This window comes from Lutra lutra, chromosome 8 (genome assembly GCF_902655055.1).
Source record: "Lutra lutra chromosome 8, mLutLut1.2, whole genome shotgun sequence".
Lineage (NCBI taxonomy): Eukaryota > Metazoa > Chordata > Mammalia > Carnivora > Mustelidae > Lutra > Lutra lutra.
Window position 1 is genome coordinate 35,868,028 of NC_062285.1, and position 1,153,433 is coordinate 37,021,460.

Consider the following 1,153,433-nt stretch of genomic DNA (forward strand, 5'->3'; position numbering starts at 1 on the left):
TCTCCCCAGGAGTTAGCACAGAGCTGGGCAGGAAGGAGGACCTTAGCGAATATTTGCTTAAAGACCACAAGAATGACTAATTGGTAACCTCCAAGTATTTCTTGATTGACTGGGGTTCAGGGCTCTCGAACATCAAAAAAAAGCTTTGCTCTTCCGCCCCCGCTCCTTGCAAATAAGTATTAGTTCCTTCCACACAGTTTCTCGTCTCCCTGAGAGTTGCTGAGGGCTGAGGGTTGAGGGAGCTGGTACTTCAGATAGAAACGCACGTTCCAGGAAGTCCGCAGGTACAGAGTCCGTGCACACTGGCTTGCTTACCTCAAGTCTCCGTCTACTAAGAGGCCGGACCTTGCCTGCCTCCTTCCCCTCCAACAGGAACTTCACCCGCCCCACCTTCCACCCCTAACCCCTGGCCCGCGGGGCAAGAACCCCGGCCCCAACGTCCCCCTGCACCCTGCTCGACCCCCACGCCGGGCTTGACTCGGTGCCTAACACGCCCCGCTCCCCGCCGGGATTCGGGACACGGACGTGGGACTACAACTCCCGAAATGCCTCGGGCGCCGCCCGGCCCGGGCGCTCCCTCGCCGCTGATTGGCTGTGCGGCGGGGGCGGGGTGGGGCACGGACCGGGCTGGCGCTGTCTGCACGTGCGCGCGACGGGCGGCTGGATGGCTGTTCTCCTCTCCCTCGCGGCGGTCCGCGCGGCGCCGGGACTCTGGTGGCGGGCGGCGCGCGAGTCGTTGGGGCTCCGGGGCCGCTGCCCGGGGAGAGGCTACTCTGTGGACGCCGCGCAGGTGAGAACGCCCGGGTTCCGCCGAGCGGGTCCTCAGGGCTGGGGGTGGGGCCGGAGCCGAGGGGAGGGAGGGGAGGCGGGCCGCATAGCTCCTGGACGAGGCCACTGACCTCTAGTGCACTTTGTTCTTGCCCTGAGCACGAGTGTCCCCTGCACGCCCTGCCTCCCCCTCATTCAGGGGATTTGTCTTGCCTTCGGCCTGCATGAAAAGTTACTTCAGCGAGAGAATGAACAAAACAAGCCCAAAACGCGCGCCAGGATTGTTTCTTCGCCGCTCGCCGCTTTTCGTCTCCAAAGTTACTCGGCAGTTTCTGTGTTTCTATTTTCCCGGTCAGGGTATGATTCCTGCACTTCCTCTGTGATTCTTCAGGATGAGAGTCTTTCGGTTTTGATTTTCAGCTACATTTGAAAGAAATTTGGCGACTCGCAGTGGACTCCCCTCTGGGAGCTGCACCTATAAATGGACAACCCAGCGATGAATGTGGGTTTTGTGTGGGGCTTTTTACTTTGGTCCCATTCGCTTGTGAACCTTATTCATAAGGAGCAGCTGTTACGTGGAAGATCTGAGAGGCGAGAGAAGGGGAACCGGCGCAGGGTCCCTAATTTGTGCCAGGCACTTCAGTGATAATAATTCTCTCCCCAACTCTGGAGGTGGATGTAACCCTGTGAGCGAGCGACCATGAGATGGGGAAGGTCGCTGGGGAAGGTCGGAGGGAGAAGCAGACCCCATGCTGAGCAGGGTGCCCCATGCAGAACTCAATTCGGGGACTCCAGTATCATGACCTGAGCTGAAGGCAGTAGCTCAACCAACCACCTAGGCGCCCTGGAATCAAGTTTTTAAGTACTTTTCTTTGTCAGGTCAAACAGCTGGTGGACTGCTGTGCCAGGACTCCTGGCCAGGTGGGCACATCTGTCACTCTCACTTTCCTCTGGGCCAGTTGTCCCCCCCTTTTTTTTTTTTGAAGGATAATTTCGTTTTCTAAAAATCACAGTTTCTGTATGTAATAATATTGTACATGTTTGTAGTGCTTTCACAGTAACCCTTTGATAATTTTAAATAATTCTTTATTTTTAAAAACACATAGCACTTTGTGTCAGATGCTTCACAATTACTAATTTTCACACCTTTTCGTAACAGCTCTGAAGTAAGTACTGTTATTCCATTTTACAGATGGAGGAACTGAAGCACAGAGAAGTTAAGCAGCTTGCCCAAGGGCATACAGCTGGTCAGTGGTCAAATCCTGCAGTCCAGGGCAGTCTGGTGCTAGAGTTCTAGCTCTTAACCCCTGTGTTATCATTGTTATCATTTTGCATATGGAACAGCTAAGAGTCAAAGAATTAAGTGACTTGACCAGTGTCACAAAGCTGAAAGTGACCACACTGGAGGCATGGAGTGAGAATGTGTTGTGAAAAGGACTTTGCTGTCATTTATAACTATTGTATTGACTTTAGCATCTTTGCAGGTCCTGAGATCATTCCAAGTGACTTTCTGATAGCATAGAAAAAGGGAAGAAAGGGATGTAGCATAGCACAGCATTTCAGAGTACTAGCTTTAGAACTGAATCCTGCCTGTCCCGTTTGACTTAAGGCAAATTACTTAGCTTTCTAAGCTTCAATTTCTCCATTGGTGTATTGAGGATATTACTTACCCTGCAGTGCTTTTGCAAGAATATTTGTAGGGTACTTTTTGTGATATATGCAGGGTACTTTGCACAGTGACTGGCACATAGCAAGTTCTCTTAAATGTGGAAGTGGATGGAGTAGACAGTAAAGTAGACAGTAGTTCTAATGCTGTTGTTGAAAACCTACCAAACTCATTACAGGTAAGAAGCCAAAACACAGAGGAACATCTTAGTAGTCCTTTCACTTCAAACTAATCTTAAAACCACATATTTTAGGAGGCGGCTGGGTGGCTCAGTGGGTTAAAGCCTCTGCCTTCGGCTCAGGTCATGATCCCAGCTCAGCAGGGACCCTGCTTTCCCTTCCCCTCTTTCTGCCTGCCTCTCTGCCTACTTGTGATCTCTGTCAAATAAATAAATAAAATCTTAAAAAAAAAAAACCCACATATTTTAAATCATTGCCACAGATAATGATACGAACTTTACTTAGAGGATCTGGCCTGATACCCAGGACTAGTTCTTTAAAAACCTAAGTGGTATGTGAACCATGAGAGACTATGGACTCTGAAAAACAATCTGAGGGTTTTGAAGGGGTGGGGGGGGCGAGTTGGGTGAGCCTGGTGGTGGGTATTATGGAGGGCACGTATTGCATGGAGCACTGGGTGTGGTGCATAAACAATGAATTCTGGTACACTGAAAAGAAATTAAAAAAAAAAAAAAAACAAATTCTGAGTGAAAAAAAAAAAAAAAAACAAACCCAAGTGATAAAGAAGAAAAATCAGAATGTAGATACAGAAGAGAATGAAAAGAAAAATGAAGAGGAAAAAGTCTGTTTCTTTCTCCTCCTCTAGGTACCTTCATGTAAAAAAATTAATAAGGGACGCCTGGGTGGCTCAGTCGTTAAGTGTCTGCCTTCAACTCAGGTCATGATCCCAGGGTCCTGGAGTCAGGCCCTGAATTGGGCTCCCTGCTCAGTGGGAAGCCTGCTTCTCCCTCTCCCACTCCCCCTGCGTGTGTTCCCTCTCTGGCTGTGTCTCTTTCGAATAAATATGTAAAATCTTTAAAAAAATTAATAAACTTTATTATTTTTTTTTTAAAGATTTTTAATTTATTTATTTGTCAGAGAGAGAGAGAGAGCGAGCACAGGCAGACAGAGCGGCAGGCAGAGGCAGAGGGAGAAGCAGGCTCCCCACAGAACAAGGAGCCCGATGTGGGACTCGATCCCAGGACTCTGGGATCATGACCTGAGCCGAAGGCAGCAGCTTAACCAACTGAGCCACCCAGGCGTCCCAATAAACTTTATTTTTTAGAGCAGATTTAAAGACAGGGTGAATGGAAAGTGTAGAGAAATCCTATTTTTATGCCCTCTCCCCCCGGTTTTTAATGGTCTTCTGGCTGTGTATTATTAGTATCTTGGCGGTAGTGTGACACATTTGTTACAGTTGACTTGCCTCTTTACTTTCTTGTGGCTGGGTGCCTGGTTTCTCTGTGTACATTCACCTGAGGGTTGGAGGTGTATGTTACTTATTTGTGTAGTTAGAGATGAGGAAGTCTTAAGGATATTGCTAAATTGTCCTGAAAACACTCCTGTTCTAAGTAGCAGGGACTGTCGATTCTTATTTCTAAGAGAGCAAATTTTGTGACTATTTAGGACATGGCCAGAAGACCATTAAAACTGTATGGTTAAACTTTGTAGCCATCAGCACAAATACTTACAAACTAAGTTTTCAAAAACCCCAAACCAGAATAATATGAACCCAGATTCACCAGTTACTGACATTTTGACATTTGACATTTTGCCACACTTGCTTTGCTTGTCACCCTCCCCTCTTTTTTTCCCCCCCAGCTGTAAGATTTTAAAATGAATGGTGATTTCTTGTCATTTAGGGGTTAACCCTAAATTCTTCTATATGTACCTCTAAGAAAATGACATTTTCATTTTAAACCTAGCTATAATGTTGTTGTTATACGTAACGACATTACCAATTCCTTAATGTAACTTAAAATTTTGTCCTTAAAATGCCCCTGATTGTCTCAAAATTATGGGCATATGAGTTTTACATGTAAGCTTTCAGAACAGTATGCTGTGTATCCATATAGTACAAGGAAGAAGGCAGACCATGCGGGTTGTTGAGTATCTACGAGAGTTTAAGCATTGTGCCAGGGTGGAAGGTTAAGGGAAAATCATACCCCTCCTCCATCTGGATCTGTGCAGTGAGTCTCTTTGAGAAGAATAAAATGACAAAATCAGAAAAGAGCCGTAGATCCTTTCCCCAGGAAAAATGCACATAGAGTTTTAAGGGGTTTTATGGCCACTATGAAATCTACCAATGGGCCCCTGTTTAGGACCCCCATTCTAGAGGGTTTGTTGAGGAAGAGGGTGGGGATCCAGGGATCCTTGAGGGCCTTCTGGTGCATGAGCACACTGAGTACAGAGGAACGTGAACTCACATGACTGGGGGGTGGCAGGAGGTGTGGCAACATCGTGTTCCAACACAGATACCTTGGTACCTCTTGGATCCCTTCCTTACTCTGAGATGCTTGCTGCCCTGGGGGCCACGGAATGAACTCTGAGTTTGCTGTAAACCCAGTTTAAGGCTGACCTCTGGATTGAGTACTTGTGAACTGGGTCACCTTTGACTAATTCTTCTCTCTCAATTTGGTTTCTTGTTCATCCAGTCAGAATATCCATGTTGAGCATTATGCATAAACCAGGCCCCTTTTGCTATGTAATGTCAGTTGGGGATAATGACACCCACACCCAGAAGGTTGGTACAAGGATTAAGTAAGCATATCTTTGTTTTATGTCCAACTCAGAGTTCAGTACAGTCCAACCATCTGGAGTGCAACAGGATCAGCCTTTGGAGCCAAGAGTTAGAGACACGAGGTATTTCCCTCCTGGCGTGTAGGATTTGACAAGTTTCTCCCTAGCAGTTGTGTTTGCTGGTGGTCAGAATTTGTCTTACTGATTTGACTTGCTTTCTCTATTTTTCCAGGGTCCCTTCCCACCTCTGACTTGGCCCCAAAGCTGCCGTTGTTGAAAGCTGAAAGGTCCTATGCACAAGCTAGTATGAAGGAGCTGGAAGACTGTCTCCCTGGGTGGTCTTAACTGTTCAGCAGAGGGAAGATGGGATCATTACAGTCACTCCATTTCCTTTTTTTTTTTTTTTAAAGATTTTATTTATTTACTTGATAGAGACACAGCGAAAGAGGGAACACAAGCAGGGGAAGTGGGAGAGGAAAAAGCAGGCTTCCTGTTGAGCAGGGAGGATCCTGGGATCATGACCTGAGCTGAAGGCAGATGCTTAATCCACTGAGCCACCCAGGCACCGCAGTCACTCCATTTCCTAGTTTACTTGTTCCAGAAACTTATCCCTTAGCTTCCTTGACCCCACACCCTTTTGATTTTCCTCATACTGACTTGCTACTCATTCTTTTGCTGGTGACTCCTAGGTGGCCCTTCCTTAAATGACAATGGTCTGGTTCTCTGTAAGCCTTACTTCTGCTCTCATTCTGCTTGTGCTTCTCGGGCTCTTCTGTCCCTTCCCAAGTTTCAGCTGTTCTCTAAGAGCAGAGAGCTTCTGGATTTTCTTCTCCAGGACCTTCTGTTCAGTGCTGGTGTCTCCACTTGTATATCTGACAGGTCCAAAGTGGGATGTATCTTCTGCCCTCACTGATCTCCCAGCTGCTGCCAATCTAGTTTCTTGGGTCAGTGACGAATACCAGCGTCCACCTTTCCAGGGTCCCAAGCCAAAAAAAAAAAAAAAAAAAAAAATTATGGAGTCCCTGTGGCCCCTCCCTCCCTCAGCCCCTGTATCCTGTTGTTACCAGGATTTGGCTGTTCTGCTTCTATGTATAACCTGCCCTCCTCTTACCATTCTTGTTGCCACTGCCTAGTTAAACCAAGTTAAAGCCACCATCATCTGTCTTAGATTGTAGTTGGTCCCAACTGGTCTCCTTCAACTTGACTTTCTTCAGTTCACTCAATCTTGACTTTGCAGCCAAGATATTTCTACAGTACAGGCCTGACATGATGTTACTTTCCATTTCAGTTGGCGTAGGAGACCTAGGATGGCTAGTCTTCACCACCTTCTTCTGGTTAGGTGCCCCTCATTAAGGGTCTTAGAGTGCTTTCCTTCCCCTCATCTCCTAATTTAGCACTCAGTGCAGACTGTCCTATGGCTATTTGTTTAATTGTCTTTCCCACCAAACTGTGTAGACAGAGGCCACTTCTGGCTGCTTGTCTGATCTGCTGCTGGTCAGGCTGTCAATAGATACTTGTTAAATGAAGGCAATTATTTAACTCTTCCATTGTCTAGCTCAAAATTCTCTTCTAAATAACTACCTTTTTAAAATTCTGTTTATTTACTCAGAATTTAAGTACTCAGAATTGATTTGCATTTGTGAAAATACTGTAGTTTTCATGGGTTTCCTAAACTGGTTGCTTTTTCTTTGACCCCAGCTGAAAATGCAGGGCCCGAAGCACCTGCTGCTCACAAACAGAGCCCTATGCCATGAGTAGGTGTATGCAGTAACAATGGCTTGACTTAGTGGGCCCACAAAAGGAAAGTAGCAAACAGGTTAGGTTGGATTTTTTTGACATTTGAAAAACATCTTATATGTTAATAATAAATGGGATGAGGGGCGCCTGGGTGGCTCAGTGGGTTAAGCCTCTGCTTTTGGCTCAGGTCATGATCTCAGGGTCCTGGGATTGAGCTGCATCGGGCTCTCTCCTTGGCGGGGAGCCTGCTCCCCCCCCCCCACCCTCTCTGCCTACTTGTGATCTCTCTCTCTCTGTCAAATAAATAAGTAAAATCTTAAAAATTTTCAAAAAAATAATAAATGGAATGAAATTTTTATTTGTATTTATTTATTTTTAAAGATTTTATTTATTCGACAGAGAGAGATGCAGTGAGAGAGGGAACGCAAGGAAGGGGAGTGGGAAAGGGAGAAGCAGGTTTCCCGCTGAGCAGGGAGCCTGATGTGGGGCTCAATCCGATGACCCTGGGATCCTGACCTGAGTGGAAGGAAGATACTTAAGGACTGAGCCACCCAGGCACGCCTGTATTTACTCATGTTCAAACTCTCATTCCTAAAGATCTCTTCATCTATTTGAGAGAGTGGAGTGCAGGGAGAGCGGGGAGAGGAACAGAGAGAATCTCCGGTAGCCTCCCCACTAAGCATGGAGCAGATCCAAAAACCAGATGCTTATTTGACTGAGCCACCCAGGCACCCCTAAGCTTTTTTTTTCAAATTCTTTTTTTTTTTTTTTAAAGATTTTATTTATTTATTTGACAGAGAGAAATCACAAGTAGGCAGAGAGGCAGGCAGAGAGAGGAGGAAGCAGGCTCCCCGTTGAGCAGAAAGCCCGATGCGGGGCTCGAACCCAGGACCCAGGATCATGACCTGAGCCGAAGGCAGCGGCCCAACCCACTGAGCCACCCAGGTGCCCCTTCAAATTCTTATCAAGTAGTCGCTTCCCCCAAAATGGGTATTGAACTCACCACCCCAAGATCAAGAGTTTCTTGCTCAACTGACTGAGCTGGCCATGTGCCCCTGGAATGAATTATTTTTTAATAAAAAGGACAGTGTTTAGGGGCATTTGGGTGGCTCAGTCTGTTAAGTGTCTGCTTTTAGCCCAGATAATGATCTCAGTGTTCTGGGATTGAGCCCTGCATCGGGCTCCCTAATCAGCAGGGAGCCTGCTTCTCCCTCTCCCTCTGCCCCTCCCTCCCCTGTGCTTGTGCACTCAAGCATGCGAGCTCTCTCTCTCTCAAATAAATACTATCTTTTTTATTTTTAAAGGATAGCGCCTGGCTGGCTTAGTGGAGCATGCAATTCTTGAACTTGGGGTCGTCAGTTCGAGACCAGTGTTGGGGAAGAGATTACTAAAAAAAAAAAAATAAAAAAAAATAAAAAAAGGATAGTGTTCTACTTTATAAGTCCCAAGAAATGTGTATTGAAATGAGATACCATTTTTTTAAACCTTTGAATTAGCAAGATGTTTGATAATTAACAAACTCTTTGATACATGTGAAAATCAATACGGGCAGGAATAAAATGCATTACCAGTGGCCGTGTAAATTGATACATATTTTTGGAAAACATTTTGTCAGTAGGTGTTAATGTTATTAAAATATTTGTACTCTCTTGTCTTTTTACTCTTGCTTTTAAGAATCTAGCTTAAGGGAAAAATCAGTAAGTGTGAAGAAGTTCCTTATAGCATTATTTGTGGTAGCAAAAATGTAGGAAAACATAAGTGTCCAAAAATAGGGGAAATAGAATGTTAGTGGAATATTCACTCAGAATTTTGTAGTCAGAAATGATGCTTGGAAGATAGAGCTATGTATATAGATAAGGAAGGGTAACCTAAGAGATACAATCTAAAAACAGGTCAGATGGAAAAGAAAATACACAATATAATGCCATTAGTTAACAGATAAAAATATAACAACAGATAAAAAAATTATTACTCTTTATGTACACAGAGTTTCTGGAGATTTATGAGAGAGGAAATAGCACTGGGTAGAAGGAGGCAAGAAATTAAACATTTTTAAAATATTATCTGTAGCAATCAAGGTTTTTTTTTAAAACTCCATGTGTGTTGTAATAAAATTGTAAAAGATGATTATGAAGGCTATTGTAACATATAAAAATATTTGAATGTCAAATAACAAGATTCAAAATTGAACATGTAACGTGTAGTTGTCTGTGTGACAAAATAATAGAAAAAGAAGAGACAAGATCATGTTAAAGCCCTGGGATGTTTTTGAATTTCTCTATTTTCCACTTAAAAAATTCTTTTATATGTATTATGTGAAGATAGTTTTAGCCAAATAGTTACATGCTTAAAAATACATGAAAAGGGACTAATTCTTTGGTATAGATGGATTTGCCCTCTCAGAAATCCCATGTCCTCATTTTCTGTTCAGAACTCTGGGTGACCTGGAGATGATGTGGTGCCCCTTCTTGTGAGGGTCTTTTCCTTCTTCCCCTTTGCCTCTTGACTCAGGCTGTAGGGATTCTCTTCTTCTGTGCAGAGCCCACCAACTTTTGGGTTCCTCTTGGACATCGATGGAGTGCTGGTGCGGGGTCACAGAGTGATCCCTGCGGCTCTGGAAGCATTCCGCAGGCTGGTGAACGCTCATGGGCAGCTGCGGGTGCCCGTGGTCTTTGTCACCAATGCTGGCAACATCTTACAACACAGCAAAGCCCAGGAACTGTCAGCCCTGCTGGGGTTCAAGGTAAGGAGGCACTGGAGAAATGCCCAAAGAGCTGGTTGTCAGTGGAACCCCCATTCCAACTCTGACTAAGCTGCCTTTCCTGGGTTGGGGTACAGTGTTGATAAGCCCTAGGCCATGGCCCACTGGCTGGGTCAGTAGTACAAAATAACTTGAAGCTCAAGCCTGGCTTCATGAAGAGAACCTTACAGCAAGAGTATTTTTTATATATCAGTTCACGCTGAACACAAAAATTCTGCCCATGGATTTAGCGGTTTCAGTCTACTGTCTTTGTATTCATTTATTTTCTGGGCATCAGGGTTGTCTCTTTTGGATTGTCAGCCCCTGGAAAGCGAGGGTCACGTTTTTCTAAATGTGGGATGTTGAGGTAATAGCCTTTGTTTTTCATAAATAAAGAGGTACATATCTAGGGGTGTCTGGGTGGCTCAGTCATTAAGCAGCTGCCTTCAGCTCAGGTCATGATCCCAGGGTCCTATGATCGAGCCCTGTGTTGGGCTTCCTGCTCAGCGGGAAGCCTGCTTCTCCCTCTCCCACACTCCCTGCTTGTGTTCCCTCTCTCACTGTCTCTTTCTGTTGAATAAATAAATAAAATCTTAAAAAAAAAAAAAGGTACATACCTGAATGAGGATTGTCCTCCAAAAGCAGTCCTTCTTCCCCACTTGCCCTTCCACATGGTATATCAATGTTGACATGTCCTTCTTTATTAAGGGTGGATTGAGTTCTTGGGAAGAGCCCTTTGGAACCAAGAGAGTAAATAAAGTGGCTGATTGACTGGGTAACACTGCTTGGGGGTTGAATGCAGAACAAGGGAGTACAACTGGTTCCCGTCTGTGGTTTCTGGAGAGGGTTCCAAAAACATTTGAGTATTGGCTTCATTGTTGGAGTTAGTACTATAAATGTTAAAAAGCTAAGTCTTTAAGTAGAATTGAAAACAGAAAGTCAGAGGCAGATTTCTGTGACTGTGACAAAGAACATGCACATTAACCCTGAAGTGTCCAGATGGAGAAACTGAGCAGAACAGTCAGTGGTCAGAACCCATGACTGATGGCATTTTCTGCTTGTTCTTTTCTTGTGGCAAGAGCCAAATTAGACAAGTTCTTTTCACACCTGTTTGGGTAGTGTCTACAAGTGTTGGGTGCCAGAAAGGGCTCCTTCCCTTTTTTTCTGGGCAGTTTTTTTCCCTTCCTAAGTGGACAGAAGCTACCCGTCTCCCCCTTATTTTCCATCAACTTTTTGTCTCCCCTGCTCTCCTCTGTCTTTTGACTCTTGCTACAGGTGGAACCGGACCAAGTCATTCTCTCTCACAGCCCCATGAAGCTCTTTTCGAAATATCACAACAAGCGGATGCTGGTGTCTGGGCAGGGGCCTGTGGTGGAAAATGCCCGAGTGTATCCTTTTGGTGTTGCTTGTTCTGGCTGAAGAGGAGGGGGCAGGACTGGAGTTTTCCTCCCATGGCTGGGGTGCGGGGGTGGACAGGACCATAATGAGGTGTGCTGGCTGCTTGGTGCCAGGGCTTAGGGGATACGAGTGGGCTCTCGAGGGAGGGAGGATGGCTTCCAGGTGTGGCCGATCCTGGTGCCATAGTTTCCAAAAAGCTAGCCCACTGAATCAGAACCTACTGGGGAGCTTAAAATACAGATTATTGGTTCACTAGGTGTGAGAGAAGAATCAGCAGTCTGTATGTTAGAAGAGAAAACTGGGTGATTCTCTAATTAGGTTTGGAACCACTGCTCTAGCCTTGTTCCTCGGGGTGCTCATTCAACTTCTTAGCTAGTATTAAGTGTCCACAGTGAATCTTTAGGGTCTGGGCACACTCAAGAGGCAGAAGAGTTGGGTGCCTGGGTGGCTCTGGGTTAAAGCCTCTGCCTTCAGCTCAGGTCATGATCTCAGGGTCCTGGGACCCACATCAAGTTCTCTGCTCAGCGGGGAGCCTGCTTCCCTCTCTTTCTCTGCCTGCCTTTCTGCCTACTTGTGATCTCTCTCTCTGTCAAATAAAATAAATAAAAATCTTAAAAAAAAAAAAAAAGGGCAGAAGAATTGATCCCTGTTCTCAAGCCACATATTCAGTCCTGGGATCAAGTCCTGCATCCGGCTCCCCACTCAGTGGAGAGTCTGCTTCTCCCTCTGCCCCTGCTGTTCCCCCTGCTTGTGCTCTCTCTCTCAATCCCTGGAAAATAAATAAATAAATAATCTTTAAAAAAAAAAAAAAAGATTCTCTCCTTGTCCCTCTACACTCCCCTTTACTTCCTCTCTAAGGAAAAAAAAAAGAAAAAAGATTTCCAAGCTTAGACCTGAAGCCCAGCCAGGATCTGCGTTTAAAAAAAAAATGACAACATACGATTGGAAACTTAAGAGCGCTGTATAGGTTCTGAGAGTCCCGGGTATCGGGGAGGGAACACCCTGGGAGCTGCTGTGACTGGTGGCTTCATGGAGGGGTGTGGCTGTGCTACCAGAGATGGTTAGAGTTAAGGTTTTCTGGAGGGAAGGAGCTAAGGAGGCTGCACAGAGAAGGGAAGGTGAGGATCCCTGAAGCCGGAGTTTGGATTGGGATAGAGTGGGGAGTAAGAGACAGCAGGAGGAGTGGCGCCTTGGAAGGGAAGCCTCAGAGGCAAAGGCAAGAGGACACTGGGCTTACTTAGGAGGGCAGGGGGAGTCTTTGCAGGTTCTGTTGCTGTTGGGTAATCTGACAGAAGCAGTGTTTTCAGGAGATTCATCTTGAAAATAATCTGAAACCATGTCCAGTTAAGATCGTAAGTGGGGATTGAGGACAGAAAATGGAGGTAGCTCTTGGAGAGATAAGGTTGGCACTGGTTTTCTGCTCTTCGTGGCCTCCCCATCCTTTCTGAATCTGGCTCATCCTCAAGAGTTCTCACAAGTCTGACTTCCCTGGACTCTGCCCAGCTACCAGCCCAGTGACGAGTTTCCTCTTTTCAACTCCCCAAAACCAGCACTGTTCACAGAGCGCTGGTTTAGATGGGCCCTGGGCCTATGGTGAGTTCCTTGAGGCCAGACATTCTTTTTTTTTTTTTTTTTTTTTAAAGATTTTATTTTTTATTTATTTGAAAGACAGAGATCACAAGTAGGCAGAGAGGCAGGCAGAGAAAGAGGAAGGGAAGCAGTCTCCCTGCTGAGCAGAGAGCCCTATGTGGGGCTTGATCCCAGGACCCCAGGATCATGACCTGAGCCGAAGGCAGAGGCTTTAACCCACTGAGCCACCCAGGTGCCCCAAGGCCAGACATTCTTGTGTGCCTTTGTGCCCTGGTAGTACCCAGTGTGGGACCTGTCACCCTGCTGCTGTGTCGCTGGGTAGTCACGGCCCATCTGCCAGCACCCTCAGGATTGACATTGGCCTTCCGGTCTGTGTCTGGGCTCTCACTGCTTCACTCCTGTCTGGGGATTGGGTGCCCTAGTTTGCTTGGGACTGTGTTGGTTCCCTCCCCTTAAAGCCATCTTCCCCCAGAACTGTCTGGCTTTGCTTCCCTGATCTTGCTGTAGATTGGGCTTCGAGAATGTGGTTACTGTGGATGAGCTGCGGATGGCCTTTCCTGTGCTTGACATGGTAGATCTCCAGCGGCGGCCAAAGACCACGGTAATAAGGAGCATGCTCCTGGGTGTCTCATGTTTAGTTCTCTCTTCTTATTCCCCACATGGGTTCCTCTTACTAACCTTGCAACCCCTCCCACCGAGAGCTGCGTCTTTTCCACTTTAGAGAGGCACATCTGGCCAAGGATTTTGTTCTCCAGATATACAACGATGGCCCAGAGGGGCAACAGGCTCCTACGTGTTTTCCTTTCTGCATTGTCATTAGCTGAGAACCCCTTTCAAAGCCCTAGCATCTCCAACGAGGAGTTACCCGTTTTACTGGCTGGTTTTCTGAGTGTTGCTTGGGAGATCCATTAACCTTTGTGAAATTATCATTGCTGCTCCTTTATCCTAAAGCTTGCTATGGAGAGCTGTCCTTATGAGAAACAGCTTGCTTGTAAAGGCAATTCTGAGTATGCCTGTGTTCCTTTTGGGTTTGGCTCATATTTGAACCACTGGTTTACAGGGCTCTCCTTGATCCTTTAGAGTATGACTTCTTCACTCTTGATGGCCCCTTCCCTGGCACCCCTCTTCCTCATGTGAACTCTATCACATGGCTTGTAGTCTAAGTCAGACCATTGTCAAAATGTGGGGAAATGCAGTTATAAACAGACAAGCTTACTTTTGTTTGTTTATGTAGCCTTCGTTTTCCTTCCTCTGGAGCTTTCCAATTGAACAGAGCTTTTCATCACCTTCAAAATCTTCCTCCTAGGACCGTGCAAATTATGTGGGGAACTAGAATGTCTGAGTTGGAAAAGATCTTAGAGCAGCTCAGACACTGAACCCTACACAGGGGAAGTGACCTACTCCAGGTCACATAGCTGGTTAGTGGTAGAGCCAAGACTAATAGTTTAGGGAAGGAACAGACCCCAGAGGATGGGTAAAGTAGAGGCTCCTGCCTTTTCATATCACATCAAGAAAAGTGGTCTGTCATGCCCTGGTGACCTCCCTTTTCTTCTAGGCTCACCTTCATCTTAGCTACCTGATTCTAGATCCTTGCTTGGCCCACATCTCACCTCCTGTCCTCACAGGGACAGGTGACCAGCCCTTCCTCCTGGTTGATGTCCATATGTGACTTCCCTCCGCGTGTTCTGTGAGAGCCCTGCCCATTCTGACTTCACTTTTCTTTGTGAATTTTCTTCCTCGGTCTTATCCAGCTTCTCCTTGGCTTGGGCTAGACCGTGGGGGTGGTGATGGTGTTTGATCTGTCTAGAATGTCTTTTCTCTTGCCACTCATTATGATACAGTTGTGTGGTTGTCGGGAAGTGGACAGTGACTGGCATTGATCGTTCTTTTCTTTGTTTCTTGGCAGCCCCTTCTAAGGAACGACTTCCCGGCCATTGAAGGTAATGAGGGCCTCTGCTGGTGTAGGTGTGGCTCTGGGTGGTTCTCCTTTTGGCCCTCCACGACGTTCTCTTGCAGCTTGTTTGCCTGGAGACTGGTGGGGTGGCTACAGGCGTTGGGTATCAGGTCACCTAGGTTCTAGTCTCAGATCTACCCCTCACTACCTCTGAGACCTTTGTTTTTAATATTTCCCTGCCTATTTCACTTGCTCTATTATTCCAGAAAAATTGTTAAGTGTAGAAGATCTTAGCATGGAAAAACTCCCAGAGGTAATGTAGGCCATTGTTTCTCAGCTCCACTAAACCCAGTTCCCCTTCATGTAACAAAAATACTGTAATGTCCTCTTTACTGCCCTGCAGTAACATTCATAGATAATACAACTTCCCTGTATATGTATATTAAAAATTAACTAGTTCACTGTAAAGCCCTAATTGTAATAGGGAGAAATAAAAGGAAAATTTTTAGTAAGGTAATGTGTATTTCAGTATGTAAATGATTATTCAGGAAGATATAATGAAGTAGTAAAATGATTATATCAAACATGGAATCATCATGACTGTTACAGCTACAAATGCAGATTGATGTAAATGTGTTTATAGGTGGGATATAGGTGTATTTTATGGGTGACTCAGACATTAGGGATTGCATTGTCATTGGTAAAGTGATTTTCCAATATACGGAATAACTTTGGTAAAATTTTGAAAAGATAAACAAACTGCAGACTTCTCTTGATTTACACGATAGTTGCATTTTTAGAAAATTGTTGTTTATTAAAGCTCCACCTTGTGTTTACATGTAGAATGAAATTAGGATTTAGGCTCAATTACTTATAAACAGGTTATTCACCTATGCGAATGTCAGATGGGATACTCAAATGTTAATAGACCAGGAGCAGCTTCTGATTGTTCAGGACTGTCCTGAGCATCTGGCATTTGTGGCCCCCTCCCACGATCCTTGCCACTAATTGTCAGTCATGGTGACAATTAAAATATATCCTCCAGTTTCTAGAACACCTCCTTAGGGGCAAGTACTACCCCATTGAGACCACTGGCCTTGTAGCTGATACTGGCAAGCTACCATGTTAAGTGTTATGTGTCCAGCATGGGTTAAGTGCTTTATTATATCTCATTTTTACCCTAAACAATCATAGGTATCATTATGATGTAGTTGAGGCAGAGGTTTAGAGAGGTGGTAAGTAACTTGCCTAAAGTCACAAGGAAAATGGACAGTCAGGTTTGAAATGCCAGTCTGTGTCACTCCAGATCCTCCTCTCCTAGTGGTTAGGTTTATTGGCCCCTGGGGCTCAGAGAGAAGTGGCTGAGGAAGGCAAGCCCTTTGCCAGGTACTTGTGGGTGAGGTGGTCAGGAGAGCATTAGTCTGCAGGAGGAAGGAGGCCTGAGACTTGGCTGCTGGTTTTCTTTATTTTAACCTTTTCTGTGAAGTACTGGTGAGTACAAGTAAAAATGGGAGCCCTTAGGAAGTGCCTTCCCAGGTCCTGGGCTTTGTTTACCTTGGGTGAATGGGTGAATGGGTGAATGGATCTTTGAAGGCTAGTTCTGGGAACTGTGCCCCAACCGGGGTGTGTACTGTGGGGAAAGAGCTTGTGGTTGGGTGCACCAGCTGGCATCAGTGGGCCTCCTAAGGGCCTTCCTCCTGCCTGCCACAGAGGTCAGGCAGAGTGCCTCACCTCCGTGCCTTTGTTCTTTAAAGGGGTTCTTCTCCTTGGGGAGCCAGTCCGCTGGGAGACAAGCCTGCAGCTGATCATGGATGTCCTTCTCAGCAATGGGAACCCTGGGACTGGTCTAGCAACGGCTCCTTATCCCCATCTCCCTGTCCTGGCCAGCAACATGGATCTCCTTTGGATGGCTGAAGCCAAGATGCCTAGGTAAGGACACAGAGTCTCTGGCCTTGACAGTTGTGGCCACTGCCAGCTGCTGCTTGGACAGTCCTGCTGACAGTTTCTTACCATCATTCTGGTACCCCTGCCTGGGTCAGCCCCGTATTTGCCAGAGAAACTTGTCCTTTCTGGGAGGATTTTCAAGGGGTTATTTTGCATACTAATTAGTAAATGAAAAGTATAGCTTACTGATCACTGAAGATATGTTGAGGTGATATTTAACACATGGCCTTTGCCCTGCAGAATCTTATTTGTTTAAGATTTAATTTATTTATAGAGAAAGAGAGAGCATGAGTGGGAGGGGCAGAGGTAGAGGGAAAGGGAGAGAGAGAATCTCAAGCAGCCTCTGCACTGACCCGACGTGGAGTTCAGTCCCATGACCTCAAGATCATGACTTGAGCTGAAACCAAGAGTTGGATGCTCAATCAACTGAGCCACCCAGGTGCTCCTGCTCCCCAGAATCTTAATAGAACATGTTATTTTATTTTATTTTTTTCAGATTTAAAACTTTTTTTAAAGTAATCTCTGCCCCCAACAAGGGGCTTGAACTCACAAGCCTGAGATCAGGCGTTGTGTGCTCCACCCGTTCAGCTTGTTGGGTGCCCCCAGAACCTGTTATTTTTTGGTCTATGGAACCCAAACAATGGATGACTTCTGAGGCCTAGCAGTATAGCTGCTCCTCTTTGCCTCCTCCCTGTAGCACTGGTTCCTTCCGTCTTTGTCTCCTCCTGCCCTTAAGATGTGGGGGCAGGGGGAGCGATAATTATTCTGATGGTGATGTAGGCCAGAGAAATGAGGCCCAGTAGGTAAGTGACTTTCTCAGTCTCCCCCTGCCTCGCTGCTCCCTGCTCAGCTGTATAGACCTCCTCTGTCCTGTCTGAGGCTAAGCACAGTCTAGGCAGGTCTTTTTCCAGCCCTGGAGGGCCTTTCTGGAAGGACATTTGTGGCTACTGTATACCGTTTGGTGGCTCTTATCTGCAGGGCCAAAGTTCAGAGTTTTTTCTCTATGCTACTGATTCCAGTGGGCTGTGTGAGTGATTCAACAGAGGGTAGCAGGCCCAACACTGCCTCAAGTGACATGACTTAGTAACTCCAAAGAGATGGGTGTTGTGGTGTTCTCTTGTTACTTTAAAAGGTGTATTTCTGTATCCTGAGGTTAGATGTTTTCTCTGAAGTATTCTTCCTACAGTAAGGGTGTGCCAACACACTAGGTGAGGGGTGTTTGGTTATGTAGGCTGGAACGGAATAGCAAGTAGCAAATTTCAATTTATAAATCAGATTTGAGATTACTTTTCACCCATTAATTTAAAAATTGGAAGTAGAATTTGTTATATAAATAAGTGACACTGAAATACAACCTTAATATGTTGGACAGTATCCGGATTTGGCTTAGCAGCCAGGGATGAAAACCCAAAACCCAAAATGAAAGTTTGTTTGTTTGTTTTGTTTTTTTTTTTCCCTTCAAGACTTCATTTATTTATTTGTCAGAGAGTGTGAGAGCACAAACAGGGGGAGCAGCAGGCAGAGGAAGAAGCAGGTTTCCTGCCGAACAGAGAGCCCGATGTGGGGCTCTATTCCAGGACCCTGGGATCATGACCTGAGCCACCCAAGCGTCCCTGAAAGTGTCTTAGACAAGATAGAAGTTTCTTTTTTTTCTCATGGAAAAGAAGAATGCAGTAGGCAGTGCAGGGCTTGTGTGGATGTCATGCCTGTCTGGGACATAGGCTCCTATCTTCCTGCTCTGCCATCCTTAGCCCTTCACAGCATAGTTTCAAATGGCTGCCTGAGCTCTAGGCACCAGATCAGCACTCCGGGCAGCAAGAAAGAGTGGAGAGAGTGGAAAACAGTACCCACTCCCCAGTTTCACCCTTCCTAGAGGTTTAGCCCAGTACTTCTGATCTCATGGACTCTTTGGCTGTAGCTTATTCACATGGCTGCACACGAGCTGCAGTGGAGGCAAGGAAATACTTTCGTACACCTGGTCGCAATATGGTGAGCTGAAAACTGGCGCTGAGAAAGAAGGGGAGAGGGCAACTGGTAGTCTGCACAGATTTAAAGCTGAATTTAGATTTGTAGAGTCTGACTGCCTAGGTTATAATCCTAGCTCTGCCACCTTGGGCAAGTTACTTAATATCTGTATGCCTCAGTTTCCTCATTTATAAATGAAAATGATGACAGCTCTCATGGGGTTGTTCTGAGAGTTACATATGATATGCCACTCTAGTGCTCAACAAATGTTAGTAGATAACAGCACGTCATAAAGATAGATAATAAATGTAATTCTTACTAGAAGTAATTTCACTTTATCTGTCACCAGCAGGGTGCTGGAGTGAAAGGTTGGTGTATAGGGCCCTGCTTAGAGCCAGGGAGAGGAGGCCTGAGCTGCTGAGCTCTCTTCTCTGACAGGTTTGGCCACGGCACTTTTTTGCTATGCCTGGAAACCATTTACCAGAAAGTGACAGGCAAAGAGCTGAAATACGAGGGCCTGATGGGCAAACCCAGCGTCCTCACTTACCAGTATGCAGAGGACCTGATCCGGCAGCAGGCGGAGAGGCGGGGGTGGGCGGCCCCATCCAGAAGCTCTATGCTGTTGGGTAAGTACTTTTCCATCTCCTCATCACTTTCGGACTTCCCCTGCCATTCCTCCCTACCTACTCACCGACCTGTTTTCCTGTATGTAATGCATACTAGTCCCACAGTTGTCCTCTGCTCTGTGTGCCTTGTAACACTAAACTGGGGTTTTCTCTTCTTTCCTTTTCCGGTATGGCTGCCCCTTCCAGTGATAACCCTATGTCTGATGTCTATGGTGCCAACCTGTTCCACAAGTATCTGCAGATGGCGAAGCATGGTGGGGCAGAGGAGCAGGGGGCCAGTGGCTTGTGGAAGCAGCGGCCCTCAGCAACCCAGAGCTGCGCCTCTATCCTGGTGTGCACTGGTGTGTACAATCCCAAGGGCCCAGAGCCCACCAGGCCCACCCAAGAAGCAGAGGTGGCTCCCTTCCATGGGCACCGGGACTTCAGCTTCAGTCCAGGGCTCATGGAGGCATCGCACATTGTGAATGATGTGAACGAGGCTGTACAGCTGGTTTTCCACAAGGAGGGTTGGGCTTTGTAGTAAGGGCTGTGCATTGGAGACAAGGGACGGAGGGACCCTGGAGCTAGAGGGGAGTCCTGTTGACTAACTTTTGGCCTAGATTACTGGGCTTCAAGTCAGGGCCGCTTCCCTTGACACTCTATGTGGCCCCACGGTGGATATTACTGGTCACTTGGAAGAAGACACTGGCTTTTTCTCCTGCTGGGCAGTAGCCACAGAATGGTACCCGGGGAGCATTTTGGGTAGAACCATCAGGATTTTCTGGGCCCAGTTCCTGTCTGCTTCTGGCAGTCTGACCTTGGGCCAGTCCCTTTACCTCTGTGCCTCAGTTTCTTCTCTCATTTCAGTAGGGACTTATGAAAAAAGGGGAAGTGGTGTGAAATAATGTGGAGCCTTGCCTGCACTGAGGGCACTGCTGCATGCCAGCAAGGTGTGTCACTAATACTATGATACTGCTTTTTATTGTATTTTAGCTTACTGCCCAGAGACTTTGAGGCTTATTTTTTTAAATTAAAATAATCATAATAAATATTCATTATGCTGTCAGTTGTGAACCACTTCTGGAATGTACTGAGAAGTCCTGTTGAGGAAAGATAGCAGATGAGCAGTGTGGATGACCCTGAAGCAAAGAGATCGGTGCCATTTTGCTCCCATAAGGCACTGAGGTCTTCTTTCCTACCTTTGTTCTCCTTCCCACCACCAATCCCCAGCCTGGCCCTGGCCTGCAAAGCCTGAGTCTGTCTGGGAAGTAGTTATGCCCAGGCTTTGGCATGTACATTACAACTCCTCTGATGTGGAAAAGCAAGGATCTTATTTATGGTTTCTTTTGAAGGAAGGAGCTTTTCCGATAATGATCCTGGCCAAGTATGTATTTCTTATATTCCTCCCTCTAGGAGCGACCCATTTTCACTTTTCCATGGTATGTGTCGTCCACAGTCCCATTTGCTAAATCCCCTGGTCCTTGCCCTCATGTTACTCTAGCAGTCATTTGCATGTGCCACAAGTTGGTGACTCCCTCCCCTCTTCTCAAAACACTCATTACTTGGCTGTATCTCACTGACTTCTTGACACCTTTGTTGGGTGCCTGGTAGTCATTCAGAGAGGAGAGAACACAGGAGACTGGGAAGGAGTGGCCACTGAAATAGAAGGGCAATCATGAGTGAATGGGTGTCTGGGAAGCTGAGTGAATGGGTGTCTGGGAAGCTGAGTGAACATGTTTCACAAAGGAGGGAGTGATGAGCTATGCTCACTCTGTAAGAATCAGAGCTTGGCTGTGTCCAAAGCTAAACATAGCCCAACCCTACTGCTAGTACCCAGGTGGGGTCCTGCTGCATGCACCTCTTCCCCGCAACAGTAGACAGTAGCACTGAAGACAGTAGGCTAAAGGCCTGGACTCACCCTTGTTTCTCCCCCCACCCCCCAAATTATTTATTTATTTATTTGACAGAGAGAGAACACAAGCAGAGCAGCAGGCAGAGGGAGAGAGAGAAGCAGGCTCTCGTCTGAGCAGGGAGCCTGATGCGGGGCTCGATCCCAGGACCCCGGAATCATGACCTGAGCTAAAGGCAGCTGCTTAACCTAGGTGCCCCCATCCTTGTCTTTAATCTCCTACAGCCAGTCCATCCACATATCCTGCAGCTTTGCCTTCAGAATATGCCGAGTGTAACCACTTTCCAGCCTTCGATGCTGCCCTGCTCCAGGCTGCTGGCTTCTCTGGCCTGCATTGTTGTGGCAGCCTCCAGTCTGACCTCCCTGTCTCATTTCCTCCTCCCTCTTTGCTGCTCTCCCCTCAGCGCCCCAGAAGCCGCATCCTAAATTTGACCTGTTCTCTGATGAAAACCCTCCTGTGACTTCTGGTCTCACCCAGAGGAAGAGCCCTCAGCACAGATGCTTCTCCATCCTGTTCTCCCACTTTCCCTTTCATGTCGTACCAGCACTGCTGGCTCCCTTGCCAGTCCACTGTACCATTCCTGTCCCAGGACTTCTGCATTTGCGGTTCCCTTTGCCTTATCTCCTCTATTCACATGGCTCACCCCTTCCCTTTTTTTTTTTTTTCCCTCTTGTCACTTCCCAAATATCTGGTGGATATGTCATCTCAAAGAGACTCAACTTCTTATAACAAGTAGTATTCTATCCCTCTTACCTGCTTAATCTTTTCCATAGTCCTTATCACCCTATGATCTATATTTATGTCTTTATTCTGTGTCTTTTACTAAAATACAAGCTCTGTGGACTTGGTCCATATTGATACACTCTTGTGTACCCACACCCATATGCCTGGCACTTGGTAAGTTTGCAGACCCTGTGAAGTCCTTCTGTAGTGTCTTTGAGACAAACATGATTTTCATTTCTTTTCTGTTGGGCATCATGGCAAAATTGAAAAGACTAAGGGTCTTGGAGTCAGGCAGACCTGGAATCAAATCCTAGCTGCCACTCACTAGCTATATGGCCTTGGGCGATTTCCTTCACTTCTCCACGCTTCCATTTTCTCATCTGTAAAATTGGCATTGGCAGTGTGTATTTCATAAATGAGCTATTTTAAGTACAGTACTGTATCATTTAGGATTTTGTTCAGCTGCTTGTTACAGAAATCTGACTACAGTGGCTTGAAGAAATAGGTGGTTATTTTTCTAAGCAAAAGGAAATTCAGAGTAGGCATCTCAGGCTGGGGAAGCAGCTCAAGGGTGTGTCATCAAGGACTCTGGTTCTTGGCCTATACCATCCTTAGCATGTGTGTTTGTCCACTTGCAAGATGGCACCATTCTACCCTTGGGCCTCTCAGCCACATTCCAAGGAGGAAGGAGGAAAAGGTAAAGATAAATATAAAGCAAGTGGAGCCGGAGTCCTTTATTTACTTACTTGTTCATTTTTTAAAAAAGATTTATTTGAGAGACAAAAAGAACATGAGCAGGGTGTGAGGAGTTGGGGAGAGGGAGAAGCAGACTCTGCGGAGCAGGGAGCCTGACGCTGGGCTTGATCCCAGGAACCTGAGATCATGACCTGAGCCTAAGGTAGACGCTTAACTGGCAGAGCCACCCAGGCTCCCTGAGCTGGATTCCTTTTTAAAAGAGTTTTTCCAGACTTTGGATTTGTCTGGTTGACTACAGGTGGATCATACAGGCACCGGTAGCTACAAGGAGGCAGGGACAGGGTGCACTGTTGCTCAAAGAAAATCGGTCTATTTGTAAGGAAGACCAGTAGAATGGATGGTGGGTAGGCAACTAAGTAGTAAAACACCAGCTCCTGGGATCCAGAAGGCATTTAATTGTGAGTATTTCTTCCAAGTGCTCTGAAGAAATGGGTAAGCCCTGGGCTCGGAAACATCTTGTCTGGTAGTCATCTGAGCTATTGGGTTGAGTAACAGGCTTGCTAGGTTACATTTGTGCATCACTTAACCTTTTCCAAAGCACTTTAAGTTAGATGCCATTCATCCTATTTTATTAGAGCTTCCCAAAGCCCCTAATGGAGAGAGAATTCTTATCCCATCTTTATAAATGAAGACACTCTGGCAGAGACTATTCATTCTTTCACTTCTGAAACCTCTATTGGAGATCTGCTTGGTGCCAAATACCATTCTAGGTGCCATAGCAATGACCAGTCATTGGCAACAGTACCTGCCCTCAAGGAGTTTACCTTTCACTGATGATGTGTCCAAAGTCAGTTAGCAAACGGAGGGGTTGGGCTTGCAGTTCAGTCTCCTGACAGAGCCCAGTGTTTTCTCTGAGATACGCACTAGACTCTCCACACCCTTAGCCAGCCCACTGCCCTTCTCCAAGCATTGCTTTGTATACTGGAGCTGCTGCTGTCATGCGTACAGCCCGTGTGAGCTCTTGTTGGACCAAATAGGTCAAGCTTACCAAATGAAATGACAGGTGAGTACAGAAATGAGTTGGATAATAAAGCCAAGTATGACTATGTGGGGAGGAATCTTGCCAGAGTCAAGATTCCTTCGCTCCATGTTGAAATGACAGAATGGCAGCATCTCTGCGTCTATCTGCCTCTGGCTCTTCCCTTTGGCTTCCTGTCATTCTGGCGCTGTGGCTGTCTCCCTCTCTTACTTGTTTGGGTTTCCTAAGGATACCACCAGCCATTCCAGACTGGGTGCCAAAGAGCAAGTGTCTGCAATGGTATTTATGCAAAGCTGTGTTGGAAGGCAGGGCCACCCACTCAGCTCCAGGGCTAGTCTTGTCCCTTAGGGGCTTTGTCCAAACTATGGAACCAAAACTGACAACCAACTGTTTCATTTGCTCAGTCCCAAGGTAAATGAAAATGTTACCTTTTTGTGTTTTTTTTTTAAATTTATTTATTTATTTGACAGAGAGAGATCACAAGTAGACAGAGAGGCAGGCAGAGAGAGAGAGAGGGAAGCAGGCTCCCTGCTGAGCAGAGAGCCCGACGCGGGGCTCAGTCCCAGGACCCTGAGATCATGACCCGAGCCGAAGGCAGCGGCCCAACCCACTGAGCCACCCAGGCGCCCCACCTTTTTGTGTTTTGATGGAGCCAAGTGAACACAAAACAAAAAAGACTGTAAGTCAAACTGAACAACAAGTAGGCCCATATTTTTATTAAAATTATTAACATGGGACAAATCTATAGCATGGGGTGTTCACACTGAACAGAGAATTAATTACCTTGGGTCCCTTCAGTCATTACCCTGGAGCCAGAACATAGCGGCACTTCCTTGGCGTTCCCCTTGGTGGCAGCAGCTCCCGGCCTCTTGAGGACACCTCTAGGCTGCCAGAGGCAGGTGCTTCTAGCAAGTTGGTAATCAGGACTCCCAGCAGAGCTAGAGTTGCCATAGCAACCGGAAGCTGCCTTGAGGGTGGAATTTTAAAATATCTCAGCTATAATAGTGTTTTCCCCCCAAATCACTGTCACTCCCCCAGTGCTGCATGGTGCTGCTGAGGCTGGGGCCATCTTGGGACGCCTGTTTCTCTGCCTGGGGCTTTTGGCAGCTTCGGGGGTTGGAGGTGGGAGGATTGTCTCAGGGTGTGAACTGCTGGGAAGCTGACAGCTTTAGCTTTTGCTTCCAGGCTCCTCTAGCTCTTGGTTCCAAAAGCCTTCTGTCATTTTCTATTTTTTGGGAGGTTTAGAAGAGGGGTCTAGCTTGAAACTCTCTCCACCTCCTCCCACTCTGATTCGAGAATTCTGGCTTACACTCCTACCAGATCAGCCTTAGCATTTCTGGGACCTCTCTGGAGAGGGGAGGGGCATGTCCCTTGCCTGCTTTTTCTTTTGGTCTTTCTAACTTCCTCTTTTGGCTTCATTTATTTACTTAGAAAATGATTGTTGAGCACCTACCTACTAAGCCCAAGAATAAGAAGTGAGAAACAGCCCTGGTCTTGAAGGAGCTCACTGTCTTGACATGACTTGGCCCCTCTCCAGTTTCAAACATTTTTATAAACTTATTAAGAGTGTTCTGTTGGCAGAGGGATACAAACCAATGGCACAGAGTAGCATTGCAGAAACATATATGTGATAAGTGTCTATCAATGGATGAATCGATAAAATGTGTATGTATATATACACACACATAATATATACATACACACACATAATATATACATTTACATATACACAATGGAATATTCAGCTATAAAGAGAAGGAAATCTTGCATTTACAGTAACCTGGATGGCCTCGATGGCATTATGCTAAGTGAAGTAAGTTCACTTACTTCAGAAAGGTAAATACTCTCTGATCTCACTTACATGTGGAATCTAAACAACAACAAAAAAGCAAAACCCCACCACTGGGCTTACAATATAGAGAAGAGATTGGTGGTTGTCAGAGGTTGGGGGTGAGGGTAGACAAAATGGGTGAAGGGGGCCAAAAGGTATAAGCTTCCAATTATAAAATTAATTGTGGGGATGTAATATGCAACGTAGTGACTTAATAATACCATATTAAAAGGGCACCTAGGTGACACATTGGTTGGGCAGCCAACTCTTGGTTTCAGCTTGGGTCATGATCTCAGGGTTGTGAGATGGAATCCCACATTGGGCTCAGCGAGGAGTCTGCTTGGAATTTTCTCATTCTCCCTCTCTCCCTCCTGCTTATGCTCTCTGTCAAAATAAATCTTTTTTTTTTTTTTTAAAGATTTTACTTATTTATTTGACAGAGATCATAAGTAGGCAGAGAGGCAGGCAGAGAGAGAGAGGAGGAAGCAGGCTCCTTGCCAAGCAGAGATCCCAGGACCCTGAGATCATGACCTGAGCCGAAAGCAGAGGCCTAACCCACTGAGCCACCCAGGCGCCCCCAAAATAAATAAATCTTAAAAAAAAAATATTACATATTTGAAAGTTGCTGAGAGTACTTGAAATTAAGTTCTTTGCAAGAAAAAATTTTAACTGTGGAGATGGATGTTAACTAGACTTACTGTGGTGATCATTTTGTAATATATACAAATATCAAATCATTATGTTGTACACCAGAAGCTAATATGTTATATGTAAATTGTACCTCAATTAAAATAAAATATTTATTTATAAAGGTTTTATTTATTTATTTGACAGAGACACAGCGAGAAAGGGAACACAAGCAGGGGGAGTGGGAGAGGGAGAAGCAGGCTTCTTGCTGAGCAGAGCCTAATGTGGCTTGATCCAGGGACCTGGGATCATGACCTGAGCCGAAGGCGCATGCTTAACAACTGAGCCACCCAGGTGTCCCAAGATTGATTATTTTTAAGTAATCTCTACAGCTGTGTGGGGCTTGAACATAACAAGCATGAGATCAAGAGTTGTTATACTCCACCAACTGAGCCAGCCAGGTGCCCAAGTTATACTTCAATTTTAAAAAATATATAATGTTGTAATGTAAATTATACCTCCATTTTTTTAAAAAGCAGGATAAATTTTAACCTTTAAATTGTACTGTGTCTCATTGGTGTGTGATTGTACAGCATCACAAACTACTTGCTCAGGTAACTCAATAATCGCATTCAAATTACTTATTTAATGTTTGCTTTTCCCCCTAGACTGGAAACTCTACTAAAAGTTGCAGAAAGAACTATGGCTTTCAAGATACTTAGAATACAGGAACTAACATTCATTTTAACAGCTGCAGTACATCATGGTAAAGATATCCAGAAGCATACATTGGATGTTAAGAGCTACAGAGGTCAAAGATTATTTTTAGTCAAGCTAGAACTCTAAACATAGTAAAATCAGATGAAACCTATGTTGGTCCGTTAAATGCAAAGTCAGCAATTGTAAAAAGTGATATTTACATATCCTTAAAGATTTTAACTCAAATACATAAATGCACATTTATTTATAAATCTTTTCATATAGTTAATGCCATATATTTGATATGGGTCTTCCACCGAATTTGGATCTTCTTTCTTGCATAAGCCATGTCTACAATGACCCATCACTCATGATTTCCACTTACGGTTTCTAAAAAAAGAAAGAAATACATATATGAAAAATATGAAAATATATGATAATGTGACTTAGCTAAATAAATGTTGGGGTTCCTGGTTGGCTCAGTTGGTAGCATGTGACTCTTAAGCTCAGGGTTGTGAGTTGGAGCCTCATGTTGGATGTAGAGATTACTTAAAAATAAAATCTTATGAATGTTTATTGCTCATTTCATAGTCTGATGTGGGCTAGGTGGCTAGTCTTGGCCTTTCCCCTCCAAGTAGTGATTCAGGGATCCTGGCACCTTCCATTTTGTGATGCTGTTGTCTTCAACATATGATTTCCAAGGTCTCTGTTGGAGAGAGAGAGAGTGGATGACTATGAAGCAATTTATGACCAGACCGGGGAGTGGTACACATCACTTCTGTCCATATCCAGGCACATGGTTCCAATGCAACTACAAGGAAGATGGGAAATAATCCAGGCGCCCCTGGATTATCAGTTTCTTGAATATTGGTGGACACACAGATAATTACCTGGGCCTGATAAATTTTTTGGGGGGTGCTTTTAATTACTGATTCACTTTAAGAATTAAATATATATTCAAATTTTGCTATCTCTGGCAGTTTAGGAAGGTCACATTTTTCTAGGGCATTTATCATATTTCTCTAAATCCTCAAATACATTGGTATAACATTTTTCATAATATTCTTATTAAAAGTCTCTGTTGTTTTGGAGTGCCTGTGTGGCCAGTGGGTAAAGCCTCTGCCTTCAGCTCAGGTCATGGTCTCAGGGTCCTGGGATCGAGCCCCACATGGGGCTCTCTGCTAGCAGGGAGTCAGCTTCCCCCCCCCCCCTTGCCTGCTTCTCTGCTTACTTGTGATCTCTCTCTCTGTCAAATAAATAAAATTAAAACAAAACTCTGTTGTTTCTATACTTAGATCTCCTTTTATTTTTTATTTATACTTTCTCCCCTTTTCCTTAATAAACTTTGACAGGTATTTGTGTATGTAAATGTCAATTTTAATGATTTCTGTTCTTTAATATTTTCTTTATGTTTTCATTGCAGTTGCTCTTTCTCCCACTTATTTGGGTGCTTAGCCTACTAATTTTTAGTCTTCCTGCTTTTGTAACAAACATTTAAGGCTATAAATTTTGCTCTAAGTCTTGCTTTGGCTGTATCACATTCATTTTGACAGTATTTTCACAATCATTTAGTTCTAAATGTTTTCCAGTTTTTACATGAGTTATTGGGAAGTATGTTTAAAAATATTCCAAATGGGTGTGTTGGGAGGCTCAGTGAAGGGTCTGCCTTTGGCTCAGGTCTTGATCTCTGGGTTCTGGGATCAAGCTCTGTGTTGGGCTCTCTGCTCAGCAGGGAGTCTGCTTCTCCCTCTCCTGCCTCTCCCCACTGTTTGTGCTCTCTCTCAAATAAATAAATAAAATCTTTCTAAAAAACCAAAAGCTCCTAAATAACTGTTTAAAAAAACAATAAAATATTCCAAATGTGTGGGGAGTGGTTGGTTGGTTATCTTTCTGTTACTGTGTTCTAATCTAATTGTTTTGAGGCCAAGGAATAGAGTCTGTACATGGTCAGGTTTTGTAATGCTGCACATAGATTTGTAAACAATGTGTAGTAATCTAATTTGGAGGATATACAGTTCTATATTCAGCCATTATATCAAGGTTGTTAATGATGCAGTTAAAACTATATTTCTTTACCAGTGTTTCAACTATTTGATCTACCCATTACTAAGAGATGTATTTATATCCCCCACTATAGTAAAATATTTATCAATGTCTCATAATTATCCATTTTTACTTTATACATTTTGAGGCTATGTTATTTGGCACATACAAGTTCAGAATTATGATATCTTTCTGAAACTTGGTTCTTTTGTAGCAGCAAATTTTCTAAGTGCTTTCAATATATTAATTATACATTATTTTTTTTACCCCTCATAACAACTCTGTGAAGTAAGTACTATTATTGTCTCCATTTTATAGATGAGAAAACTGATGACAGAGATTAAGTACTTTACCAAAGGTCACCCAGATTCTAAGTGGTGGAGTTAGGATTTGAAGCTGAGGATAGATTCCTGTATTTTTTAAGGATTTATTTATTCAGAGCAAGCGAGCATGAGTGGGCAGAGGGGCAGTGGGAGAAAATCTCAAGCATACTCCCTACCAATTGCAGAGTTTGACCCCATGACTCAGAGACCATGACCTGAGCTGAAACCAAGACACCCAGAACATATATTTCAAACCAAATGGACTGAGCCACCCAGGTGCCTCTAAGCTGTATTTTTTTAAATCATAGTTGCATTTTGGTTTCTCTTATTTCTGATGAAAAGTCTGCTGTCAATCTAACTTGTTCTTTGAAAGTAAGTTGTTTTACTGTCTGGTTTCTTCCTTCCTTTCCTTTTTTAATTTTTTTTTTAAGATTTTATTTATTTATTTGACACACACACACACACACACACACACACACACATCACAAGTAGGCAGAGAGGCAGGCAGAGAGAGGGGGAAGCAGGCTCCCCGCTGAGTAGAGAGCTTGATGCGGGGCTCGATCCCAGGATCCCGAGATCATGACCCAAGCCAAAGGCAGAGGCTTAACCCACTGAGCCATCCAGGTGCCCCTTTCTTTTTTTCCTTTTAAAGATTTTATTTTACTTATTTGACAGAGAGAGAGAATGTGAGAGAGGGAACACAAGCAGGCGGGTGGGAGAGGGAGAAGCAGGCTTCCTGCCAAGCAGGAAGCCCAATGCAGGGCTTGATCCCAGGACCTTGGGATCATGACCTGAGACGAAGGCAGATGCTTAATGACTGAGACATCCAGGCTCCCCTACTGCCTGCTTTCTCTTAAGATCTTTTCGTTGTTTAGATGTTTTGTAGTTTCACTTCAAAGCATCTAGGAGCATGTTTATTTTTATTCATCCTGTTTAGGATCCATTGCAATTTCTAAATCTCTGGGCTGGAGAAGTTCTTTCACCAATTTTGGAAAATTTTCAGCTTAAATTTCTTTATTGTCTTTCTCCCATTGTTCCTAGTTTCTCCTTCTGAAACTTCTTTAGGTATATTTTGGATCTTCACAACTCATCCACCATGTTTTGGATTTCTCTTTTATGTATTCCACTCTCTAGCTCTCTGTACTGCATTCTAGAGAATTTCTTCAGATGTATTACTAAATTTACTAACTCTTCAGTTGTGTCTAATTTTTTTTCTTAATTCATCTATTAAATTATTTTCAGGGACTATATATTTGAAATCTGAGGTACTAATTTTTATTTTTATTTATTTATTTTTTAAAAGATTTTATTTATTTATTTGACAGACAGAGATCACAAGTAGGCAGAGAGAGGAAGGGAAGCAGGTTTCCTGCTGAGCAGATAGCCCGATGCTGGCTTGATCCTAGGACCCTGGGATCATGACCTGAGCCAAAGGCAGAGGCTTTAACCCACTGAGTCACCCAGGTGCCCCTGAGGTACTAATTTTTAAAGAAATCTTTTTTGTATTAAGTGATTTTTTTTTCTTGTGTAACATTTAACTCCTTTAATTTTATTTACTTTTTAAATTTTTTAAAAATTTATTTATTTATTTATTTGATACAGATCACAAGTAGGCAGAGAGGCAGGCAGAAAGGGAGGGGGAAGCAGGCTTCCCGCTGAGCAGAGAGCACAATATGGGGCTTGATCCCGGGACTCTGAGATCATGACCTGAGCCGAAGGCAGAGGTTTAACACACTGAGCCACCCCGGCGCCCCTAACTCCTTTAATTTTAAATTAACTTTTTATTTTTTTAGTGATTGCTCTAAGGCTTATACCATCTTAGCTTATGAGAATCTACTTCAGATTTATACTAATTTAATTCCAGTGAGATATAGAAACTACTATGTCTTTTTAGTCCCTTCCCTTTTTAGTGCTATTACTGTTATACATGTTCTATCTACATATGTTCTAAACCTAACAATACTTTGTTATAATTATGATGTTATATAATTTTATGTCTTATTTATTCATTTATTTATTTATTGAGTGCAAGTGTGTGGGGGGGGGAGGGGGTAGAGGGAGAAGGAGAGAGAGAATCTCAAGCAGGCTCCACACTCAGTGCAGAGCCTGACCCAGGGCTCAATCCCAGGACTCTGGGGTTGTAACCTGAGCTGAAATTAAGAGTCTAACATTTGACCAACTGAGTCACCCAGGCACCCCTAATTTATGTCTTCTAAAGAAAGAGTAAAGGGGAGAGAAAGTATGTATTTATAAAGTTTGTTATTTCTGGTACTCTTCATTTCTGAGAATTCAGTTTACCATCTGATGTTTGATCCTTTAATACAGCTTTGCTCCCACCCACCTCCTTTGTGTTGTTACTGTCAAATATATTGTATTTTTATGTATTAAAGGCCCAACAATACAATTATAATTATATGCAGTTGTGTTTTTAAAGTAATCTCTATGCCCAAGTTGGTGTTTGAATTCACAACTATGAGATCGATGTTCTACCAATTGAGCCAGCCAGGTGCCCCTGCAATTGCATTTTTTAAAAGACAATTTAATTTTTTAATTTTTAAAAAGTTTTTATTTACTTGAGAAAGAGAGAGAGTGAGTGAGTGAGAGAGTATGAGAAGGGAGATGGGCAGAGGAGGAAGCAGACTTCCCATTGAGCAAGGAGCCCAATGTGGGACTCAATACCAGGACACTGGGATCATGACCTGAGTCGAGGGCAGTTGCCCAATCAAATGAGCGACCCAGTGCCCTAAAAGACAATTTTAATAGCAGTTTTAGGTTCTCAAAATTGAGATAATAGTACAGAGATATTCCATATACTATATGTCTGCACAAATACATAGCCTCCCCCCATCATCATCATCACTTACTAGATTGGCATATATATATTTAACATATATTATTTGCCCCAGGGGTACAGGTCTGTGAATTGTCAGGCTTCCACATTTCACAGCACTCACCATATCACATACCCTCTCCAATGTCCATAACCCAACCACCCTCTCCCTACCACTGGGCCCAGCAAACCTCAATTTGTTTCCTGAGATTAAGAGTCTCTTATGGTTTGTCTCCCTCCCAATCCCATCTGGTTTCATTTTTTCCTTCCCTACCCCCCACAACCCCCCACTCTACCTCTCAAATTCCTCATATCAGAGAGATCATATGATAATTGTCTTTCTCTGATTGACTTATTTCGCTCAGCATAATACCCTCTAGTTCCATCCACGTTGTTGGAAATGGCAAGATTTCATTTCCTTTGATGGCTGCATAGTATTCCATTGTATACATATACCACATCTTTATCCATTCATCTGTTGATGGACATCTAGATTCTTTCCATAGTTTGGCTATTGTGGACATTGCTGCTATAAACATTTGGGTGCACATGCCCCTTTGGATCACTACATTTGTATCTTTAGGGTAAATACCCAGTAGTGATTGCTGGGTCTTAGGGTAGCTCTATTTCCACCTTTTTGAGGAACCACTATATTGTTTTCCAGTGTGGCTGCACCAACTTGCGTTCCCACCAACAGTGTAGGAGGGTTCCCCTTTCTCCAAATCCTCGCCAACGTCTGTTATTTCCTGACTTGTTAATTTTAGCCATTCTGACTGGTGTGAGTTGGTATCTCACTGTAGTTTTGATTTGTATTTCCTTGATGCTGAGCGATGTTGAGCACTTTTCCGTGTGTCTGTGGGCCATCTGGATGTCTTCTTTGCAGAAATATCTGTTCACTTCTGCCCTTTTCTTTTTTTTTTTTTAATTTTTATTTATTTGTCAGAGAAAGAAAGAGCACAAGCAGGCAGAGAGACAAGCAGAGGCAGAGGGAGAAGTGGACTTCCTGCTGAGCAAGGAGCCCAATGTGGGACTTGATCCCAGGATACTGGGATTATGACCTGAGCTGAAGGCAGCGGCTTAACCAACTGAGCCACCCAGGCGTCCCCACTTCTGCCCATTTCTTGATTGGATTATTTGTTCTTTGGGTATTGAGTTTCATAAGTTCTTTATGGATTTTGGATACTAGCCCTTTATCTGATATGTCATTTGTGAATATCTTCTCCCACTCTGTCAGTTGTCTTTTGGTTTTGTTGACTGTTTTCTTTGCTGTGCAAAAGCTATTGATCTTGATGAAGTCCAATAGTTCATTTTTGTGGAGTGGCACATTTTTTAACAAGGATAGGATGAACCTCTATTGACCCATCATAATCAACCAAAGGCCACAGTTTCCTTAAGGTTCACTCTTGGTGGTATATATTCTGTAGGTTTGGACAAATGTATAATGATGTGTATCCATCATTATAGTTATATGCAGAGTATTTTCACTGCCCTGAAAATCCCCCTGTGTTCCACCTATCCCTCCCTTGCTCCTAACCCATGGCAAACACTGATCTTTTTGTATTCTCAATAGTTCTGCCTTTCCAGAATGTCATAAAGTTGGAATCATACAGTATGTAGGCTTTTGAGGTTGTCTGTTTTTTTTTTTTTTCTTTTGTTTGTTTTTTACTTAGTAGTATGCATTGGGGCTTCCTCCATGTCTTTTTTTTTTTTTAAAGGTTTTATTTATTTGAGAGAAAGAGGGAGAGCCTGCATGTGTGAGCTGGGGGAGGGGCAAAGGGAGAGGGAGAGATTGTCTTAAGCAGCTCTGTAGTGAGTGCCCAGCCCCATGCAGGGTTCCATCTCACAACCCTGAAATCATGACCTGAGCTGAAACCAAGAGTCGGATGCTCAACCAACTGAGCCACCCAATTGCCCCCTTCCATGGCTCAATAGCTCATTTCTTCTTAGCACTGAATAATATTTCATGTTTGTATGGTTTATTCACATATCAAAGGGCATCTTGGTTCCTTTTAAGTTTTGGTAGTCAAGAATAAAACTGCTATAAACACCCATGTGCAGGTTTTTGTGTGGATATGTTTTAATTCCTTTGGTAAATACCAAGGAGTACAATTGCTGGATCATACATATGGTAAGAGTATATTTAGTTAGAAATAACAAAGTGTGTTCCAGAGTGGCTGTTTCATTTTGCATTTCTACCAGCATTGAATGAGAGTTCATGTTTCTCCACATTCTCATTAGCACTTGTCAGTGTTCTGGATTTTGGCCATTCTAATAGATGTGTAGTGGTATCTCATTGTTGTTTTAATTTGCATTTCCCTGATGATATATAATGTTTAGCATCTTTCCATGTGCTTAATTTGCCCTTTGTTTATCTTCTTTGGCGAGATGTCTGTTAAGGTCTTTGGCCCATTTTTTAATTGGGTTGTTAGTCTTCTTATTGTTGAATTTTAAAAGTTCTGGGTGTATTTTAGATAATAGTCCTTTAAAAAAAGATTTTATTTATTTATTTGACAAAGACACAGCAAGAGAGGGAACACAAGTAGGGGGAGTGGGAGAGGTAGAAGCAGGCTTTCCACTGAGCAGGGAACCCAGGACCCTGGGATCATGAGCTGAGCTGAAGGCAGACACTTAAAGGCTGAGCCACCCAGGTGCCACTGGATAATAGGCCTTTATCAAATATGTCTTTTACAAATATTTTCTCCTAGTCTGTGGCTTGTGTTTTCATTCTCTCAATGGTGTCTTTTGCAGAGCAGAAATTTTTAATTTTAATGAAGTCCATCTTTTTAATTCTTTCTTTCATGGATCATGACTTTGGTGTTTATATCTAAAACGTCAATACCAAATCCAGGGTCATCTAGAGTTTCTCCTATGTTATCTTCTAGAAGTTTTATGTGTCTTACATTTAGGTCTCTGATCCATTTTGAGTTAATTTTGTGAAGGGTATAAGATTTTTTTTTCTTTTTTTGCATGTGGCTGTCCAGTTGTTCCAGTACCATTTGATAAAAAGATGCAATTGCTTTTTAAAGGAGTTGGAAGAAAGAAGAAATGTACAATTGTATTATCTTTTATAATTACCTACATTAGAACCTCTATTTCAATTGCTTTATACATAATTTAGGAGAAAGGAATAGAAGTACACAATTACATTACTTTTTATAATTATCTACATAATGACCTTTACTGGCACTCTGTTTCTTTTGTGTGTGGATTTAAATTATTGTTTTCAGTCTGAAGAATGTCCTTCAGTATAACATTTTAAAAATAAAGTAGCTGTGCTAGCAATAGGTTTCTCAGATTTTTACTTAGTAATTTGTTTGTCTAGAAATTTTGTTTGACTAGAAATGTCTTTATTTCATCTTCATTTCTGAAAGATAGTTTTGCTGGATATAAGAATCTTGCTTCACTTTTTCTTTTTTTAAAGATTTATTTGAGAGAGAGAGAGCATGTGAGTAGGGGGAGGGGTGAAGCAAGAGGGAGAAAGAGAATTTCAAGCAGACTCCCTGCTGAGTGTGGAGCCCAATGTGGGGCTTGATCCCATGAACCATGAGATCACGACTTGAGCCAAAACCAGGGGTCTCCTGCTTAGTGGATTGAGCTACCCCCAGCACCGCTGTTTCACTTTTTTCTTTCAGCACTTTGCTTATGTCATCCGACTGCTACTGGCCTTTACTCTTTCTTTTCTTTTCTTTCTTTTTTATCCCTCCCTCCCTCCCTTCCTTCTCTCCTTCCTGTAGGCTCCATGCCCTATGGTGGGGCTTGAAATCAGGACCCTGAGATTAGGAATTGCATGCTCCACCGATTGAGCCAGCCAGGCACCCCTTTACTCTTTCTGATGAGAAGTTAACTGTAATCTTACTGGGATTTCCTTGTATATGACATAGTTTTTTCCTTGCTGATTTTCAAGATTTCTTTTTGTCTTTTGCTTTTAACGTTTTGACTATGATGTATCTGGATCTCTGTGCTTATCCTACTTGGAGTTTGTTGAACTTCTTGGATGTGTGGATTAATAGTTTTCATCAAATTTGGGAGGGTTTCAAGAAATTATTTCTTTTAATATTTTTTCTGCTTTTTTTTCTTTCTCTCCTCTCCTTTAGGTACTCTCAGTATGTGTATGTTGATATGATTAATGGTGTCTCATATCTCTCTGAGGTTATGCTCATTTTTTTTTCTTCATTCTTTTTTCTCTCTGTTTTTCAGAGTGTTTAATCTCCATTAATGTATCTTTTAATTTGCTGAATCTTTCTTCCTGCCAGCTCAAATGAACTGTTGAATGAATTCCTCTAATGAATATTTTCATTTTAGTTATTGAACTTTTCAACTCCGAAGTTTCCATTTTGTATTATTATTATTATATTACATTATATTATTATATTATATTATATATATTATATATAATATTATATAATCATATTATTATAATTATATTATTTATTATATTATTATTTTCTTCTATCTCTTCAGATTCTCTATTTGATGAGACATTGTCATCATACTTTCCTATAATTCTTTAAGCATGGTTTCCTTTGGTTCTTTGAACAATTTATAGTAGCTGCTTTGAAGCATTTGGTTCCTAAATCCAATGTCTGGGCCCCTCAGTGGCAGTTTCTGTTGTCTGGCTTTCTTTCCCTTTGTATGAGTTACACTTTCCTCTGTTTCATAATGTTTTACAACAGGACATTTAAGATAATGTAACAATTTGGGAAACTGACTATGATCTCTCACCCCCACCTCAGGACTTTTTGTCATGGACATCATGGATGTCATAGATGTCCGTGGCTGAACAAATTTGGTTGAAGTGTATTTTCCTTGTAGTGGGAAGCCTCTGATGTCTCTTCAATAGCCTTAGACATGTACCCAGTCTCCCTTCCCTCTTGTTTTAGCTGGGTTCTCATTGACGGTCTTTTACCCTGATCTCCCAGTTATGCTTCTGGCTGGTCAGCTTCTATTGGTATCACACCCATCTGTTAATCTTCACTAACTGACAGCGGATTGTCCTGTTATTTTTGACAATGTCATGGGGCATTAATTGCTCCACATCTGATCCATCAGAGTAGGGTGCCTTTGCAGGGATAGTACTTGAGATCACTTTTTGAGGCTTACTCTGTTGGCAGGTGGGCTCTTTTTAGCTCCTTCCCTGGTTCTCTCTGTTAAAGTTTTAGCTGGTTTACTGTTTCACTTATTCCATCATGGAACTATCAGCCTCCTCTACATTACTCACCACTAAGATCTCCATTGTCTTCAACAGTGCCCTTAGACTTGAGTTTCCCCACACTCTGTTCCAAATAAAGTCAGTGTCTTTAGGTTGAGCTAGAGTTTTTTTGTTTCTACATCTAAGGCAGAGCCTTTGTGCTGCTGCTTAGCAACATACTTCTCTTGGAGTGAAACACCTTTTCTATGAATTGGAAGGGGATGAGAGGAGGTGGTAATAGCCACTTGTCTTCTCAGCTTGCCTCTCCCTGCCTGGAACTCCTAGGGTACAAGTGAGTGGGACAGGGTGATTTGGCCCAGTATTTTTGGCCTGCCACATCTAGATTAGAACTTTCACTCTACAAGAAGGGACTGGGTGGAAGTAGGGAATCTCAAACCTCTCAGCTGTGCTTTTCTGGAACAGAATTTCCACACAGGAAGCAGGGGTGGGAGTGGGTGTTGGGAGTGGGATTAGAAATCCTTTAGGGAGAAACTATTATCCTAGACTGGGAGATGAGGGCCCCTTTCTTCTTCTTCTGAAGTAGAGTTTCTCTCACACTCAGCTGGGGGAGGGAAGGGAGCAGGTTGTGGCTTAAATGCCACAGACTCTTGCTATTCTTAAAGTGATTTAGTATGCTTTCTTGAATAAACATTTTTCCATTTACTGGGTGCCCTAAGATGATTTTCAGAAATTTTAAATGGTTGATTTTATGGTTGTTTCACTGGGGAGAAAATTCATGGAGATCTATACACTGCCATTCTTGGATATACTTTTCCCTGCCTTATTCTTTTCTTTTTCTATACCATTCTCTTTTGTAACATTATATTCCTTTTTTATGTTTTTAATCATTGTAAACCTATTGGTAGTATAGCCTTCATCATTTGAAGTTCTTGGTGGTGGGGTTGGGAGGGTCTGATCTTGCTGTATATTAATCTGCTGGCTTTCATTCATAATGGGTACTTCCTTATGTGTTTTTTAATTTGGGACTGTAAGCTCACTTTTACTGGGTTTTTATCTGTGGGACTTTTTTTTAAGGCCTGGGTTGAAGGTGTGGCCCTTCAGAACTGTTTTATATTTGCTTTTGGTAGGTATCCATGGTTATTGTCAGCCTACAACTAATATTAATGTTAAGTTTTCAGCATGAGATCATTAAAATTCCAAATCTATACGTGGTATAAACCCATGGTAATGAATTTCCAGTAAAGATTTTTATATCACTTCCAGCCTAGGACCATGCTCATTTATTTCCATGCAGTCTCCCTGTTTGAGTGGTAGATTTGTTTTTCTAGTCCATCCTTTCATTGAGGGTTCTGGTTTTATGTAGGAAGGTCAGCTCTGCCTTCTTGCCTCATTTGGGTTGAATGCCAGGTTTCCTGTCTCTGTTTGGCTATTAAATCCAAGTTCCCATCTGTGTGGTCCAATAGAACTTGCCACAGTGATGGAGTTGTTTTATATCTGGTGTCCCATATGGTAGCCACTAGTCACATGGGGCTTTTGAGCAGTTATGAAATGTTGCTAGTGAAACAGAGAAATTGAATTTGAAGTTTCAATTTATTTCTATTAATTTAAGTAAATTTAAATTAGATTGCTATTTATGGCTTGTCCCTACCATCTTAGACAACATTCCCTTTTGAGACAGACTACATATGTGAAGGCACTCACAGCATCATTTACTTCACTTATCATTCTGGTTTTCAGTTCGCTCGTTATTTATGGCTCCAAGAATTTATCTTACTCTTTTAACTGGGCATTTAAAAGATATTCGATTTTATCTTGTGTTTTTTTTTTTGTGAGCTGGAGCGGTTTTATATTATTTAGTTCACAGTATTGCCAGAAGTGGAACATAGTTTCTGCTTTCATTTTCTCTTCCCTCCAATCCATCATCTTTACTGCAAAACAACTTTTCTAAAATGCAAATCTGTTCTTGCTACATTTCTGCTTTTAAGAGTTCTCCATTCTCTCAGAATGCAGCCCAAGCTCAGTATGGCATCTGAGGTCCGCTGTAACCTGACCGCCTCCTCCCTCAGCCTTACCTTTTCTTGTTCCTTCTTGCACTTTATATTCAAGCAGTGTCAAATACTTGCAATTCCTTAAATGTGTCCTCCTATTTAATACTGTAGGTACTTTGTTCATCTTGCTCCTTCTACCCGGAATGCTCTCCCAGCCCATCCCCATCCCCCCCATCTGCCAACCATCATCTCCCCACCTTTTACAGCAGCTTGCACATAACCTCTCTAAGGCTTTACTGACTCCTATTTGTACCTCTTCTGGACCTTGTCTAGCATTCGGTCACTTCACTGCGTTTTCCACCTAGGGTGGATGCCTAGGAAAAGACTTGCTTTGTTTTAGTTTCTGGAACCCCAACACCTAGCCCAGGGACTGACACATGGAGGTGCTGATGCTAGGACTTCTTTATCCAAGAAGGTAGTGGCGTCTCTGTGAGACATCCGTGGGGCAGCTCAAGGCACAGGCTTGCTCCAGGTGTTAGAGGAGGCCTGAATTGGGGCAGTGGTAGTATTGTCTATCTTTAGAGAGCTCTAGAAGTCGTTTTGAGGCTTCAAGTTCCTAAGCCCAAGGTTCACAGACTCCATCCTACTTTAGTCCCAGTTCCCTGCCAGCTTCCCTTTCATTTTCTGAGAGTCAGTATGGTGACTGTGTAGTTGAGAACACAGTTGCTTGTGTCTTTTCACTGAGCACTTGTAGGGCTCCATACACCCCTCTCACAGCTCTCTTTGGACCTGTTCTTTATTTTTGCTGTGAAGGTGAGAGAAGGCAGTGATAGTGAGCAGAGAATGGATCAGGAAAGAGTAGGGCCTTGGTTCAGTACGCGGAAGGGCTGGCCTTGCCTCACTAAGCTTTCCTAAGCTGCTGAGCTGGCTGGGGATATTGTTCCCTTACTCCTAGTCCATCCCCTGCTGCTCCTGGAAGGCAGTGAGCCCTTGGCCTTTCCATTCCAGGAGGGCAAGAATATTAGAACTCCAAAGGAACCTTACCCAGTGTCCAGTGTTTAGCAGGTTCTTAGGGAAATATTTTTTGGATTGAAACCTGCTTAGTTTGTCCCTGTCCCCCAAGATGCCTATGAGCTGCTGCCATCCTGGAGAGTGGTGGGTGGTGAGAGCGCTGGGCTGAGAGAGAAGTCTAGATCTAACCTTAACTCTGCCCTTAACTAGCTGTGTGATGTGGAGTAAGTTGCTTAACCTCTCTGTGTCTCAGTTTCTAGGTATTGTGTGTAAGATATCTAGCTAAACCCTCAGTGCTTATGAGGTACTTGGTGACTGTGTCTTTCCTTTTCTATATCCTTATGGGATATTTGCTCTCACTCTATATATGAGAAAGCCTTTTTGGCTTCTTTCTTCTCCTTGTCCCATCTTTGTCAAGCTCTTTCCTTCCCGAAGCAAAGGCTGTGTGTGTGTGTGTGTGTGTATACACAGAAGATTAGAAAAAAACAATCCCTCCAATACCCAGACCACCAAATTATTCTTTTATGTACTCTGATTTCTCATCCTTATTATATGTGGTCTTTTATTCAGGGCCTTAAATTGGAAAAAACTGGACTAACTGATATCATACAGTTAGCCTAACTGATGGACAGTATATTCCCCAGAAATACAAAAGATAGTTTCAAAGGGCTGTTAACTATTCAAATTACCCAGGAAGATCCCTGTCCTGGAGGCAACTGTGGGAGGAGGGGCTGGGCCTACCAGGTGAGAGCAGGAGGGGATGAGCGGGTCAGGGGAGCTAGGAGATATGGGGAGTGGGGACAGATCTGTCAGTGTTCTCTCAGGAGCCCAGTTCTTTGCCTTCATCAGCTGCTTTTCCTCCTTCAACTGCTTCATTAACTTGAGCAGAAGTCTTGGGTCAGCTTTCAGGTTAGTTGTTGGCTGGTGTTTTCCCTGGGGAAAGCTGGGAGACTGGCTAGAATCACTCCCATTAGCAGTTGGCAGCTCCCCAATCTGCTTTTTAACCTGGACTGTCTCAGCCCTGACATCTGCTGGACCTGCTGTGATGTTCACACAGGAGTGTGGGCTGTACCCGCTGTTTATTCCCCACCTTGCCCCCTGTGGGTGAGCCTTGCACCTGTTGCCAGAGCCGAAGCTCTCACATTGTGAAGTCTGTGAAGACCAGCTCCAAGAAGCACTGTCCTAATGAGAGCAGCTTTGCTCCCTGGTACTTACTGAACTGCAGAGCTGTGGGGAACAGAGCTCTGAATGTGGCCTCAGGAAAGAGTCCAGTCCAGAAAACATCATTAGTGGCTTGTGCCATGAGGAAATGTTCCCTGGGAGGTTAAGATAAGAGCTAAGTGGAATTATGATAACACCAGCTGCCTTTAGTTGGGTACATACTCTGTGCCAGGCACTAGGCTAAACCCTTTGAACTCATGACCTCTTTTAATAACAGCCTATTGGGATAGATATTGGCCCTTTTTACAGTTGGATAATATGAGGCCAGAGAGGGGAAATGACCAGTTCAAAATCACACAAGCTGAGCTGAGACCACTGACCCCAGAGCTCACGTTCTTACCACCTAGTATCTCCTGTCTGGCATGACTGGGCACAGAACTTCTTAAAGCTTATGTGTCCCAGAGGCAAGGGGAAATGGTGCAGGTTGGGGGCTCTAAGTCCCCTATCTACCATGGATTAGTTGTAGAGATGGACCTCCAAGAGACTGGAAAAAGCAGATTTGACCCAAACTGACCCTTCTTCAGGAGGCAGATTTCGGTGCGAGGGGTGGGCAAGCAGCCCCCAGGGTGCTACCGCATCCTTTTCTCTGGCACTGTGTGGTGCTAGCCCCAGCAGCACAAGCTTTAAGAGCAATGAAGCTAAGGCAGGGAATTTGCAGGCTGAAGTATGCGGAGAAGGAGGACGGGGCAGACAAGCTTCCTGCCTTGCTCTGATGTGGCTGGGATATTTGTGTTTTACATGAGCCTCAGATTTGTGTGCATGTGCGTGCGCGCGCGTGTTCCAAATGCTCTAGTTATTGTTTTCTCCCCTAAACCTCTGAAGCCGAGACTGTGCCTGCTGCTTTCCTGAATTGCTGATGGGTCTCCAGCCCCAGTCATGGAATAGATCCCAGGAGGTGAGTCAGAGTGTGCTCGAAGCTCATAGCTGCTGGGCCAGGCCACAGTGGCAGATCTAAATATTCACCAGCACCCTCTCCGAGCCTTTGTTTTTACCACAGTACCTGTAGCTCTACAGGTCCCCTTTTCTTCCTCTCTGCTAGATACATCTTTATCATTTCTAATTCTCACTTTAAAGACCTCTGAGAATACCCAAAGCCCCACTTGGCTGGGGTCACATGAATAATTCTTTTACCTGCGCTCTCTTCCCAAGCGGTTATATTCAAAGAACCACTCCAGTCACTGGAAAATGGGACCTCCCTGAGGGTCCATCACTGAACCCAGGGCAGGACACAGGAATATGCAGAAATTCATGTCTGGGCTGCTGTTCCTGGTCCTTTTAGTCAGCATGGCCGGATTCCTCCATTAGTTTTCAAGTGCCTGAAGGAGAGGCAGGCTGCCCAGGTGAAAGGGCGCTGGCCCCGGTGTAGAGGTCCCAGCTGTCCCTACTGTCCGCAGAAGTTGTGCTGACCAGACGCAGAGGCCGGAACCTGTCGCCTGGGCCTGGTGCTCAGAGGCCTGATCTACACGGATACCAAGGCCATCCGGTTACTAACGCTTCAGCTGTTCGGCTGGTGGGATCCCTGAACGACTTCCCTAGGAATCGTCTGCTCCGGTTAGGTCCTCCCAGTGCCACCACCGCCCCGCTCCCGCGTTTCTCCCTCCTCCCCTCTCATCCTCTAGGCCCCCCACAGGGCTCCCCACCCCAACTCTCGCGCCTCAGCAACCCCTTCCCCTTTTTGTTCCTGCTAATCCAGCGAGCCAGGCTTTCTCCTTCTCTGGTCTCTCTTCCTCCTCTCCCCCTTGAATCCAGTCCTGGTTTCCCCGCCGCCAGCCTCCCCTTTCTCTCCGACTAGGCTAGCTCCCCGCCCCCGCCGCGCCCGTCGTCACCGCGGTGGTTTCAGCTCCTCGCTTACCCCGCTCCCAGCCACCCGGGGCTTGGCTCGCCCAGTCCGGTGGCTCCAGTCCGGATCTCGCTGCTGCCCGACCCGGGTACGAGTACCAGCCGCTGGGGAGGAGGCGGCGGCTGGCCCCGGCTCCCCTCGGCCGCCTAGCCAGCCCGGGGTTGGCGGGGAGGGAGCAGCAGGGCAGTCCCCCGGAGCCCCTCGGAGGACAATGCACCCAGCGCTCGGCAACCCCCGCTCGGTCTCGTCCTCGTCCGGCTCCTTCCCACCGCCCCCCGCCGCTGCCCGGCTGCAGCCCCTCTTCCTCCGGGGGGGTTCCTCCCGCGGCCGGAGAGGCTCGGGCGACAGCAGCACCAGCACCAGCACCAGCCGGGGGGGAGGCGGCGGCAGACGCGGCGGGGGCGGCGGCGGCGGCGGCTCCCCCAGTAGCAGCACCGGCGCCGAGAGAGAGGACGACGACGAGAGCATCAGCATCAGCAAGCCGCTGGTGCCAGCCGGCCTCCCGGGACCCCCAGCTCAGGGGGGCGCCCCAGCCGCCGACCCCGCGCCCGCCGCCTTCTCCTCCTCGGCCGCCACCTCCTCCTCCACCTCCACGCCCACCTCCTCCTGCAGCATGACAGCCGCGGACTTCGGCGGGGGCGCTGCGGCGGGGGCCGTCGGGGGCCCCGGGAGCCGCTCGGCCGGGGGCGCGGGCGGCACGGGGACCGGCAGCGGCACCTCCTGCTGTTCGTGTTGTTGCTGCTGTGGCCGCCCGGCCCGCTCGGGTCGCAGGGGTCGGCGCCGAGGCTGCGCCCCCAGCCCGGGGTGCCGCTGGGGCTACCAGGCGCTGTCCGTGGTGCTGCTGCTGGCACAGGGAGGTCTGCTGGACCTGTACCTCATCGCCGTCACCGACCTGTACTGGTGCTCCTGGATCGCCACCGACCTGGTGGTGGTGGTGGGCTGGGCTATTTTCTTCGCCAAGAACAGCCGGGGCCGTCGGGGCGGCGCGGCCAGCGGCGCGCACAACCACCACCAGCACCACCACCACGCCGCGCCGCCTCTACATCTACCCGCCGCTTCGGCCGCCTCCGCCGGGGCTGCCGCCGGGGCCAAGGCGCGCGGCGCCCGCGGGGGCGCAGGTGGCCCGGGAGCAGGCCCGGGCGCTGCCGGGGCCGCGGGCGAGTTCGCCTTCGCCTACCTGGCCTGGCTCATCTACTCCATCGCCTTTACGCCCAAGGTGGTGCTAATCCTGGGCACGTCCATCCTGGACCTCATCGAGCTGCGCGCGCCTTTCGGCACCACGGGCTTCCGCCTCACCATGGCGCTGTCCGTGCCCCTGCTCTACAGCCTGGTGCGGGCCATCAGCGAGGCGGGCGCCCCCCCTGGCTCGGCGGGACCCCTGCTTCTGCAGCCCCAGCAGCACCGAGCCGCCGGTTGCTTCCTGGGCACGTGTCTGGACCTGCTCGACAGCTTCACCTTGGTGGAGCTGATGCTGGAAGGCCGCGTGCCGCTACCCGCGCACCTGCGCTACCTGCTCATCGCCGTCTACTTCCTCACCCTCTCCTCGCCGGTGCTCTGGCTCTATGAGCTCAACGCCGCAGCGGCAGCCTCATCCTGGGGCCAGGCTTCCGGGCCGGGCAGCTGTAGCCGCCTTCTGCGCCTGCTGGGCGGTTGCCTGGTGGACGTGCCCTTGCTGGCGCTGCGCTGCCTCCTGGTGGTGAGCTACCAGCAGCCCCTCTCCATCTTCATGCTCAAGAACCTCTTCTTCCTTGGCTGCCGTGGCCTGGAAGCCCTAGAGGGCTGTTGGGACCGGGGGAGTCGGGCCTCCCCGACTCGGGGGAGAGGGGGCTACGGCGCTCCGCCCTCCGCCCCGCCACCGCCACCGCCACCACCACCACCTCAGGGAGCCTCCCAGCTGGGCCACTGCATCTCGGAGAACGAGGGGGGTGCCCATGGCTATGTCAATACCCTGGCCGTGGCCTCCCAGAATTGAGGAGGGATAAGGGAGAGGGGCTTGCTTTGGGGTTGAGAGACCCCAGTCCCTTGTCCTTTGATCGTCTTTCACCCAGATTTGATCAGGGTCTATTTGGAAGACGGAACTGTTAATAGGGCTAAGGGCCAGTGTGTCCTTCTGCACCCCTTGGGTCAAGACTGCTTGGAGGGAGACCAGCAGCTAATGGTGAAGGAGGAAGGTCCATCTACTATTCTATTTCCCCTTCTCCATGCCCTATCCTAATCTAGCCTCCAGGGGCCAGATACCTCTGCTTCTTGCTTTTCCCACAGCCATCCTAATTCTTGTCCATTGTCGGGGAGAATGGTGAAAAGGGCGTGCCCAGACAGGGGTGCTGGGCCTGAAGCCTTCCCCCTGGCTTGGAAGTGCCAGATTCTTATAGGCTGTGGTTGGTGATCATTGTCCCACGCCTTGAAACTGATCCAGAATCCACTGTTCCCCTGATGTGTCTATTGGATTTTTTTCCAGATGGTAGATGCCAAGTCTGTGTTTGTCTGTGTGTATAGTATAGTTTTCTTGTTTCCACACTGTGGCCCCTTGCAATCAGTAGGAGATCTGGGGAGGCCCTGTCCTTCCCACCACACATACGACCACCCTCCTCATTCCTACCTGAATTTGTGGCCGTGAATTCCCAGAAAGAGCTGGGCTCCTGGGAGCTGCCCAGTTGCTCTCCTCCAAGGGAGACGCTCACCCAGGATCTTCCTCAATTCTACTCCTCTCTTCTCAGCTTGTGGGAGGAGAGGGTCCATACCCTAAGGACAAAACTGCACCCTTTCTTGGGTGAGTGAGCATTTCTACCTCTGTGCTTTCAACTTTTGTTGCATCATGCACTGATGCTGCTTGCAAAAAAATAAAGGCAAAATACTCAGAAGTTGCATTTAACATGGCCACTGGATCCAGCTGGGGTTTGGTGCCAGTCTTATTACAGGGTCTGTGGAGTATCAGCCATTGGCTTGCCCTCCCACTCTCTCTCCCTCTGCACCCAGAACTCTTATCCTTCCCGATGTTTGTTGCTAACTGGGTCAAATCTTGGCTTAGAACAACAGCCTTGGTGGGGTTCCTGAAATGATGTGAAGCTGGGGCTGCCATTGGCTCAAGGAAATCCAATTCCACATCTGTCCTTCCTCTGGGAAGGCTGGTGTGGTTCAGAAAAGGTGGTGATGACCTTTGTCCTCTGCTCTGGTAAAGAGAATTTCTAAGGAGAAGGCAGTCTGCAGAGGAAGTTTGGGTAAATCCTCCCCCTGCCCTGCCTTCCTCTCTGGCATTCTTGTTGAGATTAATGACAAGGGACACCCAGCGGTTGCCCACTTATGGTCTCGATGTGGGACATCTCTCTTGGAATTTTTGAGGGTGGATAAGTATTTTTCGGGGAGGTAAGAGTGTAGGAGGACTGTTGGCAGCAAGGCCAGGAAATACTCACTGTCCTCCACCCCAGAATAGGATGGGGTGGGGGCAAAACTGTAAGAATTTTTGTTTCCCCTCCCCCACCCCCTCGTATGCTTTGTGTGGTGTAATACACCCTGGGCAAAGGACCAGAAGTCATGATTGTAGTTTTGACTGTCCCTCACTCGCTTTGATGGCACATTGCTTTTGCTTTCTGAGTCTCAGTGTTTTACTTGGAGCTCTTTTCTCCCAACTTCTTGGGGGTTTGTTGACAGAGACACAGAGGGACTGATGTCTTGACCAGAGTCCTTCTGAGCCTCCCCTACTGTCACAGTGGGGAATGATGGAGGAAACATGTTTACACTCAATGTATTAATCTATGCTCCCAGCCCCTTGCCCTCCTAGGTCCAATATTATTAGTGGGTTGGATTTTGCAACTAGTCTTTTTTTTCTGTCTCCCCACTCCCCCTTCTCCCCCCACCATATTCTTTCCCTTAGAATTCTGTGTGCTCAAAGTCCTGGGCCCAGACTCTTCCCTGGGTCTCCATCTCCTCTCCAGTTTTGCTCTCTCTGCTACCTAATCTCAGTGGCTGTGAATGGACTTTGTGTCTGAGCCATGGCCAGCCCCTGGCTGGCCCCTGCCCCACTCCCTTTCTCCTGTTTGGATGCTGGTCTCCCCCACTGAGTGACTGACTATAAAATCTGAGTGCTGTTGAGTTTTCTGGTGGGAGGCTGTGAAAGGTTCCAATGAGGTACCACTTCCCTAGGTACGCTGAGAGACTGATGGCAACCCGGCCAGCTCTGGCAGAGGCTGGTCCTGCTCAGGCTCTGTCTGCCGGCCCCCCACTCACCCTTGGACATTCTCTTTCAAACATCTGGTGCGAGCACTTTGTGCTCAGGGGTCAATCCCTTCCTTCCGGTGTTTTTCATGAGTGCTTTTACTTTCTTTCCTTGCCCTACTCACAGTGAGACATGACCCCGATTTTTCCTTGCTTTCTAGGAGCATCTGTAGTGGGGGGTCAAACTGGAGATGTTTCCCCAGGGAGGTGCACTGTCTCCTGAAGCTCAGAAGTATGGTTCACAGAAAAGTACCCTGGGTACAGAATTCAGACCGTCTGCCTCTAATGTGTGTGCCAGTAAGGCGTGCCCTTGACCTGAGCCTCTGACTCTACAGATTGTAAAAGGGGGCTGGACCGGCCTCTCTCTAAAGGCTGTTCTGATATAACCTGGCCTGGTTCTGAGTCCATGTGTTTTGGGGGGAAGAGAGCTGGCTGGAAGTTAGAGCCTGGAAGAAGGGAAGTTGCACCTCACTAGCGTTGAGCACGTTCCCCCTGCCCCCTTTTTCTTTTTAAAAATAAAACCAGCCTCTGTTCTGAAAATAAAAAACTTGAGACTTGTGACAAGCTTCCTGTGTGGTTTGTTTTAAGATCTTTCCTGTCCTGGTTTCCTTACTAAATTCTTAAATGTCACTGTGACATTTGTCATCATTTTATAGGCTTGTGTTAACATTGTGGGTACACTTGGCCATTTCCTTCTAGGTGGTTGGCACTAGTCAGGGAGGTGGGGTAGCTCAGGCCTTGACCTGGGGGGTGTCTAGGCAGACTTCTTATAGGCAGAGCTAACTCACGTGGGCTCTTGACCTGAGAGACATTTCCCCAGACACTTGGGGCTTTCACTTCCTTTTCTTTCTAAGAGTAAGTTGCCAAAGAAAAGAGTTTGAGAGACTTATACTCAAATACTTTGCCCTCCTCTCGGACTCTTGCCCCAGCCAGAGGCATGAATTATGTATGAATGAGACAAGCAAAACCTTTCTTTAAACAATACCACCACCACCACAACACAGAGGGGACTGTGAAGTCTGACAGAATATTAAGTCTGCGCAAAAATTTTTTTTTTTTTTTTTTTTTTTTTTTTTTTTAAGCACAGAAACAGCCAGCACTATTGAACCACTCTGTGCTGTTGCCCTGTGATGCTCGTGGCAATTCCAAGGGCCACACAGCGGTTGGACCCAGAAGGCAAAAGAGGCAAACTGAGAGCATGGGAACCCCGGTCCTGGGCTTGCTCTGCCTCCTACCCACTGAGGCTGTGGGCACTGACCTCCACTCCTGGGGTATCTTCATCACTTATCACCCAGGAGCACTATTACCTCACAAGGCTGTGCGAATAATTAAATGAAGGGGCGTATGGAAAGATGGTTCTTTTCCTCAAGACATTGATAATCATAACCGAGGATAAAATTCACATGTAAAACAATGACAGAAAAACATAAGACCACATCTTCCTTTAAATAAGATAATGAATTTGACTAAGCATGTTATGTTGACATGTTTCTCACAGGTAAGCAAGCTAGCTGTCCCCCTGTGCTCGGTGGAACCATGCATGAAAGCACCATGTGAAAGGCGAAGAAATGGCACGTGGACGGGGGTGTATTCGGGTGGGCAGTGCAGAGGCCCCATGCAGGCCTTGCCGAAGGCTTGAATCTGTCCCTGGGTTTTGGCCTTTGGGAGGCTCCGGGGACACATCCTGTGCTTGCCTGCAGAGGCCCCCAATGCAGAGCCGCTCATTTCGTCCTCACAGCCATGGACAAGGGAGCTTGAGCTCCATCCTCCTGAGGTCCAGAAAGAGAGAGTAGCTTGCTGAATTCCATGCGGAAGTCAGGAAAGGAATCCAGATTTGAACCCAGGCCTGGCTCCAAAATCTGCACCACCCCAGGCAGCCTTCAGACTTAGCTGTTGACAGAGTCCAACTTCTTCTTATTAAAGCTGAATGGTCTAGCTAAAAAACAGGGGCTGGTTTTCCTATTCTGTGTGAGTCCCAAGGAAGTGGCGCTGAGTGAAAGTCAGGGGACAGCCAATCGGGCGTCATGTCTTTCTCCTCTCTCTCCTCTCAGGTCACTGTTGTACCTTCTTTCTCTCTGATCAGAAAGGAAGGATCCACGGAACTAATAGCCTAGGGAACTACTCCTCCTAGGAAGGGAATCCGGGGACTGGGGTCTGGGGAGGCATGTTGGACAAGACCTCCCAGTATCCTTGAAATCATGAAAGGGGGGACTCCATGTTCCTCTGACAGACAAGGCTGACTCTCCTGGGCACTTCACCTGCCTCAACCAACTCAAACGGACAGGACACGAATGTGCACCCAGCACCAAGATCTGGGAGAGCTGGCAGGGCATGGAGGGCAAGGGACGGACCGAAAGCAAGAAGATGGACAGTGGAGCCATTTAGCAGTGATGTGGGAGGCTGCGAGTGGGCATCCCAACTTCACAGCCTGTACCCAGGGGCTGGGGGCAGTCGCTTTATTTCATATTCTCCCATAATATTGAATATTGGATCATATATTGCTTTTGCAATCTGAAAAAGTGAACACCCGAACAAGAAAGTCCTAACAATGCGAGGAAGGCTAAACTGCCCCACGTTCCTCAACCTAAGGAAGCTGGTCTGTGCTCCTGGCTGCGAGGCAATGAGACCTCAGGGAGCCCCTGAGGTCTCACAAGGGCAGCAGCAGGTACCGGTGGCAACACCTGGATGGAACGAGGCAGCAGCAGATACAGATGGGCGGCCTTGTGCTGAGTGCTCCCATGTGTGGGACCCCACCCCAGTGCCTCACATGGAGGTTCTGTCCACTCCTCAGAGACCTCTATGAGGGCGGGGCCCCTGCTGAGCCTCCCGCAACCTGAGAGCTCAGGAAGACCACCGGATCAATCTCAGTGCTGGCAGCGGCAGAGCCAGGGCCCCAGCCTTGGGTTAGCTGCTGCCAGCCTCCTTTTAAAGAACCTCCCTCTGGATGCCTGGGTGGCTCATTTGGTTAAGCGTCTGCCTTCATCTCAGGGTCCTGGGATCAAGCCCTGCATCGGGCTCCTTGCTCAGGAGAAAGCTTGCTTCTCCCTCTGCCTGCCACTCCCCCTGCTTATTCATGCTCTCTCTCTCTCTCCCTCTCTCAAATGAATATTTTTTTAAAAATAAAATTTTATTTTTATTAAAAAATTAAAAAATTTTTATTTATTTGACAGAGATGCGAGAGAGGGTATATAAGCAGGGGGAGTGGGAGAGGGAGAAGCAGACCTCCCACTGAGTTGGGAGCCCGATTCGGGGTTTGATCCCAGGACCCTGGGATCATGACCTGAGCCCAAGGCAGACGCTTAACCAACTGAGCCATCCAGGCATCCTGAATAAATAAAATCTTCAAAAATAAATAAAATCTAGGGACACCTGGGTGGCTCAGTTGGTTAAGCAGCTGCCTTCGGCTCAGGTCATGATCCCAGGGTCCTGGGATCGAGTCCCACATCGGGCTCCTTGCTTGGCGGGGAGCCTGCTTCTCCCTCTGCCTCTGCCTGCCATTCTGTCCACCTGTGCTCGCTCTCTCTCCCTCTCTCTCTGACAAATAAATAAAAAATCTTAAAAATAAATAAATAAATAAATAAATAAATAAAATCTTAAAAAAAATTAAGAACCTCTCTCTCCAACCACCCAAGGAGACTGGAGAAACCCAAGGCAGGGCTGGAGTACCAGCTCTGCTTTTTATTCCAAACTGAGGCATACTTGGGCTCTTACTTTCTTGCATAGTCTGGAGCAGCTGGTGTCTCCTGGCCCTGAACTGGCCGGTCTTTTCTGGAAGCGCTGGGGCAGAAGCGGGCCTGGCACTGCCCTTATTTATTTGGGAAGGGAGGACATCAACCACAGAGCCTAAAGGATTAAAACTTCCCATTGCATTGTAAGTACATCTTCCTCTCCTTTATGCCTTAAAGACAAACAGAAGCAAAGTAAAATCCATCACACCCTGGCATTCAGAAATTCCAGCTCAAACTGCTGAACCCCTCTGAGGTCCTTCCTAAGCAGAAAAGAGAAATCAGGGTAGAAGCAAAGTTGGAAAGCCTGTCTACACCACCATCTAATCAGTCCCCGAGCCCCCACCACCTCGACTAGGATCAAAGATGGCAGGCAGGCAGTCACACAAACCCACCAGGAATTGGAAGCTGGATGCCAGGCCCAGGTCATCGCTCCACTGTAGGTTTGGGTTACACGTTGACTGTGGGTCCTTCCACCTCCTTGGGCCACTTTGCTCTACTTAGATGAGGGTCTTTTTTTTTTTTTTTAAGATTTTATTTATTTGACAGACCACAAGCAGGCAGAGAGGCAGGCAGAGAAAGAGAGGGGGAAGCAGGCTCCCCACTGAGCAGAGACCCCCCCCCCCCGCAATGTGGAGCTTGATCCCAGGACCCTGAGATCATGACCTGAGCCGAAGGCAGAGGCTTAACCCACTAAGCCACCCAGGTACCCCTAGAAGAGGGTCTTGAGTGGTAGGAAAACCCCAGCTTGTGGGACATCTGTTCTTAGAATGGTGTTTCTGGGTGAAGCAGGATTTTATTAGCCATATTTCGGAAGAATACGAAAAGCAAGGCAAGGCTTTATTTACACACGCTCTTCATGGTCTTGGCATTGGGCTGACAGCAGACACCACAGGCTGACAGAACTTCCGGCATGTGTGGTGAGCAAAGGCCAGTGTGAGCTTGGGGGCTCCAGGGAAAGGAAGGGAACGTGGGAGGAACCAGGGCATGACCTTCAAGGAAGGGTCCAGAAGCCCTGGGGAACTTCACAATTCCATTTGTACTGGTTATGTCCACAACAGGCAAATCCATAGAGGGATGGGGAGCTGAGGAGGGTGGGTGGTGAGGATGAAGGGGTGCTGGATTTCTTTCTGGGCTAAGAGAAATGTTCTGAAATTGATGATGCTGATGGTTGCTGAGTTCTGAACTCTTAAAAGCCATTGAACTGCATAGGGTCAGCTGTGAATGACATGGATGTGCACCGTATCGCAATAAAGTTGTTAGGGAAACAAGCAGCCACCCTAGAGAGAGAGGGGACGCAGTGAACAATGCTAACTGAGGACACGTGGCCTCTAAGGCCAGCAGAGCTGGACGTCAAGGCTTGTGGGGAATGCAATGCAAATGACAAGTAGGCTTCTGGGCACCAGGGCCACACTGGTTGGGGCACGCCGGTGGCGTGTCCAGTCCACCATGCTGTTCCACACTCTGGACATGGAGTAAGCACTTTGTGGAAGCTGGGGCGACATCACCGAAAGTTCGGTAGGCATGTGGCCCCAGCGAGGCCCACGGGCAGCTTACTGGAGGGGAGATAGAGCCTGAGAGGCCAGCAGCTGGGAGAATGTGGCTCCCAATCTTGCCTGGTCTGGAAGGGCTCAGCGCAGAACACCGAACATGGGGTAGATTGCAAGTACCCAAGTGGCTCATGGTTCTGGGGGCCAGCGAGTCCCAGACCAAGGAGCTGGCAGACTGGATGTGTGGTGGGAGCTTGCCGCCCGGGGTCACAGATGACCATCTCACTGCGCCCTCACGGGTGTATGGAGCTCTCTGGGGCTCCCTCCTCCCAACCTAATCACCTGTCCCTCCACTACTGTCACACTGAGGTATTTTGGGGGACACAGACACCCTGTGTGCAGCCCTGCCTCCCCTGGTCCTTCGTGGCCGTGGGGCTGTGTACAGGCTGCATGCAGTCTGGGCCTCCGATCTGCCGTCCCCGCGGTTGCACCGGGAGATCTCACAACTGGAAGGACCGGACAGCTGGGAACTTGACCTATGGTAACACGTGACTCCACAGAACGATGTGGGGTTCTCACCAGAGTAGACACATTTATTCCTTCTTTTACTGATCATCTCCCTTGTGTGCACATGTCTGTGTCTCTCTCTCACACACACACACACACACACACAAAACCTGGGATGGTTTCCCATCACTCCGTCCCTGAAGCTTGGAGCTCCAGCTGAGGGCGAGGGTACAGGCGAGGAGCTCACCCGAGTGCAGGGGCACACGGCCTCCCAGGCCGGGACCCAGACAGACAGACAGAAGCCCTCAGCTCCTCCCAAGAAGGCACCTGAAGAACAGCTTCTTTACCCACTGAACTTCAGCATCTCTCCTCGAATACTGCCTTTGAGCCTCAGACTTTTAAGTACAGAGAGGCCCATTTCCCTCTCCCTCAGAGAGTCCTGCTCCCCTGCACCCACCCTGCCGGAGCCCTCCATATCTCACACCCAGGCTTGGGCGCCCAGCTCTGGGACCTCCAGAGCTCGGGGGGTGCTGCTGCCCAGAGGCTTTCGGGTATGTTTGGTCCTCAGATCCTTCCTCTGCAGGGCAGCAGGTAACCCTATCAAAGGAATGCCAGGCCACTGGGCTGATGTCCCAACTCCCCTAGCCTGGCCCACAAGCCCCTCTCCAGTCTGGGCTCCAGCTGCCCAGTCCTCCCACTCTAGCCCCCCTGGCACCAGCCCCACCCCAGGCGCCGCCCCTGCCCCGGGGACCGCTGCCCTCTCCAGCCATAGTCTCTGGGCCCAGCTGCTCCTTCTAGGCAGACCTCTACCAAGCCTTTCTAACACACAGGACCATCCTGTTTGCTAATCTGTCACTCTCACCAGACGGTAAGCCCCTTGGTGACCAGGGCCACTACCTTGTAAGATTTACCTTTACATCTCACACGCTTGGCAACAAGAGGTGCAAAATAAATGTTGCATGACTGAAAATGGCACGACGGTGGCTCAAGGACACTGTATCGCTGGCTCAGGGCAGGGACAGGCTATGGATTCTTGCCGGGACAGAACACGACCAGAGGGTCAGAGAAAGAAAATTCAGGGGCAGACCTAGGGCTCGAGAGGTCCACATCTAAAGGCAAACACTTCATACAGGAATCTATATATATATACAGACACTCGCATGAACCCTCGTGGACACACACACTCCCTTCTCTCAACACCCTGTGTGCGGGGAGGCCCTAGGGCTCCTCCGGTTCCGCACTGTCCCAGCCGGAGCTCTTCTGAAGCTCTTGGAAGAAGAGCCTTCTCTGGAGGCTTCTCAGGTTCTCTAGGTCCTCGGGAGAGAGCTGCTTGGCCAATGTCCCCAGGTCCCGCTCTTCCTCCTCTTCCTCCATCTCTGTGAGTCCTTCGGGGGGCTGTGGGGAGCTCCTGGAGATGTAACCCTGGTCAGACTGCACCGACTGCCGTTGCTCCTCCTCGGAGGGCATGCAGAGGTCTCTGAGAGCCACTGGGGCTCTGTCCCAGCCCTCCAGGGCCTGGCAGTTCAGACTCTGCTGGAAGAGGGAGAACATCAAGCCTTCGAGCTGCTCCCGGACTTCATCCGGGAGGCAGCTGGGCGATGCCATCAGGCTGCTGCAGACAGGCGGGGCCTCTGAATCCACAGGGAGGCAGAGGACGCTGTTCCGCTGTGGGCCGTAGCCCTCCAACAGTGGGCAGGCCTCGTCTGCCTCCCCCACAGCCAACCGGCCAGCTGCATTGCTCTCGGTGGCCAGAGGAATGGGTTCCACGGCCTGAGCCAGAGGGACCTCCTCCATTGGGAGCACCGCGGTCTGGAGAGCCTGGGCTGCCAGTTCTCCTTGGGGCAGGAGTTGAGGGTCCAGCCTCGACAGTCCTCTTCCTTCCTCACTGATGAGCAGCTCTCCCACCAGGGCACCCTCGGAGGCGGGTTCCTGCATCAGGGGTTTCTGCTTGATGATCCCTCTTCCTGGCAGCAGCAGGGGCTCCTCGAACACCTCTTCGTGCAGCGATGGGAGGTCCTGGTCATCCGCGGAGCAAAGGTTCTCACGCTCAAACCAGTCTGGGCACTGGACCTGCCACTGCCGGAACCGCTCCACTGCCTCCTTGAGCTGCCAGCCGCTCGGGTTCTGCAGATAGTTCTCACCTGTGAGCTCCCCGACGCGGTGCATCCGGCCGGGTTCAAACATCTCCAGGTCCTGGATCCGGAAGTACACTTCCTCAAATCTGTCCATGAGCGGGTACCTGGAAGTGATGTTGAAGAGGTCGGGGATGTCACTCTCGCTGCTGATGTCACGGAAGTAGCAGACGATGTAGGTGCCGAAGCAGGCTGGCTTCTTGAAGTCTGGTAGGATCATGTTCATGGCCGCGGTGAAGAGGTCCCCCGCCGGCTTCCAGCGGTCACACCGGAGTTGCACGGCTGGCTCCTCCCAGCCGAGGATGGCCTGCCATTTGGCCCGGGTGCCTCGGGAGCACAGGATGATGATCTTGGAGTTGGTCTCCACCATCTCCTGCTTCTGGCGGCCCACCCAGGTCATGACCCCCACCTCTGAGATGACCTGCTCCTCTAGCAGGTCAAGGGCCACTTCTGTGCCACAGACAGTGAGCAGGAACTGGGCGAACTTCAGGACCACATCCACGTAGAGGGGGTGGTCGGCGGAGTAGACAATCCAGACCTTCCTGGGCTTCAGGGGTGGTGGGGTCAGGCTGGTCTCTGGCAGGACATCTGAAGGAAACAAGGAAAGCCAGGCCCCTGGGTTTGGTTGTGCATCTGCGCTGACCCTCAAACCGCTGGCCCAGGGCAGCGGTCCCACTGGTCAGCCTGGGGGCAGCTGGACCAGCAGACACCGGCTCCCCATTCTCAGTGATGCAGCTGACGCCTTGCAGTAAGGCCCGTTCTGGCTGCCTGGAAAGAATCAGTGTGGTGCCTTCTGGAAGAGTGAATTTCTTCCTCAAGATTCCTATCTGGCCTTGAGCCTACACTTTAATTATTGTAATTAAAAAGAAGAAAAGGCACAAAGACCTGCCTACAGAATACTGTTATAGTATTCTATATATTCTATAATCTGTTATAGGCAGGACCTCTCTTCATCAAAGATGGTACCCTACTCTTCCTTCCCTTGCCCAAGTGATTTCAAAAATGTATCCCAGCCTGGCCATTTGTGGTCCTCTCTGTGTGGAGGTCCTAGAAGGCAGGTCCTCCAAGCTAAGGTCTCCTGAAGGAAGTCAGGAGTTAAGTTGCAGAAGGCAACCCACCCCTGTGTCTCAAGAGAACCCTTGAGCATGCCTTTGACAGCAACACTCACCAAACCCAACCCACCCACACCAGGAAACACTGACCTGTGCATTTGCTGTCATTACCATATTTTTCACGATGAGACCCTGAAAGAAAAAAAAATACACTGGAGCGGCTCTTTTGGAGGAGCAACAGGGACCAGTTCCCGGGGGCGTCTGATGGAGCGCTGGCCCACCCCTGACCCAGGGCAGACAGCATTCAGAAACAACAGTTGCTAGGTGCTCTGGGGCCTTTGCAGGACCCCGTGCTGTGAGGAGCTGCTCAGGTGTGACCCCCAGGTCTGCCAACAACAGCTGGGAGATCTGGGAAAGTTCCTGAGGGCTCTGGAACTCAGTTTCTTCCTCTGTAAAAGGTGTCTGTGTGGTGGAGATTAAAAGAGATTGTATCTGTGAAATGTCTGGCACATTGTACACAGTCAGCTGGGGTCAGGAATATTCTGTAGCACTGACCTAGCCAGGAACCCCGGCATGGTGACTAGGGGATCCCCCACATCGTCCCTCGTTCTAGCAACGGTTCCTCTCCTCCCCACGGTCTGGCCAACCCTGAGGAAACCCCCCAGTGCAGGGAAAGCCTCTTCCCCAGAAGTGTCCTTGTAAGAGGCTTACGACACATCTCCAGAAGCAGCCCCCACCAGGCCCATTTACAACACTTCCTCCGGGTATTTCTGAGGTGAGCAAAGGAAACAACATTCTGAAGCAACGGTTCCCCCAGAGACGCAAGGAAGGAAACCGTGGTGCGGGAGTCAGCTCCTCAGTGACGTGGCAGGACGCCCAGAACGCACGGGTGGCCAAGGAAGACTTTTCGAACCTGAATTTCAATTCCCACCTCTTGGGCCTCTTCCCAGAACTACCAAAGGCAGTCAAACAAGTGTCCTTTCCTTTACCCCATGGTGTAGGGGACTCTTCAATAAGAGGTCAGAGTGTAACTATGGAAATGAAGAAAAAAGCCTCCCTGGCATCTATGGAGGGCATTACAGTTTAGGAAGCACTCACGGCAGGAGGTGGGGGTGTGGGTGGGGTTGGGGGGTGGGGAGGGACTGGCTCAGTCAGGTAAGCGTCTCAGCTCATGAGATGGGGCCCAGTGGGGGCTCGGCGGTCAGCGGACAGTCTGTTTGAGATGCCTTCTCTTTCTCCCGCCAGCCCCCAAATCAATCAATCAATCAATCAATCTTTAAAGCACTCACGGAGATGTTAACTTATTTGACCCTGCTAATGGTCCTGTGGAGAAGGGCCCTCGAGGTGGGTCTTCCAGAGCCCATCACACAACAATTAATAATGACTGATACTCAACCTTGATGAGCCTTGTAAGTGTGGGAACAGCTCTCAGGCCAGTGAAGGAGCGGTGCGGGGCCACGGAGGGGCAGGAAAAGGCCCAGTCCCTCACCAGAAGGCCTTATGTGCTTTCTGCTCAGAACTTGGCCAGACAGGGCTGCAGGAAGAGGGAGCTGCTATCTCCCAGCACCCACTGGCCAGGACCCTCCACGCTGGGCCATTCAATCCACACCCCAACCTTGAGAAGGAGGGGTTATTATCCCATTTTCCAGAAGGCAAAACCAGATCTAAGGTTTGTTCAGCAAGCTGCAGGGAGGCAGATCTGGGGGCCACATCTGTGTGTTCTGGGCCCATCCAGAGCCTTCTCTGTCACATCATGCTATCCCTTGCTGTTCTCTCTGACAGATGTACGCGTCTGGGGGTGCTGCAGGATGGGCTCGTTCAGGTTCTCCCACCTGCCTGGCTGATCATGTCTGAGGCAGGGAAACCCTACCCTTACTCCTCCAATCCAGTTCATTTTAAAAATATTAATTTTGGTAACAATAAACAAAATTATGGCTAACATCTGTCGAGCAAATAGTGCCAGGCTCAAGTCTAAGAAGTCATATACGATATTTCATGTAATCCTTCCGTTCGTTTTATGATGTGGGTATCTTTCTAATTTCTATTTTATAAAAGAGGAACCCAAGGCTCAGGGACTGAAGTAATTGGCCTGGGGCGTAAGTGGTGGGGCTGGGATCTGAGCTCATGTCAGCCTTCTGCAGGTTAAGCTCCTGACAGTTAAGCTTGCTGTGGCCCAATAGACACAATGTCGGTACTTCAGTTGAGATGGAAGGGCTGGGACTACAGGGTGCCCCCCCAGTATGGCCTCTCAGAGACTGGAGTGGGAAGAGGAGGGCCTGGGGAGAAAGAGGGGAACAGAGGGGCAAACCCCGTGATGATCCTTACCCGGCAGCCTCCAGGTCATGCAGACAATCAGCAGGATGACGGAACCCACCAGCAGGATGGAGATGCCCGTGATGAACCCGTACACCCACAGGGGTATGTAGTCTGTGGGAAGCGGAACGGCATGAGTGACATGGCAGAGGAGGCCCGCCCCGCCAGCTCTGAGCTCTCCCAACCCCTGGGCAGTCCTCTCCGGCCTGTGCCATGACATGCTGACGACCTCCACCCTCGGGCTGGCCTCCTTCTCTGCCTGGCTCCAGATGAGGCTCAGTGAGGGACTTGCCATGTGGCCCCTGACGAAGGGCCCCAGGGACTCCTGCAGTGGACGGAAAGGACAGCTGGCCTTACCTGCAATCGAGACTGCAATGAGACCAAAGGGAAAACAGTATTCATTATTAGCAGTAATAACAAAATCCACCACTGATGTCCACCAGGGGCCTGCTGGTGACCTCGGCCCTACCCTGAGTGTTCCAGACACCCGTTCCACTTAATGACAATGTCTACAGGACACATGTGAGATGCTGGCCTGCTAAGAGGTGCCCCAACTCCCACCTGGGGGCTAGATCCTCATTACGGCCGATGGAATGGCTGTGGCTCTCTGCCCCCATTCGGGGCTAGGCTGCTATGGCTTCTGAGTCGGGGGTGGGCCACGGTGCCAAAAGAGGGGATGGGCAGCTCTGCCACTTCCCTGCTGAGTGCTCTTGGACAAGTTACTGAACATCTCTGTGCCTCTGTTTCCTCATCTACGTACTACAGGAGGCACGCTCTACTTCATGGCCCGAGGAGTCACAATCCGTGGGGATTAAAAGCGGACGTGGTAAAGGACTTTGTGGTCCGTACTGGAACTCTCGGACATGAACAATCCCCAGTTCTTCAGTCACAGAAGTTGAGGATCAGAAAAGTTACGTATCTTGCTTGAGGCTACACAGCTAATGAAAGGCAGTCAGGAGGCCAACCCAGAAGTGTCTCTACAGCTCCGTGTTGCAAGCCTGAATAACTCCAAGTAAAATTAAAGTCCACCCCCACCCTTAGCACCAGGTCAGGGCTCAGCTCAAGGTGCTAATCTTCCTTCACTCTCAATTCCCCAAAATGCCCTAGAGCAGCCATACACCTCCTACCTGGAGCATCTGGAATTTCTGGGCAGGGAAGGGTTATGGAGTGTCTGAGACAGTCGTTGAGACAGCTACTGAAGAAGGGCTGGATCTGGGGGAGCAGAGAAAGTGGGGAAGAGAGGGCCGCTGAGATGCTGGGTGGGGGGCTCAGGCCCTCCTCGAAGGCTTCCTTGCCAATAGAGGCTGCTGCGGGGAGCAGAGCCTGGCCGGCCACTCCAGGACCCCCAAGGGGCTGCGAGGCAGATCGCCCATCGGCTACTGGGTGCCAAGAAGCCCTGCCCTGGGAGGCCGGGAGTATGGGGCTACAGAAGGCAGAAAGGATGCCTCTCTAGGCAGGGAGCCCCAGGGGGTCGGGGAGCCAGGTCCCCGGAGAGAGCAGGAGTCCTTGAGCTGCCCTCCTTCCCTACTCAGCCCCTCTAGGTGGAGTGCCCTCCTGTGCGTGTGCTCCCACACCTGCCCGCACCACACGCACCAACCTGCACTCGGTGGCGGCAGCACCAAGTCCGGTCTGACAGGGTGAGCGTGACGTTGGCCCGCTGGTGGAACTCCTCGAGTGTGGGCTGCAGGGAGAGGAGAGGGGGCATCAGGCTGGACTGGCACGAGCTTGGCGCAGTGCTAAGGCAGCTGCTGAGAACGTGGCCATCGCTGTCCAGTGGGTCCTGGAGGAATGCCGTGTGGAGAACGGCTCTCTAGGTTTCCGTTCCGGGAAAAACTCCATTTCCCTATGGCAATGGCTCATTGATGCAGGAACACATCTAGTGACCAGTGTTTCTCTCTTTGCTTCGGCTGCTGAGGATCGTGAGGACAAGCCTGTACTCACAGACAACTGCCTGACACACATTTTCCATAGAAACCCCACCCTCGCTTCATCTTGTTTCCTCATCTTTATTTCCCCTTTGTTTCGATACCCACGTTTTAAAACTCTTCAGGTCCTTTTCGGAACAGGTGGAATAAAAGGCAAGCAGAACCAGGGGGCCTATGTGGAAGGAGGAACTGAGAGGATGGGGGAGGCGAGCAGGGGAGAGATCAACTATACAATGGAGCCAAAGGAAAGAGCCACCACAGACCTGACTCTACGCTGACCACGTGTCAGAAGGAACGACAAGAGCCGAGTAGTGCAGACCTGGGATCAACCATAGTACTGGGGGGCTTGACGCCTTGGCATTCGTGCTCAGGACAGTGACGCCTTACCTTGGACACCATGAGGCCATGATGGAAGCAGCTCTGATTCTGTGTGTGTGGAAAGCTGGTCAGCAGGATCTGGTAAGGGGCAGACTCATTCCACAGGGTGAAGCTCAGCCGCAGCTGCTGGGCCTCTAGGGTCTCTGCCGTGATGTTGGGGTCCCACAGGCTGCCTGCCCAGGGCACAGACACGGGTTGGGAGTGAGGGGGGTATGTGCGTGCGCATGTGTGCACTCGGGGAAGCTCTCCCAGCAGGGCCACTGGCCGCCGTTACCTGAGCTCACACATGGTGTGGTCATCCTCATCCTGGGGTCCTCGCAGCCTGCCAACCCAGAGAGAAGGGGAACCACTAAGCTTCAGCCTTAGAAAGTGGCTTTTCCAGACTCCTGACACCAGGGATAACCACCTCTTTCCTTCTGGGGAGTCTGTTCAAAGACAGCCCTGTCAAAGCGAGCTCCAGGAGTGAACTGCTGCCATGGGCTGGGGCTCCACGGAACTGGGGGCTGACCTGGTTGTGTCATTCCCTCCTCTCTCAGAGAACCTTCCAGACTCAGCTGTATTCCTCAGCTTGCTCTGAGAGTCTCCGCCCACTCCAGTTCCTCCCCCACCCACTCCACCCGCCCCAAGCTTTTGTTGCCGTTGCCTCTGACTCTTGACAGGGGCAGAAGTACTTTGTTCCTTCACAGCAGCGTTTCTCCAACTTTCCTGTGCATTACAGTAGTATCTGATGCAGTCGGTCTGGGGAGGGTCCCTGAAAATCTGCATTTCTGACAGGCTCCCAGGTGATTCAATGATGCCACTGGCTTACGGACTGCCTTGAGGACCACCGCTCCAAAGACCTCTTCCTGACTTCCCTTCCCTAATGGCCTTGACTGTAACATTTTCACTTTGGTTTAAGAAGACATGTGACAGGTATGAACTGCTGCGATAGGGACTAGGTCAGTCTACTATAGAAACAAGGGAGGGCCCTGGGAGGTTCACTCTTCTGACAAGCACTTAGAACACCCGACCTGTGCCGGGCACTGGTGTAGGCACTAGAGATACAGTGCTGAATGAGGGAGAGCCCCTGCCCTCTGGAGAGCACGTTCCAGTAGAAGAGACCAAAGAAAAAAACAGCATAATGTAACACCACGAAAATATCATGACAATGTGTCAGGGAGTGATGGGTAATATGAAGAGAAATAAAAGCAGGGTAAGCAGACTGTGTGTGTGTGTGTGTGTGTGTGTGTGTGTGTGTGTAGCACTCCAGGAATGAAGAAGGCTGTCATCATTCTGAACAAGCATTTCCTGCACTGCCTTCTACACACAAGGCAATGGTGGGCTCAGGAACGTGCACGGATGAGTCTAAGCCCCAGACCCTGTCCTTGGGAGGGCTGGGGCTCCACGTATACTTGGCTTTGAACAATGAGCAATGTAGGTTGTGGCTGAGATGCTGGCAGGAAAGGGACCTAGAAGGTACACAGACATCAAATGACATTTTAGAAGGTAAGCCTAGCGGTCTTCCTAGGCACGACAGGTCTGAGGGGGATGAGGAGATGGTGTCACACACGGGACGGCGATAGATAAATGTGGGTAAAAAGTGAAGAACCAGGCAGGGCAGGTGTGAATGAAAAAGACAAAAGTGCAGAGCAAGGTGATGAGAGCTGGGACAAGGCTCGAAGCAGGGGTCAAAGCTCTCCCGAGAGTGGCTTGTCTTCCTGATGCATCCTGGGCAAGGAGCTCCCCAAGCACAGCGTCTGCTCATTCTGTAGGTACCTTGTGCTGACAATGGTAGCCATGGCCCAGCTGAGCAGGAAGGCTCCTATCTGAGCCACCTGCCGATTTCTTCTCCAAGAGGAAGAGCCAAGTGATGAAAGGAATGGCTTGGGAGGGCACTCTTACCAGGCACGGGGAAGTTCCTGGACTGGTGGTTTGGGTCCCCATCAGGGATGGGTTTGGGCAGGTTGTGAACCGTCACCTCATACTCCTGGCCAGGTTCCACCACAAAGTGGCTGAAGGTAAAATGCCACTGAAGAGAGGGAGGAAGGCAAGGTTGGACAGGTCACACACACACACACACACACACACACACACACCTCTCCCCCAGTGGTGTGTGCCCAGAGAACTCCACCCCCACCTGCCCCTTGAAAGGTCCATGAAAGGGGAAGATAACAACCACCACAGCAAGATCCAAAATCAGAGGGAGACGCGTCTCTGCTCTTTGCTTCCTCTGGTCTTCGCTGCCTACTTAAAAAACCTAGATTTGGGCTCATCAGTAGACAGTAGTGTCATACGCCAGAAAATCTGGGGAAAGCCAACACAGTCCTCCTCCCTCGTCAGCCCGCAGACTCCAGAATGGTGGGGTGAGGAAGCTGAGACGGAGGACTCGGGGCTAGTGGGAGAGCTAACACACAAGAAGCAGCTAAAAACTGTTTGTTAAGTGACTCTTCCTCCTTAAATGGGAGAGCCTGGATTTCTTGAGAATGTTCTAGAATACAAAAGTGCAGAGGGAAGGTTACAGAATCCCACTCAGCCTGTGCCTGCAGGTGCCTTCATTGCAGAGGTAAGAGAAGGTGTGAGGATATTTTCTGGCTGGTGCAGATAACACATACGGATTTAAACTCACATCCTAATTAGTCTGGGTGTGGACGGGGGTGTGTGGTCCTTTGTTTCTAAAGCCATCTAGGCACCTGGGCTTCAGCAACCAGCCAGCAGTCAAGTTTGGGGGTTCTCATTAAATAAAGGGGAAGGGAACTGTCTTGGCTGCTTGGGTTTACGGAAGATCCGTGAATAGGCCTTTTGGTAGATTTTGACTGGCAGTGTTCAGACAGGAGCTTGCCCCGGAATCACTTGGAAGGCTGGTTCAGCACCAACGGCTGGGCCCCGACTCAGTGTTTCAGATTCTAGAAGTCGGGGGTGGGGCCTGAGCTTCTGCATTTCTGACTGGTTCACAGGACGTGCTGATGCTGCCCGTCCTGGGACCACACTCTGTGAACTGATACTTTAAACCCGCCAAATGTGAATCAACCTTTTACCATCGGGCAGCGAGCAGCAAAATAAATGGAGAGTTCTGCAGAACTCCCTTGCTTGTGCCCCTAGCCATGGCAGTTCCCGGATCGGGCAGAGCTGCTCTTTGCTGGAGGCAGGCCCTTCCCGCCACCCCGTGAACCTCGGTTACACAGGAAGGGAACAGGAGTGGGGCTGTGCAAGGCCTTCCCCTCAACTTTATGCTGAACAACTAGGGAACGTTGGGAGCAAAAGCAGGGGTGGGCGTGTCTGGAACGTTCCCAAAAACACGTTCTGCCCCTCACTATCATGAGAGGAACACAGTCCACTCTGGAGCCGGCTGCTTACCCGCTGGCGATGATGCTGCAGTCTGGACAGAAATTCAAACTTGACGCACAAACGTTCATTGGTGTTCAGCTGCAGGACAGATAGCTCAGCACCCTCCAGGAAGAGAATGCTCGCTGCCGGTAGGGGAAGAGACAAACACAGGCAGGTCAACAGAGACAAACCGCTGGGCGTGGCACTTCCCTGCCCGTTATGCTAACTCACTCTTAAAGAAAATCTGTTCGCTGTACCTAACCCTCTACTTCCTGTTCCCTCCAGCTCACTCCTGGGCCTAGGGGAGCTGACAGCCTTGCAGGAATTACTTCCCAGCCAGGCAAGGATAATTGAAACTTTACGCTGGGCCAGAGGTAAAGGCTGTACAGATTTGTGGCTAGGGTATTGGCGATGTGGCCTGAGTGTCCCAACCTGGCTGTCCCCATCCTTGGAGAGGCTGGGGTAGGCACCAGGGGCTATAAGGAGGATGACCTCTCCAGGGCCCCGGTCGCAAATGTGGGGCTGGCTCTTGTTAACCCCAATCTTCCTGATTCTGTCTACAGCTCTCTATCCCTGAAGAGGTTTTGGTGGGGGGAGTGTTGTTTTAAAAACATGCTAGCCCCTAGGGATGGTTGTCTGGCTTAGTAGGATCTCAGGGTTATAAGTTTGAGCCCCACTCAAGGTGTGGAGAGGACTTAAAAAAGAAAAAAATTCCTGCCTCTAAATTAAAGGAAAAAGCACACTGGCCAATGTGTTACCATTTGGTATCACAGTCAGAGAATGAACCACTTGACTTTTTTTTCTGGGGTGATAAGGATTTTAGACCGAAGGAAGGATGGTGGGTTGAGAAGACAGCATCATGGGTTAATATCTAAAACACTGAAAAAGGACTCATTGACCGCATGAAATGATGGAGGCTTTCGGCATGAAATTTAGGCCCTCGTGTCTGAGCACGGGTCCGGGACCCCATTTTGAATCTGGTGGGAGAGGCAGCTGGTCTGATGTACAGGCTCACCTAGAGGAGGGTAGACCCTTCAGCACCGTCCCCCTCCCCCCACGCCCGCTCACCATCTGTCTGCAGGGTCCATCTGATGCGAGCCACAGGTAGGAGGTCTCCATTCTGGTTGTGGGCAAAGTCCAGGTGGACCTGGACATCTTTGGGGGATGAAGGGGTCAGATTTCGAGGGTGGATCCAGCTGTCATCCAGGCAGGTACCTGGAGCCAGAAAATGCAGGAATCAGAGAACGCCATGCTCTGCGAGAACCTGAAGAAGCTGCTGGAGAAGGAGGCATGCAAGCAAGATCCCCCAGGAGTGGCTCCAGAGAGCTTGATCGTGCACGCACAGGGCCTGGGACCCCGGCCAGCTCTGCCACCCCGCCCCTCTCTTCTCCAGCTTGCCTGAGCCCCTGCAAAGCTCTGAAGTCTAAAGGACATTTTAGGAGAGGAGGCAAAGCATGAAACTTGGTTTTGGGATAAGGCAGTGAAATGGGGCATGGGAAGGAATGGGGTAGTAATAAAAGGTGATACATATTTTATGCCAGGGCTCGTCCCTAATTAGCACAGATGCTTGAATTATGTGCCTCCTGCTTGAATTGAAACATAAAAACAGGATCAACCTCACAGGTGTCTCTCACATTCTAGTGACAAGATCTGGCAAATCAAGTCATCTGGAAGACACACCGGGGCGGCACCCCAGACAATGTGTTCAAAACCTAAGTGACAATCCCATGTCTCACTTCCTGACTTTCGCATCACGGCTATTCTCGATAGGAGGCGCAGGTGCACACGGCCTGGATTCTCAGGGATCCCTCCCGCCAAAGGCTGTCACCCTCACCCTGAGCCTAGGGGGAGGGACAGCGCTCCTGTCAGACAGCTGCACGAGGTTAGCACTTAATATTAGCAGGACGAACCCAAACAAATGACTTACTATTCTTGACTGCGCAGTTTAGTCCCTGTGGAAGAAAGGAAGGAGGTAATTACAGCAGGGAAAGAATGGTCATTCATCAGTTAGGCTCCCCATGCTTCTCTTGGCTCATTCTTAAGACTAAGATGTCCACAGCGCCACCCTTGCTTTTGGGGGCCACTCCTGGGGCAGGGAATCATCATCTCCTCACGCTTCTCCCATCCTGCCCACCCAGGGAGAAACAGGATGGCAAGTGTGTCCAGTGGATGACAGAATGGAAAGGGCATTTTCTGAGTAACTGTTAACAGCTGAGAACCTCCCGCTTTTAAGAGTCTCATGCTCTACCGACTGAGCTAGCGGGGCGCTGGAACCTCCCCCTTTTAAAAGACACTGAGAGGGTTCTCTCGGGGCACTCCACTGAAAGCCCTCTAAATACCCTGGGGCCCCGCACCTCCCGTCTGAACGACAGCGCTGCGAGAGAAGGGAACAAAACCACAGCTCCTGTGACAGGGTCAGCTGCGGAAAATTCACCACCTCCCTACGAGCCCTCTTAGGTGCCAGGCTCTGATCTGGGTGACCGAGACAGAGTATTTCTCTAATCCTCACATGAATTTAGGACTAAGCATTACCCTCAGCCCTGTTTTATAGATCAGAAAACCGAAGCACAAATGTGACCTCATAGCTGCCTCCCACTTTGGCAATATGTGTGAACTCTCTAACCCAGAGGAGCTCTGGAGAGCCAAATTTAGAAGCCCTAATTACAACCAGTAGGAAATGCAATCACTGACTTCAGTCTGGCCAGCTGACTCTACTTCGGAAGACACGCACACACATCCTTGGAGCTGAGTCACCTTACCACCACTTACCAGCTAAGTGACTTTAGGCCAGACACCAAATGTTGCCAGGCCTTGATTTCTTCAACTGTAAAATCAGAATGATCATAATACCACGTCCAGAGCATTGTTGAGAATTAAATGAGACACACATTAAGATCCTGGGGCAGGGAGTGGGCTGGTGGAGATGGCCGTGTGAGTGTGGGAGGGAGCCCTTTACTTTCCGCTTCTAATATCTGCATTACAAAAAGTTTCAAACAGCGGAAATATATTTGTGTATTGATTATACAGTTAAATAAAATAACATAGCGCCACCAACCGTTACACAGCCTGCTTACTAGAAGCCCTAAGACAATCATGATGAAGAATTTTGTTGGCTGCAGGGCTCAGGGAACCATGTCACTGCCTGCTCAATGACACAGTATTTGTCTAGTGTCTGGCACATAATGGCTGCTCTTTAATTACTGGCTGCCTTTCCTCAGAGCTTGGCATTTAGTAAGCACTCAGTAAATGGAAGCTTTTATTATAAGGGGTGACCTCCACATATTCAGGTTGGCAATAGAGCAAGGGAGGAACTCAGGCTCATTTATTTTGACTTAACCCACACGCGCAAAATGGACCAATCAGGTGGAGTAGAAAGACAGATGTTGAAGCAGATCAGGAATACAATTTTCAGGACAAGAGAGGGATTTGGTGTATGCATGTAAACCAGGTGTTGGGGTCAGCAACTGCCTGTCTCTCAAGAGGGAGCAGAGAGACGGGGTAAAGATGGGAGAAGATGTCCACCAGGGTTCACTCACAGAGTGGATACAGGGATAAAAACCTGCTCATGCTCCGGGACTGATTCTAAGCATGCCATTTCATCCAGACCCTACCCTCTGGGACACCAGCTCATGAGGCCTTGGGGTCCTGTCCAGCTCCCGGTGCAGAATTCTCCCTCACCCACGGCCATTGAAACCCTGTGAGGCACTCACACATTCAACAGAATCCACCAGCTGCCTCTGCTCATTCTAGGGTCACTCTGTTTCCAAGGCGGCGAGGAGATTAACTTCCACGCACATGCTCATTTCTCCTCCCACCAGAAACTCCTAGGACTAGGGCACAGAGGACAACACTGCTGTTGACTGGGAAATATCACATAAAGGTTAAAGAGAATGAGTTACGTAGCTATCTTTTGACCTGGAGTGATGCTTAAGATGTGTTGATGAGTAAGAAACGTAAGTGAAGGACTTCTTAGCATATGATCCAATTTTCTGTGGAAATAAGCGATGAGAAAACCCTTCCCATATATGATACATATGATGAATATCATTGTATGAACATATAAAAATATGTGGACAGATATATAGCAGGTCGTTAACACACGGGTTACTGGAGTAAAGGGATGGAAGCAGAACAGATGGAGAGAGGGAAGATGAGGGGAAAGAGATTTAAACAGAAGAGAAAATTATGCGTATCAGTGAAATACAGAGTAACACATTCCATTAGAGGTCATGGCATGTTGACCATAGACATATGTTATCTTCTCCCTCTCCCCAAACCATAGTAAAGTTCTAGGAAAGAGATCATTTTTAGGAATTTTCATGGACAAAGAGAAAACACAGTGGACAAAAGATGTGAACAAGTTAAAAAAAATTTTTTTTAGATTTTATTTATCTATTTGAGAGAGAGCATAAGCAATGGGCATGGTGGGCAGAGGGAGAAGCAGGCTCCCCACTGAGCAAGGAGCCCGATCCCAGCACCCTGCAATCATGACCTGAGCAGAAGGCAGCTGGTTAACAGACTGAATCACCTAGGCATCCCGAGAACAAATTTTTAAAGGCCAAGTGGAAGGAGGCATAGGCAAATGGCTCAGGTCAAGTGGAGGAACTTGGATCTGAGTGGTGCAGAAGGCAAAAAGGATAAGAGAGAAGCCAATAGAACCTTTTAAAGCATCAGGTCTTTTAAAGGTATCATGTGTCTGGAGAGGTAGTATAAACAAAGGAACCGAAGAGGGTCTGGTTCAGTGAAGTTCTGCACAGGGAATGTTGGGAACCCTTACCTCTTTCCCTGCTCTGATCTCAGAACACTGGCAGCCAAGCCCTGAAAAGACCTCTCGATTCCAACATTTGAGAGTCCACTGATGGACAGGATATGTTCTCTACTTGCCCGACTCCCTAAAGTCCAGCGATCAATAACCCCTACCTACACAGAGTATTTAATCAGCTTTTAAAGACCTCATTCTTCTTTTTTTTTTTTTCTTTAAAGATTTTATTTATTTATTTATTTATTTGACAGAGAGACATAGCAAGAGAGGGAACACAAGCAAGGGGAGTGGGAGAAGGAGAAGCAGGCTTCCCCCTGAACAGGGAGCCTAATGTGGGGCTTGATCCCAGGATCCTGGGATCAAGAGCTGAGCCAAAGGCAGATGCTTAACAAATGGGCCACACAGCCACCCGTAGGACCTCATCCTTTAAAAAAATTTTTTTCATTAAGTTTTTCATTTTAATTTCAGTATAGTGAACATATAGTGATATATTAGTTTCAGATATACACTATCATGAGTCAACACTCCATACATTTTCATTACTCAGTGCTCATCATGATTAGGACCTTGTTCTTAAAATACTCTCAGATGGGGCAACTGGGTGGCTCAGTTCATTAACCATCTACCTTGGGTTTGGGTTATGATACCATGATCAAGCCCCACACGGGGCTCCTTGCTCAGTGGGGAGCCTGCTTCTCCCTATGCCTGCCACTCCCCCTGCCTGTGCTCTCACTCTTTCTCTGTCAAATAAATAAATAAAATCTTCATTAAAAAATATTCTCAGGGTCGCCTGGGTGGTTCAGTGGGTTAAAGCCTCTGCCTTTGGCTCAGGTCATGATCCCAGGGTCCTGAGATCAAGCCCTGCATTGGGTTCCCTGCTCGGCGGGGAGCCTGCTACCTCCTCTCTCTCTCTCTGCCTGCCTCTCTGCCTACTTGTGATCTCTGTCTGTCAAATAAACAAATAAAATCTTAAAAAAAAAAAATCTTCCCAGACAGTCAAAGAGTATGAGATACTTAAGAAGGGTTTCCTGTATGAAAAATAGATAAAAACATACACATTTTTAAAAATAATGCTGGGAACAGAATAAAATTAAAACAAACAAAATTATGATAGTTTCAAAGAGATAAGAGAGGACACTGACAAGGACAGGATACTGTGGTAAAATGAGAAAGCAGGGACCTTGGAAATGAACCTTGGAAATAAAAAAAACCCATAGAAGGGTTGGGCTTTAATTTAGGAAATTTCTCTGAAAGTAGAATAAACACAAACAGAAATAGGAGAGAAAATAAATGACTATTTAGAGAATGAATTCAGGAAATCAAGGTATGATTAACTGGATTTCCAGAGGAAGAATATACACAAAACAGAGGGGAAGAAATTAAAAAGCAAAGAAAACTCCAGACTGAAGGATACATACTTCCAAATTTAAAAGTTTCACTGAATGGCCTGGAGAAATGGCCCAGACCAAGGTCCAACATGATGAAAATTCTGGAATACCAGGCATAAAAAGATCTAAATAATCCCAGAGGGAGAAAAAGTAGGTACCACACACAGAGAGTCAGCAAGGTCCTGGCCTCCTCAGCATCTGCATTGTTTACTAGAAGGCAACAGAACAAGGCCTTCAAAATTCTGAGGAAAAATTATCTTTAACCTGTGATTTTAATGCCCAGCCAAATTAATAAAAAGTGTGAGGGTATATATGTGTATATATTTCCCTCATACCCTTATACCTTTTCTTAGGAACTGTAGGAGGATATGTTCCAGGAGAATGAGGGAGGGAGGCCCTGGGAAGACACACAGAGGATCCAAGACAGGACAGCGAGTATGACAGTTACACCACAGGCCTAGCCAAGGATCTGTTGAGGCTGGAGCTGGAGAAGCCGGGATTCTGGGAGGAAGTTCTCTGGGGGTAGAGGGAATGGAATCGATGGAATTATCTGATGTTTGGAGAAAACAACATCTGACAAATCTGACAGAAAAAAACCTGACTAGTTACATGGAAGATTACGGAAGAATTAAGGCACTTATCTCGGAAAGGGAAAAGGAATTACACCAGAAAAGGAATGTAATCAAAGTACACCTATGGGCCTCAGCGGTGAAGGTTACCTACTTGTTACAAATACAGATGATGGATTTCACTAAAATTGTGTTATAACTACAATGGGGACATTGGGAGAAGCCATGGAAGGAGAAATGTAAGAAATTTAAATTTTTAGCTACTATGAGTCAATAGGTAACATCTAACATTGACAAGTCAAGAATAACAATATAAGTACATTTAGAAATGTGGAGGCAAATGCCAGGAAGGAAAAAAAAAAACCTAAAATAAGTGGAAGGTGATCATCTTTGGGAACATTTTAGGGAGTAGCGAGGGCTGGGACAGAGATCTGTTGATTTGGGTTTTATTTTTATTTTTTTTAAAGATTTTATTTATTTATTTCAGAGAGCGCATGCAGGTGCACATAGTGGGTGCGGCAGAGGGAGAGGGACAAGCAGACTCCATGCTAAGTGCAGAGCCCTAAGCAGGGCTCGATCTGGGACGCTGAGATCAAGGCCTGAGCTGAAATCAAGAGTCTGAGGCTCAACCGACTGAGACACCCAGGTGCTCCCCACCCCCATTATCCTATTTTTACTGATGAAAAAACTGAGACACAGAGAGGTCTGTTAAGTGGCCCAAGGTCCAACAGAGCTGACCCTCAAACCCATGCAGTTTTGCTCCAGAATCCATGCTCTGAATCACAGCTATAACATCTAAATGAAAAAAAAAAAAAAAAAGAAAGAAAGAAAAAAAGGGACACTTGCAACAGGTAGGTCAATAGTCTCTCTCCACAGTGGTGAGGATTAAAAGGAAGGAATTTCTTTTCACTGTGTCAACCTCTGTACATTCAAAGAACAACACCAAGTGCCTGGTCAAGAAAAGTGGGCTCTGAAGTCTCAGCCCAGCACTCCCTAGCAGGGCGACCTTCAGCCAATCACCCAGCCACTCTAGGAGGGGGCAGTGGTGCGGCCTGGTGGGCTGTTGTGAGTGTGGAGGGAAGCTGCGCAGGTGAAGCCCCAGTACAGTGCCTGGCCCGGAGCTACGGGTCCATGGAATGCCCTGGAGCCTTCCAAAGCTACAACACATGTAGTTTGGTGCCTTCACTCACCTCCACGGTATCTGCTCTCCCCAGAACCCTGTGAGGTGAGCTGCTTTTATCCGTGAGAACACTGGCTCCTTACAGCGGAGTGACTGACCCAGAGCTGCAGAGCGGGTAGGCAGGGAAGCCCAACCCAGAGACCAGGTCTTTGGACCCCGTGTGGTCTCTCCCCTGCCCAGCCCTGCTGGGTGTTGCCAGCAGCTCTGTGCTGTTACAGTCTCCAGAAGGAAGGCCTGCCTGGTGCGGTCAGGGTGCGAAGTCGGGCGTGATGGCCTGGGAACTGGTAACTGGGCTGGCAGCCAGGACTGTTGGAATGCCTCCACCAAGTACGAGTGTCCCCAGAACACAGCCTTTTACACCAGAAGAGTGGCATGGCAACCGGAAGGGAAGGCTTAAATCAAACATTCTGCCACAAGTCAAAACCACAAAGTGCTCAGGAAAGAAAAAAGAATTTGTAAGACAACACACATCCTGTCTATAAACAGTATGTTAACGCTCATACCGACCAAATCCATGTCACTGTCTTCCCTTGAGCTCCCGTGGGCTAGCTGTCTTGGGGGACCTGAGGAAAAGGCCGGGCCAGGGGAAGGGCCAACCTGGAGACTGCTCAGGAAATTGCAATTACTTATGGTCACTCCAATATCGATTTCTGTGGAGAACCCAAGAGTCATCTGGGTTTTGAGCTATTAAACACAGGAAGCCAGAAACAGTGCTATGCCTGGTCTCAGGTAATCACTGCTTTTCATTCATTCATTCACTCATTCCTTTGACTCTCATTCCACAAATATTTATCAAGCCCCCACATCCTGTGTGTGCAGCATCAGGCTAAGAACAGAACAGGTGTGCAGAAGACTCCTCTCTGTCTTGGGAGACAGTCACTGAACACTCAATCCACCTGGGCTTTGGACAGGCATTTATATTCTGGAAAGTGGTTCGGACAAACTTTGTGATGGCTCATCCAGCCCTTTCTTGTGGAAGGGAGGACACCCAGCTGCAGGCCATTTGAGCTGCTCAAGCTTGCAGGGATTCTAGGTGGTGAAGTCAGGATGCAAACGCGTGCTCTGAGAAGGCAGAGAAATCTGAAAGGTGCTTGTTTCTTTCTTTTTAAAGGGACTAGTCCAGGGGTGCCTGGGTGGCTCAGTTGGTTGTGCCACTGGCTTCGGCTCAGGTTGTGATCCTGGAGTCCAGCATTGGGCTCCCAGCTCTGCAGGGAGTCTGCTTCTCCCTCTGACCTTCTCCCCTTTCATCTCTCTCTCACTCTCTCAAATAAATGAATGAAATCTTAAAAAAATAAATAAAGGGACTAGTCCATGAAGATAAGGGGGCTGCGAGCCAGGTGGGAATGTAAAGGCAAGGTGGGGGAGGGGGAAAAACCGTGGGAGATCTAAGACAACTCTGGCTGGTAAGTATCTCTCTCCAGCCCTGCTCCTGCTCCTAACTTTCAGAAGTGCTTCCCACTGAGCAATTAAAGTCAAACAGTCTAGCTCTCACACCAGGGCACCATGGAGTCCCTACCTGCCTTTCTAGCTGCTTCTTTCACTTCCCGGCCACACACACCCTCCACTGCAGCCACCCACTTTATCCTGTCCATCCAAGGGCCTTGGCTCAACCCCTTTCTGCTGCCTGGACTGCTCCACAACCTCTGGTTCTGAATTTCCCCCCCTGCAGGGCTGCCCGAGTGCCTTATCTGCGATGAAGAACATCCCAGCTGGAAATAAGTTTTCTTCTTGGAATTCTGCACATTCCCTGGTTGCACAAAGAGCACTTGCTACAGGCTGCCCTGTACCATAGTTAGCATCTTCAAGCCTCTTCCCCTCCTAGATGATTTCAGTTCCCGGACATTAGGGTCCCAGGGGTGTTTCTTGACAGTTTCAGTTCAGAGCAACAGTAGGACCTTGTATTTTGCAGGCAGCTGGCAAATGGCCACTAAAAAATGAACACCGAATTCTCTAGGTAGAATAGTTCTATACCAACTTCTGTGGGAAGGATCTGCTGAGCATATGTCCTGTTTTGCCTAAAAGTGGGAGTCTCAAGACCATTTCCCAACATCTTTCACATAAAAAAAAAAAAAAAATCCTGCTAGTCATTCATCTCCACCCTCTTTTGGCAAATCCTCCACGAAATTAGATAAGGAGAAGTGTCTCCTTGGTTGTTTCACAGCCTCTGACTCAGATACTGGGTCAGAGTGGTAGCAGGGGGGGCGCCTGGGTGGCTCAGTGGGTTAAGCCTCTGCCTTCAGCTCAGGTCATGATATCAGGGTCCTGGGATCAAGCCCCACATTGGACTCTCTGCTCAGTGGGGAGCCTGCTTCACCCCCTCTCTGTCTGCCTCTCTGTCTACTTGTGATCTCTCTCACTGTCAAATAAATAAATAAAATCTTAAAAAAAAAAAAAAAGTGGTGGTGGGGGTGGGCTGAGGAAACCAGAGAGCAAGTGGAGGAGAGAGGGCAGCTTTGGGGGGAGAAGTTGTGGAGGTGGGCACGGTGATTTGCTGTTTGTTTTTTTGCCCTGAAGATGGTCCTCCACAAAAGGCCACTTCCCAACAGGTGGGTGTGTCACTTCCTGGGGGAACAGCCCAGGTACTACTTGACAGATACAAACTGGACCCTAGTGGTGGTGGGAGCTGGAAAGGTGGTGTCTTAATCCTTTGCCCAATCCTCAGGGCTTCGCCCCTCTGGAGAGGTGTCGCCTGGAGTTAGCCGGCTACCCTCCGCACAAGTGTCCCGGTCTCACCGTTCCGGGCCCTTAGCCCGCACCCGCCGTCCGGATTCGCGCGCAGAGCTCTAGAACCGCGGGGTCTCTCCCGGGGAGTAGGGCCAAGATCCGAGGCGGCCCCAGACTTCCGAACAGCGGCCCCCTAATCCGAATGCCGGGGCTGGCCGGACTCCTTTGAGGGGAAGCTCTCGAGGTCAGGATGGGTGTCCGGGGCTTGGGCCGTGGCCTGCCCCGGCACCACGGGGATTTGCAGGGTGCACAGCGAGGAGGCCGCTCCGAGCCAGTCCTGGCTCCCCCGAAGGGCCCTCCCCACCCCTTTCTAACCCACTCTGCCCGCCTCTCCGGCCTGGCCCTACGCCTCCCTCTCCTTCTCCGAACCGTGGCGGCCCGGCGGCGGCCCTCCCGCCTCCTGCCCAGGACGCCGGGTCGGGTCGTTTACCCCGAAAACTCCCTCTGCTCTCCCGTCCTCCCCGCAACTCCCACCACTCCAAGTGTCCCCCGGAGCGTGGCCGCTCTTCGTGGCCGACCGTCGGACCCGCTGAGAACCCCCGCTCATTTCCCGGCCAGGGGCACCTCGCCCACCCCCACAGCATCCTCGGGGCGCGTCGGGGTCTCACCTCCTGAGAGCAGACTGGCGCCGGGTAGTCCAAGAGTCGCGGGGAGGCGCGAGCCAGGGACAGCCCGCTCAGGAGCAGGGGCAGTAGCAGCCGCCCCAGCGGGGGCCCCGGGAGGAGGGGTGGCCCGCGGCGCGGAGTCCCCATGGTCCCGCGCTGTCGCAGAGCGCTGGCGGCCCGCGGTTGGGGCTCTGCGGGGCACCGGCCCTGGGCTTCCCCTTCCTCGGAGAAGCTCCGAACTAGCTCTTCTTCGCCCGCTTCCGGCTTCCAGGAGCGCAGGGGCCGGGCCGCCGAGGGGCGGGGACCCGCGCCGCGTTGGGCCCTCCTCCCGCGGTGCGCGCAGGTGCTCGCTCCTCCCCTCGCTCCTCCGCCCCGCCTCCGCATCCGCCCCCGGGTTTCCCGCCGCGCAGGCCGTTGTGATCCCCTCGCCCTCGGCCCGCTCGCAAGTTTCGTCCCCGCTCTTACCCGCGAGCCCCGTCGCCCAACTTCAGTCGCTTCCTGCTTTGCCCTCGCCCCTGATCAGCCCACTTCGGTCTTCTCGGTCCCTGCACGTCAGGCCCCAGCTCGAGACTCCAGGGCTGTCCGTGGCCGTCGTCCCTGTCTCCGTCCCCACCCGTAGCCGCTGCGTGGTCCGGCTCTGCCGTCTCCGGCTTTCCTTTCTGCCAGCGACTAACGGCTCCGATGCATTATCCGGTTGGGTCCCGGGAGAGGAACGGGGAGACAGATGGCGCCACGCTGCGAGACTGAATTCCCGGGGACAGGCACCCGGTGTGGGACCATTCTGCGCGCCCACAGCTCCCCAGGCCGCCGCATTTCCCGAGACGTACTCCGCGTCGGTGGGAGGACGGCGCCGTGGCCCCAGCTCCTGGTCTCCGGTCCCGACCGCCGACTGCTTGCTCTCGCGTCCGGACGCCCCGAGGGCGCTCATCCCAAGTCGAGCGCGCGTCTCCGCTCTCCTGGCCCCCTTCAGGCCCCAGCCCTGGCTCAAGGGCTTCGAGGTTTCCCCCGCCCGCTCCTGCCGCATCTGCCTCGGCAGACTGTTTCGTATCCCCTGTCCCCGTTTCCCTACAGCCTCTGTCGCGCACATTTCAAGTCTAATCTCGTCGCCTGCTCTTTGACACCCATGGAGTCTAGGCGCGCTTGGCTTTTCCCTGTGTTTCGCACTCACCTGGACTGGATGGAGCCGCTAGTCTGGGGCGTGGGATTTTCTGTCTCCCCTTCCCGCTGCCCGAGGCCCCCTGGCGAACCTTTGCTAGACCCTGCCACCTGACAGGTCCGGCTCCATAAGGCCTCAGGCGTCGTGGTCTCCGAACACATTTACTTATTTCTAGAATTCTGGAAAACTCTGCATCCTCTCACCCATTTTTAGGATGACACCTACAACTTTTCATCCTGTACTGAAACACATGTAGGGGACATAAATGTTATCAGAATTTGACATTGTAGTGGGCCACGTCTGAGATGGCTCCCATGATCCCTTGAGATACATCTTTTTGTATCTCCCCTTGAGTGTGAGCTGACTCCAGCAGTAGTACAGGAATAGAGTAAGACAAACGTGATGAGGTGTCACTTACAGGGTTAGGCTGGGAAAAGACAGTGGCTTCTGCTGTCCAACTTTCTGGGTTGCTGTGAGCTGCGCTGAGGAGAGGCCCAGAGTCAAGGAACTGAGAAAGGCCTCAACACTCAGTAAGAAATCGAGGTCCTCATTTCAAAATTACAAGTATTAGAACATAATTGATCAAAATAATGCAAACATGATGCAAGTTTTGATAAGTAATCATTAACATAGTAACAAATTGTTACTTGAAATTCACTTCTTATGAAACCAATGTTTTTTTTTTTTTCTCCTGTATCTGTGGACCAGTACTGCTTATTCATGGAATGGGACTGCGTTCAGCATTTTAATTACACATAAACCTTGAAAACTTTGTTTACATAAATAATTATACTAGTTTTATCATAACCATGTTATTCAATTCTTTGGACCCTTTCTGAGTTACACGCCAAAAATCACATAGCCTTCTGTCACCACATATTTTCAATGGTTTGGCAGCTAACAACTTGGCTGGGTCTTCCTTTGGCTTTGGTAATGCAATATTTGGAACCCTCCTGACCTGAAAACAAAATGTCATTAGAACCCCATTACATACCAGTGTTTGGGGGAGGTTCTTTTAATTTAGTGCTTAGGAGGTTTTTACACTCTTAGGGCTGGGGAGAGGTCTTCTTTTAGAAGTGGGAGAAGGGCAAATGTGAAAAAGAGGTGAGAAATGAAAAGATGCCTTTCATACATGACCCCTTGACATCTGGTATCTTCCTAGGCAGGTAAGTTCTTGGGAGAGAACACAGAGCTGTTGAGGTTCCAGAAATCCATTTCCTTCAAGCTGGGGTCGTCAAACCTTTTCTGTAAAGGGCCAGATAATGAATATTTTAGACTTTGCCATATGGCCTCTGTCCAGCTGTTTCACTCTGACATAGGAGCACAAAAGCTGCTGTAGGCAATATATAAACAAAGGGTCACTGTGTTCCAGTAAAATGTTATTTATGGACACTTACATTTGAATTCCATATAATTTTTACATGTCCCCAAATATTACTCCCTTTTTGATATTCCCCTTCCCCATTATTTAAAAATGTAAAATTCATCTCAGTCCCTGGGGTGGTAAAAAGCATGCCAGATTTGGGCTGCAGTCTCTAGTTTGCTAACCGTTGCCCCAAAGCTTCCATCGAGGCATGCCTTTCGAAATGTGTATATATATCCTAGTTTGAACTTGCCACCCTGGTTTTCAACACTGGCTACATGTGAGAATCACATGAGATGCTTTATTTATTTATCTTTAACTTTAAATTCAAATTAGTTAACATAGAGTGTATTATTAGTTTCAGGGGTAAAATTTAGTGATTCATCACTTGTATACAACAACACGTGCCTTCCTTAATGCCTATCATCCAGTTACCCCATCCCCTCACCCACCGCCCCTCCAGCAACCCTCTGTTTGTCTCCTATGACTAAGAGTCTTTTATGATTTGGCTCCCTCTTAACTTTCATCTTGTTTTATTTTTTCCTCCCTAATGTTCATCAATTTTGTTTCTTAAATTCCATACAAGTGAGATCATATAGTGTTCATCTTTCTCTGATTGATTTCACTCAGCATAATACATTCTAGTTCCATTCATGTTGTTGCAAATGGCAAGATTTCACTTTTTTTTTTAAGATTTTATTTATTTATTTGACAGACAAAGATCACAAGTAGACAAGAGAGGCAGGCAGAGAGAAGTGGGAGTGGGGGGAAGCAGGCTCCCCGCTGAGCAGAGAGCCCGGTGCGGGGCTCGATCCCAGGACCCTGAGATCATGACCTGAGCCGAAGGCAGAGGCTTTAATCCACTGAACCACCCAGGCGCCCCAAGATTTCACTCTTTTTGATGGCTGAGTAATATTCCATTGTGTATATGAACCACATCTTTATTCATTCATCTGCTGATGGACATCTGGGCTCTTTCCATATTTTGGCTCTTGTGGATATTGCTGCTGTAAAAATTGGGATGCATGTGCCCCTTCAAATCACTATGTTGGTATCCCTTGGGTAAATACCCAGAAGTGCATTTGCTGGGTTGTAGGTTAGCTCTATTTTTAACTTTTTGAGGTAACTCCATACTGTCTTCCAGAGTGGCTGCACCAGCTTGCATTCCCACCAACAGGGAAGACAGTTCCCCTTTTTTCACATCCTTGCCAACATTTGTTGTTTCCTGACTTGTTAATTTTAGCCATTCTGATTAGCGTGAGTTGGCATCTCATTGTGGTTTCAATTTGCATTTCCCTGATGCTGAGTGATGTTAGGCATTTTTTCATGTGTCTGTTGGCCATCTGTATGTCTTCTTTGGAGAAATGCCTGTTCTTGTTTTCTGCCCATTTCTTGACTGGATTTTTAATTTTTTGGGTGTAGACTTTGATAAGTTCTTTATAGATTTCGGATACTAGCCCAATATCTGATATGTCATTTGCAAATATCTTCTCCCATTCCATAGCCTGCCTTTTAGTTTCATTGATTGTTTCGTTTGCTGTGCAGAAACTTTTTATTTTGATGAAGTCCCAATAGTTCACTTTTGCTTTGGTTTCCCTTGCTACATGAAGTGCTTTAAAAACTATCAATGTCCGGCTGCACCCTCTCCAATACTGATTTAGTTGGTCTGGGCTGGAATTGAGGCACATTTTTTTGTTTGTTTGTTTGTTTTTTAGTGTTTCCCAGGCAACTTTAATGTTGCAGCCTGACTTGACCCCTATTCTGATTGGCCGAGGCTCTGCCACAGCTCTCAGGATGTGATGCTGCTCTGTGCTATGGTTATTGCATTTCAGCCAAGGGAAAGCTTCACCAGCATAAGATAAAGTGCAATTTGAAAGATTATAAGATGTAGGGGACCTGGCTGACTCAGTCAGAGGAGTGGACTCTTGTTCTTGGGGTCATGAGCTTGAGCCCCACGTTGGGTATAGAGATTATTTAAATAAAATACATATATAAATAAATATAAAAAATTTTATAAAATGTAAAAAAAAGTGGGTCACTTCAATTGAATAGAATCTTGCCTGCAAGACCGAACCCTCCTTCCAGCAAAGCTCCTGGCTTCCTCACCACTGTGTTCCTCTTACCCTCAAGTGCATTGCAGGGTGTGATGTGTTAAATAATTACTTCCTGAGTGCATCACTGGGTTGCTTTGTTCATCTGTTATTTGTTCTCTGGGCTCTTACTTTTCTCTCTTCCCTTCTTCTCTGCCCAGACAGAGCCTCTTTCTGAGGAAATAGGAGATGCTCACTAGGCATTTGTGGATTCATTGACTGATTGGAAAGGAGTTGTAGGAAGGTGTCAGGCAGGAACTGAAGAACTTGGTGGTGTCTTTGGTTATGGAAAAAGAGAAGAAGCCCCTGCTTCCCCTCCACCCCTCCACTGGCTGAAACAGAACTTTTTATTACTTTTATGTACAGAAAATTCAGCACTGTCCACTCAGGCCAGTCTGGTGGCCAGTTCTTTAGCCTTTGCATTTTCCAGCTTGGCGATGCAAGCCATCAGCTTCAGATGTAGGACGGTTGCCTCCCCAGTGGCAGCAAATCTCATCAAATCTGTCATTGTAATTGGTCCTGATGGCTTCCACCAGCTTACCCAGAGCTCCTTTGTCTTCTGAGTTAACCCGTGTGAAGGTGACAGTGGTGCAGTTCTTCCTGTCGACAGAAGCCCTGGCTTGACCTTCCCCTTGATAATGCAGTAGGGAAGCCCCATCTTACGACACAGGGCAGGCAGGAAGACAAGCAGCTTAATGGGATTCACATCATGTGCAATCACTACCAGCTGAGCCTTCTTGTTTTCCACCAAGGTGGTGAGAGTAGTAACCCTTAAAGGACAGGTGGCCTCTTAGGGGGGACAACTTCTTTGCTGGTAGCTTTCTACTCAGCTAGGGCCAACAATCTCTGCTTCTTCTCTTGCTTTGCCTTTGGTATCTGTGGGTCTGCTTAGGCAGCTGAGTAGCTGTTTGGCAGGCCAAGGCATGAATGAACTGGTTAATCCTGGGAGGCACTTTTAGGCGTTTATAGAGAATAGCCCTTTGCCACTGCATCCGGATGTAGTGGGGGCATTTGACAAAGTGGGTGAGGTCCCTTTTGGGCTGCATGTCCTGTCTGATGCCAAAATTCTTGGGTCTTTTCTCAAATAGGACACTGACCACCTCCTTGGCCCCTGCTTCTTCACAACATCAGGAAATGGGGCCCCCTTCTTCCCCTTCTCCTTCTTTCCTTTTGGCATCTTAGATGGCTGGAGAAGAGAGAAAACACCCCTGCTTCTATTACTGGATAATGATGGAATGGAAGGAGTGGTTTTTGCCATGAAGAAGATGAGAGATTCAGAAGATAAGGAAATAGTCTCTGATTGACTAGTATTTGTCTCTCTATTATCTCCCTGTATTTTCTGCTAATGTATAATCTCAATGAAAGAAGGAGGGCCTGGGAATCATTTTCCGCCTGTGTCTAGAAAGCACCTATCTCAGAGCAGATGATCAACAAATATATTTTGAATGAACTGTTGAATAAATGTGTTTGCTGAGGTTTAATAAGTCTGAGAGAGATTTTTGTGTGCAGGAAAATTATTTGTAATATTGGTGTCTTAATTATTACTCACTTAAACTGAGTTATGAAATTTAAGTCCCAATTTTTCCCCAAAATTTTAAATCAAACTTGGAAATCTTGCTAGTACATGTATTAATTTAGTAATGTTCCTTTAAAATAAGAACAATCACTTTTACTTGTTCTTTGATTCATATGCAGTTAACTCATAAATTTAAGCTTAAATTGTCTTTAAACTTTAACAGTACTCAAAACTTGATTAATTATATTTCCTTAGATATTTCAAACCATATTACAAATTTTATGTGTCTGCTTCTCTTAAACATTTCTAATGCTAACTAAGTAGGCTTATAAATTTGACAAACAAAGCATTTCTAAGCATTTAAGCAACACTTGCAAATCTAATTGTTAACAAACTCTAGGAGGTTATTGCAGTAATGGTTTGTATCCTGATTTCTTCATACCTTCTTGAGTAATCCTCTCTCACTCTTACTCTGAGCGTGGTCATTGGAATTGCTTTGACCAATGGGACAATAGCATAAGTAACACACTGTGGTTTGCTCTCTCTTACTGTATTTGGAATCTTAGACTCCCACGTAAGGAAGCCTGGGCTAATCTAGTGGAGGATGAGAGAACATATGGAGGAACCTTTCAACCACCTGACCTTGACCATTCAGCCTGACCATTAGCACAGCTGGAACCAGACCAGACCAGAAGAGCTGTTCAACTGACCCACAGAATGAAGAGAAATAATAAGAGATAATTTTAGTCACTAAGTTTGGGTGTTTCTTAGTGTTGCAAAAGCAAACTGGTATTTAAACTGAAATCCTTCTGACGGGACTGGAAGAGATGATGCTGAGTGAAATAAGTCAAGCAGAGAGAGTCAATTATCATATGGTTTCACTTATTTGTGGAGCATAACAAATAGCATGGAGGACAAGGGGAGATGGAGAGGAGAAGGGAGTTGAGGGAAATTGGAAGGGGAGGTGAACCATGAGAGACTATGGACTCTGAAAAACGATCTGAGAATTTTGAAGAGGTGGGGGGTGGGAGGTTGGGGGCACAAGGTGGTGGGTATGGTAGAGGGCACGGATTGCATGGAGCACTGGGTGTGGTGCAAAAATAATGAATACTGTTATGCTGAAAAAATAAAAAATTAATTAAAAAAAAAAGTTTTGTAAACTGAAATCCTTCTTATTTGTAATAGGCCTTTTCAGGCCAGAGTTTTTCCCCTGAAACTGGGACTATGCACACTTTCTGACAGAATCTCTTTCATAGCTTCTGTACTCCTGATCTGAGTTGATGAGGTAATCAACCCCGCATCCAGATTGTAGCTAATTACTCTACTGCTGGATTGGATTCCACACCCTTCTAATATTTCTTTCCTTTATCAACTCTCACTTTGAAGTCATTTGTAGGTATCTCTCCTATGATCATTGGGGTCAGTTACCCTTCTAACTATAAAGTTTGAGCTTTTTATTTATTTTATTAAATTAAAAAAATTTTAAGTATTCTCTACACCCAACACGGGGTTCAAACTCACAACCCTGAAGTCAAGAGTTGTGTACTCCACTGACCGAAACAGCCAGACACTCCAAGTTTGACCTTTTTATTTTTTTTTTTAAGGATTTTTATCCATTTATTTGACAGAGAGAGAGACACAGCAAGAGAGGGAACACAAGCAGGGGTGGAGGGAGAGGGAGAAGGAGAAGCAGGCTTTCCGCTGAGCAGGGAGCCTGATGTGGGGCTCCATCCCAGGACCCTGGGATCATGACCTGAGCCCAAGGCAGACACTTAATGACTGAGCCACCCAGGCACCCAAGTTTGATCTTTTTAAACAAATAAATGCATTCAACAATTTCTTGACATAATAAACAATGTTAGTGCAATACAGTTAATATTAATGCCAAGGTGATAAGAAAGAGAATAACACAACCATCACTATAAAGGTCATTTTCATGAGTTGAAATTTTCTCCTAGGGCACTTCCTGTTTTTCTCCTTCTGGAGTATCATTATAGGTTCATAATTTTTCTCAGATTTGTTCCAATGAAATGTAATGATTATTTCCTTTTTATTCAAACTGTAGTATCTCAGCCAGCGAAAGATCCTTTAAACTTGCTCTTGTCTCCTCAGTGTTATCCCAAATGGTCTGAAGCATCTCACTACCTGGAAATAAAGTATTTTAGGCCACAAAGATGGAATCAGCTACTTTTCACCAAACGTTGGTTATTTCAGTGATATATTAGAGACCCCATTCAGGGACTGTGGTCTAGAAACAGATAATCCCTCTTCTGAAATATGGTCAGAAGGGCCATAGTAGCCTGGCATTTTTTTCTAAAAAGATTTTATTTATTTGAGACAGAGAGAGAGAGAGTGCGAGTGTGGTGGTGGGGTGGAGGGACAGAGGGATAGGGAGAAGCAGACTCCCCATTGAGAAGGGAGCTTGATGCAATGTGGGACTCCATCCCAGGATGATGACCTGAAGTGACGGCAGACGCTTAACTGACTGAGGCACCAGTCGCCCAATAGTAGCTCGACATTTTATCTCAATGCCTATGTCATTTCCCTCATTTCATCTCGTCAAACAGGCATTTTATTGTCTCACATCAACACAAGAAGAAGAAGAGTGAGTACAATAAATATTTTCAAAACTTTTATTACAGCATATTGTTGTATTTATTCTATTTTATTTAGCTATTGTTGTTAATCTCTACTGTAACTAGTTTATAAGTTAAACTTTATCATAAGTATGTATGTAGAGGAAAAAATAGATATATAGAGTGTGGTACTATCCTTGGTTTCAGGCATCCACTGGGGGTCTTGGAATATATCCCTGTGGATAAGGGGGAGACTATTATACTTTTTAAAAGTAGGAGTTCATAATGATGTCTTCAATACAATTTCCACTTTACCTAATCTTTAGCTGTTGTTATGACATTAAAATATTTTATTTGCAACATATATTTTTAAATTCAATACAGCACTTCCAACTAAATTTAGCAGAAGAGTTCTAAGTTGTTAAGCATATTGGTCACATTTTATGGAGCAGATTGAAAGATAGAGAAATACTACTTAAGCAGAGAGTTCCATCAAATTCTATAAATGATTAGCTTTGCTTTCTGCGAGGCAGAAACAGATGTATTGGGATTTCTTGCCTTTATCACTTACCTTCTAGGCAGAGGAACTTCCCAGAATCCCAATCACCAGAATATACCTGCGGGATGTCAGCACCATTCTTCTCAGACGCATGTTCCTAGCAAGGATGGAAATTGCTGCTTTTCCTCTATTTCTAAGACAGATTCAAATTAGAACAAGAAAGAGTTATTACCAAAAAAAATTTTTTTTTAAAAGGCATTCAGTCCAGGGATTGTTAAGCTGAAGTCCATGGATAAGTTCTAGGAAGTTTATAAATACTCAGAAATAATTTGCAAAATGTTTATTTGTTTATGTCTCTTTCCCTGGAAAGAGAATTCATAAATTTCATCTGATTCTTTTTTTTAAAAGATTTTATTTATTTATTTGACAGACAGAGATCACAAGTAGGCAGAGAGGCAGGGAGAGAGAGAGAGAGGGGGAAGCAGGCTCTCTGCTGAGCAGAGAGCCCGATGCGGGGCTCGATTCCAGGACCCTGAGATCATGACCTGAGCTGAAGGCAGAGGCTTTAACCCACTGAGCCACCCAGGCATCCCCATTAAGGGGGTTTTAGTATTAACAAAACAAAAATAAAACCACCACAAGCACAACAACTAAATTAGATTTAGTCTAATAATCTTTTCCCTTAGCGGTAAGTAAACTGATCAAGTGAATCACTGGCCTGATTTATTTTTGTGGCAGAGCCTAGGACAGAGGGGACCAGGTGGTAAGCTTGGTAAAGAAGTTAGAAGTTCTGAACACCTCAATGAGGGTTCTTTCTCTTATGTGAAGCCAGAGCAGGGAATCATTACATCTGAGAATAATTGTTTAATTTTTTTTTAAAAGATTTTATTTATTTATTTGACAGAGAGAGATCACAAGTAGGCAGAGAGGCAGGCAGAGAGAGGAGGAAGCAGGCTTCCCGCTGAGCAGAGAGCCCAATGCGGGGCTCGATCCCAGGACCCTGAGATCATGACCTGAGCCAAAGGCAGAGGCTTTAACCCACTGAGCCACCCAGGCGCCCCAATTGTTTAATTTTTATTTTAAAAAGGGAACATTGAGATTTGAAGAAAGAGAGGGAAGGGATATAAATGATGGAACAGCAATAATACTGGGGGAAATTGCACAAGATGAGTCAAAAGAATCAGAGGCTTAGAAGTCATTTTCATTGATGAGCGACAGGAAGATGTGATGAGAGGTATAGAATTTTGTGTAAGTGCTTGTCAGTAACATGGGTAGAGAATAGTGGTCATTGTAAAGGAAGTAAAATATAAAAACATTTGCAGAATATTTCTCATTCCGCATCCAAGTAGCCTTCTTTATAGGAATTGACAAGTTGATTCTAAAATTTATATGGAAACTCCAAGGACCCAGAATATCCAAAGCAATCTTGGGAAAGAATAAACTTGGGAAACTTATACTCTTGGACTTTAAGACATTTTCCAAAGCTACAGCAATCAAAACTGTTGGTTGGTGCTGGCATAAGGACTAAGAAATAAGTCAATGGGACATAGAGATTCCAGAAATCATGCACACTTACATGGCCATTTCATTTTTGACAAGATGCCAAAACAATTAAATGGGAAAAGGAGTCTTTTAAGGAATAATACTGAAACAGCTGGGGATCTCTATAGAAAAAAGTATACTCCTACCCTACCTCACACCATACATAAAAATTAATTCAAGAGGGATTGTAGATCTAAACATAAAAGAGAAAATTGTACTGCCTCTAGAAAAAAAAACAACAGAGGAGAATGTCTTGGTGACTTGGAAATAGATGAAGGTTTCTTAGGATGCAGAAAATAATAACCACAAAAAATATATGATAAATGAAGTATAATGAAACTTAAAAATTTCTATTTATTAAACACGCTGTTAAGGAAATGAGAAGATAAGACATGAACAGGGAAATATATTTTGCACGACATACATCTGACAAAGAATTGATATCAGAACATGTAAAGAACTTCTTAATAGTAAAAAGAACTCAATTTTTAAAAATAGGCAAAGCATTTCAGTAGACACTTCACAAATTAAGGTATGTATGAGTAGCCAATAAGCACATGGGAAAGTGCTGACCATCCTTATTTATTAGGGAAATACAGATTAAAACCACAATGAAAAACCACTATATACCTACCAGAACAGCTAAAGTTGAACATACTAACAATACCAAATATTGGCAAGGATTTGAAACAGCCAGAACTTTCACACATTGTTGGTGGGAATGTAAAATTATATTGCTACTTTCTTATATTCCTACTTTCTTAGGAAACTAAACATACAAATATTTTTTAGCCCAACTATTCCATGCTTAGGTGGATTTTTTTTTCCCCAAGAGAATTAAAAGACATAAGTCCCCAAAAGACTTGTATAAAAATGTTCATAGAAGTTTTATTTATAACGGCCCCAAACTAGAAACAGTCCAGGTATACAGCAGTAGGAAAATGGATAAAAAGTGGTGTATTTATAGAATGGTAGAAATTATTGTTGGACACAAAAGCATGACCGAATCTCAAAAATGATATGTTGGTAAAGGAAGTCTTGTACAAAAGAGTGCATACTTTATCATTCTAATTTATAAAGTTGGATAGGTGAATAGCAGGTAAAACTAATTATGGTGGCTTAAAAAAAAAAATCAGACCAATGGTTGCACCGCGAGGATAGGGAACCAGGACTGACTGAGAAGTGTTGTGAGTAGAATTGCTACACAAGCTACAGGATGCCCAGCTATATTTGAATGTCAGATAAACAATGAATACATTTTTAGGATAAGTATCTCCCATGTAGTAACTGGGGCATACACTAAAAAATTATCCATTCATTATCCGAATTCAAATTTGACAAAGCACCCTATTTTTTTTCCTTCTAAATCTGGCAACCCTAGGCACAAGGGAACTTTCTAGAGAGATGGTAATGTTTTATATCTTATAGGGATTTAGGTTGGATAAGTAGATATATTTGTTAAAACTCACCTAATGGCACATTCAAAGTCTCTATGTTTAACTGTGAACTTTTTCTAGAAACACTAGGAACAAGTGTTGAACTCTGGTTAATGTTGTGCATGCTGAAATGCCAAGTGTATTGATATCTGCAACTTACTTTGAGATGCATAAGACAGATTGGTGGATGGGTAGAGGAATGGGTAAAAGGACAGATATGTGATAAAGCAAATATCACAAAATGTTAATTGTAGAACCTAGGTGATGTACAGTTTTTCAACTTTTCTGTATGTTTGAAATTTTTAATTAATTAATTATTAAATTTTTATTTATTCTGTGTGTTGAAAATTTTTTATAATAAAACATTGGAAAAATTCAAGGGGAAAAGATTCACTATGTATAGTGTGATACTAATTTTGTGAAATGTATATACAAACACACAAAGACCGACTAAGAAGAAATGCATTAAAATGGTAATGGTTGTTATCCAGAAAAACAAACAAACCAACCAACTTTGATGAATCCCATTAGATTGCAAAGGGATACATGATCTTTTTTCAAATCAGGCAGTTATAAGTTGTCTAAGAGGTTACCTTTAAAATGTGAGGCACACATCAGGGAGATTCAAATTAAAACCACATTGAGATACCACCTTACACCAGTTAGAATGGCCAAAATTAGCAAGACAGGAAACAACATGTGTTGGAGGGGATGTGGAGAAAGGGGAACCCTCTTACACTGTTGGTGGGAATGCAAGTTGGTGCAGCCACTTTGGAGAACAGTGTGGAGATTCCTCAAGAAATTAAAAATAGAGCTTCCCTATGACCCTGCAATTGCACTACTGGGTATTTACCCCAAAGATACAGATGTAGTGAAAAGAAGGGCCATCTTTCCCCCAGTGTTTATAGCAGCAATGGCCAAGGTTGCCAAACTGTGGAAAGAACCAAGATGCCCTTCAACGGACGAATGGATAAGGAAGATGTGGTCCATGTACACTATGGAGTATTATGCCTCCATCAGAAAGGATGAATACCCAACTTTTGTAGCAACATGGACGGGACTGGAAGAGGTTATGCTGAGTGAAATAAGTCAAGCAGAGAGAGTCCATTATCATATGGTTTCACTTATTTGTGGAGCATAACAAATAGCATGGAGGACAAGGGGAGTTAGAGAGGAGAAGGGAGTTGAGGGAAATTGGAAGGGGAGGTGAACCATGAGAGACTATGGACTCTGAAAAACAATCTGAGGGTTTTGAAGGGGCGGGGGGTGGGAGGTTGGGGGAACCAGGTATTGAAGAGGGCACGGATTGCATGGAGCACTGGGTGTGGTGCAAAAACAATGAATACTATTATGCTGAAAATAAATTAAAAAAAAAATGTGAGGCACAGGGGCGCCTGGGTGGCTCAGTTAGTTAAGCATCTGTTTTCGGCTCAGGTCATGATGTCAGGGGCCTGAGACAGATTCCCACATCTGGCTTCTTTCCCCGAGGGGAGCCTATTCTCCCTCTCCCTCTGCCCCTGCCACCCCCCCCCCCCCCACCAACTTGTGCGTGCGTGTGCTTTCTCTCAAATAAATAAATCTTAAAAAAAAAAAATGTGAGGCACTGATTTACAAAGACATGGGCTTAAGGTGTTCCATTACTGTAAGACTCTAAGAAATGCCTCATCTTGTCTTTATGAGGCTCAGGGAGGATTACCCCTGAACTAGACCCTGCTGTTTTGACATAATTCAGAATCTCTATCACTGGAATCTGTAACCCATCTGAGCACCCAGCTTTGGACCAAGTAGTCCCAGGCAAACTGAAATTGTTATTCTCATCTCCTTAATGTGGTTAAGTATAGATACACTGCTCTGAAGGTGTAGAAAATGAGCAGAGATTTATAAAAAAGTACAGCAAAATCATGATAGTACTACTTTATGTTAGGTTTAAAAATATTTTGGAAATCATTGTAGTAATTTGTATGTATTGTTTCTTTTCTTTCTTTCTTCTTCTTTTTTTTTTGTCTGTGTTCTTTCTTTAAGGAATTTGAAATTTGTAGGAGAATGTCGTGTTAGAGAGTCTGACATAATATATTTGTTACAGTAATTTAAAAGCTTTAAGAGAATTTGATATCATACTTGTGGGTTATTTTGAAATATGTAAAGAGTTAAATGATAATAGATTTGGATAATTTGAAATGTGTTTAAGAATCTGATTGCTGGGGGCGCCTGGGTGGCTCAGTGGGTTAAGCCTCTGCCTTCGGCTCGGGTCATGGTCTCAGGGTCCTGGGATCGAGCCCCGCATCGGGCTCCCTGCTGAGCGGGGAGCCTGCTTCCCTTCCTCTCTCTCGCTCTGCCCGTCTCTCTGCCTACTTGTGATCTCTGTCAAATAAATGAATAAAATCTTAAAAAAAAAAAAGTATCTGATTGCTGGGGCACCTGGGTGATTCAGTGGGTTAAACCTCTGCTTTCAGCTCAGGTCACGATCTCAGGGTCCTGGGATTAAGCCCCGCATTGGGCTCTCTGCTCAGCAGGACACCTGCTTCCCCTTCTCTCTCTGCCTGCCTCTCTGCCTACCTGTGATCTCTCTGTCAAATAAATAAATAAAATCTTAAAAAAAAAAAAAAAGAATCTGATTGCTTTCGGGGAAGCCTGTGTGGCTGAGTCAGTCAAGCATCTGACTCTTAGTTCTGGCTCAGGCCCTGATCTCAGGGTCGTGAGATGAAGCCCCAGGTCAGGCTCTGCGCTGAGCAGGGAGTCTGCTTGATTCTCTCTCTCTTCCTCTCCCTCTGCTCCTCCTTGCTCACAATCTCTCTCTCTCAAGTAAATAAATAAATAAATAAATCTACCTTGAAAAAAAAAAGAGTCTGATTACTTTTGTAATGTGTTCAGATTTTAGATAATTTGATTTATGGAATCTTTAAGACTTACCAAGGTCTAGGAAAGGAGTTTAAGTGCTTTGGATAGTTTGGTTGGAAAGGAATGTAAGTCTGTCTTTTTAGGAGTTTGATGAGCATAGGTACTGCTTTCATGGCTGGAGTTCGAGACGCCTAGAAAACCCAGGTATCCAAGCTTGTGAATATATTTTCCCAAGACATAGATTTTAATTACTCTTAAAGAATTCTGTCCTTAGGTGGCAGAATAAAAATTTAAGAGAATATACCATTACATAATCAAATTGATTTCCAGAGTGGGGAAAGGTCCCATCTGTTTGTTGGCATCTTAAAGATTTTATGATGAAATAGATTTTTAAGAAAGTTTTGAGATGTGAGAGAGTGGGCAGGACAGAAGGGCATTTTTTTTTAAGATTTTATTTATTTATTTGACAGAGAGAGATCACAAGCAGGCAGAGAGGCAGGTAGAGAGAGAGGAGGAAGCAGGCTCCTGCTGAGCAGAGAGCCGGATGCGGGGCTCGATCCCAGGACCCTGAGATCATGACCTGAGCCGAAGGCAGCGGCTTAACCCACTGAGCCACCCAGGCGCCCCCAGAAGGGCATTTTAGCACAGGAAACACTGAAAGGAAAGGCATAGAGTTTTTCCAGGGAGTGCAAGCAGTCAAATGTGACTGGATCATGTAGGGGTTATAGTGGGAAAGCCAGGCTGCTTCAGTCATTGGATGCAAGAAGCCATTGGAGTGCTGCGCAGGGAGCGCCTCTGTCTGAACTTTGCCTCCGCTGACTCACCTGGCAGTGCCATAGAAGGTGGGCTGGAGTGGCAGGGCCTGAGTGTTAGAAGACCTGCCCAGTCCTTTGTCTGCTTTTTTGTTCATCCATCCATCCATCCATCCATGCATCCATGCATCCATGCATCCATGCATCCATCCAATCTTTCATTTAGTTGAGATTTCTTTTTTTTAAATTTTAAAATATTTAATTTATTTATTTGACAGAGAAAGACACAGCAATAGAGGAATCACAGGCAGAGGGAGTGGGAGAGGGAGAAGCAGGCTTCTAGCTGAGCAGGGAGCCCGATGCGGGATCATGACCTGAGCCTAAGGCAGACATTTAACGACTGAGCCACCCAGACACCCCTTAGTTGAGATTTTTTGATCATTACACTGTGCCAGGCTCTGTGTTCAGGGGACCCACAAGTGGAGGGATATAGTCTCTGCCCCCTAGGAACTCCCTGGTGTGTAGGGAAGACAGACAATGACTACATGGCAAGGAGGGTGGTGCATGCTCTAGCAGCCCTGTGCTCAGAAGGCTGCAGGCTACCAGTTCATGCAGGCGTGGATGGCTAGCTGTGCAGAGAGATGAGGGCCAGTGCCCCAGAGAAGGTGGCTCTGTGTTCATGTCACCCTTGTCCACCTATGAGGTGCTGAACTATCTAGCGTGGTGGCAGGGAACAAGGAAAGGAAAAAAATGAAATAAATCACCCTGTTCTGCATTTTATTACAAAATTTCAAACCTAAGAAAAAGTTGAAGCATTGTACTACTAAGCCTGCCCGCCCCCGCAATTCAATACTTGTTAACACTCTGTCGAATTTGCTTTACCTCTCTCTGTGTATGTTCAGGTGGAGACATCATGATAGTTGGCCCCCAAATTTTTCAGCAGGAACCTCCTCGGAGTAAGGACAGCTCACTGAATCAACGGAATGTCTTTATTACACCTAAGAAAGTGAACACTAATTCCTTAATATTCAGATCATGGTTGAATTTCTCTAGTTGTGCCGCTAAATGTTTTTACTGTGGCTTTTTCAAAATCTTGGTTCATTCAAGTTTCACATTTTGCATGTGGCTGATCTCTAAAGAGATCAGAACTAGAACAGTTCCCTTGCCATTTAAAAGATTACATTGAATATTCCACATTAAAAAATATTTTATTTATTTATTTGAAAGAGAGATAGCACAAGCAGGCAGAATGGCAGGCAGAGGGAGAAGCTGGGGCTCAATCCCAGGACCCTGGGATCATGACCTGAGCTGAAAGCAGACTGCTTAACCGGCTGAGTCACGCAGGTGCCTCAGAATATTCCACATTTTTATATTTGTCTTACAACTTCCTTGTAGTGTCTCTTATCCCTTGATATTTATTTATTTACTTATTTTGATTTATTTATTTGAGAGAGAGAGAGCACAAGAGTGGGTGGTGGGTGGCAGAGGGGGAGAGAGAAGCAGACTCTTTGATGGGCAGGGAGTCTGACATGGTACTCAATCCTAGGATCCTGGGATCATGACCTGAGCCGAAGGCAGACACTTAACAGAGAGCCACCAAGGTACCCTGCATGATTTGTTCTATTACTCACACTTCCTATAAACTGGAAGTGAGGCCAAAAGGCTTGATTTTATTCAGGTTAAATCTTTTTGGTCAGAATAACCCCCAGGCAATGCTGTATAATTTATGACACTGCATTGGGAGACCCAATAAGGTCAGGTTGTTCCCACTATTATTTACTTTATTTTTTTACTTTTATTTACTTTTTCATAGCTTTATTAAGGCATTCACAGACCATACAACTCCTACCTAAAGTGTACAGTTTGTGCTTCTCCGTTGTCCCAGGGCTGCATAACTGTTCCTATTACCAATGCTAAGCGTGGCCACCTGGTTGAAGTGGTGATTGCCAGGAAAGAGAGACATCTGAATTTACAAAGATTTCTTGAGCTCTGTGAGTCAAACTCCGCATGGGGCACTAGACTCAGGAAGGCCAACTGACTGAGAGTTCAAGGGGTTCCCGTGACCTTGGGGTGGGCTGTGAGACAGAAGTCAGATCCCAAGAAGAATGTGGGCACTGGTGCTGTGGAGCTCCCACAGGGCAGACTTAATTTATGAGGTCTTAAAATCACAGGAAAGCAAAGACTTGGGAGGTGGCTTGAAGGAGTGCTGAGTGGAACTTGGGGTGGCTGCCACCCCTTTCCTCCACCTGCCATAGACCTGTGTGCCAGTACGCTCTGCCCCACTGCTCATCGACTGTAGTTCCAGGTTTGTATAGAGCAGCTTTACAGACAAGTTCAGGAAACCTAAAGGCTGGGTAGGAGCAGATGGGAATGTAAATGGAGTTTGCTGAGTGCAGACCGAGTGCCAGTCTGGGGCCTGGCTTTCCCCAGCTGTGTCATTTAATCCTTATAGCGCCCTGTGAGGTGGGCATGTCATAGAAGAGCTAACAAGTTGGGAGAGATTACTAATTTTTTGCTTTTTTTTTTTTTAAAGAGAGAGAGCATGTGAGAATGGGGTCAGGTAAGGGACAGAGGGGGAGAGAGAGAGAGAGAGAAAGAATCACAAGCAGGGTCCATGCTGAGGAGCCAGACCTAGGGCTCCACCTCACAGCCCTGAGATCATGAGCTGAGCCGAAATCAAGAATCAGACACTTCACTGACTGAGCCACCCAGGTGCCCTGAGAAATTGCTAATCTACCCAAGGTCACATAGCAGGGTTTTGGGGGACACATGAATTGAGTGTATCAGTTTTGAAGCATGCTCTCCATGCCTCACTGCCTCCTGGGGCCTTTAGTCCTTGAGCCCTCCTGTCTCCCAGCCTCCCAGCCCAACGGCCTCCCCTTCTCTACCCAGTCTGAACTCCAAGGCGGTTGCTGGGACTCTCAGCACTGAACCAGGCATCTCTACAGAGCTGGGTTGGGGACCTTGACAGCCAGCATTGGATTCACCCGGGATCATGGTGTGCACAATGCCCAGTTCCAGGAAACACTATCATACTAGAATCTCAGTGAACGGCGCCCCCTGATGTTGTGCAGTGCACAGCATAAGAACCTGTAAGTGAGGTCCCAGCTAAGGTTTATCCATCCCACCCTTCCTCCCATTCTTCCTTTTTCTGTTTCCTTTTTTCATGAGGAAATAGCAAGGACACGTGTGAGATCAAGGTTACAGTCCGTGTGATTAGACCCGGCTACCTGGTGCCTCCTTGTTCCCGGTGGAGTCACACCTGAAGTTCATTATTCTCAGCAATCAACAGAGAATGAGGAATCTTCCAGGCCACGGGTGGGAGGAACACAGGCCTGCTGCTTTCTATACTGTTTTTAGGCTACCAAACCCTGAGAATCCAGAACCTCCTGTTTTGTACAAATCCCAGGTGAGTTCATGTGTGGGGGCTGGGATGGCCTAGCCATCCTTGTGCTCTCCAGAAGGTGGGAACGTGTGGATGCGTTTTACCCCATCCACAGTTGATCAGGGGACGGCTGTTTGGACTGCCTTTGTGTTTGCCTGGCAGTTTCCTTGCAGGAACCTGAGCATGACTTTTTCTGTTTCTGTGCATTTCTTTTTTAAAAAGATTTTATTTATTTATTTGTCAGAGAGAGAGAGAGAGAGCACAGGCAGACAGAGTGGCAGAGGGAGAAGCAGGCTCCCTGTGGAGCAAGGAGCCCGATGCAGGACTCAATCCCAGGACGCTGGGATCATGACCAGAGCCGAAGGCAGCCGCTCAACCAACTGAGCCAGGCAGGCGTCCCAAGTTTCTGTGCATTTCTTGGAGTGTTCCTCCTTAGCCCTCATGGAGGGGGACTCCCCAGGGCACGCCCTTGCGGGTCCCGAGCCACCTGTGAAAATCAACGCCCACGTCAGGACACTTTGGCAGGATCACCAGGAGCAGCACAGGCCCAGGCGTGATCTTCCACCTCCCTCCCTAGCATTTGGTCTTCTGGAGCCATAGTTGGTAGTGGCGGCTGAGGGTTCACAGACCGCTCCCCCTGCAGCAATTGTATAATTTTTTTTCCCCACCTTGTATTGGCCTTGACCTTTCTCAGCCACTCGTTCTACATTCTCTCGGTTCTCTGAAATTACCTGATTTGGCTTATTCTTGGGTCAGATATTAGCTGGATGTTAGTTCAGCCCGGGCAGAGACATCCAGAAGAATGCTGACTTAGACACTGTATTTCTGTTGCTTGTAGAAGTTTAAACTGGTATGGAGACTCTGTTTCGGAAGACTTCAGGGGGCCAGACTCCTTCTGTGCTTTTATTCCTGGGGAAAGGCCCTTCTCTGCATCTGGGGATGGCATTTCAGTGAGTGAGAAGGGGGAAAGGGAGAGGGAAGGAGGTTCCGGAAGTTGCCACCTCACCTGCTCACATCCCGTTGACCGGAGTGTTTCTGACAGCAGGAGAGGTTGGAAATGCAGTCTTATTAAGGGAAGCTATGTACCCAGCTCACAATTCTAGTCCTATGAGAGAAGAGCGGGATGGCAGTGTCTGCCATACATGGGCTGGGCTCTCGGGACCTCTGGTTCTGTAGGACAAGGCTGCGGGCGGTGGTGAAGCCATCCTCCCACCTGCTCCTGATTGTCTGCAGGAGTTTCCTCCTATCACGTGCTGCTGTGTGGCCGGAGTTCAGACTGGCCCAAACCCATGCTACGGGGAAGGTGACTGTGAGATTATGGAATGCTTGTATTCTGTCCAGAGTCCACCATTCCCTTAGACAGGGCACTGGACCCTAGCCTCACAGATCCCATAGGCACTGCTGCTGGAGCAGCGTCTCCATCCGTCCATGCACCCGCCCCTCCATTCTGAGTCAGAGGTTGAATTGAGGATGCTCCCCTCTTCCTGTTGATGGTTCTTGTATGTTCCTGTTTTGATAGGAAGCATGTCCTCTGGGTTAGATTGCGGGTGTGGTGTGTATTTGCTTCTCTGGAGGTCTGTGCCATCTTTTATTTACTTCCCTTGCCTCCTATAGATGCTATGATGGAGAGAAAGTATGGACTGTGTCCTGAAGGAGTGTCAGCCTCGCATATCAAGCCAAGGGCAGTGACGTAAGTTCCTTCGTCAGAGTAATAGCTGCGGTTCTCCCACATGCTAGCCCTTGGTTGTTGGCAAGGACCCTCATCATGCAGCAGCAGTGGCCATTCAAACATGCCAGGCCATGATTATGGTCTCTCCTGGTTCGGGTACATTGCTTGTATATATACCATACCGTTCTAGTACGCTGGGCTCACACCTGCTATGTAGCTATCAGACTGGTGCTTTATTCATGGGTCGATGAAGACCTATTTGGGTCCTGACCTTGAGGGTGCATCCTGAGGGGAAGAACAGCAGTCAAGATGCATCCTCGCACTGCCACGGCTTCATCTTTTGATGCTGGATCATGATCTCATGCCCAGAGCAGCATGGCGACATGCCTTCAGTGTCCGGACGCCTTATGAACTACAAGTCCTCCAGGTGAGATGATCTGCCTCCGTATTTCAGTGGCTCAGTGGTGTCCTTGTTAGACAGGTGCAGACCTGCTCTTAAATAGGAAGTATCAGTTTGCTCTTTGGTTTCCCTACAGCTCCTACTAGACGAGGAATTCCCCTTGATGATCTTGAGGGAAATGCAAGGAATGGGGAGTTTTAACAGCCCACCTCTAGCAAAAGGGACTGTTCAGTAGTGAAACTGATGATGAGTAGGAGGAAATGGAGACTGGGTCACACCTAACACCTGCAGCCAATGCAACAACATGTTTTTTATGAAAAAGAGAAAGCTGAGAGGGGTCCCTCTGCAACCCAAGGGTCCCCAGCAAGACTTGCAAAAGCACAGAGATGAGTCTTCTTGGCTCCTGAGCACTCTGGCATCCCCATTGTGACAGCCTTGGAATTTCTGTAGCTATTTGGGTTATGACCTCCTCCTGGCCGCTGTTTCAGAAACCACGGGGCTTATTGTCTGGGCCCTCCATTTGTCAGAGTACACACTCCTATCATAGTCCTAGGTCTTGATCACCTCGTTTATTTCTGGGGCAATGTGTGGCATGATTTTATTTAATTCAAGCTAAGGCAGTGTGGAATACATCATCTTAAACACCTCTTTTCCCCAAAGTGGGTTATTACTTAATTAATTATTCAGCTCCTTCAGACCCTAGGGGTGCCACAGAGAAAAGAACCAAGTCCTAATGTAAACCAGTGTCACAAACCTCTTGTTCGTTTTTGTCTTTGATGAGGTGGTTTGAAGGGTGTTAACCACTTCTGATGGGTGGGGCCACAGAGGGTTTCCAGGGCAGTTTCTGCACTGCACACAGGGTGGGCCTCTGTACCTCCCTCGGCTTCCAACACTGTTCAGCTCTGTCTCTTTCAACTGCTCTGCTTCTGTGGCAGTGGCTCCTTACTTTGCTCTGACTCATGCACTCTGACCCTGAAAGGAGGGAGTGAGGGGGTGTCCTGATGTCCTTACTCTGATCAAAGACCTGTTCCTGAGATGATGGATGTCACCTGGAACACCTGAATTCTCATCCATGGAGCTCAGGGGACATTGTTTCCAAACTCAGCCCACTTTATGAGTACCTTGTTGTGGGCTTCCCATCTCCTGGCTGTCCTGGGGCTGGGGCCTTACCCGTAGCAGCACACACATCTCTGTGCTTTTGCTAGTCGCTCTCAGCTTTCTCTTTTTCATAAAAAACATGTTGTTGCATTGGCTGCAGGTGTTGGGTTTGACCCAGTCTCCATTTCCTCCTACTCATCATCAGTTTCACTACTGAACAGTCCCTTTTGCTAGAGGTGGGCTGAAAACTCCCCATTCCTTGCATTTCCCTCATAAATTCCTTCCAAGCTCACCTGTCCCTCCTTCCCTCATTGTCAGCACCAGATGTCAAAGCTAGGAAGGTGGCATCCGGTTAAAGATTGGATTGAGAGAGGGCGGGGCCGTTCCACGGGAAAAATCTTTTTTAAGTTGAGAGGCCATGGGCTCTAGAAGCTGCCTTCAGCTCCCAGCCCTGGGCTTGCAGGTTGTCCCGATGCGCAGAGAGTGCTACTTGCAATTAGTTCACCCAGGCCAGGGATGCTAGCCAACTGACCGATTCATGGTAAGCCCCACCCTAAATGTGGAGAGTACCCATGTTGAGAGTCCTGCACCTCGCTCTGCTCCTGCTCTGAATCAGCAAGCAGCACTCCTGAACCAGGCTGACCTGAACCATAGTCCCTCCCTGCCCGTGAAAATCCAGCTCATCTAAACCTCTGGGTCTAGTCCAGCCCACAGTGGGACATCCCTACAGAGCCCACAGCTGAGGGCCTGAAAAGGTAACACAGTGTGGGACCTTTTGCTCACCTTGAACTTACCTTGTTCGTGTCTTCAACCACAGGTCTTTCAGACAAAATCCTGCCAATATCTGCCGCATGGGATCTGCCGGCCAGTTACAGTGTTCTTCCTCTGTTCTTTTGCTGCTATTCTGCACCACCCACTTTCACACCCAGACAGGGTGTTAGTGTAAAGTGAATAGTAGATCATGACACTTCTCTACTCGAAATATTTTGATGACTTCCTATTATTCTTTTTTAAAGATTTTATTCTTTTTAAAATATTTTTAAAAGATTTTATTTAAATTTTATTTGACAGAGAGATCACAAGTAGAGGCAGGCTGACGGAGAGGGGGAAGCTAGCTCCCTGCTGAGCAGAGAACCCGACGTGGGGCTTGATCCCAGGACTCTGGGATCATGACCTGAGCCGAAGGCAGAGGCTTTACCCACTGAGCCACCCAGGCACCCCAATGACTTCCTATTATTTTTAGGATAAATCCAAACTTTTGCCAGGCTCCCAAGGGCCTTCATTGTATCTTCTGCTCTTACCCGGCTCTCTAGCCTCATTGCCTACCAACCCTACCTTCATCTCTGACTCAGATGCCTCTGGGTTACTGTCTCAGCTGCTCTGCCTCCTCTGCCACACTTGTCTGCTACCCACACCCTTGTACCATTTTTCAGATCTCAAGTGCAAAGTGATACCATCCAGAAAGCCTTTATTAGAAGATTAGGCGGGATACCTAGCCCATGGGCTCACATTCTTTCTGTACTAATAGCTGTCTCCCCATGTTGAGATCTCCTTAGTTATCTCTATCTCTCCCTTCAAGCTTCAAGGAGGTGGTCAAACATGTAGATGGTCTTATTTCTTATTGTAGTCCCAGCACCTAACACAGCATCTGACACATAGTAGATGCTCAATAAATACTAGTTGAATTAACTAATTATCTTTTAAAAACCATTTTTGATATTTGAATACCTACGTTCATAGCAGTATTATTCACAAAAACCAAAAGGTAGAACAACCCCACTGTTCACTGATGGATGAATGGATAAGTAAAATGTGTATAGCCATACAATGGAATATTATTCAGCCTTAAGAAAAGAAAAAAATTCTAACGCATACTACAACATGGATGAACCTTAAGGGCATTATGCTAAGTGAAGTAAGCCAGGAACAAAAGGACAAATATGGTATGATTCTCTTATATGAGGTCCCTAGAGTCATCAAATTTATAGAGACAGAAAGTAGAACGGTAGTTGCCAAGGACTCAGGGGAAGAGGAAAGGGGACTTAGTGTCAAATGGGTACCGAGTTTCAGTCTGGGAAGATAAAAAAGTTCTGGAGATGGATGGTGGTGATAGTTTTATAAATAGCATTGTAAATGTATTTAATGACATTAAACTGCACGCTTAAAAATGGTTAAGATGGTACATTTTATGTTACGTGTATTTTGCTACAGTAAAAAAACTATGCTAAAAATCACTTTTATAAAACTTCAAATGAGAAAAATAAAACCTCCAGGTAATGTTGGAGAAAGAGTGAGAAAGAGAGAATGAATTAGGAGGGGCTCATGCTGGGGAACTGTGGTCAAGATTCAGGAGCCCATAGTGGGCAGACCAGGTTTACAGCCCTCGGGAAGTGTCCTTGCATAGCCAGCCTCATGGTCTCTGGATGTGCCTCAGGTCACCCTCTGGCCTGCTCAAGACTGCTGCTGCTCATTTCTTTGTTCATTTCAGCTGAGATGATTGAAATGAACACTTGAGGTTTTATATGCCACTGTCCTTAGAGTCTATTTCACCAGGCAGGGGACCTTAAAAGATGTTTCTTTGCAACTTTGGGAATAAAACATTATTCAAGCACTCAGTGGCAGATTGTTCTCCAAAGATGACCACAACTGTATCTCCCATTTTGCATTATTTCTGCAATGATACCCTCTTGTCAGGAGGGGGGTCTATTTCTGTGTCCTTGAATCCAAGATGGCAGAAGTGACATTGTGTGCTTCTGAGGCTAGCCTCTAAGATGCAGTGTTGTTTCTGCTCTTTTGCTCTCTGGAAGAGCCAACTGCCATGCAGTAAAGAAGCTAGAGATAAAATACTGAGTGATGAGGTAGCCAGCATGTGCAGTGAGAGAGGCTATGTTGGGGAGCTGAACATGTGATATGTGAGTGAAGCTTCTTGGACTTTCCAGGTCAAGCTTGCCACCATTAGACCACAACTTCATGGACACCACTTTTGGAACAGAAGAACCAGCCAACCAGGCCCTGCCCAGATATATGACCCACAGAATTTTTAGAAACAAATAAGCCATTGCTGTTTTAGGTTACTGAATTTTGAAATGGTTTGATTTGTCTCAAGAGACAACCAAAACCCCATCTTCTACCAAATTAAAATTGTATTACAGAGCATTCTATAATTGTATTACAGAGCATTCTATACCTCTACTCAGTTTGTATTCACTGTAAAAATATTAAAATAAATAAAAAAGAAAGAAATCCACCCACAAATCCACCATGCCAATGCTTTCTCTATTTCCACTTATCTGTACATTGTTCATTAGTTTAAGATAGGCATACATAGCTAAACAATGCTGTGTTTATTGAGCACATAACATTTTGCAGTTTTTCCCTCTCTTAGCATTGTATTTTTCATTCACATATTCAATAAGCATTTACTGAGATCTGCTTTATGTCAGCCACTGAGAATTTAGAGCTAAATGACTGCATACTAGTTTTTCCATATTTTAAATAATTTACATAATAATTCCTGTGAAATTGCTCTTTAAATCAAACCCAAATTGATCCAGGTGTTTCTTTTCTTGACTATTTATGATTTTAGCTCTGAAGAATTTGTGTTAATTTACAATATGACCTATAGTATCAAACCATAAAATTAAAATTAAAATTATCAAGGAAGGAAAATAAATATGCCATGAACCTAGTCAAATAGAATTACTGTAATTGAACATGTAGTTCTGAGATTTCAGGCAAGGCAAAAAAAGAACAGTGAAGCAGTCATTCTCATTGCTTGACTTAAAGCAAGCTCATCATTCTTCTAATGGGGACGGAAATCCTGACTTCCCTACCCAGGAGGGGCTGAAGACAGCATAGGTAGAGGAGGGCCGGCGCTCCCAGGAACTTGGCTGGGAGGAAGAGTAGAGAGTGTTGAAGCTAGGTAGAGGAAACGGGATGTTGGTGGGAAGATTCTGTAGAGAGGCAGAAATTGAGAATACAGGGAAGACAGGGTCTGACTCACGGGTAGAGTCTCTCAGAAGGTCTGGGACTCATGTGGAAAATGAGGGAGTTTCTTGGCTGGCAATTTCTTTTGTTTTTCAATTTAAATAAGATGAGAGTTTAGGAGAGTGGGGTTGAGGGTTTGAGGAGAATGGGAAAGGTATCAGATATTCCTTGTTGAATCTGCTGATAGACTACTGGGGATCTGAATCCAGGAACAGACAGAAGGCAAAGGACAGATCATGACACAAATATCACCAGGGCCCTGGCTCCTGACCCCATACAAACTCTCCCCTCTATGAGGTAGGGCACTTGATCTGAAGGTTCTTGTACATCTGCTTTTCTGAGAGTGATGATTCGTAGAGGCTGTGAAGATAGGCAGGTGGCAGAGCCAATGGGGCAGCTAGCTGGAAGATTCTAAGGAGTGGAGCAGTTGGAGAGGAAGGAGAGGTTTCCTGTTGAGTGCAAGGTTTTACATGGGAGAGGGCAGAAGAGACAGGGCTTCAGAGCTGTGGCAGCAGAAGCAGGGACAAATCACCTGGACAGACAGGCTCCACTCCTCCAGTTGCCTGCGACTTTCGTCCCTACTCAACTCATGTTACTGGAGATTTGATGCTTTAATTTGAGTTGACTAGGATTTGGCTACCAACTTGTCTCCAAAGGAAGAAAAGCAAAGATCTGTGGGCCTGGACACCAACTGCTTTATTTCCCACAAGCGTTGGCAGGTGAGAGTTCAGGGACCCACCATGGCCCTCCTTCTTTCTTCCCTGTCACCTCTGGGCCATGACCTTGTGAAGCAGGTGAAGTCCAAAGCTCAGGCTGCCTGGTTTCTAACCCTGGCAGCTCCATGTGCTTGGCAGTATAATAATCATGGAGGAGTTCCTTAAGCATTCTAAATCTCAGTTTTCTTCTCTGGAAACTGAGAATACTTATCTCATAAAGTTGTTCTAAAGAATAAATGAGATAATGAACCACATAACTGTCTACTTATAGTAGAGTGCCTAGCAGATAATAAGTGCCCAGTATATGTATTGTTTTTCCACTGTCCCGTCTACCCCTTTGGCTCTTTTCTTTGATCACCCACTGCCCTTGGTAGGCTGACCAGGTAGTCCTGCATCCATCAGCTTACTCTGGAATCTGCCTCTCATGATGCCTGTGTATGGGCTGTTTGAATGATACCGAATGAATGATGTGACCTGATACTTGGGAGTAATTTAGAAATATTGCTGAGTCTCAGGCACCTTTGAAGGAGACTTTTCAGCACTATCTGTGACAATTTTTCAATAAAAGCCCTAAGCATCTTAAAATTTTTTATTGATTGATTGATTGAGAGAGAGTGAGTGAGTGTGGGAGAGGGGCAAAAGGAAAGGGAGAGAGAGAATCCCAAGCAGGCTCTGCCCCCAGTGCTGAGCCTGACACCCTGCTGGATCTCACGATCTTGAGATCATGGACCTGAGCAGAAATCAAGAGCTGGACACTTAACGGACTGAATCACCCATGTGCCCCCTAAGGCATTTTAAAAACCCTCAGAAAATAACAAGTGTTGGTAAGGATGTGGGGAGCCTGGAACACTTATGTATTGCTGGTAGGAATGCAGATGGCACAACAGCTGAGAAAAGCATCATGGTCATTCCTCAAAAAAGTTAAACATGGATTTACCATGGTATCCAGGAATTCTGCTTCTCATTATATATTCACGAGAAGTGATTGTAGAAACTCAAATGTATTTGTACACCCATCTAGTCGCTTTATTCACAACAGCCAAAAAGTGGAAATAACCCAAATGTCTATCAATGAGTGAATATGAAAACATGTATTTTATCCATACGGTAGAATATTATTCAGCCATCAAAAGGAAGGACAACTTGACACTTGCTACAACATGGATGAAACGAAGACATTATGCTAAGTGAAATAAGTCAGACACAAAAGGATAAATATGGTATGGTTTCTCTTAGAGGAAGTTCCCAGAGTATTCAAACTCATAGGGACAGAAAGTAGAGTGGTGGTTTCCAGGGAGTGGGAGAGGGTGGGGGGCAAAGGGGCGTTATTGTTTCAGGGCAGAGCTTCAGTTTAGGAAGATGAAAATGTTCTGGGGATGGATGCAGTGTACATGTGCCTAATGCCACAGAAGCTTATGCTTAAAAATGGTCATAATGGGGGCGCCTGGGTGGCTCAGTGGTTTAAGCTGCTGCCTTCGGCTCAGGTCATGATCTCAGGGTCCTGGGATCGAGTCCCGCATCGGGCTCTCTGCTCAGTGGGGAGCCTGCTTCCCTCCCTCTCTCTGCCTGCCTCTCTGTCTACTTGTGATCTCTCTCTGTCAAATAAATAAATAAAATCTTTAAAAAAAATGGTCATAATGGTAGATTTTATGTTAATGTGTATTTCATCACAAAAAAAAAACCAAAGAAATTTGTTAAATACTCTAAACCTTAAGTTATGATTGATCACTGTCATGTACAAGAACATATTTAAGCGAGGATAAGCACTGACAATTAAAATCAAACTAATAAAGATATTTACCATATTTTACTCTTCTGTAATGTATTGAATCCACTGGCACAGGGCTTGCCACATATAGGTTGTCAATAAGTAGCCAGTGTTTTTTATCATTGTTACTGCTATTATTGTTTGTATTATTTATTATTTATGTCATCACTGTTTATTATTATTATAATTATTATAAATAATATATGGCACTAGGCACCTCTGAAGAGTTGTGGATGGAACAGAAATCATGGGCAAGAAAGAAAAGGAAATGTGCTTATTATTCTTTTCCTCTGTAGTCCTGGGAAAGATACAAAGTGTAGAGACTGCCATAGGGCTTCTAGAACAACCAGACACACCTGAATTGTTTAATTCACCGATTCTTTCCACCCTTCCTTTGTTCATTTATCAAGTTTAATTAGGTCCTTAGTAATCATTCATACTGGATGATATGGCTGTTGTACATGTAATAAAGTTTGATTCCTTACCTCCGGAAGCTGATAGTCTAGTAGGAGAGATGGGATATGTAATTGTAGTGCATTTGGGCATGTCCTGAGTGTACGGCCTTTATCAGAGGCTGAAACATGGAGAGAGGAATAACCACAGCATAGGGGTACAAATACTACCCATGTGTAAATATGTGAAACTAACTGCTGGTGGCAGATCTGAAACTTGAGCCAATCAGTCCCTTGGATGACCTCAGGGTTCTTGGCACCTGCTCCCACATTCTGACCCTGTATTCTTCCTGTTTTTGCCTTTCCTGAGGTGCCGTGGAGAGTTCTCCTGGTCTCGGATTCCGTGATCCGTTGAGGGTCTGAAGAGATGGCTGCAGCAGCAATAGCTGGGCTGATCCCTGTGCTACACTCGGTGGCTGGTGACAAATCCAGCTACTACATTGGGCGACAGCTGTGGTTTGGCTTCATTGCGGTGTATGGAGTGGTGGTGTACGTGGTGCGCATGCCCTGGGCCTCCGTCCATGAAGATTTCTGGTGCCACGGCAACATCACCAGTCCTTGTTTGATTGAGTGTTTCGAAAAACGTTTTAGAAGTCCTGTAGTGGGAATTTGGTACTTCTTTTTCTTTATTTTTTTGGCCCTTTTCTTCCTCATGGAATTCTTCATGGCTCAGATTCGGCACAAGCAGATCAAAGTCAAATTAGTGGAGTCAGTGGCAAGTGAAATGGAGGAAGGCTCCCTGGTGGGGATCCAGGAACATGTCCCTTCCCCGAAGAAGTCCATCCTGAACTTCCACCAGGAGAAGATGCTTTTGCTTTTGTACCTTCTTTACTTCCTCCTGCAGGTTGGTGCACAGTGCGTGTTTTCTTTCCTTCTCATGTTCCAACACCTGCCCCTGGTGAGCCAAGCCATCATTCACTGCAGCACGGACAGCTGCCCCGGGCCCTATTTCTGCCTGATCAGGGGTACTATGGAGAAGCGAATGTCCATCTACACCCTCATCACCTTGTCCTTCATGATCATCCTCTTCTGCTCAGGTTTCTTCATATACAGCATCCATCATTACCTGTTAAAAGGGATTGCCAGTGCTAAGTTTTGGCTTGACTAATTTTGGAAGGTTTTATTGTGAGTCTTTCCTCCCTTGCACTAGGAACTTTGTATTCCTTTAAATATTGTGTCTGGGGCAGGGCTTCCTCCTGCTAACTTTCTTTGCTTTAGTCCTTCATGAAATAAACCTTGGATGTTCTGTTTCCTTCTTCTACAACCAGGCTCAGATTGTCTAACTGTGGAGTGGGTGGTACACACTTGATAACATTTCAGAGTTTTCTCAAATGTGTTATCTAATCTGCTCCTCCCCAGAAGCCTTTGGCATTGTGCTTGCTACTTCATTCTTCCGGTGTCTTCAAATCAGGAAGCGTTGTCATTGTCTAGGAGCTAAGAGTTTTAAAGATTCAGGGGAGATTGGTTCACTTGTACTCTGGCCTCCCCAGTTTGGGTTTAAATACAGAGAAGGTAGTTCTTCTCCACAGGAAAATTCTCAGCTGGAATGGCATAGCAGGTTCCCCAAGCTCCTAGATGTGGGCCCAGTATTGCCACCTCACTGAGTCTCCAGTGAGGACTGAATATATCTGGATGAATCCCCCTGGGGAAAGGATGAGAGAGTGTGGCTAGGGTAGGAATGAGGTTTTGTGGAAGCAGTGCACTGGGTTTCTCTGTGTCCAGAATCTTGCCTTACTCCAAGACCTGATCTATCTTGATTTATGTTGAAACCCAGCTCAGGCCTACAGGTAGGTGACTTATTAACCGTAATTTGGACTCCCTGCTGAGTCCTGTTGTCCTCAAACACAAGGTGGTTTGACCAGCTATGGCTAAGCTCTTCACATCTGGAGGGAGGCAAAGATAGGGATCAGAGTGAGTCTGTTATAGAGAAGGTATGGCTGATTACCTCATCCTGTGCTAGGCAGTCATCCCTAGAAGTAATTTGAATGACCTGAGGGTTGGGCTTCCTCCAGGTGCTTGGTGTACAATGTGGAACAGGGGGCAGTGCCAAGAGCCCCACCTTTTTGGGTACAGTCTGTCTTATCCAAGCAAGCATGATGTTCCCAAATAATTTAGTTGGATGTAGTTGGAATTTTCCTGAGGCTGACTGTGGCAGACATCTCATGGTGGCCCCCAAAGATTTTCTGCCTCCTGGCATCCATGTCTTTGTATAATCCCTCCTTTATGAATGCAGGCAGAAACTGTGACTTCCTTCTAACCAAAAGATGTTACTCCTGGGATTATGTCATATTATATATTATTCCATTTTGGCAGGTTAGAACAAGACTTTTCCTTGTTGGCTTTGAAGAGGCATGCATGGCAGGGAATTGCAGGCAATCTCTTAGAGCTGAGAGTGGCCCCTAGCTGACTGCCAGCAGAAAATGGGGTCTTCAGTCATACAACTGCAAAGAAATTAAATTCTGTCCACAACTTGAATGAACTTTGAAGTGTATTCCTCCTCAGTCAAGCTGCCAGATGAGAATGTAGCCCAGCTTACCCTTAGACTGAGGTTTGGGAAACCATGAGCAGAGGGCCCATGCCTGGGCTTCTAACCCACGGAAACTGTGAGATAATATGTGCATGTTGTTTTAAGCTGCTAAGTTTGTGGAGATTTGTTACATAGCAATAGAAAACTAACGCACTGACTTCAGGGGCCCCACAATGGTACAAGAGCCAGGGGAGGTTGGGTGGTCTCAGCATTAATGCATCTGTGGAGGCTTTTCTTCCATCCTAAGAAGCAATTCCCCTTTGCTTTCTTCCAGCAGGTGTTTCAGGCACAGTTTAATGGGCTTGTATGAGTCTTAGCAGAGAGTATCAGAGACTGATGTGACTGCAGTTTCTGTCCCCTCTCCCTAGCCAGCCCTGGGAAGATTCTCACTGTCTTGAATGATACATCTTGCTCTGCACTGGACTCAGCAAAGTGGGATCTGAGGTCCCAGCACCTTTTGTTGCACACACAAATAAATATGTGATCTTGCTGGGCTCACACAGTCCCCACCAGGTACAAAGCTTGGCAGTTGGAGCTGCTAGATGCCACCTTTGATTCTCATTCCAGGCTGGGCATCTTTGTGCATAACTGCAGGGGCTTCTGAGGCTCCAGTTTGAAACTTAGCTGGGGTTGTGGGGAAGCCACATCCTGTGGATAAGGTTTTACCCAGTGCAAGCTTTGAGTTGTGTAGAAGAAGGGTTACCTTTGAGAACTGTGAAAAATTTCAGTGGTGAATCAGAGCCAAGTGTTGCTGTATACCAGTACCCTGAACAGTGTTTGGTACATGGTAGGGAACCAGTAAATACTGTATGGACAAATGGAGAGTATAATCAGGTGCTCTCAGAGAATCTTGATGCTATTTGCAGGGCTTGTGGGTAGTGGTAAAACTTCACAGGCAGGTTTATTGAGAGTCAAAACTCAAAGTCTGGTTTATATCACAAGTAAACCTTGCATATCCCCTTCCCCTGTGCTCATCCTGGTTGCAGGCAATTGAATAGTGCCCAGTGGTTGGGTCTGTGCCATCTTATTTCAAAGAATAGATAAAGGCTGTGTCAGAGGCTTCAGGTTAGCCACAAAGAAGGACAGTCTAGACAGTAATAACAGTCAACCACTATATTTGAGGAAGTATTTATCCAGATGAAGATTGTTTCAGGCAGAGGGTGGTGTATTGGTCAGGGTTCAATCAGGAACAGAAACCACACCAATAATTTGAACGGGGAGAGTTTGGTGCCAAATCTTGGTAACTAGTCAAATAATCGACTACCTAAAGGGATAAAAGAGGACTTTAAGGGATCTGGAAGTAGCAGTTGCAGAATGCAGCTTCTCTCTCCAGGGCTGAGGGAGCATGAACAAGGAGGGAATGGTATGACTGCTACAGGAACACGGAGCCAGTGGGGATGAAAAATCCTACTAGAGCGTGACAAGCTTGGGTCAGAGCTAATCTGTAGAAGTAGAGTGATTTGCCAGAAAGTGCTGGTGGAGCCAGTCCATAGGGCTACTTAGGTGAGTGCTACCAAGTCTCTTGCACACAGAGCACCTGCTGCTGCACCAAGATATAGCACCTTGGAAGCAATTCCCTTCCTTCTATTAGTGCCTTCTAGTGTCCTTCCGCTATTACCTATTTTATCTAATGACAAATCCGAACATCAAGCCATCTGGCAGGGGAGAAATGTTTATAGGGTCCAACCCCAGTATCAAAAAGTCAGGCAAAGGGAGAGAGAGAGAGAGAGAAAGAGACAGACAGACAATACATTGATATCTGGCACAGTCTACACTGTGGCAACTCAGCTTCTGTGTGTATCCTCCTACCCACATTTGAACTTTCAAACAACAATGAAACAACTCTGTTTCCACCCAACAATCTTTAGCTGTCCTTCATACACTTTCTCCAAAATGGAGACACTCAAAATAGATATCATACCCATTGCTGACTGTATTCAGTACTTTCAAATTCAGCCATAGTTCCACTGAAAATTCTGCTACCTAATGGTTAAATTATCAAGTTAATTTTCAACAACTTGTGCATGTAAGATGATAAGGGAAAGAATAAAGGAGAAGAAAATTACTACAATTTACAAATAAATATATACACAAAAAGAAAATGTGCAAAACTAATGCAATTCTTGTGCCTGGTCACAAAGTCATAGTTGATATTTCTCCCTCCTTTACTCAATTTTTTCTTTGTCCTGAGCCAGAAACTTAAGTGGTAGGGTGATCCAAACTGTCATTTCTGAAGCATCAGACTCTTCAAGAGTCTTGATTTTTTCTTTTGTTTGTTTGTTATAGTTTTCAATTAGCCTTTACTATTGGGCATGGGAAGTATTCTGGGTTCCAGAAATAGTCTTCTTTGTCCCCCACTGTGTAGGGACAACTCAATTTCCCATTGGCAGTTATGATCAATCACTCCAGCCTATAGAGTAACTTTTTTTTTTCTTGCCTATTGGCTCAGGGTAAGGAGCCCCAAGTAGCCAAGAGGCAGTCTCATCTTCCAAATCAATGGGACCACTGTGTCCTTTAAAAGAAGCATTTCTTTATTGGGAAATAACACCTCCAAACCAGAAGAGCTCATGGTTGCTGGGTGAGAAGTGAAAAATTCTGCCAATGTTTTTTTAGGTATAATAGTGAGAGGAGCTTCTCTCACTTCCACCCTTTGATTTAGAGGGTACATACATTCTGGCTGTGTGAGAGATAGCACTATATAATGGTCTCTAGTTCAAAATATATATTGCAGCCTGTTAAAAGCTTGCACCCATCTTTTCAGGGTGTTGCCTCACAATTGGTACTGTAACTGACTTTTCAGTAAGTTATTCCACTTTTCAATTCAGCCAGCTGCTTCTGGGTGTTGGGGTATTGTGGGAAGTTTCCATGGGCATGAGCCTATTGCCACTTCCTTTGCTGTAAAATTAGTCTTTAATCATATTCAATTCTGTGAGGTATATATCTATCACCCAAGCACCATGAGCCCCCACTGTGACTGGTGGAACATAGCAGTGGTTCAGATTCTTAGGAATTAACGTCAGCTCAGAGTCTATGTCTACTGATCCCTTAGTAGTCTAGGCATTTCCTTTTCTCAAGTACCCAGCCAGTCTAGTAAATGGCTATAGATATCTTCAGGGACGTGTTAGAGGAATGTTTACTGTATATACTTGTGGCCATTCTGCAGAGGTGTCTCCTCTTCAACCAGGGGTCTCTGGATCTGTGAAATGGCTTAGGACTGGAAACTGGATGAGAGGTCATGAATCTCCATTGCAGTGACTCAAACCAAATCTTTAACCAACAGAACAGAACAGAACAGAACAGAAGTTTTAGATCCAGTTTGGCAAACTTTTCTGACAAAAACCAGAGTAAAAATTTAAACTTTGCAGGCCAAACAGTCTGTCACAACTACTTGACTCTTCTGGTGTAGCAGGAAAAGAACCATAGACTACATGTAAAGAAATGGATGTAGTTGTGTTCCAATAAAACCTTATTTATAAAAATAGGTAGGAGGCTGGATTTGGTTCATAGGTCATAGTTGACTCCTCCCATGGATCTAGCAATATTTTAATAGGTGATTTCTTTCATTACTATAGGATCATTTAACCACTACTTGAGATCCCAATTGGCTAAAGCATTCTGATTACCTTTGCTCCTGCTTCCACATAGTAAATGTGTTCACCTTGTCAGGCAATTATATGCTGCCTCTTGGCTTCTGTTACTCTGAGATTCCATTAATCCTGTTGAAATCAGTGCAGCACCCCCCTGCCATGGCCATATCTAGTCTATAAATTCAGGTAACTATAGACCTCTGAAAAGATGTAGGTACTCCTTTACTAATTTATTTCTTAAAATCTTAGTGAAAGGAGGGTCTTCTGAGCCTTCTCATGGGATATGGTTGAGGGGTTGGGTATACATGTTGCACATGATAAATACTCATCAACATTTCCATCTTCCTTAGCCTTCGGATTCCTTCCTCCATATCAGCTCATGGAAACTATGGCATTTCACTCTCATTAAGCAGAGGACACTACTGAGTCCAAGAGTCAGCTGACCACCTAATAAGACGTCAGAGACCCTTCTAGATGCCCAATTTAAAATATAAGATCTGGAATCTTTAGTAAATATATCATATAAATTAATTTGGTCTGATGCAGAGTTATATCCCACTCTCCATGTTCTAACTCCCTTAGAATCCACCACCACTCACATTCCCCAGATTTCTGCCTACATATATATTAGACAAATGTTTTATTTTTTTTAAAGATTTTATTTATTTATTTGACAGACAGAGATCACAAGCAGGCAGAGAGGCAGGCAGAGAGAGAGGGAGAAGCAGGCTTCTTGCTGAGCGGAGAGCCCGATGTGGGGCTCGATCCCAGGATCCTGAGATCATGACCTGAGCTGAAGGCAGAGGCTTAACCCACTGAGGCACCCAGGTGCCCCTAGACAAGTGTTTTAATTCACTTAGAGTATAAGCCATTTCCTGCTGGGTCATACTGTGCATCTGAGTCTCTGAAACATGCTGAGATTTGACCAAAGCTGTGGGTCTAGTAGCAACAAGAGGTGATGATAGTGCATCTTGAGAAGGATAAGCATCTCTTACAAGACATCTGCCCCGGATGAAGTTATCATTGAGTTTTCTAGCAAATGAAAGCGAGTCATTATAGTACTGATCTGCTTCTACTGCAAAAGGACGCTCAAAGTGACTTGGAGATTTTAGAATCTCAGTTTCACTTGCATCCTACCAGATTTCCCCATTCCAAGTTTCTAGGTCATTATTTCTTAGCCTATGTTCTAACTTTCACATAAAAAACTTGAGTTCAACTTTACATTCAACTGATGTTGTAATTCAGCCACCTGTATAGTTAAATTTGTGTTCAAAATTGGTTACATGAAATTAGTATTATGATAGAACTGCCCCTGGAAGCTATGTGATTCTCAGACTATAATTCTGAGCTTTTTTTTTTTTCTTCCTGTAAGTGCTGAAGTATATTCAGGAAAATCAATTTCACACCACAGTCCTTGTCATTACTACTGCCATAACAATAAGTGCAGCAGTCACTTGGGCTCCCAAGGTATTTGCTTTAATTAACACTTCATCACAGGTGATAATTTAATTAACTGAGATGTCACTCTATGTTATGGATACCTAGCATCTGATTTCCACTAGCAAGGAACTCAGCACTGCCCTCAGATGCAAACATATGACCAAACTCATTCTCAAATCCTGTCTCTGAGAGCCTGTCTCCCCAGACCACTCCATATCAATTCTATATCAGGGTCCAATCAGGAGACAGACTCCATGCTAGTAATTTGAATAGAAAAAATTTAATATAAAGAATCATAGTTTATAAATGAGGTTAACTACCAAACTAGAAGAAAAAAAAGCAGCTACTATTTCTACGGCTGGGGGAGAGTAATTTAAGGAGGAACAAAGAACTTAGAATTCTCCTGACCACTCACTTCAAGGCTGATTCAGACCCACTTGGTGAGGCATGGCTGCTGTAGGATCACACAGTGTGCTAGTGCAGAAGGCATGGGCCAGAACTGGTCCACAAACATGGGCTGCTGGATGCTGGAGAAACTTGCTAGAAAGCATTAGCAGGCTAGAGCTTGTCTGGAAGGGCTACTGAGATGACCAGTACCACATCTCCTACAGACTGCTCCACTATTGTGCCTAAAAATGACACACTGAATTGTGAAAGGAAATCTTTTTATTTTGCAATGGTCTTACCATGTCCTTTCAGTGCCCTCTATTGACGAAGACTGTACTGACATTGAGCCAGCTGGCAAAGGAGAAATGTTTCTAAGGTTGAGTTCCAGTATCACAGAACAGGGTAAAAATCATGGATTTAGTGCTGAGAGGCAATAAGTTGATAACTGGAAAAGGGATGAATAAATTTCGTGTGTTTAATGGACAACAAGAAGGTCAGTATACCTGAAAGTGAGCGAGTGGGACAGAGACAATGGTGGGAAATGAGGTCTGAGAAGTAGAGAGGTAGATGAAGTCAGATGTTTTAGGCTTTATAGACCATGGTAAAGTCTTTGGGTTTTAATCCAAGTGTGATGAGAAAGCACTGGACAGTTGAGAGCAGTGACATGATGTAATCTGATTTATTTAAAAAGGTCAGTTTGTGGATACTTGACTTTAGGCATGAGAGTGGAGGTAAAGGAGGTTCTGTCTACCGAGTGCCAGCTAATCCACACGACATCGTCTGTCTCTAGGCTACACTCTCTTCTGGGTTCTAGCCAGGGTGACCAAATATCTCGATTGGACTGGGACAACTGAGGGGCCAGGACCCTTTACTCTCAAAAGTCCTAATTTTAGACAGCATACTATAGGGCCACCCTAGTTCCTGAGATATCTCAAATTCTCTCCTTGCCTGGAAACAAACCTGACACTTCGAGATTGTTAAGTGGAATTTCTAAGAGCGACTGCCACTCACTGCTATGTTTGGAGAATGCCTGAAGTACAGGCAATTCCACAAGACCCTCTCCCCAAACACCCAGGAGTCTTCTCTTCCTTGCTCTTCCTTCATACTATCAGGTCCCAGCCCATTAGTCTACTTTTGGATGTAGAGTGCTGGCATTCCTCTAACTTAAGATGCTCTAGAGAGGACTTGGGGAGAGTCCCGTTGCCAATAGATTGACTTTGAGGATCACCATACCCTCAAAGAAATTTTCAGAAGTCTTTCCAGTTTCTTAAAAAGATGTTTTAATGCAAGTCACGTGCAGGAGGTCAAGCCATCTTTCATTTCTTGCTGGACCTTCAAAAAGAAGCCAGATCACCTGCTTTATCTGACCTCATCACTTCCCTAGTCAAATAAGAATTCCTGCGTGGGTGAAGTAGAAACTTGCCTCATTATGCCTCTGGTTCTTTTACCTAAATCGTTATGCTCTTGCACATTTTGTCATACTTTCTCTTCCATTCTCTGCTCTTTCTCCTCAGGACTGACAACCATTGCTCCCATTTCCCATTAGAACTTGCTCGCAAATCTTTTACTTAGACCCTCAGACCTTTGGTTTCCTCTGGCATGTAATGGAGTGAAAGAAGCTTAAAAAGTCTCCTCTCCCAGGGAACTTGCGTTTTAATAGATATCAGTCTGATACCAGTGGTTTGCAGTATTTGGTCTAAATAAGAACAACTTGGAGAGTCTGCTAAAATGCATATTGATGGGCACCAACCGCCAAGTACCTGATTTGATAGTTTTGGGGTAAGGCCAAGTTTGGGGGTAAAACAAGAATCTGTGTTTTAATAAGCATTCCAAGTGATTCTGCTGGGTAGATCAGAAACTATGCTTTGATAATAATTCCCAAAGTTAAAGGGAGGAGACACTAATACTAGAACTGCATGTGTCAGTTGTGAGAGGAGAAGGGTTTTTAAAAATTTTTATTTATTATTATTAATTTTTATTTATTAATTTTAATTTAATTTATTTATTTGACAGAGAGAGATGACAAGTAGGCATAGCAGCATGCAGAGAGAAGGTGGGAAACAGGCTCCCCGCCAAGCAGAGAGCCCGATGTGGGGCTTGATCCCAGGACCGTGAGATCATGACCTGAGCCGAAGCCAGAGGCTTAACCCACTGAGCCACCCAGGTGCCCCAAGAGGAGAAGGTTTTATTGAGTATCAGGAACTATGCCACACAGAAAATTACATACAAATATTTTAACTCTATTTTCTGATTCTAAAATTGTGTCACATCATTGAAATACCTGGGCTAAATGGTCAACCTATTTGAGGAGAGATTTTGATGTTATTTAAACTGCTCAAGATTGCCAAATTCTGCCCTGTCTCTCCCTTGTGGGATTCCCCAGGAAACTATATATATTGGATTGTAGCCAACTAGAAAATGCGTGTTAGGGGCACCTGGGTGGCTCAGTGGTTGAGCCTCTGCCTTCGGCTCAGGTCATGATCTCGGGGTCCTGGGATCGGGTCCCGCATCGGGCTTTCCCGTCTGCGGGGAGCCTGCTTCCTCCTCTCTCTCTCTCTCTGCTTGCCTCTCTGCCTGCTTGTGATCTCTCTCTGTCAAATAAATGGAATCTTAAAAAAAAAAAAAAAGAAAATGCGTGTTACTCTTTTATTAGATGGAATAATGTCTAATCACGTACAACATAGCGCTGTGAAGGCTGGATTGAAGCCCATCATTTTGGCTCATGGTAAATTCAGGGTCTTCTTACCCCCACCCCCCACTTTCTACAGCCTAATTCTTGGGGTAATATATCCATACATGCTGTGAAGAGCAAGATATTGAGACACTGCTGAGCCCACTTATCTGGCAAGCCATATGAAAACAAGGAAAGAGAAAGATTATAAAGAAGTAGAGGTTTGTAGAAAGACTACTTAGATCTGCTTACTGTAATGGAGGCTGGAAAATTAAAGTACAAGTCAGTGTCATGTATGGATACTGATTTTTTAAAATTTTTTTTATTATTATTATTTTTTTTACCGTGCTGTAATCCTGCCCATTAGCAGCTGTGGCCCAATTAATATCTAGTACTCTGACCAAACAGATCAATAACCACATCTTCCTTGGGGGTGGAAAGGAAGAAATGGGCAGAAGCAGACCTGATGTGGGAAGAGGGTTTGCAGACCAGGCCAGACCTACACAGCTGAAACCAAATTATAAAGCAGAAGGGATGCTTCCCTTGGGTGACATGCTCCTATGGCTATGTTTAATTCCTGCCATGGGCTATCCCTCCCATCCTTTTCTCCTATTTACTCCAAAGCACACAAAATGTAAGGGATGGTAATTTCATTTTAGCGTAAAGCCTGCATCTGTTCTAGTTAAAGGTTCTGGGTAAAGGTATCATTTGCAAACTTTGGCCCTTTCATTGTGACTGGATCCACTGATGGGTTGTGACCTTGTGGGCAGGTCCTGGTAGTGTGCTCTCCCAATCTGCTCCAGTGGCTACTCTCTCCAGCCTTTCCACTCCTCTGTTCTTCTCATGAAACCTTAGACTCCAGAGCTTGGGGTTTGGGTGATGGGGTAGGGAGGATGGGCTCTGAAGAAGCAGGGAGGTTGGCTGATGTCCTGTAATTCCTAGAATGGACTTGATCATCCATGCGGAGAGGGTGGGAGGGTTTCTCTTGTTATAATTGTATTCAACTAAGACACATGGATTTCTGGGACAAATTATTTTTACACAGGGAATTATTCTGGAAGCTTTGTCAGAGCCGGTTTAATAATAAAACAAAACAAAAAAAAGAACCTGGCATTTTTAGTCTTTAAATTACTTTAATATATATAATCTTATCTCCCTGCTCCCTCCTTCTTTTCTCTCTTCCCCCTTCTTTCCTTCAGTTATTCAAAACCAATTTTGTGGGGCGCTTGGGTGGCTCAGTGGGTTAAAGCCTCTGCCTTCAGCTCAGGTGATGATACCAGGGTCCTGGGATCGAGCCCCACGTCAGGCTCCCTGCTCAGCGGGAGCCTGCTTCCCTCTTTCTCTGCCTGCCTCTCTGCCTACTTGTGATCTCTCTCTGTCAAATAAATAAATAAAATCTTAAAAAAAAAAAACCCAACCAATTTTGTGCCTTTCCAAATACGGGGCGGGGGGGGGGGGGGCAGGGAGGAGAGCTGTTCTTCTGTTTTGTAGATTATCCATTCAATTCCTTCTATTCTATCTCCTTGTCAACTTTTGACCATTTTTCTTTTCTTTTCTTTTTTTTTTTTTTTAGGGTAGGTTTTTTTTATTGAATTACAATTGACATACGAGATTAGAGTGGTTTCTAATTATGTTTTTATTCAAGAGGGTATGGAGTACTCCCTGTTGAGAAATATGATGGCATTAGCCCCTCCCTAGAAATCCTTTCATTTTTTTTTTTTCTCCTCGTAAACTTGCAAATTTTTGTTAATTATTTTTCTGTTGTCAAGATTTTAGAACATTGACTTCCTCATTACTGGAGCTGTTTCATCTTGATTATGTATTTATTTTTTTTTTTAATTTTTTTATTTTTTTTTCAGCATAACAGTATTCATTATTTTTGCACCACACCCAGTGTTGACCATTTTTCTTTAAGGAAGGAAGAGGTGGGTAAATTGCTGATAAAAGGTTAGAGATTATCACTGGATTCAGATTTCACATGTTTTTCCCCATCTCCCTCCCCTTTGGAGGCTCTGAGAGGGGAATATGGCAGTTCAGTATATTTTTGTAACCTCTAGGAAACAGAAGAAGAGGAGGGATGTGGAAGAGGGAAGATACAATTAAACCAGCGTAGACATTGTTAAGAAATTTATTTGCAATTCTTGTTTTTTGTTTTTTTGTTTTTTTGTTTTTTTAAATAACATCATTCCTTAGATAAAAATGCAATCTTACAGGAATATACATAGCGTCTCACACAGAGATGACCCTGAAGCTCTTCTCGAAAGGTTACCCCTTCCAGATTCCCTGGCCTTTCTCGAGGGCGAGAAGGCGCAGCAGGCGAGGCCTTTGACAATGGGATTATTTGATGATTACAAACTGTACAATAGTATTTACAACAGTAAGACCATGAAGTCGTGGAGCCTGGAGAGGGAGGTGTGGGGTGCGCAAGGGTGTGGGAGTGGTGACAGGCAGTGGGATGACGATGGAGGACTGTCCATCTTTCTGCGTTGCGCTGAGGGCAAGCGTGATACAGATTGGTTTGGGGGCATGAAGATGGGCCTGAGCAGGAGGACATGAGGAAAGAAGGGAGGAGGGGTTGTTTCTGGAGCCTCTGACGTGGACCCAAGTTCTGCTTGGTAGCTTTGGGTATTAAAATAAAACAAGCAGATTATGAGAGTAATAGACATTCTAGTGCGTCACCAGCTAGGGACCCACCACCCTATTTCTTAACAAACTTGTGTTTCTCCACAGGTTTTCTCAACTACTACCGTCATGGACTTGTCCAGATTTGTTTATGCCTTTGATATCCACGGCCTGTTTGGTCCTAGACCTTATTCCCATGAGGCTCTGGGAGAACAGCACATGTTCTGGGCAGGACAGGAAGTGGCTATGGGGTAGTGCATAACCTTGTTGAGAAACCAAGAGGTGGATTACGAATTTGGGAGAATGGGATGCAGCTCTGATGCGTGGGTGACATGTGCAAGCAGAAAAGTGCCCATAACATTTGGGTCACTGGAGTGGCCTTATGAAGGAGCCCTTTGCACAAGGTTGTTTGTTTACAACTGTCGACCCTCCTTCCCAAGTTTTTTTTCTTCTTTTAAGCCTTGATGTCATTTCTCCATGTTGGGAAATCTTAGGGGAAGGAGGCTTGGAACAGGACGCAGTGACCTGTCCTCTTTTGTTCTTCCTATGACTCTATAGAAGGGAGCCTTCTCGTTCCCCTCCCAGCGACAGGCTCAGGGGAGACTTCCGGCAGAGTGTCCGAGATCTGCAGCCTTCAGCCAGCCTTGGCTGTTACTCAATGCCAAGGCTGGTGCCCACTCACTGTCATCTTCCTCATCCCTCTGCTTATACGCTTGAGGGCTCCACGAACATCAGAACAAGAGTTCTCCAGGCTCAAACTGAGAAAAAGAACCATCCTGTCCATTTCTGTATTTCTTCAACATCGAAATGACCCTTCCTTAAGATGTACAACCTCTTCCACCAAGAGACTTCTTTGATAATGACCTAGGTAAAACATTCTTATGTATGAGGTACACGAGTGATTTTTAGATGGCAAATTTGTAGTAAATGTCTGATTTATGGGAGGTTAAATGTCATGCTGGAATTCTTTCAAAACAGTAGGATTTTATCAAATCTAGTAGATTCTGGAAAGTGGGGTGCATGGGTGTCCCCTCAGAGAGAGTACAGCTATGAGGAGGCCAGCATGTGATCTGAAGGGAGGATATTTGACTTGGGTGATGTAACATTTCAAGCTTTTGTTTAATTATCTAGTCTTTGTCTTGTCTTCCTTAATTCAGTAGAGAGAGAGGGGATTTCCGTGGAAGTCCTGACTCTGACTCCACTTTCAGTGTTGAATTGATTTGTTCAACTCAGCTCAATATATGCTGCTAGCAATCTCTAATTCCCTTCCAGAGACTGATCAAAAGGCTTTTCTAGTACACTGGAGAGATGAAGAGCCTTCACTACTTCATCTTCTCTGGAGGAAGCCTCTGGAAATCACGTGAGGGAGAAGTCTGCTTGTAGAAGTGGTTGTATTTCTCAATGCAGATAAATAATATTTAGATCACAGTAATAATAGGGTTAGATGACACTAAATTCTACCCCAGGAGGTTACTCTGCTTCACTCCCCACGTCTCTCTGTATAGTGCTCAGCCCTCTGGGAGGAAAACCTCATTTGTGCAGAGCTCAACCCCAGCACTAGCCCCTGTCCCTTAAGGAAGTGTATGTGTGTGCCTGTGTGTGCATGAGGATGAAAGTGTGTATGTGCATGTGTGATGTTCAAGTGTCTCCCAACCATGTGAGAGTCTGGCAGAAACCACCTGTTACATTGATATCTGGCTTCACAAAACAATGGTTCATTGTTTCGAAATTAAAAAAAAAAATAGAGTTAAAACCAGAACTAGCTTCACAAAGAAACTGTTTAAGAATCTGCACATTGGACTCCTTTCAACCGTCTGTTCTTTTGACTGGACTGGGGGAGGAAGGAAAGTAGGGGTCAGGCAGGAGGCTGGAGTAGAGAGAATGGCTTGGGGAATGGGATAATGATCCCATATCTGTTGTAGGACACATGGGTCCCTTGTCTCTTTTCCTTGAGTCTCCTCCGAGGGGGCTGATGGGGAGCCTGGATGTGGTGACTAAGAGCTTCACAGTGAGCGACATTAGGCTTCCCATCATGCCTTCTGACTAGCTGGAGCTGATTTTAGGTGGCCTGCCAGCTAATATGAGGAGAGAACACTAGCAGAGAGGAAAAACAGGGTGGCAGCTATTCCCCATCTAGCCAGATAGGTTAATTTGTCTGGTAAAACAATGATTAAAATTTCATTCTTCTCTTTTTCCAAATTTGATGCTTGAGGCATTAGCCTCTCCTCTGTACTGGTCATTTCCATAAAATAGGAACAGATGCATAAAGAGTCAAGACATGCCCTTTGCTTTGTCTGCATTTTCCCTCCAGTTCCCTCTGTGCCAACATTTTCCCCTGACCAGAGCCATGTCTTTAAAATAATAGAACTGGCCTGCACTCTTATCAGCAAGTCTGTGTTTTACTAAATTGAGGCTTAAATAGGTCCTCTTGAAACCAGATTGCCCTTTTCTGGCCTCTTTGCTAAACGGTTTCTAACTCTTAGACAATGATACTTCATTTTTTCTAGGTCCCTCAGGATGGAGATGCCATCACCCTCCTTACCAACATTTATAATTTTTGTTTGATGAGGCTAAAAATGTGACTACCAGGGTTACTCTGTATGGCTAAACTAGCTTCCTGTTACATGTCTTGACCTTTAGGAATGATGAAACCCTTTTGATGACTTCCAGACTCTTCATTTTCAGGGTTTTCTTATTTCTCAGGCATTGGAATGTACCCTTCTCCTGTGTTTGCCTTACTATATACAGCTGAATGATCAGGAGATGTTCTGGAAGGAAAATGGCTGTGAGGAACCAATAACTTCACTCTAGACAAGCCCCTGAGGTTTGGAAGCAGGGTCACAGGATCAAGATGGTAAGGAAGCCTTGTTCCTTTGTCCTTGGACCTCCTACTCAGAGTCAGAAGGTTTGGGACGGGGGGACTATAATAGCCTCTGAAGCAGAGCAGAGAAAAATTCATGAAACAAGCAAAATATAGGAAAACATTCTCCTCTTTTTGCCTCAAGACCAAAAAGAAACTTCTAGAAACAGGCAGAAAGAAGACAACTGAGAATCTCTCTGCTCAAAATAGCCAGGCACATCACTAGTTATTAGAAAGCCAAAGTGGAAATAGAAGAGTCTGGGCCATTCAGAGGACAAATAAATACCATGTTTATCAACCCCCAGAACTTACACGACATTTCTTCAAGTCCTGTTGGTCCTCAGCCATTGGCTGCTTTCTCCTGCCACTCAAGGGTTCTCAGAAGATTTGACAGTCATGGGCAAAGTTTTGCTCTAGGTGGGGGGTAGATGTCACTTAATACACTGCGGAGGAGGTTCATGATTTCATGATGGATTTTACCGGTCTGCATGATGACAGGTCTCCTATGTCAGTCCTCTTCCAGTCAGTCATGAGGTCAGGCCAGAAAGACCCATCACCCTACACAGGAAACTTCTATCTGAAACTCCTTTCCTTCCTAGCCGCATAGGGCCAGGTGCTCCTGTCACTGCTGACATTGTCCTTGTAGGGTGCAAGGCTAGCCGGTCTTCTGACAGAGCTGTCTGGGAAGAAGTAGCGACCCCGTAAGTGTGAGTGGTGAAGGGCAAGGGGCCACACACAGGCAGGGCTCTAGGGGTAGCTGTAGCCCATGCCACTGGCCAATGAGATCTGGTGATGCAGAAGACAAGCCCAAAAGGAAAAAGAAAGCAGCATGAAGACTGAGTGAGTGTGTGAGTGTGTTGGGTGTGTGTGTGTGTGTGTGTGTGTGTGTGGTCAGTTAAGAGTCCAAATTTCTATCCAGGGACCAAATGTACAAGAACCAGATAATCGATCCAAAAGGGCTCCCCTCTCCATCACAACTAAAATCTTAGCAGCACACTGGTACACATCTTGGGAAACTGGACAGAGGATACTCTAGATTGCCTTCATGGCACTGAAAAGAAACCAGGAAGGTTTGGATGGTTTGGGCTTAGAGAAACAGGAAGAAACCCTCCTGCTTCTAGATTGTAAGTTAACCTGGGAGTATCTGGCATGCTTCTCCACTTTTTTATGGATCAGTCCTTGAAAGTGAGACTCGATTTCACTTTCCCCAACTTTAATTTCTAGGTTGCTCATGTAAGGGCTGAGAGTGCACCGGGACTGGAAGACATTCCAGTCTGGTTAAATCCTGGATGAATGTTTGGGTCCTGCCCAAATCACTTCCTTTTCAACCATCATTGTTGAATCTATCTGAAGGAAACAGCACTGATAAGCTGATGTTCTAGGCAAATGTAACCAGGTCTAAGAGATGCTCCCACAGAGTCTCTAGTTCCACTATCACTGTGACCCTCTAACGGGTCCTCCCTGGTCCTGGTCCCCTCCATGGCTGCCACACACACTAGGGTAGATCTGGAGGAAATCCTGCTTCAGAGCCAGGAAAAGAGGAAGTAAGACAGAGCTGACTTTTGGATGGACAAAGGTTTTACCTGGTGGCTGTTCTCTGGCCCCTGCTGTCTGAGTTTGGGTAGAGCACTTGCCAGAGGAAGGATTCCCTGCCCTCCAGGCAGCCCGACTCTAGTTCCATCCTCTCAGTCAGTGTATGCTTTTCTGAGGAAACCACTGAGGAAAGTTTGCAGAAGTGGACAGTAAAGCCAGCCACCTCTCCCATGGGGATGTTGATGCTCATGGTGCAGGACTGCCCCTAGACAAAGTCCAAATCAGAGAACTGGAGCAGAATGGATAGAATGAAGACAGGAATAAGACATGTCCTGGTCTCTCAAAGCAAGGCGTAGTATGAATATACTTATCATATAGTTTTGGAAAAACGGAGGGAAACAGAAGCGAACACAAGATATGCAAAACAGTAATGTCCAAACCTATTTGTGGATCGCAGAATAATGATTTACACTGGTGATGCTTTTGCTCATTGTACAAATTAAAAGAATATCTGTTCCCTTTTCCCCAATCACATATAGAAAAGCACTTCAGAGCTCAAGGGTAAAGCTTGTCACACTCCAAATACAAAATGATTTACTTACATGCAGCAAAATATACAAGAAGTGAATTCAAAAACAAACTTAATTCAATTCATTATATTCGCTTGGCACAATTGCAATTCAGTTTTAAAAAAATATTTGTAAAATACTGAAACTGACCTGAATTCAAGTATAACAGTTTCTTCAACAGAAACATTATCAATGCAATAAAACATTACACGGAATATATCGAAGCAAAACGCCTTCTTGAGTTTTTCCCTTAAATTTCTCTGTGTGTATGTTTTTTAAATACAGTTTTAATGCCAACACAACTCACAATTGTATTTTTAAAATGAATATTATTGCATTGTTTTTGCATATCTTGTGGGACAGAAAATGCAAAGAGTTACTGATTCCCATTTCAGAAACAGAGACAGTGGTTTGTTTTTGCTTTCATATGGCCCCAGATTCAGATCTCCCCACAGTTAGACCAGAAAGGGGGAGCTACATACTCATTCACGCATGGGCGTACTGTGTAGGTGTACATACACACAGATGACAGGTGCCCAGACAACCCACCACACACACACAAACACACACACTCAGGCTCTCTCATCCAAGCTTCCTCTCTCTGGCACCCGGAAATACACCCCGCATTGAAAAGAACCCAACTCAATCCACCCATATGTGCAAGACCATATCAAGTGCATTACCTTTAAATTATAAAACCAAACCAAAAAAATTTTTGTTACTACCTACGGAAATTATAACACATTATTGAGCATACACAATGGCTGGTAAAACTTGCCTACGGCGCCTCCACTGCGCCTCCAAGGAACCTACCGTAGGAAAAGAAAACCACAACCGTTTAAATAATACAGGAAAACCAAACCCGATTTACATTTGCAAAGGTGAAAACAGTAAGGTGGGTGGCTACAAAGCTTTGTAAACACTTCTTCCTCCCCTCCCCCTGGGAAAGCAAAATTAAAATAAAACCAAAACAAACAAAAAAACCCCCCCAAAAAAACAAAAAAAAAAAAACAACGAAAACTGCAACATGCTATCAAGAAAAACGTCAAACCGCAAAACAAAAGAGCACTCAACAGAAGCTCAGCACCACCTCGTCTCGTCAAGGGCGGGCTGCTCCTTCCCTGGCAGGCGGTGCTAGCGCCCCCTCGCCCGAAGCAGGCCCAGCCGCTGGTCTGGAGCTCGGTGGGCCTGTGCAGGTACTGGGCTACTGACGCAGACAGGGCGGGGGTGGCCGCGGAGCCTTGGCCTTGAGGCTGCCTAGCGCCGGTTGCGCTCCTCTCCCGTTCGGGTTCCTGAGCTCCCACCGCCGCCTCTTGCTGTTCCTCTTCACACTCCCTGCTGGGTCCTTGCTGAAGTCACACCCCTGCTTCCTTCTGCAAATCCACAGGGCCCTGGTTCTATGGAGACAGTGAGGCTCATACAGAATATGTGCAAAATGATTTTTTTTTTTTTTTTTTTTTACAAGCAAAGTTGAAAGACACCCGTTTGACATAGGGTCCTTTTGGTGAGGGCTACCGCAGGAAGCTGAGGTTCTCCTTCATGCCCGGAGTGTGGGGGGGCAGACGTCTCTTCTCTTTCTCTCCCTCCCTGATTCTTCCACTCCTCCTCACCACTCTACCTCTGTGGACACAACACAAACTGGGGTTGCTGCCTTCTTTCCCCCCGGAAAACGGACTCTGCACACCACCCAACTCTGCGTCTTGTCCCAACGAAATGAATGAAGACGCTGTTCCGGTTAACTCCAGGTCACGAGAACAGTGAGGCACTTCTGAAACGAACCCATTAGGAACATTGAAACAAATAAAAAACCCAGCGTCTCCCCAGCCCTAGCAACTACAGGCTGCCGGTGTGGGCTCTGCTGTCCTGGCGCTCCTCCTCGCTCTTCCGACACGCCCGAGCCCCGGCGCAGCTCTCGCCCTCTTGGCCCCCCGCTCTGTCCTGCCCTGGGTCCCTGCAGTTAACAAAAGGTAGTAGGGTGCCGTTGGGGCTCTGCTGGGTGCCCCCACTGAGGATGTTGTCGGCGGCGTTCTCCATCTCCTCTATGGTCATGTCACAGGCGTCAGCCAGCTCCTGGGTTGTGACCTCGATAAACTTGGGATCTTGAGCAAACTGCCCCAGTCCTTCTGAAATCAAGACCTGAAGTGGGGAGAGGGGCCATGAAGAAGAACCAAAGAGGAACGTTATTCCTGGAAGTCAACTCTTTCCTTGTGGTCTGGAGCAAAGGGCCTGTGACTGGGAACTTCGCGAAGGGAGTGTGCGCACCCACGCCTGCGCATGTGGGCAGGTGGGAGGGTGGGGTGGGGTAGGGTGGGGAGGGGTGCTCCCAGAAGGGAGGTGACCGGGAACATTGTCCAAGGAATCAGGGGTGTGTAGGCTGGAGGAGAGCTGTTTTGGCTGGGATACTCAAAAACTGTTGTCAAATACCTGAAAATTTGGCTCACAGAGTGGCCAAGGGGGTGCTGCAGAGGCAGAACCCGGCCTGCCCTATATTTTCTCCTCTCTGGCACCCCTAGTGCCCCCATATTATTCTTGCCCAGAAATCTTCACTCTCCTTTGGGGAAACTGTTAACTTGTGCCCCTTGCCCAGTGCTGGCTGACTGCCTTCGTGGGGGTGAGGATCCTGGCGTAGGATGTGTGCAAAACACCGTGTCTGCACCTGTCTCTGCTCCAGCTCCAAAGGGCCAGTCCAAGGTCCCAGGGCTGCTCCCTCCTTCCTAGTGGCTGCTTTAGTGACTGGCTCTGGGGAAACCAGCTACAGAGCCAAGAGCAGGGGATTAATAGTGAAGCCTGGAATGCCTTTCTCCCAGGGCCATTTGCCCTGCTCCCATCACTCTTTATTTCCTGTCCTGCTTAAGTTTTCTTCAGAGATCCCACCCTGTGGGACATACTATATTCATGTTTATTTGTGATCTGTCTCTCCTCACCCTGGCACGGGCTCCTGAGAGCACAAATTGTTTCTCAGTTGTTTTCCACACCTACAACAGTGCCTGTACCTGGTCGGCACTCATTCGGGATTTGTCAACTGAATGGGGATAACCAAGGCCAGGTGAAGAACAGAGTTTTGGAGCTAGGGGGGAACTTAGAAGTCATCTGGTTTAACTCTCCACTGCTTGCATGACAGCCTGATGACCAGATGGGTGTTGACTCTGCTTGCAAACGTCCAATGATGGTGGGCTCACTCCTTTATGGGAAAACCCTCCTCATTTTGGGAAAGCTCTGTTGGAAAGGTCTTCCTCATGGAATCTGAAATCTGCCTGATTGTCAGGTTGATCTGTCGCTCCAGTCCTGCACTTGAGATCCCCTGCCCAGGACATGAAGGACCTTACGGTAGAGATACCTACTGTGGCCTCCTAAGCCATCTTCTCTCCCTGTTTGCTTCCCTGACTCCCTCGACCAGTACTCATATGAGATCGCTTCTAGGGACCTTGCCAACCCTCTGCTGTGTCCCTTTGGACTGGTTCCAATTTGTTGAAGTCCCCTAAAATGTGGTGCCAGGAACACGGCAGAGGATAGAGGATCTGGAAGCATTCTTGTTCTAGAATAGTGATTCTCAACCCTGGCTGTGCATTAGGATCATCGAAGGGCTTTAAAAAAATATCCATTTACTGTGTTCTATGTTTCCAAAGCGTCCCATGTTATTCTAATGCGTCCCAGGCTGGAGCACCACAGATCCTGAATTTTCTCTGTGTGCAACACAGCCCAAGCCCACCCCTGCACCTGGAGCAGCCAGAGCTCCCCTCTGGCTGTACCCTGGAGCTGGGACCAGGGGGACATTTCCTGGCCTGCGACAGGGATATGCTGCTCAGTCCTTTCTCTCTCTGCGCAGGCCCTACCCAAGCAGAAGCCTCTAGCATCTTGTGTGATCACAATTTTCAGCACACCATGCCCTCCTTCCCGGGAGTGAGAGTCTTTCTGGCCAAGAGACTTGACATCCACTCCACTCGAGAAAGGACCAGAGACTCCCGTCCCAGTTGTTCATGCGAAGTCCCCCAGGGCTGCCCTGGGCCTTCCCCACCACCCCCACGCCGGGCGGTGCAGGATCACTTACCGCACCCACCAGGCTGCTGGCACTGCCGTAGAAGGGCCGGCCCCGGGCCCCAGCCTGGCTGGGCACAGTGAGGGACACCGGCCGGGCTCTCCGCAGGGCGCTGCTGCCCCCACCGCAGGGCGCGGGCTCCCCGGACCAGGAGCTGCAGTGGATGGACGGGAAGCTGCTGTTGAGTTTCTCGCTGGACTCGGCCCCCTCCAGCCGCAGGGTGGGGATCGTCTGCGGGGGCCAGCCTTGACTGCCGGGTGTGGCTGGGGGCGTGGCGCACGGCCTGGGGAACGTGCTCGGGGAATGGCTTCTCTGGAGGAGGGGGCTCAGGCCCGCCACTGCCAATGCCTGTGACACACAAAGAGCACGAGTTACCGGGAAGGGCGGGTCTCTGCTTTCTGAGCAGCTCCTGCAACCCACCCCCCCCCGCGGGTTTTGCCCTCCCGGAGCCCGCGCGCATCGCCTTCCTGAGACGCTGCGTTAGCTTCCGCCACCCCAAAATAGATTTTGTGATTGTGCCAGTCTGAAGGGATCGCTTCCTTCTCTAAATTCGGAAAGCTGGGATGGAGTGGAATCAAGAGCGTCCCCTTCTCAGCACAGGCCCTATCACCGGCAGCTGCCAATCCTCTGGCTTTTAGGTTTCCCATCAGTAGTCTAGAAAGAATGCTGCCCTCGTCGTCTGTGAAACCAGGACACTGATGCCCTCTGTCTCCCTGTCTTGTGTGCTTGACATAAGGTCTGTGGACAAGGACACCGTGTGCCACAAAGATGTAGACAGAACCCGTACTTAGTTTTAATTTTTACCATTAATCAGGCTATGAACCATGTCCTACTGATCTTCAACTCCGCCCGTCTCTGAACTGAGCTTTTTTTTTTAAAATTTTTTGTTTGTTTAATTAAAAAAATTTTACTTTTGTTCGACTCTTACACTGTATTGTGATTAAATCATTTATACACTGTGTCCTCAGGCCCCCACTATGCTTGAAAATCCTGAGGCTGGGGCCTGGGCCTCATGTCAGCAGGACACAACCACCTGCTCTGAGCTGGTGTCCGTGGGAGGGTGGCACTGGACAGTAGGAGAGTCCCGCTGGGAGGTAGAGGGCAGGGAATGCTGCAGCATGGGTTGTGGAAATGCATGAAATGGGGGGGAGTGTAAATAAAGAAGAGGTTCTTGACCGCAGCATGATAAGAACACATGGGTGAAATGAACTTCTAGAAATCTTTAAAAATAGAAAAGAGCACACCCAGTGTCCCCCCTCCTTCCATCCCAACCAGCCTGCCAGCCTCCTCTGCCCTCAGCTCTTGATGGGCCCCAACCCGGGGTCTCTCGTTCCCTGGAGATCTGAGGGAAGTATAAGGCTGTGCTCAATATTCCAGAAAGCCCAGTAGGAATCACCTGTACGCTGGCAATGCCACAAAAGCTAAGCAAAACGGTGAATACTTTGAGCTGAAATAATATCAACTTAGTTGAGCCATGCTGGCCATCTTACACCTATTATAAGCTTTGATTGGCAGTTGAGTGTCTTTGGGTATTAAAAAAAAATCATCTAACACATAGGTGTGTGGTGAGGGAGTATACAATTGGAGAGGAAAAAACTTTGGGAAATTTGGACCCTAATTTTCCTAGAGATAAGGGACTGGCCTTTGATTCTTTGAGGCTTCCATTAGTTCTAAGATACTGAGAACATGTTAGATACGGATGTCTTGGATTTCGCTGGCTCAGCTGGAGACGGCCATGCCAAGAGCTATTTCAACTATCAGATTTCTCTGGACCTGTTTTCCTGATCATGTTGCTGGCAGATTCTTTGATCTTTTCTATATCCAGATATTCAGGTATCTTGCAACTCTAGGTGCTGATGTCTGCGGAGGGAAGGTCTGTGCCGTTGTAGGAAGAAAGGTCAGGCAGAATCCTGGAGCTGCTGATCCTTCTGGACTATGTGAGGAGCTCCTGCTCACCAGTATTTCCTACGTGTCCCCCCTCCCGAAACGACAGACCTTGTTAAGGTTCTCACTGGCATGGACGAGCCCCCTCTTTTGGGGCTGTTAGGGCCAGGGGCTAGGACTATCAGTGGTCCAAGACAGGGAGGACTGAGTGGGGTCTTGGGATTTGCTATAATCATGGGGGTTGTGTAGCCTGCTGGGTGCTGCCCAGTGATGCCTCTGAAAGTCTGGGCTACCTGATGATGAACCAGATGCAAGGGCAGGACTGTCTTCTGAGAGATGTCTCCCCCTTGATTCTTCTGTCGCTTCAGACATTCCAGGTGGAAGGAGGCCCTTCGACCTGCAAAGCCAGCCAAAGAACTGTGATCAGTGCCAGGAAAGGGGACCTAGGTCTGTGAAGCTCAGACCCTGGGGGGTACAAGGAGCGGTGTGAGTGGCCTGGAGTAACCTCCTCCCTACCATTCGCCTCCCACAGCATGTGGACACGTCCCATCTCCGCAAACCCTGCCCTGGGAATCCCGTCTAACTGCTTGAGAAATCTTCCCAGCCCCTGCGTGGGGCTGTTGCAGCCAATCATCCGAGTCCCTGACCCGTCACACCTGGAGAGAGAGAGGTGTGAATATTTACCTAGTGAGGCAGAGCGGAGGAAACCCCTCTTTGGAGATTGCCGGATGTCTCTCTTGTCCTCCTCAGGTGGTGTTAATTGCCGGTTTTCATCATCCTGATAGGAGATCCTGGAACAGAGAACTCTGGGGCTTATTTTTGGGGTCAGGAAGGGCCACCCCATAAGGACAGTGCCACCCCCTAAAGTCAGTTTGCTTTTTTCTTTTCTTTTCTTTTTTTAAAAGATTTAATTTATTTATTTGACAGAGGCAGAGAGAGACGGAACACAAATGGGGGGTGGGGTGGGGAGAGAAGGAGGCTTCCCGCTGAGCAGGAAGCCCAATATGGGACTCGATCCCATGACCCTGGGATCATGACCTGAGCTGAATGCAGACCCTTAACGACTAAGCCACCCAGGGGCCCCAGTTTGCTTTTTTCCGTAATGAAGGAAACCCCTGCTTTGTGCTTCCATAAAGGTTTGAGGAGTGGGCAGCAGGAACTCACCACCCCAGCTCCCAGCACCCTAGGCGCCTCCTGTCACAGAAGTTTCCAGCTCCCCATCCACAGCTTCTCAGCTCAGAAGCCTCACATTTCTGATTTACGGCAGTAGAGGCACTCGAGTCAAAGTTGGTGAGCAAGTTGGCAAAAAATTTTAGGCCGACAGGAGTCTTTCCAGGAAGAGCCTAGGCTCCTCTGTTTCCATATGTGGATGCTATTTTACCATGACCACTCCCAACTTCAGCCCGAACTTCTCCCCCTGTCCCTAATTTCTCCCTGCCTGCCCACCTTCATCATCAAGACACTTCAGCAGCTACGTACGGACAAACCTCCAGTCAGCCAGTCAATGGAGAGCAGAGCTGTAAGGGGCCTTCAGAGGCATCTGTCTACCAGTGACTGGATGAGCAGTCATTCTGGATGGGACTCACCGTGAGAAAGAGACCGGACGTCAACCCCTTTACATACACACCTAATAGAACTCAACTTCATGAACCATACTTAACCTTTTTTGCATGCCTTGTCCTCTGGTGGTTTCTATTCTACTTTAGTCTAGTCTATTTCACTAAATAATGTCAGTTGCAATCCGCAAAGTTGCTTTCACAGTCTGCAGGAGGAGTAGCCTGCAGGCCAACAAGACCAAGGCTTTCTAACCCCTTCGTTCTACAGATGAGGCCCCGGACTCTGTCCCTAGTGTGATTCCACATGCTTTGAGGACAGAGAATGTGCAGCCTTCCCTGCTTCAAGCATACTGGCTTCGACCCTTGGCACACATGCAGGAAAATTTCTGACCAGAAAACCTCTAAACCTTTCATTTCATTTTCAACGTGGTAAGCTTTCCTTATTGAATTTTCTTCTTCTCCAAATTGTACCCACTCGTGAAGGCCCGGCTTCTGTTGGACCTTGTGCCAGGAGTCTGTTATGGTCACTCTGACCTCTACCTCCTCGGAAGGTCTGTCCCCTTCATTGCTTGTATCACTCTGTGAGTGAACGTCTCCATGTTTTTTCCCTCACCCGAGATGATTACTGGTTTGTAAAATATCTTTGAGTGCCGAGACCGGTTTAGTCACGATCTAGCAGAGTGCCTGGATGCACCAAGCACAAGAGCCAAAATGGATGGAAACATATGTTTTCTCTGATTTCTAGGGTATGTGGCCACGTAAATATTTGGAGTCTCTAAAAATCAAAACGCTGAGGGGCTGGTCCTTCCTTATTAGAAGGTGCTTTTAGGAAAGCTTCTAAAACAATGCACCTTAAGCTTTTTGAAGAAATACATTTTATGAGACGGAGTACACACACGCACACACACACACGCACACACACACATATGTAGACAATTAAACAAATATTTCACCAAATAATACCTTTGTGACATTGGATACACGATTATCTATTGCCTTATTCTAACCTATGCTATTCTGTATTATGCTATTCTTTCTTTTAAAGTGCTTATCACGGCCTGGCCTTCTGGACTCTGGGGGGAGGACTCTGGGGGCAGATACAGAGTTGCCTCTCATACGTCTTGGTTAATTCTAGAATCCTCTGCTCTTCAGCCCCTGCAGGGAAACCATGCCTAGAACGTGGAAGAGGCTGACTGGGGCTGCTGAGCCTGCTAGGCCGGACAAGAAGGGACCAGTGGGAAGACGTACCAATACTAAGAACCCAGTGGGGGCATCAACTCAAGTGGATAACTCCAGCCCTCAGAAGGCTTCAGCCTCTAAAAACGGTGGGAAGAATCTAAGCAGTTACTGACTGATGAGGTCAGAGCCAGGGAGCCCACTAGACAAAAGTGTAGAGGTGAAGTTCAGCGCTGGGGATCTTAGAGCCCAGCCCGAGCAGACAGTATACTGGGATGGCCTTCGAAACTCCCAGCCCCAGAACTTCCTGGGGCCCTGAAGCGGGAGGAGGAAGGCTTCTACCAGAGCAACTGCGAAGAACCAGGCCTTACAGGACTTGGGAAGCTTGTGAGGGAGGCTTCCTCAGACCACACACAGTTTGAGAAAAATAATCCCCATTATGACCCATCCAGCAAAGAAGACAACCCCAAATGGCCCAAGGTCAATGTACGGTTTGTTCAAATGATGAAGTATTTCATGACCCTGGTGCCTGAGCTCAAAACCCATCCCCAAGCTCACAAAGCCCCTGGAGGTCCCTTAAAAAATAGGGCTCTCTTCACTTGCCAGAGGCTCTCCATTCAGCCCCTGACCTGAGAGGAGTTTGATTTTATTTTGAGGCTGCAGGAAAAGGAACCAAGTGAACTGGGACACCGTTGCTGGAATGGGCAAGACAAGACTCCAGAGAAGTCAAGCTTTTGTAAGACAGAAGAAGGTATGAGGAGGCTTGCTTATTATGTCCACCTGGAGCTGTGTACATGGGTGTTTTTCATGTACCTTTTTCAACAAAACATTAATATAAAAAAAAAGTGGTGACCATAATTAAGTAAATGTCACAGCCTTCTAATGGTCAAGACTTGCAGTTAAAAAACCCTTCTCTTAAAAATTCCAGCACTGGGGCGCCTGGGTGGCTCAGTGGGTTAAGCCGCTGCCTTTGGCTCAGGTCGTGATCTCAGAGTCCTGGGATCGAGCCCCGCATCGGGCTCTCTGCTCAGCGGGGAGCCTGCTTCCTCCTCTCTCTCTGCCTGCCTCTCTGCCTGCTTGTGATCTCTCTGTCAAATAAATAAATAAAATCTTTAAAAAAAAAAAAAATTCCAGCACTGACAAAAATCTCAGCCACTGTTTGCCAACAGTGCCCTCTGCTGGGTGGCTTTATTATAAGTAGTTTCATCAACATTTATTAGCTAATAGGTGCGCATATGTGTGTGTTTGTGTGTGTGTGTACTGAGTCTCACTATAAAATATATTTATGACAGTTGGTTTCAGTTAAAAAAAAAAGTTTATGAGACAATGTTTTGAAGTCTTCCTGAAAGCACTGTATCATGAGGAAAGGCCAAACTAACCCAGGGACCGTGTGTGTATATGTGTGTATACGTGTGTGTGTGTACATGTCTGTACATGTGTGTGGGTGTGGGTGGGGGCATGCATCCATGTCCCTCATGAGGTGACAGACGCTTTGTAGGCATTCTTCTAATATTTGGTCTCCCCTTCCGCAAGTCCTGCCCTGAGGAGGGATTCTAAGGGAGCTGCCCTTCACCCCCAGAGGCTGGCCTGCGGCGAGGGCAGCAGCACTCACAGCTCTGTGGAGATCAGGCTGGGCTCGCTGCAGTACTCTGTGTCCTCGCTCAGCTTCACCTCATAGGTCTCGTCCTGAGAGACCTCCTCCTGACACACCATGGCGATCTGGCTCTCCCGGGAGTGGCACCTGAAGCGTCCAAGGGGGAGAAACGAAGTTAGAAGCTGTGAACCTCATCGTTCCCTCAGCAGGCAAGGCATCACACACCACACACACGCACTCACACAGTGAACACACACACACACGTGCCCACTCACGCACGCACAACCGCTGTGGCCTCTTCCTCCCATAGTTGCTGACACAGCAGCAGAGCCAGGGAAACAGTAAGATCCAGATCAGGAGTCCGTGCAGAACAAGCAGCTCTAAGCTGGGACCCAAGGAGGTCTGAGTTCTGACCCCAGTTCAGTCGCCCTCTGGCATGAGTCACTGCCCCCCCACCCCCATGCCTCTATCCCTCTCAATAAAACTGGAGTAGTGTAGGCCCTGCTTGACTCAGAAGCTCGTCATGAGTAACAAATGAAGTAACAGATGAGATGTGGTTTTGAAAGCTGGGAAGGACCAGCTTTTAGAACAGGGGCCTAGGCTGCTCTGTACAGGTTGGGGTGGGTCCTGAGAGGGCTGTCTTCTCCCTCTGCTAAAGAGAGCCAAGCCTTTGGGTGCTAGTTGGGCGGAGCCGGGAAGTTCCTGGGGTCACAGTCTGCCATGCCTTTGGGTTTGACATTGGCTCCTTGGAGAGACAGCACAGACAAGAAGCCTCACGCTGACCGGTTTGCTCTCCTGGGCAGTGAGCCTGAGTCCCTGATGAGCTTGAGACCCTCTCCTACTGGGTGTGTCCCGGATGATTCTGCTCACCCTCCGAGCTGGGGTCTTTTTAGCTCTGGCCCAGATGTTCTCCCTTTTCCTGTCTGTGCCTCTCAATACCTCCCTCAGCCTTTCTTCCTATAGATCCTGAATGACGGAACCCGCTTTACCCCCAAACCCAGGAAGACATGAGGGCAAGAGCTCAGTTAATCCTCTCAGGGCTGAGTGCTGGATCAGCACCCCGATCTGACCGGGGCCTGTGAGTTGGGGCAACTCAGGAAGCTACCCTCCCGCTTCTCGGGAGCAGGCCCTAACCAGGGATGGCCCATCCTGCAGTAAGGACAGATGGAATGTGGATGGGGTGGGAAGAGAGGGGAGTGAAATGTGCTGGGAGGAGGCATAATGGGATGAGCTGGAGACGGAGAATGGCGGCAGGCAGACAACACCACTTCCTGGGTGCCACTGTGTGCAAGACATGCTGGCTCGTCCCAGCAAGAGCAAGGCCGGTCCTGGAGCCCTGGCACTTAGCCTTGAGCTGCGGCACGAAGGCCGAGACCCCAGAGCTGCAACTTTGCTTGACTTGTTCGTCCTCACCAAGCTGAAGCTTACTGCCTTGAGCGTCACTTTTCCCACTGTGCTGGGAAGGAGGGAGCCAATATTCGGGGAGCATTTGCTATGGGCTAGGCCTTGGGGAAGGCGCGCAACCACAGTTTAGGGACAGAGGTGCCTGTGGGGAGAGGAGGAAAATCCCCTGATGTTTCTCCCTACCTCTACTCTCCCTTCATTTAATATGGAACACATTTTCAGAGAAAAATATGCTCTGAAGGAGGTATTAGCTCACCCTGAGATGCTAAGGATGGACCCAATGAACCTTCCTAAAGAAGAGGTTTGGATAAGGGGAGCAAGGGAGAATGTTACACTAGGACTGAGCGCCTGAGAGTTGTAGGAGGTTTTCGGGAAAGGGAGGGGCTGCTGAGACACACATGGGCCAGCCACTTGAACTCTGATACTCCCTGTGCAAAGCTAACCGTTCAGGTCAGCATATAAAATCCAGAGCTGGCATGCTGTACTGTGTATAGAAGGCCTTGGTAGACATCTCTTGAGTAGAAAGACTCACCCGACATTGCTTTTGGGTGGGTTCACCAGCCATTCTTCCATGCAGTGAGGTAGACTGATGGCCAATTGGACTTGGCTGTTATCAGACACTGTTAAAGGCCCAGGCCACACAGGCGTCCACGGGGCCACTTGAAAGTGGGTGTTAAGAAGGGAAGTGAAAACGGGGGGGGGGGGCAGATAGGCAGGCTCCTTAGATGAAAGAAGCTTCAGGACACTTGTCCAGAAAGATGCTCACACATCATGATTATTTTCTAAGGTCATGAGCCTGAGAGATTTGCCCGAGAACATGGCATGTGGGTGATCTGCCCGGCCTGCTATGGTGGGGGTGCTGTCCACTAAGGGTGAGGGGGCACGGTGGTGGGGAGGCAAGTCCTCTCCCACCTGGCCTTGGAAACCCAGAGTTGTTGACACAAACAGGGAGGAGATCCTTTAGGCCCATGCTGTGTTTCTGGAGGCCCAGAGCATGGACGTGGGCGCTTACCACCCTGGTATACCATAACAATTGATCCCAGAGCCCCAAGGAGCAGAAGGTAGGGAGAAAAGCGTGCATCAGGCAGTGGGAGAGCAAACTACCAGGAATGATCCCGCACTGGGGCAGGGTGGGCAAGAGCTATGGTGAAGGGCCTCCCACCACCAAAGTGTTCCTCCCAAGAGGGTGGAGAACGGAGTGAAGAAGACGTGGTAGCTCCAGTCCCATCCCAGCTAAGTCAAAGGCCAGGTTTGTGCAGATGTGGGAAAGGCCGGGGGAACAGTCTATTGTGTTGCCAGGATGCTGGGGGTCAGGGGTCTGGGCTCCTCTGCTTGGGTAACAGAAAGAGCATAAGAGGCTCTCTCCAGAGGTGTGGTCAGGACACTAGATGGCCATCAGGGCTGTGCTACCTTCCCCAGGTGTGGCTGCCATAGGTAATCAAGGGCAAGAATGGGAGGCAGCATTGGCCTATCTCTTGATGGGGTCTGGGGCCGCAGCCTCCAGCCCGGGTCGAGGGGGTGAGTGGTAGGCCTGTGGGCCAAACTCCACCCCCCCATCTACTCAGGGCTGGAGCATGTGGGGCCCCTGTGCAAGGGCCCTGGTGCCCCACCCTCCCGCTTACCTCTTGGAGCTGAGCTTCCATGCGGCCTCCTGTACCCGGACTGCAGGAGACAAGGGGGGCCCGTGGCCCTCCACGGTGCTGACTGCGCTGGGGTAACCAGCGGGGCGGGGGAAGCGGCCCAGGGCAGTGTTGTTGGCATTGTTGATGTTGGCATTGGAGCCAGTGGATGAGTAGCTGCTGGGGGTGAAAGTGGAGTCCACCAGTTTCTCGTGGGATGGCGACTCGGTGTCGCCTTGGCTGTTAGCCGCCTTGTTGATGTGCAGTGGGCGCTGGGTGGTGAAGGTCTGGGGGAAGGCGTTCCGGCCGTCACTTTGGTAGTAGCTGACGTGGTTGCCGAACAGGCCACCGGCCCTCTGTAGGCGAGACGGGAGGGGTGGATGGAGGAGAAAGCCCTGTCGACTACCTCTCCTTCTCTAGGCCAAGCCACGGAAGGTTGTCTGCTTTCCAGAGAGCGCAGCCACGTCGGGCAGCTACACGAGGCCCACGGGGAACTCCTCACCCACGTGGCCTGGAAGCTGGAGAGGGAGGGACCTGGACAGTCCCCTCTGACTCTGCTGGGGGATGGGTGAGGGGCAGCACCAGTCAGCCAGGAAGGCTGCTGCCCTGGGACTTTCTAATGAACCCCCCGAGGACTGGGATCGAGTCTCCAGGAGCAGCGCAGGATGGCAATCCTTGGCCGCAGCCCTCGATCTGCTTGGCAGCTGTGAGGCACTGGGAGGGCCGAGGGCTGGGGAAAGGGACCAGGAGATTCTAACGAGAATTTTAAAATGGAGGTCCAACTGGCTCACTGAACTAGAAATGACATTGGCCAAAAGGTTTTTGGAAATAAGGATGAGGCATTGACTCCATTAATTATATTATGGGCTTCTTTCCTCCCGGGTGATTCTTAGAGATTTCAAATCAGGACCCAGTGTTTTTCTCCAACATTGTTTCCTTGTCCTGGAGTGAGTGGGCACGTTGCTATCTGTAAGTTGGTCTGTGGGGTCTTGTTGGGGCAGTGTTAGCCTGGTGCTGTGTCCCTGAGGCCATTCGGTGACAGACATTTCACAGTGATGAGGATGAGGATGGTGATGACAGGGCAGCCACAGGCAGGGCAGGCCGTCCTCCCTCCGCAGCTCAGGACCCTTGTGTGGGGGCTGGCAGGGGCAGCTGAGAGGGCCCCCAGCGTGATACTGCTTGGGGGCTTCTCCCTCACTCTGGAGGGATTTTAGCCAAATACCTTCGGGGATAAGCAGGGACGACTGAATGGAGAGCGGGATACAAGCATTGCACTATTCTGGCAGAGTCAGGTTTGGGGTCCACTGAGAATGGATGCTCAGCCTCCATAGCCAGGAAAGGAGAGGAAAGTAAGGCCGGAGGGGACTTTTGTGGCTGGGAAAACACAGGCTTTCTCTCAAGAAGACAGTTGCCCCTGGGCTCCTCTCCCCTGCTGCCACCTGGGAACAGAAGCCAGAGTCTCTGATTTTTTAAAGAGAAGTCAAAGGGCTAGGTTTTTAGTTGAATGTGCCATATTTCTGAATGTTGGCCAACAAAATAGGTCTGCAGGTTAGATGTGGCCGAAAGGGCCCCATGGCTTTTCAGTTTCTAATGTAGAAGGTTCTCCTAGGGAACATGTCCCTTAAGAAAATGGCTCTTTCCCCCTTTCCCTGAAAGCCAGTGACCCTCTGGGAGCTGCCATGTCACGAGAGCCCAAGCTTGAGATAGAGTCAGACTTGGAGAAGGTAGAGGTATGGGAAGTAGTTGAGTTGAAGAGCTTGGAATCTGCCAGAGAACTCAGGACTTTCTTCCTGGATTCTCTTGGCAGAAGGCCAGCCCACCCTCTTGCCTCCAGCTGGACTTGTAAAGGTAAGAGAGTGCTCCTGCGGCGTCCACCTACCCGGAAGATGTCATCTTCAGAGGCAGCAGACACAGCCTCCTTCATGGCCTTGTCCAGCTCCTCCTCAGCCGTCAGATCTCCAGAGATGGCCCGTCGGATCTCAGGCCCGATGTCATGCAGCGTGCGCAAGCCAGCCTGAAACCCAGAGGGACACCCAGCTGCTTGACCCACAGCCTCTCCGTAAGGCAGGCAAGCCTGCCAAGGTCTTATCTGTGCCAGACTGCGAGAATCCATTTCTCCACCCAGGAAGCATAAAGGCCTGTTAGAAGGGGCTGTGAAGCAGGCAGGACTAGGGAAGGCAGAGTGTGTGGGAGGCAGTGTGTCGCCCCCTCACACACACACACATTTAGAAAGGTCTGGAACTCTCCGAAAGTTTCCTTCTGGAGGGAACTGGCCTCCAGCCCACTGGTGAGAGACTTAATCCCAGGCCAGATGTCAGAAGAAGGTGACCAAGACCTTCCTTATTTTGTGGACTCCCCTTCTTTGCCCTTTACCTGCAGGGATAGGGCGTTCCTCTGGGAGGGTTTGCCCACCAGGCCCTGCTCTTTGCGCTTCTTGAATTTCCGGAAGTACTCTTGGATCAGGAAAGTAGCATAAAACTTGCCAACTGTGACCTCGTCATCTGAGACAGGAGAAAAGACAGAAGGGAGGTAAAGGGGAGAATTCAGCTGGGCTTCATTCACTTTTTTCCCCCCCAGCATCCAAGTTTTCTAAAGTTTTTAAAACTTTTTAAAAAAAAATTTTTTTTTAAAGCCATTCACATGGTTCAGAAAGGCAAAAATATATTACAAGGCGTACAGTGAAAAGTCTCTCTCTCACCCCTCCTCCATCTGCTAAGTTACTACCTTTTAATAGATAACCTTTCTAAAATTAGCTTCTGGAATATTTTTCCAGAGAGTCTTTCTGCAAATGATTTCTGCAAATAAGCAAAGATATTCTTAGCTCCTCTTTTTTTTTTTTAAACAGTAGAAGCAGCCTATTATCAAAATTATTTCCCACCTTGCTTTAAAAGTAGCTTTACAAAGTAAAAAAAAAAAAAAAAAAAAAAAAAACAATAAAAAAAACCCCAAAAAACCTGACATTGCTAACTAATTTTTATTTGATTCCAACTCTTGAGGTGCCCATCATAAATTGATCAGTCCCCTAAGTGCAAACAGTTCTGGTTTAAGATGGAGTTTGGTGGAAGGAACACCTTTCTTCTCTAAGTTTGGGTTTCGTTTTCAACCAGACAGATTGGGTTTTCTTACCATGTGGTTTGGCTGGGTCCCTGCTGGGCTAGACCCCCAAGTTACACATGACATAGTCAGCCTCTGTGTTGGGAATGAACCAGGTGGTGGAGAAACTGAAGAGTCTCCAAGGAGAACATTGCCTCTTGGTTCCATCTTCTTCTTCTGAGGGAAATGGCCCCAGGAGACAGCTGGTAGGTTAGGCATAGGGGCCTGTGATGATTCTCCTACTTCTAGCTGTCCCTTAAGAATAGCCAAGTCCACAACAGTGGTGACCTTCCACCTGGCAAACGCATCATTCCCATGTGGGAAAGGAAACCCGAGTCCCCCGTCTAGGGTAGCCAGTCAGCAAGAGCTGCGGGGCAGAAAGAGCCTGGCATTCTGGTGTCCCCAGACCTGGGTTTGAATTTTGAATCTGCCAGGTACTCACCCTATAGCCTTGGGTGAGCTACATAGCTTCTAAGAACTTCAGTTTCTTGAGCAAACTTCACAGCAATGTTATAAGAATTAAAAAAGGTATGCAAAACATCTCATGGGGCTTGGCTCATCTAGGTGACTTTTCCCTGGGCTGCTTCCCTTTGGGAAGTGATTCTCAACAGGGCTGGTGTCCCATTTTGAGGAGTGTTTTGGGAATGTGGGGACTTTCCTTGTTGTCCCAGTGTGCTACAGGTATTGGGTGGTTCCAGATGTGTCCCTTAAAACACAGGCACGTTTTGCATTCATCTGCACTCGGCTAGATGTCCATGTGGGGAAAGGACCTGTTTATAATTACCTGAGCTAAGAACCTAACTTCATTTTACATATGAACATAAAATAATATTTTTTTGCCTGGTTTTAATATATCCAGAATTTCCCAGGTATATAACTGCTAGGTAAATTGACAGGAAACCATATTTTGCTTTGTTTGCACTTGACCAAGAGGGCTTTACATTTTGGAAAATTGAATCCCTGATGGCAATGCCCCTTGTGGTATCTGAGTCACCTGTTGCATCTGACATGCTTGTATTAGTCTGTATTTGTTCTATGTTTGTGCATGTACGTATGTATACATACACATGTGTATATTATTTAATATATTTAGTTATCCCTTACTTCAAAATGACAAATAAAAAATATCAACAATAGTCAATTTTGTCTTAGTTCCTTTAAACACAAACTTATTCATCATAAGTGCATGCATGAAAGTATTTTATCAGTTAACTATAACTTCTGGCACAGTGCCATAACCCATAGTGCCTGAGCGTATATATATATTGAAAAATATTTGACTTTAATGTATTTTATATTAAAGTGTTATATATATATACTTTAAAGATTTTATTTGTTTAGTTGAGAGAGAGAAAGAGAGAGCATAGGCAGGAGGGGGAGCAGGGAGCCTGAAGTGGGGGCTTGATCCCAGGACCCTGGAATCATGACGTGAGCCGAAGGCAGACTCTTAACTGACTGAGCCACCCAGGTGTCCCAAGTTAAAGTGTTATATTAATATTTTGGAAATTATATCTGTAGGAAAGTTATTTTCATTTAGGATAATAGTAGGGGCATTATAAACTATTTGCTATGAAAGGGGGTTCAGGGTTTGAGAGGATAGAGAAACACTACTCTAGATAAAACAAAAAGAATTCAACCAAGAGGGGATCTCAGGGGATTCTTTTTCCAGGTCCCCATTACTTCCAGAGAAACCAGCCTACTAATTTACAGGGGAAACCTATACTTTGCAGAGTTTCCTTGGAAATTCTGCCAAACTTCTAAGCATCAAGGGGCCTTGTCTGGTCTACGAAATGTTATGATTGGACCAGGTTTCCAGCCTGATATCCTGTATCTGAGTTTGTGAAGGTATGGCACCCTCAGTCCTTCCAACCAATAGGGCCTTCAAGCCCCACGGAGAGGCAGAGTGAGGTGGGGAAAGCAGGCTTTCCATGAGCCTCATGGACTCAGGAACCAGGCAAGAGTCATGGGTGTGAAGATCCTGGGAGTACTCACCACCCGCTGGGGGCACCACTTGGTCCAGCAGCTTCATGCTGGTCCGCTTCCAGATCTTCTTGATTATGGCCCGCAGCTCCTCATTGGCTTGTTCTAGGTTCCCTGAGGGGAGGGAGATATGAGGCTGAAAATGGTCATCAGCCCCTTGAGGATCCACTCCAGAGGGACCCATGGGGTGGGACCCCTGCTCAGAGTGAGAAGCTGCAGCCCCACAGAAAGCCCTGGTCCATCAGCTTCACTTTCTTTCTCTCCAGTCTGCCGGATGTCACCTCCATCTTCTTTTTCTTTGTATTGCTCTTCATGCTTTACTCCCCCTCCCTCCATTCCCTGTCCAGTGCTGTCCCTTTTCCCTTCCTCCCTGCCTGCTGCTCGGGCCACCAGTGGCAATCCTTCATCCCCACATGCTCCTTCCTTGTGAGTGGCCTTTGGGGAGGACCAGACAGCCTGGCTCACCTGAGCTCAACGGCCACCTGCTGGAGAGCAAGAGGGGCTGCTCTGTGCATGGCACTTCTCACAGGGCTCCATGGGTGATCAAATTTTCCCCCAAACAAAGCATCCATACACAGGGGGACCTTAGTGTCAAAGCTCTTTGCTATGTCTCCTGTGGGGAACAGGTGGCAAAACCTCAGTGTAGAAGCAGGAATCAAAACACACTGGGTTCTGTTTTGGAGCTTCTCTGGGTCTGCTTTCTCCAGTTTTTAACCACTTAAATTGATGCTTATCCTGTGCAGCCTCTGGGACAGTGGTGGTATAGCAGCTGTAAGAAAAGGTGTGGTGGGCAGTAGTCTAAGACCCCCGGAGCTATCTCCCACCAGCACCGATCTATATACACCCTACATTGTCCTTGGTGTGTCCACGGTCCCTGGACTACAATGGATTTTTACCCCTATGATTAGATCGCCTTAAGATGGGGAGATTATCTAGGTGGACCTGACCTAATCACATGAACTCTTTAAAAGTAGAGAGTTCTCAGGTGCAAATTCCAGTTAGAAAATAAGTAAATCATGGGATGCAATGTACAGCATGATGACTATGGTTAATAAAACCATACTGCACGTTTGATAGTTGCCAAGAGAGTAAGTCTTAAAAGTTCTCATCACACACAAAATTGTAACTATATATGGTGACAGACATTAATCAGACTTACTGTGGTGATCTTTTCTTAATATATACAAATACAGATTATTATGTTGTACATCTGAAACTAATGTTATATGTCAATTATACTTCAATACAAAATAAAAACAAAATGAATAAAAAAGTACTACATGAAGGAAGTCAAAAGATAAAAGTAGGAAGTTGTCCCCAGTTGGGAGCAGAGGAGTGAGAGGGGACTGCTGTGGCCTGGGAGAAAGCACACACCAATGCTGTGAACTGAATGGAGAGAGGCAGCCTCTGGGGGCTCAGTGGTCCCCACCTGAGAGCCAGCCCTACAATGGCAAGACATGAATTCCTCCAAAATCCTGAATGAGCTGGGAGCCTCTGGAAGAGGGCACATCCTGATCAGTATCCTGATTTTGGCTTTTTAAGACCCCTAGCAGAGAACTCAGCTACTCCATAGCTAGACCCATGACCTACAGAACTGTGGGCTAGCAACTAGGTGTTGTTCAAACAAAAGAATTTGTGATAATTGGTTCCACAGCCATAGGAAACCAATACAGGGGTGTTTACTGCTACTACACAGGGCAAGCAGTACGGTTGAGAGCTCTGGTTTTAGACTGTCTGAGGTGAAATCTGCCCTGTGGCCACACTGGAGAGGATCCCAACAGAAGGAAGCAGAGGTGGCAATAGAGGGAGAGTGATGGACTCCTGAGTCGCCTGTCGGATCCAAACAGTACCTGGCACCAGAGGATGATCCTGGGCAATCGAGTTATGGAGGCAATCCTGCATGGTTAAATTCCCTTCCTGGTTAAGGTAGTTAGTGGTTTCTGACATATGCAATGAAAGAGTCCTAATTAAAGTAATGTTCAAATGTGTTTATCTTCTGTAGTGAGTCGAAAAGTGTTCCCACCAAATTCCTGTCCACATGGAACCTTAGCATGTGGCCTTAGCATGTAGGGCCTTTGCAGATGTTATCAGTTAAGATTTATTAGAGTGGTCCCTACATCCCATACTACTGGTGTCTGCATAAGAAGAGGAGAAGACGCACAGAGACACACAAGGGAAGAAGGCCATGTGAAGATGGAGGCAGAGACTGGAGTGATATCACTATGGCCAAGGAATGCCAAGCACAGCTGGGCCCCACCAGAAGCACAGAACAGCTTTTTCCTTGGAGGAACAAACCCTACCAACCCTTCTCCCATTTAGTAAGTTGTCTTTTCATTATGTTGGTTTCCTTCACTGTGTGAAACTTTAGTTTGATGTAATCTCATTTGTTTATTTTAGCTTTTTGTCCTTGCCTGCGGAGACTGGTCTAAAAATATTGCTAAGACCGATGTCAAAAAACTTACTGCCTATATTTTCTCCTAGGAGTTTTATGGTTTCAAGTCTTACATTCAAGTCTTCAGTACATTTAATTTTTGTGTATTTTTGCATATGGTGTAAGATAGTGGTCCGGTTTTGTTCTTTTGCAGGTAACTGTCCAATGTCCCCAACACTATTTATTGAAGAGACTTCCTCATTGTATATTCTTGTCTCTTTTGTCACAGGTTAATTGACTCTATATGTGTGGGTCTTTTCTTGGGTTCTGTAGTGTGTTCCATTGATCTATGTGTCTGTGTTCATGCCAGTACCATACTGTTTTGATTAATATAGCTTTGTAGTATAGTTTGAAATCATGGAGCATGATACCTCCAGTTTTGTTCTTTTTCAAGATTGCTCTGGCTTTTGAATTTTTTTGGTGGTTCCATACACATTTTGAGTTGTAGTTCTGTTAAAAATGTCATTGGTATTTTGATAGGGATTACACTGAATCTGTAGATTGTTTCAGTAGTATGGACATTTAAAATATTAATTCTTCTAATCCATGATCACAAAATATCTTTCCATTTATTCATGTCTTCAATTTCTTTCATCAATGTCTTTTTTAATAAAGATTTTATTTATCTATTTGAGAGAGGGAGAGAGAGCACACAAGCAAGGGGGGTACAAAGGGAGAGGGAGAAGCAGACTCCTTGCTGAGCAGGGAGCCTGATGTGAGGCTTGATCCCAGGATGCTGAGATCCTAACCTGAGCTGAAGACAGACACTTAACCGACTGAGCCACCCAGGTGCCTTTTTACTTTAAGTTTTAACAGTTGAAGCTGTATTCAGAGTACAGTTCTTTCACATCTTTGGTTAAATTTACTCATAGGTATTTCATTATTTTTGATGCAATTATAAATGAAATTATTTTTTTACTTTCTTTTTCTTATAGTTATTAGTGTATAGAAACACTGATCTCTGTATGTTAATTTTGTATCCAGTGACTTTGCTGGATTCATTTATTAGTTCTAACAGATTTTGGTGGAGTCTTTAGGGTTTCCTCTATATAGGGTTTTCTTTATATAGTATCATGTCATCTGCAAATATGTCTTTTTCCTATCCAGTGTTACTTTTTCCTGTCCAATTTGGATGAATTTTATTTCTTTTTCTTGCGTAATTGCCATGGCTAGGATTTCCGATACTATGTTGAATAAAAGTGGTGAGAGTGGACATACTTGTCTTATTCCTGATCCTACAGGAAATGCTGAAAGCTTTTCACTGTTGAGTATGATGTTAGCTGTGGGCTTGTCATATATGGCCTTTATTATGCTGAGATACATTCCTTCTATACCTACTTTGTTGAGTTTTTTTTTCTTATCATAAACGAACGTTGAAATTTTGTCAGATGCTTTTTCTTCACCTATTAAGATGATCATATGATTTTTATCCTTTGTTTTGTTAATGTGAGGTATCACACTGATTAATTTGTGGATGTGGAACCATCCTTGCATCTCTGGAATAAATTTCACTTGATTGTTGTGTATGATCCTTTTAATGTATCATTGAATTTTTTTGGCTAATATTTTGTTAGGATTTTTACATCTATATTATCAGATATATTGGTCTGTAATTTTCTTTCTTGTGGTATCTTTGGTTTTGGTAACAGGGTAATGTGACCTTGTGAAATAAGTTTGGAAGACTTCCTTCCTCTTCTGTCTTTTGGAATAATTTGAGAATAGGTACTAACTCTTCTCTAAATGTTGGTAGAATTAAGCCATGAAGCCGTCTGGTCCTGGACTTCTGTTGTTTTGGAGTTTAAAAATCACTGTTTCAATTTTATTACTTGTAATTGGTCTATTCAGATTTTCTATTTGTGTGTGTGTGTGTGTGTTTCAGCCTTGGAAGATTATGTATTTCTAGGAATTTATCCATTTCTTTTAAGTTTTCCAATTTGTTGGTGTATAATTGTAGTAATGTCTTAGCCTTTGTATTTCTGTGGTGTATGTTGTAACTTTTCCTTCATTTCTGATTATATTTATTTGGGTCCTCTCCCTTTTTCTCTTGAGTTTGGCTGTTGATTTCATTGAACTTTTCCAAGAACCAGCTCTTGGGATGCCTGGGTAGCACAGTCAGTTAAGTGTCTACCTTCGGCTCAGGTTATGATCACAGGTCCCTGGGATCAAATCCTGCATCAGGCTTCCTGCTCAGTGGGGAGCCTGCTTCTCTCTCTGCCTGTTGCTCCCCCTGCTTGTACTCTCTGACAAATAAATTTTTAAAAATCTTAAAAAAAAGAAAAAGCTCTTACTTTTATGATCTCTTCTTCTTCTTCTCCCCCCACCCCCAATCTCTATTTCATTTATTTCCACTCTGGTCTTTATTATTTCCTTCCCTTTACTAATGTTGGGCTTTGTCCCTCTTTTTTAAGTTACTTTAGGTATAGAATCAGATGGTTTATTTGGGATTTTAAAAATTTCTTCCTCCACGTTTTATTTTATTTTATTATATTATGTTATGTTAGTCACCATACAGTACATTATTAGTTTTTGATGTAGTGTTCCATGATTCATTGTTTGCATATAACATCCAGTGCTCCATGCAATACATGTCTTCCTTAATACCCATCACTGGGCGAACTCATCCCCACCACCCCCAACTCCCTTATGAAACCCTCAGTTTCTTTCCTGGAGTCCATAGTTTCTCATGGTTCATCTCCCTCTCTGATTCCCACCTCCTTCATTTTTCCTTTCCTTCTCCTAATGTCCTCCATGCTATTCCTTATGTTCCATATATAAGTGAAGCCATATGATAATTGTCTTTCTCTGCTTGACTTAATTTCACTTAGAATAATCTCCTCCAGTTCTATCCATGTCAGTGCAAATGGTGGGTACTCATACTTTCTGGTGGCTGAGTAATATTCCATTGTTTATTGTTTACATCTTCTTTATTCATTCATCTATGGAAGGGCATCTCAGCTCCTTCCACAGTTTGGCTATTGTGTACATTGCTGCTATAAACATTGGGGTGCATGTTCTCCTTCTTTTCACTATATCTGTATCTTTGGGGTAAATACCCAGTAGTGTAATTGTTGGATCATAGGGTAGCTCCATTTTTAAATTTTTGAGGAAACTCCACACTGTTTTCCAAAGTGACTCTACCAGCTTGCATTCCCATCAGTAATGTAAGAGGGTTTCCCTTTCCCCACATCCTCTCCAACATCTGTTGTTTCTTGCCTTGCCAAGTTTTGCCATTCTAACTGGGTGTAAGGTGGTATCTCATTATGGTTTTGATTTGAATTTCCTTGATGGCTAATGATCTTGAACATTTATTCATGTGTCTGTTAGCCATTCATATGTCTTCTTTGGAGAAGTGTCTGTTCATGTCTTCTGTCCATTTTTTGACTTGATTTTTTTTGGGGGGGGGTGTTGAGTTTGAGAAGTTCTTTATAGATCTTGGATACCAGCCCTTTATCTGTAGTGTCATTTGCAAATATCTTCTCCCATTCTGTGGGTTGCCTCTTTGTTTTATTGTTTCCTTTGCTGTGCAGAACCTTTTTATCTTGATGAAGTCCCAAAAGTGGAAAAAGAAAAACAAAGCTGGGGGCATCACACTGCCTAATTTCAAGCTATATTACAAAGCTGTGCCTCGGTACTGGCACAAAAACAGACACATAGATCAAAGGAACAGAATAGGTTTCTAGGCATGCATTCATTTCTTCTAGGTTACTTATTGGCATATAGCTGTTGATAAAAATTTCTGATGATTGTGTCTATTTCCTTGGTGTTATGATATCTCCTCTTTCATTCATAATTTTATTAATTTGGGTCCTTTCTCTTTTCTTTTGGATAATCTGGCCAGTGGTTCATAGATCTTATTAATTCTTTCAAAGAATCAGCTTCCAGTTTTGTTGTTGTGTTCTACTGTATTTTTGGTTTCTAATTCTCTGCTCTAATCTTAATTATTTCATTCCTCATGCATGGCTTAGGGTTAACTTGTTGTTGATTCTTTACTTCTTTAAGGTGTAAAGGTAGTTGGAATTTTTTTATTTTTTTGAGTGAGGCTTGGATGGCTATGTACTTCCCCCTCAGGGCCATCTTCACTGTATCCCATAGGTTTTGGACGGAAGTGTTTTTGTTCACTTGAATTTTAAGTTCTTCTTTGATTTTCTGGTTGACTCAAACATTCTTGTGCAGGATGGTCTTTAGCTGCCAAGTGTTTGAATTTCTTCCAAACTTTTTCTTGTGATTGAGCTCCAGTTTCAAAGCACCGTGGTCTGAGAATATGCATGGAATAATTTCAGTCTTTTGGTATCAGTTGAGACCTGATTTGTGACCCAGTATGTGGTCTATTCTTGAGAAAGTTCCATGTGTGCTCAAGAAGAATGAGTAGTCTGTTGTTTTACGGTAGAATATTCTCTGTGTATACACACACACACACACACACACACACACACACATATATAAAAAACACACTGGACCAGATAAACTATATATATATATATATATATATATATATATATATATATATATGTGTGTGTGTGTGTGTGTGTGTGTGTGTGTGTGTGTGTATGTATATATACACATATACTATATATATATATATATATATATATATATATATATAGTTTATCTGGTCCAGTGTGTCATTCAAAGCTCTGTTTCTTTGTTGATTTTCTGCTTAGATGATCTGTCTGTTGCTGAGAGTGGGAGGGTTGAGGTCTCCTATAATTAACATATTATTATGAATATGTCTCTTTATTTTGGTTAACAGTTGGTTTATGTAGTTGGCTGCTTCCATGTTGGGGCATAGATATTTACAATTGTAAATTATAGATCCTCTTCTTGGATAGACCCTTTAAGAATGATATAGTGTACACTGACTTTGTATCTTGCCACATTACTGAATTGCTGTATGAGTTCTAGTAGTTTGGGGGTGGAGTCTTTTGGGTTTTCCATAGAAAGTATCATGTCATCTGTGAAGAGAGAGAGTTTGACTTCTTCATTGCCAATATGAATACCTTTTATTTCTCTTTGTCTGATTGCTGTTGCTAGGACTTCTAATACCATGTTGAACAAGAGTGGTGAGAGTGGGCATCCTTGTCATGTTCCCGATCTCAAATGGAAGGCTGTCAGCTTTTTTCCATTGAGGATGATATTTGCTGTGGGTTTTTCATAGATAGATTTGATGAAGTTGAGGAATGTTCCCTCTATCCCTATACTTTGAAGCATTTTAATGAGGAATGGATGCTAGATTTTGTCAAAAGCTTTTTCTGCATCAATTAAGATGACCATGTGGTTCTTCTCTCTTCTCTTATTGATTTGTTCTATTGCATTGGTTGATTTGTGAATGTTGAACCACACTTGCAACCCAGGGATAAATCCCACCTGGTCATGGTGGATAATCTTTTAAATGGATTGTTGGATCCTATTAGCTAGGATCTTCTTGAGAATCTAAGCATCCATATTCATCAGGGATATTGGTCTGAAATTGGGTGAGCCTGGTGGTGGGTATTATGGAGGGCACGTATTGCATGGAACACTGGGTGTGGTACATAAACAATGAATTCTGGTACACTGAAAAGAAATTTAAAAAATTTAAAAAAATATACAAAAAATAATGGTATAGTGTCCTTCTGTATCTCTAAGTACAGTCTTTAGCTTAAAATCTAATTTGTCTGATAAGAGAATTGCTACTGCAGCTTTCTTTTGAGGTTTGTTGGCATGAAAATTGGTCTCCATCCTTTCACTTTTAGTCTGGATGTATCTTTAAGTTCAAAATGAATCTCCTATAGACAGAATATGGATGGGTCCTGTCTTTTTATACAATCTGCAACCCTGTGCTGTTTTATGGGAGCACTCAGGCTGTTGATAGTGATTATTGAAAGATATGATTTTATTGTCATCATATCACCTGTGAAGTCCTTGTTTCCATAGATTTTCTCTGTAAATTTCTGTTCTATATCACTCTTGGGGTCTATTTCCTTTTATAGAACTCCACTTAATATTTCTTGCAGGGCCGGCTTAGTGGGCACATATTCTTTCAGTTTTTGCTAGTCTTGGAAGCTCTTTATCTCTCCATCCATTCTAAACAAGAGCCTTGTCAGATAAAGTATTCTTGGCTTCATGTTCTTCTCATTTAGTACCCTAAATATGTCTTACCAGCCCTTTCTGGCTTGCCAGGTCTCTGTGGACAGGTCTGACATTACTCTGATGTTCCTCCCTCTGTATGTAAGGAATCTCTTCCCCCAACTGCCCTTAAGAGGATTTCCTTGGTTTTAAGATTTGCGAGTTTTACTATTACATGCCTGGGTGTCAGTCTGTTCTCCTTGACCTTGGGAAGGGTCCTCTCTGTCTCTATGACACAAATGCTTGTTTTATTCCCCAGATTAGGGAAGTTCTCAGCTATGATTTGCTCAACTATCTCTTCCAGTTCTCTCTCTCTCTACCACCTCCCCACCAGGGATCCCAATAATTCTGACATTGGAATGTTTCATGGTGCCATTTATTTCTCTAATTCTGTTTTCATGCATTTTAAGCTGTTTGTTCCAGGCCTCCTCCTGTTCCTTCTTTTCTATCAGTTTGTCTTCTAGATCACTAATTCATTCTTCTGCCTCATTTACCCTAGCTGTTAGAGTATCTAGATTAGATTGAATCTCATTGATAGCATTTTTAAGTTCTGCCAGATCAGCTCTCATTTCTGCCCTTAGAGAATCTATGCTGCCATTAGTGGTTTCCTTCATCCTAGCTATTGTCTGCATAACTGTTACCCTGAAGTCTATTTCTGACATCTTGCTTATTATATCCATATCCATTAGTTCTGTGGCCAAGGTCATGGTCTCTGAATTTTTCCTGTGTTGTGGGTTCCTCCTTTTAGTCATTCTGTTGAGGGGTGGTTGAAGAAATATACAGAGTCTAGGTTATTGACCACAACTGAAGCAAGATTCTCCTGTTTTATAGGGACCTTAGGGTTGTCAGCCTCTTGTTCTTCCAGCCTGTCTTCTGGGGGAGGAGCCTGTTATGCTGTTACTCAGCAATACTGTTTGGGCAGAGTTGCCCTGCTCTCTGTGTGTGGTGGGGATGGGTTCAGTGAAAACCAGTTTTTTGGGGCTTTTTTCTCCTCTGGGGGCTTTCCCTGGTGGTTTTCCGTGTCTCTCCCAAGAGTCAGAGCAGAAGTGACCATATCTAAACTTCTGTCTCAAAACAGAGAGATTACAGTCTGTTCTCCAGTGAGCCCTCCAGACTACACTGACTCCGTTTTTATCTGTGCTGCTAAAAACTGCAGCATCCTCGGTTGTGCCCCACAACAGCACTCCAGCCCTCGCTTCCAGGTCCAGGCACATCTCTGCCCTTTTTGCTTTTAAAACTGCCAGCTGCTCCCAGTTCGCACATGTGCCCCTGCAGCCAATGGGACAGAATATAGAGCCCAGATATGGACCTTCAGCTTTATGGTCAACTAATCTTTGACAAAGCAGGAAAAAATATCCAATGGAAAAAAGACAGTCTCTTCAATAAATGGTGTTGGGAACATTGAACAACTATATAAAGAAGAATGAAACTCAACCATTCTCTTACACTGTACACAAAGATAAACTCAAAATGGATGAAAGACTTCAATGTAAGACAGGAATCCATCAAAATCCTAGAGTAGTACATAGGCAGTAACCTCTTCGACAACAGCCACAGCAAATTCTTTCAAGGCATGTCTCCGAATGCAAGGGTTTATTTGGGATTTTTCTTGTTTCTTGAGGTAGGCCTGTATCATTATGAACTTCCTTCTTAGAACTGCTTTTGTTACATCCCACTGATTTTGGAAAGTTGTGTCTCTATTTTCTTTTGTCTCAAAGTATTTTAAAAAAATTTCCTCTTTGATTTCTTTGTTTACCCACTGGTTATTTGGTAACATATTGTTCATTTTCCACACGTTGTGTGTTTTCCAGTTTTCTTCTTGTAATTAATTTCCAGTTTCACAACATTGTGGTTAGAAAAGATGCTTGATATGATATCAGTCTTCTTTAATTTATTAATTTATTAATAATTGTTTTGTGGCCTAACTATCCTGGAAAATGTTCCACGTGCACTTGAATAGAATGTGTATTCTGTTGTTTTGGATGAAATGTTCATATATATCTATTAAGTTCTTCTGGCCAAATGTGTCATTTAAGGCTAGTATTTCCTTATTGAATCTGTGGATGATTTATCCATTGGTTAAGGGAAATATTAAAGTTCCCTACTATTATTGTATTACTGTCAATTTCTCCCTTTGTGTCTATTAATATTTTTCTTTATATTTTTAAATGTTCTTATGTTGGAAGAATGAATATTGACAAATGTTATATCTCTTCTTGGAGTGAACACTTTATCATTATGTAATGCTCTTCTTTGTCTTTTGTTATAGTCTTTGTTTTAAAGTTTATTTAGTCTCATGTGACTATTACTTCACCAACTTCCTTTTTGTTTCCATTTCCGTGGAATATCATTTTCCCATCTCTTCATTTTCAGTCTCTGTGTGGCTTTACATCTGATTTAAGTCTCTTAAAGGTAGTATATAAATGGTTCTTTTAAAAAAATCTATACAGCCACCCTATGTCTTCTGATTGGAGCACTTGGTCCATTTATATTTAATGTAATTATTAATAGGTATGTACTTATTGTCACTTGGTCAGCTGTTTTCTGGTTGTTATGGCAATTCTTCTGCTTTGTTTTTCTTCTCTCAGTCTGTTCATTTGTGTTTTTGGTTTTCTTTAGTTTTGTTTGAGTCCCTTTCTCTTTATTTTTTATCTATTGTAAGTTTTGGTTTATGGTTACCATGAGGTTCATATATATTGACCTATATACATAGCAGTCTATTTTAAGCTAATGGTCATTTGTTTTGAACACATTCTAAAATCACTACATTTTTACTCCCCACCCCAACATTTTATATTTCTAACATCCTATTTGACATCTTATATTTTTTAATTAAAAAAAAAGATTTATTTGTTCATTTGAGAGGGAGACAGAGAGAGAGAGAGAAAAAAAAAAAGAGAAAGTAGGGAGAGGGACAGAGGAAGAGGGAGAAAGAGAATCTTAAGCATATTCTTTGCTAAGTGTGGAGCCCTGAAGTGGGACTTGATCTCACGACTGTGAGGTCATGACCTGAGCCAAAATCAAAAGTTAGACACTTAACCAACTGAGTCACTCAGGCGCCTCTGACATGTTTTAATTTTGTGTATTCCTTAACTACTTACTATAGTTATAGTTAAATTACTATTTTTGTTTTTTAATCCTCATACTATTTTTTAGGTGGCTGATTTACCACATTTCCTATATATTTTCCTTTACCAACAAGTATTTTTCTTTCATATATTTTCTTATATCCAGTTATAGGTTTTTCTTTTTTGCTTAAAGAAGGTCATTTAATATTTCTGGTAAGGTTGGTTTAGTGGTGATAAATTCCTTTAACTTTTGCTTGCCTAGGAAACTATCTCTCCTCCAGTTCTGAATGATAAACTTGCCAGGTAGAGATTTCTTGGTTGGCAGTTTTCTCTTTCAGTACTTTGAATATATTATTCCACTTACTTCTGCCATGAAAAATTTATGCTGAAAAATATGCTGATACTCTTATGGCAGTTCTTTTGTCCTTAACAAGCTGTTTTTCTCTTGCTACTTTAAAAATTCTCCCTTTGTCTTTGACCTTTGACAATTTAATTATAAAATTCCTTGGTGTGGGTTTTTTGGGTTCATCTTGTTTAGGGCTTTTTGTGCTTCCTGGACCTGGATGTCTGTTTCCCCAGCTTAGGGAAATTTTCAGCCATTATTTCTTCAAATAAGTTCAAATAACTTCAAATAAGCTTCCCTATTCCTTCTGGAACTACTATAATGTGAATGTTTGTGTATCTGATGTTGTTCTAGAAGTTCTTAAAACTATTCTCATTTTTTATTAACATATATTGTATTATTAGATCCAGAGGTAGAATTTAGTGATTCACCAGATTACTTCCAGTGACCTCCTTAATGCTCATCACCCAGTTATCCCACACCCCCAACCTCCTTCCCCTCCAGCAACCCTCAATTTGTTTCCTATGATTAAGAGTCTCTTATGGTTTGTATCTCTCTCTATTTTTGTCTTATTTTATTTTTCTTTCCTTCCCCTATGTTCATATGTTTTGTTTCTTAAATTCCACATATGAGCAAAATCATATGGTATTTGTCTTTCTCTGACTGACTTATTTTGCTTAGCATAATACCCTGATGTTCCATCCCTATCACTGCAAATTGCAAGAGTTCATTCTTTTTGATGGCTCAGTAATATTCTAATATATCTATATCTACATCTATCTATCTATCTATCTACCACATCTTCTTTATCTATTTATTTGTTGATGGACATCTGGGCTCTTTCTATTGCTTGGCTATTGTGGACATCACTGCTATAAACATTGGGGTGCATGTGCCCCTCTGAATCACTATGTTTGTATCTTTTGGATAAATACCTAGTAGTGTAATTGCTGGGTCATAGGGTAGTTCTATTTTAACTTTTTAGGGAACCTCCATACTGTTTTCCAGAGTGGCTGCACCAGTTTGCATTCCCACCAGCAGTGCAAGAGGGTTCCCCTTTCTCCACATCCTAGCCAACATCTGTTGTTTCCTGAGTTGTTCATTCTGACTGATGTGAGGTGGTATCTCATTGTGGTTGATTTGTACTTCTCTGATGATGAGTGATTTTGAGCATTTTTTCATGTACCCGTTGGCCATTTATATGTCTTCTTTGGATAAGTGCCTCTTCTGCCTAGTTCTTGACTGGATTTTCAATTTTTTGGGTGTAGAGTTTGATAAGTTCTTTATAGATTTTGGATACTAGCCCTTTATCTGATATGTCAGTTGCAAATATCTTCTCTCATTCTGTAGGCTTTTAGTTTTGTTGACTGTTACCTTTGCTGTGTAGAAGCTTTTTATCTTGATGAAGTCTCAATAGTTCATTTTTGCTTTGGTTTCTCTTGCCTTTGGAGATGTGGCTAGCAAGAAGTTGCTGCAGCCAAAGTCAAAGAGGTTGCTGTATGTGTTCTACTCTAGGGTTTTGATAGATTCCTGTCTCACATTTAGATCTTTCATTCATTTTGAGGTTTTGGTTTTTGTTTTTTTTTTTTTTGTTTTTTTTTTTTTGGTGTATGGTGTAAGAAAGTGATCCAGTTTCATTCTTTTGCATGTGGTTGTCCAATTTTCCCAACAGCATTTGTTGAAGAGACTGTCTTTTTCACACTGGATATTCTTACCTCCTTTGTTGAAGATAAGTTGACCACAGAGTTGAGGGTTCTTTATTCTCTTCCATGGATCTGTGTATCTGTTTTTGTGCCAGTACCATACTGTCTTGATGATTACAGCTTTGTAATAGGGCTTGAAGTCTAGAATTGTGATGCCTCCAGCTTTGGTTTTCCTTTTCAACATTCCTTTGGCTATTCAGGGTCTCTTTTGGTTCCACACAAAATTTAAGATTGTTTGTTCCAGTTCTATGAAAAATGCTGATGGTATTTTGATAGGGATTGCATTGAATGTGTGGATTGTTTTGGGTAGTATAGACATTTTAACAATATTTATTCTTCTAATCCATGAGCATGGGATTTTTTTTCATTTCTTTGTGTCTTCCTCAATTTCTTTCATAAGTGCTGTGTAGTCTTCAGAGTACCAATCCCTTACCTCTTTGTTTAGGTTTACTCCTAGGTATCTTATTGTTTTTGGTGCAATTGTAAATGGGACTGATTCCTCGATTTCTCTTTCTTTTGCTTCATTGTTAGTGTATAGAAATGCAACTGATTTCTGTGCATTGACTTCATATCCTGCCACTTTGTTGAATTCCTGTATCAGTTCTAGTAATTTTTGGGTAGAGTCTTTGGGTTTTCTAAGTAGAGTATCATGTCATCTGCAAAGAGTGAAAGTTTGATGTCTTTTGCTGACTTGGATGTCCTTTATTTCTTTTTGTTGTCTGATTGCTTTTTGTCGTCTGATCAGCTGAGGGCTGATTCCGTACCATGTGGAACAGCAGTGGTGAGAGTGGACATTCCTGTTGTGTTCCTAACTTTAGGGGGAAAACATTAAGTTTTTCCCCATTGAGATGATATTTGCTGTGGGTTTTTTGTATATGGCTTTTGTGATATTGAGGTATGTTCCCTCTATCCCTAAACTGCAAACAGTTGTGTTTTTTTTTTTTTTTTTATTATCAAGAAAGGATGCTGCGTTTTGTCAAATGCTTTTTTGGCATTGATTAAGATAATCATATGGTTCTGTTCTTTCTTTTATTAACATGGTGTGTCACATTGATTTATGAATGTTGAACCACCCTTGTGGCCCAGGAACAAATCCCTCTTGGTCATGGTGAATAATCCCTTTGATGTACTGTTGGATCCTATTAGCTAATATCTTGGTGAGAAGTTTTGCATCCATTTTAATCAAGGATATTGGTCTGTAGTTCTCCCTTTTGGTGGGGTCTTTGCCTGGTTTGGGGATCAAGATAATGCTGGCCTCATAGAATAAGTTTGGAAGTTTTATTTCCATATCTGTTTTTTTGAAATGGCTTCAGAAGAATAGGTATTAATTCTTTAAATGTTTGTTGGAATTCTGCTGGGAGGCCATCTGACTCTGGACTCTTTTTGTTAGATTTTTAATTACTGATTCAATTTCTTTGCTGGTTATGGGCCTGTTCAGGTTTCTCATTCTTCCTGTTTCATTTCAGTAATTTATATGTTTCAAGGAATGCATCCCTTTCTTCCAGATTGCCTAATTTGTTGGCATATAATTGCTCATAATATTCTCTTATAGTTGTTTGTATTTCTTCAGTGTTGGTTGTGATCTCTCCTTGTTCATTCATGATTTTATTTATTTGGGTCCTTCCTCTTTTCTTTTTTGATACATCTGGCTAGGGGCTTATCAATCTTATTAAGTCTTTCAAAGAACCAGCTCCTAGTTTCATTGATCTGCTCAATTGTGTTTTTTTTTTAATTTCTATATTATTGATTTCTGCCCTACTGTTTATTATTTCTCTTCTGCTGGATTTAGGCTTTATTTGTTGTTCTTTTTCCAATTCCTTTAGGTGTAAAGTTAGGTTGTGTATTTGAGACTTTTCTTGTTTCTTGTTTCTTGCTATATACTTCCATCTTAGGACTACCTTTGTTGCATCCCAAAGGTTCTAAACTGTCATGTTTTCACTCTTATTTGCTTCCATGTATTTTAAAAAATACTTCTTTAAATTCCTGATTGGCCCATTCATTCTTAGTAGGATGCTCTTTAGCCTCCATGTATTTGTGTTCCTTCCAAATTTTTTCTTGTGACTGAGTTCAAGTTTTAAAGTACTGTGGTCTGAAAATATGCATGGTATAATCTCAGTCTTTTTGTACCACATGAGATCTGATTTGTGACCTATTATGTGATCTCATCTGGAGAATGTGCCATGTGCACTTGAGAAGAATGTGTATTCTGTTGCTTTAAGATGGATTGCTTTGCATATGTCTGTGAAGTCCATCTGTTCCAGTGTGTCATTCAAAGCCCTTGTTTCTTTGTTGATCTTCTGCTTAGATGATCTATTATTGTGAGTGGGGTGTTAAGTCCCCTGCTATTACTGTATTATTATCAATGTATTTCCTTAATTTTGTCATTAATTGGTTTATATAATTGGCTGTTCCCAAGTTAAGGGCATAAATATTTACAATTGTTAGATCTTTTTGTTGGATAGACCCTTTTTATTATGATAGAGTGTCCTTCTTCATCTCTTATTATAGTCTTGGTTTAAAATCTAATTTGTGTGATATAAGGATTGCTACTCTAGCTTTCTTTAGATGTCCATTAGCATGATAAATGGTCCTCTACCCTCTCACTTTCAATCTGGAGGTGTCTTTTGGTCTAGAATGAACTTCCTATAGACATCATATCAATGGGTCTTTTTTTTTTTTTTAAATCCAATCTGACACCCTATGTTTTTTGATTGGAGCACTTGGTCCATTTATATTCAGAGTAATTATTGGAAGATCTGAATTTAATGCCATTGTATTACCTGTAAAGTCACTGTTTCTGTAGATTGTCTCTGTTCCTCTCTGGTCTTTGTTAGTTTGGTCTCTCTCTTCATTCAAAGGATCCCCTTTAATAGTTCCTGCAGGGCTGGTTTAGTGTTCACAAATTCCTTTAGCTTTTGTTTGTCCTGGGCATTCTTCATCTCTCCTTCTATTCTGAATGGCAGCCTTTATCTCTCCTCTATTCTGAATAACAGCTGTTCTTGGCTGCGTATTTTCCCATTTACCACAATGAATATATCATGCCAGCCTTTTCTGGCCTGCCAGGTCTCTGTGGACAGGTCTGCTGCTGGCCTTATATTTCTACTCTTGTAGTTTAAGAACATTTTGTCCTGAGCTGCTTTCAGGATTTTTTCTTTATCTCTGAAATTTGCAAGCTATTATATCTTGAGATGATGACCTATTTTTGTCGATTTTGAGGGGGTTTCTCTGTGCCTCCTGGACTTGAATGCCTGTTTCCTTCCCCAAATTAAGGAAGTTAAAACTATTCTCATTTTAAAAATTCTTTTTTCTTTTTGCTGTTCTGACTGGGTGATTTCCACTGTTGTCTTCCAGATTGCTAAGCCATTCTTCTGTATCATCTAATCTGCTGTTGATTCCTAGTGTATTTTTCAATTAAATTATTGTGTTCTTCAGCTCTGTGAGTCCTCTCTGGTACTTTCTTATATTTTCTAACTCTTTGTTGAAGTTCTCACTGTGTTCCTCCATTCTTCTTTTGACTTTGGTGAACACCTTTATGACCATTACTTTGAACTCTACTTTGTCTGGCAAATAACCTGTCACCATTTCATCAGGGTTTTTTCCTCCTGGGGCTTTATCTTGTTCTTTCATTTAGAACATATTCTCCTGTCTCCTTATTTTGTTTGACTTTCAGTGTTAGTATCTACATGTTAGGTGGGATAACCACCACTCCCAGTCTTAAGGAGTAGTCTTGTGTACATTGTGTATATTCCCTGTGTACATTGCATGTGCCTGGAAGCTTTGGCTGGCTGGCTGGACCTGAAGCCAATGTGTCCTGGGGGAGTCCAGGGGTGCACTATGCCTGGATGACCATGATGGAATGGCTTGAGCCTAAGCAGGCACTGGCTGGGGTATCTGGGAATACACTGAAACTGGAGGTCACCTTGGTGGGGTGGTTGGAGGTGGGGCAGGGATGGGTCGAGGGTTATCTTGGGGAGAGCTGGTGTAGGTTAAGGGCCTATGGCTCACTGGAGTAACCCTAGCAGGCCAACTAGAGCACCTGGATCCTGCTCCCATCTGTACTATCAAGGTGGAGGGGAATGTAAACAATGGTGCTTGTTGATACCTCCAAATTGAAGAGAACTCCAGTAGTTCCCCTTCCCCTGCCATTTAGTGGATACAAATGGATTTCCTTCACTTATAGTGTTGTTGCCCTTTAAGTCACTGTTCTTTCTGTGTCCCAGGTTGGGTGAATTTGGGTATAGGGCTCTCAGTATTATTCTTCCTCACTGCAGGTTGTCACATTGGTTTGTTGGAGAAGGGTTTCCCATAGTTACCATATCTTAATCTTTCCTGTCATTTTCTGTGTGGTTCCTCTAACCTTTGTTGTGTAGAAGTTGTTCAATCAGCACTCAGTTCTTCCAGAAGAATCACTCCATATGTGGGTGTAGATTTGGTGTATCCTTGGGAGGAGGTGAGTTCAGGGTCTTCTTATGCCAACATTTTGGACCGCCTCCCTCAGCCTTTGTTTGGCAGCATAACTTGAACTATTTTTAATTTTTTAAAGATTAGCTCATTCTTTAACATGTGTCTTGCTGCCTGGTTCTTGTTTTCCTTCATTTTAGATGTTTCTCTTATTTTCTGGAAGGATTTAACTGAGAAAGGCACTTCTCTGCTGGATTATTCACTGAAATGAATTTCTTTTTTTTTTTAAGATTTTATTTATTTATTTGATAGACAGAGATTACAAGTAAGCAGAGAGGCAGGCAGAGAGAGAGAGAAGGAAGCAGGCTCCCCGCTGAGCAGAGAGCCCGATGCGGGGCTCGATCCCAGGACCCTGGGATCATGACCTGAGCCGAAGGCAGAGGCTTTAACCCACTGAGCCACCCAGGCGCCCCACTGAAATGAATTTCTACACATCATTATCTTTCTTATTTTACCAATGAAGGAGCTGAAGTAGAGAGAGAATAAATGACTTATCACATTTTAAACAAGCTTCAGCAGCTGAATCTGAGGCAGGTGGTCTTTTGATCACATTCTATAAAACACTATAATAAGCTAGAAGCTGTTTGTGAGCAGTCACATCTTTCTAGGTACATTCTATGTAGCTTTTCCCACACAGTGGTTAAGAAATACTCATCATCTATAAAGACAGTAAATTATCTCAGCCAAGGCTGCTGCTAGCCCATAAGGTAACTTTGTACAAACCAGAAGATATCCCTTCAGGTGAACATGGACCTGGGGGAGCATGGCCCAACCAGTAGAGCACAGGTGAGATCTTAAACCACACCTGTTGGCTCGCTGAACACCTTGATCCAGGCACAGCTTGTACAATTGTATGTGATGACTTTGACCATAAGTCACCATTTGCCAATATGACCCCCTTTTGACAGTTCTAATTTAAAAAGAAAGTTAAGCATTTGAGAGATCCACACAGTCAGTAACATTCCATTTTGATGGGGTTTAGCCCTGCTTTAGGTAACACTCATCACCTTCTGCTTTTTGAACTATAAACTGTGACTTCAAGATATCATCCAGAATAATTTCTAGAAATTAATGGAGTGCTAGAATTCAAAGTAAATATGCTAGAGACGAAAAAACCATTCAAGGAGCAAAGGAAACAAGAGTAGGCCAGGCCTCTTCAACATCCCTAGATGTGAAGGTTACCACTGAACCAGTGCTCTGATACTACCCAGAATGGGAAGATCTTGGGAGCATTTTGCCAGCTGTTGGGTTAGTCTGCTAGATCCTCTAAATGGTTCTCCCAGTAGCCCTCAGGTGACCCCTACCTTCTGTTTTGATCCGCAGGGCTGTCCGGACCAGGGCGAACAGGGTAGCATTGAACATGACTGTCCCATCACTGTTCAGAGGCATGTTCATGGAGACCAGGCGCTGGAGGTTAAGAGGAGGCAAAGTTGGTGATTATAGCAAACCGTTCTCAAATGATCTACAGAACCACCATGGCAGGAGAATGCTGGGAGGGGGCCTTCAAATTTGTGTGCAAGTGTCAGCAGCAGGTAGGGGTTTGAGGCATGGGTCACTAAAATGTATTCAAAACCTCTTCTGGGGAGAATTTCAGCTATCCCATAAGTACTCTCACCCTTCTGCACCCAGTGAGGCAGGAATGGAATTTGTCCTTATTAGACCCTTGCTCCCACAAAGACATGTTAAGCCCACCCAACACCCTCCTCAGCTCAAATGTCTACTCAGGCATATGGATGCACTCTCTACTGGCATGCCAGGCACTTGCCAGGAGCCCACCTGGAGCCAGCATTCATCCAGAGCCTTGCTAAGAGAGACGATAATGGCAGGTTTGCATTGCAGGAGGCACAGTGTATCCTCTTTTCTGTTTATTAAAAAACATACCTCTGCATCAGGCTGGGTCAAAAGCTTGTTGACTGGATAGGATTGAATTGCCCTTTTCCCTCCTTTCTCACCGGCCCAAATTGCTGTTGCTACATTGTGCCCCGGTGTGGGGCCTCAGCACACAGCAGAGTAATTAGGAGAAAGAGCACCATGAAAGTCATTCTGGCATTTGCTCTCAAGATGTGGTCAAAGATGTTATTTGTTAGATCACATGGTGTCCTCTTGTTAATCATAGTGCCAAGAAGAGTTATAATTTTCCTGAGTGACTGGGTCTTCTTGACTCTCATGGACAGTGTGAATTGCGGGGCAGTCACTGGGAAGCTGAACACATTGGTAGCCTGTCCAGGCCCCTCTGGAGGTTGTGATGGATGCACTATCACCTCATGCAGGCCACACTTGTCCCTGCTATTTTGTCCATTGGGCTTTGACTTTACATTTAACTTGTGCTTTTTTCCCCTCCTCATATCTTATATAACCTTGGAAGTCTTCTAAAATTTTTTTGGGAACAAAGTGGAGATGTAAGTGAGAAAAAACTGAGTAAAATGGAGCACAATTCAATTCTCTATTTCCCATGAATGGATTATCTGGAGTTGAGGTTTTCTATTTGTGCTTCTTCTATACAGCTCTCTGACCTCACTTTCCCCAACCCCTTTCAGCTCACTGTTATTCCAACAGGGAGTATGGAATGGTCAAAGTGGGAATTAAAAGACAAGGGGATAGAGTAGAAACAGTACTCTTCAGCAACGGCTACCTGGTTGAGATTACAGTGAGGTAAGAGAGGTGCCTGAGCACACAATTTATGGGATGTTCACTCTCAAGGTCATGTGAGGGTCACACGAGCAAGAGTTGGGTCTAAAGAGTCTAAGATGCTTGTCTTTAACTTTTATAGGGTCACAGACTCACTTAGAAATCTGATGAACATGATGGATCCTCTCTTTGGTGCAATTTGTGAGTGTTTCAGTGATTTTGTACACAATTTTAGGGCTTTACAGGTCCCTGAAGCTGATGCATGGACCCTTTAATAGCTCTCTGATCCCAGGAGGAGAACCCTTAATCTATCCATCCTTGGCTGAACGTCTTCCAGGATGACTAGGTGGTAAAACCTGATGGGACTGGGCATGTGGCTTGTTGGATCATGAGGCATTCACTTCAGTTTTCATTTGTAGAATTTTTATAGAGGGTTTATTGTTGGAAGGAACCTTAAAATATAATCTGGCTCAGGCCTATTTCTTTAGCACATAAAATATTATCTTCACTTCCTTAAAGTATCAATGGCCTGACCAAGGTCACGAGACAAATAGGCTTCTTCCCTCTCATATTTTCTTTTTCCCCTGTGAACCCAGATTATCTCTTACTTTGCAAGCCACGCGGTGAGGACATAGCTTCCCAAAACCCAGTGGGGGCTGAATCCGCCGGAGCAGGGTCACCACGTCCAGGTGTTTGATACGACCCCTAAAAGAGGAAAGGCAGAAGGGAAAGATTAGTCAGAGGGTCATGGTTTCAGCCTGTAGCCCAAGACTCACTTATTAGGCTCTCCACAGCTATTGCCCTATTGGTCAATCTCAGTGCAGCATTGCAGAATTGCATGGCAAAACTCTAAAACCAATATATACATGTTTAGATTTTAATGAGCAATTTTCCACCAGTTCTATGTTCAAGGTGGAAGGAACTTCAGGTAGCGCAATGAGATTCTCACATATACTTGCTGTGGCAATCTAACCATCTGTCCAAAAGGCATTTATTAAGTGTCAACCAAATGTGATTGACCAGTGAGGGTATCCTTGTACCCAAGGCGGGAATAGAATTGAGATCTACTTGACTCTAAACATTTTAACTTGAATACTTACTAGTTATTCCTGACACAAGGATCTCCCATCCTTCTATTCAACTGAAAATAGATATGTTTTTGACTTAGTCAAAGATGCTTGGCCTACTATTGCTGGCCCTTGACCCTTGACCCTGGGGTCTGGTGCAATTCAGTGTTTCTAATCAATCTACCCAACGGTAAACTGTGTTGAACCTCTTCTGTGGGTATGGTCACATTGTGTCCTCTGGGCTTTGGGAATCAATATTTCCCTCTGGGAACTTACTTGGCTTCAGGATCATACTCTGCCCAGATTCTTTTAAATTCATCCAGATGATGGGGACCAAGAATTGACCAGTCCCTTGTCAGGTAGTCAAAGTTGTCCATGATGACAGCTACAAAGAGGTTGATGATCTGCAGAGAACAGAGATATGAAGCGTTTCTTGCCACTTAAATCCACTTTGCCAGTTAGTGCCATGCATGGCAGAAGCCTACATTTCTAAAGACCAGCTCTATTTACCATTTAAAATATCAGCCCCTGGAACTTTTGTCTCTTGGCTATGAACCTGACACAGGTCTCCTTGGAGTGGTGTGCGATGAATCCCACATGTGGGCTGTACAGTTTCCCTCATACCAAACTTTGGGTAGGGTTGCCAAGGACAGAGGGCAGCTTTCTCCACCACCCTTCCTCACACTCCTCATCAAAGTATCCAAAACATATCAGTTGCCTCTGGGCCCCCTCACACATCCCTTCTGTCCCCTGGGACACTGCCACCATGATAAGAGCCAAGAAGAGATAAGAAAGGTGCTGGTTGGGCTCACTCTGGCCCAGGGCTTTGTGCCCTTTTCTAGTGGTTGGACACTGCTACTAACTGAGTCTTTCCAAGCTGGTTCCTCTGACTGCAAGCTGCAGGGATAGATAGCGGGCCTGGGCTGCCTTGAACTGCACACTCATGATCTGTGGCTGTTTAGTCCCACCTCTGCTTACCAGGAAGGCACAGAGCATGTAGAAGCTGATGAAGTAGAAGACCGCGAAGCTGCTGCCACAGGGTGTTTCACCTTCTGTGCTGTTGCTGGGCTCCGACTCGGGGGCACACTTCTTCCCTGGCATGCAGGCCAGCATGATATCCTGCCATGCCTCCCCTGTGGCACACCTAGGGGAGAGCGGTGAAAGAGTCCACCACCCGTGGGGCCCATCTCATATCTCTGGATTTTTTCTTCACCCCTTGCCCCATCCTCCTCCCCCAGAGGGAACTACTAAATTGAATTTGTTGTTTGTCATTCCCTGAATGCTCTGATAATGTTCATTAAATATGAAGATACATGGCATTGTTTTGAATGTTTTAAAACTTTCCATAGATGGGAACAAACCACCTTTTCTAAAAAGTTCCTCTTTTTGCCATTCATATTAAGTTTTGGAGATTTATCCATTCGGCTCTTGTTGTATTCATCTTAACTGCCATATAGCAGTGTATTCTATGTATATACCAATTTTTAAAAAAGATTTTATTTATTTATTTGAGAGAGAGCAAGAGCATGAGCAGAGGCAGAGGGAGAAGCAGACTTCTCACTGAGCAGGAGCCTGATGTGGGACTCGATCCCAGGACCCCAGGATCACGACCTGAGACAAAAGCAGATGCTGAACTGACTGAGCTATCAGGTGCCCTGTATATACCATTTTAAAAAACCTGCTGTCCTGTTAAAGCTTTCCCTTTTCTTTCCTTTTTTGCTATTACAAAGAACCCTGCAATGAGCATGCAGGTCCATGCCTTGATATCTGCTTAGAAAGTGGAATTTCCAAGTGAAGTAGGTATGTCTTCGTTTTCACTAGTTATTGCTGCTTCTCTAAGAATTATGCTTTTGTCATCAGTGCAGGACAAATGCCATTGCTCTGCAGACCTGTCGACATTTTGTTTGTTTGTTTTATTGAGGTATAACTGACAAATAAAATTGGAAGATATTTAAAGTGTCCATCGTGATGATTTGATCCAACTCTACATTGTGCAAGGATTCCTCCCACCTAGTTAATTAACACACTCATCACTTCACATATTTATTTTCTTTGATGAGCACATTTCAGATTTTAGCAAATTTCAAGTATGTAATACAGGGTTATCAGCTATTATCACCATGTTACACATTAGATCTTCAGACCTTCTTTATCTGGTAGATCAATGTGTGTGCCCTTCTACTAACTTCTTCCTATCCCCACCCCATCCAGCTTCTGGCAATTCCTTTTCTACACTCTGATTCTATGGGTTTAGACTTGTCAACTCTTTCAATTAGTGAATTTTTAAAAATGTTGCTCATATGATGGATGTGAAATGATATTTCATTGCTGTCTTAATTTGTGTTTAAATGGTTAGTGGGTTAAGAACTTTTATTTCACCTTCTGTTGAACTGCAATGTTCATATTTTAGTCTGTTTGTCTCTTTGGTTGCCTTCTTGTTCATTTGTGGTCTTTTAAAAAATATATTCTTTCTATTATCATTTGTCAATTACATGCGTAACAAGTACCTTCTTTCAGTCTGTGGCTTGTCTACAGCCTTATTTATGGTGAAGCCTATTTATTTTAATGAATCTGAAGTTTATTTTACTTTTTAAAAGATTTATTTATTTATTTGAGAGAAAGAGATAGAAAGAGTTAGCTTGGGGAGGAGCAAAGGGAGAGGGAGAGGATCTCAAGCAGACTCCCCACTGTATGCAGAGCCCAACAGGAGGCTTGATCCCATGACCCTGAGATCATGACCTGAGCTGAAATCAAGAGTTGGATATTTAACCCACTGACTGAGCCATCCAGGAACCCCTGAAGAATCTAAAATTTAAATTTCACTGTGCTTTTTGCCATCTTGTTTGAAGAAATCTTTCCTTATTCTAGGTCATAAAGATATTCTCCTATATATTATAAAAATCCTAAAATTTTGTTTTTTGTAATAATGCATTAATCTGGAATGTATTTTTGTGCTTGATATAAGGTAGAAATATGCTTTATCTTTTCCTGTGTAGATAACTAATTTTCTTAATCAATGTATTGAGCAAGTTCATCTTTACCTACTGATTTGAAATATCCTTTCTGACATAAATTATATTTCCATAGATGTGTGGGTCTTGTGTTGCCTTTTCATTCTATTCTGTAGGTTTATTTGTCTATGTTGGTACAAATGGATCACACAGTCCTAATCACGAAGCTTTATATTAAGTCTTGCTCTCTTATAAACAGTGAGTCCTTCTAGCTTGTTGGTCTTCAAAATTGCCTTGGGTATTCACTTTTCCTTTTTTCTTACACAGACACGTTAGAATCAGCTCATCAAGTTCCATGAATAATCCCACTGAGAGTCTTATTGGTATTCCATAGATTAACTTGAAGAATTTGATATTTTGGTGACATTAAGTGTCCCAGCCATCAACATGGCATATCTCTCCATTTGTGTAATGTCTTTTAAGAAATTTTTATAGTTCCCCACGTATATCTTTTGTTAGTTAATTCTAGGTATCTTATTTGAAATAAATAAACAAAATGTTGTTATTATAAGCAGTACATTTAAGAAGTTATATTTATCTGTAAAAGATTTGCTGAATTCTCTTAGCTCTGCAGTTTCTCTTGTATAGTTTACTTGGGCAATTAATTTTGAAAAGAGGTTTTATTTATTTTCCTTTTATTGTAGTAAAATACACATAACAAAGAATTAACCATCTTAACCATTTTTAAGTGTTTCATTTACTGGTATTAAATACATTCACCTTGTTGTGCAGCCATTACCACCATCCAGCCCCATAATTTTTTCATCTTGTAAAACTGAAACTCTGTGCCTATTAACTAATAAGTCCCTGTTCTCTTCTCCCCGCCCCCATTCCAGACCCTGGCAACCATGATTCTACTTTCTGTGTTTACAATTTTGACTAAGTACCTAAAATACGTGGAATCACATAGTATTTGTCTTTTTGTGACTATCTTATTTCACTTAGTACTGTCCTTGAGGTTCAACCCTGTTGTAGCATATTGTAGAATTCCCTTCCTTTTTCAAGGCTGAATAATATTTTATTGTATGTATATACTACATTCTGCTTATCTATTCACCTATCAATGGGCAGTTGGGTTGCTTCCACATAGGTGCACAAATATCTCTTCTATTCTTGGTTGGGATATATACCCACAAGTGGAATTCATGGATCATATGATAATTTTATTTTTAATTTTTGGAGGAACCATCATACAATTTTCCACAATGGCCATGCCTATTTATATCCTGCAACAGGGCATAAGGGTTCCAATTGCTCCACATCCTTGCCAACACTTGTTTTCCATTTCGTTTTGTTTTGTTTTTTTGATAGTAGCCTTCTTAATGAATATGAGGTAGTAGCTCACTCTGGTTTTGATTTACATTTCCCTGTGGTTAGTGATGTTAGGCATCTTTTCATGTGCTCATTGCCCATTCATGTATCTTCAGAGAAATGTCTATTCAAAATCTATTCAAGTCTTTTGCCCATTAAAAAAAAAGATTTATTTATTTTTAGAGAGAGAGAGTGCTTGTGAGTGTCAGTGGTGGGAATAGGGGGAGGGGCAGAGGAAGCAGGGGAGAAGCAGACTCCCCACTGAGCCAGGAGCCTCACATGGGACTGGGTCTCAGGACTCTGAATCACAACTGGAGCCAAAACCAAGAGTCAGACATTTAACCAACTGTGCTATCTAGGCTCCCCTGGATCTTGGAACTTTCTGAGGACCAAAACCTTGACTATCTTTTCAGTTTCAATTGTGGTTAATTAAAAAAATTCTTTTTAAGATAATTTTGTGATTTATATTTTCCTACATAAAAACATCTACTTTTAAATTTTCTCATATATTGGCATAAATTTGTTCATAATATTTTATCATTCTAAAAATCTCTTCCATATCTATAATTGTGTGACTTTTCTTATCCCTGACGTGCCTTTCTTAAAAATTGGTTTTGACAAGAGTTTGTCTATTTATTGGTCTTTTCAAAGAACTTAGTTTTAGGGTTTATTGATAAATATTTTTGTTTTATATTTTATTAGTGTCTGCTCTTATTTTAGTAAGTATATTCTTTCATACTTTGGGGTTATTTGCTATTCTTTTTCCATTCATTAGTTTGGTTATTATAGATTTTATAAAATAAATTTTGGCTCGAAATTTTCTTTGGTATTGATTGGTGCATTTTGTAAATTTAAGATGTACTGCTCTAACTCTTTAATTTCTAATAAGTATGTAGCTTCAGCTGTGAGTTATTTAGAACAGTGACTCAAGGGGCATCTGTGTGGCTCAGTGGGTTAAGCCTCAGCCTTCAACTCAGGTCATGATCTCAGGGTCCTGGAGCAAATAATCCTAAAATTTGTATGGAATCAGAAGAGACTCCGAATTGCTAAGGAAATGTTGAAAAACAAAAATAAAACTGGTGGCATCACGTTACCTGATTTCAAGCTTTACTATAAAGCTGTGATCACCAAGATAGCATGGTACTGGCATAAAAAAACAGACATATAGACCAGTGGAACAGAGTAGAGAGCCCAGATATGGACCCTCAACTCTATGGTCAAATAATCTTCGACAAAACAGGAGAAAATATACAGTGGAAAAAAGACAGTCTCTTCAATAAGTGGTGCTGGGAAAACAGGACAGCTATATGTAGAAGAATGAAACTCGACCATTCTCTTACACCGTACACAAAGATAAACTCGAAATGGATAAAAGACCTCAACGTGAGACGAATCCATCAGAATCCTAGAGAAGAAGATAGGCAGTAACCTCTTCGATATCAGCCACAGCAATTTCTTTCAAGATATGTCTCCAAAGGCAAAGGAAACAAAAGCGAAAATGAACTTTTGGGACTTCATCAAGATCAAAACCTTCTGCTCAGCAAAGGAAACAGTCAAAAAACAAAGAGGCAACCCATGGAATGGGAGAAGATATTTGCAAATGACAGTACAGACAAAGGTTGATATCCAGGATCTATAAAGAACTCCTCAAACTCAACACACACAAAACAGATAATCATATCAAAAAAAGGGTCCTGAGATTGAGCCCCTCATCAGGCTCTCTGCTCAGCAGGGAGCCTGCTTTCCTCTGCTGCCTCTGCCTGCCTCTCTGCCTACTTGTGATCTCTCTCTCTTTCTGTCAAATAAATAAATAAATAAATCTTAAAAAAAAAAAGAATAGTGGCTCAAAACATTTAAGTGGGTAGATTTTGGAGGAACTACCAATTTTGTGGGTAATTTCTAATTTTTGTTGTATTGAAGTTAGAGAAGTTTTAGAATTTATTGAATTCTCCTTTGTGACTTAAATCTTGGCCAATTTTTATGAATGTTTCTGGGTTCTTAAAAACAAAGTACTTTTTTGGGTCATCTATTGATTACAAATTTACTTAAATTTATCAGTTGTATTTTTAGATTTTTTTTTACCCTTTCTTTTATTTTGTTCTATTTGTTCTGTCATGTTTTTACATGTCTCCCATTGTGTGTGTGTGTGTGTGTGTGTGTGTGTGTGTGTTCATTTTTCCCTTATCATTCATTAGTATCCTTGATATGTTTCCATGTAGTTTTATGATTGTTTTGTAATCTTGGTGGATTATACCTTTTATCAATAACAAATATCCCTCTTTGTATTGTTTAATGCTTTTCACCTGGAATTTTATTTCTTCTGATGTTATTACTACATCTATTTTTTTTTTTTTTGGAAGTTTTGTCTGGTATTCTTTTTCCATTCCTTTATTTTCCCATTCCTTTAGTTTACTCTATCATAAACAGGCTACAGTTAGACTTCTTGAAGTCAACATTAGAGTATCTATCTTTTAATAGAGAAATTGAATTTTTAGTGATTAATTTTTGTTTTTATTCCTACCATCTTGTTTTATTTTCTAATTTTCTTTTCCTTCCTCTTCCCTTCTCTTCTTCCCCACCCCACCTTCCTTCTTTTGTCTTTCCTTCCTTTTGCAGAATTGCTAAGGTTTTCCTTGCATTTTTTTTTCTTTTCCATCTAGAGATTTGGAATATATATATTCCATTTCTGTTTCTCTAATGGTTTACCTTCAAATATTTAACATACCTATTTATACACTTTCCACTGGCTGTGTATAGATTGAGCAATATCTGTTCTTTTCCATAAACAAGAGAAGAATGTCAGCACACTTTCATGTTTCTCATTCTTCCTACCTTGTTGAGATAACATAGGATTTCACTTCCAAATTGCTATTAAGGTTTTGGACATTTTACCTTAACAGTTATTATTTTTTATTAAAAATTTTATTACAAAAGTTTTCAACCATATACAAAAGTAGAAAATACAAAAAAACCCCATGTACCCATCACCCAATCTTAACAATCATCAATATTTTGCTGTGTGTGTTTCATCTACTTCCCCAACAACCCCCTTTACCCTTTTTGGTTGGAGTATTTTATTTTATTATCTTATTTTATTCTTTTGCATTCTCACCTTTTAAAAATACCGAAAGAGGAGGGGCGCCTGGGTGACTCAGTTTGTTAAGCATCCGACTTTTGATTTTAGCTCAGGTCATGATCTCAGGATGGAGACTGAGCCAGAGCTTAGTGTGGGCCCAGCATGGGGCTCCCTCCTCAGTGGGGAACCTGCTTCTCCCCTTCTCCCTCTGCCCCTCCCCCTGTACATGCACACACTTTCTTTCCCTTTCTCTCTAAAATGAATAAATGAATAAATAAATCTTTTTTTAAAAAACTGAGAATTGACACACAATATTACATTAGTTTCAGGGGTACAACATAGTGATTCCATAGCTCACCATGACTGTAGTCACAATCTTTCACCATATAACAGTATCACAGTACCACTGACTATATTCCCCATTCTGTATCTTTTATCTCCATGATGGGATATCTTAAAGCAAATCCCACACCTCATGTAATATCATTGTATCAACCCTAAATACTTCAATATGCATTCTGAAAATAAAACAATGTTTTACATAACCACAAAATAATTATTACACTTAAAAATTAGCAATAATTATTTAATAAATAATACCTCCCTTAACAATTATTTAGATTTAATATGAGCTTTATGATTTCTTTGCTCATAACTCATAGCTATAAACTTTATGGTTACTTTACTAATATCATTACTCTCTTCATTCAATATCTTAGATTAATTTTTCATTCTGTAGAAGGGCATCCTTGCATAGTTGTTTCAGAGGTTTATGTAAGGGAGTAAACTTTCTGAGTTCTTATACTTTTGGAATCAATTTTGCTTTGTTATTTGAATGCTAATTAGCCTGCATTACAGGCATCTCCATTCAAAATATATTTTCTTAGGGTGCCTGGGTGGCTTAGTCAATTAAGCGGCTGTCTTTGGCTCAGGTCATGATCCCAGGGTCCTGGGATCAAGTCCCACATTGGGCTTCTTGCTCAGCGGGGAGTCTGTTTTTCCCTCTCTCCCTCTGCTTGCTGCTCTCCCTACTTGGGCTCTCTCTCTCTATGTCAAATAAAAAAATACATATATATATTTTCTTCATAATATTGCATACATTATTTGTCTTCTATTATGTACTTTTGTTAATGAGAAGTCTAATGAAAATTGGTATTTTTTGAAAATAACTCACTTTTTTCTGGGATGCTTCTAGGATATTTTCTTTATTCTTGGTATTCTAAAACTTCTTCATACTGTGTCTGATGAAGGGACTTTTTGACAAACCTATTTGGCACTTAGTAAGCCATTTCAACCTAAAGGCTCATATCTTTATTTGAAATTTTCTTTGATCATCCCTTGATTTCATTCTTTCCATTCATTCTGTTGTTTTTACCTGAACTTGTATTAGAATGATAAATATTAACTTTTATTATAACTTTGATTTATATTAATTTTGATTTATATTTTTATATGTATTTTATCTATATTTTCAATCTTTTTGTCTTTTGTCCTTATATAAATAAATGTATATTTATATATATATATTTTATTTATATATATATATATATTTTTTTTTTTTTACTGAAAGAGTTTCTTAATGTATTCCAATAGATTCTCTGCCATGCCAAATCATTTGGATATGTGAAAAGGGAAAGGAATGGGTGTTATTTTCCTAGGTAATATTTTTTTTTAGTGGCATTTTTTTTTAATTTTATTTTTTATAAACATATAATATATTTTTATCCCCAGGGGTATTTTATTTATATTTTTAATCTTTTTGTCCTTTTGGCTGTATACTGAGAGAACCCTAGATTTGATCCTTCAGCTCATTATTTCATTCTTTAGCTGTGCCCATTTTCTGAATATTTCAACAAGGAAGTTTTCCTGAGTTGTCTCTCTAATTTGTTCTTCTTAATAATGACTTAATATTGACTTCTCCTCTGCCTCCTGCTTTTTAATTCAACAGATGTAATATGCTCTGCAGGCTCTCTAAAGATATGAATTATATTTATTTTCAAATCTTATGGCTTTATATGTTCTTTTTCCTCCTCTTGTGCTCATTCATCTGCTAACTGAGGATTATTGATCTTTATTGGTATTCGTTTCCCCCCAAATACTTTGGGTTTATTATTGACTGTTCTTTGTGACTGAGGACCCAGTTCACATCTCTGTAAATCAAGTTCTCATTCCAGAGCCTCTCTGGGGACCATGAAAGAAACAGAACATGTGCCACCAGGGGAGGTGGGGAGGTAGCCTCTCTTTGAGGGTAGGGGTTCCTTGGGGGGACCTGCTCTACTTCTCAGACCCCAAGGCCCGGGGGCGTGATGTCAAGTGCTGCTCCTTTCAGCTTGTGAGCATAAGCAACTGCTCTCCAAACACAGGTCCTTTGAGGAGCCAGTCTCGTCATGGCCCCAGGTCTCTCCCAGGCCTTTTACCTGCCAATCCTGGAACTGCTCTCACTTCTTCCATAGACCACACATTCTTAGGGATAGGTTCTCCTCAGATCTCGTTTCTTTGTCAATTGAATCCCTCTGATTCCTTCCATTTAGAAATTCCTCGTTCATTCATAGCGCTCTTCCATGGTGTTTTTTTTTTTTTTTAAACCTTCCTTCTTAGTACTGTTGTGGGTTTATTCTTTTAAGAAATACCTTCTGTCATTAAGAAATTTAGGAAAGGAGGGGAGAGGGAGCCATGTGCTCAGTCTTATATCTGTGTCCAGCTCTGGTATTTAAATATGGCACAGGCTTAAGTGTTGTTGTTAGATTGTGGTTTACAGTGGCCTTTGTGTTCTCAAAGTCCACCATCTGAGGGAGGTGGTAATGTCTCACTGATATTTAAAGCGTTGTCATTTCGATTTAATACATTTTGAGTAATAATGATACTTGGGCTTGAGTGTGGGGAAAGGATTCTGTAGAACTCAGTGAAGGTGGGGCTCTCTGAGAGAGTGGATCTCTGGATCTTCTGGAGAAGATCCCCAGGGAATGGCGGGGAGTTCACTGCCTCTCCCAGTGCCATAACATGTAGAGTATATAAGCTGGAATGGATTTTAGAAATCATCTGGTCCAGGGATGGGGTAAATAGTTCTCAGCTACCAGCCCTGGTCTAGATGGTCTAGATAGTCTCCTCTAGCAGCCCAGCCTGTGAGGAACAGGAGAGTGAGAAGGACCAAGGGGACAGAGCAAGGGGGTCATTAGGAGTCAGAGGAGGAAAAAGCAGGCTGTGACATGGACTCAGTCAGAAGCAGGCTGAGAAACACTCTTGACCCCAGCTAGGCCTGAGGCTGTGGACTTCTGGGAAGGGTGAAGGCTCATGGCTGGCTTAATGAGGAGGACACTAAGTTCACAGGACATAATAACCAGTAGAGCACATGGCATTGACATTGGCAGCTGTACTTGTTTGCAAGGGAGCCGAGACTCAGAGAAGTTAGGTGTCTTACCCAAAGCGAATGTGTCACAGGCTTGGCTTTGAGCTGTTTGGCTTCCAGACGAGGGTGTTGTCAGTGTTTGACTTGTGATCTAACATTTTGGTGTGGTTACTGGCAGGTTTGTCAGTGACCAGTGTGCTGTTCAGTGGGAAGTATTACAAATAGCACGGAAATGCCAGCTTTCTAGTGCAGGGAGGGCGATCCAGCATCCTTTCCCTCCTTGCCCGCTCCCCTGGAAAGGTTCCCTTGCATTCTACGTCCAGACCTCAGGGCTGCATCATGGAGGTGTTTGTAAGCATCTGTCCTCAGAGACTCACCTGAAGAGAAGCAGCACAGCTTGGGGGAAGGTCTGGAAGTTGTTGTTCCGATTGATCTCTGTGGTGTCATTCAAGGCAATTTTCCCAAACACCTAAGCAGAGAGAGAGAAGGTAGATTCAGCGAAGTGTGGGCAGACAGCGTACTAGTTCCCACTCAATGTTCAGTGGTCTCTTCAGAGGTCTTGGCTGACTGGGGGTCAGGCCAGCCCAATATCTGAACTGAGTCCCCTGACATGACCCGGCAGGGCCTCACGGGGGCAGGAACCTGCTGCCTCATCCAGCCTCTGATCTCCATCCACCACACTGGACAGGTGTAAGAAGAAAAATACCCATGGGTCCTCAAGAGAGGTCCTGCCGGGCCACGGGGAGCTGGGCTGAGAGCAGGTGAACACTGTCACCAGCCCCGTGCTTCTGTGTGGGGACAGAGTGCTCTCAGGTGTCCTTTTTGGCTACAGATTCTTGAGAATACATATTTTTTCTCTTTAAAAAGACTTTATTGAGGAATAATTAACAAACATAATTGTATATATTTAAAGTGTACGGTGTGGTGGTGATTTGATGTACAATGCTTGTAGAATCATTACCAAGACCAAGGTAATTAACACATCCATCACCTCCCACAGTTAACATAGTAGCTGTGTGTGTGTGTGTGTGTGTGTGTGTGTGTGTGTGTGTGTGTGTGTGGTGAGAATGCCTAAGATCTACTGGCAGCCACTTCCAAGTACACAGCACTGTTACCAATTACAGTCACCATTAGGTCCTCAGAACTCAAGCCTCTGGCCTCCTTTTCATTGCCATTTCAGCCCAGATGTTTACTCTTCCAAATTCAGTTCTTGGATTTTGGCGCAATCTGGGATGTGGGCAAGCTTAATCTATCCCTGAAATTAGCGGTCCCCTTATTTTTTGTGGCCTGTTAGAGCTATGCCTATCTTAGAAGCTGTTGCTCTTGGTGAGGTGGCAGGGTGGCTCTTCTTATCTAAGATTCTGGCCTAGGATCCCGGGGTCTTTCTGCAAAGAATAAGCAGGGGAATCTTCCTTCAGGAGCCACTAAGGAAAAGTCCTGGCTGGTATGAGTGCTGGGCTCTGGCGCTCTCGGGTACCCCCAGGAGAGGCTGGCTGGAGAATGCCGCAGGCTTGGAGGTAGGGGAACGTGCAGTGGGCACCTGTGAGGGGAGGCCCTTGAAACTGCTGCGTGTTTGATGGGGAGAGCTTGCCAGCCTGACTCCCGCCTTCCCTCCTCCCTCCCTCCCTCTCCTTCCTCCTTCTTTCTTTCCCTTTTTCCTCCACCCCTCTCTGTCATTAGCTCCTCCAGAATGGTGCTGGGGTGGGGGGTAGTTCTCAGGCTGTCAGACCTGGGCAGGGGGAGGGGTGCTGTTTGACACACCCTTCGTGTTGTTTTCTGGAAGGACCTGTCTCTCCTGAGGCCCTCGGTGTCAGTCCGGGAGTGGTTTTCCCTACAGAGAGCAGAGACCAGGCCCGGGGCAAAGGGGAGAGAAGTGAGGGCAGCGCATGGCCCTCATGCCATTTGAAGGGACTTTCTAATTCTGACCTTCTTGGCCTCAGAAGTGGAAGCAGAGGGAGGGAGCGTCAGGAGCAAGAGGGAGATGTCTGGGAACGTGGGCCTGGGAGGCGGGAAGAGAAGTAGAGGCCGAGGAGCAGCAGGCCGGCTGTCCTACCTGCATCCCGATCACTGCGTAGATGAAGAACAGCATCACTATTAGAAGAGCCACATAGGGCAGGGCCTGGAAGGAAGCACAGGAGACAATGTGAGGCTGGTGGGAGATGGCTGACTAGATCCCTTCCCAGGGGGTGTTGTGACCTGGCTTTGGGGGGCCACTTCCAAGAGCCCCCACAGAAAATCTGGGCACCAGGAGAAGGCCTGAACCATGGCACTGACCTCTCATTTTCCCTTGGTTTCAATCACCTGAGAAGCAGTGTGGTGCACGGAGCTAAGCAGGCTGCAGAGTAACAGATACATATAGTAGGATACCGCTTTAGTAAAAACAATCAAGCATGAACAAATGTCCTCTGACTAGACATAGGGCTTTGTTGAGTAGGGAGAAAGCCGTGAAGGATACACCCCAGGGTTTCCTGGGGAGGTGTGGGGTGGAGGCAGGTTACACCCTTCCTTTACGTAGCTCGATGATATCCCGCTAGTCATAATAAAAATAATTACTAAGGAGAACTTAAGTAGAAGAAAGATCATGAACTCAAATCTGATTTCTGTCACTTTCTCATCATGAAAGCTTGGCCATATGACTTAACCTCTCTGAGCCTCAGTTTCCTTTTCTGAAAAGTGAGAAAAGTAATGACCTCTCAGGGGTTCTGTGGTGTTTAAACGATAGAAGGCTTACAAAAGGCTGAGTGTGATGCCTCCCACGTATTCGGGTCCCATATATTTTATTCACTCCATGTATGATCTGCCTGGCAGCTCAGACAACTTAATTTTCTAGAGTCCCTGCCGCTTCTCCTGGGGAGAGGCCTTCTGGGGCTCAGGGCCTATTCTGGAATCTGGGGGGCCACACGTTCAAGGCTAGGAAATGCCTTGCCAGGCGTCCAGTCGCCACTAGATGGCAATGCGAGATCACACGGATGGGGCTTCCATCAGGTTGAGCTGGGCTCCACGTTCAAGCCCCTCCTCACAGTTACCAAGGTCTGTCGCCTTTTCCTAGGAAATATGTATGTGTGTTGGGGGGCGGGGAGGAAGTACGTTGGCGGCCTCTATAGTCATCATGGCCATGGGATTCCACAGATAGGATCAGCCCCCAGTACTGCTCTCCCTAGAATCCTCAGATTCCCAGGGACTGGGGAACCGGGTATGGCACCTACCGGAGGGGCAGGTGGGGTGGGACTGGGCTAGCAGGGAGGGCAACTGCAGCTCCTCAGGAAGGCCTGGTGGGCAGAGGACTGCCTATGAGGAGTGCAACCAGGATGGGCCAGTCAAGGGCCTGGGCCGTGAGTCCCAGGGCGGGAGGCTGCCTGGAATGGTGTTTGTGCCTTTGGGAGAGGATTCCAAAGCAAGGCAGGCACCTGGCCGCAGAGCACTGCCTCTGGCTGCACCTTCAGTTCTGGGCATATTTGGATCAGGGACCTCCTCTGTGCCTGTAACTGGGCTCAGATTGGCTAGAGTGGGGCACGTGGAAGGAATCCTTCAGTGTCGGGAAGCCGGAGAGTGGTGCTTCCGTGGGTAAGGAGAAGCTGCTTTCAGAGTCGGGCTAGGGAAGAGCGTGGATGTTCATGCAGGGGTCCCTACGCCACTCATCTTCAAGGAACTCAAGTGACCTCACGGAGTCTGCTTCTCTTTAACTTCAAACTTACATAACACTCTTCAGAGATGGCCAGGGGCGATCATTATTCTGTTTTCACAGATGGAAAATAATGGCTGAGAAAAAAGAATTAATCCTATAGTTAGGCAACCCTGGGCCCCTGCGAGGGGACCATGTCTCCTTGAATGGAGTGACACCAGGGTCCTAGAGAGTTTGGCTGAGACTAAACAGGTGTGGACAGCAGACATTACAGAAATGCCTATTGGGAGGAAGGTGACAGCTGGATCGTAAAATTGCTGAAAGTGGGAGGGCCCCAGAGGTTATCAGATCATCTGGGCCCATGTTTTTCAAATTTTTTCCACCACAAAACCTCTTTGTGCAGTAAATTCTTGCGGAAAAATGCACGGATGAGAGAAGAAAGCAGAACCACTTCAGCCTCTCATTTACCCCAGTTTTGGGGGAAATCTGGGGCTCCAGGAGCATGCTTTTGAAAAACACAGATGGAGTCCTGGGGCCTCATTATAGACAGGAGGAAAGCAAGGGCATAGAGGGAGGCTGCGGTCACACAGCTGCTGAGTAGCGAGGTAAGGCTGGCCCTCGACTCAGTGGCACTGTTTCCTGTTCAGGGAGCCCCAGGGAGCTGGGTGCAACCCCTGGTGCAGCACCCACTCTGGGAGCCAAGGATGCTCTTCTTGCAGCCCACTGAGGGCGGAGGTGGTTACCTGGAAGGACTTGATGAAGGTCCAGAGCAAGGTCCGGATGCCCTCCCCTCGGCTCAGCAGCTTGACCAGGCGCATGACCCGGAAGAGGCGGAAGAAGGTGATGGAGATGCGGGAGTTCTCCTCTGCATTCTGGAATCCATCGGCAATAGGAGGTGGTAGTTAACACAGCAACAGAGAGGGGCGGGCAAGAACGAGGTGGGCCCTGCTCTGAGCAGCACAGCCCTTGGTTGGGGAGGAGGCCGGGCAGGGCAGGGCAAGGTTAGCTGCACTAGCTTCTCTGCCTTGGGCCATGGATGGGGAGACCAGCTGCCCCCCCCCTCTTCCAGGTAGACAACCCAGGCCTGACAACCTCGGCAGAGCCAAGCTGTGCCCAGGCCCCTGAGCCTATGGCCCCGTTTATCAGTTCTCCCCTTTTCCCCTTCACTCCTGATTCTTAACCCCCTGGGTGGAGCTACCGAAGACTCCATAAGGAACTTCCATATGCTTTGAAATCTAGGCCGAGAGCGAGCTGCCTTGGGTGCACCCACCCTCGGCTGCAAGCTGAGATCGCAGCCGCAGCCTACGGCGGGCCTGGCAGGGTGACGTGCATCCCGAGTGCGATGTGGCGCTCAGTAAGGTGGCTGAGTGGGTCGTGGCCTCCATCCCAGCCCGAGGGGTGATGGCACTGGTGGGCAGGGAGGGCTGACAGAGAATAGGGCTGGAGTGGGGTGCCCACGGCAGGGATCTGGTGCTCTGGCAGCTCAGGACTCCGGAAGTCTTGTTGTGCCACCTCTTCCCACATGGCTGCAGGGACAGTGGGGATAGGGGTGTTGCTTAACCCGCAGAGACTGTCTGTTTGCAAGCCCTTTCCTCACCTCAGACGCTGAAGCTGTTCCCCTGTTACTTCCCTCTGTTGTGGGGCTTCTGGGAGGCCCCAACCCTTTCTAGACTGTGGGAGATCCTAGAAGGGGTGGGAGGCACACTCGAAGCGAGCCCTAGATAAGTCCGGGTCCAGGTGTAGGAGGACAGAAGGATTCTGCTTAGGGCAGATCATCTCCTCAGGGTAGTCCTGGAGCCCAGGGACAAGGGGAAGGCGAGGAAGAACTGGATCCGGGCCAAGCCAAGCGGAGGCAGGAACCCGGTGCAAGGGCTGCTGGAGTCTGCTGGCCGAGGGCCCTCCTCAACGTGTGGGACCTGGAGGGCCTGGGGCTGAGGCACGTGCCAGGCCAGGGCTGTCCTGTCACCCTCTGCCTCCAGACCTGAGAACAACACGGACTGACCACCTCCCCCGACCCTCCTCCAGCCCGTGCTGGCCAGAAAGCTGGTGCTGGGAGCCCTCCGCGCATTCCCCAGAGCTAGTGCAGCTCACCCAGCCCTTTTGGCACCAGGAGAGAACGGACCTTCAGGCTTCCTGTTACTGATCCTGTCCCACGCGACCCTCAAGGGAGGAGTAGTCTCCAGGTCACCGGCAGGGAGGATCTGTGCAGGCCCCTCCACTTCTTGCTTTTCTGCTTTCTTTTGAATCATTTCAGGCCAATCGTCCCTGACAAGGTCCACACCTTGTTTGCCCCCCCTGAAAATCCTACTAGCGCCAGTGCCCCTGAGGGCCCCCAGCGGCCCTTTGTTCTAACCTGGTAGCCTGCTGACTGTCACGGACATGGCCAGTGGTTCCTGAGGCCACCCATCTTACTCTTGCTCCCTACGGGAAACCCACGAGGGTGGCGGAAAGCTCCAGAGGCGGTTGCCCCTTGCCCGCACACCCTCGTTCTGCCCTGGGAGGGCTGCGCAGAATCCATGCCGGAAGGGTCTCTCCTACTCTCTGGACTCCCCAGACTGGGGGAGAGTCACAGTATCTCTTTGAGTTTCAAACCAGAGCTGCCTCAGATCTGCAGAGGGGGCCTTTTCCCCTCAGGCAGGGTGACCTGTGGGCTTGGGGTGGGGGGCTGCTCCACAGGCTGCTCTGGAGCCCGGGAGGGACAGCCAGCCGTAGCCCTGGTCCTACCCCAGGGCCCTACCCTGCCTGCCTATTTGAAGCCTTTGATGCCCTTAATCTCTGCATTTCTATCATCCATGTATCTACTTGAAATTCTATTTTCTTTCCTTAAAAGGAGGTTGTGTTCCCCCAGAGGAGTAGGCAGAGAAGGCTCAGGGTTTTATAACTCAGCTGTCAGTTCCACCATGTTTGGGAAAAGAGAAAAAAGAAGAAAGAACAAGCTGAAGTGGGGAAGTTCAGCTGCGAGTGTCAAGAGTTTGAGAAGTTGGTGCCAAAGGGGCATCTGGATTTGACGAGTTGAAAAAGAAAAGTCAAGCGTGCAGTTTAAATTCCATGCTGGATTCAAATCCCCCACCCCGTAAACTCGCCCCACCCCCTCCAGTAGCTGCAGTTTCCTAACACTCTAGGAGGATAAACACATTTCTACAGAGACACAGAAATGTCCTCCAAAAAAACAAATGACAATGCAGGGAGTCAGGAGACCCCAGGGGCCGCCTCTGGGAAGTAGGGTAGGATGCCCAGGTTCAGCCTTTTCCTGGGCGGCCTTCCAGCCAGGCTGGGAGGGACTGTGTTAAGAAGCACCACTCGCCGACCCAATCTTGCCCCCGTCCGCTGACTTTCAGGGAATCAACCCACTCACTTGTCCTTTTAAAAACTCACACTTGACTCCGTTTTGAAATGTGTGATGGCAGATTTTTAAAGAAGCCTGTTCTAAGGAGACGTCAAGGTCACACCTGGCAGCATCTATCACTTTAGGCAAAGCGGATCACAGTCCTATATCAGGAATGCTCCCATCAAACCCCTGAGTTTGTTTTTCTGTGTAGCCTAATTTGAACGAACTTCAGGAATTTAGAAAAATTCATACCTGGATGTTCAGCCACACTCTCAGTGATAGATTCCAGCTTACAACCTTTTACTGTGGCCTTAAACTCAGAGCACACAGGAGGCCAGTAGTTACAGACACTGGATGGTTCGTGGAAGTCATCGCCTGACTTTCTGTCTCCTGCCTGGGTCATCCCTCTCCTTCCTCTTTTCTGCAGAGCCCCTGACCGTGGCGCTCATGGGAACCCACTGCAAATTTCCCACATCGGATTAAAGCTAGAGACTTTAGACCGTGGAGTCCTCGGAATGTTTAACAGGAAAAGACCCTTGGGTCCACTTCTCTCCTGGTGGCTCATTAGATGGTCAAGATCACAGTGAATGATCACCCAGAGGAAAGCTCAGGGAGGGAAAGGAACACCATTACACAACAGCACGTCACAGCTCACACATGACCGGGCAGGCGAGGTGCAGGACAGACATGGCGGCTACATGCAGTGGGAGTGAGGCTGGGTTCCCAGAGATGCCGGGCATCAGGGTGGGTGAGAGTGGGGGTGTTAGAGGAGGGTCACAGAAGCTAAGAGCGTGGTCAGGAGGGTCGGTCTTACCATAAAGGGAGAGCATTGGGTATGTTCAGCTGGCTTTAAAGAAAGGCAGATAGAAATAAGCTGTAATGAGTCTCCAACGAAGATGCCTGGTACTCTAGGTCTTGGCTAACACAGGAGCAACACCGTGGCAGGAGAGGGCAAAAGGAAACAAGTGAAAGAAATACAAAGCACAGGCCTGGCAGGTTCTGGGACATCACTGTGAGTGTGGGCTCTGCACAGATGGGTCTCCTCTCTAGGGATGACCCGAAGGCATTGTCTACTCAAGACCATTGCTGGCCATGAATGAAATAATTCATGCGCTTGTTACACAGGAGGTCTTCTGAATTTTGTGGGGGTAGGTTTTTTTTTTCCCCTAAAATGAGTTATGCGTCCTAAGATAACCTTGGAGGGGTTGCACTTTCTGCATTTTAACTCACCCCAAGCATTGCCAGCTGGAGGAGAAAGGCTTTGCTTATGTCCCAGTGCATGTCCCTGCCCAAACATTTGTGAGCAAAGGAGGTCAAGGAAAATGACCCTTGAATTTGAGGGGAAAACTCAGTTTTAGTTTTCACTGAGGAGTCCCCAAAGAGGTGGTCCTCAAGCTCTTCTGTATCAGGGCTAGTCCTCAAGCTCAGGTTCAGGAGGGAAATGACCCCTCTCAGCTACTAGTCTATAGGTGTGGAGAGCCTGGCTCATTGGTGTGAAACAATGTTTCTTACATTTAAAGCTCTGCACATAATTAAGGATGTTATTATTAACACCCAAAATAGCTGTTCTCATGGGTCTGACTGCTGAGTTCATTTTGAGGCAGGAGCTGAAGAAACCGGTCACTAGTGAGTATCCCACATCCATCTCCGTTCCTTGAGCCCGTATCTGGGAAGGTTCTCCTATGCTTTGGGCTCCAGCTCCTGATTGGTCTGATCAGAGCTCAGCTCCTGATTGGTCCTGATCATTTTGAGCTGTTAACTCTTTCTAGAAGGTCCTGACTTTGCTTTTACCCTCCACTTTCAGATGGTTGCTCTTGTGTTTCTGTTTTTAAGGTATAAACGAGGAAAACATGTAATGGAAGTTTTGAAGGATGGAAATGTGCACAACTAGACATTTACTTGCAGACTGAAAATACTTCTTTGTTAATGAATTTCTCAGCAAATTCCTTTTCTTCCCTACAGCAAATTGGTAAGATGACCTTATTCGGGAATGATGGAGATAAAGGGTGGGGCAAGGGAAGAGAAGGGGAGGGACACCTCTCCAGTCCCTTAGAGAGCACATTCTAGATCTTGGTTTCTGCTTCAGGAGGAATACCAGCTGCCAGGTCAGTCCACAGGCCTGAAGCCTGTGGAATCACTAGAATTTGGGTAGCAGGCTGAGAAAGAACATAGAAACTCAGATGCACGTATATACACACACACACACACACAACCACACACGGAAGATATCTCTAGCTGCTTGAGTGCTTGTCCTCCCGTCTTAATAGCTTAGGAGTTCTGTGTTTCTAGAGCTTCAGTAGGGGAGGGAGTGTGAGGGTCAGACGGAGACAAATCTATAGTACATGCAATGCCAGGGCATCAGAAGAGTTCCCAGCAGGCCTGGGCTGTTGCTCTCCTCTTGGATCTATCCTGAAAACTGTCAAAGCTCCCCATCACTCCTAAGAGAGTCCTCTGGGTTGACCCCCATCCAGAACAGGACCAGAAAGACAATTTAGAGAACCCATTTGTGTCCATGTATTCTAATAACCTTGATTATATCTTAGTATTTTAATAAGATGTACTGAGAATCCTTAGGATACAGCTCTGTAGTAGGAGTTAAGAAATCAAGAGGAGCAAGGAGGGCAGTAGAGAGAGGAAGGATGGGGCTCTCTGGGACTCCTACTTGGGGTTCCCAGCGCAGGTAATGATAGCTCTCCTAAGAGTCTCACTTTGGGAGAATCTGGAGAGTAACAGACTACTTTCTTTCTTGGGCCTTAAGCTATGCTATTCAGAGGGCACTTTTGACCTGCTATAGCAGTATTTATCAATGTCTCATGTAGGCCTGTTTATATTTGAATAACAATGTTCATAAGATCCATGATCTCAAAAATAACTAACCATTCATAATAAAATCAGAAAGCAACCACTGGGTGATTTCTAAGTGGAAACGATAGGAAAAAGCATAACGTAGAGCCCTCGCCCTCAGAGAAGCCACAGTCTACTGACACACTGCCAACCCCATAAGGACATTTCCTAGATGCTCTTGTGCAGTCATTCCAGTCTCTGGTATCCTGCCCGGAAGCAAGTGGAATCCCTTGGTGAGCTAGAAGGGGAGACTGGACCCACTGGGTCTGGGCATCTGCACCTTTAGCCCAGAGCCATGTTTGTGCTGTTTGCCACTCTCTGGGATTCCCTGGTACCCTGTCTTAAAAGACCACCTAGTGCCGCTTCTACTTTTTGAGCTAAATTCAGAAATGGCTGGTAGCCCAGAGTACTCACACCCTTCACCTGTGACCCTTTCTCAGATTTGTTTCCAGTCCCCCTGAGGTAGCTTATAGTTTCCTTCTCTGTGGTTCTCCTGGGGAAGAAGGGCAGAAAGATTCCCTAAAGACTCATGCCCCTGAGCCTGGGGACCCACCCATACTACCCTTCTAGATGGAGCCAGCAGAGCTGCTTACCTACTTTGAACATTCTGGCCGAGTCTTCCTATGGTGTTCTACCCAGTCATGGTAGGCACTGAGCGGCCAATGATTTCATCTTTCTGTTCTAATGATCTGGCAGTTTCCAAGGGGTTTAAAGATATTGGGCAATTAACTTAATTTGTTTGTGTGATTGGCATAAATGAAATAAGGTGAGGCAGAGGTGGAACATTTTCAGAATGAGTCCTGGCTAGTGGTTCCAGCTAACAGGCTAAGGGCAGATTGAAAGGAAAACCCAATTACCTTACTTCTCTATACTTACACATTACCTAGGTTTGGTATAACTGGCAATGACAACATGAGTGGCATTGGGCAGCAAATAGGAGATATTCTCTCAAAAACTGTCTTTCTGAATTAAGTACAGGATCAAATGAAAAGTTATCACTCAGTGGATGAAGTCTTAGTTTCTGGAATGTCCTCACTGCTCCTTTTCATTGGGGGACCATCTTTAGACCATGCATAAGACACTGAAGGATGAAACTCAGGAAGCATCAGAGGCTGGTGAAGAGAGGGGATGGAGGAGGGGATTTTTCCAGTTGTTAACATTACATAGTCTCTGGTGAACTAAAAGATTGTTGAAAAATAGCTCTTAACCATATAAAAAGGAGACCTTACCTTTCCTTTCCTTCCTTCCTTCCTTCCTTTTTCCCTCCCTCCTCTTTCTTTCTTTCTCTCTTTCTTTCACATAGCCAGGAGGCAAGGATTAGTAGGGCTTAAAGGCTAAGTAGTAGATATCTAGGCTGTAATATTCAACCAAGCTGTCTTCTAGGATATTAAATGCAGGTTACCTTCTGATTCCCTCCAGGGAAGGCTGGCTCTTGGCTAGGTCATGAACAAGCCCCACAGAACAGGTCTGCACAATCCATTGGTGCCATTGAGACAATGCGTATAATATTAGAGTCACTGAAATTCTACATTCCTCTGGAACATGAGTTAAAACAACGTCACAGGAGCACGTAAGTCTTTTACTAGCTGCCCTGCTACAGAGCTGTTGATTTTTTTTTTTTTAAAGTACTCTTGTCCAGAACTTAGGGAGTAGATCAAATATAAATTCCATTTCAGACCACATGAAGATCTGGGTCCAGCTGGCATCCCTCCCTACTCCCCAAACTCCATTTTATGCATTCATTGCCTCTAATCTCATCTCAGTTTGATCTGCAAGACAGGAAGTCTGGTTCAGTTACAAGAGTGTCGTGGGATGGTGGAAGGCTGAGAGGTTGGGGTTTTGTTAGTGAAAGTCCAGTTATCTAAGTTGGTAGGATGATTATCAGTCTGGTACACATGAAGAGAGGCAAGGGTCAGGGGCTTCAAGAGACGTTGACGCCACCTTCATGGTCTGGAAGTGTAGGTCAAGTGTAGGTTAAGATGGGGAGGTCTTCATTATCCTTTTATCTCCTCTTCCAACCAGGAACTAAACTGTGGCCCTATAGATGTGGAGGAGGTGGGAGATGCTGAATCTTAGAGCCACCAGAGATGGCAGCAGGGGAGAGAATTTTAAGAAGGCCAAAGTAAAATATGTTATAAAACTAGAAATCCTCTGAAGTTGCATGAAGAACTTCTTTGCTAGGGAGACGCAAAGCTTAAATAAGCACAGGTCAACTCGGATACACAGAAGCTGAGGGTAGATGGCAATGGCTTTCAGATTTCAAATTTAAGCTGAGGGTAGAAGGCAATGGCTTTCAGAGTCCTTAAAGGAAGGAATTATAGGTAGTTGAAAGCAGTTCTTAGATAGAATTTCCATTTTGGTCTGTGGAGGAGGTCTTTGGTCTTTGGAGATGGATCTGTGGAGGGGGGTTCTAAGGAAAAGGAAAGAAGGGGGGATTACAAGGGAGGCAGAAACACTGCACAGAAAAGGGCAGGGAAAAATGAAAGAGAGCCCAAAGATGAGGCAGTGGAAAGAGCAGCCTCTCTTTTCCCTTGTCCACCTGTCCACCATGTTGGAGACCTCCTGGCTTGCATCTGTTTCCCATGGTAAAATTCTAGTCAGAAGGAAAAGGGCCCTTCTTGAATCTTTGTGATTATAGACACACAGTTGAAATGCCTCTTTGGAACTTCCTTTAAGGTCTTTGGCCCCAAGGGAACTGGTGGAGAGGCAGAGCATGGGGGTTGCTGGTTCCTGGCTCACTCTTGCTCCTCCAGTCTCTGTGGGTTAGACTGCAGAAGGTGGACAGTGGTGACCACTGTTATTAGCTGCCCAGTGGCTAGCTCACATGGTTAGCCTCAGGGGTCACTGTGTTAGTCACCTGGAGCCTGATGGCTCCCCAGGTGTTATTACCCCCCAATAATTCATACTAAACAAGAGTGATGAAATGGTCAAGGTAGTTTTATCTTCCCTTGGGGAGGACAACCAGTATCCTTCACTCAAATGACAAACAGAAGGAACCCATGAAGAATAAATGAATGAAATCACTTTGTCAACAACGATAACAACATCAATGAACTCTCTTTGAGAGAGAAAGGGAGAGAGAGAGAGAGAGAGAGAGAGAGAGAGAGAGAGAGAACATAGAAGCCCAGAAGGACAGAGAAGAAAGGGGGACAGAGAACAAGAGTATTACTAAAAGAAAAGACACACTAAATAGAAAGAGTAAATGGTGCAGGCTATACCTTCTAGTGGTATTCGTGGGCATTTTTGAACCCACCTGGGGCATAGATCTCTCACATTCTCTTCCAGCTCATGGAATGTTCTAGATCCCTTTGCTTGCAGCTTTCTGGCAACCACACTGACAGTAGCTTGCTAGCCTGTGGGAACTAAAGCAACAGACACTGGCTAGGCCCAGATGGCTGTCTGGCCAAACCAAGGGAGTATTGTGACAGCTTCCTTCCACTCTTCTATTTTAGGGGAAAGGAGAGGGCTGTGTGTGGACAGAAAAGATGAGAATAGGGAAGGAAAGGGAAGAAAATTAGAGGAAAAGAGAAAGTGAAGGAGGCAGAAGGCAGAGGGCAGATGAGTCTTGCTGGGTAATAATGGCCTAAACACTCAGGTGATCCAATGCAGGCTGAATTAAGAACCAACCAGGATGTCCAGACAAAGAGAGGTTCCCATGGACCTCTCAGGTCAAACCTGCAGGGCACTTCTTAATGTCACAGCTTTGGAAAAGCTTGTCTACCAGGCCACTTTATCAGGCCTGACTTCTTATCGCAGCTGATCTCACAGTGCTCTGTGGTCGGCCGCCCACACAGCAAGCCTTGCCTCACCTTGCAGAGGCCTGGGAACTTTCGAAATGACTCCTGCATTGCCAGCTAGACTGCTCATAGTCAGACACACTGCTAAATCTCCAGAGGCCGGCTTTATTTCCAAGCAGAGTAGAAAACTGCCTTTGTAGAGAAGCTGGAGGATGGGGGTAGAGACTCTCTCACTCAGGTGTCATGTTCCCGAAAGTCTTACATTAGACACACCAGATGTCCCAGATCTCCAGTCTTTAGGTTGAGCATTACTGCCTTCTCTTTAAGGGCAATGGTTCTTTTTGGAAGGGTAGTTTACTTAGCCACTACCACCCTAGTAAGAATTAGTACATTGGAAACAGGTCCCATGGTCGCCATGAGTTTTGTTGTGGGGCTGGGGGTGGTGCTGAAAGTGGGAAGGGGGCACGGAGGGAGATCCATGAGCAACAGAAGAAGGGATCCAACAAAGGGAAACAGAGGCGTAAAGAGGTGTCAAGGATCAAGTCTGTCCCACCCCACCCAACTTAGCCTGAGACCACCAGTCTTGATTTAATCTCCCTTAGGGCCAGCTTTGGCCACACTGACCACTGTCATATATATAGACGATGTCTGGTTACATCACCTACACTAACGCACCTGATGGGGAGTCAGCGGCCAGCTTCTCGGTTGGCCTTGCTATTATTAGCAAACTGTGAGAATGAGTGAGTTGTTTCCTGCCCCTGGCCTTCCATGTCATCTCATCTCTAACATTCATGGATGAGGCCCCCCGAGCCATTCTGGATGCCTCTTCTGCCCACACCCACATCCAGTCTGTCAGGAGATACTGTTCTATTTTCACAACAGATTGAGAATCTGACCATTTGGTACCACTTCCAGTGCTCCTGCTCTGTGGCCAGCTCCCCTCGCCTCCCATCTGGGTTCCTGCGTTTGCCTTCTGAGCACTGTTCTGGCTTCCACCCCTGAGTCCTAAAGGCAGCAAGGTGGTCCTTTAGAAATGCGTCAGACCGTGGGACCGCTCTTCTCAAAGGCACTGGTGTCTTCCCTTCTTGTTCAGTGTAAAAGCCAGAATCCTGTCCCTTGTCCAGTCGCCTCTCTCTGTGCCCCTGCTCTGTGTGCTCCAGCCACTGTGGCGGCTGCTTCTGCCCAGAAGCTCCTCTCCCGGATATCTGCACGCAGCTCCTCATTGCCTTCATACCTTTGCTCCATGCCATGTCCCCTCCTCAGAAAAGCCCATCTTATTGGACACTGCACCTGCCTTCCCTGTCCCCGCTACCTCTGATCCCTCTAATGTGACATAATTTCTTCTGAAGCACTGATCATCATTTAGCCCACTGTATGATATTCCTATTTTCTAGACGTATGGCTCATCGTCTGCTTCTTCCCTCTACCCTGGAATGCCAGCTCATGAGGAAGGGGCTTTCATTTTGCCACCGATGTATCCTAGGTGCCTGAGATAGTGCCTGACACACACAGAAGGTGAGACCATAAATGCAGTGGGATGAAGAAGCGATGGCCTGGGATGGGTGGAGAACCCGTTTCCTGAGAGGGAGGGGGCGCCACAGCCTACTGGTGAAGGCAAGGAGGGAAGAGAAGGCATTTGCAAGGACAAGAGTATAAATTGCGGGGACAGTTTGAGGGCAGTTGGAGTAAATTTGGGATTTGGTGAGGGAAATGAGAATTGATTTCTGTAGTCTTAAAAGAGTCAAAGATGATGAGTGACAGGTGAAAAGCCCTCATGGATTCCTCTGACGCTGAAAGCGTGGATTCCTGCCAAATAGAACATATGTCTGGGAATGGATATCTTGTGATGACAGTCTGATTAGAATGTTCTGGGAAGGCCTAGAGCAGCACCCTAGGAAACCACCCTGGCACTGTGAACTTCCTCACACCAGAGAGCGTCTAGACCTAGAAGCTACTAGTGACCTGAAGGCAGAGCCACGTGGTGGAGGGACCTGCCTCTGAGACTAGGCATCACTGCTTCTTAGTTTGTCATCCACCATACTGGCTGCCCGAGGGCAGGGTTGCGCCGGGCCTGTGCTCATGGCCTGGGCCTCTTGAGGCTGGGGTTGGGCACATACTCGGTGCTTACTTTCATCTGGCTGAACCTGTCGACCACACTCTAAAGTCTAACCACATCCGGGAAAGTAAGGACCCTCCCAGCTCTTCTAGGAGGGCTTTTGGAAAAAATGTCCTTTGCTTGGGTGCCACACTTGGGAGCCACAGTGTCTCCCACTGAGTAGTGCTTTACAGTTCCACAGAGTTTTAAAATAGATGCTGTTATTTCAGTCTCCAAACACACTGCAGGAAAAATCATCACATTCCTTTGACAGATGAGGAAACCAAGTCTTCACCATTTCGCTAACTTCTCCAGGAAGAAGTTCTGACTTCCTCTCCCACACTGCCTTCGGGATATGGGTGACATTATGGTTAGTCTCTTGGCTCAGAAGCCAATCATTGTGCTGGGGGTGGGTCTTGGGACACCTCCTCTTGCTCTCCAGCACACGCACTGTCCCCATTTAATCCCCAGACAACCCTTCAGTATGACTTTTAACAAATCCCTCAGCCTGGAGGAGTGAGGAGAATCCCAGCTAGGGATGGAGGGAGGCTGGAGGAGCTTGAGCTGTATCAGAACTCTAAGGAGGTCTGATACATAATCTTTTGCTTTGAAAATGGGAAAAGAACCTGTATGGTTACTGGAAATATAAATTACAGGACCTAAGGGCTGATCGAATCCTGGTTGGGGGGAGTACCGTCGAGGGGGTTATGTGAGATGTATGTGTTTATTAAAGGCATCTTGGACTGAAAAGACAGGGACTATGGTCTAGGGCAAAGTGAATGGGCTTAGCAGGAGGTCTGGGTTCCAGCTGTGTGGCTCGGAAAGGCACTTAAATCTCTCCATCAGTATCTTTAGGGTCAGCAAGCTGGGGATGATGATTCTTGCCTGTTAAATTCACAGGGCAGGTAAGAGTTACCTGAGATACACGTACGCGCAGGTGAATTGTAAGTAGAAAATCATTATACAAACATAAGGATCTGCAGGATGACTTCAAGCTCCTTTCTCGCCCTGCATACCCCCTCTAGCCCCCACATAGCCACTCTTTCAGTAGAAATCTTATACCCTGGCCACTTTCTTCCTTTTTGCTTTGTTTTTCATTTAAGAACAGCAATAGTTTGGGAGAAAATGGCAGGTTGAGTGGTTCAGGCCTTGACAACGGCGAGAACCACAAAAGACCCCCTCACAACCTCGGGACTGTATCGAGGGGAACAGTTTGCTATCACCTTTCTACATCTTCCTGCCACCGGGCTCCTAGTCCCGGACCTGTTTGGACCTGTACCCTCTGTCTCTTCCCTATCCCCCATCCCACACACTCCCTCAGTTGAGAGCAGTGCACGGGCTGAGCTCTGAGCAAGCACAAAGGCGTTGGCCATTAGAAATGCGGGGATGACTCCTGGCCCTGAGTATCACCTGATGGACACTTGTAGGGCTCAGAGGGTGCCCAGATTGGTGAGGGACGGGGAGGGGCCTTCGAGGGAGGGGAGGTGCAGAGCATGAGGAGGAAGCTAGACTTTTTTTTTTTTTTATTTTAATGATCTGATGTTTTCCTGGGAGAAGTCAAGGGACAGTGTGTATACACACACACACACACACACACACACACACGCACGCACGCACACACACCATGAGACAAAGACAACCCAGGGGGATCTCAGAGACAGAGGGGTCATCAAATCTATAGCTATAGGGTGAGCAGGGCGGGTATGAGAGGCCGATGGGAGGGGGAGGGAGGGAAAGCGCAATAGGCTCCTTCCAATGTCCACGTGCTGGAAGTGGGGGGCAGATGGGCTTCCAGTCAAGGGAATCAGGCAAATAAGATAACATGTCAGTTCAACTGATTGGGAGCGAAATAGGGAGCCGGCAGGGGGACGGTAAGGATGCAGTAGGGGGGTGCGGCAGTTGGTAGGGTAGATTCAAACATCTTAGATCAAAACCCTACAGCGTCTGCTCCGTGCTATTATTCAATGGTTCAGTGCATCAGAGGTTTGTGCAAACATTACCAAGTCTCTTAATTAAGGAAAAATAATAAAAATGAAAAAATTAAACAACACATGTTAAAGACTAACTGCCAGAGGGCTTGCCTATAGATAAAGAGAGAAGGTTTCAACATGCCAGGTAACAAAAAGACATGTGCAGGGACTGGAAGGAACTGTATAGGAGGAGACAGCTCGGGAGAAGATGGCAGGAGGCCCCGGGCCAGGCACTGGGATTCTGTCTGAGGCCAGGGAGCCAGGGGTGGGGTCGTGAGGGGCTCAGGGAGCAGGGAGAGAACGGGGTGGGTGCGAGAGTCCGTTCTCTGGGCAGCTTCGTGTGGGAGTGAGGTGCTCATCCAGAGGCCACTTCCACAGAGAGCGGGGAGGCAAGGCCCCCGCCCCCGGGAAGACCTCCGGGTGGGCCGCCCAGCGCTCTGGCTCTCTGGCCACTCCAGAGACGCCTCAGGTTCAGTGGTCCACCCGGAGAGAGCTCCTTTCCAGGGAGCCATGGGGGTGAAGGGAAGACAGGGTAAGGAGCAGTCTGAAGGTGAAGGTGGGGGTGAAGGGAGGTTGGGGTCCCTGCCTCAGCTGTTGCCCAGAAGTTGTGACTGTCCCCTCATTCCGGCACTCTCTGGCTCCCCTTGCTGCTTCCTTCTATACAGTGTGAGTCATGCCAGGCTGAGTGGAATGGGAGAGAGAAAAGAGGCAGCAATCAGAACATAAAAGGAAAAGGGAGGCCTAACTCGTTCCAAAAGTTAAAAAAACAAAACAACAACAACAAAAAAACCCCAGAAAAATTCAAAATAAAGAGACAAGGAGAAAAAAAAATCCTTTAAACCAATTTGAACAAACAAATAAAATGAACAAAATGAAAATAAGGAGGTGGGGAGGAGAACATAAAATGAAGAAAAAAAAAATGAACCCGGGAAAAGACAAATGAGTGTTAGAGCAGGCACGGACAGTTAGGGACGGACGCCATGTACTTACGTTTACCTCGGTGATTGCTATATCAACAATGCTACCCACAACAATCAAGGCGTCAAATGTATTCCATGCATCACAGAAATAGTGCTGCATGGGGCAGAGAAGCCGAGGAAAAGAGAGAGAGAAGAGAGAAAAAAAAAAAAACCAACAACAAAGGAGAAAAACAAAACAAAAAGGAAGAGGAAAAAAATGAAAAAAAAAAAAAGCATGAAAGAAAGGAGAGAAGAGAAAAAAAATGAGAAAAGAAAGAGGTTACGTGGGCATATTAAATACTCTCTTACCACTCTACAGTTCTGGCGGCTCAAACCTGGGCAACCTGGTTCTCACAGGGCGGAGAGGCCTGACAAAAGCTGGGTTAGTACCAAGGATCCATTGGGCTGAGGCCGCCCGGGGAGGGGGCCGGGCAGCCCCCCGCACCTGCCCCTCCTCCATTCAGCTCCAGGCCCCTGGGCCCAGCGCCATGGGGCAGAGCTGGGCCAAGCGGGAAAAAAAGGAGGAGAAGCTCCCACTTTTTTTCCCCCACAGACGACGGCAGGTTCAATAAAAAGCATGACTGGAGGGGGGTAAAAACAGGAAATTAAAAAACCAAACAAATAAAAGGAGGTAAAGAGAGAGAGAGTGAGAGAAAGGGGAAAGAGAGGAGGCAGAGGAGGAAGGAGGAGGCTTCCTGGGGAGGGCAGAGTCATACTCACATTAGTTTCACTGAGAATGACGTCAATTATGCTGCCAATTACGATGAGGAAGTCAAAAACATTCCAGGGATCACTAAAGTAACCCTACATAAGGGAGGGGCAGGCAGGATGGGGATTAAAAAGGAATATTAGACAGACAAGAACAGAGCAACATCACCATCAGAATCACCATCCGGGCACCTCAGTGTTGTTGCTGGAGTCGTGAACGCCCGTATTGTGGCCAGGAGCCCAAGAGGGAAGCAGGTGGCTGGGAGGCGGTTGGTCCAACCCTCCCCACCCCGCCCTCTCTGGGTCACCTGGCCCCCCTTCCTCCAGATCCATCCCACCACGCCACCCTCCTGCAAAAAGGCTCTTTCTGCTTCCCACAGTGGGGGGCAGGGGTGGGCATGGGGGGCAGGCAGTGCCAGTCACAGTGGTGCAGGGATATGGATGGACTCTCTTCTCAGTGCCCACTGAGCGTCTCCTATGCCCCTGGCTCCCCTCCATCAGAAGGGCCATTCTGGAGGTAGGGAGGGACACAGGTGTGTGACACTACCCCCCTCCCCCCAAGGTGAGTGGGATGTGGTCCTAGGGATGGTCTGGGAATTCCAAAGACCTGAAAACCACAGCAGTGTGGTCCCGAATGATGGCCAGGTCATCTGGACTCAGTGGTACCTCATCTAAAGCTTGGGAATAATGAGAGGACTGCATCATTAAAACAATACTATCTATGCTGGACTCTTTGCAGTTAGAATCAACGGTCACCACTGTTCTAGCACTGGCCATGCCCTGGTGTTTCCAGGGACAGTGCTGTCTTGGCAGAGGTTTTATGAACTGAAAGGAGACAGAGTCCAGGTAAATCTTACAGCTCAGTCGTGTCAGATACAGCCCCAGGCAGTGCTTTTGGGGGCATAGACTATGCACCACCCTTAGGTTCTTTCCTAACGTCTACTAATTTGGTGTAGAGTCCCTGATGACATGCAAATGCCACCCAGAGGGAATGAAATTATCAAATCTGAGAACTGGATTGATAGGGGAGACTGGGTAGATGGTATGGGGACATAGTCTTTGCAAGAAGGGAGTAGAAGCAATTGTGCCATGGCACCAAGGGGCTAAGACTTGTGTGCTGACTTTACCACTTCACCCTGTATACTTGGACTTCAATTGTGTTCCACCATATTTGGAGAAAGGAAGAGATGCTTTTGAAAGACTTTTCTGAGGTCTTGGACAACTGGTCAACCAAGGAAGATGTTGTCCCAGTTTTCCTAGAGGATCCCAGGAGTCCCGGGAAGGTGGACCCTTCACAGAGTGGACAGGTGTCTCGGGTCTGGGCCATCTGCCTCTCTGAGAGGTGTGGGAGTCTAGAGAACACTGCCCTGTGGCCACACAGGGGTACAGGCTCACAGTTCAGGTGACCCTGGGAACAGGACAGTCATATTCCCCAGGAGTAGAAAGGAAAGGACCTAGCTAAAGTTACTTGTCTTCTTTCAAAAAGTACATTTGCTTCTTCACTTTTTCAGGAAATATTCTGCAAAGGAGACCAGACAGGGCTGGAACACATTTGTTCAGCAAGACCAGCACATTTTCCTATTCTCTGAGCCACTAGTTGGGGCTTTCAGGAGATGGGATTCTGGAGGTTGGGGAGTGGGTATGAAAGCGTGGAGAGTCCTTTGGGAGTTCCCCAGACTTCTTTCCCTAGTGTTTGAAGGCTGCCAACTCTCCCTTTTAATTTTTTTACTCACAAGAGCCAAGAGCCTGTGTTCTTCCATTTCCTCCTGGCTCTATCTAGTTCCCTTAACTTCCCCACTTCCCAGCCATGCCCTCTTTCCAGAGGGATCGCAAAGACATGCTGTCCTAGGGCTGTTATTCTTAGTATGGGAGGTCAGGTCACAGGGAAAGGGGCCTCTCTGTTCCCAGGCATTTCTGCCAAAAGAAAACAGAAATGCCATGGTGGAGACTCTGGACAGCCAGACTCTGGAGAAGCAAAGGTTGGCCAGGGCGTGGGTCAGGTGAGGGTCAACTGGAAATCATGGCTTTCTTGTTAGCTTCCCAGAATCATTTCTGAATATATTAGAGTCCTGGAGGCAGAAGGAGACTGTTCTCTCCCATATAAGTCACAAGATATGAGCAGGAAATAACCAATTCCCTCCCAGATTCTTAGATGTTATTCACAGGGCAAATGGAGAGGCTGATTTTTAAAGAAGGGAAGTAAATAGGAAGGACTCCAAATGAACTACAAATATGCATATGTTTTAAAATTAGAATTTGGAAAATACTGGGGTGGTCTCTTTCGATGGGAAGACCGTCTTTGTGGGGAGAGCTATTTAAGAAGGGAAGGGGAGGCAGAATCAAGGAAGAGAAAGAAGAGAAACAGCAGCCAGAGCAGAGTCCAGGAACGTTCAGCACCTAGCCTAGAAAATGTGGTAACAAAACATTATTTGGGTGTGCGGGCAAGAGGAGAGATAGGGAGGGGGAAGGCTCAGCGCTCAGGAAAGGAAGTTGAGTTAGAGTCTTCTCATTCGCCAGAGACCTGAAACAAAATGGGTAAGCCGTCCTGGTCTGCAACACCTCTGAAAGAGGAGAAAAAGGGGAGGAAGGAGGAGAGTAGGGCAAAGGCCAGGATAAACACACAGGTTAGTCAACTGTTGAGCACCAGGGAAAGGCAGACACCGAAAGGGACCCTGTCAACCTCCCAGTTGGGCATCGCTCATCACCCTTTCTCTGGGAATTCTTTGTGTATGTGCAGATGGAGGGAAAACACACACTAGTCCACTCCTCCTTGACCATGGAGCCTCTCCCAACCTTCCATGTCAGGCTCCCATGGGTTGGGCTCTCTCAAGACGAAAGCCTTGTGCCTCGCTCTTGCCCTCACCAGGCTGTGCTGGTGAGGCTTTTGGTCCAGGCAAGCTACCTGGTCGGCCCAGTGCCAGGGTCTCCACTGGCTGCAGAGACCAACCAGTTGCCTTATTGGACTCTGCCTGAGGAGATTTGCACATAGTGAGAATGTAGGGGTGAGGGAGCATGCTGAGAGGGGGGCAGGTGACAGGATCCCTTTAAGAGGCAGATTTTTACCCTGACCCATCCGCCCATCTTTCCGTTTTCTCTGTCCCACAATGCCATCAATTCTCCAAGCTGGACCAAGAAGACAATTTCAGACCCAGCTTCAGCTCTTTGTTTCCTCCATCCACGTCCTCCTCCCACTCTCAACGGTCCTTCCTCCCATCCCATTCACAACAAGGTGCTCGTCATTTAGACACTTCACCTTGTCAAATCCCTAAGTGGGCAGGGCCTGGGAGAATATTTTTTCCCTGCACTCTCTGGAGTATAAGAGCTTAGTGTGCGCGCTCTCTCTCTCTCTCTCTCTCACACACACACATACACACCATTTTTGCCTACCTCGTTTGCTGGAAACCACAGGTAATACAGATTTTGGGGATGTAATGGAAGAAGGAGGGTGGAAACAAATCATAGGCTTTTTCCTTTATGAAATCAGTTTGACCCAGAGTCAGTTACACCTATCCTCTGGTGATGAGGTCCCAAACGGTAGGGTAGAAGTCATGATTAGGGAAAGGGTTTTCCTTGCCCTCCTTGAAATGGTGAACCAAACCTCTTAATGTCCAGCTCCCCAGAGTCAAGCAGGGCTGATCACCCAGAAGGTATGGTGTTTGGGAGATGAAAAGGCTTTTCCTTGACATCCTTAAGTCCTGCAGATTTAATGGGTTTTCCCCCTTCCAAATCCCCAGCCTCTGGGGATGAATTCAGAAGATGGGCCTCTTCTCTGGCTTTCCTGGGGATGCTCTTCTGTGCACCCATTCAGGCTGATGAGTGCCCCAACCCACCATGAGCAGCAGTTACTTAGACCATCCGTATGACCCATTCTTCTCGGGGCTGCTGACCCTTCGCTCACTGGCTGAAGTAGGTTGAGAACATGTAGACAAAACTGATCATAACTTCAGCAAATCATTAGTAGAAGGGAAAATTGCCACAAAACCCCATGTTATACATTTTGAATGCACAGGAATTGCGGATTTTCCTCTCTTTTGGATTCTCTGTGCCCTGATTCCCCTCCGTCATTGAAGCTATTCCAAGTTGAAAGAGGCAGTATTAAGAGCACGGTCTCTGGAAGTGGGTTGTCAGTTCAAATTCTACTTCTGGCACTAAATAAGCTGGGTACTCTTGAGCAAATAACGTCACCTCTTTGTGCCTCAGTTTCCCCACCTGTAAAATGGGAGAACTATAGGGTTACAGTGGGGATTACATGAGACAACACATGTAAAGCACTTGCCTGGCCTGAAGTAAACTGTAAATGAGTCTGGATGACTGTCGGGGTTTACTCGAGTTGTCTACCTCTCTCCCAGTTAAGCACACGTTCCATTTGGGGGTGACACTGAGTGGAAGGGCAGGCAAAGCCCAGGTGTGTGGAAGAAGGAGGGAAGAGTCGAAGGTTCTGGAATCCTGAGCTTACCTTTCGCCAGCATCTAGGGCCTTTTCTGCCCATCTTGAGTCACTAGTGAGTAGTGTGCCTGTATTGAGACTCGGAGGAAATCTGGCTGGTACTACTTTGAGACTGATGACAGTTTGCATGTTGTCATGGCTAGATTTTGTTAGAGGCAGGGTCCTGTGGACAGTTAACTGCCAGGTTCTAAGAAACCACACTTGCCACTGGGGGAGAACCAGGTCCCCCTCCTTCTGCCTGGAGGGCCAGGAGGACAGGAGTGGGCTGCCAAGTGGGCCTGGTCTCACCTCTGATCCCAGGGAGAGGTTAGAGACAAGTGCCTTTGCCCTTGAATTCTGGGTCCTCAGCAACTCTCCTGCCCAGCCCAGAGGCCTCCTCTGTGATCTCAGAGACAATACAGGTAGGCGGTGAGAATGAATCGCAGGAAAACCTGTGCAACTGGGAGTACGCTGCGTGTTGGTGGGGTTTTTGAGGTTAAGACTTGTTTTGCTGCCATCACTTGTTTTTTTTTTTTGTTTTTTTTGTTTTTTTTGGTCCTTTTCTCTCTTCCTGCCTGCCCATCTTCAGAATCTACCTCTGATGGTAAAGCAAAGGACCCCGAGGAGGTGATGAGGAAGCCTGCCTGGCCCCAATGGAGAGGCTGACCTGGACTTTCCGTCTGTCTGGGGGTGTTTATTTCCAGGGACCTGGAGCCCCAGACAGTGTTGCCAGGCTCAGTGTCAACCTGAGAGGCCTGAGCTGAGAGGAGAGGTAGAAGTGCTGGAATGGAGACAAAGAAAGGCCAGGGAGGAGGAGTCTCAGAGGGAGGGAAAAGCCAACTGCAGGATGCAGAGATGCCAGAGAACCAAAGGGACTGAGGCGTCACGCGAGAAGCAAAAGGCGAGAAGGGCAGGTTGGGGGAGGTCATGAAAGGTAGAAGACAGGAGCAGAGTGAAGGAGGGAAGGAGGAGTTAGGAAAAGCCACGCAGATGGTGGGAGATGGGGAGAAGGAGAAAGGAGTATAAGGAAGGAGTGGAAGGAAGCTTGAAAGGAGGTGCAAGACGCAGAGCCCCAGGCGGGCCTGGGCATTGCAGGGGAAAGCAGGGAATCCACACAAAGCTGGAGGAAGGGTCAGGACACCTGATGGAAGCAGGGCCTAGAATGCAAGGGATGGACCCACGATGGCTCATCCTCAACCTGGGGTGGTGGTGGGGGGAGTTCCCTGAAGGAGAACAAGAGCCCCTGCTTGAGTGAGCAAGCAGTTGAGAGAAGGCACATGAGGCAAAAGGCGAAGCAGAGGCGGTTGGTGTGGCTGGGGAGGCAGTGTCCAGTTCCTTGGAAGCCCTGGTCTCTCCTGGGGTCCAGGTGGTGGGACCAAGATGTGGGGGGAGAGGGAACGAACCAGGGAGAGGTGCTGAGTGCAGCTGGCAGCTTAGCGGAGGGGCCAAGAGTAGATCTCATGGAATCTCATGGAACACAATGGTAACTGACACCAAGCAGAGATAATAGGAATTGTATTACGTTAGGATGTCATTTAGACATAATAGTAATCATGGAGATTAGTGGCATCTAATGGAGAAGTCATGACGGGAGCACACAGCTGCTCCAGGTTCCCGGCAGCCTTGGAGGGAGTGAGGCTTCTGTCTTCCTCTGTCAGTTTCTCCCCTGTGATGTGGTCATTCAGGGGCTCCTGGAGTCTCAGGCTGCACTGAGAATGGGCGTACAGCAGACACGAGGGGCAGGAGCAGGCTGCCAGCCCGCGTGAGGGGCTGAGTCCACACCCCTGGGGAGACAAGGCCCCAGGTGGGTGGCGGTGATGGGGCTGCTCTTGACATTGTCAGAGGAACATGCACTTGGAACTGGACACCTTTTACTTCAATTTTTTTTAAATTAAGATTTTCCTCCCCAGGAACATTTTAAAGGCCCTCTTTCATTTCTTTCTCTCACCAACACACAATGAGCACTCACTAGGTACCTGGGACTACACAAGATTGAACAGATCTGACTCTGGCATCCTTCTCCCCCGGGAGCAGATGAAAACGGGGGTTATCAGCTAAGCTCCCTCTGGGGACCTCAGAAGGTTCTTTCTGTGCCTCAGTGTGCACGGGGGTAGGTGGCAGGATCCTGGTAGCTGCTTCCTGCTGCTCTCGAGCTGCTTTCTGCAAAGGTCCCCTCCAGGACCAGGGCACTGAATGGATGCGTCCCGTGGAAATACCACGGACACTCTCCATGGGAGAAGGGTGGGTGGAAGTGGGTGAACGGGGAGGAGCTGTCCCACCCCTCTGCTCCAGGGCTGAACTCGGACTTGTGACAGCTCTGTGCCCTCTGCCTTGAATCTTCCCTCCTCCAGGGCAGCTGGGAAAGCACTCTAAACCCAGATCTGACCGGTCCCCTCCATGTCCTTCCTGACCTAACCGGGGCTGAGCCCTCCTTAGTGAAGGGGCACTTATGGCCCCCCTGCAGTTGTGAGAGGCTGTACCTGCATCCACTTTAGTGAGCAAAATGGGAATGCACTGAACTCCTGCGTTTGCTTCCAGAGATGTGCCTGGAGTTGTGCAGGTGAGTTTCCATAGGCGCCACCCCCCGACCCCGCCTTCCTTCTCTGCCTAACAGGAACAATCACTGTGTAGCCCTCGCCGGCTTTGGGAGGACAACCTGAGCTAGTACAGTGCCTGCTGGTTGCTGGGGGCTGTTGGAGCGCTCCATGGAAGACTGCCTCTCCTGGCCTTGCCGGTGGCCTTCCTGCAAGATCCCCTCCTCTACAGTGGTGACCCGAAGCCCCCACGGGTCTGGGGATCCCTCTTCCCCTCCCAAGCTCGGTTAGTTCCGGTTTCCTTCTCAGTGGTAGGGTTGGAGAAAGGAACCACAGCGTACTTTCTTCTGGGCTTCTTTACACAGTGTGAATAATTTTCCACATTAAATAATTAAATGTAATAGCTAATACCACCCTTCCCACACAAAGGCTTTCTGCAAGTCATATAATTATTTTTTATCATTCATAGTGACTTCCAAGCTCTCAAGCGCCAGGCAGGAAAGAAACCTGTCACAATGTTGCAGCAATATGCAAATCCCTGGGTATGAGAGCCAAGGTGGGGAGGCCCCTCCCTGACAAAGACCATTTGTGCCTGTCTGTGTGCACTGTTCGGCATCAGGTACCCCGTGGACATTCCACAAATAAATAATAATCAGGGTAATGCCAACTCACCAATCAGACTGCTAAGAAGCAGGCAGGAGCTACACCCCGCACAGCAGGTGCCTCTTGACTCCGCTGCCGCTGGCAGCCAGAGGGTGGGGCTGGGGGCTGTGGTGTTACATGTCACTGCCTTGCTGCCTTTCTTCCTTCTCCTTCCCTTTCTACTCCTTTGAATGAAACGCACATATGTGGTGATTTTCTGGGTTGAGGGGTTCCCCTGCTGGTGGGAGACACTGGTTTCTTAATAATTTGGATAAACAGATTTCAAATGTTTCAAGAATTAAATAAGAGGCTGAATGAAGTCCTACTTTAGCCCAAGGCATTGGTTCTCACTCTGGGGCATGCACTGCCCTCTAGGGGGGTGTTTGGGAACCTGCGGGGGCACCGCTAAGATTCAGGGTGGGCAAAACTGGCATTTAGTAATGCGTGGGTGGGCCAAGGAAGCTAAATTTCATGGTAGGCATGGGACGGTTCTGCCCAGTGCACTGTGGCGTGTCCTGTATGACTTTTGGGAGACATGCAGGGTGCCACAAGCAAATAAGGCCTGGCGGTTATAACTGAAGTTTTTATTCCAAGGTCTCATAATCTTGCTCTTTCATTCTTTCATTAACCTCTATTTTTTATGTGTGATGAATTCTTCTACTAATTACAGACTTTTCCCATTACATTAAAATTCAGAGATTTTATATATATATAAATATACACACATACCTAGTGTAAAAAATATATATAAGTATTATATTACATTTATATATATATAAAAATATGACATTGTGTGTATAGATGTGAATCTTCTGACATAAAGTTTTAAGTTTCCTCTGATTTTCTTTAAGGAAAATTAAGGCAATATTACACAAAGGGAACTTTGGTTCTATAAGGATCAAAGCCCACTAGCCTAAAAGGATGTCTAAGTTTCTATAGAACTCTTAAAAGGAACTATTGCTTGCTTTTGGGGATTTTTAAAGTTGAATTTTCCAGGTTGGTGTGGAAATAGAAAGTCATTTAATCCAAGAGCCATTCATACTTCTAGTTTAATTTACGCTGAACCTTGGCCTTTAACAGGCCCCTGAACAGGACCTGCCCACGGGGTTTCCTCACTCCCAGCACCCACAGGCCGGGTCTCCTGTGGGTGGCCCTGCCCCAGGCACCGCAGGACCTCGCACATCCATGGCTGCGCCCTACCCACTCTACCCTCGATGCCAGCCCTGCCGCCCTGGGTCTCTGTGGGGCCTCTCTAGATTTCCAAAGCCATGTTTTGTGGGCTGCTAGTGCTGGGAGATGGTAACTGGCTCTTCAATGAGACAAGACAAGCAAACCCCCAAACAAGGCTTCAGTCCTCTAAAAAAGCTGCAAGTGTCAAATCTCCCAGCCTCTATTCAGGGCTGTCTCAGAGCACACCAGGCATGACTAGCTCTGGGTCCTGCACAAAAGAAACCTGTCTAATTACACTGAAGGCAGGAGCTTCCTAGTTTAGGTGGCTGTGTCCTACCGATTGCCACTCCAGATGGCAGCCATCAGCAGCCACTCCCTTCGCTTTCCATTTCTGCTTCCTTCTCCAGCAAGTTCTTGGGGCTGACCTGGGGAGGGTGAGAATTGAAGGGGGTTTCCTCATAGGATGTTAAAGCTGGTAGAGAGGCTGGAGTCATTTCTCTGGGGAAGGAAACAGGGTTCCTCCGTTTCCCCAGGGGATGCTGTCTGTGGTTTGCTCTTATTCAGGTGACATTTCCAGAGTACCTGACAGGCACCATTGCTGCTGTGTTAGCATCTGGAGGGATATGAAGGTGGGTAAGAGGGAGTCTCGCTAAAAGACTATCCTGACCTTCCCTGACTCCTTTTCCACACCTTCTTCACCATTGGACGATTTTGCAACTCTGCCCACCTCCACGTGTCCTCTGTGGCTGTCACCTCATGTCCAGGAGCAGACTCCTAACTGCTTCCCCTCTTGGCCTGTACCAGTATGTCGAGGCCGTTGGTGTGCTGGTTCAAAAACATGAATCTGATGCTATAATTTCCCACCTGAGGCCCTGCTCTGTGTGGTGTAGATTCTGAGGGCTATCGGCGTAAAGCCACACCCCTTCCAGGTCCCCAAGGGCCTGTGTCTTCTGAACCCTCCTCTTGCTCACTGCTCTCAGTTTCCAAAATAAGCTAAACTTACCCCTGCCTCAGGACCTTTGCTTTCCCCTGGGCCTGAAAGGCTCTTTCCGGCTCCATTCAACCTCTGGGCCTCAGTTTACTAGGTAACTTCCTGACTACCTTATCTGAAACAGGTGTCTCTCTCCCCCAGTCGTGCTGTCCCTGTGGTGGCCCATCTCCCCTAGCACAGCACTTGCCCTGTTCCGTAACCCCTCTGTCTCTACATTACCCTATGAGCCCTGTGATATGGTACCATGTCTTGACATCATCACCAAGATGCTTAACAAACATCTATAGGAAAAAAAGATGGAAAAAGCAGTACTACTGTAGAAATTACATTGGGGCACCTTTCAGTACAATATAAAGAAGGATTCCCAGCATAGCTGCCTGAAGAAATCTCTTATGGCAAAAAGGAGGAAGGCTTAGAGTTTTCCTCATTGAGGGAAGATCAATGATCTTAATGGTGTTTTCTGATATGACTATTCAGACTCTCTTTTCCTTGTTCTCCAGTTTCATAATTTCCATCATGCATGCTGGCATGCATGCATTAAATTTTCACCGAATGCCTCTCAGAGGACACAGACATGACTGCGAAACTGTTCCTGCCTTCCAGGAATTTGGTAATCTAAATTTTGTCTCCACGTTTTGCAAGTCTTCTCATTTCAAGTGCATCTGTCTGTGCGTGTGCAAGCATGTATGCACACACATTAATATGCAGGCTCTCAGCTGTAGTCACCTATCAGATGACTGTCTCCTCTCCTGAAAGCACCTGGCACGTCAGGCTTGGAAGGGAAATCCAGAAGGTCCAGACCAATGCAGGGAAACACAGGAGCCAAGGACAGAATGGGTGAATGAGGGGGAAAGGGAGTTAAAGGGTCTCAGAGGAGGCGGAAGGACACGGGAATGGAGAGACTGTCAGTTTACGGAGACTTGTTCCTTGAGAAAGGCTTGCTTTCATTTTGTCTCTGATTGGCTTCTTTTTTTTTTTTTTTTTTAAAGATTTTATTTATTTATTTGACAGACAGAAATCACAAGTAGGCAGAGAGGCAGGCAGAGAGAGAGAGGGAGAAGCAGGCTTCCCGCTGAGGAGAGAGCCCGATGCGGGGCTCGATCCCAGGACCCTGGGATCACGACCCGAGCCGAAGGCAGAGGCTTTAACCCACTGAGCCACCCAGGCGCCCCTCTGATTGGCTTCTAAGAAAGAACGTGAACACTTGCTGAGGCCCCACTAGGTGCATGGCAGCACCTCAGCTGGTTCATATTTGTTGTGTCAATGAGGGGAGCTTGGTTTTGGAATCACCTACACCTGCATTAAGATCCTCCCAAACAACAACCAAAACCTAGCTCTGCCATCTTGGACACATGACTTAGCTTTTCTCTGACCTTCTGTTTCCTAAACACCATCATGCTTCTCTCACAGACTGACTGTGGTAGTGAATGGAGAAAATCTAGTGTAGGGGCGCCTGGGTGGCTCAGTCGGTTAGGTGTCTATCCTCAGACCAGGTCATGATCCCGGGGTCCTGGGATCAAGTCCTTCATCAGGCTTTTTGCTCAGTGGGGAGACTTATGATGTCTTCAGGCAGAGTGTGGAAAGCTATTTGCCAAAGGGAAACAAGAAGCTGGATTTTTTTTTTTTTTTTTTTTCAGATAGAGAGCAAGAGCGAGAGCTAGAGAGAGAGCATGCACAAGCAGCGGAGAGGGGCAGAGGGAGCAGCAGGCAGAGGGAGAAATAGACTCCCCACTGATCAAGGAGCCCGATGCAGGACTTTATCCCAGGACTTGGGGTCATGATCTGAGCCAAAGGCAGATGTGCTTAACTGACTGAGCCACCCAGGCATCCCTAGCTGCTGGATCTTTAAGGAAAGAAACTTCTAGGCAAGGATACTGCCAAAGTAGACTGAGAAATTGGACTGCAGAGTCTGTTTGCAAGTGTCCTCACTGAATGCTTCCCAGCCATCCACTTCCCCATTCCAGCTTTCCCTCTGCCTGTCCATATGTGAACCTAGAGCCCTAACCTAGCCTGCGTCTATCCCCTCTGCAACAAGCCCAGCAAAAAGAAATTAGCTCCATCTTGGTCACACCCTTAGGATATCTCCCAAACACTCCTCACCTTGGCAGGGCCTGTGGTCACCCGTGTCAGGGCCCACAACCCTTCTCAGGAGAAGACTCACTACTAAGAACAACAGAGCATGCAGAGACAAGATTGTTCTGGGGACCATCGGAGGCCATGGGATCCCCTGCACTGTACAGGCACCATTGGCAGTAAGAGGAAGGCCACCTTTGTGCGTGGGAAGTCCAAGGCTAGCAGTACCATCTCTCAGGCTTGGATATTTGCAAGATGCAGAGCATGCTGACTCTGGCTCAGGCCCTGCACAGTGCTGGTCAGGAAGAGGGCCACTGGAGAACCTCCTGCCGGAGAATCTCCTGCCGCTTCCTTCTCATAGCCTAGTGGCCGCTTGCGCGGGTGGGACCACAGTAAGGCCATGCCCAGGCCTGGGCTATGGGGAGAGGCCTGACAAGCATTTGACCTCCGTGGTCCTGAACAGCTCTGGTTCTCAGAGCATCTCATTAACCAGTCTTACTTCTATTTATGACTCATCCCTTGCTCCAAGCCAAGCAAAGTGTGCATGGGGCCACTGAGGGACTCCTCAGGACAACAGTCTGAGGAAAGCAGGAGCTCCATTCTTTGTCGATGTCGGCCCTTGCCTCTAGCCTCACCCTTTTTCTGCTTCTCTACCCTCCAAGAAGCAGTCAAGGCTTCACTGCCCTCATGTCCTCTTTCCGGAAAGGAATCAGAGGTTACAAAAATGCCCCCAGAGCAGAGACACTATGGTGACAGCTGAATTACTGTCCCACTGTCAGCTCACACTATGAAATGTTGGCCAAGTTCTCCGTGTGGGGGGCAGGGGACAGGAGTCACAACAGCCCCACACAGCTACAAGGAGCGTAGCAGTAGAAGCCAGCGGCAGGGTGAAGCCAGGCAGGGCCGAGCTGGGGAGGGCAGCAAGTCTCTGTCCAGCAACTGGGATGCGAAAGAACCAGGAAGGGGTTTAGGGCTGTCAGATTTCAGTTTCACTGGGGCACTAAAACACCATCAGAAAACTTAGGGTGGAGCTCAGTGGACTGGGAAAAAGTGTAGCTGGGTGCCCCAGGGATCACCAGGGACACACCTTATATTCAACCCCCAGCAGCAGACTAATACCAGATAGCACCTGCCAGAGCACTTTCTCTGCCTTCCGTAGGGCCTTCCTGAGCTCAGAACCCAGTTAGGACAGGATCCATAAAGAAAGAGCCTAGCACTTGCAGCTGACAAGGACTGAGGAAGTTCCAGGGATGACAGAGAGGGCTGGCCAAGTCAGGAGAAAATCCACAGTGTGGGATCCCAGAGCAAGAGACTGTCTTACCCTGTCAAGAGGACTTCCACCATGATGAGTCAATTTCTGGCAGAAAATTAACAGCTGGAGAGAGAGTAGGGAGGGTGAGGTAAACCATCTGGCTTCATGAAGCCAGAGCAGCTGGGCTGAAGAAACCAAGACAGACAGAGGACAGCAGAAGCTGGGAATATTATGGGAAAGAACCAGTGTCTAGGGCTGTGTTGCCCAATAGAGCAGCTGCGGCCACATTCGGGCTATATAATTGTAAATTAATTAAATATATTTGAAAAACCAATCCTTGGCTGTATTAACCACATTTCGAGTGGCTGTATTGTAGACAGTGCATATGGAACATTGCAGGAAGTTCTGTTAGACAGAGCTGGTCCAGAGGCTTCATTTCATCCCTTAGGTTTGAAATGCCCTTGGGCCCTAATTTGTCCTGCAAGATGAAAGTAAGTCCCAAGGCTTCGGCTGCTCTTATTCCAGAAGTCTGGGGTGCCAGAAAGGTCAATGAGCGATTTTACTTTGGTTCTGTTCATCTTTCTGGACTATTCTCAGGCTGGGAAAAGCTGAAAGGGGAGGCCAAGGCTTTGATCACAGGGAGCTGCCAGGGTCAAATTCCCTCCAGGGTCATCCCCTCAGGGAGATACGGAATGGACAGCAGCCACGGGGCACGAGATACCTCTCTGCAACAGCAGACCTGCTTCTTCATCCCTCCATGACCCATGCAAAAGTTTCTAGGGAGCAGAGGAGTCAGGACCCTTTCACTGGGAGGGCCTCCTACCTTCCTGGCCCTTGAGGAGGGCAAGCCTGGAGCCCCTCCTCTCCCTCCTCCTCATTGTTCTTGCTGAGTCATTGTCGACAGCAAACCCCAGGCAACAAAGTGACATTATCAGCCCTTCTGTTACTAAGACCTGTAGTTAGCAGTGGAGTGTCTGTGCCTGGCCCTGCTTCTGAAACCAGGTTCTTGCCCTTCTCTCCATGGTGATGTCACAGCTGCCCGAGTGGGCTGAAGCCATGGGACCACCCAGGGTCAGCCTGTCAAGCCAGACAGGTTGTCGTGGTGGCTTTCCTTTCCCCTGCCATTTTCACCTTGGGTAAAGTCCAATCTGGAGCTTTCACTGGGATTATACAGAATCTATGGATCGGTTTGGAAAGAAATGACGTGTTTGTAATATTGAGTTTTCAATTCATGAACACAATATATTTCTCAACTTACTTAGTTTTCTTTAGTTCCTTTCTATGAAATTTTATAGTTTTCTCTGTAGAGATGACATTTTTTGTTAGATTTATTCCTAGGCATTACATATTTTTTCAGTGCTTGTCATAAAGTATATCTTAAATTTTTTTTCTATCTTTGCTGATGCATTCCAATTCCCTATAGGAAAATGACCCAGGTATCTAGTTACCTCCAGACAATTCTCACCAGGACTTTCCCATGCTGACCAACTTGGTTCTATACAATCATGTAGGACCCAGGTACCATTCAGTGTCTCCTACTCTAGGGGAGGGATCTCCTCTGGCTTGCTATAGGTGTTAAAATCAATAGTACTATTACCTACTACATTCTCTTCAGACATCCCCACAGATCCCTGATGTTTTAGTGGGGGACTGAATTGCACTAAACTGGTTTATACTTACCCATAATTTTTGGTGTGTTTGGAATAGACCGTCAACTTAAGGAGTGGGGCAGTTGGATTTAAGGCAGGGATTTACTTGAGTAAATTTCATTTTCCATGGTGTGGTGAAGATAACAGAAATGAAGAACTTGGCAACATCAATCACCATGAACACAGTGAAAGAATGAAACAAGGTACAAAGTGACCAGCCAACCGACCGACCAACCAACCGATCACAGAGACTGAAAGGATAGAGAAGAAAAGTCAAGCACTGAGAACTTCCTGTCTTCTGCATCTTTGCTGCCTAACTGTCCTTTAATGCCTAATGCTGACAAGTGCAGGCTGATTCATAGCATGTATAAAGAATCATGCCAGTGAATAAAAGGTGCGGAACAGAATCTCAGTTAATGGTGAGATATGAAAGCTGTTCTATATTTCAGAAGTCACTGGTGCTTGGGCCACACCCAGCCAGATAGTTCCACCAGGACTTCAAGTCATTTCTGGTTTGATTTTCTGCCTGAAATGTTGGAAGATGCTTTTCCTGGAGTCTATTCCCTAAACGAAGAACATAGCTTAATGAGAAACCAGGGCACCCTGTTCTCCTCAAGTCCCAACTGGTCAACCTTCTTTGGCCAGACAGGTCCAGTGACCCTTACTCCTCTGTTGCCAGGAAGTCCTTTTAGAGATATTCACAGAAATTATCCATTTTCCTTTCTCTTTACACCACAGATTGACCCTGGCATGTGTGAAATGCAAACAGCCCCAGGATGGTTCTCTTACTTCTTTGGGAAAAGTCTTTCTTATTTTACTCCATCCTATCATAACAGAAAACTAGGGATTGAGGAAGCTGGGAGTCACTTTATGGTTTAGACCACTGCAGCTAGCTACTTCCTAGGAAATGGCTTACTCCTTGATCTGCAGGACTTAGGTAAGGGGGTTTTTCAGGCTGAGGCCCCTACAGGGATCAATTTTATTTGCTTCTTAGGCCAGGTCTGCCCAATATATCTTCTGTAGTCATGAGGAATAATTCACAAAGTCCACTGCAGGACTCTGCAGACATCAGACATCATCAGAGACACATCTGAGTCAACTGTGCAATGACTCAAGGCTTTGAAATATTTAAACCATATGTCTCATGAAACTAGGTGAAAGTGATGCCAGTTTCCCTACTAGAGGCTGTCATCTGCGACTGAACCTCAACTTGGCAATGATCCTGCATTCCCAACCTCACCGCTCAGGTGGCTGTGGGCTGTGAACCTGTCAGTACTTCAGGGCCACGTGGCCTAGAACAGGACCACAGGTAAGCAAAGGTCCCATGGGCCCTATGGAAGGTGACCAGGGAAATTCAGTGATCTTCTCTAGGTCAGGACAAAATGTACACCCCTGAATGGGATTGGGCTTGGAAGGGAAAGTGTAAAAAGTATATTTAGTGCCCTGGAGGAGGTAGAAAACACCATTATTATCACCAAATGACATTTACTAGGAGTCTTATTCTCTGAAAATTAGCCAAGATCCCCAGGCATTCTTTAAGAGAAGGAATCAGCATTGCAAGGATATTGTCTGTTTTATCTGGAAGTCCCTCACAGGTTGTTTCCCTCTTTCTGAAAAGCACCCAGCAGTACACTTGACATGGAAGATGCTTGCTAACAGCTTGGCATGGTGGAAATTACATCGACTATAAAGTCAGATTCTATTCCCAGTTCTGCCACTTAATAATGGTGTAATTAATATTACACTTAATTGCTCTGAGATTCACTTCCCTCTTCCCTAACATGAGGGTGCTAATACCTGTGTTATGAGGGTGTTTTGAGGATTATGTGCAATGAGGTATGTGTATCACATCGTAGGTTATTCAGAAATGTTAGTTGAATTTTAATTCAAAGAAAACGATAGACATCTTGTTAAATGAATATGGATCCAACAGCCAAGGAGCACTCCCCCGTCCCAATTAACCCCAGGACAAGTAAGAATTTGAATGAAAATGGAGTATATGGACAAAGACACTTCCTTTTTGTCTCCTGTTGATCTGTGTTGAATCTGTGTGTTGTAAAGGAGGGGGAGAGGAGGCTGGAAAAGCTAGAGAGATTTCCTCAAGTCTGTAGCCATATAATTCTCTTAGAACCAACTCTTTACTTCTCATCACTCTCCAAAAGGAGCTGAAGCTATATTCTCCCTCAAGAGCAGCGGCCTGTGTTGTGAATCCTAGGCCAGTGGATGCCAATGATTCTGATCTGTTTTCAGGGGTGGAAGATGGCGGGTGATGCTCAAGTCAGTCCACTCCTCCATTATCCAGGAGAATGGGGGTAGGGCTGGTTAGGGAGGGCACAGAGAATCCAAAGCACAGGCAATCCAACCTTCCCTACCCTGCCTCATTCAACCAATGGTTCTAATCTTTCTCCCAGCCTTTTTTTTTTTTTTTTTCTTTTAGAAGTTACTCACAAGTAGCAAGCCACAGACAGTTTGCCCTTCCTGTATTGGAAAGGGCAAGGGAACAATGAATTAACTTCTGAACAGGAGGACCGCGTAGGCTGGAAAATTGAGCCCTGAGCAAATGAAGTCCTGGCTGAGCTTTTCACAGTGAGGATGGTCTGTGGCCAATGAAGGGAGATGACAGCAGCCTGAGTGAATCTGGGGAGGGGGGCTTGTTGTGAAGAGGTTTGGTTTGGTTTGCCAATCTGTGGGCAAAATTTCTTCTAGATTATATGCTGGGGGATGAGGGTGGAGACAGGATGGAAAAGAGGAGAAGGACCAACATCTGTCTTGTTGGAAGAAGAGACCCATCACAGGGAGGAATCTGTTTCCTGTATTTCCCAGCCACAGACTAGAGTGGAGACTATCTCAAGTGGTTGTTCTGGTGCAACTCCTGGTAGGTTTAGGAATTGTGTACCATTTATCTTTCAAGAAGATGGGGTCTTTCACTGATTATTTCTGCCCCTCACTCTCCTTCTTTCAGTACTGGCACTCCCCCTTGTCCATCCCTCCAGTGCCTGTAGACCAGACACCTTTTTCAGAGGCCTACCTTGGGTTTGAAGGCAATGAGCTTCAGAATCATCTCCACGGTGAAGAGGCCAGTGAAGAGCATGTTGAGGATGTTCATGGCAATTTTGAAGAGGCAGCTTTGGCCATAGTGCTGAGGGGAGGGGAAGGACTGTGAAAATGAGGCAGGGACATCCCTACTCCTTACCACCCTCCTCTCAACAGAGATCTTCCTTGAACCAAGCCCTGGAAGGCCATTCACAACTCTGTGGGCAGCCAGGTGGACTCAGGAAATCCTGCAAATTCTTCCCTTCTCTGCTAGCTCTGAAAACACGGGTTGGCAGAGTTCTGTGTTTCTGCTTTGCCTGGTTATGACAACTTATGGAGACTTCTGGTTCCTAAGAGAGCTCAAGCACAAGTTGATGTCCCTGAAAACAGGTGGATACAGAATCAATCTCTATACCCATGCCTCTTCAGGCTCTCCCTCTCTTCTCCATTTCCTTCACTGTTAACGTTTTATTAACACAGGCCTCTATGGATTCTCTTATAAGGTCTCAGAGAAAAGCTCATTTTTGAGAAGGGACACTTGTCCTTCTCCATCTGAGAAAAGAGGGCAGTTCTGCTCCTTCTGCCTCTCTTGGCCAACATGAAGGTGACACACTGGAGACAGCCATGCAGCTCTTTTATACTTCATCTCCTCCCCTAGCATCCTCCCTCCTACAGCTGTCATGGATCCAGGGTCCCCCTAGGACTGACCTGCATGGCCAAGCAGATGGTGTTGAGAAGGATGAGGACGAACATCAGGTATTCAAAGTAGGTGGAGTTGACCACGTACCACACTTTGTACTGGTGCTGGTTCTTGGGGATGTACCTCCGCAGGGGCCGGGCCTTGAGGGCATATTCCACGCATTGTCGCTGGGAGCGAGGCAGCAGGAAGGGTGGGGTGGGAATTGAGAGAGGGGGTTAGTAACCTGGATGATGTGTGGGGAGATAGCAGAGGAGGTGGGGTGTGGATGAAACTATACACCTTGGGCATCAGAGAAAAAAATCTATCTAGCTCATTTACAGCTTTAAGATGTTATTTGGACTGTTTTTCTTCGATCATTCCCTTAATCAAGGAAAGCATTGCCTCTAGTCAATTTCCTTACCAAGATTTTGTCAAGGAGCTTGTGTCTCCTTTTTCCAACTTGGTAATGACTGGTATACTGCTGACACTTAGTTGGCCTTTGATAAATACTTATTGAATGACAGAGAGGTGGTCTTCCCATTGATTATTTCCTATGCCTTGGACTCTCCTTGGGGCACCTCTCAACTTTTCCTTCCTGTCCTAAGTTGGTCTTCCTTATTTACCCATATCCACAAGATCAGAAGATATAGTTCAAGGATAGGGAATCAGAGCTTGGGCTAGCTAGATTCTTGGGACTCTAACACAGATCTGGTTCATTTTCTCTGTACCAGGTCCAGATTCCTGTACCAGAAACTGGGGAGTCACCCCAGCCTCTTCACTTACTCTCAGCCTCTGCACCCAATCTCTAGGCCTGAGCAATTTAATCTCCTTTATCCTGTCCACCTCCACTATCACTAACCTGATAGTAGATCAGGGTCTAACCATCTCTCATCTACACTTTCTAATTGGCCTCCTGCTTTCCCATCTTACTTCCAATCCAAAGGCCATTCAGCAGCCAGAATGGTGAGTCTAAACCCAAGAGGTTGACATCAAAACCCCTGAGTGGTCCAGCTGGCATAACTGGAGGAGAGCTGAGTGTCTTGTGCATGTACCTTCCCATACAAGACCTTAAGTAACTCATGGACAGGGATACAGATCCACCTGACTTTCCCTATCGGGGAGCTGAGTTGGGGAAGTGGCCTCTGTGACCACATGCTACAGCTTCATTCCTCACTGACGGAGTTGCCAGCTCTTTCTCATAGGCCAACAAAATACCTTACAGTACTGGCATTCCCATATCATTCCTACTTAAGCCTCTTTCTTGCCCCCACCTCATGCACAGACCTCTGTGTTTTATTTAAGAAACAATTTCCTAGTGGTTTTCTAATGTCCCTCTCTTCCCCACCCCTGAAATCCTCATGCCCTCATTGCTCTAGTTTCTTTCTTCATGATCAATGTGCCAACCCACGTGGGTGCTTTCTGACTTGACAATTTCTGAGACGTGAGGTTTTGTTCCCACAGACTCTATCAGAGTCTCCTTAAGTAGATGTTTAACCAATATTTGTTGGCTGAATGCACTCGCCAGATCCAGGATTTGCATTTCTTTTGTCCAGGTCCTTCCAGAAGACTGCTCCCTTATTGAGGAGCAGATGCATAATCTTAGTGTCTGCATGGATCTCTCTCCTGACTCCAGCTTCTCTTCCGGGTGGGCCACAAGCTGCCAACTACTGTCATTCCTCAAGTAGCCCTGCTCCCCCGCTGCCCCGCCACCTGTTCCTCTCCTTCTTAGGAAGCTACCTGGTTCTTGTCCAGCTCACAGTTCTTGTATTCCTGCTCCCCCTGCTCCTGGAAGGTGACGATGACGAAACCCACGAAGATGTTCATCATGAAGAAGGCAATGATGATGATGTAGATGATGAAAAAGATGGAGATCTCCACACGGTAGTTGTAGATGGGGCCCTTGTCTTCTGTGTGGGAGTCAATGGAGCGGTACAGCAGCCTGCAGAAGGAGACAGGCCCCAAAGGGAAGCAGAGAGGCAATGTTACCTCTGTGGAATGATGGCACCACTGCTCCTACGGATCCTTGCATCAGGGGTGCTGGAAACAGCTCTAGGATGGGAGTCAGAAGATCTGGGATCAAGTCCCAGCTCTGTCACTTACTGGTGTGAGACCACGGGCAAATAACTTAACCCCTTTGAGCCTCAGATTCTTTATCTGTACAATGGAGACAATAAGTGTGACTTTCCTACCTGGCAGGGTGATTGGTATAATGTATATGAGGGGGTTTTGAAACCGTCGAGAATTATTTCAATGTAAAATGAGTCATGGACATTGATTTCAAATACTGGAAATATAAGTAAATATTTAAACAGCTTTGCAAACTAGCATAGACTCAGAGGATGTTACAGTGAACATAAAATAAATCTATCTGAGAGCAAACATCCATTTCGATAAAAATACTAGGTAAAAAAATGACCCAGGCTTATTCAGATCATCAACAATGGTTTGGACTCATACTTAGGTAGTTTATATGTGTCTGCCATTCATCTGGGCCCAGACTACGTGCCCATTATGCTTGTTCTTCATGGACAGGGATTATCCCCTCTCTTTCCTTTGTTACTCTGCCCAGTACTTGGTTATTCTTTAGCTATTATCTATATTTTTACCACATAAGAATGGTGACTCTCATCTCAGATCCATGTGTTATTACTGACTTAGGAATATTTAGAATTTTTTAACTTTTCAACAGTAATTTTCCTGGAATACACAGGTGGGGGGTATGGGGAAGCAGGTGTCTATACAAGATATATGAAACAGCCTGGTAAATGTAATGCATTGTAAAAGACCAACCAGGCTGATCTAGGCATTATGTCTATGAGGAATTTGTCCTCAGACTTCTGTCCCTTTCTTACTTCTCACAGTAATTATAGGCAAGACTTTTTCTAAGGACACTGGGGTAGAGTCTAAAAAAGAGATACCTCTGCCATCTCTGTCCACATTGAGTGCATGTTGGGAGTAGTAGTCTTGAATCCTGTGGTAATCCAGGGGCTCAGACCTGGAGAAACTCAGCCCACTCCTAGATATCATGAGAGTAATGACAAAGACCCCTATCATTGTGGGTCACTCTGATGCGGGGACGGGGAACTAAATGAAACTCCTCTTTGGTTGGAATTTCTGAAATGCTGATAACCTTCTAGAAAAGGAAGAGTCTATGTTTCAGCAGTGACCATGGTATGCAGATTGTTCTAGAAAAAAAACCCTCACTGCTTGGGAAGGATGCAGGTAAATATGACCTCTGCGAAGGAGTGTGGTAGATTAATAAAACTTGGGGAATGTCTTGGTCTTTAATAAGAAGGTGGGCAGGCCTCAATTTGTATACTCACTCTGGCCATCCCTCAAAGGTAGAGACGGTAAAGAGGGCCATCATGGCCGCCAGAACGTTGTCAAAGTCAAACTTGCTGTTCTCCCAGCTGCGGGGTTGGATGATGGGGTGATCGACCTCCCCATCTTTGTATGTGATGTAGTTACCCCTGAGAAAGAAGGAAGAGTTAATTCTTGGGTCTCTCATCTCCCTTCACACCTGACCCACTGATGACTCCTGACTTGCTGGGTGGGATAAGACTGTCTAGGCTTAAATCCTACAGTACTGGCCATTGGGAAGAAATTGAGAGGGTAGACCTTTTAAGAATAGATAATATTACATGTCATGTTAATGTGATTAAGTTGCCCATGGGTTAAAGTCCAACTGTCAGTGCCATCTCAGAAAGAATGGGCTGTCCCTCCTCTCAGGCCAAGTCACCATCCTCCCCAAGTTAATGAGCTTTGATGCTGGTTGCCCTCCCACTTGTACTCACTTGCATTCTGCCTCAGTCTGTTTGGAACTATCTGAGCAGGTGTAGAGCTTTCCCTGGAAGGCAGAAGAACAAAGTGATTGGAGATGTTCATTAATCAATGAATCAAAAATGATTAGCAATCATCTCTATAGCCCAGCACTGTGCTAGGGACTTGGGATGAAAAGTGCAAGGAGGCGAGAATCAAATTGGGAAGATATGACTCGCATACACAAAGCAGGCAGCGAATAAAGATGCTCAGTGCTGCAAAGACCACTGAAATTTTAAAAATAAAGGAAACTCTACTCCATGAATATCGGGACTTTCGGCTGGCCTGAGGAAGGTAGAAGTGGAACAGGGTTTGGAGGGACAAATTAGATAGAAGGAAATCAGGGGAATTTATATGGTTGCTGGGAGAGGGCAGGAAGAATGTTTCAGATGGTAGAACAGCAAAAATAAAAGGATTTAAGGCAGAAAGAGCAGAGACCATGGACACCAGCCTCACCATAGCCAAGGCGTCTTGTCCAGATGCAGTAAAAGAGAACCTGGATGGATGCAGGGTTCTGAAAGCTAGATGGAGAAGGGTGGATTTGATGCTGTTGATAATGGGCAGACCACTGCAGGCTTTAAGCAGATGACTGAAATGAGGTTTCAGAGGATAAGAGTCCCTCTCCCTTTCTTGCTAGAAGGAAGGTCAGGGACTGCAATGGCAGGCTGTGCTATGAGGGTGAGGGGTCCTTGGCCTGATGGAGAGCACCTTCTTCCAGTCTCTTCCTCTTCCCCTGGGGGGATACTGAAAGAAGGGGGGTTGGAGGATCCATTCATCCCAAGTCTGACCCAGGCTGCTGTCCTCTTTTGGTTGTATCTGCCAGCTCTGTTTCTCAGGAATACTGACAGAAGGGGAAGGAAGCAGGAGCACAGATCAGAGCCAAGATGTTACCTTGAAAAGCTGCACACCGATGCAGGCGAACATGAACTGAAGCAGCGTGGTTACAATCACGATGTTCCCGATGGTCCGGATGGCGACGAACACGCACTGAACCACGTGCTGTGGGGACGAGAAGGTGGGGTTCGGGAAGTGCCGGCCGCCTGAGTTCTTTTAGCCAGTCATGAGCCTTTCCAAGGAGGCTGCAGGGGCAGCCCCTTTGCCACAAGAGGGAAAACTGGACTCAAACAGGCAAAGCACCATCCAAGGTTCACATGATGATGGAATCCAATGGAACTCAAGGTCACCTGTTGGGTTCTAGATGGTTCTAGGGACAAAAGCCCTGCTAGCTGCCCATTTTATAAGGGTAAGAATATAGGGACCTCATTGTTACATGGGCCCCTGGATTTGTGTGTGCCTCTCCTTCTTGTGAAAGTTTTGCTTAGAAGTTCTGATTTTGAATGGCTGCCTGTCCTTGTTCTTTTCTTCCTGAAGTGGTACTGGTGGTACAGGCAGGAGAGTCCAGGCTCAAACACAGCAGCCACTTGCTCCAGCCATTTCTCTCCCCTCCAGCCCATCCCCCACCCCCACCCCCCAGTCCCTTGCTTAACTTCCACCAACCATAGCCAGGTAGATGCTCACTGGTCTGCGGGTTCACCACCCAGGCCCATGCTTCTCACCTTTAGCCCCTTGGCCCTGTTGATGGCCCTCAGGGGCCTGAGGACTCTCAGGACTCGCAAGATCTTCACCACGTTGATTGCACTGGACCTGGGAGAGGGAAAACAGGGCAGGCGAGTAAGCTCCTGTTTTGGTGGAGCAGGAAATAATGTGATGAGGGGGTGTGTTGACAGTCTGACCACAGGCCAACCTGAGAAAGTGTAAAGACTGTTTTGGGGATTTTTTTTCATCCTGGGACCATTCTCTACTCCCACCTCCCACACCCAGAAGAGCCTAGAACTTGCTGGTGACCCTGGGACTTCCTGTTGGTGTGTAAATAATATGAAAAGTAATTTATCACGAGTCATTAGCACTATAATGTGCTACTCAGGGGAGCTTTAGACAAAAAAAAAAAAAAAGAAACTCCATCTCTGCCACTTAACAGCCAATTCACTGAGGATGAATTTCCTAACTTTTCTGAACCCTAGTTTTTCATCTATAAGTGGGCCTCATAAGGTTGTTGCAGGGATTAAATGAGGAAACATATCTGCATCATCTAGCAGTGTGCTTGGCACATATGAACTGAGTAAGTGGTAGATTTATTATGATGTCTGATGAAGACATCATTGAACTTGAAGAAATGCTATATAGATGGAGGAGCTTCAGGCCTTGTTGGCTGGAGCTGATGGGCATAGGAGGAGATATTCTGGTGTTCTCTCCAAACATGTGTCCTAGGTAGTTGCTCATTACATGCATTTATGAAACCCACTAGTTCATAGCACACTCAGGACTTGAAGGAATGGATTTTACACAGCAGGTTTTGCATAGGTGGATGCTAGGGCCTGGCCAGGACTTCTGGGAGCCTCAGGCTTTTGTTCTTCACCAGTGGAAATGAGGCACCATGGTGCAGTTCTCCCCACAAGCCTCTCAGGAGGAAGCCTATGTGGTTTCTGAAGTTATTCATCAACCCAACCCAGGTGGGGTCTATCCCAACCCCCACACACTGCCCTGATTGAGATATCCTCTCAAGCTTTCAGAGAGCCTTATATCCACCATGGGACCTAAAAAATGTATGACACCTCAGCCAGGGCTGATTTCATTCTATGTGAGGTTGGGATAATGTGTTCAAGAGGTATGTGGTAGAAAGATCTGATTTCTCTGGTCCATGGCTCTTTTATTCCAAAGGATTCAAAGGGAATTCCTAGTTATCCCAGTGTCTCAGGGAGGGAGTCTGTTTGCACTGAATTGGAATGGAAGGGATTTTAAGATCAGGCAGGGGAAAGCACAGAATAAAGGCGGGGGTGTTCTTGGTTCAAGGTTAATAGTAGTTTAGTGGTAGTGCTGGGACTAGAATCTAGACCTGTAGGCCTAGGAAGACAGCTGGTATAATACAACAGATGATCACAGAAAGGTCTTATTCCGCATGCCCCGGTATCCACTCTTTCTAAGCTTGCCATGAAAACACCCTTGGGAAGTAAGACCCTGGATCTCATTCCTCTGCCATTGTTGTGACCTTGGGCAAATCTCATGTCTTGAACCTCAGTTTTCCTGTCTATGAAATGGCAGTAACAGCCACTGTCCTGCCTGCCTCACAGGCACGTATATATGTATGTATGTATCTATTTATTTTTGTGAAGGCTGGAGAAGATTGTGCACATGAAAATGCTTTGAGGTTGAAGGGCAGGGTTAACATTAGCCACAGATAGAACTTGGGAGATGCTAGTAATCAGATCCTTTTAATTGAGCAAGACGGCAACTTTGGTTGTACACTAAAGTCACCTGGAGAGCTCTAAAAACTCCTAAAGCACAGGTCTGTACCCCAGAGGGAGATCCTGGTCTGTACCCTGGAGAGGAATCCAGGAAAATGTCTTTTCTGAAACTACTCAGGTGATTCAACTACGCAGCCAAGATTGAGAAATGGTAATTTCCCTGTCTCTATTTCCCCCAACAAACTTCTTCTCATCCGGTGCTTTGATGGGAGAGAGAGAGGGAAGGTGGACCAGAAGATCAGAGCTAGTCATGGAAATGGCAGGTCCTTGGAGCTGAGGGTAGCCAAGGGCACTGGGTGGGAGGCAGAAAGGCCCTGGAGACATTCCTCTCATTATAACTGGCCCGGCCTTGCCTGTCATGGCAAGATCCAGATATTTAAACATATTCTTGCTGGATTGACATACTCCCAAGTGTGACACCATTAAGGACGTGTACAAAAAGCCATCATGTTGTACAAGTCAGGGACACCACTCTGTTCTTGTCATAGTCAAACCGGTGGCCATGCAAGAATGCCCTCCAGAGTCTTGGTCATCCTCTCTGACACCCATTTCCACTTGTGTGCTCCCATCTGGGGCTGAGGGAGTCCTACTCACTGGATGCCAAAGGAAATGAGGGACACGCTGACCACCAGCAGGTCCAAGATGTTGAAGTAGTTTCGGCAAAAAGAGCCCTTGTGTAGGAAAGCCCCATAAGCAGTCATCTGCAGGGAGGCACAGAGAAACATGAGCATGAGTGGTCCCTGCCCAAGCTCCAGAGACCCCCTGACACCTCCCTCTCCTCCCACAGCATCCCTTGGGCAGAGCAAGCTGAAGAGCAGTGAGAGGACTGGGAGCAGGCAGGACTGCAAAAGAAGAGGCTGCACCAAGGACAGAGTTCTACAAGCATTTATACAAACACCACACAATCCCCAGTGCAGGATGGTTAAGTGGGTCCTTCCACCTACTAGGCCACACCTGACTCTTCCATCCTATATTGGGAGCTTTTTCAGGTTGGACACTGCCATCCCTCTCTCATTTTCCTCCTCTGTTCCTCATCGCACATCTGTGGCTTGGGCCCTGAGGGGTCCTTTGCTGACACTGCCCAGACCAGGCTTCCTTTGGATGCAGACTTCCCAACCTCCTCTCCAAAGTCTATTAACAGGGCCAGCTTCAAACACTAAGCATCTGGGGAAAGGTGGGGCATGCCCAGTGGGGTGACAAACTGTCCTGGTTTTCCCAGGATTTTCCTGGTTTAGCACTAAAAGTCCTGTGTCCTGTCCAGGCAACTCTTCAGTCTCAGGCAAACTGGGACAGCTGGTCACCCTAGTGGCTAGTGAGACGTTCTATCAATAACTTTGGCAGTTAGCATCCCTCCACTTCCTAAGTTTAATTGGTGTTTTATGATTTATGCCACATATTCTAAACTTGGTTCTATTATCTTGCTTCTAGACTGATGTTCTTTGAGGCCAGAGCTGTGTGTTTGGACAGACAATGTGGTACCATGCTTAAGAGAATAGGCTCTGGAGCCAGGCTACCTGAGTTTGAATCCCAACCCTGTCATATTTTATTATTTGTATGGCCTGGAGCAAGTTACTCAACTTCTCTCTGCCTCAGTGTCCTCATCTGAGAAAGAGGGTCATGATAATATCTCCTTTATAGGGTCGTAGGCATCAAATGAGTTATTAGGGTAAAATACTTATACTAACCTGCAAATACTAAGCTTCATGTAAGTGTTAGCTGTCACTATAGAGAACCGAATTTGGGGCCAGATAGATTGGATTTGAATTTTGGATTCTTCCTATATAAGGATATCCAGTTTCCTCAGCTACAAAGTGGACATACTATTCCCTGTCTTTGTGAGGCACACACAGAAAGACAACGTGAAGGCCCTTTGAAGTCTAAAACAGGAGCCCCTGGGATGGTGATTATTGTTACAGGACTTGGATATTATTACCTCTCTCTGAGCTTAGTATACAGCCATTGTAGACATTCAACAAACAACCTTTCCAATTCTGTTGACTTGAATTACGAGCCAGCAGATTTTCAGGTTAAGGGTTGTGGAAGGCCATGGGCCATGAAGCATCAGCCAAAGAGAACAATTTGGAGCTGGTAGCTGAGAGACTGAGAGTGGCTCCCTGGTCATCTGGGGTCCAGTTTATCTCTTTGGAATCAGAGCATGCCCAGAGCAGCATGTCCACATAGCAATTCAAAAGCAAACACAGGGGGAAACTGGCAAAAATAGCTCTTGCAACCTAATTCTTTCCATTTATCTCTTGCTGTAGGGGGTCACAGGGGACTGAGGCACCTGTGTTCTGCAACAGTCTTTAGAAGTGGGTATATTATATAAAAGGATGCAGGGTAATATAGTTGGAGATTTCTCCTGAAGGTCTGCCATCTGGAGGTGCTTGCTGTCCTGTCTCTTGATGAAGATCGAGGACCCCAAAGACTAGACCTGGGTGGCTCCTACAGTTCACTTAACCAAAGAAGCCCCTATGCCGTTAGAAGGCCAAGCACCTTTCCCAGCCATCACACTTTCAGTTTCAGAAGAGGCACTGAGTCTAACCCTACTTCACTCCTGGCTTGGACATGGTGAGGGCATTACAGAACACACAGAGCCTTCCACAGGAGGGGCACTCCCTGACTAAATGCACTAGTGGGGCTCATAGTGAAAATGTCTGTCCTTTGCTTTGGGATCCTATCTGTCAGGGGACCTAGAATGAGATCAGCACTCCAGAAAGTGCGAGTGTGTGTGTGTGTGTGTGTGTGTGTGTGCGCGCGCGCATAGGGGCACGGGGGACACAGGCCCAGGCAGGGCTAGAGGAAGAGTGGTCAGGGTTTTGAGAAAAGGGAAGTGGACCCTGAAAAAATGGAGCATATATTTGAAAATCATCCTAGGCATTTAAGACAATGGAAGAGGCCAGGTTCAGGTGTACAGTGCCAAGTGTCCTTCCTTTACCCTGTTTGGCTGATGGCCACCCACTCAGTTCCTGCTTCCTAAAAGTTCTAAGCCATTGCATAGGAAAAGCCTATTGTTGGACTATTTTCAGGCTGAGGGAAGAAAAAATGTGGGCAAGAGATCATGGACTCTGTGAGCTGGAAGACAGGAAAACCCTTCTGTCCAGCCCAAGCAACTCTTCTAGTTACTACATGCATATTGTTAACTGTACTCCCTGGGCTCGGTTCACCTCCTCCCTCCTCTATGTGACAGTCATTTGCAGTATGCAGGGCAACTGTCATGGCCTACAAGCCTTTTCTTTTTAAGGCCAAACATCCCCAAGTCTTTCAACTGTTTTTGACACTAGGTGCCCCTTGGATAATGGGGCCACTGTTGTCTGTGCCATGGTATGAAGCTGAGCCTTTGGGCAAGGCAGAGGGGCCCAGGGAAGGTGGTGCGGGGAAGCAGAGTGGGGACTGGGGTTTTTATTTAGAAGCACACTGAGACCCAAAGGGAGTAGAAGAGGGAGAGGGCGAAGGGAGGGAGGCTCTTGCCATGACAATCCCGGCAAAAAGACCTTTCACTTCGGCTCACGGCAACTTGAAGGAAAAATAATACCACTGAAATCCACTGTGGAGCAGTCCTGAGAATTGGGACTCCGAAGATTTTTTGTCCTGGGAAAGAGTTTTTGGTATTTAAGTGCCTACTGGAGTCTGAAGTCCAGGAGAACTCAGCTCACCATGGAAAGGGGTTTTACAGAGTATATTTTAATGTAGCTGGGCAGCTCTTGGCTCCCTCTCCCCATGCCAGGAATCAGGGCCTGGTCAGATCCACTGCCCTTGAGTAGAAGAGAAAACCCAAAGAACACCCTTGGTCACTGGAACCAGGGACAGAAACTGGGGTCTGGACATCTCAGGCTTCTGGGGATAAGGTCACAGGGGAGACATCCCAAACTGCCCCACTCAACTCCTACCTGGAAGGGATAGAACTGCCATGTACTTTAAAGGGTTGGGTCATGACTTGGGAGTTGCATTAGGAAAGGAAGGGTCTGTCTGCAGGCTGGCTGTGGCACATGGTCAAGTGTGGACAGTGGCTTACATTGGCCCCAGGAAGGGGGAAAAGGGAGCCTGGACTCTCCCAGGAAGAAGACTCCAAGCTGAAGCATATGCTTTAGAGCCTACAGCCCTTCTGTTCGGGGTAATGTTAAAATCCGTCCTGTTGTTCTGAGAAGTGCTGAAATGTACTTTTTCTGGGTCTCAGAACTCACACCCTGAGTCTCAGTTGGAGTGGCTTGGCGATGCTTTGTTTCAGAAGCTCAGAAGTATAGGGACGCCTGGGTGGCTCAGTGGGTTAAGCCTCTGCCTTCAGCTCAGGTCATGATCTCAGAGTCCTGGGATCAAGCCCGGCATTGGGCTCTCCGCTCGGCAGGAAGCCTGCTCCCCCCTCTCTCTGTGCCTACTTATGATCTCTCTCTCTCTGTCAAATAAATAAATAAATAAAATCTTAAAAAAAAAAGAAGCTCAGAAGTATACTGGAAAAATGTAGAAATCATAATAAAATAAATATAAGTATTAATTATAAATTAATGTAATTAACAAAATAAAACTTAGAAAACAATCTCTTTCATCCCAGTGCTTTCAAGGGTGGGCTCAACTGATGGAGTAAGTCTATAACAGTTCCTCAGTCAGGGCTTCAAGCACCTGGGGTTACCAGCCGCATGTGGGGCCAGGCCTGTGCATTCTCAAAACTGGGGATGGGACCTGGGTGCTCCAGTTTCTTTCAGCTCTTGGTCCTCACTCCAAGAAATTCTCCCCCCTCCATGCTTAGGGCAAGGGGCATCGAAACAAAGCTCTTCGGCAGGAACCCAAGGAGTTAGACGTAATCTACAGTCATCTGTTGAACACCCTCATTGGAAGGCTGGCTCCAAATCTTGCCTCAGGCCCATGGTTACTATCACACAGACCAAACTCCAACCTAGCCCTTGTGTCTGCCCCTAGTACTGAAGAAGGTGTCGACAGTGGCTTTCCATGCCCAACTCTTGGAATATGTGCAGCATTTCTTCTGGGCAGGAGGAGGGAAGGGGGTTCTAAGCAGGGGTCAGTCATCAATGACCTGCAGATGGGATGTGTGTGTGTGTGTGTGTGTGTGTGTGTGTAGGGGGCATTGTGGACTGGCACAGTGCCAGAGCTGGTGACAGGACAGCACCAATGTTGACACTGTGAACCATCTGCTTCTTCCAGGCTGAGGGGAGGAACAGCATGGGGGATGGGTTTCTTCGGGCATAGCAGAAAGTGAAGGGCTCTAATTCTTCCAATCTCAGTCTTGAGAGTTAAAAAGAGAGTGAAGAAAACAAGGGAGAAAAGAGACATGCAGACAGAACAGAGACAGAGAAAGCGACAGAGAGTGCATTGCTCAGATTGCATTACCTTAAGGATAATTTCTAATGTAAAGATACTAGTGAAGACATAGTCTGCATTGCCTAGGATCTGAAAAATAAGCAGAATTGGATTAGTGGCTCTGAGAGTGAATTTGGCACCAACAGAAGCATGTGTGTGTTAGCGACAGACAGCAGCAGAGAGCTAGTGCTGGCTCCTGGAGGATGGGGAGAGGAGAGAGGGATTAGGGCTTTACCTTCAGAGCAATTTCAATGGTGAAAATGGTAGTGAAAACAATGTCAAAATAAAACAGAATCTGCAAAACAAAAAGAAACAGGATGGGAATGGGGTGCAAAGGGAGAAAAGTGGGCGGGAAGGAGAGGTCAGCTCCAGAACCATACTACAGGTCACATGAGCTTTTCCATGTGGAGACAGATGGAAGCAAGTTAGGAGATGAGGAACATATAGACAGCATTGGATCCTGAAGCGGGGTTGGCCTCAGGCAACTTAGTGGCTCCAGATGAAGTCCCCAGACACTGGAGGGGAGCTTCCAGGGCAGGACTCGGCTGGTCCTGGATCTGGGCAGCATTTGGTTGGATGTTTTTCTCATTAATCCAATTCACTTAAAACTCCAATCAGACCACTGGGATGGTGTCAAAAGGACAGAGAGCGGGGTTTGCTTTTTATTGCAGGAAAATGCAAAATGCTTAACTCTCATTGGTGTGACTCAGCTAGCTTCTCATGTTGGTGGAAATCCTGGTGTTGGGTTCTTTGGGGCAGGGAAGGGAGAATCCTCCAGCTGAGGACTGCCCAGGCTTGGGGCAGGCTACATGGTTTCATCCTCTATTATATCTCAGGTGATGCATCAGAGTGAGGGCCAACAGCTTTCTAAGAAAACTCTGGACCAAGCAGGTGGTAGGACCACCGAGTGGTTTGGCATGGGTATTGCTTTAGGTTGGTGGACTCCTCTCTTCATGGCTACCTGACTGGGATTTGACAAAATTTTGAGACTTGGAGATGTAATAGCTCTTACTCTAGCCTTCAATGTTGTTCACCAGAGCCTTGGATTGGTCTCCAAATTTAGTTTTCTACTCTACACAAGGTCATTGGAACTTTTTTTAATATAAGGTCAGCCTCACCATTGGCACCTACTTGACAATGCTCCCCTCCCCAGTGATTGGGACTGGTCAGAGTTTATTGGGAATAAGGCAGGAAGTCAGCGGCTCCTTTTTTTTTTTTTAAACTAAGTATGTAAGGAACCAGAGCCTTTAGGGAAACATCCACAGGGCAATGAGAGTCCTGCCAATCAGGCCAGCCTGAGGCATTTGGGTACATGCTTTCTTATATTTGTTTCTGATGGTTTCTACCAAAGTCCTAATCTCTTAAAAGAATGTTTATTGTGCATCTGAATATAATATTGGGCTCCTGATTGAGGTCAGTCATAGTGTGGGCCTAGTCCCATTCCCAGGAGGAAGTGGTGCAGGGGACAACAGGTAATGCATACATGGTTCCTGAAGGAGGTGTGCTGGACGGGGTCCTCAGCCGCCAGGGAAATGCTGCTGAGCAGAATGAAGAAGAGGATCAGGTTGGTGAAGATCGTGTCATTGACAATGCGGTGACACTGGAGGCGAAATCTGTGTGGGGAGGAGAGGACAGAAGCACGTCAGGTAGGCCAGGGAAGAAGCTCCCGGGTCTCTGGAGCTCAACGCTCCTTTGCTCAGCTTGGGAAAGGTGCTTGTTAGTTTGGCGGTGGGCCCTTCATCTGAGGTCTTACTGCTGCTGGGTAATGACAACCACATCCCACCCCCACTCCGTGCCCCCACTGTGAGGCACATCTGCACAGAATTTTGCAGTTCCAAAGCACTTTCACAGACAGTTAGCTTTTGACATTTTGGAGGGTTACATCTGAGAACTTTGGGAATCCCTAAATTTTCATATACTTCTGTGACATTAACAACTGGCTCTTTGGGTGGGGGGAGGAGTTTTTTTTCCCCACCGTTAAAAAAAAAATCATTTCATAAGATCTTCATATTTTTATGTATAGGGAATGACGGAGCCACCAGGAGACGTGGATGGTGAGAAGCCAGCTCAGCCTGCACTCTGGCTAGGCAATTTGCTCCTGTGTAATAGCTTCAAGGCATGCAATTCAATTCCACACCTCAGAGTAATTACAAAGAACTATGCGCATGGACCTCTGGGCACTCATTGCCGGTGTCACAAATGCTTGGATCCTTGAATGCCAAGTGCGTCTTATATACTCTTGCGTACCGGCAGCTTGAGAATGGGATATGGGTGTTATTATCTTCATTTTACGGATAAAAACACTGAAACCCAAGAAAGAGAGGCTGGCCCAGAAAGACAGATTGTAGTGTTTGTGTGTGTGTGTGTGTTGGGAGGGGGAGGGTGCAGGGCTTGAATCCATGCTTTCAGACTTCTGCTCACAGCACTGTGGTGGACTAAATGTTCTGAGAGACCCTAGTGCTGCATAAGCAGCAAATCCTGGAAAGGGTTTTTGAGGCAATTCTGGCTTTGAGGCAAATCTGGCTTCATCAGAGTTAAGAGGTCTGCAATGATTATCCTTTTCAAACAGATAAACAAACCCACTGAGCCAGGGTCTGTGTGAGAGGTAGCCAAGAAGGGCAGAGGTGCCTGAGGATAGACACCAGTAGCAACACTGCTGTCAGGAAACTGCATTCCAAGCCAGACTTGAGGTGGGTCACAGAAACCTGGGACTCTCAGGCTGAGCCAACACCCTTAAGAAACATCTGGAAGGAAGTTTCCCAATCTTAATTTAGGTCTGCAGGAATCTCACCAACTAAGATGATGTATTGAGGTCATAATCAAAGATTTAGTGCATAAGAGGATGAGCCACGAAGATGGGAAATCAGAAGAAACTACAAACGAGTGATTTAGAACCCTCTCTGAGAGACTGTGTATACTGGACACATCAGATAGAGAACGTAGAACAACTCTATATTGAATATTTGACAGAATAAAGGACTTGAGCACAAAGATGGTAACTCAACAAGGGGTGTATTAGATATAGACAGATGGAGCCGGAAAATCAAGAAGTAAATGGAAATGTTTGAAATGAAAAAAGAATAAAGTCGATATAAAAACTGGTTTAAACAGTAACACAGACAAAGTTGAAGACAGGATGAAGAAACTGGAAGGTATATCTGAAGAAACTACCCCAAACACCGAAAGAGAGATAGAGATGAAAGATTTGCAAGACACATTAAGAGAGAGGAGGACAGAATGAGAAGAACTAACATATGGCCAATTTCGTCAGAAGGAAAGAATAAAGACATTATGGCTGCAACTTTTCAAGAATTAGAAATTCTTATTCTGATTTTTAATGTTGTTTGAGAACTGGAGAAAAATATAAATCCATAATGCTAAATCTTTGGTTATGACCTCAATACATCATCTTAGTTGGTGAGATTCCTTTGGACCTAAATTAAGATTGGGAAACTTTCTTCCAGATGCTTCTTAAGGGTGTTGGCTCAGCCTGAGAGTCCCAGGTTTCTGTGACCCACCTGGTTTCCAAACTGAGCAGGACAAAGAGAAAAAAAATCCATATCTAGACACATGATAGTAAGTCTAAACACCAAGCCAGCAGATGTTCAGAGCAGCTAGAGATAAAGGACAGATTACCTACAAAGCAATGATAGAAAGAATGATATGGTATAATAATATATTTAACACACTGTGAGACAAATTCTATCGACCCAAAATTATGTATGTAGCAAAACTATTTTCTAAGGACAAGAAATGAAAACAATTAGAGATAAACAGAAGCCAAATGACTTTACCATCATGGAACACTAGGGGCTCCTAAAAATATGTGCTTAGGATGAAAGAAAATGATTGCAGAAAGATGAGATGAGATGTATGAAAAAATGGTGAACAAGTAAAATGGCAAGTTGTATGTACATCCAAATCTACATTGTCGATAGAATAATAATGATAATGATGACAATGTCTAACTTGTTACGTTAAAAATAAGACTAAAATACTAAGCAACAACAACATTTAAGTTAGGAGGGCTGAGAGGAGTTAAAATAGTATAAGCTCCTTCTATTTTACAGGAGGATGTCCAGGATACTGCTGAACTTTATACTTTGTTAAGTTAAATAGACTTGGTAAATTACCAAAAGCAATGACCAAAAGACTACAAATAGAGTTTACATGTGTCAAGAAAATGGAGGGAAAAACAGACATAGGTCTTTTGATTTGGAATACAGGGTGCTTTTCCCCAAATCAGCACCTGTTGACACAAGTTGTGGGGAGTTGGGAGAGTCCCAGGCTCCACTAGAGGACGGAGGATGCTGGCATCTGCTGAGCATGTGGCATGAAGGGAGCGGAGTACCACCTTCCCCACCTTTCTCACGCACCTGTTGTTGGGGCTGAAGATGAAAAACGCACTGGCTTCTGGCATGGGCACTGCCTTTTCCTTCAGGTGCAGCTCCGAGAGTGGGCGGGGGCGGGGGCCTACAGGCATCTCAGGCTCCTCCTCATCCTCTTCTCCTGCAAGAAAAAATGCACCATTCTAATTAAAAATAGAGCTTCCCTATGACCCTGCAATTGCAGTACTGGGTATTTACCCCAAAGATACAGATGTAGTGAAAAGAAGGGTCATCTGTACCCCAATGTTTATAGCAGCAATGGCCACGGTCGCCAAACTGTGGAAAGAACCAAGATGCCCTTCAACGGACGAATGGATAAGGAAGATGTGGTCCATATACACTATGGAGTATTATGTCTCCATCAGAAAGGATGAATACCCAACTTTTGTAGCAACATGGTTGGGACTGGAAGAGATTATGCTGAGTGAAATAAGTCAAGCAGAGAGAGTCAATTATCATATGGTTTCACTTATTTGTGGAGCATAACAAATAACATGGAGGATATAGGGAGATGGAGAGGAGAAAGGAGTTGAGGGAAATTGGAAGGGGAGGTGAACCATGAGAGACTATGGACTCTGAAAAACAACCTGAGGGTTTTGACGGGGCAGGGGGTGGGAGGTTGGGGAGCCAGGTGGTGGGTATTAAGGAGGGCATGTATTGCATGGAGCACTGGGTGTGGTGCAAAAACAATGAATTCTGTTACACTGAAAAGAAAAAAAAAAGAAAAGAAAAGAAAAAAGCACCATTCTAAATAACTACTACTCCCACAAGCTTTTACTGCTGTGCTGCCTGCTTCCAGATACCTTCCTACTGACCAGAATCAAGACACCATTTGCGTCTCTGAAAATGAGGGCTATCAACTAAGACACTCAACTATCTCCCTGTGAGTGCTGGAATCTTTGTTAGAGAGACTTTTCTGGCAGCACATGACAAAGGGGGTTGTAAGTAGGGTGACAAGTTCAATCCCGGTTTGCCAAGGATTGTCCTGGTTTCCAAAGTGAAATTCCCACAGCCCAGGAGGCTCCTCAGTCAGATTTGGATGGTTGGTCATCCTAGTTGTAAGGTGCTAGGAAAGGTGGGGGCACCTGGGTGACTCAGTGGGTTAAAGCCTCTGCCTTTGGCTCCGGTCATGATCTCAGGGTCCTGGGATCGAGCCCCGCTTCAGGCTCTCTGCTCAGCAGGGAGCCTGTTCTCCCCCCCACCCCCCCGCCTGTCTCTCTGCCTACTTGTGATCTCTCTCTCTCTGTCAAATAAATAAATAAATAAATAAATAAATAAATAAATAAATAAACTTAAAAAAAAAAAAGTGTTAGGAAAGCTGATCAGGTAAGACTAGGACATTGCCAGGTGTCTTGCCCGTCTAGGCTGCATGTATGGCTCAGCTGAATTGCAAGCAGCCCTATCTTTGAAGGTTCTAAGAGTTTAAATTTAACACTCCCATTCCTGAAAAATAACGAAAAATCATGCACTTTAGGGATAACAGGGCAATGATGCTGAACACAAGAGGCCCTTCATTCAAAATTCTAGACATCAGCACCAGTTAAAGAACACCTTTGTTCTCCAGGCTAGTGGTCACATTTACTGTGGACCAAAAGCAAATGGCTTACTCCTTTGCTTGCAAGGTCACTGCCCATGGTAGGAAACGACTACATATCCTGTTCTGACCAAATGTGTTTAAAAATGTCTAGTAGGGGGATGGGAGTAAGAGCATGGGTTCTCTAGCCAATGCCTTGACCCAAATCTTGGCTCTGTTTCTTTCTGGCATTTAGTCTCTCTGTGTCTCAGTTTCCCTGAGATACAGAGAATGGGAAAACAGCACATACATACCTCAGAGTGGCTCCTGGCACATGGCACATTCTATATAAAAGTTAGCTGTTATGATCCCTGCCCACAGGAAAGACTCTTAGCCTGTAAAATAGCGTTTAGCGTCTTTTTCGGTCCGATCTCTGCCTGCTGTTCTTCCCTGACAGGCTTTCTACTCTTGCCATGAGCCTGTTTTCTGAAGGCTCATGGTGGTGGGTTGAATAATGTCCCCCACAAATTCATGCCTAGCTGGAACGTCAGAATGTGACCTAACTTTAGAAAGAGTGTCTTTGCAGAGGTATTGTCATGACGAAGTCATACTGGAGTGGGGTGAGCCCTAAACCCAAGGACTGCTGTCCTTATAAGGAGACACAGAGACATACACGTGGAGAAAGAGGCAGAGACAGGGGTGATAAGGCTGACAGGCAAGGTGGGCCAAGGACGGCTGACCACCAGCAGAGACGCAGAGAGGTGAGAGAGGATTCTCCCTGGAAGCTTTAGAGGGAGGATGGTTCTGTCAACATCTGATTTCAGACTTGTAAGCTCCAGAACCGTGAGAAAATAAATGTTTGCTGTTTGAAGCCCTTAAGTTCATGGTTATTTGTTATGAAAACTCCAGGAAATGAATATACTCGCCATGTGCTTTCGCCCTTCCTTTCCTCATGCTGTCTCCTTATTTGGACTGCCCTCATCTCCCTCTCTGCAGAGCTAGAAGGACTGCCATGTCAGACAGCATCATTCACCTGGCTCTCCTGAGTACCTGAGTTCTCCAGAAAGACCTGCCTGCAACTCTGGGGCCCTGTTGGCCTCCTGCATGCACTTGTACTTAGGACCCAATAGCCAGCATACCTGATTTTACATGTATCTCTTTATGTGCTGAGAGAGACACTATGGAGAGAGACACTTGTCCAGCGTGTAGCTGCCCTTGGCTTTTGATGATGATTACACGTTCACATCAACATTTGCTTTATAAGGAAGAGGACTTTGCAAAAGAAGAAGGAGACTCAGTTGTTGGAAAGATAGTTACGGAAGTTTATCTTACAGACCAGCCACATCTCCTTATGCTCTCTCCTCTTCTGGTTAAAATGAAGCCAGGTGGTACAGAGAAGAAAAGATACCTGGCACAGAGCGTGGTTTGTTCTCAAGCAAGAAGCATGTAGGGGCCCAAGGCTTTTTTGGAGGACCAGCAGAATATAGGCATAAATCAGTTCCCCCCCACCCCGGAGTAATTAGAGTTGACTAGCAAAGCAGTTAATATTTTCAGCAGAAGAGAGACGTGAGATGAAAAATTGTATTAGGCCAAGGGTTGAAGCTTTCCAGCCACACCTTGGTAGGTAAAAGAGATGCGGAGGGGACGCCTGGGTGGCTCAGTTGGTTAAGCAGCTGCCTTCGGCTCAGGTCATGATCCCAGCGTCCTGGGATCGAGTCCCACATCGGGCTCCTTGCTTGGCGGGGAGCCTGCTTCTCCCTCTGCCTCTGCCTGCCATTCTGTCCGCCTGTGCTCGCTCTCTCTCCCTCTCTCTCTGACAAATAAATAAAAAAAAAATCTTAAAAAAAAAAAAAGAGAGATGCGGAGTCTCCCAGTAAAGCAAAATAAATAAAACTGGAGTTGGCTTAAATTGCAATATTTACAAATGAAATTTCACTGAGAAGTCTCTTCAATTCCTGCCCAACTATTTGTATTCTTTTCAGTTGTGCTCTAAATTAACAACTTTCTTATTCATGATAACTTTCTTATTCATGATAACAATGCTTTCTTATTCATGATAATTTGGTAACAGGTAATTTAATGTTTGCTTTAATCATTTGTGTTTAAAGAAAAACATATTTACCAGCTTTGTGGATTTCCGAGTTCCTGGTGAAAAGTTTTGCTTTCTTCTGCAGTAGCCTGCCCTGCTGATTATGAAGCGCGGCCCTGATTCCTATTGCTAGGGAGAAGCAAGCCAGTAGGTTCAGACACATACCAGCTGAATTCCAGGCATAGTGTTTAGGAGGAAACCACGTCTAAAGGACAAGCCCAAATTTGTAAAGGGCCAGAAATCTGACAGCTGTGATGCTTTGCATGTATTATGTATAAGGACGAAGTTGGCAGAGTAGGAAAAGTCAGGTCAAGTTTTGTTTTGGGGGTTGGGAACCGAACCACCTACACTCCAGCTCCGGATGCTGGTGGACTCCCTTAGGGATCTGTTCTTGGAGGCGTGGAGAAGGGCACTGTGGAGTTGCTGTGGCTTTCATGATGGCAGGGGCCGGTGTTCAAAAGTAAAACCCCCTATGTAGGTGGACGCCTCACTTTTGGTCCTCAGTGATCCTTGCCACCCGACCCCCGCCTCATTTGATACTCATTTTCATCCCTGTGATTTTTGCTATCAGCCAATTCAGATAAAAATATTACTAACACCTAGCGCATACAGCATACTGAACACAAAGCTGTGGTTCTTGCCCTGGAGGGACCTACAGTGTTGAGTGTGGCCCAGAGTTCCCTGGCATGATTGGCAAGGCCACGCCCCGGAAGCGAGCTCTGTGGGTGGCGTCCAGAGACGGAAGTCTGAAGTTGCACCTGTTGCTGCACTAGGCCTGTTCTCTGCTGGCTCAGCTCCAAAACCTTATCCCCCCCATTACTTATTTTCTCTCGCTGACTTTTAGGTTGTTAGCAAGTCCTGCCAAATGCACCCCAAGTTCTGCCCATTCTCTGTATCTACAGCACCTCTGTTTTGGCCCAAGTGGCCACTGCCTCTCACGGACCGCTACTAATGCCCTCACAGCTTTCCGTTTTACTCTTGGCCACCTACTGCCCTGTTTTCATTCCACACAGTCTACTAAAGGTAATTCAGACATGAGATCCTATCTTCCTCTGGCTGAGAACCTCGGGTGAGTCTCCACGGCATCAACTAAGATGGGAACCTCTCAGGTGGCCTCGGAGACCCTGCCCTACTGGCTCCTGCCTGTCTCACCCACATTATTCCCCTTTGTTCTCTTTGCTCCATGCACGGTGGTCTCTTTGGATTCCTCCACAGACCATTCTGCCCAAGAGATTCTGCATTTGCGAGCCCTCCACCTAGAAAGCGCTTTCTTCTGATTTCCATACGTCTAGGTCCTCTGCCTCATCCAGGTTTCAGCCAGAATGTTGCCTCCTTCAGGAGGCCTTCTCTGACCACACAGCCAAAGCAGCCCCATGCCACTGAGGAACTCGTTCACATAGCCCTTGGCTTCGTTATCTCCTGGCTGCTCACTGCTACCTCACGACCTTTTTGTTGGCCTCCTTTCTTGCTCACTATCTGTCTCCCCAGAAGACACTGTCTCCCCACTGTAAGCTCTAGGAGAGCAGTGACCTTCCCTGTCTTGCCCGCAGGTGTATTCCTGGGACCTGTCACAGTGCCTGGCCCACAGTAGATGTCTCATTAGTAGTTATTAAGTGAATGAATACCTCCATGGTTTCTTCCAGCTCCCTGTCTATGACCATAGTATGGTCTCTCCCCTTCCCCCAAAATCAAGCCCAGCCCAGCCCACTCTTGTCCATGAAGGCTGGCTGTCTCTCCACCCCCGCCTACCTCACGGCTCTGCTCTTATTCAAACCCCTTGAAGCAGCTGGAGCCTTTCCAAAGCATCGGGAAGAACAGAGAATCCCTGTGCATTCTCTGGTGTCATTCACTTTTCTTTTTCAAGCGTCTTTATTAATTTTTAGTCTGCAAACACACATCTGTATGTTTCCTCTAATAAATGACTCGATCAAATAAAAGCATAGTCTTGGCACCCTTCCTAGGTGAGCAGATATTTCTAAAATTTAATGTATGCTAAGCAGGGAGACTCAAACCAACTGTTGAGCTTTGGAGACTCCGCAGGGAGGGAAGGACTGACACGCCACTGCTGGCTGGTTGGTACGTTGTGCAAATCAGAAACAGGCCCCTTCATGGGGTGTTTCTTTGAGGGAAAGGGTCCTGGCTAGGGGACTGCAGGTTGGAGTTCATGCCCACTCAGTCACGTCCGCACTCACCTTTGGGTGCAACCTGGACAAGCAAGAACAACAACCTGGCCGGGTAGGGGTGGGGGAGGGCACAGGCATGGGAGGCAGGGAGAGGAGGAAGCCAGAGGGAGATGTGGGGGCAGGGGGAGTTATGAGAGTGTATTCTCTGGCCCTGCACCTCCCCGCCCCGGGAGTTGACTGTATGTGGGGCAGGTGCGATGTCCACAAGCACTGCCTCCCAAAGGGCATCTGTGTTAAGTGGGCACAGGAGAGGCCGGATGCCCAGAGGCCACAAAGCAGAAGGGGCAGGGTTGGGAGGACAATGGCAGACCAGGTTCTTTGCCTTTTCTGGTTCAGAAGAGAGAGGAGCCTCTGGGAATGAAAGATTGACCAGAACAGAGACAGCAGGCCAAGTGATCCTGGAAGTGATCTTTGGGGACTTCTGCTGTATCTGGAATTAGGGTCCAGGAGGTGCCCTGCAGAGGCAGGAGAAGGAGGAGCCGGGAAGCAGAGACTGGTCCCTTGGAGGAAGGGAGGACATGGGGAACCACCAGCTTTAAGAGGACACCACCCTTGGGTGAAAAAATGAAAAGCAGAGACAGTGAATGAATGGGGAGCTGTTGGGGCTGGTCTTCAAGGCCTGAGTGTGGTGGTGGCTGAGGCACGACAACCTCAACTACCTATGAACCAGAGGTCTCAACACAGGTGTGCGAGATGCTTGGGACCAAGAAAAACCTGGGAGGGACTGGGTCTGCAGGAGGCTGGAGAAGGGTGGTCACATGACAGGGGAAGGGACACTCAAAAAACCTACAGGATCCTGACAAATCAGCAGAATGTGGAAAGAGCTTTTAAGTCTAAAAGCAAAACCATTCCAAGAATCCTCAAAGCTGGGTCAACAAAAGCCGCAATTTTTCTGTGGTGGCTAATATGTTGACAATGTCCTCATTATTTTTTCCCCCTGACCTGCTTCCCTTTCTTTCAAAGGGCAACAAAGAAGAGAAAAGGCACCAGTATATTTAGAATGATGGAACTGGAGACTATGGTCGTAGGTGTAGCTGCCCCACCGCGAGGGAGAAGGAGCAGGCCTGGGCTGCCTATAGCTGAGCACACATGGGTAAGTGCCCTCAAATCCATGCTGTCCCCCTGTGCTGTGTGCAGGGGCATCTGGCCAGCTAGGGCTAGCACCCCCTGGGGCCCAGGGGGATTCCTTTCATTACTATCTTTCTTTCTAAATTTGGAAAATACACACAGAGGTCAAGAGACTTGTGCAGTGAGCCTCCATACCCAGCTTCAACAGGAGCTGCTGGAGTATATTTTTAAGCAACTTCTAAATATTTTAGAGTCTATCCATATACACATCTACATGTATAGGCTAGAACTACAATAACAACACTATAGTAACAAAATAAACAAAAACTATCTCAAATCATTAGTTTCCAGTCCCTATTCAGTTTCCCCCTGGCATATCTCCAAAATGTCATTTCAGAGTTAATTTGATGATTCAGGATCGAGACAGGATTCCCCATTGACTTTGGCCAACATGTCTAGTCCTTGAAATCCTGTAAGAATTTCTACCCAGTAGAGCTTTCAGTCTTCGGACACCCTTCCTGCTCTTCCTTTGATCCAATTCCTAGCAAACCAAATCCTCCTTCCCAGGAGGCAGGAGGTAAGTGAGGGGGAAATGATCGCAGCAAGCCTGCTTCCCAAGGGAAACAAAGATGGCTGCCCGAGTCCTTGCAGACAAGGAGGACAGATGGAGGGCGGCCCGAGGACCTCTGATAGTAAGCCCTCTCAGAGGAGACTGCCTTCCAACTTAGGTATCAGAAGATGAGAAGGCTGAGTTGTGAAGAATTCTTTTTAGAATAAATGAAAGCATTTTATGAAGCAACCAGTGAGGACATGTGTGGTGGTACTGTCCTTGTACTCAGCACTGCCCCCGCGCCCAGTAAGGACAAGTAAGGACCCTTACCCCCAGTAAGGACAAGACAGAGTCAGGATTTACTATTATTATTAAGTAAGCATAATGCTGCAACTTGCAAATTATATAAGTTAATGATTTTATGGCATAGGATATAATAAAACCTTAAATGTCTATAGAATCCACCTTCCAAAGGACATAAAAGACTGCTCAAACACAATTTATTTAATGTTATGTTGTTATTATGAGGAAGCCAGGAGCAAAGTTCTCCTCCGGATGATAGTTGGTAATGCCTAACTTCAGAGACAGAAGACATTTTGTGGTGCAAGGTACCTGGAGATGGAACCTGGAACCACCCATCCCTAATACATGGCTACTTCCATATGGCTTTAGAATCTAGATCTCTACCCCCAACCTCCCAACCTCAGGGTTAGGCAGTGGGATTGGTACCTGTATTTTCTGGGTTGGGGTAGGGACTCTTATCCTCATTTTCATTGGGCTGGAGGTCATCCATGTTGATCTAAGCAGCCAAACGAGAGAAGGAGGAAGAATCCAGTTAGATACATTCTCCAGTTAGAGAGGCTGAGAGAGGCCTTGAAATTGCATCATAGTCAATGGCTGAGCTGTTAACTCAAAAATAGGTCCTTGTTATCTTGCGTATATCCTTAAAGACATCAACAGAAGGCTGGGATTCACCCAGCCGGCCTTCTCTTCACATTGCTAGCCCTCCTGTGCCACCCACATGGGTTTTCTTTCACTGAATCCCTTTCCTTCTTTCCTCCTTCCTTTCCATGGGTGCCTGGCCTGGGACTGTGCCCTCCTTACCCCAGCAATGGGCCTCCCAGATCCTGGAAGGAGATGGCTTCTTACCTTGGTGGTGGGTGGGGACTCTCCATCAGCAGTAATAGATTTCAGTTCAATTTTCTCCTCCTTGGTCTCCTCCACTGCTGGCTTCTCCACCACCTCTTGTTTCTTCTCTGGGCTGGCAGTCCTGGCCGGTCAGCAGGAGGAAAAATTAAATGTTTACTGAATGATAGGAAACATGAAGAAAGAAACTACCCTGTGGTCTGCTGGGGACTGGTGGGAACAGATTCCCTGGGCTTACATCCATCTTCCTTCACCTGGGGCATATGGCACATGCCACGCAATCCCAGATGCCACTGGGCCAGGCCCACAATGCTTGGCCTGGCCACACCTTGCTCTGTCTGGTACTCAGTTGGCCTCTTTCAGCTTCTTAGCTGCTACAAGTCCTTGTCTGAATCAGAGGAAGTTTCTGGATCTGATTCAGGATTGGCTTCTGGAAAACTCTGCTCAGTATCCAGCAAATGTGTGGCTGATAAAGTCCCATTTAGACAATGACAGAAGACAATGCAGGGTCTTATCTTGCTTTCTGAACACCGGAGATGAGTTATCAAATAGTGAAAAGGAGTCACTCAGCTGGAACGGCATATCCCCTTTGAGTGGCTGCCTTCCTCCTCTCCGCGCCCTTCACTCCCACCACCTCTCATGATCTCCCTTCTCAAGAACACCCTCCAACTTCTTAGACAGGTGAGGAAATCCAGTACCTTCACAGAGACTGTAACTCATGACAGTCCCTACTTCAGAGCCATGCCTAGGTATTAGCAGAGAGGCCCAACTTTCTGTAGGCAGCCCCATACCCGGCGTCCTCTAGTAGGTTTGGCCAACAGAGGCCAGTGCCCAAGCCTCTTGCTACCACTAATGGGAGTGGCATTTCAGAACTGGGACCCTGGGGCCCTTGGGCTGGGTAAGCTTAGAGGGTTACCTGGCCAGCTTCTTTCTCTCCTTCTCTTCTTCCTCCTCCTTTTGGGCAGACGTGAGGCTCTCAGCATCCGCCAGGTTGTCCACAGCAATGGCCAAGAACACATTCAGTAGGATATCTGTTTGTGTCCATTCTTAAAGAAAATGACCCTTGGCCTTGGGGTTTCCAATGGGCTCAGGGGGCAGGGAGGGTGCAGGACATGCAGTGCTTGAGTGCTTGACAGAGTGAGCTCAGTGGTGACTCACCCCAAGGGTACCCAGCCCAGTGGCATCCCTCCTCCAGCCCTCTCCCTCCCCATTACTCTCCTAGTGACCAGAAGATTTCTAAAGGGGTCGAGAGCAGGCTAGCTTGCAGGCTGGAATGGGCAGCCAGTTAGGTAGTAAGTCTGCCTTGCTCTTTAATTGCCAGGTTTCCTTATTGGTTTCCCTACTGAGGTGACTGGCTGTAATTGACATTATAAACAGCATTGTCTCTAGCAGAATGCAGAATGCTCTTAGGAGCGGTTCATGAAAACCGGGCACTGAGGACGTGCCCTGATCTCTCTGCCAACTCTTCATGTGAGCCTGTGCATACAAAGGCCCTTGGAGCATCCAGCCGGAGCCAGCTGAATCCTGGGAACTCCGAATTGAAGTGGTTATTGGCCCTTTTCTTCTCGCCGCCCCACTCCCCACCCCCACCTCGAACAGAAACACTGTGGGTTGGAGAAGCAGAATCAAAAAAGAGTAGTTGCACAGGCCCTTAATGTTCATTAAGTCTAACCTCCACCCCCAGGCTCCCAGACAGCCACACCATTTCCCACACCAGGAAGCCACAACCCTCAGGGGTGAGGGCTTGCCCAACGGTGCCAACATACACCCGCCCCTGGCCCCCCACCAAGGCAGCAGGGGCTTCACAATCATCATCCCATTAAACCTCACCAGGACCTGTTAAGCAGTAGGCCCTGATATTTCATCACCCATTTTACAGACACTGAGGTAGAGAGCCTTTAGTTTGCTGAGGTCACCCAGCTGGTAAAAGGTGAGGCCGGTCTGCTGGCAGCAATGCCCAAGCTTTTAGCACTACGTTAAGCCCTGATTTAAACCCGAATCTTGGGCCAGAGCTGCCTCTACTTTACCATCTCCTCTGCACACAACCCTCATGGGGTTAGATCACCTGTGGCTCCAGACCCCAGAAACCTGCCCATGGCCTGGATCTGCAAGCACTTGTCAGGTCTGCCTGGTGAAGCCTGTCCGGCTCTGCCTGGAAGATAGTCCTGGAGAGCAGCTTCAGAGGGAGGGACACTGAGCAGAAAACAGGGAGGAGAGATGAAGGTCATTTCAAGGATGACGGCTCAGGTCCCCTGGACGGCACTTCTTACTTCCAGCAGCCATAGGCCAAGTGTGTTCACCCTGGAATGTATGTGAGTAGCTGTCCGTACACAACACCAGGGGCATTGTTCACCCAGACTATAATGAGAACGTGCCTCCTGGAGTCCAAACTGGTTTGGGAAGATGAACTTACATTCCCACCTATACCAAAGCTCCCGGCATCCACCAAGACCCTCCTCCACGGCTAAGGTGGTTCTGGAAAGGGACACATTTTCTCCCCAGAGCACACCTTTCCCCTGCTTGCCTGGGGGCCCTGTGGGCGGGCAGCCACACTTTTCAGCCCCGAGTCAGGACCTGCTCGGCACCTGTATTTGGCATCGTGCTGCAGGCTGAGGGAGGGTGGGGCAGCAGGGGCGGGGAGGCAGGAGCAAAGGATACAGTTTCCACAGATGAAGAGGATGATGAAGTAAATACAGACTAACATCCCTGGAAAAGAGGGGCCGCCATAAGCCATGATCCCATCATACATCACCGAATTCCAGTCCTCCCCGGTCAGGATCTGAATGACACATTCCCACCAATAAGGGACACAGCGTTAGACCAACAGCAAACCCCAAAACTCCCCTACCCTGCCCCACTATGTTAACAAAATTGTCTAAAATCTCTTTTCCACTTCTTTCCCTCCTCTTGGCCCCCAGTTCTCCTCCCAGGGGCTCTGAGCTAAGCACCTGGGCAACTTTGAGCCCACCCTCAGACAAAGTGCATGGGCTCTGGCATGATATTATTTGAGAAGTGACTGGAAAGGCTTCCTGGTCAAAGTATCTTCTTCTAATCGACTGCACAAGATGGCCACTATTAGCCATTCCTCTGGGCCCTTGCACAAACGTGAATGTTTTCACTGAGAGAGTACTGTGCTGTTCCAGCTTTCCCCAGCATTACTCATTTGGGTGCCATCTTTAAGATTTGGGCCACACCCACATATTTTTCTTGTAAACCAATCTACTTTGAAACTTCAACAAGTGCTACTTTAGCTTTACCTGACACCAATATATCTATGAAATGACAAATTTGATGGGCTAGTTACATTTTTTTCCTGGTGACAAGCATGGTGTGTAAAAAGACAGAGCTTCATCACCTTCCCCTCCCCCAACAAGCGCAATCTCCTTTCCTCTGTTTGTACTTTGGGTGTTCATGTAGAATTTATTTGAATAAAGGGTACCATTTTTAAACAAGAGTTTTTAAACTACTCAATTATATTTTTTCCCCCAGTGGTCCATCCAACAGTGGGATTCCATGGGGGACTGAGGGTAGGGGGAACTACAGAAAGAACTCAAGACTCTCACGGGCATAGACCTTCCATGGCTGATCTAGGCTGGCTTTTGTTGCCCGGTGCAAGGTGAAAGTTCCCACCACCTTTTCTTCCCCACAGCCCAACCCCACTACTCAACAACCCTCCCACTCATTATCCTAGCAGAGAAGAGTCCATACCTGAAACACGGTGAGAAGGGACTGGGGAAAGTTATCAAATGTGCTCCTCCGGGTCTGCATTTCATCAAAGTTGAACTTTCCTCCAAAGAGCTGCATCCCCAGGAGGGAGAAGATGATGATGAAGAGGAAGAGGAGCAGCAGCAGGGAGGCAATGGAGCGCACAGAATTCAGCAAGGATGCCACCAGGTTGCTTAAGGAGTTCCAGTACCTGAGGACCAGCATGGGGGAGATTAGTGTCCTTTTTTCTGTGCTTTTCTTAACATCACTCCTCACTTATACACCCACTAGAAATTTTAAGATAAATTACAACTCTTTCTTTTCCCTTTTCATTGGGGGTAGTGGCGGTGGTGTGGATTGGACTGGTAAGCTCACAATTAGAGTGTGGAGCTAGTCATTGCAAGGTCCCAGGATCAGTAATATGCAATGGTGAATGGACGGAGCTCTGAAGTCAGAAGCCTGAGTTTCATCCTAGTTCTGCCGGTTGCTAGATGTTAGCTGCACTTGGGCAAGTCACTTAACTTGCCTTCTGTTTGCCTCTGAGAAAACAAAGATAACAGTAGCAAATACTTCACTAGGTTGTTGGGAAGATTACGTGAGACCAAAAAAAAAAAAAAAAATAGCAGCCCACCCAGCAACAAAATAAAGAATAAACAAGTGGGATTACATCAAATTAAAAAGCTTGCAGTCAGCAAAAGAAATCATCAGCCAAGTGAAAAGACAAGTTATGGAACAGGAAAAGATATTTGCAAGCCATATATCCAATAACAGATTGGTATCCAAATATAGAAAGTAGTCAGACAATTCAACAGCAAAAACAAAACAAAACAATAACCAAAAACCAAAACCCCAAATAATCCAATTCAAAAATCTGGCACAGGGGCGCCTGCGTGGCTCAGTCGTTTGGGTATCTAACTTTTGACTTCAGCTTAGGTCCTGAGATTCAGCCCTGCATTGGGCTCCGCGCTCAATGTGGAGTCTGCTTATCCCTCTCCCTCCCCTCACTTGGGTGCGTGTGTTCTCTCTCTCAAATCAATCAACCAATCAATCAATCTTTAAAAGTATAGTGTTTAAAAAAAATTTGGTACAGGACCTGAATGGACATTTTTCTAAAGAAGATATATATGAAACGGTGCTCAATATCACTAGTCATTAGGGAAATGCAAATTAAAACTGCAGTAAGGTATCACCTTACTCCATCAGAATGGCCATCAGCAAAAAGACAAGAGATAACAAGCATTGGAGAAAGGGTAACCCTGGTGCGCTGTTGGTGGGATTGTAAATTGGTACAGCCACTATGGAAAACAGCATAGAGGTTCCTCAAAAAGTTAAAAATCAACTACCATATGATCCAGTGATTCCAATTCTGGGAATATATCCAAAGGAAAAGAAAACACTAACTCAAAAAGATATCTGCTCTCCCCATGTTCTTCGCAGCATTATTTATAAAAGCCAACCCAAGTGTCTATCAAAGGGTGAATGGACAAAGAACTTGTGGCATATATAATACACACACACACACACACCCTGGAATATTATTCGTCCATAAAAAATGAGGAAATCCTACCATTTATGACAACATAGATGGACCTTGAGGACATTATGCTAAAAGAAATAAGTCAGACAGAGAAAGACAAATACTGTAAGATTTCATTTATATGTGGAATCTAAAAACAAAAACAAAAAAACCACCGCACTCGTGGAGAAAGAGATCAGATTTGTGGTTGCCAGAGGTAGGGGGTGAGAGGAGGGAGAATTGGATGAGAGGGTCAAAGGTACGGACTTGGAGTTATAAAATAAATTGATCATGATGATGTAATGCACACTGTGACAACTATGTTTAACTCTGCTCTATGATATTAACAGAGTAGATTCTAAGAGTTCTCATCAAAAGGAAGGATTTTTTCCCTTTTCTTTTTTTGTGTTTATTTAAGACAATGGATGTTAACTAAACCTATTGTGGCAATCATTTCATAATAAATGTAAATCAAACCATCATGCTGCATGCCTTAAGTTTATAGTGACGTGTGGCCAATTATTTCTCAATAAAACTGGAAAAAATATAATTCCCACTCTTTAAAAAATCCCCTAGTATAGAGCCTGGCACACAGTTGATAAAGGTTAGTAATTACTGTTATCACTATTGGTCTTTAGACAGAAAAACACATTACCATTTTTTTCCCCCAAGAATGCTATTCTCAGCCCAAGGCAGCAGCTGGTCACCCAGGGGAAACAGGTTTCAAGGCTCAGTGAGGTTTCCCAGATTTACCCTGCTGTCCAAAAAAATTTTTTTTATAAAGCCTCTCTTCTGGAGATTCAAATGTTGTAGTTTGGGGCCCAGAAATCTGTATTTTTAACAAGCATCCCAGATGATTCTGACAAGCAGGCAAGTCTGGGAAATCCTGGGTTACAGGAAACCCATTCCACCCTCAGGGTGGGAGTCTGTGGGGCCTTCCTGGGGCAGAGATGGGTCCTTGGTGGGGCACCTTGGAGAGGAGGCCCCCAGTCCTGATAGTCGCAGACCTCTCTCCACTGTAAACACAGAGGTTCTCCACTGTAGCCTGGGGAAAATGCCTTCCTCGTGGAAAGAGGAGGAGGCGTGGGCTGCTCATGGCTACGGGATGTGGCTTGGGTCAGTCAAGGTGAGGAAATGCACCATAGCAAAAGGAACACAGACAACAGAGAAATCTTACTTCCTTAGCTCCACCTTTGGCCTGCCTGCCTTCCAGGCCATAAGCTTGATTTCCTCCACTTCAGGCATTCCCAGCTTACCACCAATATGTACAGGGAATTGTTTTTGCTGCTCAAAAGGATGACATGCAAACCACTCCTATTCTAGCTTCCCAGCTGCCCCCTGCCCCAACCTCGGTACTTCTCTCCAGAGAATGGTTCCATATTAGTTGAAAGAAGCATATGGGCCAACAGTTTGGATGTAAACATGAACTTCTTCCCAGCCTAGAGTCTTTAATGCTCCTTTCTCCTTCACCAATTCAGCCTTTCTCTACCTCTATTTTGCCTGCCAGCCACACTTCTTCCTAATTCCTAATTGCAGAATATTAATATACATTTATTTGTATCCATTCTATAATTGCTTTTCCGTGTTTTTCGTTTGTTATAGTCTCCTCTCATCCGAATAGGTTCTGAGCTCTTGAGGACAGAGATCACAAGTTTTTTTCTTCCATCCTCTCCATCTTTGTCCTCACCCAGTACGTGTGATGGACTGCCTGGCACTCCATAGGCTAGAGGTTGTCATATTTGTTCTGCTTAAAGCAAGAAGTAAGAGAATGTCTCTGGGCCTAGAATACCTGTCCCTCTTACATTTTAAGCAGTGTTCCCACACCTGGCTGGAGAGGAAAATGTTGAGGGGTTTGGTCATTGTCTAAATACCAATTTCCAGGCCTCACCCTGGAACATGAAATCATAATCTCTGGCTCTGGGGCCTGATTGATTTTCATGCAACTCCTCCAACACTTGTCGGTAGTTTGTATTTAGGAAACAGTAACTTTAGAGCATATTTATAATGAGAATTTCCAGCTGTATCAGAGGGGAGAGTGTCTGCCTATAGATTAAGGTCATAGAGCCTCCTAGAGATCTTCTGTGCATTCAGCTGTCTTGGAATATTCTGAAAAAGTCTTTATGGCCACAGAAGGCTCAAGTCTTAATTTTTATGAGGTGAGTGGACATGAGGGAAATAAGTCAAACCAGGCTCACAACTGAGATTCAGAGGTGTCTGACAGCTACAGGAACCCTATGGGGAGCCCAACAGGGAGGCCCCAGACTGGACACAGGTTTGGTGGAGTGGAGCCATCAGGAGGCAGAGAGGGAAGGGGATGGAGTAGGAGCCCCTCAGGGTGTCCAAGGTTCTGGGAATGTGGAGGCTGTCGTAGAGGAACAAAATGAGTCATGCAGTAGGAGAACTCTTTGGAAATGTTGGGTGTGAAAGATGGCAAATAGTGAGTGATCTAGAAGGGCCAGCCTGTGGAGCAGGGGTGAGGGCTGCCATGGTCAGAGGGGTCAGCAGTGGGGCCGAAGGTTTGAGTAAAAGTGAGGACTCTTCTCATGGTTTTCCACAACCCTCAAGTTATCCAGGGAAAGTCTGTGTTTCTCTTGGTCAACCAGTGGTGGGCTCACAACCTGAGATTTGAGGAGCGACAGAACTCCTACTCCATCATCTCCCTTAGTAAGTGACAACTGCAGTTTTTGGCGTAAGACACAACCCTTGCAGTTATCCTTCCCATCTCTGTTGCTCCTCCCCCACCCCCTGAGCAAGTTCTGTGGCCCCATTTTCCAAGAGAAGTCTGAGTCTGGCCACTTCCCACGACTCTGACACCAGCTGAGCCAGCAAACTCCCAGCTGGATTTCTGCCTCCTCATGGGTTGCCCTGCTTTGACAATTGCTCCCTGCAGCCCTTCTCCATGTCGCCTACATCTCAGGTAGAAAAGCCCTCAAATGCACCATACTTTTTTTTTTTTTAATGGATAGTAAGATAGTAAGATTGAAAAGACAATCTAAATCCACTGATATTTGAAAAAGGAGGGAGAAATTTCCTTTACAGAATATGTCAATATTCTGTAATATGAATAAATGAATGAATGAATGATAGAATTAGAAGATCACCCTTTTGCAGCAGCAACTAATTCAGGTAAAGATCATCATGGATGCTTAAACCATTGGGTGAAATCTTGTTGGCCAATAGGACATACATATACTCTTGAAGTATCACTCCATAGATTACTTATTAATCACAAAGAGAAAGGTTACCTTAGCGCGGAGAAATCTGGCAGACATCCCCTTAACCAAGTTTCTACACTTCGAACCACCAACAACAAGAAAAACTTATATTACAAAGTTCCCAATGCCACGTGATGGGAGGTACACAATCATCTTTGCACTCCACACCCCCGCAGCAGGAGGCCCTTTTAAATCCCAAGGCACACCAAGTCTTAACACTCGTTCAAGCCCTCCAAAAGCTTCCCATTGGAAGGTCTAACAGATCACGTGGGATCAGCCCCTCCCACCTCCAGGATGTCATCTCCCACTCTCCCCACCCTTTCTTGCTCCAGCCCACTGCTCCCCAACTGTCCCCTCAGCCTCCATGCACACTCCTGGTCTCTGTTTTTCTGCTATCTGCAGAGGTCTCCCCCAGAACTCTGGTGGCTCGCTTCTTCAGGCCCTGTGGGACTCTGCTCAAATGTTCCCTCACCACAGCAGTCCTCCCTCACCACGTTTTATCTCCTAGTCCTGCTTTTTAATATACTCATCACCTCTTGCCACCAGAATGTCAGGTCCATGAGGGCAGGGAGTTCGACTGCTTTGTTCATAACCTCAGTGCTTAGGGCCGTCCCTCGTCAAAGGACGTGATCAATGACTACTATGTCGAATGAACAAATCTTACTATGAATGTGACATATTTATACTTACTGGACGGAAAAACAAGGGGACGTGGGTTTCTCAGACGTGGGTTTCTCAACTTCTGTGCATGTGAGGTGGGAACAGGGGTGGGGGGGGTGTTGGGACCGCTCACACATGTACTTACTTTACCTCAAAGCGAGGAGGGGCTGTTTGCACCTCTTCTGCATCATTTCTTTTCTTATAGCTTCCCTAAATTCATGGTCAGAGTTTCCACTGCCCAAGTCAAACTATTATGTATCAAGGGAATAGACAGATGGTTGCCAGAGGCAGGGGGTTGGGGTGTGTCTGTGTGCAAAATGGGTGAAGGAAATCAAAAGGTAGAAACTTCCAGTTATAAATAAGTCCTGGGGATGTCATGTACAGCATGGTGACTCTAGTTAATGGTACCATGCAGCATATTTGAAAGCTGCCAAGAGTAAATCTTAAAAGTACTCATCACACACACACACAAATGGAATTATATATGCTGATGGATGTTAACTAGATTTATTGTGGTGATCCTGTGCAATGTATACAAATATTGAATCATTATGTATACCTGAAACAAATATAATATAATATGTCAATGATACCTTAACCAAAAGGAAAAAAAAGTGAGTATGTATCAATTGCCCTACAGACAACCAGGTTGGTATCGCTTTGAGACCCTTCTGCTGGGATTTCTCAAAGAGCTCTGGGAATGCGTGTCCCTTGTGGAAGAACGCCCATCCTGGTGGCTCAAAACCAATGGCTGTGGATTCGAGGGCTTGAACCAGCCTTTAAGAGACAAACTGCAGCCAAGTACATGGACATCAGCCTACCCTTCTTGTGAAAAACACCCAGGCTAAAAAGATACTGTCTCGAGGACCGAACACAGTTCAGACAGAGTGAAGAAAAATCAACAAATGGTTGTTTATGCTGTTTGCTTCTGATTTCCAGTTGCTTCCCATTCAGCAGGGGCAAGGCAGAGTCTGCCCCATGGCTGTTCCTTTGGAGCAGAATTAAGGGAGCAGAGCTGGTGCCAGTGGCCTGGCATGACCAGGGGCATACAGCTTGCTGAACAGAAGATGTCCATCCCCAATGTGCACATGGTTGGAGATGTTTTATGTTCTCTCTAAAGGACTGAGACAAAGGGATTTTTGTACTGATGTTGTGGCAAAGAACACTATTAGGGCTCATAGAGGAGCTGGATTTTGGAGCCTGGCATGCCTTGGCTGATAGCAGGAGATAGGGTGGGACCCTCGTTACCACTGATATTAATGAGATTTTAGGTGACATGTGGCAGCCTCTGGGCAGGGTGACATGAAATGGCATTTAAATGAAATATTGGCAGCCTTGCAGGTCCTGAAGCTCTCTCCTCCTTCATGCCAATCTGATTCTTGCTGGCTGTGACGGCTATGGCAGGAAGATCAGAGGATGCCTTAGCTCCCATAAACACTCTCCTTTTTAGACATATTAGTGTCTAGACATAAAAGCTAAAAGGGTTAAACACATATTAGTAATTGACTGAGGTTTTTATCCTAACCCATGAAAATCATGAAACACACACACACACACACAAAAGAGCTCTGGAGGAAAGCGAGCAGCAGCAGAACAAAGTAATGTCTTGGGCCTCATAGACAAAGAGGAAAACAAAGTATCTTGTCCTCAGAACAACGTAACAGGCATTCCCATCCACAGAAGTCTTCATTCCCTATTCGGGGATTCGCGGCCCCAGATGCAGATGCCCACCATTCGAGACTCCCCTCCCCCAACCCCACCATCCTCTGACTCTCCACCGGCCACAGTCATCCCGAGATCAACTTTCCAGTTCTCCTGTGACTCTGAATCATTCTGTCCAAAGTGTGTCTTGCCCTCCCCCCCCCCAATCCCACCCATCCTAGCCCACTGTTCTCTCTTTAAAGTAGGGTGCATGTGAGGGTTTTCTTACCCGAGCTATTTCTTTGTTACCTAAATTCTCTCTCTTGTTGACTATGGCTTCACTTTTGTTACCTTTCCCCTCTGTCTCTCTTCGCTTAAGTGACCACCATCTGTGGAGGAGTTCTGTATCTCTATCACTCTTCCTGCGCTAAGTCTGTCTGGGCCCTGTGGACTTCGCCTGCATCTTCAATGGCAGAAAGTGACCTGAGCCTTGCTTGAGCTGGAACTTTCATCCTGCAAACCTTTGCTTCAAATAGCTCAGGGCCAGGTCCTTTACATTCTAGGTATGAAGCAGGTCATCGAGCTTGCTATAAATAAAAGATCTTCACAATAACAGTAACAATAGCTTTAGGGTGCTTTGCAAATGTTTCACCCTCCTTCCTCTCTGTTCCAGAGAGGTTCATAACTAAATTTATATCTGTCCCAACTCTTCTTGTCCTGAGGGGTAACCCCCCCGCCAAAAAAACCCAAACCTCCTTTCAGTGTTGGTGGCAGTGATCTATTGTTAGTAGAGTATCTATAAAGCAAATTTCCTGCTGCAAATCTGTGCGATATGAGGTTTCTATACACCATTCCTAAGGGAGGGAGGAAGAATGCAGATCATGTCAGTTAATTGAGGAAGCACAGAAGGCTCACTCAGGGAGGAAGCTCAGCCTTGCCCTCACCTTTCCCTGTGCCAGCTACACGGGCATCCAAGGCGGGTGTGCAAGGACTAGTCCTTTGGTAAAGTTGGCCCCTGGGTCTGTAAGACGCAATAGAGCCTGGAAGGGTTAGTGTGATGGGAGGCTGAACTAGGCATATGCTGGTCCAGGAAGAGCCAAACAGAGAATTCTATAATATTATGGTCAGGGTCTGGGACAACAAGGGTTGTCCAAGGCCAAATCTACCAGTTTAGTTCCTGGTGATACCTACCTCTGCTCCCTCCATTCTAGGAGAATTCATATTTTATAGGTTTTATTTTAGAGTCAAACCCTGCCTTGGATAAAAAGTTCAAAGGTCTCATCTTCTCTGTTCACATCAGAGGTCTTGGTCTCATCGAGAAAGGAGCCTACTGGGGGGAATGTAACCTGGTCAGGCTGGCAATGCTATCCGGTGTTGACCTTGGGATTGCCTTGGGATTGTGCTCCCTTGAGCTCTTGGACCACAGAGCTACTCAGTTCTGCTAGTGGGCCCTTGTACCAGATGTGTCAGGGTTAAGGAGGGAACACCTTCAAGTCACCACTGGTGTCTTCTTAATCCCCAATACATGATACCAGCCAGTCACCATCCCAGAGAATAACCACCCTTCATGCTGATGTCAGTGAGCAGGCTCTTGAGTCTGAGCTGCCTTCTCCATAGACCCTGGCATGGAAACTGGGCAGATGCCAAACATATCTCTTTAATAATTGTCCTTAAGGAGCTCAGAGCCTCCATGGTGCCTTAAGAAGAGGAGGGCTAGAATGGGGAGTTTGGGGTGGTGTGGGGTTGGATCTGATACTCATGGCCAGACTCTGGCAATTGAAATGGAGACATTTAGAGCTTGGAGAATTTGCAAAAGGCTCTCACCTTGGGGCGCTATGGAGGGAGCCCATATGTGATCATGATTCACCAGTAAATCTGTCTGTGCTGAGTCAGCCCAAACTCACATTTCAGGGCCTGGGAAGGGAGCCACAGGGGAAGAGCAGTTGGAAAAAGAAAGAGACTTAAAGTTTAAGAGAGAAAACGGCAAGGGCTGGAGGGATTTCAGTGCATTTAAAAACCAACTGTATAAAAAATGAGATGTGATTAGTAAATTGGAATCACGTCCAGATTTAGTTTAACTGAGGTCTTTCTTCCTCCCCATAGAATGATAAGTCAGACTAGGCTGACAATGAGTAGACATACTTGGTATTGAAACTGGCAACATTCAAGAGCCTGGTAAAGCCTCAAAACAGGAGAAAGAACTCAATCTATGACGTGGCCGGAGGGCCCACTGGAATGGATAATGTACCCAAAGATGACAAAAATTTTGGCCATGTGGGTGCCTTTCTGTTCTCAGTGAGGCAGGAATCTTGCCTTCCCTACTCCATAATTTACCACTCTTAATGTTATTAACACCCAGGAATGAACTGATTTACAGTCCAGTGCAGGGTTCCCAGTCTTGTTTTTTTTTTTTTTAATGAGACATATAGGATGTATGATATTCATATACATAGTATACTCTCTAAGGTATTCTCAGATTTTGACCAAACACTCAAAAATAAGCACGCTAATAATTCATTTTCATCATATACTATATTCATATTTGTCACATACTGAAGACTTCAGGCAGCATGAAGAGTGGTAAGTCCAACCCATTCTTGCCCGTTCATAAAAGTATCTGGGAATGCAAATTACCAAGAGTGAGGGTGTCCCAGGAACAATGTTGAATTTTTTGTATTTATATTTTGGAAAAGAAGCCATTCATAAACTTTGGGATTTCAGCTCCTATAATAACAAATTACTTGCTACACACTGCTCGACTGCTCTGGACATACCATTGTGTCTTAATATGATGGTGGAGTTCTCTTGGTCTAGGTCAGTATTCCAAACTCAGATCATACGTCCTGGGTGAGGGAAGGGAAACTTGGAATTATAGGAAGGGATCCATGAATCCACGGATACACCAACCATTACAGCACTCTAAATAAATAGCTTGCCTCGTGTGTACATTACCACTTTTCAAATGTGCACAGGTGTATAAGAATTAATAAAATTCAAATAATTTAAAAACTTTGCTAAATTCATAGTAGTTTATTATCATTATATATTTTACCAGTCAGGAACTATCAAAAGTACAATCTTAACATGGTTAAGGGCTACAGTAGAGAGTGAGATGAAAAAAATCAAGGTTTCCAATGATATATAAAAGTCCATATTTTAAGACAGGGAAGTGGACAAAGGAACAATAGGAAATTAGGCCAGTGCTTCTCAAAGTGAGGTCACTGGACTACCAGCATGGAACTCTCTAGAAGTTGCTGGTCAAATTGTCTAGTGGTGGGGATCCTTCATGAGCTCTCTTAATGAGTCCACCTAAGTTTGAGAATCACAATCACTGGTTCAGAACGCATTGTAAAAAATGCTTCTTTAACATACAAATAGTAATGAGATATTACAAAGTATTCTCCAAGAGGTTTTAAAAGAAGAGAGAGAAATATACTTGCCTGATAGCAGGACCATGCACAGATGACCCATCTCCAGGGACCATGATGTCCACTCCCAGCCCATATTTTAGGCATTTTCTTGGTCACTAGAGTATACTAGAGATAAGGTTCAGAGGGGGCATGGGATTCCCCACATAGTTATAGTCTCTGTATTGTTTTCCAAAATCCCCTAGAGGGGTTGGATGCTTGCAAACGGGAAGATGATGGCCTTTGCCAAAGTAACTTCCAATTAGATAATTAAATTATTATGTTTATAGACTTTTTAGAAATCTGAAAATACCACCAAAGTTTCCCGTGGAGGGACTACAGGAAGCTTTCTGCAAAGACAGGAGTTTAAAAAATGGCTTCTTGGTGATAGTTTTAGCTTAGAAATAGATAAGTTATTGATTAGAAGTAGAATGACTGTCAAATCTCTTCAAGACGTTATGACAATATCTAGGAACAAGAATTCTTTTCTTTTTTTTTAAGATTATTTGTTTATTTATTTGACAGAGAGAGAGAGATCACAAGTAGGCAGAGAGGCAGGCAGGGGGTGGGAAAGCAGGTTCCCTGCTGAGCAAAGAGCCCAATGTGGGGTTCAATCCCAGGACCCTGAGATCATGATCTGAGCCAAAGGCAGAAGCTTAACCCACTGAGCCACCCACGCGCCTGAAGAATTCTTTTCTATAGGAATCTAGAAAACAGAAGCAAAAATAAACCCCCAAACACACAGACTTCTGAGACTTATTTAGGAGGCACTAAAAACTCCAGGTTAAAAATTGCTTTTATCAGACCCAATGAAGAACGGGTAGAATCAATGAATATCTAATAACAAGAATCAACTTGTAAAAATCCCAAGTCATATTTCTGGGATAAAGACAGCAAGACAGTTTAGTGATCAACTCCACAGTTCACAGTCATGGTTAGGAGCACAGAACCAGAGGTCAGACAGACAGACCTGCTATTTAATCCTAGCTTCACCCCTGAGCAGTTTGTGTGGCTTGGGCAAGTGACTGAAGTCTCTGAACCACAGTTTCCTCATCTGTAAAATGGGAATAGTAATAGTGCAATAGTGGTTATTGTGAGGGTGAATCAATAGTAATAGTGCAATAGTGGTTATTGTGAGGGTGAATCAAGTGAAAGCAGTCGGGCCACACTATCTACACAGAGTAAGTCCTGATGCATGTTAACAATTGTTTCTGTATTTCTACTACTTTTACTACAAACCAAGGATTTTCTTTAATACCAAGATGTTCAGGGCATTCAGAGAGAGCTTTTTCTGGGGTGAGGGGTAGAGAGGTGTTTGCTCAAGAGCATTAAACTTGTGGGTTTAAATTCTGCATGTCCTTGGAACCCATCCTGTGACATTAAATCTTCTCCAGGGACTCTCTCCTGTTTCTGGCTTCCCAGAGCATGTATTCCCCCTATTCCAACATTTGCTGGCTCATTTCATTCTGCCTTAGATTTTCTTTCTGTGATTTCATGAGCACAAACTCCATCTCCCCAGCCAGAGGAAATGTCTCCTGGGTTCTATTCATACCATACCCCTTTTGCCCTATCTCTTGGAGCTTGACCTGCAGTATGAACATGGGAGAGAAAAAGAAGTATGAGACTGTGTATGTGTTTAGATGGCTCTCAGCGCTCCTCCTCTCCCTCCTCCTAGTAACAACAATGGTAACAATTAGATTAATGATCAACCCTCTGGCTTTTGAGTGTCCCTGTGCCTGGTACTGAACTGAGCTCTTTAAATGCTTTCTCTCATTTGACTCTCGAACCTAGACAGCCCTGCAGGAATGAGCTGTTGAGAGAGCCATGAGCAGAACAGCAAAGCAAAGGCAGCTTTGCAAGCCTTGACTACTCACTCAGCCAAGTTCAGAACACATCAAGCAGGGTGTGGTTACTTCCAGGTCTTTGAATGAAAGATGCCGACCCCATTACCTTCCCCCTGCCAACACAATCCAACTGATGGTTCCAGTGCCTCTATTGTCAGCTGGGATCCCAAAGCAGAGACTCTTCTGGAGAGGATGCTTGTACCCCTAGGGGCCAGAGTTTGAGCCCTCTCCGTACCACATGTTTCTGACACATCCCTTCAAGTTTGACCACATCCCACAGTGAGAAATACATATTATACTGCAACTCAGACATATGTCTTAAAGATTTTTATGAAACAATGCTTATGTTCAAGTGAGGTCTTCTGATATTTTCCTATTCTATTTCATTCTTTCTTTGAAGATGAGACTATGAAGAAATCGGAACCCATAGATACCACCAGTGAGAATGCAAAATGGCGTAGTCTCTTTGGAAAACAATTGGGCAGTTCCTCAAAATCTTAGAAGTAGAGTTATCTAATGATCTAGAAACTCTACTTCTAGGTATATATCCAAGAGAAATGAAAATGTACCTTCGTACAAAAACTTGAACATGAATGTATATAGCAGCATTATTAATAGTAGCAAAAAGGGGGAGATAAACCAAATGTCCATCAACTGATGAATGAATGAACAAACGCAATGTATATCCATACAATGGAACGTTATTTAGCCATAAACAAGAATAAAGTACTGACACATGCCACAGTACGAGTGAATCTTGAAACCATTATGCTAAATGAAAGAAGCCCAGTCACAAAACACCACATACTGCATGATTTCATTTATAGGGATTGCCAAAAACAGGTAAATCTATAGAGATAGAAAGTAAATTAGTGGTTGCCACTGGGAGGGAAGAGGGAACAAATGAGGAGTGGGTATGGCTTTCTTTTTGGGGTGAAGAAAATGTTCCAAAACTAAATTGTGGCAATGGTTGCAAAACTCTGTGAATATATAGAAAAACACTGAATTGTACACTTTAAAGGGATGAATTATATAGTATGTGAAACATATCTCAATAAAGTTGTTTAAAAATGGTGGCTGTGATCCAATCAATTGATTTCACCACCCCAAATGGGTCTCAACATGGCTGAAAATTACTGTTTTAGAACATGCTGCCCACCTCCCTGTCCCCTGCCTGCGCATGTCCTCTTCATGAGAATCACGGCTTGACCTGGAGAGTTGGGGAGCCTGCAATCTTTGGGTGGGTGGATGGACAGGCAGATGGAGAGGGGGTGAATGTGTGAAGGAGGGGTGAGAACCATCTGTGGCACACTAGCCATCATCCTTCTCCACTTAAGGAATCCTGACTGCATTTTCGGCAGCACATGCACAGCAAAAAGACCACATTTCTCAGTTGGGTGGCCAACAGAGACTTCGTTGAAGTGTCTAGAAGAGTTCTAGAAGGGGCTGACTCTGCCAGGAAGGCCCCTGCTTTGATTCCTCACCCCTTCTCTTCTCCCTGCCTTGATTCAAACATGATGGCTCAATCTCTGGAAGCTACCTCATGACCCTGGAGTGGAGGGCAGTCCTGAGGCTGTCAAAGCAAAGGACATAGGGGACTGCGTCCCTGAGGCCTTCTTGAAGCCACCCAGACTGCCCACCTCTGCACTTCTTTTATGTAACTGAACAAACCCCAAATTTGCTTATGCCACTGAGTTGTCTCTGGTATCAGCAGCCAAAGGAGTTTCTAAATGATATGCCATCTAAATGAAGAAAAATTCCCCTCCATCGTATATGAGCCAAGGATAGACCTTTCAAGAAATAGCAGCTGCTCTCCCACCCAAGCCTTTCTGCCTCCTTTGCCTTCTGGAAGAACCTCTCCCTGAGTCCGAAGGGAAATGAGAGACCAAATACCTTGTGATTTTAAATATCCGCAGTAGCCGGACACATCTCAGCACAGAGATGCCCAAGGGAGACATGATCTTGGTCTCTACCAGGATGGTCTCCAGGATGCCCCCACACACAATGAAGCAGTCGAAGCGGTTGAACAGGGAGACAAAGTAGGCCTGCAGGCCCAGGCTGTACATCTTCAGCAGCATCTCTGCAGTGAAAAGGGCCAGCAGTGCCTTGTTGGCCGTGTCTGGTGGGTTCAGGCGAGGGGGCAGGATCCCAGCATGGGGGTGAGAGGAGGGAGGCGGGAGAAGGAGAGAGAAAACAGTAATTATCACCACTGGAAAAAAGGCCAGGGTTCCCCTTTCCCAGCCAGAACACCTTTCCCCTATGTTGCTGCCAGAACAGAACAACTGGGGCCAAATGGCCAGGAAAGGGGTTATCTAGTTATAATCACTGTAAACATAATCTACCAAGCATCAAAGGCTGTGAGCGCTGATTTTCTTCACTCCCTCAGCTGCTTTCTCAGGGATGAGGAGGGAGGTTTTGTGAGGTGAGTCCTCTGCCCAAACCAATCGAGGAGGGGGGCAGGCCACCTGAGTCTACCCCATGCACTGGGAGACTGTCTACCTTCCAGGATTCTGGAATGAAGCCCCCGTGTCTGCTTGACTCCCTGGGAGTGGAGGCACTGGCTAGGGAAGTCCTCTTTTAGGGCTCCAGGGAAGGGCGATGACTACTATATGCTCATGAAGGATAGCTCCTCAGGGTCAGGCCACTACTGACCTCCTTCCTGGCTTTTTGCTCACTTCATCCACACCCATTCTAGCAGACCCATCTGCAGGATACAGTAAGGCCTGAGGTATTGAAAATCTCTTCTGGGAAGTTGGCAGCCAAGGGTCTGAGATAGCCAAATAAAGGATAGCATATGTCCTTGTCACCTGGACACAATAGTGACTGTTGGGGCAGGCAGACCATGTGGGCCCAGCCAAGAACCACATCTGTTTATAATGAGGCTCTGCATTTTACTGTGGGGCTTGCAAGCTCTTCAGCTCTTGGTGACCCCAGCATGGCACCTGCCAAGAGCCACGGACACTGGTGGCTTTCCCATCAACCTTATGCCTGTGACTATTCCCTCCCTGGGATTCAGGGCTGAGTTAGCAAGAGTAAAGAAGGATAGCACCAGGGACTCCCTCTCACCTTGGACCTCCGTGAGCCAGTGGGGCTGGTTGTAGTGTTCCGAAGCGATGGTGAGTGTGTTGAGGAACACAAGGAAGATCACAAGCCAGTAGAAGACATTAGACTTGACTGCAGCACGACACTTTCTTCTACAGAACCGATTCCACCGGCGCCAATAGCGGCTGGAAAGGGAGTAAGGAGAGAAGGGTGGGGGAGGTGGCTGTGAAATTCATCATTTTTCCAATCTGAAAGGCATCATCTTTTCTCTGGACTGCGGACTTGGCCTCTGCAGAGCAGTGCAATCTGGTGACCAGGAGATAAGCTTTCCGTCAGTTAACTGGGCTCTGCCACTTACTTGTGTGGTCTTGGGTGTGGCCCTGACCCTTCTAAGCTTTGGTTCTCCCATTTGTAAAAAGGGAATAGGGTCAAGCTCACAGGGATATTGTGGGGATTGATAAAATGTATTATACATCTGGTATAAATAAGTATTTTTATTTTATGATAATGATATTATTCAAAATTGTATTGCACAAGTAAGAGTATTATTAGTAGTGATGGTAGTAGTAGGACTAGTCCATGCCTGTTACTGTACTAGCCACTTCTCATGTCTTCTCTTTGATTCTTTAAATACCCCTGCAAAGCAGGTGTTACCCTGATTTTGAGAAGGAGAAAACTAAGGGCCACGGAGGTTGAGTACCTTGACAGACATCACACAGTGGCAGAGCCAGACTTGGTTTTCCCCCCAGCCCAATCTTTTGCCCAGATGCTGCCTCATCTGTAAAGTGTAATGGGAGAATCTGGATCAGAGGTTCTTTGCTTTTATGGGGTTATGGAAACTTTTGAGAATCTCATGAATGTTTAGATCCTTTGTTCAGAAGAAAAGAACATACCCACACATATACACATTTCTATGTCCGAGCGCATGCAGCACATGGCCACCTGGAAGCTTGGCCATGATCCATATAATGTTCCTTTGGTCTCTTCATTAGGGACTTAGGTCAATGATTCTCAATCCTGGCTGTACATAAAATTACCTGGGGAAGCTTAAAAAACATAACCATCAACCCTCACCAGTACCCAGACTCCAACTCCAAACTAACTTAATCTGATTCTCTGGGGGCTGGGTAGATTTTTAAAGCTCACCAGGTGGTTCTAATCTGTAACCATGGTTGAGAACCATTAAGCTAGATGATCTCAAGGAGTCACTCACATTTTTAAATTTTATGGTAGAGGACTTTATATCTTCCAGTAGAAAACCAAACAACCAACAAAACAATTTCTAGATCAGGGGAAGTATGAGAAATGCTCTTTTGGCCATCTGGGCTAGAGAAGATGAAGGCAGTAGCTTTATTAATGGAAAAGAGGACACTGAGTTGACAGTGTTATTTTGAGACAGAATCAATAGGGCTTTGAGCCTGACTAGATGTGCAGGGTAAGAAAGAAAGGTATGGAAGGGACAGCCAAAATTTCTAGCTGGGGTGATTTGGAAGAGTCGTACCTCTAATAATTACAGGTCCAGACAAAGAGAAGGAGTGCTCTGGGCAGGAAGGTTGCTACAAGGAGAACGGTGGGGCGCTCAGCTCAGGAAATAGGTTTAAGGTGCTTGCATGTCATGTGTGTAGAGAGACCCAGCAGGCAGCTGGAAGGCAACACCCTGGTTTGGGTAATAAAGAAGGTAGGAAGGGACAAAGCAGCATCTCAGAGTAACAGTCCATGAATAGCTCTATTCAAGTCTGTATTCTAGGTTTCTGGAAATGTAGACTCCTGCTGCAATGGATTCCTCCACCCACCCCCAAAACAGCCTATCAAGATAGCTTGACTTCATCTGTATTTTCATTCTGTATTTTCTACCTAATATCTGTGGAAAATCCTGTTACCAAATCTTTGTTAGTATCTATTATGAGATTAGAAACGTGAGAAGAAGATCTAAGAAGAGAACTGTCTCCTTGGAATGGCAGGGAGAACTTAGTTTTTGGCCTGCAGAACAGGGAGGGAAGAAAGAATGAATCAAATAGTGTTCTGATCTGACTCTGCTCATTGTGGGTGCTTGAATGCCATCTCCAGGAAGCGCTATCCCCTTGTTGGGGACACTTATCTGCTACTTGAGGCTAATCCACTACATAGAGAAGAAGTGCATCCAGGTCAGAAAATTAAAGTTTCTAAATGCTAGGGAGGCTTACCTTCCCTGACATACCACCTTGGGTAAGAGTGAGGATGGGGGAGGGTGAAGTAAGGGACAAAGGATGAGATGAGGGGTCCTAGGTGGCCCTTAGCCTCCTCTGAAGTTTGCCAGCTCTTGGTACTGAGGAGTCTTATCTCAACAGGGCAGGACACTGCTTCTTTCCTGTCATTGTGGTTATTAATAATATAGAGAAATTGGGTACAACTATTTTTTTCCTGAAAAATGAATTTGCAGGACAAACTCATATATGACTTTAAATAGCTTACATTGTAGTTTCAAAGGGTGTTTTAAATAGATTTAATCTTTTGTTAGAGAAATCACAGATAATTGTTACTCAGAGTCCAAAGGACTCAAGTTTGTGTTCCTTTACAGTATGTAGAAATGGACTCAGAGTCAGTTTCATACTGAGAACTTGATTAAGCTCCTCTTTTCCCAAGTTTGGGATGTGGGGTGCCACAAGGTCAGGCCTGTCCCATGGGTCTGGAACTGCCTGACCCCCTTAAGGAGTGGCTGACAGAGGCAGGGTAGTAGCTGTCAAATGTGCTGTTCCCATGCACAGCCATTCAGGGGAGTCACATGGATTTGGGCTGGGGTGGGGGTGGGGGTAATTACTATCCAGAGAAAGTATTTAAAGATAATTATACACCTCCCACTCTTCAAAATATAGCTTTGCTTGACAACTGGTTTCCTGGCAACGCTTCCTACGGTATAATAAATGTAATGATTTATTAGAATGTGTAAATTTATTTGTGTGTTTACATATGCACGGAGGATATAGAAATTAAATGATAAAATAGGGAGGAGAAATTTGCCTGCTATTCATGTTCCTTTCATACTAACTAGAAAAGTCATTTACTCTAGAAATAGAAGTTCCCATATGTAGACATAGGACAGAAGGGCGGATATGAATGTGCCTAATCTACTTCTTCAAAATTCTGTACTATGCATTGTACCATTCCCTTGGGAAATTTTTGCTCAACTCACCCTGGGATCCACCTTACCTCTTCCTAAGTCTGGGCTTTGCTTTTGCCTTTCCATCTCCGTGGACTGTCACCACAACTCCCAGGACCTCCCCTTTCTATGTCCTGCCCATTCTTTGGGGTTCAGCTCAAGTCCCAGCTTCTCCATGGTGAACTTTTCTAGTCTCCCCAGGCTCAGAATTCCTGCCCCACTTACATCTGCATTACTCACTTTAAGTGTACATTAAAGAAATATTTGCTACTATCCTGGGATAGGTAGTAGATATGCATCAGTTAACGTGATAGGTAGTCTTTTTCTGCATAAAACTTAAGTGGGCAATAAAGATCCTTAAGCAAGCAATCAAAGAGTGTGCTTAGCACCATGGCAGGCTTCACAGAGGTGCCATAGGGGTGCACCAAAGGACCTCCCAGCCAGTGGTGGAGGAGCCAGCAAAGGTTACGTGGAGGAAATGGCTTCCCATTTCCCCATGTTGTCAGTTTTCTTTAACTATATGGTTCTTGCCTCTCCAGGGAGATCATAAGACTCTCGAGGAAAAGGTACTGTGTCTTATACTTTGCTATACAACCCTAGTAATTAGTGCAGTCCATCTTACACGGTAGGGACATTTGACTGACAGCTTGACAGAACAGCAGAGACAATTCTATGCAGATTTACTAACTTCTTGCTGAAGACAAGGCTTGAGAGCTCTGGAGCTTTTGTGACCCAGCAATGAAGGTGGAATGAGGGAGGGGCAGCATTACTAAAAGAGTTTGCTTGGCACATAATTTTGGATAAACATCTAGAAGAGTAGACTACCTCAAAATAGTGGACAGTTTAGGCTCTTTCTAGTGGCTACAGTAAGTGCCTATCTTTAACTGAGAACAAGCCACACAGAAAATGATTAAATTTAATTCTTTTATACTATACATAAGTAACTTAGAATGAACCATTAGAGAGTAGACAAATTTGGATATGTGCCTTGTTCCAGCTGATCATGTCAATGAAGATGGGGCAAGACTGTCCTCCCAAATTTTAGAACCCTACAGGATTCACTTCAGAACTCTATAAAGTCAAGATCTGGAGACTCCAATAGGTTATCTGATTAATCCTTGCAAATTGTACAAGACTTCCTAAATCATTTGTTCCTTAACTGTTTGAATCCTATTCTGAACAGTGAGACCCAAATGTTGTAAAATTCCTCATTGTGACTAATTCCTCCAAGTGGAAACTTGGTTTACCAAAAGACTACCCTTATATTCCCCTAATATTATAAGACAATTAATTGGCCGAATTTCCCCTAACGTCTCTCTTCTAGAATTTCTTTTAAGTAAACCATGACTTTGCATCATTCAGTATTACAAACAGAATAGGCTGTTTGGAAACTCAGATTGTCTTATTTGTCATTGTTAAACTGAGAAAATGATCAGAGTATTTTAATTAAAAAAAACTCAAATTTTAGTATCTTTTTAGAGTGCAGCAGGCTCTTCACTGCCTACAAGTTTATTTCTGAGTTGCAAAAATTCTCTCTCCATTTTCCCTCTATACTACATTTTTTCATTTAAAAAAATTTTATATATTTTTAAAATTTCTTTTCAGTGTACCAGAATACATTTTTCAATCATGGCTGCCACAACCAGGATGTAGGAAGTATGAGGAGACATTCCTCTTGCATCTGTATCAGCAAACTTCTCAGCAGACAGAAATGGCTCTGGGTCTACTTTGATAATTTTTATGAAATTTTCAATCCATTGCCAGCTTTTGATATTCCTTAAGCACATGTCATCGGTGGGCTGTAGCATCTAGAGTGCCACCGTTTGCTACCTGCTCAGACCTTTTAGGGCCATATCGTCTGGTGCAGTAGCTACTAACCCCATGTGGCTCTTCAGCACTTGAAATTGGCCAGTCCAAGCCTAGACATGTCATAAGGTAAAATACACCAGATTTCAAAGACTTAGTAAAAAAAAAAAAAAGAATGTAAAATATCTCATTAATAATTTTTATATTAATTACATGTTGTAATGATAACGTTTTAGATACATTGGGTTAAATGAATTATATTAAGATTAATTTCACGTGTTTCTTTTTACTTTTTAATATGGCTACTAGAAAAATTTAAAAAGTCCTAATGTGGCTCACATTGTATTTCTATTCATCAACACTGCTGTAGAACTATGGGCCCATGCTTAAGATATAATAACTGAGCAGAAACAGGGTTCAGTATTCCCGGGCAGAACCTTTCACTAGGCTAGCATGGTGGTTAGCAATACAGGACCTGGCTACGGTTTCTGACTTGGCCAGATGTGAGCATGTGACCCTTGGTCTCTCTCAGCCTCAGTATCTTCATCTAAAAATGGGTTGAATGATAGTGCTAAACTACTGATAGTATACTTTTTGGGAATACAGGTTTCTCTCTTATTTCTGTTGTATCTCAAATAGTAGCAGCACAGGAAAAAACCTTTCTCAGAGATTCAGTGGTTGAAATACATGAGGTTAAGTAGATGGTTGAGCTGAGTCTCAAAGCTTAGCAAAGAGTCCCAAGGTTTTGCGGGGGTTTGGGGGGGCGCTGTTCCTCTCCTTTGTTAAAAGGATGGGTTGTACCATGGGTCACTGAGTAGAAAAATGTTCCCAGAATCTCCTGGGAAATCTCTTACTAGATAGAGTACATACAAAAATGTCGTTTCTATTCCAATCCTTCAGAACATGTTCCTTCATTTGTTCACTCATTCATTTGTTCATTTATGATTCATTCATTTGTATGTAATGAGAATGATAATTTGGAAATATTTGCAAATAGATTTTTAGACCCCTTTACTTTTATTGTGTGGGGGATTTAAAACTGTCAGGAACACAAAGTGCTTTCTCAGCTTTGACTGTCAAACTAGACATTTGTCTGAGGCTGTGTAAGCCTATTGTCTTACTGAAGCAAGACCATGCATTCATTCATTCATTCATTCAGCAAATATTAATTCACTCCCTATTATGTATTAACCACTTCTCTAGACATGGAGCTAAAGCAGTAAAATCCAAGCATTACCAAGAGAGAAAAGATTTTTTATATTTCTAGAAATTTCTTTCATGTAATAAGAGCTAGGCCTGGTAGACTTGACTCTAGATTGTGTGTGTGTGTGTGTGTGTGTGTGTGTGTGTGTGTGTGTGTGTTTTATTTATTTTTAAATTTCTTTTCAGTGTTCCAGCATTCATTGTTTATGCACCACACTCAGTGCTCCATGCAATACGTCCAAGATTTTTTAATGTAAAGGAGGTCTTGGCTTGAGAGAAAGGGGAGAAAGGCCTACATTTTCCAATTTCAGTGAATTATGGGAGAAAGAAGGTATCAGAAATAGAGGTGAAAGTCAGACACCAAAGTCCTCACTAAATTCTCAGCCCTGGGTGCCAAGTCTCAAGAGGTTGCAGAGGGTTGCTCTAGAGACACCCAAATAGTCATGGGGAGTCCCAGGGGTGCTGAGGCTAGTGGGTAGCCTCCACTGGTGTAGTATTGGGGAAGATGTCTGCAGGCCCCTGGGAAAATGCCAGCCTTTGGCTCAGAGCTTTATTCAGGCTGGTGCAGCAGCAAGAGGCAAATAGGTAGGTGAGCCTGCTATAGTGCTCTGGGTTCCCCATAGCTTGTTCATGGAGTGTGAAGGACCTGGGAGTGTCCACGCATTCAGATGAGGTATGGAGGTGCTGAAGTAAGGGACTGACAGAGCTTGGGGGTCAGACAGCAGAGGTCGAGATTTCAAGATCAAATGTAAATATGGGGGGCATGGACTCCAGCAGTGATGTCCAAAGTAGGTGGGCTGCTGCACCCCGGTAAGGATCTGAAATTTCAGAGAGAAGCCCAGGCTAGCCATCAAACAGTATAGATAGGCAAAGGACTCAGAAGGATTCCAGAAGCATCCCTTAACAAGCCCCATTTACTTTCCAGGATCTTGAAGTTCCCTGCCCCCATGCATCCAGACTCCATTCTGAAGAAAAGCCGGGGAAGTAGAAATATGAGAGACTGAACATTTTACCTTCAGGGACTATTTAAAGCATAGCACTGGGTTCCATTTACCCAGCTGGACTAAAATTTAGTGTTATTTATGCTCCTGCTACACAGTGGGTGAGGCTAGGGAAGCAAGATTAGATCAATTACAAAACATAAACACCAATATTTTTGGCACGTACAAGCTTTGTGGGGGAAAATTCACATCTCCACTCCACAAATCCATTCATTCATCCATTCAACATATATGTATGACAGTCTACTCCTGGGCAGGCACTTAGCTAGGTTCTCTAGAAAGAATATGTCTGAGGCATGCAGAGCCTACTGAAGGCCTGTGAGCCAATAATTGTAGTGTTGTATGCTAAGTGCTGTGACAGAGGTATGAGCAAAGCACTATGGGAGTGGAGGGAGTTGAGTAACTTCCCTGGAAGGGTTTGCATAAGCTGTAGATGCAGTAACATCTGAGGTTCTTAACAAAAACCTGGATTCCCCAGATGAAGACATGTGGACACAATGTCTTCAGGGTGAAGAAAGGGTATACGGAAAGGCCTTGATGTCTGGGAGGACAGGGAACATTCTGGGGGCTGCAAGAAGTTCCATGTGGTGGTTGGAACGAGGAGTGTAGGCAGAGGATTGCAAGAGGAGGGCCGGAAAGGTAGACATGGGGCTGAAGATGGGTCCTGTGAAAGGATCTGAAACAGCAGTGTTGTGATCCTATGTTCTTTCCATAATCCTTAACATTCATTTCTTACTGTGTTCCATAAACATGAAGTAGGCAAGAATAGTAGCAAGTGTCCACATTATATTTATTTTAACTGGACTTCATCTTATAAGGAACGGAGACACATTAGGTCTTACAACCTCCTAGGGATGGTACTTGCCAAAAAGACTGGCCTAGAAAATTCAACAAATATCAACCCCTGAATTATATGCGGAATCTGATCTATAAGTCTTGGTAGCCATCCAAAAGACAGCCATTTACTCCTTAGAATAACACCCTCACTGTAACCACCTCCCCGCTTGCTGTTATCTTGGGCTACCCAAAAGTGTAGCCGAGAACAGAGCTGGTGTGCGGTGGGAAAGAAGAGCACGCATTTCACTCACCTGAACTTTGATTTGGAAATCCGGTGGCTGAAAGAGAAAAAGGAGATGTTACCAAGGGACATATATTCATACTCTTCCACTTAAAAGATGTTCAGCAGTTCCAGAGAAGTTTGATGGCCCTGGGTGACTAGAAAGGGTGCCAGATGGATGTGTGGAGTGATGTGGAATGACTTTGGAGAGAGAGAACCCTACTTGTCATCATCTCTTGGCATAAACATGCCATGTGTATGAACGTGGACACTGAGGGCTGGCCCAGCTGATGTGTCTACAGATCTAGTATTTTCTAAGCGGAACCAATGGTCCCTGGAGAGGGTGGACACCACGTGGCACATAGCCCAGGTCCTGTGAAGTCAGGTTAGACTGTGTGTTGGGAATGAGCCATGCAGGAGAGGAAGGCCTCTCTGAATATGTGAAGGTCTCACCAGCTGGAAGCCACAGGCAGGAATATGCCATCAGACCCCACTGCTGTCCCAGCAGGAGTCCAGCCAATGCTGGGGTAGGAAGGGAAGATAAGCAAAAGAAGCCTGCCAGGAACTGAGAGGCCCCCAGTCTTGGCCTGAGGGCTGCAACTGGGCCTGAAGGAACAGAAACCCAGGGTACTGACAGTCACGTACAGCCTTCCAGATGTGGGCGACTTTCGGGCAAAAGCACAGGACAGGTGTGACTCAAGGGGTCACGGTAAGGGAGGCCCACTGAAAGGTGAACCCTTCAGGGAGGCCCTGAGGGTACTGAGTTCATGTTGGAGAGTCCAGGGGAGACTAGGAGAAGGAAGGATGGGAGAAGGAAGGGAGGTAGGAGAGAAAGAGAGGAGAGGGAAGGAGGAGGAAGCGAGAGAAAGGGAGAGAGAGAGGGAGGGAGGAAGGAAGGAGGTGGGGGAACGAAAGCCATTGAGACAAAGCAATTGAAGGCAATGTGTCAGAAAAGGCTTTGGTGTTCAGGGAGCGAACCGGGGAGACTGCAGGTGGAGCAGACATGCTCAGATGGACACGCAGACAGATGGCTGCAGAATGCAAGGTAGAGACGAAGAAAGTGATGGAGATACCGGTAGCAAGATGAAGACAGATGCAGACAGAAAACAGGAGCAGGGAGTTTGGGAGGCAGCCACCGCAAGCCTGTGTTGTCCCAGCTCAGCACAAAGCAAGCTCTGTCACATAGCAAGAAAACAACCCCTCTTGTTATTTTTTATTAAAAAAAAAAAAATTAAACCAGAAGATGTGACAGGTGGCAAAGCCATCGTGCATGAGATAATTATATCTCTGGGGCACTGAGAATCCTAGCCAAGTGCCTTTACTGCTCTGAACCGTTAGCTAATAACCTTTTCCCACCCCCAAGACTGCCTGCTAGGGCTGGAGTATTTAATCACATGTTAACAAAGCGTGTGGGAGGGGGACCAGGAGCCAAGGGCAGCATTTTTATTTAGAGCCACAGTTTAATGGGGGAAACAAATGTTTTCCAGCTGCTAATTGGGTGATGGAGAATCGGGGTTCTCTCTCCCCCAGCAGGCCCAGGCTGAGTTTGGGGACCTTCAGGGTCTTTACTAGACTTATTTTGGGCAGTTGATCTCTTTGCTATTAGGCACAAGCCAAAGTGTATGACTGTGGCCTTTAGTCTCATGACTCTGTCTACAGAGTCTGGCCTGACCCCTCTCAGAAATGTCTCAATGATCCTCTCGGGGGTGTCCTTCAGTGCAGACCATGTGCTCTTTCCTTTAAGGCTCTCTCAGTCCAAGGGAGTCAATAGCAAAAGTGGGTTCTTAAAACCCCAAATCATATCTCCCAGGAAAATGACTCTAGGACATGGGCACAGAGGGGGATCAGAGCTGAGGTGACTTTTTGAAATGACATCCTAGTCCTAGTTCCAGCATGTTCATGAGCTATGGGCCCTTCCTTGGCATTCTGGCACATTTTGAAGAGGAGGAAATGGAGCAGAACTTTCTTTTCCACTTAGTTACAAGCTCTGATGTATAACCCTTGACACCATACTTGAAGACTGATTTTTTATTGTTGTTGCTAATCTCAGAGGTTTGTGAGCATAATTTTAGGCTCACTGGGTCAGAAACGTTCATCCCCTTTCAAATACGACATTGCTTAAGCACCCCTCTTAAGAAAGGGGGAGGGTATTGCTCTAGTGGCAAGTGTCTGGAGACAAAGGAAAATCCCAACAGTAGGATCCCACTTCATGAATACAGAAGGACTCCATTGCTCAGCAGCCTCACCTCTTGAGGAGTTACCATTGGCTCAAGGTTTGGAAAGCTGGTCTCACTGTGTAAAGAAGCTGGGAAATCTAAGGCAGCCTGGTGTCATGGCCCCCATACCACACCCTGGGTTGGCTGGTGTGTGGCAAATGCTTCCTCCTACTGGTTTTTAAACCACTTCAGATTCCTCAGCAAAATAGAGGCTCTAGCTTTTCCAAATCCCAATGGGGGATGCACAACTTGCTCAGAAGTCTTCTCGGCTTTTTCTATCATTATTGTCCTAGTGAGGTACAATTCCTACCTTGTGTTTTTAAATGACTCCTCAAAGAAGAGCTAGGAGGTGGACAGTAACTCACACTCAAGACCATCAGAGCAATTCTCCTGGGTTGGACATGAAGTTGCTTCAACCCAAGATACTTTTTCTGCCCTAGCCTCTAAGACAAACCTTCCAGGGAACCATGATTTTCTTTGTTGATACTAAGGTTCAAAATTAGAGACAAGCCCAAACCCCTTTCCTTTTGCTTAACTACTTACTTCTTGGGGGCCTATTTATATTTCAGCCCTTCTCCCCTTCTTAGAGTAATGAGCACCATAATGTTTACTACCTGCAGTATGAACTAGTATCTCCCTGAACTGTTCCAATTTGCCTTTAATGTAAGTCAGATGGCCCCAGGCTGACACACATCTGACTCAACCTCCTTGATGCCATAACCTCAACACCATCCACAGCTGTTATTCCTAGAGGGGTAATGGACCTCTTCATCACAGAGCACTGCTTCAACAACTGGGTGCTGAACTCAGTTGCTCCACATTCTGACCAGATTCTCCTTCTCTATTCATCCTTCTGCTCTTGCTTCGAACCTAATCTTTTCCCTCACTGGGTCTTCCCCCATCATTCACTCCCTTCCAAGGCTCCTGGGCTAATGCCAGTCTTAACTTCCAGTTCCTGGCTTGGTACTAGCGTCAGATCGATGTTGCCCTCAACACATGGCCTGGGACTTGTACTTTGTCTGCCTTGCTACACTGCTACTCTGGTTCACACTTCTGTTTTTAGTGCTTCTGGACTATGCAGGCTGCCAAAAAAATCTGTCGAATCAATTTCAAGAGGTTGCCTTCACATTTACAATGTTGGGCTCCACTATGGCTTCAGCACTGCTCAGCGATCTTTTAGTGACCTCTTGCTGACTCACTAGCTTGAATCTTCTGTACTGTTCTTCAGGTTCCTAGGACACCTAACCTTCACTTTCTATGATGAGATGACAGATAATTTGGTATGTCTCCTATCATTGACTTTCTGTATCAGAGTCTATTTCTGATTCTATATTCTTTATAGAACTATAGAGTTTGAGAACTTGGAAGGGATCTTTAGATGTCACCTGGATCTATGGTTTGCAATTTATCAGGTTGTAGAATGTTTTATTCATATGAAATCTTACATGGAAGCCCGAATGTACAAGTGTTGAAAATAGCCCCCAGGAATCCTGGGCTCTGTTAGGAGTGTCCTGAGCCAACAACCAAGCCAACTCCCTCACGTCCTGGAGGGTCAGACCAAGACTCAGAAGTGCTTTGGTTGAGGTCACATGGCTAGTTGGTGGCTGACTGGGACTTGACCCCAGGAGTCCTGATGCCAGGTCTCTTTTTCTATCTTCCAGTTAGTCCCAGAGGTAAGGAATGCCTTTTTCCTGTGTAAATCTAGTGTCTCCAACTGTGTCTCTGAAGTCAACATTCTACTCTACTTAGGCAATGTCTTGCTATAATTACTCATTTCCATCCCAGCATCTTTAGATCCTCCATTTTCACTGGTCACTCCTTTGCTGTGAAGACTTCCCCAGTGTTCACTATGAGGAAAAAACAAAGCCTCACATGGCCGTTGCTGACTCCCTTTCTACCATCTTATTTCCCCTTTCCCTTCCACGGCCTCACTTCTGGAGGGAGTGCCCTTTGCTGGCTCCTTCTCACCCCTCTCCTTCACTAAGACTCCAGCTCCAGCAAACAAGTCCTAGAGAGTATGGCTCCAGAACCCATGACCACTTTCTTGATTTCCATATGTGATTCTAGCCTGAGCCAGCATCATCTCACACCTCACTAACTGCTATTGAGGCTGCTGAACTGTGTTTCACTGTGTTCTCTGTTGATCTTTCTTCTACCCATTCTTTCCCTGACATCTAAGTGATCCTTCGAGAATGCAAAAATAACCCAGTCAATCTCCCTAGCCAGTTCCATGTTCTTGTGGCTTCTCACAGTCTTGTGATAAAGACAAAGATACTAGGCGCCTACCAGGCCATACTCCACCTCTAACCTCCTCTCTCCCTCTCCTCCCAAGTGCCCTGTCCTGGACACACTGGCCTCTCTGGTCTTCCCTCCAAGGGCCTTGAAACACACTGTTGCCTTTGACTGGAACACTCTTCCTTACTCTTCACCTCAATACGTATGTTTACTCTTCATTTCTTAGCTTAAATTTAATTCTTCAAAAAAGTGTTTCCTAACTTGCAAGTCTAACCTGTTATTAACCCTACATTATAGGTACTTTTCCTTCTTAATACTTTGACTTATTTACTTGTTTAATGCCACTTCCACACCAGATTGTAAACTCCAATGAGATGTATCAATATTTTTCTATTGCTATGCCTCACCATCACTTTGCACCAAGCTGCACACACTGTTGAATGAAGGTACAAATAGATAGTTCTCTCTTGAAACTCTTTCTCCTGTGGCCTTCCTGCAAGTGCTGCTATCTGTTCTCTTAACACATCTTCATCTGTTTCACTTACTTGTTTTTATTCTTCTGTCTGTCCTTCCCAAGATTGAGCCCTTGGCCAATCCTCATCCTATAGCCTCATTAATAGTTTTTATACTAATGACCTCAAGGGTGTGGCTCTATCCTTGTTCAAAGCCAAGCTTTGGACCACCATGTCCTGTTACAAGCATGGCATCTGCAGGTCCCTTGCTTCAAATTTTACTTCAGCATCCTTACTATTTTTTGTCTTCAAACATTGATGTCTCCTTCTTCTTCATCAACTCCCTCTTCACAACAAAATATCATATTTCAGTTCCTTTTTCCTTCTGCCCTCACCCCCTCAGGGATCATCTTCATCAGCCCTTCTCACTACATATAAATTCTCATCCTGACCTCATCTGACTGCATAAGACTTTTACCTCTTAGCTTTAAAAAGGCCAGCCCCTCACTGTCTCCTACCCATCACACTCAGTCTCAGCCCCCAGCCTCTTCTCATACTGTTTCTCCCACAAGGAATGTTGGCAATCTTATCCCATGGTTGTCTGAGGCAGGGAATGGGATGAGGCTGGATAAAGAGATGGGGAAAGACCATAATTTATTAAGCATATATTATAATCCTGGGACTGGGTCTAGGTGTTTTATATGCACAGAGTAGAAGCATAAATGTGGATATTCATAAGGATAACAGGGACCATTTCTACAGAGCTCTTCCAGCCTGCAGAATATGTCTCAAGAAAAGGACAGATAAACTAGAGGTGCCAGCTTCCCTTTCCAGAGGATAATCATGTTCTCCTTCCAACATAACTCCATGTTCTCCTGATATGTACTCTCAAGTGACTTCCTAAGGCTAGGAACTTACCTGGTCCCTCCTGATTTGCAACTTGGGCTATGCCCCAAATCTTGAGTTGCAGGGTCCTCCACCATCTTCTCTACACCCCTCCATGGTCTCAAGACCACAGGTTCGCTGGGGTCCATTTGCAAAAAGTTGAGTGCTTGCTTTGTATGGTTCCAAAAGGAGAAGAGGGAAAAGCTTGGACTGCTGCTTAAAAACGTAATTAGCCTCGTATTTTAACAACATTTTGACAATAATTGCTTCCCAATGATGCCGAGAAATCTGCAGTACAGACTCCCTGGTGCCACTGTCAGAGTGAGTGATGCTGAAAGCCCTGTGTACCCTGGAAATAGAAGTTGCAAGAGGCAGTCTGTTCCTAAGTCTTGTTTTCCCTTCTCATTTCTTGGAGACCATACTCAAGGCTGGCATGGCTTGTGTTCAGACTCACCTATGGAGAATCTTTTTAAAGGGATGGGGGTTTGCTCAGACTATTGAGTCATTTCAGGGGTGAAGGGTGAAATAAGATGCTGTTCCACTGATGGAGCGATTTAGAAACTCCTTTCATTTGGGACTGGTCCTACTCACAGCCTCCTCCATGCTATGCATTTCAGTGAGTGGGATGAGCTTACAGTTCTTACCCCATCAAGCCCACTTTCAAGAGTAGAACCTGAATGCTCCAGGAGGCCTCATGCCCAAGGTCAATGTGAATCCCTGACAGAATAGGACTTTAATCTTTGGATTCTGCTGAGATGCTGGTAATAGAATCAGCAGTTTGCTTATTTTTAGCAGTAAAACTATTTTTCCTCCTTTTTTTTTTTTTTTTTTTTTTTTTTGTGGGGGAACATTTCCCAGGGACTACTGGTTTCCATTTTTAAGATCAAAGATGGGTGATGGTGATAGTTCATGTGTGAATTGTCCCTCTGTGCACCAGGCCAGTCCTGCGCCAGTCTGCTCCCTGAAGACTTAGGCTTGGGATCTGACCCAAGGGAAGGGAAGCTGTGGGCATCTGCTTTTGGAGGAGGTGTCTGGCCACGTTCCAAGCTAAGCACAGGTGAATTTTTTATTAACTCAAATTTGCACTTCAGGCATCTCTGTTTCCCTTCACTAGGTGGGTAACTAGAGTTGCAGAGAAGGACCAACATGTTGATTATCTCCCAGGGTATTTTCTTACCTGTTCTCTCTTCTTCCAGGTCACATTTACCAAAATGGAAAGGGTGGTTAGCAGGACCCAGGAACACTCACCTAGGTGCCTCATGTGATGGGGGTTAGGAGGCTGGGAAGAAACAGACTTCAGAGCCACCGCCAACCTCCCCTCACTGTCCCCCTACCCCTGTCCTGTATTTCTCTGATGTAATGGACAAGGGCTCCAAATCCTGAGTCAGACCCTCCCAGGAGTGCAGAATTAGAGACTGGTCTTAATGTTAAGACTCCTGCCCTTGCTTAGGAGCCATACTCAACCCAGAGCCTTCTTTTCTCCACAGAAGTCACTGCCTGAGCTTTCTGTTTCTCTGACCTCTGCTGCACCCACAAAGGGCCAGCCCATTGTGACTTCAGGACACAGCATCCCTGCCCACATCCCTGGAGAAGCCCAAGTCTCTGGGCTCGCCGTGCCTACTCACGCCAGCCTGGCCCCGCAGTTCTCTCCCTCGATGTCACCTCCAGCCACGTTTTCGGTGTTGACAGACTCGGTCTCGCTTGTGGGCATGCTCACTACAAGAATCAAACGGATGCGGAACAAGGCATTGAGGGTGGGGAGGAAAAGGGGAGAGAAGAGCATTAGTTTGCAAAACACCTAGTCCCAAGATTGTGGGCTACCTGGGAGGAGGAGAGCCTGAGCAGTATCTGTTAGTTGTTGGGGAGCGGGGGAGGCAGAGGTGCTGCTGTGAGCAGGTTGGGGCACTGGCACTGCCATGGCTAAGTTTGGGGGTTTCCTTGACTGTCACACCTACAACTTGTCTAGGGTGAGATTAACAAGGTTGGCCTTACTTCCTTCCTGAAGACACTGACCATTGAATCCTTTCCTGCCCTCAACTCTGTGACATCAGAAAAACTGCACAAGAGTTTCCATTTGCATCCACTACTAACCATAAAAAGAGGAGCGTTCATCAAAATATTTTATTTTGCTTTTTCCCCCACCCACCAATTCTAAGGGGTTTCATCCCCAAACTTAGGGTCCAGCTTGTTTGTAGGAAGGATGTTTTTGTTGTCTCATGAAGTACTAGAAGGGTGTGGAAGACCGCCCCCTTACTTGTAGTGCATACTGGGTCCTGAGTCGGTTCCATCTAGGACCATACCTGAAATAGGGAGCTTAAAATAAATGACAATTACCAGAATCGGGTATTAAGATTCAAACTAGCACTACAGACACCAGGAATGGGGAGCATAACCATGGAAACCACCAATTAAGTTTAACTGTGACGTGAAGATAGATTGCAGGTAGACTGGGATGTCATTTCCCCTTCTGGCAATCCTGACTGACCTTCCAACCCCAGCAGGCTGACTTGGGTTATAAACCATTTAATGCCCTGGTGTCAATCTGTCCAGTCAATCTCCACTCCCTTCCCAAGGCAGCAGTGGGCTGCATTTCCAGAGTGGCAGGAATTTTTTAGCTTGGAACCCAGTGTGGTGGCTTAGAGAAGCCATTATTTTATCATTATTTTTTATTTCAAATAGAAGTTTTGCTCAAGAGAATTCTTCCTCTTCACCCTCTCTTACCCTTTTAATATGGCGCAACAATGAATTTTATTTTTAGTAACCCTTGTTCTTCAGAGTGGCTGTTATGGCATTGGTCCTGGTTTCGTTCTCCCTGCAGAACAGAACTCCTCATGTGGTGGAGAAAATCACTAACTTGAATCAGCCACAGAATCTGCAATTAGTGAGAGTGTGGCATCTGGAGATGTGGCACCTTGTACAAGTCCCCATGGGGCCACCACAGCCCAGGAAAAGATTCTACTGGTTATATGGATAATATTTTTGGATGGAGATTGTCCAAGGTTCATTTCTTTTGGATGAAGACAAGATGGGTGGGTGAGATGAGACTCATTTCAGGAACATGCAAGATATAAACAGAAAGCCCATGACTTAACATATGTTTGATTGTCATGTATGAGAGAACTCTCTACCCTAGGACTCATTTTTTTAAAAATTTATTTTATTTTTATAGTGTTCCAAGATTCATTGTTTATGCACCACACCCAGTGCTCCATGCAATATGTGCCCTCCTTAATACCCACCACCAGGCTCACCTAGGACTCATAATACAGTTGGGTAAAAAGAAATCTAGATGCCATTTCAAAGAAGGCTGACTCTGGATGAGCCTTTAGATATTACCCAGCTCTAGCTTATTCCCTTCAATTTATAGGACAGGAAAGTGAGGTTTAGAGAAGGGAAGATGCTCAAGTTCACACAGCATGTTTGGGGTAGGACTTGGTCATGAATACAAGTATCATGAATCCCTGTACCATGCTTATCTTGTTTGCCCCTCTGTTGACCAGCTCCCTATGCTATACCTTAAGACAAGATGAGGTTCTTATAGCCAAATCAGGCTCTGGAAGCATCATAAGAACATGGTAAATAACCAAATGGTGGTGTTGAATTTTACAGCATTTACACACCCTTTGTAGCCTGAGGTCTGAGGGAGCTGGTTTTAGCACTGGGAGCTAGTAAGACAGTACCTTCAGAGCTTGCCAGTTCCCTTCCTCCAACTATACTAAGGAAGAAGTCATATAATATATATATATATATATATATATATATATATATATATATATATATATTATAAAAGAGCCTTCAGTTCTTTCAATCCATCTATCTCTCATCATCTCTGACCTAAGTTTCCTTTAACTCTTTAGGCATGATTGTTTAAAGTTAAAGAACCCTGGGAGTACCTGGGTGGCTCTGTCATTTAAGCATCCAACTCTTGGTTTTAGCTCAGATCATGATCTCAGTGTTGTGAGATCAAGTCCAGCACTGGGCTCTGTGCTCAGTGGAGTCTGCTTGGAATTCTCTCTCTACCTCTGCTCTGCCCCACCCCCCAGTAAACAAATAAACAAATAAACAAATGAAATCTTAAAGAAGAATAAAGTTAAGGAGCTCTGACTTTGTGACACTTTGCTCCTAGAGAGCTCCTTATGTGTTAGTGGAGTGGTACGATGGTGGTGATGCTAGGCTTAGAAATACAACTAAATTAGGAGTGGATAGGCTTGGGCTTTAGGAGGAACCATAACATCTCCTAAATCAAAGAACTGCCTGTACCAGTACCAAGTTGGCATTTATGGTAACCTTAATCTTGGCTGCACTAACCAAAGGAAGGGTTCCATCAGGGAATAGTTGCTGCTGATTGTCATGTCTTCTGGCTTCATATATATATATACATGAAGAGACGATAGGGCAGTGGCTTTGAGTGGGACAAATTACCATCCCTTTGAACACACACACACACACACACACACACACACACACACACAATACACATTCATGAACATTGCATCACAAGACATGGAGAAAAATGCCCTCCCATCTAGTCTGGTATGTACAAATGCACATTTACACACATAGAGCGCAGGGGAACATTACCATGGGTTTCTGTGGAGTGACTAAACCAAGCAAACTTCCCTTTCTTCTGATCAAGCAAGCCCGCTGGAGTGCCTCCTTTCACAGACAAGATGGTCAGTGTCAAGAACCAGGAACAAGACATCAATAGAGAGCATGCAGTCAGCCACGGGCAAAAGAAATAAACAAGGAACTCAGCTTTCACATAGAACATCCATTTTTATCTTTGAACATAAACTAAGAAAATTATAAAAAGCAATAAACCAAAACACATAAGAAAACATAACAAAGTAGAACCAAAACCCTAAATCACATGAATTAGTGACACAAAACAAATGATGGACCTTGAAGAGAAGGAGTTACTCCAGCAGAAGTATCAGTCTACATTGGTCTATCTAGTTAGTGGCTTTGAGGGAAGAGCTTTCTGGGAGAGGCCACCACTCATCCCTGCCTACAGGCTCCTACAGCCTCTAGTACGGTAACTATTAAAATCAAACTAGCATTGGTGCTACCCTTTCACTTCTACCCAATGGCCAGGTGACTTGACCTCTTCCTCATCGGTAGTGGATCTACCCCTCCCTCAGCACCTACACTCTGATCGTGCCACTAGCTAATGAAAAACAGCCTATGGATCTATTTGCCCCTTTGTCCACTTCAACTATTCAGTCCCATTCAGTAATGACCCACCAAGGGCTTCAGGTCTAATCATATCCAAATCCTATTATGTTTCTGCTTTTAATCAGTTTAAATAGGTAAAGTAGTCGCTCAGTTTCTTGTCTATGGGTAGTCTTTTGAGGAGTTTGGTGTAAAAAGGAGAAGAATTCTCTAAGATTCTTTTGGCTCTGGGCTATAGTTGAAGAAGAGGGTGCTAGGGAGATTGTAAAGACACTGATTACCACAAACGGAAGAGGGGGAGCTCTGTATTCTGCAAATAGACTTTGAGTTCTGGATGTCAAATGCTTTAACTCATACCGGAGAAAGAGAATTTTCCCGCTCTGTTTGACAAAACTAGCATGAACTTCCCTCTGCCAGGCCTATACGGAGGGTGCTGGGGGTAAATGGTGAGGAGGCTTAGTCACAACTTATTAATGAGGTGGGAAATCTGCTACCACTCAGGAAAGCAAGAGTGTGTCCTGGTGGTGAATGGGTAGGTGGCCCCATCAGTCCCAGGAAAGGGCATGAAGGGAAGGTCAGTTCAAGTTTTTAGGTGCTTCTTTATTTTATCCACTTCCCTTGGAACTTGAATCACCTTCAGTGAGCATCCCTGAATGCTGCTTGCTAGTGAGAATTCTGAAGACCGGTTCATGAAAAAAAGGATCAGTCTTATTTTTAACCTGGGTAAAGGGCCATGTCCCAACCACACATCTTTAAAATACAAAGCTTGGAATAAGCAGACACTTCTCAAAAATCCCATATGAGAAAAGCACTGAGGGTCAGGAGCTGAAATGAATAGCTTGGTTCCAATTTGCCTTCTAGCAAAAGATATGTCTCAACATACAATGATAACCGTTACTGAAGTAGGTATCTTATAGTGAGTGGTCTTTTGTTTGGAGGTGTACAGGGGTCAATATGAGGCCGCCAGTTATCAAGTTTCTGTCTGCTCACTGTTGTCTGGGGGAACAAGAGCACTGGCCAGTGATGGAAATCCCAGAACACCATGACCTGTTATAGAGAAGCCATTATTCAGCTTCTGGCCTTGGCATCAATATTGCCCCATATTGTTTGATTTCAGAAATAACTGCATGATAACTTTGAAAACAATAGAAAAAGCTTGATAAAAAACATGGTCAGTCAGTGTATGACTGAATTTGACCAGGGCTGGTCTTTTATGTGGGCAAAGTTGGAAGCTACTGGTGTGGAAAGTGATTTGAAGAGCATGTAAATCATCTCCCTTACGAGTGTGCAGTAGTTTTTGCTAGATCTGCTCTTTTGGGTCAAGTCATATATCTGAAGGTTTCTTGCTGAATTGAAGATCTCTCACCTGGAGGGAGCAGTACATTAATATATTAGTGCCTATTTGTGATAGTTTATCCCCAAAATACCTAAGGGAATATAGATTGGTGAAAATGCAGTTTTGTGTTCCTATTTTACTAAGGGATTAGATGGCAGGATCATAGGTGATTCTTTAATGGATCAATTGCCCTAGGGAGATGGACTTGCATTCCTTCTTGGAGTCTGAGTGCCCAAACTGTTGGAAACTGAGAATGATAAATGCTGGATACTTATTTGGTGGATGAGCTGGAGACTCTGCCTCTTCCTGTGGCCACTCAGAGATGAACTGCCTGGAAATTAAGGCAGAAAGAGAGCAAAGAACCCAGGTGCCCAAGGGGACTTCTCCTCTAAAGGCACCCCTCTTGATGCTTATAAAGTGAAACTTGATGTGTGCTCATCTGCACACTGTCACAACAATATGCCTTCTGCGGAATGAAGTGTGATTCTTGAATGATTTAGGAAGGATATTACTATAAAAGAATGTTAGAAGGGAAGCTAGTTTTCTGACTTTCCAACTTCATTGTTAGCTGGTGCTATGCATCCAATCTGGGTCTCTGGGCTGTCCTGTTCCTTGACTTCTGCTGAGATTTCCAAAGAAAATGAGATTTTCCTGGAAGAGTAATTAACAGCTGCCGTTGCAGGTGGTGGATAACATAAATACATTTTTAGTCATATCACAACTGCTACAATGAGTTGTGTTGACTCCATCTCACCAACAACTGATTGTATTTTGAATTAATGTCTTCTCTCCCCAGAATATTTTCTCTTGGTGACAACTCTTGCTTGAATGGTGGCTGGTAGATGATTTCTACGTCTCAAGGGAGATGCACAGATCTTGTTTCACAACAACCAATGTCTCCCCTGACCTGCTTGGAGAACAGTTGTGTGGATACTGGGGAGATTTTAATAAGCCATTTCCTACATGGCTGGAAATCATACGAATCATGCTGGGGGAGGAGCACTAGGTCTAAGCCATGGTGAAGATTGGGAGTGCCTGGTACACGTGGGTTTGCAAACCTTCTGAAGGTTTATTTACTAAAATTTAAGAATCCTCCATTAATCACCAGATAGTGCTTTGAAAACATGGCTACACAGATCAGCTAGCCAGCCCTTCCAAAGCTGTGGTCAACTGAGAAGTTCTTTGTAAAACTAATGTCTCCAGTCAGTTCCGTACAAAGCTTCCGTACACGTGGTAAATCTGCTCTGGGTTGAGGTTTTACGTTTGCCGTAAAAAAATAGGAGATCTCATTTAGCTACCGTGATGTAATATGTATCCCCAAAGATGGCCATACTCACTCATGTGCATAAAAATGACTTCAGAAGGGGCTCTGACCAAGATTTGAGAGTAAGAGCAATGTTAGTTTTGATAAAGAAAAAGAAAGTCACTAAGGTTACTTAGCAACCAATCCATAAAGGAAACAGGAAGCAAAATCTTCTCAGGTATCCCTTCCTTTACTTTCTTTTTCCTTCTCTCTCCTTCCCCTACTTCCTTCCTCTCCCTAGGCTGGGGGGAGATGCATGGAGAAGCATCCGCACATAAAACATCTGGCCTTGTTTCTTGAGGCTGTCTGTCTCAGATATATTTATTTATTTATTTATTTATCCATCACAATTGATCGAATGACACTAGAGCAAACTCCACGTGAGGGAATGAGGAACAGACCTGGGAGAGATGGAGAAATCTACCTAGTTCTGAAATCTTTGGTCACCCAAATGGCTCTGACACTGTCCCATGGATGGGCCTTTGCCATATTCTGTGGAGACTCTCAGCAGGAATGGCTGGCCTCTCTTGAGATCTGCTAAGAGAAATGCCCGGTCGTCATTCTGGAAGTTAGCTATCAGCCTCATTACCCAAGTCAGAGAAGTTATCAACTGTTGTCAATCTTTTTTTTAAATTTTATTTTATTAAAAAATTTTTTTAAAAGATTTTATTTATTTATTTGCCAGAGAGAGAGAGAGAGAGAGCGAGCACAGGCAGGCAGAGTGGCAGCAGAGGCAGAGGGAGAAGCAGGCTTCCCTCTGAGCAAGGAGCCCGATGTGGGACTCTATCCCAGGGATCATGACCTGAGCCGAAGGCAGCCGCTTAACCAACTGAGCCACCCAGGCGTCCCTGTCGTCAATCTTTTATCTCATTTCATTGGGAGATGGTTGGCACATTAGGGCCAGACATCGTGGGTGTGGTGGGAATGTTGAAGCCCAAGGAACTGAGGGGAATTGTTATTCAACCTGAACTTCCCCAGTGCTGTGGAGACCCATATGGAGCCAATGGGCTGAATCCTGGGTCTGCAGATTGCCAGGCTGCCATTTGTTCAGGCTTCCACGTGCTCTTGGATGAACTGAACAATTTATTTTGCCATTTAATTGGCAACTGCCCATTTTATTATCTTTTTTGTATATGAGTTATATAATTAGTATTCATTTTCTCAAAGTACTAATCGAATTATGACTAACATGCAAAAGGATTACTAATTTCCTACCCCCCTGACTCTAATCTGGACTCAAAAACTCCCTGTAATCTGGCTCCATGCTATGTGTGATGGCTGGCAGTGCCCCTCAGAAATTCATGTCAAGTCCTGGAACCTGTACCTCAGAGTATAGCTGTATTTGGAGAAAAGGTCTTTAAAGAAGTAATTAAATGAAAATGAGATAATGAGGGCAGGTACTAAAGCAATTTGCTGGTATGCTGATCAGAAGAAGACATGGACACACATACAGAGAAGACAATGTAAAGACACAGAGAAAAGACGACCATCTACAAGCCACGGAGAGAAACTCGGAGCTGGTCCCTCCCTCATGACTCTCAGAAGGAACCAAGCCTGGTGACACCTTGCTCTTGGACTTCTGGCTTCCCAAACTATGAGACAATAACCTTCTGTTGTTTAAGGTACCTTGTCCATGTGGGATGCTTTGTTAAAGCAGCCCTGGCTGACTAAGACACTACTGATTCATCCTCATTTCCGGTTACTTCCTGCAGAAATTCTCCACCCAAGTTGGGCTGCCCTACTCTTTGTCCCTGGAATGTGTCATCTTTATTTGAAACTCTGGGCTTTTGTAGCTATGATGTCACGTATCGTACCCTGTCCACCTCCCCTTCATGTATTCCAGGGGTCAGGGAACAATAGCCCTTGGGCCAAATCCAGACTGCTACTTGTTTTGTAAAAAAATTTTGCTGGAATGCAACCAAGCCCTTCGCTTCTGTTTTGTCCATGGCTACTTTCACACCACAGCAGCTCAATTGAGTGGTTGCAACGGAGGCTCCGTGTAGCCGCAAAGCTGAAAATAACAACCAACTGACCCTTCAGAGAAAAAGTGTGCTGACTCCTGCACTAGTCAAATTTTATCCATTCCTGGAGGCACAGTTCTCATCTGTGGAGCATTTCAGGCCCACCCACTGCCATAGGGTCCCCTCTTCTGAGCTCTTGGAACATTGGGATCTGTGAGGGTTTAAAATTAGGACATGGATTTAAGTTTTAGTTCCAACCTCTCCTAGCCATGAAACGGGTGGGTTATTTAAACTTCCTCAGGTTTCCTTATATGTAAAAAGTGGTTAATGATACTATCTAGTTCATGAGGTTCTAGTAAAGATTAAGTGAAATAATATTTATAAAAACTTTGTACGTGGTAAGTGATACAAGAATTTGCTAATTTTAATTAATTTTAAATTAATTTTAATCTGTTTTTCTTATAGTTTTCTGTATGAGTATTAGATTATCTCCGTAACGAAATTATCATTTTCTCAAGGCCAGAGTCTTTATATTAGAATTCTCTGGACTTCCTCTCAGATCCTAGTGGTATGAGATTTGGAACTATAATGACAATACTTTCTATCTTTAGGGAATTTTAAGGACACTCCTACATGCTGGACAACCTGAGGGTTCATCCTTCAGAGGCGTCCTCCATCGCTTTCTGCTATGCCCTATACTCCAGGAGATTGACATTTGTAAACTACATCAACAACTTCTACACTAGGGCTTTGTGCTGTGTTGACCAATGGGAGGTGCTGGCAGGACGTCTATGAGGCCCGAGGAAAGTGAATCAGCGGTATTTACTTCCCTGGCACTGCCTGCAGGGCCGGTATACATTGGCTGCCTCTTGTTACTGAAGATCACAGGCCTGATCACGTGGCCCTCTCCGCATGACCACCCTCTCTGATTTCTGGAAACTGCTCCTTCACTTTGTCCCTTCAGGTCCTTCCAGCCGGCCCACAGGTGCTATCCAGAGGGTCCTGCATTATCCCTTGTTGACTTCTGAAACCTTCTTGCCTCTTTTAGTAACCTCTCCTATAATTATCTGCTTTATATTTTATGTCAGATAACATGACACATGTATCCCCCCTGTTAAGTAAAAGGGTAGTCCCCAAGAGTGGAACTTAGTTGCCCCCAGAGTGAAAGCTTGTAAATGGCACAAATGGCTGGCCTTGCTCCAGGACTTTCCTGGCTACATCAGGCAACTTCTGGAATAATTTTGCTCAAATACAGAAGAACTAGTTGACAAGAATTAGTGATGTAGGATGTTTCAGCGGGCACGGCTTTAGCTCCATGGCAGAACAGAACTGGACATTCTGGTTGTGGTTATGGCCCCAGGACACTCTCTTGGGAGAAACTATGCTATGTTTCATTTCATTTCATTTTCTCTTGCCAAGTAAACAAAAAACCAAACCAAACCAAACCAACCAAACAAAAAAAACCCCAAACCCCAAAACCCAATAACTTAGAAAGTTATTTCTTACTACTTTTCTACAGTTTGATACATCAAACACATGGCCAAATATAGTCTCAGGCTGACAGGTGAAGAAGCCTTTATATGCCTTTATCCAGCTCAGAGTCTTAGGAATCCCCCTACTACTGTGAGTCTAGGAAATGCTAAAGATGATCCTTTCCTTGGCCTTGCCATGAAATAGGTCCAGACCCTGTACAAATTACATGATGATTGGGGGTCTCATCTTCCTCATTTCTTACATTAATAAATTAAATCAGGTGATGGGAAAGAAAGGGAAAGAAAGAGAGGGAGAAGGAGAGGAGAAAAGTAAACTGTAGAAAAGGAGAGAGTGGTGAGAAGCTAAAGCGAAATGGAGCCCAACCATGGTGGCCTGTGTGGGTTGAAAGGTCATGGTGAACGTTGCCACAGCCCCCAGAGCGTTCTCAGAAGCTTCCTGCCAGCCCTGGCCCAGCAAGGCTTTCTCCACATAAGCAATTAAAACCTGGTTGATGTTAAGCCATCAGAAAGTAAATATAAAACAGGATTAAATATTAAGAAGCCAAACAAAGTGGCCTTATTAAAAAGGCACAATATAAGTACGATGTGCCATCGTAATAATTATTATTACTGCTATAAACTGGGAAGAGGCATAAATGCCTGCCCTTGATCTGCAGCCATAATCCAAAGAAGAAAACCAGGGTCATTGTACTCTCAGCAGGCCATAAACATCTAGTGTTCCCAAGCAGAAAATTTCTGTCCACAATCGTGGCGCCACGGAGTCGGGCCATCGGAGCGGGTAGGGGGAGGTGGCCGGTGACCGGTGGCCGGCGGAGGTAGGGGAAGGAAGTTCAGCCTCGTTAGACAAATATCCGAACTTCGGCTTTTGGCCCTCCTTCCTCCCCCACCCTGCTGCACCTTCCCTGGGGACGGCGGGGCAGTGTGGAACATTCTCAGACCCTCAGGATGATGGAGGAAACAGGACATCCCATCACGCAAGAGAGCCAGGACATCCCCCAGGCAAACAGAGCTCAGCCCAGCCACTGGGGTTGAAACGGGATCTTCTGGACATGGATGATGGTGGCCTTTCTGTGTAGGATCCCTTTGGAAGCTCAGTTCTTTTAGGGCACAAACTGATTTTAGGCTGAAAGAAGGACATTATTCTAGTTCCCAAAGCCTGGTTTAGCAGTAACTGGTCGCCCATGTGGTATGATATAACAGGAATGGAGAGCGACTTGCTTCCTCCATCCCTCTTCAAACAAGTCCAGGGATGTCTACCGGTCATTCCTTCACTTAGGGTCTTTTACCCTCAGAGGGCAAATACTCTTGGATGTGTAATAGTAGTATCAGCCATTCCTATCTTAATACTAATAGTATTGAATAATTGTTTTTTGATCACTTACTATATAATAGCTCCTCCTCCATGCACTTTATATACACTGATTCAAGCCTCAAACCATCCTACGAGGGATTGTATGTCCCCATTATGTGTTCCATATTATAGATCAGGAAGTCGAGGCTTAGAGAATTAAGTCACTTATTCAAAGCAAGCAGCTAAGAAGATCCAGCCTTTGAACTATGGTATGCTATGCCAAGTCTCCCCTCTTAGCCATTATGTATATTGCATGAATTTATAAAGTCCTTTCCTAGTCATAAGAGAGGACTAGAGAGCCCTGCGGATGTGCCTGGATCACTGAGAGGAGAAGAGAAGCAGAAAATATAGGTGGAGGTTCTGGGGGAGAAACCACTTATTTCATAATCCTGCCTAGGGCCTCCCTGCCAGCTCTTTTATGCTAAGAGGGGGAGGCAGGACACAGAGCAGCATGGTTAGGAGCCTGGGCTCTGGAGCCCAGTGGCCTGAGTCTGTCTCCGGTCTCTGCCACTTGGAGCTCTGTGACATTGGACGTGGGACTTCACTCCTTTGTGGCTCAGTTTCTGCACTGCAAACGGAGATCTGAGTAATATCTGCATTGTACGATTAGAAGGGGTGGCTTTCATTTTACAGATGGGAATATTAAGGTCTAGAGAAGGTCAATGATGCGCCCAGGGTCACAAGGCTAGTTGGCAGTAGAGGGACAGTCTTCTTTCCACCATGCAGTGCTGCCGCCTTTCTCACTTGCCATTCACACGCTCCATGGAGAGGATCAAAGTTCATGCTGGCACATCACAGCTGAGCTCTCCCCTTGTCTGGAATTCAAAGTTCCACTGCTGGTGAGTTTTATACTTTGCACCCTGTTCTCTGCTGTTTCCAAAGGCTGTAGAGCTCACAATTCACTCTCATGTTCTCTTCTCTCTCAGACTCTGTCTTCCCCTTCACTGTTTTCTGCTACTCGAGGCAATTTTGACACAGGTCAGATTTCCAGGGGCCCAGCAGAATCTCAAAAGTTGTGGGTTCCGCCAGGAGTGAGGAGCACTCTCTCTACGGAAGGGTCTTAGCCTTGCCTTCCCCACCAGCGTGCAAGTAAATTGTTGCCTTAAATTAAGAGGCTGCCTCCATTCGCAGCATTTATGTTAAGTGAGTCACTTTAGCTCCTAACTGCATGGTGTCTCCTCAGCCCCGTCATTTAATCGGTGAGTTTATGGGCAGCTGTCAGAATACCAATCAGCTCGCCCCCTTCTGTGGCAAGTCCTTTCCTTTAATTAATCTCCCCGCTCTTCCTGCCGGGGGCTTGCGCTTGTTACTTTCCTCCTTCTTTCTGGGGTGACGATGCATTCCAGGGTCCGTCTTGTTACTTTAACGGCCCACATCTGTCATGGAGAGGTCCCTCTGCAGTGTCACTTCACACGATCCTAGACCCCCACCCAGGGCAAAGACCCAGGGAAGTGGTGCTTCCCTCCTCTGCATCAATCAGATCCTGTTAGACTGGGATTCGGAGCTCAGGATCCTGTTCAGGGAGGGGCAGCAGACAGAGGTGGATTTCTGGGACAGAGATCTTATAGGATGGTAAAGGGTGGTATGCCATGTTCTAGGCACAAACTTGGAAAGGTTTAATCTAGATAAGGTAGGTTAAGGGTCTCATCATGGGGCGCCTGGGTGGCTCAGTCAGTTAAGTATCAGCCTTCAGCTTGGGTCATGATCCCAGGGTCCTGGGATAGGCTCCGCATCACGCTGCCTGCTCTGCGGGGAGTCAGTTGTTCCCGCTGCCCCTCCTCCTGCTTATGGTTCTCTCTCTCTCTAGCTTGCTATCTCCCAAATAAATAAAACCTTTTTTTTTTTTTTTTTTTTTTTTTTTTTTAAAGAGGCCTCATCACCCTCTTCAAATATTTGGAGTCTTTGCTTACAGGGGGAAGATACTGCCTGCTTAGAGTAGTTCTACAAGGAAAAGTTATCAAGAAATAGCTGGAGGGGTGAAGAGTTTGCCCTAACATAAGAAATGTGTCCGAAGTGGCCTGGCTGCCTTGGCAGTCTAGGAAGTAGTCATTATTGGGGGTTTTCAAGCCTTTGCTGGGGGTTTGAGAGGAACTTCCTAAGGTTTCTTCTGCTGAGGAAACACAACTGAGCTTTACAACAACGGTGCTCGGACTGACGCATCCCCATGTTGTGGCCTGTTTGTGGGGGGTTGGGCGGGGCCCAGACAGAAGGGGTTCCTGGAGCCCTTACCCGATTCTCTCTTCTGCTGGGGAGCTTTCCCTCGGCACGTTTCCCAATGTCACAACACTGTGTCGCACCACAGAGGACCCTCAGACTGCCTCCTGAGGCCCCTGTGATTTGGTTTTGCTCCCCCACCCAAAGCCCCATTCCACCTCCAGCCAACGGATGCTCGGGGCCAGGCATTCAGCTCTCCTCTCCACCTCTGCTGTGGGCAAGCTTGGTTTGATGCCACTGTTTGAGGCTGGCCAGTCACCACGCACCCACTTACATCTGTGTGCCTTACATCTGTGTCCCTGTTCCTCCTTCATGGGCTCAACACCCTCTTTACCTCCAAGTCCTGAGGCCTTCCTGAAGCCTTCCTGAATTCCACGGAATCACAACCTCCTTCCCCCGCAAATAGACACTGTTTGTACCAGGTAGTTCAGTGCTCTTAGTTCTTTCTTTGCTCGCTAGAAGGAGTACAGCTCTGTTTGGTGTCACTCTCAGGAAACGATGCCATTTTAATTCTCACAACCACCCAGGGAGACAGCCAGGGAAGGCATCTTCCTTCATGATTTCTAGGTGAGGAGACTGAGGCTGTGCAGGCGTAGAGCCGGGGTGAGGAGACAGGTTTGGTCAGTTGTCAGCTCGCTGCAGCTCCCCCAGCCAACGGTGCCTTTGACTTTCTGGCTCATGCATGGAAGGAAGAGCCGCACCTCACTGACTCACCCGCTCTTCTCTACTTTCCTCTCGGGTCCTTTTCTTTCCACCGCAGCCCTCAGAAAGCGAGGCTCCTTCTGTGGCGTGATGCTGATTTCCCTGGGAAACCAGATGGGAAGTGTGCAAGGCCGGGAGCAGGACTCCGTTTGGGCCGGAGGCTAGAAGCCCACCTGCAAGCAGTCAGTCGGTGTTCTTCCACGATGCTCAGAGTGCGGACGGGCATCTCTGGGTTGGGGTCAAGGTCACCATTGTTTCCTTCCTTCCGTTTCATCAGGGCGGGGACTGGAACACGCACAGTCAGCCACGCACTAAAGTCTCCTTCCTCTCTCTTGGGCTATACTGGAGAAGGGCCAAGACTAGCTGCTGCGGGGTAGGGTGCTCATGCCAACAGCAGTGAGGTGACCCTGAACCAGGCAGAGGAGGAGAATCAACCCCAAGCCAAATGTGCAAGGAGAGCTGGGGGGTGGTAATGCCAGACAATGTCGCTTTATTATTCTAGTCCATAGCCTCTCCCTCTAGACTCTTCCCCTCCAAATTTAATCTGAATCAAAGGTATTATTCACCCTTCATCCCTCCTCCCTCTTTTCCCTAATCTTAGAACTCTTCTGTAATTTTTCAGGAGAGCTGGGCTTGCTGGAGAGACTGACTGTTCTTCTTTAGAAGAGAGAAAGTGTTTTTGAAACCTAGAGAACTGGAACAATTGTCTTCAACAAGCAAAAGGCCTGGAGGCACGGGCTGGAAGTGGGAATGCTAATGCTCCAGTAAGTGTTTTTAGATGGGAGGCGCGACCTTGGGTTCACCTGGAACTCATTCTATGAGGCTTCATGCTGTGGGCTCAGTGGCCCAGGAAACCTAGAAAGAAGGACACAGAAGTTCTGGTTTTCAGATGGAGTCTCCACCACGGTAGGTGGGATAAGGAACAGGCTTTTCAAGTAAGGAAGGGCAGGGCTGCGTGTGTGGCCTGCATGATCAACAGGTGTTGGTAGGTCTGTACAGTGGGGACATGGGGACCTCAGGCAGACTCATGCAGCTCTATTGGGTTTTGTCACTTGCATTGTGGGAGTGCACCTGATCTGATGGTTAGCTGCAAAGGAGTGAAGATAGGGTATTTGCCCTATTTGGGAAAAGCAGAAAGGAGACAGTAACCCATTTTTTATTCTAACAAGACTGTAGGGGAGTGAGCCTCCTTGCAGATTGGAGGTACCAAGCACAGAGGTCAGGCTGCATGAGGGTGGGAGAAAGAGAGACACAGGCAGAGACGTGTTGCAGAAACCGTCTGTGCCAGAGCCAGAAGCCCTGCATTCCAGGGTCCTCCTTAGCCCTGACTCAGTGTCTGGGGAGGACACATAGTCTGAAGAGCTCTGTGCTTCCCTCATTTGTTACTGGGAGGACCAATGAGAAGAGGTGGGCAAGGATGTCAGAAGCACACCCCTAACAGAAACGTAAGGCCGGAGGGAGAACAGAGAGAGAGAGAAGCAATTAGTGTGAGGAATTAGCTGAGGGAGGATAATTAACAGTGCCGTTGGGAGGGCCTTGTCGCACCCCTGACACCTCAGACCAGTGTGTGGAAAAGAAACAGCCGCAGGTGTCAGCTCAGGAGAAGGAATAATTTTTATAAAACGTAGAGGTGCACAAAGAGGGAGGGGGTTTTCCTCCCACAGAGTGTTTGAGAAAGTGGGGGTGAGACTCTGTCTTGTATAGATGCTATAGATGAATTTCACCCGGACAGAGACGGAGAAACCAGGGGCGCAGGAATGAGCTTCTGCGACACTTTCCAGTGCTGAAATTCTACTGTTCTATGCTTTCAAGGCAAGACAGTTCTTGGGATATTGGTTCTGGGCACACAGCAGGAGAGTGTGGGCCATGGAGTAGCTGCTGGATGCCGGAGGGAAGCTTCCATCTTGGAGCCGCTGCTGCCCAGCCAAGAGGGAGGGAGCCAGGGTCTGCAAAATGAGGACATTCTCTCCCCGGTCCAGCCAGCCATCACTTCTGGGATATATGACTCAAAGAAAAAGACAGCGCCAGAGGGGTCTTTAAGGGATCAGAATGCTCAAGGATTTATAGAAAACTGGAGATGGAGTATTACTTTTGTATCCTAGGAAACTGAGACCCAGAGGAGGAAGAGTTTGTTTGAGGTCCCAGAGCTATTCGTATTAGAGCTGAGGCTAAGAACAAGGTCTCCTGACTGCTTTCCAGGGTCTTCCTGCCCCTAGATTTCCCCTCCCTATCACTACGTATTTTGGGGGCTACCTTGTTCTTTGTGCTTGATCTTTCCTGCTGACAAAAGAGAAAGAGGCTTGCCATTAGAGTCAGACAGCCCTGGGCATGACCCCTGGCTAAGCCTCCTGTTGGCTGCCTGGCCTTGGGCGAATTATCTGAACCTCATCTTTTTCATCTGAAAAAGAGAGATAATATTACCAATCTCAGAGGCTTAAGTGAGGATTAAAGATACTACAAGCTAAAGGATGTGCTTGAGAAGTGGTAGCTGTTGTTCATAATTTTCAGTAATAATACTCTGTGTGTAGCATGCCTGGATGCCATATATATTTATTAGGGAATGGAAAAGCAAACTGCAGGCTAAACAGAAGAATCTCAAGATCACTTGTTTTGCATCTAAAAGGTCATCGGGACTCTGAGCACTTATTAGTGATGACATATGTACTCCCAGGGCCAAACCCTAAAGCGGGCTGCAGTTAACGGCTCTCCCTTTGGGGCCATCAGCCCCCACCCCACCAACCCCAGTGTCTTCATCATTGTTGTCAGTCCTTTCATGAAATATTCATGAGGTTCCTACTGCGTGCTAACAGTGATTCCCCCATGCCTTGGGCCCTGCCCTGGAAATGCTTATAGCTCTTGAGAAGAGAAGACAATCTATAAAAATCTTTACCCACCATTCATTGTGAAAAACTAAGCACAACTGGAAAGATAGCTGCATTTACCTCCCTTTTGAGCTCCTTTAATTCTTTTTTTAAACCCTATGTGAAACCCAGAACCTGCCAGAGACTGTGTTCTGGTCTCCTAACTTGCTGTCTGCCATGCCATGAAAGGTTATTTGCGACCACAGCTTGGGCACCATCGTGGCCCTTCTAGTCTTACTCTGGATGTCTCAGTTGGGTCAAAATGAAGTCACAGGGGTCCTTTTAGAGTAGCCCCGGCTACAGATCTCTGTAGTTTATTTGGAAAGAATTTTTGCTTCTATGAACTGGTGACACTAGTAACAGGGCTATGGAGCCCCAGTTCCAGTTTGGTTTTAAATAGATTTTGGTCTAAACATATTTTTTAATATGCAACAATTGGGTTAGTCTAATGACAAATGTCATCCCCTTCCATTGCCAGAGCAACATGCCATTTCCGTTAGGAGCGATGCTTCCTGGCCAGACTGAGGCATGGAAAATAATTTTGGGTCATCAACAATTCCCTTCAGTTTCACTGATCTGATTAAACTTAGAAACGGAAAGGGGAATTTACAAATTAGATGCTGTTCTCTATTTATTACCAAAATGGTTGCTTTCCACTACATCCAGGAGATAAAGTTGAGATCTCATTAAGTCTCAGCTTGTGATAACATTTACTCCATAAATCTCCATCGCATCCAGTGAATGAAACGAGCATTATGCCAAAGACCACATAATGGATAAAATCAAACCTCTGCCCCCTTGGAAGAGAGTTGACCTTTTCAAGCCTTAAACATATTCAGCTTTCCTATCCTAAAGAAGCAGTTAAGCATTTATTCTTGGTACTCTCTTAACCATTTCCTGACCACCGGCTAGCTGGCCTCGTGGAGAGAAATAGAATAAGGATATTTCTGATACTTCTCTGCATGGATTTGAAGAATAAAGGGGAGAAGAGGTGAAAGCCTGAAGAAAAACTCTATGGAATGATCCCATCCTCTCGCAGAAGTTAGAAAGAAATGTTGGCAGACAAGAAATGGAAGACAAAGCAGTAATTTGTATGTCTCATTCATTATATATCCTCTGCTGTATCAGATCTGGCTCTTCCTGGCTTTAGCTCTGACACAGTGACAAGGCAGGCCCCAGTCATCTGCTCCTAATGGCAGAGCACCAGACATTCGGGCCAACCCCACTTTTCTCCCCCCATCCCCACCCCCTTTCTAATGGAGATTCATTGACCCTGTGCTAGTAGTGTTGAAAATACAAAGTTCTCGCCCTCACAAGGTACGCCACCCAGGAGATGGTAGAAAATGGATAAATAAATAGACGTGCTATATCTTGCAGGCCTGAAGTGGGTGTGCTAGGCATGAGGAGTGGGGAGGGTTACAGGAGGGGATAGAAGGTGGGAATGGGGACAACGCAGTTCCAAAGACAGATGGTAGAGCTGGACTTTCCAGGTAGGGAGGACAGAAAGCATGCAGATTCCAGGAGGGTCTTTGGAAGAACAGGCTGGCTTTCAGGGGTTGGGGAGTCCTGCAGGAGACCCAGTGCCAATTCACAAGTCTGGGAACTGCAGGTTTCTAGAATTGACTGAGGTATGATGGATTGGAAAGATCTAGATTTGGTTCAGACTCCTAGGACTAAAGCAAATGTATGTCACCTTAGAACTATAGAAACAAAACAGAGATCTGGAAGGGGTGTCCAGAGCTGTCTGGCCCCAAACCTCGTTTTACCAATGAGGAGACTAAGAACGCCTGCCAGTTGGTAACTGAGTGGGGCCCGGGAGCTTGGGTGGCCTGTTTTTTTCAGGGTCCTCTGGGCCACTGCAACACATGGGACTGTCCCCACCCCAAACTATTATCCTTTTAGGAGAGAAAGGGGAGGGTCATTCGTCTCACATTGTGTGTACCCTCAACTCCCCCTTGATTGGGAACCGCATAGATTAATGTGATCATGGAAGTTATAACTGATGAAAATGATCATATACCATCTGAGAGGCTCAAGAAGAAGTTCTATATTTTTTACTAAGGCTTGGGATCTTCTGGTGAAAACCAAGGCCCTTTGCCTGGTTGTCAGCAAATGACCATTGCAACTTTCATAGTCCCTGTGGAATGGCAGAACAGGCTGCAGGTCGAGGGGCCTAGGATCCTCTACCATTTGCTTTACTTTTCATGCCAAGCAGAGTCTCTCCTCTCAGGTGATAGGGGCAATCTTTTTCTCTGCCTCTGCTGGGCGCAGCAAACATCACACCAAGCTTTGAGTCATATCAGCTTACTAAAGCAAGTAATAATAAATATAATGAGACTCCAATTCTGAGTATTTCTGACAAGAAAGGGGTCCTCAATTTTTTCTTGCTCGTGTGTGTGTGTGTGTGTGTGTGTGTGTGTGTGTGTGTATGTCTGTATCTATATGTCTGTGTTGCTATTTTCAGAGAATTTTGTTAACATAATAACTGGCCTGATATGAGATACCATTATCATATCTCATGAGTCATTGAAATGAGATATAACGGTTGGACAGGCTGATTTGAAGCTTGGAATTGGTAAGGTAAACAAAGGCTTTTCCCCTTAAAGCCAGCCTGTCAAGCATATAATTAAGGCTTTCCACCTCATCAGTAAGTCATTGAGAACAGATCTATTATGTCACACCCAACCAAAGCACAGACAAGTTTCAGGGCCGTTGTAATAATTCTTTAACAGCTTTGAGCCTGTGTTTATATTTTCTCTTGACCTCTAATCTTGTACTGTTTGTGTTCCCGAGTATGAGCCGCTGTGAAGTCCTGTGCATGGGTTAGGTTATGCAAAACCAGCTTTATGTTGGCAAATGATTTTTAGAGCATGATTTAGGGAGCATCAAAGGCATTTTTTTTGTCTAGACATTTAAAAAATATCTTCATACCCATATCTTTTTGTAAAAAATAAAAATAAGACAAATTAACACCAAAGAAACTTGTCAAAATTCAAATGTGTATTTTTGGAAAGGACAAACTTTAACTTACTTTCATCAAAGTTCTGTCTTAGTGAATCACCCTTGCAGATCTTTGCTGGGGGTAGTTTTGGTCAGTCTGATGAACTAATATGAATTAAGTCTGTGTTGCCAGGAGTATGTATTTGTATGAATCTAAATAAATGGCTAAATCTTTCTTTCTCTTCCTTTTTTTTTTTTTTTTTTCTTCCTAGGCCATCTGGAGATATCACCTGGAATAGGACATTCGACTCTCTCTCTGGTCTTCTTCGGTGACCTTTGCAGAGACCATTCATTCATGAGCTATATTTTGGGAATCAGGTCTTCTGGGCAAACACATTTTTCTTGCTCATCCTCCCCTTTGAGGAGGGTTGGTGCTGAGTGTCATGATTCATGTGGGTCCTGCTGGAGGATCCGAACTGGGGGCAGGAGGAGGAAAGTTTAGACTTTCCAGTGAAGTCCAAGTTTAGGATTGAAATCAGGTGCTTAGAAATGAACAACACTGCTTGTTCTATTCTGGGAGGCCTTTGCCCAGTTCCCACTATGTTACCCTTGAGCACATTCTGTGGTCTGCCCTGGGAGTGTTGATACCTGCACGCATCTTTGAGAGAAAGTAAGTTTGTGAACACCATGAGTGGGGAGAAAATCTGCCCTTTGCTGTCTTCAGAAAACAAGCCAGTCTTAGAGGAGATAGAACCCTATAGAAATAATCCAGATGCTTCTTTTAGCCCCCAGGGCACTTAATAGGTACATAAGGCGTGACAGGACACTGTGTGGTTCTCCCCGGAGGCTAGGAGAGAGACTCAGTGACTGGGACACCCCTGTGTGCCCTGGGGCTTTAGGATTCTGTGATTTTCTGATTGTGCTAGAGCCATCCACTTGACTTGAGAAGGAATCCAGGGTCTAGTATAGGGACACAGAAAGGTCACTGCAATGGACTGAATGTTTGTGTTGCCCCAAATCTGTATGTTGAAACCCTAATCCCAGTGTGATGGTATTGGAGGTGGGCCTTTGGGAAGTCATTAGATCATGAGTATAGAGCCTTTAAGATGGGGATTAGTGGCCTCAAAAGAAGGGGCCAGGGAGATGGCTTGTGCTCTTTTTACCACATGAGGACACAGAAAGAAAATAGCCCTTTATAAACAGGAAGAGGACCCTCCAAGAACTTGACCATGCTGGCACTCTGATCTTGGACTTCTAACCTCCAGAACTATGAGAAATAAATGTCTCTTGTTGAAGCCAGGCAGTCTATGGGAATTGGTTCTAGCAGACCAGATGGAGGCAGGAATAATACTTAACTGGCCCAGTCTTCCCTGTTCCAGCTTTCCCTTTCCCCACTGCCTGCAGCCCAGCCTAGCACTGACATGTTGCCTTCTGGATTTAAGAGTTCCATCCATCTTCCCAAGGCACCACCTTTCTACTGAGCAGCTCCCTTAGGGTGATTCTCTGTTGTTCTGACCAGGCTCCAGTCCCGTCCCACTAACCATGAGGCTTAAATGCAAAGTGATCACAATGATTAATAGTCCGGCACTTACAGCAGGTACTATAGTTATTTAAGAGGATGAAATCTTTCCTATTATATGGGAGCATAAATCTCTTCTGGAAACACTGTAGTTATCACCAGAGGCATGTGCATTTCCATTTGATGAAGTAATCCTGAAGGATGGAGCTATCAAAGCCCTATGTTTGGGGTTGTTACTCAACCTTTTTTTTTTCATAAGCCACTTAATCATAAGGGCAGGGATTAAATGGGGTAGAGTCACTTGAATTCTACATGTGGCACCTGTCAGGGGAAAGGCACTGTTTGTTGGTGTGTTTAGTCATGGATACAAACAGGACTGGAAAGCAGGGGCCAAGGACTGACAGAGCTCCCAGACAAGATAAACCAGCTCCCAGTGGGGAGTCCTTCAGGGGGGCAGGTCACTGCTGTAACCCCTCCACCATCCCTGGGTCTGGAAAAGCACAGGGAATATTTTCCAAAGGCTTCTTGGTCGGCTCAATCTTTGGTTTCTCCCCATGCACCCTAAAGTAACATTTTTTTCCTTCCTCCTCCTCCTCCTCTTCTCCTCCCGCCTCCAGTTACTTGCCTCTATCCTTGATATATATGGCTCCCTCAGCTTACAATGCCCTTTTTTTTTTTAACCCTTTTGGCCTTCTGAACTGTTCCCAGTCTTTGGGAGGGCACAGCCTCTGCCCTGTGTTCACCCAACCCCAGTTGTTCTTCCCCCTTCCCGCCTCTCTACCCCAGCACTTAGCTAGGCTAGGTTTTCTAGCCCCTGGAAGCTAGCTGGAGCTGAGAAATATTCTGGTCAATGAGGTGAGGATGGGAGCCATGCCCGCACTCTTATGTCTGGCCATCACACTCCCTCTCCCTTCCCTCTGCTGCTGGCCTGATGCAGAGGACCCATGGAGGCCTCTGAGGCCCAGGGGCTGGTAGAACTGTGAGCAGGAAGACCTGGTTCCCAAAGTCTGTATGGAGACGAACTTCCCCTCCTACCAACACCAAACCCACACTGAACTGTGGAGCAAGAAGTAACCTTCACTGTGTCAGGCGCCAGACACAATTTGGAGGTTGCTTATGACAATGATTAGCACACCCCGACTGACACGGCACCCCTTCAGATCATTCCCTGGGTAGAAAGCCCCATCCATCCCCTTCCAAACGCCACTCCTTTGCCTCCATATTTCTCTATTACCTTGTCCATTCCTTCAACTCATTGCTATGACCTGCTTGTGCATCTGTCTCCTTCACTAGGCTGTAAGTCCCTTTAAGACCCTGCCTGTGTTTTTTCGTCTTGATATTCTGAATGGCAGAGGTCATTTTGGAGGTCTCCTCCAAACTCTTCTGCTACTGTAAGGCCAGCAATCTCAGTGTCTGTCTCCCTTGCCCTGGCCTCCCATGCCATGTGCGCTGATGATGGAAATGTAGTCCGTGGCTGATCTCCCTCCATCAACAGATGAGGATTTTCTACCGCAGCAAGGAATGACAGAGGTAGGAGCTGTCACTCCTTCTCCTTCACTACCAGTCGTCTGACAGGTAATATATCTTGATGTGACATGGGGCTTTTATCTCCCAGTGCTTATGTGGAAGTAAGGGAGGGGTGGGTGTTGGGAGCCAAGGGCAACTGTACCCTGGATTGTTTTGTTTGGGGAATGAACACTGGTTTTCGGAGAAAATGGATCAAAGGGAAATTTAGAGTGATTCATCTCCCCTTTGATCCTTTTGCTGAGCTATTTCCAGCTCCCAGGTGTGTCGATCTGTTTGCAAAGCCCCAAATTAAAATCAAATCAGGGCACCTACCCTGGGCGAGCCTGAGTGGGCAGATCCATTGGTCAAAGGGTTTTGTGGCTTCAGGTAGGTGAAAAGACTTCTTCGAAAACACCACATATGAACTCCTCACTGTGAGGCTGTCCCTGGCCAGAGATTATTCTTCTGGGCCCCCACCATGCCAAGGTTCCTGGGATTGTTGGAGGCTTGGAAGGGATGGCCCTGCAGCACTGCACAATCCTGCATTATCATAGGAAAACCATATCACAGCCTTCATGGGGTTTGCCAAGGAAGGAGAGTGGATGATCAGTGAGTTAGAACACCCCGTTCCTGAACCATTCTGGTGGCACTCTCTTTTAATCAAGTCCAAAAGGGTCCCTGAACTGAAAGAAACTCTGATAGGTCATATAATTCATGTTTTCTTCTAAGCAAGACTGTCTCTTAAACCATTCCAAATGGTTTAAAAAAAAAAAAAAGATGAAACAGATTTTATTTTAAGTAGGTTCAATGCCCAGCATGGGGCTTGAACTCATGACCTTCAGATCAAGAGTTATGTGCTCTACTGACTGAGCCAGGTGGGTACGACCCGTCCCATGAGATGGATAGTTTTTGATCTCAAGTTAACTTATTTGTTTTTGTTTTTGTTTTTGATTTTTGCTTGAACAAGATAATGTCACCACTTCCTTTCATGTTTCAAATGTAGTTCTTATAAAAATAAAGCTAATCTTTTCTCTTTCTTTAAAAATCAAGCTCATGCCCCTTTTTGTTAACGTTTAAGATCAGTTTTCCCTGCCACTGTTTTCCCTCTACAGCCCTCCCCCTCCTTCTTTTCTCTGCCCATCTTGCTTTGCCCATTAGACTGAAGGTGATCAGTGCTACTGATTTGCTACAGAGCAAAGCCTACTCTGGCCTCCCAGGAGGGTTAGCTGGCCCTCTTCTAGATCCCTTCTGGTTGGAGGAAGAGGACAGCCCTCATATCACTGAGGGGAGGGACTATGGTATAAGGAGTATATAGGAGTATAAAGGAGCATACTACAGAGTCAGCAGAATTGGGATCAAGGCCTACCTAGCTGAGGTTGGGCAAAGTACAAGCTATGTGACATGAACAAGTGAATTTCTCCAAGCCTCAGTTTTCCCATCGATAAAATGAGGATGGGAGTATCGACATAAGATTATCGTGGGGAGGGTTAAGTGAGATAATCTATGTCTTTCCTATCTTGCATGCAAGGAAAAGACATGTCCCCTATCATGCCCTTTCCCTTGTCTTGCCTCTATCAGGAGAACCCATGAAGGGCTGGTATGTGTCCGCTATCCAATCTCAGAACCCAAAAGCACAAGCTGCAGAACAATGACTCCCCCTCAAGAAGTCTCCCCCTTAATCTATTGACCACCCAGCTTTCTCTTTCAGTGGGTCTAGAATTCTAGCTCCTTCCAGCTTTTCTTCTAGGCCCACTTCCTCAGCCCCTGACTCACTTCTATCCACATTGTCAATGATGGTACATTTTCCAAGGGCCTATTGTGAGTATGGCTAAGACTAGACAAAGGGTATTTGGCCAAGTAAGTAGAGACATAAAACCTTAATATTCTTGATCCACAGAGCTGGGTTTGATTCAATTCAGTTCAATATTTTTTGGAGGAGGGAAGTCTCTGAAATATGAATCACTGTCCTGGATGCTAAGTGGGACAGCGAGTAAGAAGTTGGGAAAGCATAGTGTTTGCCTCCTGAGGGTTTTTTGTACAACGAGAGGGCTGGGCCATCTATATTGACACCAGTGAGGCGGGGCAGAGGTCAAGAGTATTTGGCACTGCCTGTCGTGAGACGGAGAGTCTAGGAGGACTGAGAGAGTCTGGGAGGACTGGGCAGGGTCGGGGCAGGTGAGGAGGAGAATGTATGTCAGGCAGAGATGCATGCAAGTCCAGAAGCGAGGAAGTAGCAGGCCTATCTGAAAAACAAGAGTAGTCTGGTTTTGCTGAAGGGGAATAGGGAGTGATATATTAAAGCTGTTGGCTGGGATAGATCTGAGGTGCTGAGAATACAGGGGGAAAAGGCTTGGGCTTTATTCTGCAGCTGTGGAGAGTCATTGAGAACTTCTGAGCAGGAGACTGACCTGCTCTAGAAGTACGAATTCTGCTCTACCAAACAGGGTGTGTGGTAGTTTCCCAGGTGGTTACTACCTTGGGGAAGAGGGGCGGTAAGAAGGGGAGGGAGAGAGACAGGAGATTTCGGTGGGGTAGGGGGACCACCTAAGGTCTGGTGGCTGACTGAATGAAGGAAGGATCACAGAAGAAGAAGAGGGAGGAGAAAGAGGGAGGAAGAAGTCGTAGCCCAGTAGCTGGCCGCTTGGAGGGTGGCGAAGCTGCTGAGACTGAAGAGGGCTCAGAAGACACTAGTTTGGGCTGAGACCCTGCCTGGAAGGCAGAGGGTGCTGTCCCCCAGGCGCTGTAGAAGAAGTGGGTCTTCCAAGCTCTGGGGCCCCACTGAGGACTCCTGGTCTTGCGCAGTTCTTCAAGAGCTAACAGCCTCTTTGCTCTGCCCCTGTGGGACACATGGTTGGCCAGTGCTCCCAGGAAAACAGCTCTCACTTGTCCCCTTGCCATGGCAGGAGCTGTCTGGTGGCTCAGTGGGTGATCCTTTGTCTCTGGGAAACCTCAGCATTGCCTAGCAAGTGCCTGGCTGTGTGCTTGCTGCCATGGGCATTTAGGCAGTAAAGGCTAAACCAAAACAAAGGCAGGTGTCTAAAAATGTGTAAGAAACTGTTTTTGGGCATGTTTCTCAGCTGGTGTTGACTATATTCCTTACCATAAATGTAACCATTTGTTTTCTGGAGCTAGTTGTGTGTAACTGTGTTGGGGCACGAGCCTGCCTCATTCTCCTTCCTGTGGCATCCCCATGGAGCCCTGGGCTCTGCAATGGTGCAGCCAGGTTCCTTCTGTCTTGAGAAGGTGCTATGAACTGGGAGTCTCCCTGAGTGGGTGGGGGGTGGGGTGTTGGAAAGACTGCACAGGGGCCTCCTGAGCGGGAACAGAGCCCTTACTAACTTATGATGTCACAGACCAGTCAGGCACCCTTACGCTGACCTAAGGTTGAATGGGCAGGCCGTCAAATACTATTAAAATGCTATATAGCTTTTTCTTCTCCATTCCTCCAGGAGCCTACAGCCGCCATTCACTGAGAAGGCTTTCTTGGTCTCCCAACAGGTCCAGGTCAGCAAGCTTTACCCTCAAACTGGTTTGGCTTTAAGAACTTTATGGCTGATCCATGAGATTGGCACACCTGACTTGTCCCTGCATAGTCGATGCCACCCCTCCAGTAGCTCTCCACAGCTCCCTAGGCTGGGACAAAGACACGCTTCAGGGCCAGAGTCTGCCCCAAAAGCAGACGTGCTACCTTTGGGAAGGCCCACCTGGGCCTCTGTGATGACATGATCCCCCACGTGAGGTACTGCATACAATCCTGGGTCCAGAAGCCCCACCCAGGGGTACTGATTAATACAAGAGCCAGAAGAATCCATGAATGAGTCTCACAGTGGAGCCCCAGTGTATAGTGGTTCCTACTAGTGGCCAGCGTCTTCAGGGAACAGCCTTCCGTCATTTCTCAAGAGCATTCCACACCTTCCCATGACGTGGCAATCTTCCTACTTTGCCACTGTCTTTGCTTATGGGGGTTCTGTGCCCTTCTGCCTGGTTTCAAATGGCATTTGGCAAGACTGGAGAGTGATTCGGAGCTAGTAGGGAGCACTTGGAGAGGGAATCATCAGTGATGCCAAAAGACAGTCACTCTGAGGGGACAGAATGGGGAAGCTACTCAAGTCTGGTGATGGTCTGAGCTTCTCTGCTCAGGGCAGGAAAGAACACGCTTGACCCAAGCCTGCTTATGCAGAGGGACTCACAAATTCTTGTAAGTCCCTTGGCTTCTATGCACACTAATATTTCCAAGGCTTGGGGCTTTGTCAGGTAGGAGGGGCAGAAGGCGAATTAAGGGCAGCTGGCTGAGGACCTCACAGTGTGGCTTAGCGGCATGCAAAAAGGGGAAGAAACCCCAGGGCCATGGGAGCCCCTAGGGAGGATTAGGGAGGGTTTTTGCCCAGAACTGTCTGACAAGGCTTCTGTGAGAAGCTCCACAGTGTGGTAGAATGAGTCTCATATGGATAATCAGGGGACCTGGATCCGAGTCCTGCCCTTGTTAATAACCCACTCAGGTGAATTATTGTTCCTGTGTTGGATTCTGGTTTCCGCACCTTCTCTCTAAGGCCACATTCTGACACTAAAGTTTTAGGGCCCCAATTAGGACCAGTGGGAGTTAACACAGGGGACAAGAGATCTCTGGGGTCTGCATGGAGTCTGCTTTCACTGAGAGGCGTGAGGTCAGGTCCTCTAACACATGGTAACTAAAGGGAGCAAGCTGAGAAGGGAATCAAGGAAAAGACAGTTGTTAGTGTTTCTTCTCATGATTGCAGAGCCAGATCCTTGGTGGGATTCTGTCACAGAAATCCAGATGCCTGGCAACCCCTGACCACAAGTCAAGTCCAGGGTAAATGCTGATTTCACTGATGAAAATGTAAAACAAAAGGAAAGGTTGGAATAACGATATACATGCCCTTGACACGTATATAATGTAAATCAGTGATATTCAGATTACTGCTTTCAAGCCACACGGGGCCCTTTTGTGGGCAACCTGCAGTTCTCATAAGCCCTCAAATTTCCGTATTTCAATAATCCACTACCCTAGACTCTGCGGGGCACAGAGCTGTCACGCGGCTTCGTCAGCTAATGATGATTGCCAAAGTGGCTCCCGTGCCACATAACTGAACACCATGGGCGTAAATATTTAATCCTGCTTATCTATGTGGAAATTCAATGTTTTGGTCCTCCCGTCTGTCTGTCTTTTATAGGCTCATCCACATAAATGTCTGTCTTAGACTGCAAGCATTAGAGGTCTGTGAGTGCATTTAAATTGTCTTAATGGCACGATAGAGACACTCTCATATGGATAGATATTTAATACGTGCAGTTTTTTGATCTTGAGGAGGAAAAAGAGAGAAGAAATTTCTGACTTTCTCTCTTTCTCTATGTCTTCTCTCTCTCTAATGACTGGCCTTCTGTCAGATTTGACATTGAAGCTGGGAAATGGGCCCAGCCCTTGGAGCAACGTGTCTTTCTTGATGACAGTGGGTTCCGTGTCCGTGATAGTTTTGTAAGTGGTGCCTTCACAAGGGAGCCTTCTTGCTGCTTAGAGGGGGAGGAGTGAGGGGGAGGGTTCCACATTACCCCAGTCTTTATCCAGGAGGAGTAGAGCTTGGAGGCCAAGACCCATGCGTCTGCCTGCTTTGGAAGTATCAAAAATGCAAAGTGCACAAGCATGACTTTTGCTTGCTTCTATTCTTTTTGGCACCAAAATAGCTCTTGAGTGTCATTTTCTCTTTTTCCCAAGGCTGTCTGAAGCCAATCGCAGAGGCAATGGCTAGTACTGAAATGACTCAAGATTGAGAGAGAATGCAAGGCTGGCTTGTAGATACAGGCAGGCTGGTTTGCGTGAATCTCTTCCTCTCCTCTTTCTTTAGATGGCTCACAGCTAGACCACATGTGTCACAACAACAGGATGTCTGCAAACAATGCCTGATACCATCCTGTGAAGTATCTAGACCCAAGAGACTCATGAAAGAAGACTCTCATTTGCCCTCCAGCTTTGAACCTCACCATTTCACCCAGTGGTGGCCTCCACATTGCTAAGCCCAATGACCAGCTTTTAGTACTCACCCAGCTTGGCCTCAGGGCAACACAGACCCTCCCCCTCTTTTCCTCCTGTCTGTCTGTCTGACCATACCTTTTTAAGTCTCCCTTGTTGGTTCTTCTTCATCACTCTTGTCTCCAAACATCACTGGGACTCAGGTTCTTAGGCTGCGTCTCACTTCTGTCTACACTATGCCCTACTATCACAGCTGGGTGAATATTGACTCCGCAAATTATAATTCTGCCCAGGCTTTTCCACAGACTCAGATTTATCCCAGTTGCACACTCAACATCTACACTTGGAAGTCCAATGGACATTTCAAACCTAAAGGTCCAAGACTGTTTTCTGGATACTCCCGCCCTGACATCTTTTCCTGTCATCATCTTCCCTAAATCAATAAATGATGATTCAGCTCTTACTACTGCTGAGGACAATTGTCTTGGGATCTCCTTGAATTCTCTGTCTCTCACATCCCATATCTGATATGCCAGCAAATGAGACTATTCTGAAGCCTGACCCACCACGTCGTGTTACCAGCATAAGGCAGCACCATCTCCAGGGGCAGTAGCCTATCTGGCTCCCTGCGTAACCCTTGTTCACTTCCATTTCATTCTGCATGTGGCAGCTGGGGGGATCCTGTCAAATATATATAGGCTGTGTCACTTCTCAGCTTGAAACCACCAGGGGCTTCTTGGCTCACCTCTAGTAAAAGTCCAAATTCTTACAATGATTTTCATGATCTACTCTTGGTTAACCTTAAACTTCATCTCCTACCACTGTCCCTGTTATTCACTCCTACCTGGTCACATTAGCCTCCCTTCTGTTTCTATGTCCATCATCCTCCTACCTTGACGCCTTTGCATGGGCTAGTCCTTCTGCCCAGAATGCTCCTTTCCCAAATATCTATGTTTCATTTCCTTATTTTCTTCAAGTCTTTATTCAAATGCTACCTCCACAGTGAGGTATTTACTGGCCACCTCTCAACACTTCTGTCTTCATAGTACTTGTCATTTTGTCACTTTCTGATATACTATTTAATTTATTGTCCATCTCCCCACTAGAATATAATTTCCACGAGGGCAAGGAAGTTTGACTATTTTGTTCATTGCTATATCCCCAGTGCCTAAAACAATGACTGGCACAGAGTTGCCCTTAGTTGATCGATGGTTGGAGGGAAGGAAGAAAGAACGAACTAGAATGTATTTTTGCATATAATTTTACTGGCCACATTGTTTGTTCTGATAACTTAAAGAAATGCTTCCCTATTATGCCCTTTTACTCTGTTGTCTTCCCAACCCCTGTTCCTTCAACTTCTTCAGTGATTTTGTAGGTTTGCCTAGAAAAAAATGAGTCATTGGATCCCCTCTTGATAAGCCCAGATACCACAGAATGTGCAATTGAACTTCCCTTGTGCTGGAGCCAACTCTGGGTCACCGGTGCGTCTAGTAAGGGCTGATGGGGATTCTGCCTGGAAGTTGCCAGAACCATCGATGAAGAGTGATAATACCCTTCTTCCCTTAAAAGGCTACTTAATTTTGGAACTGCAAAGAACTGGCAAATATACTAAACTGTAATCTTTTAGCAATTTCAAAGGCCAAGATATTACTTTGAGACACACATGTAATTTGTAGCAGCACTTCTCCTCTTGTATTTGTTTTGAAGGGCAAATTATGAAGTTCTGAAGAAGAGAATATAGTTCTGGAGCCATAGACTTGCCTTTCCTGCAGATCTGTTAGGTTGCCAATTCCTTAATAATTTAATCACATCAACTCTGCTTGTAATTGGAATTCTCCAATAGACAGTCCTTTGGACCCATTTTCTGGCTCCATTCCTAAGTTTCTCACATTCTCTTCACTGCAAGTGTTATTTTTTTTACTCTCTATATCTTGCTTTTTTGAATACTTATTCCCTTGCCCCATCCCCTAGAACTGTTCCACCATCAACTCCACAACTAAAGGAGCTAGGCTCCCATTCCATCCTCCCAGGACAGACTGATTGAGGACAAGAAGCAGACTCAAAAGTGTCCTCCAGCCATGTGGTGAGAGACACAAGAGCCACCGGAGTCTGATTTCTTCTGTATTTGGGCTTATGAAAATGAGGCAGAGACCCTGTCCATTGGGGTATGCAGTTCAGTATGCTCTTCTTAAAGCTTAGCCAGCAGTGTGGGCAAATGGGCCTTGTCAATGTGGTCTGCTCTAGCAGCAGACAATACTCCATGCTGGAAACTCCCTGGAATTTATTCACTTAATGGGCAAGGCAAGGAAGCAGCATACTTCTCCTTGGAAGCTCTGGGTTTAGCCAGAGAACAGAATAACTATACGTCTCTGTGGATGGCAATTAATTGCCAAGTGAGTAGGGGATACTGCACATTTTAAATAACACAGTAAGAAGCATGCTCATCACCATTAATCATGAGTTAGGGGCTTCACCCCGACTTAAGGTGAAGAGAGGAGCCAAGATGCCAATTCCTGTGCCTTAGAGGTAAGCTTCTCTGTTACTCACAGGCCAATTTATTTATTCACCATACCATTCAGTCCACAAACGAATCAACTACTCCACAGTACCATCAACAGTATAATACAAGCTGCCAGGCATTTTTCCAGAAAGACCCTCAATGGCATCATTGTTCACTGTTACAATCCATCAAAGGTGCTGTCTTTGAACTTGCAAAACTACTTAGTAGAGCATAAAGGTCTCCTTAGGTTATTAAATTATGTTGTTATGAGTCCCTTATTGTTTGTGTGTTTTAATTTTGTATTTGTACCTTGAGCAGAATTATCAGAAAGGGAACAGTTGATAGATGTATTAAATCAGTCTTTGAAATGAGGGAGCAGAGATTTTGTTCTCTATTCACATCTTTGACTGTCTTCTTCCCTCTTCCCTCCACCTGCTCCTTCTCCCAGATTCCCAATTAGAACTCAGTTACTAATGAGCAGAAACACACAGAACTCAACTGGGGAGTTTGAACACAATGGACATAATGCCTGCTAATAAGGACAAGAAACTAAACTCATATCTTTATATATGTGTGCTAGGATATATGTGTATACACATTCCTACACAATAGGACATAAATACTCTAATGGGAAGACCATAATCTGCCTCCTGCCCAAAAAGATGAGCCTGGAGGAGGATGTCTGATTTAAAAAAAAAAAAAAAAAGAGTCCACCTTAGCAAAACCTCAACTGTCTTTTAGAATCTTTCTAAAAGGAATATGAAGCTTTACAGATCAACAGCAATTATGTCACATCTGTGACGAATTTCTTTGAGTAGAGATGATTGTTATCAATGCATCGAATATTGCTCCAGCAAGACAAACTATAAGGACAAGTTGGTCATAGACAGTCTTGCTGTTCCGGCCCCTGTCTCCTCCCTCTCCCGGAACCTAACCCAAGACAGAAAGACTGCTCACTGTTTCGGGGCTTTTCCTCATCCATGCCTTCATCCTCATTCTCGGGGTCAATGTCTTCTGCCTGGGTGATCCAGTCCAGGTAGCCCTTCAGGTCCTCTTCTAGCTGCTGCTTCTCTCGAAGCTTCTGGAAATCTCCCCGAGCCTTGGCCTTCTCCCTCTCTTTGGAAAACTCTCTGGGGAGTGAGAGCAGAGGGGCAGGGCAGCATACAAGAAGGAGGAAGGCCAGGTGGGCGGGATGGAGAGATGGAGATAAGAGAAAACAAAGGGATTAATTTCTTCACCCCAAGAGACCCGCCCACCTGCCCCAGCTCTCCACAGACAGCCTTCTCTCCTCATCCCAGGCTTTGTCTCTATTCTCACATAAACAGAAAGTCACCAAAGCAGACATTCCTGACGCAGGCCAACAGAGTACAAAGGGATGGATGAAGTCCATTTCCCTCATTCTTGGATCACAGTCATGGCCTTTGCCTTTTAATAACAACTATTCTCCCGTGACCCAGAAACCCCTTTCAAATGGTCACTAAAACCCCTCCATGACAGTTAGGGACTGTGCACTTTCATTCCTGCTGGAACTGGGTGGCCACTGGAAAACCTCAAAGTATGTCTGGGTGACAAAGGCGTTAAGGGCCGGTGGCATGCTGAAGCCCACTCACCCGCACTGGCTCCCAGGAGCCTACCACACATGGCTCTTTGCTGTTCTAGCTTCACTGATGTCTCCTTGTGGCTTGAAATTGGCCATGGTGGGAATATTTACACCGTGAAAATTGGCAAATGCTATAAACGAGGGCTCCCCCCACCCCAAAAGCCAATTGGTAGATATTTACCACTGATTTAAGGCCCAGGAGGTTTAACCACCTCAACCTCTCTTCTCATTTCTAGAGTTTGTTTTGCCACTTTTAACATGCCTGGAAGGATTTCTAATCTAGAGAAAGTTCTTTCCCACAAGGAGACAAATGAGGACTCTAAACACAAGAAAATGTCCTGGGGGCTGCCCTTATAGTTAAAAAAGAAATCTAATCAGGCTGGAAAAATACATAAAAGCAAGATGATATGAAAGTTAAATGATGCATTCAGTTTAAAACAATAATGGGTAGAAATTGCAATTGGATTGGGATTTGCTGGGAGAAAGGCCTATTGAAAAATTTCTGACAGAATGGTATTTCTTTCCTATTTTCTGATTCTGTCCTGATTTTCTCTCTGACTTCAAATTCACTTTCTGAGCAAGGAAGGGGCTGGCAGCAGAATGTATTGATCAAGAAGGCTAGTTCTCAACTCTCAAAGCAAGTCTGTGTCTTTTCTTCCAAAATAGGTATATTAGGAGCATTTTGGTTTTTGATATTCACTTCATGGGAAATGGGCCCTCAGTGGTGTGTGTGCACACACATGTGTGTATATATATGTGTGTATGTGAGAGGGTAACATGCACTGGGCATCTCGGTTAATTCACAGAGACAGAATTCCTCCTTCTTTCACCAGTACAGGCCTCGTTCAGGGCAGGAGGCTGCAGAAACCACCTTGAAGGAATTTCTTGAAAGGCACCTTAGAAGGAAGGATGCAGCAACAAACCACAGGTAGACGAAAGCTCCTGAATCCATCCCGTCATTTAGGGGCGGCTCTACCACCACCTCCATTTAGTATTTGCATTTTGCTTGTGTTGCTTAGGAGAGCACAGATATTTAGTCTTCACCATTTTCGTGGATAAAAAGGGGTTAGGACTGGGAGTGGTCTAGGGAATTTTTAAATTGGGAGATGTGGGGACTCTCAAGCTAATGAGTTTTCTTCAACTGCTGTCTTCATGACGCTCTGCTTTGGATGGAATTTTCTTCTTAAATTTGATTGAACCCAATTCTAATTGGATTGAACTTGCTCTTTCTCCGGCTTCCTGCCAACTGGCAGGTACCTTCATTTCCTTCCCAGGGAGTTTAATGCCAGGGAAAAGGCCAGATTGACAGCTCAGAATGAAGATGGAAGCTTTAGCCTCACTCTGTTCCCTCCCTCCTTTTGCTGTTGGGGATGAGCATGGATAGATCCCCTACATCTGGTCATACCACCTGGCTGTAGACTTGCTCTCTGGAGACAGTCACTTTATACAGCAGTTCCTTCCCCATGCAAATTGACTCCAACAATTGCGCTTCTAAGACTTTCTCTGGACTTTCTGCCCACACACATCTGCATTCTCTATTTCTTTTCTGTGGAATGGGTTTGGGGTTGTCAGGGGACTGAATAACAGAAGGTTCACTTTAGCTCTTTTGGAATATTTCACAGAGGGTTAAGTTCTAGTTACAGAACAATGACCCATCCTTCTTCTGGAGTCAGGAGAATAGGGCTGGGATCAAACTGGAGTAGGAACAATTGACCCAGTCCTGTGTTAGAGCATCTGCCCCGTGGAATGAAAGCTCATCATCCACACCCTAAGACTCTGGGGAGCTAACATAAACATCTGTAAGGAGAAAAGAAAATAAGGTTGTATTCGGGGTGTGAGGGGAGTAGAGACAGGGTCAGATCTGAAGCCTTACTGGCTTTCACTGGCTCCAGTGGAATGAGGGGCATAACTTGGCTTGTGGCTGGATGGAAGGTGAGCCAAGGTTTCTTTTCCCAGACTCCACTCAGTAAGGGATTTGCAGGGTGGTGGTATCTGATTCTCTTTATCTTCTCGCCTGGATACCAGCCATATGCCTGCTCTGGGGACTGAGCTAATGAAGACATGAAGCCCCAGCCTGACAGGCTGTGCTGGGCCCAGGGACCAGAGCTGGCTAGACAATCAGTCACAGCCATGGGATTTGTCATAAAGCAGGAACACAGCTCTTGCCAGCAATGGCCAACATGAAAAATGAGGGGTGGAATGGAGAGCTGGGGACCAGTCTCACTAATGTAAAGCATGCAGAGGGAGGTGTATGTAGAAAACCCAATCAATACAGAACGCTGGGGCTCTGGGCCCTCTGATGATCAACAGTCGATTCTTATTATTCATAGGTTCTGTATTTGCGAATTTGCTTACTCGCTAAAATTTATTTGTAACTCCCAGATCAATATATGTGTACCTTTGTGGTCCTATGCAGACATGCAAAAAACTGGAGTCACATTCGCAGCTGAAGTTAAACACGGCAACACTCTGCCTTCTTGTTTCAGTTCTCATACTGTAAACAGTGTACTTTTTATGATCTCTTTAGTGCCATATTTGTCACATCTCTGTGCTTTCTGTTGGTGGCTTTTCTGTTAAATAATAGTCCCCAAGCACAGTGCTGCAGTGCTGTCTAGAGTTCCTAAGTGCGAGAAGGTTGTGATGTGCCTTAGGGAAAAAGTACATGTGTCAGATAAACTCTGTTCAGGCATCAGTTAGTGCTGTTGGCCATGAGCTCATGTTAATGAATCAACAATATATATTAAATAAGATGCCTTTAAACAGAAACACACATAAAATAAGGTTGTGTATTGGTTGGTTGACACAAATGTTGTGACTAGAGGCTTACAGGATCCTCGCATTTCTCCTGTATTTCTCCCAAGAGTCCAAGAGTAATGGCTTAGTATTCATTAATTCAGTGTTCATAGTGACCTCATAGACTATAACTACACAGATAATGAATGTGACTATAGATGTTCTGTCCATCCACAAAGAATGCATGTCCCGGCCTTTCTCTTGGATCCTTCTCGTCCCAGACATTGTGTCTTAACTACAGCACCATGGTCCAGTTGTGTTTTCAGGTTGCAACATGCTTCATCACCAAGCCCCCTGTTGTTTTGGGGAGAGAGACAAGCCCATCTCCTGGGAGGAAAGAAGACAGGAGAAAGAAGACTATCCACCTAAGAGATCCTGAGTTCCTTGTCTACTGAAGGCACATGTCTGATGTCCTCGGTTTGCAATCACTTAAAATAAAAAGTGACCAGATTCCAGAGTCTGGGGACTTTTACCTGACATAGCTTAAGTGCAATTTTGAGAATCTCATTGTCACTGCTCTAATTTTAGTAGGCTGGAGGCTGAGATTTTTGGAGAGAAAAGCAAATATAATCCAATTCTTGTCTGTGCTAATACCAGTCCTGTGGTTTGTGAGGATCAATAGATAATGAACATGAAACCATTTTGAAAAAAATCAAGCAGAGAAAGTCAATTATCGTATGGTTTCACTTACTTATGGAGCATAAGGAATAACATGGAGGACATTAGGAGAAGGAAAGGAAAAGTGAATTGGGGGAAATCAGAGGGGGAGATGAATCATGAGAGACTGTGGATTCTGAGAAACAAACAGGGTTTTGGAAGGGAGGGTGGTGGGCGGTTGGGTGAACCTGGTGGTAGGTATTAAGAAGGGCAAGTTTCACATGGAGCACTGGGTGTGATGCATAAACAATGAATCTTGGAACATTGAAAGAATAAAATTAAATTAAAAAAATCCACGCGATATATATGACTTACATTAACTCTATCTGGCCTCATGAGAAAGATGTTCTGAATATGTGAATGTTCCAGATAAAGGGTGCCTAACTGTCTGGTGACCAAACTCTTAGAATGTTTACGTTTTTCTTTATAGAGTGTCCTCTTTCCTTCATAAGTAGAACACTCTAGGCATAGTTTAACCTTTCATTGGTGACTGAAGGACATAATTTATGAGGCTGTGTTACTGCGTTGGACTGTAAAATAGTATTGTCCTTTATTGGTGCGTGTAGGGTCTCAGGCCCCTCCAGTTCCAAAATGCTCCAAGGCTTTAGTTCTACTGGGCTGGTGTGGAGGGGTGTCTGTTCTCTCTCAAGGACTATTAACATTTGCAGGGGTGCCAGCCCCCATGTTAAACAACCATGCCCTCCTGCAGCCTCTTGAGTGGGGACTCTAGAGCTTTCTCTTGGGACTCTTTCTGTTCCCGGTGGCTGTTTCCAACAGCTGTCTCAAGGATTGCTTCTACCTTCCTCCCCATTCCTGTTGCTCCTCCTCATTGCACTTATTGCTCTTCACTTCCCCACTTCTTGACTCAGATTTAGGAACATGGGCTTAGCCAGTTAAATGGGTTTGGGGATTGGATCACATGGAGGTTAAGGATAGAGGCTGTGGATTCACATTGCTTGGATTTAATCCTGGATCCTCCATTTTCACCTGTAAGGATTGAAGCGGTTTCCTCATCTGTACCTCTGTTTTCTTCTCTATAGAATGGAGATATAAATAGCACCTAGCTCATAGGATTGTTGTGAGCCTCGAATGAGTTATCCACCAAAGCTCATGCACTGAGATTGCCATGGAGACTGGTTACTGTTAATGCTATCATTGGGACAATGAATTTCGTGGAGCTCTGAGACTGTTTTGGATGCTTTTGGAAGGTTGGTTTAATCAAGTCTGACTGATGAATAAGCAATTTTGTTGCATTTTTGTGATGACTTTTATGATATTGTCCTGACTGATCAAGATGCTGACCCAAAACTAAAACCATGGCTACCACCATGTGGTTAGCCAACAAGAGGCTGATTCTAGGTTTTGTTACTGCATGGACCCGGTGCAGGCCATTCAAAGTGGACAGCCCTTTTGACTGATTAAGAGGCCTCCTCAAACCAGGAAGGGGAGATGCCTACCAATCGACACTTCTTTGTCAGTGCAGAGGGTGCGCCCAGCAGCCAAGAAGCCTTGGAAGATGTTTTATCAGCAATTCCAGAACTGTGAGGAGCAGACTGCCTCTCTGGGACTGGGTCAGGGAAGGTGCCCTGCTATATGGACTCCAGAGCTCACAGTTCTGAGGTCTGAAAGCCTTAGTGTTCCTGTTCAGTCAATTCATGTTGGGAGTATTACTACATGACAAGTTTTGGGACTGAGTTGGTCCAAGACATGGTCTTTGAAACGATTTTTCTCCCACATCAGCAGCTGCTGCCATTTGACTTCTCTTCCAGGAAGACAATTTTCCCTGGAGGGGAGGCGGCAAGAATGACTGTGAGTAGATATCCTGCTTAAGAAGGGCCTTCATTGGCTAGTGCTGATTCTTCATTTTGGATTCCTGGGGGGAGTTTTACTTGCTTAGATTTGTTCCTAATTTCTGGGGGAAGAAAGTAGAATCACTTTTTTTTTTAAAGGTTCAAAGCTTATATATTCAAAGCTTATCAAAGCTTTGTATATTCAATGGACGGTGATGGGAAGATGGAGTCCAGGCTCTGCCTGAGTTCTGGTCCTTGTTCTAACACTTAGAAGCACAATGACATCACCTAAACCTGGGCTCACTTTCCTCATCTTTAAAAGAAAAAGGCTGAGGATTTTATGCAATAATTCCAGTTATGATAGGCATCAAGTAAACAATAATCATTGTCATGATAGCACCATTATTGAGCACTTACTATATGCCAAGTATTTTACACAAACGCTCTCACTCTAATATCACAACAATCTATGAGTTGGTATTATTATCTTCATTTTTTTTTGATGGTTAATTAAAGTTCAGGAGGGTGAAGTTGCCCAACATTATGCATCCAGCAAATGCAGAGCTGGGATATCCAAATTTGTCTTGAGTGGAGTGAAGTTGGTTTTTTCAATGCTTTGATTCATATAAATACAGGAGCATTTTCTTGTGTTGTAACACAAAAATGAAAACCTTTATATCTTCCAGGCAGCTAATCAGGGGCTTATGTTATCCTGTTCATCATTTTTATCCCTGATGGAAGACCCTAGTTTCCTGTGTGGCCTTACCTTGGCAAAAGGCACGGTGTCATCAAAGTCCCTAACAGGCACCCACCATAGGAAGGAGAGGGTGGAAGCAGATTCTTCCCTTCACCAAATCCCAAAGACTAAACCTGATGCTTTTGCATGGCATTAGGCTATGGCAGGAGATGGGAGGAGCTGTTCCCAGGTCATGTACTTAGTAAAAATTAAATGCAATCATTCCTGTCATGCCTGACTTTCTCCCAGCATTAATGTCCCTAGAGACATAGGAAAGGCTATTCAAAGCAGCTGACCTGTCTTGAGCAGGACAGAAATAGATTGTCCCCCTCCCCCTTGTAGCAAAGGCAGCAGAGTAGGTCACCCATGAGCAGGTCATCAGGAGCATTTAGGTGTTAGGGCTTGGCATGGCTGGTGTGGACTTGTGAAGAAAAAGGTAGGCTGAGGAAAGGCCCAATGAGTCTTTGCAGTGTCAAGGTGGCCGTCCTCAGGGCAGCTAGATGGCCCAAACATATGCTATTTCTACCACTTTTTTAACTTCATCAGAGCAAAGGCCAAAATTAGGCAAACTTTATACTTGTAGCCAAGTAGATACATTTAAAGGAAAGTATATTCCATCTCTATTCTCAAATAATCTATGACTTTGAACAGCTAAGCACCATTTCCATTCAGAAAAAGGGCATACAAGACACGGACTGTAGAGTCTATGAATTAGAATCAAAGAAAATTTTATTTTTAGTTTGTATTTGTTAACTTATATTTTAAATCAAACCCTTATCATCCCAGTCCATTCAACAATCTGTAAAAGCTACCTTAAATCTTTACTGTTAGCCTGCCACAAACTGTAATCAGGCAAGTACCTATTGGCAAGGCAATCCCTACCGTCAAACCCTTTCAACTCAAGGCTCTCACCACACAGCTCCTCAGATAGAAGGAGAAGCATCCTGCCTACCTACTTAGCTGCTTCAGGGTGGGAGGGGGTTGGATGAGCTAGGAGACAGGTGGGCCTAAGAATCTCCTTGTGAAGCCCAAACCAACAGATTAATCCTTGTACATTGGATCTTCTGTCCAGCCAGGCCAAGGCCATTCACTTCAAGGCTCCCGAGGTGGCCTCTTATCCCAGGTTCATCAGAGCCAGAAAAAAGAATAAAGCCAGGAATAGCAGAAAGAGTAAATAAAATAAAATCAAGACCTTTTTCCTTGGTCCTGCTTACCCGCTAAGAACACCGAGAACCAAGTTAAGTACAAAAAATGACCCTATGATGATTAGTGTAACAAAATAGATCCAGGGCCAGTCCCTTCCTACGGCATCATTGACCTGGAAGAATGGAATGATAGTTAGTGAGGCACACTCAGCAGCCGAGCACGGCCAAGTGCCCATCACCGGCTCCTGAACACTGACCCAAGCAGTGCTGGGACCCGGGGATCCTCTAGGTGCAAATCAGAGGCCAAAGAGCCTGCCCAGACACTGGGTCAGAATCTGTGGTTGAATGGGGACTTTTTTTTTCTGGTTTTCCTGGCCTGTTAGGATCCCATCCCTGAGGACCCTGGTGATGGATATAGTGGGTCCTAGGACCTTGCTCGGCTGCATTGTAAAGAGTACATAGAAACAGTCAGCTTACCCGCTCAATACACCGAGAACCAGATTTAGAACGAAAAAGGATCCAAAGATGACCAGACTGACAAAATACACCCAGGGTAACTCATAGCCCATAGCGTCCTGCATCTGGAAAGATGAAGGCAGGTTAGGAAAGAGAGAGCAGAATGAGTTAAAGTGAGGAGGCAGGCAGGAAGGGTGTGGACAGAACTGGAGGAAACTGGCAGGTCTAAGCCAGGATCCACTGTCACCACTGGTACCATCGATATTCAAAATACTTCCCCATGATCCTGACCTGAACTCTAAATTCTGGCTCTCTCTTTTGTTTTATTTTCCAGAACCAGAAAACTTTCTTCAATGTTTTCACTTATCTAGTAAGGTGGGTCACCTAAAAAAGTGATTTCTTGAGGCTAGAGTGGTTTCAGGTCAGTTGGGTTTTTGTGGCATGGAGTCTTCCACTGCACCCAGGATAGCCTAACCTTGGTGTCAGGTGGGCCTTGGCTCTTCCTGAAGGAGCCAGACACCTAGAACCTTTGAAGGTGCATGAAGAAGGAGAGCCCTTCCCAGGGGTTTTCCTGAGCTGGGCCTGGAATTTAGAAGCAAAACTGCAGTGTTTCACGAGCAGTCTGGGCCATGGACCAGGAAGGACTGTCGTTTTGGTTACTTATGCAGACAATAGTTCCTGACCTGCAAACACGTTTCCTATAGCCTGAAGACAGTGACCAGTACCTAACTGTATAATGGAGGCAGCCTCTGACAGGTGACAATCCCCTGCAGCAGCTGGAGGCAATGGTTTGCTGGGTCCAATGCTTTGGAGAACCGCTACGCATTTCTTCCCTGGGCTGTGTTCATTGACGTCAGTAGGGTACCCCGAAACTGGTCATGATGGGCAGAGTGGGCAAATGACATAGATCAGCCCCCTCTTTACCCTTAAGAACTGGTGGTTAAACATTTACCAGCACATAGATGGCTGGAGGGTAGTTGTAACATGATGTGAAGTTACAGAGCACGATTTTTATCAAACAGGAAATTTGTTCTGATTTAGGCTTTCAAATTTATTTCTTTTAATGCTTTCCAACTAGACTAAGCAGGATTTAGTCATATCTTTCTAAAATGAACCCCAACTTTGTCCTTGTGAAATTGCCTTACAGGAATCCAAATTCCTTATACAAGCTTCCCAAATGATTGATATTAGTGGATCTTTGAGTGTGGCCTTGACCTGTTTAGAAATGCTCATACTTGGCCCTCCCTGAAACTATGCAGGTGGGCCCAATAACCCATGTTTTAGCAAGCCCTACAGCAAGTCAAGTCTGATGTTAAAGTTTGAGAACCACTGATTTACAGCTATTCTCCATAGCTCTCAACTTCAAATATAAGGACACGACAAATACCGTGATTCGCTACCTGTCTCTGCTTTGTTACATGGCAGTGTTCTTTAAAGTGTGGTCTGAAGACCACAGCATCAGAATCATCTGGAAGGATTGTTAACGACACAGATTGCTCCCAAGTCAGTGAGCATCATGACTCTGCACATTAATCACCCAGGGGATTCTAAAGCTAGGTGCCTCAAATGAGTTACATGTGGGCTGGGATAGTACCTTCCTCAACCCTTCTCAGGCTCCAAGAAACCTTACCCATGTGCCTGAGGATGCTGGACAAATACTACGTTCTGTGTGTGCTGTGAGTAAAGCAGGTTGAGAAGTACCGCTCCCACCTAGTTTAACTGGTTTGAAGTGTTACATCCCGATAGGTTCTTTTCAAATCTAATACTATTTATCTGGGCTCACTATATTTTGGTTGAAGGAATCTACCAAATGCAGCCATAGCACAGAACACAAAAATTATGTTCAGGGTTTGGGGGTCATTGGCTTGAACTGAGTCACTGTCAAAAGAAGAGTTTCCAATGTAAGTCTACTTAACCATGTCGTAATTCAATTCAATTCAACAAGAATTTATTGAGCATTTCCATTCCCACATACTCTGCCATTTTTCACATGGTGCTTATCATTTTCCAATTCATTTATTACGTGTTTGTCTTCCATGCTAGAATGTAAGTTCCCTGAGGACAGGCAGTTTTGGTCTGGTTTGTTCACCAGACCAAATGCCAAAAACAGTGCCTCACATATGACAGGTACTCAGTAAATGTTGAGTGAATGAATGAACTTGTTATGTGCCAGGCACTGTGCTATGAATAGGAAGCCCTTCCTAGCATGGGGACAGATTAAAAAAAAAAAAAAGGCAACTATAATGTGAGGTGGTAAATGAGGTTGTAGGAATAACTATAGAGGGTTCTAGAAGTGTAGGGGGAAGAGTGGTTGTCTGAGGCTTGGAAAAGCAAGCAACTGACAGACCAGGCAGGACTGGGTAAACCTTGCACCATAGGGCAATGAAGGCAGGAGTGTAGGGGCAGATAGGAAGCCCAGAGGCCTTGTGATCCTGGGACAGAATTGGGGGTTTCCTAGGAAGTTGGCAATTACTAAAAATAGAACCCACAGCTGAAAACCCATCCTGGCTCTGGGATGGAGACTTTTCCCAGTGGCTGAGGGTGAAAATATCCAGAAAAACAGTGGTTGTTAGGAGAAGCAGGGTAGAAAGGTTTGTGTGTTTCAGAGCTTGCCCCCCATCACAGGGAGCCTGAAAGACTCCTTTAACCAGAAAGTAACCGTCAGAGGCAAGTCTACAAAGGAAACCAAACCAGCAGAGGAAAGTCCAATGACCACCCAGGAGGAGAAAAAGAAAACTGCACATGTAAGAAGGGGCAGGACTGGTGAAATGAAGTTAGGGAGGAGAAAGGCATAAGCATGATGGTGAAATAGCCAACCAGAGGCCATATAATGATTGTAAGTATGACCATGTGGTTCCAGGGTTTTTATGTCACATTTTATTATGGGGAACCATGACATAAGCCTTTAACTATTCTTAGCAGTGGTCTCATTAGAGTCCACATTTGTTCAACAGTATTTCCTGAGTGCCTGCTGTGTGTAAGATATTGTGTTCTGAGCCAGTGAGAGTGATGGGGTTGAAAACAGCCTTGGGATAGGAGAAGTCATCTGTGAGGAGGTGTTTATGGAAACTGGATCCAAGGCCATGAAGCCTCTATGTGTCCTAGGTCTTCCTTTCTCAGATTAAGTCTGGCCAGTGAAGGTCAGAGTCCTCTCCTCCTCCCTAAGTTAGGGAGGGTGGGGGAGGTCAGGAAGAGCTGATGGAAGCTGTGGACTCCCACCTGAGAAAAGGTCCATGCCCATGACGTTCTGCCTACAACCCCATGGGTGCATGGGCCCCATGTTTCTGATCAACCAGCTGCTCTGTGCTAATCCGGGAAGAGCTTTTCTCAAGAGTGGCAGAGGGCGCCTGTTCTGCATGAGTCCTCCTGCTTCGCCTCAGATCTCAGACCTCCTTACTTAGGACATATAGGAACATGTAGTTGCTGGAGGCAATGGCACACTTGCTGCTGTTCACCCTCCCAGAGCTGCCTCTGGAGCCTGGGCAGATGGAGAGTGGGCATGAGGGCTGGCTGGCACTCAACCAACCGCCTTGGAATGAAATTTCTCCTTACTGGTTCCTCATAACCCTAAAGAAAATACAGTTCCCTGAACCACATCTCTCTCATAAGTCAACAAACCCATGAACCTTGAAGATTTCCTTGGGCCCTTATTCATTTTTGGGTGTCCTTTCCTTTGTGTCCTAGGTGAGTGACTTCCAGCATCATTAAGGGCTTCAAATGGAGGGGGCTACAAGCCACATTGCCCATACGTAGCTCATAGAGAGACCTGTGATAATCTTATGACCCACAGATAAACTCATGACCCATAGATATCCCATTAATATCCTCATAACCTCATGACCCACAGATATCCCATTGATATCCTCATGATAACCTCATGACCTGTAGATATCCCATAGAGAGCCAGGGACATATCCAGGAGACTCATGGTGTCTACCTCTCCCTTATTCTATGCTTCTGCTTTGGTCTCATCCTTGTTGTGAGACAGTTCTTTCAAAGGTTTAAGATGCAGAATAGCAGGTGAGGGGCAGGAGGCAGGAGGCCAGATGGGAGATTAATGAGCTTCCAATGTATTCCTAAGACCCTATCACTTCTTCAGCAAGCAATGCTCAACAGCTACTGGCGAATGATTCTCTGGTCTGTCTGGCTCTGGCCTGAGAGGAAAGTGCCCCCTTTGTTTTCTCTTTTACTTTCTCCTCTTTATTCTAGGCCACCTACTTTTGGGGGCAGACTGGGTAGAGAGCATACAATACTGGATGGCTCTGAAGTAGGGCAATGCCTGGAGTGATGAGATTGATGTCTTAAATCAGCTGGAATGGAGCTATTAAGAAGAGAGTGAATAAATAAAGACATATTTTAAAAAAATGACCTAGATTGCTGACACCCTTATTTAGAGGTGAAAAAAGGATAGGTTTTCTCAAACCATTAAAGCTATATGTTTCTTAGGTTTATAACAAAGGAAGCTTTGTGACTTTTTTAAGGAAGGCACATATTTAGACATTTTGATGTCCACCATCAGCAGCCATTGCAGCCTCCAGGCTCAAGGACTTATAGGATGACCCCAGCCTTTGCTGAAACACATGCTTGATTATTCCTAGAGTCTACAGACAGCCCAAAGATGATACTCAATGAAAAACACAGAAGGACCTCCTGAAAACAATATCTAATTCCTTGAGGGCAACCTCAACCATAAACGTTCAAATCCAACATACATTTTTTTTTCCAAAGAAGATAAAATAGGAGGAACAACACCTCCTGGGTCCTAGTGCATCAAGGCCACTCTCAATCCTAGCTGATTTCCATGCGTTTTCAAGTTGTGGCAGTTTCTCCTAAGGTTCGTTCCACAGTCGCTGTGGATCTAAAAAGACTAAATAGTTTCACTAAATGCCAAGAGGCCTGTCACTTGACAGCAAAGGCAGGAGATGCAGACCCATAAAAATCACAGTGATTTCCACAGAGTATAATTAGAGGATAGGGTTTGCTACTGTCATGAATGCCAGTGCCCAGGGCAATGTCTCAAAAAATCTGTGACTACTCTTGACCTTCGTCACCTTGCATGCAGACACAGGGTTTCCACCCATAGGTCAATGAGTGAGCAGCAAGTCAGACAACAAGTTTAACCTGACTCCTTCCTGACCCTGCACCTGTTTATTGTTGTACGTGGAAAACTCATGACTGCCTCAGGGCACAGGTGAAAGCCTGGATTATGTGGGGGAAGACAACAAAAGGCTCCTAACATGAAAGCAAACCAACACATTTAACTCCTTGATCTACTTTTTTTTTTTTTTTTCCTTGATCTACTTTTTAAAAAATCCCCGAACTCACATGGGATCATGGGGATCATTGACATCCTGGGGGAGGTTAGGGAGTGTGAGTGGCCCCAAGTATGAACACTTGTGTAGGAGACAGCAGGCTCATAGCCAAAGGAAGCCCTGCTTATCTGTCCTGGGCAGCAACCAGCTGTGGGGTCAAGTTTGATACTGGTGACTGCACCTTTAGGCAGGTGGCATTTCAGGCACCTTGGGTGAGAGCACTTTGGGGGAAGATGAGCTGTTTCTTGGTTCTGTTGAGAGAACCTAAAAACCAGTTCTCTCCAATCTCCCTAAATGTTATAAACTTGCTTTCCCCAGGGGGAGGAGCCTCAAAGTGAGTGAAATTCCTCTTTCTCCCTGAAGTGTTCTGTGCCAACACAGAGCTCTGAGTATACTGCCTTGCTGAGTCATGTTTCCTTATGTGTCCTCTATCTCTTCAATTAGATCTTAAATTCCTTGAAGGCAGGACTTCATCTCTCCATCCCTCTACCCCAGACCCTACTCAGTCCCAGGAACATAGTAAATACTCAATAAATGTTTATTAAATAGATTATTAAATAATAAGGACTCATCTAATACCAGTGAAATGAATAAAATAAAGCCTAAAAATTAAGTAAGTAATAGCATTGAGAGTTGCTAATTTTCTTTCTTGACATGCTTGTAAACCACTAGTTTATTGTCTAGATGACATTCTTTGTCTAAAACAGCATGGGCACTAAGTGGGGAACACTCTAATAGAAGCAGATGAAAAGTTAAGAATTATAGGGTCCTAAGTAGGACCTACCACTTTCTCTGTTTGATACCTGTGAAAAAGCCCAGGATGCTGTTTCTAGGTTACTTGAGGATTTTTTCCCAGCTCTTCACTTAGAATGACTATTAGGTCATAAATAGAACTCAGCTCCATTTCCGCTTTCTTGATGCCTTCAGAGACATTCTCTATGTTCTATAGTGAAAAGAGGTGGCTTTTTGAAAAAAAGATGGAGTGGGGAAAAAATAGGGTAAAGCCTGATTCAACCTGCCTGGATGTAAAAGACCTTTGTTATAAATGAAGGATGTTTCAGCAGCACCAAGAGCAGATGTGAATGTCCATCTCTGTGTGTATGAGAGTGTAGAAGGAATTATCTTCCCAGCATGTCCAGACATGTAAGTGGGATGACAAGACCAAGTGTGGAGCTGACAACTGCCTCATGAAAGGTTAAAATACTAGAATTTTGTTCCCAAGTTCTCCTGTTGAACCCAAACTAACCCAGATACTACAGAAGACACTATTTGTGATTCTAAAAATCTTTTCTTTATATGACTTCTCATTAAGTATTCTTTCTAATTCTATTTTTAAGCTCAGTTTCTATTTTTTAAGCCAATTGTTGGGGTGGGGCAATGGGTGGTGTTGGAAAGAAGTGATCCCACTATGTTTGTGGTAGGTAGGGTTGGGCATGAGTCCAGGGAAACTAGACCTGAGTGATTTTACTGTGCTGCACAGTATGTAATATTCTTGGGGGCCCTGGATCAGGAGGGTATTCATCCTCTTGATGAAGGCTTATTCAGGCATCTAGATTCCAGAAGAGCTAGAAACGTGTATGTTTGGGTGATGCCTACTTCTAACTGCTCCCTCCCTTTCCCACAAGTCTCACATGTAACTTTCTCCAGGTATTCCAAACACTGGGTAAGCGGTCATGTTATTCTGTCCCCAAGAGCATGGGGTTATCTCAAGTACAAACTCAGCACCTGACTGATGTTTATGTTAATTAACTGTGATCTGGATGCACTGTGGAAGGGATAATGATTTTCAAACAGACTCAAGCCACATCTAAGAATCCTGAAAATGATCTTGATTCAGCAGCCTCTTCTATCTTCAGGAAGGCACATTCTCAAACCATATAAGATAAGTAGTTTTGAATTACATGCAGAAAGTTAGGTGTGTTTGGTTAAAAAAAAACAACATAAAAATCTGAACATAGAAATAGAAACTAATGGTGATGCTATACACTATTGGATTCTTCCCTCTCTTGGTGGTTCATTGTTTCTGAAGAAGGCTGATACTTTTGTTTGCTCACCATTCCCCACCATTTTAGAGACATGGACATTCTGAGAGTAAATGGGGCTTTGGCTTAAGAAGCTATTGCTCAAGGAAACCACACCTCAAACTGAGTTTTAGCTTAGTTTCCGAATCCCCAGTGTCCCCCACTCCTTACCCTGTTATCTGCAGATTCAGTAAAAGAAGTGTTTCAACAAATCATTCACCTTAGTTGGAACCTTGACCCAATGTATGGCCAGTAACTTTAACTAGCTGTTCTAGTATTACTTGGCCAAGTTTGATCTTCTTTTTAGTCCACTAACTCTTCAAATCATAACAATGGGATGAAATAATGGATGCCACAGAAAAAGAGAAATGGATTTGATATTATCCACAGTAGGAAGCAGGTGTCTGCCATTTGCTACTGTTGACCTCCCTGATCCCTTCCATCCCAAGCTATATCCAGTGATTGAATCAATTGCTTCTTTAGCACTTTAGTGGCTGATTCTCTCCCTAGGAACATCTAACAAGCTGTTTGATAGTTCAGAATGAACCTGGCTCTGGGGTTTCCATTCATTGCTATACTTGAAAATCTTGGTTGATCCTTCCAACATTCTGTAGACTTGCCCTTTGGATTTGAAGGGAAATGCATTCTTCTGAGTGGAAGACCCTGCTTCTTCAATTTCCATGGAAACTATAGCTTCCTAGACTAGTTCAAATCCAGTGGCATCAAAGCAGCACCATGCAGATTGAATAGGTGAGGCTTCTAGGGGTTTTCAGACTCCTACTCGGGATCAGAATCACCCAGAGAGCCTTTCAAAATGCAGATACTGGGGCCTAACTTTGGAACTTCTCATTTAGTGGCTTGGAGGAAAGTCTGGGTATCATTATATTTAGAAAGTTCCATGTTTTATGCTAAAGTACATTGAGATTTGAGAGTCTGTGGGTTTAGAGATATAAGCTCAGAGGCAAGAAGGAGGAATGCTGAAGGGGGAGGAAGTAAGAGGGAGAGAAAAGAAGGAGGAAAGGAAAAATGGCCATAGAAAGGTCAAAGCAATTAGAGAAATTGTCTGAAAGCAGGAGCATTGGGCTGGGAAGTGCTTCCATCACGAATACCCAAGTATGAGGCTGTTTCAGCTTTACGGTATGTGTGTGTGTGTGTGTGTGTGTGTGTGTGTGTGTGTACATGGGCATGTGTGTATGCGTGCACGTGTGTGTGTGTATGCATGCACACACACACACATACACATAGTATGGCCGTTTTGGGAAGGTGCTGGGAAAATCAGAGAGGCATGTCCCATGAGCCTGGGATTGTTCCTTCACCTCTGACACTTTTTCTGTTCCCAGCCTGAGCTCTATCACACACACCCCAGGGGAGAAAGCACAACACAGCTGCTGAAAATTGGTAGTTGCAGTTGTATGCTTCTTCTCATTCCCCACTCTGGCTGTCATTACGACAGTATTTCTTTGGGTCACATCTGGCTGGTGGGGTATCAATGACTTATGTTGGGGGAGAGGGAGGGAGTGATGAAGGAAGATCACAAAAATACACCAGGGCCATCAGCAAAGTAAATTATACCTATTCCCCCAGCCCTACACCCACCCACCCACTGCCACCGTGCCCTCAATTTACCACCACGGAAGGCGTTCCTATAGCAACTTAAAGCATGGGTTTGAAGCTCATGTGATGAGGCTCCAAAGCATAGTTCCATGTGCTCATACATTACATGGCCCATAGCAGAAACTGCCCATGTACAGAAGGGTATTTCTGTCCTTGGATAGCCAGAGAGATCTACCCAAGGTAGAAGGACTACTTGGGAATTTGATCAGCTTTACTAAATGAAATAAATTTGCCTAAGCATAGTACATTCAATTCCCTCTTTTCCTCTTAGAAATTATTCAAAGCCAGTTTTGTTGAGCATGGGCCAAAAAATGTTTTCCAGTATTTCATTTTAATTTGAGAAAGAGGTGACTTGACCTTTGTCTTCTTTTCAAAGTATCACAGCACAGCAACTTTACCATGGCCCGGTTCTAGTCATACCATCATTATTCAGTTTAGATTTACTGTTTCTCTAGACTGAGATTTTTAGTCTGAACTGGATGTTGTTTACATCTGAATCCTGTACCTAGGAGCTTCTCTGGCATGCAAGGAATGCTCAATAATAATGCTCTGGGTACAAGGTTCTCAGGCAAGTTTCAAGTAGTCATTTGCAGAAAGTATGCATTTGATAGCAACACTGGGTTTCAGCATGTTGACCTGAACATAAAAACTCGATAAAGAGGATTTTTGAATCAATAGGTTATGGAGCTCATGAAAAAATTAAAAGATACAATACCCTGTATCACATCTCTGTGTTATTACAAAACTCTTCCGATTTTAAGAAGAAGTCAACACCTCTCTTGGCACCAGTTCCTTTCTATCTGGTGGCTCTGTTCAATGGGAAGCCATTTTCTTCCCTCTCCCTCTTCCCTGCTTTAGTATGTAGACACTATTCCCCAAGCAGACTCTTAGACTGTTTTCAGCATGGCCAAATAAATTCGACTATTTGCAAAACTGTGGGTGAGATGGTATTTTCAAGACTGGCAACAAGCATTTTTCACCCAAATGCTGGAGAACAACACTGGATTCTGGCAAGTCATTTCTCATGCTCAAGTAGGAGATCCTACAAAGAATTATATTTTCTGGAGCTTTTACAAATAATGGACTTGACTCTGCCAGAAAGGAGACAGCTCAAATATGGTGTGTATATTTGCCTGTCCCATAGGCAGAAATCTGGCACTTTAACAGCTTGAAGGTTGGCAAGGTAGTGTTGGCTGCTGGATAATAAAAGGGGCATCTTGAAGGTAAAAGAAGATTTACCAATGACTGGTTGACACGTAGGAAGTAGTGTTTCTAAATACGCACACATAACCAGCAGAGTGTTTTGCTAGCAGTGAAAATGATGGCAATGTGTTTGTCTGATGGACTACTCTAATATGATAAGATAAGATTAACATGAGAAATAGAAATATAATAGCATGCCATAATACTAACAGTTCAATAAAAATTGTTTCTTGTTAGAAGACCAGGCCTGGCTTTTCTCCTTAGCCCTAAAAATTAATAATTGTGCTCTCTAGCTCTCTTTGGGGGGACAGATGCAAGACAAGGATAAGAACAGAAGAAATTCTACAGTTTCTACAGGAAGGGGAGTTGAATAGAATCCTTGTGTCAGGTTTAGCCAACTCATTCACAGATCATCAGCTGTAGGCCCGTATTTCTCACTATGGTAAGATAAACTGAACGATGACATTTCTCTTAGGCTGATGGGCGGACAAAGAGACTCATTAGGGTGCAAATTTCATGCTTTGTTTCTCATGAAAGACCTGGAAGAAATCAAAGACATTCATCAACTATTCCATCAAGTTGTGTATGTGACCACAAAGTCATGGGAAGAGTGGAAGAAAAGGGAGATGTTGAGGAAAGGCTCACAGCCTTCTGCACTCCCTGCCTCTGCCCATGTCAAGTTACGTACCCAGTACAGCACATCTGTCCAGCCCTCCATGGTGATGCACTGGAACACCGTCAACATGGCGAAGGCAAAATTGTCGAAGTTGGTGATGCCGTGCTTGGGCCCGTCCCACCCGGGCTTGCAGACAGTGCCGTTCTGACACTGCCGCCCATGGCCTGTCTCCAGAGCACAAGGGGAAGGATCATCTTCTGCTGGAACATCTTGAATGACCAGGGAAAAAGAGAAGGCGGCAGAGGGGATGGACAGAGATGGGCAGAGAAAGGAGAAAGAGGTCAGAGAGAAAACTGGCAGGATAAGGTTGATCGGTTAGGCAAAATAACCACAACAACCATAATGCAGAATACGTTTTCATTAGTTCCCCCACAGACAAATTAAACAACATAAGGAATGAGGTATTCATTTTAGGCTGCCATTGATTTAGGGGGTCAGTACTTTGAACTAATTGTAAAACTGTATTTTAACCTCGTTAATTTCAAAGATGGTAAGGCTATTGCACATTCTGCTGAAACATGTTGTCATCATGGTCAATGGCAAATGGACAATAAAAGCTAATGATGATGCAATCACTCCAAGTGGAAAACATTCTGGAAAGTGATAGGAAGTCCACCTTTTCTTTCTTTGGTGATAACGTATCTGTGGAGCCTTCCATTGGAATACCAGAGTTTAGGGTGAGGGTTATATTGATTGGAAGAATCTCTCACATAATCAGCCAAGAAGTCCCATTCTGTAACACTTTCTCCATTATGTGTTACAGGACACATTACCAAAGATACAAGTCATTTTATAGTAGAAGCCTTATGCTGATGAAGGACAAAATATAAATTCTTCCCATGAGGGGAAGTATCAACAATAGTGGTCTTTATTACAACCCTCGAGCATAAACACTGCTGATTGTCATGTGGAACCTTGCAGCACTGCTCTTTGGTTTCCAGCATGAATACCTTTCAGAAGAGAAGACTCCTTTTCTGACCTCTAATCAAGACAGACCTGCAGTGGGTGACAGGGACAATACTCCCTAGGTACCGACAGGGCTTTTTCAGGAAACTGTACAACATATCTCCTGTGGCTACAGATGGTGCTTGGGCTAATTTCACATGCTGGGAAGTGTTACTAAAAAATTAATAATTAAGATGTAGCTTATATTTTTGGTGTGGAGATCATTGGTAAATTGAAATAAGACTAGACTGATCTAAGGGCACCTAGGTGGCTCAGTCAGTTAAGCATCTGCTTTCTGCTCAGGTCAGGACCTCAGAGTCCTGGGATTAAGCCCCACATCACACGGGGCTCCTGCTCAGCATGGAGTTTGCTTCTCCCTCTCCCTCTGCCCCCTCCCACAACCTTATGTGTACTCATGTGTGCTCTTTCTCTCTCTCTCTAATAAATAAATAAAACCCTTAAAAAAAAAAAGACTAGACTGATCTAAGAATTCCCATTATGGTAAAATACTGGTAGCCTTGACCCAGCTGTGGAAGGTAATAATAGTTTGAATTTCACAGAAGTTTCTGAAATTTAGGACATTGTCTCATGCATTGTCTCATGTCTTATAGAAGGTAACAGTAATAAACAGAATAGACTTCGGTCATAACAAATGATTGCCTTTAACAATAATGAAGATATGCCCCCAGATAGAGAATTTACTTATGGTTCTTCATTTAGAGAATAACAGATCACCCTGGGTCTTTTCTTATTTCATATGCATTACAACAATTACGAATGTCTAGTACCTCTGTATTGAAGACTATTGGTTGGTTGGCTCTTTCTCAATTTGTGGTTTCAAATTTGAAACTGTTTACTCCAAAGTGGAAGACAGGAAGAGGAATATTAATCCTAACTAAGAGACAGTTCTTACGAGAATGGAACTGAGCAGTATGGTTGGAAATACATGCTGGAGTGTGTCTTCTTGGCTTTTTTTACTTTTTTCTCTCTTAACAGCTTTATTGAAATATAATTTACATGTCTTACAATTCATCAATGTAAATGTACAGCTCAATTATTTTTAGTAAATTTATATAGTTGTACAGCTATCACTACAACCCATTTTAAAACATGTCCATCATCCTCCTAAATTCCTGTGTGCCTGTTTGCAGTCAATCCAAGCTCCTCTCCCCAGCCCCCAGCAACCTGATCTACACTCTGTCTCTACAGCTTTGCCTTTCCAGAAATTTCATATAAATAGAATCATACAATATGTGGCTTTTTGTGTCTGTCTTCTTTCACTTCGCATAATGTTTTTGTGGCTCATCTGTGTTGTTGCCCATATCAGTATAGTATATTTGTTTTTGTTGCCAAGCAGTGCATTTCACTGTATGTCTAACCATTCACCAGTGGATGGACATTTGGATTATTTCCAGGTTTGGGCTATTGTGAACCATGCTTCCTGGCTTATCCTTGGCCTGTTGCTTCAGGTTGTGTGTGGGTCTTTGTGTGATGACCAAGGTATAAAGGCCTGCATCACTGGTCCCTGAACTGTTTGAGGGAATGACAGTGTCCACCCCATTTCCTGACTCCAGGGTCTGGCTCCCAGTAGGGTTCTGCTCCTAGAACTGAACTCTAGTCAATTTTTTGTGACTTCTGAATTTTTAAAGTCTTTGGAGATTCGGCTGTGAGTTTAAACAACAGGAGGCTATAAAAAGAGGGACACTCAGAAATCAATCCCAACCCTAAAGAATGCATAAAAAAGTGGGCAACAAACACCTAAAAAATTGAGAGACTGGGAAACCAAGAACTAAATACATTATATGTTCTGTTGGGTTTCTCACCCGTTCTGGTGATGACTTTCTACTGTGATATGTTCAGTCACTGTGATAAAAGTGCTGGAATGATATAGGAGATGGGAGCAAAAAAGAAGGTGAAAAAACAGAGGAACAACTTGCATTTCTTTTTCTCCTATTTTGCCTTCTAGTGAATAAAGATGTTGTTAATCTTTGTGTTGTCACTGCTCATCTGACAGCCTTCCCTGTGCTCTCTATTTCTGAAACAGGCAAAAATAAGGCAAAAGTGAAGGTTGCTAAAGTGAATGCTGAGTGTCCTCAAGGAAGAAAAACATCTTTTGGGTTTTTTTTTTTTTAATTTCTTTTCAGTGTAACAGTATTCATTGTTTTTGCACCACACCCAGTGCTCCATGCAATACGTGCCCTCCTTAATACCCACCACTTTTTGGGGTTTTATAGAAAAATATAGGTTGAAAGGAAAATGGCATCAAGGGGAAGGGATCTCATTAATAATAATAATAATAAAAGGGTGAGGTTCAGAGAGATTATCTAAAGGCTCAAACACCACTGCTATTTTAAACTATCTTGAACAACAATAAAAAAAGATTCGAGAACAATTAAGAAGCAATGATGATCTGGTAAAAATAGGTATCTATAAAAAGCACTGAAGGGAACACTTGAAAAATGTGAACACACACACATCAGCAGGTCCTTGCGACATGCACTTGAAGGTGGGGGGAAATTAGTTTGAACATGAAAATTGTGTTGGTTTTCTTCTGCAGAGTCATGAAGCCTCAGGGAGGAAAGCAGGAACAAAAGTAGGAGAAAGAAACAAAGATGTAGGCCTTATGCTTTAAAACAGAAGTGAAGTAGAATCATTCTGGAAAGTCCAAATTAAGTTTGTGGTGAAAGAATGGAGGAAAGATTAGGAGAGATTTTAGAAACGCAGTTAATACCAACAAAAACATGAAATCCTGGGAGAGTGCCCGTTAGGGGTTCCAAGGAGAAATCACAAAAGACAAAATCAATTACTTTTTTAGGACCCAACTTTAAGGAGTGAATACAATGAGAGTGATTTCATTTCTAGGTTTGAACCAACCAATTCTTTGCCAGCCTCAGGGGTAATTAGTGTGCTTGGGAGAGCGATTCAGAGTGGCCTGGCTCAGAGTGCCATCAGACAGATGGGACAGCGAGAAACAAAAGGTGCCGGCATATGGTGATGTGTCTGTTGAGGAACTAGGAAGGCGCCTTGCAGATGCCTCTGGGATCAGAGAAAAACTGCCTCTTCAGAGACCACCTCTACAGGGAACTGGAAGGGCAGCCTACAGGCTGAATTATGGTCCACCCAGCTAGCTCCAGAGCTTTCTTTAGCCAAAGCATGGCTCAAAATCTGATGTGTCCTACAATCTACAAGCACATAAAATTCCCAGCCTGAGAAAAAGTCTTAGAGTGCAACGAGAAGAATTTGATCTAAATTCCTTTATCACAAAGGCTCACAAACACTTTTGTATAATCCAAATTGGCAGAAAAATATGGTAATTCAACACAAAGTCTGAGGTTTATGCAAAACATCACCCATTCCAAAGGTGGTATATAACTCTCCAAAACCAACGTGGGGGTTGGTTTCAAAGATTGCAGGTTTTTGGTCTTCTCTATGGCTGCACGGAGTATGTCCAGATTCCCATACTTTTTTTTTTTTCCCTTCTCATTAGTTTAGTCACTATGTAGGTGGAAGAGGCTCTGATGACTGTGGTTTCATGTTCTGTTGGGAAGGATGGAGTGAGGCCCTGGATTTGTCATCAGATGGCAGATTTAGGAAGGAGGAGCTCTAAGAGCTCCTGATTGCAGAGTGTTGAGTGAAGAGGCATCTATAGCCAGGTGTCCTCGGCCCCTCTTCCCAGCAGGGAGCTTGGCTCCACACAGAGTGAGGTCACCTTCCTGGAGCTGGCATGGCTCCTGTCTCTGGAACACTTCTCTCAGTGTCTGTCCTCTGACACCCTGGATCCCCAGACTGATGGTCCTTTTCACCATGGCAGCTCACTTCCCTTCTGACTTGTGGGGTGAAGGTAAAGCCCACTGCTAAATAATCTGATGCATCTTCTGGTAGGATGAAGGCGACATCCCAAGTATTTCTCCTAGTCCTGTTTTTTGTTTGTTTGTTTTTTAAATCAAGAATGGAAAACAACACAGTTCTAAAAAGGCCACTCCAATTGGTGAGGCCAGTTCTGGTCTTTAGCCTAAGAGTGGGGAGGCTGCTATAAGCATTGGCAGGCCGTTGGCGGCTGTCTCACCAGACTGAGCAGCTGTAGTTCAGAGAAGAGCATCCTATCCTGGGTCTCCTTTGTTTATCGTGCCCATCATTTTCTTGCCGGTTGAGGCCACTGCAGGTCTGATAACAAAGCCCAGTGATTTCCAACATTCAGGGTTGCTTGTTGGCACAGGCCCTTAGAGGATCTTGCCACCAGTGAAAAATGTACTTTTGCTGTTTTCCCAGCAGGATGATAGAAGCCATGTGCAGCTCTGGGAGCAGTGCTCCCTAGGTAAGTGGTTGGTTGCAGAATAAGGTTGCTATCATTAGCTCTATGGCAGAAATTCACCATTTCATTCTCTTCCTGCCCCTTGGCATGCTGTTGGTGAGAGCCACACCATCACACACATCTGCTCTTGGGGTCTTTGACACTCAACCTCCCTATGACAGCCTGAGGAGTTTGAGTCTAAAGAGTCACTGATCATTTCAATACGACTGCGTAAACTTTAGAGACGAACGGTCCAGCTCTTAAGTGGGACTTAGAATGAGCTCTAACAAAGCTACACAATTAACATAAATTTATTGGTTCAGGGCTGGCTATAGACTAAACTGAACAAGAAGGATTTGAATTCAAGGGGAAAATACTATTCATTGCATTATTTGGTATTCCTCTAAACAAAGCTGGAAATCTCAGAATTTTAACTGAAGGCAAGATCTGTCCTAATATTAAAGAACTTAGTTGTTTTTTTTTTTTAAATATGACAGTTTATTTTATTTATTTTTTAAAAAGATTTTATTTATTTATTTGACAGAGAGAGATCACAAGTAGGCAGAGAGAGAGAGGGGGAAACAGGTTCTCTACTGAGCAAGGAGCCTGATGCGGGACTTGGTCCCAGGACCCTGAGACCGTGACTGAAGCCGAAGGCAGAGGCCTAACCCCCTAAGCCACCCAGGTGCCCCGACAGTTTATTTTATACAATTATGGCTCAAATAATTAGGAAGTTCTCTCCAGAGTGAAAAAATGGTCTCTTAAATAGACTCCTTATCAAAAAAGTAAAAACAATGGTGTGAATCTGTAATCATAGGTTTATGGGGTTTTGTTGTTGTTGTTGTTGTTGTTTTAGGACTATGGTCACATAGTGGTGACCTAGAAACTACAAATACCCAGTCAATCCACCCAGTTAAACCAGACCATCTAGATCAGGTACTCTATTTTGATTTCTGAATATGAATAGCCTATGTCATTCCTTGTTGTGCAGATCTGTACCTCCTCCCCATCGTAAAGCAAGAGGGGTCAAATTTAATTTAATGCCTGGGCTGAATGGGAAGGAGAAGCAGTACAGATGGAGAGAAATGAGTTATCTTTTAAAGCTTCAGACAGATGTCTCCCCTTTCTCTACCAAGATGTCAAAAACCAAGATGAAAGATCTGGTTGTTGGAAAAAACAATCACATAAATTTAACACTTCTAATCCTTTTAGGGGGGAAGTATTTTTTTCAACAAGTTTTTGTTTTAAACTATTTTACATGTCTGCTGAAAAGTTCTGTCAATTCCTGTTTAAATGATTTTTTTTAAAGGCACCACTGAGATTTTAGTAACCTAAGACAACAGTTTGTAATATATCCCACAAGCCAAAATTTTAGTCCTATTCAGAGAAGTGCCTAATGGTTCAGCATTTCTTGTTAAATATACTGATTTATGGAAAGACCATGGGGAGAGAAGTATCAAGAAGCACCCCCTCCACCCCACCTTGTGACAGGGGGCCAGCATCTGTCAGGCCTATGAAGAGAGAAGCAGAAAACACAGCACAGAGGAGCCAAGATCAACCCTGAAGGGTGCACAGAACCCAGGGTTGTGATGGAGGCATCTACTGGCTGCTGGCAAAGCTGCTTTTGTGAAAGGGCTTTGGATGACAAGTGACACTGAAGGACCAATGGACAGACATATACATGCTCATTACATCAGTTCTGATTCTTAAATTAAAATACTCCAGGTTGTCTAGGTGATGTTTCTTGATTCACACAGCTCATTTAACTGTTTAGTAGTGCTGGACAGAAACTTGTAATTAACTGTTTTAACAAAGACCTATTTTATCAGAAAGAAAGTAACTAAGAGGAAAATAATACCAACCTCTGCCTCTCATTCCACAGAATGGAAAGATGAGTACCTGAATGGAGGAGGCCTTCCCTAGCACCACTGATCACGTGGTGGCTGTTCACCCCGTTACAAGGAAAGTAGCAACAAGCCAGGGAAGCTTCTTGAGAGCTGACCACTGGGCATCTTCCCTTACCTGCTATGCCCTCCTGGTTGTAGCAGGTCTTATGCATCTTCCCCATGAAAAGCTCCAGGCCAATGATGGCATAGATGATGATGACAAACAGCACTAACAGGGCAATATGCAGCAGGGGCACCATAGCCTTGATAATGGAATTCAGAACCACCTGGAGGCCTACAATGACAAAATCAGACAGTAACAGTGAGCACATCAGTTTCCATTTATTGAACCAAACGCTATTTTGGATGCCATACTGATGTAATCTCATGCAATTTTCTTAGCAACTCTACCAGTGATGTATCACAAGCCCCATTTTTTAGATGAGGAAAGTGAGGCTTAAGGTCACACAGTTAGTGAGTGACAGAGTGGGGATTGATATCTCGGTTGGCCTGACTCCAGATCTTTCTCGGAGGCACATCCAAATGAAAGGACTGGCAGATGCTGTGCTTCTAAGGGGAAGAACATATTGTTTTATCCAGAACTATCCAATTTTCTAATATCCCAACATCTTTTCGTCCCAGACCAGCATCTCACTAGAGTGAGAGTTAATTTTGACTAGAGATAGCCCTGCAAAGACTTGCTTATCACTCAGGGTGAGATTACTAGAGCCAATGGCTGACCCATCTGCTGGAAAGCACAAATCTGGTTGCCAGGCATCTGGGAGGGTGGGACTTCCATTGTTGAAACTGATTCATATCTCAGGATACATATAGGTGGTAAGACCTCTGTGGGCTTCTCTCTAAGGACTACATGAGTGGACCTTTCTTCCTACAGATTTCTGACCAGGCCCCTTTCCCTCAGGACCGAAGTCTGAAGAACATTATAGCCTTCCATTCAAAAACCCCAGTGAAGGGAGTTCATGATTAATGGGTATGTACTTTCCATTTGGGAAGATGAAAAACTTCCAGAGATGGATGGTGGTGATGATTGCACAATGTGAATATACTTAGTGCCACTGAACCATACACTTAAAATGGTTATAATGGCAAATTTTGATATGGATACATTACCACAATAAAAACTGAAAGTACCCAGATCCTGTCAGGAAAAAAAAAAAGTAAATGAAAAATCCTGTTTAGCACATGGGTCTTGTCAGTGCATTCCAAAAGTCTATAGGCTTATACTGCTGTCTTATGGGAAAAAGGACCCCCTAACTTATATTTTTTTCCTGCTTTCTCTCTCTCTTTTTTAACTTTTTAACAATTTTAATTTAATTAAAAAAATTTTTTTTTCAAGATTTCAGGACATGTTTAATTTATAGTTATAGGCAGGGCTAATATATCTAGAATAAATTCCCCTGATGTCTTTGGACAGCATTTGGAAATGATAGTATGTTTATTTATACTTTACTTTAAAAATAGTTTCTTGGTTGGGATGCCTGAGTGGCTCAGTCAGTTAAGTGGCTGCCTTCAGCTCGGGTCATGATCCTAGTGTCCTGGGATCGAGTCCCACATGAGGCTCCTTTCTCGACAGGGAGCCTGCTTCTGCCTCTGCCTGCCTGTGTCCATATACACTATGGTAAATAAAATATAAAAAAAAAAATAGTTTATTGGTCAAATTGTTCATCATCTAAGAATGTCAAAAAAAAAGTTTGTGTGTTAGGATAAGGATAATTGGAGGAACTGTAAGTAAAACAGAATTTTTAATTCTTTTAAAAAAATTTAAATTCAATTAATTAACATACAAAGTATTATTTGTTTCAGGGGTAGAGGTCTGTGATTCATCAGTCTTCTATAACACCCAGTGCTCATTACAACACATACCCTCTCCAATGTCCATCACCCAGTTACCCCATCCCTCCACCCCCTCTCCCCTCCAGCAACCCTCAGTTTATTTCCCATGATTATGAGTCTCTTATGGTTTGTCTCCCTCTCTGGTTTCATCTTGTTTCATTTTTCCCCCTCCCTTCCCCTATGATCCTCTTCCCTGTTTCTTAAATTCCATGTTTCAGTGAGATCATATGATAATTTTCTTTCTCTGATTGACTTATTTCACTTAGCATAATACTCTCTAGTTCCATCCATATTGTTGCAAATGGCAAGATTTCATTTTTTTTTTTTGATGGCCCTCTAACTTATAAGCTCAACCATAAATAACACCAAGAATGCTCTTTGTTTAAAAGGGATGTTTCAAGTTTTCATTTGCAAAACGGTGGAGAGTTACCAGCAATTCACCCCCAGATAACCCCCAGTTCCAAGAAAGCTTTCTGTCAACAGTGAGTACACCAAATCTTCATCTCCTAGGAGAGACGTGGGGGGAAGGGCAGATTCTCCTTCCTTACATGGAGGCTAATTGTGCAGAAAACCTATGGCCGCCTTTGACATACATATGATAGGACACCCACCTGTGCATCACACCGCACAGGGCACTTTTAGCATCTCCACCTGATGTGGCCTACCAGCTGTGGATATCCTTCCCCTGCTCTGTATATTGGGAGAGTTTCACCTTTGCATTCACCCACAGTCCTCCTTCTGCACTGGATAAACAAAGTCTGGGTCCCCCTCTCCCCAGACCGCAAGGCAGCCACTGGTGTTCTGTGATTGGTGGAGTAATTTTTCTCAAGGCTAATTAGAGGAATTCTCCCCAGTTATTGAGCCAAGATGGGGAGAGGGAAAAAAATAAAAAGAAGAGAAAAGCTGGAATAATTTTACCTGTGAATTAATGAGAGTGCCTTGCAGCCTCCCATTAGAACAAGATGTTTTCAGATCCAAATGATTTCATTAATTAGCAAGTTGTACACACATTAGTGGTAAAGTATGCGAACCCATGGAAGAAGTTGAAAACTGAACTGCAAAGCAAGTTTCAGAGGTGTCTGCTGGCAGGGGAGCACTCTAAGTGCTACTCACTGAAGGGGGAGGGACGTCTCCCAATGCTGCCTACCCAGGCCACCAGTGAGCTTTGTTATCAGGCCTTCGGTTCCATAGCCTGGGCTGGTGAGAAAGTGGTGGGATACACAGAATGGGAACCTCTCCTCTGTGCTGTGGCCAGAGGTTCTGCTCTTAGAATAAAGACCAGAGTCTCTCTTGTGCCCTTCATTGTGGCACAAGGGCTGGACCCCTATCTATTTCTCCATCCACTCCCATCCCCTGCCTCTCACTTTGTGTTCCTGGTCAAAATAGCTTTTCTTTTGGTCTCAAATATGCCATACTGGCAGATCTCAGAGATCTTGAGGGTTCAGTTCCAGACCATAGCAATGAAAGGAATATTGCATTAAAACAAATCAAGTGCATGTTTGTCTTTCCCAGGACATGTAAAAGTTAAGTTTACATGATGCTGGAATCTATTAAGTGTGCAATAGCATTATCTCTAAAAAACCAACATACATACCTTAATTACAAAATAGTTTCTTGCAAAACAATGCTCACCATCATCTGAGCTTTCAGTGAGTCCTAATCACTGATTACAGATCACCATAACAGATAAAATAATAAAAATAGTTTTAAATATTGTGAGAATAACCCAAGTGTGACACAGAGACACAACATTGCTGGGAAAATGGCTTGATGGATTTGCTGGATGCAGGGGTGCCACAAACCTTCAATTTGTAAAAAAAAAAAAAAAAAAAAAAAAAGTAACATTTGCAAGCACAAGTTATGCCTGCATCTCCCTGCCACGGGGCTGTGAAGCCTGCTGCTCCCTCGGCCTGGAAGTCTTTCCCCTGGTTACCTCCTTTGTAGTCTTCATCTCTCAACCCAAGCATCTCTCTTTCTGCGGATCCTTCCCCAAGCTCCCAGACAGAGAAGTTTCCTCTTTTATATATCTCCTTGGAACCATTTCCCTTCCTTTGGAGCATTAGTCTCACTTTGGAATTATATGTCCAGTAAGTGGTTTTTATGCATTTTTATCTGTCCTTCACACTGGGCTGAGTTTTGTGAAGACAGGAACTGCCTGCTCTTTTCACCAGCTTAGCACTGATGCCCAGCTTGGTGTTGAGCCCATGAAAGGCACTCAGTGAGTATTTATTGAAGGAGGGACACAACTTTCAATCTAAGTAAATGCTTATGCTATCACGGCACTCTGATGGCCTTTGCTGCAATGGAGTCTGCTGTACAGGTAAGGATGTGAATGGACAAGTAAGTTTCAGGGGCCTGCAAACTCAGGCAAAGACTAATGAGTGGGCTACAGAGAGGTCAACAGGAAACCACAGCAGCCAGTGGGCTTCCTTCCCACCATCAGGCATGCTGCTAGAGTTCTAAAGTACTGCTCTGTCCCCCTGCCCCTATCTCAGCCAGGGGCTGTACCACCCACCTGAGCATGCAGGCCAGAAACTGATTCCTGAGGCTCTTCCCTCTAACTGGTTATCAAGTCACATAGTTTGATTTTGAATTGTCTTTAGACAAGAATGACTTATTTTTACTACATAACTAACATGTGAAAAATCATGTATTATAGGAAAAACAGAAAATCATAGGGAAAATAGAAAATACCTATGACAGAGAAATTACAAAACATGGGAAGCAAAAAGAAGAAGTTAATCATCTCTTTTTTTTTTAAATTTTATTTTTTATAAACATATATTTTTATCCCCAGGGGTACAGGTCTGCGAATCGCCAGGTTTACACACTTCACAGCACTCACCATAGCACATACCCTCCCCAATATCCATAACCCCACCCCCCTCTCCCAACCTCCCTCCCCCCATCAACCCTCAGTTTGTTTTGTGAGATTAAGAGTCACTTATGGTTTGTCTCCCTCCCAATCCCATCTTGTTTCATTTACTTTTCTTCTACCCCCTTAACCCCCCATGTTGCATCTCCTCTCCCTCATATCAGGGAGATCATATGATAGTTGTCTTTCTCCGATTGACTTATTTCGCTAAGCATGATACCCTCTAGTTCCATCCACGTCGTCGCAAATGGCAAGATTTCATTTCTTTGGATGGCTGCATAGTATTCCATTGTGTATATATACCACATCTTCTTTATCCATTCGTCTGTTGATGGACATCTAGGTTCTTTCCATAGTTTGGCTATTGTAGACATTGCTGCTATAAACATTTGGGTGCACGTGCCCCTTCGGACCACTACCTTTGTATCTTTAGGGTAAATACCCAGCAGAGCAATTGCTGGGTCATAGGGTAGTTCTATTTTCAACATTTTGAGGAACTTCCATGCTGTTTTCCAGAGTGGTTGCACCAGCTTGCATTCCCACCAACGGTGTAGGAGGGTTCTCCTTTCTCCGCATCCTCGCCAGCATCTGTCATTTCCTGACTTGTTCATTTTAGCCATTCTGACTGGTGTGAGGTGATATCTCATTGTGGTTTTGATTTGTATTTCCCTGATGCCGAGTGATGTGGAGCACTTTTTCATGTGTCTGTTGGCCATCTGGATGTCTTCTTTGCAGAAATGTCTGTTCATGTCCTCTGCCCATTTCTTGATTGGATTATTTGTTCTTTGGGTGTTGAGTTTGCTAAGTTCTTTATAGATTTTGGACACTAGCCCTTTATCTGATATGTCATTTGCAAATATCTTCTCCCATTCTGTCAGTTGTCTTTTGGTTTTGTTCACTGTTTCCTTTGCTGTGCAAAAGCTTTTGATCTTGATAAAATCCCAATAGTTCATTTTTGACCTTGCTTCCCTTGCCTTTGGTGATGTTCCTAGGAAGATGTTGCTGCGGCTGAGGTCGAAGAGGTTGCTGCCTGTGTTCTCCTCAAGGATTTTGATGGATTCCTTTCTCACATTGAGATCCTTCATCCATTTTGAGTTTATTTTCATGTGTGGTGTAAGGAAATGATCCAATTTCATTTTTCTGCATGTGGCTGTCCAATTTTCCCAACACCATTTATTGAAGAGGCTGTCTTTGTTCCATTGGACATTCTTTCCTGCTTTGTCGAAGATGAGTTGACCATAGAGTTGAGGGTCCATTTCTGGGCTCTCTATTCTGTTCCATTGATCTATGTGTCTGTTTTTGTGCCAATACCATGCTGTCTTGATGATGACAGGTTTGTAATAGAGCTTGAAGTCCGGAATTGTGATGCCACCAACTTTGGCTTTCTTTTTCAATATTCCTTTGGCTATTCGAGGTCTTTTCTGGTTCCATATAAATTTTAGGATTATTTGTTCCATTTCTTTGAAAAAAAAAATGGATGGTACTTTGATAGGAATTGCATTAAATGTGTAGATTGCTTTAGGTAGCATAGACATTTTCACAATATTTATTTTTCCAATCCAGGAGCATGGAACATTTTTCCATTTCTTTGTGTCTTCCTCAATTTCTTTCATGAGTACTTGATAGTTTTCTGTGTATAGATTCTTAGTCTCTTTGGTTAGGTTTATTCCTAGGTATCTTATAGTTTTGGGTACAATTGTAAATGGGATGGACTCCTTAATTTCTCTTTCTTCTGTCTTGTTGTTGGTGTAGAGAAATGCAACTGATTTCTGTGCATTGATTTTATATCCTGACACTTTACTGAATTCCTGTACAAGTTCTAGCAGTTTTGGAGTGGAGTCTTTTGGGTTTTCCACATATAGTATCATATCATCTGCAAAGAGTGATAGTTTGACTTCTTCTTTGCCGATTTGGATGCCTTTAATTTCCTTTTGTTGTCTGATTGCTGAGGCTAGGACTTCTAGTACTATGTTGAATAGCAGTGGTGATAACGGACATCCCTGCCGTGTTCCTGACCTTAGCGGAAAAGCTTTCAGTTTTTCTCCATTGAGAATGATATTTGCAGTGGGTTTTTCATAGATGGCTTTGATAATATTGAGGTGTGTGCCGTCTATCCCTACACTTTGAAGAGTTTTGATCAGGAAGGGATGCTGTACTTTGTCAAATGCTTTTTCAGCATCTATGGAGAGTATCCTATGGTTCTTGTTCTTTCTTTTATTAATGTGTTGTATCACATTGATTGATTTGCGGATGTTGAACCAACCTTGCAGCCCTGGAATAAATCCCACTTGGTCGTGGTGAATAATCCTTTTAATGTATTGTTGAATCCTATTGGCTAGTATTTTGGTGAGAATTTTTGCATCTGTGTTCATCAAGGATATTGGTCTGTAGTTCTCTTTTTTGATGGGATCCTTGTCTGGTTTTGGGATCAAGGTGATGCTGGCCTCATAGAATGAGTTTGGAAGTTTTCCTTCTATTTCTATTTTTTGGAACAGTTTCAGAATAGGAATTAGTTCTTCTTTAAATGTTTGGTAGAATTCCCCCGGGAAGCCATCTGGCCCTGGGCTTTTGTTTGTTTGGAGATTTTTGATGACTGTTTCAATCTCCTTACTGGTTATGGGTCTATTCAGGCTTTCTATTTCTTTTTTTTTTTTTTTTAAGATTTTATTTATTTATTTGACAGAGAGAGATCACAAGTAGACAGAGAGGAAGGCAGAGAGAGAGAGAGAGAGAGAGAGAGGGAAGCAGGCTCCCTGCTGAGCAGAGAGCCCGATGCGGGACTCGATCCCAGGACCCTGAGATCATGACCTGAGCCGAAGGCAGCGGCCCAACCCACTGAGCCACCCAGGTGCCCAGGCTTTCTATTTCTTCCTGGTTCAGTTGTGGTAATTTATATGTCTCTAGGAATGCATCCATTTCTTCCAGATTGTCAAATTTGTTGGCGTAGAGTTGCTCATAGTATGTTCTTATAATTGTCTGTATTTCTTTAGTGTTCGTTGTGATCTCTCCTCTTTCATTCATGATTTTATTTATTTGGGTCCTTTTCCTTTTCTTTTTGATAAGTCTGGCCAGGGGTTTATCAATCTTATTAATTCTTTCAAAGAACCAGCTCCTAGTTTTGTTGACTTGTTCTATTGTTTTTTTTGGTTTCTATTTCATTGATTTCTGCTCTGATCTTTATGATTTCTCTTCTCCTGCTGGGTTTAGGGTTTCTTTCTTGTTCTTTCTCCAGCTCCTTTAGGTGTAGGGTTAGGTTGTGTACCTGAGACCTTTCTTGTTTCTTGAGAAAGGCTTGTACTGCTATATATTTTCCTCTCAGGACTGCCTTTGTTGTGTCCCACAGATTCTGAAACGTTGTGTTTTCATTATCATTTGTTTCCATAAATTTTTTCAATTCTTCTTTAATTTCCTGGTTGACCCATTCATTCTTTAGAAGGATGTTGTTTAGTCTCCATGTATTTGGGTTCTTTCCAAATTTCCTCTTGTTATTGAGTTCTAGCTTCAGAGCATTGTGGTCTGAAAATATGCAGGGAATGATCCCAATCCTTTGATACTGGTTGAGACTTGATTTAGGACCAAGAATGTGATCTATTCTGGAGAATGTTCCATGTGCACTAGAGAAGAATGTGTATTCTGTTGCTTTGGGATGAAATGTTCTGAATATATCTGTGATGTCCATCTGGTCCAGTGTGTCATTTAAGGCCTTGATTTCCTTGTTGATCTTTTGCTTGGATGATCTGTCCATTTCAGTGAGGGTAGTGTTAAAATCCCCTACTATTATTGTATTCTTGTCGATGTGTTTCTTTGATTTTGTTATTAATTGGTTTATATAGTTGGCTGCTCCCACGTTAGGGGCATAGATATTTAAAATTGTTAGATCTTCTTGTTTGATAGTTCCTTTGAGTATGATATAGTGTCCTTCCTCATCTCTTATTATAGTCTTTGGCTTAAAATCTAATTGATCTGATATAAGGATTGCCACTCCTGCTTTCTTCTGATGTCCATTAGCATGGTAAATTCTTTTCCACCCCCTCACTTTAAACCTGGAGGTGTCTTCGGGTTTAAGATGAGTTTCTTGTAGGCAACATATAGATGGGTTTTGTTTTTTTATCCATTCTGATACCCTGTGTCTTTTGATTGGGGGCATTTAGCCCATTAACATTCAGGGTAAGTATTGAGAGATATGAATTTAGTGCCATTGTATTGCCTGTAAGGTGACTGTTATTGTATATTGTCTCTGTTTCTTTCTGATCTACTACTTTGAGGGTCTCTCTTTGCTTAGAGGACCCCTTTCAATATTTCCTGTAGAGCTGGTTTGGTATTTGCAAATTCTTTCAGTTTTTGTTTGTCCTGGAAGCTTTTAATCTCTCCTTCTATTTTCAATGATAGCCTAGCTGGATATAGTATTCTTGGCTGCATGTTTTTCTCATTTAGTACTCTGAATATATCATGCCAGCTCTTTCTGGCCTGCCAGGTCTCTGTGGATAAGTCTGCTGCCAATCTAATATTTTTACCATTGTACGTTACAGACTTCTTTTCCCGGGCTGCTTTCAGGATCTTCTCTTTGTCACTAAGACTTGTAAATTTTACTATTAGGTGACGGGGTGTAGATCTATTCTTATTGATTTTGAGGGGGGTTCTCTGAACCTCCTGGATTTTGATGCTTGTTCCCTTTGCCATATTGGGGAAATTCTCTCCAATAATTCTCTCCAACATACCTTCTGCTCCCCTCTCTGTTTCCTCTTCTTCTGGAATCCCAATTATTCTAATGTTGTTTCGTCTTATGGTGTCACTTATCTCTCGAATTCTCCCCTCGTGGTCCAGTAGCCGTTTGTCCCTCTTTTGCTCAGCTTCTTTATTCTTTGTCATTTGGTCTTCTATATCGCTAATTCTTTCTTTTGCCTCATTTATCCTAGCAGTGAGAGCCTCCATTTTTGATTGCACCTCATTAATAGCTTTTTTGATTTCAACTTGGTTAGATTTTAGTTCTTTTATTTCTCCATAAAGGGCATTTATATCTCCCGAGAGGGTTGCTTTAATATCTTCCATGCCTTTTTCAAGCCCGGCTAGAACCTTGAGAATCGTCATTCTGAACTCTATATCTGACATATTACCAATGTCTGTATTGATTAGGTCCCTAGCCTTTGGTAATGCTTCTTGTTCTTTTTTTTGTTGTGAATTTTTCCACCTTGTCATTTTGTCCAGATAAGAGTATATGAAGGAGCAAGTAAAATACTAAAAGGGTGGCAACAATCCCAGGAAAATATGCTTTAGCCAAATCAGAAGAGATCCCAAATCGTAAGGGGGGAGAAAGGGGATAAAAAGGGGTTCAGAAAGGAAAAAAAAAAGAAACTATTAAAAAAAGAAAGCCGATAAATAAAAAATATAAAAAGGAAAAATATATATATATATATTAGATAAACTATTTAAAAAACGTTAAAAAAGAAAACGGTAAAAGTTAAAAAAATTTAGCAGAAGAAGAGAAAAAAATTGAAAAAGAAAAAAACATTAAATTAACTGCAAGGCTAAAGAATCATGGGGAGAAAGCCATGAGTTCCATGCTTTGCTTTCTTCTCCTCTGGAATTCCGCTGCTCTCCTTGGTATTGAAACTGCACTCCTTGGTAGGTGAACTTGGTCCTGGCTGGGTTTCTCGTTGATCTTCTGGGGGAGGGGCCTGTTGTAGTGATTCTCAAGCATCTTTGCCCCAGGCGGAGTTGCACCGCCCTTACCTGGGGCCGGGCTGAGTAATCCGCTCGGGCTTGCTGGGTTTGCTTTCGGGACCTTTTGTTCCCTGAGCGCTTTCCGTAGAGTTCTTTCAGATAGTGGTTGATTTTCTGTTTCTAGAATTGCTGTTCTTCTTCTCTTCAATCTCCCGTTGGATTTGTAGGTGTTTGCAATCTTTAGATAAGCTATTTAGCTGATCTCCCGCTACCTGAAGTAGTCTCAGCCTGCTACTTCTCCGCCATCTTGACCTCATTCCCCAGTTAATCATCTCTTATTCCACCACCCAGAAATAACCACTTTTAGCCTTTGGCATATATTTTGGACATTTTTGTTCATGACTTGTTTTCTTCTTCTTTACCCTCTTGGTGTTCTTCATTCCGTTAATGTCTCTTTATCCAGTTTTATTCGATCTTCTTGCTGCAGTTAGAAATCTCATGCTAAAGCACAAACCAGAATGTCTTGTCCCCCCGATGAAAAGTCCTTCGATGACCCTTATCCCCTACAGGTAAAACCCACTTGTCTCCTTTTGTAGTTTCATTGCATCCAATTCCAGTTTACACCTTACATTCCAGGAATACACTGAACTGTCTGAAGTTCTCTGGCTTCATGCCTTCCTATCTTAGCATATGCTGTTCCATCATTCCCTGCAGCCTCATTCCATCTTCTCATCTTTGTATCTCAGCACATAGTAGTGACTCAATGCACATGGAGATAAATCACATTTGTAAGCACAGGTTGCCTCAAAAATAAAAAGCATAATGATGAAAGAATTGGAGACAATGTCATTTAATAATCTTTAGATGAAACTGAAGATGTATTGTCAGGAAAAGATAAGAATCATGGAATGGGAAAGGCACAGGCAGGGAGGGTGATATCAATGATTTTTACATTATTTAAACTGCTATTTTGTGGAAGAGGAATTAGATGAGTTTGATATAGCCATACACATGGAACCAGGATGAGCTTGGAAATTTCCAAGAAAGATTTAGATTCAACAGATATGAAAACTATCAAAAAACCAGACCTATCTGAAGAGGAGTGGGATGTTTTAAGAGATAGTGGAATAGCCAAAATATGGAAAGAGACTAGATGTCTGCCTGTCAACAGATGAATGGATAAAGAAGATGTGGTACATGCACACATACAAGAATATTACTCAGCCATCAAAAAGAATGAAATCTTGTCATTTGCAATCACGTGAGTGGAACTAGAGGCTATTATGCTAACAGAAATAAGTCAGTCAGTCATAGGAAGACATACCATATGATTTCATTCATATGTGGAATTTAAGAAGCAAAATAGGTGAGTAGGGGAAGGGAAGGAAAAATAAAATAAGATAAAATCAGAGCGGGAGACAAACTGTAAGAGACTCTTAACTCTAGGGAACAAACAGGGTTGCTGGAGGGGAGAGGGGAGGGAGATGGGGTAACTAATGAGCACTGGATGATATATGCAACTGATGAATCTCTTGATTCTACCCCTGAAACTAATAATACACTCTATGTTAACTAAATAGAATTTAAATAAAATTTTTTTTAGAAAGTAGTGGGCTCTCCATCTCAGATGTGTCCAACCATTGACTGAGTAAGTTCTTGGAGGAGGTGATTTGTGGGCATTCAGCCATGGGGTGAAGAATTTCTTGGGCACACCAAAGCCTCCTATTTTCTTGTTAAACTGTTCTGAAGATATTGCCGTGTGTGGGTCAGGTGCAGCTCTCAACACTACTTGAATTATTCCATTTCCTCCTGGCAACAACCTGTGAAGTAGGTGTTATTTTTTTTTTTAAAGATTTTATTTATTTGCCGAGAGAGAGAGAGAGCACAAGCAGGGGGTGGGGCAGGCAGAGGGAGAAGCAGGCTCTCTGCTGACGAAGGAGCCCAAAAGTAGATTCAATCCCAGGACTCTGGGATCATGACCTGAGCTAAAGGCAGACACTTAACCATCCGGGTGTCCTGAAGTAGGTGTTGTTATTAACTGTATTTTACAGATGAGAAAAGCAAATCCCAGAGAGATTAAATGACTTTCCAATAGGTACACAGCTGGTGAATGGTGTGGGGTACAGGGCCAGGTATAGCCCAGAGCCTGTGGGCTTTGCCATTGTGTTAGATGCTTTCCCGTACCACCTACAGTGTGGCTCTCAGTCTCTAAATTCTGTGTCTGTAAAGAACTAACACATGCTTGCAACATCTGCAGCAAAGGTGAGGAGCCTAGGCCCTGCTTCCAGGAGAGCCCAGATATTTCCAAGGCCAGTCCAGGAAAGGCTTCTAGTTCCTGCCTACTTTCCTCACAGCCAGACTGGGATAGCAGAAGTCAGGCTGGTGTGTGAAAGATTGGGCCAGAATGCTTTCTTTCCATTCCATCATACAGAATTTGGCTCTCAAGCCCCAGATGCTTAATATCTTCTCTTTGGAACTGGCTTACAGCTGTCCCAGAAATGGCTCCTTTAGCTCAAGCTCTAATTTGGAAAACACATCAGCATTTCTCCACCCAAGTGTTCTTCTCAGATAAGCCACGCTTATGGCAGATAAGCAATTGCTAGGCCCTTCTTCAGGGCTGGCTGCTCATGTTGGTGGAAGCAAATGGGCCTTAGGCTTACCTAGGTGAAGCAACTGCTGGAAAATGTCCTGTGAACACAAGATCAGTAAAGGCTCACAAACAGGATGAGTTTATTTTCCTAGCCTCACATCAGGTTATGAGAGCTGACAAATATACATATATTTATGGGGACAATGTTTGATATGAGAACTATACCAGAAAATTTGGAACATATAGCTCCACACAGGGATTAAACATATAATATTGAAATCCAGTGTCTGATAATTTGCAGTTCATGTCAGGTAACCTCTTGGTGGAAGGAAAATCTCCCAAAATGCCTGCTGCCAGACCTCCCAGGGAGACAGGACTTTGGGAAGTGCCACCATCCAATGCTGAATTTAAGAAAAGGACAGAGATGGGGCTTGGTGGCTTTTCCTTTTCTCTCTCTTATGTTGCTGTTAAGCCCTGGACAATTGCCTGCATAACTTTAGGGGTTCAAACTGAAAATTCCAGGTTAGGAAAGGCTTAGAGGATCTGAGTATGTAAAACATCTTGTTTCTCCTTAAAAGATTAAGAGGAACCATCATTCAGTTATGGAAAGCAAAACCTGGCATCTCTCCTGAAGACAGTGTTGAGATTAGCCTGAAAGTGCCCAGGCTTCCACGCCCATCATGAGATGGGTTCACTGTGATGGATACAAGGCTGAGGACATATCACAATCTTTTGTTTTATAAAAGAGCATCTTCACTAAGCCCTTTGGTGATGAATGGTTCTTCACAGGGCCCCAGGGATCACATCAGGAGAGAGTTTGAAAATGACTTTGTGAGCAAGAGCCTGAAGAAGGAAAATGAAAAGTTACTGGGGCTGAAAAGTAAAGTGCAGAAAGGTTGTCTGATCAAGTGCTAGGCCTATAGGCCACGTAAACTCTATTCCCATGCTCCTTCTTTTGAACTCAACTTTCAAGTCATTCTAGTATAAAAGGAGAGGAAAGGGAGAAATAATTGAAGACCCCAAAATTAGAGATCTTTGCTAATGTTAGTCTGATTTCATTGTCTAGTTTCTGCTTTGACTTACAGCTTTTTTTTTTGTTATTGGTGGTGGCTAGGAATGTACATTTCATGTCCCAACTTTCCAGACTCCATGGCTCCAGCCAAACACTCAGAAGGCAATAAAAATGATCAAGAAATCCTGATCATAGAATCAATAAGGAAACAATGATGAGAATCACTAAACTAGGAAAAGAGTTTGGTTTGGATTTAGTGTGGTGGTGGGAGGTACATGTTTCTCATAGATAGACTCACAGTTTGGGATCACCTAACTTGCTACTTAAATTTTCACTCATTCAAAAGATATTTATCAAGCTATGCTTTATGGGCCACCTGTTATGCTAGGGTTGGGGATACAGCGGCAGATAAGAGCTCTGTAGGCATTGTCCTCACGGAGCGTGTAATGGAAGCCAAACATGAATCAAACAATCACATAATCAATAAATAATTAAAAACTTGTTAAGAGCTTTAAGGGAAGAGAACAAGTTACGGCAAGGATCATCCTTTGGTAGGGATGGTAGAGGACGGCTTCCCTAAGAGGAAGAGAACCTTGCCAGGTGAGTGGGCAGGTAGACAAGTCCAGAGAGGTCTGTAAGTTCCAGCTGAGGAAGGTTGCCTGGACAGCTGTGGAAAGACCTATGGCTCTCCTGTCCTGCCTCATGCTTTTCCCTTGACTTTGTTCTGCCTCTTAAAAGACATTACTGGAAGGAGATTTGGGAAACCAGTTTACTGCTTCTGTTTGAAGTGTGGGGAAGCAGAAATCACTTTCACTTTCAGAGAACGCAATTCAGGAAGCACGGTGAGAAAGGCTCTCCTGACAACTTCCTCATTTGTAAAATGGAGGAAATAATCCTCAGCCTAGCCACAGAGCAAAGGAAGGCGGGGAACTGGGTCAATAGAACAGAGGTTTTATTGTGCTTTGCTCTACTGCACTCTGTAGATACTGCTTGCTTGCTTTATTTATTTATTTTTTTAAATAAAGGTTTATGATAACCCTGCACTGACCAAGTCTATTTATGCCATTTTCACAGCAGCCTTTTGCTCATTTTGTGTCTCTGTGTCACATTTTGGTAATGTTCACAATTTTTCAAATGTTTTCACTATTATTATATTTTTATGGTCATCTGTGATCAATGAGATCAGTGATCTTTGATACTATTGTAATTGCTTTGGGGTTCCATGAACCCCACCTATATAAGATAGCAAACTTAATTAGTAAATGTTCTGTGAAACACAACAATATTGAAATTAGTCCAATTAATATTCTACAATGGCCTCTAAATGTTTAAGTGAAAGGAAGAATGATGTGTCTCTCTCCCCCTCCCTTTAAATCAAAAGCTAGCAATGATTAAGCTTAGAGAGAAAGGCATGCCCAAAGCTGAGAGGCTGAAAGCCAGACCTCTCACACTTAACAGCCAAGTTGTGAATGCAAAGGAAATGTTCTTGAAGGAAATTAAAAGTGCTATTCCAGTGAATGCATGAATGATAAGAAAGTGAAACAGGCTTATCGCTGATATGAAGAAAGTTCTGGTGGCCTGGAGAGAAGATATCACTAGCCACATTCCTTTAAGCCAAAGCCTAATCCAGAGCAAAGCCCTAAGTCTCTTCACTTCCGTGAAGGTTGAGAGAGGTAAGGAAGATGCAGAAGAAAAGTCTGAGGCTAGAAGAGCTTGATTCTTGGGGTTTAAGGAGAGAATCCATCTCCATAATATAAAAGTGCAAGGTGAAGCAGCAAAGTGTTGATGTAGAAGCTGCAGTGAGTTATCAGAAGATCTAGGCAAGAACATTAATGAAGGTGGCTACACTAAACAACAAATTTTCAATGTAGACAGAACAGTCTCATATTGGAAGATGCCTTCTAGACTTTCATAACTAGAAAGGAGAAGTCAATGCCTGGCTTCAAAACTTCAAAGGACTGGTCGACTCTGTTAGGGGCTAATGCAGCTGATGATTTTAAGTTAAACCAATGCTCATTTACCATCCTATGGCCCACAAAAATTATGCTAAATATAGTCTGTGCTCTATAAATGGAAAAACAAACCTTGGATGACAGCATTATCTGTTGACAATACGGTTTACTAAATATTTTAGGCCCACTGTTGAGAACTACTGCCCAGAAAAAACAGATTCCTTTCAAAATATCACTGCTTACTAACAATGTACCTGGTCACCCAAGAACTCTAATGGAGACATACAATGAAATTAATGTTTTCATGACTACTAACTGAACATCCATTCTGCCACCTGTGGATCAAAGAGTAAATTCAACTTCCAGGTTTTGTAATTTAAGAAATACATTTTATAAAACTACAGCTCCCATCGATGGTGATTCCTCAGATGGATATGGGAAGAGTAAATTGAAAACCTTCTGAAAAGGATTTACCATTCTAGATGACATTTAGAACATCTGTGATTCACAGAAAGAGGTAAAAATATCAACATTAAGAAGAGTTCAGAAGAAGTTGGTTCCAACCTTCACTGATGACTTTGAGGGGATCAAGAAGTAATTGCAGATGTGTTGGAAAGAGCAAGAGAACTAGAAGTGGAGCCTGAAGATATGACTGAATGGCTGCAATCTTGTGATAACACTTGAACAGATGAGGAGCTGCTTCTCATGAGCAAGGACAGTGGCTTCTTGAATGGAATCTGGTAAAGATGCCATGAAGACTGCTGAAATGACAGCAAAGGACTTAGAAATATTACATAAACTGATAGAGCAGCAGCAGGATTTGAAAGGATGGACTCCAATTTTGAAAGAGGTTTTACTATGTGGAAAATGTTATCAAAGAGTATCACAAGCTGTAGAGAAATTGTTCATGAAAGGAAGAGTCAATCAATTGCAGCAAATGTCATCATTATCTTATTTGAAGAAATTGCTACAGCCACCCCAACCTTCAGCAACCATCACTCTGATCAGTCAGTGGCCATCAATGTGGAGGCAAGACCCTTTACCAGCAAAAAGACAACAACTTGCTGAAAGCTCAGATGATGGTTGGCATATTTTAGCAATAAACTATTTTTAAATTAATGTATGTACCTTGTATTTTTTAGACATAATGTTAATACATACTTAATAGACTACAGTATGGTATAAACTTAATTTTTATATGTATTTGACACCAAAAAATAAATTTGGGTCATTTTATTACAGTATTCACCATATTGTGGTGGTCTGGAACTGAACCTGCAAATGTCTCTGAGGTATGCCTGTCCTGCTCTGCTGGATCTTTTGGAGACCACTTTCATCACCAAGCATTTGATTGACTTGATATAACTGAAGAGGATTTGCGGCCCCACATAACATGCCACCAACCCAGGAAGCCTAGATGGAAAGAGATGTCCCACCAATCTCAAACCTGGATAAGGTTCTAAAATGGGGCAGCCCCCATTCTTGATAAAGTCAGCACTTTCTGATGGAGTTACTGGTGGTTTTGTTGTTGACTCAGGACCCTGTCAGGGCATTTTAAAGAAGTCATATCCCCGTGTCCAAGTCCGAGGGAGGAGTCAGGACTGTCCTCAATATAGGCCACACCCAGGAGTTTAGAAAACAATTCCTTGATTTAAGCTGGCTATCCTCTCTTCGCAGAATGGTGGGCAGAAAAACATGCGACTTAATCCAGAAGTCTGATTAGCTGGATGATGCTCAACTGAGAGTTTGGTTCCACCAAAGGGTGGTATGCCTTCTGTACTTTCCAACAAACTTTTAACCAAATTTAAAGAAAATGACAGAGTCATTACATGGTGAGCCAATTCTAAGCTTCCTCACAAGCCTCATCTCAGAACTGGATGCTGTCTAAAAGGAATATATTTCCATTAAAACAGGTGCTCAAGTAGATTATTGTCCCTACCATGCCCATTAAGCCCCATGTTGTCCCTAGACTTGAATCACCTTGGATCTGGGACACAGACATTGAAGAAATTTAGATAAAATACCAACATTTTCCAGGAGGAGAATCTAGAATGAGGCTTTCCTTCTTCAGCTACTTTTCTCTAAGTTTCCCCTGGTAGAAATGCTATCAGAGGAGCTCCCCTTCTCTAACAAAGAGCAACTGGTATACCCAGACAGTAGAAAGCTCTTCTTCTAAGGGCCAAGTTTGCCTTTCTCCAGGATACTACACACAACTTTGCATCCCTTACTTGTGAACCTACTGAGCACCTATGAAATACTGTGTTAATTGCAGGGTGGGGGAGAAAAGGGTGGGGGGAAAAGACAGTGTAGTGCAGTGGTTAAAGCATATGGACCCCTGGAGCCAAATGACCAGGTTGAATCCTGGCTCTACCACTTCTCAGACAAGTGATCTTGGACAAGATATTTGATCTCACCTTAATGTAAGGATGATGAGTACCTACCTCACAAATTTGCTGTGAGGACTAAACAAAGTTCACAACAAATACTCAGAACAATGTGTCCCTGGTAGTAAACACCATTATTATTGTAAGCATGGTCAGGCTATCAGTGGAACTCTAAAACAGATTAAAATTTATTTAACACAGAATCTGTTAAAATGCAGATTCTGATTCAGGCCATGAGGGGTGGAGCCTGAATTCTGTATTTCTGACCAGGTCTGGGTGATACTGAAGCTGTGGCTCCACTGACCACACTTTGGGAAGCAAGGCCGTAGAGCATGTTGGTCATCCTGGGAGTTCGAGGCAATCTCACCCAGCCTTGCTGAAGTATGAGATGCTCTTAAGCAGGTATTGGATTTTCTACTGGGGTAGGGTGATCCTTGTCACATCACTCTTGTCAGGTAATTAGTGTGATCAGTAAAGTGCGTGAAGTCAGCATTGGATATAGAAACTACACACCCTAATTGATATCAGTGTCCTATAGGATTCTTTAAAAAATGAAATAAAAATACATTTTTATTTTATTTTATTTTTCTAGACAGAGAGACGTACACCTACACTGAGCTGCTGGGGAGCAGAAGTGATATATGCTAGTGTCTCCTTCCAGTAACAATAAAAGCTATTTAACAGAGTTATGGAAAAGACTTGGATGATTGTGACCCAATCCTGTAACATTACAGGAAGGAAGAGCTCTGCGTCAATTTTCCCTCTTGATAGTGCAGCCTGTATCATTACCACTCTTACCAAGCTTGCATCTTTAAAGGTTACTTATGGTCACCAACTGGCCAACCCATGCCTTTGCCATGGCCATTATTTTCATTGGCCTGTTTGATGCCATTGATTACTCCCTTCTTTCTGAAATTCTCTCCCCCCTTGTGTCTGTGACGGGTGTACACCTGTAGTTCTTCCACATCTACAGTTAGTTCTTTGCTTTCCTTCTACTCCCTCCCTTCTAGATCTCTTTTAATCTGGGGAATATTATGAAGACAGAGAAATGCAGTTGCTGCCCATGAACAGCTGTAAGCTAGATGGAGAGGCAGACACGGAAACAGCTAATTGCAGAAGTGGGTGACAATGTTCCTAAGAATTTTGTCTGAAGAACTGTGGGAGCATAATGGAGGGAGAGGAATGTACATGTGAGCTGTGTCCGTGGATGAAGCTTCCTTCTGCTCTTTTATTCAGTAAGTCTTCCACCCCTTGTGTGGCTGTGTCTAACTCTGTTTTTCTCAGGAAATTCATTCACTTCCTCCTAAAGGCTCAGAGTTGGTCCTCATCTTCCAAAGTCATCCCTTATTGATGTTTAAAAATGAATGCTATTGGGTGGCTCAGTGGGTTAAGCCTCTGCCTTGGGCTCAGGTCATGATCTCAGGGTCCTGGGATTGAGCCCCACATCAGGCTCTCTGCTTGGTGGGGAGCCTGCTTCCCCCCGCTCTCTCTGCCTGCCTCTCTGCCTACTTGTGATCTCTCTCTCTCTCTCTGTCAAATAAAATAAAATAAAATCTTTAAAAAAAATGAATTCTCCAGAAATTGGCATTTCTGGTTGTGACTACCATCATCATCAACAACATCAGGTTGTGATTATTGGTCTAAAGCTTACTTCTGATTCACATGAACCAGCTTGGGCTGGCTAGAAATAAGAGGTGTGATAAATCTCACAGATCATGTTTTGTGCCTTCATTTGGCCAATTTTTTTAAAAGATTTTATTTATTTATTTGACAGAGATCACAAGTAGACAGAGAGGCAGGCAGAGAGAGAGAGGAGGAAGCAGGCTCCCTGCCGAGCAGACAGCCCGATGTGGGATTCGATCCCAGGATCCTGAGATCATGACCTGAACCAAAGGCAGAGGCTTAACCCACTGAGCCACCCAGGTGCCCCTGGCCAATGGTTTTACATCGGTTTTTAATAGTTTACAAGCTTATAGTAAAAAAATATATTAAAAAATATAGGTCTAGGACTAGGAAGACAGGTAGTTCTCTCTTGGGTTAAGGAGGAAGTTTATCACACTGAGGTTCAAGGGTGACTGATGCATTTTCTTATGGGAAAAGAGTCTTCCTATGAAGGGAAGAAAAACTCTAGTCTAGATAGAGTCTCAAGTTTTATTATTTTTTACATGTTCTTATTAAAATGTCTTTATTCATTAGAGGGTTCCATTTCTTTTTAATTTAACCTTTCCATATTAATAAATTTGTGCATCTCACAAGTGGTTTGATGAACACCAAAGGGGGACTGTTGTTCTAGGAAAGGGATGGCAAATATTCTGTTGCCTAATAAATTAAAAACTGTAAGAGTAATTAAAATATCAACCTTCATGTTGAATTAATTTTTTGTATTAGCAATATGGGTTGGAAAGAGAACCTCAGAGAAAGAAAGTATTTTAAAAAATCCTGATATTGAAAGAAAACAAATAAGGCAAAATGGAGACAAGATGTTCCAAAGTGAACAATAATGATAATATCAGTTACCATTTCTTGAGGACTCAGCCTGTGGTGGTTACTGTGCTAAGTGCTTTACATATTTCATTTCATTTCTCCAATGATCTTGGTAAAGATAAATGAATTGAGAGTTAGGCAAGACAGATAACTTGTCTAATATGACACATCTAGAGCTGGAATTAAAAGCTAAGCTGAGTTTACCTTAAAACCTCAACTGTTAGCTACTATTCAGGCAAAAAGGCAGATATACTGCACTACTCTCTGACCCTGTGCTGTGGCAGATGTTGTTATCCATCATGGCCTCTTTTCCTCCTGTCCCTGATGGGGCCTTGCAATTCCTCTCAACAATATCTCTCTCATGACAACTCTAATCCATTGGGAGTCATTGGGATCATGATTTGCCACCCCATCTATGCTGCCCCCCTACTGGTGACCAACTCTATCTTTCTGCTACAGGCAGGATAGGAAACAGGCTTCTTTTGGCACTTGCCAATGATGTAGATGCCTGGGCCTGCACTTTTTCTTTTGCTTTAAACATTTTTGAGAAAAATTGTGAAGTACAGCATACATATAGAAAAGTGCAAAAAAGAAAGAGGTTACAGAGTATAATTTATCACAAAATAAAACCATATAACTCTCACTCGGGTCAAGAAATAGAATATCACCAGCTCTATAGAAGTCCCACTCATGCCCCCACCTGGTAGTACCCCCTCCTACTTACTCCTATAGGTAAACACTATATTATGCTTCAGTGTCATGTTAGAAAGTATTTTTTTTTAACCAAAGAAAATCATGCATATATCAATAGGTGTAGGATAAAAAATTTCATTAAATTCAACATTTATTCTCCAACCTTTTACATTATTTTCTGTATTTCCCATTCTTTTGATTCTCTGTGATTCACTCTTAGTATTTTCCCCTGATCTCTTAATAGTTCAACTGTTCTGTTTTCAGCTGTACTAAATCTTTTTAAATCCATTCACTGCATGTTTCATATTTGCTGTTGTATTCTCCATAACTAACCTTACATTTGGCTCTTTTCCAATATCTTCTGGTTTTCTAGAAAATAATCTATCTTGTCTTTGATATTTTTGAATATAATAAATACAAATATTTTCAAGTCTATATCTGATAATTCCAATATCTGGATCCCCTTTGAGCTTATTTCTATTGTCCACAGTTTCTACTCATTTTCATTCCTGTTATCTTGTCTTTCATTCCTGTTATCTTGCCTAGGTATTTTGTATTGCGGTTTAGACCTTATTTTTGTAAAATTGTTTTTCAAAATAACTTGAGAACTTTGATGATGTTATCTTTCTCCAGAGAAGACTGATATTTGTTTTTTTCAGGCATTTTTTTTCAAGTTTCAGAAAAGAGATTTAGATTATTTTATTCAGCCTTTCTAGTTTTCCTCAGTAGGACAGTTGATCTAAATTACCTCATGTGCCATTTCGGGATGCAAAAGTCATCTAGGGAAAAGTCATGTAGGGAAGTCCCTTCATTACAATTTTCCTTACTGCCACCACCACCTCAGATTCAAGTAAATGGGACTTTGAGTACATGGACATATTAAAAAGGGTTGGAAAACCTCTGCTACTCAAAAAAATGCTATACCCTGGAGAGAGCTTATTGGAGTGAAGTTTCTGTGGATTGGCTAAATACAGACTGAAATACCCTAATAAGATTAAACAGGAGGGAGTGATGGTTTGGCTCCTGATTCTTACTCCTTTCAGAAATGTGTAAAAGTGCAGATTTTAGGAAAATTGAAAAATGTCTTCATGATTCAGGTGGCAAATGGGACATGCTTACTATAGAGTTGTCGAGTTAGATGAGTTACTCTGATAGTCCTGATTATATCTCTCTCTTTATCCAACAAACACTATTACACCCAGGCAACTCACAGCTTTCTCTTCCCCAGCTGTTTCTGAGGCGGAGTTTAACAAACAAGTTTGTTTATTGATGCCAACTTATGGTGACTTTACACTAAAGTTAATCTTTCTATGAAATTCAAACAAAATGTTCTTCAGATTCCAGACTTATTTATTTCCCATTCTGGCTCAATCACTAGTGAATCAATAAAGGCTTTGGCACTGTTCAAATCTTCTTCATAGGAGAAAATCTTCAAGCATTATGCTTAGTGTTTTGTTTCGTTTGAAGAGATTTCAGATTTACTGGAAAAAATTCCAGACTATTTTCTCTTCTGCCTCTAATAGCTGTGTGACCTTGGCAGTTATGTCACCTTATTGGGTCTAGGTTTCAACATCTTTAAAAGTGAATATTGGATGAGAAAGCCCACTCTGGATCTAAAATTTGCTGGGTTATTTTCTAATTATCTTAAGAAAGATCTAGTACCTTTTCTTCTTCCAACTATCACTGTGCCTTATATACAGTAAGTCCTCAGTAAATGTGTGACAAATGAATTAATACATAATTTTTATAATATAACAGAATTATATTATATATTACATAAGAAATAATGTCATATATAATTTATATAATGTTTGGGGAATACTTTACATCTGCTAACATAGTTAGTAATCATTAATTTTGAGATTTTAAAATCAAGTACACTTCCGTTATTAGCTATTTTTTGGAGAAACTAGAAGCAGATGAGCCCTTCTACCATAAACATTAAAAACTGGGCAAAAATATGAGGTAATTATTTTCAGAAAGTGGACATAAAGCAGCACAAGGCTATAATCCCTGAGAAAATTGAGAATCATGAGGTAAACACCACAATTCTGTGACTGGCAACAATTTCCTTACTGTAGCACCAAGAGCTACAGTCCAAGCAGACAGACCACAGCAACCCCACTGATTTGAGAGGGCAGAGATCAGATCAGAATTTGGGCTGCTGTAGTGGTTGTGGTGTGACATCAGAGAGGAGGCAGCTGGGTAGATAAGTAGCTCTAGAAGTTTGTGTAGGGGTTGCCTGTGTGTCCCTGGCTTAGTGTTGGGTCATGCCTGTACATAGTGAGACCACCAAGTGCTATCAAATAACAGCTGTTACAGGGCAAAGCAGAAAATAATACTACAGGTTAAGCAGTGCTAAGGAAAGAGCAGTGTCTGTAGGATGACATTCTGGGTCTGCCATAGTGGAGATGTCTAGTTAATATTTTATTAACACCCTTGGAAACTAACTGAGACACTAGAAAGTACACCTGGAATAAGTAACCTACCCTAAAGGAAGGCTAATACTTTAAAGAGCCTGGTGGGTATTAAGGAGGGCACATATTCATGGAGCACTGGGTGTGGTGCATAAACAATGAATCTTGGAACACTGAAAAAATAAAAAAAATTTAAAAAAGAAAATATTTAAAGAATTAAAGAAAAGCATATTAAAAGAATTAAATAAGTATATTGGTTTAAAGAGAGAACAGATAGGGAATTTCACAGATAAAATGAAAACATAGAAAGAAATCAAATGGAGATCCTATAAAGAGTAACTGAAGTGAAAATTTTATTGAATACATTTGATGAAGATGAAGACAGCAGAGGAAAAAGTGAGTTAATTGGAAGAATAATCAATAGAAATTATTTAATCTATGAAACAGACAAAAAATAAAACACCTGAAGAAAACTGAACAAAGCCTCAGGGACCAATGAGATAATATAAAATCACTTAACATAAGTATAAATTGTAGTCTCAGAAACGGAAGCATGAGATTGGAGAAAAAAAACATAGATATTTGAAGAAATAATGGCCTCGAATTCCCCAAACTTGATGAAAGCCTTCAATATGAATGAATCTGAAAAGTTCAGCAAACTCCAAGTAGGAAAAATATAATTAAAACCACAAGAGACATTGTAGTTAACTGCTAAAAGCCAAAGACATCTAGAAAGCAGATAAAAAAAGAAACATGTACAGGGGAACCAATGATAAGACATCAATGACTTTTCATCAGAGACAATGGAGGCCAGAAAAAATGGAATAGTATCTTTATAGTTCTGAGAGAAAAAAGAAAAGTGTCAAACAGGATTGTATATCCAGCTAAAATATTCCTCAAAAAGAGGATGGCATAAAGACATTTTCAGATAAACAAAAGCAGAGAGAATTCTGATCTCTGATCTGAGCAACAGATCTGTGTTATATAAATCCTAGGGGATGTCCTTCAGGATGAGGGGAAATGAAACCAGAAGGAAACTAGGATCTGTAGATCATGATTTACTTAAAAGATAACTGACTGCTTAAAGAAAAAATATATATATACATAAACACTTTAAGATGGGGTTTAAATATATGAATAAGTAAAAAGAGACATATAACAATCACAGAGGATGAGAGGTTGGGTAAATCAAATTATCCTATTGTTAGGTTATTACATTTGTGATGATACACAATTCAGATGTATGAATTTTACTGAATGTAAATAATACTTCATTAAAGTTAATTTTTAAAAATCAACTGTTGAAGTTCCCCTTCCTCTAACTAGTCCAACTTGGAGCCTGACATAGGTAAAGAGTTGAACCCACAGGATACGAATAGCTAATATTTGCTGAACGCTTCTTATCTGTGGAGCACATTTCTAAATGCTTTATGAGCATTTATTTATTTAATCTTCACAAGAACTCCATGAAGTAAATGCAGTTTTATTTTTAAATTTTATTTACTTATTTGACAGACAGAGATCACAAGTAGGCAGAGAGGCAGGCAGAGAGAGAGGGGGAAGCAGGCTCCCTGCTGAGCAGAGAGCCCGATGTGGGGCTCGATCCCAGGACCCTAGAATCATGACCTGAGCTGAAGGCAGAGGCTTTAACCCACTGAGCCACCCAGGTGCCCCAGTAAATGCAGTTTTAACCCCCATTTTATGGATTAGGAAACACAGGCATATAGCTAATAAGTGGTGGCTCTGGGAATTTGAACTCAGGTAGTGGAACTCCACTGTCTATGTCCTCACCTACTAATTGTCACGGATCAGCAGCAGGGAACAAACCAAGAATAACAGGTACCTGGGGTTCATGCTCTGTATATCCATCATTTCATGGGACACTGACCCCACTGTATCTTCATTTTCTAACCCCTCATTTTTTTCTTCCAGCACTTGTAAAGCATGGGTCACTTATAAGCCCAAGTGGCCTTTATTATTATCATTATTTTAAATTAGGTTACAGGCATCTTGCTGCTGGCTGTTATTTCATGTTTAGGGATCTCCAGGAAAGGGCCAGGCAAAACAGAATCAATCATGGAGCTTCCTGAGTTTAAGAAGCTCTCTCTTCTTCTATGAGCTGCCACCTGCCATAATCCTGGGCACATGATCAGTGTTTAATAAATATTATTGACTAGGACACCTGGGTGGCTCAGTCAGTTAAGCATCTGCCTTTGGCTCAGGTCACGATCCCAGGGTCCTGGCACTGAGCCCCATGTCAGGCTCTCTGCTCAGCAGGGAGCCTGCTTCTTCTCCCTCTGCCTGCTGCTTTGCCTGCTTGTGCTCTCTCTCTCTGTCAAATAAATAAATAAATAAAATCTTTATAAATAAATAAATACATAGTGTTCACTTACTTCTCCCACCTTTGGCCTGATTGCTAATGTGCTGGGAGCTGAAAGATAGACGGGATTTGCCAAAGGTCGATGACTACATGTAGAATTAGTGATTAAAAAAAGAAATTCTCAGGTTACTTCTGTTCTCTGCCACTGAAGTACAGGATGATACAGCTCAGAAGAATTTTAGGGTTAATACAGTTTAGCCCTTTCACTTTCCAGATGAGGAAACTGAAGGTCAGAGATTAAACAATAAGGTCACCTCAATGGCCAGACTTAGATCCCTGGTTTCTTCACCTGCAGACCCAGAGTGTCTCCCACTTTCTCCAAGTCCCTAGGTGGCAATGGTACCATTTCTCATCAGCCTCTGAAACCAAGGAGGTTCACCAGCCATCGAAACATAAATAGACCAACATCCTATTAATTATCCTCAGTCTTGAAAGCCATATGGAGCACCCTGATGGGAAATGTGCCCTCCTCCAAACCACAGCGACCTGTGTCCTACCGGAAGTATTCCTGACTTGGAAAATAGTCTGAACCCATCTCTGTTCGTTATCCTGGGAGAAGCGTTTGGGACTGTATTTGCCTATCTATAAATTAGGGATAATGTCCCTGCCTTCCTGGACCACCGGGCTGATTAATCAGCCAATAAATCCCTTGCAGTCTGTCTGAAAGCCTTGCACTGATGCTGAATATTGCTTTTAGTTGGTGGTAACCCTACCATTTATCACCACCTACATTTTGTTCTTAAATCAAAAAGGGACATTTTCATCATGGGGGAATGTCTGTGTTCTCCTTTAGTAAATATGAGAAGTTATTGTGTGATTGGATGCATTCTTTGTCATTATTATTTTTTAAGCTAGTGTATGTACAACACCAAATAATAGAGATTTTCCTGGTTTAGTCAGATCCTATTATTGATTTTCAATAATCTTTCAGTGAAACACCATGGCAACAGGGCCTGGAACTTTTGAAATATGCTCATTGTTTAAAATAACTTGTTTTGCTGCATTTGGGTCGTCTTCTTTTCCTTACTACCTGATGCCATGGCTCATTGCAATCCATAACGTCTCTCTTCAAGAGGTGGCTTCTGTTGCTAGAAGCTCCTGGGTCTTGAGAGGTAAAACCTCAACCTCATCCTTGGAACATTCATCACTAATCTCACTTTGTAGATAGAGAAACTGAAGCAATGTGAAGTCGGGAACAGAGAGGTTGGCCGCAGAGATGCCATTGTAACTGTGCCCCTGACCTCCTCTTCTGGGGCATCCGGAAGGGAGGGGTCAAGAGCTCCCAAATCAGAGCGGGGGGTGAAGTAGTAGAATCATGCTGGGTGACATGGGAGAGGGTGGGCGTCAACTCCTATCTGCCTTGAACATGACAGGTTTTGGAGGACTGGGGCGGGACCCTGTTCTAAATTCTGTTCTGTTTCTGGTATGCAAGGAATGCCAACACCAGGGAGCTGACATCAGACTCCTCAGAGCAAAGCAGGCCAGCCAACCTGTCTGGAAAGTTAAGAGGAAGTGCTGTTTATAGCTGTCCTCCCTAGGGTCCACTCTGTGTTGGCGAACGAAAGCTGGCAGGCTGCCTGGAGCGGGAAAGTGGGAGGGAGCACTGACATTCCCTCAGGCTTCCCTCTTGGGGTGTCTGTGAACCAAGTGTGTGTGAGGGAGCTCTGGGAACCCCAAAGACTGTACAAAACTGGAACATCCCATCATGAGGTCCATCAGTCTTCTTACAGGTGGTGTAGGAATTGAGTCTGTCTGCCTGCCACCAGGGAGCTGTGTGACCTTGAGAAGGTCATTTAAGATGTCTGGTTGCAGTGTTCTCATCTGTAAAATGGAAACTTGGTTGGATCAGATATCTAAAGTCCTTTCCCACTCAGATGTTCCTCAGGAATGGCACCATGAGATGAATGCAGAGAACAAAGTTTCCTGTTTTAGTAAAAGAAAGTGGCAGAGGAGGGACCTAGAAGATGCTGCAGACAGGACTTCTGCATGGGACGGGCAGTGGGATGGGCAGCTTCTGGTCCCTCCTAGGGAGAAGGAGAGAGAGGCAGGACTTAGGCACCTGCTCCTGTCCTTGTATCAAGCAGCCTTGTAAGTGGTTTAAGGTCCCTCATTTTAGTTTTAGATCCCTTTAGGGATTTAAGATCCCCTTGGGACAAAAGGGATGAAAAGGCAGAGAAAGCAAATTAGAAGGTGAGGGGGAGAAGAGGGTCAAGTCCAAGAAACTGAAAGGGAAGAGAAAGCAGAGAGTGGAGAAACAAGAGGCCTGCTACTGGCAAGGGCCGCCCGCTGGTTCAGAGTGGAAGAGCATGTGGAAGGGGGAAAGAGACGCAGAGGCTAGTAGGTCAGGCCCTACAAGTCACAGATAGAGCAGAGATCCAGAACAAACCGACCTGCCCAAAGTCCCTGAGCTAGGTGGGTGGGACAGCAAGGCTGGAGTCTGAGTCTTCTGTCCACTTCAGGCTTGAGCTCTCCTGCCTCACCTGCAGCATGCTGGCACATTATGGGATTGCCACATGAACCAGAAGAAAGGGAGGTCTGGGAAGTTGGTGACATAGGCAGAGGAAAGAGCAGGGGGTGGGGAGAGGACAATGTGCATGCAAGCCTCTGCTTTGACTAATGGGTCTTCTCTGGGACGCAGGTTTCAAAATTTGTAAATTTCAGATTTTCAAATATCAGCTCTAGACAGGCTTTCCCTTGTCCAATCTGGAATGGTGAAGTGTCCTTAAATACAGAGAGGGAGCTGCTGCTGGGACCATCTCTGGTACCTGAGCCCTTGTCCTCCCTAGCAGTGCAAGCACCCCCCTGGGAACCCTGTCCTGGGAGCAGTAACAGTGACTGCAAATGCGCTGTGGCCCACCTTACCGAAGAGCAAATTCTTCTTTTGAAGCATCAAAGTGTAAAAACACTCCAGAAAGTTGTTTTTAGCAGCTCTAATATGCCCCCAATGGGTCTGATTAACTGGCAACGTTTGCTATTCAGTGTGGCCAATTTCACAGTTACTAATCCCCAGGAGGGGGGAGAAGTCATTTTGGGAGAAAAAACTGCATTATGGGATGAGTGTGGTTCACCTGGGTACTTGGGCACTCCAGTGAGTTTTTAACTTTTGCAGCAGGAAGTTTTGGGTCAAGAATGCACTCTCTCAATAGCACTAAAAGCAGTGTGGTAGGTGTTGGGTAGTGTGAGGTCTCTGGTGGAGTGCTCAGAGAGTGGCTTGCCCTGGACCTGGCCTCCGGGAGGGAGGCTGGCCAGAGTGGGAGAGGGGAGCTTGCTCTGGTCTGCTTCTGACCCCAGCTTTGCCACCAGTTAGCTGTGTCCAGGGTGGGTCACCGAACCTCCCTGGAGTCTAAGATCTGCCATCCGTTCTGATACTCTTGGAGGAGATTCCTGAGGCATTTTGCTGTCTCTCTGCACTGCAGTCTTTTGAATGCTTCCAGTGGAGAGGAAAGAACTGAGTCTATTTAGAAAACCACCTTCCTGTCCTGGCACCCGGACCCACTGCCGTTTGCTCAGTGCCGACCTGCATCACTGGGTTCTCACCGCATCTTCTTCGGTGGTGGACTGGTCCATGCAGAGACCTACGTACTGGTCTGGGCTATGACCCAAAAGAATGAGGTTTTCACCTCGAATGGCCTTTCATCTCCATCCCTACATCTTCTACCAGAAACTTAAGGCTCGTTTCAAATACCGTCTCCTCATAAAGCTTTTCTGGGCTGCCATAGTCCCCGGGAAACCCACCCCTTGGATCTACTTCATTTCCCCACATATAATGCCTCTCTAGTAGTTTTTGGTCTCGTGTAGCTATTTAACTCTTAAATGTTCTTTACTATTTCAAGTGTATCTGTTTTGGAGTGTCTGGGAAGCTCAATTGGTTAAGCATCCAGCTCTCGGTTTTGGCTCAGGTCACGATCTCAGGGTCATGGAATTGAGCTTTGCGCTCAAGAGTCTACTTCAGATTCTATCCCCCTTTCCTCTGCTCCTTCCTGCTCGTGCTCTCCCTGTCTCTCTAAAATCAATAAATAAAATCTTAAAAAAAAAGTATATCTCTTTTGTCTTGATAGTGATTTTGTCGTGCACTTGCATTTTATATGCCTCACGTAATATCATGTGATGGGGTATGCTGTGATGTAACTGCTACCATTTAACTGAGCACCTACTATAAGCAAGATGCTGTATAAGGGCTTTGTATGCATTAATTCCTTTAGTTTTTCTAACACCATATGAAATAGGTTCTACTGTTATTTTCATCTTACTGAGAAGGAAGCTAAGGCACAGAAAGTCTTAGTAACTTCTTCAAGGTCACAGAGTGAGTCAGTGCAGAAGCCAGGCAGTCTGATTCAAGAGCTCTTGCTCAAAACCACTTTGTCTTGTCTCTCCTGGCACCTTTTATCTCATATCCAATCAACAGATACTTGTTGGCTGGTTGGTGTTGATTTGTTTTCAAGAAACAGTTCTAATCTGACCAAGAAACAATAGGAAGAAAGGGTTTTATGCCTCTTCTCATTTCTCAATTAGGAAGCAAACTCTTGTTTAATAGCTGTTTTCTAATTCTCTGTGATTCCAGAAATGACACTTTTAACTGAGAAAGAGCCAATCTTACAAAAACTCAGACCATAGGGAAAGCATGTCCAATGAAAAGTCTCTAAGCATCAAGTATCTTAACAGACGGGGAGAGCAGGACTCTCTGGTAAGATGACACTTCTGTGGAGAATGACCAGGTGAGCAGGCCAGCCTAGCAGAGAGTTGGGGAAAGGGCATTGTGGACACAAGAAGCAGCAAGCGTGAAGGCTCCATGTTGGCAGTGGGTTTGGGGTGTTGGAAGCATGACAAGGAGGTCACAGAGGCTGGCAAGATGGGACAGACAGAAGGGAAGGGGAGAGGGAGATGATTTCAGAGAGGAGAGCGTGAGACCATGTAGGGCCCTGTGGGACTCTGTCGCTCATCAGTGAGTGAGGGTAACTTGGAGGGCTCTGAGCACAGCTGTGATGTGTATTTTATGAGGATTTGTATTTCAAAAAGACCACATTGGCTACTGTGTTGAGAATAAGCTGTGGCAAAGGGTAAGCATGGAAACAGAGAATCCAGTTAGGAAGCTACTATAACGATCAAGGTGAGAGGTGTTGGTGATGATCAAGGTGAGAGGAGGCTGGTGCTGGAGGTGGTAAGAAAGAGGGAGTTTCTTGACGGTATGCCTGAGAGAATTTCCTGAGGGACTGCCTACAAAGGGTGAGAGAAAGCAATAAGTCCAAGATTTTTGGCCTGTGTAATTGGAAGGATGAGGTTGACATTGACCAAGACAGGAAAGGCTTTGGGAAGACTGGAAGTTCTGTTATGGATGTGGTAAGTTTGAGATGCTTAGACATCAAATGAAAGGACTGGAATAAGCAGGGAGGTATACAAGTTTGGAGCTTAGAACAGAGGTCTGAGCTGGTACATAGAGTTCATAGTTATTAGAAGACATATAAGAGATATTTAATGCCAGAAGGCTCAGGATATTTAATGCCAGATACTCAGAAACTAAGTATCCCTGAGATAGAGAAGAGGTCTGAGGACTGAACCTGCAGCTCTGCGATGCTAAGAGGATGCGAACGTGAGGGAAAATCAGCAAGTGATTCTGATAAGAAAAAGCCAATGAAGAAAGAACAGTGTCCTGGTAGCTAAGTGGTGATGGTGGTTCAAAGACAAGGGATGATCAGCTGCATCCAATCCTACAGGTAGATCAAATACAATGGCACCAGGGAACTAACCACTGGGTCTGGTGATGTGGAAATCACTGGCGGTCTTGAGAAGAGATGTTTTACTGCAGTAATAGGGGAGAAAGCCTGACTGATGAGGATTTGAGAGAGAATGAGAAGACAAGAATTGAAGGCAACAGATAGAGGCAACTCTTTTGAGTTCTGCTGAAATATGAAAGAAGACAACTAAAAGATCTATGAAATGGACTTTGTCTAGGTTTGGAGTGGTAGGAGAGATTGCTGACATCTTCCTGAATGATATCAACCAAACTAGCATGAGGCACTTGTTCACTTTTATTATTTAAAAGTTGCACAGACAATTTTCCTGGAGAAAGGGTGACAGGCTGGATTAGCCCTTCCTTTAAGCTCCAAAAAGAGCTATTCTGTTGGCAACCTGGGGAACACAAGATACAGTTGTTAGCCTTATGTATAAGCATGAAGCCACCTGCAAGGCTGTCGACACCAGCAAAACCATCTCAGTGTGATCATCTTCCATGATGAAGCTACCTTCTTGGACTGCATGACAGGTAATAGTAGGTCCTTATCTTTGAGTTACTGTATGTATCATGTCCTCATCTTCTTGAGAGAATTCCAAGGTATGATATCTCTTCCTGACAGCACTCTACAGTTCTACCATTAGCAAAATGCATATGGCGATAGGACACTTTCTTTACGAAGTTTCTACAGTGGAACCTAGCTACTGTATCTAATCTGATTCTCCTTTTTAAAGCACTGAAGCATGAGTGACTCTCAACCAATGCATCTCTAATTAAGAATTTCTGTACTAGAGTAATTACTGTAGATATTTCTGCAATACCAAACCCCTCAGTCTCTGTGTTAGACTGCACTGTTTGTTCACCCTTGCTTCTCACAGGTACAGTATACTTTTGGTCCCCTTATCCTTGGAACAAAGATAGCAATGCGACTTGCTTTGGCCCCTGGGAATTGAGTAGCCATGATATAAGCCATTCTGAGCAAAAGCCTAAATTATGCTTGTGCTCTTTTGTCCCTTTTTTGAACATCTGTACCCTGCCGTGAGAACAACATGGCCTACCTGCTGGATGCTTCTTCAACTTGGGGTCTGGAATAAGATCCCATATAGAAGCCCAGAGCCCAGCTGAGCCCAGAAAAGAGGGGGCTGGCCAACATCATCATGTGACATGACCAAGTGTAAAGGTTTCGGATTTTAAGTCACTGAGAATTTGGGATTGTTTATTCCCACAGCAAAAGCTGACTGATACACTCTTATTAGATTGTCAGATTCCTCAGGTGAAAAGACTGTATTTGTTCTTTATGGTATGTCCTCATACACAGAACAATGCTCTGAAAGTGTGTGCTCCTAATAAGCACACACATAAGAGGGTAAGATTCATCATGTCCCCTGTAATTTGGTGGGAAGTTTGAAGTTCATAGCTCCTATCACTGAGACATTGGCTGCATCATTGTCATCATATTAAGCTCCTTAAAGTCATGTTCAAAGTTATTCTCACCTTCCTTCTCATTCCTTGATTTTGGTCCATTGAGTTATGGATGATTGATCAAGAAATTTAGAATTCAATCAAGAATTTAATCAAGAAAGCTGATCAAGAAATCAAGAATTTAGGCTTGACAAAAGGGAATTTGGATCTTGGCCTTTGTATTCAGTTGACCCTTGAACAATATGAGTTGTACTGTGTAGGTCCACTTACAGACAGACTTTTTTTTTTTTGATAAATATAGAACAGTACTACAAACGTATTTTTTTCTCACCATACGATTTTCTTTTTAAAAATTATTTATTTATTTATTTATCTATTTGAGAGAGAGTGCACAGGAGAGAGCACAACAAGCAGTGTGGGGAGGGGCAGATGGAGAGGGAGGAATAGGCTCCCCACTGAGCAGGGAGCCTGACTCCGGGGTTCCATTCCAAGACCTTGGGATCATGACCTGAGCCAGAGGCAGACACTTTATCGAATGAGCCACCCAGGTGCCCCACTGTATGATTTTCCTAATAACATTTTCTTTTCCCTAGCTTACTTTATTTTAAGAATATAGTATATTATAACACATGTAAAATATGTGTTAACTGACTGTGTATGTTATTGATAAGACTTCTGGTCAACAGTAGGTTATTAGTAGAGAAGTTTTGGAGGAATCAAAAATTATATATTAATTTTCAACTGTGCAAGGTGGGGGTCAGCACACCTAATCCCCACATTTTTCAAGGGTCAACTGCATACCGTTTCTATTTCTAGATTTCCTAAAATGTTTAAGGCCAAGTAGAAAGAATCTGTTCCAAATGTGTGTGTGAGGCTTAGCTCCGCATTCACTTTTGAGTTTAAGAAAGACCACAAACTTCTCCCAGGTGGCCCCATTGCAAAGAAAACATTCTAATTCTTGCCTTCATTTATCTAATAAATTCCCTTACCTTGTGCAGAGACAATTGTAGGCATGGTGCAGGAACAGAGCCAATATAAGGCAAAGTTCTGGGTTTCCAGGGGCTTATAATATAATTGAAGAGATGGGATATATGTGTAGAAGTCTAAGACAAGAGGTTTATACTAGTTAATCCTTTACAAGAAGTTGTATTGCATAGTAAGAAAGAAAGTTGGTTTGGAAGTCAGGAGACCTGGTTCTAGTCCTGTTCTGCTGCTAGTTAGTTAGGTTGCTTTGGGAAGATCTGCCCACCATTCTGTGCGTGTATGGAAAGAATCGAATAGTTTAATATAAGGTCCTTCACATTTCTATGGTAAAGGCTCAGTGTTCAGAAGACCTCTTTGTTTTCCTGTGCCCTGCTCCCCTTTCCAAATTCGTCTGGTTTCAGCCCAGTCATAGGGACTGTCTCTACTTTGACTAATGGGCCAGATCTGATGGAGCTGACTTGAGAAGGAAAAATCTCAGCACACCAGGCCAGAATTATGCTCAGATCGTGCCAATCGATCAAGGAGGAGTGGAATGAGGAGCTCTCTGAAAGCTGACTTAACCCCTAAGAGCAACTGGGGCTGAGCTTTGCTGAAGGTGATGCGGGGTGCCCGAAGTTGTAGTATTCAGTGCTCGGGGCTCATCCACAGTTGAGCAGGCTTCTGGAGGAAGAGGGAGAAGAGGGGCTGTCCACCGGACTGGTATCTGGATAGACAATATCTCTTCAATGTCCTCTGGCCTGATTCAGAGAGCTGAACACCCTCCACCCTTGGGCAAAACCAGTTCTCACAAAGGCAGGCAGCCTGTCCATAAATAGGGTTTCTGAAGCCGGAAATGTCCCATTTGACATGAAAGAAGGAGAGGGTTGAGAGAAATGGCAAATAGAACTTTTTGAACAACCATTGATGCTTTTCTGATTGTTCTTTGGAAAAATACAGAAAGTAGAGATAATCTCATTGGCTAAAATACCTTGAGCTTGAGCCCTAGGGATTAGCCTTCTCTGCTCACCTGGCTCCTCGGTGCAAACGTGCTTAATAAATTCCCAGCCCAGGGCCTGGGGGAGGATGGCTCAGCTGGCCAAAGGATTTCTTTCTCTGGGTAGACTGTCTTCATTTGGCTGTTTGGCTGCCGTGGATGTTTTCCAGGTGTTTACAGGAGCTGGGACCACAGTGTGGTTTCATGGGCTCACATCAGAGTTAAGTTCTTTTTTTTAAGGATGTATAATCTTTTATTTATTTATTTATTTATTTATTTATAGCAAAGGAATTCATTTAAGAAAAAATACCTCCTTTTATATGGAATCAGTTTTCCTTGCAAAGGGCTCCTGGCAACTCAGACAGCAGAGGGGGGTGACAAGATACCACTGCGACCTGGAAGAATGGCTTTACTTACTTGGGACTCCAGACACCAGGCGCAACGGGCGCAGCACACGGAATGCCCTCAGTGCCTTCACGTCAAATCCAGCTCCTTTCCCTCCCAGAGCATTTGCCCCGTCGGCTTTGGTTGCTTGTTCTAAAATTGCACTAAAAAGCCTAGAAGAGAGGAAGGGGAGATGGAACTGTCAGACCCTGAATTCTCTGAAGGCAGCTTGGGATAGCAAAGTTTGCAAACATCCCCAGCCCGGGAACCAGAGCCAAGGTGTGTACATGGGACGGACTGTGCCCATCATAAGATGACGTCCCCTCAGTGTGGGTACCGCCCTGCCAAAGGGCATCACCATTGCCCACAGAGGTCTGAGAGGTGATAGGCAAAGCTGTGCACGAACACAACTGGCTTTGTATAACCTGGGCAGCCTGGACAGAAGCGTAAAGTTGCTAAGGCTTGCTGTTGTGTCTCAGTCCTCTTGCAGTGCCCTCTCTCCCACTCCATGGTTTCCTAGCTCCTGCCGTCATGTGGCCGGGAACCACATCCTCTCTCGTCCCCACATTCCTAATATTCCCCTTTGATTTTGCCTAGGTACAAACAGATGATCTCCTGGAAATTGGTTTCGTGCTGCAGATACAAGGATGGGAAACTAACCACTGACTTCAGCAGCATGCAGACTCCTGAGACTTTGAAAATATCTGTTTTGGAGAAGCGATGGGGCCAAATGCCTAACAGATATGGGTTCAAGAGAGGATAGGAAAAAAAAGTCTGAGATAGCTCTGTCTAACAGAAATAGGATGCAAGCCACAAATATGAGCATATATGTAATTTAACCTTTCTAGCAACACTATTAAAAAAGTAAGAACTGGCGAAATTAACCATGATAATATATTTTATTTAATACAACATAACCAGAATATTATCATTTCAACTCTAATAAATACAAAGAATTTTTCCCGAGATGTTTATCACTCCTTTAGTGCTAAATCTTCGAAATCTGCTCTGTATGTTACGTGGACGGCATGTTTCAATTCAGATTAGCCACATGTTCTGTACTGAGTGGCCACGTGGCTGGTATAGACAAGCCTTCTGAGGAACTTTGCTGTTAAAGTTAGTAGAAGAAAAAAGATGGTTGCCAGAAGAGGGTATGGAATTCAGAGAGTTGTGTTTGTTTTTAAATGAGAAATATAGCAGCATTTTTATATGTGATGGGAGTTATGTAACAGAAATAGACAATTGGACCATGCAAAAGTGAGAGAACAATTACAGAAGGATTGCTATCCTGCAGGGGGTGCAGGGGATCTCCTGCACCCTGAGGGGTATTGGCCCTAGAAGGGGGAAGGGATGGTTTCTCATGGTTCAAGGGGAAAGGTGCATCATAGGGGTACTGATATTCTCCTTGATTACCTGTGTTTTCTCAGGGAAACAGGTAGCAAGGTCATTGGCTGAAAATGGGAAAAGGGAGCAGGTATTGGAAGTTTAAAGGCCTCCCCCTTTAAAGACTCACCAAAGAAAGTGGAGGAGTGAATGGAGTAGGGTTGCCAGGTATCATCAAGGACCGGTTTGAAGTTGGTGGTCACAGGTGTCAAGTGCAACCCATGAGCTCAGCTTTGTGTGTTTCTCTACCCCTTTCAGCGGCACAACTTCAGGTACCAGATTGATCTCCATCTAATTGGATTTGATTGGGGTTGGTGTTTTTCCAAATGAGTAAGGTCAGTGAAGAGGGAAAGTGGGAAGTTGACTGTACAGGCAAGTGAGAGATTGTGATGGGGCTGGGCATCTAAGCTGGTTAAAAGGAAGACTGGACACAATGGGCAGAGGAACAGAGAAAATGGGACAGGATGAATGGACTGTCAGAGTCAAAGTGCTAGAGGGAGTAAGCTGGAAATATGGCTTGTGGTGTTTCCAGAGCAGGGTGTTTCATTTGAGATTATGGGGGAGGGCACAGCTGTTAGTTATGGCAGGGATATTGGCTATAACCCTGGGAGTGGACAGCTGAGACAGGATAGAGTCAGGATCCCTTGGCTGGGAGAAGATATCAATGAACCAAGAAGGTACTGGAGGGGGCAGCAGGAATAGCAAGGTTGGAGAGAGTTGGGAGTGAGCCAAGAGCTCCTGTCTTCAAGGAATGAGGAGTCCCCAGAGGACTAGAGGAGATCCTATAGGGAGAAGTCGGTGTGAAAGGGTCTGATCACACACATCAGAACCAGAGGTGGCTAGGAAGGAAGGGCCACCAATCTGAAAGCAGAAATAAGAGAAACGTAGGGACCTTCTCCTGACCTCTGGCTGTGGAACATGGCATTTGGGAGAGACTGCGATGGAGCAGGCCCCTTGGGGGAGTCAGGAAGCTAAGTGAGTGGACAGACACAGAGCCGAGGGTCTAGGGCAGCACTTGGACCACTTGCTCTGGAAATGGAGTTTTGCCGGAGTTCAGCAACACCCATCATTCCCATACTGCTGCTGTTGATTGCCATTTTCTTGCTAGGGTTGAATCATCGAGACAAACTGCACAGCTTGTAAGCTGAAAATGAGTATCTGGCCCCTTACAGAAAATGTCTGCTGACCCCTGAATGGGCAGCGGCCTGCAAGGAGCAGAAGGCACAGTGGGAAGGTTTCAGAGGGATGACAAGGGAGAGGGGACACAGGACACAAAGAAATATGTGGGCATGGAAGCCTGGAATCTTGGGCTCTTGCAGTAACCAAGAAAAATAGGGGAAAGGACATATGGGACAATTTCTGTCTTTTGTACTAGAGATAACTCCCAATTCACTGTCAGCAGAGTGTGTGCTGGGCTGTGGCCGGGGGGTCACGGGGGAAGCACATGTTTCAGAACTCGGGCCCCACACCTGACCTGCACTTGGGGCCAGAGGAACTTCATTCTTGAAGAATAGGCTTGAACTCCTGAAATGACTCACGCCCAGGGAACTGGATCTGGAAACAGGGGGTGCTGCAGCTGGGGGCTTAGCTTGGCAGAAAATCAAATCCAGTCAGGGCCCAGCAAGGAGGGGGTTGGTCTAGATGAAGAATTTCCAAACTGGGCTCCTTGGAACTGCTCAGGGACTTCTTGGGCAGCAAGGCCAGAGATAAGTGGCTAGAATAGAGTAGCTTTCGTGGCTCTCTGAATAAGGCTTTGCTTGAACAAACGGGTTCTGTAGCTAAAAGAAGTTTGACAACTCTGACATCTAAAGCCTTTCTCAGCCCTGTGATTTTTTTCAGCTCAGCTTGGCAGTTTGCTAGTGTCGTGTGTTAGCTGGTGATGCCTTGAACCCCAGGCAGAATTGCCAGGATGGGGGAAATGGGCTTCTCTCTCTGCAGAGAAATGTTCTTTCCACTGAAGTCTGTTATCACTGAAATCTTAGAAAATGAAGAGTAGTTTGCAAGTTTGTCAAACAACATTCCAAATCTAAACCAGATTTGGTTCCTAGTATTTCCTGAAAGAAAGCAATATGCTTATTAGGGTACAAGATGTTCACAAAATATTTTTTATTTAAGGGAACAGAGGTTAGACAAATTTCTTCTCTTTCCTCTGCCTCAACTTGACACAGACATTTTATTAAGTGTCTGACTCTAATTTTTTAAGGGGTAGAAAATTCAGGAAGAGCTCTAGGAGGTGTTCTTGGCTTGTAGAGTTGGTGTGTTTCTCTCAATTAGAGACTGTAAAGTCAAACCCACTGCTTTGTGGTCTACATATCCCTAAGGGCTGGGTTCTGATGTGGATGCTTGGCAGGGGAATTCTTCAGGAGTTGTGTCTGGCAGTTCCTTAGCTGGACCTAGAGCTTTTAAAAAGAGGACACTAAGGCTCTAGAGGGCCCAGCGGATCAGAAAGGCAGGGGCGACATACTGGGAGAGAGATGGTAGCAAAAGCCCTCCAGGCTGGAGGAGACTGTCTCAGGCAGGGGGATCCAGTGAGGACCCTCAGGTCCCTGGGTTGGGCTAGGGAGGGGTAGCTCACAGTGGGCTCTAAAGTCCTCCACACTTTCATTCAGTAGTCTCCTCTCCCCACTGTAGCAAGGGGACTCTTCCACTTTAGGCAGGAAATGTGACAGGTCTGTGGGGGTTAGGCAATGCCTCTTGTCACAGGCCCCCCACATGGCAATGTAGAAAGGAGAGAGCAGCTCTAGGCCTAGCGCTCAGGCAGCAGGCAGGCAAACCCAGCTCTCCCAGGGCAAGGCAGATCCCCTCTGATTGCAGGAGGGCCCAAGAAACCTTCCCCTAAGTGGCTGCCGAGGAGGAGCCCGGGAGAGAAGATATTTCCTAGGAGACATAAGGGAAGCAGTAAGATACCCATTTCATATGATATAAAAAGGAGGCATAGCTGTAGAGAGGAGATTGAGCTACACTTTGTGTGTGTGTGTGTGTGTGTGTGTGTGTGTGTGTGCGCGCGCGCACGCGTGTGATTTTTGCAAGTTAGAAGAATGGGCCAAGATTGAGGCTAGACAGAGAGCCTCTATGACCAGTGCCCTTGGAGGAGAGAACTAGGTGTCAAATATGTCCGTGTGTGATAGTAATGGGGGAGCAGCCCAGAGGGTCATGGTGAACCACAACCTAAGCAACCTCTATCATTGTAACCTCTGGGGTTTAAACAGCCAACTTGGGGCATCTCGGGGAAGAGGACCAAGTCTGGATGCTTCCTTCGTCATCAGCCTCATGGCCTAGATCCCAGGAAGTTGTGACCGAAATCCAGGTTGACCTCACGAAGGCTGCCCTCTGTGGTTACTGGGAGGGGCAGCAGGGCGAGGGATAAAGCAAGTTTCAAGCAAGCAGAAGATGCCATGTGTGTGTCCACACAAGGCATCTAGCTCCTTCCCTCAAGCGTAGGTTTGAGCTCTGCCCTGTGCTTCCGGGTTCAACCTCCTAGGCTGTAGAGAAGGCCCCGGAGGGGGCAGAGCACAGTAGGCAGTCAACTCTAACTCCTTCCATAAACATGAGCTTCTCTGCCGAAAAAAATTAGTCCCTGAAGGCACCCTTATCTCTCCATCAATCTTATTCCTGGGGCTCTTTTCTAGACTCGTGGGAAGGGTTCCCCAGAGCCCAAAGCTGTGAGAAAGACAACTGAATTTGAAAGGCTTCAGGGGCATGTGGAACAAGGCACCTTAAGTGCTTTTGCCATGGTTTAGGGAGTTAATTCAAGGCATTTGTTCTGTTATTCTTTGTTTATCCCGGTGAGAACAGAAGCAGCAAGATGGCTTAGAGCTGCATCCTTGCTCCCAGGCTTCTGGAGTCTGATCTATACCTGGCAAATAATCCAGTAACTTTCGTGCTTCTCACATCACCCAAATATCCTTGGTGTTAAGGTGGCCAAAGTGTGTTATTCATTGGCTGTGCAAAAATAAAAGACAACGAAAAAGCCCCTAAGACAGTTCCAAACAACCCTAATAAGTCATCCAGATGGCGAGAGGCAAGGAAAGAACTTCTCAATGGTCTTGATTTGCTCTTGTTATTTCCCGCAGGAAAGACCAGACACTCCCAGGAGATGACAAGCAGTGAGCACTCTGGAGGAGTCCAGAAGGACCTGTGTGTTCACTGGGAAGGCACGAATGGTGCCCGCCAAAAATAGGTTCCTGGGACATGAGCCCAGTGACACATTGACCTTGACGCTGAAGTCTGTTGGAACTCCGCAGGAGTAAAAAACGCCAGGCGGCCACCACGTGACCATTCTCGGGACTCAGAAAAATGCCAAATGAGCTCCCAGAAGCCTCAGCTTGTTCTCGAAGGAGAACCTGCTGTAAGATGCCCTCCCTTCACAAAATAGAGGAGTGGCTGGAACTTTAGCAACTGTGTCTTAATGAACTACATTTCACATAGCATGTGCATAGATATTTCATAGAGGATCTTTTTGTAAAGTCACTAATTCCTACATAAGGAGATCATCACTTCTGAATTTTATTATTTACATTCCTTTTTTTTTTTTTTCTTAGAGCATATATTGACCTTGCTTTATCTTATGTTACAGTGGAAGAGCATGTCTGGGGAAAGGTGTGTTTGGTTCTACTTAGGCCACCCATGACTTGGCCCTTCATAGTTCTCTGTCATCTTCCCACCTACCTATCTCGAGCAGCCTGTTTCCTGGGGCCCCAGAGAAGGCCCAGTGTAGGGGGAAGATCGGGCATCCATGGCACCTTCTCTGCCAGCTTTGCCACCACCCCCATGCCCATGGGCTGCTTGCCAGGCCAGCTGGACGAACCCTGCTCAGGAACTCAGCAGGGGAACTGGTTCGAAGAGTGGTCAGGCCAGATGTGGTTGGAGATGGAATAAAAGACCTTAAGCAGAGGAATCTCCTCTGTTATAGAGAGGATCCTGAGCTCCATGAAAGCACTCAGATCCTACTCTGTGTTGCGTGTGTGTGTGTGTGTGTGTGTGTGTGTGTGTGTGTGTGTGTGAATGCACACATGTGAGTGTGTGTGTGAGGGAGATATTCCTATGTAAGCGGTCTTTTCCCTTTGGAGAAAGTCTGAATTCAAAGTGACTAATGGATCCTCTCATCTTGCCTGGTGCCCATTGCCACGATGACCAAATAAAAAGAGATACAAATAACAGAAGGAAATGGAGGCACATGTTGGTGGATGGTGAGGGGTGAGGGGAGGGAAGAGAGAAAGGTAGTGATACTTACCCTACAACCACAATTATAAAATCTAGTAAATTCCAACCATTGCGGAGGTAAGCGTTGGGGTGAAAGAGAAGTCCATAGGCTATTACTTTTAAAAATGCTTCCACAGTAAAAATTATGAGAAAGAGATATTCCACTCGTTCCTAGGAAACAAAAATAGAAGGGAGAGAAAAATAAAGTCAATGAGATCGGGGATCTGGAAAGTTCTGAACCAGCAGATCTCCCAAGCAGGTGGAGGAGAGTGCTGCCCACTCTGTGGTAGGATCTAGGGGGACACCGGGTGGGACCCCCAAGCCAGATTACCAATGCCACAGTCTGCTCCAAATTTAGAGCTCCAATTCATTGGGCATTAAGGGTTTCTTTAGTTTTCAAATGTCCCATTATAATGCAAATATTTGGGTTGTGGAAAAATTACGCATTTTGGAGAAATATCTTATTTAGTTAATCAGTCAATGTTTCATTGCACCTTCTCAGAAGAGAACTCATAATGTCTTGATCTAGAGGGAAATGATGCCAAGACAGAAAAGAATAGTGCTCAGAAAGGAGGGGACAGAACCATGGGATAAGTGTACCTACTGCCACCTTGAGGTAACAAACCTGAAGATAAAGAAACCATCTTGGGTTCTCCAAAATGATAGACCAGAAACACAGCCGCAAAGATGCTGAGACCTTGAAAATCTTCCAACAGCAGCTAAAACAGGCAATCTGCTCATATACCCTGACCCTAAACTTGAAGTCTCTCTCTTTCTTGAGAAAATAAAAATCTTTGTCCAAAGACAGAGACAGCTGAGAAAATTCCAGCATTTCCAGGATGGAGGCAGGCACTGGGGTGGGGCAGTGAAGAGAAAAGGCTCATCTCTTTTCTCAAGGGGTGGGAGGTAGTGTTTTTCCTCTCTCTACCACCTTGAAGAAGGCTTTGCATTTAAGGATGAAGCTCCTGTCCCTGGGAGCCCACACTTAACAGGACAAACTTGTTGGCTCAATTAGAGCGAGCCGACTCTGTGTGCTGATTCACTGGCTTCCCTCACCACTAATTGCTTTCTCCCACAACCTTGTTCCCAGTGTGGTGCCTTAATGGCCCCCACCAGGGGAAGGCTGCCTGGATGCCTCACGCTCCACTGCTCGGCTCTGCAGGAGCCTTAGCCCATCTCTCACTGGAGCCACAAAACACTGGTCCACATGGCATTCGGCCACATATCCTCCAAGCAGGACAGGCCCAGTCACAGCCCCCAAGGAGACAGTAGGCTCAGAACTCCTAGAACTATCTTCCCATTGTCTGTTGGGTCAGATGGAGCTAATTGAAGACCTCTACGTCTCACCCACATGTAGAGAGGGGGCATCACCTGGGAAGTCAGATACCCTCCTGCTGGGAAGGTGTTCAAAGAGCAGGGCCATTGGAGCCTGATGGGTAGCTCTGTGGGGGGAGGCTAGCCCACACATGTACCTGTGCTCCTAGCCAATCTTTCTGATTTGCTAGACTTGGAATGAGTGCTAGCTTCACTGTGCCCAGCTCAGGGTGAAGCAGTTTGAGGATACAGAGTTTAAAAATGCAGAATTCCAGACCCTCCCCTGATCTACTGAGGCGGATCTCCTGGCTGTGGAGCCTGGATGATTCCAGGTATTCCAGAGGCACCCTGAAGTTTAAGAACCACGGGCCCATGTGCTGATGAAGGCCCTGATCAGGCAGAAGCTGTGGGAAGGGAATGGAGAGGCCGGCATTAATCTGCACCTTAGGGGCAGGATGGTCTCACTACCCATTACAGGGATGGGGAGGGGGAGAAGGACCTTGGAACAAGTAACAGTATGTGGGAGCCTCTGGTCTTTTAATATGAGGTGATTTTGGGTTAAAGTGGGTTGAGGGGCGCCTGGGTGGCTCAGTGGGTTAAGCCTCTGCCTTCGGCTCAGGTCATGATCTCAGGGTTCTGGGATCGAGTCCCGCATCGGGCTCTCTGCTCTGCAGGGAGCCTGCTTCCTCCTCTCTCTCTGCCTGCCTCTCTGCCTACTTGTGATCTCTGTCTGTCAAATAAATAAATAAAATCTTTAAAAAAAAAAAAGTGGGTTGATTAGGTTGATGATGGGTTAAACTCCTTCAGGACGGGGTTGAAAGGGAAAACATGGAAAGTGTGTGTGTGTGTGTGTGTGTGTGTGTGTGTGTGTGTGTGTGTGTGTGTAGAGCTTCAGGTAATGCAGGCATCTGATCAGCTAGAGTGAAGGCTATGGGGCTGGAGAGGTGGGTAGGAACAGGATGACCGGGGGCTTTAGGGCTGCCCCTGGAGGCTTAGATTCTATCCCGAGTGATAGTGAATGTTGGAGTCAGATGTGTACTGTCATCTGGCATTGGCCTAAAGTGTGAGGATGGTGATGGGGTTGGAGGGAGTTGGGGGGTGACCCATGCAGAAACTATGGAGGCTTGAGCCAAGGTAGACAGGGGACTGGTGAGATCTAGGTGGGTTTGAGAGATAAAAAGAAGGTAATGTGGTTTCTGGTTGAATGGAGGGGTTGGAGGAAGAAATAGCAAAAGAAGGGCACTGCTCCCCTGCCTGAGTTTCCTAACTTGGGTCACTCTGGATGTCCATGACTCTTGCTGCAGTGCAGAGAGACATCAGTTCTGGACTTGCTGAGTTAAAGCATTTATGGGACTTTTGCGGGGCTCCTGGTGATCAGACATAAGGAGTCAAGGGGAGGTCAGCTTGCAGGGGACGGCTGAATGGGGTTGCCCCAGGAGAGTGTGCAGACTGAAGAGATGAGAGATGAGGCTGGAATCCCTTTCCATGGGGGGCAATCTCATCCCCCGAAAGCGCTTTCACCTTATGGGAATGTGCCTCCTTGGCAGAACTTACAGGATCCTGCTTAAAGCACTTGGGTTGGAGAGACAGAAAGAATCTTAGAGGGTATCTAATTAACCACCTTACTTGAAAATCCAGGACGCTGGTAAGATACCAAGGTCAGAGAAGTATATGCAGAAGATGGGAAAGCAGATTTCCTGACCCTGGGTCCAAAGGTCCATTCATCTCATCTTGCCTTCCTGGGTGCAGGGGAATGTTTCTCACTGGTCCCCGCTTATCCCCAGAGACACAACTGAGTCAGAGTCCTCATCCTAAGTTGTTTAGGGATCTGAGATAGAACTGAGTAAGAAGGGGTCTGGAAAAAGAATGCTGAGACACCAGGCAGGTGTCTGTTGCTGCTGAGTGCGTGCGCGTGCTGATGGCTCTAATTCAATTCCTTCTGACTTCAGGGGGATGAGTGCTCTTGAAGTTAATCCCACCCGCCCCAAACCCAAAGAAAAACAAACGAAAATGTAAGCAAGTGAAACAGCTTGGTTGATCCTTTCAAAACATATGTTGTGTTGCCACAGAAACACCTAAGGGCAAAAATGAATGGAGTGGAGAAATGCAAAAGTTTGTCCAAGACCTTTCTCTTGCTGTGCTGATGTCTTACACCTCTGGTCCTGTGACTACACACTCCTTCATAGCTCTCCTCCTGCCTGAGTTCTGAGGCCAGAGCTGTGCACCCTCTTGAAATCTGAGGCGCCACAGAGCTCTTTGAGAATGCACAATGTTCAGCCTGTGAAAAAGGGGTAACTTTTTTTTCTGTGATTTTGGGAACTCAGGAACTTTGGAAGTCAACAAGGAAAGAATAAGGTTCCCATTCTTACTGTTCTGTGTTAAAGTTGGACAGGGTTAAGGAGGCATTTAAAAAAAAAAAAAAAAGGAGGCATGAAAACCTGCAGATGAGAGGAAGATCAAGGCTGGAATGGTAATACACCACAGTTGAGTCCCAGGGCTCCTGGAAGACCCCCTTCCCAAATCAAGAGTGAAGCCCTACCTCCCTGGGCAGGTACGATGACTTCAGCCTTTCAGAAGCTCCTGTCTTCCTTCCTTCCTAACCATGGCTGTTTCCCATTACTGCTGCCTTTCCATGTTCATCTTTTTCACCCTTCCCTTCCTCTCTCCCTGCTCATTTCTCAGCACTACCGCTGGCAGCTGGCACCCATGGCAACACCCATGTCTCAAATATTTAGAAAAATTCAGTGGAAAGAGCCTCACATTCCAGGAACCATGATATCAATCTTCTAAACACTTGTGGAACTAATAGACACTGATGAGAACAGTGTTTATTTTATTTTTCCTTTATCTCTTCATGTACATGTATCTTATCTTTCCTTCTGTAAGAGAGAGACTCAATTATCTTTTGATGGTAATAATCTTGATTCTGGTACCACTGGCTGTGTGTCTTTGGTCAAGTCACTTGACTTCTCTGGGTCTGTCTCCTTGTCTGTAAAAGAATTAGCTAAGCATTAAAAAATGCAATGCTGAGGGGAGATGGAGAGGAGAAGGGAGTTGAGGGAAATTGGAAGGGGAGGTGAACCATGAGAGACTATGGACTCTGAAAAACGATCTGAGAATTTTGAAGGGGTGGGGGGTGGGAGGTTGGGGGCACCAGGTGGTGGGTATTGTAGAGGGCACGGATTGCATGGAGCACTGGGTGTGGTGCAAAAATAATGAATACTGTTATGCTGAAAAAATAAAAAATTAATTAAAAAAAAAAATGCAATGCTGCAGAGAGCCCTGGGCTTCCATAGCACTGCTCTGGGAGCAGTTACAGGTTAGGGAAGGCTGAGAAAGTGGACCTTTGCTCACTGAACCCCCTGCTGTCTTGAACAAGAGCAGCACCATTCCAACCCACATGCTAAGTTGTCCAAAGATCCTAACACAGAGGGGAACCAGTAGAATGGGGTGAGGACAGAGACAACACAAGAAAAAGAAGTCGCCATCTCTGACTAGCCTAGAGGACTTTTATTGGCTTTACAATGCTGGTTCCTGCAGAAGATTTTATTTGAGAAGAGGAATCACTGCTTTGTTTGCCTCTTTATTTGTTTTTCTGGGAACTTTGAACACCAATTCCAAAGTGGCAGATGATTTCCAAAGTCTCTTCAAAATTCTGTGGTGAATGAGGATGCCAAACCCTGGTATGTGTGTGGTTCTGCCTGAGGTAGAGGTGGATTCCAAGACACAGACAGGAACAAAGAGTTCCTCTCCTCATTGCTCTGAGGATCACTATAAACACAAATAGATTTTATAATATAAAGGTCCTTCAGTAGGGACATCATTCATATTTGTACTTCGGGAGAACACTGACTCCTGATGACAGAAGTCATGTCCGGGTAGAGCTCTTCAGACAAGGACAACCATGGAGAGCCTGCCATGTCAAAGCACACGTGCATGTTTCTGCACGCACGCACGCACACACACATGGCACAGATGGTGATGCCCACCACCTGGGTTGAACACTATACAGCTTAGACCTGCCATATAACAGGGCAAGGTGTGAGAATTCATACAAAGAGAGCCTGCGTGTGTGTAGTCACTTAAATTTATGCAAGTGTATTTATTGGAGCTGCCAAGATTTCTGCACCAGACAGAATTGATAAGAAGCCCAGTCATACAATTCCATCTCAGTACAAGGTGCAAAGACAAGAGACACAATAATAATGTGTCAAACAGCACCTTGTATGCCAGATGGTTTCATAATTTAAGTATCATTCAACCTAACCTCTAAAACAGCCTCCTGACTATCTCTAATGAAGGGAGATGAAGAAACTTGAGTACCTTAGTTTCTACTCTCCAGCTCTTCTCTCGGCCCTTCACTCCTTCATTCAGTTAGACACGTTTCCTGAGATTGTGTTCTGTCCCATACCGCTTGGTGTGTTGCATGTGTCTCTTAGGACACTGAGGGACTTGGTAGAATATGAGAAGTTGGAAGGACCTTCTACAAGGACACACAACCCAAGCTCTTCCTTTGATAGAAGTAAGAGGACTTGTCCAAGGTCACACATCCACCCCATAGGTGAGTACTTGTGTTTCCCGATGGCTGGTCTGGTGCTGTTCCTGAAGCGGTCTCTGTCTGTGGGCTGACTGAGATCCTGGACTACTGTGCCCATTGGGGGATGCTGGGCAATGAAGGACCACCTATGTAGAGTGGCTGGAAAGGAGGGGAGGAGGGATCCCCAAATCTTCCTCTCTTCTAGGGTCTCTCCTGGTGCCTGGAATTCAGCCATTAAGAAGCCTTTCTTCCATCAGTGGATGAAGAATATTCACCCAATGGAATATTAGGCAGCCATAAAAAGGAATGAAGGTCTGACAGGCTATGACAGGAATGAGCTTTGAAAACATGACGCTAATCAAATGCCGTTAAGATTTTACTTATATGCGAAGTCGAGGATGGGCAAATTCACAGAGACAGAAAGTAGAGGAGAGGCTATGAGAAAGGGGAAGGAGGGAGGAACTATTTCAGGGCACGACAAACTTTGGAAATAGACCATGGTGATGGATGCACAACATCTGGAGTAGAATTAGTGGCCCTGAACTGTGCACTTAGAAATGGTTAGGATGGCAAATTTTATGTTATACAGAGTTTACCACAGTGAAAAAAAAAAGAGAAGCGTTTGGATGTTAAAGGTTTTCCTTAGAGGTCTCCTGTCAAAGTACACGATGTCATGTTCAGTCCTATATCAGCATTCACCTTCCTAGGGACTAACTCATCAGGTAGACAGCATAATCTTCTGTGATACCCTGGACAGATGCCTGGACGGAGATGCCTGGGACACCTAGATGGGGATGAAGGGGTCTGGGAAGGGATATGGGAGGCCCCTGGAGACGAACGCTTCAGTCTTACAATTTTTTCCTTCCCAAGGTCCTCATTTAGAAGGTATCTGGTGGTTCAAATGGGCTGGCCTTAAGACTTGAGATTTCTAGCGAAGAAAGAGGAGACAGGACAAACCATTTAATAGCCTAAGAGTAAAGAAGCTTTGAAAAAAAAAAAAACATTTTACCTATTTAGTGAGGGCAAGGAGCAATAGAGGCTGAGTGATGTGAGAAGTATGCCAGGATCATTGGTTTTAGAGTAGCTCAGTTTAAAAAAACAAAAACTCTCCTCCAACTGGACTGTTTCTCTATGCTTAGCCATGATGCTAAATTGAAGTGACTCATCCACTTACTAATTTCTCAAGTTCCCCTTTGGGGACCTTTGGAGACCCCTTTGGAGACCAGCTTTGCCTTGGCTGCCCCAGCCCAGTGGCACTGGCCTGAGATCCAATGAGTGCTGAGCAGGCCACGTCAGATGTAGAGGTACAGGCATGTTGGCTCCTCCTGGACCCTTCACTGGCCCTGTCTCCATGACAGCATCTCTGTACCTCCCTGGGTCCCTCCCCAGCCCGGGTTCCTCAGTGTACACCCCCCTAGGGCAGAGACCAGCCTGCTTCCATTCTTTATCTGGTGTCCAGCATGTGGTTAGTACAGAGGGAACAGTCAACCTTAGTCATGTGCTGCCTGTACCCCCCTCTTGGTGTGCCCAAATGACATGGGCCAGCCTCCTGCCCACAGCACGGGATCCCTCCCATTGACCTCCTTCACCTCAGGCTGTCATTTCCTTCTGAGGTGGCCCGTCCTTCACCCAGCAGTTCTGGTTGTCAGAATATGGCCAGTCCCTTCCTCTCTAAGGAGTTCACTCTGGCTCAGGGATATTACCTTTCCTTTGGGGGTAATGGAGTGAAGAGGGTGACAGATATTACCAGTCAGGGCTGAATTACTCCTGGGGACAATGGGGCATTTGCTTAGTGACCTGTGGTCTAGAATGTAATTTCCCAAATGGAGGGAGTGTGCAGCGGTGGCCTCAAAAATCTCGTAAGTGCCTATCTTCTTTTGAAGAGTCATACCAGTACCTGGCCTGGGGAAATGGACCCTGTCTTTTCTGCCTGTCCCCACTGCCCATCTCCATCCAGGCCTCCGTCACATTAAAACAGCTCCCTAAACCCTCCCATTGACATCTAGGCTGTGATACGGCATAAACATCTCCAACAGCTCCCCTCTCTACCTTAAAGTAGGATCAAGCCGCCTCAAGCCTGGCTCCTAGGCCTGTCACAGTCACGGCCCTACCTGTCCCTCCCGCCTCATCCTTAGCTACCACCCTGAGTTCCAGCCACATGGGTCTGACCATGCCCAAACCAGACTGGACGTTCTGGGCAATTCTCTTCATGACCTGGCAAGCCTCACCCCTTTCTCTACCAGGCAGACTCCCTCTCAGATCCAGTGTCATCACGTTGTGTGGACTTCTCCACTCTCCCCTGCCTCCTCTGTCCCCAGTGAGCTGGAATTAAGTCAGACCCAGTCCCAGCTGTGGCACCCCTTCTTCATATGATAGCACTCATCACAATGTGTGAGTTTTCTGTGTGTTTCTCCTCTCTAGGGGTAGGGGGTCTGCAGGGCAGGAGCAAGTGTCTTTGTCACCTTTGGTAAAGAACTGTCTTTCAATGAAAGGCAAAGTGGCAGAGGAGAGAGGGCTTTGGAGTCAGATGCACCTATTTCTCTATGACAAGATAAATAATCTTCCAAAACTTTGGTTTCTTATCAGTAAAGTGGGAAGTGTGGTAATAATGAGAACCAGAAACTAGAGTCATTGCTCCAATGGGAGCTGCTGTCATTATTGCCATCCCAGCACCTGCACACAGTAGGTATACTGCACACATTCATGGAGTAGACATCCCTGACCCAGGGGACTTTGTGTGTCCTCCCCTGAGGTCCTGGCTCTGCTTGTTCCCATGACAGCCTGCTGGGCACTGGAGTCGTCAGTGGCACCAGCCGTGCTGCCTCTCCCTGGCTCTTCTCCTGCCCTGGCCTCAGAGCAGGTAGCACAACTCACTTCTCTGCCTTATCGGATCCTCTTGACTTCAAGAAAAATTTGAGACTTAGTTCTCATACCGCCTTTGTATTATCAAGGCAACTTAACAATGAAACAAAACCAAACATTCTCTGTTATCCCGTTTGCTGGGTTCCATGTGTTCCAAATGGCCTTGCCTCACCTCCCTCCCTAGCCCTTAGAGCTACAGTAATGGGTTCCATTTTAGCTAAAGAAGCAGAGCTATGAGATTTTCCCTTGTGTCTCTGGGAACCTCACAATCCTCTGCCTCTTGAAATGACTTATTTCAGTTATGGAAGACAGGGGTGAAGGATGACAGTCAGTGCTCTTTGGGAGTATGGTACCCATGGATGTAGGGGGTTTGCTAACCTTGTCATCATCACCACAGTGATAGCTCACTGGGTAGCACTTTACAGTTTAGAAAGCATTTTCTTATACGTTTTTATGTTAAGTCTAATGATCTCTTTGTGAAACAGGAAGGGTGGGTACTTTCTCTTTTTTCCTTTACTCCTCATATCACCATCGTCACCATTACCACCCTCATCATCATCCCCACTGCCATCACCATCACCACCTGCACCATCAGGACCACCACTATTGTCATCACCACCTCTACCGTGAGGACCATCACCACCTCCATCACCATCACCACTACCACCACCATCATCACTCTATCACCACCTGCACCATGATCACCACCATCACCAATACCACCTCTGCCACCTCCACCATCACCGTCATCACCATCACCACCTGCACCCTGATTACCATTACCACCTGTACCATCAATATTACCAACAGTATTATCATCACCATTGCCATCACCATCACTACCTGCACCATGATCACCTCACCACCATCATCACCATCACCACCTGCACCATCATCACCACTATCATCATCATCACCACCCGCACCCTGACCACCATTTCCACCTGTACCATAGTTCACCTGTACCATTTCCACCTGTTGGTAATAGTATTACCAACACTATTATCTCACCATTGCCATCACCATCACTACCATTTACCATGATCACCTGACCACCATCATCACCATCACCACCTGCACCATCAGCACCACGTGGCATCACTGTTGTCATCACCACTGCCATCACCACCCCTACCATGGACACCATCACCACCACCACCACCACCACTACCACCATACCATTTCCTCCTCCTCCACCACAGCTGCCATTAACACCTGAGTCTGAGCCTGGATGCTTTAGTTATAATATTAATAGTAACTCTGCATGATGAATTAAAAATATTATCTCCATTATATACATGAGGAAACTTATCAAAGAGATTTAGTAATTTTCCATAAAGTCCTGCATTTAGTAGGCAATAGAGCCAGGACTCTAAGTTTAATGACTTTATTTGTGGTCATAGTGATAGATGGACCCCACCACTCAGCCCTCAACCACCCCAGGGCCCATTTACTTGGCACCACTGTGAGACTAGAAGTGCATGGAGATTTGTTGGGACAACACTTAATGATTTTTGTTGAAACCCAGCAACGTGAAACAAGAGCTTGAGCTGCACAGCCTGCTCGACCCAGGGCACTCTGTATTCCCACTGACAGTGTGAGACATGTGGCTGAAGATGCTGGCTAGAGTATGGACCCTTGCACACTCTTCCTACTCCTAATCAAATCTGGTCACTATTTGTGAGGAGTACTGTGGCCAAAAACCAACCACTAATCTAACCCAATGGAGGCCAGTTTTTCTCCTCCATCCATTGGCTATGGAAGGGACATGTGACCCAAACCTGGCCAGTGTGACATGAAGGTAAATGATCTGGAATACTGCTAGAAGATTCCTCATTGATTAAAAGAGGGAGAAAGACATACATTCAAAAAAGCACTATAATCTCTTCTTTAGCTGGACAGGCTCGTGTCTGTATGTGAAGCCTGAAACCATGGCAAACATCTGGGATCACGAGGACTACTAGTTGAGGACAAGAGCGACGTGCTGATGGTGGCAGAGAGAAAAGGTGAAAAGAACTGGAGTCCTGGATAAAGTCATTGAACCAGCAAATTGATTTAACTAAATTTGGTGTCACCCTAACTTGAGACCTATTTTATGTGAGATAAAATTTCCTTATTGTAGAAATCATTTCAAGCTGAGTTTTCAAGTACTTGCCTCTGAATAGGCTTACTGATAGGCTTACTGATAGGCTTACTGATAGCCTTACTGATAGGCTCTATTTGCTGTCTACAAGTCACTCCTCTTTCAGCCTCTTTATCCCACTGCCCTTCCATGCTTCCACCCCTTCTCAGCCTTTTGGGCACATTAGAGCTGAGCTTAGCCTCACCCAGCCGGGAGAGGCGAGAGCTCATAAACACGAAGACAAACGCTCCTCTGTCTCCTGTTTAGCTCTCAGCCTGTGTGTGAGATGCTTATTTCAGATTATGGTCTCAGACTAGATCTAGCAGCTCAGCCCAAATCCCCATCAGAGGGTAGCCCACGTAGTTCTGTACTTAGCCTTGTTTCAGCTCAGGGCTGTTGAGACAAAGGATACGGCTGCGTGAGGCAGTAACATTACAGTCCTGAAAGAGATTGGATCTCTCTAGGCACAGAGGATCCCCTTCAACATCCCAGCACCAGAAGCCTGGAGATAGAAGATGTGGACGCAGACCTGGCATTTCTCTCTCTAGTGTGCATTTTCCCCACCTCAGAGGATAAAGAAATCTCTGAGCAAGGAACTTTCCAGAACATCACTTTTATCATGCCATATCCCTCCTCAGGAACCTAAAGGGATTCTTTATTCCTAGCTGATTAGGCACCAGTTTTTCTGCTTGAACTTTTCCCTTCCCACATATGTTACCTTGTCTTATCCTAACACCAACCGCTTGAGTTAAGAAATGACTTTCCTACATGCCTAGTTCCATTCCAGCCTCTGTGGCTCCTAGCCTGGCATATTCTTACTTCCTCTGGGCTCAAATGGATTCCTCCTCCCAGTAGAGAGTTCCTTTGACTTCTTGAAGGCTTTCAATCTCCTTTTTCTGTGGGCCCTATAGCCTTAGGGGAAGTCATTTGGAATTTTTACCTCTGGCTTTATGGCATGTTTTAAACATCCTTAGATTGTGGCAAGTGTCCTGGATGTCTTTTCCCCATCAGGAGTGTGAGTGCCCAGTTTCCCTCTGTCCCCCACTGTGCCTTACACAGGGCCAGGAACTGGAGGCTCAGAGATCCTTCTAGTACTGAGTCCAAAGGACACCTAGAAAACATCGAGGTTGATTTTGAAGTCTTGGCCTCTTTCACACAGCTGCACTTTTTGCTTTACAATGTGCTTTCACATCTTCCTCTTACCTGCTCCCCAGACAGCCCTGTGTGTCCGCAGGCCATCTGTCACCCAGCCCTTGGTGTGCAGCTCCTGGGGTAGAAAGGAGGGGCTCTTTCCCAGCAGCAGACTTACCCTCTGCCCCCATAAAGACACATGACATTGTCACTATGAAGAACATATACAGAGGGGCCCACCTTGAAGGGCACAGAGACTAAGGACTGAGATAAAGGGTATCAGACTTCACCCTAAAGACTGAGTAAAGGGTATCAGACTTCACCCTGTCCTCCTCGGGCTCACAGTCAGGCCAGAAAGCAGGAAGAATGTGCCTGATAGGGAGGAATTCTATCATAGGGTCACATTTACTACCTACTAATGACTCCTGCAGGTAGGAAGCAAATTAAGAAGCAGATTAAGGGACGCCTCGGTGGCTCAGTGGGTTGAAGCCTCTGCCTTCGGCTCAGGTCATGATCTCAGGTCCTGGGATCGAGCCCCGCATTGGTCTCTCTGCTCAGCAGGGAGCCTGCTTCCCCCTCTCCCTCTGCCTGCCTCTCTGCCTACTTGTGATCTCTGCCTGTCAAATAAATAAATAAAATCTTAAAAAAAAAAGAAGCAGATTAAGAACTTGGAGAAAAGTCAGATTTCCAAGGGCTGGAGGTGAGCATAGATGGTGTGAGTTGGGCCTGAGTGCTGAGCCTGGGTGCAGTGAGGTGATTTCCATATGGGAAGTGTAAGTTCCCACAGAGACACAGGAGAAGACCGTTTTTGCTAGAGAGTTTGCACTGTGGGACAAGGTTGGAGAGACAGTTAGGGTCTAAATTAAAGCAGGTCTCAAGTGACAGGAGAGAGTTTATACTCCATATGAGGGAGCTGTCCCTGGGATTTAAGGTCCATGGAATTAAAGGTCTATGGTGACTTGGACTGATGATGATTTGTGATCAAGGGGTGATGTGTGCCGAGATACATTTTACATAGACAAATATGGAAAGCAGTCCCCAGACAGACTAGACTGAAGTTGGGAGACCCTGCAGCAGTCCAGGAAGGAGGTGACGACAACCTGAACCAGAGAAGGATAGAGCAGTGGGACCGGAAAGGCAGCGACAGGTTCAGGAAACACTAGGACTGCGGTGGACTGCAAGGAGACCATCATGCATGATGACCTCAAACTTTGCATTCAGAATGATGGGAAGAGCGAGCGTCATGAGCGGAGTCCCGAGCAGGAGCTGGCCGGGGCTAGTAGAGTAACTTGGGTGTGCCACCCAAGCTTTCTGGGCTGGGGTGTCTTTTTCTACCAAATGCGAAGTCTGGCCAGATAAACTGCACTCCTCTTCCTGCCGCGGCTTGGAGGCCACCCAACATAATGGGAATTCCATGGCACCGGCAAATCTGAGTTTAAATTTCAGATCTCCCACAAGGATTGCACCTTAGCCAAACTGTTTAAATGTCACATGCGTCCACTTTCTTAGCTATAAAATGGAGATGGTATCTTCCTATCGAGACTCTTTAAGGACTGAGGGGAAAATGTGCACTAGCACGTTAAACAGGAAATACTTAAGAAATGTCCTCCCTGTGCCTACTCCTCCCCCGCCTGCCATGGTTCTAGAATCCCATGGTATCTGAATGTCACATAGACATGACGAGGAGAAGCAATAACATCCAAGTGAAAATGCGTGCAGGGCCTCGGAGACGATGCTGGGTCAGAGTTGAAGGCATGGGTTCGAGAAACCATGTTGGTAGATAAAGCTGTGATAGTGACACACAGTCCGTGGTCGAAGAATAGGGCGATGTGGATGGTAACAGAGGTGAAAGGTTCAGGAAGGGGATGCTGGCAAGGGGGCAGCACAGACAGGCGTTGATCAAGACCAGCATCATTTTGGCCATGTTCACGTATGTTTAGTAGTATTTACTTACTACTTCTGCTTGAATCAACTGGCTTTTTTCATACAGACATTTAGGAAGGCAATTTTTTTTTTTTTAACTAGAAGTATCCATGCTACCATTGAAGCTGACAGTAAAAAGAACTGCTAAAGGGTTTGTCCATGTACTACCTAAAATCATCTTACATGCCAGCCAGGACACATGCCACATTTAAGGAAACACTGTGTTCGAGAACTGTCCCTTAGAAAGGACTGGACTGACTCCATGTGGCTTCAGAAGAGAAGACTCATTGGGAGACGTGACAGGGAGGCCGATTTTGTCTCCTAGGAGAACTCAGTAGAGCTGGTGTTCTCCAGTGGGAAGGGTTGTGTTGAGGCAGTCACCTGCGGGTGTGCCTTCAGGGACAAAGCCTCACCCATCTCTTCCAAGGTCCCTCTGATGACTAATGGTACTTAATACCAGGAGGTGCCCTCACATCCACGAGCGAGAAGGAAGCAAAGGAAGCGAGTGAATGAATGGACGCATGGGTGGGTGAGGGATGCGTGAAGGTAGAGAAGGGCTATCTTTCATGCAGGCACGGGTCCAAGGGAAGCACAGTGCTTCTGCTGTTTTGCCTAGCCCCTCTCCGTACCATGCACCTGGGCTTGCCTGGGCCTGAGGCTGCCCTGGCTCTTGTAGCCCCACAAGTGCATCACCCCAAGGGGACCAGCTCTGCCTGTGTGTCCACCAGATTTTCTGTCTCAGCGTCTCAGCCTACTTCCTGTGCTGAGACAGGCAGTGGCACCCTCAATCCAGGCTCCTTACAAACTGACGGGCAAGGACATGAATGCCCACCAGCGGCAGCTCAGCCACACTTCCCATATGGTGCAGAGATATTAGCATGGACATCAGTTTTGGGGAACAAGATCCATGCTATGGCAGCCAGTGCAGCTGCTGGGCAACCAGATCCTCCCTGCCCAAGTGGACTCAGGCTCCTGTCCCAAAGGGAATACTCCCCTCACCCAACCTCTGTTTCTGCTTTTTTTGCCTCCTTCATGCTCTGGTTCCTTCCTGGTGGCTGGCCCAGAAGGCTTGGGAGGATCATCAAGCTTTGTGGTGTGCAGAACGCATCTGAGCACAAAACATCAGGTTGGAGGGAACCTGGAAGCTTCGGGGGCCCACTGCCTTCTTGTCCAGATCAGGACAGTAAGGCACAAAGAGGGTAAGGACTTGCCCAAAGCCACGAAGTTGTGTCATACAGACAACAGGGTAATAACTCCCATTTGCATGATTTTTTTTAAAAAGCTCATTGCGCCTCTGCCCTTTCTGATCTCCAGCATCTACACTCCACAGCACTTCCAAAAGGACTGGACAGGGTTGGGAGGAGCACGTGCAGGGAATCTCCTGCCCTGTGCTGGGGTGAACTGTGAGCATGCCCTCGTTCCTCCATCGGATTACGGTGCTGGAGGTCAGGGCCTAGGCTTCCTCTGTGTATCAGCCCGCCCAAACCAAGGGCAAAATTTTGATTGCAGAGCAGTAAGGCCTTGACCTGCCACCGACCACCACGATTCCTGTGCACATCACTTTACCTTCTGGGCCTCGGTCTCTTCAGGTGTCATACGGAAATGATAAAACCTACCTCACTGGGATGTAGTGGTGGATTGGAAATAAAAACACATAAATATTTATTAAGGCCTTTTGTAGTTGTCGAAGTGTTGTACCAGTATGACTAGAAATAGAGAAGTATTTACTAGAAAAAGGAGCCAAACAGAAACAACAAAGACCTAACATGTGAATCGAGCAGGAAGAAGCCCTGGGTTCTCACGGAAGACTGGAGTGGCCCCAGGAGGGGTCCTGGAGTGGGGCCGCCTCCCCACTCTCGTGCGGACTCACCTCTGGCTTCCCTTGGATGTCTGATATCCTCAGACACTTGCTCCCCATGGTACAGACTGCGGGGTCATGGGTGAGAGTTACAGACTCATAGGGCAGAAACCGAACCCCACAACACTGGACCCCCTTCCCCGGGTGACTAGGGCAGGTCTTCCGGGTCGGCCATCAGGATCCTGCAGACTCCGATGACACCCAGGGCCATGGAAGGTCCCGGACAGCAATGATGCAAAGCTATGGTCTCTGCCCTCTGCTCTGTGGGTGCCGTCGGCCCACCTCCTGCCCTGGGAAGTCTGTGGGTTCGCCCCTGATGTCTGAGCCTGTCTCCCTGAGGACCACATGCCTCTCCAAGGAGGTTCGCTTGCTTCTCCTCCAACTAGTGCTGGGCTTCTCAAGCATGAACTCTTCCCGGAAACAGGCGGATGCCTCTACCAAAGGCAGAACTGATTTAAAAAGTGTTTCCTGCAAACTGCAAACAGTCATAATTTTGGCTTTTGGGGGGTGTCTTCTTTCCCTTATAAAAACGGGTCTGTTCTCCTTGCTGATCAGTTCAATGATCATGATATAAACCAGAGAGCTAAACCAGGGGCATGCCCGGAGAGGGGAGTTGTGGTAACAGTGATTCATGGTCTGCTCCTCTGGGGACCTCTGCAGGGGTACGATGGGTTTGAGCTGTCTCCCTGATGAGGTCAGATTTTGTGATACGTGACAAGGGGATCTTGGGCTCCAGAATGCCATGAGCCATGATGCTTGGGGTCCCTGGGCTCACCCTGACTTTCACTGGGCCCTGAGGAAAATGGCTCACGGCCCAGCAGTGCAATGGTGCTTGCTAGTCTGGCCTGTTGGCGGGGTTCCCCTTGTCCTTTAGTGGTTCCGGGATCTGAATGCCTCACAAGTGGGCCAAACTCTTGGCTCCCAGTTCCTGTCCCTGCCAGGGCCTGGGAGTAATACTCTCCAGACATGATGTCCCAACCACCCCGGGAGGTAGGGACCATCACTGTCCTTGTTCTACAGGCTGGAGTCATGGTCTGCCCCACCAAGCTGACCATGTTTCTATGGCCTCTCAGTGTATAGCAACACATTTGGATCCCCGGACTCCACGTCCCCTCTTACTGTTTCCTGTCTCTGGGAACACAGCAAGGGCAACGAGTAAGCTTGTGCCAGTGACAGCCCTGACCTGGAAGTCGGAAATCTTGGGTTCTAATTTTAGTTTCTCCGTCATCAAGCTGGGTGACCTTGGTCGGCCACACAGCCTCTGTGAACAGGATTTTCCTCATCTACACAAGGAGGAGGCCAGGTTTTATCTGTGGATCACCCGCGTTGGCTCTCTGATGGCTCCCTAGAAACATCCTGGGCACCGGTTAAAAACACAAGCACAACATGGACGGGACTGGAAGAGATTATGCTGAGTGAAATAAGTCAAGCAGAGAGAGTCAATTATCATATGGTTTCACTTATTTGTGGAGCATAACAAATAGCATGGAGGACAAGGGGAGATGAGAGGAGAAGGGAGTTGAGGGAAATTGGAAGGGGAGGTGAACCATGAGAGACTATGGACTCTGAAAAACGATCTGAGAATTTTGAAGGGGTGGGGGGTGGGAGGTTGGGGGCACCAGGTGGTGGGTATTGTAGAGGGCACGGATTGCATGGAGCACTGGGTGTGGTGCAAAAATAATGAATACTGTTATGCTGAAAAAAAAAAAAAAAAAAAAAGAGTGTCAGGTCAAATACACTGACAACCTTAGTCCATGAGCTGTTTCCCCATCTCTAGCTTCCAAGTAACTGCTCAATAAAACCACAGTAATTTCAAAAAACAAACAAACAAACAAACAAACAAAAAAAAACCACAAGCACAAGGGCCTGGGAATCTGGGTTTCTAGTGGGCTCCCCAGCTTCTGGAATGTGCCCAAGCTGGGGACTGCAGGTCTGCGTGGTTTCTGTGGCTCCTTTTAGCTACAGGATTCTCAGACATTTCTGCCTCCTGAGAGCGAAGTGGCTCTATGGGGACAATCTGGACCTGCCTGTCTGATGGGAGGTGTGGACCTAGGCCTGCAGCTGCACACATGGAGGGACGTGTGGCTTCTGAAGAGATATCAGAGGCCAGGGACAGCACTGGCATCACCAGGTGATGCCGAGTCAGTGGCTGGTATGTTCCCAGGCTGGGAAGCTCAGCAGGAAAGGAAGGCTGAGGGGCGGGAGGGTACTCAGGCCTGCTATCTGCCATTAGCCTGTGGTGATGGAGTTCCCCAGGCCCAGCTGTGTGGCAGAGCTGTGGGGAATGCACAGGAAGGCCTTTCTGTATTCCTGAGGAAATACCAGCTATACAACCAGATCCCCACTGTAAGTAGGAAGGAGTATACAGGGGAAGGAGAGGAAGTCGTGTTAACTGAGTACTTGCTATATGCAACACTGGGTCTCACACGTGTGGGGCCCCGAGGATCCAAGAGCTACGGGGACCCTCCCTGGGCTGAGTAGGGAAAGAGCAGGTGAGGGAAGCAAAGCCAAGGTAAGTGTGAGGGAGAATAGGTCTACGGATTCCCACAAACTGTCCTGGGAACTAGCTGGAAGGGTATATGAGACCACGTATCAAGGTGTCTGGACTCTGTTGCTTTTAACTATTCATAGGTCCTCAGGCAAGACACCGAGGGTCTCTGGATTTGAGTTAGAAATAAGAAGATCTATCCCGCTAACTCATGGGATGAAATAAAACATAGTGGGTCTGTAGAAAGTTAGGATCACTGCTGAAGTCTCAGGCCTTAGCACATACAGTCTCCTCTCTCACTCCACACACCTCCCTCACGAAAGTTGGTCTGGACACCCAGGCACATGGAAACCCCTCTTCCATTAGCCAAGATGGGCTAGCCAGGTGCTGCTGGGCTCCTGGAGCTAGGAATACTGTGACCTTCCTGGGAGCTAGCAGAGGAATGGTATCTACCAAACAGCTCCCAGCATCTCTTGCAAACTTCTGAACTTGACACACAAAGCAGTCTCCTGGGCCTCTACTCCACTATGCTGGCATTCTTACAAGACGAGAAACAGACACACACAGGAAGAAGGCCACGTGACAACAGAGGCTAAGTTTCAGGTGATGCATCTAGAAACCAAGGAATGCCAAGAGTTGCTGGCAACACCAGAAGCTAAAAGAAAGGTTTGGAACAGCTTCTCCCCCTTGAGAACAACCCTACCAACACCTTGAGTTTGGGCTCCTGGCTTCCAGAACTCTGAACGAATACATTTCTATTGCTTTAAGCCACGAGGTTGAAGTACTTCGCTACACAGCTACTGCCTGTGATGCTCCCAGCTTTGTCTTCCCACAGAACTGACATGGCGAGGCACGGACACAGGGTCAGCTTCCACCCTGCTGGCCTCCTGACAGACCACCCACAGCCAAGTCGCCCCCCAGAGTACTTAGATGTGCTCTGTTTCCTCAGTAGTGCCTCTAGTGACATGTCCAGCCACTCAGGGGGCATCCTATTGGGTTGGGAGTTCACTGGGATGATAGGGATCAGAGCACAGAGGTGGAGGGCCCCCAGGTTAAATGCCCCTTTCAGGGAGAGCAACGCTGGACTCTGACCCATCTCCATTCTTCTTCTACTGACCCACCAACCAGCTACTAGTGGGGACACTTAAACATCAGTGGAGTGTCTTCCAGGGGCTGCACACTGTGGGGCACCTAGAGCCAGGGAACACTTCACCTTCAGGGAGGTGGCAGTCTAGGTTGGTAGGACTAATATCTGGAAAAAAAAAATCAATCACCAAGTGTGTGATGCAGAAGGCAAATGCCACAGCTGGCCTCATCTTCTTGGAGGGGGTGGCCAGTGCCCTGAGCACTGGGGAAAGGGTAGAATGGAAAGTGGGGAGGACAGGGAAGGTTGGGGGGGGGTGGAATCCAAGGTCAGGAGACAAGCCACTCAAGCACAAGGCATCTGACCATCAGGCTAAAGCAGAGTTCTGCAGGGGACAATGGCACAGAGGCTGAAAAGTCTGGAATGGCCTGATCAGGGAGGGTTTCACCTGTCAGGGAAAGGAACCTGGGCTGTGTTCTGCAGGCAGTGTTGAACCAATAATGCCTAAGTGAATCTTATGAAAGCACTTTTCAAGTAGAATTGAAACAGATTTTCAATTTCCAAGCAAGCAATGTAAGATAGCCTTTCCTTTGAAAGTGTTTTCTCAGCTTGAAAGCTCTGAAGTCATGGGGCTGAATGTTTGATCTGATAAGGGCTCACTAATACCGTATAAACATTCCAAAGCTGACATCATTTGGCTTTTAAAAATCGGCCTCACAAAATGCTAGCCATTCCAGGCCTAGCCAAGACCACACCTCCACCGGGAGCCTTCCTTGATTGTATGGCTCAGCAGTGAGCCCCCTCTCTCTTCTGTGAATTCTTTTGTCTTAATCAGCTGTGTGGTGCTTCCTGGGCTCTTGTCAAGATTTCACAGATCAGTAAAATAGCAAGACCAAAAAGATGTTAGGGACAGACTTGAGTTGCCAACTTTTCATTCTGCCAAGTAGAAATATTAAAAATAACAATGGCCATTTATTCCCTCTTTTGTTTTATAAAAGGAAGGAGAAACAAGCCCAGAATGAAGAGCAGTTGGCCGCCCCCCCGGCACCCCCCCTTAACACATCCACTCACGTAGCCCTCTGCTTATTTTTCTCCTCTAACTGCAGGCCTGTAAATCTTCATTGTGGACTGGCACAGGCCTGCACACTGGCATTTGGGAAACTTCAGTCCTTCCCATTCTGGAGCTCATGGCGTACTTCCCATGTCCTTCCCAATAAGAAGTTCTTTTACTCAAATCCTCTAGGATTTGGCGCCAGCTGATCAATCTGTGGAAGCTGGCAAAAATGGCCACAATATTTTGTCACTCTTCCCATCAAGAATCATATTCTTAACTGTAGTGAACAAACTGAGAGATGTTGGAGGGGAGATAGGTGTGGGAATGGGGTCCCTGGGTGATGGACATCAAGGAGGGCACGGGATGGAATAGGCACTGGGTGTTATATGCAACTGATGAATCACTGAACTCTACCTCTGACATTAATAATACACTACATGTTAATCACATTGAATTAAAAAAATGAATCATAGTCTTCCTACCTCTTGAATCTGTGCTGACTTTGTCACCTGCTCTGACCAATAGGAAGGACGATGCAGAAAGAGCACAGAGGTATCCCAGCCATCCCAGCCAAGGCCAGGATGAACAGGCCAGCTCTAGTGACCCAGCAGCTGGCCACAGACACTTGAGCAAACCCAACTAAGGTCAGTGGACCCCTGCTGGGTCTGGAAGAACTGCTCAACTGGGTCTAATCCAAATCATGAACCTGCAGAAATGTGAGCTACATAAACAGGATTTGTTTATGGTCACGAAGCAGTGGGATAGTTTGTTACACAGCACAAGCTTGCTGACACATCACCTCTCCCACAACAATCTGCACGGGCCTTCTCTACCCTCTGTTGCTTTTAATATAATTTGAGCTTTTCTGTTTCTAAAAATTTGCCTACGCTCTTCCCCCAGACCTGAAATATCTGCCCATTTTCTCCTCTGATTTGCCCATTCTTAAAGACTCAGGTCAATGGCCTGTTCTTTAAATAGCTCTCAGAAAGGTGGCACTCACTGTCCGTGTGTCTTCCTTGGCCTTTAATCACCTAGTCACCACCCTGCAGCATGTCTTGCACACTGTAATCAGTTATTTCTGATAATGTTGACTTCACGTGGGTTTGTTACATCTTGCCTTCTCTAGTAAGTTGCCTGTCCCTCATGGAGGACTCAGCTTTTAACCCAATATCTTGCATAGAACAGGCATCCTTATTGTTCATTGACTGATGAGATTTGGAAATTCGATGAAAATAACTGTGTCGCATCAGTTCTCACCAATGTACCTTCCACCCAGCTCTGAGCTCTATCCTGGATCCTCATGCTTTTCCATGGAATCTGAGCTCATTTTTTCAGTCCCACCACAAATGCTTTCTAGAACGTAGGGAATGGTTACCTGTCCCCCTATACTAACACCATGAAAGTCAGAGAGGCACACCCAAACCAAGGCAAGTAACCCCTCTTACCAAATTATTACTTGGCCTCCCAAGTCTTCCAGGACTTTCTGGAACCCTCTGGAAACTTCCCTTCTCATTCTTGTGACCTTTCATTTATCCCAGGCCTGGGTGTTGGATAATCTGGGCTTCCTGTGCCTTTCAGCCTTCACTAAGGTCTTTAAAGTGAACTACAAAGCTTTGCAGGAGAAAAACAGATAAAAAGCTTAGCATTGCAAATGAGGAGAGCATTAAGCCCAGGCTGGAAATGAGGTAAGTGCATTCAAAAAAGCAGGAGCTGGGAAGACTGGCTGCTAAAGGTTAAATGGTGAAGGTAAAGGCCAAGGTTTCTTGCTCTCCTAGTTTAATCTTCTGGATTGGTTTTCTCAAATGGCTCATAACCAAGTCGGCAACAGGCTGTCCCACCTCCCTCACTTCACCTCCTGCCTTGCTCTGAGTTCCTGCCCCATGTTCCCATGCAGTCCCCTCATCTGAGTCCTTCTCTGTCTTACAATCTTGATCATTTTCTTTTCTTTTCTTTTCCTTCCTTCCTCCCTTCCTTCCTTCCTTCCTTCCTTCCTTCCTTCCTTCCTTCCTTCCTTCCTTCTTTTTTAACATATAATGTATTATTTGTCCCAGGGATACAGGTCTGTGAATCATCAGTCTTAACACAATTCACAGCACTCACCATAGCACATACCCTCCCTAGTGTCCATCACCCAGCCACCCTATTCCTATCTCCCCCACCCCCAGCACCAGCAACCCTCAGACCATTTTTTATTTCCTTCTTCCTTTCCTTCCTCCCTCCCTTCCTTCCTCCCTCCCTCCCTTCCTTCCTTTTTTCTTTTTCTTTCTTTTTGAGAGAGAGAATTCCCAGTGCCAGCGAGGTTGGGGAGGGGGAGGGGCAGCAGAAGAGGGAGAGAATCTTAAGCAGGCTTCTTGCTGGGCAACCCAGGGCTGATCTCATGACCCTGGGATCATGACCTGAGCCAGAATCAAGAGTCAGGTGCTTAACCAACTGAGCCACCCTGGCACCCCTGATCATTTTCTTTTCTTTTCTTTCTTTTTTTTTTTTTTTTAAGATTTTACTTATTTATTTGACAGAGATCACAAGTAGGCAGAGAGGCAGGCAGAGAGAGAGAGGAAGCAGGTTCCCCACTGAGCAGACAGCCCGATGCGGGGCTCATCCCAGGACCCTGGGATCATGACCTGAGCCGAAGGCAGAGGCTTTAACCCACTGAGCCACCCAGGTGCCCCGATCATTTTATTTTCTAATAGCTTAGATAAAATATTTCATGTCAGAAATTTAAAGAGACTCTGAGGTGACAAAGGAAAATAAAAATGAGCACTATCCTACTTCTTAAGGTAACCATTGTCATCATTTGGGTAAGTGTGATCAATCTATTTCCTCAGTATGTGTATTTTTGTTTTCCAAAACTGTCATCACACTGTTCATATTATTTTATGACCTCTTGTATTTTTGCTTAACAAAAGGTTTTATTTTTTTTTAATTTTTTTAAAGAGTTTTTTTTTTTATTGATTTGACAGAGAGAGAGCACAAGTTGGGGGTGGGAGAGGGCGAGGGAGATGCAGACTCCTCGCTGAGTGGGGAGCCCAATGTGGGGCCTGATCCCAGGACTCTGGGATCATGACCTGAGCCGAAGGCAGACACTTAACTGACTGAGCCACGCAGGTGGCCCTAACAAAAGATTTTAAAAAGCTTATACATGGTTCTATTTTGTCTTCAATATCACTTTGAATATCTTTACAGCATGCTAGTAGCATGGATAGGTGTACTACAATTTATTTAGTCATTCTCTGTAGAATGCTTAAATTTGGTGCTGTAGGCTTCGACTCTCTCTGTAATGATTTGAGGCCTGTCCCTCTTTGGGGAGGTTGAGGGCCAGAGGCTTTGTTCGGCCCCTTACTGTACACCCCTCTTCCTCTGGGACTCTCCCCTTGATGCTCCTCCTTCCCTCCCATGGAGCAGATTACTCAGCTGCCCCTTGCTGTTGCCATACTCTGTCCCTGGAATACTCAAAGTCCTTCTTTCCATCTTGCTCACTATCCTTGCGGAAGTATCAGGAAGACCCCTTCTATTCAGAGATGTCTCTTTCTCCTTTTGTGGATGAGCAGAAGAGCCTGCTACGAGGAAGGGAGCCAGTCTTTCCACTCATGAGAATACACACTTCCCCTGGAAATGCAGCTCTGGCTTCCAAGTGGGCCAGGGTCTTTGTCTCCTCCACTCAGCACAATGGAGGAACTCACACCCACCTCTGTGTGAGCACACTCCATGCCTGAGCTTTCTGTGAAGTATCACATTCCTTTCCATCTCCCTGTCCCTAAGACGCCATTCAGTTGACCTATTTTTATCTAAGATGCCAAACATCCAAGAAAAAAGAAGAGATTCTGCCTCATGCTGGGTGAAAATGGCCCCATCCTTCTGTTTCCTGCCCTTAAGAATAGGCTGTTAGCTCTCTTTTGCTCTCCCTCTTCTCTGGCTTCCTGCCCTTCCTTCATTTTTTCTCTCCCCTCTGCCTCTCTAGCTTTTTTCTTATTCCCACCTATTCCCTCTGTTCCCTTCTTTATCCCTCTCCCATTTTCCCTTCTCCACCTGAGGGATGGGCAGCTGTGCACATTCAGCATTCAATAAGTCCCACACGAGTTTAGCTAATTGAGGTATTTCTCACAAATTGCCTAAAATTTGCAGAGACCCACTGAAAATGGAAAAACACAGAACCACGAGCATCAGCCTGTGATACTGATGATGCCATTAACGAAACACCAGACCCTGCTAGGTATGGATGAAGAAAAAATTTCCTGGTCAGTGTGAAACCACATAATGAGCATGAGCTATTAAAGAAACACTGACAGCTTATACAGACTTGCCTGGGAGGCGATTGAGAGGAGCAGGCATGGCTCACTCCCCTGGCCACTGTGAAGCCACAAGGACAGCAATGGCCTAAATAGCAGTTTTCACTCTGCTGTTCACATCCTTTGCTGGAATGATCTGAGATTGAGGAAGACGGAGCTTAGACTCCCAGCTAGAATTCTTTCAGTGCTACATGGGAAAAATGTCTTCTTAGGCCCGTCTTCATTTTTCCTTAGTATTAGGCTTGCTGCTTCTGACTTGTGGTTATAAACCCCAACGTAGAGAGGGCAATGAATTTCAGGGTCAATTATAAACCCTGGGGTCACAGTACCTGAGAAGAATCCTAGTTAAGCCATTTACTAGCTGGTTACCACACACCACTAATGCTATTAGTATTACAACTGTTACCACCACCTCAACCATCTACCACCTTCCTTCAACTAACTTTATAATGAGTGTTCTAAATCCCAAGTGTCTTTCACAAATGATTTCCTTTAATCCTTACAATATCATGATACAAGTATATTAGCCCTCCCTTAAAGATGGGGAAATGGAGATACTGTAAGATGAAGTCAAGTTTGCCAAACCATACAGATAGTAAATGCTACACCAAGTGTTCAGACCCAGGCAGTCCGAGCCCAGAATGCCGTTACTTAGCCTTTCGTAGCTTTAATGTTTCCACTTAACGTAATGAAGATGATGAAAGTAAAGCCTGTATCATGGGATTGTGGTTACATACATGAAGGTGTTCCATAAACTGTGGAGTAAACTACAGAGGTACTAGTTGGCATCGGTCCCAAAATAAAGCTTTCCTTTGGGGAGAGAAGCTTCTTATAAAATGACTGTAGGATCACATCATTTCAGGGTAGGAAGGGAGTTCCTATGTCATCTAGGAGAATTTCCCACTCGATGCAAGATTAGATAGATTCATGAAATTGGAAGAGAACTTGCAAGGAACCTGGTTCAACATTAGCTAGAAGTTATCCACCCAAGATGGCGCAGGGAATTGTGAGCAGAGTTGAGTGTAAACTCAGACCTCCTGGCATTTGGCTCATGCTGATTCCATTGGCCCAGGGAGTGCTGCCCCTTCCCTTACTGCTCCTTTGGGAGATACTGCCGAGTGAGCACTGTGGCTTTACTTGCTGAGCCACAACAGGACCTCAGAATCCTTCTCAACAACAGTGCTCCAGGCAACTATCATCAATCCATCAGTGTTGACTTACAAGTTGACAATTCCATGCTCTCTGAACAATCTACAGGGTGACCATATAATTTATCTTTCAAACAAGGGCACTTTTGAGAGAGAAAGGGGGCATTATTAATAATTATGTGGTGACAAAGGACAAAACAGGGATTATCTCAGGTGAACTAGAAACTATGGTTACCTTAATTACACCTCAGTGAATCTCCCAGAATATCCAAAATACTCTAACTCCTTATAGGGTAAAACTGCTAGGAAACGGACTTGAAAGAAGGCCTGTTGGGAGCATCTTCCTATGGGATGGTGGGGGATGTGAAGGGGAAGGGAAAATGCTCTTTTGGTAAGACAGGATGAAGGCCTAACTTAGGTTCCTACTCGTGTCTGCAAAACAAACGCCACCAAAATGGGGTTATTTTCCACTCTCCTGTTATTTTCCCTCTATTCCACTGGCCTGGAAAATCTCATTACTTTCCCAGCTGAAAGCACTGGGTGCCTGTGAATGCTCCCCTCCTTCCTTCTTTTCTCTTTCTCCTCTTTATACTGAATAATCGTTTCTATGGTAGTTTAATTAGCCAATTATGAATGTGTTTGGGTATCTTACAGAGGAAGAATCACTTTGTTTACTTGCTGGTAATTAAATGGGCTACATTTGATTTCTGTTTTGGGAGATTTATGGGCATTTTCTTTTTCTAGATGGTAAAATTGAAAAATTGAAGTCTAATTATTGATGGATTTCTCCAAGTAGAGAAATGTAGAATAGTATTTCATTCATTGCCAAGTTCACTGTGTCTTAGTATGGCCTTAACAATGGGAAGAGAATTATACTACTACTATAGACCATTAAAGACCAGTAAGGAGAGAGGAAAGGAAGATAGCAACATCCTTAGAGAGAGAAGCATGTTTTGCAGCAAGAAGGGATCCAACTGCTGAACTGCTTTAGTTGCTCTCTGTTGACTTTTCCTTCTCAAATCTTGACAATTCCTCTCAGATAACCTTTTTTTCCTCTGGTGAGCCGCATTTTTCCCTTAAAAAAAGAACTACGGTATTCAGTAGTTAACAATATTTCATATTGCTTCAAGGGTGGAAGATTTTAACCAGGCGTAGTGTCTTAATTTGCTCTATGACATTGACTAAATGAGTTTTTTTTTTTTCTTCTTGGCCCTTACATTTTCTTATTTTTGAGGCAAAGTTTCCAGAAGTTATCATACCATTGAGTTATCTGAGCAAATTATGCTAAAAAATGGTTGCAAAGCCAGTTAACACAGAAAACATACAACATGTTTTATAAATACTTATAAGTTCCCTGTTAAGTATTGTGGTAAGCATTAACTTTTCTGACCCTTTGAGTAAGGGGTATGAAAAAAATAATCTGATAATTTTATTTAAAGGCAAATAAAACTGACTTCTTGGGACTTTAGTTCAGCTTATTCACCAGATCCAGTTAACTTTTTGGCTATTACACCATTTTATTTTATTTTATTTTATTTATTTTTATTTTTTATTAAGATTTTAAAAAACTTATCTATTTTGGAGAAGAGAGGAGGGGCAGAGAGAGATAAAGATGCAGAAAATCTTAATCAGACTCCATGCTAAGCATGGAGCCTGACACAGGGCTTCATCACACGGCCCTGAGATCATGACCTGAGCTGAAATTGCGTCAGACGCCTAACCGACTGAGCCACCCAGGTGTCCCACTACTACATCATTTTAAATTTACTTCACAGATCTGGCTGAAATAAGAGTAAGATTCCTCCAATTAAATAAGAAAAGGGACTAGGGTTTTCGTACACCCAATAGCACATACCTGCCCCCAGATTTGCACAAAGGGCTTCAAGTACAAAATGTCATTTAATCCTCACAACAACTGTAAGAAATGGGTATATTTTCTCCATAAGGAAACTGGGCTCCGGGAGTCTAGCGATTTGGGGAGCCAGGACTTGAGAGTCTAGCTCTACCTGTTACCTACACCTTGGTTCTGTCCAGCACTTCAGGCAAAGGTGCAGCATTGAACAGATTGTGTCTAACTCCTGTTTCTATGTTTCAAAGTTCATAAGGATGTTCCAGAAACCTTGCTTAAAGACACACTGAAAAATCACATTCACTCATTTACGGGACACACTTAAAGGGACACACACTTAAAGGGACTTAGGTAATTTGGTCTGCCTCTCATTTTGGCCCAACCCACACCTGCTTCAGGACAGAGACAACTAAGTGCATCTCTAGGGAGAAGCCAGCCCAGGACTCGCAGCTCAGTGACAAGCAGCCCCTCCTTTGGCAGGACACCAGCTCTGTCTACTGAAGGTAGCCCCATCCACCTTGTGACCCCTCCCGCCACCTCAGCCATCTCCGTGGGGGAAAGACTGGCGGTGAATCCCTGACCCAATCTCTCACAGGAATTAGTAGAGGCAGCTTGGAGGAAAGCGACTGCGCAGGGTGGAGGGCAGAGAAGCAGGGGAGGGGAGAAGAAGGAGATATAATTAGTGGGAGTGGTTCCATGTCCCTTTTGGGCTCTGTAGCTCTTAATCCTCTTGCATTGACTCTTCCTCTGCCACCCCTCCCCCCAACATGGTCACATACACACACCATTTTGCCTGATGCTGTCGTCCATGTCCAGCTGAGTTATCCGGGTTAGGGCCAAAATGCCATCACAAAGAAAAGCCTGGCAGTGCCCCAAGCAAGGCTTAATATATTCTGTGTAGACCAGGCTCAAGCATGTGGGAAACAGAGATGGTGGCGGAGGTCCCAGTACCCGCTGTGACACACTCGGAAGCCAGCTTCACCTCAGCACCAGCTGCCCTCTCTGCGATTTGGTTGAAGTTTGATTTCAGAGTCAAAATCTCTTAAGGGGAGAGGCAATGTACACCTCCGAGAACTCTATTCTCTTCCCTCATGTTGCTACTGCTATTAGTGGAGGTCTCACCGCATGCCCTGGAGAATGGACTTATGCCCCTCTCTGGGGGGGACCATTCTCTAGACACCCACATCAGGACACATGGACCATCAAGTCTGAGTTTATTTATGGGGTCAGAAGATGTGACATCTGGACTGCATTGTAAAATCCTCAGCTCTGGGGCCCCTGGTTGTGCCTTACCAAATCTGGTTGGGTGTGATAAGCGGTTCATGGTAAATCTGGGGTGCTCAAAAGGAAAAACCCAGGACTGGGTTGAGAGGACTCAGTTGGGGGAAGGCATTTGGCCTCTCTGGGCCTCAGTTTTCTCATCTGTAAAATGAACGCCCCTTCCCTTCTCCTCCGCCCACGCTATGAAAAAGCACATGGAGAGTCGTGTGTGTGTTTATATGCATGTTTCAATAGGAGTCCATAGCTCTCAAGAGACCATCGGGCTCTGGGACTCCAGGAGGTGGTCTGAGGTCCCTCCCTAGTTCACTGGGCTCAGCGTGGCTGGCATCAGGCTGCAGACACCCACTTCTAGCAGCTTCCCAGCCAGCAGCCCAGGGGTGTTAGCAACTCTGTGCAGGCAAAGGTCAGCCTCACTGACTGGGCCCGTGTGCTCTTCAAAGCTCCATTTATTCGCTGGAGGAGTGACCCTGGCTCCCCGTTCCTGTCTTTAAGGCAGATAACTGGGACATCCCACGGGAGCCTTTTCTTCTCTTCCCACCCACCTCCTCCTCTCCTCTGCCTCCCATTCTCTAGTCCTGCCTCCCCAACACTGCTCTGGCCTCCCTGGGCAGAAACGTATGCTGTGGGCAAAGTTCGGTTTCATGGCTCTCAACCTGCCTCCCTTCAGGCCCACACCTTTGTCACTTTCTCTCTATTCTTAAAACCTGCTCCCAGGAAGGATCCGGTGTTAGTCATGTGTATGTTACTCTAACAAAAAATCCTGAAGGCCTCAGTCCTTGGTGTGTCTGCATGTTTCTGTGTTCATATATGTCTGAAATGTGGAAGACTCTGACTGAGGGTAAAAGGAGGTCAGGTCCCTGGCCGTGGGGAGGTGGAGCACTTTGGGACCTTATCAGGGGTCCAACACCACAGGCCACAACACAGGCCAAACCCCAAGGGTTTAGGGGACCCCAGAGTCAGGAAGAGAATAGCCCCTTCAGTCTACAATATGGTAATAATTCCTTAAGTAACCTCAGTTTCCTCTGGTATGTGTAAGCCCCACGAGGACAAGAAGTGTTCCTGGTTTGGCTCACCACGGGTTCCCCGCCCACATGTCTGTGCCCATGTATGGGGGCTCATAGTGGGTACTTTCTGCATATGTGGCTTGAAGGCAGTCTGCCAGGAACACCATCCTTGCCATGCTGGTACCAGCCTGTCACCGTCTGGCGAGGCATGGTGGGGTGCAGGGAAGGGGGGCGGATGGGAACAGTGAAAAATCTTCTGCCCCAAGAACCTTCCAGCCAGTTTCCTGATTTCTCAGCATTCCCATCACTCACTTCTCAAGGGCCTTTTCAAGGAGATGTGATTTTTAACTGAATTAGAATGTTCTGCTACCTGGGAGGGATGATACATTAGCACGGATTAGTGTCTCTGATTAACAGCATCATTACCTCTCCTATCTCATCTGCCTGGACCCCCCTTGCAGCCAAGTCACACGTCGCCAGAAGACAGAGGAGGACACAGATTGGGGTTCCTCGCTCCAAAAGGCTCAATGGGGGACTATCAGCACTCACTTTTTGGGAAATCTTAAGAAAAAAAAAAATGCTGGGCCCCACCCCCAGAAATGAATGGGGACTGGAGAGGAGTGTGAGGCACACGTGTCCGCACGTAGCTCAGAGAACTATCAGCCAGAGCTCAGACCCACCAGCCAGCCACAGGGGCCTGAGACCGGCCATTGAGGGGCCCCGAAGTTTGGGCAAAGCTTGCCCTATTTTCAAGCTGCTCACCTCGGGAGACCTCTACATAGGACCAGCCTATACAACATTCATCACAGTGCTGAGTACATGGAGGCCCAGCTCGAGGAAGGCTCCAGGTCCAGGAAAAGGTCTCCACTGGAATGGCACGAGCTGAGTCCTCGGACCAACATCACATGCCTGAGGCCCAAAGCTTAGCGTTTTATAGAAATGACCGTATACCATCCGAGGCGATTATCAGCATGCGTGCGCCCTGTGCGTCTGGAATGAAAGTTTTCAAAACAGGGAGATGGAGTCACTGATGTCAAAGGAGCATCCTCCACGGGAAGCCCAGCAGTGTGAGGAGTGTGAAGAACGCTGGATTTGGAACGAGGAGACCAGAGTTTGAGCCTGGCCCCTGCTCTGAATGGCTATGTGACCTCTGGTCCGTCCCTTAGTCTCTCTTATCCTCAGGATCCTCATTTGTGAAATCGATGCTGGTCACAGCCTTTTCTGAGGTGGTGATGAAGATGAAGATGAATGAAATCACGCATGTGGGCCTCACTCCAGCTGTCAGTGCCAAGTAGAAATGACCCGGCCAAGTTCTCAGTCCTTGTGGACAGCGCCCTGGTGCGATGAGAGGAGTCCCGATGGCCGGCAGCCAGACTCCTGCCTTGTCCTTGCTACTGGCCCCTGAGACCCCAGGCTCTGAAGGGGGACAGCCTGCTTCTGAATCAGGTGCTGTCACCTACTAGGGGTTTGACCTTGGCCAAGTTACATTAACACCATGCTTCAGTTTCCTCATCTGTACAATGGAGATAACAGTAGCTACCCCCAGGGGCTGTTATGGGGATTCAGTGAGTTAACATTTGTAAATATCCCCTCTCTCCTTCTTTATTCCCCAGCTTTCTCTCTCTCCTTCCTTTCCAGCGGAGCTTCTCCAATGTGCCCGACACTGTTCCAGGCCCTGGGAACTTAGCAATGCACAAGGAAAGGTCCCTGCTCTCACAGAACTTGCATTCCAGTGGAGAGAGGACACTGAATGAGTGACAAATAAGATTTTTTAAATAGTACTAAGCTGTTATGAGGAAATTCATGGAGGCATGAGGGAAGGCCTCTGTGAGAAGGAAGCAATGAGCTAGGGCCCGAAGGGCAAAGAGGAGAAGACTCTGCATATATGGGGGTGTCCTGCCTCCTCAGAATCCTGAATTCAAGCTAGTCTGGGACGTGGTGCCCCTCTGGAAGGACCGAGAGGGAAAGCAGAGAGACAGAAGCAAGATGAGGCGCTGCCTGTGGACAGTGAGATCACTATGAGTGAGTGTCAGAGAAGACACCAGGTCCCAGCCTGGGGATTGGGATGCAGAGGAAGGTGGTCAGGGAAGTAGGGAAGAGAGGAAAGTGGGCAAAGGGAGAAGTAGAGAAGAAAAGTGTTACTATCTGGGGGGTTGGGAGAGAAGGGAGCAACGGAAGACGCAGCAGTGATGGAGAATGGCTAATTACACCTGCCAAACCACAGTCAGAGCACAGGTGCTCAGCTGTTACCACACGGGGCAGAGCCAGGGGATCTGAGCTCAGGGGCCCAGGCTCAGTCCCTTGACAGCTGCCCTCCCATGACCATGGGGTTGATCAGATCAGAGGCGCTCAGGTTCCAGAGTCTGTCACAGGTTTTTGTTTCTTCTTGTGGTGATCTTGTTGTCGTTCCTGCTGCTATTATTGGCTTTTATTTCCACTCTCTGTGGGGCTTGCAGAAAATAGTGTAAAGCATTTCTACTTGGAAGAAAAGTGAACATTTCCTTTTCAGGATAGCAATTCGGGAGAGCAGCTCCCAGGACAGCACGGAGACTGGCCAGGCCCCACAAGGGGCTGAATAGTCAGGGTCACAGCCAGAGTCGAATCCAGAAATGTGGGTAGAAGAGGTTGATGGGGCTCTCAGAGCATCAGCAGGCATGTGGGCAGGGACGCCCACCAGGGAAGAAAGAGGACGAAAGGCAAAAGATGAATAAAAATTGTTAGAGGAGAAAACTGAAAAATAAAAAGGAGGCTAAGATAGCAGAATAGCCAGAAAACACATGAGAGCTCGGAGGTAAGCTGCAACACCTATGGGAGTCAGTTTACTACCCGGATGGACGCCCAGGGTGGAGGTTCCTGTAGCCACGCTCACAGAGCCCCAGGGGAGTCTGCCCAGCAGAAAGGGATGTGAGCATGCATGGAACGGGAGCCCACAGTGCACACAGGTGTCACATCAAATGTGCCCTGCAGAAGAGCCTAGGGGCATGAATCTGGCACATCTTGGTCCCACACCGCCTTCAGGAACCCACAGACCCCCTAACTGGATGGAGAAGAGGGTTGTTTTGGCTCCTCTGGGAAGAGCTGGCCATTTGCATACCATCTGTAGAGGAAGAAAGCCAGTGACCTGGGGCCTCTGCCCAACAGAAGCCAGGATCCCCTGCTGACATCTGAACGCCTTCTGGCTAGACGGTACACTTCCAGCCACCCTCAGTGAGAGAAGGGCGCAAGCAGCCTCTGCTCTGGGGTGAGTACCTTCCTCGTGTCCCTTCCTTCCCCTGCGGCTCTCTCTGACCCCGGGCTCCCAATGGCAGGGTCTGTGGGAATGGACTCCATGCGTCCGGCCAGGGTCACATGATGGCTGGTCCAGGCAGATCACTGGGCAAGTTCTGATCATTTCCACAGACATTTATTATAAGTTTATCATGTTCCAGGCACTATGCAGGCACCGGGGATCCACAGATGAAGAAGCAGTGGGCCCGGCCTGGAGACACCTAAGCCAGGAGAAGGCTCCAGACAGGGAGAGAGGCCATTTCAGTACAAGGCATGTGCTCAGGACCAGTTACACCTGGGAAGCTTGGAGGGCCCCTTTCCCCAACACTATCAAGACACAAAGGGCATTTTAGCCTCATTCTAGACTTGGGCTCTGTGTCTGTCCCTCACTGGATACCACAGAACATTTTCGGGTTTCTTTATCTCAGAACAACCATTAGCATCCCAAAGGATAGAGGTTTTCCTGACCTATGAGGCCAGCGGGTTAGGAACCCTGGTCTAGTATCAGGATGTGAGCTGAACATGGCTAATATTCACACCTCCCTAGAGGAAAATCTGTATGGCTCTTCGCCTCCCTTCCGTCATCCGTACTCAGTCAGAATTCAGTCACCCATAAGAAGCTGGTATCTCTCCCAGAGCTTCCGTATGGCTTTGATCATCTCAGTAAAATTCCCATCCCCAAGTGCTGAATCATGAAGAAACCCGAGGGTCGTGTTGTCCCTTGAAAAGAAATGCTGAAAGGGGTGGAACGGGGGAGGTGAGGAGAACGAGATGAGAGAGCCAACTCGAGGGACAGCCACGTGCAGACACAGTAAGTCAGTGAGTCCCCATCCCAGTGAGCCTGGTGTCATCTCCGTCTTACAGAGAAGGAAGTGGAGGCTTAGAGAAATTAAGCAACTTGGCCACAGTCTCACGACAGATGACGGATGCAGGTCTTGAGCTTGGGCCTGGCTTCCTCTGAGCCCCATTATCCTTGCACACACCATGGCATGTCTCCCTCACGGGAGGCACTGTGCCAAGTCAGGGGGCACACGGCTGGGGGGTGATTTCAACATGCGTAGGACAGTCTCAGCTTTTGAGGAGATTATGATCCACCAGGAGAGGAAGTCATATATTCAGATAACGATAGAACAAGGTAGAATGCGGGAACACTGAGGAAGGGGAAGGGGAGCTCATCTCCAGCTCAGGGGAGGGGAGGCTACATGGAGGGGGGTGGTGTGTGGCAACACAGGCAGATGGCGACAGAGGGCCCTTTAGGTGAACAGAACATCATGGACAGAGTCACAGAGGTGGGAAAGGGCATGGTGGTCTCAAGACCCAAGTGGCTGCGCTGTTGCCAGAAGCTGCCATACAAGGTCAAGCGGCAGTTCCGTAGGGTGCAGGAAGGGGTGGTGAGATGGTGGGCTTTAGGATGGCATAGAGGAACCTTTTATCAGAGCTGTGTTGACACATGTCTGGTCCAATAAATTAACATTTCCATCTCAGCCGACTTCATTTGGCAGGAGCAATAAATTCAGATGGCAATTTAAGCGACGAAGGGAAAGGGTGCAGGAGGGCACGGGTTGGAAGGCGGGTGGGAGAGGCATTCACCGCGCATCAAGTGGCTGACGTTGCTTCAGCCAGTCACTCATTCACCAAAAAAAGCCCTGGGTGGGCCCCGGAGATGACTGATCTAATGAACATCTCTTTCTGCCAGCCTCTTAGCTTACATTTTAAATTTCGCCTACAGTTTAATTTGTTAGATTTGGACAAAACAGCATGCTTTCGAAGCCTTTCCTCGGTGGTGCCTCCCCTTATTTACGCTACGATACTGTCATTAGAACAGGTAGGCTGGTGGGCCTCCAGCAGATGGGAGGGTCGTGGTACAGACGCTGTCTTCCCACAGCCCCCCTTCTGATGTCAACAACCTGAAAATACATTAACTCCATCTTATAGACATCTGTTACACACCTACTTATTGACATATTGATCAAGATATTTATTTATCCCCTGGTTCAAGAAAAAGAGAGATGATTTATTGAGCACTTACTACAGACTAGAGATGACAGAATGATTTCCTTCCACGCAGCTCAGGGCTCTTTGTTCCGAGCCATGAGGCAGAATGACTGCAACCAGAGCCTCCTGGGTCTGGGTGTTTCCAGCCAGTGTGCCACTGGTCTTTACGTCCTTGGTCTTTACGTCTTTCCCCTGCAGAGACCCTGTTCAAGCAGCCAGGTGTGCTGAACATCGCCCCTTGTTTCCAACATGTCCAAAGATACAAAGTACCTCATCGTGAGACTTGCTGCCTGACAAGAGTTTCTCAGAGGGAAATGTCCAAGAGGTTCCAGTGCCAAGTGGAGAAGCCCTGTCTAGAGTGTTTATTGTCTAAGGGACCAGCTGGTTGAGCACACATCACATTCCCCAGGTGCTTCTGTCTTAGCCCCTCTGTGGCTGCTCTTCCAGGACATTTTCTCAGACTCAATGACCAAGAACCAGGCTCACAGAACCTGGTCACCCCAATCTGTGCCCTGGTGTCTGTGGGGCCCTGGGACATACTCTAGGGGAGGAATGGCACTGAGGCATGCAAGGACAAATGCCAGTGGAGTCAGTGTCTGTCTCCAGAATGCCAGGCTCTCATGGGGAGCTGTGTTAAGAGTAACTAGTACCTTCTCCTTCTTCTTGTCTAGATGACTGAGACTGACCTGGTGGGATCACCAGTGTTCCCTGGACTGGGTTAGACTAGGGTGAGTGGTAATGGTGCTGGGAAGTTAATGGGCTGCAGCTGCTCTGGCTGGTTAGATGTCCTCTGTCTGCCTGGAGCTTACCCTGCCTGTGAAGACTGCCCAGCTGCTGAGCTGACCATGGGGGGACTGGTGTTAGATTTGGACAGCCTGAGCTCTGACCACGTCCTGAGACAAAGACCCCAATCTGATGAGGGTGGGGGGTCACTGTCCAGTCCCCTGCAGCTGATGGCCAGAGAAGATGGTGAGCCTTTCCACTGGGCATCCCTACCACCCTCTCACCTTTCCTGGTATCTCTCCTTGTTGTGTGACCTTGGGGAAGGTACTTAACCTCTCTGAGCCTCAGTTTCTGAACTCGGAAAGTGAATAGTGGGAATAATCGTCATAAAAAGATAATGACCATGTTTGCATTTCATAGTTGTATATGGTTTCGGTGAGATGTGTGTTGAACTAACGTCCATCCTAGTATGAGTACACAGGTGGCACTGTCTGTTGATCTGTTGAGTGGTCAGCGAGCACATCACTCTACTGTTATGTATTTATCACTCCTTGAATGTATAAAAAAAAATGAGGCTACTAAGAGCTCATTGATGGCAGGTACTGTTACTCCAAGTGAGGAAAAAACCTCCCAGAAGGTTGGTAACTTGCCTGAGGACCCTCAGAAGCTTAGCACCAGAGAGGCCATGAGAAGCCAGGTTCTCTGACTCCTGGCTCAGCCCACAATTTACAGATAATTTTCAGAAGTCAGTCTGGGCTGTCTCCTATGGCGGGTGTTTGCTTGGGGTCACAGCTAACTGCTGAGTTTGACAAGGGTGGGGGTCCAAATACCCCAAACACCCAAACACCCCTTGGGGACTTAGTCAGAAGCCGACTCCTGGACAGGCACACCGGATGTGTCAATACTTGCCTGAAGGCTGAACTAAGCTTGTAAGGGTCTACTAATTTTCTAGACTGGGCCTGTCTTCCCAGGAGGGGTTGAGAACTTCCTGGTAGGAGGTGCTCTGGGAGTTAAGCAGTAGGGCTGGGAGCTGTGGTGAGGGACAGAAGGGAAGGTTCTCCTCTTCATGAAGTTGCCCTTCCTGGGGACCTCTGTGGGTCACAGTGGCAGAAGCTTGACCAGCTCTGTGAAGCTGAGAACACAGAGAGTAGGGGCACAGGCTGGCAGGGGTGGACCCGGGTGATAGGGAAGCAGGGCCAAGCTTGATCAGAAAGATGGTTCTGGGCCCCAGAAGGGCATTTCCTATCCCCAAAATGGAGGCTCTGAGGGAGAGCTGGAGGGAGAAGTCATCCAGGTTCAGAGGCCTTCACCTCTCATGGGTCCTGTGCCTCCTACACGACTCCCCAGATGAAAGAAAGCAGATGTCTGCAGTTCCCTGACGGAGACCACCACAGAAGGAAGCTTGGCTTTCTGTCTGTCCTTGCTGAGGATGGATTTAAAGGCATAATAGAAGGGATTACAGGAGGGAGCCCTGGGGTGGGCAAGGCTGTGTGCTCGGTTAACGCACCCTTCTCTCCTACTGCCAGGGGCTCTGCAATTCTTTCCCACGGCAATACTTCTCAGCAAGCTCCAGATACCTCTGGGGTCCCTCGTTTGAAATGTGAAGGGTGGCCTGCCCACCTCATGCTTGGTTTCTAAAGCAGCTGGAAGGCCACAGCCAGCAGCTTCAGCAACCCCTGGGCCAGGAAGGGCTGGAAGGGAAGTAGGGCAAGTGCTCCTCTGCTCTGTTTCTCAAGAATGTTAACTGTTCTGAAGCCATTTTAGCCTCCAGGAGGATCAGGGCTTCTGTAGTAATTACTGGTGGTTTCTATCTAGTGGAAAATAGAAGCATCACATTCTGGTGTGTCCCCATCTCCAGCCTCCATTCTTTGGTTCTAAAAGGTCTTTCAGGTGCCTTGTCCCCAAAGGCCCTAGCCCTCTGACTACCTGCAGATTCTGAATTCTTTGGAATTAGCCTTTTCATAAAAATCCAGAGAAAGATCTGCTTTCATTCTCACTTGCTAAGAGTTCTGGGTGGGGATTGGTACTGGAGGTAAGAATTCTGTTTTTTTCTTCTTCCCTCCTAAGCTGATGGTAGTTCCTGACCTCTCACTGAGTTTAGGAGGTTGGGAAGAGGTAGGATCTATAGGGAATGTTGGAAGTACCCAACACACCCCTTTGGGGAGTTCTGAGTGGAGCATCACAATGGTGGGATCCTTCCCAATAGCACAGGACAGGCCTCTCCAGAGACTGACAGAACCTAGCAGTTATATGAAAGGGTCTGGAACTCTTGTCCTAGAAAGGAGTGTTGGGAAACAAAGACCAGAGAAAAATCCATGTCGCAGTAGCAGAGAGCAAGGAGAAAAAAAGGACAGGGAAGTGGTCTACATAGAGCATTATCTCCCAAAAAATATATGCATATGCTGAGTATACAAGTGCACACAGGCACGCATATGCACATGCATACATGCACACACACGCACGCAGGCATGCACACATGCACACACATGCAGGCATGCACATACATGCACACGCACGCAGGCGCGCACGCACACACACGCGCACGCACCCATAGAGTCCAGATATTTCTTTTTCACTCTAGGCATGTTTATTCTCATTTCCTTTAATGTTTGGTTTTGGTTTCCTTTACACAAAGTGACCTATGGAAATCATGGCCCCTTAAAAATATAACTATATGGAAAACAGCATGGAGGTTCCTCAAAATGTTGAAAATAGAACTACCCTATGACCCAGCAATTGCACTACTGGGTATTTACCCTAAAGATACAAACGTAGTGATCCAAAGGGGCACGTGCACCTGAATGTTTATAGTAGCAATGTCTACAATAGCCAAACTATGGAAAGAACCTAGATGTCCATCAACAGATGAATGGATAAAGAAGATGTGGTATATATACACAATGGAATACTATGCAGCCATCCAAAGAAATGAAATCTTGCCATTTGCGACAACATGGATGGAACTAAAGGGTATCATGCTTAGCGAAATAAGTCAATCGGAGAAAGACAACTATCATATGATCTCCCTGATATGAGGGAGAAGAGATGCAACATGGGGGGTTAAGGGGGTAGGAGAACAGTAAATGAAACAAGATGGGATTGGGAGGGAGACAAACCATAAGTGACTCTTAATCTCACAAAACAAACTGAGGGTTGATGGGGGGAGGGGGGTTGGGAGAGGGGGGTGGGGTTATGGACATTGGGGAGGGTATGTGCTATGGTGAGTGCTGTGAAATGTGTAAACCTGGCGATTCGCAGACCTGTACCCCTGGGGATAAAAATATATTATATGTTTAAAAAAAATAAAATTAATTAATAAAAAAAATATAACTATATCATGAGCCAAGTTCCTCTCAGGGCTTCCCTTCTTGAAAAACTCTTAACACAAGGTGTCTCCAGGATCTGGGGGTGGGGGTACTGGTTCTTTAGGTCCTTCATGCTGCGGACAATGGGAAGCCAGAGTTTCCTGTTTCCAGAAAATGGGTGGAAGCGGGTTGCTAAAATGGTGCTCTGTAAGGTGCCCCGCAAAGTGATGTGGGTTCTGCACTCACTGTGGGCATCGAGACTGGACAAGCTACGCTGGTCTAGAGAGGTGAACATATCCCTCTGGCCAGCTCGACCAGGAGCAGGTGCACCAGCCCAACGGGTAAGGCTGGCAACAACAGACAACCCGGAGGCTGTGAGAGGAAGAAGCTGCCAGCTCATGGAGGCCTGGTGGCTGACAGGTAAGGAATGATTCATCCCCACCGCAAAAGAAAATTCTCCTCTATGTGCATTCCTATCTCCCTGCGCTATCCCGCTCATCCATCTCTCTGTTCTGTTAGTTCTGCTGTGTGTTCTTCCTTCCCATCTTGTCTCATTTTCTTTCTCACCTTATTTCTTCCTCTTGCCCTGACAAGGATTCTGTGCATCACACCTGAGGTGCTGCCTCCCCTGATGGACAGCAGCCCTGGGTTTACTCTTCTTTCTTGTATTTGGTACAAGAGCCATGGGAGGCATTGAGAAAGCACAGGGGACTTCCTTTGCTAAGGTGAGCGCTTCAGCTTCAAGCACTTTCTACTCCTGTCGAGGGAGTAGAAAAGGAAGGAAGGAAGGAAAGAGGCAAAAGGAAAAGAAGACCCATGATTAAGGCACTTAACGTCAAGGGGAAAAGTGGACAAAAATCACTTATAATTTAGGTATTGCTCCAAGCATAATGATCGATGAAAATAAACAATTATGGTAACAAACCCCAAAACAGGGGTCTTGATGGAAGTTTTACACATAACCTCTAGCCAATGCTGGTTGCTGCCCATCAGCAGGTAATCATCAAGGAGATCAGGCGGGTGGTGCTACCTTTGTTTCTAATCCCCCAGTCTGAACATGACTTTGGCTTTATTAGAAATGAGGACCAAACATAAAGCTGGTTCCAACAGGGACAGTCCATAGGGATGATCCAGTTCTCCTTCCCTCATTTTAGTGGTGAGGAATCTGAGACTCAGGGAAATAAGGCGATAAGTAGGTCAGTGACAAAACTGGAACTCTATACAACCCAAATATCTAATTCAAAGCCCATTGTTTCTCCTGCTACATCAGGGTGTTTCAACTGAGGATGTTTTAAATACTAGCAACTATGATGAGAACAAAGGGGAAAATCTAACATACGCATATCTGATCACATATGCTAATAAAAGAATGAAAGAGCAGGCATCAGTTGAAGAAACTGACAATTAGGACAAGAAGAGAAGTGTCTGCACAAGTAGAATTGATTAATTTTATGGTTGGGAATGGTACTGGGACTGGTATTGTTGAAACAAAGGGGAAAAGAGATGGTGGGGAATGAACTGTTATGGGAACATGCTACTTATCTGATGTTACAACCATTGTCTGGAAATGTTTAGAAATATTAACATAAGATTTAAGAATTAGGAGCCCTTATTAATAAAAATGAGAGTTTTTTTTAGCTATAGTTTTTTCAAAGATTTATTTATCTATTTATTTTAAAGAGAGAGAGAGCAAGCAAAAGGATGGCAGGGAGGGAAAGAAAGAATCCTAAGCAAACTCCCTGCTGAGCACAGAGCCCAGCATGGGGCTCGATCTCACAACCCCAGATATCATAACCTGAGCTGAATTCAAGAGTCAGATGCTGAACCAACTGTACCACCCAGGCACCCAACCTATAGTTTTATATCCTAAACTGAAAGGAATGAGATTTCACTAGCTAGCAAAAGGAAATGAAACATGGACAGAAATCCAACCATAAAATAAAGTGGCTTTGAGATTTCTACTTCTGAAAAGACGCAGCAGACATATTTTTCCCTATTCCTCCCACAAAGTGCAACTAAAATCCATGGATATTATATGTAAAACAAACATAAAAAGACTAAAAGGTGGAGAGAAGAAAGCAGACTGGTTAGGAATCTCAGGACCCAAAGAATGACACAGGGGTGAGGTTCTTGGGTTTCTGGGCAATCCAGCAATCCTGAACAAACACCCAATTGAAGTCTGCTCTCTTTAGCCAAAGGCCCAGGAAAGGGGGTGGTGACCAGACAGAGATCTTTTTCCAAATTGTGATAAAATATATATAACATGAAATTTACCATCTTAGCTGTTATTTAGTGTACCATTGTGTAGCATTGAGTACATTCAGTGTGTGCAAGAATCACCATCACCCTGATGATGAAACTCTGTATCCGTTAAATAATAACTCACAATTAGCCCTCTCCCCAGCCCCTCATAACCACTATTCTATTTTCTATCTCTATGACTGTGACTACTCTATAGGTAACCCCTATAAGTTGAATCACACAGTATCTGTCCTTTTGTGTCTGGTTTATTTTGCTTAGAATAATGTTTACTGGAATCTTTGATGCAGCATGTGTCAGAATCTCCTTCTTTTTTAAGGCCAAAGGATATTCCATTGTGTATTTGTACCACATTTTTAATCCATTCACCTATTGTTTGACAACTGGATTGTTTCTGCCTTTTGGATTTTGTGAATAATGCTGCTATAAACATGAGTGTACAAACAGAGTCCCTGCTTTCACTTCTTTTGAGTATATATCCAAAAGTGGAACTGCTATATCATGTGATAATTCTGTTTCTTGTTTTAAGGAACCATCATACTGTTTTCTATAGTGACTGTACCATTTTACATTCTCATCAGCAATGCCCAGGGGTTCCAATTTTGGCACATGCTTGCCAACATTTGTTATTTTCTATTCTTTTGATAATACCCATTTTAATAAATGTAAAGTGATATTTCACTGTAGTTTTAATTTGCATTTCCCTATGGCTAGTGATACTGAGAACTTTCCATGTGCTTATTGGACATTTGTATATCATCTTTGGAGAAATGTCTATTCAAATCCTTTGCCCATTTTTAAATCAAGAGAGAAGAATTCAGACAGTCAACATTCTACTCCAGCCAAACACCACAGGAAAAACTGTTGCTCCATTCCCACCTCCTTCAGCAAAGACTGAGTAGGGAGCCTTGACTTCCATCCTCAACTTCCATCTTCACTAGGCTATAATAAAGCACCCTGAATCTCCTGCTGGGATGGTGTCAGACAAGGCCAAGTGAGGAGTAAGGATATTCTTCCCCTCTTGGTGGTAATGAAGCTCCTCAGTATTTCTATGGTGTTAGTGGAGACCATGTGGGGAAACTGAACTTCCACTCCAACTTGGGAACGATGAGGTACACCTCCCTCTTCCTGCTGCGGTAGTGTAAGTGAGGCCCGATGGAGAATCAGGTCTTTCATCACTGCCCAGTGACACCGCAGCCCCCTGTGATGGTTCAGGCAGGATGGTATCACCAGAGTTCTAGCCTAAATTACCACCAGAGGTAATGAGAAGACCCTGCCCTACTGTGTGTTAGTGGAGACCAAGTGAGGAACCTGGACTTCTACTCCCACCCCGCAGTAATGAGGTGGCATTCTTCTTCCCTGCTGGGTTGGTGTCAAAGGAAGCCAGCTATAATAGAAGATTTTAAATATTACTCAGAATGTCCAGTTTTAATCAAAATTACTCATCACACTAAGAATCAGGAAAATGTCAAGTTGAATGAGAAGAGATAAATCAACAGACACCAACATTGAAATGACCCAGATGTTATAATTATCTCATGAAGATTTTAAAGTAGCTATCATAAAAATGCTTCAACAGGCAATTAAAAATGAGCCTGAAACAATGAAACAATAAAAAAGAGAAAGTCTCGGGGAAAAAAAAACAACAACAGAAAATCTCAGCAAAGAAATAGAGACATAAAGAAGACCTAAATGGAAATTTTAGAAATGAAAAATACAAGAAAGGAAATTTGAAAACTCAGTGGACAGGCTCAATAGCAGAATGGAGACAACAAAAGAAAGAATCAGTGAATTTGATGACAGAACAATAGAAACTACCCAGTGCAGACAACAGACAGACAATAATCTTTAAAAAGGGAACAGAGGGGCAGACACCCATGGGACTATTAAAAAAGTTCTAACACTCATGCTATCACAGTTCCAGAAGGAGAAGAGAAAAAAGATGGGGCTGAAAAAGTATTAAAAGAAACAATGGCTAAAAATTCCCCCAATTTGGCAAAAGATATAAATCTAGAGATTCAAGAAGCTGAATGGTCCCAAATAAGATAAATCTAAAGAAAAGAACACCAAGACACAGCACAGTCAAACTCCCGGATATTAAAACCAAATAAACAAATAAACAATCTTGAAAGCACAGAAAGATAAATGAATGTGTTACTTAGTTTGATTTCTTATCAGAAACTATGTATGTTAGAAGAAAGTGGCATAACACTTTTTCAAGGGCTGAATGAAAATTCATCAGCAATGCAAATTCTATATCCAGCAGAAATATACTTCATGAATGATGGGAAGATACATGTATTTTCACAGGTAAAGGAAAACCAATAGAATGTCACCAGCAGACAATTAGAAGGGCTACAAGAATTTCTCTGAGCAGAAAGGGAATGTTTTTGTTTTTGTTTTCTTTGGGGAAAAAATGGAATTTTAGATCATGAGGAAGAGAGAAAGAACAGAAAGAGTGAAAAATAGAGGTAAATACAATAGGCTTTCCTTCTTCTCTTGAGTTTTCTAAATTATGTTTGATGGTTAAAGCAACGTTTTTAAACTAATGTGTTGCTCATGCATGTGGAGAAAATATCTGCGGTGATTACATTATAAACAGGGAGGGCAAGAGGAGATAAAATAGCTACAATTTGAACTGCTAATTAATTAATTAGAAATGTAATTAGTAAATTAATTAGCAAAATGTAACACCAGTAGACTGATAAATTATGTATATATTATAATGTAATACCGAGAGCAACCAATGAAATAGCTATATAAAGAAATACACTCAAAAACACTACAAATAAATAAAAATGGAGTTCTAAAAAAATGTTCCAGTAATCCATAGGAAAGTGAGAAGTCATTTATATAACATTCTTAAAATGACAAACTCATAGAGATGGAGAGCAAATTAGTGGTTGCCACTAGGAAAGAGGTGGGTGTGACTACATAGGGGTAACACAAGTAAGAATTTGTGGGGAGGGAACAGTTCTGCATCCTGATTGTGGTGGTGCTCACATGAATCCATACAAGTGATCAAATGGCATAGAAGTACAGGAAAACTTTGGACCAATATCAGTTCTTGGTTTCACTACTGTACCATAATTGTGTTAGATGTAACCTCTGCAGTACAGATGTAACCTCTGTACTATCGTGAAGTTCCTATGAATCTATAATTATTTGAAAATTAAAAATAACGTGACTTGGATCAGTAGAGTCTATCCATATTCTTCCCCTATTTGTCCTGATTTCCCTCGGGGAGTGACTCACATCCTTGGCTAAAGAATCCAAACCAGCAAGCCTTGCTGGCCAGGTGGGGAAACTGAGGCACGGGTGCTGCCAACACAGTAAGCTCCCCTGTGCAGTTGAGCAACATGTTTATGGAAACATCTATTGTGCCCTAAGCACCGTGCTAGGTAATTGAGGGGAAACTTGGAATACGTATACCATAGATCCCTCCTTTACAATTTATAAATCATAAAGCTTGTCTTCTTCTGGGCTCCCTCTCTGTCTTTCATGCTTGGCTCTTTATAAACAATATCCACAAAACCAAACAAAACCAAACCAAAAGACAAACCCCCCCCCAAAAAATAACCAAAACCAAAACCAAAACAAACAAACCAAAAAACAAAAACCCAGCCACAAACTGTGTAATATTAATATTTCCATGTAAATCTCAATTATTTCATTTCTTCCCATGTTAACAAGCAATCCCTCAGAAGCTGACAAGATACACCATTTATCTTTATGCATGTTTGTCCACTTAATTTTCTGGAACCCAAGGTACCTCATTCATTAGATTGGGAGCTTGGTTTTTCCTTCCCAGCCACATGAGAAGGGTCCACACTGGAAGGGCAAACAAACCAGGATGAACCTTTGAGGTGAAATAGAATCTTGTCTTCTGATTCAATGTCTAATTAATTCAGGATTATAGACAGCTGAATGTCAATTATTTAACCCTGCCTGGTAAATACTAATTATAAATACACAGACAATGTCTGCACACACACAGAAAATGCCTACTAAGTGGACTCCTATGACTAAGAAAAGGAACACACCAAATGTTAGACTGAGGAGGGTCAAACAAAGGGAAACATGTTTCACCCAGAAAGACAGGTTTGGGTTGACCACCATGAACATTCTTGATTAACATGAAGAGTCAACCAGGTGTATTTTTGAAGAGGTTGGGGATCCCCACAGTTTTGAAGACCTGAGGACAGATGCTCATATTTCCTGGGCTGGTTTAATTACTCTCCTTGCCAAAGGCATATGGAATAGATTCTCAACCTTTTTCATAGTGAGGCACACAGAGAAAATGTTAGTATTTTTCATGGCATCCAGAGGGAAATGAATGGGATGTTTATAGTTGGCTGGAAGTGACTGGCCCAGGGGACAGCATGTCCCAGGCCCTGCCCTCAGGTGTACCCAGTAACCAGCAAGGAAATTCTGACCTAGAGGACCTACCTCTAAGCTTTCAAGAGTGAGAATTAGGCATTTCCGGGGAGTAACAGGCAGCTCTTAAAGAGCCCTCTGAGGGATTGGGCAGGGCTGTGGTGTCTGGGACAAGGGCAGTCTTCTACATGCCATCATCTCTGTTGACTTGTGTTTGGGAAAAGCATCCCATGCCCCACACATCCCTGAGTAGTGGTAGCAGCCATCTACCTGGGACTCATGCAGGAGAGGGGAGGGAATGGTAGGGAGAGATGGGGGCCTTCGGGTTGCTGCAAGTCATCTCATCTGTTATTTACTGTACTTGTCCTAATCATATAGTGTCAATGCATCTATAAATTATCTTGTCTCTCAGCAGCTGCCAGGAGTGATGAAAGCTGTCATTTAATCAAAAAAGTTTAAATTAATTAAAGGTGGAAAAAAAAAAAAAGAAAGGGAAAGGAAAAGCAGCCTTTAAATGGCTGTTCCGGACTTTGCAGAGTTGTGTGAGATGAGATGCCAGTGTGGGAGCTGTGTGCCTGCAGTTCCCACCACATTCTCCAAATCCTACCTCCTCCAGGTCCTTGAAAACACCACATTCATGCCCGCCTCCAACACCTTTGCTTGGTGGCCCTGGCTGATGAGTAAACAGGAAGCTACCCAGCTGTGGGGCAAGACTAAAAGGTCAATAAAGCAAGGAAGATTTTTGGCCTGGAGGGTTGTCAACTTCAACTTGACCTTTGGGGATGAGACACTGGTCAGAAAGGAATTAAGGGTGTTAAAAAACAGGTTGGGCTCTAGGAAAATTTGGGGAGACTGTGGCTTGTACCTTATCACTCTAGTCCTACATCCCAGTCCTGTGTGTCTCTGTAATGTCACCCTGATACCCAAGTTCCCCTCCCTTGTCCCCACAGGGCCATTCCAATTCCCCCAACCCAAGATCCTCACGATCTGGCTGTCCATTTCAACTTTTCAACCTTCTTAACAAAACAAAACAATCTTGCCCCTAGCAGGGGGCCAAATGGATGGGGGAAAATCCAAGGGACTTGTTATTTATAAGGTATTATAAATGATGATGGCTTAAATCAGCATGCAGAGAATAAATCCTTGAGGAAAGCAACAATCTGGTGATGGTAGTCGTGCAGCAGACCCTTTCTGTTGGCCCTGAGACTGGACTATGAGGTGCCCACTGACACGGGGGCCCACAAGGCCGGCTAGTGATGGAAAGTCATTGCTAGCCTACCACTGATTATCTCCAGTTTGTAACATCAGTGGAGTGCTTAAGATGTATGAATTGATTTCACCTTGTGATGTAGACACAGCCAGTATTAATACCCCCATTTCCCAGATAGGACCACTGAGACGCAGAGAGGTTAAATGCCTTGCTTAAGGTTATAGAGTAGCAAGTGACACAGTGGCCTGGGAAACCAAGCCCATTGTTTTCCATTGCAACGCAATCTCCTGCCTTCCTCTCCCAGCTGGCTCCTTCCAGGTTGGCTCCTGTTCTTCAGAGCTCCATGTGGGGCCTGGCTCTGGCCCCGGAAGCACAGAGCATTGCCCCTTCAAAACGTGCTCCTCGTCTGAGCCAGCCATGTTGCACACAGCACTCTCCCCTCACTTAGTTATCATCCTCTAAGTGCCAGGAATAAGAGGGGAAGCCTAACCTTAAAGGTCTGGAGCGTTGCCTGCCCATAAGATAAATCAATCAGAAAGGTCAGGTGCTGCTTGTGTAATTACGTAGCTTTGGTGAAGTCATAGTACCAGGTTGGAAATCAAGGTTTTCGTAAGCAGGGTGTTCCAGCACTGCCATCTTATTGGGACACAGTAATCCAGCTCTCTGTCCAGAGGCATGCATGTGAACCATTCATGCATAGACACCATCCAGGGTGTTTTAGGCAAGGGTTTCAAACTCTGGGATTCCAGCCTTGTAAGGCTGACTCCATGTCTGGAGCCTTCTTTAATTAGTAGAAAACGTGGAGACACTTTGTCCCCGTCCTTTCTACTGTGGAAATGTCCAAAAGGATACAAAAAGACCCCAAAGGCACATCTGGGTTTGTACCAGTGCTTATTATGTACTTGTTTGTGGATATTAACTCACTTAATCCTCATAATGATCCTGTAAGTGCTAGTACAACCATTTTAAAGAGAGGAAAACTGAGGTATAGGAAGGTTAAGTAACTTCATTAAGGAAAGGAAGCTAAACAAGTGGAGGGGCTGGAACGCCATGCAGGCTGTCTGTTTCCACCCGTTTAGCCCTGCAATGAGGGGCAGAGGCCCTGAGGTAGCTTCCCTGTCTGCTAGCTCTATTACCTTATACTCTGTGCCTCAATTTCCCCATACGTTCAAAGAGGAGACCTGTCTTACCTGCCAACCTCTTAGGCTGGTGATGGTGATCACATGAGGGCACAGACATGAAGATGTGTCTGTGATTACAAGTGTGCGCTATGAATAGAAGTATAATAAATTTTATGTCACCCATCTTTAAAGATACAGCTTCAGTCCTCATTGGTGAGTCTGGTTTGGGGTCTTAAATTTGAAATTAGTCAACAGGTCTGTTAATCTCATTCATTTCAATGCCTACCAGAGGACCACATACAGGTAAGTGCCAAAGGAATATTTTAGGATGTGTGGCTGGCTGATGATAAAGCATGACAGATAAAAAGGCCAATTTTCACCCTTTCTTCAAAAAATAACCTAACCAATTCTTCCAACTCTAACCACGAAACTTTCAATAAGCAGGAAGAAAGCCAAAAGGCGATCCCGAATACCCATGTGACATGCCTTGAAAGTGACAAGAGAACGCCCGTGGTTTCCGTCTGATCGACTCAGCGCTCCTGCAAGCCCTCTGCACACTCGGCCTTGGCATGAGTCCCGCCATGGAGGTGGGCACACACGTTCTCACCTGCCAAACCCCACAAGGAGGCCAAACTGACCCCAAAGAGCTGAAGAGTCAAAAGCACAAGTATGGTACTAAGAGAATAATTCTGACCTGTACCAAACCTTGAGGTGTCACCAGAAGCACCCCTGAGATTCTGAGAATGTCATGGGGAGACTCAAGGAGGGAGGGGTATGCAGAGAGTGAGAGGCAGGGAGGGCAGTGGGGAAGCAGGAAAGCGGGGAGAAGAGGCTCAGAGGAAGGAGGCGCAGGGCATGGCGGGCAGGGCAGGAGGGAGGGATCATGCTAAAGTGAAAAGTAGGGTTTGGGGAGCAGAAGGAAACAGCAGTAACAGCTGTAGTTCATCGCCATCAAATATTTACTGACCTCTGACTTGGTGTCAGGCAGGGAGTCAAGGGCTGGGGACTCAGCAGCGAGCAGTCCAGGTGGGGCTCTTGATCTTAGGCAGCTCGGTGGGGAGGCAGACAGACCAGAGGGAAGAGCCCTTCAAGTTGTAGTAGAGGGTGTTGTGGGTGTGCAATGGGGACCCTGAACTAATCTGGAGTGGCCGAGAAGACACGGTACCTCTTTCTTTCTTTCTTTTTCTTTCTTTCTTTCTTTCTTTCTTTCTTTCTTTCTTTCTTTCTTTCTTTCTTTCTTTCTTTCTTTCTTTCTTTCTTTCTTTCTTTCTTTTTCTTTCTTTCTTTCTTCTTTCTTTCTTTCTTCTTTCTTTCTTTCTTTCTTTCAGATTCTATTTATTCATTTGAGAGAGAGTGATTGAGAGGGAGAGAGAGAGAGAGTACAAGCTGGAGGAGGGGCAGAGGCAGGCTCCCCACCGAGCAGAAAGCCAGATGTGGGACTTGATCCCAGCACTCAGAGATGATGACCTGAGCCAAAGGCAGACGCTTAACCGACTGAGCCACCCAGGTGCTCCACTTGCATTATTTCTGTTCAATATTCAGAGCAGCCCCGTAGGGGCTAACATGGGCCAGACAAGGATGTGAGGTGTGGGGAGGCCAAGGTCTTATAAGCTGCAAGTGGGTGATGGAGCAGGTCCTCAAATCCAGGTTCCTCTGACTCCAAATCTCTGCTGATAACCTGGAAGTCAACAGGCACCTGCTCCATAGAAGCCTCCAGAAGCCTGCTTCTCCACAAGCTATTTCTCATTGCCAGTTTCCTCATTCTGGATTAGCTTTAGGGCTAAAGCAACAAGAGAGAAAGGAACGGCCTGGTTTCTAGAGTCAAATGAGGCTGAGTTCAAATCCTAGTCTGCCAGCGATGTAATGTATGGGCAAATTACCTAACTTTGCCGAGCCTCAGTTCTCACATCTGTAAAATGGTATAACACGACCCACCTCACAGTGCTGTAATGAGGAACAACTAAGGTAATGCGAAGTCCCTCCCAGGCACCTAACCCATGCTCGATAGTACACCCTTCCGCTTTCACCTCCAGGAAGGGAAATTTTTAAAAATGGCCCCTGCTTAAGACCCACTGTTGAAATCTAAATCCCTTGCAATGGAGGGGATCAAACCCCTAATGCTTTAAAGGCGAGCACTTTTGCATTAACATTTCCAAAAGCCAAGAGAGAGGAAAGGCAGGGCGGATGCCAAACAGTGAGCTTATTTCAAGTTACTAAGGATCTGAGGTCACTGTGAGCAGCTTTTTATTGAAACCGAGAATAAACCCATGTGGGGAGAAGGCATGGGCCAGACTGTCCCACAAGCTCCGTTTTCTGGGGATTATGGCCTGGGGCACTGAGACGACACCTCAAGGTTGTTGCTGATGCACTGGGCGGCTTAAGAAACTACTGGGCACCCCCTGAATCCAGAGGATGTCTGCCTACTTGGTCCCCCCATGCCACCCCGACCTGTCCTGGCTGAATCAAGATGGCCTGATGACAAGAAGGGCCAGGTAAGTTCAGAGTGGATCCTGGAAGACTTCCGATGGCCTGGTCCCAAAAGAAACCTCCTACTTCCCCCCTGGACACTTCTCCCCACTTCTGAGTTGCCAAGGCTGACATGTGGTCCACAACAGATTGCTCCTGTGGCTACAAGGAGCGCTTCTCAGAGCTCTGAAGATAGAAAGGAATGAATTGCCTAATGAAAAGGGTTGTATCCAACCTGTATCCTGTGGGCCTGGGTCAGGAAGGAGCTTGGAGGGGACAGGGCGAACTGTCCTCACAAAACCCCTGCAGACAGCCCCCCGGTTCTCTCTAAGGACTCACATAGCCTCCTACCTGCTTCCAGTCCACAAAGCACTCCATCCTCATCTCCCCTGTCCTCTAACCCTGGGAGAAGCTCAGCCCCTAGGAGCCTCCACTTCATCCTCAGTAAAAAGACCTATGGAGGTCAGAAAGGTCAAGTGACTTGATCAAGGTCAAAGAGCTGGGGCCTTGTTCGATCTGTGTCCATACCCACAGTGGACTCTGGGTGGAGGGGATGTGGCTTCCCCACGGCAGCCTCTTAGCCGGGGGTAGGGCTGACCCTACCTGGAGAAGTAGCAGGGCTTCTCTCTTCAAGGCCACAGTCCCTCGGTGGCCAAAGTCCCTCGGTGCCACCTCGTGGGCTGCAGGCCCTGACACCTGCCACCCTGTTCCGGGCGTATCTGTCAGGGCCCGCTGCCAACTCCATGATTAATTCCCAATCTAATCAGCTTCAACAGTGACATAATTCACCTCCTTCTGGGTGCTGGGATAATGTATTCAATATTACTAATAACAATCCTGCTCAGTGTGACAAAACGGGGTAAACACACCTCGGCTCTCCTGTTTCCCCCATTTTCGCTCAAGCAGTCTGTCCCTTGTCTCTTTTCTTATTTTCACGTTCTGTACTTTGACAGATCCTGTGGCCAAATCACTCTTCTCTTTGGCTTCCGGTAAAACAAAACAGAACCTTCCCACTGCTCCCAACTCTGCTCAGACCCGCTATACAAGTTCTCCCTACTGGACGGATGAGGCCCTAATCCTTTAAGCTGGGGGACAGAAGCTGTGCCGAGGCGTGAACAGCCTGTCCCTCGTGTCACGGCTATGCCCCCCGTGAGCGGTTGGCAGGGAGCAGCTGAGGTCTTCCTGGGGAGCTGGTTCTAGCCAGCTGTCCTCTCGCTCGGCCCAAGGATGTCAGCAGGGACAAATGGGAGAGGCAGCCGGCTGCTGGAAATGAATGCCAGTTAACTGTTCATCAGGAGCGAGGAGAGCCAGCCGTGGTCGGGGGTGGGTGGGTGAGACTTCAGGCAATCAGGAGACCAGGAGGAGAAGTGTTCCCATGGCCGGGTATGAGGGCCTCTTCTCACCTTCTGCTGGAGGTGAGAGCCCTGAGATTCCTTCCAGCTCTCTGGATCCTTTGTGAATGCCTCGCTGCACACAAGATGTGGCTTGTGGGGCCCACCTTGACAAACCTGGCCGCTAAGGGCAGTGCCCTGGGGTCAGGCTATGGGGCCCTCCCCACTCACTCAGACACTGAAGGCTCCCATGGAGTCATGGAAGAAAGGGCCATTTGGCCTCAGAAGAATAGAGACTTGGGGACAGAAGGGAGACATGGAAGTTAGCCCCAGAGCATGAGATCACAGGGTGAGGGCTTCTCAGCCAGAGCTGGCTGGTCAGCGGCGTCTCCCCAGCACTTTCTGTGAGTTAGGTGCTGTGCTGCTCAGCAATGGGGGGCTGGCTGTGGACACTGCTGGAGGATTCTCCATTCTGAGAAGCAGGGACCTGGTGGGGGGACAGCACTGATCCATGAGTTCATGGGCGGAGAGCTACCCAGGTAGGGATTGGAGGGTCAGGGAAGGCTTCACTCAAGAGGTGACGGTTGAGTTCCTCCTTCAAGGGCAGTCATGAAGGGCCCTCTGGGCAGGGCAGACGGCATGTGCCGAGAGCTTGGGGAAGTCTGGGAAATGGTGGTGGTTTTGAATGATGGCAAGGGACTGTGGACCAGGCGACGAGCCAAGGGAGCGGGACCAGCACCCTGAGGAGCACAGACCTGCTCCTGGGTGACGTGAGCCATCACGGGATCAGACTCGCGTTTTAGAAACACGACCCTTTGGACAGAGGATGGCTGGGCACACAATGGCCGAGGCATAGGCACGCGGGCTGGTCCAGCCTCCCTCAGGGAGGCCCCTCTGCCACCCGCCTCTAGGACTGCTCTTCTGGCTGCCCCATTACAGTGTTTTCAGAATCCTTCCATTCTTAAGGTTCAAGTAAGACTGTGCCACAGCCTCCTTGCTTCTCTGCTGTCTCCTGACCTGCGGGGCCTCTGCTGGGACATCTGATCCAGGAACTGCTTAGTAACGTCTTTGGATGCCCCCACCCTCTTCTCCAGACCTGGCACCATCTCCATTTCTTGCCACAGCTATGAGCACAGCTAGAATTCTGGAATGCATGTTTCAAAGTGCTTCCCTAGACAGAATCTCAACCACTGATGATAACACTGCGGGAGGCTGGAGGGGGGGACCCAATGTACTGAGGACCCAGGGTGCACAATGTGCAGGTAAGGAGATGTGGCTCCCAGAAGATCTGGCTCCTAAGTGGCCAATCTCCTGACTCACAGACTGGAGTTCTGCCCCCACGGAGCACTGCTCACTGTCCTTCCTTTCTGCGGAGGCCAAGACTATCTGTTTAGAAAACATCGACAGCAGTCAGACAAGCTGCCCAAATGTTTGTGAGTATCTGATGGTCGGGGGAAGGTTAGCAAAAGCGGCAATGTCATGCTTAGAGACAGTGACAGCACAGCGGTAGCTATTCCGGCTTGGCTGCGGCTCCGCTGGGGGACAGGGGACAGGGGTGGCACAGAAAGAAAAGGCTGTGCTCCCCACAAGTAAACAGAATCAGGTACCAACACTCACTCTCCACAGCCCCAGCCGCCCCTTCCTCCCAGGCTGACTGATAACAGTCCAAGAATCTCAGGATGCTCAAAGGGGAAGGACATGTTCACTCACTGAGAGGCACCCGGATAGTAGAAGGCGTTTCCAAACGGTAATTCAGTGTGATGACTTTCTATGTAGAGATGAAGAAGAACTTACTCCTTTTATAATACCAACTTCACAAAGTAAAACTGGACATAATTTTTTTGGCCCGGGGACTCAAGGTGTCAGGGATTGTTCTGGGGAGGGGCAGATGTGTGGAGTGTCTTGGCTACTGGAGTTTGCCCAGGGGCAATGCAAAAAAGGACTTTTTAAGAGTGCACTAGTTTTTAGCACATAAAAGTGAGAATCCCTCCCTTACCCTTCCGAAGAGGCCAAACAGCCTATTCCTAATTGCCTTGCCAGTATGGTCTGTGTTTATCCCAACCTGTCCTCAGACAGGTGGTAGAGATTTGGGAATTGCCCTGGGACTGGGGCAGGAGGCCTCTTGGACCAGCCCTTGGGGTGCTCACACTCCAGAGTCCCTCCTGTTCCCCAAGGGCATGTGCTGCCACTCATATGGGGGACAAATTATGCCATCTGCCAGAGCCCGCTGCCGTAATACCCTCCTATGCTTTCTCCTCACTGTTCTCAGCTCCCCTCAAATCAAAAACCGGGGGTGGGGGGCTAGAGGGAGGGAGGAAAGTACACAGGATTTCTCAGAAGCCTCCTGAATTGGTAAACCAGCTGGAAGCCTTCCGCATCTGGAAAGGGGGTTGGTTATTCTTCCCACCATCTCTACCATCAGTCCTGTTTGATTTATTGAGCTCCTACTTTGTGCCAGATATTTTGGATGCCTTAATTCCTCTGGAAACACAAGACTTTTTTTTTTTTTTTTTTTTCTTAATCATTTACAGGGCCATAGATTCTGGACTTGCCCAGGTCCACAGAGTTGAGAACAATCCACATCAGAATACAGATGTGTTGCCTTACAGGCCTCCCTCCATGTCCTACCATTAGCACCAGCTGAAAAGCATCCGTTGTCCCCTGCTGCCCCATACCTGATTTGCCCCAAGACACCTAAAGTCCCTGGGGGCTCTGAACAATTGCCCCTGAGTGACTCTGTGCCCGGAAGGGCCTGTCACTCCCCTGAGCTCCCACTCTTTCCTGGGAAGTCCAAAGTGACTAATGGCTTAGGCCTCATTCTGCAACCCAAGGACTTCTGACATTTCAAAAATAAAAAACCCGTTTGCTCTTCTGCTCAGTGAGGTAACACACTACAGTCACCTGTGTTGAAATCTGGAAGCAACTGTTGTTTAGCACAGGAGTTCTCAGCGGGGGTCCATCTTTAGAGGGTGGCTCGTGAACATTTTGCAATTCTAAGCAAAATGTTGTGTGTTCGTGCATAGGTGTGTTTTCCTGGGGAGAAAGTCCAAAACTTTCATCAGAGATGAAAATGGGTTAGGGAAGCCCCAATAGGTAAGAACTACAGACAGGCTGGATAACTCAAGAGAGACAGATGAGTGGCGTAGAAGTATCCAAAAAAGAAAAGAGCTAAGATGATGCAGTATCCCTCTCTGGGCTTCCAGTCTGGACTTCCAGGTGACCAGAGTCCTGGGTTGGGGATCCTTCAACGGTTTGGTTTTATTAAGTGTTCACATACTTCTGAATGGTGCGGCCCGGCCAAGCTTGGACCCGTGCCTTTGGAAAACCGCTAATGAAACATTAAATAGTCAGAGAGGCCTAGCTCCATGCCAGAGCTCTTGGCCAGGAGTAGGCTACTGTGTGGTCACAGGCCGGGGGCTGCTGGGTCCCCAGAAAGTTTAATAGGCGGTGACAGGGCAAGTCTTGGTGACAACTCACCCTGTTCAGACGGGCCCTATGTTTCAGGCTCTTCTGTTGATGTCAGGACCGCAAGGCCTGGGCAGCCAGCACTGCTCAGCTGAATCAAAGCTCAGCACATTCTCCAGGTTACAAACTCTGTCAGGCCTGCCCCAAGCCACTGGTTTGGCTGGACTGCCTTTCTGTCCCCCAACCACAGAAAGAGAAAAAACCCAAAACCTCTACTCAGATAGACCTTTGTGTACTCAGCTCCGGAAGGGAGTGAAATAGCTCTGCTAGTGATAAACTCAGGAATAATCAAGCTGCAAATATCTGCACATTTCCTGAATTGATCCCACTCTTCACCTCTCTCAGTTGTCTTTATCTTAGAAGGCTTGGAGTACAGACACATGTCACTGAAATACACACAACCTGGCACAGGCAGAACCTCAGGGAATAACTCAGCTCTCTAAAGAGAACTCTGTTTTCTAGAAGCTCTATTTATTCAACCAGGACTCAATGGCCCAGACTATAGAAAATATACGATGCACATATACTACCCATGTCAGCTAAACCCCATCCACAAGTCAGGGCCATCCCCTGCTGACATTCAGGGTCAGGAGGGTAGACAATGGGCTGTGTACTCAGGCTCCAATAAGCAAGACTCACTATGTGATCTTGACAAAGTAATCTCTCTGGCTCCAGTTTCTCCATTTTGAAAATAGGGGACCCTAGTGCCTGATCGTGGCTTTTAAGGATTAAATAAGATAACATATGTCAATGCCTAGCACATTCTAAACTCTCAGTAGAAGGCTATGAGTAACTGCTTATGTGGCCCAGATCTGGGCTGATAGAAATGCAAAAGAGAAAGTTGGGAGTCAGGTCCCTGTTCACTGCCCAGCTTTTCTAAAATCACATGGCTCAGTGATGCACAGAGAAGGTCTGCATTGTATAAAGGTATATATATTGTATATATATGGGAGATGTCAGACAGCAAGAAAGAAAGAGCTCCAGCCTGGAAAATCTGCTGTCTCCTGGACAGTTCCCCCAGAAGCCACTCTCCCCGCAAGCTCTGAGGGACCCTGGCTTCCTTTTCCTGTAACTACCGCTTCTGGCCACTAAGGGCGCACTGATTCTCTCTATCTTAAGAGTCATGGAAAAGACATTTGTTAAGCTAAACTAAAACTGGGAATTTTCATATAAAAATTTCACTAGGAAACTAAGGAAAAAAGGAAAGCAAATACAAAATATGAACACAGAGAGTTAAACAAGCTGACCATGCAGAATTTGGGCTCTAACTGAAGTCTAGCCTCAGACTGGCTTTGTGGATGCGGCTTAGGGCATATCCAGCCTGGTTATAGATGGAAACACAACCCATTAAGACTTCTAATCTGAGACAGCCTGGCTTGGTACTACCTGCTGCATTTTCTCTGGGGATGGGCTGCCATTGTCCCTCTACAACCCTTCCTGCTCTGTCCCACCCCTTTCCCCACTGCTTCCCTGAAGACTCTTCTGGGTGGGCCAAGCAGAGAGGCCTTCTGAAACCCCACCCAGGGTTTCCCCGTATTGAAAACACTTCATATTTACATAGACAGGAAGTGATGTGACCTCATCTCCACCAGGGAGAGAAGATGGCTATTTTCTCCAGGCAGTAGAGGTTCCATTTTTTAAAAATTTATAATTAAGTCAATGGTTTAATATTTAAAGGTGTACTTGAGAGAGGAGAATAAATCTACCTCTTCCTTTGAAAGTCAAGAATTGAGGAATGGAGAGATTTCCATTTTATCAGTCAACATTTATTTTTTTTAAGCTCCGAGGTTCTGAAGCCTGTGTTTATCGCAGCTGTGTCCAGGCTTACCCCATGCGATAAGGAAGGGGTCCTGTATTCACATCAGAGAGAGGCCCCATCAAGGAGCAGGAGGAGGCGATCACTGGACCATGCTGACTGCACCACCTTTGGCTTACCCTGGGGCCTTGAACAAATTGTGTAGACTCTTGCCCCGCCTCCTTTTTTAGTCTAATTCAGAGACATAAACCCTACCTTGAAGGGTCATTGGGAGGACAACATTTTAGCTCCAACAAGGATATAAACCTGAGAGAGGAAGGGAAGCTAACATCTACCAATCATCTATTTTAGCCATTTGGCATACATCATTTAATTTCCATAACAACTCTGCAAACAAAGTGAGTATCCCTATAATCTTTTACAGACTAAAAACAGAGACCTAGAGAAATTCAGTTCTCTGCCCTAAACCTATAGATAGCAAGGGGTTGGATGTGAGATCTGGGCTGTCAGGCTCCAAAGCTCGTCCCAATTATTACTTGCCCACAGTTACCCAGCTAACTGGTGACAAAGCCGAGAAATGAGAAGGATTCCAGCATTCGGAAACCTGTCATCCTTGGGGGAGCAGGTGTTGGAGGCCCTGGCCAGTAGGGGATGAGCCCATGGTCTCGGTCTACAGCAGAAAGTTCCTCATATACTGCTTGCTCCTGTTCTATTCAGCTACTGGTCATCTGAAGAGGTCTCCTCACCCCAGGTTGTATGTTCTGTTGTGTATCAGGCAATCTCTGTTGAGGTGCACTCATTGGCGGGCGGTGGGGAAGGCTTGCCTCTCTCAGGGAGCCCAGATTTCTGGGGAAGATGAAGTTGCAGAAAAGCTTCAAGTACACGGATGCTGACTCCAGGAGCAGCTTCCAGGGTGAGTTTTAGCTGAGGAGCAGATGTCTGTCTGGGGCTTAGAGTGAGAGGTGGTACTTCATTAGGGCCTTAACGCTAGTTGAGGGTCTGTCAATACTGCAGAGTCTTATTCAATGTAAGGACTGAAGGCCAGAGACACAAAAGAGAAAAGCTCTCTAGTTGCCACATGTCTGCTGAATGTGTCCATCCACACATCCACATGGGGTGGGACCACCCCTGAGAACACTCAGCCGTTGTGCTCTCCGGACAACCCCTCTGGGTTGGATCTGTGACACTTCTCCAGCCTGGGGTCAACTCCTCTGTATGAATAACAATGAAAAGACCTCTTTAAGCACAAGCATCTTGGAGACATCGAATCATCCAAAGACCAATTCCCTCACAATGATAAAGGAGAAGTATGCTCTGGGCCTGTGGCCAGATGATGGCTTCTCAAAAATCCACTACCAACCAATGGATATACCGAAGGAGCCAGCAAATCAGATGCTTTCTCTTTTTATCAGTTGACAAGGTCTGCTCAAAGATGCCCAGACAGGTGGAAAGCTAGCAGGGCCCCGTTAGCTTCCTGGAGAGAAGGAAGGGGCTCTGTTGCCAAATTTTTCTAATGAGCACATCCCTTTTAAAATCATGACTATTTCCATCAGACAGAAATAGTTTGATGGTAACTATGAAAAGACTGTGAAGAGATGGTTCATTAGAAATAATCCATTTATCTACCCCTCCCCCTGTCTTGCTTAACATCTAGAACAATTTATTGTAGGTCAACGTCTGGGGAAAATGTTGACTTGACAATTATAAGAATTTTTCAGCACATCGGATAAAAGTATCATCTGGATTTCTTCCCCTTATAACTGGGTTTGGAAAGGAGAGAACACTGATAGCACACTAAAGTCGACAAGGCAGGACTGGGGAGATGGTGAAATATGGTGACATCTGTCTGAAAGGATGTCTGTGATACCGGAAAGGCTGTGCATCAGGGCTGTCCCGCGTGTTCAGCAGGAGCCATGTGGTGATTCAGCACTTGATATTGATATTCAGCACATGAGACTGAGGAACTGAATTTTTTATTTGATTTGTTTTTAATTTATTTAAACTTCAAAAGCCACATGTGCCTCATGGCTAATGTATTGGGTAGCACCAATTCAAATGGGTAGAGTTAAGTCTTCATTATACTGAAGAGCCTAGAGTGAGTGTTCTTTAAGAATTCATTGTAAAAAGGGACTCCCTTAAGACTCCATCAACTTGAAAAGAAATGCTTTTTGTGAAACCTCAGCTCACCCTCAAACTTCAAACTTTCTCTTTTGTTTCAACTCCAAATGTTAAAGAAGAAGGCTATACTTTGCTCTTTCCGCCTCTTCATTTTCCCCCACTCCCCAATACTAGCCACGGCTCCTGCTCAATTACTTTATTAAAACTGCTCTTTTAAAGATCCCCAAGTGACCACCTGGGTCTGAGACCTAGTGACCTCTCCTTGATCACCTCTGACATCACTGAGCATCCTTCTCTCCTGGCTTCCTGGACATTCCTCCTCTTGACTCTCTCTGACCTTGCTCACTCTTCCTTCTGAAAAGCCTTCATAGTTCCCCCTTCTTTGGGGTTAGATGCTTTCCAAAGGTCAAACCTGGGTTCCCAAGTCCCCTCAATTCCATACTTGCTCCCTGACTAATCTCGTCTACCATCACGTGTTCAATATCAGTCCACTGAAGAATCAGTATTTCTAGCAAGAATGTGTCCCTTCAGCCCCAGATCCAGAGATATAATGGGCATCTCCCTGTGGATGTACCATAAACACCTAAATAAGTTACCCGAACTGCCTTCAGTGAGGTCAGACCCAGACTTTGGTCTTCCAAAGTAGACTCCTCAGATCTTGCCAACATGGTGTTTCTCATCATCAATGTCAGACACTAAGTCCCTTCATTTCCACTGCCAAATTCTCCTCTTTTCCTCCTTGACACTGCCTTAGTTCAAGGCCACTCCCTTTCCACTGTTGCTCAGAGAGGCTTTGAGCTGGTCTCCCTATTTCCAATCACTCCCTACTCTGCCCTTCTCCACACCTTCCTCAGAGGTGTCTCCCAAACTCCAGCATGCCACAGCCCTGCACACATGTGAGAGATCACAAACACATGGAAGTAATGATGCCTTAGAGGTTAAAGCTTCTTAGGAGGGCCCCACTCAATTTCCCAGCTTTATTTCTTACCTCTCTCTTTTTATACACACTGTCCTCTGGTCATACACTCTCTTCATATCTTCATGTTTCCCCCCTTTCTCTACGATCCTACTTCCAGAATAATCCCGTCATTCTTCAAAGCCTAGCTCTCAAGTCATCTCCTCTGGTTCTCGAATGCTTATAGCCTGACCACTTCTTCTGCTGTGTTCCCAAGCACTTTGTTCATAAAACTATTCCTTATCAAAACTGGAATAAAAACTTACTGAACTGAATGACGGCAAATTGAGTTTGTCTCTCTCTTCCCCAATAATTTTTAAAGGGAGAGGATTATGTCTTATTCGTCTTTGGTTCCAGTAGCTAGACAAGGCTTACCCTACATAGGAAATGCTCTGTGACTATCTCCTCATGTTAAACTTTTGCCAAAAAAGTTTTTCTCAGATTTTGTCCTTCATACTCATTATATGTAGGATGGCTGTGTGTCATGGCTAGTCCAGCGCAGTCCCAATTTACCTCAGCTGTCTTGGTGTCCTATTTGGTTAGGGCCCCTATTTCATTCTTGCAAGTATTCCTGTTCAAATGCTGTATATAGTCACCCCAATCATAGGCTTGGGTGTGATCTTTTACGTAGAAATCTTCAAGAAGAAGATCTATTTATAAAGAGTTTAGAAATCAAACTGCAAGGGGTGAGGGGATCAGTCAGATGACCTCTCAACTTCTACTCCTATAATAAGGTTCTAAGATTCTGTGATGTCTAGAAGGATTCTTGAGAGAAGCTATAATAAAAATTCAGCCTAATTTCCTCGCCTGGGAACAGGAGACAGCCCTAGGCAGCTTTCTGTAAACTCTGATAAATGAGAGGTAGGAGAGGCAGGAACTATTGAGTATATCCTCACCAGCTGGAACTTGCTCAGAAAAGAAAGGAGGAAGGAATAGAGGGACTCAGGGCCAGAGGGGCTAGAGATGGGGACTGGTGGGCTGGAGCAGAGCAGGAATAAGAACAGAACACAAACACATGGGATTAGTGATGCCCCCAAAATGCTGGTGACAGGAGGCTTATTTTAAAAATCTGTTCAAGGAAGAGAAAAACGAAAGCCCAAAGTATTGACAATCAGGAGGCAGAGTTGAATTGGCAGAGGCAATCATCAATGAAATGAGGCTAAGCAAGGAAGTGTCTTTGACAATTCTAAGTGTCTATCAGGTTAGATACAGTGGCTATGCAATGACATATAGCACTGATCGTGTTAAAAGGTCACTCTTCTTCATTCAGAGGACAAGCTCACAATCTTCCTTTTTACTCTAAATTTAACCACCTTGCCTCTCCTACTTGAAAACAAACACACCAAAAACCATTCTTGAGCCCACAGAAATTCCTCCTTAAACTGTTCTCTCCAACCCCCACCTTTTGCAGCCCAGTGTCCTGAAGGAGTTTACACACTTGTCTGTGTATTCTCATCCCTCCGCCCCTCCTTGGTATGGTATGTCCAGGACTCTGCCCAACACTGCACCCCTACTCTTGCCGATCTCACAAGTGACCAACATCCTCTGAATCCAAGCGTCACATGCCAGTCCATATCTTACTTGACCTTTCCTATCAACAAGAATGTGGGACTCTGTTCACCACTTACTCCTCCAAATATGTCTTCCTTGGCTTCCACGACTCCACACTTCCCTGTTTTCTTTATACCTTTCTGGCCCCTGGGGCTCACCAGCTCTTCTTACTCTGGCCATTTACCAAATGTTGATGTCCTGAGATGCATCAAGCTCCTCTCTCTTCATTCTTCTTGGCAATGGATGGCCTTTGTTTCTGGGTTTCAGTACATCTATAAGCTGATGACCTTTTAGTCTATATTTCTCTCCTACATCTCTCCTCTAAGTTCCAGATCTGAAAATCTAACTCCCTTCCAGATAACTGCACTTTCATACATCATGAACACTGCCAACTCTACAAACCCAAAGATGAGCCCATGAACGGATCTGCCTCTCTACCCTTCCAACCAGATCTTCATCCCGCCTCCCTTTTCCAGTAAGTCCCACCATCATGTTCCATGATTCTGTTTCTTGAATACATTTCCTTTTATCCATCACAATAGCCTCTTTCCTATTAAAGTCATGGTCTCCTGTCCCATTTTTGTCTCTTCTGGACCATGACTGTTCTCTTAAATACAGATCTGATAGAGGCTTGCCTTGCTTTATGCTTCAGTGGTGTTCTACCATTTCCAGGATAAAATCCAGACTCCTGAAAGTGGCTTTCAAGACCCTGTGCTAGTCTCTGACTGATTATCCAGGCTCAGCTGTCACTACTCATTTTCTTACAATTCTATGATCCAACTTCTTTCAGTTCCTTGAACCTACCAAGCTGTCTCTGGCCCTGGAGCCCCCACACAGGACATGTTCCAGTTTCATGGAACACCTTCTAACCTGCCTCCTTCCTCAACATTGGACTCTAGAGAGCCATACACGCCATAGACCAGGAGGTAACCGCAAAGCCAGAGACATTTCATTCCATAGCACTTGGAACATTTAACAGTAAGTGCTTCTTTTCTCCCCTTACCCCTCCTCCCCCGTGACTGAAGGGTCTCTGAGGGCCGTCCTCCTGTCTGCCTTGTGCACCACTGCATCCCAGCCCTGAAGCAACTAAACTTAACTCAATAAAAGACAAGGGAAAGCCATCTTGCTATTGGGTTCAACAGCAGCAGGCACAGAGCACAATCCACTTACAGGTTTGGAATCAATCAACTCTTCAGGAGCTCAGAACCGCTGGGTCAGGTGGTATAGCAGGGGTGGGAAGAGCACTGTGCAGAGGGCCAGGAGACCTGGGTTCATTCCCTCATTTATCCATGTGGCATGAGCTGAGCATCTACTATGCTAGGATGTAGGTGAGCTGGCTGTGACCTTGACCTCAAGGTGCTCACTGTTTAATAGAGGAGGTGGAGAGAGAAATAGAAATCAGAAAGTATTGTAAAGTTCTGTATGAACAAGTGCCAAAGGCAGACTGGCAGACTTGGGAGAGGGGGACTTGTCCTAGAGGACAAGATACTGAGCTGAGTTTTGAAAGAGCAACAGTGCTTGCCAGGCCAAGGGGGAAGCAACCAGTGTCCCAGGCATGAGAACAGCGTGTCGAGGGAAATAGAAACACAGAAACAAGCAACAACATGACCTACTTGGGTCCTTGCAGGTAGATCGAGTAGACTCAACTGGGGCAGCTTTAAAAAAGTTCCTTCCACACATGAGCCTCACCCAATGATATAAACAGCTGGATTGGGTGGGGGGCTAATGTGTTGCATTTGCTCCTTTCACAGTATGAATACTCCCCCTAATTTCAAGTGGCTGAACACAGAGCTGGAAAGATGCGCTCAGTAGCGTAGCATGATCTATTTCCATCATACAAACACAATCGATGTAAATAACCTCAAGAGCATAGTCTGTAAGAAAATGCAGTCAAATCATTAGCAAGTGATGGATTTTGAGTATTTTATGACCTTTGTTTTTAATGTAATTTAGCCATAGGTTTATATAATTTAATTTTTAATAATGGCCATGTTTAACAACCCACTTGCAAAATTCCTGAACATTTACCGATTGGCTCTCCTGAGCCAGTTGGAGCAGTTCCAGCTGCCACACACGGCTGGCCTCAACCCAGAAGAACTTTGTGGAATCAGGAGGGTCGAGGCCCAGGGATGGGTAAGTTTTAAAAGATCTCCAGGTGATTCTAATGTGCATTCAAGGGTATGAATCACCAGTCTGTGAACCATGTTAAGGATTTGATAGTTTTCCAAAGGGGAACCTGGGGCCATTGAAGGATTTCAAGACTTTTAAATAGAGAAATGATTTTATCAGGATTGCATTTTAGAGAGAAAACTCTGGCTACAGAGTGGCCCATGGATTAAGACTGCAGGGGAGAAGAGAGACTGGCCCAGATGTGGGTGCAATTCTGCAAGTAAAAGCTGACAGGGATTTAATGAAGCTACAGAGAGAGGGTAGAGAGGGGGAGACAGCGTGAGGGAGGCTGTGAAGGCAGCCGTGGGTCTCACAGGCCCTGGGGACAGGGGGTCACGGGGACAAGGGAAGGGTAGCTGTAGGAATCAATGTATTTGGTGGTGGGTCCTGGGAAAGCAGGGGAAGTTATTTTCTGATAGCCTCTCTGTTGGTTTGGCATCTGCAATGGGCAGTGAGGTTCATTTGCTGAGAGAGAGGGAGGCCTGAGCAGGACAGACAGCTCGGGCAAATGGTTCTGGCCCCGTCCTGCGGTGAGCAGCCGTGTGAATCCCTGTAGGCCAGCTTTCCCATCTCTAAAGTGAAGGAGTTCAAGCAGATCCCTCTAACGTCTTTTCCAGCCCAGAGACTATGATTTTATCACACTGGCATTTGCTGATGTTTTCACTTTCTTAACTTCCTCTATGACTGAAAGTACAACCTGTTATGGGTAGAAAGACTCTCTTGCTCTTGGAATCCAGGCTGCATCTTTGTAAATCTTCAGGCCCTTGGAAGCAATTTTCAGCCCCTCTGAATGAGCACTGGCTTGTCTTTTTCTCCATTGCCCTCTCTTCCCAGTCGCTTGGCTCCCATGTCGGAAGCTGACCATTCCCTGACCCCTTTCCAGATGGCATCAACAGGGACTATGAAAGCCGAATGGGACACAGAGAGCCCTTTGAATAACTGCTTGAGCACTAAGTTCCAGTGGACCAAAAAGTAAAAACACTTGCTAATGACGAGGAATGGGCTTTGTTCAGATTGCAAAGGAATTGCTCTGCAGACCTCTGAGTCCTGCCACTCCAGGACTGTGTCCTGCAGTGCCCCTCATGGGTGCTGGACCCCTTTGAGGGAAGGATGAAGCCCCAGGTTCTGATTGGCCTCGCCGCTTCCTTTTCCTTAGCTTCCCTTCCCTGTCACTCTTGTTACTCAGAGAAGAAAAAGTGCAGAAGGTCTGTAACCTTTGGGCTCTACAGGGAAAGGGAAATAAAGGGAGCAGGCACATCCAGGAGACAGGGAGAGGGGGCATGACAAAGAGCTGGGTCCTGGAGGGGAAGAGCACCCTGCTTCTGTCAGAAGGAGGGGTTAGCAGGTGCTAGGTGACTTCCCAGACCGTAAAGGCTGGAATGCATTCCATGGCCAGTTCTGGGACCCACGGGGAAAGCAGAAGGAAAGCCAGGAGGGATGTGAACACAACATACTGATGGGAGAGGTCTGAAAGGGCAGCGTGGGCACATGGGGTGAAAAGACGCTCAGCCGTGCAGCTGCGAGAGCTGAGATCCAGTGACCCTCTCCGAGAACATGAACTCCCACCAAAAGACAGGGGACCAGCGATGCCCCACCAATGGGCCAAGTGACGGGTGGCCCCCAGGCGGCCCCAGGGCTGGGTGGAAGGCAGGTCCCCCGCATTGCGGCTCACTTGTGTGGTGTGTGATGACAAGAGGCAAGAAAATTAGTCTGTGGGGGTTTAAAAACCAGAACACACCAGTAGGTGGTTTGCTGGGGTTCAGCTGAGGTGGGGGTGGCAGTCACATGACCTCTTAAGGATCTTGTGGGGAAGGATCTGTGATTTCCCTGCTCATTAGCACCTGGGGCAGAAAGGGAAGCCAGGAGGCGAAATGCTAATCAATTAGATTTCCTGCCTTGCTAACAGCTCTTCTGAAGTGATTAAAGGAGGAAGTTAAAACCAGTAGATAAATTCAGGACTGGGCTCCGGTCTCCTCTCTCTCGGGGGCCCATTCTGCCGCGGGCCGTCTCATCCCCGTTTCTCTGTGACGGCCAGTTGGGGCAAAGGGTATTTCATTGTATTTTTGGTTCCTTCTGTTTTGACGTGGTCTAAGTGTCTAGCTCTCTCCAGGAAGGCATGGGAAAAAGGCTCTTTGGCCTGCCCTGGCTCTGCTACAAGAGCCTTTCTGAGGATGATGATTATTGCTCTTAACATTATCATTACAGACAGAGCAGTGACAATTCCCAACTTCTGCTGCCATTTCACTGACTGCCCTCCTCTCTGTCTGGGAATCTTGGCCTTCTATTTATAACGGCATGCATTTATTCGGGAGCTGCAGCTGACCCCTCACTCAACTGGACCTGAAGATACTATTACTTAGGAACCAAGGAGAAAGGGCACATTCCTATACCCCTGCTGCTCCCGCCCCGAGCTGTGGCCATGTTGGGGTCTCTTAATCACCCACGAGCTGTCATGATGTGAATGACAGGTAAAAGGAAAATTCAGGACTCCCCAGATTAAATGTTGCCACGAGACTCCCCACTTCAGTCTCCACGGCTCCCCACCCACCCTCCTTTCACAGAGCTTTTCAAATGCTGCAGGTGCGGTCGGCTCGTGACAGTGTTTAGTGTTTATGATAAGTCGGGCACGCCTAAGCGGCACGGCACCCCATTTTATGGATGAGAAAGCAGAGGCACGAAGACATGAAACAATGTGCCTAAGACACAGGATTAGTGAGAGTGTGGGATGTCAACCCAGGATTGGAAACTAGTTCCAGCTGGCTATAGAGTCCAAAATCCTAACCACTGGGGGTCTACTGCCCCTTCTTCCAAGTAGAGGTCTCGGGCAAGCCCTGCTTAGCTCAGAGTCTGTGCCTTCAAGCTCTGATCCAGGCATTCAGAGCAAAGCCATGGGACTCTAAGGAACAGTGGGGAGCAGGGACCTCAGTAAATAAATTGACCCAAGGTGTCCGAGGAGCTCTAGTTTCAGTCCATCGATGCAAGTTCTTTCAGTACTCATGAGTTATTTTCTCATGTAATGAGGAGGTAAATAAGTGTCCCAGGCAAAACCATTCTGGGGTTTTCCAAGTCAGGAAGATTTCCTTGTAGGGTATGTGTTTGGTTTCAACTCTAAGCACACACAGGATCCTCCATCTTCCCCTCTCCTGGACTCTGTCTCTCCCGCCCCAACATTCACTTAAGCTCAGAGTTCTACCCGTGATGTTACCGTGACAGAAGTCGCACAGGATCTAAAAGTGAATTGTGGATTGTGGCTCAGGGGTCTGTAACCTTTTGCTCTGGGGGCCTTCGTTAGTTCTGGTGATGCCTGTGAGTCCCTTCTCAGAATAATGTTTCAAAATGGAAATCAGGGATTGCAAAGAAATTGCAAAGATTTATGTGGAAATACAGTTATCAAAAATATTTAAAAGGTGAATTTTCAATCTAAAAATACCCGTGCTTCTTTGTTAGTGAATTAAATACAAAATCTAGCGGAGTACTGGAATTTTGAAATACTGGCAAGGGGAAAACAGTCCTTTTGAGACATCTGTAACAATCTCAGTGGGATAGGAAAATAAATACCCACGGTTTTTACTGGTGGACAAAGTCACAGAACCTGCTACTACTATTGTGGTTTGTTGCCTAACTTCACAAAGGAATAACATGATACATTTCAGTAAGAAGTCTGAAAAGATCCAATTATTTCCCATCCAAGTTCACGGACCCTCTGGAATTCCATCTACAGACCCTTGAATCTCACGTAAAGAACTCTCGATGAGAGCAAGGGGGATGCTGAGGAAAACGAAAGAGGAACGAACCTGTCTGCCCTGGGCTGCAGGCAGAACTTAATCAAAGAGGGGCCTCAGATTCTCGGGCAGTGCCTGGGAATCTGTCTCCCCGTACTTTCCCAGATGCTTCAATTTTTAAATAAAGTTGTTTCTATTTTCCCCCAGGATATCTCCAAGTACTCTGGAAGATTTTTTTCTCAAGCACTCCCAGTTGTCAAACTCATTATCACTAACTTATTAGCTCAATTTCAAATGCGACTCACTGTCAATGGCTCTACAGATAGGTTGGCCAGAGCGAGAGCAGGGGTGCGCTGCCTCTTGAGAACGTGCAGGAACCAAAGGGAGACGGGCTTGGTTCGGTGTCGCAAGGGAACCGCTAAGCTGCCCAGTGGTCAGAATGGTCTTCAGGGTTAGCCCAGAACTGACCCAGTGGCCTGGGGCTTTACATTGAGGATAACCTGGGGAGCAGAGCCAGCTTTCCAGAGCTGTTGAAGATGCGGTGGGGACACTTCAAGCCACCCGACTGGGGCAGTGTCACTGGGAAGCCATCGGGTCAAGAGCTTTTACACAGCGACTTTAGAGGGTATTTCAACCCGAGCATCCATCATCCACATCCATGACCCTGGGGGATCAGGTCTGGCCGCTCTAAACTCATCGAGTAGAAAAGCAAAGTGGATCCCTGGCACGGGGGGAGGGGATGTGTGTGCCTCCTTTAGTGTTTCTTCACCTCTGCTTCAGGGACTTCTGAGAGGTAGAGGCAAGCAGTGGACTTTCAGTCCCTGAAAAATGCTCAGAAACACATTTGTGTTTAGCACATAGTTCCAGGAGCTTCAAGGACTCTGAAGCCTGCCCAGGTTGATGATTTTTTTTTTTTTATGTATTTATTTGACAGATAGAGATCACAAGGAGGTAGAGAGGCAGGCAGAGAGAGAGGAGGAAGCAGGCTCCCCGCTGAGCAGAGAGCCCAATGCGGGGCTCGATCCCAGAACCCTGAGATCATGACCTGAGCTGAAGGCAGAGGCTTAACCCACTGAGCCACCCAGGTGCCCCGGTTGATGATTTTTTTAATCTATCCTCCACCCTTGCCCATTCATAGAGGACAAAACTGAGGCCAGAGAAGTGAGGGACCTTTCCGCAGCTACAGGCAGCCAGGCTGAGGGCTGCTGTGGTTGGGGTCATGGCAGGCCCAGGAAGGCAGATGGCCAAGTCACGGGAAATTTCTTCTCTTCTTCCACGGGCCCTGGTCCCCCTCCCCACACTCTGTCAGGGGAAAGTGCATGTCCCCAGGACCCAGGCCTGGATCTGAAGGAGGCGCACATTCCCTAGGTCGTCCTTGGGGGATGTGTAACCCTGGCAGAACACCATCCATCTTATTTGCTGTAATGAGGACATTGCCTTCTTCCTCCCCAACTGGGGCTCCCAAAGAGGCCAGCCTATTATTTAAGGCTTTATCTCTATACGAATAATAAATGCACAGAGCAGGGGCATGGGAAAGTTAATTAGTATTATTATGTCTTTAATTCTAATGTTGCTCACTGGCAGAGCTCTTTCGAGCCAGCTTTCAGCCCAGAACAAACCTTTGTGATACCCCCTTGGACAAAAACCTCTGCAGCAAGAGCCTTTTTGGCCAGAAAGGGGCAGCGTCTTTCCTTGGGGCTAGAGTGTCTGCCAAGTGAGGCTGCTGTTTGAGGGAGTTCCTTGGCGTGGCGTCCTCTACTCCCAGACCCCAGCACTCGGTTCACAGCAAGAAAGATCTCAGGCCCCACAGGTACATGAAGGCAAGGGCCTCATCAGAACAGGAGGCTATGTTGAGAGCTGACCCAAATGGCTTGTGTATTTGTTCTCTGGGAATGAAATGGGGATGAGGAAACACCTGGAATCAAGCCAATTTAGGGACCTGGTTTATCAGAAAAGGTTAGTAGAAGACGCCCAGACGGGTGAAAAAAAATCAGTTGAATATAACCAGATAGAGAACAATTAGTGAGAGCTCTTCCCATCCCAAAATACGTGGATGAAATGCTTGCTGGCCCTCTTGTTGTCAGTTGCATCTTTTGGAAACTATTTGAATTGCAAGACCACTGACCAGACTCTGCTTTTCAGTTAACCCAAATTGCAAGCCCTGTGCCTTTAAGGAAACAGGCAGCTTTGTGTGTGTTAAGGTTTGTAAAACCAAATCCAAAAAGCGGCATACAAATGCCAACGCCTGTTTTGCACGAGGTGGGGTGAGACCGCGCAGATGCTACACACAGCAATTTACACAGAAACAGAAATGGCATCTGTTGCCGGGAGGATACAACCTTTCACCAAGAATGGTGACACGGAAAAGTGTGGAGGGGACGCCCAACCATTTGGGCAGAGAGTTGAACAGGTCCTTAAGCTGACTTGAGCATCCCTTAGGTGGGGGGACGCCTCGGGGGTCCAAAGCCCAGGGGAAGCATGGTGGCCTGATGGGGGCCTGCCTGACGGGGGACCAGGGCTCAACCTTGAATCCTGGGGCATCAACAGCGGACCCGCTATGTGACCTTGGGCAAGTTACTTACCTCTTGGGTCTCCCTTCTTCACCCATGAAATGATGGCAGACTCAACAACCTCTAGGACCCAGACGGTCTCACTCCCAGGAGGCAGGCCAAGAAAAAGCCGTTCCAATGGCGAGTGTCAAGATCCTCCCACCTCCTTTATGCTTTTAACAACACATCTTCCTCACCCCCAGCCCCCCTGTGAGTAAAATTCTCAAGGTTAAAAGCTTTTTCCACTTATGCTAAAACGTGGAAGAGAAAACCGATAGAGGGAGGTGAACAGTTACTTAGATTTCTCTAAAAGGCTGAAGGCACTAAATAAAGGGTTCTCGATGATCAGCCCAGGACAGCCTATCATCACGGCTCCATGGACAAATTGTATTGTGTGTCAGAGCCCACGGAAGATGCACAATAATTTATCAGTCAGGACCCAGAAAATTGTACAGTACCAGTACCTCAGCAGCTTCACGCATCCCTGCCACGCTGTCCCTCCCTCGCTTCTGCTTAAAGGGACACTGCCAAGGAAGGCCCTGGATCTAGGCCTCAGTTAAAAAAAGCACATCGCAAAAACCCCGAAGTGAACAGAAATATTTCTGTGACGTTTATAAGTAAATAACAAAAAAGGAAAACGGTATTTCCCCTGCGTGTTCTCCTCCCCTCCTGGGGTTTCCCACCATTCTCCAGGTAGCTGCGGAAAGACAACCACAAAGAAGCTAAATTTGTGTCGAAAGCGCGGGCTTGGCGGGGAAGATGCGTGAAACGGGCCACGGGGGCGCTGGCGCACGAGGAAACCCTCCTACCAGCCAGACGCCAAGGGCAGCCAAGGGAGCATGGGCGGCCCGAGACATGTGGATTCTGTTGCAGGCAACGGGGCGGGAAAGCATCCTGTCCCACTGGGCTGTACTGTCTCACTGACATCATTTAGAATTGCCAAGGCACCATGGCCATACACAGCAAACCAACTTTTTGTCAGTTTTACCATTGTTTTTAAATTCCCCACCGACAGCAGCCCTGGCAGACAGTTCCCACCCCTGCCCGGGGCATGGCATAAACGTGCCTGTGTCTGAAGGTTTTGAGGGGCCCCGGGTAATGAAGGTGGGTGGATTTGTGGGTAATGTCATATCCCATTTGTGGGATAATGTCAAAAAACCTCACGTTGCAAAGGTCATTGAAGTCGCTAACTCTGGCCACCTACCCGATCATAAAGCATTCCAAGCACTCCACACGTGAAGGCCCATGCATCCCTTGGGCACCCAGACCCCTCCCTGCAAGCTGGTTTCTATCCACCCAACTTGTCTTTCTGAAGCTGTTTCTACCTCTGGCATCCATTCCCAAGACCTAGTGCTTTGCTTGCTCCCGAGCAGTTACCAACCCTCTTGCGATCATTAATTCAACTATTTCTTTTGTCATCATCATTTCCAGAAGAAGCAGAAGCTCAAGTCCAAAAGAGGGCAAGTGATTTCCACGAGCTCCCAGCTGCATAGAAGTCCCAGTTCAGCTGCACCAAAAGCTCTCAGCCACCCCCACTAGCTCCTGGCCCCAGGGCACTGGGGTCCTCGGTGAGCCCGGTTTACTCAGCTCCTGGGCTCAGGAGCTCATTTGGAAGCCTCAAGACCACCTTCTTTCCCCGTATTTTCCCACACAGGGGGATATTCTACACTTCCATTAAGGGAGACATTGGGTCATGTTCCGGACAGCACCAAGAAATAGAGCTCTAGGAGTCAGGCACACTTGCTTTTGAAGTTGGGCCAGCCATGAAATGTAGGTGACTCTCACTTTACTCAGATATACAGTGGAAATAACACAGCCTCTCTTGTAAGCTGTGGAGCTTGTCATGGATGACATCACATAAAGGACACAGGTGTGCCCAGTGCACAGTATCTGTAGCTATTCTTTGTCAGTATGTCCTGGCTGTCTCCCCCGACCAATATGGCAGTTTGGACACTACTGACAGTAAATGAAACAAAATCCTAATTTCCTCTGAATCTGGGTCTGAGCACCCACATTGATGGCCTGCAGAATGTAGGTGGAGGGCACTCAGCAAGGGAGGTGTAGACAGTAAGTTCCTTGAGGGCTGGGCTGCTATCCAGGCCTTGAGTGGGGCAAGGCACAGTGGCTCTGGTGAAGCCACACTCATTTGCTTTCTGTCACTGTGTTTGTCCTCGCGCTGCATGGGATGCCTGGAGAGCCCCAGGACCTGGCCCCTGAGCCTTAGGCATGACAGCATCATATCTGAGTGGTTCTGCTGACAGGCACCCCAACCTTGCCAAAATAAATTGTCCTCACAAGTAGCAGAGGGGATGGGGGAGGAGGGGAGCCCGACCGTCGCCAAAGCCCTGCTATTCGGGTGAAACCCACAGCTCTTGCTGGCGTGTAAATGCTAACTGTGGGTTCCCAGGACAGCCCATTTAATTTCTCCTTTTGTTGGCTGGGTCCCAGCCATCCCCTCTTCCCCGGGGCCCCTCCTCAAATATATCACACCAGCTGGGGAGCTGCCCCACCCCTAATTATTACCCCAGGGCTGCCAAGACGCAGGCCCCACCACTGTGGAGGACGGCAGCAGAGCACAGAACGTGACAACAGCAGCAGCAGGTGGGCCTGGAAGAAAAGGCCAGATTATCGTCTCTGTGATTACTGTCATCCATCTCCAGCCAGGCAGGCAGGGAGCAGAGCACGCTCCGTGTTGGGCCTTGTGCGCCACACTCTTGGGGGTGCCACCGCCTCCCACCCCTTCTCTGTTGTGCAGGCTTGAGGCTGGGGTTTTCTGCGCAGAAAGGTGTGCCTGGAACCTATGCTCCTAGCGACAGATGTAGCATCACTCAGCCCAGAGCAGCAGAATCCTAGTTAAAGCTTCGTGCCTGAGTGTTTCCGGGTGGGTCTAGCTCTCCACGCCTCCCTCCAGGGCTTCTCTGGGCAGAAACAGACAGCAGGGCACTGGCTCTTAGCCTGTTACAGAAAGCAGGACAACCCTTTCACAGTAAGTGAAGTGTATCTCCCATAGCTCCCAGAACATTCCTTGTTCATTGGTTTGTCCATCTGTCCTCCCATCTATTCATCTATGCAACCACCCTGTTTTTTTTTTTTTAAGAACCTGCAAGTGCCAGCATTATGCCACCTGCTGGGGATAGGAAGGTGGGTAAGATCTTATCTCTGTTCTCTTCTCTCCCCGCCACCAACCCCCCTAGCTCAGGTGCATTTTGTAAGGACTCAAGTCTGAGAGCAAGTCTGACAGCAAGTCTGAGAGGAAGGGATGCTTGTCCTCACAATCCAAGGCTTGGAGTTTAATGACTTGACTAACATCCCACAGCAGGTTCAGAGCTGGGGACTCTCCCCACCCCCGGATTTCTAATCCTGCGTAGCCTGGGTGGCCGTATGCTTTCTCCCAGAAAAAGAAAAAAAAAAAAAAAAAAAAAAACCATTGCCCTGAGGTTAGGCTTAAAGGGCGACTCGCTTGGGCTCAGCAGCCCCTATCACCTGAGCAATTGTGGCAATTTAACCCATGTTTGGGGAACACCCGTGAGTTTGTCAGGTGCCGGGCAAGGTGCTAGGGAAAGGACAGCCAGATGGGCTCACCTGACCCACCTCCCATCCCTCTCATTTACTTACTTGGGGTTTGGCTCTTCTCTGACAGTTTCTGGGTTGGTTTAATCTTTTATAATCCCCTCACGTGAGAAGACCCTGACTGGTTTCACCCCTGGAGGAGAAGCTCCGAATCCATGTGGCCTGGCCAACACTTCCGCTATCAAGTGCGGTCAGCCTGGGGGCTACCTATGAGCTCGGGACAGCACCAGCAGGGCTAAAGTCTCTGCATTATCCAGGTCACCCCATCAGAAGAGGAGAGGAGAGACCGCAGGGGCCTGGACAGACCCACAGGGAACAACTCAGTATTGACTATAGATGGGAAGGTGAAAATACCTTCAGAAGGAAATGTGATCATCAACAAAGAGCTTTCTAAATCATATAGTAATACAAAGGAACGTGACTTCAGGGACTCTTTCATTTTGTAGTAAGAAAGCTAAGATGTGGCCTCCCTATGGTCCCATAGGAGCTGGAGGTGGGGCCAGACCCCAAGCCAGGCCATGACACCAGGCATCATTATCATCAGCAGCTTCCTAAGTCGAGCCCTACCTGTGCCCAACACATCTCTAGCCAACCCAGCCTGCCGAGGTGGCACATGGGGCAGACATTGTCCCTTCTTCTGCAGCAGCTCAGCCACGCTATTTCCTGTGTGGCAGTTCAGCACATCTGCGGCCTGGAGAGAAGGGCGGGTGTGAGAAGTGAGCCGTGGGCCCAGGTTTATGTTCCAGCTCCAGCTCTGGCTCTTCCTTAGCCCGGTGACCTTGGATAACTCACTTATCCTTGCTAGGTTTCCCTAGTTTTCCAAGTGAGTGTCCCCATCTGAAAAACAGGATAATTCATCTCCAAAAGTTTTGGGGCAAATTAAAGCATATATTGTCACTGAAAGCACTCTATGATCCTTTCTGCCCGATTCCCACGCAATGTTGCCAAACTTTGAGGCTCTCCTGCCACGGACCCTGGTGTCAAACGAACCACCCAGGACTCCCAGAGTGAGGCTTGTACCGGATGCGTGACTTGAAGCCTAAAGGAATGACTTTCAGCTTTGTTGTTTGCTTTCCTGACTGTGCTGGTTGGATGCAGCAGGGCTGACACTGATGGGAGATGGTTTATTTGTCACCTAATGCTAATGTGTCATTCCTGCAGCTGTGGTTATTAGCTCTATCAGTATTTTCTGGCTGCTAAATGAATGGCTGAGGACCCTGCTCTGGAGCGGACAGAGGAGGGGACAAAGCGTGCAGGTGGGGAGCTCGACGCAGGTATGAGCTGCAGGAGAGCACCGACCCTTCTGTCAAGGCCCAGGAATGGGAAAACCATGCCTGGCTGGGTCTCCACCTGGTGGCCCGGTCCCCAAGGGGCAACATGGGGCAGGGGCTGGGACGCCCTACAGTGAGGACTGGAGGGATGGTGGTCTGAAGGCCATGTTCTGGCAGCCCACCAGGCACATTGGACAGTGGCATGATTGTCAATGAACAAATGGTAACACCAAGATCCCAGTCACAGGAAAGCAAGAAGGGCTTATGAAGGCATGGAGAATTTAGGAAGGCTCCAGGGGGAGCCACAAATAATAGGAAGGCAGACAAGGGTAAAAACAATGATCGCCACGACAATAGAAACCTCAGTATAACCAAAAATGATGGACAAATTTCCTCAATACTGCAATCAACATTCCAATACCAGAAAATTCTAGCACACAGGGAAGAAAGGCAGGACCCAAGAGAAGTTAGAGAAGACAACCAGAAAAAAAGGGTGAAATAGAAACGAGTTCTGGTAAGTAAAATGTACAGCCCCTAACTAGCTGGGCAGGCCAAGCTAGAGACAAGGCATGCCAACAGGTGAATCGGTTTTAGGAAGGGGAAAAATAGAAACTGACCCTCTAAACTACACCTTTATCTGAAGAAGGTATTAAAGTAATACTTTGGTTTATTTTTGTAGGTTAAAGAAAGGACATGTGAAATTATTATTATTTTTTTAAATCTCGATGATATGGAGGAGAGGATAGCAGATAGGAAGGAGTAGGTGGATTGTAGGAAAATGGGGTATTCTTTAGTACTATATACTCCATCTCTCCCAGATTGACTTGAGGTCAAATAAGCCAAGGCTCAAGATCTGCCTGTGCTGGAAAGTGCACCGCGTCAACCTGATGTTGCCATGGGAACCAGATTCCTTGCCAGTGCCATGGCAACTGACTCCAAAGTGTGTTAAACTCAGAGTCTACTAGTCTGCTCACACTCCACATCATAAGCTCGGGAAGAGAGCAGCAGAAGGGTGGGGGTTGGTGAGCAGGGGTGAAGGCTGTTCCTTCCTAAACCAATTAGCTGTAAACTCAAGTAAATGAGGCTCAGTTTGAGTGGAGGCAATCGCAAGAGGTGTGCTTCCTCATTAGAATTGCTCAGAGACACTGGGGACACCGTCCAAATTTGGGGGCCCATCTGTGGTATCTTATGTCCTGAACTATGCTGTCATCATAGCAAGGGATTTCACTGAGGAAGGCTTTCTTCTTGGGTTAAGAAAACAACAAACACTAAACAACCAACCAACAAGACGAAAGTCCAAAAAAAAAGCTACATGTGAGACATTCTGAAACCTGAGACCATCACTATAGTTTCTTCCTGAATTTCGAAGTGACAGTGAACTTTCCCACCACGTCCAAGCAGCTAAAAATTGAAGAATAGAAGATCGCAACATTTGCTTCCCTTAGAGACTTTCAATGATCTGCCTCAATTTATTTGGCTTGGTCACAGGGCTGTCCTATCATCAGAGTACAAATGTGGGTCCATTCAGACTTCTGAATAGCCTGTAATTCATTCCACAGATTTCAACAGTACAGTCCAAGAGTTGTAGATAAGAGAGTCAATTATTATGTAGCATGTCTCCCAAATGCCATATATTGTTGCTGGGCTTTTCATATCATTAGGCTGTAAGCTCTATAAACTCCAAAAACCCTCCTGATTTGTTACTCCAAGTGACCTGAAGCAGTGGTTTTCAACGTGTGGTCCCTGGACCAGCAACATCAGCTTCATCTGAAGCTGGTTAGAAATACAGACTCCAAGGCCCCAGGCCAGACCTATAGAATCGGACTAGACCTCCAGTCAGTCATTGATGAAATTATGGATTCTTATGACTGGAAAGATCTTTCAATGGCTTCTAGGCCAATTTCTGCTCAATGAAGTCTTTTCATGATCACTCCTCAGGGAGAACTGTTCAGCCTTGTCCTGGACAGCTTATCATTTTTTGTTTTAAATTTTTTTTTTTAAGATTTTATTTATTGGGACGCCTGGGTGGCTCAGTGGGTTAAGCAGCTGCCTTCGGCTCAGGTCATGATCCCAGCGTCCTGGGATCGAGTCCCACATCGGGCTCCTTGCTCTGCGGGGAGCCTGCTTCTCCCTCTGCCTCTGCCTGCCGTTCTGTCTGCCTGTGCTCGCTCTCTCTCCCTCTCTCTCTCTGACAAGTAAATAAATAAAATCTTTAAAAAAAAAAAGATTTTATTTATTTATTTGACAGAGAGAGATCACAAGCAGGCAGAGAGGCAGGCAGAGAGAGAGGAGGAAGCAGGCTCCCTGCTGAGCAGAGAGCCCGATGCGGGGCTCGATCCCAGGACTCTGAGATCATGACCTGAGCCGAAGGCAGCGGCTTAACCCACTGAGCCACCCAGGCGTCCCCAGCTTATCATTTTTTAAGACGAGCTCTCATTTGTTCACACATCTAATTATTGTAACTCATACCTTATATTGTTCTCAAATATGTCTCCATTTCACTCCTCCCCAAGAACTAGTTCTGCTTCCTGAACTTCCTGAAGCCCGTCCAAATTAGCCTAATTTTTCTTCCTTGTGACAGCCCTTTCATGTAATTGAAATCAGCTGTAACATTGCCCCTTTATAAATATTCTCCTCTCTAGTCAAAATGTCCCTAGGTCCTGAACAGGTCCTTATGGAACAGGATTTCCAGATGGTGCCTCTGGTTGCCTTCACTGAATGCGACCGAGATGAGAGAGATGAGATGAGGAATCTCCTTGGCCCCTGGAAACAGGGACAGCCCAAGCTCAAGATGTGCTCTGACCTATACAGAGGACAGGGGACTGTTGTCTCCCCCTCCGGGACACCCCAGCCTACCATCAAGGCAACCCAGGTCTGCTTTGGTTACGACACATCACCAAGCACGGGGGACAGCTAACGCCTCTGTTTTTTTTCCATAAATACAATAGTTAAGTCAGGAAAAGGATGATTTTTTTTTAGATTGAGAGCAGAACTTTACATTTCTAATAATAAATTTATCTTATTAGTTGTGGTCTAGAACTTTTATTCATAAATTGTTGAATTTATTTTTGTATGGTATAGAAAATGTGAAATTATGCATATTTATTTTCCTTTTAATCTCTGTTATTATGCTGTCCATATGTTTTATATCCTACTATTAATGTACAATGAGCGTTTTGACTTGTAAGCTTTAAAAACATAATTTTTATTAGCTCATCACATGAATTATAACACAATTTATTTCAACACTCCCCTTTGATGTTAGCTTATTTCCAGTTTCTTTTTGCTGTTATATGAAATTCTGCAATGAACATCATTGTACATAAATATAAATTGTTACCTAATATTTTCTTAGCATAGATTCCTAAAAGGAAAATTATTAGTGAAAGGGTAGAAACATTTCAAAGACCTAGATATATTTGTATAAATTGTATACATTTGTATAAATTTATATATAAATTGTGCACAATTTGTATAAATTGTTTCCAGCAAGGTTATAAATTTTTCTATTTCTACCATAGTATGATAGCCCATTTCACCAAACCTTTGGCTAATACACTATGTTTTAAAATAAATCTTCATCACTTCAACAAGTAAAACATGGAGACTTGTTGTCATTTGTATTTTTTCACTAGTCAAGCTGATTTTTTATATATATATACCAAAGTGTACTTAACCTTTTGTGAATGAATCTGTTTATGTCCTTTACCCAATTTTTCAATAGGGATGTGAGTATTTCTCTTACTAATTTCTCAGATCACCTTATCCAGCAGAAATATTAATCCTGTCATTTTAAGAAATATTTTCCAGTTTATGTTGTATTCTAAAGTTCTCTAATTTTTCTGTGTGTAAAAGTTTTATATATATTTTTTTTTTTAAATTTTATTTTTTACAAACATATATTTTTATCCCCAGGGGTACAGGTCTGCGAATCACCAGGTTTACACACTTCACAGCACTCACCATAGCACATACCCTCCCCAATATCCATAACCCCACCCCAAAGTTTTATATTTTTATGCACTGAATCTCTTAATCTTTCCATTGTGTTTTCTTCTGTTACTTTTATGTTTAAAAAGCCCCTTCTAATTATGAGAGCAGTTATTCATCCCCCATTTTTATGCTTTATTATTTTTATGGTTTTATTTTTTATAGCTTATTTAATTTGTTTTGGCTGAACATATAAGGTAGATAAGTAGAGTTATTTTTTTCCCAAATGCTTAATCATATAGCACCTTCACCTCACCCCTACCAGTGGATTTTATTGCTTCCTTTATCATATACTAGATTCTTAAGAGCCATATTTTCACCTAAATAAGACATACCTAATTTCACTTTTTTAAGAAACATTTTAAGATTCTTTTTCCCATACCTAAATCAGAGGTCATTTTAAACTGATTTTTGTAAAAGAAAACAGGTTTTGTTTTCTAGTATACAGTATGAGCTATAGTACAGATGCAACAGATGTGTCTTCTCTTTTGCTTTTGAACTGATACAATACTTTAGGGCTCTGATCTCCATTTCACTCCTCCCCAAGAACTAGTTCTGCTTCCTGAAGTCCCAGGAAATGATGCTATTTCACGAAGTTATTTTGGACACCTTTCTTTTCAAAAATTTTATTCTATACACCACCAAATATTATCACAGTTTATTTCCTAGCTGTTTTGTTTCACTGCTCTACCTGTGGATTCCTTTACCTATACTATTCTATTTAATGCTAGTAACACATTTTCTTATATAAGAAAAAGGAAAGGTTCCCTTTCTCACTAGGGTTCTCCATATGTTTTTCTTGGTAAATTCTGCCTGTTTATTGCCCCAGATAAACTCTAGATTTATTTTTGTCAAGTGCTCTCTTTCTTCCCACTACCCCCACCCTGAATTAATTTGAAAAGATCTGGCATCTCCATAATACTCACTCTTTCCATGTTTCCATTTATTCAAACTATGTTCTATGTCTTTCAGTTAAATTTATCATGTAGTCTCATGTATTTAATTTTGGATACTTAAAAAAGCTACTATTTTTAAAGTATTTATGTCATATCCAGCCACCTCCATGTGCTTTTATTAATCTTAACTATTTTTATTAGATTTTCTAGGACTCTAATCATATTGGTTGCAAATATTGGCTATTTTATCTCTTCCTTTCCACTTCTTGCTTTGTTGCATCCTCTAGAACTTTTACAATGTTATTCAGAAATGGTTCTAGTGTATATCCCTTTCTTGTTCTTAATTTTAAAGAAAATGCCTCTAGACTTTCATCACTAAATATTTACTGTTCGGTTTGAGATAGATAATATTTTTTTTAATCATGTTTCATATCATTCTATTTTCAGTATTTAAAATGGGTATTGGATTTTATTGCATGATGTGTTATTTTTTTAATTGATTCACATTTTTAATTGATTCATTAATGTGTTTTAATAGATTCACTAATGTGTTCTTTTCCAACATCAAATTGTCCTTGAGTTCATTGGATATATCTACCTAATTATGAGTCCATTGGATTCAATTTATTTTTCATTTGTGTAAATATGTAAGATTGCTATAATTTTTTTCTCTGTGTGTCACAATTTTGACAAGATAATGCTACTTTTATTAAATAATTTTTTTAAGGAGTTGGAAATTTATTGAATACACTGAAAGAGAGCAGTGGGCAGGACAGCAGAGGAGAGACTATCTGACTATAAATTTTTAATTTTAATCTTTTTCTGTGTTTTGGACCAAATGATCTAAAGTTGAAACTTTAATTTTTATTTAATGTTGCAATTGAGATTTTCAAATTTATTAGCATAGAAATATGAATAGCATCCATTCTCTTAACCTTAGAATCTCCTTTGTATATAGTATGCTTGTGTATTATTTTCCTTTTCCTCTTTTATTTCTAAACTTTCCAGAAGTCACATAATATTTTATTTCATAGCAATAACCCCTTGATATATTTATTAAATCTACTTTTAGACCATTTTCTAAATCATTAATTAATTTTTTTTTACCCTTTCTGTACCATTTGTCTTTAGTGAATCTGTACAAGAATATGGTTGGGTTTTATTTTCTAATCTAAATTTCAGGGTTTGATAAGAACCCTTTTAATAAGAACACTTAACCCACTTAATATATTTTACCACAGTTGATATGTTTGATCTTACTTTTTCTACTTTGTTTTATGCTTCTGGACATTTTTGTGTATATTTATTTTATCATTTTTTGTTTCATAGACTATATTTTAGCTTCTTGGTGTTCTTGAAAGCAAAAAGACCCTGGGTTTTTCTTTTTTTTTATTTGACAGAGAGAGAGAGAGAGAGATCACAAGTAGGCAGAGAGGCAGGCAGAGAGAGGAGGAAGCAGGTTCACTGCTGAGCAGAGAGCCCAATGCGGGGCTCGATCCCAGAACCCTGAGATCATGACCTGAGCCGAAGGCAGAGGCTTAACCCACTGAGCCACCCAGGTGCCCCAAGACCCTGGTTTTTAACCTTTACACTTATATGCATATGGAACAAAAACCTCTATAATTTAAGAAGTCCAAAACAAAACTTTAACTCATGGCTCCCCTTGTTAAGACAGGTATATTTAATATATTTTAAATATATGTAATACCTGCTTTCTTTGCACACTCACCATTTACTTGTCATTATTATTTTAATATTGTATTATATGCTCAGTTTCTTGTCATATAATTATTCCTCAAAATGTAGTATTTTTATTTTTTTTAAAGATTTTATTTATTTATTTGTCAGAGAGAGAGAGAGAGAGAGCACAGGCAGACAGAGTGTCAGAGGGAGAAGCAGGCTCCCTGCGGAGCAAGGAGCCCGATGCGGGACTCGATCCCAAGACGCTGGGATCATGACCTGAGCCGAAGGCAGCTGTTTAACCAACTGAGCCACCCAGGCGTTCCAAAATATAGTATTTTTAAATTTAATTCCAATTTCCATTTTGTAACCGCAGTTAACAAAGTTGTTTTTATTAATAATATTAATAAGATCAATAAAAGCTAAATTTATCAGGCCCTTGCTATGTGTCAGGAATGGCATCAAGCACTTTATCCACATTTTCTACTTAATTCATATAGAAATCCTACTTTTTCAATGAGATTCACAGAGGTCCAATAACTCCTCTATAGTCCCACAATTAGTAAGTGGTGGAGCTAAGATTCATTTGCTGGTCTCTGTGATCCCAGAGCCTGTGCTCTTAATTATTATGCCGTAGCTCTATTTATTGGTTTCAAGTTCACCATTGGTCCATTTTATACTAACCTCAAGTTCTTGATTTTGATTCATTTCAGCCGCCTGAATATTAAGGATTCATTGGTTCAACGTTTCAGGCGGAAGATATGAATGGTTTGTTTTCTGAGAATTTGTATATCTTAATATGTTTTATAACATTTTTCTATCTGAGTTACATCTTATTTAACAATCCAGTTCTTTGGAGGCTGTCGATAGGTAAATGTGTGGAATGCAGGCCAGGAATGCGCCTCGCAAGCCATCCAGTCCTACTGGTAACAATTCCACTTATTTTTGATGTATGCTCTTGACTACTCCATAATTTATAATGTGATTGCCAATTTTAAACTTGTTGGTACGTTCATGGGTATTTTATTTGGAAGTTCTTAGGAAGCATGTCAAGCATGTTTGGTCTCCTGCCATGTTAAGTAAGCAGCCAGCATGGATCTTGTAAATATTTTTTTTTTCTACTCGTGGCATTAGTCATCCCTCCCAACTTTGTGTCTTCAATAAATGTGATGTTTCCTTTTTTTCAGTTTCAATGCAGACCTGTTGACTAGCCCTGGGCACCATGGCATTGAACTGGAGGTCCCTCTCCAGACTGAATCAATCTATTACCCCACATTCTTTGATCAGAGTTGGCCAATCAATCAGAAACCTATTTTGAACATTTTCCCCCCCATAGAGAAATCATGATAGATATTCCAAATGCCTTATTGAAGTCAACACTACCTTAGGTATTGATTTGATCTAAGCCTAGTAATCCCACAACTAAAGAAAATCTGGTTAATTTAGTGTGTTCCTAAAATTACTGATTTCTTTCTAAAGCACACATATGCTATCTTTTAGGGAATCTATTCTAAGAATCTGTCAGGGAGTAACATCAAGTTTACTCTTCTAGAGCCTCCGGACTTTAGAAAATCAAAATGTTTGCCTTCTCTGGCCTCTATACACATTCCATAATTTCAATGATATCACTGTAAAAAACTCTTAGAAAATATCAGGATATTCTTCCATTATTTAGGATAAAATTGGTTAAGACAGACTTTAACCCTTTAATTCAGACAGATACTATAAATACATGTGTACAATTCCTCTGTAACTGTATTGTTGTAGTGCTTTGAGCCTATAGGCCATTCTCTCTTCCTATTCTCCTTGTCCCCTGCCGGAGGCAAGACATGGGTCCCAGCATCCTCCACAAGCTATTACTTGTTCTGCTCTTCATAAACATCTTCCCTTTCAGAGACTCTCATGGAATCACAAGACCATTCTCTTCTCTGTACTTTCCATAACATCCTTTCCTGATGTCTATGGGCTGTGTTCTATTTAATAGTCTCCCTTTTATGAGTAGGAACCCTAGGATGACTGGCTGTTCTCTTCTACAAAGTCCTTACTCCAAACAGCTCTTCTTCTTTGCTTGGAATTGAGTCCAGCATGGTAGACCCCATTGTCCCTCCCCTTTCTTTTTGAGAGCTGGAACTCCCAGTAATCCATGGCAAGAGTATATTTCAATGCTCTGCTTTTAGCTGAATGAGACTTCTAAGCAGAAGACAAGACTATTTTGCTTCTGTACCTATTTTATGAATTGTCCTAAGAAATCATTATTCATATCTTTGTTTATACAGGCAGTCTGTGGTACATTTCCACAACATGACTTAAGTTCTCCCCTCTTTTGATCCTTGCTAAGTCTGCACTAGACTGTCACACCCAGCTGGGGGTTTATTTAACAATGTGGGCCTCATTGACACCCAGCATCTCTCCCAACCTCTTCTGCAGGAGGTGCAGGTGTGTTCCTTGATTGTCACTGCCCAGTCTTAAGTCACAAACTAACTCTCAGAGATGCCTGTAAAAATTGCATTTTCCCTTTGGCATTAATCTTTCTGACCTAGTTTCTTTATTCTTACATACATTCATGTGGCAACCTTGAGAATCACAATGATTACAGATGAACATGAGCTACTAGGAGGGGTGTCAGCCTTCACTCTGATCTCCCCTTTCATTGAGGTCTGAGGACTCACACCAGAAGAAGGAACCCTGGGGCTGGGGATGGGACAGCTGACTGATGGGCTAGGGCTGCCTTTGGAGGAGGTGCAGGACTCTCTATACCAAGATAAGAAAGATAAGGACTCTCAGGCTGACAGAGAACTCCCAGGTTATCTGCCTCAGCCTCCTGCATACACATCATATCTATTCTTTCACAGAGGAAAGGAAGGATGGAAAAAAAAAAAAGGACAATCCTGAAAAACAGGAAGATGGGGAGTGTGGAGAGAAGACCCTAATGTGGAACATACAGTGGGTACTCTTAAAGTACCCCTCCACTGAGCCCCCCAGCAGCCCGAGAAAGGCCTCACTGACAAGGGATGGGGAGGGCAGATAATCCATATTTCCTGTGACAGTCCTCTCTGGTTTTTATTAGTACAGGTTACTAAGCTGTTTGGAGTGGACTATGGCAGTAGTTGAGCCAGGTCAAAATAATGTGGGATTTATAAAAATAGAAGTATACGAAGTATAAAAAATAGAAGTATAAAAATGACATGGAGGGGGCGAAGGATAATTCTGTCTGGTATTTTTCAAGATCTTCCCATTGTGTTATCAGATTAGCCAAGGTGGATTTCTAGAACCGGAAACCCTCCAAGGCAGCTTGTCTCCTGATCCTCACAGGGAACTCCTGAGGATAGGCAATGCTTTGAGTTAGCCAAGGAGAGGGTGTGACAAGGGGCAAGAAAAGTCAGGGATGGCTCCTAGGGTGAGGGCCACAGCCCTGTGAGAGCTGAAATATGATTATATGGGATTTCAAGAGCTCACTCTTGATAGAAAGAGACAGTTCATCTTAGATGCCTGTCACCTACTCACTCCTGGACCATTTTCACATATGACTAATAGCATGTTACAGCCACTGGGAGGGTTTTGACGAAGACAGGTTTTATGTGGAGGTTTCCTTAGGGTGAGAAACCACCCCTTATCATACGGTTTGCATCTGGGAAGAAGACAGTCTCCCCTGTGTCTGTCAGGCAAAGCTGCCCTGGTCGCTGGGCTCAGAGTCTGGGCCGGGTGATGAGTTCCCCTCGGAGCCACACCATCCCTCATCTTCCTCACACTTTCCCTTTCTGCCTCATCACACACCCTGTGGCCACAGGAAATGGAAAAGGACCACAAGCCTGACCCAGCTCTCACAGGAAAACCTGCCAAATTCCGCTTTCTCAATGACAGTCCTGAGCACCTACTATATTTTCCGCATAAAAAGAATTTTAAAACCTGGTCTCTGCCTTCAAGAAGAATACAGTCCAGCTGGAAAGGATGGGTGCACGTGCACATGTACAAGCACACCCGTATGTTGGCACACACGCATGCAAATGCATGCACACACGCACACACACCCAGCCGGAGAACATGGTAAGCCCTGAGCTGTGTGGTCTTGACTGAAATAAATTCAGTAAAATGTCAAGGAATGGCTGGAATAGCTTAGATGACTCCATGGAAGAAAGCGGACGTGGACGGGCCACAAAAATAGGGAGGCTTCAGAGGAGTAAAGGAGAGGGAAGGAATGCTAAGTGGCAAGTCTGAGTGAGCAGAGGCCAAGAGCCCCACTCTAAGAGAGCTCCCTTGATCTCTGATGTGCTCACTAAGATCACCTCAGCCGGCATATCATGGCATGTAGACGCACACACGCTTTATAACTGGACTGTGGCTATAACACTGACATACTCCCCTGAGCCTGTGAGTGAGAGCAGGGGTGTACTGTATCAATCTACAGACCCCCAGGGCATAGCACAGTATCTGGAGCCAGATGGGCACACAGGCATACATACACATGTAGTCACTACTTTTAACCACCTACAATGTAATAAGACACCTTCTAAATATGACATCTAATACCTAGGAATAGCCTGTGACGTAGAGATTATGACTCTAATTTGCAAATGAAGGAACTGAAAATCAAGAGGATAACTTGGCCAAGGTCATGATTAGCCAGAGGCAGAGCTGGATGTCACACCCAGTCTGACTTTAAAACCTGCGTCTTTAAGTTAAATAAAAACAAACAAACAAACCAACCAACCCTGTGTCTTTTTCAGCTGCATAAATGAAACAAACAAACAAAATAATAGCGGCTTTGTTTTCCTCTCAAGTCTCTGTCTTAAAGGAGATGGGCTGGGATGACAGCTTCACGGTCATTGAGACCATGTTTTGCCACCATCAATGCTTCACTTCCATCTTGTATCATCTAATGTGGCTGCTGGAATTCCAGTCATTACAACTGCATTCCAGGAATCTGGAAGGAGGAAAGAAGAAAAAAAAAGGCTCATCCCTCTTCCTTAAGGAGGCTTTATTAAATTACAGCATAGAATAGTTTAGTTTCTACCTCTCGATGGCCAGAAATTGTTACCAAGCCTTACAGGAGACTGGAAAATCCAGTCTTTTCAGTCTAGGTAGCAATGTGCCCAGGTGAACATCAAGGTTCAATTACTAAGGAGGAAGGCTGGACTAGATGCTAGAGTAGACAACTAGTAATTTTTCTTATACCAAAACTTCATTATTTTTTTTTTTCAAGTACCAGGTCTCTAGTACCTTAGAAGCCAAGTTCATAATTGTCATTGGAATTGGAATTGCCTTTTTCTTTTTTTTCTTCTTCTTCTTTTTTTAATACCACTGCAGCCTGGAAGTCAGCAAGGATAAAGCAAATAAGGCCATGAAATTATGATTCCTCCCTGCAACATTCCTTTTCTTCCTATGAACAGTACTCTTTGATTATGGGCACCACGTTTAAAAACATACAAAAACTGTCCCAAGGCCAAACAACAGGATCTGTAGTTTGGAATGTTGCCTCCAAGTGAAAGAAATGTGTATCTATGGTCCCATGTGGTGAGCAGCAGCCTCACACAGGAGGCAAATTACCTGGGGATAGGCATATTGGTATGTTCTTTATCCATCCCAACTTGCCAGTGCAAATTACGTAAAAAGAAAAAAAATCACCAAATTTGAACCACTGCACTCTGAAAGACTGCACTGGACCTAAGATTGTACCTTCTTTAAGACTGCTTCATGAGATCCAGTTTCTCAAACGGCCAGTGCAGACAGAAAGGAAGAGCTGGAAGGACTCCCTCATTTCCAGAGAAGAGCACCAGACCAGGAGAGGAAAAATGACCTGCTTCTGAGCAAAAGGGATAGTCTCTTGAATCCCAGCCCCACTGGAGCAGCTGTGGGGCTTTCAGAAACTCCCCGGTCCCAGCTAACTCCACAGTGCTGCCACCTAAGCACCGGGCCCTGCCAATGAAGTCAGGAACAAAAGGTAGGATAAGCATTTTTTCCAGCAGCTTCATGCCCATGCCCGAGGAGAGGCACCAAGGCTCCCGAGAGATGCAGGCAGCCTCCAACCACACAGGACCCATGGCAAGGGAGCCAGTGGAACACTGGGTGGAGCCACCTGGGCAACTGTGGTCTGGGTTCTGGAAAGGCTCACGGGTGGTGAGAGACCTTGCTGGATGATGAAGGGGGAAAGAAGAATTTGGGGCGGTGTCTTCTCTTTCTCCATATACGAGCCCTTGGTTCTCAATGACTCTCCTAAGACTCCTCTGGGAGTATTTGTTAAAAACAGACTCTTGGACTTGCCACGCAGGAATTCTGGACCAGGAAACATAGGTGGGATCCAGAAAACCGCATCCCGAATATGTGTGCGGAGATGCTGATGCTGCTGTCCAAGTGCTGATGAGAGCGCCAGCGACCGGGAGCTTCTGAGCGAGACGCTTCACCACCTGCTCCACCCAGCGCTGGGCTCAGGGTGGGGGTGCCCCACCATTCACCCTCTTGCTGTGTTCACCGTGCTCTGTGGTCAGAAGTTCCTCCAGCAGCTTCACGCTCTCCTTCCTTCCTCGTTGAGTGTCTTTTCTTCTCTGGGGGTGATAGGGAGCCGGCTAATCACCAGCCTCCGTATACTAACCCTTCACAAACTTGAAGTCTGCTACTAGGTCACCTGTCAGCCTGCTCCTCTCACCGTTAAGTCACCCCCTGCCCCCCTGCCTCTCACCTCTCTGCTGTGGTCCCACTTCCCAGCCCATCAATCATTTCCACGCTCTCCTCTAAATGCTCTCCAAGCTCCCTCCAGTCCTCTCGAGCTGTCTTTGTTCCCAATTCTTCCCTTGAACAGTTTGTGTCTTGTGAGATAAAAAAAAAAAAAAAAAAAAAAAAAAAAAAAAAATCCCTGCTCCAAAAGAACTCGAAGGCTATTTTGACAGGATTAATTTAAGAAACCTCCCCGTAGCATCCCAGCACTCTGGAAAGAGGCAGGTTGCATAAGAAAGTCTAAGGAAGGGACTACGAGGAAGACTCCATCATTTCCATGGAAACACACCTCAAAAGTTTTCTGGGTGCTTGCTAAAGAAACAAGGTGAGTCTACAGAACTGAGGGCCTACTTGATGGCACATCTGAACATCGGGAAGGATGGCTTAGTTTTGCCATTGATCTTGGTGATGGAACTTGGTGGGCCGGGACTCAGCAATGGAGAAGGGTGGAAAACAGAATGGGATGCAGGAGCCAGAGTTGAGGGAAGGGGTAGGTCATCAGCAGCTCCAGTGCCAATGACAGCCATTCGTCATAAGCACAAATCCAATTTGAAGAAGATTTTTAAGGGATGCAGAACCTTCTTGAGGGTATAATATGAAAGATGAGACAGCCAAGAGGAAGGAAGAAGAAGGGAAGCAAGACAGAGAGTAGGATGCAAAGAGGGACAGAGTCCAGGGGTCGAGGCAGCAGGAAGGCAGGAGGAAAACAGCAGGGACAAGGGGGGATGGCAGAAGGGCCAGGGAAATTGAGAAAGAATCTCCTTCTGCAGCCTCCAGGGGCCTAGAATAATTACCCCATCACCCAGCAATTCCTTCCCAGTGGCACTTGGCTGAGGAAGTTAGAAAGTGGGCATTGGGTTCTAAATATTTCACAGAACAACCAAGTGGGTGAGTGTCCCGCTCTCCCACCCACAGACCACCCACCATTCTGTGGTTAACCTGGATTGTGCAGCTTCTAGAAAGCCAAGTGCACTTAGTAGCTCCTAATTTAGCACTTCCGTCTTTTCAAATCCTTTCTTATATGCTATTTTGGTCTTCCCAGTGAAATTGGCATTTATTAGTTGTAAATTCCTAAGACTACAAGCAATGAATTTGGAGACGACAGTTAATTCCTGGTGCTGTTACTTATTAGGTGTGTCTCCAAGGAAGTCTGTATCTCTTAGCCTCAATCTCTTGGCCAATAGAGGAAAGGGTTGTAATGAGATTTGAAAGAGATGATGTAATTATATGCCAAGACATGTTAGTGGAATATGAATGCCTACATCTCCTTCTGCACTGGGTATACTGAAGATGAGAAAGAGATAGAGAGAGAGACAGAGAGACAGTACGGGAAGGGTACCACTTCCCCTGAGTCAACATCAACAAATGGATGGGTAGGACAGAGCATACCCCTTTAGGAGAGTGGCAGCTCATTCCTTCTTTATCCTATGATGAAGCCAGGCATGCTCTGTGGGGAGCCTCTCTACCACCACCCCCCCAAACTGCTGAGGAGGTGAGGAATTCCCTGCAACCACTCCTCATATGGCATAAACATGCTGGCCTATGGACATCACGGGTGTGACTACAATAAATTACTGAGGGCAAATGTGTTTTATTTTGTTGTTTCTCTTTTTCTTTAGGGGCGAAAGACAAGCACACTGAAGTCTTTCTTCTCCCTTTGGTTCAATCCCAAACTATGGCCCAATAGCTAATTTTGTTTGTTAGCCTCTTTGTTCACTAATTAGTAATTACGAACAGCTGGAGAGGGGATTACTCACCTGGAGAGGAGGGAATTGTGTGCTCAAGAGAGATGTCACTTAGGGAGAAAAGAAGAGCCTTTCCAGATACAGATGAACCAAACTAAACATGCCCCAAATTAGACACATCTTTAAGAGGGCCAAGAAAAGAAAACGAGCTTTATTTGCCTCCCGTATGGCCAACATGCCGCCCCCTGGTTTCTGGGTAGTTCCACTCTCTAGTATCTACTTTCATCAGGAAACAGAAATACCAGCTGCCTCCAAGCAAGGTAATTCTCTTGTAATTTTAGATCTGCTTGAAACCAGGGTGTATATAGCTGGGGAACAGTAGGTTATTCTGGATGGAACAGAAAACCTAATCTTGAATAAAAAGAAACCTCCAATTCTAATCTTGCCCAACTTTGGTTCTAGTCAGTGAGTGAGAGCCCAGAGATCACTGTGTATATTCCAAAAATGGCTTAAAAACACCCAGGCAAAACGGTTTTATGTTTTTAAGACCCTATGAAGAGGATGGAAGGAGGGTAGATGCTGCATTTTTGAGAGGTGGAAGGAAAGGAGGAAGCAGTGTTCTGGAGTGGGCAAGGCATGGACTCTGGGTTTGGGACCAGGCTCTCCCACCTGCTAGCTATGTGACCCTGGGCTAGCAATGCAATCTCTCGGAGCCTCAGTGGCCCCATCATCTGGTACAGGAACACTAATAAAGGCAAATGAAACAATGCACATAGAACGCTTAGTATATTTTAGCTCAGGCACTGAGGTGGCCAAGTCTAGCTCCTGCCTCAAAGCAGGTAAGAATCCATTATTCCCATTTACCAGTGAGGGAACTAAGACCACAGGTCAAGATCAGACTGTCAATACTGGTGTAGAAGAGATGGGAACATTTTCTCTGTGGGCTACAACGCAAGGGTGCTGTTCTGCTCCTCACCACACTGCCTCAAAGTCTGTATGTAGGATGGTCCTGCACTTCTCCCACACCTACTACAAAAGAGAGCTGGGGCAGTGGTATTTCTTAGCTCCATCTGTTTTGGGGTGATGAGAAGGTCATACTTCTTGCATTCCTGAGATGCATGATAAATGAGGAGTCAAGGCTACTCAGTGACACAGTATATGAACCTTCAAAATGTTCAGTCATCCCTAATGTCCTGTGTTCAACCTCTGGGACCCGGGCTAGCCTACCGCTGTGGGCTTGGCCAGGGCCTTCTCCACTTGGATCATGAAGCAAAGGGAAGATTGCACTACTGCCCAGGGTAATTGGTGCATTTGCCTACTGATTGGTGGGTAGCTTAGGTTCAATTCAATTTGATTCAATTTAACTAAATGAATTTAATTCAGTGCATTTATTGAGTGTCTAACTAAATGCAAAGGATCGCTCTGGTTCCTGATGGGTCGGGGCAGGGAGGAGTGGGCTGGAGCGTGACAACTAGCTGCAGTGTCTTGCCCTCGAGAGGCTCACAGGGAGGAGCTGGGCAGACATGGAGACACATCGGTTGGCATTACTAACATGCAGGGCCAGTAATTCTTTGTTGTAGGGCCTGTACTGTATTGGAGGATGTCTCCATTCATGCTGAACGGCCCTTGGGGGGCAACTGGTCCCTGTTGTGAGCATTGCTTGGTAACAGGATTTCCATAAAGGAGCCACGAACTCAGTGTCATGTGAGCAAAGAAGCAGGTGACTCATTGTAACCAGAAAAGGCTTCCTCAACAAAAGGACATTTGGGCTGGGCCTAAGAGAGTGAGTAGGGTTTTGACAAGTACCATTTCTATCTTAATAAGGGAAAAATTAAGCAGCAGGAAATTCTAGTACTCTGTGATAAGGGCCTTGGCATCAGCTGCAGACTAGAGTGAGAGCTTCTCAAAATATTTAGCAGTTAGTGTGGCCCCCCCGGTCAAAAAGGGCCCAAGGACTAGGGTGGGAGCAGAGTCCGGCATCAGCATTAGCTGTGAGTTGCTCAAGTGTGGGACGGTGAGAAGGTTCTAGAAGGGGCACGGTTCTTTAACGACTGATGGAGGAAGGTGGCACACATTGGCTAAATGCTGCCTGCTTTTCTCCCCTATGGAAGAGAACAGATCCCAAAGGTTAATCCATCATTGGTCTTAAAGGAAGCCTCGAAACTGCTTTGGCCTGACAATGGTGAAAACCCAGTTTCCAATTCAAAAGTTCATGCTGATGCTATAGCCAACAGAAGGTACATACTGTAAATACTGTTGGGGAGGGGGTTAGGGAAACAACACTGGCTTTGCTCCTGTATGTTTAATATCCACTTTACAAAATGTTATGGTTCCTTCTTGGTCCTTCCCAGGCACCCCCTGCCCCAAACCCTGAGCATTTGGCTTCATTTCTTCAGGGTTCTTCGGCTTATCTAATGTGCAAACCTGGGTTATGTACAGTTGCTCACCGAAACAGCAGCTAAGGCTAGAGCAAACCCACCAGTTCTGAAAAGAATATTTGGGTTGAACCTGAAAGGGAGAGAGTAGACCAGGAAGGGAAAGGAGAATGAACCAGAAATCAAGGCCCATCTTGTCATGTCTGGAGAAAGCACGAGTGGAGAGGCTGAGATTCCGCATTCTCTTGCCAAGCTCAGAAAAATTAAGTTTTAACCCACCCTGTGGGCAGGAGTACCTTGGCTCTTTTTGCCAAGCAGATCCCATTTCTGGCCTTTTCCACATGACTGGCCACTGGACCAGTCAGTAGTGGGCCATCCCTGTGGCCCAACCAGAACATATACAGCCAGGGAGATAGTTCCCCCACTTCCTGGTCTCTGGTTCTCAAAGACGGGATTCAGTTCCACGGCTGACTACATTCTCAGTCCTTTTTAAAAACAATTTCCCATCCCACCAGCGTTTTGGTAATGACCACACACCGTGGCAGCATTCCTGGCTAGCCGCTTTGCTTGCTTTTGCAGCTCATCTAAAGAAAGATTTGGCTTATCGGAACTGTAAGCAGTGGCTGGAGAATGACCCAGAGACACTGGAAGAAACACAAAGCTGTTTGCTTGACTTCATGCTCTCCATTCCCTGCTTCATACTGGCTTCTGCGACAGACAAGGCTAAGGGGGGCAGGGGTCTGAGGGTGCTGTAGTCCTGTGGGGGGTGCCTGGGGGAGGGGAAGCCTGGCAGCTTGCCCATGGCAGAGCGACGCAGAAGGTGGGGCATGCATAGGTTTAGAAGTTTCTGGAGAACAGATTCCATCCATTTCTTCCTAGCCACCTCCCATCTCCCCACTGCATTTTGGAAGTAAACTCCCCAATTCCATCATTTTTGCCTGGCTCCCAGGCCACTGCAAGGGCTGCCTGCAGGGAGTCTGTCTCCAGATTTCTCTCCCCTCTCATCCTGGGCACACAGCTGCCAGATTAATCAGTCAAAAACAAACTTAGCACTGTTCTATATCACCTCTCTGTCCACACTCAAAAGGACCCTGCTTCCTATGGCGTGATATTGAGATGCCTAACTGGCATTTCAGAACCCAAAGCTGTGGTCCCCCCACCATTCAGCCTTGTCCTTCCCTTCTGCTCTCCACACGGCTCTGTTCCAGCAGGTACATCTAATCATAATCCCTGAGACAGGCCTTGTCCGGAGCTTACGCGGCAGCACCCACGGACCATCACCCCCTTCAAATCCTATCCACAGCTGAGCCACGGTTCATGCTCCACTTCCTCCAGGAAGTCCTCCAGACCAGAGTGCATTCCCTGGCCCCCAGTGTCCTGGGAGGCAGGCAGCACATACAAGGCCCCATGGTGCTGTTGCCTCCTCCATGGGACACTTCAGGCTTTGACTGGCTTCAAGCACACCGTGACAGCCCTTTCCCTCTCCACGTCCTACCCTCATAAGCCCCGCTTGGGTGAGGTCCAGAGCGCCTGCAGGGCTGCAGAGAGGGCTAGATCCAGGAGGGTAATCTAGAGCAGCAGTGTACAAGCCTTCCTGCGGCGGACAGGTGGGGAGTCCAGGAGCAGAGCCAAGTAGACACAGGTCTCCACCCTGCCACAAGGCACCGCGGACTTCAGAATTTCCTGAAACCAAGGGCGCCCACTCCCTAGGCTGAGTCAGGCCTGAGGAGACTCGTAGGCGGGGCTGGATACAGTCCACTACCTCTCCCTCTGGAGATCCCATCCATATGCCAGGATTCCGTGTGACGCCACCTTCTCTCACATAACACCCTTCAGCCTCGCAGCCCGAGTAATCTGGTCCTTCTCCCAACTCCCACTCCCCTGGCTCGCCTTGACGCGGACTCGGCAGGTGACCTCCCGGCAGCACCCAGCACGCTGCCTCGCACCCAGCAGGAGCTCCACCCTCCTCTCCACAATAACCATCTGTCAATCCCTTCTGTGCACGCTTTGGAGTCAAAAGACCTTTGTCTTGCTGAGTCTTGTAGGACCCTCACCACTGCTCTGAGAAAGCGTGAACAACACTATCCAACTTTACAGACTGGCAACACTGGAGTCCAGGGAGGCTAACTGCCTCTTCAGAGCCCATATCACCACCAAAAGACAGGTCAGGGATTGTGCTGAACTGGTTTGCTGTCCCAAACCCTCAAACACAGGATCTCGTTCTCCCAACAAGGAGCGTGGTGCTTACTCAGCAGTCCTTGGGTCCAAGCGCCTCCCTCCAAGACCAGGAATAAGGCTGCTACTGCTGATGTGAGGGGGAAGAGCAGTAAGACAGGGAATTCACCTGGCATGTCTTGCAAAGGTCTTCAAATCCTACCACTTTTTACCAAATCTTCCTACAACCCACACACATCAAATGCAGGCAGCTTGTTTTGTATGATTGATGAAGACTTTTTCTTTTAACATAAGAATTTAATTACAGGGGAACTGTATTCCCAGAGGGGCTGTCAATTGAGGTCTCACCATATAGACCTGACAACCTCAGGCCGCCTAAGAGACCTCATTAGCCAGGCAGAGAAGGGGGAGAAGAAATGGCAGTCCCCCAGGATAGGATTTTCAGCAAGGGGTCTCTTGCCAAAGGCCCACAGCATGGGTTCTGAGACATTAGGTGGGCATCTAATCTGATGGCGCCCCACACTGCCCATCTTCTCACCAAGCTGCTGCTGAGCAAACTAGAAGCACAGGAAGGGGGTGCTGTGACCATGGGGACAGAGGCAATTGTGCTGCATTTGGGGTAAAAGCCAGGCATTTTTGGCCAACACACTTCTGAGTCAGGCCTTGGGTAGGGCAGCTTACTGAGGCCTCCTGCGCTGGGTAGACAGAAACCTGATAAAACAGGACTCCTACTCCTGTTCCAGGCCTTTCTGGAACCCAGGGAACATCTCCTTCTTGCTCCAGTTTCCTCACTGGGTAATTTCTCATCCCAGGGCATATGGGTGAGGCATTGGGTGTGGGTCTGGGGATAGGGGTGGGGAAATGGATACTCTAGGGAAGCACAGAACCATAGATCCTATGACAAGAAAACACATTTTCATGAAGCCAAGCCAAAATGGAAACGCTTGTGATGTTTTCCATTCTGCAGCCCTGAAGACACCAAATCCAATGAGATTGTAACCGTGGAAAAGTTCTTGAGGAAGGATAAATGGGAAAGGAGGCATTACAACAAAACCATCCCTCCATGCCTGGCCTCTCAACCTTACAGTCACCCAATCCTTGCAAAAGCCCTCACTCAGCAGACTGCATTAACTACCCTGGAGAGGAGGGACAGAGGAGGCAGGACAGGGCCTGGGGTGTGAGCAGCTTGCGATCTACCTCCAACTCCTGACACTGGTGACCAACAGAACCAAAGCACCTCTGGGCTGGGCAATGGCTGTGAGGTCCCCTGGTGCATTGACCCTGGGTCCCCCAGACATAGCCCTCAGCAGGGGCAAGATGGAGGAAGGTGATTTCTCTTCTGTCAGGACTGTCAGAGGCAGAATTAGAGCAGTGACTCGTAACCAGGGACAATTTCATGCTCTTTCCCCATGGGGGTATTGGGCCGTGTCTGGAGACATCTCTGGTTGTCACAACTGGGGAGGAGGACTGCTCCTGGCATCTGGTAGGTAGAGGCTAGGAACACTGCTAAACGTCTTCTAGCGCGTGGGACAGCTCCTGACAACAAAGGATGCTCTGTCCCCAAACGTCAGTAGGGCCAAGGTTGAAAACCGTGAGTTAGAGTGTCTGATAGTTCCTTCAGCCACTTCCTTCATAAAGGCCCAGAGGGAGTAGACCAGAGGGCCCGTGGGAGCCACTGTGAGGAGGAAGCCTCTGGCTTGAGGTTATACACAAGAGCATTCCAACAATTCAGTGGGGGTGTTGTGGGGGGGGGGGCTTCATCATCCTGGGTGATCTGACAGTTTCTGCCAGGAAGACCACAGAGGACATCTGAGTTGGGTGGGAGAATGACCTGGGTGACCTCCACAGTCTTTCCAACCCAAGAGACACTAGTGTCCAAGGATTAGAAGGCTATGGGGCCAGGCAAGTGTGGCAGCCAGAGCAGGCATGTGTGGTGATGGGGACAGAGCTCAGGTCTCATTGAATGGAAAAGAGCTGGAGAAGGGAGGGGATGCCTTAGGGTTCAGGCCAACCACTGAGGCTGCAGGGAGTGAATGCTATCCATCCAACAAGCCATCGGGGTTCACTGACGTAACTGGACCCCTGACCCAGCGCACTTCCTCTTCTACCTTCTGTTAATGGGCATATTCTGCTCCATTCTCCCCCTTTGATCTTTCTCTTTCTGTTACTTGAAAGGCAGTATGGTGTAGTGGTTAAGGGCACAGACTCTAGAGTCACATTGCCAGGATTCAAATCCCACCTCTGCCACTGACTATTCATGTGACTTTGGGCAAATTATAGGACCTCAACTTCCTCATCTGTAAAATGGGGGTAATGATACTATCCTGCTGCTTTTGTCTACTCTGAAGTAAAGCAGCCAGCACAGTGGCTGGCTTGTGATGGCCATTCCATCAGAGTTGATTAGTATCAATTTCGTCACAACCTAATGCTCAGAGGAGGTCTGGTCCTGGGCTTTTCTCAGCAGTGGGTCCTTGACTTGGTGAAGTGAGGTGGGGTCTTTGATCTTACTCTGGTGTGGGGAGAGACGACATATGCAGCAAGAAGGAATTCCTTGGAAGCTGCCAAAACAAGGAAGTCACAAGAAGGAAAGGGTCACCTCACTAGAGTTTTCCAGACAAGCTACTGAGTGACTAAACATGATTTCCAAGGTGAACATACAGCTAGAGCCCAAAAGGAACTGTGAACCTTTTGTGAGCCCTGGGGCCACTCTTTTCACCTAGGTCCATTTTTTTCTCTGATCTCAGCAATGACCACATCTTTATACTTTGATTCATGGGAAATTACTCTTCTTTCCTCCCCAAGTCTAAGCAAATAACCAACTTGCAAATTCCTAAGCAGACTGCAGTATTTCTGGAGCAACTACTATATGCAGAGCCCTTTTCAGAGGACCCTATGCCAGGCCCTGGGCATACACAACCCTACCCCTATTCTACGGAGGAGGAGACTGAGGCTCGGAAGACGAAAGAGCTCAGTCTTTATAAAGCCACAGAGAAGGAGAGTTAGGACTTAAAGCCAGACCTGTATGAGTCCAGAGCTCCTCCCACTCGTCTTCAGGACCTTCCTCCAGAGCCCAGGAGTACACTGCACGCCCACGACCATGGCATACACAGGGCTAACGTCTCAGTGAGGACGAGGGCAGCATGGGCGTGTGGGCGGGCATTCTCTCCTTCCATGGTGTGTCCCTAGTACAGGTGCCCCTGGCCTGGCAGAGTCAAACATTTGCCTGTAAGATGTTTACCCCCTGGGAGCCCTTCCATTTTCCCCTTCACCTTAAAAAAAAGGTGTTTCTAATTAAGAAAGCTCTAGAGAATCTCCCTGATACTCTGTTGGAATTTTCTAGATGTTAACCCAGGCCGAACTGCTTCTTTATCCCAAAGCCACCAAGGCCCCTTTCCAAACCGAGTCTCATCTCTATAAGCTGCATTTTGGTGCCATCTCAATCCAAAGGGAATTTTCATTTCCCAGTCTAGACGTGTTTTTACAACCACGAGAACGTATTAGAGCAAACCAATCTCGCAGCCTACAGCCTAGACTGCTACTCAATGGATGTGTGACCTTGAGCAGGTCACAAGCCTGTCCTTGGGCCTCAGTTTCCCCATCTATCTGGTGAGGGGACTGGATAAGGACCCGTCCTTGCTGGGGCCATCATCCTTCAATTCAGCAAGGGTCCGGCACTAAAGGCAGCCAGGGATCTGGTGGACTTCAAAGGAGAGCTTTTCCCGCTGGCGTCTGAATGCTGATGTCACCCGCTCACATCCACCCACATCTTTCATCTGGGAAGTCCAGGAGGGGAGCAAGCTTGGGAATTATTTCCCACTGTCCCCGGGTTCCTGAGAAAGAAACCTTTCCCCTGAGACATTCCCGGCTCCTTCTCCAGGGCGCCCCACGTTCCGGGTCCCTCCGGGAGAGATCTTAAAGTGTGGCAGGCAGACGGAAGTGCGAGTTTATATTCAGCATGCCAAACATTCTCAGGATGACTTCTAAACATAACCAGGCCTTAATATAGTGCCTCTTGTTGTGCCGACTACTCGCCTGAAGTCCTTGCCCACCGGGCCTGTGAGCCCTGTTCCCTCCTCGAGACTATTTGTAGTCCTGCGCCAGGTGCCGCCGCTCAGTGAGAAGACACCAGAAACGCCAACAGGAGAGGGGGCTCTGAAGCATGCCAATCACCTCCACGTTGGGCTCGTCTGACTAAGTGGCTGAGAAGCTTCATGACTCAGCATGGGCTGGAAACCACTGGAAGTCCCCCCAAGCTGGGCCTGAAAGCTCTAGCTCTTTCTGGCCGGGAGTGGGGGTTGTCTGCCCTTGCCCTGAGGAGGGGGGTGGGTGTGCAGACCTGTAATCTAGTGGCTGGGTGGCAGGTCCAGGAGGTCAGGACTGGCCTGGACCTTCCCTGGGCTGTCCAGGCCCCCACCCATCCCTGGGCACGACCAGCAAAAATGGTCCCACTGCTGGCAGCTGGCCCGGCCACTCCCCCACTTCCAGTGCAGGCGGGGGGGAGGGGCTCGTTCACAGCCCAGAGTGGGTCTGCACACAACCACCTCACTGCTTTTTCTAGGGCAAGCTTCTCTCCCTGAGACCTCACAAGAGTTCCCAGCTGGCACGGACTCTCTCAGCATGTTCCAAGGGCTGTTCCCAATGTCTCTGTGAGAACAGCCCCAGGGTAGAAATTCTCACATCCAGCCCCTCCTCTGGATTCTCAGGTCTGAAGGCTAAGATATTACCCCTGCACACACATAGTCTCCTATAGCAGGAGGGAAGCAGGGAGGGTGGAATCGGGGTCCGAGACCTGTTCCCAAGGGGAACTGAGGGAAGTTCCCAAGGGAACTGAAGGGGCTGAGGGAACATGGCCTCCTGTGGAAGCTGCCAGGGGACATCTGTGGGTACCTCTTGCCCCATGTCTACAGATCAGGCTTGAATGAGGCAGAGGGAGAACAGGCCTATGTGGGCCACAGAGGTCCAGCTCCCAAAAGACTAATCCAACCAGCAATTCCAAAGGCAGGAACTATGAACTGGACCCTCCTGGCTCCTGGGTTCTGTTTGTGCTCTGAGATTCTCTGAGCCTCAGACCTGCACTCCTGCTGACCGGCACGTGGGGACTATGCTTGATTCTGAGCTGGCCACACGCAGGGTCTCCGCTAGAGCTTTTTACTAAACCCACAAGTAAACATGTAGAGCCCTGCTTCCTTCCTTCCTTCTTTCTTTCCTTCCTTCCTTCCCCCATCTCTTCCCTCCAGAAAGTAGATGCTTACGCAGCTGGCAGATGCGTCGCAGTCGTCTTCAGAAGGAAATGAAATAATGAGTGCTGTGAATGGGCCTTGCACACAGCACCCAGATGTTGGCGGAAGTGCAAATGACAATGAAATGATCTGGAAGACAGGCAACCACGGGTGCTGGTAAATCTCAGTTCACTCATCACCGATGGAGGGGGGACAGTGTGGAGCGTAGGGAGGCAAAGAAGGAACTGCACACACATGGCAGGCTCACAGACCATTAGCGATAGGACAGGGAGTAAGGCACTGTCTCTGCCCTGGAAGAACTTAGGGGAGCGAAGAATAACGAGGCAGGAGACGCACTAAAATAGGGTATGTTGCCATACAAGGAGGGGCACCTCACTCCTTGGAAGAGGGTTAGATGACCTAAGTCTGACGGTCTGCAGCACTAGCCAGAGTCAGAGGGCTACACAGGGGCCAGCATTCCGAGGAGAGAGGTGGCTGGGCAAAAAACCCAGAGGTCAGAAGACTCAAATCACAGGGTGCTCTCAAAAGAACCTTTGAGCAGAATGAGAAACCAGATGATTGTCACATATACACTGTTTTGGGTATATTTATGGATCTACCTGTATATTGCTGTCATGAAGTAGATACAAAGATTTATTAGATTTATTAGAAATAAGTGAAATGTTGACTTCTCAATGCTACCTTGAAAGACCTTCCCATCACCCCCTGCTGAGACCCAGCGAACCAGCGCTTTGTCACACTGGCAGACCAAGGGAGTCATCCTCAAGTCTTGGAAGATGCTGGCGGGGTACCCTCTGAAGCAGGGGCTGAGATGTGAAGGGGAGGTTCAGAGAAAGAGGGCAAGTCCTGGGCTAAGCCACAGCCACGCGGACACAGCGTCAACATCTGTCTCTTCCTGGGGTCACAAAGTTTTAAAAATAGCAAGCCCATTGTCCCAAAGCACAGGAACAATGGACACATTTCCTCCAGAACCTGGGCAGCAGGAGTCAGTCCCGCGCCGAGGGAGGGGGTAGAGTAGTTTTGCACACGCATGCGCACGCAGACGGACGTGCGCGTGCACGCGCTACAACCCGGCCTTCCATACTTCCCCCACAAACAGGCAAGCCAGGGCCATGGCCTCCCGGAGAGCAAGGTCTCCGGGAAGAGTTCCAGGGACGGTAGGAGGATGGGCCCCCCAGGACCCTAGAAGGTCTGCAGTGGTTCTGGATGGAAGACAGAGGCAGGCTCTGCATCGTAAAAGCTCCTTTGAGCCTGAGCACTAGCACATGGCCCCAGTTTCTTCACACGCTTAGCAAGTCCCGGAGGCGATTCTTGGGGTTTCCTGTGCCAGGCAGGGCCCTGGGGGGAGGGGATAGGGCAGGGCGGTTTCTCCTTTCCTTCCTCCAGGTCCTGGATGTTGGAATTGGGCAGGGCAGAAAGAAGAAAGGGGAACTCCATGAAGGTTCCAAGGTCTACACATCATCCCTTCCTCCTTTTTAGGGCCTCAGGGAGAGACGCACTGTGACCCATCCTGTTCAGCCACCTCCATGCCATGGTTCTGATATGAATGATTTCAGGTGGCCAGCAGAGACCATCCTCCAGAAAGAGCAGAGACAACTTGTAGGAAAGAGACAGAAATCACCTTGTAATAAAGAACACAGCCTTCAAAATGAAGCAGAGGGGTTCAAATCCAGCTCTGCCACTTTCCAGCTGTGGGATCCTAGGGAAGTCACTTAATGACTCTGTGTCTCAGTTTCAATATCCGTGAAATGACAATATGAACAGTCTCTAACTCCCGGAGTTATTTGGAGTTATTTGTGAAGGTTGCCCAAGTTAATAAGTGTAATAAAGCACTTAAGGTCTAATCAAGTATTTAAATCATTAAAATACTTCAGAATTAGTTAATTAATAGCTACTGCCCTAAGCAACCCCCTTAAATCTCCCACAGCAGCCCTCCCTTGGGGCCCCGGACCTTCCCATGATGCGGCTACTAAGGAGTTGACAGCTGATACTCGGGTGGAAGGAGGAGAGAGGGCGGTGTCTGAGTCTGGGGAGGCACAGTGCCCAGCATAGCTCCACAGTGACAAGCCACCTCCCCCCACCCCCGATTCTTGCAAAGTCTTCTTTGGCCTCTACATGCTGGGCAAGTACTTTTAACACCCCTCACCCACCCCTGTGGCGCTCTTGGGGAGAACCAAGCCTTCCAGTGAACTTTAGCCATTTCCATGCTCCACTGGTGGGAAGGGCCTGCTTGCCTTTCTCCTTGTTCTCAACAGGTGAAACTTCTCCAGATTGTTCAAACCGAGATGCAGGGTTCAAGTCCCCAGAGCTTGACCCTGTGTGATATCCAGTCTCGGTTCTAGATGTTTGGGAAAAGCTGGACTCATTGTCCACACTCCTGTGAACCTAGGCAGAACCCCAAGCTCAGTCTCTTGGGGCCGCAGCACCAGCTTGTCAAAGTAAACCTGTCCTAAAGAAACAGGGTTCTGTCCATGTAGTCCCACATCACTGCACACCATCAACCCTGCCCTGGCTTGTCATCCCTGTCCTGAGTGATGTCCTGAGACATGAGTTTGAATCTCCACTCTGCTGCTTATTAGCTGTGGGGCACAAGGCAAGTCCTGGCACCCTCAGCTCCTTTTCTGTATTCCCTCTGGGAGCATGCGTGCTGAAGGGGAGGTAAAAGACCCATCACAGGGTCAAGCACCCAGTTGGCATTCAAAAACCCATTAAGGGAGGAGGTTTGGACAGTGCATCTTTCTATGTATCTGGTGTATGATAAGCACTCAAGAAAAATTAATATAAATATTAAAAGGGAGTTGCTTGGTCCTTGGATCTGTAATGTAAAGCACCCTAAAAAGAAAGGAGAGGGAGAGAGGCTCCGACAAGGGGATGAGGCATGTCCCTGCTCCTGTGGGGACAAGAGAACCTTCCCAAAGGTGTGAAAAGACACGTGTGAAACACTTGCACACCCAGAAGAGGCCTGTCACAAAGAACGCCCTGTCTTTGTTGCATCATCCCATTTAATAGGCTGGTGATTTTTTTCTTTTCTCTTTCTTTCTTTCTTTCTTTCTTTCTTTCTTTCTTTCTTTCTTTCTTTTTTAGAGATTTTATTTATTTAATTGACAGAGAGAGAGCACAATTAGGGGGAGCAGCAGAGGAAGAGGAAGCAGCAGGCTTTCTGCTGAGCTTGATCCCAGGACCCCTAAGATCATGACCTGAGCTGAAGGCAGCGGCTTACCTGACTGAGACACCCAGACTCCCTAGGCTGGTGATTTTCAACTTATCCTGTAAACTTCCCCTAGAATCTTTACAGAAAAATTCCCTACTAGCAGCTAGCAATCAGCCTTAAAAGCAGGGCTTGGGAGATCTCAAGACGCTACTAGGAAAAAAATAATATCCCAGATTTTAAGAAATTCTGGACTGCCTAAAAGATGTCTTTAGCAAGCTAATTCCATTTTCAAGGCAGGTTGCTCCTTAAATTTACTGCCTGAGGGCACCAAAGGTTCTCAAACAATCACTGTCAGATCACCCTGAGAACACGGGGAAGGCAACACCGTTTTCCCTCTTTCCCGTACAGGAAGCAGACTGATCATTATATTAGGCAGGGGACGTAACACTGTTATGTTCGAAGAGTAATTTACTTTTAGTCAAAGAAAACTGGCCCTTGTTTGGTCGGCGTGTGTGCCTCTGGCCAGCATCCTTTCCCAGTTTGCTGTTCTTCTGTTCCTGTGAATGGTTCCTTCTCCAGCTACCTGCCAAACCATTTCCCTACTGCTGTGTAAACAGCAGCTCAGGACCCATTGTTTCCAGGAAGCATTATCTAATTAACACTATAGATTTTGCAACCTACTGGTTTCTTTTCCCTGGCCTCTATTCTTACTCCAGGCACTTCTGTCATTACCAAGCCGAGACCCTTCATGCAGCCAGAGCTCAGCTATTAGGGCTGCAGGTAAAATAAGGACACCGAGCTAGATCTGAATTATAGCTAGACCAAAAAAAAAGTCATTCTTCTTTATAAGTACCTCCCAAATAATACATGGGAAACATGTACTAAAAAATGTTTATCTGACATTCTAATTTAAGTGGGCATCTTATGTTTTTTTTGTTGTTGTTAATGTTCTTTGTTTGCTTTGTTTTTTGCTAAATCTGGCAACCCTATCTGCTATCCATCTTCCTTGTTTATACATCAGAGAAAAAGGTCTGTCAATAGCCAGTAAGGAGAGAGGTCACAAACCCAGGCTCTAGATTTCAAACAGTTTCTTGGAAGCCCAGCCTTTTAGACTTTACCCAGTCATTTACCCCTTTTAACAAGGTCTGTGGTGGGTCACCAGTACCCTGAGATGAAGGTAAGGAGTTGCTAAAGGAGACAGGCTGGGCAGAGAAAGAGACCCCAGTTTCGAATCAAACACCTGGGTCTCGGTCCCACTGCCCCTTTCCCTATCCACGTGGTTTTTGATACATCGCTTAACTCTTAAAAAGCTTCACGGATATTCCCCCCTCTTTTCTGATCAACCAATAGGAGATGATTCTATTTCCCTTGCAGAGCAGATGTAAGGACTAAATAAAATAATGCATATGAAAAATGCTAAATAAATGTATGATCCTTGAATCACAAAGAGACACATGGACAGAAAAAGAAAGAATCATCCTATAGTCTCACTGCAAGGAAGGAAACAACCTGTAGCAATCAAACAGAGAGACCGCAAAGACAACCCTCTGATTTACTTAATACAGGCACAAAGAACTCTGTCCCTTCATTACGCTCCAGCACTGATGTTTAAAATGATGGCTTTGGGGTATCTTGATTAAATATATGATTGCATATATGATTAAATAATTAAACTATATTCCATGTATTCTGTTGAAGAAAGCAGCAAAGGGTTTCACCCAGGCAAATCTTTCTAGGCCCCAGGGCTTCCGTATTTGACACAGTCCATCAAAAACCACGACAGTTGCTTTAAAAAAAAAAAAAACAAAACTGTTTTGAGTACCTACTATGTGCCAGGCACTGTGCTAGTCATATTCCATTCATGAGATTAGAAAGAAACTCTTCGTTCAAAGCAAGTGGCTATTATCCTGCTCGTAAATATGTATGGAAGGAATGAAGTAGGTGAATGAGTCCCGAGGTGAATTCACGAAGTGTTGGCAACATAGAAAGGACTCAGGATACAACTGCGTATGGATTAACTCCTCTGAGGATGGAGTTAAACAATGAGGATGGGTGAGAGCACAGGGCAGGGAACAGGAAAGGCTCCAGTATGTGCATGAACTGGAAACCCAAGAGGACTCTGCTCCATCACTGAGGGGCACCCAGCTTGAGTTATAGGGAAGGTAATATCATTGGAATTAGAGCTCAGCAATTACATTCCCATTATACAGTGGAGATGAGACTACTTGATGAGCCAGAGGGAAGCCATTTCTAAAGATAATATTTAAGTGGCTAATATTAAATGAGTCATTCCTTTTGTGTAATATTTGGAAATAATGTGTTCTGTTTTATTTGCTTAACAAACGGCAGGGCCCCATCATCGCTCCCATTGTTCTAGCCTGTGAGGGCAGGTGGAGACCTGCCAGAGCGGAATGACTCCTGGAAGGATACTTGCGAGAGTTCCATGCAGCTGTGAGCCGAGTGGGGGTCTTGGGAGTGGGCAGTTAGGCTAGAATAAACCAAGAGCCAGCCACAGTGGGTAAGACGTCGCAGTCAGGAAGGCTGACCCCATGAAATAAATCCCCTGTCAGTCAAACTCCCTATCGACCAGTTAGTCATGCCTGAATGTGGCTCACCATACAGGTGCAGGGAGATGAGGCGGTTGGGGGACTTGCGGGGGTGCTGTCAAAGAGAAGATAGGCACGGGCTTGTCCTCAGGAAATTCACATTTGATGCTCGACAAAAGTCACGAAGGCAAGAAGCTACCAGAAGCACATGAACAACATTATGGTAGAGCAGGCCTGTGCGGAGAAGGCCTCCGTGTGAGTGCTGAGGTCTGGACCAGTGCAAAACGCAGGGCCAGCGAAAGCTTCCCCTCCTGAGCTAGGATTCCACAGCCACTCTGAAATCAATGCTTTTAAAGGCAGGACCTCACTTTTGCTGACTTGAAATCCTAAGGAAATTTGATCTAAAAGGGGTCTTAGAGATCACATCATTTAATCCTTCATTTGAACCGAAGGCAGAGTGAAAGGGCAAAAGGTAAATGAGATTCGTGTGCAAGCTCTTAATGTGCTACTTGATCCTGACGACGATTCCGAGAGGGAGACGGTGTGATCACTGTGCACGTCACTTGCCCAAAGTCATGCAGCTAGCATATGGGCAAGAGGCTCAGGGCCCCCTCCCCGGTGCACAGACTCCTTCCTTGATGCTGCAAACTTCCACAGCTCAGGGCGGCAAGCTCCTGTTCAGGGGGACAGATACTGAGCAGCCCTGCCTGGTGAGGCCCAGGGCACTTGGCCCAATCCTAGTGCACTTTCCACTTCACCGCTACCACTGATGTGGTCTTAAAGAGGCCGGCGCTGTATTTCAATCAAAGTCCAAAGCCTCTTGGGAAACACAGGCCCCAGGGCATAAATTGAGTAGTTGGACTTAACGATATTCTCTTTTTTCAAGGAATTTTCAGATAGGGATCAAATCAATCCCATCTGGCTATGTTTCTAGGAACTATCCAAATTTTTCTGTGGCACCAGAATTTTGTCTCAACAATAAGCAGAAATAAGGATGCCCCTGGCTGGGGTCTGGCCATATTTTGTGAGACTTTACAGGTGGCTTTTTGGTTGTGTTTGAAAAGAATGAGAGTTGGTTCATGTGTATCAATGCTGTATCATGTGTATTTGTTATTTCCTTTCAGATTAATAAACATAATGCTGGGTCTGAGGAACTGGAAACTATATATTCTGCAACTGAGAATCTAGATTTGAATAAGCTTTTTTAAGGGTCTTGGCAACATACAGTAAGAAGCATAACATTTCACCTATAAATCTGCCTACTAGAATTCCTCATTAGGAAAAAGCAACTACCAAAAGAGTTGTATACTGAATAAAGTTACTTATTATATATATCATAAAGGTATATATAGAAGGATTAAGCTATTCTTTGTAGTGCTGTTGATAATAGAAAATGCTCTCCAAGCAGGCAATGACTTAAATACATTGGGGTACCTTCATATAATTCAATATCAGGTTACTATTAAAATGATACTATAGATTCATATTTAATGCTACAGAAGGATAATCAATGGCATGTAATTAAAGAAGAACCAGGTTACATAGTGTTAGGCTGATTTAATGTTAAAACCTGTTTAACTATTAGGGCCTGCTTAGCCAGAGCGACTCCATATTGCCTAGGTAGCCATATTGTTGTTTACACCCACGGACTTCATTCTGGGAACAAACACCCCAGTAGTTCCTGGTATCGGTTCCGGGTATCGATTCCGGGAGTAAACGCCTTAACAATAGAAGCCACGTACCTTGGGTCTGCGGTTATGCCCTATAAAACCAGCCTGTGAGATTGGGACGGGGTCGCTCTCTTCTGCAGCGGCCCGGCCGGTCAGTCTGACTTCTAATGCTTGGCATAGAATAAAGCTTTGCATAACTTTCACTTTGTCTCAGTCTCGTTCCTTTGATAACGGACCCCAACAATAGCACCATGTGTAGTAGGATTCTTTTTAAAAATTATATATTTCTGCATTGGTATGCTTAAGGATGGAAGGATATACACAGAAAAGACAGTAGTGTCCCTGAGGTCTGATAGTTTGAATAGATTTTTTTTTTCTTTTTAAACCTGTCTTTTAATTTTTCTATAATGATTATGTATTACTTGCATTTAAGATTATTCTTTTAAACAAAGGCTATTACTGAAATCTGGAGAAAGAAAGGGGAAGCATTTTTCCCACCAAACAATATGGTAACTCATACTAAGATGACCAGGTTAGCCCATAAAAGCTATTAAACCAGTTTAAAGTGACCAGTAGAATAGCTCCATTGGGGAGCTGATGGGGAAAAGGGATGAATTTGGTGGAGAAAGGGACACAGAGGAGAGATGTTTTCTCATTTCTTCGGGCCCAGGACAAGCCCTTGACACCCCCACTCCACTTCCAATGGCACTCCCTCCAAGGTGTCATACTTCCGTTGAACTCCCCATTGGCGCCCACTCTCTAAGTCTTCTCTGCTCCAAAGTTATTTTGAATTCCCCTTCCCACTCCAAGCCCCATCCCCTTAGGCCTCACCCAAGCACAGGGGAGCAATAGGAAGGCTTCTGCCCAGCAAACAACTGAGATGAGCCATCCGTGGCCATTGCCAATGATTGGAAAGTGGCCATGACTTCAGCCACACAACTTCCACTGGTAGGCTGGGGCACGTCTCTGGTTTGCAGGCCACTTTTGGCTCCAAGACACCCTAAGCAATATACTCAGTCCTGCTGATGAGGTGGGTCTATGAGTCTTGAACCATCGTTCTCCTCTTCCCCTTAGCATGTGTTTCAGATGTGTCTCTCGTACACAGGGAGCCTTATCCTGCTCTTGACTCTGTCATGGTACCATTATGTCTACACAGGGTCACTCCAATTCTCTGACTTACTGATTCCAAAAGGGCTTGCTGCTCATTAACTAGCCCGTTGCCAGATACCAAGGTGGCCATAATAGAAAGCAAACAGAAGAGTTGCCCGTCTCCCACCTTATGGAGAGCCAACCCTGGGATCTGCAGCAGACCCAGGTATGCTCCACCATGGAGAAAAGTCAGCCTGGCTATAGGAAATGCCAGCTGGTGCTCGTAAGGAGGGGGGGGGATAATGAGATAGAACCAAGTGAAGAAGGGATATTCCAGTGTTAAGAGCTTGAACTGAATCTTGGAAGAGACATTCTAGGTGCTAAAGCAGGAAAAGGACACAATTAAGGAGCATCTGGGGAAGAACTAAGTGGTAGCAGCCAGTGCCATTGCAAGGAACCGAGGCCAAAGGCAGCAACGCAACCGGCATTGGATGGCAAGGGTTTGGTCACTGAAGCTTTCAGAGGGGCTAGTGAAGGACCGTGACTCTGGTTCAGGACTCAAGAGTCCCACATTTGGCCTCACCAGCTATGGGTCCCGGAGCATGTTTCTCAGGTCCTCTGGGCATTTTTCACAGGTGAATGGTTCACAATAACCCTGCCCTCAGATGGATCTCACAGGGCTGCTGCGAAGGGCTTTGTTAAACTGTAGAGTGCTATACAAATGTTAGTTATTATTATTAAATGACTGAGACAGTATTTTGTCAGCAGCTTAGTTCTGCTCAGTTGAACACTGCACTCCAAACATTTCACCAAATACCAAACAGAACTTTGTTATTTAGGGAAGAGATTCAGCAGCTTTCATGGAACACTGGAAAATCTAAGCAGCAGCTAAAAACACTACTATCCCAGCTTCCACCATAAGCATTTTCAATCAGGTGGGGCTGAGGGCTTCTCATGCCCAGAGCGCCCTGCAGCTGCTTGGTTCCAGGAGGTGTCGGGGTCTGGGAAAAGTATGAAGGGAGGGGGGCACTCACGTGGCTAAAGCCAATGATCCTGCTTTCCCCTGGGTTTGTTTACCTGCTGAGGTACCCCAAGTGCTCACCCAGCTCTACAGAAACAGAGCCTCTACAGAGACTTTCTGAAGTGCCGAAGTTCCTGAAAACGTGCAATCCCTAGCCCTTGCCCTTGGGAGGATCCTGCAGCAAAATCCGCCTCCCTTCCTATCTTCCACCAACCCATAAGCTGCTTGAGGGCAGGCATTCCTCTCCGAGGATCTGGCCAAGAGCCTGGTATGGAGGCAGCCTTCAAGACAGACATCAGGGGCGCCTGGGTGGCTCAGTGGGTTAAGCCGCTGCCTTCGGCTCAGGTCATGATCTCAGGGTCCTGGGATCGAGCCCCGCGTCGGGCTCTCTGCTCGGCGGGGAGCCTGCTTCCTCCTCTCTCTGCCTGCCTCTCTGCCTACTTGTGATTTCTCTCTGTCAGATAAATAAATAAAATCTTTAAAAAAAAAAAAAGACAGACATCAGATGCTTGTGTAACTGGATGTGCGGATTGGTCGGTGCATGGACGCGTGGTGAATGGCTAAATACATTCTATGGCATTTTGGACCCAATGTCTCATCAAGAAAATACCAATCCGTTGCTTCCCCCTTCTCAGATGCAGCCACCCGTCCTTCCAGTTTCTTACTCTTACGAAAGACAAATATTCTCCCTATGACCCTCACCTACCCCAACATCTGTACTCCATCTGCTTCCTTCTTCCACCTTTTCTGCCTACATAGAGGCCGTTCTGTTAGCTCTGAAGTCTGATGTGGCCCAGAAACCTCTTCCCCAGGACGCTCCTGAAAAGGGGGAGATGGCTAATGGGTCGGCACTGGTTCGTCCCTGTCTAGGGAATATGAGAAGTTTCAGGGAGGAGGGGGAAAGAACCCTCCGGAAGGGTAATAGAATTCTATTTAAACATCATGTTTTCATTTACGTTTTTCACTAAGCACAAAAGCTCCCCTTTAAGCCTTCATCTCCTGGTGAACAGACTATTCCTGCCCATCTGAGTCACGTATCTCTGGGCAGCCAGACCTTCTGACTCACTGGTGGTTGAAATCTCAGATTCACAATACCATGGAGCTACTAAAAATAGGAACCGTGTACCTGGGCCCCAAAATAGGACAGAGACAAACACAGCTCTTAAAAAAAAAAATTCTGCCCTATCTATAATGTGAAAATCAAATAGGGGCTATAATTGTCCTCTTTCATACGGTCTTAAATTTAATAAAACCCCCTCGAATCTTTTGGAAATCAGCAGGCTACATGGATAGATAGAGTAGACAGACAGACGGGCAGAGATGGAACAATCTTGCCTAACACATTCTGGTTGTTTTTATTAGAAAATTCTAGATCTTTAAATTAGCACGGGGTATTTCACAGCAATGGCAGGGAAATGAAAGCTCTTCATCCATGCTTTGGTGGTGGTTTCTCTCTTGAGAATCAATGCGGCTTAAAATAGTTTGGGAAACTGTCGCTGAGAAACAAAGAGGATGCTTAGGGTTTTTGTTTTGTTTTGTTTGGAGAGGTTTTATACTCCTTTTCAAGGCTTTTGAGGTTTCCCTATGCTAAAATCCTCCAGCTTTTTTTTTTTCTTTTTTACTACTTAAAAGCCATTTGTTCTGTAACAGCCTTAGGACCAGCCCTGAGGTTTTTTCCCCAGCCTTATGCTTTTTGGGAAAGATATCTATACCATTACCATACATTCTTTGTGCCAAAAGTTGTGACAACTTCATTTGGAATCTCCACTCTAGAATTTACCATGGGCTTTCCCTTGTGCTGCCTTATTTGACCTCACCACAACCTGTAATGAGGTCAGCAGATGTCAGACTCTTAGTCTACCAGACAAGACTATGATGCTGGAGGTGCAAGGGTGCAGAGGGAGCAGGTCACTCGGCAGGCAAATGATAGAGCTGCGTCTCTAACCCAGGATTCCACTCCCACACATCGCGACCATGGAAATGCATTTGGTAGGAAAGCATAGAGCAGACCTTCTTTCTGGTGACAGGAGGGAGCCAATGTGGGTATCTCACCCTGATGTGCTGCTAACCATGGGAAAATGTCTTTCCCTCTTCTTTACCTGCAAATCTCTGTACATTTCAGGTCATTTTTAAGCTAATAAGCTCAATGCAGAGTAGATGACCTCAAGAAAATTACCTCTGGAGACTGTCTTCAAGAGGAAGGAAACAGCTCTGACATAATACATTGCAGCTGTTTGTTTTCACTGGTGTTTTTAATTCCCAATGACTTCCGGCAGGTGGGAGGCTGCAGGCTTGTGGGTGCAGAACACTGGGTCACGGGACGTAAATCATCAGGGCCGTTGGTAGAACCCAGATGGAAACTCCAGCAGCCAATCTGAGGCTGCTGGGGGAGTGAGGGTGATGTTGGGTGGTTGCAGTCATGTTCTGGCTGTAGGGGCTTCAGATAAGGCTGGGGCCCGTGAGTGGCCACCACCAACTCTGAGCACATTTAAGAGTCCTTAAATTGGGCTTTTGGATGCCTCTTCTTGGGGCATTCACACAGATCTGGGAGTGCAGAGCTTGAAGAAAGGAGTGGGAGAGGCCCTAGAAATGTAGCTTAGGACACTGAATGAATTATGAGCTTGTCTTTCCCAAACACACAATGGGAACCCTAAAGTATGACATATCTGTTTAATTTAGAAGTAAAATAAAATTGTTGAGAGTTGATTATGGCAGGCTTTTGGTATTTGCCATCTTATTAACCCTTGCTATAAAACTATGAGAGAGTTTATCTTTATTTTATAGTTGAGGAAACTAAGAGTCAATGAGGTTAGAGAATTTTCTGGAAGTCATACAAGTAAGGAATGAAGTCGGCATCGAATGCTGATGTATCAGACTTTAAAGCCCACTTTTGCCTCACAACAGCATAATTCCTCTCTTAAAAAACTTGCCTAGTCTGCCAGGTGGAAATGGAGTCATCCTAATGAACCAACACCATTGTTCCTCTGAGCCTAGAGTGTGTTCTTTTCACTCAACCCAAGCAAGCTTTTCCCCTCTCTTCGAGCCCCCCAATTCCAGTAGTATCATCAGTGTGCACTAGTAAACACCTGCTGAACTTTAGTGGTACTGGGGGGCCTTCACTGGGTGGTGGTCTCCTTTGGAACAGGACAAATTAAGAGTGGCCAGATGGGAGCTCCCAGCCATCTCTGCCTTGGATGAATCTTCTTCACTAGTTGGGGTAGCCTGAAGGAGAAAACTTTATAACAATGGACAAGGCCATCTAGCTGAAGAGGGAAGTAGTGTTAGAAATGATCCAGCTCATCTCCTTGTCCTGGGGGTGGTCTTTAAGAAAGATCTTAAATCCCTAGGGGTAGAAGGAATCGGGTCTTGAAGTCAGAAGACTGACCTCAATCACCAATGACCAGAGACAAGTAACTTAATCTTTCTGAGCCTTGTTTCCTTTTCTAAGGGTAACAATTCTTGCCCTGACCTTCTCATGATGCCCTTGTTAAGGATCTGATGAGGTGATGGTGCCATAGCTAGAAGATACCCAAACGTTAGGCGTTTCTTCTCAAGGCTCTCTGGGAGAGAGTGAATGGCGTCTTTGTGTCATTTATTTCTGTTTGTTTGCTCTTACTGTTTGAAAGTCTTGTGGGTGCCAAACTAAGTCTCTCCCTGCAGCATCCCCTGCAGTTACGCCTTCTGAGGTGATGGAGAACACAGGGCCAGAGTCATTCTAACAGCATGGGCTCCTTGCTCCTCGAAGGCTAAGTAAATCACCTTTGAAAGTGGACTGGATGATATGTTAATGCTTCTAACATATAGGTGAACATTTTAGCTTCCCCTTAGGCCACTGTGAGATGAGAATTCCAGAAGAAAAAGAAGGAAGCTTGCTTTTTAAATAAGAAACTTGAGGAAACCAAGATGGAGAGGAGGAAGCAAACAAACAGACTAGTCAGGCTGGAAACATAAGGAGCAGCAAGCAGGCTGATTCCACTCACGGCTGCCATTGCCCAGGGGCCAGTCAGGGCATAGGTTTTGTAGTCAGCCAAGTTCACATGGAACTCCAGCCTCACCTCTTATTAAATGTTGACCTTGTACAATCATTTAATCTTCCTAGACTCAGTTTCCTTCATTAGGGGGTTAAATGGGATTCCATCGTGCCCCCCATGACCCACAGGAGGGTCCTCCTCTATACTGTCCTCTGCACCCTCTTAGTGTCCATCCCTCTTTCAAGAGCTAGAACAGGAGCAAGTCCAAGGAGATGGCTTCAGGGCTGCTGGGAGGGAAGACTGTCCACACATTGGACTTTCTTCACACAGTCATCGCTACTTTATTTGTTGTTGCCATGATTTTCTGACTTCAGAATATTTGCTTCAGATAAGAAATGTGATATTATTGGGGTGCCTGGGTGGCTCAGTGGGTTAAAAGCCTCTGCCTTCTGCCTCTGCTCAAGTCATGATCCTAGGGTCCTGGGATCGAGCCCTGCATCGGGCTCTCTGCTCAGCAGGGAGCCTGCTTCCCCCTGCCTCTCTGTCAAATAAATAAATAAAATCTTAAAAAAAAAGAAATGTGATATTATCAAAAAGCATTAGAAAGTAGAAGGAAATGGTACATGGGCATATCTTACTATTCTGGCTCACTTTCTTCCAGATTCTTTAATATATGTTTTAAATGTGATTGAGATAAGCATGTACATTGTTTTCTGATATTTCACAGGATATTATAAGATAAGCATCTGGTCATGTTGGTAAAGACTCCTCCAATGTATCATGCAGCAAGCCCATCATGTTCCCTAGTGGGGCCACACCAGTCCCCACTATTGAATGGTTAGATTGTCTTCAATTTTTCACTTTTGAGAGTAACATTGAAACACAACATTTGTGCATAAATCTTTACATATTTGTATATTTTCTTTGAGTAGAAGTGGGGCTAAAAGATGACTACTTTTCAGGGTCTGAATGCAAACTGCCCAGTTGCACTCCAGACAAATTCGGCGAAGCCATCCCTGTTGGAAAGGCTCAGGACTTCCTGCTTTGCCCTCACGTCCTGCTCCCTTTACTAATTCTGGAGGCAAAACAGGGCAGTCGTTATTGTTTAACTTTTTATTTTAAAATGATTTCAAACTTATAGAAAAGTTGCATGAGTAGTAAAAGGCCCTCTTAACAACACATCACCCAGATTTGCTCAATTTTTAAAATTGTGTCATATTTGCTTTATCATTCTCTCCCAATAGATGTAATGACATACATATTACATGTGTAATATATACACATGAATGTGTGTGTGTGTGTGTGTGTGTGTGTGTGTGTATAAAATCTTTTCTGGATCATCTGGGAGTAAGTAACAAATGCAATACCCCTTTATACTTAAATACTTGATATATATATATATATATATATATATATATATATATATATTATACATATATAAATATAGTATGATTAGCAAAACCAGAAAATTTACATTGATAAATACTCTATCCACACTGAAGACCTTAAATTTCACCCGTTGTCCTTAATAGCCATCCCTCCCCCAAATCTAGTTCTGCATTCAATCCGAAATCATGTGTATTACATTTATTTGTCATTTCTCTTTAGTGTCCTTTAAATGGAATGATTCTCTCAGTCTTGCTTTGTCTTTCCTGACCATGACACTTTTTGGAAAGGAAAAGCCAGGATATTTCTAAAATGTCCCCCAGTTTGGGGTTTTCCTTATGTTTTCTCATGATTAGATTAAGGTTATACATTCCGGGCAGGAATACACATAAGAGATATTGTACCCATCTCAAGGTATCATAGTGGGGTACATGATGTAGGCTTATCCCACTAGCCGTGAGCTCAACCTCAGTCTCCTGATGAAGCTGATATCTGGGTTTCTCCACTGGAAGGTTACCATTTTGTAAGTAATTTCTGGGGCATACTTTGAGACTGTGTGAGTATTCTGTTCTTCATTAAAACTTCCCTTACTGGTTTTAGCCTACATTGACGATTCTTATTTGAAGCAATGAATGGTGACTTTCTAATGGCATCATTCCTTCCACATCTGTTAGTCAGCATTTTGTTTCAAGGGAAAGTTGTCCTCATTCTTCCCCATTTATTTACTGTTTGAGTTACTTAGATCAGTATGGACTCATGGCTTCTTACTTTATTTAGTCTGTTCATGTCATTTACTTTGAAGCTCCAATCAGCTCAGATTGAGCCAGTGGGAGTCCCTCTGAACTGGCTTCTATGTCCCTTGACACATCATTCTGTGAGCTTTACTTTCTGGCACCAGATGTCACAGGATTCTCTTGAGTTTACTTTGATTCCTTTTAGCAGAGAACGCTATTTAGAGACCAAGAACTGGATGCTAAGTTTGCTTACTACTTCTCAGTGCCTTCAGTGGCCACAGAGCTAGGAAATACGTGTATGTGTGTGTACACATAGTATACATACATATACACGTGCACCTGCATATTTATATATGTAGACAAGTCATATGCATATATGTAATGTGTGGCACATATATAATGATATTAATATGGCATTTCTTTATAAAGTAGAATTTTTATGAATTATTACTTACGTCAAACATTTTCCCAAATGTTTATGAGGACATTGTGTGGCTCTTTTGCCCATTTCTCTGTTAGAGTCTTCGTATTTCTTATTCCTTTAGATATATTTTTAAATATAAATATTAGGCAAAAACACTACGTTTGTGGTAAGTACCTTAGTGAATTCATTCTTGACTTTTTATTTCTGGTTGTAGAGATTTCTCATTTTTTGAAGTTAGAACTAGCATCAACTTTGGTAATTTCTTCCATTGTTTTGAGCTATTAAAGTCCTCCCCCAGCCAAAGATTTGATACTCACTTCTATTTTCTTCTCCTTCCATTAATCTATTTAATCAACTTGGAATATATTGTGGCAACCTGATGAGATGAGGATCTAAATTGCTTTGATATTTTTTTCCAAGTAGCTAAACCAATTGTCATAGCACCTCTTGTTATATAATCCTTCCCTTCATCACTGATTTATCATTGTTGTTTTTAGAAATTGCTTTTGTATCTCCATCTGGCCAGGTGGTTTTTATAGAGGTTTCAGGGTAAACTGTTTTTCTCTCCTAATCTCACATAATTTAGAATCTTGGATAAAGAGCATCCCAGCTAAGCATTTGGCCTCTGCATTAAAGCCAAGCTCCCTGGATTTAAACCCAGTTCACAACTTTTGCACCTGTAAAATGGAAATATTAATTGTACCTACCTCATAGGTTATTATGAGCATTAAATGAGTCAAAACACTTACAGTGTGCTTAAAATGGTACTTAGTGCATGGAAGAGCCCAGTACATGTTGTCGTTATTACTTTTAATACTATTTCAATATTAACTCCTTTATTTCTCAGATGGGAAACTGAGGCTCAGAAATAACTGCCTGAGGTCACACCCTACCACCCAGCCTTCCCACACGGGCACAAGAAAGGTGGGTTCCTTTTTACATCTCCTACTTAGATAGAGTCCCATGACCTGTGCTTTTAACTTGTGCTAATTCTACTATGAGAGTGACAAGGATGGAGGGAGGGAGAAAGAGGGGTGAATGCAGTTCAGCATGGGTGACACCAACCACCTCTACACTCAGCACACACACGCCCCTCTGGACGTGAGGAGATACCAACCAGTGGTTCACCTAGTCTTTCTTAGCTCCAGTGAGCCTTTCAAAGAGAGAGCATCTCACCACATTGGGTTGGTTGCCGTGTTTAGAGATGGGTATTTTTCCAAATAGCATGGCCCCTAAATGCGAACCAGCTACTGCCCCAGCAGCAGACTTCTAATATGAATGGAGCAAACCTGGCTGCTGTGACTTCTGAGAAGTGGACTACAACTCGGAAGCCTGTTTTCAAAGGATTCGTAGGGGATTTATTTATTTATTTATTTATTACTGCAAAGACCGTGATAGTCATATCACAAGCACCTAACTGGTCCTTTTTTTTTTTTTTTTTTTTTTTGTCTTAGAACTCCCCCTCTCTAATTCTATTCTCCAAAATAATCATAAGGTGCATACAGAACCATATCTTTCCCATGCTTCAAACTTCTTACCACATCCCCATCTTCACACAACTACCTGGCCTTCCTAGCTATCTATTACTGAGGGTGGGGGACCAGAGGCTCACCACCTTGACAGAGGGGCCCGGCACTGGCCAGAACATCACTGCTGCAGTTGGCAGATGAAGGGAGTCCTTCCTGACAAGCACATTCCCATACTTGGCCTGAGTACGGCAAGCAACAATTATAGCATCGAGATAGCACCTAACTCTGGCTAGAACACTACAGAGTTCTATGTGTTTGAAAAATTATAATGACTAGACAGTAGAAAATGTTGATGCTATTATTCCACTCATCAAAACCACTCTGAAGTTATGTCCAGGCAAAGGACGTGATTCTGGTAGGGAAGATGGGGAAAGACTGAAATGTAGTCATTGGAACAGAGCCTGGGGTATTTGCACACTCACTGTGTCCAGGAGTGACCAAAAGGACAAGAATGACATCACACACCAACACTGCCCTCAGGCACGCTCTTTAGCTCTCTGTAACAAAACACGGAGGTGCTCCCAGCACACGTCATGAATGCCCATCCTGTGGTTTTTCCTGAACTGACCGATCTGAGAGAGTGGCCATGTCTACGTGCACTGTCAAACCATAGTTGCCGCTGGTCAAGGGCACCATTGGAAGACACAGGAACAGTAACTAAAAATGACTTCCTAATTGGGATGAAACAGTAAAAGCCCCCATCTAGTCATCATGGTTGAATCACACCAAGATGGTAAATAAATGGCTTGAGAACAGACCAAGTGGTATTTATTCATTCCGTTTCCAACATCCATAAAACTTCTCTGTCAAACCACGTGCTCACCTATGGATGCCACAGGAAGCTGCTCACACGGGTTTAAAGATGGCCGATCTGCGCATGTCCCCTTGCATTCCTAATGTCCTTCTTAGGGTGATTGAACAAGAGTAGGTGTCTGACACTCTGGCCTGCCTTTGGAGCTCAGGTTGACAACACCATCCAGCTCTACCTTCAGCCAATTTCAATACCAGTTCTGGGGGCAGAACTAAGTGACAACTGTGGACACATTAAAAGGGTTGCTTTTTTTTTTTTTTTCTTCAGTAAAATCATGCTGGAATCATGGTGACCTTACTGCTATGATAACGTCTGAGAACATACATTAAACCTAGACACAAAGCCCCACTGGGCAGACACTGCTCCCTGAGGGGAGCAGAATATCAGCAGGAACGTTCTTTTGCCCAGATGCCAAATAGAAAGCACAGGCGGTCCATCTTGAGAAATTCAGGCCTCTCCAGTAAACCTACAAAGCTCAGGGATGATCGAAGGGGCAACTGACATCACAGCTAGCAACCTCTCAACTCTCCATGCATGGAGAGAAAAGGGGCAAGCAGCCTTACCTCTCTGATAGATCTAACAAGATTGCTCTTTTGCCTGATGTGCTATCAAAATTCTCCTCTGCAAAGAACTGGTGCCCTATCTAGGGCATCTGGAATATGTGTTTTCCTCAGGAGTAATTACATGATCTCATCTTTTGAATTAGCTATTCAGGATGACAGGCCAGAGGTGAAGGAGGAAGATAAGGTCAGAGGAAGCATCTGAGGCTTTTTCACCAAGATGCTAGGGTTCAGGGATAACCTCGCCTCCTAGGGCTTTCACTCTACCAGTTCTAGTCACGTTCATTCTCTTCTTCTGAATCCATCTTCCTTTGTGAGTAAATAGAATGAAGCAACTGAACTTTCATCTTGCTTTTGACATGGCAAACCTCCGAGGTCACTATCTTTCTTCTAGTGAAACTGCTGCACTGCCCCCCTGCCCCCTTCTCTTTCCCAGTCATGGTTCAACCAGCAGGGTCACTGAGTGAACTTCACCAATCAGGTTCACGTGTTCCCAACTCCTGCCCACATCACACAATACCTTTTAGAACTAAGGTCAGCCTTGTAGTCTGTTAGAAATGGAGTGTGAAGGTCATCTGGTCAAAAACTGTCCTTCTAGAGTGGACGGGTTAGCTACAAGGCCACGGAACTAGTTACTGACAGAATCAGAAATAAGTCCCAGAACTCCTGAATTTACCAATGAACTTCATCTTCTTAGTGTAGAAATAGGAAGAGGGGCAACCCAGTCAATCAGTCACTCAATCAACTGAATATTTCTGGTTAATTGTATATGCCTAGCAGTGTGTTCACTTTGCAATATTTGGAGAGGAAGTATGAGTACAGTGTGTAACGAGTACAAAGAATTTATAAAACTACTGAAAAAGCAAGGGGAACAGACATCCAACATCCAGCAGCTGAGTCTCCATGGACAGGTCCAGACTTCTTTTGTCAATTTAAACAAAGTAGAAGCTTACTTGTTCCCTCTTATATAAAAATCTGGAGGTAAAGAGTTGTTCTATCTAATTTATATACCCAGATGCTGCCAACTCACCACTTCTACATTTCCAAGGTGTAGACCTCCTATCCATGGACGGAGATGGCAGCCAGAGCTCCAGTCATCACATGTTAGGCAGAGGATGAAGAAAGAAGCAAAGAGTGATGGAGGGAGGGCAAGAATGGGTATTAGAGGGTAACTAATGTCTCTGCCACAGCATTATCAGAGAATGTTCACCAAATCATGAGCCTCCTGGAACCCCTGAGCTTGCATATTTTTAGAAAGCTTCCTGAAGAGTTGTTCATGGGCACCCTCCTTACAGACAATTAGACTAGATCACATCTCAATCACCTTTCAGTCACGAGCCATTCCGAGGGACATGAAATGAAGAGAGAGTGATGAGGTATCACAGTAGGCTGTGTTTCAGGCAGTAAGTTCCCTGAGATGATGATAGAGGATGCCAGGCCTTGAGGAGTGGGTGACACATGGACGGGGCCCCCAAGGCCAGGATTGATGGGTAAAGAGCTGCAGGCGGTACTCACTAGAGACACAAGGTAAAGAGAGCTAAGAGGTAGGGGTCGTGCCCAATTAGCTTTGTGGAAAACAGTCACTGGAGTCTAAGGGCAGTGGGGCAGCCCCTTCAAGTTGGGTGCCTGGGCCATCTTCAACAAGACCAAGAACCTGCCTTGTCTGGGGAGAGAGGCCTGAGCATTTCTGAGAATCCAGCCTCTTGGAGGCCCAGCTGAAGGTTCACTGCTTCCTAAAGTCTGGTCCCCAAACCTCTGCCTCAGAATTGTAAGAAAACTCATCAAAAGGCAGATGCCCAGCCCCACTTCAGATACATTTAATCCGATTAAAATTCTATGACATACAGTTGACGTTTTAAAATTTGTAGTATTTACAGGATTCCCAGGTGATATTTAATGAACCTGAGTTCAGTGTTCCCTCCCAGAAAGTTCCCTCTGAAAGACATGCCATATGCCATATGGCCTTCTCCCCTTTGACCACACTCCTGTCCCCCGCCTGGCTTCTCTTTCTCTATCTCCCATTCTCCCCTCCTTCATTCTTCTTCTTTTCTTTTTCCCTGCCTCTTTCAGTCCTTCCCTCAAAACCCCTTCTGAAAAACTTAATAGTGGAAAACAAAATGTTCCTCCTGAACCATGGCCAAGGCGGGCTTCGCTGCCCCAGGCCCCTCACGTGTCCTTCTCCCATGGTGACCAGCAGAGGGCACAGAGGGCCATGTCTGCTGTGAATGGAGGGGGGACCCCCAGGGAAAGCCAGCAGGGGACAGAGTGGGGGCCTGTGTCCTTCTTCAGCCCCCTTCTCCTCCCTGGTCCAGGGAAAGTCTCCTGCCACCTGCACAGCCCGAGGCTGAGTGCCCCTAAGGAAGAGGTCCGGGCAATGCTGCCCCGAGCACGTGGCCAGGACTGGTCTCACTCACAAGTGGAGTTGGCAGCTGTTACAGAATTTGAAAGAAAGCAGGAAAAAACCTGTTTGCCCTCCAAAGGAACAAAAGTGAAACTAACATTTATTGAGGGTTCCTCTGGGTACTGGGCTCTGTGCTGTGTGCCTAATGTACAGAATTTCACTTAATCCCGGGATTACAAATCATACAGTGGGAGCCTAGACAGGTTGTGGAATTCATCCTCATTCACGCTAGTGAGGATCAGGATTTGATATCCGTCTTTCAGAGCCCATGTTCCTTCCAACCTTTTACCATGACCCAAAAAAGAAAAAAAAAAGCAACCATTAGACAATTACTTGTTAGGGATAATCTGCAAGCATCCTACAGAGGAGCCCCAGGAGTGAGCTCATCTACCACTTGTGACCAAGTATTCTTACTGCATCAGGGAGGTTAGGGGAGACTTTTCCGATGCAAAAGGAGCTCAGAGGAAATGGGCCTGGAGATTAGACAGTGGCGGAGGTGGGCTGAGGTTGCTCAGGAAGGGCTTTCAGAGAGGATGAGTGCTCTAGACACCAGATGGCATAAAGTGGGGGGCAAAAGGGAGTTGGGGCAGGGTAGTATACCTGCCCCCCTCGCATCCCTGCACAAGGCTCTTGGATGGCAAAACTCTTGGGAAAGGGTCCATGCCCTGCTGGAGTTTTGGAACCAGACCCGGGGCTTAAATGTTCATGACCTTGAGTCCGTCATTTCACTTCTCTGAAACTGGGTTTTCTCATTGGTAGAAATGGAGGTGAAGATTGCCTTCTCATGGGTCATGGTGAAGACTCCATACCAATGTACAAGTGCCCAGCACAGTGCCTGGGCTACACGAGGTGTGCAATAGTTTTTTCTTCATGGGCTCATCAGACAGAGTACAGGACAAAGACAGAGGCAGACAATGCAGAGAGACCCAGCTCAGTTCCCCAGGCCCAGCGCTCTACCTCTCCCAACACCCTGCCATGCAGGCCCATTGAGGAGGTGATTTATGAAGGGCTGTTTATTTCCTTTTCATATTGTTAATGACCTTTGGAGTCTAGCGGCAAGTCTGCCCGATTTCCTACTTCAGACAGAAGAGCAGAGCAAAAAAGCAGCTGAAAGCATCAGGATCCTGGCAACGCTCCTTCTCCAACAGGTGCAGGCTGAAGGAGGCAGTTTCCTGGGCAGAAGGGGCCTTGGTGGCTCTGAGCAGCAAGAAGGGTTGGGGGTGCCGTGTGCTCCTCATGCAATTATGAAATTGCCTTGGGCAAACATGGGGGCAAATTCAGCCTGTTCTCCGAGTACATGCTCAGATGCCTGCAGGCAAAGTGGCTGGGCAACAAGGTCTCAGCCAGTCCCCTCCTGGTCCAGAGAAATGAGAACATGAAAAACGGAAAACCTCCAAAAAGCAAAACCAATAAAGCCATGAATGCTTGTCGGACTCCCCCAGATGTCCACTGCCGTGTGAGATGTTTGTAGGTCTTATGCAAAGCCCAGGGAGGTCCAGGCATGTTCACCCCATCCTCCACTCTTCTGAGGGAAACTGAGGCTACAGTGAGTCACTGTCAAGCGTCAGAACTGGGACTCGCACTCTTATTTTTAGACTTGGAGAGAAGGATTGACAGTTCTCTGGACACTTGGGTTATATATAGAGCCAACTGGCTTGTTCGCAAATGGAAAGGTCCACCTAACAACACAACCCAGGCTCACTAGCAATGGAAAGGGCTACGACACAGGGGCCTGGGTGAGAAGGGCTTGGTCTCATATGCCTCACCACCACTATCCCACTCCAAGCTCCTACCCATTGCTTGGAAACAGGAGGAGGTCTGCTCCTACACGGAGACAGAAGGTCCCCAGCCCAACCCTCAGCTCCCACAGATGGTCTGAAGGGCGCCTCTAGAAAGTTGCCCAAACCTAACTGCCCCCATTAACTCACCACAAAGCCCTAGTCAAACCCCGTTAAGGTCCCTCTTGAGTTAATGCAGTTTCCCCAAGGCTGTATCTATGTAAAGATGCAACCCAGGAAAGAGAAGCATGGGGAGCCACTGGGAAGTAAGCCTTGAGGTGGGCTGGTCTCATGTCTTGAGGGCTGGAAGGGAACAGGTTCCCCCCAGCCTGTGGGGAACCTCAGGGGGAGGGTAGCATGGGAGGGGGGGTTCCGGGATTGTGTCCAGCCTGTGATCCGGGAGGCTCCACTCTCTACCCTGCCGCAGCACCCAAGCACTCCCCTGGATCCTGTCACCGCCTTCCTAGTCCACCAAATGAAGCCAGACTCCTTCTCCCCACCGTCCTCACCAGGAGCCCCACCGTGAGGGGGAGGGAGGGGCGGGGGCGGGGCACAACAGTACTTGGCCCCTGGAAGAGCAGAGCCCAGCAGGGCTGTCAGCAGTGAAGGCTGCTTGGGTGTTCTTTATTTTTATTTTTTTTTTCGGGATTGTGAGCTTAAAGAACAACTTCTAAACTTCAAATTTACTTTGAAATGTGATTTACCAGATTGAGAAGACGAGCAAGTTCTGCCAGAAAAAGAGCTGCAGCTGTGTTTGGCTGTCTTTGCATGTGTGCGGAGAAGGGGAGAGGGAGACGGGAGGTGGGGGAAGGAGAGGGAGGAGAGCAGTCACACAGAGCCCCCGTGAGAAGGACTCTCGAGCAGGGCTGGACTGAAGTGCAGATGCGCAGTGAGGACCTTCGGCACGGGCAGTCCCGCTGCCAGACAGAGGTGGCAAACCCTCTCTCGCCTCCTCCGACTCATTCGGAGCTCAGATGGGACGGTGCCCTGGGTGGGATTTAAAACTGTATGCCAGCACACGTGCCCGGAGCCTCGTGACCATCAGGGGCCATGGGGCCCTCACGGTGGCAGGACACATCGTCCCTGGAGTTAATGTGCTGTCCCCCTACCAGCCTCAGTCGGCCCTCTAGCTCCTGTGGGGGGGGGGCACCACTACTACTTTCATTAAAAACAGAAACCAGACTCTGGAGGGGCTCAAAACCACCTATGATTCACCGGGCTGCACCTTGTGAGCAAGTGGGACCCCCTCGGGTCCCCCAGCCCTGCACCTGGCCCCCCCTCAGAGCAGGCACATTTGCATGGCGAATACCTTGCAGAAGTAAACAATATGCACACCCAAGTGTCAGGCCACACAACCGAAAGTCCAGGTTAAGTTGATTTCTTAATAATGCTCTATAAATAAATCGGTTTTTAGCTCTCAGACAAAATAAGATACCTTGGCAGCTGTGTCCCGTTCTGATAGCTCTGGCCCATCTGAGACAGATCCCAGGAACTCAGCAGTCCCTTGGAGGTGAAAGAGTCTCTGGCTGTACACACCCAGGTGCCCTCAGAATGTAACATGAACTTGAGCCGCACTATTCCTTGGAGGCAGGAACCAGGTACCCTCGCAACAAATCCGACTTCGCTCTTTTCTGCCTCAGGGCCTTTGCATGAGCTGTTCCCTCTGCCTCCAGTTCTCTTCCACCAGATGGTGACAGGGCTGGTTATTTTTCCTCATCCAAGTCTCAGCTCCAATGGGAGCTTCTCAGACAGCCCTTAGCCGCCACCCTGTATGAGTTTACTTTCGTCATAGCATATATCATGATCTGAAATTACCCTGTTCATTTACTTATTTACTGGCTTGATCGTCTGTTCCCTCCACGCATCCCACACTCACACAGCAAGGTGAGCTCTATCTTACTCACTGCTCCAGCCCCAGAACCTAACGTAGTTCCTGCCTGACACCCAGCAGGTGCTCAATATTTACTGACTCATCGGAATTAATTAATTAATTAGCTAATTCATCCACATCAACACAAGGCTAAGCAATATTGCATTAAATCATCCCATCAGGCCTGGAAGTTGGGTGGAAGTCCCCATTTTATAGATGGGGACTCCAGGGCTCTGCTCTCTTGGCTAGGGGACCGAAGGCAAACCATCGTGTCATGCTCAGGGACAAAGGAGGGACAATGGTGACACAGGCATCTGCTCCTTCCCCCCACCACACTCATAGAAACCAGAAAGAGGTTCCCAGGAAAGGTGAGAGGGTCTGAAGAGCCATCGGGGCTGTGGCCAGCTGCAGGGACCCTGGCAGCCCAAGCTGGCCCCACAGGCAGGGCTCTGTGGGCTAGAGGACCAGGCTGCGCCTCACACACCTTTAACTTTCAATCTTGCAGTGGCTGTAAACATACGATCCTGGGCTGCAGCCTCAGCCATCCGTAGCCTCACACAGCTGCTGCTACATTGGTCACGGCCATTGAAACCCTCCTCCCATCCAAGGATTCGGGGCCGGCGGGGAGTACAAGGTCTGGCTCTCACCCAGGGCCTGTAAGTGTCCTGGAGCCCTCAGTGTGTGTGGAAGGGGCTTGGCGGAGGTTGGGGGGGTAGGGAGGAGATGCAGACAGGCTTGGGTTTTCAAGCATCTCAGGAATACTGTCCTCCTTGTCTTCTGCTTCGGCCCCTAGCTGCCTTGGCCTAAATGCCTGACCGAGGCTACAAACCTCAGAGATGAGCTTAATTAATACAGTCCTTCTCTCGAGGGGCACTGTGCCCGAGGGTGGGTTACAGAGAAAGGCAGCCATAGAGGGAGGCGATGGCAACCCAGAAAGATCCTCGTGCACCCCGAGGAGGGAAGAAAGCCCAGGGGCACTGGCCGCCCTTCTTCCTCCTCTGCCCTTTATAGTATCTATAAATGCCACAGGCACGCTCACCACAGAGCAGGGGCCCAAGGGTGACAGATCACGTGGGCATTCTGCTAATTACAATAATTGCTATTGAATGCTCTGTGTGCATTTCCTCAGACTAAGTGCATGAATAGGGCATGGTGGTATTGGATATTTGGGTATTTGATGTTTTCTCTTTTACTTAAAAAAATATATATATATTAATATATATATACTAAATATATATATTTAGTATTTTAATATAATTAAAATTTATTTTTAAAATTTTTATTATTTTATATTTTTAATATTTTAAAATTTTTATTATTTTTATAATTTTTAAGATCTTTATTATTTTATAAATTTTTAATATAATTAAAATTTATTTTATAAAAACTTATTACATAAATTTTTATATTTACATATATATATTCATATATACATATAATACATATACTCAACAAACACCGGAAATAAATGAACTCAAGGCCAAGACCGCCAGAGAGGGCAGAGCCGTGGGCTGTTTAGGCTTCCTGGAGTAAGGTTAAGGCTGGGAAGCAGGGCTTAGGGAGCTTGCATCCCACAGGGCCTGGACTTGAGTGCAGCCACTGACTAACCACTGGAAATCCAATTTTTCTGCTCAGTTTCGAGCCAGGGGCCCTGGGGGTCAGTAACAATGGGGCTTGTCCTCCGACAGGGGACGCACCTAGTGGCCTGAACACTGGACCATCTAGCCGCAGAATCCCCAGAGGGCCAGGGAGTGGAGCAGGGACTGGCTGTCTGAGAAAGGAAAGGAAATACATTCTGTCAGAGTTAAGAGACCATCCTGCAGCAAAACCCCCAAGGGGACCGGTGCTGCAGAGGGGTGGGGAGCTGGTGCCAAGACCAGAATAGCTCACAGGGCTTCCTCAGCCCTGGGAAGTGGTTTGTATTTTCCCTGAAATGCTGAAATGACTCAAGCATGAGGGACTGAAATGTCTGGCCGGAACCTCCTGTGTCAGGGGGTGCCTCCCTGACTTGTCTCAGGATCCGGCCCTGTCCCCCTGAGCGCTCCAGCTGCCTTCCCTCCTGGGGAATGTTCAACCCTCCCTAGCCCAGAACACCACCTGCCGGCCCCCAACACTTGTAGATGTGTCCGATCAGAGCTGACCAAGGAATCAGAGTCGACCAAGCTGACTTAGATGTCTAAGGAGTGTCTGACAGTTGGGAGAAGACAAGGTCTGCTTTTGGAGGCTGTGCAGGTCTGTATTGAGACCTCAGGGACATGAGCAGCAGCCACGCCCCCAGGCCCAAGGCTCACCTCTTGGAGCCCCTGCATGGGGACCCTGGAGTCCAGCCAATGAGGACTGCCCGGCCCTTTTCCCAAGGAGCAAAAGATGTCCAGGGAGCAAGGGGTGTCAGGAGCCTGTAGCCACGCAGGACAGCTCGTCCACTTCCTGGACTGCAGTGTGGGAAAGTGATCCATCCCTGCACGGATCCCAGCAGCTGCATATCACATAGGCTGCTGTGGTAAGGGGAGAGAGCCCATGAGGCTTTGGGGTCCACGGTGACCCCTGCCTGGCCAGGACAGGTGACAGAGCTGTTGAAATACCATGGGGTAGGGGCCTCTTTCTCAAGGACAGAAGCCTGTGAACCTAATGTTCCCAGGAAAGAACTAGTGTCAGAGACTTATGAGCACCCCCCTAGAGACCAAGGATTAGTCCCTTGGGAAGACATCACTATTACCAGAAAAGGAGCTCAGTTCTGAAGTTCTCAGTCCTTGTTCCAGACAGTAGAACTCAGAGGAGTAGGCTTGCCTGACTTCCTCTCTCCCCACTGTCCCTCGCTCCCTCCTTCGCTCCTTCTCTCCATCTCTGCATCTCTCTCCCTCGGGGCACTTACTTCCCACCAGGCACTGCTCTACCTAAGTCCTAATGCATGAATGTCTGCCAGCCTGTGGGATCGACGAACTCACACAAACCCTGAGGCCCCACCTGTGTCCCAGCAGCCACTCTGCCTCTACTGTCGTCCAAGGTCCTTGGCAACGGACGTCTAGACTCTGAGCCCCTGAAGAGCAGGAGCCCCGTCCTTACAGACTGTGTGGCCATGACACAGAGAGGGCATCTGAAGAAGATGGGCGGACAGTGGAAGGATAGATAAATGATGCCTCTTTTTGGCCTGCACCACGAACCCAAGAATAAGGAATGATGTATCCCAGTGTCATTGGATCTGTCTGCCCTTGGTCTTCACCAGGAAGGAAGGCTCTTGCAACATGGTGCTGGGCTGTGGCTCAACATGGCAGGCCAACACCATGAGATTCCCTCCACTGCGACCTCACTGAATTCACCGTTGAAGTGTCTACAGAGTAAGATGTCTCTTCTGACTTGCGGCCATTTGTCAGGTCTGTAACTGTGCTTCAAGGCTCTTAAATAATCTTTTCTGATTGTGTGGGTTCCAGCTCTAGAAGGAGACTCAACTGGGGGAGCCTACAGAAAAGTCTTTAAATGGCTCATGAATCTGATATGGGGAAAGTCAATGACGCTAGAACAACTGGCACTTTTCTGGTCATTGCTAGTTACAAGCAAGCCACTGGTATCCACCAGCCCCACTCCCAACCCCAAACACACCTTCCAATGTGTCTTGGGACCCCCACCCCATTGCTGTCTACTTCCCGCCCCCATAGCACACATAGATGGCTCATTTCCTTAGGGCTTAGCCACCCTGAGCTTCCGCCCACTAATTAAAACATGATGTCATATGGTTTCACTTATTTGTGGAGCATAACAAATAGCATGGAGGACAAGGGGAGATGGAGAGGAGAAGGGAGTTGAGGGAAATTGGAAGGGGAGGTGAACCATGAGAGACTATGGACTCTGAAAAACGATCTGAGAATTTTGAAGGGGTGGGGGGTGGGAGGTTGGGGGCACCAGGTGGTGGGTATTGTAGAGGGCACGGATTGCATGGAGCACTGGGTGTGGTGTAAAAATAATGAATACTGTTATGCTGAAAAAATAAAAAATTAATTAAAAAAAATAAAAAAAAATAAAACATGATGTCAGTTACTTATGCCTTCGAATGAGTTGAATTCATTGTGTTATCACCTCTCCCAAGGCTGGTTTCTGCTTGATTATGAAATGAAAGGGGACCATGTCTTTCTGCTCTCCTGAAACCTCTTCACCTAGACCAGGACAGCAAAGGGACCAGAGGAGTAACAGTCCTCCCCTCCAGAACTGGCCTCTCCCTCCTCTCTGTATCTCCACAGCCAGTCATCCACAGAACCTGTCCTCATCCGCAATGCTCATGCCCTCCACGACAGTTCTTCTGTTCGGCAGGATTCAGACACAACAAATATTTGTTTACTGTGTTCCTTTTGTGTTTAAAACATTTCTTTAATTTAAAAAAATTATGCCAAAATATACATAAATATAAAATTTACTGTATTAATCTGTCCTAAGTGTACAATTCAGTAGCATAAAGCACACCCATATTGCTGGGCAACCGTTCTCCAAACTCTTCTTATCTTGCAAACCAGATACTCTGTACCCATGAAACAACTCCTCCTTCTTCCCTCCTCCAGCCCCTCCTCACCACCTCCCACTTTCTGCCTCTCTGACTTTGACTACTCCAGATACCTCATAAAAATGGAATCAGACAGTACTTGTCTTTTTGTGACTAGCTTATTTCACTCAGCATAATGTCCTCCAGGCTCCTCCATGTGGTAGCCTGTGTCAGAATTTCCTTCCTTTCTAAGGCTGAGGAGTAGCCCATTGTATGTATGGACCATTGTTTATACATTTGTCCACCAGTGGACGCCCGGATTCCTCTCACCTTTTGGCTATCGTGAATAATGCGTCCACGAACATGGGTGCACAGATACCTCTTTGAGACTCTGCCTTCCATTTTTTTCGGTATACAACCGGAAGTGGGATTGCTAGACAATATGGTAGATCTGTTTTAAATTTCTGAGGAACCGCCATACTGTTTTCCATCGCAGCCGCGCCATCTTACCTTCCCATCAACAGATTACCATCCCGTCAACAGTATCTCCACATCCTCACCAATGCTTCACTTTTTTTGTTTGTTTTGGTTTGGTTTTGAGGTAGGAGTTAAAGATATCCCCTCATGTTTCAGGCACAGCGCTGAGAACTTGGCATGCATGTCTCATTTAATCCACAAAATCACATGGACACTCAGTAGGTAGCCACTTTCTTCCCTGTGTCACTGGCCATCTTTTGATCCATGTATGCATGTCTCCCTACCAGCAAACAGCCCTCTCAATAGCAAGAACATATTCACAGTCATACAGGGCACCAGCAAGGCCTGGACTTAGCAGAAGCTCGGCCATTTTTTGTTGGTGAGCTAATGAGTTAATACTGTTTCAGGCATCAATAGGTAGTTGGGGACATCTCTGGCCACAGGGGTCTCCAGGGATCTGACCTTATAGATGCTGCTGTAGCCAGGCCTGAGCCCATGCTGGCATTTTATACAGGACTAACAAGGGCTTCCCTCACCAAGCTGAAGCAGACTTTCCAGGAACAACCTGTCCTAGGTGAGGCTTCTGGGTCGGCTCTGTCTTGGCTTCTGCATGAGGCAAATACCCAAAAGGAGTGTCCTATAGTATGTGCCTGACAAAATTTTTCCCCCAACAAAAATAATAGCCAACACATTTGAATGTTTCCCACATGCCCTGTACATTACACACGCTGACTGAGATAATCCTCCTAACAACCCAGTGAGGTCAGTATGAATAACCCCATTTTACAGATGAGAAAACTGAAGTCTCAGAGGAACACAGGCACTTTTGCTAGGTCCCATAGCTAGGAGATAGCAAAGCTGTGATTTGATACCAGAGCTCATGCTCTTAATTGCTCTGGCTGTGTCCAGCTTTGGAGTTCTGCTCCGGGTTAGAGGAAGTTGAATAGGCCCAGACCCCATTCTCTTGATGGAGCTAGTGACCTCCTAGGTTAGGGCATAGGGACCCCAGTCACCTCTCTATCCACAAAGGGCCTGTCCTCTGGTCATAGCACGTGGCTTGTGTTTATTCTGACCTTCAGAGCTGATTCTGAAGACGCCAATAGAGTCTTTTACACAAAGAACTGTAACACTGATCTTTCTGTTGATGAGAAGAGGCTCCCAAGGCTAGAGAACATTAAGGGACTTTAGTCAAAAAGCCATGTATTCTTAGAGCACTTTTACTCCAGATTTAAGTATAATCTCAGATTTCTGTTCTAGGGAAGCAAACAGAAGCTCTTTTAATTGTATTTTAAAACTAATCATTCATTCATTCATACATTGGCTCAGTCAGTTGTATCGACATGCCTAAAATAATGCCCAGAACTCAATCTTTGCTCAATGAATAGATTTTCTTCCCTTTCACCCCTTTCCCACAAGCCCTTCTGGGGAGGCTGACTGAAGCACCCATACAGCTCTGGGTTAGGCTGAGAGCAAGAGGTCTGCCTTCATTTCTTTCCTTGATGGGAACTGCTAGCAGCATAAAGGACTGAGAGAACCTATTCTTTCCCCTCATAAGTCAAACATGTTGACAGCACAGCTTCCTAATCAAGAAGGTAAGAAGGGCAGGTAGCTGGAAGGAAAAATACATAAGTATGTGACATGCTTACTCGGGCCCTCATCAGTGGAGTTGATGGAGGCTGGTCCCGTGTTGTCATAAATTCAATCTTAAGCAAACAGTCACTTCTCTCTCATTCCCAGATTACAGGTACAAAAAAAAAAAAAAAAGCAGACAGTTATGGGTGATATCCATCAAGGGAGGGGCAGGGATTTACCCTTGCCCAAAACCAGATAAGTAAGGAAAAGATGGCCACTCCTGTGGTGCTCATCTGTGTTTAAGCATTTGGAGTTTCAATAAGACATCCATGAAAAATCGTCAATGTAGAAGCATAGGCTGAAAGGAAATTTGAGGGGGAGTAGGAAGGTGTACCCTTTTCCCTCATGTATCCATCACGGAAAGTTTATTGTGTGAGGGGTCAAAGAGTCCTAACCCTTTTCACCTGGGAGAAGTCACACCTTTGTGTTTCCTTCTGCAAAAGCAAGATGGCAGTTGCAGCTGAGGGGAGTGGAGAACTGTTCCTATGTTACTCTACACTGAAAACAATTCATACTGGCAGAACCACTTTGTGAAACTGGCAATAATAAAGCTAAACATACACATACCTGATGACTCAGGAATTCTACTCCTAGAAATTACCTTTAAATGACATACATGCATATGTTTGCTATTTTTTAAAAACCAACTAAACATCCATCAATAGCAGAATGGATAAAACACTGTGGTTTACTCATACTATGGAATACTATTCACCAACGAATACGAGCAAACAGCAACTTGAGGCAACAGAATGGATGAATCTCAAAATAAATTTGAGGGAAGAAAACTAGACCCAAAGGTACATATTATATGTTTCCATTCACATAAAGTACAAAAAACGGGCAAAACTGGGCTATGCAGTTACAAGTCAAAGGACAGTGGTTAAGGGAGAGGGGGACAGTGGCTGGAAGGAGATACATGAGGTGCAAATAATGTTCTATTTCTTGATCTGGGCACTGGCTACCCAGTGTTGACTCAATGCAAACCCATCAAGCTTCGCTGGACACTTATAGCTTCTAAGTTTGGCCATACTTATGTTATAGGTCAATAAAATTTATATTTATTTATTTAAAAATATCAGATCATGGACATGGAGAATTTTGAACTCCCAAAAAGGAAAAGAAAAAAAAAAGCCCTCAGTAAGATAAAAATTTGATCCTAAGGTAAGCCCTCCTGGATCATGTTCCCAGACACCTGGATATATGAGCGACACAGCAGGTCCCAAGAATAAGAAAAAGTGGGCGCTCCAGGCTCTCTGGCTCCTCAGAGGGGGCAGGGGACATAGTGAGATTTCCTAACAGTGTTGCCAGTCCCAAAGAGACTAAGAAGAGGGAGGAGAAAGCAGAGTAGGGGCTGAGCCTTCCGGAAAGATGGACAGCATCCAGAGCTGAGGTCTTATGGCCATAGAATCACAGCAGGCAGGAGGCTGTTGATTTTCCCTGTAGCTTCTCCGGCCACGAGAAAGACGCATGGCCAGTGATGGAATGGCTTTGATGGTAATTATTTCCTGCTCAGACAGGGAGGCGATAGATCATCTCAGGGGAGGCTCCTTAATTGAAAAAGTGTCAATAGATGAAGAGCAATAAAAGCTTTTTCAGCTGAAAGCCTGGTTTCCTTAGCCCCATCTGCTTCATTCTCAACCAACCTGCTAATGCTGCTTCACTGGGAAGGGCCCTCCTGAGTCCTCTTAGCTCTTACCTGATAGACTTGTTTCCTGAGGGAGGGAGGGAAGGAGTGGGTATTTCTGTCAGAGGGCAAGGCCTCCACTTCCTTGATGTCAGGAAAATCCACTCCCCAGATCTCTGAATCGATGTTCTGAGTGAACCAATGAAACCAAATGTTGTCCCAAAATGTCATTTAGTTTATCTTCACTGATTACAGGGATGGTCTCCCCCCACCACTGTGGGGATTTTCTAGGCCCTTAATCTTAGGTTACTCCTCTTTCCAAAGACCTCTGGGCTAGTTTCCTGTTCAGTAGCTTCCTATCAGGGGTGCCAGGAGAAATCAAAACCCCATTTCACTTTGTGAACAGTTTTAGAGAAACTCTTTTGGGGTGGGAGGAGGAAGTAAAGCCTGAATGAGGTTTGTGTGATTGAAGTAACGCCTCACCTACAATGAGGTTTGGGGATGACCAGTATCTTCATGGATTAATTCACCCCACAGAACATACTGGACATCCACTACATGCCAAGGAACATGTTCTGCTTTTAGCCTGGCTTGACTGACATGGTCACTTAGCCTGTCTCAGGCAGAGGCTCCATCAGTCCTTGAGAACAGACTGGAGAATGAGGAGCTGAAGAGGGGCTAAGTGGATTCAGAGCGGCTTTGCCACATGCACAGAGCTTTGATTAATGGTTCGCCATAAACTGAAAAGGTGGTCTCTGTGCTCCGTGACCCAATCCTGCCCAACATTCCTATCAAACCATGATAGGCAGAACTATAACTCAGATGAAGACATAGACACACTCAAAGCTAGGAAGGAGAGCAGTGAGGAAGTCAAGATTCAATATCTCAATATCCAATGGACCGATTCAACATTCTGAATCATAATGAGGTTTATGGTAACTTTCTAGGTTCAGGTTAAACAAATTTACCTAACTTCAAGAATGGGGAGATCTTGTTCAATAGCTATTCCTATAAAAAAAAAATCTGGAGGATTTAGGAAACTTAAAGACCTTTCTTTAAGGTAACAATATGTCATGATGGTTAAAATATGACACTGGGTCATAGTGTTGGATGTGTGGAGGTCAGAACAGAAAATTTCTATAACCTTCTCTGGGCAGACCACCAACAGTACCGTGTCTAACACTGGGCATCTCTCTGAAAAGCTACTGTGAGCCCAAAGGAAGATGTACGGAATGGCAAGGAGTCTAGAAACGGACACAAGAGCATTTGAAGGAACTGAGGACGATCACAGAAGTTCAGGTAGCAACAGAAAGTTCAAATTCACTTTCAAATTCTTTTTTAAAATTATTTTATTTTTTTATTAACATATAATTTCAAATTCTTAAAGTACTATTGAAAGAGGGGTTGGCACTGAATCTTGTAATATAAGTGAGCAGAATGAGGGCCAATGAATACGTTAGAGGGATTTTCTTTTTCTTAAAGATTTTTTTTTATTTATTTATTTGACAGAGAGAGATCACAAAAAGGCAGAGAGGCAGGCAGAGAGAGAGGAGGAAGCAGGCTCCCTGCTGAGCAGAGAGCCCGATGCGGGGCTGGATCCCAGGACCCTGAGATCATGACCTGAGCCGAAGGCAGCGGTTTAACCCACTGAGCCACCCAGGCGCCCGGGATTTTCTTTTTCTTAATAGAAGGAGGAATTTCCAACGATCACAGAGTTTGGACAACACAACAGCTGGTGTGTGGCCCCCCCCACCCAGACACTTGCCCACACCACATTGAAGACTTTTTAAGACCCTTTCATCCTGTAGGATTGGGGCTAACCTAGATGACCTCAAGTCTCTTTTAATGGCTACAGTCAATAATGAATGCAGGTAACCACTTATTCAGTTTTTCTTCATGCTCCCTGTCAACAGTTGTCACTTAAGACATGGAGGGGATGTGAGGGACTGGTGGGTCCCAGGGGTGTGGCTTCCTACTATTTTCCATATATGTATGCCCGGGAGACACCCTGGCATTGTGTGGAACTCTTCCCGGAGAACAACTCCACCCTCTTGTGTTGCATGGTGGATAGTGAGGAATATTTCAGACTCTTTTAGTTTGCATTGTCCCAAAGGGCCTTTACAGCCTGGTTATCCTGATTTTTTATTGGGGTGGATTGGAAGACACACATAAACATAAAATGTACCATTAGAACCATTTTTAAACATCTGGTTCGGGAGCATTAGTGCATTCCCATTGTCATGCAAACCACCACCACTGTCCATCTCCAGAACTTTACACCTACTTTTTCAATGCCATCATGAAATTAAGAAACTAGTCCCCAAACCCTTCTCTAGTTTTAGCAGCTAGGTACTCTATGCCGTGGCTTTCTCTGCAGGACCCCCCGTGGCTGTCACTGTCCCTCCAGATGCATACTGCATTCCTAGTTAAATAAGCTTCTGATGTCTGACCCATAGCAACTAGAAGGGGGGTCACACCTGTCACTGGTTCTGGGGAACACATGACCCCCACCTGTGTTTCCCACATATAAGCTGTCTTTTGTGCACCTCGGTAGGGAAGAGGGCTTAGGAAGCCTCTTCTTACCTTGGGACTGATGGCCACCCCTGAGGACATGGGCCCGCTGGGGTCCAATTTCACTCTTTTTCTGAAGGAAAATCAGGAAAGTGATAAGCAAGGGTCTGTGCACACTCTGGTTGATCCGCCCGACTTGCTGTTAATGTAAACAGTTAATTGCAGTCGTGCGGGCCGTGGAGAATACAGGGTAGCTTTAATTAATTCCAGTACATGCCTTGCACTGTTTACATTCCAAATTACCTTCAAGTCAGAAGTATGTGGCCCAGAACCGCAGTTTGGGGGCAATAAAATTCCACTGGCCGCTGCTTTCAGCATCTGGAAGTCATTTGCTAAAAGACACAGAGTTTGCTATTTGGGAAAGTTAGATGTACTTCAAGGGAGAGATGAGGTGACAGCGGCTTTCTCCCAGGCTGCTGACATAAGGAAAGAACCTGGCCAGCTTCAGAGGAAGGGTGATGTCCTGTGGATTCTGAGCAGAGACAGGGAAACCCCACCATTTCTTGCCATCGGCATGAATGGAAGCCCAAGACGAGAGCCTGGGGAAAGATGTTACTCCCATGGCCAGGATTAGCTTTCTAGAAAGTATTTTGCGTCGTTACAGGCACCAGCCCTTAATCTGCTAAAATTTGGGTTGTCTTCCTTTTCCCATTCTTTATCTACCTCCCACCCAAGCGCATTTTCCAGGATTCACAGAAAACTCCATCTGCATTAAGAAGAGTGTTTGGAGGCAACAGTTGGTTTATCTGATGTGCTTGAGAACATTACGAGTTGGTTACAAGATATCTTCAAAACACACTGGGTCCTTGGCATCTCTTACGCACTGAGAACTGGAACCCAGTGAATGAAAGATTCTTGTGAGTAGAAGGCCCTTGCAAATTTCATCTAGTCCATCCCCCTGCCTTCAGGCAGAGCTAAATATAACCCACTCTGTACTTTCCGGCATCCACCATATTATTTCCCTCTTCAGATCTGAGAAAGGAAGGCTGGGTTATGAAAAAATACTTTGCATTTGCTCCTTTGGAAGTCAAATTTCCAAACGAGTCAATAATGCTAAAGGTTTTATAGTATCTCTCTAAACAAATCAAAACTTCATGTAAATCCTATTATTTGTCATGTCATTTTGCCTCCCACTCATCCAAAAGCCAAGTTTGATTTGCTGATGATACACTTGAAGGATTCCACATTCTCAGATTCTCACTGGGAGACAGGGGACAAAGTATCACTCCAACTTTCCAGTTGAGAAACCAGAAGGGAACAGAGGTGGGCCATGGAGTCAGACAGACCTGACAGATCCACCTCTGTGTGGATCACTGAGGGCCGTGAGGTGCTTGCAAAGCCACCTCGAAAGCAGTGCTTGATAAATACTTTTTAAAATGATGAAGAGGATATCGCTGCATTACACGTTTAAGGTGAGCGCTGTGAAGTGTGTAAGCCTGATGATTCGCAGACCTGTGCCCCTGAAGCAAATAATACATTATATGTTCATAAAAAAAAAGAAAACAAAACCTAAAATGCCTTACTCTTTTTCTAACCCACTTGGACAGTCATGGACTGGAGTTTCTAACCTCCTATCCTAGCATGTGGGTGTTTGAATGCTCCTATAATTCAGCAGTTTGGGGTCTTTACGACTTACATCAGCATTTCGCCAAGTGTCATCCAAGGAGTTACTGTATCAAAACCACATGGGGTGGGTGTGGAAAGGGAACACACTAGTTAAATACGCAGATTCCTGACCTGCACCCCGGACCTCCCGAATGGGCCCAGAGCCAGGGGCCTTCCATTTAACTAAGCCTCTCTTAGAGTCTGCAATAATGGGCAAAGTTGTACTGGTCTCTTAGAATTGAGTGTGGCCAGTTAGTGACACAAGTGGGCTTAAGCCAGAAGAATTTGCACTTCCTTGCCCTGGCCAGAGACCGTACAAATTTAAATGCACCAGAGAGCAGGTGAAGCTCCTTAGTGCTCAAGGACCATAGTGCAGAAGGGAACTCTCCATTCCCAGCCTCAAATGATGAAGTGTTTTTTCCAGTCGACGTTGCTGGTCTCATTCTGCAAGGTCCTGGTCCTTTGTGACGGGATGGCTCTGTAATTTTTAGAGGTGGTTTTCTTTTTTTTTTTTTTATTTTATTTTTTAGTTTTTTTATTTTTTCAGCATAACAGTATTCATTATTTTTTGCACCACACCCAGTGCTCCATGCAATCCGTGCCCTCTACAATACCCACCACCTGGTGCCCCCAACCTCCCACCCCCCACCCCTTCAAAATTCTCAGATCGTTTTTCAGAGTCCATAGTCTCTCATGGTTCATAGAGGTGGTTTTCTAAGGTGGTTGTGCTGCATAGTCAAATTTGAGAACCAAACTTGCAGGTGATCCGCCTCTGCCTCAGTGAGCTTTGCCAAGAGGCACAGCCAGGCAGTGGGGAGACCCACAAATCCGGGCAGCAGGGAGCTGGATTCTAGTCATGGCTCTGTTGCTTCCAAGAAGCTGTGTGGTCCCGCACAGCTCCCCAGGCATCTGGGAGCCTTAATTCGTCTCAACTAACTAAATCTACAACTTTCAGATATTTTTTGGTAATGATATCCTTTGCCAAAAAACCTGAGCCCACACCTGGATGTGGAAAATAAATTAAAATGCAGTGGTCAGCACCACCGGCAGCAGCCTCCGGGGCACGTCAGCGGGAGCCCAGAACACACCCCTGGGATGATCCAACGTCCAAGTCACACCTGCAGCTCTGCACAGCCCCAGGCTGCGCCCCAGGAATGGATGGGAGGGAAGGGAGGGAAGATGCCAGCATGTTCGAGAATGGATGTAGAGTGGGCTGGCAGGAGGATGTCTCATGCTTCAGCTGGGTACCCCACAGACAGCTAAGAATGGGCTCCAGGTAGCAGGAGTGGTGTGGCAAGGGGGGTCCTCTCCCCCACAACTCTCATCCCTGGGGACGTGGAATTCCTCCGACAGCAAATGGACACGATCTCATTCCTCCTGCCACTGCCGGAGAAGTGGCAAACAGGCTCAGGGAACTCTCTCATTTGTCTGTGAGACAGATGTCCCTTAGCTCTTCATCAAAGGATATTTGCACATTTTAAGACTCCAATGATAGGTCCTGTGACAAATCAGGTTGTTTAGCATGTTTCTAAACCAGCATGTCTCAAACTTCTTTGACTGACAGACCCTTTTCACAAGTAAAGTTTATCTGATATTCTTTGGAAGACAGCGTGAGATACACAGAGGTGGAGGGTCAGAAGTGCCTGAGTGTGGGTTTTGGGAAAAGACTGAGTCTGAGGATTTGGATGTGAGGAAAAGCGGAAGAGGAATTATTGTGGGGGGTTTTCCCTTTCACTTTATATTCCAGGGAACAAAAACCTACAGGACCTAACATGATTACTGAAGTGCTCGCACTCAGAGTAGCTATTTGCGAGGAGATGCCCGGGTCCTGCAAGGTTGTACTCTCTTTAGGGGAATCTGAGGAGAAGACGGTGGACCTGAACAGGCGGCCAGTCTCTCCTCGAAGGCCGCCTGCTGGCCTCCTCTCTGGCCCTGGAATATATCAGACCACAAGAGTACACAGGCTGAAGGTGTAGGGTGTCTGTTCATGGCACGCTTCTCACCATGAGCCAGAGCCTGGGAAACATCAATCCACACAACCAGACCGTAGCTCCTGGAAGTTTCCAAACTCCTGTTCACACCCTAGCAGCCTGCCACCCAGCAGGATCAGTGGCACAGTGGGTCTTCCTTCACAGCAGAGACAGGTTTGGTTAAGAATATGGCATCTGGGGTGAGGCTACCTGGTTTCAAATCCTGGCTCCACTGCCCATAGCTGTATAACTTCCAGCAAGTTCCTTAACTTCTTCACGCCTCGGCTTCTTCAACCATTAAAATGGGGAATGTCCTTGAGGATTAAACGGGTTACCCGAAGTACTATACTGGACCCCATGTCCAGCACATAGAAAGCATCAGAAAGGTGTTTGCTGTTGTTAATGTTACATCACAACTCGGCCTCACTACCAAGCTATTTTTTGGGGGGTGGGAAGGAGGGTACCCAGTCTGAGTTGTCTCTGAACCTCTGTGAGTATGCACAGCTGAGAGAGGCGGGACGGTGAGGAGAGCATCCAAGATAAGACAAGTACATGGCCACACGGGGCAGGAGCAAGCACCAGACTAGGAAGCAGGAGAGCTAGCCTCCCCGTGACTCCGCCGTGAACTTTGCTTTGTGACTTGGCCTTCCCCAGGAGAAAATGATGGGATCGAATGAGGTGACGCTGGTGTCTTTCTCAGATTTCAAACTCCGTGCTTCTCGGCGCGGGTACCGGCAACGGGAGGGGTAGGGGTGGCCTGAAGAGCCGGACCAAGTACAGTGCCACCCCTGCGGTGTGCACGTCTGTGCGCCAGGTGGGAGTTCAGGGAAGATGGATTGTCAGACGCCTCCCTCAGCCCCAGCTAAGGAGTCTCTGCCCAGCGGTCCTCCGAGTGGCTCAGGATGGGGCTGACGCCGAGGCAGAGATCATTCTAAAGACAGGCCCACGCTGCTGCCATCGAGCTACTTCGAGCTGCCTTCAACTAGATACAAATTTAATGTCATATTCAAGATTAAAACTCTGTAAAAATTGAAAGCCCCTGGACGCAGCTACTTTTCTCCTCCCCATCCTGGGCTCCCCCTGACCTGTGCCTCTTTTCCCCTAAAGCCTCAGTCTATGCCCACATGTTGAACCTCACTGAGCTCTGTGCAGATGCAATGAGCATCTTTTGAATTTAAAAGCTCCTGGAACTTTTAAAAGCGCTGTGCAGGGCGCGTGGGGTGGGGGCTCATCACTAGGGGGTCTGGAAGGGCTTAGTGGTCCGTAAGAAATCTGCTTTCTGTCCCTTGATGGAGGGGAAGGATCGCAGGTCTGCCTGCCCCGGGCCCTCAGTTATGTGAGCTGACGCTTGCTCTCCCAGCTTTCTGAACTTGTTCTGGACCTGCTCATGGCGGGAACAGCGCAAACACAGGGGGTCCAAATAGGCCTCACAAGAGGGGATTTCACATGTCCAGAGAAACCAAGCTTTTCCTAGACTGCTGGCCAGTAAACAAGTGTGCTCCTGTGCTCTCCCCACCAGCTTGCTGTGGCCTGACCACGACGGAGGAAATCCTTGACAAGACCAGAAGTCTCCTGGGCTGCACCCCTCTTCAGATTTCTCCTAGGACCCTGTGCCTTCTCAAACCCCCTGCACCCCTTCACACACACACACACACACACACACACACACACACACACACACAGAGGAACATGCTTGCACACACACGTGTGCGTGTGCAGGCCCACACAGGCTGCACGGACTCTGGCTGACAGACTTGGAACTCACCAGAATCCACCGTCTGATGCTTCACTTTCCACCAGAGTTCAAAGTCCTTGACAGACATCTTCTCATCTGTCCTTGTCTGAACTCTCAGAGCTCTGACGGGAGAAGTGACAAATGCGACCTACTCCCCTCCCCGCATCCGGCAGGTGAGGGAGACCATGCCATCTGCCCAGGCGCGCTGTGGCTCTTCGGGAGGAAGGGCCCCCTGTCACCTGGAAAGCAGCGCGCCTGCTGGAAGGACTCCCTCCACAGTCTCGGTGGTGAGCTGGAACAATCTGGATGAAAGCCGGACAAGATGGCCTCGACTGCAAGCAGCCTTTTGCCCCAAACACGCCAGTGTTCAGGGCTGCCTCCAGGCCCCAGCGTCTGCACAACCCTCCACAGCCGTCTTGCCCATCCAGACAAATCCACTAGTGGGTTCTGTTAGGGCTAAATGTGTCCCCACCCCACCAAATCCACATGTGGAAGTCCGAAGCTCCGGTACCTCAGAACGTTACTATACATCAAAATACAGTTTTTAACAGAGCTAAGAAAGTTAAAATGAGGTCAGTATGGTGGACACGAATGCGTGTGGAAGAAAGGTGGTGTGAAGACACAGGGAGAAGACGGCGGTCCACAAGCCAAGGAGAGAGGCCTCCGAGGAAACCAACCCTGCCAATGCCTTGAGCTCAGACTCTGGCCTCCAGAACTATGAGAAGATACATTTCTGTTGTTTACATCACCCCGTCTGTGGCACTTTTTCTAAGGCAGCCCAAGCAAGCTCATACAGATTCCTTCACTGATTTTCCAATCTGTAAGACACTTGCCTAGCCGGAAGCCACGTTCATGAGCCAGGATGTTGGCTCCAACACTCAACCACATCCCCTCCGTTCATGCCCGAAGCTCCCACAGCTTGGCCGAAGGAGGAGATGCAGGAGGAAACAGATGATGAAAAGGAGACAGAGGGTCCGCAGCCATGTTCCCCACCCCGGGCCACACCCCATAGCTCCAGGCCGCCCCCTCTCCACTGCACATAGAACCAGCTCGGAATCTTGCTCTCCTGCCTCCCCTACCCGTACTGTGATATGTGTCCTGCATTTAAAAAGCCTCCCAGGCAGGGCACAGACCCCTCACCAAGGCAAAGGCAACAGGGCCCAGCCAGAGCATGCTGTCTGAAGGCAACCAACATGGAGAAGGAGCCAATGTGCTCCCCAGTCCTGAATTAGAACGTGAAGGCCAGAGAAACAAAACAGACCAAAATACCATTCTTCTCATGAGGGAATATTTACTGAATAGTTTATATATACTGAATGAATCTTATGTAAGAGTCAACATGTTCAAAGCACTAAAAATAGGTCTGGATACATTTTGGTGAATAAGCTATTAATGTATTTAACCCTTCTAAAGAAAAAGTATGTAAGTAAGAGAGGGCAGGTGGCCAGTGCCCCTCCCCCAACCGTGGCTGCCTGTGGACCATCAGAGTGGAGAGGACGGATACAGGTGGACAGCTGCCACCAGCCAGAAGAAAAGTCCATGGGCTTCCAGGAGGGCAGGGGTACAAGGGAAGGAGCTTCCAGGAACAGGTGGCTTCCTGCAGCTTACCTCTGGAAACGCCTGGCCGCCACCCTCTTGTCTCTTCTCTGAGGTGAGCTTCACGTTTGTTTCCCAGCACCCGGGCCGGCCACCCTCCATCCTACCCTCCCCATCCGGGGAGAGTCCCCCAGCCCAGGGTCAGGGTGGCAAATGGGTTAAAGAGCTGCGGATGTGGCTTCAGGGCAGGGACTCAGGGTGCACGTCTCACCCAGAGCATAGGCAGCCAGATTTCAGTTCGTAAACACTTGTCCATCACGAAAATCATCCAGCCTCAAAAGTGGTATCCTTTTCAGAAACCCAAACACTTCTTCTTGCAAGTAAACCAAAGTTTACAAATTTTTTCCTAATAAATCAGCTGGATCGTACTTCTTTTGTAAAATTACTGACCCAGAAACCAACCTAAAATGTCTTCAAAATAGCCTCTCAACCGCACTGATAGTTCTATTCAATTGGAAAGCCAGACTCGACTCTACTCATTTTTATTTCCAGCTGGTTAACGACTAAGGAACATCACACCGGGAGCAGGATCTGGGGCTCCCAACCACTGTCACAGCCACCTAGGGAGTCTCGGGGAAATCTCGTCAGCTCTGTGAGCCTTCCCTTGGAAGATGGAAGGGCAGAGGCTATCTATAAGGCTCCTTCATGCTGTGCCTTGTAGGACATCATTAGCCCCATTTTCCCATAGGAGGTGAGGCTAGGATGCTCATTTTTCAGAGCGTACATAGGTGCTTGGTAGGAAGCAGTGCTCTGTGGTTAAGAAAGTTTGGAGGTGACCCGACCCACGCTTCTTTACTGCAAGACTTCTCTGAACCTTGAACATGTTAATGAACAATCTGTGATTCTCCAGGAGGGGAATTAATAAGGCTGCTGCATTTCCAACATAAGGCAGAAAATCTGACTATTAAAAAAAAATTTTATGAGACTGGAAAACTTTTAAGACCCACAGAAGAAAGCAGGAAGGTAGTCTTCTGGAAAGAAGTTAGTCTACCTGGAAGAAAGCTAGTCTTCTGGGACAGAGGTTTCTACTGAAGCCCACTAAGTGGGGGCACAGAGTCACCCACCCCAAGTCAGCCCAGCCCTGGAGCTGAGTGCCTCCCCAGACGGTGCTCTGGGCTATGGAGGCTGAGACCACCGCTTCCTGGGCAGCCCCTCACTGAGGACTTGCTTAGCACCAGAAGTGCACAGTGTGCCCACGGACCACTGGTTGCTGTCCAGAGGCCACAGAGGGAAATGGCTCCCATGAGAAGGGGCTGTGTAGCTCAGGGATCCCAGGCAGGCCGGCGGCTCATCACCCCGACCTCGGCTATTTCGCTCCTGTCCCAGGCTGCTCCTGGGAAGCCCCACCTTCCACGTGTCCCCTGACAGGTTCCTGACTAAGGGCCCTCTCCCTCCACTCTCAAGAGGCCCCTTCCCATCTTCGGGGTTCACTGAGTTCCCACCCCATAATCCTTTAGCCCTGGAGATTCCGAATGACACATTTAGCACTTAATTACACATCCTTTCATCTGGCTCCTGTTCTTCCAACAGTGCAAACTGGGCTTCCCAGACCAGACTGCAAATGCCCTGAAGGAAGGGAATGCTGTCATTTCTCATGTCATGCTACCAAGCATCAAGCTGAGCAAATAGTAGGCACTCAATAAATGAATGTCAATTAATTCATTTTGGATGGTAATGAGGACCTCACTGTTTTCCCAGAGGTGGCCTTTACTCTTTACAAATATGTCTTGAGTGTGATGTATATAACATTGCTCCAGTCCTCCCCAGGGCTCTTGATTCAGACACAAATTCAGAAGTAGTCTACACCCTCTGGCCCCTAGAGTGGCCACAGACCTCAGGGCCAGAATTTTTTACTTCATATTCTTTAAATGCCTACATTTCTCTCTTAGCCTTTAGCTTCTACTTGAATCACAAAATGGATCATGATGGTGGTTAATTACTGAATATCTATGATGTGCCACACATTTTAGATGTATTAATTCATTTAATTCCCAACACTTTTATGAAGTGGGTACCATTGTGTTGATGATGATATGAGGCTTAGGGGAGGATGAGTATCTTGTCTGGGTCCCCCAGGTCAGAAGTGGTCTATCTAGTGGACCCCAGAGCTCTCAGAGGGTCAAAAGGAAAGATGTAAAATCTCTTTTCCTGGAAAATGAAAACTGAGTCTTTGCCTGCCAGTGGTTTCTGAATCTGGCTGATTATCAAATCCAATAATAACAATAATCATCATCATCATTCCTCATTCCTACCCACCGAGATTCTGTTTCAGCAAGTCAGAGTGGGGCCCAGGAATCTGTATTCTCTCCAAGATCTCCGGGTGACTCTGATGATGATTCAGGATTGAGAACCACTGATCCAGTCTGTGCCTTCTGTCTACACCAGGCATCAGACAAAAGATCTTGAGCAAAAACTTAGTGACACCCACTGGGTGGGAAATGGGAAACAGCAGGTTGGCATGCCAACCCTCCCGGCCTCCTTCCCTCCCTGTATACACTGGGAAATGTATATAGTTTGATCCACTAGGCCTCCATAATGGTGTCTGGGGAAGGTGAGAGCTAAGGAGAGGTGGGGCCCAGGGTACTCCCACATCAGTGATTTTAAAGCTTCCCCAGTGATTCTAATGTGTAGCTCACACATTTGTCTTTTTTAGGAAGAAGGACATTGGTCATTCGGCCTTGACCTTTGAAAGCTCCTTTCTCATGTAAACAAAGTGAGTCAGGATCTCCTTAGCAGCTCCGGCTAATTTAAAAACTAATAACATGAACATGTTTTAACCACCCCCCCATTAGTTCAGTTCAGCCTCATTAGGAAAAGTAAAACAGAAACATATTCCCCGCACATGATCAAATGAGAAAAGCCAGTCCCTGGGAGATGGTGAGCACATCAGCGACCCTCCTCAGGCCAGCTTTCAGCACAGGTCCCTGCATGGCTGGCGTCACAGACGCAAAAGGTCAGGGCTGGGAGGGACCGCAGAGAGCCCCACCAGAGCACCCCGGCCTTCGAGGGCAAGTGACTCACTCACACCTGCCGGGAACAACAGAACCAGAACCCGATCCGTGGCCCCAGACGGCCCCAGGGCACAACAACAGTTAGCCTGAGAAGCTTCCAGACTCTTCTCTCTGTTTTCCGCGCACCGGGGCAGAAATGAATAATACCCGTCACTGAAGCCTCGGTGTGAATTGATGACACGGTCACCCGAGGGATACCTGCGTTTTAATTTCTAGCATGAGTGACTTCGTTTCTTGTTAAGGAAACCTGAGACCCTTGTTGAGCTTGTCACGGGCCGGCAGGGTCCCACGCTGTCTACACACACTTCCCTTGACTTAGGCCTTCCAACAACATAGGAGCAGCAGCAACGGTTGTCCCGTTCCTCGGACGGGGAAACCGAGGCTTCGAGAGGGCAAGCACCTGAACCAACGTCATGGGAGCACATGTGGGTGTTTGAACTGAACTGTCTGACTCCAGAGCCCTTGGCTGTAACCAACAGGAACATTATCCCCTGCAGACTGGACAAGACGGCGAGGCAGTATATTTTGGAACAATGACTAAGGGCCCCTGAAATGGAAAAGACGACCTGCTTCAGACACTTAGACCCTTCCGCTTCCCTTCAAACGTGTGTGAGGTTTTCAGTTTTGTTTTGTGTTTTTGGCAAATACTGGCGTGCGGCAACGCATCTGTATGGACACGGCTGTTAAGAATAGACACAGGTATACACAGGTTATGTACACAGGTGTATGCAAGGGGTGTGGAGAAATAGTCTAATGTAAGCTGTGTGAACATACAAGTGTCTGCACATATAGAACATACAGATATTCACACGCATACACAATATATGGATAGTCTCATCTGTTATGTATATATTCAGACCAAGCAGAAGGAGAGGACCCGAGATGTTCACAGAGATGCCACCTGAATGATTTCAATGTCAAAATATCACTCACAAAATTCACAAGCACACTGAGAGGCTTGGTGGTCGGTTGGGGGTGGCAGGGGTGGGGGGGCACACAACACCTGGGTGTCGGAACTCCACAGGGATGGTTTCTTAGCAATCTCTGTCCTTCGCCTTGGCTCTTGGGAAGCAGAGGCAACAGCCCACTTTCTTACAACCCACTGTCTTTGGAGGAATTAAAAATAACAATCTTAATAACAGCACGAGGGAACCAGGCCCATGGACCTGTCCACTGATGACAACTTCCTGATTCCGCCAACGGTTTTCTATTTGTCAGTATCCTCCTGGTGCCGGCAGAATCTCTCTCTCAAAGCCCAGCCAGCTCTGTGGAGGAAACAATCAGCCTTTAAATGCCTCTGGTAAATGCTACTGTCCATAAGGCCTCTCCCTGCCATGGCAGTCCCCATGTGTTCCGTGCTCCTGTCCCCGGAGAGTCAGTGACAACTAAAATTTGGAGGGCAGGCTGAGGGGACAACACATAGGAAACCTGCACACATCACTGGTGTTAGTTTTGTTATTGAGTTGTTTGCTTCCCTGTCCTATACTCGATGTCCCTTTTCTTCTGCATATTTTCCTACTACCAACTAACAGAGAGGTACACCCCGAGGCAGAACCCAGGCAAAAGGATGAGGAAGACACAGTTGGCTTTCTAAGCCCATCTCCGTTTCTTCAGTCAGTTCCATGGATTTACTTGATCTGTGATGAGCTAAGTGATTCTGATAAGGGTGTTAGCAAGTTAAAGTTTTCTCTTTCCCTGGAGGATTACGGACTAGCAGAGGCAAAGTGAAGCTCTAATGGTAGAATTTCAGGTAGCGGGACATTCACAAGGAAGGAAAGGTCCACCCCGTGCAATGTTTCCCCAATATCGGACCACAGGCCAGTGGAGGCATTTTATATTACTCTGTGCCCTGTACAACCCCACCTTCCCTTCCCCTTTTCCTCACTCCTTGGCTCCATGGCAGCGAATTCTGTTAGCCAGCCGTGTGATGTGCGAAAGCTCCTGGGGGGAGGCTGGGGCCCGTCTGCCTGGCAGCAAGTGTGGGTGGTGCTGGACAGCGGGTGGTCTGGCTTGAGGCTAGTCTGCGGGCAGCTCCAAATGCTTCTTTGGGTTGGCGTTGGGAGGGCAAGAACACTGGACCTGGACTCTTTTGGAGCCAGCAACCCTCCTCCAGCCCATCCCCATGTAGCGCTGCCACGGCCTTGGACGGAGGGTCCAGAGGGTAGGGAGCCAAAACCAGCACCAGGGTTAAGCTTTCCCTCAACATAAAGTGTCTTCGTTGCCTAGGCCCTGTCTTTTGGCCTGTGATGCCAGACCATAGAGAAATGCTTTGGCCATCGTTTGCCGTCAGGGTTTTTGGTTCCTCTGTCTCTAGGGGGAAGGCTGCCCGCACTTCTGCATTTTGCAGTAAAGAGATGGCTCCTCGTAACCATTAGGGCAGAGTGGCTATCACGTCCCCACTCCATTAGCATGGATAAACACTTGTGCTCACTCATCATCTGTCAACATCTCTCTTTTCCCCACTCCCTTTCCATTTTTCCATCTTTACTCTAAGGTACAGGGCACAAGTCATCCATTTTTATGACACCTGCTGAGCAGCCTCATTTTTCTGACCACTCTGGCATGTGACACCCCTTCCATTCTCCTTGCTTCCTCCCAAGGCTGTTCCTCTATTAGAGAGGAGGGCAAGACCCAATCACAGGGACAAAGAAGTGACATGCTCCCAAAAACAAAATGATGAAAAAAAAATCCATGCAGTCTGCAGTATGAGCTACTGAGAAAGGAGGCACATTGAGAGGTTAGGAGCATGAGCTTAGAATCAGACATCTGGCCCTCTTCCACCTCTGCCATTCACAAGTGTGTGACCTTGAGCTCCTCAGGGTCTCAGCTGGCTCATCTGCAATGTGGAGGCGTTGCCAAGCAACAGGGTGGCTACAACACTTAAAACATTGGATTGTAATGGGCCTAGCACTGTGCCTGACCTACTGGTATGAGCAGAAACGGTAGGTATTATTATTTTAAACCTTTCCATTCTTAATACCATTTAGGACCCATTTGGCCCCCCAGCTGAGCCAGAGTCATTACTATCAACACATATCCATTGAACAGTATTATTTTAAGGGAATTCTGTTATGTACTGGGAATCTAGGAGACAGAAGAAAATTCCTTGCCCTGGAAAGAGAAATTCGGGCACATGGGCACACTTGTCAGGTATTAAATGTGTGACGTATTTAGTGAGGGCTGCAAGATGTCAGAGGAGTGATATTTCATTGGGAGGGGTGTTGCTTTGAATGAAATCTTGAAAGGCAGAATGGGGGAGGCATTTTAGGTTGGGGGGGTTGACAGAGGGCCACAATAGGAATAAGAAATAAGGAATTAATCAGCTTGGCCATACTCATTGCATCCTAAAGAATAATGGAGAATAGGTTTGAGGGGATTGCTAAGGGCCACCTTCCAGATTAAGGATGTTTATTGTCCAGGCTTCTAGGACCCAAAGAACCTGTTTTAAAGGGGATTAAAAAACAAAAGAGGGTTTAGGAAGAGGACTTTAGCGAAGACCTTTATGCACACCTCTGCTAGTATCTTCTTCCTAAACCTTGTGGGAGGCTATACCTAGGGAGCCAACAGGAAGACTACTGCAATGGTCCAGGCCCCAGAAGACATGCTGGAAGAGGAAATGGGAAGAAGGGTAAGATGCGAGACAAATGCCAAAAAAACCATTTCCCTGAGAAGAGTATGCCACAGAACGGTGAGCCTAGTTATTGCTCAACTGACCATGAAGCTCTCATGGGTGGGGGACAGACAACTGCACGCATGAACAGAGTACTGCCTGGCCCACCTGTGGCTGATCTTCTTCTTGACTGATGGTGAAAAGTGCCTTGACTACTTGTCTCAGTCAACGTGACCAACAAGGCATCCAAAGTCCCAGCAGCTGCCAGAGATGCTCCTTACTCCAGTGACCTATGACCTACTAATCAACAAAGCTGCTTGTACCTGCAGGTCTTCCTGGGCTTGTTTGGCTTGGATGGACTGAGCTCCACTCTCATTGACTGTCTTCTTCCTTTCTTGGCCCGGCTGGTATTCTTCAAGCTCTGTGATGTGCTCCAACAGCCTTTGGAGACAATCTTCCCCACCCACAGAGTCACTTCATTTTGGAGCTGCTTTCTGCCTGGATTCCCACCCTCACCACTGCAGCCCAGGCCTTCTTGACCTTTCTGACCAGCCAGCATAGTTCCCCACCAGACTCCCTGTCCCACTCTTCCTCCTCTACCCACACCCCCCACCACCAGACAGGCCTCCCCAAATGTCGGCTGGGTACTTGACGACTGCCTACGGGAACAGACCCCATTCCTTCTGAGGATATCCAAGGTCTTCCCACTCTGACCCCAGTCTGCCTCTTCCCTACCAGGCTGCCTGCTCGAGCTTCCTCAGAAACGTCAGTCACTTTCACGCCTCGTGCCATGGGTCATGCTCTTCCCTCTGCTTAGAATGTTCTTCCTTCTTTCTCTGCCCACACCACCAACCTTTTTTCCTGAATAACTCCTACTTATCTTCGAGTTCCAGGTCAAATGCATCCTCTCTACAACTTTCTCCTCTTACACTAGGCAAAAAGCACTCCCTCCATTTAAAATTATTCATACATACTTGGTATTAATATACTATTAATTGATATTTCATTTTAAATTATGTAAAGACTATATATATTTTCATATTGAGTGTCATTGAATGTCTGTCTCCCCATGTGGATAGTCAACACCCCTCATTCCAGGATCGGGCCTCAGATTGCCTTACGTTACCAGCACCTGACAATGTCTGGTGCATATTATTAGACAGTTAATAAAGGGTTAAATTAATATACTAACACAAAAGAAGCCTTCATAGCAGAATTACTATAAGAGCTCCCTGTTGCCTCAAGAAAAAAAAATGAATTAGTGTACAGACAGTGGCAGAACCTGGAAATGTCTGTGATCTATTGATAATTCGTCAAACTTGATTGTCTTTAACAATAAAGCACTATTCTAGGCTCTGGTAGACGTATGAGTAAAAATAATAGATGTATAATCTACTTGGGAAAACAAAGTATCTCTATATAAAAAATAACTAATAAGCCAAAGAAAGCTATTCTAAAGGTCAAACTGTGAAAGACTCTGGGCTTAGAGGCATTCATGGAGTCAGAGAATTAAAGAGTATTACCTGTTATTAAGCATCCCAGACATTTAGTTGATCCCGGAGCCTACAGATAGGACCACACTATGTCGCCATATCACAATCAGATGAGACTCACTCATATTTACACAAATCATTGTGTTTTTTTAAAGATTTTATTTATTTGAGAAAGAGAGTGAGAGAGCACAAGCAGTGGGAGGGAGGCAAAGGGAGAAACAGGCTCCTCGCTGAGCAGAGAGCCCAACGTGGGACTTGATCCCAGAACCCTGGGATCATGACCTGAGCTGAAGGCAGATGTTTAACTGACTGAGCCACCCAGGCACCCCTACTTACATTGTTGTTAAGAAGCAGAAGGGTATTTTACTTCTATCAGAAAAAAACCTACTTCTAATGACTCTAACACAGCTCTGCTATGGCTTGAGTCCGTTTCTTTCACTTTCAGTCTCAGAGGAGATTTTCAAAGTATTACAGTTTCCTCGCAAGGGGCCTCCACAGGCATGAAGACTTCTCTCCGGGCCATGTTAGGGGATGGGAGCTCAGACTCGGGGAGGGGATGGGGACCAAGATGAGCAGTCAGCGTGACATGCTAAACCCCAGACTCTGGAACACTTCAATGTCCAGATGTCTCACTTTCTCCCCTTCCACTCTCTTTTCCCTCTCCCACCCCCAGGGGGTGGAAACACACCCACCAGTCCTCAGAATTTACAAGGAGTCTCCATGAAAAACCAAGTAACACACAAGTATTTGTGGCCTGGGCATATACCAAGGAAAGTATAAAGAAGCTGTAGAGGGAAGTGGAATTTCCTGATTGCCAAGGGCTTTTTGAACTAATAAATATGCCAGAAAATAAAAGAAAGGAAACAATTATAGAAGGCTCCTTGGCAGTGCCCTGTAACCAGGCAAGCAGGCTCCCACCAGCACGCTAGTGTGGGCCCAGTGCTGCAGGGCACAAACAAAACGGAAAGAGAAGAAAGGCTGGAAGGGACACTAAAACACATTGCCACTTGGCCATTCCCAGGGTCTGTCCATATGGGTCAGAGATCTGGCTGAGAACGGGAAGGTTCCCCAGGCCACTTCAAGAAGGTAGCTCAGTTTAGATATGCTACCTGCCCTTCCTTCCACATTTACCTATATCTGCATATCCCTTATGCTTCTAGACACCCTAACCCCCTAGCTCACCTGCTTCGGCCACCATAAAACTCCAGTGTCTTCGCAGATGATGCTCAATACATATTTGTTGATTGACTATAAGAGGCTTTACTACAGAGAAGTTCCATAACTTGGTCAAGGTCACGTAGCTGACAAGTGCTGGAGTTTTCAGACGTGGGCTGATTCCTGAAATAGTGCTCCTGACCTCTATGCTGTACAGTGTGGGAGTGGGAGGACACAGAGGACAGGAAAGTGTACCTAACCTCATCCTTCCCCAAATGCCTTAGGGCATCTACAACAATGTTCTCCATACAGGGAAAGACACACAAAATGTACACGAATTGAACCGTCATCTCAGAGGTCCAGAACCACTCCCAACTAAATACATGTATGCTTCCTTCTCTAAGATTCCACAAAAGGATGGTCCTGTCTTATCGGACCCATTGTTCACCTCACTATCATATACTTGCCTACTAAATTGTCATCTCCTTATCTCACTTCCCCACCAGCATCTTCTCAAGGATAAGTTCAAGTGCCAGGCCTCTTTGCCTCCCCAGGAACCAGAGCAAGGCCCGGCACTTAGTCGTGCTTAATGGAGGTCTGTCGATTGGTCTCCCCTTATTTCTAATCCTAGTGACACCCTCCTCCTGATCTTACTGATAGTTAGGCTCAGAGCCACTCCAAACTGGGGAAGATCATTAAACCTAACCAAGGAGTGAAGAGCTGAAATAGCCCTTTCTTGCCTTCTCAGCTGGAAAAATGCTTCCAAACAAAAACTCAAAACAAAATGTAGGACGGGTCCCTAATTTGGACCTCTCTCTTCTTCTGGCACACTGAGGATTTCTGGAAAAGGATTTTTGCCTTGTATGTACATCACTTTCTCCATGTAATAAACAGAGGTAATGTTAATGACAAATGGACCATCTTGAGTGGGCTGGTGACACTCGCCTCTCTTGCTTCTTAAAATGGGCAAACAGCACGTTGACAGTGGCCTGGGTGCGCTACGCAGAACAAGTGTTTCCGAATGCTGCCACTCGGAAGTCGTTCTAGCTCTGTCACAGTCAGATCCTGTGTTCTCCCCTGCAGGATGCTGCTGTGACAAGTTTTAATAAAACTATATTTATGCCGAACACAAGACCAAACAAAATCTCCAGACTCTAACATCTTATTTACAAACATCTCAATTTGAAGTAATCAAAACAGTTGCAAAACTACTAGTTACCTTCCTTTCCTCCCTCCTCTCCCTGGTGTCCTACTCACCGAGGAGCCCAATCTAGAAAGAGTTTGTAGTTTCAGGAAACGACCAGTAGGTGGCGCCGGCAAATTCTCCCGGCAGGCTCCAGGGCAGAGCCGTGGAGTAGGGAAGCAGAAGGCCTTGGATAAACACCCGTCTGGGTTCCATTTTGTTTTGGCTGGTGTCTCTGGATTCTGAGGTTCCCTCATTAAAACACTCCTCCAGGGGCGCCTGGGTGGCTCAGTGGGTTAAGCCGCTGCCTTCGGCTCAGGTCATGATCCCAGGTCCTGGGTTTGAGCCCCACATCGGGCTTTCTGCTCAGCGGGGAGCCTGCTCCCTCCTCTCTCTCTGCCTGCCTCTCTGCCTACTTGTGATTTCTCTCTGTCAAATAAATAAATAAAATCTTTAAAAAAAAAAACAAAAAACACTGCTCCATTTCCAGAAAACTTTTTTTGGCTGCAGGGGTAAGACCTTTTACTGTTCTGTTTTAGTAAGGGCTACCATTTAAGTGCTTGTTGTGAACCAGACGTCTTACAGGGGGGTTAGATACTCTTTATCCTTGCAACAACCCTGTGACATATTAGTTATTACCTCATAGTACGCAGGATCTAGGACTCAGCAAGTCGGTGTGGCCTGCCTACCTGGTTGGTGGCTAGTCAAACTGAGGGTTTCAATCCAGTACTTAACTCCAAAATCCATGCCGTAAACCATCCCCATTTTTCCTCTATAGGTTGACTGATTCAGACAACCCACTTGAGAAAGCCAAGGATGTGCTTCTTTGGGGCCATCGGGAAATCACCTCTATGTCCCAAAGATCCCGTAACCAGTGCTGCTGATACAGGCAATTTCTTTCCTGAAATATCAGTCTTTCACACATCTCACATCCCTGTGAAAAGTAACTTCTCCAGGTAAATTTAACATTTCACTCTCGTAAGAGTCTTTGGTTCCTTTTCTGCACAGGTTTGACTTCTCGCTCTCTATGTCACTGAGTGGAATAGCCCTGGGTCCGGCAGGAGAGTTACTGGGTGGAATAACTGAGCATGTTCCCTTAATAAAGCCGGGGGATGGGGGTTGGTTCTGGGTCTCTTTTCATGTCCCCACTGTAGGCTTCCCAACATGGCTTCTGCTCAGATCTCCCCAGATCTGCATGGCTGGGAAAGGAAATTTTTTGACATAATTTCTTTCCCCCAAAGAAGGCTTTCCTCTCCAACCAGCACTTTCTCCTTCATTCTTATAATTGTCTCCCAAAGTGCCTGCTCCAACGTTTCACTCATGGGAATGCCACCCACAGGCTTTCTAGAGAAAATCAGCATCACCTTTCTCTGAAAAATATACTTGCCTTGCTGAGCCTAGGGGTCCCAGAACACAGCTTCCCAGCATCATCCCTTTCCTGATGCACCAATCCCCAGTTGCCACGACATGTGCAAAGAGAGTCAGGTGCTGACCAGAAGGCTCTTCTGACATTGATTCTCCACCTGTCCACACTTATCCACCTGCAGACTTGGCTTTGGTGTGCCAATTAAAATGTTAACTCTTCAGAGTGAGAGCCGTAAATGCCCCAGAACTTCCTCTGAACTAGCTTCATTTTTGCAAAGGTGACACAAAAGTAAAGTGAAAGGAACACTAAGCTAGGAGTCCAGAAAGCAGCTTACCACCCAAATTCTATTGTTAACTAGCTGCATCATTTTGATCAAGTTCCTTAACTTTTCTGGGTTCAGTATCTTCATGTTGAAAGTAGGAAGGGGGACCTAGGTGATCTTCCAAATGCAAATATTCAGGGATTCTGTAGGACTCAACACAAACTTCCTTCTCTTATGAGCAGAAGAGTAAGCTGAGCTGACAGAATGTGAACGTGTAAATGACAAAAAGGAAAATAAAAAAGAAAGAATGAAAAAAAGGAAGGAAGGAGGCAGGCAGGCTGTGTTTGACCACTTAGGACGCTCAAAAGTCATTTCTGATCTGGGAGTCTCCACTGTGTGATCGTAGGAACTGTGGCCCATTGCACACAGAGTCCTGATACACTCATCATGCAATACCCTATTTTGATATGCTCTGACAGCTCGGGAATCTCAATGAGGACCAGGACTGGGTTTATCTACACCAACACTGTGCCCCCAGGAACTAGCATCATGCCAGCACATTGTAAGAACTCAATAACTATTTGTTGCCTGAATGCATTTCCACTGTACAGATCTGCTTTCCTGATTATACTAGAGCCCACATGGCAAGCACACATTTCCTAGACTCTGCAGCTCTTCTCCATCCCTCCCCTGGAGATTTCCATAGGAAATCATTCTTCAGTGAGCTCTGTCCCAGAGGTTTGGCTCGAAACATGACCGGCTGCCCTCCTCTGGCCTGTTCCCTCTCTAGGCTCCGGCAGACCAAGGATGACTACTGGGTCTAAGGCCTTCCCAGCTACACCCACTGGAAGATACACAACTTGCCAATGGGCCACGTGCTCCACTTCCCCATGCAGAAACCCTGACTCTCATACTTTCTGTCTGCACAGCCTGCACCCCTACCCCCCAGCACATCAAATGAGAGAAGACCCGCATTCCTCAGGAAGCTTTGGCTCTGGCCAGCTTTTCTAACTGCCTGGGGGCACATCTTCCACATATGGGATGCCTTTGGTCCATAATTCATCAAAGACATCTAATGTCAATGGAGCCCTGGTTCTTTCACTCGGTCCACTTTGCATGAGCGGAGAACCCTTCGAACCTGACAGGACTCCTGACAGTTCGGCATTTCTGTATCCTTACAGATGGGCTGAGTTGGAGAACAGACTTTTCATTAAAATTTGCCTCCCCATACATGTGTTGCCTCACCGTTTACATTGTCATTTTCAGGTAATGCATGCATATGAGTGGCACTCTTTGGCTGCGAGCTGTGGCAGACTTGCCACAAAGGTCGCAACCACTGTAGACGGCAGCATGGGGCAGTGGGGCATCCTGACGGAGACAAGACCAGGGAGACTCTGACCTGCCAAGGACACGAAGCCTTGAACACAAGGAGTGTCCTCCACCCGGTCCCCGAGCTGGGAAGAAAGAGCCATGGTGGAAGGCCCCAGAAAACGCAGACCCCAGCCAGAAATACTAGCCAGGTAACAGAAGAGCTGACTTCAACGGGAAAGTGGAAATGCAAACACACATGACGGGAGGAAGAGGAGAGAGCACTCTCAGGGTGTAATCAGCCTATTCTAGACCAATTGGTGATGCTCCCTGGGTTGCCATGGCCAGTGGGTTGACGGGTTCCTGAACCACCCAGGGTGGGCCAGGGTCTGCATAAGAGTCTCAAACTGCAGAGGGAGGTAAACAGCCTGTCATTGTGGGTTTGGCAAGAAATCATCCAAGCTCAGGGAGAGGCTCGCTGGAGAGAATAAGCAGGCTTAGGGCACATGACATTGCTCTCAGCAGCCTGCTGCACATTCACGCTCAGGAGGGAAGGGCAGGGAGAGGTGGCAGGTTAACTTCACTTCTCAAAAGGACAAGGAAATCCACTGGACGTCCTTGGGCACGTCTAGATTCGTTTAATCAGTGGGACTCCTAGAGGTCCCCTGCACTTCAACATGGGGCCTGACACGCAATCTGACCAGAGAATAGGGGGCAGATGATGCAATAAAACCATTGATTTCATGTCCTTTGTAGCCATGGCCATCCGTTAGAATCACCTGGGGAGTATGAAAAAGTGCTGAGGCTCGGGTCACACCAGCAGGGGTTCTGAGGTGCCACGGAATTGTCCACACTAGTGATTCTCCAAGTGTGGTCCCAGCCCAGCAGCATCAGCATTATCGGGGAGCTTATTAGAAATCCACACCCTCAGGCCCCATGTCAGGGCCCCTGAAACTAAGGGGTGCGGCCCAAGTTCTCCAGATGATTCTGATGACCATTAAAGTCTGAGAACCATGAGTGTTAATTAGACTGTAGGATCTGGAGGCCACTGTTTCTCTCACTCCCAGGTAATTCTAATGTGCGGCCACAGATAAGGATTTGACAACTTTAAGAATCCACACCATCATCCCCAGTGGCACAGGACCTCTTTTAAACAGAATCACAAAGCTGGACATAGCTTATCATCAGGCAAGACCCCTTCTGGACCATGTAGGATGAAACTGCTCTTCAGGGCAAGGACCTCACGTCCTACAGAACCACTGAACAAATGAGTTGCTTTCACTTGTATCACCTTGTTTCTCTTGAATTGCACTAGGAGTAGCATGCCTCAGGGGACAATGGTCATTTATCCAGTGACACTCCATGAGGGCACATTCTCTGGACCACAGTCTTGCTCTTGTCCCTCACCTTACGGAGGTCTGCTGAGAAGGGTGCCATTCCCAGGTACCCTCCTCTCTAGAACACTCCTTGAGAAGAAACGAAAAGGGATTAAAAATGCCAGGAGACCAGAAGGGAAAGAAAGGCGCCATGGTGAGGATTCCAGAGGGGGCCTAAATGGCCAACAGCCCCTTTGCCAACTGGAGGCAGGCTCCCAAGGGAACCTACGATATAAGGGTAATGGAGACCAGTTAGCCAGACCAGACACTGAACACCCACTTACACAGGCTTACACAAACCCCCACTCCTGGACTTCGGATTTTTATCTTCAGAAAAAGAGAAAAAAACATTGCTGAAAATTCCGCTGCGGTTCCAATGTACTTGGAATGGAGTTTGGTACCAAGTACTGTCCTGGCAAATGTCAGCCCCTGAGGCACACTCCTTTGGGACAGGGAAGAAAGCCTTTATCCTGTCAGGAGTATCACTCAGTAAGAAAAAATGACACAATTCTAAGAATGATTCCTTTGACTCCATTTTCCTCTCTTCAGAGGAGAACTGCTCTAATGCCTGAGCTATGTGGTGATTTGTTCTTGGCTTATCTCCCCTGACATGCCGGTGAGATCTCCAGGACAGGGACTGAGTCCCCCTCAGTGCCATTACCCTGCCAATGCCTAGCACCTCATCTAGGCTTGATCAGTGTAAGCTGCTGAATGAGTCTCCTGAACATGGGTTTCCACCAGCAGGAAGAACCCAAGGCCAGACTGCTGCAAAGCCACTGAGTCACTGGGTCATCAGGCTCCATCTTATCTGTGATGTCTTCCCCAAGGGGCCTACAGCAGATCCTTGGGTGCACGTCATGTAGACATTGGCCCATAAAGTCTGGCACACAGCCTAAGGCACATTTCCATCTGCTCGCGCCACCTCAAAAAAATTCTATTCTAGGAATACCTGCCTCCAGGACATTTCCTCAAATTCCTTCATTAAAGAAAGTTAAGAGCCAGGAAAATCAAGGCTAGTCTTTTCTCTTCCTGTTCCATATAAATAGCTAAGTCTGATTCCCAGACCACAGTGATTTTTGACATTAACTCCAAAGGAAAGTCAAACAGGCCAGTCTAGTTTCAAAGTTCTCTGCAAAGAAAAAGTATAAGACAGAAATGGCCAGATGCAAATGACGGGTATTTAGCTCCTGGTGATGCTCTGTTCACTCTAATAACGCCGGCGGTCATTCACGATTCACAGGAGGCAAGGGCCCTTTCAACACTCAAGCTTGGTACTGGGTAAAGGTACTGGGACACCTTCACTTCCATTAGAGTTGGGCCCCTAGGAAACCTTGCTGGGCCTCAACCTCCTTGCCTGTAAGATGAGGGCTGGAGTTAAGAGTCTCTATGGAGTCTTTCGATCCTAAAAATGGATCTGAAAATGCTACAAAAGATACACAAGGATGTACTGAAAATACTACAAAATCTGTAAAGCTGTGTGATTTATAAAGTACTTCCTTCCCTCCAGTGAGAAATGAGTGAACCCCACTCTCAGCGCAGTATTCCTTGGAATTACAACTTTTATTCCCAATAAAACACTCCCTTCCCCGCCCCCAGAATGTCTGTCCCTGGGTAGGAAGGCGCCAATCTCTCTTTGAATGAGCATATCAGCGGCAGGTTGTTTAAAAAAAGTAGAAATAATGTCAGATAAGAAAACAGGGAATGGTGGAAGGGGTGGAAGGGAGGCAAGGAACACAGAAAGTAAGTCTTGTCTATAATTCAACTTGGAGTACCTATGCCCAGCTCTGTTTCAGAACTGATGCCGCCAACAGAACTGATCAACCCCCTTGGGTAAGGAAGTGTCCACAGAAGTTTCTGAGAGCAGAGCTCCTCATTCCAATAAGCTTCTCCATGATGGTCAGCACAGGTTATGGGGAAGGAGGGGGGATTCCCTCTGCTACCAAGCTCTCCCCTAACTTCAACCTGACCTTCATCAGTGGTATGCTGGTAAGCACTTAAAAGACCACTTTCCAGGGGTCAGTGGGCCAGAAGCCCTGATCTGTAGCCCTTGCTGATTTCTGTGGGGTAAATACTCCCCCCACTGTCCATTCTAAGCACTGAACGCAGGGTTCTGAGCAAGGAGTTCAGTCAGGTCTCAGGAGTCATTCCAGCCCACTTGAACCAAGGAAGGGGAAATTCCTTGTAGGTAAATATGGAGAAACACGGAAAGCTTCTTAAGAGGGAATAGGGTCTGAGACAGGCTGCTGCCAGCACTTTGTGGTCCCCGGTTCTCCCCAGGGGAGGAACTGACAGCCACGGGAGCCCCAGCCAGGACCCTGCAGATCTGCCCTCCCTCAGCTCCCCACTGACTTCAAGCAGCGTTACCCACAGATGGCAGGCTGGAGAGCAGAAAGGAGCCACTCTCTGGCCAGGCACATTCTGTGGCCAGCGGGAAGGTAGTCGGAGGAGGCTCGAGGTGCTGAGAAAAATGAAGTTTGGGGATCACCAGTTGAAGTTAATTATCCCTGCCCCTTGGAGCAGCAGGAATTGGCTGGAGCAAGGCCGAATCAAGAGCTCAGGGGCAGGCGCGCCGTCTGGCGCAGCTGCCAATCAGCCAGGAAGCCGAACAAAGCAAGACCCCATAGGGTGCAAGGCCCTGAATGATGGTAAATGACAGAGGCATGCTAATCGTTTACATGTGTCCACGTCCTCCAGCGTGTGTATCACTTTCGCATACCCCCTTTTGAAGACTGGTACAGTCCGTTCTTTCCCTAAAAAGTTGACCGCCTAGAAGTGGGCAGTGTGCCTCGACCAAGAGGGCTGTTTGGTGAGGGCCCTGGGGTCCTGTCCTGCTCACCCCTCACCCCCGAGCCCCTCATGGGCTCTTCCTTTCAGCAGCTTTTCTCATTCATTCCATCTTGGCAGTGGCCTCTTGTGTAACTGAAACCACAAGAAACTTTTGTTTGGCTTTTAATTCAGGAGAAATTCCAGTAACTGTGTTCCTGCTACTTAGGGGAAAAAAAAAAAAATCAAAGCTCTGCTCTAGAGAATTCAGCTTTTCCCCTGGCCACAACTGTTCACAGAAAACGTCTTTCTTCTCACTCTTCTAGCTTCCCCCAGCCCCCCTCCTGGAGCCCATTCTGTGCCAGTGAAGCTCAGACATCTGCAACGCATCGGCCCCTCACGCAGCTTGGCCTGAGTCCCTAGCACTTCCGGAAGGCCCGGACCGAGACAAGGGTGGCCAAGCACGCCAAGCGACTTAGGAGCTGTTGATAGATATGCTTGGCTGCTTTCTCTTCTCATCCGGGGTACGCTGCTCCTTTTTGTTTGGGGCAGGCAGGGGCCCAAGGAAGCAAGGGATGACATCTACAGGCTTCTAGGCCCCCTGCCCTGGAAACAAGCACAGCCAGGGTTGTCCGCCCCCCATACTGCATGTCTATTTCTAATATCTGATAACATCCCCACAAACAGCTGTTCGCCCTGAGTGAATGACTAAGAAGCAACCGCTGCGAAGTCAGGAAGGAAAACTGGACTTTGTATGGTTGAGCCCTTTCTGTTCAAAGTGGGGCCCAGGATCCCCGGCAGCAACACCACCTGGGAATTGGTTCAAAATGCAGCAACCTGGATCCCCTTCCTGGGTGTACTAAATCAGAATCTGCATTTTAACACGGCTCCCCTTTACCGGGCAACTCTATATAAAGTCTGAGAAGCACTGTCTTTAGAAAATGTGCTAGCAACATTTCAATTCATTTAACATTTTATCAGGTACTGCTGAGTGTCAGCACTGTGCTTGGTGCTGGAGGCAGGGAAGTTCAGTAAATAGAATCCCTGCCACCTTGCACTCACTCACAGCCCAAGTAAATAGGACTGACCGGCCTGGGGCAGGGATTCCCCGTCCCCGTGGTAGGGATATAGTGGAAGCATGTCTCTTGTTCTCCCTTGTGGAGACAAAGGCTCTAGCTTGTCCCAAGTCAACCTATGGCTTCAGAGGCTCCCATAGCTTGCGTTTTCAGTAGCATTCTAGCTGACAGTCCTACGAACTCCCTCCTTCTCTCTTCTCTTTTGCCCCTTCCAATATAAAGGCAGGAGGAAAGCAAGCTACTCTGTCAGCCTCCCTTGCAGCCAGTCGTAATTATGTGACTAAGTTCTGGCAATAAGATGGAGAGGGAACCTAGCACCTTGCCGCTTAAAAGGCCCTTTCTAGCAGCACTGACATATCCTGGGAGCTTGGTCAAAATGTGGAATTTCAGGCTCCAGCCCAAATCTACAGTATCCAAATCTGTGTTTCAACAAGACCCCCAGGTGACACATACATGAAGTTCAAGAACTATTATCCTGGGGGCTTCTGGGAAAGGCCTCTGTTTTGCCTTAAAGGGGACAGACTGCCGCTGGCACCATACCTTTCTCCCTCACCCTGCTTTGAATGTGGAAGTAATGCCCAGCACTGCATCAACCACCTTGAATAAATGAGAAAGCAAGTCTGAGAACGAAAAGGTGTAGTATGAGGGAGTGGAGAGATAAACAGCCTTGGTCCTCAGTGGCATCTTGAGCTGCTAGACAGACCTGAGGCTACTTCCAGACTTATCAAGAACCCTAGTGCTTGAAGCTGAAATCATTCCTGACTGCCATGCACTATAAGTCTTTGAGAATGAAGAAGGTCTTAAGTGAGTTCACCAAACTAGAAGAAAGCTAAATCTATGGAGACTGGCCACACACAGACCCTAAGTCTTCCTGTTCCATACCCCTTCTTTGGCAGGAACTGGGTGAGACCCACCTGTTCCTGAGAGCTCATTTAGGGGGCACAACTGGCTAACACACGTACAGAGCACACTCATCTCCTCCTCCTAAACTCTTGCATGGGCGCCATTTTCCCCTCTGACATGGCTGTGGTGGAAAAAGTGGTCGAGGTGAACTTCTCCTAAACTCACTGCCTCAGGCAGGGCCTTCAGGACCTACATGGGAGACACTCAGCCTCCACAGAGCTGCCAGTCCTGCCTCACTCCTCAGACCAGCTCCTTTCCTGTTGGGAAGGAAATCCAAGCATTAAATTCTGTAGGCCAGGAATGCATTCAGGCTGGCTAGTGCCTTTTGGCTCATAGGACTGTCCTGACTTGGGAATAGGAAAGAAGGAGAAGGAGAATGCAGGAGAAACTGGATATATCCCAATCCAGCCTCCAAAGTGTGATGTTATGCAAGTCCACTGAATTCCAGAATTGTCACCCTTGGATCTCTTCCTTCCAGAATTTCCAACCAGTCATCTGGCTTGGAGGATAGAGGGAGATGTCTCAGGGTGTGGAGTATAGGTTGAAAAGTTCTGAGCTGGTTTTAAAATAATAATCATAATCAAATTATTAAGTAAATCTGCCTAGATTTTTCTAAAGGAAGATAGGTAGGAGGGCAAGAAAGAAGGCAAAGAGGCAGGAGGAAGGAGGGAAAGGATGGTGGGAAGGCAGGCAAGCAGGAAGTAAGGCAGAAAGACTTGCACTTGCTGCATGGAATTTGCTCTTCTCCCCTTAATATCTATGGCTCTTTGGACTGATTACTCCCATGTCACTGGCAGGACTGTGACCCACGCATGCAGTGGAACACTATTCGGCAACAAAGAGGAATGAACCACAGCGACGTGCAATGACATGGATGACAGCAAAATCTGTTAAATTGAAAGAAACCAGACTCAAAGTCGACAAACTGTAGAATCGTATTTATACAATATTCTGGGAAAAGCAAAGCTACAGGGATGGAAACCAGACCAGGGGCTGCCAGGTGCTAAGGGAAGAATAAGTACAAAGGCAACGTTGGGGGAGGAGGGCAATGCTTCCCGTCTGGACTGTGATAGTGCTTATACAATGATACACATTCGACAACATTCATCCAACTGGAGACTTCTGCTTCTGGCCAAGATGTGGCCTGTAATCAGGGGCCTGATTTACACACTCACCTGAAACAACCCAAAACTAAAACAAATAGAAAGAAAATAGTATGAAAAAATGGTTTTCAAGAGGCTGGACATCAGGCAACAAAGGCATTGCCTGAAATCCTTGAGACATGGGAAAGGAACAAGATAAGCTCCATGACTGTCCTAGCTCACTGCCTTGTTAGAGTCTGTGGGCCACAGCGTGAGTAGGGAGAGCCCAGGTGGAGCCTTGCAGACTCCCAGAGTTAAGGAGAAGGAGCTGAGAGTCTGTGGAGACCAAGGTGGCTATACTTCATAGGACCGAGGAATAGAAAGGAAAAAGAGAACTCCAGAGATTTGCAGAGGGTCCCCTTGGGTGATTCAGCACAATACTGACTGAAGCATGTGAGTGAGGAAACTGCCTGAGGCACAGCAAGGAACTATATTAGTTTTATTACTGTGTAACAAATGACCACAAATGCAGTGGCTTAAACAACCCATATTTATTATCTCACTGTTTCTGTAGAAGTCCGGGCATAGCTTAGTTGGGTCCTCTGTTCAGAGCCTCACAAGGCTGTAATCAAGGTTTGGCCAGGGCATAATAACATCAGGAGGCTCCACTGGGGAAGAGTTCATTTCCAAATTCATTCAGATTGATGGTGGAATTCATTTCATTGTAGCTGTATGACAACCTTGGGCTCTAGAGACTGCCTGTAGCTCCCTGACATGGGAGATTCTCCAACAGGACCCCTTACGTCATCAAACCCACAGGGAAACATTTCAGCCCTAAGCTGAAAGCTTATATAACATAACATAATCACGCAAGAGACACCTTTACTATATGATATAACCTGGTAACTGAAGTGGCATCCCAGTATCTATATCATGTTTCATTAGTTAGAAATGAGCCACAGATCCTACTGATGCTCGAGGGGAGGGAACTGCACAAAGGTGTGAAAAAGAAGAGGCGGGAATCACTGAGGATCACCTTAGGGTCTTTCTGCCACAAAACCATCCATCCAAGGGGATTAAATGGAAGAGTGCCCAGCACTCACACAAAGTTGGAAATAATGCCTATTCCTATTAACCAGAGTGTAAAAATTTATAATTCACAGGGCATTGGGCAGAGTACTCAAAAAGGGTCTTGTCTCAGTTGTGGAAAATGATCATCCCCAGACCACATGCTTCTCTGCCTAACAAATGTTAAAAGCAAGACAAAAAAAAAAATCTGTTTCCAAATAGCTTAACTGAGTCCCAGAATAAAGTTTAAAAATATTTATGAAGTTATTTTAATTTAATTTGTAAGAATTCAACATTAACTAAGGCAAAACCTACAATGTCTTTCATCCAATGCAAGAACACAGGAAAATGCAACCCACAATGAGAAGAAAAATCAATTCAAATTGACCCAGAATGACACAGTGTCAGAATTAGCAGATAAGAATATTAAAACTGTAATCATAACTATATTCCATATGCTCAAAAAGTTAAGTAGAGATATGAAAAATAGTAAAAGACCCAAATAGTCTTTCTGGATATGAAAACTTCTGTGTCTGAGATAAAAATATACTGGCTAGGATCAGATTATGCATGACACAAAAAAAGATTAGTAAACTTGAAGACACAGTAATAGAAACTATCTGAAATGAAAGAAGAAAAGATCAATTAAATAAAATGGGAAAAGCATTAATGAGCTGTATGACAGCTTCAAGCAGCCTAATATATATGTAATTAGAATTCTCACAAGAATGGGGAGGAGGAGACTGGAAAAATATCTGTAGAAATAACAGCTGAAACTTCACCAAATTTAATTTTTAAAATATAAACTCACAGATTTAAGAAGCTTAGTGAATTCCAAGCATAGGAAACATTTAAAAAAATTACACACCAAGACGTATCATAATCAAATTGTTCAAAACCAGTGATAAAAAAACCAAAACATTAAAAATAGGCAGAGCATAAAGACAAGTATTTACAAAGGAACAAAGACAAGGATGGCAGCAGATTCCTTGTTGAAAACAATGTAAGCAAGAAGATAGTGGAACAGCAGCCTTTCCATTATGAAAGAAAAAATTGCCAAGTCAGCATTCTATACTAAGTTAAAAATATCTCTCAAAATAAAAGTGAAAATTCTTTTTTTTCTTCAGACATATAAAAGTTATTACTGGCATACCTGCACTATAAGAAATGCTTAATGGGGGCACCAGGTGGTGGGTATTGTAGAGGGCATGGATTGCATGGAGCACTGGGTGTGATGCAAAAATAATGAATACTGTTATGCTGAAAAAATAAAAAATTAAAAAAAAATGCTTAAAGCAGGAAAGTGATATGAGATGAAAATGGGGATCTACATAAAGAAATGAAGAATGGCAGAAAAGTATGTGTGATATTTTTCTTTAAAATACTGCTTAAACAAAGATAATAACAATGTATTATGAGGTTCATAACAAATGCATAAATAGAACATATGACTACAGCATAAAAGCCATGAAGGGAGAAACATATTGTAAGTAGTATGCTAAATGGAAGTGGGATAGTAACACTGGGAGGTAGACTGTGATGTATTAAGAATGTATACTGGGGCGCCTGGGTGGCTCAGTGGGTTAAGCCTCTGCCTTCGGCTCGGGTCATGATCTCAGGGTCCTGGGATCGAGTCCCACATTGGGCTCTCTGCTTGGCAGGGAGCCTGCTTCCTCCTCTCTCTCTCTCTGCCTGCCTCTCTGCCTGCTTGGTCTCTCTCTGTTAAATAAATAAATAAAATCTTAAAAAAAAAGAATATATATTATGAACCCTAAAGCAACCATTAAAAAACAAAACAAAGAATTTTAGCTAAGAAGCCAACAAAATAGATGAAATGGAATAAAAAAAAATACTCAATCCAAAAAGAGTCAGAAAAAGAGGTAAAAGGGAACAAAGAACATATTGGACTCACAGAAACCAGTAATAAGACGATAAACTTAAACCTCACAATACATCAGTAATCATATAATGGTCTGAATACCCCCTCTTAAAAGTAAGAGACAATCAGATTGGATAAAGAGGAAGATTGAACTATATGCTGCTTACAAGAATTCTATTTTAAATATAAAGATACAAATGGGTTACAAGTTAAAGGTAAGAAAAGATAAATAATACTAACACAAATCAAAAGAAAATCGGAGTGGCTTCATTAATATCAGGCAAAGGAGAGCTCAGAACAAAGAATACCAGCAGGGATAAAGAAGGTATTTTCATAATAATAAAGGGGGCAATTCCTTAAAGGGACAGAACAACCCTAAATGTTTATGCACCTACTAACAGAACTTTAAAATACATGACGCAAAACCTTTTTTTTGTAGAAACTGTGAAGTTTCTAAAGTATGTACAGAAATGTGAAAGATCTAGAATAGTCCAAACAACATATTTGGAAAAAAGAAGAACAAAGTTGAGGTAACTAACATTACCTGATTTCAAGATTTATTACAAAGTGATGGTAATCAAAGCCGCAGTACTGGTGTAAAGACCGACATATAGGTCAATGGCACAGAATAGAGAATCCAGAAATAGATCCACACATATATATGGAAGCTGATTTCAGACAAAGAAGACAGAGAAAAGACTAGCCATAGACTTCCATTAAAAATATTTACAAAGCACATATATCTGACAAAGAACTAGTGTCCAGGATATATAAAGAACTCTCAAAATGCAATAAGAAAACAACGCAATTACAAAATGGGAAAAGATATGAACAGATACTTCACCAAAGAAGATATGTGGCTGACAGATAAGGATATGAAGTTTGCTCAGTATCATGAGTCACTAGAGAAATGCAAATTGAAAACATACCGAGATACCACTATATACACGTAACAGCGAAAACTAAAAACACTGGCCCTACCAAGTGTTGGCAAAGATGTAGGGGAACCGAAACAGTCCTACACTGCTAATGGGTGTGTAAGAGGCTGCATCCACTTTGGAAAACAATGTGGCAACTTCTTAGAATGTTAAACAAACACTCCCATATGATGAAACCACTCCATTCTTTGGTATTTACTCAAGAGAAAGAAAACATATGCCCATACAAAGATTTGTACATAAGTATTCATAGTGACTTTACTTGAATAGCCCCAAACTGGAAAGAAGGCAAATGTCCATCAACAGGTGAGCAAATTTTGGTATATCCATACGATGGAACATTAGTCGGCAATGAAAGGGGACGAACTATCAATACGTCCGGCAACATTCATGAACTTCAGAATAATTATGTTGAATAATTATGCTGAATGACAGATATGCTTACTGTCTTGACTACAGTAATGGTTTCACAAGAGTATGTACATGTCAAAACTTTTCAAAGTACATGCTTGAAATATGAGTGGTTGGTCATATGTTGATTGGCCTCCATAAAGAAAGCCATTTTAAAAATTTCACACAAATGTAGACCTAAGATGAAATAATTTTACTGTATGAACATTATACCTCAGTAAACAAAAAAGATCTTTAAAAATAAACAGGAGCTATAAAAGCCAGGAGCAAGCATCTGGGTATCTGGTGACTTCACACATTGATCTATTCCTCTCCTACACTTCTGTGCCCTATGGACCGTATCAGCAGCAAGGACAAAGCGCCTGGAATCTATTCTCCAGGCAAGCTGTGGTGAGGAGTGACGGTGGGTCCTCACTGTGGGCCTTGAAACAGACCAGGAATCAGTGCCCTGGGAGCTGGTGCCTGGGCCACCCCCAGTCTGTGTGAAAAGCGGTGACAATATGTAACCACCTTCGTGTGATCAGATTAAAGGTGGTTTCTGCCTCTAATGTAATATTTACCGGCCCTTTTGCTTGCTCTTTGTCAGCTCAGGTATAAGAGGATCAAGTCCAGGAATTAAGTGTTAACATGCAGTAAAGCATCAGAGAAAGCAGACCCGTTTGTGGCAAGCAGCTGGGGTGGGAGGGAGTGGAGAGGACAAGGGCCACCTTCCTGTTAGGGAGAGGAGGCAAGAGAGAGAAGGCTCCTTCCACTGGCCCGGTCACTGCCCGGTCGAGACTCAGCAGAGAGGGACTCAAGCCATGCTCTACTGGGATCCTTGAGAGGACTTGGGGCATCCTCTTGGTGGTCTTCCTAGGAGCCTGTGCTTGGGCTGGGGGCCCCACGGCTGCTGCCTGAAGCCTCCTTAGATTTCTGAGCAAAGGGGACTTTGAAGGGGTCTTTTGTTAGAGAGCGAAGACAAAGAAATTGCTATTGAGAAACCAGGAACAAAATCCTTTCCCTACCCGTCTCAGAGAAAGAAATAGAGGTGTGTACGTGTCCTTCTGTCTGCCTGTCTACTAAAAGAGAGAGATGAATTAAACAAAATGTTTCTAGGCCATGAGCTGATAAATATAACTGTTAGGGGTCACTGTCAGTAATGGCGCTTCTGAAGCAATGGCTCATTATTCCTACATCTGTGAAATGGGGATGGAAAGAACAACAGCCAGCTCGTGTGGCACTGGAAGAATCACCTAGCATATGAGAGGGTCTTAGAGAGCACCAAGTGCCCTGTGAATGTGAGTTCTCATTTGCGAGGTGAGGGCACAGTCTCCAATAGGAAAGCTTAATGTGATTTTCTGCAGTGACTCTGCAGCCCTTCTGGCATGCTGGAACGAATTCAGGTTATCGCAGAGCTGTCAGAGTCTGCATACGCTAGGTCATGTCATCAAGTGGCTAGAGTTGGTTGATGTTTGAGAGCTTCTTCTGGTCTCTCTGGTCCTTGTATCCCTGATTCAGGTACCCAAGCTTCTTGACCTGGTCCACCCTCAACCCAAAAGCACCCCAGCTGCACCTGTCTTTCCCAGACTGCCAATATTTCCTTCTGGTTCCAAGTATCCCCTTATTCAACAACTATCCTACTGGGAATGCCATTCTTTTATAGTCCTGGTCTCGAGGGCAAAAGAGTTGAGGCTGTAGGCTCACTGGGCAATCCACGGGGGCCATGGAGCTTCTAGGCAGACACCGCCTGCAAGACTGCCCCCTCATAGGGTCATGGTGCGGATCCAGGACACACGACAGGCAGCAGACATACCTGGTAACACGTGGTCACCCCTTTCCCCTTGCCCTCAACGCACACAGAAGCTGACACAGATCAGGGAGAAGGGAGAAAAATCATGTTTGCTCAGCTCGCGCTGCTGATGAGGACTGCTGGCTGGCGGGACAACCGTTACATACCGAACACACTGTGGCAACTAATTTTCCAGGAGATCAAAATAAATCAGAAAACAAAACTATTCTGACAGCAGAGAAATGTGGAAACGTGTTAAGAGGTAATTATAGTCCTTTCCCCCTTGTTTCACCCGCGTTTCTCCTGCCGCTGGAACAAGCTCTGAGTCACAGCTGTCACTCTCTGTCAAGAGGTCCCCACGTGCACGGAAGGCATCGTGCAGGGCGTGCCCAGGCCGGGAGTGCTGCCAGCAGGCCCCGCCGCCTGGGACCAACGTCTACTGACAGAGACATGAGGCCCATGCCCAGCCCTTGAGGACTGCAGAGAGCCAGCTCCCCATCCCGGCCAGGAGCCCCTGGGCCAGCCCGCTCTGGCACTCTGCCCCTATCCAGTGCTCCTTTAAAGCAAAGCCCATCACTTCTTGCCCAGGACTGCACCCCTGCACTTCGTTGTAAGAAGGGCACAGTCTGGGACCCGGACAGACTGGGGCTTGAATTCATGCTGCACCGGCTTCTAGTTGGGTGGCCTTGGAAGAAAACCACTGGAGCTCTAGAGGCCTCAGTTTCCCCACTTGAAAACAGAAAATGTGAGCGCCTCCCTCGGGCGGTTACCGTGAGCATCAGAAATCATGCACCTCAGACGCCCAGCCCACCCTCTGGCGGGCTTGGCTCACGGTTGCCATGCTCGCCATAACTGCTGTCATCTTTCTCAAAACTGAACCGAGCAGCCACCAACCGCCCAACCCTCTGACTGCAGCTTACTCTGAGCACATGGGAGGCTCCCTGGGAGCTGACGGCATTCCAGAACCTCTCTCAATCAGACAGAGGTAAACGCTCCCTCTTCCAGGACAAGCCTCCTTCTATGACGTGAAGGGACCACTCCTAGCTCAGAAACATCAACAGACACCTCACAGCTGAATGAATGAAGCCAACAGGGCTTCTTCTGATCATAAGTCCTCAAGGATGCTAACACCTGGGCTCCTCAGCATGTTTGGAGACGGCTGCTGGATCCAGCTTAGAAACAGGTCAGATAGAATGCTGCTCTAAAGGATAGAGCCATGTAGGATGCGGCATATGGCCTTAAGGGGACATCACTATCAGCATCACCAGTCAAGCCCCGAAGTATGATGTTACACCACTCCTTAAAACCAGGGCAAAGATAATTCCTGCCGAGGGCTACGCAGAACTCGGATGAGCAAGCCTGTCTGCTAGAAGCTGAGCCCACGTCCTTTGCACCGTACAGTCAATCAATGGTTACCTATCAAGGGCTCACCAGGGTCAAGGGCAGAGCCTGCATACAATTACTGTCAGGCCTGGGTACTAAGCAAAGCAGAGCCTCCTCCCCACTCCCATCCTCTGCCCCCAGACCAGCCCTAGCCCTCCAGGTACGAGAGCCCATTTCATCTTTCGAGCCTGCCCAAATAGAGCATGACCAGAAGCATCCCCAGGACCAGTGCAACTCTCTAGCTCTTTCTGGATGTGTCCCATTCCAGCCAGTACGCCCCAGTCCCTGCGAGGCTCCCACTTTCTGCTCTGTGTTAGTTGTTACCATATAAAGAGTATGAGTTCTGAAAACCCTGTGGGAAATTTCTCGTCTTCTGCACCACTCAGAGCCGAGCTCCTGATGCAACTCTCACATGAACTCAGGAGGAGTATGTCCCCTGAGTGCTGCCACCCATGAGCCCCATTTGCCTGAGCCAAATGTGGTTCTATTGATCATCGTCTTCAGATCTCTCATAGGGCTGGGAAATAAGGTTCGTAGAACCCTCAGGCCAAAACTCAGGACCAGTAAACCTGGATGAGGTGGGAAAGTAAAAGGGAGGTGCTGGACTCACCTTAAGTCATTAAAAGGCAGAAACTTTCTTTGATAAATCCTGAATAATAATAATAATGATGATGATGATAATTATAATACACTTCATGGGTACTTCGTATATGTCAGGTTCTGTCCTAAGCATGTGGCATGCCTTAGCTCAGATAATTCTTAGACCACCCTTCCAAGGTGGGTACCATTATCATCACCAGGTTACAGACAAGAACACTGGGAGGCAGAAAAGTAAAGGAACTTGGCCAAGCTCCCACAACCAGAAGTGGTGGAGTTCCCATGCAGGCAGGCTGGCTGCTGAGTCTACACTGTGCTGTCTCTCAGGAACCAGCCACCTTCCCAGGGCTTTGTACCAGATGTCGATGTTCCTGTCACCTCCTGAGCACGTGGGACTCCTGCTTGGCCTGGAAGGTGGCCCTCTCCCTTCTCTGCAGGCACACTCCCTATGGTGCCCAATGACTGGCAAGGAGCCCACAGGTCAGCTTACAGAATTCCTTGAGCACCTCTATCTGCCTGGGCTTTCTTTGCCAAGTCATTCCAAGAAGTCTAGATTCTTCTGGTTTTCTTTTGATTTGATTCCCAGGAAAGATGATGGCCCTCTCCCCAGCTTGGAAAGGAAGAGCATGTCCCTAGGGTACCAGCTGCCCTGATGGTCCTTACCCAGCACCCAGAGGAGCCCCACAGGCTGCACAGAGAGTAAGATTTTAGGGGTCCAGCTTCTCCGCCAGTTCTGTTCCTTCTAATGCCATGTGCCTGGATTCCTGGATCCCCACTTAGAACAACTGAAGTTTAGATTTGAAATGACAGACATCTTGATAAATAACCCTTAACAATTAAGATGTAGTAATAAGCAAAGGTAACACCTAGTCTTTGTGCTTCTAATAGGGATGATATGAAAGTATAACACATATACAAAGTAGTTTCTTTTTAAGGGCCAAATCAGAGTCTTACTTGCCTATAAAGTGATTTCTTTTCATTGTAGACTTAGTTTATTCAGGTCGTGGGCCTACAAACATGTGTTCAGTGGAAGAGATAAGTACACTGTGGCACTGGTCCTATGGTGACCTGCCTCTGTTTCAGGAAAAGACAGGGTCCAAGGCAACTACCGCAGCCCTTCTGCTGTTACCTCACAGGCGTCTGAGAGGCAGAGCTGTCTGTCTCTACATTATAATACTGTGTATCAAAGAAACAAGAAAGAAGTCAACCCCCATGGGAGTAGATAGGCCCTACAAACCCAATCGTGCAAATCCCTGTAATGCCAGGCCCTACGAGAACTGCTAGGAAGAAGCTCCTTGTTCTGTGTTCTTAAAGAAGCGTTAGAAACGTAGAAGTAAATCCACAGGTAATAGCAAATCTGGGGGGCGGGGGTGGGGACTACCAGATTTCCCCGCTGAGGCTGAGGATTTGTAGTAAGCGTAGGGCAGGTTGGAAGCCAGATTGTGGAGTGGATCCAGACTCTATCTTCAAGTAAGCAGACTCGCTGCAGGTTTCCTGATGAAAGAGATGCTCGAGGGATGCTGGCCCCCTCAGGGCCTTACAGACGCTCCATTTCCCCAGAGCCTCAAGAGGATGCCCTGCCCAGGAGAGGATGCCTCGTGGTCATAACAGCAAATATTCACATGGTGCCATACTGTACGCCAGGCACTTTAAGTCATTCGGACCTCACCTCAGTTTCCCTAATGTAGGTACAATGGTGAGCCCCATCCTACAGATCAGGAAACCGAAGAGCTAAGACATTAAATAACTTACATCCAGCCAGCAAGCGGCAATACCAGGACTGGAGTTCAGGCCATCTGGCTCATGACCCAGAGTAGGGGACAGTCTTTCCGAATGCTTCTCCCAAGGCCCCGGGCTGTCTCCAGTTTCTGCTTCATGTCAAAAGGGAAAATACCAGCTCTAGTGCTTCACCTTGGACTTAAATCTACAGACATTTTTTCCATTCAGGGCAGAACTGGGAAAGAGAAACACAGAGTGGAGGAAAATTTGCATTTCATCCAAATTGGCATCAGAAACCCTGAAGTGGATTCCACACCCCACCCTGCTCAGGCCCTTCCAGCCCAGCCCCAGTGGTGGCAGCTGGCTGCCTCCTAAAGGCTGCAGATGAGAAAACCCTCCTGCCCTAGGACACAACCAAGGAGGACCGCCCAGCAAGACTCTGGAGAGTAAGAGATCGCTACCCGAGAAAGACTGGCATGGGCTATGATCTCAAACAGGTCCGCGTTGTCCTAAAGAACAAGACACAGACGATCAGCCCTTGGCAAAGAGTGTATCTGATGCCCTTTATCTCCCCTTTCCTTCTCACCTTGCTCGCACCCCCACCCGTCACCGGGCCTGGCCCACGAGGGACATGACCATCTGGTCGGCCTGGATATGCTAATGCCTTCATGTGCTCTCCCCTTCCAGTGGATTAAGACTCTTTGCCTAGAAGAATCATCTAAGTAGTAGCTTCAGGATGCCAGAGACATTTAGGAATGAGAAGCCCTACTTGAGACATATTCATGGCCAGACTTCAGCCAGAGGGACCATCTGGTGACTTCCATCTCTGCCTCCTGATTCCTGTCCTCCATTGTCACAGGCTCCTGCTGGGCTCATGGCTGTGGTCTTGCCCCAGAGAGGCCTTACTGCATCTTTTGAGTGCTTGTGGGCCTTGCTGAGTCAGGCCTACTCATTTTCACTCCTTCAAAGGGCCACCTTGTCACCACCTTGTCAGCCTCCAGGGGCCCGAGTTCCTGTCTTCTGTGAAGTATAAGACACTGCACACAGGTGGGGGCTGTTAACATTTCCTCAAGACACCTGGTAAAAAAAAGACTCTGGCTCTGGCGCTGCCCTCCAAAGGCTGATATTTCACAAGAGGATGTATGTGGCCCATTTCAGAGTTCCTTTATCCTTTGAGCAATGTGTTTTGCAAGGTAGGCATGCTCATCCTGGGGGCAGAATCATCGGAAAGTGGGTAACCTCTTTATAAACTCCCTTCTCAGAAAGAGCTTTCCAGAGTTGGCTACTAAGCTAATACCCCAAATAAGTTCTTGCTCCCTGACACCTCTCTTCCAGCCACTCTCTGCCCTCCCCACCTTACTCTGTGACCTGAAGGCATCTCCCAGGCGCTCCCGCCCTCTGGCTTCAGAGGGTGTGAAGGGTCTACAGGCTGGTCTGACCAATAAGAAGCACCAGCAAGACACTGGAACATATGAAAAAAGAGCAGTCAGGGGGTCTTCTTTCCATGCCTGCCAGATATGGTGCCATTGTCCCGCCAGTGGTGGCCATGTCCTTGCATGACCGCGATTTCCAGCTCATGGTCCCTCCTTCCCAGCTCCCACTCTCACTGCGCCCCAAGGGCATTACTTCTTCCCCTCGGACCCAGCTGGCTTCCATTGCTAGCTCTGGGACCCTCGACAGCCTTGCTGCCTCCCTTGCCCTTGATGAAAATGGCCTACCATAAGATCTTCTCAGTGGGTCCATCAGTGTAGAATTCCACTTCCTATGGGGATGCAACCGGACACTTGACACCCATTCTTTATATTTAGTCCAGAAAGATATATAGAGAAAACACAAAGCTTCTATGGTTGGTTGGTCCCTTGCCTCTAGGAGTGGCTCTCTCCAGACCCATCCTAAATAGGCAATCACCCTTCTCATGTTACAAATTCTCCAAGGGACAACATAATTCTATTGTCCAGAGGATGGTGCGTGATGCTGAATCCAGAACAAGGGGGCTCAGAATCCCTCCACTCTCAACCTTTGTCAGGTACTTTGCTCTCATTCCCATCAACAAAGAAGAGACAGCTTTTCAAACCAAAGTGGGCCCATCTCCTTAAGCGCACATGTGGATAGTAGAATGGAGGCAGGTTTCCGAGAGCTGGTGTCTCTCAGCCAGCCTATAAATCAAGCACTAATCCCCATTACTCCTCCTGGCTCCAGGATTAGTATTCCCTCCTGGCCTCCACGGAATGTCTTTTGCATATTGAAGTCATTTTGCTCATTGCTCACCCTTCCCTGAGTAGATGCGGAGGCATTTTGTAACTGTCAGTGTTTTGACAAAGTATGAGTATTTAATCATAGGCCCATTACACCCTCCCCACCAGCACACGTGGGCTTGCTGGTGCCTGCTGCCAGGGGCAGGACAGCGGGCAGGGAACAGGCAAGGTCTGGAGACCCCGGGCCCCGGCAGGGGGCTGGGGATGAGCCGAGGAGGTGGGGCCCTCCCTTTTACAAGACCGTTTGCCCAGAAGTGCATTTGCCTTCACTTCCACTTCAGGAAAGGAATGCTCGGCCTTAACTAGGACAGAAAAGACCATCTTGTTCTTTCCCTTGCCTCTTCTGGAACTAAATCATCTTTGGCAGATGGTGTTTCTAGCCACGGTCTCCCTAGGAAACCTCCCCCAGTGCCTAGCAACCTTCAGCCCTGGGGAGTCCTTGCTGTGGTCTAGCTTAACACCCAGGATGCTCCCGGCCTCAGGCATCCATACTCCTCTCTCCACCAGACCTTGCTGGAAGAGATTCTTGGAGGAACCCTCACAAGAGTATGGATGCCGTAAGTCCAGTGATTCCCTCACTGGGAGCCCCTGGCCATCACCCCAACAAATATGAGGCCTCCCACCCTCTCCAACACTCCCCCAGCTCCCCAGCCCCCCAGGCTTCCCATAAGCATTTCCTTTGCAGCCACCTCCAAACTTCCCTTTCTTAAAAGAAACAATTTTTCCAAAGCCCTGGGAGTTAATCCATGAAATGCTCTGGAAAAAAAGCAGCTGGCTTGGGCCCTGGATAAGTCGATCAACAAACATGCCAGAGCCCGGCAGGGTTCAAAGTGTTCTTTGTTCCAGCCACGGAGCTTGGATCTGCCCAGATCCTGCCAGTGACCCTGGGCTTCTCCAAATCTCACCTCACGGGCTCTCCGCCCCTCTCCTGCCCGTACCCTTGAAAGCCAAGTTCCCTTCGAAGGGACAAGGCATCATTTGCCCTCACAGGCTCTCCCTCTTTCAGAAGCTACCTGATCAAAACTTTTGGGAGCAAGTAAAGCTTCAGCACCAAATGAAAACCAACTGGTCCCTTGCAAAAGCCACAGGCCGTTTAACAGAAATGGAGGCCTCATGCGGTGGTTATTCTGGAAAAGAATCAAAGACCCCGGAAACCTGTTTCTTAGATGACACAAGAGGGGGGAAAAAATGGAGGGGGGGAAAGGAAACAAAACAAAACCCACTTTTCGTTTTACGTGCCATCGAGCCTGAACGGTGTCAGATGTTTGGCGAGTGCTCCACGACCAAAAGAACAGTCAGGGAAACAGGGCCGGCAAGACCAGCCAGATGCCAAGATTTCCCAAGAATCACTTGTGGCGGGGAGACACCCCTCCCAGAAGTGCCACAAGGAAGGAATTCCGGCGTGCTGTGCTCCTTGCTTACTGCCCTGGGCAGTCGGAGACATTCCAGTCCCCCCACTCCCCAGACAGGGCAGGAGCACCGTGCGGGCTGCCGGGCCAGAGCTCAAGACCCTCCGGTGGGAAACAGCTTCCCAGATGCTTTCAGGCTGGAACTAGCAGTCCTTCAACTTCTTTCCCTCTCTGAGCCTCAGTTCTGCATCTGTAAAGTAGGCATTGCAACCCCTAGATTTTGAGGGAAATGTATTTTTGAGGATGCAATATGGTGCATCCGGTTGGCTGTTCAGTTGTTTCCTCTGTGGCCCGTCCTGCCCACTGCCAAACTTTGCAGGAAGCGGTAGCAAGTACTGTACAATGGGCCTTATCTCACCGTTCCCCGCTGTGTGACCTTGGGCACATCGCTCAGCCTCTCTGGGACTCATTCTATTCATCTTTAAAATGGGGATAATAACCCTATGGTACCTAATGGGTTTGGTGTAGGGGCTAAAGGAGAGTATAAGTCAGACTCCTAGTCTCCCCTTACTTGATGAATATTTCTTGAGCACCTACCATGTGCCTGGTACTGTGCTTGGCTTCGGGAAAAACCCAATTCAATAAATAACAGATGCCCTTGTTATTATTATCAGAAACCAGGTGTAGTTTCATTATCCTTCAAGGTACAGATGGGGAAAGGGAACCTCAGAACAGTCAAGTACATTCCTCCAGGTCACACATCAAGATTCAAACCCACACCTGCCTAGCTCCATACATGACACTGTTTGATACGTGAACTCCAAGTCTCTAAGTCTGAGTGCTTTCACATCATATCCCCAGATTCCCATAGCGTTCCTGGAAGTGGGAGGACCTTGCTAAGACCTCCTTTCTGCTTACAGGGAAACTGAGGCCCAAGGTCACTCCCCCAGCATGTCAGGGCCGGGTCTGTTTTCCCTACACTGCGACCACACCAGCTACGGCCTCTCTCTTGGAGCCCAGTGTGACTTCCCAGCTCAAGGAACCATAAAGGGAGAAGGGGGCACAAGCATATCAGGCCAGCCCCGGCAGCGCCAACCTTGAGAGCCGCGAGGGCTGTCTCACAGGTGAGAGTGACCCCTCGTAAGGAGCGTGAGAGCAGGTGTTGGCGGCCCCCTGCTGCCTCGCCGGGTCAATCTGCACAGCTTAATTACTTTCCGGACCTGGCCAGTTGCTAGTGTGTCCAACTTGGAGATGTATGCAGGATAACAAGGCCATATGCTCCCGACGTCAGCCCTCCCAGCACATTCTCAGAAGCTAACCAGCCCAGAGGCATTATTCTGGAGGTAGAGGAAGGGGAAAAGTGAGGCAGCTTTGGGGAAAATGAGGGCTTGGGGGCTGGGAGAATGCGCTTCATGACTCCCACATGGTGATCCGCTTGCCCGCCTCTTCCTCCTCGGCAGCCTGTGTTTTCTGAGCTCTTTGATAGTGGGATAGGAGAATTGCTACTCTGTGTCCACAGAGCCCGAGGATGAGGCATTTATCTCATCAGATTGTTGAGATACAGTGTGGGTGTTTTGATGTCATTACCGCGAGGATAGCAGTGTGCAGTGGAGGGGAGCAGAGATCCCGAGATAAATAACATGGGATCCTTTAAAAAGACACTAGGAACAAGACTATTGGCAGTGTGTCTGAGCCAGAAGGGACCCCAGGGATTGCGGGCCAACCCATCGCCCCCTTTCAGAGGAGACAGAGTCTGAAGGCAAGTAAGGGAAATTGCCAGCTTCACCGAGCGAGAGGAGGAGAGCCTAGATGCTCCCTCTTAGGTTCAGGCTCATTCCACTGCCCCAGAGCCTTGATCTCTGGAATCTCCAATGGAATAAAGATGACAGAGGAGAAGCATGCCTCACTCTACATTTATAGGCAAGAGAGTCCCCTGGGAGATGCTGGTCAGCAATCACAGAAAGAAAGAGGTTTGAAAACCTGTAAAGAAGGGACAGGAGGAGAAGGATGTGCTAGGGATACAGGAGTCCCTGATTCTCACTCACATTCCCCCTCACTCACTGCCCAGGTGAAGCAAAGCAAGACCCAGGGACATCACCTTCCTTCCTTGCTTTGAAAGAAAGCATCAAACCCCTGTGGGTTTCGGGGGGTTGGGGCCTAGGATCTCTCCCACGAAACAGGAGTAGAACAAACGCTCAGTTGGCTGGCTTCAGCTCTGTGAGCTTGGAGCCATTGACTGGAGGGCATGGGGCTGGGAACTCTTCACCTAGACAGGCAGATGGACAATCATGGTCACCAGCAGTTCCCTCCTAAAGCCTGTGTGAAAGTCAGCGTCACTCTACCCACTTCCAGAAGGGCCAAGAGCCTCCCACCGGCCAGCAGAGATGCTGATCTTCAAACTCACTGTCCTAGAATCCGTGGTATTGTTGCTTAATTCACCAGGTCACTTGAGGGTAGAGATGACCTCAGCTCATCAGGCAGGCGTCCTGGAGCTGATATTTAAGGAGAAATCCAGAGGCTTAAAAGCAGTCAAGAAAAAGGCAGTTCAGACAATTGCAAGGAGAGAGGGATTTGCAGAGAACAAAAGGGACCAACGTGTGGGTTTGGGCAGGCCAGAAAAAACAGCTCTGGGATGGGGTAGGAGGTGGATGCTGACAGATGAAGAACACCACGTTGGTGCAGAGCTAACTTTCTGCCCCAGTGCAGACGTGGGGAATAGCAAAGCCAAAAGGGGTGCCATCAATTTGAAGAAAAGCCTTTCTTGAGGAAGTACTAACTGCCAAGGAATCCATGTCTCATCCGATGGGATGGCTGCATTGCCAAAAGGGCTGGGTGACCTCAGGGCTGCCAATCGTCCCCTAAATCCTGATCTGGCAGGGAAAAGCCCATGTGGAGGAGGGTCAGGGAACAGGAAGAACTATGAGCACACAGCACTTTTGGGAAGGTGCTCTTTGCCTGGCATGGATACTAGGGTTGAGTGATTTGTCCTAGGTCATAAAGCTTCTAACTTGGACAAATCATGTGATCTCTCTGGAGCTCAGTTCCCTCATCAGTAAGGAGAGAGGCTTGGATAGGATGCTCTTTTTGTCAATCCTGACATTCTGCAGGTTTAATCCAGGACTTCTGATCTGCCAATTCCATCTCTCTGGACAACTGCAGTCATCTGAAGACAGTCCCAGGGGACTGCTCTGGGAAAGGCAGAGCCTGAATCCTCCCCAGAAGCCGCCACCCTCCCTCCCGCCCCGGACGAGGCTCTCCCAGAGGCAGCCCTTATCTTAGCAGACACCACGATAAACTCTGCATCCATTCCAATCCCATCAGAGCCTCGCCCTTCCTGCCCATTCCCTGACAGTCAGCCCCGCTTGAAGGAAAGCTTTCAATGCTGTCTCCTGCTGCCCACTAGGGAGCACCAGCAAGGAGGAGGAGGAGTGAATGACCCCAGCTGCTCGCTGCTCTTTGGGTTGAGGCTCGGGGTTTGAGGCTAGCACTAAGATGCCCCTTCCTTTAGCATTTGATCCCAGGAGTAAGACTGGTCTACACAAGAGTTGCCCATTGTTTCTCTCTCTCTCTCTCTCTCTCTCTCTCTCGCACTTCTCAGGTCATTTCTCTGATTTCTCCCTGCCGCAGCCTGGGACTCTCCAATCATCCTGACCTCTTCACCTGTATATCTCAGACTAAACACGTCCAAAACCCAACACCCAAACTTTGCCCAACTCCCATCCATCCCCTGCCCATCTCAGACGCCGGCTATCTCTAGCTTTCCAATTGCTTAGGCCAAGAAATGTAAGGTTGATCTTTATGCCTCTTTCTCCCACACCTAATGTTCAGTACGTCAGCCGATCTTTCCAGCCGTACTTCTAAAATATATCAAGATTCCAGCAACTTCTCTCTGCCTCCACGGTTATCACTCGGTCCAAGCCTCCTGGATTACTGATCTGCCTCCTGACCCATCCTCATGCTTCTGTCAGCTCCAGCACCCTCCCCTTCTATTCCCTTTAAAAACATCATCAGATCCTTTGCTGAAAACCTTCTATAAGCTTCACACTTTACTCAGTAAAAGCCATAATCATCACAATGACCTATAAGGCTCTCAGTGTTCTTCCCTAATTCCTCCTCATGGACCTCATCTCCAAGAGCTCACTGTGCTTCAGCTACACCTGCCTCCTCCCTGTTCCTCAAACATACTCTCAGCATCGGGTCTTCGCACCTGTTGTTCCCTGTGCTTCGGGTCTTCGCACCTGTTGTTCCCTGTGCCCTTGAATCCCCTTTCCCCAGATATCTACTGGACTCACTTCCTTAACCTCCCCAGGTCTTGCCTCAAATGTCACTTCTCAATGAGACCTTCCCTGACCCCTCAGTTTAAAATTAGAACCCCATCCTGGCACCCTGTTTCATTCCCTGCATTAATTCCCTCTCTGTATCTAACCTATAATATGTTTTACTCTTTTTTCCTTTGTTTTCTCCTATTCTTTATTTTCCTCCTTCCATGAAAGGGGGAGTTCCCTGAAGGCAGAGAGTTTTGTCTGTTTTATTCACTCACATGAACAACGGATGTATCATAACAAGTACTCAACTGATATTTGCTGAATGAATATATCTCCTCCCCTGTAGGTACCCAGAGGATCCTTAAAAAGCAGGGGCCAGAAGCCAGATCTGCCACATGTTTCTGCTCTCCTATATGCTGTCACTCTTTCCTGCTCCCGCTAACTTTCTGGACCCTTAGCACTTGTTCCACATTTTAGACACGCTCATCCCTATCCTGAGCCTGTGGGGCATCTCTGTGGTGGCTGGCCGCTTCCTGGCCGTCTCCCTCCATGGGCTCCGGCTAGCTCTGACTCTGTCACCCGCAGAGGCCGATCTGCTAAGACAGCAGGCACCAGCTCCCGCCCTTCTTCCTCGGCCTATGGCTGCGCACCACCGCGGCTGGTGCCCAAGACACAGGTGTTGGCCACAAGAAACACTGCTACCACAATTGCCAAGTCCGAGGCTGCCTCTGATTGGTCAGTGTTCCTATATTCTCTCCCTTGGTGGCAGATGAGGGAGGAAACAGATTGGGAACTCAAAACACACCAGGTGTTTAATAGATGGCTAAGTGAAAAGGGTTTCCAAATTACATGCCAACACAGCAGCTTGCTACAGCACTCAGCCCACTGCTTGCATTATGGCTTTTGGACTCAAAGAAAGGCCAAGGGAGAGGTGGTTGGGAGTGCCAGCTGATTGTCACGTGGTGCTCGGGTCTCCCGCTGGGAGGACAGTCGCGGGTGCTGGGCCTGCCTCCCCAGCACATCTAGCCATACACTAGGTTGAACTGCGCAGTGTCTGTTTCCACAACTGTGAGTCCTGAAAGCACAGCACTGGGGCCCCTGGGCAGGGCTTTGCCGGGCCTACCCATTCCATGCTTCCCTGACTCTGCTCTAAGGCAGAAAGCTCGGATTCTTCTCCTGGCCCTGGCTCTGACCCTCCTCAAGACCAGACCGACGTGGGGATGCTGAGAAGACAAACGAGATGATGGAGGGGTGAGTGCGTTGCTTCTTAGAAGGAAAGGCCTCTCTATGATGCCCACGTCACATCATCTCCATATTAGTCCATGTGCACAATCCTGGCGCTGCTGCCTGAAACACGTCCAGGCCCTTGCAGGGCCCTCGCCGCCAGACGAGGTGTCACGGGACGGCTCTGGGGCAGCAGCAGAAACACCTGCTGGCTCTGTGGGCTTGTGCACACAGGAAGCAGGAAGCAAAGCCCCACTTCCTTCTAGCGTTCTGCTCCGATGTGCAGGGAAACTGTCTCTGATGCTGTCCCCTAGCTGATGGGGACGTTTGCAACTATAATTTACTATTTAGTTATTACCATGTGCAAAGCAGTATACTACACTCTTCTCATGATTTTTTTAACACAATGGTTCTCAAAGTGTATCTCAGAGAACCCAGAAGGGTGGCTAAGAGCCTTTCAGTGTGTCTGTGAACTCAAAACTATTTTTGTAGTAATTCTAAGATGTTATTTCCCTTTTGCACTTTAACAGTCTCACACTGGAGTTTTCCAGATACTACATAACCACACAACACGTGACATTGCATCATATTGAGTGACAAAGCAGATACTGGAATCTGTCCTCTGTTAAGGCAGACATTAAAGAAGCTCTTTAAAAGGTAAAGCAATGAAATTCTTCTCATTTAATATTTTATTTTAGAAAACAATTATTTTTCATTTAAAAGATGTTAACATGGGGGCACCTGGGTGGCTCAGTGGGTTAAAGTCTCTGCCTTCGGCTTAGGTCCTGATGTCCTGAGATCAAGCCCCACATCAGGCTCTCTGCTCTGCAGGGAGCCTGCTTCCCCCTATCTCTCTGCCTGTCTCTCTGCCTACTTGTAATCTCTCTCTCTCTCTCTCTCTCTGTCAAATAAATAAATAAATAAATTCTTTAAAGTGTGGTTGGAACACAGCTCTAGCAGGTGCCTCTCGTAGGCCACTGTGCTCAGCACAGGAGTCCATGATCTCACTGAGAAGCAGGCATCCTGCTCTCCTCTGGGCTGACTGAGCTGGCAGGACCAGTGCTCCCGAGATGGCTGCTTTCTTTGGGACATGAGTGTGCAACCTGGGGACACCAGCTGGGAAAGAGGAGTTCTTGGAGTATGACATCAAAACACCCAAGAAACCAGGAATAGAGCTTACACTGCTGTTTACCTATGCTTTTCCCACTCAGTTTTTTAGAACATAAATTGGCTGATTTTTAATAACAACATTTTTTTAAAAGTACAACTCTTGCTCTACTTATATAAAGAAAGTTACACACCTAGATCTGAGACAGTTCTTAATCCAACACTGCCACACAGAAGACAGGCTTCCCAACCACTTCCTGCTGTCAAGAGACCCTCAAAAATTTGGTCCTGTTCCTGGCTCTCTCTCACTGGAACACTTCAGAGAACCTTATTTCCGGTCTTTAACCACTAACTCATGAAGGGTTTTTGTTGTTGTTGTTGTTTGTTTTTTGGTTTGTTTTAAGACAGAGACATTAATTTTCCTCATTAGCATTTTTTTTTTTTTTTTTTTACAGATAGAGATCACAGGTAGGCAGCGAGGCAGGCAGAGAGAGGAGGAAGCAGGCTCCCTGCCGAGCAGAGAGCCCGATGCAGGGCTCGATCCCAGGACCCTGGGATCATGACCTGAGCTGAAGGCAGAGGCTTTAACCCACTGAGCCACCCAGGCACCCCTCCTCATTAGCATATTTTTTTTTTAAGATTTTATTTATTTCTTTGACAGACAGAGATCACAAGTAGGCAGAGAGGCAGGCAGAGAGAGAGAAAGAGGGAAGCAGGCTCCCTGCTGAGCAGAGAGCCCGATGCGGGACTCGATCCCAGGACCCTGAGATCATGACCTGAGCCGAAGGCAGCGGCTTAACCCACTGAGCCACCCAGGCGCCCCTCTCATTAGCATTTTTAATTCCTTCGGAGATGTTTTAACTCCCTGCTTCCTATCCAAATGAAGAAGTGGCTTCCAGGTGATGTTGTTTTAAGTCACAAACTTCAGCCTGCACTAGAAAAACCTGGTGTGCTTGTTGAAACACACATTGGTGGGTTCCAAGATTGGGGGTGGGGTCGTTTCCCATTCTGTCATGTGGGGCAAGACATTTCTAGTAGGTTCCCAGGTGATTTTTGATGTTAGTACAAGACCACATTTTGAGCTTTAAGCAACCTTTCCTGGCATCTCCATGGCCCCCAATTTTTTTTTTCCCTCCACACAGAAAAGAAAAAAACAGAATGTGAAGGAAATGTTGAGCTGATTTCCCTAAGCCCATGTAAAACACCTCCTGTTAGGAAAAGCCATTGTTAGTAATCATGCTCACTCACGAGTATAATTTCATCTCCTCCACCGATTTTTGGAACTTAAAAGCATATACAAGTTAATTTATATTGGAATTCATAACATTACTTTATTAATTCAGCTCTCAGTTCTACTTTTTAAAAGGGCTTTTTGCCTCTCTTCCTCTTCTAAAACCTTAAAAATTCATTCTAATGGAACAAAAGTAACCAGAACTTGAAAAAAATATGACTTCCTTTTAATTAGATGATGTTCCTGCATCTATAATAATATGTAGGATAGAAAATAATCAAGTCTCTTAAAATACGAGTCATGGGAAATTGGGAGGGAAGTGATTAAAGTGGTAATGGCCTTTTGGACAAGACGGCATCATCGATGGAAAAAGTCTTAGAGTTCTAGTGACTACACTGAGCAGGGCTGAGAAAAATCTATTTTTATGGACCTCAGTTCTATATATGTAAGATTAAGGTAATAGAGTCTTCCTAAAAAGACTGTTATGATATAACTAAAAGTACTTGTTTTATCCCACACCATTTTTAAAAAGGGACTTGAGAGATTTTTAATCTCACATTTAAAAAGAAGACAAAAATGACAATTGTCAAACATTAATAAGTAAATTTTTGAAGTATACCAGCCAAAAGCATAGTATAATTATTCTGACTAATCATAAATGCTGGCCCAAGTTTCCTGGCAGCTAATCCAAAGGAGGAAATTATTATGTAACTTGCATAACTCATTAGTTGAGAGGTCGACTGCTCGAAGCAATTGAAATAATGTCTATAAAAACTTTTAGTACATAACCAGAAATCAGATGTCATTATTAAGGTTCAAGGTAGAGGTGAGAAATGAGAGCTTCCTCTTAGTTGGGGTAGGGCAGACCCAAACACATTGGGTAATAGCATTGAAGGCCAACCCCGCCCACATCTTTTCTCTCTTTCCTTTGGCTTGATTCTCAAAGAAATTTCTACCTGTGGACTGGGAATGCATTGATGGAAGGCAGATCTAGGGTTCTCTCAGGAGAAAGCTAAGAGTATAATGTTAATCGAACCATATGAAAATGCCATCTTTGTAGGGCAAAGAGTATCAAATATCAGTGATTTCAGATGGTTGAGCCTAAGGAAAACAAAGTGCAGGAAGAGGAGAAATGAGAGGGAGGGAGGGGACAGATGCAAAGAATGTACAATTTCAAGGCCTTCTTTGCAGTTCTGAAGAGTGTGAAAGAAGTCCGAAGATTGGAGAGGTGGAACTCGATGAGCACCTCACTGCTCCAGAGACTGGGAGAATGTGGCAGCGGAGAGATCAGGGACAAAGGTTCTAGAAGAAACCATGCTCAGGAACATGCTACGGAAGAGATGGCTTGTTCACCAGACCCAGTTCCCTCTCCCCTGGGTACTCAGGGTGACTACCTTTTCCAGCCTCCTTTTCAGACAGATGTGGCCCCATGACTGACCTCTGGCCAGTGGAACATCCGTGGAAGTGACAGTCACCACTTCCAGGCCTGGCCCATCAGAGCCACCATGATCCTCCCTATTCACTCCTCTGGCTGGCTGGCTGGCTGGCTGGCTGCTGGAGGTCACCTCCTTGGAAGCCACTCCTCAAAGATGGCAAAGCCTCGATCCCTCAATAAATAAGGAGCAGAGCGACCCCCAAGTCCCTGGCTGGACTTAGTGAGTGATGAGGAAGCTTCTGAGTGAAGCCCCTGTGATTTCAGAGTCCAACTGTTACTCAGCTTACGTAATAGAGGAATGGGTAGACAAATTGATGTTCCTGTGCCCACAGAAAATAGAACGGAGCTAAATGGGGGTGGGGGGAACCTGTTCAGTATTGGAAAAGATAATGTTCTGGTTCCCAAACCCCAGAACACCTCAGAATCATGGGTGGAGCTTTTCATCAGTACAGATTTCCCTATACCTGCATCTCTTGAATTTCCCCAGGATACTTCAACTTCTTTAATAGGTTAGGATTCTGGTCCTCAGGCTAGAATCAGAGGCTGTCTGGAAAAGATGTGCCTGCAACTATGTCCCCCATCAAAGGCTTTATTTCTGCATGCCTGGGAACTTCACTCGCCCTCCCTCTGGGCCCTTCATCTTCTCCTTACTAACTGGGTAACTGGTGCGTCTTATCAGCCCAAGAACCCTGCAAGCTCATCAGGGGCCAAGATTATAGCTTTTACATTTCTTTTCAGAACAGCATGAAGCTAGGCAGGTAATATAAGCTCAATCAACACTTTAGTTCATTTGATGCGAGCATTTTCCCTATGATCAGAACAGGGGGTTGTGAGGAGGACTTCTAGCAACCGAGACACGGGAGACTAGACTTAGCAAAACCATTCCAAGTGTATGTATCATTCATTTTTAAGACACCAGTGTGCTCAAATCGGTGATCACTTTTCGCTTTGACAGAGAAGACGGTCAGTTATCAAATTTTAACACACACAAGAATTATGAAGCCTATTAGAAATGTAGGTTCCTGGGATCTACCCCTCATAGTCTGACCCAGTAGTTCTGGGCGGGATCCAGGAATCTGCATTTGTGACTGTCCTCCTCCCGCCCCATCCAAAATCCTAGGCAAGGGGCAGGGAGCAGTGGGTGTGATTGTTAACATCTGTGAGGTGAGGTCAGGGTCAGGCCTATCTTGTTTAGTATTACATCCACAGAGCCTACCATACGGCTCCAGTCACAGGAAAGCCATTAACTATCTGTTGAATGAGGACACTCATCTGTCAGATTTATCCTAAAAATGCTCTTCCTCGAAGAAAAGAAATGAACTAGGTGACCTCTCTGGTTCTCTGAAGGCCGCCAGCTCACTCTCACAGACTTAGTAAACTGGGAAGCCCCCCTCCCAGATGCCTCAGACCCATCTGCTCCAAGTTCTAATTGAGGAGGCCGACCTTCTTTGATTGGCACTTCCCTCTCGTTCAGCCAGAGACCATCTGTACCCACCACCTCCTCACAGCTCAGACATCCCTACTTCTCTGCTGGTGTCGAGAGGCAAGGGCATTCGGAAGTAGGCCTGGACCCAAAGGGAGAGCCTGCCTCCCACACTGCAGGATGACCCCAAGACAGTCTGCAAGCCCTGCCCAGGTTCTCAGGGGAGACATCATCCAGGGACTGATGGTGTCCTCGGAACAGGGCTTTGTTCCTACAGCAGAACTTGAGCTCTTGGTTCTGCCATCTTCACACACTCTCAGTACCTCAGTAAAACCAGTAGGTAGCAAGCATCTTTATCCTCATTTTACAGATGGCAGAGAGAGGAAATCTGACTTGCCCAAGGTCACACAGCAAGTCAGCTGTGAAGCCGGGGAAGGCGTCCAAGTTCTCTGTGTCCGCAGCGACTACTTTTCCACAGCCAAAGCACCTTTAGGTCTGGGGGAGTCATGGCTGCTTCATTCAAGGCTGCTGCTCCTGAGTTTCACCTCAAAGCATACATTCTTCAGGAAAGTATCCAGCTAAGCTTTGTCTCTTCATTTACAAGACCTTTGGGATGAGTCTCAGAGAGGCCATTCCTCAATCACCAGCCAACATGAAAAGAGGAGAGAGGAATAACACAAGATCTTTCTCTTTTTTTTTTTTTAAGATTTTTATTTATTTATTTGACAGACAGAGATCACAAGTAGGCAGAGAGGAAGGCAGAGAGAGAGAGGAAGAAGCAGGCTCCCTGCTTGAGCAGAGAGCCCGATGTGGGGCTCGATCCCAGGACTCTGAGATCATGACCTGAGCTGAAGGCAGAGGCTTTAACCCACTGAGCCACCCAGGCGCCCCAAGATCTTTCTTTTGATGGTGGAAAGGAACCTGCAGTCCACAACATGGGGAGTGGGCCATATCATAATCTCCTGAGGAACTTTCTCGACAGACATCTTCTCCCTTCCCCAGAGATTGTGATGAGTCGGCAGAGCTAACATCAACCCCGATCCCACAACAGCCCTGACACCAAATAACAAAATGGAGCACTTGGATTGGATTTTCTCTTTGCCCTCATCCTCTGAGGTAGATGTTAACAAGCAGGCAGAGTAAAGGTGAACTGTAGAGGAAACCCAGGCCCTCCCACGGGATGGGAGGCAATGCACACCTGCATCAGTTTACTGCAGCCTGGGGGGAAAAGACACAAGAGCAATGGGAAGCCACCTGTTCCTGAAGCTGCCTGGAGAGCCCCCAAACCTCCATTCCTTACAACTGAAAAACTCAGGAGCACAGAGTACACCTCCAGAACTAAAACAAAAAAGGAGCCTATTCCTGTGTGAGAAAGAAACAAAGCAAAAGGGTTGCTCCTGACAATCAGGGGTACCAAGATAAGTAAGATGCAGGCCCTGTCCTCAAGAAGCTTGAGAAGGAGGCGTCTGGATGGTTCAGGTGAAGCGTCTGCCTCATGCTCAGGTCATGATCCCAAGGTGCTGGGATCGAGTCCCATATCGGGCTCCCTGCTCAGTGGGGAACCAGCTTCTCCCTCTTTGCCATTCACTCCACTTGTGCTCTCTGGCTCTCTCTCTTTCTCTGTCAAATAAATAAATAAAATCTTTAAAAAAAAAAACAAAACTTGAGAAGAGTCCTGGGTTGCTTTAAGACTCTCTTCTGTATTGATACTCTCCTCCCTGCCAGCCTGTGAGCAACTGTCTAGGGGTTCCACCATGGTGCACATAGTACTGACACATACGGTAAAGTTCCAGAAAAATGAGACAATTTTGTGTCTCAAGTTGTGGGAGAGAAAGCTATACACTAACGTAGGATACCTCCAGCAACTTTTCCCAGACCTTGTCAGTCTTTCCTTTAAATAAGGCACAGCCGGACTCAGGAGTGCCCAGATGAGGTCAGCCAATGGATACCTGAAGACTCACGACTGCCCATCTATGGGTCAAACTCTTTCAGACGCAACCCCCCTTCCCCGGATGCCCTGGCTGTCCCTTCTCCCTCTTGGCATGCTTCTCTCTATTGGTTCGGACTCTCAAACAGTCCCCTAAAACAGGTGTACAGGATGTGAGGTTTTCTCATCATTTGTATATATATCGCTCTCAATGAGACAGAAGAAATGGCCTTCAATTGTTAACAAGACAGGCAAGTTTTGGACCTCGGGATGGACTTTCTGACAGCAAGCACTATTTAACTGGGGTGGAGGCAACCAAGGAGGGGCAGGCATTTATAGATGACCTAGAATGTTTGAGTGTGCGACATTTCATTTACTCCTTGATGCCCTCTTGGGCGAGCATCGTTCTTTCAGAGATAAAGAAAGGGGAAAATTCTAACATTTCTATGGCAGACGTTCTCAAAAGCAGGACCCCTAGACTTAGGTTCTTATGAATTCTAAATAGTTCTCTGGAGGGAGAAAAGGGTCCATAGATGTTGTCTTGCCTCCATTATACCCAGAGCTGCTCAGAGAGCCTTCTATAACCAGTGATCAAGGAGGAGTTCTGGGGCTTTGGGTTGTGGCCAAAAACTAATCGTCCTTTCTTCCCTCTTGCAAGTTCAGAACCAATTAAGAAATAAGATATAGGAGACACACAGACTGAAATCAAGCTAAAAGCCTCATTATGAACAAATTCTAAATCGGAGAATGTGGCTTAGATGGGTGGTTATGGAGGACTGCCTGCCACTTCACTCTGAGTTAAAGCTACTCACCCAACCCAAAAGGGGGGCCATTGTAGGATTTCCCCACAGGGCCAGAGCCAGCCCCAGCAACTTGGTGACCTCTTCTTTGGGGACAAGTAGAGTCAAAAGAGAGTCCCAGAAGGGGCTAGGCCAAACTCATGAATCAGACAAGTTACGTCACCTCTCCTGGGGTCAAGGGCATGAGGAGATAGGGAGAAGTGGAAAGCATTCCTCCCACACCTTCCACTCTAGGGATGTGGCATAGAAATGCTCTCCTCCCTTCCCGTGGTCACAGAAAGAGTAGAGAATAAAATAAGTGGTATTCCTCTACGGGAGGTTGGGGGGTGAGTACGTCATCCAAGTTTGCAGGTTAGTTTGAATGTACAGGGAGGGGAAAAAGTAGTATAATCCAAGCTAAGGGACACCCTCTAAGTGATGACCCAGAAGGCCTCAGAAGGACCCCAAAAGATCTTGGAAGGTAAAAAAAAAAAAAAAAGTGGTTAGGAGTAGAAGCTTATAAAGAGTACAGAAGGGGCTTGACTCCCAATTCTGTATATAAAACACTCAGCTGTCCATGTACAAATACCTTGATCCAGTCTGACGTTTGCTCTCAGTAAAACTGAATAATCTCCCGGACAAAGCAGGCCTCTACCACCTACGGAGACAACCTTGACATTCAAAGCTCGTCACTCTTGTCCCTGCTTCCCAATGGACAGGAAAGTCTGTCTGTCGGGACAAGCCATGAATCATGGCAGAAGCCTTCAACCCTGCTTCATGGCTTCCCAGCCTCAGCTCTCAGCTCTCTGGTCTTCTCTGTCCTGCCCCCAGCCCTGCACCTCCCACTCAGCACTCTGCCCTCCCCTCCTCTTGCATCCTCTTTCCAGATTATCCTGGAGACCCAAATGTTTGTGTATAATATCAGAGCTGATGATTTGAAGAGGCCCTTGACTGTGGCCAGATCACAGAGGCCACTCTGGATAAACCAGCCCTTTTTTGGACTTTCTTTTTTAGGCAGACAGAATATTTACACACTGGGAGCAGGCCCCATAAGCGCTCCCCAGCAGATAATACATTCATGCAAGCAGCCGTCTCTGGTGGAAAAAAAAAATCATGATTAATTGGGGTTACAGTACTCATTTGAACTGCGGCAGGAGCTGAGCTCCCTCAATTTAGTGGTGTGCAGACTTCTCCTGAACTCCAGTGGATACTTCACAAATAACAATAAAAATTTTAATGGCAGGACAAACATGGAGTAGGCTACGCAGCTTCACTCATTAAACAACCTCCATGCACCGTGCTCGAGGACTCAAGCTGTTTTATGTGGCAGGCCGCTCTGCCTCAGCCTGCTGCAGATGACAGAATGAATTTTCATGGGGTGTGGAGTTGCAGGAAGAAACAGGTTTCATTAGCCCTGTTGAAGAGATGCATAAACCAGAGGCCAGGCAAAGGAAGTGACTTGGGGTCAATCCGAAGGGGGTACCAGGAGTCCGCTCTGAGCCCCACCTCTCACCCTGGCCCTTGTTCCATTCTGATTCCCGAATTGTTTTCACTTCATGGAGGCTAGGAAGATTCCATTCTCTGCAGAGCTGCGGGGCAGCTGTTTCTGATTATTTGTCCAAGAGAGACACAAAACCAAGAGCATTTGGGTTATAAAGCAATTTCTTATTCTACCCACCAGAAGTTATGGATATACATTCACAGGGGACTGAGGCTGAGTTTGGTGACACTTGCAATGGCGATGTCTAGAAAGGACTTCGCCAAGCCAGGAAGGTCAGTGATGAGGAACTCAGGGGCTGTGGCAGGTCCCTCTGGGTCAACCCCCGGACATCTGGCTGCTTCCCAGTGCCCTTGCTGAACTACCTCAACCTCCCTGCTTTGGAAAGCTCTGCTGGAAATCTGCGGGAGTGGCTTCTCTCCCTGTAGCACCTGTTTCTCATGAGGAAGGTTCCGGCATGTTTCATCCAAGCCATTTCATACCGTCGCAGTTGCAACCTGGATGCTGTTCTGACCAGCCGTCAACCGCCCCCTCCTAGGTTGAACTGCAGTCCCCAAGAAACAGGTCAAATGTACCACATTTTCTGCTGGTGACTTGATCTCCCTGGCCCTTTATCCCCATGGCCTCATCATGACTGGAAACATGCTCCATTTCTTCCTGCACTCTTCAGAAACTTTCAGGAATGGTTTTCTTCTCCCCAGATATTGATGAGGCAGAAATTGCATGATCAAGGAGCATTCACAGACACACACGCACACACATCCAACTCAGGGCTTTCCGGAGGGACAGAGCTATTCTAGAGAAGGGCTGAGCTGTCTCAGAACAAACTGTCCCTCCTTCTGCTTCACACCGGAAGTTGTCTGGAAGTTGTAAGGACAGTTCACAGTAGAAGTCACTTTGGTGGGTAGGATGGATTCTCTTCCAACAAACCCACAAGGTCAGAAAAGCCAGCCGAGAATGGTAGGGCCGAAGACACCATCAAGACCAAAGATTACAAATTCGTTATTTTTCTGGGTACCTTCTTTTCATCTCCACTGAGAGCAGAAAAAAACTCCTAAAGCACAAAGAAGTGTGGGGCAATGACTCAGTAGACGATGGAATGAGTGCCTGGGGGTATGGTGTTGGCACCACCACAGGCCGGACTGAGCTGAAGACCAGGACACCATGTCTGACTTAGCCATTTAACACATAACCTTGGGTAAGGGGTCAGGCTCTCTCAGTTTAACTCATGGGCACACCATCACCCACCTCGTCCCTTGCCATGAGGATCAGGTGAGTTAATGGAGGTAAACGTGCTCAGTGAACCACCCCGAGATCAGTTATCATCAGCTACACCCATAGTTCTGACTAAAGGTCCAGTGACATAGAGGATCTTGGGCGGTGCCTTCCCAGATCACATGTTCCGTGCATAAGCAGAGGAGTTTTTGACACAGTAACAAGCCAAGCCCTCCTGATTGCAGCAGTCAGGCGCTGAAGCTGTCCCACATGGAGAGCTCAGTGCTGGGAACTGGGCAGGTGGGGGCAGCAGGCATGCATTCCGCAGGTGACCCTGAAGCCAGGCTCTGTGCAGTGCGCTGTGGGGGCCTGGGTTGGGGGGAAGAGTGGAAACAAGGATCGACAGACACAGCCCTGTCCTCGAGGAATCACAGGGAAGGCAAAGCAGGTGTCTCTGATTCCGAGCCAACACCCGAGTGAGCCCTGAACTAGACTTTATGCCTGGCCTTTGTTAGGCAGGTCACCTGAGTGCTCTAAACCCCAGGTCCTCAACAAGAAGGGGATGATCACTAGCTATGTGTGCCAGATGTATGGGAGAGCCTAGCAACCACAAACAGTAAATGGTTAATAGTAGTGACAATAGCAAACAGTCTTCTAGCCTTTACTCTGTGTCAGGCATTGTCAAAACCTCTTACAGCCAGAGGTCAGCAAACCTCTTCTGTAAAGGGCCAGGCAGTGAATAATTTAGGATCTGTAGACCAGACAGGCTCTGCCACAACTACTCATGTCTGCTGTTGTAACAAAAAAGCAGCCACACATAATACGTGAATGAGTGAGCATGGCTGTGTGCCACCAAAACCTTATTTACGAAAACAGGTGGTGTTTGGGCTTGTGGGCCATCGTCGGCCAACTCCTGCTTCCCATATATTCACGCCCCATCACCCTGTAAGGTATATTATCCCTGTATACTCATTTCTCAGATGAGAAGGGTGAGGCTCAGAGATATTAGTTAATTGTTCAAGGTCATACAGCTTGTAAGTGGCAGAGCTGGGATTCAAACCAAAGCAAGCTCTTCCAGAGTCTGTGTTCCTCACCTCTCTCCTGAGAGGCTCCTCAGCATCCTAGGAATTGTAACACGTCCTAAACTCAACAGAGAGGCCAGTTGCATGTGACAATAGTAAGAACACACCAAACTGACTAAGGGCCCTATTATATGCCAGGCACTGCGCCTGGTGCATAGGGGATCCTCGCAGCAGCCCTGTGAGACCCATGCTATTATGACCCTCATGTTAAAGATGGAGAAACTGAGGTCAAGAGTTGACATGATTTGATCAAGGTCCCAGAGCTGGCAAACATCAGAGCCATAACCGAACCTATGGCTGTCAACTATTAGCCAGCTCCTGTCACCTCCATCCTGGGGGGCACCATAGCTGGGAGGCCATGTCTGTCCCCTTCTTTGGTTCATTTTTGAAAGTGGAGTTGGGTATTGTTCTCTGCAAGAGTTTATACCCACTGAGGCTTTGGAGTCTGCATGGCATCTATGCATGGACCTAGGGATCCTCACATCTGCCTAACCCCAGACAAAAAGGAGGACGCCCTTTTGTTCCCTGTTGTTGCCATCCTCTCACCAGCATCATCTCTTGCTTGTCCTGGATGTCACTTAGCAGCACATCATCTGTCAGTTTCTATGGCACCATGGGCTTAACATCTCACTTCCAGTTTGCTAATAAAACCATGGGAAAATGGAACAGAGAAATGGGCCCCAGCTTCATAATGGAAAAGATGTTCCCTTGGGTCCTTGGCCCTACTGTAGAGGAATGTTTCTTGGAAGGACATCATGGACATTCCCAGCATACCAGCTCTGGCCTCCAAACTCATCTGCTCCTCTCCTTAGCTGGTAAGGAGCTGAGTAGGAAAGAGACACTGCTCACTGGTTTTGTTTGTAAGGAAGAGTCCATCCGCTGGGAAGGAGAAGTTGACTGTTATGGACTGAATGTTCATGTCCCCCCCTACCCTTCCAGAAGATCATATGTGGAAACTCTAATCCCAGTGTGATGGTATTTGGAGGGGGGGCTCTGGAAGGGAATTAGGTTTAGATGAGGTCATGAGAGTAAACCCCACGGTGGGATTAGCAACCTTTTAAGTAGAAGAAGAGACACCAGAAGTTTCTCTCTCTCTACCCACTCACACACGCCAGGAAAGGCCATGTGGGCACACCGTGAGAAGGAAACTTTCTACAATCCAGGGATCCAGCTCTCACCAGGAACCAAATCTCCCAGCACCTTGATCTTGGACTTCCATCTTGCAGAACCAGAAGAAACAGATGTCTGCTGTTTAAGGTACCCAGTCTACAGCACATTAGGCTAAGACACTAAGAGAATATATGGTATAAATAGAGCATAGAAGAGCTGTTGCTTCGTTACTTTACAAGGAACCAACCCTCCCAGGTTAAATGAGTCTTGAGATGTTATTTCTCCTTCAACAAAAAGAAATGCACCCACAGAATTAACGAGTTAAAAAAAAGGTCCGAGTAAACAAAGGTACCTGATAATCCAGATCAACTTTAGAAATAACTACCTTTTTTTTTTTTTTTTTGAGAATGGGAGAGGAAAGAAGAGTTGCTTTTTTTTTTTTTCCCTGGTCTACGAAGGTTCTCAACCATCTGTCCCCGCTCGGCAGTGGCCACAGCGCTGTTTCTGTTTTCCCCACGTTGTTATTTGCTTTGCTCCTAAAATTCAAGTCGGCTTCCTCTCCCTTGGAGAACAAAGAGAAGGAGCAGCAGGTGAAATGAGGGGAAGTGGAAGTAACAGAGAATTCGAGGAAGGACAGAGAAGCTTGTCAAGAGTTTGGGGTTTAAGAAGAAAAAAGAACAAGTGATTAAAGACTTCAGAAGTTTCAGCAAAGATTCTTTTGTCCCTTTGCAAAATCTTGCCAGAACTGAGGAAGAACGAGAAAATTGGATCCCACTTTGGTCCCTCACCAGGAGGATGAGGAAGCACAGACCTCAGGCCCGGGAACGACGTGGGCACCGGGAGGATGAAGCCGGAGGCCACCCTGCCATGGCAAATCGGGACATTCCATCACCGTGTGGCACTGCTGTGCTTTCTCCCAGCCCAGAAATCCCTGAGGGATCTCCCAACAGAGGTTATAGCTCATCTTGGCACATGCGAATTAGGTAATTAAACCCATGCGGAATATGGAGGCCAAGGACAAGGGAGCACAGGACTTACGGGAAAAGCAGACCCTACATCGCTGACAAGGCAGAGGGGGTGCAGGGAGTCCAAGAGTGACCTCCCAGAAAAATGCAAGGGTGCCCCAACCTCCATCGAGTGTGCCGTGACTGTGGAAAGAAAGCAAGTTTCTTCCCCGAAATGTATGTTTAAGAAAAGCCTAAGATTCATTTCCAAAATAATCAGGGCGAAAACGGCAGAAGACAAAACAGAATGATTTAAGGGAAGCTGCAGATTTTTCAGAGTCAAAAGAAGAAAACTGATGTAGCCTTTTGTAATGGATCGTTTTAGCTTTCCTCAGTTTTGAGTGAACTTGGTTCTGCTCCTTGGAGATTATTCCAGGAGTAGGTGAGCAGATGAGGGAAGAGCGGCCTGAGAGTGGATGGGAAAGATGGAAACAGGGATGTGGCTGCTACCCACGAGGCTGTCACTGAGGGAACTGGTCTCCTGGAAGATACCAACTTACATTTCTTACGGACTGGGTCACAAACTTCAGGACCTCATGTCCTGCCCCCGGCCACACGTTTGTCTAAAGCGTCCTGGTCACCACCTGCCCTTGGGCATCACTTTCCCCCACCGTCCCATTCTCCAGGACAAGAACAGAGAGCTTGCTGATGCTGTTAGAGCCGCGGCATCACTCCATACCCAGGATGCAGCGCTGATTTTTAAAAAGTCTCATTACTTGGCTATGTGGAAGAACAGGTGAGGGCAGAGGGTATTAATTAAAATACAGGTGCAGGAACCATGCTGGCCGGGTCCTCCTCATCACCGTCCTCACGGCACGTGGGGTCTGGGGCAATTAACCTAACCTCTTAACTTCTCTGAGCCTCAGTGGCACCATCTACAAAATGGGGACAATGATAGTATCTATCTCATAGCAAGGTTGTGAGTAATAACTAAATGAAATACCAAATACTCTAACTAAATACAACTTATATAAATATAATTTATTACTAAATACTAAATATCATAACTAAAGAATTACGAATAGTGTGAGTGTTGGCGGTTCTCCAAATTCATTTCAGGAAAGGAAATGTGGCTTACGGGACAAGGAAAGCCTGGGGATGAGGATCTAACTCATTCTGGGAGCTACCATCCAAAAAGTCTCAGTGAGAGAGTATAGCTCAGTGGTAGAGCATTTGACTGCAAAAAGTCTCAGTGAAGCACTATATTCAGCAGATTATTCCTTGGCTCAGAATTCTGCCTTAGTTTCTTCTATGGCTGCAGAACTGGGTCCATCCTCCCCTGCTGGGCAGTTAAGGCCTCCAGAATCTGTCCCTTCCTGTCCAGGACTGCTCATCATGTCCTGGGTCTAGATATCCCCATCCCAGCTTCTGAACCCCTGATCCCCTCCAGACCCACTTTCTCCTCTTGCCTAATCAGGGTCTATCTCCTCTTTAGGGACCCACGCTCGTGAGCAGCCCAGCTCTGTCCTCCCGCATCAACGACTGTGGACACTCTTCATCATGTCGCCATCAGCACAAGGCACCTCCTCTCTTCCTTTCTTTGCCGGCCCTTCCTCTCACCACCACATGGGGGTGCCTAACAGAAACTCTGGACAGGGAGCCTGGCTTCTATGACCCCCTTGCTACAGGCATGTAGCATAGGACAGTCACTGTGCTGAGGTCTCCCGCTCACAGAGTGACCAGGTATAGCCTGTGCTTGCTGGAGGCCACAGTCCCTCGCTGCAACCTCGGGGCCAAGTGCATTTCGGAATTCAGAATGTTTCAGATTCTTGAAAGGTCATTTGTGTCTATACTGTACCTAACAGCACTGCAGATGAAGGACCCCCCAAGTCAACCCATTTGTGCCATGAATCCTATAAATAGTCACTCTAAGTGAGTTAAATGAAGACTACACCTACCCTCATGTCAGTTGAGGTCACTTGGCTCCCATAGGAATTTGGTCAAGTTTTTTGCCAAATGGACAATTTTTCAGAGATGTTCAGATTTCAGAATTACAGGGCTATGGGTCTATACTAGGTGCTATGGGACTTAACACAAAATAAAAACGAAGAGTGTAACTGCTGTCTTTAGGAGACACAGTGAGAGGCACGTAAGCTCCGACATCTAGACCAGCCCCTCTGAGCTCAGCAGCTTTGTCTGCGAAACAGAAGGACACATACCTGACCAGGACCGCTTTATCCAACACCCAGCCCATTCCTGGCCAAGCGGCCTGTAAGGATTCTTCCCTTTACTATCCCATTAGTAAAAACCTCAACCTGGATGGCTGAGTACATGTGTGCTGAAGGATTTTCTCAGGAGAACTGAGCTGAGAAACTTATTATTAAAGAAGCTTCTTAGAGAGAATGAGCTCTGAGCAAATCCTTCTACTTTGGTTTTGTTGAAATTGTTATGCTCGGGTTTTGTTGTGTACAAAACAGGAAGAATAGAAGACCATTAGCTTTAAAGTATGCCAACTTCTGAGGAATAACACCTCTTCCACTTGGTGTCACAAAGCGTGGGGGCCTCTCCACATGGCCCTGTGAGCTCTGCCTTGTTTGCTCTTCTTTCAACACTTCCCCAAGACACTTTCATGTCAGAAGACATCAAATGCACCAACACAATTAGGCAATCAGCTCGGCGGCAGAGCGGAGTTTCCAGTGAGGGAGAGAAAGCCAGTGGGATGTCAGGGTGGGAGCTCAGACAGAGGCCTTGGGCTCCAGGAAGCGGGGTTTACAGCAGACTGTTTGTTTTTGTTGCTAAAAGTCAAGTCTTCTCTGCAACATCCATTGTGAAAGGGGTTCCTTTTTGCATAAATGAACTTAATCCCCCTGTTTATTAACACTAAACTTGACATTTATAGCCCAAGTGCTTTACCGGCATTAACCAGTAATCCCCAGCACATTCCTGTGGGGGAGTTCAACCCAGGGCCCCAAGCTGGAGCCCTTGCACAGGACAGAGAGGGCCAAAGGCTCTGCTCTCAGGAGTTGGGTGCTCCCACGACCCACCCCCTCCCCACCCCAGCCTTATACTTGCAGAGGCCTACATGCCAGGACTCCACACACCGTTCCGCCAAGTTCCAAACAGGGTGGGCAGTCAGTGTGTACTGACTCTGCCACAGTGAGCACACAGGGGTGGGCGGCACAATCCGGATCTGCCGCCCGGACCTGAGGGACCGTTTCAGAAGGAGCTGGCTGTCCCGTGGTTTACAGAGGAGTGTCGTGGCTGCCCGGCTGTGCTGAGGCATGGAAGGGCGAGGTCTGTTTGCACCTGGACTTCCCACTCAGGAAACACCTTTCTCTGCCTGGTGAAGAATACAGGCTCTGGCCCCAAGTGCTTCTGTTTGAGGGTGGAGCCGCAACTGAGTCAACACTACGTTCCTAGGCTAGTGGTCATGAGCAAAGCAGGCAGCTAACATTCTGCACAACACACTGGAGAGCCAAAGGCCCCTTCCCAATATAATTAATGAAGGCCATAATGAAAAGAACCTTGGAGTGAGTGCCTGACTTGAGAGCGAGGAGGCTGAAGGCCTGAGACAGAAAAGACTTAAGTCCTAGCAAAGAACAGCAGGGATGGATCCAGAGGTATGGGGAATGTCTCAGAGCGATCTAGAGACCACACTCTTAAGCATACTGGCTGGGGCTTTTAACCAGTTCCTTGGGAAGAAAAAAAAAAATTGAATGGGACTTTTATCATCACTCTGCTGAATCTCCAGGTATGTATAAGTTTAAACAAATTCAAGATCATTCTTTCCATTATGTTGACCTAGTTGTTTCCCACTTATTTTTACTGTCTTCATAAAATTTCAAGTTAAAAGGTTCCTCCAGGTACTCTTACAAAGGAACATTTGTGTTGTGTGCCCCAGGGGGAATTTGGTGCCCAGCACTGGCATAAGGAGATAAACAGCACCCTTGTGAGCAGTGCTATGACAAGGACTCTCCACGTGGGGCACGGCATTTGGGCACCCGTCGGTGCTGGGCCCTGGGCAAGGGGAGCAGCACATTTTACTTTCCTCAGCTTTTCGCACCATCATCGAAGGCAGGCTTTGTGAACCTGGGATTCGGAGGGCTTCGTGATGAAGAAATGGAGGCTCAAGAGTGAAACTGCCTACAGCCGAGAATTCCTCAAACACAGGACAGACTCCAGCATGCCACCAGGCCATTTCACTCATTCCTGGCTCCCTGCCGGGGCATCTGGGATGGCGGCCATCTTCATGGCAGCCACCACACATGCTACGCTCCACCCATGACCAACGGCCACTGGCTGACGATGAGCAGAGCTGTGAGAATCACAGAGCCGCCAGGTCCTGACCGTCTGCAGGCACCGCCTGGCTTTCACATCCCTCTCAGGGGACATCACACCACCACTTTCCTCTGGTCCCAATGATCACCCATTACTTACTAAAGCCTCTACAGACGTCTCTGCACTAGGATACATCCCTGTCTCCAGGTACTCACAGTCTGGTCAGAGAAGATCACCACATATCGAATAATCCAAGATCGATCCTGTGCTGTTCAGATGAGTGCGGAAATGTACGGCATCTGCCTTATGCATACTAACTCGTGTAATAGCAAGCTTCTCACTCCTTCTTAAGTGTCCACACAGTACCTAACAGCTTACCAAGAAAAAGTATCCCATTCTGTCCAAACTTTTAAAAATGAAACAAAATATCAAACCTCAGGAAACAAAAGACCCAAGTACTGGGGCCAGTTCTACCACTTATAAGCTGTATGACCTTGAGTAAGACATGTAACCCAACTGAGCTTTAGTTCTTTCCTATTAAGTTAAGAATAAGAATATTTTTCAAGCCTACCACGCAGGATATTTCTGAGGGTCAAATGAAATCATACATATGAAAACACTCCAAAATTATAAGCCAAGCAACTGAAAAGGTCAAATATTCCTCCTGCTCCCATTTATAAATGAGGAAATGAAGAGCAGAACCAGGACTAGAGAGTACATCTTCAGACCCTTTGCCAGCAGTCTTCCTACCACATGACGCTTCTTCTCTAAGGGGCGCTTGGGATGGGAAAGAGACGGTTGGGCTCCTGTAACCTAGAAGATTCTTTGGACCAGAAGTCACACACCCGAGACCAGTGGGCCAACATGACCCACAGAAGTGTTCTATTTGACTAGCATAGTTGTTTTAAAAAAAATGTTTTTTGAGCCAACAGTTACAAAGCATTAGTTTTCACCTAAAATCCATATAACCTTTCTTAACTCAGAAGGACTGATGAGAATAAGTAGACATTCCCTCATGGGGTTAATCTGCTGTAGCTGTATCTTGAGGGAGCCCGTATTCCTGTGTGTCACCGATGCCATCATCCCCAACTGTTTCTCCAACCTGGAGGCCGAGTGTCAGAAGCTATTTATCATGATTCTTGCATTGCTGCTTTTCTGCAACACTGGAGATGAGCATACATCTATGGGAATGAGAACCCTCTCTCTGCCAGGTGCAGGGAGAGGGTTCTCGCCTGGCTCTGGAAGGCCTGGGAGTCTGCAACCTCTGACCTGAAAGCCAAAGAGAATCCCAGGAGGTAAGGAAGCAGACTGGGAAAAGGGCGTGGCCATGTGGTGACCCTGAAGAAGCGGCCTGACTGGAATGAGGGGCTATGTGGATGGGGTGGGGCAGAGGACTAGGAAGAAGTTTGGATCAAGAAATGAGGCTGCGTTATGCAGGAAGGATCTCGAGTGAGGATAGTGACAGCAGGGGAGCAGAGCATGGTAATATTACCTTTGGGCAGAGATGGAATGGAGGTACTCATGAGTGAAAATTAGGAGAAATACTTTGCAAACTCATTCATTCGACACAACTATCTTGAATGTTCATTGTGCTCCAGGCACTAGGAATACAGCAGGGGATAAAACCAGACAAAAATCCCTGCTTTCATGGCATAGACAGCCAAGCTGGGAGGGATCTTGCTACAAACCCTCTGTTAATGATGCTGCCCATTAGGTGTTTTTGAGGAAGGGAGGACTGACAAATGGAAGAGTTGATGGTTTCTCCCCATAGGACTGTTGAACAGGGAGAGGTGAGGGCCGGGGGTGGGGGAGGGTGGTCAAAAATAATCCGCCCACCACTGCTCAGCCCACGAAAACACAAAGCAACTCAAAACCCCACTCATTAATCTTCTAAGACATGGGATGAACCTCAGAATTATAGCATAGACAGTGGGCCTGTCATTCCTCTGACCTATTTTTCCAGGCTTCTCACATTGTGTGATTGATCAAGTGTATATTCCCCGACACAAGTACTCTCTTCTGCTGGCCTGCTCCCTGGCTTGTGTACACACACACACGCGCGCGCGCACGCGGACGCACACAGTTACCTCCAAGCTTTTCAGAAGGGGTCACCTTGACAACAAGATAGTCTTATGGAATGAGTACTCTGCATTTGAAAAAGGGGGGAAACACGCATTCATAGCTCATGGTACCTCATAGCTCATGGTACCTCATAGCTCATGGTACCTCATAGCTCATGGTACCTCATGACAATTCTTTCAGTTCCATCATGGAGGAGACAGAAAAACTAATTACTGGGGCAAGTGAGAAAAATGACCAAGTATTTCCATGTAAAGTACAAGCATGCTAAAGGCTTTCTTCCTCCAAAGAATGGCCAAGGGCAATGTAAAGAGGAGAAATGTTTGTAATATTTCTGCCCATACGTACAAAACCATGAACTATGTCGGCAACAAATGCTGTCCTTCTCACTGTGCTCTTTTGTTTCTTGACACATGGGGGAAGTTTGGCCTCTAGGTCCACACGGAAGTCAGAAAGAAGGCTGCAGTGAGCCTACAAGGAAATGCCTCTCCTCTCCCCACCCCCATCACCTCCTACTGTTAGAAGATACACAGCCAAGACTGGCTATGTGAACTATGTCTGTCTCTGGCATTATTTAAGAAATCCTTGAAATCCCCTCAAGGATCATTCCAATTGGGTTAGGACATACAATCCCAGTAACCTCTTATTCAAATGCAATTGTAATCCCTGGGAGGAACCTCACATGGGCCAAAACACCCACCGACATGGTGGGATGAGGGGAATGTGCACTGCGGAAATCCAGGCCTGGTGAGGGCTTCTCACAAAGGGAGGGGAATTTCAGAACAAAAGAGCCTGACTGAGTGAGAGAGGAGGCCTGGGCAAGGGCTCCATTTGGAAGCTCTGGGCTGCCAGAGGTCAGCAGGGTGGGTGAGGCACAAGAGAAAAGGGCCACAAGAGGGGTGGAAGAGGAGGGAATGTTGAGGCCAATGTGACCTACTTTACTATTTGCCAAAATCCAGATATGGATGAAGAAAGTATCTTCTTCCCTTCACTAATACCCATCAGTACCTCTACACAGAAAGATCAACATCAGTCTTTGGGGCATAGAAAGTGAACACAGTTCTAACACCAGCCTCCAAGACCTTACAAAGTGTCTTGCCCCTTGGGGAGCCATTCCAGCCAGCCTGGGGGCTCAGACCTGAGTGCCCAGGCTGTAACCAGCACCTTCACTGCAGCCCTGCCTTATATCCTAAGCCCAGGTCAATCTTTTTTTTTTTTTCCTTTGCATTTTGCTTACTTCAGTAAAGTTGCAGATGTACCTTCACATATCAAAGACTCCACCAGAAGACTTCTAAAATGCAATCCAGATTCTTCTTTAACCTTCTTACTTTCCAAAATTGTTCACTATCACTGACTTCAAGGACTATGTTACATCTCTTTTTTTCCTAAATAGGGGAATATTACCGCAACTACCCACCTTTAACGCCAATAAGAAAGCCAGAGCTGGAGGGGAGCCTGTCAGTAGACCAGCTGTACGGACTCAGTGTCACTGCTTCTTGGAAGACGACCGACCAAGCGGAGCAAGTTATCATCGCAAGCTCTCTGTGTTTCGTGTAATAATGCCCTAATGATTCAATTAGCATTGATTCTTCAGCAGCAACAATATTTTCTGACTGATCCAGCAATTTAGTGCTCACTGTTGATTGATACAATTCCTATGAGTAATAAAGCAGTTTGAAAGACATGTGTTGAATTCTTCACAAATCACTTTTTAAACCCTTTTCATTTTAACTCGATCTCCATTTTCCCCTTTTCCCACCCACCACCCCTGGAGGTCACAAGGGCCCTGTGCTCTGTGACTCCTGCTGGGCATCCCTGCTGCAGGGTCCTCACGTGGCCAGGTCCTCCCCGGCCCCCGTCTGGGTCTATTCAGCCTTCGCCGCCCCCCACAGATGCTCGGCGGCTGCAGCCAGAGGAACAGATGGGGCCCAATCGCTGAGCCTCGGTGAATGGTACCCGGCACACAGCCGCCGTGGAAGCGGCCCAGGCGAGAACCACTGAAGCAGGCTTTCTGAGAGCTGCCCTGGTAACACTGCTAAAATTGGAAAGCAGGCAGGGTGTGTAGGGGGGCAGAGTGGGAGGCTGGTGGGAGAGAAGGACAAGCAAAAACAGAGAAGGGAACGAAAACAGATGATTGGAATAAAATCCCTTACCAGTTAAAAACTGGGCTTCCCAGGAAAACAGCCGAAACACTACAGTTGGCTAGAGAAACTGCGGGAATGGAGGCCCTTTTGACCCCAGGGACTGGGCTGAAGGGCCGAGACTTGACCTCTCCATAGGCTCCGTGGTAAACTCATTCTGACACTATCTCCACGCCCATAACCTCGTCCCGGCTGTGGCTCCCACTTACAGCCTTTCTGGGGTGTAATACGTGTGGGGGAAAGGCCCCGGGAGGCTAGGGGCAGTGCTGTTGTCCCAACCCTTCCTGTCCTCTCAACTTCCCAACTCTGTCCTGTCTACCACATGACACTCAATGGCCTGTGGATGGAGCCAAACTGGGTGCTCTGTAGGCAACTTCCCTTCAAACAGTTCTGCTGCCATTCTGGGGCCAACTCTGATGTCTCGATCTTGACCATCTCTATGGCCACTTTCTCCTCGCCTCAGTCAGCAGCTGCAACAGAACTAGAAGTTGTAATAACAACTTGCGACATCTGAAGAGCTGCTATGTGAGGATTGATGCTATATATTGTTACTTCATGTGATCCTCTTAACGGCCTTCTGAAACAAGACTTTTCTCCACTTTACAGGTGAGGGAATGAAGGTTCAGGGTGGTTAGGCAATTTGATCAAAGCTATGCAATAAGTTGAGGAGCTAAGCAAGGCAAATGAAAACCTGTGACCTTAAACACCAGAGTTAGGGGTGCCAGAATCTCCTGGATCATCAGTTCCTATATGTCACCCACAGCCAGAGAGATCTCCTAACTTCACCTCTTCTCTACTTTCTGCAAGTACAGCCCTCTTATTCTGCTTGTCGTAGAGAAAGATGGGCAACACCTCTTGAAAGCCTCCCTTTGGACACAGTAACCTTCCACCCCAAAGGACCAAGTAATCCAGATCCCATCCCCTCTCTGAGCACAGCCAATCCTGTCCTCTCCAGGGCACATTGTGGACCCACCGAAGCCCATTCATTCCACATTAACTCAACCCTTCCTGGTCCCCACTGAGCTACTTTTCTGTTTCTGACTCATAAGCGAGTCAGACTGACTGAGCCCCCTCCAAGTCTTCTCTAAGATTCAAAGTGATTTCAATGCAATTCATACTGTACCTCTCATTTCCCAAATTGTTCACCCTTCACCACCCTTCACCAGCCAGAAAACGTATGATGAGAAACTTCTGGGTCTGACAGACATCAGATTCAAGGAAGGAACTGCTCTAATGCTTCCTATATTCAGTAAAAGTGTATCTTGGCTCCAGTGCCACTATTTCTATGGGAAGATGATGTCAAGATCAACTAATCACTTGATTACCCCTTCACAGGAAATACTTCTTGGTTTATAGACATAGTGTGCTTACTATCTATACTGGTTACTCTGAAAAGAAATGCTTCTTCTGCATAATAGTTTGCTAGTTTCATGTGCCCGAGCCTTGGTCCCAAACCTGATTCTGTCGGCTTTGATAATGAAAACTAGAACAAAGAGTCTCTGGAAACAGCGCCATTGTTTGGCTTTTAAATAAACCTACAGAAAAGAACACACGGGCAGTAGCAGCAGTCAAAACTGCATTTATTAATTTTAGGTTTTCAATATTGAAACCAAGCACTGTCACTTTTATACCACTTAAAACATTCTGGAGGGAATATATAAGAGTAGAGCTTGGGAGGGCAAAGGGAAGCAGTGTAGGTTTTAATTTAGACTGACAGCAAATTTGTTAATTAATGTTCTATCAAAGGATGCCCCTTCCTGAAGTTTTGCTTTGCAGTAAAAACAGTGCTGTTAGCTAACACTGGTTTCTTGAAGTTTAGATTTAAAAACGAAGAATAAGGCAAATGAGATTAAAAAGCATTGTCTGTACCAGTTCTTCCTTAGGTCACATCTTCATAAAGCCACATCATTAAAAATGAGGTTCCACGAGAGGCAGGAAGACCTGTCTTTCCTTTCCAGTTGGAAATGTCTCAAAAGAGGTCAACCATTGGCCACTGAGAATTGAGTGCTCAATATCTCCTTAGAGCCTCAACACAACCCTCTAAAGTGTTTCTATATCTGAAAGGTGCCTTTCAAGAAGTCATGCGGCCAAGCTAATGCAACTGAGTTCATTGTTTCTATCAAACGATAATAACTGAAATCAGCATTTATGTTCCATTGGGTCATTTTGGTTTCTTTTTTTCTTAGTTCCATCAAACATTAGGTCATCTCATGAGTCTCAGTTAAGAGGTACAGAGTGCTTCTTTGATGATGTTATCCAAATGAGATGGACAAAGTGAACCCACACCATCGTCCCTTAGGCAGTGGAGGCCATGGAGAGAGGCAGAAAGGAAAGAGAGATTGTTCCAAATTATAGAAGGTAGCCTTTTGTCTTAACATATAAAATGAAAACCTGATATAGCTAGCCACACTTTCACGGATTCCATACACCAGAATTAAGATTCTCCATGAGATGGGGTCTGGTCTTCCCAGGCCCGTTCACTACTGGATTTGCCACATGCCCCACACCACCAGTAAGCAGATAAACCAAAACAGCGACACATTAACACAGGAAGACTCGGACGTGGTTATCCACCAAAACTCAAACCAGAAGAACAAGAGTATCCCAAGGCACTGCAGTATTCTCATGGTGTTGGGCAGTTAGGATCAGAAAACACCCCGGAAGGCTAACTTCAAGATTCCGGGGAGGGGAGAAGGTTCTGAGAGTCTAGACTCTTTGCAGCAAGTGGAAGCCCCTAGTTGCAGGGGTGAAGAGATAGCAACCTAGTGTAGGCAGGACACCACTTCCCCCATCTCTCTGGAGAACAACTTGGTTCACTTCAACTACTGGCTCTGCTCGGGTTGCTGGGCACACTCAAGACTCAAAGGATGTGGTTACCATGGTGACTCTGCCTCTCTGATGGAATCTAACTTGGCGTCTGATCCCTTGTATGTTGCTGGGGTGTGGCTGGGAGAATGGTTTGTAATGGGGACTCAGAAAAAAATAGGACTGAAACTAGCCCAGAAGTACTGAGGTTAGCCCAAGAACAAATGAAAGACCATTGGCTACTACATGGAAACTGAAGATATAATCTTTCCATTTTCTATTAAAGTCCTAGGAAAATTAGTTTTTTTTAAACAGAAATTGATTATTCCCTGCTGTTACAGGTCTTTTCTTTGTCAATGGATCACTCATTAAATTCATATTGGTTATTACTCTCTTGCTGAAAGAGCCCTCCACTCAAATGCAAGGAGGTTTCTTCTGTAGACAGTTAAGTGCAATCTGACAGTGAAAACCATAGGATAGTCTACTAAGGCTTTGCTGCTTGATGTGTGGACCAGGAATTAGCCACATTGACATCAGCTGGGAGCTTATTGGAGCTGAGACTCTGAGGCCAATCCCCAGACCTACTGAATTAGAATCTACATTTTACCAAGATCCCCAGATGATTCACATGCAAACTTGAGTTTGAGCCACACTGATCCAAGGAGCACTGTGGATTCTTCTCTGAAAACCCTTGGGGCTGGGAGAGGATAGAACCCATGTAACTGACAGTATGTCTTTGATATAGCAGGCTGAGGCCAAATTCTGAGGTCAAAATACTTGCTCTCTAACCCTAGCTCCAGAAGCAAATGTTTGTGAGCAAATTTAATACCTCCTCAAAGCCTCAAGAGTCCTCCCCTATTAAAAAAAGGGATAATAGTAGTACCTACCTTATCAGGTCCTGTGAACCCTGAATGAGTTAATTATGTGTAACACTTAGTTCCAGTCCCATAATAAGCTCTATACATGGCAAGCAGATAGATGGTAGGATGTCTGTGAGCTGGAACTGAAGAATGGAGACTAGAAGTGGCTTTTACATCTCCTGTGCACCTGTCTCCATCTAGCTTAATAGAGACAATCCTTTGTTACTCATTCATTTCTTTGTTCCCTCCCTACCCCATCTGACATGGCCCTGTTTTGTACCCTATTCCTGAGGAGTCATACAGATAGAATTTGAAGAGTACTACACTTTACCTGGTCACAGCCCTAAGTAAATCCCCACCACCCCCATCTAGTGGGCACATTCTAAAGGCAGTATGTAGGAGAGATGGCCGCTCCAGTGACTGTACAACTTCCTGATCTCCTATTTAAAAAAAAAACAAAACAAAACAAAACAAAACCAAAACAACCCCCCCAAAACAAAACAAACAAAAACCCGAAACAAAAAACTCTTCAAAATAAGCCAGCAATTTAAAAATATCTAACCCATGATTTTCTGGGTGAAACAATTAGCCCTCAGTTGCTCCAGCCCTTGGCATCTTCATCCCACAATGTCGGGGTTGGTGCAATGCCCAGCTGCTGAGCTGGGTGAGAAGGGGAGAAAAATCTATGCTGGATCCAGGCCGAATGTCTTTCCTGACTTGGTAGCTCCAGATGTTAGCTTGTCATTGTAGAGCAACTGAGCTAATTAGGAATTTCTGTGGAGTCAGAATTCTGAGCAGGAAGGAAGAACTGGAGAATAAGAATGGAAGAATGGCTACCATCTACCATAAACAGCATTTCCTCTCCACATTGAGACAAGGCTTGGAGAGATGGGGAGAGCACCACCCCTTCAGAGAATCATGTGTAGAGACAGCTGGCAATGAAAGAGTAGATGTTTGGAAAATTAAGGAATAACACTGTCCTGATTCTTTCCCAGAAGATAGTTAGCCTGCCTCAATCCCATAAAGACCTCATACAGGTCCATAGAAAGGGATACCATACCAAGAAGCCACCTTCACAAGGGGTGCACCCATAGCACGGTGTCAAAGCAGGCATGATGGCTATCAGTTAAGATTCCCACCCAGAATCCCTTGTTGCTTCTATTGCCTTGCCTGTACCAAAGCTCCTGGGAGGGACTGTTCCCTCCGTGCCCTCCAACTCTCACCAATCCACACTCCCTGTTACTTCTGACTGAAATAGTTAAGATATGTAGGTCAGCTCACTTAAAATTCTCAAGGGCAGACCACTGCATTTCAAGCAGGATGGGGCACACAAAGGTGTTCTCTAAACTGGATTTCATGTATTAAAATAGAGAAACACACAGGCACACACAAACAAAATTTCTGTGAAAAGCATCAACACAAACACTGAGATAGGCACTAAAGATTCATATCCATAATGTGACCACTGGCCATCTACCAAGCTCAAGGCTGGAGAATCAGCCACCCTAGATGAATGGCACTATATGCTAAGAAGTGCACACCTAGTTGCCCCTCTTTGACACATCTGGCAAATGGATTTTCCGATGCCTAAGTTACTTTTCAAGGCAAATACCATTGATCCTGTTGTCCTCTCATTTCTAACCAGAGTGCATGACTATCGACTTGACCACAGCTCCACTGTTCCCTTCCTCCCAAGAACAGATAATAAGTCAGCCATTGCATGTATACTCTGCATGCCAAAAACACACATGTATTCAGTGACACGAAATACTCATAATTTCATGGATCCCAGAAAGGACCAATGTAGAGAGAACAAGCCTTAGCATCTGTTTTCAGCACTCCCGTCTTTTCCAAAAGTAAAAAAGACCAACAGATGCTTCCAGACAATTGGCTCGTTTGATAGGATTGTATTGCCCTACCAACAGAAGCCTCTCTGCCAGAGACACCTTTCCGAGCTGTGAAAGAGATTCTTCGTCCATGCATGCTCAAAAAGTTACAGGAAATACTAATAACAAGCCAAAGTCAGAAACACTGAAATAATGCCAGATTGTACTAAACCAGATGGGAAGTACAGGAGGTAGGAGTGGAGATAATGCACATCTAAGTGACCTTAAGTGACTTCACTGCTAATCTTCCATCTGAACCCAGATCCAACTGGATGTGCAGGTGGAATAGATTAAGGTCAGGTAACAAAGAGTCTTTGGAAACATACTTTTGCCAAAGGGATCATTTTGGGGTCTGAGACCAGTTTGAAGAGGACTCCTATCTCTCCCCCAGCCCCATGGGAGAGGGAAGCACTGAAGACGAAGCCCTCTTCTACGGCAAACCTTTCCTCCTTCCTGCCAGCAGACTGCTCCACACAATGACCAAAGTGAGCAATTAGACACCAAAAGTCGTTTCAAGTCCATGTATGTATCTCCAGCCTCCTTGCATAAGGCCTGAAAGAGTCAACTACCCAAATGTCAGAATCAAGTCATGGGCAAAAGTTTTTAATGATACCAAGTGCTGCTGTGCTAGGGAATAGTCTGTTCATATTCTAACAACTTCTGGATCCAAAATCAAAATTAAAAATCCCTGAGGCTGAATCCCTGAGGTTTTAGAATGCTGAATAATCTTAAATGAGTTCTAATAATGTGCAGTGACCAAAAAAAGGAGTACCATCTCCTAGATTTAATAGAAGACACTGTATTATAAGCTCCTCAGGAGAACATCATGCATATTGTAAGCCTAGCACCCACTGCAAGACCCGACACATATTTTGTGCTCAACACATACTTACTTCATCCATTCAACTTGAGAAATTATTTCATATTTACTGAGGACCTACTATGTTTTAGGCATTGGTGTAGATCCTATAGTAAATATAAAAATTGAATTCCTTGTGGACTCTGGCCTCAGTGAGTTTCCAGCCGAACTTAAATTACCACCAGATGGGTGACATGTCCATGGTGACAGATCTTCAAAACCACTGAGACTCAAATGGCAGGGTCACAAATTGTTACTGGCCCATGAAAAGATAAGGAGCTAGTTGACTCACTTTCAAAATGGAAAGACCTCTTCATCAAGGAAATACTGACATAAAAAGAAGTTGATAGCAATGAAGACACCTAGTGCTCAAATCTTGGTTTTTAAATATCATTCTCCAATAAAAGAAATCAGGGCTCCTTGGAGAAGTGTTTGATTCCAGGGCTGAGATAGAAAAAATTTCAAGAAGATTATGGAGCATCTTATGGTCCAGAAGCAAGAAAATGCTTGAGGGCTGAGGACATATTGAAGGCTATAGGAGCTGACCTGGAAGAGCTCTCAAAGCTAGAACAATGGCCAAAGCTAGAACAATTGAAGAACAAAATAAATAAGAGTAATATTAGATTATAGCCCATAGAATAAAATAAATATGACAATGATGTAAGCTAGTAATTGAATAAAGAAAGAAATGGGAAAGAAGGGATAGCTCTTCCTTATAGAAGAATGCCAATTAACAGATGTAGAGAGAAAGAAGACAACAGAAAAATTAGGCAAACACCACAATAATAAATGTTGCAGGCAAGATCCACAATGTATGCTAAAATTATAAGCAATAGTTTGAGAAGCAATGAAATATTTGCATAGTCTGAAAATATCTCCCCTAGGATATTAATTAATTGGAAATGGGGAAATAGCAGCTTTACAGTGGAGTAGCTCAATAGACACCACTTTCACCAAGTGATAAAGGTCAGTGGCCCCAGTGAAAATACATTCTAACATCTTTTGCCCCTGTAATGATAGAATATGGAGGGTACATTACTTCTGTGATATTTAGAAGTGATGCATATATTCAGAAGGCAAAATGCATTACTTCAATCTAATGACGAAGAAAGAGACAAACCCAAATTGAGGGGCATTGTCCAAGATAACTGACCTGTACTCTTGTGTCAAAGTCATGGGAAAACAAGGTGAGACTGAGGGATAAGCCCATGTTTTGGGGGGACACTAAGGAGATTTGATGACTAAATGCCATGTGGGACCCTATATTCAATCCTGGACCAGAAAAAAAGCATAAGTGGAAAAACTGGTGAAATCAAAGTCTGAGTGCTAATTGAAGTATTGTACTAATGGCAATTTCTACATTTTAATAATTACATGAGATAAAAACATAAGAGGAAGTTGGGTGAGGGATCTATGCACACTTTCTGTGCTATTTTTCAACTTTGATGTAAGCCTAAGAATATTTCAAAGAAAAAGTGAAAAAGGGAGGAAAAAAAAGTCAGGTAAACTAAGCAGTGTTTATAGACACAGTTGATTTACACTCTGCCACAAGCTCATAATCTCACCATGGGTTGGTAACTGATAACTGGTCTACCAGCTTGGGTCCACATTTTGAGTAGCACTATACCAAATTATTTGCAATTTGCCAGAAAGAAAGGAATCAAAACACATTCTTGTTCATGCCTAAAGAGTATCATTAGGTCCCGTGTTCAAGCTTTGTACTCAGTAGGTACATGCTGTTCACAAAATAGGAAAATGGGAGATGATAGTTCCCATTCTTCGCTGATTTTAAAAACAAAATAAAAAAACAAAACCAAAATAACCCTGTTTGTGACCTTGGATAGATCACTTGTTGACACTAATGTTGGTTTTTTCCTAATTAAACTGGAAAAATAGTGTGGCCCACCATCTTTACAAGGGTTGGCAAGGGGACAAAATGAGATAAACTGCGGAAGGGTTTTGAAAATCATAAGAGCTCCATTCAAGTGTAACCTTGTCTTATGAGTCACATGTTCAAATGTCCTCTTTTCATTATTTTCAGAAATGGATGGCTTTAGAATTGGTTACCAAACACATCCATTCAACTTGAGAAATTATTTCATATTTACTGAGGACCTAGTATGTTTTAGGCATTGGTGTAGATCCTATAGTAAATATAAAAATGAATTCCTTGTGGACTCTGGCCTCAGTGAGTTTCCAGCCGTAGGAAGGAAGATGACATATATGTCAATAAATGACCAAGTAAGAGGTAGAAATAGCCAGCTGCCAGGCAGGTACCCCACACACATACGTGGGAAAATTAAGAACTTGAGCCATCTGCCTTTTCCCTTTGTGACCACCCAGCTCCTTTGTGTATATTTGTATGGATTATTTCCTAAAAAGAATTCCACATGAGAAATAACAAATGATTACCAGATTGATAAAGAGAAAAGAGATAAGGCTTTGGAGTCAGAATCATGTGTGCCAACAATGGCCAGCACTTATTAACTGTAGGTCTTTGGGCAAGGTCCTTAACCTCAGTTTCTTCCTCTGCAAAATGGGGCTGATAATGCTACCTCCTCTTAGAACCATGCTGAAGATTGAAGGAGTTAATACAAATCAAGTACTCCAAACAGTACTTAGCACAAAATGAGCACTACCCAAGAGTTAGTTGTTCTTCCTTCTTGTCTTGTCTTCTTTTGGACACTTTAGGTCATACTCTCAGCTCTTGGGTCCTCACATCTTCTTGGGGAGTTGGGGCAATCCATGGACACACACTTCTCAATGACTGTGCTTCCAGCCTCTCACCCCATCTTCCCACCTCTACCAAGAATTCCCTTCCTCCTTATTCCAGCACGGGAAAACCACAGTGAAAGGGTCCCTGCCTTGCCCTCAACATGACCTCAGGTCTTGGCTTGCTCTTGTTTCTGACACACACCAGAGTGTTGGGCCTTTCCCACAATGTCCATTCCACCACAATCTGGCATGTTCAAGGCCCAGCCCTGACCTGGTGGAGAGGCCAACAGCCCCTCACTTCCTGCCACAATCTCCCCAACCCACATCGATGGGAAATCATTCAGACAAATAACAAGGAAGGGCCAAACCCACAATGTGAACCATATTTCTCCAGGCCTCCTCCTCCTTCATCTTCTCTGATCTCCATTCTCATTTGTCCTCGTAACCCAAGGCAATCAAATCCTCAGCTTACATCAAGGTTCTCTGATTCGATGCTAATATGCACACACGCACACACATGCACACACACGTCCATGCACGTCCATGTATACACACAGACTCCTTCTCCCACATGTGATTTCTCAACATGGCAACCACAGTCATCCTGGTATTACATAGTCAGACCGTACCACTCTCCAGCTCAAAATTCCAATGGCCCCTATCTCATTCCAAGAATTAATATCCTTCCCATGGTCTAGGAGGCCCTGCTCCATCTGGCCTCTGGTTAGCCCTCTGCCCCACCTTCAACTAGCACTCCTCCCAGCTCAGGCCCCTCCCCTCCAGCTGTGCTGGGCTCCTTGCGCTTCCCTGAGCACACCAGGCCACTCGCCCCTCTGTACCGTTGCTCTTCCAACTCCTTCCACCTGGAATGCTTTTCTCCCAAATATCCAGCTGGCTGCTTCCCTCAAGCATCCCCTTGGGAAGACTGACCTAATCACTTTATTTATAATGTAAGCCTCCACCCACACCTCCACCCCCATTTTCCTGCTTTACTTTTCTCAGTAGCACTTGTCGCCATCCAACATCGTGTGTTTTACTTATTTAATTTACTGTCTCTCCCTACTAAAACCTAAGCTACCTGTGGGCAGGGAGAGTTGTTTTCTATACTGCTAAGTCCCTGGTATCAATAAATACCAGAAGAAAGGAAAGAAGGAATTTAAAAGCTGTAGACATACATGCAAATACATAAACACATATAGCTAGGTATCCAATATGTAGCTACTACTTATTGAGCACCAACTATGTCTCGGGCATTGGATGAGGCCTGCATGAACCACACGCGCTTTACAAGGGCAGCTAATTAAAGCTTTCAGTGAGCCTGCAAGATAAAATATACTTATGCACCTTCTAAAGATGAGGAAACCGAACTTGCCTAAGTGACTCAGCAAGAAAACAACAACGCTGGCTATGCCTTTCAGAACTCCAAATCCCATACTCCTTCTACCAACCAACGTCATGTCTCTCTTCTCATGTCCCTTAATACTCTCGCCTGTTAATGACCATTGGCCAGTACTTCCACGGTCTTTCCTACCAGATGGAGCCTCCTGGAGGTGGTGGGAGTGTCTTTCCTGTCTCTGTTTGCCCAGGACCTGCTTATATAGTATAGTTCCTCGTGCATACTCAGTCTCCATTACTCACTGTTAGAAACCTTCATTTTCCCTCTATCTGAGTAGACAGCTCCTCAAATACTATTCCTCTTTCCTTGGCAACTAGGGCACTAGTCAGAAGAGAGCTGACTCAAGTCAGAAGAGAGAGAAGCATCCTGCTGTGTTTATATTCAAGAAGAAAGAAAATCAGAGGCCAAGGGCAGCCCTGCTCCTGCCAGGCAACCACAGGCCCTCCGAGCCCAGGGGACCTTGCTGACACAAGGACAAAGGTGAAAAGATGGAATGAGTGCAGCTGGAGGAGAACCGAAAACTCACCTGCAAAGTGCAAAACTCAACATCTCCACAGTGCTTCCTTTCTTTCCCATCTCCCTTACCTCCGAAATCCATAACCTAACCCCTACCTCTTTACCCAACGGCATGTCGATCAGGTTCTTAGGGACCTGAAACTCACATGTAAGTGCTGTGTTGTTTTATCCTTACCCCTAGCTGTGGGAGAGTGAGGAGAACACAAGGACCAATTTGCCAGTGTAGGCTAGAGAGAGGAATAGGGCAGAGTGTTTCATATCACGGGCTTTGGAGTGGGGCAGACTTGAGTTCAAGCCCTGGGCAAGTAAGTTAACTCCTAAGCTTCTGTTTCCTCTGTAAGGCATAGAGTGAGCAGCATTAGGCATTGTATTAACTAGAAGAGTTTATACATGTCAACATGAAGGAGAGCTTCCTGTGTAAAAGGTTGGAAAGGTATCTCGGGGCCAAAGACAGAGTTAGTGCAAGCCACCTGAGTCCTGCAGCAAAATGCAATCCTAAGTGTCATTTACACCCTATTCCAATATGTCCCGGAAGCCCGGAAACTCCTCCTCTACTGCTTCTGTATCCAGACAGTATGCCACATGGGGACACTGACAGATGACCCAGAACAAAGAGCCTGGGAAGAGGCTGCATCAAGGACCACCAGAGCAGAGTAGTTGTTTGATACCTGAGGGAGTTTAAACTCAGATTTTAAAAAATAGGGGCGCCTAGCTAGCTCAGTCTGTTAAGCATCAGACTCTTGACTTCGAGTTAAGTGGTGATCTCGGGGTCGTGAGATTGAGCCCTGTGTTGGGCTCTGTGCTGGGTATGGAGTCTGCTTAGAATTCTCTCTCTCCCTCTCCCTCTTCCCCCACCTCCCAACTCTGGCAATCACTCTCTCCCTCTAAAAAACAAAAGAGAGGGAAAAAAAACTACTGTATTTCTTAAAATCGAAGGAGGAAGAGATTATGAGACACAGCCATTACCTTTCAGGCCAAAAAGAAAGAAAAAATGTGGCCCACTAAACCACAACACTCCACCAATTAAAAAATGCATCCCAATTTTAGAGGAATTGAAATTTAAGAGGAAGGTATTCATTTGAGTCAATGAAATATTGTATATCAAACCAGAAAGAAATCGACACTCAATGTCTATTGTCCAGTAGAAGTGATAGCTGCTGTTAAATGACCTTTGGTCCCTGCCTCACCGGCACACTGTCCACTGACCTGAAATGGAAAGCTGGACAAAGATGCCTCACGGGTTCTTCAGTAGGAAAGGAGAGAAGTGTTGCGGAAATATGTTCAGTGACTCTCCACAAGCCAACAGCCAGGGACTTCGTGTGGTCTTCTCACAACAGCACAACACCACTATCTTCATTTTACAGACTTGGGAAGGTTGAGTAGCTTGCCAAAGTTTAGGTGGAAGTGGAGCTGGGATTCCGGCTCAGGTCAGTCAGACCACAAAGCCCGGCGTGCACATTGCTAGACTGCACTGCCCATCAGGGAAAGCTCTTTAGCAGGACAGGGTCTCCACTTTGCACTGAAAGCTTGAAACGCTAATACCCTCGGTAAAAACTGGTACTGATGTACAAGGATCATTTTCCCAGAAAGGTGGCCTCAGCGAGAGGGAGAAGGAAATTGCAGCGAAATGCAATCCTGTCATTTACACCCTATTCGGAAGGAGGTCCTAGGCATATGCAGGGAGACAGAACTTCAGAGAGGAGGGTGATTTGCTGAGAAGAGGAGGCCAGGGCACAGGGAAGAGCCCAGCGGCCCACCCAGAAGTTCTGGAGTGATCACTTAGCTGGGATCCCCTCCGTACACAGGGGTTACAGCGTCAGCAGCAATGACATTATCTGCAGTCAGCCCTGGACAGGTACCTCTTTCCACCTCAGGCAAGGTCAGCACCTTCCACGGGGGCAGGGACCTAGGGGCGGCTCGTTCAGATTTACTGCTTACACGATACATTTGTTCGAAAAGAATTTGTACCACCACAGGCTATTTCTTAAGAGCCCTCCCAATGCCAATAGAATACTCGAAACTCCTGCTGAAAAACAACAGGGAGAGAGCCTGAGACCTGAAGGAAGATGGGAGTCAAGCTCCACGTATTTAATAGCTGCTTGTGACCCAAGCACAGTAAAGGACAAGTTCTGAGCTTGCTGGCTTCCATTCTGAATCTCCTTAGAGGAAACAAAGATATGTGTAATTATGAACAGCAGCAAGTCAGTCATTAACCATACTGTGTGCTGTGGGGACAAATAGTAATTTTAAAATGTGAGATACTGAGAGGAATTCCAGATACCTTATGGGGTTTGAAATCTTGGTGCAGAAAATCTGTCACTGACAGGTGGTCTTTAAATACAGGTGGTTTTAGAATGCTGATGACCTTCCAGAAAGAAAGACAAGGTGTTCAGAGTGAATGCAGAGTTCAGAGAGCCGGCCTCCATCCTAGATCTACACTGGCTGTGTGACCCTGGCCACGTCATTCGGCCTCTGAGTCTCCTCAGATGCACAAGGGCAGTCATCAGTAATGGTCCCGCCCCCAACGAGAGCTAGCTTTTGGTATCAGAGAAGATCACAGCAGTCCAAGGATGCTGTAAACTATGAAGAGAAACACAAATAATGCTAATTTAATTAGTTTTTGACAGGTCTTACCACACCTCTAGGAAGAAAACCATGTGTGTGTGTGAGTCTCATGAATGTTCCTCAGGATGATTCCTACTCGGATGATTTGCTCTTGTTGGGCTACCTTGCCCTCTAGGGCCTCACCCATGTCCAGCTTGGTTCTGATCTCATTCTCACGAAGTCCTACAATGCGATGACCACAATGTTGAGAACGTGAAATAGTGGTTGCCTACTGCCCTAGAACACCCTCTCTAAGGCACAGGCCTTCTTTCCTTCAGGATGGTAAGCCTTAATAGGAGTCTCAGTTGCACTGGGGAAGAAGAACCAGTGGCAGAACCCTAAATAACCAGAATCTCCAACAAAATTCTCCAGGGGACTTCCTCTATAGCCCCACCCCCAGCTCGTAACTGACGGCCCCTTGCTCAGGTCCCAGGGGCAATGTCTGGCAATTTCACATACAGAAAATACGGTTCCTAGAACTACCCTATGACCCAGCAATTGCACTGCTGGGTATTTACCCTAAAGATACAAACGTAGTGATCCGAAGGGGAACGTGCATCCGAATGTTTATAGCAGCAATGTCTACAATAGCCAAACTATGGAAAGAACCTAGATGTCCATCAACAGACGAATGGATAAAGAAGATGTGGTATATATACACAATGGAATACTATGCAGCCATCCAAAGAAATGAAATCTTGCCATTTGCGACGACGTGGATGGAACTAGAGGGTATCATGCTTAGCGAAGTAAGTCAATCGGAGAAAGACAACTATCATATGATCTCCCTGATATGAGAGAGAGGAGATGCAATATGGGGGGTTAAGGGGGTAGGAGAAGAATAAATGTAACAAGATGGGATTGGGAGGGAGACAAACCATAAGTGACTTTTAATCTCACAAAACAAACTGAGGGTTGATGGGGGGAGGGGGGTTGGGGGGGTGGGATTATGGACACTGGGGAGGGTATGTGCTATGGTGAGTGCTGTGAAGTGTGTAAACCTGGCGATTCACAGACCTGTACCCCTGGGGATAAAAATATATGTTTATAAAAAAAATAAAATTAAAAAAAAATGCAAAAAAAAAAAGAAAATACGGTTCCTGGAGCACTCAGTTCCAGCTAGGTGAGAACTTCCCCTTTAATCTGTAGATTTTTGATGTGAGCTCCATCTTGATAAGCAGATTTCTCCCTGTTCAGTTCTTGTTAATTATTTATGCTACTGTTATTTGTATCTTACAACACAAAGATAGCATTTGAATTATTGCTCTCCTCAGCTGCCTAGTTTCTGCCTTTTTAAGAGGATATTAGAATAGAATCTAGCAGGCCAGGGAGGAATGTAGTCTTTATAATTCTCTTTGGACAACACTATATAAGTGATGAATAAATGCTTTTTAATGATGCAGCACCTGGAAGGGTTCCCACACATTATCTTATTCAGATTGAAGATATCCTGGCAAAGCGAGCAATGTCTCACAGACGGAGAAACAGAAAGCAGAGAGGTGAGGTGACTTGTACAGGACCGGAAAGCAAATCAGAAAGGGAGGCCTGACGACCTGCCCATTCTTCCAGCTGGAGCACTCCTGGTCACTCATTCATTCTAAAAAGCCACCACCTTAAAACATAAAAGTACTCCACTCCTATAAAATTTGGGCGGGACAGAAAGCACTTTGTAGATCGTGCTAGAAGAAGAAGAGCCATCAGAGCTGGCTCACGTACACATTGTCCCTTTCACCCAAACATCTGAAAATCACTCTGTAAGCAAAAATACGTTACCATCCCCGAGTGCCAACAGCGGCAGTGGCATAGCAGTGTTTACACGTGACCTCCCGTCTCTGGACCCCAAGGTGCTTTACAATTTAATTATCTCTAACACCTCTCTATTTGCTTATACAAAAGAAGCCAAGTTGCCTTTTCTTCATCGGGAAATCATCGGCAAGTTATGCCGCTGCCCAAGGTCCCAAAGTGAGCCAACAACAGATCTCGACCTCCAAAGCCACCTCTTAATACAAGACTCTATCCTTTTTAATATTAAAATGCAGTGTAACTGACCATCCCTGCTACCGCCATGAGGTGTCAGAACAGGTGGCTGGGAGGATGAGAGCTCCCAGTGAAGGGAAAACGGGGAAGATAGTTCATTCCGTTTTAGACTTCAGTCTAATAGAATGTTTGGATAACCAAGTTGAAGTGCGTGGCCAGGTGGATTTGAAGTGCTGGAGAGAGTTCTAGAATAAAGACGTGTGTTCCACTCATATATACAGGTGATGGTGAGGGGGAGACAGGAAATCCTACTTTTTCATCGAGGTCTCTTGAGACCAACCATGTTTGTTATAATAAAAATTCCATTTCCAATTTCTGAACATCTCTGTGAAGCCAAATTACAAAGTGAAATTAACCAGGGCATGGGGTCAGTTGCAAGAATCAATCAGCAGGGAGCACGTTCAGTTTCTAATCCAACAATCAAGGCCAGATGGCAATTCTTACCTTGCTACCCATCTCAGTCCCTACAAATTGTAAGGCCCATCACAGACATTACATTCAAATTGCTTTTCTCCCAATAACTCTGAACAGAAGTGTTCCCTCCCTTCTTTAAACCCCCAGAAGATTTTATGCATACATCTCTTATGGGATACATCATACTCCGAATGGAGTTGTAGGTACCTGTAAAGTAACTCAGAATGTTATTATCATTTCTTCAAAAATTACTTATTGAGTTCTTGCTATAGACTTTATCTAAACTCTTAAAAATAATAATATACATAAGTTTTTTAAAGGATGGAGCCACAATTTACTCTTTTTTAAAAAAAAAAAAAAACAAACCTGAGTAACACCTAGTACAGAGCAGGCCTTTATTAATATATGTGGGGTAGAACCACATTCAAAACCATCAATAGTGCTGGAAGAACAACTCAGGAAGAGGCAGGATAATAGAAGAGCTCAGATCGTGAACCCTAGAGTCAGAAAGGCCTGAGTTCAAACCCCAGATTAGTAACTTCTTAGCTTTGTAACCTTGAACATGTTACTTAATTCCATTTCCTTTTCTGTGAAATGGGCATAGCAATGCCTACCTCCCAGAGTTAATGCAAAGATTAGACAAGATGGTGTGTATAAAGCAGTGGGCACAGTACCCAGCGTGACTGTCCCTGTTGTTATTAACCTTCCTGTATAATTCAACAAGGGGATGGTAGGGTCATCTGCCACAGGAAGGATGACAAATGGTACATCGAAAGGAACCACACTACCAGCATACCTAACTGGCAGCTCCCGGTGTACCTGTCCAAAATGGCAAGGCTAGGGTTCTTAGAGTCAGGAGGCACTGCTGGGCACCAGCATTCTTCCCAGCGTAGCAACTCAGCCCAGTAGCAATTACCCTTTATCGTAACTGGTGTGTGCTCTATCCCACCTCAGTGAAGCTGGGAATCCCCAAAGAATTCAACCTCAGAGATTGGTCAGACTTGGCTGCTTCATATCCCTTTTCCCAGAAATCCCAAGCTGAAAACAGAGGCTCCCCAAACCCTTATACTATAAGGGAACTGTTCTCTCTACAGCTTCTCTTTGGAGGGGTAACTCTCCAATGAGACACCGTAAGGTGGACACCACTGTCCAATACAGTAGGAGACTTGCAGAGCCATGCACGATGTCCCTGGCCTGTCCCGATTTATGAATTTAAAAATCAAGTGCCTGTGAGCTATTCATCAGAGTCTCCATGCATATCCATTCCATTCCATAAAGACCATGACATTTCAGATCCCAGTGCCCAGGGTCATTAAGAAGCAAATAAGTCTTTTAAACAGAGAAGCAGTGCATTTCTCCTTCATCCTTATTCTGACTGGTACCTCCCTCCACTCAACTCCTTTGCAGGTTCATTTCCAATAGGTTTATGTAACACAACAGCTGAATGATATATCAAAGGGGCTTGGGTGCAGCGGTTGCTGAGATGGCATTTCATCTACAGCTTTCCAGTGAATGAGAAAGCACTCCTCATTTGCGAGCTGCCTGCTGCTCGGGACAAGCTAATGGTTCCTTAAGTTCAGATTGTTGGCTTTTCTCAGGGCATGGGATCAGAAACAAGCTGGCCTAATGCTTAGTCAAAGCGTGGCCCTTTATTGCATGAGCTATGCACTAGAGTACACTGCAAATGACCTGTCCCCAAATGTATTTGTGCCAACAGTCACATCTGTGTGTGAAGGCATGGACCCTAGGATATTAATATTTACATTGGGATTTCCTCCTAGAAACTCTTTTCTCATCCCTATCAATCCTCAAAACAACTCCATGAAAACAGTATTACTGCTTTCGTTATTATGATCGTTCATTTCTGCTTGGAAACTGACAAAGCCAAGGGTCTGTGTGTTAGAGGCCGCATGTAGTGCCTAAGATCCAAAGCCCGTCGATGGTGAAACTGGGACTCCAGCTCCATTTTATTGATTCAAGATCAACGTTTTTCTCAACCCAAACTTTCTGAAGACAAATGCCGCCCTCTGAGTAATAGGATATTTAGCAGGGCTGTTATCTTACCGATTTATTCATTATTCTATATAATCAGACATGGTAAGACCACCCATTACCTTTTTAAAATAACACTTGTTCTTTACGTTTAATTTCAAAATGTTTATCACTGACGATTGATAAGAATCATATTCAGAAAATAAATCATTTATAATTTCATTCCCTGAAGATGGTTTGTCCTTAACACTCTGATATACACCCTGGTAGACTTCTCAGAATATAGTGTATTCTATCTATATCTATATGAGATGTAAATAAAGTTATATGTTTTATGAAATGGAGATCATATTATGGATTCCATTCTGTATTTTTCTATTTAGCTGTCTATCAACATCTTCCCATGCCATTAAATATCTACCACATTATCACTTGAATAGCTACCTGTGTTCCATCACATGGATGCATCCTAATGTAGCCAACCAACCCCCTAGAGACTTAAGAATAAGGGAGAGCAATTCTGTTATTTCAGGTTTGACTCTATTATAAATAAGACTACAATGAAATCCTTGTAAATAATCTCTGTGTGTGTTTCTGATCATTTCCATAGGATAATGTCCTATAGAATTCTTGGACCAAAGGAATGAAGATTTTTGTTTTTAAGATTTTATTTCTTTATTTGAGAGAGAGAGAGTGCATGCACAAGCAGAGGGGAGGGGCAGAGGAAGAGGGAGAAGCAGACCCCCTGCTGAGCAGGGAGCCTGATGCGGGGCTCCATCCCAGGAACCTGGGATCACAACCTGAGCAAAAGGCAGACCCTTAACCAACTGAACCACCCAGGAGCCCAGGAATGAAGATTTTGAGGCTCTTGAACATTTTGAACAAACCGCCTTCAAAGTGAGTGACCATTCCCACGGTCCAGCAGCTCTGCCTCCAAAAAACACGCCCCATTTGTCCCAGGGGGCAAATCACATCCACCTGTCTCACCTCTACCGCTGGCACCTGGTATTGGCTTCTGTTCCTCCCAACTGGTCTCTCACACCCACCCACCCCCAACCAAGTCCATTTTCCAAACTACCGGCAGATGACCTGTCAAACAAAATAAAAATATCACCCTCCCTATTAGTCATGATCTAGGCCCTGCCTGACCCTCCCACATCCCCACCATTGACTGTCCTGGTCATTTACTCTGTGCCATCTTCACTCTTGTTTCAGACACACACCACTTGTCCTGCCTTTGTACTACTGTTCATGCTCTCAGTGAGCTCTTCCTCTCTTTCTTCGAAAGCCTAGCTCCTTTTTCTTTTTTTTTTTATTTTATTTATTTGACAGAGAGAGATCACAAGTAGACAGAGAGGCAGGCAGAGACAGAGAGAGAGAGGGAAGCAGGCTCCCCACTGAGCAGAGAGCCCGATGTGGGGCTCGATCCCAGGACCCTGAGATCATGACCTGAGCCAAAGGCAGCGGCTTAACCTACTGAGCCACCCAGGCGCCCCCTAGCTCCTTTTTCTCATCGTGGCCCCAGAGGGGTCTTCCCTGGCCACCAACTTCAAGTAATCCCCCCCCCCCATAGTCATGCTATCCCATCCCTTTGCTTTGTGTCTCTTAGATTCCTTTCTTACAACACCAATCAGAATAGGAGAATCTCTTATTGATTCGCTTGCTACTCTACTTTCTGTCCCTTCCTTCCCTTCCCCTCCTCCTCTATGCACGGAAAATGTAAACTCTTGCCAGCTGCTACACCACCCATGCCCGTCCGTGGGCCCGAGCATCAGACGTTCGCAGTAAATACTTGTTGAGTAAATGAACACACATAAGAGTAATTTCAGTACAGCCCTAACTAAGCATAATATTGGAGCCAAATCGCCAATATAAAATGTATCACCTGATTCCTTCCAAAACAAGGAGAAAAGACAAGAAATGCCATAAAAGAGGACAAGTCAAGACTGAGGGGTAACTGCAGCCCGCAGAGCTTGGGCTGGGATGGCTCGCTGGCCTCACACAGATCCAGCAGAATCTAACCGGGCTTCAGAAGCAGGGCCCTTCCCATTCAAAAACCAAAAAACTGCATCCTTCAAAACTCAGCTCAAAAAAGAAAAGGCAAATTTACCATAAGAAATTACAACATACAGGAAAACACCTGAAAGTGTATTCTCCCGCGTTATAGAGATATTTAAATCGTCTAGCTTAGTAAACTACAGGTAGTATCATATGACCGGTTTCTACTACCCAGAGACCCGACCTGTTATTAGAAACAAAAGAGTGAGAAGCATAGATGGTAGATCTCTAGATGACAACCGCTGGGGGGCTGTGCAGGTGAGGCTGGCAAACACATCCACACAGCTGTCCTCCCGGGTGGGCTGCGGCCGTGCCTGTACCACCCACCTCGTGCTGAGCACCCACCAGGATCCTGCACCTCACCTGGCATTTGACATGCGTGACCACCTCTGAGCCTCCCGTTGACCCTCCGAGACACCACGATCCCCAGTCCTATGGATCAGAGACCGAGCTTCATTGAGATCACGGCACAAAACGATTACTTTAAGATCCCAACATGCACTCATCTGACACGTGCTTTATACACACTGGTCCAGCTCACCTGCAGCCCAGCTTGAGAACTGGGGTGCCCAGATTCCCAATCCCCCACTCCTTCCACAAGCTCCTGCTGATTCGGGGTGCAGGAGGCAAAGCGCCCTTTCCCTCCACCTCTGGAGAGCAGGAAACCCCCTCTACAGTCAAGAACAATCTTCCCTGTATGATTCTTCTTGTCCATGTCAATGTCTGCAGTTCATCCAGCATCAGAGTCCTCATCAAGGGCAGCCACTCTCCTGGGCTCCCCTTTGGCCCTGGGTCAGGGGGCCACAAGGCGCGCACGTGTCTCCTCTCCCAGGGAGGGAGGGCCCTGCCTGAGAGAGCGCCGCAGAAAATCCTTTTCAGATACAATAAAGCCCTTGGTGTGTGTGAAAGGTAATGCTTCCAGGGTTTCAGGTGCTCCAAAGAGAAACCTTCATAGTCGTTTTAAAAGATTCATTTCTTTCTCTAATCTGTATCATCGTGAAGGGATAAAGCCAAGCCAGTTTCAAGGAAGAAGGCTGGAGCACTCCCTCTGGGAGTCTGACTGGAAACACTGGACATGAGACAGATTTGACCACTTCTGTGTACAACTCCAGACATTGGCACAATCTTTGAAAACACTTGATTCTGTATCTCTTTTTTCAATAAATGAACAACAATGATAACAAAATGTTTATTAGTTCCTAGTTGGCCTGGAAAATTGTAAGAAAGGAGTTTCCTGAGCTGAGCTGGCAGCCCTTGTTGGCCGGTCTCTCTGCCTCGGCGAGGTCCTCTGACGGGAGGTAACATGAGGGCGGAAGAGGGGAAGAGCTTCTCTGACCTCACACCAAAAGAAGAGCAGAATGAGGACAGAGACACGTGGAAGTCGTAAGGGACAGGGACAATGTGAAAAGTAAAGCAGTTCTGTGGGCTCTGTCCCTAATTCTCTGCAGAGCCCACACAGACAGGAGGACAATCCTCTACTGAGAAAGAGAAGTGTGCGAAACCACAGTGCTCATGATGATCACAAGGGACACAGCAGGTCTGGAAACAAGACCACCAGCCTGACTTCACAAGTAGACACGGATTCGCCAGATTGGTTTAATGTGGCCCAGGTTTAACTCAACCTTTCCTCCCCTATGTCAAGCACACAAATGCACAGCACTGATTTTTTTAATTAACATATAATGTATTATTTGCCCCAGGAGTACAGGTCTGTGATTCACCAGTCTTACACAATTCACAGCACTCACCATAGCACAGACCCTCCCCAGTGTCCATCACCTAGTCACCCCATCCCTCCCACTCGCCTCCACCCTGGCAACCCTCAGTTTGTTTCCTGAGATTAAGAGTCTCTTATAGTTTGTCTCCCTCCCCAATTCCATCTTATTTCATTTTAAAACTGACAGCTTCTCTCCCATGCCGAGTGGCATGTTTTCCTTGATGGCATTTCCCAGACTGAAATGCTGAAACATATATAACTCATACAACAATGTTCAGGCTGCTAGACACAGACTAGCCAACCCATGGTCAGCAGCTTCTGGGTGATTAAAAACCAACTGAAATGATCAGATTCCCGTATGTGCAACCTACAGTGGATAGGGGGACCTCTCTGCCCCTCCTTTTTTTTTTTTTTCCTGTTGTAACAAAACAGATCTTCTTAAATATATTTCACATATTGCAGTAGCTCGGACATCAAATGTTTCCCAGAGTGAAATTAAATATAGCATTTTATTTGGAACAAGCCAGCCTAACTCGATTTTCCCTCCCAACATTGCCACATAGAGACCTTCCATTTGGCAGCTGAAGGATGTGCTCAGCTCTAAGCTGGACTTAGAACTCCTTTCTCCAGCCTTACCATCCATCTGTTTCCTCTGCCCTCGTTTAAGAACTTCAGAAGTCATGGAGGGGGCCCTTTGGCCCCTGCCCCACCCTCTGCCCTGTCTTGAGGGGAAAATACCCCTCTCTTCAGGCTCCTTGTGACCACTGTCCTGAACCACTGGAAACAACTTCCTAGAAAAGGTGAGTGAGTCTGCCATGGAGCAGTGTGCCCTGGACGGAGGGAGGGCCTCCCATCTGGGACGCGGCTGCACGTTGCCGGTGTGGGTCGTAACGGGGTGGCAGCAGAGCCAAGCAGACTGGACTTCACAAGTAGACACATTACCTCCCGTGGGAGGTAAATGTGACCACATACCCGCTGAGGGCTGTGCGTTGGGAATGGAAAGGTTATGAAGAAGCAAAGACTATCAGTGCAGGTGGCATGAGGGGGAGCCTCGAGACCCCAAAACCAACATGCACCTTACAGGTGCAGGCACCAGACCCAGAAAGGGCGTGGCAGTGTAAGGGTGATGGCACCGGGCGGCAGCCCCTCAGATTTCCAAAATCGCAGGTCAAGGCTGGCCCATAGCCCTTGGGGAAGTTGAGAGAAGGACAAGCAACAGGTTGTGGCATCTTCAGTGGAGGCATACAGTGAATTTTCAAAGACAGCTGCCATTTCCTGAGGGCCTGAGAGGGTAGCCAGCCTCTCTTTAATTCCCAAAACAGCCTTGACCCAAGGAAACAGATGCTCAGAATCAGGCCCAAGGTCATATAGATCCTGAACATCACAGCCACAAGGTGAGTTCAGTTTGGTTTTGACCCCCAACCCAAGTGTGCCGTGTTGCCTCACTATCCTATGACCTCCCTAAGCCCTCCCCCCAAATGGAGCCAACCCCAGGAAGCCAAAGCAGGTCCAAATGAAAACCCGTGGTGCACAGCTGTCTCTCAAGTAGGATCCAAAATCTGTGTGTGTGTGCATGTGTGTGTGTGCACACATGCACCCATTTACACACATGCAGAAAAAAGGACACATCTAAATACCAAGTATTTTTAAAATTTCTTCTTTATCAATTTCTATTTTTCCAAAATATTAAAAGACAGTTCTTATGAATCTGGAAATATTTTTTTTAATTGTAGCAAAATACACAGGACATAAAATTTACCATCTTATCTATTTGCAATGGCACAGGCCAGAGGCACTAACGTATTCACGTCACTGTGCCATCACCGCTACCATCTGACTCAAGAACACCCCTCATCTGGCAGGACAGAAACTCCGTACTGGTTCAACAATCACTGCTGCTGGAAACCGCCATTCTACTTCTGTGAATTAGCTTCTTCTAGGCACTCCCTGTACGTGGAATCACAGTATTTGTCCTTTTGTGTCTGGGCTTACTTCACCCAGTGTAAGGTCCTTGAGGTTCCCCCAGGCTGTAGCCTGGGTCACACTCTCTTTCCTTTTTCCCCCATGGATATAACCATTTTGTTTAACTGTTCAACTCTCCCCAGACACTTGGGTTGCTTCCACTTTTTCTTTTTTTGATTTATTTATTTATTAGAGAGAGAGTGAGCACAAGTGAGGGGAGGGGCAGAAGGCAAAGGGGAGAGAGACCCTCAAGCAGACTCTGTGCTCAGTGCTGGGACCGACACGGGCCCGATCCATGACCCTGAGATCACAACCTGAGCCAAAACCAAGAGTCAGACGCTCAAGCGTCTGTGCCACCCAGGAGTCCCTGCTTCTACTTTTGACTATTATGAATAACACTGTTATGAACATGGGTGTACAATGAGTTTTTTTAAAGCACTCAAACTTCTTAAATCCTGAAATATATTTTCAGGATGTGCACTGTGAATTAAAATCAGGATAGGTCTTCTATTGGTCCTAGCCTAGGAAACGAGCAAATTCTATGCTGGGATCTATACATTTTGCCTTCTTTTTTTTTTTTTCAAAGATTTTATCCATTTATTTGACAGAGAGAGAAATCACAAGTAGGCAGAGAAGCAGCAGAGAGGGAGGGGGAAGCAGGCTGAGCCACCCAGACACCCCTTGCCTTCTGCCTTTGAACACCTGAAAACCAATGGTTTTCAACCCTGGTTATACATTAAAATCACCTGGGAGTGCTTTTTTAAAAATACTGATGTCCATGGGGCACCTGGGTGGCTCAGTGGGTTGGGTTTCTGCCTTCGGCTCAGGTCATGATCTCAGGGTCCTGGGATTGAGCCCCACATCAGGCTCTCTGCTCAGCGGGGAGCCCGGTTTCCCCCGCCCCCACCTGCCTCTCTGCCTACTTGTGATCTCTCTCTCTCTCTGTGTCAAATGAATAAATAAAATCTCAAAAAAAAAAAAATACTGATGTTCAGGCCCAGCTGAAGACGTTTGAATCCCAATCTTTGGGTTAGGCAGAGGATGTCTTTTTAAATCTTCCCCCTCTCCCCAATTATTCTCCAGAAGAACCATTGCTATAAACTTTCTTCTTTGGGGGCCCCTTCTCTTTCCTTACAAAATCTCTTCCCTGTGAAGAATTCCTTTTTCCGATCTAAAGTGAAAAGGGTTTGCTGGCCAGCCAACCACCCTAGTCATTTGCCTGGTTATAGCTCAGCCTGAAAGCCTCACTGCACAGCTCTGCCTCCTTCAGTGCAAGCCTTTTCTAACTGCGCAAAAAGAATGTGCCTCTTTCTTGGAAGGAATGTCGATATGTGTCAGCAGGTAAGGAGGCATCTCTGGGCTAACTCAGTCCTTAAGGGAATTATAATCTTGTCCTTTTAAGGCAGCTGAAACAGGAAGAGAGAGAGAGAGAGAGTGAAGATGGGGTCCCAGACCCTCTCCAGGCCAGGAAGTAGGCTGCTGATGAGGCTGGTTCCCTGGAGGGGAGCCAGGCTGGACTCGCTGGAGGAGACAGAGGACCTGGGCCATGCTCACATTCCTGTGACCCTAAAACACCTCTAGGCCCTGGCTTCCCCCCATTCTCACCCAGGATTTCTAGGTACTTCCTTTGGTGTGCCTGGTTCTATATTCAATCATTTCCCTTCTGTAACGAGCCTGCTAGGAGGCACCATCTCTCCCGCTCAGTTCTCGACAATAGAGGGTATCACTAAAAGGAGAGCATCATGACTTCACCAAGAAGATGAGTGCTTAACATCTCAGTCAGAAGCTTCACAACTAAAGTGGCCATGGCAGGACATACCCTAGGAGAGTTTCACCCTTTGCTGCTCCCTCACAGGGCTTTCCTCTCCCAGCAGGCAGACCTGGGCCTCTAAGGTCCTTCACACCTCTCCTTGGGGCTCTTCTGCCCTTTGGGGGAGAGCCCTCCAAATAGGATGTTGGAAGACCATCCAGGCTGCAGTCCCAGCATCAGCTTTGTGCTCCCCAGGACTGGCCCCCCGGAGACCTGAGAACCAGGCCTTTTGGAGGGCCTGCCTCTAAAGGGCTGGGACAGGTCTGGATGCCAATGGGCAGGTGAGCTCTGCTCCGGGGGCCGCTCCTCCATCTACATGGAATGCTAATGCGTGCTGGGAGACAGCAACCAGAGCAGGAGTTCCAAGGAGAGAATGAGTGTGAGCTAGTGGAGGCAGAGTGCTTGCAGAATGCCCACAAAGCGGGGCAGTGGGGGGAGGAAGGGTGGTCCCAGCAGTGGGAGATGGGTTGGGATATGAGGTAGCCCAGCCTAGCGGGAAGGGAGAGGCCGCTCTGCCTAGGGGACAGGACCTGCCTAGGTGTGGCTGGGATCTGGGATGAGCAAGCCGACCTCTGAACTCTTCCCTGCCCTCTCAGGCATGCTGGCCCCCCAAAGTCCTTGGCACCGAGAGAGCTGATCAGAATCTATCTTAAGAGGTGTGCAAACTCATGGAAGGGAACAGAGGGGAAGTGTGAGGGGTAAGCAGGATGAAGACCTACAAAAAGCAGACTGAAGCCAAAGCTGGGGAGCTCATACAGGGAAGTCTCTGACCTCTCTCTGACTGGGAAACCCAAAATAAGCATTTGCCTATCTTGTGCAGCAAATTCTGGTGGAGTGCGTACTAAGCATTAGCAGGGAAGTGCTCCCAAATCGTCTCCAGGTTTTTGTGGCCTTGACTCATGACTTCCCACTGGCCAGGTGCTCGAGTCCAGACCCAGAGGACTCCCTCTGTGACATCAGAAGGAGGCGGGAGGGCAGACCCTGAACATGACCTGTATCACCTCTTCAGTACCTATTTTAGGCGGGGGCTAGATGGCTCTGCACATTTTATGGGAAAAGAAACAGAAGCAGAGACAAGCAGAGATGGAGTTCAAACGAACCTCACACATCAATAAATGCTGTTTGCTAAGCAGAAGCGTCTGGCCGTGGATAAAGCCAGGCCTGCAGGAGCAGGGAAGGCGGGCCGGACAGGGGGACTGCTCAGCGATGTCATCGCCACAGGAAGGGGTACCGGTCACCAGCAGGGAGTGAGCTCCTGCAGCCCAGGCCTATGGCTGAGACCCACTTCTGAGCGTGTTTACATAAGAGAAGGAGCACAGTGTAACCAAAAAGGTGTAGGGATGTGGACACAGATGGACTCAGGTTCATTTTTAGCTGGGTGACTTTGGATTTCAGCTTCGTAACAGGTGAGGAGAAAAAAATGGCTGAGGGATTCAAGAGAATCCTGGTATTATCATCCTGGTGATACTCAATAACAGAAAACTGTTACTATTAACTTGCTGCTTTCTTAAGCTTCTATCACAGTTATTCACGAGTTTATTTACCTAGAATAAAAACCCAATAAAACTTATCGGCTGTTGGAAGTGATTGAGGTCACTTCTCGTTGACTGTGTACTGATACGGAGCGACTTCCCAAGGCCAGTCAAGTTGGAGGAAAAACAATGCAGGACAGAATGTGTGAGTGCTCATCGCATCAGGGCTGAAGAAGTCAGTACACAGCTCTATGTTCTCTGATGTGTAGGTCTTCTCGCAGTGATAGGCCCTGGAGGCGAGGAGCGAGGAAGGAGAGAGACTTTTCACAGTATGCTTGTCTGTGTATTTTTTATTTTGTGCTATGTGATTCTGCTACTACTTTTTAAAAAACACATGGAATAATTTACTTAGAAGAACTCTGAGGGGGAAAAAAGGTGGAGGTGTTACAAGGCGCTGAAAGTTCTGGGCGAGCCAGGGGGAGTAAAGAAGGGGTGACACGCTTCGTGGCCCAGTGGAGAGGTCGTTGCTGAGGACCCTGAGAACAGTCCAGTGCCGTGGAGTGGTGGCTGTGAGGAGTGTGGATTCCATCTCTCATGACAGAACTGTGCCGGGCCAACCTCAAGCGAGCCGTACCAGCCGCCAGCCACCATCCTGGAAGGGGCGCTTCATCATGATTCCAACACTGGTTCACACAGCACCTTTTATCCAAGGAGCGCAAAGTGCTCGTGCACACCCATGAGGCCCCAAAGTCACCCGCAGGAGAGGAGGCAGCTCTTCATAGCTGTGAGGACGGTGGCCCTGAGAGTCCTGGAGGGTAGGTGCTGCCAAGCTCACTAGGCCGAGGCTCCCCACTGAAGTCTGTCGCTTCCAGCAACTTCCAGTCCCACCACTCCTGCCTCAGTTTCCCTCTTTGCAATTTGAGAATATGAATAGTACTTATTTCACAAGGTTAGTGTGAAGATTAAATAACGGCCAGAGTAATAACTAATATTTATTGAACCATTGTTTTATGCCAGACACTGCTTTAAGCCACCTGGCCCATATTTACCTGATGCTTATCCTGAATTCATAAGTGAGGGAGCTGAGGCACAGAGAGGTGCAGGCAGCCACCGCATGACAGAACCGTGTCGGGGGGGGGACCTGAACACTTCACACGCATCACTGTTCAATAGGCTGACACGGAGGGTGGCCTAGAGATGGAAAAACTGAGGCACAAAGAGGCTGCTGACTCTGCTGCTCTTTTTCACATATGACCTTGAGGCCACAGACGACGACCTCTATCAACAGATGTCAGGGAAACTGAGAGAAGAGGTAAGGTGGCATCACTCCTTCTCAGCCTGAGAGCCAGGGGTGCAGGTGGTCCCTTGTGGACTGTAAGGCCCTGGTTCCCTCGAGACCAGCAACAATCTCCCCTCCCTTCAGGACCCGGGATTCGGAGCCTTGCTGACCAACTGCTTAGAAGGTGCCAGAAAAACCTGCCCAAATCCCGAGGTGCCTGGAACCTGAGAAAACTGGTTATGGTTCAAAAGCCTATGGCTGCCACTGAAAAATGTAAAGGGAGGGGGGCTGATGAGAGGAGGGGCTGAGTGCAAAGCCAGCAGGCCCATCTGTAAATAGAGACTACGTTAGGAATGTGTAAGCAACACCATAAATCCCTCGTCAGCTGCCTCCCTTCCTCTCCTTCACGGACAGGGCCTGGGAGGCCTTCTGCAGAGAAGGGAGGCTGGCGATCGGCGTCTGATGGCCAGCCAGAAAGATAGCTCCACGCCGAGTGTCTGTCACCGAGCACAGGGTAAAACAGACACACAGAGAGCTTCACTCATTAACATTGGCGTTGCCATGACAATGAGCTGTTGCCAGGTAGCAGCGAACTAGGAGAAGAGTGAGAATTAGCAAAGCCTAAAAATAAAGCCGTTATGTTTCTTCCCCCGTCTAGATGTCCATGTGTAACAGGCAATAATCTCGCCTCCGCCTCGGCCCGGTCTTCTCCCCAGCCAGCCCCCACTGCTCCCTGCCTGGCAGCCCACAGGAGGCGGCGCCCCACCTCCATGCCAGGGGCCCAGGAGCGCCCCTCCCTAGCCGCTCGCACAGAGGGCACCTGTAGATAGGTGAGGACTCACACCTGGAGGCCAACTAACAAGCAGCACCGGAGAAAGCCTCAGCACAAAAGCCAAGGAGCATTTTCCCCTCCTCTGGAGGTCAGCCCAGACTCCAGACAGAAGTTGGGCCCGTTCTGGGCCGTCACACACACGCCCGACTCCCTGGCTTGGAATGAATGGGAAGTGGCAGGTGCCCTGTCCTAGCTGACCATTTCTATCTTGGAACATAAATCAGTAAGCTTCAGCCCCAGAGGGTTCTGTGGAAGTCAGGAGCCCGGGGTGGGCAGCACGAGTGGGTCATGGTTTCCTTTCTAACTGTGATGAGTGGGTCATGGTTTCCTTCCTAACTGTGATCCCACCACTGAAAGAGCCATCATCACACTAATTCCAAAAGGGAAGATAGCATAAGGATAAAAATCATGGAGCAATCTGTATACTGCTCCAAGGGACAGGTAGTGGAATTATTTTCAGGGTCTTCTGGTCTGGCTCTGGGAGCAGAGGAGAAAATTCAAGTGTCTGGCGGTTATAGGTTTCCTTTGTTCATCTCTCCCCTCAGACCCTAAGCTCCACAAAGGCAGAAATCACACCAAACTGTTTGCTCTCATAACCTTAGCGTCTGCTGCCATCCCAGACACACAGTCTGCACACAACACACACAGTGGGGGAAAAGAGGGAGCAAGGAAGGAGCACGGCCTCAAACACAGCAGGGACAGCATTCTGGGTAAACGACAAAGATATTAACAGTAATAATACATGACCTAGATAAAATACCTCTCTTTCTACAAAATTCTAAGCTCTGCCTTCTAAGAACCAAATCCTACTCTCTATCCAGGTCTCTAGTCTAAAAAAAAAAAAAAAAAAAATTTATCACATATACGTTTCTCATGCTTTAAGCAGATCCAATAAATTAAAATCCAGTTATCTGTAAGTATAATTTGTTTAATTCAGGTAGTATGTGCTAATTCAAATCTCTACTTCAAGTGAAGCGAACAGCAACAACTAAATCTATGGTTTCTTTCCTTCCCCCAAACTCACCCCTGAGTTCTCTCCCTCCACCATGGTGGACATGCACTCAGCGAATGCAAACAGTAGCTAATTTTAATATCAGTGCAAGAAGTATGTACTTAAGCTAAAGTCATTATTTCTTTCACCATCACCCCATAAAAATATATGACCCAGAACAGAACATAAACATTATTTCTTGGTTCTTCGACTGTTCTGGATTATCTAGCCATTAATCCAAATGCCAGTTCCTGCCTCTGGTCCCCCAAGCTTGTGCAAATAACATAAAGGTAGCAGAGAGAATGACAAGTAAAAGAAGGAGCAGAACAACTGGGGATTTGAGAGCGAGTCCCATTGATCACCCCACTCCCCATCCCAACCTCTGAGCAAGGCCAAACCTGTATGAATTAACTTATGCTCTTGAAAGAATGAGAATCAGCAGGTAAGTAACAGTGATGCTCGTGACAGCTGTATTTCAACAAAACTCCAGAGAGCTTCATATTCTTACAAAACTACAGCCACAGTAGCCATCAAGTCTGCTTTCAGCATTGTCTCTAGAGATGTTGAAGTTCATGGTCACATTCCTTCTGTTCCAAAGTCAGACACCCAGGCTTCTAGTAGGGGGACCATGTACCCACAGGGCCTGACGTTCTTGTGGCCAGGCACAGTGCAGACCAGTCTGAAAATGCTACTGGAGCACAGTTTCTACAAGTGTAAGAAAGTGGGGTAGCATTCTGGGAGCTGCAGAATCCCATACTATAAGTGGCCCTGGCTTGATAGCCTGGGGAGGGCTGCTAAATTAGCAAGATCTGCCTGATAGACCGCTCCCAGTGCCGAAGCTGAGGGCACCTGCGTGCCGACGTGCACCCGGACCCCTGGGTTTTCAGCAGGTCCTTCACTTGACCACAAAACAAGTGGAAAGTCAGGCCTAACACTGACCGGAAAATAGGGCCTTTTTGAAAGCTTTATGTTCCCTTCTGCTAAAAGGTACCCAAGAGACGGTTATCACCATCACTACACAACCACGCTGATACGTAAGATCCCAGCCGGTGCTCATTACCCATCCACATACCTTCTTCCTTCCCTACGGCACAAAATAACCAGTTACAACTGCAGCTTCCAATGGGAAGGGGCTATTGAACTGATGGAGATGACAAGGCAGCCGGCTCCAATGTGCCCCAAGTAGAGGCCGGAGCACGGTGCTGGACACTTCACAGGTGACCAAGAAACAGACATTGAATGGTTGAACCAGTGAACGAAAAAGCCAACCTAATGCGTTTCCCCCTAATACACTTGAATTACTGGGATGCTGCCAAACAGAGAAACTTGGCCCAGTTCTCTGAGATCCCACCAGTCTACAGTTGATCACCTCTGCCCATCATTGCCTTTGAGATCACAGGCACCAGGACCAAATGTCATTGCCAGCCCCATGAGGACTGTGTTGGGATCCAGCCCTAAACTTGAATGCCTCGCTCCTCCTCATCTCCCCAGACTTCCAAATCGAGGCAGCCCCACCAAGCCCGGCCTTCCTCATAGGAAATGGAAGCAAGGAGAGCCACCTGCACGCTCTCAGAGAAGGACAGCATAAACCCGAACGCTGCTGTTATTAGCAATATCGCCAACATCTCACTTGGGACACGCTTTCATATCCCTACTTCCCTCTACTGCAAAGAGTTTGTAGTTTCCAGCATGGCCCTGGGGAAATGGATCTCTGAGGATGACCCAAACGAAGCTGTGGAAACATGGGTAAGACCCCGACTGCACTAGCCACTCCCCCCAGATGTTCTGTTGCAAGAACGGTCTGATAAAAATAAAATCACACCAAGCTGAAGATCGGATTCCTCTCCCTGCCCTTCCTTCCTTCCTGCAACAGATAAACTTGTTTTCTTACTTTGCATTTGCCATTTTTAGAAACGGGTTAAAAGTGAAATGCAAGCCTCTCCTAGAGGAAAGGATAAGGATATCAGTCAGTCTCTCTCTCTCTCCCCACTCTCTCTTCTCTCTCTGTCTCCTCTCTGGCATGTGTTACTAAATTTTATATAGCTTGACTTGCTGCATCTCTGATATGAGCTGCTTATACACAACATAACCAGACACATATTTTTAAGAGTACGCATCACTTAAAATAACTGGGTTTTAAACCTTCTGATGTTAGATGAGAATGTGGTTGGAGGACTGGATGGGTCTTGGCTCTTGAGAAAGCAAGGCAATTAGTGTTTTAAAGAAATGGATGAGTAACCTTTCAGGAGGCCACCGACTGAAATGTAGAAAAATCTGACCTGTTTTTGCCCCAGCAGACCCCCTTGGAAAGTAGAAATATCCTTCCGTGATGGTTTCCAGAGATGAGTTTTCTGAAGCTCAAGACAGTTATTTTAAACTTCAGCTCCCTTAAACTGTATTTCTAAAATATAATTAGCAATTCTTTATTCTTGGCCAAACAACTGCTAATAGAACACTGTGTTGTATGGTGGTACAAGCCAGTTAAGAATCTTATGAAACAATGCCCAAGATACAGAGTGGCACAGACACCCTTCTCTCTGTCTCCTTCTCTCTTTCTGTCTCCCTGTCTCTTTCTCTCTTTCTCTCGGATACAAGTAGGCACACAGATGGAACACCATTTGTCTTCCCAGAACCATCAAATTTCAGGCACGTGATGACTCCTCCCAGTGAATTTCTTAAGATTACAATCATCGACGGACCATTTCCGACTGTTTATTTGTTGGTTCATGAGAATTATTGGTATTTGGGTTGTTTTGGTTTTTGTTTTTGTTTTTCGTTTTGTTTTGTTTTGTTTTTATCATACTGATAGAATGGGTACTTACAAAATTTTTAAAGGTATTTGATTACTGTGTTTAGGAAAACAATTCTAACAATAATACATGCCAAACCAAGACTTCAGTGGGGTATAGTGTGATTGGTTGCTTCTCACTGAAAGGCCTAAGGACCAGGGAGCAATATTTAAAAATTGGTCACTTGTCAGAATGGATACCACAAGCCAGGAGAGCTGGCCCAGGGCTCTGAAGCCCTCTGCCCTGCTAGACATAGATCTTCTATTTACTGGATGCAGGGGAGGTCCAGGGGTCTGAGGCAGGGGCCTCAGGTGGTGGGGGCACTTGGGTTAGAGTAACTCAAATGCTCAGAGTAGTTGGAAAAGGAATCGAGTTTCTCCATTATTTCTATGTGGGGAGTGGGGAGAGTGGTAATCGGGCTCTAAGACCCTCAGGTTAAGCCAGCTGAAACAACCTCAAAAAAATACAAAAACAAAAAAAAAAACAAAACAAAAAACCAACAACAACAAAAACTCCCAAAACCAGGGTATTTGTTATGGGAGAAACATGGGGTTTTTTCTGGGGTGGGCTAAGGAGAGGGAGATAACCTGACTTCATTGGCTGACTCACCCCACGGGCTCCAATTTGGGCTGACCTTCCACTACTAGGTACAGTAAGTACCAACTAATTATGACATATCAGACACCTCCATATTGGTTGGTAAATGGCCATTTCCCTGAGTTTCCCAAATGCCCTGCACCACCCAGGCCCCCTTCCTCAGGCCCCCCAGATCCTCCCTTAAATCCACTAAACAGAGAGTTTATGCCAGGCAGGGCAGAAGGCTCCAGAACCCTGCAGCAGCTCTTCTAGCCATGGTATCCGTTCTGATGAGTGCTGTTGAACCAGCCATTAGTAACGTGTGCAGTCCCAGTCATGTTCTGGCCTTCAGACCATCCCCACCAACACAGCTATCCTGGGCAAAGCCATGCTGACCCCTCGGGCACATGTCACCTCCCCTCTTATGAACAGTGCTCTATCCAGCTTTTCCTCTCTTTCAGCATGTTGTAACTGTTGTATTTGCATTATACTGTGTGTTTGTGTGTGTGTGTTCAATGTACATGTCTTCTCATCCATCTCCATAAAGAGATTAGAGGCTGGCATCACACAATGTTTTATATTTCTTGGCTTACCACTTTATACTTAACACAGTACCTGGCGCATTATAGGTATCTGAGGAATGTTCATTGGAAGAAACTTCTAACGCCTTGACGTTCCAACAGCCATGCCCTATAAGTTGATTCCTATCCTAACCAAGCCCTGCCAGTCTCAAAGCTCCCGTAGGTCTAGTCCCCCCCATGAAGCCTCTCCAGATTCTCCCCCAACCCAAGGGATTCTGTTTTTTCTAATCCCTACAGAATCAACAGACCAGACTGCACACTCCAACACCTAATTTAACTGTATACCATCTTATATTACATTCCTTATGAGAAAGTTCCATTCTTGTTGTTTGTTTTATCACCCCGACTAGACTATATATTCTTTGAAGATAAGGACCACATGGGAAAAGGTACATTTTGATAATCCGTTTCTGAAAGTCAGATGTTCTGTGGGAAATAGTAACCTATTTCCCATTATTTTAAATAGGAAAAATTATAATGTGTCGCATTACATCAACCCCAAACCAAAATATATTATAATGTATTTCCTAAAATGTAAGCAAAGTACATACAGCACATAACTATCATATGAACGATCACATTAGGATGGAAAGTGTTTAAAATAGCAGTTCCCGATCTCTCAGTTGAACGTGCAGAAGCCTGTCACCTGGTTTCTCCCAGAGCTTTAAAAGTGCCCAAATGGATGACCACCTCCTAGGAAGGTTGGTGGTCAGGAAAAGGGAAAGGAAGACTGTGTTGGGGGGTATGTTGGGAGCTGGAAAAGCAGTCTGGTCTACCTCGCTATTCCACTAGCTTTGAATATCTCCAACACATGCGGCCAAGACTCCTGCCATGGGGCATGGATGAAAGTTCCTTTGATACAGTCACAGGCCTCTCTTAGCACCCAAAACAGCACCAAAGCCCATTCCCTTTATTGGCACTCAGTGATTCAACAAAACACCTACAAATGCTTCTCATGTTCCACCAATTGTATTTGAAAGATAACTTGAGACTCTTCTTTAAAATGTTATATTGAGTTTAAGGGACGTCAATATACACTTTTCCTATATAAACATCAACTGAAAATCACAGTATTCAGAGCCATGTATAAAATATAAAACAGGGGTATTAGGAACAAAGCTATATTCCTGCAGGAATATGTTAACGGGAGAGACATTCTATAGGAGACACCTGTTTTTTCTGAACCCTTACCACCCCTAGCACAATGATGGGTCCATGCCCAGGGCACAACAGGTACCTAAGGACGGAGAGGTAGTGTATCTGGTCATTGACTACAGAAATAAGAGGTGACCGGGTTGGAGAGCAGGAGAAATCTTAAATGGGCCATGTTGTCTACTCAAAAAGAGAAAAACAACTAAGAACCAACACTCACTGGACACATGTCAGCTCACTGAATATTTATGAACCCCAGAGAGGAAGCTACCACCAGCCGCATTTTACAGGTGAAAAGACAGACTGCATGAACAACGTGGCTAAGAGCCACACGCAGGTCAGTGGTGGAATCTAGAATCGCAGGCAGGCTTGAGGGCTAAGCCTGAGCCCTTTGCTCCATCCGTAGCACCTGCTCCCGGATCAGAAGCATGCTCAACCCCCAGGAGCAGCCATTCTCCCAACCCCCAGCATTGCATTTTATTTTTGAAAATACTACCCTGTGCTTCTGAAATCACTCATCTACATCATTTAAATTGTCAACTGGCCTTCTTCCCTTTGGCTCTCATCCCAAGGCCTGGATTCTACAGCGCATGGCGTTCCTATGGAAGCACTGGTTCTCAAGGGGGCTGCTTGCTTTACACGGAGCAGTCCCAGGTGTGCCCAGCTTGCCCTCCTGCCTCCCTGAGCACCCCCAAGTCAAGGTTAATCCCCAACACAGACCATGTACACCAAGCCCTCTGCCTACCCCCTTGTTCAAAATCACCAACCCAAGAGGAATGGACTGTCACTATTTATTCATCCCACAACTATTTCTTACCTGTAGACCTTGGGCTAAGTATGGGGGATACTGCAAAGGAGAGAAGATAAGATCCTCCAGCTCACCCAGCTACTGGGGTGACAGATAATCATACAAATAAATACATAATTACAAATTGTTTTAAGTTCTCTAAGAGACAAGAGCAAGAGAAAAGGGCAAGACGGGGCAAGATAAAAGGTTATAACAGGAAAGAGGATTTAGAATAGGAGCTTAGGGAAGACTTGTCAGATGAAGTGACAGTTAATGAGACCTGAATAGAAGGATAAGAAAGAGAAAGCCAAATTAAGAGTGAGCACCTCGGGTTGTCGGCCTCCTCCCTGTAACCAACACGACCTGTCACGTCCCAAACCCCCGCCTCCACCAGCCTGTCTCCAGGTTAGGCCTGTGAGAACCCAGCCTCTCCAGGTGGGAGTGGGAGGGCACCTTGAACTTCCACACACAGAGGTCTCTCAGTTGAGTGTGCAGAAGCCTGTCACCCAGTTTCACCCAGCCCTTTACAGGGGCCCAAATGCATGGTCGGCGGCCAAAGAAAGGGAACGGACGAGGATGCAGATACGTTGTGGAAAACGACCCTGGCTTTGCAAACCCTACAGGACACGTGGCTGAGATCCCCATCCTCTGGAAAGGGACGGATGTTCTCTGCTATGTGTGTAGAAAGTTTTTAATATACATTCGGAGAGAAATGTAACTCGTCTGGTTCTGATTCATTCATAACTCATCACATTTGTTTTGCAAACGCTGTTTGATGTCCAAGAAACTGCCAAGCCTCCCTGACCCCGCACCCCCCTTTGAAGTGGTGGGTGTGTATACATCACATGCCGCCTGGGCACCAGAGAACAAAGCCTGGGGCTCTGCGCCCTGAGATGTGGTAAGAAGCAGACCAGCTGTGAAGGTCTTCCGGTCACAGTACCCTGCACAACCCCCTCGGGCTCTGTTTAGCAAACTCTCTGGTGTGAACATGCATCCAGAACACACGAGTGAAAGGTCCATGGGTGTGCAAGGAGAAGAGCGCGGGGTGGGGGGCAATAATTAATGTTTATGTCATTTGTTTGCTGACTGACACGGGAACATGTCAGCAGCCAACTGACCAAAAAGAAGCGTCCTCCTCCTCTAGAGTCAGAAAACTGCCCTAAAAACAGAGGAAGGGACAGGCTTGCACATGAGAGTAAGCCAGACCCCAGAATTCTAACATCCTAGTCAGTTCTGTGCTGAATGGATCTTCTCCCAGTTGTCACCGTACCTGTGTAGGGACTTAAGCGGGGGTGAAAGCTGAGGGTTCCAAACACCCTGCAGTGAGTGAGACTGCCCCTCACGAAGAATGGTCTTGGCCCGAGCGCCCTGCACTGGACGAAGCTACTGGAAGGGGAAGAAGGCGAGGCAGGGACCCTGGGGAAGGACAGCTCGGGGACGGGATTGTAGACATTATAGCCTATGCCACCTTCTTAGTAGTAGCGTGTTGCTTCCCTGACCTGATGGTCTGAAGGATCCAGAGGCACGTCCCTTCAAGGGAAGTACTACATGTGTCTCGCTTTAAACAGCACGCAGTGTGCAAGTGAAGTCACTTTCTAAATGCACCCGTAGGTACTCCAGGGTAAAAACACTAACTACTCCTCTTCTGGGAACCCCCTGATGATTTTTATCTGCGTGGAAAAAACAAAAAACAAAACTTTTGTAGTACAAATAGGCTTTCTAGCCTTCTGTGATGGGGCACTTAGATTTCCAGGTACAAGGCATCTCCTTATGGAGAAGAGAAGTCTACCTGGGTAGCGGGCCGCAGGGGACTGTGTCGGACACATGTCTTCATCTGCGGGGCCTGGAGCATTCTCAGGGCCTGTGGCCCGTTATCCAGGAGCCTCAGCTCGCCCTCTGCTTACAGAGAAGACAACAGAGCTCGTGCTATATTCACAAAACATGTTTGGATCAAATGAAGGATGTAAGGATGGTGTCAGATGGGATGTTTTCCCACGTGAAGCAAGATCCCTTCCTCTTCTCTGCCGTGGCTGCCGAGATCGTTGTGCCTTCCCGGATGAAGAAGGCAGACAAGGCTCTGGTGTGCTTTCCAAGGACCAAGGAGAGAACTGAAATTCTCCTACCCCCAAAATAATTCTCATGCTGTTAATAAGTGCTTGGAATGTCTTAAATGATTCAAGAGAAGACTTAAAATATGAAATATCTAATATTCATGCTGGGCTATAAATGACTGCTATCTAGGTCTTTAGTTCTTGGGCGAGTTTTAACAGGGAGAGAAGCTTGAAAGTGCACAATAGCACTGATTCTCTGGAAGGCAAGGAGTCCAAGCACCATGAAAGTAAGGAAAAGACATGGAATGAGACATGAGGCATCACAGGCAGGGCATGGGACGCAGGGCAGGTCCCTCCCAGCAGGAGCCTCAGTTTCCCTATTTGTAAAATGGAAAGTTTGAGCTGCATCTTCTTAAAGGCCTTCTGACTCTAAAATCCTGTCAGCCAACCCAATGATCAAAAGCAGGGACTCCACCTTGTCCAGCTCAGGCAAGGAGAAGCAGAGGCCCAAGGTCAACAATGAATCATTTCTGTAATCATTGTAACTTAAAAGAGAAAAACAACACATATTTTTACATATGACAAGAGATTCAAAAAACGTAAATGGTTAGTATCACCTTTCCTCAGTTGCTGTGAAGGCGCTTGGTTTTTCTGAGGGAGCTAAGGCCACACTGGGGTGAGGCACTCGCTCTACCCACAGACCAGCAGCGTGCCCATACCACGGCCTCCTTCTCGGAGCAAGCCTCCATCTACTCGGCCCTCATCCCGCCTGACGATGAGGTGACAGTCATGGAGGACAAGATCAATGTCCTCACTAAAGCAGCGGGTTGACGTGTCGAACATTTTTGGCCGGGCTTGTCTGCGGGGGCCCAGGCCAATGTCAACACCAAGATCCTCAGCAGCAAGGTAGAGGCTGGGATCTACACCAGCAGGAGATCCCACTCCCCACACCACAGCTGCCCCAGCTGAGGAGAAGGAGCTAGAAACAAAGGAAGAAGAATCGGAAGAGTTTGGTGATGACATAGGCTTTGGTCTTTTTGACTAAATGTGTTCAGTAAAAAGCTGAACTCTTGGGGCACCTTGGGTGGCTCCACTGGTTAAGCGGCCGCCTCCTCGATTTCTGCTCAGGTCATGATCTCAGGGTTGTGGGCTCGAGCCTCCATCCTCACCGGGCTCTGTGCTTAGCGGGGAGTCTTCTTGTCCCTCCGCCCCTCTCCTTGCTCCTGCTCTCTCTCTCTAAAATAAATGAATAAATCTTAAAAACAAAAACACTGAACTCTTCAACTAAATAAATAGGTGGACAGTACTCTCTGAGTCCAGGAAGACTGATGGACTCCCCAAAAGCCATTGTTCCTTCTGCCTGGCTGGAAAGGCCCAGATTCTGTTTGGTTGTGACCCCCCTCTTCCCATGATGCAGGGAAGTCCTAATTCATCTCAATGGGTCAACATAATCTCACTCTCCTGGCTAAAGGACATTTGACCAACTCTTGACCAATGAGACATGGCAGAGTATGCTGGACACTTCTGGGAAAACTTCCTCGCTCCTAAGAGACACTCAGGGGAGAGAGGCCTCCAGTCCCCAGGACATTGCTTCTTCGGCCTGGGCTGTCTGAAATGGCTATGGCCGTCTTACAACATTAGGGGAGCTCTCTGCGGATGGAGCTGTCAGCTGAAGAAGAAGGAGCAGGAGAGACCAGAAGGATCCATGACTTAGGAGATGACAGGCATGATGTGGTGAGGGAACAAATTGGAGCCACCTGGCAGAGGTCAAAGGGGACAAACTTCCAGCAAGTATCGGGAGAAATGCCTTTATGCGGCCAATACTTAATTTACAAGAGCTAAAATACTTCCTTCAGGAAAATTTTAGGAAAGAGTTTTAGGTGGTAGCTTATGATATATGCTTAAGAACATTTAAGAGTACCTCAAAATTCGTCCCCTCACTGTGAAAACTAAGAATCACATAAAATAAATGTGCTGCTCTGCACGTCACCTTCTGATGGCCTTGTTAGAATGAATGCCAGCCCCAGCAGCCAGGTCGGCAGGGCTGAGCCGGCAGGTCCTCTGTCCTTTCCCCTTCATTCCAGGACCCCTTGTCTGACCTCCCCCCACCCCCCACCGAGAGCCCCACCCTCGTGCTTCCTGAGATGTGCGGAGTAGAAAATGAAGACTTTCTATCAAAGACGCTGTAGGATTTCACCTTTTCTACCAAGTTCAGTTTGATTTGTTTCTTTCTTTTTTTTCTAATAAAGATTTTATTTATTTATTTGACAGACAGATCACAAGTAGGCAGAGAGGCAGGCAGAGAGAGAGGAGGAAGCAGGCTCCATGCTGAGCAGAGATCCCAATGTGGGGCTCGATCCCAGGATCCCGGGATCATGACCTGAGCCAAAGGCAGAGGCTTAACCCATTGAGCCACACAGGCACCCCGATTTCTGTTTCTTAAACCTGAAGTCTTCACAACTCGGTAATGGAGGAACTCAGTGACGCCAAGAGCACCTTCCAGGCACATGCAGGGCCTATAGTATCTGGAGTCCTAAGGGATCTTGAAATGGGGAGTCGTCCTCGTGCCTGAGGAACACGTCCAGTAGCCTTGGAGGGGAGGCCTCTGGTTCGGTGGAGAGCAGTATACCTCGAGGCCTCCTCAGAAGCCACTTCCTTGGGAGAAGGGAGAGGAAGCAGGGAGACAGCCAGACAGCTCCCCAGCTGTCTTCAAAGATGCTTTTGGCTGAACTGCCTTATCAGAGTGTTTTGTCCTAAAGGACAAAGGCACAAACACAAGCACTTTCCTTCCTGAGGGTGCCCTTCCCTCCTGCCTCAGCCGTGGGTGCACGCCTATGCAGCCTGGAAAGGTAACTCAGGGTCCTCTCCAGGCCGTGGCCAGCACTCGAATGTCAAGGCCATCTCACCCTCTGGGTCAGGCAAACCACATAATGACAGGAGATCATTTCCATACAAGGGCCTTCCGGTGGTGAAAATTCACTTAGGAGGAAATAAATTTGAATTGAATTTACTAAAGCCAGAAAATGTAAATCAGGGAACATTCCTAATGAAACTGCAGCTTGGTTTGGAAACGATCTTCAAGTTGCATTTCGAGATACAGGTTTGTTTCTGTACTGAGCTGATCACTCGGGGTGGCAATTTACGGAAGCCCAGGTTCTACTAACGGGTCCTCAGAGTGTCAGATTTTGAAAATAATAAAAATGCAGTTCAGTTTGGTGCTTCTGGTTTAAAAATTAATCACCCTCCAGTTTGGTCCTATTCAATCACTGCTTTAAATGTAGGAAAACTTCATTTATCTGAATGTTTTTGGAGGAAGAGGCAGGAGGAAAGTCTTCTCTAAATTGATGAAAAAAATCCAAATGGTTGATTTTAGAAAAATGGTTCTAGTACTTGTAGTATTGAACATATAATAAGCTAAGATTTAAATGAACACTAATAAGTAAAATTGAGTTAGTCACTGAAAAATTACAATCCATAATAAGCCTTTATTACATAATAATGAATTACATTATATCACTGAGTCTTAATTTTTTAAATCAATGGGAAACACAGTCTGTGTCAGAATTCCTGGGGTACAATTTGAATTTAAGTTACACAGCATTCAGGATTTAATTGGGCATTTCCAATGGTCAGTGAGTAGCTTTAGTAAATGCACAATGCAGGGAAGCAGGAGAGGGAGAGAGGGGGGAGAAGGAAGAGAGAGAAGAGGAAAGTGTTAGAGAGGGAGAAGGAGGGAGGTCAGATGGGAAGGAGGGAGGGGGAGAGTGGAGTTGGAAGGGAAGAAAGGGAAAGAGAGAGGCGGAGAGAGGGGATCCACCCAGGGAAGAACAAATAAATTCTTAAGTTGGGAATCTCCATTTACATGCCTTGGTAGAGAAAAGCAGCCAAGAGAGTGGAGGGATTTAAATTTCCTAAGAGCATAGTGTGCCCAGTCTGGGCTATACTGAGGGACCTTACTGCCTACAGTCTCCTTGTTGTGACAGCTTTAGCATCCATCTTAGAAGAACATGATGGTGCCCCTGGAGGAAGGGGTGCTTCAGGCCAGCCTGTGCCCGGCAGAAAGCCACCTCTCCGTGTACTGGTGGGCATAGGACTGCTGACCTGGAGAGGACCAGAAGCTCTTCTGCTGGGTGGGCCCGGCCCATCCATTCTGAACCAGAAGGTAGGCTGCCAATGGCTTCTGTCCTGCTCAAAACTACGGAAGCCCTTGAGTCTTCCCTGCCTGCCACCCACCTTGCTCCTATCGGCTCGGGACCTGCCGGTCCACATGATATTTAGAACAGAAGACCCAGAAAGAAATGCTGACAGGAGACCCTAAGGGCTACACATACAAGAACATCAACAGCACTGCTCTCCTCGCTGCTTCCCCAACCGAGGACCACCATCTCCGGGAACCTCTTGCTCCTTCCTCACTTCCCTCTTATCAGAGTCAAGATTAATCAGACATCCTGCTTTTACACTTCAGTGTAAATGTGTTTATGTTCTAGCTGGGACTGGTGATGGCCTTCCAAACTTGGTTCAAGACAGAGAGTCTACAAGGGCAATTCTATACTCCTCATTTGCAGAAATATTATTTTCTGTTATGATTCATGGTAATAGGGAGTGTTTCGGCTGTGTTATGGGTTAAGCAGGCCAGCCTGGAAATCTAAATGGCATTTACAATTTTCTACTTTTAAAACGCCAACCTAACAATGAATAAAGGAGCAGTTCAAAAATTGGGGGCTGTCTATAAATGATTTGGGGATGAAAAACTCAACATCTCTTACCAATGGGACTGACTCCATGCAGACTTTCCCTACATCTAAGCTAGGAAATCTCGACTATCCTTTATCCAGGATATTCATCCATTCATCCATCCATATCCATTCATATTCATCAACTGAGAAGTAGCAAAGAACCCTGGATTCATTAATTCCTGCTAAGAGGGTGGTTAACTGTAGAGTGAGCTAGCAAATCACAGGTGTTTGGGGTAGATGGACAAGAGGAGTTTCCTGAAGCAACAGGAGGGCTCCGGACTCCTTGTCCTGACTATACTGCATTCAGTCAAGCTGCAGATGAGCCATCAGAAGAGAGGCTGAGAGTCTTCTTACGAGTTCCATATTCAAAAGAAAGCCCTACTCCAGCACTGCCTGCTCTCGAAGACACAAGTACCATGGAGGGCACAGCTGGGGGCCCACCTGATCTGAACTCTCTGGGAGCTTGGGCCATATGGCCTCCAAGGTCTCTCTCTTCCAAGGGCTGGGAGCCCCACGGTCACTGATAAAGGGGTGAGCTAAGTGGTGCTAGGGACCCCTGCTAACCTGTCACACAAGTTTCTGAGTTCGGGGCTAAAAGGAGGACCCTTACCAGCTTGACATTCACTATCTCCAGCAGGCTTGGACTGCAGCATAGAAAATCGATGGATAGTCCCGTGGCTCCCTAAGCACTACATCCCTATTCAGTTTCAGAAGTTAGCCCATCACCCCCTGCCCCTTACTCTCACCTCTACCTCCATTTCCTGTGGTAATGGTTTCATACCTTTGGCACTAACTCTGTTCATTCACTTTGTCTGAGAATAAATAGAAAACATTTTGATAGAAGGTAAATTTTTCTTGTGACAACAATGTTTCCCAAAGGAAGCTGGCTCTGAAATGACGGAGATGTCAAATCGCAGACACGTGTAGCTGGTAACAGTCTGAAGCACATCTAATCCAATCTCATCTTTACCAAGGGGGAAACTGAGGCCCAGAGTGGCAGCAACAGTGGTACAGCCATGATCCCAAGCACTGTGCTCCCTGCTGCCCATGGGAAACCATGACTTCCTAGTTCTGAGTCCCTGCCTGCACAGGGAGGGTCTCACCCTGGCTCCGCTTTCAGCCATGTGATCAGGGCAGACTTGAGAACCCCCCCAAGGCTTTGAGATCTGCACACCCACTCTTCTTGAGTTGCTGTCTGGACTGCACGACAAAGGTATATACAGCACAGAGCACAGTGCCAGGCACGTAATGACCACTACCATCATCCCTGCTAGTATTAGTGGCTTAAAAACATACACGTACATCTCTTCTTCCATTAAGGGGAGTGTATTTGGTTCATTTGCAAGACATTAGAACATATTCTCTCTTTTGGTAACTTGGAACTTTTCTACCAGATCCCATCATAGCCAAAAAGACATCCTGGTCAGTGTTTCCTCTTGGAAATAAAGTGTTCCCAAGTGTCCTCACAGGACCTTTGTTTGGAAAGTGCTCCTACTTTCCCCAGGGGTGGAATTTTCAGATCCCAGTGTAGGATGCAGGGTAGACCCAGAGGAGCCTGAGGGCAAGTAACCCAGGGACACTTTCCACGGGTGTTCAATGGCAGGGTCAGGATACAGGGAACAAGTGTGCCTATGTGGGAAAAAGCAAGAGAGTCAGAGTGGGCCTTAGTGTTCACGGCAAGAAAGTTCACCAAATAGATAAGGCCCCAAACTCCTCCAATCACTGAAACATGGCATTCATAATGGGAAAGAAAATGAGAATATCAGAGCAGGAAAGGGGAAGGGGGGAAATAAACAGGCCAAGAAGCCCCAAAAGTGGCAAAGTGTGTCAATGAAAAGGATTTCTCAGGAAATTTCCAAGAGAAGGAACTGTCTGTGGACCGAAAGGGAGAAACAAAGCTTACCAGCACATATGAAAAATGACTGAGGAATTCCAGTTGTCTGAAAGTTCAACATAAGTAAACAATGTGATGTGGAAGGAGGAGGAAGAGGAGGAGGGAGGGGGACAAGAAGGGAGAGGAGGGGGAGGATGGAGGGAGAGGACAAGGAGAAGGAAGATGGGGAGGAGGGGAGAGGAGGAGGACAAGGAGGAGGAGGGGGAGGAAAAGGGGAGGACAAGGAGGGAGAGGAAAAGGACAAAGAGAAGGAGGGGGAGGAGGAGGGAGGGGAGGAGGGGAGAGGGGGAGGACAAGGAGGAGAGACGGGGGAGGAAAAGGGGAGGACAAGGAGGGAGAGGGGGTGGACAAAGAGAAGGAAGGGAGAGGTGGAGGGACAAGAGGACAGGGAGGAGGGAGAGGAGGAGGAGGAGAGAGGGAGAGGACCAGGAGGAGGGAGAGGAAGAGGAGGAGAGAAGGGAGGAGGGGGGAGGAGGGAGGAGGAGGAGGAAGGCAACTTGTAATCTCAGGCTACACTGATGAAAAGGAGTTGCCCTCAAGGAAGCAATAGCCTCTTATCCCCGGGCCAGCAGAGCTGGGGAACTGTGGTCAAAGGCAAACAGCAGAGTTCGGATGAGGTAGCCAGCGCTGGGGGGAGAGGGTGCAGGGAAGCAGATGCAGCCTAAGGGAGGATGACCAAGAAGCACGGGGCTGCGGTCTTTGGTATCAACAAGGATGTCCCAAGGAAGAGAGAACACATTTTCTCCCCTCCAGATGGCAAAATGAAGAGCAGCCCGTAGAAGATAAAGGAAGGCTGCTTTAAGACAAATCTTTCTTGCGCCATTGCAGATATCCCCCAAATGGATTTCCATCCCCAGAGGTGTCAGGCAAAGGCTGGATGGTCCAAAGACTTGTCAAGTTCTAGGCAGGAGAAGGCCCCCTGCTGGCTGGGCCTGGGGCCCCATACCTCTGGGAGACTACAGCCCGGCCAGACATTGCCAACTACCCCCCTGGCCGGCAGCCTTCTTCCTCTACCTCTTAAAGAGCAGTGAAGGTGCAGGGATCTCAAAACCAGTGGCCTGCTAGAGGAGTACATGGGCCCCTCCAGCTTCCGGGTCAGTCAGCCACCCCCCTGGAGGATGTGTAACACAAACCAGCTCCTCAGGTAACAAGTTTTCATGGATCCTGCAGGCAGGGCCGGTAGGCGGCAGCCTGCATGCATGGGAGGAGACGGCGACCTGCCGACCTCCGTGCAGGTGTGGGGTCCTAGAGCCACAAGCCCGCTTCTCCTGCAGGCGCTCTGCAAATTTAAACCCACTTGGAGCCACATCGTGAGTCTTAGTAAAAAGATTTCTGCTGAAACAGACAGCTACTTAAAAATGTTCTCCTCCCATTTATATCTAATGTGCTAAGTTCTAACTTCTGAATACAGAGGATAAAGGCCCATCTCCTTGGGTAAAAGCACAGCATGAAGCTGTTGGGTCCCACTCCCCCTCTGTGTCTCCGTCTCTCCTCGGAGTGCTGCGTCACTGACCACACTGCACTGTGCCTTTGAGTACCCTGTGACTGTGAGGGCGGGCAGGAAAGGACAGGACAGCTGTGTTTTAATTGAGGATCTGCTATGTGCCAGGCACCGCAGGACACATTTTCATCAATTATCTTATTTCTCTCAACAATCTTGCAGTTGTTGTGGCAACAGTCCCGTTTAACTCATAGTGAAATTGTATCTAAAAGAAAGAAAATGTTACTTAAAACAACAATGGGCCCCATCTACTTCCACCTTCAAAGCAATGGGGAAATGAATCTCTCTACCACCCCTTTTCCCTTGTCCAAGGAGGTGGGGTCAGACCCCTCTTCGATCACCCACTACGTGGGAAGGCATGTAAGCAGATGTGAAGAAGGCTCTGGGCTGAGTTCAGGGGTAGGGATAGAGCCAAACTGCTCTGCATATAAAAATGGGGAGAGTGTGTTCAAGCAGTCTGGGAGCAGAAAAGGGGGAGAAGCAGAAAGGGCAAGAAATATATTAAAACCCTAAGGCCTGGGTAAGCAAAAATATCTGAAGGGCCAAGCACAGAAATTTCAAACATTCAATATTCACATTACAATGATGTGAACTCTCTTGAGCTTCCCAAAACCTGAGTACAGGCTGATATACTCACAAAAACCCTGTGTGAGACTGGAAAAGAGAGAGAGAGAGAGAGAGAGAGAGAGAATGTAAATCAAAGGGGAACACTTCCCTGTCAGGGTTTGTCCAAAGCAGAGAGAAGGGCATGGTCAGAGAGAGTGGTGGACACTGGAGACAGAGGGGGCTGGGTCAGGAAGTCCCTAGGTGATGGCCACAATCTGGGAGAGGGCATGGGATGAAGGGTTGAACCTGACACCTGGGACACACACGGACCAGGCTGGAGGTCTTATCACTGCTAATTGTGGGCCAATCTTTAAATCCAGTTCCAGCTGAAGCCACATCTAACTTACTTCCACTTCCTTGCCCTGAAATCCTCTTCTCAAAACCCTGCTCCCTCCAGGCACCCAGCACTCAGCATCTTCACCAACCAAACTCTGCGCACCCTTAGGACGCCCCTCTCGTGGAGCTGCGCACTCTTCCTAGAGTGGGCGAGTTGCTCCTTGCACTGAACAGGCCACTGATGTTCACCAAACCTGTTTCTCCTCCACGTGAGGACAGAACCAGACCCGATCTCCCAGAACTGCATTCAAGCCAATGGAACACGCAGGAGATGGTGAGAGCCACCTCTAGGCCTGGACCTTAAAACTTTGGGTGCAAACCTCCATGCCTTTCCTTATCTCTCATCTGCCAGCCAGATTCAAGGAATCTCATCTGCCCAGGGGAGTGGCACGGCCTCGAAACAGAAGAACCCTGGGTCCCTGAGTGTCCCCTGTCATCACCCTGCCAATCTAAATTGGACTGTGATGTGAGAAATAAACCTTTATCCTGTTAAACCACCAACAGTTGGGGAGTATTTGTTACTCTTTCTCAAGGCTGCCAAGAAACCTCTTCCCCTCTCTACCATCCTCCTTGCTGACCAGGTTATATTCCAATTTTCCACAAAAACATCTGCTTTTTCACTCTGCTGACCTCCTCAAGGAAAGGAACTGTATTATTCTCGTTCTATGTTTTTCACACCTAGGACACAGAGTTTATATATGTCTTCACTGAGCATGTACTGAAGAAGGAAAAAGATGAATGGTAGATCCCAGCTGAACTCAATATCCAGCTGGGTCTGTACTATCCTAAACATTTTTAATTAAAAAAAAAGAAAAAGAAAAAGAAAACAAACAAACAAACAAACAAAAACACCAGCCCAGCTCTAGGACCAGCTAAGCCCTGGATGAAGGAAACAGAAGGGCCAGAAAACATGGCTGGGATCAGGAAGCTGAGTGCTGATGAAAATTTCCTCTCTTCTCCTAGGTTCCCATTGTGCAGGCATACCTTGAAATGACAAAAACCTTACCCTAGGAGAGTACGGTACAGGCTGGCAGGAATGTTTCACCGTGCTCCATCCTACAGTATTTTGAAATCTTTTGTTTAAATCGATTGGCAATGTTTAAACACACCATTTCACACAGAAGTATAATATTACTAATGAGGCAATAAGGAATAAGACAGTGTCATTTTATGGTAATGCATCAGACACAAAGAAGCCCTCCCTCTTTCAAATAAATCCGAGATTTTACATAATCTCATTTTTAGTATAGGAAGGGGATTTCTTTCCATTAACAAAGAGTGGGCTCTGGTTGGATGTGCCACTCGCTTAATAGAGAAAGGCCAGGCATGACCCCAAAGATGCTTGTCCCGGATTTCGCGAAGAACCTGTGCTCAACCTTGAAGCGCTGGCTTTCCCTTTGATCAGAGGCGGCCACATCCAGGGCCTCCTTTGTTCTCCTATATCCGTGATCTCGAGGGATCTGTTTTCTTTTCCTGCAGTAAACCTCTTCATGTCTTTCTGAGAGGGTTTTTCTTTTTTCCTTCTTTAAATATCACTAGTTATCAGAGCTCTCAATGAGTATGTCACGTTAATGGAGCCTGTCACAATTTCATGATGCTTTATTTTCGTTTTTCTTACGCCAGAGAAATCTCTGTGGTTGAAGATAGCCAAATGTTCCTTCCTTTCCCTCTCCCTACAGGTTCCCACTCAACTTGCTGATAGTTTTCCAGTTGGAAAGTGGTGCTTGGAAAGCTAGGCAGCAGAGCAGAGCCCAGCCTCAGTCCCTACCTAGGAGGCCAGGGTGGCCCCATACAGCAGAGTCTCTTCCTGTTTCCACAGGCCAGGCCCTTCCTATGCGTCTGGGTGAGCCAAGCCCCCCGGCCTAGAGGGGGTTTTCTCCAGTCTCCTTGTACAAACTCAGCTCTTGTCACCCAAGTCAGTTTCCCACTCTGCCTCTCCGGGGCCCAACATTGGCACCTCTGTCACGGCTGCATCCAACACGGGTCTCTTCTCTGGAGCAGGGGGCAGACTCTAGCATCTACACCGGAGTTGCACCAAGATCCTAGCCAGGGATCTGGCTCTGGAAGGGCCAGCATTTCCCTCTGGAAGGGACTCTGGAAGGGCCAGCATTTCCCACGTCTCTAACTCCTTACTTCTGAAAATCGGAACTGGTTGCTACAATCCCATTTAGAATTTATACCCTCCTTTCTGCCAAAGGATCTGAGGTAACTGATTTAATGTCATCCGATCAGGACAGTTAGAGATTTTCCACATTGCTCATGGAACACGACCTCTATTTTATAGTTATAAACACAATGCCAAAGAGGAGACCAGAGGACATGAGAACCTGGTATAATTTAGGCCTAGAAAGTAAGTATCAATTCACTGAAGAAGTCTCCTCCTTTCTCTCTTTCTCTCTGGAGATGGGAGGTAGGAAGGGACAAAGAGACAGAAGGACTGTGTCTGCTGGGCACAGGGGTTCAGTGCCTATGCCCTACAAGCTTTTCATCGTCCCACACAAACACTTGGAAATTAAAAACAAAAAGAAAAAATGTAGGGTGGATCCAAAATATAGAAGAAACTGTAAAATCAAAATGGATATTTAATTCAACATCCACAAAATTTAACACTGTGTCATCCAGTCAAATGTAACTGAACACACAGAGTTTCTCTCCTAAGACCAAAATGAATAATTTATTCTTAATAAATTCAACATTATAAAAAGTACAACCATTGTTTCTAACTTGGTTACAGTGAAAATATCCTACTTCAGGTGGTTTGTGGGCACATTTTAAGATGCTGACTTATGGGTGGGGTGACTGACTATCAGAGGGCTCCAGGCCTTGGGAAGGCTCACACAACCCTGGGAAGATGGAGGTTAGGTCACCACATGGCCCCTAGCTATTGTTTTTCTCTTAATTCTGAGTGAAAAGACTTGCTCATGGGCTGCTTGTTCTATTGGGGTATTTGCTTTTTCTCTGATAGCTGTTATTTCCAGCCAGGGTTTCAAGGAGAGGCCGCTCCAAGTTGCTCTTCCCACCGGGGCTGGGGCGCCTCCATGGGCACCCTCCCTGCCATCATGCAGAAGGGACAGCTTAGTCCCTCTTAGGGGTCAGCAGATCCGGCCCTGAGATCAGGACATGTCAGGGGCCTTAGGGCCTCGGGCCTCCTACTGTAACCATGAGGCAAGGTAGCACCAGCACAAAATCTGCCTTTGCTTTTTTAGTTGTCGCCCTTTAGAGAAGGTAAATGGAACACTAAAAGGCAGAGATCCTACCCTCTGCAGACACTGCTTCTGGCCCCTTCGGCCACACCTGCCTCTCTCCGTGCTGCCCTACTATCAGGCCTGTCGGTCACTAACACACACGCCCCCCAAACAGTGGGTCCCCTTACACCTATCTGACACATCCGCACTTTACTCTGTAAGAGGGCAGACATCCCAAAAGCCCCCAGAAGTCAACTACTAAGCCACTACTCAGATGCCCTGCTTGGGAAGAGGAAACGGCTCCCAGTTCCTATGAGCCCACCCTGTCCTTCACGACCTCAACATCTCTCTACCCACCACCATCTCATCTCAATTCCAAACGCACAATCACTTTCTGGTTCCCTGGTCATTCCTTTGGCTCAAGACGGAGTGGTGCTATGAGGAACACAACTCCTCAGAGAGGTGGCCAGCAAGGCTAGGAGGGTGCTGGATTTGAATTCTGACCCTGTGGATTTGCATCCGGGCTCCGCCCCCTGAAGTTGTGTAGTGCAACCGTAGGCAGTCGCTGAAGCTCACTGAGCCTGTTTCCCCTTCTTTAGGATGCAGAAAATAATATGTGCTCACGGACTCACTGCCTGGGAAAAGCTCTAGAAACTCACAGTGGTGCACAGATATAAGATAGGCTTTCACAGTGAGTCTGTGTGCCCAGCTGCTGGCAAGAAGAAAGCCAGAACCATGGCAGAGTTTGGGGAGGAAGGGGGCAAAAAAGGGCTGGGGGGGGGACTCACAGCCAGTTTGGGGAAAGAAGACCGCGTGGGATCCAATGGAAGAGAAGAAAGCAGTGTGACGTATGTTTACAGTGACCTGAGGTCGGAGTGCTGGCTCTTCCTTGCTACCCACAGGCCCAATTCTGAGCACCTGTTCAGGTTATATAAAATGAGGATAATGATAGCCCCCTCATGGGACTGTGATAAAAATTGAAGGAGGTCAAGTTAAATGACTTAGCACAGTACTTGGCACACAGCAATTGCTCAGGAAGTCCTATTAGTATTAAATGGATATCTACATTAAGACTGTACTTGAGGGCGCCTGGGTGGCTCAGTGGGTTAAGCCGCTGCCTTCGGCTCAGGTCATGATCCCAGGGTCCTGGGGTCGAGTCCCGCATCGGGCTCTCTGTTCGGCAGGGGGCCTGCTTCCTCCTCTCTCTCTGCCTGCCTCTCTGCCTGCTTGTGATCTCTCTGTCAAATAAATAAATAAAATCTTAAAAAAAAAAAAAAAAGACTGTACTTGAGAGAGTGGTAAGTACTTGACCCCGGGCATGAATTGTGGACAAGTCAGGGATCAATAAATCCATAAGCAATGTCACCGCAGGCTCTTCCTGGCTGCTCCGTTCTTCTCTGACACTCTTTCTGTCTCCAGCTCAGTCTTGAGCTCTCTCAGACTCTGACCTCTAACATTCTTTGTCTTTTTCTTCCTTGCTTCATTCCTTTAATAATAAATAGCTCAGTAAAGCAAACTTCTGTCCGAGCAGAAGGAACATTTTCTCCCTGGAAGGTGCCCTCGCTCCAGTGGTGGCCGTCCCCGTGCCCCCCGCCCCCAGCCAGCTGTCGGGCTCTCCACAGATGCTTGCTCCCAGAGCGGGGCAAGGAGGGGGCATCTCACCTCACCTAGTTCACCTCATCTCACCTCACCTAGTTCCCTAGGTGAGGGAACTTGCCACAGCAAGAGCCTGACTTTAGTCCCACATGGGTTACCGGAGCTGAGCCGACCTACCGCACAGCTGCAGACCAGGGGCCCCGGGAAGGAAACCTTCCGGCCGTGCTCGGCTACACACTCAGCCCCACTGGAGGGAAGGGAGACCTTCCTTGCCACCATCCAATTCTAATCAGGCCGGGGTTGGGCAGGCTTCCCATAAAGATGAGAGGCCTGAAACGCAGCTCACCGAGACCACAGCCCGCAGTGGGAGCAGCTGCTGACGTGAATCTGGCCGTGGCCTCCTTGGAGAAGGGGGGCTGGGGAAGGCACTCAAGAGAGGAGCCAGGCTGTGGCCGGGAAGCCACCGGTGGCCTGGCTGGGAAACCCGTCAGGCCACCAGTGTTTGCTGGGCTCTCTTCACAGGAGGCCCACAAGGATGGCCATAAAGTTGCGGGAAGTCTAGGCTGGTCACAAGGACGGGAGGAGGAAGACATGGTCCACGAGGAAAGGTGGCCGAAGATGCACAGCAGCTTCTGCCTGGGTCCACACAAGCAGAGCCTCAGGGCAGAGCCAGCGGCCTGGCCAAGGGACAGCCCCATGGACAGGACAGGCCCTCGTGCAGGCTCGAGGCCTCTAGGCAAGACCCTGAAGGCATGTGGGGATGCGGGGTGGAGAGTGGTGGAAACTGGGGGCAGAGGAGGCATTGCGGCGGGAGGAAGAACCGCCTGCCCCCGCTGCTGCTGGCCTCCCTCCCTTTGTCTCTCGACCGCACCTGCCAGCCACACACAGATACAGAGCGAGGCTCACCCGCGGTGCCGTGGGAGCGATAAAAGCCAGCGAGGTAGCAACACGAGAGAGACAGCTTGGAGGGTGTCAGTGGAGACATCTGCACCTTCACGGGGCTTGGCAGTGGGCGCGGTGAATGAGCTGTACCCGGCCAGGCGGCCGCAGCCACGTCAGAGGGAGATTCCTGGTCAACCCCCACCTCCCCGCCCCAAATTCACCTCCAGATCCCTTTCCAGACGACTTGAACCCTGGATTAAAGTCAAATAACCATGGAACGGGAAGCATCTTCAGTGATTTCCATTACTATTCATAATTAAGATCCTGGTGCCAGGAGGATTTTGTGAGGACGACAAAGCCACCAGACCACCGAAGAAGAAAGCAGTCGAGAAAACAAGATTCTCGTCTGCTTTGTCACGCCGCCTGTGCACCTGTCCTCCTCACCAGAAGGAGAGCTCCAGGAAAGCAGGACTGAGCCTTGGTCCTCACTGTATTCCCAGTGCCCGTGACGGCGCCTGGTGCACGGTGGACAAGCAGGAGGCAAGTGTGGAAGGAACGAATGAACGACTACAAGCTATGCGGAGAAATACAGCTCTCACTGACTGTTTCTGGTTCTACATACGGCCGCGTGGCAGAGGCTTTTGTATGAGGCAAATCACCTCTCACATCGACGTGGTCTGTGTTTAGCTCTGACAGGAGACAACAAAGGCATGGGGACCCCAAAGCTGACGCCAAAGACTACAAACTGACATGAACCTAGTTCAAATTATCAGGTGTCACCCACGGTGACCAGAAGCAGCTGCATCCTTGCAGTGGGAAACTTGTGGGCGTCCCGGGGGAAGTCAAAGCTCCCACCACAGCTCATGCAGCATCTTAGGAGACTCACCAAGAATACAGAAAACCAGGCAGAAAGTCCAAGTCTCCTAAGCTCTGAAGGCCTGTTGAAAAACAAGTCCCCTCAGCTGCCAAACACAGAGCCAACATTCCTCTCCTGCCTGTTTTTACCATCACACACCTGAAAACCCTCTGGAAAAACAACATCCCAGCTCTGGTGCCCATTCGCCATTGCCAGGAAACCAGAGGCTACGGGCAGTGGAGGATGGATGGAGAAAAGAGAAAAGGAGACTCGTTGCAGAAAGATTGGACCAATTAGGAAAAATTGCAAAAGCTTTCAGACCACGCAGAGGCTGGCTGTCCTGCACACATACCACAATCCCTGTCTCTCTCTCACTGGGATGGCTGTAATTCATAACAGACTTTACATTTACGGGAACCAGACGGAAACAATTTCCATGTCAACTTTTCAGGCCCGTTACAACTAAGCGTCTCAAGAACCTCTGGAGACAGAAGTGAAGAGGCACCCCAACCGCTTGCCTACCTGCCAGAAAGTCAGGCCACCAACCACCTGTTCCTACTGCTGCAGGAATCTCCGGAACGACGGGGAGGAGGAGAGCCCAGCCCTGGCAGCCTTGGAGGCCGGCTCAGGTCCCAAGTCCGTGTTCTCCAGACCACTTTCTGTGCCAGTAAGCACACAGCACACAAGAACAAGCCTTAATTTTTGTGGGATCATGAAGCACTTTGAGGATCTGATGAAAATGAGGGGGCCTTTCTCTGGAAAACTGCACATGTGTGTACGCAGGCATGTACATGTATGCACGCGCACACACGCTTCTGTATGTATGTCCAGTACGTCTCCAAACCTAAGCCTCGGGATCACTTGGGCAACCTCTCAGATTATGGTGCAGCCCCTTCCTACACTCACCAGCACAGAATCTCTAGAGAAAGTGTCCCAAAGTTTGTATTGAAGAAACTATTCCTGGGATTATGATATCCCGCTGGGCACCAATCTGTGACAGGAGTTCAGGAACCACTGCCTTCAGGACTCACAGACATCAGGTTCAGGACCTCTGGCCCCACCCTTCACCCTTGCCAAGGTCAGGAGACAAGGGAACTTTCCTTTATTGAGCCAGACATGATGTCAGGTTAATTTCCCTAAATTAACTCATTTAACTTCACTTTCACAGAAATTGTGTGAAGGAAGCAGTATTTTGCTCTTTATATAGGTGGAAAGACAGAAGCTCCAGAAAGTTAAGGAACTTGCCCACGAGATGGCATGTGGCAGGTTGAGGACCAATACTAACACCTGTCTGACTTTTTACAAGGATGACACCATCAAAAGCACCTGAGGAACGTCCTGGTAAGTGCCCCTCCCACGTGCTACCCAGGGCCCTGGGTGCAGCTTTTTCCCAACACTCCTCGTACTTGTGTTGTCGGCTTGCTTGCTTCCCTGTCTCCCTGCACGGGGGAAACACGAGGGCACAACTGAGTCACCTTTGAATCTCCAGCCCCAGGACCTTTCTGGCCCATAGGAGGCATGAGACAAGTATTTCCTGGACACACTAAACAGAAAAGGAGGGAGTATGCAGGTGACCTGACCACTTCTCCCTCTAAAAACTCCACTAGGGAAGCCACCTCCCCAGAATGACCTGAGATTTTATGCCCTCAGTATGGTGACAATGACCTCCCACATGGCTCACCAATAGGCAAAGGACCGACACCTTCACCAACATGAATAGGTTTCGATCTCAGGTAGTGTAGGAGAAAAGTGGAAAAAGACGTGAGGAAGGCACAGGGGAGAAGGACTGGCAGGGGCAGCAGCAAAGGAAAGCCATGAAGACCTGCACCCTAGGAGTATGGATCCCGTCACTGCAGCGCGCCCTGCTCCCATGCAGGGGTCCCTTTCCCCTACTACCTCCCTGCTCACACAACGTCAGAGTGGTTGTCGCTGGGGAGGTCGTGAAAGATGACTCGGGTTCTGTCACGGTTACTCTTCTGTAGACAGAAACTCACACGTCAGACGGCCAGTCCCTCCCAATGCCAAAACTCCCTCTCCAACATCGCGAACAGTCCTCCAGCTTCTGCTGGGATGCTTGTGGGGATGGAGAACACGGGACCTCTTGATGTGTTCTAGTCCTGAACAGCTCTTTGCAGAACCCACAGCATCTGCTCACTGTCTTGAGTTCTACATCAGCAAGAAACCCACAGTCAGTTTACTCCCTCTTTGCACAACACCCCGACAATACGTCTTCTGGCCTCAGTCCTATGGCTGTTCCTTATAGGCCCTGGGCAAAACCTCCTTTGCAATCCGCTACTTAGGCTTCAGTGTTCACATCTATAAAGTGATAACGACAAAACCAACCCTGTGGGGTTACCGTGGGGATCTGACAAGCTGTAATTAAGTGCTACCATGTACGTAGGTCTCTCAGCCTACAGTATCTCTCTTTCTTCCCCTAGCCTACAGCCTAAGCACTATCCATCTATGAATGCAGCTTGGGATGGTGCCAAAATTTTAGCAGCCCCAATCATACAAGAATAAGATACACACCTGGACCATTTTCATGAGCCCTGTTCTCAGGTCTGCTCTCCCCGATCGTGTCTTTGAACAATTGAGTTTAAGAGCCTAGATATCAGAGCCCAGTGTTCTTCCATTTGCTTCAGTCACCCTGCCAGTCTATCGTGCTCGTGTTGATCTTAACTTAATCCCCACACGAAGGGCCCCAGCGGCCCCAGCGGCCCCTCCGTTTGTATCTCACAGACTCTAAATAACAAGGGTGAGCTCCAAAATTTCAGCTTAAGATGAGAGGCTGGGGGCCTTCCTCTTTGAGATTAGTTCAGCTCCACATTTATAGAAGAAACCAAGGTGCGAAGGGGTGAGCTGGTTTATGGGAAACCAAAGAGGTAGTCATGACCACTGTAACCACTGTCTTGGCTGAGCCCCTCCAGTCTTCAGGTACAACCACAGGAATGGGTCTCCTCATAGCGGCCCTCCCAGCCAGCATCCTGGACCCCAGAGGGCAGGGCCCAAGCCCGCAGCCTTTACCTCCATGTGCTCTGCACGCAACGATGTCCCAGACACACAGTAGGTACCCAAATACTTGTGGAGTAAATGAACACGTGATCTCATTTGACACTCACAAAAGCCTTCACTTAAAAGAGAGTGAAAACTAGGCTTCGAGAGACTCAGGCACCCACTCAAAGTCCCCAGCTGCTTCTGGGAAGTGCCATGATCAGGACCAGTTTGCCTCGCTCTAAAGCCAGCCTTCTTAACCCCTCACTTTGCTGCAAAAATGTTCCAGTATGCAATACTCTGGACATTCAGGGGAATGCTTTCTGCATGACATCTGAGAGCTTATCCACTGCAATCACATGCCCCAAACTTATATCTAAACAAGAGAAATGGGAAAAACCTACCAAGACTAAAATATCTTTGAGCAGAGAAGATCCTTTAGCCTCTCCTCCCAAAGTGACTCACTCTCTGGTTCCATTCTCCCACTGACTCATCCTGCCAGGACATTCGCTTCCTCTGAAGGGAGAAGGGCTCCATGCCAGGCTTGCCAGTACTCAGGCCTGCTGGGCTTCCTAGCAGATGCCAGCTCCAGGGAGAAACAAGAACTGGAGCTTCTGTATCTTAACGCTCTCCCCTCCGGTTGATGCTTCTATTTTTCTAGGCCCTTCGCCCTTTGCCAGGTGCCAGAAAAGAGGGATGCCAGGGGTGATCTCCAACTATGCTTAGGAGGATGGGGTGATTCTGTGTGTGTAGACACGTGGATGGGTGCTTATACCTGTATGTTTGTTTACCTAGAATAGAGTCTTTGTTCATTCATTCATATCTCTACCAAATACTCAATCTCACGGTGGATAATAATGGAAGTTACAAGCACCATGAGCAAAGGCTCTGAGTAAGGCCCGCTCAGGAAGCAGCAGGTGAACCCACCTGCCCAAAATAAAAGCTTGTGTCAAAGGGTGGAGAAAGAAGGGCGGAGCCTTGAAGATCAAGTATAAAAAGCTCTAATTTCTCCAGTTAGACAAAGAGAAACTATGAGAGTTTCCTTCTTTGCAGAGGAAGTAGACTCAGGAGACCAGTCCAGCAGTGATGTGTCCAATGGTTCAGAAGGTGAAGAACCAAAGGAAGGAAGGCAAAAGCTCTTCCTGAAAGAGGACTCATGTCAAATAAGTGTGGAACAAGGGTACTTTTATTTAACTACTGAATACTTGTTGGTGATCCTTATGGTGAAACTCTGATTGTTCCTTTTGAACCTACTGACTTACTCTTTGCTCATTCTGTCTAGTTTCCAACTTTACTAATGTCCGTTCCTTCTTCTGGATGTCTTTACCGCTGAATCTCTTCCAATTTGTGAATTCAGGTCTGGAGCCAATATTCTAGCAGCATTCCATTAATTATGATAACATTCTAAAGCAACACCATGGGCCTGGGTCAACCTTTGGAATGCAGAGCCCAGAGTTTTTGCATCAATTATTAATCATGCATTCAATGGGGCAATAGGCTGGATGACCTCAGAGGCCCTTCTAACCTTAAAGAGTTTATGGGTCCAAGGTGCTGACTTCACTGATAAGTTTGCATTTTTTTCCCTTCATCAGACAGCTCACTGGGTCAAAAATCTGGCGCAAACCACCAGTTCACTAACCTGCCATCAGTAAGCCCAGATGAATGCTTCATCTTTGGCAACACATCGTACACTTACTTCTGTAAAGACCACGAACACTTGGAGATATAAGAGGACACTCAGATTATAATAAAAGACTTTGGATTTCAAGTCTTCAACATTCATTTTAATGACTATTTAATGAATTAATTCATTAAACAAGCTTTAGGAAAAAAAATCAAAAAAACAAGCTTTCGGTATTTCTAACCACAGAAAAGACCCCCATCACTTCTATCTTTTTGTTTTCCTCTCAAGGCCTGTGCAATTCATCTGAAAAAAAGAGCATACCCATAGTTCCAAAAATCTGGTACTCAAGCAGCCCCAAAGTCTCCCTGGTAGGAATCAGGTAATGAAGAAAGTTGCCAAGTCTGCCCAGGGACCAGGAAAGAAGGGCATTTCCTAGGAGCTAAGACATGTTCACAGCCTTTTGTGACAACCTGGAAGAGGGCCAGACTCTGCGTCTTAGCATCCAGCTCCCCTGACACGGATGCTGTGACACCACAAGACAACGGCTTGGATGCTTTCTCAAGACTGTGTGGATCCAGCTGCTCTGCAGCCCATCTTCCCCCTCGGAACATCAATTCTGAGTTAGACTCATCTGTACAACAAGCAGGGCTCAGGCCTCCTACGGAGATTTTTAAGAGTAACAGCTATGGGTGCATGACCCTTGCAGATAGTAAACTCTGAAGCATTCCCTTCCCTTCCCACCGGCCTCTGGCTCCTTAAGAAGCCTCCTGGGATGAAGGCTCCATGTCCTGCCCTGTCACATTGCTGGGTTTTGGCCACCACCAAGGACTGGCATCCATTTGAAATGTTTTGCCCCCTCCCCCAGCAACCAACTTTCCTTTCAGTAAGAGGCAGAGAGCCCATTCCAAGTGACGAAGTCCCTTCATTGGAGAATCTGCTCCCCTCATTACGTCCTTCTTTATTCTCTAGAACCTGCACCTTGAGGCACCTTGCAGGGCAAGAGGCCCAGCCTCCTCCCACCTCCTCACCTTCCCCTAGCGTGCCTCACCCTCTTGGTAGGCCTGTGGGCAAAAATCTCAGAAGGTTACAGAGAATCACCTGAAATGATGACAGAGAATGACAAGAAGGGACGCTTGCAAGCTTTCTTTGAGGCAAGATGTGCTTGAACTAGATTCAGTTGCAATTTGTTTTTAATTAAAACAGTCACGGTTTAAGTTGACATTGAGCGTCTCCGAGGCTGCTTTCATGGCTCACACAAGCCCAGAGGAGAGGATGAGAGAGGGAACAGCTCCTTGACAGGCATTCAGGCCGCTTGTATTGTATCCTCTCCTGGTTGCTAAGCACCCAGAAATTCCTCACAGCCTACAACAGGCAGGAGTTACAGGCAAAGACAGATGCTCGTCCACGAAAAGGCTCTCTGGATGCTGAGCCGGCGGCGGGGAGGAGAAGGTGTGCTCCACACTGACTGGGAACTCTGGATGGGAAGGGTGCCGGGCTGATGTGTAGCCGAAGTCATCAGGCACCTCTGAGTGAGGCCGCCCCTCGCCGGGCTTAAAGGTGTGCCCCTGGCTAGAAGGTTGGTCTTTGCCACCGCACATGTGGACCTAGCTCTAGAATCATCAGACACCTCCACTGGTAGCAAACACCAGTTCCTCAGTGGTAGTGAAAATGTTCCGATAGGCTTGTAACCAAGAATAAAAGGACACGGATCAAGCGGTGGCATGTCCCCCCAGGTATCATAATTTTAGAATGGGATAGAATTTGATTTCCCTGGGATGAGGGACATAGAGTCATTCTGTGTGGAGTCTGGGGGAGAAAGGTTTCTACCCTGGGATTTTACGTTATGATGCGCTCAGCAGTGCCAAGAAAAATGCTAAACCTGGGAATTTAAAAGGATAGTCTAAGAGGCAGCATCTCCTGTAGTTCAAGCACTACCCAGACGCAGAGTTCCCCTCCAAATAGAGGGAACCACGTGTGTCCCCCTTGCCAGTACCAGCTGATAAGGAAAGAAGCTTTTTACTTTTAAGCCTAAACTCAGTTCCACCCTTACCCAACTACTCCAACAGGAGTCACATCATATGCCTCTGCTCAAAATCCTTCAGTGGCTGCCCAGCTTATTCAAGGGGAAAACCCACATTCTCAAAATGATCCACAATGTTCTACATGGCTGACCCCCATCCCCACCTCTCTGACCTCATCTCTTACTATCACTCCACACCAGCCACACTGGCCTCTTTGCTAGTCCTCAAATAAGGGTAGGCATACTTCCACCTCAAGCCCCTCCGCCTGCAATATTCCTTTCCAACATGTAGATGGCTCATTTTTTCACCTTCATCAAGTTTCTGCTTAAATGTCACCTTCCTGTGTGTGAGCCTTCCTGACCCTATTTAAAATTGCAAACCCAACTCCCACCCCCGCCTATACCTATAGGTATAGCACTCCCTATACCCCCGTCCTGTTTTATTTTTTTCCATAGCCCTCATCATCACCCAACACAATAGATTAACTTACTGGTTGGTTTAGTGTTTGTCTTCTCCCACCAGAATTTAAGTTCCAAGAAAGCTGAGCTATTTATCTATTTTGTTCACTGCTGAACCACCAGGAGTTAGAACAATGCTCAACATATAATTGGAACTCAATAAATAGTCATTTAATTAATGAATGAAAGATCTATCCTCCTTTGCTAGGGCACCAACTCATTGTTCTGAAAATTGACAAATGATAGGAAAGCACTTATAATGCTTTTTCTGTCAAACCGTATTTCAGGAAAACCAAATAAATGATAAGAGAGCATAGTTCTTTACAAAAGACTTCCAGTTACTAAATGCAAAAGGAATGATGGAATCAAAAATGGACATTTCACAAGTCCTAATGAAATAACAGGTAAGGGCAACAATCATCACCAGATGCTGACACCACCAGGTGGAAGGCTGATGGGGAGCTGCCTGATGATCAATCCCTGAGCCCCCTCACCAGTCCCAGCATCCCTAAAAGTGATTACTGATGTACTGCAGCAGGAAGTGCATAGCCCCGACAAGAATACCCTTGACCCTCCCTCCAAAACAAATGGAGCGTGAATCTCGCTTCTAGGTTACAGGAAACAAGGAGGATAAAGGAACAAATTAAACGACAAAATGAGGAAGTAGTCAGCCAAATCAAAATGTGGGACATTCTACAGGACAACTGACCCAATTTCTTCAACAAACAAATGACATTCAAAAGGGGACAAGGGACAATTTCTGATAAGAAGAGATTTAGGATGTACAAGCCAATGTAATGCGTGGACCTTATTAGGATCCTGATTCAAACCAACTGTCAACAAACATTTTTGTGATGATAAGGAAAATTTAAGTATGAACCAAGTCTCACATGATATCAAGGATTTACTGAGTTTTGTTGGTGTTATTGTTGTCTGGGGTGATACAGTCTTTAAGTCTTTGTAGCAGATACACAGTGAAGTGTTTACGGGTGAAATTATAGACCTTCTTCAACTTATGATGGGGTTACGTCCTAATATACCTGTAAGTTGAGAATATCCTAAGTCAAAAATGCATTTGCTATACCTAACACCTACTGAACATTATAGTTTAGCCCACCCACCTGGCTTCTAGTTGGGCAAAATTATCTAGCACAAAGCCTATTTTATAAGAAAATATTGAATATTTCGTGTAATGTATTGACCAGTGTACTGCAAGTGAAAACCAGCATGGTTGTATGGGCACAGAACATCGTAAATGGATCAGTGGTTGACCCTGTGATCACAGGGCTGTCTGGGAGCTGCGGCTCATGGCTGCTGCCCGCATCACGGGGGAGGATCAACCTCATATCTCCAGCCTGGGAAAAGATCCAAATTCCAAATTTGATGTACACTCTCTACTGATTCCATAGCACTTTTGCACCATTGTAAAGTCGAAAAATTACAAATCAAAGCATCGTAAGTCAAGGACCGTCTGTATATAATGACAAATTTGCTTTCAAGTATCTCTGGAAAAAATGCCTTGAGGGAAATAGATAAAACTAACTTGGCAAGTGTTGATAAGTGTGGAGATGGAGCTGAGAGATGGGTACATAGGAATTAATTATATAAGTCTCTTTGATTATGTTTGAAATTTTCCATTATAAAGCATTTCTTAAAAAAAAAATATAAGTTGCTGTTGTGTAGATGAACTTCATAAAAGTAAAAAAAAAAAAAAAATCGAAGTACCTAGAACAGTTCTGTGTATCCCATCAGCTCTGGATGGAGGTCAAATACCAGAAACAAAAGAGCTGGTCATTTTCTGACTTTAGATGTACCCCAGTGTCTTGCCTCCCTAGTTTAAAGACAGCCCCTCTGGTTTTTATCCTGAGACAAAGGCCAGACCATCCTGCAACTTCTAGATTCCTCTCTCTTGCCTGAGAGTACTAAGAAGATTAGCCATCTGTTTATCTGGATTCCTGCTTACCTTTTCCATGTAAGGCCACACATCCCTCTCCCTATCTGCTTCCATCCCCTTGGGAAACTCCCTGTCCATTCAGTAAATGTTCTTCAACCACATCTAAATATATTATGTAATAAATCTGTGAACTAGTGTGGAAAGTATTAAAACTCATTCTTTGATGTCTGCTGCTGACTATAAAGAAGGGGGGCTACAGTTTATTGAATTCCAAGCCCATAAAAGGTAGGCATTCCCGTCCGTGTTTTCCAGACAGGGAAGGTTAAGTGCAGAGAAACTGGGTGTGTTACCTGCTGTCACAGAGCCAATCAAAAGGACTATCAGGTATGTGGTGCTTACTTTCTGTCAGGCACCATCCTCGTGTCAATCTCTACTAACTTGTTCATCTGCACTACAGCCCCACAAGGCAGGTACCCTTGCTATCTCCATTTAATGGACAGAATGCGAGTCCTAGTTAAGGAATCTGTCCGAGGTCACAAACTTAGTGGCCAGAGTGGTGGTGTGTGTCAGGTGGTACGGCTCGAGCTGAGTTCTGACAGTAAGGAGAACGGGTTCAGCAGGAGATGGGGCCATGGGTGGAGACAGCCACTGGCCAGGGAGCAGGCATCTCATTGTGCCTTCGTGTGAATGGAGTGACAGCTCATAAGGTCGGTCTCCGTATGTCCCGGTTTGCCGGGGCCACTCTTTGTGTGTGCCTCTTATCCCCGTATAATTATTAATAATGCCCCCTTTCTTTCTCAAATGCGTCCTCATTTGGATAATAAGTTATATGATCATCTTAATTATAAGCTCCTCCAGGGTAGGAAAAACACATATAGCTTAATTAATACCCTTTGAATAAAAGGTTAATGAATCTTTGTTTATGGAGATGGGCCTTCCTGGAAATGAACTGACCAAGTAATGGTCTCCATGGTGTCCCTTGCAACTCTTTTGCATTCTATGGCTCATAACTCTTTCCTAACTACCCCCCTCAGGTGTAAATGCACACTCTCCCCCAACTCTTCTGGGTTATCCCACAGCATCTCTGAGTTCAATGAAGAAATGGATCTGGGTTAGAGCCAAACCCAGACACTCTTACACCTTTCTCTTGTCTCTCCTAAGTAAGGGACGTCCCTGGGCACTCTGTCAATCCATCACTTACCTGCCTTACAGTAAGCCTTGCTCTCTCTCTTAGATGGAGGCCAGTCTCCTGTCCTCAAGTATGCCTGCCACTCAGAAGTCAGTGCTTCCTGATAAATCCCTCTCTTGGCTCCTCATCAACTCTGTAGTCACCTGCCACTTCCAGGGCAGTGAGGCACAGGGCAATGCCGGCCAGTACCCCTTCCCCTGTTCCCTGTTCCCATCCCACCTCCTCTCTCCAGAGATCAGGCTCATCACAGCAAGTCTACTCCGGTTTTCTCCAGTCTTGACATTTGGTATTATCTAATTATCTCCAGCCCCTTATTTGTGCTGGGTTTCCTTACTGTGACATTAAGATAATCCCATTTCCCTAATTCTATCATCACACTACTCAGGTTCATTGCTAGGAAAGATGAGCTCTCTTTACAGGGTCAGAGATAAAGACAGGTGAAAGAATTGAACCTTATGTTAAAGTATGAAGTCATTTTCCCAACTCCTCCGTGGGTCTTCATTTCTTCCTAAGGCGTCGTTGGTAGGATATTTGGGCCTATACTTTAATACTTGCATTTTGAGCTCTTCAGAAGAAAAACATGACATAAAATGGTGAGATTTTATTATCAACATTAATAATATTAATTTTTAAAGCTATTATAATTTGGTCTTGATTCATGGCAACCATATGGCACTTATTGGACAAGCACATTATTGCTTAATTAGAGGACCAAGAGCTCCTGGTGACGTGACAAGAGTTTGGAAATGCTGCCTTCTGAACTGACATCAGAGCAAGTAAAAGACAGAGCCTCTGGCTCAGATTACGAGGAGAGAGGGGTGAACATCCTCCTGTTGCTGAGGGGATAACTGGCTTTCCTTCCTTTGCTCAGGTTCTACCTTTGCTTCAGGGCCTCCATACCACTAGATGCCATGGTTTATACTGTATTCATTAGGGTGACGTTAATTGCTGTAACCAATATGCACCAGCATGTAGGAGGCTCAACACAATGAAGTGTATTTCTTGCTCAGAGTAATTCCAGATAAGCTTCCCCTCACAGTGGGATTCAGAGACCAGGCTCGGTGCCCACGGAGGGCATGGTGCCCACCTGCCTACTGGTCTTCCCATCTCAAGGCCATTCCATTTGCTGTTCCTTCTCCTTTCTCCCAGACCTATTAATAAAGGGCCCCTTGCCATCGGCCATAGCCCGCACAGCATGACCTCAGTGAGGCCTTCTGTGCTACCCCCCCAAAAATAGGCACATTCCCCCTGCATTGTCCATCCTGTCATCTTGGGGTTTTTTTTTCAAAGCACTTACCAGTGTTTGAAATAGTCTTACTTATTTAGTTGTTTACCTCATTTCTCCTGCTTTCCTACTAGAATGCCAGCCTTGTTCTATTATTTCCCACTGCATTTTCAGCACTTACAACCCTTAGCAGGCACTCAAAAGGAAGGGAGGGACAGATGGAGGGGTGGAAATAAAGTTCAGAAAGTTTAGGTCATGTCCTGAAGGTCACTTATCCTGAACAGAGTCACTTTTCCTGAACAGAGCCCCCTCTGAGTTCTTCCACTAGGCTCTTGTTGACCAACTTTCTGTACAGGGTACCTATCACTCTGTGGTGGGAGGAGAGCGTGCATTTTGACTTCTCCTTCCCACAATGGTGATGTGCCATACACCGCACCGTGTCATCTTGGCCTCCCATTTGCAAGTTGGCTGGAGGCAGGGGGCTTTTGAAAACAAAGGTCAAGGGTTCAGTCTCTAAGGGGGACAATTTGCTTGGCTCCAAGGAAAGTTCTGTTCTATGGACACACCTCTAACTCTGGCCAAACAGCTACAGAACTTATTACCCTGATAGTTCATGCTGCTCCTGCTTGAACTTCAGAGGATATGACAATCAGCTTCCCAGACTGACATTTTCCCCTCACCTATCTGGGGATACCCCAGGGAAAGACTTCTCAGCAATCCAGCCCAGTACTTGGAAAGCCATGTACTGTAAACTAACCACAGGGTGCGAGCTGTCTCTCCCTGACACAGGGCATTCTACAGGCTGCATGAGTCACACAGAGGGAGAGTTCCAGATGCAGACACTATCAGCCCTCCTCCCCACCTCTGAGGGGAACACTGAGCCCTCTCAAACTGTGTGGGTTGGAAAGTCAGGCCATCCAAAATACCCCTCAGGAGCCCCTGCAGGCCTGGCGACATCTCTCCAGCCTCCAGAGGCCTGGGTAGCAGCTTTAGCTGCATTCCTTTCTGCTAGACCATTCCTCTGTCCCCAGTCAGTCCATTCCAACCCACCTCAGCCTCTAAGGAACGGTGCCTCTCCCATTCCTTCCCACTAAAGGCAAGAAGAAGGAAGCAAAAACGCAGTCAGCAGAAAAGAACTGGAGTCCCCTTCCATTCTCCACCAGCCCTCGGGCTCCTCAGACATACTCAGCATTCCCCAGGGAGTAGGAACTAGGCATCTTCTACCTCAGCTTCCTAACTCTTAAGTTGGAACATAATGTCTTTAAGATGGTGACTCACTACAGCAGTGAAAACTGACTAATTATTTTGATCTTCTTGAAGCCACTTGCCTCATTAGTGGATATTCTCCATCCTGGGCCAGGACCCAATCCTGCAGTCAAACTGGCTGAGTCAACCATACATGAAGTCCCCGGACAGTCTGGCCCTTCTCCTTCCCTTAGGTCATGCCTAAGCTCCTCTCTTTCCTGCTCTAAAATAGACCTGTCCTTCTAAAAACAGGTGTCTGATCTAAATCAGTGGGTATCTCAGAGCAGAGGACTTATCCCCATATTGAGAGGGATGCCTCCTTCCTCCCAGACCTGGTCATGTTGAAGCCACATTGAAATGAATGAGATTGAGTAAAAAACATACTATCTGAACATGCAAAGAACCCTTTAATGACTCAATCCTAACTAGACTTAAATCAGGGCTGAGATTCACAGATGTAACTGCCAGCCAAAGCTGGGCTTGAGATTTCATTGTCTGAGCATCTATTACGTGCTGGGGATAAAAGTTAAAAGGAAAAAAATAGCATAGAAGCTGCCAGAACTTCAACAAGAGAGAGTTCCTATTTCTGCCTACTCCACGCTCTTTTGGATCACTTTCTCTCAACCCCTGAAACTCATCCCCACTTCCCACTTCTGTCATCCATAGTTCTCAGATGGAACATCATAAATAAGTCAAAATGCTTCCTCAATCAACTTCTTCCAATATAATGGAACTTCACAAATAGAATTCTACAGGCAATGCCTTCATCCATGATAACTCATGGGATAACCCATGATAATGTTATGAGTCACGCCAGTGGCAGAAACTTCAAGGGCAAAGGCAAGGAAGTAGGACATGAATTTGGCTCAGGCCTCACAGTACCCTCAAATCCAGGCCCGATTATACCAGAACTGATAAAATAGAAGCTGGCAAAATGTCAAGTGTGACCAAACTCGAACTTCTCTGCCAAAAGCACATTATCCCACTTCCTGATATTCTCACCAAATCCAATTCAGTGGCCACAGTGTGATAGAAAAGAACCTCTATGGAAAAGCACACCATGTTCAGTAGCTCAGTCTGCAGAGTCGAAAGCCAAGCAGCCAATGAAGGTCCATAGCAGGGACTTAGCTAGGGTCTCTCTGAGGACAAGGACTGCATTTTAATCACTGTAATACCCCCAGACCAACCCCAGGTGTCTAGTAAATATCTGAACTGATGCACTCCTACACTCCAGACTGGGGACAGATCAGAGAAAAATTTTAGAGCCATATAAGACAATAACATTTAGTCAACTCTGAGTAAAATGACATTCATCACAGTAAAAAGCCAGGAAGGTAATTCACCAATCTCTGCACCAGGCCCAGGCCTTGCAATCCTAAGAGGAAAGCCTTATTTACATGCAAGAAACAGCATGCAAGAATTATGTTGCTTCCTCTGTAACTCCTAAAACCCCATACTTCATGAACTGAATGTAGGATTAATTTGCCGAAGACAGTATACTCAGCTAGTTTTGAGAATGAAAAGGCCTGAGCTCCTACTGAAGCAAAACACACAGAAGTGTGTTATGACTCTGGACTGTCCTCCTGAGCAAGGGCAGAGGTTGCTTTTCAGCGTGTCATCCACAGTCTGACACAAAGGAGCTCTTTGCTTTTCAGGAAGCACTAGAAGGTACAGAACATTCTGAGGTTCGGGGAAGCCTCAACTTCCCATTGTTTCAGAACCAGGAAGGATGAAATCAACATGCCCATCATACTGTAATCAGCACCTCCTGGGGATCTCAGAAAATTATAATAGAATATTTTCCCACCCTTCCCATTTTTGGTACCCCTATAGTAATCTGTCTATATCATTGGTTCTTAATAGACTCATCTCCTTCTCTTTGAGAACTAAAAAACAGTCAAAGTCAGATCAATAGTAGGCCATTTAAGATAACATGATATAACCAAATACCTGTTATGATACAGGTGTTCTAAAGGGAGACAGAGAAATTCAAAGGTTGTTAATGACCTATGGTACAGTCTGTGTGTTGCTTGGTGCCCCCATTACCTTAATGTATATTCATAAACCATAGAACACCACCACATATATTTTTCTCTGTTGGCATCTTCTGAAGTCTGGGCTCAAAGGGCTATGTATAGTGCTCTACAAAACACAGATTCACAAGAACCCCCAAATCCAGCTAGGCCAAGTAAGGGCTTTACTGGGAAAATCATAATACTAAAGTCCTAAAAGACATGAATGATCAGCTAGCTCAAACCCTTGTCTTACAAAGAAGAAAACCGAACTCTGTTTTAACCATCAACCTCTTAACTATGTTTCTGTTTCTTCTGGCTCATCCTTTATACAGATGCCTGGTCTTGTAGCTGAGACAGAGTTCTGATTGTTTTACTCTGCTAATTAAAGCTCTCCATCACACCCTTCAGAATAAAGCCCAAAATCTTTAGTGTAACATACAAGGCTCTTGATGACCTGGCCTCAGCCTTTCTCCAAGCAGCATAAACCTCCAGTCCCCTATCATAAACACACTCTCTCTCTCCCCCCCCACCATATTGAACAATTTGAAGTTCTTGAAATATCCATATGAATGTTTTGCTTCTAATATGTTAAGTACCTTATATTGGACCAATCCTCTCTGGATACCTGTTATCTAATAAAAACTCAAAAATAACTATTTGTGTGCACTAGAGGGCAACCAAAAGCAGACAGAAACTAGGTAAAGGGAGCACTGGACAAGTTTTCTGGGTTTTACAACTTTTTGTTTTAGCAAGGGCCCCAATAAGCATCCTACTAAATGACTACAAATCAGATAGAAACCTGCAGAAGATTGAGTTTGAGGCAGCTGAAAAAAGACAGAAAAAAATCCCCAAAAGGAGAGAGTCTCAGAAGGGAACTCTAAATTCTGCATATAAACTCCATCCAAATCTCTAGCTGACTCCTAAGCATGGGACAGATTCTAAACAACCCAGCTAAGATTAATAAAACTGATCAGAGATTTCAGTTTCTACCCACTACAGGGAAAATGGAATTTGATGTTTGAATTCAGTCAAATTCAATACTTGCTAAAATAAAAAATTAACATTCTTCAGAGGGACAAATTGAATGAATAGACTCTACAATGTATCATCGACAATGTCCAGAATATAATCCAAAATTGCTAGACACATGAAAATACCATCCATATATAAGAGAATAGGCAATCAATGGAGAAGAGCCCTGAGATGACTCAGCTTTGGAATTAGCAGACAGGATGTGTCATACACAGTACTTTCTCATCTGTGTCTCTGCACATACAGCAACTTCTACCTGAAAAATTCTTCTCCCACTGGTAGATAACTCTTACTCATCTAATCTCAGGTCTGAAGTCCTCCAAGAAGCCTTCCCAGTATACCTCATTCTTCCTGATCTCTCAGTAACTTGTCTAATTGTCTGGTAACTTGCCCACCTCCTCCTTCATCTTTCTTAAGGATAAGGAGTGGGTTGTTTTTATCTATAATATCGATGCACAGTTTGGATGATAAATGGGGGTTCAATGAATGAAGCAATGAATAAAGTGGCTGAGGGTGATATTAAAAGCTTAAGTATCATTGACTCATGCTAGCCCCTTTGTACTAGGTTTATACTGCCTTAAAACTGCATGGGTCCTTTTCTTTTGCTATGTCTGATGTCAGTGGTTCTTGTGGCAAGGAGTCATATGTGCTCTCATCCTGCATATTCCCACATTCAAAATCCTGTTGACTAGCCTCCTTGAGCCCCACTTTCCCCAAATATGGGTCTTATTCCTTCTTGATAGCAATTCCCAACATGCCTACTAACCCTTCCCCTTAGAACAATTAACATGGGATGCCTGGGTGGCTCAGTCAGTTAAGCAGCTGGCTTTGACTCAGGTCATGATCCCAGGGTCCTGGGATCAAGTCCCACATCGAGCTCAGTGGGTAGCCTGCTTTTCCCTCTGCCTGCTGCTTGTTCTTACTCCCTGCTTGTTCTCACTCGCTCTTTCTCTGATAAATAAATAAATAAAATCTTTTTTTTTTAAGTTTAGAACAATTAACGTAATTTTAGCTAACTTTTATTGAGTGCCTTCTGTAACACCAGGCAGGCACAATGTTATGCATTTATCAAGTATCTAACCCATTTAATTCTCTTAACCCCCTATGAGGGAGGCATTATTATTACTGCCATTTTACATATAACAAAACTAAAACTCTAAGGTTATTTATAAGGCTAACAATTTGACAAACTCCTTGCCTGCCAAACTAGAGAAAGAAAGAGACTTCAAGAGAAGCAGTTTTCCCCCTCATTTCTGACACTCCTTAGACATCTCACTTCTAATTTGAAGAGGCATTTTGAATTGGGCAGTGTGTCTACCCATAAAATCTAAAATCTAAATAAACACCACAACCCACATGAAGAATTGATCAGCCAACTTAAAGATAACCTGGACAGATGCTGCCTGCTGCCTCCCCATTCTGTTCAACTTTCTTTTGCCCACTCAGAGGGTTGTGAGTGGGAATCCCACATCTACACTCCTGAGAGTAGAGGCATCTCTCTGCTCCTGGCTGGGACTGAGGAGGATGGGGGACAAGCTGAAGGAACGTGGGTATACATGGCACAAAAGCCCATTCTCAGAACAGTAGAGACTGTTTGCTGGGCCTGATGGGATTGAAAAAACAGTTTGAGGGCTGATGTAACACAGTTCCCCAGAGACAATCAATCTCTGAGAAATCACTGAAACTCTAATGGGATTAACGGGCAGAAGACACTTTGAAGTTTCACCCTATCCTGTTTTATCCAAAGCTATTTCTTCATATACCACATGCCATCTACAACATATGCCGTTTTGATTATTTCTTTTTACTCTCTGGGTATTTATTAAAAATTGGCTTTCTGGTTCTCCTTTATCGTCTGGAATTCTTTCTGACTTGGAGAGCCAATTTTGAAACTCAGTTAAATCATAAATTGTCAAGATAAAGACATGGGAGATCTGCAAGTCCTAAATCTTGCTCACCAGCCACTGATGAAAAGCATTATTTTGATCAAGTTCTTTTCTCTGTTTCTGAAAGAAATTGTGTGCTGGAAACCTTTACAAATATTGAACTTCAGGCTAACACACACCACACATGTGGACTTTGTCCAAAAGTTACTTGAAAGATAACACTCACGCAACAAACATTTTAAAGGATTCTCTAACATCTTATTTCCTCACTAACACTCTCTAAAGCCAGGTTATGTTCATCATGCCATTATGCCATTTTTGTACTTAATAAGGTTGAGATAGCCAAGGTCTTTATGTGACTTTCCCAACATTTCAGAACAAGGCAGTTAGAAAATTTTGATTTACACCCAAAGTCCTTTTTTAGTCTCCACTGCTTAGAGCACTAAGCCACCCTCCAACTTGAAGACTTGAGAAACTTCAGTTACTTAAACCCAGAGCAACTGAAAAAGCAAATACGGCAGTGGGTCTGTTGCTTTCAGTTAGTTCAGGGACAAATTAGAGAGTCTCTCCTTAGAAAATCACCTCAAGAATATAGTGCCTCATTAAAACAGTTTCTTAGCATTAAAGTTGTTCCATTTTTCACAGTTTGGTTAAAAAGCAAAGGTTTACACTTGATTTATTTGCACTGGCAGGAAGCAAGACTAGTTCATTTGAATCACTCACCAGAAATCTGAAACTCCAGAGAGTCAACCATGTTTTTGTAAGTCTCTCCCAATTCCATAAATTATGGAACTCTTTTAAAATGCTATCATGTGCATAATTAGTACTGCTAGTCTTCTTATTAGAACTGAAATGATTTTCCTCAAATCATTACACTGCTTATTAAAACAATAAAGGCCTTGTCTTAAAATACAACCAAGAATTTACAGCAGACAATGCTCACCAAAGGATTAGAAGACACACCCTTTTGCTTCCCAATTCCACCAATTATTATTGCCACTACTATTTATTGAGCACCTACACTGTGTACGCACCACATATGCTTTATCTCACTTGTTCTTCAATCACCTCAGAAACCAGAATTGTCTCTATGCTTCTGATATGGAAAGTGGCATTTAATGAGATAAGCTGCTCACGATCCCACAACTAGTAAATGATAGGACTGCGATTTAAACCCAGGACAGAAAGCCATCTGTCTCTAAATTCTCCTCAATGTCCCCTCATTCTCCTCTGTGACCTCTGTCTGAGAGAGGACAATAATTCTTTTTTAACTTACATGCAGCCAAATCAGAGGTGCAGGTTGATAAGCAAAGGACAGTTTAACAAGTTGCAATGGAGAATGTGCACAGACAGGTAAAAGCAGTAAGAATCTCTCGTGATTAACCCTCAAGTAGTCCTAGAACTTTAGATTTGGCACAAACCTTAGAGATCATCCAGTTCAACTCTTTCATTCCAGATAAAGACTGCAACCCAGAGAGGTGAAGGGATTCATCCCAGGTAACTAGACTGGGTCTCCGGATTCCCAGGTTTCTGCTTTCTCTATAAGCATCCACTATGTGTCCTCAAACGGATCTGTCTGCATTCACTTGTGCCTAGCACACTCAGACCCTTTCAGAAAGAGGAAAAACAAGGCAGACCCAGTGTCTGACTGCAGAGAATGCAGCCAGAATAACGGTCCATAAAGCAATCGTGCAACAGTTCGAGGGGATTTTTAGTAAAGCATCAGCTTAAACAACAAACAACAGGGTCACATGCATTCTGAAATGGAGACTCCATGGGGGAAGTAGGGTCTTGAAGGCAAGCAAGGTTTAGAGAGGCAAAGAGAGTGAAGAGGGACATTGCAGGCCTTGGGGATGGAATAAGAAACTAAGTAGCTTGGTCCAACACTGCAGGGTAGCTGACAACTTGGTTTTCCAATTACTCAGGCAAACTTAATGAAGAATATGTGACTTTTGATATCTGCTATACAGATTGAGAGGAACACATCACTTCAGCTGAGTTTCAGGTCCCAGAGACTGAGAAGCCAGCTTCTCATGCAGGTGGCTCCAGTTGTGTTTTCGATAAGCCACAAATAGCCTCGCTTTGTACTAGGGCCATGACCCTGACAAGCCATCATCATCACTGGAATGTCTTAGAGGCCAAGGGAAATGCACAGAGCTGCCAGAGTCATTGCGACATCGATCCAAATCCCTGGGGAGGGGGACCAGAGCCTGACTCAGCAGTGATAAACTCACTTGCCAAACTCTTCTGGCACCTAGACCAGGCTCGAAGATGTTTCTGAATCCCATCTTTCTGAAAACCTTCACCACAAGTTGAAAGCCATTTTCCTTCTTTGGAAAGCAGAAAGGCTACACAAGATGCCTCCCATCAAGAAAAGTGACTAGTCTTGTTACTAGGCTATGGACGGCAGGCGGAAGAAGCATTATGGATTACAAAATGGAGCACAGGATGTGGAATCCAGAGACTCCTGTCCTGCCTCAGCCATTTACTCACTGCGTGAACTTGGCATAGTCCTCGAGCCATTTTGGCCCTAGCTCCCTTATCTTTAAAGTGAGGACACTCATACTCCCTATCCTTGATAAGGCCATTATAGGGTGCAAGCGACATACAAGGAAATTACTATAAATTTTAAAGCATACAAATCTCAATGGTCATATTTTAAATACTGAAGGCATAGCCAAGGGTTTTCCAGACACATTGGCAAATGAGGGACAGAAATTATTCTAGTTTTTTTTTTTAAAGATTTTATTTATTTATTTGAGAGAGCGACAGTGAGAGAGAGCATGAGCGAGGAGAAGGTCAGAGAGAGAAGCAGACTCCCCGTGGAGCTGGGAGCCGGATGCGGGACTTGATCCCGGGACTCCAGGATCATGACCTGAGCCGAAGGCAGTCGTCCAACCAACTGAGCCACCCAGGCGCCCCAATTATTCTAGTTTTAATGAGGATGACCAAGAGGGCTATTTGCTTTGGGTTGGTTCTCAATAAAGGAATCCACAAAAGCAGACTGAGGAGGAAATTTCATCTCAACAGAGTTCTATGTTTACAGCATGGATGTCAACTCAGAATGGCAAAGCTACCGCTAATGATAATAGTCACCTTTTGGGAAGGCCCTCCTATGGGCCAGGCTTTGTGCTAAGTGTTCTGTATCCATCACTTCTAACTCTCTTTGTTAGGGTGGCAATTTCTCCTCTCAGTCCTCTCGTTTACTCCTCTACTGTTAATTGAGGGCACTTCCATCCCTCTTCTCATCTCATTTCTAGGTTTCCCTACTGGATGGGTAGTATTCTAACTAGTTTATACCTAGGGACATCTAAAGGACAAAGTTAATGTACCTCAAAAGCATGTCCCATTTCTTCTTTTATTTTTATTTTTTGTTTTGTGGATAAGAAAGAACAGACCACATCCACCTGTGAACTTGTCCATTTATTTCCTCCAACTTTGTCATGCACTCCCAGCTTCTACGCAGAAAACCAACTGGGTGGGCCTGTGTCTCTATGGAGGTAAAATCAGCATCCTCATCCCAGCTGAAGAGATGGGCTCTCAATCTGCTCCTCAGAGCCAGAAACAAGGGGTCCTCAAATGGGAGGGAGCAGTTCTCAGATGCTTGCCAAGCTCTTGAAGAAAGTGGCCATCTCTCTCACTTGGAGAGTACCATTCTTTGGAAGTAAGTTCCTTTCTGAGAGAGCACAGGGATGGGAAAAGGTGGATGGGAGGTTGTGAAACCAAACTGAGGCGATGATCCCCTCAATACGCATAGTGAACCTGCAAAATGGTCATCGTTATCTCCATTTTAAAGACAAGAAAACTGAGGCTTATGGTAAATAAACGGACATCAGCAACCTTACAATCTGGTTGGGAATAAAAACAGAACACACCAAAACCAACACAAAACAAGTAAGTACCAAGGTTGTAGGGTTAAGTACCCCAAGGATAGGATATCTTTCTCCTGAGCCTCGGCTTCCAAACATCACCCCCTCAAAACAAAACAAAAATCCCCAAGACCATTTCCACCCCCTGAGCCTCCAAAGAGGTCAAGTTTTCTATAGAGTCACCAGCTTCGCTTTCTTTGGTCTTGGACTTAAAAAGCTGGAACCACTGGAGGCCATGGCGCCCTCCATTTGCCCACCAGGGCTCGCACATCTCCATCTACGGCTTCACTCCCCACACAGTGTAGCTTGGCTGCACCCAGGAAAGTGCAAGTGACTTTTACAAGGCAAGAAAGTAGGCCATAGTCTCCATCATTTTTCACAGTTTGAGGCTCCTATTCTCTCTGGGCTCATTTGCCTGGTTGGAGCATTTATCTCTGCTGCCGTGAGGCTGCGCGGTAAGTTCTGAATGGCAGGGAGAGTTGACACGCTGGGCTGGTCGCCTTTCACTGCAACACCAGCCTCTTGGGCCAGCCCTCTGCACAGTGATGAAGCAGGGAGTGGAAGGTGATCTTCACACCCCTCTTCTGCCTTCTGTGGGACCCTCTGCCCTTGGCCCAGCCTCCAACAAATCCCCAAGAACAAGGGAGCCAGCGTGTGGGGCCCTCACCAGCTCCACACCCAGAGACCCCCTTCACACTCCCCATACCCACACTGTCCTTGGCAAGGTTCTGTCAACCAAATAAATAGTGCTGATAATTCTTATCTCTCCCTCCACTCTAAACTTTATCAAAGAGAGACGGACTGCTATGAACCAGAGCATTTGACCAGCATGGAATGACCAGAACTACAATGCCAAGTCAGTCAGTAGATAGTTTTTCAGCTGAGAGCAAAGGACCTTGACATTTTCGTTCCTCTTTATAGCCTTATCTTGAACAAATGAGCAGTTTCCATTAGGTGTTTTGAAATATTAAAAAGAGCTCTCTGGCCACCATTATGTCCTTGATGAGATGTCAGAGTATGGAAACTCCAAGGTGGAATTTACCATGATAACGGTTCATAGTCATTTCCCCCACCTTAGGGGTATTGGTATTTCCCTGAATTTCAAATATTCTCCAAAATTCAAAGTACTGAATCTCAAATACTTAGATCTGTGGTAGTGAAGGTATAAATACAGGGGTGGGGGTTTGGGGAGGGCTGCAGCAGTCCCTCCTTAGTGGCCTGGTCTGCCTAAACTAAGGGATGATTTGGGGATGTGGAGCAGGTCAACATTTGGTCTACTCTGGTCTACTCTGAGGAGAGGAGATGAGCACATGTCAGAGTGACCATCCGTCCATCCATAGAGTGCCTGCTACCTGTCAGGAACTGTGCTCAGCAAATTGACCACAAACTGCCTGCTAGAAATTTGTGATTTCCAACCACACCACACTTACCAGCCATCTAGGGAGAAAGGGGTGCAGGACAGGGGGTCACTAGTTCCCTAAACGTAGGGTCCCAGTAGGAAGGGCCAGAACAGGAGCAATTAAACAAAAAAAAAAAAAAAAAGGCAAACACTGAAAAAAGAAATGACCTCAACATCCAGCACATAACAGATGTTCAAAAAAAGATTGCTAGATAAATGAACAAACAACATAGGACTCTCTCTTTTTTAAAATGTGAAATAATTCCAAGGGTAATAGCTGCTTATCAACAATAAGCTATTAATTTTTTCCAGTTTTTGTTCTTATCTGTTATACATCCATATAATTAAAAGAGACAGATAATTCTAAACAGCTCATCACAAAAAAACCACAGTTCCCTTTCTTACCCCCCACTTCCCCTTCCAAACAACTGCTTTCAACTTTTTAGCTGCTTCTTTCAGTAGTTAATTCCATATTTTTAAATAATATGCTTATACAGTTTCTTACCAATTTTTAACTTTTTTTTCCTACCACGTTTTCCTTCCAGTTTAGTCTCCCCCCACCTCCTCAAGAGCTACATTATAATTTAATTTAGATCAATACATCTGCGCCGTCATTACTAAAAAGGATCTCCTTTCATGTATTTCACTGGCCTCTGTCCTGTGTTGGATTCTGAATCCCATGTTTCCCTTGGTTTTGCCCTCCTTCTGGTGAAGAATATCCTCTAGGAGCTTCCTAAGAAAAGGTGCATGTGTGCTGAGGTGTTTTTGGTTTGAGATTTGTTTGGTGGTGGTTGTTGCTGTTACTGTTCACATTTTTATCTATACAAAAATGTCTTTGTTCTACCTTGGTTGTGTGAATGATAACTTGGTTGGATATAAAATTCCCAACTGGAAATCTCATTTCTTCAGAACTTTAAGGACTCTGCTCCATTGTATTTTAGCTTCTAATAAAACACCCTAAACCAGGTTGATTCCTGGTCTTTTGTAACCTATTTTTTTTCTCTCTAGAAACTTGTAAGATGACTCAATTGTCCTCACTTTTCTGAAACTTCACAATGAGGTACCCTTGGCATAGGCCTATTTCATCCATTTGTATGGGCACTTAACGAGCCCTTTCAATCTACAAACCAACGCCCTCTAGTTCTAGAAAATGAACTACAACTGCCTCACTGATGATTTCCTCCCCACTTTGTTTTCGTTTATCTCTTTCTGGAACTCCTAGTATTCACAGGTTGGACTTCTTGGACCTATTGGCTAATTGTCATATTTTTTTCTCCTAATTTCCACCTCTGACTTGGGTGGGGGGTTGCCCTACTTTCTTGGAGATTCAACAATTTCACTTTCCAACTATTCACATCCCTCAACTAACCACATTTTTAACTTCCCTGAGTTTCTTTTTGTCTCTTGAATATTCCTTTTACATAGAAATCAGTTTCTGCTTCAGAGATATAATATCATCTCTCATCTCTCTAAAGACAGAAAAGAATGTTGGTGGTTTGTTTTAACTTTTCTTCTCCTTGCATGTTCTGTTTTACATATGCCTTCTTTGCTTGTTTCTTTGGTTTCTACTTTCATTTTAAGGAACTTCCTCCAACATTAAGGTACTCTTAACTGACTGATCATATTTAAGAGTGAAACAACCAAAAACTGTCAGGACACTGAATGGTAAATGGGCCTTGTCAACCAGGCTTTGCTGGAGGGGGTTATGGCTGAATTGTCCTGTTGGGTAGACTCTGCTGTGTCTTTAGGGCTGTCTTCTTTAGGCTAATCTACTCTGCCAGCCTAAAGGATGCTAGGATGTTTATATCTCCTACCTAGAGGGTACAGGCTTAGGGACTGGCACTGTGAGGGCCATGTGGGGACACAACTCAGAAGTCTCAGCCTTATTTTCACCCCTAATACACCACCCTAATTGTGCCAGCCATGCCCCAGTTCAGAGAGCTTCCCCTTCACCCTCAATAGAGAACAACACTCCAGTGTTCAGCAGAATGGAAGAAGGGTATTGACTGCTAGGATGGGAGTGGGATCTGAGATCAACAGACCTTGAGCCAATTCCCCAGTTTATAACCCCATTTATACCACCATTTCCAAAGATAACTGAGAGCACTAATTCCCAAACCTTTTGGGAGCTGTGAGCTGCAGGTCTAATTGTCTCAATTCTCCCCAGGATCCAGCTCAGGATTCAGCTATCTCATATATGCAAAGTCAGTTGTTACTTGTCCTTCTACTTTCCAGATTTCAGAATATTGTGTGTGTCCCCCTGTTGCCACTGGGTTGCATGAAGACGGGCCTCTCTGATGAGTTCAGGATTCAGCTCCAACCTTAACCCCCCACACCATAGTCAAGGAAGGCATTGCTTCTGGTGGTGAAAGGGACACTAACACTGCTTTACGAGAGGTGCTAAAGAACACCCCATCCACCATGGCCCATCTTGTGCCATACGTGTGTGCTTGCATCAAGCTGTGGCAAGTCCAAACCCAAAAACCTGGTGGAGGAACTGTGCGCCAAACCCCAACCAGACCAATTGAAATGAGGCTGGTCATCATGAGAAAATAGAGGAATGGACAGGCCTCTGCAAAATTATCCAAGAAGCAAAGCCCAGCAAAGCAGTTGTTTGTAGCTGGATGGTTGTTTACGACCATGGCAAAGAATCTCAGGCCAACTATGTCATCAAAGCATATTTCAAATACAAAAAATGAACAAATAAAATCATAGCCCCATATATATATGTGGTTGCTGGTGTCTTCTTTTCCATTTATTTTGTCTCTGTGGTTTATGCATTTTTAAAGATTCTTTTGCCATCGTCTTAGTGTGGTTTTGGAAGAGAGCACTCAATCTGCCATATTTATCTGCAATTTCTTAACTACTGTATTTTTCTCATTTCCATATCACTTTATTCTATTTTTATAAAATATAGCATACATTCAGAAAAGTGCATAAGACATATTTTTACAGATTAATGAATACATAGAAAGCAAACTCTCGTGTAACCACCATCCAGATCAAGAAATACAACACTGCCAACCCTCTCCCACACAGCCGTCCCCAGTCATGAACCAACCCCTCCTCACCATCCACACTGCTCCCTTGACTTCGGCTATAACCACATCCTGACTTTCCTTTATGCTTGTACCACTTATGAATGTGTACCTTAAAAGTCAGGTTTGTTTTGCCTGTTTTAGCTTTATAGGAATGGAATCCTACTGAACATATTCTTTTGTCTTGCCTCTTTCACCCAATCTTACGTTTGTTGGGTCCATTCTTACTGCTATGCCTCAGCTATTGGTCTTTTTCTGCATCTTTACCTTTTAATGAAATACACTTTACAACATTAATAATTAAAAATGAGAAGTGTTAGGAAGCTATGGAAGTGGCATGTAAAAAAAGAGAGAGAGAGAAGTTAAATAATTTGCTCAAAGTTTAAGAGAAAATCTTCAGACTCAAAAATATTTCTCTTCTAAGTGTGGAACATAATTGAATTTTCAAAGCAAGTGGCAAGCTCCCCTAAAAATGGCTTTCCAGGGATGGATCTGCACTAGTCCCAATGCCTATTTCCTCATCAGGAGATGCCCTGGTTTTGAGTTGATGATGTCTTCTAAGAGGTGGCATCTTCTCTCAGCGATCCCATATATTCTTATAGCACTTTGAAGTCAGCCGTAGCCCCAAGAGACATGAATCTCTATAAGCAATTATTCTTTATGTGAGGAAAATGGATTGAGGTCAGAAATTCCTTAACAATCCAGTTATTCCACTCAGTTCTAAGAAGGCCAGGGAACGGTAAGAAAATGGCAATTAAAACTCATTCAGGGGACTCCTTGGTGGCTCAGTGGGTTAAGCCTCTGCCTTTGGCTCAGGTCATGATCTCAGGGTCCTGGGATCGAGACCCACATCGGGCTCTTTGCTCAGCAGGGAGCCTGCTTCCCCCTTTCTCTGCCTGCCTCTCTGCCTACTTGTGATCTCTCTCTCTCTGTCAAATAAATAAATAAAATCTTTTTAAAAAACTCATTTAGTTTAGAATTCTGAAAACATCCTTAAAATCCTTGTAATCCCATTTTTTCAGACAAGGAAATCAAAGCCCAAGTGAGATAAAATTATTTGTCCAAGCTCTAAAGCTTATCAGATTGTTAGGCTCTTCACCTGTGGAAGACAGGTGTCCAACATGATCTTGGAGATCCTGAAGAGTACTAAAACTCTAACTCCTGTTGTCTACAGTCAAATCAATCCCACACTCCAGGAACAGCCATCACTAAAAACACATCTTCATGCTCTGTGTTCTCCATGCAAAACAAGGCCCTTTACCCATCAGGGGTATGACTCTGTGTGTTTGTGTGTGTGTTTGCATGTCTGCATAATTACCAGCAAAGAGAATTATGTCTGCATTAGAAGAGTCTTCCCACAGTGCCATGGGATTCACCAAGTGGAAAGATCTTTCATATCCTGATACCTCAGTAAACAGAGGGAGATTGCACCTGTACCCCAGGAAGGCAGGATGTGCTCTTTAAGAACACAGAGCCACCTCAGGAAACAAGCCCCAGAACATCCCACTTGGGGAGCTTTGTCAACATCAATACAGCAATCACAAAGCACCCACCTACCATCTATCCTGCGGGGAGCTTCTGTCTCATTGGCAAGACAAGGTTGATACATGAAACTGTGAGAAAACAGTACAAAGCAGTATGCTAAACTCTCTGATCAGACATTCTGTGCCTTTGGAATTGAGAGAAGGAGGTAGCCTGTGTAGGAGTCATGAGAGAAGTTCTTCTGGGCTTTAGTTTCTTCTCAGTGTAAAATTGCCTGGTAAACCCTCAGTCACTTCTGCCCCAGGACCTTGGATTCTCCCCATAGGAAACCCCAAAATGTTGGAGTTGTAGTGAGAAACATCTTCGACTCCAAAGTCATACACAGGACTTCCAGATGGGAAGCCTGAGTCCTGATCCTGGGTCCTCCAGTGGCCCAGACTGGCCTCAGTGACAAGACTCCCTTCCTTTAATATCTCAGTATCTCTTGTTAAGTGGGCACCAGGATGCTAGACATGGATAGCCATGACCGCCATGAATGGAGCAGGGAGCAGGAAGACTCTAGAGTTCACAAGAAGGAAGTAGCTCTATACACTTGAGGTGGTGATCTTTTTACAACCTGACAGATTTTTGTTTTCTGATGACCCATCAGATAATCCAAGTCTCAGAACTGCCTTGCCAAGTGTACTGTCCCTTTCTCATGACCTGGCCAGCATCAGCAGCATATGGCTGGAGTGGGATGAAAGATTTCCTACTTGTTTGTTTTCTAAGTAGGACCCATCACTGAGGGGAGATGACTAAACCTCCTTTTGCCAGGAAGAATCCCAAGATTTTTAAATGGAGAGCCTAAAGCAAAAACAAAACAAAATAAAACAAAAACAAAAAAACCCTGTTACTGAACTTTACATAGGAAACCTCCCTGGTCAGAGAAGACACCTTAAGACTGTAACTGGGGAGAAAAGTGAACACTTTTTTCTTGAATTTAAAAGAACTTCTGCCTAGTATTTTGGAAAAGAGAGAGCAGAATGGAGGCAAAGGAAAAGAAATGTCCAAGGATAGCTGAAAGGACAATTAAAGTGATGGAGCTTGAGGGATTCTGTGATTATTTGGCTTTGCTGAAATAATTAGTATTTAATATTTTGCCAACTACATTCCAGCTGTCTTATTCATGATCCATGCCTGTGTGCCTCCAGATGGAGAAGGCAGACACCACTCCCTTCATTTCTCAGGAAGGAAAATTAAAAGGTACAATAATGGAAGACATTTTAGCACAGAACTATCACATCCTACATTGGTTACAGTTGGAGTCTTTACGTTCCCTGGCTCCTTTCTAGCAAGGAATTTATCCACCTCTTTCCCACCTTAGTGAAAACTGGATTACAAAAACAAAAACAAAAACAAAAAACAAGGGGCGCCTGGGTGGCTCAGTGGGTTAAGCCACTGCCTTCGGCTCAGGTCATGATCCCAGATCCTGGGTTCAAGCCCCACATCGGGCTTTCTGCTCAGCAGAGAGCCTGCTTCCTCCTCTCTCTCTGCCTGCCTCTCTGCCTACTTGTGATTTCTCTCTGTCAAATAAATAAATAAAATCTTAAAAAAAAAAAAAAAAAAACAAACAAACAAAAAACAAAAAACAAACATATCAAACTGAAAACAGCCGAGGTACCAATATTTACATCAGACAAAACAGACTTTAAAACCAAGACTGTAGCAAGAGACAAAGAAGAACACTACATAATGATAAAGGGATCAACCAAACAAGAGGATACAACAATTGTAAATATCTATGCACCAACATAGAAGCACCTAAACATATAAGGCAAATATTAACAGACATAATGAGAGAGATGGACAGTAATACAATAATGGTAGGAGACTTTAATATCCCACTTACATCAGTGCAGGTCATCCAGACAGAAAATCAACAAAGAAGCATTGGCTTTGAACAACACATTAGACCGGATGGATGTAACAGGTATATACAGAACATTCCATCTAAAAAGCAGAATACACATCGTTTTCAAGTACACATGGAACTTTCTCTAGGATAGATCACATGTTAGGTCACAAAACAAGTCTCAATACCCTTAAGAAGATCAAAATCATATCAAGTATTGTATACCACAATGGTATACAACTAGAAATCAATTACAGGAAAAGAAAAAACTGCAAAATATACAAACACATAGAGGCTAAACACCATGCTATTAAACAACCAATGTGTGAATGAAGAATCAAAGAGGAAATAAAAAAGTTTATGAAGACAATGAAAATGAAAACACAATGGGCCAAAATCTTTGGAACATAGCAAAAGCAGTCTAAGAGGCAAGTTTATAGTGATACAGACGTCCACAAGAAATAAGAAAAACCTCAAATAAATAACCTAACTTTACATCTAAAGGAACTAGAAAAAGAAGAAGAAAACCCAAAGCTAGTAGAAGAAAGGAAATAATAAAGAAAATAGAAATACATGAAATAGACTTAAAAAATAGAAAAGATCTGGGGCGCCTGGGTGGCTCAGTGGGTTAAGCCACTGCCTTCGGCTCAGGTCATGATCTCAGGGTCCTGAGATCGAGCCCCGCATCAGGCTCTCCGCTCAGCCGGGAGCCTGCTTTCCCCTCTCTCTCTGCCTGCCTCTCTGCCTACTTGTGATCTCTCTCTGTGTCACATAAAAAAAAAAAAAATTAAAAAATTAAAAAAAAAAAATTGAAAAGATCAATGAGACCAGGAGCTGGTTCTTTGAAAAGATAAACAAAACCAATAAATATTTTAGCCGGACTTATAAAGAAAAAAGAGAGGACTCACATAAACAAATTCAGAAATGATGGAGGAGAAATAACAACCACAGAAATACAAAGAATTATAAGAGAATATTACAAAAAAGTATATGTCAATAAATTGGACAAACTAGAAAAAAGTAGATAAATTCCTAGAAACATTCAACCTTCCAAAACTAAATATGGATAAAATAAAAATTTATATAGACTAATTACTAGTAACAAAATTGAACCTGTAATCAAAAAACTCCTGGGTGCCTGGCTGACTCAGTCAGTTAAGTGTCTGCCTTCAGCTCAGGTCATGATTTCAGGGTCCTGGGATGGAGCCCTGAATCAGGCTCCCTGCTCAGCAGGGAGTCTGTTTCTCCCTCTCCCTCAGGCCTCTCCCCTGCTTGTTCTCTCTCTCTCTCTCTCTGTTTCTCTCAAATAAACAAATAAAATCTTTAAAAACAAAACAAACAAACAAAAAAACAAAAACAAATTCCCAAAAAATGAAAGTACAGGACCAGATGGCTTCACAGGTGGATTCTACCAAATATTAAAGAAAAGTTAAAACCTATTCTTCTCACACTATTCTAAAAAAAAGATAAGAAAATTTCCATATTCATTCTATGAGGCCAGCATTACCCCAAAACCAAAACCAGATAAAGACACCAAAAGAGAAAACTACAGGTCAATATCTCTAATGAAAGAGATGTAAAAATCCTCTACAAAGTATTAGTAAGCAGAATTCAACAATACATTACAAAAATCACTCACCAAAATCAACTGGGATTTATGCTTAGGTTGCCAGGTGGTTCAATATTCACAAATCAATCAATGTGATAAACCACATTAACAAGAGGAATAAAAACCATATTGATCATCTTAATAGAGGAAGAAAAATCACTTGACAAAATACAATATCCATTCATGATAAAAGCTCTCAGCAAAGTGGTTTTAGGGGGAACATACCTCAACAAAACAAAGGTCATATGTGAAAATCCCACAGCTAACATCACACTCAGCGGTAAAAAATGGAAAGCTTTTCCTCTAAAATCAGGAACAAGACAAGGATGTCGAATTTCACCAATTTTATGCAACAGAGTATTTGAAGTTCTAGCTGCAGCAATCAGACAAGAAATAAAAAGCATCCACACTGGTGAGGAAGATGTAAAATTGTCACTATTTGCAGATGATAGGATACCGGATATAGAAAACCCTGAAGACTCCACCAAAAGCCAAACTATGGAAAGAACCTAGATGTCCATCAACAGACGAATGGATAAAGAAGATGTGGTATATATACACAATGGAATACTATGCAGCCATCAAAAGAAATGAAATCTTGCCATTTGCGACGACGTGGATGGAACTAGAGGGTATCATGCTTAGCGAAATAAGTCAATCGGAGAAAGACAACTATCATATGATCTCCCTGATATGAGGGAGAGGAGATGCAACATGGGGGTTAAGGGGGTAGGAGAAGAGTAAATGAAACAAGATGGAATTGGGAGGGAGACAAACCATAAGTGACTCTTAATCTCACAAAACAAACTGAGGGTTGATGGGGGGAGGGGGGTTGGGAGGGGGGTGGGATTATGGACACTGGGGAGGGTATGTGCTATGGTGAGTGCTGTGAAGTGTGTAAACCTGGTGATTCACAGACCTGTACCCCTGGGGATAAAAATATATGTTTATAAAAAATAAAATTAATAAATATATATATATATATATATGGCTTCATGGTTATAATATATATATATATATAATATATATGATATATTAAAAAAATTTAGTTAATTACATTAATAAAATCAGGATTGGCCCTCCTCAGTTATTTTGTGCTTCTGAACATTTCATTTGGAAATATATCTATTGGACTTATCCTTTTAAAAAAGGTGTTAGTCAACATAAAAAAAATTCAGCTATCTAAAATAAATTAAAACCAATGCTAAAAAAAAAAGTTATTAGAACTAATAAATCAATTCAGTAAAGTTGCAAGTTCTAAAGTTAATATACAGAAACCTGTTGTATCTACATATACTAACAAAGTCATAGAAAGTGAAATTAAGAACACAATCCCATTCATAATCACACCAAAAAGAATTAATTACCTACAAATAAATTTAACCAGGAAGGTAAAAGAACAATACCCTGTAAACTATAAAACATTGTTGAAATAAATTAAAAATAACACAAACAAATATAAAGGTATACCATGCTCATGGCTTGGAAGAATTAATATTGTTAAAAATGTCCATACTACCCAAAGCAATCTATAAATTTAATACAATCCCTATCAAAATACCAATAGCATTTTTCACAGAGGAAAATGGACTCACAGAACTAGAACAAATAATCCTAATTTGTATAGAACTGCAAAAGACGCCAAATAGCCAAAACAATCCTTGAGAAAGAACTGGAGATAACACAATCCTGAGTATTAAGATATACTGCAAAGCTACAGTATTCAAACAGGATGGCTCTGGCACCAAAATAGACACAAATATCAAAGGAACAGGAAAGAGAGCCATGAAATAAATACACACATATAGTCAATTTTCTATGACAAAGGAGGCAAGAATACATACGGGGGAAAAGACAATCCTTCTAACAAGTTGTACAGGGACAACTAGACAAAAGAATGAAACTGAACCAAACTTATCAAAAAGAAAAGAGAAAGAACCCAAATAAAATCACAAATGAGAGAGGATAAATAACAACCAACACCACAGAAATACAAACAATTATAAGACAATATTATGAAAAATTATATGCCAACAAATTAGACAAACTGGAAAAAAGGGATAAATTCCTAGAGACATATAAACTACCAAAACTTAAACAGGAAGAAATAGAAAACTTGAACAGATCGATAATCAGCAAAGAAATTGAATCAGTAATATAAAACAAAACAGAACAAAACAAAAAAAAACTTCCGGCAAACAAAGTTCCAGAACCAGATGGCCCTCACAGGCGAATTCTACCAAACATTTAAAGAAGAGTTAATATATATTCTTCTCAAACTATTCCAAAAAACAGAAAAGGAAGGAAAACTTCCAAATTCATTCTATGAGGCCAGCATTACCCTGATAACAAAACCAGATAAAGACACTACTGAAAAAGAAAACTAGGAGCCAATATCCTTGATGAACACAGATGTAAAAATCCTCAATAAAATACTAGCAAACCAAATCTAACACTACATTAAAAAAATCATTCACCACAGTCAAGTGAGATTTATTCCTTGGTTGCAAGTCTGGTTCAATATCTGTAAATCAATCAATGTGATACATCACATTAGTAAAAGAAAGGATAAGAAACACATGATCATTTCAATAGATGCAGAAAAAGCATTTGAAGAAGTACAACATCCATTCATGGTAAACCCTCAACAAAATAGTTTTAGAAGGAACATATCTCAACATGATAAAGCCCATATAGGAAAAACCACAGCTAAATTGCCCACAATGGGGAAAAAACTGACATCTTTTTCTCTACAGCCAGAAACAAGACAGGGATGTCCACTCTCACCACTTTTATTCAACAAAGTATTGGAAGACCTAGCCACAGAAATAAGATGACAGAAAGAATTAAAAGGCATCCAAACCAGCAAAGAAGAAGTAAAACTTCCACTATTTGCAGATGACATGACACTATATATAGAAAACCCAAAAGACTCCCCCCAAAAACTGCTAAAACAGATCAGTGAATTCAGTAAAGTTGCAGTATACAAAATCAATGTACAGCAATCTGTTTCATTTCTACACACCAATAATAAAGTAGCAGAAAGAGAAATTAAGGAATCAACCTCATTTACAATTGCACCAAAAACCATAAGATACCTAGGAATAAACCTGACCAAAGAGGTGAAAGACTTGTACTCTGAAAATTATAGAATGTTGATGAAAAAAATTGATGACACAAAGAAATGTAAAGACATTCCATACTCATGGATTGGAAGAACAAATATTGTTAAAATGTCTATACTACCAGAGCAATTTACACACTTAATGCAATCCCTATCAAAAACCAACAGCATTTTCACAGAACTAAAACAGTCCTAAAATATATAGAGAGCCACAAAAGACCCTGAATAGCCAAAGCAACCTTGAAAAAGAAAAGCAAAGCTGGAGGCATCACAATTCCTGACTTCAAGTTATATTACAAAGCTGTGATCAAAACAGTATGGTACTGACACAAAAACAGACACACAGATCAATAGAACAGCACAGAAAACCCAGAAATGAACCCACTCATATATGGTATTAATTAATTAATTAATCAATTAATTGATTAATCTTTGACAAAGCAGAAAAGAACATCTAATAGGAAAAAGAGTCTCCTCAACAAATGATGTTGGGAAAACTGGATAGATCATACAAAAGAATGAAACTGGACCATTTATTATACCATACACAAAAATAAATTCAAAATGGATGAGACCTAAATGTGAGAACTGAAACTAAAAAAATCCTATAAGATAACATAGACAATAACTTCTCTGACATCAGCCATTGCAACTTTTTTTTAGATTTTTTTTGAGGCAAGGGAAACACAAGCAAAAATAAACTCTTGGGACTACATCAAAATAAAAGCTTCTGCACAGCCAAGGAAACAATCAACAAAACTAAAAGGCAACCTTATGGAATGGAAGAAGGTATTTGCAAATGACATATTTCTGGATATGCCCCCTCAGGCAAGGGAAACAAAAGCAAAAATAAACTATTGGCAACATACCAAAATAAAAAGAAAGAAAACCATCAACAAAACAAAAGGGCAACTTACTGATGGGAAAAGATACTTGCAAATGATACATGAGATAGGGGGTCGATATCCAAAATATATAAAGAATTTATACAACTTGGGACACCTGGGTGGCTCAGTTGGTTAAGCGGCTGCTTTCGGCTCAGGTCATGATCTCAGGGTCCCGGGATCGAGTCCCACATCGGGCTCCTTGCTCAGCAGGGAGCCTGCTTCTCCCTCTGCCTCTGCCTGCCACTCCATCTGCCTGTGCTCACTCTCGCTCTCTCTCTCTCTGACAAATAAATAAATAAAATCTTTAAAAAAAAAAAGAATTTTATACAACTCAATGCCAAAAAATAACCCAATTAAAAATGAGCAAAGGGGGGTGCCTGGGTGGCTCAGTGGGTTAAAGCCTCTGCCTTCCGCTCAGGTCATGATCCCAGGGTCCTGGGATCGAGCCACGCATCGGGCTCTCTGCTCACCGGGGAGCCTACTTCCTCCTCTCTCTCTGCCTGCTTCTCTGCCTACTTGTGATCTCTGCCTGTCAAATAAATAAATAAAATCTTACAAAAAAAAAATGAGCAAAGGACCTGAACAGACATTTTTCCAAAGAAGACATACTTACAGATGGCCAAAAGACATATGAAAAGATGTTCAACATCACTAATCATCAGGGAAATGCAAATCAAAACCACAGTGAGGGATCACTCACACCTGTCAGAGTGGTATCAAAAAGACAGGTAATCAAACGGTACCAATAAGACAAGAAGAAACGTGTTGGCAAGGATGTGGAGATAAGGGAACCCTGGTGCATTGTTGGTGGGAATGTGAGTTGGTGTAATCACTGTGGAAGACGGTATAGAGGTTCCTCAAAAAAATTAAAAATAGAATTACCATGTGATCCAGGAATTCCACTATTGGTTATTTACCCAAAGAAAATGAAAACACTAATTTGAAAAGAAAAACCTCTATGTTTATTGCTGTGTTATTTACAATAGCCAAGATACGGAAGCAATCGAAGTGTCCACTGATGGATGAAAAGATGTCTCACACACACACACACACACACACACACACACACACAAGCAAACACACACACAATGCAATATTACTCTGCCATAAGAAAGAATGAAAGAATGAAATCTTGCCATTTGTGACAACACGGGTGGATCTAGCGGGTGTTATGCTAAGTGAGATGAGTCAGACAGAGAAAGACAAATACCATATGATTTCATCTCTATGTGGAATCTAAAAAACAAAACAAGTGAACAAACAAAAAAATACAGAGAGTAAACTGGTGATTGCTGGGGCAGAATGAGTGAAATAAAGGGGATTGAGAGGTACAAACTTTCAGTTATAAAATAAATAGTTCGTGGAGATGAAAAGAACAGAGTAAGGAACACATAACAACATTGTATCATGACAGGTGGTGAGACTCCCTCATGGGGAACCCTGACTGCTGTACAGAACTGTCAACTCAGTATGTTATAGGCATGGAACTGCTATAACTTTGTAGGTCAACTATACTTTAATAATAAAAAATATGTATTTTTTATTTTTTTGTTATGTTAGTCACCATACAGTACAGACAAATGACGTACTGTATGGTGACTAACATAAAAAAAGATTTAAAAATGATCACCGATTACAGATCACCATGACAGATATAATAATAATAAAAAGTTTGAAATATTGTCAGAATTGCCAAAATGTGCCACAGAGACATGAAATGGGCAATTGCTGTTGGAAAAATGGCACTGAGGGACTTGCTTGCTGTGGGGGTTGCCACCAGCCTTCAATTTGTAAAAAACACAGTATCTGAGAAGCACAATGAAACGAAAAAAAAAAAAAAGAAAAGAAAAACCCAAGTGGCCTCCCTTCACTGAAGGACCAGTACAGTACCCTTCCACTTCTGCAGCACCTCGAGTAGTCAAGTGCAGGGACAGAAGGCAGAGTGGTAGCTGCCAGGGCCCGGGGCAGGGGGGCTGGGATGGGGAGTTAGTGTTTATTAGTTCCAGAACCTCAAGTCGGAAAGATGAGAAAGTTCTGGAGATGGATGGCGGGGACTGTTGCACTTAATGCCACTGCATCATTTATATACTTCCAACTGGTTAAAATGGTCAATTTTGTGTTATGTACGTTTTAGCTCCATCCTGAGAAGAAGAACGAATCATGGAAGTGGCGTGCTTTTGTGAAAGGAGGGCTGCCGTTCGCCCCAGGCAAGCTGCGCTGGGCTGCTTTAGGACTAACAGACACAGGAAAAGAGGAAAGGTGGAAAGGAGAACTCACCCCTCCCCTGCCTCAGCGGACAGTGACTTTTGTGACTAAATTTAGAGCAGAAATGAGGCTGCCTCCTTGTACTTCATCCCGCCAGTCCACACCATGGTGACCACGACAGGCAGCTGGCCGCCCCACACCAGGTGTTTTGGGAACTCTACCGGTTGCCAGAGCCTCAGGCCCTCTGTGCTCACTGCCCCACCATCCGGGAGGGCTCCGCTTTGGTCTGCGTGACCCACAGCGGCTCCTCACAGGGACTGCATTTGTGCCAGCAGGAAGGGAGGAAGGGAAAGCACAGGCACACCTTTCCCCCTAAGCACGACACCTGGGTGCCGCACACATCACTTCTACTGAGCTCAGTCACACAACCTCACTGACCACAGAGACTCAGACAGGCTGCTGTTCATCATTCCACACAGTCGCATCCCCAGCTGGGATGTCCATGACTGTGAAAGATAGAGAGGACAGGTAGTGGATTACAATGACTCTTTTCTCTTGTTAGTGGCATCTGTGACCTGTTTAGTACGAACAACCTCCTTCATAATGTGCCTACACCACAAAGCAGTCCATAGTGATGGGACTAACTCGGGAACGGCACTCTCACGTCGCCCTCAAGCCAAGCGAGTGCAACCACGATTCACAATGACAGACTGAGTTCCAAACTTCCCACACGAGTCAAGGCCCCAGAAATGGGAGGGTTTCAAATCTGCCCAGGTACGCTGAGTGTAATGGGTCCATCGATTGCCACGTCACTGCGTGGTTCAGATCCCCCCAAGACACACTGCATCCCTCGGGCAGCACAGGTTCGAGATACAGTTTCAGGTAATAAGCTACTGAACTGGGCCTCTACCCAATCTTTGGCTCATCTACCCACATATGAGCAATGGATTCCAGAGGCTCCACTGACCTGTGTATTGGGGATGGAGGAAAACAAGCTTAATGCATCTGCCAGAGTGGCCCATTGTCATCCCTACTTTTCTGCAGCCCTTTCATAATGACAGAGGTCAAGACAAGGTATAAATCTCCCTTCTTCATCAATATAAAACCATTTCGGCAAAGCTGGCTCTGTGCCCCACCTCACGACTCATTCTGTGACAAGTGCTTGTTCTCTGGCTGGGATGTACCCAGCCACCTGGCCAGATCTCTTGGCCTGGCTACTGAAAGGGATATGATAGGGACAGAGTCCAAAGCCAGGGAGTCTTTTATGCAGAGTTGCTCCTGAAAAGGAAAAGACTATTTTTGGTTCTGCTACTCCAAACCTATGCAAATATGTGATGAATGATGACCACGGCCTTAAGTCTATAAAAATGGCTCCTCAGATTCCTTAAATTATAATTTTCCTACAGAATGCCTGTCACATAGATATTTTATGAAGATTATATTAAGGGGGCGCCTGGGTGGCTCAGTGGGTTAAAGTCTCTGCCTGCTGCTCAGATCATGATCCCAGGGTCCTGGGATTGAGCCCTGCATCTGGCTCTCTGCTCAGTGGGGAGCTTGCTTCATCCTCTCTATCTCTCTCTCTCTCTCTCTCTCTCTCTCTCTCTCTGCCTGCCTCTCCACCTATTTGAGATCTCTGTCAAATAAATAAATAAAATCTTTAAAAAAAAAAAAGACTTTATTAAGGTTCTGTTTTGGCAATTACAATTTAAGGAATATGTATTCATACTGCCTCCAAAAAGAGAAATAAATATATCGACAATTTGACAGCGATTTAAAAAAAAAAAAAAAGTCTCCTCAGTCCAACACCCAGCCCTGCCGTCCCAAATGCATTTTCTAGCTACCACTGGCCAGTGAGTGGTGTCTACAAAGAACATGGGCCACAGTACAAATGACTTCCATTTTATTTAGACCTGAGCAAAATCTAACTTAGTCTTCCTTATTTACAAAATCTTCCTTATTTTGTAAAGCAGAGAATTCAATGAGATAATCTTCAGTTTTCTTTTGGCTCTAGGGATCTACATCACAGTTGAGTTCAGTTGTGCCTACAGAATCCCATACCACTAGGAGAGTCTGCTGCGAATAAAACACACGAGTTCAGGGGAACCCAATGAAATCTGGGACTCACTTACCCCTCCCCTTAATGGCCAAAGACAGACCAACAGTGAACTCAGACGTAAGAGCCAATGCAAAGGAAAATATGCAGGACACCAAAGACACAAGCTGCCCAAGGCCCTTGGACCCACCAGAGATAACATTCGCCACTGTGGTTCCATGTCATCTTCCCAGGAGGCTTACTCAAATTGCTTTGAAAGTATGGCTATTAAATTAAAAAAAAAAAAAAAAAAAAAAAAAAAACTAGAAGAGATAAGATAGCTCTTCCTTGAGAAGGAGAAAAGCAGGAAAAAACTGAAAACTCAAACTTGTGGGTTAAATTTTGAGTCTTTGTCATTGTCTTTAAAATATCAATATAAATAAGTATTGACTGCATGCCAGCCCACACGTTTTTCAGCAACTACCCTTTCCATTAGAACTCAGAGAATGAATAAAATTAGCCTTACCTATTTCAAAGCCCCTTAACTTTCTAAAGGAGCAGGAAAGCATTGCTGTCATCAATGTTGCTTTAGAGCCTAGAAGTCCTGTTTGGAAATTCAGAGACCAGGATATCATGACGTAAACAGACTTCTTTCTCTTTGGTGGGTATTTCTGATTCTGAGTCTGTGGGAATCATCCCGGAATGGCCTCTATGTTGTCTCCCCTCTGCTCCATGCCCCAGGAAGTGGTGGGGGGTTCAGGGTGAAGAACACTCTTGTTCCTCTTAAATTTTATTGATAAGTCAATTAATGAACACATGACTTCTTCCACGCAGTGGTTCCTCTAGAGACCCAAGGCCAGCACGACCTGTCTTCTTCTGCCACTCATTCTTACATTTCAGGCAGACCCCAACTTATCTCAATCCACAAGACTCAGGCCAGCCAACCCTGTGACTAAATGCCAGCCTCTCCTGGAAAGCCTTGAGGGGCTGCTCCCCTTGCTACCATGTCATGGCTCCCTGTTACCCATTCCCCTTGCTAGATCTCTGACTTTACTCTATGGTCTCTGTGCCTGATACTCCATCACCAACAGTTGTATCTGCATCCTTATCTTTGCTCTCTTCCGACTCTACCCTCCTGACTCATAAAGCCAGTCTGGTTCCTTATATTCGGCCTGATATCCACATTCCTAAGCCACTATGCCAACATTCCACTTCCACCTGTGCCTCAGGCTCAGACTTCCCACTTCCCCAGCAGCCCTGCCTGGGGTTTACCCCAGCCTGGACCCTCACATGCCCTCTGAGAGTTGGGCTTCCTTATTCGGGCATTGGTTCCCCTAAGTATGGGTCCCACCTGCTGTCCTCAGTTGACACAAACTTCTCCCTCTGCATTTAAGGCCACTGTCTCTTACTCAAGGGCAGCCCTGAGCCAAGAAACTTTTGGTATGGTGAACAGTTAACAATCAGGAAAATTAAGATAGTGTTGAAAACCAAAAAAGACAGGAGCCTGCTCTACTACCATAGGAATTCCTACAGCTGGAATCTTCCTAGATTTCTGCTTTGCAAAACAGCATCAGTAGAGATAATTCTTGCAATCAAAATATTAAGTGGGTCCTGGGCTTTTTAAGTGAGTCCAGGAGAAAGAAGGGACGATGACATTTCCCATGATATTTTTCCAGGCCTGTCTCTCTTTCTTTTGGCTCTGAGCCTAGAAAGGATGCATGCTCAGCTTGATTCTTTACACCACCCTGGCCTGAGTCCGAACATGTGTGCATTTACAAGCATTTCCAAAGGGTCACAAGAACAAAGCACAAAATCCCAAAACAGGTCAGAGCTGCCCTTTCTTCCTCAACCTCAGACATTCAACTGCTCTTTGTGAGTTCTCAGGTCCGGCAAATTCATCAGCTTCCAAGTTCGTTCCACATACGCCCCAGTGCATTCTTGCAAGATTTCCTCTGCAGCTCAGGTGACCCCCTAGACCCCATCTTTCCAAATGAAAGACATCATGCCCCTTATGACCCTGGGAAAAAATCAAGTCTTACATGTTGAATCTCCACTGCTAAGGTCACAGAACAAAATTCAGGGCTGGTCCAGACAGGATGCAAAGCGATGACTCCCAGAGACACCTGCTTGCCTGCTGGTAGGATGGTTTCTAGTACAACACAGGTCTGAGAAGGCAGAAGTCTCCACCCAGGGACCTGCTCATGCCTGTGGTCTCAAACACCAGACCACTCTTCCCCCTTCTCTGGCCCCTCTGACAACATATCTGGGGTAGACATGGTTATAAACATTGAAAACACTGGTAAGAACACCGTTTAGAGTCATGCAGAACATGGGTCACATCCTTGCTCCTTCATTTCCTACCTTGTCTCCAAACCTGCTTCCCTGCTTGCAGATGAGAGCTGAAAACTCTAGAATTGCAAAGTTGTTATTAAGATTGAAGTTCCTGGCACACGATATGTGCTCTAGAATTGTAATCACAGTAATCGTCATCAGTGCGATTAAAGGTAAATGACAGTTGAATGGAAGCTGTGACCCAGAGCCCCCGGACCGTAACGCGTTCTCGAAAACCAGAAGCACTGGCCTGGCCATAGAGTGTGTTTGGTGAAATGCACAAGCACGAACAGCAGGGGTTAGTACGGGGAATCTTGGAGCAGAGGCTGGAAGACAAGCTCAGATGTCTCCTTGCCCATAAGTAGGATCAATATCTCCGTGGCAGGTCTTTTCAAGGCAATATTTTCATATGAAAGGCAGAGAGAACGTTTCCAAAGACAACTGTCAGGCAGAAGGGAGTTTATTGCACAAGAGATTTATCAGAGATTTCTGCGGTTGCGTGGATGATTGGTTTGCTACAGGGTGATACATTTGGGCCTTTGCCCTCCTCTTTCTCTATGGTGAGGTCCCCTCAGAGATTTCTTTATGACTTTATAGTGCTACTTCCTTGAACAATTTTTGAAAGCTCTGGCGGGTTTTATATAAGTACGTATGTGTACGTATATACATGTGAACATACAATCATTTTTCAGGGGCATCTAACCCATTCCCAGCGACCTGCTAACTCCGTCGGGGTGTCTGGGTGGCGTGTTGCTGCCCAGTGGATCCCACGCAGTTGACGGTAGTAATCCAAGGACAGTGATCAAGAACATGGGAACCCAAGTGTTAAAGGATGATTTTTTTCCAAATGATTCACCTGGGAGGAAACCTGCTATCTATTTAATTACCAAAAGAAGTCTCCAAAGAGGTTCAGGAAAATAGAACAAAGTCTCCTTTCCCTTCATAATTCACATTTCCTCTCCTGCCCATCTGGCCACAGTACTGTCCTTACTCCCTTTTGCATGTTATTGTCCTAAGACATCTGCTCTCTTTCCATTCTCTCGCCGGCTCCTCATCAGGCACTTAATTCGGAGCCTCATTGGATCTTTTCTTTCCCCACCAGCTCCCTTTCTGCCTTTTCTGTCAATAACTGAATTAATGAAAATTACCTTAACACTTGTCATAAAGGAGCAACAAGTCCCTGGAAAGGACTTAATAACAGGTAATTTCAGTGAAGCCCCAACATCAGCAAAGGCAAGTGCGTGCTCTGCCCATATTTAGCATTTCACTCCCCAAGGCTCCCTGAGGAAGTTGTCAATAAACCTCCCACTGTATGAACGTGGTCCCGAATCGAGCTGTCTGGAAAGAAGCCTGGTCCTTCTGAAACAGTAGAATTTAACTTCACCTTCAACCCCTGCAGTATACTGTTCCTAGCTTTCCTTCTATCTGTTTGGCCCCATTTCTTGAAATTGAACACTCCAATTCCTTTGAAGCTTCTGAAACACTAGATAAGTGAATCTCAACATTTTGGGGGTTGCCACTCCATATAACTGATTTATTTTAATTTCCCTTGATGCCGTCCCTCATCCTTAAAGCCCTGGATTTTATAGATATAAAGATAGGGATAAGAACAGAGCAAGGGACAGAGATAGGCTTACAGTGAAATGAATTTGCTTTGATCATTTGAGGGACTGAAGCCTTCTCACTGGGGACTCGTCTGTCCGCTCTCGCTCTCTCTCATTTGCCCCAAAGTGGGTGGACTCAGGCTGACCTCCTCCCTCTCTGTTCATGGCTTCCCTCCCCCATCCTCTTTCTGGCACACCTAGTCCTACTTGAGTGTTCTTTTTTTTTTTTTAAGATTTTATTTATTTATTTGACAGAGAGAGGTAGGCAGAGAGAGAGAGGAGGAAGCAGGCTCCCTGCAGAGCAGAGAACCAGATGCGGGCCTCAATCCCAGGACCCTGGGATCATGACCTGAGCGGAAGGCAGAGGCTTTAACCCACTGAGCCACCCAGGTGCCCCTACTTGAGTGTTCTTTTTTTTTCCTCTAAAGGTTTTATTTATTTGACAGAGAGAGAGAGATCACAAGTAGGCAGAGAGGCAGGCAGAGAGAGAGAGAGAGAGAGGGAAGCAGGCTCCCTGCTGAGCAGAGAGCCTGATGCGGGGCTCGATCCCAGGACCCTGAGATCATGACCTGAGCCAAAGGCAGAGGCTTTAACCCACTGAGCCACCCAGGTGCCCCTACTTGAGTGTTCTTAACCTTGGACATTTATCCCGAATTACTTAGGGCCTGAGAAGTCACAGGCAAATCACAGAAAACCCCTTCCATAGAGAAGAGAGGAAATGGTGCAGAGAGCTATATGAGTTGGCTTTTATGATGCTCTTCTCTTCTGGCAGGTGAACAAAATCATGCATTGAGAGTAAAAAGCAATCTCTTCAAGCTCAATGGGAAAACAGATAATTAAATGCTATCAAATAAGCAGAAACATGGAACGTCCTTCCAGATGGTTCTGCTTTAGTCTGAATCCTGCCCTTCCTTTAAGGTCAGGAGCCTCTGCAGCTCAGTCACCTTTCCCAACATTCTCAAACCTGGGCTGCCCTCTCCTCTGGCTTCCTGTGGCACTTGGCATTCCCCTCATTGGGCCCCCAGTGTGGGGAACGTAGTCTTATGTTATCCTTTCTATGTAGCATCCCAACTCCTCAACTGGTCACATACTGTTACTCAATAAATATTGACTTCATTAACAATGTAAGAAGGTGATTCTGACTCTGATGCTCATGACAGCCTAGTCGAGGGCCACCTGCCCAGCGAAGCCTTCCCTGGGTGTGACTAGAACTTTGGCGCAAGACCGGGAGAGATCCTCAAGCCCTCTCTGCCTTCTCTTAACAAATATTCCATGATTTTCTAATTGGTTCTTGTCATCCAAGGGCTCAGGCCTCAACTTCCCCAGGGCAGGAAACATGCTCAGGCCTTTGCTTGCAACTACCCTTCCCCTGCCATCCAAAACACACCTAGGACACCCAACACAGTGACAGAGCAGGGTGGTGACAATAACGTCCTCTCCCCTTTGTCACCACTCCTGGTGTGGATTTAGTAGGCACGCAATAATAAAAATAACCATACTTTCCATTTGAATAATGCTGCACAATTTTCAAAGAGCTTTCAGAAACATTATCTCTAATGAGGTAATTCTCCTCACAGAAAGCCTGTGAGTTAACGTGAGTTAAGCACGTATAATTAGCTCTAAGCAATAGATGGAAACCAAGGCTCAGAAAGGTTAAGCAACTTGCCCAAGGGCACACAGCCAGGCTAGCATTCTAGTCCAGGTCAGTCAGCATTTTCCTCTCTCTTGCAGGGTCCCTCCAGACACGCGATTGCTGGGCTCCAGACAACGATCAGAATTCAGGCAAGAAAGACCAACGCCAGGAAAATCCACCCCTTCCACCAAATCCCACACTTGGTAACACTTGACATTTACCGTAATAGAGATTAACCTAGTGTTTCCCCACAACGTTTTCTATAATTGAATGCCCCTTGCCCAGGCTTGGTGCATAATAAGCAAGTTTATAAATGGTAGCGGAATGAGTGAAGGATGAAGAAATAAATCAACAAATGAATAAGCCTACAAGAAGTGCATTGTCACTATAAATTTAACCAAGAGTAGATTTCAAATCTAAAAAATCCACAAGTTTAAGAAAAGCCGATTTCAATTTATAGAATTACAAATGTCTGAGATAAAACAGCTCTAACATAAGCAAAGGCCCACAGAGTAAACAAAAAGTCTTATTATTTAGTTCCAAAAGGCCAAACCTAAGAATACTACATTGGAGAAAAGGAAAAGAAAAAGAAATTATTCAGGCAGGAAACCTTCCTGATTCCAAAAGGGTAAAATGACTTTTTTTTTTTTTTAAGATTTTTATCTGTTTATTTGAAAAAGTGACAGCATGAGCAGGAGTGATGTGTGGAAGAGAGAGGCAAAGGGAGAAGCAGACTCCCCGCTGAGCAGGAAGCCTAATGTGGGGCTCCACTCCAGGAACCCGGGGATCATGACCTGAGCCAAAGGTAGATGCTTAATGACTAAGCCACACAGGCACCCACTTTTTTTTTTTTTTTTTTAAACAAAAAATCCACAAGCTTTACTAGAAATGGCTGGCTACAGGGAGAAAAAAATGACTTGGACAACCCAGAATTTCAAATCGTCCTGATATGTTGACAGATAGCACTGAAAGGGTCAGGCATCTTCCCACAGTTAAAACAACCCTCCAACAGCAGAAACTTTTTTTGGCATGCAAATTAAGTTTCATGTTGACTAATCTCATAGGGCTGCCCTCCAGGCTCTGATGTGGCTCTATTCCTTCCTCCTGGGTATGTTTTCTTTCCTTCTGGAATCCTCTCCTTATGCCTACTTTGTACCTAAGGAAGACCTTAGTTCAAGCAGTCACAATCTATTCCACAACAGAGACTGACATTTCCCCCTCAACCCCCTCATCCCTTCAACGCCGCAAGTCGCACGTTCTATGACCTAGGGGCCACCTCGATCAGAAGAAAAATCCCACAATTCCAAAATTCCACCCTGAAACATTGTTTTAATCACCACTTAAGAGAAACATCATCTTTACAAGACAGCCATCCTTTCCATGCCATCAAGGGACCGTTAGCTCAGGTTTTGTTTTGTTTTTTTTTCACTAGCTTAAGTAAATATGAATTTAACGCAAATAAGCCACACCCAAATATGAACATAAACATTTTAGAGGCCAGTTATAATTGAATAATTAGTTATAATATGAACATAAACATTTTAGAGGCCAGTTATAATTTAATAATTAGTTATTTAATTAGATGGTGGGTAGGTACCCGTCTCCCTTAGATAATATGATACCCCAGGAGAGCAGGAACCATGTATCTTAACGACTGCTGTGTCTTGTAGGCACTCAGCATGTATTAGTCAATGATGAATGCAGATCACCCCCAAAATGTTCTTAGACTGAACCCTGAGAACCCCGTGTTTATATGTCAAAATCGTACTGGTGGCATGGAATTGTATCTCTCACTTTCCTTACCTGGAACTCCGCTGCTACCACTGCTCTAGCCAAGTCCTCCATGGCCACCCAGGCATCACTCGAGCCCCGCTGGCAGTGAGACCCTTCCTACCACTCTGGTTCACACTGATTGTATCCTTCTGGGCCTCCTACTAGTCATATTCAAATGTGATCATATTGGAATATGATTAGAATAAGACTCGTATGGGATCTTACAGGTTAGACCCTCATGGCTCCGTAGGTCTTAGTTCTACATTCTCAGTTCTTCTGTAGGAATGCCTATGCCTCTGGTATGCCCACGCTGGGCTGACTTCAAACAACAGTTGTTTGGACGAACGAGCTAACTTGCCTATCATGCCTATTTTCTTTAAATACAGCTAATACCAGGGATTTTAAATTTATACTCAAATATCTTTAGGTAACTTTAAAGTAGACTAGACACAGTTAACAGCACACAGATAGCATGACCTACTGTATGTTGGAGTGGACGTGGGGAGGATAGTCAGAACAAAACTTAGGACACGTATCTCCTCTAGCATAAGCCCACCCCCTCCCACAATCCAACAAGAGCCAGGAAATCCCCATGTGGAGAGTCTTTCGACCAAGTCCTTTAAAGTTCCCCTCAAATATATAATTTGAGAGAGAGCAAGGGGGAGTACAAAGTCTTTTATTGATCTGCCCTCTTTGGGATTAATTCCCAAAAATTATTTTCTGTACTGAGTATGCCTGGTTTCCTCTCTTCGGAATGGGGACTCTGGTGTTGCCGATGGCTTGTATTTGATTGAGGTTCGTGGAAGGAATTCATAGGACAGTAGGCCCCAAGGGACTTTGGGGACCATCTCAGCACCCCATCTTACAGAGGAAGCTCAGCCAGCAGAGGCCACAAAGCTGCAGGGGACAGTCCGAGAGCATGGCCTCTGGGTGCAATCGCCCAGGTGATTCCTCCACTTTTCTAGCCCATCTGCTTCTCTGTCATGGATATAACAGCACCTCCCCCTCCGGTGTCTGCCCGAGGGCTGAATGAGGTGACACATGTATGGCCCAGAGCTGGGGCATCAGAAGTGCTCGTCAACACCAGGTGTCACCTCCAAGGGCACACAGCGAGGTGGGGGCTATGCCAGGACCAGTCCAGGCACCCCCAGCTCAGGGCTCTCTCTCCCCTGTACCTGAGTCTTGCGTCAGCCTGGCAGCACTCCCCAAATCATGGGAAGGAGTAGATGCCCCTCTAACAAGACTGGGGCAGTTTCTGGTCAAGTTCATCTCATGTGGACCAGATTATTAAGACTCACACAAAGCCGACCTCTGCCCTGGGGCTGCCACCAAAGGAAAAGTCTGCCATCACCCTCCTTCCGGAGAGATGGACTACACAGAAACTGAATATGGAATAGAATATGGAATAGACAGAAACTGAAACTGTCCAGAGTGCTGTCTCCATGCTCTCCTTCTCGGACAGCAAGAGGCAAAGGCCACATGCCCCAGGGAGGCTCCAAATCCTCTCCAGCCCCCAAGGGGTAAAGGGATGGCCAGAAGAGTTCCCCTCCTGAACCAGGATGTAGAGACGTTGCCAGTTACCAAAGGCTGGATCACTGAGGCCACAGTGTACAGAATGGTCAGGAAAACTGCCTCCAGAGGGGCCTGGCCTCCATGTCCCTGATGCATTCTGACAGGAGCTGCTGACTTGTTTCTGTGCCTCCCGCCTTTCCCTTCTCTTGGTGAGATCTACACAGGCCCACTGGCCACATACACATCCTTGGAATGCCCAAGTCCATGCAGAAGCCCTCACCTTCCTCTGTTGACCTCCTAACACCTTCTGGATGCTTCCTGCTCCTTTGCAGGCCTTTGCAAGCAAACAGGACCTGCCAACCCAACACTTAGAACAGCACCCTCGGCAGGGCCAAGGTGATGCCGCTCCCTCCTGTCCCTCTGACTCATCTGGCATCCCTCCTCATCTGCCTCACTGTGCTCCACACACACCTGGGGGTCCTTGGCCGGCACCAGCTCCACCTGCAGGCCCCGCCCACAGGCCTTCAGCGCTCCTTCCATCCACCAACCCCTCTCGCAGCTCAGGGAGCCCGCCTCGCAGAGACCTTCCCTGCCTCTCACCCACCAGAGCCTCTTCTCCTTTCTTCTCTATGGTAAGGATAATGCTACGAAATGATCTTGTTTATTAATCTGCCTTGTTTATTTACTGACTGACAGCACAGAACAGAAGCTCCCGGAGGGCAGAGACCTTGTCCGTCTATACTTTCTCTATTTCTAGCTCCTCCCTGGTACACAGCAAACACTCGAGACATTCACTGAATGGAGTGAAAAGTGAACAAGTGGAGGTCAGAGAGGCAGAGACACTTGCTGAAGGTCACTTAGCTAGTGAAGAGCCGAGGAAGGTCTGTAACGCCGGGCTGGTGCCGTTTCAGGCCCGTTCTACCACGCCAGCACCCACTTCCCCAAGCAGATGCTTTCGCTCACATACTCACTCAGTTATTGATGCAGCAAACACTCACCGAATGCATTCTATGGTTCAAGGATGGCCCTTGGAGGAAAGCCCAAATCAAGAGTGCTGGAGGCTCCCTGTCTACAATCCCAAAGACATTTCTGGGGACCATAAATGGAACTGCTTGCTGGGGCTTTCTGGACCATTCAACAAATCATCCATCTTCCATGACTGGTCCCAGAATGACCTGGGGCCTGTCCCTATCCCAGGACAGAGATTCTCTATCTACCGAATGGGTCTTCTGCTGGAAATACAATGACCCACCACCACAAAAGCAGAGATGGAGGGACACCACTTGGAAGGGTGTGGAAGAAGCTGATTGAGTTGCTGTGTGTCCACCACGAGCTTCTTCCACTGTTTGGACTGAACCCGGCAAAGACAAATAGCCACTCAGGCCATAGCCAAACCTGCTTCACATGGCTCTGAGTGCCAGGGAAGGGGAGGAAGACCAGCCCAGGCCTTCCCTGGTCAGTCATGGTGCACAGGGAACTAAAGGGGAAGCCAGGGCTCCTCTCCATGGCCTCACAGGAGGCCTTCTCGTTCCTACTTCCTGGAACCAGGAGGCTCAAAAGAGGCATCAGGACTGGGCCTGCAGAATCAGCAGGGCTGCCCCACCCATGGACCTCCAATTCTGACCGCATGTTCTCTTCCTTGGGTGCACACATCTGAGATCAGTAGGCCAAGGAGGCAAGAGAAGGAGGGGAGGAGCAGGTCTTGAGCTGTAGGACAGAGCTAGGATCTCAGACCGTTGAGGTTGAAGGGACGAGCTACCGTCTGTCAGGCAGGGCTGCTGTAACAAGGGTACCCGGGGTTCATGCTGTCAGCACCCACACCCACACTCACACCCACAGCGAGGTACACCCTTCCCTGCAAAGCAAGGCCTAGAACAGCCCAACCAAGTACTCAGCAGATACATATGAAGCTCCTGCAGGATCCAGGCATCGTGCTGGGACCGTACAGACATGATCACAGCTCATGTGAAGCCTCCTGTGAGTGTGTGTTGTGGGCTGCACTGTGTCCCCCGGTCCCTGTGAACGTGATTCTATTTGGAAATAGTCTTTGCAGACAGAATCTAGTTACACTGGATTGGGGGTGGGAAGGATGTTAATCCAATGACTGGTACCCTTGTAAGAGGAGGGAAATCTGGACACAGAGAGACAGATACCCAGAGGAGAAGGCCATGGGAAGGTGAAGATGGGGACTGGAGTGAGATGTCCAGAAGCCAGCCAACACGAGCACGAGGAGCCACACCAGGAGCCAGGGCAGAGGCACGCCTCAGGCTCTCCCTCTGAGGACCCGGGGGGAACCCACGCTGCTGACACCTAGGTCACGGGCATCTGGCCTCCTGAACTGTGAGAGGAAAAAATAATTAGAGCCACCAAATCTGTGGTAATTTGTTATAGCAGCCCTGCCTGCTGAACACTGTGAGATCCACATACGAATACATGGGAGAACAGCAGTGCTTAGGTAAGAGACACCGCCATCCCCCCCCGCCCCATCTACAGGGTTGGGTCCCAAGACCCCCAGCGGGCGCCTGAAAGCATGCTGGCATCCAAAACTACATGTACTGTGTTTCCACCTAGACGTACAGACAGACCCACGATGAAGTTTAATTTACAGACAAGGCACATAAGGGAGTAACAACTAAAAATACAATGGAACGATTATAACAACATAAGTTAGTGAGTGTGGTCTCTCTCCCTCAGTGTATCTTACTGTGCTGAACTCACCCTTCTCGTGCTGACATGAGAGGACAGAGTGCCTGCCTGCGTGATGGCATGCAGGGAGGAGAATGACACAGGCAACACGACACAGCGTGGGGCGACCACTGCCCTTCGGAAACTATGTCAGGAAGCTATGCCAGAAGCAGGTCATCTGCTTGTGACCTCGGGCGACTGCAGGGAACTGAGCCCGCCAAAAGCGAAACCATGCACGAAGGGGGTCACTGTATCTAGAAAATGCTGTAGAGCCATGAAAGGGAAGAGGAAGCTTTCTGCAAGAGGTGACTTCTTCCCGGAGCCTGAGGATAGGCAACAGTCCACCGGAGAGAAGGCTTCTGGGGATCAGGATCTGGGCTGAGACACCTAGGGCCAGGTGCCTTTAGCCAAGCAAAGTGGAGGCAGCAGAGTTTCCAGAAACAGCAGTGAGCGAAAGCTCCTCAGCGAAGGGACAGAGAGACCTGGGCAAGCACAGCGGTGCTGGGGTGTAAGTGTGGGGGAAAAAAGTGAAGGTTTCCATTGCCACAGGACAAATGACCACAAACTCAGTTGCCTGAAGCAAAACCCATTCACTACCTCACTGTGCTGTAGTTGGATACCGAGGGGCAGGGTTGTCTGCTCAGGATGAAATCGGGGCAGTGAATGACAGGGAAGTCCTCGCTCAAGCTCCATCACATTGGTGGCAGAGTTGTCGGCCCAGGTCACTCTCAGCTCCTGGAGGTCATGCTCAGATCCTTGCTATAAGGCCCTTCTTTCTCGAAAACCAGCAAAAGAGCATATCTCACACATCAATTCCCCCTGTACTCTCAATCTTTGCACCAAGAAGGACCCCATCCCTTTTGAAGAGTCACCTGACTAGATCAGACCTGTGTCCTTCTACTTTTTGCCCTTTCTCAAAGCCACTGTGCGGGACAGCATGTCCCATAGTGCTGTCCTATCCTCTTCACAGGACAGCTCCACAACCAAGAGGAGAGGACTGATGGTGCAAGGGTGTGGGGCCCCAGGGGTCATCTCAGAATTCAGCCACCAAGTAGGCTAGCAAGTTGGGCCGGTAGCATCCTGCAGACCAAGACCATGCATGTCCCTGTGTTTTTCCCCCCCGGAGCCTCCTTCTGCCTGTATTTCCCCCAACCCTGTCCAACTGCCACAATTCAAATTCAGCTGCATTCTGAACCATGAACACAGCCCAGGTCTCCTGCCGCCTGCCTCCAGCCCACACATCAATCCGCAAGCACCGGCTCTTCCAAGGCCCGCGCTCTCCGACCTGGCCACCAGTCCCACGGCCCTGTGCTACAGTCTCCAGAAGACCTGATTCAGTTCACGAAGTCCCCTTCTGGGCATCCTTCCTATTCTCAAGGTCTGACCCTGGTCCTGAGAACTCAAAGGCGCCAGAGAGCGAGCCCTTCCCAGGGCACGTGACCGTATGTGCTAGAGCAGAGAGAGACAAACTCCCGTGTTTTCAGGTGTCTTCTGCTCTGTATGTGAGGATGGCTTTACGAGTTGTGGGACAGGGCCAAGGAACGACTCATCCCCTAGGTTCAGCTGTGCCCAAGCTGAATGAGTCCCCAAGAAGCAAATAAGACGAGCACACCACGAGCTCCCCAGCAAGGGGCTCCCTGTGCCTGGTCATTGTGGGTCCCAGGCCCAGTCAAGAATCGGACGGCTGTCCCCTCGCCTGGCTTTCCCGGGCTCCAGCGGCCCAGCCGCACTGCTGGCAGCAAGCGGGTTATGGCCACACCACTCACCATCCATCTTGGAAAGGTCAGGAACTAAATTTGGAACTTGGCTTTTAGTTCGTTTGCATCTCTAAGTTATCTTGAGAGGAGGCTAAAAGAGATGGTTCACAGGGGAACATGCCAGAAAAACAAGGAGTACACAGGTCAGAGACCAAATCTCTCTGTCTCGTTTTGATAACCGTTAACCGTGAGAATGCAGCGACGGCCATGCGGCGCCTTGCATGTTCGGAGCATTTACGTGCATCCTCTCACTTGAGACCTGCTATGACTGTGTCTGAAGGCTAGGGAAAGAGAGGGATGCAGCTGTGCCACTAGCTGTTGACCGAACTGCAGCTAGAACCCAGGACGGTGACTGCAAGCCCAGGGCTCTCTCACGGCCATCACACTCCCCAGGGTCTAGGCCGAGGCTTTATAATGTTTTCTCATCTCCCGTGGGGCCCTGAGTGCTGGCCGTATCCCATGAAGCCTCCCACCATTAAAGGCATATGGCCAGCACCTGGAGCCGGGAGCTACTGAGGTCCCCAGCACCCGACTCTGCTGGCCCAGCCACTAGACTGCAGTGATCAGGATCGCAGGAGGGTTCTTTGCTCCAGTGTGGGGCCTCCCTGAATCTCAGAAACTAGTTCCAATGCCTCCGTCCCCAAGAAGTCTCACTCAGGTTTTTAAGCTCATCTCAGGAAGTCGGGCTGATTCTGGGTCCTGCACTCCAACCTGAGGTTCTCAGCTGTTTAGAAGACCTGAAGGCTTAACCCCCTAAGGATGTCAGCTCACATGAGTCAGGGGTCTTTGAAAGAATGCAGGCATCAAAGCCAAGTGTGCTCAGGCATCCCTGGGTAGACACGAGCGTCCTCCTCACGGACACTTACCAAAGGACACCGGCTAGGGGCTGTGGGCCCTGCCCCGGAGAATTTGACAGAATGCAGGCATCAAAGCCAAGTGTGCTCAGGCATCCCTGGGTAGACACGAGCGTCCTCCTCACGGACACTTACCAAAGGGCACCGGCTAGGGGCTGTGGGCCCTGCCCCGGAGACTTTGACAGACACAACACCGCCCCTGAGGGGCTTATCCCCCACATCCATGGTCCCTCCATTGTCCCTCAACAGATCATCACCTATGTAACAGGCGTGCTAGTTGTGCCTCCGGTGATTAAAGGACCAGATTCTAGAAAAATACCCAGCCCTTACACACCTTCGGAAAGCCACAGCGCGCAGCAGCGAAGGGCGTGGGCTGACGGGCTACACTCCTGAGGCTGGTTAGTTCATTCCTCTGTGCCTCCCTGCCCTGATCTTGAAAATGAGATGACTGTAATAATAACAAGAGAGGTCTCCTGGAGTTACTGCGAGTACTAAGCGAGTGAACACTGAGACATGCTGCAAACAGAGGCAGTACTTCGAGTGGGAGCCCCTGAGTGTGGACGGTGCTCCTGTCACCCCTGCTTGCTGGAAGGCACTAACCCAACAACTTCAATCATACAGAAGTCAGGAGAAACAATGGGAATAAAGAGGGGAAAAGGCTTCTGAGAAGCCAAAATCAATTTTCTAAATTCCACACATTAAAGCTAATGCACCTTACCTATAAAGGAGCCTCATCAGTCGGAATCTGTTTACTCGGACTTTGCCCATATAGGATGGCTTTGGGGATCTAGTGCCTACTCTCCCTGGAAAGGGAAAACGGCAAATGGAAAGTCCCGGTCCTGGAGCAGGAGACACCCCAACAAGGATGGTGTATGAAAACAGGGCCCAAAGACCATCTCAGGTCACAGTGTTCAGGGGCCATCTGGACTCTCCTTCACCCTCTCGACAGCTTTCGGGAATTACACAAGTTTATATACTGATATTCCCAATGACTGTGCAGTCCCAGAAAAAGCACAGAGTATGCTGAGAATTCTTTTTTTAAAGATCCAGGGATCTGTATTTTACATTCTAGAAAGACTTTCTTCAAATACACTTCCATTAAAAGGAGCTCGGTACATGAAAGGGGCTCCATTACCCTGGGTGTGAATACATATGGAACATATTCCCCCCAAAATGAAGGCAGATGGATAAAAATGGAGCAAGAGGTGTCACTGTACTTAGACTTCAAAGCATCCTCTCCTCTCACCCCATCCGCTGGCGAACGCAGAGCGGACAATGCCTTCTCCTCTGAAATATTTAGTGAGGAAACACTGAGTCAAACAATTGCCCCAGGGCGCCCAGTGACAGGAAGCACAGCTCAATGGGGAGCCAGCGGTCCCCTGGGAAAGGCCACGCCCCTGAGGCAGCCTCCCTACCCGCCCCCCTCCCCAGCTGTGCTGGCCTTGCAGTGTGTCCTGCCCTGCTCCCAGCTCTGGCCCTGCCTCTGCAGGTTGTCTCCTGCGTGGGGGGCTTCAAGCCACTGCTTTACCTGAGCACAGCATTCTCCGTTCCCCATGGTGTGCTCCAAGGAAGACCATTCCCCAGGCTGTCTTGTGGTGGGAAGGTGGGGGGAGGCCCGGGGAGGCCCAGGGAGCCTGGGGCTGAGAACAAGGTGCTGGGGGTAACTGCCTCTGTCTACAAGCAGCATCTTCACTTCGCGGCTGCGTTTCCGGGTGCAAATTACTTCAACTCTCTGACCTTCGGTGTCCTCATCTGTTCAATGGGATAATAACAGTGTCCATCTCATAGGTTTATTATGATGCTTAAATGCATTAATACACTCAAGGCACTAAGTAGTGAGTGTTACTAACGTGTTAAAGACCCCAAGGAGTCTAACAAAAAATTAATAACTTTGGTTCCCTGAGGCTTACCAAACTCATTTTCCAACAGAACCAAGTTTGTTGGATTTTTTTTTAATTAACCTGTTAATACTGCTGCAGCAGGTTTAATCTTTGAAACATTTTCTACCTCCTTCTATGCTCACGGCAACTCTACACACTCCAGAGAACAGAACAAAGAGCCCAAGCAATGGTACCGAACGGTCCTGAGTTCAAATTAAGACCCTGCCCCTCACTCACCAAGTCACTTGACTTCTCTGAGACACAGTGTCCTCACCTGAAACAAAGGGATAAACCCTGGCAGGGGCCATTCATTCACTCCTCCAATATTTATCAAGAGCCTGACATGCGCCAGTTACCACTCAAGGCCCTGGGGATAGAGCAGCAAACAAAAGGGATGAATTCTCCACCCCCAAGGAAAGAAGTAAATAGATACTGTAATTTATTATTGTGGGGATTAGGAAGAGTGTTTGCAAAGCACTGGCACCTGCTGGTCACTGCATAAAGGCAATTACTATGACAAAGCGGGACTGATTACTTCCTCGGGCACAGCAGAGACACAAACAGAAGGTTAAGTGACCGACCTAAGGCCACACCATTCCTGTCTCCCTTCCTAGCTCAGTGCCCTGGCTCCAGGATAGCTTTGCAGACACACATATGCCCAGGTCCCGCTCAGCCCAGCTCAGTCGGACGGAACCTCCGATGGGGGACCTCACGCAGGTCTGAAACACAGCATCCTGCTAATTCTCTCATCTATAAAATCTCTGCCAAAGTTTACCTTAATCCGGCATCTTATCTTTTTTTAAGGCGCAGATTAAGAGCGTAAGTGGTCTACGTTGGTTGAACACAGGGAAATGTTACAAGGAACAGGAGCTAATGTTTAATAAAAGAAGAATCTCTCTTGGGGCACCTGGGTGGCTCAGTGGGTTAGGCCTCTGCCTTCGGCTTAGGTCATGATCTCAGGGTCCTGGGATCGAGTCCCGCATCGGGCTCTCTGCTCAGCGGAGAGCCTGCTTCCTCCTCTATCTCTCTCTCTGCTTGCCTCTCTGCCTACTTGTGATCTCTCTCTGTGAAATAAATAAATAAATCTTAAAAAAATAAAATAAAATAAATAAAAGAAGAATCTCTGCTCCTGTGTATCCTCAAACACCAGTCTGTGTTTATTCATTCACGCAAGAAGTATTCAGTCGTGATCATCTGTATGCTTCATTCTGCAGAATGTATGCACTTTCTGTAAAAATTACTACTTAGAAAAAATAATAAATAAATGCATAAAGATCGCCTTGGCGCTGCTGCCTGCCCCCCTCCCAGCCCCGCTCCCCGCCACCACCACATGGCACAGAGAAGATTCGCAGATGATGCCGCAGCTTGCTACCTGTGATCAGCTATAAGCGCACCTTACAGCCCTAGTATTACTGCCGAGGGTGGTGTCTGGGGCATGAGGAGGACACGTATGAGGTAGCAATGGTAAATCACGTTTTGTTGATGCATGAAAGCCCACAAAGACAAGACAAGCCTGATGATAAAAGAAATCACAACTCACTGCAGGGAGAGGAGGAGCCTCCCAACTGGCATTTTTATTCACTGCTCAGATGGAAGCTCTGACGGGGGTCTCTTCACGCCTGGTGGGCAGGTCCCGGACTCATCCCAGGATGTGGAGTGGCCTAAACTACACTGCGGAGTGTCTTCACCCCCTCCAGCTTGGGGATGGGGGAAGCTCAGATTTACAGTGCTCTGGCCCACTTTGGCTCCCTGATCTGTGACCTGGAAGGGACGGACACAGGCTTGTTCCAGGCACAAAACACCTGTGGGTGTGAGGGACGGAGACTCCTACAGGCCACCCAGGGTTGTCCCCTCTGGGTTCATTTTCTCCCCCATGAATGCGTTTCTGCTCTGCTCCCTGTGCAGTCTGACGGTGAGGGTGAGGCATGCGCAGACACGTGTCAATCTTGCCACATGAGAGTTGCTAGAAACAGGGCCTTTCGGTGTCCTCTCTTACCCTTCTGGTGTAAAAGCAAGCCTGAGTGCCACCAATCCTGACTTACCCCAAGGAACCAGCTGGAGGGGACAGCTTTCTGCCTCTGGTTCTAAAGGACAACACACATTTGCCGTGGCAGGCACCGTGCTAAGCATTTCTCATACTTTAATTCATTTAACCCTCATGGCCAGCCTAGGTATGCCAACTCTCATCGCTGCCCAACTTTATGGCAGGAAATGGGAAAATCTGACATCCCAACCCTCTTCCTGACGTAACTCAAGAGCCTTTGAGCAACCCATCCCCCTGAGCTCTCTCCACTCCCTCGCGGAGATGCAAGCAAGCCCAGCCCCAAAACAAGTCCTTTTCTGGCCTCTCTGCCTCGGCCGAGAGCCTGGCTCTTGCTCCAGAAAGTACACAGCACTGTTCTTTGCACAAGGTCAAACGCCAAATATATTCTCTTACTATTTCAACCCAAGCCAAGCCTTTGTGGACTTCAGAGTTTGAGAGACCTGGGAGTTTCCCACGTGCAATGCGTTCAGCTTGAGCCCAGAGGGGGTTCGGTTCGACAGACAGCCTACGTACCCCGCACCTCCTGGGTAACGGCTATCGGTGGGACAGGGTATAAATGACGAGCTGCATGGCAGGTGGCACCGCCAGTGACAAGACTGTGAATAATACATAGAAAAATGTCGTGTCATGGGCCATCTTGGTTTCATGATGCTTTGCTAGCATGAGGAAAGATAACAAAGATGATGGATTTGGGTGCAGAAGTACAAGTGAGGTGGAGCACAGAACAGACTTTTCTTTAAGTAATGAGAGAAAGAGCCCAAAAAAAAAAAAAAAAAAAATCCAATCCCGGCATACTTTTCATGTCTCAGAAGGAGAAGAAAGCCAAGCGCTAGAAAAATAAATGGGGGTTATATTAAGGAGGCAGAAGAAAGGAGAGGGTGACGGAGAATGTATGGAAGCTGACAAATTTGCAAGGGAAGGCACAGCAGGAGCAGGGGCAGGTGTGGGCTTGCCAGTGTGTGTGAGAAGAAGACTCTCGGCTAATTCTGTGACAGCGCGAGCGCGCTTCGTTAAACAGTCTGTTCTGAGCCCAACAGAGTGGGAAACCTCTCGGCAGCCGACGTGGCCCAGAGAGAGCTGTGGGTAGGCAGTGGCAGACTGGGGCTGGCAAGCCGAAGGAGGGTCCACTCTATGATGACGAGATCAGAGTCACTGTCCTCGGAGAGCAGTCCCCAGTCCCTGGCCTGCGTTGGTCACCGGGGCCGCTGCTTGCCAATGGGACCCCCAGGACCTTCTCCAGACACAGAATGGGGGGGCTCCGGGCGCAGGGCCTGGGAGTGTACTTTCTGAGCAGCTCTCCATGTGATCCTTACCCCCCAAGGTCTGACCACGACTGCTGTCGCCATCATCCCTCCTCTGCAGTTTCTGAGAGCAGGACTCTGAAATACCACTTCCTTAAATGATGGCACCGTGCCATGAAAGTAATGGGAGAATTCTCACGCTTTTATTTAGGGGTACCTAAGTGATTGGGGACCACTTTCTGGCACGACATTGACACTCAGCAAACAGGGGTTACGTGTCTCTCTCAGGGCCTCGGTGAGACTACAGATGCAGACCTACATCCCTTCCTCCTGCACTGGGTCCTGAGCCCGACCTCCCCCTCAAGCAGGTCAATTCACCTGGGACCCCCAGGGCTGCCACAGAGACAAACCTGAGCTAGTAACCGGTCTCTTTTTTACATTTGTGAACCCTCTGACCTTTGCTGCTAAGGCTCTACTCCCTCAGGTTTCCCTCCTAACCTCTCAGGCCAAACCTTTGTCTTGTCCTCCATGGCTCCTTTCACTCTGTCCACTGGGCGGCCGCAGCCTGGGACACCAGTTCCTCTTGCTGTCCACCCTGCCAATGCTCCAAGCTGGGCCTGTGGCTTTTCCTTCTGTCTTCTCACTCCTCCCTCTGCAGCACCAACCATCTCCTGAGCCCCTAACCCGTATCTGCTGCCTGTTGGACACCTCCATCCACATGCTCCTCAATAACACAGCTCAAATTGTACCCCTCAGTGTTTTCCCCTTAAATGTGACCTTTCTCCTGACATCCTCCTGGCTAAGGGCAATCACATCCTCAGAGTCAGCTCTCTCTGCTTCTTCTGCAATATCCAACTGGTCACAGGTCCAGGGAAGGTTACCTCCTAAATCCACCACCCTCCTCTCTATCCCTGTCACAATTATCCAGACTTCTGCAGTTTCTTTTCTTCTTCACAAACAGTGAGACCTCCATCCAAGCCAGCTTCATTATGCTGCAAAAGCACCCTTTCCCACATATACTCCCAGACCCAGCCCTCTCCTGCTCTGAAGATCTTCAGGAACTTCTCATCACCTGCAGTTAAGTTCAACTGCTGGCGCGGTCCAGGAAGCCCCCCAGCACCTGGCTCTTCTCTTCTCATTCACTTGAAACTCTAGTCATAAAGGGCACAACCCTAGGGCTCTTGCACATGTGTACCGAAATGACTCTTTCAGCCTGGAAATCCCCTCTTATTGGGAGATGCAACTTAAATATGACCTCCCATGGGAAGCCTTCCCTTATCCCCTTCCCAAAAGCTAAATGAATCCATGCTTCCTCCCTGACACCCTGACCTGTTATAAGACATTTCACTATTTGCAAACATCTGTATGTTTATCTTTCCTGTCTGCTTCTTGAAATATCCCAAACACCGTGCCTGGCTCTTGGCATGCATGTTTGTCAAATGACTGAAGGAGCACAAGATGGACCCATGGAAGGAGATACCGGAGGCAGAATACAAGGCAAGCAGTGACTGCAAGAGTCCAGGCAAAGGGCCATGATGGCCTAGCGGGGATGCTGTCCATGGCAGGATGGTAACACCACCACCACCCCCACACGGAGCTCTCCTCATGGCACTCTTCTAAGAGCCTTAAACATCTTACCTCATTAATCCTCACAGCAACTTATGAGGTAGATATTCCCATTTTACAGACAAAGAAGCGAAGGCCCAGAAAGTTCACACAAATGACTTTGGAACTAGAAAGGAAGCTAAATGTGATGGCCCTATCTGAATCTGCTCGATGAGCATGGTGAGGGGCAGAAGGTGTTCAAGGTGACTATGTATGACATCAAGGTTGACAGAACCAGTGACTAGGCTAAAGGCAACGGTCAGAAGCAATGTTCATGCATGGTTTCTTTTACATTCTTTTTTGGAGTCCGGTTGTGTGAGGAGAGGGAAGTTGAGTCCTACGTGGACTTGCCTGTCTGAGGGGTCTGCGGGACATCCTGGCACATATCACTATGGGCCAGGACCGCCCTGGGCGTTTCCTGCCGGCTGCTGGCCCTTCTCTGCCCCAGAACCCTGGGCGGAAGCGTGACTTCCATCTACCAGGCTAGGGATCGGAGCTTCAAGAAGACAAAATAACTCCACATGAAGACCCAGATTAAGAGACAAAGTGGTAAGGCCAAGGCATGGACCCACATCAGCCCAACGAAAAATTTAGCACTATCCAAAAACCCAGTAGTTCCCAAACCTGACTAATCCTTAGCCCCTTAACTCCAGCCCAGTAGGAATTTTTCAAATGCATATTCCCAGGCCTTGCCCCAGAACTACTAAATCTGAATCAGATCTACCCACACACTGGCATCTTTCTGTTGAGGTTATCCAAGTGGTTATATCAATCAGGGCGGTCTCAGGAGTTACTGCCCTGGTCCATGGGCCCCTCTAATGCAGGAAACACTAGTCCGGGCCTTAGGGAAGCGCTCAGAGCTGGACACCTAAGTTTAGGAACAACTTAACTAGAAAGGGAACATAAAATTGTAGAAGTAGCTGAGCTCACCAAAGGGAGACCACAAAAAGAGAAAATAAAAGGACCAGGACAGCGACCTGGTCAAAGTTCCCGTAGAAACAAGACTAGAAACTAGAAGAAGCAGGGAGAGAGTGGGAAGAGATAGGAGGGGACTTAATAGTAACTCTGTCCCAGAGCCAACAGACAAAAAGTTCTACAGAGGGCATCTCACAATATGAGATGCTGCAGGGAGAAGGGAGAAGAGGAAAGCCCAAATCACAAGGTTCATATTGGCTACATCCGGGGAGCAGAATGATAGCCTGGCCTATAAGCCAATGTGGGTTTGGCTTCATTGGTTGTTTCAGGGGTTTTCTAATGCCCCTTGGCCACCAGGTCAGTGGCCTTCAGTGTCCCAGGGAAGGTATGACGCAGTGGGATACAGAGAACAGGAGTCACACATGGCTTCAGAGTCCAAGGAGTGTAAGCCAGGGCACTGAGGACAGTCTGCATGACCACGGGGGGCTTCTGCTGTGCCACCTTGCCCAAACAAAGATCCCAAATTGGTGAACCTGGGAGCATCAGCCAGGAAACAAAAACGAGTGAGATCCTGGGATATGTCCTTGAAAGGGGGCCCGTGAAATCTTCACCATGTCTCCATTCTCACAGCCCCAGCATGGCCAGGAGAGGTCTGGAGCTACAGAACAAGAGACCCCATGTTGGGAACAAGAGAGCCCACCGCCTGCGTGGACCAAAGACCAAGGCCCCTCCAGGAGGGACAAGGCCACTTCAATAGTGTGGCTCAGCCACACCAAGAACAGCATGTCCCCTTGGCTCCACAACGCAGTGGCCCTGAGCTACAACTCCCGGAAAGGGGCTGAGAGCCCTGACCTTACAGAGGTGAGGTTTATGGCTGCAGGCAACAGGAGTCACAAATCAGGCAGAATGGTCAGTGAGAGAAAAGCAAAAACAAGTTGCATTTCTTTCCCTCCTGAGTTTGCCAACTGAGATCCATATCTTTTACTTCTTAGAGATGGGGACAGAACACAGAGAGCACGGAGCTGAAGAGAGCAAAAACAAACTGGCCGAAGTAGCAAATGCGTACTCTTCCTGAAAAAACATGTCAAGATTAAAATTTTAAAATTACATATATATTAAAGGAAGCTCGGATAGAGCAGAATTAGGGAAGCATGTGCCTATGTCTTTGTGTGTGCCCGTGTGTATGTCCGTGTATGTCTACGTATGCATGTATGTGTTTCTGTGTATCTGTGCATATGTGTATGTTTGTGTGTCTGTGTGTGTCTATGTCTGTCTATGTCTGTGTCTATGTGTGTCTGTGTGTATACATGTCTGTGTGTGTATTTCTACGTGTGTCTGCATGTGTCTCTGTATGTGTCTGTGTGTGTCTATGTGTGTTAATGTGTCTGTGTATGTATGTCTGTGTCTCTCTGTATATGTGTATCTGTGCGTGCATATCTGCACGTGTATCCGTGTGTGTGTGTGTGTGTGTGTGTCTGTACGTTCCTGTGCCCTCATGTGTGTCTGGGTGTCTGTGTGTGTTTGGACTGGGGATAAAGGAAACATGAGCACACTTCCTTCCCTTAGTAAGTCACTGGCCAAGCTGTGACTTGAAAGAACAAGGAACTACTCTAGCAATGAGAAGCCCCTTTCCAACCTTGCACCCTCTGTTCCACATGCCCCAAATTCCTAGTAACTTCACGACAAAGTTCGCTAGCTGTCCCCATCCCCTCTCTCCCTCCACCTATGTAACCTCCCCCCTCATTTGTAAGGAAGAAAAGAGCAACAAGGCACTGACTGGGAGGTCTTGTGAGGCCCTGGTTTTCATGCCGGTGTTACTCTTTTTTTTAAATACAGCTTTACGGAGGTATAATTGACATACCATAAAAGTCACCCCTTGTTAAGTATATGATGCCAGGATTTTTAATGCAGTCACACAGCTGCGCACCCAGCTTCAGAACACCTCCATCACTCTGCGGTGGGATTTTAAAAATCCACTGCCCCTCCAACAGTCTCTGTACCTGGCAACCTCCTCCCTAGCTCTGGACTAGGTCCAACACAGCCCCTCATGGTCTCCCCAGCCGGGCCGCCCCCACCAAGTGCGAGCTTCCCAGCCCCAGATGCAGCCAGCACAGGCTGCCCTCTCTGAGCAGCGCCTCCCCTGCCCCCCACTGCTGCTAATCCCCCAGGGAGCTGGGCCAGAGGGGCTGAGGCAGAGACTAAAGGCAAACCCCCTAAAACTCTCTGTCCACCTTCCCCACTGCTGTTGCCTGGAGTCCACCCAAAGCCTCACCGTCTTCAGAACAAGACACAGAGTCTTTTTTTTTTTAAGTTGCAGATTAAGTGCGAAGCTGCGGGGGTTTCAGGAGGCTGGGAGAGGGGGTGGACATGCAGAGAAGGACAGCCCATGGAAGGTGCTCCTCCTTGAAGGGCCATTCGGGAGACACTTTTGCTTGTACTTATTCTGACACAGGAAAGATTTCTTGCCTGTTAAGAGACAAGGTCACGCCTCAGAAGGCCATGAGGACGGCAGCAAGGGCTCCGCCTGCTGACTCTGGCCGTGTCATCCCTTGGAGCTCCCGGGCCAGCTCTGGAACCTGTCCCTGACACGCCGCCCCAGCCGAGCCACACTACCTTACTTGGTGTGGAGCCAGGCCTAACTGACTGGGGAATGCAGCAGAGGAGTTGAAAATGTGCCTCCAATTCAGATGCTGAGGGGACTAAAGAAAAATGTCGAAGGTTAAGAAGCAGAAGAACGCCATCCAGAGCCAGCAACAAGGGAAAGGAGAATTTGGTAACCCTCCTGCTTCTTTTCAGAATGATCTCATCAGACAGTCCCATCTCGCTAATTAGAGGAAGGTGCTGATGATGGGGAAAGATGCATTTGGTGGGAATCAGGGGAAAAGTTATGGTGTCTGCAGGAGAGGGCAAGAGAGACAGGCTTTTCCTATGGCCTGTGGCAGAGGCATCCCGGACTGCCCCGATTTTGCCAGCTGCATTCCAGAACTCTTTTCCTCCCATGCCCAGACGGAGCAAAGGCCTCTGTAATGACTTCACGCTCGGCCAAAAGTAAACACACTCCACGCTTTTTCCATGGACAAATTCTAACCCCGAACTGCCAGCAGCACTGGATTCCCAACAATCCAAACGGAAAGCCGTCTTTCCCAAGAAAATAAAACCTCGTCAACTAAATAATGCATCTTGGCTGCAACAGGAAACTTTCCTAAAAGCTTCCTAGAAATTGCTTCTTGCGCAGTGATACTACAGATCACCTGAGCAAACCCTACCAACAGGACACCATCGCTCAAAATAAATACAAAAATGATCCAAGAACAAAAGCTTGCTTCTGCAAACTCCTGCACGTGCAACTTAGGCAGCACATCTTGTAGCCTTCGACACACACAGACACGCACACACACACACACACACACACACACACACACACACAGCTCACCACCACCTAATTGAAATATTCTTCCTGAAAATGGGCTGTGATAAGACAGGTGCTGATCTGAATAGACAGCAATAGCACTTGAGCTCTGAGGTTGGCAGCACCCCTGCACGTGTCGCACGCACATCTCACTTCTCCCCACATTCCACCTGGAATCCGTGTGATCCGAGCTCGGTCCTCCACCGAGGGAGAAAAGCAGAGAGAGACGGGATAGTCGACTTACCAGGTTGGAATTGGTGGCGTTGGAGTCGTCTTCTGGAAAGGGAATATAGATCGCTAAGGCCACACAATTGGCAAAAATAGTCAGTAAAATAATTATTTCAAATGGTCTGAGGAAGAGAGTTAAGGAAGTCAATGCTGCGGAAAGCACAGTGAAACAAACATACACATACATATATTTTTAAATGAATCAAAGATTCCTAAGAATTTTGTTTTAACAATACATTCCAAGCCCCTTGTATTCTGAAAAGAAACATATGCCTTTTTAAGTGCTTCTAATGGGTCCCCGCCAAAATTTTTCCTAATATGTCAAAAGTAGTGGAGGCCAGTCGCGTGCCAGAGTAAACACAGATTTCTAAAAACTTTTTTTCTTCTTCTTTTATTTATTTAGATGGCATTGGACTTCATTTTCCCCCGTGTGTGCTTGGGGTTGCTTCTACAGAGCAGGGTCTGCTCCGGTCGGGACGGGCAGTCCCCCCGACACCCCTTCTCTTGTGGTTTCCATGCTGCCCCCGCCCTGGGGGGGACTTGAGCTGGGGGGTGGGAGAGGTGAGACAGAATTGAGGCAGACTTGACGTTAAGATTTTCCTTTGAAATTCGGAGATTTACTTTTGAGCTTTTAATATGAAGTTGGGAGTGGTTATTCTTTTCTCCTACTTTATTTCCTGACACCTTCCATGGAACCTGACGACGCCTAGACGCTCTGGACCCTCAAGAGCGTGGCAGCCTATGTCCTGTCCTTCAGGGCAGGGACACCATCTTTCCTCCAACCCTCTTCAGTCTGTGGAGGCTCCACCTTCAGGGGCCAAGCCTTATGTTCTATCCTTATGTTCTTGACTTCTGTTGGAGTGTGCTGGGATCTGGAGGGACGAGCCAACTTCACTCACTAACAGCCATGCACTTTGTGAGGCTCTTGGGCCCAGATTTCTTTATCAAAATATTGGACAGAACCCATTCTCCAGGGAAAGAGGAGTTAATATGATACTGGTCCCTCCACCCTGCACCTACAGCTGAGGACCAGAGAGGGGAAGCTTCAAGGGAAGGCCAGTTCATGGTCTTTGGACCCCATATTCCCCAGCACTGCCCTGTTTTCGGCCTTGTCCATGGAGCCCAACAAGATAAGGAAGGGAAAGAGGATGGAAATCTCTAGAAGAAGGGAACAACTTCCTCTCCTAGGGAAATCTGTATTCACGAAGTTAATGAACTGAAGCAGGGAGAGAGACCTTAGAGATCATCTCGTCCAAACCTCTGAGGCCCAGAGAGCCTGAGAAACTTTCCTGAAACCCCACAGCGGGTACTTCCCAGTCACACCTAGAACCCTGAGCACAGAGTCCAGCGTTCACTCCCCCACCGTGAATAGCCTCTGACCTACGTTAACAGGGCAACTCTGGGCCTGGAAGGCACATTGGTCATGGCTTTAGCCGCTGTGCTGGTCATGGAGCCCCCTCGGCCGCACAGGTGTAGCCGGGGGTCCATTTACTAGCACACCTCATGAAGGCTGTCATTTTCTGTGTGTGCCCTGATATCAGGAAGATGACGTGCAGTCTAACCCCCTACTTGACAGATACAGAAAACAAAATAACCTCTCCCAGGTTCCACGCTGACCAGTAGCAGGGCCAGGGCCAGAACCAGACCTACTGACCCATCTTCTCCAATAGGCCATGCTGCCCCTTGAGTTGACCAAGGAACCAGTAAGGATGCTGGTGGTGTTGAAGACGGTGACAACAGCAGGTGGGACAGTGGCTGACACCACTGTGTGGTGCTGGGCCCTGCTCTGTTCCGCGCAAACCCCCGAACTGAACGTGCAGTTACCATCCCCGTTTCTAACGGAGGAGACAGAGAGGTGAAACGCTAACTTGCCCAACGTCACATAGCTTGTGGTAGGATGGGATTCAAACCTAGGAAGTCTGGTTCTGAAGTTGGAGTTTGCAAGGACGACTTACTCCTCACTGATCTCTAAGCTGATCTCTCCTGATGTCACTCTGAAGCATTTTTAGAAAGTTCATACTTTAGACCTCCTACCACGAAACTCCTACCATAAAACTTCTTCCCTCCTAGCCAATTCCCCACCTGTTTACGAAAGTCCCATTCTGTCCAGGGGCTGGTCGGTTTCATTCCCGTCGTCTGGTCCCTTGTGCCCCCCCCCCCACCAGGGCTACAGCACATTGGTTCAACTGAGTCAGACCTCATGCACCTGTCCTCAAATGTCAACTCCTTCCTTCCACCAAAGTGAGTGGCGGCTAAGCTTGGGTGTTTCTTACATAATCACTTCTACACCTTCCCCTAATCCAGGCGACCCATCCATCACCTTATGCTAAAAGTCCCTGGCTACTGCTGGAGACGATAATGTATAAAGAAACCAATCAGGCAGATAAGAAAAGCCACGAGCTGCAAAGTGGAAGAGAAGCCAGGTAAAACCTGGAAACGTACTGTGTCACCCTGTGACAGCCAGAGCATTTTTTAAACTGTCTTTCCTTCTTAATGACAGCATTGTTCTCCACTCTTTCCAGGATCGCAGACAGGCGAGTACACCAGACCACCTCCTGACCTGTCCAGCTATCCTTCCAGGGCAATGTGGGAACGCCATCCACTAGCGCTGTGGAAGCTGGGCCTGCTTCCTTTCCTGCAGGAGGGGAGGGCACATTCCCCCAGTTGGGGTGGCACAGCCTGGCTAACACTGCTGCTGACTTGGTCAACAGACCTTTCACAAGTCCCTGCCTTGGGCCCCCTGTGGCTCTGTGACTCCATGGACAGTGCCCCAGACACCACTATTACAAAGCCCCCGCTCTCCCATACTCCCCCTCCTGCCCTGTGTGCTGCTCTCTCCCCTCTTCACTTCCTCCCAGGCCAGTAAATCACCACCTGCTGCTCCATTCTGCACAGAGGGCTGCCTCTAAGGGAGCTGTCCATCCCAGGAGGGGAAATCAGAGCTGATGAAGTTAACTCACACGCACGGAACACATCCCCTGACGTGTTTTTCTGAGCAGGCTCCCACAGGCACAGACCCTGCCGCCCTTGCTGGTTTCTGCCACTGGAGATGAGGAAATGGAAGCTCTGGAGATTCCAATGACCTGTGACCACTCAGAATACAGGGGGCAGCACCATGATGGGGCGTGGCCCAGGCCCCAGATCCAGGTCCCTCCACATCCCTGTGGGCTGGACAGTGTCCCCTGAACATGTACCCTAGTACGTCTCCTCTGTGCTGTGGGTGCATGGGGAGGGGCACATGCATGGACTGGGGACTTGGAGAACCTGGATTTAAAACCCAGCTCTGTGAGTTGCAGGCTGTGTGATCTGGGCCAGATTTTCAGCTTCTCCAGGCCTCAGTGCCCTCCCCTTTGGGGAAACCTGACCCACATGGGCCCCAGCTCTCCCACTGCATGGTTCTGATGGAGCCGTTGTGACAGCATCATGCTGGGGCTGCCCAGAGCCGGGCCTCTGAGCCGGGCCTCTCACCCGGTCCTCTGGGAACAGGAAGCCTGCCTAGCCACTCAGGACAGACGGCCAGCTCTCCAGCCACCACGTGGCTTATGCTGCCTTCTCTTAAAGTTACCTTTTGAGTTGAGGGCTTCAAACATTTACAGAACTGACGTTTCTTGCTAAACAGAAACTCTTCCCTCCTGAGCCATCTTCTTTGGCCTTTCAACCTACTAAAGCTCTTCAATCTTTCCATGGAAGCTCATGGATAACATAGAACCCTCCCATCCTGAGCCCCAGGAGACATGATAACCCGCCTGAATGAATTCTTATTATGAAAATGCCCAACACTAAGTCCCAGAGTTCTAGTCCCATCTGTCACTAACCGTATGACCATGTGGGGCCCAATGTCATCACTGGGCCAAGTCAGGGCTAGACCTACTGACCTTGAAGATCCTTTCCATCTCCACCACCCCACAATTCCCATGATGTTAAGGGGCCTGTAATTCCATAGTGAGAGCCTGGCCCTTCAAAGTCATTTTCTCAGAAGGGCCCACTCACCGGGTAGACATGCAAAGTGGACCTGCGTTTGAAACTGCAGGCCAGTGCTCTCCACTTTGGCTGCCCGGGAGAATGACCTGGAGAACTTTCGTATATGCCTGGGTGGGGCTCAGGCACCTGTGTTTTCTTACAACTTTCCAGACATGCCAATGTGCAGCCAAGTTTGAGAACACCTGCTCCTAGGCCTTGAACCAAGAGCCAGGGTGGGTCACTGACCACTGCCCTCTCGCATTTCTCGGGCTCCCTCCTCCTACAGAGAGCGGAGGTCACAAAACTACACCAGGCCCATGACACAGGAGGCAAAGAAGCCTAGGGGGTAAGCAGCACGTGACCGCTATTCACCCACCACACCGGCGGATCACGGGACAGGCTCAGCTATGTTAGATGATATCTCATAACCTCTCAGGATTGCTTTCTCAAATGCGGCTTTTGGGATGAAAAAAAAAATATATATGAGGAAAAAAGACCCTGCTTGTCACTCCAGCAGATCCCTGGGCCCTATCTCCAGACATTCTGATTCATTGAGTCTTGGGCAGCACTGAAAAAACTGCGTTTACACAGCGCCCCAGGGACACAGATGCAGTGGGTCAAGGAGCAATCATGGGGCTGGCCCCTCTGGGGCTCCCGGGGGCAGCCCGCCCAGGCCCAAGCACAAAGGATATTTCCATTCGACGATGCTGATGCACGCCCTCCTGATGGGGTTCTTCAGAGTCAGGCAGAGCAGGGCGCGGGGCGGGCGCGTGGCCGTCGTGCTGCCCTGCTTCTTGGGCTTCCCATACTGCTGCCGCTTCCGCTGCGTGGAGCTGACCGTGGAGATGGTTGCGTTGCCGGCGCTGCCCATTAGCTTGGCCTGCCGGGCCGCATCAATGGCCGCCTGCCAGGACAAGGCAGCCCCCGGCGTAGGGATGTGCTCAGGGGCGAGCCCCGCAGCAGCATTGGCGTTCATGTTGGCATGAGCTGGGCGCGGGCTCCCATAGTTGGAACCTGCAGGAGCAGAAGACAGAGGATGGCAGTTACTAGGGAGAAAACAGGAGAGTTTGGAAAAGGAACCCAGACTCTCAATTAAAAAAAAAAAAAAAAATCTTATTTCGAACTATTGCGAGGGCCTGGGAGGCGGACCACGCAAACATGAGTGTGTGCTGCTGGAAAACAAGAGTCAGGAAAACTATTCTTGTCCCAGTTCGGCTGTGTGACCTTGGGCATGTCGCTCCTCCTCTCCAGTCTCACTGACTCATGTTAGGCGACCAGACAGAGGAGATGTATGCATTATAGCATACATGCATGGCACATGTATGGACCTGGAAGAACGGAGCAAGTGGGAAAAGGAGGACACGGAAAACAGTACATATGCAAAGTGATCTGTCGATCACATTTGTAAGAACACACAGAAATAAGGGATATGCATTTAATATGATACAATGGAAAATTGTAATTCATTCAAGTCTCTGCACCCAAGTTCCAAAAATAAAAATAGTATAATGAAATGAAGGCATTGGACCAAAGTTAGGTCACCTCCAGGTACCTCAAACCCATCTGGGCAATGAGTGTTGGTTGACTAGGAGCGGGCTGAGGGCTGTGATGGTTTTACATTATGTCAGTAAATCCTTTGACATTCCTCCCATTAGGAAAGAGGATCTATGTCCCTTCCTCCTGAAATGGGGTTGGTCTTTGGTGACCATCCCACCAATAAAGTACATAAGAAATGACAGTCTGTGCCTTTCAAAACAACGCTGTGCACGCTCTGAGGCTGCCATGGGGTGAGAAAGCCCAAACTAGCCAACACAGAGAGCCCATGTGCAGGGAGAGACTCCCAGCCACTCCCCAGCTGCTCCACTCACCATCTGACCGCAACCTCATGCGAGAGCCTTGAGCAATTCCTGACCCCTAGAAACTGTGGGAGGCAGCGAGGTGCTTACTACTACAAGCACTTTGTTTTGGAGTGATTCATCATATAGCATTCGATATCGGGGAAAGGGAGCTGTGCATGGCTGGGATTGACAGGGTAGGGTAGAGGGGACACAGGGAGGAACCCTGTTTGGGAACCAATAAAATCCAGAGTAGAGGCATTCACACTTCTCTGGTGTAAGGGCAACTGAAGCCTTCAGGACGGCCTCTAAGACTGCCCACTTGGGGGATGCCTGGGTGGCTCAGTGGGTTAAAGCCTCTGCCTTCGGCTCAGGTCATGATCCCAGGGTCCTGGGATCAAGCCCCACATCGGGCTCTCTGCTCAGCCAGGGAGCCTGCTTCCTCCTCTCTCTCTGCCTGCCTCTCTGCCTACTTGTGATCTTTGTCTGTCAAATAAATAAATAAAATCTTAAAAAAAAAAAAAGACTGCCCACTTGGTGGGCCCTCCCCCGTCGGATCAGCTGGATGCCTCACCTTAGATCTTCCAAGGTTTACCCATGATCAGCTCAGCCTGGGCCCAGGCAGTACCCCAGAACAGAGGCACGACATTGAGACTTGTCACCTGGTCAGGTGCAGCAGGATCAAGAGAAGCAGCAGAGAACGGGGTGACAGTGTGGGCAGAGAGTCTGGCATCTGATGCCACATCAGTTGCCCAGAGAACCATGGCTGGAGCAGGTATGTCGCTTCCAAGGCTCCCCACAATGACCCTCCCCTCTGCTCTGTGTACACAAGGCTCTTGCAGGGAAACTGCTGGGCCCAGAACAAACTGCCTAGGGGAGCCCATCTCTCTCCTTGCTGCAGCTCACTGTTATTCAGATGAACACCTGACACCTCTCCCAGCCACCCCTCCCCACCCTTATCTTGGATCCATCCTTCTATGTTTGATCTTCAAGATGACTTTTGCTCCCCTTGTGACCTGTCTAGACACCATCACCTCCACCACCAGCCCTGTTGTCCTCCACCGGGCATCAGCAATGACCTGGCTTAGCCAGACAGGACGCAGAGACACTCTGTCCTAGAGATGGACCCCAGCAACCTCATCGGGCTCCTGATCTAGCCATACCCTGAGCTTTCTGGTTATATTACTTAAGTAACCTAGCTTAGGCTAACTCAAATTGGGTTTCTGTCCTTCGCAACCAAAAAAGACCTGAAGAATGTGCTTGTTCAATGCTACAAAGCTTGTACCTGTCTGGACTGTCATTTTTGCTGAATTCCAAAATCTATGTCCTTTCTATCATCACACCCGCAACAGACAATAAATAAGTTTCGACTCTTGTGCCAGCTGATTGACAGGACAGACTAATATGCTGGCCCTAGAGGATTCTAAGACTTCTCCATGTATAAGAGGAAAGTATGTCATGATAGATTAGTGATGTCTGCCATGGGTACAAATGGTAGGGAATGGTATCACAGATGCCACGACTTTACCAGCCCTATGTGATACCAAGATGAGCACATCAGGTCTTCTTTAGTACCAGCTGGCCCACTGTCTTCCTGTCCCCTGACAGTTCCCTCCTGCACTATTGCCATCTGGTCCCTGTAGCATTAGAGCCCCGCCCCCACTCCCCCGGGCCCGGAAAATTGCCTCTTTGCTAGACTCAATTCATGGCTATATTCTCAATGTGGCACGGGCCCCTGTCTCACGTCTATTCCATCCTCCTCCCCTTTCCTCTGCTCCAGCTGCTCCAGGCAGCTGCTGCACCCCTGGAGGTAAAGCATTTTACCCAGAATGTCAGGATCATGGAGAACCCAACACTTGCTACGAGAAGTCCTCTCTCTCACATACCTTGTCGTTACCCTCCCTGCACTCACTGTGTGGATCCTAAGCATAAAGCAAAGAAGACCCCGATATGACTGAGGCCTTCATGTTTCTTATAATACCCCAGAGGAAGGAATTCGAAGACAGTATCTGAATTAATAAAGGCACCCGAAGCTTCAGAACTGCTTCAGTAACCAGCAAGCATCTGTATCTCCATTTAACACATAGAAAACAAAGGAGTGTATGACTCATTAAAGGTCACAAAGTGAGACAATGAAAGAGCTCTGCAGCACGTACAGGACTCGTGGTTCACTGCTAGACTATCCTCCGCCGCCTCAGAACTCAGCCCTGTGCCCCACATGCACACACACGTGTGCGCTCACGTCCATGGCCACAAGCAAAGCACACATCTCCTACTGGGTTTACGGGCCTTGAGGTTGAAGGGGCTGCTGCATTTTGGACCTGAGAACATCCTTGATGTTTGGCGTGATCTCCACAGGAAGGAGTCCACTGTGTGAACAGCCCTTTCACTAATGCTCAGGGTGCCTCTGGGATGAATGAAAGTAGAAGGTGTCCTTGTTTCTACCGGCTGCGTTGGAGAGACCAGTGACCAGTGACCAGGGGCCTAATCTCACGTCTTACTGGGTTTGCTGGGAGTGCTGGAACTCTCATTTTGTCCATTCAGTCCGTGATGTATAATTTTTCCTTCCTAGACTCCCTCGCTGCTCAGTATGGGCAGCACGTTATCGATTCTATTTTAGTTCTGAGACTAACTTCTCGTAAGTTAGTCTCAAGACTAACTTTATGTAAAAGCAGCAGACCCCACCACCATCAGCCCCTCCAGACCCCAAATCTCCTCTACAACAAGCCCACGGCACCCCACCCCTTCCTGCTGATTACTGTCTTCAAACTCCAATCTTTGTACTCACATCCAATGCACCCCAAGGGGGTGACACGGGGAGCAAGGTGACCAGGGCTCCTCAGAGCCAAGATGTGGTTCTGAGAGCCTTGTCCTGGCAGGCTAACTTCGGTCACCCTGCATGGTGGGTGACCTTATTTACATTCCCAGAGCACAAGGACCTCGCAGGAGCACACCATCTGGAAAAAGCGCATACGAAGAAGCCCATGGGGAAAAACGGAATGTCAACCTCTCCCCAAAGGAACAAGAAAAGAACAAAAAGCCAAAGAACAGAAAAAGAGCCTCCAAAATTTTGGTCCTGGATGCTCTGAGCACTATCACGGCGATGTGAGCTAACTACGGGCCCTGCCATAGTAAACACAGAGCCACATACGGGTGAGACAGATGTGGCTCCTTCTGGCTAGCCTCCACTAGGGCCCAGCTTAGCCTCCCCTTCTCCTAGCAATGTCCCCCCATCCTCTAGTATGGCTCCCCACCCAGACCCACGGCTCTCACAGGATCTCCAGGTTCCCACTCAGGAAGGGGGCACCACCATCCAAGAATTCCAGGAATGGAAAATCACCACCTTAGGCTCAACATTTTTGAACCCAGAGCAGTGCCAAGGAGGAAGGGCAAGCAGCACCATGTCCCTGATGGCTTTTGTTAGCACGAAATAACCACCCAATGCAAAGAGACCAATTTTCAAATTATAAAGCTGATTCAAAGCTCTGTCTCCTGGCTGCCACAGCTGAAAAGATGCCACCTTCTAAGCCTGCTCTGGCTCCTGCTTTCCTGAACTATTTTTACTGTTGTTCTTGTCCCTGAATGAGCCCCAGAGCAGCAGCTCAGCAGATCAGGCCCCACACAAACAGGTGGGTGCCCGCAGCGGCGACCTTGCCCTCACGTAGAAGAAAATGATTCCCATTTGTCAAATGGCCCAGCTCCCCTGACTTCAGCAGCAGCTCCCTCCTCCCGCACACAGCGGCTGCTGCCTCTCCAAGGGACCAGGATGAGGATAAGACCCCTGCACAGGCTGGTCAGCCACAGGTCAGTCTGCTCCGCAAGGTCCAAGGAAAGAGTCCAAGTCAGGAGGCAGTGGCTTATGTTTCCTTGGAGTCCCCAGCCCCGTGGAGCTGGGGACACAGAAGGTGTTCAGGAATGAAAGAGTGGATTTTTTTTTCCCTTTAATCCATCTCCATCCATACACCTGATCCAGGGCCTTATTGCAGAAGATGTTCAATATCTATTTGCTAACAGCAGCAGTATGGTGATGTCATGATAAAGATGAAGGCTGATAAGAGGTAAACACTAGAAACTGATGGCGTCAGCCCGTCTATGCCCTAAAGCACGAGCTTATTCAGGTTCTTCCACTTAATTCTTGGATATAGTTGTTGGGATTTCTTTTTTTTTTCTTTTTTTTTTTAAGATTTTATTTATTTAGGGGTGCCTGGGTGGCTCAGTGGGTTAAAGCCTCTGCCTTTGGCTCAGGTCATGATCTCAGGATCCTGGGATAGAGCCCCACATCAGGCTCTCTGCTCAGCAGGGAGCCTGCTTCCCTTCCTCTCTCTCTCTCTGCCTGCCTCTCTGCCTACTTGTGATCTCTGTCTGTCAAATGAATAAATAAAATCTTTGAAAAAAAAAAGATTTTATTTATTCATTTGACAGAGAGAGAGATCACAAGTAGGCAGAGAGGCAGACAGGTGGGGGGTGGGTAAGCACGCTCCCCACTGAACAGAGAGCCCGATGCAGGGCTCGATCCCAGAACCCTGAGATCATGACCTGAGCTGAAGGCAGAGGCTTAACCCACTGAGCCACCCAGGTGCACCCAGTTGTTGGGATTTCTGAAGGCAGAGCTTGGGAGCCATGACTTCCATCTCCCAAGCCACCCCCTAGCCGAGGCTTCCATCTGTTTCTTGTCCAGAAGGCTGCAGTAGCCCCCTGGCATTTCTCTCTCTCTTTGCTTGTCCCCAATCCAATCTCCATGCAACAACCAGAGTGACCTTTTAAAAATATAAATCATAAATCAGCTCCTGTCATTCTCCCAGATAAATCTCTTCAGAATCTAGACTCGTTGCCATGACTTATGAAGCCCACATAGGTTGGCCCCAGCTGCTTCTCTGAGCTCATCTCATTCCCCTCTCAGCCTGGTCCAAGGCAATCCTCACATACTGGCCTCATTTCACTCCTCCAAAATGCTCCCTCCTTATATGCCACAGTACCTTTGTACATACCTAGAATGTTATTCCTTATGCTTCTGGCTTGGTGATTCCTTCTCTCACCTCAGGTTTAGGCTTAAATAATTCCTTCTCACAACCCCCAACCCTCATCCTCTAATGTAAATAGGCAGAGTTCTAGTCAAACACTTGACTAGAGATGCCCAAACTCCCGGCATATAGAGATCCCCAATTAGCCACGTGTGAGGAGAAAAGCACAGTGCTGCAGATGAACTTCGACAGCACAACCTCCCTCTTAGCCTTAGCACCTTCATCTGTGCACGAGGGAGCTCACCGCTAAAGACAAGACTTAGTACACACAACAGCAACCCAGACTGATTTATGGAGCAAGAAGCAGCAGTTCACACTGGGCAGGGAGAGAACAGAAAGTGCATTTCCTCCTGAGTCCTAACCATCCTCTCACTTAGCAAGCTCCCCAGGGCAAAGGAAATGCTTTCTCTCGGGCCAGGGTGTCACCTGAGACCTTTGCAGAAGCCCATTTCACTCTTGCTGTCTGTCATCTCACTACAGGGACCAGGGGCCTCCATTCTCTTTAAAAGTGCAGCAGCAAACCTGGAACAGAAACCATGCTTTCTCTGCCCATTAAAGACCAAATGACTAGAAAGCAGGAAGCCATTAATCTTCTCTATCTAGAGTGTTACAGAGATAGCTGGGAAACTCGAACTGGGAAGATACTGTCTCCTGGTTTTCAGATACCCAAGGCCCTGTCTGTCTTAAGCCCAGTGGTGCTCACTCAGAGAAGCTTCAGCTCTGGCTCAACCTCATGTGGCAGATGGGGTAGACCAGTGGACTAACTCAGCAGCAATTCCAACCTCCGTCTGCTGTCCCTGCCTGTCCTGCAGATGCCAAAGAGCTAGAAACTCTAATTTCCAACCTCCCTCGTAGCTGGACTTCCTGATGTGGCTATGGAGTTTGGCCAACCCAAGAAGCGAATGAAACTAAGTATGGTGAGGAGGCCATCTATTTCACAAGGCTCTGGTGATGCTTTCCTGATGCCTGGAACGTCGATAAGGTGGTGTGACCCTGGAGCCAGCTCTTGGTATAGTGGCTTCCAGATTCCTCGGCTGCCTAATTATACCACAGTCCCAGTCCCCTTGATGGGTCAGCTCTGCAGCCTTGTTCTGGGAGTCATTCCTAGAGGTCCAACCTTCTCTCCCAATACTTGCCATGATTTTGTAAGCCTTAAATTCCTGTATTGAATATGTTTCCTCTCAAAAAGACTATGGCAGTGTCTACTATAGATCTGAACTCTGCCTGAGTCTATAGTCTCACTGTCTAATAGAACATCTACAATGATGAAAATTTCCTATTAATTCTTCAATGTCCAATAGGGTAGACACCAGCCATTGTTGATTCTTAAGCACTTGAAATGTAGCAAGTGCAACTACAGAACTACAGCTGTTTTAAATTTTATTTAATTTCAATTAATTTACATATAAATAGCCACAGATGGCTAGTGGCTATCATACCGGACAGCGCAGGCCTACATTAAGAGGAAGTCCTGATGGAAAGAGCATAATTTGTGATGGAACTTCTTTAAAAAAAAGCAATCAAGGACTGATTCAGATGCTGATAGGTGGGTGGATTTTCTGATCAGGAAATAACCACCCAATGCAAAAAGGCATGTGTTCAAAGCATAAGAGGGTCTGAGACCCAACAAACAACTTCAGCAACCAAAAGTCATTTTTCAGTGGTTAATCCTCTTGACAAATGAAGAGAAAGTAATGACCCCAAGGGATAGATGGGAGGCTGATGCTTCCACCCAAACTGAGTGGGTCCTAAGAGAACCCTAGGACATCCCAGCTGAAATGGAACCCATTCCCCAGACCAAGCACCCAAAGGATCTTCATGGTGTGTCACATCTGCTGCCTCTACCTCTCACCAGAGCCATTTTCACACTCTTTTCTTTTTTTTTTTTAAAGATTTTTTTATTCATTTATTTGACAGAGAGAGATCACAAGCAGGCAGAGAGGCAGGCAGAGAGAGAGAGAGAGGAGGAAGCAGGCTCCCTGCGGAGCAGAGAGCCCGATGAGGGACTCGATCCCAGGACCCTGAGATCATGACCTGAGCCGAAGGCAGCGGCTTAACCCACTGAGCCACCCAGGCGCCCCTCACACTCTTTTCAACAGCATTCTCTTCCACTCTTCCCTCACCCTTCTACAAACACTGCTCATGAGAAATGGGGATATTCAGAACAGGCCCATGACCACAGCAGTCAAACGCTCCAAAACAAAGACAGGGACCCAAGGATATCTGTGGCTATCCCCCTGACTAAATCATCCAGACACTGCCTTAAATAAAACCATCTCTTTCCTATTCTACATCCCACTCCTCTCTAATGATGGGACCAAGGCAAAGAACTGCGAGTATTTCAGAAGCCCAAGCTGACGGGAAGAGTGGTCAAACCGCTATCGTTCACACCTTCTAGTCATCCAGCAAACTAAATCATCTTTTCTCTGTTCTTCACCGGCAGCTAGTCTAAAGGAGAGAAAGAAAGGAAAAGGAATCCTTGGAGGGACTCCCATGGAAGTCCCTGCAAAGATCTCCCAGTATTACCTTGGCTAGAGGACACTAACCATAAAGTCATTCCCCTCACATTACTCAAGGTCATACTGACATCAGAGAGCAAGCAAAGAAAAATGTTAGAAAACAAACTGATAGATACACACACTAAACCACACTTTCCAACCAAAGATAATAAATTATAAAGATAATAAAACATTTCTTCCACTTATGTCCAAACAGGGAGAGGACAAAAATTGCCACCTCCTGCTATTTGAACGAAGGCACCCCCGGTGATGTCTAACCTCAATTACAGGACCCAGTAGATCAGTTCAAGTTTATCAAAAGTCAGCATTTCTACTTTTTCAAGGCCACTGCAAAGTAGCCATTTTAGTAAAAGAAATAGATGCAGCCCTGACTGAGGTCAGATACCATCCAGCTGGAAAAACGGAAAAGCCTTCTGCATGCTGATGTCTGGGGACAGGCAAGAGGAATGCCACAAGTCTGACACAGCAATGAGAAGACCAAGCACTGGCTCCGGGTCTCCTTGGCAATGGCTAGTGAGCACCTGAGAGGGGTAACACTCTGATATGTGGGCCCTTCTCATATTCTCCCAGTGATCTGTAAGCTCCTTGAGAGCAGGAACAAGCTTTGTGGCCTCAGAAACCCAGCAGACTGGCTGTCACCTAGTAGGTGCTCAAAACACATTTGACACCAAATTTGGAAGTTCTTCTGCAGAATTTCTGTTTGACCATCAGAGATTTCTATACAGAAGTTTACAGAGATGATGTTATTTGATTATTTTAGATTAGTATGTCACTTGTGTGTGTTTATTTCTTTCTTTAGAGAGAGAAGTGTTCAAGTGGGGGCAGGGATGGAGGGGCAGAGAGAGAGGGAGAGAATCCAAAGCAGACGCCCTGCTGAGCCCAGAGGCTGACGGGGCTCTATCTCACAACCCTGAGATCATGACCTGAACGGAAATCAAGAGTCAGACACTCAACTGGCCAAGCCCCTTCTGTGTTTATTTCATATATTAGGCATATATATGTCTCTTACCTCCCATCAGAAGGGAAGCCCCAAGAAGCAGGCACCTTTGTCCATTTTGTTCATCACTGTATCCCCAGAGTCCAGAACAGCCTGGAGCATGTGTTGAACAAATGAGTGAATATCTGAAAGTGTCATTGCCCCATTACATGTTTTTCCCCATGACATTTTTAATTAATTCAACTTCTGGCCCCAAGATAGAGAGGGTTTTGCTGCTTTGGTCCCATTTTATTGGTAGGAAAACAGAGGCACAGAGTCTCTTCACGTCTCTCAATCACCAGAAAGAGAACATAGGAGGCAGCGCCATCTTGAAAGGACAGTTTTTAGTGTATTCAGTGGTCCCAACCTCCTTCCTTCCCACTAGCTGGGAGGATGGGGTGACAGGAAGACTCACTTGGCTAATACTCATCTGCCCACATCCTGCGCCAAGTGAATTGGGCAGAGCACCCTGGGGAACAGCAGTAATTCTGACTCCATTCCATGCCTGTGAAGGGCCGGCCACACAGCTACAGAGGAATGGCATATGGCATTGCAGCCCTGCTGAGGTTCAGAGCTCAAAGCTCACAGACTCAGACCCTCCGGCCAGGAGAGCTTCTGTTCTGTGGGAGAGAGGTCTGATTATTCCTGGAGCCTCTGCAGCCCTGCCAGGGGCAGGGGAAGCTGAACTCCAGAATCCGGCCCAGCGGGAAGCATGGGCTCATCAGCCCTGTAGGGAAAACAATTTAGCACTCCTAATGAGAGTCTTTAAGGAATTCAATCATTCCACTACTCTTCTCAGGAGCTACCCAACACTCCAGCAAAGCAACCTACCCAGGTAGCCACCACAGTGTACATCATACCAGCACCAAACTGAACATCACCTATAAGCCCATCACAGGGGGACTGGCCTGTGATGCCACCTCCACAGAGTAGAATTTTAGAAGCCATAAAAACTATGTTTTGAAAAACAAAATAGAAAAAAATTTCCACATATTAAGCAACAGAAATAAGGCCCAAAAATGTATGCACTATATGACCCCAATTTTTTTAAAAGACACTTTTTCTTCCATAGAAGAAAGACTAGAAGGAAACACATAGAAATAGTCCTAGTAGTTCAACTAAACATCAATCTTTTTTAAAAATTGTCTTTCTAGATCAAGAACTTGACATAAAGGACTTAAGATCTCTACTATTTTTACTAAACTTGAAAGGAAAACACTTAATGTTCAAAAGCAGGAAAGTCCAACAGTTTAAAAATGAGTATCTTAGAAAGTCCCCCACCTCAGAAAAAGCACCATTAATAAACTTACGTGTCTATCTAGATTTTTGTCCTGTAAATAGCTAGAATAAAAATTTATAAAAATGGTAGGAAGGGAGGGAGGGAGGAAAGAAGGGTAAGTGCAAGGGAGGGAAGAAGGAAGGGGGAGGGGAGGGGGTGAGGAAGGAAGGATACTAGTGATTATTTTCAAGTGGCCCCATCTATTTTCAGAGAGGCAGTTCAGCCCAGAAATCAGGGCCATGGACTTAGAAACCAGACGGTCTCGATGCAAATTCTAGCTCTGCTAGTCACTAGCTGTGTGACTGAACAGTTACCTCACCTCTCTGTGCCCAAGATTCCTTATCTGTAAAATAGAAATCATAACACTGCCTGTCACACAGCATTGTTATGATGATCAAATGAGTTAATAAATATAAAACTCTCAGAATAGCGCTAAGAGTAAGAATCTTGTAAGTACTAGGTCTTTTTGAAATTATTATATTTTTCAAATTCTGCACAGTAAATAATTCTTTGGTGATCAGAAAGAAAAAAAGTTATGGTTTTGGTTTATCATTTAAGTATACTTCCAAAATTACTGTAGCCAAACCGGTGCCAGATTCTTGTCCAGCCACTGCCAGACCCATTCTGAGGGGGTTGGGGTAGGCTGTGCCCACAGACCCCACCTGGCAAACAGGCCACCCACCTTCCTAGGCTGCCTAGGGCCTCCTCCTCCCCATCCCGGGCACCACAGGAAAATACAAGCCATCTGCCTGCAGCCACAGAGAAACAGAGTCCCATGAAAAGTCGCCAGGTGCCTTTGTGCAGCCCTCTGCTGCCTCGAACCTAAACTGAGGACAAAGGATAACTGCACCCCTGGGTCTCCAGTTGTGTCGCTCTGGAAACAAAAGTATCTAGGTTTAGGGGCACCTGGGTGGCTCAGTGAGTTGAGGCCTCTGCCTTCGGCTCAGGTCGTTGAGGCCTCTGCCTTCGGCTCAGGTCATGGTCCCAGGGTCCTGAGATCGGGCCCTGCATCAGGCTCTCTGCTCAACGGGGATCCTGCTTCCTCTTCTCTCTCTGCCTGTCTATCTGCCTACTTGTGATCTCTGTCTGTGAAATAAATAAATAAAATCTTTAAAAATAAATAAATAAATAAATAATTTTTTTTAAAAGTATCTAGGTTTAGGGTAAAGTGAAACAGTTGATTTGAAAGTTAGCCAAGATACCTATATGGGCAAGATGCTTTCTTTTTTCTTGTCATCTTGATTAGTAACCACAATTCCATTAAATACCAGCCAGGCTCCAAGAAGTAGGAACAAGTATGTGTATGCATCGTAGGGAAAGACACCAGGACCCCTTGGTTCAGGTCCCCAGTCTGAGGGGTGCCATCCATCTCAGTGCCAGCCCTTCAAAGAAGCTGGAGCAGAATGAGACACTGGGAGGAGGGAGGTCAGAACCCAGGCCCCTGGCCCCGTTCCCCCGCCGGCCACACTGCTGAGCACAAAATGATGCACACTTCTCAGTTTACTCATCTGTAAAATACAGGTAATAATACATTCCTCACAGGACAATAGTAAAGACTAAATGAGGTTAGGTCTACGAAAGTAATACCCAAATATAAAGATACTTAATAAGAACCCTTTCACAGATGTCCACATATAACGCCTCAGGGCACCAAAGAAGAACACCTTGTTGCCAATGAAGTAAAATAAAATATGAAAGCTGTTTTATTTAAAAAAAAAAAAAAAGTCTTTTTCCCAGAAGCACACCCTCCATGTTAAGCAATCACCTCTTAAAAAGTGCTATATCTCACACACAAATTTAATCATGTCAATTTGTGAAAAAATGAATCTAGCCAGAGCATTCAGAATGCAGAAGATTCCAGAGATCCTTGAAAACAGCACTCTACTTTCCAAGGAACCTCTCTTGGTGAAAGTCTCTGAAGTCCTTCCACTATATGGGATTGCTCTGTGTGCGGGGAAGGGAGGGGGAGGGGGGGCACGATGCACATATTTACACACTAAAAACATAATGCACAAACACACCCATCCACGGCCCATTTGTCCTGCTCCTGATGTCTCTAATTCTCATTAAGGTGGGACAAAAGAAACACATTCGCTCAGTATTCTGCACTCTCAGGCTATTTAATAACAATGCTTTGTATAAAGTATAATGCTTCTTTCATTTGGAAAAGTCAAAGCCATTTATCTCATTAATCCCCACAAAACCTCGGCCAGACAGCAGGCAGACAGGAAGGTGGAAGGCAACGAAAAAATAAGCAAGTCCCCCCCCACCCCAAGCCTGCTATTCCTTGGTAAAAACAAAGCTTCAGAGAGCTTTGAAGCCATCTCGACTGTTCTCCGAGTTTGGTAAGAGAAGAACCAGACCAGAAGTCAAGAGAGCAAAATTCCAGCCCCCGCTTCAACACCCATTTGTTCTGTGCAGATCAGACACATCACTTTCCTTCTTTGGCCTTCGTCTTCCTCCTCTCAAGAGTAAGGAGACTCAACCAAACACCATAAGAGTCCTCCTAGTTCAGAGCCTCATGTCTAGAACTCTTGAGTCTGGTATCTCCCTGCCCCCATCACCCCTCCCCAGCCAGTCTTACTCCTACGGAGTTCCTCAGTGCCTCAGTTCCATCTCCTCCCCACAGACCTTGCAGATCAGGGCTGAGAAAGTCGGCCTGACATCCAGCTCTGACTGCTCCTGGGTTGGGCTCCTGGCTAGAGCATGTGCTCAGCCATCCTCAGAGGTGGCCTTCAATCTGCTCACAGGGCAAGGTCAACCGAAGGGGCCGCTGAGTGAGGAAGGGCAACAGAGAGAATAGGACCCTCCAGCTCTTGTTTCATTTCTATTTTATTATCCCAGGGTTTCCTCTGTGACCCCTTGGGGCTCCATGTGGTTCACATAGAAGCTCCTAAAGCCAGAGAGAGCCCTTCACACACACACACACACACACACACACACACACACACACACACACACCTCATAGCACTCTTTAAAAAGTCAGAAAATGGCAAGCATTGGTAAGGAAGCAGAGGAAGGCCAACCCTTGTGCGCTGCTGGTGGGAACATAAAATGGTACAATAGTTACGGGAAGTATCTGGGGTTCCTCAAAAAATTAAAGACAGAATTGCCATATGATGCATCAAGGTCACTTATGAATCTATATCCGAAAGAACCGAGGGCGGCGACGCAAACACAGATGGCACACCAAAGTTCAGAGCCATGTTATTCACCATTGCCAAAAGTCGGAAACAGCCCAAGAGTCCATCGACAGAAGAATGAATAAACAAAAACGTGGTCTATACATACAACAGACTGTTATTCAGTCTTAAAAAGGAAAGAAATTCTGACACAGGCTACAAAATGGATGAGCCTTGAAAACATGATGATAAGTGAAGTCAGTCCATCATGAAATAAATACTGTCTGATTCCACTTCTGTGAGGTACTTAGAGGAGTCCTACCCATAGAGACAGAGAGTAGAGGGGTGGTTGCCAGGGGCTGGGGGAGGAAGGGGAAGAGTTCATGTTTAAGGGGTATGAACTTTCACTGGGAAGATGAAAAAGGATGGTGGTGACTGCAGAGCAATGATGTGAATATAATTGATGCCACTAAATTACACACTAAAAAAAAATTAAGATGATAAGCTTCATGTTATGTAAGTTTTCCATATTATAATAATGTTAAAATTTTAATTTAATTTTTTTATAAAAAGCAGAGAGAGTGTTGGACCTGAAGCACTTGGAAGAATATTCCAAGAGGACAGAGATCTAGGAATTGGGGGGGCTGCCTTCTGAGGAACAAAGAGCTGGAAGGCGAAGGCAGCTGTTCTTCAGGAAGGGCTGGGAAGGGTGAATTCAGCCTAGTCCAGAGGGAGGTGCGTGGCAGGACAAATCTCTACCCCTATTCACGTGCATCCCTGCACAGCTTTCTGCTCGGGCCCTCAGCACGTGACTCGGGCCCAGAAAAGGATGCAAAGAATTTTGGTCATAAATTGTTTCCAATTCTCAAATAAATCACACGTGCACATACACAAACATGTCTTCACAACTGAGTGAAACCAGACTCACGTCCAAATACATCGACGGTATTCTCAAGCACCATTCACTATCAGGCGTCAGATCTTTGGCTGGAGAGTTGGGTGATCAGAACGTTAGATCAATGCCTGGCTCTCCACAGTTTCAGTCTTGTCCAGAGTCTCTGCTCTGGGCACCTGGCATGTCTCCAGGACAGGCCATGATGCATTCATCTCCGTAGCTCTGCTGCCTAGCCCAGTGCCTGACACACGTCAAGTACAAAAATAGTGTTCACTGAAGGAATGGGGTTTCTCTTCAGCATCCTTATAGTTTTAGGTGAGGAGACGAGTGACATTATTCCTACGCTAACGATGAAACCAAGGCAGAGAGAAGCACATGGCCCCCATCCTATGAGACCCAGGCTAGGACGAACCCACCCCCAAGCCCTCCAATTTCTCTGGAATCTTAAATCCATGCTCTTTCCTCAGAGCTTCTCGCAGCCAGGAACCTCTTGAGCTCTCCCAGGCCACCCACCAGGTGTGTATGCATTTTCTCTCCTTCCTGAGCCCCAAGCTGCCTTTTCTCTTCCTTCTGCTGGCTTCTAGGCCAGTAGTACCTGACTGCTCAGGAGCGGTCTCCCTCTCCTCCATCTTTTCCTCTTTGAAGGACTGAGGAAAACATCTGACGAGGGCCACCCTTGTTGTGTGGCAGAGATGCAGAGCAAGGGCTGCCCCTAGGTTAGGGGTCCTTGAAGACCCAAGTTCAACGTAGGACTCTAGAGCTGCCCAGATTCTTCTCCAGGACTCGGGTACATCAAAAGCCTGGGACAAAAGGGAGCAGATGGGGAGATGCAGGAACGTGTACTGTTGAAAACCCAAAACTAGAAGGCAGAGGTCAACGTCACCTTCATTCTTTATCTTGGAATAGAGTTATGATTCAATGGAGCAGAAACCAGCACTGCAGAAATGCTGTAAAACTCCATCACCTCCGCACCTTTGTCACCCTGTTTATGTGGGTCTCCTCCGACTATGTCCCCACAGTAATTAGGAGGGTTGGAACCGTTAAGACAATGAGAATCTACTGCTGGCCTGTGAAGACAGCAGGGAAAGAAGAGCATGGGATCTGTAAATACTGAGTTTTAGGGACAGGCTGCCCCGGAATTAAGTGGATAGTGGCAGCCAGAAAAGAAAGCTGTGGAGTCTAGTGGCTAACAGCAAAGATAGGGAGTCACATGAGACCCAAGTTTGTACTCTGTGTGGCCACTTACAAGCCCTTTTGGTCTGGACAACTTGGTTAACAGCTCGGAGACTCAAGGAGCTCTGATCTGTTGCAAGGATTTTAAGACATTTACAAGCACGTGGCATGGCACAGCCTTATGTGAAGTTCTCAGTGAACTGTAGGCATCAGTATTGCTTCCATTGTTGAGGTTGCTATTAAAGTGGGCTGGGTCTCGGGGCCTGTAGCAATGAAGGAGAGGCATGGGGAGGCCCCAGTCTGTGAAGAGCCATCAGGCTTAGTACCCCGAAGGCCTCTGCAGGCACCTGTACAGAGACCCCACTCAGAGACAGCCATTCATGAACCTCCACATTTCCACTGAAGCACATGCAGCCCTCCAGCTGATCTCACTCGGTCATCAGCAATCCTTGGGCCAAGAAGACCAAGGACCAGGCCTGGGCACATGGATCTCCTCCTCCCTCCTCTGCTAGGGAGCCCTGGGACTCTGGATAAATTCCTTACCCTCTCTGTGTTTACCTCGTCAGTAAAATGAAGGAGTTTACCAAATGATCTCTAAGATCCTATATAATTTTTGGCACTCACTGATTCTAGAATTCACATGTGGGTGGCAGAAGAGTTTATCGTTTGGAACATGCTGGCAAAAGAAATAGGCTTCCTAGAGGGATGCTCAGTGCCCCCATCCCACTCCTCAATTCCCTCCTTTATGCTAATAAATAATTGAATCTGAAAAGCACCTGTCTAATAGGGCAGCCACTTACCTAGGGTCACCCCCACCGCTGAGTCTCAACAAACACGGACCAGAATGGCCATAACTCCTTCACAGAGGGATATGCAGTGTCTGCCCTCCACAGCGCCCGGCCTCTGAACTACGCCGACTTAGCAAGCTGCTCTTCCTGGTCCTCTCTGATGCACTCAGGTTTGGGAGCCAGATGCTGCTGGAACCACAGTCACCTGCTCATTAGCTCTCCTTGCATGTCTGTTTCCTTCGGTAGCCTTCCTAGATTTATTTGGTTTTCCCAAGCTGGGAAACAGGAGCTAACAGCTCCCAAAAGAAAAGAACAGAGACGTGGAATCTTTGAGGTGACTTGGCACCATCTTTCTCCTGGTCAGAGTTAGCAGGTGGAGAAGGTGATCAGGGCAAATGGGGCATCTGCTTTTGCCTGCTCTATGCACTCAGTCCCCCACTGAAGTGCCCTTTAATATGAAACACGCAGGGACTAAACATAGCTTTGCTGCTGGGTGGTCCCCTGGCAGCCCGCGACTGAGCCACTCTTTGCTGAGCATCACCGTTTGCCTTTTATAAAGAAAGGCAGTTTGCTTTATAAAACTAGGAGCTTAGGACTCCCACTCAGGATGGCAAATGCTTGGTTCAACTTCCCACTTAAGCCAAGGAGTTATGGAGCCCCCCACACACTGACCCCAAATCATGCGTGGTCACACAACTGTGTAAAGGCGTCAGTGACGGGGGGAAGGGAGAGTGGCTGCTGCTGCCACAGGTGAGGTCCAGGAAAGCAACTTACCCCACGACCACACATTCACCCTGTGGCACACGCACACACACATATGAATGTGCACGTACAAACACGTGCATGTCCCCGGTGGGACTTGCAGCCCACCACCTTCCTCTGTGCGGCCCACGGCCTTTGCCGCCACCTTCCTTGTATCTCCTTGGAGCAAGTGCATGCCTTCTCCCCCTGCTCAGACATAACCCTGAGAGCAGAGCCCCGTCTGCTCCCACGCCATGGCCCCCACCATGCTAGCACCAGGTAAGTGGTCGGGAATGTCTGGGTGTGTGGGCCCCACTGGGGCAGGCATGAGATGCTCTGTCCATCTTGACAAGGCACCAGCCTCCCCTAGCTGCACATTCACCCACACAGACATGCACACGGACACCCACCCACATGCACGCTCTGGTAACATCTGCCCAGCCAGAGACCTTGCCCTTTCAGAGTCCACAACTAAATTTGGACGTGAAACCAACGTAGCCAAGTCAAGCAGGCGAGACCGGCCCAAAGGTTAATTCCAGTCAGCTTCACTTTCTAAAGCGTTCTGCTGGCTTTGGCCAGAGCACGTAGTTTCTTCGAGCTGTCAGCCCCTCCAGACTGCGGCTCCCCTCACTCCCCTTGTCTGTGGCTCCCAGACTCCACTCCCGAGGGCAATGGCTTCGGTGAAGGGAGGAGCCCAGGAGATACGAAGGACCATAGGACTAAGAAGATGAGTTTTGGAATGAGACAGATCTCAGTTTGCATCTCACCACTCCCCTTTTGAACTGGGTGATCTTTGCTAAGTGAGCCTAACCTCTTTGGTGGTCAGGTTGCTTATAGGTGAAACGGGAATAATCTCACAAGGAGAAATGGGACCCGTTAACACCAGTGCGTGCTTACCGGTGGTTAACTATTTCAAGCCAGCGCTGTCTCTTGAGTTGGCAGTGCTAAAGGGTGGTGTGAGACACGAGGAGTTGCACGCTCCTTCCTCAGCACCGGGAGGACGCCGGTTCTCCAGCCCTTCCTCCAGCCCACTCCAGAGTACAGCGGGACCACCCGTCCCAAAGAGAACCAACAACACCTAGTGATGTCTTGCCCTCACTGCCACAGCCAGAGTTGGCAAGACTCTCTCCCACTTCCCTGAACACAACAGCCCAGGCTAGTCACCACGCAGCTGGGGTTACACAACATCCGAGCCTTTGGGAGCCATGGCTTCCATCTGGCTGGCAGCTTACAAATATTTGACCTTATCAGGCTTGAACTGGAAAAGAAGGATAACTGAAGTTTCGTATGAAATTACTGTGCAAGTTTTGTGTGGCCCAGTCAAGCTTCCTGGGCATGTAAGACTTCCACTTGTTTGTGCCAGAGATCCGTTGTGTGCAGGCTGGAGAAAGGAGGCTGGCCACAAAGTGGAGCCCCTGTGCCTTTCGCTTCTGCTCGTCCTATTCTCCCTTCATTGGCACCCAGCAGCCATTTTCACAAAGCTTGACATAGCTGTCCTCTTCTACCCCTTCAGGCCCGCCCCAGGCTTTTGCTGAGCCAGCGGGAGAAAGCCATGTGAGGAGACAAAAGGAGAGCAGGGGTGAGACATGGGAGCAAGCTCGGAGTGCCCTAGAGACCTACTGGTCTCAGCCTCTCCCCTCAGAGGTACGGACATTCAGGACCTGAGAAAGCAAGCCACGTGCCCTAGCTTCCACAGCCAGGTCAAGGTCAAGCCAAAACTTGAGCCCCAGCCTCCAGATTCCTACACCCTATTTCTACTAACCCAAGTCAAGGCTGAAGCCCTTCTAATGAGAAACTGGCCTATCGAAACTGCTCTAGCCACTGCCCTTTACAGGGCCGCTGCCAGTGTGGCTGCCAGTGTGGCAGGCTGAACACCCGGGGGCCTGTCACCCCCACCCCAAGATATCCACATCCTAATCCTTAGAAAGTGAATATGTTACCTTATATAGCCAAAGAAAGGTTGCACATGTGATTGAGCTGATTGTGAGTTGGGGAGATTATCTAGGATTACCCAGGTGGGCCTGATATAATCACAAGAGTCCTTACAAGAGAGGCAGGAGAGGAGAAAGGAGAAGATGCTACACAGCTGGCTCTGAGGATGGAGGAAGGGGTCTCCATCAGCCGGAACAGGCAAGGAAACAGAGTCTTCCCCCAGAGCCTACAGAAGGAATACAGTACAACAGGCCCACTTTTGACCTTTGACCTCCAGGACTGTGTTCTTTAAACCCCTGAGCGTGTGATCATTTGTTACAGCAGCCATAGAAAACTCATACCCTTTAGCACTTCATGTGCGTAAAATCATCCCAAGTTGAATGCAGCAGGGAGAGGGCAGAGTTAAGCAGTCTGGGGGGTGACGAGCCAGCTGTGCTCCTGGGATGCCTTGAGGGCAATGTCCTTGCTGCCCTCAGCCTGCTAGGCCCTCAAGGGCAGACCAGAGTCAGGGGAGTGGTATGAGTAGAACAGAAACAAAAGTTTCTAGGAGTCGACACTAAAAAAATGGGTAAAGGACTTGCAGAGACTCTTCTCCAAAGAAGATATATACAAATGACCAACAAGTATTTGAAAAGATGCTCAATTAATAACCAAAGAAAGGCAAGTCAAAACCACAATGAGATATCACCTCATATCCACGAGGAAAGCTACTGCCAAACCAACAGCAGCAACGACAACAGAAAATAATAAGTGTTGGCGAGGATGTGGAGAAACTGGAAGCCTTGTGCCCTCATGGTGATCATGCAAGCTGGTGACCTAGTGTGAAAAACAACATGCAGCTTCCTCAAAAAGTTAAAAATAGAATCACCATAGGATCCAGCAATTCCGCTTCTGGATATATACCCAAAGGAACTGAAATCAGGTCTGGAAGAAATATTTGTACACCCATGTTCATAGCAGGGTTAGTCACAAGAGCCAAGAGGTGGGAGCTACACAAATGTCCACAGACAGATGGATGGAAATGCAAAATGAGATATATCCATGAAATGGAATCTTACACAGCCATAAAAAGGAAGGAAAGCCTGTCACAGGCTCCAACACAAAAGAACCTTGAACACATTATGCTAAGTGAAATAAGCTAGTTACAAAAAGACAAATACCACATGATACTGATATAAGGTATTTAAAATAGTCAAATTCATAAAACAAAGTAGAATGGTGGTTGCTGGGGGCTGGCAGAAAAGGGAATTATTCAAAGTGTATATTTCCATTTTTCAAGATGAAAAGTTCCGGAGATATATTTTCACAAATATGTGGATATACTTAACACGACTGAGTTGTTCACTTAAAAGTGGTTAAGATAGTAAATTTTATGTTATGTGTTTTTACCACCACAAAACAGATTAAAAAATAACAAAAAGGGTCTGAGTGTATAACACACACCAGTCGAGCCCAGCTGGGGCCCCAAGGCCTCTTACAGCCCAGCATGTGTGAGAGTTCCCATTACTTGCACTTTGATTCCTGCCCTTATTTGGGTGTTTGTCTCCCCAAGCAGATCATGAGCTCACTGAAGACAGGAGTCAAGTCTCACTACTCCAAGTCCCTCACACAACACCCAGCACAGTACTTTCCACGTAAGAGGTTCTCAAGGAATATTTCTTGAGTTTAATTTTTCATGAGTAGGACCTTAGCTCCTCCAAATGAATCCTATTCTTCCAAAGTGGTGCCTAATCTCCTGCCAGCCTTCCCAGGGTCAGGGATGTTAGACCAAGTACCAAGGAGACAGGGAAGAATGGATCGGGGCTCTCAGAGGAGGCCCCAGACTGTAAGTGAACAAGTGTGGTTATTCTCTAAATGCTCGTATGATATCATTTCTCTATACCCTGCCCCAGCCTTCCTCATGGGGCATTAAACAGGTAAATTACCAAGAACACAAAATCAGAGGTAAAAGCAGAATAATTCACTGGGAACAGGGATCAACTTCAATTTGGTTAGACTATGAAGGACAAAAATCTGAGAGCTCCACAGACCATACCAGAAGTCATAATACAGGTCTGGAAGCCCTCCTTTACAAATTTAGCATCTCTTTGATTGGTTTAAGAGTATCAACGGAGTGCAAGCCTCACACAGTGGTGTCCTCTGATACTCCCTCGAGGCTGTGATTACATATAATAACCACTTCAACTAAATTCTATCAACGGAATTGTCCATTAATGTGTGTTCATGGTCATCTTCTGACGTAACTCAAGCCAGCATGAAAACAGTGGAAAGGGCCTCTCCTCTTCTCTGTAAACTTAAAGTCACCTCTGGGACCCTTGAAATGTTAGAGAAGGGACCTATTCAGGTAATAAGGGAAAAAATAAGATAAGGGTAACTTCTGGAAATTCTTGCTTAAAAGTAATGCTTACAGAGCATTTATTATATGGGCCAGACCCTGTTCTTACAATTTTACATATATTAATTTGTTTAATCCTCTCAGTGTATCCATAGGTAAGCATATTGCTATGCCCACTTTACAGATGAGAAGACTGAGGCACAGGGAACTAATGTGTACAAAGCTACCAGTTCAAATCAAGCAGCCTGGCTGCAGAGTGTGATCACAACCTCTACAGTTAGATCCCTGGCCTGAGGTTCACTTTCAGCTTCTTCTCCCTCTTCCCTAGCCCCCAATCCCACAGAGGATACCACTTCAGGCCTCACTGGGAGAGGCTCACAAGTTTAAGGAGCTATTCCTAAGAAGTACTATTTGCAAATAACCACACATGTCCCAAGGCACGAACCAAAGAATGAAGACGAAGAGAACTATACCCAACACCAGTATAATTGCATAGGATATTTTACTTACATATTCTAAAATATGTTAGAAACATGAATTACTTCTCATACAAACTTCCTGAACATTCACTTCATCCTATTCCCACTTACTAGATAAGCAAACCATCTAAAGAATGCCCAAGATGGTAACCTGCAGAGTGACTGGATGATAAAATAAGTAATGGAATTCAGGCATCAAAGTACTTGAAACCTTACAAGACAAAACCCCCTTCCACTTATGAAATCATTGGGAAATATTACCCAGAGACAAATACTTTAACTATGAGCATCTCTCAAAAGACGGATGAGCCAAAACAGCATGACGCCCAGCTTATTTTTTCTGGATTTACAAAATAAGAAAAGATTTTGAGCTTGCTCAACCACGTCCCACCACCCAGCAGGTCGCTTACGAGACACCTGAGATGGGCTCTCCCACTCACAGTGTTTTCCAGGAAAGCGTATGACTTAAGCTCTCAGGAACCCATCCCCAGATCCTCAAATTCTGGAATTCATGAACTCTTTCTTTGTCTATTACTTAAAAATCTCTAACTAAAATGTGAGATACTTTCTTCTTTTTCAGAGTAACAAAAGAACATCTACTGTTGTATCACCTTTAAAATAATTTTTAAACCAACTTTTTACAAATATGTGGAGATTGCCTCTTCCCTTCAGGCTTGTCTCCTTCGAGTCACACAGCTCTGATTCTCTTGGCTTCCCAAAGCTGTATTTTCCAATGTCTTGCTTATTTTATGGCTCTCATTGCAACTGTCTACATTCTCTAATTGTCTCTAAAAATAGAGTTCCAATCCATAACCAGTACTCATAGGAAGGACTTCAAAGCACTGGACATATTTAAAAGACACTCCTCTCTTGGACCAAGGCGGGCTGTCATCCAAAGAATACACATGGTGATGGCAAGCAGGTACCAAGGATCAGATGGTCCAGCCTCAGACACGGGAGCCAGACAAGGAGGGTTGCTAGGAAACCAGAGAGATGTGGTATCAAGTCTAGCCAAACCAGCAAGAACGCAGAATTAGCCAACTGACCAGAGAGTTTGAGAAAAAGGGAAGAAAAAGAGCAAAACACAAAAACCTAGGTTGAGAGACAGAAGATCCAATGGCTTGGAGGCAAAGCTCTGGCTAAAAAGAGATCTGGAATGCAACATGGTAGCCCACGAGGTCAGAACCAAAGACTGAGTGGTAATGCTCACTAACATCAGTGTTCTCTTTTTCGTCCTGGGGCCTCAGGTAACCCACAGTCTCTAGCCTCACTGATAGCTGGACATGGCCTTGTGGCTGAGTTCTGGCTAATGAGATGTGAACAAAAGTGACTGGTACCACATCCGGTCCTGGCCTGGGAGAAATTCTCACACACAATCTCTCTTGGTTCACAATCTGCAAACCTCTCTCTTTATACAGCAGCTGAATGGAGAGGTCTCTGAAGACCTAAGAGAGGGCAGAGCCACAAGGTGAAAGTGAACCACCCTTTTGAAGGCCACTCGATGAGGAATCCCACATCATGACAAAACTAAAAAATAAACTTTGTGTCAAGCCCATGAGATTTGGGGGTTAGTTGTTAGTTGTTAGTTGTTAGCCTTCCCTTAAGAATCAGGGTCAGAGAAACAAACATGCAACTAAGGAATAAAAAATGGAGTTTCACATGCCTAGAGGGGATTATAAATCAAATGATTTGAAACACCTATAAAGAAAAAACCTAATCGATGTCAAAGTACCTCTTTTAACTTTTATAATCGGATTACAAGGCCACTGAATCAAAGAGACAGCACAGACACAAAATCAGAATATTGCTGAGCAGGGAAATTAATAGTCACATGGTCCAGAACAAAGTGGTAACGATTAGGCAAGCCATCCACTTGTTCATACCTATTATGTCCCCATGGCTCCAATGGGAAAGGGAGTATGGTCATTGCCCAGACGGGCTTCCAGACAGGTGGAAAAGGCAGGCACGTGGTTACTCTCCCATGTGACAAGGTGTTTAATGGGTATGCCTGGAGTGTGACGGCAGCTCATAAAAAGGACCCCTAACTCAGTCTGGAGCGGTCACAGAAGGAGTCCCAAAGGAAGCAATGCTTGACCCCAGCTCTAAAGAAGGACAGAAGTCAGTTGACTAGAGAGGGTGAAAGGGTAATCCTGCTAAGGGGAACAGCATGTGCAAAACACAAAGGAGTAAACTGCATTTGGGAACCATGGGCAGATGGTACATCTAAAGTGTAGGGGTAGAGGGGAGCAGTAAGAGATCTGCTGGTAAGGCAAGTAAAGGCTAGACTATGAAGGACCAGCCATTATTCCCAGTCAACAGGGAGCCAACAACGTGCTCCAGGCAATACAATGACATCATCTGATTTGTGCTTCTGCTTTCTGGTGACAGAGCAGAGGATGCACTAAAAGAAGTAAAACTAGGAATAGAGAATCGACTCAGAAGGCACTTACAATCACATAGGCAAGACAGATCAGAGCCTGGGAAGTGGATTATGAAATATTAAAGAAGGAGAATCTCTAAGAGACCAGCTACTGAACTAGCGGTGCTGTCAGAGGAAAACAGACATTGAGAAGCACACCCTGGTATCTGGCTTAACCAACAGGATGGTGCAACCACTGAAATAGAGATCATGGAAAGAGAGAAAGGTTTTAGGAGGCATAGAGGTGATGAATTGATTTTGAAAAACTCAACCCATTCTGGAGACATCCAGTTGAAAATTTAAAATGTGAACTAAGACAGGCAGGCTGAAAAAGTAGATTTGAAAGTCATAATCATACCCGTGGTAGGTTCAGTAATGGGCAGAGTAGACATTGCCTAAAGAAAGATAAAGGGAAGAGTGAGAAGCAGAATTCCCGTTACCAGTGTGGATAGCCCATCTAGGTGATCGGTAATTAGCTGATACATAGGTGCATTCCGGCTTGATGCATTCATAGATGCACTGATGCTGTGCACAGATGTTTAGAGCATTGATTCACAGATGCATTTAAACTTGGAAGGTCTCTACTGATGTGACCCAGGGCTCTGTCTTTGGCTCTAGCTTTTTAAACACTGAATTAAGAACTTGGATGAAGACAAATTTGTCAAATGTGCTGCTGACACAAATCTGGGAGGAATAGCTCATAAGTTGGAAGGTTGACTCAGGATTCAAATGACCTCAATATGCTGCAAACCATGGTCCAAACTGACAAGATGAAATATAATAGGCATGAATGTAAAGTACTGCATTTAGATGAAAAAATGTCACTGCCCGAACATAAGGTAGGAGGAACCCTGGCTTATCAGCAATTTATATGACCAGGACACTAGGGGTTTAGTAGACTGCAACTCAGTGTGAGTCAACGGCACAGCACAGCTGCCAAAAAGGCCAAGTGCAGTCTTTACTTTATCTTAATCTGCACTCCGGGCCCCAGAATAAGTGAAGCAGCTGGCCGAGCACTCATCACAAATCCACCCACTGCTGAAGCCTGTATCCCTTTCAGCAACAGACTCCAAGAGGGACAGTAGCAAGGTGGAGGGTGACCAGAAGAGGGTGAAGAGTGAAGAACAAAGCCACAGAGAACTGGGTAAAGAAAGTGAGGACAAGGGACCTGGAAAACATGCTTAGAGGGAGCATGGTGGCTTGCTACAAAACTCCAGAGGGCTAAAGAATGTGACCTAAGTGATTTCCTTTGCTCCAGGTGGAAGAAGATGAATGGGCAGAAGTTAGAGGATGGCACATTTCAACTTTTTCAAAAGATAAATGCTCTCCAAAACCAGAATGGTGGGGCACCTGGGTGGTTCCGTTGGTTAAGTGTCTGTCTTCGGCTCAGGTCATGATCTCTGGGTCCTGGGATCGAGTCCTGCACCAGGATCCCCGCTCAGCAGGAAGCCTGCTTATCCCTCTCCCTCTGCCATCCCCCATGCTTGTGTTCTCTCTCTCATTCTCTCTCAAATAAATAAATGAAATCTTTGAGGAATGATTGCTTTGTAAAGCTAGCCGAAATCAGACTACCTGTTAGGAACACTGGAAAGTCTTCAGCATTGGGTAGGAGTTTGGGCTGGAGCCAGGTCCCCAACCTTCTGAATTTCAAGGACCAGTACCAACTCTTCTTAATTTGCCATGTGAAAAATTTTTCAAAAATCAACTACCATCTACTCTCACCACCACTTCACAAAAACGAAGACATTTAACACCCAAGAGCAAGGAAGATGTATCATCAGCATAAAGAGCAATCCTCTATAGCAAGTAAACTTCACTTTCTGAAAAAACATACCTAATTTTTCTAACTCTGTCAGGGCCAGAAGAAACGTTAACCATGATTCCTACTGTCTCATTCACTTGTACTTCCAGTGCGTGGCCTTTAGCAGGCACTCAGTAAATACTTGCTCAATGAATGACCCAACTGAATGCATGCATTTAATATATAAGGCCCTGGTCTCCACAGAGTCCAAAAGCTTCTCTGCCCCATCATTAAGCGATACGTATCGACAGCTCCTATCATTCCTGGTGCTGAAACACGCTACAGCAAGGGCCACAAACTCCCCACAATCCATTCTCCATGCACTGAGAGTCACAACGCCTTGTGTTTGTGTAGCGTTTTAAGATTTACCAAGCTTCTCCTCATGCTATCATCTCACTCAGTCCTCTTTACAACACAGAGATCAGTACCCTGAATTTCCAGCTGGAGAAGCTGAGGAACAAAGGCTTTCCCCAAGCCACATCCAAGATGGTTGAGTCAGAACATGAACAGAGTTCCTCCAGTTGCAAAGTGGATGCTGTTCCCACCTGCCCCAAGTTTCTCCCTACAAAAGGGAGAACCTGGTCCTCTGGCCCCTTTGGGAAAAATTGAAATGCTTTGTTTTAGCTATAAAACCACAGACTACAGGCTTCTACCACACAGGTGGCCCTGGTAGTGCTGGGACCAGGGCTTCCTTGGGGAGAAGCAGGGAGAAGGAGGAGCATGCAGCTTCTACCAGCATCAAGCCAAGACCCTTTGTCTGCCTTCAAGACACCATCTGTGCACCAGGCCTGCTCCCTCGGGCATTGTAAAGCCCTCTGAGATAGATCTGATCTCACATCCACCCAAATGCAAGAAAAACAAATAAATAAATAAACCTCCAAAAGATGATGAGGACGTGTAAGGAGCTAGTAATGGGAACCTAAATTCCGAGCTCTGCTTTCATTCTGTGAGCAAGCCAGCTCACGTGGGACGACCTGATGAGTTCTTTCAGCCTGAAAGGAACTGCCAATGCAGGAAACCAAAAGCACGCTCCACAATGAAAACCAAAAGACACGGAAAACAAACAACCACCACCAAAACAAAACAAAAACTATGTTCACAGACTTCACCAGTTAATTTGGTGTATGTGTGTGTGTGTGTGTGGAGAGAGAGAGAGATGGGGGGCAGGGGAGATCTCATGGAGACTTGAGAAGATATAGCATTTTTATTTAAGATATAGGAAATGGAATAAAGACTTTTTTTTTTAATCTTATGTATTTATCTGACAGAGAGGGAGAGAGCACAAGCAGGCAGAGTAGCAGACAGAGGAAGAGGAGGAAGAAGCAGGCTCCCCGCTGAGTGGGGAGTCCAAGGTGGGGCTCGATCCCAGGACCCTGGGATCATGACCTGAGCCGAAGGCAGTCACCTAACCTACTGAGCCACCCAGGCCGCCCTGAATGGAGACTCCTTGAGTGCGGAATATCTCGGCACCTCTTCTCCAGTGTGTGGCCAGAACAGAGTACAGTGTAGCTTAGTAACCGTAGGTACTAGTTTCCTCACTGACAATTCCTTGGGTAGAGAAATCCAGGCTCCATGCCCCACAGTCCAGAATGCAGTGGAGCATCTCAGGAGGGCAAGGTCAAGGTCCTGCAGCGGCAGCAGTGGGCATCCTGAACAGATGGTAAAGGCAGGTGTCTACAGGAGGGAGGGGAGAAGGGACACGCTCTAAATGCTGTGATCATTACTGCATTCCCTAGCAACACGGTGCTGGCAATGTTGTCTAAGTACCACATAAAAACTTGTGAAATCAAAAAGCAGACATCCAGGAGACTGCTCACCTGTGCGACACGTGGTAAAAACGCAGCCAGGGCATCAGGAGTGAGTGGGGCATGTCACACGGGAGACCAAAGAATGTCTGAGAGGGGGGACAAGTGGGGCATCAGTTTACAGGAAGTGCAGAGCCCATGTCCAACTGGTCCAGAAAGTCATTTACCCCGAGAAGCAAAGAGCGAGGGGCAGAGTCCTGGAGAGAAGCCGAGACTGTGGGGTTAGGTGGAGTGGGGTCTGAACTATGGTTATATCACTTTTCTAGTATCAGGATGGAGGCCGACTGCTGCTTGACTGCATTTTGACCTCAGCTGGGTTTGGCTCACCCACACTTACTGAACATACTGCTGTGTCCATTATACTGAGCGATGGGAGTACAAAGGTAAATAGATCCCCTTTTCTTGGCTCCCCAAACGGCAACATTATCTTTCCCATATGGTCACTGTGAGACTAACTAAAATCATACAAAAGACAGATCGTGGCACACGATAAGAATTGACTATCCATTAGTTGTTATTCTGGTGTTAATGATGGGTATCTGAAGGTCAGTGTCTGGATAGTTATCTCTCGTATTTTTTTTTGAAACGGGAAATATTTTGAATAACGGTTCATTATTTCTCTGAAAAATACCAAGACCTCAGAATGCATTAAATTCTGATCTTTGCACCCACCCCATCTATCACTTATTAGAACCTTATTATTGTTTAATGTTCAAAACCACCTTATTTTCAAATCATCTTAAATCTTAGTCTTCTTAAAAAAAAAACAAAGAAGGAGAAGAGGAAAATAAGAAGAAAAAGAAGGGTAAGAAGAAAGCAATGCTTCCTTATTGAACATGTGGCTTGGTAGTTCTTTCAGCAAAGATCACTTTAGAGGTGCACGCCGTCAGTCTCTGTATGTACAATGCCTTTCCATCCTAACTCTTTACTGAAAATCTCACTTTGTGCAGAATTCTAGTTTGAAAGTCACTGAGCACTCTGAAGATATTATTCCATTGTCTCCTGGCCTCTGTTGTAGCTTGATGAGGACTGCTGTTTGTAGATAATTTGTCTTTTGTCCCCACTTGCTTTGAAGATTTTCTCATTTTCTTTGACATACCAGCAGTTTTCTCCATTGAGTGTCTAGATGTAGATGTATTTTTAATTACCCTACTCAATACTCAGCGTGCTCCTACAATGTAAAAATCAATATCTCTCTTAAATTTTGGAATGTTCTTGGCATTATCTTCTGAAACAATGTCTTCTCACCATTCTCTCTATTGTCTCCTAGAACTCCATCGAAGCATATATTGAACCTTTCATCCTGTCTTCAGGTTCTTTCATCGCTTTCCACAGATTCTGTTCTTTTTCTCTTAGTGCCGAAGCCTGGGCAGCTGCCCATTGCAGATTTTACTTTCTGCGAGATCTGACCCGATGTCACACCCATTCATTAAGGTCCTTTATTTAAAGTATACTGAGCCCTGTTTTCAAAACTTCTCTTTTCTCTTGGAGCATGATTCTTTACGCAGTTTCTCTTTCTTCTTTGATCTCTTTAATTGTTTTAAATGAATGTATTTTATTACCTCCTGAAATTGTCCCGTTACTTTCACTCTTGGGGCACTAACTTTGCTGCCTGTTGGGTCTGCTGGCTCTAACTCATGGACATTTCCATTGTTATGAAGTCTACGTCTCTTATTGTGAGCTCATCTTCAGCCAAGATTGCTTATGTTACAAAAGTGTTAGGGGCCCTAAACTGTAGAAGTGTGCTTCTGAGTTGTTTGTGTTTATTGCCAAAGGGCCATTATGAGTATCAATTATCCTAGAGATGGGGTTTGTTTGGTATTTTTATTGTAGCAAAAGACATTTGCCTTCACCATTTTTAGGTGTACAGTACAGTAATGTTAACCACAGATCTCTAGAACTTTTTCAGTTTGTAGAACTGAAGTTCCACACCCAGTGAACAACTCCCTTCCCCCCTCCCCTCAGCCCCTGGAAACCACCATTCTACTTTCTGTTTCTGAGTTTGACTAGTTTAGATGCCACATACATGTAGTGTCTTTTCGTGCCTGGCTTATTTCACTTAGTATAATGTCCTTAAGGTTCATCTGTGTTGTGATATGTGGCAGGATTTTCTGCTTCTTTAAGGCTGTCATAACAAATCACATCAGCGTGGGGGGTGTAAACAACAGAGATTTATTAACTCACAGATCTGGAGGCTGAAATCCAAGATCAAGGTGTCAGCCTGACTGGCTTCTGGTGAGGACCTCTTTCCTGGTTTGTGGATGATCGTCCTCTTACTGTGTCCTCACATGGCAAAGAGAGAGCAGACGTGCTCTATTGTCTTTTCTTATAAGGGCACTAATCCTTTCATGAGGGCTCCACCCTCCTGACCGCATCTAAACCAGATTATCTCCCAGACACATCTTCACACACTTAAGGGCTTCAATGTATGTGGGGGATACAATTTAGTCCATAGTCATTTGTATATACTATATTTTCTTAATCCATCAATATTCAAGATATCATTTTTTGATAAATTTTTTATCCTAAAATTCCTATAATAGGCAAGGAGTACAAATTCAGACCCTCCCACCTCTAAGTGGTACAGGTGTAGAGTCCCTCTTTCTCACAGGTGGTACAGAGTAAGCCCCAGGACAGACAGTAGCCTCCCTTGATGTTTACCCTAGGACAATAAACAGAAGTTTGCTCATCTCGCTTTCTTGAACAGAAAGTTCTTGAAGGTTCTGGGCTTTATACAAGGGCTCCACTCCAGCCCCCTGAAACCTCACATGCCTGAGGCCAGACCCTCATCTTCCACCCTCACAGTCTATACTGTAATCCAGATTCAAACTTCCTTTTTTTTTTCTTTTTAAGATTTTATTTATTTGACAGACAGAGATAGAAGAAGCAGGGGGAACAGCAGAAGAAGAAGCAGGCTCCCTGCTGAGCAGAGAACCCGATGCAGGGCTCAATCCCAGGACCCTGCAATCATGACCTGGGCTGAAGGCAGATGCTTAACCAACTGAGTCACCCAGACACCCCCAGATCCAAACTTCTGTGGGTCACAATGCCTTAGCTATTTTGAACCTATTCTTTCTTTTGTGCAGTTAAAATATGCATCTCTATGATACAGGACTGTTTTGAGACTTAAGTCACACAATTCACATGAAGCTCCTAGATAGGCTTAGCATACACCAGATATTCAATAAGTCATTGCTACTTTTATTTCCAAACCCAACTCAGCCCAGTCCAGCAAAACCACTCCCCTTCCTCTTTAAAATACAATAAAACTTAAAAGCTGTAACATATAATACTATCTACCTTGGACTGCCCACAGTATCTCCCCCTCCTTCTGAAAGAGACAGGAGAAGAAAACATGAAACACAAGAGATACCAAACATCAGCTACAAAGTCTGAACCCCAGTATCATTTCTGTATATGAGATTGCTCCAATATGAAATGCTTACCTAGACAGTTAGCTAATGTATGAATTCAAACAAAATGTATGAAACCCTCAACCGAACACACACACATACACAGTTACTAGATGTATCTAAATCAAATTTTCCAATTGATCATAAAGACACACATCTTTTTTTTTTTCAGTATATTTTAAATTTTATTTTTTATAAACATATATTTTTATCCCCAGGGGTACAGGTCTGCGAATCGCCAGGTTTACACACTTCACAGCACTCATCATAGCACATACCCTCCCCAATATCCATAACCCCACCCCCCTTCCCAATCCCCCTCCCCCCATCAACCCTCAGTTTGTTTTGTGAGATTAAGAGTCACTTATGGTTTGTCTCCCTCCCAATCCCATCTTGTTTCATTTATTCTTCTCCTACCCCCTTAACCCCCCATGTTGCATCTCCTCTCCCTCATATCAGGGAGATCATATGATAGTTGTCTTTCTCCGATTGACTTATTTCGCTAAGCATGATACCCTCTAGTTCCATCCACGTCGTCGCAAATGGCAAGATTTCATTTCTTTTGATGGCTGCATAGTATTCCATTGTGTATATATACCACATCTTCTTTATCCATTCGTAAAGACACACATCTTAAGTGTCATTCACCCCTCAAGTGGGAAACAAGTTCATATTGTATTAAACATCAGTCAGCCTTGTTGCTAAACATGAAACTCCAGCTACTTCACAACACAATAGTTTATTCTAGCTTAGAATCTATTCCAGGCCAGGACAGTTTGTCTTGCCCTCATCAGTACTTCTGTCTGTTTTGCTGGGTTGCATGGGTGGTTGGTTCATGATTCCCTTTTCAGTGGAATGTACTATAGCGCAAAACCCCATGTCCTTCAAACGTGGTAGCTGCGTGTACCAAGAGCAGGAGGTTTCTTGGGCCTTCCTCATAGGTGGCCCACATACGAAGTCTCATTATATAAAGCAAGAGCTCATTTTAATGAAGTCATCTTACAAAAATCAGCAACGGTCCCAATACTGGTATATTTGACCCTAGAATAAATGGGAGTCAAACTTGGAAGTAAAGCCAGGGCAAATAATTTCATGACTGCAGAACATAGGGTGGTAAAAATGTAATCTCTGTTGCTCTTTCCTACCCCTTGGAAAACTGCTCTAATAAATGAAAATAAATTGGAAAGACAGAAGAAGAGAAGAGAGGAGAGGAGAAAAGATGAGAGGAGAGGAGGTGAGAAGGAATTTAAGAGAGGGGAAGGGAAGGGAGGGGAGGAGAGGAAGAAGAGATGGGGTGCAGGGGAGGGAGAAAATAAATGTGGTTTATCCCCAAAAGCAGCAGACTTCACGTGAGCTATGTGTGCCTACACCTTTATTTATTGTGTCCTCTTGGAATGTATTCAAAGAACATTAAGCATGTGTAATATCCAGAACTGAAAACAGCCCCCCTTGACACAGCTCTGCACATTTCTGCCCTAAATTAGCGAATTGGAAGGTTACACACGCGGCTGGCTTGGGGAGAGAGAGTTAAGTGTTCCACAATGTATGCGTGTGCTGGGCAAAGGCTGGGTCTAAGGCAAACTGGTATGATGAGATGTTTTTCTAAGGAGAGGCAGAGCCAGGCCAGGCTTGTTTTACTGCAGTGCAGACAGTGACAATTCCAAACTGATAAAGAAAGACCCTAAAATAGGCCTCTGTATCAGGCTACCCTGCATCCCTGGGAAAGAGCCATTGTGTCAACTGGATGTCAACCCGAGCATTTTCTTACTGACCCACCTCCCTGACTTTTATCTCCAAGCATGCAGATAAACACAGAGGACTGTCCCTGGAGGTTCTTTCTAAATATACCAACCCCTGTTTATACCACAGTGGACTCCCTGCCTGGTCGTGTTCCGTGGGTACAGACAGACTCTCAAGCCCGGGGCACAAACCAGGACTCTCGCACCCTGGCTCTGCTCTCCTAAATCCGAGGTGTGGGCTGGGCCCCTAGGCTGACACCGCTTGCAACACAATTCCTGCTCCTGCTGTGGGAGGTCTGAGCAGATCCCAGGGCTCCGTCTGCCAGCATAGAGGCTGCTCTTTGAGGTACCAAGTGAAGTCTCAAAAACCCAACAATAAACCAGCCAAATTAGAAAAGAAACATGATGATCATGGCAGGAACTTTTAAGACCAAAGGGCCCACAAAACAGGCCTGCCCAGGTTCAAATTCCAGCTCCAGGGCTTACCAGCTGTGCGACCTTAGGTAAACAACTTGGGCTCTTGAGACATCGGTTTTCTCTTCTGCGAAACGGGGATAACAGGAGTCCCTACCTCATAAATGGGAAGTGAGGATGAAATGAGGCAGTGCAATGCCCCCAGCAAAGCGCCCACTGGGAGCCATGAGCAAGGGCAGAGGAAGGCGGCCTGCACCCACTGAGTGCAAACACTCCAGGAGGAAGGTTCTGGTAAACAATAGCTTATTATTCTTCAGAAGGGCCTCCTTACCATGCCTTGCAATCATCAAAGTCCCTGGTTGCAGAAACAATCCAAACAGAGGTCTGAGTGAGGGAAAGCGGGGGCGAGAAGATGTTGGCTGTCATGACGCTAAACTGTTTATAACTGAAGGAATGCATTAAGACACTCCCGCTCAGAGAGCTGATTTATGTTAAGTAAATGGCCCCACATCCCTTGGATGTCTCCACTTGAGCTCTCTCTGCTGCCTGGCCATTTAAATGCATGACTTGATCCGGGACCCCACTTGGGTGTTGGCAGGTTGAAAGGCACTTCCAAAGCCAACAAGCTCTAGAAAGCCAAATATGGCCACGCTCAGACCACTCTAGGTGGACTACAGGGAGGCCCCCCAAGGGTGCCAGAAGACGGTGAGGGGTGACTCAGACAGCAGCAGCTGACAACTTCAGGGTACAAATGACTACAGGCTATTTTCATTTCCAAACAAAATTTTCCATCCTATAAAGCCCAAAGTATTTTACCAAAGCAGTGGTGTCTAGTTCATCAGCCTACTACTGACAGGACAACCTCTTAAGCAGGAAATAGACGCTATTTTGAGTCACTGCCCCAGTATACAGTCTCCTGTCCCTGAGAGAGGGTATCAACAATAATCAGCTGGGTAGAAATCTTCTGGGGGGGGGGGGTCACAGAAATTTTATGGTCTGAGCGAAGGGGGCCAGGAATCCAGGACAACCCCTCAACTGTTCGTGGCCACCTTTGGCAAGCCTCATCTCTGAGCACCAGTTTCCCAGTCTATGCACTAGAAACAAATCTGTCACAGGGATCAAGTGAGAATAAAATGAAATAATATGTGCAAAAATGCTTTGAAAAATATTTAGAAAGACAGTATAATAAAAACCATAAAGTACTATCTAGTGACTCCTCCAGGAAAGTTAAACCAGAAATTAGAAGCTCTCACATTTAATTCACCTTTCAAAATTTGTCTATGATTTACCAACCTACCTGAATAAAAAATGGAAAACAGAGTTTATAAAATGGGTAAGTTTTTTCTTTTTTTCTTCATTATACCAAACATGTATTTCAAGGGATTTTTTTTGTCATTGTTGTTGAACTATTTGTTTGACAAAAGTGACTGCATCAGCTGGCTATTAAAATACAACCTAAGCATCTGTCCATCTCTACCAGGAATAGCCAAAACAGCAGGAGTGCTATACACATTCCCTCCATGCTAAAGCTGTGGCAGACATCACTAATCAATTGTTGCACTCTTTTCCCCCAGCTTGGGCAACAGTTAGACTCCTCTTTAACACACAGCAGTCCAGCTCAAACCGTAACCAGTCCTGAACAGGCAAAGGACCTGAAATCTATTTGTCATCATACCTATATCCTTTACCTGATTTAATCTGAAACCATTGGCTCAGTAAAATCACCTATATGATGACTTTAGTCTTAACTAATTCCTCCTGAACTTAATTGGCTGATGTCTAGAATTCCTGCAAAAGAGACAAAATCTTTCACTTCTCCCAATTAGACAAAAGGCTGGACAGCTAATACATCAAAAATGATATAAAAATGACTTAAATGTATAGAGAAATAGAAACAATTGATTCCAGTCTCCCTCTGAGCAGGTCCTTGTGGCCCTGTTCTTTCTGGAACAGCTCTTCACTGCATCTTTGAAGAAACCACTCTCCTCCCACCCTCTGGGTGGAGCTGGCCTCCAGGGACAGCAGAGCTCACCCAAGACACACCCACGACGGCCAGGATGAACGCGGACCGTGCCACACCACTCTGCCGGGTACCCAAACCCTTCTCTGAGCGTGTTTTGCAGAGGGAGGGAGAAGTAGAAAGCAAAGAGCTCTGGGTCCTAAGGGATATGCAATGGAAAGAGCAAAGAAAGGGGGGACGACAACCAGAGATAAACCTCCATGACACAGAGGTCACAACTAAACCGCCATAAAATCGTCTTTCATACTATGTTTTGCCTCTTTATACCAGAAGTTGCTCAACTCCTGGACTAGGCTTTTGTTTTGTTTTGTTTCAGTTTATCCCTGATAGGGTTATGGTATCAGTCTGTATACTAGAGCTCTGTTAATTGAAAAAAAAAAAAAAAATGGAGCAAGACTTCCAGACCCCGAAGGATTCACTCACTCACCAAACAAGCATGGCTACCACAATGGACCACGTTGCCGCCTCTGAGAAATTCTAACGCGATTCAGCCAGTGGCTCCACTGTAAGCTCCAGGAGGGCAGATGCCCGTCTGTTTTATTCAATATATCGAGCACTGTTGTCTATCTGGTATCTGCTAGTTCATACGTGACTGTCAAAATCGGCTATGCTTATTTGTGCTCTCTGCCAAGTGGCCCTTATGGTGCCAAACTCAGAACACACACTCACTTAACATTAATTGACTGATCGATGATTGATGATTGATAGTCCGAACTGTCTTTGGTTCCCTAAGTGAAGAAAGCAGAATGAGTCCGCTTGATATATCTGGTATATACTGAATACACCTAACAGAAAACTAAGGTACCAAACACATATGCTAATGTTTACTTAATATATGCCTCTTATACTTTATGATATTAAAAAGAAGAAATAATGCACCGACATCCAGAAAGTTTAAAATACTCTACCTGAGTAAGTCCCAAAGGGCAGACTAGAAATCATTAGGTGCCATAAGTGGGAAGTGACAGTTAAAGGGGTAAACTATTAAATATCATCATGTCACTTTGGTTTCTGAGAGTTTCACTTATAGTTTTACTAAAGGACCAGCTCAAGGGCGAATGATTTAACAAACCAGGCAGAGGTATATTTATAATAATCCCTTTCTCATAAATGGGTCAAAACTTTCCAAGCATGTTCACATCCATGATTTCATTTGCCCTCACATCTTTGGGATGGAAGCAAGAATCATTATTGGTGGTCTATAAAACACAGATGCAAATTTCCAGTACTGGCAATAAGGGAGACCCAGCTTAAACTGAATTCACTGTTTCTACGAGGCAGAGGAATGCTGAACAATATCAGCTGACACAAAGAAAGGGGAGTCCTTCGTCCCAGGAAGGAAGAAAGAACATGAAGCCAAGTACTGAGACAAGGCACTACGGCTGGCCTGGCCCTAGAGGCTGCAGGCCCAGGGCTGGGGCTTCAACATGTACATGGCAGGAGATGGAGCTAGGGACCCCACAAAGCCAAGAATGGAAACTGAGGCCTTGGCAAAAAGCCAAGAACGTGGGAAAAAAATCCAGGCTAAAACCTCTGCCCACCCTCCTGAGGAAAAGATAAGGAGGTATTGATTGGCACTTTTCCTATTGTCTCAGAATTCCAGGTGAGGCCCCAAACCAAAAAGCAATCAATGAGAAGTACCCCTCAGCCAATAAAGACACTGGATAGATATCTTGCTGCAAAACTAAGAGGTAGTCAAACTCCTCTTTCAACCCTCCCCCTTCACCACCCCATCCAGCCTATATAAGCAGAGGACTAGAAACCAGAATCCTAGAGGTAGCAAGGTACGGGCTGTGGCAGAGTGTGCTTCCCCAACCCTCCCCACAGTGCCAAGGGAGGTGAGCCCCAAAAGGAGCACCTCTTGAGATGGGAGTGCCTGCAATAAAAAGAAACCAGCCTGTCACCCCCCAGGCTGGTGTCTACTAAGGGACAGGACTTATGTACCCACCCCCATGTATAGAGCAGAGGGCTACTCTCAGGAAAGCACTGACCTGTGTCTTTTAGAGTCTGGGGGTGCACACAAAAACCAAGAGACAGGGCCTGCTTCCTGCTTCAAGAATTCTCCAGGAGAACTGGAGCACTTCAATAGATAGGGTAAGGGAAAAAGGTAACAATGGGAAGCAGCCTGCAACTCTAAATTTTAACTAAATGCAACAGCCTTTACTGAGCTGAGTTGATGACCCTGATGTGGCATGAACTGACTGGATTCAAGCCTCTGTAAAAGACTCGCCCACGAGGGCTGCCTCAGAGTAGAGAGGCTGTGAGAGTCACAAGAGGTCTGGGAAAAGCCATCTCACCCACATCAGGGGACTGTGTGCTCGAAAGGACCCCAAAGGGACCATTAAATAACCCACAAAAAGAAAGAGCTGGTGTTGAGATGACCACCATAGCAGAGAACATGACAGCCAGCCAATGTCAGGTACAAAACAGCACCAAGGAGAGAGACTTGACCCCCATCTCCTCTAAGTCCCTCTCCTCTGCCCTAATCCTGGAAGCCCAGAAGTAGGGGAGAAGTGGAAGAATCAGAAGAAGAAATGGAAAAACTAGGTCATGACACTTCTCCATACAAATCTGAAAGCCAGGGGTAAGGCCTGAAGTAGTCTACAGACTTTTTTAATATTTACACCACGAGTCCTAATTATTGAAATGAGACTATTCTAATAACTGAATATGAGTGGAAAGCAAAGACAAGCCTGAGAGAATGTGAAAGAACAGGGAAGGGAGATCCAACTGAGAGGGTCTGAAAGCAGCAATGGTAGAAAAATTAAAATGTTTCCTGTTTGTATGAGTCAGTTCATTATATATGCATATTCCACTGATCTCTGACTGAGATTCTGGGTCTGAATACTTTTTTCTCATGATAATTAAAGCACCGGTATGCTGTGGGCACTTCAAATCAAGAAGCAAATATCAAAAACTGTTTCTGGACCACTGAAACCACCAAGATTACCCACTGGTGGTAAAAGCAAAACAGCAGTATTGCAATACCTCCATAACTCAGAGTGCTTAGAACCTCATGGGAAAAAATTCACAAAGAAGATGGACTCACACTCAATATTTACATGCCACAAAAGGAAATGATCTACCACCAGTGAAAATCAGTAGATACAAGAAACGGGATAATCATTCCCCAAGGGCTGAAGTAGATAAAATAATTTTAAATAGACTTTAAACATTTTATATTTATGAACTATATATAATATTTATAGTAGTTATGTATTTTTAAATTATTAACAATCTAAAATATGGAATAGAAACCAAAAGGGGAAAAATACACTATGAGAAAAAAAAAAAAAAACTTTGAGAAAGAAAATAGAACTTTTAGAAATAAAACAGGAATTAAAAATAAAAATGCATTTAAAGTTAAACAGGCGCATGTGGGTGGCTCAGTCAATTAAGCATCCAACTCGATCTCAGCTCAGGTCATGATCTTGGGGTCCAGGGATTGAGCCCCACGTTGGGCTCCCTGATCAGCAGGGAGTCTGACTAAGGATTCTCTCCCTCTTCCTCTGCCCTTCCCCTGCTTGCTCTCTCAAATAAATAAGTCTTTAAAAAAAAATAAAGGTTAAACAGCAATTTAGAATGAAATGAAGAAAAAAAAAACTGGTGAATTGGAAGATTGAGCTGAAGAAATTACCCAGAATGTAACAAAAAGAGATAATGAAATATAAGATACGAAAGTGCATTTAAGAAAAAAGGTACAATGACAAAGATCAATATATTTTAATAGTAGAGTTCCAGAAGAATAAAATAGAAAGACTGGGAGAGAGGCAATATCTGGAAATGACTGAGAATTTTCCAGGCTGGAGAACAATATGCATCTGTAGACTGAAGCATCCCACCAAGTCTCAAGCAAGATTTTTTAAAGATTATGTATTAACTCAACATTGTAAAATGGCATAACACTAAAGTCAAAGAGTATCTTTTTTTAAGTCAGAGAGTGATTCAGACTTACAGCAAACTTTTCATGAGCAACAATAGAGTCCAGAAGAAAATGGAATTATCTTCAAATTGCTGAAGAAATAGAACTGCTAACACAGAACTTTGTACCTGCCATTATTCATGAGTGAACTCAAAAGTAAAAAAGACAATGTCAAACAAAGACTGAAGAGGTTTGAAATCTACCAGCATAGACCACTGCTGAAAGAACTACAAAATACATGCTTCCGTATTAAGGAAAGAAACCTAGAAGGAAGAAGAGAGCGAGAGATGAAATAGAGCTCCCTCACAAAGACCTCCTTGGGAGCAGGTCTGAATACTTTGTCACATCTATAATATGTAAAATACAGCATCCCCAATTCAAGACCCCCTCGAGGCCAAGGAAACACAGGACATCCCCATGCCTTTAAAGTCCAAAGCCCTTTCTCTCTGGTACTATTTCTGAAGTCACAGAGCAGAGTTGTCTTACATTCTTCCTTCACCACCCCAAGACATCTTTTCTTAGAGAAAATCTGGCTCTGAAATATTCTTTATGCATTTGAGCCTACCCACAATTTCCCTGTGCACCTGACAGTACATAAATGACTAGACACAAAAAGTTTTTTCCTCCTGTACTTTAATTAATCCCCATGAAATATTCAAGTAATTGTCATTTATCAATAGGCTAAAAGAATAAATGGATTCTTTTAAAAAATATTTTATTAATTTATTTGAGGGAGAGAGTGCACAAGTAGGGAGAAGGGGCAGAGAGAGAGGGAGAAGCAGACTCAGGACTCAATCCCAGGACCCAGAGATCAAAACCTCACCCAAAGGCAACACTTGACTGAGCCACCTAGACACCTCAAGAATAAATGGATTCTTAATGGGGGAGGGAGGGTCAGGGTGTTAGCAGAAGCAGATTCTCAGATATAGGGAAGTTAAATGATCCAACCAAAATTCCAAAGCAAGAGGTTGAAGTCCATCAAAACCCAAGGTGTCCTTGTGCCCAGATATGTCTGCACCCTATGAGGACATGGTATCTTTCAAAGGTTTCTAACAAAGGCACACCACTCTTTCCTCCCCTCTGCCTCTTCTCTGTCACACATGCATGCACTTACACACATACACATACCACATGGAGATCTTTGTCAAAGAAGTTGCAAGTATTTGGCCCCCAAGTGTTGGAGGAACATTTCCTTAAGACTCTTTGCTTTAGAATTTCTGTTCGTTTACTTCTGGGCCTTAAAAACACAAGTTAGATGACCTCTATTGCCGTTTTATCCTCTCTCTTTCAAATGGACATGAACTAATTGTAACTCTCAGGAGGCACCAATGTGTGCCTGTCCCTGGGCCAAGTGTGCATAAACGTGACTATACACGGTGCTATCTGTGGATGTCTCCAAGAGCTGTGCCTACCTCTCGGGGAGAGCAGGCCTGTTCCATCCCTCCATCCAACTCAAGAATATTTTTTATGGTCATTTTCTTCTTCAGGATCTTCTTTTCTCCTTCATTCTAGTTGAGTCAAGTCAAAGTCTAAGGAAATATCTTAGGACCAGTTGTCTGGAAAGTGCAGTAGGCGCTGAGGAAACCTGTCCATCCAGACCCAGCCCATTCCACAACTGATACCCTCAGAGGAAAGTTGTGCATTCTGCCCAAGTTTCCCTGAGGTGGAAAAAGGGAAAATCCCAAGTCTTGCCGCCCAGATCCAGCAAGAGAGCAAGGGTTCGGGGTGGGGGTGGGGGGGCGGTGTCATCCTGAGGTTTTCCAGAAGAAGGCCGAATTCGGCAAATGGTTTCCCAGACAAGGCCAGACTGGGTGAAACAGTGGCCACAGGATGGGTCAGGACAATTCCCAGAGGTTTCTGGACAGGCAGACAAGAAACTGGTGCCACTTCTGTGGCTAAGAAAGGCAGAGAAAAATGTGCTTCCCAGTAAAGGCTTCATCCTTGTCCCTGGGGCTCTCCCACAATATGGTCAGGTCTAGTGAAGAGGTGGGGTACAGGATGGGTACAGGGAGCTAGAGAAAAAGGACAGAACTTGGGACCACTGGACTTTCTATACATTTCACCATAGTGGTCAGTGCAGAGAACCTGAGTGGAAGTGCAGGGGCCTAGCTTCCCCTACTCAAATCACCAGGCCTTTGCAGCCACTGCTACTTTCACTGCCCCTGGGTAAGTCTTTCCCATTCACAGATGGTGCCTTTCAGACCTCTTACTAGAGTCCCTGCATGCTGAGAAGGACTGGGATAGAGCCTGAGTGTATCTCCTGATCATTAACTCTTTCTTGGACCAAGCACTATGCAGCAGAACATTATTCCATGGCATTCAAAGAGTGTTACTGTACTTGGCACCAAAAACTTACATCCTTTCATTAAACATTCAGAATATCATATTTTTCTTGACTGCAGGCAAATCTAGGCATTGCACAGCTCAAATGGGATCCAACCTGAGATTTTCCAGTGGTTTGTAACATTTTTGTTGTGAGGTTATGAGAGGGAGGGGATAAAGAAAAAATAATAAAATGTTCCATTCTCAGGAATTTGATATACTGACATAATTATAATGATATAAATCATAGAGTTTAATACTCCACAAAGGCTAACCAGTTCTCCAGAGAACCAATATCATAGGCTGGGAAGCTTACCTGGTGTGGAAAGGAAACATGAGAAGACAGGAGTGGGTAGGTCCCACAGTCAGGTCATTCTCTAGGTAACCACCCTTAGGCTGGCACTTCTCATCCGAATCGTCCAGAACACTCCTATCCACTGTTGAGCATGACTGAGGCCAGCAGGTCAAGCTCCTTGTCCATGATGCCTAAAACAGTCTGTGACAACCTAATGTTTGAGGTCCTCCTCCACACCAGTCCTGATGTCACCTGCTCCCTTCCATCCTTGTGTTGAACATGACCTCAGGAGTCTGGAACATGCACTCTCTGCTTTTGTGTCAATGCCCACAAGGTTCTCAGCAAGCCAAATTGTGAAAGTTTCAGTAAATTTTGTCGCCATTCACCTACCTTCCACACACATGCATCCTAGCCTACCACCCTCTACCAACCCTTCTTACACTGCCATCATCCCCTCCACCCTGGCTTCCCATCTTCTTCCTGTTCTTATGTTCTCCAGAGGAAGTCCACCTGCTCCTCTGTACATTCACTCAGCATTCAAGAGGCCAACAAGCTATCCGGACAAATGATCTATGTGAACAGAAGCAGGCTAGAAGATTCAGACTCATGTATCCTACGAAAATTATGTGTCCTAGAACCTCCATGCCACCTCGATTGTCAGAGGCAACCACCTCCATTCTTCCACACCAACTCTACCTTCACTTATCTCTGGCACCTTGACCTAGTTAGTGCCTATCTCACTTTAGCAAACTCGGTCCTGGGGAACATTTCTCTAGGACTGCTGACCCCTAACTCATGCTTCCTGACCTCAACCACATTCCCTTTGAGACTTAGGAACCCTTCCTGATATCTTTGGGATGTCCCATCGTATTTTCGACTGTTACCTCTTCCTGTGTCTTCAAGCTCAGACTATACTACAACTGCCCTCACCTGTGTCAGGATCCAGCATTGCCATCTCTGAGACCCATAATATCTCCTTTTTCAACTCCCCCAACACCACTCTATATTGTCTCATCCTCTGCTTACTGTTGGTCTACCTCTGAACTGTACCTCCTTGGCTAGGGTTTAATCTCCTGCTCCTGCCCCTCACCCCACTGCCTACTGCCTTCTTCCAGATCTGCTTCATCAACAGCCCCCACTTCCATGTCTAGTCTCTCATGTGCCAACAAATCCATCTCTTCTTTTCTCCTTTGTAGTCAAAACTCCTGAGTGGTCCACATGTATCTCCCATCACACCCTGCCATGCCTATATAGTCTCACTGACTGCACAGTGATCACTCTGAGCCCATTCTCAAAGTCCACTGCTGCCACCCAAATCATCAAATCTAGTCAGGTTTTCTCAATTCCCATCTTCCCTACCCACTTCTCCATGCCATACTGGTCTTGCCCTCCATGACCTGTAGGAAGGCTCTTCTTCCACTTCCCTGACCATTCTGGCTCTATCTGCTCCATTGCATGCCACTCTTGTCCTTTGAATGTAAGGGCTCAATCTTCAGCCCCTTCATCATTTTCTTCTCTCTGTTCCCTCTCCTGAATAATTTTATCCATTTCCACAGCTTAAATATCACCTTTAAATGAACTCTAGTTCTGCACATATGCTGGCTATCCTCCACTTACCCTCCAAATCCTCCCTCTACCTTTCCCACCTAGACAACAGCAAAGGGTTCCCTTGCCCTCTGGCTTCTGTTAAGAAAAGCCCTTCTTCCTTCTCACACCTGGACTATGGCCTCAGAACTGTATCCCACTAGCAGTCTTAGCACCCCCACCTCATTCTTTACCCCATTGTCTCCCTAGTCTTCTGGAAGAGGAGCTCTAACCACACCATTCCTCACTCAAACACTATAAATGGCCCTCCACTGCTGACCAAATGGGATGCAAGCCCTACAGCCTGACACAGGGCTCTCCACATGTTACTCTTTTGCTGCCATCCCCACATTCTCTCACATCGCCCAGTATATAACCTGTACTCTAATCCAATTCAACTCACTCTTCCTTTAAAATCCAATGAATATGTCTTTCAACATATTATTGACTATACCGTTCTTTCTGTTGGGAATGTACACCCCTTCTCTCTACGCCATTTATGTCCACCCTCCAAGACAGCTTTGTCATCACGTTTATATATGCTTTCTCCACTTACTCCATCTGTGTCGCCCTCCTTCTTTAAACCTGTAAGCTTTTCATCTTTACCTCCCTGTAACATCAAACATTCTGCCTCGTATCTTTTTTTTTTTTAAGATTTTATTTATTTATTTGACAGACAGAGATCACAAGTAGGCAGAGAGGCAGGCAGAGAGAGAGAGAGGAGGAAGCAGGCTCCCCGCTAAGCAGAGAGCCCAATGCAGGGCTCGATCCCAGGACCCTGGGATTATGACCTGAGCCGAAGGCAGAGGCTTTAACCCATTGAGCCACCCAGGTGCCCCTCTGCCTTGTATCTTACAGGTGTATCTGTAAACGTGGGTGTGTATCTTACCTCCTACTGGACTATATACTCCCTAAAAGAAGGGATAGTCGAGAGCCTGTAATCTTGAAGGTCTCCTTGAATCTAAAGATCCCAAGAGCAAATTGCCTTACAGATAACAGTTGTCATAACTTCCTGTGAATGACCAACCATCCAAATTCTGGAAAGGGGAAAAAAACAACTTAAAATTATTTTCATCACAATTGGCATGAAACATCCCATTTCAGGGACATGTCACAGTCAACTTATCTTAGGAAAAGGTTTCTTATCTCCTGATCTTTCAGACAGCTGGGCATAGGTCAAAATTTTTCCCTATTAACTAATTGAAAAACAGAGCCACAAGATCCTATCCACTGCAGACCAAATAGGAGATCTGAGTCACTGTAATCCCCTCGGATTACAACTTGGAACCCCAAGCTGACCTGGCCACCCAGACATGACAGCAGAGGCTCTAACCTTGAGAAACACAAGGTAACATTTTAGCTCTGGATGGTGGCCAAAACATACCTGTGAACAGGATCAGGGAAGGGATGTGAAGGCAGAGGCTAATAGGGAAGAATGCACTCATAGTTAGATTAAACCAAGGGTATTGGTCTTCAAAGTGACTTGCTTCTTCATCTTAGCATACTGAGCTCAGCTAATCTGAGAAAGACACACACACACACACACACACACACACACACACACACACACACACACAGATATATATTTATGGCCAGGCTGAACCCACTAATTAGAGAGCTTAGTATGAGGCAAAAGATGCACAGGCTCAAAGTCTAACATAACATATTCTTTCAAAAAAATTAAAACTGATGAGTTTTTTTTCCTTCTCTAACTGGCAGGTTGTTCAAATTCTGAGTCCACCTTTCTTTATCTGATAATCTGGGAATCATAAAACTTGCCCCACGACTTCAATGGATTTTTTTTTTTAAAGAATGGCTAAAGTAGAAGACATGAAAAGGACTTAAAAGAGTATATTAAACAATCAAAATGTAAGGGGATATTATGAATTTTAAGCAAAACAATTCCCCAAAACAAAAGCCACCCCAACATTGGAAAGAAGCATCCTAATCATTAATTGGGTCATTAACTCCCAGCACAGATCCATCAAGTGTTAAAAATTTCCCTTTGCTTAACCACTCCTTTCTCTCTTACTCCCCTCTCACTTTTCCTGATTCTCTCCCTTGCTTCTTTTCCATCACACTTTTTTTTCCTTCCTTGCCTAGACTTCAAATGGTGTGAGGTGTAGCCAAGAGCCTCCAGGCAGCTCCAAAGCTGGGAGACAGAGACCCCATCAGCCAAGCCGAATGGCCTTCCCACCAAGAGGACACAACCCAACCACACAGCAGGGGGAGGGAGGCATCCTCTCCCAGGGTCCTCACGGTTGTCAACTGGATCCCACTCTCCACAGGCATGGGTGCCCCTGGACTAGACAAACAGACGGAGAGACAGAGGCAGACTAAATAGCTTTGTCTTGCCAAACAACCATTTCCTGTCAAGTCACAAAGCCCAGTCGTCACAGAGGTAAAAGCTGAACTGGATGGAGAGACCTTCATTATTTTTTTGGAACAGAGGCGGGATCAAAAGACAGCTACTAGATTATTAAACACCTAATTAGAGTCGAATTTCTGATATAGGCACTGGCCACCCGGAGAAAATACTGGATTCTCATTACTGACACAAGGGAACTCACTAATACTGTATTCTCCTCTGCACAGGATTCAAACTTGGGAATCCACACAAGAAATGGGCTCTTAGAGTGAAAAAGTCATAATTCAGACCCAGCAATTTCACTCCCAGGTACACACCTGGGAAGAAGTGAAAATGAGGATTCAAGCACATACTTATATCCCTATGTCCTTTGCAGCATTGTGCACGAGAGGGTTTTCACAAGCCAAGTGTCCATCCTCTGATGAACCAATAAACAAAATGAGGTATATACTAAAAATGGACTACTATTCAGTTGTGAAAAGGAAGGATGTTCCGACACCTACAAACAACAGGGATGACCCTTGAAAACACACTCAGTGAAGTAAGCCAGGCACAAAAGGCCAAGTGTTGTATGATTCCACTTATATAAAATATCTACAGTAGGCACATTCTTAGAGACAGAAAGTAGATCAGATGTTACCAGAGGCTGAGAAGGGGGAGGAATGGGGAGCTCTTGCTTTGTGATTACAGAGTTTCTGTTTGGAGTGATGAAAAGGTTTTGGAAGTAGGTAAGGGCCATGTTGTACAACACTGTAAATTAATGCCACGGAGTTGTAACGCTTGAAAATGGTTAAAATGGCAAATTTGGTTACATTTACCACAATAAAAAAAAATGTAAAGGTCATCATTCACATCTTCTTCAACTATCAATAGATGTGACTCGTAGACTTAGCTTTAGCAAGACGGTTAAAAGAAATAAATCTGAAAGCCATTCTTTCCGTAACTGAAAGTGCTTAATCTCACCTCCAAATGACACCTAAGTCCTTAACTAATCTCGTGCTTCCTTTTAACTGAATCATCTATCATACAGATTGTCACGACACACCTAGTCCTGAAATGCGTGAGATGTGCTGCCGACAGCTAGACTACACAGATGAGCTCCAATTATAGAATTATTATTGCTCACAATAATGCATGAAAAATCCATACAGAAAGAAAGGAAATGCATGACAGCCAGGGACCGACAGTGGGGAGGAGGATGGGGAGGGTGGAGAATGACTGCCAGTGGGTGGGGGCTTCTCTTTGGGGAATGAAATGTGCAGAAATTAGACAGTGGGGACGGCTGCACGACTCTGTAAAATACTAACCACCACTGAGTTGCGTATACTTTAAAGGGTGAATTTCACGGCACATGAGTTATAGCTCCACAAAGATGTGATTTAAAAATAAAAAGACAAATAAATTATGTGAGAAGTCCAGGGAGGTCAGCTTGCAAGGATGGTCCCCTGAACTCCTCAGAATCTCGTTTGAGGATGGAGACTTTCCCAGGTGGGAACTACTATGAAGACATTCCAAGAACGCGTGATGAAGTGAGGCCACGCCAAGGAGTGGTCATCCCAAAGCCAAGACTGACCAGTCTAGGTCTTCCATGAAGGTCTAGAGAGGGATCCGAAAAGCCAAAGTGTGCCCAGGCAGAAACCATGGGCACAAACAAATAGCTAGAGGATGGGATTGTGAGGAGGGGTATGCCGAGGGACCATAAAGCAGCCACCAAAGAGGAACAAATGTTCAGCTGTTTATCCACTCCACGTGACCAGCCAAAGCCAGAGCTTCCACTGAGCAAATGCAGGCAAAGTGCCATTAGGCTAGCCCAAGGTAGTTTTTCCCAAAATGGTTGGGTAGGGTTCTTCTTTCTCCTCTTCCCCATATGGAGAAAGAACGAACAAAGGCTTTGAAAGTCAAACAGACCTGGATTTGATGCCAAGCTTCAGTATTTTCTGGGTGATCTTGGCCACGATACACAAGACCTTAGGTCCTCAGTTTTCCTACCTGAAAAATATCAGTACCTGCCCCACAGGACTGATACAAGGACAAAATGATACTCAGTGCACGAAGCCCAAAGGACATTGCTGGAGACACACGAGCCATTAAATGGTAGTTATCACTCCTGCCCCATTCTAAAATATACAAAGGAAGGAGTTATACTTCAATATAACTAATCTTTGAAAATAAAAATGAAAGCATGGATGATTCCACAGATCCAAGACCTGAGGCTGGGAAGGGACTCAGCGTGGGCAACAAGGTGCAAACTTAAATGCAAATTTTCCAGCACACTTTTTAATGATGAGATTATTTTTTTTTTAGGAAACAAAAAGCTAATCTCTCACTTAAGATGTGAAAGTAAAGCCCTTTCCTATTGTGATGTGTCTCAGGGCTCTATGATTCCCTCTCTCTACAAACCTCTAGCACTTTTATTATATCAAAAAAAAACCCCATTGTTGTGTTGTTGTTGTTTCCTAAACCCAAGGTTTACATTCGAAGCAAAGTTTTATTTTCCAGGCAGTCTGTCCTTCTGTACTGAGGCATTGTGTTTAGGTTTGGGGAATTTGTGCCAGAAAGCAAGGAGATGTTTGTTTGCCCAGGTGGTGTCCTTCCTGCTCTCGGTGGCCCTATTTCCAGATATTTGGACCATCAGAGGACTTCCGACAAGTTTGGCTTTGGACCTTAGGCTGAAGGCAGGGCGCCCTGTGCCGTGGGTGGGAGAAGATGACGGCAGGCAGACGGCTGCTGGGCCTATGGAAGCCCTGCGTCCCCAGGTCTTGACCCTCTGGTTGGAAACAGCAGTCCAGTGGTCCGCAGCCTGGCACCCTATGGGCCTCACGTTGGTCCATGGTTGTGAAGAACACACTGAAACACCAGGCTTATCAGAGCTGATTTTTCACTTCCTTGATTATTCTGGTATCAGCCAGACCACCTCAGCCTATTCCGTTTTGTTTTACATTTCCATCCTTGAAATTCTGAATCATGCCAGCCTACAAAGTTGTCTGAATTGCTTTGAAAGTTGTTTCATGGTCCTGCTTTTTCAAACCCTAGTGGTCTGCCTTCTGGTAAGAATGATTGATATCCACAGCATGATTTACACTTTCTCCCATACGGAACCTCGCAGCCACCCTGTGAAGCTGACCAGCTAAGGATTCTTCTCTCCATTTTATAGATGAAAAAATGTCAGTCTTGATTCCTTCAAAACTCTCTGAGAAAAAGAGCAAGTCAAAGAATGTGACCCTGGTCATTTCTCTAGCTGTAGCCTTCTTTATTTTTATTTATTTTTCTTACTTTTGCTAACCAACATCTTTGAAAGGTTTCAGCCCAACATGGATTATTTTGGAAGGACACAAACAATGCAAGTGACTGAACATGACACAATGGTCACAAAGTAAACACAGCTTAATTGAGTAATCAAGCCAACATTTCTGCCCATAGGCTATATGGGGAGAACATTCATTTGCTGCCTGGATTTTGGCGTGGTTCTCTAAAGGACAGGACACAAGATTATTTTATTTTCTTTTTAGCTAGGTTCAAGCAGGCAATACTGAGCATAGCCAAGTAGATTAAAAGAATCCCCTCCCCCTTGGCACTTTGGCAGCATGAATATTTCATGAGATTATCGCAACACTATGTTCTGAAAGGGTGGTTTCCTCCAGGGATCTCAAAGGCCACATCTCTAAGGACAAGTCTAGCTCACGCCTCCATCTTAGAGCTAGAAACCAAGTCAGCCTCCCAGGCCTTCCAGTTGTCCATGTATACAATCATCAAACAAGGCAGCCAACAAGCACTTTAGGGATGATGGGAACAACAGAGGCAGGTCCTAGATGAACTCCTTTCCATGGGTTGAATTTAAACCCCTGGTCCTTATTTAAATGTCTTCTGGGAAGAGGGACGGGGGTCCTATGAGACCAACCCCAACAAGGAAGCATGGAGAAGCTTTTGTTCTTTCAACTCAGGTGGCGTCCATGGCAGTCTGTCCCCTGGCCAGCTGCTACCCACATGTGCCATGCTCTCTACCCTGCAGTTACTGTGTGTCCCTGGCCTGGTTAACCGCAAAGCTGGCCAGTCCACAAAGAACTGCCAACAATTCACCAAGGGGAGTCCCACAGCACAGCCTCACCTCTCATCCCCCTGCTCCCTCTTGGAAGCAACAACGAGCCTAGAGTGGGACAGAAAGGGAGCAAGCAAATAAAAACAGCTCGGAGCTATATCCGTCAGTAGACGGCATAGTGATCTGAATTTTGTCAGAGCTCCTCGTGGACGGGTATGAACTTTTACTCTATGGTCTGAGCAATTTATTTTTAAATCTTCCCAATGATAGATATCCCCACCCCACCCCCACTCTGCTTCCACCTCTAACATCTCAGGGATGATCTCAAGGCCAGTACAAAGGTGGGATTGGAGAGAGGTAGAATAGGAAAAGGGTGAAAGGTTGAGTAAGCAAAATTTTTCCAGAAACACTAAGCAGTGCCCTCTTACGGGGTTTGACACATACCAAGTGTGGTCACAAGAAAGTAGGCGCAAAAAGAGCCTGAAGACCTTGTTCTTTGTCACATCCCTGCCTGAGCGACTGACTCTAGGAGCCTCTGTTTTCTCAACTGGAAACAGAGTTTGTCCTAAGGTTCCTTAAAATGCTCTGATCCTAGAAAGTAAATTCCCAAAGAGACATTACATTTATTCGATGTCTGTTTGACAAGCGCTTCAAAGTTCATGAATCTAGAACCACCCCCTCCCCACCCTCTCTCTCTCTGTCTCTCTCACACACGCACGCAGTGCCAGAAGACGTTTTTAAGTGAACGTGTTACGGAGAGCAATGGTTTGGTGGGGCTTTGGAAGGGGAGGAACTGAAGGGTTCTGGTTTCTTGCCAGTCAACCCACCTTTTCCTCATCCTCTGCTCCAAGCCAGATTTACTATTCCTTCCATTCCCTTGGTCTCTGGGGAAGTTAGGGTCTATTTTCAATCTCTCTTTGACTCCTGAGCTCCAAGCCCAAGCGGTTCTCCTTATGTCCCTTAAATCACCACTTGAATTTAATTCAGCTCCACAAGTAATAACCATGTTCCCCAAATTCCCATCCTCCCCCCAGACACCCTCCCCCCAGTCATCTGAGCCTCTTTCTGCATCCTTCTCCGGCCAGCCTGGCTCCCTGAAGCTCCCAGCCATTTCACAGCTCTGTTTAGGAGGCCCTCCTGAGCTTTCACCCACACGGCACACAGGCTAGAATGGCCACAAGGCTCTCAGGGGTCCCAAGGCTCCTGGGAACCTGAGACTCCACTCCAGTTCCCTTCCTGCTGCCTCCAAGGGCTCCTAAACCATAGACGGAAAGAAGCAAGCGTCGCTGCAGCATTTCAGGCACGCATCTCCATTGGGTCAGTGCCACAATGAACGCACGAGCACCCCATCTGGGAATTAAGACACACAGAAGACCTCTCCCATGGTACCTGCCCTTTACGTTCCAACAATCACGGTCATTGCTTCAGTCCTCCATTTTGCTTTTCCTGCCAGGGGTTCAGTGAAAGCCTACAGACCGGCTTTGAAACAGCACTGAAAATCATTCCATTTTCCCAGAGGGGTCCTGTCACTTTTACTTGTTTTATACAGTATCCAACCCTGAGGTACATGTAAACAGGTGTTTACTAAATTATTCTAATAATGACAGCCATGGCTTGGAGTGTTGTTTCATTATCAGAATGTTTAGCACTCATGTTGCTAAATATTTAGCCCCTGATATTTTGCAAAACAATTCCCCAGGCCTATTTTTTTTTTCATCAGTCTTCTGTTCTCCTCTCGTGCCCAACGTTCACTGAGGCAACAGTGAGGATGGGATCTCAAAACAGACTAAATCAGTGTGATTATTTTTGCTGGTTTGTCTTGTCGTTAAGTCTTCAGGTGTTTCCCCAAACAATCTATCCACTTTCTTTAGTCTGTGTTGGAAAATAAAACTGTCTCCTGCTTTTGAATGCTGAGCACGGGTTTCAGAGTTTGGCAAGGGGGCAGAGGGATGACACGGGCTGACCTGTCCTGACCACCTCACAAACGGCTGCCTCACTGGGCAGCGGGAATTACTGAAAAGGAAGAAGACCCTATGGGGCACTGAGCCACCCACATGGTGGCAAGGGTTCCTCAGACCGCAGAGAGTTTGCCACAACAACTAAGAAAGCCAAGTGAAGTGAGGGCTGGAAACACCAGGAGCTAGAAAACATCACTGAAAGTTAGAACAAATCTCAGTTACTGCCTAACCTGGGTCTCGGGAGCTTTTCTGCCATTACCCAGCAGGAGCCCAGCCAGACTCATAAACAGAAATCAGCTGTGAAGTGTACCCAGTTGTTTTCGTGTTTTTTTCCCTAATAAAGTTAGGAAAATGTCTTCTTGCCTTTGAGCCGGCAAGCTTTGTAACCCTATAGGTTAGGGTTTCCAAATCCCAAATTTCTGGTCACCTCATGCTCCACTGGGCTTGGGAAGTAATAGCCCCTCTGGTGACTAAACTGTCCATGGTAAATCAGGGAGAAAATTAATATATGGCCATAGCAAGTTGGGCTAATCGCCCAAAAGGCTCCCTCAAGGCTCAGTAGGATGCAGTCTGTGCAAGAAGTAAACAGAAGTCCGAGAGGTAAGAGTATGTAAGAGTGGGAGAAATCCAAAGTGGGTTTACATTGCCCGAGGGTGGCAAGGTCACTGAGGGACTCAAGTCACCCGTTTGGGGGGGTGGTCCTCTGGTGTATGTGGTAGCATGGGAACACACACTGGTCTTTGGGGTTCTCTGCACTGGAACAGGGATGGACGTAATCAAAGCGTCACAGCACACGAAATTCTCTCCAAACCCTCCCAGTAACTTTCCCCACCAAACCCAAGGGGAAATGCCCCTTTCCTGACTCCTAAGCCCTGGAGCGCCACCTACTGGGAGAGGCAGAAAGCACATCCACCTTAGGTCTTCCTGCATCTGCACTCATTCCTTCATGGGGACATGCGCTCACCTGTCATGTATTATGGGTCTGGAATGAGGAGGGACCGGTGCTAGGAGTGAAGACACAAAAATCAGCAGGGCCTTGAAATCCCCATTCAGCATGTTTCGGTATAAGTCCAAGGTGTTATATACATAGAAGAACCCACCTAGGGCAGTTTTAAATCAAAGAAAAAAATTGCAGGAAGAGTTCAAGTCATCACCAAGACTCTGAGAGATGGCTGAAGGAGCTAAGGGCTCACCACTTCATTTGCAAAGTACTATCCCTAGAACATCTACATGTAGAGAACACTTCTCCATTTCACATGAGGTAAAAATGTCCAAACAGTCTCAGGGGAGTTTATTTCTCTCCACAACTAGCTGGGTCCCCAAAGTGCATTAATCTTTTGTGTAATCTAAAATATATTTTCTTTATTCTGTGTGTGTGTGTGTGTGTGTGTGTGTGTGCACACGCGCACGTGTACCCACTTCAATACTTTTACTGTGTGCTCAATGGAAATAATGACTAATTGGTTCTTGTGATATAGTCTATTATGTATTATCCCGCTACACTGGAAAGTATCAGAGCAATACTAGGCATGATATTCAGAGCCTCAACAGCCCTTTTCCTCCAGTTTCCTCCATGCAGTATCCAGAGAAAGAGAAGCTAATGTCATGCTTTCTATAACCTACACAAGCTGAGGGACAAGTGACATTGTTCTATGACCATTTGTAAAGAGTTAACTGTGATCACCATTATTATTATTATTACTTTATTATGAAGATTACTATTCCACTGTATTGCTAAGTAGTTAAAAGAAAAGCACAGTGTGTCTTCCACTCCCAGAACACATGTTTCTCCCCTCTGCCTTGTCTCCAGCAGATAAGGGACATTCTGATGTTTTATTTGCTAAATGGTTGACTATTAAGAAACTCATTTGCTAGCTGGAGCCTGCAATGGAAAATCAGCCCAGAAAAGTGGGAGGTTGGCATGGGACCAGAGCAGATGGGGCACGAGAGGTGAGGCAAGGCCCACATGAGCCACTCCCAGCCTGAAACCCAGGGTCAAAAGCCAGTCCTTCAGCGAATCTTCAAGCTATTCCAGTGCGTTCATCACTGGTCTCCATACCCCATCCCTCAATACACATACACACACACACACACACACACACCCCCCACCAAAAAGCTGGGGAGAAAGGACCAATGCATTCAGTGCCTTCAAATCTGTCAGGAGGAGAAGAATGTAAAGCCCGCACTGGCAACTTTTTCGGTTCTCCACTCTTTGGTTTGTCACCATCACTGATCTGAGGTAATCATTTGGCTTCTCTTCTCTCTCTCTCTCCTGAAACTCAAGCCCCCATTTATGTCTCATCACCCCTTCAGTTATTAAACCACAGCAACCCTTTTCCTTGTAAATATTCGTGCTTTTCCAGGTCGGCCTTCCCTACCTCCATCACCCTCCTTCTCTCCTCCTGCAAAAAACCAATGCCGGCCACCAAGGAAAGGGGGATGGGGAATGGAGGGGAGACAGGGATCCTGTGCTTTTTCACCTGAGAACTGCATCCAGGAATGGAGGCAAAATTGCTCCCGTGAATTATATAATCACTGCAGCTTCAAGGGAGAGAACTGGAATTCAGGTTGCCATAGTGTTTGTTGGCATGTTGCTGGAAAAGCAGAGCTCCCGGCCACCGCTCCCTCGCTCCTATCCCTCCATCTTTCTCACAAACCTCTCCAGGGTCACTGCTCCTACTTTTAATGTGTGATCCCTGCATATGTGTGAGGTGGGGGGAGGGGATGCAGGGGGACAAAGGGGCAAAAGAAAGGAAAGGGACTAAGAGGGGTTTCTCCTGCACTAAGAGGGGGACCTGGTAAACCAGTGAAGATTATCGTTATGTGAATAACAATTCTTAGCACAGTATACTGCAATTGTTAGTGACAGTAAGGACAATACTACTGAGCTCTCCTCAAGGCTGCTCATGCTGAGTTGAGAACCTGGAAGGGAGATATCCATCCCCACTTTTCACAAATATCACCCTTTCCTTGTGTCTCTCGTCCTCAAGCTCCTAATGCATCCACTGCTCCATCTGCTAGGAAGGGGACAGGGGGACAGGTGACAGATGGGGTCATGGCATAGAGAAATCCAGGGACAGAAGCTGCCCTTATGACAAAGCCCTGGCTCACCCAAGAACCCATGGCCCTTGACAAAATTCTTTCTACCGATGGGTCAAAATCCACACACTGCCACCCCAGCTGGAAAGCAGAGAGGCAGCTAGCTCCAAAATCAGTTTCAGGTTGGACAGAGACCAGGCAGGTAGCTCTAAAGGACGGGGGCTCTGTCCCCAAATGGTGGAGATGGGGGCAGAAGGAGGAGGAGGCCGGAAAGAAGAGATATGGAGGCAACCCCTCCACCAGGCTGGGGTCCTCAGAGAATCACTAAAAGTACCCCAGGAAGTAACAGGACCAACAGCGACAGGTAATCAGGAGGATGCAATTGACAGGAAGAGTGTAAACAGGGAGGCTTGGAAGACTGGGAGAGAAAAAGGGAAGACTACACCCAAAAGAGGCAGAGAAAGCCATGGAGACAAGACAGAGATGAAGCTGGAGGCTGCCACACTCCAGCAAGACCATCCCTCCACACTCCATCATAACCTGAGCTGCTGAGCAATGCCAAAACATAATAACTTGTTAATGGGGGGGGGGGAGAAAGTTTCCAAGAAGTGGGGAGTTACCTGAAAGCCTTTCCCCCTGACTGGGGGGAGCTGGTGACACTTGATGCCAAGGATGGAGATGCTGGGAAAACACTGGGCAATAGTGCGGAGCCGCGTGAGCTCGGCACACCCTTTCATTATTTCCTTAAAACATGAAAAAGCAAAGCCCACACACCGCCCGAATTCTAACTGCTTACACCCTCAGGTGCTAGCCCACATGTAGGTGCGAATCAGAATACACGGGGCGTGGGTGCACTTGGGGTCAATGGCAGGAGAGAGGTGGGTGGGTGTAGGTGAGCCGAGGGAGAGAGGGAGATGGGGAGAGGGAGACCCAGGGAAAGAGGGAGGGAGAAAGGAGAAAGGCAGCCGGGAGAGAGGAAGAGAGAGAGGGAGAGAGGGAGACGGGAAAGAGGGAGAGAGGCGCCGAGACTCACATCTGCATCCCGGGCCCCCACCCGCCACCTGGAGCGCGCTGCGGGAGAGAAGGGGCGCCGGCAGCGAGCGGGATGCCCGGCGGCGGCCCGGAGCGCGAGGCCGACCTGGGGCGGGGTGCGCGCGCGCGCTCCCAGCCGCGCCCCGAGCGAGGAGAGGGACCCCAGCCCCCCGGGCCCCGCGGCGCTGGCGCCGGCGCCCGCAACCCCCCTGCCCCCCTCCCGCCCCGCTGGCCGGGCAGTTGGGCTCTCCAGGCAAACGCGAGAAAGCGAGGCAGAGCAGACACTTGGGGAACTTTTCCCCCTCGCCTGGAAATTCATAGGAAACACATGCTCCGGAGAAGCCGGGCACGGGGAGGGGGAGGGGCGGGAATTTTCCGCTCCGGCTAGCGGGCGGCTCCGGCCCGGGTCCCGCCGGGCTCCCGGCCGCTCGGGCGAGACCGAGGCGCCCCGCCGCCGGGCGCCCCTCGCGGTCGCAGCCCGGGGCAACTCCGCAGGGATCGGCCCGGGGGCCGCGGGGAGCGCGCGGGGGAGAGCGGGAGAGGGGTGGAGAGGGCAGGGAGACCGGGCTGGAGCCCTGGCGAGGCGGCGGGGTCCAGCCTTACCTTGATGGTTTTCCTCTGGAATGTACATCCTCGTGTTCTCATTGACCATGGACCAAAAATTGTTTTAAAAGGAGAAGAAGCCACGAAGAGGAAGAAATGGCAAAACACCCCCAAGCGGGTCTGGATTAAATCCCTCCTCCGAGGTCGGCTTTCGTGCAAAATTCAAGGAAGCCGTGGATCTGCAGTATTTCTTCTTCCCTTCTGATGATTACCTGATTCCCATTATTGCATCAAACACCAAAAACTGCTCCTTTCCACTACTGCCTCCTTTTGTGAAATTGTAATGCATCCTCAGTACATCCGGGCCCCTTCCAAGAATTTAGCACCGCACCTCTGGCGGCTACACCATTTGAAAAAAATCAATCGAGAGAGGCAGAGCAAGAAGAGGCGGAAAGGAGGGGAGTGGGGGAGCGGCAGACCCCCAGACGGGGGAGAGGGGGTCCGCCCGGGTCAGCAGGGGGCTGAAACGTCTCCGCCCGCTCGTGCCGAGTCGTCCCCGAGGCCCCCCGTCGGCTTTTCTCTGTCAAAAAGATCCAGCAACTCCTGAGGGCGAGCAGGCAGGAAGAGGCGCCGCCGCCGCCGCTCCGGGCCGCGCCGCGCCGAGCGCCGTTCTGGCAGGGAGCTGTTTCTGCAGAGGCAGGGAGAGGGAGACACCGGGCGCGCGAGAGAGCGCCGCGCTCACTGCCGCCCAGCCCAGCCCCGCCGCGCCGCGCCCGCGCCCTCCCCTGCCCGCGCCCGCCCGCCCGGCGCGCTGGAGGCAGACGCGCTGAACGCTTCCAGATGTGGCGGCGGCGGCGGCGGCGGCGCGCGGGGAGCCGGGCGCAGGGCGCACAGCGCGGACTTGAGCCCGAAGTTGAGCACCCGCTCGGGCCCTCGGCCGCGCCGCGCGAGCCAGCCTGCTACCCACATGACGTCAAGGGGAGCCAGGCGAGGCGGCCCGCCGGCAGAGGGGCGGAGGTGTGGGGCCGAGCGGGGCGCCCCCGGGGGAGGGACGAGGGGCGCGGGCGGGCCGGGGTGCGGACACACCCCCTCGCGCCCGGCCGCGGGCACCGAGCCACCGCGCCCACCACCACCGCCAAACACACACACACACACACACACACACACACACACACACACACACCCTGCTCGCCCCCGGCCCCCCGCCCTCGTTATCCTCGGCGGCACCCGCGCGTCCCTGCGCGGCCGACCAGGACGGGAAGGCCTCTGTGAGCGGAATTCCAAGAGGGGGGAATACAATCTGCCCAACTACCAGAGTCTCTTTGCAGATCGGGCCACCGAACAAAACAGCAAAATGAGCCGTGATTCCGTGATTCTGTTTGATCAATTATAATCAGAGCGGTTGTAGAAGTGACAGGGAGACGCGAGGATGGGAAGAGGGGAGGGGAGAGAGAAAGGGCTGGAGAGGCGGGGCCTCGTAGGCTAGGCGGTGGTGCCCAGATGTCTGAACAGATTAATAGACCCAGGTTTTCTAATTCCTTGGAGGCAGCCGAGCACGTGTGCTACTAGGATATCCTTACCTACTTCTCTTAATTATTTCTGCCACTCCCGAAGGAATCTATTGAGCGCCTCTCCTTCCCAGAGAAGCAAACATTTCTCTCCACCACTGGGCAACCACAGCAAGTTCCAGGGCACCCCCTGCAGGCCCAGGCAGCTCTAGAGTGGGCCTTCGTCAGCCCTAGCCCTGGAGCCTACAGGTCCCTCGGGGAAGACCTGTACCTTCCTGTCGTCAGACCGCCTCGCCTCCCATTCACTCTCCTTCATTGGGGATCCCATCTGTCCCCGTGCCTTCAAGCAACTGTCTATATCAAATTTTAATCTCCTGCAGAGACCTCTCTTCCTGAGCGCCAGGCCACACCGCCAACCTCAGTCTCCACTTGGGAGTCTGATAGACATCTCAAACCTGACATACTCAAGCACTGAGTTCCTTATATTCTGTGCAAAACCTGCTCCTCCACAGCCTTCCCCATCTTGGTTGATGGGGCCAAACACCTGGAGTCATTTTTTACATCCCTTCCGTTCTACCTTCAGATAGGTACAGAATGTGACCAGGTCTCAGTTTCTCTCCTGCTGCCCCCTCTCCCCCCAGGTCTGAGCCAACACCATCCTTCACCTGAGTTTCTGCTGTAGCTGATCTCCCTTCCCCTCCCCACCTTTGGAATATTCCTGATACAGTAGTAAAATCACTGCCCTCCTTTGTTCAAAACCCCCCAGTGGTTCCTATTGCACTTAGTGAAAGCCAAGTTCCTTAGAGTAGCCTACAAGGACCCCTATGAACAGCAGTGTACACCTTTCAGCTCCTACTGCTCTCCCAGCCATACTGGCCTCCTTGGTATTCACCAAGCACTGCAGGAATGATCTCTCGTACCTCCCACCACCCCCGTGTCTTCTCTTTCTGTCTCTCTCTCTCTCTCTCTCTCTCTCTCACACACACACACACACACCCTGAGCCCTTTGCTCCAGCTGCCCCACTGAGGAACACTCTTTCCGCAGATGTCCTCTTGGTGAACTCCTTTATTTCCTTCCAGACTTTGGGCAAATGTTACTTTCTCAATGAGGCTCATCCTAACCACCATATTTAGTATTGCAACCTGCCGAACACCCCCTCCCCACGGCCAATACCCCCCTTTCTCTACTTTTTCCATGGTATTTAATCCCTGTCTAACACACTGTGTAGCCTACTTTTTCATTAATTGTATTGTTCATTGTCTGTATGCCCCCACTAAAATGTGAAACCCATGAGGACAGGGATCTTTGTATATTTTGTTCACTGTTGTATCTCAAGTGCATAGAACAATGTCTGGCAGACAGCAGTTACTTAATAAATAGGGGCCAAATGAATGAATGAATGAGCAGCCGAGATGGTTTAGCAGTGCTATAATTCATTGTATCAAAATGCCTCCCTCTGTCACCTGCTTGATAACAGAAACCTCACCACTCCAGCTTCAGTCCTCTGGCCAAAGTTTTTGGTCCCGGGGTGAAAATGCAAATGCCACTGGGAAAGGCATTAAGCTTTATCAGTGATTTTCATCCTACAGTGAACGGTCTGGATTATACAAGTTCCTACCTTTAGAAAAGCAGTCTCGATTTAGAAACAGTCTAGATTTTGTTGGTTACAAGAGAAATCTGACTTCTTTACCATTCTGGTATTTTCATACTCAATTTTCAATCTAGTACAGAAGATTATAAATGACACAAAGCCAAATATCTCCTCTGTTTAGCTTTCAGATGCATTATAGTCCTGTGTTTCAGAGGCCTACATACCTGGTTATTTGTTTAATATTGAAATTGGTTTGCATCCCCTATACACACTGTATTACAGAAATACTAATAGCTAACACCATTGAGCGATGTGTACTGTGGTATGCTTCACAGGCCTTACTCATGCCGTCCTCACTGCAGCCCCATAAAGTAGCTGTTATTATTAGCATCCCCATTTTATAAATATGGACACCGAGACTAAGAGACTTAAGTTTTATGTCCAGGGTCACCCAGCAGGAAAACTGTGGAGCCTGGGTTTAGCCCAGGAGTGTCTGACTCCACAAACATTCTCTCCTGGAAGGGATGTTTGTGGGTGATCTGGGGTGAGTAGAAGGATGAAGAGTTTAAAATGACAGTAAAATGACTGCAAAATGTGCTTCAGGGAATTCAGATAACAGAATAAAGTGTACGGGTGTTACGGGGGGCACATACTGGGTTTATAGCCAGGCTTTTCTAAAGGTACTGTATAAATCTAGCAAGTAAATATTACCTTCATGCTTCTTTAGTTTCATTTTTCACTTCTCTTTTCAGCTGTTAAATGTGTTCTTTCCTTTCCAGAAAAAGGTATTTCCTAAATATTTGGTCTTGCATTGTACACCCGTATCTCGGCTTCTAAGTTTGGAACACAGCCCTTGGTGATCTCTTTCAAGGTAACAAATTCGCAACATGACAAACGGAAACCATTCTGAATTCTGATTTGGGGATTTGGGAGGCGGTGGGAGGAGCAGATGAAGTCTTTCTTTCTCTTTGATTGCATGATCTGATTCTCCAGCAAAAGGTGCTCTCCTCTGCAAGAGTTCTTCATTTGTGCCACCCAGTCTATGTGCTGATATGTTTCTACATAGTATTATATTTGTATATGAATGTGCCTTGCTCTAACCCCCACTACCTTTTAAATGTCTTAAGGAAGAGAACTGTGTACGTTTTTCTTTGGTATAGCATAATGTGTTGTACATATGGACACTCAATGCACATTGAGTGCGTTGATTTACTCTGGAAAAGATTTTCTAATGCAACCACAAATATTTCCTTTGGAAGGAATTCAGAGTGCACTAAATTTGTTAATTGTGGTGTTTGTGTAAAAGTAAAAAAGCTTGGAAACAATCTAAATATCCATTTAAAATTTGGTTAAATAATATCTTTGAGAGGTTATCCACATATAAAGTCGTGTTCTTCAGAACAACCCTACGAGGGCAGTCCTTTTGGCCCCCTTTTACAGGTGAGGAAACCAAGAGCACAAAGGCCCAACTCCCTTGCCCATTTTCAGAGCTGGTAAAGGTTGGAAGACTGGGGATTTGAACTCCAGCAGTCTGTCTTCTGAGTCTATGCTATTAACCACTTTAGAGATAAACTAGATACATTCATGCCATGAAATCCTTACATACATGTGAATAATATTAAGGTATAATGCTAGTGACTTGAAAAAAGACTATTTACACTAAAAGAAAAACAGGTTACAAAATATCGTGGATGCTATGATCCCTTTTTCTTTTAAAAACAGGTCTATATTTGAACTAAGAAAAAGACAACATAGAGTTCGCACCAAAATGTTCACAAAAGCTGTCTTTGGGAGGATCACAGGTAGATTTCTCTTATTTTCTGTCTGACCCAAGACTTCAAAAGCCAGGTTGCCAGGGAAGAGGGAAGTCAGAAGGCTCTGCTTCAATGTGCCTTCCAAAGTTACCCTCTTTCCCTCGACAGGGCCGAGTAGTGGAACCACGGGACTATAAGCATGGTGGCTTTATATTGGCCCAACTTGACCAAGCTGAAACTATATTTCCCAGAATTACCTTCCCTGTGTGGTTCCAGGTCAGGATTGCCCACAACAGATATTTGTGGGGCATTTAGAAGGTAGAAATGAAGCAGCAGTTCTTGTGTAGTCAAAGTCGGCACATGGCTATGATGGCTGCTTCAAACTGGCAACACCTTGTGACCCATCTGGGCACTTTCCCCTGTTAGTGTGGGCCCACAGCTTCTCCAGATCCTACTAGGTCTTCCCCTTTTCAGCTATTCTGAGCCAGAGCAAAGCTATGTCTGGGCCTGCGGTTAAGGGTACCAGCTTTTGATTTCAAAGTCAAGGTTGGAAATGGTGAAAGAAAAATAAAAATAAAAATTGCAGTTGTCTTTAGGGGTTTTACCTTGGCCTCACTCTCTCCCACCTCACATCTAGCTTTTCTTCCAGACTCTGGTCCTGCTGATCTATAGCGACTTCAGACCTATCACTGGGTAAGGTCTCAGCCCAAAGACCAAGCCCTTGCCTCCTGTCACTCATGGTGGTACTTCTTCCTCAGTCAGACCTAACTCATGCATCTTGGCATGTCCCACGTCACTTGTCTGGATGTTTCCATGAGCAAATAATAGATAGTACCTGGCACATAGGTGCCCTTGACATATATTGTTGAGTTCATACTAATTACCATCACTTAAAAACCAACTTAGTGAGGGTCAGGTACTATGGCAGGTACTTTAACCACAGTTAAGTACTTGATCTTTGGAGACATATAAGCTGTGGGAATGTGGACACCTGGTTTACCTCCTAATGCCCAGTTTCTACAAAATGGAACTAACAATGGTACCTACCTCTCTAGGGCACTTGGGAGAATTAAAAATCCAGGTAAGGTGTGTGCGATGTGCTCATTTCATGTTTTCCGTTATCATCCTCTATCCCCATAAGAAAGACTTGCCAAGTGTCCAGTATGTGACTTTACCACAGCCCTGCCAAAGAGACTTAACCACCCTCATTTAAAAATATAAAACAGGGAGGAGTCAAGATGGCGGAGAAGTAGCAGGCTGAGACTACTTCAGGTAGCAGGAGATCAGCTAAATAGCTTATCTAAAGATTGCAAACACCTACAAATCCAACGGGAGATTGAAGAGAAGAAGAACAACAATTCTAGAAACAGAAAATCAACCACTATCTGAAAGGTAGGACTGGTGGAGAAGTGAATCCAAAGCGACTGGAAGATAGACCACAGGGGGAGGGGCCGGCTCCCGGCGAGCGGAGGAGCAACGGAGCACAAAATCAGGACTTTAAAAAGTCTGTTCCGCTTAGGGACATCGCTCCAGAGGCTTAACCGGAGTGAAGCCCAGGCAGGGTCAGCATGGCCTCAGGTCCCACAGGGTCACAGAAGGATCGGGGGTGTCTGAGTGTCGCAGAGCTTACCGGTATTAGAACAGGGAAGCCGGCTACAGAGACAGAGCCGAGGAGGAAGCTCTAAGCTCGGGGTTACCTTGAACCGGTCGCAGGCTCGGTCAGCTTGGAGCGCGGCCGGAGGCAGGGTGACGGGAGTCATTGGGCGCTGTTCTCTGAGGGCGCACTGAGGAGTGGGGCCCCGGGCTCTCGGCTCCTCCGGGCTGGAGACGGGGAGGCCGCCATCTTCATTCTGGTCTTCCAGAACTCTATGGAAAGCGCTCAGGGAACAAAAGCTCCCGAAAGCAAACCCAGCAAACCCGAGCGGATTACTCAGCCCGGCCCCGGGTAAGGGCGGTGCAACTCCGCCTGGGGCAAAGACGCTTGAGAATCACTACAACAGGCCCCTCCCCCAGAAGATCAACGGGAAACCCAGCCAGGACCAAGTTCACCTACCAAGGAGTGCAGTTTCAATACCAAGGAGAGCGGCGGAATTCCAGAGGAGAAGAAAGCAAAGCATGGAACTCATGGCTTTCTCCCCATGATTCTTTAGCCTTGCAGTTAATTTAATTTTTTTTCAATTTTTTTTTCTCTTCTTCTGCTAAATTTTTTTAACTTTTACCGTTTTCTTTTTTAACTTTTTAAAATAGTTTATCTAATATATATATATTTTTTTTCCTTTTTATATTTTATATCGGCTTTATTTTTTTAATAGTTTCTTTTTTTTTTTTTCTTTCTGAACCCCTTTTTATCCCCTTTCTCCCCCCTCACGATTTGGAATCTCTTCTGATTTGGCTAAAGCATATTTTCCTGGGGTTGTTGCCACCCTTTTAGTATTTTACTTGCTCCTTCATATACTCTTATCTGGACAAAATGACAAGGCGGAAAAATTCACAACAAAAAAAAGAACAAGAAGCAGTACCAAAGGCTAGGGACCTAATCAATACAGACATTGGTAATATGTCAGATATAGAGTACAGAATGACGATTCTCAAGCCGGGCTTGAAAAAGGCATGGAAGATATTAAAGCAACCCTCTCGGGAGATATAAAAGCCCTTTCTGGAGAAATAAAAGAACTAAAATCTAACCAAGTTGAAATCAAAAAAGCTATTAATGAGGTGCAATCAAAAATGGAGGCTCTCACTGCTAGGATAAGTGAGGCAGAAGAAAGAATTAGCGATATAGAAGACCAAATGACAGAAAATAAAGAAGCTGAGCAAAAGAGGGACAAACAGCTACGGGACCACGAGGGGAGAATTCGAGAGATAAGTGACACCATAAGACGAAACAACATTAGAATAATTGGGATTCCAGAAGAAGAGGAAACAGAGAGGGGAGCAGAAGGTATGTTGGAGAGAATTATTGGAGAGAATTTCCCCAATATGGCAAAGGGAACAAGCATCAAAATCCAGGAGGTTCAGAGAACCCCCCTCAAAATCAATAAGAATAGGTCCACACCCCGTCACCTAATAGTAAAATTGACAAGTCTTAGTGACAAAGAAAAGATCCTGAAAGCAGCCCGGGAAAAGAAGTCTGTAACGTACAATGGTAAAAATATTAGATTGGCAGCAGACTTATCCACAGAGACCTGGCAGGCCAGAAAGAGCTGGCATGATATATTCAGAGTACTAAATGAGAAAAACATGCAGCCAAGAATACTATATCCAGCTAGGCTATCATTGAAAATAGACGGAGAGATTGAAAGTTTCCAGGACAAACAAAAACTGAAAGAATTTGCAAATACCAAACCAGCTCTACAGGAAATATTGAAAGGGGTCCTCTAAGCAAAGAGAGACCCTAAAAGTAGTAGATCAGAAAGAAACAGAGACAATATACAATAACAGTCACCTTACAGGCAATACAATGACACTAAATTCATATCTCTCAATACTTACCCTGAATGTTAATGGGCTAAATGCCCCAATCAAAAGACACAGGGTATCAGAATGGATAAAAAAAACAAAACCCATCTATATGTTGCCTACAAGAAACTCATCTTAAACCCGAATACAGCTCCAGGTTTAAAGTGAGGGGGTGGAAAAGAATTTACCATGCTAATGGACATCAGAAGAAAGCAGGAGTGGCAATCCTTATATCAGATCAATTAGATTTTAAGCCAAAGAATATAATAAGAGATGAGGAAGGACACTATATCATACTCAAAGGAACTGTCCAACAAGAAGATCTAACAATTTTAAATATCTATGCCCCTAATGTGGGAGCAGCCAACTATATAAACCAATTAATAACAAAATCAAAGAAACACATCGACAATAATACAATAATAGTAGGGGATTTTAACACTCCCCTCACTGAAATGGACAGATCATCCAAGCAAAAGATCAACAAGGAAATCAAGGCCTTAAATGACACACTGGACCAGATGGACATCACAGATATATTCAGAACTTTTCATCCCAAAGCAACAGAATACACATTCTTCTCTAGTGCACATGGAACATTCTCCAGAATAGATCACATTCTTGGTCCTAAATCAAGTCTCAACCAGTATCAAAAGATTGGGATCGTTCCCTGCATATTTTCAGACCACAATGCTCTAAAGCTAGAACTCAATAACAAGAGGAAATTTGGAAAGAACCCAAATACATGGAGACTAAACAGCATCCTTCTAAAGAATGAATAGTTCAACCAGGAAATTAAAGAAGAATTGAAAAAATTTATGGAAACAAATGATAATGAAAACACAACGGTTCAGAATCTGTGGGACACAACAAAGGCAGTCCTGAGAGGAAGATATATAGCGGTGCAAGCCTTTCTCAAGAAACAAGAAAGGTCTCAGGTACACAACCTAACCCTACACCTAAAGGAGCTGGAGAAAGAACAAGAAAGAAACCCTAAACCCAGCAGGAGAAGAGAAATCATAAAGATCAGAGCAGAAATCAATGAAATAGAAACCAAAAAAACAATAGAACAAATCAATGAAACTAGGAGCTGCTTCTTTGAAAGAATTAATAAGATTGATAAACCCCTGGCCAGACTTATCAAAAAGAAAAGAAAAAGGACCCAAATAAATAAACATGAATGAAAGAGGAGAGATCACAACGAACACCAAAGAAATACAGACAATTATAAGAACATACTATGAGCAACTCTACGCCAACAAATTTGACAATCTGGAAGAAATGGATGCGTTCCTAGAGACATATAAACTACCACAACTGAACCAGGAAGAAATAGCCTCAACAGACCCATAACCAGTAAGGAGATTGAAAGAGTCATCAAAAATCTCCAAACAAACAAAAGCCCAGGGCCAGATGGCTCCCCGGGTGAATTCTACCAAACATTTAAAGAAGAACTAATTCCTATTCTCCTGAAACTGTTCCAAAAAATAGAAATGGAAGGAAAACTTCCAAACTCATTTTATGAGGCCAACATCACCTTGATCCCAAAACCAGACAAGGATCCCATCAAAAAAGAGAACTACAGACCAATATCCTTGATGAACACAGATGCAAAAATTCTCGCCAAAATACTAGCCAATAGGATTCAACAGTACATTAAAAGGATTATTCACCACGACCAAGTGGGATTTATTCCAGGGCTGCAAGGTTGGTTCAACATCCGCAAATCAATCAATGTGATACAACACATTAATAAAAGAAAGAACAAGAACCATATGATACTCTCCATAGATGCTGAAAAAGCATTTGACAAAGTACAGCATCCCTTCCTAATCAAAACTCTTCAAAGTGTAGGGATAGAGGGCACATACCTCAATATTATCAAAGCCATCTATGAAAAACCCACCGCAAATATCATTCTCAATGGAGAAAAACTGAAAGCTTTTCCGCTAAGGTCAGGAACACGGCAGGGATGTCCGTTATCACCACTGCTATTCAACATAGTACTAGAAGTCCTAGCCTCAGCAATCAGACAACAAAAGGAAATTAAAGGCATCCAAATCGGCAAAGAAGTAGTCAAACTATCACTCTTCGCAGGTGATATGATACTATATGTGGAAAACCCAAAAGACTCCACTCCAAAACTGCTAGAACTTGTACAGGAATTCAGTAAAGTGTCAGGATATAAAATCAATGCACAGAAATCAGTTGCATTTCTCTACACCAACAACAAGACAGAAGAAAGAGAAATTAAGGAGTCAATCCCATTTACAATTGCACCCAAAACTATAAGATACTTAGGAATAAACCTAACCAAAGAGACTAAGAATCTATACACAGAGAACTATAAAGTACTCATGAAAGAAATTGAGGAAGACACAAAGAAATGGAAAAATGTTCCATGCTCCTGGATTGGAAGAATAAATATTGTGAAAATGTCTATGCTACCTAAAGCAATCTACACATTTAATGCAATTCCTATCAAAGTACCATCCATTTTTTTCAAAGAAATGGAACAAATAATCCTAAAATTTATATGGAACCAGAAAAGACCTCGAATAGCCAAAGGAATATTGAAAAAGAAAGCCAAAGTTGGTGGCATCACAATTCCGGACTTCAAGCTCTATTACAAAGCTGTCATCATCAAGACAGCATGGTACTGGCACAAAAACAGACACATAGATCAATGGAACAGAATAGAGAGCCCAGAAATGGACCCTCAACTCTATGGTCAACTCATCTTCGACAAAGCAGGAAAGAATGTCCAATGGAAAAAAGACAGCCTCTTCAATAAATGGTGTTGGGAAAATTGGACAGCCACATGCAGAAAAATGAAATTGGATCATTTCCTTACACCACACACGAAAATAGACTCAAAATGGATGAAGGATCTCAACGTGAGAAAGGAATCCATCAAAATCCTCGAGGAGAACACAGGCAGCAACCTCTTCGACCTCAGCCGCAGCAACATCTTCCTAGGAACATCACCAAAGGCAAGGGAAGCAAGGGCAAAAATGAACTATTGGGATTTTATCAAGATCAAAAGCTTTTGCACAGCAAAGGAAACAGTGAACAAAACCAAAAGACAACTGACAGAATGGGAGAAGATATTTGCAAATGACATATCAGATAAAGGGCTAGTGTCCAAAATCTATAAAGAACTTAGCAAACTCAACACCCAAAGAACAAATAATCCAATCAAGAAATGGGCAGAGGACATGAACAGACATTTCTGCAAAGAAGACATCCAGATGGCCAACAGACACATGAAAAAGTGCTCCATATCACTCGGCATCAGGGAAATACAAATCAAAACCACCATGAGATATCACCTCACACCAGTCAGAATGGCTAAAATTAACAAGTCAGGAAATGACAGATGCTGGTGAGGATGCGGAGAAAGGGGAACCCTCCTACACTGTTGGTGGGAATGCAAGCTGGTGCAACCACTCTGGAAAACAGTATGGAGGTTCCTCAAAATGTTGAAAATAGAACTACCCTATGACCCTGCAATTGCACTGCTGGGTATTTACCCTAAAGATACAAACGTAGTGATCCGAAGGGGCACGTGCACCCAAATGTTTATAGCAGCAATGTCTACAATAGCCAAACTATGGAAAGAACCTAGATGTCCATCTACAGACGAATGGATAAAGAAGATGTGGTATATATACACAATGGAATACTATGCAGCCATCAAAAGAAATGAATCTTGCCATTTGCGACGACATGAATGGAACTAGAGGGTATCATGCTTAGCGAAATAAGTCAATCAGAGAAAGGCAACTATCATATGATCTCCCTGATATGAGGAAGTGGAGATGCAACATGGGGGGTTGAGGGGGTGGGAGAAGAATAAATGAAACAAGATGGGATTGGGAGGGAGACAAACCATAAGTGACTCTTAATCTCACAAAACAAACTGAGGGTTGATGGGGGGAGGGGGTTGGGAGAGGGGGGGTGGGGTTATGGGTATTGGGGAGGGTGTGTGCTATGGTGAGTGCTGTGAAGTGTGTAGACCTGGCGATTCGCAGACCTGTACCCCTGGGGATAAAAATATATGTTTATAAAAAATAAAATTAAAAAAATAAAAATAAAAATATAAAACAATAGCTAAGAGATTAACTTTCTTGCCCAAGATTGCTTGGTCATTAAGTGGTAAAACTGAGATTTGAACCCATGTCCATGCAACGAGAGGCTATGAACAGTCCACTCTACTACACAAGACAATTCAGGTACTGGAACTAAAATGGTGGTGAGCACAAGGCTTCAGAAAAACTCACCCCACTCACAATTCAGAGAACAGAGTTGAAAAGGATATAGAGTGACCCTTTCCTTCCTTCTGAGACACCTTTAACAACCCTGCTGCCTTCCCAACCCATCAGTATTGAAGAAGCTCTACTGGGAGAGTTCTTCCTTATATCACATTGAAATCTCTCCTCCTCACCTATTTGTCTAGAAACCACAGGACAAAACAGATCGTTGCTAACCCAATGTGGTGTCTTTATATATTGTATTTAAGGAGAGCTCCCTAGCAACTCAGCCCAAAATTTCAATCCCAAGGTGAGGCCAGACTGTATGGAGTATGGTGGAAATTCTAACCTCATCCTACAGCAGCCTCATGTAGCAGGGATAACATTGTGGAAACATACTCATCCTTGAGACTTTCAAAAAAAACCCAAAGGCAGAAAGCAGCAAGATGGTCAATGGCCTGACCCTGAGGACTAACTATCCTTGGCAGAGAGCTCATACACCACACATGAGTTCAAATTATGGCACTCTCTTTCTACCTCAGCAAGTCACAACAACAGACTGTTCTCCTGTTTGCCCCATCTGCAAAATGGGGTCAAATGCCCTCCTCTCTCATGACTCTTTGAAATGAAAAGCCAATACCAAAAGAACAGCTAATTCATGGGGGGAGGAGCAAGATGGCAGAGGAGTAGGAGACCTAAATATCATGGAGTCCCAGGAGATCACCCAAATAGTTATCAAACCACTCTGAGCACCTACAAACTCAACAGGATATCAAAGAGAAGAAGAGCTGCAATTCTAGGAACAGAAAATCAACCACCTTCTGGAAGGTAGGATGTGTGGAGAAGTGAATCCAGGAAGAGAGACTGCAGGGGGCGGGGGGGGGGGGGCGATTCCTAGCAAGTGGTAGAGCAGAGGAGCACATCAGAACTTTTAGAAGTTGACTCCACTGAGGGACGTTGCTCCAGAGCCTAAGCAGGGGTGGAGCTCTCGCAGGGACAGTGTGGTCTCAGGACCCGCAGGGTCACAGGAAGACTGGGGGTGCCTGAGTGTGGCAGAGCTCCCAGATATCAGAATGGGGAAACTGGCTGCAAAGACAGAGGCAAGGAAGGGGCTCTCAGCTCGCGGTTACCTTAAACCATGATCCAAGGCATAGTCAGACCACTGCTCTCCAATCAGGGACCCCATAAGTGGCAGATCTGGGGAGACCCCCCTCCTTCCTCCTCTGGGAGGAGTGGCACAAGAGTGTGCTGTAAGAATCAGCTAGGTTTGGAAACTGCAAATGGGATCATGCGCCAGAGATAGAAACGCTCAGTCACAGGCTGGGTGGGTGATCGGGGTGCGACTAGAAACCAGGGAGACAGGGGTTGAAGGAGTTGGGAGGGGGGGATTGACTGATTTTCTCTGAGGGCACACTAAGGAGTGGGGCCCTGAGCTCTCAGCTCCCCTGGGCCAGAGAATGGGAGGCCACCATTTTCATTCCCATCCTCCAAAGCTGTATATAAAGCATTCAGGGAACAAAAGCTCCTGAGAGTGAACCCAAGCAGATTGCTTAACCTGGCCCCTGGCAAGGGCGGTGCAATTTCACCTCAGGCAAAGACATCTGAGAATCACTGCAAGTGGCCCTCCCCCAGAAGATCAACAAGAACATCCAGTCTAGACCAAGTTCACTGATCAACAAGAACTGTGGAACTACAGAGCTAAGGGAAGGCAACGCACAGAATTCTTGGCATTTTTCCCATGATCCTTTACTCTTACAAGTTAAATTTTTTTAATTTTATTTTTTCCTATTCTATTTTTTAAAATTTTTTCTCTTTCTTATTTAAACATTTTTAACTATTCTATCTTATCAATATTTTTAAAAAATCTTTATTAATTTTCATTTTGATAGTCATAATCTATCCTTTCATTGTTTTTAACTTATTTTTTGTATACATGTAAGTTTTTCTTTCTTTAAAATTTTGGACACAATTTCTTCTAATAGATCAAAATATACCCTAAATCTAGGGCATGACTTTCTTCTAGTCTCCAGCCTGATCACTTTCTTTCCTCTTTTTTTTTCTTTTTCAACCAACTTCTTAACTTATCAATTCCTTTTTTAGAATCCTTTTTAATTTTCATCTTTACAGTCATATTCCATCCCTTCATCATGTTTGCCCTTCTTTTTATGTATACATAAGTTTTTCTTTCTTTAAAATTTTTGGAGGTAGTTTCTTCAAACAGACCAAAATACATCCAAAATCAAGTGTGTGGCTCTGTTCTATTCACCAATCTAATATATATAAATATATATATGTGTGTGTGTGTGTATATACATATATATATATGTATATATATTATATATACATTTATATGTGTATATATATATTATATATACATATATATGTGTATATATATATATATTTTGTTGTTGTTGTTGTTGTTCCCCCTTTCTTCTCCTCCTGATTCCTGGTTTCAGGTCTCTTCTGATTTAGTTAGTGTATGTTTTTCTGGGGTCGTTGCTATACTTTTAGTATTTTGTTCTCTCATTCATCTATTCTTATCTGGATAAAATGTCAAGGTGGAAAAGCTCACCTCAAAAAAAAAAAAAAGAACAAGAAGCAGTAGGGACCTAATCAATATGGACATCAGTAATATGTCAGAACTAAAGTTCAGAATGACGATTATCAAGGTGCTAGCTGGGCTCAAAAAAAGCGTGAAAGATACTAGAGAATCCCTTTCTGGAGAAAGAAAAACCCTTTCTGAAGAAATAAAAGAACTAAAATCTAACCAACTTGAAATCAAAAGAGCTACTAATGAGGTGCAATCAAAAATGGAAGCTCTTAGTGCTAGGATAAATGAGACAGAAGAGAAAATTAGTGATATAGAAGACCAAATGATGGAGAATAAAGAAGCTGAGAAAAAGAGAGACAAACAACTACTGGACCATGAGAGGCAAATTTGAGAGATAAGTGTTACTATAAGATGAAACAAAATTAGGATAATTAGGATCCCAGAAGAAGAAAAAAAGAGAGGGGCAGAAGGTATATTGGAGCAAATTATGGCAGAGAATTTCCTTAATTTGGCAAAGGGAACAAACATCAAAATCCAGGAGGCACAGAGAACCCCCCCAAAATCAATAAACATAGGTCCACACCCCGGCATCTAAAAATAAAACTTAAAAGTCTCAGAGACAAAGAGAAAATCCTGAAAGCAGCTTGGTACAAGAGGTCAGTAACCTACAATGGTAGAAATATTAGATTGGCAGTAGACCTAACCACAGAGACCTGGCAGGCCAAAAAGGACTGGCATGATAAATTGAGAGCACTAAGTGAGAAAAATATGCAGACGAGAATACTATATCCAGCTAGGCTGTCACTGAAAATAGAAGGAGACATAAAAAGCTTCCAGGACAAACAAAAACTAAAAGAATTTGCAAACACCAAACCAGCCCTACAGGAAATATTGAAAGGGGTCCTCTAAGCAAAGAGAGACTAAAAGTAACATAGACCAGAAAGGAACAGAGACATTACACAGTAACAGTTACCTTACAGACAATACAATGACACTAAATTCATATCTTTCAATAGTTACCCTGAATGTAAATGGGCTAAATGCCCGAATCAAAAGACACAGGGTATCAGAATGGATTAAAAAAAAAAAAAACTAGACCCATTGATACGCTACCTGCAAGAAACTCATTTTAGACCCAAAGACACCTCCATATTTAAAGTGAGGGGGTGGTAAACAATTTGCCATGCTAAAGAACATCAAAAGAAAGCTAGGGTGGCAATCCTTCTATCAGATAAATTAGATTTTAAGCCAAAGACGATAATAAGAGATGAAGATGGACACTATATCATACTCAAAGGGTCTGTCCAACAAGAAGATCTAACAATTTTAAATATCTATGCCCCTAACATGGGAGCAGCCAATTATATAAACCAATTAATAACAAAATCAAGGAAATACATCAACAATAATATAATAATGGTCCTCACTGAAATGGACAGGTCATCTAAGCAAAAGATCAACAAGGAAATAAAGGCTTTAAATGACACACTGGACCAGATGGACATCACAGATATATTCAGGACGATCTACCCCAAAGAATACACATTTTCTCTAGTGCACATGGAACATTCTCCAGAATAGATCACATCTTGGGTCATAAATCAGGTCTCAGCCAGTACCAACAGATTAGGATCATTCCCTGCATATTTTCAGACCACAGTCCTTTGAAACTAGAACTCAACCACAAGAGGAAAGTTGGAAAGAACTCAAATATATGGAGGCTAAAGACCATCTTACTAAAGAATGAATGGGTCAAACAGGAAATTAAAGAAGAATTTTTTAAAATCATGGAAACAAATGAAAGTGAAAACACAACTGTTCAAAATCTTTGGGACACAACAAAAGTGGTCCTGAGAGGAACGTATATAGCAATACAAGCCTTTCTCAAGAAACAAGAGAAGTCTCAAGTACACAGCCTAATCCTACACCAAAAGGAGCTGGAGAAAGAACATCAAAGGAAGCCTAAATCCAGCAGGAGAAGAGAAATAATAAAGATAAGAGCAGAAATTAATGAAATAGAAACCAAAAGAACAGTAGAAAAAATCAGCAAAACTAGGAGCTTGTTCTTTGAAAGAATTGATAAGATTGATAAACCCCTGGCCAGAATTATCAAATAGAAAAGAGAAAGGAGGGTGCCTGGGTGGCTCAGTGGTTAAGCCTCTGCCTTCAGCTCAGGTCATGGTCTCGGGGTCTTGGGATCGAGTTCCGCATCAGGCTCTCTGCTCAGCGGAGAGCCTGCTTCCCCCCTCTCTCTGCCTGCCTCTCTGCCTACTTGTGATCTCTCTCTCTGTCAAATAAATAAAATCTTAAAAAAGAGAGAGAGAAAAGAGAAAGGAACTAAATTAATAAAACATGAATGAAAGAGGAGAGATCACAACCAACACCAAAGAAATACAAACAATTATAAGAACATATTATGAGCAATTATACACTAGCAAATTGGACAATTTGGAAGAAATGGATGCATTCCTAGAGACATATAAACAACCAAAACTGACCCAGGAAGAAATAGAAAGCCTGAACAGATCCATAAACAGTAAGGATATTGAAGCAGTCATCAAAAATCTCCCAAAAAACAAGAGCCCAGGGCCAGATGGCTTCCCAGGAGAATTCTACCAAACATTTAAAGAATTAGTAGCTATTCTCCTGAAACTTTTCCAAAAAATAGAAATGGAAGGAAAACTTACAAACTCATTTTATGAGGCCAGCATTACCTTGATCCCAAAACCAAAGACCCCAATATAAAGGAGAATTACAGGCCAATATCCTTGGTGAACATGGATGCAAAAATTCTCACCAAAATACTAGCCAATAGGATCCACATTACATTAAAAGGATTATTCACCATGACCAAGTGGGATTTATTCCTGGGCTGCAAGTGTAGTTCGACATCTGCAAATCAATCAATGTGATACAATACATTAATAAAAGAAAGGACAAGAACCATATGATACTCTCAACCGATGCTGAAAAAACATTTGACAAAGTACAGCATCCTTTCTTGATCAAAACTCTTCACAGGGTAGGGATAAAGGGTAGACACCTCAATACCATAAAAGCCATCTATGAAAAACCCACAGCGAATATCATTCTCAATGGGGAAAAACTGAGAGCTTTTCTCCTAAGGTCAGCAACATGGCAGGACTGTCCACTATCACCACTGCTATTCAACATAGTACTAGAAGTCCTAGCCTCAGTAATCAGACAACAAAAAGAAATAAAATGCGTTCTAATTGGCAAAGAAGAAGTCAAACGCTTACTCTTTACAGATGATCTGATGCTTTATGTGGAAAACCCAAAAGACTCCACTCCAAAACTGCTAGAACTTGTACAGGAATTCAGTCATGTGTCAGGATATAAAATCAAAGCACAGAAATCAGTTGCATTTCTATACGCCAAGAGCAAGACAGAAGAAAGAGAAATTAAGGAGTCAATCCCATTTACAATTGCACCCAAAACCATTAGATACCTAGGAATAAATCTAACCAAAGAGGTAAAGAATCTGTACTCAGAAAACTATAGAGTACTCATGAAAGAAATTGAGGAAGACACAAAGGCATGGAAAAACATTCCATGGTCATGGATGGGAAGAACAAATATTGTGAAAATATCTATGCTACCTAGAGCAATCTATGCATTTAATGCAATTCCCATCAAAATACCATCAGTTTTTTTCAATGAAATGGAACAAAGAATCCTAAAATTTATATGGAACCAGAAAAGACCCCAAACCAGAGGAAGATTGAAAAAGAAAGCCATAGTTGGCAGCATCACAATTCCAGACTTCAAACTCTATTAAAAGCTGTAATCATCAAGACAGTATGGCACTGGCACAAAAACAGACACATAGATCAATGGAACAGAATAGAGAGCCCAGAAATGGACCCTCAATTCTATGGTCAACTAATCTTCAGCAAAGCAGGAAAGAATGTCCAATGGAAAAAAGATAGTCTCTTCAACAAATGTGTTCAGAACATTGACCAGCTACATGCAGAAGAATGAAACTGGACCATTTCCTTACACTACACACAAAAATAGACTCTAAATGGTTGAAAGACCTCAATGTGAGACAGGAACCCATGAAAATCCTTGAGGAGAACACAGGCAGCAACCTCTTCAACCTCTTCTTCCTAGAAACATTGCCAAAGGCAAGGGAAGCAAGGGCAAAAATGAACTATTGGGACTCCATCAAGATCAAAAGCTTTTGCACAGCAAAGGAAACAGTGAGCAAAACCAAAAGACAACCAACAGAGTGGGAGAAAATATTTGCAAACGACATTTCAGATAAAAGGCTAGTATCCAAAATCTATAAAGAACTTATCAATCTCAACACCAAAGAACAAATAATCCAATCAAGAAATGGGCAAAAGACATGAACAGACATTTCTGCAAAGAAGACATCCAAATGTCCAACAGACACATGAAAAAGTGCTCAACATCACTTGGCATCAGGGAAATACAGTTCAAAACCACAGTGAGATACCACCTCACACCAGTCAGAATGGCTAAAATTAATCAGTCAGGAAACAACCGGTGTTGGCAAGGATGTGGAGAAAGGGGAACCCTCCTGCTACTGTTGGTGGGAATGCAAGCTGGTGCAGCCACTCTGGAAAACAGTATGGAGGTTCCTCAAAAAGTTGAAAATAGAGTTACCCTATGACCCAGCAATCACACTACTGGGTATCTACCCTAAGGATACAAAATGTAGTGATCTGAAGGGGCACATGCACCCCAATGTTTATAGCAGCAATGTCCACAATAGCCAAACTATGGAAAGAACCTAGATGTCCATCAACAGATGAATGGATAAAGAAGATATTATATATATACATATATATATGTATATATATACACACACATATGGATATGTGTATATATATATATGATATGTGTGAGGTGTGTGTGTATGTATATACTATGCAGTCATCAAAAAAGTGAGATCCTCCATTTGCAATAACGTGGATGGAACTAGAGGGTATTATGCTAAGTGAAATAAGTCAATCAGAAAAAGACAATTATCATATGATCTCTCTGATATAAGGAATTTGAGAGGCAGGGTGGGGGTTTATGGAGGGAAGGGAGGGGAAAAATGAAACAAGATGGGACCAGGAAGGGAGACAAACCATAAGAGACTCTTAATCTCAAGAAACAAACTGAAGGTTGCTGGGTGGGGGAGAGGTGGGAGGGATATGGTGGCTGGGTTATGTACATTGGAGCAGGTATGTGTTATGGTGAGTGCTGTGAATTATGTAAGGCTGATGATTCACAGACCTGTACCCCTGAAGCAAATAATACATTATGTGTCAATATAAATAAATAAACTAATTAATAAAATAAAAATAAACAAATAAAATAAAACAAATAAATAAGCTAAGTGAAATAAAGCAGACAGAGAAAGAAAAAAAAAAGGAAAAGTGAAGTCATTAAAATGATTTTCTTAATTACTTATCAAGGCCCTGAGGAAGTTAGTTTCATATGGATGACCTGCTGACCCTCAGAAGAATCCCCCCTGAGTCAAGTCTCAGAACCAGTCCAATATTGTGTCCGCATTTGAGGTGGACATCACGGGTCATCACAAGGTGAAAGCCATTCCCACATACATTAATGTCCTAGGGCTGCCATAAAAAATTACCACTAAATGGATGGTTTAATGCAACAGAAATTTATTCTATTGCATTTGAAGGCTAGAAGTAAAACAAAAATCCAGCGGGGTCATTCTCCCTTTAGGGTCTCCAGGGGATCATCCATTCTTTGCTTCTTCCAGCTTCCGGTGATTGTTGGCATTCCCTGACTTGTGACCACGTCACTCCAATCTCTGTCTCTGTGGTCACGTTGCCTCCCTCTCTCCTGGCAGCACATCCTCTTTTGCCTCACACTTATGAGGACATTTGTCCTTGACTCACTGGGTACTCCAGGATGATGTCTTCATCTCAAGACCCTTCTGTTAATTATATCAACAAAGACCATTTTTGCAAGTAAGGTAACATTCACAGGTTCTGGGGATTAAGATGTGGATATATATTTTGAGGGACCATCATTCAACTCACATACTACCTTAATTTAGACTAAGTCCCAGCACCCATTCTCATTTCAGTCTCAAGTCCAACAATCAGTAGTTATTGAAACTTGGGCAATCCCTCTCTCACCTCCCACCCCACTCAGTTCTTCATTTATAAAATAAAAATTATGGGCATATGTTAAGAATTAAACAAGTGACAAATAAATCCAGCACAGTTGCTGGATGACAGACGGCACTCCTTTCCCTTAATATTCAACCTCACACTTACAACAATTCTATGGGTTAAATACTAGCCCCAATTTTTATATTAAAGACATTGAATGCTTGGAGAAGTAACTTGGCCACACCAACTCAGCTGGGTAGGAGTGGACCTGACTTTAAACTCCATAGCTCATTCTGCTACCCAGCCTCCCTACCTCTTTACCTTCTTAACTGTTCCAGGCCAATTCCAAAAGTATTCCCTGGTGCTAGATATAAAATGTTTTCCTTTTCTTCTTTAATTTTTTGAAATTTAATCTTGTTTTCATTTTAATTCCAGTTAGTTAACATATGGTGTAGTATTAGTTTCAGGTGTACAGTATAGTCTTTCACTGATGATTCACAGACCTGTACCCCTGAAGCAAATAATACATTATATGTTAATTTAAAAAATACAGTCTTTCAATACTTCCATACATCATCTGGGTACTCATCACAACAAATGCACTCCTTTATCCCCAACATCTATTTCACCCATCCCCCTGCCCACCTCTCCTGTGTAACCATCAGTTTGTTCTCTGTAGTTAAGAGTCTGTTTCTTATGGATAAAAGACCTCAACTTGAGGCAGGACTCTATCAAAATCCTAGAGGAGAACATAGGGAGTAACCTCTTCAACTTCGGCCACACCAACTTCTTTCAAGACATGTCTCCAAAGGCAAAGGAAACAAAAGTGAAAATGAACTTTTGGGACTTCACCAAGATAAAAAGCTTCTGCACAGCAAAGGAAACAGACAACAAAACAAAGAGGCAACCCACAGAATGGGAGAAGATATTCACAAATGACACTAAAGGCAAAGGGCTGATATCCAAGATCTATAAAGAACCCCTCAAACTCAACACACACAAAACAGAAAATCATGTCAAAAAATGGGAAGAAGTCATGAACAGACACTTCTCCAAAGAAGACATACAAATGGCCAACAGACACATGAAAAAATGTTCATCATCATTAGCCATCAGGGAAATTCAAATCAAAACCACATTGAGATAACCATCTTACACCAGTTAGAATGGCCAAAATTAACAAGACAAGAAGGAACAAGTGTTGGAGAGGATGTGGAGAAAGGGGAACCCTCTTACACTGTTGGTGGGAGTGCAAGCTGGTGCAGCCACTTTGGAAAACAGTGTGGAGATTCCTTAAGAAATTAAAAAATAGAGCTACCCTATGACCCTGCAATTGCATTATTGAGTATTTACCCCAAAGATACAGATGTAGTGAAAAGAAGGGCCATATATACCTATGTTCATAGCAGCAATGGCCACAATCACCAAACTGTTGAAAGAGTCAAGATGCCCTTCAACAGACGAATGGATGAAGAAGATATGGTCCATATATACAATGGAATATTACACCTCCATCAGAAAGGATGAAAACCCAACTTTTATTTCAACATGGATGGGACTGGAGATTATGCTGAGAGAAATAAGTCAAGCAGAGAAAGTCAATTATCATATGGTTTCACTTACTTATGGAGCATAAGGAATAACATTGAGGACATTAGGAGAAGGGAAGTAAAAGTGAAGTGGGGAAAATCAGATGGGGATATGAACCATGACAGACTGTGGACTCTGAGAAATAAACTGAGGGTTTGGAGGGGAGAGGGTGGGGGATGAGTGAGCCTGGTGGTGGGTATTAAGAAGGGCATGTATTGCATGGAGCACTGGGTGTGGTGCATAACAATGAATCTTGGAACACTGAAAAAATAAAATTAAATTTTAAAAAAAGAGTCTGTTTCTCATTTTGTCTCTCTCTCTCTTTTCCCTGTGCTAGTTTGTTTTGCTTCTTAAATGCTACGTCTGAGTAAAATCATATGGTATTTGTCATTCTCTGACTTACTTCGCTTAGCTTAATACTCTCTAGTTCCACCCATGTCTCCACAAACGGCAAGATTTCATCCTTTTTATGGCTGAATAATATTCCATTATATAGATAAAGACAACATTCTCTTTATCCATTCATCAATCAATGGACACTTGGGCTGCTTTCATATCTTGGCCATTGTAAATAATGCTGCTGTAAACATAGAAGTGCATGTATCCCTTTGAATTAGTGGTTTTGTGGGTTTTGGATAAATACCCAGTAGTGCAATTCCTGGATAGTAGCATAGTTCTATTTTTAACTTTTCATCTATCCCTCTTGTAATTCATGGCATTAATCTCCACCTTGCTTCCCCATAAGATCAGAAATCTATTAGACTAGAGTTCTCAAAGTCCTGAATATTTTTGGTTCTTGATCTGACATAGGTAACCCTTTGCCTGACATTTGGGGGAAAGGTAACTTATTACACCAAAAAAAAAAAAAAAAGGATGTTTGTTCCCTAAGACCTCTTTATTGTAGATAACCCTCTATTGTGACTATAGAATCTAGGGATCTTGGGGCACCTGGGTGGCTCAGTGGGTTAAAGCCTCTGCCTTCAGCTCAGGTCATGATCCCAGGGTCCTGGGATCGAGTCCTGCATCGGGTTCTCTGCTCAGCAGGGAGCCTGCTTCCCTCTCTCTCTCTGCCTGCCTCTCTGTCTACTTGTGATCTCTCTCTGTCAAATAAATAAATAAAATCTTTTAAAAAAAAAGGAATCTAGGGAGCTTGTGTAGGTATACACTTGGGTCAACCCGTGGCAATCCCATCCCTGAACTAAATCTGAAAGAATACTCATATAAGTCATACAGATAGGAGTAATTCCAAATATTTACATTCTCAGAAAGTATACCCAAATTTCCTATAACTAATTATGCTTGATAGTAGATCTGGCTTAGCCACTCTATCCTCTAAATTCTTGAAAAGTGATTTTCCCAGTCCCAGTAGATGGAGAAGTTACTGCTGAACATTATAACCATTATAGTGAGGTCAATGCTTCATAACACACCTAGGTAACAACTTAGACAAAACAAAGTTGAAGGGGTTTTGTGGCCCACAAAAAGGATATCTTCTTAGTGGTGACTATCATGAACTTGCCAGATGACTTCATTTAGCAACCAGGTGGAGCCATGTAGAAGCAAGAACTTGGCAGAGTTTTCAAGTGAGACAGGGCACTCACAACCATATCTTTGTAAGACTCCGAAGAACTAAATTCACATACTAGAGAGGTCGTAGGACAAAGTCGTATTTGAAGATAAGTTTCATTCTTTCACAGTTTTCCGGTTTTGCCTTTTTTCATAACAGATTCAGATTTTCAGTTCTTCTCATGTTCAGTCCTGTTTCTATAATCATTTTTTGCAATGAATATAACTGTATTGTTTTACTATTTGCCACCAATCCTCAGTTGGTGACATTTTTTTCTCAAGATGATGATGATGCTTATAAAATGACACCTGTATCAACTTCTTCTATGGTTTAATTCAAATAATACTGTTTTCCTCCCCTTCTGTGTACATGGAAGAGTGTACTTCCCAACTACTCTGTATTTGAACACACTGTTGGACTAGTTCTGACCGATGAATGTAAGCAGAAATAACATGTGTCATTTCAAGGTTGAGGTGATGAAAGGCCCATTTTGATGTTCCTGTTTCTCTCTTCTGACACATAATCCAGATGGTACAGCTACAAGATGGAGAAGCATCCATCAGCCAAGATCCCTAAATGACTTTGTGTAGCACAACCTCTCACACAAACCACTCTGGACATGTAGGATAAGCAAGAAATAAACCTTTATTGTTTAAGTCCCCTAAATTAGGAAGTCATCCACAATGTATGACATTGCCCATCATACATTGTGGATGACTAGTATAAATCAACATCCGTGTGTGTGTGTGTGTGTGTGTGTGTGAGTGAGTGTGTGTGACCCATATGTGTTAGGGTTTTGCCAAGTTCTGATTAGTTGAGTTGGTTTCCATCCCAATTAGCATAAAATCAGTCAATGATTCTAATTCATATGAGAGTAGGTTATAATCGTAATGATCTTGTGATGGAGTAATATTGAGAGCATTTATAATTTATGTAGCATATAATAGCTCTTATTTGTTCTAGATAAATCAATGACAGTATCTGTTTCAACTGATTCTGTAGACTAAATACCCCCAAAACACATTTCTCTCTGCTGAATCTGCTGAAAGTAAAAGTATATTTATGCCTACACTTATATTGAATAGTTTATGTAAACTACTCTTGTCTAGATGAATCAAGAACATGTTAGCAATTTCCTAAGTGGGTTGAAAAGTATTTGGAGTAGTTTATGGTATCTTCAAAATGATGTATGGCTTACCTTCATGGTACCATGTATCGTTTTAATGGAATCAGTTTCCAGATACCCAACTTCCATAGACACTCAATCTTAACACTGGTTGGAGGACAGTGTGGGGCAGAGGCTTGAGGCTGCCTGCCACTTTCCCTTTCTCTTCTGATCTTTCACAGCCATCCTTCTCCCATGCCACAGAAGAAAGGCACACCTTCACACACACACACACAACATGCACAGATCTTCCATGGTCCATTTCCCTGAGAGGTGAGTATCACCAGGTAACTAAAGGAGATATTTGAAATACTGGTGTCCAGAAAGCCTCCTTTAATCAGACATCATACCCCTGCAGCCATCCATCTTTGTAAGAGATATATTTGGGATAATATTTAATTTTTATATTAATCATTACTTTATTCATCATTTTTTCATTTAAAGGTTAAAAGCCAAAATTTATAAAGAACTTACACAACTAAACACCAGAAAAACCAAATAATCCAATTAAAAATGGGCAGAGGACCCAAATAGATATTTTCCCAGAGAAGACACATAGATGCCTGACAGACACATGAAAAGATGCCCAACATCACTAATCATCAGAGAAGTGCAAATTAAAACCACAATAAGATATCAGTTTACATGCATCAGAATGGCTAAAATAAAAAACCACAACAAATAAGTGTTGGTGAGTATGTGGAGAAAAAGGACCTCTCTTGCATTGTCAGTAGGGATGCAAACTGGTACAGCCACTGTGGAGGCTTTTGAAGGTTCCTCAAAAAATTAAAACTAGAATTACCATATGATCCAGTAATTCCACTACTGGGTGTTTACCCAAAGAAAACAAAAGCTCTAGTTCAAAAAGATATATGCCCCCCCCATGTTTATTGTAGCAGTATTTATGGTAGGCAAGAGATGGAAGCCAGCCAATTGTCCATCTGTAGATGAATGGATAAAGATGTGGTATGTATCTATATATATATAGATATATAGATATATATACATATGTAGATATATAGATGTAGATAGATATCTACATATATATGATGGAATATTACTCAGCCATTGGAAGAATGAAATCTTGTCATTTGCAACAATGTGGATGGAGCTAGAGGATATAATACTAAGTGTAATGAGTCAGTCAGAGAAAGAAAAACACCAGATTGTTTCACTCATATGTGGAATTTAAGAAACAAAACAAATGAACAAACAAAGGAAAAAGGAGACAAATAAAAAAGCAGACTCTTAAATATAGATAACCAACTGGTAGATGCCAGAGGGAAGGTAAGTGGGGGGATGGCTGGAATAAACAGAGGAAATAAAGAGTACACTTACCTTGATGAGCCCTGAGAAATGTATAGAATTGCTGAATCACTATATCATGCCCCTGAAACTAATGTAATACTGTATGTTAATTACACTTGAAAATTTTTAAAAAGCTCATAATGTACTTACATTGTTTTGCTCAGTTGTGTATTAATAATATCTGTGATGATAATTCAACCCAGAAGAAACTTGTAGCACCAAGACTTATAGTTACAGGAAATTTTTAAAATTTAAATTTAAATGTATATACCTCTTTTTGCTGCAGAGTACTGTGATTGTGTCATCAATGAAAGACTTCTCAGCATAAAAAATATATTGCATCAAGGTAAACTTATGGAGGAAATGGAATGGAAATAGGTTTCTAAGGTGAAAAAGAGATGATGCAAAATCTTTGTTTAAAAAAAGATCTTTTATATAATATTTTTGAATGGATAATAGAAGGTTTCAAATAGCAATGGTGTTTATATTCCATTGGAAACTTTTTAAAGAGGGATGCAGCAATTTTATTTTATTTTAAACTGTCAAGATCTATAAAGCACCAGAAATTGCATCACTTACAACCATTTAAACTTATCATGAAAATTTTTAGATTTGAACTTGAAAATGTATAATGAGGCACATACTTTTTCAAAACACTTTCTGGGGGATATGCAAACAAAACAGTGTAGAGACTCCTCGTTCAGTACAGGCTGAGACCCTGGAAGGCCCAAGTGGGTCAGCCAGTTGAAGCGTTGGCCTGGCATCTGAGCATTGGCACACACAGCTCTCGGGAAGGAGAGGCAGGCTACCAACACCAGGCTATCGGTGTGTAAGCACATGTTTGTGAAACAAATTAGCATCTCTGATTTCTCATTCTCACTCCATCCTCTATCCCCAACATGATCTCGAGCAATTTGCTTCCCTTCTCAAGGTTTTTAATCTTGAGATGCTTAGAGAAAGAAATGCTAAGTGTCATGTGGTCATGTCTTTGGTTATCCCAGAGAGTACAGAGAACATCCTCTGGAAGATGATAGTCCAAACACCCTCAAGGAGTCTTCCTGACCCCAGATTATTTGTATTTATTCCATGACAGAATTGTTCAGTTTTCAAGTGTGTTTTTAATCCATAAAGACCCCACAGAGCAGACCCTGGAACTTCACTCCTTGTTCTACCCTTTCCACAACTTGAGATTGGATTTTCTCAGGCTCAGAAGAAATTCTCTCTGTTCTGGCCTTCAGTCAGGATTTATTGAACACATCTGAATCTGCCATATTTTCATTTACAGTCTAGGAGCCAAGAGGGTTAGGTATTAGAATGAACTCTGGGTTCAAAGCTTATAACTATTCCTACCTAGTTGTGTAACTTCCACCAAGTTTCTTATGTTCTTTGAGTATCAGTTCCCTCAACCACAAACTGGGAAACCCCTAAGGAGAGGAGTTTCAGTATAAAACAAAACATTAATATGGAAAATGTGTGATAAGTAAAAGTAGAAGAATAATGGGGTATTTATTACTAGGAAAATTTATTTATTTTATTTATTCGTTTATTTTAAACAGGCTCCATGCCCAGTGTGGAGCCCAGCACAGGACTTGAACTTGAGACCCAAAGATTAAGACCTGAGCTGAAATCAAGAGTCAGACACTCAACCGACTGAGCCATCCAGTGCCCCAGGAAGGTGGAATTTTAAATCATTTTTTACAATCTCTGGTAACACCAAGTAATCACTTCTGGTCCAATCTAAGTGTCATTAAGCACAATTCCAGTTCTTTCTTTTCTTTCTTTTTGTCTTTTAACCCTTTTATGGAAAAAGTAAACAGTTGGCCATTACCTCTTATGTAAGATCTTGTTCATTATCTATTTGAACAGAAGATATTTGAAACCAATTCTTCAGCACCAGAAGTCAAGAGTATTCAATATCTCCACACTACCCAGCCTACACTTAGACTTTGATAACCAAATTCTGCCAAATTTTTCATGAAAGGCAAATTCAATTTCAACAGTTTTATCCCAATAACCATTTTCTGCTTGAAAATTTCCCTTAAGACTCTGAAGGCAAATCCTGTAAGGGGAATAGTTAGATTAACTACATTATTTGCTGTCAAGTTTATGCATTTAGCTAAGGTCCCATCAAGATGGAGTTTGCGCAGATGGCAGAGCAAGCTCCATTTCCTGGGACTGATCAGTGTTACAGAAGGTTGGTAAGCATAGGGCTTAAAACATTTCCTATTACACAAACAACTCATTTAAGCAATAGTCAATAGGTTTTTTTTTTCATAGTCTAGTTTTTCAAATACCCAAATTATAAATGTTGGGGGAAAAAAAGATGGAGTTTAAGTATCCAACCTCAAGAACAAAACAAAACAAAAACAAAAACAGCTGGTTAGCCCTCTCCTTGCTGAAGTCATGCAGTGAGACTCCACTGTATAGGAAAGCAGCACATGGGTGGCAAAAAGTTAAATGAAGAGGGGATGACTTGAAAGAGAAATCTGGTGCTATCATACTTTCAACAAAGTGACCAAGTAGACAAATTGGTCTCTGCCATTCTCCATCTCTGGGCATAAATCCTGCCATATCACCATTCCCCATCTCCAGAAGCACTCTCTGAACCACATGGACATCAACACCTACATGATGTTCTATGGAAATTCAAGGTCTGTACTCCTCCATACAGACACAGGAATCACAGGGATGTCCCTTGCTGCTTACAGGGCCTCATAGTCCAGAATCATCCCCTATACTTTCTCTCCCACATCCAAGCTGCCATCCCCCATCCTTGGCATCTGTCTGGCATCTGTCTAGCATCCTTTGCATCCTATAAGACTCAGCTCAAGAGTCATGTCCTGAAGCCTCCCCAGACCTGTTCAGCTGGATGAGACTCCTCTTCCTCTGTCCCCCACAAAACCTTGCAGTTATCTCTATCAGAGCACCAGTTATATTGTTAATTATTATTTGTTTATTTGAATTATTTGTTTACCTCCTGTCTCTTTGACTAGACTTTGAGCAAGAGCAAGGGCAAGAGCCATGTCCTACTTGCCTTTAAATTTCCATTCCCAAGAATAGTGTTTGGTTCATAGTAAGTGTTTAAGAAACATTTGATGAATGTAAGAATGATTGTTCTATCAATCTCTGGATACAGGAGGGAGTTCATCCAAAGGAATATATTGCTAATGGTGCAATTTCAGACATGTTGCGGGCTGGTAGAGGAGATATTTTAGGACCAGGAGACCTGCCCTACTTCCCTCAATCATTTCACAAAAGTATCTACATGAAAGGCTGGCCTTGAGCTGGTAGCTAATGTTCCCGACAAAGCTCCCTGGTAGGTTACCCACAGAGATTAGTTTAAAGAGAAATTGCTTCACTTGTCCTCTCATCATTGTTTAATGGGCTACCTAGCTAAAAAGACCCTCTTCTAGGGATTTGGGGCTCTTATTTTTCTAGTACAAGGCCCCTGTTACATGCAAGGGGCTGACTATTGACCCCAGAGACCATCACTCGCAGCATCTGTCTTTTGCAATTTCCTACCTATAAAAGCTGTGTTTACTTACATAACATTTGCAATCCCTGCATTTGCCAGTGTCCCATCTGTAACACCTGGGCTTATCCATTTCCTTTTCCCAGCATTTGTCTTTTATCAGCACCTATTGACAAAATTCATGTTTAGGGATTTCACCTCTGAAAATGTTTGGGCCCAGGACAGTCAAGGAATTGCTGCGATGTTGGATTGCGTCTCCAGGATGTGACTTAAATGAGAGAAAAAATCAGACCAAGCAATAAAAAGGGAGAATATCATGCAAGTCAGATCTGTTCCTACAGCAACTGGAAAGAAAATGGACACAAAAACATATTAGCAGTCACCACATGTCAAAGCTGCCTGGCAAACCACTAGCACGCTATAAAGCATGGGTCCAGTTAGCTCCAGGAATCGTAGCTCAACAATTCTCTTCTTTTTTCTTCCTTTTTTTTTTTTTTTTTTAATAAGTAAGCTCTAGGCCCATCGTGGAGCTCAAGCTCACAGCTCCAAGATCTAGAGTCACATGCTCTACTAAGGCAGCCAGGTGCCCCAAGAATTCTCTTATGTTTCTTTGGCTTATCAAAACCCTCCTAACATCCATTGTTTATTTTTAAACCTGGACTTTTATCTTAAGTGGTCAAGTACATCAAAATAATACAGATAAGAAGCATCTGAGATGTAGCACTAAGAACATAACGCCTGTGAGCAATAATGAGGACTTACCAGTCTGAGAAGGCTTAAGGGTCATCCTTTCAGTAAGGGTCAGTCTGTTATGTAGTTAAGTGGTGGCCCACAAGGGTCAAGTGAGTGATTAAGAAAGTCACCCTGTCCCCCAGATACCTATAGTCTCCATTAGAGTGCCACAGTGACTCAATTTCTATGAACAGAAATATAATCTTTAGGTTAAATAGTGATTTGTTAAATATCCCATTTTAATTTTTTTTTTTTTTTTTGAGAGAGAGCCCATGCCCACATGCATGGAGTGGGGGGGAGAGGGAGAGAGAGAGAAAAAAAATCTTTTTTTTTTTTAAGATTATTTATTTATTTGACAGATCACTAGTAGGCAGAGAGGCAGGCAGAGAGAGAGGAGGAAGCAGGCTCCCCACTGAGCGAAGAGCCCGATGCGGGGCTCGATCCCAGGACCCTGGGATCATGACCTGAGCCAAAGGCAGAGGCTTTAACCCACTGAGCCACCCAGGCGCCCCGAGAGAGAAAAAATCTCAAGCAGGCCCAGCACAGAGCCCAGCACGGAGCCCGAGATCATGACCAGAGTGGTAATCAAGTCTGTCACTTAGGCACCCCAAGTATCCTATTTTAGAGTACTGTATCCCAGTGAAAAAGAACTCTTCCAGGGGCCTGAGTGGCTCAATTAAGTGATGGACTCTTGATTTTGGCTCAGATCATGATCTCAGGGTCTAGGGATCGAGCCCCATGTTAGGCTCTGCACTCAGAGGGGAGTCTAATTGTATTCTCTCTCCCCTTCACCCTTTACCTCTCCCCTCTAAAATAAATAAATAAATCTTTAAAAAAAAAAGAACTCTTCAAATTTCAAAGTAGCTAATAATTTAATATGAAGTATTTTCTTACGTCTCTTTTGTTCTTTATGTAAGGGACCTGGGTCATACTGAGTGTACAGTCTTTGTTATTATTTGTCTCTTTGTCTGTTTTTTTTTTATGGGGGGAGTTGGGGGGTCTGAGAAGGAGGGGATGAGAGTGGAAGGGAATCAAGGGAGAAGGAGGCTTGAATGAGAAAAAAGACTATCAAAAAGTAGACTGGCGGACCCAAAGGAGAACTGCATCACAGTTTTGCCTGGGATCAATGTGCTGAGAATCCATTGGAAGGACCTTATTTTCCAGTGCTCCTCAAATTTTACTATACATAAGAACCAGCTGGGGATCTTGTTAAAATACAGCCTGATTACATAGCTCTGGGGTGGAGCCTGAGAGCCTGCATTTCTCTTACAAGCTGCTGGAAGCTGATGCTGCCAGTCCCCGAGCCTGGAGAAATGGAAGGCTACACAGAACTTTGTGCTGTTCATCAGGTAAGGAACGGTTAGCATCTTAAGCTAATTTAAATTCTTCCCTGATTTTTCTGTACAACAGTAAGAACTAGTTCTTCAATACACCCCCACGTAATCTGCATACACGCTGTGTCCCAGGAGACTCAGATCCAGGTAGGACCATCCTGCCCTTTATCTCCCTTTCAGAGGCCCAAGGCAATTTTTTGTGTGCAATTTTTAAATTTTTTAACTTTGCTTGTTGTTATTTTGTTTTCGTTTTACTTTGTTTTTTTTTTTTTTAAGAGCAGTTTTAGGTTTACTGTAAATTTGAGAGGAAGGAACAGAGATATTTTTTTTCCCATATACCAACCCCCTCACCCATGCACTCTTACCACTATTATCAACATTCTTCACCAGAGTGGTATATTTTTTACCAAAGATGAACCTATATTGACACAGCATAATTACCCAACTCCATAGTTTACCTAAGAGGTCATTCTCGGTATTGTACATTCACTGGGTTTGGACAAATGTATAATGACTATATCCATCATTATAATATCATAAGAGTATTTCCACAGCCCTAAAAATCCTCTTTGTTCACCTGTTCATCTCTTCCCCACTCCAACCACTGATCTTTTTATTGCCTCTATCGTTCTGCCTTTTCCAGATGTTTCATTGTTGGAATCATACAGTGTGCAGCCTTCTAAGTACCCTACAACTTTGAACAAACAATTTCAAGACTGAGTTGGGTCTCTGATACACCTTAACTCCCAGCTAAAGCTGAAATGCTAATACAAGAATGGCTGTCAGCAGACAGTGAGTCCAGGGCTGTGTTTATAAAAGCAATAAAAGCAAGAGAAAGTCTACAATCTCACATTTACATTTACAGAAGATTAAGATTCCTCACATGCCTACCCAACAACGAATTCTTTATTTCTGTATCCTTTCAAAGGCCTTGAGGAGGTAAGAGTATACTGGTGAATGCAGGTTAATCTGTCTCATGATGTGATCCACTCATTGGCTAAAGACACATTCACTTCTATGGACCGACAGTCCCCAACTTGAGATGGTCAACTTCAGATTTTTTTTTTTTTTGACTTGAGGAAGATGCAAAAGCAATATGCATTCAGTAGAAACTGTACTTTGATTTTGGATTTTGAATTTTGAATTTTGGATCTTTTCATGGGCTAGCAGTATGCAGTATGATCCTCTCTCTCGTGATGTGATGCAGCAACAGTGAGCCTCAGCTCCCAGTCAGTCTCATGATCACAGGGTCAACCACTGATACACTTATAAATGTTCTCTACCCTTACAACCATCCTGGTTTTCACATTCAGTGCCATTTTCAATACATTACAGGAGATATTCAACACCTTATTAGAAAGTAGGCTTTGTATTAGATAACTTTGCCTAACTGTAGGCTAATGTAAGTGTTCTGAGAATGTTTAAGGTAGGCTAGGCTAAGCTATCATGTTTGGGATGTTGGGTGTATTAAATGCATTTGATTTATCAGGACACGGTCCCATCATAATTTAAGAAAGATCTGCACAGATGAGACCGGAAACTTAGCAAGCTTGGCTGGTAGAACTTTGCCTGGGATAAATTGCACCTGACAACTCTTCCCTAAAGTGAGCTAACTACTACCAACCTTAAGCAAGCTGTCTTCTGGACATGCATATCAAAAATAGAAGACAAGAACGTTCTGGAAAAAAAAAAGGGGGGGGGATAAGTAAACTTTGTCTTCAGCATCCTCTTGCTTTCTGTGTGGGAGCCTTTGTCTTTGTTCTTGGCAAACCTCCATCCTCAGACATCCTGTATCCTCCCATACTAACCGCCGCCTCTCTGCGTCAGACAGTGAGTCTGCGACAGCTTCTTCCTCAGGTCTGTAAAGAGTTACATGATAATTGCTTAAGGTATCATCCTTCCTAGAGCACTGACTTTTTAAAGATAGGAAAGTGTGGGCAAGGTGAATTTCTAGCCTACTGTACAACAGCCCTCCTCTGGGTGTTTCCTTGTTCAGCTGTCAGGGGCTAGAGGCTGGTGCAGTGCCCACAGAATGTGACTCTGGATGACTGGAGTGCTTACCCTGTAGTGACCCTCAACGGTCCAGCTTTGAGTGGCAGCAGCCCCTCCATTGTCTGTTCCTTCCTAGAGTCTCACTCTACGTCGCTAATGGAAAGGCGGCTTTCTGGATTTGGTCTGTGTGGCATCATTTCAAATTTCAGCTGCAAGCTTTTCATGCAAAAAATGCATTATTTTTTCCACAGAGTATTAAATCACGTGGGATACCTGTGCAGCACTTTTAGTTTGAGATGTCACAGCTTTTAGAGACAGAAGACTCCTTGGGAATCAGCCTTACCTCAACCTTCATGTTTAGGAACAAAAAATAAATAAACCCCAAAGAAGGGTGTTAAAATAGAATGGATGATTCCCAAGGCTGCAAAATTAGGACCAGAATCCTCCCCTCCCCTAAAGCAGAAGATCCACAGCATCTACCCTCAAGGAACAAGACTTAAATCACAACCAAAGAGATTTAGATGCAGCATAAAGAAGAACTCGCTGGTAATGGAGATGATTAAATACTAGAACAGACAGCCACAGGGAATTGTGAAATCGTCCTCCCCAGAGATCTTTTAAAATAGGACAGTTAACCATCTGTCTGAGATGGTTTAAGTGCAGTCCTGCCTTGGAGGTAGGAAAATAATGAGATGATCCCCTCACCTGTCACATTGTGGGGTTCTGTTGTCCCACCTGGATATAGAGGCACACATCATGGGGATCCCAGGTTGAATCTGGGCTGTGCCCCCCACTGGGATTCAGATGTGTCCCAAGTTTTTGAGAAGGTAGAAGGCCCACAGTGCTCTGTCTGCATGAGGTGGGAAAGTGTCTGCATGGAAGAGATTTGTGCTGGGGTTTCTGGGTGAAAATAAGGGAGTTGGGAGAAATAGAGATGTCAATTTCCAATTTCTCCCCCTCTTCCCCTCCGACCCCCTATAACACCACCCTGACCACTCCCCACCATATGAGTCTAATGAACTGCAGCTGATGCCAGCAGAACCAAGGGACTTCAAGAAACACAGGGACACAAGCAGCCGTGATTTTTTTTCCCAGTGACAAAGCATAAGAAAGAATGGCCCCCTCATTTCAGTGGAAAAATTCAGAACGGCTCAGACCTAATGAAAATTTCAGGGCAAACGGCCCCTTTGCAGGACTTTAACATGCAAGTTTTGGAGCAGCAGGGGACATTGTCTTGGAACAGACCTGAGCATCATCTCCAGCAGGTCACTAGCACCAGTCAAGGCCAGGGGAGACCCAACCCTGTAGGGGCGCAGAGATCCACCTCGACCAGCAGGGGGCGCCCGCACCTGAAGTGCACGACTGGGCTTGGTGTTCCTGATCCAGGCCACAGTTTTCTCAAGCCTCCAAGGCTTTCACATGTGCTGTTTTCTCTACCTAGACTTCTTTCTCTTCTTCACCTTTTCCCCTTGTTAGCTCCTGAGATGTTTCCACTTAGCTGCGTTTGGTATCCCTCAGCATCTTGTAATTCCCTAATTATACTTACACGTAGATTTAAAATCACCTGTTCACACATCTCTCTGACTATAGAGTCAGAGAGGTCTGTAGACTCCTTGAGGAGAAGGACTCCATGTTATTCACCACCATATATCTATCTAGCGTCTGGCACATAGTAGGTACTCAGAAAAATATTTGTTGAGTAAGTGAATGAATGAATGAATGAATGAGAAACTACAAGCTTTAATAACACTAGATGACACAATTAGTCTTTGAATTTATTTCTAAGTAAATGGCTATTGGTCCAGCATACTACACTGATCTTCTTTTAGCTTGTATGTTTGGGGGTTTACTTTACACAGACTAATATAATAAGAAGGTTCATTAGGAGTCATCTGGAGACTCCTTTTTATAATATTCAATAACCCTTACGGTACCCTCAACATCAGCCCCTCAGCCTGCGCCTGAAGACCTACCAGCAACCAGAAACTCAGGTGCAGCTGGTCTATTCATTTCACCTCTAACTCTGAGAAAGTTCTTCCAAATGTTGAGTTGACTCTCTCTTCCTCTGGTGTCTTCCGTGGGGCCCTGGGATCATGCAGAGAAAGTGTACTGTCTTCCACGTACCAGGGAGCAATGAAAGATGGGAGCTGGCCTGTGGAGCTAGAAGGACTTGGATGTGAATCTTAGCTGTGCTACTTACTTAGTGTGGGAGTCTGGGTAAGTCATTGAACCTCTCCAGTGTTCTCATCCATACCCAACTGGACTGTCACAAGGACTAAGACTAATTAACACATTCCAAAGGTCTGAGACAGAACAGATTTTCCAAATGTGATTCTATTATTATTAATAAGTATTAGAATATAGATCCTTAAAATGGAGCGATAATATAAATAATATATTAAATAATATATACAATCTTCCTCCCTCTTCCATCATCCTCATTGCTTCCTCTATCAGTGTTCCTCTCAAACAGGCTACAGACTTGAGCTATCACCCAGAACAGTGACAAGGGCAGCACAAACCATCACCATCTTCATGTTGGACATTATACTTCTATTCATGGCGCCTATGGTTCCTTCAGCTTCTTTGGCAACCTCATCTTCCATAGTTCCTGGGCATTGTAGCCATGTCACTCTCCAGTCTGTGGCAAGATGACTGCTGGAGATTTGACTGTGGGGGCGAGGGCTGTGAGACAGTGGGGGGGACTATAATTTTGTTGTTGTTTTTCTCATCTGTTTTAGCATGAGATTGCTAGAAAAGGTTTACCCTTAGAAATAGAGCATGAGTAGCACTTGAGGCTCTGGAGATAATGCCCCTGACCCCTCAAGGACAGTAAGATCCCTGGAGACAGTTAGCGTAATGGTGCCAATAAAGCTCTATTTTCCAGGGAAGATGGTATAGTCAGGTTTTTGTATTTTTTAAGGAATAAAGTAGCCTGTATTTGGAAGGGAAAGGGAATCCATGTTCTGGGTTCCAGAGGTGCCAGGGGCCTGAGCCCCACGCAGAATTCCAGGACAGATGTGCAGCCCAGACAGCATCTGCTTGTGCGAATGAGCGCGATGGGGCCCCTGTGTCAGGAGCCAGAAGGAGGAGTCAGCTGGACACAAGGATGAGGCTCCACTTGTGGGAGGGGCTGCCCACATGTGCCCCAGGATTCCTCGTAAGTCAAAGACTGGGGATCCCATGCACCCCCTCTCTAGAGGCAGCCTGGACCAGCGGGACACACTCAGGGAGGCCACTGTGCCAACCTCGGTGCCATAGGTCTGGCTTGGCATTTTCTTCCACTACACCTACCTTCAGTTTAAAACCATTTTGATCAGACTGGCCAACCCTTCATTTGTCATAAGACCCCTCCCCCAAAAGTAAACACTGCCGGCAGTGGCGGGGGGAGGTGTTTTATTGGGAGGGAGATTCTCTCCCTTTCCTGATTTGTGTTATTATTTCCAGCACAAGGACTTCAGCTATTGTTAAATCAGAACCTAGTTCTATAAATACTTCTGATTTGAAAAGCCACATTCACTTTCACTACTTCAAAATCCAAGCCCGAGATGACAGCAACATCTCGTGGATATAGAACACGCAGAAAACATGGCAATTGTTAGCACCACCTCCTCACGCTCTGAGCTGCCTGTCCATAATTCAGAGGACAAGACAAGGTCACTAATAAACACCACTGAACTGTGTCTCCTTTCACAGCTCCTGCATAAAAATATTGCAGCCCCAATGAACACCAAAACAAATGTAATGGATTGGTTTAATTCACATCTGAACACCCACAAACACAGCTGCCTAATCACCTTGCTGTTTCCAGCAGGTTTGCATGCTTGTCAATTATTCTGAAACATCAATTGTCCTAACTTTGACTTCATTTAAAGATGCACTTGGTAGGTTTAGTAGTAAAGGAAGCAAAACCAAGATGCTAAGTCATTTGAAAAAAAAATCCTTTTCAAGAGCATCAGAGTCCATTCTCAACGTGTGCTGCAGATAAGCACGAACTTGAGCCTTCTCCTGCCCCGGGGGAGGCCCAAGATGTGGAAGGTGACAGGTTGACGATTGTGTTAGAGACTGTCTGTGACACTGACACTGGTGGGAGTTGTTATGATGCAGACACCAGACGAAACCGGACTCTAGGAAAGCACCCACACAGAGAGGGATGGGTGATTGGGATGGCAGGAATTTCCCCCCAGTGATGCCCCAAGCATGCCCTCCAACTCCAGCTACCAGGACTCCATCACACAGTACTCCTCACTCAAAGAACTTGCAGCAAGGAGGGGGTACAGATGGGAGTTAGGGGTTATACCTTCTTATCCCACAAAACACACACACATACACTGAGAGAGAAACCATTTGCTCCAGGATAAAGAAATAGCAAACAAACAGGACAATTACATATACATGGTGAGACTAAACACAAGGGTCTTTTCTCCTCTCAGCCTGCCATTGTTCACTCTCAGGGCCTCTCAGGAAGGGATGAGTAGGACTTGAGCTCTTCAAGGGAATTTTTAAAAAGAAGATCAGAAAAAAAGAAAACCACTGAGCCATCTATATTCCAAATGGTACCAAAAAATTTTTTAGCCATGTAAGAAAATCTAAGGAGATATTAAAGCTTGTTTACCATATAGATAGAATTAACTTCCACATACTCTGGAACCTTCAGAATGTAGGAGAGAAAAGGGACTTCCTTATGGCTCTATCAGCCAAGCATCTGACTCTTGATTTCAGTTCAGGTCATGATCTCAGGGTTGTGGAATCCAGCCCCATATCGGGCTCCCAGCTCAGCAGGGAGGTGGAGGGCCCACTTGAGGATTCTCTTCCTCCCCCTCAATCCGCCCCTCCCCCCTCTCTAAAATAAATAAATCTTTAAAAAGAAAAGATATAGGGGGGATGAAAGGGGAACACTTTGTCTTTGATAAGGAAATTGACACTAGGACAAAAGAGAAACCACCAAGAGGTAAAATTTATGTCCAACAATAAAGTTTTATGAAAACAAATCATTCTATAAAAGATAGTAATACTTACTTAGCACCTCTATGGGACATGCTCCTTTAAACCTTTTATGTACAACAACTCAGAGAATCCTCACAACCACCCTGCAGGGCCTGGACAGCTTCCAGCCCCAGGTCGTAGGTGAGGAAACTGCTCAGGAAGTGACAGCTGGGATCACAAGCGAGGTGACTTCAGGCTAGAGGCCACACTCTTCCTGGTTGTGCTGCCTCCCATGCTGAGCTGAGACTGCAGTAAAGCCTGGTGTCCTGCTGATTCCGTCCAGAAAGGGAAAGCAGAGCCATGCCTGGGTTGGTCAAGACTGCCCTGGCCAGGCCACTGTCACGAAGTTTCACTAGGGTTTGGGTTCTCAACTGTGCCTGCCTACTGGGAGAACATAAGCAGCTTGTGCCTGGAACCCACTCCAGAAGTGCTGATTTAGTCAGTTGGGAGAGCAGCTTGGGCATTGGGATTTATAAGTCTCCCCCAGGGATTCTGTTGTGCATCCAGAAACTTGGCTCTGGGGAAAGGGGAAGCAGGAGAGAAAAAGAGGCAGAGCCTCCAGCAGACTTATTTTCCAACTTTACATCCATAGAAAATAAGGGTGGGAGGAAGGCCTGCATGACTCAGTAGGTTAAGCGTCTGCCTTGGGCTCAGGTCATGATCCCAGAGTTCCGGACTGAGCCACACATCTGGCTTCCTGCTCAGCAGGGAGCCTACTTCTCCCTCTGCCCCTCACCCCACTCTTGCCCTCTCTCTCTCAAACAAACAAATAAAATTTTAAAAAAATAAACAAGAAAGAAAAAGAAAGAAGGGTGGAAATAAAAAGAAACGTATTCTTCTATCCTCTCCTGCCCAAAGACATGGGACAAAGAAAGAATGATAAGAGGCAGGAAAGCATTGTCTCCCAAATGGCTTAGCCGGAGAACTCAGCTCAACCCCATATTCACCTGTGTGCTAAGGAACCTGGCACACCACTTAGCCAGCTCAAGCTCAGCTGGACACCAGAAGATTCAGGGAAGGGAAAGCATGGAGAAGCTCTTGAGATCCCCCTACTGAGACCATAGTGATGAGAAAGAATCCGAGTTAACCCCTAAGAGAGTGAAGAGGTGTCTGAACCTTTGGATATTCCAGTTTTGATGACGAGGAGAGGGTCTGCCCGGTGGGTGAACGAGGAATGGTCATGGGTAGTTACACAACAGGGTCTTTGCCACAGCAGAACAAAGTCTCATTAGCCACTCATGTTAGGAGACCTATGACAAGGTCCAGGCCTCTCTGTCCCTCCATAATCAGGGAGAAAACCTTTTATCCTGTCTTGCTTTGCAAGACCACACACCTATGGGTTCTTGCCCATCACAGGGAACAGACGAGAAGGTCAAAGAGGTCAAGACAAAGCTTGCTTCTGCTTTGGAATCTAAACTCATGGGCAGTGTCCCAACCTGCTGTTGGTCTTCTTTCTGGCTGCCTAACTCACCTATGGCATAAAAGTCCACATTTGATCCTTTCTGCCTCGGCTACTCTGAGTTCAGCTTCTCTGAGTGGACACTCACGGTGTCTGGGCCTACAGGTTGGCTTGCACACAGCTTCAGACCTGTGGAGCGTGGCCTTGTGCCTGCTTATGCTCTGCTGCTCATCAGATCCCTGGCTGCCCGCCCTGGCCCCTTCCAGGCAGCTCTGCCCTGCTGTGGCCCATGTCTGTCCTCTGGAAAGATGAGCACAAATCATCCCATCAACAAGACAGATGCAACTTCCCAAGCACCTAAGGAAACAGGACACAGGCCCCTGCATGCAGACAGAAGGCAGACCCCAGGGCATACCTGAGATTCGTGGAGAAGGACCAGAGCAGGAAAGCTAACTAGCGTGGGATCAGGAAAAGGAGGCTGCCGCTTTCCTCCCCATGGCCCAAATAAAGACTGAACCCGTAAAATCTGGCTCGAAAACTACGTTTTTGGCAAAATAATCTATGAAGTTCTTGGTTCCCGAGAGTGAGGAAATTATAACAAAAGACATCTATGTTGGGCAAGATTTTATCTTGACAATGTTCCTTTAACTGATGTAAAATGTGATGAAATTGACTGTAATTGATTCCAAGGAAGGATGCCAGAGATTCTTCCGCATTAGATCCAACCTTAAAATAGGAATTATTGGGCCTGATTAGTATGGTGATGTTGTTTTTTAAATCTTTCCCCTAGAGTTTAGATGTTCATCCTTACAGACCAGGAGCTCAACTGGTTAGCAAATTGAACACCTCAATATCATGAAATGACACTGACTCACTGCTCTGGTGATCTGCATTATGGTATTGTTGCCAAGAACCAATGGGCCCACATGTTATCTGGTTCTCCTTTGAGGCCGGGACAACAAGCTGGCAGAGCTGACCTTGTTGGGGCGGCGGGGAGAGCCTCTCCACGGCCATGCGGGTTTCGTATAGAACCTCAGTATCATCGGGGGGCTGAATTGTCCAAGCCCTGAAGTCTGTTCCTTCTTCACAGTAGAGCTGCCAACCTGGTCCTCAGAATTCACAAATACCTGGGCACAAGCACGTGTCTAAATATCAGGCAGGGGCACCTCACAGATAGACTCTAGATAGGATAGCAGTTGGTGGGTACCAACTGAGTGGTGACTGAGTTGGTTAAGCATCTTCCTTTGGCTCAGGTCATGATCCCAAGGTCCTGGGATCGAGTCCCATGTCAGGCTCCCTGCTCAGCAGGGAGTCTGCTTCTCTGTCCCTCCCCTGGCTTTTGCTCTCAATTTCTCTCTCTCTTTTGCAAATAAATAAATAAAATCTTTTTAAAAAAATAAAATAGGGGCGCCTGGGTGGCTCAGTGGGTTAAAGCCTCTGTCTTCGGCTCAGGTCATGATCTCAGGATCCTGGGATCAAGCCCCGCATCAGGCTCTCTGCTCAGCAGGGAGCCTGCTTCCCGCTCTCTCTCTCTGCCTGCCTCTCTGCCTACTTGTGATCTGTGTCTGTCAATTAAATAAATAAAATCTTAAAAAAATAAAATAAATAATTTTTTAAAAAGGTTAGCCATTGGTGAGTTTTCTCTGCCCTTGGGCTCCTGTCCTGAGAAACCGGGGACAGGTTGTTAGTAAGAAAGGGACCACAGTGTAGTGTCTTATTAATGATGGAGGTTTGGAGTGGAAGGGAAAAAAAAAAAACAGAAAACTGTGTTTCCTTCAGTTAGCCTCACTTGAGGGGGATGCTAGGAGATGAAGGGGAGAATGGGATCCTTTTACCAAAATGCAGCATAAAAACTACAGAAAGGGATGAAATACTGATGCATGCTACAATGTGGATGAACCTTTAAAGCATTAGACAAGTGAAATCAGCCAGATATAAAAGTTCACATATTGCATGATTCCATTTATCTGAAAAATCCAGACCAGGTAAATCTGTAAAAACAGAAAGTGGATTAGTGGTTAACAAGGGCTGGGAGGAGGGAGGAATGGGGAATGACTTCTCAGAGGGTATGGGGTTTCCAACAGGAGTGATGCAAATGCTTGGTGTCCAGATAGAAGTGTTGTTGGCTCCACATTTTGAATGTATGTAACACCGTTGAATGGCACACTATAAACTGGTTGATTTTATGTTCAGTGAATTTCACCTCAATAAGAAACAGTTTTTCTAAGTGCAACATAAACATAGTGATGCAAAGAATAAGAAGTGGTTTTAGGGCAGACCGCAGGTTCCCCGAGATTGTGTCAGATGCCAAAATTTGGAAAATTCCTGAAGACTGGGCATGTCATTTCTGATCACAGGAGGCCTCAGCTCTCACACAGTTACCTATAGCATAAAACAAGCTTCCAGTCCAAATAGCCTACAATCCTACAATCCTATCACTCCTCCTGCCGGGAGGGGACACACACCCACAAACGAGGTCATCCTGCACCAGATGTCATGGGATCAACAGGTTACAAGGCATCCAAGGCAAAGTTACAGAAAGCCCAGGATTCAAAGAGCCAGTGATATAAACTTTTAAATAAAAACTAACGTTTATTGAGTATTAACTCCTTGCCACGCGCTGTTGACAGTACTGGTGCAGGCCCTGACTTACTTCATCCCCGTGACAGCTGTCTCACAGTTGAAGAAGCAGAGCATGAGAGAGGTTAAGGAGCTGATGTGAGGTCAGAGAGCTAACAAGGGTGGAGAAGAGATGCGAGCCCAGACAGTCCAAATCCAGCGCCTATGTGCTTAACCTTTGTGCTCTATGGCCTCTCTGTAGGCAGAATCTAATTTCTTTTAGGTTCTGGTTTAGCGTAAGGTTGGTTCTAATAGGCCCATGCTGGTCCTGGCTGTGCTGATGCATCCAGGAGTCCTTGGGAAAAGTACAGAGCACTGGACACTTAGACAAGAGATCAATGCTTTAGATCCATCTTGGTCATTGCCATTGTGACTGTGGGCAGTTAGTACAATCTCTCTGGCCCTTAGTATCCTCTTCTGTAAAACTGAGAAGTTGGGCTAGATCAAGCTTTCCAATTATTTAAGCAGCAGAACTCATTCTTAGAATGAAACTTACTTAGAAGGCCAGTATACAAGGCAGATAAAAGTGGGAGCTGTTCTGGATGAACGTGGCAGAAGAAAACTGCAGGGCCTCTCTCCATGTCCCAAGCAGTTCCTGAGACACTTTCTTGGAACCCCTGTGACCCTGTGGGACACATTTTGAGATCCACTTGAATAGAAACTCATGCGGTTCTTTTGAAAATAAAACCTAAAAATCTTAATTTCAATACTGCATCCTTAGGCATTCTTTAACACGGTGGGGAAAATTAGAATATTCTAGAAACTCTAGAAACTTTGCTTGAAGATATTTGTTTGGATTGGTGTCCTCGTACAGAGTTGGTGAAGATTTCAGGTAAGAAGTGCAGGCCAATATAAAAATGTTCAAAACCTCAGCTTTCCAAGGAGCTCTGCATCCCTTTAAACCAACTGCTAAATGTTACCAGCCCAACGGACCCCTCTAGGGAGACAAGCTGTTCAATTCGGAATCTGTGAGTTTTGTCTAAATAGCCTCAAATTATGAAGCTAGATCATTTGTTAGAGTTTTACATCAATCAAGGCAGTACCGCTTCATTCTTCATAAAACTTGATCCTGACATGGGCCAGATCCCTGCAATGAAACTTGGTCAGTGAATAATCCAGCAAGACATGTCAGGAGAGTCTGAGCCTCTCATAGTCATTCTGGAAAGATCAGCTGCCAGAGACCCCCAGGGAAGGGAACTTCTGCTGCAAACATCCCCGCTCAAGTCAGCCCCTCTCACTCCACAGGAATTTATAAATTCAAGTTTGCTGCAGTGCCTGAAAGAGATTATATAAGAGGTTCTGGTGCAGTGTTCAAGGCAGACGGCTACCTATAACTCAGAGGCCAAGACAAACAGGAATACATTAATAGCAGCCGTAACATAAAGCTAATTTATTTTCAGTATCTGGGAGCTAAGGGGATCAGCAGATAAACTGTTAAGCATTTAGGCATTAGAGCACAGGAGCTTAACAAATGGGGGGAGGGGAAGCAGGAGAGGGATGGAGAGGAGAAAGATTGATCTCCTTCAGAAACAATGCAGCATCTGAACCAATTAAGTTAGAAACAATTACGTGGTTATGGGCAACACCAGACAAAAAGGAAAAGACACGTTCCTAAACCCCCTTGCTCTGCCGTTGGGTGGCATATACTACCCCAGGGACAAAGCATTTCTCAATACCAGAAGAGAGATTATACCAGGAAACATTTTCCTTTTCTTAACCCCTCCTCCCCTAACATCGTGGTTCGGATTGCTGGCCTGACAGCAGGAAACAACCAAACAACCAAAACCACATTGTTTGAATTTAATAAAACACCACAGTACCTTTCTTTGGGGAATGGCAGGAAAGAATTAGAAGGCTATTTCTCTGCTTTTTTTTTTTTTAACCCATAAAATCTAAAGTAAAAGAAACATTTTGTAGTTTTTGTTTTTCTTTTAAAACATAGCAGGGAACACATTTTGATTATGTACTCCCAGAATATGTACTGTGCCCTCCCCAAAATATCACAAAGGGTACTTAATGAGAAAATAGTCTGACCACCAAACAGGCTGATCATCAACATCACAAAATCTTGTACTTGTGCGGTAAGCGCACACGAAAGCCTTAAAATCAACTTTAAAAAATGATAATATCGTTTAAATCCTAGGCACTAACAACAAAAATTAAATATTCACCAAAGTCCACATCTCTTGTACAGTGTTTAAAAGTCAGTTGATATTTATCAGCTACGAGGCAAGACATGGCTTCCGCAGAGACGTGAAGGCGTCTGGCACCTGTAGCTTCCTCCACATCCTCACGTCTCCCGGATGTGTTCCCTTCATTCATTCCTAGCCTCTCCTCACCCCTTCTTGCCAGTGCTACCCTCCAGCAGGAATTTGTATCGAACCAATCCACTTGTCCCTGGTCTTACTCCCCACCCCAATCCATTTTTCACACGGAATCCAACATCATCATTCCAGTGTACAGATGTGACCACGCCACTCCCTTCCTTAAGAGCTTCCAGGGGTCCCCATTCCCTACAGGATAATCCAAACGCTTTAGCAGAGCCCCTAAGTACTTCATCATCTTGCCCAAATCAGCTTTTTAGCATTTTCTCCTGCTCCTCTTCTCTTTTGCCCACGCAAACACGCACAGACCTCCAACTCCCACCTCCTTCAAGCCGTGGAACGTAGCCAGTTACACTCATGTGTCAGTCAGCCAGCAACTGTTACTCCTCTCCCATCTGATAGGCCATTAGAAATGTCAGCTCCTTCATGAAACTTTCCAACATTTCTAGGCAGTTGGATTTCTTATCTTTCAAAGCATTTGCACATATGTCTACTAGTAATCATTTGTTCTGTTTTTGTTTCCAGGAACTGCCTTCCCTCCTGAGTTTTCTTTCTCATTTTTTTTTTTTTTTTTTAGGATTTCATCTATTTATCTGACAGAGAGTGAGTGAGCTCAAGCAGCAGGAGCAGCAGGCAAAGGGAGAAGCAGGTTCCCCGCTGAGCAAGGAGCCAGGTGTGGGACTCCATCCCAGGACCCTGGGATCATGATGTGAGCAGAAGGCAGATGCTTAACTGACTGAGGCACCCAGACACCCCCTCCTGAGTTTTCTTCCGTAGGTGCTACGACGGGGATTGTTCATCTTTGCATAACCAGTGCCTTGCACAGTAGAGGGTGCAGGGCAGACCCCAATAAATGACTATAAATGACTGTTAAATACAGGAGTAAAAGAATTCAAGGTTTACAACCTACATGAGAAAGGAAGACAAAAATACGTGAAATTTAAATACTTCACAATAGAGATCGGTGGTAGTGTGAGTCAACTGACACAAGAAATATGAGGGGAAAACAGCAAGTGTCAAAAAACTCGGAGGCCGTTATTTCCCAGGAAGGCTTCTCCACAGAGGAGGTATTTGAGTCTCCAATGGAGAAAAGGATTTGAATCAGAATACAGAAGACAGAACTGCATTCTAGGAGGCTGGAATGTGAGAGAAAAAAAGAAAAGCAGGAAGAAGGCTCTGCCTTGTTCTGAGGCTAAAAAGAAAGAACCCAAGAACCACTTTGGAGGCTTCAAGTAAACTCGTCCTCAACAAGAAATTGCCTGCCCCTCCACTGTGCCAAATGTACAGAGCTGGGATGGGAAGGGCATATGGCCACATTCACTTCTAGAGTCCCTGTGCACCCCCACAATGCCCCTTGTCACTTGCCTATGAGCTGTTGGCCTGGGACGGGGGTCACACAGCACTGCCCCTCTTCTGCTGAGACCCTGCTGTCTGGGGTCAGCATTCACAGGTGTTACGCGGAGCACGAACCCACAGAACATGTCACACTTCCACTCTGACTGTAAGTAGGAAGTAACTCTTCCCACCAAAAGGGACCTGCTTCCCTTCCCTACAGACAGAGAGACACACATCCCACAGAGATGCAGGGACTCCAAACAGGAACATCTAGAAGCTGCAGCGTTTTGTAGAGGGCATTAGAAGGGAGCATCTGTAGAAACCAGTGCTTAGAGACTACACTTTGACAGGTGCATAAATGAAGCCCAAGCACTAGTAAGATGCATCATAAAGGAAGAAGATGATTTTCCAGCGTAGTCTAAGCAAGAAGCCTGCAGGGAATGCTGGGAAGACCTAGATCAGTCCAGTAGGAGACCATGCTGCAGGCTTGCACCAGCTCCTTGGAGGACTGCTGGTGCCCGCTTTAGTCTTCCTAATTCACCACAGATGAGAGCATATACTAAAGCACAGAGAGAACTCCTGACAGGTCAGGAGACCAGATGCTCCCAGCAGAATTTTGGTTCATCCTAATCAAATCCCAAGATAAAAACAACATGTCAGAGACGGCTACTTATCTGCCAATATCCATTGGCCCATATCCCATGTGGCTGCCCAGAATAAAAATGACATTCCCCTCTTCCCACAGATGAAGTTCTCCTGGTGGGGCTGCGAGGGGGTGTGACGGCCACAGCTTACTTGCAGCTCCCCTTCTTTCATCCTGTTGCCGGGACCATGAATACACTAGGGAAGCATCTTGGGTCATGCAGCTGAAGGCAAAGGTCTAACTGCAGAGTTTAACCCAACGGAAAATAAGGGACCTGGGTGTCTGACACTGGGAGACCCCCACTTGCTTGAGGGAGAATTAAATCTGCCTCCACTGATTTCACCGTGATGTAGGGCTGCTTTTCCAGCTGCTGAAACTCTATCCCATCTAAGAATATCCTCTATAAATACCTGGCCCAGCCAGATCCTGCCTGACTCCACTGCCCTAAGGGCAAAGTCTGGAAGGCCAGCCTCTGTGGAATTTTCTCCTGACGAGCCCATTTGCCAGCACATATTGCTCTGATGCTGTACTCACAGTGCAGTGAAGAAAAAGACTCAGAAAAGATGCCTTCGTCAGTGGGAAGCCTATGTGCTTTGAGGCAGGAGAAGGAATATGCAAGCTCAAAGTCTGTCCATTCCCCAAACACGAAGCCTTATAAAAGTCCTGGGCTGGATAGGAAGAGCCAGACTTGGCAATAGTTTATAGCAACCCCCCAGTCGGAACAGGTAAAACTGGGCAGAAACCCAGGTTTCATAACTCTCAGTGAGGGCTCTCAGTACCTCCCCGCCACTTTGAAGGAATCCACAGTCGAAATGAAGACTAACAAGCAGTGAAACATCGCCATCAGGCAACTGATGTTAGAAAGAAGGTGTTGGCCTGATGTGTGTTATTACGCATTGTTGGTCCTTTTTCCTAATTGGCAGTCACGGGCTGAGCTACATTCACTTAGCCACATTTTTGTTAAACTGGATTTACTAAGACAACTGGAAGCAGATAGCAGGAGCGCTGACGTGACCTCTTCCAGCTGACCTTTCCTGGAACAGCTACTGAAAGATCCAGCTCCAGTTCCACGTCCCACCTCTGCCCAGTCTTGTGAAGTCTGCCTTCCTGGCATTTACGGCCAGCCGAGGAGGGAATGAGGAGAGCCAGGAGCTCCCACGTGAGCCAAAAGGACGAAGCTCTCACTCAGCAGGTGGAAGTTTCTCCCAGGGAAACCCTGGAGGCTCGGTGTTCCTGTCAACTACTATAATGTGCCCGTAAATTTCATTTGACAGAAAACACAATGTCAAAGGAGTAGAAAGTAACCAAAACCAAAAATGTAAATGCATCCTGGCCAGAATTCAGCGCAGCCTCCGTGCCTAGTGTTGAAGCTACAAGAAAGAACCCATGCCTGCATTCATCATCCAGACCACAGAGGCTGCCCGCTGGGTCTCTCCAGGGCAGTGAGAACGGGGCAGAATGGGGAATGGGATCTCCAGGTTTCTGCAAAACATTCTACATTCTAACCTTCAGAACTATAGAATGATAGATGCACCACACCACCAAAAAAAAAAAAAAAAAAAAGGTGATTTATTTATCAGCTTGATTCTTTTTTTTTTTTCTTTCCAGCTTGATTATTTCAATGGTGGGCTCAGAACCAGTTTAATTTCAGAGCTCAGTGTAAAATGATATTACAGGGCTCCCTGTTCCCAATATATTAGGATTGTTTTTAGGATTTATTTATTTATTTTAGAGAGAGAGTGTGTGCAGGTGCAAGTGCACGAGGGGGAAAGGGGCAGAGGAGAGAGAGAATCCCAAGCAGGCTCCACTCCTAGCTGGGATCTCCATGCAGGCTCTATCCCACGACCCTGAGATCATGATCTGAGCCGAAATCAAGAGTCAGAGGCTCAACCCACTGAGCTACCCAGATGCCCCTCAATATTTTGGGAATTTTAAGATGAGGACAGCAGAGCATCAAACCAAGCTCAGAGCCCCTCTAAGGGGAAATGTACAAGTTGCAGATCCATGAAGCCAGCCCTGGGTAGACCCCACCTTCCATAACATTCTCTTTTTATACCAGGCAGACTGGTTTATTTATTGGGTGTTCTAGATCTGGATCCAAGCTGCTTGTATATAAATCCCAACTCCTCTGTCTATAAGCTGGGTGACCCTGAATCAGTTATTCAGGCTCTCTGAGCCTCAACTCATTAAGATAGAAATAGTAGCATAGCAAATGATACATATAAAGTTCCTGGCATATAAACACCCAATCAGCTATTATCAGCTATTATTATTATCATTATTATTATTACCTAAGAGGAAGCCAGTTGATTGAGAAATGTTCTGAATGACAATCGGTTATTACGGAGGATCTGTGAACTCAGTATCTAGGAATAATTTTACTATTGGGGAAAAATTAGTCAATGTGTGGCTATTTCTGTATTTACCCTAGGAACTATTCTGTATTTACCCTAGGGACTATCCTGGGACTTGTTGTGTACGGCCTTATGAAGTCAGTTCCTGGCCAGTAAAGCAGCCATCTACGGGTTTCACACAAGGAAAAGCTTTCTAATACACTACCTGTTGAGACTGTCTAGTGAGTTCTCCATCTTCAAGGGCATTCAAGGAGGCTTAACAACCATCTTGTCAAGACACAGAGCAAATGTATGTATTAGGCAGATGGCATTCAAGTTCTCTTTCATTCCTGAGATGCTGTAGATTCAGTGTAGTTTCAGTGTTTCTATTCTGTAACTACAATGTCTAATTTTATTCCCTCCATGGCCTTCCACCAAATCAGCCCTTCTGTCTTCCCTTCTTTCCCCTTCAACCATTTCATTCCAGCCAAGTGTACATATAGACTCGGGAAGCTTAAAGCATCTAGAATTTTTCTTCTCCTTTTCTACTGTATTTGTCTTAAGAAGTCTACCTTTTCCCATCCCCCAGTGCCTTCTATTTTTATTCCTTCATTCTGAAGTTAAATCCATGTAAATCAACCTCAGGAAACCTACCCTGATTAATGAGTTGGGAAGGAAGATACGAGGAAGTAAAGGTGCAGAGCGGAGATTTGGAGAAAAGTCTGAGGCAACCCACCCAGCCTTCCCAAATTCAGTGAGTGACTCCGGGCAACTTATTTAATATTCCTGATCCTTGTTAATTTATCTGAAACATCTGCATAATATTAGTACCCACTCCACAGAGTTATTCTGAAATTTAAATCCTGTAATGCATGTAAAATACTTAGCATGGTATCTAGCATACAGAGAGTCCTCAGTGAAAGTTAGCAAGTATTTTTGTTGATGCCCATCAAAGGGCATTTACTGATGGGATTCTGTTCCTTCCTTTCCTTCAGCTTCCAAGAGAAGAGAAAGAGAGAGAGAGAGAGAGGCTCTCTGAAAGAATCATATACCTTTTAATGTTTGTCTTTAGCACTGTTTCCAAGATTGCCCACCATGTTCATGCCATGATGCTGTAGAGTGAGAAACATAACAAGAAATTTACCAAATGCTTCCTCCCTACGGAAAGTTAAAGAACATGAGAAATCAATAGAAACATAAAACCATCTACCATAGATATCTTAAGGATACCTTAAGGTGGTAAATATGAAATATGTGTAGCTCCATAGTTCATTTCAAATAATATTTAACATAGTATGGGCACAAACTGAATCAATCTGTGAGCAAATCTAACAATGCCCCTCACAAAAATAACATTATCTTAGAGGCCGTCTGGATTCTAGTTTCTGTCCTCAAACATGTCAACCTCTGCTTTTCCCTCTACCTCCTTCCTTCCTACCAAACCATCCATTCTGCACCATTCTGGAGCAGTTAAAGACTCAAACAGCTTAGAGCCCAAGAAATGACTAAGGGAGCCACCCCATTTGACGTCTACTCTTCTCCATTCAAGAACATCCATAGACATCGAGAATCCCATCTCTCACTGGAGAGTGACAAATTTTACTCCCACATCAGGCAAAGTTAAAAGGAGGGTTATTTTTTTTTTTTTTTCGGTTAGGGACGGGACTGCTGCTTTAGCTCGTTTCAGTTTATGTGCATTTTTATGAGACAGCAGGATTGGGAAAGAAAACCAAACATGATGGTGAGGCAAAAGCTCTATCTTTTGTTTTACCATCACAGTTTTACTCACATGTAAATTCTTGTACTGTGTTTTTAAAATCAGATTTGCCATGTATTAAATTGAGTGCTGTGTCTGCCAGGTATTGGTCAAACTGAACTGAGTTTTCTTCCCAAATTAGTTGAGTCATGCTTATTAAGATAGAGAGACCAAATTAGCTCTGTAAAATCAGCTGCTGCCTCACGTAATGCCCAAGCTTGGCTACCTCTCAATTGATGGATCAAGGGTTTGCCCACAGTTGAATTTCATCTTCCCTCCCTCCCTCACTTTTACCCTAGCCGTTTCTCCCCCTTCCCTTCTCCTATGAGTGGTGTGCTGGAGCCAGCTTGTACCAGCTGGTGAGGGAAGATCGTTAAATTTTCCAAAATTTTGTGTACCAGTTGTTAAACATAGCAGGTATCAAATTATGTAAGCTTACAATTAAATAAGTTGCCTCAAAAACAAAAGGGAGAGATAGTCAAAACCTCATTACTTCCGAACTCTTTACTACATTTTACCATTATATTTGTTCTTGGCGTTATTACGTCTGTTAAACGGTGGAAACCATAGGCCACTGAGCACCTCTCCCCTACTCTGCAGCTGGTGACGTTAGCGTTGCTATGTGAAATCAAGTCAGGGTAAGAGAGCTACAGCAGGGAAATCAGCAAATGCTGCAAATCAGCCTTCTATGTGCTGTTTTGTGCACAGTTTAGACCAGTAGTTTTCAAACTCTGGCTGGAGGCTTGATTTTGTAGGACTCTTGAGCAAAGAATGATTTTTATGTTTTAGAGGGCTACTGTGAAAAATATTCAGAACCTCACTTTGTGTTGGGTCAGTCTAGAAGGCAACCAAAGGTCTTTCTGATTTGTCGTGCTGTGTCTTCCAGACAAGATGCAAGCCTCCAGCTGGGCTCTTCTTGCTGTCTTTGGCCTCTTTCTTGAGAGTGATGAGTCTGGCATTAGGACTTGACTGACAACTGAATTTCATGGAGCACGCGACAAATGAACCCAGTCATCTCGCCACCAGAGTCACATTAGCTCCACAGACCCAACAACAGTAAAAATACATTTTGATTACACGAAGCATTAGATAAGGCAAAAATTAAAAAAAAAAAATCTTCACATCACAATGGTAAGTGGATATTTGGCAATTATCCAGGTAATTGGATCAATGTAAGTAGCCAGACCATTCCTGTCCCCTCCCTCCAAAAAGTCTATTTGGGAGCTTAATGATCTACTTTGCCACAATTAACTGAATAATTACAGAATCTGCGTCCCTTTATTTTTTAAGGGCAAAAACCCACCTCTGTGTCATTCTGAAACCCATAAATGCTTGAGAGTTCTTGAAGGGGCTGTCTTGATTTAAAGACCAACTTATGGAATATCCACTGAATTCTTTAGATGTTTACCAAGACGGCAATTCAATTTCAAAGCTGAAAACCAGCAGAAGCAAAATATTTCCACTGCTCTGACTCCTGTTCCTTTCTCCGATGGGCCCAGGGTTTTGATACCTGGCATCAGAGTCCCACCATCCCAGTCTAATTTAGGCCCTTGGTGTCATTTCTTCTCCCCAGTGGGTTATCCTGTCTCCAGCCCTACCCATTTTCTACATTACAGCCAGAATTATCTTTCTGCAAATCATACGTCACCTCACTCTTCAATTGCAGCCTGTTGCCTAGAGAATAAAGTCCCAATCTCAAAGTGTAAGGCATGTCCATAAGCCTTCTAAGCATGCAGCTCCAGTCTATCTAGAGTTGTATCCTTGATGAGTAAGAAGTTCCTAAATCAGTGGTTCCCAAACTTGAACATACGTTAACATCAGCTGGAAGCTTTTAAAATTCCTTATGCTTGGGTCACATACCTATCAATTAAATCAGAATATCTTGGGCTGAAGCCAAAATTTGACACCTTAAGTAATGCCAAAATTGTAATAGTATTTTGGTCGCCCAGATTCCCTGGAGGACGAGAAACTCTTCTTAGAACTGTACTTATTTATTTTTATAAATCTATTGTCATAGTAAAGACAGTGTACAGTGATTTGTCTTCATGTATCTCCTCCATCAAACTTTAAGCCCCTGGAAAGTAGGGCCTGTTTTTAATTTTTGTTATATTGATGATATTTAGATAGTACTTGGCAACCTAATAGGAACATGACAAATGCTTGTCAAATCAAAGAACAAATGGATGGACAAATAAATAAATTATACCAGGCAGGAGACATTAAATAGAATGAGGTTTAAGAAGCTTTAAAATAAGGAATACTCTTCCTTATTTGAGAAACAAGGCCATTCATGTCATTTTTTAATAAAGTGGATCATTTAAAGGATGGGGCAGCCCGTTTGTCGCAGAATTGATCACCACAGGCCTTAATAAATGATCATGGTGGACAGAGCATTGCCTGGTCTAGTTCTGTTTTGTCATTACTGTTTTTATTGAGTACCTGATAGGTTTCAGGTGCTTTCCTCATATTTAATCCTCAACAACAACTGCCCAAAGTCAGATTCATTAGGAACCTCATTTTATAGAGAAGGAAACTGAGGTTGACATGGGATGAGGAATGACCCACACTGGCTGAGCCACATTCAAACCCAGGAAGCGTGTCCTTGGCACAGAGGCTGCCAACCAGGCTGTCCAGTGGCTCTTGAACCAGTCAGCAGTTAGACTCATTTTAAGGAGATTTACCAAGGCCCAACTGGAGAGTTTGATTAACTTGTCTGGATGAGCCCTGGCCATCGAAACTTCTTTTCAAATGCCTTCAAGCAGTTATGATGTGTAGCCAGGGTTGAGAATGTCTGCTCTAGACTCTCTCTACTCTAAGCTGATGTTACCTCACAAAAGCTGCTTCTTTAGTTTTCTTCCCTACAAAGAAGTGGCTGAAACTGCTTATCTTGGTGATAATTCAAGCTGAAATGTCTAGGAATTATCTCTGCCCCTTATCAACTCTTAACTTCAGGCAGGGCAAAGAGGGTCTCCTGGGATCCCCATATGTGGACTTCCAGCCAGCCTTCTCCTGGATGTTTTAACTCCTACTGAAGGGAAATTGGGGCTATGACAAACCAGCACTATAGTTTACTTTACGAAATGCAGTGAAGGAATAAAAGCTGTGTAACTCCTTAGGAAGAATAAGAAAGAATAAATGTAGCCCAATGAGTACACCTTGCTAGCCCTACTTGAAGATGATCGTTTAGCACTGGGGAAAGGGACAGAGTATAGGAGGCTCTACTGACTAGTAAACTAGCCCTTTCATAGGTGACAGTGGGTTCTCTGCCTTGCCTCAGGGTGACAAGTGTGAAGAAGTAGAGAATACAATGTGTCCTCTCCAGAAGGGAAACCCCTAGGAGAAGAATGAGGGAGGGCTGAGCAGATGAAAACTACTGGTAGTTCAAGTACCTCCTATTCATACAGAAGAATATGGGGCCAGGACTCGGTAGTCCCCAAGGAAGAAGGATTGCCCTTGGGAGGTTCTTAATTAGTCTGCTCTGCTCCAAGACCAGAGAGGAGCAACATGGCTTTGGGATACGATGTCTGTGCCATTACTTAGACAATCTCTACTGCCTCTCTAAGACAAAACGCTGAAACCACCCAAGAAAACTCATGGTGTCAGAATAACCAGGGCCCAGTCTCTGACTCTTAGGCCCATTCCACCCTAGTCTGGGTCAAAGAGAGGATGTACAACACCCTTCATTTTGTTATTCTCGGCAAATCATTTAAGGGAACCGAAGGCTTCCTTGTACCTCCACCATGTGCTCCTAAACTATTGACATGGCGCCGACCCCACCTGACTGTCATTGCCTGTTTAGGTGTCCATCTTCCCAGTTTGACTCTACACTCCAGAAGGGCAGGGCATGCTTGTCTTGTTCACTGTAGTAGTCTCAGCTCCCAGTCCTGTGCCTGTTCCTTTATAAGAGCCTACTAACTGTTCACTGAGCGAATAAATGATTACACGTAAAGGCTATCGACAAATGAGTACACCAATACTTGCTACCTACTTCCCAGGGAACTAGGGAGACAGTTCCTACTTGGGAACTAGGGAGCTGCCCTACTTGTTACAAGAGCTCTCACAGTTTAGACTAATTTTGGCTTATTTGGGTTAAATAAACATGTTTGTTTTCCTGACATTTTCTTGTTTTCTTATAAAGCCCATATAATTCTTAACAAAAGCAACAAAACCAAACTATGGATTCAGTGTTTGCAGTTCTCTGAAGATGTACTAAAGCCCCCGGAGGCAGTGATCTCCGGAATGGCGTGAGCCAGGCTGGCTGGGGTCACAGGCACTGCTCCTAGGAGTCCGTAACAGTAGCGAAGGTCAAAGCCCTGTAGAAGACTGCTTATTACCAACAGGAAATGTAGAAAACACCTTGCCCTTTAATCTTCAAATTACTTCAAGGGAAACAAAAAGCAATGCTCTCATCAGGCTTTATCCACAGAGGAAGCACAGCCTTCTTTGGACAGTCCTGATTTTAAAGCCTCATAGGTTATGATTACATCAAAATACTTAAAGTGTTTCAAAGAACTCTTTCAGGAATACTCCAGTTACAAAACTGAATGTCATTATTCTCTATTACAAATAAGAAACATTGGTCTGGTTACCAAATGATTTCTCCCATAGTCTCAGAAATAGGAGAAAACCTACAGATGCTGATCCCCAAACCACAAGGCTAGAACCTCTGCCAGCCTGCCTCGCCTCCAAAGACAGTCAATACAGACCCCGAAAGCACTCAAGACCCCTTAGTACACCAGTGTGTAGATTCTGAATTTGCATGCTTTATATACTCCTCCCTGTCCCCAAGTTCCCAAGGACATTCTAAAATAAATTAGGGGCCTGACAATGGGGATAATGTTAAAAATTAAGAATCACAACCATTAGCAAACTAAGAAGGGGGAGAAGTAATTCCACACTTTGCATTAGTTTGTTTACCATTTGTTTACCATATGCAAAGTGCCTTTATAAATGATAAAGCACTAATTTTCATTCTGGATGTGTGACTCTCTTGTCCAGGGCATAAATCTTGCTGTTATCAAAAGCAGCGGCCAACCGTAAAACATTGATAGAGCCCCATCTTTGTACCAGAAACTTTAGATTCTAAGCACTTCTCACGAATTATTTGATTTAGTTCTTGCAGCAACCTGAAGATGTGTGTGCTATTATTGTCCTTATTTTGTGGGTGAAGAAACTGAGGCCCAGAGCTTAACAGAACCCCCAAGGTTATATAGTAAGGCGGAGACGAGACCAAGATTTAGATCTGGGAGTCTCTGACTCCAAAACTCACGTTCTTCTCATTATACTATATTTTCTCCAAAAAAGAAAGACATTATGCTGCTATGACTGAATTAAATTCTCTGTAGAAATTGAAGGAATCCCAAATCCCAGAAAAATCTGTCAGTGAAACTTACTCAGAAATAGTTCTGGTCATTAAAGGTATCCCCAAAGTACAGGGCCAAAAATATCAGTGACTTAAACGACACTAGAGTAGAAATACAGGTCAAATCCAATTACAGAGGATCTCAAAGGAACATCCAAGCTCTTATGGTATTCTGGAACTTTATTATATTAAACAGTGCCTGCTCGAACTACTGGAGGACTCACAAATCCTCCCTGCCTTTCTTCAAATTCTGGTACTTGTCTACACATCACAGTTTAACCCTTGATTATGTATTATGTTTTATTGTTCACCATTTTTTCACATATGCTTAGCTTTGTCTCCTTAACTAGATTTTAAGTTCCTTAAGAATAAAACTGGGTCTCATACTTTGTCATTCTTTCTGATTTATTATGTGCTGACAAGTGCACAAACTGGGTGACTACTGACATAAGTTATTTATTGATTTGTTTAACAAATATACTGGTGGTCAGCAAACTTTTTGAAAGGGAACTGAGAGTAAATATTTTAGGCTTTGCAGGTCATCTGGTTCCCATTGCAGCCACTCAACTGTGCTGTTTTATTTTAGATGGCATCTATCAATACATTGAGCTTGATTGTGTCCCAATAAAACTTTATTTATAAAACAGGCAGAGGGCCAGATTTGGCCTATGGGCTTGTCAACCCCATGGAGAGTATATAAGATAGGCTTGAGGGGCCAGGTTGGGAGATGTTTTGAAATCTCAGCATTCTATCAGCAGCTTCTCTGCCTCCCCCTCAAACCTCTAGCCCATTTTTGCAGTCGTAGCACCTGACCAAGCCAAGTGTTTTTCCACAGCCTCTTACCTTGGACTTAAGTTTAGTTCAGCACAATATTTTGCCATTCATTTTCCTTTGGGGTTTCACACATCAGTTTAAAAAGAGAAAAATCAATCACAAAGTGAAGAGCTGACATGGTAGGTTGCATCAATAATAAGTAATCAGAAAATTCTTCAAATGCATTCCATCTAGCAGTCCCTGATACTTTTTTTCTGATTGCTTCCCATAGGTTGCCATGTAGATCATCAAGGTAACTTGAAATATGCATTTCACCTGAATTAAAAATCTGCAGACCCTGGCAATAGGGTCACCTAAAGGGTAGTCAGGATACACATCCCTTCCTCCCAATAGTGACTGCTTCCCTCTGAGAACAAAAGAGCACCATGAATGAAGGAAAACACCTTTTCTCTTTCTTGATTTAAACATTCAGCCCTTAGTTTTGAAATAATGTTAATAAGTCCTTAACGGACTGCTGTCTTGGCCTAATTTCAATGTGCATCAAACAGACTGGTCATTATTGTTTCCGGGCTCGTCCACGTGTTTGTAAAGAGAGCTGCAGTTGAGATGAATGGAGGTGGCTCCACAGAGAGCCATGCAGTTTAGAGTGGGGAGCGTCCTTCTAATTCAATCACTTTATTCCACCGAGAAGGCATGTGGCTTGCCTAGAACTGTGGGCTCTACCCAAATCACATAATCATAAGGTCATTCCTCTTTCGTGTTGGTGCTGCTATGGTGACCCGGCTAGCGCCACACACAGCTAGGTAACGGGAGATGCAACTCAGTTTGCTGTCCTCATGCGCGATCCACCAGCAATCCCCCACACCCTGTTCTGTCCCAGGACAAAACTCCCTTATGTGAAATCGGCCACATTCAACAACAGCTTCCTGAATCATATGATGCAGAGCTGCCTGTGTTGGCAGAGACTGGGCAGGTGGTCTCTGCAACGTCCATGGTCATTTCCACGGCACACTCATAAAATGGGAAGATCTGTCTTCTGCTGTCTCAACGCGCCCTTTCCATATCTTGCTTTCCCTCCCTCTTAGCACTCAGGCGCTGAGACTCACAGATGTTAGTTACCACGGTGGTCTTGGTATTTAAAGCCTATAATCTCTTCATGTGGAATTAAAGGCGCTTCCTTATGTTTTAGTATGTTCCAGGCATTAGGAAGCAACTGGGAAGACATGTTTCATGTAGAGGTCCTCTATGCCCATTAAGCCTGACCCCTAACAATGAGGTAAAGTGAATAGGTTTAGTGCGACTGGCAGAGAGGCAAAGTGAGATTAGAAGAGAATGGGTTAAGTGTGGTCTCCCTACTCCAAAGAGCTCCAATGGCCCAGGTCTGCTCCAGGCCAGGTTGGCAGAGGCTTAATCCAGGCTGTGGCTGGGCCCAGATTAGAGAAATTCAAGCTTGAGCAAAAGCTCAACCAACAGGCCCCTTTCTTCCCCACACCTGCCCCTTCTCATTCTGCTTCAGGGCTCTCTGATGGCTGTTTCATACTTAACTACTTTGCAGTCTCATGGAACACAGACCTCTATCTCTTATATTATTTCTTCCTCTGTTTGTGAAGTTCCTGATAAGTATGTTTTAGCTCACATTCTCCATCTTATTAAAATCCTGGTAATGAACTGCCTGGGGAATTAGGGAGCTCCTTGTCACACAGAACTTTGTTAAAATGAACCGAGTATTGGCTAGGTAATTGGACAAGAAGGATCCTTCTAGACTTCTGTTAGAAATAATAGTAACACGGGACGCCTGTGTGGCTCAGTTGGTTAAGCCACTGCCTTCAGCTCAGGTCATGATCCTGGGGTCCTGGGATCGAGTCCCACATCAGGCTCCTTGCTCGGCAGGGGGCCTGCTTCCTCCTCTCTCTCTGCCTCCCTCTCTGCCTGCTTGTGTGTACTCTTTCTCTGACAAATAAATAAAAATCTTAAAAAAAATTTATAAAAACAAACAAACAAACAAACAAACAAAAGAAATAATAGTAACAGGGGTGCCTGGGTGGTTCAGTTGGTTGAGCATCTTATCTTGGTTTCAGCTCAGGTCATCATCTCTGGGTCCTAGGGTAGGGCTCCGCACTCAGATAGGAGTCTGCTTGTCTCCCTCTCTTTCTGCCCCTCCCCCTGCTCAAGCGTGTGTGCTCTTTCTCTAAAATAAATAAATAAATCTTTTAAAAAGATATTTACAGTGTTGAAAATAATGCTAATGATGATGTAGTAGTAGTAATAATAATAATAGCTTTTTTCATTTGCAGAACATTTGATAGATTGAAAATCTTTTTCGAGTATGCTTTCTAACTTGATCCCATTTATCCCACAAAATTGGTAGGACAGATATCAGTTAGGATCCCCAAGTTAAAGGTGAGGTCACTTGGTGAAATTCATATAGATAAAAAGAGGTTAGAGTAGTTCTCCTTTCCAAGGGGTTCCTCTCCCATTGTATATTGTTTCCTAACAAAGAAATGAACCATGCCTTGAAAACAACTGATAACAAGCTTCAAACCATTTCCCACCACTAGGAGAAAGACGGTTTCTTTAATTCTTTATTTCTATCATCTTTTAGTACAAAATTCCTAGCAAAAAGGACGATTCATACAGGCAGCACAAGCAAACAATCAGAGGTTGTTTAAATCATTTTAGAATCACACGCTCTTAGGGGGCATCCTGAAAGCTGCTCCTTCCTCTCTATTCCAACACATTCTACTCTAGGAATAGAGTAGGAAATGCAAAAATTAGGGGACATTTACACAACAAAGAAAAGAGTAGTAAAGCAGACTGTATATTTATGTTTCAGATTATTATGCCATAAGAAGTCAGTTTATATTTGTATACAAGCACACATAGCTACAAAACCGAACATTTTTCAATGTTTCAATGATTATATCCCTATTTTCAAATAACTGAAGCATACTATGTTCCCACAATTATCTTGGTGGATTACGTGGTGAATTTTATCTTAGTCATTGTAATGGTATAAAAATCATAGACCTGGACATTATTTTTTTTCATACTACAAATTTGTTTTAAATTCTGGTATACAACTTTAAATACCAAGTGTTAACACATGTTTTATCTTGTAATGACAATTATACAATCATCATGAAAACCCAAAGTCATGAATAGCTATTCGAGGTATTATAATGAGACCTCCAGAAACACAGTGGAAGTGTGCCAGCACTGTGGAAACCAATGGAAGTTAATGTTATGTGTATTAAATAAGAATTAGCCAATTATAAATGGTCTTTTGCTAACATAGAGCCTGCAACTTAGTATGTTTAGGTAAGTAATAATGGCCTGATTTTACACAGGTTATTCAAGAAGAAAGGAGGCAGAAGTCTGTCTTCATCCTAGAAGGATGGAGCTTTAAGAATTTGGGGAAAAAGAATTTTTAAAAAAGAGAACAAAGCTCTGTGGGCCAGGAAATGAACGATACGGCAATGGTGAAGTCATTGCGATGTTATGTATCTTCGTTTTCTGCATGACTTCTAATCCTCAAGGGTTTTCCCTTTTCCTTTTTTTCCTTACAATATAGAAAGTTTAAAAAAAAAAACTTTCTATTTTTTCCTATCTTCTTGAGTAAACTCTGAAAGATCAGGACTTACTATTGTATGCTCTTTTATCCCAACTTGGATTTCAGTATTCTATAAGTCATGCACTCTTAAAAAGAAAAAAAAAAAAAAGACATTACATGAGTAAATGCAACTAACTCGTGGTGTAGTGCAATAGAATAAGCATTTACTAAATTTCTATTCACAAGGCACTGGACCAACTACTTGGGAGCCAACTGGGGTGTATTTATATTCCCTGAATTATTGGGAAAGGTAGACTTTGCTCATAGGCCCCAAGGCTTGAAGGTAAATTCCTTTACAAAAGAAATGTTCAACACTTGCTAAAAGATTTTAACAAAATGGTACAACCAGTTATAGCCTGTATCAGACTGACAATATTCCCATCTCCCAATGTTTAAAGACCAAATTCCTCATCACAGACTTTCTAAATGCCCACCGACCTCATCAGAAAAGACTTTAAGTACTGAGAAGCCGTCCAACTCCTGGTTGGACATGTTTTCTAAACTTCTATTTCTCAGTTGAAAGCTCAAAAATTATCACTGGTAACAATAACGGTCCTTGTTTTCCTGGAAGTGACAGAGGCACAAGATTTATTTTCGAAAAAATGCCTATTGAATACCTGTTTGAATAACCATAGTTAGTCTATCTTTCTTTCAAGTAAAAATAATGTCCCGTGAAAATAAAAATATTAGTTCAGCTTGCAACTCAAGCACAGAAGTGGTTTCCTAGGGACGAGTATGTGGTACTCCTGTGTTCAGCACAGGTGCTTTGCACATACTTCTTATTTTTTGACACAGAATTTTAAAAGTGTGGAGCGCCTGGGTAGCTCAGTTGGTCGAGCCGGGGGCTCTTGGTTTTTTTTTAGCTGAGGTCCTGATCTCACGGTGGGGAGACGAAGGGGATGTTTCTTTCGGGGATCAGGGCTCAGCGGGGAATCATGCTTCAGATTCTCACCCTCTGCCCCTCCTCCACTCGCACACCCGTTCGCTCTCTCGCTCTCAAAAAATAAATCTTTAAAAAGTGAAGCAAAAAGCTGAACTCTAATAAAATTAATAATTTTTACTGCTTTATGAGGAACACCCTCAAGCGACACTGGCTTTTGCCGCTGTGCCCCGCCTTGAATCACTCTGAGACGCGTTTTTACTCCCCATTGGTTTTGCACCACTGGTGCAAAGTCAACATAGTGAAAGAGGCAAAGAAATCTTAGTATTGTCATGAAAATAGTTTTCACATGGCAGACCCCTGAAAGGGTCTCTAGAATTCCCGGGGGAATTCCGTACTTTGAGAACCACTGGGTGTTTGTACATACAGAAATCACAGTTCCCTTTCTCTTTAGTTACTAGTTTTTGACGTTTATTTATTATTACAGGTTTGATCACTGCACGCCAAAGACACTCCAAGGCGTCGAACACATCCAAGCGATACACCCAACCGCGCGTGCAGCTCCAAGGCTCATGTAAGAAGAAAACAGCGCTTGGGGAAGGGGACCCCTGGTTCAGACCTCTAGCTGGGGCTTGCGGTTGCCCCCAGCAACGATCGTCGGGGGCGGGAGCGCGGCCATCGATTAGTAATGTCTTGCGTCCGTCACCGGAGGTGGGGGCGGGGGCATGGCTGGAGAAGGAAGGCCTCCCCGGCCTTGCGGTCGCCGCGTGTTTTCGGTTGCGAGGCGGCTCGCTCGTTCTGCGATCTATTGAGAGTGGCTTCCGACAACCCTGGGTTGATGTCGGGGAGGGAGGGAAGATGGCGGCCGTGGCGGCGGGCGGCCTGGTGGGAAAGGGGCGCGACATCAGCTTGGCGGCCCTGCAGCGCCACGACCCCTATATCAACCGCATCGTGGACGTGGCCAGCCAGGTGGCTCTGTACACTTTCGGCCATCGGGCCAACGAGTGGGTGCGTGCGGACGCGACGGGGCCATGCAGGCAGGGCGAGGGTGGGGACGGGGTCGTCAGACTCGGGGCTCCAGAACCCAATGAGGGGGAGGAGACGCTGACGTTCTGGAGGTGGATGGAGGTGGATGGTGGTGATCGCGGCCTGAGGCCGAAGTTGTGGCAACTAGACCCCTAGGCCGGGGTTTTGGGGGAGAGGGAGGCCGCTCTGAGAAGCCACCTGAAGTTGGGGAAAAGACTTAAATATCTACGACACCCCACGTGGGGAGACCAGACGGATCAGGGACGGGACCCGGAGCTGAAGGAAGGAGGGGGACCTAATGCCTTGTGGGCGGAAGACTGCTGTAGTCTGAGAAAGTGAAGCAGGATTCTGTCACAGCGAAACGTGGCTGTAGGGGAGGCAGGGGTAGGGGACGAAGGAAAAAGCCGAGTTCTGGTTCTGGAACATCAGTCTTAGATGGGACGAAGAGGAGTCAGATCTTGGCAGAGGGGAGAAATTGAACTTGTGAACTCAGGAAATACACCGAGAAAAGAGCAAACATCGGCAAATAGAGGACAAAATGGGGGCTGGGTCTAACACTTAGAAGGAGGCTGCCCCTCTTGGAGATACCGTTACACCACAGCCTACCAAGACCAGAATGAGTTTGAAATTTGAGTCCGTTTGGGAGCCGAATTATTTAGTGCACTTCTCAAAGCAGAAACCCAATAAATAGCAATGGGATGAAATTTAATTTTCTTCACAATTACAATGGGGTAGGAGCATAAGACACTTGACTCCTTTGCAGGAATTACTGCGTGTGATTTTGGAACAACCCACTTGAATAGAGAGAAATGTAATTTTTCTTTTCCTCATAATAATTTTTGTCCCAAATAATAATCCATCCATTACATAACCATCCATCATTTAAAAATAAGTTGGAAAACAGTATAAAAAACTGGGCCAGGATGAATGAGTTTCAGGTGATTTTTAAATGTATTCTCTAAGACATCAAAATTCAATCAAGGAAAACATGCATATTGAACAAATTAATGTATTTTTTTAACATTTGCATTCATTTACATAGCCCACCTCTCTAGTGTGGACCTTGACCACTCTGTAATTAAAAAACTCACCTGAAAATAATTAAGAGAAGTAAAAAGATTTTAACAAGAGGCCCTAGAATGGGAGAGATGAAAACAGTTTTACCCTAAGTTCTTTTTTTTTTTTTTAAGATGTTATTTATTTATTTGACAGAGACACAGCAAGAGAGGGAACACAAGTAGGGGGAGTGGGAGAGGGAGAAGCAGGCTCCCTGCTGAGCAGGGAACCTGGTGCAGGCCTGGATTCCAGGACCCTGGGATCATGACCTGAGCCAAAGGTAGACACTTAAGGGCTGAGCCACCCAGGCGACCTATTACCCCAAGTTCTTAAGTTAGGAATTTTGCTGGAACAGAGCAAGGAATTTAGGTCTGTACTCCTAGGTGTCAAGCAGAAAAGGAAAATGGGGAGACGTCTTTAATATTCACCAGTCTGTAACACTTGGTCACCAGAGAGCTTACTTATTTCCTCCTCATTTTCAGGGGAACTTGTCACCTGGGTCTTTATGTAAGGAACATAGAGCAATGTACTGGGTGATTTCATCAATGGCAATTTAGAAAAAATACAAAGATATTCTACATACTGCATTGTTATTACACTGCTGTATAAGAAGATGCCAAAGGCATACTGTGTTAATTCTGTCAAGGTCATTTTGTGGGAGATAAAGAGTGGGATGTACAGTAATGTGAGCCTACCTGACAGTGGGATTAGAGTCTGAGGAATCTTGAGAAATTGTTAACATGTAGGGGACAGCATTCCTCTTGGAAAACAATTGTCTCCTATAGGCTTTTGACAGGATCTCTGTGATAGATACCTGTTCAGATAGTTAGAGGTTTATTAGATAGCCAATAAAGTCCTTCTAAAGCCTCATCAAAAGGTAGAAGTGTCACAATACCTTATTTACAGGAGTTATGTTTTCCTGCTTCCTGGACTTGTTGCCTTCAGACAGGGCATAATTCATTCAGTAAAAGGTCATTCTTTCAAAGTACTAATCTTCAAGGCTGTGGTAGCCAGAAAAAAGAGACCTTGTTCAGATGCAGAGCAGTTGCTGAGGGTGAACAGTTTGTCACCCCTGACTCCATACGCCATCACTCAGGGCCTCTGGATGAGAGCCTTTTGAACATAAACCTACTGAAAGCAGAAAGAACATTCTTGAGACTGGAAGTGAAAGTATATGTAAGAAAGCAGATGGGAGGTAAAGAAGGGGAGTTCTTACTACACTGAAATAGATGAAGAATGACTTCAGGCGTTCAGAACAGGAGGTATGGGACGCCTGGGTGGCTCAGTTGGTTGGACGACTGCCTTTGGCTCAGGTCATGATCCCGGGGTCCCGGGATCAAGTCCCACATCGGGCTCCCAGCTCCATGGGGAGTCTGCTTCTCCCTCTGACCTTCTCCTCGCTCATGCTCTCTCTCACTGTCTCTCTCTCAAATAAATAAATAAAATCTTAAAAAAAAAAAAAAACAGAACAGGAGGTATTAGGAATGAAGGGTAGACAGAAAATGAGGTGTTTAAAGGAAGGATTAAGAAAGATTATGTCATGCCTGGAATAGGAATTTAACAGAACTACTTCCCATTCATAATCTGGAAAGACTGCTCCTTGCAAGTACCTACATGTCATTTGAAGAATGGATTTTCACCTCTCAGTCCTTAGAGCAGTGGTTTGTAGCTAGTTTTGCTTTCGTCTCCAGGGAACATTTGGCACAGTGACCAGAATTTTTGGTTGTCACACTAAGAGGGAACATACTACTGGCATCCAAAGGAGCCTTAGTGTGACTGTTGTCCTGTTTCTAGCTAGTGTTTTAAGTGTTTCTTAAGTGTTTCTAGTGTTTTTAAGTTTCCCTGTGTATCGAAATCACTTGGGGGTTTAAAAAGTGTAACTTGCCAGATGAGTATCTCAGGATGTGAAGTCTAGGCATTGCTCTGTTAAAGACTTCATAGGTGACTTATATGCTGTGTGCATGATTGAGAGGGGTTTATGGGGATAAATGGAGAACTACTTTTTGATTGTGTTAACATAGATAATTAGTAATATAGAGATTGCTTTGGGTGGTTTCAAAAGTGTCAAATACTGTACCGAGTTCCAATAATTTGCCACCTAACACAATTTTATATTCCATCTTACTATTTTAAATTTTGATCTGCTTAATTTTTTAATACATGTTAGATTTTATAATAGAGTGTAATATTAAATCATTAAATTGTACTTTTAAAATTCTAGCTAAAATTCCCCAGGACTATAAACTAGTAATTTAACATAGAAGTCCTCCTTGCCTGGAGGATCTAATAAAATCTTGTTCTAACTATACTCCAAAACCCCAAACCTAAGCTTTGCCCTGAAAGGGGAAAAAAAAAAATCTGGTTACCTTGGATAACACTGGAGGGGCCAGGAAAATGCATCAGTTTGAGCTGTTTCAACCTTGATAGATCATAATTTATATTTCCAAAGCCCCTTTTATCCAGGTATAATAGAGCACTTAAAATACGTTTTTTAATCAAAAGATCTGAGTGGTACAGGCTAGTTATCTCTTTTCAATGAAGAAATAGAGACATGGAATAATAAACTGGTTAGCCCCATGTGACCTGGCAAGCATCCCACTCCAGGTATTCCTAATCAAGATTTAAGAAATCCCCCTGTACACGTCAGTGCTGCCGACAGTGCTCCTGGTGGGCAAAGTACACAGTGGATTTTGTTTGGTGCAGACTTTCCTAGTTATGCGTCTGGATCCCAAGGAAAACTCTGGAAAGCTGTTGCTTGATGTTTATTCTACAGGGAGACCAGGCCTGTGGTATTGGGCTGTGGGAGTCTGCCCTGAGGCAGTCGGGGAATTTCAAACTTTTTAAGAACCTGTTGCAGTTGAAGGAGGCCACAAATTCGTTAACACTTTCAATCAAGAGGTGGGGTCCATTACCTTGAGGGCACTATGCTAAGTGAAATAAGTCAGAGAAAGGTACTGATATTATTTGATTTCACTAGTATGTGGAATCAAAATAAATTGCATGTTGCAAGTTGGGAAGACAATTTTAGGACATGCCTTTTACATTTCTGATTCTGGATTTTTCAAAACTGAAACTGGGCATAAGTCTTTTTTTCTTTTTTAAGAAAAGGTAGTTTCAGTTGCTACTTCAGGAGGAAGGGAAGCAAGTCAAAAGCTATTAGCTTTATGTGTTTGGATCGCTAAGATGAAAAAGTCTGAGGTCAAATACTGGAAGAACAGAAGTGTTTGGCCTTGCAGCGAGTGGTCCTCGCGATGCATGTTCCTTAACCTGTATCTCTGTTTCAGCTTCTTATCAATGTAGCAAATAATACCGGATATTTAACTTTTACACATTTATTCTTGAAGGTTCTATGGACTGTAAATACTTGCCAACTGTAGTGGTTGAACTTCAGGAATGCCTGCAAATTTTAGGCTGTTTGGGTAGTATTTATTGTTCTATAGAGGCCATTTTCTCAGTGATTAATATTGTGGCAGTTTAGGTAATTCTTACCACTTAAAGTGCATAAAGCATATAGATTTCTCAACAGATAAGAATTAACCATGTTTGTGTACACGAGGAAAGGTAAGTCAAAATGTTTCTGTATCTTTTTTTTTTTTCTCATTTCGACTCTGTATTTTTCAAAGCATAGTGGAAAAGGGCCACACTTGAGAAGTAAGGATATTTTTCACAGGACGCTGAAGTGATTTATACAAACTTTATAATAAATCCATTTTAAGGATGAACTGTAATTTTCTTACCAATGTGTATGTATTAGAGAAAAGATTGATTAAAATTGTTCTGTTATAAATTCTTTATTTCTAATTACATATTCTATTATGAGGAGTAAAATTCTTGTTGCTAAGTAATTTAATATCCATTTGCTCTTAAACAACAGTGTTTGGTGGGGCTCCTGGGTGGCTCAGTGGGTTAAGCCTCTGCCTTTGGCTCAGGTCATGATCTCAGGGTCCTGGGATGGAGGCCCCCATCGGGCTCTCTGCTCAGCAGGATGCCTGCTTCCCCCTCTCTCTTTGCCTGCCTCTCTGCTGCTTGTGATCTCTCTCTGTCAAATAAATAAATAAAATCTTTAAAAAATTTGATTAAAAAAAAAACAGTGTTTGGTGATATTTGACATAATTTGGGACATCATGGATTTTGATTTCAGGACTCCTAGTATAGTTCTTTGGGCAGAGAATGTTACTTAACTGAGGCAGCCGTTTTCACATAGTGTACATCACAATCACCTGACAGCTTAATGAACATGAGGTTGCTGGGCATCACCCCTGTAGTCTGAGTCTGTAGGTCTGGGGAGTAGCCCAATAATTTGCATTTCCATCAAGTTCCCAAGTGATGCTGATACTGCCGACGTGGGGTCTATACCTTAAGATCCACTGGAGTAAGGTGACCAAGAGAATTGCCAAAATTACTTGAGCATGTGAGGGAATCATGCTTCCAATGTTTTATGTGCCTTTAAAAAGTTATCATTTAATATTATATATACCCTTGTTCTTAAAGAGTGCATTTTCCCCCAAAACTACAGAGTACTTAAATTTTGAATAATTTTCATAATAGAGATTAATATTTAAATATTAGGAGGTTAGCTAGAATGGGGAAACTAAACCATGTAAGTAGCAAATGTACCTTTTAAATTCGGCATTATAATAATCTAATGACTAGCTAAAACAAAACTTTTTTTTTTTTTTTAAAGATTTTATTTATTTGTCAGAGAGAGAGGAGAGCAAGCGAGCACAGGCAGACAGAATGGCAGGCAGAGGCAGAGGGAGAAGCAGGCTCCCCGCCAAGCAAGGAGCCCGATGTGGGACTCGATCCCAGGACGCTGGGATCATGACCTGAGCCGAAGGCAGCTGCTTAACCAACTGAGCCACCCAGGCGTCCCAACAAAACTTTTTTTTAAGTACATATTGTACTAATGAACATTTTCACCAGGGCCTGGGCTCCTGTCTTCGGAGAGATGGAAGAGAGCCTTTCCAAATGAACTGAAATGATAGTTCTTCACTTTCACTTTACCACTTAACCAGTTTCTCTCAGGCAGATTTCTTGAGTCCGAGCTTAGCAATGTTTCTAACATGATTTCAAAGATCCGATAGAGACTCTAAATATTCCACACCACATTGGTGATTAATTTGTCTGAAAACTACAGCATCGTTGCTCTCTTCTGTGCTGTAGTCGAAGTCGGGTCATTGACAGAAGATCTGCTCTCCTTGGTGACAGGATATGGCAATAGAAGATGAACCGAGAAAATAAAGAGGGGGATAATGAAATGCAGACACTAGTGACTTCTGCAGCCACGTACCCAGGTCACAGGGTAGAGGACAAGGCAGCACACTTATCTCCTCTTTCAAAGGAAATCCGTGGAGTGTATTTATTTTTGTATTGCTTTAGCCAGAGGTGTATTGCTGTCCCTGTCTTTGGTAAAGAGAGAGAATGATGGTTTATTTCGTGAATGACAAAAGTAGGACTGCTTCCTGCTGCCTAATGAGCAGAGCCACAACCTGGCTGAAAACCTGCCTTTCTCCTTTCCCTAAGAGTAAACCCTCCTGTTCAATGGATTTGGCCTTACTTAAAACTGACTATTCTCTAACTTCTGTGAAAGTGCCTATTAATGAAGAGAATATACACATTTTGCTGTTTTGTTTTGTTTTGTTTTTTAGGAAAAGACTGATGTGGAAGGAACCTTATTTGTTTACACAAGGTAAGAATATTTTACTTTTATGAAGAAACTGACAGTCTTTGGAAGAATATTTTAATTCAGTTGTGTTGCTCTTCAAATGTAGTTTTATTTCACAGAGAAGTGAAAAAACCTGAATCTTGGTTTGAAGTTATTAGTGATACAAGGAAGGGAATACTGAGTAATGTCACCTGGTATAGTATGAGGAATACTAATTTCAGAATGTAATTTAAACTCCAGTATTGAAGAACTTAAATCTGTGTTCTTTTTAAAACAGTATTAACTATTTATCCTGTAATTCAAATTAGTACAGAGTCCTTGAATGTAATGCATTGGCAAGAAGCTAGAAGTACACTATTAAGAATATTAGATATTTTAATTACTATTTGGAAAAAGGTTTTATTGGTCACTCCCCCCACCCCCTGTCATTGATTCTTTAAAGAAGTGTGCTCCAAACTTAAAGATGTCTTTGAGTCCTCTATTATATAGTTAATAGATTATATTTCAGGATAAATTTGATAAATTCATGTTTTTTGTCATTTGTATCAGAAATTGTTAATATCACATAGTATGCATATTGTCTTAATAGTTCAATGTTTTATTCATAAAACATTCACGTAAACTGTCCATCATTTTCAGTGGGAGGACGAAGATAAACTACAAAGGGCTAACACAAACCCTTCTAGAGCTAACAGCTTCATTGGGGAGACAGAAAATGCATGTGTGTGCATGTACACACACACATTTTTTTTACACTTCCACATTTAAAGGTAAACCACCCCCCCAAGAATAAATAAAAATAACCAAAAAATAAAGATAAGTCCCAACAGATAGCCTATTCTTAGCTCCAGTTGATAGGTTATATGGAATGAATGGGCTGCTGTGATTATGGAAGGCTTTATCGAATTGGTGTGTCTCAAGTAGGCATCAGGAATAAGGTAGCACTTGCACAGAAGAGAGGGAAGGGCTCTCTCAGCAGGAAGGATGGAGAAAGCTGAGGCATAGGACCGAGTGTGGTGAAGGGACAGTAAGGAAAATGACTTTTGGCTGCAGAGAATTTATCCTGGTTTATATCAGTTAGAAGACAGTAAAGGTAAAGAGATTTTGCTGGCTTGGAATGTCAGACCAGGGATTTTGCAATTTATTCTCTTAGCAGTAGGGAGTCACTGAAGGTTTATGAACAGGGAAGTAACAGAGTTATGGCAAAGTGTATGGGAACAGTCAGTGTATTAGCATTATGAGGATGCACTGGTTCTAGAAGAAGTTGGACTTAGAACAATGAGAAGATTGTTGCAGTGGAGTAGATACGAGATGATGAGAGTATGAACTAGAATGGTAGAAGCTGAGACTGAACAAATTTCTTGAAAGATTGCACATATAGAAGGAATGATGAAATTAAAAAAAAAAAAAAACTAAGATTTTGAAATAGAAGACAAAGAATGACAGAACCATAAGCAGAATAGAAAGATAGGAGGTAGAGAATCTGGTTTGAAGATAATTTTATTTTGAAATAATGATTTTGGTGTAATAGCAGGGCATTTGAATGAGCTGCCAGGTTCCATAGGCCAGGTTAGGGATGGGGATACAGAGCTTCAAGTCATCTGCCTTAAACTGGTCATTGAAGCCATGAGAGTACAAGTGTTCTCTGAAGGAGAAGAAAGTGAGGAGGGCTAGTGGTTGAGTTTTCAGGACCAGAGATACAGAGAAGAGTCAGCCTTATGGACACAAGCAAAATGAGAATGTTGCAGAGAGGCGGGTTGCAGGCCCAGCGCAAGGATGGCAGAAGAGTGTGTCAGTGGAGGCGGAAGCCACAGTGGGAGTGGAAAGAAAGGAACGGATGGGCAAGACCATTGGAGAGGTTAGAGGAGGTTGGTTTATTAGAAAAGTGGTGGGAGTGCCTAAGAGCCATTGGCTGCTTTGGGTTACATTATGTTCTGAAACATTCTGAAACACCAGAGCATACCACTGAGTATAGACTATTCTTGAGAATTCTCAAGTGTGAAAAGAAAACCAAATGGATAAACTCTGATTTATACCAAGCACACACACACACAGTGCATTTCTCATTCATTTCATACAAGTATTACTCTTTTGAGAAGTGAAAGAAAAGGTGTATTAATATATGCTAATGATTGGTTTTAGAGATTTTTAGTAGGTGCTCTCTCTCTCTGTTTTTGACTGCAAAAGATTAACAAATTATACAAGTATTTTCTCTTTTGTACCCAAACCAAATGAAGGTTTGCATTTTCAAGTATTTCTTAATATACTCTGAGTTCCAAATGGAACTGTCAGTTCAACCATTAGGTAGAGAAACAACTCTTTCCCTGTTCCTTAAACTTTTCCCCAAATCTAACTCCTCAAGAATAGGAGCTTTCCCATCTCCCCTCTTGCCCGGGGGTGGGCCATCAGTTAGATGCCAGATTCTAACATATTGAGGTCTTTCCTCAGTAGAGAATGACAGAAAGCTCATAAAAGTCAGAGGGGAGTTTTTAGTACAGGTAATGGAGTTGCTGGTGATAATATTTTGACTTCTGTTATGGATATTGCTTTGGAGGAACTGGCACATTCATCCCCCGAGTCTATTTTATAAATTGTGAGATGGTATAGTAACCATACCATTAGAGAGGTGAGGTCCTGTTGTGATAATGAACTACCTGAAGAATCAAATTCTGATTCTGTATAGAAGTACCTAATCCCATTTAAAATTTTTTTTCTTTATTTCCTCCCATGGTTTGCTTTCTGTAGTAGAGAGTTCATAGAGACACCCACTGGTGATTTTTGAACTTGACACTTCCAGAGGACCCTCTCTGTGAGAGATCTTGGGAACTCTTTCCTTCTTCCTTGGAATTTAAGTTGAAATGATTTTCGTGATTCTTTCTAATATTGATCATATTCCCACCACTGCTTTACCTTTTTGTAAAATAAGTTAGGCAAGGATTGGCTTCCATCAAGTTTAAATTTGGAGGTCTCAAAATTCTGTAGTACTGTAGCTGTATTTTACTTCGTTAGTAGCATCAAATGGCTAATTTGAAATAAAACTGAAACATAAACACCTTTTCTTCCTATCGCTCAGAACATTTCTGTGGGTTGGTTACCCTGCTGCCCTAGTTTAAAGTAAATAAATGAATTCTGCTTGCTTCAGTTTCAGCGTAGAAGCATTTGGTGTTTCATTTGTCACCAGAAGTTGCACAGTTGGATTACTATATGGCTGTCACCCAAGAGTAGACAAATGCACATGTAGTTGTTAGAGTTACACTCTGTGTAATTTGGGTTCTGCCTGACAGAGAGTAGGCACTGAAGGTTTATTCACTGAAACGAAAAATAAGTCACTAAATGACACACTGTTATGGAGGAAAAACTTTTATAGTAGTTTATCTATGAAGTTGTCTCCTTTAGGAGGAAGACAAAATGGCTGCTTCTTGAATTAAATTCTATGATCTTTTAATTGTACTGTATCTCATCACGGGTTCGTTGACCCAGAGGGGCATCATTTCTTTAAGAGATTTTACAGCTTCAATTTCAAACCACCACTAACATTTTCTATGAAAATTTTTTTCGTATGATTGTGATGTGCACTCAAGATTCTTTAAAAGTATCTGTTCGTAATTTTTTTTAAGTGGTTAATATTTCTGCCTAGGAATTTACAACCTAGAGAGGGAAGCAAGATACCTATATACACATAGCTAAATAAGTAGGACTTGCTTTTGCCAAAGGGACAGCAAGGGCAGTCACACTGATTATATTACATATGAAGTAGTATATGAATTAGTACATTAGTACTGTTAACCAATAGTAAAGAATCATTGGTTTTTATGTGTACAGTCTGCACAAAGCTGTATATACATACAAAAAGATTGAGAGGCATATTTGTATAGTAGTTTTACTGAAGTGTACTTCTGTGGAATAATTTGTCTTTTGATATCATCCCCACCCCTTGCGATTTTTAGGTCTGCTTCTCCAAAGCATGGGTTCACCATTATGAATAGGTTGAGCATGGAAAACAGGACAGAACCCATTACTAAAGACCTGGATTTCCAGCTCCAGGATCCTTTCCTTCTCTACAGAAATGCCAGATGTGAGTCTTTCTTAATGCATTGGGTGGTTTTATTTCTGCAGTTTGGCCAAGTGTTTAAAATTGTACAGTAGATGTCTTTGTGTTTGTGTCAGCATCAGTTAACTTAGGAAATACGCAAGTCCAGTTAAGGGAATTGCTCCTACCTCACGAAAGTTTCAGTGAAAACAATGTGAATAGGAAGATGTAAGTATTTGAACCCTGTCTTCTGCAGCTAGACTTGTTTGTAGTGTGAACCCATCAGAGATCTTAAACCTGAGTATGGCTGAATGAGACAAATTCTTGGTCAGGATACCACAGAGGGACAGACACATAGGCAGTGCTGCAGGCACAGAATTGATGATTTAGCTAGTGGCACTATTTCCTTGTGTATCACTTCTGACTTAGCATCCTGCTAGGTTATTGGAAAAAGAGGGCCATATTCTAGATTGCCATCTTTTGAACACCTAGTAGACGAAAAACCAAAGTCCAAAGAGTTTTGGTCATTACAAATTTTGTAAACTTTGTAATGTTGAAGTTATATTAGGTAACTAAATGGTCCTTGTCTGATTTGATACAAGGTGTAGCAATCGCCTGTTCAGTAGTCTCCATTTTACTCTTGTGATTGTCTGACCACTTGTGTTGGACTATTGGGCAACCCAGAGAAAATTTGATGAAAAATACATGAACTGCAGGAGCATCTCCATACACAGAAAATGAGAGCATACTTAAAAATAAATCATATGTGCCTGCGCGTGATCTGTGCTTTGTGCATAACTTCCAGAAAGACCTGGCAGTTAAGAAGTGTTTTCCATACATTTTCCACCATGCTTGTGAGATCAAGATACAAGAATTTGGCAACTGTATACTATTCAGTATAATTTTAATAATCAATGTAATCCAAATAATATACAATGCTTTAATTCCAGTGAATTGTTTTGTTTTGAAATAAATATAGCATTTTTAACTTATGATTATATTCATATATAATCAAGTTGTCATGATAAGTGGTCATCTGTTATTTAGAGAATTACATTTAAGTTTTTATGAGAAAAAAGCCATTAAAACCGTAACATGACTTAACCAGTGGTAAGTCCTGTGAAGTGAAAAATTTAGTAATATAGGGAAATATTTTGTTGTTTACTCCTATTTCTTTGCTAGGAGTGAAGTTAAATCAATTGTAGTTTATAGTTATTTGAATTATTGGTATGTTTATAGTTATGTCAGGTTTATTTATTTTTTTAGATTATTAGAACGTGTCAAATAATCACAAAAGTAAATATAAAATAAATGAATATCAGTGACTTATAATAATCATTTTTGGTTGTTCTTATTTTGGATAAATACATGGTCTAGTCAGTATAGATAGTATTTTATTTTAAATTCTTATCACCATATTACAGATAATATATCATATTACATACTGTATCAAAAATATAAAAATACAAACTTTCTTTAATGTGGTTGATTTTTAAAAATACCTTTCCTAAGTCCCACATGGTTTATCTGGTAGGAAATAGAGTTTGAGTGTAATAAACATATAAAGCCTCACCTTGGCTCCAGGCCTCTGCTATCTAATATGGTAGCCCCCAGTTGCAAGTGGCTACGGAGTGCTGGACGTGTGGCCAGTCTGAATTGAGCTGTGCTATGAGTGTACAATACGCACTGATTTGCAAAGACTTAGTACCAAAAAAGAATGTTAAAAAAAGTCTCATTAATAATTTTATATTGATTTATCTGTTGAAATGATAATATTTTGAATCTATTGAGTTAAATAAAATATATTATTAAAATTAATTTCACCTGCTTCTTTTAATTTTTTTATTTAAAATTACATGTGTGGCTCACATTTGTGGTTCACCTTATATTTCTGTTGAACAGCACTGTTCTAGGCATTTTCATTTATTGTACCATATTTCATAATCACAACTTTGTAGGGCAGACATTTTCACTGTCATTTTGCATATGAAAAAAGTGAGGCTCAATGAGATGACAGACCTGACAGAAACCTGTAAATTCTGTGCCTTTTTTTCCCACTTTTTTCTACATCATCTCTATTGTTCTCTGCACTATTAAACATGAATGCAAATTGAAAGCAGCCTTCTGGATGCATAACAAAATATTTCTAATGAATTTCCATAAGAAAGGAATGAAATCAGTTGAAGAGCAAAGAATGGAAGGGAATGGATCTATTTGCCTTTCTGGGTTTATTTGCTTTTTATTTTCTCCTTAATATCTGGTACTAATTGCCTTTGCAGCCATAGTCTTTAGTTTTAGTTACTTGTAAAAGCCTTTTCAGTCTCTGCCATCAAAGGTTCACAGGAGTGTTTACCCCAGGTTGCTTTCAAAGTCTCAGGTACCTCTCAAATGTTTCTAAAGAATTCAAATACTTAATGTTATAATCCTATATTCTTTAATAACATATAGATCATCCTTTGAACAATGAAGCCAGCTTCACTCAAGAATGGTTTTTAAGGGGTACCTGTGTGACTCAGTTGTTAAGCATCTGCCTTTGGCTCAGGTCATGATTCCAGGGTCCTAGGATCTAGCCCCGCATCCGGCTCCCTGCTCTGCAGGAAGCCTTCTTCTCCCTCTCCCTCCACCCCTGCTTGTGTTCCCTCTCTTGCTGTCTCTCTCTCTGCATCAAATAAATAAATAAAATCTAAAAAAAAAAAAAAAAAAGTGGTTTTTAACACTCTGTACCCCTCAAGACCTATATAATCAAGAACTTCTCTGTCTAGTGTTGGCATTTCACCTTGGCCTAGGTATGTCATAGGCCATATGTTAACAGGTAGAGTTGATTTAGGTTTGTGGTGAGTTTTCTCATGGACTGTTTTAGATTCACTAAGTTAAAAAAAAAAAAATTAATACCCAGGGAGACAATTATCCCTGTCTTGGATTAGATGAACTTAGAAGACCAAAATCAAGGAGTAAAAATCTTAAAATTTCTTCATTTAATTAAAAAAAGGATGTTTAATAAATAAGTAACTTTGAATTTGACCAAACACAAAATACATGGTTTTATTACATTAAAGGATTTATGGTTTTTAAGCTTGGTTGTAATTGGGTTTGATTTATATAAACTTATATGTAAGGTAGATGTTAATTAAGGACAGAAATTCATTTATTCAACAAATATTTATTAAGCATTTACAGTCCACCAGCCACTACGTCAAGGCTTTATATGGGTTATTTAACTCTTGTAACTTTTTCTTGGAAATGCTGTTATTCTTGTTTTATAAAGGAGGAAACTGAGATTAAAGAGATTTAAGTCATTTATTAGGGTCCATGACAATTTTGAGATGAAAATAGCATTTGAACTGGGAAAGCCTACTTTATTTTTTATTTTATTTTCTTTAAGATTTTATTTATTTATTTGAGAGAGAGAGACAGAGAACATGCATGACGGGGGGCGGGGGTCAAGGAGAGAGGAAGAAGGCGACTCTCCACTGAGCAGCGCAGGGGGAGGGGGCCATGCTGGGCTCCATCCCGGGACCCTGAGATCATGACCTGAGCCGAAGGCAGATGCTTAATTGACTGAGCCACCCAGGTACCCCAAGAAAGTCTTACTTTAAAAGCCCAGGCCAAACCAGTGAAAGTACTAATACATATGAATGACACATTTGAGCAAGATTTAACTTTTAAGAAATACTTAATCTTTTTATTGCACACTCCAAAGTTTAAAAAACAAGTTTGTTTTTCTTTAAGTTGAGAATCTCTTATATTTTAGTTATTAGGAGAATATCAAATAAAAACTAATGTAATGAAAAGCTGAATTTGACCATTTCTTTTCCATTATAGCCCTTTAGCAACCATTTCCTGTATTTTCCATTTCATAGCTAAATAAGCTTGTATTTTCCCAAATATATCATAAGATTTAAGATAGTACAGACAGCAGAGGCAGGTAGATTTCAGAATTAGACCAACATGTTGAATATACCATTGTCTGTGGCTACGGGAGTCGAATGAAATTCTTTTAAGCTGCTTGATTTCATTGCAGACATAAACCTGCAGCTTGGAGGAAATGATAAAAGGCAAAATCAAGATATTTAAGGTCAAACTTGTTTTAGAAATTCTGCCTCAGTTTTAAAGTGAATTTACCATATTGGGTAGTTTTGTATTCAGAAAGAAATACAATTTAAATCCTTTATTGACATTTGTAGACTCTAGGAAAAACTGTTATAAACAATGGAATATGGTATGCTAAATGAAAATGGTAATTATAGTCAGTCCTCTTTCAAACAGGCCATGTCCTAGCAGTTCCCTTTTAAAGTAATTGCTGGACTTTGGTAAAACATGGCATATTGAATACATTCTTGTGGTTCTCCTAAAACTGTTGAAATGACAATAAAGGAATAAAAAGAGACATAAACCTACAAGGGTGGAGGATGCATTTCATGAAAAAGATGGAAGAAACAAGAAAGAGGAAGGCATACTGTGATAGTTTTATTATTCATAATGTATTAACTTTGCCTCCCTGCAGAAGATTATATATCTCTTCTGTTGTGTCAGACTTGAATACATGATTTGCCCCCCAGCCCCCGCCACTGGTCGACCCTCCAGGAGGGTTGAACTCAAGTATGGCTATGTGAATTGTTTTGGCCTGTAAAATGTGGGTAGAAGTAGTTTGTATCATTCTGATTAGATACTTGAACTAGTTCATGATTCACCATGTCTCTTTTCCTTCTGCTATGATGACCAGCAATGTTCTAGGCAGAGACTGCTCTGTCAGCCTGGGTCCTAGAATGAAGATAACATGGCACAGAGGTAAAGTGAGCCATGATGGACATGTAGTGTGTACAAAAAATAAATCTTTATCACTGAAAGTCATTGAGATTTTGGGGATCATCTGTTACTGAAGCATAATTGGGCCTGTTATGATGGATACATAAGCCATCCAGGAAACAGGGGATCCAAACACTGAATAGAGATAAAAGAATTCTGAGAACAATGATCAAGAGGAATCCCATAATGACCCCTGTGCAACAGAAGATCAGTCAGTCTAAATTAAAGTATAAGGATAAAGGGCTTCAGGAAGGGTGTCCAAGAAAAACTTTACAACTAATACTTTGAGTCTGTTGGGACATTTATAGTTTCTTGTTAAGAAAGTTTGGTGATGCTATAGAAACATTAGAAACATTGGAGAGAGGGAGGGAAAAATACAACAAAAGGAGTCAATTCTTAATTCCTAGGAACATAAAATATTGTAGAAGAAAGAAAAAGTTATAGTGTACTATATGGCTCTGCAGATTAAAATAATTATATAAATATTATATGACTTTAAATTATGTACATGTATTATTTTGATAATTATCAAATTTTAAAAATTGGATAGCAGAATAACATTCATAGAAACAGTATTTTAATTGGTGGTTAGATTTCTGAGTCAACTAACAAGTGTTTTTTTAGCCCATTGTGCACATACTGAAGAGTTGCACAGTAACATTATAATGATGCACATATGAAATATAGCACTAGCATGTATAGCATTATTTCTGTAGAAAAATTAACTCAAGAGTAAAACTTAGGTATATCCCCAAAAGTATAACTTCCTTAGCTGCAGGGCTGAAGTCCTGTAGTGCTCATTTGTAGTAACAGATTATTTGTAAGGCTAAATATTCATATGAACTATATTTTAGCATGTTTGGTAATAGTAAAGTTAACTGAAGCTTTCTCAGACAATTGTAGTGGTTCTGCTGCTTTCTCCTCCTTTCCCTTCCCACATTCATTCCAGTTCAGGCTTTTCATTACCTGTTACTTGGAGGTATTTCATAACACCTTATAACAAAAAGGGATTAAGCTTCCAGCACCAGCCAAAATATAGTAAGTTCACTATCAGACATCTCTCTCACTGTTTAGAACTAAGAGTTCTAAATACAAAAAGCAACTAAGTGAAGATTCTGAAAGTAAACAACAATCCTGTTGGGAAGGGAAATCAAAATCTGAAGAACAATCAGTATGGTGATAAATTTCTGCATTTTATTCTTTTCTTATCTCAAGATGGTGACTCGAGTGGGCCAAGTTGCAGAACTATGGACAAGAACAACAAAAACTAAGAGAAACCCCTCTTTTTAGTTTGGGAATTGGAGAAATGGACTCCCGTAAGCTACAAAGTATGAAAAGAGTCTCCTTTCCTCCTTTTTTCTCTCCTAGCCCTACCCTGAAGCCAGTTGCAGTGCAAAGCTGAACTGCCACTGTGGCAATGATGGTTGTGGCACAGTCACCTAAAGATCCCAAGAAATGCCCTGTCTCTGCCACAGTAATTGGAAACCACTGCCCCTGTGGTCTAAAGACTTGTAGGGGCAGCGGGGGGAGGGGAGGTTCCCATTATATATTTTTATCTTTCTTTTGCTTCACCCTGTGAGCATCCCAAACTATGCAGACTGCCTGACTCTGATAAGCCAAAACTCAGAGACATCTTAACTTTATAGCCAGAGGTCTGGGGAAAGGGGCCCCTAAGAGCTGGAGAGTTGGGCAGATTCTAGAGGAGAAAGCTGAATAAGATCTCCTAATTCTGATTATGAACTGACACAAGTCCTGATCTCACCTGTGAGGTTCACATACATGTAACAAAGACAGACATAGCAAAGTCTTTGAGAACGCACCTAAATATATATATGGCAGACACAGCTTTGAAATGGAACTGACATGGGAACCATTTCCCATAAAAGGCAAGAGAGAACTTCCTATCTAAACCTAAATGAATTGGACACCTTCTCAAACAAAACAAACAATTTTTGGAGAGTTTTAAGAGTACCTGGAATCTCAAAATGTAACCAAAATGTTGGACATTTGGTACAGTCCAAAATTGCTAATCTTGCAAAGAACCAGGAAAATCTGATCAACTCTCAAGGAAAACCCAGCCAGTATACACTACCCTGAGATGATCTAGGTATTGGAACTATAAGACAGTGGCTTCAAGACAGTTATTATAACTATGCTCCATAAGGTAAAACTGAATACTCTTAAAATGAATGTAAAGAGAAATTCTCAGCAGAGAAATAGGTATGAAAAGAACCAAATGGATAATTTGGAACTGAATAGTACAGTTTTCACTGAACCCTTAATAGCAGAATAGAGATGATAGAGGAATGAAAAGTCAGCAAATTCAAAGACAGATCAGTAGAAAGTATCCAACCTGCAGAATATAGAGGAAACCGATCAAAACAGAACAAACAAAAACAGGACCTCAGAAACCTGTAGGACAATATCAAAAGGTCTGAGTTTGTGTCACTGGAGTACAACAAAAGGAGAAAAGGTTTTGGTTAGAAAATTTTTGAAGAAATAATAACTGAAAACTTTCCAATCTTGGTGAGACACAAATATATGGAATTAAGAAACTCTATGAACCCCAAACAGGATAAACGCAAAGAAAACCATGCCTCTTAAACATCATAAACTGCCAAAAAATAAATTTAAAAAAAAAATCATAAAAGCAATCAGAGGAAAATGATACATATGGAGGAAGAACATTTTGAATGACCACAGATTTCTCTTCAGAAACCATAAAGCCTGGAAGACAGTGGGACAACATTTCAAAGTGCTGAAATAAAAGAACTGCCAACTAGAATTCTATTTCCAGTGAAAATATTCCTTAAGAATGAAGGTGAGGGGTGCCTGGGTGGCTCAGTGGGTTAAAGCCTCTACCTTTGGCCCAGGTCATGATCCCAGAGTCCTGGGATCGAGCCCCACATCGGGTTCTCTGCTCTGTGGGGAGCCTGCTTCCTCCTCTCTCTCTGCCTGCCTCTCTGCCTACTTGTGATCTCTGTCTGTCAGATAAATAAATAAAATCTTAAAAAAAAAAAAGAATGAAGGTGAAATTAAATACATCCTGAGAGAAGGAAAAGTTCAAAGAATTCTTTATCAGCGAAACTGCTCTAAAGTTAATGCTAAAAGAAGTTCTTCAGACTGAAGGGAAGTGATACCAAAGGGGACGCTGGAACTGCAGGATGCCTTAGGAAGAGCCACGTAAACAGTAAAAATATAGGTAAATAAAATAGTTGTTATCCCTCCTTTCAAGATGTTTAAAATACACAGTATTACTGAAAGCAAAAGTTGTAATGTTGTCAGGAGGTGAGTTAATGTATGTAGATGTGATATCTGTGACAACTGTAATAAAAGAGGGAGGGTAAGGGGACCTGTATAGGTGTAAAGCCTTTACAGTTACTTGAAGTAGTAAAATGAAAACTGTAGTAGATTGTGAAAAGTTAGGTATTGTGATTCCTAGAGCAACTACTAAAAAATGAAAATACAAAGAGATTACAGAAACCAATAGATAAATTAGAATATTAAAAACATTTCAAAAATACATAAGTAGGCAAGAAATGAGAGAACAGCAGAGCCAAACTTAGGAAAGACAAACAAAACAGTAGATCTAAATCTAACCATATTAGATACATTAAATGTAAGTGGTCTAAACATACCAATTAAAAGACAGAGATTGTCAGATTGGATAAAAAAATCATGACCCACTTTACATGTAATGATATAGATAGGTTAAAGGTAAAAGGATGGAGAAATATATACCATGAAAATACTAATTAACCAACTGAGTCACCCAGGCATCCCTGAAAATACTAATTAAAAGAAAGCTGAAGTGACTTTATTTTTTTTTTAAGATTTTATTTATTTATTTGACAGAGAGAGATCACAAGTAGACAGAGAGGCAGGCAGAGAGAGAGAGAGAGGGAAGCAGGCTTCCTGCTGAGCAGAGAGCCCGATGTGGGACTCGATCCCAGGACCCTGAGATCATGACCTGAGCCGAAGGCAGCGGCTTAACCCACTGAGCCACCCAGGCGCCCTGAAGTGACTTTATTAATATCAGACAAAGTAAACATTAGAGCAAAGAAAACTGCCAGCAATAAAGAGGGACATGACATAATGATAAAAAGGTTAGTTTATCCAAAATACATAACAATCATTAGTATGCACTTAATAACAGAGATTCCAAAAATGTGAAACAAAAAGTAATAGAAATAAAAGGAGAAATAAAACCTGAAATTATACTTGGAAACTTTAGTACTCTACTTTCTATACTTGATAAAACAAATGGACAGAAAACAGCAAGAATATAGAAACCCAAACAACACTGTCAACTCACTTGATGTAATTGACATTTATATAACATTCCATCCAACAAGAGCAGAATGTACATTCTTCTCAAGTGCACATGGAACATACCCCAAGATAAACTTCATCATGTGTCATAAAGCAAACTTTAAAATTTTTGAAGAAATTGAAATCATACAAAGTATACTCTCTGACAACAAAGCATTTGAACTCAGAAATCAGTAATAGAAAGATACGTGGAACATCCCCAAATGATTGGAAACTAAACAACACACTTCTAAATAACTCATGTGTCAAGGAGGGAGACAAATTAGAAAATAAATGAGCTGAATAAAAATGAAAATAGATGTATCTGAGGTTGGGCTTAGAGGGAAATTTATAGCATCAAATACCTAGGTTAAAAAAGAAGAAAGCTCTCAGATGAATACTTCATGCTTTCACTTTAAGAAATTTGAAGAGAGAAGCAAACTAAACCCAAAGGAAGCAGAAGAAAGGAACAAATAAAAACCCAGGAATCAATGAAACAAAAGAACAAAAACAATAGAAAAAAATCAGTGAAATAAAAAACTGGTTCTTTGGGGCGCCTGGGTGGCTCAGTGGGTTAAAGCCTCTGCCTTCGGCTTGGGTCGTGATCCCAGGGTCCTGGGATAGAGCCCCGCATCGGGCTCTCTGCTCCGTGGAGAGCCTGCTTCCTCCTTTCTCTCTGCCTGCCTCTCTGCCTACTTGTGATCTCTCTCTGTCAAATAAATAAATAAAATGTTAAAAAAAAAACAACAACTGGTTCTTTGAAAAGAGTCAGTAAAACTGGTAAAACCACAGCCAGACTCAACAGGGGGGTGGAAAAAAGAAAGGAGACACAAATGAGCGGTATCAAGAATGGAAGAGTGGGGGTCTCTACAGACATTGAAGAAATAGTAAGGGAAATACTGTGATCTACTCCATGTCTATCGATTTGACAAGTTAATGAATGGACTAATTCCTAGAAAAACACAAAGCACCAAAATGTACTAAAGAAGAAAATAACAAAAATAATCCCATATCTATTAAATAAATTAACTTTGTAGTTTAAAACCTTCTAACAAAGAAGAGTCCAGGTCCAGATGGTTTCACTGGTAAATACTACCAAAAATTCAAAAAAGAAATAATACTAATTTTAAACAATCTCTTCCAGAACATAGAAGAAATACTTCCCAGCTTGTTTTATGAGCAACATTATCCTGATACCAAAACAAGACAAAAACATTACAAGAAAAGAAAATTATAGACTGATATCTCACATTAACATAAATAAAAGAAATCATCAACAAAATAATGTTTATAGCAACATTTTTCACAATAACCAAAATGTGGAAACAACCCAAATATTCAGTGGTGTGTGAATGGATAAACAGTATGTGGTATATACATACACTGGAATATTACTCAACCAGAATGAAGTTCTGATAGATGCTCTAACATGGATGAACTTTGAAGACTTTATGCTAAGTGAAATGAACCAGACACAAAAGGACAAATATTGTATGATTCTTCTCACATGAAGGACCTAGAATTGTTGAATTCATAGTGACAGAAAGTAGAATAGTGGCTACCAGCGGCTGGAGAGAGGAGGGAATGGAGAGTTAGTTTTTAATGGGTATAGAGGTTTAGTTCGGGATGATGAAAAAGTTCTGGAGATGGATGGTACTGATAGGTGCACATCATGAATGTACTTAATACACTGAACTGTACACTTAAATGTGGTTAAAATAGTAACTTCCATGTTATTTGTGTTTTACCACACACAGAATACTAACAAATTGAGCTCAGAACCCTATAAAAAAGATGATATAGCATTAGCTTTATAATTTGTAATGGGCTTGTCCCCTCCATCCAAAACCACTATTAGATTTATCTTGTTAGAGTGTTAAGTCTGATCAGGTTACTTTCCTGCTCAAAATCTTAAATGCCTACCAGGTAAACATTTTTACCATGTGTTTACAGCTTGCTATAGTTAGGTCCCAATTTACCTGTCTGGCCACGTCCACTATTACTTTTACACACTTGTCTTCTAACCAAACACAACTAAATGCTTTCCCAGAATACTTTTTTCTTATCTCCATGCTTTTAAACATGCTCACCCTCACTAATCTCTCACCCTGACTAGTCTCTGCCATATAAATTTTCATATTTAAAAACCCAACTGAAACTGGACCTCTCCCTAATGTTTTTATAATTCCTCTATCTAGCTGTGATTTCTTGCTGCAACATATACTCTTATGTTGACTTTTGTGAGTGTTTATTGAACATTTGTCTCTTGATACTGATTCATACTCTAATGGGTTTTTGAGAATTCAAAAATGGATAAGACACATTCTTTCCCTCCTAGAGTAAACTACACTAGCAAACAAGACAGATATATAAACATAAATGTTCAAAATAATCTAAATGCTGAGCTGGAAATATACAACAGGCACTTACTAGTTCTTATATTTTACCTTATATTTATATGTCTTGGTTTCTCTATTAGAGTGCAAACTCCTACAAGCCAAGTGTTCTACTCCCCTGCAACACTTAATTCCTTGCATTAAGTGTGTACCATTAAATATTTGCAATGAGACCAAACTGTTTTTATTAGATTGCTTTATTCAAGGCAACCTATAAAGCCTAACCAACAATTTCACAGCTATTCATCAGTCTTTTTTCTTTTAGGGCATTATCAAACAGACAATAAACCTAACTTAAAGCTCTGGGTGGTTCCTGGATAGAAACTCGAAATACTAAACAATTTCAGCAGCTTACATAAGCATTCCTCTGTTCCTCAAGGTTGATTTAATATAGATAGTAGTAGCATTTACCTAAAAGTTCCTAGAAAGTGCAGTTTGTGAGAATTCAGGTATCCTCATCTTGAGAAATGTAATAATTCTAGGAAGAGATACATAATGTGGGAAAATGTTAATTTAATCTTACATGAAAGTTCTTTACAAAAATTTAAGTTTTAAAACATTTTATGGAATATTTCCTTCAAATTGTTTTACTTTTATTGAGACATTCTAATTTGATATTTAAATTTATTCACTATGCCAAAGTTGGTATTTTAATTATGATACATGAAACCAGGTTATGTTCCTAATTTCTAGTGGCCCTGTTAAATAAGACCAGTGCTTTAACCCCTGAGCTATAGGGCCTTATGGCCCTGTTAAACCACAATCATGTGCTTGAACAGTAAGGTTTATGCTATAGATATTTTATTGAGAGTTAAATAAGAAATTCTTTTTCATGTTTATAGAAGCAACCAAATCAATAACACTCTATCAAAAATGGTTAAAAACAAGTATTACCAAACACTAGATTTAAATTGACTCTTATAAGCATTTACCATAAAAGAAAAAAATGATAAGTTGTACCCCATCAAAAGGGAAAAATTTCATCAAATCAAAAACTTCTCTTCTTCTTAAAGATACCTTTTAGAAAATGAAAAGGCAAGCCACAGATGGGGAAAAAATATTCACACTTCATATATCTGACATAGTACTTATATCCAGAACATATAAGTAACTCTTAAAACTCAATAAAAGGAGACAAACAACCCAGTTTAAAAATTGGTAAAATATTTGGGGCCCTGGCTCAGTCAGTTAAGTGTCCAACTCTTGACGTCAGCTCAGGTCATGATCTCAAGGTCCTTAGACCAAGCCTCACATCGGACTCTGTGCTCAGTGGAGTCTGTTTCTCTCCCTCTCCCTCTGCCCCTCCCCTTGCGTTTTCTGTCTCTCTTTCTCAAATAAATAAATCTTTTTAAAAATTTGGCTAAATATTTAACACTTTACAAAAGAAGGTATATAAATAGCCAATAAAAAGATGCTTTTTAGCTTCTAAGTTATTGTTTGTATCAATTGCTTATTCCTTTTTGTTGCTGTGTAGCAACAGAATAGGGCGATCTATTATCTTATTCTCCTGTTGGTGGGTATCTGAATTATTTCTAGTTGTGAACTAGTGTGAATAAAGTTACCATGAGGACTCTGGCCTGTGGTTTTTAGGTAGATATATGTACTTATTTGTTTTGCGTTTTTACCAACCACTTTATATATAGTATAAAGATGTTTAGCTTTAAGAGATACTGCTGAACAGTTTTCTAAAGTTGTGTGCCTATTTATTCTCTTTCCAATAACATATAAGAGTTCCAATTGCTTCATATCTTTGTCAACACTTAACACTGTTCCTTTTAACTTGAGCTATTCTAGGTGTTCTGAAGTGATATCTCACTGTGGTTTTAATCTGCATTTTGTCATAACTAATTGTTGAGCACTTTTTTGTATGCTTATCACATATTGGATGGATATGCAAATTATGAGGATACCACATAACTTCGTAGAGTGGCCAAAATTTTAAAAGCTGACATTATTATATATATATATGTATATATATACATATGTATATATATATGAATGAACTACCAATTGTTCAACACATGGATGAATTTCAAAAACAACTTGAACAAAAAAAGCCATCTACTGTATGATCCCATTTATATGAAGTCTAAGAACAGGCAAAACCAATCTATGGTGATAGAAGGCAGAAAATGATTTCATCTGCTGGGTTGGTGGTAGAAGTGCTGTAGTTTTTGCCTCATAAGGAGGATGACAATGTTTTAGGCATTATTTTGGGTGGTTGATTACCTTAGAGTATATTATTGCCAAAGTTCATCAAACAAAACATTTTAAGTTCTGTGCCTTTTATCGTATATAAAATATTGTTTAATTTTTAAAAGTAGAAATAATTGAACCTTATCAAAGAAGACCTTAAATAAATGAATACTTAAATTTCATGGGTGACCTTTCTGTTTTATCCTAGCATTTATTAACCACGGTACATCTTATTTTGATCTCTTCTTCTAAGTTGATTAGAATGCTATACTAACTCTTCTCAAGTTTGTATCTTGGCTTCCTCAACCTGGTTGTAGAACTGTCCTTATTCTAAAACACATCTACAGGATATTAAACAAACAATACCAAAACCTTTCATGTAATTTGACCTCAACTGAAAGTTTTAAGTAATTTGAGGTGATGGAAATAGTTTAATTTGAGTTTCTAGTTTTCAGATTGTTGGGAATTTCAGATTGTTGGGAAGACCCCTTTCCTCTGGCTTGGGTCATCCACTTTCTCCACATGACCAAAGAAGAAAGGTTTCTTTTTGCCAAATATGTGAAAACCTGTACAACGTAATCTTTTTTTCCTGAGTGAAAGGAATTAACTTTCCATTTCCCTTTTAAGAATCATTTTTTTGAAGTCATTTTTCTGGCAGAGGAAAGCCCTAGCATTTCTCCTGTAGTCCTTTTCCTAGAACAAAATATATAGTAAACAAGTAACATATGGTAAGCAATTAATAAGATTTTTCTTGATGGCTTCTAGAAAGGATATTGTGAGGTATAGGCTTTAATTTTTTCCAAAGCTCCAGTTGAAATGTACCTGGGCATAGTCATGATAAATAATAGCAGTAAGAAAGCCAAATTTGCAAACAAAGGTAGGTCATAATTTGGAAACAAGATTGCTCACTATACAATGCATGTTATGAAATATTTTCTCTTTCACTATACTGCCACTGATTGGTTGATTATTGATTATCTAGGCTATTGAGAAAGCAGTGGCATGAGTAATAAATTATAGAGGGAAGGGACTACATCTTAATATTTTGTTCTGTGGCACCAAATAACCACCAAAGTGAACAGATCTAGATAAGAAATAGACACATACAATGTACTTAAAGTAATTCCCAAATTATTTATATTAATCCTAGAATTGTCCTCTATGGACATATGACTGATGTTTTTGTCCAGCTTTGAAGATGTTATGCTTGGGATAATTGAGAAAGAGCCAAAACGTAGCTCAGGTTTCTGAAATTCCTCCCTGTTGGCCATTTCATGGTAGAGATCGAAAATCCCACCTCTCAGAGTGTCTGGGTGGCTCGGTAGGTTAAGTGTCCAGCTCTTGATCTCAGTTCAGGTCTTGACCTCAGGGTTCAAGCCCCAGTTTGGGCTCCACACTGGGCATGAAGCCTACTTGAAAGGAAGGAAGGGAGGGAGGGAGGGAGGGATTGCCACCTCTCAAGCTAATGACACAAAGCAGTAACAGAAGTGGAACTGTGTTATTCATCCTTACTGTGGATATGAAGTCTCTTTTTTAAGCCCTCTCCTAGACTTCAGGCCATGTGAAGGAATAAAAGGTCTTACAACTTAACGAATTCTAAGACATTGAGACTTTATCATCTGTTTTCTTAACCTTGGAATCAGTTCAGGCAATTATTACAAAAGCAATTTGAAAGGTTAAAAGTGAACTCTGTGTAAATTTTTTACTAAGAAAATGAAAGTCACATTCTCTGCCCATAGATAATTGAGAGTTTATTTTTCCATTCAAAGGTGTTTAGTGGTGTATTGATCCTCAAATAGTAGTTCTTAACCTTCTTTGGGTCACAGATCCCTTTGAGAATCTGATTAATTTCCTTCCCGCCTGCCCCCGCAAAATTTTAAATTGCCTGTTATGTGACAGGCATTGTCCTTGGGGGAGGGGGTCTATGCTTTGTACTTCCCTACCTCCAAACATGTCTATTTTTATATATGTACATCATTTTGTATGCATACAACTTTAGGGATTTTATTGAACTCCTGAAGCCCTCTAGAGTCAAGAAACATCTTTAAAGTAATTATATGGCTAAAAATACTTGACATTCGTGCTAGGCAGGGTCTTAGTATTTGCAGGAATAAGAAGAAAATGTTCTATTAAGGATCTGTCCAGTGATACAAGATCCTTAAAGTAAACTCATTCAAATTATGTGCAGTATGGAATGGGAGACAAGGAATTTGACTTTTCATATGCAATTAGAATAGGTAACCTGTACAGTCTTGCTCTTAAGCTATACCTGGGGGCATCATTGGTTGCATTAGAGAACCAAGGATTCTTTCTACCAGCTAGAAGTCTGTGCTTTTTAGTGAGAAAGAAAGACCACCAAAATTTAAAAATTATAATGTGGTCCCTGAATCTGACTCTGTAAGTCTCCTTTGCCATTCGAACTGAAAAATTGATCTATTTACTATGCATCATTGCTCAGAAAGCTAATGTGTTTTAATATATGATTAAGGTTTATACATCTGCTGTGACTTGAGTGATGAAACTTGTCACTCTGACCTTAACCCAGAATTACTCTTTTGTTCTGTCAATGCTCAATTCATGCTGAAAGGAAAAGATCTAAACTCTAACGGACACTATTAGTCTAAATAACTGGCATCCTATCAATTAAAGATGGCTCTGAAAAGCTTCAAGTAAAGTAAAACTTCACTCCTTAGCCACGTGGTACATCTAGGTTTCACGCTCTTGTTTTTTACTGTGTGCTGTTGTGGTACCTGGTAGCTCCTAGAAACACACACACGAGGTAGATGAACAATACTCGAGGTAGATGAACAATACTTCTCTTCACCCTGACCACCCAATTTACGCAGCCTTCAGACTTTCATCTTTGATTATTCAGGGACTCACTGGATATAGGACCATCACATGAATTTAATGGGAAACTGTATAAGCATTTCGAAACTTATTTGATTTAGAAGTCAGGCATGCTTAGATGAAGTACCTGTGTGGCAAAGGTGATACACAGATACCCTGTGAGCGTGAAATTAAAGCGAAGTCACTTTTATTTTATCCTGAACCATAAACACTTTAAAGATTCTTGACTTCTACCAAAGAAACATCTGCATAGTGATGCTATTTGGATTCATACACTACATTTGTGCTTGGAGAGAGACTGTATTTTCTATTTTGTTTCTGAGCGCCCAGTTTGGCATGATAGAAGTCTAAATCTTGGCAGAGCAAAAACTGGATTCCAAAACACATTCTGAAATGCTTACTGTGTGAAGTGTCTTTCCATTTTCCTGTGCTAACACAGTGCTTTGCATATAGTAAGTGCTCATTATGGCTACACTGAGTGTTCCTATCTGCTCTTTCAGAGTCTGTCTTTTATATTACTGATTTTTGTCCAAAAATCATTTAGAAAATTGTTTCAAATAATCAATTTGAAACTATTGGATTAAATTTCTTCTTAACCTACAGAAGGAAAAATTGCAAGTCCTCATGTACCTAAGGGTTTTGAAGAAAGAAAACAATTCTGGCCAAGAATTTATGTCGAATTATCCTATGTACAGCCTTAGAGTTCTAATTTAATTCAAGTGGGACCAAAACATGCTTCAGCTGTGTATAACATAGAGGGCTTTGGAGAAAGTAGTATTGCCTATATCCATAATTATAGATTAAGGTCAAATTGGAAAAAGTACAGAAACTCTGGCTCACTTTCCTTCAATCAAGATGTAGTATTTGGCTCTTCTCGGTAGGCCACAGCTATATAAAATCTTGGAAATTTTTCATTCATCATATACTTTATAGGTAGGGTATTTTCTGCAAAGCTATTCCTAACACTTGGTTAAATAATCTGATTCAAGTATGAGGAAGTCTCCTTTACATTGGAACAGGTTTTAGCCCATAGAAATACTCTTTTATGTTTAGGTTAAACATGTATTTTTGCAAACTACAGTTGTGTGAGATAAAACTACACTGAGACTACACGATGCTACACTGAGATTCACTTAAGATAGTATGTTTTCAGTGTGTTGCTGGAATAATTGACATTGCATATAAATCTTATGTTTTTAAGATAATTTAGGTACTTGTATATCTAAGCTTCAGATTACTATTATCACACATGACTGGAATTTGAATTCTTTTTTTCTGTTAGATCGAAGTACTATTAGTTATACTTTGAAGATAAATGCAAGTGATTTTGCAGATTAATTGCATTCTTTGAGCTGTTAGTTGCCAGGGCCTGACAGGTATTCAATCAGGAAGACTGGTATATGGTAGATTTGTTGTAATAATAAATACACATAAAATGAGTACATTAGTGCTCACATAGTGCTGGATCAATATAAATATACAATCCTAGGGAGCTCATCTCCTAATGAGAAAATCCCATCAACATTACTAATGCCTAAGGTTACCAAATGTTTAAAGCTAAATAAACTTCAGTTAGAAGGAGAAATAAAGGAGCACTGTGAGGAGACTCCCTATGCTGTAATCCCTGGTAGAGATTGTGTTCATTGAATACAGAGGATCTAGGACATCTGGTCTGCGATGTGTAATTAGCCCAGAATAGTGATAACTATTAATACTAGTATTACAAGGAGTATTGATAGTATAAGCTCTTGAAGTCTGATTTCAGTTCAACTCAGCAAATATTTGTTGAATATTTACCACATTCTACTCATTATGCTATAGCTCAGAGTCTAGTGGAGGAAACAGTTGTGTAAATACTTAATTACAATGTGCTCGGATTTTGCGGGGGGGGCGGAGGGATCCAAGGATATACCAAAAAACTAAAGGAATAACAGAGAAGTTGAGGCTGTTTATCCCTAGAGGAATGGGAAAACCTGAGTCTTCTGGAGGACTATTAGCTCAGAAAGGGGAAAGACATTTTGGGGAACCCATGTTTGTTATTTGTGGTCTAGGAGATTTTGAAGTTAATCAGCAGGGTTATGAACAAAAAGAAAATATAAATTTAAAGATTTTTATTTATTTATTTGACAGAGAGAGATCACAAGTAGGCAGAGAGGCAGGCAGAGAGAGAGGGGGAAGCAGGCTCCCCACTGAGCAGAGACCTCCGATGTGGGGCTCGATCCCAAACCCTGGGATCATGAGCCAAAGGCAGAGTCTTTAACCCACTGAGCCACCCAGGTGCCCCAAGAAAATATAAATTTAAATGACCAACAAAACAGAATAAGTTGTTCCTATTTATATTTATTATTACCTATGACTTTTTCTGCTTCCTAATTTTTTAAATGGTTATTTACTCTGTTAAATGTCTTAGATTAAAGGAACTGTCCCCTGAAATAAATAAAATCAGGAAGTTAGTGTATCATGAAAAAGATTCCATCTGGCCTTTCATGAACTTGAGGCCAGCAGCAGACCTCTGGAGTCTCATTTTGGGAGGATAATGACCTCTGTGGAGATTAGGAAGGCCTAATGACATAACATGCATTTGTTATAAATAAAAACATCTTAAAAGATAAATCCATCCTTTTCTTTCAAAATAATAAATGCTAGTTTATAGCTGGAGATACATGTTAATTTAATACAAATTCATATAACGCTTCAGTTGAGAGATTGTTTTGTCATTGCTGTTTATGGCATTAACTTTCTAATGAAGTTAAGTTCTTTAGAAAGAAGGTTGTTATACTTCACAGAATTTTAGATTTCCCACTGTTTCTCCCAAAATGTTTGTGAGGATTAGTCACCCATAAAATAGAAACTGCTTCTCATCTACTGCGAACTCTCCAATATTTTGAGATCATGGGATCACTGATTGGTGAGGTGCAGTAAAACTATGTCATATGAAAAGAACCAGACCAGGGGCCAAAGATAACAATGCTATGTAGACTCTCTGTGGCCAGTGAAGATTCCGTTTTACAAGATTGTGTCCGTGTTTGGTCAGTAGAGCTAAGGCAGAAGGTGAATGAAAGAACATTACTTTAAAGGCATTAAAGAACATGAGGAAGAAAATAATTTTTAGGGCAAAGCATTCCAAATGGGCTAGAAGTACAGGGTTAACATGGAGCCACCAAACATAGCTTGTGTTTCCCATCTGTGGCTGCCAGGACTTGGGCAGTGTGATTGCTGTCCTCGCACTCACTGCCCCAAAGTCTGGCCAATACTAGAAGTCTCCGATTCCTCTTTCTTCCCTCTCCTTTCCTTCCTTCCATACTCCTTTCCTCCCTCCCTTCCATCTTGCCTTTTTCCTCTTGAGATGCCATATGAAGCTGGTTTTAGAAAAGCCTCATTCCTATCTCTTACAACCAAGTCTCCAACTCAGTCAAATATAAAACTTGTTTCTGTTCTTTCTTACTTCATTTGTAAGGCTGGGGGAGGAGCGTATTTCAGAGAAACAGATGGAACCAGTCAAGATGTCTTTGGCTAAGTCATTTCACCTTGTGAGACCACACATTCCTCATTAGTGAAATAGGCAGTTGAACTACACACGTCTCAGCTGCCTTCCAGCTCTGAAACTTCACGGTTCTAACTTTCTATTTCTTAACCACCGTGTGGTCTTTCAGGGGGGGTCGTAGCCATGTGTGTGTGCTTACTACCAAATACCAGTAACCAGTCATCATCAGTGTGGTCAGTCTTACAGAAACTGGAACTAGATAAATGGTACCATAAATCAAGAAATAGGATATTTGAGCAAAGTCTCAAAAACAAGTGTTTACATCAAATGTCTGATTAGATGTTCTTGGTTCTTACATTGGGATTATTATTCCACTTGTTTGGGAAAGACTTGATGAGACAAACGGGGTTTGAAGGAATTTTAAAATTTTGGTTTACCCTGAAGTGCACAGAAGAGATGTGTGTAATTTACGCTGCCACATTTCCATAGTTTTCCTAGTGAAAAAAGAGAATATAAGTGCCTTCCTTGCTGCATCCCGACTAAGAAATATATATCCCTAGGCTTTTGAGTGAAATTATTATTAAAGAAAGAGAGAAAGGAGAGCATTAGCAAATCAGATATCCTTCTCATGCCTATTTAAACTTTACCATGTAATTATGTATTATCTACTTCCTAACTGCATGGGAATATGCCTTATATTTTAAAGTTGCACAAATATTATCATGAATCCTTGTTAAAAGGTTGCAAGCTACCATTGATGATTTGGTATTGAAAGATATTTTGGGGGCGCCTGGGTGGCTCAGTGGGTTAAGCCGCTGCCTTCGGCTCAGGTCATGATCTCGGAGTCCTGGGATCGAGTCCCTCATCAGGCTCTCTGCTCAGCAGGGAGCCTGCTTCCTCCTGTCTCTCTGCCTGCCTCTCTGCCTACTTGTGTTCTCTCTCTCTCTGTCAAATAAATAAATAAAAAAATCTTAAAAAAAAAAAAAAAAGAAAGATATTTTGGGTAAAATATGAAACAAATGATAAATGCCTTCAAAGAACAGATTGTATAGAAATATTTGTTAGGAACATAAACTAGATAAGGTTAATTCCCAAAGAACAGCCAGAATGAACTCACGTTCCATGCTAAAAAGAATCCAAGAATTCTAAATGAATGTGCATTTAAGGACATTTTGATATTGCCTCTGATGACCTCTTAACTAGCCTCTGAACATTTGATCAGCTTTAGATTTTTCTGCTGAAGAAATCAAAAAAAGAAGAAAATACCATTATCAGATACAGTCAGTTTGTTCTGCCTTCTGTGTCTACCTATGATATTCAGACATGAAATCTAATAGAGAGATTTGGCTGTCCTTAATCATCCACGCAGAATTAAAAGGAAGAGGGAAAACTGATGCTTCAGGAGCTATGTAAAGGCAGTATTACCTTGCCTGTTGCCCCAAACACCGGATTTGTTTCTGACTGAGAATTTCCAAAGCATGAGACAGACCACGACAGTGCAATTTTAGGCAAAATTTCACAACCATGTTGTTGAAAAGTCTTGGATTAAATACGAAGAGGACCACCAAAAAGATGAGTCCTTAGGTCATACATTCTAGAGGTCATTAGAATATTTTGGAGTACCTTTCAACCTGTTCTTCCTATTCTTTATCCCACTTTTGGGTTTCTTACCTCCAGGTGGGATGTAGAAGCAATTGAGTTGAGCTTCATGCACCAAAGTGCCCTTAAATTTCACCTCTGCTTCAGTGGTGGGGTGGCTGGGAAGCGGCTGGTATGCGGGCGCGGTTGGCTGGCCGAAGGCTCGAAGCATGCTGAACTGCCAGATGTGTACTAATAGGTCACTGTTTTCAAGTAAATAAATATCCTCCTACGAGCTTCTCTCCTTGTAATTTCTTAAAGCCCAGAGGTCACTCCCTGAGGAACATTTCAGCGTTCCACAGGTCCACACGGCAGGTCCCCATCACTGCAAATTCAGGTCACAGTGATAACTTTGTCAGACTCAGAATTCGAAAAACCACACCTTCTTTTTGGGTTCTTTTCAACCAAGTTTCTTCTTCCTTGCTTGCCGTACTCACTGCCTCCCGAAGGATGGGCCTCTCACCCAGTGGCTTTTACAGGAAAACTGGGATTGAAATGTGAAGTTAATGGTTTCTGTCAGCCTGTCAGCTCATCACCTCCCTGAGGCATGATGATCTCTGGTTTTTATATATCACCACGAGCTGCTTTGATATACCCTCTTGTGCAAGAAGACTGATAGGTTTGTCCAGGGGTTGGGAAGCCTTGGGCCTAAGAGGCAGAAAACTTCGGCTGGAATGTGCACAGACGGAACTGTGGCTGGCTCCTGCTGGAATGCAGCGCAAGTCACAAAACTATTTTAAGGAGAAAAAACTTGGGCCCAGTTCGACAGTAGCCAGGACTGTTAGTAAATCTGGTTTTTTCTCCACGGACTGGTTACATTTTACATTCAAACCAAGTATGAACTGGGATGAAAAATGCCATTTCAGAATGAGCCCATTTTACTCTTGAAGTCATGTTGTTTTAGAGATAAATGGTCAGGCCCTGAGGAAATCGCCACAATGTCTTAAATAGTCATCACAAACCTGGTCTTCCCTTCATTCTGCGCTGACATCTGAAAGATGTTTTCATAGCATTTTTCTTCCCTAAATCTACATTTCAGTTATTTCATGGTAATGACATTGTCAGACTCTTTTCTGCTTGTATCAACAGTTGCCTTGGCATCCTGCTCTTATGAAAACTGGATTCCGTATGTCAAATGCCACAAATGTGTAACATCAAACAAACAAACAAATGACACTCCGAGCATTTCTACGAATACATCCTACAGATTAGGCACAGGTTCCACGCTGCCACTGGGCCCAGAGGTTCCTAGTCATGCTGTGGTTTTCTCCCCCGCTACCTACCACCTTTCTTTTCTGATAGTTTTGGAAAGCCCAGTCTCCCAGAAAAGGAAGTTATCACCAGAACCAAAAAAGCAGACGTGGCTGTTAGTTTTATCACTAAGATTAAAACCACCATAAGACACAAACGTATTCAGATTTATTGTCTTGGAATGTTAGTGATCAGTGTACTTGTCCTGCCAGAGATACAAGCCATGGCAGGTTCGTGTGTCACAGTGTCTGTGGGCAGACAGAGTAGGACGCTGGTGGGGATGGGCTGCTAACAATCTTGAATGAAAAGTCTTACATACACATTTAATGATCTTGAAACGAAGAATTACTTTTTGATAGTAAGGCCCATAGGCTTCAGAGCTCAGATGTTCTTTTTTCCAAAAGATTATCAATGTATTAAAGAGGAATATGTGTATGTATTTCTTTTTTTTTTAAGATTTTATTTATTTATTTGACAGAGAGAGATCACAAGTAGATGGAGAGGCAGGCAGAGAGAGAGAGAGAGAGGGAGGGAAGCAGGCTCCCTGCTGAGCAGAGAGCCCGATGCGGGACTCGATCCCAGGACCCTGAGATCATGACCTGAGCCGAAGGCAGCGGCTTAACCCACTGAGCCACCCAGGCGCCCCTGTATGTATTTCTAAGATAATAAAATGGTCCTATTCTAGAAATGCTGGAGGGTTCTTTCCATTGTTTTTTTCCTCTTCACATGGGGGTTGGTAAGAAATCCTGGCACGCTAATCATACAAAAAGTTTAAAACCCCGTTGCCACCTTTTGGCAAGTCAGTAATTCAGATTTATGGGGTTCCTTTTAAACATACCTGCCTAAAATAGCACTAGGAAGACATTTCCTGAAGCTTTCGTTATCTGAATCATTACTGACAAGAAGCAGAAATCCCACACTGAGGCATTGGTCAGGTGGGGGGAAGAAGTTGTCAAAGCATCACAGCCATTTTAATGACCAAATAACATTCGGAAAATTAAATATTTTGAATGTTTAAATTTTAATGGTTTTTCCTTCAAAAAAATGTTTTTTGTTGGTTTTTGTTTCCCTATCATAACACTGCTGCTGTTTTCAATGAAGCATTTGAAAATGTATCTGTAGCTAATGCAATATTTATATGATTAATACCACCAGATCCTCAATTAGATCTTTATAAATGTATTTTGGAACTGTTTAGCCTTTGCTATAAAAATGATGTGGATAGGCACATATTAAAGTATACAATTTATCTGAAAATTGTTATATGAATCTGTAGCTCCATTATACCACATTTTTCTTTCATTGCTAAACGATTAAGTTATGGTTACATCTCATCTTTCAACAGTTGTAAATTTTCCATACAGGCATTTTGAAGTCAGAGATTTGTTATTGAATTTTATTTTTTCCTGCACTGTGTCCTAACTCAGAGCTTACAGAGCCAGTTTCTTGGTGAACATATTCCTGGGAGGAAGAGGAGGAGGAGGAGGAGGGAGAGAGGTTTGTAGGCCTAATTTCATGCATCAGGTTTTTGGATACTTCACAATAAAGATGGAATATGTGTGCAAATGGAGTCTGGACACAGTGATGTTTCAAAGCCAGGATGTCAGAAATTCTGACTTCATCCTCAATCTGTATTCATTCATTTAAGAAGCATTTGCCAAATGCCTGTTATGTTCAGGTGCTATATTGTTGAGGACGGCACACTTTATGGGGGAGGGGGTGTCCCTGCATATGTGTAAGACCACACTTCAGAGTTCTCTGGGGGCTTAGACAATTCCAACACTAGGTTTTCCAGCTTAAACTCCGGTGGTGGGTTTCATTTATCCATGAGTACTTTTTTCCTTCAAGTTCCATTTTGTAGTTTTGAAGGTGCTCATAATTTGTTTGATATGTTTTTTGCAGTGTCCATTTATGGGATTTGGTTTTATGATAAGGAAGAATGCCAAAGAATTGCAGAGCTAATGAAAAAGTAGGTGCTGAAAGGCTAAGTATTTTCTGGACCTGATGCTTTTGTCTGTGCTTCTCAGTGTAACTCCACTATACTCTAAGCAGAATGGACCTCTTACGGCAGTCCTTTCCACTGTGGCTAGGAAAACGTTTACTATTACTTAAAGGAAAAATAAACAGAAGTCACACGTTTCATATTTTTTAAATTTTTAAAAATTTATTTTTAATTAATTTTTTAAATTGTTATTGTTAGTCATCATACAGAACATCATTAGTTTTTGATATAGTGTTCCAAGATTCATTGTTTACATATAACACCCAGAGCTCCATGCAATTCGTGCCCTTCTTAATACCCGTCATGGGGCTCACCCATCCCTCCCACCCCCTGCCCCTCTAAGACCCTCAGTTTGTTTCTTGGAGTCCACAGTCTCTCATGGTTCGTCTACCCCTCTGATTCCCCCCACTTCACTTTTCTTTTCCTACTCCTAATGTCCTCCATATTTTCACTAGGTAAGATTTATCATGTAGAATAGTTCACCTCATTTTTGTTCTGCTTGTGGGAAATACCTATAATATGAATTATTCCAGATGGCAGTTTTCTTCAGTATTTTCCTCATTTGTAAATTAGCAGGTTTTTTTTTTCCTCTGAAAAGTTATCAGTATAGCTGACAGTAAAAAGAACATTCAGAACATTTTAAAGATTTTATTTATTTATTTGACAGAGAGAGATCACAAACAGGCAGAGAGGCAGGTAGAGAGAGAGGAGGAAGCAGGCTCCCTGCTGAGCAGAGAGCCCGATGCGGGGCTCGATCCCAGGACCCTGAGATCATGACCTGAGCCGAAGGCAGCGGCTTAACCCACTGAGCCACCCAGGCACCCCCATTCAGAACATTTTAAAGGCTGCTACACTTTCTCTAAGATCTTTCCTTCCGGCCCTAAATGCCTTCCTATAACTGCATATCCAGGGTTGTGGGAGCTCAGAGTTTCCTCATGTCTCAAATGCTGTGAGTACTCAGGATAGACTTTATTTTCAGTCTTGTTGGAAATATCGGAGTCAGTATTGGTTTAGTGATCAGTAGGCAGTCCCTTTTTTTGTTGCTTGTCTCTTTCTTTTAATCTCTTGATGCCTTGTGGTTTGTCTTGCCCGCATTTTGGGAAAGTTAAATCAGGGTCCGACTGTCCTACTCGTGGCTCCTTGACTGCACTGAAAGGGAGGCCTGGGTAAGCATGCTGTCTCCTCTGTGACTGGTCAACTCTTTGATCAGTCCTTGAGCCCTGAGGCTGCTCCCTGAGAGGCAATTAATTCCCTGCTTTAAGGGGATGGTTTAGAGCCTTGGAACAAAATCGGTTTCCTACCCAGGCTGTATCTCAGCCGGTGACCCGGCTCCACCAAACACACAATATGGCAGCTGTCCACGCAGATTGGACAAAACATCTCCATCTGTGAAGGCACCCATTTTCCAATTTTAAATCCCGGGGCAATGAAATGACTAAAAAGTGACCCCCAAAAATGAATGTGGGGAACACTTTTTTATAAATAGGCTTCTGAAAATCTAGCCTGTGATGATAGCTAATTGTAGGTAACCAGCTCACGTTACAGATGGTGATTAAGTGGGTTCAAACTGGTATTTACCCCCATCACCACTAGTTCCTAACACATTCATGTTATTTTAAACCGTACAACAGATCATAATAGCAGGATTTCATATAGATGAAAAAATACCCCACGGCTCAGCTGAGAGACCGTGTTCAAATTGTTAGCATTCGGCAGTAGTTACTTAACAGCTGGGGCAGGAAATTGATTGTTGACTAGCAATAAGCAGCTGATAAGTGTAGATTCCGAGCCCTTCCTCGGTTAGAATTAAATCTTCCCGTAAGTTCTCAGGTGTCTTTTACCATAAATGATAATGGCCATTATAAAAATTTGAGCTGAAAGTCAAAGTACACAGAAGGAAAAAGTATTTTTCTCAATGCCACCAGGCACCATCGAGGAGCGATCTGGTCTCCCTCCTGTATTGTTTTCAGGAAAACAGAAGACACTCTTCATTGCTCTGGGTTTTTTTTTTTGGGGGGGGGGATGTTTGTTTGTTTGTTTGTTTGTTTAACACCCCCTCTTCTAGAATGAAATCTTCACAGTTTATAATTTGCCAGAGGATTATAGGATTTGAGTTGCTGAGGTCAATTTTGCTTTGAGTACAAGGCACATTGAAACAAAAAAGGGGAGTGGATCTCGATTTGCCCTGGGGTTTGCTCAGTGTTTGAGAACTCTAAATTGGGTTTCCTCAACAATTAATGAGTCCTTTCAAGTGCTCCAAATGAGGAGGTGGCAATCTTTTTCTGAAAAAAACAAACAAACAAAACAGATCGTGAGTGTTTCAGGCCTTGCAAGGCCATAGGTCTCTGTCACTATTCAGCTTAGCAATCATGGTGTGAAAGCCACCAGTAGATGTAAATGAGACATAAACCGGTGAGTGTGGCTATTGGTAATTACTTTACAAAAACACTTGGTGTGCTGGATTTGGCCTGCAGGACGTAGTTTGACCACCCCTCCCCTGGGTTCATACGCGTAGTCACTATACTCGGGACCTCAACTCTCGTTTTTCTTCTTTCACTTCCTGAGCAGTCTTACTTCTACTATGACTATAACAAGATAAAAATAAGTGGGGACGCCTGGGTGGCTCAGTCAGTTAAGCGTCTGCCTTTGGCTCAGGTCATGATCCCAAGGTTCTGGAATTGAACCCTGCCTCAGGCTCCTTGCTCAGCCAGGAGCCTTCTTCTCCCTCTCCCATTCCCCCTGCTTGTGCGCGCTGTGTGTGTGTGTGTGTGTGTGTGTGTGTGTGTGTGTGTGTGTGACAAATAAATAAAATCTTAAAAAAACAAAGATAAAAACACGTGGATGGGAATTAGATGGTTTTATAAGCCATTTGTGTTGAGTTTGTTTTTCTTGTGTGGATTTTCCCCTCTATTTTTCTAGCCTAACTCAATATGAACAGTTGAAAGCCCATCAGGGAGGTGGAACAGGAAACTCCCCAATGATCCTCAATTCAGGAGAGGGCAAGGAAGTAGATATCTTAAGAATGCTCACCAAGGCCAAAGATGAATACACCAAGGTGAGTTTTTGTCTTCTTTTGTGAAACATACTTAAATCCTACAGTGGTAACATGCTTTTGGGAGAAGGGTTAGTGCTATTCCTTCCACCAAACAAAATCGAATGAAAAATCTCTATTTGTTTTTAGCAAGCTAAAGAATACCGTTTGTTTTAAGTGGATTAAAAGGTAGACTAAAAAATCAGCAGCCTTCCTATATACAAACAGTATCCAATCAGAAGGTTTACTCGAAGACCCCATTTACCGTAGCAGCTATTAAATATATAACATTCTTCAGAATAAAATTAGCAAGAAATGAGCAAAACCTGTATGAAGAAAACTTTTAAACACTCCTGACAGGCGTAAAAATAGACTTGAACAAATGGGAAGGTTATGTCCTGATCTTAGATAAGAAGATAAAACTTAAAGCACTCACTTCTATTTAATCTGCAAATTTAAGATGATTCCTAAACAAACACAGACGGTTTCTTCTTTCCTGGAACCAGACAAGTTGACTAGCAGGTTCATATGGAGAAATATGTAAGAAAGAGTAGTGGGAAAAATCTTGACAAACAAGAGCAATATTGGATGGGAGAGAAGGGGGAACAAGCTCTACCTGTCTGATATTAAGGCATTAAACCGTAAGCACTTAAAACTGTATGGTCTTGATGTTACTAATGCATAAAAAGCCAGATAGACCAATAGGACAGGTGGGAAAGTCCAAATGACACCCCAGTGTATATGAAATTTAGGACATGAAAAAGATGAAAATCTCAAATCAGCTGTTTGAGTGGATATTTAAATAAATGATATTGGGACAAGTGGCAGCCATTTGGAAAAATACAAAATTGGATTTATACCAGGATAAATCCCAAATGTATTAGAAATATAAATGTTAAAAATAAAACCATTCAAACACCAGAAGAAAATGTGTATGGATTTCTTTGTAATCTAGAAAGGGGAAGTCTTCCTAATAAACTCTGCCTTAAAACCCAAAGGCAATTAACTCAACTACATAAAAATAAAAAAATAAATGTTTTGCCTGGTTTTAAAAAAACACAAGCAAAGTGAAAAGAAATGTTTATACCTAAGTAAATAGGAGGGTTAATTTCTCAATTTTATAAACTGCTATTATAAAAATTGAGAATTAAAAGATTATCACTCTCTAGAAACATGGGAAAAAAGAAAATTAAGAGAACAAAAGACAGTTAAAACCTTGAATTTAGAAACCCGCTGAAATAAGCATTACATAACTGAATATCATACTATGACATAATTACTTAGAAAAGAAATTGGGGAGTGACTTCAGAACCCCATAGTTGGACTGAATATCCTTAGACAAAAAGAACTGCAAAGAAATTGTAAACTTCATTCAGTGGTTTCATTGTTAATGGTAATATTGGCATTGTAATTTTTTAGCTGTCGTGGATATAATAAATAAGTATGTTTATGAGGTCAGAACAAAACCTTCAGTGTAAAAAGATATTAAGTTAAAACCATCTAACATTAAATTTTAAGTTGGAATGTAAGAGTTAGTTCATATTTTGTTTCTTAAATATGTAGTTACTCACTTTTTTCCCTGAAGAGACCTAGAAATAAGTGACAACTCAGGAGCAGCAAGCACCTCTGGCCCCCAGATTATTGTTTCTAAATACTATTCTCCCCCTCATGCCAAAAGGTAGCAGAGCTCTTTAAAGAAATTCCCAATTCCATGTCTGGGTTTAGGAAAATCAAGTAAACAAGAGTGATATGAAAGGGGCATAGCAGTCAAGTTGAAGCAGCCACTGAGTAATGGCATCAACAAGAAAGACTGCAGTAGATTGAAACACACTGAGCACATATAAGCTCTGAGTTCATGGTGATGAGTGAGCAAGCAGACCAAAAATATAAAATAGAGGGCGCCTGGGTGGCTCAGTGGGTTGGGCCGCTGCCTTCGGCTCAGGTCATGATCTCAGGGTCCTGGGATCGAGTCCCGCATCGGGCTGTCTGCTCAGCGGGAAGCCTGCTTCCCTCTCTCTCTCTGCCTGCCTCTCCGTCTACTTGTGATCTCTCTCTGTCAAATAAATAAATAAAATCTTAAAAAATATATATATAAAATAGAACAAAAAGTAATTACTGGCTGTTCTTGGAGGTACTAAGATACCAGCTCTTTCCTCTGAAAATTGGTAGTTAATGGGAAGGAATTAAACATTTATCCTGTCTGACCAGGAGATACAAATTTTCAGAGGAGCCACATGATCCCAGTTGATGAGGTGAAGTCTTCTCTACCAAAGAATTCCAGCTATTGAGTGTAGATGAAATGATAGAACTTAAAACCATGCTAGTAAAATAAGCGATTCAAGCGATGAACGTTAGTAATGTAAATATTAGAAAGGTTGATGGAAACTTGACCATGAAAATCAGTCTACCACCACGTGAGCCCACTGACCAGTGCCATTAATGGTTGAATAATCAGATATCATGTGTCTTCTAATGTGATATAATGTGGATTTTGTAGCCCCACCTTGAAATATATATTGTTGATCCTGAATCTTTTTCATTTTTTATTTAAATTCAATTTAGTTAAGTGCTCATACATCAAGTGCCCTCCTTAGTACCCATCACCCAATTACCTCATCCCACCTTCCAGCAAACCTCAGTTTGCTTCCTAGAGTTAAGAGTCTTACAGTTTGCCTCCCTCTCTGTTCTCATCTTATTTTATTTTTCCTTCCCTTCTCCTATGTTCATCTGTTTTGTTTCTTAAATTCCACGTGAGATTATAATGGTATTTGTCTTTCTCTGACTGATGTATTTTGCTTAGCATAATACCCTCTAGTTCCATCCCTGTTGTGAGCTTTCTTAAACTTAACTAATTTACTAAAAATGAAAGGGAAGAGGGGCAGGCAGAAAACAAATTAAACGGCATGACAAAGAAGCAATCAGAAAAGTCCTGAATGAAGCGGGACATGCTAAAGGACAACTGGCCAGTTTTCTCCAGCATGGCTTTGATTTGATGGTTGGCTTGCCCTTGACGGGTAGACTGTGAGCTCCTTGAGCACAGAGAACAAACACCCTGTATTCATCTTCATAAGCCTAATCTCCTTCAATGTTCCGGGCACATATGTGCTAAATAAATGGTTGTTGATTGACTCAATGTCTATGAATATGAATTAATCACAGTTTCATTGTCCTTCAATCAGAGGGCCTGGACAGAAGTGCTTCAATCCCAGATGCGGTCAGTAACAACGATTTTTGTATTAGTTTTCCATTTTGCTTAATTCTTCAGCAGCTGTTAAAAGACATCTAATAACCTGGCAACTATGAGTTAATTATACTTTACCTAATTGTACTATGTTAGGCACCCTAAAGATCAGTCTCAAATGGTGACATTTTTGCCCTCCAGGAACTTGGGTTCTGTGAGGACAGCACAACAATAGCCAATAAATAAAAAAGGCATATACTGAACAAAAATTATTTTATTTCTCCTCCTTCCCTCCTCCCAGCGCGCGCGCACACACACACACACACACACACACACACACACACATTGTATTATTTTTATTTTATGATGTTTGACATCTTAAAAGTCATCGGGTTGGGGCCAGAATCCTCCTCCCTGGGCTAGACAATTTTTTTCTTTTTTAAATAAGTAGGCTCCATGCCCAGCGTAGAGCCCAGCACAGGGCCTGAACTCAGAACCCTGAGATCAAAGCCTAAGCTGAGATCAAGAGCTCACTGCTTACCCAACGGAGTCATCCAGGTTCCCCTGGACTAATTAATTCTTAGAGCTAGCAAAGGGCCCAGTCAGAGGCTGCCTTTGCCAGGCAAACTAGCCATCCAGAGCCATCCCTTCTTCATCTGGCCCCCAGCACCCCAGGAGACAATATTCCTCAGCCTTAATTATCTCAGGTCACAGGACTAGGGATCACCCTATAGTTTAAAGCCTACTGAAAAGTATCCAGACTAGCCAATCCTAAAGTGCAGAAACCCCAGTAGAGGCTCTAGTCTTGGCTCCCTCCAGCCCCTGCTTTCTGTCTCCTGCCCATCCTGAGGCTTTCCCATGTGGCCTCTTGTTGCTAAGACCTATAAGTATATTTGTTCCCTGAGCCTCTCCAGTGTCTCCCCTCTAGCTGCACCTGACTGTCTCACAAAAGAGCACAGAACACACACACACACACACACACACACACACACACACACACATGCACGCACATGCACACACACACACACAGAAACACTCATACGTGGTTTCGGAGACTTAAACCATCACTTTAAACTGTACCTGCAACTTGCCATGTTTCCCCCTCACTTTCTTTGCCCTTCAGAATCTCCATATTCTTCAAGGCCCAGTTAAAATTCCACCTTTTACACGGAGTTTTCCCAGATCTCTTCATTCAGGTTAATTATTCTTTCCACTGAACTCACCAGTCTGTTACTATTTAGAATTTATTTTGCTCTTCCTCATTTATTACAGTTAAGTCAGTTTCTCCCACCATAAGCTTATTGAGGTCGAAGCAATGTTCTATTCATCATTATGCTTCCCCAGATTGATTGTTATAATGTTGACATAAAGTGCAGATGTTTAATCGGTATATAGACTTGCTTTTCTATAAAATCAAATACATGTTATATACATAACATTAATTGCTCCAACTGTGTGATAAACAACAGAAGAAATTATCCCTTCTGCCATTAACAACCAGAGGATGTAACCTTCCAGGAGCACCTGTTACTTCTCTGGTCTAAATTCTTCTTGGTTTCTCATGGCCTAGCATATGGACCTTCAGACTCCTCAAGGATTGCATAACGTAGCCCCAGGTTATTCTCCTAACCTCTCTACCTTCTCCCCACACTCCCTACAAATATTTGAAACTCCTGCCGAGCGGAGTAACAGTGCTGCCTCCTCTAAGGGCCTCATGGCTTTCTTCCCATGCTGTCCCTTCTCCTTCTTTACCTGTCAATGTATGATCAGTCTTTCAGGCCCCATTTCAAATGGGCTTTGCCCATCCTGTTATTTCTGATCTGCACAACCTGATGTATATGATTCCCCGTGAACTTCCACTGCATTGTGCAGACCTGCTTTATATTTGCCTGTGTGTGTGTAACCTCTTCTCCCACACACAGACATTTCAGAAAATGTGGAGTTCATGAGTAAAATGGCTCTGAGGTATGGGAGAGGGGGAACACAGACAGAGGCAAAAGAGAAGAAGACAGGATTTCTCTGGGATTTCTCGTGTAAGGAAATGGCTCTCCCATCACCGGGAGTATTCAGGAAGAGACTGCATGGGGACATACTGGGGTATTAGGAAAAAATATGTCACTTTTCTGAGTATAGATTAAACTCAGTGACTTCTGAGCTCTTCCCAACTTTAAAATACTTTCAGTTTATGAAAACCCCAAAAACTAAGAGGAGGAAAAATTTCAGCTAGAGGTATATGTTGTTGGTAAAGTAAAGCCTAGTGACATCAGATGCAACTGTTAGATGAAGTTAATAAAATAATTTAAAAACCTTATTTTGGCCAATATTTTATGTTTTTCCCCCAAGAAACAATTTTCTGTGAATCTGCTATAAGGCAGCATGATGTTAATTTGAACTTCACGTCCTTTTACCTCCTCCCTATTAGACTCGTGGTTGAGATGCAAATGAACAGTAAAACCACCAACTCACAGTAAGAGGAAGAACCAGGGCCAGAAGGGATCTTTGGCCGTGTAGTTAAGTTCTGAGTATGCAGAAAAAAAAGTGGACTATTTTGTGTTTTGTGGCTTAAGGCAAGAGTTACTCGTTCTCTTTCAATATACTGTGACTTATTTATAAAATTAAAGAAATTACTGAGTGTCTTTTGATGCTCAGTGAGAAAATTCAAAAAAGTAGAAAAGTGAAATAAAAAATATCCATAATCCTGTAACCCAAAGATCTCTACTTTTAATGCTTTCACTGTATTTTCTTCCAGACTTTTCTCTTGGCATGAGTACATATGTTTGTGTTTGTGTGCGAGAAAATGGGATCATGTGACACAGTTTTTAAGGCTTTAAAGAAGTGCCTCAGGATCTCTATGGAGAATCTATTATACACTTTTTCCAACTCTGTTTTTTTTTTTTTTTTTCCAAGTATCTTAAAGTTATTTGGGTCAGGAGAAGCATAGAAAATTAAACAGCTGGAAAATGAGCTACGAACTATTGAGGTAGATGATGTTTAATTCTGAGCAATTTGATAGCAATTTTTACATGAAAGCAAGGCTTCAGTGATAGAAAACAGCTTCTAGCAATTTTACTTAGAAAGGATATCTAGGGCTTATGCATAGCAGGAGACAGGGCAGACTTTCAGCCCGTGTGGGTATATGTATAGGGAAGGTGGGGAAAAATCTGTTTTTCTTTGTTTGAAATTCAAGGTCTCTTAACACAGAGAGGTTGTGATCTCGGGGTTGGGATCTCAGGGTCGTGAGATCCAGCCCCACATCGGGCTCCACACTCAGCACAGAGTCTGTTTGTCCCTCTCCCTCTGCTCCTCTCCCCTGCCTTTGCACTCTCTCTCTCTCATAAGTGAGTAAATAAAATAAATAAATAAAATCTTAAAAAAAAAAAACAAAAAGAAAACATACAGACAGGGTCATTCAGTGAATGTTATCTGAGCATCCACTTGCTTTTCTATAGCAAGCAGAAATTAAAGGCTTTCATGCTAAAATTTTGTACGTATCTTATGTTGGTTATTGCCTTGGAAAGCCAGGCCAGTTAGTTCATGCAGCCATACCATTAACCACCAGCATTCATCTAAGAATTAGAAATAACATTTTATGACTCACAGTGGGATTTCACATCCCACTTCATCTAGTGCCAAATATCCAAATTACTGATAGAATTCTTGGAAGAAAATGATTAGTCCTTTGTACAATTAACTTTACAAGCCCAAGTGAACTTGGTGGTGATAGGCCCATGCCCCTACATCCTTGAATTAGAAAATACAACCCAGTAATTGTAAAACACACTGGAAGCCCTGGGTTCCTGGGGGTTGAGATTATGTTTATGTCTCATTCCATGGCAGGAACAGTGTGAAATATTTTCTTACCTGAGACCTTGACGGTTGAAACTAGCAATGCTATGGAGAGTATATAATAGAAGGTAATGATTTTATATTCAGTTTTAGTTGGTGTTTTAACCAGATAGATACCGCCATCTTCGCTGTGTTCTTTGTGTCATGAATCCTACTGTGTTAGCGATTGTATGGTTGGTTAGATTAATGTATGATAATGATTCAGTATTTGAAATGATGGGTCTTGTCTCTCATCTCTTTCTTTGTGAAGTTCTAATTTGTAGTGAGTGGCTCAGAATGCTCAGAGTTATTCTATTCAGATTATTATGAATTATTCTGTTTATGTTAAAAGCCATCTATTAAATAAAGAGGATGTTAGTAATTTTTAAGGCAGTGGTGTGAGTCAGCTTTACTTTTTGGTTTGTAGAACAAAACGGGTCAGTTGCTTTGGTGATAACAACCCTCAAATTTTAAATCAACTGCTGATGGGTGAATAAAACCATACTGTAATCCAGACATGGCATTTAAAGAATTGTTTCTATCACTGTTTGTCATTGAAAAGCATTAGACTAGATATTTTTAAACTATTGCTTCTGAAGCATATCTTTAGCCTTTCAAATATCCAAATATCTCTGAGCCTCTCAGTCTTAGGGCTAATGCCATCGGTAGTATTTTAGGGCGCCGAAATTGTGCAACTAAGAAAAATTAAACTGCAATTTGATTTATATCCCTCATATCAGAGGAGATTGTCATTTCCCTTTTCGCATGAATGTCTATCAAAAAATAGCTACCAATTAGATAAAATAAAGAGCGAGAAGTTATGTTCTTTTAAAAAGATGAGAGCTTCTTTTATACCCAAAATGAGGTGCTTTTTTCCATTTCAGTGTAAAACCTGTTCTGAGCCAAAACAGATAACCAGTTCATCCGCCATCTATGACAACCCCAATCTCATCAAACCAATTCCAGTGAAGCCCAGTGAAAACCAGCAACAGCGCATACCTCGGCCCAGCCAGGTAAGAAGTCCTCTGCTTTCCATTTGCAGTTTCCCTACTCGATTGTGAAAGAACTTTTCCCCAGAGCATAGTCAAGGGAGAGCCCGGTGCTGTCCAGAGGTGCTTCAGGGTAAATCCAAGAAAGAGAGATTTCAACTTGGAGATTGTTTTCATTTTAATAATGTATTCTTCCTAGAAGGGGGTTGATATTTTTAATGTTGGCATCTGCCATATTCCGTGCTCATCTCTTGTGGACTTGAGCTCCTTAGAGGAAATGTATTTTTTAAAAACAGTGAACTCATAACACTGTCAGAGCTGACAGGAGTATTACCTGCCAGGCCTGCGTTCTTCCTAGGTAGGTGGTTGGTTTCCCAAGGCCACTGAGAGGAGGACAGCCAAAGCAACAACAGTCAGTTACACGTTTCTGAGCACTTCCTCTGTCCCGGCTACAGTGCTGGACACTGTGTGTATAGAATGGGATTCCAGTTCTAAGGAGTGATATAAAATTCCCCTGTAGACTTGCTGAGTTATCATTGTATTTGCATCTCAATATATGAAAATGATAGCATTTTTTGGTAGGAGTCTATGATAGTTTGCAGAATAGTGCAGCATTAACAAAATTGTTAATCTGCAAGTTCTATTATTGATTGTCAATGTAGTACAGCTATTTCCACTTCCCATAGTTATTCCTCATTAAGGGTTTGGGGTTTTTTTAAAGGAATTCATTTAAATCAATTTTGAAAATGAGCATAGAGCCGAAAGACATAAAGACTGGCTAATGAAAGTCTTGTATTGAATTTTTGAAAAGATAAGTCTTTTCTAATTATCTCTTAGCTTGCTTTTATTGTTTGCCTTCCATGGGAGTTTTTTATTTTAATAAAGAAACTGGAATATGTTGATGTTAGAAGGAAGCTCATGTTTTCTTAGCCCAACAACATGGAGAGCAGCAGAAGGAGCAGGAAGGGCTATAGGGCAGGAAGGAGGTAGCTTTGTGACTGACTCAGACCAGGGACGGTTGTATGTATGCATGAGATGATTTTTTTTTTTTAAAGATTTTATTTATTTATTTGACAGAGAGAAATCACAAGTAAGCAGAGAGGCAGGCAGAGAGAGAGGAGGAAGCAGGCTCCCTGCAGAGCAGAGAGCCCGATGCGGGGCTCGAACCCAGGACCTGGGATCATGACCTGAGCCGAAGGCAGCGGCTTAACCCACTGAGCCACCCAGGCGCCCCTGCATGAGATGATTTTTTAAAGCTACTGGTGTATGGCTGAAAGGATCAAGTTAATTTAAACGACTTATCCTTAATTTCTCTAATTCTGCGAAAGGCTACTGACATCCCCATATTCCTGTATGTTCTCAACATCTTCTTATACTCTGCAGGGTTAGGCAGGCTTCCTGTTGAAGATATTATTTCCATTTTAGTATCTAGAACTTTGCACCACCGTGGTTCCCTGTCTGTGAACCCCAGGCCCATCAAGGGCTATTTCATCCATGAGCAGGTGCTAAAAACAATTGCTCTCTGGGGGATGGGAGCAAAGAAGGCTGTGAAAATTTTTTTACCTGGAAAGGAGGTCTTACATTTATAAAATTGATTAGAATTATAAAGTTTTTCATTCTCCATAACTGATCCTATGTAAATAAAGATACGCTCAGTCAGGTTGGTAATGTTTCCTAGCCCACCATATAACAAATTGTATGTAGACCCATTTTCAAACATTTTTATTTTTTCCAGACCTTAGACCCCGAGCCCCAACACTTGTCCTTGACAGCTCTCTTTGGGAAACAGGACAAATCCACCTGTCAGGAAACTGTGGGGTCCCCACTGACCATCCACCAGCAGCAGCAGCAACAGGAGCCACTTCCCATTAGGCAGGGGGTCGTACGCTCCCTCTCCTACGAGGAACCCAGAAGACGCTCGCCCACCCTCGAGAAGCAGCTGTGTCCCGCCATTCAGAAACTCATGGTCCGGAGTGCAGACCTCCACCCATTGTCGGAGCTGCCTGAGAACCGGCCCTGCAGAAATGGCAATACCCGTTCCACTGGGGAAGTTTTTCTGGGACCTGTGCAGCCAGGGTCTCCACATAGTGTTGGAACTTCTCAGCGGGTACAAAGTGCTTCCGGAACTCAGAGCCTGTTGGAGAAGCTTCAGAGTGGCCCAAGGCCAGCAACCAAGTATGAGCCTAGCACAGCGGCCCCTGCCAGCTCAGCTGTCCCAAACCTCAGCACCACCCTCCCCACTGCCACCCCTGGTGCCCCAATAAAGGGGCAGGCTCAGGCACAGGCAGGGTATTTCAATGGCTCCCTTCCAGCTCAGCCACTAAGACACCAGGTTCATGGCAAAGAGCCGTCCACACACCCAAGACCCATGCTTCCCCACTCTGGCAATCAGACTAGCAGTTCTGGAGTGATCTCCCCTCAGGAGTTACTGAAGAAGCTTCAGATTGTCCAGCAGGAGCAGCAGCTGCACACGTCTAACCGACCAGCCTTGGCAGCCAAATTTCCTGTGGTAACTCAGGGCTCCAGGACACGGAAAGCTCTGGAGTCCTGGATGGACAAGACAGCTGGCACAGAAAAGCAGACTCCTCTTTTTCAGGTAGATATCTTCAAGAGGGTGCAGGGGGAGGAGCAGGGGGTTGTACTGCTCTAGTGCTTCGTAAATACTCGATGAGACTTAGAATGAGCCTCAGCGCTCTGGGGATGCTTCCGTGTAGGACAGGGCACCACAAGCCACATCTGGCACCTTGTTATCCCCATAACGTTCCTCGTGGAGAGACAGTCCTTTCTTTGCTTAGCCATCTGGGGGCTCCCCTCCCTTAGGAGGTACTTTCTTTGTCAAGTTAAATCTTCACAGTGTTACAAGGTCTGAGACAAACACATAAACACGGAAAACAACAGAGACATGTAGAAAACGCCCGAATCTTTGTGAACATTTCCCGTCCGCGTTGAAATCATTTGAGATGCCAGACATCTGACCTCTTTTTCTTATTTTAAAATCATTACTATTTATTTATTTAGTCAGTAAATATTTCTGAGCACTTACTACATGCCGGGCATTGTGCTACCTGAGGGCATGTACCTCATCGTTTGTGATGAGGCTTACGTACTCACCCCCTCTGCAGGCACATGGTCCTGGGTGGGGATGCTTGAAGTCAACAGGAAAAACGTATCACCTCCTCAAAGGTACAGGCTATTTTTATTTCTATCACCACTGTAGCTTAATGAAGATCCAGAGAGGAGTAAGTAAGTATGCCATCTAACTCACCCTCCACCCCCTCCCACCACCACCACCACACACACACAGAGTGCCAGTCAGGGGGAAATACAGTGAGTTCTAGAAACACCCTGTCCTTCAAGGAAGGTGGCTCTCTATGTATCAGTAACGAAACAGCGATGAAACCACAGCTATTTGATGGCCTGTGAGGAACATTTGGAGATCTGATTTTTTTTTTTTCCCCATTTGGATTGGTACAAATTCCTTGAAAAGGCATTGGGTTTAATAATTAAGACATTCTCCTTGCTTATTACAGATGTCATCCTTGGTCCTTTTGTCACGTTTTGGCAAGTAGCCTACAACAGTTCCTCAACAAGCCTTCACTTTTTTGAAAACAAAGATGATGGGCATGTAGCACAAGTCTTTGTGTATGTGAGAGCCCGAGTCAAAGTGTTTTTGTTCTTTATTTATTACAGTCACAAAGGAACGGTTGTTAGCTGCCCACATCCTCGTTTCACTGCATGGTGTCCCCTCTCTTTCATACCTGCTTTTTTTTTCTTGGCGGGATGGGACACTAGGAAAACTAGGACACTAGTTGGGACACTGGGAAGCTGGGGTTAGTACTTTGACATCGGCTTCTGCAGACCCAATTCTTCTCATTTCTCTTGAGCACCCAGGTGTGGACCATGCGCTCTTCCTCGGGACGGGTGCTGGGACCCTGCTGGGGCGGCATCCATTCTAGCTCCCTGGCTCCCTATGGCAGATAGGGACAGTTAAAGGAAACAAGCAACCTACCTTCCTCCAAGCTTCTTTCTGCCCACAAACATACCGAGGAGGTGAAATCACAGCAGCTTCTAGACTGCGGGCCTTTATGGCCCCCTTCTCGTGAGTTCTTTTGGGGGCATAAGAAGGCTGATAAGTAACATTCTTTTTTCTCACCTGCATTAGAAGCAAATGAGAGCTAGCAGTAGGAGTCAGACGAAAAGCAAAATGTCACTTGCATCACGGGAAAAGCTACTGGAAAACTTGGTTTTAGATTTTTAGCCAAGTGAGGTAGACATGCTCTCGGGAACAGACAAGTCACTGGCAGTGCCGAGCACAACCAGCCCTCCCGGACCCCAAAACTTGAGCTGGAGACACCAGTAGTGTATGCTGTCCGCAAGCGGGGACGTCCTCTCAGGAAGGGACGCAGGAGTGGTGAACACTGGTCAGCGTGCCTGCCTCCCAGGGAGAAGTGAGCCAGCAGGCGGAGAGGCTGGGACGCATCCTCCACGTGGAGGAAGTGTGTGTGTGTCCCCAGCAAGTGCAGCAACTCCCGGGGGTTTGCTGGAGCTTGAGGTCAGACTAGGGACAACCAGGGAAAAGGCCAGCAGACTTAAATGCAGGCTGCCAAGCGATGGTAAGAAACCAGAAAGATAAAAATCTCACTCAAGGGGCGAGCTTCCTGGGCTACGGGGGCGACAGTCCCAGCACAGACCACCTGAGCTGCTTTGTAATGATGACGAAGGAGCCTGTGTGGAGATCCGACCAGGAATCAGGCTCCTGCAGGCTTTGCGCTCCCCCCACCCCGTGGAGTGGCAACAATTACTCTTGAGACCCACTTATCTCCACGCTTGCCAGCCAGGGACCTCACCCTCCCTCTCCCTTTGATCTTGATGAGCCGCTACTTACCGCTGCCCTCTGTGTGTATTTGCCGTGAGCAGGCCGCCTCGCCTCCGCGCGTCCCCGCCACACGGGCTCCTTCTCTGCTCATGTCCCCCATGGTGTTCACACAACCCACCTGTGCCCCACCGAAGGAGAGAGACGCCGGGCTCTTGCCCCTGGGAAGCCAAGAAACTGCTGCCACTTCCACCAGCCTCCTCCTGCCTCTGCGGGCCCCGGAGCCCCCCATGGTCACCAGCAGCCCACTCACCAAGCTCCAGCTCCAGGAAGCCCTGCTGTACCTCGTTCAGGTAGGAGGGCCACGTTCTCTCCCTTAGTTCCTTTACCAGCACTGCCCACTGGGGGGCTGCCACAGGGAGAGAAAGTGTCAGTTAGCCAATGCCTGCTTAGTCCTCCCTGAGAATAAAGAGACCACGTGACAGTTCAACCTAAACCGCATGGCTTCTGTGCCCGGTTAACTGGCCGTGGCTTTGGGCATCTCCCAACATCAAGGATTTCCTAGGATGGAGGATTGACTGAGTCCTCCAAACTGTCACCTGCCAGAAAAGAAAGAAGTTTGTGCTGTGTCATGAGCAGGTGCCCCACAGCGCGCAGACAGCTTGCCAGCAGGCAGGCAGTAGAGATCAAATTCCTGTGGGGCAAGCAGTGGGCATTTCAGGGGGCGGGGGCAGGCTCCCACGGACTGCTGCAGGAGAAAGGTACATGGGGGCAGCAAGTTGTGGCTGGGATTCCAAAAGGCATATTTTACAAATAATTCTGAAACCTACTAATGAGGACAGGATGGAGGCCTGGGACTTCTCTGTGAGCCATGTGCCTGGCTCGGCCCTGTGAGGTCTTCACCATGTAATCGCTGACACTTTTGGAGAGCTCTGTGTCAGGCTTCACCTACATTAATGCATTTAATCCTTATACAACAACCCTATTTTTTTTTTTTTCTGTTTTAGAGACAAGGAAACTGAGGCTAAAGGACGGGCCTGAGTCACAGCTAGTAAACAGCAGAGCTAGGATTCAACCCCAGTCTGGCTGCAGAATATTCCTTCCCTGGCACAGAACTGGGGGCCGCGGTAGTGACGGGGGTGGGAGGGGCGGGCCCCCAGGAGGAGGCTGGTCAGCCGTCCACCTAGTGAAGCATGCCCGGAAAATATACGCGAGGGCTTGAAAAGTGGGGCACCTTCACCCAGACAGACTTCAGGCCCCTCGGTGAACAGTTAGGTGTCTTTTTGATACAGTCTTTAAGAAACCTTTTGTGGTACTTTGCTTATGCTTTAGCAGACTTCTGGAGGGCTGCCTAGCACTTCGCAGTTGTCTCATTCTAGTTGAAAAGACTGGTCTCTGTTATTAAAAAACTATTTAAAGGTCATGTATTTTAGAGAGAAGGGAAGGCGCGGGGGCTAGAAATGAGTGTCTGAGTGTGAAAGCAGACTAGCAGTCCAATAAAGATCAACCACACATGGGTGGCCATACTAATCCACGAACAAATATTGGGATAAAAGTATTTCCCACCTAGTCAGCCCACTCCTGGTAAGTTTGTAAGAACTTAGAACATCTTTAAGCTGCTGCTGCTGCTGCTGCTGCTGCTTCTTCTTCTTCTTCTTCTTCTTCTTCTTCTTCTTCTTCTTCTTTTCTCATGAGCAATAAAGAAAAAAACCTTAAATTTGAATTGAAAAGTTACACATTTTTCTGGTTCATTCCATTTAAAAAACATGGTTCCATAGATCTTTGTACAGGAGCCAAGACTCTGAAAGTCTAGAGCAGGCCCTGTCTATTGCTAGGTGGAAAATTACATTTATGTTCCCTCCGCTCTCTGCATACACTTTACTTTTCCCCGTGTTGTAGACATCGTCTTCCTGATGAACTCTTGGAAGTCACTCACACAGTCTGTTTTTAGCTTTTGCCTGTCGATAGGACACAGTCTCACGCACAGGGACTTGGTAGGATGAGGAAAAACTGGGATAACATTGCTCTGTTTCATTGCATGAGAATAATGCTAGCTCTGTGCGTGGGGTGCTAAGAGGGAATGAAGGGGGAATGTGAAATGTGGGTGAATTGCTAAAGCTTTAAAGGATTTGAGTGGGAGGGAGAAGTCTCTAGAATTAAAAACCAAGAGCCCCACTGTTTAGACCCATGATTCTCCGTCAGCCCTTAACCAGGCAGAGGAACCCAGAGCCTACCAGTCTCACGGCTGCCCACTTGCCAACACCAAAAACTTTCTGTAACTGATGGGAGAATTATGCAGGTTTTGATGAGATAAATGTGGCATATTGCAAGTAAATCTTAACTAATGCCAAGAGCAAAGTATACACTTTGTGGGAGACTTTGGAGGACCTTTAAGAAGCACCAGCAAACTTGGAGAACCCTTGATCTGGATCATTGCCTCCCAATCCAGCCTCCTTTTCACACAACAGACCCAGGCTTTTTTTGAGTGAACCTCATTCCATTCTGCCATGTGGCTGGGCCACCCATCTGGACTGTATGTAATGAGCCCTTGCTGCTTCCCAGATTGATTGTTGGAAACCGGCGGCTGACTCCGGCCCTTGCCTCCATTTGCACTTAACACTCACATATGCAGGGCGCCTCAGTGGCTCAGATGGTTAAGCGTCTGCCTTCAGCTCATGATCTCATGGGATCGAGCCCCAGGTCACGCTCCTGGCTCAGCAGGGAGTCTGCTTCTCCATCTCCCTCTGCCGCTCTTTTCCACTCATTCTCTCTCTCTCGTTCAAATGAAAAGATAAAATCTTAAAAAAAAAAAAAAAAGATTCCCATATGCAGTGAAGAACTACCAGCTGTTGGAGCAGACTTGTAGAGATGAGCATCCTAATGTCAGCACAGCAGTTCAGCTCCTTTGGTTTCTGCCAAGCAAATCACATTCCCTTGGGTCTTTTGATTTTGTTTTCCAGAACGATGACAACTTCTTAAATATCATCTATGAAGCTTATCTCTTCAGCATGACTCAGGCAGCCATGAAAAAGACGATGTAAAGCAAAACATTTTAAGACTGATTTTCAAGGTCCTGTGGCTCAAGGTTTTTTCGCATCAATGATGTTACCCTAAATGTTTCTGCCTTTTAAAAAAAAAAAGTATATATAATATGAAGTAAAATGTTTCAGAATTTTCTTCAGTCGAAATGTTTGTTTTTTTTTTTATCACATCTTTCATTATAGTTGGTACTAAGAATCCAGTGGAGAGACAAAGTCTTTTGCTCATATCACACAGTAAATTCCAAGCTTAAACTATTTTTTCCTTGCATGTATGGGGCCACTTTTACAAGAATTAGCCTCTCAGTAGGAATGGCTGTTCTGGAAACTCGGTTTCTTTTTTATTAATAGCCCTGGTTATTCTTTGAACAGTGGTTTCTCGGTTGCTGAGCGCCTCGTGCCATCGTGGATGCCAGCCACCAGGTGGCAGTGTCACCCCACAGACTAACCTACCCAGCCCAGCCTAGGCCTTTCAGCCTTTGGAAGTAAAGGTTTTCTTTTACCAGACAAAGTAAACCTTTCATTTGTAAAAATCCAGTTGGCATGTTTTCCCCGGGCCTTTGAAGGGAAATTATTTCTAAAGGTATTTATAGCTACTTTCTAGAGGATAGTTGTTCTAGGAGTCCACAAGTGGCCCAGATTTCCTGTAACACTTCATTTATCCCAGCTCCTGTTTTTTCTTTTGGACCCAACCAGCAGAATATATGCCTGCCTGTGCTTCCCAATGAACATTTTGTGATTTTCAGCGAAACATGACGAGAGGAAGGTCACAGAAGATTTTAAAGCTTTTTCTTTGCCTCTGAAGAGAGATAGTAGATTGTTTAGGGCCTGATGGATAAGGACTCTTCAAGCTACCATAGCAGATTGATTTTGATGTTCCCAGAGATGAGGAGCTTAATCTTGGAGGGAGGCAGAAGAGCCCTTGCCAAGTTGTTCAGGCCCTAAAATGTCCATATGGGAATTAGTCCCTGCTGAGTATTAGTAATAAATAAAGCTTTGCATTTCTATAGCTCTTTTTATTCTTAGAGCATAAAAAGTCTCTAGCTTACTGCACAGAAGACAGGTTTTATTCTCATTTTATGGGTCACCCAGGAGGCATGTAAAAAAGTAGGTTTCCTCACAGCTTCTGACTGGGGCTTTAAGCTTTGGCCCTTCTGCGGGCACACCATCAGCTGTGTTCCTCAGAATACCTCCTCCCACACCTCCCTTGGGAGTGTGCTTTCTCTTCTAAGGAGAAAAGGTGGGCGGGAAAGGATTGGACTCTCACTAACCCTTCATGATGTGCCGTCCACTAGGCCGAGGAGTCTATTGTTACCCTCCTACGTTTAGGAAGGGATGGTTTTTTTTCTTTTTTTTTTCTTTTTTTTTTGACCTCTCCTGCATCATCTCACACAGACATAAACCCATGTGATGCTCTAACCAAACATTTGAAATTAGTAATTGCAAGTGTAATATCTCCACATTCTTAAAAGGAGAACGGGGCAAAGAGAGACACACACATGGATCTGTTATCCCGAAATCGGTGATGCTGCTCGCTTCTGCAACACACATACTAAAATTGGAACAAAATCAATGATACACTTAACTGCTTGCCAACCTTTTCTTTAAAAAAAATTTCTTTGATCGTAATTACATGTTGAGAGTTGCTTCTCGAACTAGGGAGAAACGAATTCCATTTTAAATGTTGCTAAGCTATCTGGGGGTAGAAAGTGTCTGCTTTCTGAAATTTTTTTTTTTAACCTCAGCCTCAAATAAATAGAATAGAGACCTCAGCTGCGGTACCTCCTGTGAAAAGGCACGCCGTGCTGTGTGACAGAAGGAAGAGCCTGGGCCCGGCATGGTCAGACCTGCACTGCAGGCTTCACTCGCACCTTTTTAGGTCAACACCACAGTGATCTGTTTTGAAAAGTAATAAATTCTCCATCCTTTACTGGAATGAATCACTTTAAAAGTGACAGGCCCAATTCATTTTGACCAAAGACTAAGTCACCCTTTGAAATGATGCTTGGTGATTGAGTGCTTTTTCCTTCTCTGTGGCAAAGCAGAAGAGAACTGCTTTGTACAAAGAGCTTTCTCCAGAGAGTCCAAGAAAGAGATAAAAAGGATTATCGACCGAATTCGGGCACCTCCAATAGATTTCATAGATAACTTTTCTTTTCCCCACTCTACACCCCAAATTCTGAGACCATCACGGATGCCTCTCCTGGGGTCACTGGCTCCCTGGCAACAGTTTTAATCAAGTTTCAGATGGAACCCTGAGATAATTTTCCTAAAGCCAGTGTCATCCAATGCAGTGGATTTGAACCTTGTAGAAGTTCTGGAAGCCAGTTCTGCCTGGTATAGGGGACAGAACACATAGCCTTTGTCAGACAGACTTGCCCTCGGTTCCTGCACCAGTGACCATCTCTGAGATGCTATGTTTTCATGGGAGCAGTTTATGGAAAACAGTTCCTCTGTGCCACAAACTCTAGAAGTAATGAATTCCCTCCTGCCCCCTCTGTGTCATTTGCCGGGTCCCAGTCCCCGGGCCAACAGGATGAGACCTGCAGCTGCTGGAGGGAAGTTGATCTGCCATCATTTGTCATCCACTGTGAACTTAGTATTAAGTCTTATATTGCCGCTAATTTATCTGTGGTCACTTACTCTCTTCTCCCCTTCATCTTTATCAATAACATGAAAACAGTAACACCTGCCCCTTCCTCCCAAGGGAAACGTCATGAGCTCTCTAAGACAAAGATGTCAGTGTAACCCACGATAGTATTGTTCATGCCCCTGCATTCATGGGTAGAGAGCCATTTTAACTGTAAAGCCAGAGAAGGCGGTGCTGTTAATAGAATTTATAGCCCCTGAACTTCTGAAAGGACACCCATCGCTCACTTTCCGCATTTAGAAGGCCAGGCACGGAGGTAATTGCAGAGTGAGGGAAAACTTTGTCAGCACCTTTAAGAATTTCCTAGTCTCCTTAGGCAATCCAGCTGATACCCACACCTGGCTTCTTCCAGAAGGTAGGCCCAAGGCAAAAACATTCCCAGGTGGAAGGGTCTCCCATAAGGCCCACCTTGTTTGCCTCTGGTAAGTTCATCCTTCCCTCAAACATTCTTAGCCCACACATATTTCTCACGCCCTAGCAGACAGGACTCTAACTGCTTTCTTTTGCAGAAGTGTGCTAATCAGAGAAGAAGGTGCCTGTCCTCCTAAAGACACCCCAACTATTGGAGAGCATTAGCCCTCTTCAGTTCTCTCGGGTGTTAAAACCAACAGTTGACACAGGTTAGAGCCTACGTCGCTGGGTGTGTAATATACATATGGGAGGTGTCACATTAAAGAACTCTACCTACCAGGTTGTGCTTGGGTTCAATGTCAGTACAAATGCAGGCAGGGAGAGGAGCTCAGATTGAACTGTGAAGACAGTTCTTTGTTCTGCCGGGCATTGGTGGGCAGGGCTGGGGCGGGGCGGGGCGGGGCAGGGCTGGGGCAGGGTAGAGGCAGAGGGTGCAGTGTTAGGACCCCCGTCTCCAGACCTTGGAAAGGATGGCAGCTCGCTCCTCCCAGCTCTGGCTCTGTCCAGCTCCTGCTCTGTTCAGACACGTGCCTCCTTCTCCCTTTGCAAAGCTATCAGCTTGCTTCCTAGGCTTTGGAACGTTGAGCCATCTTTCAGGCTAAATTTATCATTTGCAGCCAGCAGGTTGTAGCAACACTTCAACATGTAAAGTTGCCGGGATGCACAGATGGGTGGGTCTCCCCAGCATTTTGCTGAATCCTTGGTTTCAGGTTTCAAAGGCTTGGCATCCCCCTCCCTCTTATAATTAGGATAGTGAGAGAGGCAGTTACAAATACTTGGTATATTTAACTCAACCTTGAGTATCTAGATAGATATTCACCAAATTGAGTTATGAGTAATGCCTTCCAACAACTTAGAGCCTTGAGAAAAGTACACAAATAAAAACTGCGTGTGCAGACTGTGGTCTTAAAACACTAGCAGGGAGGTGGCAAAGCAGAGCGCTGCTAGTGCCGGGCAGTGCAGAAAGGCACCGGGACTCTGAGCCAGCTCGCACCGCCTAAACTGTGCAGCCAAGCAAGGGCACATCAGGAAGGACGTAAAGAGTGTTCTAAACAGGCAAGAGAAAGCGGGGAGACCCCACAGTTATAAGCCAAATGTGAGAACTTCCCTACAGGTCTACAGACCAAGACAGAAGGCACTAACTACCCAAGTGAAACTCAAGGTAGAAAGGACATCCCACGGAGGTTGGCAGGAGCTGAAACGGATGCTCAAGAGAGGTGGTGGGTGTTCCCAGCTTAGCGATGCTGAGCAACAATACGGCCACTGGTCTAGAAGACTGCGTACTGTCTGTGTCCCCAAGATGGAAGCTGGGGGTCCCATCCAGTTGGGTCCACACATGGCTCTGTGGAAGACGCACTTAGCTCCTGCAAGAGACTGGTTCTCCCTTCCTGCCGCCAGGCCGATAGGGAAAGCCAACCATGTCTTTTCTCAGCACAGCTTGAGCCTGCACAAGCAACTTAAGGGCTCAAAAGGCCGACATGGCTCCCAACGTTTAGGCTGCCATGAGCAGCTTATCCCATATGGCAAAGTATGAAGAACATAGAGTTGGAACCAAATAGTTCTGGATTCGAATCCCACTACCTCCCGTTTCCTTCCTCAACCAAGAGAGTAAGGGGGGAGGGGGCATTCATGTTCTGTGTGTTTGTCATGGGAACACAGAAGGTGTCGCTTTGGGCCCAAGCCATCCATGTTCCACAGTGTCGTCTTATGTGGGACGGCAGCCCCAGGGAACGTGCCAAGGGAGGCGCTTGCTCTTCACTCCAGCAGCCTCAAAGATCAGGTGTATCCCAGCTTCTCTTGGTTTACAGCTCCATCACAGGTCTGTCCAGAATTCTTTTTGCTGCTTTCGTAATTCCTGCCCATAGCACTTCCCCAGGATTATGAGTTCCTTAAGTTTTATTCTCTGCTGTGTGCATAGTAGCTCACCCAGTGTGCCCAAAGGCTGAGAAACTGTGACTTGACAGAAAATCCATAAATATCAGACCCTGATAGAATGGGGGGGAGGGGCTCTGTTCCGTGGGGAAGTGCCCAGCCTACATGTGAATGCCCGTCACCTGTCAGATGCCTCTGTCGTTCCAAGGTCAAACACAGTAACGGCAGCTAAAAAGACAACTACTCCTAATTTTGGATACCTGGAAAACATTCATCCTCCCCAGTGCTTTCCCTTCCCTCTTAGACTTCTTTCCCTGGAAGGTGTCTGAGGAACATGCCTCATTCTGGTTCATATATCCAGAAAGCAAGCCCATCCGCCCTATCCTTTGGAGATGAGCTCCTCTTCCCCAAACTCTTTTCCACCTGCCAACTTTGGGGCCATCTCATTCATGCACACTTGCATTCATTCACTCAGTAAACATGGACTGAGCTCTCTGTGTGGGGAGACCAAAGGCGAATAAAATCCAAGATCCCTGCCACCAGGGACCTCACAGTCCGTGTAGGGGGAGACGAGTTACAAGCTATGGTCAGGGTAGCCGCTGACAGCACGGGCTTTTCCAGCCTGCCTAAAGCACATGGGAGAAGGCGTCCAGCCGGAGCCAATTCACAAAGGACAGGTGAGGGCTGACAAAGTGGGAGGTGTTCAGGGCAAAAAGAGAGGGTGTAAGATATAAAGGCAAGAAGACACAATGGTGCGTAACTGGATGGGACGGAAGGAGGGAGACTACACTTGGTGTTGCTGGAATTTCCGTGAAGAGCTGGAGAGATGTGGCTGGAGAGAGCCCAGGCCAGGCTGTGGACACTAGGGCGTCTCAGCGATTTGGGCAGGAAGGGCTATGGTCAGATCTTCATTTTCCACGCATCCCTGGCAGATAAGGAGAGGGGGTGGGGGTGCAGGAAAGACAGGCTGAGCAATGGAGATGCCACTGGGAGCCGTGACCGTGGCCCGGGCTGGGGGGAGTCGAGATTATTTTAAAAAGTAGGGACAGTTATAAGAAATATTTAGGAAACAAAATCAGTAAGACTTAGTCATAACTAAGATGATTAATAACTCATCTGTAGAGAGTGGAAGAGAAGAAACCAGTTGTCCAGCTTGCTCAACTGGTTGGAATAAAGATTGAATGAGGAAATGCTGGCTGGAGTTAATAATAATAGTAGTCATAGTAATAACACTAATACTAGCAGATAGCACCTGTTAAGTTCTTCCTCTGTGCCAGACAATTTTCTTGGCACTTAGTACATTATTTCATTTGTCCCCCACTGACATCCTGCAAAGTATCCCCGGTTTTAATGGTGGAGGAAACGGAAATTCGAAGAAGTTCGTTTCTTCTTACTTGGGCTGTTTTACAGAATCCATTCAGAGGCAGAACCATGCTTTCCCATTGGCCCAAACTGAACACAGCCATGGGAGGCAGGGGGCAGGACGGTCCTGTGGACAGGCTAGCCCGAGGTCAGGGAAAGGAGAAGATACAGCACATCTGTCCCCAAATCGAGATTCCCTCCTGGAGCTGATGACTGCAGAGCAGGGCCAGTCACAAGAATGAGGGCATCTGGGCATCCCCTGGGCCCAGACTAACTATCTCTCAGGGGCTGGCTGTGAATTCTGTCCCAGGGCATGAGCAAAGCACCCCACAGCCTTCCTATGGTCTGTGGGTCTTGGCAAAGACTCTCTCGAAAACTTCCCACCACCCCACCCTCGCCCAGGGCAGAGGAGGTGTGTCTGCCAGTGTTTCCCAGATGGGCCTCTCAGGAGCCCAGGGAGGCTCTCCACATGCTCCAGCCCTCACTCCCTCCTGGAGAGCCTGAGGGAGGCAGCAGTGGCTTCGTACTGGGACATGAAGCTATTCACCTGGTTTAATGGACTGAACTGGCTGCTGAGGGGACTGCTCCCCACTCCCTCCCACTGCCCAGGCCTGGATGCCCTGCATGAATGCCAACAGCCAGGGCATGCAGAAGAGAGAACGAGGCCTGGGAGACCTGGGCTCTACCTCATGCTTTGCTATGAACCTGCTCCAAGGCTCTTTCCCCTCTCTGGATGTCAGTTTCTCTTATTTATAAAGTAAGATGATTAGACCTGATAAAAAAGAATGCCTCACATTTGAGGAGCTCTTTGCAGTTCCTGAGGCAGCGACCCCGTATTTCTGCGGCCATTCCACGCTTGAGGACCTAAGGCAACTGGTAAGCCAGCAGGGACTGCCTCTGATTTGGGGGGTTACTCAGATGGGGGGAGGGTAACTTCCTTTATCCCATCACATTCCACTCCAGCGGGAGAAAAGTAAAGAATGGGATCTCCACGATAACCCCACTTCTGCTCAAGCCCACAGAACCTCTTGGAAGGATTTTGTGGTGAGCAGAGGTCTTTTCCGGCCTAAAGGCCACGGATTCCACAGATCCAAGTCCCCTCTCCTCTTCAGTGTCACCCCATGGTCAGTGAACTATGAATAACATAGGCAAGACCTTGTACCATCCTGGTGACAAATGATCACCACGTGTATCCCCAGAGATCCCCTGGTTCAGCCCCGCCGCCAGCTCCAGCCTAAGACAACCTCAAAGAAACCAGACTGCAGACAAGCAGCCCTAAGGCCAGGAGGCCATGTTCTGGGCCTGGTACTGTCATTAACTTGCTGTGTATCACTAAAGCCAGGTCCCATCAGTCACCTCTGTCAAATGAAGGATTTGAACTAAATGTGGTTCCCTCCAACCTCAGCATCCAGCTCCCTTGCTCCTTTTGGGACTTTTCTTTTCGGTTAAGATGGAAATTCGGGGGAGGTCACTGGCAAAGGTGGCCAGTGGTCTTGGGTGTAGAAAGGCCACCACTTCCCTCCTTCACTACCACCTGGAGACAGGTCCCTCCATGCCCAGGATAAGGATGCCCTGCGTTGTGGATGGATGGATTTGCCATCCCATTTTTGGCTCTGCCATTGACTAGCTCTGAGGCGCTGGGCAGGTTATGTACCTTTTCTGAGTGTCCCTTTGAGAACCCTGGGGGTGGTCCTACTTGTTTCTCTCAAATGCACTCTGTGACCTTGGCCAAGGGCACTCATTGGCTACAAATATGAGCACGAGAAAGGATCTTGTGAGATCATAGTCAAGCTCTCATATTACTGCTGAAGACAGAAGTACCAGAAGACAGTAGTCTCTGGGACCAGAGACAAGTTTCCCCCTGCCCAAGGATGGCCAGTTCATGGCCAAACCAGGACCACAACCTTGGCTCCCCTGTTGGAGCTGCTTCCTTCTGACTTCACTTGCCTCTGCCCCCAACACAGCGCAGCTCTCTCCTCCCCCGAAGGGACTCAGGCACTCGTCAACCTTTAGAAGTCTGTGTTTATTTATAAAGCTGCTGCTTTCCTTCCAGCATCTGAGAGCATTTTACAGGCATTAATTAAGGAAGGTTCACAGCAAGCCCAGGAGGGAAGGAAGGGTTTGGGGGGGAATTCTTTAAAGAACCAGTTTCTCTAGCTGGATGCCTCTCTCCTTTTTTTTTCTTTACTTTTCTCTCTCCTCAGTACACACACACACACACAAGCACACATATGTATGCCCACATGCATACAGGCATATATACATATGTGTGCACCTGTGTGAACATATATGTACACACGTGCAGGCACACACATACTCACACATACACACACCCCAACCAATTGCCAGCAGCGTTTAGCACCTTCAACTGCAAGCCTCAGCTAACTCTGTCCCTGACTGCATCTCTGATGCCTCCCTGAGCCTCCTCCCCTGTGGGTGCTTCAGGGTCAGAGTCCCTTACACCCCACAGGACCCTCACCCCACACCTTCCTGTTCCCCAAATCCACTCCCAAATGTTCCACACACTTCAGTTCCTCTCCCACGCTGTGCAGAAATAAACCTTCCCCACTCCCATTAAGGTGGGAGGGGTTCGGAGGGGAAGGCCAAGACCCAGAAGGAAGACCCTCCAGTATGGGAGGTAGGCTGCTGTGTCAGCTTCCGAAGCACCACAGCCTGAGGTCAGTCCCAACAGAAAGGTATCCTTCATGGGCTGGAGGAGAGAGGGCTGAGATCCAACTGTCAGCAGGGTTGGTTCCTTCCAGCATGAGGGCCTTGAAGGAGGATGCTTTCCAGGCCCCCAGCATCTCTTCTGGTGGTTGGCCAGCGAGCTTTGTCATTCTTTGGCGCCCCGAGCTGTCTTCATCTTCCCATCATGTTCTCCTCCCAGTGTGCATGTCTGTCTCTGAAGGTCTGCTTTTCATAAGGACGTCAGTCACACTGAATTAGGCCCCCCCATCCAGCATCACCCTGTCTTAATTAACTACATCCACAATGACCCTATTTACCAATAGCATCCCCCTCTGAGGTACAAGGTGCTAAGACTTCAACATACAAGTTTGAGGAACACGCAGCTTGACCCAAAACAACTGTGGCACTGAAACCAGGGGTTCCCTGAGGCTAGTTAGTGTCTGTCACTGGTGGCCTGAGTGACTCGCGTGAGAAATGTTCCTCTTCTGACCTGGAGCTTATGACCCACTGGCCAATGGCTAAGACTCCTTACCTGGAGAACCCAAACAGAGCTTTATATGAGTTTCTTCCAAACTGGCCTTGGTGTATCTGTACTCATTGCTGAACCCACAGCTCAGGGTTAGTCTGGTCTAATTGTCAGAGAGGACATGGGACGTGGGAAGTTTTAGCCCTGAGTGACCAGAGTCGGGGACTGTGCCTTGCTTGCCCCTGTCACTGTCTTGGATTCCATTCCTGACATTGATCAGTCCAGATGGCCTACTCTTGGCAATGAGCCCAGATAGAGACGGTGACCACAGAGGCTCCCAGGGTCCACTTGGGTTCAAATTTCTAAAACTGAATTACCTCCACTACACTGCTGTTGCTCTCCTGTTTCCCCATTTTCTTTCTACCTTGGGCACACACAAGAAAATTGAATTAATCATACTCCTTAGTTTCTATAAACCTTCATTATTGGTTTGGACAAGAACTCTTTTTTTATTTTATTCATGTCTTTCCTCCCATATTCAAACCACACTCCAGTCCCTTCCTTCCTAATGGGCCCCCACAACCATCCTTTCAAGTCCATATGGACCCGACACCTTTAATTATCAGGGAAATGCAGACTGAAACCTGCAGGTGTGACGCCACACACACCCACCGAAGTGGCTGAAAATAAAAGTCTGACAATATCTTAAGTTGGCAAGGATGTGTATCCATCAGAACTCACATATGCTGCCAGAGGAAGAGTCAAATGACATGTCACATGTCAGAGAGTGGACCATGCCTACTGACCGATGACCCCCTCTTGGATGTACATCCCATAGAGAGAAAGCAAAAGACATGCGCAAGAATGTGCATGGGAGCTTTATTCAGAAGAGTCAAGAAACTGGAAACACTTGAAGGGGCATCAGTAGGTCCAACAACTCAACGGTTCACATGACTGAATACCATACGGAGATTTTAAGCAATGAACATAATGATAAGCAGAAGAAGATCAATGAAAATGACTGTGAAGGGGGCGCCTGGGTGGCTTGGTAGTTAAGCGTCTGCTTTGGGTTCAGGTCATGATCCCAGGGTCTTGGGATTGAGACCCGCATCAGGCTCCCTGCTTAGCGGGAAGCTTGCTTCTCCCTTTCCCAGTTCCCCTGCTGGGGTTCCCTCTCTCACTGTGGTTCTCTGTCAAATAAATAAATAAATAAATAAATAAATAAAATATTTTTTTTAAAAAATGACTGTGAAGACAGCATACTGCATAAATCCATTTATGTGACAGTCAAGAAAGGGATCTGTGATGGTGGGAGTCAGAACCACCGTCTCTCTGGGCACCATGAGGAACCCATGCAGATGTCTTTATATCGTAGTCGGGGTAAGGGATCCAGTTACACTTACACCATTATTGATAAAACTCACTAAGTTGTGCTCCTAAGGGTCTGCATTATTTAATGCCTATCTATCATCCTTCAATACAAAATAAACACATGCATCCAAAACAATACACATTTGGTGAGAACACACACATGGTTTCATCTGCATTTCTCAATAATGAAGGGACATATGCCTACATGTGCTTATTGGCTAGTCTCGTATGGTCTTCTGTGAAGTTCCTGATCAAGTTTCTCACCCATTCTTTAATTGGCCTCTTTGCCATGTTGATTTATCTTCGTTCTTTATACGATCTCATATAAATCACCTGTGCACCCACTCTTCGTCCGCAAGGCCCCCCTCTGCTCTGAACATTCACGCCTGTGTCCTGTGACAGCACTGCTGGGGCTAGAAGGCACTCAATCCAGAACACTTTCATTGTCACCCTTGATAGCATACAAATTGTCGTACAGAACCCCCATCTCTCCACACTTCACTGATGCTAGGATGCGATAACCTTTACTCCTTGGTGCTTAAGTATTTCCATCCCGAAGCTGAGCTCTCTTGTATCAATGTGAGAAAGTCAGGGAGAACAGCTCCCAAGCTCCAGACTGTACACTGGGGCCTCCGAGGGAGACTCGGGGCCTCACACTTCAGAGAGCTGGATTCGGTAGATCTGGAACAGGGCCTAGGTGCCTGCATTTTCCACAAACTCCCTAGATGATTCTATACACAACCAGGTTTCACTTACTCAAGAAGTGTTTATTGAGCATGTACTAGTGCCAGGTGCTGATCTAGGTGCCGGGAATAAAGCAATGAACAAAGCAAACCCCCCTCATCCCAAGAAGAAGATACATAAAAAGCAAGAGAGACAAGTAAAGTCTGTAGAATATTTGAGAGAGCGAAACACCAAGGAAGAAAACTAATCAGAGAAGGAAAATAGCAGGTTCTGAACAAGGATCACTGTCTGTGACAGGTTTACTGGGAGGGTTTTAGTGAGAACGAAGCAATGGACAAGGACCTGAAAAAGCTTCAAGAGTGAGCCACGGGGGAGTTTGGGGGAAGAGCAGCCAGGCGAAGACACAGCTGCTGCTCCTTTACTTGCTAAGTCTTCGCTGCCTCTCACCTGTTGGCTCCACCTGGGGCACCCCTTGCCAGATGAAATTGCCCTGAAGCCTGTGAAGAGACCTCCTGCCAGCTGGAGGCAGGCCCCGTAGCCCACTCTCCAGCACCCACACCTCACTTGCTGATCATGCAATACCTGTCCACCACTCCTTTCCCTCATTCTATCAGACCTCAGTGTTTTGGGTATCCTTTGGGTGGCCCCATTCTTTTGGGGAGGTGGGTCCAAGCCCCAGCCAGGAAGGGAACCATGATTGCTTTAAGCTAGTTGTGGCAGTCCCTGTTGCCTCGCCCCTTACTCCTTCAGGAGGCGAGCCTGGAATGCAGTCTGGATGTTGAAAAAGAAAAGTCTGCTGGATAATTTCTGAGGCAAATGTTCCTCACAGATAAGAGATGCCAGGTGAAACCAGTCCTTCATCTTCAAGATATTATCATGTCTGAGTGTCACGCCTTCAGTAATGGCCGCCATCTTGTGCTAGATTGAGCTAGACTAAGGACATTCCAAAAACCTGAGGATGACAGGGTAGAAATTTGGAAAGAACTTGGGTCTTTGGTGACATCATTGAGCCACTGCATTAACCAACTCTGGAACCATTTGAGTTCTTTTAGAAGTTCTTTTAGAAGATAGCTCCCTGAAGATAGGAGCTAGGCAGAGTCTACTCTCTACCCTTAGGGCCTACTAGACCACCAGTGTTTGGGATATTCATGGCTTCCTCTTAGACTTCATCTGCCATCACAGCAGTATAAAGAGGATGGTATGGAGCAAAGATCCAGGGAGAGCCAGCTGCTCCAGCTCTGGATCCCCACACTCCCCTACTGGGTTGGAATTTTTTGGGTCTGCCTCCTTGACAGCCGGTGAGCTTCCTCCAGAGCAAGAAATTACCATCATCTTCATGGCTCTGAGTCCTCAAGGCCTTGCAGAGCACCAGGTGCCTACTAGGTGCTCAGCAAAGGTTTGCTGAGTGTTGGCAAGACATGAAGAGCCATTGAGAAACAGGAGAAGAGGAGAAACGGAATGGGGAGGCCAAGAGGAGAAAGCAAAGAGGGCTAGGGAAGTGGGAGAAAGTGAGGAGTGGGGTCCAGAGGACCGTTTGCGGAGAAAAGCATGTGTAGTGCGGCTTCTTTGTAATGACCATGAAGGGAGAAAGTAAGACTCTGAGACCCAGGGGACACAGAGGCCAGTGGTCATGGACAAGTGAGCCCGAGCATACACCTAATTATCAGCAAGCCCATCTGGTCCCCCTCCTCCCTCCCTCCCTGCCATCTGCCTCCCTTCCCACCGCTGCACCTCCTCTCTCTCTCTCTCTCAGAAATGAGAACATGCCTGATGTTTATAGGGATGAACCTCTAGCTATGTGTAGCTCTAGCTAAGGTTCCCCAAAATGCTTTGGGGATTCACCAGAACCAATAACCGCTTTCTGTTTCCTCCCCTGCAGCGCTCATCCTGCCACTCCAGAATCATTGCTGATGCAAGCCGAGGAAAGGCTGCACAGATGTCCCCCACCCCCACCTCCAAGGATGTGCTTCAGGCCTCCAGTGACACCGCCTACCTGCGTGGTAGGTGACTGAGCCGCGGGCGGTGGCCAGGGGTGCGGGCATTGTGACAATGACGAGGAGCACCGTGTAGTGTGTAGTGCGGCTACACTACACGTGATGGCCTACACTAGGCCGTGATGACCGCCTAGCAGGCAGCATGGAGGAATGTGGCGCACATCATCTCACATCCTCCCAGCGCCCACAGGGGATCTCTTCCTTTCATTCTACAGGAGGAAATTCAGAGTCTCCCCGCTCCCCACAATGAGAGCAGTTCCAACTCTCGTTTGCCACTTGACCTTCGGTGACTTTGTTTCCCCAGTGACGGGGCTGCAGCCCCTTCCCTGAGCCTGTGAGGTATTCCCAAGAGGGCTGTGAACTGGAACATTAGCTCCACCACAGCAAGACACGGGACTGTCCCGCCGGAGCATGGCTGGCCAATGGACGGGAGCCCAGTAACGAGGGCAAGCGACTCTTCACTGAGCGCTGAGGCCTCAACCAGGTTCTTGACCAGAGTAAACTGACAGAGCTTCGCCTGACTCGTGTGTTCTTCCCACTCAGAATGAAGTAAAGGAGAACTTCCGAAGGTCAGTGGCGTTCACTTCAGTCACATGGCAGGGCCATTGCCGAGGCAGTATTTTCCTTGCGCATGGCTTCAGGAAGGCCCTGGACAGCAGGCCTGGCTCCTGCAGGGTGTCCTCGCTCTGCTTTGCCGTGGAGAGCACCGACCCTAGGTGCTGGCTGCCAGCGGGCCCTGAACAGGCACGGCCTGGCGTTTCTGGAATGCCGTCCCCGGGGACCTCCAAGCTGCAATTTCTGGGTGAACTTCCAGCATGGACCAGGTAACTGTCAAAGTACCCAGTCTGGCTCTCTGAGGAGACACTGCGCTCCCTGCCAGGACGCGTGCTCACCACCCACCCTCACGGCTTTCCCCCCGCACCCCCGAGCCTACGGCGGCCCTAGGACTTAGCATTGGTGCTCCTAGCTGAACACTGCTGCACTTTGGCACCTGCTTCCAGAACCTTGCTCTAGCTGGTGCGGGCCCCAGTATTTTTAAGGACAGGGCCAGGTTCTGAGACTCACGTTGCCAGAATATAGCCGAACAATCTAAGTTTAAGCTCCTGTGATTTTTCACACCCAGGCAGTGGTGTGGCCTGTGGACCTATTTCCACTCCAATCTTGGCTGCCAGGCCGGGTGCTCATTCTGACATTGCTGAGGTGGACTTAAACCCAGGCAGGTTGCCGGCTGCCCACACCCCTGCAGGTGAGGTATACGGTGGATTCCTAAGGCACTGTCCCAGGATTCCTGCCCCCTCCACGAGGAGGCGCCCGGAGGTCTCTTGAGCCTGGTGTCACTGCTGGGGGACAGCTTTCTGCCGCAGGGAAGGGGTCTCGGCAGTTCTCATCATGTCAGGCCAACAGGAAATGTCCAGGAATCTCTCCATCGGAGAAAGCGGAAACCATGTGGTTTCCCTTGGAAACCATCCCACTGTCCTCTAGAGGAGGAGACTCTCCCAGTAGGATCGTGTCACTTAGGAAAACCTCTGAGTCACTTCTGTTTGTAGTGTTTCTACTCCTTCCAGGACAGGCTGAGGTCACCTCAGCCTTAACCTGCTCTCCCTCCTTGCCCCTGCTTTGACGAGCCCTTTACAGTGCTTATCCCCCCTGCCCATCTTCCTCTTCTTTTTTAATATAGTTGACATATAAATTGCATTAGTTTCAGGGGTACAACATAATGATTTGACAGTTGTCTCTACTGCGAAATGATCTCCAGAATCAGTCTAGTGGACATTTTTTGTGTGTGATGAAAACTCTTTTTTAAGATTTATTTATTTGGTGGGGGGGGACGAGGGGCAGTTGCAGAGGGAGAGCTGGAGAGAGTCTTTCCAACAGACTCCCCGCTGAGCACGGAGCCCGGTGTGGGGCTCAATCTCCCGACCCTGAGAGCATGACCTGAGCTGAAACCAAGAGTCAAATGCTCAACCGACTGTGTCACCCAGACTCCCCTGCGTTGAAGACTTTTAAAGTCTACTCCCTTAGCAACTCTCAAATATACAATACAGTATTATTAACTGCAGCCTCCAAGCTGTACATGACATCCCAGGGCTCTACTTATTTTCTAGCTGCACGTGTGTACCTTTTGATCCCTTTATCTGGCTCACCCACCCCCGACCTCCAACCCCCTGCCTCCGGCAGCCACCAATCCATTTTCTGTATCTGTGAGCTCAGCCTTTTACATTCCTCCTATAAGTGAGATCATATAGTGTTTGTCTTTCTCTGACTTACTTCACTCAGCCTAATGCCCTCCGGGTCCATCTGTGTCATCACAAATGGCAGACTTTCCTTCTTTTTTATGGCTGAGTAATAGTCCATCATATACATAAACTATTCCGTTGGCCCTTGAGCGACATGGGTTCAAACTGTGCAAGGCCACTTACCTGTGGATGTTTTTAAAGGACTGACAGCAAAAGCCACAAGGCGTTGATGCATGACTGCCCACCCCATTCTCCACAGAACCAAATCGAAGGTGATTGGCACAGAGGTTGTGCCTGCTGCCCTCTGAGGGGCCAGGGAGATCCACAGAGGCCCCAGCAGCCCCTGGGCAGGATTGGGCAGGGCTGCAGGTTACCTCATGTGCCCACTGGCTAGTCAAGTCGGGCGCCTAGGGCTGGCAGGCAGAAGGCTGAGCTGACGCGGAGGAGGGCACCCAGAGAGCAGGGATATTGTGGTATAGATGACTCCCAGCATCTTCCTCCCCGGAGTCCTCCCCATGCCAGCCTCTGGGGCTGCTCAGGGCCACTCCCAGGCTCTGTGGGAAGCCCTGCCCACAGTGGTGCCCCAGTGCTGTGACTTCCCAAGACTGATGCCTCCCTGTGTGGCACAGCTGCCTACAGCCAGCTATAACTTCGGCCCCTGTGGCTGCCCATGTCCTGCCCAGTGGCTGCCACTGCAGAGCCCAGACCACCAGGCCACACACAGCGCCATCCTGGGACCCTGCTTGACTACATGCAGATTTTTTTCGATGAATACATGTACAGTACTATAAATATATTTTCTCTCCCATATGATTCTCTTAATGTCATTTTTTTCTCTAGCTTTCTTTTTTGTAAGAATACAGTATATAATACATATAACATGCAAAATACGTGTCAATGGATTATGCAGGTTATTGGCGAGACTTCTGGTCAACAGTAGGCTATTAGCAGTTAAGTTTGCTGGGGATCCAAAAGTGAAGCGATAACTCCCACTTTGTTCAATGAACTACAGCACACACCACGTTTCCTTAACACATTCATCCATCGGAGGACACTTCGGTTGCTTTTACGTCTTGGCTATGGTAACTAACTATGTCTTGGCTGCAATGCACATGGGGTGCACCTACCTTTTCGAGATAGTGAGGAACCTCCTCACTGTTGCCCAGAGTGGCTGCACCAATTTACCTTCCCCTCATCCATTTACCAACACTGGATGAGGGCTCACCCTTCTTCTCGTCATCGATAACAGCCATACTAACAGGTGTGACGTGCTGCTGTGGTTTTGATTTGACTTGCATTTTGCTGACGGTGAGTGACGCCGAGCATCTTTTCACATACCTGTTGGCCATCTGGATGTCGTCTGTGGAAACACGTCTCTTCAGATTCCCTGCACGTTTTTCAATAGAACTGTGGTGTGCTTTGGGAGGGGGTGTTTTGGTTTTTGGTTTTGGGGGGAGTGTTTATCTTATTGCTATTGAGTCGCATGAGTTCTTTATGTGTTTTGGATAATAACCCTTTATCAGATACAGGATTTACAAATATTTTCTCCCATTCCATGGGCTGATTTTTCATTTTGTTTATGCTTCCCTTTGCTGCATGGAAGCTCTTTCATTAGATGAAGTCCCACTTGTTAGATTTTGCTACCTGGGCTCATCTGACAGATACTTTACCTATGTTTTTTTTTTTTAACATGTTTTAATGTGTATGAAGTTTTCCTTCATCTGTATGTGCTGCACACGTGTGCTTGAATGTGTGTACACAGTGTGTGTGTGTGTGTGTGTGTGTGTGTGTGTGTTTGCTAGCCTCCCAAACCACTGAGGCCCTGAGGTACTCCCTGAGCTTGGCCCATTGCTTCTTCCCCCAAGGATTCAACGCCTCATACTTGCATAGAACATCATATTCTTGCAACAAAATCTTCTCCTACAAGAATCATCGACATCATTGTATATAGATGACAAAATTAGGAGGTTTAAGTTCTAAGTCATGCAGGTGACTAGCAGCAGGGCAGGAACTAGAAACCAGGTCTCCTGATCCCAAGAGGGATGCAGGCCTTCCAGGGACTCCAAACTACAAAGGCTGAGGAAGGACTCCCAGACACCATGGACCCTCCAGCCCTGCAGCTGAGTCCTCCCCATCTCTCCCCTCCATGTATAACTTGTCTTCTCCCCTGAAAAAGAGGAGGCGTACCCTTTGCCAGCTCCCCTTAAAGTGTCCAGGGAGGTAAAGTGTGTCTGTCAATCCTTGTACAGGAAGAGAATTCATATGTAAATGATAATAGAGAATATTTTTGAGGGCCAGATGCTAATTCTGCTTCATGAGCAGAATCTCCTTTACTACTTGGGGATTGAGGGAGACCTGTTCCCCACATCATACCCATTCTCCTGTTCTTCCCTGGTAACAATGCCCAGCCCCAGGTAGGACATCACAATTTGTTAAATCAGGTGGGACAATCTTGTTCCCATATTTCCAAGCCACCTTGCAGTTTACTGTGACTATATGACCCACTTCTGGCCATTGCATCAGAAACCTAAGTCTGCTGGCAGAGGAATTGAGTGAGATTCTGGAGAAATTTTTTGCCTTGTGTTAACAAATGAACAGAAGCGTCTGGCACAATGCTTCACCTTCACCCTACCTTGAACTCAGATGTGATGTTTGGAATGGCGGTAGTCCTCTTGGGACAATAACAAGCATACGGATGAAGGCAGCAAGCAAAGGAGGGAAGGGCAGAAAGAAAAAGCATAGGGAGCTCTGGGGGCATCACGAAGCAGTAACCCAAGACCAGCAACTGTGACTCTGAGCCCACTCAGTGGGTAGACCAGATTTGAGGAGAGAGACCTTGCTTCTCAGCCGGTGTCTCCACGATGAGGTGGCCATCCCCATGGACAACATCACACTTCCACACTGTATCTGCACGTGGGGGTCCTGAGTCCCCCAGAACCAGAACTGGGCACGCACACGCCTGGCTCATTGCAAGCGGTCTCTTATTGGTAAAACGAGGGAATGACCGGCTTGTGGCTGGTACCTCTCAGCAAGTCCTTCCTCTCCTAACCTGTTCCCTGAAGCCTGAATTGCCTCTGGAGACATCCCCATGCTCCCCCTGGGGCTGTGAGCAGGAGGGAGACGCAGAGACCTGTGGATTTTCACCAGATCCTTACCCACCAAGTCCTACCCACCCCCTCACCAGCCCTCAGGGCCCTCCTCCTGGGGTTGCTTTCTGCCTCAGTCTCCTATCCCTCTTTCCTGCTCCTCCCAAACACAGACCCACACACGCATACACGCACACATGCGCAAGCGTGCATGTCCTCTAACAAGCCACCTGGCTGGGTATTTATAGACATTGCAGGTCCCCCAGTGACCTTGTCTAGCTGCCTGCCTGGCCAGCCTCTAATTACCCTCATGCCCTCTGCCCTGCTGCTTTGTTGTGCCTTAGACTCTCCAGGCAGAAGTGATGAGCCAGAGGCCTGATGTCCCACAGACAACTGCACCAGCAAATCCAGGCTGTGCTGATAGCCGCGTGTCACCTGCATTCACTCAGGGCTTCTCAGTGGTCGGGGGAGGGGGCAGGTTGTGTGTGTGGCTCGCCTGGCACGTTTGAGGGAGAGGGCACTTCGCTCAGTGGCCGTGCTCCTCCCTCGCTTTGCGTTGGGAGTGAGAATTGGCCGAGCTGTGATTAAAGGATTTGGGAATCTGAATATTTATTTTCCATTTCAAAGCTCTAGACTCCAACCAGAACTAGTATTTTTAGCAATGGAAGTTTTAGAAATGGGAAGCAGCCTCAGGGGGACAGAGCAGGGTGTCCAAATTCCTGGCTCTGTTCAGGGCAGCTGTGGATATTTCCCCCTTTTTTTCCCCACTAAAAAAAATGTGGCTAAAAAACCCCCACAAAATTTACCATCTTAACTGTTTCTGAGTGTACAGTGTGGTAGAGTGAAGTATGTTCACATCGTTGTGGGACCAAGCCCAGTTGCCAGAATCTTTTTCCTTCTTGCAAACCTGAACCTCTAGACCCATTAAACACTAACTCCCCAGTCTCCTCCCCCGACTCCTGGCAGCCACCATTCTACTGAATCTGGCTACACCTAGGTACCTCACATAAGTGGAAACATACCTCTCTGGTCCTTTTGTGTCTGGCTTATTTCCCTTAGCATGATGTCCTCAGGTTCATCCAGGTTGTAGCCTGGGTCAGAACGTCCTTCCTCTGTATTCTGCTGTATGGGTGTTCTGTTGTATGGACACACCACATTTCACTTATCCATTCGTCCACCCATGAACAGTTGGGTTGCTTCCAGCTTTTGGTTGTTGTGAGTAATGTTGCTATGAATGTAGGTGTACAAATATAGTAGATGTCCTTTGTAATGTCCTCTGTGTCATTTGAAGATGAAATAAGCCACACAAGATTCGTTTGCAAAAGGAAAGCGCAGTGAATGTCTTTGCACGGTTATGTGGTGGTTTCCAGATTAAGTGCAGGCCCCTGGGAGGGGAGGAGGGGAAGGAGCAGGCAGGACCTGGCCTGATCCCCCTCCCTACTACCTCCTACCAGAGTACATCCACTTCCAACCATTCGTCCATCCCACACATATTCACCTACTTGCACTGAGCACTGGCTTAGGGGGTGGTGGGAATACAACAGAGAGAAAATCAGACCACAGTCCCTGTCTTAACAGAGTTTACACTCTAGTGGAGTGGACAGCAGATGAACAAAAGTCATAAGAAAATACTGCATGTGGTATGTTTGATGGCAAACCCCTAAGCAAAAAAAAAAAAAAAAGAAGAAGAAGAAGGGCAGGGAAATCCAAAAGTAAGATGACACTGGGAAGGAGATGGGAAATGTTGAAGGCAGGCAAAATTTTAGATCCTGTAGCCACAGGAGAATTTACTTACTGAAAAAGCATTAAAAAAAAAATAGAAATGTAATTCACTCACCATAAAGGTCAGCATGGGAAAGTGGTTTTCAGTATATCCACAAAGCTGTATACCACCAGCACTATATCTAATTCCAGAACAATGTCATTGTATAAGGTGATTTTTGAGAAATAGTCTATGCTGGATATCTTTCATCTGCTCCTCTCTCCATGCTCTCTGCCTCTCCTGACCCAGGAGGCAGACAGGGAGGGGGGCCTACATCAATAGGCTCCTTCTTCGGAGCCCCCAGGTGGCTTTAGCAGCTGGGAGCTTCTATAGGATTGAGAGGAGGAAGACTTACTCCTCAAGTCCCCTCTGGGTGGGGTCCCCACAGGCTGACTGCATCCCAAGGCTACTGTCCCTGTGGGATGGTTATCTCCACAGAGCTCATTCCCTTCCCCTTGTCTCTTCCAGCCCAAGATACAGCAGTGTCCCTGTGGTTTCCCCATATGCCCTGTCCATACCTCTGTAAATAGCCCCCTTCTCACCTTCCTTTCAAGCAACTCAATTCAAGTATGTGATCTCTTCTTGCCAGGGAGCCTGCCTGACAGAGGCCTGATGGAAGTGAGAGAGTCAGACACCCAGAGAGAGTGGGGCAGCAGAGTCACTGCAGGGACTATTCAAAGGCCCTGAGGTGGGAAAAGGCCAGACTCACTCAATAAACAAGATGCCGACAGTGGATGCCTGAGTGGCTCAGCGGGTTAAGCCTCTGCCTTCAGTTCAGGTCATGATCTCAGGGTCCTGGGATCGAGCCCCACATCAGGCTCTCTGCTCAGCAGGGAGCCTGCTTCCCCTTCTCCCTCTCTCTGCCTCTCTGCCTACTTGTGATCTCTGTCTGTCAAATAAATAAATAAATAAAACTTAAAAAAAAAGAAAGAAAGAAAGAAAGAAAGAAAGAAAGAAAGAAAGAAAGAAAGAAACAAGATGCCACTGTGGAGGGGGACCGTGAGTGAGGACAGACAGCCAGGGAGGAAGAGACAGGCCAGGGGAGGAAGCCAGGTCAACCCTTGGAAGGCCTTGAGGGCTGTGGCAGAAATTTTGGCTTTTATCCTAGGAAAGATGGGTAGCCACTGAGGCTTCTGAGCCGAAGAGCAGCACAGTCTAACTTACAAAAGGAGGCCTCAGTCGCTGTGCTAAGAATAGCCTGGAGGGAGGAAGAGCAGAGGGAAGGAGACCAGCTGGCAGACAGAGGCCCAGCAGGAAACATGTGGGACACTCATAATGGGATAATTGGAGGAAAGTTTCTTTACAAAGGTGTGGATGTAGAGGAAACACAAGAGGAACCCAGGGCTTAGGAGCAGAGGAGCTGTTAACACTTTCCAAGTCATGGAGAGGAAGGAGCTACTACGGGAGCCTAAAGTGAGTGTGATGGTCAATTTTGTGTCAGCTTCATTGGGCCACAGGGTGCCTGGACATTTGGTCAAACATTATTCTGGGTGTGTCTGTGATTGCGTTTCTAGTGAAGATTAACGTTTAAGTTGATAGACCTTAGTAAAGTAGACTGCCCTTCCTAATGTGGTGGGCCTTGTCTGATCAGCTAAGGGCCTGAATAGAACAAAATTTGATCCCTTCCGTAAGTAAGAAAGAATTCCTGCCTGACAGCCTTCAAGCTGGGATATTGGAGGGTTTTCCTTCCTTCAGACTCGAGGAACATCACAGCTTCCCAGCTATACAGCTTGAGGCTTGTCAGCCTCCTTAATTGTGTGAGCCAATTCTTTATAATAAATCTTTCTCTCACTGGTTTGGTTTGGTTTCTCTGTAGAAGCCTGGTTAATATAGAGGAAGTGTCGGGCACGGATGGCCACGTGAACAGGCTCAATGGTGTTGAGTTGAGGGATGTGGCCAGCATGAGATCTCACTCTTTCCAGGCTCCTGCTGGGGCTCCCTGTTAGCTGAGCTCAATGAAAACGAAAGGACCAGACTCAACAGAGGTGGTCCTGACAGCTGAGACTCCAAGGACACATAGCAGGGTGCATAGTGTGAAGCCTAGATCTGGAGGGGAAAACTGAAGGTATCCAGCATAAGGCCTAGGAAGAACATTGCCACAGTCCAGGAAAGAGACAAAGGTGGCTTAGGCCAGGGTGGCAGCGGTGGGTTGAGAAACAATGGTTAGATTCTGGATCTATTTGTAAGGCAGAGCTGGCAGCATTTGCTAATGGTCTGCATGGAGCAGCAGTGAGAAGAGAAGGGTCACAATGACTCCAAGATTTCTGGCATGAGCAACTAGAAGGATGGGGTTGACATTCACTGAAACAGCTTTCTTCAGCTTCTGCAAAAATTTCTTTTTTGTTATTGTTATGTTAGTCACCATATAGGACATCGTTAGTTTTTGATGTAGTGTTCCATGATTCATTGTTTGCATGTAACACCCAGTGCTCCATGCAATCCATGCCTGCCTTAATATCCATCAATGAGCCAACCCATCCCCCCCACCTGCCTCCCCTCTAAAGCCCTCAGTTTGATACTGGGAGTCCATAGTCTCTCATGGTTCATCTCCCCCTCTGACTCCCCCACCCCTTCATTTTTTCCTTCCTTCTCCTACCATGCTATTCCTTATGTTCCACAAATAAGTGAAGCCATAGGATAATTGTCTTTCTCTGCTTGACTTATTTCACTCAGCATAATCTCTTCCCAGTTGCATCCATGTTGATGCAAAAGTTGGGTATTCAACCTCTCTGATTGCTAAGTACTATTCCATTGTATATATAGACCACATTTTCTTTATCCATTCATCTGTTGAAGGGCATCTTGGCTCCTTCCACAGTTTGGCTATTGTGGCCATACTGCTATGAACACTGGGGTGCATATGGCCTTTCTTTTCACTACATCTGTATCTTTGGGGCAAATACCCAATAGTACAAGGTTGCCCACACTCAACATTATTATTCAACATAGTACTAGAAGTCCTAGCAACAGCAATCAGACAACAAAAAGAAATAGAATGTATTCAAATTGGCAGAGAAGTCATACTCTCTCTCTTCTCAGATGACATGTTACTTTATGTGGAAAACCCAAAAGACTCCACCCCCAAATTACTAGAACTCATACAGTAATTCTGTAATGTGGCAGGATACAAAATCAATCACAGAAACCAGTTGCTTTCCTATTCACTAAGAATATAACTGTAGAAAGAGAAATTAGGGAACCCATTCCATTTACAATAGCACCAAAAACCTTAAGAAACCTTGGGATAAACCTAACCAAAGAGGTAAGGGATCTACACTCTAGAAACTACAGAACACTTATGAAGGGAATTGACGAAGACACAAAGATGGAAGAGCATTCCATGCTCATGGATCGGAAGAATAAACATTGTTAAAATGTCTACGCCGCCTAGGGCAATCCATACTTTCAATGCCATCCCGATCAAAATGACAATGGCATTTTTCAAAGTGCTGAAACAAACAATCCTAAAATCTGTATGGAACCAGAAAAGACCCCAAATCTCCAAGGAAATGTTGAAAAAGAAAAAGAAAGCTGGGGGCATCACGTTGCCTCATTTCAAGCTACATTACAAAACTTTCTTTTAAAGAAAGGATTCAATTGTTAATGAAATGTTCCAAATCCCTGATAGCATTATTTTCTATTTTGTCAACAAAATAGACCAACCTTGCCTCATTTGACCTTCACTGTCCCTTGAAGCAGGTGAGGGAGGTGTTCCACGTCCAGGGGAAAACTGAGCCCGGCATGGTGCCTCCTACACAGCTGTGCTCATTCATAGTCACAGAATGAATGAAGGAAAAATTGATGTGATATGGTGAGAAATACTGATTTGCCATACTCTGTTGTAGAATTAGGGCTGGAAACCTAATTCATTCCATTGTCTGCCCTTCCACTGCTCAGAGATGAATGGACTCCAGCCTAGGCCTAGCCCTTGAGGAGCTGGTGACCAAGGACATGCGGATAGTCACCAAGTAATGTAAAGCAAGGAGTGTGTGGAGAAGAGGGGGAGAGCAGGAGTGGGGCGGAGGGGAAGGGGGACAAGGGAAGAAGAGGGCAGGATGCATGCACTTTTCACCAAGCTTCACCCTGAAGGGAAGAGCTCGGGAACATTCTCTGACCAGCACTCATTGAGCAATGGTCAAAGATGTACAAAAAGGAATGCAAAAAGGAGATTAGCTTAGATACTAGGCTCTTTCCTTTTACTTCCCTGTTCTTTTTCCTTCCCATTCCCCCATTCCCCCAAGACCACCACACTCATAAATCGATACTTTTAAATAGATGTTGAATTGTAGCAGGGGAGATCTGAGTCATATTTTTAAAAAAACGAATTTAATCCCTTCATAATCTAGGTATAGTCTAACTTTTCCCCAGCCTCATCTCCTACTGCTCCTTTTTCTCTTCCCTTACCTCCAACCCTACAGCCCTTACCCTCCCTTATTCCTGACCCTAAGACCCTCACTGTGGCAGTTTTAAAACACATCTGCAAATTTTTGACCCTTCTATCACTGAGAGGTAGGGTCTGTGTCTCCTCCCACTGAGGTTGGGTCAAACTTGGAGACTAGCTAACTAACAATACAACTGAGATGATGCTCTGGGACTTCCATAGCAGACCCTAAAAGTCAATACAATAGCCACTCAATTCTCCAAGCCTTCTAATTCCTGGAGGCTAGCCACCATGCTGGGAGAAACCCCAAGCAGCCTACGAATAAGAAGTTGGAGCAGGCCATGGGTAGGAAAACTGAGTCCCCTAGCCCTCAGCCTCAGCTGAGTTCCTCGCCAACAGCCAAGCGTCAACTTGCTGGAAGGTTCAAGTGAAGCACCCTGGAAGTGGATCCTCCAGTCCCTTTAAGCTGTTCCCGTGGACATGGCATGAAGAGCCTTACTTCTCTGCTGGGCTCTGCCCAAAATACACCCTCAATGACTAAAGAAAATACTGCTTTTATTTGAAGCCACTAAGTATAACTTAGTATATGAACAACTGATATTCTCACAACAGAACCTGCCCATGGTTTCCTTCTTTTGTTCCTTCTGTTTCTTGTATGCTATCTGTTCCTTATAACCATTGAGGAGTCTCTGATTGGTGAACTCCTAGTCACCAGTTCAAGGCCAGTTCAGATGCTTCTTCCACTGGGACGGCTTCCCGTCCAACTTCCCTCCTCCTTCTTCCCACCGTAAGGAAAAAGAATGTTCCCTCTACCACATTGCCCAATACCTCACTTACGCATCAAGGAACTTAACTCCCTTTTAGCTGAGTGTTCTTTTGAGATCGGCCTTCCTGTATGGACTCCAAGTGTCTATCTCCAGAACCATGTCCAACCTTCATGCCCACTCTGTGTATCCCATCTCCAGAGCTTGATGAGGGGCTGAGACCAAGAAGATGCCTTAGGAAAATGAGTTAGGTTGAATTAAATTATGAAGGGTTTGATGTGAAAGATTGACCAAGAGAAAGTTGAAATACTCTTTCCCTCATGGCCCTTCAAAATAAAGCCACAAGGTATATTACCCCTTAGCTGGCAGGAGGGAAGTTAGAGAAGCTCCATCCCGGCCTACAGCTAAGGGATGAGCCCCAAAAGTTTCTGAGTTTCAAAGATCTATCTTTTTTTTAAAGACTTTATTTATTGATTTGACAGAAAGAGAGATCACAAGTAGGTAGAGAGGCAGGCAGAGAGAGAGGGGGAAGCAGGCTCCCCGCCAAGCAGAGAGCCCGATGTGGGGCTCAATCCCAGGACCCTGGGATCATGACCTGAGCTAAAGGCAGAGGCTTAACACACTGAGCCACCAGGCACCCCTCAAAGATCTATCTTAAGGCCTGATCATTCCCTTAGCTCTATGCTCGGGTCCCACACTCCATTTTATTCCTGCTATGAAATCCCCTCTCTGAAGTTATTGGGCTCTTGACTCCTCTGCCCTCCCCCACGTCTCCCCGCCCCCACTGCAATCCCTAGTATTTCACAATATGCCACCATGTACCTCTGAGCCATGGTCCTCACGAGCAAAATGGGTCAGAGTTGACAATGCATACAAAGCAGTATATTTCAGAGCTTTTTCAAAGGTGTTTGTCTCTGGACAGCTGGTTAGGCACCTGTAGGGTGAACTACCTTAGCAGGTCTTTCAAAAGACATCACAACACTCATCATTGTAACATCAGTGTTTTCCTTTACGAATACTTTGAGGTCTTCCCAAAACAAATCCGAAGGGCTGGGCAGGACTTGGGCCTCCGGTGCATCTGTGAAATGAGCAACATGAACATGGATAGAGCTTTCTAAGCAGCATCCGTGCTTAGCACATTGGAGGAAGTCAGTGCCTTCAACAAGCTGGTGCCAGAAAGCAGGGGAGGGGCCAGGTTCTGTGGGGTCAGAAGCTTGCAGAATTTGGGGGTGGCTATCTATAGGAGAAAAGGAATACATATTTTAAGTACAAAAATAGATATAAAAGTGAATGTTTAGAATGAAAAAATTCACTCCAAATCACACATTTTAAGAAGGTGATGAATACCACAAAAATCATAAAACCTAGAAAAATTACACATTCTCCTTATTTATTAATTGCCCCAGATGCCTGTGTAGTTAGTACTTTTTCTAAATTTGCAGTGATCTATAATCCGAAAAATATGCAAAACTCCTCTGAGATTAGGCATTCACAGGAACAATTCAAATGCATACAGAAATTGCTGCCACTTTATCCCGAACCAAATAATTGTGCAACCAGCTTACTCTGATGCCACAACATTGACTTATTGATGACTGAGTGTAGGAGTTTTGTCACTAGAACACTTGCTTCTTCAGGCATTTTCCTGCGTTGGCGGCAATGCCACATGCCATTTTGCTGGAACCGCAGATTTCGTCGGGACAAGACGCATTGGATACGCTGAGACGGGTTCCATGCACCCCAGAACCTTACCTGGGGTCCTCGGGTGGCACCATCACCAGACCAGACCCACAGACACAAGCATCGCGATCACATTCAGTTTCGTGTCATCCCCATCCGAAGAGAAGACAAGGGAAGACCTGTTTGTAATTATATTCAACATGAACACAAGAGAACCATTTGGGCCAGGCTGATGAGAACCAAATCCTCTGTCTGGCAGTTGTACTTGTTTGATCTTCGGAAGAATCTGCCAGCCTGGCTTCGGGCTCAGTGCATCTCAAATCTTATTTTTCCCTGCCCTTCCCACATACTTGCAAGGGTGGGTGAGTGGGACGCTCACACGGTGTCAAACTTGGGCTGCACCTGCCCGCTCCGATGCAGTGATACTGAAGCTGGCAGGAATGACAGTGTTCCTGGAAGCCAGTCCTACACCCGCGGCTTGCAGATAACTCGTCTCTACAAGGAAGTGGCGCTGAGCTACAGAAATATATCCCTCCAAGCCCAAATTAAATGTTACCCCAATTCAACTTCCTCTTAGCCGGATCCCGCAAATGCCCAACTAACGGAAAATCAGAGAAGTGGGAATGGCAAGATATGGTGCTGTTAACCCCTGGTAGTTGGACGATCTTACTTTTGCAAGTAGTACAGAAACATTTGGGCAGAAGAACGTGCTGCCCCTTCGGGAAGGGCCCTGAGGTTTCCTCAGCTTCCCAGCAAATATGTCCCCGGCCTTGAACAAGGAGCCTGTGCGGGATGTGGGGGCTGTAGGATGCTGACATTATCAACAGTTTTGTCAAAAGGCAGCAGGCTTGGAGACATGAGTCCCAACTCTGTCCCCGAGCCTCCCTGTGCCTCAGGGGCACTCTGAAAACAGGGATGACGACACTGACCTCCCAGGAGGGCTCTCAGGCTTAAAACATCAATCTGTGACATCTCTTGGTAAGTTAGAGCATTGAACAAATGTCCCTTGTTATTCTCAGACCAGCGTCGTGGCATCTCCTCCCCTTGGGTCCAGAAGGAACAAGTCTATAGGAACAGCTCTGCCTCTTTAAAGTACGAGGTTGTGCTCTGACCCCTAAGGGAATGAACCTCGCCCTGTCTTCTGGAATCAGGATAATCCTGCTGAGGTCGTTTAGGCCACCTCCTCCTCCCTGCTGTCAGGCAGGGGATTAGAGGAGAGGCCTGTGGATTAACGGGTTCATTTTGTCATAACCATTCCCCCCCTCCTCAGACCATCAGCCCCTCCTGGAGCCTGCTGGTCAGGCCAGGCGGCTCCTCTGTGCACCGTTCTCTGCAGGGCAGAGAGAAGTCCTTGCCCCCGCCAAACACTGTAGCAAGACCAGGCTGAAAGCTGGGTGACCCGAAGCTTGCCAGGACTCGGAAGGCAGAAGGCCTGGGGACGTCCCAAGTATCTGGGTGACAGGTGAACAGAGCTGGCAGTTGGAGGCCGCTCTCATCTCTCCCTCCTTGCACCCTGAGCTCTGCAGAGACACCATGCCAGGACTGCCCAGGTTCCATCCAGACACCAACGCCCCCCACCATGGGAGGCCCTGCTGCCCATGGCCAGTGGCATCAGCCTCTCTACGGAAGACCACGATCATGCTGGGCCTGCTGCTCTCCAGCACCTCCCTGCCCCCCACACACGGGCAGGCCAAGATTCCTCTGGAAACGTAAGCATCAAGTTCCGCCCCCACCCCGTAGAATCCTCTGGCCTTGTCCTCCCTTCCTTCCTCCTGGAGAGTCAATCCTCTGCTCACCTTCCTAGCCCGGACCTCTGGCCTCCCTTGGGACTCTCCCCTGGGGGCTTGCACTGCCCACCATCTCTTCCCCTCCCCTCTTCCCACCGGATTCCCATTCTGGAGCGGCACCTGCCACTCCAGGGACACCTGCTGGTTTCAGGCAGAAGTGATCACCAGGGCCCTCACGCCTCTGGATGGGAAGCAGCACAGTGGCTGGAGCACCTGCAGGCCAGAGGGATGCCCCTTTGGGGATAATCACTGCGATGAGTCCACTGGGAGTGGGGGCTTTGCTGGCTCAAAGCAATCATCGCAGCTCCCTAAGGATTTGTGAGGAAATTTGTGTTTCAACACTCTGAAAGAATAAAGTGGTTCCAAACTGACAAAACAGCTCGTGCAGTCAGGCGCTGAGCAAGACTGGACTTCTGTTCTCTTCACCTTCCCTTCCTGCCTCCTTCCAGGCCCCCTTCTGCATCCTGTCACTCAGACCAGCTCCAGGAAAGACTCTGTTATCAGTCAGTTACACTTTAGTATAAAGCTTAGTTGCTGGGAGTGTGTTTTACTGTCCCTTGCTCTGGCGGTCCTATTAAAGAAATGGCCGAGATACGTGGGGACCGGAGCATTCTAGATGGCAGGGGGCTGCTTGCTGAGTCCATACCCGAGTCCAGCATGATAGCCACCAGAGCCAGCCGCCAGCCTCGCATCTGAACAGCAGCGGGGACTGGGAGGCCGAACAATGCACGCCTTTGTCAGGGGTGCATTTCAGCAGCACTGTTGACGTTGGGTAGTAGAGCCTCTACTGTTTCTAAGCCTGGCATGGTGCTGTGCAGTTGAGGACACGAGCTCAGAGAGGTTAGGGGACCTCCCCACGTTCATGTGGGCAGTAAATGGAAGTGCCTGAATTTAAACTCAAGTCCGCTTGACCTGCGCTTTCCTCACTGCTGGGCTATATGAGGATCTGTTGCTGAGGAAGAGGTTGAGAGTAATTTTCCATCCCCAGAACACACAGCAACTGATAGTAGAAGGAAAACTCTGGGGATGGGCTGAGTGTTGAGTAAAGGTAGCTGAATCCAGGTCTTGGTTGTGGAGAACCATAGACTGGACCGTGTACATAGAAACCTCGACAGCTGGCCAAGATTACGTTCCTCTAAAGGCACCTGTGTCTGCACCTGCCCTCTCCCTTGGAGCCAGACCTCTGCCAGGCCCCTGGCACCAGCCCTCTTTCCCCTGCTGAATCCCCTTCTCAGTCTTGTGCACCCCAATGACACCACATCTCCCTCAAGTCATGCTCTTCCTTCCCACTTGACCCTCCCCCTCCACCCCCTGCCAGGCTCCTACTGCCCTTCCAAGTCTGTTGCCACCAAGATCCCTAAAGATTTCCTCCCTGCCCAAACCACTAGACATCCCTGGCCTCCTCTCATTGAACTTCCTTCTCCTTGACTCTTGATACCTCAACATCCATGACAATGAGCTCTCCTGGGTCTCCTTGGGCACCTGAATGAAACTTCTGTCCTCCTCAAGCAATCCTTTCTGTCTGCCTGCCCCTGAGATTGTCAGTGTACCCCAGGGTTTGTCACCACTCGCAGGTCTTCTCATGCTACACACTCTCCTTGAATGAGTCCCTCTGCCTTCAGAATCTCAACTGCCCCCATGTGCTAATGACTCTCTCAGCCCTGCCCCTGACTCTTAGACTGACATACGCATTGGCTATGGACAGCTCTTCCTGAAGATCATATGATGTTTTAAATTCAAGTGTGTGTCTTTCAAGATATAATGCAATCGGTGCCTCCTGGAGTTGTGCAGGGCACAACCTGACCTATGGCACTCAGCATCCCTGCAACAGGGAAGAATTTCACATTCTACATATCCCGGAGCATTCTAGATTGCAGGGGGCCATTTGCTCAGTCCATACCCGAGTCCAGCATGATAGGCCACCAGAGCCAGCCTTGCATCTGAACAGCAGTAGGGACTAGGAGGCCGAACATTCATCACCTTCCACCCTCCCCAACTTGTCCTCCACCCCGATCTTCCTGATATTCTGAATTTTATCCAACATCAACTTGACCACCTAAGCTGGAAACCTGGAGTCATTTTTGACTCCTCCAAGCTCTTCTCTACTGTCTATGTAGAAATCTCTTCCGAATCTCTTTGGGAGGGTAAACTCTCCTGAACTTCTAACACTGACCTCAGATCCCATTTGTCCCAAGAAGCCTCTTGGCACCACCACTACTCCTCTCCAAGCTTTGTTGTTGCCCCTTCACCTTCATGCGTGCATCACACTATCTGTATGTGGAGGGGTATCCTTCTTCACTGAGGGTATTACAAAGGTGAGGACTATAATGAGGTCCCAGCACTGTGTATGATGGGGTGGCACATAGTAGGACCTCAATAATTATTGGCTGAGTGACAGCATGAAGGCACCCTTGACAGGATCGGGTGGACAAGCTCATTTGGCTCCATCTGGAGATGCTCAGATGAGGTCCTATGTACTCATTGCAGGACACCCCCAGCCTGCCCAGGGGGCGGGACCTTGGTGCGTTTCCAGGGACAGATGGGAGGTCAGGGCCTCTCCACGAGGCTGCCTGCACCCCGGATGTGGGGTGGCCTCCTCACACCCTCCCTGCCTGGCCTGTTGTCACCTGCGTCTTCCTCTGCCCCAGCCTCATGTTCCCCTCTGCAGTTTCAATAGCAGATTCGGTGACCGGTAGTGACCTGGAACAGGGAACCCTGGAAGGCATGGCCCACTGAGAAGCTATAGTGGTGCCAAACAGCTCCCGTTTCCATCCTCAGGGTCCTCCCCATCCGGGCCTGGACCCATCCACAGCCTCTTCCCCTTCTCTCCTCTACATTCTCCACTCACAGAGAAGAACTCTTGGGGCTTAGGGTGGTGAGACTGTGCTTCCCAGCTGGTCTGCCCTGCCCCCTCAGGGCAGCTGCGGAGCCCCCAAAGGTCCTCTTGGTTTCCTGCCCCAACCAGGAGGAAGGGTAGCTCTTTGTGTGTGTTTCTGGGTATAGGTCAGTATGTAGGCCCACCTAAGTATATATATGAAACTCTATGTATTATGTGTCTCTGAGTGTGTGTCAGTGGGTGTCTGTGTGTGCACACAGTCGTTTTCTATGTGCATATGTGTGTGTGTCATACGTGTGTCTGTGTGTGCACATGTGAATACACACGCATTCCCGTCACCTGGCAGAGTGAAGCTGTGGGCAGACACCTTCGGGCAGGACCTGTATAACACCGTGACCAAGTACTCAGGCTCTCTCTTGCTGCAGAAGGTCAGTAACCCCCTCCTGGGGAGCTCAAAGGGTGGTCAGAGGGCAGTCAACCAGGGAATTCCTCCTGGTGGAGAAGCAGAGTCCTCTAATCCCCGAACATCCATGCTTTAAGGGGTCTCAGAGATCATCTAATCCATTCTCCTCGTTCTCAGATGGGGAAACTGAGGCCCAGGGAAGGAATGATTTGCCCAAGTCACAGAGCAAGTCAGTGGCCAAGAGCAGAGGGTCAGTTCAGATCCCCCAGATGCTGACGCCAGGATAGAATCGGATGGGCCAGAGATTTACCTGGACAGTTCTGTGTAGAATAAAAGGGAGAGGGAGCAGGTGTAGACAGAGTGGGATCCTGCTTTTACACCTGTGAGCGGGCACAGGGAGGACGGAGAAAGGGGTGAGCACCTGGAGGGGCTGCTTGGGCGGGAGAAGTAGATGAGTGGGCCTGCCGCCCTCTGCGGGGAGAGCTTCCCTGACCTCCAGTTCTCAGGACCTCCAGCCACGCAGGGCGCTGGAGGGCACCCACATGGGGCCTTAGCTGAGGTCTAGCCCACGCCTGGCTCCCCAGCAGGAAGAGGGCCTTGATTGTCAGGACGGTGCACCAGCTTGTCCTTGCCTTTATTTATTAATTACTTTATTGCAGATTGATACCAAGTCTGTCCTCTTACTGGATTATAAACAACCCCATTCTCTCTGAAATTTATAACTCCCAGACCGGTTTTAATAATAGCCTGCCATTCTCTATTATTACCATTGGCTAAGAGCTTTATACTCACGATTTAATTTTCACCACAACTTCATAAAGTGAGTACGATCTTTGCCATTTCCTAAATGTTGCTAAGAGCAAATCTCAGGTTTTTATGCCAGAGCGCGGCCACACCGCAGCCCCTTCCTTGGGCCGCTGGGCGGGGCCAGGGCGGGCACCTACTTCTCCCGCGCCCCCTGCAGGCCGCTGTAGCAATGACAGCTCGGACCCACTTCCGCTCACGTGGAGTTTCCACCCAGTGAAGCACCAGGTCGTTTGATTTTCTCATTTGTGCCCTCCAACCCTAGGTGAGGCAGATGCAGCAATAATGACGTGGCCATTTGGGGTAAAAGCATTCTAGAGCGTGCTCTAAAGCCATCCAATGTCACATCTTGTAGATGAGGAGACTGAGTAACTCACGTGAGGTCACGTGGTCACAAGGTTGCCAACACTAGGTGAGAGATTATCTCCTGCGAGTCCAAAGAGTAGACTTGAACCCAGCTCTCTTAACTCTCCTAGATTCTCCAGCAACTCCGGCAGCATGAACCCTTGTAATTGCTGCTGAGCTCTGCCCAGGCAGTGAGAATTATAGTTAACGCTGTTGGGAGCAGGGGCATGCTGATACCTGGGGCATCAGGGAAAAATGAACTGCTCATAGTCCCTGTGAGCAGCCCCAGGGAGGCATCATGACTGCATAAAGAAGATGGAAATCTGGGAGACCTGGGCCATCCCAGGTCCTCCATTCAAGGGCTGTGTGACCTTAGTCAAGTTTGTTGACCTCTTTGAGCCTCAGTCTACTCCCTTTTTAGGTTATTAACCACAGAGTTAATGTCCAGAGTTCCTGGAACACAGAGAACTTTGATAAGAGGCAGCTATTAATGGTAGTGGGGGCAATTATACCAGAAGGCGAGGGCCTGTCCTTACCTCTCCTTGAGTCAACAAGACTCCACAAGTGTGAGTGCATTAGTTGAGAGGATGGAGGATGCATGTAATCATGTACAAGGCTACAGGTGCGTATCTCTCCCACTTCCCCCACACAGAAATACAAGGATGTGGAGCCCAGTCTGAGTATCTCGGAGGTGGACGGCTTAGAGCTGGTGAGGAAGTTCTCAGAGGATATGGAAGCCATGCTCCGCAGGAAAGTAGAGGCTGTCAAGGTACTCTAGGTTCTATGATTTGTGGAGGGGTTCTGCCCCAACCCCCATGACACCAAAATGACCCTCAATGTTGTGCTCCCTTTATCCTCTTTCCCACACCATCTTCTTCCTACCTTATGAGTGTCTGCTTTGTAGCCTCATGAGCCAAAAGATCCTTGTAAAGGAGAAAATGTTGGGAATCAAGGGAAGAGAGGTGGGGGCTGGAATTTGAACTCTGCCAGAGGGATCCATGTCCAATACAATAGGATCAACTTACAGTGTCAAGAGGGGTTCTGCATCACAACCTCATATTCAGAGACGGGCACAGAGCAGGTATAGAATAAAGTTTTAGGGGGTCACTAGCTGATGAATGAATGGGTGGATGGATGGGTGGCCAATGGGTGGAAGGGAATACAGCTGGATGGAGAGCTCAAAAAGCAAGCTCCTTCATCTCCTTTCCTTTTTCTCCTCTCCCCTTTTCTCCTCTCTCCATGCTCTCCTCTTCTGCATATCAGCCCACCCTTCATGGCACCCACATGCTCTGAGGGCCACCCAGATCCCAGAGGTACTTAGAGTGCTGGGCCTCGTGTTCAGGTGATTCCCACATTGCACATCCACTGAGCAGGAAGGACCTGCCCCAATATCTTTGAGGACCTGGCTAGGTGGAGAGACATGGTTCCTGCTCCACCCAGCCAGAAATCTGACCATCCAAGACCAGTCTTATCCCAAAAAGGACTCCCTTGGGGGAACCAGGAAAATGACGGAGCTAGGATGGTAGATTGTGCAGGGGAGGCCAAGGTCAGAGTTTGGGGAGAGAGCAAACTGCAGTCTGCCCAGTGGGCCTGCCTGGCTCCCCACCTCCCCATCAGAACCCACTTTCTGGGAAGCATCAGCGTCAGAGTCTCTGGGGCCTTCTTTCCCACAAGTTACAATTTGCAGCCTCTTTTCCACAGCTTAGGGGAGAACATCGTAGCATCAGAGATGATAACTTGGGGACTGGAGAGCCCACTCTGGACTACGGCGTGAGGACACTGATCTCACAAACAACCGACACGGGCAGTCTGCCTCCTTCTGTCTACGGTGCTGTTTGAAACCCCTCTCTGGGCACAGACATTGGGCACCCCTTTGGGTGCTGGTCCTTGTTCTAGAACAAAAGTAATTCTGCTGCACTCCCAGAGGCAAGGGCTCTGGGCTCTCTGGGGCTCCGGTTGCACTGTCTTTCCCATGGCTCCCACTGAGGAAACCAACCAAAAGAAAAGAGTGCTTGCTTGGCCAATCTCCAAGTACCAGGCCCCACTCCTGCCTGGGGGTTCCATGGGGGCCTCAGTCACAAGCCCTTCTACATGGCATCCGTCGGGAAATTTCCTGCAAAGCAGCACTAAAATTATCTTTGCCCTGTGAATAATGCTTCAGTGAAAATGGGAGCATAGATATCTTTTTGAGATTCTGATTTCATTCCCTTTGGCTATATAACCAGAAGTGGGACTGCTGGATTATAGGGTAGTTCTGTTTTAAGTTTTTGGGGAACCTTCATACTATTTTCTATGTGGTGGTACCAATTTACATTCCCATTGACAATGCAAGGGTTCCTTTTTCTCCACACCCTCACTTGTTATCTTACATCTTTCTAATAATAGTTGTCAATCCCCTGCACACCTTCCCTCTGGTGACCACCAGATTGTTCTCTATATTTAAGAGTCTATTTTTCGGTTGGTCTCTTTTTCCTTTGTTTTGTTTCCGAAATTCCACATATGACTGGACTCATATGGTATGTGTCTTTCTCTGACTTATTTCACTTGGAATTACAACCCCTAAGTCCATACATGTTGTTGCAAATGGCAAGATTTCATTTTTTATTATGATTGAGTAATATTCTATTATATATATATATTACATATATATAAAATATTCTGTTCTATATATATAGAGAATATATATAGAGAATATATAGAATATATATAGAGTATATATAAGAATATATATTCTATTTTATATATACATATAGAATGTATATATATACATATGATTGAGTAATATACATATAAAATAGAATATTACTCAATCATAATAAAAAATGAAATCTTGCCATTTGCAACAACATGTATATATAACATATATATATAAAATAGAATATAATAAAGTAATAAATAGAATATTACTATTAATACTATTAATATTACTATATAATAGAATATATATACACCACATCTTTTTCCATTCATCTATCAATGAGCAAATGAGTTGTTTCTATATCTTGGCTATTGTAAGTAATGTTACAATAAACATAGGGAGGCATATATCTTTTTGAATTAGTGTTTTTATTTTCTTTGTATAAACACCCAGTAGTGGAATTACTGGATAATCCAGTACTTCTATTTTTAATTTTTTGAGAACCTCCATATTCTTTTCCATGGTGGTCGTACCAGTTTGCATTCCCACCAGCAGTGCACGAGGGCTCTTTTTTCTTCATATCTTCACCAACACTTGTTATTTCTTGTGTTTTTGAGGTTAGCCATTCTCACAGGTGTAAAGAGATATCTCACTGAAGTTTTAGTCTGCACTTCCCTGATAATAAGTGATGTTGAGCATCTTTTAATGTGTCTGTTGGCCATCTGGATGTCTTCTTTAGAAAAATGTCTAGTCAGGGGTGCCTGGGTTGTTCAGTCGTTAAGAGTCTGCCTTCAGCTCAGGTCATGATGCCTGGGTCCTGGGATCAGGCCCTGCATCGGGCTCTCTGCTCAGCAGGAAACCTGTTTCTCCCTTTCCCACTCCCCCTGCTTATGTTCCCTCTCTCTGTCAAATAAATAAAATCTTTTTTAAAAAGAAAAGAAAAGAAAAATGTCTATTCAGTTCTTCTGCCCATTTTAATTGGATTATTCTGGGTTTTTAGTTTTCTGTTGCATTGTATAAATTCTTTGTATATTTTGGATATTAACTCCTTATCAGATATATCATTTGCAGATACCTTCTCTCATTCAGTAGGTTGCCTTTTGTTTTGTTGGTTTCTTTCGTGTGCAAAAGCCTTTCATTTTGCTATAGTCCCAAAAGTTTAATTTCACTTTTGTTTACTTTTCCAGAAGAGACAAATCTAGAAAAATGTTTCTATGGTCAGTGTCAAAGAAATTACTCCTTGTGTTTTCTTCTAGGAATTTTGTAGTTTCAGGTCTCACATTTAGGTCTTTGATCCATTTTGAGTTTATTTTCCTGGACAGTGTAAGAAAGAGGTCCAGTTTCATTCTTCTGTATGTAGGTCTCCAGTTTTCCCAACTGTAGGTTCACTCTGTTGATTGTTTCCTTTGGTGTGCAGAAGATTTCTGGTTTGATGCAGACAACAAAAGCAAAACAGAAATGGGTGATGCAATCTCATTTCTATTTTTGCTTTTGTTCTCTGTGGTTTTGATATCATATGCCCCCACAAAAAGACCAGTGTCAAGAAGCTTTTTCTTTATTCTTTCTTCTAGTAATTTTATAATTTCAGGTCTTACATTTAGGTCTTTCATTTATTTTGAGTTGATTGTCTTTTCTTTTTTTATGTTGTTTTTTTTATTTTATTTTATTTTTCCAGTGTTCCAAGATTCATTGTTTATTTTGAGTTGATTTTCATATCTGGTGTGTAATAAAGGCCCAATTTAATTCTTCTACATGTAAATATTTAGTTTTCCTCATACCATTTATTGAAGAGACTATTTTTTTTTTTTTGCCATTGTGTGCACTTAGCACCTTAAAGATCAGTTAATTGTGAAATGTATGGATTTCTATCTGGGCTCCATTCTGTTCTATTTGTCTATATGTCTGTTTTTGTGCCAATACCAACTGCTTTGATTATTGTAGCTTTGTAATATACTTTGAAATCAGGAATGTGTAATGTGAAATTAGCTTTGTTCCTCTTGCCCAAGATTGTTCTGGCTACTCAAGGCCATCTGTGGTTCCATATAAATTTTACAATAGTTTTTTCTATTTCTGTAAAGAATGACCTTGGAATTTTGATAGGGATTGCATTGAGTTTATAGATCACTTTGCGTAGTTGGACATTTTTTTTTGTATTATTATTCCTCTTTTATTTATTTTGTTATGTCAGTCACCACATAGTACATCATTAGTTTTTGATGTAATGTTCCATGTTTCATTATTTGCATGTAGCACCCAGTGCTCATCACAACACATGCCCTCCTTAATACCCATCACCCGCTACCCCATACCCCACCCCCACCACTCTGAAACCCTCAGTTTGATTCCCAGAGTCCATAGTCTCTCATGGTTTATCTCCCCCTCTGATTCCCTCTCCTTCAGTTTTATCTTCCTTCCCCTAATGTCCTCTGAGTTATTCCTTATATTCCACATATGAGTGAAACCATATGCTAATTGTCTTTCTCTGCTTGACTTACTTCACTTCACATAATGCCTTCCAGTTCCAGCCATGTCGATGCAAATGTTGGGTATTTATCTTTTCTGTTGGCTGAGTAATATTCCATTGTATATATGGACTATGTCTTCTTTATCCATTCATCTGTTGAAGGGTATCTCCGCTCCTTCCATAGTTTGGCTATTGTGGACTTTACTGTTATGAACATTGGGGTGTATGTGCCCCTTCTTTTCACTACATCTGTATCTTTGGGGTAAATACCCAGTAATGCAATTGCTGCATTGTAGGGTAGGTCTATTTTTAACTTTTTGAGGAAACTCCCTCCTGTTTTCTGAAGTGGTTGTAACAACTTGCATTCCTATCAACAGTGTAAAAGGGTTCCCCTTTCTCCACAATCTCACCAACATTTGCTATTTCCTGCCTTGTTAAGTTTTGCCATCCTACTGGTGTAAGATGGTATCTCAATGTGATTTTTATTTGAATTTCCCTGATGGGAAATGATGTTGAATATTTTTTCATGTGTCTGTTAGCCATTTGTATGTCTTCTTTGGAGAAGTGTCTGTTCATGTCTTCTGCCCATTTTTTGATTTGATTATTTCTTTTTTGGGTGTTGAGTTTGAGAAGTTCTTTATAGATCTTGGATACCAACCCTTTATCTATAATGTCACTTGCAAATATCTTTTCCCGTTCCAAGAGTTGCCTGTTAGTTTTGTTGACTGTTTCCTTTGCTATGCAGAAGTTTTTATTTTGATGAAATCCCAAAAGTTCATTTTTGCTTTTGTTTCCCTTACCTTTGGAGACGTGTCATGAAAGAAGTTGCTGTGGCCAATGGGTAGTGTTGTCATTTTAACAATATTAATTTTTAAAAGAATATTAATTCTTCCAATCCATGAAAAAGGATCTTCCTATTATCTGTGTCTCCTTTAATTTCCTTACTTCCCATGATGCTCTGTAATGCTGGCATCCTTTCCTTTTTCTTTCTTTTTTTTTTTTTTTTTTTTTTAGTTGTGGTAAATACACATTATACAAAAGTTGCCAGTGAGGAACCTGGGTGGCTCAGTCAGTTGAGCATCCAACTCTTGGTTTAGGCTGAGATGATGATATCAGGGTCATGAGAGAAAGCCTGGCTTTGGGCTCTGTGCTGGGCATGGAGCCTGGTTAAAATCTCTCTCCCTCTCCCTTTGTTCCTCCTCCCTTGCTCATACTCTCATATGCTCTCTCTCTAAAAATAAGATAAAATAAAATAAATATTTAAGTTACAATTTTAATCATTTTTAAAGTGTTCAGCTCAGAGGCATTAGATACACTCCATGCAACTATCATCACTATCTAGTTCCAGAACTTTTCATCACTCCCAAACAGAAACCCTGAACCCATTAAGCAGTCACTCTAATTTCCTTACCCCCCTGATTCTTTGTAACCACTAATCTGCTTTCTGTCCATAGATTTTCCATTCTGGATATTTCACAAATGTGGAATTATACAATATGTAACCTTTTTATATCTGGAGTCTTTCACTTCATGTTTTTAAGGTTCATCATGTTTTAACATGTACCAGAACTCCATTTATTTTTATGGTTGAATAATTTTCTATTTATGGGTATCCCCCATTTTTTGGGATGTTCATCAGTTGATGAATATTTGGATTGCTTCTGTCTTTTGACTACTGAATATGTATATTTGTATGTATGTGTGTAGAATAGATACATATGTGAATATATGTACATACACATTTTAATAGACTTTATTTTTTTATTTTTTTAAAGATTTTATTTATTTCAGAGAAAGAGAGAAAGCATGTGTGCAAGCATGGGGGGGTGCCAGATGGAGACGTAGAATCCCCTTGGAGCAGAGAGACTGATACGAGGCTCGATCCCAGGACTCTGGGATCATGATCTGGGCCGAAGGCAGACACTTAACTGACTGAGCCACCAGACACCCCTAGACTTTGTTTTGGAAGAAAGTACAGAGTTTCCATATACCCCTGGCCCCACAAATACACAGTCTCCCCATCTATCAGCACTTCCCACCAGAGTGGCACATTTGTTACAATTGATGAACCTATATTATCACATGATTATCAGCCAAAGTCCAGGTTTACATGAGGGCTCACTCTTGGTGTGGTACATTCTATGGGTTTTGACACATGGATCCAAAATTATAGATCATGCAGAGTAGTTTCACTGCCCTAAAAAATCCTCTGTTTTCTGCCTATTCGTCCCTCCCTCCCCAAAAACCTCTGGCTACTACTGATTTCTTTTCCTTATTCTGTAGTTTTGCTTTTTCCAGAATGTCATGTAGTTGGAGTGCAGGACGTAGCCTTTTCAGACTGGCTGCTTTCATTGAGTAATATGCATTAGGTTTTGGCCATTGTGAGTAGAGCTGCTATAAACAATTGTGCTCAAGTTAGTGTTTGAGTACCTCTTTTCAGTTCCCTTGGGTAAATTCTTAGCAGGAGAAATTACTGAAGACCTTCTGGACTTGTTTTGCCCATTCATTCTCCCTTTTGTGTTCCTATCCTGCAGAATCTAGTAGAGGCTGCTGAGGAGGCTGACCTGAACCATGAATTCAATGAGTCTCTGGTGGTGAGTCTGCCTGCTCCCAGAGCTGCTGCTGGGAGAGTATAATGACTAATGGCCGAACCACAACCAAGGGCCAGGGTCACCTGAGTACAAGATACAGAGGGGTGGGGGAAGGGAGGTCCCACGCTGTATTTTGATGTGCATAGGATTTGTATGAACCTACAGTAGTAGTTTAATTCTGAAATGTTCTCTGGTCTTTAAGAAGAGATTCATGGACCAGGTAGGAGAGATAGCTATCAAGACTTGGGGGGCAGGGGACAGAGCAGTAGTCCACCCATTCCATAAACATGTATTGCCCAACCACAATGGGTTAGCCTCTGCAAAGATTAAAAAGTCAAGAAGCTCATAGACCAAATTACTCTAGCATAAGGCATGTAACCAGCCCATGAGAGTTGGTAAACAGAGTTACAAGAATACAGAAGGGAAGGGGTAGAGGCTCAGATGCTTCAGCAGACAGGGTGGCTTTTGGGCCAGCCTCAGGCTGAGGGGGATTTGAGCAGAAAAGGCATGGAGAAGCTGAAGGAAAAGAAAAGACACCAAAATTGGAAAACACAAGATTGTAGAAATTGTGAATGGTCAGCTCTGTATATCCAGGGGATGGTGAAGTGGAAAGTGATTGTGGACAGATAGGAATCTGGCCTCGCTTCAGCTCAGAATGGCACATGTTGAAGGGTTTGAGCAAGGGAGGGACACAGTGGGATCTGTGTCCTTGCTGTCAGTGGTGTTGTGGCATGGGGTGGGACGTAGGGTGTCTTGAGGGGGCTATTCAAGATCTGAACCAGGTGGTGTGCAGGGAGTGGGGAAGAGGCTCTGATTATGGCTCTAAGTGTGGTCATCCAAGTGGACACCCCCAACACTGCATGTTAGAGCCAGAGATCACACTACTGACTCCTCAGAGAGGCACTGGGGACACAGGCTGTTTCTTAAAGAGAGAAGCCTTCCCCTCCTAGAACCCACTGTTCCAAGTCTGTAGGAGCTCCCCACACAGGAAAAAAAATTGTGGTGCCCATGATGTTGCTTCTGTCTCTTTACCTCACCTTAGATCTCTGGCTGCTTGTCTCTGGCTCAGATCACGCTCTACAGAGTGGGGAACTGAAGCAATAATCTAGACCATTTACAACAAAAACCAAGTGAATCAACCATGCACTCCAATATCTGGCTATGTATTGTCTGTATGTGTGATGCAGATTATTGTCTGAGTTGTCCACGGCTGTTGCTGGTATAGACGCTGTCAATCTGTCTGACCCTGTCTCCCACGTCTGAGTCCTCTGACCTGTGCCATTTGTTTTTCTCTCTCTCTTGTGTCCACACTGTCTGTCCTGCTCATGCTTGTCTGCTCCTAGTTTGACTATTACAACTCTGTCCTGATCAACGAGAGGGACGAGAATGGCGATTACGTGGAGCTGGGGGCTGAGTTTATCCTCGAGTCCAATACGCACTTCAGCAACCTGATGGTGAACACCTCCATCAGCAATGTGCAGCTGCCCACCAACGTGTACAACAAAGGTAGCTCCCCACCTGACACTCTCCCTGAACAGCTTATACTGTAAGTTTTAACGCTATGCCTCCATTTTCCTGATAAGCCATGAAGGTTATAAACTGAGTCTCCAACCTCCTTCACTGAGGAGAACAAGAAGAAGGGATTCTCCCAGTCTGGACTGGGAGAAAGCTCAGTGTTGCTGGATTGGAGGGTGTGAGTGTGGCTTTCTGAGTGTGAGGTAGCAGGCAGCTGTGAACAACATCACTGCAGCCTGTGTGTGTGTGTGTGTGTGTGTGTGTGTGTGTTCAGTGGGTGAAGAACCGGTCACTGTTGCTTGTGACTTAGTTTCCCTGGCGGCTCCTTCTATAATCTCATCCTTTAGACCCAGACATTTTAAATGGAGTCTACATGTCTGAAGCCTTGAACCCTGTTTTTGTGGAGAACTTCCGGAGAGACCCAACACTGACCTGGCAATATTTTGGCAGCTCCACTGGATTCTTCAGGATCTATCCAGGTAGGGACATGGGAAGGCATCTCTATGGCCTTTTCAGCTTTTCTTGGAATAAGGCAATAGAGGCATTGGAGACGGACCCTGGCACTTAGGCCCCCAGTGAATGAACTCCCCCCCAATCCAAAAGCATCTCCAAACCACACTTTGACACCCTTTATAACATGATAAGCACATTTATGATAGTTATTAAATAAATGAATCAATCAATGAATCAATGACACCATCAATCACCATGGTAACCAGCCCCAAAATGTCCACATTAAATTCTTGTCCCATGAAAAGCACTGTGGAAAATTCAAAAATAAGATAAAACAAGTCTTGATCCTAAGAAGTTTACATCCTAATTGGAGACATGGAGCATACTTGCTTGAAGTGCTCAATGGCAATGTAAAAAGTGTCACAGATTACTGTGTGATTAGTGGCCAACTAAATGGACCGCATGGGGAAAGCTCCCTTGTTCATCAATAAAAATAAGAAACAGAAATATCTACCACAACATTTGCATTTTACTCCAACCCATTTTTATATTTTTAGCACACTATCTGGAAAGTCTTGAAGTTGCCCTGCATTTCTGAGACAGGAAAGCAGAAAAGTCCTAAAGGATTTTTAGTGTTCCCAGGCTGAAAAAGCCAGTTCCTCTGCAGGACTACACGGGGATCTTAGAGCCCACAGGGTTCCTGTTGTTAGCATGCCCTTATCTCTCTGCCCAAATCCACAACCAGTCACTGGTTCTTTTCTGCTCTCCTGAGCCTCGATGAGCAAGCTCATCCCCTTTCCATGTAACAGCCCTTCAAGTGCTTGAAGTCAACTCACATGTCAATGGGGCCTTCTTCAGGGTAGAATTCCCATAAGTATTTCTGCCATACCAGGGCTTCCAGAGACATCAACTTGTGTGCAAATAACACTGTCCAGTTATAGTCTGCAAAGAAGGGGGCAATTTCTCACATCCACATCCACATTTATAGATACATGTCAGCCCTCAGGTGGACTCTATTGGGTTGACCATAATCCTTGACCATGCTACACTGTTCCTATGAGTCCAGGCAGGCCTATTTCTATTTATCTTATTTTTAATTTGTTTAAAAGAGATACTTGTGTATACATGACCGATGCAAAAACTAGAATGTTACCAAACCTCTATCTACTTAATATGCTCCTCCTCTGATCTGCCCTTGGCCCCCCAACTTACCCCCAATCCCACCCTCCCAATGACCAGGTAACAGCTATCCTGCACTTCGAACTTACCATCCATTTGAATTTTTTGGCCGTCTGCTTAGTTATTTAGTCTTTTTTTTTTAAAGATTTTATTTATTTATTTGACAGAGAGAGAGATCACAAGTAGACAGAGAGGCAGGCAGAGAGAGAGAGAGAGGGAAGCAGGCTCCCTGCTGAGCAGAGAGCCCGATGCGGGACTCGATCCCAGGACCCTGAGATCATGATCTGAGCCGAAGGCAGCAGCTTAACCCACTGAGCCACCCAGGCTCCCTAGTTATTTAGTCTTATCTCATATTTACACACACACACACACATCTCCTCAAAAATGTATTGTTTTGAAAAAAAATGTATTGTTTTGTTTAGCTCATTTTTGAAATTTATTAAACTGGTTTTATGTATAGACTTTCAGAGCGTACTTTTTTATTCAGTATTATACTAGCAACATTCATCTGGGTTGTCACATATATCTGTACTTTGTCATTTTTGTTCCTGTATCATATTCTTGGGGGCCAATATATCAGTTCATTCATCCTTCTGATCCTGTCTGGGTTGTTTGCAGTTTGTTTTTCTTCTGGTTTTTTGTTTGTTTGTTATTTCTTATTTTGGTTTTTTTTTTTTTTCTTTTAAGAACAGGGTTGCTATGGACATATCTTATGCATGTGTCCCGAGACATATTATAAGAGCTGCTCTTGAGCATGTACCTAGGGATGGAATTGTTAGGTCCTAAGATACAGGACTGTTCAGCCATGGCAAGAGTGCAAAATTGTTTTTAAATGCTTGCACCAGTTATAATCCGATCAGCCATGAATAAAAGGTTCTGTTGATGCACATTTTCTCAAACACTGGGTATTGTGAAATGTTAACCATTTTTGTTAATAACACTTTAGTACAAAATGGTATTTCACTGTGGTCTGACACTGTGTTTCTTCCATCGCTTAGGAAGTTGAGCATCTCTTTCTACCTGTGTCATTTGTTGTATGTTTTTCTTCTTCTGTGAAATGGCTGTTATGTCTTCTGTCTGTTCCCTTTCCTAATGTTAACCTGTCTTTACGGTTTTATGAAAACCTAACTCGATCATAGCAAATTAGTCTTTTATGCGTTGTTGGATTTAGTTTACTAGTATCTTTTTTAAAAAGATTTTATTTATTTATTTGACAGACAGAGATCACAAGTAGACAGAGAGGCAGGCACAGAGAAAGGGGGAAGTAGGCTCCCTGTTGAGCAGAGACGCCCCTGATGGGGGGCTCAATTCCAGGACCCTGAGTTCATGACCTGAGCTGAAGGCAGAGGCTTAACCCACTGAGCCACCCAGGTGACCCTAGTTTACTAGCATCTTGTTCAGGACTTTTTGAGTAAAATGGTCTTGTAATTTCTTTTTCTGGTACTGTCTTTGTCTGGTTTTCAAAATTATACTAGCTTCATAGAATAAACTGGGAAATATTCCCTTTTTCTGGTTTTTGGAAGTCTTTAAATAAGTTAGAGTGATGTTTTTTTCCTTGAAAGCTTGTTAGAATTCATCTATAAAACCATATAGGCTTGGAGTGCCTGGGTGGTTCAGTTAGTTAAGTGTCTGCTTTGGCTCAGGTCATGATCCTAGGGTCCTGGGATCGAATTCCACTTGGGCTCCCTGCTCAGTGGGAAGCCTGCTTTCCCCCACCTCACTCCCCCTGCTTGTGTCCTCTGTCACTGTGTCTCTGTCTGTCAAATAAATAAATAAAATCTTTTTTTTTAAAATAAGCCTGATGTTTTCTTTATGGGAAAATTTTAAATTACCACTTCAAGGAATTTATGCTTATGGGCCTAATAAAGCATTCTATTCCTTCTTAATTTGGTAAAATACCTTTTCTAAGATTCCATCTCTCTTGTCTGAGTTTTCAAAACTATTTTCAGGAAGCTATTATTCTATTATCTTTTTAATCTCTGCTGTATCTATAATTATTTCCTGTTCTTATTCATAGTATTACTCATTTTTTTTTTAATCATTGCACCACTGGGTTCTCTGTTTTGTTAGTCTGTCTCAGGAGTCATCTTTTGTCTTCATGGACTACTCTCTATGGCTTCTTTGTTCTCCATGTCACCTGTTTCAGTTCTGACCTTAGCTCCTCTTCTTTTTTTAAAAAAAGATTTATTAATTTATTTATTTATTTGACAGAGAGAGTGAGAGAAAGAGAGATCACAAGTAGGCAGAGAAGCAGGTGGAGAGAGAGGGGGCAGCAGACTCCATGCTGAGCAGAGACCCCGATGTGGGGCTTGATCCCAGGATCCTGAGACCATGACCTGAGCCGAAGACAGAGGCTTAACCCACTGAGCCACCCAGGCACCCCCTTAGCTCCTCTTCTCCCTTTCCTTGGATCTATCTGCTGTTCTTCTTTCCAACTTATTAAATTGTACACTTAGCTTTAACTTTTAGCCTTTCTTTGTTACTAAAGTAAAAGGGTTTTTTTTAAAGATTTTAATTTATTTATTTGATAGAGATCACAAGTAGGCTGAGAGGCAGATGCAGGGGTGGGGGGAGGCAGGCTCCCTCCTGAGCAGAGAGCCCGATGTGGGGCTCCATCCCAGGACCCCAGGCCCATGACCCGAGCCCACCTAGGTGCCCCTAAAGTAAACGTTTTTAATGAGACTCTGGACCTAGAAGCTCCACTTTTGCTGTCTCTCATTAGGAGTGGTTTCTAAATTTTTTAAATTATAGTAAAATACATATAACATAAAATTTATCACCCTAACTTTTAAATTGGAATGATAATTGATATACCTATTATATTAGTTTCAGGCATATAACACAATGCTTCAATTTTTTTATACATTACAAAATGTTCACCTCAAGAGTTCATTACCTTCTGTGACTGAACAATTATTACAGTATTATTGACTATATACCCTATGTTGTACATTACATCCCTGTGACTTATTTATGTTATAACTAGAAGTGTTTATCTCTTAATCCCCTTCACCTCCTTTGCCCATTTCCCAACCACTCACCTCTGTCAACCACCAGTTTGTTCTCTGAATCTATGAGTCTGTTTCTGTTCTGTTTTGTCTGCTCATTTACTTATTAGATTCCACACATATGGTATTTGTTTTTGTCTGAATTATTCACTTAGCCTAATATTCTCTAGCTTCATCCATGTTATTGCAAATGGCAAGATTTCGTTGTTTTTTTTTAATGGCTGAGCAACATTCCACTGTGTGTGTATAGATATAGATATAGATACAGATATAGATATAGATACAGATATCTCACATCTTCTTTATCCATTCATTTTTCAATGAACACTTATGTCACTTCCATGTTTTGCTACTATGTTGGTACTGCAGGAAACATAGGGCTGCATTTATCTTTTCAGATGAGTGCTTTTATTTTCCTGAAACAAATATCCAGAAGTGGAATTGCTGGATTGTGTGGCAGTTCTATTTAATTTTTTTAGTATCCTCCATACTGTTTTTGGTAAGGGCTGCACCAATTTACATTTCCATCAATAGTGCACAAGGGCTCCTTTTCTCCTCATTCTTGCCAAAGAAATAACTATTGTTATTTCTTGTCTTTTTGATAATAGCCATTCTGACAGGTGTGAGGTGGTATCTCACTGTGGCTTGATTTGCATTTCCCTGATGATGCATGACACTGAGCATCGTTTCATGTGTTGGTTGACCATCTCCAGATCTTCTTTAGAAAAGTGTCTATTTGGATTCTCTGCACATTTTTTTAAAGATTTTATTTATTTATTTGACAGAGATCACAAGCGGGCAGAGAAGCAGACAGAGAGAGAGGGACAGGGAAGCAGGCTCCCCACTGAGCAGAGAGCCTGATGTGGGGCTCGATCCCAGGACCCTGAGACCATGAGCTGAGCCGAAGGCAGAGGCCCAACCCACTGAGCCACCCAGGCACCCCCTCTGCCCATTTTTAATCAAGTTGTTTGCTTTTTTGTTGTAAGTTGTATGAGTTTTTTTTAATATATTTTGAATATCAACTCCTTCTTGTATGTATCATTTGCAAATATTTTCTTCCATTCAGTAGGTTGCCTTTTACTTTGTTGACGGATTCCTTTACTGCAAATTTTTTTTAGTTTGATGTAGTCCCATTTAATTTTTGCTTTTGTTACTTTTTTTGCCTAGGCAAAAAAGTATTGTAGGAGGGTTCCCCTTTCTCCACATCCTCGCCGATACCTGTCATTTCCTGACTAACTAATTTTAGCCATTCTGACTGGTGTGAGGTGGTATCTCACTGTGGTTTTGATTTGTATTTGCCTGATGCCGAGTAATGTGGAACACTTTTTCATGTGTCCGTTGGCCATTCAGATGTCTTCTTTGCAGAAATGTCTGTTCAGGTCTTTTGCCCATTTCTTGATTGGACTTTTTGTTCTTTGGTGTTGAGTTTGATAAGTTCTTTATAGATTTTGGATACTAGCCCTTTATCTGATGTCATTCGCGAATATTTTCTCCCATTCTGTTGGTTGTCTTTTGGTTTTGTTCACTGTTTCCTTTGCTGTGCAAAAAGCTTTTGATCTTGATGAAGTCCCAATAGTTCATTTTTGCCCTTGCTTCCCTTGCTTTTGGTGATGTTTCTAGGAAAAAGTTGCCGCAGCTGAGGTCAAAAAGGTTGCTGCCTGTGCTGTCTTCAAAGATTTTGATGGATTCCTGTCTCACCTTGAGATCTTTCAGCCATTTTGAGTCTATTTTTGTGTGTGGTGTAAGGAAATGGTCCAGTTTCATTCTTCTGCATATGGCTATTCAATGTTCTCAACACCATTTGTTGAAGAGACTGTCTTTTTTCCATTGGACAGTCTCTCCTGCTCTGAAGAAGATAAGTTGACAATAGAGTTGAGGGTCCATTTCTGGGCTCTCTATTCTGTTCCATTGATCTACATGTCTGTTTTTCTGACAGTACTATACTGTCTTGAAGATTACAGCTTTGTAATAGAGCTTGAAGTATGAAATTGTGATGCTGCCAACTTTGGTTTTCTTTTTCAACCTTCCTCTGGCTATTTGTTGTCTTTTCTGATTCCATATAAATTTTAAGATTATTTGTTTCATTTCTTTGAAAAAAGTTGATGGTATTTTGATAGAGATTGCTTTAAATGTTTACATTGCTCTAGGTAGCATAGACATTTTCACAATATTTGTTCTTCCAATCCAAGAGCATGGAACGTTTTTCCATGTCTTTGTATCTTCCTCAATTTCTTTCATGAGTACTCTATAGTTTTCTGAGTATAGATTCTTTGTCTCTTTGGGTAGATTTATTCCCAGGTATCTTATGGTTTGGGGTGCAATTGTAAATGGGATTGACTCCTTAATTTCTCTTTCTTCTGTCTTGTTGGTGGTGTTGTTGGTGTATAGAAATGCAACCGATTTCTGTGCATTGATTTTATATCCTGACAATTTACTGAATTCCTGTATGAGTTCTAGCAGTTTTGGAGCGGAGTCTTCTGGGTTTTCCACATAAAGTATCATATCATTAGCAAAGAGTAAGAGTTTGACTTCTTCTTTGCCAATTCAGATGCTTTTTATTTCTTTTTGTTGTCTGATTACTGAGGCTAGGACTTCTAGTACTATGTTGAATAGCAATGGTGATAGTGGACAGTCCTGCCATGTTGCTGACCTTAGGAGAAAAGCTCTCAGTTTTTCCCCATTGAGAATGATATTTGCTGTGGGTTTTTCATAGATGGCTTTTATGATATTGAGGTATGTACCCTCTATCCCTACCCTGTGAAGAGTTTTGATCAAGAAAGGATGCTGTACTTTGTCGAATGTTTTTTCAGCATCTATTGAGAGTATCATATGGTTCTTGTTCTTTCTTTTATTAATGGGTTATACACATTGATTGATTTGCAGATGTTGAACCAAACTTGTAGCCCAGGAATAAATCCCACTTGGTCATGGTGAATAATCCTTTTAATGTACTGTTGGATCCTATCGGTGGAATTTTTGCATCCATGTTCATCAGGGATATTGGTCTGTAATCCTCCTTTTTGATGGGGTCTTTGTCTGGTTTGGGGATCAAGGTAATGCTGCACTCATAAAATGAGTTTGTAAGTTTTCCTTCCATTTCTGTTTTTTGGAACAGTTTCAGGAGAATAGATACTAATTCTTCTTTAAATGTTTGGGAGGCTTTCTGGCCCTGGGCTCTTGTTTTTTGGGAGATTTTTGATGACTGCTTCAATCTTCTTACTGGTTATGGGTCTGTTCAGGTTTTCTATTTCTTTCTGGATCAATTTTGGTAGTTTATACATCTCCAGGAATCCATTTCTTCCAGACTGTCAAATTTGCTCATGTATAGTTGCTCATAATATGTTCTTACAATTGTATTTCTTTGGTGTTGGCTGTAATCTCTCCTCTTTCGTTCGCGATTGTATAATTTAGTCCTTTCTCTTTTCTTTTTGATAAGTCTGGCCAGGGGAGTATCAATCTTATTAATTCTTTCATAGAACAAGCTCCTAGTTTTGTTGATTTGTTCTACTGTTCTTTGGGTTTCTATTTCATTGATTTCTACTCTGATCTTTATTATTTCTCATCCTCTGCTGGGTTTAGGCTTTATTTGCTGTTCTTTCTCCATCTCCTTTTGGTGTAGGGTTAGGTTATGTATTTGAGACCTGTCTTGTTTCTTGAGAAAGGCATGTTGTGCTATATACTTTCCTCTCAGGACTGCCTTTGGTGCATCCCAAAGATTTTGAACAGTTGTGTTTTCATTTTCATTTGTTTTCATGAATTTTTTAAGTTTTTCTTTAATTTCCTGATTGACCCATTCATTCTTAGTAAGATGGTCTTTAGTCTCTATGTATTTGAGTTCTTTCCAACTTTCCTCTTGTGGTGCGTTCTAGTTTCAAAGCATTGTGGTCTGAAAATATTCAGGGAATGATATCAATCTTTTGGTGCCAGTTGAGACCTGATTTGTGACCCAGAATGTGATCTATTCTGGAGAATGTTCCATGTGCACTAGAGAAGAATTTGCATTCTTTTGCTTTGGGATGGAATGTTCTGAATATATCTGTGATGTCCATCTGGTCCAGTGTGTCATTTAAAGCCTTTATTTCCTTGTTGATCTTATGCTTAGATGATCTGTCCATTTCAGTGAGGGGGTGTTAAAGTCCCCTCTATTATTGTATTATTGTCAATGTCTTTCTTTGATTTTTTTTTAATTAATTGGTTTATATAGTTGGCGCTCCCATGTTAGGGGCATAGATATTTAAAATTGTTAGATCTTCTTATTGGACAGACCCTTTAAGTATGATATAGTGTTCTTCCTCATCTCTTATTATAGTCTTTGGCTTAAAATCTAATTGTCTGATATAAGGACTGTCATCCCAGCTTTCTTTTGATGTCCATTAGCATGGTAAATTCTTTTCCACCCCCTCACTTTAAATCTGGAGGTGTTTTTGGTTCTAAAATGAGTTTCTTGTAGACAGCATATTGATGGGTTTTGTTTTTTTTTATCCACTCTGATACCCTGTGTCTTTTGATTGGGGCATTTAGCCCATTTACATTCAGGGTAACTATTGAAAGATAAAAGTTTAGCGCCATTGTATTGCCTGTAAGGTGACTGTTACTGTATATTGTCTCTGTTCCTTTCTGGTCTATGTTACTTTTAGGCTCTCTCTCTGCTTAGAGGACCACTTTCAATATTTCCTGTAGGGCTGGTTTGGTGTTTGCAAATACTTAATTTTTTGTTTGTCCTGGAAGCTTTTTATCTCTCCTTCTATTTTCAATTACAGCCTAGCTGGATATAGTATTCTTGGCTGCATATTTTTCTCATTTAGTGCTCTGAATATATAATGCCAATCTTTTCTGGCCCTCCAGGTCTCTGTGGATAGATCTGCTGCCAATCTAATATTTCTACCATTGTAGGTTACAGACTTCTTGTCCTGAGCTGCTGTCAGAATTTTCTGTTTACCTCTGAGACTTATAAGTTTTACTATTAGATGATGGGGTGTGGACCTATGTTTGTTGATTTTGAGGGGAGTTCTCTGTGCCTTCCTGGATTTTGATGCCTGTTTTCTTTGCCAAATTAGGGAAGTTCTCTGCTACAATTTGCTGCAATATACCTTCTGCCCCTTTCTTTCTTTTTCTTCTGGGATCCCAATTATTCTAATATCATTTGGACTTATAGTATCACTTATCGCTCAAATTCTCCCCTCATGGTCCAGTAGTTGTTTATCTCTCTTTTTCTCAGCTTCTTTATTCTCCGTCATTTGGTCTTTTATATCACTAATTCTCTCTTCTGCCTCATTTATCCTAGCAGTAAGAGCCTCCATTTCTTATTGCACCTCATTAATAGTTTTTTTTTTTTTTTTTTTAGTTCAACTTGGTTAGATTTTAGTTCATGTATTTCTCCAGAAAGGGATTCTCTGGTATCTTCTATGCTTTTTTCAAGCCCAGCTAGCATCTTTATAATAGTCATTCTGAACTCTGGTTCTGACGTCTAATTCTATCAGTACTGCCTCTTGTTTTTTTTTTCTTTGAGGTGAGTTTTTCCACCTTGTCATCTTGTCCAGAGAAGAATAGGTGAATGAGAGAGAAAAATGCTGAAAGGGTAACAATAACCTCAGAAAAATATGCACTAAACAAATCAGAAGAGACCCAAAACGGGGGTGGGAGGAGGGAAAAAAAATATATGATTAGGGTGGTGAATAGAACAGAGCTACACACTTGATTTTGGTTGTATTTTCATCTGTTAGAAGAAACTGCCTCCCAAATTTTTAAAGAAAGAAAAACTTACATATATACAAAATATATACAAAAATAAGGATAAATACAATGAAGGGATGGAATATGACTGTGAAGATGAAAATTTAAAAAGATTTTTAAAAAGGAATTGATAAGAAGTTGGTTTAAAAAAGAAAGAATTTTTTGGGCGCCTGGGTGGCTCAGTGGGTTAAGCCACTGCCTTCAGCTCGGGTCATGATCTCAGGGTCCTGGGATCGAGTCCCGCATCAGGCTCTCTGCTCAGCAGGGAGCCTGCTTCCCTTCCTCTCTCTCTGCCTGCCTCTCTGCCTACTTGTGATCTCTGTCTGTCAAATAAATAAATAAAATCTTTAAAAAAAAAAAAAGAAAGAAAGAATTTTTTTTTTTTTTTTTTTTTTTTTAAGTAGAGAATGTGACCAAGCTGGAGACTAGAACAAAACCATTCACTAGATTCAGGATATATTTTGGTCTGTTAGAAGAAACTGTATCCCAAAATTTTGAAGAAAGAAAAACTTATATGTATATAAAAAATAAGGTTAAATACAAAGAAGGAATAGAATATGGCTATAAAAATGAAAATTTAAAAAAGATTTTACAAAGGTATTGAAAAGATAAGATTTGGTTAAAATAGGAGAGAAGAAAAATTAAGAAAAAATAGGAAAAATAATGAAAATTTATTTTATTTTTAAAGATTTTATGTATTTATTTGACACACACAGAGAGAGGGAACACAAGCAGGGAGAGTGGGAGAGGGAGAAACAGGCTCCCTGCTGAGCGGGGGCCCTACAAGGGGCTCAATCCCAGGACCTCAGGATCATGATCTAAGCTGAAGTCAGCCACTTAACAACTGAGCCACCCAGGCACCCCATAATTAATGAAAATTTTAAAAATTTAACTGAAAGACTGAAGAGTCATGGGCAAAAAGCCATGAATTCTATGTGCTGCATTCCTCTAGCTCTGCAGTTCCACGGTTCTCATTGATCAGTGAACTTGGTCTTGGCTGGACATTCTTGCTGATCTTCTGAGGGAGGGGCCTGTTGCAGTGATTCTTCAAATGTCTTTGCCCGAGGCAGAATTACACCACCCTTGTCTGGGTCCAGGCTAAGTAATCTGCTTATGTTCGCTCTCGGGAGCTTTCGTTCCCTGAACACTTTCCATACAACTTTAGAGCATGAGAATGAAAATGGTGGCCTCCTAATCTCCAGCCCCAGAGGAATTGAGAGTTTCAGGGGTTCCCCTCTTCAGTGAGCCCTCAGAGAAAAGCAGTCAATCATGCCTGTCTCCCTGGTCTCTGGCCGCACTCTCAGCTCACCCAGTCGGTGACCAAGCATTTCTATCTCTGGTGCACAGCCCCGTTTGGAGTCTCCAAACCCAGATGATTCCTGCCACACACTCCCGCACCACTCCTGCTGGTGGAAGAAGGTGAGTCTCCCCAGATCTGCTTCTCTTAGGGTCCCTGTCCAAAGAGCAGTGGCCCAACTGTGCCTTGGATCATGGTTTAAGTAACACTGAGCTGAGAGCCCTCTGCTCAACTCTATCTCTGCCATGGGCTTCCCCACTCTGATACCTGGGAGCTCTGCCACACTCAGGCACCCCTGGTCTTTCTGTGACCCCGTGAGTCCTGCGGCCACACTGTCTCCATGAGGGCTCCACCCCCCACTTAGCCTCTGGATCGACATCCCTGAGTGGAGCAGACTTCCAAAAGTTCCAATTTTGTGCTCTGCTGCTCTACCGCTTGCCAGGAACCGGCCCCTCCCCCCGCAGTCTCTCTTTCCTTACATCGCCTCGGATTCACTTCTCCGCACGTCCTACCTTCCAGAAAGTGGTCGCTTTTATGTTCATCGAATTGCTGCTATCTTTATCTTTGATTTCCTATTAAGTTTGTAGGTTTCAGAATGGTTTGATAACTATCTATCTGAATTCCTGGGACCAGATGAAATTTAGGTCTCCTACTCCTCCACCATCTTGCTCCTCACCTCCTCCTTTGCCTATTTTTGAATTGGACTGCTTGCTTTTGTGGTTCTTGAGCTGTAGTTCTTTATGTTTGGTGGATATTAACCTCTTATCAGATAAATAGTTTGCAAATATTTTCTCCCATTCTATGGTTCTCTTTCCACTTTATTGATTTGATACACCAAAGTTATTGCCTGAGTTTTTGGTGTCATGGTAGTTGTTTAAATTACTATTTGCTTCTAAACATTTTTTAATTTCCCTGTGATTTCTTCTTTGATCTTTTAGTTGTTTAAAAGTGTGTTTTAAAATTTCCAAATATATCCAATTATATTTATCTTTTCATTATAAATTTCTAATTCAGTTTATTTGCAGTCAGAGAACCTGGCATGTGTGATACTGATTATGTGAAATTAGTTGAGATGTGTCAAGTATGTCATCAAGTTTTATAAATATTCCATGTGTGCTTGAAAAGAATTTGTGTGTTCTAATTGTTGGATGAAAAATTCTGTGTATGTTGTTAGACCAAGTTTGTTAATTGTATTGTTTAAATTTCCTATATATTTGCTGATTTCTCTATCTTTGCTGTTTGACCTGGACTAGCTAGCCCCATTGCACTTTCTGTTGTAAGTCTGTTTTGTCTGATATCCATAGAGTGATACTAGTTTTGGGTTAGTATTTGAGTGATGTATATTTATTGCCTTCTTTTACTTCCAACCTTCCATGTTGTTTTGTTTTAGTCCTATCTCTTGAAAATAGTGCATAGCATTTCAATTTTTATCCAAACTGACAATCTCTTTTACTGGCTGGCAAGTTAAACACATTTACATTTATTGTATTGATATAGTTAAACATGCCATTGTATGATTTCTAAAATTTTTACTTGTTCTTCTATTTCTATGTTTCTTTATCCTTGTTTGTCTTTTTCAGTGATTAAATGTTTGATAAATAACCACTTCCCTCATTACTTCTCTATTTTTCTACCAGTTTGGAAATTTTCCTTCTGGTTTTATTTTTAGTAACTACCCCTGCAATTTCATCAGGCATACTAACACAAGATGTTAAAATTAAATAATATCTTTACTCTCCTTCCAGTCACAAAAGGGCTTTGGGATTCTTGCACTTACCTCTCCTTCTACCACCTTGATTTCCATTCCATTGTCATCTAACATTTCCCTTTTTTTATTCCCACAAGTTAGATACTATTACTGTTACTTAAGACAAATATTGCCTATTTTGAATTAACCTTTGTTTACTATTTTATTTGCCCACCTTCATGCATCTCAAGCTGTCTTTCCAAGATCCTTTTCCCACTTGAAGTAAATCCTCCGAATGTTCCCTTCCAGTAGGTCTCTGGGTGGTAAACTGCTCCAGCTTTGTTAATCTGCAAATGTTTTGTTTTATCCTCATTTTATTGTTTTGTTTGGCTTTCAAAGTCCTTTTTTTAAAAAAAAATTATGAGTTACACCAATCATTTCCTGTTGTTATCTTATTTAAACAGAAAAAGGCAAAGTCTTTTTTTTTTTGGAGATGAGTGACTAAGCCTGCATTTAATGACACCCTCCCTGAGAAATGGTTTGCAATAAATAACAGCACAGAGGAACTAGAAACTCCCAAACAGATTTCAGCAAACAACACTGTTGCTCTCCATCAACACTGATGTATTCTTTAATGATTGTTTTTGCTGGGAATGCATTTCTAAATTAGCAATTATTTTCTCTCAACACCTTAAAATTGTGTTTCCATTGTCTTCTGGCTTCCAGTGATGTTGCAAAGATCTGCTATCAGTTTAACTGCTGTTCCTTTGTAAGTATTCTAGCTTTTCTGGCTGTTTTCAAGGTATTTATTTATTTATTTATTTACCTTCAGAGTTGTGCAGTTTCACTACTGTGTGTCCACATGAGGATATCTTATTTATCCTGCTTGGGATACAATGTGCTTACTAGGTCTATGGATTGGGACTGTTTGTCAGTCCTAGAATATGCTGACACCAACTTTGTGACCATTGTCCTTCCTTGTGCTCTCCTTTTTCTCTTTCTACAACACCAGCCAGACACATATTAGCCCTTCTGACTCTAGCCTCTGGATGAATCTTTCAAATGCATGCATTTTCTCTTTATCTATGAATAATCCATTATGCATTTTTTCAACTTAATTTTTTTTTCATTTCTGAATGTTTCATATTCTGAAGGCTGTTTCTTTGTTCCTAACACTTCTTGTTATATATTCTTTCTGGTGATTTCTCTGACACAGATATCCTATATCTTGTATTTGTAATTCAAACACATGTAATCCCTGAAAGGCTACATCTGATGGTTCTTGCTCCTGCTGCCTCTCACTCACACTGCCTGTTTCTCATGTATTTAATAATCTTTGCTTGTGAGTCCATGCCACTTCAAGAGGCAAGCTACCCCTCCAGAGGACCATTTCTATCTCTTCTTGGAGTTGAAGATACCCCTAGCAAGACCACTAAAATACTCTTCTAAGGTTTTGGTTCAGAGCCAAAAACTTCAGACTCAATTCCCCCTCCTCATTACTGTTCTAAGGATCAGATTGCCCACAATCATGCTGCTGTAGGAATGTGGCCTTCGGAAGACCCTACTTCTCTAGCTGCCTACAGGTCTACATCACAGCCATTGTTACTCAAGCTCCCACCATGCTCTGGTCCCGTTTCTTCCTTCCAGGGCTCCTGGTGGCCTTGACCTCTGTCCCTCATTCTTAGAACTCTGCTTTCATTTGTCTGGTTTGGGGGTCATGATCCCTGAAAACATCTCCTACCTTTGAGAGACCAGCAATGCCTCAACGAGTACATCTCATCTGAAGTCTAACTGCTGTGCAACAGGACAATCTCTGGGGGCTCCCAGCCAGACACTCATGATACCGCCACTACTTTTTTTTTTTTCTAGCCCAAACATTACCTACTACAATTTCACCATTTATTTTTCATCTCCTTATCTTGAACCCTCTATTCATCAGTGTTAAAGTCTTTCAAACAGAGATTATGTTGTGGATCATGTCAGTGATATCTGTGCTTTGTGTGCCTTTATCCAAGTTTCTGAAAAGATAAATAAGACAAAAATCTATCCTGGTGCTCTGCTAGTGCTCAAGGCAAGACCTTCCATACACATTCATTCATTTTTCATTCCTGTAAAAAACATGTATTGAGCATCAACTCTGATACATGCTGTGTCAGACACTGTGCTAGGTAATGGGAATCCCTGACCTCAAGGAGCTTACTGTTTATAACCAAATCACTTCTCCCTTTGAACTTAATTAAGCTGAGTAGAAGCAGGTGGGCTAGAGATCAGAGCACCTGCAAGAATAGCACTCTGTCCATGCTTTGCTGATGGTAGTGGATGCTAAAAGTCATACCTCCTTCAAGCTTCCCCTTCTACAATTTGATGTGAGGTTCAGTCACAGGAGACTCAGGCATCACATTTGGTGGTCCTTCCTGTGACAGTAACTCCAACTCTAGGTCTGGGCAGTGTGGGTGGTAGGTGTTCCTCCATAAGCTGGCCTTCCTCTTTGACTGCTGCCTCAATTTACAGGGTGTAATCTAGTGGTCCCACACCCTGCTGCCCAGGCCCACTGCCAGTCCTGCCTTGGGGATGGTCAAACTGGACATCATCACCCAATCATTTCTCTGAAGCAGCTTTGTTGAGCTGGTGCAAAAACCAGGCTTTGGGGGCGCCTGGGTGGCTCAGTGGGTTAAGCCGCTGCCTTCGGCTCAGGTCATGGTCCCAGCGTCCTGGGATCGAGTCCCACATCGGGCTCCTTGCTTGGCGGGGAGCCTGCTTCTCCCTCTGCCTCTGCCTGCCATTCTGTCCACCTGTGCTCACTCTCTCTCCCTCTCTCTCTCTGACAAATAAATTTTAAAATCTTAAAAAAAAAAAAAACAGGCTTTGTCTCTGCAGGTATCAAATGGACACCTGATGAGAATGGAGTCATTACCTTTGACTGCAGAAATCGTGGCTGGTAAGAGCTCCAGGGAAGAGGTCTCTCATGCTGGCATCTCTCTTACAACCCTTGGGTTCCGCCTAGTTCTCGTCTGGTCCCTGCCCGGCCCTTACCACTAGCCAAAGGCTTCAGAATGTAGAACCTAAATCCAACACAAGAGCAGGAAGACTTGCCAGATGCATTCCTCCTTGTCTCTGCAGCTGCCTTTGCTCCAGGGCTCTTCACATTTGTCTTTCCTACCCCAAACCTCCACACAGGACATTGAGCTGTCTCTAACTTAACTCAATCCTCTGCCAGACTTGCCTCTCCCTCCACACTCCTCCTTTGATAGATTTGTAGCAGAATCTGAGGGTGCAATCCAGCTGTCCCCCTCCTTGCTGCCTGCCCCTCCAGGACACTGGCTGGTCCAAAATAAAGAGGATAAGGGTTACCACCAGGACTTAACCTTTCTCCTACCTGACAGGCCCTTTAGATGTGCACATTCCCAGCTGTTGACCCCAAAATGGCTTTGGAACTACGCTGAGTGGGTATGGGACCTGATAAAACCTAGCATTGATGGATCACAAATCTGAACTTTGGGCACACTTGAGCCAGACTCTAAATAGAAATAATTAGAGACTCAGTCGGGTGGCTCCCCTGGCTTTAGTTTTCCCATCATTGGACTGTGCTTGTTTTCCGCTAAAGGTACATACAAGCTGCTACTTCTCCCAAGGACATAGTGATTGTGGTGGATACGAGCGGCAGCATGAAGGGGCTGCGCATGACTATTGCCAAGCACACCATCTCCACCATCCTGGACACACTGGGGGAGAATGACTTTGTTAACATCATCGCGGTAAATGTGCCTTCCTGCTCTGGAATAGCTCCCCTAGGAAAAAACCTTTCCTCTGCCTGCACTAGAATGACCTATACCTACAATCACTTGCTGCTTCATATTGTATGATGATTCTCTCCTCTGAAGCTGGGGCTTCTAAGCTAAGGTCAGATCAAGGAGGTCCACAGAATTTCTGAAATTATGTGTAAAACATGCACATCCATTTTTTTCTAATTCTGTAGATTTCACCAATTTCTCAGATGAACCTGAGAATAATAATTAAGAGACACTGGCCCTGAGCAAATACCTAACTTACTCTCACCCATGTGCCCTTGAGTGGTACCCATCTCTGGAACAGCCTCTCTGTTATGCTTTGGATGAGTGAGCCCTGGGCTCTGGATTTTTACAACATTTCCAGGCCTTCCATTTCTTTCATCCCACCCAAGTCCAGATATATCAGGAGAAGGGGAGCATAGGTTGTGGGGGCCTGGAAAGGGACCAGCAAACCCTGCTCCTGCTTTCACCACAACTCTTCCTGAGGATAGTTCTTCCTGCTCTAGAAAAGTAATAAAAGAAAGGGAAAAAGTAGAAAGAAGTGGGAACATACGAGTCAGGAATGCAATGAAAGAGCAAGCCAGCTCAGTCCTCCAAGGAGGCAGAGTTGACTGCCACCTTGGAGGCATCATTTTGAAGGTCACCTGATCCAAAACTCTCCCACCAACTTGCCACATTGCTGAAAATGCTTGTCCTCCGTGGAATCTATGTATCTAGTAAAGGAATACCAAGGCAAAAATGATCTAATTTCGAAATGCTCATCCCAGGCTGTGAGAAGGGCCCCCCTCATTCCTGAACTGCTCCCCTGCTCCCCTGTGGCCTGCATCATTTCCTGGACCCCACCCTCCCAATCTCCACCACCTTTCCATCCCTGGTCATGACCTGCAGCAGGGCCAGGACAGCCACAGGATCAGGTCTGACCCCTTCAGGCAGAGTGTGAGTGTGCTCCTGCTCCTACCACATGGCCTGCCGCGCCTCTCTCCCAACCCTTCTCCTGCCATCTGGGGAGGAGAGGTAGGGGAAGCTTTGCTCCCAATGTTCCCCCAGAACACCCCAACATTTGTCCTCGAACTTGCATGCACTCCTACTACCATGTCACCACCGTCTCCCTTTCTCTCCCTCTCTTATTTATTTTTTTAAGATTTTATTTATTTATTTGAGAGAGAGAGAGAGAAGCAGACTCCCTGATGAGGGAACCTGATGTGGGCTTGGACCCTGAGACCATGACCTGAGCTGAAATCAGGAGTTGGCTGCTCAACAAACTGAGCCACCCAGGCACCCCTCCTTCTCTTATTTAAACAGAAATAGATTAAAGACATCTTGAATATTTGAATTTTAGCTATGAGGATGTGGAGTGAGTAAGAAAAAGAGGGCAGTAATAATTCATCTTTTTCCCTTCCCGCTCCCTGTTGAAAGTTAGAAGATCTTCATCATAAGTATAAGGCAAAGGGTGAAAGAACACAGTTCCTAATCCCCAGACCCAGGCCCTGGGGAGGGGTCTGCACATGGAAGGCTCTGGGATTCTCATGGAAGGCACTTTGTGTAGTCCTAGGGGTGAAGACCCAAGGGATTCTTTCAGTACCTTCAGGTTCTCTGTGTGTTCTGGGAGATGGACATCACTCAACCGGCCACCTGAGAAAATGGCCCAAGACCAGTTTTTGAGGGAGAACTTTTGGAGTTAAGACCCCACTGTTCTCTGTACTGCCTTCTCTCTGCTCAGAAGAACTGCCAGAAGCATAGGGTATCCGGAGATAATATTACACAGGTGCCTAGGTAACCTGTGAGATGCCTGAGTTTTTTCACTGGGCCCTGACCTTCCAAATGGACCCAAACTGTTCTCCTGTCCCCTCTGCTCTTTGCACCTGCAGTACAGTGACTACATCCATTACATCGAGCCTTGTTTTAAAGGGATCCTCGTCCAGGCAGATCGAGACAATCGTGAGGTGAGTGTCCCCCATCAGGTAAGTACCTGATGCTTCTGAGTCCCTGCTCTGATTAGGATGGTGGAAAGCCACATGTACAGACTACCTGATGGTCCCCTTTCCTTATTCCCATGATACTTGGAAAGAGGGCAAAGAAGTTACCCATGTAAATACACCCAAGAAATTGCTTCATAAATATACTGCCTGCCTATGGAGCAAATAGTGAGCCAAAAGAGACCTCCCATCCAAGGGAAATCTCACTTATTCAGGACGGCTTTTTCTCTCTGTGGGTTATCCAAGACTTAGTTCTCCTCTTTGCCTCTTCCATGGGACTTTCCGCTATATCAGTCATAAGAAGATTCCCCAAAAGGAAGAGAAGTTCAAACCCATCGGATTGAGTCCTTCTCAAAGGCAAGGAGAGAGGCAACTTTTTTCCAAAGGAAAAGCTTTCATGTGACAGGTCCTTCTTCCTGTGGCTGGAGAATTTGAGTTTGGTTGCTTCACTTGGAATTTCCTTCCAGTAGCAGGAATGTGTTTGCACCCAGCCATTTACACTCCCTCAGTTTATCTTGAGGGCATTTGAGAAACATCTGTGGTAGGGGTCCAGCTGTGAAATTAGCTAGATCATGAAGAGATGGATTCTGCAATCATGTTTTGGGAAAACAGGTCTAAACAGCCTCTGAAATTAAGACCAAAGATGAAGGTTCCCTGGTTGTCGATCCACTGATCCTCCTCTAATTTCTTACCCATGACAGCATTTCAAACAGCTGGTAGATGAGCTGATGGTCAAGGGTGTGGGGGTCGTGAACCAAGCCTTGATTGAAGCCTTCCAGATCCTAAAGAAGGTACCTACACATGGTGAAGCTGGGGGAGAGTGAAGGGTTGGGAGTCAAGGTGGAGGTGTGGGGAGGGCAGGAGATGGCCTGCAGTCCCAGTGCCTGTTCTTTCCCCACACAGTTCCAAGAGGCCCGGCAAGGAAGCCTCTGCAACCAGGCCATCATGCTGATCACTGATGGAGCCGTGGAGGACTATGAGCCAGTGTTTGAGAAGTACAACTGGCCAGACCGCAAGGTTACTCTTCTGGTGGAAGTCAAGGGGAGCAGGGGAAGGGGCCAAGGGGAATGTTCTCCTACTGCCTGCATGGGATAACCATTGGTGCCAAAAAAAACCGTGCCTGCCCTGAGTTCAAATGTTCTGACCCATTAAACCTGTTAGCTTATTCAGATAGTATGTCTCAGACTGGTGTTCCAAAATTACACTGACCCTAGGCACAGAGGCCTCTTGCAAGAAAGAGTGCAGGGTGAGAGATCAGGTGTGGCATTGAGAAGAACACTGCCAGGCTGTGACCCTCTGCTCAGGATCTGGCCCATGTCACCATGGCCCTGGCAAGTCCTGTCACTGCCTGGGCCTCAGGATCCTTTCTGGTCAATAGGATGAAAGTGGAGAGTCCCAAGTCGGGAAAGTGCTTGACCTGATATCCAAGGCTGACATAAATAATATTAGCACTACTTATAGCCAGGATCGTGGCTGCTGAGTCCATCTGTGTCTTGTGGACTAGGTTCGAGTTTTCACTTATCTTATTGGAAGAGAAGTGACTTTCGCTGACCGCTTGAAGTGGATCGCATGCAACAACAAAGGTAAGTGGTGTGTGAGCAGAGCTCCTTGCTGCCTCCGCCCAGTCATTGAAGGTGCTGAGCCATGTCTCTGACATGGGGGCCTTACAGAGGAGCAGTGTTGTGCCGAGATGACAGTATTCTCCCCTCCTTCTTACTTGGGAAAAGCTAGACAAAATGTAGATTGCTCCCATGAAACCCTGAGTAAATGCATGATTACCCCTGCAGGAACTCTAGGTCATAAAGTCACCTGAAATGAAACTGAGAGTTTATGTATCCATGTTTGCAGAAGCAAAAATTCTCTCTTCAAATAAAGTCTATATGAACCACAATACAGACAGTGAGACAGAACTTACACAGTTTCAGTGTAAGTTCTCTCTTTTTTCTAGACTCCTCTCCTCTGGTTGCAAATTAAGCCCCTTTACTGTGGTTCTGCTTCCAGAAAAAAAGCAGAGGGTCATCATTTTCTTTAGAATAATGTTTTGGTTGTGGTCCTCATTTGTCTCTGGCCAGAACCCAAAGCCTGGGCTTCATGATGCCAACTTGGGCCCTCGATTCAACCAGCTTATTGAGTATGTACTGTCGTGCCTGGCAAAGTGGTCAGGATGGATTCAGTCTTGTTCTTGCTACTATCCAGCAGAGGACACATACAAGTGAACCATTAATGATGATGTAATCTGAAATGTGCATAAGGGCAGAGGGGCACAGACGATACTGGGGTTGGGAGAGTGACTTGATGGGAATTTGGAGGCAGCAGGGAGGGCTTCCTAAAGGAAGAGGTGTCTATGCTGAGACATAAAGGATAGTAAGAATCAGCCAGACATAGAAAGCATGGAAGAGTGTTCCAGACGGAGGGTCTAAGACAAGAGGCATCTGGGAATGGAAAGCAGTTTCACTTTCTGGAGGGTGGGATGAATGTTTTGTGGGAGGTGATAAGCAATGAGACCAGAGAGGTAAACATGTACTAAGTCATTCATAGCTATTTGCTCTTTTAAGCCATTTTGTAAGCCATTTGCTCTTTTAAGTATCACCTTGGCTACCACAAAGAGGCTATAGCATCCCTCCCTGTAACTGGGAAGGACAGTGGTCAGAGAAGGGGGAGTAGGGGGCACTGAGCCACTGCCTTGGACTATACTCCCTGAAAATGGACCCCAAAACAGAGCTGTATGCAGGAGAGGGTGCTCTTGGAAGATAACCCTGTAAGGAAATAAAGATGGCACCAATGTGAGAGGGAAGCCAACCCACACAGTCCTTGCTGCTGAGGCCCCTCTGCTCTTGTGGCCTTTCTGGATTGGGAATGCCCCCCAGAGCTCTCCCAGGTTGAGACAGAACCATGGCCTCCATCTCTCCCCAGGAAAGAGCATAACCTTGGGAGAGAATAGTCCCTGTGACCCAGGGCAGCTCCCAGAGCAGATCCCACTTGTAAGCCAAGAGCAGCTGGGGAACAGTGTATGGGCCCCAGAGACTGATTTCAAGTGGCACCCCCAGCCTCCCACAACCACACCACCCTCTCTGTCAGGCTACTACACGCAGATCTCCACACTGGCAGATGCACAGGAGAATGTGATGGAGTACCTGCACGTGCTCAGCCGCCCCATGGTCATCAACCATGACCATGACATCATCTGGACAGAAGCCTACATGGACAGCAAGGTGGGAGAGCCTGACCCTGTTCCCGAGTTAGGGGCCCGGGAGTAAGAGGAACTTCCTGGGTCAAGAGAGTGGTGAGCAGAGTACCTCCTCAGGAGATGGGTGAAGGGTGGACAGGCTCAGCCCGCTAGAAGACCCTTGCCTGGATGCTGCCCCCAGAGACCTGGAAAGCTGGTGAGCAGACCTGTTCAAACCTGTCCTCCCTGGACAGAGTCCTTCTGCTCCAGATTTGTTCCTTCCCTCTTCCCTTGTTGGTTAGTGATCTATGCATGGTGTAACAAATACAGACAATATTTTATTATAATTACATAATATAAAAGACATCACTACAATGGTAATCATGACAACACAAATGTATCAAAGCAACACTTAAGCAATACCTCGAGTTAATACGAGGTTATGTGTCAAATATATCCAATTTTTTAAAAGTTTTTTTATTTATTTGATAGATGGAGATCACAAGTAGGCAGAGAGGCAGGCAGGGAGAGAGAAGAGAAAGCAGGCTCCCTGCTGAGCAAAGAGCCCAACGTGGGGCTCGATCCCAGGACCCTGGGATCATGACCTGAGTTGAAGGCAGAGGCTTTAACCCACTGAGCCACCCAGGCACCCCAAATATATCCAATTTTTAAAAGTTCTTCATTCTCCAGGAAAGAATACTATAGAACTCCATGGGCTCAGCACAGCATTGGGTCGATCCTGATGACGAGCGCACATATCAAACACACCTGCACACAGCACCTGTGAGGGCCTGTCTTCATAACAAAGTGGGATGCTTGCAGCTTCCAAGGAGGCTGAAGGAGCCCACACAGTAAGATGAGGCAGTCGGGAAGGAGGGCCATCTCAGAGGTGGGGAATGACGTGGCTCTGGCCTTCTCAGTGAGGAAGAGGTTGTGGGTCTGTCTGATGGGCGTTAGGAGTGACCCTACGATCAGCTACAACTATGTTGTAGCCTCCCCTTGAGCTGTGCTTCCCCATGCGTGCCCTTGTGTTCGCAGGTGGCTCATTGTCAATGTCCTTCTCCCTCTGAACTGGCCTGGACTGTTGTGTGTGCCAACCCTGGGTCCATGGCAGAGATTTCTGGGTATGTGCAGGACGGGTTTGTTCCCCGAGCTCATACTCTTCCTTGGCATGCTTGAGACAGAGGACTTCATGAGCATGTTTGGGAGCTATGGGCTCTGGGGTTCTGACACTTGCCCTGGCTTAGGACAGTTGTTGCTAAGTGATGTCGTCCTGATCCCCTCTCCATCCAACCTCTCTCCTCCAGCATTACTGCCAGCTCTCCTTTTGCAGAGAAGGGGAACCTCACATGTGGCTTTTTCCTCCTGTTGGAAGGTGACACTTCAGTGGTAGTTCACACGGGTGACTCTGGGTCCTCCACACTATGGACTCTGAACTCTCTGTCCTTTTCTCTTTCCTCCTTGACAGCTCTCCACTTCGCAGGCCCAGAACATGATGCTGCTCACCACTGTGGCCATGCCAGTCTTCAGCAAAAAGAATGAAACAGTGAGTGGCCACTCTCTGAGAAGCTGCAACAGGGATTAGAATTTGGGGCCGTGGGCTGGCCTCTTTAGACCAATGGTTCTTGACTTGGTTACATATCAGAGCCCTCTTTCATATTCAGATTCCATGCCCGATGCCCAACCAGCTATACCAGAATCTCTTGGTTGGGAAGGGGTGAGGGTGGAAAGTGGTGTGGTGTCTGTATTTCCCAAATCTCACCCTGTGATTCTGTTCAGCCGGTTTGGAGTTGTCCTAGTGCTCTGAACTTGTAACCACTGTCCTGGGATATAAGGCTAGAAAGGTTCCCTTGCCAACCTTCTGGCAAAATAACACTTAACCTACCAGTTTGGGCAGCCTCTAATTTGTTGATAAAGGCCTCTGGTGAGGGAATTTCTAGAAACTTCCATCCTTCCTCTGGTTAGAAAATGTTTCCTTATAGGCATTGTGTGTTTCAGAGTGTCCATAGGTTATGGTCCCTGGGATTTTGATACTTCAGCCTCTGCTATGAAAATTAATATTTCATTCAATTTTATATTTCTTTTAAATATTACAATTTAAATATTAATACTGGAAATTAATCTTTCCAGTGGCTGAGATTACTCCTGGGACCTCTTCTGATAGGTTCTAGATGTTTATTCCAAAAAGCTCAGCCCAAAATCCAATTGCAGAAGAAGGGTCATATAAGGCCTAAGCGGCTTGCTTCCTCTTCCAGGATCTGGGAAAGGCAAGGGTCCAGTCTGATCCTGTGCACAGGGAAGCCAAGTCCCCCCTGACCCTGATGTTTTTCTTTCCAGCGATCCCACGGCATTCTTCTGGGTGTGGTGGGCTCTGATGTGGCCCTGAGGGAGCTGATGAAGCTGGCACCCCGTTATAAGGTGAGCCTGGGTCAGATGCGTGAGTGGTGATCACAGACTCCCTTGGAGCTCTCTTACCCAGTTCCAGAGCCTCTCTGCAGGCAATGTAGCCAAGCCCAGAGCTGGGATGGGGCCCTGCCATCCCACCGCCAGGGAAGTGCAGGCACTGAGCATGGAGCAATGGTTTGGACTTCTGAGACCTTTTGTCACCACCAGCTCTGACTCGTTCTGTGGCCTTGAGCAAGTTCTTTCCCTTCCTGGTGCCTTGGTTTTTCCATCTGTTCCTCCATGCCATGCAGTCCTGTTTGGAGAACATGTGAGATTACATCATCAAAGCACCTAGAACATGTGGTGGGAAAGAGGTCAAGTAATGATATGCATTATTGCAGCTGCTATAAACAGTAGAATTTAGGAAAAAATTCAAACTTCGTGGCTAGAAGCATGGTGCTGGCCCCATTAATATTCCTATTTGAGAACCTCACCACTGTGAGCTGTCATCTTTAACCGTCCTGCAGCCTGACCATTTCCTAACTCCAACCCAAATAACAGGTCTGATGCCCATCAATTCCTGTTGTTTTGGCAGCTTGGAGTGCATGGATATGCCTTTTTGAACACCAACAATGGCTACATTCTCTCACATCCTGATCTCCGACCCCTGGTAGGTACAGATCTTATTTGCATTGGGATCTTAACTCTATGGGATCTGGAGATAGTTCATAAGAACAGTTAAAACAATGAACACACACTGGGCTCCATTTAAGAACCCAAACAAAGGGTAATATAAGAAAAAAAAATTTAAGTCATGGTCCCTGTCTTCAAATTGTTTGTAATCTAGCAGGAAAGACAAAGCAAAAATTCATGAACTGACTGATGAACAGACCAGAGGGCATGCAATGAAATGTGCAGTTTTCCCTGAAGGACAAGCCACTTACGTTCCTGTCACTGCCTCAGTCACACCACACTTCTCTTGGAGCCTGACAGTGGTATCATCAGACCTTCAGGGTCCCCACCTGGGGTGGTGTGAACATTAAGTTAATAACAATAATGGCAAGGAAAGAGTCACATGAGAGGTGGGACAGCAGAGCTATGACTCCCTGAGTTTGTCTTGGGATATGTTCCCGAGTGCTCCTGCCTCCTTCCTGGCTCCCTCCATACTGATACAGGGGCTTGGGGCATTTTCATATGCAGTTGACTGAACAACTGAGAGCCAAGAGAGAAAGTTGGGTCATTTTATCTAAAGCTTCTACCTCCAAGACTAGGAGCTCCCTACTGCCTCTGGTCATGGCACTTGGCCACTATTGATGACAACAGTGACCATACCTCTCAGTGTGAGTGCTGGGACCAGCAGGGGGAGGGAAGTTACAGGAATCTTAGCCCTTTCCCCTTTCAGTCTCATTCTGAATTGAGATGGCAGCTGAAGAAAGTAGCTAGCAGAGTAAATTTGTGAGAACTTACTAAGGGGCTCATCTGCTCCAGTTGCCATTTGGAGAAAACAGCCAAATCACGTGTCATTTCAGTTTGGTTCAGATATATACTGAATGTTCATAAAGCAACTGATTGAGCTATTTAAGGCAAACTGTAGAGGTTCAGAGTAGAGAGATCGGGGCACACTAGAAGCCGTGTTGTCTCCCCAATTCAGACTCTACTGGGCAAGCATCTGAACCATAATGGGTCACTGACTGGTACCAGTGGGTTCTGTAGGAGGCAACCCCAATGGCAACAAAATGACTCACTAGGGGAGAAAAAGGTCAATCATGGAGCTGACTTGTAAAATTAAAGGGCACTGATCAGAAACTCATCTGTCAACAACTCTATAATCTAGATGAATATAAGACCAATCAGTTGATATTGTGGACCTACTGGGTGGCTGACCTTATAACACTCTGAGAATGCTATAAACAGAAGGTGATAGTCTAATTAAGGAAAAAAAGTATACCCAAATAGACTTACACAAATGAAACAATTAGAGAAAAATACTGTGTAGATCATTATTACATGACAAACATCACTATGTAAAGCCAACATAATGAGCTGCCTAAGGAAACACTATCAGTTTGTGATAGGTATTAAGGAGAACAATACTTAAGTTTAAAAAAGAAGAGTAATAGAGGATATGCCTAGTAATAAATCAAAAGAGGGTCAAGAGCCATACTGTTGGCCTGAAATCTTTTTGTTGGAGCTCAAAGTATGAGCCATTATACAAAGTGGAATTATGGTTTGAACAAGAGGAGCTAGAGATGATCTTTCAAGTATCATGAGGAATAAGACAATAGCAATGATGAGGAATAAGACAATAGCAATGATGCGGAATATTGCACCTTACTCAAAAGAAAGAGAGGTGATGTAAAAAATGGTAGGGCAGTGCTGGTTGTCAAGAGCACAGGCCTCAGCAAGACCAGGAATGGAATGTCATCCAAGGGTGGGTGAGAAGAAAAGGACAATACTGCTGTGTCAGTTACAGTGCAGACCTCCTAGAGAGGCAAGAAATGAGGGTGACAATTTCTGGAAAGAAATAAAAACTGGCAGAAGCACGATACACAGTGATAGGGGACTTCAACCATTCGAGCATCTTTGGGGGCCTCATTCTGCTAAAAGTAGACCCTCTGATTAATTCTTAATTTACCCTGATAATAAACCATCCCTTTCCTTTTTTGATCTATTATTAAACTAAAGGTGGGAAATGCTGCCAACCTAGTGGCAGATAACTTGACGATAATCTGTCTTGGTAGCAGAGAGGGAGGGAGGGAAGGTAGGGCCAGGAAATAATAACATTCAAAGACTTGATTAATGGCTCTGTGTTGAGCTGGAGGGAGGCCTTCTTTAGGTGCTACAGAATCTGTCTGTCCTTGGCTTTGTCCCATTCAAGAATTCTATCAACAAGATGAAAACACAGAAACCAGATGACACAAAGTCTGGAAGGTATGGATAATACAATAAGGAGAAAAATCATATTCAGAAAGTACTCTTCTAAACGATGGGCTGAAATTAACAAGATAAATATATTAGGATGCATGGAAAGCTCTGCAAAATAGTCAGTGTTCAAGCATAGTATTGAAAAGATGTAGTTTAACAGTGTGCCATGCAAGGAAAGCCAAGGGCACTTAAGTGACTGAGAACTCAATTTTGGCTGTCTGGGCAGTGTAGCTGTCCTGGAAATCCAGCTGAATCAGAGGTACAGGCAAAGCCATATGATATTGTGGCCCACGCAGGTCACACGCACACACCACACTGGTCGGAACCCCATCTGAAATACTGACATTCATCCTGGGCACTCCATTCTGGGAGTGACAATGACAACGTAGAGCCCATTCCGAGGGAGTTGAGGCATCTGCAACCTGTGAGCGTTTAGCTTGGAGAGGTGTAGTCAGGAATAACAAGCACCTTCAAAAACCTCAACAGCCATCAGGTGGAAAACATCCAGTGTAGCTCTAGGGAAAGAATAAGGCCAATGGGTATAAGTAACGGGGGGCCCAGACTTGAGCTCTGTATGGGGAAGAGCTTCCTAATGATTAGAGCTGTCCAAACTACAACAAGCTGACTCACAAAATAGGGAGGTCCCCACCATGGGAAACACTCAGAGGCCGTGAGATGAGCTGTCACAAATGTTAGGAAGGGAAATGCTGCCTCAGGTGGAAGGGTGGCCCAGATAACCTTCAGGAATCCCTGAGATTCTTTGATTTGATGAAAATATCTGTAAGGCTTCAGAGAAGAGATGAAAGTTGAGCAGGGCCTCGTGCTTCACCTCACATCTTTCTTCCCAATCTGCCCACTCCAGTACAGAGAGGGGAAGAAACTGAAACCCAAACCAAACTACAACAGCGTGGATCTCTCTGAAGTGGAGTGGGAAGACCAAGCAGAAACCGTGAGTAGGGAAAGCAGAGGAAGGAGGAGCGAGTATGGCTCCATAGCCAGCACAGAAGCCAGCTGCGGGGCAGTGAGCTCTGGGCCCACTCTCTTCCTCTCAGGGGAGGCTTTCCAATCCCAAACCAGAAGCAGTTTCCATAATGGGCAATCCTTCCAACAACTATAACAACATAATGGTATCTTCCTGAGTCTCAGGGAGTGCTAAGGTGGAAGGAGCCATGTCTATAAGCCACAGAGGTTGAGTTCCAGTGGTGTTTCAGTCTGATTTGGGGAGGTTGGTCAGTACTCATTCTAGAGGAAATTATGTCTCAGTATTATGGTACCATGTTCTCTCATACATCAGGGTACTTGGGAGCATTATTTTGGTGAAGATCTGGAATTATAAGCTAAATGAAACTAGCTAGAATCAGGTCGATACTCCCTCCCCGTATTCTGCTTAAAGGAAAGAGGGAAGAACTGGAAATATTCCTAAGGATCACCTGCAGTCTGGTCAATAAAGCTCAGTGCCTTCTACCCTCCAGTGTGAGCCAGGGGACTAATACCATTATCTTTCCTCTTGAAGCTCAGAACAGCCATGATCAATGGGGAAACAGGTTCTCTCTCTATGGACGTGAAGGTTCCACTGGACAAAGGGGTAAGGTGCTCAAAGGAAAGAACCAGGGTCTGGTCCCAAGAAGGCAGCATCCCAATTGACTGAGGTTTGGGGTGGTGAGAAGGGATTTGAGCCTACCTGAACTAGAGCTTAAGACTTGAGTGTTTGTTGTAGACAGTAGATCAAAGTGTGCATTAACCCCAGAGAAGCATTTGGCCAAGATCTGGTCAGTTCTTTTGAGACTACTGAGCAGTAGGTTAGCTCAAGGCGTTTACAACTCTTCTTTCTTCCTACTGCTGCCTGCTATGCGGCCCTTTTTTTGTTTATAATGGAAGGAGGGAAAGTGATAGTTAATTTTGCAAATTGTTAGCAACTCTTGTTAATCATGTTATATGGGAAGAGGTTAAAAATAATCCACTGTCACTACAGATGCTCAAGAATCAATCCCTTCACTGATGCCATTGCTATCTTCCCAGATCGGTTCATCATTTATAAAAGATCATTTCATCTTCTCATTTAAAAGGTTCCACTGCATTTATGCTGAATTTGCATTGTCCCTTGACATATTTACAAATGTCACCTCCTCCCTCACAACCACCCCCACCTCCTCCTCTTGTTGCCCATCTGCCTCAGCTAAAAGAACACAGGCATCTGTCTGCAACAATTAGACCCAAGTTCTTCCACAAACACAAACCTCCATGGAAGCCAAACAAGAAAGCATTGGAAAGGAAAAGCAATTCATTGCATTCCCTTTAGACACATGGGCTGAATTTCCCTGGGACCAGTATCTGATTTATGTGGCATTTGCCTGCTTTTTATAAGCTCTGGACTGGGAAGGGCCTCCATTAGGCAAACTGGGCAACATCAGTGATGTCAGAACACAAGTTACAGAAGCTCCTTCCCCTAATCCAAAAAAAGTAGAGGTTTCTTCCATGCAGCTCCACTTTTATCCCAACAGACTCCTGCATATAAATGCACAAGGGAGCTCTTCCCTAACCCAGCCCTGCCAAAGCATTTAAGGTAGCTATAGTGAAAATTTTAACATGCACATGGCAGAAGGCAACTTCCAGACAGATTGAAGTATGGCTATACTATATGTAATTCAGACCAACTTATGAAGTAGGCACTGTGTGTCCTCCATCCTTTCCTCCCAGTGCCCAGTGTTCTCATGTTGCCTTCATGCTTCTCAGAGCCACCAAGAGAGTGTTCTAACCAGATCCAGTCTGAACCTCTCCTCAAATTTCTGCTCATCCCTTTGATATTTTAGTATATGTGCTGCTGAAGCGAGCGCTGCTCATCCCTTTGAAATGTGTTCGTTGCTGCTAATAAAACACCGAGGTTGAACTATAATTTAACAAAAGCTCTTGGGTGATGCTGATCACGATTATGAGGGAGATGTGCATTTCATAGCACATAGGTGTTCATGGTATGACTACTATAATTACTACTAATAATAATAACGGTAGCTAATGTTTATTAGAAGCTGGACTCAGCACTTTGTAAGTATCCCCTCAACATTCACAGCCCTGTGAAGTACGTACTATCCTAACCCCCATTTTATAGATGACGAAATTCAGAGAAACTAAAAGCTTGCCCAGTCACCTAGATGATTAATTGCAAAGCCCACATGTGTCTGATTCTAAACCACATACTCTTAATCACTAATGCATAAAGCTTTTCTGTAGGAGTGGCCCTGAATTCTCCACTCAATCTCTAGCTCAAAGATTTCCCAAGAGTGTCTCTTTAGAATTCTGTTTCCATCTTTAAAATTCATGGTCTTTTCTTCTTCCTCTGCCTCATTATATCATAACTCAACTCTCTAATCTTTCCTCTCTTTACTTGCATGCTCAGAAGCTGCTGCACCTGCACTGTGAGTGTCGGATGTTTAGCTGTAAGACCACTGCAGCAGTATCCAGCCTCTCACTGCTCTGATCTATTATGATGCCACTCTCCCCAGTGTTGCTACATTTTGTTCTTTACCGATTGCTCTGTCTGCCCTACATGTCTTCTCTTTTTAAGAGTTGCAGACAGTCCTGTCATGTTCTTGCCTGCTAGTCTACCCCAGCCTTCTCAGTTCAATGGCCTGTCTCACCTCACAAGCTTGTGCCTCAGTAGAAACACTCTACAAGCCTAAGCCAAGGGAATGCCTTCTTAAAGCATTGTGGGAATATCTGTTATCATCCTGAAAGGTGGTGACCTGTTTTGTTGTTTCCTTTAGGGGATATAACATGAATCCTTACTTCCCATAGATCAATTCAGACCTTTTTCCATCTCCCCTAAATACCAGACAGGCAACTATGTTGGCATTCCCAAAACAGTAATGGCAACCCAGCAAGATTTAGAGCAGGACTCAGAAAGTCAAAAACCTATGGGGCCAGATAGGCCATGTTCAGAAATGTGAGTAAGAGAAACAGACAAGTCTTGGTACTGCAGATGCTGGGAACTGAAATGTTACATGTACCATCTAAAGGAGACAGCTAAGAATCCATATTTTTAAATGTTATGCATTTAATTCCAAAAGTATTAAAAACACTATATGGGCTGATATCAAGGATCTCAAACTGATAAGGAGTCCAGCTTTGGCCTGCAGGCCTCCTATTTGCCATTTGGATACAGGCTGTTTTTCCCAAAATGTGAACCAGTAAATGGTGTCATAATTTCTAATCCACCAGTAGTATCCTGGTCAAATGTCCTGGGAAACATTTATTTTTTTTAAAGATTTTATTTATTTATTTGACAGACAGAGATCACAAGTAGGCAGAGAGGCAGGCAGAGAGAGAGGAAGGGAAGCAGACTCCCCGATGAGCAGAGAGCCCGATGCGGGGCTCAATCCCAGGACCCTGGGATCATGACCTGGGCCGAAGGCAGAGGCTTCAACCCGCTGAGCCACCCAGGTGCCCCCTTGGGACACATTTAAAAGAAAAAACAGATAATCACCATATCCTGGAGCATCTTTTTTTTTTTTAAAGATTTTATTTATTTATTTGACAGAGATCACAGGTAGGCAGAGAGGCAGGCAGAGAGAGAGGAAGGGAAGCAGGCTCCCCGATGAGCAGAGAGCCTGATGCGGGGCTCGATCCCAAGACCCTGAGATCATGACCTGAGCGGAAGGCAGAGGCCTAACCCTCTGAGCCACCCAGGTGCCCCTATCCTGGAGCATCTTATCCAAGGCTCTTTTTATCCTTTGCATGTTGTTTGAGAGTTTAGAACAAATAATTAGCAGTGGGGGAGGGAGATTTCTTTACTAGCCTTCAGGTTCTTCCAAGTTACCCCTGCTAGCTTGGGCATATGATACACACACCCACACACACAGAGCAACTGGCACATGTAGTTAGGGCAGCTTTGCCCCATGTTCCTCCAGTGCTTTCTAATCCCTATGCGTTGGATTCAGAGGGACAAGATTAGAGTGCTCTGTGGCACTTTTTCATTCTCTCTCTTTGTCACACACTCATTCACTCACTCACACACTGTGTTTTACAGAAAAGGGAGGCAATCTATTAAACGCGGAGACTGTTCTGACGCCTCTTCACTCTCATCTTCCAAAGCTCTCCAGTCCTCTCTTTCTGTTTAATGGGGATTCAACGAAACCCCCACTCCTTCTTTCTTCCTTTTGCCTCAGCCTTTAAAGATTCTCAGTTATGATTCCAGTTATGCAGTACTCATATTGCAAACTATGAATAATTTGCAATAGACTAATCCTCCAGCACATAACAACTATAAATTTGGACTAAATATAAAAAACAAACATTTAAGGGCATATGAAAATGACCAAAAGCAGGCAGAAACAAGGGTTGAAGAGGTTTCAACTTTTGAATCAAGAGAACTACACTGGGTGAAATACACATTTTTGTGGGATTTTCTTTTCTGAAGGGCATGCCCCAGTCTGTTTAAATGAAAGAGCTACAATTCAAGAAGAAAGTTACCTTGAAGTATCAGAGAATGGAATTCGGGCTCTCAGAATGTCTGAACATGAAGGAAGGTATCCTAGAAATGAGGGATCCACAGGTGGGCTGGCCCTAACATATGTATACAGACTCCTCTCAAATTCTTGACTGACCTTCCTTAAACTACATATACACAGGGGTGAATCTAAGTACCCAGTGCAAAGCAACAGTTAGAGAGCTGAAAATCAGAACAAGGATTTCAACTGCTATCTATGGTAGTGAAGGTAGTTTGGAGTTCGAGTCACACCAACATGAAGAGACTTGGTAAATAGCTCAGGACTTTCTTTGAAAGCACAGAAGATGCTACACTTTAGGAGTAAAGACAATGTCCCAAGACCAGGAGATCCACTCTAGACCTAAAGACAAAGTTGAAACAGACCCACCTTAACAAAAATGTAAATCTAAGCCTCCACATGCTCAAGGTTATCAGCCAATTATTTATCCACTGATTAAAATAGAAACCAACATTCTCCAGAGGAAGACAAAGATCTACAGCCTATTCTTTGCAATAGCCAGTCTGCAATAAAAATGATCAGACCCTTGAAGCAACTGGAAAATGTAACTCATAATCAAGAGAAAAAAAAGTCTTAGAAACTGACCTAGAGATGACCAGCTTTTGGAATTAGAAGGACTTAAAAGCAGGTGTGATAAATATGCACAAGAAGTTAAAAGATGATCAGAATGAGTGACTAGATGGAGAATTTCAACAGAGAAATGGTTGGGGTTTGATCAAAGAAGTAAGTCCGCTACAATTGATATGGATATAGGGCTTTATTCCAGGAGTTAAACATTACAAGACTGTCATTTCTGGTAGAGAAGTCTGTGAGACTGGTGTCTCTGCATTGTGTGGTGAGCATGAGGTCATCATAAGTCAGTAGGGTCAGCAGTTTAAAAGGAAAGCTGGACAGAATGCAAAAGAAAACAAGAACAAACTGAAACCTATGAGGAAAAATAGGAACCATGAAGACAGCTAAAACCCACACCTGTCTCTTATTACCTCCAATCACAATTATCACAATGGTGTCGGTAATCTCCAAGAAAGAGCGAGTGCCTTTCACGTGGAGCCAGACGATCACCAGGCTCCGATCTCAGGGAACCTGAAGGAGGAGGTCTAGTGGCAGCTGGGGAAGTTTTGATTCTGGGGCTGCTGCCCCATGCCAAGAAGGTGAGCCAACAGCTCAGAGCAAGTTGCAAGTGCTTGATATGCTAGACTTACCTGTAGCATGTAAAATGGTGCTGCTTCACTTCTGCCTTATAAACCTCATGAAAATCTCTTTGAGCAGGCCTAACTTGGAACCAGACAGGGAAGTGAGTCTGGAAATGTAGTTCCAGCTTTGTTAATTTGACACAGTATAAAACCACCATAAGAACCAAGTGGAAATTCTAAAACTGACAAGTACAATATCTGAAATGAAATTTTCACTGGATGTCTTATCAGCAGATTGGAGGAAAACGGGACAGTGAATTTGAAGACAGATAAATAGAAATCATCCATTCTGAAGAACAAAGAAAATTTTGAAAAAATTTTTGAAAAAAAATTCTCCCTCAGTTATCTATAGTCTGACATATGTCCTTGGAGTCCCAGAAGAAGGCAGAAGGAATGGAACAGAAACTATTTGAAAAAATAATGCCCCAAATATCCTGACTATTGTGAAAAACATCACCCAACAGATATAAAAATTTCAGCAAACCTCAAGCAGGATAAGAAGAAAAAGAAGCCACAGCTAGGCTCACCATAATACACCTGCACCAGAAAATCTTAGAAGAAGCTAGAGGGAAACAATAATAGAATGATGGCTGACTTCTCATCAAAAACAATAAAATAAAAAATTTTAATGCCAAAGGAAGAAAAAACTGTCAACCCAAAAGTCTATGTATGGAGAAAATATCCTTCCAACAAGATGTGTATTTAGACTTTTTCTTATAAAAAAATACAACAGAGTTTATCACTGTCAGACCTGCACTATAAGAAATGTTTATGGAAATCCTTCATGCTGAAGAAAAATGACACAGATGGAAACTCAGATCTATATGAGGAAACAAATGGCTCTGGAAATGGTAAATGAGCATATTAATATGACTTTATTTTTTTAATCATTCAAAAAAAACTATGTTAGACAAAAATTTTGACCTTGTATTATAGGGCGTATAACATACAGAAGTATAAGATGCGTGGCAACAATAGCACATGGTGGGGTTATCCCAAGAATGGAAGGCAAATCTGACATTCAAAAAAGTCAAGCAATGTAATTCATTACATTAACAGAGTAAGAGAGAAACACCATATGGTCATCTCAATAGATGCTAAAAAAGCGTTTGACAAAATTTAACTGAAAACAAAAGGAAATTTCTTCAATCTGATAAAAGGCATTTATGAAAAGGCTAACTTTAAGTAATGGAATATTAAATACTTCCTCCCTAAAAATGTGAACAAGAGAAGGATGCTTGCTTTCACCACCTCTGTTCAACATTGCACTGGACCCTGCTAGGACCTATCCTTGCCATAAGGCAAGGAGACAAAACAAAAGGCACAGAAATAGAGGGGGTATAGCTCAGTGGTAGAGCATTTGACTGCAAAAGGCACAAAAATTAGAAAGGAAGAGGTAAAACTGTCTGGATTTACAGATGAGATGATGGTTTACGTAGAATATTCCAAGAATCAGATGTAGTGAAAAGAAGGGCCATCTGTACCCCAATGTTTATAGCAGCAATGGACACAGTCACCAAACTGTGGAAAGAACCAAGATGCCCTTCAATGGACGAATGGATAAGGAAGATGTGGTCCATATACACTGTGGAGTATTATGCCTCCATCAGGAAGGGTGAATACCCAACTTTTGTAGCAACATGGACGGGACTGGAAGAGATCATGCTGAGTGAAATAGGTCAAGCAGAGAGAGTCAATTATCATATGGTTTCACTGATCTGTGGAGCATAACAAATAGCATGGAGGACAAGGGGAGTTAGAGAGGAGAAGGGAGTTGGGGGAAATTGGAAGGGGAGGTGAACCATGAGAGACTATGGACTCTGAAAAACAATCTGAGGGGTTTGAAGGGGAGGGGGGGTGGGAGGTTGGGGGAACCAGGTGGTGGGTGTTAGAGAGGGCACGGATTGCATGGAGCACTGGGTGTGGGGCAAAAACAATGAATACTGTTATGCTGAAAATAAAAAAATAAAAAATAAAAAAAAGAATCTGCATTAAGCAAAAAAAAAAAAAGGAAAAGAAAAGAAAAAAAAGAAAATTCCAAGAATCTGCAAAACAACTACTACAACTAACAAGTAAATTTAGTAAGCTGACAGAACACAAGGTCAATACTATAAAAATCAATTGTATGTTATATATATATATACACACATATATAAAATAAATATATATATACACATATATATGTATATATACATATATTTTTTCAATTGTCCAATACTATAAAAATAAATTATATTATTTATTTATTTATATATTTCTAATTGTCAGCAAACCATTGGAAATAAATTATTTTTAAGTTCCAATTTCAATAGCATTGAACAACATAAAATTTAACAAAGTCGTAAATGATCTCTGCACTGAAAACTACATAACATTGCAGAAAGAATGTCCAAAAAAAATTAAATGAGTAGAAAAATATAATCATGTTTACAAGTTGTTATCAATATTGCCATGCCATCCATTTTCTCTAAACTAATGTGTAGATCGAACATAATCCCATATCAAAGGATTATTCCCAAAGGATTAATCCCATATTCAAGGATTATTCATTTATTTATTTGACAGACAGAGATCACAAGTAGGCAGAAAGGCAGGCAGAGAGAGAAGAGGAAGCAGGGTCCTTGCTGAGCAGAGAGCCCGATGTGGGGCTCGATCCCAGGACCCTGAGACCATGACCTGAGCTGAAGGCTTAACCCACTGAGCCACCCAGGCGCCCACATATCCAAATGTAAACAGACTTCAGGAGGAAGTGATTCTAAAATTTACCTGCAACTGCAAAGACCTAAAATGTCCAGACAAGAACAAATTTGGATGATTCGTACTACAGGATTTCAAAATTGACTCTACGGCAGCCAAGCAGGGGGTAGTGATGCAAGAACAGACAAAAGGATAGAGAATCTTGGAATAAACTCTCATACTATCAACTGAGTTTCAACAAAGACAGCTTGTCGGATCGATGGAGGAAGGAAAGTCCTTTTAACAAATGGTGCTGAACCTACTGTATAAATGTATGAAGAAAATAAATGGTGAGCCATAACTCACACCACACAGAAAAATTAATTGGAGATCAATCCTAGTCTTCAGGGTAAAAGCTACAACTGAAAGTCTTCTACAAGAAAACATAGAAAATCTTTACCACCTGAAGTTATCCAAAGATTTCTTAGACAAAACGCTAAGAGCACCAAACATAAAATTTGATACACTGAACCTCATCAAAAGAAGTAAGCTCTGCTCATTAAAAGACGCCATTAAGAAAATGAAAAAGTAAGGCCCAGACTGTGTGCAGAATCCATAAAGAGCTTCCTCAGATTGTTAACAAAAAGACTAACAACCCAATAAAAAAATGGGCAAAATACTTGAGTAGACCCTGCCCAAACGAAGATATACACATGAAAACATGTGTCATCTGTCATCGAGGAAATGCAAACTCAAACTGCAATCAGATTCCGTTCCATACCTTCTGCTAAAATTTAAGGGACCGATCGATAGGAGAGTGCAAAGGCAAGCTAGTGTCCCACACATCAGCGCACCCCTAGGCAACAGAAGGAAACACACTGCGGACACACGCAACACCGATGGATTTTAAAGACATTATGTTGTGCAGAAGAAGCCAGACCCAAAGAAGCACACACCGTGAGAACAGTCCAACCTAATCTAAGGCGGTAGAATTCAGAACGGAGTTGACCCTTGGAGGGTGGGTGGGGCTGGACGGGAAGGAGGCAGAGAGACTTTCGGGGGACAACACTCCGTATCTTGATTGGGGAGGTAACTACACGGCTGTACACATTTATCAAAACTACTGGAAGAACATACTAAAGATCCATGCATTTTGCCTTTTTCTTTAATAAGTGAAAAAAAAGGAAAAATTAAAGAGATCATCAGTTTAGACACTCAAGCCAGCCCCACCTTGGAAGACAGGACTCCCAAGGTCATCACAGTCCCGCTGGCTCCCATCCCGACTGCGCAGGACGTCTGGGAGGGAGGGAAACTGCAGAGAGGAGCTGACAGAGGCAGAGGAAGCAGGAGGGCAGCCTGTGGGATGAGGCCAGGGCTGGAGAATGGTTCACTCGGGTTTAATCTAAAACCGGTTTCCTATAGGAACAAACCTTTCTGTGCCACCCCACACCCGCTGTGTCCCCTTCTGACATCTTCCTCTCATTTCCAAAATGAAAGAGAAGCCAGAAAGAAGTGAAGGGAATAAGAACAGCTCCAGAGGCAACCGCAGCCCACAGCTTTCCCAGTGGCATAAGCAGACAGGACCTTCCACAGAACGTCAGAGCCCAGAGCAAATCCGGCTCTTCCCTGGACCCACCCCCATCCGTGAAAAACACTCACAACCTCACAGCAACCTTAGGCACCGCAGAGTGCTGTTGTCAGTCCTGACTTATGAGCAGACACTTTAATGCTCAGAGCCGTGAAGCCACTCACCTGAGAGCACACAGCCAGGAAGTGGCCGAGCTGGCCTTCAGTCCCCATCACCAGGTGCCCAACCCCCACTGTGCTCTCCCTGTTGCCCTCACTTCCACAAATTCAGCTGAAGCCCAAAATATGGCAGCTTTGCAAGGAAAAGGACTTTGTGAAAAGGGCATGTGGCACTAGGAGGGGTTTTGTGGAGGGACCACTGCCCCCTCCCCCTCGGCTGTATTCCAGAAAGGGGGAGGTTGTAGGTGGGTCATACACCAGCTGGCGGTCTCCTCTCCCGTCCCATGTGAGCCCCAGTGTCGCTATCCATGCCGTCCTGCACAGCCCGATACAGTAGCCACTAGCCACATTGGCTATCTAAATTTCAACGTATATTCACTCAGTTATCTAAAACGTAAAACTTCAGTGCCCTAGTCACACGTTTCAAGCGATAGCTGCACGTGGCTGGCGGCCACTTTCTGGGACAGCACATGCTGTCCCTTCGTCAGGCAGCCCCCGTGGCCGCAGCTTTGCTGGGCCTGGAGGACGGTCTTGCCTGTGGCATCAACAAGGTGAGGCATGTCCTTGGCAGTTGGAGGTGAAGGTTCGGAGGTGAGGGAAGAGGCACAGAGGCGATGAAACCCCAAAGCATTCGATGAGGAGGTGGAAGTCATGATCAGGCATTCCTCTCCCCAGCAAACACCCTTTTTCCTTCTTTCTTGTAGAAGAGAGTTCTTTTCCTGACCAACGATTACTTCTTCACAGACATCAGTGACACACCTTTCAGGTGAGGGGGCCCCCGTTTTGTGTGGAAGGGGGAGCGGTGGTTGGAATGTAAATACCCACCACTCAGGGCAGAGCTCTCCCATCGGGGGAATGAATTTTCTTCGATTTGGTTGGCAATTTTTGTGGTAGCCCCCCAAAAAACCCAGGTTTGCCTGCAGGAAACAAGATTTAGACACACTCTTTGGGTGAATCCTTCTGTGCAGGGGTGGAGCCGGACTGCCTGGGCTGGGTTCCAAGCCCACCTCGAGCCGGCTGTGTGACCTTAGTTAAGGTACTCAACTGCACTTGGCCTTTGATTCTTACCTGTAGAAGGAGGCCCTTGTAAAAGGAAATAGTAGCTCTTTCTTTGTGGTCGGTGAGGACAGAGGATCTTAAAGCAAAGCAATGTAAGCAATGGTAAGATGAAAGATGGAATTTGAAATTGTCTTAGGTTCCTTCCAACTCGTATTCAACTTGAGGAATTACACAGATTAGTAAACAAGTAGACTGTATCTCTGAATCGCCTCATTTCTCATTTCTCTCCTGCTCAGCCTGGACTGCTCATTAAGATACCTGAGGAGTTTTGCAAAGTTGCCAATGCCCCAAACCAGTAGACTCAGAGTTTCTGGGGTGGGGACCCAGCACTAGTATCTTTTAGAGCTCCCCAAGTGATTCAGATGTTCAGCAAATATTAAAAGCAGTATTCTACCAGGAGAGAGAGGACAGCATTGTGGGATTCACCAGGCAGGAAAGGGCTCTCCTGTCTGTGGGACCCCGTGGGACACAGAAACCTCTCACAATTCAGGAGGTCCCTGAAAGCTCTGGGATGATTCTTGACTAAAATGGGAGCCAAGGGGGCTCCTGTCCTAAAGAACGTACAGGGTCCTTCTCAGGAAGAAAGGCCGATGAAAAGAATAGAACAGTTCTAGAGGGGACAACCTGCAAGGCCAAGGGCAAAATCTTGTCCCGCAGGCCACTTGTCGGGGCAGAAAGTTCACAAACCTCAAGTGACTGTAAGGAGGGAGGTGGGCCAGGTGCCCCTTGGCCCTTGCTGTCGCTGAACATGCTCGTTCTCTGTTCTCCCCACAGCCTGGGAGTGGTGCTGTCCAGGGGCCATGGAGAATACATCCTCCTGGGGAACACATCTGTGGAAGACGGTGGGTCTGTGGCAAGTACTGATGGGCAGCGTAAGAGGGAAATGCAGATTCTCCCGGGGCACTGAGCAGGGCCAACCGGGGGCAGAGCCGAAGCCTCCCAGTCCAGGACTTGAGAGCAGACTCTCGGAGCGGGGCTGCCTGGCCAGGAGGGGATCTGCAGGGTGTGCAGGATCTGTGGGCAAGTTGTCAAACTCAGTTCAGCCTAGGACTAGCCTTCGTGGAAAGCTTTGCTGGACCAGAGGAGGAGGGCCTCGAGGGGAGGTGTTTCTCTGGACAAAGCTGGACTTCACCTGTCAGAGGGCATGACAGAGGAGGCGGGGAAGAGTAAAGGAGCAAATCCACAGAAGCTGGCTAAGACGGCCACACCAAAGCACTGCAAACTGGCGGGCTTAAAAACCAGAAATGAGTTCTCTCGCAGTTCTGGAAATCTGCCCACTCTGACCCCTCCGGGGCAGGATCCTTCCCGGCCTCGCTAGCTCCTGTTAACCCCAGGCATTCCTTGACTTGCAGCCTTTGTCCTCATCACAGGGTTTCTCCCTCTGTGGGTCTCTAATTTAGCCTTGTAGAGGGACACCAGGCATGCCAGGTCGCAGCCCACCCTAATGGCTTCATCTTCACTTGACTACATGTGCCAAGACCCTATTTTCAAATAGAGTCACATTCACAAAGACTGGGATTCATACTTCAACATATCTTTTCGGGGGACACAGCTCAACCCATAACAGGGAGCTTACAAGACATGAACTGAGAGGGGCGGCGAGAAACCAGGGTCGGGGGGAGGATGGGAGAGAAGGGCCCCCCGCTCCCTAACCCAGCATGGTCTTGACTTCCAGCTGCCTGAGCACCTTGAGAGCACAAAACCAATACCCAGGGCTCAGGGATGTCTCGGGAAGTCTTGAGACAGTGGGGCCACAGTTCCAATGGCCACATTCTGTCCATTCTTCCCTCACTATCTCTTGAGTGCATCTCATCCGTCCAACTCTCTGCCACCGCCCCAGTCATTGTCACCTCTCTCCTGAACGGTCACAGCAGCCTCCAACTGGTCTCCCACCTCTCCTTTCCTGTAAATCTCTGCCAGAGGAACCTATCTAGAAATGCCAGATCACATTGTGTCACTGCTAAAGGACCTTCAGTGGCCCTCTGAATTTTTTGGCGGGAGGGAGTCATTTCTCCATGCACTAAGCTTCAAGGTCTTCCCATGTGCTGTTCTCTCCCTTGAAAAGCTCTCCTCTCCAGGGCCCACCCTCTCATCTCATCTAAGTTAGACCCACTCTTCACGTCCCAATGTAGATGTCGCTTTTCTGGGAGCTGTCTCTGGTAGACCCCTGTGCCCAGCCCCGTGCTCCCATGTGATCCCTGCATTCGCTCTTTCACAACAACGTCCATGATGTTGGACATCTCTCCTTCTCAGTCTCCCATTGTCCCCAAAATGTCCAAACTCCCTGGGCATCCACGACGCCTTCTTGAGGACTGAGTAGGTGCTCTGTAGGGCCTTTGTTCCTTCACTTATTCAATCCACAAACACGCAGTGAGCACACGGCTGGTGCAGGGGTAGCATGAGACTACAGAGATTACACAAAATGCACATGGCCCATCTCTGGGCTCTCCTTTCAATGGGCCATTCAGCTCAGTTGGGTACAATGAAACCATTGAAGCCAAAAATCACGGGTTTCAAAGTATTAGCTCCTTTCAGAGAGATCCTAATAGGTGAGATTTGGACATGAGGCAATGGGAAGAAAAAGCATTTCAGGAAGCAGGAGCAACGTGGACAAAGGCATGATCTGTACAAACCCACCACCAGCATAGCGGTTGAGTCCCTCCCTCAGCTGAGAATAAGGAAGAATGAAACCCAGTCCTGCCCCAGAGAAGCTTCCTGACAGTTGTTCGTAAGCACCTGAGGTGCATACCCTCACCACATCCACCGAGCATCATACTGAGTGTGAGCTTTGGTTTCAGGCCTGCACGACTTGCTTCACCCAGATCTGGCCCTGGCCAGTGACTGGTAAGTGGGTAAGTCACTGTACGTGAGGAAGAGAGAATGGGAGGGAAGAAGGTGGAATTTTCCTGAGGTGACATTGACTCTCCTGGGCTCCAGGATCTACTGCATCACGGATATTGACCCTGACCACCGGAAGCTCAGCCAGCTGGAGGCTGTGGTCCGCTTCCTGACAGGGGAGGACCCAGATCTCGAGTGTAAGTGCCAGCTCCACCCACGGAAGATTTTCTTTTCTTTTCTCTTTTCTCCTTTCCTTTCCTTTTTTTCAAAAATTTAACTACATACGAGTATGATACTTATCAAAAATTATATAAACAAATTTAAAGTGAAATCAGAAAAAAAGTACACTAACCTTGATGGGTAAGGTCTTGATGTGTTTTTTTTAAGTGCTGAATTACTGACGTTTTATTGCATTAATTATCATTATCAACCTTTTTTTATTCAAGCATAATTAATATACAGTGTTCTATTAGTCTCAAGTGTACAGTACAGTGATTCGGCAATTCTATTCATTACATGGTGCTCATCACGATAAGCACCCTCTTAGTCCCTGTCACCTGTTTCCCCCATCCTCCCACCCACCTCCCCTCTGGTAACCATCAGTTTGTCTCTGTAGTTAGGAGTCTGTTGTTTTTATTTTGTTTCATTTTGTTTTGGTCTGTCTCTTTTTTCTTTGTTTGTTTGTTTTGTTTCATAAATTGCACCTGTGAGTGAAATCATATGGTGTTTGTCTTTCTTTGACTTATTTCACTTAGCATTATACTCTCTAGATCCATCCATGTTGTTGCAAATGGCAAGATTTCACTCTTTTTCATGGCTGAGCCACCGAGGAATTTACTCACTGCCAAGTAGCCTTATCCCTCAAACTCACCCATGACTTAAAGAGAACAGGGAGATTTTCACTTTGGAGTCAAGAGGTTGTCTGTGGTCCTGGCACTGTGATAGCATGGGTGTATCCCCATGTCAGGGACCCAGATCCCTTTGAACGTCTTTCATCCTGGCACTGGGAGCGCTCTGGAGAGACACACAGTGTAAGGGCCTCAGCCTGCCCATAGATCTGTCCCTACCACTACCCAGCAGAGGGCCCCTAAGCCAGTAACTGATGCTCTGTACCCCCAAAGTCCTCATCTTAGCAAAGGAGAGTCTTCCAGCAGTTGGTGTCTTGTAGCCTGTGGCCTTGTTTTCCAGGGCCTTGTTCTCAGGCTAACCTTAAATTTCCCAACACAGAAGCAACTGGTGAAATCAGCCACACCCTCAGTAGGGTCCCTCTTCTTCCTCTTTGGAAAAGAAGTGGTCCTGCTGATGTAAAAGTATCACCCCCAAGGAAGACTTTGCCTCCCATCTGGCCCAACTTATTTGTGCCTTCATTCATTCATTCATTCCATCAGTAAATCTGTACTGAGCATGTACTCTGGGCCAGGCCTGGTTTGGGCACTGAAGCGACAGAGATGGCCCAAATGGGTGAGGCCCTTGCTCTCAGGGAGCTCGTAAACTGGTGGAGAAACCACACCATAAAGAAGCAAGCATGTGTGTAGATGTAGGGATTCCAAACTGTGGTAAGTACCATGAATAGGACTCTGTGTGGGGTCCTTTATAGTGCCTGACTCTGTCAGACCCTATTACTCACATGGAGGATGAAAAAGAGCTGCCCATTGCCTTCACAGGCACAGGATCAGCTTTGAGGTTGATAAAAATGTGGACATAGACAGAGGTGACGGCTGCAATCATTGTCAATGTACTTAATGCCACTGATGTGTATGCTTTAAATTGGTGGATTTTTTTAAGTAAATTTCACCTCAATAAAAGTAAATACTTTTTTTAAAAAGGAGAGAGGGAAAAGAACCACCCATGCAAAGAGTAGGGGGGAAGCATCCAGACCAAGGAACAGCATGCACGGAGGCTCTGAGGCAAATTCAAACTCACAGACCTGGCAAAAGGCCAGTGTGCTGGGAGGGAGATAACCAAGTTGCAGAGGAATGGCAGCAGAGAAGAGAGAGGGCTGGGTCAGGACAAGGGCTAATGTCACGGGGGCGGGGGAGTTCTAACTTCACAGAATACCAGAACTGGGAAGAGCATTAGAAACCACTTAGACCTACTCACGTATTGTTTGGGATTGAATATGTGAAGGCTGAGAGAAGCAACATGACTTCCTCTAGCTCATATAGATGGTTCTATGAGTCCCAGACATGGACTTATGATGCACATCCCATCCCCTGAGGTCAGAGTTCCTCGTAAGGGCAGATGAGCTGTGTTCATCGTCATGGAGGAAATAAGTTGTTTGGTCTCTTATTTTGCCCCCAGGTGATGAGGAGCTTGTGCGGGAGGTACTGCTCGACGCGGTGGTGACCGCCCCCATGGAGGCCTACTGGACAGCGCTGGCTCTCAACGCCTCTGAGTATGTCCAGGGCTGGGCGAGGTTTCTGAGAGGGGAAGCACCCCCAGCTCCCAGGATTCCCTTGGCTGAGTCAGGGTCCCTCCCACTAGGTGGCTGGCAGCTCAGGAGACAACTGGGTCCAAGAGGAATCTGATGAGGGTGGGAAGACGTTGGGGGAGTGAGAGCTACCTTCACACGGCCCCAGTAAAGCAGGGACTTGGCACGGCATCCACACCCTACGCATGCTGCTGCTCTCCCCTCTGGAAAAACATCAAGTGTATGGTCTCCTGGGCATAGGTCCAGATCCCCCACCCACACTGCAGTAGCCCCATTCCAGGAACACCTCTCTGAGGCTGGGCTGTAGTTGTGGGAGCCCCTTCACCAAGTGCCCTGGTAAAAGTGGTTTGAGTAGATTAGGACCTCGTTTCCAGCAAGTAAGCTCAAGACACTACAAAGTACAGACTTGGCCTTGGTCTTTCCCAGTGCCTTAGATTTCCTCACTCCCTTTGCTGATGTTTACCTGGTGCTATCACATTTAATGGACAGGTAGAAAGAAGAAATAAATGGCTTGTGTGTGTGTGTGTGTGTGTGTGTGTGTGTGTGTGTGTGTGTGTGTGTGTATGCACGCACATGCATGTTGGGAAGGTAAAAAACTAATGAGGTCAAGAATATAGTGGACTCCACCTTGTTCCTGAATAGGAAGATTCAACATTAACGTCATGAAGATGTCAAACCTCCCCAAGACACTCAAGTTATTTAATGCTAACCTACTGAAAACAACAGCATTTTATATGAAACAATCACCTATTTAAAAAAGCAAGACACAAAAAGCTGTGCACAGTGTGATACCATTTCTATAAAATGGAGACAAGACAGTATGTCTGTACATGTGCATGTACAGATAGACTATCTTTGAAAGACCAAGTAGGAAAGAGTTCTCATTGGTTGCTTCTCAGTAGAAAAATGGGTAACTGAAACAGGGATGGAAGGGACACTTTTCACTGTATAAATTTTTGGTACAATTTTGAGCCATGTGAATGTATTATCTCTACAAAATTAAATAAAACTAGAGAACAAAAAAAATAAATAAATAACAGGCCAAGCACTGTTCTGAGTATTTGGTGTATATTAACCCACTGAGCCTCATAACCACCTTGCTATATAGATACTATCGTTATCCCCATTTTACAGATGATGAAACCAAGGCAGAGTGAGATAAGCAACTTGCCCAAGGTCGTATGCCTCCCAAGTGGCAAAGCTGGAATCAAAACCTGGCAGCCTGGTTCTGGGGTCTAGGGAATTGGATCACTGGTTTGGAGAGAAAGGACATGATCTTTATCTTTCCAAGTTCTGAGATTAGCCAGAGACATTTTTAAAGTTGAGAAACACTGAAGAACAAATATTCTTAACCCAGGTGTATATTAGAAAAGAAGGCCTGGACGGGCACCTGGGTTGCTCAGTGGGTTAAACCTCTGCCTTCTACTCAGTTCAGGATCTCAGGGTCCTGGGATCGAGTCCTGCATCGGTCTCTCTGCTCAGCAGGGACCCTGCTTCCTCCTCTCTCTCTCTGCCTGCCTCTCTGCCTACTTGTGATCTCTGTCAAATAAATAAATAAAATCTTTAAAAAAAAAAGAAAAGAAAAAAGAAAAGAAAAGAAGGCCTGGAGAATTAATATAAAATGGCATATAGGTAATATAATGCCCTATCATTAATATCAATGAAGAAAAGATATTTGAACAAATAATAATATCCATGCATGTTTTAAAAAACTAATCAATAAAATTAAAATTGACTGGCGTGCCTGGCTAGCTCAGTCGGTAGAGCATGCAACTCTTGATCTCAGAGTTGTAAGTTTGAGCCCCATGTTGGGTGTAGAGATTACTTAAAAATAAAAATCTTAAAAAAAAATTTGACCTAAGCCTGAAAGTCAACATCTGAATGGAGCTAGAGCCTGTCTCAGCTAAAGATAGGACTAAGGCATTCCCATACCCCTACTACTGCTTAACAAGGTCAGAAGGTATCAGTCAGGTCAGCCAGAGAAGAGAATGCACATAGAAGCAGTGAGAAGTAGAAAAGGTAAAGTAAATTATCTCTGTTTAAGAAGGTCATAAGATTATATATCTGGAAGCTCCAAAAGAATTTATAGGAAAACTACCATAAACAATAAGAGAATTTCGTGAAGTAGCAGGGTATAAAATGAACATTCAAAAATTAAGATCCTTTGTCTATGCAAACAAAAAAACTAGATTTAAAAATGTCATGTGAAAATATTCAAGAGGGCAAAAAATAAAATGTAATGAAACACCTAGGTATAAACAATAAAATTTGTCCTAAAACTTACACAAGAAGAATTATAATATACTCCTGGAAGACACAAAAGTTGACTTGAACAAATGAGGAGATACTCAGTGTCTTGGGGTAGGAAGAACCAGCATCACAAAGACATTAATCCTCTGTAAGTTAATTTATAAATTTAATGTAATCCCAATAAAAATATCATCAGTATTTTTCTGGATCCAGATAAATGGATTATAACATTTACTTGAAAGAATAGTAAAAAAATCTCTGAAAAAGAAAGGCAACAAAGGAAGTTTGGTCCTACCAACATATTAAAACATATGGCAAAAATCTCTATAATTTAGAAAGTATAGTATTAACACAAGAATAGAAAGGCAGACAAGGGGACAGAATAGAAAATCCAGAAATTCTTCTAAATGCATATGGAAAGACATGTCAGACCAGGGGAAAATGGACTCTTTAGTATGTGGTTTGAGAGCCATATGGAGAATGATAAAATTGTATTATTTCCTTACACCATACACCTGGATAAAGTCCAAATGACTCAGAGATTTAAATGTAAAAAAAAAAAAAAAAATGAAACCATATAAGTACTAAAAAAAAAAAAAAAAAACATGAGCCAATTGCTCTAAAATCTAGGAATTAGGAAACCTTTCCCAATGATGACTCAAAATTCAGAAGCAATAAAAGAATGACTGACAAATTTAACAGCATAAAAAATATTTATTTGGCAAAAATAAAAACATGAGCAAAGTGAAAACAGAAATGACAAACCAGAAAAATGTTTGCAACTTATATAACAAACAAAAGCTTAATATCCCTACATTATCGAAGAACTTCAAAAATACAGAAGTAAAAAACCCAATCACTTTGAAGGAAAAAGGAAAAGAAATATGGACAGTTCAGAGAATACATACAAATAGTCCTTAAATATATGTCTAGTTCATAATAAAAGGAGTGCAAATTAAAACTGTACCAAGTTTTTAATTAAATTAAATTTAAATTAAATTAGAACTGTCACTCATCAGATTGATAACATCTAAGTTTGTTGCCAGTCAGGCTGGCAAGGCTGTGGGCAATCAGGCTTGTGTATATTGTCAGTGGGTATACAAAATGTTTCAAAGCCTATGGAGGACAGTTTGATAATATCTAATAAATTACATACTCATTTACACTCTGACTCAGCAATACCATTCTAGGAATGTATCCTTAAGATATACCATGAAGGGGTGCCTGGGTGGCTCACTGGGTTAAGCCGCTGCCTTTGGCTCGGGTCATGATCTCAGGGTCCTGGGATCGAGCCCCGCATCAGGCTCTCTGCTCAGCGGGGAGCCTGCTTTCTCCTCTCTCTCTCTCTGCCTGCCTCTCTGCCTGCTTGTGATCTCTCTCTGTCAAATAAATAAATAAAATCTTTAAAAAAAAAGATATACTATGAAAAATAGGAAAAGTTACATACATGAGCTTTTTGTTCGAGCTCCATTTATAACAGTGAAAGATAGAAATAACCTAAATCCATCAGTAGGAGCCTCGTTAAATAAACCATGGTAGGACCACATAATGGAATACTATGTAACTGTAAAAAAGGACAAATCTACATACTGCAGTGGAATGGTCTTACCAATGGAGAAAAGTATATATAATACCCCCACTACTTATTTAAAAAGAGGAGAAACAAATATATTTTCATAGTTACCTACACATATATAAACATAGATGCATGTATATGTATACATATGTGCACCTATATTTTTTAATGAAACAATAAACAAGAAAACAAAAAAAGATTACTTTAGGCAGAGTGAAAGAACAGGGATAGAGACAGAGACAGGCTTATGAACATGCTTTATTCTACATATTTGACTTTGGAACCATGTAAATGCTTTATATCATTATAAAACAAGATTAGATTTTCTTAAATAAGCTCTAAAAATTTGAAGGCAAATGAAACAAATAAACATAGTTTTGTATCAAGTTCATGACGTAACAATGTAAATTCTTTCAAGGGACTTGAAAACACAGAACCATAAACAACAAATAAATAAAATCTTAAACCGTGTTCAATAACCACATTGCTAGAAAAAATATTGGCACTATTATTCTCAAACTTATAGATGAATAGAGCAAATAGTATTATGTTAATGTCATTAGGAGCCAAGGTTTTCAGCAAATGAAAAAAGAGATGCAAATGTTTTAGATCAAAGAAATTAAGATGTGCTGCTGAATATGAATTGGAAACATCAATGAATTTGTGATATGTTTTCCCTGAAAGAACAAAAAGGATACCCTGGCCCTGTCCATGGAGAAGATCAACCTCAGTGAGCACCCCAGAGCTGGACTGTGGACTTTCAATGTGCATATTAAGAAGTCCTCATTAAAATGAGTCAGCAACCCTTGGAGAAATGTCTGATTTCAGGACAGGGGCGGAACTGTAAAACATGAGTCGGGAGCATCTTGTCATATCCAGAAGAAGTTACTAAAGACTATCAAGACATTGTGCTGGGGGACCCCAGAACCAACCTGAAGTGGCTTTCACTGGTCAAAGGGGGGACAATTAGAGTAACCAAAGTAATGACAACTTCAATGGATTAAAACATATTTAATGTGTTTAAATCCTGTGTTCATAATGGTACTGAGGAGGAAAAAAAAAAGCTTTTTAGTCATCTTCAGAAAATGTTAAGAAACCAACTCATTTTTCTAAAAACTGGTGAACAAACAGAGATTCAATTATTTATCCTGGCTCTCCTATACAAGTTTGCATCTCAGGATAGCCAAATATTGATGAGGAGAAGTTTATAAAATAAGTTTATAAAATAAGGAAGAAATTAAGGAATATCCCTATTTGGCCACCTCTAGTCAATCAGATAGTATATGCCTCATGACCAAGAACACACTGCCTATAATAACTCAAACCTACATCAAGCCAGTAGGTCTAACTACTAGCTTGTAAGAAATACAGGGGACAAGAGAGCATGCTAATTAACACCACAACATCGTGATCTGCTAAACCCAGAATGCAGAAACACTACGGAACAAATGACCTACTTCAGCGAATAAATTGCAAGGGAAAGAGAAGGGACAGAGAGAGGAGACAGAAAGGCTGAAAGTGACTAAAGATGACTGCTAATAGGTGTGGGTTCCTTCTGGGGATGATGAAAATGTTCTAAAATTGACTGGTGATGGCCACACAACTCTGTAAATATACTAAAAACCATTCAATTGTACATTTTAAATGGATGAACTGTATGGCAAGTGGATTATAGTTCAATAAATATAAATTTCTATTATCTAGATCTAGATAGATGAGAGAGAGAGGAAAGAAAAAAGACACATGAACTTGTGGACCCTAGTCAGATTCTGATTCAAATAAGCTAAAAAAAGGATTTTGGATTCCTGGATTATCTGATGCAACTAAGGAATGGAGGGGTGGGTTTCGGTGTGATAATGGCAAGAATAAAGGATTTTTTTTATTCTTTATATTTTAATGATAGAAATTAAAATATTCACCAATGAAATGATATCTGAGATTTGCTTCAAAATAATTTAGTTGAGAGGCTGGGGGAGGCTGTAGATGAAACAAGATTGGCATGGGCCGGTAATTGTTGCAGCTGACCGATGGGTACAGGAGTCTCATTAGACTATTCTCTACTACTTTTGAATAAAGAATTGCATCAGAGGTGCCTGGGTGGTGCAGTTGGTTAAGTGTCCAACTCTTGGTTTCGGCTCAGGTGGTGATCTCAGGGTTGTGAGATTGAGTCCTGCATCTGGTTCTGTGCTCAGTGCAGTTTGCTTAAGACTCTCCTGCTCATTCTCTCTCTCTCCCTCTCAAATATATATTTTTTAATATATATATCAGGAAACTTTTTAGAGAAAGTCACTTAGGCCCCAATCCCAGAAATTCTTGTTTCTACAACATCAGATGGGGGCAGGCAGGCCCTGTCTGCATTTCCAGATCCGTTCCTCAGTGGTTTTCCAGACTGTAGATCAAGTGCTTTAATCCAGCTCCAGGTGTCATCAGTTGAATGTCACATGGTACAGCCTTCTTCACAGAATCCCAGTAGGGAAGCCCCAATACCCACACAGCTGAGCCTTGATTTAAAAAAAAAAAAAAAAAAGAAAAAGAGAAAAAAACTTCCCCTTGGCAATGCTTTGGGCATTGCCTACCTTCTACACTCACTAAACCACTGCTCTAGGTACTGCGAGAAATTGGGTAATAACCTGTAGCAAATTGGGTGAGAGGCAAGAATATTAATAAAGTTAGAAGTAATTAAATAAAAACCACACATAACAAGCCCACAGCTGATGTCATCTTCTATGGTGAAAACAATGAAAAGCTGAAAGTTCTTCCTCTAAGATCAGGAACAAAGTAAGGATGTCAGTTCTCACCACTGTTATTCCACATAATAATGGAACTCCTAGGGACGCCTGGGTGGCTCAGTTGGTTAAGCAGCTGCCTTCGGCTCAGGTCATGATCCCAGCGTCCTGGGATCGAGTCCCACATCAGGCTCCTTGCTTGGCAGCGAGCCTGCTTCTCCCTCTGCCTCTGCCTGCCACTCTGTCTGCCTGTGCTCACTCTCGCTTCTCTCTCTATGACAAATAAATAAATAAAATCTTTAAAAAAAAAAAAATAATGGAACTCCTAGCCACAGCAATTAAGAAAGAAAAAGAATAAAATGAAAAGGCGACCTAGAAAATGGGAGAAGATATTTGCAAATCATATCTGATAAGAAGCTAATATCCAAAATATGTTAAAAACAAACAAACAAAAAACCTCACAGAACTCAAGGGCAACAAAACGATCTCATTTTTTTAAAAGGGCAGTGGAGCTGAAAAGACATTTTTCCAGAGGAAACCTACAAATGCCCAACAGATGCATCAAAAAGTTCTCAGCATCAGTAATCATCAGGGAAACACAAACCAAAAACACAGCGAGGCATCACCTCACATGTTAGAATGTTACCCAAAAGACAAGAGACAGCAAGTATTGGCGAGGATGTGGAGAAAAGGGAACCCTGTGCACTGTTGGTGGGAATGTGAATTGGTCACTATGAACAATAATTTGGAGCTTCCTCAAAAAGTTCAAAAGAGAACTACCATATGGTCCAACGATCTCACTTCTCATTATTTATCCACAGGAAATGAAACCATTATCTTAAAGAGATATTTACACACCTGTGTTCATTGCAGCATGATTTACAATTGCCAAGATATGGAAACAACATGTCATCAATGGAGGAATGGACAAAGAGGATGTAATATATATATATATATATATATATATATATATATATGTGTGTGTGTATATATATATATATACACACATATATATAAGAGAGGATGTAATATATTACATATATATATGCAATTAAATATTATTCAGCCACAAGGAAGGAAATCCTAGGTTTGTGACAACCTAGATGAGCCTGGAGGACATTATGCTAAGAGAGACAAGCCAGACAGAGAAAGACAAATACTACATGGCATCACCTATATGTAGAATCTAGAAAAGAAGAAAATTTTTAAAAGTCAAACTCATAGAAACAGAGAGAGGAGAGTGATTGCTGTGGGCTGCTGGGGGAAGACAAGGTCAGCACAGTCTTTCAGCTACAAGAAGAAGACCTGAGGGTCTAATAAAACGTGGCGACTCTAATTGATAACATTGTATTATATAATTGAAATTAGCTGTGAGTAGAACTTAAATATTCTCAACCTCAAAAAAAAGATAAATACCTCATATAATGGACGTGTTATTTAACTAGATGGGAGGAACCCTTTCACAGTGTACACATATATCAAATAATCATAAAGAACACTAAAAATCTTATAATTTTATGTCAATTTTATCTCAAAAAACCTGAAGTCTTTAAAAAAAAAAAAGAAGAAGAAGTGATGACTCCCACACTGGTGCCATCATCGTGGAAATATGGCTTTGGGGCCATGAGAAATATTAGTTACACTCCAGCTAGCTAATGGATTTTCTTTCTCCAATACTGCTGGCGAGGTTATAAAGTCCACCGGGTTCACATGGGTGGGTGAAGACCATGCCTGCTCCTCCTCCTTTTCCATTTTAATAATAAGGTAAACATGTGAAAACAATTTTAAAACCGTGAAGTGTCCCGTGTCAATCGTAAGAAGTTCCCATTCCCGAGGTCACAAAACAACATCTCTTTTCCTGAATTCTGTCTTTCAGAGCCAACTCCCCTAAAACCTGCATGGACAAATTAGGAGCCAAAAAAAAAAAAAAAAGGCAGAAAGGCAGAGGCCCAGGGGAACACATTAACAAGGGGAGGTGCTGCCCAGGGGAGCCGGGTCTACCAGATATAACAAAATAATGCTCACAGTGGATGGCAGTGTGTGTGTGTCTGTGTGTGTGTGTAACCCTCTGAGCATCCATTCTGCCTGGCCCCCGACCCCCACCCCAAGAAGATCAGGCCAGGCACTAGCAGAGACCTGCAGGTCTTCCCCAGCTTCCCAGTGCCCCCTTTCCTAGACCTGTTGCTGTAGTGCCTGGTAATGACATCTGCTCTGTCCGCCTCACAGTGAGTCAGAGCAAGTGGTGGACATGGCCTTCCTGGGCACCCGTGCTGGCCTCCTCAGAAGCACCTTGTTTGTGGGCTCCGAGAAGGTCTCTGACAAGTAAGTCATGCTGGGCACCCCGGGAGAGGGATCCCTCCAGGGTGTTCCTGTGGCATGTGGGCAGGCAGACTCTCAGAGACCAGGAGGGCACAGAGTGTGGAAGGTGGTGGTTTGTAGATTAAGAGAGTCAAAAAAGTAACCCTTCCACCAGGCTTATCTGCATCCTGGAGTCGTCCGCAGGAAAGGAGGGACAGTGGCCCAGTCAGGCAAGAAAGTGGCTGGGACACTAATGTTGGAAGGGTTAATCACTTCCACAAGAGGAAACCCAAAAGTTGTTTTCCCCCTTGGTACAGTCTGTATGTGACAAGCGAAATCATTTGGCTGTGTCCCCTCTTTTATTGACAATTTACATATCCCCTAAGCCAGCAATTCTCAACTGGGAGTGATTTTCCCCCAACCCCACCCCAGGGACATTTGTCAATGTGTGCAGGCATTTTTTGTTGTCACAGCTCGGGGATGGGGGTTTGCTATGAGCATCTAGTGGGCCGAGACCAGGGATGGTGTTAAACACCCTCACAACCGTTGTGTGACCCAAGATGTCAATAGTGCTGAAGCTGAGAGACCCTGCTCCCAGCAAAGCCTGCATTCTGGGAGACCAGCTGGCCGGGTGTCCTCCCCACCAAGTACTGCAGCAAAGGGAGAATAGCAGCCAGAGAAGGAGGCCAGGTGGGGGTTGGGAGAGCAGAGCAACCAGCCGTTCGCAAACCAGGAGACTCAAATAGGCAGAAGTCAGCAGGTCTTTGGAAGAGAATGGCCAAGGGAGCACCCCGTGGTCCTTGCCTCTCACCCACTCCCTGCTCCTCTCACTGAATCTAAGCACACCCAGCCATCTAGGAGCTTCTTCCAGGACTCTGACAGATCCACACTTGCTAAAAAGCTAAGGCGTTCTAGGAGAACAAATCAAGTTGCTTTTCCCTCTCCCCATATCCCCTTACTCCCAGAGAGGTGAAGAGAAGAGAGCCCTCTGCCTCTCTGACCCTTACCATGGTCCAATTAGAGACACAGCAAATGACTCAGTGGACCAAATCTGGTGGGTAAATTTTAGATTCACCCAAAGGCCTTGAACAGCATGGGGAACTGACCTCCCCACAGTCACTACCCAGCTGGCCCCCCACTCATACCTCCTCCTCCCCTTAAATTTCCACCCCCACTCAGAAAATTGCATACCCATGTCATTGTCTGGCCAAAGTTGGGCAGGGTGAACCACACCGGGCAGTATGAAGGGGGTAAAGCGTCCTCGGCAGTCCCCTGCACCCTCTGAAAGGCTTCGAAGAATGGAAGAGAGAAATCTTAATACAGAGAGACCCTCCTGGGTCACAAAAGCAGCCACCATGAATGGCCACACAGGGGCCACACAACTCCAGGGGGCTCCCTTCACCTAGACCATGGCGTGACTGGCGAGCTCAGGAACTGTGCAACAAGGCAGGTAGCTTCTGGAATACATAAGTGGACCACTCTTAAAATCAAACTTCAATTAACCACCTTGTGGGTTATCCACAATGTCTTTTTTTAATCCACAAACCAGCTTCTCCCTGCCTCCCACTCTGCTTCTGGACCAGCACTCCCTTCTGCTGGCTGCTGTGTGTTCAGGGAATGCAAAACCATAATTAGCAAGGTAAAGCTGCTCAAGAAAAAGATAACTCATCATCCATTCTAAACCCTAGAAGCAATGACTTTTGAAGTAACCATTTTGGGGGAATTTATGCCCTTCTATTAGTGCAGTGATAGAATTCACCATGCAATTTCCCCATTCAGACATGCCAATTAGCCAGACAAAAAGAAATTAGAGTATATCCAAAAGAAACAAACCCTGCAGGCAAAGGAGTTTTCATTTAACCAAAGAAGTCCCCTTTCACAATACAGGCGCTCTACCTCTTCTAGCTACTAACATGCCATCAGGTGCAACCACATTTGCATCTGGAGAAGGCAGGAATTGCTGGGGATCATCTTCTGGGGTAAAGTCAGCCTAGCGGCCAATATTTCCTACCTGCAACTCTACTAAAGCAGAGGTGAATCTCTCTTCTTGGCCCAGCCAGGATGACCCTGTGTGGAAAAAAGAGAAAGGGACAAGCGTGTTCCCGGATCTGTGGGGAGCTACCAAATCTTTGTCTTTGCAGAAAGTTCCTGACTCCTGAGGATGAGGCCAGTGTGTTCACTCTGGACGGCTTCCCCCTGTGGTACCGCCAGGCCGCCGAGCAGCCTGCGGGCAGCTTTGTGTTCAATCTCCGATCGGCAGAGGGAGCAGGTAATCCGTAGCCCTGTGCTCTGGGACCGAGCTGGGACTAGGGTGTGCCTCCCCCGCCGCTGCTCTTGGTGGGGAAACAGAAGCAGATATGGAACAGAATGTCGACACCTCTGGGTTTCCTCCCAGCCCTCCCTCCTGACACGTTAGCGCCTTGAGAAAGCTCGCTCCGGTTTCACCACACTATTGATCTCTGCCCTGAATATAGGACAGATCATTTTATCCCCTAGCCAGCAACCAAAGTTAAAAATCCAGCATGGCACAAAGGAAAGAGTTTTGCCCCAAAAGTCTAAAAGATCTGGATTCTAGCCCAGATTCCAAGTGGGAGCATATTGGAAGAGTTGATCTTTAAGATTTTTCTGTTTCTAAACATCTGAGTATCTTTGAAAGCTCCCCAGATGAAAGTAACAGACTTCATTCCATCAGGGGACCACTGTACTTACCAGGTTCACTGCCCCATCGCACTACTTCCCAGAAAAAGCAGCCTGGTCTCCACTCCCTTATGGTCTCCCAGGAGCTGCAATATTGAGCCCCCCATCTTCTCCTCAGGACCTCCGAGTAATAAAGGGTGCCCCCTGGGGGAGGGGGGCTTGAGGGGGAGGAAGTGGGGCAGCCAAATTTGGACCAAGCCACCAAATCTCTACTAGTCCAAGGCCCCGGAAGGGTTTCTGAGCTGCCGGCACCCAACTCCAGCCCCCAGCCCCCACTCTGAAAAACAGCCCCCATAAAGAAAAATTAAGTGACTCTAACGGAGTACAAGAAAATTGCAAAATGTTTAGAACAGAAAGGGACTTGGAGGATGCATAGCTTCACCCTCTTAATTTACACTTGAAGAGACTACGGCCCAGAGAGGTGGAGGGACACATCCCAGGGCCTAAGAGTTTGCAGCATAACAGGCCGTCCACTGGGGGAAACTGACCCCAGCACAGTGGAACGAGAGGGCCTAGGAATATCTGTGCCCAGGACAGAGTGAGCAGAGGTGGTGGGGGTGGGGAGAGGAGAGGAAGAGGAGGAGGAGGAGAGGGGAAGAGAGGAAAGAGGGGGAAGGAGAGGAGGAGGAGGAGTGAGGGGGTGGGGGAGAAGAGGAGAAGGAGGAGAAGGAAGGGAAGGGGAAAGTGGAGAACCCCAGCTGGGAGTCTAGTGGAACGGAGAGTGTACTTCCCCTCCAAGTTGCCCTTCCACCCAAACCCTCCAGCCACCACTTTCACCAAAACCATCCTCCAACTTCCTGATGGAGAAGTGCCCTGAACTGACAGCTGGAGGAGATCCGGACTCCCAGGGGCTTTTCCTGGGGCTGCAGGCAGCAAGGAGGAGGTCCCCCTCTATGCCCTCTTGATGCCTTCCTTCTTCACCTTGTGCCTAAGCCCACATCTCCATCCTATGCCTGTTCCCCCCACCAAATGCATCGCTAATGTGCTTTACAAAACGTTCCAGAGCCTACAACTCATACAATCTCCCCAACCCTGTAAGTGTCATTATTATTTCTCTTCTTATACAGGAAAAGTCTGAGGCTCGGAGAGGTTCTGTGACTTGCCCAGGAACACTAGCTCTGGGACCACAGAGCCAGGCCAAACCCAAGTTCTGCCCACCAAAGCCCAGGCTCTTTTCCTGCCCCAGTGTGAGGCAGGAAGGGGAAGAGGAAATGAATGCTGTTTGTCCCAGTGAAAGCCCACAAAGAAGGCTTCCAAAGCCAAGGTGACGGGCTCCTCGCCGCACCGTCCCCAGAGCCGGAAAGTGGCAGCTCCTTCTTCATGTCACCTTCTAAAGTGGCATCAAGGGCTCCCCCAGGACGGCTCCCACCTACAGGGTCCTGGGGAGGTTCTCTGGGGTGTAGCCCTGTCCCCTGCCCCCAGCCCATGATAAGGGCGCCCTCCTACCTTCATTGTCACCGGGCCCATGCCTGAAGGCTGCCGGGGTTGCTTTTTGTGGTGGTGAGGTAGGAGGGCGGTGGGTGGGGAACTGAGCCGCAAGGAGAAGAGAGGGAAGCTGGCAACCCAAAAGGGGGGACAGTCGAGTAGGGAGGCAGGCGCTTGCTCTCTTTTCACACCCTCGCCTGCTGCTTTAGCTCCTGCCTGTGCCTGAAGACACGTGGGCACCTCTGCACACCCGCCTTCTCCCCCAAGGAAGGAAACAACAACAGCTTCATTTCAATGGGGGGCGGGCACCCCGAAGAGGCAGAGGAGCCGCCTCCAGGGTGAATGGAGGCTTCCCTCGGCCTCTCCAGGCTGACTCTGTTGCCTTTTGCCTGGGGCCTGGTGGGCTGAGTCCTGCCCACGTGGAACTGTCTTTTGCAACCAGCGCCTGAGAAATCTGCTAGCATGGAGCCCAGGTGCCTCAGGCCTGTCCCTCCTGCCTCCAGACATTTCTAGAAGCAAGGGGAGGAAGCTGACTTCTGTGTTTATTGAGGCTTTATCATGGCAGATTTCTAGAATCAAGGATAATACTCCATATTGTAAGTTTCTAGAATCAGGGTAATTATGGATTTCTGTGAGATATTGGATTATAGCAAGGTATGACGAACGATCTTAGCAAAATAGATACGAGAAAGCATAATTTAAGTTCCATGACAACAGACGATCTCCACATAAGCTTCTCATGACCTATTTGCTTCAAGCAACATTTGATATAAAGACCTTCCCACAAGACAGTACTTGATAAAAATTTTGCCCCGTTGTTGGGAATTTTAGTTATGGAACTTGGCCTGTAGACAAGAATGCTTTGAAAAGAGATGCCTGGGGGGCTCAGCTGGTTAAGCATCTGCCTTTGGCTCACGTCATGATCCCAGGGTCCTGGGATGGAGTCCTGCGTTGGGACTCAGCAGGGAGCTTCTTTCTTCCTCTGCCCCTCCCTTCCCACTTGTGCCCCCATCCACCGCAAATAAATAAATAAAAATAAAATCTTAAGAACAACAAAAAGAATGCTTTGGAAAGTGGAGCCATGTCCCTGGACTGATAAAGATTAAAAAGCCCAAGGTCACACACTAGCCCAGACCACCGCTGAGCCAGAAATCTCTGTTTTCATGTGGAGCCAACACAGCCACCTAAATTCTGTCCTTATGGTGGCCTGATTCTCCTAAAAGAGGGGGTGCAGAGCAGCTCAAAGCAAGCCCCTTGCCCTTGAAGAGGCTGGCAGTGTCCCAGAAGTGCAGTCACCATCTGTAACACCAGTGAAAGGCATGGCTTGAGAACGGGGTGGTGGTAGCAGGCCGGCCCCCAGCGACCAGGATGTACGGAGTGCCCTGACAGCCTTCTGTGTCTGCGCAGCCCTGGCCCCGGGCCTCTAGAGGGACTGTCAGTGTCACCCTGACTCATGTGACTGATGAAGGACAGCCCAGGATCAGCCACCACGAGTCCTGGAATTCAGCCTATCCTTTTGCTAGGAAGAATCATTTGACCAAACGCAAGTCTTCTGGATGGAACATGCGCGGAGAGGACGGGTCACAGCAGGGTCCCTGAGCTCAAGGCAGGCAGACAGTTGCTGCCCCAAGACAGAGCAAACCCACAGTGTTCAAGTGACATGGACACGCTGCATTGTCCAGGCCTCTGGGGGCCCTGATGTATTTATCTGGCAGGTTCAGATCTGCGTGAGGACAGGGCAGTACCTGACACACGGGGGCGATCCGCAAAGACCAGTGGGGGACAGTTGCAGATCCACCGCAGCAGGGGTGTCGCCAACACCCCCCCACCACCACTTATTCAAGAAATGCCCTCTCCTGGGATTCACAGTGTGCTCTCAGCTTCCCCAACCACTAACCAACCCCTGGCTCTTCCCTGGGCACTGAGAGAGTGACTTGGCAATTTTTGTTTCCCCAGAAAGTCCAGGCCAGCCCATGGTAGTGACAGCCAGCACAGCTGTGGCCGTGACCGTGGACAAGAAGACAGCCATCGCTGCAGGTAGGAGCTGCCCTCTGCACCACGGCGGTCAGGGGCATTGTGAGTCAAGGTCAGGAATAACACACCGAAATAGCAGGAGGACCCTGCCTGTGGCTTGCAAGGGCCACAGACCTCCAGCAGGAGGTTTTCCCAGCTGAATGGTGTGACTGCGGGAGAAAGGAGCCTTCCCGAGCCATGTCGTTTATAAAACCGTAAGTCTTGAGATCCAAAAGAATTTATGAAGTCAGTCAGATGAAGCTCAGACAGCTTAAGAGATTTGCTCCAGGTCACCCAGGACAGAGACTATAACCGGGACCTCCTCTTCCCTCTCCCGTCACCCAGGTGTAGAACGCCACTGAGCACAGAGCCGGCCCCGTGACTCAGACCGTAAGGATGAGCCGGGGACACGTGTTCAGTGTGTGCGGGGCACCACAGAGACCACATCCTGCTCTCACCTCATCCGGCCCTCAGGGCGAAATGGGTACTTTGGGCTCTGTTTTACAGATAAGGAAACTGAGACAAAAATTCTTTGCCCAAAGTCACACAGCTAATAATGAATGAAGCTAGAATTTGAGCTCAGGTGGCCTTTCTTTAAGATGCAGCTTCCTACCCCGTGTTGCCATTGGCCTCAAACGTGATGAGAGCGCCCCGTGACCCTCCCAAGCTGCCCATACTCGGTGGTTTCTCAGTGCCTGAAAGAGTTCTTTGCGCCCAGGCCTCCTTGCCGGAGTGCAGTCAGGCCTGCCTGGTGAAGTCCTCCTTAGCTGGGTTTCAGTCCCCGTGTGTCGGCCCCAGCTGGGTTCTGCAAATCTGTGCAGTTCAGTGGGCACTCACGCTTCAGCTGTCACGGGTCCCGTCCTGCTTCCCTGGGGGCCCCGAGCCGCATGGAAGGACTCTCCAGCTGTGGGGCGGGGTGAGCCTTGTCCCCTCAGGCTGGGTTCGGGGCAAAGGAGGTAGGAGGAGCAGGCTGGGGTCCAGCTGAGATCCTCCAACCCTGACTTTCCACCAGAGAAAATACCTGCTCCATAGGCGCCTTCAGGAGGCACTGCTCCAGCATTCAGGAGGGGACTTGTGCCGTCTCAGCTGCCTTTTTAAACTTGGGCCACAGTGGGCTAACTCCAGACTCATTGTTAGGCCAAAACTGGACCCAAACTTATCTCCCTCGAGCCTGTTCACCGGTGCCATCCTAGTGTCTCTGTCCTGCTCCCTCCATGCTGTGGACCCTCTCAGCAACCTCTCCCTCCCCCGCACCCCGCATACCTGAGAGTCTAGGAACCAGAGGGGACACGGGGTCAGGCACTGGCTGCGCTCTCCGGCACTCTCCAATTATTTGATATCATTTTTAACTCAGAGCTGAATTAGAGCCTCCAGGGGTTGCCATAGAAACCGTGTCCTGGTGCCTCTGGTTTAACTCACTGCAGACAATGGCTCTGAGGCTCTGGAGTGTGTGGATACGATAGGAAAAGAGTGAGGTACTAGAGACCTTATGCTTCAGCTTCTGTGTGTGTAGAAGGGGGGGCGGGGTGTCTCCTTTTGTAATTTCCCCTCCGTGGACTATGGCTCAACCTCCTTGATACTGGAGCCAGACAGGGCCTATATCTCAGAGCAGGAGAGGTGGCTGGTATGCTGTCCTGGCAGTTTCTTCCCTTGCAATCCGGGGGCACTGTGTGCATCGGGGGCCTCTGGTCTGGGCGAGCACTGGCAGCTAAAAAGCGAGCTGCAGGGGTGAGGTTGTGCACTGAGCAAGGGGAGAAGGCAGGAGAAGGGCGCTCAGCCCAGCTACAGGGGTCAGCTACATGCCAGATGTGTGTGTCATACTACAGGTTCCTTCAGAAGGGCACCTGAATGAGGAGGGGTCCTTTTAAGCTCTAAGCAGGTGATTTACCAACAATTTATGCAGAATTTCTAGGACTCTAACTTCTTGACCAGGATCCATTTTCAATTTCCCATACCCTACAGACCTAGTTGGGGAGTACTGCCCAGCATAATGATGGTGGCACCATAACCTGCAAGTGTATTCCTCTAGTACGTGGCGTGCGATACACTTGTGCCCCTGTCCTGAGCCCTTCAGTGCAGAGACTGCTCTCTGGGGGTCCACGAGCACTCTTCTCCTCAGGGTCTGCCTCCGTGCAATTGGACCTGGACATCCACACTCAGAACAGTGACGTGTACGACACACCTATGCCTTACCCAGGTCTGTGCCAGGCTGCTGAGGGACCCTGGCCCCTGCTTCTGCAGTGGGGCCTGGGGAAGACTCTCAGGTCTGCTATGCCTGTTAGGGTGGCACTCCACAGTTTCTCATCGCCTCTGAAAGGCAAAGCAGCCCAGCTCTGCTAGGAGTCCCGCTGAACTCCAGGAAAGGGACGTGGAGGGCCCACTTCTCCCTAAGGCTTGCTCCTGCCTCACTGGGATGTCATCCAGAGGAAAGCGCCTAAGAAGGAGAAAATTCCTTCTTGGTCTCTGAAAGCTAATGAACCATGGAGCCCAGGTGCAGTCAGCCAGAGGCCAGTCCGGGCCTGGAAGTGAGTCACCCCGGCTTGGGGCAGACAAACAACCACCCAGACCTTGTTCTTTGGCCCATCTCCTCTCTTGGCCTCCCCAGCCCTGGCCCTCCAATTCATAATTCTGAGACCCCACCTGCTGAGCCCTGCAGGGATCATATCTGTCAGTGCAAAAGTTCAATTCCCTGTCCCTAAAGCCAGTCTTAAGGGTGCAAGAAGAATGTAGGCGAAATAGGGTTTCTCCTTCATGTTAGCAACAACCCCGATCTAACCAAGGCTAATGAAACGGCATCAACGGCTTCTAGGGAGCCTTCCCCAACCTCCCCTTACACAGCGGGTCCTCTGGGCAAACGCACGCCTTCCTACCACAGCGGCTGGTCTGTCAATGGCCAGGGTAGATTGGCTCAAGCCAGAACAGTGACGGATCTCCAGCCCTCCTTCACCCCGCAGTGCTGCACGGTGAAAGCAGCCTGAGGCTCACGAATTCAGAGCGCCAGGCCAGCCCACGGGCCACCTGCCTCACTCAGCTACAGACCCCTTTTCGATCCAGAGCTCCCCATGGACACCTCTCCTGGTGCTACCCCCAGTCGAGGCCTCAGGCAGGAGTTTCCCATCTTTCTTATGGAGCTCTGGACATTAGGGTGAGGTCCTGCAGTGCTTCGTGCCGCTGCCTGGGGAGACAAGGGGGCAGGAAGACCCTCTCCCAGCGCCCGCATGCCCTCCCCACCCAAGGAAACCAGGAGGTACATAGGAAAATACAGTCTTTATTGTTCTTCTGAAACAACGAACCAGAAATATAATTTTGCCTTTAAAAATCTTCTGTCTCAGGCTGAAGATACCACTGTTGACAATACCCACCCCTCCCCTCCTTTTCCTTTAGAAAATTCCTAGATCTGGTATCAGCTGGAAAGCCAAAAGAAGGAAGACTATGCCCCCAGCCCCGGGGAGGCCCCTGCACTGAGCTCCACCCCCACAACCCCACAATGTTCAAAGGCATTCCCTGCCCCTCCCCCAGCCCCCCACACCTACCATGATCCTCTATAAGGTGAAAGGATGGGGGATGCAAGGCAAGGTGGGCCTGCCCTGTCCTGCCCTGTCCCTCCTCAGATTCTTGGCCTCCATGTTCTGGAGTCCTCTTCCGGGGCCTCCAGCAAGACCCCCTCTTAGAGCCTGAAACCAGCCTGATGCCTCCCCACTCTCAGTAAGCCGTGGGAAAACGGGTGTCCAGCAGGGGGAGACCTAGTACTCACCTGTGATCAGACTCACAGGGAGAGGGCCAACCTACACAAGGGCACTCGTGCCCCCCAAAGTCCCGCACAGCAGCACAGCCGTCTCCTCCCCTGCTGCCCCTTCGGTGTAGGCTGCAGGTAACAAACAGGACCCCAGCCCATGCTCTGGTTTGGAGCCCAGCCCAGGTGCAATTAAAGATTCCAGGAAGCCAGACTGAGCACACAAAACCCTAGGGAAGGAACCCCACCCCTGCAGCCTCTGGGCAGAACCTGCAGCCCTCCCTGCCCCTGGGGCCTGCTGGGGGTCCCCCCTGGCAGCGAGCTTTTGCGAAGGCCGTCTGCATTCCCAAGATGCCACCAGTCGTGACCCAGTCCCCACCCCAAGGTCCCAGACCCGGAGCTGCTGAAGATGGAGGGGTGAGGGGTACAGAGCAATGGTTCTTGGGCTGCAGGCTATAGGAGTGGAATTGATGGGTATCCCCATGGGGCCTGGCAGTGATGATGTCCTTAGACAGCGCTGAAGAAACGCCCAGTGGGATGGGCCTGGGCTCTCTGGAGGCTGCCATCCACACATGCTGCAGCGTCAAGGCCTCTGGGCCGGTGTCCCTGGAAAACCCAGCAGGAGAGGTGTGAGAGGGTTACCATGGTAACAGGAAGGCTCAGCCAGCAGCACCACTCTGGCCCACTTCAGAGACTCTCAAAGGAATCCTTATGTTGTTGGTGTGGTCTCCCCCCCGTTGATTCGAGAAGGTTGCAGGAAGCAAGCGAAAGGTTCTGTGGCCTGATGGCCAGAGACACAAGGGGGAAACAGGTCACCGCTCCCTAAGTTCTCATGACCTCTATCTCCGTGTGATTCTGTGTGTGTGTGAGACAGAGAGAGACGGACAGACAGAGAAAGAGATTTCCGGTAGGTGTAATTGCACTGGTGACGCCGGGCACGTGTGAGAGGGCATGAGTGAGGCTGGGAACAGTGGGGCTGGTGTGGCCTGTAGCAGACAGAAGGACACGATGGCTTCAGCCAAGGGAGTGTGTCATAACTGAGTTTCTAAGTGCTGGGTCCAGATGCCGGGGTTGGTGTGAGCGTACATTAGAGCTAGCAGCTGAAAGCTGGACTCAACTTGGACACTGAAGGACAGCTGAGAGTATCTTCCTGGCTTAGAAGGGGGTAACGGGAATTGACCCCTTGGCCCCCTCATCCCCTCCTCCCCACACCTATGGGCCAAAGGGGAGAGGCACCCAGCTGTGATTGCCCCAGGGCAGGAAGGACATCAGGGGAACCCTGAGTCCAGAAGCCTGCACTTGCACACAGAGCCATAGCCAGAAGCTTAGGGAGATCCCCAGCTGTTCAGAGACTTGGTGGCCCCGGGAGGGGCATGAGCAGGAGGCTTGAGCACAAGGGCAGCTTCCGCAGAGACTTCGAAGTTCATGGAGACCCCCACGCTGCGCCTTGCTCTCTGGAGGGCTGGGGGCACCAGTGGAAGTGGAGGGAAGGGCCAGCCCTTACGGAAGGGATCCCCCACATGCTCTCCCTGCCCTTCCTACCTAGGCCAGTGGGGCGGGGCTCTCATGCCACAGAAGAGATCTGCTTCTGGTCTTCGTGCTCACCCTCCGGGTCCCCCATGAGGGGCTGCCGCTTCTTGAGCTCCCGGTGGTACTTGGCCATGAGGGAGGCGTAGATGCAGCCGTAGGCAGCAGCCACCACCATCATGATGCAGACGATGCCACAGACCACCCCCGCGATGATCACGGTGCCGATGGCCCGCCTCACGCTCACCGGCCGATACCGCTGCTTCTGGGGGCAGGCTGTGCTGGGCTCGGGCTCGGGCTCAGCCCCTGGCTTGGGCTTAGCGGGTTCAGGGCTGGCCTTGGTGCAGGGCGGCCCCGGAATACCCAGCCCAGCCGAGCTATTCTCGTCCTCCAACTGGGAGCAGTAGTTGAACATCTCCATGGGGACGGCGCGCATGTCCTTCCCCCTCAGCTCCTTGGGTAAGGTGCAGGCCAGCTGGTCCAGGCGCCCCCCTGCAGCCAGGGGAGAAAAAAAGCTGGGGCTGACCAGGCATCCGGAACCTGGACTCCCTCTCCCCATCCCCAGGGCCCCAAAGCAGAAGTCCCTGAAGGTTAATCAGGAATGCAGTCGGTCCTGGAGTCACTGCAGGAGAGGAAGGGAGAACAACGAGCATTTATGAGGCCAAGGACCACGATCAGTGAGGTACACGTAACAGGTCATTCCATCAGCGCAGAAGCCATAGAAAGTGGATAGCGCCGTCATTCCCGTTTTAGAGAAGCACACAACCATTCCAGTCCAGCCTGCTCTGCCCAGAGTCCAACTGCCCCACGAGAGTACAGCACCGCCAATGTAGGCCGATGCTCAGAAAGACTCAGCCATGCAAAGAGAGAGCCGAGAGCCCTGCCGGGGCTGCAGGTCCACTACTCCTCTCCTCGCCGCCCCCATCTGCCTGCTCACCGCCCATCTGTAAATCTGGAACACTGTTCCCCACTGTATCTCATCCCTCCAGCACTTCTCCCTGTCACAGAAAGGACAAGTCAAAAGCCACTACCACAGCCACCACTCTTCTAGACGGAAGCTTTTGGTGGTCCAAGATTATTTCTTTGGCATGGGGAGAAAAAAGGTCAGTTGAGAATGTTTGTCTTTTCCTCTTTGAGAGCATTCCCATAGCCCATCAGCACCCCAGCATCTCTGAGCACAGTGGCATCTTGGGAGGGAACCCTGAGACCCCTAAGGGCAAAGGAGGGGGGCTGGTGCTAATGAGGGGGGGTGGCGCACAGGCTGAGCCTTGGGGAGGTCAGGAGAGAATGTGTATGCAGAACACAGGTGGTAGGTCAGGAGAATTCCCTAGGAAGTCAGAGTCAGAGTTTGTCCCTCTATCAGCTTCCAGTGAAATCTGGATGCCAGCAAGAGATCCCTTCCCACATAGCTCCTGCCATCCCCTCACTGCCAGTTCCCTCTCCCTGAGCAGCTGCTGTACGTCCGTCTCCTCATATAATAGATACGTTTTTCCCCGGGATGCTGATGAAAACATCCCAAGAATTTTTTTTTTAAAGAAGTGCAAGGTTGAAAACAACTGTACTGTTGAAAAGTTCCAAAAATAGACATTCTCACTCCAGGCCCTTTGGTGCTAAGAATTTAGTTCCTGATGACTATGTAAAAAGACAAGGACGTTGCCTAGGGATAACAAATGGGGCTGAGACCCTTGGCCTCTAGTTCCCTGTGCCTCTGACTGCCTAGGGAACTTGTGGCAAGTCTCACAGCCAGCACATTGTGTCCAAGGGTCCCCTTCAGACAGGCAGGGGTGGGGTGTTGAGATAGAAGCAACCTCACCTTCCTATTCAAAGACCTGAAGTTGAATCCTCGCCAATAATTTAATTTATTTAATTGCATGTGAGTCTTGGTTTTCATGGCCATAAAATAAGAATGGCTAACTCGATAAACTGTTATAAGGATTAGGATGGATAATGTACATGAAAAGATATTTATAAACTGGAAGCTATATAGGTATTAATTGCTATTTCCTGACTCACAGGAATGGGAGAAATTATCATAGTGACAACATTTTATGGCACTTTACAGTTTATAAAATTTTTTAAAAGATTTTATTTATTTATTTGAGAGAGTAAGAGAGAGAGAGAGAGAGAATGAGCCAGGGGAGGAGCTGAGGGAGAGGGAGAAGCAGGATTCCCACCGAGCGGGGACCCCGATTCCGGGCTTGATCCCAGGACCCACGATCATGACCTGAGCCGAAGGCTGTAGCTTACCTGACTGAGCCACCCAAGTGCCCCTGTAAAATTGTTTAATTAACTAACACAGGAGAATATTGTGCAAATGTGGCTGGATACGAAACAAAAGGAGCAAGACTGGTGGAAAGGATTGGTATTCTTTTCACGTGGATTCACTCATTCAGCAAATACTCAGGGAGCATCTACTTTGTGCTGGGCACCAAATTCTGTCTTACTAAATTCGTTCTATGTTATGACTACTAGTAGCAAACAAACAAATAAATGAATAGGTTTTATGGACAACTTGCTTTATGCTAAGTATTTTTCAAGACACTTTACAGGCGGATGCTCATTCAGTTAAGTGTCTGCCTTTGGCTCGGGTCATGATCCCAGAGTCCTGAGATCAAGTCCCGTATCTTGTTCCTTGTTTGCCAGGGAGCCTGCTTCTCCCTCTCCCTACTGCTCCCCCTGCTTGTACTCTCTCTCTTTCTCTCTGACAAATAAATAAAATCTTTAAAAGAAAAAAAAGATACCTTTACAAGCATTGCTATTTAATCCTCACAATGATTCTATCAGATAGCTGTTATCTGACCCGTTTTACAGATGAGGACACTGCCACAGAGAGGTTTCTCAGGATCACACAGCTACTAAGGGACAGAGCCACAAATCACACCCAGATCTGGCACTTTTAACCACTACAATCACTTCTTTGCCCTCCTTATCATTTTATAGCTCATTCTAGAACTTTCCCCAAAAGAGGGAAGGGAAAGAGTAAAACTAAAGCCATTTGGTTTCTTATTAAAAGATGTGAATATAAAAACTTCTTGGGAGAGAGTGTTGAGATAATCATCAAAACGAAAATTTGGTTTTATCTGTGGATTTAAATTATATTCCACCCTCCTGAAACTGAGGATATTTAAGAAATTGCTGTATTATTCAGAGGAGCAAGGGTGGTTTTTCTTCCTCCTACCATGCCAGGGAAGCCCAGAGGCATACCTGGTGGGATGCAGAGAAAAATTAAGTTGCCTCACAATACCTACAGAAGTGAGATCAAGTTACAGTGAGTCAGTCTGAAAGAAAAAGAAGAGGAAGGAGGCTAGGAGCTGGGAGGGGCACACAAAGAAGAAAGCGGAGCAGTAAAGGGGGAAGGAAAGCAGCACCAGCCTTTCTGCCCTGCCCATGGATTGGAGCCCAGGCGGAGACTCTTCCAGTCTGGAGCTAGTGGAGAGGTAGGGCCACCCCTTCTCCCTGGACCTCGGCCCCAAGTCAGCGCCCAGCCTCCAGGAAAAGTGTTGGGCCAGGGTTGATTCTCCCGATTCCTTAACCCAGGCAGGACTAACCTCGGTAGGAGAACCACTCCATCCAGTGCTTGAAATCACGCAGGTTACAGTCACACTCCCAGGGGTTGTCCCCAATCTGCAGCAGCTGCAGGCTTGCGAGGGGTTCAAACGTCAGCCGGTCCAGGTTCTGCAGACGGTTGGAGCGAAGTGACAGGGAGCGCAGAGCGGGGAGTCCATCGAAAAGGCCAGGGGGCAGCTGCGCCAGCCCATTGATGGACAGGTCCAGGTGGCGGAGCAAGGGCGAGTGCTGCAGCAGGTCCCTGTCCAGGGTCCTGATGCTGTTGTTGCGTAGCTGCAGCTCCGTGAGATTCGTCAGGTCCCCGAAAATGGACCGGGGCAGCTGGTCCAGGAAGTTGTTGGATAGGTCCAGCCGCTGCAGGCTGGACAGATTGGCGAATGCCCAGCTTGGCAGGGCACTCAGCTTATTGTTCAAGAGTAAGAGGGTTCGGGTGGCCGCAGGCAAGTCTGGGGGCACCATGGTGAGGCCTAGGCCACTACAGTCCACCTCCAGGCTGCGGCTGTCACACTTGCAAGAGAAGGGGCAGGCAGGGAGGGCCTCCACAGCATACAGTGTGATCCAGCAGGTGAACCCTGGAGGGAAGGGGGAAAGAAAGTCATGGGCAGGGGGTTACCATCCTTTCTAATTTGTAACATAATGACCTCTTGACTTTTCTGTTTTGGCCACAGCCCCAATCAATGCACAAATCCTCACTGACCACATAAAAAGATAATTAACAAGCTGAAGCCCATCTATATTACTGGACATCACACAGTGTCAGCAGGGCTCCTTGCCTCGCAGCACATCTGGCAAAGAAACCAGTTGAGTGGAGTACTATCCTGGAGAATGGCAGGCCTGAGCCCAGAGGAAGAGCAGTATTGTTCCACAAGGATGCCCCAGCTCACGGGCCCTCCCCTGGTTGATCTCCTTGGAGCTTGGACCCCACTGATACCATAGAGGTTGACCAAATAAAGGGTGTAAGGGTGTCAAAGAAACCTGCTCCCTTGTTCCTCTCCCAGTGTCACAGAGAAAGATCCTCTTTCCAAAAGAAAATAGCCACATTGCTGCTTCCCTCCCCACTGCACCTCCACCCCCCAACTTGGGGCTGCCCTAGGCTAAGACGCACAGTATGTGTAAGAGGGAGAGCACAAAGGGGTGCTCCCACTCCTGTCCCCTACATCCTCCCATGTGCTGCCAGATCCAAGAAGGGAATTGGTAACAGTATGAAGACCAGGAACCCCAGCCCCTCTAGGGTCCCACTCTGGAGACCACCATGGAAATGATAAGGATAAGACGCCCAAATCCACTTCCATGCTGAAGAACACTTGGGCACAAATGACTGCAAATCATAGATTCTAGGAGTAGTTTCATATTTATTTTCATTCTAAAACCAACCATGCACTTAGGTTGGGCTCCTGTCCCTCAGGGCTGTGGGGTAGCATTTCTGCAGGATGGACCCATTAACAGCTTTCCTTTTGTGGGCCCATGTTTTGCCCAGGACCCCTCTGAGTAAGCAAGCTCAGAGTCTAGCCTGGGGAAGGGCTGGGACCTCTCAGAGAATAATTATAACAGAGCAGCTCATTCCATTGTCCAGCAGCACTTTCTCAGAGTGACTGCAAATCTCCCCTCAAGCATCTTCCTGAGTCTCATAGAAGTTTGCTTGCTATGGAAGAGAGAATGGGTGAGCTCAAAATAGTTCAACTTCTTTAAGTCAGCACCCGGTCTGGCAAATTACTGGCTCCATCTTGGATGTGGGATTCATGCAGATCTGACAGCGCAGGGGAGGTTGTAAGGGCAGAGGTGGGAGGGCCCTTTTGTGCTCTGTCTCTTTCACACATGGCATGTCTGAGCCTAGCATAGCTCCAAGTTGAGGGTAGGGGTGCAGAGGGGAAGCAAGCAGCAGTGTGGCTGTTTTCTTTTCGAAAGAGAGGTCCAGAGGAAAGAACCTAGCCAGAGAAGCAATGGAGAATCAGGCCCAGTTCATGGCCCAGGTGATCCCACTCAGAGAGCCAACAGCTACTCCGACTTGAGTGCCTGAATGGGATGGTCTTGAGCCTCTGTCCAGTAAATGTCTCGTTGTCTGGTGTCCCCAAGAACAGAGCTTGAAGAAATAGTATGGGATTATCTCTCCCCATCCTTGTGGTGGGGTCAGTGACAGCTGAGAGGCGGACTGCAAGGCTGACACCTGAGCCTCATTCTCCAGAGGAACAAGCACAGTCATGGGCAGGGGAGCTGACCAGTGACCCTTCCTGGCCACGTGGGGTGGCCTGCTGCTACCTCTCACCTTCTTACCCCTCTGATCGCTTCAGCCTGCCCCACTGTGCCATCTGAAAATCAACATTCTTCAGACTTCACTTTCCCCAGAAAATAATTCAATCCATCCAGCTTCCCTCACAAAAGGGTCATAACCAGAAGCCATTATTCCCCCCACCCCTGAGGAACTCAGGGTGACGTAAAAGCTCTGGTGACAAGAAAACATAATCCTGTATTGCGAGGTGTTGAGTGATTCTAGAATGAGGTTGAAACAGGATCTGAGTGGCTCAGGGATCAGCCGCTCTCACGTGGTGAATAATTCAGGCTGCTCTGGTCCTGCCACGGTATCACCGGGCCAAGTGAGCAAAGGGAGAAGTCAGGCAGAAAAATGTCCCTCGGGACCATTTCTTACCTCTTACCGTGTAGCCTTGGGCAGGCCAGTCCTCACTGACCTGGACACTTTGCCTCTCCTGATGAGAATTCTCAAGCTTCTTTTAGCCCGACAACTTACAAGGCTTTCTTATGGGAAATGGAGATCCCATTTTCCCCATATACAGAAGGAAGGCTAGGACCCAACCCCTAGGGCCCTTCCAACACCACAATCCAAGAGCTCTCTCTATTTCAAAGCAAAGAAGACTGAGACAGAAGCCTCTAGGTTCACCCAGTCAATGGAAGACAAGAGGGAGACTCGCCATTAGAGCAGAAGGACTCCCACAAGCCAGACTGCTGGGGGTGGGGGTGGACTTCCTGGGTGCAGGAATGGCCTTCAGCTCCTGACTTAACCACCGAAGGTCCCAATGGCAACTCTTTCTTGGGCTGCCACAGATGCCAGTACCATGGGCAAGACTCTAGAGGGTAACCCCTGGCTTCTCAGGCCTTGGGCATCCCAGGAAGATCAGAGCTTCCTGCAGCCTGGCGGGCATCACTGCATGCCAAGCTGCCCCCTCCCCCCACCCCACCCCTGCCCCACTGTACTCACAGGAGATCTGCCTCCATGGCAGGGCAGGCCTGGTCCTCTGCTCGGGGCCAGTGCCCCGGGCCAGCATGGTGAACGCCACAGCTCTCACGGCTCTGTACCTCCGGGGAGAGAAGAGCCCCTCAGTGCGTGCTACCTGTCAGTCCTGAGATAGAGAGAGAGAGAGAGAGAAAGAGCTGAACAGCACTTGAGGCCCTGTTCCAGCCCAGGGGTTAGGAGAGGGCTTGGTGTCTCTTTACACTCCTTGTCATTCCCACACCCGTTCTACTCAGCTATGATTCCCTGAGTGGGGGAAAGAGGAGAATGAGGGGCAGAGAAGCCAGGAAACCATCCCCCTCCCTGGGTGACTGGGGTGGCAAAGAGGGCAGGCTCCGGGCTGTGGCATGCTGCTGAGTTCTGCCTGTGCGATGCGGAGGTCCCCAGCAGTGGCCTCTCCATTGTCCCCTCCCCGGCCTCTCTTGAGGCCTCTCTGGTGTGGTATCTCTAAAATGCTCTGCAGGGTAATAGGGCCTTCTTTGTGAGTTTCCCCCAGGTGACAGGTGGGACAGTGAGGGACATATCTACTAGGTAAGCAGAATGAGGCCACGGTAACCATGTTCTCGGTCCCTGCGCCGCTCTTACCATGGCCCCCGAGGAGGCAGAGTCTGCTGCTACGTCAGGCGTGAGGCCCAGGCCCTGCTCCCGCCACCGGGCTGGCCTCCGGCTTCCCCTCCACCTTCGCCTGAGAGGTGAGGTGCGGTGCTCTGTCTTCCGCCTGCTGGTCTATAATAAGACTCATCAGCTCAGGGAGTTCATGCTGCAGCAGCTGTTCGTGCAGGAGACAGGGACAGGAAGGAGAGGATGAGCAGAGCAGAAGGAGGGCTGGGAGGGGGCCCAGGGAGGCAAGGAAGCAGGTTTCTCTTGCAGATGACAAAAGAGTGGAAGTCCCCCTGTCTAGGGTCTCGGGACCAGCCCTGCACCGACCCGAGGACTAGTAAGAGGACCCTCCCGTGGTCCCATTTCCTTCTAGGTATGGCTAAGGCCCTCAGACAGAGGCCAGAGCCTCAGCTCTCCCAGCCCCATCGGAGGGATGGGAAAGGGGGACGCTGGTACCATTGCAGCAAGCAGAGACACGGAGGGGAAGGGGACGGGTGCAGGAAGGGAAGGCTCTGCCCCCTGCCCAGCCCCTCCTGCTCCCAAAGGGCCAGCATCCCATCAGCTCACTCCTCCTGGTTGGCTCCTCTGGTGGCCTGCTCATCCCTCTGTGATCCCGGTCACAGCCTCCGCTCTCACACGCACCCCCCACCACCACCACCGCACTCTCCCCCCTATAATCTGGAGGAGCCAGGGGCAGAGTTAAGCAGGCAGCTGAGGAGGTAGAGGGACTGCTGGGAAGCTAAGTCAGCTCTGACATCTTGCATCCAGTGAAGGGTTTCCCTCGGGCATTTGGGGGCCTGTTGCCATTCCTGGTGTCTCTCGGCGCCTCCCCAGCCCCCACTCTGGAATCGAGCCACCTCCAGTGGCAAACCCCACTTAAAACACAGCAACCCCCATGGGACCCTCAACTTTGCTCCCAGCAAGGGGAGCCTGGGGTGGGGAGGAGGTCTTGGTCGGTCTCTTTCCCCCTCTTCCACTGTGGGGTAGGGGGCTCCAGGTCGTGCAGGCCTCCTAAGGGCTGGCAGAGTCTGTCACAACAACTGGGCCCCAATGTGGGGTGTGGGGAGCAGCCCAGTGCCCCCCACCGCCTCTTGGATGGGTCCCAGGCCCTGGGCTGAGGCATGAAGGAGAGGCTGGAAGCAGCTCAAGTGTCTTCCCCAGCAGCTCTCGCCAGCCCCGGCCCACAGGCCTCCGGTTCCCTTCGGGTCCTGCCACTCCCTAGCTGGGCAGCCTTAGCAAACCATGTAAACTCTCTGAGCCTCAGTTATCTTCTCTCTGAAAGTGATGACATTAAGACTTCATGGGCAGAATCTCTGTGCAGATCAATTTAATTAAGGGAGAAGAGTTAACGTCTACTATATTTAGTACACATTACCTTAGAAGATAATTCAGGAGAACGTACCCAGCCTGGACATGAGCCCATGATAGCTATGAGGAAGCCCCAGCTCCCCTCCTCCACGGGGAGGGGGACCGCAGCTTGCACGAGTTCTAAGTAACACCTCCTTCCTGGTCCCACCAGCCTCACACATGGGACTCCTTCCCTATTCCTGAGCAGATGGCCCATCATGGGATGCTCATGGTGGGGCACGCTCGCACACACAGCCTTCCCGGACCTCCATCCGGACAGCAGTGTCTACCCATTCTGTGTCCCTCAGGCCCTGACCCTTGGAAGAGCCTCCGACTCCCACAAGAACCTCACAGCCAGAGCTCATGGCACCCACACAGTATCACAGTATCAGGCAGGTTAGTGGCCATCCAAGGCATGGAGATGATGACCAATTTGCCCAAGGTCACATGCTAGATCAGAATAAGTCTGAGTCTGGCTGCTCGTCCGCTCCCTGGTGATCATCACCCGGCAATGGCCCTTATGGGGAGACGCTCATGTGTGCACTGAGCAGGGTGCACAGAAGCTCCCAGACACGTGCTTGGAGCACCCAACACAGCACATGGTGCAGACACACACCCACAGAGAGCTGTGCAGTTAGGCACGTGCTCGTGCGCACATACGCACACGCACACACATGCGTGCACACACGCATGCCCACTGGCAGCCCTCCAGCGCTTCCCATCAGATGCCAACACTCAAGCAGCAAGAGCCCCCAGCAGACAGATGTGCGGGGACACTTCCAACCCAGAAGGCAAGGTCTAAACAAAAACCCCACAAGGTAGCCCCCACTCCAGAACATTCTCTATACTCAGACCCAGAGGGCTGCTGAAGACCCAAGCCAGGCTTCTGCTCCCGCTCTTTCCAGCTTCTTGCAAGGACACAGGGGGCTGAGAATCCCTCTTGCCCAAGCCCAGACCCCGTTTCCACCTGAGTCTGTTCCCCTCTGCTTCAAGCAGCTTCTCCTTTTCCAGCCCGCCCACACATCCGGGACCTCAGTGTCACCCCATAGCCTAGGGGCTGACCAGCAAGCACAAGGCAGACCCCTAGGCATCATCTTCCGAGGTGACAGGACACCATTGACCCCAGCATCTCTAGAGAGATGTGATGAAAACAAAGTCCCCCAGGTCCAGGGGTGGGGAGTGGGGCAACGGTAACTGTGCCCCCCACTGAGCTGGCCCTGCCTCCTTGGGCACCATGGAAGTGACCTTTAGGGAGATATGGGGCTAGAACCCAGCGCTTCCTGCCTCCTTGGCCCTTTGCCCACAAGCACACCTCCAACCCAAGGACCCCTTCCCACCCCCAGAAGTCTCCAGCCTCATTAGGAAAGGGGATGACCTACATTAGGAGAGCATCTGAGGCAGCAGGCACTGCCCGGCTGCTGGAATAAATTTACACTGTCTGAGAGGGAAGTCCCTGCACCCAGGATAGGGAATGGGGGACAGAAAAGAGCAGGGAGGCCCTGCCAGAAAGATCTCCAGGTCCCGCAGCCTCTCAGATGGTGGACTTGCTCCTGTTCCTCACACGCTCATTGTCCCAGCCCCAGGGACAGAGACACCGGAGAGAAGGGCCGGGCCCCGGCGGGGCACTGGGCCTCCTTCGCTGGGCTTTGCTGAGAGAACCGGGACATGGTGGGGCTGAGGAACTACAAGCAATCAAAGGGAGAACCCCCGAGAATCCTTTGCTACTCAATATGGTCCGTGGGCCTTTCTTAGGAATTTCTTAGATACAACGGTCAGGCCCCACCCCAGGCCCACCCAACTAGAATTTAATTTTAACAAGATCCCATACTCAAGTTTGAGAAGCACAAGACAGATGGCTTCTCTCCTGGCAGGCCCTGGCACCTCCCGGGAGGCCGTGCAGGTCCGTCCTCCCAGGCTCCATCTAGGGAATGGCCATGACCTGGGCAAGGGTGGTGGGGGGGCGTGGGCAGAGGATACTGACATTAACCTCCTTCAGAAAGCCCCTGTGTGAGGAGAAGCACCTACCATAGCCACAAACACCTGTTTATAGTGTTCCTAGTTCTCAGAACAACACTCTGAGGTTTTGCAGTTGGGGAAAACCGAGGCAAAGGAAAGGAAGTAACTTGTTTCAGGTTGAGGCGGGGAAGAGTGAATACAGCTCTGTGATCAAGCAGCCGGGGACAAAGCTACAGCGGAGTTAGTAGCTTTGAGCAGAATGGGCCCATTCTGCTCCTGATCTGCTCACAGGCAGGGGTTCCAGGTGTAGGAAGGAAAGGCAGCCATGGGAGAGGCAATCTTCCATTTGTAGAGCTCTTCACAGTTTATGCGGCAAGTCCTTACCCCCAGACTCAGGGGACCTGGCAGCAGGTGCTCTGACGCCCCTCCTGCTGCTAAAGAAGCCAGCTGAGCTGAACTGGACTGAGACACCAGCCCAGTACCCCCTCCACGGCTCCTCCTTCCAGTAAGCTCATTGATGCAGAAAAGTACCAGGTGGCCAGGATCTTAGGAAAGAACGTGGAGGGGGCTTTCTAGAACCCCTTCGTGGGAAGGGCCCGGTGCTGAGGTGAGGAGGGAAGCCAGGGGTGGAGGATAGTGATGGAACAGGAGGCAGCAGTCAGAGCAGAACGCTCCACGTGCTCCTGCCGTGCTGAGTGGGTGCAGCAGCATCCCCTGGGGACTGGGAGCACCCTCCACCTAGCCCCACGGGCGACAGGCAAGGAGCAGCCTGCCAGAGCCCCAGCCCACAGAGTGCTTGGGCCAGAGGGTGTGGGGTGGTACCCTCTCTGTGCTCCTGTGCCTTGGGGTTTCTCCTGCAGACAGAGGTTAGTCTTCCAAGTGAGGCAGGCTCAGACCTCAGCTAGAAACCTCCAACACACCCACTGCCAGCCTGGCGTCCACACCCTTCCCCTGATGATTCTGTCATGTCCGTCATCCCAAGTCCACTGTCCAAACCACACAAGGGCTTAAGGCCCACTGAACCTCAGCCTGGGGGTCCCTGACTCCTAGGACATCATGCTTGCTCTGCCATTCACCTCCACCAGGATCTCCCTTCAGTCAAGGGTCTCTAGTTGAGGACGAGGCTTCTGCACGCCCTCGGCATCCAAGAGTCACAGAACTGAGAAGCAGAAAGGGCCTTCGTGGTCACCTGCACATCCACTTCCCTCTGCAGACAGGTGAAGGTCACAGGCAGGTGAGAGGCACCAAGAGGGGGGAGGGGGACCTGGACTGCAGGGTGGCCCGAGCTGAGCCCTGTTTGGTGGGCACCATGCAGGGTGACCTCTCCACCTGCTGTCTCCAGTCTGGCCATCTGGGCCCTTCTAGGAAACATGCTCAGTCTCTTCCTGCCTGTCACCCTCATGACACACTGCCCAGGCAGCATGGAAGCAGTTTTTTTTCAAATCTCTCTGTCTGTACTTGGAACCAGCTGACCTTCCTGGTTCGTTTTTAAAAGCATATCCCATTCTCACCCCAAGCTTCCTGCCTCCTGGTTTCCTTGTTGAATAGTCCTGATCCCAAACAGATCTTCTGGGAATCCGAACAGAAAAGCCCCCAGTTATTCCTCACTGGAGCCCCTCTCCATTGTGAATCAGCTAAGCGTCCTCATTGAGGTCATTCTAGGGGCTCAGGCCGTGGTCTTGGGCAGGGGGCAGAAGAAGCCTGATCTGAGGTAGAAGGAGAGAGACCCCAAGAAGGGAGAGCCTGCCTGAACTACAACTCCTTCTTCCCCAGACACCCCAACATTACATAAAGGCCCTCCCCTGCCTCTAGCCCATGTTACCCATCCTGCCCAAAACAGCTCCACCTGGCCCCTCCTTGGCTTTGGTGCCAAGGAAATAGGAACGAGATTTGCTCATCCAGGCCCCAGACACAGCTTCCAGCCAAACCCCAAAGAAACCAGATCGGTTGCTTAAGAAACGTCCCTCCTTCTCCTGCCACCCCCAGGCTGGCTTTCCTGGGCTCCCTCTTTTGGCAATGCTGGAGAATGTAGCAGTGGGGAGGTGGGGTGGGAAGAGCAGGAAGCTGCTTCGGGTTTCCCTCCTGCTGGACTTCCCCCGCCCCCTCCACGTGCTCAGCCTCCCTTCCCTCCCTCCCTCCCCCCTCCCTGCCAATGTAGTTATCTAAGCTCCTGGGCGTCAATCTGAGTCATGCCAAAGCCATGCCCCATGCGCCCTGACAGCCAGGTGCCACCCTCGCCATCCCCCCCCCCCCCGCTTGCCCCCTGCCGACTCAGACAGCTTAGCTCACAGAAAAGACAAAGCAGCCCCTGGAACTGAGCTGGGCGGTTGGGACCCCCGTTAGACCACCCTCTCTGCATTGTCAAAATGGGCCTGGGGCTGCTGAGAGCAGTTTTCCTACACCAGCTCAGGATGCCCATGCCTCAGTGGGTCAGAATGCCAGGTGGGCAGGGCCGGGCTATACATCACCCATTCCCCCGAGGCTAAGTCCACAACTCCCACCAAGGAGGCATAAGGCTTCCCAACCCATTTACAGATAGCGGACCCAGTATGTAGCTGGGAGACACCCCGAGTGAGTTCTCACGAGCTGGGGTCCACCCCCTGTCCGTGGCCCCCCTAAGGGCTGGGAGCAGGGCCTCTGGCTTTGCCAAGGAAGAGCTGCAAGGCTTTTCTCCCTTGTCCACTCCCAGCCACGCCCCCACCAGGGAACCTTCCCCCACAGCTGTGTGGGGCCATGTCCAGCTAGGGAAGGGTTCCTCTGCACCCTTGTCCAAGGACAGCTGCCTGGAGGCCAGCAATTCCACACTGAGGGCATCCAGCAAAGAGGCTGGGCCCCCGAGGTCTATTCCTATACCTCAGACAGCTCAGATCTCCAGCCTGCCACCCCCCACCCAAGCCATGCTCTGAACCAGTTCTGTCACCAGCATCCCCTTTCCCATAGCACCCAAGCTCCTCGGGCTGTGAATGCTGAGCTGGGCAGGCAGACGGCACAGGGCTCTTGGCTGGCACTCCCCGTGCTGCGGGGACTGGTTTCTATGCCACCCGGGCCTGTCATCTGGCACTGGCACTGCTCTCTTCTCCCCTCCCCTGCCCCAGCAGAACCCCAGCTCACCTCCCCAACACTGTGAGGTCAGAGTAGCCCTGCGCCTTATGCCTTTGGGCTGCCCCGATGTCCAGTCCTGAGCACTTCCCCAATCCCAGCAACTGCTCCCAGGCAGGAGGTAACAGTGGCTGTCTGTGCAAGGCCAGGAGACCCAGCAAAGATGGGCCCCATTCCCTGTGTCCCGGCCACCCTGCACCCCCGCCGGCCCTTCATGCCTTCCCTCCAGCAAACAGCACTCACCTTTCTTCACCCTGACTGCAAGCTCCTTAAATCAAGTAGCTCTAAACCATCCGTCCAGTGAGACCCTCCTGGGGTTCCTCGAGAAATCCAGAGGGCCCTGCCAAGCGGAGCGCAGTGGGCACTGAGTCCCCAGTCTGCCGGGAGCAGGGACCTGGAGCGCAGCACAAAGCACAGGGGAGAAGGAATGCCTGCTGCCGCTGCCAAGGGGACCGGGCTGCTGGGTCAATAACAAACTGAGAAGGAAAGAGGGAGGGACAGAGGGAGCCGATAGGAGAGGGGAAGAAGGGGGAGAGGAGGAGAGCGCGCGTGTGCGCGAGCAAAGAGACGGAGCAATGGAGTGACAGCTGGGGGTACATCTGTGATGACAGCGACAGTAGCACACACAGGCGAAGGCGCGCACGCATGGGCGCGCACACACACACACACACACACACACACACACACCAGAGGCGCTCTTGGCCAGAGGGCAGCGCTCACTCTTAAAATATGAGCATTTCAGTGGAAAAAAAGGCTCCTGCGGCTGAATTGCTTCCAACTGCAGAGGGGAAAGCTGTTGAAAGCTGTTTTCCTGTGGACCTCCATCTTCCTTCCCCGTGCCCCTCCAAGCTCTCCCTGCCCTGACCAACTGCCCCACTCTGGGTCTCCCCCTTCTCTCCCCTTTCCTTTGGCGGAGAGGGGCAGGACCCTGGCGGCAGGAGGCCCCTAGAAAGCGGGGTCTGTCTCCAGTTCAGAGGGATGCAAGGCAGTGTCTTCCATCCTGCTTGGGGAGCAGGAAAAACTGAACCCCTTTCCTGGTCAAAGGGTGATTTATTCCAGAGAGGGTAACTGGAGGGGTGTGCAGGCAGCCCATCTGCCCAGCAGTCCTCCAGAAAGGGGCCCTGAGCCACACGGAGCTGGAATCACATGGTCACATACAGGTCAATGAGCCTCAGTAAACCCAGACCAGGGCTGCTTAGGGGAGTACAGTGCCAGGGCAGGCCGGCTGTAAGCTCAGGGGCCTGCTGCAGCTGGCTGATGGGGGAGGGGGTGGGGGGGACTAAATGCAAGCCCCTACCCACCCCCCACCCCACCCCCGCACCATGCTTGGCTTTTCTAGGCTTCTTCCTCTTATCTAGATGGGGTAGGCATGGAAGGGAAAAAAACTGGTATTCAAGAATTCAGAAGCCTCATTACTAACCAGTCAGGACAAGGAAGTTGGGGAAATTGATATTCCAAGAGATGACAAGTGTCTGATCCAAAGGCAAAGGAGCGAAGCCAGGGACTTGTCCCAGCGAGACCACAGCGTATAACCAAGCCCCCTAAGTGACCCTTCTTTGAGTCTCTTAAAATCGCCCTGACAAGAAGATGGCACGCCCTGACAAGAAGATATGTCAGGGATATCCCAGCATCCCTCTTCTATTTCGCTTGCGTTGGAGGGGGTGGGAGAGGGCGGTCATCAGGATCAGGAACGGGGTAGGGGGAGGGGGAAGCAGCTTGAAAAACTCCCTCGACTCAGGATGACTCTCACAGGCACTCCTGCACCTCCTTTCTGTCTGTTCTGATGGACGACAGACTCAGCAGGGAGGGCTCAGACCGCAGTCCCAGGAGGAGAGAGAGAGAGTGGGTCTTCTACCTCCTGGGAATTCCCTGCCTCTCACCTACACAGTGTGCATCCTACCTTCAAGCTAACTGTACCCACCTGCCTCTAAACAGACCTCTGCTTCTCCAGCTCCTTCCCTGAGTCTGGAACAGCCTCCTTCCCCATGGGTAGCCTCCCCCTTCTTAAAAACCCAACCAGAAAGTCTCCTCATTTACGAAGGTTCCCTGGATGGTCCACAGACTTGACCTTCTCCCATCTATAGCCTTTCTTGGGGCCATCCTTGTGATTCTTATCGCAGAAAATATAAAGCCATTTTCTGTGGTGTGATTTTTCTTCTTTCATAAACTAGGAACTGTTCCGGAAGAGGAACTCTGCCTCTCCCACGCCCCAGTGCCTTCTTGTCAGCTGAATGAGGGAGAGAAGGGACCAGCCCAAGCCTAGGCATCAGGGGACCCAGAGTCTAGACTCTGTTGCTCATTAACTAGCTATTAGTTAGTTAATGGACCTGACAGCCCTGGGCCTTGCTTTCCTGTTCTGTAGAATGAGGAGGTAGAATGATTGAGGTCTCTGGTCTCCCTTTGGTTACCGGCACTCCGTGACCTTGAGCAGCTGCTGGCTCCCCAGCTTGTAGGTATAGGAGATAGGCCCCTCCTAGCCTCGCAGCTCTAGATCCCTTAAACAGTCTCTGAGCTGAGCTATTAGGGCGGAGAAGGGAGAAGGACAAAGGAGATACGAGAGCTGGGGGTGAAATGTGGAGGTGCTGACCCCTGGGAGCACGACTTCTGACAGGGAGCCCTTCCCTCTGTGCACACAGCTGTTTCGCTTTGCGGTCTGTGACGACAAAACGGCGCCGTAGTGACAGCCAGGACTTGGAGCGAAGAGGTACATCTTGATAAGCTGCCTGCTGCCTGTGGCCTTACGGGGCTCTTTGTTAGGTTGTCTGACAGCCAAGCAGATCTTAAAGAAAAGCTGCTTTGGAGGAAGACCTGAGATCATTCCGGAGATGCAGGGGAGAGAGAAGGGCAAGAGGAGGCCCCGGGGGAGGGGGAAGGACAGGCCCTGCTAGGGCCAGGACGAAGGGGGTGTCATTTTTTCACCTTTATCAAATTGTAGCAGGACCTGGGGACCAAGGTCAGTCTCTGAAACAAGGTCCAATCATGCCTGGGCAAGAGGGGGAGGTCCCGCTGCTCCCCTGGCGGAGCAGCCCAGGAAGGCCAGATGCCTCATGTTCCCTCGACCCCTTTGCTGGATCTCTCTGCACTCGGAGTTCTGAGCCTGTCTGCAAACATCAGACCGTGAGGCATGATCTCCTGCACACGGCAGGCTACTAGGAGGTGCTGGGAGGAAGCTGGCCAGCCTGGTGCTCCCCTGACTTGGGGGGCCGGTGAGGTCCTGACAATGGCCAGCCACCTGAGCAAGCAGCACAGAGACCCAAGCATCACGCTGGCAGGTCTCCCAGGAGAGAAGGCTGGGCTGTCTCAGTGTCTGGGGTGGAAAAGTACAGTTTGGGTTGTAAGGCAGGACTTGAACAGGGTTTGAAATGATAAGTCATGAGGCAGGGCAGAACAGACAGTCTGTTGATGAAGAGGTTCCCATGCCCCTCACTCCTCCCCAGTCCTATCTCAAGTCCTGCCCTCAGGATCTAGCACCTCTTGTCCCGAGGAAGTTCTTTCTGTCTCACCCGAAGTCCCCGTTCCTTAGTGGGTTCCCTCCTAGGCCTTCAAGGGAATCAGAGCACAGCTTCAACTCTAGAGACTCAAGTTCAGATCTGGAAGAGGGTGAGGCTCCATACGGGAGGAAGGAGTTCAACATGGTCCCAAGCCCCAAAGCGACGAGACTGAGAGATCTTATAGAATTCGCTTCCCCATCAAGAGGCTGGCTCAGTGGAATTCACAAATATTCACCTACTTAATTCAAAAAATATTTTTGGAGCTCCATGATATGTTAAGTCTGATGCTAGATGCAAGGGATCAGAACTCTCTCCTTCTTGCCTATTAGTCCCCATGCCAATAAGGCAAGACAGGCAATAAGTGAGAATAAAATAAATAAATCATGTTGCTGAGAAACTAAAAAGTGATGAAATGAGAATGAAGGATGAAGGGGTGGGCTACTCTATCTGGAGAGGTCAGGGAAAGCCTATCTAGGAGGTGACATTTGGAATGAGATCCGATGACGAGAAGGAGCCAGCCATGTAAAGTTCTAGGTTAAGAGCATCCCAGGAAGGAAGGACAGCGGATGCAGAAGCCCTGGGTGGGAACAAGACTAGCATGTTCGAGGGAGAAGATGATTCAGGTTGAAATCAGAGAGAACAGCAGGGCTGGCTCCTGTGGGGTTTTGAGGCCATATTACAGAGGAGTTTGGATTTTGCTCCAAGAGCAGTGGAAAAACATTGGAAGTCTTTAAGCAAGGGAGTGAGGTGATATGATCTTCAGAAAGATCACTGTCGTGACTCTTGGAGAACGGATCACAGAGAGGCTGCTTGGGGGTCTAGAATATTAATGCAAGTGAGAGATGTTGCTTTGGCCTGGGGTGGAGCAGACAGACTTACCGTGTTTTGGAATAAGGTCTGCAGAACTTGGACGGGATACGGGAAAATGATTACAATTAAGTGGAATATGCCCCAAATGGTGAAGTCTCAAGGAGGGTCACATTTTGGGGAGAAAAAGCCCGGTTCAGTTTGGAACCTGTGAGGTTTGAAATGCTCTCGGTGACTCAAGCGTGGAGAGGTAGTAAGCATTTAGAATGTCCTCAGCTCTGCATACGGATCCCACACGCAAAGGACCCAGAACTTGCCTTAGAGGAGCTTATGCACCAGCTGTGAGACAGAACCGGGGGGAGAGAAACTGCTTTGCTCCCCACTCCTCCCATTTCTATGCAAGAGCCTCAAAAACCTGTTTCCTTAGGGGAAATCAACCCCCACTCTCTCAAGACTCTCCGTGTTTGAATCATAGCATTTCTTCTAGCTCAGGAATGTCATGATTCTAGGTACCGTGGCTCCGAGCAAGCAGGTAGAGAGACAGAGACTCTCTCTAGGAATAGGAAGAAAGCTCTTTGACCAAGGAAGCCAAGGACAGGGGTAGATAAACTTTCCTAATCCCAAAGATTTGATCATTCTAAGCATTAGTGTGATGGCTCCCTGACAATTTTGAGAAGGTTCCTCTCCTTTCACTCAGCCTTTATTCTACAGGTGAAAGAAATTGTCTAAAATGAGTATCAGAGGGGGCCTTACAAGAAAGAATAAGGGGCAGAGCCTGAGGAATCCCCTCAGTCCTCCAGGGCTGGAGGGAACCATGAGAGGGAGGAGGGGATGTGCCAGCAAACACTGGGCCCTCCAGCACAAGCTTTGTGTGTGGATTACTGCTGTCCATGTGTCTTTTGTTTCGGTCATGACCAAGAATTCCATGTACTTGTGTCCTTCTCGCCGACTCCTTTCAGCCAGCAACAAGGAAGTGCACAAAGAACTCAAATGTTCCCATATCAGAGGACCTGCTCAAGAAAGCTAGCCACGCTTCCAGCCACAGAGCTGCCATGAGACTCCAAAGGAGGGGAGGGGCCTCTCAGAGACCTGGTTCCATCGTCTGTAACCATATGAGCTCTAGAACTGCGTTATCCAACATGGTGGCCACCAGCCATATGTAGCTATCTAAATTTAAATTAATTAAAATTATATTTTAAAAAATCTAAAATTCAGGTCCTCTGTCATAACAGCCACATGTCAAGGGCTCCACAGCCACATGTGACTAGTGGCTACTGTATGAAACAGTGCAGAGCTTGGATGCCCCATCATTTCAGAAAGTTCAATCAGACAGCATTGCTTTTGAAGAGTGGTTTCCAAACTCTGGTTCCCGGGCCAGCGGCATCAACACCATCTGGGAGTGCTCTAGAAATGCAAATTCTCAGGCCCCGCCCCAGGCATATGGGGATGGGGACAAATCCACCAGATAATTCTTTTTTTTTTTTTTTAAGATTTTATTTATTTATTGGAGAGAGAGAGGAGAGAGAGAACATAAGCAGCTGGGAGGAGCCCGATGCGGGGCTCGATCCCAAGACCCTGTGATGGTGACCTGAGCCAAAGACAGCTGCTTAACCAACTGAGCCACCCAGGCGTCCCCTTCCAGATGATCCTAACACATGCCAAGTTTGAGTACCAAAGCTCTAGTGTAGAATAATATTCTCTCCCCCTGTCCATTTGAGCCTCAACAATCTTAGACCCATTCAGCCTTCCTAGGGCAAGTATAATCATGACTTGTTCTATAAGCAAGGAACAAATCCAAAGATCGCAGCTCTAACCCAGGGCCAGAGTTCTGGCCCCTTGACCCTTCCTCGGTCTCATTTTTTTTTTTTCACCAAACTTGTCTAGGATCATTTCATATTGAAAACAAAAGGACACAATTCTATAGCTCTTCGCTGGAACTCCAGTCCATTGAGAAGAGCCAGCTGCTGAGTTTGGGGAAGTCAGAATGATCGTAATGGAAAATCTCTCCACCGAGCGGCCATGGGTTGATTAGAATGTCCCATGAATGTGCGGGAGCAGCCAGGAACCCAGATCCACTCCCCTGTACGGACCAGGGAGCCATAGCCCCCGGTGGGACACTGCTCACCCACACCCGCTGGCTCCTTCCTGACCACTGGGACCCAGGCGTGAAGAACAGAGAGGTTAAGAGCCTTAGAGACAGACCCCAGCTGCGCGTCCTGGTTCTGTCATTCGGAGCCGGGGGACTGAGGCGAGCAGGCCATCTCTGCAAGCCTGTTTCCTCCTCTGTGAAGCCCCAGGAAGAATAGAACTGCTCTGCAGTGGGGAAGAAATAAGCCCATGGATGTGAAGGTGCCCGGCACTCAAAATTTTCAATGTTATTATGCCAGACAGTAGGAAGTCGACCTAGTTTTTCTATTCTTTTTCTTTTCAGCAGAACCTGCCTTTTCTTTGTGTTCTCTGACCTCAGATTTCTCTTAGCATGTGAGCTCCAGCTTGGGTCTTCCAAGCCTGCATGGGAACCAAAGAGACATGGGTAGCCCCTTGTAAGTGGCATCACCAAGGGGTAGTTTTGCCAGTTGGCAGCATGTCTAGTTTTCTGGAACCAACCCGCAAACCTGGGTAAACCTGATCACACCTTTCGGCAAGGAAAGCGCCTTCCTACAAAGTAGGGGAGACCCTGAGCAGGGACTGGGTACAAGACAGGCTGTTGTGTCAGGCTTGAAATCTAGAAAGCTCCATGAGGGGCCCTGAACTCCCATCTCAGCCTGCCGCTTTTGGTCGCCGTGACCTTGAACAGATGGCTCTGTCTCTCTACCTCTCTCCTTCCATCCTTGGAGAGGGGAGAATAATGTGCCCAGTGCATCTGCCTTGAGTTTCCTAAGATCAGAGGATGAATGCCACCCTCATTGTTCTCTAGAACCTGGGCCTCATCTTTCTCTGGAAGCATTTTTCCAGGAATTATTCTGTGCTGAAGAAACAGAAGCCGCCCCGCCCCCCTCAGGGGCCCGGGCTGGGCTCTCACAGGCTCCTGACTCAGCTATGGTGCTACCCCTCCCCTCGGTTCCTGCTCATGCACCTCCTCTCTCTAACTTGAATCTATTTTTTTCTCTGTCTCTTCCTTCCCACCACCACCCCCTTCCCTCAAACAACCACACCCATGGTCTTGTCTGCCCTCTCCCACTTCCCCGCAGCGGTGGGCGTCCAGATGAGGCTGGAGTTCCTGCAGCGGGCATTCTGGGCGTCGACCCGGCAGGTGGGTGTGATGGGGCCAGGTCAAGGCCAGAGGCTCCCTCCTGTGCCCCACTGCCTCTCTAGGCCCCCTCTCTTCTGGGACCCTCGCTCAGCTCTCCTGGATCCCTTCCTTCTCTGCCTGTCTCCGTTCCCTGTGCCTCTGCCAGTGGCCTGGGTCTCTCTGCTCCGCTCAGCCCCGGGAATGACAGGACCCTGTATTCCCACCCACCCTGTCCCCGGGGCGAGGAGACGTGTGCCCCTCCATCCTTCTAGCCAAGACCCAAGCCTGGACTGCTTTCCAGCCCACCTGTTGCCTCCCGGCCTCCACTCCCGGTTCCCCGGAGCCCTCTGCCTTTCCTGGGTTTCCTCAAGTCCCCCTCAAGCTCCTCCACCAGAATCTGCCCTCTGTTCCAAGACCCTATCTGTCCACTTGCTGTTGCCGCTTCCTCATGGAAGCTGTTCCCTTCCTCACGTGGTTTGGGGAACCACGACATGAAGATGGAGAGGATGGAATGGGAAGGGACACCCGTCCTGTAACCTAGGGTCACCCTCCAGGTCACACAAAGAACAGGAGCCTCCGAAGCCACCCCAGGAGGCTCTGGCACCATGAGGCTGATCTCCAACCCTCACGCATGGGATGCAGAGGTGCAGCTCCCTTGGAGGGGGGTGTGGCTGAACCCCTGTGCGTGGGCGGCTGGTGAGGGCCTGATTCTCAGGGCCCTGACCCCACTGACACATAGCCTCACCCACACATACAGCACACGTGTGTATCATGCCCGCACACATACAAACGGCTCACATACACCCTGCCCATACAACACACCACATACGCCCTACACAGACGCACACCCAGCACAGTGTGCACGCACGCACACACATAAGTATGCCTCAAACACACATTCACCATCCCCCCACACACAAACACAAGCACACACATAACCCACACACAACACAGACGTGCTCATGCAGTGCGTGTCTCCCGCGTTGACACACACATACACGGAGGCACACACCACGTACAATTTCTCCTCTTCCTTCCAGTGCAGCCCTGTGGATGGACCCTGCCCAGAGAGCTGCCAGGACAGTGTAAGTTCTCTCCCAGGGGAAAGAGGGGGGGAGCGGGAACCAAGGGCCCCACAACTAAAGAGGATACCTTTGCACTAGACATGGGGGGGCTCCCCACACGCCAGGCCAGGCCCAGCGGTCAGGGCCTGGCTATGACCTCCCTCCCGGTCTCTCCCCAGGAGCTGGACTGCTTCGTCATCGACAACAACGGGTTCATCCTGATCTCAGGGCGGTCTCAGGAGGTAAGGTGTCTGGGAGGTGGAAGGAGGGAGGAGTCGGGTCATCCCCCAGCCAGGCCAGTCAAGGAAAGGACTGACCGTGGTTGCTAATGGCGGCTTGGGGCACCAGGAAGTAATGGCAGCTTAGGACAGATTAAAGGGAACAGTCTGAAGAAAGCAGAGTCTCTTCTCCAAGCCAAGTCAGTGTAAGAAGACCACAAAATGCAGACACTTCTCCACTCAGATCATCAGAGAAAATGTTACTTCTTTATTTTGTCTCTCCCTAATCCAGCCTCGTCCCATAGTTGGTAGGGAAACTGTCCACACGACGAGGAGAGGCTCTGCCCGGGCTCCACCTCAGGGCCCCTCATGTTTTCTGTGCTCTGGCCGTGATGCTGATTGCCTGGCCTTAGAAGCCTCCTTCCAGAGTGCAAACACCCTCAGACTCATCACCCCACTCCCCTCCATCACCTTCCTGCCCCTTTAATCCATTTAGGCCACTGCTGGGTAGCTCATCCACAGAGAGCAGGGAGCCTGTGAGCCGGGGTGAGGGCCCTCTTCTGAGTCGCAGACTTCTCATTGTGTCCTCGTGTGGAGCAAAGGGCAAGGGAGCTCTCGGGGGTCTCATCGATACTGACCAAGATCCCATTCCTAAGGGCCGCAACCTCATGATCTAATGACTTCCCGGAAGGCCCCCACCTTAATACCCTCAAGCCCAGAAGATCCAGCGACAGACAATGACAATAAGGCAGAAGTCAATATCTTTTGGAACCTAATTTCAGATGTGGCATCCCATCACTTTTACTATATTTTATTCACAAGAAGCGAGTTACCGGGTCCAACCTACCAGAGGCTGGGACCATTGTGAGTCATTGCCAAATTTGCCCCCTACCACAATCCCCTCCACCCTCCCCAAACACACTCCTGTGGTGGGGGTACTGGCAGCCAGCAGCAGCAGCAGCAGCGTCTGGGAGCTGATAGAAATGCAAGTTCTTGGGCCTGGCCCAGATTGAGCGAGGCAGAAGCTCTGGGATGGGGCCCTCCAACCCTACTGTGACAAGCCCTCTGCTGACTCTGAAGCCCGACAAAGTCTCAGGACCACCGCCTAGCCTTTCCTGCCAGCGGCTGTTGGTCTGGACGCACTTTCCCAGCTGGGCTGATATGCCGGAAGGTCCAGGCTGTTCCTTGTCCCTGCCAAGGTCCACCCAGAGGTCTGGGGAGAAAAGACTGTCCCTGCTCCAGACGCCAACTTTCCTCCCAGCCCTGCCTCACAGAGGCCCTCCTGCCAGGCAAACAGGGCACTTGCAAAGCCCCAGGACACCACCTGTCTGTGGTCTGCCAGAGGGGCAGGGGCGGCCTGGATCTCCTGCCCCGGTGGTGTTCCAGGCCTACTGATTAGACATTTGGTCCCCCGGGGCTTCTCTTCCAGCTCAGGGTTCATTGTTATAATAAAAGACTACAGATGACAGGATTACAGCCCTCTGCAGGGGCCTAGAAAGAGAAGCAGACAGCTGGGGCCATGAGAGTGACAACAGCTCTGTAGGTCTCTGTAATGTTTACAGTGGATCTGTCATCCCAGATTTAGGGACCCCTAGTCCTCCCGCTTGCCTGTAGGTAGCACCTACACAGGAGAGCTCCAAAATGGACCTCACAGGGGCACCAAAGCTAGAAAATCGAATGCCCCATCAGGAGGAGGTGAATCTCTCTGAGGGCGGGGCGCAGCACCCTCTCCCTCCCTGCCCCCAGCCCAAATGCTGGGCTTGCCTTCAGACCAGGGCAACCCCTTCCGCCCTCAGAGGGCCTCTGATGTGCCTGTCTCAGCTCATTTTCCTCAGCAACCCCTTCTCCCTCCTTGCTTCCCTACACACCAAGTGCCGGGTGCCTCAAAAAAAAAAAAAAGTTGGCCACCTGCCCCCTGGGTGGCTCTCTCTGGAGCACAGTCCTAATGCCCTCTCTCCCACATGCTTCCCCAGCCCCACTGTGGGGCCAGAGGTACTTGTCAAGAGACTGAGCAGCTCAGGGGAGCCCGGGGATGGAGGTTATACATGAGAAAGGAACACCTTACGTTTTTTTGAGAAGAAACCGAGGCTGTCCGTCGGTAAGAAGAGGCTGTGAGACATCTGCTCCATCCCAGAATCGCGGGCTCTCCCACCCAACCTCAGGTCCCCCTTTCCTCTGGGGACCGGAGCTTCACACAGGCATGCAAATTAGCCTAGTTCTGGGGGCTGCGGCCCAGCCACCCGGAATACTCATCAGTTCTGGGTTCTCTGCCGCCACCTGCCCCCCCACCCTGTCTGCTCCCTGCAACACTGCACACACTCCTGCCTCATTACAGACACGAAAACACAGGCAGCCCCAGGCCCTTTTCATGCAGCCCCAGAGCTCAGGCAGTCCAAAGGACCGTTGCTTATTTGTGGATTGTGCCCTGGAAATGTGGAGCCCTGGCCCGCTTCAAGCAAACCCGAAGGCAGGTGGCTCTCGGGTGCAGGGACCTGGAGCTTCCAGACCCTGTATAGCGCCGTGGCTGGAAAGAGGCCATGGACCCCGCAGTCAGTCTGGGTGCCCTGAACTGACAAGGGTGCTCCAATTTGAGTATTTGGACTTCAGCTTTGCAGGGTCAGGAACTAAGTCAATCTACCTTTTTGAGGCACTGATTGACTCTGATGAAGTTCCAATAAAACGATCAGCTAAGAACAGTGTTCTGCTGTCAGCAGTGGAGCCCCCAACACAGGGTTTTAACCAAATCAAAGGTTTATTCTCTCACATAAAAGAGTAGATGAAGGTAGCCCAGGACTGGTACGGTCTGGTCACCAGGTGCCTGCATCCTCAAGGTCACAACATGGCTAAAGGAGCTCCTGCCTTCTTGTCCCTTTTCCAGACGAGAAGGGAAACAGCCATGAATGAGGTATTCCTCCTAAGGAGTCTTCTCCCTTTAAACAGATTCCCGATGTCCCACATGGTGACTTTGCTCAGATTTCATTGGCCAACTCTGGCCACAGGGGGGTCTGGGAAATGTAGTCTTTAAGACGAACACACTGCTAGCATAATTCAAGTCTGGCTTGCCTTACCTGAAGAAAGGGATCCCGGTCAGTCATGTTGTTTATATACAGAAGAGGATACATTTTTTTCCAGTGTCCAGGAGCCCATCTTCTCAGAATCAAGTGTCTGAACCGCGGGGTTGTTGGTGAATAAGCGTAGAGTTTGGAAAGAAAAGCCTTGTGGGAATTTGGGCCAGCCTCATTTCCACCCCACTGCACTTTCCCAGGGAGAAAACTCCGGTCACTCATTCATTCCCCGTCCAGTCCCTCACACATTCCTTCAGCAAAGATGCACGGAACAGTAACCACAAACAAGACACTGGGTGGTGTGTGGGGGGCCGGGAAGTAGATGTCTGCCCACAGGATCTCGCCGTCTGGTAAGGCAGGAGCACACACACATCTGGTCCCTGCAACAGCAAGAAGCAACCCACAGCTGATGGAGAGGGATCGCGTGAGCTCAAGGAACTTCAGGTGGCTTCAGGGCTGCACTTTGGAGAATGACAGGAACAGATACCTCACACCTTTCCACTTGCTAGTCTTTCCCTTAAATGCCCTCAACTCCTCCCTGCTGTCCTCTGCTCTCTCCACTGCCCTGCTTCAAGAAGCCTCGCAGGCCTCAGAACAGAGGGGCCTTCTGGCCAAAGAGAGCGCAGAGCTCAGACAAGCCTGCATGACCCATCCCGTGCTCTCTGGGCCACCCCCTCCCCTCGTGCCTTTGTCCTTAGCCTCTCGGTTTCCTATGCAGAGGAGGAAGGCCTTAAGTCCAGCTGGAAAGGTGAGAAAAGAAAGACTTCCTAGAGGAGGACAACAAGGAAAGCTCCTTGGAGTGAGGACTGGGGAAGGGTTGTCCAGGCAGAGAGAAGAGCCAAGGCCAGAGCAGCTCCTTATCATATGCCCACCACATACGGAGCCCTCGCCATGTTCCAGATGCTTGGCACACGCTATCCCCTCCCCGGCCCATGGCCACACAGTGGGCAGTGCCAGAGCCAGGATCTGAACCAAAATCTGATACCAAAGTCCTGGCTCTTTCCTCTCTGCCATGCTGAGAAGGCCGCAGGAGCAAGAGGCCAGGGCAGGTGGGGAGGTCAGTGTAGGGGTGAGGCTGGAGGGCAGCCTGAAGCCAGATCATAGGAGGCTTGACTGTCAACCAACTTGGGGGACTTTGCGGGCTTGGAGGGTACAGCCTGGGCTGGTGCACGTGGTGGGTGCTCACCAGTGCTGGTTGACTGGGCCATGAAGGAGGGACGAGGGGAAAGGAGGATCCTGTTTTGCTCTACAGGAAACAAAAAAAATAGAGAGACCAAATCCCAGCTGTGTTGGCCCCAGGGCTGGGGACTGGGAGAGAGCCCAGTTAGGAGGGTGGAGTAGATGGCTGGGAGGACAAAGGTCTGGGTGAAGTGACTGTCCAGGAGTCAGAAGGTGAAAGACAAACCAGCAGGGCACACTGATTAATTGGGAAGGGGAGGGGAGAGGGAAGAGAAATCAAAGGCAGCGCCGAGTTCTCACATTGTGTTTGGCTGGGCGGTAAGGATGCCAGTGTGAGAGGCAGAGAAGACGGCTGCTTTTGAACCTTTTTTGACCATGACTCACAGAAAGAGATACATGTTACATTTGACCTGGGACATACACACGCACCGTATACAACAAATCAAATTTCACAAAACCTTGTTTAACCTGACTACACACAGTTCACACCAAACTGTCCAAAGGAATTCTGTGTCTTCTAAAAAAAAAAAAAAAAGAAAAGAAAAAAATCCGATCCCCTAGACTGATTTCATAACCAATTAAGTGATAAGTGCTAAGATAAAGAATAGGGCAGGGGAGCCTGTTAAAGGGGGAGGGAGCCGGTAGAATGGGTACAGTTCTGATTCTGTTGCCGGGTATCTATAGGGGAGACCCAACCCACCCCCAAAGTTTGGAGCTAGCAGTGAGCCCTGGCCTAAAGTGGGAGACTTAGAAGTCCTCACCCCGCTTCCCTCCTCCCTCCCTTTCTTCCTCCCCCTCCTCTTCTGTGGCCCCCTTTCCCCCTCCCCCTTTCTTCCTCCTCTCTCTCCCACTCTCCCTCCCCATCCCTCCCTCCCTCTCCATCTCTCTCTCTCTCTCTCTCTCTCCCCCGGTCTCTCTCGCCCTCACAGATGGGAAGATTCCTGGGGGAGGTGGACGGCGCTCTCATGACCCAGCTGCTCAGCATGGGGGTGTTCAGCCAGTAAGTGGGACATGTTTCTCCCCAGACTGAATACACACAGAAAAGGCAGGAGCTGATGCTAACTGGTCCCGACAGATATCAGGATCCTGACCTCAAACACCCACAGTGAAAGCCCCAAAGAGCTCCCAGAGCTTTCTGAAGCCAGAGACCAGACAGGAGGTGGAGAGGGGTATAAGGTCATATGGGCCCTTAGAGGGAAAACCAAATTTGCTGTTCCATGTCTTCAAAGCAGTGGAAGTGCAGAGATGAAATTGTCTGATCGCCCATCCTCCCTCCCTCACCCTCAGGAAGCCTGGGAAATGGCAACCCTGCAGCAAACCCCCACCCCGGGTGGGGGACGGGGTGGTGAAGGGGGTGGGGAAGGTCTGACTTCCCAGGTCCTGTTTCTGATTTTCAGAGTGACCATGTATGACTACCAGGCCATGTGCAGACCCCTGAGTCACCACCCCAGTGGTGCCCGGCCCCTGGTCAGCGTGAGTGTCACCCCAGACCTTTCTTCCCACCCACTACCCCCAGGACCCCACTCTTGACTGGGACCAGAAAGTACTGTCAAATCTCCCCCCCCCACCCCTGGACCCACACCCCTGCTCCCTGTCCTCAGCCTGCCCCTGCCCCGGGCCTGTGGGTCTTCTCTCCGGGGCTTCTGGAGATTGTTCTGGCGGCCCCCTGAGGCAAGAGCCTCTGGCAGAGAAAGCAGAGGGCAGCCCCTGGATTGTTTTGTTCCTGCCTCGCATGTAAATGCTTTCACATGTATCACAAAGGATCCCAAGAACAGCATCAAGTGGCTCATCAGGGAGAGAACTCGAGGAGTCCTCCTGATGGGCATGGTCGAACCCCAAGTGCCCTAGGAATTTATCACATAACAGTTGTAAATGCTCCCTCTGCTGGGAAGGGGTGGGAGGTGGTGGCAGCCAGAAGAGGCAGGGGGGAAGCTCCTCCCCACACCGAGCATGCTGGTCTTTAATGACGGTGCCCAGGGGAGCGCCTCACCAGGGGCCTGGGCCTGACCCTGTGTCCCCTCTCCTTCCCAGCCAATCTCTGCCCTCCTGACCACTGCCAGGTGGCTGGTGAATGAGCTCTTGCTGTGAGTGAGGTCTGCGCCTGGGACGGGGTTGGGGGGGATTGGGGGGACTTCATGCAAGTGTGCCTTATGAGGGAGCCCTTTGAGCAGGAGCTGCATGAGGTCCCCAGAACCCCAGAGGAGGCAGGTGAGATCCCTGGGTGTCTCGCACCGGCTCCCCAAACACACTGCCGCCCAGTGGGGAGGCTCCCTGCTCACCCAGGAGCCCCAAGCAGGGAAGGGGTGTCCTGGAGGAGAGGGGCTGGACCAGGGGCCGCCAGGGAGCTCTGGTGCTCCAACCCGTCAGGCCCCTGGGTCGGGAGGGCACGGGGTCTTGGAGATTCAGCTCTGTGTCTGACAGGGTCCTGCTGGAGTGGAGTGCATGGGGCTCCTGGCCAGCGGACAGTGGGGCCGAGGGTGAGTACGCAGGACTGCAAAAATGGAGTGTTTGCTCTCAAAGCCATTTCAGTAGGAACCTGTCACCTCTGGGCGGATGACAGATGGGATGGGGACTCTGGAGAGTCCACGGCTCCCATCTCACCCCGCCAGGCCCTCTCTCATGGCCTCCCCTCACTTCTGGCTCCCCTCACCTCTCTGTGTGACATCATACCACTGCCATCTCGGGACACCACTGCTCCGTGTGACATCATTCATTCCATGCAACATCGCCACCCTGTGCCATCCTGCCCTCCATGTGACATCGTGCCCATCACGTCCTGGACAGCCAAAGCTGTCTTCCATCACTGTGAGTAGCCTTGCTGAGGTTTCTGGGGGTGCGGGGAGGGACTTCAAAAAGGGACTGTCCTCGGCTCTCCATCCAAGGAAGTCTGAGCTCTCTTCATCCGGGGGACCCCTAACTCAGAGGCCCTCTCCCACTCAAAAGTCCCATCCCTTAAGGCATGAGGGTGTCACCCAGATCTTGTCCCACACAAGTATAGTCCTAGCCCAGGGCAAACAGAACCTCCAGCCATCTCTTTGGGTGAGCTCACTTATGATTCCAAGGGGAGGAAGGCTGTGACCACGTGCAGGTAAGCAGCCACCAGGTCCCCTCGTGGAGCAGGAATCAGGGGTGCCTCCAGCTCCCTGTGTCCACCGAGCTCCCAGCAGTGTGCAGGGTTAAGGGGGTGGCAGGTGGAGGCCTAGGTCTGGTCACTTGGACACTCTGGGGATAATACATCTCCTGTGACCTTGGGTCTGAGGACAGTGCCCTCCACAGGCCCTACCGTGAACCAAAGAAATGTCCTCTGTCTCAACCAGCTGTGACTCTGGACTGCTCTCCCAGAAGAGCGAAGCCACTTGACCTTTAAACGCACAAGGCAGTCCTTGGCTTCCACTCCCAGGGTAGCTGGGGGGTTCCCTACCACACAGACTGTCTCGCTTTAACCAGCCTTGCTCAACCCCTCCGTCAATAGAGCCTTTTCCATGGGGTTCTGGAACATCTCCACTGCCTGGGCTATTCTCCCCACCCCATTTTTGTTAAGAGTTTGGCTTCCTGATGGTGTCTGTGACAGGAACCAGGAACCACGTGTCACAACCCATTTAGAAACAGGGCCCTCCTCCCTCTGCATGGGAACATGGGCCAGGGGCACAGCTCCCCTCCCTGCCGTTCTCTCCCTGCCAGCAGCTGCATCTTGCAAACGCTGAGAATGATCTCCCTCGGTCTGCTTATTCACAATTTCTCCTCTTCAGGGAACCTGCCCCTGGAGCTTCTCCCTCCTGCCCAGGAGGCCTGGTTCAGCCACTCATCCATGTCCTCAGTGAATAGCGCTGGACTTGGAGTCCAAGGACAAGGACTGAGTGAGGCCCTGAGGGAGGCCCTGTCCCAGCTGCGTGGAGGCCCACTCTAGTCTGTCGTTGTCCGCATGGTCCCTATCGCTGTCATGGAGATAACCTACCCACACAAAGTGGCTCGGGTGACTGGCCCAGCCCTGAGCCAGCCCCCACGGGGGACGAGGCCAGTATAACTGGGCTCAGGAGGGAGCAAAGCCGGCCCCCAGGCTCCTGCAGGCTTTAGCCAGGGTGCCCACTCGCAGATTCCGAGGGGTCCACACAGCCAAAGTGCCCAGCAGCAGCCCTGGAAGGTCTGGTGGAACCGACTAAGTGTGCAGAGCCCCGACTAAACACTGTGGTTCTTCCCCACAGTTCGCACTTCTCTGCCCACAGACTGGCCTTCCCTTTTGCCTTCACGGTCCAGTGGGAAGTTTCTGGGTCTGGGCGCTCTCCTGCTAACCCCTGTGTGATCCTGAGATGGGGGGTCTATGAAATGGGGGTAACCCTGCCCCCCCTCCCCATTCCACAGATAGGCACCAAGAACCCAGGAAGCGCAGAGAAGTGCCTGGAAGAAACAGACGTGCTGTGTTAACAAACCAGGGCTGCTATTTTGACCAAAAATAATGTCGTTCAGTCCGTGACCCAGCCCCCTTTGGCTCTTTGCTCACCCCAGGCGCAATGTGCGTCCTCCAGGACTGGGCTGCCCGGGCCTCTGCTATTCGTTTTTCCGAGTCCTGCTCGCTCCATCCTTTGTTCCTGAGGGGACTCAGTGCACCGCTAAGGAGCCAGAAAGCTTGGGAGCTGTGTCCCCTGGGTTTCGGCCACGCTGGGCCCTGGAGGCCCCTGCTGACTCTCTCTCCCAGGCCCAGGCAGGCTGGCGCTCAGCCCTTGCTGCTCTGCTCAAAACTGGTGGGGGGGGGGGGGCTGGGCGGGGGGGGGGTTGGTTAGGGAGCAAGCCTAGGGCTGGTCTGCGCACTGCATGTGCAGAGCACAGTAGCTAGACTTGAGAAATGTCACCTGTATACAATGAATGGGGGGGAGGGGTAGGATTAAGAAACCAAAGTGTCCCCCAAGTCACCCCTTGGCCCTCCTCCTGCCTCTGCTCTCCTCTCAGACCCTGGATATCAGTGCTGATTGGAGACTTCAAGGGGTCCCCACCCAGCCCTTCTCCCAACCAGCTGGCTTACACTGAGGATAAGGCTTCCAAGGGGGGAGGTGGATTTCCCCCAGGTCACGGGGCTAGTGTGCTAATCACCCACAGCCGAGAGCCAAGCCCCCCCCCCCCCCCCCGTGCCGGTCTGCTGCCCTTCCCACTGTGACACCATCTGCTCCATTTATTCTGTCCCTTTTCCTTCCCTGTGTTCCTTCCTCCCCTCCTCCCCTCCAAGCCCTGAGAACCTTCTGACAAAGGGACAAAAGGGTGTCCCATTGCATAGTAGTGACCGTGCCTGCCAGCCAGGGTTGCAGCTGAGACCCCCCAGGCATGGCTTCCTGGGGCCCTCTCATCTGGCAATGGCCCTTTCCCCATCTGTAACTGTCTCCCTGCAGCCCACAAGCACAAGAAACAGGACGTGCTTCAGCCGTGTGACACAGAGTACCCTGTGTTTGTGCACCAGACGGCCATCCGGGAGACCAATGGGATCATTGAGTGTGGAGCCTGCCAGAAGTAAGATCCGAGGGCAGCGCTGCTGTCCGCAGCTGGGTTCCTCCCTCCCCCTACCCCCCCCCCCCCCGCCCCGCCGACACACCGCTACACCCACACCCACCCCCAAGCCCCCTCCCCATCTTTGCTTCCTCTTTTCCTTCGTGAAGGAAACATGGGCTGGGGCAGAGGGTAGGCTGGCTGGGGGCACTGGACGGTTTGGTAGAGGTGGTCCCGAGGCCAGATCTGGGCCCACCCATCCTACCCCAGGCTCCAGAAGAAAGGCTCCCACAGCCCCTCTCAGCGGCCCTTTCAGTGTGGGTCACACACACCTGCTTAGCCCACAGCAGCTCAGTGTCAGCCAGCGCCGTGCAGGCCCAGGGGCATCCGCAGGCCCTGGGAAGGCACCCGGAGGCGAGGATAGCGGTGAGGAAAGAGGCCAGTCGGCGCCCCCTCAGAAACCTGTCTGTGCGGAGAAGCAGGCCAGCTCGGGAGCCCTCTCGGGAGTGGTGGGCCGGAGGAGGGCTCCTTGCGCTCTCAGGTCACACCGGCCTCTCCTCTCCGCTGCCTGCCTGGAGCCCGTGTGTGCGCCCTGCCCGTGTGCAGGCCGTGAGACCGAGCTGCATCCCACCGGCTCCGGCCAGCGCTGGCCTGAGGGGGCAGGAGGCCTGACAGAAACTTCTCTCCTGCCAACTCCCACCCCGACCTCGGGGACCTCCCAACTTGCGAAGTTCTGTGCTGGGCCGCCTCTAGGGTGTCCACTCAGCCAGCTCAGCCATTCGCCAAGGGCTTCTCGGGATGTCCCTTGGGACTCCCCAGACCTCAGGGGAATTACTTTCTAGTGTAACGCCTCAGACTTGGCATGGGACGGTCCTACTAGTGTGTGATGTCGGGTGGACGGTAACCTCGCCAGAGCGGTTTTCTGGGAACTCCTGTGACTCGTTTATCTCAAAGGCTTGTCGTGAGAATGAAGTAAGTGGTCTGGTGTAAGGCACGGACTTCAGGGTAGACAGATTCGAGTTCAAAAATGCTCTGCTGCTCCGCAGTTCTGTAACATTGGGCAAGTTACCTCACCTCTTCTAGCCTCTGGGTTCTCCTCCACGAAACAGGAACGACAGCAACCTCCCTCGGAGTGGTGGCGGTTAAGTGTGTGTGTGTGAGAGAGAAATCATCCACCCCAGAGGAAATGCTCAGGAAGTGGCAGCTACTGTTACATAAGGCACCAGGCCTCGTGCAGACAGGCTTTCCCTGATCCCTTCCTCCCTCCCTCTGGCAGCTCTCCAGGGCCGTGTGCGGGCGCGCTCTGCCACCTTGTGGCCAAGCCTGAGCACCGCATCTTTCCGGCACGGCCTGCCCTCGCCACACATCCCGGTCTGCTTGGGACAGTCTTGATTTATGCCTGCTGTCTCTCAATATATTAATGACAATTCCTTTCCCTCTCAAGAATTATCTCAGTTTAAACTTCCTCACCTCCAGTCTGCTAGAGGGCAGTACAGCTGCAAAGGCTTGTGGGTAAAATAAGCCCTGAGAACAGAGTTCCTCTCCTAGGACTGTGCCTGCAGCTGCTCCTCATCTGACCAGCCTCACGGTTCTGTTCCTTCCCCTGCCACCCCAACTCCACACTCTAAGTCCCCAGAAATTCCCTAGAAGCTCCAAGCTGAGCCTGCCACAGAGCGGTTCCACGACCCACTTCTCTCTTGGCCGCAGGATATTTGTGATGCAACAGATTCCCAGCAGTAACCTTCTCCTCCTGGTGACAGACCCCACCTGTGACTGTAGCATCTTCCCACCAGTCCTGCAGGAGGCTACAGAAGTCAAATATATCCTTCCAGCTTCCGGGAAATGAGGGCTGGGGGAGGGATGGAGGTGTCACTGAGGAGCTCAGATATTGAGAGGGGAGGCCAGCCTCCCTCCCCACCATCATCCCCCGCCTCCCACCCAGGACTTCCGGATTTGTTCCCTAACCCACCCCCCCAACCCCTGGGTGCCTTCTTCTGCAAGGCTGCTGGTCCCACCTGGGCTAGGCTTTTCCCAGACTTAGTCTCTAGAATCTCCAGAATTCGCTGCTGTCATGAGGTGTTCGCCTTAACAGTGACTTCCGCACATAATGCCTCCGTCAAGTGTGACAGGCTACGCTCGCAGAAGCTTCGAAGGAGACCAGATTCCTGCCACGCCTTCCATCCAGAAGTAAGGGCTGGAGGGGGGCAAAGGGGCAGGGCTTGGTCTTCATCCGCAAATCCTGGGCTCTTGGACAGGGCCTGTGCATTTGCAGATGGGAGCTGATGCTTGTGAATGCAGCCCTGCCTGTGCACGTCCGTGGAACACATTCATGCGTGTGCATGGACATTCAGGCCCCTATGGCATTCACATATGGAGGCAACCAGGAGCTGAGGGCCAAATTTCCTAGGGTTTGGGCCCTCAGTGATTTCAAACTCAGCTATCCCATATTGCCTTCATTACTACTGCAGTTAGCTCCAAATGATCTGAGCAAATAGGAGGAAGCTAATATATGCACATGCTAATGACATTAATTAAGCGCCCACTATGTAAGGTGCTTTTAGCTTAAGGCCTCAAGCTGGGTGCCTTACTCATGGTATTGTCTTTGTTGAATATGACTGCCACAAATAATCCACATCAAAGAAGTTTCCAGAGTTGATGGCTTCCCCAAAGTCATCCTAAGAGGATGGTCCCACGACCACTATAAGACTAGGGACAAGCAGAGGCTTGGACCCAGTTCTGGGCTGAGTACACAGCCTCTCCTTTGCCCTAAAAAATAGGCAGTCTAAAAAAGATGGCAGTGTTTCCTCCATTTTCTGGGATTTCCCTCTTTCCCCAGGTTTTTGGCTATTAGTCCCAGAGGCCCTCCTCCCTCTTCCTTGCCTCATCCTGAAGGCTACCTTTTCATCTCTGCTCTGGGTTCACAGGAAAATGCCCAGGAGTGTGGCGGCACCTCAGACACCTCGGCCTCACTCCCCATGCTCCTGCTGCCTCTGTGTTCCTGGGGGCTACCACCCCAGCTGCTGCGGTGACACCCGCCCAACCTCACCACTGTTTTGACAAGATGATCCTTCCAGAGACATTCTATTAATTTATTTTTTCAGCATAACAGTATTCATTATTTTTGCACCACACCCAGTGCTCCATGCAATCCGTGCCCTCTACAATACCCACCACCTGGTGCCCCCAACCTCCCACCCCCCACCCCTTCAAAATTCTCAGATCGTTTTTCAGAGTCCATAGTCTCTCATGGTTCACCTCCCCTTCCAATTTCCCTCAACTCCCTTCTCCTCTCATCTCCCCTTGTCCTCCATGCTATTTGTTATGCTCCACAAATAAGTGAAACCATATGATAATTGACTCTCTCTGCTTGACTTATTTCAGTCAGCATAATCTCTTCCAGTCCCGTCCATGTTGCTACAAAACTTGGGTATTCATCCTTTCTTTTTTCTTTTTTTTTTTTCTTTTTTTTTTTTTTACAGCTTTATAAACATATATTTTTATCCCCAGGGGTACAGGTCTGCGAATCGCCAGGTTTACACACTTCACAGCACTCACCATAGCACATACCCTCCCCAATTTCCATAACCCCACCCCCCTCTCCCAACCCCCTCCCCCCATCAACCCTCAGTTTGTTTAGTGAGATTAAGAGTCACTTATGGTTTGTCTCCCTCCCAATCCCATCTTGTTTCATTTACTCTTCTCCTACCCCCTCAACCCCCCATGTTGCATCTCCTCTCCCTCATATCAGGGAGATCATATGATAGTTGTCTTTCTCCGACTGACTTATTTCGCTAAGCATGATACCCTCTAGTTCCATCCACGTCGTCGCAAATGGCAAGATTTCATTTCTTCCAGAGACATTCTAAAGAGTCAGCCCCTGCCGTGGGATCCACCTCACTACAGCTGGGTTATCACCCAGGTCACTGTTCATCTCAGTCTTGGGCTAATGGTCCCTGCCTCCTGAGATTGCCGAGTGGAACCAGAAACCACTTCTTAAAGGCCTTCTAGGGAGCCTAGTACCATCCTTTCTACCTCCTCTTCAGGAGTCCAGCGTGAGCTCAACTTGGACCAAGACAAAAGAAGTTAATTGCATCTATTCTCCAGAAGCCCAGACCCAGCCAAGGGTCAGCTGTTTCTAATGAACCTGGTTGGTCTTCAGTAGAATCCAAGAACTTCAAGGTGTGAGAAAGAGGGACAGAACGAGGCCAACAGCAGAAATGAGATGAGGAACATACCCCCACCTGAAATAGAGCTTTCTCAAAATGAGATGCATGGTGAGGGGATAGGTCAATTTCCTAGCTGCTGCTCAAAATGGGGGGGGGGGGGGGGGGGGAGGGGCAAGGAAGTAACTAGTAATGGGAAAAACCCAGAATAGGAACAGGTATTAAATCCTTTTATATTACTGTGGCAAGTCTGCAAACTATGGCTTCTAAAACTTCTAAAAATGTCTTTACAAAATGCTAACATACAGAAACTTTTGCATCTGAGTAAAAGCCAATAGGGTAAAATATATAGCTCTTGCACTAAAAGGTGATAGAACAGGGGAGGTCACAGTCCTTCACAGTGGCCTGGTGAGGGGTCTCCTGAAGGCTAGCTCCAGACTCCCCGGGAGGGCCAGCTCCCGCAGTGGTCTGTTCTAGCCACTTACCTTTATAAAGGAGACTACCCGGGACTGAGCCCCATGCCCCATGTCAGGCTCCCAGCTCAGTGGGGAGCCTGCTTCTCCTCCTACCTCTGCCTCTCCCCATGCTTGTGCTCTTTCTCTCTCTCAAACGAATAAATAAAATCTTTAAAAAATAATAAAATAAAATAAAATTTTAAAAAAGACTGCCTGACTCTATCCCTGGGTTGGGCATTTCAAGGAACATTCCAACATGCACAGCAGAGTCCACCAGGAGGGGAGCTCTATCCGGGAACTTACTCTCCACATGCACACCTCCCCCAGGGTCTTAAGGCCCTGGAGCTTCCTCCTCCCTCCCCCGAAAACCTGGCTCCACTGTGAGAGCAACATTAAAGGCAGAACCATGTAGAAATTCTGAGGTGGCCTCAGAACTTTAAATTCAACCAACCTCCAAAAAGGAAGTCCAGCCAAGCCCCAAGATAAGCATGGACAGGGGAGACCCTTCTCGGCCTCAGGAGACCCTTCTCGGCCCTCCACAATTCAGAGTACAAGCTTCCCACCAGCCAATGGCCCCACTCCCCTCCCTGTACAGTGGGCCAACTTTGAACAATGCATTCATTGCTGTATTTGTAAAATGCCTTACATTACTGATTAGATGATGTCACTTTCACCACTTAGTCTCACAACAAGCCTGTGAGGTCAGCATTAGCAGCCCCACTTACAGCTGAACAAGTAGAGCCTCAAAGAAGAGAGTGACTCAAACTCACTTGCTCAACCAGTTTAAGTGGCAAAATAATGCTAGGAATGGCTAAGGCTTACAGGTACCTGGTAAGTAACAGGTATTAACTCATTTAATCTGGCAACAATCCTCTGAAGTAGGTACTGTTATCTGTCCCATATTGTAGACCAGGAAACTGCAGCAGAGACCTGAGAACTGGCTGCAAATTACTGAAGGAGCTTTGTGAGGTTCGAATGTGATATTCATGCAGTGTGCTGGGCATACAATAAGCACAAATTACATGTTAACTACTGTTAGTCTATTACTCCTTGGGGCGGAGAGAAGTTGGCCAAGAAATGATAATGTGGATGTCAAGAACAATAGGCAAGGATCACAGGTGTCCATCTGGCACAACAGGGAACCCTTTCTCCAGCCCCGTCAAGTGCCATAGCTCAGAGCTTCCCCATCAACTGCATGAACACTTCTTGACTTGCTCAGGCACCTTCACCACCAATAACACGCAGCGCCCACGTGCACCCCTCTGCCTCTCTGTCGTTAATAAACGTTCTGGCCTTCAACAGCATCTGACCCCTATTACCAACTCCCAGACACGGGCTGCTTGTTCCTCTCTCTAGGACACCAAGCCTGTCTTTTTTTTAAGATTTTATTTATTTATTTATTTGACAGAGATCACAAGTAGGCAGAGAGGCAGGCAAAGAGAGAGAGGAAGAAACAGGGTCCCTGCTGAGCAGAGAGCCCGACATGGGGCTCGATCCCAGCACCCTGGGATCATGACCTGAACTGAAGGCAGAGGCTTTAACCCACTGAGCCACCCAGGCGCCCCAGCAAGCCTGTCTTTTGAAAGGCCTGACCTTCCTGCCCACCCAGGGAGAACATTTTCAGGCAAATTTATCAACTCTCTTGGCCCTATCACTTAAAAACCAAGATTAGGTGCTCACTTCAGCAGCACATAGACTAGAAACCAAAATTAGGAAGTGCTGGGACAGCTCCTGGCCTTGTTTCGTCTCCTTCATCCCCGGGTCTCTGGATGGCCAGGAGGAGACTATAAAATTGGGAAATCACTTTTAGAACCAGTGGAAGGAATAAACTAAGCTTTCTGAGAAACTAACCTTGCTCCTCACTTGGGAGAACGGAATATTCTTGTGAGCTTAGAAGACCAGAGCCACTATTTTTCCTTTCTTCTTTTACCAGAACCACTATCAGACAGCAGGTGGCGGCCTGACTCAAGCTAAAGAGTCATCACTGATGGCAGGCGAACGGAGTTAGAACCAAAGCCACTTAATAAATGACAAGATTCTGTCAGCCTCTTGAATTATCTTTTCTTAAATGACCCAAGAACTCAAAGCTGCTGTCAGATCCTCCTTCCTCAGTACCAGGAATAAATTAACTACTAGATCCAGCTAATAATTTTGTACATTTCGATAGAAGTGCTTTCCTGTAGAACAGTTCACCTCTTTATAATGCTCGGTGAAGTTCTGATTCGGAAGGGCAGGGAAATGGAAGCATCTTAAAGTAAGAGAAGTAAATATGGGGGAGGGGATCACAATAGGAAGAAATCAGAGCAAGAGTTCAGCAGAAACACCCGCCAATCACTATGGAAAGTGTGAGAAATGTTGATCTCAGTGAAAGATGCAAAGAACCTAAGCCCATTTTAAAAGGTGAGAAAAGGAATGCTGTGACTGAAGCTAATATTCTAGAGACAAGGATATTACTTGTAAGGATAAATTGTAAAGCAACACTGCCCAAGGCCTCCTTTAGGAAACCCAGAGCCCTAGCATTCTACAAAGTGAAAATTCAAACTTGTCCTTTATTTCCCTTGCAATATCCATGGCAATATCATACAGAGTCCTCACCTGAGAAAGGGAGCATACAGTTTTTAGCAAAAAACTAAGAAAAAACCAAATGGTTCTTCATAATGGCTCAAAAGAGCAGAATGCAATCCAGTGTTCTATACCCAGGTGATACATAGGGAAACCCTAAAGCTGTATCTATACCTAAAAATGAGAATTCGGGGCACCTGGGTGGTGCAGCTGGTTAAGCATCCAACTCTTGGTTTCAGCTCAGGCCATGATCTCAGAGTCAGGAGACTAAGCCCCGCGTCTAGCTCCAAGCCTAGCATGGAGTCTGCCTGAGGTTCTCTCTCTCCTTCTGTCCCTCCCACCCATGGTCTCTCTCTCTCTCTAAAATAAATCAATCTTTAAAAAAAAAAAAAAAGAATCCAAATACTGGAAATTCCCCTGCAAAGACAATTTACCCAAGGCAAAGGGGCACAGATTCCTCTCCTTTCTTAAATTACGCAAACGGTTAACAAACCCCCAAACCTTTAGGTCAACACATGAGATTTAATCCGAACTGTCTTCTTATTGTGAAGAGTGTAGCACAAGAGTCACACTTGGCCTTTCTGAGCTTCAGTCTCCAAACCCAGAAATGAGTGATAACTAGTTAGTTCACAGGGAGGTGGTTATGAGTATCTGAGATACCAAGTCCTTCAACAGAAACTTTCACATAAAGTATCCATTATGTTGGGTATTATTTTGATAAACTTTAGTCATAAATTAACTACCCCTTGGGGTTAGCTCTCCCCTCCATTCTAAACCTCATCCCAGTTGTAATGAAAGCTTAAGAAAGGTCAGGAAAAGTGAGTTGGGTATAAATAACTTTGATTTGTGCATTCAGACCGGGAAGTCTCTGATAATTTCTTAAGCTTCGGTGTCTAAATTAAGACTTCAAGGCAGGTAAGTTGAGTCAATAAAACATTTCACGACCAAAGTTCATATTCCATTTGGTTCTTTTTATTAGAAGTTGAGAATACAGCAAGTTTAAGGGAAATCCCATGGTGAATGGAACCATCACACAGAGGCCTTTCTGAAACCCCAACCTTCTATGATCCCCAAAAAATGTGCTTTGTGGCTTCAGCAATTTATAAAGGGGAAGGGGGAAAATACTGAAAAAGGCCACTATTTAATGGTTAAAGAATGAAGCTGTAGAGGTCCTAACCAGCCTAGGGCCAACGAAGAAAATTAAAATCTGCACAGAGCAAGCAAGCCTCTGATGCTGAGAGTAAGGCATTCAGGCGCCAACCTGGTGAGAGTTCTCAGCGAGCACTGTGAAGACCAAGTGCACAGTGAGGCTGTTGGTAGTGAGTTGCACGTAGACACACACACATAAATGGGCGCACACACACGCACTCACACACACACCCTAAAGAGGGAGATTTTTACTGGATGACACATCATCGATGTTAATTTCATTTTTCCTAACAGTTTGTGCTATGGTGAACCGGATTTAGCTCCTCCTTTGGGGTGTGGTATGACTGGGCCCAGAAACTTCTACTTCTGTTGGTGGTGTTACAGGGCTGCATCTTATACCCTGTATCCCAAAGTGCATGACTGAAGAGCAAGTCTGGCTTCTGATATGTGCTGTTGCTTCCATGAGACTAAGTGTCCCTCCTTCCAGATGGCCACTGCCCTGCTGGACTATTCCCTCAAAGGGAGGAATACTGTTCCTTATTGTGTCAGGCACCACACCAGTTCACCTACTCAAGTCTCTCGTTGGGTCCCTTGGTAACCAAGGCAGTGACCTTACCCAGAACCAAAATACTCTTAAGTCCTTCCCTAGTTCACAGCTTTTGCTGGAGACTGGAAGGGGAGAGAAAGGAGATTACCAACAAGACAACGCTCTGCTGGATACCAGACTCTTCCCATACGTCAAACGCCTACTGGAGGGTGCCAGGCCCCACACTTAGGGCTTCAATGTTTAGTTCTAAAACCCACAATCCCCAAGATGTAACTCAATCACCTGAAGCCTTGGGTGACAGCAAGTAACCCAAGACTCAAGTGCTATTTTGGTGGTTTGCCTATGAGCCAAAATTAGAATTCTGTGAACCAAATCCTTCCCCTACCACTCTCCCTGACACCATAACAGGATACCTCTGGGGCATGAGCAAACTTTTTTCTACTCCTAGCAGCTCTTTAAAGATATGGCTGTACCAGACTCCCTGGCAATAACATACCAATTTCTTTTATAACTTCCCACCATGCTATCCCCAAAAAATGGGGTTTGGGGAATACTGATGACTCCATGGTAGGTAATGGACTGGCTTTCTTGTTCAAAGACAGCTGATATGTGTGTCATGACTAGGCTAAGACAGTGGTGCTAGAGGTGAAATTCACCTTTCCTGATCCAGAGGAAGCCTTCTCCCAACCTATGTACATGAGCTCAGGAGGCACCTGGACAAGCTGGAATCTCTTTTGTGGCTGGCTCCATGCCAGGAACTGTGATGCCAGGGAAAAGGTCCATCTGTATTCCCAAAACGAGGAAGGGTAGTTAGGGCAGTGACTTTAACAGAAGGATTCTGGGGCGTTCCTGAGCTCCACAGCAAAGATACAGAAAACTGTCACATCCCTGCAGATAAAAATCACCACAAAACTGAATAGGATGCCATGAAGTAATCTGATCAGCCCCTGGGCTAACATTTCCAGAGCTCCTCCTACTGTCTCCACTACCCCTTTGCTGGCATAATTGACTTTCCCAAGTAAATGGCTCTACTCTTTAGAAGGGGTCACTCTCAGCATAGAAAACAAATCACTCTCTCAAATGATACGTTAACTAGAGCCTTTAACACATCCTGTCAGCCATTCACGTGCTGCTTCCACTGAGAAAACACATACAGCTTCCCTCTACCTTGGGACTCCCTAAGGCTCTCAGACATGAGAGTGGTCATGTGATCACTGGGCTGGGGCTGTACTTTCTGCCCCACAGGGTCCAAGGTATGCCAGCCTTTAGAAGGCACCCTGGTGCACCAAGGCATTATACATTCTGGGGCCATCACCTGATCCTCCTACAGTCACTTTGTGCAAAAATTGAAACAGTGTGTGGTACTTGCATGTTTCATTCTGTACAAAATTCCCCTCCCTCCCCTACCCCTATGTTTTAAACGTTTATATAAATTCTTATTTAAACAGTGAGTTAGAAATCTTATTTACATTAATTTCTTTGTTCTCCCAAAAGAGCATCTAAAATCACATTCCCAACCTTTAATAGGATATAAATGTTCACCTAAACTAGTTTTTAAATTGATTTAAGGAGCGAGAAAGGGAGAAGAACGAACCACCAGCTAAACTGTGTTCCCATCTTCTACAAAGAAATGTGACACGGATCAGAAGCCAGTTTGCCAAGGTCGTGCAGAGCCCTCAATCAGTAGATCCCAATTATAAGTCAGGGTTTGGGCCATTTCTCCTTTTCTCCAAATTGATGCACTCCATCCTTTGAGGTATGATTTATTTTGTTTTTCTCTTCTCAGTAGTGTACCAGGTGGAGCCCCAGGGGCATCACAAAGCCCACGAGGCTGTCAAAGTTTGGGGGCTCCTCTGGCACTGGCATCAATGGCCGGTAAGGGAGGCCTGCAGACGCTGCAGGCCCTGTTCTGGGTCACAGTCCCCGGCTTCTGGAAGGTGTCACAGTGCATCCTCTTCACTGCAGCCTCCACCAATCATGAAACGGAACTCCTGGAGGTTTGAGACGCCATGGAAGTGAACGAAAGCGCCAGCAACCACAAAGATGTGAAACAGCTGATGAGAGTGAAACTGGAGGGGGGTGGGGGAGAAACCCATTCATTATTAAAGTCTGCTAAAGAGTCTTCAGGTTGTTTGTGCTGAGCCAGGGCAGGGAATGGAGGTTACAGAGCTCAAATTCAAGGTGTCCACAGATCTTGGACATCCATTAGGCATATCACATTCTGCTGAACTGAAGGCCAGCTGTCCCCAAAGAAATCAAGGTGCTACTGCTAAATTCTAACCATGAAGATGTGTACGCATATCATAGGAGTATCTGGTGAACTCAGGCCAATGGCATACACATACTCTTGCTAACAGACTACATGGCTACAGTTAGACACAGGGAGATTTTCCTGTTTGCTGAAGAAAGCTTTTATCACGGCATTAAAAAGCACCAGAGCTATGGCCAATTTAAATGTTGCTCTCTCTCAAAACTAAAGGGATTTCCAGGATTAGGTAGAAGGTTAAAACATTATGTCTTTCCAGCTCTAAGACTCTGAAATTTCACAAACAACATACCTTATCAAAACACTAGGAAGGTCAGGCCTTTTCATTCCTTCTCTAATCAGAAGTGGTCTACAAGCACATGAGCTTTTTTTCAGATTTAATCTCTTCTGTTGAATGCTAGTTCATTTTTTAAAAGGGATCTATCAATTGCTCAGTGCACCAACATTACTTCAAAAATTAAACTATTCTCTCATTATCATCTCAAAATGAAAAAGTACAGTGGCAAAACAGTATTCATAAATAGAAAGGTATTAACTTCAGAGGTTAAACTAGAAAGGGCCACAAGTCACATCCCAGGAAAAGGTTCCTAGGAAATCAAAGGGGATTCATTCTCAAAATAAGTTGGGGGTAGGGGGCTATCTCCATAATTGATGTCAAAATGATGAGAAGGCAATCTCCAAAAGATAAATTAACTAATGTGAATCTGAAAAGGTTGCCTAAATTAGCATTATATTCATTTTATGGAGGGCTAAATTAAACTTTGAAGACTGTATGATCAATTTAGTTTACAATAATCAGCAACAGGTCAAGGAACAGAATTCTAAAGGTCAGACTTCATATCAAACAACTCTTCAGGGTGCCTGGGTGGCTCTGGGTTAAAGCCTCTGCCTTCGGCTCAGCTCATGATCCCAGGGTCCTAGGATCGAGCCCCGATCTCTGCTTGGTCGGAGCCTGCTTCCCCTCTCTCTGACTGCCTCTCTGCCTACTTGTGATCTCTGTCAAATAAATAAATAAAATCTTTAAAAGAAAAACTCTTCAATCCTGCACCTACTGAAAATGTTTCAGGCCATTTTCAATTACAAAATTTTCCATCTATTGGACCCTTATATTTCTTTCCCCTTCTCTTTCCCTCTCTCTTAACCACAATTTAGTTAGCTCTCCCTCCTCTCTTGCTACCAAACACACCTAAACACAAATCTCTTGTTACAAATCACCAAATTTTAGTATCAAAAAGGACTCTGCTAGGGGTGCCTGGGTGGCTCAGTTGGTTAAGCCTCTGCCTTCAGCTCAGGTCATGATCTCAGGGTCCTGGGATCGAGCCCTGCATCAGGCTCCCTGCTCAGCGGAGAGTCTGTTTCTCCCTATCCCTTTGCCCCTTACCCCTTGCTCATACTCTTTCTCTGTCAAATAAATAAAATCTTTAAAAAGGGGGGGGGCTTTGATAAACAATCTAGTCAATCACCCTCATTTTCTAAATGAGGAAACCAAAACAAACTAAATGCATTCCTTGCCAGTTCAGTGTACTACAGGAGCACAGACTCTGATATTAGACTAGCCTGATTCAAATTCTACTTTTTTCACCCAGCAGTAACTTGTCCTAACATTAGACAAGTTACCTAATCTCCCTAAGCCTCATTTCCTAATCTATAAAATGAAAACATTAATAACAGTTGTCATACCTTATAGGGCCAACGGATTAAATGAGGTAACCTGTGCAAAGCACTCACTCAGTACCATGCCAGCCACCAAGTAAGTGTTCAGTAAACGTTAGTCCTCACTGTACTTACCATTCAGAGACACACAACTAATGAGGAAGAGTTACAACTAAAATACGGGTCTCTCAATTTTGAGTCTAAAACAACTTCAATTATTTCACTTCCTGGTCTGCCAGTAATATACTATCAGATATGTATGTATACATACTAACTCCCCCTGGTGATACTTACCCAGATATCACACTTGCCAGGAAAAAAGCGTTCAGGGATGCGGGCAGCATAGAGGGCGGCGCCTGTGATATAGAGGCTGGCCATCAGCATCAGCCAGCCGATCTGCCCTATGGTGGCGGCCTTCAGGAATCCCTCTGAGATGACATAGTGCAAGGTAGGAATGATTCCACTCAGGCCAAGGCCCAAAAATACTCCTGGCAATCACAAGAATAAAATAAAGTAAAAATGCAGAAGAGAAATAAGGAAGAAGAAATATTACAATATAGCACTAGTAACTCTATAAACAGTATTTCAAGTATGATGCTTCTTGTTTGAAAGGAAAAAGGTGGTTCTTCAAACGCTGGGATAGTGCCACAACAGACAGCAGCAACTGTGTTCTAGAAGACAGACCCATTTACAAAGGCAAGGAGCCTCCTGCTGAGAGAGGCTCAGCTTAACAAGTCAGCAGTCCTCGATGGGTTTAGAAATGTGTTGCTAAGTGCTTCAGGTACAGACAGCTCTGGGAGTTTGTTTAAACTTCCCTCAATGCTTCCACTTTGTAGACAGAGACTGCAATACAGAGCAATTTCATATATTTCGTCTCCCTCTGAAGCAACAGGGATTCCTGGCACTGAAGTGGAATGGAAGAGCAGGGGTGGGAACTGGGGAGGTTAGAGGAGGTCACAACTGCTCCTGAAAGCTCCCAGACCCAAAAATACCAATCTGGTATAGAAATCTATCAGAATCATGCCACCACAGCCCTACTGCCTTCAAAATCATCTACAGCAGTGTGTTTCAAACTTCTGGATATGACTTAGGTTATAAGATCAACTAAGTGAATCTGGATTAGCATTTTTTTATTTTTCAGTGAACTACAATGAAATAAAAATCAGACTGTCACAAATGGAATGTTAAGTAACAGTCTGTAAAAGCTGAGTAATGTATGTGGTGTGAATTTATGAGTATATACACAAATCTGTGTCAGTTGAAATACCCCGGGAACATCTCACACCCAGAAGCCAGTAACTGCTCCTACATTTTGACAGAGTTAAAAATGACCTTTAACTCTCTAAACACAAGACAAAAAGCCTATTACTTGTTTGGGACATTACCAAGTAAGTTGCTGGCATGCAACAATATATGTATGCACATACACATGATAAATAATAGGCATCTACAAGAGAAGAGGAAAATGGCAACGCTCATCTCATAAAAGGGAATCAACCAGGCCTAAATAAAAACCTTTTCCTACTTTTACTCCTCACTAAAGAAAAACCATCACAATCCTGTTTCACTTGTTATTTTCCTCTACATGCTAAACAGAGGCTCTAGTGGTTTTGCCTACCATTCTGGAAGTCAAAAGCTCAGGAGCTTGGTTCTTCTGATGTGTATACAGTAGAATGTTCAGCTGTACTCTCATCACCTGTGTTGAAGCAGGCTTAGCCCCACAGTTAAGTACTGCTGAAAGTCACCCCTGACCACTGCTTCTCTACTTAAAAGGGTCAGTGGGTAGACTGTTGTGAACAGTGGTCATTAACAAGAAGTTAAATTCTAACTTCTAACCTTGTAGGGAACTGCAGATGTACTATGGCTTGGATTTTAATACGAAATGGTTTTGGGGTTTGGGCTGGGGTTTTTGTTTGGTTTTTTAAAGGTCACAAGAAAAAAATACTCCTTTTACTACTACTTGTTCATTCTCAGTAGACACCAGGTTTGATAGTGAGGATAGAACACTAAAGGATATGGTCCTGGCTACAAGGAGTCCCAGTCCAGTAGGAAACAAAAACACGTCCCTGTGAGCTCCCCACTCCTAGAGGAAGGCTCAACCAGAGGTTTTTGGCTTTCCACACAATCTCCATCGAGACAGGCATGATTCTAAATATAAAAAGCTTCCTTATCCCTGTATTAGAAGAGATGTATGGTACTTACGTTGGTAGAATACAATCAGTATGAAGTTTTATTTACCTAAGCAGTACACATTTTCGAATAAAAATACAAAACAAAAAAATAATGCCAACAAAAGAACTAATCACTTAAAAAAGTACACTCCAAGCTGATAAAGAGTAATCATTTTTAACAAAGGTTACAAAGACATTGCCTTATGGACAGTATATAGTCATAAACTCAAGTGAATTACAAATATATATACATTGACTCATAAAGCTCACCATGCCCCTCAACTCCATGCACTTTAAGACAACTAATGAATACTACCATATTAAAAGCCCCTGAAGAACAGGAACTATGACTTATTTATCTTTGCATCACAAGTATATAGCAGAGGACTTGGCACGTAGACCTTTAATAAATGACTGGTAAATTAGCAAACGCGCAATGTAAAACCCCCACACCTCTTACCTGCTCGTACTCCTCGATACTGAGGGGTAGCAAACATGTCCCACTGGGAAACTATAATGGCCGCAATGCCCAGCACACAGATGACAATCAAGTAGATGAAGCAAGGTTGTGGATTACAGTAGAAAGAATAATAAAGCCATGGAACAAAACTTCCCATAATCAGAAGAGCAATACCAGAGTAATCCAGTCTAAAAAAGGAAAGAAAGTCATGTGATATTAAAAAGCACAGCCCACTACAGACAGGTTCCAATTACTCCCCTATGACATGAGCTAGCAGTTAACAGACAAGAGGCAAACAGGAATGCTTGCTTTAATTAAAAAAAAAAAAAAAATTTAAGTTCCCATCAGATAGTATCAAGAATTCTGGCAATTCTGCCAGATGCTCTTCCCTAACCACTGACTCAAATACTTGATTACAATGTAGACTTTTAAATACTTACTTAGAGAAGAGCCGGGAGACCCCTTCTGAGTGGCAGTAGACTGTGTGGAAGAGCCATGAAAAAGAAAGGCAGAGAATGGCCCCCAAGAAGAATAATCCAAAGACCACCTTCTCTTGCAGAGGGGCCACAAAGGAAATGTTTGGGCGAAACATATAAAAGATCCCCAGGCACAGGAAGAATACACAACCTACAAAAAGAGTAGAGAGAGAAAAAAGAGGATCCTTGTCAAGAAACAGTGTTGTGTGTTGATGAAGTTCTCAGTCCTTCACAATCACAATATCTGAATCAAAAGCTCCATGAGAAAGATTTTCCAAATAACTAAAGCATATCCACAATTCTGGTCTACTTCAAACACTGCTGGTACCATATACTCCTCAGCTTCAAAAACCAAGTGTTTTTGTATAGGAATAGTACTTTATTTATCTAAGAGCATAACCCAAAAAGAAACCAGACAATGCTACTACTTCTTAGAAGACTAAATTTGTCCACTTCTACCTCTAGGTCTAGGATAAAATTTCATTTAGAAAGTTTTTGGCACATATGCTGGAGCCCAGCTTTCAAAGACCCATTTTCTGTTTGCTTTTGCAATTAATTCAAATGCCTCCAAACCCTGTCAAGAAATACAGCTTTCGGGGTGCCTGGATGGCTCAGTTGGTTAAGCATCTGCTTTCTGCTCAGGTTATGGTCCCAGGGTCCTAGACTGAGTCCTGCATTGGCAGGGAGCCTACTTCTCCCTCTCCTCCCCGCTCGTGTTCTCTCTCTGTCAAATAAATAAAAATCATAAAAAAGAAAAGAAAAGAAAAGAAAGAGAAAGAGAAAGAGAAAGAAAGAAAGAAAGAAAGAAAAAGAAATACAGCTTTCCTCCACCAGTAGCTGTCAAGGAACACTATGCTTCTCTGGTTCTCACTGGTTGACCCAAGAGATTCAAGAGTTAAGGACAATAAAATGCCTATTCATTCTATTTCATAATCAGTTTTTAAACTGCTCTTCTAGGGCACCTGGCTGGCTCAGTTGGTAAGCGTCTGCCTTTGGCTCAGGTCATGATCCCAGCGTCCTGGGACTGAGTCCACATTGGGCTTCTTGCTCCACAGGAAGCCTGCTTCTCCCTCTCCCACTCCCCCTGCTTGTGTTCCCTCTCTCGCTGAGCCTCTCTCTGTCAAATAGATAAATAAAAATCTTAAAATAAATAAATTAAATAAGCTGGTCTTCTTCACACTAAAATACATGTTCTTACTACTTAGGAAAAGGTCATGGGGCACCTGGGTGGCTCAGTGGGTTAAGCCTCTTGCCTTTGGCTCAGGTCATGATCTCAGGGTCCTGGGATCGAGCTCCGCATCAGGCTCTCTGCTCCGAGGGGAGCCTGCCTCCCCCTCTCTCTCTGCCTGCCTCTCTGCCCACCTCTCTGCCCGCTTGTGATCTCTCTCTCCCTCTGCCAAATAAATAAATAAAACCTTTAAAAATTCTTAAAAAAAAAAAAAGTCACTTAACACAAGGAAGGCACAGAAATTAAGATGTTAAACATGTGCTAAGTAACTGTTCTATTTAATAAAACTTTACCCCTGAGTTAGAAGTCAGCAATGAACTATATTTGCTGCTCTATTCCACCCTCACTACACTAGCAGGTAGGAAGGCATCTGGGACATAACAGAAATCAAATGTGTGAAAAAAAATGCAAGTCGAATGGGGGTAAACCAGAAAAGATTTCGTATACTCACAGGTTTGTGCAACCATCACTATTATTTAATTTCAGCATATTTTCATCACCCCAAAAAGCCCATAATTACTACATTCATCTCCCACTCCCTACTCTGCACCTAGCCCTAGATGACACTAATCTTTCTATCTCTGTGCCTTTTGACATTCTGGGCATTTCGTGTATATAGATTACATAGTATGTGGCCTTTTGCGTCTGGCTTGTTCCACTTAGCATAATATTTCAAGGCTCACCCATGTTGTAACACATATCATCAGTACTTCATCTCTTTTTATGACCAAATATACTTCATTTGCATGGATATACCACATTTTATTTACCCATTCACCAGCTGAAAGATGCTTGGGTTATTTCTACTTTTTAAATATTATAAATAATGTTGCTAAAAACATTTGTATACATGTTTTTGTGTGAACATGTTTTCAATTCTCTTGAGTACATAATTAAGGAGCAGAACTACTTATACCTCTGTTTAACTTTCTAAGGAACTGTCAAAATTGTTTTCCATAAAGGCTGTACCATTCTACACTCCTACCAGCAAAGTATGAGAGTTGTGATCTTTCTATATCCTTGCCAAAACTTGTTATTTTCCATTTTCTTGATTATAGCCATTTTAGCAAGTGGAAGGTGGTATCTCATTACATTTTTCAAAGTATTTGATTTGCCTTTCCCAAAATGACTAATGATGTTGAGCATCCCTTTTTGTTCCCCTTTTTAAAAACTGAAATAGAGTTGACACTTGAGCATCTTTTCATGTGTTTTATTGGCCACTTGTAGATCTTTGTGGAGAAATGTCTGTTCAAATGCTTTACCCATTTTTTAAATGTCCTTTCATTGTTTAGTTGTCAAAATTCTTAGATCCTCATCAAATAGATGATTTGCAAACATTTTCTCCCATTTTGTGGATTATCTTTCCGCTTTCTTGATTTTGTGGATTATCTTTCCGCTTTCTTGATAATATCCTTTGACATACAAAAGTTTTTAATTTTGAGAAAGTCCAATTTAGGGGCACATGGGTGGCTCAGTTGTTGGGCATCTGCCTTCAGCTCGGGTCATGATCTCAAGGTCCTGGGATCGAGCCCTGTGTCGGGCTCCCTGCTTAGCAGGAAGCCTGCTTCTCTCTCTCCCACTCCCCCTGTTTATTTTATTCCCTCTCTCGCTGTCTCTGTGTTGAATAAATAAATAAATAATCTTTTTTTTTTTTAAGGGGGGTCCAATTTATCTATTTTTTCTTTGGTTGTCTATACTAAACTTAGGTGTCAATTCTAAGAAATTATGACCCAATCTAAGGTCACAAAGATTGACATCTATGTTGTTGTTTTTTTTTTTAAAGATTTTATTTATTTATTTATTTGAGGGAGAATGAGTGAGAGAGAGCATGAAAGAGGAGAAGGTCAGAGGGAGAAGCAGACTCCCCAAGGAGCTAGGAGCCCGATGCGGGACTCGATCCTGGAAGTCCGGTGTCATGACCTGAGCTGAAGGCAGTTGCTCAACCAACTGAGCCACCCAGGCGCCTGACATCTATGTTTTTACCTAATAATTTTACAGTTTTAGTTCTTTTTTTTTTTTTTTTAAAGATATTATTCATTTATTTGACAGACAGATCACAAGTAGGCAGAGAGGCAGGCAGGGATAGAGAGAGGAGGAAGCAGGCTCCCTGGTGAGCAGAGAGCCCGATGTGGGGCTTGATCCCAGGACCCTGAGATCATGACCTGAGCCGAAGGCAGAGGCCTAACCCACTGAGCCACCCAGGCGCCCCCTACAGTTTTAGTTCTTAAGTTTAGGTCTCTTTGATCCATTCTGAATTAACTTTGTAATGAGGCAGGGATCCAACTGGACTCTTACATGTAATTACTCAGTTTTCCCGAATACTATTTGCTGAAAAGACTATTCTTCCCCCATTGTATTCTTTTTTTTTTTTTTTTTAAAGATTTCATTTATTTGACAGACAGGAAGAGAGAGTGAGAGAGCAAACACAAGCAAGGAGAGTGGACACAGAGAAGCAAGCTTCCTGCTGAGCAGGGAGCCCGTTGCAGGGCTCAAGCCCGGGACCCTGGGATCATTACCACAGCCAAGGGCAGACCCTTAACAACTGAACCACCCAGGTGCCCCTCCCTGTATTCTTTCTTTAATATGCAATCAGGATGGAAAAAAATATTAGAGACCACATTCTACTTCAAGTAAAACTGAAATTTAATTTTCATTATGCTAAGTCATGATTTTGAAAAATCAGCTTATTTCTACTAAATAAGCACCTTTCTCACAGTGTTCATCAAGACATTATACCACATTTTGTACAGCACCTTTCCCTAGGCCTGGTTCAAGGACACAGTCTGAAAATCTAATAGAGAAAATGATGACTTAGTTGTAATAAAATCAGAGTGCAAACTAGGATAACTACAGAATAAACCAGTAAGAAACTGCATCATTAGACATCCAGAAAACAAAATGGCAAATCCCAAATACATTTGTTTTATCCATATCCTCAAATACATGGGGAGAAAAAAAAAAAAGTGAATCACTAATTCTTTGCACCACTGATATTACATACCTAAAAGATGTGTCCAGATGTTGCCTGTCTCTGTATGTATTCTGAAAATGCTCTTAAAACAGGCCCGGAAAGAAGGCATTGGGGGCCGATGACCATGTAAAAGGAAATCGTTATCCTTGAGCCAGTCTGGTAGTACATCATGAGGGATTACTCGCCACCGACCTTCCCATACCTGGAAGAAGAGTATTAATTTATTAAATATCTTTGTGGTTTTGTCAATGTAGCAACACTAGTTGCCCTAAAAGAATGGTTTCAAGCTTCGTTTCAGTCTGGGTAAAGGTAGGGTCCACCTGTACTGACTTGCCTTTCTTCATCATCCACAACAGACTTTACCTCTGAAAAGCCCCTGTGATAGTAATTAAATATGACTGTTTTTATACTTAATATTTCTGTTGGTGAAAAAAAAGTACAGCTGAACCTTGAACGTGGTTTAAAAATGTGTGGGTCGACTTACATGCAGATTTTTTACAGTACAGTCCTGTAAATGAATTTTCTCTTATAATGTTACTAACTTTTTTCTCTAGCTTATTTTAAGAATATAGTTTCTAACACCTATAACATACAAAATGTGTGTTGACTTTTTATGCTATTGGTAAGATTCCCAATCAATAGTAGGCTATTAATAATTAAGTTCTGGAGGAGCCAAAAATTATGCATGGATTTTCAACTGCCAAGGGGTCAGTACCTTTAACCCCTGCATCATTCAAGAGCCAAACCTGTATATAGAAGCACTTGTGTGCCTTCTGCTATATTCTCTCCCTTTCCCTTCTCTTCCTACCACAACAAACATGATGAAGTAAAAAAAAAAAGTGCACAGGAGTCAAAATCTTGGATCTCTATCATTAACTAGTTAAAGGAGCTTTAATGAGAAAATCACCAAGCCCCAGTTTCCTCATTTATAAAATGGAATGATACTTTGGTTACTTTGTAAGGATCAGATGAAATAACTCAGAGCCCTTGTAAGTGAATTAGCAAACTCCAACATCCACCCCACAGGTGGAATGTAACCCAGACCATCCCCAGAGGCTATTATCTACCTAAGAGTTAGTGACTAACCCACCCTCCTCATGCTGGAGAGATGGCAAAGAAACTCAAACATTAAGGGCCCTTCAAAAGTCTCATCACCACCACCCCTTCTTCTCCCTTTCTTCACTGTCCCTCCCCCTGGACTATAACAGAAAAGAGATCAAGAATTTGGTATCTGTCCTTAAAAACCTGTCAACCTCGGCACTGCTTCTTTTAAGGTCTCTCAGCCCAGAGAGCTCACACCAGAAGGATCACTTAATCCTAACTACCTTGTTTCTGCTAATCAGAAAGATATAAGGGAAAATGCCAGGTATATGCTCTACCTATAGTATTCAGGTTGAGACAATGACCCAACTCCTACCCCTCAGGGTTCTGGCAACAAACAAACAACGCAGCTAGGCTATACAATCTTGGCTCTCTTTCTTCTATGTGATGCAAAATGACTGCCAGCTGCTGAGCCCAATCCTTCTGCTTCACATCTTCCTGCTCTCTGCTCTCCTTAATCCTTCTTACTGAAGTATGCTTGTAAAAGAACTGATCCTCTGTGTAACTCCAAAGAAAGCGAGAACTAACAATTTAAGAGAAGTGGCCCTCTTAACACTACTAAAACTCATTCTCTCTAGCCTCCCCACTTCTTCTCTCACCTTCTAACTCAAACCCTGAGGCCCGTATTTAGGATAATCTGGCCATTCCATGCTTGTTCATAACACACAATGAAATACAATAATGCCAAAAGACTAATCTAGATATTTAACGTCTACTGGTAATAATAGTTTTACCACTTGTAAAAGTAGCTGTCTGAGATCTTCCAAAGGACTTTCTGGAGAGACAGAGAATACTCTTAGATACTGAATTTATTTTCTCTAATTTGGACTTGAAAAAAGATAGCTATTGTTAACATTAACTTTACAAGATGCTACTCTGTTTTACTTAGGGAGAATTTTATTCTCTAAGAGGGAGAGGAAAAGAGAAATCAAACCTTACATCCTCAAGGCAGTTCACAATCTGCAAACAGCTCTGCTGTGACCATATGAAAAGTGCTATTGTGTTACCCACACAGCCAAGATGCTCCCTTTTTTGCAGTCAGAAAGAATATGCTAAGATTCTTACTAGTTATATTTGCACATAACGTCAGAGTGATTTTTCTCCATTGTTTCTAAACATTCTAGCAGTCTAAACTGAGCCAAGGAACTATGCTCTCATAATTACACTGAAGTTAGTGTCATATTCAACAGACACTGCACCCTCAATCCTCAACTTGGGAGTCAACCCAAATGTCATCCCAAACAGGCAATGTCTTTTACTCCCCAAGGAAAAAAGAACAGGATCACAGCTTGGCCAAATACATATTTATTTATAAGCCTGACAAAGGCACTGCATAAATCAAACATTTGAGCAATGGTCCACTGGATTTGTATTAGACCATTAATGCACAAAACATTTCTTTTTAATTGAAGGCTGGAAAAAAAAAGCATGATCAAATTGGACACTCTATAAAGACTAAATGATTTTATTTCCCCTTTTCCTGTAAGAAAAGCTTTTCCAAAAGGGAGTGTATACCAGCAAGGCCACAGGACACTTTGTTTTAAATTGTTTACTTCCTTGCAACCTAAGAAAAAAATTTTGTGTGTCACTAGACCCATCGAGCTGTCAAGTACGCTCAGTTGCATGACCGCAGCACGCGGAGCAAGCTTGGAGAATGCCGTGTCACAGGAAGCCTCTCCAGGCACTCACTCTCACAAAGTGCTAGAGGATGATAAGAGAATGGTAATAATTTTTGTGCTCCACTCATTTTTCTTCAGTAAATCACAGCTTGGAGCAAATAAACGCCCTATTTATTCTCCCATTCGCCTGTTACATTTGAAGTTTTATTTGCTTTACTTATTATTGTTAGTTCAGAAAAGGAGGATAAAAAAGGAAGTCAAGTTAACTACAGTACCCCAATGATCTATAAATATTAAAAATCCCTAATGGCCCAGACACTAAATATTCAACTTCAAGAGCTTTAACACCAAATTTGCTTTATGAAAAATAAAATATATCCTTTATATACTTGTGTGTTACTTCTTCTGAGACAGAAATCACTAGAAAGAATCTATAGTTTTGCTTTTTCTTAACCAATTTTTAAACACTGAAAATTTCCTGGGCTCTAAGTAGACCTATAAATGTTTAAACCTCTCCCCAACTACTCTCTACCCATCCCCTTTCTCTTAGAAGGGATGTCTATACTCAGATTATAATGTTTTCTCATCCTCTGGTCCAAAGTACAATATTCTAAAGTCAACTGGCCCCCAATTATTTCTACCACCATTGTGAATGTAGGAAAACCTAACTTGGTTTTCAGGACCTAAGACCACATGCATAGAAAGTCTTGGTTCCATGAAACCTATTTTTAAAAAGCCACGGGTCCCAAAAAAAAAAAAAAAAAAAAAAAAAAAAAAAGCCACGGGTCACACAAATTTCTCTCTAAATAATCAAGAGCTCTCCAGAAATGTTTAACAAATAAATTTATTTACACATACTAACACAGACTGACTTATGATTTTGGATAATTCCTGACAGGGTCGCTACTGATCAGATTATCAAGTAGTTATAAATTTACCAGTGTCTCTGACTCTTCTAAGAAAGCAACCCCAATTCCAGTTACCATTTTCAAAGAAGAAAAAAAACCACAATATGACCTAAAGAATCAGATAATGCGTTAGAAAAAAAACCTTAAGAGACAGAAAACATGCCAGCTGAATTAGAAATACTAGATCTGCATGAAAACTGGGAAATCTTTATCTGAAGATTAGTTTGACTACCCACAGAATCCTTAGAAAAATTAGCACATTTGCCATCCCATTGGAGTAGCATAAGAGATTGGACATGGCATTTTAGTATCTCTAGGGATCAACCACTCCCAACTTTCATTCTGTCTTATCTAAACTATCAGCAAAACATCTACTCTGTTAATTTACATCAGGAAACAATTGTTTCCTGAATGAATATTCCAGTTTTATCACAACTTTATCATGGCTACTTCAGGCAAACAAATGTATTTTGTCTTAAACAGGGTTAAAGTCATGAAACTGTTTCTGTCTCCATTTTGCCACAGATAATGTCCACAGTAAACCAAAGGCTAAGAGACTGCAAATCTCCTTAAAAGTTCCTGTTTGGGAAGGGTTAAATATATAGCACAGAAATGATAAGAAACTGCTATCTTACCTTACAAACAAATTCTTCCATTCTTTCCATAGCGTGATGGGCTTGTAAAAGAGGGGACATGCCCATAAACCCCTCATCTTCCTGAGAAGCTTCCTCATTGCACTCATGTTCCTCAGAGATCTAAAAAGCAATCACAGAAAGTCAGGGACAGAGACCAGGAGCCAAATGAAATAGTCAATACACTAACCTATAAAATTATAATGAAATAATTCTCTCTTAAAGTCAAAGCAAGGCTTCAAACAAGTAACAATATAGGAAGTATTGTCAGTTTATTGCAGAGTTGTGAATATTAAAAAGGAACGAATGTTACTCAATGCTTCTCACTGGCAGACAAATGAAATACAAGAGCATTCCCATGTTTGTTTCAGTAGCAAATTCCTGGGGTAGCTTGAATGGTTCATTTTTTTTTTTAAAGATTATTTATTTATTTATTTGACAGAGAGAGAGATCACAAGTAGACGGAGAGGCAGGCAGAGAGAGAGAGAGAGGGAAGCAGGCTTCTTGCTGAGCAGAGAGCCCGATGTGGGACTGGATCCCAGGACCCTGAGGATCATGACCTGAGCCGAAGGCAGCGGCTTAACCCACTGAGCCACCCAGGCGCCCCGAATGGTTCATTTTTTTGTGTTAAGATTATATTCACATAGTCAAGAAATTGCTGAGGGGAAAAATCTCTAAGAACCCCACACCTGGTACATATAAAATAAATATTTATAATACAATATGATAAGGGGAAAAAAGGGGAGGAAAAAACAGAAAACAAAAGAAAAAAACATTTACTCAATTCTTAAGATATGCCAAGCATAAAAGAAAGGGTTTTATATAGGCCATCTAACTTAATCCTGACAGTCGCCCATTATTAGATAAGTATTCTTATCCCCATTTAACATATAAAGAACATCAGGCAAAGAGGTTTAAATAAGTTGCCCAAGGTTAAAACTAGAAAAGAAAAAAAGTAAAAACTCCCACACTCACTATCTTTCCTCATTCTTGATGAAATGAAGAAATGACAATCCGGTCAGACCTTAAGGGATGCACCACTAAAATGAACATGTGTCTCCAGATGAAGCTTCACTTCACACTAGTATAGACAGAATGATACTGTGAGAAGGGCAATGGACCAGCAGTCAGGAGACCTAAGTAGTTGAGTGTGATTTTGCCACTAATATCAATGGAACCGTATATAGGTCTCTCAACCTGAGCCTCAATTTTCTCATTTCTATCTAAAAGAAGTTTAAAACTAAACAATCTCTACCATCTTCCCTCTTCTCTAAAATTCTGAGATTCTGCCACTCAGTAAGATGACAGCACAAGAGAACTGGAATTCCGTATCTACTAAGAGTCTGCTAGATAAACAATACCGGCTAAAATGACTGCATTAAGAAATGAATGACTTTCGGGGCGCCTGGGTGGCTCAGTGGGTTAAGCCTCTGCCTTCGGCTCAGGTCATGATCTCAGGGTCGTGGGATCGAGCCCCGCATTGGGCTATCTGCTCAGCAGTGAGCCTGCTTCCTCCTCTCTCTGCCTGCCTCTCTGCCTACTTGTGATCTCTCTCTCTCTGTCAAATAAATAAATAAAATCTTTAAAACAACAAAAAAAAAAAAGAAATGAATGACTTTCTACCTCCAGTCAGAAAACTGGTAAGGATGAACATGTAGGCACAGGAAGTAATCTACAACACTTGAATTTGAACATGTTTAAAAAGAAATCCTAAGATTTCATTTTCCTACTCTTTATGTTCCAAGATAACTAGGGGCTTAGTATTAAGTAGCACTTGAAACATGTTACATACCCAATCTCAACTGTTAAAAAATCATGCTCTCTAAGAAATCTATCTTGACTCTGCTTCTCTACTATTCTTACTTATAAACATCCTCTGGGGGCAGCTGGGTGGCTCAGTGGGTTAAGCCTCTGCCTTCGGCTCAGGTCATGATCTCAGGGTTCTGGGATCAAGTCCCACATCGGGCTCTCTGCTCAGCAGGGAACCTGCTTCCCTCTCTCTCTGCCTGCCTCTCTGCCTACTGGTGATCTCTCTGTCAAATAAATAATAAAATTAAATAAATAAATAAATAACAAAACATCCTCTGTAGCACCTGGATGACCCAGTTGGTTGAATGCCTGCCTTCAGCTCAGGTCATGATCTCAGGGTCCTGGGATGGAGCCCCAAATCGGGCTCTCCACTCAGTGGGAAGTCTGCTTCTCTCCCCCACTCATGTTCTCTCCCTCTCTCAAATAAATGAATAAAACCTTAAAAAAAAAAAAAAAAAACCACCCTCTAAAAATAAAACAAGACAAAACCAGAGAAGGAGACAAACCATAAGAGACTCAATCATAGGAAACAAACTGAGGGTTGCTGGAAGGGAAGGGGGTGGAGGGATGGAGTAACTGGGTGACGGACATTAAAGGAGGGCATGCAATGTAATGAACACTGGGTATTATAGAAGACTGATTAATCACAGGCCTGTACCTCTGAAACCAATAATACATTTTATGTTAATTAATTGAATTTAAATTTTAAAAATGTTTAAAAAACAAATATACCCTCTGTTCCTTACTTCCCTAAAACTTACCTGTCTGTCCTTCAGTGCCCAGTTTCTCAACAATTCTTTCATGATTGTCACCTTCCCCTCCCCCACCAAACATTTTTAGATTGCTTCTTCCGTCTCCAGGCAATTTTATTAACACAATATACTGTGTATTTGTATGTACTGTGGCCCTACAGGGCTACAGACCACTGTAATATTTTAGTTTTTCAATCCTCTCTCAATCAAGAAGCAATTTTCACCAGAGAATGTATATGGCCCTACCTAACCCACAGCAACTGCCTCCTCTTCTCAACTCTTCCAGCAGTTAAAAGTCCGTAGCCCCCACTTGACAATGAATATAATATCTGATTTACAGGTGTTTTACTGACTTATACTGTTTTATTTCTCGTTTGACATAATTTTACTTTTTAGTGTATCATTTCCTAAGTGAGATTTTAAGTGTCTATGTGATCTTCTTCCCCATGACCCCCCAAAACGGCTCTGTGTAGTATGTTATATACTTCACTACAGCTCAATTAATTAACGCTTTAAAATTTTTTCAACAAAAATTTTTTAGAAGTGCCTAATTAAATGTAAAATAGACAATAGGATAGACAACAGGATTAGCAGACTGAGTTTAAAGTGTAAAATATAAATTTATATATAAAATGTAAAATAGCTTAAATAGTTATGCATGTTCATACATTTACATGATCTCACAGAGTAAAAGAAACAAGGATTCAGTCTTGATTTTCTTATAAATAAATTATGCCAGCAGTTTCTAATAAAACTATAAATAAATGAGCACATAAAGCAGAACTAGTTAAATATTTCCTATACCCAATAGGTATAGTAATGTAAGTAAGTAAAACCCAATTAAGTTGCAGGAATGGTCTGAAATGTCAATGGGATTACTTACAGTAGTTTTGAGTATCGGGCTAATAATACATTTGGATCCATAGAAGACTACTGATAGGAAAAGGTAAGCCAGACTCCATGGCAAAAGAAAAGAAAGGGTATTTCACACACTTAATGACTTAAATAAGAAAAAATGAGGATAGGGTGTCTCTCTCCATGGGTACTCCTACTTTCTACAGAAAAGAGAGATGAAGGGTTCAACTTTCCAATCATAAGGAGGTTAAGAAAAGCAATGACACTGCTGTTGGGAGTCAATACGCATTTATCGAAAGAAAACAAGTACATTCAGAATGCAGGATGTATGGTCTGAGTCAAACATATGGTCTGAGTCAAACACCAACTATTTGCCAAAAAACATGTTTATTCATTTAGTTAAACATTTTTTAGGAAAGGTGGCTTGCATAATGGATTAAGAATCTGAAGTCGGATAAACTGTTACGATAAATTGTCATCTCTGATAAGAAGACTACATTTAACCAAAGCATCAGTTTCCTTATCTGTGAAATGATTTTAATACCGCAACTACAGTGCAGATCTGTTTTAATAAAGACAATAAATAAAAAGAAACTATCATAGGACCCAGGACTCAGAAGGCAATATATAAATGATAGTCTTTATTATTATAATGATGGGCTAGGTACTGCGAACATTAAAGTTAGTATCACAACCTAGGGGAGAAGATATGCATGTAAGTAAATACAGCAAGGACCTAGTGAACTGTATGAAAGAGGTCTGATGCAAAGAGAAAAGAGAAAACAGTTAACTTTGACACTACTGGGAAGTTTCCTAGAAAGGTAACATCTGAACCAAGAGCTGAAAAATGTGTAAGAGATTCAGGAGTCAGGCATGGCAGGGGAAAGACATAACAGGTAAAGGCAACAGTGTATATCCAAAAACAGAGAGGAAAGAAAAAGCACACACAAAGAACACATAGTTTAGCATGGCTGCTGCAGCAACAAGTCAATTTGACGTTAGACTAAAAAAGGTTAAGTACAAGGGCGCCTGGGTGGCTCAGTCAGTTAAGCATCTGCCTTCGGCTAAGGTCATGATCCCAGGGTCCTGAAATCAACCCCCGTATCAGCACGCTCATGCATGTGCATGTAGTTCTCTCGTTCTCATTCTCTCTCTAAGAAATAAATGAATAAAATCTTAAAAAAAAAAAAAAAAAAAAAGGTTAAGTACAGACACAATCCAAATGCCCATCAACAAATAAATACATAAAAATGTGGCATACAGGGGCGCCTGGGTGGCTCAGTTGGTTGGACTGCCGCCTTTGGCTCAGGTCATGATCCTGGAGTCCCGGGATCAAGTCCCGCATCGGGCTCCCAGCTCCACGGGGAGTCTGCTTCTCTCTCTGACCTTCTCCTCACTCATACTCTCTCTGTCTCTCTCTCAAATAAATAAATAAAATCTTTAAAAAAAAAAATGTGGCATACACATACACAGAATATAGCATTCAGTCATAAAAAGGTTCTGGTGTATAGTACCACATGGATAAACACTGAGAACATTATGCCACACACAAAAGGGCAAATATCGTACAATTCCATTTGTATGAAAAATCTGGAATAGGCAAATTCACAGACACTAGAAGTAGAGAGTGGGTATCAGGGGCTGGACTGGAAGGAGGGAATGATAAATTCTATTTCAATAGGTACAGAATTCTGTATGGGATGTTGAAAATTTTTGGCAACAGTGGTGATGGCTGTGAATGTAATTAGTGTCACTAAGTTGTACACTGAAAAATGGCTAGAATGGCAAACTTTATACTATATATTTTACAATAAAAATTAATTTTTAAAAGACACAGGGGTCCACAGCAGCATTCTTCATAAAAGTAAAAAACCAGAAATAAGCCAACTATCAATAAGAAAACGGATAAAAACAAGTGTGATATATTTACGTAACAGAATATAACAGATTACTCAGTAATTAAAAAGAACTACCAACATACAAAAGAGTATGGGTAAGTAACAAAAATATGCCAATCATAAAGAGAGTATATATTGTATGATTCCACTCATAGTAAATTCAGCAACAAGCAAAACAATCCATTGTGGTACAAATCAGAATAATGGTTCTCTCTGGGAATATAAAGGCAAGGCACAGAGCGGTTACTGACTTGAAAAAGGCATAAGAGAAGTTTCTGAAATGATTACAATAATCTGAATCTTGATCTGTGGTGATCATATATAGGTAGTGTCATGATGCTATATATTTAAGATTTGGGTATGTTTAAATTATCCCTCAATAAAATGTTATCTGTGTAAACCTCCCTCAATAAAACGCTTTCAAAAACAAAAATAGGAGAGAGGAACAGAAGTGCTAAAGTCTTTTCATACTAAGGGGTTTTAGGTTTTGTCGCGTAGGCAAAGCTGAGCATTTAAATGATGAGGTTGGGCCAAGCTGAACACGATTAACATTTGTGTTGACAAACTTACTCTGGCAACAGAGAGAAGGCAACGCTAAAGAAGGGAGACAGGAAAGGAAAGAAATTAAGAAAACACAAAGTCTAAAGCAGTTGTTCTCAACTAGGGGCAATTTGGCTCCCCCACCTAGGGGACATCTGGCAATATCTATAGTTGTCTTTACTTGTCACAAGTAGGGGGAAATGTTACTGGCAACTAATAGGTAGGGGGCAGGATGCTGTTACACATCCTACAATACAAAGACAGTTCTCCAAAACAAAGAACTATCTGGTTAATATGTCAACAGTCAGAGAAACTCTGATCTACAGATATGATGAGGGAGGATCTATATACCTACTACGGTATTATGTGTCCACATCAGAAAAGAATATTTTATCAGATACTTCACACTTCTTATTAATAAGTGGTTACAGTGCCATGGCTAAATGGTAATCATTTATTCAAAAAACTTAGTACTCATTGAGCAGCTACCATTTGACAGATGAGGAACCTAAGGCTAAATGATTTGCTCAGGGTCACACACCTAGAAAATGCCAGTCAAAAGTTCAAATCAAGTCCATACAAGTTCCAAAGTTCATGCTATATTCTTTCCACTCTCATTGTTTTCTAATTATAAAAGTGCCTAATTTTGTGGGTAACACATTTGACCAAAAGGCCACAACACATACAGGCAGACTTTGCTTTCCAGTAGTGCAGGATAGTAAAAATGACTATGCAAGCCAAAATCATGTAAAGCATTCTTAATAACCAACGAGGGAAATGGCTATTTTGTGACTTTTAAATTTGTTAAAATATTAAAAACTCTGTCAGTTATAAATGTGTAAGACAATTTTAAAAATAGTAAGACTAGTATTTAGTATGCTATATTTTAAAAACAGAAACATTGAGAATTATTTATTTATAAGAAACTTACCCGGAGTAATTTGAGCAGTACCTATTTTTTTTTTTGATTAATTTTTTATTTTTTCAGCATAACAGTATTATTTTTGCACCACACCCAGTGCTCCATGCAATCCGTGCCCTCTACAATACCCACCACCTGGTGCCCCCAACCTCCCACCCCCCACCCCTTCAAAATTCTCAGATCGTTTTTCAGAGTCCATAGTCTCTCATGGTTCACCTCCCCTTCCAATTTCCCTCAACTCCCTTCTCCTCTCCATCTCCCCTTGTCCTCCATGCTATTTGTTATGCTCCACAAATAAGTGAAACCATATGATAATTGACTCTCTCTGCTTGACTTATTTCACTCAGCATAATCTCTTCCAGTCCCGTCCATGTTGCTACAAAACTTGGGTATTCATCCTTTCTTTTTTTCTTTTTCTTTTTTTTTTTTTTTTTACAGCTTTATAAACATATATTTTTATCCCCAGGGGTACAGGTCTGCAAATCGCCAGGTTTACACACTTCACAGCACTCACCATAGCACATACCCACCCCAATTTCCATAACCCCACCCCCCTCTCCCAACCCCCTCCCCCCATCAACCCTCAGTTTGTTTTGTGAGATTAAGAGTCACTTATGGTTTGTCTCCCTCCCAATCCCATCTTGTTTCATTTACTCTTCTCCTACCCCCTCAACCCCCCATGTTGCATCTCCTCTCCCTCATATCAGGGAGATCATATGATAGTTGTCTTTCTCCGATTGACTTATTTAGCTAAGCATGATACCCTCTAGTTCCATCCACGTCGTCGCAAATGGCAAGATTTCATTTCTTTTGATGGCTGCATAGTATTCCATTGTGTATATATACCACATCTTCTTTATCCATTCGTCTGTAGATGGACATCTAGGTTCTTTCCATAGTTTGGCTATTGTAGACATTGCTGCTATAAACATTCGGGTGCACGTGCCCCTTCGGATCACTACGTTTGTATCTGTAGGGTAAATACCCAGCAGTGCAATTGCAGGGTCATAGGGTAGTTCTATTTTCAACATTTTGAGGAACCTCCATGCTGTTTTCCAGAGTGGTTGCACCAGCTTGCATTCCCACCAACAGTGTAGGAGGGTTCCCCTTTCTCCGCATCCTCACCAGCATCTGTCATTTCCTGACTTGTTAATTTTAGCCATTCTGACTGGTGTGAGGTGATACCTCATGGTGGTTTTGATTTGTATTTCCCTGATGCCGAGTGATATGGAGCACTTTTTCATGTGTCTGTTGGCCATCTGGATGTCTTCTTTGCAGAAATGTCTGTTCATGTCCTCTGCCCATTTCTTGATTGGATTATTTGTTCTTTGGGTGTTGAGTTTGCTAAGTTCTTTATAGATTTTGGACACTAGCCCTTTATCTGAGATGTCATTTGAAAATATCTTCTCCCATTCTGTCAGTTGTCTTTTGGTTTTGTTCACTGTTTCCTTTGCTGTGCAAAAGCTTTTGATCTTGATAAAATCCCAAAAGTTCATTTTTGCCCTTGCTTCCCTTGCCTTTGAGGATGTTCCTAGGAAGATGTTGCTGCGGCTGAGGTCGAAGAGGTTGCTGCCTGTGTTCTCCTCAAGGATTTTGATGGATTCCTTTCTCACACTGAGATCCTTCATCCATTTTGAGTCTATTTTCGTGTGTGGTGTAAGGAAATGATCCAATTTCATTTTTCTGCATGTGGCTGTCCAATTTTCCCAACACCATTTATTGAAGAGGCTGTCTTTTTTCCATTGGACATTCTTTCCTGCTTTGTCGAAGATGAGTTGACCATAGAGTTGAGGGTCCATTTCTGGGCTCTCTATTCTGTTCCATTGATCTATGTGTCTGTTTTTGTGCCAGTACCATGCTGTCTTGATGATGACAGCTTTGTAATAGAGCTTGAAGTCCGGAATTGTGATGCCACCAACTTTGGCTTTCTTTTTCAATATTCCTTTGGCAATTCGAGGTCTTTTCTGGTTCCATATAAATTTTAGGATTATTTGTTCCATTTCTTTGAAAAAAAAGGATGGTACTTTGATAGGAATTGCATTAAATGTGTAGATTGCTTTAGGTAGCATAGACATTTTCACAATATTTATTCTTCCAATCCAGGAGCATGGAACATTTTTCCATTTCTTTGTGTCTTCCTCAATTTCTTTCATGAGTACTTTATAGTTTTCTGAGTATAGATTCTTAGTCTCTTTGGTTAGGTTTATTCCTAGGTATCTTATAGTTTTGGGTGCAAGTGTAAAAGGGATGGACTCCTTAATTTCTCTTTCTTCTGTCTTGTTGTTGGTGTAGAGAAATGCAACTGATTTCTGTGCACTGATTTTATATCCTGACACTTTACTGAATTCCTGTACAAGTTCTAGCAGTTTTGGAGTGGAGTCTTTTCGGTTTTCCACATAGAGTATCATATCATCTGCAATGAGTGATAGTTTGACTTCTTCTTTGCCGATTTGGATGCCTTTAATTTCCTTTTGTTGTCTGATTGCTGAGGCTAGAACTTCTAGTACTATGTGGAATAGCAGTGGTGATAACGGACATCCCTGCCGTGTTCCTGACCTTAGCGGAAAAGCTTTCAGTTTTTCTCCATTGAGAATGATATTTGCGGTGGGTTTTTCGTAGATGGCTTTGATAATATTGAGGTATGTACCGTCTATCCCTACACTTTGAAGAGTTTTGATCAGGAAGGGATGCTGTACTTTGTCAAATGCTTTTTCAGCATCTATGGAGAGTATCATATGGTTCTTGTTCTTTTACTAATGTGTTGTATCACATTGATTGATTTGCGGATGTTGAACCAGCCCTGCAGCCCTGGAATAAATCCCACTTGGTCGTGGTGAATAATCCTTTTAATGTACTGTTGAATCCTATTGGCTAGTATTTTGGCGAGAATTTTTGCATCTGTGTTCATCAAGAATATTGGTCTGTAGTTCTCTTTTTTGTTGGGATCCTTGTCTGATTTTGGGATCAAGGTGATACTGGCCTCATAAAATGAGTTTGGAAGTTTTGCTTCTATTTCTATTTTTTGGAACAGTTTCAGGAGAATAGGAATTAGTTCTTCTTTAAATGTTTGGTAGTATTCCCCCGGGAAGCCATCTGGCCCTGGGCTTTTGTTTGTTTGGAGATTTTTGATGACTGTTTCAATCTCCTTACTGGTTATGGGTCTGTTCAGGCTTTCTATTTCTTCCTGGTTCAGTTGTGGTAGTTTATATGTCTCTAGGAATGCATCCATTTCTTCCAGATTGTCAAATTTGCTGGCGTAGAGTTGCTCATAGTATGTTCTTATAATTGTCTGTATTTCTTTGGTGTTCGTTGTGATCTCTCCTCTTTCATTCATGATTTTATTTATTTGAGTCCTGTCTCTTTTCTTTTTGATAAGTCTGGCCAGGGGTTTATCAATCTTATTAATTCTTTCAAAGAAACAGCTCCTAGTTTCGTTGATTTGTTCTATTGTTTTTTTGGTTTCTATTTCATTGATTTCTGCTCTGATCTTTATGATTTCTCTTCTCCTGCTGGGTTTAGGGTTTCTTTCTTGTTCTTTCTCCAGCTCCTTTAGGTGTAGGGTTAGGTTGTGTACCTGAGACCTTTCTTGTTTCTTGAGAAAGGCTTGTAACGCTATATATTTTCCTCTCAGGACTGCCTTTGTTGTGTCCCACAGATTCTGAAACGTTGTGTTTTCATTATCATTTGTTTCCATAAATTTTTTCAATTCTTCTTTAATTTCCTGGTTGACCCATTCATTCTTTAGAAGGATGCTGTTTAGTCTCCATGTATTTGGGTTCTTTCCAAATTTCCTCTTGTTATTGAGTTCTAGCTTTAGAGCATTGTGGTCTGAAAATATGCAGGGAATGATCCCAATCTTTTGATACCGGTTGAGACTTGATTTAGGACCAAGAATGTGATCTATTCTGGAGAATGTTCCATGTGCACTAGAGAAGAATGTGTATTCTGTTGCTTTGGGATGAAATGTTCTGAATATATCTGTGATGTCCATCTGGTCCAGTGTGTCATTTAAGGCCTTGATTTCCTTGTTGATCTTTTGCTTGGATGATCTGTCCATTTCAGTGAGGGGAGTGTTAAAATCCCCTACTATTTTTGTATTCTTGTCGATGTGTTTCTTTGATTTTGTTATTAATTGGTTTATATAGTTGGCTGCTCCCACGTTAGGGGCATAGATATTTAAAATTGTTAGATCTTCTTGTTTGATAGTTCCTTTGAGTATGATATAGTGTCCTTCCTCATCTCTTATTATAGTCTTTGTCTTAAAATCTAATTGATCTGATATAAGGATTGCCACTCCTGCTTTCTTCTGATGTCCATTAGCATGGTAAATTCTTTTCCACCCCCTCACTTTAAATCTGGAGGTGTCTTCGGGTTTAAGATGAGTTTCTTGTAGGCAACATATAGATGGGTTTTGTTTTTTTATCCATTCTGATACCCTGTGTCTTTTGATTGGGGCATTTAGCCCATTAACATTCAGGGGAAGTATTGAGAGATATGAATTTAGTGCCATTGTATTGCCTGTAAGGTGACTGGTATTGTATATTGTCTCTGTTTCTTTCTGATCTACTACTTTTAGGGTCTCTCTTTGCTTAGAGGACCCCTTTCAATATTTCCTGTAGAGCTGGTTTGGTATTTGCAAATTCTTTCAGTTTTTGTTTGTCCTGGAAGCTTTTAATCTCTCCTTCTATTTTCAATGATAGCCTAGCTGGATATAGTATTCTTGGCTGCATGTTTTTCTCATTTAGTACTCTGAATATATCATGCCAGCTCTTTCTGGCCTGCCAGGTCTCTGTGGATAAGTCTGCTGCCAATCTAATATTTTTACCATTGTACGTTACAGACTTCTTTTCCTGGGCTGCTTTCAGGATCTTCTCTTTGTCACTAAGACTTGTAAATTTTACTATTAGGTGACGGGGTGTGGACCTATTCTTATTGATTTTGAGGAGGGTTCTCTGAACCTCTTGAATTTTGATGCTTGTTCCCTTTGCCATATTGGGGAAATTCTCTCCAATAATTCTCTCCAATATACCTTCTGCTCCCCTCTCTGTTTCCTCTTCTTCTGGAATCCCAATTATTCTAATGTTGTTTCGTCTTATGGTGTCACTTATCTCTCGAATTCTCCCCTCGTGGTCCAGTAGCTGTTTGTCCCTCTTTTGCTCAGCTTCTTTATTCTCTGTCATTTGGTCTTCTATATCGCTAATTCTTTCTTCTGCCTCATTTATCCTAGCAGTGAGAGCCTCCATTTTTGATTGCACCTCATTAATAGCTTTTTTGATTTCAACTTGGTTAGATTTTAGTTCTTTTATTTCTCCAGAAAGGGCTTTTATATCTCCCGAGGGTTGCTTTAATATCTTCCATGCCTTTTTCAAGCCCGGCTAGAACCTTGAGAATCGTCATTCTGAACTCTATATCTGACATATTACCAATGTCTGTATTGATTAGGTCCCTAGCCTTTGGTACTGCCTCTTGTTCTTTTTTTTTGTTGTGAATTTTTCCGCCTTGTCATTTTGTCCAGATAAGAGTTTATGAAGGAGCAAGTAAAATACTAAAAGGGTGGCAACAACCCCAGGAAAATATGCTTTAGCCAAATCAGAAGAGATCCCAAATCGTGAGGGGGGAGAAAGGGGATAAAAATGGGTTCAAAAAGAAAAAAAAAAAAAAGAAAGAAACTATTTAAAAAAAGAAAGCCGATAAAGAAAAAATATAAAAAGAGGAAAATATATATATATATTAGATAAACTATTTAAAAAAACGTTAATAAAGAAAACGGTAAAAGTTAAAAAAAAATTTAGCAGAAGAAGAGAAAAAGAAAAAAAAATTAAATTAACTGCAAGGCTAAAAAATCATGGGGAGAAAGCCATGAGTTCCGTGCTTTGCTTTCTTCTCCTCTGGAATTCTGCCGCTCTCCTTGGTATTGAAACAGCACTCCTGGGTAGGTGAACTTGGTCCTGGCTGGGTTTCCCGTTGATCTTCTGGGGGAGGGGCCTGTTGTAGTGATTCTCAAGCGTCTTTGCCCCAGGCGGAGTTGCACCGCCCTTACCCGGGGCCGCGCTGAGTAGCTGAGTAATCTGCTCGGGTTTGCTTTCGGGAGCTTTTGTTCCCTGAGCACTTTCCGTAGAGTTACGGAGGATGGGAATGAAGATGGCGGCCTCCCGGTCTCCGGCCTGAGGAGCCGATAGCCCGGGGCCCCACTCCTCAGTGCGCCCCCAGAGAACAGCACCCAATGACTCCCGTCACCCTGGCCTCCGGCCGCGCTCCGAGCTGGCCGAGCCTGCGACCGGTCCAAGGCAACCCCGAGCTGAGAGTCACTCCTCGGCTCTGTCTCTGCAGCCGGCTTCCCCGTTCTAATACCGGTAAGCTCTGCGACACTCAGACACCCCCGATCCTTCTGCGACCCTGTGGGACCTGAGGCCGCGCTGTCCCCGCCTGGGCTTCACCCCAGTTAAGCCTCTGGAGCGATGTCCCTCAGCGGAACAGACTTTTAAAAGTCCTGATTTTGCTCCGTTGCTCCACCGCTCCCCGGGAGCCGGCCCCTCCCCCGGCGGTCTATCTTCCCGTCGCTTTGGATTCACTTCTCCGCCAGTCCTACCTTGCAGAAAGTGGTTGATTTTCTGTTTCTAGAATTGCTGTTGTTCTTCTCTTCAATCTCCCGTTGGATTTGTAGGTGTTTGCAATCTTTAGATAAGCTATTTAGCTGATCTCCCGCTACCCGCTACCCGAAGTAGTCTCAGCCTGCTACTTCTCCACCATCTTGACTCCTCCCTCTTTTTTTTTTTTTTTTAAAGGAGGCTCCACACCCAGTGTGCAGCTTGAACGCATGAACCTGAGATCAAGAGTTGCCTGCTTTACCAACTGCACCCCAGCCGGGCGCCGCAGTGCTTGCTTCTTGTTCTATAATTTATGATACAAGGTGAGCAACTCTTCTCAGCCTTGGGAAACTGTCCATACTCTAAGTTTGGATCAGCTTTCAACATCTTACTCTTTGTGCTGTCACCTCATGAAATATCTCTAAGATTTCCTTTAATGTGATTTTTTTTTTGCCCGCATCAACTTCTCTGGACATCTTCATCCTTTTTGTCACAAACACTTTACTCCTTTATGTTGACCAGTGTGCCTTCACCATGTTCCCCTGGCTGCACATCTAGAATCTCTTAAGTGAGAGCAGGGTCAACATTCCCAGTCCCAATTAGGTATTTCTTCTACAGCCATTTATGCTTGGTCGGATTTGCAAATGCAGCATTATCAGTTTCATTTCTTTGCTTTTATTTTTATCTTTGTTAGCCAATTCCCCCTTCCGATTATCCATTTTTGTAAAACGTCACATGGGTATATCACTGAGAAACCACACAACCATATACTTCACTGTCTTATGCATTAAATGAATGACAGATGTATGATAACCAATCAGTCATGACAGACTTTGAAAGAAGTGACAAGACTGGACACTAATCCTAATGCATATCTACTATTTAATTTGCACAGTAGATATGCAGACTGTAGACTGAAGAGCTAGCACAGAAGTGTGCGCTTTATGCAATTATACACAGTAAACATACCCCTGTAAGTGAAATTTGAACCATTAGTTATTTAACTAACCCAAGATAACTGAAACTCATGCATACCGGGACCCTGCAAAGTGTTAAAGCTGCTTGTCCACATTTTCTCTTCTCATCTTTTACAAGGGCCCTTTCTACCCAAAACAGCACTTCTAAAAAAATTAATCTCAATTTAACAGAATGCAAGCCTATACATAAGCAAGGATTTCACTGTGCACTACATTTCTAAGATATGTAACTACATCTGCTTTTTAAGTCACTTTTTTGTATTTATTAACAAAATAAATAAAAACTTTTTTGTATTTATTAACAAAATAAATAAAAACTTTTTTGTATTTATTAACAAAAAAGTGACTTAAAAAGCAGATGTAGTTACATATCTTAGAAATGTAGTGCACAGTGAAATCCTTGCTTATGTATAGGCTTGCATTCTGTTAAATTCTGCCAACAATACAGATGACACTGAACAACACAGGTTTGAATAGCACAGATCCACTTACACATGAATGTTTTACAGTACAGTCCCATAAATGTATTTTCTCTTCCTTATACTTTTCTTAGTAACATTTCTTTTCCTTTCTCTAGCTTATATAGTAATAGCATATAATACTGTATGTAATGCACAGAACATATAAAATATGTGTTAATCAACTTTTTATGTTATCAGTAAGGTTTCCAATCAACAGTGGGCTACCAGCAGTTAAGTTCTGAGGGAAGTCAAAAGTTATAGACAGATTTTCAGAAAGTCGACACACCCTTAACCCTTTCAGTACTCAAGAGTCAACTGTAATTCCATCTCTGGTAGTCCAGTGTATGCTGTGAGGTATAATGTGGTCAGTGGTCTGAAACACATATCCCAGTAAAAATAAATACTTCTATCCATCCCAGTATGTCAGGAAAATTTGTGAATATTTATAAAAGAATATTCGTTCCGAAGTACAAAGTATTCTTTGTCTGTTAATTTATCAAGTATTATCTCTAATTCTCAAAAAATAAACATCTAAAATACTAGCCCATAATTAGCTATTTATTGTGTTAAAGCATTATGGAGTTGCTAATTAAGAGATCTACGAAGAGTAGGTGGAAATAAATATAGCTCCCCGGGTTAGGCAGAAGATAACAAGTAGGAATAAAATGGTAGAGTCAAACACTGGCTGTAACACAGAATAAAAAATGCATTCTCTAGGGTACATGTGCCAGTTCATGGCTATGCCACAAAACAATGGTTTGGAAAGCCTATCCTGGGCACAGTATATAAAATAGTTTTTTTCTTCCAATATGAACTCTAAAGAACTACACTGTCGAGCAGAAATACTTCCCATTAGCCAGCACTAAACTACAGTATCCAAAGACCTCTCTTTCAACACTAAATACCATCTATATTAAGATGATCACATACAAGTGTTAAATACATGCTATGTTCTGTTTCTGTTCATATTCTAACCCTCATCAAAATCAATTATGAAGAGCAACATGACACTGTCAAAGATTAAAAGACTAAAACTAAAGCTGCCTTTAAAAAGGCATAAAATTGGGACACCTGGGTGGCTCAGTGAGTTAAGCATATGCCTTCGGCTCAGGTCGTGTTCCCAGGGTCCTGGGATCAAGTCATACACAGGGCTCCTTACTCAGTCGGGAGCCTGCTTCTCCCTCTGCCTGCCGCTCCTCCTGCTTTGTGCTCTCTCTCTCACTCTGACAAATAAATAAATAATCTTTTTTTTTTTCAAAAGGCGTAAGATTTAATTCTCTAAGATTTTCTACAAACAAATTACTATATTTAAACTTAAAGGTCAATGCTCTGAAGTACAAAGGCACCTTTTAAGTATTTTTCTCCTACATTCAGTGAGGTCCATCTGTGAAAAGACTAAGTTAAACTTATACAATGATATGTATACATTATACAATGTATACTTATACAATATACTTATACAATGATATCCGACTCTGATGATCTATCCACAGTGCAACCTAAAATGATAATTCTCTAGAATATATATTTTGCCTTTGGGAAGACAAAGAACCATAGTGATAAAGATGAAAGACCTTTAAGATCAGTCTAACATGAAAAGAATTCACTTGGGCATTTACTTGTTTTAGCACAACTCAGTTCAATACAGTAATTTAACAAATGTTTACTAAAAAGATTATTTTATTAAAAAAAGATATTTAATTGTCAGAGAGAGAGCAACAGGGAGAGACAGAGAGACCACACAAGCAGAAGGAACAGCAGGCAGAGGGAAAAGCAGCTTCCCACTGAGCAAGGAGCCCAATACAGGACTCAATCCCAGGACCCTGGGACTTGAGCTGAAGGCAGACGCTTAACTGACTGAGCCACTCAGGTACCTCTACTGAAAAGATTCATAAATAGAGGAGTAGGATATAGTCTCTGTCATCCATGGGCTTCCAACCTAATGAGGTTAGAAAACAAACCCATGTAAATGACTAAAACAGAAATAAGGTATAACTAGTTTAAAGGCAGGGAAATGTGGAGCTCAGAAAAGACTGCATGAAAAACAGAATTTTGAGAAGATAGAGAATAGTCAAGAGAGGAAAAAGCAAAAGTACCACTTTGAGGACAAGAGACCCTTTTGGTTCAACTGAAGATAAGGATGCATTCAGGAAAGCAGCAAAACATAAACTACAAATGTAAATATTATTTGAAGTCAGTAGACTAGTAGACAAACTAGTAGACAAATGCCACACAGATCCACAATGGTAATACGTTCCACAGCCGGAAAATAAAGGTCAAGGAAATGGTAAAATACCCAGGGGAGAAGACAATAAATCTTTGGTTAAAATGTGTCTGCCTTTATAGATGTTACTGAGAAATGCTTAATTATGAGGACTAAGATCTAAGGCCCCTATTTTATCATCTGTTCCAGGGAATTCATGCCCAGGAAGGTTTAGAATACTAACCAGTAAATAATTTTATTATTAGCTTTAGAAACTTCTCAAAAATTCATTTAACTATACAACAGACTGCTCAACCAGCTCCTTAGTATAATTGTTCAACTGGGTAAATCTGCTCACTTATCAAATAACTGTTCATCAAGACTTGCTCTACCAATCCTAAACTATCAAATCATCAACTGTGTGCAAGCCAGTATGACTGCTGTATTTTTTTTTTTTTTTTAAGATTTGAGAAAGACAGCGTGCATGCGCACCTACACACACGTGGGGGGCAGAGGAACAGGGAGAGAGAGACTCCAAGCAGACTCTGTGCTGAGCATAGAGCCCAATGTGGGGTTTGATCTCATCACCCTGAGATCATGACCTAAGCCAAAACCAAGGGTCTGACACTTAACCAACTGTGCCACCCAGCCACCCCTCTATGCATTTTTCTTAAAGATTCATTTATTTTAGAGAGAGAGCATTGGTGGGAGGGGATCACAGACTCTGCACTCAACGCAGAGCCCCACACAGGGCTCACTCTCGTGACCTTAAGATCATGACCTGAGCCCAAATCAAGAGTTGGGCGCTCAACTGACTGAGCCACCCAGGCACCCCATGACTGCTGTAATCAAAGACCTGACTTAAACCACTAGAACCCAGACCCCTAAACCCTAGAGATATCCATCTATGACTTCTCCTTTGTAAAACACAGAGCACTTTATGTGGTATGCACTCTTACTGCAGCATGTAATAAAGCTGGCTTAGTTTGAGCAACAGGTTATTAAATGGTCTTTTTGGAAAGTGGACAGGCTGAACCCAGCTTTAATTTAGAAATCTGAAATGTGTAGTAAGGTAGTAAGCTGATAAAGCTAGCAAAGACAAACACAGGGGTTAATGGAAATTAAGGTGTCTACAAAAAACAAAAGCTGAAAGAGAAAAGGCACTGATGACTATCTCTTGAATTGTCCAGTAAACTAAGTACAATAGCTAATGTATAAAAAAAAATTCATTTTGGGCTGCCTAAAAATATATATACTCTTAACCCATACAGACTAGTCATCTCTATCAAAGCTTAACAGAAAAGCTCTTTAAAATCATCCAAATTATTTAAGATTTTATTTATTTATATGACAGAGAGATACACAGCGAGAGAGGGAACACAAGCATCAGGAGAGGAAGAGGGAGAAGCAGGCTTCCTGCCAAGCAAGGAGCCCGGTGCAGAGCTCGATCCCAGGACCCCAGGATCATGAGCTGAGCCGAAGACAGACACTTAACCATCTGAGCCACCCAGGCGCCCCATCCAAATTTTTTTTTATTGTCACATAGCAACTCTCTCTAGTCTTAACTAAATATCCTAAATACACTTCCTCCAGAAAAGAAAATGTAGAGCTCAGCAGATGATAGCCTATTTACAAGTTAGCTTTCATAGGATAAATTAATATACAGTGGTATTCTTAGGAGTTTGGTTAAAGTAAAACTGCTCAAAAAATAATCCCTACATGAAATGAGTAAAAGCTGGCTCCTAATCCTCCCATTTATTAAGAAGCATCTGGAGCAGAAGAAAAGTAGGACAACCGTAAAGGCTGCTCTCTTTGACTAAATACCTTGAAAACTAAAAGATGTGAAGAAAACCCATAGAACTAGAGATCAGGGCAACCTGGTTTAAAATGCCTCTTTTGTGGTTTTGTTTAAGGAAGCTTACTTCCTTAATGCTTAACTATATACTTTAGCAAATACAGTTAAGAGCGCTCAGGTTTTAGAGTCAGAGACCTGGAAGAAATGGCCTATTCATTTCAACCAACATACCACATTATACATTTCAAAAAGAATTCTGGGTGATAAAATATACTGCACCAGGAGTCTAGAAATCTGGATTTCAGGCCTCAACTGTCTAGGCTTACTTGCTACCAAACCCTCTGCTACCCTGCACTCTTGATCCTTCATTCTAGCTATGCTGAACACTTTCCAGGCTTAGATACCAGTACATACCAACGTATATTCAATACATGCTAGCTATTATTGGTACTATTCCCTAAAAGCATCATACTATTTCCTACTTCTGTGTCTTCACATCTGCTGTTCCCTCTACCTAGAATGCGCTTAACTCTTTTCTCCTAGTTAACTCTGAAACTCAAGTTTTGCCTCCCTAGACCCGCAGCTAAAAGTACAGTTAATCCTATAGCACCCTGCACAACCACACTGATTTCCTTGTCTGTCCCTCCAACTGCCTCCAACAAGGGCAAAAACTATGTTTTATCTTTGTATTCCCAGAGTGCCAAGACATACTTAAAAAAACATCAGGGTCCTGGGTGGCTCCATTGGTTAAGGCACCCAACTCTTGGTTTCAGCTCAGGTCATGATCTCCGGCTCGCGAGACTGAGCCCCCTACTGGCCTCCTCACAGAGTGTGAAGTATGCTTGTCCCTGCCCCACCCTGACTTGCACTCTCTCTCTCTCTAAAAATAAATAAAATCTTTTTTTAAAAAACACCTAACAACATCTGCAGAAAAAAATGCATGCATGCATGCATTTTTACTAAACTAAATGACTCTTGGTATTCCCTCCAGTCTGACATTTTAGGAACCAGATTTGAAAACCTGAAGAAAGCTGGGACAATTTAGTAGAAACCAGGACATCAGAAGGAAAAGCTTATGGGGGAGGAAGCAGGCTAACAATTTAAAGCAGTTAACGCTCCAATAAAGAGGTCAGTACTAAGATGACAGATTTAGAAAACACCTTTGTGAAAAAACTGTTGAAGTCACGGGTGGCTGAGATGTAAGAATAAATTCAGGATGTGATTACTAGATTTATTGCAACTGTTTGAGTACTATTACAAAGAAAGGATGGGGTAACAGAATTCTTATTTCCTGTGTGCTAACTACATACATGCCAGACACTGTGCTAAGTGCTTTTACAAATTAAATCCTCAACAACCTTCTGAGATGAGTATTTTTACCCCCATTTCATGATGTGGAAATCCAGATCAAGCATGGTAAATAAAGAAATGCAATCTAAGGGAAGTTACACTGCTCTGAGTGGTACCTTCATTCCCAACCTAACAACAGAATTCCTGACCAATTTCCACCATGCATTTTTTTCAAACTAATATTAAAAATATAACCATCATGTGATGGTCTGTTAAACATTTTTGATGTTTAAAGGAGGAAAGGGGTCATCCCCTGACCCAGCAATTCCATGCCTAGGTACAGAGCTCACAGAAACGCTTCTGTACCTTCACCAGAAGACAAGCGCTAGAATATTCACAGAAATAGTTTTTTAATAGCCCAAAACTTGAAACAACCCACTAGTCTTAATGGTATACATGTTACAGTCACAGAAAGTTAAGATGAACTACAGCTACAGAAGTACAAATGAATTTCACAAACATGATACTGAGTGAAAGAAGCCAGATAGAAGAAAAATGAAACAAAATGGAACCAGGGAGAGAGATAAACTGTAAGAGAGTCTTAATCTCAGTAAGCAAACTGAGGGTTGCTGGGGGTTTGGTGGGGAGGGATAGGGTGGCTGGGTTATGGAGGGTATGTGTTATGGTGAGGGCTGTGAACTATGTAAAACTGATGATTCACAGACCTGTACCCTTGAAGCAAAGAATACATTACATGTTAATAAAATTTTAAAAATGTTTTTTTTTATAATGTGATGATTTTTTTTTAAATTTTTTATTTTTTCAGCATAACAGTATTCATTTTTGCACCACACCCAGTGCTCCATGCAATCCGTGCCCTCTACAATACCCACCACCTGGTGCCCCCAACCTCCCACCCCCCACCCCTTCAAAATTCTCAGATCGTTTTTCAGAGTCCATAGTCTCTCATGGTTCACCTCCCCTTCCAATTTCCCTCAACTCCCTTCTCCTCTCCATCTCCCCTTGTCCTCCATGCTATTTGTTATGCTCCACAAATAAGTGAAACCATATGATAATTGACTCTCTCTGCTTGACTTATTTCACTCAGCATAATCTCTTCCAGTCCCGTCCATGTTGCTACAAAACTTGGGTATTCATCCTTTCTTTTTTTCTTTTTCTTTTTTTTTTTTTTTTTACAGCTTTATAAACATATATTTTTATCCCCAGGGGTACAGGTCTGCAAATCGCCAGGTTTACACACTTCACAGCACTCACCATAGCACATACCCACCCCAATTTCCATAACCCCACCCCCCTCTCCCAACCCCCCCCCCCCATCAACCCTCAGTTTGTTTTGTGAGATTAAGAGTCACTTATGGTTTGTCTCCCTCCCAATCCCATCTTGTTTCATTTACTCTTCTCCTACCCCCTCGACCCCCCATGTTGCATCTCCTCTCCCTCATATCAGGGAGATCATATGATAGTTGTCTTTCTCCGATTGACTTATTTAGCTAAGCATGATACCCTCTAGTTCCATCCACGTCGTCGCAAATGGCAAGATTTCATTTCTTTTGATGGCTGCATAGTATTCCATTGTGTATATATACCACATCTTCTTTATCCATTCGTCTGTAGATGGACATCTAGGTTCTTTCCATAGTTTGGCTATTGTAGACATTGCTGCTATAAACATTCGGGTGCACGTGCCCCTTCGGATCACTACGTTTGTATCTGTAGGGTAAATACCCAGCAGTGCAATTGCAGGGTCATAGGGTAGTTCTATTTTCAACATTTTGAGGAACCTCCATGCTGTTTTCCAGAGTGGTTGCACCAGCTTGCATTCCCACCAACAGTGTAGGAGGGTTCCCCTTTCTCCGCATCCTCGCCAGCATCTGTCATTTCCTGACTTGTTAATTTTAGCCATTCTGACTGGTGTGAGGTGATACCTCATGGTGGTTTTGATTTGTATTTCCCTGATGCCGAGTGATATGGAGCACTTTTTCATGTGTCTGTTGGCCATCTGGATGTCTTCTTTGCAGAAATGTCTGTTCATGTCCTCTGCCCATTTCTTGATTGGATTATTTGTTCTTTGGGTGTTGAGTTTGCTAAGTTCTTTATAGATTTTGGACACTAGCCCTTTATCTGAGATGTCATTTGAAAATATCTTCTCCCATTCTGTCAGTTGTCTTTTGGTTTTGTTCACTGTTTCCTTTGCTGTGCAAAAGCTTTTGATCTTGATAAAATCCCAAAAGTTCATTTTTGCCCTTGCTTCCCTTGCCTTAAAAATGTTTTTTAAAAGTATATACTGAATGGTTCCGATGACATAAAGTACAAAAACAGGAAAACTAATCTCTACCATTAGAAGTCAAGACAATGGTTACCTGTGGGAAAGGGAAAGGCATCACTATGGAAGAGGGAAGGCATTAAGGGGACTTCTAGGGGTAATGGTTAGACAGGTGGTGCCCACTTTATACAAATATATGGCACTATCCATTTACAAAATATGTACTTTTCTATATGCATATTACACTTCAAGAAGGTTTTTTTTTTTTTTTACTCAAAAATATTGGGAAATAATGATGTAGAAGAGATCAGAGGTTCAAACTGAAGTATCTCTGAACCCAAAACTCTGCCTTTTTTTCCCCCTTTACCAAAGTGCTTCCTCTGAGATTATATACTGAAGCACAGAAACGGCTTCACTAAAAAAAAAAAAAAATTGGTAAAAGTGATAAAAGTAGCTATTAAGTAGAGTTATTTAAGCAAAGACACCTAGTTAGACCAATCCATGAAAAACTAATTATGACTCTCATTCATCTTTTCTCCTCTAACAAAACTATAGTCTGGGGACCACAGAAATGTGAAGGTTGATGGGCGCCTGGGCAGCTCAGTTGGTTAAGTGTCTGCCTTCAGCTCAGGTCATGATCCCAGGGTGCTGGAATCGAGCCCTGCCTTGGGCTCCCTGCTCTGCAGGAAGCCTGCTTCTCTCTGCCCCTCCCCTGGCTTGTGTTCCCTCTCTTGCTGTGTCTCTCTGTCAAATAAATAAATAAGATCTTTTTTTTTAAGATTTTATTTATTTGACAGACAGAGATCATAATTAAATAAAATCTTAAAAAAAAAAAAAAGTGAAGGTTGAGAAACCCTTAGATATCACCTAACCCCAACAACTTCATTTCAATATTAAGAAAATGAGGCCCAGAGAAATAAAGAAAATTAGCCAAAATCACACAGCTGGCTAGCAGTGGACCAGGGCTAAAACTTAGATTCAATCATTCACTCATTCCTTTCCTTATTTATTGAGCAAATACATCACTCCAAACTTTTTTAAATGTAGGGGATAGGCATTATATTTAGGTTTGCATAAACAGATCATAACAATCTTTTTTTAAGATGATTACAAAGTCTAATAAGAACAATATCCAATAGATTATGCCTTGTCCTTTGGATAGAACAGTCTGCCTTTCTGAGGTGAAATTTAAGCAAATCTTTTCTTTCTGACAAAAATACAGGGTTCCAATGATGAGTCATATCCAACATTTTAAGTACTTTCTATGTACCAGGCATTGTTCTCACTGGTATCGTGCAGGTATCATTCTCACTACCACACTACAAGACATACTGTCTGATACTCCATTTACAGATAAAGACAGCTACCTCTGAAGTTCCATCAGTCTAGAACCAATGCATATGTATCATGAAAAGGAGAAGGCTATAATCACTAGTTCTCAAATTTTAAGTGTGCCCCAGAATCTTTTTCATAAAGAGAAACAGACTCCTAGACTGGAGATTTTAATTTTAAAGTACAGTTAGCCCTTGAACAACCCAGGGATGAGGCATGATCCCCCCACCCCACTCCACGTAGTCAAAAAACCATGTATAATCCCCCACCCCCCTCATGTAGTAAAAAATCCTCAAAAACTTAATTCCTGATCGTCTACTATGGATCAGAAGCCTTACCAATAACAAAAATAGTTGATCAATACATATTTTGTATATAATATACTGTATTCTTACAATGAACTAAGCTAAAGAAACTATTATTAAAAAATCATAAATAAGAGAATATACATTTACAGTACTGGTACTGCATATTTAAAAAAAAAATCTACATATAAGTAGACCCATGCAGTTTAAGCCTGTATCATTCAAGGGTCAACTATATGTGATTTCTAGTCCTCTTTCTTTAAAAAAAAAAAAAAAATAACCTCTCCATTGCCTCAAATAAAGGACTATCACACACAGGGAAATGAATGTAATTGTGCACATAGATATTTCATTTGAAGCTACTTAAGAGTCAATTCCACAATTACAATGCATCACTACCACCTATCACAGGGTCTCTTTTTCCACAATTTTGACCATCTATGAAAAGTGTCCTTTAAAATGTATTAAAGACAAATAACCAAACTGCCAAATCACACTTCTGACAATAAACCAATGAAAGGAAAATCCAGTCCCATGAAGAGTAGTAGTATATTAAATCCTCCCATAAGAGTCCCAGTGTATCACTCACATAAATTCAGTGGAACCCCAGTTTCCCCATCTGTAAAACAGATACTACTAATACCTACCCTACAAGGCTTCTCTAGGGATGAATGAGACAATATGTGCAAAGAGTTTGGAAAGTTGCCTCATACATTGTATATGCCCAATAAATATGAGCTATCATTCTTCTAATAATAAAAATACTTATTCTATCACAGATTAAACAAATATGTTAACTAATTTTCCCTGAATATCAAAACAGCATATCCCCATATTCTCTTTCTATACGAAAACCTTTTTATGGAAACTACCTGAGACCATTTAGACCTAGAACACTATATTGGCTACTGACAAATTCATTCAACAACTACGTGTTATACATCCACCATGAATCAAAAAGACGGGGCTAGAATCTGAGGATGGGGTGACAAAAGGCAAGACCTGTTCCACCACAGAACAGAGTCTACAAGCAAAAATAATTATTAACATCATACAAACATATAATTGCAGGGCACCTGGCTGGCTCAGGTTAAGCATCTGCCTTCAGCTCAGGTCATGATCTCAGGGTTCTGGAATTGAGCCCCGCAATGAGCTCCCCCTGCTCAGCAGGAAGCCCACTTCCCCCTCTTTCTGTCTGCCTCTCTGCCTACTTGTGATTTCTCTCTGTCAAATAAATAAATAAAATCTTTATATATAGACAGATAGATAGATATAATTACAAGTTAGAGTGTGTATTGTGATGAAATAGAAATGGTATGCTTAAATATAAGAATGGAAAAGATTAAATAGAATGAAGAAGAGGTCGAGAATTTGTGAAAAGTTTCTCTAAGGAAGTGATATTTAACCTAAATACTAAAGAATAAGCAGCAGTTAGCCAGAGGTGTGGCCTAACAACACTCTGGGCAGAGAAAATAGCCACATCTGAAGGCTCTCTAGCTGCAGAGAACATAGCCTGTTTAAGGAAATAAGGACAATGTGGTTGAGGCTCACTGACCAAGAAAGAGAACATCCTGAAATGAAATTAGACAACCAGAGAGCTGAGATCATCAGAGTCCTGCAGATTATGGAAAACAGTGGGGATTTTGTCCTAAGTGCAATGGGAAGCAAATGTATTTTTGAAAATGGAAATGGTTAACAAAAACTCTGCATTTTTAAGAATTCTCTTTAGCAACTGTGAGGAATACACTGGATAAAAACAAGAAACAAAACAGAAAGCCCTATTAGGATATCTAGCCCAGTATTCCAGATGATAGATGATAGTCTCTTAAAGTAGTTTAACAGAACAGACAAAAAGAACAGACCATTAGAAGTTGAACAGACACAACTTGAGTTTTTAATAGGTTTGATTTTTATTTCTATTTCCAGAGTCTTCAAAGAGGTTAAATAATTAAAATCTTCAGGGGTGCCTGGATGGCTCAGTGGGTTAAGCTTCTGTCTTCGGCTCAGGTCATGATCTCAAGGTCCTGGGATTGAGCACCGTTTTGGTTCTCTGCTCAGCAGGGAGCCTGCTTCCCCCTCTCTCTCTCTGCCTGCCTCTCTGCCTACTTGTGGTCGGTCTCTCTCCCTCTCTCTCTCTAATAAATAAATAAATAATCTTTTTAAATTAATTAACTAGTTCATTAATTAAAAATAATAATAATAATAATTAAAATCTTTAGCCACCAGCTAACCTAGGTAGATCTCCTGATAAAAAATCAAGAGTTAGGGATGCATGGGTGGCTCAGTGAGTTAAGCATCTGCCTTTGGCTCAGGTCATGATCCCAGGGTCCTGGACAGAGCCCCACATCAGGCTCCTTGCTCAGCCGGGAGCCTGCTTCTCCCTCTGCCTGCTGCTCCCTCTGCTTGTGCACTCTCTCTCTCAAATACGTAAAATCTTAAAAATCTTTTAAAAAAACCAAAAAACTCAAGAGTCAACTGCGACTACAATGAGATACCACTTGGTATATTTAAAAAGATAGGGTCCTGGGATCAAGTCCAGCATCGGCCCAGCAGGAAGCCTGCTTCTTCCTCTTCCCTTGCTCCTGCCCCTTGCTCATGCTCTATCAAATAAATAAAATCTTTAAATATACATATATATGTTTAAAAAAAGAATAAAGACAGGCAAAACTAACTGCCAGCCAGGACATGGAAAAAGTGGAACCCTCAAACATCGCTAGTAGGGATGTAAAATGGTACAGCTGCTAGAGAAAACAGTCTGGAAGCTCCTCAAAATGTTAAAAGAGTTAACACATAGTCCAGAAAAATCACTCCTGTGTATATACCCAAGAGAAATGAAGTCACATGGGCACACAAAAGAGCAACATTTTTTCAATATAGTACAACCATACAATGGAATATTATTCAGCCATAAAAGAGAATGAAGTTCTGATACATGATACAACACAAATGAACCTTGAAAACATTATGCTAAGTAAAAGAGCTGATCATAAAACACCACACATCCCATGATTCCATTATAAAAAAGTCTACAACAGGAAAATCCATAGAGACAGAAAGTAGACTGGAAATCAGCTGCCTAGAGTTCAGGTGTGGGGACAGGAATGATAGTTAATGGGTTAAAGGTTTCTTTTAGAGATAATAAAAATGTTCTAAATTAGAATGTTGTAATGGTTGCACAATTCTGTGAACACACTAAAACTTTTGAATTGTACCCTTTAAATGGGGGGATTTTTATATATGAATTACCTCAACTTTTTTTTTAAATAGTGAACTGTGAGTAAATGTGACATTTTCCTTTAACAAACAGCAAGAAATCTAACTCGATTTCCTAAATATTCCTCAGAGAATGCGTAGAGATTTGCCTTTTTGCAAACCATGCTTCTGAGAAGTTTTTAACATGTTATTTTAAATAAGAGAACTATAGGGGCGCCTGGGTGTCACAGTTGGTTAAGCATCAACTCTTGGTTTTGGCTCAGGTCATAATCTCAGTCGTGAGATTGAGCCCCATGTCAGGCTCTGTGCTAGGCACAAAGTCAGCTTGACATTCTCTCTCCTTTCTCCCTCTGACCCTCCCTCTTACACACACTTTCTAAAAATAAATAAATCTTAAAAAAAAAAAAAAAGAACTGTAATTTTTTAAAAGATCTTATTTATTTATTTGACAGAGAGAGAGACAGTGAGAGCAGGAACACAAGCAACGGAGTGGGAGAGAAAGAAGCAGGCTTCCTGCCGAGCAGGGAACCTAATGTGGGGCTCGATCCCAGGACCCTGGGATCATGACCACAGACGCTTAACAACTGAGCCACCCAGGCACCCCCTGTACTATAACTAATTTTTAAACAGTAGTGAGGATCTTAGTCACTTGTGAAGATTTTTAAAAATATACTCATCCAGGACCCAAAGATTCTGATTTAGTAGGTGAGAATTATATCCTGGCATTTGTGTTTATTTTCCTTAAAGGGCCAAAGGTGACAAGATAAGCATTCCAAAATAGATTCACAGATTTAAAGGAATCTGCTGATAAACAGCTGCATAAAAAGACCTATCACTCTGTAATGGATACAATTACCTTTAAACCTTATTTTTATAAATTCAAAATTTCATTTAACTTGTTTTTTATTTAAAAAAAAAAAGACACCCCCTCTTATTTTTCCTATGACATTCTTATCCTTATGCACGAATGGCATTTAACACAGCTAGTGAATCTAAGGGAAACTACCACCTTTTTTTTAAACCTATGCAATTTACTGAAGTTCTGTATTTTTAAAAGAGGGAATAGGAGTACCTGCGTGGCTCTGTTGGTTAAGCATCTGCCGTTGGCTCAGGTCATGATCCTGGGGTCCTGGGATCTGGGATCAAGTCCCACACTGGGATCCCTGCTCAGCAGAGAGTCTGCTTCTCCCTCTGTCCCTCCCCTCCACAACTTGTGCAAGCTCTCCCAAATAAGTAAAATCTTTAAATAAATAAATAACAAATACTCTAAGAAAATGATGCAAAATCATTAGAAATGTGAAAGAACACACCAGGATAACGTGAGGTTTATGTACTTTCAAAATAAACAAAAAATCCACTGAAAGGTTAGAATTCATCTGAGAAGCAAAATTATCCTAGTCTAAGAGAAAACGAAGTATATACAACAAGTCTGTCAAAAAACAAGTACCAGTGGTTGAATCTAACCTCTGGTCTCAATATAAATACTCAGAGGCAGAGTTTGGAATTGAGAAACATGAAGTCAGCCTGCTGGCAATTTTCATAAAGGCAGCGTTGTTAAGCAGAAAGTGCAGTCAGAAGACCTAACACACGCTCTCATTTAGCCATGTGACCTTGGGCAAATTACTCCAAGCTTTCTAAATCTCACTTTCATCCACTTTGAAAAAGAGATCATATCTGGTCTTCCTATTTCAGAGTGCAATTTTGAGAAGCAAATGAGATGCTGTCTGTGAGAGTGCTATTACAATTATTCAGATGGATACACTCTATTTGCTAGCAGTTCACATACTTTGACTTCAAACTAGAAATTTCAAGAAAAGAATCCTTCTTCCAAAACCAAACAAACAGAAAATCAGTGTATGGAACTCATTAAGTCCCTGGAAGGTACTAAGTTAATATTTTGTCTTTCAGTCTCAAAATTACACAGCTTTCTGTACATCTATCTTCCTTCTCTCCTAGCTCCCATGATTATTCTATACTAACAACTCTGAAATTAAGCAAGGGACAGTACTGTATACAGATTATCAAATATAGAATGGAAGTTAAAATGAATGAAGAAGAGGGGCGCCTGGGTGGCTCAGTGGGTTAAAGCCGCTGCCTTCGGCTCAGGTCATGATCCCAGGGTCCTGGGATCGAGCCCCGCATCGGGCTCTCTGCTCGGCAGGGAGCCTGCTTCCCTTCCTCTCTCTCTGCCTGCCTCTCTGCCTACTTGTGATCTCTGTCTGTCAAATAAATAAATAAAATCTTTAAAAAAAAAAAAAAAATGAATGAAGAAGAGACACAAGGGAAAACTAGAGCAGTAGAAAAGTTTTCATTGCTTAAATGATCCAATGAGTTTTCTTACTGAAAACACCTCCCAGGTAGGTAGAACATACAGATGCACTGGTCTCTCCATAAACCATCTTCTCATTTTCAGCAAAGAACTTCCACTCCAAAGAGAAACAATACAGAAAGGACAAATTTTCATTAGGAACAAAAACACACAATTTCATCTTTAGTAAATTGAGGAAAGTAAACAAGATGGTTTCAGAGAGTCTTTTCAACTCTATCATTCCACAATCTAAGGTTCTGATTCTCTCACTCCATGATTCCTCACAGAAAATGTTAAAAACAAATGTGAAGAGAAATGGTTCTTTTGTTCAGGCTTTTGGCTTCTGGGTTAAAAAGGAAAATCAAATACAGGTTTTCAAGGCAATATAATGAGTTCATTCATAAGGATGAAAAAAATCACATTCACTCGATTATTAGCAAAACAAAGAGCACAAACATCGTATTTAGAAAATACCACCCTATCGAGTGAAAATGATAAATAAATAAAAATACATAGTATAAAAAGAAACAGATAACCACTAGAACACAAAAGGACTGGATAAATTCTAAATTCTAAAAACATTTTACCATCTCATAACTAATAAACATAACTTTGTTGTCATTTTTAATCTCAAACTGGCCAGTCTAAAATTCCTTCTAGCTTTAATAAGTCTTTAGCTTCAATAAGCAAACAGTAGTACATTAAAAATCATATAGTGATATAGTTACTACGTATTCAATTATCTCCTTTAAGATGACTAAACAGAATCTCGACTCTCATATTTTAAAACAAAACTCTTGATTCCCCCCTTTTTAAGCCTGCGCCCAACTTTAGCAATCCCACTTTTTGTGCAGTTAAAATATCTAATAATCATCCTTGATTGCCCTCTTTTCTTCACTCTACATCAAATTCATCAGGAAGTCCTGCTGGCTTGACTTCCAACATATACTGGGAATCCCTCCACTTCTACTGCTACTACCACCCTGTTTCAAGCCAAGATCTTCTCTCACCTAGAATATTCAACAGGTTCCTGTCCTTCCATTCTGTCTTCTCACAGTTCATTCTCCACATCCAAAGTGATCTTTTAAAAATCACAATCCCTCCCTCCTGTTTAAACACCTCAAAGGCTGTCCACTTCCCAGCGGATTTTATTAAAATAAAATCTAAACAACTTCTATATACCTATATGATCTGGTCCCTGCCTGGCCTACTGACCTCAACTCATTTCACTCTTTCTTCTTGTTCCTCATGCTCTAATTGCACTGGCTTTCTTTCAGTCCTCAGGGTGAAGAAAAGGAGCAGGGAGGAGGAGACCGGAGGGGACAGAAGCCACAGAGGGGAAAAAGCTTATTCCACCTGTGGCCCCCTATACTAGCTTGTTTCCTCTACCTGGAAATACTCTTCTCCTAGCTCTTTGCTGGTTCCTTATCACTCAGGCCTCACCTCAAACATGATTTCCTTAACAATAGCTAAAGAACTGAGGGGGGGTGGGGGTGCGCTGATAGAGCACCCAGGATTTTTAGGGCACTGAAAGTGAAAGTACTCTGTATAATACTATAATGGTGGACATATGTCATACATTTGTCCAAACTCACAGTATATACAACATCAAGAGTAAACTGTAATGTAAACTATGAACTTCAGGTAATTACAATGTGTCAATACAGGCTCATCAATTTTTACAAAGACAGCACTCGGGGGGGGGGGGGAATGTTGACAGTAGGGGAGTCTAGGTTATGTGTGAGGGCAGGGAGTATGCAGAAAAATCTGTTTCCCCTCAATTTTTCTGCGAACCTAAAAACTGCTTTAAAAAGAACATGTTTTCAAAATTCTCTCACCTTATTACCTTAGCATACTTTTCTCCTCATAGCAATTATTGTTTTTTATAATTAGCTCATTCATTTATGTGTTTCAGGGGTTTATCATCTGTGTCTTCACCTTTGCACTTGCACCATACAGGCAAAAATCGTGGCTCTTACCTATCACCGTATTTCTAGCGCTCAGAAAGGCACTTGGCCCAGAGCAGTTGAACAGGGCCCCTGGAGGCTGTGCACAGCACAACTTAGATGGCTCATCATAGATTATGATTTGATGAAATCTCTTGGGAAATTTGCAAAATGACAGACCTGGATCTGAAAAAAATACATTCCTATAATACATTAATAGAAGGCATTATAGTTTTAGATACGCTATAATGACAATGTGCTACTGAGGTAGTCAGAACAAATATTAGCACTTGCTGACACACATGGCTAGGTACTTCTTTGTTGTGGGGACCGTCTGTGCATTATAGGATGGTTAGCAGCACCCATGGCCTCTACCCACAAGATGCTAGTAGCACAACTCCCCTAGTTTTGAAAACCAAAAATGTCTCCAGACGCTGGAAATTCCTAATGGCAAACCACTAGAATGGTCGTTTAGGCTTTCACTAAGTTTTCTCATCTATAACACACAGACTCAAAATATCCTAGAATAGCCACTTCAAATGCACACACTCATTTACATTATATTAGGAAACCTCTGGATATTTACACTACTAAGTTTGTTTTTGTTTTTTTAACACAATGCTCATTATTAGAATTCAGGGCAACGGTCCGGAACAGAAAAGCAATCACCAAATCTAAACATTGAAAGAATTTTCACAAGTTCTCATATTATTCATAAAATATGCATATAGAAGAGACACACAATGTTATTGTTGCTCTTTTTCAGAGAAACTGATGTACTCAAAAGTTGTACAAAGTTATAATCAGGAGTTAAACAGAAGAACCTACAACTTCCAACTGTCATTCTAGGATTCTGTGGTATAAGAAAATTCTCTCCAGCATCTGATGCAGCAATGAAACTCCGTGGTTTTTTTTTTTTTTTTTTAAGATTTTATTTATTTATTTATTTATTTATTTGAGGAAGGGGAACAGAGGGAGGACAAGCAGACTCCATGTTGAGTACGGAGCCCAACGTGGGGCTTGATCCCATGACCCCAGCGGAAAGCCAGAGATGGATCCTTAACCAACTTAGCCTCCCAGGTAGGTACCCCTAGCACTGAAAATTTATTTTATGAAGTACAATAACCTATATAAAGATACTGGGATAGGGAATGGCTTTTTCCTTACAAACTGTGGAAGATTACATATTAAACTTTTCAATTATTTACTCACTCCTTTCCCACAGAGAAATAGAATCTCCATCCCATTATCTTTGGATCTGGCCACACAAGTGCTTTGACCAATAGAACATAAGCAAATGTAACTTACATCACATATGAGCAGAAACTTTGAATACAAATCTGTGATTTGATTTGTTCTCTGGGACTTTTGCAATCTGCCATGAGAACATGTCCCAGAAAGTCTCCTTCAGTCTGGATCCCAGAATAAGAATATGCATGGAGCCGACCCACAACAGAATGGCAATCTAAAGCAGTCACACTTGACCTACAGCCCTCAGGTATGTTCCTATCGTTCTAAGTCATTAAGCCTCTGGAGTATGTAGTTCCTGCAGCAAAAGCTGACTAACACACGGATATACTTTTTTGGTGCACTAACATTAAAATATTTACATAACTCTAAATTTCACTGTATATGACTTTATAAAGTTGTTCTCGCTTTCTCTCTTGCTCTTTCTTTATACACACACACACATACACACACACACGCAATCTTAACTTCTGCTTTTCTTTAACATTCAAAATGTATATTATGAACATTTTAGAGATTAAAAAATTACCAGAACATCTATCTGCACTGAAGATAGCTGTGTTACAATTCTCAGTTCACATTATCATATTCAAATACCACAAAAATAAGCAAAGTACAGATTCCAAGTACAGGTCCAAAGAATCTAGGAAAGATTCTCCACAAATCTTGAGTTAGAATATAATAGGCCTGGGATGTATGAGTGGCTCAGTCAGTTAGGTGTCTGCCTTTGGCTCAGGTCTTGATCTCAAGGTCCTGGGATCAAGTCAAGCATTGGCTCCTTGCTCAGGGGGTAGCCTGCTTCTCCCTCTGCCTACCACTCCCCCTGCTTATGTACATGCATGCTCTTTCTGACAAATAAAATTTTTTTTTTTAAAGATTTTATTTATTCATTTGACAGAGAGAGATCACAAGTAGGCAGAGAGGCAGGCAGAGAGAGAGGAAGAAGCAGGCTCCCCACTGAGCAGACAGCCCGATGCGGGGCTCATCCCAGGACCCTGAGATCATGACCTGAGCCGAAGGCAGCGGCTCAACCCGCTGAGCCACCCAGGCGCCCCAATAAAATCTTTTTTAAAAAGGAATACAGTATGCCTTGGTGTCCTCCAATTTAGTCTTAATATTCTTTAACAGTCCAAAAACACCTAAAAAATAAGTACATAATCTATACATTTGCTATCCATTGAATGCAAAATGTACTAATTTATAAAAGGTATAAGCAAAAAATTAGAGGCTTTATGTAATTCTAATTTTATTATTATTCTGTGTGGGAAACCAAAAAGTTTAAAATAATTTCAGCATATAGGAAACACACTTGGAAAAAAATTCACTTGTTTGGCTGAAACCTCTTTTTACATGACAGAGAAATGACTGCTTATTACACATGCCATGAATATTTATCACCTACTATTCACAATTTGATCTACTCCAAGGTCTGGTTTATGTTCCCACTCCTCTACCAAAATAGCTGTTGTTAAGTTCACCTATATGAACACCATGTTTCCAGAACCAATGGTCACTAGGTCTATCCTTTTTGTTCATGATCTCTTTAGCAGCACTAGAAATAAACCAATCACTGCTCCCTCCCCTTCTCCTTGAAAGACTTTCCTGGTTTTTGTGATAAAACACTTTCCTGGGTTTTCCTCCTACCTTACAAGAGTCTCTTAGCTTCCTCTACTTAGCTCTCTCTCCTTAAAATGCCCTGTGAATGCTGGTGTCCTTCAGGCTGGATTCTAGGGCCCTTCTCTTCTCCCTCTCTTCCTCTCTTAAATAACCTTAACCATTTCAATGGTTTTAAGTATCATCTACATTGCAGCTAGCTCCTAAATAATTAATACCTGCCCAGGCCACTCTTAGGAATGCCAACTATCTTCTAGACACATCCACTAAAATGCCTCATGTGCATTTTATATTTAACACAGTCAAAAGCAGATTCTTGATCCTCCCATCTAACCCTACTTCACCTCCAAACTTATCCTCTAGTTTTTCCCATCTCAGAACACAGAATCATACCCCAGCAATCCAAGTATTCACGTCATCCCTCAGACGGATTCTTGTCCTTTCCTTCCCTTCTCCCTTAACTCATCATATCCAATCTACCAGCAAGTTGTCAACTCTACCTCCAAAGCACAGCTCAAATGTATCCACTTCTTGCCAACTCAACTATCACCATCAACCCAGAATAAGCTACTCTCATGAATTTCTGAAACAGCCTTTTGACTCCTCTCCAAGTTTCTTTCCCAACCAACAGCCCTCAAAATCTGCTGTTTTCACATAAGAGCCCAAAGTGATCCTTCTAGAATGTAATAAAATCTTATCACTCCATTACTAAAACTTTCCAATAACCTCCAATATACTTTCTCCAACAAAGGTCATTACCTAAAATTTTTTCCTCATTTCTTACTATCCTCCCCCTTTCCACACTTCTTAAATATGCCAAATTCTTCTTGGATTCAAGACCCTGCACACACTACTCCTATTAACTGAAATCCCCTTGCACACACTTCCTCCTTTCCTCTTCCCCAACTTTTCATCAGTCTTTACTAAGCATTCAATTACATAATCACTTCTAGAAACTGCCAGAGGTACTAACAATCAAAAAAGAACTGAAAACAGTTCTTTAAATTGGATATTAGTATATTTCAGAATAGTTCAATGTGAGCCACCCAGATGGCTCAGTCAGCAGAGCATGCAACTCTTGATCTTGGGGTTGTGAGTTCAAGCCCCACACTGGGTGTAGAGATTACTTAAAAACAAAATCTTTAAAAAAAAAAAAAAAAAAAAGTTCAATGTGTACATTCTGGAAATCTTTGAGACCATTTCTTAGTATCAGAAAATTGATAAAAATATAGAATCCTGGAGCAGATGGGTGGTTCAGTCAGTTAAAAGATCTGCCTTTGGCTTAGGTCATGATCTCAGGGTCCTGGAATCGAGCCCTGCATCAGGCTCCTTGCTCAGTGAGGAGTCTGCTTTTCCCTCTCACTGTCCCTCTGTGCATACATGTGCACATGCTTTCTCTCAAATAAAATCTTAAAAAAAAAAAAAAAAAAAAGGAGAATCCTATCATAACTGGAAAGGAACACAGGTATTATCTATGACAAATATAAATCAAGGATAATTAAGTAAATTTTTCTATTTCACAAGGGTAGATGATAGGTCTCCTGACCCTGTGTTCAATAACTTAGTCAACCCTCTTCCAATTCTGTTTACTATATCTCCATTTTCTTTAAGATAACCCCAACATTTAAAAAAAAAAATCCCTAAATTCACGTGGAATGACAAAGGTCCTCCAATAGTCAAAACAGTATTTTTTTTAAGAGGGAAAGTGAGAAGAGACTTCCTGCTGAGCAGCGAGCCCAACATGGGGCTTGATTCCAGCACCCTGAGATCATGACCTGAGCCAAAGGCAGACATTTAACCAACTCAGTCATCCGGCGCTCCTAGTCAAAATAGTCTGGAGAAAGAACAACAAAGCTGGAAATATCCCACTTCCTTCAAAACATATTACAAAAGTACAGTAATCAAAAATAGTATGGTACTGAGAGGAAGACATACAGACCAGGAGAACAGAATCAGAGCCCAGAAATAAATCACGCATACATAGTCAAGTGATCTTCAGCAAGAACAGCAAGACTACTACATAATGGAAAAGAGGCTACAGAGTCTCTTAGATAAATGGTACTAGAAAACTGGATACCCACATGCAAAGGAGTAAAACTGGACCCTTACATAATACGCGAAAATCAATTCAAAATGACTCAACTCAAAAAAACCTAAATGTAAAACCTGAAACTATAAATCTCCAAGAAGAAAATACAGAGGAAAAGTTAAGTTTTATAACACTGGTTTTGGCAATGATTTCTTGGATATGACACCAAAAGCACAAACAAAAGCAAAATTAGACACGTGGGATTATGTCACCTAAATAACTCCTGCACAGCAAACAATCAACAGAATGGACCTATGGAATAGAAAATATTTGCAAACCATATTTGGAGTTAATATCCAAAATATAAAATAAACTCCCAAAACTCTACAGAGTTTGGGCAAAGGATATGAACAGACATTTCTCCAAGTATGTAAGTATATGAAAAGAATGCTCAACATTCATCATCAAAGAAATGCAAAGCAAAACTACAATGAGGTACCACATCACATCTGTTATCAAAACAGAAAGTAGTAAGTGTGATGAGAATGTGAAGAAATTAGAACCCTTGTGCACTACTGATGAGAATATAAAATGATGCAGCTCCTGTGGAAAACAGTATGGAGGTTCCGCAAAAAAAACTAAAAATAGAACTGTCATATGATCCAGTAATCCTACTTCTGGGTATATACAAAAAAGAACTAAAAACAGTACTGAGAGCTTTATTTACAATGGCCAAGAGGTAAGAAAAACCTAAATGTCCAGCAGCAGATGAATGGATAAGAACATTGAAATAGTATTTAGCCTTAAAAAAGAAGTCTTATCATATGCTACAACATATACAAACCTTGAGAATATTATGCTGAGTGAAATAAGCCAGTAATAGGAGAGATACTGTATGATTCCACTTATATGAGAAATCGAAAGCAGTAAGACTCATAAAAGCAGAAAGCACGACGGTAGCTGCCAAGGACTAGCGGGCAGACAAAATGGCAAGTGCTACTCAACAGCTATCGAGTTTCCAGTCATCCAAGCTGTAAAAATGCTAGAGATCTAAGGGACATACAGTTAGCAATAATTCATGTTGTACTAATGGTAATAAAAAGGAAAAAATAAAAAACCACCTCCAGTCACTCATCCAAGCTTAGTGATAGTTCTCATTAGTAAAATAACAACTGTTTAGCCTTGATAGCAAATGAGGGAAACAGCTTGCTCAGCTTAGACAGGAAGTCTTAATTGCTAGTACACATTACTTTAAAATGGCAAGAAAGCAAAGTCTTAAGTATGGATGGAAGTTCTTGCCCCAGATATCTGTCAAACTTCTTTTTAAACAGTAATAATGCCAGTTTAAAGACCAAATAATATTATACTTACTGTAGGAAAACAGGTGCTTTTTTAATCCTTCCGACCTGTTCTCTGTATGTGTGGGTACACACACAAACATGCACGCAAATCTTTCACTGTAATACAATCTAGCCAAGAAGATGAAGGTGGCTTATAAAGTGTTCCTAAGAAGAGAAGAACTACCTTAAATTTCCTATATTGTACCCATAATGCTACAGTGCTCTGATGAAATTCTTGTAAGAGACCTAAAAGGACAAGACAACCCTCTGGAGTTCATACCAACACCACGATTACCCACACACTAACTGTATTTCTTAGGATGATAAAGATGCAGTTTGGAGTAGAGGCTTTCAAAATGTGTAAAGTACAACTCACATTAAGAAATGTATATATTATTCATATCTACATACATATTTATATAAAACTAAATTTCATCAAATAATATAGTATAAATGTATATTGCTATATACATGCACCTCTTTGTTCTCTTGCTGTTTAATTTTTTAAATACTACTTATAGTACCAAAATCAATTTCACAACCACTTATGGAAAACTACAGTTTGGGAAACACTGTACTAGAGCCACAACGTGAACACATGCTATGGAAATCCAAGGACACAAAGCACATAACAAAATGGATAAAACAATGACTTTCTGATGCTATTCACAGATACTTATATCTTTGCTCTCTAGGCATAGCTGCTTAAATAATTTAAAGGCTGCTCTTTTCTCTGGGAAGTAAAAGGAAAGATTAAAATCTGCCTTCTGTTCCCAGAATTCTAATGACTCCCAAGGTAGACACTGGAGATAAACTACATCTGGAGAAGTAGTTCCAGCACTGAGTTAGAATTTCTCCAAAAATACAAAAGATAATATCATAACTAAAACATGGCTGAATTATAAAGATTAAATAGTAACTACAAAAACCCATTTCCCTTCTCAAACAAGATAAAGCAGATTAAGTATGACTTTAGGGTCAGCAGAAAAGGATTAACTATAACATCAAATAATAGCTAGTTAATTTTAAAATGAGACTCTAATTTATCCTGAACAAAAACTTACAAATGTGCTCAATATTCCTTTTCGAAACCCCATCCTCTCTCCAGCAATGTCCCCATAGTTTTTCTTTTCCTAACTATCTTTCCTCCAAACACATTCACATAAATGCTGTTTTATTTATCATCCTTCTCTTTAACTTACTTTTTTATGATGAGAAGAAAGAACAGATGCATCTAAAACAGGTTCCAAACTTCCTTGGTGGCTGTCATTATCACCTCTCCTTGTACCATCCAGTTGGTGTCCTTTTCTGAGCCTTATATCTGGCTCTGGAGTCCTGCTGCACCCCAATCGGTTTTCTGCTGTCTGGTTCATGGGATACCCAAGCCTTTCTTTCAAAGAGGTCTTTCTTTCTGTCCCTTCTGGGAGTATGGACTTTCTGGATAGTGATTTGACCCTAAGGAGAAGAAAGTTGTAAATTAATATATTTTAAATAAACACATTAAATGAGTGCTGGGGGAAGACATAAGGTTATATTATAATACACTCAAACAATAGAATACCCAGCAATCATTAAAAATAATGCAACAGGGAGCCTGGGTGGCTCAGTCAGTTAAGCATCTGCCTTCAGCTCAAGTCATGATCCCAGAGTCCTAGGACTCCCTGCTTAGCAGGGAGCCTGCTACTCCCTCTCCCTTTGCCCCTCCTCCGGCTCATGGGGCACCTGGGTGGTTCTGTCAGTTAAGCCTCTGTCTTTGGCTCAGGTCATGACCCCAGGATCATGGGATCCAGCCCCACATCAGGCTCCCTACTCAGGGAGAAGACTGCTTCTCCCTCTCCCACTCCCCCCAGCTTGTGTTCCCTCTCTCATTGTCTCTCCTTCTGTCAAATAAAACAAGAAAATCTTAAAAAAAAAAAAAAAAAAAAGAATAAAACAATGTATAAAATATCTATATTTGCTCACAGGAAAGATGGTCAAAATCAATTTTTTTAAAAATCAGGATACAAGACAACATGTATACTGTTCCCAAAAGTTATAAAAGTATAATTGTATACATACACAGAATAATTACTATAAAGTATACAAAACTGTGCTCTTGGTACCAAAGTTCTCACTTCTAAGGTCTGAAGTGAGAAAACTTTTCATTTTGTTCTGCCTGCATTTTTTTTTTACAATATATCATTTTACAATATGCCATTACTACTTCAAATATACCAATTTACAATACATCACTTTTTCAACTAAAACCAGGCCAAACTGCAGAAAGAATTTGTGGATTTTATGCATAATATCTGGGTCTTACATACCCAGTCTCATTTAAACATCACAATGACCTCAAAGGGTATATTTGAATTATCTACTTTTTAGGTGAGGAAACCAAAATTCACCATACTTTGGAGGAAATAAACAGGACAAAGTCTCTGACTTTCATAGCACATATTATTTGTAATGTTTTGCATTTAAGTTCCTTAACTGTCTGACATTTCAATATTTGAGTTGTTTTGAATTCTAACTAGACTAACCTGGAAGGCCAGAAACTCAGGACTGAAGCATATACTTCTTTTACACTCCTTAAGTTCCCAGAAAGTGCTATCACTAAATGTTTAATGAATATTTGACAGATAACATTTAAATGTTCTTGAGTGGTAAAACTCTCAGAAATCATCACTCTATCTCTAAATTAGGCTGTAGTAAGTCCTTGGAGTTCAATTATTTCACGTCTTTGGCCCTCTACCTCTTAAACTCACAGTACAAAAGCTTAACTTAGACATGTGGTCACATATCCTAATAAGGTCATTATCACAGCCAATCCAACTAGAAAAATAAATAGAAGAAGCCAGGGTATGTGTTATGCATAAAAGCCCATGAGATTCAAAGTTCTTCCTGGAGGAAAGGAGGAGTAAGGCAGAGTGGGAGGGCCTGGATAGCATAAAATGAGGGTAAAATGGGTATTTGGTGTTTTATACACACACACACACACACAAAGACTAAGAATCAGCCCTAGAATTCAAATTAGACTAAAAATCAGCCAACTGTTTGTTTCATACAATCATGTGAATTTGCTGCAGGACTTCTCCAAGGGCTTTCAAAGTTTGTGGATCAAGAACAAACACAAATCTTTAAGGATCTCCAAACCTTATAAACTATGCTATAGTTTATATATAGGAGTGTTGTTCATTTATGAGAATATTAATGGAATATTCTATTAGTTAGAATTGTTTTGTAATCTGCAACTCAGAAAAAGCAAGCAAATAACAAGAAATAAATTTTCTGAAAGAATTTGTAAAGGATTCATCTTAAAATAAAAAGAAGAAAATCAATTTCCAGGAAAGGCCTGAGAGATCAATATACATTCCTATCAGCAACGCTTTCTAAATTTACAAGTAAAAGAATAAACAAAATAAGGCACTGTAAAATCTTCAATCAAAAAATTTTAGTTCTATTCACTACTTTGTATATACAAAGTACCACAACGTTTTAGTTTCAATAATAAGATTATTGAAGAAGAAAGCATTATGTCAGCCTTCAGGTTGCTAAAGATTTAACAAAAGCCTCCCAATCCTAAAACACTCAACAACTGTAATGTACTATACATTTTAGTTAATTTGCATTCTACTATAGATAAAATGAATTGCTCCTGAATGCAATGCTTTGAAATCAAAAGCATTGATACTAAGGTCTAAGGTAAAATTACAGTTAAGGTAAAGGTGTCCTTCCTCACCATTATTTAACTCTGTCCTGGCGGTTTCAGATAATTATATAAGTGGTGAAAATGAGGATTAAAAAACTCTTTTAACTACTTACAGATTATATGATGCCTTAGCTAAAAACCCAACAGAATCAACTAGGAAAAAATCATGAAAAAATTTATCAATGGATAACAGCCTGCATCCCATAATATTTGATTACTACAGAAAAAATTAATACACAATAGGGTAAAAGGGTAAAATGCTTCAAGCAAACCTTAAAATGCTAATGAAGATCTACAAAAACTGGGACTAATAATATAGTTCTGCAATGCTTACAGATTATCAACATTCAAATATCAATCACTTTTAAATAAACATGTGGAAACTGGGGCGCCTGGGTGGCTCAGTGGTTAAAGCCTCTGCCTTCAGCTCAGGTCATGATCTCAGGGTCCTGGGATCGAGTCCCACATCGGGCTCTCTGCTCAGCAGGGAGCCTGCCTCCTCCTCCTCTCTCTCTCTGCCTGCCTCTCTGCCTACTCGTGATCTGTCAAATAAAAAAAAAATAAAAAAAAAGATCTTTAAAAAAAAAAATGTGGAAACTGAGACTTAGAAAAATAACCATTTAAAATTACTCCCAACAAAATTAAATTCTCAAGTATACACTTAACAAAGTACGTACAGAATCTGTTTGCCAAAAATTACAAAATGTCAGGGTGCCTGGGTGGCTCAGTGGGTTAAGCCTCTGCCTTCGGCTCAGGTCATGATCCCAGGGTCCTGGGATCGAGCCCCGCATGGGGCTCTCTGCTCAGCAGGGAGCCTGCTTCCCCCTCTCTCTCTGCCTGCCTCTCTGCCTACTTGTGATCTCTGTCTGTCAAATAAATAAATAAAATCTTAAAAAAAAAATTACAAAATGTCAATGAACAAAAACAGCAACATACCATATTCATAGACTGGAAGACTTAATAATATCAATTCTCCCCAAATTTTCTATAGGCTTAAATGCAACTCCTATCAAAACAAGATAATGGCAAGCTTACTCTCAAATCTATATGGAAGGCACAGGGTCTACCAAAAACAACCTTGAAAAACAATAAAGTGAGAAAAATCCCTCTATCTAAAATGAAGGCCTATTATACAGCTACAGCAGTCAAGACAGTTTGATAATGGCAGAGGAAATGACTGATGGAACAAAACAAGAGATCCAAAATGTAGACACACAAATACACCTAACTCTTATTTTAAAGATATGCAAAAGCAATTTATTTTTTTATAATTGTTATGTATTTATTTATTTGTCAGAGAAACAGAGTGTGAACACACACAAGCAGAAGGAGCAGCAGGCAGAGGGAGAAGCAGGCTCCCCACTGAGGAACGAGCCCGATGTGGGACTCGATCCTAGGACCCGGGGATCATGACCTGAGCTGAAGGCAGATGCTTAACTGACTGAGCCACCCGGCATCCCTGCAAAAGCAATTTAATGGAAGGACAGCCTTATTAACAAATATTGAGAGCCACCCCCATCCCCCCCCAAAAAAAAGAAAAAAAAAGAAAAAAGAGAGGCCTTCAGCTTAAACCTCACGTTATACAAAAGTTAGCTCAAAATGGATAATGGCCTTTTTTTCTTTTTTAAAGATTTTATTTATTCATTTGAGAGAGATACAGAGACAAAGAAAGAGCACAAGCAGTGAGAGGGAGAGGTAGAGGGAGAAGCAGACACCCCGTTGAGCTGGGAGCCTGACATGGGCCTTGATTCCAGGATCTGGAGATCATGAACTGAGCTGAAGGCAGAGGCTTAACCAACTGAGCCACCCAGGTTCCCCGATAATGCTCTTAAATATAAAATGCAGAAGCATATTTTATTTAAAAAAAAAAAAAACACAGAAGAAAACCTTCATAATCTAGAGCTACCAAAAGACCCATAATAAATAAATTGGAAAAAAAATAAATTGGACTGCATCAAAATTAACTTTTCTGTGAAGCCCTCTACTAAGAAGTTGAACAGATAAGTTGTAGAAAGAGAGAAAATATTTGTAAATCACATATCCAACAACTATTATCTAAACTATATAAAGGGGGCGCCTGGGTGGCTCAGTGGGTTAAGCCTCTGCTCGGCTCGGGTCATGATCTCAGGGTCCTGGGATCGAGCCCCACATCGGGCTCTCTGCTCAGCAGGGAGCCTGCTTCCCTCTCTCTCTCTGCCTGCCTCTCTGCCTACTTGTGATCTCTCTCTCTCTGTGTCAAATAAATAAATAAAAGCTAAAAAAAATAAATAAATAAACTATATAAAGAACTCAAAAATCCAACAGTACAAAAAAAACACTCCAACCAACTAGAAAATGGACAAATGACAGGAACAGGCCAGAGGATATATGAATGGCAAATAATCACAAGAAAAGATGTTCAATGTCATTAGCCGTCAGGAAAATGCAAATTAAAACCAAAATGAGCTATTGCCACAAGCTTAATCAGAATGGTTAAAATAAAAAACAGTAAGGGGGCACCTGGGTGGCTCAGTGGATTAATCCTCTGCCTTCGGCTCAGGTCATGATCCCAGGGTCCTGGGATGGAGCCCCGCATCGGGCTCTCTGCTCAGCGGGGAGCCTGCCTCCACCTCTCTCTCTGCCTGCCTCTCTGCCTACTTGTGATCTCACTGCCAAATAAATAAATAAAATCTTAAAAAAAAAAAAAAAAAAAAAAAACAGTAAGAACAGGGGCGCCCGGGTGGCTCAGTTGGTTAAGCAGCTGCCTTCGGCTCAGGTCATGATTCCAGGGTCCTGGGATCAAGCTCCGCATCGGGCTCCCTGCTCAGCAGAGAGCCTGCTTCTCTCTCTCCCCCTCTCCCTGCCGCTCTGCTTGTGCTCTCTCTCTAGCTGTCAAATAAACAAATAAAATATTAAAAAAAAAAAAACACAGTAAGAACAAGAGAATGACTTCTGGCATGACAGTGTGAGCAGCTCTGCTAACATGCTCCCCAATAAAAATGATAAAAACTAAAACAAAACATTAAAAGCCTCTGGAAATAGTCCTAAAGTTTACCCAGAGGTAAACAGCAAATAAAGAAACATTCAAGATTACCTATGAAAATTCAGTAAGAGAAGCAAAAAGTCAATGGTCTCTGAACCAAGATGTCTCTCTTCCCCCCCCCCCCTGCCCCCAACTCAGAGGAGCAGAGAATCTACTCCAGATTCCTGCAGTCAAAAACAAAGGGCCCCTTGGCCTCCAGCACCCAGATGAGGTTGGGAGGAATAGGAGGACATCAATATTTCTCATTCTACCTCTGGTACCTATTGCCAAGGCTAATCCCAGATAAACAGTTTACAAGTAGGGGCGCTCTTCCTCCTATTAGCCCTACGTACAGAATTGAGGCAACTGCTACTTGACCATGTTATGCTGACAATACCAGGGCACTGATCATTCCTGACCCAGCTCATGAGGTGGAGGTCCTACACCAGGAGAAGCAAGCTGAGAGGACCCAAGACCAATGTCCACTGGCCCACCAAGCACCCATCTCAGAGTGCAGCTATTACTCAGAAAGGAACTTGTCATTGTCCATCCCCTTATCTCCAGAGCCCACCTTTTGGCTGGGGGAAAGAAGCAGGAAGCGGATGGGCAGGTATGCCTAATCTCTTCCCAAAAGGCTTAACTTTATTTGCAAGGCAGGGTGAAGAAGTCTAAAGGCATTTTAAAAACAGTGGAAATATTGGAGCAGAATCAAGATATAGACCAAACTAGGGGTACCTGGGTGGCTCTGTCAGTCAAGCATCAACTTTTTTTTTTTTTAATGATTTTATTTGTCAGAAGGGGGGCACACAGCAGGGGAGCAGCACAGGCTCCCTGCTGAGCAAGATATGCAAATATGTCCAATATGGGACTCGATCTCAGGACCCTGGGATCATGACCCAAGCTGAAGGCAGATGCTTAACTTACTGACCCATGCAGGCGTCCTAAGCATAGAATTCTTCATTTCAGCTCAGGGAATGATCTTAGGGTTGTGAGATTCAGCTCCACCTCAGACTTTGCACTGGGCATGGATCCTGCTTAAGGTAATTCTCTCTCTCCTCTCCCTCTGCGCTCCCCTGCCTCCAAAAATCGGAAAAGAAAAAACCGAACTCTAGGCAGGTTAGTTTGCAAAAGACAACGGGGGAATAAGATTACTGGTAGGAGTTCTCCTGGTGTCTAACAAGAATTAAACACTAAAACCCAGAAACCCAGGAGCTGGAATTTGATGGGTTTAGTCTGCAGAACCATTATAGTCCAGGGCATTCTTAAAATCATTAGGGCAATTAGCTGGCAATTAATGAAGTTTTTAACAGCTGAGTGTGTTCAGGGACACAGAAAAAAGAGAACCCAACCCTTATGGGCATATCCAAAAATATACCTCCCTGAGAAACAATATCAGAAGCTGAACACTAACGGGGAAAGACATGAACTAAAACAATCCGTCACTAATCCGTTAACATGGCAAGTTAACAAGCAAAGAGCAAACACTGGAAGAGGGGGTCCAGTACCTAGAGTTGCTACATTATCTAAAAGGTCCAGTATCCAATAAAAAATTAGGAGGCATGCAAAGAAACAGGAAAGTATATCCACTAATGGGGAAGAAAGAGAAAAAAAAATGGGTGACAAAGGTGATCAAAAGGTACAGTCCTGGGGATATAATGTACAGATATTAACTATAGTTAATAAAACTGTATTGTATCTTTGAGAGTTGCTAAAAGGGTAAATCTTCAAAGTTCTCAACACAAGGAAAAGGTAAAAGAGTAAGTCTCCAAAGTTCTCGTCACTACACGAGGGGGAAAAAAATAGGCAACAGAAAATATGTGAGAAAGACTAGATGTCAGATTTATCAAATAAAGACTATACTGTAGCCATTATATATATGCTCATACAACTAAAGGAAATTATGACTAAAGAAGTGAAGGAAGGCACGATAACAAAGTCACATCAGCGAGCTCAGGTGGAGGAGCACCTGACTCTTGATCTCATGGGTCATGAGTTTGAGCCTGACACTGTTTAGAGATTACTTAAATAATAAAAACTTAACAACAATGTCACATCAGAAAATATCAATAGAGACAAATTAGAAAAAATAGTCCAACAGAAATTATGGTATTAAAAAGTATAATAACAAACTTAAAAGTCATTAGATGGGCATAACAGAATTGCAGAACAAAAAATAAGCAAACTTGGATATCGATAAGACCTTATGCAAACCAAAAGACAGAAAGAAAAGAAGTAGAATGAAGAGACCCTCAAAGGTCTTCCAGAAATCATGAAAAGTTTAAGAACATAAGACGGGGGTGAGAAACCTCCAAATGCCCAGGTTTGGCATACAGGTCAGCTACTGGTCATGTCCTCTTAATTACCTCCTCTTAAAAACCGTCAGCCTATACTCCTACATCCAGCAAAACTACCCTCCAGAAGTGAGGGAGAAATCAAGACATATGCAAATAAACAAAGCTGAAGTGGTCTGTGATCACTAGACCTGCCCTGCAAGGGAATTCTACAAGGTGAAATGAAAAGGAACTAGATAATACTCTAAAACTATACAGAAAAATAAAAAATTATAAATAATTATAAATGGTTTGTAACTGTATTCATTTTCTATGTGATTTAAGAGACTAATACATTCTTTTAAGATTGGTTTGAGAGAGAGAGAGAGCAGGCGAGCACACGTGCTTGTGAGTGCGAGGGACAAAGAGAGAGGGAGAGAATCCGCAAGGAGACTCCCCACTGAGCATGGAGCCCAGTGCAGGGCTCAATCCCAGGACAAGGATCATGACCTGAGCCAAAATCAACAGCCGGATGCCCAACTGACTGAGCCACCCATGTCCCAAGAAACTAATACATTCAAAGGAAAAAAACTATTGTTGGTTTAACAGCTAGTACTACTGTAACTTTTTTTTAAAAGGTTTTATTTACTTATTTGTCAGAGAGAGAAAGAGTAAAAGCAGGTAAAGCTGCAGGCAGAGGGAGAAACAGACTCCCCACTGAGCAAGAAGCCCAATGCAGAACTTGATCCCAGGACCCTGGGGTCATGACCTGAGCCAAAAGCAGCCACCTAACCGACTAAGCCATCCAGGCATCCCCAACATTAAGGAATTTAAACAATGCACTGCAAATCACTGCATGTTTTTGTTGTTGTTAATCAACAAACACAAACAGGAATGCAGGAAGGAACAAAAAAAGCTACTGGGTATATAGAAAATAGCACAAACAGGCTGAAAGTCAAAGGATAGGAAAAGATATTTCACACAAACACCAACAGAGTGCAGGAATGGCTGTACTGATACTAGACAGAACAGACTTTACATCAAAAAAAGATTTTAAGAGATAAAGAAGGATGGGGGGCCTGGGTGGCTCAGTCAAGTGAGCATCTGCCTTCAGCTCAGATCATGATCCCGTGGTCCTGGAATCCAGTCCCGCATCCGGCTCCTTCCTTCCCGGGGAGCTTGCTTCTCCATCTGCCTCTACTCCCTCTGTCTCTCATGAACAAATAAGGAAAATTTTTAAAAAAAGATAAAGAAGGACACTGTACTGAAATGCAGAAAGGAATACTTAATTTCTTGCTATGTTCCAAATCCTTGGAAATTTTTAAAAGGTGCTTATACTTAATGCTTTTGGTAATAAAACACTATATTCAGAGCTTGGGATTAATTTCATTATTTGCTAATCTTTAAATTTATTAAATTTATCTTAGAACAGATATATGAAGTACAAAATTCTGATCTTAGAGGAAGAGTTTTCAGTCTTTACTATTGAGTATGATGTTTGCTATGGGGTTTTTTTTCCCATATGACTTCTATGAAGGTTTTCTTCTGTTCCTATTTTACGGAGTGTCTTTATCATGAGAGGGCACTGAATTTTGTCAGATGCTTTTTCTGCATCATTTGTGATGTGCATGTTTTATTCCTTCATTCTGTTGATGTGGTATTTTGCATTTTTACATTTTTTTTACGTTGATTTTACATGAGTAGTAAGTCTCATCCCTCATACACACACAATGACAGAATTAAAGGAGTTAAACTATTTTATACATATAATTCTTGTATATAGTATAGCCTGTTTATCACATACAGCTCTCTTAAGCCAGACCTTTATAGAGACAAATCACTGAAAATGATTTTTAGTTTTAACATTTCCAAATAACGCATATCAACAGTATGTGGATAGCTGAGTTACATGTCTCACAGAATATAAGCTACTGTTTGCTAATGCCATGTGACAAACTTTGGACTGTCATAATATAATCCCTTTCTGGGACACCTGGGTAGCTCAGTTGGTTAAGCCTCTGCCTTCAGCTCGGGTCATGATCAGGATCAAGATCAAGTTCTGTGTCAGGCTCCCTGCTCAGCAAGGAGACTACTTCTCCCTCTCCCCGCAACCCCCTCCACTTTGCTTGTACTCTCTCTTGCTATCTCTCTCTCAAATATATACATAAAATCTTTAAAAAAAAATAAATAAAATCTCTGGGGCACCTGGGTGGCTCAGTGGGTTAAGCCTCTGCCTTCAGCTCAGGTCATGATCTCAGGGTCCTGGATCAAGTCCTACATCGGGCTCTCTGCTCCACGGGGAGCCTGCTTCCTCCTCTCTCTCTCTCCCTCTGCTTGCCTCTCTGCCCACTTGTGATGTCTCTCTGTCAAATAAATAAAATCTTAAAAAAAAAAAAAAAAAGGAAAAAAAATAAATAAAATCTCTTTCCACAAGCAAGTTTTTTAAGTGATTCTCAAAGAGCTATCCTTTGCAAATGCTTTTAGAATTGCTATATTCTCCCTAAATAAGAAAGTAACACTACTAAATCCTTTAATTTCTAACTCTTCACAAGGAAAGGAAAACAAAACTTGGTCATCTTGAAATAAAGAAGGTTGCTATTATTATATTAGCCTTACTTTTGTACATTCTATTTTTCAGATTTCTGAATTACTATGTCCCTGAATGTCTTCTATTAGATGCCTATCTTATGGATAGAGGACCTGAGCCTCAGAGGTGGAGATCTAACCACAAAAATATATAGCAAAAATCAGATCCAGGGGAACCTGGGTGGCTCAGTGGGTTGAGCCTCCACCTTCAGCTCAAGGTCATGATCTCACAGTCCTAGGATGGAGCCCCACATTGGGCTCTCTGCTCAGCAGGGAGCCTGCTTCCCCCTCTCTCTCTGCCTGCCTCTCTGCGTACTTGTGATCTGTCAAATAAATAAATAAAGTCTTTGAAAAAAAAAAAAAATCAGATCCAGAACTCACAACTCTGACTCCCCTACTAAGTTCAAATTCTTGGTAGAGAATGTTTAAATTCCCAAAAAGACAGTCTTAACCTAGTTCATCTAGGTAGTTCATCTTTACCTATCATTATGTTAACATATCATACCAACTTTCACCTAAGGGCTGCTCCACTTTAAAAATATTTACCTTGCAATAAAGAGCTTTAGCTCTAAAGAAAATCACTTAATGGCATTCATAGTCATTCCATCAAACCTGACATTTATTTTTTTGTAAGAGTGTCCAGGGCTTTTTAGTTCCAGACAAGTTATTTGTCCCAAAGGCACACTTTCTGGCAAACTATGAATTCCCTATGAATTTCCTACATTCCCTATTTTCAAATAGTTGTAAGCCTGTCAGCTGGGACACTGAATTAAACCAAACCACTGTGTATTTGCCTTATGTTTTCCTACTTAATGATTTAAGGCTTTAACTTTCCAAGTTATATTCTCCAACTTGCTCATACAGCAATCAATTTGCTAAATACACAGATTTACTAGCCCTAGTGGACAGTATTACACATTATTGCTAAAGATATTTCTCCCTTATCCCAAATTCCTATATCCAACCCATTAGCAAATGCTACAGATTTTACCTCCAAAATACCTCTCAAATTCTTTTCTTTTCCTTTTCTCTATCACTTCTTAGGCCAGGTTATCGGTATCTCTAACCAAGAAGATAATCCCCTAATGGGTTTTGATAATCCCCTAATGGGTCTCCTTGTTTCTATTCTCAAACCTGCAGTCTATACAAAGTGTTCTTTCAAACAGAAAAATCATACCAATTATCCCCGCTAAAATACCTCCAGTATATTTTATTCCTTGTGCAAAAGAAAACCAAAATCTTTTCCATAGTCTCCACATGGCCCTTCATGATTTGGTCCTTATCAACCTCTGCAATTTAACTCATAAAGCTCCCTAACCTGTTCAGTTATTCTTCTGATCCTTGTCTATACCAATCCTGAGAGTCATCAAGACCTGAAAAAAGACCTGGTCCCTAAAGTCACCTTTTCCAAAAACACTTACACGACCATCCTTACCTAACACAACATTACCCCACCCTCCATACCAGTCACTGATAGCACTTTACACTGTTTAATTTCCTTCATAGCACTTACCACTCTCTGAAATCATTTTATTTATTTGACAGAGAGTGAGAGAGCACAAGCAGGGGGAATAGTAGAGGGAGAGGGAGAAACAGGCTCCCCACAAAGCAAGGAGCCCAGTGTGGGGCTCAATCCCAGGACCTCTGAGCTGAAGGCAGATGCTTAACCATTTAAGCCACCCAGGAGCCCCAGAAATCATATTTTTACTTGTTTCCTTTTTTTTTTTTTTTTAAAGATTTTATTTATTTATTTGACAGACAGATTACAAGTAGGCAGAGAGGCAGACAGAGAGAGAGGGGGAAGCAGGCTCCTCGCTGAGCAGAGAGCCCGATGTGGGGCTCGATCCCAGGACCCTGAGATCATGACCTGAGCCGAAGGCAAAGGCTTAACCCTCTGAGCCACCCAGGCGCTCCTACTTGTTTCCTTTTTTATTATCTATCTTCCCCCACTACACCATCAGTTCCAAAAATGCAAACCTTATCTGTCCTGTTCACCACACATTATCTCTAACAGTGCCTGTCATGTAGTACATCCTCAAATTTTACCTGATGATTAAATGAAGCTTCCATTAGAAATTCCTTGGTACTGGGTCACCTGAGTGGCTGAGTAGGTTAAGTATCTGCCTTCAGCTCAGGCCATGATCTTGGGATCCTAGGATTGAGCCCCGCTTCTGGCTCCCCACTCAGTGGAAATTTGCTTCTCCCTCTCCCTCTGTCCCCAACCCCCCCAACATGTGCACATACCCACTCAAATTAATTTTTTAAATCTTAGAAAGAAAGAAATCAATCGATCAATTGATCAATCAATCCTGGGGCACCTGAGTGGCTCAGTGAGCTAAAGCCTCTGCCTTCGGATCAGGTCATGATCTTGGGGTCCTGGGATCGAGCCCCACGTCGGGCTTTCTGCTCGGGAGGGAGCCTGCTTCCCCCTTTCTCTCTGCCTGCTTCTCTGCCTACTTGTGATCTCTGTCAAATAAATAAAATAAAATCTTGAGAAAAAAAGAAAGAAAGAAAGAAATTCTTTGGTGTCATGGACTGAACTCTGTCTCCCAAAATTCATGTTAAAGCCCTAACTCCAAGTACTTTAGAATGTTGAGTACTGGGGCGCCTGGGTGGCTCAGTGGGTTAAAGCCTCTGCATTCGGCTCAGGTCATGATCCCAGGGTCCTGGGATCAAGCCCCACGTCTGGCGCTCTGCTCAACAGGGAGCCTGCTTTCCCCTCTCTCTCTCTCTACTTGCCTCTCTGCTTACTTGTGATCTCTGTCTGTCAAATAAATAAATAAAATCTTTAAAAAAAAAAAAAAAAAGAATGTTGAGTACTAAATTTGATGACAGGGCTATTAATGAGGTAAATTCATAATGGCAGGGCCCTTATCAAATATGACTAGTATTCTTATAAAAAGAGGAAGACACCAGAGATGCACATGCATAGAAAAAAGGCCATGTGAGGACACAGCAATAAACAAACGGTCTACAAGCCAAGAAGAGAGACCTCAGGAGAAACCAAAACTGCCAACACCTTGGTGTTGGGCCTCTAGCCTCCACAATTATGGGAAAATAAATTTCTGTTGTTTAAGCCACCCGGTCTGTGGTATTTATGGAAGCCCTAGCAAATGAATACACCTGCCTTTCAACAGTAGCACATTTCTTCAGAAATAAATGAAAATAAATTACATATCAATGTTTATCTCTAGTAGTAGACATCATAAAGGCCCTTTAGATAGTCATTGACCATTTAATTTTTAACCACTTAATAAGCAATCTGGGGAAACAGCTTCAAGAGCATACAAGAACTAGTCAGTGTTCAGGACCCTCAGGCAGGATCAACAAACTTTTTCTGTAAAAGTTCTGATAGTAAACATTTTAGACTTTGCAGGCCATAAAAGGCATCTGGTACAGCTACTTAACTCTGACACTATGGTGCAAAATTGCCCTTAGACAATATGTAAGTGAATGGGTATGGCTGTATACGAATTAAGTTTTATTCGTGGACACTGAAATGTTCATGTCATATCATTTACATTCATATGTCACAAAATAACTTTTCAAAACTATTCAAAAATGTAAAAACCATTCTTAGCTCATGAGCCTGCAGGCTACATTTCACAACCCTACCCTAAAACAGAAAATTTATCATATCCATTTTACAGATGAAGAAATCTCCAGGGGTTTCCCCTACAGAGCAATGATTAATATAGCATCCCAATGCTTAGACTGCAAATATGTTCATCTATCTCCATCTACAAAACTATGCAAATAGCAGAATAAAAAGGTGTCACAATTTGGGTTTATTCTATCCTGAAGAACTCTTTCTTTACCAAACCTAAAAAAATCACTATTCTTCCTTAAGTTATATTTCTCCTCACACCATGAAGGAAACTGAAAAAAAAAAAAAAAAAAATTATATAAATTGACAGATCAAATGACATATCCCCCTATTAACCCAAGAGTGGCCAGAAGGCACCAGAAACAAGATACAGAAAAACATAACACCATTAGATTTTAGTTTAATAAAGATTTTCTAAAATGGAACAAGTGACCCAAAACAAAATTTTTAAAACCATCCAAGGTCACAATTCTGTAACTGTTTCCAGATGCCCTCTTTCTCTGCATTAAACAATGACCACAACATGGTAACCTTTGTTTTTTAACTCTTTAAAAAAAAAATTTTTTTTTTGCCTCTTCTCAAGCTTAGGTAAATGGAAAATACAAAAGGCATTGAGAGGAATCCTTGTCAGTAAGAAAATGGCTATCAGAATATCAGAAAACAGTGGCTTAAATTACCTTTTGAAAAAGTTAAACAGAAGGGTATGTATTCAAAAGAAAATTTTCAATCTAGAGATAAGAATTAAGTTTGGCAACCAAGTCAGACCTGAAACTTATGCCTAAAAATTCCTCTCTTTTTAAAATGTAGGGTAAGTAGGGGCACCTGGGTGGCTCAGTCGGTTAAGTGTCCAACTCTCGATATCAGCTCAAGTCATGATCTCAGGGTATGGGATCAAGCCCCTCATCAGGCTCCATGCCCAGTGTGGAGTCTGCTTGGGATTCTGTCTCCCTCTGCCTTGCTCAATCAATCATTCTAAAAAGAGGTTAAGTAAATGATGGTGGTAAAGTAGAATAATGTCTCCCACCACCAAAGATGTCTACACTTAATCCCTGGAACCTGTAACTATGTTATGAAACATGTCAAAAGAGAATTAAGGTTGTACATGGAATTAAGTACTTGACGTTTAAGAGTATAAAGGAGCCCTGAGACCAAAAAAGTTTGCTAACACCTGAGCTAAATAAAAGCCTTCAGCAGACAAGAAATGAACTGAGATAGTGGAGTGTGATTTTGATTCTTTAAATTTTCATCAAGTCTTTCACCATGTCAAGACAATCTTATATTTTTATATTTGTAATTTTTAAAACCATTTAATTAAGCTCAAGTTAAAACAAGGTAATGTCTCACCCCTACTTAAGATCTTAAAATGACTGCTCACAGCTTGCAGAATAAAGTAAAAACTCCTCAGTGCAGCACAAAAAGCATCCAATCTTCTCCTTACCAGAAAGCCACTTCAGGTACACTAAATTCTAGACTACCCAATGTACTCAGCTCCCTCTCGTCTCTCCAGGTGTCTTCTATGTTGCACGCGGTCTGGAACCACCTCCACTTTCATTTTACTAACTTTCTCCTTTTTCAGAACTCCAGTCAGGTATCCATCCCCATCTCCTCCAGGAAGCATCCTAAGATAGGGTAATTACCTCTGTGTGTTATCATGGTTTCATCTGCAGCAACCCACTGTTTCCTTACTTACCTACTGTTCCCACTAGAGTATGAGCAGAAGTATAAGAACAGAGAGCAGCACTTTAATCACCTTTTAAATTCACAGCCAAGTTACACTTCCTGACACAAAATAAATTTTCAAATGTCTTCTGAAGGAATTCATATTCTCTAACTTAGGATTTTCCTTTCAACTCTGGGGCACCTGGGTGACTCAGTTAAGTGTCTGCCTTTGGCTCAAGTCATGATTCCAGGGTCCTGGGATGAAGCCCTACAACTGGGCTGGCTCTCTGCTCAGCGGGGAGCATGCTTCTCCCTCTGTCCCTCTCCCTGAGCTTGTACACTCTTTCATTCTCTCTCTAGAATAAATCTTTAAAATTTTTTTCCTTTTCAACTCTATTACTGCCCCCCAAAGCCTATATGTAAGTCATCCCCCTAAAAAGAATTTTTATGGCAATATAAAATTAAAAAAGAAATCTTGCACTGAAGAGAATATCTCACTCAAAAACTGTTTTTTTTGTTTTGTTTTGTTTTTGTTTTTGTTTTTTATTTGACAGACAGAGATCACAAGTAGGCAGAGAGGCAGGCAGAGAGAGAAAGGAGGAAGCAGGCTGCCTGCCAAGCAGAGAGCCCGATGCGGGGCTCGATCCCAGAACCCTGGGATCATGACCAGAGCCGAAGGCAGAGGCTTTAACCCACTGAGCCACCCAGGCGCCCCCAAAAGCTGTTTTTTTTTAAGTGACCTGCCCCCAAATATACTTAACAAAGATGGACTTTTTGTTGTTATTAATTAATGCAACTATTAATTTCCATTTTAAGAAAAGTATTCCTTTGCTTTTCAAAAGAATATGAATACAGAAATTTAGTCCCAGATCAAAATAGAGAAAAATATTCACGAAAATGGCTTCATCATTCAACCAGAAGAAAATCTCTTAACTGTACCCACTCCATTAATAAACATGCCTATGAAGCTGCCAGATAGTTTTGAGTAGCAGAGTTCACTGACCCCCAAAAGGTCATCACCTGGGGAGAAAGGAGGGATCAGCATAACTACCAACCTTAGATAAGATGATTTCTCCAGGCTGGAGAATTCACGTATTTACTTATTTAGTATTTTATTCTTTTAGGCTCTGGAATTCTCCCATACACTCTTTACAAAATAAAAAGGAACAAAAATACAAATTCCCAGGGTACCCGGGTGGCTCAGTCATTAAGTGTCTGCCTTCAGCTCAGGCTCAGGTCCTGGGATCAAGCCCACATCAGGCTCCCTACTCAGCAGGAAGCCTGCCTTCCCTCTCCCACTCCCCCTGCTCGTGTTCCTGCTCTCGCTATCTATTACTGTCAAATAAATAAATAAAATCTTAAAAAAAAAAAAATATATATATATATATATATATATATATATATATATATACACATACATACATATATATATGAACTCCCTGGGGAGGGAAAAAGGAGTTGTTTTGGTTTTCTCTAAAACAAGAAATGACAGAATTAGACCTTTTTTTGGCCCAACATGGAAAATTAAATTCAATTTATAAATAAAACAGAAAATAAAACTTACTAAGGTGTGACCATAAGGGAATAACACATTAAAATCAAGTATTGATAATATCCTAATATTTACTTCCACCCTTGAATAGAAAAAATAATCAAAGAAAGTGAATCTGACATATGGCAACTCTAAGAAGACACTGACCAAATCCTCAATTCCAAGTAAGACTACAGAAAGAGGGGGCGCCTGAGTGGCTCAGTGGGTTAAGCCACTGCCTTCGGCTCGGGTCATGATCCCAGGTCCTGGGTTCGAGCCCCGCATGGGGCTTTCTGCTCAGCAGGGAGCCTGCTTCCTCCTCTCTCTCTGCCTGACTCTCTGCCTATTTGTGATTTCTCTCTGTCAAATAAATAAATAAAATCTTTAAAAAAAAAAAAAAAGACTACAGAAAGAGTAGGGGTAATGCTGTCAGTAAAAAGTCAGTTTGTAGGGGCACCTGGGTGGCTCGGTCAATTAAAGCATTTGACTCTTGATTTTGGCTCAGGTCATGATCTTGTGGAGCATACTTAAGATTCTCTCTCCCTCTCCCTTCTACCCCACCCCCCTGCATCCCCCCAACCCCAGGTACATGTGCTCCCAAATGAATAAGTCTAGGATGCCTGGGTGGCTCAGTTGTTAAGCATCTGAGTCCTACACTGGACTCCTTGCTCAGTGAGGAGCGTGGTTCTCCTGTCTGCTGCTTCACCAGCTTGTGCTGGCTTGCGCTCACACACGCTCTCTCTCTCTGGCAAATAAATAAATAATAACATCTTTAAAGAAAGAAGGAAGGAAGGTCAGTTTGTATAACAAACTGTGTTTCTTCCATTACAGGAAGACTAATAAACAACTCACTGGTGTAGTCCTTTTTCAGCGTTTCTTTAACAACCCATCTTTCTATATGGTAAACTTGGAAATTATAAATAACACCATGAAGACAACTTCATACCAACTCTAGGAGGAACTGACTGGTTTTGAAACACAATTCAGCAGAAAACCGAAAGCCTGATAACAAACACATATTTTCTACATGACAAATTAATAACACTCTTTAAAAAAAAATAAAAAAATAAAACCCTGAATTATGAAAAGAACTATAAAAAGTGTGCTGAGGGGCACCTGGGTGGCTCAGTGGGTTAAAGCCTCTTCCTTCAGCTCAGGTCATGATCTCAGGGTCCTGGGATCGAGCCCCACATTGGGCTCTCTCCTCAGCAGGGAGCCTGCTTCCCTTCCTCTCTCTCTGCCTGCCTCTCTGCCTACTTGTGATCTCTGTCAAATAAATAAATAAAATCTTTTTTAAAAAAGTGTGCTGAAAGAAAAAGTATTTAGATACTGAATATCTAACAAAAGGAGACCACAATTTCAAACAGAAATAAATACATGTTATTTAATATAAACACATGCTGTCAAGTACCCATTCTCTGATTTATTCTTCAAAACAACTGCAAGGATTCAATACTTCTCTTCTACAGCTGAGGAGTCTAAGGCTCAAACAAGCTGAGCAGGTAACTCTAAGCCTCGAAGCTGGTAAGTAGAACAGAATTCAAACTCAGGTCCTCCACACTTTCTCCATTCAGCCATGATGCCCTAAGTAGAAATGAAAACAGGCCAAAAATATGCACAGTAACGCTGACCAAATTTTTTGTACCAAAAATAAGGGTACATGGTTTAGCTAGAAATGTATTTTCCTACCTTTAAATTTCTGTATTTGAAATATACCTTCAAAAAGTCCAATTTTATGACCTACAAAAAAAAAAAAAAATTGATCCAGTAATTCTACTGGTAGTTAACTTGCAAAAAAAGAAGTTACTGCAGGTCTCAAGAGTTTAATTATTACCCTTAGGGCTATATCCAAGAGCACGCTGTCTCAAGGAAAGCATGTTTCCCTGCCTATAAAAGGAAGTATATGTGAAAGAATCTTATTTAACTAGACTAAATGCACACTCAGACTATATCATAAGAGGAAATTAAGCATGTATCAAAACTATATCTAAGGCCTTCAATAAACTATTACATAAAGTTCTGAAATAATCAAGAACAGAAGATCCAGATGACATACATTAATTCCTTGTGTTTTCAAAAGAACCCAGTATGACCACTTTCTTAAGTGAAACCACTGAGAAGCTTAAAAACAAAAAAGTTAGACCTCAGAATTATACATATAACCAGTGTTACTGTTTTCTGGATAGCAATATAAACTATAGTAAATCTCCAGTGTACACAGAACAGGATCTGGATCTGCAGTCCTAGTACATAAAGAACTACCTAAAAAAATGGCCTTGACTTCTTGACCTACTAACCCTATTCTTTGGAATTTCTCCTTGAAATATATACTAAAGCAATATAAAAAGGGGAAATCTATATGCACAAAAGCATTTTATTTTAGGGAGAAAAAATTAAAAAGCAATTAACCAATAACAAAAGAATGGGAAGCCACATCCACTTTTTTCATTAGAATATTAAGTACATTTAGAAAATGGACAAATATGGTCTGTTTACGGTATCTTAAAATTAAAGAGCAAGACAAAATGTGTATTACAATTAAATAAAAACAAGCTTTACAGATATATAAAAATGTGTGTGCCTAGGTATAAAAGTTAAAAAGGCAATTTACCTAAATGAATTGAAAACTTAGGTCCACACAAAAAGTTGCACAAAGGTTTATAGAAGCTTCATTCATGATTACTAGAAGTTGGAAGCAAGATATTCTTCCATAGGTGAATGGATGAACTGTGATACATCAACACAACAAAATATTACACAGTAATAAAAAGAAACAAGCTATCAAACCATGAAAAGAAATTTATATAAAGGAAACTTACACAAATACTGCTAATGGAAAAATGCCAATCTGAAAGGCTACACATTGTATGATTTCAACTATAAGACATTCTAGAAAAGAGAAAATTAGGGAGACAGTAAGAAGATCAGTGATTAACAGGTGTTCAGGGGAGAGAGAGAGATGAATAGGTGGAGCACAGGGTATTTTTAGGGCAGTTAAACTATTCGGTATGATACTGCAATGGTGGATACATACACATTTTCACAACCCAAAGAATAAACCCTATTGTAAACTATGGAATTTATAGTTAATATATCAATATTGGCACATCAACCATAACAAATATACTACACTAATGAATGATAACAATACTAGAGAAAACTGGAGGGAATAAGAGCGGGTATATGGGAACTCTCTCTACTTTCCACTCAGTTTTTCTAACAATTTAAAATTGCTCAAAGTAAGAAAAAAAAAACAAAAACAAAATAACAATATTGGGGCATCTAGGTGGCTTAGTTGGTTAAGTGTCTGCCTTCAGCTCAGGTCATGATCCCAAGGTCTTGGGATGGAGCCCAACATTGGGCTTCCTGCTAATCAGCGAGCCTGCTTCTCCCTCTCCCTCTGCCTGCCACTCTGCCTACGTGTGCTCTTTGTCAAATAAATAAATCTTTAAAAAACAAAAAGTATTAGTTTTTTTAAAAAAGAAACTTTCACAAAACAAGAGATAAAGACTTCCCCAAACAAAAGCTGAGGGAGTTACTCACTACCACACCTGCCTTTCAAGAATTGTTAAAGAGAATTCTTCCAATTGAAATGAAAGGATACTAATTAATAACATGGAAACATATAAAACTGTAACACTCATCGACAAAGGCAAGTATATACTCAAATACAGACTAATATTGTACTGATGGTGTGCATATCACTTTCAACTCTAATATAAAAGTTAAAAAACAAAACTATTAAAAGTAAGTATAGGGGCGCCTGGGTGGCTCAGTGGGTTAAGCCGCTGCCTTCAGCTCAGGTCATGATCTCAGAGTCCTGGGATGGAGTCCCGCATCGGGCTCCCTGCTGAGCAGAGAGCTTCCTCCTGTCTCTCTGCCTGCCTCTCTGCCTGCTTGTGATCTCTCTCTGTCAAATAAATAAATAAAATCTTTAAAAAAAAAAAAAAAAAGTAAGTATAGCTACAAGTACATGGGTGGCTCAGGGGGTTGGGTGTCTGCCTTCAACCCAGGCCATGATTTCAGGGTTCTGGGATCCAGCTCTGCATCAGGCTCCCTACTCCGGGGGGCAGTCTACTTCTCACTCTCTCTACACCTCCCCGCCTCTTGTGCGCATGCTCTCTCAAATGGATAAATAAAATCTTTAAAAATTTTTAAAAATTAAAAATATCTATAGCTACAATATTTTGCTAATGACTACCCAATATAAAAATATGTAAATTGTGACATCAATAATATAAAAGATGGGATGGGCAAGTGTTGAATATGTTGTTATCAGCTTAAAATAAGCTGTTTTGCTTTTCTGTAAGCCTCATACAACCAAAAAGAAGACAGCTCTAGTAGATACTTAAAAGATAAAAAGAGGGGCGCCTGGGTGGCTCAGTGGGTTGAGCCGCTGCCTTCGGCTCAGGTCATGATCCCAGTGTCCTGGGATCGAGCAACGCATAGGGCTCTCTGCTCAGCGGGGGGCCTGCTTCCTCCTCTCTCTCTGCCTGCCTCTCTGCCTACTTGTGATCTCTGTCAAATGAATAAATGAAATCTTTAAAAAAAAAAAAAAAGATTTTATTTTGAAAGAGTACCTAAGCAGGGCGAGGGGCAAAGGCAGATAGAGAATTTCAAGTGGACTCCATGTTGATTATAAAACCCACTTTGGGGCTCAATCTCACAACCCTTAGATCATGACCTGAGCAGAAATCAAGAGTCAGATGCTTAAACGATTCAGGCACCCAGGTATCCCAACTTACTAGAATTTAAATACAAACCTGAAATTTTGAAAAAAAAAAAAAAGGAAAGAAAGAGCAGAAGTAGCTGTACTTATTATACCAGACAAAAAGACTTTTAGTTAAAAACCATGAAAAAAGATAGACATTATATAATAATAAAGGGGTCAACCCAACTCGGCGGGAAGCCTGCTTCCTCCTCTCTCTCTCTCTCTGCCTGCCTCTCTGCCTGCTTGTGATCTCTGTCAAATAAATAAATAAAATCTTTAAAAAAAAAAAAAGCCATCCAAATCCGAAAAGAAATAAAATATTTTTGTAAATGACAAGATCTTGTGTAGAAAAAACAGCAAAGGGGTGCCTAAGTGGCTTAGTCAGTCAAGCCTTCAGCTTAGATCACAATCCAGGGGTCCTGGGATGGAGCCCCATGTCAGGCTCCCTGCTCAGCTGGAAGTCTGCTTCTCCCTCTCCCTCAGCCCCTCCCCCTGCTGGTACTCTCTCTCTCTCTAGCCCAAATAGACAAAATCTTTAAAAAAAAAAAAAAAAAAAAAATTAAGGCTCCACCAAAAACTGTCAGAATAAACAAATTCAGTAAATTTGCAGGATACAAAACCAATATGCAAAAAAAAAATCAATTAATTGCACTAAAGCATCAAAAAATATATTAAGAAAACAGCCTCATTTACAATAGCTTTAAAAAAGATGAAATACTTAGGAATAAATTTAACTGAGGAGGTGAAAGATCTATACACTGAAAACTCTTATGATATTGATGGAAGAAATTGAAAAGACACAAATAAATGGCAAGTTAGTCCATGCTCATGGACTGGAAGAATTAACACTGTTAAATGTGCATAGTACCCAAAGCAATCTACAAATTCAAGGCAATCCTACCAAAATTCCAGTGGCATTTTTCGCAGAAATAGGAAAAAAAAGTCTTAAGATCCATATGGTACCAAAATGAACTCCAAGTAGTCAAACCAATCTTGAGCTAAAAGAACAAAGCTAAAGGTATCACACTTCCTGATTTCAAAATACATTACAAAGCTACAGTAATCAAAACATATGGTATTGGCATAAAAACAGACATAGATTAATGCAACAAAATAGAGCCCAGAAATAAACCCAAGCAACTACAGTCAACTGATCTTCAACAACAGTGCCAAAAACACACAATGAGGTAACAATGGTCTCGTCAATAAATGGTGGTGCGAAAACTGGATATCCACATGCAAAAGAATGGAACTTGACCATTATCTCACACCATACACAAAAATCAACTCAAAATAAATTAGACTTAAATGTAAGAAATGAAACTATAAAACAGGAGGGAAAACAGAGGGGAAAGCTTCTTGACATTAGCCTAGGAAATGATTTTTTTCAATAGGACCCCAAAAGGTAATAAAAACAAAAAGATGGTAGGATTACATTAAACTAAAAAGTTTCTACACAGCAAAGAAAACAATCAGCTGAGTGAAGAGACAACCTATGAAAAGAGAGAAAATATTTGCAAACCATACATCTGATAAGGAGCTAATATTCAAAATACACAAATAGCTCAAACAACTCAAAAGCAAAAAAAACAAATAACCCACCTAAAAAATAGGCAAAGGATTTGAGTAGACACATCTCCAGAGAAAACACACAAATGGCCAACAGGTATATGGAAAGGTACTCAACATCACTAGTCATCAGGGAAAAGCAAATCCAAACCAGGAGATATCACCTCACCCCTGTTAGAGCAGCTATTATCAAAAAGACAAAGTTAACATGAGCTGATGAGGATAATCCAGCAATTCCACTTCTGGGGATAGCCAAGAAAATGAAAAGATATCAGGATCTCAAAAAGATGTCTGCACTCCATGTTCATGTGACGCATTACTCCCAATATATGTATGGGTAAAAATGAAGTGTCCATTGACAGATGAATGAATAAAGAAATTAGGATATATAATATTTCATTACACACACACAGCACTGAAAGAAGGAAATCCTGCCATCTGCATTTAGAGACATGGATGAAACGGGAGGATATTATGCTAAGTATAATGAACCAGACACAGACTGACAAATATCACCATGAACTCACTTATATGCAGAATCTAAAAGAGTCAAACTCATAAAAACAAAGTAAAAAGGCAGTTGCCAGGAGCTGGGTAATGAGGGACATGAAGAAACATTAATCAAAGGGTACAAAATCTCAGATACACAGGATGAATAAGTTCTGGAGATTTAATATACAGCATGGTAACTACAGCTAATAATTTTGTATTGCATACTTGCCATCTATTAAGAGGGTAAATCTTAAGTGTTTTTAGGACCAAATAAAAAGGGAGGTGAGAATATGTTATGTGAGGTAATGGATATGTTAATTATTTGACTGTGGTACCCACTTCACTATATATATATATATATGTGCGTATCTATACACACACACGTGTGTGTGTATATATATATCAACCAAATCATCCTTTTCTCCTAAATTATATATAATTTTTTACTTGTCACTTAAACCTCAGTAAAGCTAGAGGGGGCAGGGAAGGAATCTACATAGCAGCACTATTCACAATGGCCAAAAAGCTTAAAGAACAGATGAATGGATAAACAAAACGTGATTTAATCATAATAGAGAATATTCTTCAGCCATAGAAAGAAACAAAATTCTAATACATGCTACAAAATGAAGAACATAAACATTACGCTACATGCTACATATTACATAAACCAGACACAAAAGACAAATACTGTATGATTCCACTTAAATAAGGTTACTAGGATAGGCAAATTCATAGACTGAAACTAAAACAGAGGTAACCAGGAGGTGGGGGAAGGAAGGAGTAAGAAGTTATTGGTTAATTGAAAACATTTTCTTTCTGGAATGATAGAAAAGTTGGGGAAATAGCAGTGATGATTACAATACACTCCTAATGTATTTAATACCAATGAATTGTACACTTAAAAATGGGTAAGATGTAAATTTATAAATACATATTTTTTCACCACAATAAAAATGAAGTACTGATACATTCTACAACATGGATGAATCTGAAAAACATTTGCTAAGTGAAAGACATCAAATAAAAAAGGCTGTACTATTTTATGATTCCATCTATATGAAATATCCAGAATAGGTAAATCCATATGAACAGAAAGCTAGACTACCAGCTGCCAGGGGCTGGACGAGGGGAAAATGGGAATAACTGCTTGATAGGTATGGGAGTTTCCTTTTGGGGTGATAAAAAAAAGTTCTAGAACCGGGCTGTGGTGATAGTTGCACAACACTATGAATGTACTCAATATCATTGAATTGTATACTTTAAAAAGATGAATTTGGGGCACCTGGGTGGTTCATTCGGTTATTTGTCGGCTCTTGATCTCAGCTCAGGTCTCAATCTCAAAGTTATGAGTTCAAGCCCCACTCCATGCCCAGCTGGTTGCTGAGATTACTTTAAATTAAATTTTTAAAAAGTGATTTTTCCACAATTTTTAAAAAGAAACCTAGAGTATTAAAATGTGTAATGCTTTACTCTTAGCTTTATCAACGTATAATTCCTTTCAAATAAATATATATGGTATAATCTAATTTTAATAAGGTAAACATCATTTATTTGTCACAGCAGCCAAAAAAACCTAAAATCTATGGTATCATTTATACTAATAAGAGGACTGATCATTGAAATTTGTTGGGTTTTTTTTTAAGATTTTATTTATTGATTTGACAGAGAGAGAGAGAGAGAGAGAGGGAACACAAACAGGGAGAGTGGGAGAGGCTTCCCATGACCCTGGGATCATGACCTGAGGCCAAGGCAGATGCTTAAGGACTCAGCCACCCAGGCGCCCCTGATCATTGAAATCTGTAAATAATTAGCCACAGTTTTAACTTGCTTCTCCCTCAAACCTTTAATTAAAGTCAAATAAAATCTTTTAAAATTATAATTTACACTCTACCACTCTGTGCTTATCTCCTTGTAGAGGTGCTAATGATCAGCAAACTGACCAGGAAATTTTGTAAAGAAACAAAATGCCAGGAGTTTAGATAATCGAAAACCCAGGTAATCAAATATTGCTATAAACAATATAATGAGGGGTGCCTGGGCGGCTCAGTGGGTTAAAGCCTCTGCCTTAGGCTCAGGTCATGATCTCAGAGACTTGGGATTGAGCCCCGCATCAGGCTCTCTGCTCAGCAGGAAGCCTGCTTCCTCCTCTCTCTCTGCCTGCTTCTCTGCCTACTTGTGATCTGTTTGTCCAATAAATAAATAAAATCTTTAAAAAAAAAAAAAAACAATATAATGAGCTCTTCCAAGTGTTTCTACTAAAACCATATTAACAGTCTTTTCAAAAAATTTGTCTCCTAGGATTCTGAGTAAAATTCACTGCTAAGGGTAAAGACCTACTAAGCATAACTTTTTCTGCCTAAGCTCTGATAAGAATACTTTAATACCTGTAACTACAGTAATTATGATTATGTAAGGATCTAGAGATATATCCAATTATCTCTAGAGATGCCTTAGAATTCTCCCAAACAACTAAATAAATTAGCTTAAACTGTAAGTGAGAATCACAATGCACTTTCAGAAATGGAGACATACTATATAGTGAATAAGGCAGTTACTTAAGCAATATATAATACTTTTTCCTCCACATTTTTTTGTTCATTCCTTTCCAGTGTGCCTTAGCTCTTAGCTAAGGATCCTAGGATAAACAGTACCATTAAACAAGGCTACATTCCTATCGTGTGAGTTCAGCTTTATTCCCTATTCATTCATTCACTCATTTCTTCAAAGTTTACTATATGCCAAGTTTTGTGCTTTTCCCTGCTTTCTTACTACAGTTTTACTACAAGGCAAGAAATAGTTATATGGATGACACTTCCTTCTCTTAAGAAATAAGTAGAGGGGCGCCTGGGTGGCTCAGTGGGTTAAAGCCTCTGCCTTCGGCTCAGGTCATGATCTCAGGGTCCTGGGATCGAGCCCCACATCGGGCTCTCTGCTCTGCGAGGAGCCTGCTTCCCTCTCTCTCTCTCTGCCTACTTGTGATCTCTCTCTGTCAAATAAATAAATAAAATCTTTAAAAAAAAAAAAGAATATATACAAACAAGGACAGATTAGAGAACAAGGGACAGATTCAAGATATAGGAGGTAGAGAAAAAAACATCTGGATGACTGATTAAATAAGGATCAAACAATAGAAAATCAGATGACTCGGGTTTTTTGCTTAGGCTGAGTGTATTTAGAGGATGGCATTCACTGAGATGAAGGGATGATAAAGGCAAAATAATATGGAACAAAAATGAATTTGTTTGGGGGAACCTAGGTAGCTCAGTCTGTTAAGCATGGGCCTTCAGTTCAGGTCATGCTCCCAGGGTTTGGGGATTCAGCCCTGCATCAGGCTCCCTGCTGGGCAGGGTGCCTGCTTCTCCCTCTTCCTCTGCCATTCCCCCTGCTTGTTCTACTTCCCCACAAACTCCCCACCCACAAATAAAGTCTTTTTTTTTTTTTTAAGATTTTATTTATTTGACAGAGACAGACACAGCGAGAGAGGGAACACGAGCAGGAGTGGGAGAGGAAGAAGGAGGCTTCCCACCGAGCAGGGCGTCCGATGCGAGGCTTGATCCCAGGACACTGGGATCATGACCTGAGCTGAAGGCAGACAACCACTGTGCCACGCATCCGCCCCCACAAATAAAGTCTTTAAAAAAATAAATAAGTAAAAAGAATGAATTTGTCTTTAGAAATGAAGTTTGAAGCGACAAATATTCAGTTCACATCAGGAAACACAAATCAAGAGGATAAGCTTGAAAATAGTACTGGATAGTACCAGTATAAAAAATGATACTGAAATAATTACTAGCCTAACAGTAATCAAAATCCTTTAAGAACAGTAAAAAAAAAAAAAAAAAAAAAAAAAAAAAAATCCTTCATTCCTTCTTCTTTCTTTCGTTTTATTTATTAGACAGAGACAGAATGAGAGAGAATAAGCAGCGGGAGCAGCAGAGGGAGAGAGAGCCTCCCCAGTGGCTCAGTGGGTTAAGGATCTAACTCAAATCTCAGTTCAGGTCTTGATCTCATGATTTTTGAGTTCAAGCCCCGCATTGGGCTCCATGCTGGGTGCAGAACTTACATCAAAAAAAAAAAAAAAAAAAAAAGTTATATAAAAAAGTGAGGAGGGACAAAACTCCAGGCGAATACCCAAATACTACATGATAAAGTCAGGACTAGAACCTAGACCTCTTGACTCCCAGTCAAATGTACTAATACCAGGTTGACTTCCTAATGGGAAAGCAATGGAAAATTTTAAATCCCCACCTCTTAGACATTACTTTCCCTTCAAATATTACTTAAAAGCACCACAATTACTTAAATGTACCTCAAAAGCCATTTTTTCTACCTGACGAAATTGCTAAATTAATTGTTTGACACTTCATCTCTAGTAATATAACTCTATTCTAGGAAAAAGTATTTTTAGAAAACCAATAGTTTGGGGCGCCTGGGTGTCTCAGATGGTTAAGTGTCTGCCTTCCACTCAAGTCATGGTCCCAGGGTCCTGGGATCTGGCCCTGCATCAGGCTCCCTGCTCAGCGGGAAGCCTGCTTCTCCCTCTCCCTCTCCTGCTGCTTGTGTTCCCTCTCTGTGTCTCTCTGTCATATAAATAAATAAACTCTTAAAAAAAAAAAAAAAAAGAAAAGAAAACCAACAGTTTGTATGTTTCATGAGGGCAGGGATTTGTTTCTTTCACTGCTGAAACCCCAAACTGCAAGAGATATACAGTAGACATTCCATATAGATTGCCTGATGAATGAATGAATGAATGACCCATTCTCCAGGGGTACAAAGGGAAAAAAGAAAAGGAATTAAAATTATTTATATTTACTCATAATTTATTTGGGCTTGTCAAGATAGATTGTATTAGTACAATGTATTACTTCACCTATTTCGTAATTTTGATTTTTATTTTGCCCTCAATTTTAAAAGAGCAGGCAAGATGTGGAAAACAGTATGGCAGTTCCACAAAAAAATTAAAAATAGAATTACTATATGATCTAGCAATTCTATTTCTGTGTATATATGCAAAAGAATTGAAAACAGGGTCTGGAAGAGACATTTATACATTAGTGCATAACAGCATTGCTTACAACAGCTAATATATGGAAGCATCCCAAGCATGTATCAGTAGATGAGTCAATAATGGAATCCATACACACAATAAAATACTACTCAGTCTCAAAAAGGAAGGAAATTCTAGGGTGTCTAGGTGGGCTCAGTGAGTTGGCCAAGTGACTTGCTTTCAGCTCAGGTTGTGATCTCACGGTCATTTGAACCCTGCTTTGGACTCCACACTAGGCCTGGAGCCTACTTAAAAAAAAAGAGAGGGGGGCGCCTGGGTGGCTCAGTGGTTAAAGCCTCTGCCTTCGGCTCAGGTCATGGTCCCAGAGTCCTGGGATAGAGTCCCGCATAGGGATCTCTGCTCAGCAGGGAACCTGCCTCCTCCTCCTCTCTCTCTCTCTCTGCCTGCCTCTCTGTCTACTTGTGATGTCTGTCAAATAAATTAAAAAAAAAAAAAAAAAAAAAGTCAGACACTGGGGCACCTGGGTGCCTCAGTCATTTAAAAAAAAAAAAAGAGAGAGAGAGAGAGAGAGAGAGCAAGCAAGCAAGCAGACAAGGCCAGCTCCACAGTTTTGAATGTAATACTCCACACCAGAAATTTCAATCCAAGGAGTGGATAATTATGCACACAGCTTCCAACAAACATGCATACCACAATGGTAATAGCCCCTGAATAATAAAAATAATTTCTAAAAAAAAAAAAAAGTCATCCATAATTTTACCAAATGATGATAATGATAATAAAAACAACAGTGATGGGGCGCCCAGGTCGCTCAGTGGGTTAAGGCCTCTGCCTTCGGCTCAGGTCATGATCCCGGGGTCTTGGGATGGAGCACCACACCGGGCTCTCTGCTCAGCAAGGAGCCTGCTTCCACCTCTCTCTCTCTCTGTCCGCCTCTCTGACTACTTGTGATCTCTGCCTGTCAAATAAATAAATAAAATCTTTTTAAAAAATAATAAAAAAATTAAAAAGTGACACGTTCCTCAAAAAGCTAAACAGAATTACAGTGATTCAGCAATTCCACTCCTAGATATATAGCCAAAATGACTGAAAACAGGGATTTAAACACCAATACTCCCAAGCACCAAAACATGGAAACTCTACTAGCATCCATGGATAGATGAATGGATAAACAAAATGTGGTATAAACATACAATGACATATTAAGCTATTAATAATAACAAAAGAGAATGAAGTTCAGATTCATCCTACAGAATGATCACAGGTAAAATATAGGTTATCAGGGCTAGTGGGAGGGAGTAAAGGAGAGTTACTGCTAATGGTTAATTTTGTTTTAGGTGATACAGAAGTTTTGGGATACAGGTGATGACTACAAAACACTGTGAATGTATTTAATGCTACTGAAATGTAAACTTAAAAATGGTTAAAATGGTAAGCTTCATATGTGTATTTCATCATAATAAGAAAAATAGTAATAGCAACTAAAGCTTATTTAGTGCTTTACTGTATGCCAGGCACAGTGTCTTTTATTTTTTTTTTTTTAAGATTTTATTTATTTATTTGACAGAGAGAGATCACAAGTAGACAGAGAGGCAGGCAGAGAGAGAGAGGGAAGCAGGCTTCTTGCTGAGCAGAGAGCCCGACGCGGGACTCGATCCCAGGACCCTGAGATCATGACCTGAGCCGAAGTCAGCGGCTTAACCCACTGAGCCACCCAGGCGCCCGGCACAGTGTCTTTTAAATAATACCTAAGAATTAACTCAGTTAAAACCCTGTTAGATGGGTACCATCCCCACTTCAGAGATGAGAAAATAAAGCAAGACAGTGTGCATAACTAACATACAACTAGTAACTGGTAAGCTAGAATTTGAATCTAATCAGTCTTACTCCTGGTATTCTTAACATATGCTACTTCTATAACTTTATTAATAAATGATTAATATCAGCAAAGAAAAGCTCAATTCATTGATTCATGAAAAGAAGTAAAAATTTTTTTAGAAGTCAAACTACCATTAAAAATTGGATGAATAAAGAAAACAAATATATTTTCTTTTTTTTTTTTTTAAGATTTTTATTTTATTTTTATTTGACAGAGATCACAAGTAGGCAGAGAGGCAGGCAGAGAGAGAGGAGGAAGCAGGCTCCCCGCTGAGCAGAAAGCCCGATGTGGGGCTTGAACCCAGGACCTGGGATCATGACCTGAGCCGAAGGCAGCGGCTTAACCCACTGAGCCACCCAGGCGCCCCAAGAAAACAAATATATTTTCAAAAAAATATGCTCAGCATAGAGCCCATAAAGTTCACAGCTTACAAAATTAAGAAAAAGGTACCAAATTAAAGTTTTAAGAACTGTGAAGTATGATAATCAAGGCTACAATTCAGGAAAATATACTGCAGTACTACACTGTCTCTTTTTTATCTAATAAACTTTTGATGAAAAAAATATATTCAAGAAAGTAAAGTTCACAAAGAACATGAAGTATAAATGTTGTGTAACCAGCAAGAAACATATGCTAGTATCCAGATGACCCCTTTCCCCTGATCACTGTACCATTTTTTAAGTAAGAGATATATTAAGAGAAACACAAATCAAGAGGATAAGCTTGAAAATAGTACTAGATAGTACCAGTATAAAAAATGATACTGAAATAATTACTAGCCTAACAGTAATCAAAATCCTTTAAGAACAGTAAAAAAAAAAAAAAAAAAAAAATCCTTCATTCCTTCTTCTTTCTTTCGTTTTATTTATTAGACAGAGACAGAATGAGAGAGAATAAGCAGCGGGAGCAGCAGAGGGAGAGAGAGCCTCCCCAGCTCCCCAGTTTTATATTAAGAGATCAACTACTTTCCTTGCCAGTTAATATGAGAGAAATCTCCCATCCAAATTCTGGAACGACTTAAGCCACTCATGGAACATACGTCTAGTATTGTGATTGACAGTGATTAAAAAAGAAAGGAAAAAAAAAACTAATGTTCAAAAGAAAATCTGGTACCTTTAATATCCTTGCTGGTCCCTCTGACGAAATAAACTATTCCATCCTAAAAAAAATAATCCCATTCCATCAATTGTTCAGATTTGTATCCACTATATTTCACTTCAACATTGAAGTTGGAAAGAAGAGGTAATGAGGGATACAACATACCACTACTTCCATGTAGAACATTTTGTACCACTCTGGTTTCCAGTGAAGGAAAAGCATGAACTTGATATCAGAAATCTCATTAACCATGTACCAACTTCAAAGGCATACCTCAGTACAGAATGACAGACCACACTAGAATAGTTTCCGTATACAACTTTCGAGTCACTGTGAAATTGGCTACTTTCACCTTAGAGGAAGCCAACCAAAACCCTGGAACCTATTTTGTAGCCCAACCTCTACCACTGAATAATCTAATTACAGAACTAGAAAGTGATGGGCAGCAGCTCTTTCTCCCCACAGGTCCTGTCTACATGCTTTAATAAAACCACCATTTTGCAACAACAACAACAAAAAAAAACTAGAAAGTGATGCCACTAGGTTTCCATGATTACACCCTACTCACCATGTCCAACTAATATAAAAGAGACATTGCACCACTGGCCCTCAGAATGTGAAAATTTAATATCGTAATCGTTAACAACCTCAAAGGTTCACAGCAGATAGGAAGTTAACTTGTAAAGAGTTAACAATCTCTACACTTCATATGTGGTTGTGAGAACTGAATAGGCTAATAGAGGCAAAACACCAAGATTTAATTTAAACCATGCCCTGTGCAGCTGGTGATAGACTAGGATCACTAGTGAGAAAGCCTAGCCAAATAAACACATGCAGTAGTGGTAGTCATACTTGAAGATTCTGAAGTTTCTGATCACAACAAACACTAATAAGAAGCATTAAAAAGCCACTTTAATATTATTTCATCCTTAATTTCTGCATTTCCCTTTGCCATTTTTTATTTGGAAGACAGGGTACCCACAGTATTTAAAAAAAAAAAAATTAGCTAAGTATAAACTTAACTTCTAAAATAAATGGCTGAGGCCCTAGCTCATAATTGTATGATGAACTGGAAAAGTACAGAAATATAATTAAATAACCAATACCTAAACTTCTTTCATTAAGCAAGATGAAGAATCAAACCAAATACAAGATTTCAAAATATATGATGGCTTCAATTCTTTATATTACCAAGTGAAAATCATTCAATACATTCTTAAAGGTCTCCAAGGATGGGGATCTTCTACAAGTGTTTCTTTAAATGTTTAATAGTCCTTAAGGTCTAGAAATCAATTGTTATTTACAGTGAATGTCAAAAGACATCATCCATTTTTGTTCTCCACAATGGTAACAGCCAACACTCTGCTGCAAATCCTTACTATTAATTCAACTTTGACTTATCCAGGTTAAATAATTCTTATTCAGGGACACCTGGATGACTCATCCAGTTGATCTTGCAGTTTTAAGTTTGAGCTCCCGACTGGGTGTACAGACTGCTTAAAAATAAAATCTTTAAAAAAAAAAAAAAACTAATTCTTATTCATTAAACTTTTCCATAAAGGATCCATTTTCTAATTTGTGATCATTTCCTGGAGACTTTACTAGAGTCTGCACAAATTTTTCATATCCTATCTTGCGTAAGAAGCTCAAAATTAGATACAATACTAATAAAGTATTTACATGATTACAATTATTACCATGTGATAGATAACATATGCCCATAAAACATGATTATTTAAGCATCAAAGAGCATTCCTGTAATAAAGTTTCTGCTAAATTTCCTAACTGTTGTTTGTATAATTTTATTAACTATAATGAATCAGTTTTTTGTTTTAAATGACAATTAGTTACATGATTTGTATTCTGTTACCTACTGAAGTTTCTCATTTTACAAAAGAGGAAATCAAGAAAAGTAAAGATTCTCCCCAAGAATTCTATGACAATTCACAGCTTAAAAAGAATTTTCACTTCTCTCACCTTGTAATCTTTTCAAAAACTCTTAGATGGAACTTTGAACCAAAGTCATAAAAGTTTAAAGGGCATTTTGGTATATCGAGAAGTACCCTGGTACGGGATATACAAAGTAAGTGAATACAAATACAGATTCCACTGTCTTGTAAATTCCTCAACTATTGTAACTTTCCCAGACTAAAATCTCTCATGTTACAAGAGGAAAAATACCATTTACCTCAGTACTATGGAGATGACTGGGTAAGGTACATAAAAAACTTAAATCTTTAGAATACACTCAAATAATAACTGCACCCAGGCAAATATAAAAACAAGACTCAAATCTAGGCCTTACTTGTAGATACAACTATTATTCTGCTTCCCTTCCACCAAAAAATTTCTCAACGAGGAATCTATGGTTGCCATCTCCATTCGCCAACCTCACATTCTCATTCCATCCCTCACCTGATAGCTCTCTACAACCTATCTTCTATTCCCACTGAGGCCACACTTACCAAGGTCATCCTTGAAATCTTTCTCACCAAATGTAGCAGATCTAAGTCAGTGATTGCCAAATATTTATCTCTCACTTAACTCCATAACCTATAATTACTATAATCTAACAACAAGTATAAAATTTCTACACGGATGTCTAACTGGCACCTCAAACTTAACAAAACAGAACTCATGATTTCCCACAAAACCTCTCTAGATTTATCCATTTCAGTAAACTGAACTATCAGCTTTCTACTTGCTTAAGTCCTAAGATTTCTCTGACTGGTCGTAATTCAATCAACAAGTCCTACTAATTCAGTCTTCAAAATAGGGCCCAGGGGCGCCTATGCAGCTCAGTCATTAAGTGTCTGCCTTCGTCTCAGGTCATGATCCCAGGGTCCTAGGATGGAGCCCCACATCATGCTCTCTGCTCAGCGGGAACCCTGCTCCTCCCTCTCCCACTCCCTATGCTTGTGTTCCCTCTCTCGCTGTGTCTCTGTCAAATAAATAAATAAAATCTTTAAAAAAGAGAGAAAAACAGGTCCCAAATCCACCCATTTCTCTCCTCTACTACTTTCTGGTTCAAGCTAGAAAATAAAATCTTTCTCACCTGTCCTAAATACAATAGCCTATAAAGGTCTCCTTGGTTCCATCTTCATTACCCAACTACCCCCACTCCTTATCCTCAGAATCCAGAATCCACTCCTCACACAGCAATCACAGTGATCTTTATGGAAAGGTATTCCCTTGCTTTGAGCTTTCCAATAACTTTCTTTTTTTTTTTTTTTAAAGATTTTATTTATTTGACAGAGATCACAAACAGGCAGAGAGGCAGGTGGCGGAGAGCGGGAGGGGGCAGGCTCCCAGCTGAGCAGAAAGCCCGATGCAAGGCTCAATCCCAGGACCCTAAGATCACGACCTGAGCTGAAAGCAGAGGCTTTAACCCAATGAGCCACCCAGGCGCCCCCCAATAACTTTCTTTTATAACTAGGAAACCCTTACTCTGGCTTACAAAACCTTAAATGACTTACCCCCACCTCTGACCTCATCTGATACCACTCTCCCCCTTGCACGCTACATTCTAGCCACACTGCCTGCTCCTCCAAACACTCCAAAATCTCAAACGGCTTTATGTCACCTGGTTTCCCAGCCCAGAATGCACATCCCTCTGATAATCACCCACTACAAGCTCCCTCTTCACAGGCTGATCTCAACTTCATGGTCACCTACTCAAAGAATCCTTTTCTGTCCACAAAATCTAAAGCACCTCCTAACTCAACTCATTCCTTATCACATGACCTTTTAATCTTCTACAGCAGTTGTCCATGATTTTTTGTTTGTTTGTTTACTAGTGACTTTTTCCCACTGGAATGAAAGCTTCTGAAAGAGACATTGCCTTCTTTACTCCTATATTCCCAGCACCTAAGATAGCAACTGGCACACAGTATAAATGAATGGGGAATTACTGCTCACACTTCATAAGTTCAGAAGCAGAAATTAATTTCCCTGACCTCCCCAGGCTCCTGACACTAACTCCTTTATTCTTCTCACTTATTAATGTTTTTATTAGAGTACCTGTCACAATTTATTGCATTTATCTGTTTACATGCCTGTCCTTCCCCTCCTGAACAATGAAACTTCTTAGGGTCAGGAAGCCTTTAGAATCCATTTTTGAATCACAACACCAAGCATGGTTTGGATCCAAAGTGGGAGCTCAAAAACCTTTGTTGAATATGGAGGAGAACAGCTAACATGCACTAGAGTACTTACTACATGCAAAGAACATGTCCCATGAATTATCTCTTTAATCTTTACAATAATCCTGGGAGACAGGTAAAATTATTTCCTAAATTTTGGAAATGACAAAACACTCAGGGAAGTTATAAATAACTTGCCTAAGTTAACTATATTTGTAAGTGGCAAACTAATCTACCTAATGAACTAACACCCAAGCCAATGCTCTTATCCACAACCCTGTTTCCATGAACGATAAGCTGTACTCAAATAAATGCACAATACTACTTAAATATCAAAACCAGGAGTTTCAATACCAATAATACATCATACTTTACAACAATGTTGAAAATATCATGAAACAGTCAAAAACTAGGGAAGAACATAGAGCCTTGCTACATACTAGAAGCAATAAAGCAACTGATCAAAACTGGAATTCTTCCCTAAACACTCAGAACATTTCTGAGTAGAAAAATGTCAATAAAACAAAACTGGTAACTGAAAAAGGAAGCGATAAAATGGGAAAAGTTCCCAACATATGTTACTGATACAGCCCTTAAGAAAACTGTACAGTTGATAACTGAGAAGAGGCAATACCTCAATTTTTAAAACAGGCATTCTCAAGCCTTCACGTTCATAACATAGTAACTGCTATAAGCACATGTCGAATCAGTTTGTTTTTTAAAAATTACTGGGGATATACAAACACAGGCGACACTTTGTATCATTTACACTACTTTTTTTTTTTTTAACCCTAGCATGTAGGCCAACTTTTAAGTAAAATCACATGGAACCTGTTCTAACTGCCACATCCCACCCGCCAATTTTCTTGAGGAAAAAAAAGACAAATATCATCCCCTGAAGGAGAGTTGTGGGAAAAGCCAGTGGAGCTGACCACACAACTGGTCTCTTGTTATGCCTAATACAAATCTTCTTATGAAGATTTCCAAAGTGATAAACAGATGCCAACTGTTATGTACTGAGCTGCTACATTAGGCCTTTCCACTAGTTATCAAGTCCACTTTGGCCACTGAAAAATCCTTCAATAAAGTTTGTAAAAATTCACAGAACTGCACATCTTAAAAAGGGTGAATTTTACTGAATATAAACTATACTCAATAAATCTGACTTTGTAAAAAGCTGACAAATACCATAAACATGACCAAAAAAATATTTTTACTCCTCAGTAAAAATCATCTGAATTTATTTTGTCAAATCCCTGAAATATAAAGTCAAGTTCTAAGGATTGGAAAAAAAAAAAAAAAAGAGTTGGAGGGAAGACTCTGGACTTGTATGTATTATATATACTGTATTTTTATAAAAGATTTATTTATTGTATTTTTATAAAAGATATACGTATGTATGGGGAGGAAAGGGGACAAAAGCAGAGGCAGAGAGAGGAGAAGCAGATCGTCCTGCTGAGCAGGGAGCCCGATCCGGGGCTCGATCCCAGGACCCTAAGAGATCATGACCTAAGCAGAAGGCAGATGCTTAACTGACTGAGCCACCCAGGCACACTATATACACTGTCTTGTTATATAAAGTTAAGCTAGAGAAAAGCTTTTTAAGAATATCACAACAGAAAATACACTTAAAGTACTATACCATAAAAAAATCCAACCATAACAATACCTGCACAGTTCCAGGGTCAGCTGTATTCTGAAGTTTCAAGCATCAAGAGGTCAATCGAGGGGCACCTGGGTGGCTCAGTTCATTAAGTGTCTGCCTTCGGCTCTGGTCATGATCCCAGCATCCTGGGATGGAGCCTGCTTCTCCCTCTCCCACTCCCCCTGCCTGCTTGGATCCCCTCTCTCGCTGTCTCTGTCAAATAAACAAATAAAATCTTTAAAAAAAGAAAAAATTGGGGAGACTCTTAATGACCTTGAGGTAGATTTCTTAAGACACAAAAGACACAAATGAATAAGGAAAATAGTGATACATTTAATAATCACTCTATTCAACAAAACCATGTAAAAAGTTAACTGATAAACCACATAAACTAGAAGAAAATATTTGCAATTCACTTAACAGACATAACCAAAATACATAATTTCCTAAAATCAAATTAAAAAGACAAAACAAGGGTGCCTAGGTGGCTCAGGTGGTTAGGCATCTGACTCTTGATCTGGGCTCTGGTCACAATCTCAGGGTTGTGAGATCCAGCCAATGTGGGACTCTATCTGCACTGGGTGTGGAGCCTGCTTGGGATTCTCTCTCTCTCTCTCTCTCTCTCTATGCCGGCTCTCCCCCGCCCACAGACTCCCACAACTTCACCCTTGCCCTGCTGGCAGTGCAAACATGCACACTCTCTCATGAACACTCTCTACCTCTCTCTCTTTTTAAAAAATAAAAAAAAAAAAAAGACAAAGCAATAGAGCAACAGGCATTGCGGCGGGGTGTGAGGGGGGCCCTGTAGCAGACACTCAATTCAAGAAATGGAAACCCAGGGGCGCCTGGGTGGCTCAGTGGGTTGGGCCGCTGCCTTCGGCTCGGGTCATGATCTCAGAGTCCTGGGATCGAGCCCCGCATCGGGCTCTCTGCTCAGCGGGGAGCCTGCTTCCTCCTCTCTCTCTGCCTGCCTCTCTGCCTGCTTGTGATCTCTCTGTCAAATAAATAAATAAAATCTAAAAAAAAAAAAAAAAAAAGAAATGGAAACCTGAACAGTCACTCAACATTTGAAAAAATGCTCAATTTCATAATTACTCATGAAAAATCTTAATTAAAAATTAAGATGATGTGATATCTTGTCTATAAAAATCTCATCTGATTTGTAAACATGTAAAAAAATCTGACAATGCCATGGATCACAGGATTTGGAAACACCAAATTCTCATATTCTCACACTAAAACAAAGTGACACAATTTTGGAGAGTAATTTGGCACTATCTGATAGAGTTAAAAGTTCCTGCAATATTTATAACCTCCAACCCATTAACTTCACTTCTGGGTAATTTTCACTACAGAATTTCATTTCAAGTTTAGTAATCACAGGGGGCCTGGTGGACTCAGTCAGAATAGCATGTGACTCTAGATTCTTGGGGTTGTGAGTTCAAGCCCCACATTTGGTGCAGAGATTACATAAAAATAAACTTACAAAAAACAAAACTTAGTAAAAAACATACATAAATATACACAAAAAGAAACAAAAATTTCACAAAGCATTTTATCCATACTGCCTACAATACAAACTGACACTTTCTATCCTATTTTAATCCCTAAACTGATTTCACAACCCATTCATTAATGGCTTCCAACATGCAGTTTAAAAAACTTGCCAAAGATCTTAAATATGTGCACAAGGATTCCTCATCAGAAATACTCAATGTAGCATTGTTTTTAAAAGAGAAAAAAACAGGGTGCCTGGGTGGCTCAGTGGGTTAAGCCTCTGCCTTCAGTTCAGGTCATGATCTCAGGGTCCGGCGATCGAGTCCCGCATCGGGCTCTCTGCTTGGCAAGGAGCCTGCTTCCTCCTCTCTGCCTGCCTCTCTGCCTACTTGTGATCTCTCTCTGTCAAATAAATAAATAAAATCTTAAAAAAATAAAAAAGAAAGAAAAAAATAGGGAACAACCTAAATACCTATCAACATGGTAATAAACTAAAAATGGCTGTATTCATTTAACAGAATACTGTAACTATACCCTAGATAAAAGTGATGACTATAATTAGGTTGAGCCATATGAAACTGTCATTTTTGTAGGTCAAAAATGGTAATATATCAGGAATTTCACATGAATCAAAAATACATGTTTCAAGAAAAACAAGTTACAGAATAGGCAGAATATTGTTTACACCAAGTTTGAAAACATACAAAACAGGGGCGCCTGGGTGGCTCAGTGGGTTAAGCCGCTGCCTTCGGCTCAGGTCGTGATCTCAGGGTCCTGGGATCGAGTCCTGCATCGGGCTCTCTGCTCAGCAGGAAGCCTGCTTCCCTCTCTCTCTCTCTCTCTGCCTGCCTCTCCGTCTACTTGTGATCTCTCTCTGTCAAATAAATAAATAAAATCTTTAAAAGAAAAAAAAAAAAAGAAAACATACAAAACAATATTATGATATGCTTCTGAATGTATTTCTATTACCTAAATCAAGCATTAGGAATGATCAACACCAAATTCACAATAATCATTAGTTCTGGAAACAAGTGAAATATAATCCAAGAAGGTGCTTAAGTATATGTGCAATTTTTTTCTGAAATGGAAAATATGAGAAAATGTTAAGATTTGATACAGCCGTGTGGTGGATATATGAATGTTAATTATATTGGTCTCTGTAGTCTCCTGAATGTTTGAGATATTTTAAGGAAAAAATCTATTACCCAAATAAAATGCACATATGCAACCTAAATTCAAATCAAACCCCATGCAAAATTTCTTTCACTGGCCTGAAATGTAAATGCTTAGTCTTCACCATAGGGCCTCTAGCAAAAAAAAACAAACTAGCAAACAAACAAAAAGAACAGCTTTTATGTACTTCCCAACTTAAAGAGTTCCTTAAAATCTGTCAAGATTTACCCCTGCAAAATTGGGTCTTGTTCCTCCTCCCAGTTTAACGCTATGTATTTTACCATATTTCCATCTTTACCTTTGCTGCCAAGAAAACTCAAATCCAAATTTTATTCTTAGTCATTGAATTATGCTTCTTTCTTTTCCTCCTTTCCTCCTTATATTTTATTACACTTCTGGATGACATAGGATATAAATTCCAAGCAAATAAAAAGTAACCTGCCTGTTCCACCATGCTGAAGAGTTTTCACCACACCACTTTCTTCCATGACCAAAGGAAGGAGTGTAATAGATACAATTATGTATAATATGCTCACTAAACTAAGATTCCAGGGCATACAGGATTTAAGTGAACAGGCTGCCAGTGAAAAATAATTAGCTAATAGACTAACAAAAGAAATGCATACGAAAGGCCTAGACAGCCAAAATTTAACAAGGTAAGTTTGTCTCTTTAAGACCATATGCTTTACATGCTTTGTTTTCTAGTACATGGATACCGCAGAAAATATATAAATCTATTAAGAATATGTAATACTGGGGTGCCTGGGTGGTTCAGTCAGCGTCTGCCTTCAGCTCAGGTCATAATCTCAGGGTCCTGGGATTGAGCCCCACATCAGGGGTTCCTGCTCAGTGAGGAGTCTATTTCCCCTCTCCCTCTACCCCCCCCCCATGCTTGTGCTCTGTCTCTCAAATATTTTTTTTAAAAAGATAAAATTTGTTTAAAAAATATGTAATACTATAAATCAGCTATTAAAAAATTCTATTTTTCTGTACTCCTCCATTAAAAAACTACAAGTGTCCTTTCCAACAGGTATTTTCCCCATGCCTGAAGATATTCTGACGGTTTCTAGAATTTAGCTTCACTTTTCCTTCTCTCTGTACACTTATAATGTCTAATTAAGCCAGGCTATAAAATCATTTAGACAGCATACATCCCCTCTAACACATGGTATACTGCAATACAGAAAAACCAAAATCATGGGTTACATGAAACAAATCCCCTATTTAATCCATTCCTTAACTTCCAAAACTGAGTATCAAATGTTACATATTAAATAGGTTAATTATTCCTAGCAAACAGGTCCTAGGATAGTCATCAGCCTTATTTATCTCATTTTAGAATTAAAAGATGAAATAGAGAACATATTCCAAGATGACAATTTTATGCTGCAATTTTTCAAGTTTATATTTCACTAAGACTTTGAAAAGGTTATTTTTAACAAAATTAAAGCACTTCACTCAACACAAGAGCACAATCCAATTTAGGTTTTAAAAAGACCATTACTTCCCACTTGCTATAAGCCAGGATTGCCATTCGATATAAGAAAACTACATTCTCCTTACCCTCAAGAAATATATAGTCTACTGGCCCACCCCTCAGACTCTTTTAACAGGAGTGGCAAAATCATACTGCTTTCAAGGGCTGGACAGGGAGTCTAAATAGGTGAGCAAATCTTAAGAGTACTAGGAAGAACAACCTCAGAATGTAGGCTCTATTTAAAATAATTTTAAATCAACTTCAAAGAATGACATCACAACAAAACACATACCCAAGTGAGAGAGACATAATACACTGTAAGGAACATTTGACAAGATAAAGACTTTTTTAAAAAGTTGGCAATGGCATGGAGAAACTAGACTTCATCCACATTTGTGGTGAGTGTTTACACTGCTGTGACCTTTCTGGATGGCATTCTGGTAACACATATCAAAATGAAACCCATGTTGCATTGTATGTTAACTAAAATTTAAATAAAAATGTAAGAAACTAAAATAAAAACCATGTACTTCCTTCAACCCAGTAACTAGACTCTTAGAAAGTTATCCTATAGTCATTAGCATCAGCAATTGTACATATGTGTATGTACATAATACAATAAATTTAAAGAATCTAAATATCTAGTAATAGGAACACTATTAAATTATGACTCACCCATGTAATAAAATACTAAAGAACTACTTAAAAGAACAGAGTAGATGCAAATGTACTGATGTGGGAAGCTACTATGAATATTAATTTTTAAAGCAAGCTACTATGAGCCAAGATGGCGCCACCTGCCGAGCTCCAAGGCTATTTCTAGTCACACCCAGAAGCATTATTCTGAGCCACAGCTGAGAAGGGTTGGCTGGTTTCGGGTGTAGGTTTTCTGAGAGCTGCTTATCGCCAGCCAGTCTGCACCCATTATGTCCAGCAGAAACAAACACTAGCTGCCCAGCAACCTGCAGCAGTTACAGAATTAATAAAGGGACCCTCTGCCTATGCTGAGAGTTTCTACAGCATTAGAATATCCACTACAAATCCAAGCGGAGATTCTCAAAAAGCAACTAAATAAAGCTAGCCAAGAGCTGGCAAAGCTGGAGATGTTTATGGAACTGATTGGTCACTACTACCAAAAACATCTAAACAACTTTCCTCAAGAGCTGAAAGATCTGCTTTCCTACAATTACACTGTCTTGAATGTAGATCTTCCAATAACATTTTGCAAAGTTTTGATCTCTGGGAGGAGAATCTCATCAATCCATCAAGTTTGTTACTGCTCTTCTTTGAAGTTCTACATTGCCTTACAAACTTTAAAGACTTAATACACTCATTTTGTGACCTATTAGAATAAAAGTGCAAAATACAAGAATAAAATGATAAAGTATTACAGAATTTCATGTGCATGTTAAGAGACAGCAATGCAACCACAGCCAAGATATCTTTTAAACTGATGACTGAACTCTTCAGAAGAAAGATCTGAAATTATGCCAAGACTGTCAATGTTGTCCCAATTCATACTTCTCTGAGGTCACCAAATGATTAGCTGCTGCCCTGACCTTCTTCCTAGGAAAAGATACACAAGAGAAACAGGACAGCAACTAAGAATGTTAGTGTAGTATGCCACAGAGAAAAGAAGCTCCAAACACTAGTAAAGGTTGAAAGGTCATGAACGTGCTTAGAAACAAAAGGGAAGAAAAAATAAGAGGTGTTTTACTTCTCAGTTACCCATCTGATTCATGATTCTCCAAGATTTTGCAGGAAAACTACTACTGCAGCTGAAGAGCTCTAAAGAGATGTCTAAAGTGAATATGATGCTCTAGAAACTTATCTCTAGATTGGTGGGAATTCATGAGCTTTTTCTAACTTCTATTCCTTTGTGCAAAGGTTTCTACAGCAGCACCAAAGAGAATTAGTAAAATCCTTCTGTTTGGTGCACCAACACACAAACATCTCATCACCTGTATAGTCCCAGAGATCATTTAGTCACTTATGATTGTGGACACGCATTTCGTCATGGACAAGAACTCTGGGGAAACCATGACAGTAGGAATCAATGAAAGAGAGAACAGCTGAATGACTTAACTTCCTCAAGGCCTGGCCCAGCATAAAATACACAACATTAAGAAAGTGACAATGTGGGGCGCCTCGGTGGCTCAGTGGGTTAAAGGCTCTGCCTTCGGCTCGGGTCACGGTCCCAGGGTCCTGGGATAGAGCCCCACATCGGGCTCTCTGCTCAGCGGGGAGCCTGCTTCTTCTTCTCTCTCTCTGCCTGCCTCTCTGCCTGCTTATGATCTCTGTCAAATAAATAAATAAAATCTTTAAAAAAAAAAAAAAGTGACAATGTCTGCTGGAACTTTGACTCAGTTCTTCCCAGCACTAAATCCCTCAGATGAAGAAATCCCAGGGTTAAGATTAGATAAAATTGAGAGTACAAGAATATGGGGAATTAGATGCTTAAGTTTACATTCTAAGAACAGAAATGCGGAAATGGAGAAAGAGGAAGAGAATGCTAAGAACAAAAAAGATGGGTGGGGAAGAAACTGTTTCAGTGAGGAGGATGTTAATGGTAACTAAGTTGGTGTGCATCACTTTTCCAATGAAGAACAGCAAGAAAATCTCCAAGAAGCTGAAGAGCGTCAAGAAGCCGAAATGTGGGGCTCCTGGGTGGGTCAGTTGGTTAAGCAACTGCCTTTGGCTCTGGTCATGATCCCAAGGTGCTGGGATTGAGCCCCGCATCGGGCTCCCTGCTCTATTGGGAGCCTGCTTCTCCCTCTCCCTCTGCTGTTCTGCCTGCTTGTGCTCTCTCACTCTGTCAAATAAATAAATAAAATCTTTAAAAAATAAAAATAAAAAAGAAGCCAAAATGGCCAGTCAAAAAATAAGAATTCTTCCTTCCAAGAAAAGCAACTGACGTACAACATAAACTTTTGAAAAAGAAAAAAAAGAATCAAATAATTTCCTAGCAACTTTTCCATTCCAAAAAAACTGTTAAATTTGTTATTAATCTGAAAATTAGTGAATTAATATTTTTTGCACTACAAAGTCCAGAAGCACTATATTTTAAAAACCACCCAAAAAAAGCACACCGCAGAACAATGATTGGTTGAATCCCTTTTTAAAAAACAACTCTGCAACATAAAAAGGACACCTATTATAAAATACAAATTTTAATTAATGACTATGTAACAACACTGGTTCATCAACTGTAACAAATACACATTAATGCATGCTATTTTAATAACAGAAAATAGAAAGCAGGTGATATAGAAACTCTATATTATCTGCACAAAATTTCTGTAAACCTAAAACTGATCTAAAAAATCAAGTCTATTATTTTTTTAAAACCGGCATGTACAGACAAATTTGTGAATAAACATTTGTATAAGCAGACAAAGAGCTGGAAATCTCTATATCAAGCTGCAGTGAATTTCTACAGAGAGTGAAACTGGAAAGAAAGGTGTTAAAGACGAATTTTTACATCATAAACCTCTGGACTGTCTCAACTTTCCTATACTGAGCAATGCTCTAATGAGAGGCTCTATAGCATATTGGGAGCCTGGGTCCTGAAGGATGCATGGATTCAAATTCCAACTGTACCATTAACTAGCTGATGAACTTGCGGAGTTAATTTCTCTGTGCCTCAGTTTCCTTATCTTTAAATATGGATACCAGTATGTGTATCCACAGAGCTGCTGCAAGTAATAACTTAATACATGTAAAGTACTGAAAAACTACCTAGCACACAGTAAGTGCTCAATAAATGGAGTTCTCCACCACCACCACAAAGTGTCTATTATTCCTCGTTTTTTTTTTTAAGTCTTAACTGGTGAGACAAATCACAAAAATTCGGCTCATCAATCTTCTTTCTAGTAAGCTCTTCTATGCAGAAATACAAATGTATCCAAGAGCTAAATAACAATAATCTGAGGGGTTTTTTTTTTTAAAAGAAAATTACTAACAGGGGTGCCCAGCTGGCTCAGTCCCTGCAACTCATGATCTCAGGGTCATGAGTTTGAGACCCACAATGGGTGTAGAAATTACCTTAAAAAAATAAAATCTTTAAAAAAAAATTACAAATCACCACTTAACAGTATGAGCCCAGTTATAATCGCTAACGATTTCTGTAATAATCACAAAAACAAACCCCTCTGAATGGTGTGATTCTGGACAATTTTTACTTTCTTCTTTATACTTTTTTGGCTCATTTTAATTTTCTACATTACATATGCATGACTGTTAATAAAATAAAGTAGATGTCAGCAAGCTTTTTCTAGCAGGGGCCAGAGAATAAATATTTCAGGCTTGTAGGCCATACTCTGTCCTACTACTCAATTCTACCCTTGCACTACAAAAGCAACCACAAACAACATCAAAATGAATACAGACAGCTATATCCCAATTAAAAACTTAACTTACAAAACCAGACAGCTGGCAAAACTTGCCCCACAAGCTATAATGTTTGCCAGCCCCCAAATAAAGAATAGAATAGAATTATTTTCATTTTGGAACACAAGATGTGATTTATACTGAAGAAAGTGCATCAGCTAAATTGATACTACTGGTGGAAAAAGATTCATCATTTATTCTTACTAGTCTAGGGATAAAAAAACACAAACTCTCTTTTAGGTTCTGGAAATTCTCTTCTCATCTGTAGTGTTCAGGTAAGAGAAAATCTGCTATTAAGTACATAGATATATACTTACCTATATTAAATATAGATATGAACATATACTGGTGCATATACAGTTACAAATAGAAGATAAAAGAAATGTCTCATATTTAAATCAATCTGAAATTTTTTCAAAGTTCCTAATAATTAACCACCAAGCAGTTGCCACCTTCTGCGTGAAGTCCCAACTACTGATGAAATTATTTTAGTTACAAACTGTCAGTCAGCAAATGAAAATCTTCATTTCTATGAAGTGAAAAACTAGGAGTAAAAAATCTATCAAATTCTAACAGAATGAGAGTGAGAGCATGATAACAGTAGACAATGGGTGGCCTTTGTCAAGAGAATGCTTCAAACTTCAGAAATGACAGCTGAAGATCTCCCCTCCAAAAGTAAAGCTTTGGATTGAAGGGAATTGTTTTTAACACCTCACTGACAAGTTTTGTAATCAAATGATTTTAAGTATTACAAAAGATTTCTTCAAGTTCGTTTTAAACAGTTTCTTGGGGTATACTGGTGCATATACAGTTACAAATAGAAGATAAAAGAAATGTCTCATATTTAAATCAATCTGAAATTTTTTCAAAGTTCCTAATAATTAACCACCAAGCAGTTGCCACCTTCTGCGTGAAGTCCCAACTACTGATGAAATTATTTTAGTTACAAACTGTCAGTCAGCAAATGAAAATCTTCATTTCTATGAAGTGAAAAACTAGGAGTAAAAAATCTATCAAATTCTAACAGAATGAGAGTGAGAGCATAACAGTAGACAATGGGTGGCCTTTGTCAAGAGAATGCTTCAAACTTCAGAAATGACAGCTGAAGATCTCCCCTCCAAAAGTAAAGCTTTGGATTGAAGGGAATTGTTTTTAACACCTCACTGACAAGTTTTGTAATCAAATGATTTTAAGTATTACAAAAGATTTCTTCAAGTTCGTTTTAAACAGTTTCTTGGGGGTGGGGAGACTGTTTTTGGAAGAGCTCTAATGGGATTAACAGAAGGCTGAGAAATACAGAATCTAAAAATAAAATATTAAAAGGCCATCCTACTAAAAAAAAAAAAAAAAAAAAAAATGCCAAGAACCTGCACTGAAGTCACCATACCCAGCAAAATTCCGGTCGGACATTTGAATCTTTCTACCAAAAGTAACAGTTGGGCTGTCTGGTGAAGTTGTCAAATTCCAGAGACAAACGTATTTATACTTACTGTCAAAATCCAGAAGGAGAAAAGAAGTTACCTATTAGTTTCCAATCCGAACTCTCTCACAGACCCCCTAGCATCGATTTAAACCCTGTTACCATCAGTTTTAAAAGAAGCAAACAGTGAAAGACAAAAAGCCAAACAGGGTTTGGGAAACAAGGGCCCAAGGTACTATCCCAAGTAGGTTGCCTGAAGCGCCACCAAAGAAAAGGTAAGGAAAATCTTCGTACCCCAGGGACTATAAAAGTAGTACCAAGCAGAACCCATTCGAAGCCTGCCACCAAAGAAATTCCTAGAACTAATAAAAGGGACGGAAATGAAGAAAGGGAGGGTACAGACTCTCGGGGGCAGTAAGAAAAGGCAACTGCACGCGAAGGAAGAAGAGGTGAGAGAGGACTCCGGACCCCGTGCTGGGAGGGGCGAGACGGGAAGGGGGCGCCAAGCGCTACAGACAGCGGTTGAAAGGAGGGCGGATCCAGGCCCCTCACGGTCGGCCCCTGGGGCCACTGAACGGCAAACTGTGCCCCGCGGCGGGTCAGGTAAGGAGGCCAAGTTGAAAGCTGGGATGAGCGCGCGCTCCCTGGCCCGCGCCGGGGACACTCTCCGCCTCAGACCCCTCACCTCCTCCTCGACCCCGGGCTCTCTCCCTTCGCCCGGGAAACGGCGCTAACACTCCAGAGACCCTCACCCAGAGCTTGTCGCCGCCTCGTTGCAGGTCTCGGACTCCTCGGGAACCACAACTGAGGGGAGGGGGAGGAAGGGGGAGCGGAGGAGGGAGGGGACCCGGTGGACCCGCGCCGCTGCCGCCGCCGCGATACCGCGCCTGAGATCCGGCTCGCGCCGCCGCGACAGCCGCCGCCGCGTCTTCCCGCCCCCACGACTGCACGTTGCCGTGACGCACATCGCACGAGGCGGTTGGAACCAATAAGAGCACAGTTCGTGCTCAGGCGCACTGGCCCAAACCGGAAACAGCTCTTCTGACCGCTCTAGAACGTGGATGCATCCTGGGAGTTGTGGTTCGACCGGGAACTCAACGAAAACAGTGCTGAGCATCAAGGGACCGAGAGAAAGAGCGCTCCTTGGGCACGCACAAAAATACTCTCCGTTTTGTTGGGTTTTTGTTTCCTCCCACCGAAAGCGGAAGCAGTTTAGATTAGACAAGGCAGGGGCCCGCCCCAGCTCGGGGACGCTTTTTCCGGTCTCTATGGATACGGGCTACACACCTTGGGCGGAAGCCAAAATTTAGGGATTTAGGCTGGATCGTGCTTGGATCGTGTTTCTGCCAACGCCAATGTATTGCTAGGCGTCGTCTCTGAAAGCTTCCGAAATAAATCCGAAAGCATTAGCCAAGTCTTGTGCGAAACAATAGCTTCTGCCTTTTATTACCTTGTTAAGGTATTATGATTTATGCTCTACTCCTCAAAAACAAATGTGAACCCACTCACTCTTAGAATACATATAATTCAGAATGGTTTGTAAAATGTTCTTAGTGTAATAGCAGATCAGAAACTAATTCAGCATTAAATACTGTGTCCATTTCCCAGAGTGAGTGATTTTCTGCAGGTGAGGCTTCAACTGAGCTCTAACTCCTTAGAAATCAAAGAATGGTTTGGTTACATACTTTTTCTATAAGAAAAGAAAGTACGAGCCCTCCAGCCCCCATCCGAAAGTTCGGTTTTTCACTAACCGAAAAAATTACAAAGAGGGTTTTCGCTTTTCCAAAATGGTAATTTTTTCTTTACCTTTAGCCTGAGCTTGAGAAAGTCTTCTTAAGAAAGCGCTGTGTTTTCGGATAGCCGGGTGAAACCTGGATAGAAATTGATTGACATATAAAAATGTTTTCCTCACGTTCAGCTCTAGGATGAATTTATCACACTCTGAAGAGGTTATTGTCTTAGCTGTAAAAACTCTTGTTAATGATTAGAGAACATCCATAAGCTTTCAAGAATGCTTAAGCCCATAACTTGTTTGTCCTTCCCTTGATCCACAACAACAAGAAAAAACAGAGAATTCTAGAAAAAGCTGCACAAATCTCATATCAAAAGGCCTAGAGTCTGATGTATAGGGAAACACCCCTCTCCTCCCCCCAAAATAGGGAACTCTTCAATCCTGGAAATGTAAATTCTAGAAGTGATTAAAGTTACTAAAATCACAAAATGCATGAATAAGATGGTCTTAATACTAGTATTTTCAGGGCGCCTGGGTGGCTCAGTGGGTTAAGCGGCTGCCTTCGGCTCAGGTCATGATCTCAGAGTCCTGGGATCGAGTCCCGCATCGGGCTTTCTGCTCAGCAGGGAGCCTGCTTCCTCCTGTCTCTCTGCCTGCCTCTCTGCCTGCTTGTGATCTCTCTCTGTCAAATAAATAAATAAAATCTTTAAAAAAAAAAAAAAATACTAGTATTTTCGCCCACCCAGTTAAGCTTGCAAGAGATAAAATTAATACAAATTAAATTATAGAAATTAAATTTAAAGGATAAAATTCCCTTCAAGGAGTAATTTATGTTGAAAATATGAATTACCTTTTTTTAAGCTTGCATAATTTGTAAAGATACAGCAATAATGACTTCAGTTTTTCCAGACATAAAGACATAAGGCTTTTGAGATTGAAATCAAGGAAGACATTCATACACTTCCACAGCACGTCAGAAATAAAACACTTCTGGATAGCAAACTTGACCCAGTGTACCAGCTTACATAGGGAAAAAGATAAGAAGAACGAGAGCCTCAGGCTTAATAAAAGGACTGCTAAAGGTGACAGAGCTATACAAGAAAGATAATTAAAGAAGACATTATTCCAAGATCTCAAATCTTTTCTCAAATGTCTTTCTCTCTTAATGATTTGCTTTGACAAGGTGCTATACTCTAAGAAAATTCCTCTGGAACAGTCCATTGTGTGCTAAAACATGTGAGAAAGAGTCTTCTGATCTCCCCACCAAGATTTTACCTCTCATTCTCTGTCACCTTGATCCCATTCCCAGATCACTATTGCCAATTCCTGATGCTTTCAAAGATAAAATAAACCACAGTATTTTCTCAGAATGCTCACATCTTCTCAGCTGATGAAGATGTTGCCACCATACTTCCCATACATACCCGATATCTATGCTGGCTTCACCCATGTCACTCACCTAAATGTCACCATTAAGTGTTCCAAAGCAGATTTCTCAGACCTCTCTCCCAGGCTGTACTTCAGTTACTAAACCTTATATATATATATTATCTTAGGACTAGCTGTCCAAAAACCAAGGAGAATTCAGTAAAATTCTGTGTCCTCCAGTGTCAGCTGTGGATCTTTAGAATCTCTGCTGTCTCCATTCTTATTGTGTTACACTTCCCCATGGGAGGAGAGTGTAGTTCTTCATCGTCTGCAGCACCAAGAAAAGAGTCCCTTCCACCCCTATGCCCCATACTAGTCACCAGTGACACAACAGTACCCTGTGGCACACCTAGTCTAAGGTAGACATCTCTGCAATTATCAGGTGTTGTTGACAAGGAGAACGCATCACTGGGTGAGTAACATTCATAATCTACCTGTGACCATCCCAGAATGAGGCTTCAGTGACATTACAATATGTTGCTGAACTGGTGATATTGGACTTGCTCTAGGAACAGACTTAACTTCCATTGTGATGTGCAAGTCAATAGCCAATGGGAGTTGAAAATGTATCTAAAACAACAAGCAAATGAAGATGCAGCTTTCAAATTCTAAGGGTTAAAAAAAAAAAAGCACTCTGGACTCCATTGTGAACTAAAACTTGAGTTCACAACTGATTTTTGTTACTTCTATAAAAAAAGAAGAGGAATTATTCCATTCATAATTTTTCTAATCAGAACAATTGCTGTTTTCAAGAAAAAAAAAAAAGCCAAATTATCTACTAGAGAAAACCAAAATTAGTAGTCTTGTTTGAGAGAATTGTTTCTATGACTTTCCCTCAAAAGACTAGAAAGAGAAATCAGCTTCATTATTACAAAATACTTAAAGGTCTCTGAATTCTTCTTTTCTCTGTCAATATCTATAAGCTTTTGAGGGGCACCTGGGTGGATTAGCCATTAAGCATCTGCCTTCTGCTCAAGTTCCTAACTTAGAGTCCCACAGCTGGCTCCCCACTCAGCAAGGAGCCTGCTTCTCCCTCTCCCTCTGCCTGCTATTCCCCCATGCTTTTGCTCACTCTCTCTCAGTCAAATAAATAAAATCTTTAAAAAAAGAAAAAAGCTTTTTTTTTTAAAGATTTTATTTACTTGACAGAGAGAGAGATCACAAGTAGGCAGAGAGGCAGGCAGAGAGAGAAAGGGAAGCAGGCTCCCCACCGAGCAGAGATCCCCCTGTGGGGCTCGATCCCAGGACCCTGAGATCAATGACCTGAGCCAAAGGCAGAGGCTTTAACCCACTGAGCCACCCAGGTGCCCCAGAAAAAAGCTTTTGAAATATAAACATTAAAACTGAAGGGAAAATCTGGACAATATAGAAGTTGGACCATAAAAACAGATAAACCAAAAGAAAGAGCAAGGAATATCAAACCAGTCCCTGTGACTACCTCATATATATGTTGTAGGAGAGGAGAAACTCTTCTATAAACTTGTGTTCCATGGCTGGCCTATGAATTAATCTGACATAAGACAGATTAAGAGGAGAAAAGCATGCAAATATATTTAATATTTTTACATGTACGCAGGTATCTTCAGAAAGAAAATGAAAGCCTGAGGAAGACTATCGTTTTTTAAAGATTTTATTTATTTGTCAGAGAGAGAGCATAAACAGGGGGAGCACCAGGGAAGAGGAAGAAGCAGGATCCCCACTGAGCAAGGAGCCCAACGTGGACTCAGTCCCAGCACCCTGGGATCATGACCTGAGCCAAAGTCAGACACTTGACCAACTGATCCACCCAGAGTCCCTGAGGAAGACTTTAAGATACAAAAGCTTATACACTTTTTACACAAATAATGAAAAACTGTAGGGATGTGACAAGACAAAGGGACTTCCACTAAGAACAGTAAATTGTGGGGCAATGACTAGGAACTATACTGGGGAAACTAAGGGTTACTTTAGTAGGTTTGTTTGTACATGTCCCATTTTAGCATCAAATCCCAATATCTGATGATATGAATGTTCCTGTCAAGGGATGGATATCAACTAAACTTATAGTGGTGTTCATTTTGCAATGTATACATTTATCCCATCATTATGTTTACACCTTAAACTCATACAATGTTAAATGTCAGTTATATCTCAATAAAACTGGAGGAAAAAAAGAATGTTCTCCTCCTGCCAAAGAAAGGCTACCTTTCTCATGGGAAATTCTATGTTTTCAGGTAGAAAGGGGAAGGGTAGAAAACCCTTCATGCATCTGCTGTTTGTCAAGTGCTCTCAACTCAAAATAATCAATATACCAAAGTGTCATATTTTGGGATGGCACATTCTGAACCCCTTCAATGTAAAACAGTCAAATGCAGCCAGCTCATTGGACTTAGAAGCATTGGGATTCAAAGGTATTAGTTGCTTTATAAATGATCTAGTAATCTATATAGCAGAGTGAAAAACATAAAACATCTGTATTCTGGCTTAATTGTGATTAAAATGATATCAAATATATATTGATAAATATCACATTAGTCTTAGATTTGAAAGTTTTCAAGGAGGCCATTTGAAACACTTAGAGAGGGGTGCCTGGGTGGCTCAGTGGGGTTAAGCCTCTGCCTTCTGCTCAGGGTCGTGATCTCAGGGTCTTGGGATCGAGCCCTGCATCGGGGCTCTCTGCATGGCAGGGAGCCTGCTTCCCCCTCTCTCTGCCTGCTGCTCTGCCTACTTGTGATCTCTCTCTCTTTGTCAAATAAATAAATAAAATCTCAAAAAATATGTATTTGAAACAGAGAAACATCATGACACACTAAATTTTCATTTAGGCCACATTTTAGTAACATCTAAAACTGAGGATGGGGCACCTGGGTGGCTCAATCGGTTAAGCATCTGCTGTTGGCACGGGTCAGGATCCTGGGTCCCTAGGATCAAGCCCACATCAGACTCCCTCCTCAGCGGGGAACTTGCTTCTCCCTCTCCTCCCTACTCATGCTCTCTCTTGCTATCTCTACCTCCCTTTCTCAAATAAATGGATGGAATCTTTGAAAAATAAATAAATAAAACTGAGGATAAAGAACAGTACAAACATTCTCCTAATTACATAAATTATAATACCAGCTTCACAAACACAGGTTAAGTAACATAGCCCTAGGGAATGAGCAGAAGAGGGAGAACATTACTCCTGGCTGTGCTGCTAACTGACTCAGTGTTTAACTGTGACCTACGCACAGTTCTTACGCTTTGATATCATCATCAATGAAATGAAGATGCCTGTTAATACATTTTTTTAAAGGACAGAGAAAAGAAACACACAACATTATGAAGGTGCTCTCTTGTGGGAAGTGGTGGAAAATAGGTCTGGGAACTAAGAATTTACCTTCATCGGTAACAGTTCATTTCTATTATACAAAAACAGATAAAGCAAATGAAAAATGTTTGACATTTACTAATCCTGGGTGATGCGTTACATGGATGTGTTTTAGAGTCTTCTCCAAATATTTTTATAAACACACTTTTGAGTAAGAGGCATTTTATTTATTTATTTATTTTAAAATTTTTTAGACGGGGGGATAGGGTGGTGAAGGGCAGAGGGAGAGAATCTTTTTTTTTTTTTAAGATTTTATTTATTTATTTGAGAGAGAGGCAGTGAGAAAGAGCATGAGCAAGGAGAAGGTCAGAGGGAGAGGCAGACTCCCCGTGGAGCTGGGAGCCTGATGCGGGACTCGATCCCAGGACTCCGGTATCATGACCTGAGCCCAAAGCAGTCGTCCAACCAACTGAGCCACCCAGGCGTCCCAGAGGGAGAGAATCTTAAGCAGGCTTCACGCCCAGCACAGAGCCCAATGCAGGGCTCAATCTCATAACCCTAACCTGAGCCAAAATCAAGAGTCAGAAGCTTAAGCAACTGAGCCATCTAAGCTCCCCTTCTCTAAACATTTTTGTGTAGTTTGAAAAATCAACTTCATTGAAGCATACTTTACATACACTAAAACGTATGATTCTTTGTGCACAGTTCAGATCATAGGTTTTTCTCCATTTTATTGAGGTGTAATGAACAAATAAAATTGTAAGACATTTAAAGTTTACAACACGATGATTTGATATACATGTACATTCTGAGAGGATTCCCCCCACCAGAGAGTTAATTAACATATACATTGCCTCACATATTTACTTTTATGTGTCAAAAACATTTAAGTTCTACTCTCTCAGGAAGTTTCAATGATAAAACACAGTGTTACGAACCATGGTCACCATGTTATAACTTAGATCCTCAGACCTTACTCATCATTTAACTGAAAGTCTGCACCTTTTTTTTTAAAGATTTTATTTATTTATTTATTTATTTATTTGGCAGAGAGAGAGAGCACAAGCAGGGGGAGCAGCAGGCAGAGGAAGAAGCAGGCTCCCCACCGAGCAGGGACCCCGATGTGGGGCTCCATCCCAGGACCCTGGGATCATGACCCAAGCTGAAGGTAGACACTTAACCAACTGAGAAACCCACACGCCCCAAGTTTGTACCCTTTTACCAATCTCTCCCTATTTCCCTTACCTGCAGTTCCGGGCAACCTCTTGTCCACTCTATGATTCTACAAGTTTAACTTTTTTTTTTTAGATTCCACATGTAAGTGATATGATGCAGCAGTATTTGTATTTCTCTCTCTAGCTTATTTCATTTAGCACAATGAACTCCAGCTTCATCCAGGCTGTAGCAAATGACAAGATTTTCTTCTTTTTAAGAAGAGAATTTCTTCTTTATTTCTTCTTTTTAAGGCTGATAATATTCCCTGTATATATATGGCATATTTCCTTGATCCATTCAGGCATTAATGGACACTTAAAGTTGTTTCTACACCTTGGCTATTATGAATAATTCTGCAATGAACCCAGGAGTGTAAATATCTCTTCAAGACAATGCTTTTGTTTCCTTTGGATATACCTGGATCATATGGTAGTTCTACTTTTTTATTTTTTAAGGAAACCCTACACCCAATTGTTGGGGGCTCAAACTCCTGACCCTAAGGATTAACGAGTTGCATGTTCTACCACTAGGCCACCCAGGTGTCCCAGTAGTTTCTACTTTTAATTTCCTGATGAACTTCTATGCTGATTTACATTGCTATCAGCAGCATAAAACCAGAGCATATAAAGTTTCCATTTCCTCCACAGGCTTTCTTTCTTTCTTTTAATCTAGCATGCAGCCCAATGCCCAGTGTGGAGTCCAATGCAGGGCTTTACTCATGACCCTGACACCAAGACCCAAGCTGAGATCAAGTCGGACACTTACCAACTGAGCCACCCCAGGTGCCCCCCTTTTTCTGCATTCTTGACAGTATTTGTTAGCTCCTGTAATTTTTTATAATAACATCCTGACAATGTGAGGTTATATCTTACAGTTTTATTTACATTTCCCTGAAGATCATGGATATTGAGACTTTATTGTATTTGTTGGCCAGTTTGTATGTTTTCTTTGAAAAATGTATATGTGGGGTCCTTTGATCATTTTGAAATTGGGTTACTTTTTTCTTTTTTCTTTCTTTTCTTTCTTTTTTCTTTTTTTTTTTTTCCCTACTGGTTGCAGGAGTTCCTTCTATATTTTGGATATTAACCACTTTACAGATATATGGTTTCCAATATTTTACGCCATTTCTTAGGTTGCCTTTTCATTTCATGGTTGATGGCTTCATTTGCTGAGCAGAAGCTTTTTAATTTGAGGTAGTCCCACTTGCTTATTTTTGGCTTTTGTTGTCTTTGCTTTTGGCCTCAAATCCAAACATTCATTGCCAAGATCAATGTCAAAGAGCTTATTCTTTCTGTTTTCTTCTAGGAATTCTGTGATTTCAGGTCTTATGGTCAAGTCTGTAATATCTTTGAAGTTGATTTTTTTTATATCATGTGAGATAATGGTCCAATTTCATTCTTTTGCATGTGGATATTCAGTTTTTCCAACACCATTTATCAGAGACCATCCTTTTCTTGTATATTCTTGGCTTCTTTGTCAAAAATGAATTTACCTTATATGCATGGGGTTTTTTCTCTGCTCTCTATTCTGTTCTGTTGGTTATTATGCCTCTTTTTATGTCAAAATTATACAATACTATATAATACAGTTTTTAAAGTCAGAAAGCATGATCTCTCCAGCTTTGTTCTTTCTCAAGATTCTTTGGCTATTCAGTGTCTTTTGTGATTCCATACAAACTTTAAGAATGTTTTTCTAATTCTGTGAAAAATGCTATTGAAAATTTGATAAAGGTTGCCTGGGTGGCTCAGTCAATTAAGCCTCTGCCTTCAGCTCAGATCATGATCCCAGGGTGTTTGGGTCCCAAGTTCAGCTCCCTACTCACTGGGGAGCCTGTTTCTCCCTCTCCCTCTGCTTCTCTGTCTGCCTCTCCCTCTCCCTCTCTCTCTCTCTCAAATAAATAAAATTTTAAAAATATTTTTGATAGAGATTACATTTAATCTGTGGATCACTTTGGATAGTAAGCATATTTTAACAACATTAATTCTTCCAATCCATAAGCATGAAATATCTTTCTATTTATCTTTGTCGTCTTCAATTTTTTCATCAATGTCTTATAGTTTTCAGCATTTGGAACTTTTACCTCCTTGGTTAAATTTACTCCTAAATGGGAACAGGTGGGTGGCTCAGTCAGTTAAGTGTCTGCCTTAGACTTGAGTCATGATCCTAGGGTCCTGGGATTGAGTCTCATGTCAGCTCCCTACTCAGTGGAGAGCCTGGTTCTCCCTCTCCCTCTCCCTCTCCCTCTGCCTTCCCTTCCCCCTGCTTGTGTTCTCTCTCTCCTTCTCTCTCCGACAAATAAATAAATAAAATCTTTAAAAAAAATTCATTCTTGTGTTTTATTCTTTTTGATGCTATAGTAAATGAGGTTGTTTTCTTAATTTCTCTCTCAGATAGTTTATCATTAATGTATAAAAATGCAATTGATTTTTTTATACTGATTTTTTATCCTGATAATTTCCTAAATTCATTAATTAGTTCTAGCACATTGTGGATGCAGTCTTTTGGGTCTTTGGGTTTTCTAATATAAGATCATGTCATCTGCACATAGAGAAAATTTTTTTTCCTCTGGATGCCTTTTATTACTTTTTCTTGCCTAATTGCTCTAAGATTTCAAATACTGTGTTGAATAAAGGTGGTAAGAGTGGGCATACCTGTCTGTGCCTGATCTTAGAGGAAAAGCTTTCAGCTTTTTTACCATTGAGTGTAATGTTAGCTGTGGGCTTGACACAACAGCTGATCATGATTTTTATCCTTCATTTTATTAACGTAGTGTATCACATTGATTGATTCATGGATTTTTTTAAAAAGATTTACTTATTTATTTGAGAGAGAGGCAGAGAGAGTGAGAGATAGCAAGAGAGAGCATGAGTAAGGAACAGAGGGAGAAGTGGACAGCCTGCTGAGCAAGAAGCCCCACCCAAGACTAGATCCCAGCACTCTTGAATCATGACCTATGCTGAAGACAGATGCTTAACTGACTGAGGTACCCAGGGGCCCTGATCTATGGATGTTGAATCATTCTTGTATCTCTAGAATAAATCCCACTTAATCATGGAGTTTGATCCTTTTAATGTACTGTCAAATTTGGTTTGCTAGTATTTCTTCAGGATTTTTGTATCTATGTTCTCTAGTGATATTGGCCTCCAATTTTCTTTTTTTTTTTTTTTTAAGATTTTATTTATTTATTTGGCAGAGAAAGAGAGCACAAGTAGGCAGTATGACAGGCAGAGGGAGAAGGAGAAGCAGCCTCCCCAGTGAACAGGGAGCCAAGGCAGGACTTCATCCCAGGACCCAGGGATCATGACCTGAACCTAAGGCAGACACTTAACCAACTAAGCCACCCAGGCACCCCATGCCTCAAATTTTCTTTTCATGCAGTGCCCTCGTCTGGTTTTAGTATCAAATGAGAAAAGTGTTTCCTCCTCAATTTTTGGAAGACTTTGAAAAGGATTGGTATTAATTCTTTAAATGTTTGTTAGAAGTCACTAGTAAAACCATCTCACCCTGGACTTTTGTTTATTGGGAGGTATTTGATTACTGATTTGATCTCCTTACTAATAGTTTATCTCTTCAGATTTTCTATTTCTTTATGAGTCAGTCTTGGTAGGTTGTATATCTCTAGGAATTGATCCATTTCTTTTAGGTCTAATTTGTTGGACCTAATTGTTCTTAGCAGTCTTTTATGATCCTTCATATTTGTTTGGTATTAGTTATAACTTCTCCAATTTTATTTTATAATTTTGTTTGCATTCTCTTTTTTTTGGTAAATCTATCTAAAAGTTGTGTATTCTGTTTATCTTTTCAAAAAAAAGCAGCTCTTAGTTTCATTTATCTTTTCTATTGTTTTTTTAGTCTCTATTTATATTCACTCTGATCTTTATTGTTTTCTTCCTTTACTAGCTTTGACTTCATTTGTGCTTCCTTTTCTAGTGCCTTAAAGTGTAAAGTTAGATTGTTTGATATCTTTCTTTTTCTTAATGTAGGCAGTTATCACCATGAACTTCCTTATTAGAACTGCTTCTGCTGCATCCCATAAGTTTTAGTATGTTTATTTCCATTTTCATTTGTCTCAGATATTTTTTGATTTCTCTTTTAATTTGTTTGACCCATGGATTGCTCAGTAGCATGTTCTTTAATCTCCACATATTGGGCTAATTATTCAGTTTTCTCCTTGTAGTTGATTTGTGGTTTTATACTATTATTGTCAGAAAAGATGCTTCATATGATTTAAGTCTTCTTGAAGTTATTAAGACTTATTTTGTGGCCTAAAATAAAATCCATCCTGGAGAATGTTCCATGTGTGCTGGAGAAGACTGTGTATTCTGCTGCTATTCAATGGAATGTTCAGTGAAATACCTGTTAGATCCATCTGATCAAATATGTAGTTTAAATCTAGTGTTTCCATACTGATTTTCTGTCTGGATGCTCTGTCCATTGTTAAAAAGGGGTCTTGAGGTTCTCTACTATTATTGTATTGCTGTCTATTTTTCCCTACCAATCTGTTAAAGTTTGGTTTACATACTTACATTCTCCTACGTTGGGAGCATAAATATTTTCTTATGTTATATAACCTTGATGAGTTGACCCCTTTATATAATGGTTTTTTTCTCTTGTTACTGTCTTTGGTTTAAGTCTGGTTTTTGTTATAAGTATAGTTAACTCTGCTTTCTTTAGGTTTTCATTTGTGTAGACTATATTTTTCCATCTCTTCACTTTCAAGCTATGTGTGTGTTTAAAGCTGAAATGAGGGACACCTGGGTGGTTCAGTTGGATGAACATCTAACTTTTGATTTCTGGTCAGGTCATGATCTCAAGGTCCTGAGATGGAGCCCTGAGTTGGGCTCTGTACTCAGCAGGGAATCTGCCTAAAAGTCTCTCTCTCCCTCTCCCTCTGCCTATTCTGCTCATGCTTGCTCTCTCTCCCTCTCGCAAGTGAATAAATAAATAAAATCTTTTAAAAATGTTGAAATGAGTCTCTTTTTAGGCAGCACATAGCTGAGTCTTGTTTTTATCCATTCATTCACTCTGTCTTTTGATCGGAGAATCTAGTCTATTTATATTTAAAGTAATTACTGAAAGATATGAATTTACTATTGCCATTTTGTTCATTGCTTTCTGGTTGTTTTGTAATTATTTTATTTCATTTGTCCCTTCCTTCATGTTTTAATGATTTTTTTTCTTTTCTCATTGAAGTATAGTTGACACACAATGTTGCATGAGTTTTCAGGCATACATGTGGTATGATTATTTTCTATGGTGGTATGCTTTGAGTTATTTTTCTATCTTTTGTGTGTTTACTATAGGTTTTTGCTTTGTGGTTACCATATGGCTTACATAAAACTCTTATCTCTATAAAAATCTATTTATAGCTGATAACAGCTTAACTTCAAACACATGCAAAAAGCTTTACACTATGATGCACTCCCATTTTGTGAAACTCATGCTGTGTTGTAATTTCCATCTTTTTATATTGTGTATTCATTTACAAATTACTGTAGTATAATTATTTTTAATATTTTTGTCTTTTAATAATCTTACTAGAGTATAAGAGCTTTACCACAACAATTATAACAATGGAGTATTCTAAAGTTAACTGTACAGTTGACCTTTGAACAACACAAGAGTTAGAGTCACTGAGTCCTCGTGTAGGCAAATATCCATGTATAATTTTTGACTCTCCAACAAATGAACTACTAATAGCATACTATTAACTGGAAGCCTTTCCAAAAACATAAACAGTCAATTAACACATACATTTGTATGTTACATGTATTATATACTCTATTCTTTTTTTTTTTTTTAAAGATTTTATTTATTTATTTGACAGAGAGAAATCACAAGTAAGCAGAGAGGCAGGCAGAGAGAGAGGAGGAAGCAGGCTCCCTGCTGAGCAGAAAGCCCGATGTGGGGCTCGAACCCAGGACCTGGGATCATGACCTGAGCCGAAGGCAGCGGCTTAACCCACTGAGCCACCCAGGCGCCCCTATATACTCTATTCTTACAATAAGTAAGCTAGGGAAAGGAAATGCTATTGAGAAAATCATGAGGAACAGAAAATACATTTATGGTACTATACTGTATTTATTGAATCAAATCCACTTTGAATAAGTGTGCTATTCAAACCCATGTTGTTCAGGGGTCAATATATGTTTACTTTTATCAGTGAGTGTTATACCTTCGTATGTTTTCCTGTTACTAATTAGGATCCTTTTGATTCAACTTAAAGAGCTCCTTTTAACATTTCTGCTATGGCTGGCCTAGTGGTAATGAACTCCTTTAGCTTTTGTCTGGAAAACCTTATAACTACTTTAATTCTGAAGGACAACTTTGGAAGGTAAAATATTCTTGTTTGGCAGTTTTTTTCTCCCACCATTTTTATCATGCCACTGTCTTCTGACTTACTAAGTTTCTGCTTAAAAATCTCACGGGGGCTCCATTCTTCCTAAAAACTTGCTTTTCTCTTGCTGCTTTTAAGATTCTCTCCTTCTCTTTAAATTTAGACAGTTTTATTATAATGTCAGTTGGTGTGGGTCTCTTTGGTTTGGGTTCTAGGCTTCCTGATCTGGATGTCTGTGTCTTTCTCCAGATTAAGGAAGTTTTTAGCCATTATTTCTTTGAATAAGCTTTCTGCCTTTTTCTGTGTCTCTTCTCCTAGGGCACCTACCTGGTCTGTTTGATGCTATCTCATAAGTTCTTTAAGGAATCTTTACTTTTATTCACTCCTTTTTCTTTTTGCTTCTCTGATTGGATGAATTCCACTGCCCTGCCTTCTAGTTTGCTGATCCTTTTCTTCTGTTTGATGTAGTCTTCTATCAAACCACTCTATTGAAATTTTCAGTTCAGCTATCATATTCTTTAGCTCTATAGTTTTTGTTTGGTACTTTTTAAAAAAAGTTTATTTATTTTTTTGGTAATCTCTACACACATCATGGGACTTGAACTCATGACCCCAAAATCAAGAATCACATGTTCTTCTGACTAAGCCAGCCAAGGCAGCCCGTTTGGTACTTTTTAATATTTTCAAACTCTTTGCTAAAATTCTCACTTTGATCATGCATTACTCTCCTGACCTTGGTGAGCATCTTTATGGCCATTATTTTGAACTCTCAACCAGATACATCACTTATCTCTATGTCATTTACATATGTTTCTGGAAATTTGTCTCTTTTTTTAAAACATATTTCTCTGTTTTTTTCATATTCCTTGACTCTCTGTGATGGTTTCTGCATATTAGATTAAACAGCCACCTCTTGTGGTCCCATGTAGGACATCAAACTGGTCAATTAGCCCAGCCTGAGCTCCTTATTGTCTCCCAAACCTTTGTGATTATCCAAGCCACCTTCCTTGTTCTTAAGTGGCTCCCAGTAGTTGAGAATTTGTCAAGACCCATCAGTATTTCAAAGGGAAGGATCTCATTCAGCACCTTGATAAGGGCTGATTGGAAGCCAGAGCCTCAAGCCGCAGTTAGAAAAGTATGCAGTTAATCCCCTTCAGGGAGAAATTAGGAGACAGACATTTTTGTTTGTTCTCTCTGCACTGGGCCCTGTCTAAATTTACAAGAAGGTGCTCTTGTACCCAAGTAGGTCTTCCTACTTGTTTGCTGTAGTCCTATGGAACTCATGAGTGGAAGTCCCATTGGCTAAGAAAGACTGGTGATCCAGAAACATGTCCTTTGGGCAACAGCTTCAAAAGCTGGAGCACAGTGTGTACAGTCTCTCAAAGAGATACTGGCAGCTTGGAGTAGTCTGGAGGGAGATAGTGGGGGAGGTGTCCATCAGTTTCCTTGGTCTCTAGGGAGGTCACAAACAGCCCCTAGATGTGTGCTAAATTAGAAGCCTGACCCTCAGGAAGCAGCTTTCAAAGTATACAAATGGATCCCTTTCAGGGAAAGACAGATACATGAACATTTCTGCCTTCTCTCTGCCATTTGGTGAGTACTGAATGCCAGTTTACAAATGCTTCTTTGATTGCTACTCTTGTGGGTCTTGTGGATGCAAGCCTCATTGGCTCTCAGAGCTAGGTGTTTGGGGAGCCCATCCCTTAGGTGGGAATCTTAAAAGTTGGGGTACTAAATGTGAAGTCCAAATCCTTTGCTCCTCATGGAGGAACTGGGAGTTGGGAGTTCCCTCCAAAATTGTGGGACTCCCTCCTGGGGATGGAATTTATGGTGAGCATGTTTCACCCTTTCCTACACATTCTGATATGGTATTTTCTCATTCACCTGATGTGTAGGTAGTTTCTGGATTTCTTTCAGAGGTATTGCTCTGTGTGTAGCTATGCCTTTGGTGTGTCCATGAGAGGAGGGGAGTTCAGGAGCTTTCAAATTCAAATGAGTTTTGACAAAGATATACACTCATGGAAGCCTCACTTCAATCAAAAAATAGAATGTTTCCAGGGGCACCTGAGTGGCTTAGTTGGTTAAGCATCTACCTTCAGTTCAGGTCATGATCCTAGAGTCCTGGGATTGGCCCCACATTCGGCTCCCTGCTCAGCAAGAAGCCAGCTTCTCCTTCTCCCCACTGCTCATGCTCTCTCTCTCTCAAATAAATAAATGAGAAAAATCTTTGAAAAATAAAAAAAATAAATAAATATTGGATGTTCCCAACACCCCTCAAAATTCCCTCATGCCCCTTTGGAGTTCAGTAGCCCCCTCCCAAACCTGGCCCTAAGCAAGCATCGATCTTCTGTCTGTCACTGCAGATTATTTTGCCTCTTCTAGAATTCAAATCAATGGAATTGTGCAATATGTATTCCTCTGGGTCTGGCTTCTTTCTCTCAGCATAATGTTTTTGTTTTGTTTTGTTTTGTTTTAAAGAATTTATTTATTTATCTGACAGAGAGCGTGCACAAGCAGGAGGCAGCGGCAGGCAGAGGGAGATCTGGGATTATGACTTGAACCAAAGGCAGACATTTAACTGACTGAGACTCCCAGGCAACCCTCGGCATAATGTTTTTGAGATTCATTCATGTTATTGCACATATCAGTAGTTCATTCCTTTCTATTGCTAAGCAGTATGCATATACCACAGTTTCATCTATTCACCCATTAATGAATTTATGCGTATTTCCAGTTCTTGACCACTATGAATGAAGCTGCTTTGAACATTAATGTATAAATCTCTGAAAAGACATATATTTTCATCTTTGGGGCGTTGATACCTAGAAGAGAAATAGTTTGGTGATATGATAACTTTATGTTTAAACTTAGGTTTATGAGAAACTGCCAAATCGTTTCTCAATATAATGGAATCATTTTATACGCTCATCAGTCATGTATGAAATTCCCAGTTGTTCTACATCCTTGCCAACACTTGGTTTGGTAGATATTTTTATTTTAGCTGTTCCAGTGGCTATGTTAGTATTAACTTATTGTAGTTTGCCTTTATCTGACAACAAATGATGGTGAAACTTTTTCATGTGCTTATTGGCCATGCTTATATTTTTTTTATAATATGTCCATTCCAATTTTTTGCCTATTTTTAAAACTGAGTTGTTCCCCTTCTTTTTATTGAGTCATAAGAGTTCTTTATGCATTCTTCTATAGAAGTTCTTTGTGATAATAAAAAGCAAACGGGAAATATTTTTTAAGAACTTCAAGGTTATAGGGGCACCTGGAAGAATCAGTCAGTTCAGTGTCTGACTCCTGGTATCATGTTCTCATGGGTCATGAGATCAAGCCCCAATTTGGACTCCAGGCTTAGTACAGAATCTGCTTGAGATTCTCTTCCTTTGCCTCTCCTCCCACTCGTGTGTGCTTGCTCTCTCTCCCTCTCTCTCATTCTCAAATAAATAAGTAAATCTTTTAAAAATCAAGGTTACATAATATTTCAAAGTTACAAAGAATTGTTTTCATTTAGTCTCTCATTTGCTTTAAGAATGGAAACAGAAACATAAAAGTTTACATTACTTTAAAAACAGAGTAATAAAGCTCTGTGTTTAAAAAAAAAAAAAACAACTACAAATACCAGGGGAAAAACAGAAAATAGATGTGAAAATCAATAAAGAAGAAAGTAATTTCATAAGGAATTTAGAAGCACCTCTTAGTAAAAATCTGTCGGCTTTTTATTAAGCAAAAATTCAAGACAGCATCTGTTGTTCTTAATGACTACTCCAGCAATCACCCACACAGAGAAAACTGTGAGCCAAAAAGGGGGAAAAAAAAAAGAGCATTTATTGTGCTAAAGTTTGAAATCTGTAATATAAAGAGGTTTATTAACCTTGAATTATTTTGATGATACGCAGTTAAACTCAGAAGTGAAAATCAAATGTTTAAGGTAATTCGATAACAATTCTCTCATGAAGTTACCCAGGATTCCTGAGCCCTTGGGGTTACAATTTAGTGAAGAGACAATTTGTAGAAATAAATTCCAAGAACAGACAGGCATTTGCCGCAGAGTAAATGGACTGATCTGGAACTGAATTCCAGTAAATGTGACCAAATAGTCACTGAGGGTGGGGCTGTGGGACTGGGATTGTTCTCACAGCATTGTTTCTCTGATTTTTTTCCTTTTCTGGTTTGTTTTGTTTTGTATTTTTTTTTAAGAAGTAAAAGCAAAGTTGGCTCTGACAAAAACAAAACAATACAAAACAAAAAACACCACAATCCCTACAGAAAAAAGGCCCAGACCACTGGAAGTCTTACCCCTTCCTCTCAAATTTTCTTTGTTCAGTTATTTCATTTCAGTGTCATCATCCAAGTTTAGCCATGCCTGGCATAGTACTGACAGGCCCCAAACAAATGTAGAATAGAAGAGGAAATGGAAGAAAGAGAGTAGAGAAAGAAAGAAGAAAAGAATGAAATAGAAAAAGAAAAGAAGAGGAAAGAAAGCAAAAAGAAAAGCCGAAAAGTAGCTGCCTCAGGTAGCTATCAGGGCACGCAAGCCACATACTTTTAAAAAACAGATTTGGGGGCGCCTGAGTGGCTTTGTGGGTTAAGCCTCTGCCTTCTGCTCAGGTCATGATCTCAGGGTCCTGGGATCAAGCCCCACATCGGGCTCTCTGCTCAGCAGGGAGCCTGCTTCCACCCTTTCTCTGCCTGCCTCTCTGCCTGCTTGTGATCTCTCTGTCAAATAAATAAATAAAATCTTTAAAAAATAAATAAAATAAAAAATAAAAATTAAAATAAAAAAAAATAAAAGACAGATTTGTTTTTGGTTTTTTTCCAGGCAGAGGAAAGAAATAGGTGAGAAGTTATCAACTTTTTGTGGTAATTTTGTACAAAATTAACATTGGAGAGCTTGTTAAGAATGATGATTCACAAACACTATCTCCAGAGATTCCAATTCATTAACTCTCTGGTAGGCCCTAGATGTCAGATTTACCAGATTCCAGATCTTCTGATACAGTTGGCTCCACACAGGCTTGGTCTCATGGACACATGCCCTATGTCTTGACACAGGACTGTTGCTCAAAAGGACTCTTCACTTGGGTTTAATGCTCTCTTGCAACTGTTGAAATTCTTACCTTTTGAACAAAAGACCCTCCCTTCAGTGTTCATTTTATAATGGGTCTTGAAAATTATGGAGCTTGTCCTGTCTCCATGGACCACACTTTGAAAAAAAATGCAATAGGGGTTAGATCTTAGGCTTCAGGCTTTCACTACTGAAACTATCAGGCAATTATCTATAGATCTATTGTATTTTAAGTCTAATAGATAGCCAGCATCTGAATAAAACCACTTTACACAATTTCTACTTGGCACTTTTGGATCCAGTGTTCCTAAGTGGGATTGTTTCTAGAGGTAGAGCCCACGGAGAGAAGTAGCCATCATTACAGGAGGTAAATTCCTGGGGGCAGTTGTTAAAGGAATTGGAAATTATTTGTACAAAGAAGCAAGAAAACAGAGACCTCAAAAACAATACAAAGGGGATAAAAAATCACTCTCAAGCATTTGAGGGGAGACAAAATTGACCCAACAAAGGTAAAAAGATAACCCCAAAATTCAATTATTTAAAGAAAACTTTGGTCATTAAAAGCTAGAAAAGGTTGGGATGCCTGGGTGGCTCAGTTGGTTAAGCAGCTGCCTTCGGCTCAGGTCATGACCCCAGCATCCTGGGATCGAGTCCCGCATCGGGCTCCTTGCTCAGCAGGGAGCCTGCTTCTCCCTCTGCCTCTGCCTGCCATTCTGTCTGCCTGTGCTCGCTCTCTCTCCCTCTCTCTCTGACAAATAAATAAAATCTTTAAAAAAAATAATAAATAATAAAAGCTAGAAAAGGTTGGGATGCCTGGGTGGCTCAGTCAGTTAAGTGTCTGCCTTTGGCTCAGATCGTGATCCCAGAGTCCTGGGATCAAGTCCCACATCAGGCTCCCTGCTCAGTGGGGAATCTGCTTCTCCCTGTGCCTGCTGCTCCCCCTGCTTGTGCATTCTCTCTCTCTCTCTCTCTGGCAAATAATAAAATCCTAAAAAACAAAAAAGAAGGCTAGAAAAAGTTGAAGACCTTGGAAACAAATTCTAATCTAATCTGACTAACCCTTTCAGCAGTAGAGGTCAGTGGGTGGAGATGGGGACTTCAAGAAAATGTTTGTCAGTTTGCCACAGTATTTTGTGGGAGAACTTGGACCAATTCGGACAGCTATAAAAGGTTCCCGTTTCCCCATGCATTGTTTAGCATTGGTAAAACATCAACAATGCACATTCCATGGGGTAAAAAAACAGAACCACAGCAATGACTCAATTCCATCCCAGGCTAAAAAAATAGAATCAGTTTAGGGGCACCTGGGTGGCTCAGTTGGTTAAACGCCTGCTTTCAGCTGAAGTCATGAAACCTAGGTCCCGGGATCGAGCCCTGTGTAAGGGCTCCTTGCTCCGTGAGGGAGCCTACTTCTCCCTCTTCTTCTGCCCCTCCCCTCCAAATAAATAAATAAAATCTTAAAAAAAAACAGAATCAGTATACATGTCAGCTAAATCTAAGAGGCAAACTGCTTTTGTCACTGTCGTTCAACTTGAATATACTCATCTCAGCAGTTGAATCAGATTACCCAGGCTTAAGAGTCTGGCTATCCTTGAAGTAGAATAAGAAGAGAAAAGCTGTATTAGCTTTACCCAGAATGGCAACAGGTTATACAACATTTCTTGTGATTACTCATTTTCATTCACTCTTAAGTGGCTTCGGGAAGGTATAAGTCATCATGATTTTCATCATCATTATCACCAATGCCACATCTATGTAATAATTATAATAATAGTGGCTATATACTTAGAATATATACTATGTGTTAGGCATTTTCTGAGTTATTTATGCATGCATATTAACTTATGACATAGTGCTATTGTTACCTCCATTTTACAGATGAGGAAACTGATGCACAAAGAGGTTAAGTGACTTGTTTAAGGTCACACAGCTATTACATAGCAGAGCTAAGATTCAAACATAGGGACTATGACTACATTACCTAAGTACTTAACCACTAGACAGTGTAGAAAAGGGAACTTAAAGAAACAAGGCAAACAGAATTGCTCTTAACATTTTTGGGCTTATGGACTCCTTTGAGAATCTATATCCCTCAGAAAAATAAATATATACACCACATATTTACAAACTGCCATAGGACTGCTGTTGTTCCTCCAAGACCATACATTTACCTTTATGACTCAGTCTCAAGCTAAAAATGACTACTGCAGACACTAGTCACTTAAAATTGTAAAATAGCTGTCACTATCAAAAACAAAAATATTTTAAAAATCTAATGGCTCTGTGAAGTGTAGACTCGGAGCAACAGTAAAACCATAAGCCTTACACTTTTACCGTGTCATCAAATACAAGAACTGGGTATTTTTAAATAACAAACTTCAAAGCTTATCTTCAATTGTCAAACTATTTCAAGATGAAAGAACAAATCCTTGTAATTTCCAGCATGTACAGCTGCTTACCTGTACTGAGAGCTCAATAAATGTTGATAGAGAGAAGGAAAGGGAGAAAAGAAGGATAAAGGTAACCTAACGTTCTTTAGTAGTGTCATAAATGTGATTCCAAAATATCATTCACCTTCTGTGTTTTAAGATTTTTTTTTATCTTTTAAGTAATCTTTACACCTAATGTGGGGCTGGAACTCACAACCCAAAGATCAAGAGTCACATGCTCTACCAACTGAGCTAAGCAGGTGCCCCTCAACTTCTTTATAATAGCATTCACTCATTCAATCATTTATTTAACAAGATTTGTTGAATATTTGTTATGTAATAAAAACCATGCTAGCATCAAGGGTATGAATTTAAAAGGGACCATGTGGGGGCGCCTGGGTGGCTCAGTGGGTTAAAGCCTCTGCCTTCAGCTCAGGTCATAATCCCAGGGTCCTGGGATCGAGGCCCGCATCGGGCTCTCTGCTCAGCAGGGAGCCTGCTTCCTCCTCTCTCTCTGCCTGCCTCTCTGCCTACTTGTGATCTCTCTCTGTGTCAAATAAAATTTAAAAAAATAAATAAATAAAAAATAAAAGGCACCATGTGATCTCTGTCTGTCAAATCAATAAATAAAAATCTTTTTTTTAAAGATTTATTTATTTATTTATTGATTTGACAGACAGATCACAAGTAGACAGAGAGACAGGCAGAGAGAGAGGAGGAAGCAGGCTCCCCACTGAGCAGAGAGCCCGATGAGGGGTCGATCCCAGGACCCTGGGATCATGACCTGAGCCAAAGGCAGAGGCTTTAACCCACTGAGCCACCCAGGTGCCCCTAAATAAATAAAAATCCTAAAAATAAATAAATAAATGAAACAAGAAACACATGTGATGGAATGAACAGCAGGCTGGAAGAAACAGAGGAACAAATCAATGACCTAGAAGACAGAGTAATGGAAAGTAATTAAGTGGATAAAAGAGGAAAAAAAGAAATTATGCAAATTATGTTATTTAATAACATTTGTATTATAGGAGTCCCAGAAGAAGAAGAAGAAAGAGAAAAAAGCAGGCAGAGAAGTTATTTGAAGACATAATAGCTGTAAACTTTCCTAATCTGGGCTAAGAAATAAATAGCCAGATCCAAGAGTCACAGAGAACCTCCAAAAAATCAACCAAAGCAGATCCACACCAACAAATATTGTAATTAAAATGGCAAAATATAGGGCACCTGGGGTGGCTCAGTTGGTTAGGCAACTGCCTTCAGCTCAGGTCATGATCCCGGAGTCCTGGGATCGAGTTCCGCATTGGGCTCCCAGCTCCACGGGGACTCTGCTTCTCCCTCTGACCTCTGCACTCTCATGCTCTCTCTCATTGTCTCTTTCAAATAAATAAATAAAATCTTTTTTTTAATGGCAAAATATAGTGATTTTTAAAAGTATTAAAAGCTACAAGATAAAAGAAGACAGTTACATACAAAGGAAACCCCATGAGGGTATCAGTGGATTTTGCAGCAGAAACGTTCCAAGCCAGAAAGGACCGGAATGATATATTCAAAGTGCTGAAAGGGAAAACCTGCAGCCAAGAATATTCTATCCAGCAAGGCTATCATTCAGAAAAGGAGGAGAGATAAAGAATTTTCCAAACAAAAACTAAAGGAGTTTATGAACACTAAACTAGCCCCGCAAGAAATACAAAAGGGGACTCTTGAGTGGAAAGGAAAGGCCAAAAGTGACAGTATAAAGGTAGGAAACAAAAAAGCAGTAAAAAATGAATATTTCTGTGAAAAACAAGCCAAGGAAGTCACAAAATAAAAGGATGTACAATACGATATCATATACCTAAAACATGGGGAGAAGAGGAGTAAAAATTGGCTCAAACTTAAATGACCATCAATTTAATATAGACTGCTATATGCAGAAGATATTATATATAAACCAAATTGTAACTATAAATCAATAACTATTAATAGATATGCAAAGAACAAAGAGAAAAAATTCAAATATACCACTAAAGAAAACCAGCAAACCATGAAGGAGAAGAACAGGATAGGATCAAGGAAAACTTTCAGAAACAACCACAGAACAAGGACTAAAACAGCAATAAATACATATCTATCAATAATTACTTTGAATATAAGTGGACTAGATGCTCTGATCAAAAGACATAGGAAAACAGAATGGTTGAAAAACAAGACCCATCTATATGCTACCTACTAAAGACACCTGCAGATTGATAGAGAAGAAATAGAGAAAATTTATCATGCAAATAGATGTCACAAGAAAGCAAAAATAGCAATACTTATATCAAGGTAGACTTTAAAAAAAAAAGCTGTAATAAGAGACAAAGAAGGACACTATATAATAATAAAGGGGACAATCCAACAAGATATAACAGTTGTAAATATTTATGCACACAAGATGGGAATACCCAAATACGTAAAAGAGTTAACAAGAAACTTAAGGGACTAAACGATAACAACACAATAGTAGTAGGGGTCATTAACTCCTCACCTACAGATCATCCAAACAGAAAATAAAGGTTTTGAATGACACAGTAGACAAGATGGATTTAACAGATACATTCAGAACATTCCATCCTCAAACACCAGAATTCATATTCTTTTCAAGTGCGCATGGAACATTCTCCAGAAAAGATCACATTTAGGGCCACAAGATAAGCCTCAACAAATTTATTATTTATTTATTTGTCAGAGAAAAAGAGAGAGAGTGAGCGAACAAGCACAACCAGGGGAAGCAGCAGTCAGAGGGAGAGGGAGAGGGAGAAGCAAACTCCCTGCTGAGCAAGGAGCCTGATGCGGGACTCAATCCCAGGATTTTAACCAACTGATCCACCCAGGCGTCCCAAGCCTCAACAAATTTAAAAAGATCAAAGTCATACCATGCATCTTTTCTGACCACAATGCTATGAAAGTAGAAATCAGCCATAAGAAAATATCTAGAAATGTTAAGTAACATGCTACTAAACACTGAATGAGTCAACCAGGAAATAAAAGAAGAAATGAAAAAATACAGGGGAAAAAAGTGAAAACAAAAATACAACAGTTTGAAACCTTTGGGATGCAACAAAAGCAGTTCTTAGAGGGAAGATTATAGCAATTTACGCCTACCTCAAGAAGCAAGAAAATTTTCATATAAAAAGCCTAAACTTATACTTAGAGGAGCTAGAACAACAAACAAAACCCGAAACCAACAGAAGGAAGGAAATAATAAATACTGGAGCAAAAATGAATGATATAGGGGCGCCTGGATGGCTCAGTTGTTAAGGATCAGTCTTTGACTCAGGTCATGATCCCAGGATCCTGGGATCAAGCCCTGCATCAGGCTCCCTTCTCTGCATGAAACCTGCTTCTCCCTCTCCCATTCCCCCTGCTTGTGTTCCCTCTCTCGCAGTGTCTCTATTCTATCAAATAAATAAATAAAATCTTTTTTAAAAAATGAATGATATAAAACTAAAAACACAATAGAACAGATCAATGAAACCAGGAGCTGGTCCTTTAAAAAAATTTTAATAAAACCGATAAACCACTTATAGGACTTCTATTATCATGTAAATGGAAAAAAACAGAAAAAAGAGGAAAAAAAGAGAAAAGACAAGAAAAAAGAGGAAAGACACAAGTGAATAAAATCACAAGAAAAAAAGAGAAAAAGAGAGAAAAGACAAGAAAAAAAGAGAAAAGACAAGGAAAAAAGAGAAAAGACACAAAGTGAATAAAACCACAAATGAGAGAGGAGAACTAACAACCAATACCACAGAAATACAAACAATTATAAGAGACTGCTATGAAAAACTATATGCTAACAAATTGGACAACCTAGATGAAATGGATAAATTCCTAGAACACATAAACTACTAAAATGAAAAGGAAGAAATAGAAAATTTGAACAGATCAATTACCAGCAAAGAAATTGAGAAATCAGTAATTTAAAAATCCCCCCCCCAAAAAAAATTCCCAACAAACAAAAGTTCAGGGCCAGATGGCTTCACAGGTGAATTCTACCAAATATGTAAAGAAGAGTTAATACTTACTCTTCTCAAACTACTCCAAAAAATAGGAAAAAGAAGGAAAACTTCCAAAATCATTCTATGAGGCCAGCATTACCCTGAAACCAAAGCCAAATAAGGACACGACAAAAAAAGAAAGATACAGGCCAATATCTCTGATGAACGTAGATGCAAGAGTCCTCAACAGAATGCTAGCAAACAAAATCCAACGACACATTAAAAAAATCATTCACCACAATCAAGTGGATTTATGCCTGGATTGCCAAGGGTGGTTCAATATTTGCAAATCAAACAATGTGATACATCACATCAATAAGAGAAAGGATTTGAATCATAGGATTATTTCAAGAGATGCAGGAAAGACAGTTGGCAAAGTACAACATCCATTCATGGTAAAAATCCCCAAAAAAGTAGGTTTGGAGGTAACATACCTGAACATAATAAAGACCATATAGGAAAAACCCACAGCTAACAACATCGTTGGTGGGGAAAAACTGAGAGCCTTTCTCCTAAAGTCAGGAACAAGACAAGGATGTCCACTCTCGCCATAGTTATTCAACACGGTACTAGAAGCCACAGCAATCAGACAACAAAAAGAAATAAAAGGCATCCAGATTGGTAAGGAAGAAGTAAAATTTTCACTATTTGCAAATGGCATGATGCTATATATAGAAACCCCAAAGACTCCATCAAAAAACTGCTAGAACTACCACTCTGGAAAACAGCATGGAGGTTCCTCAAAATGTTGAAAATAGAACTACCCTATGACCCTGCAATTGCACTGCTGGGTATTTACCCTAAAGATACAAACGTAGTGATCCGAAGGGGCACGTGCACCCGAATGTTTATAGCAGCAATGTCTACAATAGCCAAACTATGGAAAGAACCTAGATGTCCATCTACAGACGAATGGATAAAGAAGATGTGGTATATATACACAATGGAATACTATGCAGCCATCAAAAGAAATGAAATCTTGCCATTTGCGACGACGTGGATGGAACTAGAGGGTATCATGCTTAGCGAAATAAGTCAATCGGAGAAAGACAACTATCATATGATCTCCCTGATATGAGGGAGAGGAGATGCAACATGGGGGGTTGAGGGGGTAGGAGAAGAGTAAATGAAACAAGATGGGATTGGGAGGGAGACAAACCATAAGTGACTCTTAATCTCACAAAACAAACTGAGGGTTGATGGGGGGTGGAGGTTGGGAGAGGGGGGTGGGTTATGGAAATTGGGGAGGGTATGTGCTATGGTGAGTGCTGTGAAGTGTGTAAACCTGGCGATTCACAGACCTGTACCCCTGGGGATAAAAATATATGTTTATAAAGCTGTAAAAAAAAAAAAAGAGAGAGAAAGGATGAATACCCAAGTTTTGTAGCAACATGGACGGGACTGGAAGAGATTATGCTGACTGAAATAAGTCAAGCAGAGAGAGTCAATTATCATATGGTTTCACTTATTTGTGGAGCATAACAAATAGCATGGAGGACAAGGGGAGATGAGAGGAGAAGGGAGTTGAGGGAAATTGGAAGGGGAGGTGAACCATGAGAGACTATGGACTCTGAAAAACGATCTGAGAATTTTGAAGGGGTGGGGGGTGGGAGGTTGGGGGCACCAGGTGGTGGGTATTGTAGAGGGCACGGATTGCATGGAGCACTGGGTGTGGTGCAAAAATGAATACTGTTATGCTGAAAAAATAAAAAAATTAAAAAAAAAAACTAAAAAAAATTAGGTTTTAAGAAATTATGTTAATATATATTATGGTTTTATATTAATAAAAAAATAAATAAATAAAATTTAAAAAACTGCTAGAACTGATAAATAAATTCAATAAAGTCACAGGGTACAAAATCAATCTACAGAAATCTGTTTGCATTTCTATACACCAGTAATGAAGCAGTAGAAAGAAAAATTAAGAAAACAATCCCAAGGGGCACCTGGGTGGCTCAGTTGGTTAAATGTCCAACTCTTGACTTTGGCTCACGTCATGATCTCAGGGTCATGAGATCAAGCTCAGTGTGGAGTCCACCTGAAATTCTTTCTCCCTCTTTCTCTGCCCTCCCCGCTACTTATGCTAAATAAATAAATAAATAAATCTTTTGTAAAAATGTTTTTGTTAAAAAGAAGAAAAGAATTCCATTTACAACTGCACCAAAAATAATGAGACCTAAGAATAAACCTAAACAAAGACCTGACTCTGAAAACTATAAAGCACTGATAAAAGAAATTGAAGATGGAGCAAAGAAATGGAAAAATATTCCACGTTCATGGCCTCG

General features: G+C 44.9%; 9 protein-coding genes and 3 pseudogenes across 58 annotated transcripts; 8 read left to right on the forward strand and 4 right to left on the reverse strand.

Moving 5' to 3' along the window:
• The first annotated feature begins 614 nt into the window (after positions 1 to 614).
• On the forward strand, positions 615 to 20,111 carry HDHD5 (haloacid dehalogenase like hydrolase domain containing 5). Its single transcript, XM_047741094.1, is given in 9 exon segments — positions 615 to 790; positions 9,449 to 9,652; positions 10,925 to 11,037; positions 13,145 to 13,238; positions 14,544 to 14,577; positions 16,286 to 16,460; positions 18,879 to 19,036; positions 19,039 to 19,066; positions 19,253 to 20,111. Coding segments are annotated over 9 exon segments (1,266 nt in total). The 5' UTR covers positions 615 to 664; the 3' UTR covers positions 19,587 to 20,111.
• A 16,100-nt stretch (positions 20,112 to 36,211) lies between these two features.
• TMEM121B (transmembrane protein 121B) lies at positions 36,212 to 45,788 on the forward strand. The gene is made up of 2 exons (XM_047742873.1): positions 36,212 to 42,030; positions 42,530 to 45,788. Exon 2 carries the CDS (start codon positions 43,187 to 43,189, stop codon positions 44,945 to 44,947), a length of 1,761 nt encoding a protein of 586 aa, XP_047598829.1. The 5' UTR covers positions 36,212 to 42,030; positions 42,530 to 43,186; the 3' UTR covers positions 44,948 to 45,788.
• Positions 45,789 to 51,725: 5,937 nt separating this feature from the next.
• IL17RA (interleukin 17 receptor A) lies at positions 51,726 to 75,639 on the reverse strand. Of its 3 annotated transcripts, XM_047741092.1 has the most exons (13): positions 75,244 to 75,639; positions 65,940 to 65,964; positions 65,081 to 65,227; positions 64,043 to 64,155; positions 62,591 to 62,717; positions 60,984 to 61,031; positions 60,719 to 60,882; positions 60,004 to 60,087; positions 59,534 to 59,618; positions 58,764 to 58,775; positions 58,419 to 58,520; positions 56,244 to 56,285; positions 51,726 to 55,629 (listed from the first exon to the last, which is right to left on the reverse strand). In XM_047741092.1, the coding sequence occupies exons 1-13, from the start codon at positions 75,622 to 75,624 to the stop codon at positions 54,128 to 54,130; spliced, it is 2,832 nt and encodes a 943-aa protein (XP_047597048.1). In that variant the 5' UTR covers positions 75,625 to 75,639; the 3' UTR covers positions 51,726 to 54,127. The 3 variants fall into 3 exon arrangements, with proteins under 3 accessions (XP_047597048.1, XP_047597049.1, XP_047597047.1); XM_047741093.1 differs by lacking the exon at positions 58,764 to 58,775; XM_047741091.1 differs by having other exon boundaries at positions 58,419 to 58,775.
• Positions 75,640 to 101,811: 26,172 nt separating this feature from the next.
• LOC125107441 (uncharacterized) lies at positions 101,812 to 105,741 on the forward strand. The gene is made up of 2 exons (XM_047742552.1): positions 101,812 to 102,266; positions 104,794 to 105,741. The coding sequence occupies exon 2, from the start codon at positions 104,851 to 104,853 to the stop codon at positions 105,589 to 105,591; it is 741 nt and encodes a 246-aa protein (XP_047598508.1). The 5' UTR covers positions 101,812 to 102,266; positions 104,794 to 104,850; the 3' UTR covers positions 105,592 to 105,741.
• An 11,495-nt stretch (positions 105,742 to 117,236) lies between these two features.
• CACNA1C (calcium voltage-gated channel subunit alpha1 C) lies at positions 117,237 to 852,802 on the reverse strand. Of its 42 annotated transcripts, none has more exons than XM_047742037.1 (48): positions 852,200 to 852,802; positions 699,176 to 699,497; positions 694,540 to 694,645; positions 372,050 to 372,189; positions 365,467 to 365,606; positions 329,777 to 329,935; positions 322,531 to 322,727; positions 311,306 to 311,409; positions 303,473 to 303,645; positions 274,253 to 274,327; positions 271,297 to 271,387; positions 263,915 to 263,941; positions 255,705 to 255,865; positions 254,532 to 254,757; positions 240,359 to 240,566; positions 239,309 to 239,429; positions 237,567 to 237,681; positions 236,654 to 236,783; positions 236,234 to 236,303; positions 228,090 to 228,222; positions 225,197 to 225,326; positions 223,744 to 223,803; positions 218,998 to 219,104; positions 216,658 to 216,745; positions 215,993 to 216,100; positions 215,077 to 215,129; positions 214,606 to 214,752; positions 213,020 to 213,221; positions 211,312 to 211,470; positions 210,599 to 210,709; positions 192,847 to 192,930; positions 181,336 to 181,368; positions 177,937 to 178,065; positions 175,625 to 175,690; positions 173,949 to 174,040; positions 163,806 to 163,971; positions 163,104 to 163,231; positions 162,369 to 162,465; positions 160,437 to 160,539; positions 141,034 to 141,135; positions 138,322 to 138,449; positions 137,828 to 137,962; positions 135,952 to 136,304; positions 132,944 to 133,072; positions 129,284 to 129,390; positions 128,893 to 128,996; positions 126,728 to 127,063; positions 117,237 to 124,815 (listed from the first exon to the last, which is right to left on the reverse strand). In XM_047742037.1, the coding sequence occupies exons 1-48, from the start codon at positions 852,336 to 852,338 to the stop codon at positions 124,513 to 124,515; spliced, it is 6,597 nt and encodes a 2,198-aa protein (XP_047597993.1). In that variant the 5' UTR covers positions 852,339 to 852,802; the 3' UTR covers positions 117,237 to 124,512. The 42 variants fall into 42 exon arrangements, with proteins under 42 accessions (XP_047597993.1, XP_047597990.1, XP_047597991.1 ...); XM_047742034.1 differs by lacking the exon at positions 192,847 to 192,930 and adding an exon at positions 192,158 to 192,241 and having other exon boundaries at positions 852,200 to 852,801; XM_047742035.1 differs by lacking the exon at positions 223,744 to 223,803 and adding an exon at positions 223,949 to 224,008 and having other exon boundaries at positions 852,200 to 852,801.
• LOC125106269 (thymocyte nuclear protein 1-like) lies at positions 131,297 to 132,183 on the forward strand (annotated as a pseudogene).
• On the forward strand, positions 604,043 to 615,389 carry LOC125106270 (60S acidic ribosomal protein P1-like; annotated as a pseudogene).
• Positions 819,433 to 874,386, forward strand: DCP1B (decapping mRNA 1B). The gene is made up of 9 exons (XM_047742081.1): positions 819,433 to 819,716; positions 826,439 to 826,479; positions 830,403 to 830,530; positions 855,320 to 855,386; positions 858,339 to 858,474; positions 866,341 to 866,469; positions 868,181 to 869,041; positions 871,363 to 871,611; positions 874,219 to 874,386. Exons 1-9 carry the CDS (start codon positions 819,567 to 819,569, stop codon positions 874,297 to 874,299), a joined length of 1,842 nt encoding a protein of 613 aa, XP_047598037.1. The 5' UTR covers positions 819,433 to 819,566; the 3' UTR covers positions 874,300 to 874,386.
• A 28,926-nt stretch (positions 874,387 to 903,312) lies between these two features.
• Positions 903,313 to 1,017,782, forward strand: CACNA2D4 (calcium voltage-gated channel auxiliary subunit alpha2delta 4). The gene is made up of 38 exons (XM_047742879.1): positions 903,313 to 903,413; positions 906,674 to 906,755; positions 908,532 to 908,648; positions 915,516 to 915,575; positions 916,916 to 917,078; positions 917,435 to 917,566; positions 933,322 to 933,382; positions 934,049 to 934,199; positions 936,101 to 936,175; positions 936,910 to 936,999; positions 937,112 to 937,225; positions 937,713 to 937,791; positions 939,287 to 939,420; positions 940,843 to 940,920; positions 941,712 to 941,792; positions 942,355 to 942,429; positions 945,547 to 945,633; positions 946,198 to 946,269; positions 956,505 to 956,566; positions 957,634 to 957,701; positions 959,658 to 959,703; positions 959,797 to 959,894; positions 961,999 to 962,092; positions 970,907 to 971,002; positions 973,120 to 973,247; positions 977,057 to 977,137; positions 1,003,676 to 1,003,737; positions 1,004,757 to 1,004,801; positions 1,004,960 to 1,005,022; positions 1,010,172 to 1,010,242; positions 1,010,640 to 1,010,715; positions 1,011,274 to 1,011,326; positions 1,011,664 to 1,011,719; positions 1,012,027 to 1,012,047; positions 1,014,621 to 1,014,738; positions 1,016,422 to 1,016,534; positions 1,016,819 to 1,016,901; positions 1,017,639 to 1,017,782. Exons 1-38 carry the CDS (start codon positions 903,343 to 903,345, stop codon positions 1,017,741 to 1,017,743), a joined length of 3,261 nt encoding a protein of 1,086 aa, XP_047598835.1. The 5' UTR covers positions 903,313 to 903,342; the 3' UTR covers positions 1,017,744 to 1,017,782.
• On the reverse strand, positions 980,368 to 996,832 carry LRTM2 (leucine rich repeats and transmembrane domains 2). Its single transcript, XM_047742880.1, has 6 exons — positions 996,430 to 996,832; positions 989,770 to 989,953; positions 989,152 to 989,293; positions 985,922 to 986,512; positions 982,389 to 982,865; positions 980,368 to 981,452 (listed from the first exon to the last, which is right to left on the reverse strand). Exons 3-5 carry the CDS (start codon positions 989,216 to 989,218, stop codon positions 982,411 to 982,413), a joined length of 1,113 nt encoding a protein of 370 aa, XP_047598836.1. The 5' UTR covers positions 989,219 to 989,293; positions 989,770 to 989,953; positions 996,430 to 996,832; the 3' UTR covers positions 980,368 to 981,452; positions 982,389 to 982,410.
• Positions 1,017,783 to 1,022,844: 5,062 nt separating the features above from the next.
• On the reverse strand, positions 1,022,845 to 1,127,459 carry ADIPOR2 (adiponectin receptor 2). 7 transcript variants are annotated; one of them, XM_047740445.1, is made up of 9 exons: positions 1,126,384 to 1,126,513; positions 1,096,585 to 1,096,712; positions 1,077,986 to 1,078,238; positions 1,039,079 to 1,039,198; positions 1,034,846 to 1,035,017; positions 1,030,581 to 1,030,767; positions 1,030,141 to 1,030,328; positions 1,027,804 to 1,027,997; positions 1,022,845 to 1,025,659 (listed from the first exon to the last, which is right to left on the reverse strand). In XM_047740445.1, exons 3-9 carry the CDS (start codon positions 1,078,154 to 1,078,156, stop codon positions 1,025,531 to 1,025,533), a joined length of 1,161 nt encoding a protein of 386 aa, XP_047596401.1. In that variant the 5' UTR covers positions 1,078,157 to 1,078,238; positions 1,096,585 to 1,096,712; positions 1,126,384 to 1,126,513; the 3' UTR covers positions 1,022,845 to 1,025,530. The 7 variants fall into 7 exon arrangements, with proteins under 7 accessions (XP_047596401.1, XP_047596402.1, XP_047596398.1 ...); XM_047740446.1 differs by lacking the exons at positions 1,096,585 to 1,096,712; positions 1,126,384 to 1,126,513 and adding an exon at positions 1,127,438 to 1,127,459; XM_047740442.1 differs by lacking the exon at positions 1,096,585 to 1,096,712 and having other exon boundaries at positions 1,077,989 to 1,078,238; positions 1,126,384 to 1,126,556.
• LOC125106412 (protein SDA1 homolog) lies at positions 1,120,749 to 1,121,427 on the forward strand (annotated as a pseudogene).
• Positions 1,127,460 to 1,153,433: the final 25,974 nt, after the last annotated feature.

What these genes read in the sequence shown, in the direction of transcription:
- TMEM121B (XM_047742873.1), top strand. Translation starts at nt 43,187, where the DNA reads ATGCACCCAGCGCTCGGCAACCCCCGCTCGGTCTCGTCCTCGTCCGGC.
- IL17RA (XM_047741091.1), bottom strand. Translation starts at nt 75,624, where the DNA reads ATGCGGAGGCGGGGCGGAGGAGCGAGGGGAGGAGCGAGCACCTGCGCG. An exon ending in CGCCAGTCTGCTCTCAGGAG is followed by an intron (nt 65,965 to 75,243) that starts GTGAGACCCCGA and finishes TTTCTTCCACAG; the next exon opens with GGACTAAACTGCGCAGTCAA. An exon ending in ATGGCCTCATGGTGTCCAAG is followed by an intron (nt 60,088 to 60,718) that starts GTAAGGCGTCAC and finishes CTCTCCCTGCAG; the next exon opens with CCCACACTCGAGGAGTTCCA.
- LOC125107441 (XM_047742552.1), top strand. Translation starts at nt 104,851, where the DNA reads ATGGCTGCAGCAGCAATAGCTGGGCTGATCCCTGTGCTACACTCGGTG.
- DCP1B (XM_047742081.1), top strand. Translation starts at nt 819,567, where the DNA reads ATGGCGGCCGTGGCGGCGGGCGGCCTGGTGGGAAAGGGGCGCGACATC. An exon ending in TCTCTACAGAAATGCCAGAT is followed by an intron (nt 830,531 to 855,319) that starts GTGAGTCTTTCT and finishes TGTTTTTTGCAG; the next exon opens with TGTCCATTTATGGGATTTGG. An exon ending in AGCAGACTCCTCTTTTTCAG is followed by an intron (nt 869,042 to 871,362) that starts GTAGATATCTTC and finishes TGCCGTGAGCAG; the next exon opens with GCCGCCTCGCCTCCGCGCGT.
- CACNA1C (XM_047742037.1), bottom strand. Translation starts at nt 852,338, where the DNA reads ATGCTTCGAGCCTTCGGCCAGCCAACCGCGCCCGCATACCAGCCGCTT. An exon ending in TCATTCTCAGTGAAACTAAT is followed by an intron (nt 181,369 to 192,846) that starts GTGAGTATGACT and finishes CTTTCTTTAAAG; the next exon opens with CCAGCTGAACATACCCAATG. An exon ending in CCCAATGCTCTCCCTTTATG is followed by an intron (nt 178,066 to 181,335) that starts GTAAGACCGACC and finishes GATGGATTCCAG; the next exon opens with AATGCAGAGGAGAACTCCCG.
- CACNA2D4 (XM_047742879.1), top strand. Translation starts at nt 903,343, where the DNA reads ATGCTGGGCCTGCTGCTCTCCAGCACCTCCCTGCCCCCCACACACGGG. An exon ending in CAGATCGAGACAATCGTGAG is followed by an intron (nt 936,176 to 936,909) that starts GTGAGTGTCCCC and finishes TACCCATGACAG; the next exon opens with CATTTCAAACAGCTGGTAGA. An exon ending in CAGAGAGCTGCCAGGACAGT is followed by an intron (nt 1,004,802 to 1,004,959) that starts GTAAGTTCTCTC and finishes GTCTCTCCCCAG; the next exon opens with GAGCTGGACTGCTTCGTCAT.
- LRTM2 (XM_047742880.1), bottom strand. Translation starts at nt 989,218, where the DNA reads ATGCTGGCCCGGGGCACTGGCCCCGAGCAGAGGACCAGGCCTGCCCTG. An exon ending in GCCATGGAGGCAGATCTCCT is followed by an intron (nt 986,513 to 989,151) that starts GTGAGTACAGTG and finishes CCTTCCCTCCAG; the next exon opens with GGTTCACCTGCTGGATCACA. An exon ending in GGAGTGGTTCTCCTACCGAG is followed by an intron (nt 982,866 to 985,921) that starts GTTAGTCCTGCC and finishes CCCTGGCTGCAG; the next exon opens with GGGGGCGCCTGGACCAGCTG.
- ADIPOR2 (XM_047740446.1), bottom strand. Translation starts at nt 1,078,156, where the DNA reads ATGAACCAGACAGCAGAAAACCGATTGGGGTGCAGCAGGACTCCAGAG. An exon ending in GTCTCCCGGCTCTTCTCTAA is followed by an intron (nt 1,030,329 to 1,030,580) that starts GTAAGTATTTAA and finishes TTCCTTTTTTAG; the next exon opens with ACTGGATTACTCTGGTATTG. An exon ending in GTATCGAGGAGTACGAGCAG is followed by an intron (nt 1,027,998 to 1,030,140) that starts GTAAGAGGTGTG and finishes TGTGATTGCCAG; the next exon opens with GAGTATTTTTGGGCCTTGGC.